At 61.4% G+C, this 1051671-nt stretch overlaps 354 protein-coding genes and 3 non-coding genes across 357 annotated transcripts; 172 read left to right on the top strand and 185 right to left on the bottom strand.

Annotated features, from left to right (window-relative positions):
• Positions 1-9086: 9086 nt before the first annotated feature.
• On the bottom strand, positions 9087-10163 carry PLICBS_005524 (uncharacterized protein; the record flags this gene model as incomplete). The annotated part of the gene is made up of 1 exon (XM_018319206.2): positions 9087-10163. The coding sequence occupies one exon, from the start codon at positions 10161-10163 to the stop codon at positions 9087-9089; it is 1077 nt and encodes a 358-aa protein (XP_018181680.2).
• Positions 10164-18105: 7942 nt separating this feature from the next.
• PLICBS_005523 (uncharacterized protein) lies at positions 18106-21030 on the top strand (the record flags this gene model as incomplete). Its single annotated transcript, XM_018319205.2, has 1 exon — positions 18106-21030. The coding sequence occupies one exon, from the start codon at positions 18106-18108 to the stop codon at positions 21028-21030; it is 2925 nt and encodes a 974-aa protein (XP_018181679.2).
• Positions 21031-21369: 339 nt separating this feature from the next.
• Positions 21370-22766, bottom strand: PLICBS_005522 (uncharacterized protein; the record flags this gene model as incomplete). Its single annotated transcript, XM_018319204.1, has 7 exons — positions 21370-21516; positions 21591-22130; positions 22189-22221; positions 22278-22322; positions 22441-22494; positions 22553-22624; positions 22689-22766. 7 exons carry the CDS (start codon positions 22764-22766, stop codon positions 21370-21372), a joined length of 969 nt encoding a protein of 322 aa, XP_018181678.1.
• Positions 22767-24455: 1689 nt separating this feature from the next.
• Positions 24456-25358, top strand: PLICBS_005521 (uncharacterized protein; the record flags this gene model as incomplete). The annotated part of the gene is made up of 1 exon (XM_018319203.2): positions 24456-25358. The coding sequence occupies one exon, from the start codon at positions 24456-24458 to the stop codon at positions 25356-25358; it is 903 nt and encodes a 300-aa protein (XP_018181677.2).
• A 278-nt stretch (positions 25359-25636) lies between these two features.
• Positions 25637-26996, bottom strand: PLICBS_005520 (uncharacterized protein; the record flags this gene model as incomplete). Its single annotated transcript, XM_018319202.2, has 2 exons — positions 25637-26638; positions 26694-26996. The coding sequence occupies 2 exons, from the start codon at positions 26994-26996 to the stop codon at positions 25637-25639; spliced, it is 1305 nt and encodes a 434-aa protein (XP_018181676.2).
• A 1647-nt stretch (positions 26997-28643) lies between these two features.
• On the top strand, positions 28644-29910 carry PLICBS_005519 (uncharacterized protein; the record flags this gene model as incomplete). Its single annotated transcript, XM_065600742.1, has 4 exons — positions 28644-28660; positions 28717-28922; positions 29120-29592; positions 29647-29910. 4 exons carry the CDS (start codon positions 28644-28646, stop codon positions 29908-29910), a joined length of 960 nt encoding a protein of 319 aa, XP_065456814.1.
• Positions 29911-30158: 248 nt separating this feature from the next.
• On the bottom strand, positions 30159-31770 carry PLICBS_005518 (uncharacterized protein; the record flags this gene model as incomplete). The annotated part of the gene is made up of 5 exons (XM_018319200.2): positions 30159-30581; positions 30630-31021; positions 31071-31262; positions 31316-31577; positions 31633-31770. The coding sequence occupies 5 exons, from the start codon at positions 31768-31770 to the stop codon at positions 30159-30161; spliced, it is 1407 nt and encodes a 468-aa protein (XP_018181674.2).
• An 825-nt stretch (positions 31771-32595) lies between these two features.
• On the bottom strand, positions 32596-33606 carry PLICBS_005517 (uncharacterized protein; the record flags this gene model as incomplete). The annotated part of the gene is made up of 1 exon (XM_018319199.2): positions 32596-33606. The coding sequence occupies one exon, from the start codon at positions 33604-33606 to the stop codon at positions 32596-32598; it is 1011 nt and encodes a 336-aa protein (XP_018181673.2).
• Positions 33607-36949: 3343 nt separating this feature from the next.
• On the top strand, positions 36950-38089 carry PLICBS_005516 (uncharacterized protein; the record flags this gene model as incomplete). Its single annotated transcript, XM_018319198.2, has 3 exons — positions 36950-37008; positions 37078-37175; positions 37308-38089. 3 exons carry the CDS (start codon positions 36950-36952, stop codon positions 38087-38089), a joined length of 939 nt encoding a protein of 312 aa, XP_018181672.2.
• An 855-nt stretch (positions 38090-38944) lies between these two features.
• On the top strand, positions 38945-41540 carry PLICBS_005515 (uncharacterized protein; the record flags this gene model as incomplete). The annotated part of the gene is made up of 2 exons (XM_018319196.2): positions 38945-38963; positions 39118-41540. 2 exons carry the CDS (start codon positions 38945-38947, stop codon positions 41538-41540), a joined length of 2442 nt encoding a protein of 813 aa, XP_018181670.2.
• Positions 41541-42313: 773 nt separating this feature from the next.
• On the bottom strand, positions 42314-43956 carry PLICBS_005514 (trehalose-6-P synthase/phosphatase complex synthase subunit; the record flags this gene model as incomplete). Its single annotated transcript, XM_018328646.2, has 2 exons — positions 42314-43593; positions 43650-43956. The coding sequence occupies 2 exons, from the start codon at positions 43954-43956 to the stop codon at positions 42314-42316; spliced, it is 1587 nt and encodes a 528-aa protein (XP_018172768.2).
• Positions 43957-45536: 1580 nt separating this feature from the next.
• Positions 45537-48120, top strand: PLICBS_005513 (exosome nuclease subunit; the record flags this gene model as incomplete). Its single annotated transcript, XM_018319194.2, has 5 exons — positions 45537-45899; positions 45958-46157; positions 46215-46548; positions 46612-46802; positions 46854-48120. The coding sequence occupies 5 exons, from the start codon at positions 45537-45539 to the stop codon at positions 48118-48120; spliced, it is 2355 nt and encodes a 784-aa protein (XP_018181668.2).
• A 3580-nt stretch (positions 48121-51700) lies between these two features.
• PLICBS_005512 (uncharacterized protein) lies at positions 51701-52331 on the bottom strand (the record flags this gene model as incomplete). The annotated part of the gene is made up of 3 exons (XM_018319193.2): positions 51701-51706; positions 51781-52115; positions 52220-52331. 3 exons carry the CDS (start codon positions 52329-52331, stop codon positions 51701-51703), a joined length of 453 nt encoding a protein of 150 aa, XP_018181667.1.
• A 14027-nt stretch (positions 52332-66358) lies between these two features.
• On the bottom strand, positions 66359-66814 carry PLICBS_005511 (uncharacterized protein; the record flags this gene model as incomplete). The annotated part of the gene is made up of 3 exons (XM_018319187.1): positions 66359-66389; positions 66482-66581; positions 66700-66814. 3 exons carry the CDS (start codon positions 66812-66814, stop codon positions 66359-66361), a joined length of 246 nt encoding a protein of 81 aa, XP_018181661.1.
• Positions 66815-68704: 1890 nt separating this feature from the next.
• Positions 68705-69443, bottom strand: PLICBS_005510 (uncharacterized protein; the record flags this gene model as incomplete). Its single annotated transcript, XM_065600741.1, has 3 exons — positions 68705-68802; positions 68876-69150; positions 69247-69443. The coding sequence occupies 3 exons, from the start codon at positions 69441-69443 to the stop codon at positions 68705-68707; spliced, it is 570 nt and encodes a 189-aa protein (XP_065456813.1).
• Positions 69444-71762: 2319 nt separating this feature from the next.
• PLICBS_005509 (arginase, catabolizes arginine to ornithine and urea) lies at positions 71763-73072 on the bottom strand (the record flags this gene model as incomplete). Its single annotated transcript, XM_018319185.1, has 3 exons — positions 71763-72072; positions 72156-72739; positions 72989-73072. 3 exons carry the CDS (start codon positions 73070-73072, stop codon positions 71763-71765), a joined length of 978 nt encoding a protein of 325 aa, XP_018181659.1.
• Positions 73073-77062: 3990 nt separating this feature from the next.
• On the bottom strand, positions 77063-78223 carry PLICBS_005508 (uncharacterized protein; the record flags this gene model as incomplete). Its single annotated transcript, XM_018319184.2, has 1 exon — positions 77063-78223. One exon carries the CDS (start codon positions 78221-78223, stop codon positions 77063-77065), a length of 1161 nt encoding a protein of 386 aa, XP_018181658.2.
• Positions 78224-82398: 4175 nt separating this feature from the next.
• PLICBS_005507 (transcription initiation factor TFIID subunit 12) lies at positions 82399-84682 on the top strand (the record flags this gene model as incomplete). Its single annotated transcript, XM_018319183.2, has 2 exons — positions 82399-84363; positions 84425-84682. 2 exons carry the CDS (start codon positions 82399-82401, stop codon positions 84680-84682), a joined length of 2223 nt encoding a protein of 740 aa, XP_018181657.2.
• A 1592-nt stretch (positions 84683-86274) lies between these two features.
• Positions 86275-88184, top strand: PLICBS_005506 (26S proteasome non-ATPase regulatory subunit; the record flags this gene model as incomplete). The annotated part of the gene is made up of 3 exons (XM_018319182.2): positions 86275-86542; positions 86647-87971; positions 88041-88184. 3 exons carry the CDS (start codon positions 86275-86277, stop codon positions 88182-88184), a joined length of 1737 nt encoding a protein of 578 aa, XP_018181656.1.
• Positions 88185-89247: 1063 nt separating this feature from the next.
• PLICBS_005505 (uncharacterized protein) lies at positions 89248-91332 on the top strand (the record flags this gene model as incomplete). The annotated part of the gene is made up of 1 exon (XM_018319181.2): positions 89248-91332. The coding sequence occupies one exon, from the start codon at positions 89248-89250 to the stop codon at positions 91330-91332; it is 2085 nt and encodes a 694-aa protein (XP_018181655.2).
• Positions 91333-91497: 165 nt separating this feature from the next.
• On the bottom strand, positions 91498-92964 carry PLICBS_005504 (uncharacterized protein; the record flags this gene model as incomplete). Its single annotated transcript, XM_065600740.1, has 1 exon — positions 91498-92964. One exon carries the CDS (start codon positions 92962-92964, stop codon positions 91498-91500), a length of 1467 nt encoding a protein of 488 aa, XP_065456812.1.
• Positions 92965-93735: 771 nt separating this feature from the next.
• PLICBS_005503 (uncharacterized protein) lies at positions 93736-95507 on the top strand (the record flags this gene model as incomplete). The annotated part of the gene is made up of 4 exons (XM_065600739.1): positions 93736-93832; positions 93887-94521; positions 94589-94663; positions 94728-95507. 4 exons carry the CDS (start codon positions 93736-93738, stop codon positions 95505-95507), a joined length of 1587 nt encoding a protein of 528 aa, XP_065456811.1.
• A 797-nt stretch (positions 95508-96304) lies between these two features.
• Positions 96305-98186, top strand: PLICBS_005502 (uncharacterized protein; the record flags this gene model as incomplete). Its single annotated transcript, XM_065600738.1, has 2 exons — positions 96305-97300; positions 97356-98186. 2 exons carry the CDS (start codon positions 96305-96307, stop codon positions 98184-98186), a joined length of 1827 nt encoding a protein of 608 aa, XP_065456810.1.
• A 499-nt stretch (positions 98187-98685) lies between these two features.
• On the bottom strand, positions 98686-99441 carry PLICBS_005501 (uncharacterized protein; the record flags this gene model as incomplete). Its single annotated transcript, XM_018319180.2, has 1 exon — positions 98686-99441. The coding sequence occupies one exon, from the start codon at positions 99439-99441 to the stop codon at positions 98686-98688; it is 756 nt and encodes a 251-aa protein (XP_018181654.2).
• Positions 99442-101754: 2313 nt separating this feature from the next.
• PLICBS_005500 (anucleate primary sterigmata protein B) lies at positions 101755-106263 on the top strand (the record flags this gene model as incomplete). Its single annotated transcript, XM_018319179.2, has 1 exon — positions 101755-106263. One exon carries the CDS (start codon positions 101755-101757, stop codon positions 106261-106263), a length of 4509 nt encoding a protein of 1502 aa, XP_018181653.2.
• Positions 106264-106741: 478 nt separating this feature from the next.
• PLICBS_005499 (uncharacterized protein) lies at positions 106742-107524 on the bottom strand (the record flags this gene model as incomplete). Its single annotated transcript, XM_018319178.1, has 1 exon — positions 106742-107524. The coding sequence occupies one exon, from the start codon at positions 107522-107524 to the stop codon at positions 106742-106744; it is 783 nt and encodes a 260-aa protein (XP_018181652.1).
• Positions 107525-108109: 585 nt separating this feature from the next.
• PLICBS_005498 (uncharacterized protein) lies at positions 108110-109815 on the top strand (the record flags this gene model as incomplete). Its single annotated transcript, XM_018319177.2, has 3 exons — positions 108110-108602; positions 108668-109390; positions 109493-109815. 3 exons carry the CDS (start codon positions 108110-108112, stop codon positions 109813-109815), a joined length of 1539 nt encoding a protein of 512 aa, XP_018181651.2.
• Positions 109816-111554: 1739 nt separating this feature from the next.
• Positions 111555-112073, top strand: PLICBS_005497 (uncharacterized protein; the record flags this gene model as incomplete). Its single annotated transcript, XM_018319176.2, has 1 exon — positions 111555-112073. The coding sequence occupies one exon, from the start codon at positions 111555-111557 to the stop codon at positions 112071-112073; it is 519 nt and encodes a 172-aa protein (XP_018181650.2).
• Positions 112074-113650: 1577 nt separating this feature from the next.
• PLICBS_005496 (uncharacterized protein) lies at positions 113651-114468 on the top strand (the record flags this gene model as incomplete). The annotated part of the gene is made up of 2 exons (XM_018319174.2): positions 113651-113758; positions 113809-114468. The coding sequence occupies 2 exons, from the start codon at positions 113651-113653 to the stop codon at positions 114466-114468; spliced, it is 768 nt and encodes a 255-aa protein (XP_018181648.2).
• A 514-nt stretch (positions 114469-114982) lies between these two features.
• On the top strand, positions 114983-115387 carry PLICBS_005495 (uncharacterized protein; the record flags this gene model as incomplete). The annotated part of the gene is made up of 3 exons (XM_065600737.1): positions 114983-115027; positions 115081-115098; positions 115160-115387. The coding sequence occupies 3 exons, from the start codon at positions 114983-114985 to the stop codon at positions 115385-115387; spliced, it is 291 nt and encodes a 96-aa protein (XP_065456809.1).
• Positions 115388-115716: 329 nt separating this feature from the next.
• PLICBS_005494 (actin organization and endocytosis protein) lies at positions 115717-116832 on the bottom strand (the record flags this gene model as incomplete). Its single annotated transcript, XM_018319173.2, has 1 exon — positions 115717-116832. The coding sequence occupies one exon, from the start codon at positions 116830-116832 to the stop codon at positions 115717-115719; it is 1116 nt and encodes a 371-aa protein (XP_018181647.2).
• A 784-nt stretch (positions 116833-117616) lies between these two features.
• Positions 117617-118270, bottom strand: PLICBS_005493 (uncharacterized protein; the record flags this gene model as incomplete). Its single annotated transcript, XM_065600736.1, has 2 exons — positions 117617-118149; positions 118216-118270. The coding sequence occupies 2 exons, from the start codon at positions 118268-118270 to the stop codon at positions 117617-117619; spliced, it is 588 nt and encodes a 195-aa protein (XP_065456808.1).
• A 1839-nt stretch (positions 118271-120109) lies between these two features.
• On the bottom strand, positions 120110-120565 carry PLICBS_005492 (uncharacterized protein; the record flags this gene model as incomplete). The annotated part of the gene is made up of 1 exon (XM_018319172.2): positions 120110-120565. One exon carries the CDS (start codon positions 120563-120565, stop codon positions 120110-120112), a length of 456 nt encoding a protein of 151 aa, XP_018181646.2.
• Positions 120566-121418: 853 nt separating this feature from the next.
• Positions 121419-122677, bottom strand: PLICBS_005491 (type I transmembrane sorting receptor; the record flags this gene model as incomplete). Its single annotated transcript, XM_065600735.1, has 2 exons — positions 121419-121906; positions 121969-122677. The coding sequence occupies 2 exons, from the start codon at positions 122675-122677 to the stop codon at positions 121419-121421; spliced, it is 1197 nt and encodes a 398-aa protein (XP_065456807.1).
• A 2220-nt stretch (positions 122678-124897) lies between these two features.
• On the top strand, positions 124898-126783 carry PLICBS_005490 (uncharacterized protein; the record flags this gene model as incomplete). Its single annotated transcript, XM_018319169.2, has 5 exons — positions 124898-124946; positions 124998-125066; positions 125126-125232; positions 125296-125888; positions 125958-126783. 5 exons carry the CDS (start codon positions 124898-124900, stop codon positions 126781-126783), a joined length of 1644 nt encoding a protein of 547 aa, XP_018181643.2.
• Positions 126784-127377: 594 nt separating this feature from the next.
• On the bottom strand, positions 127378-129600 carry PLICBS_005489 (uncharacterized protein; the record flags this gene model as incomplete). Its single annotated transcript, XM_018319168.2, has 4 exons — positions 127378-128060; positions 128108-129252; positions 129301-129401; positions 129454-129600. The coding sequence occupies 4 exons, from the start codon at positions 129598-129600 to the stop codon at positions 127378-127380; spliced, it is 2076 nt and encodes a 691-aa protein (XP_018181642.2).
• Positions 129601-130531: 931 nt separating this feature from the next.
• PLICBS_005488 (uncharacterized protein) lies at positions 130532-132274 on the top strand (the record flags this gene model as incomplete). The annotated part of the gene is made up of 1 exon (XM_018319167.2): positions 130532-132274. One exon carries the CDS (start codon positions 130532-130534, stop codon positions 132272-132274), a length of 1743 nt encoding a protein of 580 aa, XP_018181641.2.
• Positions 132275-132751: 477 nt separating this feature from the next.
• PLICBS_005487 (uncharacterized protein) lies at positions 132752-134390 on the top strand (the record flags this gene model as incomplete). Its single annotated transcript, XM_065600734.1, has 2 exons — positions 132752-134039; positions 134092-134390. The coding sequence occupies 2 exons, from the start codon at positions 132752-132754 to the stop codon at positions 134388-134390; spliced, it is 1587 nt and encodes a 528-aa protein (XP_065456806.1).
• Positions 134391-135106: 716 nt separating this feature from the next.
• Positions 135107-137281, top strand: PLICBS_005486 (uncharacterized protein; the record flags this gene model as incomplete). The annotated part of the gene is made up of 1 exon (XM_065600733.1): positions 135107-137281. One exon carries the CDS (start codon positions 135107-135109, stop codon positions 137279-137281), a length of 2175 nt encoding a protein of 724 aa, XP_065456805.1.
• A 288-nt stretch (positions 137282-137569) lies between these two features.
• PLICBS_005485 (uncharacterized protein) lies at positions 137570-138985 on the bottom strand (the record flags this gene model as incomplete). The annotated part of the gene is made up of 1 exon (XM_065600732.1): positions 137570-138985. One exon carries the CDS (start codon positions 138983-138985, stop codon positions 137570-137572), a length of 1416 nt encoding a protein of 471 aa, XP_065456804.1.
• A 1145-nt stretch (positions 138986-140130) lies between these two features.
• Positions 140131-142488, bottom strand: PLICBS_005484 (uncharacterized protein; the record flags this gene model as incomplete). The annotated part of the gene is made up of 2 exons (XM_065600731.1): positions 140131-140684; positions 140814-142488. The coding sequence occupies 2 exons, from the start codon at positions 142486-142488 to the stop codon at positions 140131-140133; spliced, it is 2229 nt and encodes a 742-aa protein (XP_065456803.1).
• A 1118-nt stretch (positions 142489-143606) lies between these two features.
• PLICBS_005483 (uncharacterized protein) lies at positions 143607-144699 on the bottom strand (the record flags this gene model as incomplete). The annotated part of the gene is made up of 2 exons (XM_065600730.1): positions 143607-144337; positions 144402-144699. 2 exons carry the CDS (start codon positions 144697-144699, stop codon positions 143607-143609), a joined length of 1029 nt encoding a protein of 342 aa, XP_065456802.1.
• A 531-nt stretch (positions 144700-145230) lies between these two features.
• On the top strand, positions 145231-146439 carry PLICBS_005482 (uncharacterized protein; the record flags this gene model as incomplete). Its single annotated transcript, XM_065600729.1, has 1 exon — positions 145231-146439. The coding sequence occupies one exon, from the start codon at positions 145231-145233 to the stop codon at positions 146437-146439; it is 1209 nt and encodes a 402-aa protein (XP_065456801.1).
• A 720-nt stretch (positions 146440-147159) lies between these two features.
• PLICBS_005481 (uncharacterized protein) lies at positions 147160-148130 on the bottom strand (the record flags this gene model as incomplete). Its single annotated transcript, XM_065600728.1, has 2 exons — positions 147160-147401; positions 147452-148130. The coding sequence occupies 2 exons, from the start codon at positions 148128-148130 to the stop codon at positions 147160-147162; spliced, it is 921 nt and encodes a 306-aa protein (XP_065456800.1).
• Positions 148131-148903: 773 nt separating this feature from the next.
• Positions 148904-153563, bottom strand: PLICBS_005480 (uncharacterized protein; the record flags this gene model as incomplete). The annotated part of the gene is made up of 5 exons (XM_065600727.1): positions 148904-148987; positions 149015-151569; positions 151626-152402; positions 152452-153068; positions 153121-153563. The coding sequence occupies 5 exons, from the start codon at positions 153561-153563 to the stop codon at positions 148904-148906; spliced, it is 4476 nt and encodes a 1491-aa protein (XP_065456799.1).
• Positions 153564-155439: 1876 nt separating this feature from the next.
• On the top strand, positions 155440-156440 carry PLICBS_005479 (uncharacterized protein; the record flags this gene model as incomplete). The annotated part of the gene is made up of 2 exons (XM_018319160.2): positions 155440-155969; positions 156038-156440. 2 exons carry the CDS (start codon positions 155440-155442, stop codon positions 156438-156440), a joined length of 933 nt encoding a protein of 310 aa, XP_018181634.2.
• Positions 156441-156636: 196 nt separating this feature from the next.
• Positions 156637-158476, bottom strand: PLICBS_005478 (uncharacterized protein; the record flags this gene model as incomplete). Its single annotated transcript, XM_018319159.2, has 3 exons — positions 156637-157344; positions 157392-157946; positions 157994-158476. The coding sequence occupies 3 exons, from the start codon at positions 158474-158476 to the stop codon at positions 156637-156639; spliced, it is 1746 nt and encodes a 581-aa protein (XP_018181633.2).
• A 2515-nt stretch (positions 158477-160991) lies between these two features.
• On the bottom strand, positions 160992-161414 carry PLICBS_005477 (uncharacterized protein; the record flags this gene model as incomplete). The annotated part of the gene is made up of 2 exons (XM_065600726.1): positions 160992-161190; positions 161401-161414. The coding sequence occupies 2 exons, from the start codon at positions 161412-161414 to the stop codon at positions 160992-160994; spliced, it is 213 nt and encodes a 70-aa protein (XP_065456798.1).
• Positions 161415-162317: 903 nt separating this feature from the next.
• PLICBS_005476 (uncharacterized protein) lies at positions 162318-164279 on the top strand (the record flags this gene model as incomplete). The annotated part of the gene is made up of 5 exons (XM_018319156.2): positions 162318-162952; positions 163002-163056; positions 163105-163164; positions 163211-163739; positions 163786-164279. The coding sequence occupies 5 exons, from the start codon at positions 162318-162320 to the stop codon at positions 164277-164279; spliced, it is 1773 nt and encodes a 590-aa protein (XP_018181630.2).
• Positions 164280-165338: 1059 nt separating this feature from the next.
• Positions 165339-166644, top strand: PLICBS_005475 (endochitinase B1; the record flags this gene model as incomplete). The annotated part of the gene is made up of 3 exons (XM_018319155.2): positions 165339-165391; positions 165440-165541; positions 165597-166644. 3 exons carry the CDS (start codon positions 165339-165341, stop codon positions 166642-166644), a joined length of 1203 nt encoding a protein of 400 aa, XP_018181629.2.
• Positions 166645-167282: 638 nt separating this feature from the next.
• PLICBS_005474 (snoRNP complex protein nop56) lies at positions 167283-168922 on the top strand (the record flags this gene model as incomplete). Its single annotated transcript, XM_018319154.2, has 3 exons — positions 167283-167452; positions 167503-168625; positions 168674-168922. 3 exons carry the CDS (start codon positions 167283-167285, stop codon positions 168920-168922), a joined length of 1542 nt encoding a protein of 513 aa, XP_018181628.1.
• Positions 168923-171082: 2160 nt separating this feature from the next.
• Positions 171083-171782, top strand: PLICBS_005473 (40S ribosomal protein eS26; the record flags this gene model as incomplete). Its single annotated transcript, XM_018319152.1, has 4 exons — positions 171083-171105; positions 171236-171363; positions 171424-171526; positions 171683-171782. 4 exons carry the CDS (start codon positions 171083-171085, stop codon positions 171780-171782), a joined length of 354 nt encoding a protein of 117 aa, XP_018181626.1.
• A 357-nt stretch (positions 171783-172139) lies between these two features.
• PLICBS_005472 (uncharacterized protein) lies at positions 172140-174750 on the bottom strand (the record flags this gene model as incomplete). The annotated part of the gene is made up of 5 exons (XM_065600725.1): positions 172140-173701; positions 173796-174060; positions 174193-174353; positions 174423-174462; positions 174532-174750. The coding sequence occupies 5 exons, from the start codon at positions 174748-174750 to the stop codon at positions 172140-172142; spliced, it is 2247 nt and encodes a 748-aa protein (XP_065456797.1).
• An 844-nt stretch (positions 174751-175594) lies between these two features.
• On the bottom strand, positions 175595-180193 carry PLICBS_005471 (uncharacterized protein; the record flags this gene model as incomplete). The annotated part of the gene is made up of 3 exons (XM_065600724.1): positions 175595-175822; positions 175873-179241; positions 179291-180193. 3 exons carry the CDS (start codon positions 180191-180193, stop codon positions 175595-175597), a joined length of 4500 nt encoding a protein of 1499 aa, XP_065456796.1.
• Positions 180194-180575: 382 nt separating this feature from the next.
• PLICBS_005470 (uncharacterized protein) lies at positions 180576-181590 on the top strand (the record flags this gene model as incomplete). Its single annotated transcript, XM_018319150.2, has 3 exons — positions 180576-180729; positions 180779-181014; positions 181063-181590. The coding sequence occupies 3 exons, from the start codon at positions 180576-180578 to the stop codon at positions 181588-181590; spliced, it is 918 nt and encodes a 305-aa protein (XP_018181624.1).
• Positions 181591-182874: 1284 nt separating this feature from the next.
• Positions 182875-183631, bottom strand: PLICBS_005469 (uncharacterized protein; the record flags this gene model as incomplete). The annotated part of the gene is made up of 2 exons (XM_018319149.1): positions 182875-183332; positions 183400-183631. The coding sequence occupies 2 exons, from the start codon at positions 183629-183631 to the stop codon at positions 182875-182877; spliced, it is 690 nt and encodes a 229-aa protein (XP_018181623.1).
• A 528-nt stretch (positions 183632-184159) lies between these two features.
• Positions 184160-184992, bottom strand: PLICBS_005468 (uncharacterized protein; the record flags this gene model as incomplete). Its single annotated transcript, XM_065600723.1, has 3 exons — positions 184160-184328; positions 184390-184672; positions 184752-184992. The coding sequence occupies 3 exons, from the start codon at positions 184990-184992 to the stop codon at positions 184160-184162; spliced, it is 693 nt and encodes a 230-aa protein (XP_065456795.1).
• Positions 184993-188165: 3173 nt separating this feature from the next.
• PLICBS_005467 (uncharacterized protein) lies at positions 188166-189101 on the bottom strand (the record flags this gene model as incomplete). Its single annotated transcript, XM_065600722.1, has 1 exon — positions 188166-189101. One exon carries the CDS (start codon positions 189099-189101, stop codon positions 188166-188168), a length of 936 nt encoding a protein of 311 aa, XP_065456794.1.
• Positions 189102-189173: 72 nt separating this feature from the next.
• PLICBS_005466 (uncharacterized protein) lies at positions 189174-190720 on the bottom strand (the record flags this gene model as incomplete). Its single annotated transcript, XM_018319147.2, has 3 exons — positions 189174-189551; positions 189746-190199; positions 190458-190720. The coding sequence occupies 3 exons, from the start codon at positions 190718-190720 to the stop codon at positions 189174-189176; spliced, it is 1095 nt and encodes a 364-aa protein (XP_018181621.2).
• A 2118-nt stretch (positions 190721-192838) lies between these two features.
• Positions 192839-194421, top strand: PLICBS_005465 (uncharacterized protein; the record flags this gene model as incomplete). The annotated part of the gene is made up of 2 exons (XM_018319146.2): positions 192839-193057; positions 193147-194421. The coding sequence occupies 2 exons, from the start codon at positions 192839-192841 to the stop codon at positions 194419-194421; spliced, it is 1494 nt and encodes a 497-aa protein (XP_018181620.1).
• A 380-nt stretch (positions 194422-194801) lies between these two features.
• Positions 194802-194899, bottom strand: PLICBS_005464. Its single transcript has one exon. It is a non-coding gene; the product is annotated as a tRNA-Phe (tRNA).
• Positions 194900-195205: 306 nt separating this feature from the next.
• On the bottom strand, positions 195206-195303 carry PLICBS_005463. The gene has a single exon. It is a non-coding gene; the product is annotated as a tRNA-Phe (tRNA).
• A 466-nt stretch (positions 195304-195769) lies between these two features.
• Positions 195770-197437, bottom strand: PLICBS_005462 (uncharacterized protein; the record flags this gene model as incomplete). Its single annotated transcript, XM_018319145.2, has 2 exons — positions 195770-196825; positions 196901-197437. The coding sequence occupies 2 exons, from the start codon at positions 197435-197437 to the stop codon at positions 195770-195772; spliced, it is 1593 nt and encodes a 530-aa protein (XP_018181619.2).
• A 1660-nt stretch (positions 197438-199097) lies between these two features.
• Positions 199098-200516, bottom strand: PLICBS_005461 (coq1 putative hexaprenyl diphosphate synthase; the record flags this gene model as incomplete). The annotated part of the gene is made up of 2 exons (XM_018319144.2): positions 199098-199259; positions 199326-200516. 2 exons carry the CDS (start codon positions 200514-200516, stop codon positions 199098-199100), a joined length of 1353 nt encoding a protein of 450 aa, XP_018181618.1.
• Positions 200517-201240: 724 nt separating this feature from the next.
• On the top strand, positions 201241-202102 carry PLICBS_005460 (uncharacterized protein; the record flags this gene model as incomplete). Its single annotated transcript, XM_018319143.2, has 2 exons — positions 201241-201498; positions 201551-202102. The coding sequence occupies 2 exons, from the start codon at positions 201241-201243 to the stop codon at positions 202100-202102; spliced, it is 810 nt and encodes a 269-aa protein (XP_018181617.2).
• A 103-nt stretch (positions 202103-202205) lies between these two features.
• PLICBS_005459 (uncharacterized protein) lies at positions 202206-203952 on the bottom strand (the record flags this gene model as incomplete). Its single annotated transcript, XM_018319142.2, has 2 exons — positions 202206-203139; positions 203195-203952. 2 exons carry the CDS (start codon positions 203950-203952, stop codon positions 202206-202208), a joined length of 1692 nt encoding a protein of 563 aa, XP_018181616.2.
• Positions 203953-205003: 1051 nt separating this feature from the next.
• Positions 205004-205878, top strand: PLICBS_005458 (uncharacterized protein; the record flags this gene model as incomplete). The annotated part of the gene is made up of 2 exons (XM_018319141.2): positions 205004-205035; positions 205089-205878. 2 exons carry the CDS (start codon positions 205004-205006, stop codon positions 205876-205878), a joined length of 822 nt encoding a protein of 273 aa, XP_018181615.2.
• A 443-nt stretch (positions 205879-206321) lies between these two features.
• On the top strand, positions 206322-208529 carry PLICBS_005457 (uncharacterized protein; the record flags this gene model as incomplete). The annotated part of the gene is made up of 3 exons (XM_018319140.2): positions 206322-206696; positions 206757-208101; positions 208192-208529. 3 exons carry the CDS (start codon positions 206322-206324, stop codon positions 208527-208529), a joined length of 2058 nt encoding a protein of 685 aa, XP_018181614.2.
• A 654-nt stretch (positions 208530-209183) lies between these two features.
• On the bottom strand, positions 209184-211461 carry PLICBS_005456 (uncharacterized protein; the record flags this gene model as incomplete). The annotated part of the gene is made up of 8 exons (XM_018319139.2): positions 209184-209531; positions 209580-209692; positions 209742-209895; positions 209949-210478; positions 210529-210773; positions 210842-211246; positions 211303-211392; positions 211448-211461. The coding sequence occupies 8 exons, from the start codon at positions 211459-211461 to the stop codon at positions 209184-209186; spliced, it is 1899 nt and encodes a 632-aa protein (XP_018181613.1).
• A 3345-nt stretch (positions 211462-214806) lies between these two features.
• Positions 214807-215598, bottom strand: PLICBS_005455 (uncharacterized protein; the record flags this gene model as incomplete). The annotated part of the gene is made up of 1 exon (XM_018319138.2): positions 214807-215598. One exon carries the CDS (start codon positions 215596-215598, stop codon positions 214807-214809), a length of 792 nt encoding a protein of 263 aa, XP_018181612.2.
• A 367-nt stretch (positions 215599-215965) lies between these two features.
• Positions 215966-216519, bottom strand: PLICBS_005454 (uncharacterized protein; the record flags this gene model as incomplete). The annotated part of the gene is made up of 2 exons (XM_018319136.2): positions 215966-216427; positions 216517-216519. 2 exons carry the CDS (start codon positions 216517-216519, stop codon positions 215966-215968), a joined length of 465 nt encoding a protein of 154 aa, XP_018181610.2.
• Positions 216520-217045: 526 nt separating this feature from the next.
• On the bottom strand, positions 217046-218102 carry PLICBS_005453 (uncharacterized protein; the record flags this gene model as incomplete). The annotated part of the gene is made up of 3 exons (XM_065600721.1): positions 217046-217748; positions 217923-217930; positions 218094-218102. The coding sequence occupies 3 exons, from the start codon at positions 218100-218102 to the stop codon at positions 217046-217048; spliced, it is 720 nt and encodes a 239-aa protein (XP_065456793.1).
• Positions 218103-218251: 149 nt separating this feature from the next.
• PLICBS_005452 (uncharacterized protein) lies at positions 218252-219223 on the bottom strand (the record flags this gene model as incomplete). The annotated part of the gene is made up of 2 exons (XM_065600720.1): positions 218252-219154; positions 219194-219223. 2 exons carry the CDS (start codon positions 219221-219223, stop codon positions 218252-218254), a joined length of 933 nt encoding a protein of 310 aa, XP_065456792.1.
• Positions 219224-219630: 407 nt separating this feature from the next.
• On the top strand, positions 219631-221145 carry PLICBS_005451 (uncharacterized protein; the record flags this gene model as incomplete). The annotated part of the gene is made up of 1 exon (XM_018319134.2): positions 219631-221145. One exon carries the CDS (start codon positions 219631-219633, stop codon positions 221143-221145), a length of 1515 nt encoding a protein of 504 aa, XP_018181608.2.
• Positions 221146-221597: 452 nt separating this feature from the next.
• Positions 221598-222652, bottom strand: PLICBS_005450 (uncharacterized protein; the record flags this gene model as incomplete). The annotated part of the gene is made up of 3 exons (XM_018319133.2): positions 221598-221721; positions 221772-222281; positions 222393-222652. 3 exons carry the CDS (start codon positions 222650-222652, stop codon positions 221598-221600), a joined length of 894 nt encoding a protein of 297 aa, XP_018181607.2.
• A 561-nt stretch (positions 222653-223213) lies between these two features.
• On the bottom strand, positions 223214-227379 carry PLICBS_005449 (uncharacterized protein; the record flags this gene model as incomplete). The annotated part of the gene is made up of 2 exons (XM_018319132.2): positions 223214-225523; positions 225574-227379. 2 exons carry the CDS (start codon positions 227377-227379, stop codon positions 223214-223216), a joined length of 4116 nt encoding a protein of 1371 aa, XP_018181606.2.
• Positions 227380-229443: 2064 nt separating this feature from the next.
• Positions 229444-230428, bottom strand: PLICBS_005448 (uncharacterized protein; the record flags this gene model as incomplete). Its single annotated transcript, XM_065600719.1, has 3 exons — positions 229444-229867; positions 229934-230081; positions 230134-230428. 3 exons carry the CDS (start codon positions 230426-230428, stop codon positions 229444-229446), a joined length of 867 nt encoding a protein of 288 aa, XP_065456791.1.
• Positions 230429-231680: 1252 nt separating this feature from the next.
• PLICBS_005447 (uncharacterized protein) lies at positions 231681-232793 on the top strand (the record flags this gene model as incomplete). Its single annotated transcript, XM_018319130.2, has 1 exon — positions 231681-232793. One exon carries the CDS (start codon positions 231681-231683, stop codon positions 232791-232793), a length of 1113 nt encoding a protein of 370 aa, XP_018181604.2.
• Positions 232794-233207: 414 nt separating this feature from the next.
• PLICBS_005446 (uncharacterized protein) lies at positions 233208-233894 on the bottom strand (the record flags this gene model as incomplete). Its single annotated transcript, XM_018319129.2, has 1 exon — positions 233208-233894. One exon carries the CDS (start codon positions 233892-233894, stop codon positions 233208-233210), a length of 687 nt encoding a protein of 228 aa, XP_018181603.2.
• Positions 233895-234909: 1015 nt separating this feature from the next.
• On the bottom strand, positions 234910-236573 carry PLICBS_005445 (uncharacterized protein; the record flags this gene model as incomplete). The annotated part of the gene is made up of 5 exons (XM_018319128.2): positions 234910-235332; positions 235395-235786; positions 235844-236035; positions 236091-236352; positions 236406-236573. The coding sequence occupies 5 exons, from the start codon at positions 236571-236573 to the stop codon at positions 234910-234912; spliced, it is 1437 nt and encodes a 478-aa protein (XP_018181602.2).
• Positions 236574-239111: 2538 nt separating this feature from the next.
• On the top strand, positions 239112-240377 carry PLICBS_005444 (uncharacterized protein; the record flags this gene model as incomplete). Its single annotated transcript, XM_018319126.2, has 1 exon — positions 239112-240377. One exon carries the CDS (start codon positions 239112-239114, stop codon positions 240375-240377), a length of 1266 nt encoding a protein of 421 aa, XP_018181600.2.
• Positions 240378-244219: 3842 nt separating this feature from the next.
• PLICBS_005443 (uncharacterized protein) lies at positions 244220-245843 on the bottom strand (the record flags this gene model as incomplete). Its single annotated transcript, XM_018319125.2, has 3 exons — positions 244220-245153; positions 245229-245495; positions 245563-245843. 3 exons carry the CDS (start codon positions 245841-245843, stop codon positions 244220-244222), a joined length of 1482 nt encoding a protein of 493 aa, XP_018181599.2.
• Positions 245844-247089: 1246 nt separating this feature from the next.
• Positions 247090-249388, bottom strand: PLICBS_005442 (uncharacterized protein; the record flags this gene model as incomplete). Its single annotated transcript, XM_065600718.1, has 4 exons — positions 247090-247842; positions 247893-248057; positions 248111-248462; positions 249210-249388. 4 exons carry the CDS (start codon positions 249386-249388, stop codon positions 247090-247092), a joined length of 1449 nt encoding a protein of 482 aa, XP_065456790.1.
• Positions 249389-252276: 2888 nt separating this feature from the next.
• Positions 252277-253742, bottom strand: PLICBS_005441 (uncharacterized protein; the record flags this gene model as incomplete). Its single annotated transcript, XM_018319122.2, has 2 exons — positions 252277-253337; positions 253394-253742. The coding sequence occupies 2 exons, from the start codon at positions 253740-253742 to the stop codon at positions 252277-252279; spliced, it is 1410 nt and encodes a 469-aa protein (XP_018181596.2).
• A 6233-nt stretch (positions 253743-259975) lies between these two features.
• Positions 259976-261883, bottom strand: PLICBS_005440 (uncharacterized protein; the record flags this gene model as incomplete). The annotated part of the gene is made up of 4 exons (XM_018319119.2): positions 259976-260360; positions 260440-260983; positions 261088-261484; positions 261638-261883. The coding sequence occupies 4 exons, from the start codon at positions 261881-261883 to the stop codon at positions 259976-259978; spliced, it is 1572 nt and encodes a 523-aa protein (XP_018181593.1).
• An 841-nt stretch (positions 261884-262724) lies between these two features.
• On the bottom strand, positions 262725-263843 carry PLICBS_005439 (uncharacterized protein; the record flags this gene model as incomplete). Its single annotated transcript, XM_018319118.2, has 1 exon — positions 262725-263843. The coding sequence occupies one exon, from the start codon at positions 263841-263843 to the stop codon at positions 262725-262727; it is 1119 nt and encodes a 372-aa protein (XP_018181592.2).
• Positions 263844-265393: 1550 nt separating this feature from the next.
• Positions 265394-266458, top strand: PLICBS_005438 (uncharacterized protein; the record flags this gene model as incomplete). The annotated part of the gene is made up of 1 exon (XM_018319116.2): positions 265394-266458. One exon carries the CDS (start codon positions 265394-265396, stop codon positions 266456-266458), a length of 1065 nt encoding a protein of 354 aa, XP_018181590.2.
• A 4552-nt stretch (positions 266459-271010) lies between these two features.
• PLICBS_005437 (uncharacterized protein) lies at positions 271011-273005 on the top strand (the record flags this gene model as incomplete). Its single annotated transcript, XM_018319115.2, has 1 exon — positions 271011-273005. The coding sequence occupies one exon, from the start codon at positions 271011-271013 to the stop codon at positions 273003-273005; it is 1995 nt and encodes a 664-aa protein (XP_018181589.1).
• A 122-nt stretch (positions 273006-273127) lies between these two features.
• Positions 273128-274390, bottom strand: PLICBS_005436 (uncharacterized protein; the record flags this gene model as incomplete). Its single annotated transcript, XM_018319114.2, has 1 exon — positions 273128-274390. The coding sequence occupies one exon, from the start codon at positions 274388-274390 to the stop codon at positions 273128-273130; it is 1263 nt and encodes a 420-aa protein (XP_018181588.2).
• Positions 274391-277167: 2777 nt separating this feature from the next.
• Positions 277168-278751, top strand: PLICBS_005435 (uncharacterized protein; the record flags this gene model as incomplete). The annotated part of the gene is made up of 1 exon (XM_018319113.2): positions 277168-278751. The coding sequence occupies one exon, from the start codon at positions 277168-277170 to the stop codon at positions 278749-278751; it is 1584 nt and encodes a 527-aa protein (XP_018181587.2).
• Positions 278752-282365: 3614 nt separating this feature from the next.
• On the top strand, positions 282366-283430 carry PLICBS_005434 (uncharacterized protein; the record flags this gene model as incomplete). The annotated part of the gene is made up of 1 exon (XM_018319112.2): positions 282366-283430. The coding sequence occupies one exon, from the start codon at positions 282366-282368 to the stop codon at positions 283428-283430; it is 1065 nt and encodes a 354-aa protein (XP_018181586.2).
• An 882-nt stretch (positions 283431-284312) lies between these two features.
• On the top strand, positions 284313-286461 carry PLICBS_005433 (uncharacterized protein; the record flags this gene model as incomplete). The annotated part of the gene is made up of 2 exons (XM_018319111.2): positions 284313-285365; positions 285421-286461. 2 exons carry the CDS (start codon positions 284313-284315, stop codon positions 286459-286461), a joined length of 2094 nt encoding a protein of 697 aa, XP_018181585.2.
• A 147-nt stretch (positions 286462-286608) lies between these two features.
• Positions 286609-288766, bottom strand: PLICBS_005432 (uncharacterized protein; the record flags this gene model as incomplete). The annotated part of the gene is made up of 5 exons (XM_018319110.2): positions 286609-287080; positions 287160-287711; positions 287822-288200; positions 288316-288471; positions 288676-288766. The coding sequence occupies 5 exons, from the start codon at positions 288764-288766 to the stop codon at positions 286609-286611; spliced, it is 1650 nt and encodes a 549-aa protein (XP_018181584.2).
• A 2412-nt stretch (positions 288767-291178) lies between these two features.
• PLICBS_005431 (uncharacterized protein) lies at positions 291179-292552 on the top strand (the record flags this gene model as incomplete). Its single annotated transcript, XM_018319109.2, has 1 exon — positions 291179-292552. The coding sequence occupies one exon, from the start codon at positions 291179-291181 to the stop codon at positions 292550-292552; it is 1374 nt and encodes a 457-aa protein (XP_018181583.1).
• Positions 292553-293179: 627 nt separating this feature from the next.
• On the top strand, positions 293180-294970 carry PLICBS_005430 (uncharacterized protein; the record flags this gene model as incomplete). Its single annotated transcript, XM_018319108.1, has 1 exon — positions 293180-294970. The coding sequence occupies one exon, from the start codon at positions 293180-293182 to the stop codon at positions 294968-294970; it is 1791 nt and encodes a 596-aa protein (XP_018181582.1).
• A 311-nt stretch (positions 294971-295281) lies between these two features.
• PLICBS_005429 (uncharacterized protein) lies at positions 295282-296259 on the top strand (the record flags this gene model as incomplete). Its single annotated transcript, XM_018319107.1, has 1 exon — positions 295282-296259. The coding sequence occupies one exon, from the start codon at positions 295282-295284 to the stop codon at positions 296257-296259; it is 978 nt and encodes a 325-aa protein (XP_018181581.1).
• Positions 296260-297260: 1001 nt separating this feature from the next.
• PLICBS_005428 (uncharacterized protein) lies at positions 297261-298459 on the top strand (the record flags this gene model as incomplete). The annotated part of the gene is made up of 5 exons (XM_018319106.2): positions 297261-297311; positions 297384-297690; positions 297802-297903; positions 297963-298190; positions 298272-298459. The coding sequence occupies 5 exons, from the start codon at positions 297261-297263 to the stop codon at positions 298457-298459; spliced, it is 876 nt and encodes a 291-aa protein (XP_018181580.2).
• Positions 298460-298590: 131 nt separating this feature from the next.
• On the bottom strand, positions 298591-299700 carry PLICBS_005427 (uncharacterized protein; the record flags this gene model as incomplete). Its single annotated transcript, XM_018319105.2, has 3 exons — positions 298591-298638; positions 298699-299204; positions 299301-299700. The coding sequence occupies 3 exons, from the start codon at positions 299698-299700 to the stop codon at positions 298591-298593; spliced, it is 954 nt and encodes a 317-aa protein (XP_018181579.2).
• Positions 299701-302580: 2880 nt separating this feature from the next.
• On the top strand, positions 302581-305117 carry PLICBS_005426 (uncharacterized protein; the record flags this gene model as incomplete). The annotated part of the gene is made up of 5 exons (XM_065600717.1): positions 302581-303199; positions 303287-303501; positions 303566-303960; positions 304014-304577; positions 304637-305117. The coding sequence occupies 5 exons, from the start codon at positions 302581-302583 to the stop codon at positions 305115-305117; spliced, it is 2274 nt and encodes a 757-aa protein (XP_065456789.1).
• A 998-nt stretch (positions 305118-306115) lies between these two features.
• Positions 306116-307746, top strand: PLICBS_005425 (uncharacterized protein; the record flags this gene model as incomplete). The annotated part of the gene is made up of 4 exons (XM_018319103.1): positions 306116-306538; positions 306668-307391; positions 307467-307545; positions 307614-307746. 4 exons carry the CDS (start codon positions 306116-306118, stop codon positions 307744-307746), a joined length of 1359 nt encoding a protein of 452 aa, XP_018181577.1.
• A 498-nt stretch (positions 307747-308244) lies between these two features.
• Positions 308245-309511, bottom strand: PLICBS_005424 (uncharacterized protein; the record flags this gene model as incomplete). Its single annotated transcript, XM_018319102.2, has 4 exons — positions 308245-308511; positions 308601-308713; positions 308857-309095; positions 309216-309511. The coding sequence occupies 4 exons, from the start codon at positions 309509-309511 to the stop codon at positions 308245-308247; spliced, it is 915 nt and encodes a 304-aa protein (XP_018181576.2).
• A 1031-nt stretch (positions 309512-310542) lies between these two features.
• PLICBS_005423 (uncharacterized protein) lies at positions 310543-312465 on the bottom strand (the record flags this gene model as incomplete). Its single annotated transcript, XM_018319101.1, has 4 exons — positions 310543-311076; positions 311162-311656; positions 311718-312016; positions 312093-312465. The coding sequence occupies 4 exons, from the start codon at positions 312463-312465 to the stop codon at positions 310543-310545; spliced, it is 1701 nt and encodes a 566-aa protein (XP_018181575.1).
• A 766-nt stretch (positions 312466-313231) lies between these two features.
• On the top strand, positions 313232-314063 carry PLICBS_005422 (uncharacterized protein; the record flags this gene model as incomplete). The annotated part of the gene is made up of 3 exons (XM_065600716.1): positions 313232-313403; positions 313493-313744; positions 313813-314063. 3 exons carry the CDS (start codon positions 313232-313234, stop codon positions 314061-314063), a joined length of 675 nt encoding a protein of 224 aa, XP_065456788.1.
• A 311-nt stretch (positions 314064-314374) lies between these two features.
• On the bottom strand, positions 314375-314957 carry PLICBS_005421 (uncharacterized protein; the record flags this gene model as incomplete). The annotated part of the gene is made up of 3 exons (XM_065600715.1): positions 314375-314410; positions 314482-314711; positions 314777-314957. The coding sequence occupies 3 exons, from the start codon at positions 314955-314957 to the stop codon at positions 314375-314377; spliced, it is 447 nt and encodes a 148-aa protein (XP_065456787.1).
• Positions 314958-316027: 1070 nt separating this feature from the next.
• Positions 316028-317105, top strand: PLICBS_005420 (uncharacterized protein; the record flags this gene model as incomplete). The annotated part of the gene is made up of 2 exons (XM_018319099.1): positions 316028-316329; positions 316388-317105. 2 exons carry the CDS (start codon positions 316028-316030, stop codon positions 317103-317105), a joined length of 1020 nt encoding a protein of 339 aa, XP_018181573.1.
• Positions 317106-317422: 317 nt separating this feature from the next.
• Positions 317423-318486, bottom strand: PLICBS_005419 (uncharacterized protein; the record flags this gene model as incomplete). The annotated part of the gene is made up of 3 exons (XM_018319098.1): positions 317423-317531; positions 317628-318038; positions 318110-318486. 3 exons carry the CDS (start codon positions 318484-318486, stop codon positions 317423-317425), a joined length of 897 nt encoding a protein of 298 aa, XP_018181572.1.
• A 2863-nt stretch (positions 318487-321349) lies between these two features.
• Positions 321350-321967, top strand: PLICBS_005418 (uncharacterized protein; the record flags this gene model as incomplete). Its single annotated transcript, XM_065600714.1, has 2 exons — positions 321350-321464; positions 321525-321967. The coding sequence occupies 2 exons, from the start codon at positions 321350-321352 to the stop codon at positions 321965-321967; spliced, it is 558 nt and encodes a 185-aa protein (XP_065456786.1).
• A 1189-nt stretch (positions 321968-323156) lies between these two features.
• Positions 323157-325110, top strand: PLICBS_005417 (uncharacterized protein; the record flags this gene model as incomplete). The annotated part of the gene is made up of 7 exons (XM_018319096.2): positions 323157-323181; positions 323270-323686; positions 323753-324177; positions 324238-324433; positions 324486-324566; positions 324631-324733; positions 324813-325110. 7 exons carry the CDS (start codon positions 323157-323159, stop codon positions 325108-325110), a joined length of 1545 nt encoding a protein of 514 aa, XP_018181570.1.
• A 175-nt stretch (positions 325111-325285) lies between these two features.
• PLICBS_005416 (uncharacterized protein) lies at positions 325286-326203 on the bottom strand (the record flags this gene model as incomplete). Its single annotated transcript, XM_018319095.2, has 1 exon — positions 325286-326203. One exon carries the CDS (start codon positions 326201-326203, stop codon positions 325286-325288), a length of 918 nt encoding a protein of 305 aa, XP_018181569.2.
• Positions 326204-327063: 860 nt separating this feature from the next.
• PLICBS_005415 (uncharacterized protein) lies at positions 327064-328779 on the top strand (the record flags this gene model as incomplete). The annotated part of the gene is made up of 3 exons (XM_018319094.2): positions 327064-327244; positions 327361-328552; positions 328620-328779. 3 exons carry the CDS (start codon positions 327064-327066, stop codon positions 328777-328779), a joined length of 1533 nt encoding a protein of 510 aa, XP_018181568.1.
• A 284-nt stretch (positions 328780-329063) lies between these two features.
• PLICBS_005414 (uncharacterized protein) lies at positions 329064-330502 on the top strand (the record flags this gene model as incomplete). Its single annotated transcript, XM_065600713.1, has 3 exons — positions 329064-329852; positions 329962-330264; positions 330323-330502. 3 exons carry the CDS (start codon positions 329064-329066, stop codon positions 330500-330502), a joined length of 1272 nt encoding a protein of 423 aa, XP_065456785.1.
• A 64-nt stretch (positions 330503-330566) lies between these two features.
• On the bottom strand, positions 330567-331472 carry PLICBS_005413 (uncharacterized protein; the record flags this gene model as incomplete). Its single annotated transcript, XM_018319093.2, has 1 exon — positions 330567-331472. The coding sequence occupies one exon, from the start codon at positions 331470-331472 to the stop codon at positions 330567-330569; it is 906 nt and encodes a 301-aa protein (XP_018181567.2).
• A 792-nt stretch (positions 331473-332264) lies between these two features.
• On the top strand, positions 332265-333139 carry PLICBS_005412 (uncharacterized protein; the record flags this gene model as incomplete). Its single annotated transcript, XM_065600712.1, has 3 exons — positions 332265-332544; positions 332645-332786; positions 332875-333139. 3 exons carry the CDS (start codon positions 332265-332267, stop codon positions 333137-333139), a joined length of 687 nt encoding a protein of 228 aa, XP_065456784.1.
• Positions 333140-333194: 55 nt separating this feature from the next.
• Positions 333195-334362, bottom strand: PLICBS_005411 (uncharacterized protein; the record flags this gene model as incomplete). Its single annotated transcript, XM_018319091.1, has 2 exons — positions 333195-333486; positions 333557-334362. 2 exons carry the CDS (start codon positions 334360-334362, stop codon positions 333195-333197), a joined length of 1098 nt encoding a protein of 365 aa, XP_018181565.1.
• Positions 334363-334660: 298 nt separating this feature from the next.
• Positions 334661-336282, bottom strand: PLICBS_005410 (uncharacterized protein; the record flags this gene model as incomplete). Its single annotated transcript, XM_065600711.1, has 2 exons — positions 334661-336227; positions 336278-336282. The coding sequence occupies 2 exons, from the start codon at positions 336280-336282 to the stop codon at positions 334661-334663; spliced, it is 1572 nt and encodes a 523-aa protein (XP_065456783.1).
• A 1967-nt stretch (positions 336283-338249) lies between these two features.
• On the top strand, positions 338250-343948 carry PLICBS_005409 (uncharacterized protein; the record flags this gene model as incomplete). Its single annotated transcript, XM_018319089.2, has 2 exons — positions 338250-343733; positions 343805-343948. 2 exons carry the CDS (start codon positions 338250-338252, stop codon positions 343946-343948), a joined length of 5628 nt encoding a protein of 1875 aa, XP_018181563.2.
• Positions 343949-344923: 975 nt separating this feature from the next.
• PLICBS_005408 (40S ribosomal protein uS12) lies at positions 344924-345429 on the top strand (the record flags this gene model as incomplete). The annotated part of the gene is made up of 2 exons (XM_018319088.2): positions 344924-345173; positions 345251-345429. The coding sequence occupies 2 exons, from the start codon at positions 344924-344926 to the stop codon at positions 345427-345429; spliced, it is 429 nt and encodes a 142-aa protein (XP_018181562.1).
• Positions 345430-345668: 239 nt separating this feature from the next.
• Positions 345669-347466, bottom strand: PLICBS_005407 (uncharacterized protein; the record flags this gene model as incomplete). The annotated part of the gene is made up of 2 exons (XM_018319087.2): positions 345669-346875; positions 346934-347466. 2 exons carry the CDS (start codon positions 347464-347466, stop codon positions 345669-345671), a joined length of 1740 nt encoding a protein of 579 aa, XP_018181561.2.
• Positions 347467-351499: 4033 nt separating this feature from the next.
• On the top strand, positions 351500-352789 carry PLICBS_005406 (uncharacterized protein; the record flags this gene model as incomplete). Its single annotated transcript, XM_018319085.2, has 1 exon — positions 351500-352789. The coding sequence occupies one exon, from the start codon at positions 351500-351502 to the stop codon at positions 352787-352789; it is 1290 nt and encodes a 429-aa protein (XP_018181559.2).
• A 145-nt stretch (positions 352790-352934) lies between these two features.
• PLICBS_005405 (uncharacterized protein) lies at positions 352935-355073 on the bottom strand (the record flags this gene model as incomplete). Its single annotated transcript, XM_018319084.2, has 3 exons — positions 352935-353725; positions 353795-354291; positions 354391-355073. 3 exons carry the CDS (start codon positions 355071-355073, stop codon positions 352935-352937), a joined length of 1971 nt encoding a protein of 656 aa, XP_018181558.2.
• A 1528-nt stretch (positions 355074-356601) lies between these two features.
• PLICBS_005404 (iron-sulfur clusters transporter atm1, mitochondrial) lies at positions 356602-358821 on the bottom strand (the record flags this gene model as incomplete). Its single annotated transcript, XM_018319083.1, has 2 exons — positions 356602-356711; positions 356775-358821. The coding sequence occupies 2 exons, from the start codon at positions 358819-358821 to the stop codon at positions 356602-356604; spliced, it is 2157 nt and encodes a 718-aa protein (XP_018181557.1).
• Positions 358822-359561: 740 nt separating this feature from the next.
• On the bottom strand, positions 359562-361354 carry PLICBS_005403 (uncharacterized protein; the record flags this gene model as incomplete). Its single annotated transcript, XM_018319082.1, has 2 exons — positions 359562-359791; positions 359845-361354. The coding sequence occupies 2 exons, from the start codon at positions 361352-361354 to the stop codon at positions 359562-359564; spliced, it is 1740 nt and encodes a 579-aa protein (XP_018181556.1).
• Positions 361355-364282: 2928 nt separating this feature from the next.
• PLICBS_005402 (uncharacterized protein) lies at positions 364283-367688 on the bottom strand (the record flags this gene model as incomplete). The annotated part of the gene is made up of 3 exons (XM_018319079.2): positions 364283-367069; positions 367124-367340; positions 367396-367688. The coding sequence occupies 3 exons, from the start codon at positions 367686-367688 to the stop codon at positions 364283-364285; spliced, it is 3297 nt and encodes a 1098-aa protein (XP_018181553.2).
• A 2614-nt stretch (positions 367689-370302) lies between these two features.
• PLICBS_005401 (uncharacterized protein) lies at positions 370303-371689 on the bottom strand (the record flags this gene model as incomplete). The annotated part of the gene is made up of 4 exons (XM_065600710.1): positions 370303-370423; positions 370528-370800; positions 370875-371415; positions 371557-371689. 4 exons carry the CDS (start codon positions 371687-371689, stop codon positions 370303-370305), a joined length of 1068 nt encoding a protein of 355 aa, XP_065456782.1.
• A 644-nt stretch (positions 371690-372333) lies between these two features.
• Positions 372334-373836, top strand: PLICBS_005400 (uncharacterized protein; the record flags this gene model as incomplete). Its single annotated transcript, XM_018319077.2, has 7 exons — positions 372334-372605; positions 372670-372746; positions 372916-372986; positions 373057-373147; positions 373210-373297; positions 373361-373499; positions 373558-373836. The coding sequence occupies 7 exons, from the start codon at positions 372334-372336 to the stop codon at positions 373834-373836; spliced, it is 1017 nt and encodes a 338-aa protein (XP_018181551.2).
• A 250-nt stretch (positions 373837-374086) lies between these two features.
• On the bottom strand, positions 374087-376925 carry PLICBS_005399 (uncharacterized protein; the record flags this gene model as incomplete). Its single annotated transcript, XM_018319076.2, has 2 exons — positions 374087-375463; positions 375516-376925. The coding sequence occupies 2 exons, from the start codon at positions 376923-376925 to the stop codon at positions 374087-374089; spliced, it is 2787 nt and encodes a 928-aa protein (XP_018181550.2).
• Positions 376926-377477: 552 nt separating this feature from the next.
• Positions 377478-378979, bottom strand: PLICBS_005398 (uncharacterized protein; the record flags this gene model as incomplete). The annotated part of the gene is made up of 2 exons (XM_018319075.2): positions 377478-377903; positions 377963-378979. 2 exons carry the CDS (start codon positions 378977-378979, stop codon positions 377478-377480), a joined length of 1443 nt encoding a protein of 480 aa, XP_018181549.2.
• A 1291-nt stretch (positions 378980-380270) lies between these two features.
• On the bottom strand, positions 380271-380974 carry PLICBS_005397 (uncharacterized protein; the record flags this gene model as incomplete). Its single annotated transcript, XM_065600709.1, has 3 exons — positions 380271-380489; positions 380577-380864; positions 380927-380974. 3 exons carry the CDS (start codon positions 380972-380974, stop codon positions 380271-380273), a joined length of 555 nt encoding a protein of 184 aa, XP_065456781.1.
• Positions 380975-382422: 1448 nt separating this feature from the next.
• Positions 382423-383269, top strand: PLICBS_005396 (uncharacterized protein; the record flags this gene model as incomplete). Its single annotated transcript, XM_018319074.2, has 2 exons — positions 382423-382917; positions 383000-383269. The coding sequence occupies 2 exons, from the start codon at positions 382423-382425 to the stop codon at positions 383267-383269; spliced, it is 765 nt and encodes a 254-aa protein (XP_018181548.2).
• A 69-nt stretch (positions 383270-383338) lies between these two features.
• PLICBS_005395 (uncharacterized protein) lies at positions 383339-383797 on the top strand (the record flags this gene model as incomplete). Its single annotated transcript, XM_065600708.1, has 1 exon — positions 383339-383797. One exon carries the CDS (start codon positions 383339-383341, stop codon positions 383795-383797), a length of 459 nt encoding a protein of 152 aa, XP_065456780.1.
• A 57-nt stretch (positions 383798-383854) lies between these two features.
• Positions 383855-386914, top strand: PLICBS_005394 (uncharacterized protein; the record flags this gene model as incomplete). Its single annotated transcript, XM_018319073.2, has 2 exons — positions 383855-385597; positions 385673-386914. 2 exons carry the CDS (start codon positions 383855-383857, stop codon positions 386912-386914), a joined length of 2985 nt encoding a protein of 994 aa, XP_018181547.2.
• Positions 386915-395129: 8215 nt separating this feature from the next.
• On the top strand, positions 395130-397375 carry PLICBS_005393 (uncharacterized protein; the record flags this gene model as incomplete). The annotated part of the gene is made up of 3 exons (XM_018319072.2): positions 395130-395682; positions 395741-395827; positions 395877-397375. The coding sequence occupies 3 exons, from the start codon at positions 395130-395132 to the stop codon at positions 397373-397375; spliced, it is 2139 nt and encodes a 712-aa protein (XP_018181546.2).
• A 727-nt stretch (positions 397376-398102) lies between these two features.
• On the bottom strand, positions 398103-399389 carry PLICBS_005392 (uncharacterized protein; the record flags this gene model as incomplete). Its single annotated transcript, XM_018319071.2, has 1 exon — positions 398103-399389. One exon carries the CDS (start codon positions 399387-399389, stop codon positions 398103-398105), a length of 1287 nt encoding a protein of 428 aa, XP_018181545.2.
• Positions 399390-400069: 680 nt separating this feature from the next.
• Positions 400070-401274, bottom strand: PLICBS_005391 (uncharacterized protein; the record flags this gene model as incomplete). The annotated part of the gene is made up of 2 exons (XM_018319070.1): positions 400070-401129; positions 401198-401274. 2 exons carry the CDS (start codon positions 401272-401274, stop codon positions 400070-400072), a joined length of 1137 nt encoding a protein of 378 aa, XP_018181544.1.
• A 1223-nt stretch (positions 401275-402497) lies between these two features.
• Positions 402498-402810, bottom strand: PLICBS_005390 (uncharacterized protein; the record flags this gene model as incomplete). Its single annotated transcript, XM_018319069.2, has 2 exons — positions 402498-402653; positions 402712-402810. 2 exons carry the CDS (start codon positions 402808-402810, stop codon positions 402498-402500), a joined length of 255 nt encoding a protein of 84 aa, XP_018181543.2.
• A 1595-nt stretch (positions 402811-404405) lies between these two features.
• PLICBS_005389 (uncharacterized protein) lies at positions 404406-404726 on the bottom strand (the record flags this gene model as incomplete). Its single annotated transcript, XM_018319068.2, has 1 exon — positions 404406-404726. The coding sequence occupies one exon, from the start codon at positions 404724-404726 to the stop codon at positions 404406-404408; it is 321 nt and encodes a 106-aa protein (XP_018181542.2).
• Positions 404727-406917: 2191 nt separating this feature from the next.
• Positions 406918-408588, bottom strand: PLICBS_005388 (uncharacterized protein; the record flags this gene model as incomplete). Its single annotated transcript, XM_018319067.2, has 4 exons — positions 406918-408094; positions 408165-408286; positions 408342-408389; positions 408463-408588. The coding sequence occupies 4 exons, from the start codon at positions 408586-408588 to the stop codon at positions 406918-406920; spliced, it is 1473 nt and encodes a 490-aa protein (XP_018181541.2).
• A 1208-nt stretch (positions 408589-409796) lies between these two features.
• On the top strand, positions 409797-411182 carry PLICBS_005387 (uncharacterized protein; the record flags this gene model as incomplete). The annotated part of the gene is made up of 1 exon (XM_018319066.2): positions 409797-411182. One exon carries the CDS (start codon positions 409797-409799, stop codon positions 411180-411182), a length of 1386 nt encoding a protein of 461 aa, XP_018181540.2.
• Positions 411183-411568: 386 nt separating this feature from the next.
• Positions 411569-413359, bottom strand: PLICBS_005386 (uncharacterized protein; the record flags this gene model as incomplete). Its single annotated transcript, XM_018319065.2, has 4 exons — positions 411569-411785; positions 411860-411957; positions 412034-412323; positions 412462-413359. 4 exons carry the CDS (start codon positions 413357-413359, stop codon positions 411569-411571), a joined length of 1503 nt encoding a protein of 500 aa, XP_018181539.1.
• Positions 413360-414700: 1341 nt separating this feature from the next.
• PLICBS_005385 (uncharacterized protein) lies at positions 414701-416104 on the bottom strand (the record flags this gene model as incomplete). The annotated part of the gene is made up of 1 exon (XM_018319064.1): positions 414701-416104. The coding sequence occupies one exon, from the start codon at positions 416102-416104 to the stop codon at positions 414701-414703; it is 1404 nt and encodes a 467-aa protein (XP_018181538.1).
• A 2815-nt stretch (positions 416105-418919) lies between these two features.
• On the bottom strand, positions 418920-420835 carry PLICBS_005384 (uncharacterized protein; the record flags this gene model as incomplete). The annotated part of the gene is made up of 3 exons (XM_018319062.2): positions 418920-418953; positions 419037-420593; positions 420672-420835. The coding sequence occupies 3 exons, from the start codon at positions 420833-420835 to the stop codon at positions 418920-418922; spliced, it is 1755 nt and encodes a 584-aa protein (XP_018181536.2).
• A 2714-nt stretch (positions 420836-423549) lies between these two features.
• Positions 423550-424550, bottom strand: PLICBS_005383 (ubiquitin-conjugating enzyme E2 4; the record flags this gene model as incomplete). Its single annotated transcript, XM_018319061.1, has 5 exons — positions 423550-423689; positions 423758-423941; positions 424099-424128; positions 424256-424301; positions 424507-424550. 5 exons carry the CDS (start codon positions 424548-424550, stop codon positions 423550-423552), a joined length of 444 nt encoding a protein of 147 aa, XP_018181535.1.
• A 1398-nt stretch (positions 424551-425948) lies between these two features.
• Positions 425949-427363, bottom strand: PLICBS_005382 (uncharacterized protein; the record flags this gene model as incomplete). The annotated part of the gene is made up of 3 exons (XM_018319060.1): positions 425949-425995; positions 426054-427079; positions 427150-427363. The coding sequence occupies 3 exons, from the start codon at positions 427361-427363 to the stop codon at positions 425949-425951; spliced, it is 1287 nt and encodes a 428-aa protein (XP_018181534.1).
• A 1515-nt stretch (positions 427364-428878) lies between these two features.
• On the bottom strand, positions 428879-429568 carry PLICBS_005381 (uncharacterized protein; the record flags this gene model as incomplete). The annotated part of the gene is made up of 3 exons (XM_065600707.1): positions 428879-428963; positions 429013-429273; positions 429333-429568. 3 exons carry the CDS (start codon positions 429566-429568, stop codon positions 428879-428881), a joined length of 582 nt encoding a protein of 193 aa, XP_065456779.1.
• Positions 429569-430016: 448 nt separating this feature from the next.
• Positions 430017-432176, bottom strand: PLICBS_005380 (GMP synthase (glutamine-hydrolyzing); the record flags this gene model as incomplete). Its single annotated transcript, XM_018319058.2, has 9 exons — positions 430017-430449; positions 430517-430539; positions 430588-431009; positions 431072-431471; positions 431529-431656; positions 431710-431742; positions 431804-431882; positions 431941-432009; positions 432129-432176. 9 exons carry the CDS (start codon positions 432174-432176, stop codon positions 430017-430019), a joined length of 1635 nt encoding a protein of 544 aa, XP_018181532.2.
• Positions 432177-433032: 856 nt separating this feature from the next.
• Positions 433033-435715, top strand: PLICBS_005379 (uncharacterized protein; the record flags this gene model as incomplete). The annotated part of the gene is made up of 3 exons (XM_018319057.2): positions 433033-434272; positions 434329-434508; positions 434562-435715. The coding sequence occupies 3 exons, from the start codon at positions 433033-433035 to the stop codon at positions 435713-435715; spliced, it is 2574 nt and encodes an 857-aa protein (XP_018181531.2).
• Positions 435716-435962: 247 nt separating this feature from the next.
• Positions 435963-437788, bottom strand: PLICBS_005378 (uncharacterized protein; the record flags this gene model as incomplete). Its single annotated transcript, XM_018319056.2, has 2 exons — positions 435963-437305; positions 437401-437788. 2 exons carry the CDS (start codon positions 437786-437788, stop codon positions 435963-435965), a joined length of 1731 nt encoding a protein of 576 aa, XP_018181530.2.
• A 1189-nt stretch (positions 437789-438977) lies between these two features.
• PLICBS_005377 (serine hydroxymethyltransferase, cytosolic) lies at positions 438978-440629 on the top strand (the record flags this gene model as incomplete). Its single annotated transcript, XM_065600706.1, has 3 exons — positions 438978-439136; positions 439193-439557; positions 439639-440629. 3 exons carry the CDS (start codon positions 438978-438980, stop codon positions 440627-440629), a joined length of 1515 nt encoding a protein of 504 aa, XP_065456778.1.
• A 1634-nt stretch (positions 440630-442263) lies between these two features.
• Positions 442264-445761, bottom strand: PLICBS_005376 (transcriptional activator spt7; the record flags this gene model as incomplete). The annotated part of the gene is made up of 2 exons (XM_018319054.2): positions 442264-444629; positions 444684-445761. The coding sequence occupies 2 exons, from the start codon at positions 445759-445761 to the stop codon at positions 442264-442266; spliced, it is 3444 nt and encodes a 1147-aa protein (XP_018181528.2).
• Positions 445762-447002: 1241 nt separating this feature from the next.
• On the top strand, positions 447003-447666 carry PLICBS_005375 (uncharacterized protein; the record flags this gene model as incomplete). Its single annotated transcript, XM_018319053.2, has 2 exons — positions 447003-447027; positions 447086-447666. The coding sequence occupies 2 exons, from the start codon at positions 447003-447005 to the stop codon at positions 447664-447666; spliced, it is 606 nt and encodes a 201-aa protein (XP_018181527.1).
• Positions 447667-447944: 278 nt separating this feature from the next.
• On the bottom strand, positions 447945-448625 carry PLICBS_005374 (uncharacterized protein; the record flags this gene model as incomplete). The annotated part of the gene is made up of 1 exon (XM_018319052.2): positions 447945-448625. The coding sequence occupies one exon, from the start codon at positions 448623-448625 to the stop codon at positions 447945-447947; it is 681 nt and encodes a 226-aa protein (XP_018181526.2).
• Positions 448626-449328: 703 nt separating this feature from the next.
• PLICBS_005373 (peptide chain release factor 1) lies at positions 449329-450235 on the top strand (the record flags this gene model as incomplete). Its single annotated transcript, XM_018319051.2, has 6 exons — positions 449329-449360; positions 449430-449558; positions 449631-449742; positions 449791-449889; positions 449944-450069; positions 450125-450235. 6 exons carry the CDS (start codon positions 449329-449331, stop codon positions 450233-450235), a joined length of 609 nt encoding a protein of 202 aa, XP_018181525.2.
• Positions 450236-451113: 878 nt separating this feature from the next.
• Positions 451114-453675, top strand: PLICBS_005372 (uncharacterized protein; the record flags this gene model as incomplete). Its single annotated transcript, XM_018319050.2, has 1 exon — positions 451114-453675. One exon carries the CDS (start codon positions 451114-451116, stop codon positions 453673-453675), a length of 2562 nt encoding a protein of 853 aa, XP_018181524.2.
• Positions 453676-455498: 1823 nt separating this feature from the next.
• PLICBS_005371 (mucin 5B, oligomeric mucus gel-forming) lies at positions 455499-457673 on the top strand (the record flags this gene model as incomplete). The annotated part of the gene is made up of 3 exons (XM_018319049.2): positions 455499-455590; positions 455651-455719; positions 455774-457673. 3 exons carry the CDS (start codon positions 455499-455501, stop codon positions 457671-457673), a joined length of 2061 nt encoding a protein of 686 aa, XP_018181523.2.
• An 819-nt stretch (positions 457674-458492) lies between these two features.
• On the bottom strand, positions 458493-460038 carry PLICBS_005370 (uncharacterized protein; the record flags this gene model as incomplete). Its single annotated transcript, XM_018319048.2, has 2 exons — positions 458493-459562; positions 459615-460038. The coding sequence occupies 2 exons, from the start codon at positions 460036-460038 to the stop codon at positions 458493-458495; spliced, it is 1494 nt and encodes a 497-aa protein (XP_018181522.1).
• Positions 460039-461493: 1455 nt separating this feature from the next.
• PLICBS_005369 (uncharacterized protein) lies at positions 461494-463293 on the bottom strand (the record flags this gene model as incomplete). The annotated part of the gene is made up of 1 exon (XM_018319047.2): positions 461494-463293. The coding sequence occupies one exon, from the start codon at positions 463291-463293 to the stop codon at positions 461494-461496; it is 1800 nt and encodes a 599-aa protein (XP_018181521.2).
• Positions 463294-463748: 455 nt separating this feature from the next.
• Positions 463749-466243, top strand: PLICBS_005368 (uncharacterized protein; the record flags this gene model as incomplete). Its single annotated transcript, XM_065600705.1, has 4 exons — positions 463749-463862; positions 463914-464233; positions 464282-464621; positions 464669-466243. 4 exons carry the CDS (start codon positions 463749-463751, stop codon positions 466241-466243), a joined length of 2349 nt encoding a protein of 782 aa, XP_065456777.1.
• A 1398-nt stretch (positions 466244-467641) lies between these two features.
• On the top strand, positions 467642-468878 carry PLICBS_005367 (uncharacterized protein; the record flags this gene model as incomplete). Its single annotated transcript, XM_018319045.2, has 4 exons — positions 467642-467905; positions 468139-468185; positions 468258-468453; positions 468549-468878. 4 exons carry the CDS (start codon positions 467642-467644, stop codon positions 468876-468878), a joined length of 837 nt encoding a protein of 278 aa, XP_018181519.2.
• Positions 468879-470360: 1482 nt separating this feature from the next.
• PLICBS_005366 (uncharacterized protein) lies at positions 470361-471395 on the top strand (the record flags this gene model as incomplete). Its single annotated transcript, XM_018319044.2, has 2 exons — positions 470361-470469; positions 470584-471395. The coding sequence occupies 2 exons, from the start codon at positions 470361-470363 to the stop codon at positions 471393-471395; spliced, it is 921 nt and encodes a 306-aa protein (XP_018181518.1).
• A 330-nt stretch (positions 471396-471725) lies between these two features.
• On the bottom strand, positions 471726-474221 carry PLICBS_005365 (uncharacterized protein; the record flags this gene model as incomplete). The annotated part of the gene is made up of 3 exons (XM_018319043.2): positions 471726-472234; positions 472282-472573; positions 472626-474221. The coding sequence occupies 3 exons, from the start codon at positions 474219-474221 to the stop codon at positions 471726-471728; spliced, it is 2397 nt and encodes a 798-aa protein (XP_018181517.2).
• Positions 474222-477274: 3053 nt separating this feature from the next.
• PLICBS_005364 (uncharacterized protein) lies at positions 477275-478234 on the top strand (the record flags this gene model as incomplete). The annotated part of the gene is made up of 3 exons (XM_018319042.2): positions 477275-477302; positions 477398-477794; positions 477859-478234. 3 exons carry the CDS (start codon positions 477275-477277, stop codon positions 478232-478234), a joined length of 801 nt encoding a protein of 266 aa, XP_018181516.2.
• A 1028-nt stretch (positions 478235-479262) lies between these two features.
• On the bottom strand, positions 479263-482311 carry PLICBS_005363 (uncharacterized protein; the record flags this gene model as incomplete). The annotated part of the gene is made up of 3 exons (XM_018319041.2): positions 479263-479551; positions 479609-480600; positions 480650-482311. 3 exons carry the CDS (start codon positions 482309-482311, stop codon positions 479263-479265), a joined length of 2943 nt encoding a protein of 980 aa, XP_018181515.2.
• A 1181-nt stretch (positions 482312-483492) lies between these two features.
• On the bottom strand, positions 483493-486205 carry PLICBS_005362 (uncharacterized protein; the record flags this gene model as incomplete). Its single annotated transcript, XM_065600704.1, has 4 exons — positions 483493-484632; positions 484687-485652; positions 485717-486113; positions 486171-486205. 4 exons carry the CDS (start codon positions 486203-486205, stop codon positions 483493-483495), a joined length of 2538 nt encoding a protein of 845 aa, XP_065456776.1.
• Positions 486206-487316: 1111 nt separating this feature from the next.
• PLICBS_005361 (uncharacterized protein) lies at positions 487317-492148 on the bottom strand (the record flags this gene model as incomplete). Its single annotated transcript, XM_018319039.2, has 3 exons — positions 487317-487446; positions 487494-491047; positions 491102-492148. 3 exons carry the CDS (start codon positions 492146-492148, stop codon positions 487317-487319), a joined length of 4731 nt encoding a protein of 1576 aa, XP_018181513.2.
• A 1563-nt stretch (positions 492149-493711) lies between these two features.
• On the top strand, positions 493712-495883 carry PLICBS_005360 (uncharacterized protein; the record flags this gene model as incomplete). The annotated part of the gene is made up of 1 exon (XM_018319038.2): positions 493712-495883. One exon carries the CDS (start codon positions 493712-493714, stop codon positions 495881-495883), a length of 2172 nt encoding a protein of 723 aa, XP_018181512.2.
• Positions 495884-498476: 2593 nt separating this feature from the next.
• Positions 498477-499412, bottom strand: PLICBS_005359 (uncharacterized protein; the record flags this gene model as incomplete). The annotated part of the gene is made up of 1 exon (XM_018319036.2): positions 498477-499412. One exon carries the CDS (start codon positions 499410-499412, stop codon positions 498477-498479), a length of 936 nt encoding a protein of 311 aa, XP_018181510.1.
• A 3566-nt stretch (positions 499413-502978) lies between these two features.
• On the bottom strand, positions 502979-503944 carry PLICBS_005358 (uncharacterized protein; the record flags this gene model as incomplete). Its single annotated transcript, XM_065600703.1, has 2 exons — positions 502979-503274; positions 503374-503944. The coding sequence occupies 2 exons, from the start codon at positions 503942-503944 to the stop codon at positions 502979-502981; spliced, it is 867 nt and encodes a 288-aa protein (XP_065456775.1).
• Positions 503945-505826: 1882 nt separating this feature from the next.
• PLICBS_005357 (uncharacterized protein) lies at positions 505827-506997 on the bottom strand (the record flags this gene model as incomplete). The annotated part of the gene is made up of 2 exons (XM_018319032.2): positions 505827-506217; positions 506270-506997. 2 exons carry the CDS (start codon positions 506995-506997, stop codon positions 505827-505829), a joined length of 1119 nt encoding a protein of 372 aa, XP_018181506.1.
• Positions 506998-509153: 2156 nt separating this feature from the next.
• Positions 509154-510098, bottom strand: PLICBS_005356 (uncharacterized protein; the record flags this gene model as incomplete). Its single annotated transcript, XM_018319031.1, has 1 exon — positions 509154-510098. One exon carries the CDS (start codon positions 510096-510098, stop codon positions 509154-509156), a length of 945 nt encoding a protein of 314 aa, XP_018181505.1.
• A 2161-nt stretch (positions 510099-512259) lies between these two features.
• On the bottom strand, positions 512260-513058 carry PLICBS_005355 (uncharacterized protein; the record flags this gene model as incomplete). Its single annotated transcript, XM_018319030.2, has 2 exons — positions 512260-512822; positions 512896-513058. 2 exons carry the CDS (start codon positions 513056-513058, stop codon positions 512260-512262), a joined length of 726 nt encoding a protein of 241 aa, XP_018181504.1.
• Positions 513059-513544: 486 nt separating this feature from the next.
• Positions 513545-514423, top strand: PLICBS_005354 (uncharacterized protein; the record flags this gene model as incomplete). Its single annotated transcript, XM_018319029.2, has 1 exon — positions 513545-514423. The coding sequence occupies one exon, from the start codon at positions 513545-513547 to the stop codon at positions 514421-514423; it is 879 nt and encodes a 292-aa protein (XP_018181503.2).
• A 1839-nt stretch (positions 514424-516262) lies between these two features.
• Positions 516263-518194, top strand: PLICBS_005353 (uncharacterized protein; the record flags this gene model as incomplete). The annotated part of the gene is made up of 2 exons (XM_018319028.2): positions 516263-518032; positions 518081-518194. 2 exons carry the CDS (start codon positions 516263-516265, stop codon positions 518192-518194), a joined length of 1884 nt encoding a protein of 627 aa, XP_018181502.2.
• Positions 518195-518325: 131 nt separating this feature from the next.
• On the bottom strand, positions 518326-522464 carry PLICBS_005352 (uncharacterized protein; the record flags this gene model as incomplete). Its single annotated transcript, XM_065600702.1, has 7 exons — positions 518326-518573; positions 518642-518718; positions 518805-519109; positions 519271-519731; positions 519824-521873; positions 521926-521961; positions 522012-522464. The coding sequence occupies 7 exons, from the start codon at positions 522462-522464 to the stop codon at positions 518326-518328; spliced, it is 3630 nt and encodes a 1209-aa protein (XP_065456774.1).
• A 2134-nt stretch (positions 522465-524598) lies between these two features.
• PLICBS_005351 (uncharacterized protein) lies at positions 524599-526239 on the top strand (the record flags this gene model as incomplete). Its single annotated transcript, XM_065600701.1, has 3 exons — positions 524599-525451; positions 525503-526150; positions 526232-526239. The coding sequence occupies 3 exons, from the start codon at positions 524599-524601 to the stop codon at positions 526237-526239; spliced, it is 1509 nt and encodes a 502-aa protein (XP_065456773.1).
• A 1152-nt stretch (positions 526240-527391) lies between these two features.
• PLICBS_005350 (uncharacterized protein) lies at positions 527392-529273 on the top strand (the record flags this gene model as incomplete). Its single annotated transcript, XM_018319026.2, has 5 exons — positions 527392-527421; positions 527478-528507; positions 528560-528747; positions 528818-529100; positions 529158-529273. 5 exons carry the CDS (start codon positions 527392-527394, stop codon positions 529271-529273), a joined length of 1647 nt encoding a protein of 548 aa, XP_018181500.1.
• Positions 529274-529389: 116 nt separating this feature from the next.
• PLICBS_005349 (uncharacterized protein) lies at positions 529390-530331 on the bottom strand (the record flags this gene model as incomplete). The annotated part of the gene is made up of 3 exons (XM_018319025.2): positions 529390-529833; positions 529915-530187; positions 530248-530331. 3 exons carry the CDS (start codon positions 530329-530331, stop codon positions 529390-529392), a joined length of 801 nt encoding a protein of 266 aa, XP_018181499.2.
• Positions 530332-531556: 1225 nt separating this feature from the next.
• Positions 531557-532789, top strand: PLICBS_005348 (uncharacterized protein; the record flags this gene model as incomplete). Its single annotated transcript, XM_018319024.2, has 1 exon — positions 531557-532789. One exon carries the CDS (start codon positions 531557-531559, stop codon positions 532787-532789), a length of 1233 nt encoding a protein of 410 aa, XP_018181498.2.
• Positions 532790-534325: 1536 nt separating this feature from the next.
• On the top strand, positions 534326-534739 carry PLICBS_005347 (uncharacterized protein; the record flags this gene model as incomplete). The annotated part of the gene is made up of 3 exons (XM_018319023.2): positions 534326-534356; positions 534431-534628; positions 534687-534739. 3 exons carry the CDS (start codon positions 534326-534328, stop codon positions 534737-534739), a joined length of 282 nt encoding a protein of 93 aa, XP_018181497.2.
• Positions 534740-534903: 164 nt separating this feature from the next.
• PLICBS_005346 (uncharacterized protein) lies at positions 534904-535635 on the bottom strand (the record flags this gene model as incomplete). Its single annotated transcript, XM_018319022.2, has 2 exons — positions 534904-535130; positions 535215-535635. 2 exons carry the CDS (start codon positions 535633-535635, stop codon positions 534904-534906), a joined length of 648 nt encoding a protein of 215 aa, XP_018181496.2.
• Positions 535636-536315: 680 nt separating this feature from the next.
• PLICBS_005345 (uncharacterized protein) lies at positions 536316-538123 on the bottom strand (the record flags this gene model as incomplete). The annotated part of the gene is made up of 4 exons (XM_018319021.2): positions 536316-536610; positions 536675-537306; positions 537395-537709; positions 537827-538123. 4 exons carry the CDS (start codon positions 538121-538123, stop codon positions 536316-536318), a joined length of 1539 nt encoding a protein of 512 aa, XP_018181495.1.
• A 2503-nt stretch (positions 538124-540626) lies between these two features.
• Positions 540627-541472, bottom strand: PLICBS_005344 (uncharacterized protein; the record flags this gene model as incomplete). The annotated part of the gene is made up of 1 exon (XM_018319020.2): positions 540627-541472. The coding sequence occupies one exon, from the start codon at positions 541470-541472 to the stop codon at positions 540627-540629; it is 846 nt and encodes a 281-aa protein (XP_018181494.2).
• Positions 541473-542251: 779 nt separating this feature from the next.
• Positions 542252-543520, bottom strand: PLICBS_005343 (uncharacterized protein; the record flags this gene model as incomplete). Its single annotated transcript, XM_018319019.2, has 3 exons — positions 542252-542948; positions 543012-543236; positions 543330-543520. The coding sequence occupies 3 exons, from the start codon at positions 543518-543520 to the stop codon at positions 542252-542254; spliced, it is 1113 nt and encodes a 370-aa protein (XP_018181493.2).
• Positions 543521-547087: 3567 nt separating this feature from the next.
• Positions 547088-547900, top strand: PLICBS_005342 (uncharacterized protein; the record flags this gene model as incomplete). Its single annotated transcript, XM_018319017.2, has 1 exon — positions 547088-547900. The coding sequence occupies one exon, from the start codon at positions 547088-547090 to the stop codon at positions 547898-547900; it is 813 nt and encodes a 270-aa protein (XP_018181491.2).
• Positions 547901-548462: 562 nt separating this feature from the next.
• Positions 548463-549428, bottom strand: PLICBS_005341 (uncharacterized protein; the record flags this gene model as incomplete). The annotated part of the gene is made up of 1 exon (XM_018319016.2): positions 548463-549428. One exon carries the CDS (start codon positions 549426-549428, stop codon positions 548463-548465), a length of 966 nt encoding a protein of 321 aa, XP_018181490.2.
• A 4254-nt stretch (positions 549429-553682) lies between these two features.
• Positions 553683-555427, top strand: PLICBS_005340 (L-aspartate decarboxylase dtxS4; the record flags this gene model as incomplete). Its single annotated transcript, XM_018319013.2, has 4 exons — positions 553683-553778; positions 553856-554143; positions 554200-554244; positions 554309-555427. 4 exons carry the CDS (start codon positions 553683-553685, stop codon positions 555425-555427), a joined length of 1548 nt encoding a protein of 515 aa, XP_018181487.2.
• A 300-nt stretch (positions 555428-555727) lies between these two features.
• PLICBS_005339 (nucleolar protein 9) lies at positions 555728-558055 on the top strand (the record flags this gene model as incomplete). The annotated part of the gene is made up of 1 exon (XM_018319012.2): positions 555728-558055. The coding sequence occupies one exon, from the start codon at positions 555728-555730 to the stop codon at positions 558053-558055; it is 2328 nt and encodes a 775-aa protein (XP_018181486.1).
• Positions 558056-560022: 1967 nt separating this feature from the next.
• PLICBS_005338 (uncharacterized protein) lies at positions 560023-560529 on the top strand (the record flags this gene model as incomplete). Its single annotated transcript, XM_065600700.1, has 2 exons — positions 560023-560034; positions 560089-560529. 2 exons carry the CDS (start codon positions 560023-560025, stop codon positions 560527-560529), a joined length of 453 nt encoding a protein of 150 aa, XP_065456772.1.
• A 1126-nt stretch (positions 560530-561655) lies between these two features.
• Positions 561656-563400, bottom strand: PLICBS_005337 (uncharacterized protein; the record flags this gene model as incomplete). The annotated part of the gene is made up of 2 exons (XM_065600699.1): positions 561656-563293; positions 563377-563400. The coding sequence occupies 2 exons, from the start codon at positions 563398-563400 to the stop codon at positions 561656-561658; spliced, it is 1662 nt and encodes a 553-aa protein (XP_065456771.1).
• Positions 563401-568918: 5518 nt separating this feature from the next.
• PLICBS_005336 (uncharacterized protein) lies at positions 568919-570662 on the top strand (the record flags this gene model as incomplete). Its single annotated transcript, XM_018319010.1, has 4 exons — positions 568919-569013; positions 569150-569396; positions 569522-570223; positions 570285-570662. 4 exons carry the CDS (start codon positions 568919-568921, stop codon positions 570660-570662), a joined length of 1422 nt encoding a protein of 473 aa, XP_018181484.1.
• A 686-nt stretch (positions 570663-571348) lies between these two features.
• Positions 571349-572333, bottom strand: PLICBS_005335 (uncharacterized protein; the record flags this gene model as incomplete). Its single annotated transcript, XM_018319009.2, has 2 exons — positions 571349-571898; positions 571969-572333. The coding sequence occupies 2 exons, from the start codon at positions 572331-572333 to the stop codon at positions 571349-571351; spliced, it is 915 nt and encodes a 304-aa protein (XP_018181483.1).
• Positions 572334-572941: 608 nt separating this feature from the next.
• PLICBS_005334 (uncharacterized protein) lies at positions 572942-573638 on the bottom strand (the record flags this gene model as incomplete). The annotated part of the gene is made up of 4 exons (XM_018319008.2): positions 572942-573090; positions 573144-573277; positions 573330-573417; positions 573467-573638. The coding sequence occupies 4 exons, from the start codon at positions 573636-573638 to the stop codon at positions 572942-572944; spliced, it is 543 nt and encodes a 180-aa protein (XP_018181482.1).
• A 1151-nt stretch (positions 573639-574789) lies between these two features.
• Positions 574790-577117, top strand: PLICBS_005333 (Rad2 nuclease; the record flags this gene model as incomplete). Its single annotated transcript, XM_018319007.2, has 3 exons — positions 574790-574802; positions 574854-575001; positions 575059-577117. 3 exons carry the CDS (start codon positions 574790-574792, stop codon positions 577115-577117), a joined length of 2220 nt encoding a protein of 739 aa, XP_018181481.2.
• A 1055-nt stretch (positions 577118-578172) lies between these two features.
• Positions 578173-579914, bottom strand: PLICBS_005332 (uncharacterized protein; the record flags this gene model as incomplete). The annotated part of the gene is made up of 3 exons (XM_018319006.2): positions 578173-578234; positions 578297-579733; positions 579821-579914. The coding sequence occupies 3 exons, from the start codon at positions 579912-579914 to the stop codon at positions 578173-578175; spliced, it is 1593 nt and encodes a 530-aa protein (XP_018181480.1).
• A 1186-nt stretch (positions 579915-581100) lies between these two features.
• PLICBS_005331 (uncharacterized protein) lies at positions 581101-581826 on the bottom strand (the record flags this gene model as incomplete). The annotated part of the gene is made up of 4 exons (XM_018319005.2): positions 581101-581129; positions 581186-581351; positions 581413-581458; positions 581513-581826. 4 exons carry the CDS (start codon positions 581824-581826, stop codon positions 581101-581103), a joined length of 555 nt encoding a protein of 184 aa, XP_018181479.2.
• A 5576-nt stretch (positions 581827-587402) lies between these two features.
• Positions 587403-589954, top strand: PLICBS_005330 (glyceraldehyde-3-phosphate dehydrogenase 1; the record flags this gene model as incomplete). Its single annotated transcript, XM_065600698.1, has 4 exons — positions 587403-587601; positions 587657-588087; positions 588137-589730; positions 589794-589954. The coding sequence occupies 4 exons, from the start codon at positions 587403-587405 to the stop codon at positions 589952-589954; spliced, it is 2385 nt and encodes a 794-aa protein (XP_065456770.1).
• A 676-nt stretch (positions 589955-590630) lies between these two features.
• Positions 590631-593779, bottom strand: PLICBS_005329 (uncharacterized protein; the record flags this gene model as incomplete). Its single annotated transcript, XM_065600697.1, has 5 exons — positions 590631-590778; positions 590881-591290; positions 591386-591841; positions 591910-592600; positions 592668-593779. The coding sequence occupies 5 exons, from the start codon at positions 593777-593779 to the stop codon at positions 590631-590633; spliced, it is 2817 nt and encodes a 938-aa protein (XP_065456769.1).
• A 1323-nt stretch (positions 593780-595102) lies between these two features.
• Positions 595103-596095, bottom strand: PLICBS_005328 (histone chaperone asf1; the record flags this gene model as incomplete). Its single annotated transcript, XM_018319001.2, has 4 exons — positions 595103-595487; positions 595542-595850; positions 595899-595938; positions 595987-596095. 4 exons carry the CDS (start codon positions 596093-596095, stop codon positions 595103-595105), a joined length of 843 nt encoding a protein of 280 aa, XP_018181475.1.
• Positions 596096-597112: 1017 nt separating this feature from the next.
• PLICBS_005327 (mRNA 3'-end-processing protein rna14) lies at positions 597113-600160 on the top strand (the record flags this gene model as incomplete). Its single annotated transcript, XM_018319000.2, has 3 exons — positions 597113-598141; positions 598190-599204; positions 599250-600160. The coding sequence occupies 3 exons, from the start codon at positions 597113-597115 to the stop codon at positions 600158-600160; spliced, it is 2955 nt and encodes a 984-aa protein (XP_018181474.2).
• A 1693-nt stretch (positions 600161-601853) lies between these two features.
• On the top strand, positions 601854-604917 carry PLICBS_005326 (uncharacterized protein; the record flags this gene model as incomplete). The annotated part of the gene is made up of 3 exons (XM_065600696.1): positions 601854-602228; positions 602282-604126; positions 604204-604917. The coding sequence occupies 3 exons, from the start codon at positions 601854-601856 to the stop codon at positions 604915-604917; spliced, it is 2934 nt and encodes a 977-aa protein (XP_065456768.1).
• Positions 604918-606989: 2072 nt separating this feature from the next.
• On the top strand, positions 606990-607664 carry PLICBS_005325 (uncharacterized protein; the record flags this gene model as incomplete). Its single annotated transcript, XM_018318998.2, has 3 exons — positions 606990-607128; positions 607181-607311; positions 607368-607664. The coding sequence occupies 3 exons, from the start codon at positions 606990-606992 to the stop codon at positions 607662-607664; spliced, it is 567 nt and encodes a 188-aa protein (XP_018181472.1).
• Positions 607665-611766: 4102 nt separating this feature from the next.
• On the top strand, positions 611767-616323 carry PLICBS_005324 (uncharacterized protein; the record flags this gene model as incomplete). Its single annotated transcript, XM_065600695.1, has 15 exons — positions 611767-612112; positions 612158-612381; positions 612425-612775; positions 612933-612990; positions 613041-613723; positions 613770-613932; positions 613979-614203; positions 614248-614443; positions 614491-614562; positions 614608-614658; positions 614705-614769; positions 614817-615001; positions 615050-615480; positions 615523-615603; positions 615651-616323. 15 exons carry the CDS (start codon positions 611767-611769, stop codon positions 616321-616323), a joined length of 3804 nt encoding a protein of 1267 aa, XP_065456767.1.
• An 11-nt stretch (positions 616324-616334) lies between these two features.
• PLICBS_005323 (uncharacterized protein) lies at positions 616335-617994 on the bottom strand (the record flags this gene model as incomplete). The annotated part of the gene is made up of 3 exons (XM_018318996.2): positions 616335-617793; positions 617849-617881; positions 617939-617994. 3 exons carry the CDS (start codon positions 617992-617994, stop codon positions 616335-616337), a joined length of 1548 nt encoding a protein of 515 aa, XP_018181470.2.
• A 453-nt stretch (positions 617995-618447) lies between these two features.
• On the bottom strand, positions 618448-618813 carry PLICBS_005322 (uncharacterized protein; the record flags this gene model as incomplete). Its single annotated transcript, XM_018318995.2, has 1 exon — positions 618448-618813. The coding sequence occupies one exon, from the start codon at positions 618811-618813 to the stop codon at positions 618448-618450; it is 366 nt and encodes a 121-aa protein (XP_018181469.2).
• A 674-nt stretch (positions 618814-619487) lies between these two features.
• Positions 619488-620216, top strand: PLICBS_005321 (uncharacterized protein; the record flags this gene model as incomplete). The annotated part of the gene is made up of 2 exons (XM_018318994.2): positions 619488-619562; positions 619611-620216. 2 exons carry the CDS (start codon positions 619488-619490, stop codon positions 620214-620216), a joined length of 681 nt encoding a protein of 226 aa, XP_018181468.2.
• Positions 620217-620330: 114 nt separating this feature from the next.
• Positions 620331-621988, bottom strand: PLICBS_005320 (uncharacterized protein; the record flags this gene model as incomplete). The annotated part of the gene is made up of 2 exons (XM_018318993.2): positions 620331-621725; positions 621773-621988. 2 exons carry the CDS (start codon positions 621986-621988, stop codon positions 620331-620333), a joined length of 1611 nt encoding a protein of 536 aa, XP_018181467.2.
• Positions 621989-623291: 1303 nt separating this feature from the next.
• Positions 623292-624938, bottom strand: PLICBS_005319 (uncharacterized protein; the record flags this gene model as incomplete). The annotated part of the gene is made up of 1 exon (XM_018318992.2): positions 623292-624938. The coding sequence occupies one exon, from the start codon at positions 624936-624938 to the stop codon at positions 623292-623294; it is 1647 nt and encodes a 548-aa protein (XP_018181466.2).
• A 515-nt stretch (positions 624939-625453) lies between these two features.
• PLICBS_005318 (uncharacterized protein) lies at positions 625454-626140 on the bottom strand (the record flags this gene model as incomplete). The annotated part of the gene is made up of 1 exon (XM_018318991.2): positions 625454-626140. One exon carries the CDS (start codon positions 626138-626140, stop codon positions 625454-625456), a length of 687 nt encoding a protein of 228 aa, XP_018181465.2.
• Positions 626141-627746: 1606 nt separating this feature from the next.
• PLICBS_005317 (uncharacterized protein) lies at positions 627747-630112 on the bottom strand (the record flags this gene model as incomplete). The annotated part of the gene is made up of 17 exons (XM_065600694.1): positions 627747-627874; positions 627930-628156; positions 628212-628340; positions 628387-628464; positions 628511-628712; positions 628760-628784; positions 628834-628866; positions 628913-628941; positions 628992-629220; positions 629271-629342; positions 629396-629460; positions 629507-629515; positions 629565-629593; positions 629649-629721; positions 629778-629847; positions 629917-629950; positions 630027-630112. 17 exons carry the CDS (start codon positions 630110-630112, stop codon positions 627747-627749), a joined length of 1518 nt encoding a protein of 505 aa, XP_065456766.1.
• A 1022-nt stretch (positions 630113-631134) lies between these two features.
• On the top strand, positions 631135-633024 carry PLICBS_005316 (uncharacterized protein; the record flags this gene model as incomplete). The annotated part of the gene is made up of 6 exons (XM_018318988.2): positions 631135-631259; positions 631315-631345; positions 631408-631545; positions 631593-631643; positions 631706-631958; positions 632006-633024. 6 exons carry the CDS (start codon positions 631135-631137, stop codon positions 633022-633024), a joined length of 1617 nt encoding a protein of 538 aa, XP_018181462.2.
• Positions 633025-633508: 484 nt separating this feature from the next.
• PLICBS_005315 (uncharacterized protein) lies at positions 633509-635515 on the top strand (the record flags this gene model as incomplete). Its single annotated transcript, XM_065600693.1, has 2 exons — positions 633509-634430; positions 634494-635515. The coding sequence occupies 2 exons, from the start codon at positions 633509-633511 to the stop codon at positions 635513-635515; spliced, it is 1944 nt and encodes a 647-aa protein (XP_065456765.1).
• Positions 635516-635761: 246 nt separating this feature from the next.
• PLICBS_005314 (uncharacterized protein) lies at positions 635762-637102 on the top strand (the record flags this gene model as incomplete). Its single annotated transcript, XM_065600692.1, has 1 exon — positions 635762-637102. One exon carries the CDS (start codon positions 635762-635764, stop codon positions 637100-637102), a length of 1341 nt encoding a protein of 446 aa, XP_065456764.1.
• Positions 637103-638465: 1363 nt separating this feature from the next.
• PLICBS_005313 (uncharacterized protein) lies at positions 638466-638943 on the top strand (the record flags this gene model as incomplete). Its single annotated transcript, XM_065600691.1, has 2 exons — positions 638466-638532; positions 638591-638943. The coding sequence occupies 2 exons, from the start codon at positions 638466-638468 to the stop codon at positions 638941-638943; spliced, it is 420 nt and encodes a 139-aa protein (XP_065456763.1).
• A 347-nt stretch (positions 638944-639290) lies between these two features.
• PLICBS_005312 (uncharacterized protein) lies at positions 639291-640469 on the bottom strand (the record flags this gene model as incomplete). Its single annotated transcript, XM_018318987.2, has 4 exons — positions 639291-640009; positions 640057-640171; positions 640228-640320; positions 640374-640469. The coding sequence occupies 4 exons, from the start codon at positions 640467-640469 to the stop codon at positions 639291-639293; spliced, it is 1023 nt and encodes a 340-aa protein (XP_018181461.2).
• A 348-nt stretch (positions 640470-640817) lies between these two features.
• On the top strand, positions 640818-643500 carry PLICBS_005311 (uncharacterized protein; the record flags this gene model as incomplete). Its single annotated transcript, XM_018318986.2, has 7 exons — positions 640818-640924; positions 641075-641695; positions 641754-642190; positions 642240-642499; positions 642552-642606; positions 642662-642984; positions 643036-643500. 7 exons carry the CDS (start codon positions 640818-640820, stop codon positions 643498-643500), a joined length of 2268 nt encoding a protein of 755 aa, XP_018181460.2.
• A 342-nt stretch (positions 643501-643842) lies between these two features.
• PLICBS_005310 lies at positions 643843-643928 on the top strand. The gene has a single exon. It is a non-coding gene; the product is annotated as a tRNA-Tyr (tRNA).
• A 365-nt stretch (positions 643929-644293) lies between these two features.
• Positions 644294-646699, bottom strand: PLICBS_005309 (uncharacterized protein; the record flags this gene model as incomplete). The annotated part of the gene is made up of 1 exon (XM_018318985.2): positions 644294-646699. The coding sequence occupies one exon, from the start codon at positions 646697-646699 to the stop codon at positions 644294-644296; it is 2406 nt and encodes an 801-aa protein (XP_018181459.2).
• Positions 646700-648420: 1721 nt separating this feature from the next.
• Positions 648421-650099, bottom strand: PLICBS_005308 (uncharacterized protein; the record flags this gene model as incomplete). The annotated part of the gene is made up of 2 exons (XM_018318983.2): positions 648421-649393; positions 649447-650099. 2 exons carry the CDS (start codon positions 650097-650099, stop codon positions 648421-648423), a joined length of 1626 nt encoding a protein of 541 aa, XP_018181457.1.
• A 2146-nt stretch (positions 650100-652245) lies between these two features.
• PLICBS_005307 (uncharacterized protein) lies at positions 652246-654221 on the top strand (the record flags this gene model as incomplete). Its single annotated transcript, XM_065600690.1, has 7 exons — positions 652246-652879; positions 652927-653057; positions 653106-653166; positions 653214-653423; positions 653465-653913; positions 653961-654054; positions 654103-654221. The coding sequence occupies 7 exons, from the start codon at positions 652246-652248 to the stop codon at positions 654219-654221; spliced, it is 1698 nt and encodes a 565-aa protein (XP_065456762.1).
• Positions 654222-654476: 255 nt separating this feature from the next.
• On the top strand, positions 654477-654959 carry PLICBS_005306 (uncharacterized protein; the record flags this gene model as incomplete). Its single annotated transcript, XM_018318980.1, has 1 exon — positions 654477-654959. The coding sequence occupies one exon, from the start codon at positions 654477-654479 to the stop codon at positions 654957-654959; it is 483 nt and encodes a 160-aa protein (XP_018181454.1).
• Positions 654960-655231: 272 nt separating this feature from the next.
• Positions 655232-657178, top strand: PLICBS_005305 (uncharacterized protein; the record flags this gene model as incomplete). Its single annotated transcript, XM_018318979.1, has 1 exon — positions 655232-657178. One exon carries the CDS (start codon positions 655232-655234, stop codon positions 657176-657178), a length of 1947 nt encoding a protein of 648 aa, XP_018181453.1.
• Positions 657179-657422: 244 nt separating this feature from the next.
• On the bottom strand, positions 657423-659512 carry PLICBS_005304 (uncharacterized protein; the record flags this gene model as incomplete). The annotated part of the gene is made up of 3 exons (XM_018318978.2): positions 657423-658579; positions 658632-659366; positions 659410-659512. The coding sequence occupies 3 exons, from the start codon at positions 659510-659512 to the stop codon at positions 657423-657425; spliced, it is 1995 nt and encodes a 664-aa protein (XP_018181452.2).
• Positions 659513-661517: 2005 nt separating this feature from the next.
• On the top strand, positions 661518-663039 carry PLICBS_005303 (uncharacterized protein; the record flags this gene model as incomplete). The annotated part of the gene is made up of 2 exons (XM_018318977.1): positions 661518-661640; positions 661720-663039. The coding sequence occupies 2 exons, from the start codon at positions 661518-661520 to the stop codon at positions 663037-663039; spliced, it is 1443 nt and encodes a 480-aa protein (XP_018181451.1).
• A 289-nt stretch (positions 663040-663328) lies between these two features.
• On the top strand, positions 663329-664438 carry PLICBS_005302 (uncharacterized protein; the record flags this gene model as incomplete). The annotated part of the gene is made up of 2 exons (XM_018318976.1): positions 663329-663513; positions 663580-664438. The coding sequence occupies 2 exons, from the start codon at positions 663329-663331 to the stop codon at positions 664436-664438; spliced, it is 1044 nt and encodes a 347-aa protein (XP_018181450.1).
• Positions 664439-666342: 1904 nt separating this feature from the next.
• PLICBS_005301 (uncharacterized protein) lies at positions 666343-667701 on the top strand (the record flags this gene model as incomplete). The annotated part of the gene is made up of 1 exon (XM_018318975.1): positions 666343-667701. The coding sequence occupies one exon, from the start codon at positions 666343-666345 to the stop codon at positions 667699-667701; it is 1359 nt and encodes a 452-aa protein (XP_018181449.1).
• Positions 667702-670733: 3032 nt separating this feature from the next.
• On the top strand, positions 670734-672004 carry PLICBS_005300 (uncharacterized protein; the record flags this gene model as incomplete). Its single annotated transcript, XM_018318974.1, has 2 exons — positions 670734-670857; positions 670923-672004. 2 exons carry the CDS (start codon positions 670734-670736, stop codon positions 672002-672004), a joined length of 1206 nt encoding a protein of 401 aa, XP_018181448.1.
• A 494-nt stretch (positions 672005-672498) lies between these two features.
• PLICBS_005299 (uncharacterized protein) lies at positions 672499-673590 on the top strand (the record flags this gene model as incomplete). The annotated part of the gene is made up of 2 exons (XM_018318973.1): positions 672499-673317; positions 673372-673590. The coding sequence occupies 2 exons, from the start codon at positions 672499-672501 to the stop codon at positions 673588-673590; spliced, it is 1038 nt and encodes a 345-aa protein (XP_018181447.1).
• Positions 673591-674603: 1013 nt separating this feature from the next.
• Positions 674604-676093, top strand: PLICBS_005298 (uncharacterized protein; the record flags this gene model as incomplete). The annotated part of the gene is made up of 2 exons (XM_018318972.1): positions 674604-675417; positions 675468-676093. The coding sequence occupies 2 exons, from the start codon at positions 674604-674606 to the stop codon at positions 676091-676093; spliced, it is 1440 nt and encodes a 479-aa protein (XP_018181446.1).
• A 161-nt stretch (positions 676094-676254) lies between these two features.
• Positions 676255-677050, top strand: PLICBS_005297 (uncharacterized protein; the record flags this gene model as incomplete). Its single annotated transcript, XM_018318971.1, has 2 exons — positions 676255-676897; positions 676956-677050. The coding sequence occupies 2 exons, from the start codon at positions 676255-676257 to the stop codon at positions 677048-677050; spliced, it is 738 nt and encodes a 245-aa protein (XP_018181445.1).
• Positions 677051-677647: 597 nt separating this feature from the next.
• PLICBS_005296 (uncharacterized protein) lies at positions 677648-678481 on the top strand (the record flags this gene model as incomplete). The annotated part of the gene is made up of 1 exon (XM_018318970.1): positions 677648-678481. One exon carries the CDS (start codon positions 677648-677650, stop codon positions 678479-678481), a length of 834 nt encoding a protein of 277 aa, XP_018181444.1.
• Positions 678482-678965: 484 nt separating this feature from the next.
• On the bottom strand, positions 678966-679760 carry PLICBS_005295 (uncharacterized protein; the record flags this gene model as incomplete). Its single annotated transcript, XM_018318969.1, has 2 exons — positions 678966-679252; positions 679328-679760. The coding sequence occupies 2 exons, from the start codon at positions 679758-679760 to the stop codon at positions 678966-678968; spliced, it is 720 nt and encodes a 239-aa protein (XP_018181443.1).
• Positions 679761-680164: 404 nt separating this feature from the next.
• PLICBS_005294 (uncharacterized protein) lies at positions 680165-681851 on the bottom strand (the record flags this gene model as incomplete). Its single annotated transcript, XM_018318968.1, has 3 exons — positions 680165-680965; positions 681028-681662; positions 681743-681851. 3 exons carry the CDS (start codon positions 681849-681851, stop codon positions 680165-680167), a joined length of 1545 nt encoding a protein of 514 aa, XP_018181442.1.
• A 1096-nt stretch (positions 681852-682947) lies between these two features.
• Positions 682948-683553, top strand: PLICBS_005293 (uncharacterized protein; the record flags this gene model as incomplete). The annotated part of the gene is made up of 1 exon (XM_018318967.2): positions 682948-683553. The coding sequence occupies one exon, from the start codon at positions 682948-682950 to the stop codon at positions 683551-683553; it is 606 nt and encodes a 201-aa protein (XP_018181441.1).
• Positions 683554-684060: 507 nt separating this feature from the next.
• On the top strand, positions 684061-684957 carry PLICBS_005292 (uncharacterized protein; the record flags this gene model as incomplete). Its single annotated transcript, XM_018318966.2, has 1 exon — positions 684061-684957. One exon carries the CDS (start codon positions 684061-684063, stop codon positions 684955-684957), a length of 897 nt encoding a protein of 298 aa, XP_018181440.2.
• A 174-nt stretch (positions 684958-685131) lies between these two features.
• On the bottom strand, positions 685132-687003 carry PLICBS_005291 (uncharacterized protein; the record flags this gene model as incomplete). Its single annotated transcript, XM_018318965.1, has 2 exons — positions 685132-685529; positions 685590-687003. 2 exons carry the CDS (start codon positions 687001-687003, stop codon positions 685132-685134), a joined length of 1812 nt encoding a protein of 603 aa, XP_018181439.1.
• Positions 687004-687503: 500 nt separating this feature from the next.
• On the bottom strand, positions 687504-688871 carry PLICBS_005290 (uncharacterized protein; the record flags this gene model as incomplete). The annotated part of the gene is made up of 2 exons (XM_018318964.1): positions 687504-688670; positions 688794-688871. The coding sequence occupies 2 exons, from the start codon at positions 688869-688871 to the stop codon at positions 687504-687506; spliced, it is 1245 nt and encodes a 414-aa protein (XP_018181438.1).
• A 694-nt stretch (positions 688872-689565) lies between these two features.
• Positions 689566-692457, top strand: PLICBS_005289 (uncharacterized protein; the record flags this gene model as incomplete). Its single annotated transcript, XM_065600689.1, has 2 exons — positions 689566-689711; positions 689787-692457. 2 exons carry the CDS (start codon positions 689566-689568, stop codon positions 692455-692457), a joined length of 2817 nt encoding a protein of 938 aa, XP_065456761.1.
• Positions 692458-692683: 226 nt separating this feature from the next.
• On the bottom strand, positions 692684-693481 carry PLICBS_005288 (uncharacterized protein; the record flags this gene model as incomplete). Its single annotated transcript, XM_018318962.1, has 2 exons — positions 692684-693119; positions 693231-693481. The coding sequence occupies 2 exons, from the start codon at positions 693479-693481 to the stop codon at positions 692684-692686; spliced, it is 687 nt and encodes a 228-aa protein (XP_018181436.1).
• A 597-nt stretch (positions 693482-694078) lies between these two features.
• Positions 694079-694486, top strand: PLICBS_005287 (uncharacterized protein; the record flags this gene model as incomplete). Its single annotated transcript, XM_018318961.1, has 1 exon — positions 694079-694486. The coding sequence occupies one exon, from the start codon at positions 694079-694081 to the stop codon at positions 694484-694486; it is 408 nt and encodes a 135-aa protein (XP_018181435.1).
• A 349-nt stretch (positions 694487-694835) lies between these two features.
• On the bottom strand, positions 694836-697691 carry PLICBS_005286 (phosphatidylinositol-4-phosphate 5-kinase; the record flags this gene model as incomplete). The annotated part of the gene is made up of 3 exons (XM_018318960.1): positions 694836-695549; positions 695600-696578; positions 696625-697691. The coding sequence occupies 3 exons, from the start codon at positions 697689-697691 to the stop codon at positions 694836-694838; spliced, it is 2760 nt and encodes a 919-aa protein (XP_018181434.1).
• A 2092-nt stretch (positions 697692-699783) lies between these two features.
• Positions 699784-701136, top strand: PLICBS_005285 (uncharacterized protein; the record flags this gene model as incomplete). The annotated part of the gene is made up of 2 exons (XM_018318959.1): positions 699784-699972; positions 700075-701136. 2 exons carry the CDS (start codon positions 699784-699786, stop codon positions 701134-701136), a joined length of 1251 nt encoding a protein of 416 aa, XP_018181433.1.
• Positions 701137-702241: 1105 nt separating this feature from the next.
• PLICBS_005284 (aureobasidin resistance protein Aur1) lies at positions 702242-703675 on the bottom strand (the record flags this gene model as incomplete). Its single annotated transcript, XM_018318958.1, has 2 exons — positions 702242-703199; positions 703254-703675. The coding sequence occupies 2 exons, from the start codon at positions 703673-703675 to the stop codon at positions 702242-702244; spliced, it is 1380 nt and encodes a 459-aa protein (XP_018181432.1).
• A 5391-nt stretch (positions 703676-709066) lies between these two features.
• On the bottom strand, positions 709067-711129 carry PLICBS_005283 (uncharacterized protein; the record flags this gene model as incomplete). Its single annotated transcript, XM_065600688.1, has 2 exons — positions 709067-709899; positions 709953-711129. 2 exons carry the CDS (start codon positions 711127-711129, stop codon positions 709067-709069), a joined length of 2010 nt encoding a protein of 669 aa, XP_065456760.1.
• Positions 711130-711406: 277 nt separating this feature from the next.
• On the top strand, positions 711407-713514 carry PLICBS_005282 (polynucleotide 5'-hydroxyl-kinase grc3; the record flags this gene model as incomplete). Its single annotated transcript, XM_018318955.1, has 5 exons — positions 711407-711449; positions 711495-711660; positions 711711-711813; positions 711859-712122; positions 712168-713514. 5 exons carry the CDS (start codon positions 711407-711409, stop codon positions 713512-713514), a joined length of 1923 nt encoding a protein of 640 aa, XP_018181429.1.
• A 1614-nt stretch (positions 713515-715128) lies between these two features.
• On the top strand, positions 715129-717367 carry PLICBS_005281 (uncharacterized protein; the record flags this gene model as incomplete). The annotated part of the gene is made up of 6 exons (XM_018318954.1): positions 715129-715197; positions 715248-715469; positions 715515-715623; positions 715674-716081; positions 716127-716217; positions 716263-717367. 6 exons carry the CDS (start codon positions 715129-715131, stop codon positions 717365-717367), a joined length of 2004 nt encoding a protein of 667 aa, XP_018181428.1.
• Positions 717368-717923: 556 nt separating this feature from the next.
• PLICBS_005280 (transcriptional activator) lies at positions 717924-720032 on the bottom strand (the record flags this gene model as incomplete). Its single annotated transcript, XM_018318953.2, has 4 exons — positions 717924-718336; positions 718395-719582; positions 719637-719932; positions 719995-720032. The coding sequence occupies 4 exons, from the start codon at positions 720030-720032 to the stop codon at positions 717924-717926; spliced, it is 1935 nt and encodes a 644-aa protein (XP_018181427.2).
• An 822-nt stretch (positions 720033-720854) lies between these two features.
• PLICBS_005279 (uncharacterized protein) lies at positions 720855-721232 on the bottom strand (the record flags this gene model as incomplete). Its single annotated transcript, XM_018318952.2, has 1 exon — positions 720855-721232. One exon carries the CDS (start codon positions 721230-721232, stop codon positions 720855-720857), a length of 378 nt encoding a protein of 125 aa, XP_018181426.2.
• Positions 721233-722693: 1461 nt separating this feature from the next.
• On the top strand, positions 722694-723086 carry PLICBS_005278 (uncharacterized protein; the record flags this gene model as incomplete). Its single annotated transcript, XM_018318950.1, has 1 exon — positions 722694-723086. The coding sequence occupies one exon, from the start codon at positions 722694-722696 to the stop codon at positions 723084-723086; it is 393 nt and encodes a 130-aa protein (XP_018181424.1).
• Positions 723087-723868: 782 nt separating this feature from the next.
• Positions 723869-724444, bottom strand: PLICBS_005277 (blue light receptor; the record flags this gene model as incomplete). Its single annotated transcript, XM_018318949.2, has 3 exons — positions 723869-724030; positions 724076-724210; positions 724265-724444. The coding sequence occupies 3 exons, from the start codon at positions 724442-724444 to the stop codon at positions 723869-723871; spliced, it is 477 nt and encodes a 158-aa protein (XP_018181423.2).
• A 604-nt stretch (positions 724445-725048) lies between these two features.
• Positions 725049-726861, bottom strand: PLICBS_005276 (uncharacterized protein; the record flags this gene model as incomplete). The annotated part of the gene is made up of 5 exons (XM_018318948.2): positions 725049-725454; positions 725512-725871; positions 725927-726032; positions 726094-726241; positions 726301-726861. The coding sequence occupies 5 exons, from the start codon at positions 726859-726861 to the stop codon at positions 725049-725051; spliced, it is 1581 nt and encodes a 526-aa protein (XP_018181422.2).
• A 3737-nt stretch (positions 726862-730598) lies between these two features.
• On the bottom strand, positions 730599-730875 carry PLICBS_005275 (uncharacterized protein; the record flags this gene model as incomplete). Its single annotated transcript, XM_018318947.2, has 2 exons — positions 730599-730776; positions 730826-730875. The coding sequence occupies 2 exons, from the start codon at positions 730873-730875 to the stop codon at positions 730599-730601; spliced, it is 228 nt and encodes a 75-aa protein (XP_018181421.1).
• Positions 730876-735918: 5043 nt separating this feature from the next.
• On the bottom strand, positions 735919-736476 carry PLICBS_005274 (uncharacterized protein; the record flags this gene model as incomplete). The annotated part of the gene is made up of 2 exons (XM_065600687.1): positions 735919-736241; positions 736314-736476. 2 exons carry the CDS (start codon positions 736474-736476, stop codon positions 735919-735921), a joined length of 486 nt encoding a protein of 161 aa, XP_065456759.1.
• A 993-nt stretch (positions 736477-737469) lies between these two features.
• PLICBS_005273 (uncharacterized protein) lies at positions 737470-739048 on the top strand (the record flags this gene model as incomplete). Its single annotated transcript, XM_018318942.2, has 2 exons — positions 737470-737924; positions 737989-739048. The coding sequence occupies 2 exons, from the start codon at positions 737470-737472 to the stop codon at positions 739046-739048; spliced, it is 1515 nt and encodes a 504-aa protein (XP_018181416.2).
• A 298-nt stretch (positions 739049-739346) lies between these two features.
• On the top strand, positions 739347-739977 carry PLICBS_005272 (uncharacterized protein; the record flags this gene model as incomplete). Its single annotated transcript, XM_065600686.1, has 2 exons — positions 739347-739450; positions 739494-739977. 2 exons carry the CDS (start codon positions 739347-739349, stop codon positions 739975-739977), a joined length of 588 nt encoding a protein of 195 aa, XP_065456758.1.
• Positions 739978-742048: 2071 nt separating this feature from the next.
• On the top strand, positions 742049-746456 carry PLICBS_005271 (uncharacterized protein; the record flags this gene model as incomplete). The annotated part of the gene is made up of 2 exons (XM_018318940.2): positions 742049-744443; positions 744490-746456. 2 exons carry the CDS (start codon positions 742049-742051, stop codon positions 746454-746456), a joined length of 4362 nt encoding a protein of 1453 aa, XP_018181414.2.
• Positions 746457-746681: 225 nt separating this feature from the next.
• On the bottom strand, positions 746682-747509 carry PLICBS_005270 (mucin-12; the record flags this gene model as incomplete). The annotated part of the gene is made up of 2 exons (XM_065600685.1): positions 746682-747066; positions 747115-747509. 2 exons carry the CDS (start codon positions 747507-747509, stop codon positions 746682-746684), a joined length of 780 nt encoding a protein of 259 aa, XP_065456757.1.
• Positions 747510-748640: 1131 nt separating this feature from the next.
• Positions 748641-749774, bottom strand: PLICBS_005269 (uncharacterized protein; the record flags this gene model as incomplete). Its single annotated transcript, XM_018318939.2, has 3 exons — positions 748641-749264; positions 749318-749622; positions 749681-749774. 3 exons carry the CDS (start codon positions 749772-749774, stop codon positions 748641-748643), a joined length of 1023 nt encoding a protein of 340 aa, XP_018181413.2.
• Positions 749775-750143: 369 nt separating this feature from the next.
• Positions 750144-750929, bottom strand: PLICBS_005268 (uncharacterized protein; the record flags this gene model as incomplete). The annotated part of the gene is made up of 4 exons (XM_018318938.2): positions 750144-750395; positions 750448-750604; positions 750652-750785; positions 750855-750929. The coding sequence occupies 4 exons, from the start codon at positions 750927-750929 to the stop codon at positions 750144-750146; spliced, it is 618 nt and encodes a 205-aa protein (XP_018181412.1).
• Positions 750930-751848: 919 nt separating this feature from the next.
• On the bottom strand, positions 751849-753036 carry PLICBS_005267 (uncharacterized protein; the record flags this gene model as incomplete). The annotated part of the gene is made up of 1 exon (XM_018318937.2): positions 751849-753036. The coding sequence occupies one exon, from the start codon at positions 753034-753036 to the stop codon at positions 751849-751851; it is 1188 nt and encodes a 395-aa protein (XP_018181411.2).
• A 3270-nt stretch (positions 753037-756306) lies between these two features.
• On the top strand, positions 756307-757485 carry PLICBS_005266 (uncharacterized protein; the record flags this gene model as incomplete). The annotated part of the gene is made up of 1 exon (XM_018318935.2): positions 756307-757485. One exon carries the CDS (start codon positions 756307-756309, stop codon positions 757483-757485), a length of 1179 nt encoding a protein of 392 aa, XP_018181409.2.
• A 3019-nt stretch (positions 757486-760504) lies between these two features.
• On the top strand, positions 760505-763275 carry PLICBS_005265 (uncharacterized protein; the record flags this gene model as incomplete). Its single annotated transcript, XM_018318934.2, has 3 exons — positions 760505-760740; positions 760792-761036; positions 761084-763275. The coding sequence occupies 3 exons, from the start codon at positions 760505-760507 to the stop codon at positions 763273-763275; spliced, it is 2673 nt and encodes an 890-aa protein (XP_018181408.2).
• Positions 763276-764161: 886 nt separating this feature from the next.
• PLICBS_005264 (uncharacterized protein) lies at positions 764162-768144 on the top strand (the record flags this gene model as incomplete). The annotated part of the gene is made up of 9 exons (XM_065600684.1): positions 764162-764197; positions 764244-764633; positions 764802-764876; positions 765048-765552; positions 765612-765824; positions 766551-766595; positions 766674-767068; positions 767144-767293; positions 767368-768144. 9 exons carry the CDS (start codon positions 764162-764164, stop codon positions 768142-768144), a joined length of 2586 nt encoding a protein of 861 aa, XP_065456756.1.
• Positions 768145-768673: 529 nt separating this feature from the next.
• Positions 768674-771337, top strand: PLICBS_005263 (uncharacterized protein; the record flags this gene model as incomplete). The annotated part of the gene is made up of 5 exons (XM_018318932.2): positions 768674-768791; positions 768840-769153; positions 769224-769310; positions 769383-769899; positions 769962-771337. 5 exons carry the CDS (start codon positions 768674-768676, stop codon positions 771335-771337), a joined length of 2412 nt encoding a protein of 803 aa, XP_018181406.2.
• A 549-nt stretch (positions 771338-771886) lies between these two features.
• Positions 771887-773410, bottom strand: PLICBS_005262 (uncharacterized protein; the record flags this gene model as incomplete). The annotated part of the gene is made up of 1 exon (XM_018318930.2): positions 771887-773410. The coding sequence occupies one exon, from the start codon at positions 773408-773410 to the stop codon at positions 771887-771889; it is 1524 nt and encodes a 507-aa protein (XP_018181404.2).
• Positions 773411-773938: 528 nt separating this feature from the next.
• On the bottom strand, positions 773939-774755 carry PLICBS_005261 (uncharacterized protein; the record flags this gene model as incomplete). The annotated part of the gene is made up of 2 exons (XM_065600683.1): positions 773939-774450; positions 774545-774755. The coding sequence occupies 2 exons, from the start codon at positions 774753-774755 to the stop codon at positions 773939-773941; spliced, it is 723 nt and encodes a 240-aa protein (XP_065456755.1).
• A 712-nt stretch (positions 774756-775467) lies between these two features.
• PLICBS_005260 (uncharacterized protein) lies at positions 775468-776181 on the top strand (the record flags this gene model as incomplete). Its single annotated transcript, XM_018318929.1, has 1 exon — positions 775468-776181. One exon carries the CDS (start codon positions 775468-775470, stop codon positions 776179-776181), a length of 714 nt encoding a protein of 237 aa, XP_018181403.1.
• A 169-nt stretch (positions 776182-776350) lies between these two features.
• PLICBS_005259 (uncharacterized protein) lies at positions 776351-776990 on the bottom strand (the record flags this gene model as incomplete). Its single annotated transcript, XM_018318928.2, has 2 exons — positions 776351-776659; positions 776757-776990. 2 exons carry the CDS (start codon positions 776988-776990, stop codon positions 776351-776353), a joined length of 543 nt encoding a protein of 180 aa, XP_018181402.2.
• A 1230-nt stretch (positions 776991-778220) lies between these two features.
• Positions 778221-781340, bottom strand: PLICBS_005258 (uncharacterized protein; the record flags this gene model as incomplete). Its single annotated transcript, XM_065600682.1, has 3 exons — positions 778221-778957; positions 779012-781113; positions 781222-781340. The coding sequence occupies 3 exons, from the start codon at positions 781338-781340 to the stop codon at positions 778221-778223; spliced, it is 2958 nt and encodes a 985-aa protein (XP_065456754.1).
• A 560-nt stretch (positions 781341-781900) lies between these two features.
• On the bottom strand, positions 781901-785297 carry PLICBS_005257 (uncharacterized protein; the record flags this gene model as incomplete). Its single annotated transcript, XM_065600681.1, has 4 exons — positions 781901-784461; positions 784508-784700; positions 784747-784985; positions 785039-785297. The coding sequence occupies 4 exons, from the start codon at positions 785295-785297 to the stop codon at positions 781901-781903; spliced, it is 3252 nt and encodes a 1083-aa protein (XP_065456753.1).
• Positions 785298-786414: 1117 nt separating this feature from the next.
• Positions 786415-788002, bottom strand: PLICBS_005256 (uncharacterized protein; the record flags this gene model as incomplete). The annotated part of the gene is made up of 3 exons (XM_018318925.2): positions 786415-786595; positions 786644-787821; positions 787871-788002. The coding sequence occupies 3 exons, from the start codon at positions 788000-788002 to the stop codon at positions 786415-786417; spliced, it is 1491 nt and encodes a 496-aa protein (XP_018181399.2).
• Positions 788003-788531: 529 nt separating this feature from the next.
• PLICBS_005255 (uncharacterized protein) lies at positions 788532-789104 on the bottom strand (the record flags this gene model as incomplete). The annotated part of the gene is made up of 4 exons (XM_018318924.2): positions 788532-788637; positions 788701-788825; positions 788878-788948; positions 789044-789104. The coding sequence occupies 4 exons, from the start codon at positions 789102-789104 to the stop codon at positions 788532-788534; spliced, it is 363 nt and encodes a 120-aa protein (XP_018181398.1).
• A 362-nt stretch (positions 789105-789466) lies between these two features.
• On the top strand, positions 789467-790872 carry PLICBS_005254 (vacuolar protein sorting-associated protein 4; the record flags this gene model as incomplete). The annotated part of the gene is made up of 3 exons (XM_018318923.2): positions 789467-790083; positions 790143-790593; positions 790651-790872. 3 exons carry the CDS (start codon positions 789467-789469, stop codon positions 790870-790872), a joined length of 1290 nt encoding a protein of 429 aa, XP_018181397.1.
• A 147-nt stretch (positions 790873-791019) lies between these two features.
• On the bottom strand, positions 791020-791304 carry PLICBS_005253 (uncharacterized protein; the record flags this gene model as incomplete). Its single annotated transcript, XM_018318922.2, has 1 exon — positions 791020-791304. One exon carries the CDS (start codon positions 791302-791304, stop codon positions 791020-791022), a length of 285 nt encoding a protein of 94 aa, XP_018181396.2.
• Positions 791305-792208: 904 nt separating this feature from the next.
• Positions 792209-794100, top strand: PLICBS_005252 (uncharacterized protein; the record flags this gene model as incomplete). The annotated part of the gene is made up of 2 exons (XM_018318921.2): positions 792209-792452; positions 792527-794100. 2 exons carry the CDS (start codon positions 792209-792211, stop codon positions 794098-794100), a joined length of 1818 nt encoding a protein of 605 aa, XP_018181395.2.
• A 1094-nt stretch (positions 794101-795194) lies between these two features.
• On the bottom strand, positions 795195-797319 carry PLICBS_005251 (uncharacterized protein; the record flags this gene model as incomplete). The annotated part of the gene is made up of 2 exons (XM_018318920.2): positions 795195-796324; positions 796377-797319. 2 exons carry the CDS (start codon positions 797317-797319, stop codon positions 795195-795197), a joined length of 2073 nt encoding a protein of 690 aa, XP_018181394.2.
• A 1644-nt stretch (positions 797320-798963) lies between these two features.
• Positions 798964-799812, top strand: PLICBS_005250 (uncharacterized protein; the record flags this gene model as incomplete). The annotated part of the gene is made up of 2 exons (XM_018318918.2): positions 798964-799028; positions 799113-799812. 2 exons carry the CDS (start codon positions 798964-798966, stop codon positions 799810-799812), a joined length of 765 nt encoding a protein of 254 aa, XP_018181392.2.
• Positions 799813-799837: 25 nt separating this feature from the next.
• PLICBS_005249 (uncharacterized protein) lies at positions 799838-800554 on the bottom strand (the record flags this gene model as incomplete). The annotated part of the gene is made up of 1 exon (XM_018318917.2): positions 799838-800554. One exon carries the CDS (start codon positions 800552-800554, stop codon positions 799838-799840), a length of 717 nt encoding a protein of 238 aa, XP_018181391.2.
• A 292-nt stretch (positions 800555-800846) lies between these two features.
• On the bottom strand, positions 800847-801992 carry PLICBS_005248 (uncharacterized protein; the record flags this gene model as incomplete). Its single annotated transcript, XM_018318916.2, has 1 exon — positions 800847-801992. The coding sequence occupies one exon, from the start codon at positions 801990-801992 to the stop codon at positions 800847-800849; it is 1146 nt and encodes a 381-aa protein (XP_018181390.2).
• A 286-nt stretch (positions 801993-802278) lies between these two features.
• On the top strand, positions 802279-803678 carry PLICBS_005247 (DNA replication regulator sld2; the record flags this gene model as incomplete). Its single annotated transcript, XM_018318915.2, has 2 exons — positions 802279-802417; positions 802486-803678. The coding sequence occupies 2 exons, from the start codon at positions 802279-802281 to the stop codon at positions 803676-803678; spliced, it is 1332 nt and encodes a 443-aa protein (XP_018181389.2).
• A 755-nt stretch (positions 803679-804433) lies between these two features.
• PLICBS_005246 (DNA methyltransferase Dim-2) lies at positions 804434-808090 on the top strand (the record flags this gene model as incomplete). The annotated part of the gene is made up of 1 exon (XM_018318914.2): positions 804434-808090. One exon carries the CDS (start codon positions 804434-804436, stop codon positions 808088-808090), a length of 3657 nt encoding a protein of 1218 aa, XP_018181388.2.
• A 1321-nt stretch (positions 808091-809411) lies between these two features.
• Positions 809412-810660, top strand: PLICBS_005245 (saccharopine dehydrogenase; the record flags this gene model as incomplete). Its single annotated transcript, XM_018318912.2, has 2 exons — positions 809412-810200; positions 810265-810660. 2 exons carry the CDS (start codon positions 809412-809414, stop codon positions 810658-810660), a joined length of 1185 nt encoding a protein of 394 aa, XP_018181386.2.
• A 4734-nt stretch (positions 810661-815394) lies between these two features.
• Positions 815395-816828, top strand: PLICBS_005244 (uncharacterized protein; the record flags this gene model as incomplete). Its single annotated transcript, XM_018318907.2, has 1 exon — positions 815395-816828. The coding sequence occupies one exon, from the start codon at positions 815395-815397 to the stop codon at positions 816826-816828; it is 1434 nt and encodes a 477-aa protein (XP_018181381.1).
• A 1700-nt stretch (positions 816829-818528) lies between these two features.
• PLICBS_005243 (26S proteasome regulatory subunit 6B) lies at positions 818529-819955 on the bottom strand (the record flags this gene model as incomplete). Its single annotated transcript, XM_018318905.2, has 4 exons — positions 818529-819498; positions 819551-819649; positions 819704-819745; positions 819801-819955. The coding sequence occupies 4 exons, from the start codon at positions 819953-819955 to the stop codon at positions 818529-818531; spliced, it is 1266 nt and encodes a 421-aa protein (XP_018181379.1).
• A 1309-nt stretch (positions 819956-821264) lies between these two features.
• On the top strand, positions 821265-821863 carry PLICBS_005242 (uncharacterized protein; the record flags this gene model as incomplete). The annotated part of the gene is made up of 4 exons (XM_018318904.2): positions 821265-821433; positions 821536-821603; positions 821656-821698; positions 821748-821863. The coding sequence occupies 4 exons, from the start codon at positions 821265-821267 to the stop codon at positions 821861-821863; spliced, it is 396 nt and encodes a 131-aa protein (XP_018181378.2).
• Positions 821864-823953: 2090 nt separating this feature from the next.
• PLICBS_005241 (uncharacterized protein) lies at positions 823954-824711 on the top strand (the record flags this gene model as incomplete). The annotated part of the gene is made up of 2 exons (XM_018318903.2): positions 823954-824145; positions 824223-824711. 2 exons carry the CDS (start codon positions 823954-823956, stop codon positions 824709-824711), a joined length of 681 nt encoding a protein of 226 aa, XP_018181377.2.
• A 331-nt stretch (positions 824712-825042) lies between these two features.
• Positions 825043-826204, bottom strand: PLICBS_005240 (cytosolic factor, phosphatidylinositol/phosphatidylcholine transfer protein; the record flags this gene model as incomplete). Its single annotated transcript, XM_018318902.2, has 4 exons — positions 825043-825699; positions 825749-825872; positions 825926-825975; positions 826037-826204. The coding sequence occupies 4 exons, from the start codon at positions 826202-826204 to the stop codon at positions 825043-825045; spliced, it is 999 nt and encodes a 332-aa protein (XP_018181376.2).
• Positions 826205-827010: 806 nt separating this feature from the next.
• Positions 827011-828303, top strand: PLICBS_005239 (uncharacterized protein; the record flags this gene model as incomplete). Its single annotated transcript, XM_018318901.2, has 1 exon — positions 827011-828303. The coding sequence occupies one exon, from the start codon at positions 827011-827013 to the stop codon at positions 828301-828303; it is 1293 nt and encodes a 430-aa protein (XP_018181375.2).
• A 1227-nt stretch (positions 828304-829530) lies between these two features.
• PLICBS_005238 (DExD/H-box ATP-dependent RNA helicase dhh1) lies at positions 829531-831174 on the bottom strand (the record flags this gene model as incomplete). Its single annotated transcript, XM_065600680.1, has 3 exons — positions 829531-830925; positions 830997-831072; positions 831131-831174. The coding sequence occupies 3 exons, from the start codon at positions 831172-831174 to the stop codon at positions 829531-829533; spliced, it is 1515 nt and encodes a 504-aa protein (XP_065456752.1).
• A 683-nt stretch (positions 831175-831857) lies between these two features.
• On the bottom strand, positions 831858-833606 carry PLICBS_005237 (uncharacterized protein; the record flags this gene model as incomplete). Its single annotated transcript, XM_018318899.1, has 3 exons — positions 831858-833087; positions 833146-833420; positions 833492-833606. The coding sequence occupies 3 exons, from the start codon at positions 833604-833606 to the stop codon at positions 831858-831860; spliced, it is 1620 nt and encodes a 539-aa protein (XP_018181373.1).
• Positions 833607-835105: 1499 nt separating this feature from the next.
• PLICBS_005236 (elongation of fatty acids protein 2) lies at positions 835106-836401 on the bottom strand (the record flags this gene model as incomplete). Its single annotated transcript, XM_018318897.2, has 3 exons — positions 835106-835630; positions 835686-836252; positions 836303-836401. 3 exons carry the CDS (start codon positions 836399-836401, stop codon positions 835106-835108), a joined length of 1191 nt encoding a protein of 396 aa, XP_018181371.2.
• Positions 836402-837181: 780 nt separating this feature from the next.
• Positions 837182-839361, bottom strand: PLICBS_005235 (uncharacterized protein; the record flags this gene model as incomplete). Its single annotated transcript, XM_018318896.2, has 2 exons — positions 837182-839261; positions 839309-839361. 2 exons carry the CDS (start codon positions 839359-839361, stop codon positions 837182-837184), a joined length of 2133 nt encoding a protein of 710 aa, XP_018181370.2.
• A 1104-nt stretch (positions 839362-840465) lies between these two features.
• On the bottom strand, positions 840466-841404 carry PLICBS_005234 (uncharacterized protein; the record flags this gene model as incomplete). The annotated part of the gene is made up of 2 exons (XM_018318895.2): positions 840466-840480; positions 840532-841404. The coding sequence occupies 2 exons, from the start codon at positions 841402-841404 to the stop codon at positions 840466-840468; spliced, it is 888 nt and encodes a 295-aa protein (XP_018181369.1).
• Positions 841405-846923: 5519 nt separating this feature from the next.
• Positions 846924-848246, top strand: PLICBS_005233 (vacuolar protease A; the record flags this gene model as incomplete). Its single annotated transcript, XM_018318894.2, has 3 exons — positions 846924-847022; positions 847102-847255; positions 847312-848246. The coding sequence occupies 3 exons, from the start codon at positions 846924-846926 to the stop codon at positions 848244-848246; spliced, it is 1188 nt and encodes a 395-aa protein (XP_018181368.2).
• An 873-nt stretch (positions 848247-849119) lies between these two features.
• PLICBS_005232 (uncharacterized protein) lies at positions 849120-852064 on the top strand (the record flags this gene model as incomplete). Its single annotated transcript, XM_018318893.2, has 2 exons — positions 849120-849340; positions 849430-852064. The coding sequence occupies 2 exons, from the start codon at positions 849120-849122 to the stop codon at positions 852062-852064; spliced, it is 2856 nt and encodes a 951-aa protein (XP_018181367.2).
• Positions 852065-852500: 436 nt separating this feature from the next.
• Positions 852501-854348, bottom strand: PLICBS_005231 (uncharacterized protein; the record flags this gene model as incomplete). The annotated part of the gene is made up of 1 exon (XM_018318892.2): positions 852501-854348. One exon carries the CDS (start codon positions 854346-854348, stop codon positions 852501-852503), a length of 1848 nt encoding a protein of 615 aa, XP_018181366.2.
• Positions 854349-856527: 2179 nt separating this feature from the next.
• Positions 856528-857457, bottom strand: PLICBS_005230 (uncharacterized protein; the record flags this gene model as incomplete). Its single annotated transcript, XM_018318890.2, has 5 exons — positions 856528-856665; positions 856718-857057; positions 857113-857135; positions 857303-857329; positions 857386-857457. The coding sequence occupies 5 exons, from the start codon at positions 857455-857457 to the stop codon at positions 856528-856530; spliced, it is 600 nt and encodes a 199-aa protein (XP_018181364.2).
• A 3625-nt stretch (positions 857458-861082) lies between these two features.
• PLICBS_005229 (COPII coat Sec23p-Sfb3p heterodimer component) lies at positions 861083-864361 on the top strand (the record flags this gene model as incomplete). Its single annotated transcript, XM_018318889.2, has 4 exons — positions 861083-862447; positions 862497-862935; positions 862988-864207; positions 864272-864361. 4 exons carry the CDS (start codon positions 861083-861085, stop codon positions 864359-864361), a joined length of 3114 nt encoding a protein of 1037 aa, XP_018181363.2.
• A 1998-nt stretch (positions 864362-866359) lies between these two features.
• Positions 866360-867400, bottom strand: PLICBS_005228 (uncharacterized protein; the record flags this gene model as incomplete). The annotated part of the gene is made up of 1 exon (XM_018318886.2): positions 866360-867400. The coding sequence occupies one exon, from the start codon at positions 867398-867400 to the stop codon at positions 866360-866362; it is 1041 nt and encodes a 346-aa protein (XP_018181360.2).
• A 2278-nt stretch (positions 867401-869678) lies between these two features.
• Positions 869679-871435, top strand: PLICBS_005227 (asparaginyl-tRNA synthetase; the record flags this gene model as incomplete). Its single annotated transcript, XM_018318885.2, has 3 exons — positions 869679-869974; positions 870038-870230; positions 870293-871435. 3 exons carry the CDS (start codon positions 869679-869681, stop codon positions 871433-871435), a joined length of 1632 nt encoding a protein of 543 aa, XP_018181359.2.
• Positions 871436-872611: 1176 nt separating this feature from the next.
• Positions 872612-873706, top strand: PLICBS_005226 (uncharacterized protein; the record flags this gene model as incomplete). Its single annotated transcript, XM_065600679.1, has 1 exon — positions 872612-873706. The coding sequence occupies one exon, from the start codon at positions 872612-872614 to the stop codon at positions 873704-873706; it is 1095 nt and encodes a 364-aa protein (XP_065456751.1).
• Positions 873707-881986: 8280 nt separating this feature from the next.
• PLICBS_005225 (uncharacterized protein) lies at positions 881987-883315 on the top strand (the record flags this gene model as incomplete). Its single annotated transcript, XM_018318881.1, has 1 exon — positions 881987-883315. The coding sequence occupies one exon, from the start codon at positions 881987-881989 to the stop codon at positions 883313-883315; it is 1329 nt and encodes a 442-aa protein (XP_018181355.1).
• A 4013-nt stretch (positions 883316-887328) lies between these two features.
• PLICBS_005224 (uncharacterized protein) lies at positions 887329-888426 on the top strand (the record flags this gene model as incomplete). Its single annotated transcript, XM_018318879.2, has 2 exons — positions 887329-887640; positions 887698-888426. 2 exons carry the CDS (start codon positions 887329-887331, stop codon positions 888424-888426), a joined length of 1041 nt encoding a protein of 346 aa, XP_018181353.1.
• Positions 888427-889253: 827 nt separating this feature from the next.
• Positions 889254-891023, top strand: PLICBS_005223 (uncharacterized protein; the record flags this gene model as incomplete). Its single annotated transcript, XM_018318878.2, has 2 exons — positions 889254-889774; positions 889838-891023. 2 exons carry the CDS (start codon positions 889254-889256, stop codon positions 891021-891023), a joined length of 1707 nt encoding a protein of 568 aa, XP_018181352.2.
• Positions 891024-891126: 103 nt separating this feature from the next.
• On the bottom strand, positions 891127-893030 carry PLICBS_005222 (delta-1-pyrroline-5-carboxylate dehydrogenase, mitochondrial; the record flags this gene model as incomplete). The annotated part of the gene is made up of 4 exons (XM_018318877.2): positions 891127-891299; positions 891353-892302; positions 892353-892825; positions 892884-893030. The coding sequence occupies 4 exons, from the start codon at positions 893028-893030 to the stop codon at positions 891127-891129; spliced, it is 1743 nt and encodes a 580-aa protein (XP_018181351.2).
• A 464-nt stretch (positions 893031-893494) lies between these two features.
• PLICBS_005221 (uncharacterized protein) lies at positions 893495-894898 on the top strand (the record flags this gene model as incomplete). The annotated part of the gene is made up of 2 exons (XM_018318876.2): positions 893495-893707; positions 893795-894898. The coding sequence occupies 2 exons, from the start codon at positions 893495-893497 to the stop codon at positions 894896-894898; spliced, it is 1317 nt and encodes a 438-aa protein (XP_018181350.2).
• A 74-nt stretch (positions 894899-894972) lies between these two features.
• Positions 894973-897505, bottom strand: PLICBS_005220 (uncharacterized protein; the record flags this gene model as incomplete). Its single annotated transcript, XM_065600678.1, has 7 exons — positions 894973-895445; positions 895496-895679; positions 895736-895911; positions 895968-896828; positions 896879-897168; positions 897223-897345; positions 897432-897505. The coding sequence occupies 7 exons, from the start codon at positions 897503-897505 to the stop codon at positions 894973-894975; spliced, it is 2181 nt and encodes a 726-aa protein (XP_065456750.1).
• A 734-nt stretch (positions 897506-898239) lies between these two features.
• PLICBS_005219 (uncharacterized protein) lies at positions 898240-899247 on the bottom strand (the record flags this gene model as incomplete). The annotated part of the gene is made up of 1 exon (XM_065600677.1): positions 898240-899247. The coding sequence occupies one exon, from the start codon at positions 899245-899247 to the stop codon at positions 898240-898242; it is 1008 nt and encodes a 335-aa protein (XP_065456749.1).
• A 710-nt stretch (positions 899248-899957) lies between these two features.
• Positions 899958-900923, bottom strand: PLICBS_005218 (uncharacterized protein; the record flags this gene model as incomplete). Its single annotated transcript, XM_018318874.2, has 2 exons — positions 899958-900820; positions 900881-900923. The coding sequence occupies 2 exons, from the start codon at positions 900921-900923 to the stop codon at positions 899958-899960; spliced, it is 906 nt and encodes a 301-aa protein (XP_018181348.2).
• Positions 900924-901256: 333 nt separating this feature from the next.
• On the bottom strand, positions 901257-902399 carry PLICBS_005217 (uncharacterized protein; the record flags this gene model as incomplete). Its single annotated transcript, XM_018318873.2, has 2 exons — positions 901257-902073; positions 902125-902399. 2 exons carry the CDS (start codon positions 902397-902399, stop codon positions 901257-901259), a joined length of 1092 nt encoding a protein of 363 aa, XP_018181347.2.
• Positions 902400-903226: 827 nt separating this feature from the next.
• PLICBS_005216 (uncharacterized protein) lies at positions 903227-904690 on the bottom strand (the record flags this gene model as incomplete). The annotated part of the gene is made up of 1 exon (XM_018318872.2): positions 903227-904690. The coding sequence occupies one exon, from the start codon at positions 904688-904690 to the stop codon at positions 903227-903229; it is 1464 nt and encodes a 487-aa protein (XP_018181346.2).
• A 1804-nt stretch (positions 904691-906494) lies between these two features.
• PLICBS_005215 (uncharacterized protein) lies at positions 906495-906926 on the top strand (the record flags this gene model as incomplete). The annotated part of the gene is made up of 1 exon (XM_018318871.2): positions 906495-906926. The coding sequence occupies one exon, from the start codon at positions 906495-906497 to the stop codon at positions 906924-906926; it is 432 nt and encodes a 143-aa protein (XP_018181345.1).
• Positions 906927-907973: 1047 nt separating this feature from the next.
• Positions 907974-908456, top strand: PLICBS_005214 (alpha N-terminal protein methyltransferase 1; the record flags this gene model as incomplete). Its single annotated transcript, XM_065600676.1, is given in 2 exon segments — positions 907974-907981; positions 907997-908456. The coding sequence occupies 2 exon segments, from the start codon at positions 907974-907976 to the stop codon at positions 908454-908456; spliced, it is 468 nt and encodes a 155-aa protein (XP_065456748.1).
• Positions 908457-911231: 2775 nt separating this feature from the next.
• On the top strand, positions 911232-911618 carry PLICBS_005213 (uncharacterized protein; the record flags this gene model as incomplete). Its single annotated transcript, XM_065600675.1, has 3 exons — positions 911232-911348; positions 911403-911431; positions 911489-911618. The coding sequence occupies 3 exons, from the start codon at positions 911232-911234 to the stop codon at positions 911616-911618; spliced, it is 276 nt and encodes a 91-aa protein (XP_065456747.1).
• A 986-nt stretch (positions 911619-912604) lies between these two features.
• On the bottom strand, positions 912605-913043 carry PLICBS_005212 (uncharacterized protein; the record flags this gene model as incomplete). The annotated part of the gene is made up of 2 exons (XM_018318869.2): positions 912605-912894; positions 913010-913043. 2 exons carry the CDS (start codon positions 913041-913043, stop codon positions 912605-912607), a joined length of 324 nt encoding a protein of 107 aa, XP_018181343.2.
• A 5469-nt stretch (positions 913044-918512) lies between these two features.
• PLICBS_005211 (uncharacterized protein) lies at positions 918513-919175 on the top strand (the record flags this gene model as incomplete). Its single annotated transcript, XM_018318866.1, has 1 exon — positions 918513-919175. The coding sequence occupies one exon, from the start codon at positions 918513-918515 to the stop codon at positions 919173-919175; it is 663 nt and encodes a 220-aa protein (XP_018181340.1).
• Positions 919176-919468: 293 nt separating this feature from the next.
• PLICBS_005210 (uncharacterized protein) lies at positions 919469-920176 on the bottom strand (the record flags this gene model as incomplete). The annotated part of the gene is made up of 1 exon (XM_018318865.2): positions 919469-920176. The coding sequence occupies one exon, from the start codon at positions 920174-920176 to the stop codon at positions 919469-919471; it is 708 nt and encodes a 235-aa protein (XP_018181339.2).
• Positions 920177-922034: 1858 nt separating this feature from the next.
• PLICBS_005209 (uncharacterized protein) lies at positions 922035-923483 on the bottom strand (the record flags this gene model as incomplete). Its single annotated transcript, XM_018318864.2, has 1 exon — positions 922035-923483. One exon carries the CDS (start codon positions 923481-923483, stop codon positions 922035-922037), a length of 1449 nt encoding a protein of 482 aa, XP_018181338.2.
• Positions 923484-924284: 801 nt separating this feature from the next.
• On the top strand, positions 924285-927951 carry PLICBS_005208 (uncharacterized protein; the record flags this gene model as incomplete). Its single annotated transcript, XM_065600674.1, has 3 exons — positions 924285-924621; positions 924686-925655; positions 927573-927951. The coding sequence occupies 3 exons, from the start codon at positions 924285-924287 to the stop codon at positions 927949-927951; spliced, it is 1686 nt and encodes a 561-aa protein (XP_065456746.1).
• A 4970-nt stretch (positions 927952-932921) lies between these two features.
• PLICBS_005207 (uncharacterized protein) lies at positions 932922-933257 on the top strand (the record flags this gene model as incomplete). Its single annotated transcript, XM_018318860.1, has 1 exon — positions 932922-933257. One exon carries the CDS (start codon positions 932922-932924, stop codon positions 933255-933257), a length of 336 nt encoding a protein of 111 aa, XP_018181334.1.
• A 772-nt stretch (positions 933258-934029) lies between these two features.
• On the bottom strand, positions 934030-934644 carry PLICBS_005206 (uncharacterized protein; the record flags this gene model as incomplete). The annotated part of the gene is made up of 1 exon (XM_018318859.2): positions 934030-934644. The coding sequence occupies one exon, from the start codon at positions 934642-934644 to the stop codon at positions 934030-934032; it is 615 nt and encodes a 204-aa protein (XP_018181333.2).
• Positions 934645-935698: 1054 nt separating this feature from the next.
• On the bottom strand, positions 935699-936681 carry PLICBS_005205 (60S ribosomal protein uL13; the record flags this gene model as incomplete). The annotated part of the gene is made up of 4 exons (XM_018318858.2): positions 935699-936096; positions 936155-936208; positions 936318-936453; positions 936661-936681. 4 exons carry the CDS (start codon positions 936679-936681, stop codon positions 935699-935701), a joined length of 609 nt encoding a protein of 202 aa, XP_018181332.1.
• A 720-nt stretch (positions 936682-937401) lies between these two features.
• On the bottom strand, positions 937402-939152 carry PLICBS_005204 (uncharacterized protein; the record flags this gene model as incomplete). Its single annotated transcript, XM_018318857.2, has 2 exons — positions 937402-938480; positions 939131-939152. The coding sequence occupies 2 exons, from the start codon at positions 939150-939152 to the stop codon at positions 937402-937404; spliced, it is 1101 nt and encodes a 366-aa protein (XP_018181331.2).
• A 1395-nt stretch (positions 939153-940547) lies between these two features.
• On the top strand, positions 940548-941024 carry PLICBS_005203 (uncharacterized protein; the record flags this gene model as incomplete). Its single annotated transcript, XM_065600673.1, has 3 exons — positions 940548-940599; positions 940673-940771; positions 940855-941024. The coding sequence occupies 3 exons, from the start codon at positions 940548-940550 to the stop codon at positions 941022-941024; spliced, it is 321 nt and encodes a 106-aa protein (XP_065456745.1).
• Positions 941025-941319: 295 nt separating this feature from the next.
• Positions 941320-942498, bottom strand: PLICBS_005202 (altered inheritance of mitochondria protein 18 mitochondrial; the record flags this gene model as incomplete). Its single annotated transcript, XM_018318855.2, has 1 exon — positions 941320-942498. One exon carries the CDS (start codon positions 942496-942498, stop codon positions 941320-941322), a length of 1179 nt encoding a protein of 392 aa, XP_018181329.1.
• Positions 942499-942824: 326 nt separating this feature from the next.
• PLICBS_005201 (uncharacterized protein) lies at positions 942825-944879 on the bottom strand (the record flags this gene model as incomplete). The annotated part of the gene is made up of 1 exon (XM_018318854.2): positions 942825-944879. One exon carries the CDS (start codon positions 944877-944879, stop codon positions 942825-942827), a length of 2055 nt encoding a protein of 684 aa, XP_018181328.2.
• Positions 944880-945838: 959 nt separating this feature from the next.
• On the top strand, positions 945839-947288 carry PLICBS_005200 (uncharacterized protein; the record flags this gene model as incomplete). Its single annotated transcript, XM_018318853.2, has 5 exons — positions 945839-945968; positions 946047-946067; positions 946121-946182; positions 946254-946604; positions 946662-947288. The coding sequence occupies 5 exons, from the start codon at positions 945839-945841 to the stop codon at positions 947286-947288; spliced, it is 1191 nt and encodes a 396-aa protein (XP_018181327.2).
• Positions 947289-947839: 551 nt separating this feature from the next.
• On the top strand, positions 947840-948743 carry PLICBS_005199 (uncharacterized protein; the record flags this gene model as incomplete). Its single annotated transcript, XM_018318851.2, has 4 exons — positions 947840-948111; positions 948169-948202; positions 948284-948676; positions 948741-948743. The coding sequence occupies 4 exons, from the start codon at positions 947840-947842 to the stop codon at positions 948741-948743; spliced, it is 702 nt and encodes a 233-aa protein (XP_018181325.2).
• A 525-nt stretch (positions 948744-949268) lies between these two features.
• PLICBS_005198 (uncharacterized protein) lies at positions 949269-950366 on the top strand (the record flags this gene model as incomplete). Its single annotated transcript, XM_065600672.1, has 5 exons — positions 949269-949353; positions 949421-949593; positions 949695-949798; positions 949873-950260; positions 950319-950366. The coding sequence occupies 5 exons, from the start codon at positions 949269-949271 to the stop codon at positions 950364-950366; spliced, it is 798 nt and encodes a 265-aa protein (XP_065456744.1).
• Positions 950367-950907: 541 nt separating this feature from the next.
• PLICBS_005197 (N-terminal acetyltransferase) lies at positions 950908-952055 on the top strand (the record flags this gene model as incomplete). Its single annotated transcript, XM_018318849.2, has 2 exons — positions 950908-951326; positions 951428-952055. The coding sequence occupies 2 exons, from the start codon at positions 950908-950910 to the stop codon at positions 952053-952055; spliced, it is 1047 nt and encodes a 348-aa protein (XP_018181323.2).
• Positions 952056-953274: 1219 nt separating this feature from the next.
• PLICBS_005196 (uncharacterized protein) lies at positions 953275-955132 on the top strand (the record flags this gene model as incomplete). Its single annotated transcript, XM_065600671.1, has 5 exons — positions 953275-953756; positions 953834-954116; positions 954166-954190; positions 954256-954442; positions 954502-955132. 5 exons carry the CDS (start codon positions 953275-953277, stop codon positions 955130-955132), a joined length of 1608 nt encoding a protein of 535 aa, XP_065456743.1.
• Positions 955133-955390: 258 nt separating this feature from the next.
• Positions 955391-956464, bottom strand: PLICBS_005195 (uncharacterized protein; the record flags this gene model as incomplete). The annotated part of the gene is made up of 1 exon (XM_018318847.2): positions 955391-956464. The coding sequence occupies one exon, from the start codon at positions 956462-956464 to the stop codon at positions 955391-955393; it is 1074 nt and encodes a 357-aa protein (XP_018181321.2).
• A 2682-nt stretch (positions 956465-959146) lies between these two features.
• On the top strand, positions 959147-961589 carry PLICBS_005194 (alpha-glucosidase 2; the record flags this gene model as incomplete). Its single annotated transcript, XM_018318845.2, has 3 exons — positions 959147-959246; positions 959362-959974; positions 960032-961589. 3 exons carry the CDS (start codon positions 959147-959149, stop codon positions 961587-961589), a joined length of 2271 nt encoding a protein of 756 aa, XP_018181319.2.
• A 1432-nt stretch (positions 961590-963021) lies between these two features.
• On the top strand, positions 963022-965423 carry PLICBS_005193 (SCF ubiquitin ligase complex subunit; the record flags this gene model as incomplete). The annotated part of the gene is made up of 4 exons (XM_018318844.2): positions 963022-963741; positions 963798-964520; positions 964571-964682; positions 964735-965423. 4 exons carry the CDS (start codon positions 963022-963024, stop codon positions 965421-965423), a joined length of 2244 nt encoding a protein of 747 aa, XP_018181318.2.
• A 777-nt stretch (positions 965424-966200) lies between these two features.
• Positions 966201-967843, bottom strand: PLICBS_005192 (uncharacterized protein; the record flags this gene model as incomplete). The annotated part of the gene is made up of 4 exons (XM_018318843.2): positions 966201-966549; positions 966610-967287; positions 967376-967692; positions 967760-967843. The coding sequence occupies 4 exons, from the start codon at positions 967841-967843 to the stop codon at positions 966201-966203; spliced, it is 1428 nt and encodes a 475-aa protein (XP_018181317.1).
• A 2257-nt stretch (positions 967844-970100) lies between these two features.
• Positions 970101-970697, bottom strand: PLICBS_005191 (aminoacyl-tRNA hydrolase; the record flags this gene model as incomplete). The annotated part of the gene is made up of 1 exon (XM_018318842.1): positions 970101-970697. One exon carries the CDS (start codon positions 970695-970697, stop codon positions 970101-970103), a length of 597 nt encoding a protein of 198 aa, XP_018181316.1.
• A 327-nt stretch (positions 970698-971024) lies between these two features.
• On the top strand, positions 971025-972016 carry PLICBS_005190 (BAR adaptor protein Hob3; the record flags this gene model as incomplete). Its single annotated transcript, XM_018318841.1, has 5 exons — positions 971025-971037; positions 971091-971141; positions 971194-971239; positions 971290-971363; positions 971415-972016. The coding sequence occupies 5 exons, from the start codon at positions 971025-971027 to the stop codon at positions 972014-972016; spliced, it is 786 nt and encodes a 261-aa protein (XP_018181315.1).
• A 348-nt stretch (positions 972017-972364) lies between these two features.
• PLICBS_005189 (uncharacterized protein) lies at positions 972365-973021 on the bottom strand (the record flags this gene model as incomplete). The annotated part of the gene is made up of 1 exon (XM_018318840.2): positions 972365-973021. One exon carries the CDS (start codon positions 973019-973021, stop codon positions 972365-972367), a length of 657 nt encoding a protein of 218 aa, XP_018181314.2.
• A 703-nt stretch (positions 973022-973724) lies between these two features.
• On the top strand, positions 973725-976661 carry PLICBS_005188 (uncharacterized protein; the record flags this gene model as incomplete). The annotated part of the gene is made up of 1 exon (XM_018318839.2): positions 973725-976661. One exon carries the CDS (start codon positions 973725-973727, stop codon positions 976659-976661), a length of 2937 nt encoding a protein of 978 aa, XP_018181313.2.
• Positions 976662-977672: 1011 nt separating this feature from the next.
• On the top strand, positions 977673-978806 carry PLICBS_005187 (uncharacterized protein; the record flags this gene model as incomplete). Its single annotated transcript, XM_018318837.2, has 1 exon — positions 977673-978806. One exon carries the CDS (start codon positions 977673-977675, stop codon positions 978804-978806), a length of 1134 nt encoding a protein of 377 aa, XP_018181311.2.
• Positions 978807-979223: 417 nt separating this feature from the next.
• Positions 979224-980698, bottom strand: PLICBS_005186 (uncharacterized protein; the record flags this gene model as incomplete). Its single annotated transcript, XM_065600670.1, has 5 exons — positions 979224-979378; positions 979452-980012; positions 980062-980146; positions 980195-980485; positions 980540-980698. The coding sequence occupies 5 exons, from the start codon at positions 980696-980698 to the stop codon at positions 979224-979226; spliced, it is 1251 nt and encodes a 416-aa protein (XP_065456742.1).
• A 12813-nt stretch (positions 980699-993511) lies between these two features.
• PLICBS_005185 (uncharacterized protein) lies at positions 993512-994135 on the top strand (the record flags this gene model as incomplete). The annotated part of the gene is made up of 1 exon (XM_018318833.1): positions 993512-994135. The coding sequence occupies one exon, from the start codon at positions 993512-993514 to the stop codon at positions 994133-994135; it is 624 nt and encodes a 207-aa protein (XP_018181307.1).
• A 3635-nt stretch (positions 994136-997770) lies between these two features.
• On the top strand, positions 997771-999981 carry PLICBS_005184 (uncharacterized protein; the record flags this gene model as incomplete). The annotated part of the gene is made up of 3 exons (XM_018318832.2): positions 997771-998552; positions 998610-999054; positions 999109-999981. 3 exons carry the CDS (start codon positions 997771-997773, stop codon positions 999979-999981), a joined length of 2100 nt encoding a protein of 699 aa, XP_018181306.1.
• Positions 999982-1000637: 656 nt separating this feature from the next.
• PLICBS_005183 (uncharacterized protein) lies at positions 1000638-1002551 on the bottom strand (the record flags this gene model as incomplete). The annotated part of the gene is made up of 2 exons (XM_018318831.2): positions 1000638-1001643; positions 1001719-1002551. The coding sequence occupies 2 exons, from the start codon at positions 1002549-1002551 to the stop codon at positions 1000638-1000640; spliced, it is 1839 nt and encodes a 612-aa protein (XP_018181305.2).
• Positions 1002552-1003614: 1063 nt separating this feature from the next.
• PLICBS_005182 (uncharacterized protein) lies at positions 1003615-1007539 on the top strand (the record flags this gene model as incomplete). The annotated part of the gene is made up of 5 exons (XM_065600669.1): positions 1003615-1004219; positions 1004274-1004284; positions 1004353-1005287; positions 1005808-1006137; positions 1006172-1007539. 5 exons carry the CDS (start codon positions 1003615-1003617, stop codon positions 1007537-1007539), a joined length of 3249 nt encoding a protein of 1082 aa, XP_065456741.1.
• A 462-nt stretch (positions 1007540-1008001) lies between these two features.
• PLICBS_005181 (branchpoint-bridging protein) lies at positions 1008002-1010153 on the top strand (the record flags this gene model as incomplete). Its single annotated transcript, XM_018318827.2, has 4 exons — positions 1008002-1008614; positions 1008872-1009095; positions 1009144-1009458; positions 1009527-1010153. 4 exons carry the CDS (start codon positions 1008002-1008004, stop codon positions 1010151-1010153), a joined length of 1779 nt encoding a protein of 592 aa, XP_018181301.2.
• Positions 1010154-1011256: 1103 nt separating this feature from the next.
• Positions 1011257-1014474, top strand: PLICBS_005180 (uncharacterized protein; the record flags this gene model as incomplete). The annotated part of the gene is made up of 4 exons (XM_018318826.2): positions 1011257-1011579; positions 1011636-1011905; positions 1011953-1012870; positions 1012923-1014474. 4 exons carry the CDS (start codon positions 1011257-1011259, stop codon positions 1014472-1014474), a joined length of 3063 nt encoding a protein of 1020 aa, XP_018181300.2.
• A 652-nt stretch (positions 1014475-1015126) lies between these two features.
• On the top strand, positions 1015127-1016597 carry PLICBS_005179 (uncharacterized protein; the record flags this gene model as incomplete). Its single annotated transcript, XM_018318825.2, has 2 exons — positions 1015127-1015902; positions 1015967-1016597. 2 exons carry the CDS (start codon positions 1015127-1015129, stop codon positions 1016595-1016597), a joined length of 1407 nt encoding a protein of 468 aa, XP_018181299.2.
• A 686-nt stretch (positions 1016598-1017283) lies between these two features.
• On the top strand, positions 1017284-1018444 carry PLICBS_005178 (uncharacterized protein; the record flags this gene model as incomplete). The annotated part of the gene is made up of 2 exons (XM_018318824.2): positions 1017284-1018292; positions 1018374-1018444. The coding sequence occupies 2 exons, from the start codon at positions 1017284-1017286 to the stop codon at positions 1018442-1018444; spliced, it is 1080 nt and encodes a 359-aa protein (XP_018181298.2).
• Positions 1018445-1021794: 3350 nt separating this feature from the next.
• PLICBS_005177 (uncharacterized protein) lies at positions 1021795-1022412 on the bottom strand (the record flags this gene model as incomplete). Its single annotated transcript, XM_018318823.2, has 2 exons — positions 1021795-1022129; positions 1022190-1022412. The coding sequence occupies 2 exons, from the start codon at positions 1022410-1022412 to the stop codon at positions 1021795-1021797; spliced, it is 558 nt and encodes a 185-aa protein (XP_018181297.2).
• A 4950-nt stretch (positions 1022413-1027362) lies between these two features.
• PLICBS_005176 (uncharacterized protein) lies at positions 1027363-1028140 on the top strand (the record flags this gene model as incomplete). The annotated part of the gene is made up of 3 exons (XM_065600668.1): positions 1027363-1027449; positions 1027522-1027905; positions 1027973-1028140. The coding sequence occupies 3 exons, from the start codon at positions 1027363-1027365 to the stop codon at positions 1028138-1028140; spliced, it is 639 nt and encodes a 212-aa protein (XP_065456740.1).
• A 1263-nt stretch (positions 1028141-1029403) lies between these two features.
• On the bottom strand, positions 1029404-1030182 carry PLICBS_005175 (uncharacterized protein; the record flags this gene model as incomplete). The annotated part of the gene is made up of 2 exons (XM_065600667.1): positions 1029404-1029817; positions 1030174-1030182. The coding sequence occupies 2 exons, from the start codon at positions 1030180-1030182 to the stop codon at positions 1029404-1029406; spliced, it is 423 nt and encodes a 140-aa protein (XP_065456739.1).
• A 628-nt stretch (positions 1030183-1030810) lies between these two features.
• On the top strand, positions 1030811-1031949 carry PLICBS_005174 (uncharacterized protein; the record flags this gene model as incomplete). The annotated part of the gene is made up of 2 exons (XM_018318820.2): positions 1030811-1030851; positions 1030902-1031949. 2 exons carry the CDS (start codon positions 1030811-1030813, stop codon positions 1031947-1031949), a joined length of 1089 nt encoding a protein of 362 aa, XP_018181294.2.
• A 1283-nt stretch (positions 1031950-1033232) lies between these two features.
• PLICBS_005173 (uncharacterized protein) lies at positions 1033233-1034440 on the top strand (the record flags this gene model as incomplete). Its single annotated transcript, XM_018318819.2, has 4 exons — positions 1033233-1033237; positions 1033301-1033432; positions 1033497-1033882; positions 1033950-1034440. The coding sequence occupies 4 exons, from the start codon at positions 1033233-1033235 to the stop codon at positions 1034438-1034440; spliced, it is 1014 nt and encodes a 337-aa protein (XP_018181293.2).
• A 268-nt stretch (positions 1034441-1034708) lies between these two features.
• Positions 1034709-1036906, bottom strand: PLICBS_005172 (lysophospholipase 1; the record flags this gene model as incomplete). The annotated part of the gene is made up of 3 exons (XM_018318818.2): positions 1034709-1036039; positions 1036120-1036677; positions 1036795-1036906. The coding sequence occupies 3 exons, from the start codon at positions 1036904-1036906 to the stop codon at positions 1034709-1034711; spliced, it is 2001 nt and encodes a 666-aa protein (XP_018181292.2).
• A 3554-nt stretch (positions 1036907-1040460) lies between these two features.
• Positions 1040461-1041864, bottom strand: PLICBS_005171 (NADH kinase pos5; the record flags this gene model as incomplete). The annotated part of the gene is made up of 1 exon (XM_018318817.2): positions 1040461-1041864. The coding sequence occupies one exon, from the start codon at positions 1041862-1041864 to the stop codon at positions 1040461-1040463; it is 1404 nt and encodes a 467-aa protein (XP_018181291.2).
• Positions 1041865-1042869: 1005 nt separating this feature from the next.
• PLICBS_005170 (uncharacterized protein) lies at positions 1042870-1044381 on the top strand (the record flags this gene model as incomplete). The annotated part of the gene is made up of 4 exons (XM_018318816.2): positions 1042870-1043054; positions 1043138-1043381; positions 1043487-1043935; positions 1044015-1044381. 4 exons carry the CDS (start codon positions 1042870-1042872, stop codon positions 1044379-1044381), a joined length of 1245 nt encoding a protein of 414 aa, XP_018181290.2.
• Positions 1044382-1046291: 1910 nt separating this feature from the next.
• PLICBS_005169 (uncharacterized protein) lies at positions 1046292-1048031 on the top strand (the record flags this gene model as incomplete). The annotated part of the gene is made up of 5 exons (XM_018318815.2): positions 1046292-1046582; positions 1046660-1046906; positions 1046957-1047036; positions 1047090-1047941; positions 1047996-1048031. The coding sequence occupies 5 exons, from the start codon at positions 1046292-1046294 to the stop codon at positions 1048029-1048031; spliced, it is 1506 nt and encodes a 501-aa protein (XP_018181289.1).
• A 541-nt stretch (positions 1048032-1048572) lies between these two features.
• Positions 1048573-1049964, top strand: PLICBS_005168 (uncharacterized protein; the record flags this gene model as incomplete). The annotated part of the gene is made up of 2 exons (XM_018318814.2): positions 1048573-1048690; positions 1048754-1049964. Coding segments are annotated over 2 exons (1329 nt in total), but the record flags the coding sequence as incomplete, so codon positions are not given.
• Positions 1049965-1051671: the final 1707 nt, after the last annotated feature.

Raw genomic sequence — 1051671 nt, 5'->3', positions numbered from 1 at the left:
ATAAACTTAAGTTAAGACTATATTAAAAGCATTAAGACTAAGCTATTAAATAAGGAAGAGTATTAAATAAGACCCCTTATTGCCCTAAGCTAGAGTTAAGCGCGTAATAATAAGAGAAATAGTCTATAAGGAATTAATAGCGGATTTAAGGTAGCTAATTAAGTATACTTAAAACTGAGATAAGGAGACTCGTTAGCGAATCGCCTTTATAACTTAAGGGTAAGGGGGCATTAAAGATAGGACTTAATAAATAAGCTTAGATAACTTATTATATTACGATAGATATATCTATATACTAACGGAAGAGACTATTAAGTAAGAACTCCTTAAAGTCTACTATAATAACCCTTTAGCTAATTACTTTAAGGTATAACGTATAATAGAGTTACTCTATAGAGTATTTTAATAGCTAAGGCTACTATAAGATATTAAATAATATATAAGATTATATATAGTTTATTAAAAGGCTACGTTAAAAAGATATTACCCTTACGGTAAGCTCGAGTTACTACTGATTCCTTAGCGACTTTAAGTAAAAGTTATTATAGACTTTATTATAGGTTTACTAAAGGTAAAATAAAATAGCTAAGACTATAATACTATTTTTATAGTTATAGATTAATATATAAAGTATTCTTTATTCTTTCTTTATTATATAGATATTAATATTACTTAGCTTATAAAACTCTTCTATAATAAAATTAAACTTCGATTTAAAGCGCTAGATAGTATTATCTTTAATTAAGGACTTATCTTTATAAGCGAGTTCTAATCGTAACTTTATTAAGTCTTAAAGATTAAATAGCGCTTATCGATAGCGTTTTACCCCTAAATCGATAGGTAAATAAAATAAATAAATTAAACCTTTAAGTATTACCTTTATTACTTTATTACTATAGACTAAGCTAATTAAGTATAGCTACTTAAGTAAGCTTAATTTATTTATAATAATATTATTAATATAATAATAAGACTTTCGCTAAATTAAGCGCTTATAGGTTATAAACTAGCGATTTATTTCTACCTTAAGGATATAGCTTTAAAGGGGGAGATACTTAATGCCTAAGCTAGACTCTAAAAGCTAGCTATATTATATAAGCGACTATAAGATTATTAGCGATAAGCGAGTGAATTATAAGCGAAATACTATAATAAGAAGTATTAAGAATTATCCTTTAAGGTTAGCGACTTTATTAAACTCTTAATGTAAAACTTATAGCTTAAAAGTAAGAAAAAGAAGCTCTTACTTAAATATATTAGCTTATTCTATATTCTCTAGCGAATCGATTCGTAAGTATATTATCTAGCGCTCCTTAAGAAATATATATATATCTATAATATATTCTATATTAGCCTATTAAAGCTATAAGTTATAAGATCTAGGGAATAAGATATTAATAAAACTATATTAATACTTAATTTAAAGGATAATAATAAATAAGAGGTAGAGGAAATTAAAGAATACTATTATAAATAAGGTATCTTAGCCTACTTTATTAAATAGAAAGGGTAGCCTATAAAGTATAATTAATAAGTTATAGTAGTTAATATAAAAAACGCCTTAGACTTAATTATAGTATATTATAAAAGCATTAAGGAATAAATAACTTAATGGCGAAAAGCTAGCTAATCGTAAGTAATATATAAAGAGCTTCTTATTATACCTATAAATAATAGGTAAAAGAAAAATAAGCTATAAGGGCTAAAGCTATTAAAGGGGTAAAACTTAAAAGCCCTTTAGCTAAAATATACTTTAATACCTAAGAATAATTACTTAATAAAAGTAAATTAACTTATTAGTAAATCGCTAGCTATATATATTTAAACCTTTAGCTTAAGTATAAAAAAAGTATCTATAATACTATAAAGGAGATCCTCCTCGATTTTACTATATAGGAATAGTAACTTAACTTATTAGCGATATGTTAATAAGGTAGTATTTTAGCTAGAGAAACCTTTATCCTTTACTATAAGATAAGGAACTATCTTTATTTTCTATTTAAATTAAGCTTTACTTAACTAAGAAAATTATTAATAAGGTATTAATAAATCGCTAATAACGTAAGGACTTATTATAAAGGAGGATAAAAAGGGGTAGTAATATAATAATAGCGCTTAATAAGAGTTAATAAGCTTCTTATATTTCGCTATTAACTTAATAATATTTTTCTTAGTGCCTATAAGGTAATACTTAAAGCAATAAGCTTATTTAATATTATTAAAAGTAATAATAACTTAATATATAAACTTAGCGAATTATTAGCGAACCTTTAGCGAAAAAATAAGGTCTTTAGACCTATCTATATATATTTCGGCGATACCTTAAATCTAAAGATAGACGATATTATAGTTATTATAATTACCTATATAAAGGGTAGAATACTATAAGTTATTAATACTATATTAACGATTCGCTAGCGAATAGCTAACGATAAGAAGGCGAACTTATTAAAATATAAGAATCCTTATATAAGGAAAAGGAGTATTATTAATAATAGCCCCTAGAAATATCTTAAATATAGTTAAGATAATTAAATAACTTAAGAACGATTCGCTCTTTATAAAATTAATTATTATAGGTATAGAAATAATATATATATTAATCTTAGATAAAAATAATTAAAGTCTCTTAAGATTTAAGCGCTATAATATAATAGTAAAGAGGACTATAAGCTAAGGGGCGTAAGGTATAAAAGCGAATAAGTCTTAAATCGCTAGCGAGAATCTCGCTAAGGGGAACGTCCTCCCCCTTAAGGTTAGAACGACCTTTATTACTATTAATAGAGGTAATATAACTCTTAGAAATATAAGATAATATCTTAGCGTAATTAAGATTATTAAAGTTATTAATAAACGATAATAAATCGCGATAGTAGCGATAGCGACTTACTAGCGATAAGCTAGCGTCTTCCTTAATAAAGGGGCGAACTATAAAGTAAGAGCGTAATAATAAAGTCGCTATTAAGGAAGAAGCGAAGTAAAGGAGAGCTTATATAAAAGAGCCTATAGATATAATAAGAGTTAAGTCTATAAAGGTATAGTAGCTTAGAGTTACGCTTAAGCGAGAACTTAACGACTTAATAGCGATAGATTAGCGATAATATCTTAAGGGGGGATAGGAATATATAAGCTCGCTTAATATTAAGTAAATAAAGGGGTAAGCCTTTTATAACCGATAAATATTAAAAGGTTAAGATTTAGTATTATCTTAGCTCGAGCTAGAGTTATTATCTTCGATCTTAATAAGGGCCTCGAAGGAGCCTATAGGTAAGATAGGGGCGACTTTTAGGCGATTACTTAATAAAATAGAGGTATAGCTAGAGTTATCTTAAGACGCTAAAGAGATAGCTAATAATAGGCGAGTCGCTATTATATTGCTATAAGGTCGCTCGCTAAATAGGCGATAAGAGATATCCCTCTCGAAAGGGGAAAATATAGTATCGTTCTTAAGAGGACGAGAACCTATAGCGGCAGAGCTACGATAAAAACTAGCGGCAAGAGAGCCGCAACGAGAGGGCGATTCGCCCCTAAGAGCTAAGCTATCTATATAATAGCGGGTAGAAAACGTTAAAGTTTACTATAAAGGTAGCGTAAGATAGTAGCGGGTCGCTAAGGGGGTTTCTAGGCCGGCGGCCTTAAGTATATCGCGTTTACGGTAGGTAAGAGTTTCGTTAGATAATATACTAACGGGAAGTAAGGAATTAGCGACTCGTTAGCGACTTAAGAGAGAGAAGTAAGGATATTATAGGTATAAGAAAAGGTATTATTAAAATATATAATAAGCGGAAAATATAAGTATATTAAAGAAGATAGTAAAGATAAGGGAGTAAAAAGGGAGCGATTTATAAGTAAATAATAAGCGTATAAAAAAGGCTATTATATACGTTACTACCTTAAGTTACGTAGCTATATATAGCTACGTAAGGTATAAACGGCTATCTAGCGCCTTAGGCATTAAGGTAACTAGGCTACGTAATAGTAATAACCCGCTCGCGAAATACTAGCGATACGCGCTTATTATAGAGGAATGGGTATAGACGGTTAATTGCCTAATTAATTACGACTATATACTTACGGTCGAGACGACCGCTCTAAGAGGGGGGGATAGTTATAATAGTCGGCCGGACTTAGAGCCTTAATAGCTATATAGTATATATGTAACGGCCGGCCCGCTAAGGCATACCTCTAGCGGGTCGCTAGCGAAACGCTATATAGACCTTTAAGCTTTAGTCTCTAACTTATAGTAATAGTAGTAATAGCTACTAGACTATATAGCTATTGCCTCTCTTACCTAACTGATCCGTAAGACCTATTATTATTATAAATATAAAGGTTTTTATATAAATTCTTAATAGTAATACTAGCCTTAAAGTATTAGTCTCTAGCCCTCTAAGCGTTATAAAGGGGTATATATCTCTATAGATTATCTTAATAAAGGTTTACTATAGAGAAAGTAAGGAATATATTTAAGTAATTAAGGCTATATATTAAAGCTTTAAGCTAATAATACTAGCTACCCTAAAAGGTATAAGTACTATAAAGAGACTTAATATACTTTATAATAAACTTAAGAAAGGCCCGAGACTTTAAAGTATCTTCCTTAAAGGTAGTTTATAGCTATTATATATCTATATTTAACTAGCGCTTAGTCTACTTAACGAAAAAGGGGCTATAACTATTAACTTACTATCTTATAAAGGTATTAAAGTTAATATATAAGAATCTAAGATAATAAGCAAACTACTTATTATATTACTATAAAGTATATTAAAGGTATTCTTTATAGGTAACTAACCTTTAATAAGGCTAGACGAAGTCTACTTTACTATAAGGATAGAGAGTTAAGAAAGTAAGTAATAATAAGGCTTAAAAGCGGTTAAACTCGTTTAAAAGTATAAAGTAGACTTCTAGTAACTTAATATAAAGCTATAAGTACTTATATATTAGCTATTACTATCTTAAGGGCTACCCTTAGAGCTAGGTATAGAGGAGGTTAAGATTATACTCTATTATAAGGAGGTTAGGAATAGCTATAATATTATAGTCGTTAATATCTATATTAACTTCTTCTTTCTTAAGAGGTCTCTTAAAGTTAATATCCTTAACCTCTTTATTTATAATATCTTAATTAATATCTATATTAATAAGTAATTAAGATAGCTATACTTTATCGATAATAATATCTTAATAGCCTAGATAATTATTATAAAGGTAATAGAGCTAAGTATATATATAACCTTAATAGATATAAAACTAGCGCCTAAACTAATAGACTATATAAAGCTATACCTATATATTCACTAAGTATAAAATAATAATATCGATCTCTTAAGGTAGGTATAAAAGCTAGCTATAGACCTAGCTAACGTTTTAAAGGAAGTTAATAACGTAACTATAATAATAATATTATTAACTACGGTATTAAAAGACTTATATATAAGTATAGATATAAGCAATAAATATCTCCTTTACTTATATAAGCTATAATAAGTATTATAGTATATCGCTAAAGTTAAGGCTATTTTCTCTCGAGAAGAAAAAAGGCTCCTTTAAGGCTTTATTATAATCCCTTTTATAGTAAGAGTAATAAACCCTTTCGTTATTAAGACTAAGGCTAAACTAATAGTACTTATATTAACTATAATACTCTATAATAAAGGTATCGATAGTAATAAGCTAGTTTTAGATTAACCCTTAATCCCTCTTTAAGAGAGCTAAGGTAGCGAGGTTATTAATAAAGATAAAGTCGCTATTAAGGCTTATTAAAGAGGGCTATAAAGGTAGGCTCTAATAAAGCCTAACTAAGGGTAGAGATACTATATCGCTTATAAAAGATAAATAATAAGAGGATACCTAAGACTATAATAGAGATATAGCGCTATTATTAAAAGTAGCTTAATAATAATTAAGGTAATTATTATATATATTATTGATAAGGTCGATAAACTTATTATAAAGGAAAACTTAGCGGTATCGAAAGTAGACTTATTACTTATCGTTAGGATTATAAGTATCGCTATACTTAATAGTATAATATATATAAGTATTGCCTTTAACTTAAAGAAAAGGTAGCCTTATAGTATTATATATATTATAGATAAAGTAGCTATCGTTATTATTATTAATATTAATTATAGTTAATAGCTTATTAAGGCTATTATAGCTATACCTTAATATCTAAGATATAGAGGGTATTAATAAAGGCTTATCGCTAACTTAACGCTAGATTTAATACTACCGCTAGATATTAAGCTATAAAGAGGTTAATATATATATATATATATATATCCTATTTAATTAAGGAGATATATATATTTTAAGTAAGTAATAATATAGCCTAAGCTATTATTAAGTCTTTAGCTATAATAAAAGAATTAAGATATATTTCGAGAGGTATATTATAGTAAAGTACTTATATAAGTTAAGTTAATTAATATATAAGCATAAAGAGATTAGCGAGCTTAAGGCTTTAAAGAGCTTATTAGCTATTAAGGTTAGGATATTAATAGCGTAAATACTAACGTCCTTTATATCTCTAGAGACTATATTATACTTAAAGGTTATTTATAAGCCCTTAATATACTATATATAGCGCTATTAAATATATAAGACTATCGAAGGTTAGTAATAACGTATATAAGATAGATATTAAGGGTATATAAAGGTATTCTACCTTTTACGGTAAGTTAGGTACTTTATAGTTCGCTTAGAGGCGTCTTTAAGATTAATAAACTAATCGTTAGGTAAGATATACTTATAATAAGTATATTAATATATTATAGGTAGATTAAGCTTATCTTAGCTATAGCTAAAGACTTAACCCTTAAAGGGAAGGTTAAAAGGTAGTAAAGGTATAGCTATTAAGGCTATTATAATCGCTTAGTCTATTATATTACTATTAAATTAAGGTTAATTAATATTAAATTAATATTAAATTAAAGCTAAATTAAGTAATTAATAAAATAAAAATAAAGAGGCATAAAGGGAAAGGGAAAAAGAGGATTATAAGGTATTATAGCTATTATTATTATTATTATTATTATATTTAACCCTATATTAAGGTAAGAATAGCTATTAAACGAAACTTTATAGCTAATAACGTATTATACTTTACGATAGCCTCTCTTTTCCCTCTTATATTAGCTTACCTTATACTTAAATATTTATCGGCTATATTTAATACTTTATAGCGATAACCTCTTATAATAGCCTATATTATAATTATTCTTATTCTCGAAGCGGCAATACTTAATACTTTATAGCGATAACGTTATAGTAATAATAGCGATAATAGCGATAGCGATAACGATAGTAATAACGATAATAATAATAATAGCGATAATAGCGAAGATAGCGAAGATAGAGAAAATAGCGATAGTAATATATATAATAGTTAATATATTAATTATAAAGGGAGGGTTTAATTCTTCCCTCTAGGGGCCCTCTAGGGGCCCTTTAGGGGCGCCTACGGTAGGCTACCGCTTGCGGTAGGCTCCTCCCTACGGGAGGCTTCGGTACCTTCTACGTTACGATATTAAGATATTACGATTATTACGAAAAGCTTTACTTTAGCAAGAGATAGCTTTACTTAGGTAAGAGACGGCTAATAGTCGGTAATTTATAGGCTAATAGCTAAAGAGGATTTCGCTATCGACTAGTAGCCGAACGATAGATAATCCCGCAACTCTATTCCCTCTCATAAAGAAGCAAAGCTAGCAGCTACGCTCGCATCACTACGTTCTTGCTCATCGCAAAGCTGCTGCGCAGCTTTGCTTAATCATGCTACATACAGTGGCAGCTTCTAGCTGGCAAGGGCGTTCAAATGCGGCAAGTATACCGGAACGAGACTCCGACATGCCCGACCCCATTCCGGCAGCGGTCCACCATCGTGGCGACCGGCCCGCGCCATTTCTACTGCACGCACTGCATGACAGTTTTGCCATATGTCACGCGGCGTGGCGGGTCTGAGCTACAACCGACTGCTTGCCTTGACGCGTAGCCCAGAGGGCAGTGAGGTTTGCTCATGCGCCCAGCCAGCCACTTGGCGGCCAAGAGATGCATGGCCTGATGCTCATTTATACGGTAATGCTACGGGCGCATGGCCCTAGCATTCAGCATGTCGAGTTGCGCCGCTGCTGAAGAAAGCCTGGTATCGGCCTCCTCGTCACTGGCATTGGGTCTGCAGCTGTGATAATGCCGCAACTGTTGAGTCTGGCATATGGCCTACTTGGTCGCCCAACCGGCAGCGCTGCTATGCATGAGCATGTACTGCCAGCCAAGGCTTCTCACATGGTAGCCATCGCAACGTAAGCCCATTGGAGCGACTGCATGTGCTGGGACGACGATGCGGAAACCGGCAGCAGTCTGGTAAGGCGCCGCAAAATTGGCGAAGTTTGCCCCTTTACGGTAGCCCAGCCGGGCGATTACCGCCGGAGGTGTTTAAAGGTTCCCGAGCGGCCGAAGACGAGCATCGATGTGAATGGCACAGGCTTGGCGTAAGGCAATGACCCGGTGAGCAAGTAAAACGCGGAACATAGTGGCATTCCGCACGACTGGGCCCTGGCCTTGAAAGTCACGTCCCATGAACGGGCAACACCGGAAAACGCATTCGGTCTTTCGGAATCAACCCTGGCAGATTTGAGAGGAAAAGCGTGCATATTCGTGAAACCCCCTCACGGACGATGGCGTATGGGTCATTGAAGAGCAGCACCTAGGGTCTCGATTGTACAGCATGAATGGGGACGTGGCCAGAGACCTAGGACCGCCTTACACAGTGCAATAAACATATCGCCTCGCGACAGCGGGTTGGAGGATGCAGAGTCTCAGACCAGGCGGCCGTGGGCAGATCCGTTCATGGAGGCCGAGACTGCTCTCGGACGTACTAGGGAAAGCAACCTGGTAGCAGCCACGGATAATTTGGCAAATCGATCTTGGAAATACGGAGTGGGATTAGTTATCAACGCGACTTGTTCTTTGGAAGATGACCCATATCCAGTCCATTCTGCATCCTCCTGCTTCAGAGATCAGAGATACCTCGCGTCCGCTCCAGCAAACTAGCCGTGACCAGACGCAGTGTCTCGCCGCAGCTAGTGTGCAAACAGCTCTGCGGCTTCTGTGGATACAAACGGCCGCAAGCTGTCCGGCTCAAACGCGAGGCGCTTCGCTCCGCAAGTGTGAATCTCCATGAACTCCTTCTCACCCACGTCGTACCGTACTTTGCTCCCCTTGCTGAGCCGGTAGCAGTCGAGTATGGCCTTGCGGCAATCCTCGGTCGACCAAGTCGTCAAAGCGCAGAGATCGAACTCCATCACTCCCATGCACTCAAAGGCCTCGGTCTCCCCCTTTATACCGACCACACAGTTCTGCCAGATGTCTCTCATTTGCGGAGTCGCAGATCGAGCGATTTTAGAGCTCTGGGGCTTCTTGGCCTTCCTGCTTGTCTCCCCCATCCCGGGGTAGTCAGACTCGCTTGGAAACACAAAGGGCTGCTCCAAGTCGTCTTTGCTGCTGTCCAATGCCTGCGGGTTACGCGAAAATACCTGTTTGTCCTTTGCGTTCGTCTTTCTCAAATCCGGGTAGTCCCTTTCATCCGGAAATACAAAAGGGCGCTCGGGATCCTCTTCAACAACGGGTGAGGACCCTGAGTCGCGTTGGATCATCTTGATGTCATTTGCCTTTGTTTTTCTCATGCCCGGGTAGTCCGAGTCGGATGGGAACACAAACGGGGCTTCCAAGTCATCCTTATCGTTGGTTGGGGACTGCGAGCCGCGCCGAAGCATCCATCTTTCCATGTCCCATTCGCTGCTGGCTCGGAGCCTAGGGTCGTCCGGAAACACCCATGTGTCAGACGATTTCGATTTGCTGCTGGCCGGGGATGTTGAATCGTCTGGAAACAGCCATTCGTGCTCTGTGGTCGTTCCGCTGCTGGCTGGGGAATCTGGGTCCTCCGAAGACAGCCAAGCGTCCTCTGGGTACGCTTCACTGCTCGCGTCCGGATTTTTGCGCCCCGGCAACTTGGCCTGCACACACTCCTTGACCTCCCATGGAGCAATCTCCTTCTCCGAGCAACAATCGTCGTATACTTTCTTGCACTCTGCGGCAACCCCGTACTGTTGAAAGCACCTGCCCGGCATCATGTCTTTGTAGTTTGTGACGACCGGCATTTCATGGCACGAATAGCTGGTCTGCAAGAAGCATCAGCATAGTCGAAAGCACCTCATTAGCAAACGCAGCGGCTACTCACCCGCGGTCCATCATCCATCCAACAGCTTTCGCACTAACATTATGACTCGCGTCAGATGCTGTCTGAGGACGTGAAACATTTGAGGCATCTGCGAGAAAACGTGACGTACACCTTCTCGTCCCCCGCAAGCCCATGTAAGGGTCTGATTGCGAGGCTGCATTGACACGTACGTTAGCCCAGTGATCCGAGGAATGTCAGCCTTGGACCATGTGCCCGCCATAGTCTAACCGCTCGTCTTGTTTAGAGGGCCAGGGCACCGAACATGTTCCCACCCAGCGACATAGAGCAAATGGGAATACTAACCCCGGGATTAAAGCCCTGCTCTTTGATACGGCACCGAATCAATTGACCCTGTTTCAGACAACGCATCAGTAAAGTCCGAGCTATGGCTCATGTTGACCGAGGGTAGAATACCGTGAAACCGGGTCCACACGAGTAACTTTTGTTCCTCAGGCGACGCTGAAGGTCAGCCTGGCTGCCCGACTACGAGGCATGATTAGCGACCCGTCATGGTGGTTACTGATCGATATCACGGTGTGGGGAATGGCACTCACCCATCTGGCGTCCCATTTGGACACAGTACGTACGGTGCTGGTAGGAGCACCGACGGCGAAGCCGAACGCAAGAGCGAGAAGAGCGACTGAGGCTTTCATGATGCGCGGTTCGAATGTTGCTTCCAGTGGCCTCTGCGTGAAGTTCCAAGATTCCGCTCGCATCCAATGTCGACTCTTTATAGGGAGGCTGTCACCCCAAAGCGCGCATCCTCCATATCAGACGCCAAGGCAGCACGGGCTAGGGCAGTGTTAGTTGTTCTTATGCGCGTGAACGGGGCAGCAAGCACGGCCGAGAAAGGCTCAACTCGCGAGCTTTCAGCATTAAAGCTGCGTATGTTTTCCCATGCCGTTACTGGATTGCTGAAGGGGAGATGGCGGCAGATGACCCATTGCCAATGCACCCTCTTGCCTGGTTAGGCCTTGCATTGCATGGATTCCGCAACTCGAAGTCTTTCATTCCTATATGAAGTATGCTAATACCCTTTGAATTTCGGTACGACGAAGCGTGGCGCCGTTGCGTGTAACCACGTCGCATGGGTCCGCCGCAACGCCAGATGTTGCGAACCGCCCCTCGTATCGTGGTGGTGATGTGCGACGTGAAAATGTGGATTGGAGCGGACATGGTAACGAATGCGAGCAGCGGAGCCGAACAAAGTTGACAATGGCATGAGAGTGCGGCTGCCAAGGCGTACAGCACTTGCTGAAGACATATGAGATCCTCACCGAAGCGGAGCCACACAGTGTCGCATCGACTCGCCAGACCTTCAGGCCTGCAGCGGCAGTCGAGTGGAGCCAGCTGCTGCGGTAGGTGAAGTCATCGCGGCTGCCGGGCTACGATATCTGTACTATGCTGCCGGCAGCGCCAAGGGCTGTAGCCGCTGCGGCGCCATCATGATGCCCCCGTACGCTGTACGCGCCGTTACCTCTTCCGCGCCAGTTGCACGCAATGCTACTAATGCGCGCGGCAAGTAATTTAATGGTCCAAATGTGAAAGAGGCAATGATGAGGCCCATATAGCTGCGGGCAGGCCACCCGCGCGTGACACGTTTGGGATGGAAGGCTCATACAGAATGAGGACTTGCTTCTTTAACAAAGGTAGTTCAGACGGCAACCTGCAAACTGCTGTTTCATCCTCAGCCCTGTGCCGTAGGATGGCAGTTCACGTACCCACCCGTTTCCATCAATTGATAACAAGTCGGAGGTTAGGGGCCAATGTCCGTGATAACACACCAAACAAAAGAAAAGTACGTATAATGACAGAATTACCTTGATCTTACTACGAATACCGAATGGCACCACCAAGGTATTGAAATATCCAGGTGACCGTGATGTCGTACGCTCCATACCCAAGTTCAACTGGCTCAGGCTGCCACCACGTCGATGAGGGCGTCACACCAATTGATCAGGCAATTTATCACAGTTGATAAGCACAGACTAACAAGATGTATTTTCACTCGACATTTCGCGCTCTTACGCCGAATAGAATGACCTCCATGTATTAAAAACGCTATTGCTAAATGGGCAGTATATATAAATGTGCATTGGTACTAACGACATAAAGCGAAGGGGGATGGACGGTCCGCAGCATGCTCTGGGTAAGAACTGAATTAGAGGCAGAGCAGCCTGCCATTGGCTCGCCGGACATGGCGGCAGCGACAATACGACTCTCGGAGGGAATGTTGCAAGTCGACGAGCAACTGTACATGGTCTGACAGGGCCTATCCCTCCAGCTGAAATGCGAGGTTCGTATTTACGCCCGCAGGTTTGTTCCCCTGGAAGAAAGGGGTTGCGGGGGAAACGGAGTTTGCCGACGCGTTATGCCATCAACCGCCACACACCATCCAGCCAGTGGTAAGGTGCCGTGATGTCACTGCTGAAAAACCACCAGGGTCGTCTTGCCAGGGTCTCGTAGACTTGCCTCGAAGGCTGTCACCCTGAATGGGCAGTGCGTGTATGTGGAATGGAACATTCCGGCGCTGCCTTTTCATTAATTACACTGAAGTCCCGCGTTTCATCTGGTCGACCTGCCTCTTCAATCTTGGCTCGTCTCGAAGCTTAACTGCGTTTCTTTTGCAAAAATACAAATACGTCGTTAGCTATTGAGTCGTCCAGGTCGACATCTCGTCTCTCGTCGTCATACTTGCAACATGCTGGTGTTCTGTGTCATTATTTTGTCTTGTACCGCAACATGCCTTGCTGATCTGGCCTTCCCTGCCGCGGAACTCCTTGTCGAACGAGCCCCTTCATTCGGCGGATTCGCCCTCATCGCCGACCCTTGCCCGGCTGATCTGACCAAGTGTAAGATAAGGGGGAGGTGTTGTCCTGCTAATACCGCCTGCCGGGACGCTGGCGCTGGCAACGCTGGCTTTGCTTGCTGCCCAACGGGTGAGTAGACCGAATCTGTGCCTACTTGAATGCTTTCAGTAGGCGGAAGAGACACTGACACAGTCGTCGCCTATCAACAGTTAATAACTGTGTTGCTGCTGTCAATGCCGCGCCGGCTTGCGCCGCTGACGGCTGGGTTCTTTGGAAATCCAATACTGGGTATTTTTGCTGTCTGCCAAACCAGGTGGGCATTAAAGTCGCGGCGGCGGTCGGCAGCTGTGTTCCTTCCAACGTCCCCGTTCCGTTGACCCAGTCGGCCACAAAGGTCAGTATATGAACTTTCGGGGCGTAATGGCGGACGTGATAACCATGAGGTGTATATGTTAACATTCCTTCGTCCAGGTTCCTGCTGCTGGAGCGACATCCTCTACTGGCCAAACCACGCTCAGCCATGCTTCAACAGCCACTACTACCACACTACCCACCGGGGCTAGTGTTACTACGGCGCCTACTACTCCTACCGGTACAACTGCGACTCCCGCATCTCCTACACCTACAGTCGGAGGAGCGACCAGCTTGAACTTTTGGGGTTCAGGAGGCACAGCTGCCGTTATCGTAGGCTTCGTCGCCGCCGGGTTCCTTGCGTGCGCGCTGTAGGGAATATGGTTTGGAAATACAAGTCATTTGTATATGTCCTCTCGAATTCTCTCTTTTTTGCCTCCTGGTATCGGTCACTTGGAAATTGGCCAGTCTTAGTATTGAGTCTTTGTTTTCCCGAAACGCGGGGGACCATTGAACCCCTGCACGACATGGAGCATTCTTAACTATAACTTATCACCCACATTCATTCGTTGGCTCTATATCGGACACATTCATTAGCTCCATATTACGCTCATAACAAGATGTGTCACGCGTTCTGGACGGCCACACAGCCAGCTCGTGCTCGGTTCATCTTTTCCTGACTACAGCCGACAGCTCTCCATGTGCCTCAAATTATTCAAGGAGCTGGATCTCGAACTCAGGCGTCAGGCCCTCGAAGGAAGACTTCTGACTAGCGAACATGGAACAGGCCTCGGTAATCTGCTACCTTCACCGGACATGGCAACAACCATGGCCGAGAATTAGACAGGACTGTCTTCAACCTCACTCGAAAAGTCAGGCAAAGGGAGCTGGTGAAAGCAGGGGGATCCGAGCGCGCCAACCTGCTAGGGGAGAGTGCTGCCCTGCGGTAGCCGTCCGGCGTTTGTCGGTGTTACGGGCTCCTCTGCCTTTGTCACTATGGAAGTGAAGTAAGCCGAGGATGTCTTGCTAAGTGAGTGGCTCCCGATGGCAACTCTGAAGTTAAACTACCGTGAACCGTCGTCCTGGCTTGAAATCTACCTTGGCGCTGCTCCATGCATCACGCCTGAAGTTCGTAGTCGGACATGCACCCTCATCAGGAGCCATTCGTGGGGGTAATTGGGCGTGGCAGCCACATCTTTGAGCGAGAGGGCGGGGTAGGGCATACCCCCCATCCAATCGATGTCGCCGGCGCGACAACGAGGATGGATGCCGTGCTTCCGAGGTGGCATCCTCGTGTAGGAGCCTGTTATACTATCACACCACCGGCATTGATAATTATAGAAGTGTTGTGCTGTATCGGGTCGCCACTTGGTCTTAGCCACAAGTCAAGCTGAATCCGTGTAACCCCTGCCTGCGGCCCTTTTAACATCAAGAAATGCTTGTGACATCCATGCGTGGCTATGCACGCCATATCCTTCAGCCGCATTTTGGATGGGCGGATTTTATTACGCCCGGAGGGAAGTCCCTAGAGCCCTCAAGTTCTTTCTGAGGCATTGCTTCGCAGAGCATCCAGGTACGAGCAAGAGGTGACGCAAACACAACCCGAGATGGCATGAGATTCGCGGTGTAGGGTCAATGCGAGCAACGTCCTTGGAAGCCGCGTTACGTTGCTGATACAACTTCACAGGGAGCAGAATATTTTGTCAGACCGTCTCTACGGATCATCCCGCCTCAAGTTCTGCCTTGTGGAAGGTTGGGTGCCTTGGTGGCGCAAAGGTTATGTAGTCTGCCTGCTGGTGCTCGAATGCGAGTTGGCGCCTGCCCACGTGCAGGTTGGGATCACGACACAGCGTGACTTTACGCTTAGAGAATTATCGATGGAACACATATCAATAGATACTTCTCAACGCCTTGCTTCTACCGACATGACACTAGACATGCCACAGGCATACGCGCGAGGTAAGCAAGGGCAACTCACTCACTGAATGATGAGTAGTCCCATCGCACGTTGGAGTGTACGTTCTGCGGAGCCTGCATGATTGGGCCGGGGCTCATAATCGGCTAGGCAGGTAGGTGCCTGCATCACGTTGGGGGTTTGGCTATTTGTCGGCTCAGTGGAGCGAAACGTCGGTTCGGCGAGGAAGTACGTGGCGTCAGTCTTTGGGAGTAAATCTACTCGCAGTTATCGTAAACACGGGTGTGGCGTATCCACGGATGCACCCTCTTGTGCCCAGGCAGATAAGATCAACGTTCGGTTGGAGCCGCAAGCCAGCGGGGAACGTTGGCGTTTTGCTATATTTTAGTTACCATACGCCTCCCTCCCTGGGTTCGTCACCAAGGTTCAGTCCCATGCCAAGTTTGCCATCCCAATACTTCACTTTTACATCCCGCAGGTGCTCCATCGGCCTGCCATCCACGCGTCCATCCAACGTTAATACGTTGATCCGTGTAACTGCGTCGTGGCTAGAAGGGCCCAAGTGCGTCGCAATACCACAGCGAGGACAGAAAGGATGATTGACAATTTGATGTCCAAAACGGTACTTAGTCAAGGCACATTCTCCCCCCGTAGGCGTCAGAAGGGTGAATGACCCTTCAACGGGAACGGCCAGCAGCGAGCCAGCCTTCACGCAGTAGCTGCAGTTACACCGGCTTAGGATGAACTTGTTCCCTGGTGCTGGCGCGGCGAGATCAATGCGAACGGTATATGAGATAAGGCCGCAGTGGCAAGAGCCTTTATATAGAGTCTTTTCGGTCGTAGTATTCTGTAGTTGTGGCCCCATTTTCTGTGATGGAACCGGGTCAGGCCGGCCATCCTCAGGCTCGCCGAATCTAGAGAAGGCAAAACGTGCTATTTAAGATTTTAATCCGTGAGAATAGAATGCCGGAAGGGCCGGGGGCAGACTAATCCCATCCGACCTGCCGGAGGGCTCGGGACAAATTCCATGTTTAGTCTTACCCGAGCTGAGTATAGGATGACAACACCACTAGAGATGACAATAGCACTAGCACTGATGATAACACTGATGACAATAGCCCTGGAAGATTCTGTTGTCTTCTCAAACTAGAAGTGAAAGAAAATCGCTTAAAGCATCGAGGATCCATGCGCCTGTGTCGGTATCTCAACGACTCCGCTGATTCCAACATCAATTCCTAGTGAGCTGCTCAAGGCGATGCGCGCCACCACCTCCCAATTCCAGCCCCTACCGCCCGGCCCAGCCTTCGTCGATGACGATGGCAGAACAGAAGCAGTGTGACAGAGCACCATCCAGCATGCAAGAGTCTGTATAAGGAATGGCGACCACCTCCGATGTCACGGCCACTCAACAAGTGTCAATATTCCGAACAGGGAAAGTGACGCCCACGGGGCCAGCGGTATTTGGCGACAGTTACTTCGGATTCCCCAATCGCCCACCGTAGACTTGGCTCCAGATATCGCAGGCGCACGGGCAAAAGAGTGCGAAATTACTGCGCACTACATGCAGTGCATGCAGTACAGCCTGTGACTTTTGTGCAGCACGGTCGCGTAAATCGCAGGAGGGCGGACTGTGTTCTCGTCGCAAACGTCTGAATATCGAGCGTCAATATCCTGATGCCGATTGTTCAAAGTGGCGATGCAGAAATGTGTAAGTCATTCGGTGGCTTATGCGCGGTGGCCCAGCACCAGCCCTATGCATGGGCTGAGAGCGACAAGGCGCCGAAGAGTTGTTTACCATGGCTTATTTTTGTCTCAGCCTCACCGTTAACTAGCGAACCTTAATCTCAGTGCCGGGACAATAGAAAGATCTGCCGTAGGACAACGCGTGGTCGGAACATTCCGACTTGGCAGCCGTATAATGCCCCTGACATTTCCAGCCGATCCCGCTCTGTGGGAGATAGAACAGATGAAATCTCGGATCATTCCCTCGAAAACTTTAGCGAATTTCTCCTACCGTTCATTGGTTGGGCTTACATAGGTTTGTTTGGCTGTTGTGTTCTAACGGGGGTGACGAAAATGAACCTTTTCAGGGGTCCCAATTCTTCAATGCTTTCTAACTCAGGAAGGTGGCCGTTTCCGGGGGTATCGGTATTGTCATGGTACCTATCCTACTGTACTGTGCCAAGCGTTGCTTGTAACTCGACGAATCCAGCTAAGGCTTGGGCCTTCGGGATAACGGAGGCGCATAAGCCGTGGAGCCTTAGGCACATGATCGGAGGAACACAATGTTATTGTGATGCAGTTTTAAGCCTTCTTGTCCCTCGACAAGTCAGCTGTTCCGATATAGATAACGGGCAAAATCAGGCCATGACTTCTGGGTCGATATCACAAGACCAGTGATGCAGTAACAAGGTCCGGCGAATCACGGGTACTCTCCGCTGAAGGTTTTGATATGAAACCAATCCACACACTGAAGTGCAAAGACCGACTGTAGCCTCATGAGTCTGCTGAAGATGTTGAACTCGGCAAATGCCGCATTCCTAGTCTGCATAAGTTGCGGCTGAGAAAAGCCCTATCAAATGGGGGGACAAATCCCTGATGGCTTGCATGAAGAGCAACTGACATCTGATACACCTCGACCCAAACGGAAAATGCCGCCGTGGTTCTCGGCCACCTTGATTGAGATCAAATGTATACCTTTAGAACTACATGCAACCGCTTCGATTGGAATAAAAATCACATATTCTCTCAGTCTGACATTCTCACCAAAACTGGACGAAACCAACATGACCCTAGGAGATGGAATTAGGCGGAACATCGCCCACGTTGACCCCTCCGAACGCGCTCTCCTGCGCGACGCGATCAAGGAGCTTAACCGGCGGTTCTATCCAGGCTCTTCTAGTGAGACGCCGCCAGGAGGAGTTAGCTGGTGGTTCAAACAAGACGAGATCCATCAATCCACCCATGTCCATGGTGGTCCCGAGTTCCTGCCATGGCATCGAGAGCTCGCCAACCGCTTTGAGGCCCTCCTCCGCGAGATCAACCCTCAGTTGTCACTACACTACTGGGATTTCAAGGAAGACCCTCGCAGCATCCCCAATGGGAACCTGGGGGCCGGGACTCGCGGTCCTGTTAACCTCTTCGACGCTGACTTTATGGGGTCTCCAGAGGGTTCGATAGGAGAGCCTTGGCTTTCGGCAGGGTTTTACGATCCGCAAGCCGGTACCCCTGGCCATCCAAGAGATCGAGAAACCAGTCTGAACCCGGCTGACCCTCCGAGGAATGTGACGCGGCCCAACACCTACGGGGGACCACCGCCGAGGCCATTCATGACGGCGGCTGAGGAGACCCGTGTCCTCGGTCTTCAGAACTTTGGCCCAGCAATCGCCCAGAACGACGAGAGGGATGCCAGTTTCCGGAGCATCAAGGCCAACTTTTTCCGAACAGCCTGGGAAGACATCCACAACAGGGCACATGTATACTTCGCCAATATCAGCCCACACGACGCCTTCCGTGACCCGTTCGTCTTCCTTGTTCATTCAAACGTCGACCGGGTCTTCGCCACGTGGCAGTGCGATCCGGCGCATCCAGAACGACTAAATCCAGCAACCGTTTACGGGGCTGAGTCTGACATGGCCGTCAACGTCAATGCGGTAGGAGTCACCTCGGGCCAGAACCTGACCAACCAAGTTGAGCCCTGGAGTACTGGCCACGGCCAATTCCACGACATCCGCCCCTGGGAGCCAATCCATGAAAATCAGGGCTTTCCGCACGACTACCATCACATCTCTGTCGTCGCGCCGCCGTGCTACGATACGTTGCCGACAGTCGCGCGCGTTATCGAGACAGAGAATCCCGGTAGCGACATCAACTTCAACGATGTCCCTCAGGGCGAGACCGCGTCCCGTGCCGCCGCCTTCGAGATATTCGCCTGCGGCATAGTCACACTAAAGGTGAAGACGGGACCTACGGCCCCGTATACTGTCATGAGTCCCCCAGGGGACACCGTTATCGTGAATGGTAATCAGCATCGGCCGCAGGTGGCGCGAATCTGGTTCCAGTTTACTGGTTCTGCTCCTGGGGCAGCGCCTAACGGATCCGTGACGATCGCCTGCGTCGAGACCGGGGAGGAGTTTGTCTTCACCATTCATGGAAATACCATACCACGGCCAACAACCGCAGTGATGCTCGTCCTCGATCAGTCGGGCAGCATGGGCTGGCTTGCCGGCACTGACGCCACCACCAAGCGGATCGACGTTCTGCATCGAGCCGCAGCAAACTTTTGTCAACTTGTGCAGGCCAACAACGCTGTGGGCATGGTGAGCTTCGACCAGACAGCCTATGAGGGGTTTGATGTAGCCACACTCACCGGCCAGCCGACGGATCCGAGATTGGGTATCATGGTCGACGCCATCGAGAGCCTGAAGCCTCAGGGTGCAACATCGATCGGGAATGGCATCGTGCTGGGCAGGACCAAGCTCAACGCAGTGAGCGGGTTTGCGAACAAGGCAATGGTTGTGTTCACCGACGGGCTAGAGAACACCCCCTCTTTCATCGCGGACGTCAGCACCAGCCTGAACGCGCAGACCTTCGCCATTGGTCTCGGCACAGCCCAACAGGTCAGCGCCGCAGCGCTCAACGCGATCACGAGCCAGACCGGCGGCTATCTTCTACTCAGCGGACCGCTCAGCCCTTCCATCGACGATTATTTCCGTCTCCAGAAGTACTTCATGCAGGTGCTGGCCGGCGTCACTAACAATAGCATCGTGACCGACCCGAACGGGACAATCTTCCCAGGCATGAAAGTCCGCATACCCTTCCAATTGACCGAAGGGGATATCGATGCTACCACGATCCTCTTGACTGACACCCGTGGCATCAATTTCTACATTGAAACGCCCTTGGGGAAGGTGATGACGCCCGGGTCGGCTAGCGGCCTCGGGGCGACGTTTGGGCTCGGTACGAACATGAGCTACTACCGATTTACGCTCCCGTTAGCCGTTGGCGGGACGCCTGCCCGGGCGGGCACGTGGCACGCCGTCCTCCAGGTGAATGATGACGGCGAAGGGCCCCGCGACGAACCATCCGTTGTCTCGGCTGAGGGAGAGGGCGAGAGCAAGAGCGCTCGGGCGAGCGCCAGTCGCGGAATCCGTTACAGTTTCAGCGTCCAGTCGTTCACGAACATCCGGATGAAAGCCCGTCTCGAGCAGAACCACCTTGAACCCGGGGCCACACTCGCCATCTCGGCGACGCTGACAGAGTACGGCCTCCCAGTATCCCACCGTGCCAGAGTGGGCGCGGTTGTGGAGCAGCCGGATGGCAGCCGGATGGCTCATACCATGTCGGAGGTCGAGCCGGGCCGATTCCTGGCAACCGCCACGGCGAGCGTGCCCGGTGTGTACCGCGTCCGCGTGCTGGCCTCCGGCGTCACGATGCGCGGGCTTCCGTTCACGCGCGAGCATCTGCTGTCTGCCACGGCAATTCCCGGTGGCAACAGCTCGCCGCCGACGAGTGGCCCATCCACCGGGAGGCGGGACGAAGATCTGTGCAGGCTTATGGAGTGTCTTCTGGGCCCGAATTCGCTGGGTCGGATCCTCCAGAAAAATGATGTCGATCCCAAGGTCGTGCTGCGTTGCGTCAAGAATTACTGCAAGGCTAGATTCGCGGGCCCGACGGAGGAGGAACTTGCTGACCGCGAGGGGACCGCTTAAGCTCCCTCATAACCTTACGGTGAGCACGCAGCATCATTCCTAGATATGCAACGGCCTCGGTGCAATGGTCTTTCTTCTGTTTCGTTCTGGGTCACTTTGCGTGAGGCGATCTGGGTGTATGGGGTCATGGCCATGAGTTCCAGAATCTGTTTCCCCCTCGGCACTGGTTTTCCCACAGGGTTTTCCCAATGCCGTTACGTAAATGCGGAGGGGGCTCTACTTAAGTACACTGATACTCTCATCGGAGCCTGCGTCTCCACCCCGCTCAACTCGTGCGGCATCAGTGAGGCGAGCAGCGCGGACATGGAGCCGCCCTGAGGGGCCGAAACGTACAACTCCTTACTGCTGGGACTCGAGGCATTCCTTGACTTTAGCAGTGATCTTTGGCTCGCAAGCTGCGAAGCCGAATTTTTCACTGCACCGGGTCATCGCCACGCGGCCACTTTTGTGGCAGTCGACGGGCGCGGCTGCTGGAGTCTTTGGCTTCTGAATGAGCTGCGTTAGGAACATCACGACTGCTGAGACGAGACTGAACGGCGCCGAGGCTCGCTCTGACTTACATCTTCAGGGGGCTCAGCCGCACTAGGGGTCTGAGCGAGGCGGTCCTTTGCGCAGGCAACGATGTTGTCCCATTGTTTCTGTCCATCTTCGGCCGGCTTCTTCGTGCTGCCGGTCTTCCTGTACAGGTCGTAATGGCACGACCTGATGGCGTTGGAGCAGCCAGTCTTGTCCGACTCCAAGCCACCACAAAACTCGTTCTCCCTGTCGATGAAGCACTTCGCTTTGGCAGCCTGATCCTTTGCATTGGCCAGGCACTTCTGCCATGGCGCCTGACTCGCTTGACTCGTTTGACCGGGCCGGCTGTAGTGAGCGCTCGGGCGCTTCCCTTCGCCCGGGAACAGTGGTTTGTCGCCCTCCTCGAACGTGCTCTTGATGCACTGCTCTATTTCGTCCGGCTTGTCCTCCTTCATCTTTTGTGCGAGGCAGTCGTCGTACACCTGCTTGCAATTCGCAACGACGCCGTCCTGCTGGAAGCATTCATCTGGCATCGTCTTTCGGTACGTCGCTAGCTCGGGCGAGTCGTTGCACATAAAAGTAGTCTGCACCACATCAGTATGCCAAAGGATATACCTTCGATAACGCGACATGATCACAGACCTCCGATCCAGGCTTCTGTTGGCAGTAGTCGCACTATATGCCGTGTCAGATTCTGCCCATGAAGTGCCGCTGCGAGGCAAAGGGCGTACCCCGTGTTCTCCTCCACAGGCCCAGGTGAGGGTCTGTTCGCTAGGCTGCATCATTGTAGGGTTAGCCAAGTGGCAATTACAAGATGCGTGTCCATTTCTTGAGCTCAGGATAAGGACATGGGGTTTCGTTTGCTGTCTGGACAGCATGAGGTGGATTACTCACACCAGGAGAGTTGCCGTTTTCCTGGATGCGGCATTCCACAGGAAACCCATCGCTCTACCGGGCGCATCAGTGAATGTCATGAGACAGTTCGGCTCCTGAAAAGGCGCAATACGTTACCAAGGCGCTGACACGAGTAGGGCGTGTCCCATGGCAGCTTGTTCTCGAGGTCCATCTGGGTGCCGGCCTAAGAACCACCATTAGGTAAATTGCCACAATCTCAAGTCTCTGGCGCTCATGGAAACACGAACCCATTTGCTCTGGGTGTCAGCTGGAGCAGCAATGACTAGGCCACACGCCAGTGCGAGGCTGGTGACTGAAGCCTTCATAGTGTCTAGTGCAGTGGAAAATGTTGCTCGATTTCAGTGATGTTTAAAAGATGGATGTGACGCTGGCAAAGTTCTACCGTCGTCGAGTAGTGAGTTTGTACCTTTATAGTGAAGCCGTCAGCTCCTACGCGCAGTACGACGAGTGACAGACGATAGATTTCGCTTTTGCATTGATAGCGGTTGGCATGTCCTCATGCGCATTGCGATAATAAACCCCAGAGTGGTGCAAAGCTGACTCGCGAGTTCGCAGCATCGAGGAGTCGGGCTTCTTGTCCGACGTCATTGCATAGCTGGAGACTCAAGCACCAGGGGTGCATGACGTCGCTCCCTGCTCCCCAGGAGCATGACACGTGTTGCCGGCTGTCAAGGTCCAACGCCAATGGGCCTCACGGCTCGACTGGCAATTCGTACGCACAGAGCATGATGAATAGACTTTTGCATTCTATGCGATGCATCAGGCCATTTCTTAGTTGCACCAGCATTCGTGTGGTTCCTCTCCCCTGCTGGTGGTGGCCATGGAGTCTCATGCTGCGCACTGGGATCTTCTGCAGTGCACTGCCAGGCAGTGCATGCGATATTTATCTTGGAACGCGGACAGCGTCTGAGGTCGCTTCTTGCACTGAGTTCTGGCGACTGCCAAAGCAAGGTCAAATCTAGCTGCTTCTACATCCTTGACTGAACATTTGTCATCGTGGCAGGCCAAAGACCTGCACAGCTGCCCCGTCATTCATCTGCTTACCCCTGAGGACGGATCTCCGTGCCGGCAGAGGCCACGGCTCACAACGCCGTTATACGGTTAAAATGTGTCACCCCTTAATATGGAGAAACCGGAGAAACCAGTGACGGGAGCATGAGCTAAAGGCATATCAACCAAGACGATCCACAGACCGCATGCATATGCTGACATGAGTGTGAAAAGCCAAGGGTACTTGGCATTTCCGTTGCAATCACTGCCTGGCTCTTGGCGTGCCATTGCCTGGGTTTTTCAAGGCATCATGACAGGAATCCGAGAAGCCCCGTCATCCAACATTCCATCGCGGCGCGGCAGGCCTGCGCCACGCTTCAGAATATAGAAGCTGAGCCCGATTACAGGTAGGCGCTGTCAATGATCGCGGGCTCTAAGCAATTGCCCTCTACACCTTTTGGCGGTAGGTAGCGACTTGCCAACGTGAGACTTCAATGCTGGCTTCCATAGAGTTTCACTATTCCCAGGTCCGAAGACCGGCTACATCGTGCAGTATTCGCAGCACTGTTAAGCAGGTAGTCGATGCCGATGTGCCCAGGAAAAGGGTACACACGTTGCACAGCATACGCAGTACAACCGAGCTCGTCGCATCGGAGGTTCTCGATTGGAATCTACCTCGTCATGCTCGCCCACTCATCGCGGGGGGCTGGAAGCACAACAGCAAGAAGAGTTCCCTATTTGGAAAGCTGGTGTCGCCGGTGGTGGGGCGTGCGCATGCGACTATCAATGGGAGGGGCAGGTTGCAACCCAAGAGGAAGGTATCCGCGAGCATGTTATGAGCATCAATCATTAAAGTATCGAACATGCAACACCAACGACACTACCTCGCGGTTCAAGTCATTTTCCTCCACCATTGAACGCTGGACCCCTTTATCCCAATCGACACTACTCATTTCGTCACTCTAAACACCCCCTGGGCCCAGGACTCTTGAGCACATATCAACATGGGAAAGGAGATCCAGGGCATCTACGTGGCTCTCATCACTCCTTTCACAAGTGACCAAGGGCCAATAGATTTCCAGGCTCTAGACCAGCACATCAACCGCCTCATAAATGCTGGCGTGCACGGCCTCGTGCCCGGTGGGAGCACCGGCGAGTTCACAGCCCTCACCACCGAAGAGCGCAAACAGCTTGTTGAAGCCGTTGTGAAGTCAGCAAAGGGCCGCGTGGGTGTCATGGCCGGCATTGGCGACCTTTCTACCGCGAAGACCATCGAGCTCGCCAGGCACGCCGCTGAAGTCGGTGCGGACTCGCTCATGGTCGTTCCTCCGTTCTATGATGCTCCCACCCTGGCGGAACTCAAGGCGCATCTCTCAGACATCCACAAGGCTTCCGGTCTGCCGATTGTTTACTACAATATCCCTTCTGCTACCGGCCTCAGCCTTACACCTGTCGAGATTGCCTCTCTCAGCGATGTCGGGGTGCGATACCTCAAGGACACGTCCGGCAACGCATCCGCCCTGACAGACATGATATTCAACGACGAGATTTCATCCAAGATCACCGTCTTCAACGGCTGGGATACCTTGACCTTTTACGGCATTGCGGCCGGTGCCAAGGGCTCTGTCTGGGGAGCCACCAACGTACTGCCAGAGCTCTCCATGCAGCTATGGGACGCCGTTGCCGTTCGCGGTGATCTCCAGGAGGGTCGCGAGATCTGGAAGAAGATTTTCCCTATCTGCAAGCTGCTTGAATCGGGAAACTATGCAGCTGCTGTCAAGACGGCCATGGAGTTGCGCGGGTGGGGAACCGGTGGCATGAGAAGACCCTTTGTCATGACAAACAGCGACAAGCGGTCGGAGCTTGCCGCTGCTCTCAAGGATGCGGGAATAAGTATCGAGGGATGATCGCGGTGATTTGGTAACATCTTCATGTCAAAGCCGGGATTCAACATCGAAAAGCCAGTATACAAGACCGTTGGAACGACGAGTGTACAAAAGAGGGAATGGCTTCCCTGGTCTCTAGGTGCACCCAAATGACATCCAATGCGGCGGGCTTGTTCAAGATTTGCTTAGTGATACAAAAGAGTGCGTGAAAAGACGTTGATTCCCGCAAATGTCAATGGCCAGCGATTCTGTCTCCAAGAATATTCACTGGGCCGGCTCTGCCGTGAGTTACCCTGCTCCTAGGCTGAGCAACGAAGCTGAGGGTTCCACACTGCCATCATGTCCGGCCATCCGTATGAGAAGTCGTTGGTCCTGCGTCTATGTTCCCAAACAGCCTTGGCCATCGCACTCGGCTTGCCGCGCTCAATAAACATTCCACGGTCATCGACTGCTTCGAGGCACCGCAGTCCAAGCTCCTGGAGATCAGGGGTGGCCGCCTCTGCAGCAGCAATGAATGTCGACCAGCTGATGCTGACGGAGAAATCCGCATCGAACCGTTCCATCTCGAGGCATGGCTGGACGAACTCGAGAGTCTTTTTGACTTGATCCTGTATGACCATGGCACTGATATTGTAGACTCGACGATAGAAGAAGATGATCAAGGCTTGGTGCATCGACAGGATCATCGATTCCGCCTGTTGTCTATTAACAGGAGCTTCGGCCTCGTCCAGTAGAAACTGTGGCGGTCTCGGTCCAAAAGGAGCATTCGATCTTTGGAGGCTCCAGGACCAGATTTGTTGCTCCAGAGTCTTGATGTGTTGAGACAGAGCAGCTGAAACCATGGGATTGTTCAGGCTAGCCGCTTGCAAGCGTGGTCTTTCGTTGACGAGACTGATTGTCTGAGACAGCAGTGTCATGAGTGTCTCGGGCACGCCAAAGATTTCTGGGTATAGCGTGGCTTGCCATATGCCAGACACATCCAGATGAATGTCGTTGTAGCCGACGTCCTCCGGTTTCGGATGTGTTGAATCCAGTTTACCTAGATTCTGCGCGTTGACGCGAAACTGGCTCGGCATCGGTGTCTGAACCAGCTGAGACGCCAACCTCCATTGCTCTCCATCCTTCGAGGCCACGGACTTTGACATAATGCTCGTACTCTCCATAATGACTCGTAAATGCGTGTACAGATGGTGCAGGACTCGGTGTGCAAAGGTCTTCGTCGCAGGTAGCCCTTGCGAGCGGATGAGATACTCTGCATCCAACAGCAACTGCTTCACGACTCGCGCGCCGTGATAGTATACCTGTGGACCCGTGTCGGTTAGCCAGAGCCCCTGAGTGGCATTGCAACACACATACAGAAACTATGCCAACTCCCAAGATCGCCATGAGCATTTCTGCGTAGTTGCTATTCATCCCGAGTTCACCCTTCAACGCAGACTTGAGGTGCTTTTGTGCATCGTGGTGGTGATCAACGCCTACTTTGAGCCAGAAAGAGGCTGTCGACTCGTCGTGCGCTGTAGACTTGCGGAGATGGAAGGCGCTCTTCGCCAAGAGAGTTGAGAGAATGCTGCGGCGGGCATGCGTCGTGGAGTCCCAAAGGGACACCTCGGCGAATGTTTCCAGGGCGCAAGGCAACAGCAACAGTTTCCACGGAGACATGCTACGGGTCGACATCGACTTCCTGTCCTCAAACACCTTGGTTTTGAGGTACCTCAGCAAGGAGGCAGCGTGTTGTGGCAGCGAAGTTCCGCTTCTGGGAACACAATTGATTGGAGGAGAGAATGTACTGAGAGTGGAAGACGCATGATTGCTGGAGTTGAGGTCAGCTGAAGGTAAAATGGAGTCAACGTCCGAGAGTCTTGTATCAGGTTGCGTAGTTGGAACTTGCGACGACTCGGACCTCGGAACTGCCTCCATCACGTCGTTGTCCGGTGAGCCTAAGCATGGCGAAAGTAACTGCATGCTGAAGCCGTCAGGCACGATACCTTGGGCACTGCTGTCCCAGGGCATGTTCATAGCCATGCCAATGTTCAACCACTTTTCGGGTCCTCCGAGATCTGCGCCAAAGGAGGGGGACGGCTGATCCTGGGCTAGATGTGCAAAGAAGTCGGCCGGGAATGGTGATAGATCTTTGGCTTGAAGAAGACCCAGGGAGACATCTTCGACATCCTCCTCGTTGTCATCACTTGTTGAGCTAGTAGAGAGTCGTAAAGAAGAGGGGCCATCACATGCCCTGAAGACACCGAAAGGACCGACCGCGTGCAGCTCGTCATCTGACACGGACTCCGTGTCCAGGTCGAGCAAGATCTCTCCGGCTGATTGATCTCCAAGGCTCTGCACCATGTCGAAGCTCATAGAGGACCTGTGCGCCTCAGTGAAGAGGGGATATCGAAATGAGCTTGCCTCGCCCTTGGGTCCCTCCAAGTCCCCGCCGCACTGCTGTGAAGCTATCCAGAGCAACCGGGGGGCATATCCCTGACAGGGTAGGTCGAGGCGACGACAGGTAGAGCAAGTCGGCTTTGCCTCATCGCACTTGAGATGGCGGCTCCTGCAAGTTCCACAGCCGGTGAAGCCCCTTGACCGCGGTTTATCTCGCAGAGACGCGGGCGAGTAAATCTTTCCTTTCCGTCTTTTGCCCATAGCGAAGGGCTGTGCGATGCGTCACCGACAAAGTGGGCAGCTGAGATGCAGCAGGAGGGGCTCGGTTCTCGTTTCTTTCAAGAGGGTTGCCGTGTGACAGCATAGGCCTGCCGTGCTGATCTGCTTTGGTGACACGGTCCCCTGCCAAGTTGCTTCAATGATGCGGTCGAATCATGACGTGTCTTGGCTATGCTTGCGATGAAGAAGTTCAAGCCGGTCCGGCAGCTCGCACGGATTTACCCCGAGTCCATGGCGATAGGGTCTGTCGTAGCCGAGTGGCTTGGGCGTCGCGCCGGCGGACGGGGCAGGCAAATACCGATATCTCTTGAGGAAGGTTTCCCCGGCCGACTTTCGGGGCCAACACCCGCTTGTGCAAATCAGGACTGGGGTGGTGGCGATCAGTCCTACCTGGAGTGGTCGACCCCTGTCCGTATCGCGGGGAAATGGGGAAGCCAACCTAGCACTCCACATCCCTGGCTGACCTCAGTCTTCCATGTGACAAGCAGTGTTCTCCTTCCCGGATCTGGCATATGGCGTCTATGGCGATCAGTTGCGTTGGCGAGCAGTATTTCTAGAAAAGGGATTCCTCATTGTGGCCTGCGCAGAGTCCGCGGTCTGGGCAAGCAAAGGCTTTAGTGACATATTCGTTCCATCTGCATTGGCATCATGGCTAGAATATTCCTGTTGGTCGCATGACTTCGATCTTGCATCTAAACCGATGAATCTAATATGGGTATAGTACCGGTGCTTCTGGCTTTATTGGAGGGGAGATTCTCTACAACCTTGTCAAATACCACCCAGAATACACCATCCGAGCCCTCTTTCGAGATTCAAAGAAGGCCCAGTCGCTCACAGGTGTCTTTGCCAACACCCAAGTCGTCGAAGGTAGCCTGGATGACGATGTTGTTCTCACCAAGGAAGCCGCAGAGGCCGACATTATTGTGCGTATGTTTTCTCTCCCTACCTGCGCTTACAGGCAGTCCTAACTCTGGGCCAGATGCGGCTGCCACTGGACATTTGAGGAGTGTACAGACAATACATGAAGCTCTCAAGAAGCGACCGGCAGACGGGCGGCCCGGTAATCAGCGCGCCCGCAGAGCTACAGACATGGAGCCAGGCTATCAAACTAATGCCTCGCGCAGTTTATTGGATTCAGGTCAGCGGCGCTACGGCCGTCTCGGCGGCTGAACTCGCCGATAAGTCTCGAATCCCTGGCTCTCCCAGCGACGCCATATGGGATGATCTTGACGGCGTCGCCGACATTCGCGACACGATCCAGAAGCACCCATCCCGTGCAGTAGATGACTATATGCTCTCTGTCGCGCAAGACACGCCCCAGGTCAACACCGCCATCCTGTTTCCTCCCATCATCTTTGGGACCGGCCATGGTCCCATCAACCAGCGCAGCATTCAGATCCCCAGGCTGGCCAAAGCAACTCTCGAGCAAAAGACGGGTCTCGTCGTTGGCAAGGGCGAGAATCGATGGGGCAGCGTCCACATCCGCGATTTGGGCAGGCTGGTGCTTAAACTCGTCGAAAGAGCTACTGAGCCTGGCCAGTACGATGAGCAGCTCTGGAACGACAACGGTCTCTATATGCTTGGTCTGGAGGAGACGGTACCTCACCCCCCCGGGATTAACTTCAGTTACTGCCATCTAACAATTTGTCAGACTTTTCGACATCTCTCAGAACGCGTTGCGGAGCTTGCGGTAGGAAAGGGCTTCATTCCATCAGCAGCAGGAATTGACCAAGTCCTTGGCGACGAGGCCAACATGCTCCTACCTCATGCTACCGTGATCTATGGCACCAATGCGCGCAGCAGGGCCCGCCGCGGGCAGGAGGTCCTAGGTTGGAAGCCGGAGCATGTACCGGGGTTGGAACAGGGCATCGTCGAGGCAGTAGACGTGGAAGCCAAGCTGCTTGGCCTGGCCTAGGCGCCTGCAGCATCAATGAGTTGTGCTAGCCTACGTATATACGATATGCCCTGCTGCCTCAGATCGGCGAGCGAAGGTCGATATCTCATTGACAAGCCCAGTGTTGCCCTTGGCACGAATCAAACTATTGCCTGCAAACAGCAAGTAGAACATTTGAGCCTTGTACCGGACGGTGTGACCTGTTGCCTTGTTCTATGATAGTCGAAAATTTAGAGTACGATGAATCTTCCTGGTCAAACCATGCAGTCTCAGCTGGAGTTGGAGTTGTCCGCACATGACCAAGCAGACGTTCCCCCTTCAGCCTTGTACGAGTCTACGATGCCAAGAATGGCACCATAAGTGCCGGCAATCATCAAAAAGGTACCCGCAACAATAACAAATATGCTCCAGCAGACCATTAGCCGCCAGCGCCAAGTCGGGCTCCCCTTGCCGCGGGCCCAGTTGTCATACAGCCACATGCAGCCCATGGGCTGAAACGATAGCAGGGTACCGAACAACGCCCCTGCCAAGGACACAATCCCATTGAACACGGGAATGGAGCTGGCGAGTATATATGCAACGATGGAGACACCGAAGCTACAGCCCAGCCATGTGGCCCAGTGGATAATCGTGTTGGAGGTGAGATGATCCGATCCACGAAGAATTCGGACAAAGACGTATTTGCTTGATACCTAGCGGCAAGTTAGACGGAGGCCATGAAAGAATACAGAATGACTCACGTGGGCGAGGAGGATGCCGCTGACGAGCAATCCGGGCAGGGCGATGCCGTACGAGACCTTTTTGATTGTCGTGCCGGCGGATCCTAGTGCCGGCGAGGCAACGTAGGAGCCACAGTAGTAGTATACCACGATGCCTACGACCAAAAATATGACGGTGATGACTGTCTGGCAAAGTGCCAAGGCCCGAGGGTAGAGACGAGGGTCTCTCATCTCCGACACTATCGGGAAGAAGGCCCCCGTGCCCGCGTAAGCAAAGATGAGGGTTGATACAGCCGAGATGGCCTGGGAAAAGGTTGGGTTTCCAAAGAGTTTATAGTCAGATTGCCAAGCAACGTCTCGGGGAGCGCTTGGCGGCCGGTCTTGGACGCCTGTGGCGATCGTCACGGTAAGGACTGAGAGAAAACATCAGCGGTTGTCAACTTGTAGGAACAGCAAACATACCAGCAACAATAATGGCTCCGACTCCAATCATGGCAAGCCAGGTAATTCGTCCAAGAGTTCGAATGCTCGACAGTATGAACACCATGACGAACGCGACGGCGACGAAAACGGCAGTGCAGGTTCTGTGGTTGGAGAGCGCATTGAGGCAAATCGAGATGCTCAACATAGCTGATCCGGCCGTCATTACGTACACTGATCATAGTTAGCAGTGGCCCCTCGGAACTCCTGGTCTGGAGCGTACATACTGCCCATAAAGGCAATGGCAAATAGTTCCTTGCCAATGCGCCCAAACATCAGCTGGCCAGCGTCATCGACGCCGTATACATGGCGATGGTTGAGTTTAAAGACTCCCACTATATAGTTGGACCACGTAGTGATGCCGGCGATGCTGCAGAGCAGGATGACTCCTGGAACCATGCCGAGCGTATCGAATACAGACGGGAACGACAAGACACCCAGACCAATCTGGGTCTTCATCATCAAGCCCGCGGTACCGAGCCAACCAACCTAAACATGTCAGACCTCGTTGCCGCCGCCGCCTGTCAGAAGTGGATATTTATACATTACGATAGTTGGGGCCGTCGTCTTTAATGTCGCCAAAGACCGCATCGTGTTGTGCATCTTCCACAGTGTCACCGGAGCCTATGTCTTCAGGGTCGCCATTTACATGGGAAGACGACGGCTTGAGTTCTTTCGCCATGCTGCAAGAATTTTGACCGAGCAGGGCAGAGAGACCGAACAGAGGGGAATGGGTCTGGTCCGAAGCTCAGAGATTGAGTGAGCCTCGAAAACGCCCAGACTCGCGGCCGGTGTGTGGAGTCTATCTATACATATTGTCGAATCGATTGTGGGGTAATACCCCAGATTTCAAGATTGCAATCGGAGGGGCCGGTGCGAGCAAGTAGTTGAAGAGCGTCATCATCAGTGATCGTCGTCACTTGCCTGCAGGACCCAACTCACGAGTAATGACAGCGCTAGGTCTAGACCAATCGGCTGTTTACATATGCATGGTTCGCGCTAATATCGGGTAAGCTTGCTCAGGAGCCCGCGCGGAAAACTGCCAATTGCGCTGGATAGCAGATATTAACGCTGCCGCCGCATCCAAGATTGTCTGAGACCCGTTCTACCCCTCACCGCATCAACAGAGACCGGGTTCGAGGCAGGGGCTTGAGCCAAACCTGCCAACAGCCCCGCCCGGATAACCGAGATTCCTGGGAACAAAGATGGCCTGAAGCACCCCGGCTTGTGACCAGTCCCACCGATTCGTGTAGTCCCCACGGGCCACGTTGCCATACTTGCGCAACGTAGGTCATGGAGGAGACGTGGTCAATATATGTTGGAGGGCAAGTTGATCTTCGGTTTCGGGTGTCACCACGCGAGACATCTCACATCGCACCACGCCGCTAACTGGAAATTGGCGAAAGACGCGTACCTTCATGCTCTCGAGTCCACGCTTGTATGCCGAGACAGACAACGGCTCCAATCATGCAAGGGATGTGAGGGATTAATCACAATGTTGACGACTCTATACCTGAAAGCCTTCCTGGAATGGATCATCGGGGTCGACGTATATCTGCTTCTCTCCAGTAATCCATGCTCTGCCTTTGACACTCGGCACAACCGCTTCGAAAGACCCAACCTGTTGCGTAGCTTTGATGTGCCCCAGAAACATGGTGTCGATGATGCTCCTGAATGTGACAACCTGTCCCACCTCAATTTGCTTCCTTGCATGCAAGATTGCCAATCGCGACGAGCTCCCGGTTCCACACGGACTTCTGTCCAGCCTACCTGGGGTGACGACTACAGTGTGCTTGACTGAGAGGCCGTCGGAGCTCGCCTTCAGGGGCTCGGTAATGATGACGTTGTTGATCCCCCTGATTGCTGGATTTTCTGGGTGCGTAGGCATGCAGCGGTCCAAAACTGCCGCCTTCACCAGCTGCCCCAGTTCGACGAGCTGAGTTTTGCAAGGCAAGGTCACCCGAACGCCCAGAGACTCCGCGTCTACCACCGCGTACCACTGACCACCGTAAGCAATGTCAACGGAAAGGCGCCCGACTCCTGGCACTGAAATCTCCATATCTAGCGCGTATGCGAATGCGGGAACGTTGTCGAAGGACACCGATTTGCATGACCCGTTCTCGCACTCGGCCGTGGCCGTGATCAGGCCTGCCGCTGTGTCTAGCCTGACCGTCGTCGTGGGCTCCGTCATGGGCAATATGCCAGTCTCGAGCAGCACAGTCGTCGTGCAGATGGTGTTGGATCCAGACATTGGCACCCAGTCTCCGGGGGCCATGATCAGAAAGCCCGCGTCGGCCCGTGGGTCGCATGGCGGCAGAACGATCATCGCGCTCGACTCCAGCCGACCTCTGGGTTCGTGAAGTAACAGCCTTCGGAGGCCATCGTGTTTGGCCATGAACTTCTCGAGTTTCTCATGCATTGTCGTCGCTGGCATGTCCAGAACACCGCCGATGATGACGTCGCCCACCTCGCCCTCTGCATGGCAGCATACGAGCGAGATGGTGCGCCTAGACCTCATGGCTTGGCAGGTGCAATTTTTTACCGAGGGAATGGGGGCAGGCAGGTAGGCGATAGAGAGTCTTCTACAAACATCAAGTGATACCAATCATATACTTACCGCCGCCCGAGCAACATACGATGCCGCAACTTTTGCGACTCGGGGCAGGCTTTCTATCCATACGCGGATGGAATAAGTGATGGAGTATGGAATATTCCATACTCCATACTCCATATTCCATACGGGCTGTTCGTATTCCATACGTATGGAATAAGACCGGAAAAATGTTAACCCTACCGAACCAGTTCAGGGGTATTGAAATTACCGGGAGCTTCCATCATGTTTCCAGTTCGAGAACAGCATGAACACGACACATCGTGATGCGGTCGGCGCGGCATGTCCCAGCAGTCCTCCCGCCTTTCGGGTGGCTTTACTAGCCATGTGGGGTCGCCATCGTCCACTATTGAGCCTCGCTCATCTCCAACTTCTGTTCCACTGAACCCCTCTGACGCCAGCGTCCGTAAGACTCGAAAACGGAAGGCAACAGCCAACACTTGGGCGCACGCCCGCGAGCCACAGGACGCAGAGCCAGCGCGCTGCCCCCGGAAGAACGAGAAGATCTATTACTGTATGCATTGCCGGGATCCCACCTATTCCACGACCGTCTCGACTACGTTTCGCCGCCACTTGCTCAAGGTCCACGGAATTGAGCTCCTTGCCCCCGATCATCCGATCAAGAAACAGCGCGACAACCTCATACAGGATGCTTTCGCCAAGGCAGGCGAAGTAAATGCTGCGAAGCAATCAGCGAGACAAGAGGAGACTCTTCGAGCTGCAGTCAATCGCAAGGCAGCGCTCGAAGCCCTGATGCAGCTCGTCACAGTCCGCAATCTCTCCTACAATTGTAGCTCTTGGCCAGAACTACACGCGCTTATTTGTGCGGTCAACTACACTGCGGAGGATCTTGTAAGCCTCTCACACGGCTCCATTCAAAAGCTGGTCTCCAATTCCTACTGTGTGCACAAGGATATCCTGCGGAGAAAGCTCCAATCCTCGCCCTCGAAGCTCCATCTCTCCGCCGATGTCTGGTCAGCTCCAAACCACAAAGCATTCCTTGGTATTTGCGTCAAATTTGTGGACACGGATGCCAGAGAGACACTGCAGGCGCTACTTGCCCTGTCAGAGCTACCGGGCATCGATGGGCCCGGCAGCCACGGCGCAGCTGAGCAGTGGAAGTTGATTCAGCATGTGCTCGATGACTACAACATCTGGAATAAGATCGGCTTCTACACCGGCGATAATCATGGTTCCAACGACAAGCTCTGTCGTCTGCTCAGCGAGCATCTGCGGAGGAAAGGTATCAATTGGGAGGCAAAGAAGCAGAGGATTCGATGCCATGGTCACGTCATCAATCTCGCTGTGCAAGCATTCCTGTTCATGGACTCCAAAGAGGCCGCACAGGCAGCTTTGGAACAGATCGAGAGCGACGACGAAGTTGCGTTTGGCAGTGACTTTGCGGAGAGGGTCAGGGCGCAAAAAGCGCTTGGCTGGCGTCGACTAGGGCCGCTTGGCAAAGTCCACAACATCGCCGTGCATATGCGCGAGAATGACTATCGATGGAACCTATTTAGGAAGCGCGCAGGAAGGTCCTTGGGGCTTGACAATGATACGCGCTGGAATTCATGGTTCATTCTTCTCGACGTTACTCTGGATCTCCAGGAGCACGTGGAGTGGTACCTGAGAAAATATTACGAGGACGTGCAGGACGACTATCTCACCCCGAATGAGTGGAGAGTCCTTCAGGAAACACGCGCCTTTCTTCAGCCCTTCTGGAAGATTACTCTGCTCACGGAGGGCCGCTATGCCACTCTAGACCGGACGCTCTTCACCATGGACGTTCTTCACAAGCATTACACACAAACGTTCCAAAGACTGTCCGACAATCACTGTCTCCGAAGTTGCATTGCAGCCTCGTGGGCTGTATTTGACAAGTATTACCAGCTTACAGACGAGAGCCCTGCTTACGGGGCAGCCATGATACTCCACCCGTCGAGGCGGATGGCCCACATCAGGAAGAACTGGCCGAAAGCGTGGCACAAACCAGTCCTTGACGGCGTGAAGAAGTACTGGGAGGATCATTATCAGGGACTGCCGATTACAACCACAACGCCCGAGTTACGAGATAGCCTACAGGCGCTCGACGAGTATGACCTGCTTGCTCGAGAGCTGGATGTCGTTAGCCCAGCCATGTGCAACCTCGACGAGTACAAAGCTTTCACTGCAGAAAGTCCGGTCGCCATCGATTGCTCCCCGCTCGCTTGGTGGCTGAGAGAGGAGCAGCAGCAACGATATCCCCGCCTATCTAGAATGGCCATCGACATCCTCTCAATACCCGCCATGTCAGCTGAGCCAGAGCGCGTCTTTTCCGGCGCACGGCGCACGATATCGTGGGACCGATGCCGGCTGGGAAGTCGTACAATCGAGAGGGGAGAGTGTATAAAGAGCTGGATCAAGAGCGGCATCACGCAGGGGATTCCGGTTGACTTGGCTGAGGAGGGGGACGACGAGGAAGCGGGTGGTATGGAACAGTGGCGACAGTCAACACCTTGCTCCTCCTAGGACTAAGGTCATTACATGTTAAGATTATTAATTAGATGACGTCACTTTGCGTATTCCATACGTATGGAATAAGCTTCCATACGAGGTCCATTCCATATTCCATATTCCATACAGGCCTGTATGGAGTATGGAGTATGGATAGAAAGCCTGACTCGGGGAGGCTTTCCCGTTTGGTGTCGGAGTTGTTCGTGTTGGGTGCGCCATCACTTACATGACCGGAGCGCTCTCCAATCGGAGATGGACCGGCCCCTACCATCCCATGTCGCGTTGAGATCCTTCATTGTTACTTCGGAATCGTGGTCCGCCTTCACTTCGGTAATCACCCCGCGTTTCTCCAAATGTGCTGTTGTCCCCCGCTTGCACGCTGGACGCTGGACATGTAAATGCCAGCCTCTTGCGGAAGCACCTGCAAGCGCCACTTCTACACTACACAGACGCGTACGGTCTTTGGAAGGTGTCTGCGATTTGGTACGTGTCGATGGTGCATCGGCTTTACATTATTTATCCTCATACGAATACACCACTCCGGGCCTTGTGAGGCACGCTTTTGTGCTATTCTTTGACACGTCTACAAGCAGAGATGACAGACACCATTGTTGTAGTTATTGGGTGAGGCTTCTCTCAGAATTTCATCACCATCCGGTCTAACAGGTGAACTCTAAACAGAGCTGGCGTCTCGGGTCTCACATCGGCTCTCCTGCTTTCAAAGAGGAAGGGCTACAAGATTACGGTTGTGGCGAAACATATGCCTGGTGACTACCACGGCGAGTATGCATCGCCATTCGCAGGGGCCAACATCGTTCCGTGAGCGCCTCCGACTATTTATCCTCCGCATCAAGTAATGCATTCTCACTAATCGTTGTGCTCTGTCAGACTGGCCAACGATGCCGGCAAAAGGTGGGAGTCTGAAACATGGCATGAGCTGAAGCGGCTTGCTGAGGACGTGCCAGAGGCTGGGATTCATTTCCAGAGTGAGTCATCCATCGCTGATGACTGGGCCTCCTTGTCTCCAGTCGCTGTGCCACACAGGTTGACTTACGGTTGACTCCCTGCTTGAGAATGTCAGATACATCGTCGAGAGCAGGACCTTGCCACTAATGCAGGCTTCCCGGTGCATGCATTCAGCAACATCCCTTGGTATAGGGACCTATTTAAAGACTATCGCGACCTCCCACAGTCGGAGGTGCTGGACGGATACGACTCTGCATCTGAGTATACTGGCGTTTGTATCAACACGGCAGTGTACCTGCCGTGGCTTGTGGGGCAGCTGCTGAAGAATGGCGTCGTGATCAAGCGCAGCATTATTAAAGACATCAAGGAAGCCAGGGCGCTGAGCCACACAGGGCAGCCCGCCTCGGTCATTGTCAACGCGACAGGCTTGGGCTCGCTCAAGCTGGGTGGCGTTCGCGACTCAGCCCTGTACCCCATCCGTGGACAGACCGCCCTCGTACGCAACGAGTCCACTCTGATGGTTCTTTGCTCGGGGTCTACCGATGGGCCTGGCGAGGAGCTGTACATTATGCAGCGTGCCGGGGGCGGAGGCACCGTGCTCGGCGGCACTTATGACGTCGGCAACTGGGATACGGAGGCGGACCCCAACGTGGCGTCTCGGATCATGTCTCGCGTCGTCAAGGTCCGACCCGAGATTGCAAGCGGGAACGGCATTGCTGGACTCAGTGTTATCCGGCATGCCGTCGGACTGCGGCCAGCCCGCAAAGGCGGAGTCCGTCTGGAGAAGGAGACGCTGGACGGCTCGACCACCATTGTGCACAACTACGGCCACGGTGGATATGGCTATCAATCCTCGTACGGATATGCTGCTGGGGTGGTTGAACTGGTGAGCGAGGTCCGCAAGCAGCAGAAGGGTGCTGTGCCAAAGTTGTGAAACTCTTGTTCAGGTCCTACCTTTCTTCGACGTTCGAGCGTGTCGTTGAAGTAAATGTAGAGCCGTGACAGGGATATGTTCTTGAGAACCCGAGAAACTGGCACCAACCCTGTATGTCAGGCGGGTCACGGCTTGCAAGAAGCAGTAACCAAGTCAATAGCATACCCACATATATGGACTGAACACGCCGTGCACCGGGTGCCAGTTGGCGATGCGGCCCAGATAGCGACTAGGTTTCTTCCTTCACTCATCTCGAGACGGCCGGTAAAGCACTCGGCAAATGTCACTGCAAAAGGTGCAACTGCCTGTTGGCCAAGGTCATCGGCTCGACTTACAAGAAACCAGCCACACCATCCGCAAACGGCATGGTCGACGGGAGCCGAGAGAGTGAAGAGACTGCACCGCCACAGTTTGTGTCGTGTGGCAAATGACGACCCCCCCCCCCCCCCCCCCCCAACGCTACCGTGTCCCACCACCGCCCGACGTGCCCCTCCCCTCCTCCACCCACACACACCTCTTTCTCACAGGCAGACACGCGATTCGAGCCCTCCAACTTTCTTGTTTGCTTCCAACCAGACCAGTGCGTTTCCCTGCGTATGACGCATCTGCCGCGCTGAGAGGGGCACCCAGCCGCCCATGCTTCATGCTTCAGCCTGCCTTTTAATATCGGCAACACCACCTGTCAACGAGCCTCTTTTTCCTGCTGCACCTTCGCCGGCTGCTGCGTCGCTCGCCGTCCCGCCCTTGTCAGCGCCGCAGAGCTCTTGGTTGATATTTCAGCAGCTGATTGCGCGAGCGAGTGAGGGGTCCGCGTGAGTCTGCTCGGCACGACCAGGTGTGCCCGCCGCTGCGACCATGTTTGTCCTGCGCAATGGTGAGTTGCAGCATCCCTTGCTTCCCCTTTGACCCTTCCTTTGTGCTCTTTGTCGTCTCCCTGGCGCAAAATCAATCGTCGCTTGCCCCGCGCTCGCTTGTTGCCCAGGGCACCCGAACCAGCAGCACAGACTAACAAACGACCCAACGCACAGTGGGCAAGCTGATCTTCGGCTCGAGCGCCCAAGAGTCGCTCATCGAGCTGCCCCAGGGCCAGCTATACCTCGTTCGCCCGCTCTCGCCCAAGGGCTACTCGGAGCTCATCTTCAAGGATTCGGCCATCCGCATCCGCCGCACCAACCAAGACTTTCACTACCAGCTGGTCGTCCAGCGCGTCTTCGAGGAGGGCGAGGCCGAGCTGCTCGCCGAGGAAGAGGGTGACGACGCCGAGATTGACGCCCTCGCCGCCGAGCGCGACGAAAAGACGTTTCTCCTCGACGAGGCGCTGCACTTTCGCGCCGAGTTCCGCGAGGGCGAGGAAAAAGTCTTGGCTTGGAGAGACCTGAGCGGCGACACGGGCGACGTCTACGAGTTTGTCTGCGACGCCCAGGTCTCGGAGTCGCAGGTCCAGCAGTTTGTGCGCGCCGCCCAGGAGTGCCAGTACGAGCGCAAGTACCGCAAGCCACACACCACCGCCGCCGACGACGACTTTGAGCAGTTTGAGTTCCACGAAGAGAACCCCATCCCGCCCGCGAGCCCGATCCACAGCCCGACCCTCACGCGATCCATCGAGTCCGTCGACGAAATGTACAAGCAGCGGACGCCCGCCAACTCGTCGGCGAAGCGCACCGACGCTGCCGTCGTGGCTGACCCCGTCACGCCTGAGAAGCCCGCGGCCAAGGCTGCCCCGGCCACCCCAGAGGCGCCGCCGAAGCCCATCGAGATATACGCCGCCGTCACCGCGGAGCTGCATCTTTTCGATCCGCAGCCCGGCCATTTCGTCATGATGGACGAGTCGGTCATCGCCACTGTATCCGAGGTCGGACGGTGGGAGTACTGGCTGCAGATTGACGGCAACGAAAAGTCGTGGCTGGGAACCCCCGTTGTCGCCGAGTTCAACCCCGTCTTCGACTTTGAGTACCTCTCCTTTGTCTTCAACCACTTCAGCAGCGACGGGTCTGCGAGGTCATGGCTGCTTCGCTTCAAGGACCAGCCAACTCTCGAGAAGTTCCAGGAGGCGGTCATGCAGGCGATTTGGGAGAAGCTGAACGAGACGAAATGGACCAAGATCCAGGAGAAGGAGCGCGAGTACGTGCTCGACTCATTCGCCGATCTCAACATGGACGACGTGCCGCCCATCGAGGAGGAGGAGGAGGAGGAGGAAGAGGTGGAAGAGGAAGAAGATGAGGGTGTCCGCAGCGAAGAGTACGACTCGGAAGAAGAGGCAGACGAGGAGCGAAAGGAGGGCGAGGTCAACTCGCAGCTGGCTGTCGGCTACAAGCACGATCGCTCGTTTGTGGTCCGCGGGTCCAAGATTGGCGTCTTCTCCCACACTCCCGACAACCGCCTCAAGTTCTCCACCAACATTTCCAAGGTCATGACGCCCAAGGGCAAGCTCATGAGCCCCAAGAAGGTCATGCTCCACAGCGAAGATCGAGACATGATCATTCAGAACAACATCGACCCCAACAAGCTCTACCGCATGGACCTGGAGTACGGCAAGGTTGTGGACGAGTGGAACGTGCACGACGACATCCCCGTCGTCAACTTTGCGCCGGAGAACAAGTTTGCGCAGATGACTGGCGAGCAGACGTTCCTCGGCGTCTCCAACAACGCGCTGTACCGGGTAGACCCCCGTCTGGCCGGCAACAAGCTCGTCGATGCGGACATGAAGCAGTACGCGTCCAAGAACGACTTCTCCGCGCTCGCGACGACGGAAAAGGGTTACATCGCGGTGGCCAGCAACAAGGGCGACATCCGCCTCTTCGACCGCCTGGGCATCCGGGCCAAGGCCCAGCTCCCCGCGCTCGGCGACCCCATCACCGGCATGGACGTGTCGGCCGACGGTCGCTGGATCCTGGGCACGACCAAGAACTACCTCTTGCTCGTCGACGCCCAGCAAAAGGGCGGCAAGAACGAGGGCAAGCTCGGCTTCGAGAAGCCCTTTGCCGCCGACTCCAAGCCGCAGCCCAAGCGTCTCGCCCTCACGCCCGAGCACGTCGCGCAGTTCTACCACGAGACGGGCAAGCCCATCTCCTTTACGCCTGCCAAGTTCAATACGGGCGAGGGCACCGAAGAGACAAGCATCATCACGGCCACGGGTCCGTACATTATCGAGTGGAACCTGAAGCGCGTGCTGCGCGGTGTCAAGGGCGCGTACAAGATCAAACGTTACGTCGAGGAGGTCAAGGCCGACGACTTCAAGTTTGGCTCCGACAAGAACGTCATCGTCGCGCTGCCCAACGAGGTCAACATGGTCGCCAAGCAGAGCCTGCGCAAGCCCACCCGCGAGAGCATCATCGGCGACGTCCGGCTCAGCGGCGGTGCCGGCGGTAGGAGGAGCTCCGCGCGCATCGGCAACCTAGACAGCGGGCGCTACAAGCTCGGCAAGGACGACATCGTCAACTCGCCGTACTGAGTCTTTTGCAGGAGGGGTTGGATCCGTTGACTTTGCGTTAACCCTCCTTGTGGGCGGCCGTTTCTTCTCGTTGCTGGCCTTTTGCTTCCCTGTTCTGAGATACCTCCTTTTACACCTTGCAGCACGGACACGTGCTCATCCTGCGAACCCATCCCCTCCTCCACTGCCTCTTCTTCCCCTCGGCACCCCCTCTCGCCTGACTATTCCTCGTCTACACACTGCACAAAGCGCACGCGTCACGATTTACTTGTCTGTTCCCTTCACTTACGGCCGTGGGCCGACACCGAGGGATGTGAGGATGTTTTTCTACGGCTTAGCTAGTCTACAGTAGATACGTTAATTGAACCCAAACTGGAAACATACCACGGTCCATGACCAAGTCACGGGAGAGGACAAACAAGTGCAGGCGGTGATTCGCAGACACGAAAGTATTTTACTTGTTGAATCATCTAACTAACAGCATACGCGCTTTCCAGACGCCAGAGATACAGAAAGGAAGGGCCCAATATATATCCTCGGCGCCGCATCAATGAAAACAAAACAACGCCCTCCGACTTTCCGTGCGCCGGCCTCGACATGATATCGACAGCGGGGCTTCAATCATCTTTTCTCGTCCCCGACGGTTCTTTTCTTTTTGGTGGTTCTGGGGAATATGTGGTCTGTAAGTCTATTTGTGAAGGAGCGGGTGGCCCGTCGTGCTATGCCATCCGTACTCGCGTCAAAGCAAGGAGAGTCATCCGACCGGTGGATGGATGGAGAGGGAGGTGGAGGGCTCATTTCGGAGGCACAGACTCGTCGTCGTCCTTTGTGTCGCCGACGACGGCCTTTTCGACGGCGTCGGCCGCCTGCTGAATCTTTTGCGCGGCGGCACCGACGACGGCGCCCGACACGTTGCGCAGCGTCTTGGGCTTGGCGCTGTCGGCGCTGAGGCGGACCATCTCGCTGACGAAGCTGGCGCCCCACCAGGCGCTCGTGTACTTGAAGACGTAGCGCTGCAGCTTGCGGTAGTTTGCGGCGCGCTGCTCGGGGCTCATGGTGACGGCGTCGTGGATGGCGTTGGCGAGCTCCTCCGTGTTCCAGGGGTTGACGATGAGGCTGCCGTTGAGGGACTGGGCGGCGCCGGTGAACTCGCTGAGGATCATGACGCCGTGGTTGTCCTGCTGCGTGGCGATGTACTCGTACGAGACGAGGTTCATGCCGTCGCGCGTCGACGACACGAGGCACACGTCCGAGACGGCGTACAGGGCCGTGAGCTCGTCGAAGCTGACCGACTGGTGCAGGAAGTGGATGGGCATGAACTCGATGGTGCCAAACTTGCCGTTGATGCGGCCGACGAGCTCGTTGACGACGGCGCGCAGGTTCTGGTACTCTTCGACGTCTTGCCGCGAGGGCACGGCGACCTGGACCAGGACAATCTTGCCGATCCACTCCGGGTGCTCGGTGAGGAAGACCTCGAGCGCGTGCAGCTTCTGCGGGACGCCCTTGATGTAGTCGAGGCGGTCGACGCCGACTATCAGCTTGACGCCCTCAAACTTGCGGCTCAGCGCCGCGATCCGCTCTTGCACCTTGGGCTTCTTGAGCCCCTCGACAAACTTGTCGGGGTCGATGCCGATGGGGAACGCGCCGATGGTAACGAAGCGCCCGTTCCAGTCGACGCCGTTGGGCGTGGTGGAGCACCCCAGGATGCGCGAGCAACTGCTCAGAAAGTGTCGCGCATAATCAAAGGTATGGAAGCCAATCAGGTCGCAGTCGAGCAGGCCGGCAAGCAGCTCCTTGCGGACGGGCAGGATTCGGTAGATTTCGCTGCTGGGGAAGGGCGTGTGGAGGAAGAAGCCAATCTTGACGTTCTTCTTGGAGTCGCCAATCTCCTCGCGCAGCATCTGCGGGAGCAGCATGAGGTGGTAGTCGTGAACCCAGATGAGGTCGCCGTCCTGGACGTCCTTGATGACGGTCTTGGCGAAGAGGCGGTTGACCTCTTGGTAGGCGATCCAGGCCGACTCGTCGAATGTGATTTCGCCGGGGTGGTAGTGGAAGAGGGGCCACAGGATGGAGTCTGCGGACAAGGTCAGCGGAGACGGAACGCAAAGAGTGCCCGGGAGGTAGACGCACTCGAGAAGCCGTTGTAGTGGCGGTCGGCGAGCTCGTCGTCGATGAAGACGGGGTGGGCGCCGTACTCGTCCTTGAGGCGCTTCTTCATGTGGTCGACCTCGTTCTCGGGAACCTCGAGGCCGGGCCAGCCGTACCACTGGAAGCTCGTCGTCTTGCTCAAGCCGCTGAGGCCGGTGACGAGGCCGCCCGAGGACATGGAAAAGGTGTAGCTGCCATCGTCGTCGCGCTTGATGGTGATGGGCAGGCGGTTGGAGAGGAGCAGCAGGCGGCCCGGCGGGGCCTGCGCGTTGTCGACGGCCCCAGGCATGGCGGCGGCGGCGGTCATGGGAGTTTGCGAAGCTGCTTTTTTGTTTCTTTTGTCTCTGCTGATCGAGTGCCCGGTAAAGAGTGCGATTTCGGAAGCTCGGGGGGGGGGGGGGGGGGGGGGGGGGGAGGAACTCGAGAGACGCTCGAGGTGTCTGGAGACAAAAGTCAGGCGCAGCGTGGTGCTCCTTAGGCGTACGATGGGAGCTGGGGGGGAGCTGCGTGGGGCTGGGTCGAGTCGACGTCACGCTATGGGATCGGAAGCGTTGCTAGCGGACGGCTTGAGTTTCGATGGGCATGCGTCTCCACCTCGAGGATGCGCCGTGTCGCTTTCAGCTGCAGATAGCTGGTGCGTGCGTGAGGTGCCCGGCAGTGTTTGTCGGGTGCGCAGAGTCTCGGGGACACGGACGGAGGCAGCAAAAAACGATGTGCATCCAAGTTACAGGAGCAGGACAGAAATGTTTCTTTTTTGTCTTGGGCTCGCGTTGCAAGGGTGAGCGCAAGATCGGCGCAATGCCAACGTAAATTGGCGACGAGGAGGGGCAGCGAGGGGCAGCGGCGACGTCAGGCAAGGCCGGCACCCTGTCAACTGTCAGGTAAGGTCACGTACTAGGAGGTACTATAGGTAGGTACCCAGGCAGAGCGCCCTGGATGAGTGCCACCAGCGCCCGCAGCACAAGGCAAGGCGCTACAATTGCAGCACACACGCAACACGAAACGGGCCTAGAATGTCAGGCCCCCAACGCCCAACTTTCACTTGTTGGGCTGTTTTTTTTTTTGCATGCCATGTTTCCGTGCCTGAAGGACAGGACAGAGCAGGCAATTCTCTGACATCCTCTTGTCGCAAGACCCGCGTCATGCTGCCAGGTCGGAGCAACTGCACCGTGGCGCTGAACCAGGGCAGCCAATGGATGGCGCATGCTGGGGAGGCGTTGGAGCCCCGGGCCCCCGGACCAAAACCTCCCGCTCCAGCCACGGGCAGCTGCCCCTGCCTGCCCGCCCTGGCTGCCCTGGCGGGGGCCCTGTCTCCAGACGGGATCCAACACTGGCTTTTACGTGAGGGCGATGCCATCGCCATCCACATCTCCCGGCCAATTTCCGCATTGAAAAAGGCAGCTTTGAGCAGCTAGAGGCAGGAACACAAGAACCTGACAGACCCTTGTTGAATCTGTTTCCTGCGACGGGAGGCCGATACGTGTCGTGCTCTGTAAGTCACCGCCGTCGGCGTGGCATTCGAAGAATCTGTCTTTTCAGAGAAATATTGCAATGTTACCTTGATTGCTCTCCCATGCACCCAAGCATCGCCTCGTATGTAGTACATTTCATCTTGCAACAGCCAACCTCCGCTGTGGCCTGTGACGTTGTAGCTTCCAAGTGAGGCCGGTTCCACAACGTCCTCTGCAGAACGGCGAACCGACCCAGTCACCCCACCGCCACAGCTGGCGGCCGAGTGTTCTTATCGATAAGCCGCGCCATGCAAATGTTCAAAGCCCAATTTTCTGCCACGCATCGTGCGCTCGCGACAACAGGCATCGATTCTCCTCATCACAACACTCGTCGCGCCCGTCCCCGCGACCGTTCGCGATGGAGACGCCACAGGACTTCAAGTCCCTCCAAGAGGGCATACAAAAGGCCCTCGTCTCCGCCGTCAAGACGGTCAATCGCATCGCCGCCGAGGACCTGGCCTTCCAGCGCACCGTCGACCCCGATGTCGCCGAGCAGCTCGACGAGAGCACCAGTCGCGTCCTCGCCCTGTCCACGCGTCTCCTCGAGACCGCTGGTAAGGCTTGCGGCGTCAAACCGCCCGCGCTCGAAGATGTCGAGGATATCGACATGAAGTGGCAGTCCGTCGTGGACGTCGTCGACTCGGCCCTGGAAAAGGCCGACACGGCGCTCGACGAGTACACCGGCCTGGTCAAGCGAAAGGAGCCTCCCAGCTCCGACACGGTGAGCCCCGTCAACATGGAAACTGTTTGAGAGAGTGCGCTCGCTAACATCCCCTCAGGCTCCGAGCTCAAAGAGGGCCAAGTCGACCAACAAGGTCATCCGCAACGCCAACGTCACCAAGCCCCAGCTGCTCTTTGAGAGCAAACCCGACAACTTCCCCACGGGTCCCTGGAAACCCATTCTCACCAAAAAGCCACACGCGACAGTCGCGCTGGATAAGAGTCTGGTCGTCTCACCGAATGAAAACGACAAACCTCAGTCCGTCAAGCCCACCCGCAATGGCGAAAGAAACGCCCATTAACGATCTTTTTGCAGATATAAGCATCCTTACGAGACTGAGATTACGCAAATGACGTATCCCGACCGAATGTTCAAGAGGGCGGAGCCCATTCCGCCACAGCCCGCCGAGTCGACGACAGCCACATGGGTCGACACGTACGAAGGCGTCCTGGACATGCTGAAGGCGCTGAAGAAGGCAAAGGAGATTGCCGTCGATCTGGAACATCACGACTTCAGGACATATACTGGGCTGGTCTGCTTGATGCAAGTCAGCACCAGAGAGCAAGATTGGATCGTCGACACCCTGCAGCCGTGGCGCCACAAGCTCGAGGTCCTCAACGAGGTGTTTGCCGACCCCAGAATCATCAAGGTATGTCACGCGGACCGCATGCACACGTCTTGTCTTGCGAATCTGCTGACCCTCAAACTTCAGGTCTTTCACGGTGCCTACATGGACATGGTCTGGCTGCAGCGCGATCTCGGCCTCTACGTCAACGGTCTTTTCGATACCTTCTTCGCGTGCGATCTCCTTTCGTACCCCGGCAAGAGTCTGGCGTTTCTCCTATCAAAGTTTGTCGACTTTGATGCGGACAAGCAGTACCAGCTTGCGGATTGGAGAATACGGTACGTCCCTCGGCACGATGCATTCGCGAGAGACTACTGACTCTGCTCCAGGCCAATCCCCGACGAAATGATGTATTACGCACGATCCGACACTCACTATCTCTTGTACATATACGATCGTCTGCGAAACGAGCTCATTGCCACGTCAGACCGCAGTCGCCCCGAAACAGACTTGATCACGCGGGCGCTCCAGCGCTCCAAGGATCTGGCCCTTTCTAGACACGAGAATCCCGACTACGACGAAGCCACCGGGGTCGGGCCACGGGGCTGGTACAACTTTTTACTAAAGCAATCACATCTCGGCCTCGACGGCGAGCAATTCGCCATCTTCCGCGCTCTGTGGAAATGGCGAGATACCTTGGCTCGTCAGGAAGACGAGAGTCCCAATTTCGTACTGGGAACCAACAATCTCATCAGCATCGCACGCGTCAACCCGCCGGACCTCAAGGCCCTGCACAGCTTGCTACCTGTCACGGCGCCACTGGCGAGGCCCCGTTTCCAGGAAGTTTGGGAATTGGTGCAGGAAGCCAGGTCCAAGGGCGGCCCAACTGCCCTACGATTTTACTCGGCAGAGGGCACTGGTCCTGCAAAGTCTCGTTCGGCTGCAAAGTCGTTGCTGACGACTCAGATGCCCGCCTTGGAGGGGGAAATTGCCATTAGGAGTTTGCCGCAATCGCAGCTGTTTGGCAGCATGCCCATAAGCACCTTGTGGGAAAACGGGCGCACGGCGCGAGAAGACGAGGGCCTCGTCCCCTTCCCATGGCAACGCTTTGTGCAGGAAGGGCCTGCGCTGGACGAAGATGAAGCAGTCCTGGAGGAGAGTGTCCCGGCAGAGGAGACTGCGACCGCCGTCGCGGATGCCATGGACGAGGACAAGGACGAAGAGTTTACATTGAAGAAGGGAAGAAAACGCAAGTCGGAGGCCATCGAGGAGGACGAGGCACAGGAGTCGGTGGGTGAAGCGGAGGAGCCAGCCCTCGAGGAAGCAGATGGAGTGATCAGCATCGAAGACGAGCAGCCCAAGTCTCGCAAGAAAGCGCACGCCAAGAAAAGAGCTGAGCGTGAGGCACGAAAGGCTCAGAAACGACTGGAGAAGCAGCAGAGAGAGCAGGGCGATCAGAAAGCGGAGGCGGAGGAGGAACCTTTCGACTACAGCAAAGCGCGGTCGGTTCTGCACGCAAAGCAGGACGCCAGCACGCCGACGCGGGAGCCCAAGAAGGTGTTTGACCCGTACGCGAAGACTGGAGATGACGCCTTGAAGGGGGCACGCAAGGCACCGCCCGTGCGAGGCGAGAGGAGTGCCACTTTCAAAAAGTAGGCGCGCTGCGGAAGTCGGGGGTATGCATCAATCCATGTATGGTAGAACGGACGTGTAGCACTATGCTAGGCCATATTGGCCGAACACACGCATTGTAGAATATTCTTCGATGCGCAATGTGGAAACTTGAAATACTCGTTGTGAGACTGGTCATGCAGCATGTTTTCGGTTCCCATTGGGGGCCTTGTTCGGCGTCGTGTGCTTGTGCAACCCTTCCCGGTGTGGCTGCCTGTCCATGTCCTGGACACTGCATTGCTAAGCCCCTTCGCCATCGCGCCAACTCGCCTTGACTACGCGAGGGCCAACACTATTCTGGTCATAAACTGGAGCGAAACAACCGCCCCGCCCTGACGTATTACGAAACGATACGCTTCTCACAATAGCTCTTTGGCCCGAGCGTTCTGCGGGCGTCTACGGTATGGACTGCGCAAGACAGGCATCTAGTTATGTACTCGATTCCATTAATATCCTTCATTAGTTGGGTTATTCGTATGAGGAATCATGGGTCGCGTCGTCAAGCCTGACGTATAAAGGGCACGCGGGCATCCCTCGCAGACCTGCAGTTCCGGCAGCGACTTTAATCACGATGTCTTCAAGCAGGCCAGTGTTCGAGTGCCTCGAAGAGGCGAAGCAGTTTGCTGCCGCGTTCAACGACAAGAACAGTCGGGGGGTAGGTGCTTGCATTCTCCGAGCTTGAAGCGTCGTCTGGTGCGTCCAAGAGAGGACTGCATTTACTGAGATTCATGCACAGGTTTGTTTACACTCCAAAAACACCTGCAAATTCCAGCGTCTCAGGGTCGCGCAGCGATGGGGAGGACTCTACAGTTTCGATTTTGTCTGGAGCGAAAGGAGATGCGCTTCTGACTATCCGGTACGGAGCACCGCATACACCAGACACCATCAACTCTAACCCCATCACGCGTCGGGCTCACGCAGCTACTAACCGCCGTGATTTCCGCAGTGCCCCGATCCTCATGGAGGCTGTACCGTCCCCCAATTCAGGACACCCGACGCGGGGGCCGAGTCGAGACAGGCGCCAGCAGATTGTACGCTGCCCCTGCCGTTTACCGAGATCGACTTGCAGCAATGGTGGCAGGAATCCTGACCGGCCTACAACTGGTCGCTGCGAGCGCGGTCCATGCAGATGGACCTCGGAGGCTGCTGGTTGAAAGGATGTGTGTTTGCGTGACGCGGACGGTTGCTTGTCCTTTGACGCGGCGTCCGCTTAAGTGACCCTTTTGCGCCAAGATATAGCTTGGAAATAGATTGGATCCATTGCCACGACGGCCCATGATGGAGTCAAAGTATGCTGTTCATTTTGCCCTTGTTCTCATTCTGTCTTCGCCATTCACAACGCACGCAGCACCGAACAGTGCTTTCTTGATCGCACTCGTCTAGGGTATCTCATTTGGGGACCAGGTCGGCAGGCCAGGCCGCACTGCACATTGCGTACGTATGTACATAGTACATCAACGTTGTGAGCCCTGGCGTATATGTATGCTCATCCAGTAGGCACGAAAAACGGAACACAGCGCCGGACTTCTCTGTGCTGGCTTCAGTGTCTCTAGCGCTGCTAGAAAGTTCATGGCGCCCTCGGACCAAGCTCAATGGCTGCGCGCGCACGCGTGGCGGCGCCCTTCACACCACCGTTGCATTGAACGCGTCTCGCGCGCCGCATTGCTCGTCGCGTTGCACTGCATCGACATCACTTGATTCCTGCAGCAAGTCAGTCCATAATCGCCGTTTCAAGTCCCTGTTGCGGAGCCGACGTTGCACGGCCTGTCCGTCTTTGGCGCTGCGCAGGCAGTCAGGTCACATGACCCTTCGTGAGGGGAAAGTGTGAGGGGAAGAGCGAGCCGTCCTGCCAACATCTCCTCGTTTTCTCCTTTGACCTGCCTCCTCCTCAGCTTGCGAGACAAAACGCGCCGGTTGAACGCCAATGGCGCCGGGAAAGACGCCAGCACATGAGCGTGGTGCACCATCATGTCGTTTGGTATGGTGTCGTCGACCCAGAGCTGTGGATCCAGAGATAGTGCGAGGACCCTCACGCTCGCCCCTACTCCTTCCCAATGGCCTGCTGACGAACGCTTGCAGCTTTCTCCCATGGACCGGATGCTGAATTGGCAACGCTCAATGCCATATTGAACGAGGATCACCGTGGACGCTGACCATGTCCCAGCCGAGAACCTGCCCGCAGGCAAAGTTGCACGCCCAGGCACTACCTCGAGCGTGGGACAGAAGCTGCAGGACCTTTCGGCGAGCACTTGACTTCCGTCTCTGCCTGTAGAGTATCAACACTTGTCCTCGGCTTCACGGCAGCGCAACAGGTGACGACTCATGGTTGCTGTGCTGTCTCAGGCGACAATTGGAACCCTGCGTCGAGTCGAAATGCAAACTCGGGAACGCTCTGGCCCGGCCTGAGCCCGGTGACGACACGTCCTGCCGCCTTCCTCTTTTGTTCAGCATCTATCCACGATTAACACGGAGAATCGAGCCTGAGCCAAGCAAGGCCGAACGGGGTTATAAACCGGGATCATCAAGTCGGACACTCGGCCACGCCCGATGTCCCCACCGGAGAACCGCAGCGGCGATACGACGGCCTCCGACGTGCGTCATGCAGTGTTCGAGTTCGAATTGGGGCCGCTGTGCTGAGAAGCAGACCGCATGCTTGCTGTCTAGCAGGCGACAGCGCCCCTTGGAGCTCGAGGTTGATGCCGGGCACTTATACTTTTATTCCCCGGACCATGGCGCCATGGCCTCCGCGTGTTCTGGCACAGGTCCACCCCCAAACACCAGTCCAGGAGCACCTCCCCATTCCCGACCTATGGGTTTCGAGTGAAGCTCTCCTGGCCCCACGACCTTTGGATGGTCACTTTGGCACCGTGTGGAGCCGTCTCCTCCGGGTGCGCACCAGGGCAAAACAACAGGGCCTGCCTGGATTTGCAGGCATCGCACACAGGGAGGGCTTGGTCATGTGGTGTCTCCATCGCGCGGCAAGGGTGTTTCCTGGAAGTGGCCTGCTCTGCTTTGTTGACAGGACGTTCGGGTGCCCTCGGCTAAGAGGAGAGCAGCTCGGCAGTGCCAGCCAAATCTCCAGCTTCCCCAGGTCTTGATCGGACGAGAGGAGCGGGTGCGAGCAAGCGCGTCGCCGCCCGCAATTGACGAAGACTATGCAAATGACGTGCGGGTTCGGTGGCATTGAGTTTGGTCACAGGGGCTCACGCATCATTTCACGCATGTCAAAGCTGGCATTCGTTGTGATATGATGTATTGGGTGACAAAGGAAAAAAGGTCTCTTCATGGTCGAAGGATCGAGATGAATGAGGCTTTTATTTTACAAGTCAGTTCCTGAGAGGACGACGCCCGGGTTCACCCAGACCGTCTCAACGACGTCCCTTTTCGACGCCGCTCCCGTTTCTATGCCGTCTATAATGCGATCCCTCCGTCTCTCGTGTATGCCGGCAGGTGAGTCCTCGGTGGCAAGCCGCCAAGACTCCACGCGAGGCACCGCCGAGCATTCCCCTCGGATATTACGGCTCCGTCACGCGGCAGGAGCTTTCCCAAACGAATGGGAAATAATTTAGGTCTGAAAAGAGGCATGTCAGTCTCAAATTCACCGTTTCGAGCATCCCGCGGATGTGCCGGTCGGAGTCGACTTACGAACTTGGCCATGAGGGCAACCATGAGGTCGAAGAGACCGATGGCCTCGACGAAGGCAAAGCCCAGAATGGCGTAAGAGAAGAGCTGGCCACGGAGGGCAGGGTTGCGGGCAACGGCGTGCAGGAGGGCAGCGAAGACGAGACCGATACCGATACCGGCACCAGTCAGACCGATGGCAGCAGAGCCCATGCCGATGTTCTTGGAGACCTCGACCATGGCCTGAGCGATCTCAGAAGAGTAGGCGCGGCGCTGGACCTGGAAGGCATTTCGGGTCGTGGCCTGGAGCAGGGTGGTGGCCTGCTGGCGCTTGAGGGTCTGGAGAGGGCTGGCAGAGCCTTGAATCGTCGCCGTCAGCCATCAATCCGACCAATTGGCCCTTCAATGGCTCGGTTGCTCGTCGTCGTCGAGCCGGAGCCGGGCCGGAAAAAGTTTTTCTTACCAGAGATGGTGCGCTTGGAGGCGGCAGCGACGGGAGCGCGGATGGCAGGGCGAGCAGCCTTGGTGGCCATCTGGGTGGCCAGACGGGAAGCGAAGACACGGGTGGCGGCCATTGTGACGGTTGTGTGAGGGGAGAGTGTTGTTTGGAGGGAGTTGACTCGAAGGTTGAAGGCAAGAAAGTGAAGAGGAGGAACTGGGAGTGTGGGAGGGAAGAGCAGAGCTGTGGGAAGAAAAGGGAAGAGGGAAGGAGACTGGATCTGGGGGAGGGAAACGAGAAGAGGGTTCCACTCGGGGGGGAAGATGGGTCAGGGGGTTCGAGGATGGAGGGCGGCCAGCCGGGGCAACGGTGAGGATGAAGCACGCACACACGCACGGGGTGGCAGGCAGGTCCGGAGGTGGTGGATATCGAGGGCGAGAGAGATTTTTCACGCGGCCACGGGCTACAGACTACGAGGACGGCGGGTGCAAATCCGGCCTGGACGAAGGCTCGCACGGGTTGGTAACCCGTCGGGGGAAGCCGGGTGGGTTCGGCGGAGGGCCATGGTTGGATTGTGGACAAAGGAATACGCCAGGTTGACCGTTTCACTGCCTGAGGCGTTTACACGGTTGTTTGCGTGCTTTGGTGGGTGGGCCATGAATCATGGGTTACGAAAAACGGCGCTGCGGTGGCGGCGAAAACGGCTACGGCAGCGACGGCCGCAACGACAATGACAACGAGATCCAACGACCCCGCGAGCGAAACGAACGAGCGCCGACAACACGGACGAACGCAATGCCTCGACGACGACCGAGATGGCTCTCGCACCCTGTTCGGGGGACCTCGTCTGGGGCCCGTGGATGGGGACGGGGCCGGAAGGTTCTGACGTTGTTGTCTGAGGCATGAAGAAAAAACCAGCGCGATATCGACTGATAAGGTTCGCAGCGCAGATTACCGGAACTGGAAGGGCACCAGGCAATGAGGCTCCACGGTCGTCCAAGCCGGACCAGGGTGTGCGCCCCACTTGGCGGCGCCCATTGACGGGCACGAGGACCGCGAGCGCCAAATGGCGCAGCTCAAGTGAGACTGCAAGTGCCTGCGCCCTGACACGTGGGTGGATCGCAGGTGGATTCGGAGCATGGGACGGAGAGGGACGAGCTCGCGGTTGCGGTCGCGGTGCAGCGCTCGCGGTTGTGCCCACGAGGCCCATGACGGGCGGGCGGGCTCTGACCGAGGCGGAAAAGGGGGTCGACGGAGGCACTGGAGGCCAGAGGCACCGCCGGACGAGACGACGAAAACAATGGGACGGCGTCTGCTTCCAGCAAGGAGAGCCTTGTGGCACATGATAAGCGGCAAAGGGGGCCACGACAGCTATAAAGAGGAGGCGCTCGTCCCGTTGTCCCGGCGTCTGCGAGGCGACGAAAGTACCGACCGCGCAGCGGCTGCCTGCCGTGCCACGACCGGCGCACAGGGTCTGGCATAGCGGCGGCTGCTGATGCTGCTCTGGCGCTGGCGGCCCGAGGCGCTGGCCGGCCCAGCATCGATCCATCTCTACTCTCTCTCTCTACGTGTCGACGACAGCATCGCGGCATGCAATCGAATCGACGTCCTCGCCCATTGACCCCGAGTCGTTGACCGTCGTCGCACGTCGACGGCATCGCGACATGCTCGGCTCGGGCCTCGCCATGACGCACCGCGGCAAGCCAAGGCACGAGTGAGACGAGACGGGCTGCAGGCCTCGGGTATAGGCGACGCAGCGCCGGGCAAGGGCACGGGGCGCCGGGAGACGCCCGCGGCTGGTGCGCGGCACGGCAAAGAGAAGCAAGACAGTGGCCTTTTTTTACCACCTGCCACCCTGGCGTCATCAGCGCAAGCCACCCAATCTGCCAATGGCAGGGCGGATCTCGGTTGCGAGGCTATGAGTGGGACCCTGAGGATGGACCGGGTGTCTTGGTCGCGCAGCTCGGGACGCCGCCCGCGGCCGACGGGAGCGAAAAAATTTTACCCATGCCCTGCCGTGACCAGCGAGCCGCTGTCGACGATTTGTCGTAAATGACGCAGATTGCTTGGACGTGACGCGACGGGTCTGTTTTTGCCGACGCACGCAAATCAGCCATCATCATGATACTGTAGACGCCTGGCCGGTGCGCGTTTCCCGCCGGGACGGTGTAAAGGGCAGGAGGATGGATATTTTACTTTGCCGCTGGATCGCTGGGCCGAACCCAAACGGCGGCGATGCTGCAGCGACGTTGCCTTAAGGCTGAGGCTGCCACACGCACCCGCCGTCTCGGGACAGGCCTGCAGCGCGTCTCACCACCGAGCCGGGCCCAGCAAGGTTGCAGCCATCCATCCATGCTGGCGTGGCTGGCTGCCGGCCGAGGTGGCTGCATCGGAATTCAGGCAGGCCCAGGCGGCCCAACAGACGCCCAGCGACGGGAGCCGGGCAGGGGTCTGGCAACAGTCGCGCGCGCGGTACGCCAGCAGAAAAAATGGAAGCGCTGCCAGAAGGCTTCTTCTCGCTAGCAGGGGGCTGCATGCTGGCTGGCCTGCGTCGGTGCCGGTGCCAATTCCAAGCTGGCCAAGCTTGTCCAGGGTACGTGGTAGGCTCGCCCGGCGACGAGAATTTCCCGGCGCCCAGCACCCAGCCCGTGCTGCCGCCGCTGCCCTGTGTAAAAGTCGGCGGCTACAACTGGTGGTCGGACGGGCAAGTCGACGGGGCGTGCGCACAGTACCAGGTACTTACCTCGGGCAGGGACTGGGCCCTGTTTGTGCGAGGTCGGATGGGTAGGTAAGTAATTAGACCAACGGAGATCCGTCCAAGCTACCAAGCTCTGCTTTACAGCTACAGAAGCTTCCGGGTAGCACCTTGTTTAGGAACCCAAGACGAAAGGGGGGGGGGGGGGGGGGGGGGGGAGCAACGTTCTTGCGCTCAAGACGCGGTATACAGTTAAGGATGCATCTTGCCTCTATTTAAACTGTTTCTCGTGAAAAGACTGATTTGTTGTGTCACCCTCAGCTTCCACGCGTCGAGAAGGCGATATCGTGTTAAGCCAACGTCGGGTGTGGCCTTGAACACTTGTGCCACTGCTATCGCGACTGTTCAACATGAGCGACGCAACGGGCACCTGATGATTCGGTTGCCAGTTGGCTAACGTTCATTTGGTGAGAGGAGGGTCATCACCACCTTGGACGTCATGCCCACTGCTTGGTTGGCGACATCGACGACACGATTGATATCGTGCATGGAACCGGTCTGTGTGGATCGCCTGCCGAGTCCGTTCCGACGTTGCAAAACGGGCCGGACCGACCATGGCGTCCTCGGGGTGTGCCGTCCGCTGCTTGGTCGTCGGCGAGAAGGCCACATCAGGCAACAGGATCAAGGGCAGCCTGGCCGCATTGCTTAGACGTCTGGCAGACTCAAATATTCCTGGAGCAACTCGGCAGGCAGATGGGCTCCTGGTACCGTAGATCTTGAAGGTGCGAAGGGCGCTGTGTTGTGGGGGTGTGCATGCTGGCAGGTGGAGCGGTGCATAACAGGCCACACTGCAACCCTCTGTCCTGGGTCTCGTCGTAGCCTAAACTGTTGCAGTGCCAGACCCGTCAACCGCCATGGATGTCAATGTGCTGGTAACCGGTATCAACTCTCGCCTTGCTCATGGCTGTCCACGAATCGACCTTGGATGCTGTCACCACAGCAATGGTCCTCGTCCTATTGGCTCCTTGTTTCCTGACCTAGATGTTTCCTAATAACCGCCCACGTGCGGACGCGGGGTAGCATCCTCCAACTTGATCCGGGGGCTCGTTTCAGTACTGGCTTCGAATGAGAAGACGATCTTGCCATAAGGCGACAATTTGGTAGTTTTTCACTGTCCCTGCGATAGATATCTGGCCAAGCAAGGCGTAGGGCCGCTAAGGCTTGCCGCCTGGGATACTCTCTCGATATGGAGCGGGTTGCACGATAACCGAAGCACCCAACCAGTGGAAGAGTGCATAAGCTCGAGATACTTGTCGTACGTGTTGCTAATCATCCATTGCGAATATTCGACTGACTGCCCGCTTGAGAAGATATTGAATTGCCGTGGGAGGGTGCCATTGGACCTTTTTGGTGTCGGGCGCCCAGTATGGTTGGCCGAGGGGGGCGGAGTCGTCGTTGCACGACATGCAAGCGACGAAAGGTCAAGTGCGGTACGAGACCAGCCAAACAAAGAAGAACACCCTCGATTGCGGGCCTAAATAAGCGACTTTGCAGACGATACGCGTCCCAGCTGTGAGCGCTGCCTGCGAGCTGGCTTGGCATGCCAGGGATACGACATCCATGCCATGTTCGTTGACGAGACGGCAAGACTCACAAACAACACGAAGGACCAGCCTTTACGTGCGGGCCAAGCTTCCCAAGGTTTGGCGCACCACGCAACTTCAACAGAATCCATCCGCTCCATCTTTCCCCACGAAGATGATGTCTCCATCTCCCACCTCATTCACAACTTTACCACCTCCGAGATATACCCTTCAATGCCCACGGCCGCCGTGCTGCCTCGACTCATCGCCACAGACGGGCGAGACGCCTCGAAAGTCCATGCAAGCTGCCTCTATGCACTTGCGGCAAGCTTCTTCGGCAAGATGACGCGGAACAGGAGCATGTACGAAAAGGGATAGTGGCTCTACAGCGACGCGTTGGCACAGCTCGCGCACAGCTTGGCTAGTTCAGACAAGGAACCCGACTGCGGGACCTTGAGAGCCGTCATGTGCTTGTTGCTATACGAGAACATCAACGTCACCGAGCCGACAGCATGGTTCAAACATTACGACGGACTGTCAAAGTTGGTAGGTTGGGATATTTTACCCTTTCTGTACCGTCGGCTTTTCTGACTGGGCCATTGATCCTCCTGAGAGGACCGACGCGGCATCAAGATGGCATGGACCGCGATTTGCTTCGAACATGCCGCTTCTCTAAGCAGCTACTAACTCGGCCCGCATCTTCTTCGTGATGGAATCCTCCGAGTCCCGTGTTTCCTGGTGCAGCCGTCGTGGAACCTCATGGCGTGGCCGTCTGGAGAGGACGCCAAGAGCTCTTTCGAAGTCCTCCTGGACATTTTCGCCGAGGTGCCGGGAATCCTCCATGATCTCGATATTCTACGACTGCAGGCCGGGCGTGCCAGCATCGCAGCAAGCGCGCTTCGCCATCGGACACAAACAGTTCTGCAAGCGCTGCACACGTGGCGGGGGCCCTGTCAACATGAACATGAACGTTGCGCACTGCCCTCGGACAAGGCCGACCGCTTCGCACTGGCCATCCACCACCCGATCCTGCTTTGCCTCTCCGAGCCGTCTCGTGCGCTGTTACTTCCGCTGTTGGGCACATCTGGCGCGGAGTCTGGTCCGGCAGATCGCTTCGACTGCGGTGAGGACACTGCGTGGGAGCCGGATGGTGCGGAAGGTGGCCTGGCTATGGATATCTGCGCCCTGGCCCACGTGATACTGCGAGATGGAGGCTCTACAGCGCTGGCCTTTTCCCTTATATTCCCCCTACAGATGGCATCGCAGCATCTCGTGCGGGGAAGTCCTCAAGCGCGCTGGGTTGCGAACATGATGGATACCCTAGTGGCTGACAATTTCGGGCCGGAATTGGGCCGGAGCAGAGATTGGACAGACCTGTTTGCGGGATAATCACGAAGCTTGATACTAGTTACTGATCATCGACAGGGAATGACAATGTATGTAGCAATGCGAAGTCAAGATATTATTTCAGAATATGTCAAGGGGCTTTTCCGGATAGATCGTGCAATGCATCCGATAACCCCCAAGCTTCTGCCGGTTCATGTTTCTCCTTTTCAGCCAACCGCAGTATATCGACTCAGTGTTGCGGCCTCAGCCGTCCGTCGGGACTGACCTCGCACAGATATGTTTCCGCTTCTTTTGCGAGACCCAACAGCGGCTCCTTACAACCCCACTGCCCCATCCCCATAGCGCCTACAGGAAGCTTCCCAGAACCACACGGGGCGCTTGCATAGCCTATGGGGAACTGCACAGGCGGAATGCCGGAGAAGTTGGCCAGCCACGTGTATCGCGTGCTGTTCCAACACACATTGCCGTCCGACAATCCAAACCGTGCATCGTCCTGGTGTATCTCCCATCCCAAGAACGGCGTGGTTGGAGGGAGAATAATCAAGCCAGGATGCTGCTTGAAAAGCCATGCCAAGTGCTGCATGATTGCCTGCCGCAACTGCCCGCGCTTGATCAGCTCCATAGCGGATGCATGCTGCGCGGTTGAGAGCAGCACCTGGCCCTGGCAATTGACCATTGTGAGCCAGTTGTTTAAACGCGACCCTCGAGAGTGGGTTTTGCCAACCGCCTCGCTGAGACAAACGGCTCCGTGAGCAAGCTGTCCTTCTTCCAAATAGGGTAGGTGTATTTCAACGACCTGGTAGCCAAGGTGAGAAGTGAGGTATCCTGTCATCTCTTTGAACATTGTCTGAATCAACGGGTCGGAGTGGTCCAACCACTCGTGGCACAAGCCAATGAGCTTCGGCATGCCCACGTTTGGAGGTATTGAAACACAGAATAAACCTTGGACATTGTCGTTGAGATCCGGTTGCGCCGCCAGGCGATAGGCCACGGCCAGATCGGCCACAGTTGCAGCCATCGGCCCAACAACTGAAACGGTGGAGTTGCGGCAGCCTAGTCGATGGTGTGTTGGCTTGAGTGCATATATCCCGTTCCAGGCTCCTGGTATACGAACGCTTCCGCCTGGCATATATGGTTAGGGCCGTCGTCGGGCTTCCCTACTGTCTCAACGCAGTCAACCTACCCGCGTCTGTGCCCAAGCAGATTGGGACCAGGCCCACTCCTATACTGGCACCTGCGCCCGAAGACGAGCCCCCGGGGTAGTCGGAGTGGTTGTACGCATTAAGCGGCGTTCCGGTCGTGGGCTACTCGGCGTGCGGTATTGGTTAGCAAACCGACCCGCAATCAATACCTGGTACACCTCACATTGTTTCCAGAAGTGTCTGCCTCGTGGTCAGCAAGCTCGAGTACCGCCCACAACTGGGCCACATTGGGAAAGTTGCCTGCCCCGTTCTCATGCATGTTGTTGACTCCTATTATGATGGCTCCAGCTTCCTCAAGTTTCGTCACAGGCCAAGCCGATTCCCCTGCTGGCTGAAAGCAAGGCAATTCAGGGACCACCTGCATGCCCATCGAGGTGATGAAAGACTTAACCCTGATGTCGGCCTTGATGCCGAATGGCACACCGTCCAGTACGCCGCGAGATTTCCCAGAGGCAAAGCGCTCTGTTGAAAGCCTGGCAGCTTGAAGGGTCTCATTCTCGTGTATCTCTATCCATGATTCTCTGTGTATGGAGGCGGAGCTTTTCGGATGGATGAGGCGTAGGATTGCTCGAGCAACCTGGCACGGAGTCACGCGGCCTGATATGTAAGCATTATGGTAGTCGAGCGCGGAATGAAATTGCCGGCTGATTTCGACATCGTCGAGTTGGTCGTCGAGGGGCAACATTGTTGGCGGTGAATCGCCCATACAGAGAGGGATAACTGTCGGCTAGAAACACGGTCAACGCAAGCCCTGCTTCCACGGGGTTGAAGAATTGGTGGCCAACGTCGTGTCTCGGGGTGATGTCGAGCCCTGGTACATCTTTCAGTTTGACGAATCCAGCTTCCTTCCAGAAGTACTTTTGCAGAAAGTGACGTTTGTCAAGCTTGCTCAATATATTAGCAGGCTCGAAGTGGCACATTTTGAGGAAGCAGACACACAGAAAGGCAGAAACAACAAGCCTCCAACCTCGAAGTACAAGTGTTTTCTTTAAACCAATGTTGACTGATGTACGCTGGGTCATGTTGGCTTCGACAGCCTGCGGCATGTTGGCGAACGCTTGGGTAAGGGAAGTCATGATGGCTCGCAGCGACTTTGCGCAATTCGGGAGCTGATTCACTTTCTTGTGACAAATAAGGCGTCCTCTTCTTGTAACGGTGATGAATGATAACAGATACTCTGTTCTTAAACGACCACAGTCTCGCCAGCCCTCGACCCTCGGGCCTCGGCTTCATGTTCCCCAGCACGCTCCCCGTGCATTCAAGTGATTCGTCACAAACCACTCCCGAGCTGTGCCTGCCGGTGAAAGTGGCCTTGGGGCCTAGCGAACCTGTTCTGTTGCGATAGACCTCATTGTCGAGGGGGTGGCGCTCCTCTGGACTTCTGAAGTCTGGAGGCTCGTCTCGCATAAAGGACCGCGTGTGGAAGGGTCGCGGGGTGACGGGCAGTCCAGCCCCCACGAACTACAACAGCTCGCACATTTGCCCAAAGTGGGATCGCGCCTCCAAGTCTGGCGCCTCGCCAGATCCAGCTATACTCGTATAAGAGGCCGCCTTGAAAAACTACGACAGGTTCCAAGATGTCTTGCACAGCAATGAACCAGCTTCTCCTTTATTTCGAGATTGATTCCTATCTACCCACATCGACTCCATAATGTCTGCCTTCAATGCTGCTGGGGACGCCAACACCAACACTAAGAAATGTGAACCAGAGACAGCCGAGAACGCGCTGATCTCGCATGGAGAAGCAAGTCACGTCGAGCAAGGAGAAAAAGTAACATCTCATGATGGTGCTTTGACTGACATGTCTGGGGTAAGTGCTGTCCCTGCTCAAGCCCAGCTGTTCAGTACGACGCGGCCTCTGGGGCGGCACGTCGCCTGTAGGGTAGGTGCCGGAGCGTAGACACTACCAAGCCTACACGCCGTCCGCCAGGTCGCACCCTCAGCAAGTCGATGCTGGTGATTCCGCGTGTTGAGCGATCCTCGACTTGTTGAAAACTCCAAGCACGTTTACCCTGTAATTCGTGGGCTGCCAAAACAACCTGCTCGGCTTCGGCTCAACGATCGGGGGCCAACGCTGTGCATGCGTCGTCGTCTCTCTACGCTGGCTTTGGCCACCGGCCGACCCCCGAAAGAAGGATCAGCTGGCAACTGATGCATGTGTTGCAGCCCTCCCTGTCTCGCATTGCCGCCGAGATCACGCGCGGGCTGGAGCAGTGCTGCCTACATGCACTGCGCTGCATGGGGCGCGAGTGTGTTGTGTCCCGAAAAAGACCGAAACGCCGCCCTGGCCGTCTAGTGCCCAAGAGCGAAACAAGACAACCTTGCCCATGGCTGCATCGGAAACGCGCCTCCAGCACTTGGCAGTGAAGCGCATCATCGTGTCCCGTGCCACAGCCGCACGGTGCATCGCACGGAAGGAGAATGTGGATGAAACATGATCGGTGGTGGCGGACCTTCCCAGCCATGAAGCCGCGGCAATACATATATCGTGCACATGGCACCCGGCCAATGTAGTGCTCCTCCAACTGCCACGGCTTCAGTCTCTTGACGTCAACCTCAGCCAGCCCCAGCATCAATCCGCCCCAAAGTCAAAGATGTGGCTCGCAACAGGATTCCTCGCATTAAACGCTGCTCATCAGGTGCTCGGTCTTGCCATGCCTCGCAATGACACAACCGACCTCGGTTCTTCTCGCGGCCACGGACATGTCATCAGGACTTTGCCGGGTCATCTGGATGCACCGTACGAAACTTCTTCCCTGGGCGGCGACCCTCACGACACGGCTATCTACGGGCGGGCGTTCTTCGGGGACAGCCCGGACGATGTCTTCATTTTGGAGGAAGAAGAAACTTTCGGACCAAACGCGCGGATGCTGTGCGATAAGCTTCCAGCGTTCGGCAGCACGTGGAGTTACCGTAAGTTCGGGACACTGACCCTCTTCGAGCTCAAACGTATACACGACCGGCCTCCCCCAACCATAGAGCCGGGCACGTGTAAACACGTTGCCTGCCAGTATTATGGGGAGCTATGGGTATGCAACGATGTGGGTTCATCTTCCGTTCAGCCCTTCCTTTTTGCCAGCAACCGATACTAATAAGTACGAAGGGTAAAACGCCATTGCGACTCGGGAACTGGAGGCCTATTAGGGACGGCCTCCAGCGACTTATGCGGGACAAGAATGGACCGTGTACTAAGTACAAGGCTGGCCAGATTTTCCATAAAGACAACTGGAGCGTCAAATGGCACGCTTACACCAAAAGCCCTGAGTCAAAGGCCCTCTGCAATCCGAGGAAGAAACTGTTCCACGACCTTCTGCCGCCAGCCAACTACAAGTAGGGAACGATGTATGCCGACGGTCGTCAAGCGTTCAGTCATTGGAGACCCACTCATTCGGTTCATGGACATTCGCGTGCCCTATCTAGGTCTCATGGCGGCATCTCACCTGGAGCGGCTTGGTCCCCTCTTGCACCGAGTGTTGCGTTCTCACATAGCTACATACTTGAATACATCCACGGGTTTCACGCATCGTGCCCGACCACTCGCTGGGCTCTCGAGCATCGGATTCGGCCCTGGTCTGCACGCATCACCCACGTGTACGGCGCATCCAGCAATACATGAGGCATAGAGCGCCATGTCTTGCTCGCTGGTCTGCAGCTTTTGCACGCGTGAACCAAGGCGTTGAGGCTTTTGCTCCATCACGTATACATGTGCACGGAGTAAACAAGCCAAGTGTCCCTCTGTGCCCATGTCTGTCTCGCAAAACAATAGGGGCTGCATGAGCCATCTGCTCTAGTTTTAGCTGTGCCTTGAAACACTTTGCTGTCAACATGGCAGCCACAGAAGCTCCAGGAGCCGATTCAGCAATTCCAAGGCCCAGGGTCGCCGCGCGTCGCCCGGGAGAAAGGACACGGCAACTACACATCGCGCTACATCCTCGGCTGACAGCAGCCGGAGAACATTGAACAAGGCCAACCTCCTCCCTTGCCAATCAATGCCAACAGGGTTGCAGACGGACTCGGGCGATGCCAAACGATGCCAAGGTAATAGGTCATGTCCCCAGATCCCCCATGCAAGACCACATCCGCTTGACGTGGCCCCATGTCTAGGCAGCGAGGTGCGGCGGCCAGGCCACGAAAGAAATTGGCTGGCGGAGCGAGAGCCTTGTACGAGGGAGCTTGTTTGCCCGCGGAGGATTCCAGTCTGTTTCGAAAGTGGGACAACCCTCGCGAGGAGTGTGTGGCGGTTTGCCAGCAAACATGAGGCCCAGCGCCTTCATGTTTTTCGCGACTCACGAAAGTGGACCGGGATATCGTCGACAAACGACACAGACCACGTGTCGCTACTTGCCCAAGTCAGCCGCGCCACTGCGCTCGAAGAGCGGCTGTCTGGTGCTATGCACATCAACCAAGTTTGCTCACTAGACGCCATGAAACGGGCGGCCGCGGGAACGCTCAGCTCGTATTGAACATGCGGAGATGACCGACTGTTCAAGTCGCCGTTGGGGTACGGCTACTGGGATGACACTTGAAGTTCTCAAGGCCACAGTCATTGACACCATGTCTGCCTCTGCCGGCGAAACGCTTCAAAACGACGCCCTGCCATCAGCGTTTGCCCCCGGCTGATTGCCTCAGGGGGCGCAGCAACGCGCCAAAGGAGCAGGAAACAAACTCGAAGCAGCGCGGCGAAGAGGCATCGAGTTCTCCGGGATGGGCCATGACAAGGATATTCGCTCAATGGCGGACGGGTTTTGAATCCTGCTGTCCGAATGATGGTGGCCGCAGCCGGCGGCACATCTCCCAAGGACCGTCTGAAGGGTGCTTGATGCTCACATATATATATCGAACCTTGTTGATGCTGAATGCTCTGCTTCATTGGGGTTTTTTGCTGCAACACGCTCTCTTGAACACAACCGCGTTATCGACCTTGCCATTGCCTTGACCACAATCAAGTTCGCCCGGGGTTTCTCTGGCCCGCAAGCAGAAATCCGACTGACGCCGAAGAGCTCCACGTTCTGTGACCCAGTTGAGAGCGAGACGTCGGTTCCCTTGTGTCTGTGTACATGCAGGGTGTCAACTGCCACCCGCTGAGGATCCTCTCTCCCGAAGGGCACTGCTCAGTCACATGCAGTGATATTTGCGCGAAGCCGGAATGGCCGATTGTGAACCTAAAAAAGAGCCCCTCGGTGACCCTGACATAACAGGAATTGGTGTAAGTACCGCTCTCGCTTCTGGCTTTGACACATGATGTGATGCAGAGGCTGAGGACTTGAACGTGTACGGGACAGGTTTTGGCAGCGACGGGCGCCTACGTCTTGTTAAATTTTGGCACCACCGTCTACGCCTACTTGAGCTGGTCCCTTTCCAATGCCAAGACTAACGCCTTTGATAACGTCGTTCGGCTCCGCCCAAGATGGCATTGGACCGCCCTGTCTCGTTCAAAGCGTCGGCGGGCGTATGAACATGTCCTCGAAATGCTGATTCCTCAGCACTTTTGCAGCTTCATGGCACAGGTCGTTTGGGCTTGCGTGGTTCGTTACCACGTAGACCCTGACCATGGCCCTACATTATTCGCATATCACATGGCCACTTGTAGCATTCTACTCTCTGCAGTCGCCTTCCTGCTTACCGCGGGGTTCCTTGGTAAGAGTGGTCTGAAACGGAACCCCATGAGACACGTGCAAGTGAGCGTCACCCTAGCAGTGGTCGTCTTTACAACGTACCAATATCTGGCGACGCAATCAAGGCTCTTGGAAGTCGCGGGCGGGCTACACGTGGGAATACGCGAAGCACTGGACGGCGGCTTGGAAGGCGACGTTGAAGAGCTTGGAGATACCCAGCAACAACAGGGCAAGTGCTGGGCTCGAGCGACTGTCATCACCCACGCGACTGGCGTTTACCTCAAGGTTGTGTCGGAGCTCTATATGCCCGGGCACGGGACTGTGACGACGGCGGCCGACTCTCGTTCCGGCTGGCCCCTGGATCACAGCGCGAACCCGACACCGGTTGCCGATGGCGCAGTGGCGCGGGCCAGAGGCGGAGTCGCGGAGGCTCGAGAACCTCCCAGCTGGAAGCAGAGGCTTTGGCCGCCCTCGTTCGTGGCGCAATATGCGTTCCTCTTGAGCGCCGTGGTCGAGGAGGCATGCTCATCGTTCTTCGCCAGGATCATGGTGGCTGTATTCAGCATGCTCCTATGGGCTACTCAGCTGGTCCTCTACCCGTTCATCCCTGGGGTCGAGCCGAACGACCACCGCGAGCCGGCAATCAGTAAAGCCATGAGTCTTGGCCAGATCAGCGCGTTGGTCTTTCTACTCGACCCGCTGCTCGTCATCCTGAACAGTGCCATAGGTAACACGTACCGTCATCCTCCGAATGGCCTCATCCCGCTAAGTGCACGAACAGGAGCATGGAGGACGAGGAACGTGCCGAACGATTCATCAGTCGAGTTGCGCAGCTGGCCGGACGCCGGCCGCCCCGGCCCCGAACATCCCCGGGGGGCCCCCTTGCCACGACCCGCTCCATGTCGCATCGACTCCAGGTCGACATCGCCGATACCCGCCCCAGACGAGATCCGAGTCGGGGAGAGCGCGTACGAGGCTTGCTTGAGAGACCACTTCGCAGCGACCGTCATCATCTCGTGGGTGGCGGCTGTCGTCGTCCTCGCCGTGGCTCTGGCCGCTCCTATACTGCTCGCGGCATTCTTGAACGGAAACGCGCAACTCGGACGGGACGGACGCACCGTGGACGACATGCTCGACGAGGAACAGTGGCGGTCCATAATGCTCGCCTACTTTGTTTTTTCGACGACGGGGCTGGGGCTGTTTCTGTTGAGGACGATGCTGGGTCTCTGGGCAACGTGGAGGCGGCGGATGCGTGCACTTGGGAGGTCGCGAGGGTGACGCCCGCGTCTAGGCCCAGCACCGCCGACGCTGATTGGGAAAGGGAGAAAGGAGGCTTGGCGGGTTGCCAGTGGTTTGGCGGTCGGGGTTCGTGGTTGGAGTGACGCACTGAGCGCGCTGTGCTGCGCTCGCGTGCCAAGTCCAAGTTGCGCCGTGTACATGTCGGATGGGCAATGCGTGCAGGCTGGTAGATGTGTCGTTGTACATTCAGATAGAACAGGCTCAAGGTTTTGATTTGCTACTCTGCCCTCACAGCATGAACGGCATGTCGTCCAACGCCCACGATGTGGACTCGCCAGGCTGACTGGCAGTGCGCATTGAACGAAGTAGACAAGACGGAATTGACGTGGTATCTAGTAGTAACCATCACCCGGGCAGGCGCGCTCCCGGCTCTGTTCCCGGACCCTGCATTCATCCTCCCGCCTCACAACGTGACTTGCGCTCTAGTTGGAGATCTTGGGGTCGACCTTGCTCCTGCGCCGCTGTTAGCCGCCTCCGCCGCTGCCAGTGCGCCCAAAGTCATCCAACAATCGCGCAGCGGGATTCCACCAGAGGGCAAAACTCACCCGGTGGCCTTTTCGTAGGCGCTGCGGCCGCCGTCGGTAATCTTCTCCTGCTGCTCGCGGCTGATGTTGTGGCCGGACTTGGACGACGCAAAGGCAAAGGCTAGCAGACGCGTGTATCAGCCCCTCTGCCGCCGCTGGCCAGAGTCCCCGTTTCGACGCGCATGGCGCAACCGGGCGTCTCGGTGTTGCTCGGCGTCAATGGGTCAAACGTCACTCACCCTTGTCGACGTAGTCCTCCTTTTGGCCCTCGCCGCCCTGGGCAGCCTGCTGGTCCTTGTTCTGGCCCGAGGAGGAGCCCTTGATGCCCTCGGCGGCCTTCTTGACGAAATCCATGGCGACGGTGGGTGGGGGGAATATAGAGTAGATGAGCTGGGCTGTGAGTGATGAATGCGGCTGGGTCGATCGTTCGGAAAGGCGAGCAGACCAGGGGGCACGGGGCAGACGGCAAGCCGTCCAGCTTATATACTCGTCTGGCGCTTCCCGCGCGCCACCAGAGCGTCCCCCCTCGTCTGCTCCTCGAGCCTCCTGCAATGGGATGGGCAGTGGGCGGCACACACTTCCATCCCCCCAAGCCCCCATCGTCCGTTTGCCCATGGCATCATGCACGCGCTAGCCAACACCAGGCTGCCTCCTCCCCTCCTCCACCCAACCCCAACCTTGCGAAGCTGGCCCCTCTGGCAGCAGTGGAAGCTCCAAGCCCGTTCCCAGCAGGCGAGCTTGTTGGAGCTGCCCCTCCCCCACCCGGCCAGCGCCCGAATCGGCGAGGCCGTCCCACCACCACCCACCTCACCGGGCCTGACGAGCTGCTGCAACCCGCCGCTCGTTGTGGCCGGCCCCAGGACTGGAAGCTGAGGCCAGCCGCGCTACGTCATGCATGGCCGCCATTCCCTGCCTCGCTGAGCAAGCTGCCCGCCGCGCCCTCGTCCGCGTCGATGGCATCTCGCCATCTCCACAGGCTGCCGCCCGGACGCCCATTGCCTTTGCGAGGCACCCAAGCCAAGAAGCTTATCGGCCGGCCGCGCATCCCCAGCAATGGAATGGCGCCGCGAGCCTGCCGATATTCCCGGCCGCGGAGGGGGGGGGGGGGGGGGGGGGGGGGGGGGCTCTCCCGCCCAGGACCCAGTTGTATGAGCTCACAGGGAGCCATCTTGCATCACCGATCGACACCAGACGGGGCGTCGCGCGCGAGAGAGCAGCCCAGCGTCCAGGCACTTGGCGATTCGCGTCCGCCAGCTTCTTGTTCCGCCGCGTTAATTACCTGCCTAGCCTTGCCGGCGGCCGAAGCTCTGACGCCGTCCCTCATCGCGGAGGGGGCCATCGAACGGCCTCGCAGTGCGCGACGCTCAGTGGCATCAGCAACACAGCGCGCGCGCTCGATCGAAGCCTGAGCACAACTGCCCCTCATCGTCGGCGAGGCGGGGCTTGTTGGCTTGGCTTCGTCAGGGACCGTCGCCGCGCTGCCCGCACGCAGCTAGACATGGGGGGGCGGCGCAAACTCAAACTGGCCTGCCCAGCTGAAAGGGACGCGCAGCCCGCCAACCGCCCGCGTGCCTGGTTGGGCGCCATCTCGCCAACTGCCAAGGCTAATAGTACTAACACCGTGACGAACCCGCTCGGTATTAGCCTGGCCGCCCCTCGTCCGAGCTCCAAGCTGCCGGGCCCGGCACGAGGGGCATCTCCCAGGGGCGATAGGCTAGGCACGAATCTTCACGACGGCACAGCGTCCAAGCGCGTCTACCCGTTGAGGCCGCCTGCGTGTTGCGCCGGGTCATGCATCGGCCGCCAAAAGAAGCAGTCACGGCGGCGGTCCGGCCAGTCTCTCTCAACGGCAGCAGCCAGGTTCTTGTCATAAGAATCATCAGTTCGATGGGCTCAATTCTCAATGCCAACACGCTCCTCGCATACAATACAGTCGAAGCGCTCGCTCTGTCCTGTTGGACCAGGTTCCGACCAACCCAAACGCCGCATTTTTGCACCAGACATGACCTCGTTCGCCTCTCGGACGGCCTCGAGCGCCCATGGCGTGCCCCTCGAGGCTCTATCCAAGACGATGAAAGTAAATGGGAGAATTATACAGGGATGATGGCGGCATGGCGTTTGCCGACAATGCAGGCATCGCTGTCCCGCAAGGGACGCGCCGGAGCCCATCCGAACGCCGTGCCGCAGGCAAGCCGCTTGCGAATTGTGGCCGCCCCGGGCAGACATCCAAACCTGCGACGCGCGTCAAGAGTCGACAAAGACCTGGTACGCCATGATCATGACCCAGACGAGGAATATCGAGCCCGTCAGCGCCATGGCAAACACCAAATGCCACGACTGGCCTGTCGAACCCCAAACGTCAGCAACAGCCAGGCAGGGCGCGCCAGAAAGGCACGCGGCGCATCCTCGACTTACATATGTTCCTCTGCTGCATCCACGCCAGCGTCTCGATGCTCAGGCCCCGCGGGTCCTGGTTGAACACCTGCAGGTTGCAGTTGCTCTGCACCGAGCCGTTGGGCCCCCACAGCTGCATCGACACCACTACCAGCCCGACGAGCCACATGATGAAGAGCATAAACGCCCCGATCATGACAATGGCCGGCAGCAGGCGCCGGTTGGCGATGAGCCAGAATATCCCCGCGATGAAAAGAATCGCGAGCCCGCCGACCGTGATGTAGTAGGGAAAGTACCTGTGCGAGGGCCCGGTCAGCAAGCCATGCCAGTCCCCGGGCAGCCGTCTGCAGACAGGCTCTCGCCGTGTAGGCGGACGGGGGAGGGAGTCCTACCACGGCACCGGCAGCTCCAGCTGCACCTGCATTTGTATAAACGTGGAAAAGACGCCGACGATGCTCGCCGACGCCAGCAGCATGACAAAGATCCAAAAGTTGAGCTGCCACGGCGGCCAGTTGTACGTGCGGATGTGGCTGACGACCCGTCGGTTGTAGCCGACGGAGCTGCCGCTCAGGTACGACGAGACGGCCATGCTGCCGCCGTATCTGCTCTGTCCGTCTGTCTCGTTGGTTTCGATTCGGGCGTCCGCACGCCGTACTGTTTGATGTGTTCTATATCGCAGCGGCTCGTTTGTTTTTGCGAATCAGTCGTCGTCAATCGTGACGAATCGTGTCGCGTAGGCCCAATCGAGTCGTCCGCGATGCTCCGTCGTCTGCGTCGAGATGCTGCCCAATGGTTCCAGACGCTCGAACCGGACAGCTCCTGTATTGCGCGTGTCCTCGCCGTGTCGCGTCAACAACGCCCGCCTCCTCGTGGTTGCTGTGTGTCGCGGCGACAATGGCCCCAAGCAAACGCGGGCGACGGGGTCGATGTTATAAAGCAGACCACTCGAGGGCAGCCCGCGCGATTGGCCCGCGCCGCAGAGGCAGGGGGGCCAATGGGGACCTCCGAATAGTAGTCGACAGACAGTCGCTCGGTTGTAGATAGGCAGGGCCAAACACCCGACACTTGGAGCCCTGCGAACTCAAGTGCCCAATGCACGGGTTGCTGTGCCTGCGGTGCGGCCACCCCTCAGGTCGGGCGGAGGGCGGGCTGGGCTGGCGCTGGCTGGCGGCGGCGGGATTGGCGGGCGGACCAATGCGCTGTGCTGCGCTGCACTGTCGCTGCACTGTCGGCGCTGCTGGGTCGCAAATGCGCGCCCAAGTTCGGGCCCCCGTCGAGTCTCAAGCCCAAGGCCCCACTGGTGGTGCGCTGTCTGCTCCACGGCGGCGCGGTGGAACCACCCACCGGCACAAGCACGAGGCGAGGCCAGGCACCGTACAGTACTTAACTACCTCCAGTACCCAAAAGGCGCGACGACGAATTGGATCGGCGTTGCCAACGTCAAGGGGATATCGTCCGGCAGCGAGGGCTCGTCTGGCGTCGCTGGGCCGCGCTGGTCATTGTCGTCGACGCCCCCCGTCGTCGCCCTCCGTCTGTACCTGGTACTGTCTGGCTCCGCCGTGCGGGCTGCGACTCGACCGCCTGCGTTGTTGTTGGCTGCGTGGCCTTGGGGGGGTGAGTCAGAGTCAAACAGACGGCTCGGCTGCGGGTTGGGCCGCCGTCACGGGCGCGTCGTCGTCAGGTGCTTGCCTGCTTTGCTGGCTTGCTTGTCGCCGCCAGGGCTCCTCGTGGGAGAAGCGGCCGGAGGGGGATGGGGTGAGATTGGGGTGGGCGGTGGCGGGGGCCTGCGTGTTTCTGCTGTCAAAGGCGTGGAGGTGTCGCGATTTCGACTGCGAGCGCACGGCGCAACCCAAGGTTCAGGTGTGCTGGTGGATGTTGTTGTTGGGTGGGTGGTGTTGTCGCGCGGTTGCTAGGTGCCCGGGTGCCGGGACACGCAACCGCGGGCGTTGCCGCTGGAGCTGGATGGAGCTTCCAGCCACCTGCACGGGCGGGCTCCCATCCGTCGCCCGCCAGTGGCCCAGCGCACGGCGGGTGGGTTCGCAGTGCTACTTAGCCGCCGCCGCCCGACGGGAGCTGGCCAGTCACCACCACGACCAACATGCCGCGGAGGCTGGGCTGCTGGGCCGTGCTGCGGCGCATCAGGGGGCCCACCCGGAGCCGGAAGGGACCGCCGCTGGCACGACGCAGCGAACAACTCGGGCAGCTGGGGTGCGAAGCTCCGCCATGCACGTCGGGCGCTCGCCCCGGGTCGTCGCCGAGACATTCGATCGAGTCCTGGACTTTACCGTCTGCCTTCTCCCCTCCACGGGTACCGACTTTGCACGTCCAGCAGTACGCACTCCTTTGCAGAATCGGAGCAAAGACCGTGAAACGTGACTGGGTTGCTGTCGGAAGCTCCTGCGCCGCGGGCCGGACGCCAGCAACGTGGATGCGGAAACGGAGCTGAAGCCGGTTGGCCCCCCGGCACTGTCGCCGATGCGATGAGGCGGCGATCCGGCAGGGGGTCCGTCTGTCCCACCGCTTTCAAGTCGTTGCGGTGAAGGCCGTGGCAGGGCCGGTTGGGCGTCGAGAGGCGGGGCCGTTCGGTCAAGGCCCCCCCCCCCCGGGTCCGTGATGCACGACGCAGCCGAAACACAAAAACCCCCGGTCGCGGACTTTGTCTTGGTCACGACAAAACTCTTCACCGCATGTTGCAATTTTCCATGTCAAGGAGCCTCGAGTCTCCGAATTCAAAGACAACTTCTAGGAGTATCTGAACCTGCATTGCCATGCAACGAACCCATTCCCATTCCCGGCTGACCGTGAAACCCCATTTAAACACGCCGTCCCGTCGGCGCCAGGCCCAGCCCGAGCCCTTGGTATCCGCAGCGTCAATTCGTCATCCGTCACCGCGCGCACCTACACGTCTCTACAGCAGCGTGTCGCCGAGGGCGCACCGCACGAGCGAGCAGCCCGCGCGGACCGTCTCCTGGGCGCCGGCCTCGGTGGCCGCGAGCGCCGGGTTCACCTCGACCAGGTCGATGGCGACCAGCTGGCCCGTCTGGTGGACGCACTCGCAAATGTAGTCGCCCTCGCGCAGGGTCAGGCCGCCGCGGACGGGCGTGCCGGTGCTGGGCGCCCACATGGGGTCGAGGGCGTCGACGTCAAACGACAGGTGGACGGGGGTGTCGCTGCCGATGTGGGCGAGGGCCATTTCCATGACGCGGCCGATGCCGTGGCTGCGTCGCGCAATCGTTAGCCGCGGAACGTCTCCTCAACTGGCGCAACGTAGTAAAAGCGAACGGGCGGGTGCTTTGCTCACCGGTCGACGTCAAACATGGAAAAGGCCTTGATGCCATGCTCCCGCAGGATGCGCTTCTCGGCGGCGTCGACGTCGCGCAGGCCAATGTAGACGAGCTTCTTGACGCTCAGGCGCATGTCGTCGGTGATCCAGCCAAAGTACTCGTCCTTGTCGTCGCGGGCCAGCCCCGTGGCAAAGGCCAGCGGCATGCCGTGGATGTTGCCGCTGTCGCTGTCCTCGGGCCGGTTGATGTCGGCGTGGGCGTCGACCCAGATGACGGCGATCTCGCGGTTGAGGCGCTCGCGGATGGCCTTGGCCGAGCCCGTGATGGTGCCGATGGCGACGCTGTGGTCGCCGCCCAGCGTCAGCACCAGGCGGCCCTCCTTGGCGTGCTCGTAGACCTGCGACTGCAGCTTCCTGTTGACGGCCGAGACGTTGCGCGGGTTCTTCATGCCGCGGTAGTCGGGGTCCTGCTCGGGCGCGAGGTCCTTGTAGACGTTGACCTGCGTGTCGCCGTGGATCTTGTAGCCGAGCTCATTGCTGATCTCGCTGAGGAGGCCCGACTCGATGAGGGCGGCGGGACCGGCGTCGACACCGGCCTTGGGCTGCGGAGGGGGTTTCCGTCGTCAGCATTGATTGACTGCGCGAGTGTTTGTGGGGTGGTGGCCGCCGCCGCCAGATTGAAGCTGTCGCGGCGGCGCGCGCGCGCATGGAGGGGCACCCGTCAGATGGAGGGGCAGCGAGCGCGAGCGACTGCAGGGGTTGTCGCGGCGGCGATCTGCGCGACGCACGGCAGCACGACCCCCCAACAGCCCCAACAGCCACCGGCGTCGGCTCGGGGTTTGCTTGCTCACCTGTCCTCCAGAGAAGCCCACGGCGACGATGCCGAGCTCGTCCGGCTTGGCGAGGAACTTGCTCTCGACGGCGCTGGTGTTCATGGCGGCGGATGCGATGTTGCAGCACGGTTTCTGCGTGGGAAAGAGGGATTGTTATTTTTTTTCGGTGTTTTCTTGGTGCTCAAGTTATTGCTGTCGTCGGCCCTTTTTTTTCTTTCGACAGCGAGGATGACGCAGGGGTCTTGGCTCTGGAAGATGCCGAGGGAAGCTAGCAGAGGGCCGCTGGACAGCCTATCACGCTCGCTGTAGCGGGGGAAGTGTGGGTGCAGGTGGTATAAGGTAGGGAGGTGACGGGAAACAAAAAAACCTTGGGCACGGATCAAGACCAAAAAACTTGAGTGCACGAACGGGATGGCGGGGGGGAGGACCGCCGGTATAAATAACCTCAGGGAACGGGCACGCAGTCCACGAAGACGAAAGAGCGGGGAGGAGGGGTGTCAAGGGGGGGAAGCGAGCAACGACGACCAAATAACTGACTCGGGAGGGCGGGCGGCCAGCTGTTTCTCTCTCGCTCTCACTCCCATATCACCAAGGCGGAAATGCTACGCGACTGGGGCCCGGGCTCCGTGAGAACGCCCAGACATACGAGCCCGGGAGGAGCACGGGAAGCAGGCTATACTCCTAAGTGCAGGTACAGGAGAAGATCGTGGCTAGCGGTGCCAAGGGCTCGCCGTGCGCGGGCGTGCAAAGCGCGCAAAACGCACCAGGCATGGCCAGGGGAGGAGGGGGGGGAGGGGGGGGGAGAAGCGGCGCGGCGTCCGGCGGAGGGCCGTATGACCGAATTTTTTGGCTTTTTCTCCCCGGAGTGTCACTTAACGGTCTGTTTCTCTCCGGAGTGTCACTTAACGGCATGGCCTCAGTTTTTATCGGCCGCCCGCCCGCGCGCCGCCGCCGCATTTTATTTCTCGCAGTCGGATTCCCAGGACAAGCTGCCCACACCCGCCCGGCCAACGAGAGGCCGCCGTTGCGTGATGCCTGGCCGCGCCGGGCCCGCCGGGGCGAGTGCGAGGGCGAGGGCGTTCCCAGTTCCGCGTCTGGCTGCGCGGGTGTCGCGGCGCCCCGTGGTGGTGGTGAAGCACTTGAAGATGGTGGTGGTGGTCAGGGAGGGAGGCACGGGGATCCCCCTTCTCGCAGAAGCAGGGAGGAAGGAGGGAGAATCTCCCCCTCTCGTGGAATGGGCAGGGCACGGCAGCAGCAGCAGCAGGAGCAGCAGAGTCGACAATGATGCTGCCGTGCATGTTCGTCTGCCCGGGCAGCTCCTCCGGCGCCGTCTGCCACCTCACGGGCGTCCCGCTTCCAGATGCGGCCAAGAGCCCCAGGGCGCATCGCCGTCACGGCCTCCGACTTGCTCTGGCGTCTTGGCCCCCCTCCGGGGTCGCATCCAGGGCCCGACAGGCGCGGCCGGGTAGGTCTGCGAGTCGGCGGCGGCACTGTATTTAATTAGCATCGACGCACCGCAAACGCCTGGTACCGAGACGGGGTCGAGGCTCGGGGGATCGGTCCAGCGCCGACGGACGGGCACAACTGCGCAGCACAGCGGTACGCCACATTTCGCATCGGAAACCCATTGCACGCCAGTCGGCTGCGTCTCGCCGCGTGACACGCTGACCACTGCAAAGCCCGTCAGCGTCGGGATTGCGCGCATCCTCAGCCCTGCGCCGGAACGAGTGCTGCACGTACGTCAGTCCGGCAGAGGTTCTGCCGCGAGATAAGGGCACCTAGGTAGGTAAGCTCAGCGGGCACCGACCACCTCTCGCACCGCCATTCGCCATCGCCCTTGGCCAGCCGACCGCTACCTCACTAAAGGTAGGTTCTCACTGCCTGCAACGATCCCCCGTCTTCGCTGCAACCCGCCATCCCGTCCCCTGACCTGGCCTGACCTGCGGCGTCCAGCGCCCGGGCGCCGCCCACGAGCAGCCCGCCGGGGGCATGGATCCCGTCCGACCCGACCCCATCCGTCGGTGCGAGCGGAATCAACTTTAGGGGAAGCCAGCGCCGAGAAGGGCCCCCTCCCCCCCCTTGTCCCGCCGCCATTGATGCCCCGCCGCCGGCCCTGTCTCGACTCAGCGAAACCTGGAACCCCATCGTCGTCATCGCGTCCTCCCCCGGCGGTGGTCATGCGTCGCTCCCGAAAGCCGGCGCTACCCACCAACACGCCCCGGCCAAGCCCCAGGCTGGATGCCGTACCGGCTTTCCTTCTGGGTCCTGTTAGGTAATTGTGCAAGCCCCCGGTGTTGCTGGAGTCGGGGCCGTCCGAGGCCCTGCAACATCTGGACGTGCAGTGAGAGGGGATGCCTGGGACGAATACCCAAGTCATAGCCTTGGCAGTAGCACGAGGAGATGATCGCAGCTGCATGTTCGCATCATGAAGCGTGACTTTGGAGAGATTGATATTCCGTCATCCGCGCCGTCTGACACTCGTGGAGCACACATGATGTCGGTGCAGTAAGCGTCGCCTCCATGTCGAGGCTCGCTCGCTGAGCAACGTGCAGCCAGGGTGTAGGGCCGCATCCTCCACATCCACCCCTTCTACCACATGGACGCCATCGTCTTCCAGTCTCTGAGCGGACAGCCCATCGTCATTCCCAGTCAAAGAAGCCCAACAACCACTCACAACCTGCCCCGTAGCGTCGCTGGAATGGTTCCCATCCTGACTACATACGAGCATCCGTACGTGTCCCGATGCAACGCAACAGCTCGGGCTCTGATACTCACCCCTCTTGCGACTCCTACGTTCGTTGCAACTTGCACCCTGCGCCGAGGCCGCACATCACTGACACATGCATGCATTTGGCCCGACCTCCCTACATATACGCTTCCAGACCTCCCACCTACCCTCTTGGCCATCCACACTGCAACCCCCAGCTTCATCTCCCAAGGCCGCGAGCGAGACCCTCCCGACACTGCAGCCCACGGCCGGCCCCCGCGTCGACATTGTCGCCTCGATGGGCTCATCGTGACGTTTCCGCCGTGTCACCCTCTGTCCATGCAAACGACTGTTCTCGAACCGCGTGACAAGTTGGCCGCGGCGCCCTCCCGGGCAGTCAGCAGCGTCTCGCGGGCGGTCGTGGCGAGCCAGAGTCCATGTCCGCAGCACCGACCCGGGCCTTCTCGGAGCCGAAGAGCACTAGGTACGTATTATGTACCTGGATCGCACTCTCGAACCGGCGGGCGGGCCTAGTCGATCGAGACCAACGGCGATGGGGCATCCTCGGTCGTTGTTTGTGGAGCCTCGGTGCGTGATTAACAGGATCTGATAAGACAAGAACCCGAGCCGTTATTGTTGCCGCGCCGGCTCTCTTGGCATTCTTCTCTGCCGGCGGAGTCAAGAGTAATAATACGTACATCTGCTCGTGCAAGACAGAGGTCTACTTGTATTAATGCCGACACAAACATGATAACGGTGTGCCACTGTGCCTGAACGATGCTTCCAACGAACGAGCACTATCATGTACGCAATGCGGTTTAACAGCGGCGTCGGTTCAAAACGCATAAAGCAACGTTCTATGTCGGTCTATCGCACGATCCAAAAGCAAGCTACGAGAGATCTCACAGGCGCCCGTCGCCGGCATGTTGCTGCAGTCGACTGGGCGCCCGCCCCACGCCTCCAACTAACTAGTCGTCGAGAAAAGTACTATGTGCAACAGCGTCAAGCCAAAAAGCAGTGGTCTATCAGGTATCGCGACGAAAGAGACAGCCGGCCCGCCCCTCCCCTTCCGTAGCACAAGCGAGGTAGCGCCGCCCTTGCGTCGGCGCGTCTATAAGATGCCGCCATCCTCCCAAAACCGCTCCCGTACGCACACACCGTCAAAAGCATTTCTTTTTTGTTCAATGTCAATGTCAACGTCAATGCCAATGTCATGTCATGTCATGTCATGGTCCCGACACCTCGAGAATCGCGGGGCCTGTCGGCGGAAATGAAAATGTCAAGAGGGGGGCGACAGGATTTGCTCGCCGCCCCCATGTGCGCAAACAGTCATGTCTTCGTCGTCGGCGTGCGTTTCGTCATCAAGTCGTTTGCTCCCTCCCCTTTCAGCTCGTCGACTCCACCTCCATAATCTCCATGGTGTAGTAGGGCAGCTCCCGCGCGAGCGAGTTCACCGCCGCGTAGCCGTCGTCGTCCTCGCTCGAGTCGGGCTCCTCGAGCTCGTCGATGCGCGGCTCCGGCGGGTCTTGGAACAGCAGGCTCCCGCGGTGCAGCCGCTTGCGCATGCGCCGCGCGCTGGAGCCCACGTCGTTGACGTCGAGCGGGCCGTCGTCGTTGTCCGAGTCGCTGCTCAGCTCGCTGTGCGTGCGCTTGCCGAAGCTGCTCGACATGCTCACCCTGCGGAACCGCCGCAGCTCCTGCCGTCGCTGATAAAAGGCCTCTTCGTCGTCCTCGGGCGGGCTGGTGCTCTCGTCGTCCGACGCCTCGTTGCTGCAGTTGAGGTTGCGCAGGTTCTGCATCATGCCCTTGTCGAGGTCCTTGTGGCGGGACCTCGACCGGCTGCGGTTCGACTCGATCTCGGTCGGGTGCAGCACGTCCAGCCCCTCGCATTCACTGTCCATCGGGTCAATGTCCTCGATGATGAAGTCGCACTCTACCGTGGTGCGCGAAACGTATATGGGCCCGTGGGCGACCGAGTCGTCTGCGTCCGAGCTCGACTCTGACGCCGACGGGGCAGACTGCGATCTCCTGTCTGACCGCCGCGCCGGCTCGTCGTCTGAGTCGCCGTCGCCCTCGGAATCGTCCGACCCGGAGTCGTCTCCGTCGTCCGCCTCATCCGAAGAAGCGGCGTCGGAAGCGGCGTCGGCGCCGGGCGAGTTCGCCAAGCTATGGGACTCGATACCCTGCTCCGGCAGCTCAATGTCCGAGTCAGAGTCCTCGGCAGCCGCGTCGGACGAGCTCGAGGACGAGGCCGAAGACCTGGGGCTCAATTGGGGCGGGCCGACCCTGGGCCGGTAGCTGAACTGGTGGCCGTTGCCGACGGGCTTGATGTTGGGATCCTGGGCCAGCGGACGCGAGAAGCGGTAAAAGGCCGCCTGCTGGAGCGGGTTCTTGCGGGCCAGCAGCGGCGACGCCATGGGCGTGTCTGGTGGCGACGTTGGGTCGCCGGTGGTGGCGCCGTGAGGACGGAGTCCGTCCCAGCTAAGTTTGAGATCCGCTGGTGTGGACGGGCCGCGCCGGCCAGGGCCGCTTTTGAGCTTGGCCATTGGGACGGTGAGTCGCCCAACTAAGAAATAGTTGGGCCAGCCACTCGCGGGCGAGTCGCTAATGACAAGCGTAAAACGTATGTGTGCGTGTGTGTGTGTGTCTGTGTGCGCGTGCAAATGGAGTGGAGTTGCTCCCGTTGCCGCTGCTCGACTCGTTCGTCACCTGTCTCTGCCCGGCTCGCCGGGGCAAAGGAGGAAAAAGTAACGAGTCGCAAGAAACGTATTGGAATTGGAGAGTCGGACTCTCCCAGGTCTGTCTGCAGCAACAGGCGGTGATCCTATCAGAGACGAAGCCGCCTGCAGCGTGTGGGGTAAAAAGAGCGGAAGGGCAGGGCGCAAAAAAAGAGCGCTGAGGTGCGTGTGTGCGGGGGAGTTGGACTGGATGGAGGGATGCGTGGTGTGTGCTGGCACAATGCAGATGGGAAGCGGCAGGGCATCGGACGATGCGACGCACAGCCGGGGGGCCTTTTGCTCGATCAACCCAAAGCCGTGGGTGCCGCGTCGACGAGGCGACTGAGACGGAGAGAAGAGTCGGGTCGTAACGCGCTCTGCGGGTTGCCAGCAGGTCAAGAGGGCAGTGTCCAGGACGGTCAGGGAGTCAGAACCCAAAGGAGAAACCTCCAGCAAGGAGACGAAGATATTCTGCTAGCGTTTGGGGTCATGATAAACTTGGGCGGAGCTGCTGCTGCTGCTGCTGCGGATGATACGGCGGCCGTGGATCGCCAGCAACTTGCCGTCCGACGTCTGCGTCTCGTTTGAGGCGTGGTGCTGGAGACGAGCCTCGGGAGACGTTGCGGATGGGGTCTCTCGTGAGAAGGGGAGAGTGAAGGAGACAGGCGAGAGAGAGGACGGATGAGGCGATCGAGGAAGAAGGTGGTGGAAGACGGACGGGCGGCGGCGCGGCGGCGGCGGCGGCAGGCGGCTGACTTGGTGCAGGCCCGAGGTGGATGGATGGATGGATGGATGGCAATATGCAAGAAAAGACGGTGGTTTGTCAGAGATCTGCGGCCCGCTGCGCTGCGTCGCGCTCCGCGCAGGTTCTGGCTGCGTGCGTGTCCAAGCCGACGCTGGCTGGCGTGCTGATGTGCTGCTGCTGCTCGACGGGACCGTTTGCCCGTCACGTCGCGGTCGACCGCAGCGCTCGGACAGCGCTGTGTCGGGCAAGAAAGAAGAAAGGACGACAACGGCGACGAAGCCGGCGATACGGGGAGATCAATGCACGGGGGGAGGAGCCGAGACTCGTTTGCCTCGCGTCTCGGTTGCGCCGTGACGGCGGCGCACGTGTAAGAATAGCTATACTCGGTGGCAGGCCAGGCTCAAGCGTCAATGCTGAGACGTCGATCCGCCGAGCACAAACTCGTGAAAGAGACGGCTGAATGGCGACTGTCAGTCAGGTAGCCGCCTAGCTGATGCGTCGCGAGCGCCGCGTGTCGGCGACGGGAGCGCAGCAACAATGCGACTCGGCCTCGGGCGTTTAGACTGTTTCAGACACTCTGCCGGATCGCTCGAATGCGCTCAATGCGGCAGACGCACGGCCAAGACCCGGGTCTCGCTGTCAGCACGCCCAACCAGGCACCGGACGCACAAAGAAGCAAGCACGCAAGGAAGCAAGCAACGGCGGCGGCGGCGGGTTCGCTGGCAGCCGGGCGGGATGGGGTGTTGGTGACTTGGTAGGCCCGCGCGTTGCAACAGCCGAGGCAGCAGTGGTCGTCAGCGACCGGGACGGGACGAGACGAGGCGCGCGCGGCGTTGCTGTCGTCGTCGCTCGCTGTCCGTGGCGGCGCTGTTCGGGGCGTGGTTATGGTGCGGTGTGGCGTGCCGTGGTGGTTGCCAACGCCTGGTGGGCAAGGACTATGGATTTGGCACTCTGCGAGTCTGTGGATGGTGGTGTGGTGATATAATTGTGCGGCCTGGCGGCGGTGGCTCGAGATCGCAGCCGACTCCAGATCGCAACCTGCTGGTCTGGAATCCGGGATGGCAGCTGGTGGTGGTGGTGTGCTCGGCTGTCAGCCAGATCAACGACTGAAGGGAAACTAAATTTGGGCCTCGTCGCTCCGGGCAGGCAAAACCTGAGGCGTGGTGGTGAGTGGCTGTCGCGGAGAATTGGGATGCATCCATCAAGCGCCTCGTCCCTCGACATGGCCCTCCGTGACTCGCCGGGAGCTGCGGCACCGTCCGTCTTATACCTCTGCCACGCACATGCGGCGTCATCGATAAGCTCGCATACGAGCCCTCGCCGGCGACAAGACATGTCACGATTACCAGCCAGAGCGGCTGCCACCAACGACGACAACGCCGCAGCCCCCCCCCCCAGTGCACCACCACCACCACCACCACCACCACCATTCCTCCAGCTGCAACTGCGGGCGAGCCGCCCATCGCGACGGCGCGCCGTGCGCATTCAGGCAGGGAGAAGCCGACCGAGCTGGTAGGAAAAGAACCGCCCTGGCTCGCCCCGACACTCGCTTCCCGGTTCACCTACGTACTCCCCGCAGGGCGTCTGCTCCATCCCTTCATGTTGGGCATCAACGCTCCGGCCCACGAGGCCCTCTGGACCCTTTTCCATGCAGTGCCCCCCCAACCCGCTCATTAGAAAGCCCGTCTCGCCCTCCAGTAATAACGCATCCTGGCAAAAGAGTCATCCGCAATCTGCGACCGGAAAATTTTTCGATGCCATGTTTTGGCTGGGCTCAAATCGCGCGCGTCGAGCTGCCCCGGATGGCATGCCGCGCAGAGTCGCAGACGGCCTCTCATCAACGTCGCTCCCAGAGTCCCCAGTGCCCTGCACGTCCGCCCCTCGTGCGGCATGAGCCAAGGCTTCCCAGAGACTGCCAGTCAGAGCTCAACTCAGCCCGTTATAAAGAGACTCAGCCCTGCACTGCATTTGTGACCAAGTCGGCCGGTAGCTAAAGCTGCATTCGAGGTCCTTGTCTGCGCTGTTGTCAAGTCAGCCATGCTCTGCCTGAAGTCTCTTCCGTACCAGGCACTTCATTGTGATGTGAAACGTAACCTCGAAGAGGAAGGTGGGCGGGCATCCCCCTGGTATATGCGCAGACAAGGATTGCCGTCTGCCATGTGCGCGTACTGGTGGGATGGTTCACTGTTGTCCAGCAATACCAAGCGGCTTGGGCCGCGGAACAAGTAGAGACGCAACGTTCCTCGTCGATCAGGCACAAATGGCTGGTGAGCTGCGTACTACCTTGTACGCTGCGCCTATTCTTATGAGGTTCTTCTACTTTCGCCTTGCCCTGGGCTCGCCGGTCTACATGTGCTGGTGCAGTATTATGACGGTGCTGAGGACACAGGGTGAACGCGAACCAGGGCCATACACGCTTGACGGCTTCCTCGATACCCCTGGAAGCAGATGCACATCCAACGTGGCCCACGCCGACAAATGCCGTGCAGCAATATGTGTCATGTGTTCCGCAGCAGCTCCAGTTTCGATTTAGTTTCTAGAAGTTGGGACAAGGACGACTGAGGTACAAAGTGAGCATCAGGCCAGCAATGCTAGCATTTACAGCTCACATTGGTATTTATTGCTTTCCTGTCTTGAATCAGCAGGGGAGAGTCGTGTCAAAAACACCTTCACCAACGTGTTAATCTGCTCAATGTCAACAACATGCAGTCGTCGAGCAGTCCCCATTTTCATACGGCCCAATTGAGCATTTTGACTCACATCGAGCCACAATAAAGAGAGCCCACCAGCGTAACATCACACAGATGTTCCTGAGATGACAAACAACGTCAGCATGCTCGCTTCTTCCAAGCTGGGTTGTCACCAGATTGGAGGAATCCGCGTTATAGGGTAGGCAGAATTGATGCTGGTCTACCTTGACGTTTCTCTGTTAGTCATCAGACCTTTTGGCTGCCTGCCAGGGGCCGTAGATTTTCCGGGTCCTGTGCCGCGACTCCAGGCCCATGCACAACAACCCTCCCCCGTCGACGGCGCAATCAACGACGTCGACGACTCCATCTCACGCGACCCTCGGCTCAGCAAACCGTTGCGCGACAACCCAGCGCACCCTGTATACCCCCCTTGGTCGCGTCGACATCCTCTTATACGGGTGCTAGCCAGTCTAGTGCTCGTCTACGGCCGTCGCTATCCAGCTGCAATTGCCTGCCGGCCATCCTTAACCTTTGCGTCCATTCACCTGCGGATTCGTCAACCGCCCATCATGAATCCCGCCCAGGGCCAGCAAGGCCAGCCGCAAGGCCAGCCTGGCGCGGCTCCACCACAGCAGCAGCAGCAACAGCCGCAGCGGCCCGCGATGTATCAACCGCAGCAGATCAGGAATCTGCCCATGCTGAGCGAGGACGAGAAGAACAAATACGAGCAAGGCCTGAGGGGGCTGTGGAACAAGGCCAACAGCTCCCCGGCCGGGAGCGCCGACCAGAACGCCGCCAGGATGAAGATCATCGAGTTCTCCCGGATGCTGATATCGAAGATCCAGCAGCGTCGCCAGGCTCAGCAGCACCAGCAGCAGCAACACATCGCCCAGCCGGGCCAGCAGCAGCAGCAACCGGGCCAAACACCTGTCCGGCCGCCGTCGGCGCCGCAGCAGCCACAACAGCAGCAGCAGCAGCCGCGTCCCCAGCCGCCACAGGTACAGCCAGCCCAACAGCAACAGGCACAAGCACAGGCTCAGGCCCAGGCCCAGGCGCAGTCCCAAGCCCAGCAGCAGCAGCAAGTGAAACAGGATCAGTCTGCGGCGGCGAATGCCAACGCTGGCCAGAGCGGAGGCACCGCGGCCGCGGCTCCCACCCCGGCGCAGGCTGCAGCTGCCCCTGCGAATGCCGCCCCGGTCCCCGCGCAGCGATTAAAGTTTCCCGACCACATTTTGCAACACATGAATAAGCTAAACATCCGAACGCCGCCAAGCTTGGCAGGGAAGTCGCCGGCAGACATAGCCAAGTGGACGGAGGAAATGAAGGAGAGATACGGACGAGCGCTGTGGACCATGGAGAGCGGTAAAACCAAAATGGGCCAAATCGAGAAGCATATCAAGGACAGAGCCGCCTCGAACAACCCTCTGAAGGAGGAGGAGGTCCGGCAGCTGCAGCAGCGCAAGGAGCAGCAGGCCAAGCTCTATACGGATGCACTCAAGTGGGTGGACAGCTTCAGGAAATCTCAAGAGGCTCTCCAGGCCAATGCCCAAGGAGGCCAGAGCGGTGCTGCGGGAGCTGCCGCGGTTCCTGCCGGACAACAAGGGGTCGCCGCCCAGGCTACGCCGACAGGTGCAGCCCCAAACAGGCCCCAGCCGCCGCACCAAGGAGCCGCTGGGACGCCCGCGAATGCCGCGCTCGAGGCAGCGAAGAATCAACAACAGATGAATGCCGCAAACCGAGCCTCCCCAGCCAACGGAGCTCCCGCGCCACCGCAGGCGCAGGGCCAGCCCCGGCCCGCGCCCCCAAATGCTGCCCAGCCTGCCCAGCAGCAGCAGCAGCAAGGTCAACCGCAGGCACAGAAGACGGAGCAGGCGCACCCGCCTCCCGTGAACACTGCCCTGGCGTCGACGATGGCTGCGCAGGCGCAAGCGCAGGCACAGGCACAGGCGCAGGCGCAAACGCCCGGGTCGCAGCCGCAAGGAGCTACGCGAGTTCAGACGCCGCAGTCGTCGACACCAGTCACGGCCGCCGGGCCGACGCGAGCGCTCAGTCACTCTGCCGCCATGTCGCTCGCAAACCAGAGAGCCGCCGGAGGCACTCCGGGCAGCGCGCCTGTTCAAGGCCAGCAGCAGCAGCAGCAGCCTGGAGTCGGCACGCCGACCTCCGGGACTGGACCTATGAATGCCAGCGCCGTGCAGCAACAAGGCCACCCCCACGCACACCCAACGCAACAAGCAGGCATCCAAGCCAAGATGCCGATCCCCAAGCAGCTCCCCGAGAAGGCCACGGCCGTTCCCCAGGGCGTGACCCTGGGAGGCGGAGTCAGCGCGGGGCGACCTACCATGTCGCAGGGAACGGGCACGCTCGGCGGCGTGATGAACCAGCCGCCCGTGGCTCGCGTCCCGGCCTACAACCACGACGCCGAAGGCGATCACGTCCTCAGCAAGAAGAAGCTCGACGAGCTGGTCCGACAGGTTTGCGGGGGAACGGGCGAGGGCCAAGAGGGCAACCTCTTGTCTCCCGATGTTGAAGAGGTATAACGCGCTCCTCTTCCCCAGGTGATTCCAGACGGTTACTGACATGTCCTCGCAACAGAACATCCTCAACATGGCCGACTCGTTCGTGGACAACGTGCTCCACTCGGCCTGCCGCAACGCCAAAGAGCGCGGCTCCAAGGTGCTGGAGATTCGCGACATCCAGCTGATCCTGGAGCGCACGTACAACATCCGTGTCCCGGGCTACTCTTCGGATGAGCTTCGCACGGTGCGCAAGGTGCAGCCGTCGCCGGGCTGGATTGCAAAGATGAGCGCCGTGCAGGCGGCTAAGGTGATGCCGGGCAAGGGAGAGCTCTAAAGCAGGATCTGGCCATGCGATTGTGTTTTTGGGGGCGGCGTTGACGGATGGCTTCGGGACGGTTTGCCATGCAGAACATGACCCGATGACAAGTCGGAGACTGGCGTTTGGAGCGGGACTTGAGAGCCCAACTCGTTTTGAGGTTCTACGACAACGGGTGGGACGGCGTTGAGGCTGTTCTAGATTGGCAGAGGCGAGTCACTAGGGAGTCTACGAAGCCGACGTTGATTTTGAGATGTCGAGAAGCGTGCGTGCCTTTGACTGGTCACCCTGGGAGACGTTGTTTTGCACGTTGGCTGGCAAAAGTATCGAGAGCGGCAGCGCTGCACCAACAACATGCCTTGTAGATGCGTAGGTGAGATGCTGTACCGAGGCTAGCGGCGTCCAGATGCGCATTGATTGCGGCTTGTGTCTGTGGCCTGCATGAGGTGCCCAAAGCCAGGCACGCGGGCATCTCGTGACGAAGGCGGTAGTGGCGCGCGTGGTGCTGCGCACCTGACGATGCCTGATGGGCGGCCGGGGCGCTGGCGATTGGCGACGGGACTCACCGCACCGCTCGACTTGTCGCGGCGGGATTGGGCGTCTGGACGATAATAAAGCGCGGCCGATGCCCGCCGGCAGCCGGTGAAGATGTGTATACGCGAGGGACGGGTGAGTGACGACGACGCCGACGACGGATGCGGCCCCGAGACGAGACGACGTTGCTGCCCTCGCGCGCAGCACTACCTACAGTTGCGGACCCAAAGTTTGGCCAACGGCTGGGGCCCACGATTTGTTACCTGGCGGCGACGACCTGAGGCACTGGCTCATCGCTGCATGTGAGAGCCTGCCTTACTAACGGCGCTGCTGCGTGGTGCTGATAAGCGCCCCTCGTCACGGCCTCGAGCCCAAACAGCGGGCCTCTGTCGCTGCGAATGTGCTGCTGCTGGCCGTGCCTCCTCGGGCGCTTCAGGCGGCGGCCGCAGGCAACAGGGTCGACAACGTCACTCTGTCGTGGGCCCACCCTCAGGTCGCTCAGCTGCTGTTGCTGGCCACTGGCTGAGCCCGCGTCGCCGCCCAGGTCGCCTCCCGGCGCTCCGTTGGGACGCGGTACGTGGCAGGTACACCGCGGCACGTGCGACCCGCCGCCACGCGCAAGGTACCTCGCCCGTGCAGCGTCCCAGCTGGCCCGTGCTCCGCGACGCCAAGGTGCTTCCGGTTCTCAATCTGAGCTCGAACCTTCCCTGCACCTCTTCCTCCAAGGCGTCCACCCGACATCAGCATCAGCATCACCACCACCACCACCACCAGACGTCCAGCACTCGCGGCAGGACCACCCATCGCACGCCTCCCTCGCACCTCCACGGCCGCCGTCTCCTCGCGTTTCCTGCACCCGGCACCCGCCGTCCCCATCCTGCCGAGCGGGCTGCCCCTGGAGCGAGCGGGCCACGCAGACGCACCAGCAGCAGCAGCGCCAGCACGCGGCCGCACGCGCGATCGGACCGGATCGCCACGGAAGCCTCTTCTGTCATCCCCATCACCCGCAACCGCCCTCATCATCAACGCATCCCCGTCACTCCTCCTCCGTCGACCCGCACATCCTTCAGGCCGCCATGCCCGGCAAAACGCCCCAGAGCAACGGCAACGAGCCCGTCGAGAACGGCGTTAGGAACACCGATGTCGAGATGAAGGACGCAAAGAACAAGGGCAAGAAGGGCGCCAAGGACGCCGACGACGAGATGACCGTCGTCGTCCCGCCCTCCAAGGCCTCGAAGCAGCCGCACAAGTCCCAAGACGGCGACGGCGACGTGTCCATGACCGAGGGCGACGCTGCCGACGGCGGCGAGGTCAAGGTCGACCCGGTGGTGCAGACTGTCACAGGTAAGCGACGTCGCCCGCGCCATCCACCATTGTCCCACGGCTGCGCGGCAGGCCGTGCGAGCCGAGTGCGGATGACGCTGACACTCAATTCCTCCATTCTGCAGACATCAAGAGCAACTTTGCCTTACTAGACCGCGCCGTTGCCCTCTTCGACGCCAGGTTTTCGCTGCGAGCCCTGCGATCCATCTCCGTCATCCGCAAGCGGTTGACGCCCGACATCATCGGCCAGGCCATTGTCGACACCTTCCCCGCCACCGTCACGTCCGGCAACATCGCCAAGAACCTCTTGGTCGCCATTGGGCGCGAGAGCATGCCGCTGGGCCGCCAGGCGGGTCCCGAGATGGAGGTGGACAGCGACAACAAGCCCGCAAAGAACGGCGCCAAGAAGGAGGCCAAGGACATCATCCCCGAAATTGACATCTTCCTCGGCATCCTGATCCAGGTGTACCTGTTCGACAGCAAGGCCTACAGCAAGGGCGCCGAGTTCTCGCAGTACCTGTCGGAGCGCATCCAGGCCCTCAACCGCCGAACGCTCGACTCCCTCTCTGCCAAGGTGTACTTTTACTACTCCCTCTTTTGCGAGCACATTGCGCCGCTGCCGCCGTCTCCCGAGTCGCCCATCGTCGCGCTCCGGCCGACGCTGCTCGCGGCCCTGCGGACCGCCGTCCTGCGCAAGGACATTGACACGCAGGCCTCGGTCATTGTCCTGCTCCTCCGAAACTACCTCTTGACGTCGCACATCAGCCAGGCCGACCTGCTCGTCTCCCACACCCAGTTCCCCGAGAACGCCGTCAACAACCAGGTGGCGCGATTCCTATACTACCTGGGGCGGATCCGGGCGATCCAGCTGCGATATACCGAGGCGCACGAGCACCTCACGGCGGCCACCCGCAAGGCCCCGTCGAGCAGCTGCGCCGTGGGCTTCTCGCAGACGGCGACCAAGCTCCTCATGGTCGTCGAGCTGCTGATGGGCGACATCCCCGACCGCGCCACGTTCCGCCTGCCGTCGCTGGAGGACGCGCTGCACCCGTACTTTTTGCTGGTGCAGGCCGTCCGCGTGGGCAACCTGGAGGACTTTGAGACGACGATTGCCGACCACGCCGACACGTTCCGACGGGACGGCACCTACTCGCTCATCCTGCGCCTGCGGCAGAACGTCATCAAGACGGGCATCCGCATGATGTCCCTGTCCTACTCGCGCATCTCGCTGCGGGACATTTGCATCCGCCTGCATCTCGGCAGCGAGGAGTCGGCCGAGTACATTGTGGCCAAGGCCATTAGAGATGGCGTGATCGAGGCCACGCTGGACAGGGAGCGGGGCTTCATGAAGAGCAAGGAGGTGGGCGACGTGTACGCCACAAGAGAACCCGGCGAGGCCTTTCACGACCGCATCCGCGCGTGTCTCGCGCTGCACGACGAGAGCGTCAAGGTATGACGATGCAGAGCTGTCGCTTCCCCCCCCCCCCCCCCCCCGACATGTGCTAACTAGTGTGCCTAGGCTATGCGTTTCCCCATGAACCAGCATCGCCTCGAGCTCAAGAATGCGCAAGAGGCGCGCGAGCGCGAGCGTGAAATGGCCAAGGAGATCCAGGAGGGCGACCTGGACGAGGACGACCTCGGGGGTGACTTCGAGGGCATGTAAGGACTTGTTTGTGTTAGTATCCCGCTACGACGACATTACCACATCGACAGCAACATTGGACGCTTCTTTCGGGGGCAGACTTGTGTATACATGTCGGCATATTGCCACCGGTGCGAGGGTCAGGATCGTTTTCGACTGGATGCGCGGCTCATCACTCTCTCCGTCGCTAGCGACGTTTTGCGGGCGGCCGGGCTACGGGAGGGGGGACGGGGCAGGGCGCTATAGAGGTCGTCGGCGGAGGTGGCACGGCTGGCGGCGGCGGCGTAATGGCGGGCGTGCCGTTGTGTATTAGATACTGAGGGTGAGGATATGCGAGAAATGCACGTGGTTTTCATCCATGGGCGGTTGGTGGCTGCGAAGTGACGTTTGCGAAGTGATGTTTGCGATGTGATGCTTTGGACTCGGCGGCTCAAATATGTTGTGTTGACATTACGGGACAATGTCCGCCTCCATGTCGTCAAGAGCCAGCAAAGCGCTCACGGCAGCCGTGCTCTGGCCCCGTGGCAGCATCCGTGGACCGTGGCGGCGACAGCTCTGAGGCTGGCCGACGTTGGTTGAAGAGTGAGTCAGCCCGTCTGTCAAGTGTCGTGGGCGCCCTTCGATCTGTCCCTGCGCTGGCGCCCCTCCACTCCGACATTCGGTGCACTTCCACCACTCCACAACCCGGCCCCCAAGACCACATCGCATCAAACCAAAACACATCGCGATGCTGCAGGGCCCCTCGACTTGAGTCACAGCCCGCGCAGGGATCTCCAGGCTGGGCCGTGCCGGACGACAGCGGGCGCCAAGGCGGCTGGCCACGACGCCCGCGCCCTTTGCCCTACAGCATGTCCATCTTGCATCGTGCATGCGGCTGCGGCTCATGTGCGAGTGCCGATCCGGATGGGGCGCGGGGCTGGAGGCCGATGGCTTGAGCTCGTGTGCCTGGATGCTCAGCTGGGGAGCCTTGTAAGTTGTGACTGATGTGCGGTGTACAGTACCGGTGGGATGTATAAAGGGCTCTTAAACTGACGACCGTTGCAGTTGTGACTGACAGAGATCAGACAGCTATCAAGAAATCAACATGGCGGGAGCGACCCAAGCCCAGGTCGACCACAAAGACACACCATCTCCGCCGGCTCTGAACCCTCGCGACATGTCGTCAAACACATCACCGCCGTCAAATGACGACGGCCAACTGCAGGACGAGGCCATCCGCCTCGCAGCCCTCACCCGCCGTGCTCTCGCGGCCCTCCACAGCAACCTCCCGGGCTTCAACCCCTCGCAGCCCCTGACCGCCGACGAGATCCTCGCGCTGCCGCTCGCCGCCCACCGCGTCGACGACGAGCTGCACGGCCTCCCCCGCCGCCGGTCCCCGCGCGCCGCCCTCGCGCAGCTCATCGCGCCGCTGCTGTACCCCGTCCACGACGGCTCCCTCACGGCCATCATCCGGTACGAGGCCGACCGCGTGCGCGTCCGCGGCTGGGCCGTCCTCCAGCGCAAGTTCGACCTCTTGCGCGCCACGAAGCGCAACGGCCGCAGCGCCGCGGGCTTGTCGGGCGGCGCGGGGCCCGGCGTGCAGACCCCCGTGTGGTCGAGCCGCATCGTGAACCAGGGGCCCTGGGACGAGGAGAGGACGCCCGTCTCCCGCGCCGGCGTCCCCGCGGTGCCGATGCCCGTTAAAGTCGCACACGAGAAGCACCTCGCGCCGTTCTTCGCACACCTGCGCAACCAGGGCACGCACGTGCTCGTCAACGGCGAGCGCAACGGCGGGATGGAGCTCGACGGCGGCAGGGGTGAGCCGTACTACGGCGTCCAGGGCGCCGAGTTCGAGAGGGGCGTCGTGTACGAGGACGGGCGGATGGACCTGTGCAAAATGGTCGTGGGACCGGACCACATCTGGCGGCTCATGGACAGCCTCCGCGACAACGCCTTTGTGCGGCACTTCCTGCTCGGGAACAACATCATCGGCCCGTCGGGCGCGCAGGCCATTGCTGCTTTCATCGACGAGCTGCCGGAGCGCATGGAGACGTGGTACCTCGCGGGCAACTGCATCGATGGCGCCAGCTTCACGGGCCTCGTCGACGCCATGGTCGAGTCCCCGGCCATCACCAACGTGTGGCTGAAGCGCAACCCGCTGGGCCGGCTCGCCGCCGACGACCTCTTCCGCCTCATCACGCAGACGCCCAACCTGCGCACCCTGGACCTGGACCAGACGGAGCTAGGCGACGCCGGCGCGGCGCACCTCTTCACCCGCCTGGCCGCGCACTCGGCGCCCGGGGGCCACAAGCTGCCCCTGCGCAACCTCTACATGAACGGCAACGGCATCTCCGCCGACGGGGCGCGCGCCATCGCCAGCTTCCTCGCCAGCCCGCACTGCGCCCTCGCCTCGCTCTACATGTCGTGCAACCCGCTCGGGGACGCAGGCGCCGAGGCCCTCGCGGCGGCACTGCCCGCGGCACCGCATCTGACACGCCTGCTCTTACAGTCAGTCGGGGTCAGCACCCAAGGTGCCGCGGCGCTCTGCCGCGCCGTGACGTCCCCCCGCGCCGGCATCCGCACCCTCGACCTCGGCCAGGCGTTTGCGACCGAGGACCTGGCCCAGGCGTACAACTACATCGACGACGCGGCCGTGCCCGCCATCAAGGCGATGCTCACGCACGGCCAGCTCGAGTACTTTAGCCTCGGCCACTGCCCCGTCTCGCACGCCGCCCTCGTCGAGCTGTCCGCCGCCATCGCCGAGTGCGAGTCCTCGTCGCTGCTCTACTACGCCGCCTCGTCCATCCTGCGCCGGCCCCCCGCCGCGTCCTTTGTCCCCTCGCGCGACACCCCGCTGCCGCACCCGGACGCCCCGCCCCGCGCCGACATCGAGGCCGAGAAGCTGCTGCGCGCGCGGCTCGAGGCCAACGTGGCGGCGCGCTTCGCCGACGCGCACACGGACGCGGGCATGACGTACCTGCGCTTCCTCGCCGAGGAGAAGCGCTGGCTCGTCAGCGACAGGGAGGACGTGCGCAAAATCGACAGCGTGTACCGCAATCGCGACGCCGGCATGGCGCGCAGGGGGCTCGTCACGCTCGTCAAGCAGTGGGAGGAGGGGGACGACACCCTCCAGAGGGTCGGCAACGCGCAGGGCCCTGTGCGCGTGCTGCGAGACGGCATTGCTGCGTAGTAGTGATGGCTTGCTTCTGTTGATCGTGTGCGTGTCCGCTGCTTTCACTCAGTCACTCGTTCTCGAGCTCGTTTAAGTACGCTCAAAGCAAAGCTTGAGTTGCCCCTGTCTCTATAGTTCTACCGCAAGATAGCTCATACTGAAAACTCAGAGTGCCGTGTCCATCTACCGCCCAGCCGTGCCATCCGCATGCGTCACCACCAAAAAGCACAACTTCCGCAACCCCTTTTCCTCCCCATCACGCCTCCCCCTCCCCCTCTCCGCCCTCTCCAAGTCGCGCTCGTACTCCCTCTCCACTTTCTCCCTCCTGCGCTGCACCCGCCGCAGGTCCGCCTCGCTGTCCCTCCCGCGGGCCCTGCCCTCCTCGCGGTCCAGCTTCTGCGTCTCGCGCGCGTGCTCCCTCGCCAGCTTGGCCTGCTCGCTGGTCCACTTGTCGTGCGCCTTGCGCCGTGACGAGAGCAGCTTGGCTTCTTCCTTGCGGCGCTGGCGGTCGCTTGCTGCGGCGTGCATCTTGCTGAGCGGGTTGCTGGAGGAGGAGGAGGAGGAGGTGGTGGTGGTGGGTGATGGTGTGGAGGAGGGGGCGGGATGGTCGTCGATGTCGAGGGGTGAGAGCCACGGCTGCAGGGCGCGTAGACGACGCTGCTGCACCGACTGCGTCCGGATATCGTCGTCTGTGATCCCCGGAGTGCTCCCGTGGTCGCCCCCCTGGCTCTCATCATCCGCCCCAAACGGCCGCAGCACCACCGCATCCTTATCAATCTCCCCCCGCGCGTCCACAAACGGCATACCCGCCAGGAGCGCCACGTCGCGAAACCCGACGACCCCGACCCTCAGCCCGCGCGGCCCAAACACGTCGCTGTTGGCGCCGCGCAGCAGCGCCGCGACACGGGCCTTGCTCACGGCGATGGTGGCTACCGTGGCGGCCGCGTTGACGGCCCCGCCAACAACCTGCGCCGTGTGCAGGGGCACCATGCCGACGACGTTGCCGGCGAGGCGGAGGGCCTGCACGGGGGGCGAGGCGACGGACGCGCGGTTGAGAGCGTCGATGAATGCGAGGAAGGGGGCGGGTGGGAGGGCGAATGGTGAGAGGGCGGGAGGGTAGGCGCGCAGAAAGGGTGAGCCAGGGGTGGCGTCGGTGGCGGGGATGGCGATGAGCTTGGAGAGTCGGGGCGGAGAAGATGGCGATGGCGATGCTACTCCTGGTAAAGATGGAGAGGGGCGTGGCGCATTCGAGGGATGCGGAAATGCGTATAGGGATTCGTGTGAGGCAGTGGACTCAGAGTACGCGGGCGGAAGAACGTCGTCTGTGAGTGCCTGCACGGGAACCTCGCGGATCCCCTGACGATATGGTGCGGTCTTGCATACAGCAGCGCCGTCTGCTTCAGCGTGCGAATAGCCGGCTGCGCCATCAAAACATGACTGATATCGGACTTGATGCGCTTGGGGAGTAGGCATCTGGTCACGGCCGAAACTGTCTGCCTCGACGCCGTTCTCATCAGGCGCACAAGGAAGCCCAAAAGCCTTCCTTTGGTGCTCATACTGCCGAGCTCGGTGGTAGGGATTCGCCATAATGAGGCGGGCATCGAACGATTCGGCGTCTTGCCGATGTGGATATGGTTTGGTGTAAGCCATTGTGGTCTCTGGTTGTCGTGAGAGGCCTGTACTGCAGCTCTCAAGCTCCTCGAGTCTCGCTCTCTTCATCGGTAGAAGTTTTCCAGACATTTTAAATTTCCTTGGCCATGTTGCCGTCTTTATAACATGCGAGTGCCCGTGTCGAGCTTGCGTACCTGACAATCCCGTGATCCCCGTCCCTGGGCGCCGTATTTGAACCACAGCGAGATCCATCACTGTTTCGGTCAGGCTCGCGCAAAGTCTCCGAATCAGGAAAGAAGCCATCAGAACTGAGTCCAAGGCGCCGTACCCTAGGGAGCATGTCCTCGGACTATGAGAAAAACGGATGGGATAATGGGCCCCGTCAGGCTGCTGGCAGGGCTGGCAGCCACGCGGTGCGGCGGCGGCGCGACGATCGTCGGCAGTCCCTCAGATCTAAAAACGAGGCTCCCCACTGCCGAAGGAATGGCCCCGTCGCCGTGCGATTCCCGTTTGGGACATCCGGTGCGAGGTGAGACTCTAGATGGCCTAGCCGTCTCGGGTCCCGCACTGCCGGGCGGCTTATTACCGACGTCAACTAACGATGCTCGTCAGAGGGCAGAGTGGCCATGGCGAGCGTCGGCGGCCCCCAAAGGGGAGATGATATACTCGCACCTCGCGCTGGCTGGCTCCCTTGGGAAGAGGCCCCGAACCTTGCTTACCCGGACCAGCTCTCTCAACAAGCCTCTCGCGCAACGGGCATCCCTGACGACACCCATTCAGCCTGCAAACGTGAAAGCCAAGCCCCGCGCCATGGCCACCTTTTCATTCTTCTCGAGCGGGCCGGGAGATGCCCGCGGCCGTCGCAGCAAGGGCTGCCTGACGTGCCGAAAGCGCAAGGTCAAGTGCGGTATGGATGCCGCCATTGTTGTCTACAGAGTATGTGTCTGACGTCCTGGCATAGACGAGCGCCGCCCGACATGTGAGCGGTGCGAAAAGGGATACCATCACTGCCTGGGCTACGACCAGCCACTCATCTTTGTGAACAAGGGCGTGGGTGTGGCGCCTCCACCCCAGGGCCCGCGGAACAGGAAGCTCTCGCCTGACACGGGCTCGTCTGGGTCGGCCAGCGACAGCGAGACCTCGTTTGCGATCATCACCAGACCGTCCAGCAGCGTTGGATACGTCAAACCCATGCTGAAGCTGGACGGGTTCAAGGATGACATTGTAATTTCCCACCTCATCACCAAGCTCGCAGCTGTGGGACACCAGTTCTCCAAGGGCACTGATGCCCCGACACTGGCAGGGGTACTCACTGCCAGCAACGGCAAGTCGGTTGCGTACATTGCGGGCCTGAGCCTCGCCGAGGCCTTCTTCGGTCGCATACACAGAGTCCAGGGCATGCTGGACCACTCGGCCGCTTTATATGGCCGGGCCTTGCGGAGCCTCAGGGAGGATCTCGTGCTGCTTGACCGCGGTGCGGGACTGTCGAGGGCATACGTGAACCTGTGGAGCACCATCTTCCTTGGCATGTACGAGATGGTGTCCAACTGCGGCTCGTCCAACTGGTTGGAGCATAGCCGTGGCGTCTCGGCTCTTGTAAGTTACATGCGGCCGGCGATCCGCATGCGCGGGCGAGTGAGTGTGTGAGGCTAACACCCCACAGACACATGCGCTCGGGCCGCATGCCTTTCAAAACCCATCGGCGAATACAATTCTTTCGTTCAACAGGTCCTACATGGTAAGAAGTCCTAAGCATGGAAACGGTGCCCCCGGCTGGCGGCTGACGCTGCGCGTCCACACAGGCGATTGGTCACATAGCACAGCGAAAGCGATGCTTTCTAGGAGAGCCCGAGTGGCAGACGATCCCCTGGGCGTTGCAGGAGACGGAGCGGCCGATAGGTTCCAAAATCATAGACGTCCTTTGCGAGATCCCGGGGCTCATGGCCGAGAGGGACATGCTCGCTGGCCGCGCGGCCAAAGTCAACGACGTCGAGGCGGCAATGGAAGCGCTGCAGGACCGGGTGCTGGACGCCATCCGCAGACTGGGCGAGTACCGGTGGCAGTGGGAGGCCGCCTATCCGAGGGCAAGCCGGGAGAAGCTGGTCAACATGGCGACGTCGGTCTCGCTGGACGAGCACGGGCGCCCGCTCTTCGACACGGTCCTCGACTTTGACGACATGGAGCGGGCCATTGACGTGGTGTACTTCAACACCATCCGGCTCATGCTCTACGGGCTGTCCGACGACACGGGCCTGTCGGAGCTGCTGATGGCCTCGTCGGGGGGAGGCTGCCTGTACCAGGGGCCCAGCTCGAACGCGCTGCTGCTCCCCGGCCAAGGGACCAACGTGTCCAACGCGCTCGAGATTTGCCGCACCGTCGACTACTTTATGCAGCACAGCCGGGACAGCCAGGGGACGCTGGTGCTGCTGTTTCCGCTGCGCGTGGCCTACGGACACCTGCGCCGCGTGCCTCTGGTGTCGCCGTGGATACGGCGGATTCTGGTCGACCTGTCAACCTCCAAGGGCTTCCAGATTGGCGAGCACATACTGAACATGGGGATGCAGACGACGGATTCTCCGTAGGCGGCGCGTCTCTTTATGTGATGGAGGCATGGCGAGCAGCTGCGGTGGGTGAACCGGTTAGAACCGCCAGCAAAGAAAGCGATGCATTGTTGGATGGATTGGCCTCTGTCGTGATGCGGCGCCGGGCTTTAGACTTCGTCGCGGCCAAAGTCAACACCACGCACGTGACCGGCCACCTCGTGCCTGCCCATGTACAGGCGCGTTCCTGCCGAGATGATTCAAGGCAGGTAAATCGCTCTCCGGCAACAACAGCAGAATAGCCGTCGCCTCTCCGCGAGCATCATTCAACAACGACACCCCCGGCAGCTCGCGCGCATGCGCCACGGCCTCCGCGACGGATCCAGCACCAACAGCGCAGCAGCGGCAGCAGCAGGTGGCATGTCCTCGGCGAGAGCTTATCCACAGCTCCGGCGGCCCAGTCCAGCGCCCGTGGGAGGGACGCCCGCGACGGCAAAAGCAACCTGAGGACGGCGGGCTCTTCTCGCTCGCCCCCTTTTGTCGCCCGCGCCGCGGGAGCCATGGCGCCGAAGCGCAAACGAGCAACGGATCCAGCGCCTGCGCCTGGAGTCGACCCCCAGCCGGCCGCAACGCGTCGTGCGACGCGTCAAACGCCCGTCCTACCCCCGCTGCCCCCGAGCGCCGCAGCGCCCGCCCGCGGTGCCAGGGCGGCGAGGACGGCGGCCGCGGGGGCGTCTGCTCCAGGGGCTCCAGGGGGCGCGGCGGCGGCCACAGCACCACTGCCACAGGGACCGCGGGGACCACATGCACCACCAACACCGCAACCACCGCAACCACCAATGCCTCCCGCCGCCCACGAAACACCTGTCCCGATCCCAACACCGCCGGCCGTCCAGCGCAGGGCAGCTGCAACAAGACGCAACGACCGCGGACGCGTCCAGCAGCAGCCAATTGACAAGCCATCATCAACACACGAAACCCCGGTGCCCGTGCCATTTCCAGCAGTCGCCGCCGTCGGCCACGGCCCTGCCACGAGCTCTGCTGCGAGCCCCGCCGGCACGACCTCTGCAGCTTCGAAAACTCCGATGCCACCGCCGCCGACACGCACGCTCGCTCCGGCCGCCACGCGAGACAACATGATTGCCAGCACCGCCATCAAGGAAAACATCCGGCCGTCCGACCTCGTGGCACCCGAAATCACATACCACGTGCCACAGCCGCATCAGCCCGGCCGCCTGCAATCGTCCCTCGTCCGTCCTCACGGCCCTTCGGCGCACCCGCCCCGCCTCGACAGGCCTCCGCCGCCCGTCGTGACGCCCGTCCCGCCCCCCAAGCCTCCGACGCTGCCCGTCTCCGACCGCGGCCCTCCGAGGACGGACCGCAACATCGATAAGGTCGTGTTGGGGAACCTCTGCTTTCGGACCTGGTACCCCAGCTACTACGGCAAGGAGGTGCTCGGGGACACGTCCGGCAATGCCTCCAAGGGCGGCAGCAAGGACGGCGGCAAGGACCAGGGCGGCAAGGCGTCGTCCAAGAAGGACAAGGACCAGCAGCCAATGCTAGAGAGGCTATACGTCTGCCCCAGCTGCTTCAAGTATGCGCGGGAGCTGGTGGCGTGGAGGGGACATGTTCGCCTGTGCGAGCGACAGGGACACGTACCTGGTGAAAAGATTTACGCCCATCCCAAGGGCAGACGAAGGGTCCTTGTTGCCTACGACGGCAAGGCCCCGGGCCCCAAGCGAAGGCGTGGTGAGGGGCCCCCGCGTTATGTCGAAGAAATTGTGCAAGACGAGGGAGAATGGAGCATATGGGAGGTCGACGGCGAAAAGGACGGGGTAAGTCCAGACCATCCCGGCATGGCTTCCGCAGTTGAGCACTAACCTATTGCAGCTCTTTTGCCAGAACCTGTCGCTGTTTGCCAAGCTCTTCCTCGACAACAAGTCAGTCTTTTTCGACGTCACAGGCTTCAACTATTTCCTGTTGGTGTACACGCCCCCCGTGAAGCCGACAGCGCCCGGCGCGGAGCCTGCTCCCAGACTACCGCCGCAGGTGACGGGGTTCTTTTCGAAGGAGAAGATGTCCTGGGACAACAACAACCTGGCGTGCATCTTGGTGTTTCCGCCTTGGCAGCGCAAGGGCCTGGGCGCGCTTCTGATGGGGGCATCGTACGAGATATCACGACGCGAGGGTATCCTGGGCGGACCCGAGAAGCCCATCTCCGACCTGGGCAGAAAGGGGTATCGGCGGTTCTGGTCCGGCGAGATTGCCCGGTGGCTGCTGAGCCTCGACTTGGGCCCGCGGGACGCCGCCGGTCAGGAGACGCTCGTGGACGTCGAAGATGTCAGCCAGGGCACGTGGATCTCACCCGAAGACTGCCTCTCGGTTCTGCGCGACATGGGCGTCGTCGAGGACGCCGGCATCGGACCCGGCAAGGTCGAGAAGAAGGAGCCCGAGGCGCGGAACGAAAACGAGGACGGCGACGCAGACGGCGGCAAGGCACTGGAGTCTACCGCCGCCAAGAGCGAGGAGAGGAAGACGCCGGCGCCGGCGAAGCAGGTGCACCGCGTGTGGCTCGACAAGGAGGCGGTGCGGCGGTTCGTGGCGACACACCGCATCAGCCTCGAGAGGACGTGCGACCCCAACGGCTTCGTCGAGGGCTACGCGATGAAGGCGCAGGGAGCGGTGGACGAGGACACGGATGGGGGCAGCGCCGAGGCGTAGACGTACATGCGGGAACGCATCGCGGGCCTCTGCTTTAAACGACTGGAACGATATGGATGATACCCCGGGGACCCTGATGGCTGTTCGTTTTGTTTTTCTTCCTTGATTTTATTACCGAAACAGCGTGGCTTGTTGCTGTATTCGAATTGAGCTGCAGTGTATTGAATCGGATTATTCCAGGAGACGAGAGTGGTTCTTGGCGACCTCCGCATGTACTAATCCCACAACAATGGCAAATGAACTTGTCGCAACTCAGTGCGGCTCGGCTGCTTCGGCCGATACCGCGCCGTGGCCGATGAGCAGGGCTCATGTGAAATGATTGTCTCAATGTCTAACTAGTTGCTCGATATACCATTTGCGATCCGGTAAAGAAGACGAGTCAGCTCGGCTGGTGGCATCGAAGAACAACCACAGCTACATGGTCATCCATGAACTGCGTGATGTCCTCGACAAAGAAACTTGCGACAACTGAGGCCTCGCCAAAAGCGATGCTGCAGTACTATACCCATGGGTAAGCGCCAGCATATGCCTCTTGACCGGCAGTTACCACCTGCTGCCAGAGGGTGACGTTTCCATTGCTACCCGGCAGCTCCAGTATGGCTTGTGTCAACGAAGCCGATGTGAGGTCAATGGCTGCCTTGATAGTTTCGGGGTCCTTGACTCCACCAACGACCATTGCCGTCCCAACGCGATCGATTAGCATGGGAGTCAACTTGGACACTAGAACGTTGTAATAAATTGCGTAACCAATGGCGCCTCCAACAACTCGGATGGATAGAGAAAGAGCAGTTATCGTCGCAATCACCTCGTCCCGGCAGATGATGGTGGTTATGACGCTCACGGGTATGACCATGCCGCCAACGCCGAGGCCGGCGATGACCAAGATTGCGTAGACGACCGATTCGTTGGCCGTGCTGAGGGCGGCCATGCTGCCGCATCCTGCAGTCATGACGCAGGATGCGATGAGAAGGATGATTCTGGTGTTGGCTCCCCGAAAGTAGGTCAAAAGAGTCAACGTGATGACGCAGCCTGTCATCACCCCAAGGCCAAACGGGAGGCCACGGAGTCCCACTGCCACGGGATCATGGCCATATACGTTGTAGGCTTGAGTGGGCCACAGCATGAGCACCGAGAAGAAGTTGGCACCGGAGATGAGGCTGATGACGAGGACGAGGACTAAGGTCCGTGGCGCCCGACCAAGGTCCTTTGGAAACATTGGGTATTTCGTTCCCCACGCCTCCCAAGAGACGAACATGGCGAGGATCGAGACGCCGAGGATCAACGGAACGAGTGCGTGGGCACTGTTCCAGGGATACTGCACCAAGTCAGCACCGCTCCTACGGCTGTTGCGGTTTTGCAAAGTAGTATCGTACCATGTATCCTCCAAGATCCCGCCGACGTAGTCGATGCGCCGAACCATGTCCCCCGTACTCAACGTCACGGAATTGGAACGCCGAGGCGGGGCGTAGAACACGATTGTGATGATAAGCCCAACGGCCGTATATCCACAGATCATCACACCGACGTACCGCCAGTGCGCATTCGTAGCAATAAGTTGACCCCCAAGGACAGAAGGGCACTATGAGAGAAGAGTGACGATCGGACCGGAGACGTATAGGCCGCGTTGAGACGTAGGCGCAAGCTCGTACATGTATTTGTGATGGAGCACAAGTCTCAACGACTTGATTCACGCGCGCAAAAGCTGCAGACCAGCGTGCAAGACTTGACGACCTATGCTCAATGTGTTTCTGGATGCGCCGTACATCGTTCCCTAGTTGTCTTTGGGCAGAGCATGATGCGCCAATTTCGTCAAAGGAACACAGACGCGGCGTTCTTCATAGCTTCCGGTAATAAACTGCCAGCTGACGCTGAACTCGTCTTTGTAAAAAATCTGGCCAGCCCCGAATTTAGAACACTTTCCATCCTTATCCCGCATAAGTCGTTCCCAGCCGTCTGTAATAGGCCCCCAGTGCTTAAACTTCAAGGGCGTCTTGGTCTTCGTGCTTGTCAGTATCGGCGGCTAGGAAACAGGAAAGGGTGAATAGAAGATAAACCTACATTATTGCAAAGCCTCAGCAGCCCATGGTTGGAGCAGTAAACTATCTTACACTGACCCGGGTCTACGCTTGGGGGAGGCGTGTCTCTCACTGATCTGAGGTGAAAGAGACACGATACCCCGAGGTCCAGGTACATGTATTCCCAGTACTTTGGTCGGGGAAAGGGGCGGAGCTTATCGCACGCTATCTTCGCGTTTGGTCCGAAAGTCCTTTCTTCGTTCAAGCGGAAAACATCTTCCCGCGAGCTCCCAATATCACGACGACTACCAAGAGCCCGCCTGTGCAAGTCCCTGTCATGAGGGTCGCCGCCAAGGGTAGACGTTTCGTATGGTGGATCCAGATGACCCGAAAAGGCCCTGGCGACATCTCCGTGGCCGCGAGAAGAACCGAGAGGGGCAGTGTCATGGCGAGGCTTGACATGACCGAGCACCCGCTGCGTAGCGGTCAGGGAAAGCGGGCGATGAGGAGGGCTGCAACGTTCTCAAGTCACATCATTTCCGAGCCGATTCTTCTTTGGCGTTGGGACATGGGCAAAGCAGCGTAGAGAGCCGAAATCGCATGCGCAGTGTTTGGCTCTCCATCGTCGAGCTGAAGCTCAACTACCGGGCAAACGCATTCCAACAACCTAGCCGCTGATGGCCAAACACGCGCAATCACCAACATCGACTTGCACGCCAAGGCACGGCACCTGGGCTCTGCCCCAGTGCGCGTTTCGGCACTCTCACGCGTCTGAGGACCTGAGGTGCCCGCTGGGCTGGGGCCTGAGCCTCCCCTCCGAGGTGCACTCGCATGCGGCGCCACGCTGCCCGGGCAACCCGCCGGGGGGGGGGGGGGGGGGGAGGGCGCCCACCCGACCGCTGAAACTCCCCCGGGCCTCCGGGCAGGTTGGGGCTGGGGTGCCTGCCACCCCGGGCCTGCACCAGGTCCAGGTCCAGGTCCAGATCCACCTCCCGTCATGATGTGGACCTAGGTAGGTACCTACCTGCTGACGCCCCTGGCGCCCCTGGGCGCGACACCTCGGGCGGGCACCTATGGACTTGGGATGGAGCCACACGGCGGAGCTGACCTGATGCCAGGCGGGCACCAGCTGTGAGAAGGAGCCTCCACCACTGGAACCTCCCCAACTCCACAGGACCTCGGGAGCCGCATCGCGCCGCCGCCACGGGGCAGCTGGCCGACTTCCTCAGCCCACAAAAGACGAGCCCACGCTCCTTTCAATCGTGCGCATCACTGCCCGCCTGCCCGCCTGCCCGCCCCCCTGCCTCTCTGTTCCAGTGCATGTTTCGACCCGTTTCAACAACAACATCCACCCGCTGCTGGGCCACCGCGCAACCCAAGACAGACAGACAGCTGCTTCACACCACGCGCAGCTCCAGCGCACCACTCCCATCGCCACGTCGCTGCCCACCTCACCCGCCGACCACGAACCCGAACCGCGCGCCTCTGTCCTCTCGGCGCCATCTGTTGACTCCGTTACGGTGCCAGGCGGGCCATTCACCTCAAGATGCGCCATGGCCGACGATGAGACGCACAGCAGCCACCAGCCGAGCCTCGATCCCCAGTCACGGCCCTCGACGGCCATGCGCGTGCCGGACGAGCCTGCGACGGCGGGCACCCAGCCGCGCGACGGCGCCGGTGCCCATGCAGACGCGCCCGACCCTACGACGACGAATCACGACGACTCGCTCCTCCACCCGCTGCCGTCAAACGCCGGCCCGGGATCCCAGAGCGCGGCGTCGCCCGGCGCGACCCGTGCCGAGAGCAGCTTCATAGAAACCACGGCCATCGACCAGACGCGCGCCCCCGACGAGACCATGACCGAGGAGGCCGTCCGCCGGCACCTCCAAGACGTCGAGTCGAGCTTCCTCCCCACGCTGTCCCCCATCGCCACGGGCTCGACGAATGGCGGTGAGGGCGGCGTCGACAACTCGTTTCTCTTTGACTCGCCCGACAAGGCTGCGGCTCGTCCTCTCCCGCAGCAGCAGGGCGACGACGACGCCACGGCCGCGAGCAACACCACGTCCAACCTCGAGACCCTCGACTCGTCGCCGACCGCCGCGGCAGCCGCGCGCACCATCTCTCGCGCCGTCAGCATGGCCACGAACCCCCAGGCCTCCGCCGTGGCCGAGGACGACAGCACCACCACGAGCGACCGCGACAACCCCTTCCTCTCGGCCGACGACGCCGCCTCCTCGCTGTCGCAGTCCGTCTCCGGAAAGCTGGACGCGGGCAGCACGCCGGGCAACTCGTTACGCGTGAGCAAGCGGCCCAAGTACCTCCGCAGCCGCTTCGGCAGCCAGCGCTCCTCGACGTCGTCCTTTGTGACCAACCCAGACTCCCACGACGGCAGCGACGCGACCGTCGGGCACGGCCTCGACTACGCCTTGCACTCTGGCGGCGCGGTGCCCGCCTCGGGCATGCCCCGCGGTCCGAGTGTCGGGCTTCCTCGATCCATCAGCTTCGGCAGCGTCGCCTCGGGCGTCGGCACCGACGACTACGACGCGCCGGGCCACCAGCTCGAGCCCCTGGCCGAAATCGACAGCCCACCGCAGACGCGCCACCCCGACTTGATGAGCACGCCGAAGCCGTCCAGGGAGAATCTCAACGCCGCGCCGACCGATACCGTCATCGCGCAGCACGTCAGGAACGTGCACGTGCCGGAGTCTCTGGCCAAGGAGTACAGGTTTAAGAACGGGCTCCAGACGCCGCGGCGCCCGTCGGCCTTGACGGCGAGCACCGGGACCGTCGGGCGGTCGGGCAAGAACCTGACGCTCAAGGAGCAGAGCAGCACCATCGAGCGCCTGTCCAAGGAGAACTTTGACCTGAAGCTCAAGGTCATGTTCTTGAGCGACCGGCTCGACAAGCTCTCCGAGGAGGGCATCAAGGAGATGATTTCCGAAAACGTCAGCCTCAAGACCAGCTACGCCGTCCTCCAGCGCGACAACAAGATGCTCAGGAAGAGGGTCAAGGAGCTGGAGCGGCAGGCCAGGGAGGAGGACAACCGCCCGAGCACGGCCCGCAGCGGCACGGACTCGACGGACCACACGCCGCGGATAGACGAGGAGGAGGCCCAGGAGCGGGAGGTGGAGCTGCTCTACCTGCGCGAGCGCGTGGAAGAATACGCCGCGGAGATTGAGCGGCTGCGCAACGAGGGCGTGCACCGCGAAAACGAGAAGCGCAAGCTGGCGGAATTCGTCAAGTCCATGGGCGACCGCCCGGGAGAGAGCCTCGGGCGGCAAGAGGAAGCCGACGTCTGGAAGGACCTGCTGGAGCAGGAGACGGCGCGCAGGGAGCAGGCCGACGAGGACAACGGCAAGCTGCGCGACGAGGTGTTTCGGCTCCGGCGCGAGCTGTCCGCCGGACAGGGCACCATGCACCACACGACCAACATCTACAACATCACCAAGAAGCACAGGGACCCGAACGCGTCGCCCACGCGCCCCACGTCCGGCCTGTCCGGCGACGTCGAGGAATCCAACGCAAACTTTAGCGCGGCCACGACCCTCGTCGAGGAGCTCAGGCGGGAGAGCGAGCAGCTGCGTCACGAAAACGCCGAGCTGCGCCGCGAGGTTGGCGCCCAGACGTCGATGCTGGTGTCGAGGAACCGCGAAAAAGACCGCCTGTACAGCGAGATTGAAGAGCTCAAGATGGCCCAGCGGCGGACCGGCGGCGGCGGCAGCGGCGGCGGCGGCGTGGCGGCGTCGACGGTCGACAGCATCCTCGAGCGATCGGCGTCGCGAGCCGGCGGGGGCCACGAGCGACCAAGCTCGCGAGGGAGCGCCAGGACCCGCCAGACCTTTGCCGAAGACGAGGCCGAGCGAGAGGAGCTCGAGAACAAGCTCGCCGAGGTCCGCGACAAGCTCAGCGAGGCCAAGCTGCAGAACCAGGAGCTGCAGCGCGAGCTCGAGGCGTGCATGCAAGACTTTGAGGCCGCCGTCGAGGACAAGCGCCAGGTCGAGGAGACGGCGCTGACGCTGCAGGAGGACCTCGAGAACGCCATGAACGACCTGGTGGCGATCCAGGCCGAGCGGGACGAAGCCCTCCGAGAGCAGGGCGACATGGAAGCCGAGTTCGAGGCGCTTCGCCGGGAGGCGCAGGACGAGATCGACGCGCTCGAGTCCGAGGCCGACCAGCGCAACGAGGACGTCGAGCGCCTGCAGGCCGACCTGAGGGACCGGACCGAGAATTTCGACGCCTTGCAGGAAGAGATGCGAAAGATGAGCGAGGCCCTCATCGGCCTCGAGGACGACCAGGACGACAAGATGCGCCGCGTCGCGCAGCTCGAGGAGGAGCTGGAGTCGTCCAACAAGGAGCTCGAGGAGCTGGAGCAGAAGCTCATCGAGGCCAACGACAAGAACCAGCGCCTCTCGGTGCAGCAGGAGTCGTCGCAGGGCGAGATCGCCTTCCTGCGCGAGGAGCAGGAGGCGGACAAGATCCGCATCGGGGACCTCGAGGCGGCGCTCGCCAACGCCGAGCAGGGCCTGCGCGACGAGCGGGACCGGGCCAAGGAGCTCGACGGCCGCCTGCAGCAGGAGCGCGTCCAGCGCGAGATGGTGGCCAACCGCGAAAAGGAGGAGGTGCAGCAGTTCGTCAACGAGCTGAACCGCGAGGCGTCGACGGCCAAGGACGAGGTGAGGCGGCTGCGCAAGAGCCTGTCGTCGCGCGAGGTCGAGGCCACCGAGTGGAAGGAGAGGCTGATTGAGCTGGAGAACAATCTGAGGGAGGCGCTGGGCGACCTCAACGGCACCCGCTCGTCTCTCCTCAAGGTATGGTTCCGCCTGTTCGTCGACAAGCTGAGAGGCACTACTAACAGGGACAAGTCGATTGCCAAGATGCAGCGCGAGCTCGAGAACACGATCCGCGAGCTCGACAGCACCAAGGCGTCGGTCAACGAAAAGGACCGCATCATCAAGCAGCGCGACGCCCTGCTCGAGTCCCACGCGCTCGAGAGCCGCAAGGTCGCCGAGCTGCTGGACAAGGAGCGCGTCGCCCACCGCAACACCAAGTCGCAGTTTGACACGTTCCAAAAGACGCACAGCCACCTCTCCCAGACGGCCAGCACGCAGGACGTCCGGATCGCCGAGCTGGAGAGCACCCGCGGCCAGGACCGCCGACGGCTCGCGCAGCTGGAGCAGACGGCGCGCGAGCAGCTGCAGGAGCGCAACGAGCTGCTGCTGACGCTCTGGCAGCGGCTGAGCGCCCTGTGCGGCCGCGAGTGGCTCAACAACAACGCCCTCGTCGACCGCCAGGTCGTGCCCTCGGTCGAGGTCATCGCCAGCCGCCTGCCCGGCTTCTCCAAGAACCTGCTCGCCGCCATCAAGGCCATCGAGGGCATGGTGGGGTCCCTCCAGACCAAGATCAAGGCCGTGGAGCGCGACCTGCAGCGCGAGTACCAGGCCCTGGAGAACAACCTCGAGGTCCGCGTCAAGAAGCTCGACCGCCTGGAGACGATGGTGCGAAACTCGATAGCCTCGGGCTCGCTCGGCTCCCACGACGCGCACGGCCGCATGCAGCGCCTCGAGGACGCCTACCGCCAGCTCAAGGTCGAGAATGCCACCCTCAGGACCGCCCAGGACGTGCGCAGCCGCGCGTCCCAGGCCAACACCGCCGCCGACGGCACCCTCGCCTACGCCGGAGGCGGCTCGCCGTCGCCGGCCGTGCCCCGCGGGCCCGGAGACCGCGACAGGAGCAGGTCGTCCCGCCAGGAGAGGAGCAGTAGGTCTGCCGGCTCCGGCCGCTCCGGCGCGACGAGCGGCATCCCGCGCCCGGCGACGTCTGCCGCGTACGGGGCCATGGACGTGGCGCTCGCCGGGGACGCCGACTCGGGCGGCGGCGGCGGCGCCAACAACGACAACCGCTGGCTGTTCCGCCTGCGGGACATGGAGTACAAGCTCAAGATGGAGCGCGAGGGCCGCAACCAGGATCGGCAGGCCGCGCGCCAGCGACTGGGCGGGCTGGAGATGGAGAACCGCGACCTGCGCGAGCGCGTGAGGCGCACAAACTCGGAGGCCGAGTCATAAATAGCCACGACGTGTGACGAGTCACGGGGAAAGCACATTGATGTCGCAGGCCCGTGTGCCATTTTGCGGCGCCTGGGCTTGCTTTGCGTTTGTACAATATGGAGGCCGGACATTGATGGTTTTTTACGCTGCTTTGCTACCATGAAGGTTTGCTGCTGTTCGGGCTTGGTGTTGATGGGTGGACGGCGCGAGGGACGTGCCGGCATAAAATCTACTTGCCGTTGGGTCGACGTGTAACATTAGCGCCGTGACTGAAGCCTGCCTTGCTAATTGAGAAACGTTTTACTTTGACGCATCCGCCGCCACAGGGTGGCTACTGTGCTCATGGTCTAGTACGTGTTGTGCTGCACCCCCTTGCCACATTCTGCGTGCTCTGCTCACGTCGCGTCTCAAGTCGTGGCTCAATATACTACGCCATGACGCATCTCTCTCTCCACAGGCTGCACGCTGTGCCCGTACACGAGCCCAAGGGCGCAGTCTAGTAGGCGCCTCCCTCGTTGCCGTTGATGGCCTTGACCTCGACCTTGACCTCGTCCTCGCCGATGCCTCGCCTGCGCGCCTCGTCGAGGATGGCCTGCGTCGCCGTGGCGCCCACCCTGGTGACGCCCAAGCTCATGACGTACAGCAGCTCGTCGAGGGTCCTCACGCCGCCGGCCGCCTTGATCTGCACCCCGGGCCCGGCGTGCTCGCGCATGAGCTTGAGGTGCGGCGCCGTGGCGCCCTTGTAGCTGTACATGCCGTTGGGCTGCTTGACGAAGCCGTAGCCGGTGCTCGTCTTGACGAAGGCGACGCCGAGGCGGGTGCAGAGCTCGCAGAGCCGGGCAATGTGCTCGTCGGCGAGGTAGTCGTTTTCGAAGATGACCTTGAGGAGGGCGCCCCTGCTGGTGACGAGGCGGTTCAGCGCCTCGACCTCGTGCTCGACGTAGGGCCACGCCCCGCCGAGGACCTTGCCGACGTTGACGACGACGTCGATCTCGGTCGCGCCGTCGCGCAGGGCGGCGTCTGCCTCGGCGAGCTTGATGGCGCTGGACGAGGTGCCGTGCGGGAAGCCGACGACGGCGCACACGGCCACGGGGGAGCCGGCGAGGGCGGCGGCCGCGAGGGGCACGGCGTAGGGGGGCACGCACGCCGACGCGCACGAGGCGGAGCGGGCGAGGGCGAGGCCCGCCGAGAGGTCGGCGTCTGTGAGGGTGGGGTGCAGCAGGGAGTGGTCGATGAGGCGGGCGAGCGCGGGGAGGGAGACGGTGACGGTCTTGGGCATGACGGCGGCGGCGGCGGTGGTGAGGGTGAGGGTGCGGAGGGGCGCAGGGTGAGCGGCGAAGCAATCGACTGATGAGGACGGGGGAGCAATGTACGACACACGAGAGGGGCTTGATGGCTTGGTTCAAGGGCCGTGAGCCGAAGAGAGCGAGACGCGGAGCACGCAGGTCTTCTTATACACCGGCTGAAGGGCGCGGCGGCGACGACGACGACGACGGCGGGAGGAGGGTCCTTGACGATGTCGGGCCGCGCACAGAGAGGCTCCGCAGGCACTTGGCACTGTCGACTCGAATCGGCACGGTGAGATCACTGCACCACAATCTTGAGCGGTCGGCTGAGTTGCGCAGATGGTGTGCCGTCGTCCATCGCCAGTGGTCAGTCGACGACGGTTGCCCTCCTGCGGACTTCCCGAAGCGGAAGCCCCGCGCCCACTTACACGGCTATATCGAGAGTGCCGGCCAAGTTTAAAGAGCCCCGGGCTCGACTCCCCAGGTCTCCGCCTCACTGGCATTGCATTCTCCGCATCTTCTTCAGGAACCTCTACTCGTCTGATCTTGCGCTGTGTTGTGCCCCAAGAGCCCCCAAGATGCTTCGCCCGAGCGTGGCCAAGATACATGCGTCGACCAAGGCCGTCGTCAGCACGACGGGGCCGGCCCTCAGCCGGTCGGCGAGCGCCGTCGCCTCGGCGGCGTCTGCACCCACCAAGCCCTCCTCCTCCAAGAAAGAGGGCGACATCTCGGACGCGTTTGTGTCGCTGTCCGGGGCGAAGAGGGACCCCCTCCCGGACCGGTTCCGCCAGCTCAAGTGCGACCTCGTCCGCGGCAGGGAGGCCCGGATCGTCGACAGCTGGACCCGCCTCCTGCGCCGGCTCCGGACGGAAAACGACCTCATCGCGGACAAGGGGTCCGACGTCATCCCGCAGGTCGAGTTTGCGGATCTCGAGGGCGGGTGCCGCAAGCTCCAGGGCGAGATCAAGAAGCGAGGCGCCCTCGTCGTCCGGGGCGTGATCCCCGAGGCCGAGGCGCGGGCGTACAAGGACGAGGTGGAGGACTACGTGAGGAAGAACCCGCACACCCGGGGTAAGTCTGCCGCTCCGTTACCGCGATAGCTTCCACAGCGAGGAGACGGGACTGACGCGGCGAAGCGTTCCCGCCCAACGACCCGCAAGTGTACGAGCTGTACTGGTCGGGCCCGCAGCTCAAGGCGCGCTCGCACCCGTCGCTGCTGCGCGCGCAGCGGCACCTCATGTCGTCGGTGTGGCACACGTCGGCGGCGGACGCGCGCATCTCGCTCGCCAACCCGCTCACGTACGCGGACCGGCTGCGGATCCGGCAGCCGGGGGACGCGAGCTTCGCGCTGGGCCCGCACATGGACGGCGGCAGCGTCGAGCGGTGGGAGCCCGGCGGCTACGGGCTGGGCGGCGTGTACGACCGCGTGCTGGCGGGCGACTGGGAGGGCTACGACCCGTGGGACGCGAGCGGGCGCGTCGCCGCCGTGAGCAACCTGTACGACGGGCTGGGCGCGTGCTCCATGTTCCGCATGTGGCAGGGCTGGATGAGCATGAGCCGCGCCGCGCCGGGCGAGGGCACGCTGCTGGTGAACCCGCTCATGCACATGGCCACGGCGTACGTGCTGCTGCGGCCCTTCTTCCGCGCCGTGGACCCGGCCAAGGAGGGCACGGCGCTGCTCGACGAGGCCAACTGGGCGTTTACCGGCGGCGACGACATGACGAGCGACCTGCAGGGCGCGTCGCCCGGCCACGGCCAGGAGCTGACCGAGGAGCTGCACCCGCACCTGGAGCTGGCGCGGACCATGGTGCACGTCCCGGAGATCAAGCCCGGCGATTTCGTCGCCTGGCACTGCGACAGTAAGTGACGTTGACTCTTCCGCGGACGGCCAGCCCTGGCCGCCGTCTACTTGGCAGTCATTCTACGAACCAGTTCGCCGCTGACAATGAGTCGCCTCGCAGCAATCCACTCGGTGGACAAGGTGCACGCCGGCTCGTCCGACTCGAGCGTGCTCTACATCCCCGTGTGCCCGGTGACGGACATCAACGCCGAGTACGCGGCGCGGCAGCGGGCGGCGTTCCGGGCGGGGACCCCGGGGCCCGACTTCCCCGGCGGCGAGGGCGAGAGCCGGCACGTCGGCCGGCCGTCCGAGGCGGCGCTCCGGGGGTGGACCGACGGCGCGGGCAGGCAGGCGTTTGGGCTGGAGCGGCTCGCGGCGAGGGAGGGCGCGCTGCCGGGCGAGCGCGAGGTCGTGGCGCGGGCGAATGCCATCCTGGGGTTTTGAGCCGCGGGCGTCGACGTGTGCAGCATGTATGAGGGTCTGGAGTGCGAGAGGGTGAGAGTCTAGCGCGTGAGAGGAGGGTGAGGAATTGTATGATGCCGGTGCGCGTCGCGTCCACGGTGCCACGCGGGGGTACCACATCCAAGATGGGTGCCGTCGACGTGTGCAGCATGTATGAGAGTCTGGACTGCGAGAGGGTGAGAGTCTTGAGCGTGAGAGGAGGGTGAGGGATTGTATGATGCCGGTGCGCGTCGCGTTCACGGCGCCACGCGAGGATATCGCATCCAAGACGGATGACCGGTGTGCCATCTGCCTCGCCCATTGGCGAGCATTGAGCAATCTCGATTTTCACTTTCCGTCGGCTGCCTGCCATGGTGCGAATTCCGCCGTCTCGTGTTGTCGTGTTGCGCTGCGTGTTCCACGGAGGATTCGCGGCCTGTGCAGTCGCAGATCGGGTCGAGACGATGCGTGATGCGCAGGGTTGCATCCCCAACTCTGACGGCTCACCTCGACACAGCACAGCTCATCGCACCACGTTTCCACATTTGTAAGCGCCCCCTTCCGCCGGCGCGAAGCCCACGGAGATTGCACGGCGGCCGCGTCCAAACGGCTTGGCCCGCCATCACAAGCGGCCGCGTCACAATGTCGACCTGTGCCTGTTTGTGAAAGTGGCATGGTGGGTTTTCTAGCCCCCCGTCATGTCGAGCGGACGAGTCCACAACACGTTTTCATCTCCACTGGACCCCCCCGTGGTTGGCCGACGCGGGCGGTCGACAGCCCGACGGGCCGAGCAGCGGGCGCCAGGCGTGTGTCGTCTCGAGGTCCCGAGGACGGTGACCAAGACGGCTGTTGCCGGCTGCTCTGTTGACCCTCAAGCGAGGCTGGCAGAGACACGTTGCGAATCCCGTCTCTGTGCCATCCTGGTGCGTCGCCGCGTGTGCGCGTCAAGCGTGGTCGTGCCGTATCCCGTGTAAGTCGGCGCAACAAACTCCGCAGCCACGCCCAGCGCGGCCGCCATCTGCCAGCCTCCAGAGCTGAGCCCGCCAAAGTCCGTCTTTCCATTTTGTAATCAGCAACCATGGCGCGCGACGATCCGCCAGTCGGATCCTTGGACAGGGACAGCGTCTCAGCAAACACGGCCACAGCCGCAGTCCGCCTGCCCGCCCGCCACGCAAAACCTCCCCCCATCATCGCATTCTTGCTCGCATTTCCAATTAGTCAGCCGCGGCGTGCCATGTCCCCGTCGTGTGATCCACCTGACGCTGTCGAGGCCGCCCTGACGCCTGTCGTCGTGGAGTCGGACATGGGTTGACGGGGCGGGGCGCTAGCTCGGCGCCGGAGCCGCCCAGTCGAGGGGGGCCTGCGTGTCTCGCCGGCACCAAATCTGCATTAGTAAACACTGTCGAGGCGGTGGTGCTGCCGGGGCCGTGGGGAAGATGGCTGGGCTCCATGGCAAGCTGGCTTGCGTGGTGAGCGAGGGAAGGCGCTGTACCAAGTGGAGGGGACTCAGGGGAGGAGGGGCGCGGATGCGGCGTCGCCAGCCAGCCCCACGGCGTGGGACGAAAGACGACGAGCGGTGGATGATGCGCTCTTGCGCGTTGAGAGACGAGGCCCCTATATATAGTCGGGGGGGCCGGCGTCCCTCCCGGACGACATCCAGAGCAAGATAGCCAGACCCAATCACGCAATATCACGACATCTCTGTCCCTCCCCCCCGACATATCCGATCAACCACCGCCACCATGACCTACTCCATCTACGACGCCTCCATCGTCATCGCCAAGGACGCCCTCGCGTCCCTCGCCTCGGTCCTGAAAAAGGGCGAGGAGCACGCCAACGCCGCCAGCCTGCCCGAGGCGCGCATCGCCCCGGACATGCTGCCGCTGGCCTTCCAGGTCCACGTGGTGACGGACACGGCGTCCAAGATGTTTGCGCGCCTCTCGGGCGAGGAGCCCGCGGCCCTCGAGAACAACCTCAAGACGTTTGCCGACTTCGGCGCCCGCATCGCCCAGGTCGAGGCCATCCTCGCCAAGGCCGACGAAAAGACCATCAACGCCCGCGTCGCCGAGATTGTCACCATCGGCCTCGGCCCCGGCAAGTCGGCGCCCATGCCCGCCTCGGCCTACGTCAACGGCTACGCGCTGCCCAACCTCTTCTTCCACCTGACGACGGCCTACGACATTCTGCGCAAGGAGGGCGTGCCCTTGGGCAAGATGGACTACCTGATGCCGTTTATCGGCAAGCACGTTCCCCAGCAGTAGGGGGGCTGACGACTGTTATGAGATACGACGCGTTTTGGGGCGGGCCATGGAGCTGCCCTGGAGGCTGGCACGAGGCCAAGTGAATAAAAGTTGTTCCCTTGTCGCAGTCTTGGACCATGATGACTTGTGGCATGTTGCGTGGCTGGCACAACGCAGTCAATGTATGAGCGCCGTGAGTGCACATGTGAGCAAACAGTGTGCTGGATATGCTTTGCAGAATGACAATGTCATTGAACGTCGCTGTTCGTGGGAGAGGTGCGGAGTTGCGGTGAGCTCAGTTGTCGAACCCTTGCCGCATGCAGGAACCCTGCTGTTCGTGGCTTGCGAGGTTGTTGGCGCGCAACCATCCTGGTGCATGCATCAGCCGGGACGGGCTTGGCCGGCATTGATTCCATTTGCTCATTGCCGTCATGTCCCCAAAGGCTGTCCGCTGCGAACCACCCCGCCAGTCCCAGTGTGAGCGGCCAGGTGTTGGAGATGCGCCATCCGAGGCCGGGCGCCAATATGCGAGCCACAGAATCGACAGTGACAGTGGAACAGGCGGTTCCACACGGGGTTGTCGATGTAGAGAGTGTAATGAACACGGCCGAGGGAATGAAGAAACTTAGTTGACATGTTTCGAAGTGGGATTGACACTTGGGAGGTGGACTGATGGTCAATACCAGTGGAACTCGAATCCTAGTCTCTCCGTTGAGGCGTGCCCGCCCTAGCTTCGCGATGCATCTACACCAAGATTCAACGCGTTTCAGTTCATCCACTGGGTCATATCCAAGACGCCGGCTATTCCCTCTTTGCGAATTACGACACAATTTAATCTTTATTGTTAGAGCAGTCGTGCTGTGCTCCCGAGGGACTGGGACCTCGGGGATCGACAGGCACTGACGGAGTCCGCTACCAAGCTCGTAAGCACCAGCAGTGCAGCGGCCTTGTGTCTGGTTGCCCTTCGGATCGCCGTCAACATTCAAATTATCCATCGCCAAGATCTTCATCGTGTTTTTTTTCCCTGCCGCCCGGCGCCACGGCGCTTCGATTGCTCGCCCGGACCGACCGCGCACTTGAAGCCCGATTTTCACGGTCTCGGGAACCCGGGTATCCGGGCACCTGCGCTGGGCGGCACTCTCGGCGCCACGGCCGGCTGGTGGCCTCGCAACGACAACAGCTTTGGCTGGACGCCCTCAGTGTCGTTACCCGCGGCGAAAGAGATCCTCAACTCACTCCACGGAGCTCGCGGGGCGGCTGTGTGAAGAACAGAGCACACGCCGTTCAGCGTGTGCCGTGGAAGGCTGTTCGATTCAACGCGGACTCCGGCGACTTGGTGTCGATATGGAAGGCATTTGTCAACCGCCCGTTCCGCAGATAATTCCTCGGAGTGTGATGCGATCATGTGTTGATTTCATTTCGATAGTGGCCGTGGGCGAAACCTCGTCAACGTATTTAAAGCCCTCTGTTGCACCTCACAATGAGGGAAGTGGAAGACGCAGCAGTCAACCATCTAGCCAGTCTCATCCAAAGCGTGCTTGACAAACCGCACGGATCGCTTCACAACACCTACCGGACAAGCACCAAACAACTTGAACATGCCGGCCAAGAACCTCCAAGGACAGCTCGCCATCGTCACCGGCGCCGGCAAGCCCAACGGCGTCGGCTTCGCCACAGCCCGACTCCTCGCCGAGCACGGCGCTGATGTGAGTACCAGTCTGATTGCCCAACAAGACAGACACTTACGGGCCGCCAGATCGTCATCCACTACCACAGCAGCAAGGACACCGCCCTCAAAAACGTAGAGGCCATCCAGGCGCTCGGCGTCGCGGCCATCGCGGTCCAGGCCGACGCGAGCGGCGTCACGTACGGCCGGGACATTGTCGACGCGACGCTCGCGGCCTTTCCCGGCAGGGCCATCGACATCATCGTCAACAACGCCGGCACCATCGCGGCGAGCCCCGACCTGGCGGGCTTCACGGCCGAGGACTTTGCCTACGCCTTCAACGTCAACGCGCGCAGCGTCTTCCTGCTGCTCCAGGCGGCCGAGAGGCACCTCGCGTCGCCGGGCGGGCGCGTCGTCAACGTCAGCAGCATCGCCGCGCGGGTCGCCGTCGCGCCGGCCAACTTCTACGGCGGCTCCAAGGCGGCGCTCAACTCGATGAGCAGGGGCTGGTCCGAGTACTTTGCGCCGCGCGGCATCACCGTCAACGTCGCCGCGCTGGGTCCCACCGACACCGACCTCGTCTTCCCCGAGGAGGATCCGCACTCGCGCAAGCTGCTGAGCGACCAGCACAATAAGCGCAACGGCACCCCGAGGGAGTGCGCCGAGGCCATTCTCTTTCTCTCGAGCCCGGGCAGCTCGTTTGTGACGGGGCATGTGCTCAACATTGACGGCGGCCTGGCGTACGCGTGAGAGCAGCTGGTCGGCCTTGACGCGAGCTAGCTCAACATTGAAGGGGGCGCGAAACCCAATAATTGTACTTGTTTAGGCTGTATAGATTACATTAGAAGTATAGATTCATCAACTCCGTCGAACAGACTTTAAGCCGGGGGGGGCTTCGTTCCATATGGGCGGCGTTGGTTGCAGGCTTCCAAGGTTCCAGCCTCACAGGGCCCGGCAGGGGCCGCTTTGGTGGAGTTGTCCGAGGATTTTAGGCCCCGGCCCGCCTGGCATGTAATTCCCCGGGTTGCCTCCCGCTGTTCACTCTCGGCAGTGCAGAACCTGGAAGCCGCACGGGCACCGTCCAATTATTAATACAGCGCGCTCCACAGGAGCCGCGCCCGCACCCCGTTGCCTCAAAGAGTCAACACCACCAACTTCCACCTCCGAGCACCCGCTTTCCACGACACGATCCCGGTGCTCGGCAACCTCATCGGCCGCGATCCTCCTCTTCTGCCAGAGACGCAGACCGCGCCTGGCCATCACCATGGCGCCTCACTGGTGGGCGCTACGCGTCATCCAAGCCTTCGAGGTACGTTTTCGCCCTCGCCTGCCCCTTCGCCATCGCTAACCACCGCCCAACAGGACAGAATCATTGCAGTGGTAGGCTGCCAGCTCCCGCCCCCGCCAGCCGCACATCCTCTGACACCTCACGCGCCTACAGATCCTCCGGCAGCCCGGCTTCCACCGCGCCGTCGGGCGCATCCACCGCACGATCCACGAGAGGCGCTACGGACGCAACCCCCACGAGCCGCTCGCGCCGGGCGAGGCCACCGCCGAACCCGGGTCGGCCGGCCGCCACCAGACGTTTCTGCGGCACTTTTGGCAAGAGCTGAAGAATCAGTTTCAGGGAAGACCGACAGACCTGCCGGGGAACAAGCCGCCGAGGTGACGGGCGGGCGGAGACTCTCGACAACATGACGCGAACCCGGGTGCCGAACAGGTAATCTGTCGATGCTCGCCATGCTTGCTCCAGCAGCCTATTCTCGAGCGACTCGGCCTTACTCCAGGATGCTGTGGTGCGGCTTGAACTCGCGGCAAAGCTGTCACGCAGGAGCCGCAGGAGCCGGGTGACCCAGGGTCGCAGCCTGAACGACGGTGTCACGGATTGCTGCAAGAGTTCTGGGGGTATCAATTTGCACTACGACTATGCCTGGGCTACCCCAAGCTCTCGGTACCAGAACACAGGACGCGACCCCAGTCGACACCGACGGCACCCCCTCAACCCCCCAGCACCGACATGACGCCATCGATGATTTCCTCAATCTCGTCGTCGTCCTTGCGCCCGACCCTGCACATCTTGACCTTGCCCTTGGCGGCGTGCTTGCACCGCTTGTCCTTGGACCGCCAGCAGCTGGGGCAAAAGTCGGGGTCCCAGCAGTGGCTGCACTTGAAGCACAGGTCCTTCTTCTTCATCTTGGTCTTGCACTTGATGCACTTGACGCCCATCAGCCAGCTGCCGTCCTTGTCCCGGATGGGCAGGTCGTCCTCCTCGAGCTTGACACGCTTGAGCCCGTGGGTGCAGCTGCCGGCCCTACCGGCCGAGTAGCAACGCTCGCAGTAGCTGAGGCCGTCGTGCTTTTTGTCGCATTCCGCGCAGTGGTAGATGATGTCGTCGGGCAGGATGCCCGCCTCGCAGCCCGCGCAGATCATGGCCTTTTTCATTTTCATGGCCTCGGGCTGCGGCGCAGGCATTGGCGGGCAACCCGGGTGGGCCGCTGTGTGGTAGCCTGGGACTGCAGTGAAGCCCGTCTGCTGCCACTGGTGTGGAGGAGGTGGCGGCACCGAAAAGGTTTGCGGAGGGGGTGGAGGGACTTGGTACGATGTCGCTTGATATGGCGGAGGACCGGCGATGTGGCTGGATGTCGGCGGCGGCGATGGATAGGGACTCGTTGCACTGTGATATGACGACGGACGGGGCTGAGGTAGCGTCGATGGATGACCCCTTCCCGTTTGAAGCTCAATCAACCACATGGCATGGACAAATTCGTTCATGTTGAAGCGCCCATCTTGGTTCAGGTCGGCCTGCTCCCATATCCTCGAGAGGTCTGCTTTGGTCAAGCCCGTCTGCATAAAGACTGCGGCCGCCTCGATGGCGGTCAGGTATGGTTTGCCGCCGCAATTCTCGTGGAATATCCCCTCGAGACGAGCCTGGACGGCGGGAGGGATGTCGAGGGCGTTGCGTGGGTGAGGTGCCGGCGGAGACGCCCCCATCGCGGAGTACGGCGGCGCGGGCGACTGGGATCCGGCGCTGTGGCTTGTCCAGGGATTGAAGGCCCTCGATGCGGTCTCGTCGAGGTGCTTTGCTGGATGCTTTTCTGTGACGACGCCAGCCATGGAGTCTGAACAGAAACACTAAATGGATAAGTGATGGTATCTCGGGCGTGGTCACACACGAATGTTAAGCTGCGTACGCATCGCCGGGGAGCTCAGCGTCTAATAAATATCTATGCTGTCATGAGCGACAGGCCATCTTTCGCGCATATGACACGGCACGGCCTGACGGGTGGTCAGCCACAGGGCATTCTGCAAAGAATTATCCTAATTGGGAAACATGACGGCGCCCCACCCGGCACCCGGAGCGCCTCCACCTCCTCCGTCACAGTAGCGCCGGCCGTCGCGCCACAGCGTGGCAGCAGCACGTCGTCGTCGTCGCCCCCTCCACTCCACTCGCTCAGCCTCCATTTGCTCGCATCGCTTGCCGTCTCGGCCCGTGCTCGTCAGCGGTGCAGCACGCGTCAGACGAGTGCCGGCGTCCTCATTGAGCTACCGATTCGAGGGTGCGGCGACACGACGTGGTGCGCTGTGCAGGAGGAATGCTCTAGGGCTGATGGGCTGTGCCGCCATCTGCGAGCCTATCGGCAACTTAATCGGGCTGAATTGCGACGAGGCTTCGGCTGCATGCAGTGACCCAGTTGGACTGGTAAGCAATCAGGATTCAGGACTCAATGCAAGTTGCATTTCAGAGACGGCATCAAGTGGCGGCTCGCCACAGAGACCGATCCAGTCTGGTCTTTCTCGTCTGGCGCCTCAGCTGCCTGTGGGAGTCGCTAGGATTCAGCAGCAGGTTTCCATCCGAGCCATGCTCAAGAACCAAGACAACATCTGCGGCTGAATGACACTATGCCGACGGATACTCTGCCTTGCGCAGTGCCGCAGCGCCCGTGAGAATGATGCCAAGCACGGCGGTATAGCCAGCCAGCAAAGGCATGACCTGCTTCGTCTCCTCCACGACGAGAATTGTCCAGAAGGCCCAAAGGGTCAGAAACACGACCAGGATGACAAAGGGCACGGCGCTGGCGGTGGTGCCATCGCCCTGCGTGGGGAGCAGCGTCGCAAGGACGATTCCCGTCGCCGGAAGGACAAGAAAGAAGTAGGCGACGCCCAGATAGACGCAGCGCTTCACCAGGCGCCTCCACGCGGCCTTGAGGTTGCTCAGGTACACGCTGCCCCAGACCGGCTCGTTGTTTGGGTTCCACGGGCCGGTCGGGAACGGCGCCGTGTCCGCGGCTAGCCCTCCAAACGTGATGCCGTTCCTGTCCATGGCCTCTACGAGAACCTTGTGGTCGACCAGGCGCTCGGACGAGGCAACGAACGGGTCGTTTCCGGTGCCGATGAACTTGATCATGTACTCGTAGTCTTGCACGACTTTGACTGCGGCAGTCTACATGTCAGGAGATCCAGAACTAAAGATTGCTCGAGGGCCTGGGGTCTACGAACCGTAAGTCTGGAGATCATCCTCCCAATTGGCAGGCTCTCGGCGGGCGCCCACCATGGATGCAGCATGGCAAATGAGTCTGATTTGCAGTTTTCTCATCCTCATCCTTTGCAGTTCTGCGAATTCGACCCGGAACCCTTCAAGGCTTTGTCGGCCCCTTGGCGGGCCATTCAGTTTAAGGATGCGGCGAGCCCAATAAAGGTGCGGGTATTGGCTGGAAACGGGTCGCACGAGGTTCGGCCCATGGTGATTGACAAGCCAATCTGAGGAGCCTGCGTGAGTGTAGACGTTTGACGTCGCCATTGATGAAGCGCGCACAAGTCTGAAGTGGGCATAAGCCTAAAGCAGCGATTTGGTGCCGTTTCCACGATGGCTGCGCTCCCCGTGCAGGCTCGCCGAAGTGACTCTCTATAAATGCAACTCGAGCCCGAGAACGAGCCTCTCCAAACGTCGATATGTCCACTCGGAGACTCGGCAAACATGCTTTCCAATTCACGGGAGCAAAAGGCTCTAGAGGGCCAAAGCTGGGGTCTCCAGCTGGGCCTCGGAAGTGTGAGCCTAACGCCCGATACAACCCTTTTTTCAGCTCCGACCAGCCATGACGAACAACTTGGTGATATCGGCGGTATTGGACGGACAAGTCTGGGATGCCAGAGATGCCCGCGGAGATGCTTTAGCGTTGCTGCTATATAATGCAGTCGATCCATTTACTCCTGCCCTGGCAAATATGTATTTATCGTCAAATCACGCGGAGATCAATTGATGTCTCTTGATATAAGGAGCATTTTCTCACATTGAACTACGTGGAACAAAAGCAAGTCGATTGGTACTTGACCACTTATTGTTCAAAATAAAATGCAGCAGCCCCGTGCCTCCTCGAGCCAACCGATGGCTACACCGTCGGTACAGCAACCCCCTGCCAATGCTGCCACCGGACTGCAGGCTGCTACTCTCGCTGTGGCAGGGGCTCAGCAGCCCACTATCGGTGCTACCGCGGCAGCGGATGATGAGCATTCCATTGTTGGACAGGACAACGGCGTGGCGATGGATGCCATTGACGCCGCCACCAAAGCAGGGGGGTTCACTCCGCGGGGATCTAGGTATCGATGGCTGACGGTGACTTTCCCACCTGGCACCGACGACGCGCTCATCGAGTACTGCGACCTGCTCAACCGAAAGCTGTATCTCAGCGGCGGGCTCGTTCCAGGGCCAGCAGCCGCGCTGACGTCCCCAGGGACCTCGACAGTGCAATTGCCTGCCCGTGGTCTCGTCGGCGCGACAACGTCACCGCTTACTCTTACGTTCAACAGCCGATGCAGTGCCGCAAAGTTCAAGAAATACAGCATTCTATTCAAGAAACAAGGAAATGACGCTATTGGCGAAAGGACATTGTTCATGCCTGTTATGACGGTGGCTCAGTTTCGAGACAAGGTAAACGGGACTGCACTTGGCATGCACTACGGATGGCTCATCTGGCTCGCTAGTGTGTATATGAGGGGAAACGCCAAGGGGAAATAATTGAGATCTGTCTTGCGGACGACTTAATTGCAATGCCATGCAGCTCTACGCCGCCGCACTAGTATCTTGACAGCCAGTGATGAGCCATCTGCCCGAGACCTTGAGAAGCGTAAAGGCGGCCACAATCCGGTCTGTTATCTCGCCGTCGCGTTGAATGAAAAACGTGGTCCACGCGAATGCAAAGCCGCCACAAAGTCGGACCTCGACCTCGGATAGCACCGTCGTTCGGGCAACAGCCGCCCTTTGCTTTGCCTCGTCGGCCACTTCGGGCCACGCCAAGCAGGCAAGCTCCTTCTCTTGGTGCCTGGAGCTAGTAATGCCCCCTCCAGCTAGGCAATATGCCATGATCGAGTCCCAATGATCATCTGCCACCGATTTTCACGTGGCGTATATCCGTTCCAGCATCTCGTGCTCAGCTTCTTTGAGGACTTTGCAGCCCCAAGCCTGCTGGCTGTCTGCAACGCCGCATATCTTCCATCCGGTCGCTGTTTTATGCAGCGAAATAAGCTTGATGCTCTGAGCTACCCGGTTGCCGTCGATGAGCGTCTGGTGGCCCGTCCAAACCGCGGCCAAATCCCCCGACACCCAAATCTCCGGCCCTGGCTGCGTGAGCTCTTCCCTGAACTCTTTGATAGAGCCCATAGCTGCCTGGACCTTTGACTCAATCCTGTCCATAGTCTTGTCGAGCCGGTTGACCCAGAGCTCGTCCAAGTGGGAAAAGACGCAGAATGCATCCGGGATAATCAACTCGCGGGCTGCCACGAATGGGGGGCGCCTGCTTGAGATTCCTGCGAAGAAACTCTCGACGACATTCAAAACGGTTTCCTGCTCCATGGCTGTGTGCATCAAACAAGAGTCAAGAGGGGTGGCAGCTGTCACGCTTCCTTGTGGTGTGTATCCTATCAAGCGAGGAGGGACAGAGGAAAGTGGTTATTGATCAGCTGGGAATGCTATCAAGAACTGCAAGAAAAAGAGTGAGATAAGCAAGGCTGGCCCTTTATCTGTTGCTGGGTTTGAGTTTTCTGTTCTTCGATGATATGAGCCTGCCGGCAGCGCATCTCCGTCTCACTCCCGCCGTATCCGTCTCACGCTTACATCCGTCTGGTCGGACATCTATCGGCCCGAGGCGTGCATACGGCGTTGGCGCAATGACAACAAGCTGTTGGCCAATATGTGCTTCTCTTTTGAATGTCGTACGGTTCATGCTTACCAGCTTCCTTACGATGAGCACTGCATCTACATGCGAAATAGGGTGGGCACAGACACTTTCCAGCCCTCCCAAGGAATACGCATACTTTCTGGTCCCTGCGGTCAGAGAGAAGCAAGAAAGGTCACAAGGTTGAATCTGTGTGTGGCTATTGTGCAGACATGGATCTTATCGATGAACCGCATACAACCGTTTCATCAACAATAGCCGGCTCACATATGCGCGAAAGCCTGTGCAGCTTTGGCGTCTTGTCCTTTACTACAAATGGGCAACGTATTTCCAGGAGATACGATTGAATTTCTGTCAATGCATTGGTTGCAGTTCGCTCCGTAGACGATCCATGGACTGAGTTTTGTGACCCTTGACACTGATGCAGAAAGGAAACACTTGTGCCAAGAATTCTCAATTCGACCGCAGGTAGCTCTTTGGACCAACTTTAGCGCCCTCTAACTCGTTTCATCATGACACACGCCCACATAGCTATTTTTGGGCCCAACCGGTCTGCAGATTGCCCAGGTCAAACACGACCAAGGCAGCCGTAAACGCCACATCGCCAAAGATTGCCTGCCGGGAAAAGCTGTGCTGGATTCCACCGTAGCAGTGCGTCCCGTTCCAGTCGGCATAAGTGAGGTACTTCCCGGGAATGGTAATCTTCGCCCCCTCTATGCCAAAGGTAAAGTCGGGGAGCTTCTGATCGCAGGTGTAGACGTATCCCCAGGGCCCCCATAACCACTCGGCGCCCGGTACTTGATCGTAGTATGCGTGGAGGAGGTCGGGCGGCAGCAAGAGAAGCGAGGTGCCCGTATCGGCAATGCAATTCGTCGTCGTCTTGTTGAACTCTCCGCCGCCAACAGCATAACCCGACGTAGCAAATGTCCAGTACGCGCCGTTGGGGTCGAGGACTGGCGTATACGTAATCGGGCCCTTGTGCTCGCTCTTGTCGATTTTGCCAAACTTGTATGTGCCGTCTGGCAATACCTTTTAGCCACAAACGACGACCTCACGACGACCTCACGGCGGTAGCACTCACTGGCGTGGTAGTTTAGGTTGGCCGTAAACAGCGGCGCGCGCATGTGCGGCCTGGCCGTGTCCATAAAGGTGAGCTGCGGGTCGGGCTTGACGGTGTTGCCCTTGCTGAAGCCCAGGCCGAGGATCCCCGACATTGCCGCGTCGGTGGTGAGCGACTTGCTAGCATTCGTTGCGGATTCCAGAGCTTGGCCCTTGATCCTCAGGCCTCCGAGGCTGACGTTGTCGATCCAGACATTGCCCGAAGACCAGCTGCCGTCCCCGTATCGTATGCTCCAGGTGGCCCCGTCAAGTCTCTTGGCCGAGCGGCTCTTTTCCGGCCTGTAGATTGACTGGCCGTTGAGGATCTCCGGTGGCGTCTCTGAGCTGTACACCCAAAAGTCGCTCGAGCCGGTGTCGACGTTCATCATCACCTTTTGCGCCGGCGTGCCGAGGTGTGCCTCCACAATGTACTCGACATCATACAGCACTGGCGTCGCGACCACAGATCCGGTCCATCGCTTGTCTAGCGCCTTGATGGCAGCCGCAAGGGGGTCTGGGAGTGGCTGGCCATACTTGAGATAGGCTCTGGCGAGCGCGAGCGGTCCGCTGGGCTGGTGGTCCGGATTACGGGACGTGACGATGGAAAAGTCGCCGGACGAGCCCAACGGAAAGGCACCGGCCTTGCCACCGCCGACCCCAAGGATAGCGAGGAGAGTGCTGCGAATCTTCATCTTGGCAGCAAGGGCAACAGCAAAAGCGTCTCAGAGCTTCTGCCGCTGGACAGAGGGCGGTTGCTCCATTTGTGTGCGCATGTACTGCAGTACACTACACATACCTTTAGAGAAGCTCGAGCTTTGCCATGCCCGGGACATCCTCGCGCAGCCAGAGAGAGCCATCCGTGTCGGGTCTCCCATGTCAACGTGCGGCTATCAGTCGTGCTGTTGGACTCCGAGCCGACTCTGCACCCTGGTAACGCGGGGTCAGAACTGACTGTGTACGCATGTGGTCCCAGACCGCCGTCGCTGTGCGTATAATACGAAGAGCAGCGCAGCGGGCCACACTAACCGAGTAAGCCATGTTGCCTGACCAGGGACTGGAGCGTCAATTCGTCCAGCGTGCATGTACTGAGCTTTATATATACATGCTTTTGTGAGTTGTGATGAGGAGCCGTTGAAGCAGACTTGATAGGCGCGTTGCAGCATGTAGTTGGGTGCAACTATGGCGGAGACACAGCTCTTGATCAGGCAGGTAGAGTGTGCGCTGCTCCGGCCAACAGTCGGATCAGTGATGTCATGGAGTCGGCATAGATGCGCATATGCGCGGTTCGCCCGGCCAACTGCGGCACTGCGGGCGTCAGGGTCGCCTCCCAACCATGTGCTTGAATGGACAGCCAAGGCCCTGACACGAAGAGGAAAGAATATTTGACGGCTGCGCCAGCCATATTTACCCTATGAGCCGTCAGGCAGAAGGCTAGAGAGGGTACCCGACGGGGACTTTTAGAATCAAGGAGAAAAGCTATTTGGACACTGGCGTTTGCCTAGAATGTGTGGCCCTTGGCAGCCAGAGTTGATGTCTAGATAGAGAGCGGGCAATGTCTGGTCCAAATAGCGCATCTCTATTGATTTGGCCACCAAGGAAGAGGACACTCCTTGAGGCGCCGTGGCAGCAGCGACGACAACGGCGGATACAGTTCAACCCCATACCATGAAACTAGAGCATCGAAAACAAGGACAGCAGCGGCAGTTGCCAATTGCATGTAGAGAAGAACAGGCGTCTAAACAGATTTCCTTCTGCTCACCGTGAGAGCACGACTATCGACAAGGCCACAAGGGGGGCGATGTCGGTTTTTGGGCATGGACGAGGACAACTTCAGCCACACTCTCACATTTGCAACTCTCTGAATGCCAGTTGACGTGAGCGAAGCATTGAGCCGTCGCAACGGCCAAGAGTTTGCATTGACGGACAACGAACCAAGGCCACGAACCACTGCCACAGCCATTCCTGGTGGTGATACATGCCAAGGAGCCATCGCCGCCCACGGCGCCAAAGTCGCGCCAGCGTCGTAGCAAGGTCACAACGCGGTGGAAACCAGGGGAGCCGAGCCTTGGCAGGCTGGTCGATCAACATGAATTGCTTGGCACCCTCGGATTGTCCCTTTGGCACCTTTGCCCTCGTAAAAATCAGTCTTCCGGCATTTGGGGATTAGGGGCAATGTCAAGGCGAGGCCTCAACCGCAGCAAAACATGGCATTCCGAGAACTTGGCAACGAAGCGACTGCTTTACGCCAAAGCTTCATTGTTCTGCGATGGGCAGTCTCGACTTACATGGCATGTCAGCTCACGTTGTGACAACGCAGCGTGCTCTCTCCTGTCCAAACCGCACGTGCGCCCGACTGCCCCATCGTCCCGCGCAGACAGCGGTTCACCTGCCACCCATTGCGCGTCACCACGGCCGATCATCGACTATCGTCGTCTCGACGATGGGCCCCTTGATTCAGAATTGTCATCCGTGCCGATCGAGCACACGTCCCTGCGCTCTCTGCGCTCCACGGCTGCCAAGGCGGCATGCCTCACTCCGGACTAATGCTCTGCCTCCCTTGCCAACTAGATGGGCTCCAATTTCAAGATTACTTTTAAGTGTAACTCATCTATACTTGGATCGCCGCCTGCTGTGCCGTTTTGACTTCCCTTTACTCGTTTCCATGAGAATGTTGACTCTATTGTAAGGGGTTTCCTCCGACACTCCTCTCTTTCTGCTGCCCATAAGAGGGAGTTGGGATTAAGTCCTCTCGAGACCTCTATCGCCCGCTTACAACACGTCGACAAAACGAATCCATCAGGCGGAGACCAGTTTGGACCTTGCAGGACAAGATCTGAACCAAAAGGCTCCGTCGCACCCCTGCACCCTAAAGCAAACACATCCGGACGGGACACGGCCGACTAGCTGCCAGCATGCCAAATCTAGACGTCTCGGAGCTCAACGTTGTGCTGAGCGTGCTGGGTGAGGAGTGCCTCTCCAGCGACATTGCATCTCGGTAGCTGACTGCGTTAGGCGCGTTCATCCTGCTGTATGGCATCATCTCGGTCAAGATCAAATCCCGATGGTATCTCGGTGAAGCCTGTGCGTTGGAGCCTCTCCGTGTAAACAAAACGCAGCAGAAATGGCTGACTCGCAGCCAGTGCCGGCCGTGCTCATGGGCATCGCCCTCGGACCTCTGGCCGCCAGGTTCCTCGACAGCGAGAGATGGGGGTCCGCGGAAAAGGGGCAGACCAACGACATCACTCTGGTGGGCGACCGCAGCATTCATTGACTGTTTCTTCGCCCAGAAGTTCTAACTGACCGCTCCCAGGGTGTCACTCGCGTCATGATTGGCGTCCAGCTCGTCATCGCGGGCTACCAGCTCCCAGCCAAGTACAACCTGAAGCGCTGGAAAGAAATGGCGCTCTGCCTGCTCCCCATCATGACCATCATGTGGCTCTGCACCACGCTCTGCGTGCTCGCCGCCGTGCCGCGCGTCACGCTCCTCGCGGCCCTCGTCATCGCATCGTGCGTCACATGCACCGACCCCATTCTCTCGCAGGCCATCGCCAAGGGGCCCTTTGCCGACAAGTACGTCGCGCGGCCGCTGCGGGAGATCATCTCCTCCGAGGCCGGAGCCAATGACGGGTTTGGGTTTCCGTTTTTGATGCTCGCCGTGTATTTGATGCGGCATGCGGATCTCCCGGGCCCGGGCGTGCCGGCGGCTGAGGAGAGGGTGGAAGGGATCCCGGCGAAGATGTTGTTTGCGCGGGAGGACGAGGTTGGTCGTCTTGGCGGGGGCGTGGGCGTGGCCATGAAGGAGTGGTTCCTCGAGACGTGGCTGTACATTGTGCTTCTCTCCGTCGTGTATGGCGCTGTCGTCGGCTACGGATCTTGCAGGGCCATCGGGTTCGCTCTGAGAAGGTGTGTTGCCCCCAGCTGCCGCGGCAGATCACCCAACACGCGGAACGAAGTAGCTGATATCAACCCCAGAAAATGGATCGACGGCGAATCCCACTCGCTATTCCCCGCTGCGCTGGGCATGTTCCTGGTGGGCACCTGCGGCGCCATCGGCACCGACGACCTCCTCGCGTGCTTCGTCGCCGGCAACGCCCTCAACTGGGACGGCGAGTACCTCGCAGAGACGGAGCGCCGCCACGACGAGGTCAGCTCGTGCATCGACGTGCTGCTCAACTTTGGCGGCTTCATGTACATCGGCACCATCCTGCCGTGGTCCGAGTTCCACGACCCAGAGGGCGTCGCCACCGGCCTGACGTACGGGCGCCTCATCGGACTGGGCTTCCTCGTCCTCGTCCTGCGCCGCATCCCCGCTATCCTGCTCACCTACAAGCTCATGCCGGGCGTGGTCCGGGACTGGAAAGAGGCGCTGTTCATGGGGTACTTTGGGCCGATCGGCGCGGGCGCCGTCTTCTACCTCGAGCACAGCCGGCACCTGTTTCCGGAGGCCGGGAGGGGCGACGGGGAGGAGACGGAGCTGGCGCGTGCCATTGGGCCCGTCGTGTACTGGCTCGTGCTGTTTTCCATTGTCGTGCACGGGCTGTCCATTCCGGCGCTTAACCTCGCGTACACGCTCATGGGCGTGGAGCCGGTGCACGACGACGCCAGGGAGATTCGGCGCATGTCGGAGCGCGTGGCGACGCCCGTCAACGCCATCCCCAGCGGAGAGGACACGTTTATTGCGTACAACCGCTTTAGCAGATCGGTGTTTGACCCGCTGGCGCTGCCCGTGTCGCAGACGGCTGGAGGAAACAAGGGGTTCGTGCTTGACGATGACGACGAAAAGGGTCGAGCTCGATGACGCGGGGTACACAATACAGGGCTCGTGTTGACGCCGTTGAACCTCGATGCATGTCTTGGTTCAGCGCAACCGCAACCTCGGTCTCCTGCCAAAGACTGCTGCTTCAGGATTCCAATTGTAACAATTGTCTATTCGCCCATTGCCAATGGCAACCCTAGTTTCCAGCTTTTCCGCCCTAAAAGTCACACCCGTGGCCCGTTGACACCGTCTTACATTCTATCGTATATTGCCTCTCATAAAGGAGCACGCTCTGACTCTGACACCGCATTGCCTCGGTGGCAAATATCCTCCCGTCCGCTGCTCTGTCGGGTCCAGCTAATGGCTCGTCGCCAGGTGCGGCTCCGCGTATACCGGGCATCATGGGCGGAGCCTGGGCACGCGCGAGGCCACGTAGCCTCGGACACAAGGGCGCCTGCGAATATGAATGCTCTGGTAGCCACGAAGACAAGCCCCAAGCCGCTGGCCGCTTCGTGGCTCTCAAACGGCGCTTTACAGGACAGATCCGACATTGCCGACACCGTAGTGAGACGCTACCGTCGCCTGCTGTGCAAGAACAGCCGTGAGCTGGTTGACTTGGCAATCTCAGCCAGACCGTCAAGTCGCAAACTGCCCCCAGTCGCCCCAGTTCAGGGGCAGCCCAATGTCGAGGTTGGCCTCGAGTGCGTCCTCGACGGCGTCGAGGTTAAAGCTGGGGTCAATGTGCCCAAACACGTCCTGCCCCGATATCGCGTCGATGAGGGAAAAATCGACCGTATTGTCCATGGCAACCGCAGAGTTCATGGCGGCGAGGCTGCCACCCATGACCATGCCAGGCTGGCGATTCGACTCATTCTCCGGTCCCTGCGACGGCGTCTTGGTTCCCGCATCGGGCAACGGGCTCGCCTCCCTCGTCAGGGTCGTCGCCGCCCGCTCCATCTCTTTGAGGACGCGCTCGCCAAGCCCGGCGACGACGTTGGCGCTCCAGAAATGGTTGCCAAACTGGCGCAGCATCTCGCAGTTCCGCCGAAAGGCGTTCATCGACCGGGCGCGGAACATGGGCAGCCGGCTGTGGCGCATCTTGCGGTACTCGACGCTCAGCGCGAGCGACACGGCGTACGGGACAAAGGGCATGGGGCTGAGGTGGTCCCGCGGCACGGCACATGCGATGCGCTCGGCGGCGAGCGAGCGGCGCGCGTTTGCCGACGGCGGGGGCAGCGTCGACGCGGCGGGGACCGTTCCCGGCCGGGGGAGGCGACACGACAGGATGATGACGGCGTGGTAGAATGTTTCGATGGTTGCTGCCGAGGGTGAGCGAGGGAAAGCAGACTGGGGCTACCAGACTCACCGATCAGAGGAGACGGCACTTTGAGTGCGTCGGCATTCACAATCATGGCCTCCAAGACGGGCAGGTCAATGTACGCAATCTTTTCCAGACCCGAGGCCTCTGCGCTGGGACCCGGGCGGTACAGCTCGACGACCTGGTCCAGCCACTGCACGACAGACAGGAAGAGCCGGAAACAGGGCGGGCGCTTCCGGATGCACGCCTCCAGGTCCGCACCAATGTCGCGCTCGTGGATGAGGCACGGCCGGCCGTAGACTGCGGCGTTGATGCGGTCCAGGGCCCACACGGCGCAAAAGAGGTTGTTGAGGTCGTCGCAGTTGGGCGCGTCGTACCGGAGGAGGTGCAGGCCCAGGGTTTGGATGTGGTGGATGGCGCGGCCGCCGAGTTGCGCGGGCAGGTCGGCCTCTTCGGGGCACGTCGGCTGCGTATACAGCGACAACATGATGAGGGCCTGGATGTGCAGGACCCGGTCGGTGATGATGCTGGTCTCGAGGATGGCTCGGACCGCCGAGGATATGGACTGGGAGAACTCCTGGGGCGAGAGGAGCGTGGAGCCTTTGTTCTGGAGGTGGAGGTGTTGGGACATTTCGGGGTCGGCGCCGGCGGCCAGACAGATGAGCTGCCGCAGCACAATGTGGCAGGGGTTCTTGAAGCGCCCGTTGAGCACGGCCTCCGGTACGACGGGGAAGATGGGGTGGATTTTCTGCACAAACACGTCCCGGAAGCGCAAAAAGTCGTCCTCGGGCGGCAGGCTGGAGAGGCAGTGCTCGCGGACAAAGGGCAGCAGGAAGCGGTCCATGACGGCGGGCGGGCGCGACGTGATGAACTGGGACGGCTGGCCGGTGATGCCCATGGCGGCCGACGAGAGCCAGATGCCGACGTCGCCCTTTTGCGACTGCTGGGCGGCCGAGGTGGACGCCGTGGCCTCGAGGAACATGCCCTCGGGGTTGAGGTCGCCGACGAAGCGGGACGACTGCGGCGTCGTCGAGTCGCCGTTGCGAGCGGGCTGCTGGGGCCTGGACGCGGCGGCGACGTCGCCATACGTGAGCGAGCCCGACGGCGGCGCGGCGGCGGTAGCATCGTCGCCGGAGGCATGCAGGTTCGCGGCGCGCACCCGGGGCGTCGGGACGGACGGCGCGGTGGCGGGTCTTGGTCGTCAGATGAGACGAGCGGGAGCGGGGAGAAGAGTCACTCACGAGGAATGAGACGGAGATGAGTCGTGGCCCCCGCGATGCTGGTCCTCGTGGGCGACGACCGACTCATCGACGACGGCGCCCTCGGCGTGGATGCAGCGCCTCTGCGACGCGGTCAGCCATGGGGAGCGCGCACGGGCGACAGGACGGCCTCACCTTTTTGCGACGACACGAGGCGCACGCCTGCTGGACCTGCTTGCGCTTCACGGGCAGGCCGCCGCGGGTCGGATCCGACGCCACAAACTTGACCTTGCGGGCCGGAGCCGCGGCGGCGGCGGCGGAGGCGGGCGCAGGCGCGGACATGGCGGCATTCTCTGGCTCGGCCGGGCTCCTCGGGGTCTAGGGGATGATGTGTCTCTGGCCTCGGCAGGCGACCATGGTGGCGCGCGCAGTGCGAGGGCAGGAGAGACGAGGCGGCGCTGCGATGCGGTCGAATGTGGAGCGGGTGAGGTGAGGTCTGCGATGGTCCGAATGCGGTGGCGGCTGGTTCGAGGTGCGGCGGGCTCGCTCGGTTGACGAGCGGCGCCCTGGGGGCATAAGACGACGGGAACTCGCCGGGGCAGCAGCTCGACAGCGGCCAGTTTTTAGGTGGCCAGGGGCACCGCCACGCGCCTGGGCTTGCCTGACAGACGGACGACGGGGGGCGACGGCGGGGGACAAATGCGGCAAAACGGCGAAACCTGCCGGCTCGCTGGACCCGAGGCAAGAATTAGTCATCCGGAGTCCACATCCAATTCCACACCACCATTCACCGACGGGCTTTGCGTGTTCGCAGACCTCGCGATGCCCTCAACTCCCGGTCCCTCCCGGGGAGAGGCCGGACCAACCCGTGAGCGGACCAACCCGTGAGTGGTGGTCCCTGCCCGAACCACCCCCGCCCGTCTTTCATCTTCTCACGCCTCCTCGTTCCTGTCAAGCGACAGCAGCGGCGGGACCGGATCAACGCAGTCAGCCAGTGACCTCCATCACGCACTGTACCTCCCTTGGAGTAGCCAAGGCCGGAAAGCGTCCATGCTCGGACCATCGTCTCCTCGCAAATAGGTCTTCAGCCCCCGCAGAACAAAGACGGTGGCAAACGCCCATCTCAATGCCTCCCCCTCGCCACCAGTGACTGATCCGGGGCCGCACCCCAACCTCGACGTCGTCGACATGGGTGCCGACCGCCGTCCCTGCAACCTCGTGCCCCCTGTAAGCCGCCGCCGCATTCTAATCGACCCATGTGATTCCCGCCTTCATGTACGAAGCAGAGGATGCGAGCGTCGCCGCTCTCAGAAGGGCTGTCTGCGACGCCATAGCCCGCGGCGCCCTGCTCGACAACCCGGCGCCGCGCGCGGACGATGCACGCATCGACCGGACTCTCTACAGGCGAGCGTCCACGCCGCAGGCTCTCTCGCAGCCGCTCTCGTTTTGGGACCATGACAACTCGGACGAGTCGACCAACGGGGTCGGCCTCCTCGACGGCCGCACCAGGGCTCCCTGTGGGTTCTGCACGCGAGTGCGACACGCCCTGAAGAGCAAGCTCGTCCTCGCGTGTCTTGCCGCCGCCACGCTCATCGTCGCCGGGGCCGTCGTTGGGGGGATCTTTGGAGTCAAGGCAGCAAGCCAGAAGATGCAGACCCAGGGCGAACCGAATGGAGGAAGCCCGCAGAACCCGCAGCCAGGACGTCCGCAGCCAGGGAACCCACAGACGGGAAACCCGCAGTCCGGGGCCCTGGCGCACAATGCCTCGCAGCTCGCCGTGTGGTGCCAGCCGGGCTCCAACGGCACCCCGACCGACCATGTCATAGCTTTCCAGGACACGACAGGGACCATTGTCATTACCGAGACGTACAAGGGAGCCACAGAGACGTATAGGCTAGAAAACCAGGTGGCTCGGCTTCCGAAGCCGCTCCTCAGCACGCCGATTCGGATCCAACCGTTTGGCGAGGCGCCAGACTTGCACATGTTTTATCTCGACGACCAGCGGCTCGTCAGGCACGTAACCCGCGTCGGCGGCGGCAGCGGCAAAGGCAAGTGGGCGTTGGATACCGCATTCTCCACGGACGGCTCCGGCAAGAGCACGCAGATATACCTCGCCGAGGGGCGCGCACTCTCCACCGTGGCGACACCGATGATAAAAGACGGAGACCCGTCTGCCCTGGTCGTGCTGTATTACGAAAAGGAAAAGAACAACACGCTGGGCATACTGCGGCGCGAGGCGCCATTCAACCAAACGCAGTGGACGTTTCAGAGGGCATATGTCCATGAGCCCGCGGCAAAGAGCCTGCAGGGCACGCCTTCGATGCACTTTGAGCACGACTCGTCCGGCCTCCAGTCGACGGTTTATCTGCCAACCTATCCCACAAAGTTGGCCGGAAACAGCACTGGCAGCAGCACGGAGGCCACAGACGGCACCTTGGTCGAAGCCGTCGTGCCGACGATCCACATCCTGTGGGACGTGTCGACACAGGGCAACGCCGGCGGCATCGCGCTTGAACACTGCGTCCCGTCCAGCACAACGTGGGATCAACAGTGCTGGAGCACGACCCTTTCATATCTAGGTAAGGCCGCCCAAGGCGTCCCCCGGCCCAGCATGTCGCTCACCACTCGAGTAGACGAGTACCTGCGAAAAAAGGTCCGAGACGCGCAGAAGCCGCTGCAAATCGCCGACCTCGACCTCGAGAGCGAGCCCGACAAGGTCATCTCCGTCACCGGCTTCCTCGACGGCGGCGGGCGGTACTGGGAAATGTACTGGAAGCAGGAGAACTGCACCGCCGCCATGGACCTCTCGCCCGAGACGGTGCGCGGCCCGCTCGACGGCCTCGAGTTTTCGAGCTTTGCGTTTATGCAGGACCTGATCGTGTTTGCGCTGCGCAACGGCACGCTGCTGCTGCTGCGGAGGGAGTGCTCCTGGTGGACGGGCTTTTGCAAGGACTCCAAGGTGTGGTCGGTCGTTGGGCCGCTGAATACCGCCTTGTCGAATAGCGCACATGTTTAGGCGCAGTTGTTGAATTCGACTTGGTCAATGACGTGATGGCGGATCTATTCTTGACCGTCCCGTCTTCAACGCTCGTGAAGCCCCGTGATGTGGAGCATTCTCATGGCAGCTAAATGCGAGGTCGCTGGCATCAAGATGAAAGGACACAGTCGCACAGCCGTGGCGCCATGAGCCGTGACATGATCCATGACTGTGTTGCTCGCATCACACAGACATCCTTTGCCACGAGCCTTGGTCATTTGAGGTTCAAGTCACAGGATGCACACAAACAGCGACCGGCTCAACACCACAGTCGACACACGGTGATGTGCAGCGTCGCGTCCAGTCCGGCCGTGACGCACCTCCACAGTCCAACTCTCCTTGCCACATTGCCCAATCGACCAGACCCTTCTATAAAGTCAACACAAGCGCGAGATCCGCCTCCACGGTAAATAACCCCCCCTGTCCACGACTGACAACGTCAGGCTTTTCTTACCGATGCAGCGCAAACTCCCCTGGTCGACGAACGCCGAGCGAACCGAGACCATCCCGCTGTCGCCGCCGCCCAACTACAGGCAGGAGGACCCGATGCCGGACCCGCGCGTCTCCGAGTGCGTCAACCACTACTACTTTTCGGAGCAGCGGGGCCCGCGGTGGTACCAGCGCAGGCGCTGCTTCTGGACGGCCGTCGTCGCCGCGGCGTTTGTGGTGGTGGCCGCGGCGGTGGTGCTGGGGGTCGTGCTGAGCAGGAATCCGGGCGGGAGCGACGGCGCGGGAGGGCAGCATGCTGCGGCGACGACGACGTCGAGCACTGCGTCTCCGTCTTTGTCTCTGGCGTCTTCGTCTACGGCGCAGTCAACTTTAACGTTGACATCTACGAGCTCGGAGACGGCTTCATCAATGCACACATCGTCGAGCCAAGATGTAAATGCGCTCATCTCCTCGTTGCTCGCAACGCACACTTCACCGTCTTCGCCGACATCATCCTCACCCACCAGCACCACGAGCAGCACGTCGACCAGCACGTCGACCAGCACGAGCTCGACCTCAAGCACAGAAGCCGCCAAGCCGACCGAGGCGCCATACACCCTCTCCAGCCAGTCCAACGTGGCCGCCGTCTTCGTCGACGTCAAGGACGCCAAGCTTCAGCGCCGGGTCGTCCTCTGGCAAGACGACCAGGGCGAGCTCGTCGTCACCGAGTGGGACGCCGGCGGCAAGTCGCAGTACCGCCTGGTCGACAAGCTCGGCCCCTCGGCGCTGCCCCCTCCGAAGCACGGCACGCCCCTCGCCGCCGCGGCCAGCGACAAGGGCATCGTGCACGTCGTCTTCCTCGACGCCGAGCACGTCCTGACGCACGTCTTTGAGGCGAGCCCGGGGGAGTGGACCGAGGGCCGCGTGGACCCGGCGGCCGCGCGCATCGCCGCATCCATGGGCTCGCCCTTGTCCGCCACCTGGCATCAGAGCAAGCAGGGCGTCAAGTTCCTAGTCGTCGCGTACGTGACGGCCGAGGGCAGGATCCGTCTTGCCCTGGCCAGCGACCCGGACGGCGACGCCAAGTGGGAGACGTTTCCCGCGGCGCCCCTGGCGCACACCGTGACGGGGCAGACCATCTCGACGAGCCTGGCCGTGACGGGAGACTGGACAGACCCGTCCGCCAAGGCCACGCCCATCATCTACATGGCGCTGGAAGACGACACGGGGCTGTCGGGGTACGAGTGCGTCACGGATCACTGGCAGTCCCCGCCGGTCGAGATGCGGTGCTCGCAGACGCAGAGGACGGAGCAAGGTGAGCTGCCATCACGAGGCGAAATTGCAGCACATACTGACTTTATTTCCAGACGGCATGGACATACCCACGACGCAGTCGCCGCCGCCTCGACAGATTACCTGGATCCGGCTCGGCGACAAGGCCGGCTACATCCTGCTCGCGCTGAGCACGGACGGCGCCATCCTGGAGAGCCGCATCGCCCCGGGCAAGTCGCGGGAAAAGGGGCGCGGGATCCGCCGGGACGTGGAGTTTCGAGCGATGGGGGCGACAGACGAGGGGTACGTGTTTGCGGCGTCCAAGGAGAATGTGTACATATACAGGCGCGAGCAGAAGTCGGGGGACTGGATTGCACAGGGCCGGTTGCTTTGACGTGAAGCATTTGATGAGATGCGTAGTCTTGCTTGCGCCTGAGTCTGCATGTCGCGGGGTGAGGCCGCGTGTGGTAGTAAAACCGTTGCATGAGATGAACATGTGTCCACAATCTCGCTCGCCGACAAGAATCGAGAATGCATTCAAAGCCAACAAACATGCTTCTTGGATACCGGCACGCGCCGCCATGGGCTTTTGATCGTTGCCGTGCAAACAGACCCCAGCTTCCCGCCCAAACAAACGCGCGCCGAACCCAGCGTGAACTTGGCCCGCCGATTCACAGCACCGCATTCACGGCCCGGGCAGTGGGGACCAGAGACTGGATCCCCAGGCGCGGGACACGGTCCAGGGTCCAGTCCATGCCATGTCTCGTCTGACCCCCGGTCGCGCGCGACGGTTGGCTGCCGCGTCTCCGACAATCGCGGGCTTCGCGGGGCCGGGACCCGCCCGACGCGGCCCGGCCGCTATGCCCCGTTAGGCAATAAGTAAACAAGGCCACTGCGCCCGCCTTGATGTCGACCGACGGTGATTGATGTCTGGTGGTGCCGCTGCTCAACACGACGCGCATCGTGACGTCGACCTTGTTTACCTCGCTTTGTGATACAAAATTCACTGCGGCCGCGTGTTTGCGTCTTTCGCCTCGCTGACTCTGCATTGGCGCTCTCGCAATCGTGGCACCTCGGTCTGGCTTGGAGGACGACCGCGGATTCAACACAATGGCTGACCTGGACGTCCCAATTGCGCTGCGGCGGCCCCGTCGCAGCGTCGGCGTCAAGACAGAGGCCGAAGCAACGCCTGCCCCAGACCCTATCCCCAAAACCCCCAGCCGACGACACAAGGCCGTTCGCTTCTCCGACCCGGGACCGTCGCTTGCAAACGGCGCCGGGGCAGCATCGTCAAGCGGCCTCACGCCCTTTATCCGACGCACCTCCCTCGCCACGCCCAAGCGTCGACGCGCCTCTACGCCCGCCAGGACATCCCGCAGCGGTACCCCGTCTGCGGCGCCAGCCCCGGCCATATCCTTCGCCGCAAAGCCTCCCCCCGCCGCGCAGGTCCTGCACCAAACGGCCGACGGCCGCGTCGAGCGCCGCATCCGCCGCGGCAACCTCCGCGACCTGCTCAACAGGCTCGAGCAGCAAAAGAAGCACGGCGAGAAGCTCGCGCAGTCGCAGATCAGCACCCTCCGCGCAGAGGTCAAGGCCCGCGACCGCGAAATCTACGAGCTGCAGAACGCGACCGTCGTCATCGACACGGAGCGCATCTGGGGGCTCGAGCAGCAGATTGAGGACCTCCGAGATGAGCTCCGCAAGCGCGAGGCCGCGGCGACGGTCATGACGCCGAGGGATCACACGCGCAGCTACGACTGGACCATGGCCGCCAGGGATCCCTTTGCGGACGACTTTATGGACATGATGCCCAACGACGACGACCACTTTGGGGACGCGACCATGGCACACTTTGTGGCGAGCACGCCCTCCAGGGCGCGGTCTTCGTTTCCCACGCCGCCGGCTACGAGCCCCAATGTCCCGACGACGCCCTGCTCCCGTCCTTTTGCGCCGACGCCCACGTCTCACACCGGAGTGCAGGCCAGCCTGCCTGACCCGGCCAAGCAGGAGCTGGAAGAGGAGCTCGCGTCGCTCAACCTCGAAGTGTCCAAGCTGACGGCGACGCTGGACTCGTACCGGGGCCTGCACGCGCGCATCTCCGAGCACGTCGCCTCCGCCATCACGCCAGCCGCCGAGGACATGGCCGCTGCATCGCCCCTCGAGGCCCTCGAGCGCCGCGTCGAGCTCCTCGTGCAGGCCATGTCGGACCGCACCGCCGCCCTCACGCAGCTCAGCTCCTCCATCAACGACCTCGGCTTCCCAGGCTCCGACGCCGGCGAGATGCTCACCGCCCTCACGTCCGGCTTCCGCGCCGCCCGCCTCGAGCTCGAGTACCTCACCCCCGGCGAGATTGCCCTCCCGCTGACCTCCCACGGCGCCGAGGTCCTCGACCTGCTACTCACGCGGCTGCGCGTCCTCGCGAAAAAGGCCCAAGAAGACGAGGCCTCCATCGACGAGTACCACGAGATTGAGCAGTCGCTGCGCAAGCAGCTCGACGCGCGCGTCTCCGTCATGGACGGCCTCAAGGCGGAAATGTCCAAGGCGGAGCGGCTCATGAACGAAAAGAACCTGCGCATCCAGGAGCTGCAGATCGGCAACGACCGCCTCAAGGGCGCCGTGGACGGCTACGTCCGCGACATGGCGGAGCTGGAGCGCCTCGTGGAGCGCATGGAGCAGGAGGGCAAGGACGCGGCGGCGGCGCACGCGGCGCGGCAAGTCTCCGACGCGGAGGCCCTGGCGTCGAAGCAGGCCAGCATCGCGGCGCTGGAGCAGCGGCTCGAGGACGCGGTGCGCCAGACGGGCAGCCTGCGGCGCGAGCTGAGCGACCTGCAGGACAGCTCGACGCGGCACGTCGTCTCGCTCAACAAGCGCCACGGCGCGTCGCTCGCCCTGAGGGACGCCCGCGTGCTGGAGCTCCGCGGCGAGGTGGACCGCGTCAACGAGGCGCTGCGGGCCGCGCACGAGACGATCCGCGTGCTGAGGGTCGACAAGGGCGGGCTGGAGGCGCGCATGGCGGACGAGAGGGTCAAGGCCAAGGAGGCCATGGACGCCATGAAGGAGGAGCTGCAGCGCATGCTGCAGATGAGCCAAGAGTTTCTCGCCAGCCCCAAGCGAGCCGCCCGTGACGGAGAGGATCGCCCGGAGGATGCCAGTTCGCCCGTGCGTGTCGTCGCGCGGCCGGGCGGGTTCCTCGCCGGGGGGCTGGCGCGGCGGTCGAGCAAGAAGATGAAGCGGGGACACGACAGCGGCATGGGCCTCTTGGAGGAGGACGAGGTTGACTTTTGAGGAGTCTGTCTACGCATTCTATGTCGGATTTCGTCGGAGACTATTCAGCAAGGCGTTGGCTAGGTAGCTCGATCCCCGGAGGATGTTGGACAGAGGGAAGGGGTAGGGACTTGTATTTACATCCAGCAGTGCCTTGCCTGATGTGAGTCCACGACACACTGGCAGTCATAGCAGTCACGACTCGCGACAGTCACGCCAGAATTGGAAGCATGAAATTGCACATGTAACTGCATTATCCACAATTACCATGCGTAGTGTACTCATACATAATGCCGACCTGGGCCAACCCTACTCTTGCGCCCCGTCGTCCTCCGTCACATCCGCTCCCCATACAAAACGTCCCCGGGGAATGTAGGCCCTGGATCCCTCGTTATATGGGCGGTTCCCCCGGCTGGGTCTGCGATGCGAGACGCGGAAGCTAAAGGGGATGGTGCTGGGGACTGGGGGTGGCTGGGCGTTCATGTACTGGGCTATGATGGCCGCACGCTGGGTGGCATCCATAGACTCTTCGTTTCCCCTGTCGCCCAGGCTGCGCTCATCGCCCAGGCTGCGCTCATCGCTCAGGCTGCGCTCATCGCCTTCGGGCGGCTGGCCGAGGCTGGCGTCGTCACTGCCATGGTCATCAGGACCCTGGTCCACGAACATCCAGGTGGTGTTTGCGCCTGAGCGCTCCTGCCTCTTGGCCTGTCGCATCTCATGGAACCATGCCCTCTCGTAAAACGTCTTCAGCTCTTCGTCGCCAAAGGGCATGGATCGTCCTTCGCGAGCTGTGTGGACGGTGTTCGCGGCAAGGTCCACGTTCGGATAATATACGTGGCTGCCGTTGACCCGAAAAGAGTTGATGGCCTTGATGAGACTTTTGAGGTCTTCGGTGCGAACCCCGTACGCAGCGGGACCCTGGGGCTCGGGCAAGTGCTCGCTTTCGTTCTCGTTCTCGGCTGTCTCCTCAGTTCGCCTGCCTGTACAGTCGGCAATATGGCGCAGCAGACGGAAAAAGGGGCTGACTTTCTGGTTCTGTTGCTCGAACGCGAGGATTGACTCGTCCATGGCAACGTGAACCGGAACCTCAGACTGCCTGTGCGGTTCCCTGTCGATGAAATGCTCCATTGCGCGGCATGTAGGAGGGCACCGGATGATCCAGCGGCGCCTTTCGTCGGTGCGATGGATCACCGTTGCCTGGATGGCGGTGGCCAGCATGACCGGATCGGTCTCCCATACTGGGTGAGAAATGAGGTCGTTGAGATCCAGACTGAACTGCTTCGACCACAGCGGCTCACACGGAACCGTCGACTGTGCGGGCGCGTTGGAGGCCGGCGCGAGCGCCTCGATCTGCTCAAAGGACATGCTGTAGCGAGGCGAAACGATGGCAAACGGAGAGCAGCGCACCTCGCGGCAGGACGTCTTCCATAGCTGCCGCAGGTGCGAATGGGCTTTGCGAATGGTGCTGACCTCCTGCGCGAGGCGCGAGGCAATGTATCTGGCTTGGAGCACCGTCTCGTCCGCCTGGGTCCAAAGGTGATCGAACCCCGGGGTGGCGACGCCAATGATGGTGTTCAAAACGGCCTCGGAGTCACCATCTGGGGCCGGATTGGACTGGAAGTGCTGCCGGGCCAGGCTCAACTGAGCGTCGAGTGTCTCCTGGGCGATTTGCTGTACCCTTTCCGGAGCGTGGGCCGTCTCCGCGCGGTTGCGTCGAGGAGGCATGGTGTCAGGGAAGTGCCGCGAATGCAAAATGTGAATGAGGTTCTTGCGGGAGGCAACTTCTCTGGTTGTGCACGAGGGCGGAAAACATTCGAAGGTCTTGCTTGTTGTTGTGCTGTGCAAACGGACATCAGACGAACCGGCAAATGGGCAACGACACCGCCTTCCACATCTAGCCACACGTCGCTACGACATTATTGCATCCAAGTCGGCCTTTTGCGTCGCGATTTGAGGCAGCCTCCTTGCACATGGTGGCACCACCCACAATGGTGCAAAAACACGCAAGCAACAAGCAGCCAGTAGTCAAGCGCGCGGCCACTTCGGCGCACCATCATGATAGCAGACACTTAATATAGCAGGCACGCGGCGAACTGCCGGATCGGTTGCGTGCTGGATTGCGTGCTGGATCGACTGCTGGCAAGGGTGTCGATGGGCTGTCGTCCGACTCCGTGTGTGTAGTTGCGCGCCTGTAGCCAGCGACATCTAGGGGTTGGCGTGGCACCTGGCATTCGATAAGGGTTTTAGGAAGTGCCACTTGCCGCCCCATTTAGCTGCCGCCCTTCTTAATATAGGCGGGTAGATACTTGCCGCCCTATCGTCCTACTGCCCCTTTTAATATGTATAATTATATACTTACCGCCCCTCATTCATGCCGCCCCTTCTTGCGAGTTAAGTAAGCTCTTACCGCCCCTTAACCTACCTCCCCTTCTTGCGAGTTAAGTAGGCTCTTACCGCCCCTTAACCTACCTCCCCTTCTTACGAGTTAAGTAGGCTCTTACCGCCCCTTAACTTACCTCCCCTTCTTACGAGTTAAGTAAGCTCTTGCCGCCCCTTAAACCTGCCGCCCCTCCTTATATATAAAAGAACGATAGGCGTTTGCCGCCCCGTTTATCCGCTACCCCTCCTCACGCAGAATAATGGGTGATTGCCGCCCCGTTCGCCTGCCGCCCCCTTTATGTAACAGTACATACGAAGCAGACTAATACACGATGCCTGGTAGGTACTGGCTTGGCACGCAAGAATATATAGACGGGCTACGATTGAGGCAACTGGGAACACAGACGAACGGCATCATGCACTTTATTACTCTATGAATGATACAAATCAAATTCAGCAAGCATCTCTCCACAGCCAGGCACGCGGGGCCCTCAGGCCGACCGTGCACCAAGACTAAGCAGGTCCATGGGGTTCTGCAGGACCTCTACCGCCAGCGCCGTCTCCTCCTCCGCCCCGACGTTTTCGGCCTCATGCTCGTTCAAGTACCGTGGCCAGCCCGTCGACAGAATGTCGACGAGAGACGATGGGGCCTCGTGGTGGACGCCATAGTACATGTGCGGAAGCAGCGAATGTACAATTTGCTGTGGGATCCAAGTCCAGTCCAGTACCTGCGTCAACCGGTCGCGTCCTGGCCGCTGGAGATTGAGGCTGATGCCCAGAGAAAAGGGCTGTTGGGGTTCGCGGGCCCGAATGGCCGCAAAGTCGACCAGCGACCTGACGTCCACTGTCGCAAGTACTATGCCGTCTGAGGCGACGTGCTGCAGCAATGGGAGGTCCTTGTCCTCTCTCAAGTTCACTTCGACCAGGCTCTGCACGAAGCTCATGGCCAGATGCTTGCGCAGCGTGTCCGACGACACAGGATCCATCATCTGCGCCTCGCCGTCCGGTTGGACGTAGGCGAGAGCATTGGCGTTGGAGGGTGCATCTGGTTACATTCACTCGTGGTTTCATCTGTCTGCATGTACGGAATAGAGTCTTGATGTGTCTAGCGACACTTGTAGTACCAATCACTGAGCATAACCGCGAACGCGTCCTCGTCTCACTCACTTGAAACTGTAGAACCGCCACTTGGCGTCGTAGTCCGCCTCGAGCTCCGTCTCCATCACCACCGCCCGTACCAGCTCCTGCGGGATGGCACCGCACCGCAGCACCAGGTCGTTGAACGCGCGCTCTGTCATCTTGCCCTGCTCCAGCACCGCCTCCCGGCGCAGCGCAAACAGCTGCAGCGCGCCGACAAAGTAGCCGCACTGGTACAGCGGCGAGTAGTCGCCGTTGAGCCAGCGGCGCACCTCGCCCTCGGCCGTCGACCGCTCGTGCCCGACCCACGCGACCAGGTTGTCGATGCACTCCTGCGGCTGCATGTCGCCCAGGTGGAATCCCAGCGAGAGGATGATGCGCGCGCACCGGTGCATCCGCCAGAACAGCGTGCCGATGCGGTCCTCGGCCGACGTGAAGAAGTCGCCGCGCTCCCAAAACACCAGCTCCCAGTACATGGCCCAGCCCTCGACGAAAAAGGGCGTCTGGAACAGCTGTCGGTGGCTGCGGTGCCGCTCCCCCATAAAGAGCTGCAGCCGGTGGCCCGGGATCAGCTCGTGGAACGCCGTCGCCTTGCTAAAGTGCCGGTTATTGCCGCGCATCACCATCTGCTTCAGCCCGTACTCCATCTCGGCCGTCGGGTACGACACGATGATGGCCGGCCCGCCGAGGAAGAACGGATTCACCTTTTGCGCCGCGGGGCTCATCATGAACATGCGGTACGTCTCCTCGGCAATGGGCGGCACCGTGACGAGGTCGTGCTCGCGCACAAAGTTGGCGCCCTCGCGCGCGAGCTCCAGCACCAGCTGCGTCTGCTCGCCCGGCGGCACCGACTTGGTCTTGACGTACTCCATGGCGCGCTTCCAGTCGTCGCCGTAGCCGAGCTCCCGCGACGCGCGCCTCATCTCGGCCTCGCACCACCGGAACTGCTCGTTGGCGATGCGCACCAGCTCCTCGGGCGAGTACGCCAGCACCTCGGCCTCGAGCTCGTGCAGCAGCGCCTTGCGCCCGATGGGCTCGCCGATGATGTCGCCCGTGCCGTCGGAGCGCAGTCCCGCGAGCTTGTCCTCGACCAGCGGCAGGTAGGCGTCCAGCGCGGCATGGGCGGCGCGCCACTGCGCCGCGCACCACCAGTCGAAGAGGGGGTCGTACGACGAGTAGAAGCCGTGGAATTCTTTGAGGTGGCCGCGCAGCTCCTTGATGACCTTGGAGGCGCGGTAGGCGTTGGTCTTGCTAATCTTGACCTTGCCGTCCTGCACTTGCTTGGTGATGGCTGCGACGGAGGTGGTGATGCCGTCGAGCTGCTTGGCCGTCTTTTCCGCCTCCATGGGCTTGACATTTTCCCTGCGCTCGCAGAGGGACACGATGGCGTCGGCGAACGGGAGCAGCACCTTGAAGTCGCCGAATGCTTCCTTTTCCGACTGGAGCTGGCGTGAGATGCGCTGCAGGTGTTTCTTCAAGAGAATGTAGTCGATCCTGTCCTGTTGGTTCAATGCGTCAAAGTCGACGGCCGCAAGCGACTCGAGCTCATCGTCGTAGAATTGCTGCAGGCGCGCATGTCGCGACGGAGCAATGGAGATGTGGTAGAACTCGTTGAGGTCGCCCAGGTCGGCCTGCACTCGGCGGATGCGGTCCGCGAGAGACTCGGCTCCGTCATCGCTGGGCTTGGGGAGCGACACCCAGACGCTGTCCATGTGTGCGAGCGGCGAGTCCCTACGATGCGCCATGGTCAGAAACGTTGAATGAAGTGAAGGTGAGGTGAGGAGTGTTGGTTGCCAACAGCGTCAAGTGAGACGGCCCCTCGCTGTCGTTCAATCGTCCGCAGTCCGATGGCGGGGCGCTGTCGCGGGTAAAGGCCATCTGACGTTCAGGGATTCGACTGGGTACGGTATCCGGATGCCATCCGACGGCAGAAATGCATCTCACAAAGTTCGCCGACGCCATATCATTACCCCAACTTCCGGGGACCGGGGGCGATCATGCACGAGGTGGGCCAGTCATAGCAGAGGGTTCATACCAGTGATACTCATAGAAGTCAGGTAACTAGGTAGGTATACTTGCCGCCCCAGTTACCTGCCGCCCTCTCTTTAGGTATCTAGCGCCCGGTTGCCGCTACTTACTCTTGCCGCTCCTTCTATAGTGGGCTAATAGCTACCTGCCGCCCTTAGATCTGCCGCCTAATTCTTAGTGTATAGAGCCTAATTACCGTACCTTACTCCTGCCGCTCCTTCTATAATAAGATAATAGCTACTTACCGCCCTAATTACCTGCCGCCTTATTTTAAGTGCATAGAGCATGCTTGCCGCCCCTAGATCTACCGCCCTAGATATAATACTTATAGCGCTTATTTGCCGCCCCTATACTTGCCGCCCCTTCTATAGTGGTATAGTAGCCACCTGCCGCCCCTATATCTGCCGCCCGTTCTATAGCGAGATAACTGCTACCTGCCGCCCTTAGATCTACCACCTAATTCTTAGTGTATAGAGCCCATTTGCTGCCCCTGTACCTGCCGCCCGTTCTATATTGGGATAACGGCCACCTGCCGCCCCTAGATCTACTACCTGAATTCGTGGCCGCTCTCCGTTACTACCACGACCTAGAAGCCATAATCACAGAGAACTCACACGCCCAACGGACAACAGGAAGCACTCGTATAAAATAGGGATAAGTTGCGGCTGCCGTATCTTTATGGACCGTGCCGATACTACATGATACATTTCCCGATTAAGAGTGAACGCCTGTTCCTACGGTATGTACAGCACAACATCAGCATGTCACAGTCGGGCAAAAAGACGGCAGAGGCCAAACAATTTCATTTCTTTGTGTTAGTCAAGTACGGGCTCATTAAATCGAGCGTCTTCGTCATGCCATCCCCCTGGGCCATCATCCACAGACAGGCCGTGCCGTGCTCGAGACATCCGACGCTGGGGTCAATCGGGACATGGCAATCCTGACCACGCTTGCGAATTTCAAGCTCGCAGTACCATTGTCCCACCGGGCCATGATGGTAAAAATCCAGCAAGCCCGGCCCGCCTTCGCCCAGCAGGACTGGAGCGAGCTCCCCAGCGGCGTAGACTATGTCGAATCGCCGGCGTAGAGGCGGGGCGAGCTGGATGTCGCCGCAGGCCTCGGCGAGCGCCGAGTAGACAGCCTTGATCTCGGACTCGGTCGACTCGGCGGTGGTGATCACCGTAGGACGAGCTTCGAGCTCGCTCATGAGACGTGCCACTTCTGCTTCTGCTGCCTCTGCCCTGCATTCACTGGCGGCGGCGGCACGAAGCGCCTCGTCACGCTCGGCCTGGAGATCGGCCACGGAGGCTGCTAGGGCGGCCATGGTGTCCGCCGTCGGGCGGCTCGGCGGGTCTTGTTCACGACGGACATTTTCTGCCTCGGCTGTGCCGGGCTCGCCGTCTCTCGCGACAGCCTCAAAGGGGTTCGCCTCGAGAAAGTCGTCGTATACGACCGAACGAGGGCCGCCTTGGACACGCGGCCACTCATGGGGCCAGGGCCATGCTGGCCGACGAGACGGGTCGAAGTTCATGACTATGAGACGACAGTTAGCTTTAAAGAAACGCTGTGCGGGTGTGGGAGAAGGGCGAGGACTTACAAATGGCCCCCCATACGGCCATGTCAACGCGGAACTCGAGAGCCGCGACGGACAACTGCGTCGTGCCCTCGCGCCGGAGGAGGCGACAAACGGGCTGCTCCAGGTCTCGTCGCCAGCTGGCAGCATTCTGGCCAACGCCATGGTATAGGCAGTAGGCAGCCATGCCCTCGCGTCGGCTGGCCGTATTGGCGCCGTCGAAATTGTCCAGGCCAGTGAAAACACGGCCGTTGTGACACGGGACTTGGGAGCGAACGTCTCGCCAGCTGACGCGCTCCGACTCGGGAGGTTGCGAAGCCATTTGGAGGATACCAGTCGATCTTTGTATAAACTCAATGATTGTTGGCGTTTCTCGCGATGCGCTTGGTCGACAAAGGCGTGCTGCGAGGCGGGCGTGTGTGTGGTTGGAGTCGTGAGGAGATGGCAGAATGCAAACCAAAACGAGAAGATGGCAGCGTAAACGACGAGAGAACGCGGCCAAAAAAATGGCCATACATCACGTGGTCGACTGGACAGCACCGCTTGCTGGTCCGACGTACCTTGCCACGAGCACTACTGCGTGGTCGGGCGAAGCTGTCCGTGCTGCCTGTGAGCTCAGGGGGCTAAACCCACGATGGCTCTTTTCATCCCATGAGCCCAAGAGTCATCATCTCGCTTACCATGCGCACAGTATTTCACGTGAAGGCTGCTAAAATGATTCATGCGTTCAGTAGAAGGGAAATTTGCGACTCGACATGGAACCGCCACATGTTGGTGGCGCAGCTGGCCGCCAGCTGCGCGTGGCGGCACTGTGTTTTGCCGTTGCCCGTAGAGAATCGCCTTACAGGAGTTCATGCAAGAGCTTTTGAGCGTGGGCAAGAGTCTCGCGTCCGACCCGGCGCTCACTGGCCTCTCCATGGCCAAAACCGTGGACGCACTCACCCGCGATGCCGATGAAACTTGGGAGTTCGCCAACCTTGTCCTCTCCATGCATCCGAGCACAATCCGCTCAATCGTCCTCGGCAGCATCGCCTACGACGACTCCAGAGGGGTCCTCAAGTCCTACCGCGTGCCCGCGGCGGGCGACAGCCATTGCCAGGGCGTCTACGTCATTGGGCTCCGGCGAAGGGGTCATGAGGGCAAGTTCCTGACGCTCCACGAGGCTGAGCGCCTCATAGAGGGACTGCTTGGGTATCTGAAGGCCGTGCAGATCAGCGCGCTACCTCCTTCCCAGCGCTCAGCAGAGGACCGCGCCGCGCTGATTCTGATGAGGCGAGTGGACCACCTCATCGGTACGTCGACAAACGTCCACCGTCCTCGTTGGGTGACCAACGACATCGAGGAGGCCCAGGTCCGCGCCCTCATCAGATGCCTACAGGGCTACGTCAATCAAATGCCCCCCACGGACGCGACGCAGCGGATGCTGCAGAGCCCGATATACGTCGGCTGCTCGACCGACTTGGTCGCGAGCGTCGAGGACTACGATCGTGCTCGGGGCTTCGAGAACGTGAATAAACTACTGGCCCTGACCATAAGCATGCTCGAGCATCTCGGCTTGCGGACTGAGATGGTCATTCGCGTCGCGGTCCGCACTTGGAAAGCCCACCAGCTGAGCTTGGCCGAGCAAATCATCGTCACCATGGCCAGCTCGATTGTCTACCAAGGTGGCTTCAACACTCGCGAGGCGGGCGGCACTGAAGGCACGCAGATCGGCCTCTGGGAGGCGAAGCGGCTTGTTGTATTTGCCCAGGGATTCTTGAGCGGCAACCTCAACAACGTCGAAGCCGACAGGCGGAAGAAGAGCCAGTTCCTGGCCGAGCTCGCCGCCCTGCATGAAAAGTTCGACGAGATTGAACAAGAAACATTCGAGCTTTCTGGGGCCGGCGGACCCGCACCCCCGCCTCTGGAAGAGAAGGAAAGGACTCTCCAGATGGCCGAAGTCCGTATGGCTGCTCTGGAAGTCGATGTGGCCCAGGCTGGACCGGTGGCGAAGGTTGCCGAGGCGCTGCTTGCCGACGCGAGGAGGGCGCTGGACACTGAGGATCCCGATGGGGTCGACTAAGGTGCATTCTACCTGCAAGTGTCCAGTGGTCCCGTTCTATGTAAAAGCAATAACATTACAATCATCAAACCGGTCCAACCTTGATCAATGTGACTCCAGTTCTAGGTGAACGCTCGATGCTCGAGAATTCCAGTGAACCTAATGTATGCACATCAGGGATTTTAAATCCTTCCTTTATGTACAAAAAAAGCAAGTGGACTGATACGGCGCATTGGAGCACATAAGAGGGCTTCAGCCATGGGGAAATATGAGGTGACCCTTGTAGCGGGACGCGAGTACTGCAAGTGAACTGGAGGAGAGTGTTTTCATTTGAAAAAAGGAAAGACACGGGCTACGGTATGTAAACGGCCTGGGTCGCCGGCTACGAGCGGGATCGGACCAAGTGTGCGGCAGATGCAGCCCGAGGCCACTAATGCTTGCCAGGCGGTTTCGCTCCCCATACGTCATGAAATTAACCAAGATACGGACGCTTTGCTGCATCGCTAGGAGAAAAAACCTTGGATTCTCACCACACATCACACATAGAGCACAAAGGGGCTGACGCCAAAGACTACCAGCACAAAAACAGAATGTCTCCATTGTTCATGCCTAATATGCCACATGCCAGGCCCCTCGACGCTCTTCCCGCCTTTGCCCCTTTCCCCGAAAGTCCCCTCCTCTCGATTCTTATAGACATCGTCGTCGTGGCTTCCCGTGTCGTAGGGTTTCGCGGGCTCGGAATTAGAGGCCGGTCGTGCCATACCTCTGGTCGATGACCTGCAGCGACGCGGTCTCGGGGTCGACCGGCAGCACCTCACGGTCAGCCGTGTCGTAAAAGCGTGGGGCAGCTGCGCGAGACGCATCGTGCAGCCTTCGGACCCATTCACGGGTGAAGTCGCGAGTCCAGGGAAAGAACCGGGGAGGAGAGAAGGCCTTACCTACCTCCCGGCGGTGATCCTCGAGGACTTGCAGCCACGACAGGTCTGCCGCGATGGGGGGCATGTTGCCTCGATTCACGACGAAGAGCTCGTACCACTTGGCGCGGGAGGCTCGACGTTGGTCTCGTTGCTGGGGGCGGGCTGAGCCGCTGCTTCCCGCGCCTGCCGTCGAGCCGCCCGCGCCTGTCGTCGAGCCCGCCGGCGGACGGTGCGAAAGTTGACACCAGACAATTCAGCTGGTTGAATCGGCGAGCCAGTTGTTCTGGCTATCTCGTCCAGCTGTTCGGCGGAGTGATTGGGGAATATCACCACATCCACCGAGGAGACGCCGGGTTGCTGCAACATTGCCCGCACTACACTCGTGATCGCCTCGGGGTCTTGCGTGAGGATGTCGAGACCGCCTGGCACGCCCGGGAGCGGTGCGCAAATATCCATCTGGGGGCCACCCCCAGGGCTGGAATTGTAGGAATGGATCTGGAACCGACCCTGCGCGTCCGTGGTTGTGGACGTACCCAAGGACTGGGCCCGCGTCAGCGCATTGGGCTGGCGCTGAATCTGGGACGCGTAAACGCGACCGGATCTCCCCGCACGAATCTGACTGAGGATATTCACGACGCTGGCTTGGTCGTTCTGGCCAGTGTGGGCTTGGCTCGAGCTGCCGAGAGGCGCTCCAGAGCCTTGCCCGCCCTGGCCCAGGTTTCCGGCTCCGCTGCCACCGCGGTCGCCTCTCTCCTGGCCTTGGCCATTCTCGCGGTCACCACCACCGCCCTCCATATTGTTGCTGCCTTGATTCATCTCGAAGATTTGGACGGCGGCTGCTTTGTGTGTGTGCGTGTGTGTGCGTGTGTGTGCGGCGAGGTGCGTGTGTGTGGTGTTTTGCGAGAATTGGCGGAGGGAAGACTCGTGCGGGCGAGCCAGGCTTTTGCCTTGCGTCTGGCCGGAATTGCGGCCTCAGGTTTCCTCGGTCAGCTGGCCAACAGCTGTGCGTGGCCCGAACAAGGGCGTTTGCAGACACAGACTTGACCTGTCCGGTCTGAGCAGCCAGGCCACTGCCCCGCAACGGCCTAGGTGCGGGCCTGTTTAGGTCCCTTACGCCTGCTTGTTTGCAGGCAATGAGATGGTTACCATGGGGCACCTCAGGCTTTCCAGTGGCTCTACCTCTGATTCACTACCCATCAGGCTGACGTCTGATGTCTGGTCGACGCCTGGTGCTGCGCTACCCGTCACTTGCCGCTGACGGAAGCGCCCAGTGCCTCGCATTCAAGTCCGAAACGAGAAGTAAGGGCTTGACCGACAATGGTTGAGCTAAACTGCAGCAAGCTGCTTCCACGCTATGCGACGCATTGACAACCAGGTCCACGTGGCGGAGTGAGGCAGTTCATGCGGTTTAGAAAGCCACGATCTCGATGTCAATTTAGAGCCGAGAGTGAGACTCTCTGGCGGCTGCTATACCAGCGAATCACCGTTGCACGCGAACGACTCCACATGCCGAAGTAGGCAATTCCACTTGGCCCGTTCCCTGCGGGGACGGGAGCTCCAACATCAATCTAGGACTCCATGCCGAGGGACGCAGTCGAGACATTTGGCAATTTGGCATAGCGCTTGGGTGAACGTGCCGTCTGGTACGACTGCTGGAGGCGTTGTCAGTTGGGGCCTACCCCCGTCCTCTGCATCAACTCCAACGACGCCAATATCGCATCCTCCACATCCTCCGCCGGACCCACATTCTGCTCCCCTTCCCCCAATTCTTCTTCCTCTCCCTCCTCCTCTCCTAGATGAACACCGCTCATGCCAACGCATATCGCACTCGCCGACCCTCCCTCGCACTGCACGTCGCCCATTGACGGCGCACTCGGCCCCGCCACGCACGCAAACCCCGCCCTCCGCTCCTGCAGCTCGCGGCTCTTGCTCCCGCACAGAATATCCAGGAACCGGCACCACTCTTTAAACGTCACCGAGTGTTTCGTCTCCCGCGCCCCTCCTCCCCGCCTCGTGATCGTGAGCTGCACCGTCCAGGGCTGCGAGTGCCAGCGCGCGTACGAGTTCGACGGGAGGCCCACTTGCTTGTCGGTCTCGCGATCCTTGTCGGGAGGACTCGGCGGTACTTTGACCCTAGACCCGAGTATTGCGATCCGCCGGGCCGTGGATTCTTCATCGGACTCTTCGTCAGAGTCATTGACGGCCGTGGACGATGGAGCGACCGACGACCGTCGACTCGTCCGCGGCGTCGAGCCTTCATCCTCAATGTCGTCTGCCCTCAGGTCCGTCCATCTGGTGCCCCGGAACCGCAACGGCGGTTTTTTAAATACATTCGCGGGTGCGAGAGTCGGCCTTGACGCATACCCAGGCCACTGTAACGTGACGGCAATGTTTGGGCTGCCGCTCCTCGATGCTGCAAAGAAGATGCACCCAAGCAGGATGGCATCAAAGGGATGCTTCACCTCGTTCAGCGCCAGCCAGTCCAGCGACAACAAGTTGCGCACCGCCGTGACGAGGCCCTCCTTGCATGCATGGTAAAAGAGACGCCCGAGGCTGAGCGTCTCGGCCGTCGTCTGCGGATTGTCCCAGTTCCCGGCGACCTTGAGGTATCCCTCGATGGCGCTGACGAGGAGCTCCTCTTCGCCACCCACAGGCGCGGGCTCGAGGATCCAATTGCCAATCAGCCCGCGCATCGTCTTGCCCGGTCCGCTGTTCGCCTCGACCGACTTGAGAGCAAGCTGCAGCAGGCGCTGCTCGCTGAGGCGCCCGACCATCTCCTCTGGCTGCTGCGGGCCGCGCTCCAAGTTGCGCTCATTGTCTCGCGCCACGAGCGCCAGGTAGTGAGACAGGCTGCGCTCCACCATGCACACGGCCTCTTGCCATGAAAAGTGCAGGGCTCCCGCGGCGTGGCTACCGCAGAGGAAGTCGCGCACCGACTGGTGCATCAGCTGCACGATCGAGCCGGCCTTGTACTGCGTCGTCCGCGACTCGTCCGCCGACAGGCCCGGCGTGTAGACTTCGATGAAGGGCCCGCACATGCTGTAAATCTTTCTCCAGAGCTCGTCAAAGGTGCTTATGAAAATCTGTCTCTGCCACACCCCATCGAGGGTGTCGGAGCGGAAATCGTCTTTCAGTAGTGCCAGCGCTTCCCACAGGCTATCGAGCGTCACGTCGCCGAGCTCTCCAGCGGCGCCGATCCACATCAGCGCCTTTCGAATGTCCTCGATTGTGTCTGCAGATTTCCCTTCCACCAGCTTGGCAAGCATTTGGCGGTAAAACTCCTCGAGTTCTCTGGGAATCGTGTTGACGAGCGCCTCCATGTCGTCAAGGGACGCTCCCCCGCCCTCTTGCGATGCCTGGTTGAGCTGGTCCAGGACGAGCTTGACCCATAGAATCGAACCTTGAGCTTTGGTCGAGAGCGTCTTGCGGAATCGTTCAATGGCCTCCTGCTCTCGGGCCTGGCTCATGGCGATGGATCCGAAGCGCGACCTCCGTACTCGCACGGCCGAGCGAGGGGCAACGGATCCAGGCCGGTCAAAGTTGAGCGAGTGGATTGATCGCTTGAGCGAATCGAGGCCAATGTTGATGATTCGTTGAATGTCCCTTTCGTTTTCGCGCTCCAGGATCAGTACGGGTGCAGAGTAGACGCGTCTCTCGATGCCAATGTGCGGCCGACTCAAGACGATGAAGCTCGCATTCGATCCTGGTCTGCCTCCAACAATCTCCATGAGCATGTCGAGTATCGATTCGTTTTCCGCTTCGTCCATGGCATCGATGACGCAGATGACATGGAACGGCCCGCAGCAGATTCTCTTGAAGATGTCCGACAGTGTCTCATCCATCCACTCGAACGCATTCATCGGATCCTGCTCACGGTAGGCATCGAGAAAGTACTCGGAAAAGAGCGACAGGTTCTGTTCGAGGAATTGGTACAGCACCGATCTCAGAAACGACCTGTGGCGGATGTAGTGGGCGCCTCGTCGGCCGTGGTAGAACCAGTCTCCGACGAGGGTGCGGCGGGGATTCGAGCCGATGAGCATGCGCTGGATGCACTTTGCCAGCACCGACTTGCCGCTGCCCGGCTTGCCCCTGATCCAGAGCAGCCCATTCTTCTCGAATGAGAATTCGCGGAACACGGGGTGTTCCCAGATCCACTCGGCCGTGCCGGCCGCGGCGGGCGCGATCTGAGACTTGCGGACGTTGAACTCGTCAAACTTGAGAGATGCGCGGCATTCTGCGTAGTTTCAGTCAGCAATTCCGGTGTTCCGTAGGGCTGTTGCATCCACACACCCATTGCCTCCGTCATGTCCGTCACGACGGCGACGTGCGCGCCGCCCCCGACCTTGACCATCTGCGAGGCGCCGCAAAAGAGCAGCTTCGCATGCGTCTCGTCCTGGGCCAAGTCGGCCAGCTGAACCATCATTGCTGTTCTGTCGCTCTCGGGTAGATAGTCAATGCTGTCTACAGCCACCAGAATGTGCGATTTGCTAGCCGCAATGAGACACTTGATGAGTGGCACCAGCTCTCGTCCGGATGGCATGCCACTCTGCACCATCTGATCCCGAAACGCCGCCACGCTGTCCTCGGGTAGCAAAGCCGCGTACCGCTCCAGCACTGTACCTAGATTTTCTGTTTGCTGAAGCAGCTGATAGAGCAGCGTCTCGAGCACAGTCTCGACTGGGGTCTTGTCGCCGGGGATCTGGTTCGTCCGCTTCAGGTGCTCTTCGACGAGCGCGCGCGGGCGGAAGCCCTTGGGTCTGTCCAGGATCCAGAAGCAATTCACATACAGCGTGGTGTGGCCCTTGAGCCCGTCCACGCAAAGGTGCTTGCTCAGCCTCTCGCCTAGGGGAAACGCAGGATGGAACATAAAGTTGTGTGAGCTGATCGTGCCGGACGTGATGCAGATTAGCGATCGAGACGTGCCCTGCAGCCAGTCCTGGAACGGCCGGCAGTGAATGAAGCTGAAGAGGTCTACGGGATCCGTCTTTTGGATCTCGTCCTTGGCAAACGGCAAGCAAGGCTGGGGAACCGACAGCTGAGTGCATCGGATGGCAGCTTTTCGAGCCCCTAGAAGCAGTGAGCGGCAACCCAGCCCGAACGATGGCTTAAAACTCACAGCCCGAGATCTCCTCGCTTCTCGCTCCTGCAAGCTTACAAGCACATGCCTTCATTTTTTGCGTCACCGTCGCCGAGGCGCAGTAGCTGCCAGTCAGGGCCTCGATCTCGCTCAGTCGATCCGACGCCTCGAGACCGACACCCTGCAGCCCGTTGGTGACGTTGAATCGGAAATACACGCAATTGTTGACCAGGTGCGGATGCTCTCGCTCAAATGTCTGTGCGACAGACTCTGCGCTCGTCGCAATCGCGCGCAACGCCGTGGCGACGTCTTGCAGCTCGGGGCCAAACGGTTTGCGCGACGGCGTACCTGTGCCGATGGACACGAGGCAGTGCAGGTGATCCTCGAGCTTCCACGTGCTGCTTGCGCCATCTTCGCAGTACACGCACGAAGCCTCTGCCCAGAGCTGGTGGATTGGATTGTTTGCTCCAGTCCCGCCGTCGACAAAGCACTTGGCGTCGATGACGCAAGGGTCAAAGAACGATGGAGCGGCAGAGGTTGCGCGCGCAGCTTCCCAGATTCGCACGCTGTCGAGCATGGACGCCCCCCAGGTTGGAGAGTAGTAGCTCGTCAAGTTGACAATCTCGGAGATTTCCTGCCTCATGGTCGAGACGAAGCTGCGATCTGTAAGCACTTGGGCAGCTTGGGCGATACACGGAGCCGTCTTACACCTTGCACTCGGGCTGCCCGCCTGCCTCTTTGAGCAGCTCATCCTCTGGGACCTGCAGCCGCTTGAGTATTGCCTTGATTCCCTCTTCCAGCGCCTCGTGATCGAAGCGCCCCTGGATCTGTCCTTTCCAGTTGAGCCTGTGGCGGCGCTTGGTGAAGACGGACGCCGACAGCTGCTCATACTCGCGGATGCACTGCGCGACAGTCATCCGCAGCCTGCCCAGCATGATGGCGATCAAGCCGCCCGTCGAGGTGCCGCATATCATGTCAAAGTAGTCGCACGGCTTTGGGGGGTCCCGCGGATCAGTCTGCTCCATGAGCCGCTGGAGGATATACAGCGACGACAGCCCGCGAACCCCGCCGCCGTCGAGGCACAGCAGGCTCAGCCGCCGTCCGCCGCCATCGGTGCCGTCGCCATCATGCTGGTTCGGCGGGGGGCTCATGGTTCCGCACGGCGTCGTCGTCATGAGCTACAAGCAATCGTGGGAGAGCCGCCGTCGCAAGCATCAGCGGCGTCGTGCCCGCCGCGTCGCGCGAGTCGCTGGATCCTTGAACACATCCACGAAGCCCGCGCTGGCCGTCCATCGGACGAGGCAGATTGGCGGGCCATGGCCTCATGCAGGAGGTGATGCGGCTGGCGCGTCTGTACCTCCACGTGACGAGGCGCGCCGAGACCGCCAGGGTGTGAGATCCTGGAGAGTGAGGATCTGCTAGCTGCTGTGTTTCACGGCAGACGGTGACAAAATGCTCGTCGTGTCGGCGGCGGAATCGCAACTTGGGTGAATCGCAGCGACGACTGCGCGACTTACACGATGCATCTTGGTCAGGCAATGAATTGCGAGTGGAGTTCCGCACGGATCAAGTGCAAGGCAGCTACCAATAAAGGCAAACCAGCAGATCGACTACGATCCGACGTGGCGTGGGCGACGCTGGACGATTCAAGCAGGCAACGCCATCTAACGTATGCAGGGTCAAGACGGACTGCATAATTCAAGGCAGCAGGTCGAGGAAGCATACCGGCAGAATAGCAAAGCGAAATAGAGTTAAAGGAATAAAGGGTATACAGCGGGAAACTGGCATAGCAGGAAAGGGTACACGGGCACTAAACAGGCAGTAAAGATAGGGTACATGGATTTTAGGGTACACGGCACTAAAACCCATAGTAAACATAGGGTACACGAATTTTAGGGTACACGGGCGCTATACCCATAGTTAACATAGGGTACACGGATTTTGGGGTACACGGGCGCTAAATGCATAGTAAAGATAGGGTACACGGAATTTAAGGTACAGGCCGGCAAATAATTTAGTAGAATAAAGTTGAGAAAGCAAGGGGTCAAGGGTATTAGAGCATGCATCGCTTCGGTGATGGCATTGACGTGCCAGGGCGCGCCGAGCAGAGGCATACGCTGCTTAGCGCTCGGGCTCTCACCAGGCCATGATGCACGCGTTGGAACGACGCGACGGTGAGATAGATACGGGGGGCAGTCGAGCTTGGCGGGACGAGCATATGGCAATGGCAGCAGACTGAACGCAGGGCGGCGGATTGAGCACACGACGTGGACCGATTTCACGGCACGGATCAAGCGCAACGCCTCAACCAAGCCCCATCCAGCGGGTCGGCTCGAACGGAGGCACGACGAGCGCGGCGAGAGAGGACTAGACATGAGCAAGACCATGATCCGCGAGCTCACGCGGCAGCAAGGTTGTGGCAACTCGGAATACGGCCACGAAGGTTTGCGGTCTACCGACGAAGTTGAAAAACTGAGACACACGTGAGAATCGCTGAGGTCGCTGACAAGATGTGACGAGTCGCATTCCTAAGTCCACGTCGTCGACGGCATGGGCACGCAGTCAGTCACCCATCAGACGAAACAAGAGCCGCTGTCCTGAATCAATCTTGCATGAATCTGGCACGAAAATCCAGCAGCATCACCCATCCCCCAAGTCTCCAGCACCGAATCTGAGATTCTCCGTCCCCGGCAAGGAAATGCCGAGCCCGAGCCCAGGAGCCCCCGCCCATCCCGCGGCTCCCGCCCCTGGACCCCTGGAATTGGGGGGGGGGGGACATTGTGGAGGGGGGCCGCCGTTGCGTGGATGCGTGGGTAAGCAGTGAAGAAGCGGCATGCCCGATCCCGACATCAGCCGGACCTCCGGTCTAACGCCGACTGACGGAGACGCGCCGGCGCCCTCTCTGACACATCCATCCATCCAACACGCCCTTGCTGATAATGCTTAACGACCCTGCGCGGCCACCTGCCCAGGGCAGCCCGACTCGGTGACGACGCACAAACACCACAGCGGCAGAACGAACTCGCAATGTCGCCGCTTCCCCTGGTGCGCGCCGCCGCCGCCCGGGCGCCCGTCCGGGTTGCGCTGCGCCCGCGGACGCTTCAGTTCCGCATGCAGTCATCCTCGGTATCATCATCCTCATCATCATCAACCGCCGCCGCAGCCAAGACCCCGACGCCGCCGCCCGTCCCCGGACCCGGCTCCGGCCCCGCCAGCGCGCCGACCGCCGCCGCGAAACCGATCCCGACCGCGTCCGCGACGGCCGCCGCGACCGGCACAACAGCTTCTTCTGCGGCTACGACGACTGCTGGCTCGGCAGCGGCCAAGGCGACGACTCCGCCCCTCTGGCGGCGCCTCGGCCTCGTCACGCGCGCCGTCGACGGCTACGCCAACTCGCAGCGCAAGCGGCCCTACACGACGCAGCTCATCGGCGCCTTTGTCATATACCTCCTCGCGGACCTGAGCGCGCAGCGCATCGGCGGGCGCGAGCACGACCCCGTGCGGACGGGCCGGACGGTCCTCATCGGGCTGGTCGCGGCGATCCCGCACTTCAAGTGGTAGGCCCTGCTCTCCCCCTGCAGTTCCCCCAGGAAGCACGAAGAGGATGCAGCTGACATCCCCCCAGGTTCGTCTTCCTCTCGCGCAACTTCAACTACGCCTCCCGCACGGGCTCCATCGCCACCAAGGTGCTCGTCAACCAGGCCGTCTTCGCGCCCACCTTCAACACCTACTTCTTCGGCGCGCAGGCGCTGCTCTCGGGCGAGGACCTGGCCGCCACGGGCCAGCGCCTGCGCGACACCCTGCCGCCGAGCCTCGTCAACTCGTTCAAGGTCTGGCCCGCGACCATGGCCGTCGCCTTTGCGTTCCTGCCGTTTGAGTTTCGCGCCATCTTCTCCGGCTGCGTCGCCGTCGGCTGGCAGACGTACCTGAGCTACCTCAACCGGCAGGCCGAGCTCAAGGAGCACGCGAGGGCGTTGACGACGGTGGCTGATGGCCAGGGTCCTGTCGCCGAGGTGGCGATTGCGTGATGCGATGACATGTTTTACGGCGTTTCGGACGATAGACTTGCATATGATTCAAGATGTAGATGGAACGGGGCCAGCCGGTTAGACGCCGCCCCGGTAGATGGATACTGGACTAACAAACGACATCAACTCCAAACCAATGCTCTATGCCTTTCATGCGTTGTCTCATCAAGCGTAACTCCGACTGCTCAGCCAAGCCCTACGCCTTGCTCAGCTTGACGTAGCAGTGCTTGGGCAGGTTGACCAGTCTCTCTTGAATCTCCCAGCCACCCAGTGATCCCTCGACGGGCTCAAACTGAAACTCCCACAGCAGCAGCGACACCGTCGTCTTGATCTGCAGAAGCGCCTGCTTCTTGCCAAAGCACTGCCTCGGTCCAGTTGAAAAGGCGAGGTTCGGCCCGGCTTGTGCATCGAACACGACGACTGTCTGGCCGAGGGCATCCGTCTCGGTTCGCAGCCACCGCTCCGGCTTGTACTGCTCAATGTCATCGTCCGACCACGCAGAAACTCTGTCCATGGCGCTCCCTTCGGCTTTTTCTCGCGACGAGTGTGAGACTTCAAGCGCCGGCTCGGTCAGCGACGGCCCCGTCAGGGGAATGACCACGTCCGTGCCCTTGGGGATGTGGTAGCCGTGAATCTCAGTGTCGCACGTCGCCTTGCGCACAATCAGCGTCGCGACCGAGGCGCAGCGCAGCGTCTCCTCCAGCACGGCATCGAGGTACGGAACCGAGGCGGATGAGATTTCGGACATGGTCGGGGGGCGGCCCTCGAGCGAGGCATTCGGGTGAGCCTCCCTCAGGGCCTGACGGAGGCGGGCTTGCACGTCTTGATATCGCATCATGTACTTTGTCCACCACGCGAGGAGCGTGGCGGTCGTGTCGTGGCCACCAAGGAGATATCCCAGGACCTGCGCACGCATCAGCATCTCCCGTACACTCGAGCAAAGGGGCCTACCTCGTCGCGGATAGCTGGCGAGTAGAAATCCGGCCGTCTGCCGGCCCGACTCGCAGCCATCTTTTCCCTCCAGAGCAGCTGGTGCAGCGCGCTATCCGGCGCATTCTTGTCTCCCAGCAGCGCAAGGTTATAAAGACACCGTTCCGTCTGCCTCTTCAGCAAGGCCCGCCTATGCCAGTGCGCACGCGCATGCTTTGGCTTGAGCAGCGCCAGCCACTGCGCCAGCGCCGGAAACGGGCTCGACTGCGCGACGGCAATCATGTCCGGAATGTCCATCAGGGCCTCCATCTCCGGGTCCTCGGGCGCCGGCGGGAAGCAGACGGGCTCGGTCTCGACCTCGAATGCGCTCGGGTTGAAGCTGCGCGCGGCGTAGAGCTCGCCCTTGAGCGCGGATTTGGACTCTTCCATGCCAAAGGCGACGCTCGAAATCATGTCCAGGGTTGCCAGGTATAGGTCGTGGCCGGCAGCAAACGGGCGGTCATGCGCCTTGCTCTGTTTTGTTCGCCAAAGGTCGACGAGGAGAGCTGCCTTGTCGTAGACCCGTGGTGCAGCGACCTGCGATGTTTAGCATAGTCATCGATACACATTCCGACTAGACCAACCTCGTTCAAGAACCACGGCGACATGAGGTCCCGCAAGATCTCGCGGTGCATCCGAAACCGCGGGTCCCGCGACTCCATGGTAAAGTGAAAGTTGGGCGCCGTGACGCCCACGCACTCCCTGTTTCTTGTGCCGCGGTCAAACTCCTTGATTCTGCGCGAGCAAATGTCAACGGCGATGCGGTAATCCGACACGATGACGGTCGGCCTCCTAAACGGAAACAAAAAGGCTTGCGAAAGGGGCGCGCCGTGTTGTCGCGGCTGGCTCCAGATCCACTGACGCCGGTATTTCGCCTTGCGCATGTCCTTGAGGTCGCCAAAGATGCGCCCTACCGACTCTTGGTTGTACGGGATGCCAGGTAGAGGCTTTGGCAGCGCCGCACGGTACAGCACCGCCAACAGCGCGACGATGATCCATGACCCCAGCACGTATGGCAGGAGGCAAGGCAGAGCCTCGCTCCCAAAGAGTCTTGTTGTTCCGGCCATGGTTGCAGACGACGCTTCGTGAGCAAGAAGCCAACGGACAGTGGGGAAGATCCGACGTTTTCAACGGATGCCGTCAGGACATGTCCTCCGTCGCACCCGTCCTCGGCCGTGGTGCCACGAGCCGATGGCACCTGCGAGGCTGCATCACCGAGCCAAACCGGAGCAGGCACGTTCCGAAGTCAGTCAGTTTTGCCCCCGGCTGTGAACCACCGCCCAGGCCGTGGTCGGGAGGGTCCGTCTCCGCCGTCTGTCTGCCTGGCCTCCCTCCCCCCAACGGCCGCGTGTGATATGCCGCATCGTGGGGCTTGTGCGCGACGGATAGAGGTTGGAGCCCGGGACGTGGCCTTGCAGACTGTCACGTCGTCCTGGGGCACGCGTCGCCCGGGCCGCCGTCCGGCCACTGCTCCTCGAGGCTTCGTCCGCGCCGAGTCGCCCGCCCGTGGCGTGCGGTCGTGTGCTGAGCACATAGCCACATACAATACGGGCCGGCCTTTCTCTCTGCGGCAACACCGAGCTGCTGGGCTGGTTGTCAGTCGGCGTCGGCCTCTCGGCTCGTCGGCTGGCGCTGTGATTTGAGCTGATGCGAGCTCCAGTGAAGAGGCAACGGCGCCACGAGTCTAGGTCACGTCAGTGTGCTCCGAACAGTCCCAAGACTCCCAACCAACTAGCCTTTTCGGTCAGCTTGCGAATGCGGCTCGCTTTCGGTTGCATCCCATCACAGACTAACTTGGTCTACAGACCACCTGCAAATAGCATACGACGACACGCCTCGCTCCGCTGTCAACGAGATCCCGTATCTGTCCTCAGCTCAGCGTGCGCCATTGATTGTCCATCGGCAGCAGCCTCATGTGTCCTGCACCGCACAAACTGAGAGCCCGCCGAGAGAGCAGACATTTCTTGCGAACCAAGCCAACCCTTGGTCTGTGCGCCTCCGTAGATCGCAGGGCCATGTTCGGACCCTGAAGCGCCCGCATCTTGTGCCCCATCACGGAATCACTGTTCTGCAGGCTTGCGACATGGCGCCCGGAAATACGATGGCATGGTCGGCCAGCCGCCTGCGTCGCCGCCCCATTGTCTCCGACCCCGGTCCCCGCGGGTCTGACCTCGCTTCGCTGCAATTACCACGAGGCAGAGTGAATCAGCGACCGCAAGCAGATGTGGCCGACTTTGAGGGCACGCGCGACCAGGCCGTTTTGATCTAATCCGAGCGGTCCGGTCCGTGAATAGCAGGCCAGATCAAGCCTCCGTGATGCGATGGCGCAGCTGGTCCGTGTGCGGCGGTTGGCTGCTCGGCAGGCACCATGTGAGGGCCTGTTCGCATTGTTGGTTCCGTCCTATGTGCAACTTTGTGTACCGAGACAACTTCGCGGTGAAACGGCGACCACTTTGCTCGCCAACCAACAGTGCTGTCGCCACATGCAGCAGACTGAGATTTCCAGTTGACTCGCAGTCAATAGTCACGCAGCTCGATTGTCTGGGTCTCTGATCGGCCGCAGCGGCTCTATCGCCGATGGCAAGGTCCTCGTGGGACGGTGCCTTCAGGGCGCGACCAACACGGACATGGGCCGCTGTTGGTACTTGCTTTGAGCCGCGGACTCTACCGTGCTTCACTCGGCCTTGTTAGAGGGTCCGTTCCAGTGCCGTACAATAGTCATCTACGACGGCTAACAGCATGACATGCATTCCGACATGGCGTGCGTCGTCGCTTGACACAGTCCATGCCCGTAACCAACGGCCCCCAAATCACCACTGCCAGATCACGTCAGCATAGGAACGAAGTATGTTGAGTCTTGCTGGATTCGAGTACAATGTACCTTGGGTGATCTTTGTCGATGCGGATAAGGTTTGACGATTTCGTCTGATCGAGCCTTTGATCCGACATGGCCGGTGCCGAACGCCGCCGGACGGTTAAGACGGGCTCGGCTCCGAACGAACGAGTGATCGCCGCCTTGCAGGAGCGCAAGCAACAGACAGGGCAACTCGTCAATCTCTGCGCTGAGATCGCACCGGGATCTGCGGACGGCCGGCCAGTGGCAGCCCGTCTGTGCTCAGATTTCACAAACGACCTCGCGGCCGCCGGTTTGGCCAGCCCAATGAAGACTGTAGCCAGCGTTGCAGCACGGCGCTTTTCATCATGTTGGGCTCGAATAATGTCAGGTTTACAAAGCGTTGGAGACTGCCACCTGAAGCCTGCTCGAAGATTTGTCACCCAAGATGGTCGGCTCCCTCGGCTCCGTCCTCGTCTGGCTTCAGTTGGCGCCCTGCTGATCCGGCCGAGTCTGATACAGTCTTCCGATGGACCCAAGAGAATGACGCTGACATGATGCGAGGGTGTTTCCGCTGCGACAACGAGGACTGCTGGCGACATGCGTCTTGCTTGCGGCCGCCACGACCAACATCTACCAAGTCGAGATCACATGGGTGCATAGATCACGCAGCACCATGAAACTCTGGGCCCCGCCGTAATGGCAGGTGACGCTCATACACTGGAGAGGTTAACGTCACGCCGTACACTTTATGGCTGAGGCAGCATGGGCCAAGTGTGTCGGGGCAGATTCGTGGTGCTGTCGTTGCTGTCGTTGCTGTCGTTGCTGTCGTTGCTGTCGTTGCTGTCGTTGCTGTCGTTGCTGTCGTTGCTGTCGTTGCTGTCGTTGCTGTCGTTGCTGTCGTTGCTGTCGTTGCTGCCGTTGCTGCCGTTGCTGTCGTTGCTGTGTCTGTGCGAACAGCATTACTCTTCCATAGACAATGACCGAAATCACTCTTGGAGCGTCTGTACGGAGAAACTGGGATCTAGTGCTCCACGTATCCTCGGAAAGGAATATAGCGTGGGTTACTGGGTGTACTAGACCCAATCTCCGCGAAAATATGGCTCGAATTGCACAGACGCCTAGCCACAGCCTGTTCACATGTAGGGATGCGTGCACCCATCGATGGCCATGGAGGCCGCCTGTCACGGAGTCCAACCCTGTGCATGGGACATGTCCTCTCAAGCCAAGGAAAGTCAAGCCGCGCGAGATGGGGGTATGCTGAACCGTTCGCCAATGCCACATGGCTGAGAAACATGTCTCTCCATCCAAGAGAAACTCAGTCCACATGGCACACTGTCGAATCGATAGCGTCCTTGCGAGCAGAGGGAACACTGTGCCACGCTCGCCATTTCGCCATGCCAATGTACCGCCAGAGCGAGAAGCTGACAATCCACGGGGGCAGGCGAGACCACTTCGTAGTTCGTACGTACGTGATGATGGCCCCGTGGCCGCAAGTGTCGATTCTAGCAAGGCGGTATGGCAGCGACGGTCAACATGAGCGCGCAATCGCAGAAACTGCGGTGGGGGTCCAGGTAAATTCGTTCATCACTTTGGGGCCATCTCCGACCTGGGCACTGATGCCCATCTTGATGCGCGACAGAGAGTCGCAGTGTGGTGTGGATGGAGGGCTTTTGGAGGGGCGGGACGGGATGGAGATGGATGGATGGCGGGGACAGGGGGAGGCCACTAGAAAGTCATGAGCCACAGCGCCCACATCCACTGGATCTGCCCGAAAGCCAATCCGCGGACCCATATTGGTCGAGCTGGCGCATCCATGGCGCCCCCAACTCAGGCCTCCAGGCCCAGGGGAGCCGCTGCCACGACGTCACTCGCGACTCCGGGCGCCGTCGAATCTCATCTCACCTCACCTCACCTCACACCCGCGGCCACGCTGGGACATGTGCAGCTTGCCTCCGGATCCCCATCAGCGCCCGCGGATGCCTGGCTAAAGCCTCACCGCGCTGCCGTGTTACGCTCCCACGCCCACACGGCGGCGGACCGACCTGCAGAGCCAAACCTTGACACTGACAGCCATGGACGCCGCCATGTCTCGACTCAAGGGCGTCTTCGCGACGCTGTCCGGGGGCGCCTCCTCGTCGTACCAGCCATTGACGCAGGACGAGGCACCTGAGCGAACCCGAGGCGACGGCACGAGACCATCACACGAAAGCAGCGACACGATGGAGTCGGAAACGCACCGCGATGCCGCGGCCATGATGCTCATCAAGCTGGGGCGCTCCCCGGACGAGCACATCACCGTCTCGCCCGCCGACGACGCCCGCATCCTCCGCCGGATTGACATGGCGCTGCTCCCGCTCATGCTGGCCGTCTACTTTCTTCAGGCGCTCGACAAGGCGACGCTGTCGTACGCGTCCATCTTTGGCCTCATCGACGACACGCACCTCGTGGGCGACCAGTTCTCGTGGCTCGGCAGCATCGTCTCCGTCGCGCAGCTCGTCATGCAGCTGCCCATCTCGCTCGCCCTCGTCAAGCTGCCGATCGGCAAGTTTACGAGCGCCATGGTCCTGCTCTGGGGCCTCACGCTGACGGGCATGACGTGGGCGCACAACTTTCCACAGCTCATGGCCGCGCGCTTCTTCCTCGGGGCGTTTGAGGCGAGCGTTGGGCCGAGCTTCGTCGCCATCACGCAGATGTGGTGGCGCAGGAGGTGAGCCGTCCGGGTCCGTCACATGTCGCAGGGCTGATCGATCGCGCAGGGAGCAGACAATGAGAATCGGCTCGTGGTACTGCATGAATGGGCTTACCTGGGTCGTAAGTCTGGTCGCACCGCAGCCGCCACACGAGTGCTGACAAGCCCAGTTTGGCAGCCTCTTGACATACGGGCTCGCGAGCATCGACTCTCACATGAGGCCGTACCAGGTGCGTACGTGATCGCCGAAGCATCGTCATCCATTAACCACAGCAGATCATATTCCTCTTCTTTGGCGTCATCACCGTCGCCGTGGCGGGGGCCATGTTCTTTTGGATGCCCGACTCGCCCACGGAGGCCAAGTTCCTCAGCGACGACGACAAGGTGCTCGCGATCGAGCGCCTCCGCAACAACCAGATGGGCGTCATGTCGCGGGAGTGGCGCCGCACGCACTTTTCCGAGGCGCTGCGCGACGTCAAGACGTGGCTGTGGTTCGTCATGATCTTTTGCATATCGGTGCCGTCCAACGGCATCTCGACGTTTGGCCCGCTCATCATCCAGTCGTTTGTGTCGGACCCGTTCCGCACCATGCTGTTCAACGTCCCCGTGGGCATATCGCACGTCATTGCCGTGTCGACGAGCGCCTACGTGTCGATGAAGTGGAAGCTCAAGGGGCCCGTCATTGCGTTGCTCTGCGTGCCGCCCATGATTGGGCTGTCGATTCTGCTGCACTACCCCCACGACGCGGCGCACCGAGGCGTCTTGCTGGCCGGGTACTTTTGCCTTTCCACGTTTACGGGAATCAGTAAGTCTTCAGCCACATCGCGCCCGGCTTCTGCTCACCGGCCTAGCGCCCTTGATATACTCGTGGTCTGCCCAAAACACGGCCGGCGATACAAAGCGCAAGACCACCTCGGCGCTCGTCTTTATCGGCTCGTCGGCGGGCAATGTCATCGGCCCGCTCCTCTTTACCCCCGACGAGGCGCCCGGGTACTCGAGGGGTATCCGCGCCAACCTCGCCCTCTTTGCCACCGTCATTGTGCTGGTCGGCCTCACGTCGTTTCACCTGCAGTGGCTGAATCGCGGACACAGCCGGCGGAGGGTCGCACTAGGCAAGAGCGCAGTCATTGCGGACCTGAGCCTCGAGACGGCCGAGGAGGTGGAGCGGATGGAGGGCCTGGAGCGCGCCATGCGTCAGGGCGACGGGCGTCCGTCAAACGCTTTGGGGGGCGGGCTGGCCGAGATGGGCGAAAACGGGCACGTCAGGCAAAAAAGCGGCAGGGGGACCAAGGCGTTTGCGGACGCGACCGACTTGGAGAATGAAGACTTTGTCTTTGTGTATTAGCTGGTAGGGGCCGGTATAGCCGTCGCCAGGGCCTAGGAGCATGTAGAAGTTGTAGCACCATGCCTTCAGCCCGGAAGTACGTGCGAGTCCACGGAGATCAATTGCAGAAAACACCACCTCGGCTCAAGGTTTCGAGGCTTGTCGAGTGAGGAGGCGGCAGTGACATTGTTTAGGAGCAGCATTGACATTGGACGCGAGAGGGATCTGGCTGATGCAACACGGGCATCACAGGTCACGGCGCGGATGGCGCTGGCCGCAGGGGCAATTGGCACTAGCTGCACAGCCCAACGGTGCCTGAAAGCCAAACCTTGGGCTCTTCAGCGGATGCAGGCTCCATCACAACGGAGATCCATGGATCGTGCTACGCCGGGAGTTGCCGCGAGGTTCTTCAAGCAACGCTTTCAGGTTCGATTAAGCGCAATGTCACGTCGCTGGCATCAGTCCGTCCCCGGCATGCCAATTCAAGCCTCAACCTTGCGCAAAGCGAGATCCGAGTCGCATGCGCCAAAATAGTACTTGTCACGGCACATCGCCATGGCCACAACAACGGGCAGCGCACGACTGGAAGCTCGGGTAGGAAACCCCGCCGCATGCTGCATTCGCATTCGCCGATCAACGCCTCCTTGCACCGCCTCCTGTGGGCTCGGGGCCTGTCAGTGGGCACCCGTACCCAAACTACCAGCGGGATGACGACGCTGGACAGCTCACGCGCTTGAACCTTTCATCGTCACATCCTCTGCGCCCCTTGCTTTAACTCGAGTTCAAACTCGGCTGAGGCCTGTGTTTGAAGAGACACCTCAATAGACTTTCAGCCCTCGGGTCCGTATGCCACCTCGAGCCCTGCGCTGGATATAAAGCTCGTGGCTCCGTCGTTCTAGCATCCTCGTTACGACAGGGCATCTATTCCAGGCTTCGTTCAAGACGGATTCTCAACGACACGCACATCCTAGGCTACCCCCTCAGCGCTCTAGCATCAGCTTCCGCTCGCTCGCCGGCATCGCGGCACTTGTCATTCTCCTGTTGTCTCTGCTTCTCCGTGACAACACCAAAACTCGCATCATGGGCGGGGGACCTGACCAAGGCTACCGATCGGTCGCCTACTTTGTCAACTGGTAAGCCGCCTCGCCACTTGCATGCGGACATACCCGCTGACTCCTCAGGGCCATCTATGCTCGCAAGCACCGTCCCCAAGACCTCCCCCTCGAGAACCTCACCCACGTTCTCTATGCCTTTGCCAACGTCCGCACCGACAGCGGTGAGGTGTAAGAGCCCTCAGCCCTAAGCCACTCGCATGCACGCCTGCTCACATACCTGCAGCCACTTGACCGACGGATGGGCCGACACCGACATCCATTGGGAGGGCGACTCGTGGAACGACACGGGCACCAACCTGTACGGGTGCCTCAAGCAGCTCAACCTGCTCAAGCGGCGCAACCGCAACCTCAAGGTGCTCCTCTCCATTGGCGGCTGGACCTACAGCTCCAACTTCAAGAACCCCGCCAGCACCGCCCAGGGCCGCGCCACCTTCGCCAGGACCAGCCTCGAGCTGCTCAAGAACCTCGGCTTCGACGGCCTCGACATCGACTGGGAGTACCCGCAAAACGCCGACGAGGCGCGCAACTTTGTCGAGCTGCTCGCCGCCGTCCGCGGGGAGCTCGACGCCTACGCGGGACAGCTGGGCGGCGACACCCGCTTCGAGCTCACCGTCGCCTGTCCCGCGGGCCCGCAAAACTACGAGCGGCTCGACGTGCCCGGCATGGACCAGCACCTCGACTTTTGGAACCTCATGGCCTACGACTACGCCGGCTCGTGGGACCAGGTCAGCGGCCACCAGGCGAACCTGTACCCCAACCCGAGCAACCCCAGCAGCACGCCGTTCTCGACCGCCGCCGCCGTCGACTTTTACACCGGCCGCGGCGTCGCTGCCAACAAGATTGTCCTCGGCATGCCGCTGTACGGGCGCGCGTTTGAAAACACCGACGGCCCGGGCAAGCCGTACCAGGGCGTCGGCGACGGCACCTGGGAGCGCGGCGTGTACGACTACAAGAAGCTGCCGCTCGAGGGCGCGCAGGACTCGTACGACGACGCGGCCGCGGCGAGCTACTGCTACAACGCGCAGAGCCGGACGCTCGTCAGCTACGACACGCCGCAGATGACGAGGGTCAAGGCCGACTTTGTCAAGGACAAGGGGCTCGGCGGGGCCATGTGGTGGGAGAGCAGCGCGGACAAGGCGGCGGGGGACAGCCTCATCGGCACGGCGGTGCAGTGCCTGGGGGGGCCGGACGGGCTGCTCCAGCAGGACAACTGCATCACGTATCCGGACACCAAGTACGACAACCTGCGGGCCGGGTTCCCTAACAACTGAGCGCATGGGCCGTCGCCGGGCGCGAGGCCAACTCAAAAGCAAGCCATAGCAGCATTGACATGAATACTTTTCCATCAATGATAGCACCGCGTGTCCAAGTACGTGCTTCAAATCCCTCTGGGTCTGATTGTGCGCGGGCGCCGCTCTGCGCCGATCACGGCCATGTCTGATGAATGCGACTCGGCGTGACTGTGCCTCTGAGTGGATTTGTCTTTGCGTGACTTTGTCTTCGACTGAGCTGGTATGGCGCTCCTGCAAGGCATGGGCGTGACAGCTTGTCGTATGAGACGCTGCGTCGTCCTCGATGCGAGGTCTGCGAGTGCTCGCTGGCCCCGCCAGGAATGCATGTCACCGCAGGGTGCCGCAGGGTCGCGCACCCCACCACCGACAATGCACGTGACCTCCCACACATTCGCCGCGCAGCGCAGAGGATTCGCCAATTGGTTGGTCCGTGCACGCAGCTCAAAGCTACCCGCTAAGAAAAAAAAAATCTCGAGCCCGTGGAAAAAAGTGAGGCCGGCAATCGTGAGAATTCCGTCCACGCCTCGTCTCGCCTCGCCTCGACCGACCGACCGACTGTCGCACTCAATCCCACCAGCCCAATCGACGACGCGCCACGGCCTGGGAACGAGATCAACATGTCGCACATCGACTACGCCCTCTTCGAGGCGCCCGTCGGCTATGCCGTCTTCAAGGTCGTGCATCAGGCCGACGCCGTCGGCCTCAAGATGAAGGAGGTCCAGGAGGCGGCCACAGACCTGGCCAAGTTTGGCAAGATGCTCAAGCTGGTCAACTTTACTCCCTTTGAGTGAGTGGTCCTGAAATTCAATGTGCCGGCCGTGTACTGACCTGCCACAGCGGCCAAGCCGAGGCCATCAACAACATCAACGAAGTCTCCGAGGGCATCTGCACCGACTTTCTCAAGTCCGTCCTCGAGCTCAACCTGCCCAAGACGAGCGGCAAAAAGTCCAAGGTCGTCCTGGGCGTCACCGACAAGAACCTGGCGGGCGCCATCAAGGCCGAGTTCCCGGGGCTCGAGTGCGAGACGGGCGACACCAACCAGGTGGTCGCCGACGTGATCCGCGGCATCCGCCTGCACGCCGAGAAGCTCATCGAGGGCCTCAACGCCGGCGACATCGAAAAGGCGTGCCTGGGCATGGCCCACGCCTACTCGCGCGCCAAGGTCAAGTTCAGCGCCACCCGCAACGACAACCACATCATCCAGGCGAGCGCTATCATCGACACGCAGGATAAGAGTCTCAACCAGTTCCTCATGCGCGTCCGGGAGTGGTACGGCTGGCACTTCCCCGAGCTCGTCAAGATTGTCTCGGACAACCTGACGTACGCCAAGCTGGTGCTCGCCATCGGCAACAAGAAGACGCTGACCGACGAGCGGCTGCACGACATTGCCGCCATTGTCGGCGAGGACGGCAACAAGGCGCAGGCCATCATCGACGCCGCCAAGGTGTCCATGGGCACCGACGTCTCGGACGAGGACATGCAAATCATGCTGGGCCTGACGCAAAACGTGGTCAAGCAGGCCGAGAACCGCGGCCAGACGTCCAACTACCTGCAGCAAAAGATGAACTCTGTCGCGCCCAACCTGCAGGCCCTCATCGGCACCACCGTCGGCGCCCGCCTCATCTCCCAGGCCGGCTCCCTCAACAACCTCGCAAAGGCGCCCGCCTCGACGCTGCAGATCATGGGCGCCGAAAAGGCCCTGTTCCGCGCCCTCAAGAGCAAGAGCAACACGCCCAAGTACGGCATCATCTACCACAGCAGCTTCATCGGCAAGGCCTCGTCCCGCGACAAGGGCCGCATCTCGCGCTACGTCGCCAACAAGTGCAGCATGGCCTGCCGCATCGACAACTTTTCCATGGAGCCCTCGACCCGCTTCGGCGAGGCGTTCAAGGAGCAGGTCAACGACCGCCTCGAGTTTTACGCCACCGGCAAGAAGCCGCTGAAGAATGCGGACGTCATGGTACGTTTCCCTCCGAAGTTCGAGACTTGGTTGCTAACTCCCGTGTAGAAGGCCACCATTGCGTCCCTGGGCGATGCCGTCGGCAAGGACAGCGACGACGAAATGGCCGACGCCCCTGAGCCGTCATCCGCCAAAAAGGCCAAGAAGGAGAAGAAGGAAAAGAAGGACAAGAAGGAAAAGTCCAAGGACAAGAAGCGCAAGAGGGACGAGGAAGAGGCCGCGCCGTCGCCCGTCAAGGACGATGCCGAGAAGAAGAAGAAGAAGAAGCGAAAGTCCAAGGCCGCGGACGAGGAGTAGAGTTCCCGTCCTCGCGTCAAGGAGTCCAAGTCGGAGCCGGCTGCGCGTGCCCCGAAGCCGCGAGGCAAGGGCCGCGAGGAGGCTGGAACGGCATCCGCGAAGCACGCCGCGACGCCCTCCCGCCGCGAATCCAGCGGTCGGAGCAAGCGGGTCGGGTCGGCCAAGGCCAAACCCCGATCCGCTGAGAAGGCGAAGCGGTCGTTGCGTGTTGTGATGCGCGGCGGACGCGGTGATTAGGCGTTATGGCGTGGGCACTTTTGCTGTGGGTAAACACTTGGTCGTTGGTAGCATAGGCAGTGGCATTGGGAAAGATGATTTTGCTCAATTAGTCTCTGCGAAGCTGTGAGAACGAACCAACCAAACATTTCTCGCCGTCTGGCGTAACATGTAAACAGGTCCTGGATATCCTGCTTCCCGCCGTTGTATATCATGCTCCAACTGTCTTTGTGGAAGATTTGCGCTGCTCGATATTCGCCGCAGGGGCCGTCCTTGGTCAGCGCCAGTCGCTGGATGGCTGCTAGGATGTCGTGTCAACTCTCGAAATTCTTGGGTTTTGTTACGATTACCCGTCATCTCCAGTCGAGACTTGGTTGTGGTGGGATGGTCAGACGTTTTTTGGGTCGCTGATGCGTGCTTTGCTCGAGAGGAGTGTGCATTTCAGGCTGGTGTTGATTGGCAAAAAGCTTGCTGTTGTCGCTCCACGCACAGCGAGGCCCAGGGCACAATCTAGAGGCACCATGCCGTGAACAATTTCCTCCACTGCAGCTTCGCAGGATTTGGTGATCCTGGAGCAAGACATGCGGCTGGGGTGAAACTAGTTGTCTGTGCAATGGTCCGGTGGCGCTCGCCTACCCGGTGCCCATTAAATGCTCCAACAACAGACACCGGGAGTGGCAACAAACTAGGCAAACGACTTCACCGAGCACGGTTTACGTCACGCAAGGAACAGGTAGGTGGCCTCAGTCAAGCATTCATTATGAAGAAGCCGGATGTGCTCTATGCTACATCAACGCCTTTTGTTGCAGTCCATGGTACCCAGCCCTTCACCGCCCATCCCAAAGCAGAATTCCCATGTCGTGCACTTATTGCTTGTCAAAGACGTAGGTGAGGTGGCACCGGCCGCAGTACTGGCGGTCGGGCATAGAGGCCATGAAGACGCCGGCGCCGCACTGACTCGGTTAGCATGGCTCGGCACAAGGTCCGGGGACAACAACTCACGGTATCGCTGGGGCACTCGCGGCGCAGACGCTCAATGTTGCCGTCCTTGTCGACCTTGTAGTACTTGAGGACGGCCAGCTTGGTCTTCTTCCGCTTGTGCTTGATCTTCTTGGGCGTGGTGTAGACCTTCTTCTTGCGCTTCTTGCCACCACCACGCAGGCGCAGCACCAGGTGGAGGGTGCTCTCCTTCTGGATGTTGTAGTCGCTCAGGGTGCGGCCATCCTCGAGCTGCTTGCCGGCGAAGATGAGGCGCTGCTGGTCCGGGGGGATGCCCTCCTTGTCCTGGATCTTGGACTTGACGTTGTCGATGGTGTCGGAAGACTCCACCTCAAGGGTGATCGTCTTCCCCGTGAGGGTCTTGACGAAAATCTGCATCTTGCCTGTTCTATGCGTGTTAGGATCTGTCAGGCAGGGGGCAAAAGACGCTGGTGGGAGAAATTTTGAGGGCAGCCATCCCGCGACGCCGGCGTCGTCCGGAGTGCAGACAACGACCGCCGCCTCAAGAGGCAGGCAGGGAATCTCATGGCGGGTGCATCGACGATGCTCCCGTCACGAGAGGGCAAAACGAATGCGACATCTTTCAGACATACCTCGACAATAGACCTATTGCCGTCCTAAGCAATCCTCAGATGTTGCGGTTGATGAGAGAGGTTCTGGCCTGGTGGAGTGGCGCCGACCTTAGAAATTTCCGCTGGCGTGCACGCGGGACTGGCGGGTGGCGTCACATGACCTAGGGTTTCCCGCCGGACTCTGCCCTGCCCTCTGCGAAATTCCCGTGCAGTGGGGCAACGTCGCTACGGCGGCCAACGAGCGCCCGGCGCACCGCTCCACACTCTGTGCATCTTTTTGAGTGTCCTCGGATTTTGAGCACTCGACCTCTCTCTTTTCCCTCCTCGTCCGACCCGTGTCTTTGTATTAACGACTACAGCAGACACCGCCAAAATGGTCAAGAAGAGAAAGAACAAGTACGACTCGCCCCTCCCCGCCGTCCGCCGCGCCGCTCGACGTTGCTGCTCTACGATGCCGTTCATCGCCTCGACCAGAGCGGCGCCGCGGACACGCACGTCGTCCAACATTTGCTGACCCAGTTCGCAGCGGCCGCAACAAGAAGGGCCGCGGCCACGTCAAGCCCATCCGCTGCAGCAACTGCTCGCGATGCACGCCCAAGGACAAGGCCATCAAGCGCTTCACCATCCGCAACATGGTCGAGTCTGCTGCCATTCGTACGTTTTCCCACCGTCGACTTCGACACGAAGCGAGCGTCAGACACTAACCGTCTGCAGGTGACATCTCGGATGCCTCCGTCTTCTCGGAGTACACCGTACCCAAGATGTACCTGAAGCTGCAGTACTGCGTCTCTTGCGCCATCCACGGCAAGATTGTCCGGTACGTTGTCCTCCCTGGGAGTGTGACAACTGCGCCCCCGCGGCGTATGTGCTTCGGATGAGCCTTGGTCGTACTATGGAGACACTCCCATATTACAATCTCGATCGTCGAAGCGGTACGTCCCAACGAAACGTGTACTGACCCGTGACCCTGCAGTGTCCGCTCGCGCGTTGGCCGCCGCAACCGCGCCCCCCCTCCTCGCGTCCGCTACAACAAGGACGGCAAGAAGATCACTCCCACTGTTGCCAAGGCCTAAGCGGGTATGATTTGGGATGGAGTCTGGTCGGGTTTACGTCTGCATTCAAAATGGATTAGATGAACGCTGGGTATTGGGAATCCAAAACATCCAATGAACCGGACTACGTCCTTGTCGACGCGACTACTGTCCCATATTTCGTGGCGTGATGTCGTGATGCCGAGTGACTTGGCGACGCGAAACACCCGTGACCTAACGGCGTGGCTCAGGTCAAGAGACGTCAGCCTTGTAGGATGCAAGACGCCATTTGCCAGTCAAACACTTGCGGTTGCCAGGGATCAGAAGACGCCGCTCTGCTTCGTATTCTATGCCCACCACTTGGTTGGATCACGGCGTCACCCCTACCCTGCAGTCTCATCACGGCCCCGGCTTCACCAACATGATGCCATCCTGCGCACACGCATACGGATCAACGCACACCCCTCCGCCGCAGCAGCTGCCCACCAAGCAGGCAAATCCACCGTGTCCATTCTCGTCACAATCGGCGTCCGTCTCGCACCGGCTCACAAAGTTGTCGCACTCTGTATACTCAAACGCCAGCGCCGCCCCTGAAGCCGTCACGCCACACACGCACCCCGTGCCCGCAATCAACGCAGTATCCGGATAGGCACACGTGCCATTGTGCCCCTCGTAGCTGGACCTGCTCCCGCCGGCGCAGCACGCCACGCTGTCCGGGTCCTGCACCGTGACGTTGTACGCCTTGGGCTCCGTGGGCGCCCAGTTGAGCCTCGCCACGGCGTCGACGAGCGACACGCCCGCGCGCAGGCTCATCTTGAGCGGCAGGTCCGCCGCGTGCAGGTCCTCGCAGACGTCCTCCTCAAAGTTGCGCAGCTCGTCGTACGTCGCAATGTACTGCTCCACGGCGCTCAGCGTCGCCGGCGGCCGCGCCCTGCTCTTCGACAGCGCCTGCTTGAGAATCTCCCACAGCTGCTCGTAGTACATGACCGTCAGGTCGACCTCGCGCCGCTGCGCGTCCGTGAGGCCCTGGTTGTAGAGCTCCGCCCGCAGCGACTCGGCGTTGAGAAAGTCCTGGCTCGTGGCCTCGAGCGTGGTGATGACGGTGGAGAGGTCCGGGCACGCGCCGCCAAAGGGGTCGACGAAGAGGAACTTGAAGATGCCGGTGCGGACGGCGCGCTGGCAGCGGAGCGTGCCCGAGTCTGAGCCGGGAAACGTGCAGTCAAAGGCCCATTTCCCGAGAGACTCGTCGACGGCAATGTCGTTGCACTCTGTGTCGCCGACTTTGAGCAGCGGGTACTTGCGGATGGATTGCTTGACTGCGTGGCCGCACTGGTCGTGAAGATACAGCGTCTGGTTAAACTTCAAGTCGTGCATGCGCTCGACCAGGCCGCCCTTGGAGCACGCCTCCCCCGACAGGGCGGCAAGCTGCTTGTACAGGCTGTCCACTTTCAGGGACACGTCGTAGCGACAGCTGTTTGTCGAAAAGTGAATTCCCTGTCCGTTCAGGAGAACTGCATTGCCGAGGGAGTCCACGAGAGAGACGTAGCTCCTGTTGGAGACGTCCAAGTAGTGCGTCCCCTGGGCGGCATCGCGCAGCGTCACAAACAGCGGATCGACGCCGTCGACCGCAAAGTCGACCGACTCTACGTACGGAAACGGAATCGACTTGTTGTGTTCCCTCAGGTCCGCGTTGTGCAGCATTGCGCGGCGGCTTTGGCCGTGCAGGGGGTCTTGCGGCAGGTGGTAGCATGTTTCCTTGACCAGATCGCCGGTGCGGGTGACTTGGGTGAAGTTGGCGGCGGGCAGCGTCGGGACAGAGGTCAACGTGGCGTTGGGGTTGAAGCTGGTTGTGGGGACAGCGGTGCCTGTCGGAGTGATGAAGGCCGGCGTCGTTGGTGTGGTGGACGTGTTGCTCGAGGTACTGGTGAAGGAAAAGGAACTGGGTATGAGCTCGCTAGACGCTGGGAGAGGCGTCCCGGGAAGCTCAGTGCTTCTGTTGGCAGGTATCCTCGTCGCAAGGACGGTCGACATGGACAGGTTCCCAGGTACGCTTACAGCCGTGGTGGAGAGCCACACGCTGGACAGTGTTGGTGACGTCGACAAAGTCTGCGTCGCGTTCGCTGCAGAAGTCCAAGGCCGTGTAACGGAGCTCGTCATGGATCCCGAGAATGTCAAAACGCTGCTCCCGTGGCCACCCCCTGCAGACGTCGTGTTCCATCGCCCAGTAGTGCGGCTGGTCCAGGTCGAGCCAGTTCCAGTAGACAGCAATCCGCTCCGGGTCGGAAACCACACCGACGAGATTGTGAACGTCGATGAAGAGCTGACAGAGGGCACGCCAGACGTTTCCCGGGAGCTCCTCGTGGCGTTGTTACGGACAGTAGTTGGCTTCAACTCTACAGAGCTGCTTCCTGGCCCTGTGCCGATAAAGGTGGCACTTGTGCTGTTTCCGTACGGCGTTGTGGAAGTCGCAGGAGCAGAGGAAGTGGACGTGCTGTTCCAACCGTTGCTGGTTGGAGTCGTTGCAGTATGGTATACCGAATGCGAAGACGTCGTCAGCCATGTTGATGACGTTCTTGAAGCTCCCGTCCCGGTGTTTGTAAACGTCGCCGACGACTGTGTCCCAGAAAACCCAGAAGTCGACACGGGCACCGTCTCAGTCGCATTCACAGACACAAGCGAAACCGTCGTCGTCCTCGGCCTGCAAGTCTCTCTCAGCACGCAGCTGCACTATCCCCAGCGTCAGCTCTGACCAAGCCTGTCCCAGACAGAACATGTCCATGCTCAGACTTACATGCGAGTATAGCACGTCTGGGTCGTACGTCGCAAACTGCGTCGGCGTGCTCCCCTTGCCGCAGCGGTCGCTCACGACGCTGGCGCAAAAGTGCCGGCCGTCCCTGAAGAGGGAGGTAAAGAGCGCATCGCGCGTGCATGCGAGCAGTGAGCTGGCTTGGGTTGCGGGCAGGGCGCGCGCGCTATAACGAGCGATGAGCAGGAAGAAAAGGGCGCGCATCGTGACGCGCGCCAGGAGGCTGGTTGAACGAATGTATGAAGAGAGAACGAATGGACTTGAGGACCGAGCCTGCGTAAGGAGTGTAAGCGAGGCGAGCGCGTGCTGGGTTTTATACATCGACTGCAGCTGCGTCTTGTTCGACTCGCTCGGCTAGGGGCCATCTTGTGAGCCGGATGCGACACACGCATTGATATCGTCCAGGAGGCATCGCCGAGGATGTCCAGCTCCAACGTCAGTACCATCGCCCTACCCATCTCGCCGGCACGATTCTACCTTTGCCTATAGCCTCCACGGGGACATGACACAGGAAAGGGGCCGTGATACCAAGGCGTAGATACTGCGCTCGCCAGTTCACACTCTGCGACTGCACCACAGCGCCGGCAGGCGAAATCTCGACACCGAGCCAATGGTGCACCCGCAGCACAGCTCAACTGGCCATCATCTGTCTCGGCTCGAGTCGAGACCCTGCACCGCTGAGCCTCCCGTCGAGCCATGCACCTCGCTCGTGGCTCGCAGATCGCTCATCGGCTTGGCGAGGGTTGCACGCGATCCCGCAAACCCTGGGCGTGGAACGTCACCTCGCAGCTGCGCCCGTCAGCCGAGGGCGTGAAGCGGACAACCAGCCGTGCTCGACATTCTCAGCTGCTGCATCAAGCGTCGTCGTGCATCACGTTGTGGCATCAATTGCCGACATTAACAAGTACACACGAACAACCTCCATACACATCCAAACGTCTGCCATCGTACATGCAATGCCCAGATTCCAGTCATAATCATAAGTCCTGCGAAGCCCTGCCCGGCCAGTCATGTGCAAATGCGTCTCAAACTCCAGTGCTGAATCCCATCACCTCAATGCCAACGTCGTCGTATGTCCCGGGCCCAGTTGCCGCGGCGGCGGCTGGGGGCGCTCGATGAAATCCCTGTTCTCAATCGTCACGCTCTTGGTCATGTGGTTGACCTTGTACACGCCGACGAGGCGCGCAGCGAGCTCAAACATGTTGTTTCGGAGCGAGATGACGATGAACTGGGCGTTCTTTGTCCGCTCCTTGATGTAGTTGGCGACAATCGAGACCTGCAGCATGTCAGTAGCCGAATGCGCGCGCGGGGGCCATGGGGACTTACGTTTCGGAAATCGAGGGCGGCGTCAATCTCGTCCATGACGTACAGCGGCGTCGGCTTGTAGTGGTGCAGGGCAAAGACGAGCGCCAGACTGCTCAGCGTCTTCTCGCCACCAGACAGGTTGCCAATGTTCTTCCAGCTCTTCTTGGGCGGCATGACGCTGAACAGGATGCCCTCGCTGAACGGGTCGAGGCTGTCCACGAGCTCGAGCTCGGCGTTGCCGCCCATGGTAATCATCTGATACATCTCCTTGAGCCGCAGCGAGATGGCGCTGAAGCCCTCCATGAAGCCCTCGAGCCGCAGGCGCCGCAGGTCGTCGCACCTCTTCTTGGCCGCGTCGCGCTGTCCGATGGCAGACTGGAGGTCCAAGGACCGGGCCGCGTGCTCCTCGACTCTGCGGCGGTACTCGGCCAGCACGCCCAGGTCGACGCTCACATTTTGCGTCTTTTCCTCGAGCGCGGCAATCTCGCCCTTGAGCGTCTCCTTGCTCATGTCGGCGAGCTCGTCTGGCGTGTACCTGGGGAATTCCCGCAGCTCGTCGCCCGAGTCGCCGTCCTCTTCTTCCGTCCCTTCTTGCGAGCCGTCCGGGTCTGATGGGGCGTCGGCCATTTCTGCGTCTTCGGGTTCCGCCTGGCCATCTGCGTCGCCAGAGTTGGAGCCATCGGCCATTTCCGCATCGTCGCTCTCCTCGGACGCGGACTCCTTCTGGGCCTTGGCCGGCTTCGGGGCGGGCTCGCCGATGAGGTCCTCAATGTTCTGCAGGACGAGCTTCGACAGCTTCTCGTCCCAGTACCGGAGGCGCTTCATGTTTTCGGCGAGCGCCTTTTGGTTCTCCTCCAGCTTGTTGCGCATCTCGATCTCAACGGCGCGGCTCTCGTTCAGCTCCGACGCCTTCTCGTCCAGTTCCTTCTTAAAGGCCGCGAGCTCCTTCTTCTTGGCGGCAAGGCCCTCCTCGGCCTCTTGCACGCGCGCTTGCAGCTCCTCGGCCTTTTCGCCCTGGTTGTTGATGTCGTCCTCGAGCTTTTCGAGGTCGCGGACGGCCGCGTCGCGCTCCTTGGTGGCCTTGGCCAGCTCCTTGACGAGCTTGACCTTTTGCTTCTCCGCCTTGACCCGCCGCACTTCTGCGCTGGACATTTCTTCGTTGTGCGATGCGATTTCCTCCTTCAGCCCGTCCACCTTGGCCCGCTGCGCCCTCAGCTTCTCGCCGCCGGCCTCCATGATCTTGTCCTGCAGCACCTTGATCTCCTCCTCGACGCTGGCGGTCTCGCCGTGAATGTCCTCGATCTGGGCGTTGAGCTTGGCAATCTCCTTTTGCAGCGCGGAGATGCGGTTGTTGTCTGACGCCGAGGGCTGGTGCTCCTTGCTGACCTCCTTGATGCGCCGCTGGACGTCGGCCAGGTTTCGAGTGGCGCTCTCAATCTCGAGGCCAATCTTTTGCATCTTGGTGTCGAGCTGCGGGATCTTGACGTTGAGCTCCTTGAGCTTGCCCTCGCACTCGCGCTGGTACTCTTGAAACTCTTGAAACTTGGTCTCCCACGCGTCGCGGTCTTCCTCGAGCTTGGCCACGTGCTCCTTGGTGGTGTCGGCGACGAGCTTGGCCGACATGAGGCCCTTCTTGACCGTCGTGCCGCCACCGGACATGGTGCCAGACTTGTCGATGAGCTCGCCGTCGAGGGTTACGACGCGCCATCGCTTCGCGCCGTAGGCAATGCGGTTCGCCTGCGCGAGATCGGCGGCGACCAGCGTGTCCTGCATGGCGTGGTAAAAGGCCGGCCGGAACTTGTCCTCTTTGGCCTTGACCAGGTCAAAGAGTCGAGGGGCATTCTCCGGGGTCTGAATCGGCGCCAGGTCGCGGGACCTCAGCTTGTCCAGGCAGATAAAGTTGCCGCGGCCGAGGTTGTTCTTCCGGAGGTACTCGATGCACTGCTGGCCTGCGTCCACCGTCTCGGTGACAAAGTTGTCCAGGGCGGCGCATGCCGTCGACACAGCCACGTCGTACTTTTGGTCGATGGTGCCGAGGTTGCCCAGCCGCCCGTGGAAGCCGTCGATGCGGCCGGATTCTCGCATGCGCATGAGGGCGGTCAAGACGTTGCCGCGTGTCTGGGTGTTAGCCAGACTCGAGCGGGCCTCGTCGGCCTTTTGCCTGGCGTTGGAGATTTTCGACCGGAACTTGGGTTCCTGCCCGGCCAGCACGGCCAGCTCCTCGTCCATCTTGCCGGCCTCCTCGACGAGCGCCTGCTTCTCGGCCTCGCAGGCCTTGAGCTCCTTTGTCTTGGCGGCCTTGCCTTGTTCGATGGACGCGACCTTGCCCTGGAGCTCCTCGAGAGCGACGGCGCCCGCGTTCGCCTTGTCTTGGAGAATGTTCATCTCGCTCTCGGCGACGGCAATGGCGGACTGCTTCTGGTTAATCTTTTCCATCCAGGGCTCGAGGGACTTTTGCTTGGCGGAGATTTGGTCGGAAAACGCCTGCGTCTTCCCCTTGAGGCCTTCGCGGATCTTGGTGAGCTCCGCCTCTTCCTCCTTGACCTGCTCCTCGAGTTCGGCCACCTGCTGGACCCGCGTCTCAATGTCGCGAGTGCACTCTTCGACAGTCTCGTCGGCCTCGGTCGTCGAGCTTTCCGCGTTGCCAATCGTCTTTTCGAGCTTCTTGCGCTTGTCGTCCAAGAACTTGCGCTTCTCGTCAAACTTGACGCGCTCCTGCTCAAACTTGGCCATCTCCTTGACGAGCGCCTGCGTCTGCTTCTCCTGCGACTCGAATTCCTTGCTGCCCTTGGAGTACTGCCGCTCGAGATCCTTGATGATTTGCTCGCTGCCGTGGTGCTTCTCGAGCTCCTCGTCCAGCTGCGCCTGCATCTGGTTGATGGCCTCTTCCGTCACCGCGACGTTGCCGTTGCACTCGTGGATGAAGAGCTGGTAGAGGGCGGACTGCTTCATGGCCAGTTCGTTTTCGTCTCGGACGTAGGCCAGCGCCTTGTCCTTTTTGTCTTCGAGGCTGTGCTTTTCCTTTTCGACGTGCTGGACGCGGCCGCTCTTTTCGACGCAGACGTCGTTGAGAGTCTCGACTTCCGCAGCGGCCTCCTCGATGGGTGTCTTGTACTTGGAGGTGCCGATGATGTCCTCGAGATACTCCAGCAGGCCGTCTTCGTGCTCGTTGCCGGCCTTGGCCTTCATCTGAGCAATCGACTCAACCTCGCCCTGCAGAATCAGGAATCTCTTGTGGTCCAAGTCGACGCCGCGTTCGCGCAGGAGGGTCGTGACCGTGGTAAAGTTGGACTCCTTGGCGTTGATGTAGTACTTGCTCGAGTTGTTGCGGAAAGCCTTGCGGGAGATGACGAGCGCCGAGTCGGGGACGACCTCGTGGCCACCGCCGGGCTGGGGCTGTCAGCGGGTCGTGCACGTGTAGATGGGGAGTCTGACATACCAGATCAATCACTTCCTGAAAGTGAACCTCGACCTCGCAAAACTCTAGGTTCGGGTGCTGGGCCGAGTTGTGAATGAGCGCAGAAATCTTGCCCTGCCGCATCTTGCTTGCTCGGAAACCAAACACAAACAGCAGCGAGTCGATGACATTGGACTTGCCAGAGCCGTTGGGGCCAACGACCGACGAGAACGAAGCATGAAACGGGCCGACTTCTTGGCGGCCTGCGTAACTCTTGAAGTTGTTGAGGATGAGGTAGGTGAGCACGATTCGGGACTTGGGCGTCGTCGTCTCCTCCACCATCGGGATGGTGATTGTCCTCTGCTTGAGCACAATGTCCAGCGGCTTGTCCATGATGGTGTCAAACGGCTTGATCGGCTTGATGGTGTCGTCGGCTTCGGTGTTCTGGGTATTCACACTGGAGGCGGTAATGTCCGCCAGGGGCGACCCGTGCAGCTGCGTGGCGTCGGGCGACGCGGGGCCCTTGGGAGTCGGCGGCGGCGGCATGTCCAGGGTCGTCGCGATGGACGCTCGAGACGCCGTGCTCTGGCGCTTTCGCGTAGAGGCCCTCTTTGGCGGATCGCCCTGCTCGAGCTGCTGCGTCTGATCCGCATCGAAAATCTCACTGGGTTCTGTGGCGGCCGCGGGGGCAGGGGCCGGCGTTGGCGTCTTCTTTGGCCGTCCGCGAGCCCTCGGCGCTGGGGCGGGAGCAGCTGCGGGAGCGATCGAGCGCCGACTCCTCGTCTGCCGCCGAGGACTCCTGGTGGGCTCTGGAGTAAAGTCTTCTTCGTCGTCGACCGGAATCTTGGTGGTGTTGGCGAGGTCGTCCTCGTCGTCAGAGTCGACAATGGCCTTGCGCCTCGTCGCGGCGCGTCGCGAAGGCCGCGGGGGTGTTGTCGCCGACATGGCGGCTGTTTGTGGGAGTTCTCGGGCACAATAAGGAAGAATTAAAGTATGGAAAGATCGCGATAGGGTAATCTGATGGCGATGAGTCTCGCCGCGACGGGTCGCGTTGATTGCGTTGGCTGCAGATTGAATGCACTCGCGTCGCCGGGGCAGGTCTTGGATTGTTTGGAAATGTCCCAAACCGTGGTTTGTAAACAAGCGACCCCACGCTGGGGTGGGTGTGCCGCCACTAACGCCGCACGTGACAGCGCGACGGCACTCAAGCCAAGCTCGCACCTCAGCTCGCGGTACGTACTATTTCCAGACCAACATCACGAGCTTCAATTGCGACAGCTGGCCGGCACCACCTGCGATTGCGCCATTGCCGTCGAGATCCGCCGCCATGCTCGACTACACCAAGTTTCAGGACGTCTTTCCGGCGGACCTGCAGATTCCCTACGACCGCAAGCTGCAGCACGAGATTGACGACCACCGGAAGAGCTTGGACGGCACGCTCTTCATCGACCGCGTTATGAAGGCGCTCGGCATTGCCAAATGTGAGTAGGTCGATGTTGACCATGGATCCATGCTGACTCGTGACTTCAGCGAAGATCTACCCCCCAAAGTCCGACAGCGCCTTGCGACAGCTCCATCAGCAAATATGCGACGCCGGCATGTCGATGCACCACAAGCAGTCCCTGCTCTACTACATCCTGCTCGACTTTGATGTCGCAACCAGCCGCGACTCCATCTCCGAGGCTTTCGCCATGGACACGGGCATGCCCAGCACCTACCAGGTCTTTATGAAGGGCCTGTGGTACATGGACCGGCAAGACCATGAGGTGAGCCTGACGCCCTCGAGCAAGAGACGAGCTGACGATGAGGTATAGCACGCGCTCGAGTACGTGGCGCATCCATCCTTGACGCCCGATTTCGCAGACGACATTGTTGTCGCCCTCGTCCGACACGCGGAAGGAAACGACTACAGCCTCGCGCTGTCTTACTATTACACCGTGCAGCCGATTCTGAAGACGTCTCTGGCCCTGGAGCTGCTCTTCGACGCCATGGTACGGACAAACGCGACTGAGGCGCTGCTGTTCTCCCGCACGCATCCAGAGCACACGCGCGAGCAGCTGTTCAGGAGATGGATCGGCGGTGTGCTCGACGGCGGCAAGGGTGACAAGTCAGGTCAAGTCTCGCAGCTCGCCTTCATGCCGTTCGACGCGACGGAGGAGGCGTGGTTCGAAGAGTACCTCACCAAGGGCGAAGGGAGGAGCCTGCGACGGGCCAAGGACACGCTGCTGGTTCGCATGATTGCGTGCGATCGATTTGCGGACGTGAGCAGAGTAAAAGGCGCTGGCCAGTGGAGCGGCGTGATTGACGGCATCAGGAAAGGAATCGATGGCCTCTCGGAGTGAATATACGTGCACGCGCGCGGATGATTGCATGGCACGGCGTTGGGCGTCTTGATACGACAAGTAGACTCGGAATGGACCTGTTGAATTCACTGTTTGCATTGCCTGCTTGTATCGCCCGTGTCGTCGCAGATCCAGTGAGTGAAGAGCATGTCCTGACTTCACCGCTGCGAAGGCGCCCTTCTAGTGAGTAACAGCAACGGGTACCAGACTTGAAGCAGTCCGTACGTATTGGCGAGTTTCTGCTCTGATATTCTGTCACAGGCAGCATCTTGATGGACCGGTCAGCGACGCTCCAACACAGTGGATGGGTGACGCGGGCGAGTGTGTGTGGGCCGGGACGGCAGTGGGCGGTTCGGAGCGCCACCCACTAGTGGAGGTGTCTAGGTATATAAGCTAGAGTAGTGCTCAAACTGTTTGCCTTCGGGCATTTGGTCAATTTGAAACGATGTCAGTAAGCCCCTACGTCGCTTCTACGAACCGCGCGAGTTCGAATCCTAACCCGTACTACAGACAGAGAAGATTAGCATGGCCCCTGCACTAAGGATGACACGCTCAATCAAAGAGAAGCTACCTATTTTTTTTTTTTGTTAATGTTTTTGTAATTGCAGACGCGTCTGATGGTTCCGTTTCTTGCTAGTGCTCCAAAGCGATCGATGGGCGACGTCTGGGTGCGATGCGTGGCGACAGGGCTGCCTGCAGGTCGTTCTATGCGGGACCTTTGTCGCCCGCCGTAGATCGCCTCGATGTGCCGACTGGCGTTGACGTAGAGAGTGTTCCTGACGGCCAGCATGTGCTGCAGATGGACATCTGTCTTCCTGACGAGCAATGCGATTTATTCGACACATGACTGAATGACCATGGACGCTGATTGCGACAGCACCGTATCCGAGCCGTTGCGCCTTTACATGTATTCACGCGCGGAGAACAGGGTAGGTTGGCAGCCGCTGCTGTATCACCAGCAAGCACATCCACCAGTCTTGATCGTAACCTAGCCTTGCAATTCCACCCGTCTTGGATTTTGTAGCGACAAGACTGGCAAGTTGTCGATTTTGGTGCATCAGTCGCGGAAATCACCAGACACTGCGTCGTAAGGCACATTGGGTAGTCTTGTTTTGTGCATGCCGTCTATCATGTACCGTCTCGTGTTTCGCACAACGCTGTCTGATGCTCTCGCCGTGTAAATCTATGATGCCACTGCTCACGCCGGTTTATACGACACACATGTACAAGTAGAATCCACCCGCTTGCAAACACGCCGCGCGACACCTGCACTCACCAGACTCCCTACTGCGACTTCTTGACCGCCCCGTTGGCCTTGTGGCCCCTAGAAAACGCGGCCGAAATCTCCCTCACGCTCTGGGCCATGAGGATGAGCGGGATGACGATCCAAAAGGCGTTGCACAGCACAAAGTAGGCCCAGTAGTAGAAGCGCTCCGGGCGCGAGTAGGCCAGGCCGTTGAGCAGCTCGTTGAACCAGCAGATGCAGTAGTAGAGGACGTCGCCGTAGAGCTGGCCCAGGCTCACGATGAGCTGGACCGGGTGGCGCATCGGGCTGCGCGCGAGCACGGCGTAGGCGCAGAAGAAGGACAGCGGGCCCCAGAAGACGGCCGTGATGGTCTCCATGCACACGACAAAGGGGTCCTGCGTCATGTAGCGCGAGTCGGAGAGCGAGTACTCCTTCCACAGCTGGCCGAAGAGGTCCATGCGGCTGGCCATGTCGAGGAAGTTGTACGCAAAGTAGCCTGGCGCGCCGGTGGTCAGTCTGGGTCTCAACCCACGAGAGAAGGATGTCGTGGGAGGCAGGCATACCCTCGAAAAACAGGTGGATGCACCCGCACAGCACAAACCAAAAGGCGACGAGCAGCTCGCCAAACGGCAGGCCGGGGCGCACGCGCGCGGCGACGAGCGCCGTCGGCACGAAGAGAGCGCCGCAGGCGGCCGCGAAGATGGCGACGAGGGTGACGGGGCCCATGGTGTTGGCGACGTAGTTCTTGACGGGCGCGCCGAGCGGGTAGAAGGGGTGGTCGCCGTGGGCGCCCATGGCGGCGAGGGGGCCGTCCATTGCGCTGATGCCTCGAGACGAGTGAATTGACTCGGCGATGGAGTTTCGAGGCTGGGCAGTCTCGGGCGTCGCGCGTGCTTGCTGGCCTTGTGGTTCGTGATGGATGGGAATTTTCACATTCTAGAAAAGGGGTGGTTCGGCGTTGGTTGGGCAGCCGGTGCAGTTGGCGCGGGATTCAGCCGCTCTGGGGCCCTGACGGCGGGGGCTTGGCGCGTGCGCCGGCACTTGGCAGCGACCAGGTTGTGCTGCCAGATGAGGCGGGAACGAGCATCTTGCAGGCGTCGTTGCCGCTAGGCTGCAGCATTTGAAGGTGGTTGCGCTGTGATGTCTACGGACGTGCATTTCTCAGGCGCTGCGACAGCAGCACAGGAGGAGGAGTCAACATTCCACGGTTTGGTCTCCAGCAACTACACGGGCCACTGCACTGCCACAAGTCCATCAACTTGGCCGCCTCTCTGCGCCGACAACAGCGAACTACACCCTGCGAAACCAACAGAACAGAGCGCATCACTTGGAGAAATCGACGTAGCCCTTTCCCCCGACAAACGTCGCCTCCCACGGAACGCGCTCATCGCCCTCTGCAAGCCGCGTATAAAACGCGGCGTGCGCCGGCCCGCTAATGTTCTGGTACACGGGCGACCCGTCCGCCTGGCGCTCATCAGCGTAGTAGAACCTTCTCAGGCTGTCAGCACGGGGTCTCTTCACAGGCGACAATGAACCGCCGCCTTGGCACTCACCTGTAGCCCTTGGCCTTGTAGACCTGCGACGCCGAAGCGATGAGGTGCGCCGTCGCCGATTTGCCGATGCCGAGACTGAGGAGCGGCGCAATGGTCGTCTTGTTGAGTATGTTGCCCGTGTAGATGAACGTGCGCGGCGCCGACGCGGGCAGCGTCGCGAACAGCGCCGTGGCTTCACGCGCCGCGACGAGCACGCTGGCCGTGTTGATTTGAAAGTCGCGGTTCAGGTCCTCGAGCGACAGGGCCAGCGGATCCTCTGGGGCGTTGCGCGTCGCAGCGGCAGCTGTTTCGACACTCCGTTAGCATTTCAAGCTCGACCTGGCTGCAGCAAGAGGGCATGGACAGGGTCACTCAGTGCTGACCGTTGTAGACGACCACGCTGGGCGGGCCGAGCGCCTGCACCACTTTTTGGAAGATGGACGGCACCGAGGCCGGGTCCGAGAGGTCGCCCTGGACGTGCAGGTCGACGCCGGCCTCGCCCTGCGGCCGCGGCGACCGCGACGTGACGGCGACCTTGTAGCCGTTGTCCGCAATGGCGCGGGCGACGCTGGAGCCGACGTTGGCGCCGCCGCCGAGGATGAGGAGGACGCGGGAAGCTGCCATGGCAAGGCGAGAGCACTTTTTGCTTGTTGGTCTTGGTGGATGGGGGTCAGATTGATAAGATGCCGGTGCGGATCATATCGAGATCGGATCGGATCAGATCGTACGGGGTATAAGTACTCGAGCATCTACGCGCGCGTTTACGATGGAATCGGAGAACCATGATCACCATGGAGCATCATCACAGGGCCTGCTTTGAAATCTGGTTGCGATCGCTGGATCCCGTCCACGGAGCGCCGTGGCTCGATGCAAGCTTCCAGCGGCCCGGCAGCGAGGGGTTGATCGATGGTGTGCTTGTTGGGGCGCAACCCAAATTGAATGCTGCCAGACGGTGGTGCCTTGCAGCAGTCGAGTCGACGCATGAGCTCATCAACCGCGCGGCTGCACGGCTGGCTGGCGGACTGACTAATTGGGCAGCGCTGCCCACCATCACGCCTGATATAGCCAATGTTGACGACTTGGACGCCCATTTGTCATCTGCTGCGAGACACATGGTGGAAGGCGCCTGCTCTCCGATTGAGTTGCTTGCGCGCGCGACGACGCAAGTGATGGATGGGGATTCTGCGTGACGGCAGTCGGCAAGGTTGCGAGGGTTCCGTTGGACGCTTCAGGTTATTTGATGCATCCGAAGCGGGAGAGCTCTAGCATCACATTGGTAAGCTGAGATGCTGTTGCTCATGGCTTTGACGTATTCGATGGACGCAGAGTCGGAGCAATGGGCTGGCCTTTTGGTCCGTGGGCTTTGCGAAAGCAATCGTCGTCGTGGTTCACAGCTCTCTGCAATTGAGGCTTTCGGGAGTTGTTCTCGGGGGGGCTTCGTCGCGGGCGCGTTACGGGGCTTGTCGTCTGCCTGTGCTCAGCCATTGGCGTTGGCCACGATTCTCATTTGAGGAACACACACAGCGGGCACCTGACGGGCGCAGCACAATGTATTCACGTCGATAGGGCGCGCTCGATCGCGTGGTGTGCGTCGTTGGTCGAGAGATGCAATGCTATCCCAGAAACACGTACGGCATCGACGGATGGGCGAAGTATAGGTCCAACCAGCGCCGAAACTTGCCAACATGAGCAGCGGTGAGCCGGCGAACAAGGCAGCCAAACGTCCGTCCGGCATCTCCCCATGCAAAGTAAATTAGAGTGCCCGCCGAGTCGATGCAGATTCGTGCGTCATGGTTTGCATTCTTTCGAGATTGAGTTGGGCAAACGTCCCGATGAGCCTGGATCTCCAAAACCCGCTCAACCACAAAACGCTGACCACGTGCCCCAGCGCCGGCAAGTGTCATGTTCACCACCCCTGAGGGGAGCCAATTTCTGCGTCTTGGCGGATGTGCCGTCATTACGTAGCTACGTGCCACGACAGGGAGCCAAGACCAGCCGCGTCGGCTCTGTTTTGTTTGTTTCAGAAATGACGTTGCGGTCCAGGCCGTTGGCGGTGTCGTTGCATCGCGGGTCCATCCCCCCCCCCCCCCCCCCCCCGGGCATCACCAACTCAACCTGGCCGTCTGGCTACATTCAAATACCCAGCGGCACAGCAACGGATAAGACTCCAGGCCCTCCGCACGGCTGCCCGCATTGGGGACCTCCGCGTTCGCCTCCGCCTTCCTCCGCTTCGGGTCTCCAGAGTGCAGGGCGGCTCCGGGGGCAGGCAGACGGACAAAAAGTCGGGACGGACTGTGGGAAAACCGGGGGAACGGAACCACTCCCAATGCAGGTTTTTTCCTATCTTCCCCAGTCGCAGTCAGTCGCGCCCAGAGTCCCAGGTTTCAATGTTCTCCGCCGTAGCATCCATTGTCCACTTTGTCTCGGCCTTGCCTTGCCTTGCAGCACACTCCAGCCCCGATTCCAGGGCTGGGCCAAGAGCCCACACCTTGCGCCTCGCCGTTGGCCGGTGGCTTCGCCCTGGGGCGTGGGGGCCGCACACCGCGATGCGGCTCTCGTTCGCTGAGGAGGTGTGGCATGTGGTTCACGGCACTGGCAGACCCGCTAAAGCGTGGGATGACGGGGTCGAGCGGTGGAGACCTGGACTGCCATGGAGCAGCAGCAGCCAGCGCTGGTGAGAACCTACCATGGAATATTAGGTGCTGCGCTAGGGCAACCCTGCCAGGTCAGCCAGGCACCTGGGGGCCAGACCGACCATGCTCCCGGGACACGCGCCCAAGAAACAAAATATCCATGACATCGGGCAACCGGTGCGTGGTCTACGAGACAGGAGCCCCAGATGCTGGACAGTCGGGAGCATGGGGGAAAATTATGCGCGTCATGCGGCAGCCGGCCGGACCCAGCAGCGCCAACGCCAGCGCCAGCCCGCGCCAAACACCGGCAAACCGGGCGGGCAGGGCCGGGCTGCAGCGAGCGGCGGCGGCGGGCTGGCATGGCAGTTTGTGCCTGAAACCCACCTGGCCACTCAAGTCACTCCGCTTGGCCGATGAAAACGTTACAGCCGCTGGTGCGAGGGTGCGAGGTGCCGAACTTAGGTGCTGCTCTATCAACTCTACCTCTACCGTTGCACTACCTTGGCAGAGAGCGGTATAGCGCCCGTTTCCACGGCCACTGTTCCGCCCCCATGCCCGTCGGTTCTGCGCTTCACCCTTGCACCTCGCTCGTACGAGTTCGACGCCGTAACGGACTGACGAGTCGATTTGGCGTGTCGTTGCCCATTGGACCGGCGGCAGCCGTTAGGCCACGCGGGATGAGGCGAGTGTGCGAGCGAGCGAGCGCGCGAGTGAAGGCTTGCCGAGCGTCCCGGATCGCCGTCGCTCATCAGGGGCGGGAGGCAATGCCCGCGGTGGCGTGGGCGTGACAGTAAGTAACTTAGATAGCCTACTCGTGTTTGCAGATGCGCGGGGAGGCAATAAGGGTTCGTTCCGGGTGAGCGGTGCGTATCTGCCTGAATACGGAGATACTGCCCGGTGGGCAGGGATTACTATGGAATTTCTCCGGGCACTGCAATGTCTCTAGATCCTCTAGGTAGGGATGCCGTTTTGGTGTTTTGGTCCGCAGCACATAATACCGAGGTCACGATGATAAGCGTAATTTCGAGGCCAGGTCTAACGGTGGCGCTTCGTATCTAGTGTCTATCGAGGTCCAAGCACAGTCATACGCACGCGTGTGTGAGGCGTCTCGTCTCCATCAGCGCCCCGGCAAGGTTCGCGTGCAGTGAGTGCCCGTGCATCGTGTTAGTTGAGCGCCCGCCGCAGCTCCCGCTGCAGGCACCGCGCCCCGTCGACGGCCGGCTGCCGCACCGTCTCGACGCGCGCAAACTGCCACCTGTTGGCCAGCGCGTCCACCAGCCGGCCCCTGTACTCGTCGTCCTGCATCAGCCCGCCCGCCAGCACCAGCCCGCACCGCCGCGTGTCCAGCGCCTGCGTCTCCGCCAGCGCCGCCACCAGCTCCGCCAGGCTCGCCGTGCCGGCCTCGACGATGGTCCGCGCCTCGGCGTCGCCGCCGTCCGGCGTGCGCACCGCGTCGAGCACCACTCGCGCCACCGATGCGATGCGCTTCGTTGCGCCCTGCGCGGCGCCCGCGTCGCTCGTCGGCTGGTCGGGCATCAGCACCGTGCTGAGCAGGTCCTGCGGCCGGCATGCCGGGTGCTGCTTCTTGAAGTGCTCCAGCACGGCGCCGGCGAGCGGTGAGAGTGCTGCGTCGTTGGGAGTCGCGGCGCCGCTCTCGCTGCGCATGCGGTGCAGGTCCGCCTGACGCAGCGCCCGCCGGAGGGCCTCCCGTCCGAGGCCGTAGCCGCCACCGTCGTCGCCGAGCAGGTACCCCCACCCGCCGGCGCGCGCGGACCGGGCGAAGCCGCCGTCCTTGGCCCGCGCGTAGCTCATGGCCACGGAGCCCGTGCCGGCGACGAGCACGACCGCCGCGTCGAGGCTCTGGTCCTCGGCGACGGTCGTGGGCAGCAGGTCGATGTCGGCCGTGACCCGCAGGCCCTGGCCGACGCGCAGCTTGAGCAGGTCCGCCAGCGCCGCGTCGATGAGCGGCGACAGCGCCGGCCGCTCGTAGCCCGCCATGCCGACCCATGCGGCGGAGAACTTGACGGCCTGGAACTGCCGCCCGCGCGTGGCCTCGCAGTTGTCCGTTGCCTCTTGTATGGCCGTGGACATGACGGCCATGGCTGCATCGACGCCAATGGTCGAGCTGGGGGAACTTGTCAGCGATGAATAGTCGTCTCGGACATGCACCACTTACACGTTGCACGGGCCTGCGGAGCCGCACGCCGAAGCCCCGTCCGGTGTCATGATGACGGCCCGGCAGCTGGAGCCGCCGGCGTCCACGCACAGAACGAGCCCGTCGTCGTGGTGCTCCTCCTTGACGGCCTGCTGCTGCGCCTCCTCAAACACGCGCGCGAGCACGCCCTTGTTGCGCTCCAGGCGCGCCTCGGCGTCCGCGACGGACACGCCCAGGACGATGGTGACGGCCGCGAGCTTGACGCTGCCGCGGCACGCGGCCAGCACGGCGTCGAGCTCGTCGTCCGTCTGCGTGCACGCCGCGCCGCCAATGAGCCGGAGGATATTCTTGGCGCGCTGCCTTAGCTTGATGTTGGTGGCTTTCAGATCGATCATCTGGGGAACAACCAAGATCTCGTGTCAGCCGTGGCGTCGAGTTTCTCCGACCTGCCGCATTGGGGGCCACCATTGCTGCAGGGTCCCTTTTGCGCAGGCTCTGGTGTCGTTTCGCCGGAACGACTTCCGCACTGGCCCAACGACAATACCTAGTGGTGGTGGGAGGGCGCGGGGAGGAGACGAGGGGGTCTTACCAAGTTGCCGTAGGTCTTGCCCAGCTTGATCATGATGCCGGTGCTTATCATGTTGAGGACCAGCTTGGTGGCCGTGCCGGCCTTCATGCGGGTGCTGCCCGTGACGGACTCGGGCCCGGTGACGGCGGCGATGACATGGTCGGCGTTGCCCTCGTCCTGGACGGCCGACGGCTGGACGCAGACGACGGCGACGGTGGCGCCGCCGATGCGGCGCACATGCTCGAGCCCGCCGAGGACGTAGGGCGTGCGGCCGGACGAGGCGATGCCGATGAGCGAGTCGACGTCCGGATCGAAGCCGTAGGGCCGCAGGTCCTCCTCGGCACCGGATCGGCTGTCCTCGGCGCCCTCCTTGGCGTTGCGGAGCGCGTAGTCGCCGCCCGCGATGAGGGCGATGAACTTGTCGGATGGTGCCGAGTATGTGGGCGGGATTTCCGACGCGTCCAGGACCCCCAGTCTGCGAGGAGGGGTGGTGGTGGTGTCAGCCGGTGCTCGCTTGCATGTGCGATAGCCCGGCCCTCTCGGCGTGCATTCCGCACTTGGAACGGCAGCGCGCGAAGCGAGGCGACACGAGACGAGGGGGCAAGGCAATAGTGAAAAAGGCAAGCATGGGGATAAGCATGGATGGGATGCCCGGGGGGCAGGCAAGACGCCATGCAGAGGGGGACGGGGACGGGGGAAAAGGAGGCTTGCTAGGTTTGCGGTTGATGCTCACCTCCCGCTGGTGCCGGCGCCAATGTAAAACACCCTTCCGCCGCGGCGCACGCGCTCCGTCAGCAGGTCGATGGCCTCAGCGATGGCGGGCACGCAGGGCTCGACGGCCGAGGGCACGCGCGCGTCCTCGCGCTGGAGGATGCGGCATAGCTCGAGCGTCGAGACGGTGTCGATGGCCGTGGTCCGGGGGTTCCTCGTCTCGGTCTGCAGGCCGGCGAGCTGCACGACGGGCTGCTGCTGCTGCTGCGGCTCTGAGGGCGCCATGGTTGCGGTCTTGCTGTGTCGTTGCTGGCGACGCAGGAAAATTACGAATCAAAGGGCGGCGTAATTATCTGGTGGCCGCGTCGTCGAATGCCCGGCGCATGCACCGACTGAGCTGCCAGCCGGGTTGCGCGGTGATTTGTGTTAAAGTCGAACGATACCGAGTTACCGACTAGGTGGTTACCCCCCAGGCGTGTGAGGCGAAATCGATGGATACAGTAGCCGGCGGATTCAAGTCCCAGAATCTCAAATCAAGCGTCTCGACCCGGGCGTCCGGAGCTGTGCGTGTGCGTATATACAAGTAAACAAGGCAAAAGAGAGAACTCGACCGCTTTGGCAATCCGTATCGTTGCGCAACCAAGGGTAAACGGGATTACCCAGCCCTCCCTCCGCCGCCGCGGAGCCGATGTCGTCGGGGATCCTTCACCGGCATGGAGTGCGCTGCGCTGTCTGGCATGTCAGCGACCAGCCGCTGCAGCAATGGCAAACCCGACCCTGCAGGGCCGCTAAGCCAGGCGCTAGACGCCGCCATGTTGCAGGCGCGCCATGTGGCTTGCGTATTGCCGGCCAACCCAACGTCGCGATTCTTCAGCGTCGAGTCCCAAAACGGTGCGCCCGCACGCCGTTCGCCGCCGCCTCCCCTCCCGGGGGTTTCGTTTGCCTGGCTTCCTGGCTGTCCGTCCCCAACGGGGGCGATTATCCCGTGGCCCGAGAGGGAGGGGGCGCGGCCTGTTGGGGTGCGAGAGGACGGGAATCAGCCTCCGCGTCTCCAGCGACGTGTAATCTTTTTTCGCCGCCGGCTCGCTGAGCCTGTGGGGAGGCGTGAAACGCTGCCTTTATCCTGGGGAGCCATGTGGGCGGCTCTCTCTCTCCAGCGGGGCCCCTCGCTCGCTCACCTTGGGGACGGCCAGCGCCCGTCGCTCGTAAGGTTCTCGTATGTACTCGACTTTTCAGGTCGCGTGCAAAGGTGCCCGCTTGACGTCTCGGTGGCCGACATGACATCAACACACGGCTTGTGGGCTGTGACTGCTACATACCTACGTAAGTCGTCGACCCTCTCTGCCGTGCCAAGCAGCCATCGCAGCGCCAACACCGGCATCCAGCAGCCCCCAAGGACGCTGGCGGGCTGGGCATGGCCCCCTGCAGCGCCGTCTGGGTTGCCGGACGCTGCGCGCCACGCACCGATTGGTGTTTCCAGCATGGGCATCCAGCTGGGAGGGGCCCCCGCTGGCCCAGCGCCTTCAGCCACCAGCGCCCCAGCCGGCTGCCGCGAGTCACGGCAAGCACTTCCATGAGCAGCAGTGCAGCGGCCGCTAGGCGTAGGTCTGTCTGGGCTCTGACCTGCCTGGGAAGCAGCACCACCCCGGTGGAGAGTTCTGGCGCGCCGACGAAATCGCCGCCGCCGCGATCAACCCAGCGGGGGCTCCGCTGCCCGTCCACCACCCCGTCCGTCCCAGGTTCCCCCCTCCACATCTTCACCCAGACTCTGCCGCCATACCACCCTCTTCCACACGAGATGTGGAGTTTTGCCCGGCCGCCACCATGTAACGTGGCAAGTGCCAAAAAGATGCTTCCATTTCTTCGATTCCAGGAGCCAGGGGGGGCGCGTTACCCAAGGTTTGGTTCGCTCCTTGGTTCGTTCGGTGTGTCCCTCCCTCCCTCCCTCCCCCGGTCGGTCTCGCGCCCGCCGGATTCTGCGCCCGGGACGCCCATACACCCACCCCCGGCTGTCTGCGGCCGAGCAGATGCGACGACGACGACACCACCAGACGCCGTTGCAACAAGGGCAGCACCACGGCGCCAGGGCCCACGGGCGTTTTCCATGTCGTCGCTCAACGCTTGCAATTAGCCTGCCCGAGGGCATGGTATCGTCCGTTCGCGCGTTTGCACCCCGAGGTTTCTGGCTGCTATATCTAAACCGCCCGCCCCGGCCCTCTTCTCCGCGTTCCCCCTTCTCCAGTCCGGGGCTCCGGGTTTCCTTTTAGACTTTCTCTGCCGCTGTGCCTCTCTGCCCGCTGCCGTCGTCTCTCACACACGCTCTCTCTCTCCGCCCTCACCCTCCCTACACCCCCCGTCGAGACAGTCAACCGTCCTCGCACAGCCAAGGACGCAGCTCGCGCAATGGCCCACGAGACGCATGAGCTCGCCGCTGCGGGCACGGGCGACAAGCCCGCCGCCGCCCACTCGGCCGAGAACGCGGCCCACGTCGATGCCGACCGCGAGACGGGCGTCGCCGACAATGTCGACTTTGAGCAGAGCTCGTCCAAGCTGGTGCGCTTCTACGCGCACCCGTGGACGCAGATTCTCCTCATCAGCTTCATCTGCTTCTGCCTGCCGGGTGTACGTCTCCAGCTCTCCACTGCTGCCTCACTCAAGATGGGGCATGTTGTTATTCTTGTACGCGGTGAAAGCTGACTAGTTGCCTCCAGATGTACAACGCCCTCACCGGCCTCGGCGGCTCCGGCCAGGTCGACTCGACCGTCGCGGCCAACGCGACCGTCGCGCTGCTGTCGACGACGGCCGCCACCGCCCTCTTCTTCGTCGGCCCCATCTTCTCGTTTGTCGGCCCGCGCATCTGCTTCCTCATCGGCGGCTGGACGTACGCGCTGTACTCGGGCTCGCTGCTCAACTTCAACCGCACCGGCAACGGCGCCTTTGTCATCGCCTCGGGCGCCATCCTGGGTGTGGGCGCCTCCTTCATCTGGATCGTGCAGGGCGCCATCATGACGACGTACGTCTCCGAGTCGCAAAAGGGCCGCGCCATCGCCGTCTTCTGGGTCATCTTCAACCTCGGCGGCGGCATCGGCTCGCTGGCCTCGTTCGGCCTCAACTACAGCTCCAAGTCGGGCACCGTCACCAGCTCCACGTACATCGCCCTCATGGTCGTCATGCTGTTCGGCTGGTGCCTGGGCGTCTTCATCTGCAACCCGTCGCGCATCCGCCTCGCGCAGCTGCACAAGGCCGTCGAGACGGAGAAGCACACCATCAAGGGCAGCATCATGACGGCCGTGCGCACCATCTTCAAGTGGCGCGTCGCCTGCATGCTGCCCCTCTTCTTCTCCGCCAACGTCTTCTACTCGTACCAGCAGAACAACGTCAACGGCGAGACGTTCAACATCCGCTCCCGCTCCCTCAACGGCGCCCTGTACTGGCTGGCCCAGATGCTCGGCGGCCTGCTCATCGGCCTCATCCTCGACATCCCCTGGCTGTCGCGCCCCAACCGCGCCCGCCTCGGCTGGGTCACCGTCTTCGTCACCGGCATGGCCATCTGGGGCGGCGGCTACCAGTTCCAGAAGTGGCAGGACGCCCGCACCGCCGCCGGCCACAAGCAGGACATTGACTACAAGGAGGGCAGCCTCTCCACGGGGCCCATCTTCCTCTACATCTTCTACGGCGCCTACGACGCCCTCTGGCAGGGCTTCGCCTACTGGCTCATCGGCACCGAGTCCAACAGCGCCGCCCGCGCCGCCGTCCTCGTCGGCGCCTACAAGAGTCTGCAGGCCGCCGGCGGCGCCATGGCCTGGCGCATCAACGCCCTCAAGGTCAGCCCCATGTCCCAGCTGGGCATGAACTGGGGCCTCTGCATCGGCTCGCTCATTGTCGTCCTGCCCACCGTCTGGACCGTGACCACGCACACGACGGTCGAGGAGGAGGTCAAGGCGACGCACCAGGTGCCGGAGAGCAAGCTGGTTGAGGAGTCTTAGGGGGCTCCATCGGCCAGGGTGATCCGTAGTACAGTAATAAGACATAATTTGCATAGATTTGGGGCATTGTCAACTTGACTGATTGTGACTAGAAGAAGATAAGTAGTGGCGTTGACGTTTTCATTGTAAATGTGCCTTGCCAGCGATGCGAAAGTGAAGGTTGACGGTAGCATTATCTGTGGGCATTGATACCCTGACGAAAAGGAAGATGCAGAATCCGTGACTTCAACGTCTCGCTGTTACAGCCTAAAAGCAGCACTCATCCAACTCAGACGGCGAGGCAGAAATTTCACCCGCGAGGCACACAGGCGTCAAAAACAACTAACAGAACCCAAGAATTCAATCTTGAGCTAAAAACAACACAAGAGCAAAAAAATAAATGCGGCCAGTGTGACTCGAACACACGACCTTCAGATAGGCATCCGTAGGATTGAAGTTTGACTTCAGTCTGACGATCTCCCAGCTAATCTATGGCCGCAGATATTCCGATGGGGGACCTAAAGATGCTCATAAAGGGCAGGCTACCTAGCCTGTCCGGTGCCCCGTTCGTATAAGATGAGGCTTGGAGCAAAAAAAGAGGACTACGGGGCAGAAGTGTGCTTGTGTGTGTGCGTGAGGTGGGTATCGCGAGGTGGTGGGGTTTGGGTGCGTCGTGGTGGGGTTCAGACGCTTTGCTTCTCTGGGACTCTGGGAGGCATGCTTGGCATGGACATGGAGGGACGAGGGGAGGGGATGGGGACTTGGACAAAGTGGAGCAGAGAGGTGCAAAAAAGGGCAAAAAAAATGCGGCCAGTGTGACTCGAACACACGACCTTCAGATAGGCATCCGTAGGATTGAAGTTTAACTTCAGTCTGACGATCTCCCAGCTAATCTATGGCCGCAGATACTCCGAACTGATTTATTGTCTCTTATATACCCCCGCCTGTCTCCCCGCGTGCGCAGAAACATCAATTGTCCGCTCCAACACTGCGCAATTGATGAGAAATGTCGATAATTCACTCTTGGAAGCATCAATTGACCTGGGATGGTAACGTGAGCTTGTGCGACTGCCGTGTTCGGTGGGTTGCGCTCGCATGGGAACCTGCACTCTGGGATTGGGCCGTCTACTACATCATGAACACCACAATTGAGCCATGGCCAGTTGAGCCTTCAGAGGACTTTGGATAATGCATATTCCTTTTCACCCGTCTATGCTCATAGTCTACTCTGTAGCTCAAAGGTCTGCTACTGAATGCTCTCCAACCCAGTCCCCGGCCTTCAAGGCATGCATTTCATGAACCCCCGTGCCCTTCATGAACCCCTCGTCGTGCCCAGCCATGACGTCCCATCTCCCTGCACCTCTCTCCCTCACCTGGTCCTCCTCTCCGTGATACTCTCGCCAAACGGCGCGTCCACCACGAACCCGCCCCGCCCCGCGTCCAGCTCAAACACCTTGCGCCCGCGCAGCCACGTCTCGCGCACGCGGCCGACAAACTCGCGCCCCTCCCACGGCGAGCAGCGGTTCTTCCAGCGCATGTCGCCCTGCGTAAAGGTCCACGCCTCGGCGTCGTCGAAGACGCACACGTCGGCGTCCATGCCCGCCGCCAGCGCGCCCTTGCGGTGCGCCAGCCCGACCTGCTCCGCCGTCGCCTGGCAGCACAGCCGCACAATGTCCGTCAGCGAGGGCGCCGCCCCGGCGCCGCCCGCCTTGATGCGCTGCCGCGACGCCGTGTGCAGGATCGGCAGGCCCAGGCCGACGGACGAGATGCCGCCCCACGCGGCCATGAAGTCGCCGCCGCTGGCCTTGTTGCCGTTTTGCTGCTGCGGTTGCGAGGAGGCCGCCGCCGTCTTCTTGTCGTCCCCGCCGCAGAGGTGCTCCGGCAGCAGCTTCAGCTCGGGCGTACACGGCGAGTGGTCCGACACGACGGTGCGGATGCACGAGTCGGCGGCGACGAGCTCCTCCCACAGGCCGTCGCGGTTGCGGCCCTCGCGGATCGGCGGGCAGCACTTGTGGCGCGTGTCGCCGCGCGCAATCTCCTCGGCCGACAGCCCCAGGTAGTGGAAGCACGTCTCGGCCGTGATGTTGACGCCGCGCGCGCGCGCCGCCCGCAGCAGCGGGATGCACTGCGTCGCCGACAGGTGCACAATGTGCAGCGGCAGCGACGGCGCGATGTGCGCCAGCGACAGGATCTCCTCGACGGCGGTCGTCTCGTACGAGGGCGGCCGCGAGTCGAGGAACGTCTGATACGCCGTCTGGTCCTCGGGCTGCTTGGTGTGGCCGTTGGTGCCGTTGGTGCCGTTGGTGGTGCCGTTGGTCTCGGCGGGCACCATCTCGGCGTGAAACATGAGCGTCGTGGCACTGTCCTTGAGCGCCTCCATGGCGAGGGCCACGTCCTTGGACGACACTGCCGGGAACTCGTCGACCTGTGTGTCGTTGTCAGCGCATCGCATTCATCAACCTCATTGTGTACCCCGCGTGAACGGACTGGCGACACATACCCCGGACTCAATCAGGAAGCCCTTGAAGCCGCGCACGCCCGCGTCGACCAACGGCCGCAGGTCCTCCGCATTGCCGGGAATGACGCCGCCGTAGAAGCCCACGTCGACCCAGCACTGGCCCCTGCTGGCGCGCAGCTTCTCGTTGAAGTTTGCGACGGTGGTGGTCGGTGGGATGGCGTTGAGGGGCATGTCGACGACGGTGGTGACGCCGCCGCTGGCCGCCGCGCGCGTGCCCGTCCAGAAGCCCTCCCACTCGGTGCGGCCCGGCTCGTTGAGGTGGACGTGGGCGTCGACGAGGCCCGGCAGCAGCAGCCGCGGCGAGTGGTCGACGTAGGCGCTGCCTGCGGGGAAGCTGCTCGCGGGGAGCACCTCGGGCGCGACGGAGACGATCTTGCCCGTCGCGGGGGAGATGGCGATGCTGGCGGGCGAGACGACGAGCGAGTTGTCGGGCAGGGTGAGGACGGCGCGCGAGGAGACGAGGACGGTGAGGGGCGGCGATGCGCCTGCGTCTGCGCCGACGCCGTTGGGGGCCGTCATGGTTGCGCGAGAGACGGTGCGGTGCGCAGCGGTGCAGAGCGGTGCGGTGCGGATCACGACGTCCTCGAGCGGGCGCGGCCGTGGCAGAGCTGAGGTTGCGAGAAGCGAGGGGGAGGTTGATGCTCGTCTCGAGATATGCGCGGAACAGTGACGGTGAACGAAGCCGCCACCAACCGGAGGGGCGAGGTCTAAATACCCAAAACGGGACGGGACGGGGACTCTACGGCTCTGGGGGGCACAGCAACGGGGTAAGGTTTGCAGGGTCAGGTTAAACGGGAATTTTGGCCAGCCAGCTGGGCTCCCGCGAGCATCACGAGGGCTGCCGAGATGAGATGGGCGGTTCGCCGCCGCCGGGGTTGGGTGGTGGTTGTCGGCCGGCGCCGGGCCTCGCCTTTTGGTTACAGTTCTCTGGCGTCGGGAAGGCAACCTGGAAACGAACCCCAGCTCTGCTTGGTGCCTCGGGGGCTATTTCTGCGCTGCGGAGACCCTGATGAGTGACGGAGGGTGAGTGAGTGAGTGAGTGAGAGCCAGCCACGCGGGGCCCGACCCGATCGATGCAGCCCGCCAGGCCCAGGCCAGATGCCGTGCGCCGCCGCCGTCGCCGGGTGGGATGCGTTGCGGTGGATAAGGTAGGTAATAGCAGGCATCTCAACTGGAGCGCCGCCGCCATCCCTCGGCAGCTCCCTACGAGTGCACGCGCGGGACGGGCGACGAGAGCCCGGCCAGGTCCTAGGGTAGATTGCCCTGCCCATTGCGACATCAATGGACGGCATCGCACCGCACCGCACCGCACCCCACGCGCCGGCCCATGGCCCGCCATGGTTTATCTCGCGGGCTGCGTCGGCGAGTCGGTTGGCGGTGGTGACAGTGGTGGACGATGGCGGGGCACGCGGGCGCGCACGGGCGGGCGTTTTGCAGCAGGCGGGGCACGGCATCGCCAAGGAGGTCCCGCTGTCGGACCTGGCCGACGGCTCTGCCGCCGCCTGCGGGCAGTGAGCGCGTAGGTACCTTACGGGAGGGCTACGGAATATTTTCCACGAACGGGCCGCCCGCGTCTAGGGTAGTGGTGCTGGCAGCAACCGCGCACGGCGAGCCGCGTCTCACATGCTTTGCGATGGAGCGATTGAGTAATTGATTTGAGGCCACATAGATGGATTATGCCATTGCGACATGGTTCATTATTTTTGCATTTTTATTAGGGTTGCTTTGTTCCCCTGAGAGCCAGCGTTGGTGCCGGCAAGAACGTGGCTCACACATAGTCTCTGAATGGCGGCATCACCAGAAACGGCCTGCACCTCTAATCCTCTCAGCCCTGCCACAACTGCTTCACCAGCACACGCACCCTCATGCGAATCGCCTCTGCAAACGCCAATCCTCAATTGAGCTGAATATACACGCCGCTGCAGTCCCCGGTGCCTGTATCATACCAACACCAACCCCCTCTGCAGTGGAACCATGCGCCGCTTCCTCTATGTGCGTAGTTTTAGTCAGAATGTGCCCGGCTCATGCAAGACTCCCCTCCCCGTCCCTCGTCCTCGAAACCCAGGTTTCCGTCCCTTGCCGGCCCGGCATAGTCTTGATCCAAGTCATGCAAAGTACAGTAATCATACACGGCGCGCTGAGCCCGCCCGCCCGCTCCTCTCCGTCCGTCTCGCTGGCATTATTTCTGTCGCTTAATCGTCTTTTGCGCCATCTCAATCAGGCCGTCCTTGGCCTCGCTGTCCGGAAAGTCGGCAATCGCGGCAATGGCCCTGTCCGAGTAGTCGTGCGCGAGGGCTCGCGTCTGCTCGATGCCGTCGCTCTGGAGCACCAGCTCACGCGCCTGCACGGACCAGTTAGCCACACCCCCTTGGCGCCAACAGAGTCAAGGTTGGCCGAGGAATCATACCTTTTCGACGTCGCCGTCCCGCTCAAACTTGCGACCGACCAGCGCGCCCAGCTCCGGGTTCTGCTTCCACGCAAACAGCAGGGGCGCCGTCGCCAGCCCCAGCTCCAGGTCGGCGCCCGCGGGCTTGCCGAGGTCCTTGCCGCTGCGCGTGTAGTCCAGCATGTCGTCCACCAGCTGGAACGCCAGCCCCAGATTCCGTCCGTACGAGTACGCCGCGTCGACCGTCGTGCTGTCTGCGTTGCCGAGCAGCGCGGCCGCGCGGCACGACTTGGAGATGAGGCTGGCCGTCTTGAGGTACGTCTTTTGCAGGTAGTAGCTCAGCGTCTCCTCCGAGTACTTGGGGCTGCGCTCGTCGCGCTCCGTGTTCTTGAGCTGCATGAACTCGCCCTCGACGAGGTTCGCAATGACCGTCGCGAGCAGCTCCACGACCTCGACGTGCCGCAGCCGCGCCAGCGCCACTGACGCCCGGCCGAGCAAGAAGTCGCCCGCCAGCACCGCCATCTTGTTGCCAAACTCCAGGTTGGCAGAGGGCGAGCCGCGCCGCGAGACGGAGTGGTCAATCACGTCGTCGTGCAGCAGGGAGGCGGTGTGGATCAGTTCCGTGATTTCCGCCAGCCGTCTTTGGCTCGGCAGGATGTCGAGGTTTCCGTCCTCGGGCGCCTCGGGTTCCCTGGCCGTCAAGGGCATGGCCGAGGGGTTCACGTCGGCCAGGATCTGCGCGGGCGATATCGACGAGTCGATGGCCCTCGCACTCTGCGTGAGCTCGGGGCGCGGGTTCTTGGGGCACAGGTGCGTGGCCCGGCTCATGAGCAGGACGATGAGCGGCCGGACGTGCTTGCCCTCGGCCTGGGTGTAGTATTTGGCGACGCGGTCGAGCGACGGGTGCCCGGAGCCCAGCAGCTTGCGGATGTTGCCGGTGAGGAACTGCATCTCCTTGGCGACGGTGCGCAGGGGGTCGACCGTCATGCCGTCCTTGGCCGCCTTCTTGACGACATTGCCCACGACGTTGGAGGCGACCTGGACGGCCGCCGCCCACGCTGAGTCGCGTCTTTGTGAGCTGTGTATCGTCGCGCGATGTGTCGTCGCCGGGAGGGGGCTGGCGGGAGGGCGTCGGCACAGCACGCATGCCGGCGTCGTGATTCTGCGGGAGACGGCGTCGCGGAGCACCGTGGCTCCCGGACGGAGCTGCATGACGGGCAGCAGGCGTCGCGACGCGGTGCGTAGAGGGTGGATGAGGGCGGCGACTGGCTGTTGAAGGGGTCGCGCGCGGTATCAGGGGGCCGTGGCCGTCGACGTGGGCTCAATTGGCGAGACGCGGGTATGGGACGATGTCTGGAAAGATGCTCGAGATGCCGCCGAAACTTTTCGACCCACGGCCGCACCACCTGCAGCGAGCGACGAAAAGCGGCAGACACGGATTGGGCCGGAGAGCCAGGAACCCACTTGGCCGGTCGCACAGGGACATGGATGCGCCGACAGCACCTGCGCAGCCAGAGCAGCTGGCAGAGAGCTCCGCTGTCAGGCCGGATCTGCTGCTCCTATTGGCCAGTGCGGCGCCTCATGCGAGCCTCAGGCCCGGCAGCCGCTGTAATTCGCCACTGAGACGATGAGCAGGCACCGAGCTGCAGGAGCTCCCTGCCGAGACGTGGATGTGGTGCACGCGTCTCGGCTGCTGTGTGGCACGCCCAAGACAGGCGCCAAAGCCACTGTCAGCCCAGCTGGAGCCGGCGTCGCACTCTGGCACACGTCCGACGTCGACACTGCTCGCCAGGCAGCCATCTCAACCCCGACGGACAATTGCATCGTCCTTGACCCCGAGACGCAACCATTTGTCGCATATCTGTCCGACGATTGTGCGTCTGCTGCGAATGGCCGGCGCACCTGCTGTCATACCTCCGAGATGGTGCTCCTCACGATGACGCCGTCCATCGTGGACGGCTTGCGCAAGGTCGAAGCCGAGCAGGACGAAGGCCGCCGCGCCGTGGCGCATACCGAAGATGCATCTGCGGCGGCAAGCAGTGAACCCCCCCTCGAGGATCCCGCCGTCGGCAAACCCATTTCCCACGGCCAGATTGTCGACCTGTGGCAAAAGCTACGGCCCTCATCAAGCCTCGAGCAACTCCTCCAAGGCGCCCGCGTCTACATCCCACCTCCTCCGCCAAAGCCCGAACCAGTACGCCCGTCTCTATCCCATTATGCTCCAAGTTCCTGCTGACAGCCTCCAGTCCGACGAGTACAAAGCGCTCATGGCCCGCCTGCGCCGCGAAGAAGCCGCCCGCGCCTACGAGCGCATGGTCAACCCGCCGCTGCGATACGAGACGTTCGACCAACGCTTCCCGCACGCCGCGCAGTCCTTTGCCGAGGCCAACCGCGTCACCAACAAGGCGGACCTGGGCGACGACGAGGTCACGTACAACGAGGTCCACCGGCAGGTGATGCTCATCATCAACTTCCTCGCCAGCATCCTCGGCGTCGCGGCGACGCTCTGGGTCACGGCGCGGTGGTGGGGCCTGCCGGCGCGCATCTTCCTGACGCTCGGCGGGAGCATCGTCGTGGCCGTCGCCGAGGTCGGCGTGTACCAGGGCTACGTGTGGAGGATGGGGCAGGCCAAGACGAAGCAAAAGGCCGTCAGGGAGGTCAAGGAGGTGGTGCAGACGTGGGTCGTGGGCCAGGAAGAGAAGACGGGCGAGGAGCCGCTGCTGTTGAAGACCAAAGACGAAGACGCCGACGGTGGCGTACGGAAACGGGCGACGGCAGCCGCAAAGCCGGACACATAGCGAGCTCAATATCACGATTGAACGATCCAACACCTCACGAGTGGACGAATGCAGTCGTTGCTTGTCCAGTCATTTCCAGCGGACAGCCTAGGACCATGGCCAGCTAGCACTTAAAGGCAAACGTGGTGCTCTCCCACCCCTTGCGCGCCCGTATCCTCGCGCCCAAGCCCTCGCCGCCGTCAAGGGGCTTACACGACGGCGCCGACAGCTTCGAGCCGTCCATCTTGAGGTCCGCAAACTCCATCCCCACGGGCTCGACCTCGAAGCGCAGCAGAATCATGGCCACGAAGCCGAGAATCTCGCAAAAGGCCAGGTTCCGCCCGGGGCACAGGTGCCTCCCGCCGCCAAAGGGAAAGTAGGCCGTCTTCTTTTTGCGTTCTGCGTCGGACGTGCGAGTCGCGCCCGACTGCGCGAGGAAGCGCTCGGCGTCAAAGTCGGCCGCGTCGTCGCCCCAGATGCCGCGCTCGCCGTGCGTGACGCCCGCCGACATTTGAATGTCGACGCCCTTTTTCAGGATGTACGTCCGGCCGTCGGCGGCGGTGAGGGTTATGTCAGACATGGCGCGGCGCATGCTGACCGAGTGGTTGATGACGCGCATCGTCTCGCGGTAGCAGCTGACCATGAGGGGCAGCTGCTGGTCGAAGCTGGTAATGTCAAACGTGACGGTCCCGGCGCCGGGCGCGCCGTCGCTGAAGGAGGCGGCGGCTTCGACCTCGGCGCGGAGCCGCGCGGCGAGGGACGGCCGGGACAGGACAAAGATGAGCATCCAGAAGAAGGTGGGGACGGCGTTGGTCGTCGCGACGACGGGCAGGATGCACTCGAGCTTGGCAATCTCGTGGCCGGTGAAGCCGTACTGGCGCAGCGTGGCGGCGCGGTTGGACGTCAGCGTCGAGGTGGTCGGGTCGTTGGCGTCGCGCTGCGCCTCGTAGTAGACCCTCATGGTTTGCTGCAGCACCTCGCGCGACTGGTAGCCCTTGGGCATCGTGATGGAGGGGAACAGCGACAAGAGGAAAAGGGGAACGACCGTCTCAAAGGTCCTGCGTCGTGGGCGGTTAGCGCTGCGGCATCAGCACGGCGACGAGGCACACTCACCAGATGGCTTGAATCAGGGACGGGTCCTTGGTAAAGGGGTCGCTGTCGCCGTACAGCGCCTTGGTCGTCGCCATGCTCATGACGTCCCTGCACCAGAGGAACAGGTTGCCCACCTCGAGCGTGCCATCCGCAGCCCTGCTCTCGCGGCCGGCGTTGACGGGATCGACCTTGGCGGCGTCGACCACAGCGTCTAGCCTCGTCGAGATGCCCTCGAGGAAGTGGAGGTTCATCTGCGCCAGCGCCTTGGGGTGGAAGCTCCGGTGGATAGCATCCGTAAACTCGGGCACGAGCTGCGGCTGGCTGGTAATCTTTGCAAAGGTGGCGTTGGACAGGCCAAACGACTTTTGCGCGAAGCCGACGACAAAGGGCTCGAAGCTGGCGGCCTTTTGGCGCAGCGTGGCCTGGATCAGGTCCGGGTCGAAGATGGTGTAGAGCTTGCCGTTGAGCATGGGCACCGTCGCGAGCGGCACGTCGGGGCTGGTCCGGCGCAGCGCCGGGTGGAACTCGCCCTGCAGCCGGATGAGGTTGATGATGTGTCCGACAAAGGGGATGCTGGGCTTGAGCAGCGGAGGCTCCCGCGGGTCGAGCGAGGGCGTCAGGAGCCAGCTGAGGAGCGAGATGGCGAGGCCCGCGCCGAGGACGATGGCGGCGAAGAGCGTCGCCGTGCGTGGGGATGCGCCGAGTGCATGGTGCAGGATGCCTCCTGGGATGGCTTGATCAGACGGGGCGGCTCCGTCGACCGGATATGCAGACTCCATGGCGGTGTTGCTGGCCGCTAGGGACTCTCGCAGTCTTGCTTGTTGGCAGCTGAATTGGACGTTGCGTCGACGTCTACAGAGTCATTGCCGGAGTCAACTTGTTCGCTTCAGCTCTCTCCAGCTTCGTGAGGAGCGCCGTGACGAGACATGCAGAGCGACAGGGCTGCAGCAGCTCAACATTTATCATCCGGGGCTCGATTCGTGCCGTCCATGTCACGTCGAGGCGTGGCGGCTGACAGGGTTCCTTCGCGCCAGCCACACTTTGGATACCGATGAGCAGCGCCGTCAATTGGGCGAGGGGGTGCCGGCCGTGAGAATTTAGTAGCAAGTTGACCTCGTTTGATGCATGCTAAAACGTGAATTGCATTGGACCTGCCGCAGCTGCCTCGCTCTCGGCCTCGAGTCCACACCCAGGATATCGTCGCGGGCTTCGTCCCCGGCTTCAAGACGGCCACTGGCCCCAGCATCGACTTGGCCCAGCGACAACGTGCTGGTCGACATGGTGACCATTGTGCCTTGATGAGTCTTCTCACACCCTGCAAATGCAGGCCTGCAGTGAACCGCGCCATCCAAATCTGAGCGGCAGCCGCCAGTCGAGAAATTCTGCGGAGATGCCTGGCTCTGTCTGGTCGCCATGTGCCATTTCGAGGGAGAGCGTACCTAGTAGTCTGCGTTGTCCGCAGTGGGATGTTGGCGCTTGGCGGCGTACCCGTTCAACCGTTGCAAGCACACAGTGGGCGGCACAAGCCAAGGCGACAAAGTGGGGACATGTGACCTCGCGTTAAAGTGCCCGACCGCGTCGCGTCGCGTCTCGTCGCGCCATGCTTTGACGTGGGGTGTCACCGCTTCCGTCACCACACGACACACGCATATCTTCACTCCCAGCACGAATTGTTTCCCCTGCGCGAATCCAGGCCTGAATCGATATCGTGTACACTAGCCCACATCGACTGCTTGTTCGCAACATCGGGAATTGCCTTGCGCTCATGGACACACTTCCAAACCAGCTTCCCTCGTCTCTCCTCCGCCAGTCGCCCCCTCGACAAACGACATGATGATTAGCGCATCGCCAGATTACGCCATGTAGGGACCCTGCCGTGCTCAAGACGAAATGAGCAGTTGCTGACGCGCCGCAGAACGAAGCCACCGGGGATGGCGCACCACCTGTCGCGCAAGCGGGACAAGCCGTTGCGAACCTACGGCAAGAGGTCGACCGCGACGCCCGAGCCGCGAGGCGAGCCGCCGACGAAGAGGGCGCGGACCGACGGAAAGGAAGCGGAAACGGATGCGGTATCAGAACCATTGCCTGCGAGAGCGGATGAAGAAAGCGTCGCTAGCAATGATGCCGACGTGTCGCACAAGGAGCAGCCAGAGACAGATCGGAGGAAGCCCGCGTCCATCCTGAATTACTTTAAGCCGGTCCCTCGGCCCAAGGAAGCCGCATTACCAACTGCAGAGCCCGAGAGCACCATCTCAGAGCCATCTGCTGCGCAAAGCCGACCGAAGAGGAAGACTCGGCTGCTGCGGATCAGGGCCACATCCTCACCGTTGAGTGATGCCGTCGACGACAACGCAGATGCGCGCCCCCAAGTCAAGGACAGCGACGGCAAGGGAAACAGCGATAAAGACGCCAATGCCGATGAAGGCGGTTCCAGGAGAGGCGAACCGTTGCACGATGGAGGCGAGAACCTCCTCAACCAAACCCGACCCGAGGGCGACGACGTCACGGCCAAAGGTGGCGGGCCGGCCAAGGCCAAGACGCCCACCGTGCAGACCACGCTCAACATCTCGGCGCAGGCGGCCTTTGCCGAGTGCAAGGTGTGCGACACGGTGTGGAATCCCCTGTACCCGGACGACGTCAAGTACCACGCGAAGCGCCATGCCGCGGTGGCCAAGGCCAAGAGGAAGAGAGACGATGAGCTTTAGATATGATTTATGATACCCTCACGAAACGCCATTGTGCGCTGCAGACTCAATTTGCGGCTTGATGAACCATTCGCGTGTCTCCGTGCTGCTGACCAGGCCCACAGCCAGAACACACCACCGCCTTGCCCCGAGTAGCTCGATTCACTGTGCACCTGGAAGCTCTCACAGGCTCCTTTACAGCATGCTGCCTGAACTCGCCAGGTGGTTGCCCCGTCGGGGCGACTGAACAGACATGCGCCGCCCTGCCTGTTCACCACAAAGTCTCGTTCTCGCACCCTCACCCCCAGCAACGCACTTCTTCCTCCTTCACACACCTCGTCTCCGCGTTCCTCGCTCGTTCTCCCCGCTGCATCTGCGCACCACCTCCCGTCACGCATCGCCAAGCCACGCGAATGGGCCAAAACCAGTCTCACCTGTTTAGCCAGCTGCACAAACACCCCCACATGACCGGACGCGCCCAGCAGCACGACGAGGACGTGCAGGCGCAGGTGGCGAGGAAAATCGCCGAGCTGACGCAGGTTGAGCAGGCAAAGCAGGCGGACAAGGCTCGACCTGTGAAGGTGGCCGCGAACATCCCCGCCGCAGTCAAAAAGGCCGAGGGGGCCGTCAAGACCAAAATGACTGAACCTACCAAACAGCCCGAACAAGTTCACAAGACCGCAGACACCAAAGCAGTCGCCAAGACCAAGGCAGACGACAAGGCCAAAGCGGTCGAGCCGGTGAGAGAACTCCAGCAGACCACGATCGCTCAGAAGATCGAGGAGAGCAAGCCGGTGAAGACGGCGAAGCCAGCCGCAGAGCGACAGAGCGAGGGAACCGTGCGACCTTGGGATTCCGGGTAAAACGAGTTGATTCAGCATACTAAAAAGAAGAAGCAGGTTCACCATCCTCAGCAGACGCAGACGGCTGCGCAGACCAAGGCGACCGACAAGATCAAGACTCTCGAGCAAGTTGGGCACACCACCAACGTCCAGCAAACCAAGCCGACTGAAAAGGACAAGACGACCGAAAAGTCAAAGCAACCCGAGCCGAACAAATCCGCCCAGAAGAGCGAGGAGATCAAGCCCGTTGAAGAGGCCAAGCCCATCTGGAAGAGCAAGTCGGTCGAAAAGGCCAAGGCCGAAGAGATGGCGGAGCCCACGCCCGTCAAGGCGACCAACCCCGAAGACATGAGCATCACTCAGCAGAACGAGCCCGTCGAGGAGAACGAGCTCGCAGAGCAGATCGAGCACCGCATCGACGACGCCAGCTTCCAGCTCATCCTCCAGCTGCAGCTCGACGACCTCGAGGCCCTCAAGGCCCGCGACAAGGGCAAGCAGCGCGAGGGAGAACCATCCGACATCGACGTCGCCCTCGGCCTCGCACAGGGGGACCTCCAAACGGCCATGACGCAGCAGCACGACCGCCAGATGTGCATCAGCATCGCCAAGGCCGTCTCCACGGACGCTGCGGCCATCCGCCGCGGCCCGATCGACCAGCTCCTCAGCCAGTCGCTCGACCGCACCGTCGCCGCCCGCCCGCAGGCGGACCCCGCCCCGCGCCGCGGCAACAGAGACGAGCACACGGGGCTCGACGCCGAGCTCATAGAGAGGCTCGAGGCGCTCAACGACTTTTCGGAGGGCGTCGTTGCGAGCTGCGGCGGCGAGCACGCTGCCTTTGCCACGGACGAATGGTCGGCAGCATACCCCCACGAGTCAGACAACGAATCGATTGTCTATGAATATCCTCCTGGCTGGCTGGACAAGTGCGAGTGCTGCCACGACAGCTTCTCGCCCTCCATCATGGCAACGGCGCCCTGCTCGCACAAGTACTGCCGCGCGTGCCTGAACGACCTCTTCCGCAGCGCCTCGGTCGACGAGTCCCTGTTCCCGCCGCGCTGCTGCAAGCGCCCCATCCCCGTCGACACCAACCTGCTCTCCACGGAGACGGTCGACCTCTTCCGCGCCAAGGAGGAAGAGTTCTCGACCCCGAACCGCACCTACTGCCACCGCCCGCAGTGTTCGGCGTTTCTGCCCGCGCACTGCATCCAGGGCAACCTCGCGGCGTGCGGCAAGTGCAAGTTCAAGACGTGTGTCGCGTGCAAGGGCGCACCGCACGTCAAGGGCGAGTGTCCCAAGGATGCCGCCACGCAGGAGGTCCTCCGCATGGCCAAGGAGCAGGGCTGGCAGCAGTGCAAGTCCTGCAAGCGCGTCGTCGAGCTCAACACGGGCTGCTACCACATGAGTACGTCGCCAGTGCACATCCCCCCGTGGCCCATTCCACCGCTCGCTATGATGACGTTTTGATGGTGACGATGCTAACAGAGCATGACAGCTTGTCTTTGCAAGGCCGAGTTCTGCTACCTCTGCGGCAGAAAGTGGAAGACGTGCCACTGCGCGCAGTGGGACGAACGTCGCCTCTTCAACCGCGCCGAGCAAATCGTCAACCGCGACGCTCGCTACGCCCAGCTCGGAGTCATGGAGCGCGCTCAGATGGTGAACCGCGCCGTGGCGGGCCTGCGCCAGAACCACGAATGTCGACACTACGACTGGCACTTCGTCAGAGGTCGCCACGAATGCGACGAGTGCCACGACGTCCTGCCCGAGTTCATCTTTACGTGCACCCGGTGCGACATTCGGGCGTGCAAGCGCTGCCGCTATAATCGCCTCTGAGCCAGGTCAATGTAATGGCGTGGGGGGTCATTGCTTTTGCGTCCCCTAGACGTCTCCAGAGGGGAGGTATGGAGGGGATACTTGTATCGGTGTGTTTGAGAGAGGACATGTTGCTTGGTGTTTTGACTGAAGGGATGACGTTTACGAGTTTGCTATGGTGTGTCGGAGCACAAGGCGACATGGCGTTTATGAGCGAGAAACCTGACTCGACTACCGGTTCTCATTCAGTGGCGGCTCATACTGCGATGGCGCAAATTGGCTGGGTGGTATGGTCGCCGTTGTATTGCGAGGCGGCGCAGAGAGACTTCACACTGTAGCATAGCAGTGCAGAGAGGCACAACAGACACTCCACTCTTCTATCAATCTGATTTGGACGAACGAAAGCAACATGCAAACGCCATGCTCACGTAGTGTGCGATATCGTGTAGTCCATCACAATGCATTATAAACAAGGCCAGGCAGCCCAGACCCTAGCCATAGCAGGGAGTCCATGCATCGCCAATCCAGCCACCATCACGTCTTGCAACGCGAGCGATTGAACTCTCCAAGGCTGGCCGGGCTACCCTTGTCCTCCAAAACGCCTGAACCTCCAAAACGCACGATGAGGCGAGCCATCGCCAATCCACAGCGCGGACCCAAGCAGCGCCTCCATTCTCAGCGTCGACGCCTCACACCGGTATCACTGTCCGAAGACGTATTGTTCTTTGCGGCGTTGGCATTCTTCTCAAAGTCGTACAACGGACGCAGAGTGGCATGGCGCTGGAAAAGCACGTAGCGCTTGAAGAACCAGGGAATGGTGTCGGTGATCTGGTAGGCGGCAAACTTGCGGACGGGGACCGCAAAGACCCAGTCGAGCTCCTCCAGGGTGCGCTGCATGGTCTCGGGCACGAAGAAGAGGATCATGACGAACGCGACGACGTTGAAGCCGGCGTAGAGGCCAAACGCGCCGACGGTATCGAGCTGTCGGAGCAGGAAGGGGAATGTGGTTCCGAGAACGGCGGCCTTGGCTCGTTAGCGTTGCGCATCTGAGACGCCCGGGAGGGTGCTTACCCAGAACAAGCAGTTGGCGACGGCGAAGCCCATGCCAGTCTCACGGTGAGACAGCGGGTAGACTTCAGCGCTGTACGTGTACGGAACAGGTCCTTCACCGGGGGAGTAGAACGCTGTGCGAGTTAGCAACGCCGTGGGACTTTGATACGCTGGGGTGCTCACCGCCGAAGAGGTAGACAAAGAGGCACACCAGACCCGTTCGGATCTCGTTGGGGTTCTCCTTGGTGCCCTGCGGGAGCAGAGTGCAAAGACCTGCCGCGAGGAGGGTCCAGAACATTTGCGGGAACGTAAACAGAAGCAGGCTGCGTCGGCCAAACTGCACGGCGTCAGTACATACAAGCAATTGGGGGCTAGAGCAGAGGAGCCTACAGTGTCAATGGTCCAAAAGGCCGGGAACGCAAAGAGCCAGTTGACCACGCCGAAACCAAAGGAGCCAATCATGGCCTTGCGGGCGTCGAGACCAGACTGCGTAAAGATGCTGGTCGAGTAGAAGGCAATGATGTTGATGCCGCACATCTGCTGGGCAATCATGACGGTAAAGGCGGCCAGGTTGGCGCGACGCACGCGGGGGATGGTGAAGAGCTGTCCGAAGCGCGTGGCGTAGTTGGTCTTGCCAACAATCTGCTTCTCGAGCTCGAGCTGGGCGCTGATGTAGTAGATGTCACGGGCGACCTGGATCGGGTGGTGGCGCAGGACCATCATCGACTGCCACGCGTCGAAGTAGCGGCCCTTCTTCATGTACCATCGAGGCGACTCGGGGCAGAAGAAGATGAGCGACAGCAGGGGCACGGCGGGCAGGAACGGAGCACCCAGCATGAGGCGCCAGTTGATGTTGGGGACAGCGTAAACAGCCAGGTTAAAGGCCGTACCCATCATGATTCCGAACGCAGTCCACATCTCTGCAAGCAGTTAGAAGACGAGCACATTGCCAGACTAAAGGGACACAAACGCCATGACATGACCAGGGCACCGCGAATGGCAGCGGGAGCGTTCTCAGCAGCGTAGATAGGCACGGTCGAAGCCTTTGCGCCCATGCCGACTCCCATGAGAAGGCGGCAGACCATTTGCTGGGGCCAAGTGCGGCAGAAAGCAGAACCAATGACGGGCCAGATGAGAAAGTTGCCGGCGAAGAAGATGGCACCGCGGCGACCGAGACGATTGTTGAGGGGATCAGCGAGCCAGCAGCCGAGAAGACTACACATGGTCAGTTCGAGGCCCCAAAGAATGTGATCGGCCGAGCAAAGGCTCATCGGGGTACTCACGCGCTGCCAATGTACGGACCGGCATTGAGGAGGCCGACAATGATGGCGTCAATGTCGCTTCCGGCTTCATCGAGGCCGTACGCGGCAGGGAAGAAAATGGTGGCACCGTTGCTGCCAGTCTGGTCCCATCCCTGGCATGCGGCACCGATGGAGCAGGTGGCAATGGTGAGGAAGAGGCGCTTGGGCATGTGCCACTTGTGAGTCCTCTCTTTCTCGAGAACCGCCAACTCCTCGCTGGTCAGACGCTCCGGGCCGTCGATGGACTCCACCTCATTGGGATTCTGGGCGACGAGAGCGCCCTTTCGGAGGACTTGGATGTGCTCCTGGAGGTTGTTTGCGACGGCAAAGGCCTCGACATCGCGCATGAGCTGATCACGAGGGATTCCTCCGAGGGGGTTGCGGACCCTGGAGCAGGTTAGTGACGCTGCTATGAAGCGCTGCGTTGAACGGCCTTGCTTTACCTGGCCTCGAGCTCGGTCTTGGACTCAATCTGCTCGGTGTGGCTAATGCCCTTTTCCTCGTACGGGTCACCGTGGCCGCCGTGGGCGCGACTAGAGAGAGCTGATCAGCACAAGTCCAGTTGTTGTGAGTTTGCTGGGACCTCACGAGATGTCGGGCATGATGGGCAACGGCTGCGCTCTGCAGCGATCTCACGCGCAAGTTGACAATCCTTGGGCAAGATGCGGGATCAGGCTGTATGGACGGCGCAGAGTGGTCGATGCAAAGCCTGCTGACGGGCAACGAGCCGGAGAGAATGAAGTGCAGGCCAAAGCGCAATCGAAGCAGAGAAGAAGAAAGAAGGCCGGACGATCGGAGTGGAGAGCGAGTGACTATATGTGTCAGGCTGCACCAGTGAATCAGGCCCCGAACCCGTCACCGCAGCACGTCTAGAGCACCACCAAGGCCAACAATGCACTCAAGTAAGGGCCAGCCAGGGACCCTCTCGCGGCTGTCGTTTCTCGCCCCGGATGGGGACACGGCCGCTAAAATTCAGCCGACACGAGTTTCGTCCGGATGCGTAGCAAACGGATTTTAGTCGTAGGCCTCGAACAGGCCCTGCGCCTCAGGACCCAAAGGCGACCCAGAGAAGGTGTACTCCCCAGTCGAGGCGGACCCCGGACCCCCCACACCCCGGCACGGCTCCCCAAACGCCACGACACAAGGCGGCCAGTGAGCGTTCAAGCAACCAACGAAACCGGCAAGTCGCAGCTGCGCCAAGGATGCTGAGCATGTGGAGCCCCAGTAGTGGCCCTGCATCCATGACATGCGCGGCATGGATTGCTTCGCACACCGAGGGTCTGCCGCCCGCCCCTGGGCGCCGAACCCGCCAAGCAGCGGTAAAGTGCTTGTCATCGGCAGTTTCCAGCTTCGGGCCGATGAGGTTCCCATACGCGAGAACCGTTGAGCTGGCCACCGGCATCAGTTCCGTCCCCGCCGTGCTTGCAAGACGAGGTGTTTGGGCGACGGCTGCGATGACGCGAGGTCACAATGGCCGCTCAATGCCGCCGCTTGCGAGCAACGCAACAAAGTATTGTGTGACTCAGCTGACTGTCCGCAAATCGCTAGGCGCGAGGATGCCGGCCAGAAAGGTTGTTGACGAACTGTGTATGTTGTGGCGGATCGGACAGGCGCCAACCTACCGCAACGCGGACGGATCCGGCTGTTTCACCCAGCCCCAATAAAGACAACCAGCGATAATGATGACCGACTTCTCCAGATCGAGCCACGTGCCAAGAGTCTCTGGGGAACCGGGTACTCCAAGATGTTGTCTCACCGAGCCCTGCGTTCGCGGAGCAGTCCGGCTCGCGGACGGAATGAGCGCGGCGAGCACAAGCTGAGACACCCTGGACGGAAGCACTGGCACGCATCGCGCAGTGCTCGTGGTCGGCCCGCCAGTGGCACGGCTGCTGTTGGTTTCGGCCTGCACCGACACCTGACACCTGGAGGTAGTCGTCGGTGAGACAACAGCCCGGAGACCTCACCGTGGCGTCGCCCACGGTGCCAGCCACCGAAGCCGTAACTTTCGCGATGAAAGGGCAACCTTGTCAAGATGCACAACTGCATGCGGGCACTGCAATAGCCTTTCGTACAAACTGATGCTTCGCTTGCTTTGGACGTGGAAGCGTCTGGACCAAGCACGAGCAAGCGGCGCACGAGGCCATGAACCGTCGGGCCCGACTCGTCCTGTACACCAGCGTATGACTGCGCCTCAGCCGGGTGCTATCGGCGCCATCTTGCTGCCTGCTCGAATACGCGAAACGTCGTGCGAGCGCTCACATGAACCTGCCCCTGTCAGTGCACTGCACCGTCACGCAACCAGGTGGAGCCTGCAGCATCCTGCTGCTACTTCCCGCTGCCAGGGCATGGCACTTGGGCGCCACGACGGGCGCCGCTGTTGCTGTTGCAGTCGCTGCTGCTAATTTTAGGCCGAGACAGACTGCCGATGTGGCTGCTTTCGTCAACGGCGGCTGTCGAATCTTGACGGTAGTGGGGCAAAGCCGCCGGAGTCCGGACAACAGTCGGGCCAAACAGCCCTGGTCGAGCAACGGCGTGGAAAGTGAGAGGGTATCGCGACGGGGCGTGTCTTTTGGAGAGAGAAAATCCCAAAGGACACGAAAGCTGAAGCGAGGCGAGTGGCGGTGGAGGGCAAGTGTGAAGCCCGTGCCTTCCTTGCGCGCTGGGTAGACGTGGCACGTGCTGGCACGCTCCTTGGATGCACCTGCCGCCACCACCGGCATCCGGCACCTACAGTGTTCAGAGGTGTCAGGCAAGGCTCAGGCGCAATTTCTCTTACAAAGTCTTACAAAGAGAAAGAATTTTGTCCTTGAAGCACCGGACTGCGAGTCGGCAGTGCCTCAAGCTAACTGGCAAGGTTGACGATGCCTAACGAAGTGGCCTCGAGTGCTCTTCATTTCTCGTGAAGCTCGGCTTCATTCACTGTCGCTCGACGCCGCCAAATTGCAGGTGCCTTAGAGACTCGGAACTTGGATACCAGCTCGGCTTTTTCAATGCTGGTTTGCGCCGATTTACCTGCTCCTCGCCCTGTTCTTCTGCCCTTGGCATCCTCCCACTTTGGACTCTTGACCGCGACGGTGGCGATACCCCAGGGACCTCTCGCTGATTGGAACAGGTCAGCCTTCTGAGCAATAGTTGAAACAGCCTCTATCATAGAGACTCATCTGTGTCGTTTCTGGCCAAAAGCCCGCCCTCGGGAACAATGCGTCGGGCAACTTGCCTGAGTCGCGCGGAAGCCCATCCTTGGTGGCCGCTCGCGGATGAAGACTGAAAACTCAGCAAGAGGGCCTGCGCTCCTGTAGGCGGGCACAGCACAGCCGCTATGCGGTCTGGCCCTTTACTCCGTTGTGTTCTCGAGTCTTCTGTGGCGTGCGCACTGCTCTTCACCGTGAGCTCGGGCGCAGGCTCGGAACATCGGGGCAGCGAGGCAGTCGCTCTGACTGGCTAGGACTACAAATCATGACCAAATTCGCTCACTCTCGGACGCAGCAGCGAGGGCCGCGGAGGCTGCCTGAATGGCACACCGCGATCATCCTTCCATGCAAGTCATTCAGCCACTGCCGTCTCAGTGCCAGCCTTGCTCGCCCGGCCAGGCGTTGCGGCAGGTGGCGAGTCGGAATGCAAGTGAAACGTGGGAGTAACTACGCAAACGAGAGACTGAGACTTGCCTGTGAATACGAGCCAGACAAAAATGGTCGTCTTGGAATACTCAGGTGCGTGAGTAACTTCCTGGCGACATGAACTCGGAGACGGAATCTGCAAGATGCAGGGGAAGCCCGGCCAACATTGGGTTCGCACTCTCACGATAGACATAAGAGCCATTCTTTAATGAAAGTCTTTATCCTTGTTCTCAGCAACGAATAGCAAATCATGGCTCGTCCCACCAAGCAACTGCGCGTCAAGTGCGCCGCCAACGTCTTCATCCTCACCCATTGGGTTGCCGGCCGCAATCAGTCCTTGCAAAACCACAGGCACACCACGGGCTTCTCGCCCGCGCGGCCCGTCCGCGACGAGTCCCATCCCACCTCGCCAATCGTCTTCTTCATGGCGCCCTTGTCGCCGCCATTAATCTCCATGCCCTTGTACCACTTGCCGCCGCCGCCGCCCACAATCTCAAAGACGCGGTTCTTCTTGGCCGACGGGTTCGTGCAGCCGAAGCCCTGCATGAGATCGGCAAACGTGGTGTTGCACGGAATGTGCGTCGCCATGAACGGAATCTGCGTGTTTCCCGGCAGCTGCCACGGCGGCGTCGCCGACTTGAACACGTGCGCCTTGGTGTGCGCCGCGGGGAAAAAGTAGTTGTAGCCCGGCTCGCAGCCCACGCCGCCCGTCGAGTTGGTCATCTGGGACGCCGGCATGGCCGGGTCGATGCGCGGCCAGGGCTGCGCCTGGCGCGGCTGCATGCTGCCCGCGCCGTTGGGCTGTGGGGGGAACGGGAGGAAGGGGGGAGGTGGCGGCATCGGCTGCGCGCCGTACATGCCCTGCGCGGGATACACGCCCGGAGGCGCGGCAACGGCCCCGCCGCCTAGGTGGTAGAAGCCGTAAGCCATGTTAGCCCATTGGTTGTACGGAGGCACTATACCAGGGAGGTTGAAGCCGGGGCCGCCCGAGTGGAAGATGTAGGGCTCGCCCTGCGCGGGCATCGGGGCGCCGTACGGGGCAAAGGGCGGACGGGCGGCGCCGGCGCCGCTGCCGGCGGGGGCGGCGTCGCGACCGGTGAGCGGGTTCCAGCCTCCGGTCATGATGGGCGGCAGAGGAGCTCAGAAGGGAAACGGCTGCCAGGTATGCACCCAGCGGTTGGCGACGTGGTCGTAAGATGCTTGCCAGTGGCCGGGGACAGGTCCTTGGCGAGTCGGATCCCAGGTCGTCGGGGGGTCGATGTACTGGACGGGGGCTGGCTGGAAGGCCGGCGTCGGTTGCGTCTCTGCAGGCCAGAAGAATGATGCTGGCAGAGATTCTGCAGACTGGTGGACAGAGCGAGGTTGACCGCAAGCCTCAAGGTCCGGCGTCCGAGAGATTTCTGCCTCTTATAGTCAGTTGACTGCCGTGACTCAGAACTTTGATGTCGGACAGGCCAGGCCTGCGATCCACGCAGCCGGCGGGCGGGAATCAGTGATGAGGACACAAACCTGGCGTGACAGAGGCAGCCTCGTCACTGCTGAGCAACGTGTTCACGCCGCCAATGTTCCTGCTGGTTCCGCGCCCGGGACGCAGGAGGAACGAGGGGCTTGGCGAGCGTGCAAAGTGCTCAGCTGCCCAGGCTGCTTCCTCACTGCTGCTCTCGCTAGAGTCGTCGTCGTCGTCGTCGTCGTCGTCGTCGTCGTCGGACTCGAGCTGGATGTCGAGGTGCGCGACAAACACCTCGGAGCTCCAGACGATGCGATCCTCGCTGTCGAAGAAGGCACCCACGATGATCAGCGCCCAGTACGGCGGGTCCTGGCTTGTCTCCAGATACTGGGTGACGACGAAGCGGGTGGCAGGGGCGGGGAGAAAGTCTTGTCCAACCTCTATCGTTCTCGTATAAACGGGAGGCAGGCGAGAAGGCATAGAGGTGATCCAGATGGGTATGCCCTACTCAAGAATGTAAGCTGTCCACGGAGAGGAGAGGAACAAGACAGGGCGAGGAGCCGCGTCCGGATCGGAGACTATTTGTACGGAACCATGATCAGGCCAAGAACGGCGACCACGCAGCGCAGTGTGTCGAGGACAGCGTCTCAGTTTGGTCCCAAATGGACAGGAAAGTGAGCTGACCGCAGCTCCAAGTTCACCGCCGACACCATCACGCGGTCACTACTTTGGACTGCCGAGCATGGCGAGCGTGACTCCCCACAGATCAGTCCGATCCGCCATTATGACATATCTAGAGTTGAGACGAACCTGGCCTGGATACGACTGGCCTTAAGCCACTGACATGACAAAGACCTGATCTCGCGTCTTGGAAACCATCCCGTCCAACCACGCCACCGAGGCAAGTGGCGTCATGAAGAAGCGAGGCCGGGCGAGGGACCAGGAGCGAAACTGAAGCCAGCTGCCATGCCAGTGATATTTCGCAGCCACCTTCAACATGAAGTATGTAGACGACCAGAGACGTTTGTAAATGGACGATCCGACTCATTTCTGCAATGAAAAGCAGGGTAGATGTGACGCTAAGCAGACAAATTCCATCGCGAGGCCGCTTGCTTGCATTCCTCAATCATCGTCACTGTCGTCGGGCACAACGCGCACAAAGCCCGCCTTCTTGGACACCTCGGCCTCCTTCTTCAGCTGGTGCCGCCTCTCCACCTCGCTGACCAGGCCCTTGAGGTACACCTCGGCCTGGACGGTCGCGCTGTAGGCCGCGGGGGTCCAGTTCCAAATGTTGCGCCGCTCGACGTCCGCGCCGGCGGCCAGCAAGGTGCGCAGCCCCAAGAGGTTGCCGTTGCTGCTCGCGAAATGCAGCGCCGTGTTGCCCTCCTTGTCGGCGCGCTGCACGGCCTCAAAGGGCCCGCCGGGGACGTAGGTCAGCAGCAGCTGCAGGATGGTGTCGTGGCCGCCCATGCTCGCCTCCATGATGGCGTCGCGGCCGCGCACGTCGCGGCGCAGGATGCTGTCGGGGTCGCTCTCGCAGAGCAGGTGCACGACGTCGGTGTGGCCGGCGCCGGCGGCCAGCATGAGGGCCGTCTGGTGGTTGTCGTTGAGGGCGGGGCAGGGCTCCTCGTGGCCGGCACGGAGGAGCACCTCGCAGATGTCGCGGTGGCCGAGGGACGCGGCCAGGTGCAGGTTCGAGTTGGAAAGGCCCATGAGGGACGTGTCGGGGTTGTGCAGGATCGACGGGTTGGACTTGAGGATGCGTTGGACGAGCAGCGCGTCGCCGGCGTGGATGGCGCGCCGCACCCGAATCGAGGGATCGATCCTGCGGGGGGTTAGCGAGGGCCGCCCTGCGATGCACGGTCCTGTAGAAGAACTCACATGGCGGGCGACGGGCTTGCATGGCGCAAGGCGATCCTTGCCGTCAAACAGCACGCGGGTTGAGGAGGACGGGAGACGCGTTTGGGAGAGGCGGTGACGTTGCCGTTGGCCGAGCCACGTGTGGTGCTGCTGCCCCTCACGAGCTCGCAGCCTGGAACAGCCCCTATCCCGCAGGGGCTGGAACAGAGCCGCTGGGTGCACCCCGGTGTGCGCGACCGTTCGATTTCCGCCATGCAACCGACTCGGGGTCATCTCCATGTAACTGACTTGGAATTTTCGACATCGGGACTTTCGACATGTAGCTGAGCAAATGCACAAGTTTCATTGACGCTATAACCTTGGGTCTTTGAAGCCGCTGTGATGCAGTGAATGCACCGCCTCGCTATGGACTATGGATACTTCAGAACGGGGATCCTTGGCGTCCGCCGACCTCCGCCCATGTCGCCATTAGACACTCTGCGCCCTTTGCGGCACTGCCATGCTTCGTAGAATCCACTGAAGGGTCTGGTGGGTGTTGCGAGTCGTGGGATGATGGGGCCCCAAGACCTGGCTGTTGAACGTGTGGCATTGCTCCAACAAGTCCTTTGCGTCCTTAAGTCTTCCGGCGTGATAGTACTCCACAGCCAAACCGTTCATGAGGGGAAGAGGCATAGGCGTGGTCCACTGGCAGGATTCCAGCCAAGCGCGTTTTGTCGCCTCGAGCATCGCCTGGGCCTCGAGGCGGCGACCAGACCTTGTCCAGGTCATGGCCATGTTGGCGATGCACGTGATGGACGTGTCGTGCAGCCGGCCCAGGTGCCTCCTGGCGAGGGCCATGGCCTTTGACTGCCAACGCAACGCCTTGCCCCGTTGGCCCATGTCACGGTAGTCCGAGCCAAGCAGGGTCATTGACATGATGGTGTCTATGTGGGCCTCGCCGAGGACGCGGGTGCGCACATCAACGACTTTCTCGTGCAGCTCAGCAGCGTCTTCAAGGTGTCCAGCGTCGGCGTACATGGAAGCCAGATCGTTCACCCTGGTCAACGTCGAGGGCGCCTCTGCACCGTCTGCCTGAAAGAGAATGGCCACGGCCTCCTCCTGCAGGTCCAGAGATTCGTCCGTCTCCCCTAGCCCTTTGAGGTCGAGGGCCAGATTGTGGAGGCTCCTGGCGATGCTGCTATGGTCATTGCCGAAAAGCTCTCTTCGCTTGGCGAGGACGACAGTGTCGAGCTCCTTGGCTTCTCTGAAGCGCCTTTGGCGTCGGTAGTTGTGGCCGAGCATGGCCTTCAACTCCAGCACCAGAATACCGTCTGGGCCGTAGCGTAGCGCATTGGCGGCGATGGCCAGCTGGATCCGGCGATTGGACTCGTCCTATCGGCCATCGTTGAAGAGGGTGTCCAGGGTCGATACAAAATCGTCAAATGCCTGCACGGAGCCCATGATGATGAGTGCGGAGCCTGGTAACGATGACGATGCAGTATGCAGATGCTCGTGGAGATGAAGACGGCAAACGGGCGGTTGTGCAGACAAGAAGGCGAACAGGCTGTAATTATCCATGGCCACAGCTGGCGCCATGGCAGAGGGGGCGGCCAGTGCGATGGAATCCGACAGTGGGGTGCTCCTGCCGCCACAGGCCGTATGCAACGATTCTTCAGCGACGGGACCCACGGGCTTGGCCGTCACACAATTCCTCTCTCAGCGAGCTTCCTAAGCACGATATACGGAATACGGTATACGAGACAATATGGCCATGAACCCATGGCACCGACGTGTTCTTCGCCTGGAATCATCGGCACGCTTTTGGAAGCAATTGAAGCGTCAGCCAGTCGCCTCTCCCTCACCCGGAAATGGAGTCAGAAAGAGACGACGTCGCTGCTGGCGAACCGCATCGCCCCTCGGGCGACCTGCGCAGCATGTGGCCACGTCCGCAGGCACGCGAGAACGAAGCTGTGCACATTGACGGGGTGCGCAACTTTCTTGACGAGGCCGAAACCAAGATCAATGCCGGCAACGCCGCCGCCGCAGCCAACGACTTGCGGCTGGCTCTGAAATATCCGTCTGAAATCAACGACTTTGCCGACGTCTTCGCCCACGCTCTGTCTCTCATCTCACGCATCAAGCAGCAGTTTATCGCCAACGAGGACAAGCTCCACGTGGCCCAGCAGGCCGCTGAGATGCCAGACAGCCCAGGGGCGCTATATCACCTGGCGTACCAGCTCGTGGAGACGGGCGACAACGGCGCGGCTGCTACAGTCTTTTCACGGGCCCTCACCCTCGCGCCGGAGAACGCCACGCTTGTGGAAGAGCTCGTGTCGTCTCTGGAGCGAGACAACAACTACGAGGCGGCTCTCCCGTACCTGCGCAGTCGGCTAGACCAGGTGGAGGGCAACTTTTACCTCGCCTACCAATTGGCGTGGCTCTCGATCCTCTGCGGCGACCTGGAGCCGGCAAGACGCCTACATCCATTCCTCTCGCGAGAGCGCGGCGACGATGCGGGGCGCACGTTTCTTGAGAGCCGCATCAGCGCGGTGCTGCAGCGCGCAGACGCGGTCAAAGACGTGTCTACGCTGGACAAGAGGGACCTGCGCGGCTGGAACTATGTCCTGAACGGCGGGATACTGCTTCACGTCTCCCCTGACGGCTTCGACGAGGGCATGAACGGGCGGTATTCGTGGGTCCACGACTCGGACGAGCTGTGCCTGGAGGGCATTCGCCGTCTCGCATGCATTCTGAAGCAGCAAGACATTGTCGTGCCTCGAATCATTGCCATGTCTGACCAAAAAAGCTTCATACTCGGCAAAGCGCTTGCCACGATTCTGGGCTGTCAAGAAATCATCATGTGGCCCTGGGAAGGCACCAATCTACCCGGCATCGTGGTTGCGTACGATCTGGACCTCATGACTGACGAAATCAACTACCCGCTGCGACACCGGCACCCCGGTCAGTATCTGTGGGCGCACGCCATGTGCTGGACGTCGCCGGAGCCGTGCGTCCCGGCTCCAGACTTTGTCACGTTTCTGTACCAGACCCGGCTGTTCCCATGGATCGCCCGCTGCAAGGTCGGCGAGGAGGCACAGGCGCAGTGGGACGCTCAGAGGGACGAGTCGCAGACGGCGCATGCATCAACAATGTACGCCTTGGCTGCGAGGTTGGTCAAGGCCGACGTGCCTTTAGATGGGCTAGACGGTATGGACCACATCCTCGCCATATCAAGAGCGAGCGGCCTGGGCAGAGAGATGGACGGCGACGAAGCGGCGAAGCAGTTTGATACTCGCCAGATGCAATGGCCTCGCTCGCCCGTCCCTGGAAATATCTGGACGGCGACGACGACGGACGTTGGCGTGGCGGGCAATTCCTGGTGAAGAATCAAAGAGCATGGCCAGGACCGGGTCATCGCCACATTGACCACATCGATCGCGTTGCACTTTGGATATCTCTGTGCAATCTACTCATCAGCCTAGCACGCCCTTTCGCGAATAGTGGTGCGCGTGCCACGGTACCACTGAAGACCACACGTTGAGCCTCGAGCGAATGCATCATTACCTGGGCGAACGCACGGAAAGCGGCACGATTCAGACACGCAAGTGCCGCGAGAATCCTGATATGAACCTGCATCTTTTCGCATTTTACGAGTCTTGATCGACAGAGACAGACATCTGGCTCTTAGATGCTAGGTCCGCGTCGCGCGACCACCTCCGCAAGCCCAAGACCCAGACGCAAACCTCAGAAGCAAACCAAACCAAACCTAGACGCCGAGGATACATCACATCAAGTTCAAACACCGAATGGCGCCAGCCTGCCGCTCCAGCCCAGTCTAGTCGTTGAGCTCGTGCGCAGACTTGATGGCCTTGGACTTGCCCGTGTCCAGCACCACGGCCGGGTCCTCGGGGTCGCCGTCGCGAGAGACTTCGTTGCCGCGCTTGGTCGTGATGGTCGTCCTGGTGGTCAAGTCAGTTCGCTGAACTTGTACATCGGTGAGAATACTCACTTTTCGTCCTTGACATCCAGGACCTTGCCCTCGGGTTGGCCGTTGCCCCAGTTCCAGCTCACGGTTTCGCCCACCTCGGGGCCGTTCTCGGCTCCCTTGCCGCCGCTCTTCTTCTCGTCGCTCTTATCCCCAGAGGTCTTCTTGGCCTCGCCGTCGGCCTTGGACTCATCCTCGTCTCCGTCCTTGTCGTTCTCCTTGCCCTCGGCCTTGTCGTCGCCGTTGGTGGACTCGCCCTTTTCAGTCTCGCGCTTCTTGTTTGGCCCCGAATCATTCTTGTCCTCTTCTTCCTTGTCCGCGGGCGCCTTGCGCTTGTCTCCGGCCTGCTTGTCGTCGTCCTTGTCCTCCTCGCCCCCGTCGTCCTTGGAGCCGCCGGTGGACTTGCTGTTGCCCTGCCGCTTCTTGAGCGGGTCGTGGCCCCAGTTCTTGAGAGACGCGTACGACTTGGTCTTTTTGACCTCGTCGGCCGACTTTTCATCGTTGGCCTTTTCCTCCTGCGCGAGGTGTCGCTTGCTGCACGGTTCGCACGTTAGCCTGCCGCTCATGAACACGCTCCAACCCCCCCGATCATCTGTTCGCAGTGTACTGCGCGCACACCATGCAACACAACATGACTGCACTTACCAGTACGAGACCACCTTGCGCATGTGCTGAATCTGGTCGTCGGTGTACTTGTCGGGCTCCTTGTCCGGGTTCGCCTTGAGAATCTCGACAATCTGGCGCCCGCTGTCGTGCCCGATCGACTCGCCGTCGGCGTCGCCGCTCTCGTCCTTGGGCCACCCGGCGCTCTGCGAGTCGTCCGACTTGAGCCACTTTTCGAGCTCCTGGGCCGTCATGTTGACGACCTCGTTGAACTCTTCGATGACGGTGTTGTTGTCCTTCATTTTGGCTTCTGTTTGATTGAGCTTTGGGATCAGGGGTAGTCAGGACTTCGGAGCTGGCGCGGATCACGGGCAATTGATGAACAGATCAAGCTTCAGACGTCGGCGCAGGCGCCGCACCTCCTTCGGCCGGACGCGTTTTATTTATTTACATGCGGCTGGGCGCTGGGGAACGCCGATAGCCTTTCCCGTCGTGTGAGCTGCATCCCGATTCATCCTCAGAGTGGTGACGTTTCCGGGAGGAGCCAATTGTCTCACGTCATAGAAGCGGCCACACCACGCCGTCGCCGTTCCTGGCGCTGGGTGAGACATGGTCGGCGCCAACGCGCTGGAAACGGGTCCCTCGATGCGCCGTCCAAAAGCTTGATCCAGAACCTTGCCAGATCGCGCCTACCATGCCCAGATCTCGCGACGCGGGCCATTGTTCCCGCCGCGCTACGGAGCTTGGTCCGGATCCCCACGATTCACAAACGGGTGACAGACAGTTGCAGTGGGCCACGCGAACCGCGACTTGCGCGAGAATGATTTGCTTTTTATTGCTGCAAGGCAGTGAATGTTCTAGTCTTACTTGCCGCCATGCTTGTCCTTGGCCTTCTTGTCCCTCCAGCGCGCCCTCATCAGCTTGAGCAGCAGCCACGCCAGCAGGCGGTACACAACGACGCAGGCCGCCATGGCCGCCACGTTGACGACCGGGTCCTCGTCAAACTTGTACAGCGACAGGACCTCCTCGCCCGTGTAGATGGGACAGCTCCCGTCGGGCAGGCGCTGCGCGGCCGTGCACGTAAACTTGACGCCGCGGAGCGAGTACGGCGCCACGGCACGCGTCGCGTAGCGGATCGGCGAGAGGTAGTTGACGGCGCGGAACAGGGGCGGCATGTCGATGGACAGGACGCCGGCCATGCCGTTGGCCACGGACAGGAAGATGCCCATGATGTTGACGGCGAAGCCCGTGTGCCCAAACAGCGTGTTGAACATGATGCCCAGGCTCTCGCCGCACGACACCACGCCGAAGCAGGCAAAGACGCACACAAAGTACATGGTCGCCGTGCGCGGCAGGCCCACCGCGATGGCGGCCAGCACGCCGAACACGAGGCAGCTGAGGATCTCAAACGGCACCTCGAGGATGGTGTAGCTCGCGAGGAAGGCGTCCACGCCGTACACGCCGTCGTCGTCCTCGCGGTAAAACACGTCCCGCTCGCTCGGGTACACGGCCACGTTCTGCAGCATGCCCACAAAGTAAAAGGCGCCCAGCTCCTGCACGAAGCCCATGCGGTTCTGCACCGAGTAGAAGTCGTTGCCCAGCGGCGCGAAGAAGAGCGCAAATACCGCCGCCAGGCCCACCACCTGCATCGTCCGCGCGAGGACCAGCTGCGGCTGTCGGCGCGTGTTGATGGCCGCGCGGCGCAGGAGCAGCGGCAGCGCGACGTGCAAGGGGGCGCGCTTGCGGACGAGGGCGCCCAGCTCGGCGGGCGTGGAGAGGCTGGCCTTGTTGAACGACCGACGGGGGGATGCCGGCTTGTTGGGTCCGGCGGCGCCGTCGAGCATGGCAGGCGCCTTTTCGCCCGTTTCCAGCGCCGGCGATGGCTTCTCGTCCGGCTCCTCCGCCTCCTGAATCTCAGGCAGACGCTCAACAATCTTCTCTGCCGGCCCCTCGCCCGCGCCTTCGTTCCACTGCGCAATCAGCTTCTGCACGCGCTCGCGGCTCTCTGCCTCGCGGTCGTCCTGCTGCAGGTCGATGGTGATCATGTCGAGCGCAAAGTCGGCCGGGTTCGTGTGCGTCGGGCATTCATATCCGAACCGCCCAAAGTAGGGCAGCATGTCGCGCGCCGGACCTGCGTAGACGGGCGCACCCCCGCGCGCCAGGAGCAGCACGTTTCCGAAATGCTTAAAGAGATCCGACCGCGCCTGGTGGATCGTCAGGATGAGCGTGCGCCCTTCGTTGGCGAGTCCCTGCAGCACCTCCATGATGGAGCTCGCGGTGAAGGCGTCGAGGCCCGAGGTCGGCTCGTCGAGCAGCAGTATGCGCGGGTCCGTAAGAACCTGCACGGCGATGGATACGCGGCGCTTCTCACCCCCTGATATGCCCTTGATCATGTCGCTGCCAATGAGGTTGTTGGCGCAGTCCTTGAGGCCCATCTTCAGCAGCACCTCTTCCGCGCGACGATACTTTTCCTCGCTGCTCATAAACGACGGCAGCCGTAGACCGGCAGCGAAGCGCAGCGTCTCGCGGACCGTCAGCGACGGGAGCAGCGCGTCGTCGTCTTGGCACACGTAGGAGCACACGGAGCGGATGACCGAGTCGGAGGGCACGGCGCCGTTAAACGACAGCTTGCCCGAGGGGCGGTACTTGGTGCCGATGGAGTTGCGCAGCCGCAGGGCCATGGCGTTGAGCAGCGACGTCTTGCCGCTGCCCGACGGGCCCATGATGACATTCAGCACGCCAGCTTGGAACGTCGCGTCCACGGGCTCGAGGATCATCTTGCGCGGGAGCCTCTTGCCGGAGACGGCGCGCTTGTCCAGCGCGAGCGCAAAGCCGTCGAGGCCGAGGTCGATGGCGCGTACCTCGGCGATGGACCGCGCCGTCATCTTTTCCTTGCCGGCCGACAAATCCGTGTCCGACGAGCGGGAGCGGGCAATCGTCATCTCGACCTTGAGGAAGCGCAGCCCCAGCGCGGACATGGCGCAGAACAAGACGACGAAGCACACGAGGATGATGATGGGCCGCGCGACCCAGTCGGTCGGGAACCCGAGCGACTCCATGACGTACTCGCCCGTGTACTGCGTGCAAGCCGGGTTCGCCGGCCCGCCGGGCTCGGGACAGTCGTAGAAGCTGCCCTGAAACTCGTTGCCGGCGTAGGCCCCAAAGGCGTAGAACTGTGTTTGTCAGAAGCATATCATCGAGGCACGGGCGCAGACCGACATACTGTATAAGTGATCCATTTCAGCCACCGCACATACACTGGTATCGTGTTGACCTGGATAAACATGCCGCACGCAATGCTCTGCAGCGTGTACACGAGGTTCGCGATGAGACTGGCGCCGGCAAAGTGCCTCACGGCCGTGACGCAGACCATGGCGCACGTCACGGCGACGTACTGGTTCACGAGCGTCACCGCGAAAAAGACAAAGAACTTCCTCACGTCGCGGTCGAAGCCGGCCATAAAGTACACGAGGACGGCGAAGAGGAACGGCACGGGCACGTCCTCGGTCGGCAAGCGGGCGAGCCGGCGCGAGAGCACAAAGGGAAGCGAGTCGACGCAGCCCTCGGACGACTCGCGGTCAAAGGTGGGAATGTCAATCGTCATGCGGTAGACTTCGAAGATGAGGATGAGGTAGCCCTGCAGCCCGGCGGCGGTGTAAAGGCCGCCCTCGCGGGAGCGGATGCCTGCCTGGTCGCGCCCGAGGTCGAAGAAGAGGTACCCCGTCACGATGCCCATGAGGATGGCCTCCATGATGGACGCCGCCATGCCCAGCGGGTCGCGGTACGTCACCTTGAGCGTCCGGTCCGTCAGGACGCGCACCTGTCGCCCGAAGCTGGCGTGCTTTTCCGCGTCCGACTTGCGCCTGCGGTGTCCACGATCAGCCGCCGCGGGCAACGGCTCGAAGCGGTGCGCGCTCTCGTCCCGCCATGCCGCCTTGAGGGCCTCGACCCGCGCGCTGCTCTCCTGCTCCAGCTCTGGCGTGCGGTTGTCGACGGCCGCAATGTCAATGACGTGCTCCGCCGGGTTGACAAACGGCGGCAGAGGAAACCCCTGCCCGCGAAACCAGGGGAGGCAGTCCGGGATGGAGCCCGAGTACACGGGACACCCGCGCGACAGCACGATGAGGTTGTCAAAGAGATCCCAGATCTCAGAGCGCGGCTGGTGGATCGTGGTGATGACGGTGCGCCCTTTGCGCGCGAGCGCCTTGAGCGTGCGCACCAGCTGAAACGCGCTCGTGGCATCGAGCCCCGTCGTCGGCTCGTCGAGGAACAGCACCGACGGGTTGGCCAGCAGCTGGACGCCGATGCTGACGCGACGCTTCTCGCCGCCGGAGCACCCGCGGTGCTGCGTGTTGCCGATGCGCGTGTCGGCGCACTCCTTGAGGCCCAGCTCGCGGATGACCTCGTCGACGACGCGGTGGCGGTCGCGCGCCGACGTGGACGGCGGGAGGCGCAGGTCGGCCGAGTACTGCAGCGTCTCGCGGACCGTCAGCGTGGGCAGCAAGACGTCCTGCTGCATGACGTATGCGTGTCGCACGCCGTGCACGCCGGCCACGCCGTTGAAGGTCGTGACGCCGGCCTCGCTGAGGCGCGAGCTGCTCACCCGCTCGGCCATGGTGTTGAGCAGCGTCGTCTTGCCGGACCCGCTGCCGCCGATGATGGCCGTGAGGGTGCCGGGCTGGAGGTCGGCGTCGACGGCGTGCAGCAGGCCCTTGATGCGCGGCGTCGTCTTGAAGCCGCCGGCGAACAGCTCCGGGTACGTGGTCGGCTCGAGCCATGACGGCGACGTGTTGACCGAGACGGAGAGGCTGCGGATGCGCACCTCGACGGCCTCGACGTCGGCGAGCGAGAGGTTGCCGGCGCCGGAGAGGGAGAAGCGACGTTCGTCGCCGCGCTTGCCGTTGCCGTTGCCATTGCCGTTGTCTGCGGTGACCGACGTGTCGATGGAGCTGGCCCGGTCCGTCTTGTCGTTGTCGGATCCGCCGGGCATGCCGTCGCTGGGCACGCCGTCGCCGTTGGTGGTGGCCATGCCGCCACTATACGTGTCCCGTCGGCGTTTGAAGTGTGGTAACCGAAGCTCGCATCGCGCGTCGTCGTCGTCGCCAGTCGTCAGGCGAACCGGCTCCTCGGTGTCGAGTCTCGACGTCTCTCAAATAGCGCTTCGAGGTGGCGACATTGACAGCATTGACAGCTTCAAAGTCCAGTCCGGCGGCGTCAGATTGTCCGTGTCGTTGCCGGGCAAAAGGGCGCGCGCAGGATGCTCCTCGCTTAAGCAGCCATGGTCCTTGGCCCAGGGAGGGACAATCTCGGCCGTCGGAGATGGACAGGGCATGCTTATGTGCATTTGCCGTGGTCATCGATCCGTCCCGGAAGCGCTGGCGGAGCGGAGACTCAACACGAGCTAACCAGCATGCAACCAACTCACCATGTTAACATCTAAGCGACCTGCAGAGCCCGCAGGCCGACTGGCAACCCGTGGCCGTAGGGCTGGGCGGCCTTGCGCTGTGAATGGACCGAAGGGCGCTGCATGTCGTGCCGTCAGATTCCTCCAAGCACGATAGCGCGATGCCGGCCGAGAGCCCATTCGGGCGTGGCTGTTCTGCGACTTGGCCGGCCTGTGTGCAGCCATGTGAATTTCGGAAGGTCGAGCTTCCGCGCCCATTCTCCGCAAGAAGTGGTGCTGCCCACGGAGCCACTGCGGAGACTTGGGGGGCCACCCCTGCAATCGGCTGCGGAGAAGATGGCGGCGGGTGATGCTCGATGGAGAGGGCGACGCGCTGCTGTGGCGCTGGACCCTGGCAACTAATTGCCTCGCTTCCACGGTTGGGCGTCGTCGAAGGATTCACACCTGGCCTGCCATGTAACCTCATGTTCGGCCAGAATGTGCCCGATGAGGATGAGACCAATATAACACAGGTGACAGGACTCCGACGTGACAGCAGGCAACTCAAGATTCCATGTCACCATCGGGCTCAGGCAGTCCAGGCCTTCGGAGCGGGTTCCATCACTTGTTCCCTGCAGCGATCAGCGCGGTGAGGCGTCGACCAACAGCCACAAAGCCATCAACGCCAGCCGACAGATTCTAATCTAGATCTCACTCCACCAGATTGTGTGAAACATTGTGAAACAGCATCGCGCATTATCGGCTTGTTTCACAGAGGACGAGGCCGCAGTACACGCACTCCACCCCTGTCGTATACCCCACGACGTTGCTCAACATTGCCAGGTGGTGTTGCCCGACTCATCATTCGCTGTCATGGTCATGTCTCATGTGATTGTCGCCCGTCAAATCCTGCAGCAGATGCAGGTCAAGTGAAGCCGTCACGCCTCGTCAGCTCGTGCAACCCGAAATTTCAGCTCGAGTATTCATCCATCATCGTAACTCCAGGTCGTGCACAGCCGGGCTCCCTTCCCCTCCGACTCCCCGGTGGCTGATTCTACCACTTTTCTCTAGTGCCGTCGTCGTCTTCTAAATTGGTCGTCAAATTGGTGTCGTTGCTGTAAAGGGCAATCGAGGTTGCCGTCTCCCGTTCAATGTTCACTCGGAGAGACCAGAAGTCCCGCCTACCTGCATCCCTTCTTCTTGGAGCGTCCTCTGATGGAACCTCGACCTAGCTCGGATGCTCGGGCCAAACCTGAGGAATATGTACGGCATGGGGGCCATGGCCACGGCAAAGAAGCCCAGAATCGAGGTCGACCAAGCCGACCCCAAAGTGTCATACATTTGGCGGGCGAAGAGCGGAAAGGCAGCACCGAAAAGCGCTCGAAGGATGGCGTTTGCTGCGAGCGCGCTCGCAGAGTATCGCCCGTAGCAATCAATTAGATAGGAGGTGATTCCCAGGATCAAGGTTACAAATCCTATGCCAAAGGGGATGCCGGCGACTATGCAGCTCGCCCAGTGAATCGATGGTGTGGACGTCCAGGCGAACCAGAATAGGCCGACGGGAATGAGCCATGACAGCAAAACGAGATGAGGAAGACGCGCTTCCGGCCTTGGCTCGCCCCATTTCTCAGTATAGTGTGCGTAGACGCGATTGATATATGGCGATGCGACGGTCGCAATGGCCATTCCAGCGCCGATGCCTGGCCATCATCAGCACGCCAGTACAGGTAGAAGGATGGAACAATGGAACTGCGATAGGCTGGGATGAAGGCGGCCGAAGAGAGGGCTGATGGGGAGAGGGGAGATGTCACCTAGGAACGAGAGGCTTGCCTGGGCGGCGTCCCACTGCCTCGTCTGCACAAAGACAAACGGGTACGCGGTAAAGTCCAGATACAGAATGCCGTACAAAAAGGCCAAGTAAAGGGACAGGAGGAAGAGAATGGGCTCCGTGAGGAACATGGCGATGGGTCGCGTGAGACTGGTGCGGAGCATTTCACTCAGGCCTGGTTGCGAGGCGTTGATACCAAGCCTGGTCGCCTTTTCCTGCAGCAGCCGCGGCTGATAGGTCTCGGGTAGAAAGAGAAACATGAGGACGTAAACTGTTCCGCTCATCATGACCACGAGCCAAAAGTTCCTGTCGAAGTGTCAGCGTTTGGGAGAGCTGCGTGGGATCGCGATGTTGAAGGGCATGAGCGTTCACCATCTCCACGACGTATACTCTGTGAGAAAGCCGCCGGCAATGGGGCTCGTGACTGGCCCTATGAAGCTGCCGGCTATAAACATGGCCAGAGGCACAGAGCGATGACTCGGCGGCCAAAGATCGGATATCGATCCGCCCGAGTTGGTGACTATCGATGCCCTTAGATCGTATCCCGCTTTCCCGGGGGCCAGTTGACTCACCGGTCGGAGAGCCAAAGAAGCCGCAGAGGAATCGAAACACCAGGAGCGACGCAATGTTGGGCGAAAGGGCGCATCCGAGGTTGAAGACGGCAAAGAGGAGAAACGTGATGCGGTAGATGGGGTTGCGCCCGTACATCTCGGACAGCGGAGCGAATAGCAACGGCCCAGAGGCGAAGCCTATCAGAAACGTGCTCACGCCGAGGGTCGAGACGGTGATGGAACAGTCGAGGTCGTTGGCAACGGCGGTGATGGCCGCGGTGTGGATAGACGAGCAGAAGGCGACGATGGCCGTCATGACGCTGACTAGAGGACAATGGTGAGCCTTGCGTCCGTCCTATCTCCTGTTCTAAAGGAGGGCTGTAGACAAGAGATTTGAGGTTACGCGGGTGGTCAGGTCGGCATACCAATGATTGTACACGTCCATCTTCGGACACGGCCAAAGTGCAAGGGGCATTCACTCTTGTCCAATGCCAGGCTGCTAGCTGCAATGGGCTCAGACGGGGGACCCTCGATGGCTCCAGCGCGCCCTCTCTCGCCGTCACCGCCGCTACAAGGCGCCATTGCGAGCCGACGGCTGGCTTGGGCCTTGCTGGTGAAGGCTCAAGAATTGCGTACTGAAAAAGTCGACGATGGGAACGGGCAGTCGATCGAAAGCGGCGCGGCACGGGAATAGCAGCCGTCGCCCTTCCCGTCCCCCACGCGCGCTTGACCCCGACCAACAACACCCTCGTGGGCTTTAGCGCCTCGACGTTGCGCCTGTTCGGCGCCGATTGACGATCAAGTCCGCTGGGGAAGCGGGGGGGGGGGCATAGGAAAAGCACTGGGAGTTGGTGGGGCGAGGGACCCTTCCGGAGCTGGTCTCTTGATTCCCTGACCGCACAGGCTTGACAGGTTCCAACGAAGATGTACTCCGTAATGGAGGCGGAGAACCGGTGGGCACGGATGGTTAGTCAATGGCGCTCGATTTGCATGGTATTGCGCAAACGAGGTCGCTTCCGGCTTCGGAGCGGTGAGCGCTCTTCTTTGCCCAGCAGCACGCCATCGAGTGCCATCGATCCCCTCCGCCTTCCGTCCGTCCAGTCCCCCTTATGTCGGCCCGTCGAGAATCTGATGGCCACGACCTCTCGAACGGCCAGTCCACCATCGGCCAAAATCCCAAGCTCAGCGCAGAGGTGGACCGCGCGGGCCCAGACGGCCACGGACAGTCTGTCGGCCCAACCGCCCCACGCCGTCCGGCTCGTCCCCGCAAGCCCGGATCACGATGACGGTACTCAAGCGCGGTGACCCATCGCGAACGCCTACAGCTTCGTCCATCACTACTCATCCCAGCATCCAACCCACGGATGAGCATCGCGCCGCCACGTGACCGCATAAACGGCGGTGATCGTCGACCAATGATTAAGCGGAGCAGTCTCCATTGAAGAGCGCCAAGCTGACGCGTTGCCGTGTCTCATGTCTCTGTGCTTATATAGAGAGATACGCCAAACCAGACGTATCGCCCAGGCGCTCAACTTTTCACGTGTGCAAGCAATCGCCAGCCGTCAAAAATGTCCAACAAGGTCATCGCCAACATCGACACCCCAGACCCCTGGATGATCCAGGCCAATGGCGTCTTCTACCTCACCTTTACGCTCGCCAACCGCATCGAGATATGGCAGTCTCCGTTGATGGAGGACTTTTTTAGTGCGCAAAAGACTGTCGTCTGGCAGCCGGAGCAAGGCTCGCGCTGGGCTGCCGACATCTGGGCGCCCGAGCTGCACTGGCTCAACGGCGTGTGGTACATTTACGCCACGGCATCGCAGCCCGGCGTCGGCAACAAGGGCCACCGCACCATCGTCCTCCGGTCAACACATGAGGACCCCATGGAGCAGTCGGCGTGGGAGTTTCTCGGCCCCCTGAAAGGCATGCCCGAGCAGTTTAGCATCGACGCCACAGTCTTTAGCCCCAACGGCCAGGACCTGTACATCTGCTGGTCCGGGTGGCCGCCCGGCGACAGTTCAGATACGCAGCAAGACCTATATGTCACGCAGATGGTCTCGCCCGAGGAGGTCATTGACGCGTCCATCCTCCCGCCTGTGCGGATATCAACCCCCGACCAGCCGTGGGAGCGCTTCGACGGCGGGTCGCGCGGCATCAACGAGGGGCCGACATGGCTCAGTTTGCCCGACGGCGCATTCACGGGCATCGTGTACTCGGGGCACGCCAGCTTCACAAGCGAGTACAAGCTGGGCCTGCTGCGGCTTGTCGCGCCCAACGCGGACCCCCTGGATCCCAAGTCCTGGGAGAAGCGGCCCATCCCGCTGCTCATCAACGACCAGTCGATGCCGGGGCCGTACGCGCCGGGCCATGCTAGCTTTCTACTCAGCCCGGACGCCGGCGACAACAGAGTCTTTTGCGTGTACCATGCAACAGAGAACTGGGGCGAAGGGTTTGGCAACCGCAAGGCTAGGGTACTTGCACTGGGACCCGAGACCTTTGCGCCTGGTGCGCGGCCGGTGTGCTGCTCCAATGCCCCTCACAATCCGCTCTGGAAAGGGGGCGCCATCGGTGCTCCCAGCGGCGGCCCCCAGGAACGTATATCCAGGGCGGAGCACCAAAATACCACAAAGGCGCCCGGGCTGGTCCAAAAGGCGCTAGATAGGATCAAGAGATTTACCTGAGGCATGCACGGAGGGTGTATGGGCGGGGAACCCTCTGCCCTCCCATTACCCGTGCAACGGTCTTGGATCATACCCGCTCAAATCTTTGTATCATTTTGCGAGGGGGCACCTCGGGGCCTGTTTGCGCTCTGAGGATTACCCCTGTGCGCATCCGTGCTGTAGAGGGAGAAAGGCCGTTTCTGACACCTTCGTGCTCCTCCGTTAGGTGCTGCATACAGCCGGTTCCAACCACGGGCACATGATCTGCACACATCTCATTGCTGTAGGCACTGACGCCATATCGACCACAAAGTCATCAAGCGAGTATGAACCTGCATGTAGAGACGCTTCTCAACGAATTCTACAGTTTCGGTCCCTTTGTCAGGATACCAGCAACAGTGAACATAGCGCTAGCCGGCGAACCGGTAACGAATCTCAAGCCGCAGCTCGTGCAGTCTGCTGAAACGTCCAACTCGCAATCAGATCCATCAACGGCGGCGACAGCGCATCATACGTCTCCAGCCCCAACGCGCGAAACCGCGCACGCACCCGACCCATCTCCTCCGGCGGAAACCCCTGCTCAATGACCGACGACACAAACGCCGCAAACTGCGGCTCCTGCCAGCCCACGTCCCGCGACAGCTCGACGTGCACAAAGTCCAGCCCCCGGAACGGATGCTCCTTGTCGATGCGGCCGTACATGTGCACGCCGCACGACGAGCACGCGTGCCGCCGAATCGTAGCCTCCTCGTCCACGACGCGCAGCTTGTGGCCGTTGGCCGCCACGGTGAGCTGGTCCCGCGGGATGACCGCAATGACCGAGAATAGCGCGCCGTCGGGCTTCCAGCACTTGGAGCAGCCGCAGATGTGGTTGTGGCTGACGTTGCTGGCGAGCTGCACCTCGACCTTTTCCGACGCGCAGTGGCAGCGCAGACGCCCGCCCTTGAAGTCCTTGGAGCCGAGCTTCAGGCCCGAGTCGATGCTGGGGTGCAGCGGGATGGGGCGTTCCGTCAGGGCCTTTCGTCGCAGGCGAGCGATGAAGACGGCGGCTGCCACCGCCGAGCACAGGAGCGCTGCGGTGGATGCGTACTTTTTGTTGCGACTTATCTGCGAGGGAGTCATGATGATTCTGCACGGCCGGTGTTGGATCCGGGATACGACAAGTCGAGAGGGGGAGGTGTACGCTGGCTGTTGAGGGGACGGTGGAGGTGGCTTGTGATATAGCGCCGCGACAACGCCCAGCCAACGCCATGCCCCTCACGACGCCGCCGCGACGCCGAAATACCGAGAAACGACCGTCATGGCGACGATCTGTTGGTTTCCCCTCATGTTTCGCACTCTGCAGCCCGCGATGCTGATCTGAGGCTGGAACATGGCGGGGGCTTGGGCGTATCGGTAGTCAGGGCTGGCCTCTACTGCCGGTTAAGCTGACGGTAGTCAACGTAGCCGTTGCAGGCACCGCTGTAGTGTGCGGGGGTTGTTCACGCCACGAACTCCACTGGTTCATCGCTGGTCGCGGGGGCACCGTAATCATAAGTAAATTCTGGCCGACGCCCCTTCGATATCAAATTCGTAGCAGATTGCCAGCAATCGCTTTAGAGTTGACGTCTCTGTGCAGAAGCAAATGTCCGATCGGGCCCATCAGGCAACACGGCGGGACTCGGCCCCGCACCGGCCCCACAGCAGCCCGCTCACGCTCCGCTCAGTCGGGCAATTTTATCGGGGAACGAGCCGTCCCCGGACTCGCCCGTCACACCACGCCGCCATCGTCGTCGTATGTCCGACCGGATCCCCCGGGAGCTCTGGGCTGCGGTGGGGCCCTCCGATGTCGCAGGTAGAAGCTTGCTGCGTCGCAGCCATGAAGCTCAATCACGCAGCATGAGTGATCGAATTTGCATGATGCATGTGCCCAGGCTTTCTTTGTCAATGCTGCGAGCATTGAGCTCTGCAACCGGCAAGCCCAGTCACCATCGCTCAAGGGAGGTGTCTAGTTGTAGATGCGTAGGAATGAAGACTGTAAGCCTCCAGGATTATCTTCATCGCCAGTCGTGTCTATGTAGGCTCCGCAATGCAAAAAGTACCCCAAAAACGCCGCCTGTATCGTTCATGTTTTGCTCAACGCCAACGCTCGCCAAAATCACACGGAATTCGAGTTGTCTTTGCACGTCCACCCGCCAGAGCCGCCCGACTTTTTGTACGAGTCAATCACGCCGACGACGGAGCCGTACGTTCCCGCAATCATCAGGAACGTGCCGGAGACGACGACAAAGACGCTAAAGCACACCATGAGCTTCCACTGGAGCGACCGCTCCTTCTTGCCCTTGCTCCAGTTGTCGTACAGCCACATGCAGCCCATCGGCTGGAAGCACAGAAACGTGCCGAGGAGGGCGCCGATGAGGGCGACGAGGCCGTTGAAGACGGGGATGGCGCTCGCGATGAGGTAGGCGATGAGGGTGGTGCCAAACGTGCAGCCCAGCCAGACCGACCAGTGGATGATGCCGTTGGCCGTCAGGTGGACGGATCCGCGGAGGATGCGCACAAAGATGTACTTGGCAGGCAGCTACACGCAGTTAGCATGGGCACAGTCTACTTTGGGTTTCGAACGGGGCAGACGCGGCTTACATGAATGACGAGGATGGTAGTGACAATGAGACCGGGAAGCGCGAGGCCGTACGCCACCTTCTTGACCAAAACGCCTGCAGAGCCGAGCGCGGGCGACGCCACATACGAGCCGCAAAAGTAGTAGACGACGGTGCCGATGACAATATATGTAATGGTCGCGCCGGACTGGCAGACGAGCACCGCCTTGGTGTACTGCTGGGGGTCGCGCATCTCGGCCACGATGGAGAAAAAGGCCGGTGTGCCGGCGTAGGCGAAGACGAGAGTCGACACGGCCGAGATGGCCTCGGTGAAGGACGGGTTCTTGAAGAGCTTGTAGTTGGACGACCAGGGGCCCTCTTGCGGCGCGGCAGCCGGTCGGTCCTGAAGGCCGACGGCAATGGTGACGGTAAAGACTGTTCGAATGGTTAGCCGTGCCAGGTTCGCCATCAAGCATAGGGAGGGCCACGAACTGGAAATCATGATGCACGTCAGGCCGATCCAGGCCAGCCAGCTGATGCGGCCCAGCGTGCGGATGCTGCCAAACATGAAGCCGATGATGGCGGCGACGGCGACGAAGATGGCGGTGCAAGCACCATGGGTCGAGACGGCATTGAGGCCGATGGATATGCCCAGCATACCTGAGCCGGCGGCAAAGATCCACACTGCGATTGTCAGAGGTGTCTGCAGCAGGGGACTTCCATAGGATAAGGCACTCACGGATGCAAAACGCAGCGCCCAGTGTCTCACGCCCGATGCGACCAAACATTAAGCCTCCGGCGTCGTCGATGCTGTAGACTTCAGGGTGGCGGCTCTTGAAGACGCCGATGATGTAGGTCGACCATGTGGTGATGCAAGCAACGATGATGAGACAGATCAGCCCCGGGATCAGCCCCAATGCGTCAAAGGCCGACGGTATCGACAGGACGCCAAGGCCAATCTGTGTCTTCATCATGAGGGCAACGGTACCCAGCCAGCCGAGCTGCGAGAGAGTCAGTGTCTAGAGCATCGGGAGGGCTCGCGCAGGGCACGCACGCTGCGGTAATTGGGCCCATCCTCCGTGATCTCGCCAAAGACGGCATCGTGGGGCGCGTCGTGGGCGCTCGCCACGTCCTTGCACTCCGTGGCCGCCAGCGCGGGAGACTCGCCCACCCGCTCGGGGTCTTGCGACGCTGCGCTCTTTGACTTGTCGGCGCTGCCCATAGTTGCTGGCTATGGGGTCGGGGGAAGAACGAAAACCTGGCACCAATCCGGGGAATGTGGAGGAAGAGGAAAATAAAAGGGCAGGTTTCCTTAAGCAAGGGCGGCAGGAAAAGAGTCGGAGTCACAGAGGTGCGGTGACCTGATGGCCGGCCCCGAGTCAGATGCTTCCCTAGCTCCGGAATATGTGGTCGTCGTACGAGAGGCGACTGGAGCGAGTGGGCCAGGGATTTTCTCGAACAAAAAAAATTTAAGGACCTGGATCCCGGAGAAGACGTTTATTTATTGGGGGGCCCCCTCCCCTTGCCAATAACAATGAGATTTTATACTACGTAAAAGACGCCGAGTAACGTTCGGCTAGACGTAGCGAAAAATCTGCGGGCGGCGTTGGATGGCGTCGAGGAACCCGTGGCGGGTTGCGCGCGCTAGGTCAAGCCATATCGAGGCGCCCACCACGCGGCGTGCATGCCTCGCCATGGGCGGGCGGAACTAGGCGACCTGGAAAAGACAGCAAACCTTGCGAGGGCTTCCCCGGATGTTGGCCTGATGAGGAGCAGGCCGACATCCGTCTGGGGTAACGTTGACGGCTGCGTGTGACGGTACGCGGCGGTGGAGGCGAGGGCATTCAGGGGCAGAGCCGAGGAGGAGAACCTGCCGTGTTTATCTGTGTCTGCAGCCGAGCACCCGCGTTCCGTTGGGGGCCGCCTATGCGGACTGCTTCATGCCGCGAGCATGAGGAGAGTTTGCCTTGATGGCCATGTCCGGCATCACGACTGCAAGCCGCTGCGCCGGATCATCGTCGTGGCAGCTTGCACCCAGGCCGGGCCTCTCACCTCGTCAACCTGCCCAGCCTTTGACAGCAACAACAGGGTACCAACGGCGGGAAGCACGGCGGGAAGCACATCGCGCGGATCCGGAGCGCGCTGGCGGGGGGCTGTGGGCTGCGGCTGCGGGTGGCGTGGCCCTGTGCTGCAGAGGCACAGAGTTTTGACTCGAGCATCGCCGCCCTCTTCCGTGTTAGTCGACTCGCCACGCCGCTACCTCCGATCGGCCGGGCCGAGTCACGCTTTTCCAAGTACCTACCAGCCTGCCTTTTGGTCTACCTCTCCAGCGCGGCTCCCTTGACGATCTCTGGGCATGCTGCCATCGACACGCTGGCCGGTAAGCACCCCCTGAGCCAGCCGGACCCGTTGGTGCCGCCCACGATGCGCGACAATGCTCGGTTACCATGACGTAAAACGGATCGAGGCTCGGTACAAGGGAGGCTCTTCCGGCCTGCGGATGCCTTGCCCCTTTTGGGCCAAGCCACGAAAAAGCCACCGGGGGGTCGACACGGCCGGGCGCCGCTAATGCGACGCGGCCCGCAGAAATAGGTAATTGGCGCCTGCAGGATCTGCACCTCTGCCGAAGCTAGTTTTTTCTGCGGCGCTTCGGCGTGTGTTCTGCGAGGGACGTGTGCGCCGCGGTCGCGACAGGCAGCTCTTGTGCGTGGGCGCGGCGCGGGGGAGATGCGCGCGCTCACCACGTACGACGTTTTGGCACGCCGCCTCACCGCATCGAAAACGGCACTCTGCAGTTGCTTCGGGTGCTGGAGCGCCGCGTCAGGCTGGGGACCTTGACGACGCGGGTCGGTCGGTGGAGCTCCCATGGACATGTCGCGCGCTGTCGACTCCAGTTTGAAGCTCGTCTAGGGCTGCCCAACCCTCGCTGCGACGCGTCCCTTCTCCACCGTCCCCAGAGGAGTGGCGGTGCTGGTTTCACTCATTACGTCTCGCTTGCGACGGCAGAGCTGCGGGAGTACGTGCCGGTGCACATAGGCGCCGGCCCGTGTGGACCGACGAAGTAGTCTGTGCTGGTAGGACGGCGAAGATCCGGTCGACTACACGAACGTGACCCTGGACGAGATCCAATCGGGCTGTTCTGTAGACTGGTCTTTTCAGTATGTATGCTTTCCTCGCCGTCAGCGTGTCCGTAAATGATCGGATGGAAGCCGTGATCTGAAGGCCCAGGCGCTGCGCAATGTGACTCGTGAGGGAACTGAGGCTCTCAGAGCTGCGGCCATGATGCTAAACAGTAATTACCTACACGGCGACGACCGAAAGGGAGTTGTAAAAACATCGGTCGCCTTGGAGGCAGCCCGACACAACAATGAGATACAATGGACGCGGAAACACCTGGCACCACGGTAACCAAGCCGGCGTCGATACCAACTAGGCGAGGCCGCTGCGTGCCCGATCAACGTTTCGCGTCAATCAGCCCCAGGCGCAGATAGTCGCATACATAGTTACGACCTCCGCCAACTCTCACAATGGCAGAAACTTTAAACTCGGCGCACAACATCGCCGTGAGTCACCGGCCAGCAGTGCCAGCACATCTCCATCCAGGCACAAATATGGGCACCGTGCTTGACCAGTTTCTCACGCGCGAACTCCTCACCCCGACTGCGAACGTCTTCCGCAGGGCCTTTTCTAGCCAAGACATCATCATCATCCCGCAACCGCACTTGGCCACGGGCTCGATCTTGCTGCTGTCCCCGAAAAGATGTCAAGCAACAAGCCGAACCCGTTTGCCGCGCCATACGAGATCCGCCATGGCCCCAGATACCACAAATGTGGTGAGCTCGAGCGCCATGAGATCCTTCATTGTTTGCGGGGGCACCTAGAGAGTTCGCATCGCGTGCGACTGGTGTACGGCCAAATACGCCGTCCTTACGAACCGTCCATCGAACATCTGCCGAATCTTCCTCCATTCAAGGACTCTGGGCATGCTATCCCGCCCGCGAGCTTCTGGAACAAATCCTTTCCAGTATACAATATCGGTGGAGATAAAGTCATGAGACACCTGCTCGAGATTCTCCTCGTCGTGCTTCATCGATACCTATACCGCCGCTGGTTTCGCCCATACCGAAGTAACATTGAGCACGACCAGTTCATCGCAAAAGTCATGACCATTCACGGCCAAGCGGATACCCACGATGATGCCTTACTCGTGCGCTTGGCCACGTCCATGAACAAAGCTGTGTGCGCTCGCGTCGACGAGACGTGGCATGCAGCCGACGAAGCGGCAAGGGATCCCAGTCCGGAAACCTCAACATGCGTGGAAGCTCTCGGTTTCATGGGAATGGGGCGTCTTGAACATCTCAAGTACTATTCCCTTCGGCCACTCTTCAGGGCCGTCATAATCGTCATCCGCGGCCACGATTATGGCAACTGCAAACGCATCTCCAAGATTGAGCAGATGCCCGTCATGGTCATCCTCACGGGACACACCGCTGGCCTCAGCGCACCCATCAGTTTTGACCAGATGGCGGACAAGGCGGACGTCGTTGAGTACGAAGACGGCCAGGCCGCCAGCACAACGCTCGAGACGGCCGTCAACTTCATGATGGCGTTGGAGGCGCGCGAGGAGGCAGCCTTTGGCGAACAACCGGATCCAGTCGCGTCAACTGCGTACCCCGATGGCCCAGATCTCTACAACGAGATGTGGTTCCCCGCGTACGCTCGTGCAATGGGCTGGGGAGGCTGGGACGAGCACCCGGTGTTTACGGGACCAAGCTCTCGGTGGGTCAGTCTGGTCAAGTATCCCAATTGGACCGGACATGGCGCAGGGACAGACGGGAGAATGATGGAGTTGATGGAGAGGGGTGCATACCGCATGCATTTGAACTGGGGATGTACGTGCGAGCAGGAGTCACAGGCCGATGACCAGGACGGGCATGATGGCACAGATCGCGCCCCTGCTTCGGAACCCGTTGCGGGAGAGACTGGCAAAGCGGCAGAGGACCAGGCAATCCAGCCCTCGGTATAACGTCCGAGCAATGTGTTATTGTACCATAATGAAGGCAGTAGACGTAAAGGCCTTGAGCGACGTTGACTGGCAAGAAGAAGCTAGTTGAATACCAGCCATTTTTATTCAGACACTACATGTACCGTTGCTGTCGTTGCTTTCGTTGCTTTCGTTGCTTTCGTTGCTGTCGTTGCTGTCGTTGCTGTCGTTGCTGTCGTTGCTGTCGTTGCTGTCGTTGCTGTCGTTGCTGTCGTTGCTGTCGTTGCTGAATGGGCTTGAAGATAGCTGCACCACTTCTTGATGCGGTGGGCGACTTGATCCGCGTAGGAGGTCGCCCGACTTGGGCTTGCTCAATCTTTTGCAGCCTCTGCAGCGTGGGCATAGACGCGTAAACTCGTACAGGTGTCCGTCTTGAGGAGGGGCACGGAGCAGACAGCGCTACTTCAGCCGGCAAAAGTCGTTCTGGCAGGCCAAGACGAAGCGCGAGAGGACAGCGATGCATTCTTCATGTGTCGCTGCTGCTTCCGGGATGGTGTCGAGATCTCGGGCGCCGGCTCGGAGGGCTTGATAGCCTCTTTCAGGCTTCTGCAGACGTGGCAGGTGTGGCGGGTTGGCAGGCCAGGTCAGAAAGTTTTGGTCCGATCTGATGGTGGTCGGCTACTCTCGAGTGGTGACGAGTTACGGCAGCGACTTGAAGTCCCTCGAGAAGATTTGGTGTCTTCTTATCGTAGACTCGCGCCGTAGTCAACCATGCCGTGGTACGGACGAAATCTCCGTTGAATGGGCCCTCAAAGTCTTTTGGAATTCGCTGCCGGTTCCGACCATTTCTTTGCTTTGCTGGCCACGGATAACGGCAAGGGAGTGGCCCGGATGGTGGCAGCGTATCCGGAGATGTTTGGCCGAAAGATCATCGATCGGGTCGTCATATATCCGCCCGCTGAAGATCCCTTTCCCCGAAATTCGACATGCAGAGAATGGCCTTTCCCTGGGCGTGAACATAGTTCAGGTAGGGGGGTCCAGTCCTTCCATCGACTCCGTCCCAACGTTGTGTATCTGTAGAAGAACATAGTCTTCTGTCAGAGAGCCGCTTTCGACTACAGAGTCGTGTGCTGTCGGCATCTCCGGGTTGTCTATCGACGTATTATAAAACGGCGCGATCTCCGGAGGCGGCACCCACGTCTCGCCTCTCTGGGCAACTGCTTCCTCCAGGGCCTGGTACAAATCTCGGCCCTTTGCAGCCAGTTGCTGCATTACGGCCTCGCTGGCTACGTCGGAGGGGAGCATGGTTGCGAGCGGAAAACAAGAAGAACACGACGAATCAACAACAACACGAAGCTGCTGCTTCAGGGCGACGGGAATGGTCGCGCGTCGGCGCCCACGTACAAAACCCCAAGGCCACATCTTCTCCTTCCCCTTCTTCCTCGGCTACTTGGTGGCCATTTCCTAAAAGGATGGCTTCCCTGGTTGCCTGCACTGCAAGGCAGGTGCCGTCTGAAGCAGGTGCCGTGATAGCTTGTCGTGCTGTAAGACGACACTCAACAGAGCCGTCACGGCTGTACATACTCTGTGCAATCCGTTGCAACTTTTCCCAGATGGCCACACTATGATTCTACTGGCAATTGTATTCCCATTCTATTTGGGCAAGAAGGTACTAATCTAGCTACTTCGCTGACTACGTGTCCTTCCACGCGCGCAAAGGGGGTCTACTTGTGCGCATTTCACGTCGCTGAAGGTATTTACGTCGGGCGTCTTGGAGAGCAGGGTCTAGTCGCTGTGGGCTTTTCTGCTATCCTGGCTTGTCGTTGTCCTGAATGCTTTGGCTAACCGAGGGCAAAGAGCTGGACACCCAGGCTCAGGGGTATTCGTCATGTTCCGTACGCCGAAACTCTTCGCTTGTCGGGACGGCCAGGGAGGTCATGTCAGGCATTCTGAGCGCCGCGGGCTACGGGTAACCATGTTTGATGGCATTCGCCAGCAAGAACCTGCTGCGGGGCCAGAAGCTGCCAGGAGATGGACTTTTCAGAAGCAAAAGAATGAGAGAAAGAACGGCTGTCGACCACCGTCGACGTCGGCCCAACAACGACGATGTGGATTCGACACCGCCTCGCGACCAAAGCGGATTGCCCCAATATCGACGGACGCATCTGTAAGTCTTTACAGCGTAGTGTGGACCTTGCACTCTGAGCAGACACTCTCGAAACTGGACCTGGCGGATCATTGTTCAACATTGGAGACCGAGCATGATTCCACCTACCCTACGTCACCACCGAGGCCACGGCAAACCATGCTGGAGATGCCAGTCTGCCATCAGACCACCGCGTGCTGCAGGACGACGCGCAGATCAGGGCAGGAGCAATGTAATGCGATCTAAATGCAGTGCAGTTCGAGTCGAAGATTGTGATCAAGACGTTGTTGGAGTCTGGCGTAGATGAAGTAAGCCCAACAATAAACTTGGCTTCGAGGCACGGCATGTTCCCTTGGTGGAAAGTGCTGCTAGGCTCAACTCCCGCTTCCCTTACGAGCGGCCATAGCAAGCTCGCTTGCTTCTGGACAGGGCGCTTAAGCATACAAAAAAGTACTGGCAGTGTCGAACCGCTACATGTACATAGCATCGCTTTTGGCCTCACCCGTCTCACATCTGTAGCCCTTTGCAGTGACGATACCCTACACAGCCGCGCTCCCCCTCGATTACGGACGGCGTACCCGACAGAGTGACTTACCCTGCGGGCCATGCCGGGGTATTTTACAGTTGCCTGGATGGCCGACGGTCTTCAACACGCAGTCACCATGACATTTTTGGCAAGACTTAACAGACAGCACAGTACATCGTACGATGGAGTCGACTGTCAAGCAGCTCGCAATCTCCTCACGTTAACAACAGTCAAAACCAGAACTGACTACCAAATCCGCAGCACACGCAATTTTGCAGCGACGGCGGCAATCCCCACGGGAAACCCAGCGTGCCCTCCCTCAGCAGAGGCAAGGAACCATTTGCCTTTATCGAATGCCCATTGGTGGCAATAGCAGGCCATTGGGCATATTGGCCATGTTGGTCGTCGTCTGGTCTCGGTGTGAATGACCTGTCAGGTTGTTGCGGGCTGCACAAAGTCATCATTCAACGATCTCTCTTCTCGTCCCCTCGCGGATGGATGCAAGCAGAGAAGAAAGTGGCACGCGTCGAGCTCGGACCACGTTCAACATTGATGTTGGACCGCTTCTCGGCCCCCAACATGACGAGCTTCGTCGGCTTTAGCGCCCTGCTCCCCCGGGGGGAAGGCGGCCCCGCCGCACGTCGGCTGTGCCCAGGGGCGGACAATGTCGGGCAGCCAAGACGGTTGTCTCGGCGGGGTGGGTTCAGTGCTCCCGATGGAGACTGGAGACTGGAGAGTGCAGATGTGGAGGAGGGAGGACCGTTGCTGGAGATGCTTGGCGATGGCTGCACACGACGCGGCATGGCACGTGGGATCTTGGATTTGCATTGATCAAAAGCAAGTGCATGCCTGGCGGCATTCTGCGACGCAAAGTCACCACGTTCGCGAGGAATGTGTAGTCACGGCGTTACCAAGTACGTTTCATTGCACGCCCCCCCCGGTTTGTTTGCCCATGTTGGCACTCGCAACATTCACCCTGTCTCAGGTCCAGGCAGTGACAAAACTGCCGGACCACCCCCCCCCCCCCCCCCCCCCCCCCCCCCCCCAGGACGCTGATGTCTGCCAAGTCTTCTCCGTCTTGGCGGCCAAGATTAGTCTTCGTGATCCTCAACGTCGTGCCAGTCCATGTCTGCAGCAAGACGAGAAGGAAAAAAAAGAAAAGAATTTTTAAAATAAAAACGATTATACAGTGGTAAATCAGGAGGGAAAAGCTCAGGCCTCGCTGCGGGACGGCGCCACGCTCACGCTCCGCCCGTCCATGTCGTCGGACCCCTGCGCGCTCTTGGCCAGCACCCTCATGCTCTCCGAGTCGCCCTCGATGCACACGCTCTGCGTCGGCCCCCGCTTGCTGCCCCGGCCCCGTGACGACGACTGCGCGTCCTCCTGGCTGCGGATCCACGAGCTGCGGGCCCGGCTGTCGGCGGACGGTTGGCCGTTGCCGACGCCGGCCCCCGTCTTGCCCCGTTTCTGGGCTATCCAGGCCTTCATCTGCCTGAACAGCCTCTTGCAGGCGGCCCACGACGTGACGGCGTAGATGATGGCGTTCCAGAAGCCCTGCAGCGGAAGGACCGTTGCGCTCATGTACTGCAGCGGCACGCTGATCTCGTGTGGGTTGATGAAGGCATGGACGCGGTTGGCGCTCGAGGGCGTCCACGTGACGAGGATGACGATGAAGAAGAGGATCGCGCACTTCGTGTACTGCCAGGCGGCGTTGCTGATTTCCTGATGGACCCGTCGTCGGGGCCGCTGGACGACGCCGCCGCCGCCAGTGCCGCCGCCGCTGCCGGAGACGCCTGTGGCTTGCGGCCCGGAGTGTGTTGCGACCTCTTCCTCTTCCTCCTCGTCCATGCCATCGTCAGCATCGTCGTCGTCGTCGTCACGCGGCCTCGGCGCCGTCGTCGTGGCATGGGCGGTCGCGTGGCCGCCCAGAGCCTGCATCTCCATCGTCTCAGCGGGGCTGACAATCTCGGACGTGACGACCACCTCGGTCGTCTTGATGTTGGTCATGGTGGGGTCGATGCCGCCTCGGGTTATCGAAGACATGCCGACGGAGCTCGTCTCCTGGAGCTTGCGCAGCTGCTGGCGCTTCCGGTAGATGGTGCCGCCAGACCGGAGATAAATGGCTAGCGTGATGACAATGGTCCCCCTGGTGCGCGGTCTCGACGTCAGTACCGAAGCCTGGGCATGCCACGCGGCATCAAGACAGAGGGCCGCGACATACCAGACAGGTCCGTAAAAGGTCGCTATGCGCAAGTAGTCCCACCTCGGGACGATCCAACACCACATGCCCGCCGAGCCATACACGCGAATGCCGCTCTTGTCCCTGATGAACAGGTACGAAAAGGCTGGGATGAACGGCAGGCCATAGCACACGACGAGGTACGGAATCTCCATTTTGCGCAGCCGCCGCGCGTCGAACCTAAAGTAGAACGTCAAGTAGACGTTGATGGCCATTGCGAGCGTCCAGCAGGCATCTGCCGAGACAAACCTAGCCATACCCGTCAGTGACCAAGTATAAGGGGAGAGGTGCTCTCGGACGGCAGAAGCTCGCGTACAAGTGCAAGAGAAAGGCCTGCATCTGACACCCTGCGCTGTTGGGCTTGTCGAGATACATGCACGCCATGGCGAACCCCACGCTGGCCATGAGGTTGCCAAGAGAGGCGTAAAATACGAGCCGGTTGATGGGCTTGTGAAAGGCATCGCAGAAGCAAAAGGTCGAAATGATGAAGATGCACCCCAGAATCGAAAACGCCGCTCCCACCTGCTGGATGACTCCGACAATGGACAGCTGCTTCGCCGAGAGGCCGATGAAGGATGGGATGATAGTGGCCCCCATGTCGACGGTTGCGATGCTGCGGAGAAGGTCTATGCCCAGGTACAAAAGAAAAGCGCTATGCTGAAGGTTGTCTCATCGGATGTCGCAGAGACGGGAAGCGGGCCCGGACGGCATTAAATCCATTGCCAGCGACAGACTCCTCGCTGTTCGGCTTTTGCCTGGGCGTCTGCCCGCAAGGGGCCAACCTGTTGAGACGGTCCATTGGACTGCGTAGGGCTCTGCTCAAGTCATTTCCAAGGGTCGGCGCCCGCCGTGTACACCACTGCGTACAGGCAAGCAAGCAACATCAGGCAAAGGACCTCGAGCAAGGGTACGGGCTCGCCTGCCAGACGCGGCATCCGAAAGGGAGGCCCGTGATTCCTCGACCCCCTCCGCTGCAAGGCATCATGGTGGACTTATCGGCAAGTCTCAGATTCGCCAAGAGCAACCCGACAGCGCGCCCGGTTGGTCGACGCGAGAGCCTGAGTAAGACTTCGAGATTGGCTGCGCACACGAACATGCCGTCGTCCCGGACCAACCGCGAGGTGCAAAGTGGACACCAGCCGGATCGTCCGTCGTCGTCCCGCGACGACAATGTTCACGAACCGTTGGGGGGCGCTGCCGTGACTGCCGCAGACATGCAGACACGACTGACGGTGTCCTGTGCTCCCGGGGATATGTGTCGTGGTGTCCGTCGGTGGCGAGAGGCAAGCGACCGGGTCTTGACAGGTGGTCGCGAAAGGAGCCTCAGGGGCAGGGTGGTCTGTGAGTCCGGCGCCCCCATGTGCACGGGACATGTCGCTCGTTCTCGGTTCTCGGTCAGCACGATGAACGGTTCTCGGGACGCGCGGGGTGAAGAAATTCGTTGAGGAAAGGCTGCTCCATCGCGTACAAAGCAAAGACGCTTCTTGGCATATATGCCTCGAGTGCGATGCCGAGTACGGCCCAGCGTCGCCTTGGCACGCGAGTCTGCCGAGACGCAAGTGCGCCAGACAGTCCAAATTATCATATGCAATGCAATGTGACAAGCTGGGCCCGTGTATGGTTTCAAGCGTATGCGTAGGGCTGACTGAGCTGCGGGTCGTTGGCATTGGCTGCAGCAGATTGTCTCCTGTGTCACTCGCGTCCGTCAAGGGCCACCCCAGCGTGATGAAGCACGCGCAGCATCACATCGACAGGTCATAAAACGAACGCCACCTGCTTGCCAAAAACTAAAACGTATATTTGAGCTCCTGCGCCAAACACCCCCCCCCCCCCCCACGAAAAATCAGTGCAGGCCGCTTTCGCCCGTCTCCGCCATGTATTTTTGGCAGCTGACGAGGATCTTGACCTGGTCGCTCACTTCGTCCAGGCGGCTCAGCACCTTGCGGTTTCCGTCTACAAAGCCCAGGATCGAATAATGGATGCCAGTCTCCTGGCAAAACTCCTTCACCATGGCCTGCACCCTGCGCAGGTTGTGTCTGGGGACGCGGGGAAACAGGTGGTGGACGGCCTGGAACTGCAGGCCGCCGTGGATGAAGTCGAGCCACGCCGGGCAATCGACGTCCATGGTTGTCCGGAGCTGGCGCTGCGGAAATGACTCGTCCTCGCCCAGGTCCGACGTGGACATGCCCCAGTGCGACAGCGTGATCTGGACGTGCAGCGGCATGGTGACTATGTGCGATACCAAGACGAAGATGACCCGGGTCGGCCAGTCGGGAAGAGTCCTCCACAAGAGCAGGTATCCGAAGACGAACCAGTAGCCCGCCATAAAGGTGATTTCGGCGGGCCGGATCCACCACGCCTTGCTGCTGCCTAGCGACGAAGACTTGGACGACAGGACGTGCAGCCACGAGAGCAGGTACAGGTTGAAGCGGGCGATGCCCATGACCGGGTAGTATGTGTACTTTTGATACGGCACCATGAACTCGGCCACGGCGTCCCAGGCAAAGGTAAAGTCGTAGTAGCTAGAGTGAATGGACTTGAAGAAGCTTGGGCATGTGGCAAAGAGGGGGATGTTTTGGATGTCGGGGTCGTGCTCCTGGAGCCTATGTTAGTAGGCACTTGTCGCCGGTGATGGGGGTGACTAACAGGCTGGTTGGTGATGAGATGATGGACGTTGTGGCTGCTCTTCCACCACCCAATGGACAAGCCGCAGCAAAAGTCGGCAATGAACATGCCGATGAGTGTGTCTACAGTGAAGATTTGCGTGATGGCTCGATGGCCAGCATCGTGAGCCGTGAACATGATTTGATGCTGTTTATACGGGTCAGCTACATTACCTGCAGGCTGGGAGGGAAATGACAAACCCAAAACAGGCCGAGGAACAAGGCCGATGTAATGTACCAAGCCTTGGTCAAGAAGTAGACAAAGAGCCCAAACAGGCTCAGGTAGCGGACCATCTCCTTGCCGTACTCGAGGTACGGGCATGCGTAGAGGCCTTCATCGGCGATGCGGTCGTGCAGTGCGCTGTACTTTTCGGCAATGGCCTGCTGCACGTCCTTGTCGAGAGAAGGATAGTCGCGGATGTCTATGCGCTGGCCCTGGTGAACCGCCCAGTCGGTGTACTGATCGGGCGTCAAGGTCGGGCGGCCCCGGGGGACGAGCGGCCGCTTCTCCGGGTCGCTGACATAGCCCTTCTCTTCGTCACGCCGCGATGGACTACCTCGCGGGGTTGTTCGCCGCGAGCAGGAGCCGGCATCCCGTTGACAGGCGGTCGCGGCGCCATGGCTGACGGATTGAGTTGGGCTAGTGCCAGGGGTAAGCAGGGCGCTCCCGTCTGGGCCGGCGGCGGGACGTGCAAGGGCGCCCTTCTCCGCAGATGATTCAAGGCCTGCATCAGATGTCTCCGAAGCTTCCGGCGCGATGTCGAGACATTTGCGAAAGCCGCCTCTGATTGGCGGCGTCCTATTGGTCCATGGGCCTGCTGGTTTCCGGCCGATCCGGTAGGCCTTCATGGTCTTCAAGGTTGCGGCTGAATGGTACCTGTTTCCGCAGGCGTCAGCACCCTGATTTGCAGGTACATGTTCACGTCTTTCGGACGTTCCTGATGGATGTGCCCGAGGGCGGGAGTGGAGGGTGGATGGGGACGGGCCCGATGCCAAGTTGGCACCGATGCAACCTGGTCAGGCACCAAATACTAGAAAAAGCCAGGGGCGCTCGCCGCCGCCGTGGGCAAAATCCGGGGAAGGTTTTTAAGCTTAAAAGAACAATCGACTGTCCTCGCCACTCAGGATATCCGATCCCCTTATCCCCTTCCTGGTCTTCTCTTTTCTCTGACTGGTGCCTGTGCCTGTTGCCGCCCGGGTTACTGCGCTCACTCGAGCGGAGAGACGGGGCCGTTGACGACCCCGCGACAATGGGACTGGACGGGCAGATGGAACACGGAAAGGAGAGGTGGGCAATTACGCAGTGATCTCATTCGTGGCATCTCTGCCCACCATGTGCAGGATCGCGAGACTGCCTCCGGGGTGGAGGGCGAGCCACGAGTTGAGACGCAGGACATAGTCTTGGAAGATGACGACGGTGTCTCCGTTGGCAATCATGGCATCAATGACGTCCGCTGTCAAGACCTGGTCGCGGTCCATTCTGGCGGCGCCAGGCGCAGCAGAAGCCGCCATCGAGACGACCGAGGCGACGAAGACGACGAGGTCGATACCTGCGGCGACAGGCGTATGTGTATGAAGCGAAAGCGATCGATCGAGGGACTTGTCGGCAAGGGAATAACAGGTCGAAGGAGTGGCGGCCGGCTCGAAGCTGGAAGGATGGGTGAGCGATGTAGCAATGCAGACCTGCTGATGATGCTAACGCTGTTGACCGTTTGCCAGGCGAGGAGCGAGCGACGGTGGCACGAAGCACAGCTGCTGGACGAGACGGGACGAGACGGACTCTTGAGAGCTGGCAGGCCCTGTCACTGCTGGCCGGGGATCCGTTTTCTAGGAAAGGGAAACGAGCGAGACCCCTGGTGTGGGCGGCGGTGGTTTGCTGCGGCCCTCCTGCTAGGTCGGGGCGCTGGTGCCGTTGCTGGTGCTGGAGCTGGTTCTTATTCTGGCACTTGTGGATGGGCCGATGGGAGCGATGCACATCAAACTGGGAAGCTGCGCGTGTTTTATCCATGCGGCCTGGATCCCATGGGGCCACGAAGCGAGATGCCTTTGGCTTTTGCCTCTGGCTCCTTCTGGCTTTCGCACCGGGTGCCTGGGACCCGTTTCCCGTCCCTCCATCGCTCCTTCCCGACTGCCACTGGCCCGGGCGGCGCCTGCCCGCCGGGGGCGCGTTGTGCTAATCCCACTCGCCATTCAGTCCGTCCAGCCAGTCGCACAGTGGCTTAGCTCGGTGTCTGATGGGCGAGACGGAACGGCACAGTCCAGGCCAGGGCAGGTGCGAGTGGGCGGGCGGGCGAGCAAGCGGGCAACAGGTGGGCGGGCCGGTGATGTGGGCAAGCGCGACCGCGCAGGCAGGAAAGAGCAGACCAGCAGACCAGCAGACCAGCAGATCAGACCAGTGGTGGCGGCGGCGGCAGGTACGACTGGGCCACGGGGACACGCGTACACCGTGCGTGCTGGCGAGCGTGCGTACGTGCGTGCGCGACTCGAGCCTCGAGCCCTCTCCGGCTCCACGATTCAGGGGCTCGACACGAGACGGGCGGCCAACAAACGAAATCTCGTCGGGTTCCTGGAACAGAAAATCTCCCTTTGCGCACCCGCAGGCAAGCCACACGCACCACCACACGGGCGACATCCCGGCGAATGCGCCAGCGCATGCGCCAGCAAACGAACCACCTGTGGGGTCGTCGCCGTCGTCAAGGGGCGGATCAACAATAGGGACGCTTCATGCGGACGCTGCAAACCCACAGTGAACCCGCTTCGAGGACGCCACGCGCGACCATGGCACGTTGGATGCGCATCGCGCGGCGGCGCAGCCGCTCATCGCTCGTCGCAGAAACAGGGCCGGCCAGGGCACAACGGACAGAGAGCCAGGGGGCGCCGCGCCCGGGCAGACAGACGTCAAGCATGCAAGCCAGCATGCAAGCGAGCAAGCAGGCAGGCGGCGCGACAAAAGGTACATGATGCCACAGACCAAGAACGAGAGGAGATGCTCGGCGCGCCCAGCAGCCAGCGCACACCAAAGCAACGGGCGTCTAGAACCTCGCGTGGCGGCCCGTCCAACGGTTATCCATCTGCAGCCGAATCAGACGCGGGACACGGGACCCTGCATCTGCGCTTCCCCAGAACGGCCCAATAATGGCGCAAATGTCATTCTGGATCTGGGCGTCCCAAGCGTGCCAGCGGCGAGTCGTGCGCCCGCCAAACCAACGCCAGCCTTGGGACGGCAAGGTCCCAGGCACGCGGCCTTACTTGCTCAGCCACAATTCTGGAAAACAGCGGATCCGCCCACTCGCACCTTGCAGCGTCCTTCCAGATTGGCATATCCTCCCGGAAACCGCCTCGAGCCAATCAGCCACCTTGTCAGCGGCTGGCTGGCTGCCTCTGCTGGACCGGCTGTGTGTCCCCTTTTCCTGTCAATCTCCGTCCCCCGGCTGGGTGCGGCAGCGTTGCACGGGACCATCGCCTGCCCTGCGACGGGGCGAGACATGAGTTCTGGCACGTTTCTGGGAGCCTCAGGCTGTTCGGCTGTCGGTCGGCCGGCGAGCAATCTGTCACATCTTTTTCCGCATCGACCGTCTCATCGGTCACATCAGACGTGTCGACGGCCGTTGCCACCAAATTGGGCCCCTCGGTCTGCAGCGCACACGTGCGGCGTGGAGAGATGCTAGAGTCGCCCTAGCCCGCAAATGAAGAGTTTCGTATGCGAGCGCTCCGTAAACAGGGAAGTGCGCAGCAATGACTTCACGAGGCGTCGATGCTCGCTGTCCAACAAGCAGCTAGCCTGCCCGACCCCCACACAGATCGCTCGCCCAAGGCAACGTTTTCCAGCTTGCCCGTCTGCCAGAACGCACTCTGGCGTTCGACCTAGTGCATGTGCTGAACCGTCACGTCGCACAATTGCGCGCCATGAAAGATGGACAACGCCGCTACTGTACGCGTGCGTGCTGGCTCACAGGACTTTTGATCTTGGCCAGCCATTCTCGCCCCCCTGCTTGTGCCCAGCCGTGTCCAATTTAAGCTACCGCCACATCTGAGCATGGGCCACAGCGTTGATGTTGGACACGTCCTGTCGGGGACAGCCGCTTTCTGGGAGCATCTCCGCCCCCCCGATTGCCCAACGAAATTTGGCACAGCGCATCCCTTGATCAGGCGGGTTGGGTTGGCTCGAGGCCACCGTAAAACAGAGCGGGGTGACATCCACATCCAAACCTTTTCGTTTGGTGGTGTACAGTAATATCGCCCCGCCTACGAAACACGCAGACATGGCAATCGGTACGTGGCCAATATACGCGGGGGTATCGTCGTATTAACGAAGCTGCCGACTCCTTCAGCGGCCCATATCCCTCGGCCCATATCCCTCGGCACGTCTACACATTCAGCTTGACAGAGTAGACTCCACGCTCGATGCTGTTCACCACGACATACCCGCTCTTGAAGTAGGGGTAGACCGACCAAGCCCCGTTAAACGTCACCTCGCCACCCTTGTCGTCATCCTCCGGCCGCACGTCGAAGAAGGCAATCTCTTCAAACTTGGAGCCCGTGTCGTCTTCGGCAATCGACGTGACGTTGACCACGCGCAGCCCCGAGCCGTAGTTGCTCTGGTACGAAATGCCATCGATGACGTACTGGTTGTGGTCGATGGACTTGACGGGGCTCTTGTACACGCCGGTGAAGATGGGGTTGCGCAGGTCCGACGCGTCGACGATGTAGGTCGCCGTGTGGCCGTCGGACGCGGGCCCCGAGCCGTTCTCCTCGTCGAGCTCGTCGTCGAGCAAGAGGTATCGCATGTCCTTGGTCGCCAGCCACCCCTGATGCGTGTACGTGGCCCCGTTGTACGTCGTGCGCGACAGCTGAACCGGCTGCGCGCGCCTCGTAATGTCCACCACGGTCAGGCTGTCCTCGTTGTAGCAGTAGCAGATCTCGTGGCCCTGGAAGTCCCTCTGAGGGCCGCGGTAGATGACGCACTGCGCGTCGTGGACGTAGCCGTCCTGCGACACGCAGCCGTTGTCCTGCGGACGGCGCGGGTTCGAGACGTCAACCATCCACAGACCGCCGCGGCACTTTTCGTTGCGGGCCGTGCCGACGGCGAAGATGGTGTTGGTCTCCTCGTTGGCGACGATGTTGTGGCTGCTGCCGAAGCCGGCAAAGTGCGCCGCCAGGTCGCTGCGCGTGCTGAAGCTCGGCGGGTTCTTGGGGTCGACCTTGAGCAGCTTGGTGAGGTCGAAGATCTGGAGCCCGTGGTCGGGCGCCTCGGAGCCGATGTAGGCGTGGTTCTTGATGACCTTGATGTCGCGCCACGTCGACGCCTCCGTCTGCGTGGGGAGGCGGCCCACGTACTGCAGGCTTCCGTCCTTGAGCACCTCGACAAAGGCGGTTCCATCGGCCTGGCCCACGATGGCGAACTCGCGGCCAGTGGAGGAGGTCCAGCCTATGATGCTTGTCAGCTCTGTCAGTCACGTTGCCAGTTGCTAATCATGTGCCTACCCCAGATGTCGTTTCCGCGGCGGGATCGGCTCTGCAGGTCCTGGTGGCGCAGGAAGCCCTTGAGGTCGACGTTGTTGCACGAGTACTCGCCGGCCTTGCCGCTGGCGCACGACGTGGCGCCCTGGAGCGTGTACTTGTCCTTGGCAAAGACGCCCGCCTGCTCGTCCTTGGCGAGCTGGTCAAGCTTCTTCTGCTTGAGGACCTCCATCGACACGGCGTTGGGGGCATTGTACGCCTTGAGCTCGGCCGGGCCAAAGGCGGCCTTGGCCCGCGGCGCCTTGTCCCCGGGCCGGGCCATGGCGGCGCCGGCCAGGGCCGTGACGAGTAGCGATGCGATCGGGGCCTTCATCTTGTCTCGTTGGCTGAGGAGAGAGGGCTGCTCGGGGTATAGGGCAGTGCGTGCATCTCAGCTTGTCGACTTGGATCCCGCCATTGCCTCTTTATACCCCCGTTGGCGAGGCCAAGGCCGTGCTTGGCAGGTGGCCATGTTGACACAAAGACCTTGTCGGCGAACCTGGAGAGGTGACGAAGCAGAGTCGCTTGGATGCTTTGGGTAGGTCGATAAGCATCGTTGAGAGGGCCAGCATCTCCGCAAGGTCGCATCCCCGTCGGGGCAGTGCGGGAGCGCCTGGGCGAACGAGTATGGTGTTGTCTAGGAAGGGTATGATCGGCGTGTTTACTCACGTCTGGGCAGGGCGACTGCGGAGGGAGAGGGCGCGGGCAGAGTGACATTCGTCGGCTTCGTCCAACGCTACGCCGCGGAGGGTACAGTCCGAGGTTTTGGTGGTTGCGATGCCGAGGCCAGCCCGGTTCGCCGACGCGGGGAAAGCCCTGGTCTTGCGGCGAAGCGGTGGCTCAATGAGCCGGAAGTGAGTCAATGCCGGAGTGGCTCTTGATGATTTGCAAGTGCAAGGCGAGTCGTCCGCGCAAGACGAGGCGAACCGAGCGCACGGCGTTGATTTCGCAAATGCTTCACCCAGCATCATGATGGGCCCCTCGTCGATGGACTTGGTGCGACGACACAAATCACGACAGAGTGAGATCGAAAGACGTTGTATCAAGACCCCACCGATGCCCCAGTCTGACGTGCTTTGTCGACCTCTACACATCACCGCGGAGGGCGAGGCGACGGCGCACGGCGAACGTCCAACATTGGTAGTCGCGGATGCCTTTTAATATACGTACCAAGCCCAAAGTCTTGACGCCTTCCTCTTCCCGCTAGGCGCCCCCGCACGGGGTGGCACTTGAGGGTCACCCGGGAACCTTAAGGATAAGCTTGCGACTCGACACAGAGACGGCAGTCCGAGTGGCGCCCGGGGCATCTTGGGTAAGCAGCAGGCGTTCGGCGCCGACTGGCTCCATGCCGTGCGGCTCGCATCCCCCCCTGCCCGGGCGAGCCTATCGACAAGGCAATCGCTGATGAGTCCGGCACATGCAGTCCCACTCCCGTGTGTGCTTGCTCCCCGCTGAGGGGGCCGGTCCATCCTTGGCATGTGTAGACGCCCCGAATACGGGGAGACGACGCCGTGCGGGCTTTGTGCGTAGGGCCGTTCTAGCGCGGCACGGCACCTTTGAAGTTTGGACGGGATGGCAGTACCCAGGTCGAGCTCGCCGCACGCCATGCCGACCGCTGGACTTGGCCATTGGGGGGACCTCGTCTGGTAGTTGAGGAACGCAATGCGATCTGGTGAAGCGGCTGGCCTTGACTACCCAAGAGGAGGGTGGGAGCCAGAGAGGGACTTTTGACCGCGGGTACACGTCCCGACGTCGAGAGTGACGGCGAGAAGATGAAAGTCTGGTGCTGATGAGCAAATGCTTCCGGGACGCCCGGCAATGGGACGCCCGGCCGATAAGCTGTGTCGTGTTATTGCCAATGCGAGCCATCTTGCGGTCTATGCATGAAAAAGGCTGCGCATGGTCCCATCCGGAGACCAAGGTTCAGTTCAGCGTTGCGGCCACGGCGGGCGATGTTTATGGAGTGCGGCACGGACATGCAATCTAGGCCCGTTTTTTTAATGGAAGCATTGACGCGAAGTCACCAAGCCCTTAGATGGGCTTCCTTGGTACCGACAAAGTTTTTACGTGAGTGGTACTCGTACAGTTGCCTTGACGCTGGCGTGATGGACAACCGCGTGGAGCCTTTTACTCTCGCGTACATAACGTGCTGCGTAGGTACATGTAATGCATCTGGTGTGCCGCCCTGATGTTGCCGGCTGTCGTGTCGCTGCCCAGAAAAAGGACGACCGACCAGTACAGTTGACTGTCGTTTGCCGGCAGCAGTGGCCACTTCGGAGGCGCCCACGAAAGATGTCACTCTTCATCTCATGTTCCTGGACATGTTTATCCCCTCGCCGACGGTGTCGCCGAACGAGCCCCTTCCAAGGATCCCGGTGCTGCCGCCGCCGTTGTGAGTCCTCGCGCGAACACACTGCGCAACCGCGACTTGAGACCTGGCCCCGGAAATGCCACTCGAGCTGCGTCTATATCGGGACAGCTTATATGGGGACAGCGACACTCCATCTGGCGCCGTGGCCGGTCAGTATGCACGATGGGCTGGTGTGCAGCGCGCGCCATTGAGCTCTCGTCTCTTATTACGGAAAGACGGTTTCTAGACCATTGCCTGCAATAGTGTGTGGGATGCTAAATGAGCCGCGTTCATGCTGGGTGGTGATGGCGGCCCTGTGTACATGGGCTGCGGGCGCGTTCTTGCATCAATTGATGTACCCACGGAACAAGGGCGTGATAGCAGCCACCTCATGGTCAGGCAACACCTGCGGGGTGAGATTTTGCGCGCCGTCAATGCTAGATCATGTTGCCATAGAACATCAATCTCATGTAGAAATATAAAGGGCCGTTCGAGAGACGAGGGACCGTCTGAGAAGAATCCCATGACTCATCCTTGCTGTTCTTGCCATTCAGCACCAGGCGGGAATCAACCACCGTTGCAATCACATCATGAGGACCTTTACTATCATTCTCGCTCTGGCGTGCAGGCTCGCATTTGCCGCGGCAGAAGATGCCAACAAACCGTCGCCCGCGGCGGCAGAGACCAAGGCTGCTGCTGTATGTGCCATCAATTGATCTCTGAAGACTGGAGTCCGGAAACAACTGAGGGCTGCAGCCTGCTAATCACATTCACAGCCCGTGAGCGCGGGCCGGCTTCACTATGCCATGGAAACTACATACAAAGACGATGGCTACGTTTTCAAATGTGAAAAGGTACGTACAGTTGAATGTTGCGCTTCCTGTTCATACGCTCGATGTCTATGTTTGATGGGGCATATTCCAATGTTGACGCATCATAGGAGCTCGATATGGGTACAGTTTTCTGCGGCAGATATTATAAACCAGTAAGTCCTTGGAATCGCCCTAATCGAGAGATTGCTCTCTTTTCTGTATGGTGAGCTAATGAAGAAAAAATAGCCAAGAGAGATCGTAAGTTAGATCTTTTGTCGTATTTGGGTCTGGTTCCTCAGACAGGTTGATGGTGGCCATCCACCTAGTGATCGCTGTTGCGGTCATGCCATTATCCCCATGGTCGAACAGTCAAAGATTGCCTACTTGCACGTGGCTACTAACTCGTGCTCGCTTGAAATCTAGTGCAAGACTTGGAGCAGACTGGCCCAGGCCTGCGGGGGTATCGAAGGCGTAAGTGATCTTGACCGAGCAAGCGCATAGTAGCACAATCTAATATCAGATTCAGTGCACCACTTGCGTGGAAACAAAGAGAGAGGGTGTTAGTGGCCCACCTTCCCTGCGTCATGATATCGTCGTGCTGACTTAAACAGGGCCAAGCTGCTTTCCGCTGCAACCAAACGGAAGAGCATCAGGAGTACGCCGCGTTCTTGCCAAACCAGTGCTACGGGCGATCCAACATCGAGCCCGGGTGCATAGAGGTATTCAAGGGCTGCCGCCGCACGTACCCACAAGGCGTCTATGGTAGCGGCAAGGCCGAGCGGGACCCGATGAGGTCTTGTCTGAAGAAGGAATTGGGGGAGTTGTTCCACACCTCCAATATCAAGTTGCCAAATACAAAGAAGCCAAAGAGTTGGTCGGATAAGCTCAAGGCATGGTGGAGGCCTGCCGGGGCGGAGAACGCTTGATGGCAAGGCCCAGACGACTGACTCATGTAGCGGTGGAGCGAGAAAGCTGCCAGACAGGAGACCGAGCTATGCGCTGTGACAGGTGATCACCGTACGGTGTGGTTCTGGACTCTTTATATACGGGCGGTGGGACGGACTTATAGAACGCTATAATCGGCTATCATTTATTGAAGGTAGTACATTGGTGCGGATGACCAATTGCAACAGCTCACAGTCCGCGATGGCACGCTGATGAGTTGTGTTGTGCTTCAAAGCGCGGCTGTACATGTACGAGTACATGGCGTGTGCAAAGATGAGACTTTACAGCCACCGTAAGGACTGTGCTTCGCACATCCAGTCATCTTGAGCACATGGGTCTGCCTCTTGGCAAGGCGAGGGAGGTGCCAGATTGGACTGGAAGCCCTCTTGTCCTGCCTCTAACTTGTACGGCAACGATGAGCCCCTGGATGTGGTCTGTGGGCGCGGAACCTTGGATCTGCGCCGTATCATCTCAGTTGCGTGCGCAAGCAGTGACATCCGGAGCCGCCGCAAGGCAATGGGGAGCAAGGTTCAGGCCACGGCGGCGGTGTCCATCGACTACGGCACGGACTCATGCTCGTGTCTTCTAGAGGTACGTACTTACACGAACCCCCTGAAGCTCTACCGAGATGAGGTTCTACTTCAGGAGGCTCAGTCCTGGCGTGGTAACGGCCCATGCGGCCACGGGAAGCCCTCTATCGGCCCCCGCATGGCCGGCAGGCATGCCTATCGCGACCCATCGGAAAGCCGATCGCGGAGCAACGCTGACCGACTTTCCTGATTAGGGCACATTTAATCAATATCTCAGTGACTACATGTGGCGGATGGGACTCTAAATCACGGCATGCACTCCGAGTACCCCGTGAGCCACATTTACCATGGGCGGTGACGGCGGCTGCTCCGTCGAAGTTACCACTCTAGGAATACGAGCGTACCATGACGGCTAGTCCCAGGCCTCGCAACCGCAAAGAGATGTCGGCGTCATCAAACCGTACATCAGATCATATTAGCCCCGAACATCTGGCCGAGCTGTGACATTATATACAAATGGTCCATAAGAGTCAAAGACCGTCTCAGGAACATGGAGGTTCTATGGCTTCGCCCATTCAGCACCATACTCAGCCACGGCGAGAAGTGCACGATGAAGACCTTGATCACTGCTCTCGCGCTCGCGTGGAAGCTGGCCGTCGGGGTGGATGCAAAGGCCAAAAAGCTGCCTATTACAGACGAGAAATGGGTATACGCCATCTCCGCCAAGCATCAGTGATGACAGTTGAGAGAAGCAGCTCACTCATGCCAAAATTCGCACATAGACCGGGACCGCAAAGGAATTGGACGTTGCCATGTACCATGAGTTCGTTGGCTCGACTCTATCCTGTAGCAGGGTACATCCATCTAGCGGTCTACAACTGTGCTTGCAACGTCTGACGAGACGCCATGGGCACATTCCAGGAGCTTCCCGAAATTTCCTGCACCTTGTTTGACGAGGTGAGCGGTTGACATACCCACCCCTTACAAACGAAAGTTCTGCGTATACCTTGTCCGAGTCTAACATGTAGCAGGTTTCCTTCATGTATCGGCATGTAAGCTGGCTCCTGCCTCATCGTCGCCCACCATGTTGCCGCGCTATTTCCCCCGTGCTCGAATATCTTGAGGTCGTCTACTTCACCACTGACTCTCGGCTAATAATAGAATCCAAGGACCCTAACCTGGGCTTGTGGAGGGTATAACGGCGTGAGTGTTCGGAACGGAGCAAATACGTGGGGACGCAATCTGATACGAGATCCAGTGCGAATCTTGCCGGGCAACAAAAGAGGCATTTGTTAGCGGCCCGCCTTCTCGATTGCATGGCATCGTCGTACTGATGTGGACAGGGCCCTGGCTTCCACTGCAGCCTTACGAAAACGCATCTGGCGTACGCCAAGACGTTGCCGGAACTGTGCTACTTTCCCCAAGGCATCGTCCCAGAGTGCATACGAGCATACGAGCACTGCGAGCTGAAGCATCTACAAGCACGAGATGGCACTTCCGCTCCTGACCCGAGGCTATTCAAAAAGTGTGTCAAGGACGAGTTGGAGGAGTTTCACGGCAGCCTCAATCAGAGCAAGGACGATTTGCCGAAGAAGAAGCATTGGTGGGATGTTTTCGGGTCATCCGGCCAAGGTAACGTCAAACGGTCTCACGTTGACGGGCGAGATGATCGCGGATCCCAAAACACACAGAACTGGTGTCCGTTGTAACACTTCCTGGGTGCAGCACGGCATGAGGCCGGACTCGGTGGCCTTTGCACTTGAGCAGTCGCCGGGAAGTCACAGATGTCCTTGTATGTTGGGCGGATTTACTTTGGCATTAGAAAAGTCGACCAATCGGCAACACTGAGGCGCGGCATAAGAACGATTATCATAAAGCATGGGAGATTTCCATTCATCCGCCAGGTGGCTACACACATGCCGCGCTCCCCTCAGTACACGTACACAAAGTTGGGGTTCTCCTTGTCGGTTATGTCCCTGAACGCCGTGGCGTTGAGCTCATCCGCCAGCAGCTCGCCGCGCTCGCGCATCTCCTCGCGCCGCTTCTCCTTGAGGCGGTTCTCCCTGATGAAGGCGTAGCGGAAGACGAAGAAGAGGGCAAACTCGATGCAGTTGGCCACCAGAAGCGATCCGATGCCCAGCTTGTACGAGGGCGCCTGGTCGGCCTTGTAGAAAAAGGGCCCCGCGATGTTGCCGATGCAGGCGCCAAACCAAATCATGCCCGAGACAATCATCTTCTTGGACTGGCCGCCCGTGTTGGACGTGATGAGCGAGAGGGAGATGACGAAGGAGGCCTGGTACGACCCGGTAAGGTAGCTGATGCATTATTAGCCTCGAGCCCTAGACACTTGCACGTTTGCCTTTCGATAGAGTGAACGAGGTGTGGGACACATACAAGCAAATGAGCCTCCCGACGTATGCGTCGGTCGGCGCGAGCAGGAAGCCCAGCGCGCCCGCAATGGTCGGCAGCATAAACATGGCGCACACCAGCGTCCTGCAGTTCTTGGGCATAAACTTGTTGGCGAGGGCGCCGAGGCCGATCCAGATGACGACGAGGACGCCCTGCGGGATGCCCAGCAGGGCCGTCTCGAACGTGTCGAAGCCGAGGCCCTTGATGACGAGGGTGGAAAAGTTGGAGATGCCGCCGTTGGGGATGTTGGCGACGAAGCCCAGCAGCGTAAACAGCCACGTCTTGTAGTCGAGGTAGGCCTCGCGGATCTGGCCCCAGTTGATGCGGCGCTGCTCGATGCCCGTCTGGTTGCGCCGGATGCGCGCAATCATGAGCAGCCGGTCGTCGCGCGAGAACCCCCAGATGGTGCGCGGCGAGTTGGGCAGGAAGAGGCACAGCACGATGCCCCAGAAGGCGCAGAGGGCGCCGATGACGATGAACTCGTAGCGCCACGACGCGAGGCTGCCCTTGATGTGGCCGATGGCGTATCCTGGCAGGCAAGTCAGTCTTTGTCCACTCAGTCGTCTACGGCGTCTCGTCGAGAACACGAAAGGAGCATCACACATCACGTCGTGTGTGAGCGAAAACACTCACCGAGCAGGCCGCCCCCCGCGACGCCAATCCCGTTCCACGCATACCACGCCGATATGCGCGACGGCTGCTCCTCGCGCGTGTAGTACATGGACGTGATGAGCATAAAGGCCGGGTCGGCAATGGCCTCGAAGGCGCCGGACAGGACGCGCAGGGCCAGCAGGCCGGCAAAGTTCTTCACGGCGGCCTGGCACATGAGCAGGGCGCCCCACATGAAGATGTTGAAGGCCAGGTAGTAGGCGGGCGGGCTGCGCTGCATGAGCAGGTTGGACGGGATGGCCCAGACGAGCCAGCCAAAGTAGAAGGAGCTCGAGAGCCACGAGTACTGCTCGCCATGCAGGTCGAGGTCGTCCTTGAGGCCGAAGATGGCGGCGTAGGAGAGCGTCGTCTTGTCGACATACTAGACGGGGGGGTTGTCAGTCGGGGTTGTTTGTGTGATGGTTGGCAGCGCGTATAAGTGCCGGCTGGCAGTTGACACTGGCGGGTAAAGCCAGCAACCGCTGAAGGCGGCCATCATGCACGAATGAAGAACACAAAGAGGCGCAAGACGCACGTAGAAAAAGTAGCAGATGCCCAGCAGAGGCAGTATGCGAAAGTCCAGCCTGCGCACCAGGCGCTTCTCCTCGGCCCGGTCGATGGCCTCGTCGTTGGGGTACTTGGCCAACGCCTCGGCGTAGAGCTCCGGGTCGGGGTGGTGGATGGCGTCGACAATGGTCCTCTTGACGTCGCCATCGACCTCGACATGCTCGGCGTCGGCGTCAAACGCCTTGGTGGACACGGGATCTGGCGGGCTTGCCATCGTGTCCGGTGCTCAACACGTCGACGTTGCTGGAGGGCGAGAGAGAGTGAGGGGCGTGCTGCGTTGGTGTAACCCTCGAGAGGAACAATGTCTTGCCGACTTGGCCCGGATAAAGCCAAGGGAAGAGGAGACAACCAGAGGAGCTTGCTCGCCGCACCACGGCCGATCGACGACTTGACTTGGTGACTTAAGTACACACACACGGCTGCCCTCCGCACGGAGGCTAGAACAGGTGGCCGATCGGCGGACAGAAGACCGGTGGGGTTGAGTCTGTCTTCCCCGCGATCCACGCCCTCGGGTCTGGGGTAGTAGTGCCCGACCTCGTTCGATGACAGTGTCACCGGCCGGCCGGCAAAGCGGAGGGCGCACGCCGCGCCTCTCCACGTCGAGCCGTTCTCGCGACCCTGGCCTGGCACGCCTTGTGCTCGCCACACCATCGAGCACCATCCCTCGCCCGTCCCAACGGAATACGCCCCCAGTGGTGGAAATCCGCCCGTCCGAATGCTCGCTTGGCCGCCGGCCGTGGGGGCACATGTTTGCGTTTGGGTTTGGCATTACCCGCGCGTGGCGGCGAGGGCTGGCAATGCCGGGATATCCCCATCAGCCACGGCGCCATGGCTGATTCGGGTAATGAATCAAATGCCGTCGGGAGATTTGCAGCACGTATTGCGGAGGTGTCCCGCACGTCCTGCGTACAGCAGCTCCCTGAGGCGAGATGCCTTCGTATTCTATTGCATAATCACAAACCACAGCAGGAGCCGCAAATGCACGATACTTGGCCGACGACATGGATGGAGTGCCGGGGCGTTTCCCCGCCTTCATTAAGCGTCTACCGTCTACCCTAGTTCCTTTCAAACGTCACGTCTGGGAACCTCGGGCTCGGCCCCTTGAGCAGGCCCTCGTCCTTGCCCAGCAGCGTAAACTCAACAAAGTCCAGCAAGTACCCCTTCAGAACCTCCATGACCCTCGTGCCCGTCGCCTTGCCGAGAAACGGCAGCAGCGCCTCGTTGTCCCGCAGCTTCGCAATGTCGCCCACGAGCGACATGTCCCAGAAGCTGTTGTGCACTGTGTCGTTTACGTTGAGCAGCTTGGAAAAGACGCGCGGGTACTTGGCGTCCATGGTCTTGAAGAAGTTGGTCCAGCCCGGCGTCCAGGTGGCGTTGTGGCCCTCGGCGCCGACGGTGAGGAACGAGCGCGAGACGCCCGTCGTGGTGACGGGGCCCCAGAGCTCGCCATCGATATTGACGCTGCTGACCAGGCGCGGCTCCTTGACGAGGGCGTGCGCGGCGGTCGCGCCCCCGAACGAGTGGCCAATGTACGTCGTCTTGCGGATGTTGAGCTTGTCCATGACAAAGGACATGTCCTGCGTCCGCACGTCGAGTCCCTTGACGAGGTTGGCCGTGTCGTTGAGGTCGAGGCCCACGCGCCCGCCAAAGACGATCTCGCCGTCGGGGAACTGCACGACGTCCGTCTCGTACGGGTGGTCCATGACGATGATTTCGTAGCCCCTGCTGGCGAGTTGCTGCGCCGTCGCCGAGTAGAACAAGCGCGTGGTGTTGATGCCCGAGCCGACGAGAATCTTGGGAAACTTGTGACGGCTCTGCGGGCTGCTGGCACCGCTGTCGCACTTGTCGCAGCACAGCTCGAGCTCGAGCGTGGAGAGTATGTCCTTGGGCCAGCCCGCGCCGCCGAGGTAGGCGTTGATGATTTCGTCTTCGATGGCCGCGACGGCCTTGGGCATGTAGGGCACGCGGCACGTCTTTCGGCAGCGGGGGACGGGCGTGAACCGCGAAATCATCATGCGCCTCGCGTGCGTCGAGTTCCAGGGATCGACGCGGCTCTTGTCGACGAGCTCCGACGACTCCCACCGGACCTTGTATCCGTCCTTGGGCGGGACGAAGACGGTGGCCACGGCCGCCGCCGGCAGCAGCGAGGCCACGAGAACACAATCAACCTTCATGATGGACAGCTGCTATTGTGCAGGTTCCCTCTGCCCATCGGCAACGCGGCGCCCGTCAGCCGGGAGCGGCCCTCTTTAACCCAGAATTCAAGCTTAAATCCGCCGTGTCGGGTTCCCCAGACAATACGGCTGCTGGTCTGATGCTCGGGATAAGCAAGCATTAGACCTTCCGGATCGGGCCAGCGCCGCCGTCAAGAGTCCCTGCTGCTTGACGTGCAGCGCGGGCCGTTGAACGCGTCCGGCTGCGACTGTGCGGAGATGACCCTTTGTTCCCTTGTCTTGGCGGCTTATTCTGGTGGTGATTGACGGGCTTTGGGTGAGCGGTTCGCCGACGGGTGCGCTACCCGTTTTCGCGGGGACATGTCGAGCCTCATTCCGCCGTTTAAGCTGCGGCTGACGGTGGCCGTGACAGTCATGGTGATATAAACTTGGTAGCGAGCCACGGCGAGGATGGGATCTTTGTCGTGCCCTTTTGTTCGTCAGACGGGCTCAGGGTCCTCTCCGTTGAGCTGGCGCAACCATTTCAACTCGAAGCATGGGGCTACCCGTTTAAGCGAAGACCGAGCCCGTCTTGTCACACGGAAACGTCGCCGAATCAAGTGACCGTCCGTTACTGTGGGTGAGGCTTGCTTGCCGTCTGTCCGAGGGCGGAAACGGTTGCCCTTCTCCACGCATACGGCGTGGATGACAGTCGGACCAAAGGCACGGCGAGGCGGGGGATAGAGAGGTGGGGATCTCAGGACATGGCGGGAGCAGCGCATTGATGCGCCCTCCATCTTAGCTAAGCACCGCTGAAGCTTGATCCATGAACGCCGCCGTCGCATTCGGGCACTGCCGACAGTGGGCGCCGGGGCGCTCGTTGCGCCGGCAGTGGACTGGCCACAGCGCTGTTGCGGCGGCGGGGAGGGCGCCCGGCGGTTGGCGGTGCTGGCGGCTCGCAAGCACTGGGCTCGCTGTGAGGTGGAGGAACGGACCCTGAGCTGCCCCAAGCTCCCGCCCGTCCCCCGCCCGCGGAACTGCTCACAGCGGCTCCAGCTCCAAGTGCTGCCCCACGTCGCCCGCTATCCGCCGCTGGCACCTCACCTCCCGCAGTTGGGGCCTGTCCCCCGCCGCCGCGCATGACGACGATGCAGCCCGGCGCAGCGCGAGTACAGGCACGGTTCGGCCGCCGAAGCACGGACCGAGGGCCTACTGCTGGGGCTCGACGCGACGGAGCGAGCGTGCAAGCGCGGCATCTTCACGACTTATAACGCTGCGCGCCGTCCAACAAGCTCCAAAACTGCACACCGGCATTTGCCTCTTGCGCTGACCACCGAGGCCCGGACCCCGCGACAGCTTCCCCATCGTGCCCACAGTTCCCTCGGGTGCCGCGTCCGCCGCGTCTCATATACATCACTTCGACACAACATACCCAACCTCTCCGAAGCTCACGTCCTCGATCCCCCTCTCATCCCGCAGCAAACGACCAAGAGCCCGCTCGACCGACCGCTCAGGAGACAAAGACAGCGACAACGACGACGACGACGACAGCGTCGCGACCCGCCGCCGCAATGGCCTCATCCTACTCCAACAACGGCGCCCACGAGGCCCTCCAGCCCATCCACCCGTCCATGGCCGGCAAGCTGGACCCCGTCTTCGAGAAGCTCTACAACGACAACGTCGCCAACACGCCGCTCAAGCCCATCGACCTCGCCTTCCTGCGGTCCAAGTACTCGGTGCTGTACAGCTACGGCACGGGCCCCGCGCCCGAGGTCGGCCGCGTCTACGACGACCGCATCGAGACGGCCGACGGCGTCGCCCTCGACGTGCGCGTCTACGAGCCCGCCTCGCAGGGCCCCTGGCCCGTCCACCTCGACTTCCACGGCGGCGGCTGGGGCCTCGGCGACCTCGACACCGAGGCGCACATCTGCCGCCACCTGTGCGCCAAGGCAAACGTCGTCGTCGTCGACGTCGCCTACCGCCTCGTCCCCGAGTTCCCCTTCCCCACGGGCATCACCGACAGCTTCGCCGCCCTGCGCTACGTCCACGAGCACGGCGCCGCGCGCTTCAACATCCGCCCGGACAGCATCTCGCTGGGCGGCGTCTCCGCGGGCGGGTGCATCGCCCTCGCCCTCGCCCACCTCGCGCGCGACCACCGGCCCGCGCCCATCCCGCTGCGCCTCGTCGCCGTCGGCACCCCCGTCATCGACGACCTCGCGCAGTACGCGTCCGCTGCCGAGTCGCCCTTCCCCTCGATGCAGGAGAACGAGTTCGCCCCGACGCTCAACTGGGGCCGCCTCGCCTGGTTCGACAAGCTCAAGTGGTCCTCGCTGCCCGCCGACCCGGCCGAGCACAAGGCCTTTCGCGAGCAAAAGGTCGGCTGGTTCGCCAACCTGCTCAAGGCGCCGCGCTTCGACGGGCTCGCCCGCACCGTCATCTACACGGCCGGCGCGGACCCCCTGCGCGACGAGGGCGAGCGCTACGCCCAGCTGCTCGTCGCCGCCGGCGTCGAGGTCACCGTCCGCCGCTTCCCCGGCGTGCCGCACCCGTTCATGCACATGGACAAGGACCTGTGGCAGGCGAGCGAGTTTATCGACAAGACGGCCCGCGAGATCCGGCTGGCGCATTGGGAGTAGGGGGGGAACACGCCGGTCGAGACGCGAGAGAGAAGGAAAAGGGGGGGAGGGGATGTGGAATGATGACCTGACTGTACATCTACAAACGGGGCTTGCGCGACGACAGCCCTCGTCTGCGAATGAATATAACGTGTTATGAAGATGCCCTTGCATCCCACGGTGCGCGTTGCCGCCTCCACAGCGGCGCCACGATCGGTGGTCAACACCCAAGTGGGAGCCGAAGGCAACCTTGATGACGGCACGCAGCCCGAAAGCGAGCACATGTCCGACGACACACAGTTGACAGCCTGACAAGCGGGCAGACAGCCATTATTACCTGCATTTATTCTTATCCTGGACATTGGTGTCTGATTCACCTCAGCCCTTGCCGCCCCGTGCGAGGGAGCACTGGCTCGGTCTCGCACCCCCAAGACAGCAAGCTGGCCGACTCGCCCATCAGCGTTCGGCTCGAGAGGCTTTCGTACGTCAATGTCACCGTGACAATCGTTCTTGCGTCGCCGGCACGAGCATCGCGCTCCTCGACGGACCCACGATCCCTGACGATGAGCCAGGCCCCACCCGACCCACGTTTCCGATTTCCTGCTCGTCTGCTCAAGCTGCTCAACCGATTCTTGCTTGCCGTGACATGTCGCGGTGAGCTGCCCAACCGTGCCGTGGTACAAGATGGATGGAAGGATGGATGGCTGACTAGCGATCAAACAGGCCCCTCGAACCGCCGTCTCACAGCGAGACAGTCCTATGCTGCCGAGGCGCCACGCCGCAGTCGCACACCGAGCGCCCGCAGCGGCAGACAGACAGGCCATCGAATCCTTCGGCGCTCAGGCGGCGTGGCCATAGTCTTTCGGTGCGGTGTTTTTGCAGCGGGAGCCCGTGGTGCGAATTGCGTTCGACGCCACCAGGGCCCGGCAATGACGCTTCACGCTCCCGTTATCGACGAACGGCTAGATCCATCCATCAATCATCCAGCAAGCTCTCGCTCTCCCCCTCCCCTCCCCCCCCATGTCCCCTGTACCAAGTGGAGCAGCACGGCCAGGTGGTGGTGGATGCTCGTCGACCCGCCCTTGACGGCCAACCACATGGCCGGCAGTGTCTCTGCCACGCCGCGGCCGGGGTGGGTGGTGGTGCTTTCACTTTGAGCGCAGAGGAGCGCTTGGAGGCCGGATGGCATGATGGTCGGAATGCGGAACGGGAGCTCGGTTCCAGGGGGGTGGGGAGAGGCGCAGGAGGACGACGCAAGAAGGAGGAATTGCTTTTTTCTTGCCCCCAGATGCACAGCTGCAAAAGAAAACGCCATCGAACGTCGGGGAGCGCTCTCTCGATTTGCCGTCGTCGGGTTCGCCGCGGTGCCGGGTGATGATGCTGCATGCATGCGTTTGGGGGACCCGGCCCACCCAGTACGGACGACGGACTGCGGGCTACGCATGCACTCGCGAGTGCCAGCACCCGGCACGCACCCACCCATGGCTGGCTGGACACCTATTCGTACATCATCATCACCCATTATCCATAGCTAGCCATGTAGCTTCTTCGTAAGCAGCGGGCAGATTAGGTGAGGTGCCTCTTTCGGCTGGCGCGCGTGCGTGGGCGAGGGTCGGACAAGGACGCCGCACGCAGGGACAAGGATGCGCAGGTGGCACGACAAATGACGGACTGGCGGCTTCTGGTGATGCGCAGCCGGGCCCAGCCAGCCAAGGCAAGCCAGAGCCTGCCCTCTTCGTGACGGACAGGGCTCGTCATCAGCCACTGGCGGCCGCAAACGGAGGAGACTGTCTTGGCCCTCGCTGTTCATAACTCCGGGCTTCAAACCCCAAACCCTCTTTCTTGCTGGAGCTCGGCTGGGACGCGTGCCTCGTCATCTCGCGTGGTCCCTCCCGAGTCCCGCCCTCCTTCGTTTCTCTGCCGCGTGCCGGCCGAATTCTGAGGCGCCGATCGACGTCGACGAATGGGTCCGCCACGGATGTTTGGCCTCGAACTGCAGTACTACGAGAGCTCAGGTCTCAGTGTGAGGTGGGATAGTTTCTCCGTTAGCAGGAAGACGGCCGGGCGCGCACGGACGGTGTGGGCGGGCTGCCGGTGTGTCGTCGTCGTTCGCTGCAGCCACTTTTCTGATGGCGTGCCGCTCAATCGACGAAACGGACGGGGGCCACTTTTTTGGCTGCACTGCTCCCAGTGCTCTGGCTGTCTTTCTCCGTGCCGAAGCAGGACGACGGCATGACGCCTCTCGCGGCAAGTGTTTGATGTGGACGGCGGACCGGCTTGACCGGACAGCCTGGCGGGCGGGTGGTGGTGGCTGGGGGACCCGGCAGACTGGACGAGCGAAGCTTCCTTGGACGGGGATTCCTGGCCTGCGGCGTGGTCGCCAGGGGCGCTCCCGAGATGAGACGGTTCGGTCCCCTCAATCTTTGGGCGGATGCGAGGGGGGGCAAGGCCCTCGCGGCATTAAAAGATGGCGAGCGAATCGCCTTGTTGGGGCCTGAAGCGGGTAATGCAGGAGTGCCTCGTGGCATGGCGGCAGTTGGCGCCCGTATCAGGTATTACTCGTGCGCGACGAACGAACGCACGCACGACGCGTTCAAGGTTCCTCCCGCGCGGTGCGGGCGCAGGTGGTGACGCTGCTCGAGATTGATCAAGGTTCCGTGCCACGCGCTGTCCAGGGCAGGCGAGATCAAATGGCAGCATCCCATCGGGGCGGGAAGGGATCAGACCCCTCCCCTCCGCCCTCCGCTCCCCTCCCACTGGACTCCCACTGGGCTGGGCTGGGCTGGGCTGGCCCCCCAGGCAATCTCTCGCTCGCATCGGAGCGCCGCCGCCGGCCACCGACGCCAAGAATAGACGCGATTCTGATGTGTCGCTGCCGCGCAGGTGTTTGTCTGTGCGACTGTTGGTGATGCACCCAAGTACTCGTACCGTGCTGTGCCTGCCGTCTGCGCTGCCCTGGCGGCACGAGTCGTCGTCAGGCAGGGCGATGAATGCCGCCGGCGTAATCTTTGCACGACCCCCGAGCGACGCAAGATGCGACGTTGAATCCCACGTATCGCTACGTACCAGTGCCACACACAACACGCGCCGCCATGGGTGCTACCGCACTTGGTACTGAGGCACGCTTTTGCCCGCCGCCGGCCGGATGCCCAAGTTGCTGATAGGCAGGCAGGCGGGCCGGCCCCAGGGGCCTTGCATGCTGGCCATGCTGCGCGGCCAGATTGTCGTGGTGGGCGCCGGTGCTGATGCTGGGGCCGTTTAGCCGCCGGCGCGCAGAGATGGGACGCTTCAAGGTTCGGTCCATCGAGAAGCTTGCCTTGCGTTGCCTTGCCTGCCCAGGTGTCTGTCTGTCTGTGTGTCCTCATGCGGCCGTGCAGATAAAGGTGCCAAAGTACGGGTACAAGGAGGGTCCCGTTGGGCCCCAGTGCGACCCCGTTCAGCGCTGCTCGGGACGGGACTGGACGGGGCGGGACCTGCGAGGTCCACTCCGTCCACTGATGAGGTGCAGTGGGAGTGGGCAGTTCCGATCGCTGCAATGAGGTGGTGCTCTGCCTGCTGGGCCGGGCAGGTAGGTCAGTGCGTGAGTTCTGTCTGGGGAGGGGCCTCCAGCTCTGCCCGGGCAGTGTTCCGTCCCCTCGGACAGTGCAGCGCGGCAAGATGGAAGCGCCGAGGTCCATCAACTCCCACAGTGCACCCAGTGCACCGCATCCGCTGCGAAGTGGTGTCCCAGCTCGCCCAGCAGCCCCAGCCCCAATCCAGCCAGCGAGCGCCGCCGCCTCCCCCAACCCCCAACGATCCGTGATCCATCACGTCCATGAGATGGTGCCCGCCCATCCATCCAGTTCCGACCTGGAGCAGGACATGGAGGAGGAGGAGGTGTGGGCGCGCGCCACCGCCATCCAATCGCCCGCTGGCCAGTGGCCGCGCCCGCATGTACCGCTACCGGGATCTTGACGCCCCGCCCTCCCCTGCTCTCCCCGGGCCCCCCCAGTCGCCCATCCGCCGCCTCCCACCCCCTCCCCTTCCCTGTCTTCGCCGAAGATTCCCAGCCGACAGGTAATGCCTTGCCTACCACGGGCTCCATGGTTCCCCGAAAGGCCCCCAAAACCGCCAGCACCGCCGTCCAATCTCGCTCCCGTCCTCCGCCAAACCACCGGCTCGTTCGTGCCATCGAGCATCCATCGTCGGAAGCAGGCGCGCTGCGGATAACTCGACCTAGACGAGACGACGAGTCGACGAGTCGACCTGCGACCCCTTCCAACTGCCGCAGCACCGAGCACGGGACACCGCCGGCACGCACCTTGACCGACGGCAACGGCAACGGCGCTGCACGTCCCGCCCGGCGACCGCGAATCGACGACCAACCGAACCAACGAGCACGACCAACACCACCCGCCGCCGCCGCCACCCGTCCGAGACGACCCAGCAGCGACGACAGGGCCGAGATCCCTCGACCTGCAAGGCGCACGTACAGGTCCGTACGTGCCGCGAGTACATCACCGCACCGCGCGCTCCGCCGCCAGACGCCGCACCGCCAGGGCCAGCGCGCGAGAGCGGCGCCCGCCAGCACCAAATGGGCTCCGACAGCCGCCCCGTCTGCCATCGCTGCGCCCAGATCAAGCAGGCCTGCGATGGCAGCTTGCCCTGCGCCCGCTGCGTCCGCCTGAGCCTGCCGTGCCGGCCGCGCAACTCGGTCAGCGCCAGCGACGGCGCCGAGTCGCAGAACGGCGACGTCCCCAAGGCCCGCATCCGCCGCGTCCAGACGGGATGCCTCATGTGCAAGCGCCGCAAGAAGAAGTGCGACGAGATCAAGCCGCGCTGCGGTGACTGCCGCCGCCTATGCCTCGATTGCGCCTGGCCGCCCGAGCGGCACAGCAGAAGCAAGGCTGCCGCCGCCGCCGCCGCCGTGGCCGCTTCGTCGACATCGACGTCATCTTCGTCGAGCTCGTCGACGGCGGCCGTGTCCAAGCACAACAGCGTCGACGCGGTGATCCCGCCGCCCGCAGCGGCAGATGCCCCCATGATGGAGATTCCGATCCGAAACAGCCCCAGCCCCGTCTCCACGCCTGCGAGCGGGCGGCACGGCAGCTACGACAGCAGCAGTCACAGCAGCCACGGCAGCCACACGAGCAGCCATCCTAGCCATGGGAGCTTCAGCCATCCGCCGGACCAGACGCCCAGCATGGCCATGGCCACGGCCGCCATGTCGATGCCCGCCACGACGACCGCCGGCATGGCCAACGGCCTGTCGCTCGACATGAGCCCCGGCAAGGTCTCGTGGGACATGAGCAACTCGTCGCCGGGCTGGATCGAGGCCATCACGCCCATCAGCAACGGGAGCCCCGCCGCGTCCTTTGAGTCGACGCCCATGACGTCGCTGTCCGTCTACGTGCCCCAGCTGCTGCCCCAGCTGAGCGCGCCCCAGGACAAGGCCCTGCTCAACCACTACTCGACCATAGTGTCGTCGATACTGTCCAGGCGGGCCTCGAGCACCAACCCGTACAACAACTACCTCCTCCCCATGGCGCAGGGCAACGACCTCGTCCTGCACTGCATCCTCGCGCTGTCAGCCAACCACTGGCGCAAGCTGCAGCCCGACATGGGCGACCGCGGGCTCCTCCACAAGAGCAAGGCCACGCAGTCCCTTGCCCGCCTGCTCCCCCACGTAGACCGGACCAGCGCCGACATCGCTCTGGTGAGCAGCCTGCTGCTGTGCATGACGGAGCTGTTTGACGGCACGAGCGAGGGGTGGAAGCTGCATCTCAAGGGCGCAAAGCGTTTATTGATGACCCTAAGGAAGCAACAGGGAGACATGATGACGGGCCACTACAAGTTTCTGCTACGGCTGGCCAGGTTCCTCGACTCCGCCGCCACCACGTCCACCTGCCGACCGCCACTGATTGGCGAGGAAGAGGCCGAGGCGGCCGCCCTCGACCGCATGACGGCCATGCCCGACGAAGAGGACTCTGCCGTCTACGGCATCCCCAAGGAGCTATTCCACCTCGTCGACCGCGTCAACACCCTCGCTGACCTGCGAAGCACGCGCGTGGACCGCGCATCCGAGGCCGCCTTCCGAGACCACGCCAAGGAGATTGAGGGGCGCATCAACCACTGGTCGTACGAGTACGGAGGCATGTCGCGGGCCGTGTGGTCGCTGACGCCCGCCAATGACGATGTGCTGCACGCGACCATGGCGTTTGAGTACGCCATTAGGCTGCGGCTGCACCAGATTGTGGAGGGCTACGATCTCGGTGACCCCAAGGTCGGGCAGTTTGTCGACGGGATTCTCGAGTGCGTGCAAAAGATTCGCTACGGCAGCCCGCTCGAGACATGCCTGCTGTACCCACTGGTCATGGCAGGCGGATCCTGCTGGAAGCTGGAGCATCGGGTGATAATCCAGGATCGGCTCTTGATAATGGAGAGGACGTGCGGCTTTGGGTACATTTACAACGCGAGAGATCTGGTGGAAAGGGTCTGGGCCAAGCGGGACCAGGTGGAGGGCACGGGCGCCATCGTCAACTGGGCGCGCATCCGGTACTATGAGATGAACGGTCTCGTGGTATTCTGAACGCCGATACGAACACGATATTTCGCGTGGTAGCTTCACTGTTTCCCCCCGAACGCGCAGACCGGCCGCCGAGCGACGACAAACGACACAAACGGCGCCGCGGCCGATCGGAACCGACGACCTCATGAATCGCCGGCAGTACTACCTTCCAGCTTCCTGGCGAGCTCTGCGACGTGCGCGTGCATGTCGTAGCCGCAAACCTCCTCGATGGTCAGCTTCCCCGGCCTGTCGTTGGCGCTGCTCCAGCCGATGCGCTCCGTGAGGTCTGTCCGCGCGCGCTTGCTGCTCTCCTGGAGCCGGGTTGCGCGCGGCTTGCGCTCCTCCTCGTACAGCCGCAGCCTCTGCGCGACCGACAGGGACGAGTACTTGGGCGAGAAGAGGATACCCAGGGCGCCGGCGTCTTCCATGGCCATGCACGCGCCTTGCGACTGGTCGGGCATCATGGGGTGCGCGGCGTCGCCGAGCAGACAGCACTTGCCCTTGACCCAGTACGGGTAGGGATCGTGGTTGTACAGGCGCCACATCTTGATGTCCTCGGCGTTGCGGAACAGCGTCTTGAGGCGCTCGTCGAGGCCCGGGAAGGTGTTGGCCAGGTTCTCGCCCGTCGTCGAAATGTTCCACCCGTCCTCGCGGATGTCATTCTTCTCCGCCGGGTAGAAGCAGTAGCAGCTGACGACGTCGTGATTGGAGCACGCGCTCATGACAATCTTGTCGATGCCGTCGCCGCCCCAGAACTCGATTGCACTCCTCTCGCAAAACTCTTGCAGGCCGAGCTCCCGCAGCTTGTCGGCGCTGATGATGCACCGGTAGCAGCACGAGGAGGAGCGCGAGACCTGGGGGACCACGCCGAGCCGCTCGCGCATCTGGCTGCGGATGCCGTCGGCGCAGACGACGACGTCGTGCGTCACCTCGACGCCGTTTTCAAACGAGATTTTGCCCTCGATGGGGTCCAGCCCGGTGGCTTTGTGCCAGACCTTGAGAGTGGCGGGGATGCCGTCGCCCTCTTCGGACGTGGCGACGTGCTTGAGGTGCTGGTGGAGGTCGATGCGATGAAAGTTGTTGTATTCCGTGCCAAAGCGCTCCTTGTAGTCGCCGAGGGGATACACGCCAAAGACGTCGCCGGTGGACCACTCGTGGCGGATAAGGTCGCGCAGGACGACGGGCTTGGCCTTGGAGACGTCGATGCCCCATTCCTCGAGAAAGCGGGAGCCATTGGAGGCGCACGACAGGGAGGCGCCGACCTCGCCGCCAAAGTCGTAGCGCTCGTAGATGGTGACGCGGTGGCCGCCGCGGCGGAGGGCGATGGCGGCGGAGAGGCCGCCCAGGCCGGAGCCGACGACGGCAATGTCCAGGGGGGCGAGCTGGGGGTCGACGATGCCGGGCATGGTGCTCAGATGGCGGAAGGTATTATCAGAGCGTGGTGTGGGGGATGTGAGTTTTGTCTTTTCTATTTTGCCTTTCAGCGGCTGAGCGCGGGATCTCTCTTATTCTTATGTCTTGGGGGTTGGTTATTGGGCGCGGGAAACAGGGTCAAAAGAACAAGACTTGGATTTTCATCTCGTGACGTCGGATCCTTTTGGTGACCCTCCTTCGGTGACGCTGCGTGTGATCAATGCGCTCCGCTGAGAGCGTCGGCGGCGGACCCAGTCTGAGCGGACGGGCCTGCTGGCGGCGTCGGTCCAAGGCGCGGGGGGGGGCTAACGAACGGTGGGGTGATGTGAAGCGGCGGCGGCGGGAAGGCCAACGCGGATGGGAGCGCGTGGCGTGTGTACGGAGAAGCGTGGCCTGGGAGGCAAAGCCCACGGGTCGTCGGGGCAATGCTGGTGCTGGTGCTGTGCTGCCCAGAATCGAAGCGCGGGGGAAGGCGTGGCGAGACGAAGTGAGGCGTCCGGGATTCTCCAAATCGACGGGGTCGTGCTGGGTGTTTCCAGATCGGGGGCGGGGGGGCGCTATCGTGGAGAGAGGACGAGAGGCAGAGAGATGGAGCGCGCGCTTCGTCGCTTCGGAGAATAACCGCGGAGCACGACGATAGACGACGGGGCAAGGTAAGGTAGCGAGCGCGTGTGCTTACAGCACACGCTATCAGATGGCTTAAGTTGGGCGGCGCGGGTAAGCTCCCAAGATTGGGGGAGAGGGCGGAGAGGAGAAGAAGGGGGGTCGAGTTTATGTGGCGGCGAGGGGGGGAGGTGGCTAAGAAGCTACCCCGTGGGGGGAAAGACGGGAAGAGGACGACGACGACGACGAGGGGAGGAGGCAGCACGATATCACAGACACAGGCCACCCAGCCCAGTAGTGCAAAGAGAGTGTGTGACTGCGACGGGAAAGGGGGAAACAGTCTACTGCCATGTGTCGGTTGGCCACCGTGGGGGAAAAAGGTGCGTAGGGATGGCTGGCTGGCGGGCGGTGCCTGTCAGGGAGCTGTCACGTCCGTATTGGGGATCCGCGGCGCGGCTGTTGCTGGCGCAAGTACCGTGATTTGCGACGGCGACATTATCACCGACTGAAACGTCGACGACAACGATGTGCCGGGCAGCCCTGCGAGACATCGATTGACGCACGAGCTTCGAACCCGCGTATTGCATAAGAATAATAATAAAAAATGAACCAAATATTGCCCATCAGGGTTCACTGCTGTTTCTTTGGCTCGCGGATTGCGGCTTGTCGGGTAGGTGAGCTGTGCTGACGGACGGTGCTTCGCTGGGGATCCGCGGGCCGGACTCCGGAGGGCCGACTTACACGGGGGAGCAGCCAGCGCCCGACGACACGCGGTGATGGTGCTGCACCTGGATGCCAAATCCCAGGGAACGCGGAGGTGGACTGCGTGTTGCTTGTTCGCGCACCAAATCATACCAACTCAAATCAAATCGACATGGCGCCTGCTCGATCGCGGAGAACATGAAGCCACGGCGTGGCGGCCACGAGGAGCTGGCTGCTGGCTGGCATCCGCCGCCGCCCGCGGGCTTCGCGACGGGGACCCTGACTCCACAAACCACTTGGGACGACACACCCCGGCCCGCGCGGATCGTGGGGTTCCTGCTCCCTCCGATCGCCTTGGTCGGAGGCGACGCAGAGGACCATGCACGATAAGTGCCTGGGCATGGGAATGCGCGTGTGCGTGTACTACTGCACAGGTAGCCATCTCGCTGGCGGGACACTGCAGCGTTTGATGTGGCGCCGGCGCGGACCGAATGAGAGTTCCCACGGGGTAGCGAGGACCCGTCGATAACGCGGCGAGACCCCGGCGTTGCGACGCCGCCCGTCCACTGTGTTGTTGGCTCAACGTGGAGGTCACAAAGCGGATACCTTGACCTCCGCCCAAATCGCGAGTACCCTCTGCAAACCCTCTGGTTGGCGAAACCTTGTCGCAGTGCCGTTCCAGTTTCTGCCCCAGCCAGCCAGCGGGATCCAGCTCCAGCTCCAGCTTCACCCCCGGATTGATATCGGCGGCGGCTCCGCCCGCGGACCGTTTCCCCAGATACGTCGGTACTGCGTATGTCCACCTCCCTACCTAACCCAACCCACCGGGGGCAGGCACACGGATACGGAAAGGGGGGAATGAACATGGATGCCGGTTGTGCGGCGCTGACGACTGCGCCCAGACAAAGCATTGACTATCCAGTGCGTATCCGCGTGCGACGCTGAATCTGTACCGAGGGTGGTGGTCGTGACGTACCGGGGGGGCTGGCTGAACGGCGGGCTGGGCGGTGTCGTTTTGTCACTCGCAAACCAGACGCCTCGTTTTGCTGATTACTACGGGGGAGGAACCGCTGGGGGCGCGCTAGCCGTTCGACACTACTTTTTGATAACTCTGCGCTTGGCTGGGGGTTGGCAGGGAACGCGGCGACGACACATATATCTGGCGCTGGCTGCCGGACGACTACGTGCAGATGTGCGACGACGTTCAGGCAGCGGCGAGGTGACCATTGCAACATCGCAGGGGCACACATATATACACGGGCACCTGGATTGTTTTCTCTTTCTCATCCACACATCTGTTGTCCACGCAGACTTGCACTTCAGCTCGCAGATGACGCTCAACCGTTGAGTCTCGCAAACGCAGCCATCACCCTGCACGTCGGGAACTCGTCATCCCACGAGCAGCAGACCCAGCAGCCGGCGTGCTGAGGCCCCGGCTTCGAGAGCTGATATGCCACCGGACGCCATGTCGGAAAAGACGGGCGCAGGCCGCGACGACGTCGTTGCGTCGACGACGGGCTCGTTTGGGCTCGTCGACGGCAAGGGCAGCAGCGCCGCGAGCGCCAGCCACGACGACGACGTCGCGAGCCGCGGCGAGGCGGGCACCCACGGCAGTCATGGACGACACATCGAGGACAGCAACGAGGCGCGGCTGCGCGTGATCCGGCGCAAGATCGACTGGGCCATCATGCCGCTCATGTTCCTGTGCTACTTCCTGCAGTTCCTCGACAAGGTGCTCATCAACTACGCCAACATCATGGGCATCTCCAAGAGCCTGCACTTCGAGGGCGACGACTTCTCGTGGATGGCGACGGCCTTCTTCATCGGGTACGCGGTGGCGGAGCTGCCGCAGGGGTTCCTGATCCAGCGGTTCCCCGTGGCCAAGGTGCTGGGCGTCAACGTGGTGCTCTGGGGCGTCACCATCTGCTGCACGGCCGCGACGCAGAGCTTCCCCGGCGCGGCGGCCGTGCGCACCCTGCTGGGCATGTTCGAGGCCGTCATCACGCCCGCGCTCATCATGATCACGTCGCAGTGGTACACGCGCCGCCAGGCGACGCCCCGCACGGGCATCTGGTACTGCGGCCTGGGCGCGGGACAGGTCATCGGCGGGCTCGTCTCGTGGGCGGCGCAGACGGGCAGCGCGCGGCGCCCCCCGGGTTCGTTCGAGGGCTGGCGCATCATGTTCCTCGCCGTGGGCGCCTTCAACCTGCTCGTCGGGCTGGCGGTGCTGCTGCTCATGCCGTCGGGGGTGCGCGCGGCCAGGTTCCTCAGCGACGAGGACAAGGCGCTGCACGAGGCGGCGCTGGCGCGGGACCAGGGCGGCAACGGCGAAAAGGTGTTTCGCGCGTCGGGCATCGTCGAGGCGCTGCGCGACGTGCAGGTGTGGCTGCTGTGCCTCAACACCATCCTCATCGTCATCCCCTCGGGCATCATCACCACCTTTTCCGCCACGCTCATCCGCAGCTTCGGCTACGCGCCCGACGTCGCCGCCCTGCTCAACATGCTGTCCGGCGCCGTGTCCATCTTCGCCACGCTGCTCGGCACGTTCGCCATCCTCTACGACTTCCCGCGCTGGCTCGCCATCTGCCTGCTGCTGGTGCCGACCATGATCGGCGCGGGGCTCATGTCCTTTTACGCGCAGTCGCAGGCGGGCGCCCTCGCGGGCATCTACCTCATCAACTTTGACGTCGCGCCGCTGGCCCTCATCTACGCGCTCGTCGGCGCCAACACGCAGGGGTACACCAAGAAGGTGGCCGCCAACGCCGCCGTCGCCGTGTCCTTTTCCATCGCCAACATCATCGGCCCGCAGACCTTCCGCCAGGCCAACGCCCCCGGCTACCTGCCGGCCAAGATCACCGTCTTTGGCGTCTGCGGCGGCTCCATCGTCGTGACGGTCCTGCTGCGCCTGCTGTACGGCTGGCGCAACAAGCGGACGGCTGAGGCGCGCGCGAGGGAGCTCGAGGCCATTGACCGTGGGGAGCTGGACGCGCGCGTGGCCGAGGCGGACCAGACGGACAGGACGAACCCGGCCTTTCACTACGTGTACTGAGCGAACGATTTTGTTTTGTGCGAGCCAGTGTTTTAGTGTGCGCTTCACTGCGAAGAGTGGCATAAGGGTGGCTGCCATGTTGCCGCAGGGGGTGTCCGGCGGCCCCGGCCAGTGTAACATGTATTTTCACGACCACGGATAATTGTACATGTGTCGAAGATGCAATACTCTGTCTTGATGTTTGAAGTGAAATTGTGGCATGAGTGAGATGCCTGCCAGTGATTGATGCCCGCCGCGGCGTGTCAGGCCATCCATGCATCCATCATGGCATGTCGTCGGAGCTCGACTTACACGGACGCATGGCGGCTCTGTCAACAGCTCACACCACCGCGCCCGTCGGTTTCAGATCCCCCTGCCCTCCACGCAGCCACCGCATCGCAATGCGTGACATCACAAAGGGCGTCGGAACCAAACACCAGTCAGTCTGCTAGACACAATGCCCGTCGCGCCGTCGTCACCTGGCCGGCCGCCTGGGTCCAACGGTCACTAGCCATGTTCTGTCGGCCGCCGGGGGCGATCATCCCCGCAGACTGGGCCACGGGCAGCCCCAAGAAGGGAAGACCCTGGCATACGGTGGCGGCCCTCGCTTGGTGAACGGGTGGCCTGGAATCAATGGCCGGGAAGAAGTGGAGGCTCCGTCCCCAGCGAGCCCGCCGTTGGGCTCCCGCAGCCGCCAGGCGATGAGTGGCCGCGACGATGCCTTTGCGACGGAGCACGTTGGCGCCCCGTTTGCTTCTGTGGGTGCACCAACCGACGGGAACAAGCGAGTGGGACTCCCGTCCGAGGGGGCCTCGTCACATCTCCGCGCAGCCCAGCCCTCGGATTCTCTCGAGTACTGAATGCGCCGGCTCGGGCGTTATTGCCGACTGATGACGAGGTTCATATCGCGTTCTGCGATCCACGGCCATCTCCCGAACCGCGATGAACACGCCAAGATTATTGGAGACGAGTCCCGCGGCCGCATGCACGATATGACATGATATTCTCTGTGCAGAAACAGTCGTCGCAGAGGCTCCATGCGCGATCGGCAGCAGTGCCAGACCCATCGTCTCAGGTCCGCGGGACTCGGCCGAGGCGCCGTGTGCGTTTCCGACGCAAGCGCTCGTCGCATCGCGGAGGTCGGAGCAGCGGTCACGGCATCGTCATGAGCGACACCAGACCCAGAGCCCGCGCCAGCGCCAGCACCAACGGATGCAGCAGCGGCAACCGGCATGATCTGATACCAGGGCCCCCCCTGGCTGGTCCGTGTCTCAGCGCATCTCGCGGGGCTTTTCGGCCGGGCGCCGTCGCTGCTAAGCTTTCCGAGCGATGCTAGCAGGTGCATGCCCGCGAGTTGTGCTTATCCGCCCCTCTCGCCCCAGCGTCCACCGCAGGGTGAGGTTCAGTATGATGAGGTTCGACATAAGGTATCCGTGGATAGATGAGATACCTACCCAAACCTCCGGGCCCGGTGGTGGGTTTGGCAAGTTTGGGACTTGGCTGGCTGTCTCGCGTGGTGACAGCGCAACGGCGAGGGCATTGGCGCCATTGGACAATGGCTCCAGGTCGCAGCACCGAGGGACCAGATGGGGCTGAGACAATGGCCGATCGGCTGTCACCTGTCAGGGTGCCGCGCATCTGGAAGCTTGGGGGGACCTTGAAACAACCGACGACACACAAACGGTCGCCCGGGCTTGAATCGCGGAACCGTTGGCAAGGGATGGCGCTGACTCCCGATGCCCCCGCTCCAGTCCACTGCAAGCCCACGGCCGGATGCCAGTCTGGGCAGCTCCCGGCGCCGCGATTAGCTCGTTCAAGCTTCCAGGTTCCGACCTATTGACGCCAGCCAGCTGGGTCGCTAAAAATTTGGCGGCTCTCAGGCGGCCCTGCTTGCGCCCCGGCGATTGGCAGCGTCGCAAAATGGGCCACTGGAAATCTCGCCGAGCTGCCTGCGCGTCGTGTTCATGCGGGCAGTCCTTGCGTCCTGCGCGGCAGTGCGTCGGTTGAGAGATGCTGGCGTCGCATAGCTGTTCGAAGCCCATTGCACGGCAGTGTCAAGTCCCTCTATCCGTTCTGTTCAACTGTTTGCGGCTCCCGCGCGGACTTGATGATTCTTGAGCCCGGACTTAGGGTAGGCCAGTCTCTCAGGGTCCAGCGCAAGATTTGCGACGCTGTCCGCCGGCAGAGCCTCCCCCACAGCGCCGCTGGGGTCGTCGCTGGCCACAGTGGCGCCGCTAGCCGGTGCTATAATTACGTGCTGGAGCGTCTCTGCTCGATCCGACGCGGCCCATCAAATGGAAGCCCGCCAGCAGCCCGGGCAGCTCGGGAGACGGAGCGCCAGCCACTTCCATCCAGCTTCCAGTGGGCTGCCAAGGCAGGGAAACCCTGGACAGCACTCTGCGCACCAAGAACACAGAATGCCATCCCACCTAGAAAGAAAAGCCTCCGCAGCGTCGCACCGCATTTTCACTTGCATCGCCCGCCCGGCCCCGCGGGTCCGATCCATTGCCAACCTTGGGCGGCTAGCACGCTGGGGCCTCCCGCTGGGCTGGGCGCTGCTCGGGTCCCCCCCCACGCCGCCCGACGCGAATAGCGCCAGACGACACCCCCAGCCGCAGACCAAGAGCCGCCACAAGGGCGGTGCGGCGGCGGCCGACTCCTTCGAGAAGCATTGCGCGACCTGCTCTTCCAAGGCACGCGAAGAAGGGAGGGCGGAAAGGGGGGGAGAAGAGGGGGAGTTTTTCTTCCTCAGCCCCCTTTGCGACGGCTGCAGTCGGCCGCTGGCCATCTCGAGGCACGGGGCTCGCAGAGGCACTCACTGCCGGGGGAAAAGTGAATAGTGACGAAAGGGCAGAACACGATGCAACGGATTGGGACTGGGACGTGGCCGAAACGGCCGCCTCCGCGGTGGGAAGTCGCCTGTGCTGGCTGGCTGGCTGGCGGGCTGGCTGGCGGGCTTCGTGGTGGACGGGCCGCGGGCTGCACCAGCGGCGGGAGCGAGACGGCGTCGGCGCGGATGCCGTTAGCACAATGGGCCATGGCATCCATGGAGACGAAAGAATGAGTCGAGCAGCCCACCCGACGGGGCCCCGTCGCCTTGCCCCAGGGCCAAACGCCCGGCGCGGCTGGGCTGGCGACGACCGGGCTCGTTGCAAAGTTCCCCTTCCCCATCCCGCCGACTAGCAACGGGCTGTTTTTTTGGGTTGCTTATGGATCGAGGTCTCCCGCCGCCCCCGTGTACGAGTACGTACTTGGGTTGTAAATGCCGCCCGCGGATGAGGGAAACCGGGCGGGCAGCAGGCTTTTTGCGCCGGGCTCGCTTCGCGCTCCGTGGTCCCCTTTTTGAACGGGCGGCCCTCTCCGTCGTGATTTCGCACGTCCTTCCCGATTGATTCTCTTTCTCCTATTCTCCGGCCGCCTGGGTGATTTGTACAAGATATACAAGGTGGCCGCATCGTGAGACTGTCTGCTTGGTCCTGGCCGGTCCGGGACTCGCCCTCACACATCCACGCATCCACACACGTACATGTAACAAGTACACACCCACGGCGACGACGACAACAACAAGCACAACGACGACGACACGATAGACGAAAGGACACTCGTACATGCACGGCACCACGAGCTGACTCGCCATGCCGTCCAAGATTGCATCCCCCATCGAGCCGCCGGCGACGGTCGTCGTCACCGGCGCCAACGGCTTCATCGCGCAGCACTGCGTCGCCGCCCTCCTCGCCGCCGGCTACCGCGTGGTCGGCACCGTCAGGACCGCGTCCAAGGGGGATCTCGTCGCCAAGACGCACGGCTCGCACCCCAACCTGTCGACGGTCGTCGTCGAGGACATCACCTCCCCCCAGAGCTACCTCGCCGCGCTGGGCTCATTATCGCCGAGCGCCATCCTCCACCTGGCGGCCCCCTTCCACTACAACGCGACCAACTTTGAGCACGACCTCATGGTGCCCGCCGTGCGCGGCTCCACGGCCATCCTCGAGGCCGCGGCCCAGATCCCGAGCGTGACGCGCATCGTGCACACCAACAGCTTCGCCTGCATCTACGACGCCGCGGCGGGGCCGTCCCCGGAGAAGACGTACACGGCCCGCGACTGGAGCCCCCTGACGTACGAGGACGGCGTGCAGGCGGCCAACGCGCCCACGGCGTACCGCGCCAGCAAGACGGCGGCCGAGAAGGCGGCGTGGCGCTTCATGGAGGAGCAGCGCGGCCTGGGCTTCGACCTCGTCAGCCTGTGCCCCGGCATGGTCTTTGGCTCCTTCCTGCCCGAGTCGCGGCCGCGCTCCATCGAGGAGCTCAACACGAGCAACCTCCTCGTGTGGGCCGCCGTGTCGGCGGGCAAGGACTCGACCGTGCCGCCGACCAAGGCGCCCGTCTGGGTCGACGTCCGCGACGTGGCCGACGCGCACGTGCGGGCGCTGCGGGTGCCCGAGGCGGGCGGCGCGCGCTTCCTGCTGGGCCAGGGCGTCTACTGCAACCAGGAGCTGGCCGACGTGAGCCGCCGCGTGACGAGCAAGTTTGCGGAGCGCATCCCCGTGGGCGAGCCGGGCCGCCGCGAGAGCCAGACGCACTTTGGCGTCGACGCGAGCGAGACGGAGCGCGTCCTCGGCATCCGCTGGAGGGGGCTGGACGACTGCCTGGGCGAGCTGGTGCCGCAGCTGTTTGAGATTGAGCGGAGCCAGCAGGAGTGAGGGGGGGGGGAGGGGGACTTCATGATACCTTGGTAGACTTGCATGCCGTCGACTTGTATATAGGGGGGACCTCAACAGTACTTATCGCTGCACCGTCGGGGGCCTGCTAGAGGCTGCCGTGGCCACAGAGCCGGTGCACTCACTTGTAGCGAATAATGAACTCATGACTGCACTGGGATGAGGAAGCGGCAACAGTGATGTGAATGAGGCGTGACCGTGAGTAAAGCGTTGAGTGGAGGAGTGAATGCGTAAAGTGAGCGTTGCTCGAGGCCGTTGGGATGCGAGATAAGATGCGAGATAAGAAGAGCTCAGCGCAAGGGAGCAGGGCCAGCCGTTGGCGCAATCCCCCCCCCTCCCGGTTGTTTGCCGGTGTCCACCGTCAACGGCCGCATCTGTCAAACTCGGCGTCCCGACCGGAGACCAAAGCGGAAGCACAGTGCATACACTGTATCCGCGCCGTGTTTGCTCGCCGAATCCCGCGCAGGCCGTACAGTGCCAAGTCGCGACGCCTCCCGTCAGCATCTTGCGTGCGCACGCGAATCCTTCCAAAACCTACGCAAACCCCGAATGCGACCCCTGCCGCAGCCAACGCATGCCCCCCCCCGAAGCGAGGCTGCAAACCGCGCAGGCCGGACCGGGAAACCCTCCCGCCCCCCTCCCTCTCTTCCCTCTCCGCAGCTGCCGAAGGTCACGAGGCTCGAGGACAACAACGCGCCCCGGGGTCCCCTTCGCCGCCCACCCCCAAGGTACGGGGCGAGACTATGCATTTGACTCGTCGCCTAAACGGCAGAGACGCGCAGCAGCGACACCCTCCCGGCCCTGGATGAATGCATGAATGACAGGCAGCATCCCTGGACTGGACTGAGAGAGCTCGACCGAGCCATGGACATGGGCGCAGCGGGACCGTCGACCGCCGCCGCCGCGACGGCAGCGGGAGGAGCACCTCCGCGGGTCGCCGGCACCGGCATCGCCAACGACGGCATCAAGCCCGGCGCCGCCGCCAACAGCAACAGCGTCGGCAACAACATCGGCGCCGCGGGCCCCAAGGCCGGCTCGCCCGTCTCCTCCTCCAAGCCCAAGCAGCGGCGCGTGACGCAGGCCTGCGACTACTGCCACCAGCGCAGCATCCGCTGCCGGCCCTCGGGCGACGGCGTGTCGTGCGCCAACTGCCGCGACTTCGACCAGGCCTGCACCTATCACCGGAAACCTCGCCGGCGGGGCGTCCAGCCTCGCTCGTCGACGGCGTCCTCGTCCGGCCCCGGCGGTGGCGGCGGTCCGCGAGGCGGCCTTGCCTGCGCCGACGACGCGACTCCCCGTCCCACCTCCGGGCCGACGCCGCCCTCGACGACGCCCAACTCGGTCGGCTCCGCGGGCGGACCCCGTCCCGTCTCGGTCCCGTACCGCGGGGCCAACGCGGCCTTTGGGCGCCCGCAGCACGATGTCTGGGAGGCCCCCGTCATCGCCTCGCAGGCCGTCATCGTCGACCTCGTCGAGCTCTACTTTGAGCTCGTCTACCCCATCTTCCCCTTCTTCCACCAGCCCTCCTTCACGCGGCGCATATCGCGCGCCGACTACCTCACCAGCCGGACCCTCTTCGCCAACACCATGGCCGTCTGCGCCCTCGTGAGCAGCCGCATCCGCGACGGGTCCGTCACCAACCCGCGCTGGGACCTCGACTCGCTGCGCGATCCGTCTCCGGACGTCTTCTACGCCGAGGCCAAGAGGCAGCTGATCGACATCAGCCCGGACTCGAGCCTCAACGTCCTCCGCGCCCACGCCATCTTGGCCATCACCGCCATCCAGAACAGCCGGATACGGGACATGCACCAGCACCTCGGCACGTATCACACCCTTGTCGCCATGGACGCCTTGCATGACGAGTCCAACTGGCCGGCGGGGATCGGCGTCATCGAAAAGGAGGAGCGGCGGCGGCTGGTAGGTGGAAGGATCCGGGCCCTGGCAGAGCATGTTGCTAACCGTGGTCCACCAGTTTTGGTCCATCTACACCCTGGACATTTACACGTCAGTCGTATGGGGAGGCATCATCCGGTCGCGCGAGCAGCAGTCCAACGTCGCGTACCCGATAGAGGTCGACGATGAGTTCATCGAGGACGGCAGCGTGCCCGATGCCGACCACAGCCCCAATTCTGTCAGCTCCACCTCCACCCGCCGCGCCTTGACGGTGCGCTCCGACTGCTGGCTCTCCGGGTGGAACTTTATCACCGACCTCTATCGGGTGTTGGAGCACGCCCTCACGCGGTTCAGGTATCATAGCAACCGGTCCCGCCGCCAATCCTTTTTGCACGAGATTTTCGAGGACAAGTCGACGAGCGTCACCGAGGCGTCCGTTCGAGACAGCGTCCTGCAAATGTACCTCAACTTGCCAGCGTGCTTCAAGGAGACGCCGCAGCTTACGTACAACGTGAAGAAGGACCGCTTCGGGTACCAGGCCGCCAACATCACCGGCAGCTTGCAGCTGGTGCGCATGGTGCTCTTCGCGGCCGGCGGGGCGAGCATCGGCGAGCGGTGCCAGATTGTGAGGGAGGTCGTCGACGCCTTTGTCTCCGTGCCAGTAAGCTACCTCGTCGCCATCAGCACGCCGCTGCTGCACCATCTAGGCGGTATCGGGGCCTTTCTTGGCTCCGTGTTCGAGGAGCCGCTCAACGAGGCAGACTACAGCCAGGTGCGCGGCATCATGCTGTCGCTGGCACAGCTACTTGAGAGCCTGGAAGCGGTCCACCACTCGGCCAGCGCGAGCGAGCGGCTGCGCTCACAGGTCGCGCGTATTGATGAGTTTATGGCCTCGCAGCGCCAGGCCGTGGCCGCTCCCATATCGATGCCTCCCAACAGGGGCCCCGTGGCGCCGCCACAGAGCGTCGCGGCGGACGGGCGAACCGTGCCCGCGGGCTCGTACCCGCAGATGGGTGGCCACGAAATGGCCGACGGGTGGTCCTTCCAGGTGCCTGCGGAGATGCTGGGCGAACTGAACTGGAGCTTCGAGTTTGGGCAGACGTGGAATGCGCAAGTCTAGGTACGAAAAAGGGGTGGCGTTTACAGACGTGGACAAGATTCTTGATTTTTTCAACCACGGGATTTGGGTATGAGATAAAAGCACCTTGCTATATTACGGTTGACCAAGGCAACCGGCGGTCTATTTACAGGTTTTAAATACCTTGCCTCATGAATGAACAAGCTCCTCGTCGACATTACCCCCCCGCTTCTCGACACTCCCGTCGGACGCATTGCTGCCTGAGGCGTCCCCCCGGCCGTCCACCTCGTCGAGGAGACGGCGCGCGGCGACGGCAACGTTTCCGCCGGCTTCGTCGATGCGGCGGTGGTACTCCTTCATGTTTCTGCTGACGAGGGGGCTATCGCTGGTGAAGAGCAGGGAGACCTCCTCGAGGGAGCGGCCCGCGACTTCGGGGTAGAAGAGCCAGATGATGGGGAGGACGACAAAGTTGACGGCACCGAAGAAGAGGTAGGTGCCGTAGCCGAGCTTGTCGAGCATGATGGGGATGAGGAACTGGGTCATGCCACAGCCCGTGGCCCAGCCGAAGATGGTGAAGCTGTAGCCCTTGGCGCGGATCTCCTGCGGCCAGATCTCGGTGCCGTAGATCCACACGGGGATGATGTTGAACATGGTGAAGAACCTGAGGGGTGTGTGTTAGAGGTGACATTGAGTCCGATTCCGGGAGGAAATGTGGAAAGGGGAATATAGGGATGGCTTACCAGGTGTAGATGAATACAAACGACGCGGCCGCGGTGCCCAGGCGGGACGACAGGTCCGGGTCCGTGGCGGCGGCGTCTTCGCTCGTCTTGATGAGGGCGGCGACGAGGAAGAGGCAGACGGCCTGGATGATGAAGGACGTGAGGAGGGACTTGACGCGACCCATGCGGTCGATGACGAGGGCGGCGGCGGCGGTGCCGGGGACGCCGACGGTGTTGACGAGGCCCGACAGCCACAGGGACTTGTAGCTGTCGAAGCCGGCGAGCTTGAAGAGGACGCCGGCCCAGCCGACGATGGCGAGGATGCCGGACCACTGCTGGATCCACTGGAGGGCGAAGCCCATGAGGGCGCGGCGGCCGAGGTGCATCTTGCCCGAGTAGCGGCCGCCGAGCGTGATGTTGAGCAGGTTGTTGCGGCGCTGGTGGGTGGCCTCGACCATGGCGTCAATCTCCTCGACCTCGCGCTTGATGAGGGGGTCCTCGGGCGAGAGGTCGCCGCGGAGCTTGCACAGGATGTCGATGGCGTCTTCGCGCCGGTTGTTGGCGATGAGCCAGCTGGCGGAAATTGTCAGCGCGGACGTCCATATCAAACGTAGAAGAACCACCACCACGCAGGGGGTATAGAGGAGGTGGGATAGTCGGGACAGTAGAGGCAGGGACCTTACCGAGGCGACTCGGGCAAGAAGGGAAGAGCGGCATCCACAATGAGCAGCGGGATGACCATCCAGCCGAGGGGAAAGCGCCAGCGGAACTCGAGCCCCGTGTTGCGGATGCCAAAGTTGATCCAGTACGAGATGACGATGCCGAGGTAGTTTGCGACGAAGACGAGGGAGAAGCTGGAGCCGCGGTCGTGCGACTGCGAGAGCTCGCTGACCCAGGGCAGGATGATGGCGTTCATGAAGCCGATGCCGATGCCGGCGATGACGCGCGCGCAGATGAACATGTCGGAGTTTTGGCTGGCCGACTGCAGGGCCGCGCCGAGGATGGCGAAGAGCGTGCCGATGAGGGTGCCGCGCTTGCGGCCGATCTTGTCGCCGACCCAGCCTGCGCGAAAGCGTGTCAGCGGGCGAGGAACCATCGCGGACGCACCGAGAGTGACCATATGGTCGCGGACGTGGTTGGACGCCTGGTCAGAAGGAGAGAGCATGCGCAAACTTACCACCGACAAAGCATGCCCACATGGCGCCAAAGTAGTACGCGGCAGCGAGGCCGCCCTGCTTGGTCGAGTCGGTGACGACGTCGTCGTGGCCTATCTCGGCCATGGCGATGAAGCCGGGCGTGGCGCTGACAGTGCCGTAGACGCCTTGGTTGTAACCTGCGCGACAAGACGTGAGCAAAATGGAGGACGGCACAGTCAGAGACGGAGACTCGGCAAGTCAAAGCCGCAGCCGAGTCGTCATCATCACCACCACCACCGCCACCACCATCGCGGTGCGGACAGGCCGGGAGGCGACAGTTGGGTGAGATGAGACGACACGACACGACACGGGATGAGACGAGACAAGCCCAAACGACGTACCCTCAAAGATGAGCGCCGTGGCGGCGACGAGGTTGATGATGAAGAGCAGCGCCCTGCCGGGCAGGTGCCTCCAGATGGTGAAGCCGGCCATGACGGCGAACGGCGGACGACGATGGCGACGACAGATGATGGTCGCGACGCTGGCGATGGGCAACGAGAGAAAGAGAGAGAGGGGCCTTGTCCGCCTGCACCAAAGGGGACGGACGGGGAGCTGGGGCAAAATAGGACAAGACGCCGTTCCGTCGCGATTCGAAGAAGCGCAAGGGCAATAATATGGGCAGCGCTCGCTCAGGTTTAGTTGCCGGGCGGCCCAATGGACGCGGCCGTTGGAACAAGGTAGTGGAGAAGCAAGGGAAAAAAAAAAGAGGGCTTCTTGGGGTTTGGTTTGGCAGAAGGATGGCAGTTGGAGTGAACGCCCGAGTTAAGTTAGCGAGGCTGGGACGAACTGAGGGCCTAGGTAGGTTGAGGTGCGGCGGCCGGAAGTGCGCCAGTGCTGCAGGGTCTTTGGCGGGAGTGGAGGGGGGAGCTTTTGGGGCCCTTGGGCTTATCACGGCTCGGATGCAGGGTGGGATGGACGAGGTTGCGCCGAGGGAAAGGCATCGTACATATTTATACATGATTTTTATTTTCCTGCGCGCACCTCGCCAGCTGGGCAACATTCGACTAGCGAGTCTTGTCTCCCCGTGGGGATTGCGACCAAGTCGAGCCCGACGACGACGGTGAGCCACCAGAGGGCAACGCGGACTCCATCCAACGCCCGCCCGGGGGTGCCACTCCGTCTTTGGGGGTGGTGGGCAGGGCGTTTTTGATTTTCTTGAAGCGAGCCGCGGGCAGAGTCGAGTCGTCACGACGAGGTCACCGAAGAAGGGAAGGGGGGCCGGCATGGGCGACGCCGTGGACTGGTCTGCAGAAACGACGTGATGTCTGCAGCAGGAGACCCGTGCGCGAACCGCCAGGGTATGGAGCTGTGGATGCATCATGGAGCAACGGAGACGGACGGGCAGGGCTGCAGGGATGGATGCCTTTAGAGAGGGTGGATCCGTCAATCCAATCCATGGGTCCCTGGGATCCATGCCCGATGGATGGCGTGCAGCCCTGGGGGGCCCTGGCAGCAGTAGGCGGCGCCGCCGTTGGGGGGTTCTTGGAGAGCATTTGGGCGGCAGGCAGTGGAGCCCTGGAAGCCACCTGGGCAGCAGATGTGGCGTCCGGCGTGTGCTCCGCGCGCTGTGGTACGCTGGCGTCGGGGGGCGCTGCAGTGCACGCTGCGGGTACAGTGGTGAGTGTGGGTGGCACTGAGCGCTGGCACGGTTCCTACGGGCGAGGTGAACTGCGCTGCGAACCCGGAATCGGAGACCCATCCGTCGTTTGGTGGCACCAGGTGTTGGTTGGTTGGTGGCACCCGTGAAGATGTGGATTGCGGGATCGGTTCCGTGGCTGCCAGATGGGGTTGCGGCGGCATGTGGCAGGTGCCAGGTGGCGGCATGTGTGTGTCTGTGTGTGTGTGTGTGTCCCGCGTCTGTGTGAGGTGTGGCATGTCGTCCGTCTGTGGGTGTCGGCTCCGCGCCCCCGGCTGCTGGATGGATTGACATCTCCGGGGAACCGCGCTGCCGTGCCGTGTCCCGTGGGGGAGGACAAGGCCGTGTCCACGGTAGATTGGATGACGGGGATGGATCGTTCGGCAGCGGGCGCAGACGCGCACAATCGTGGAGGCTTGGGGCTTGGGGAGATGGAGCGATTCTGCTCAGCATCAAGTCAGCCACGCTGCTGAGCGGCTAAACGGATCGCCGTTGTTGGTGTTGAGAACCAAACCGCCGTTTAACAGTACTGCCGCTTAGCCATTTACACAAAACGCCCTGTCGTCGCCCCCGTCAGCTGCCGTGCGCCCCCCTGGAGGCAGGTCACCTGCGCTGTGAGCCAGCCCTCCAGTGGACGCCAGACCCCTCGGAGAAGCGACCCCCGAGCCTTCCACGGTCGTGCCACTTAGGCGTTTAAGCGTTGATGCCCAAGCTCCAATCCTCTCCCGCCGCCGCCGTTGCCCCCTTTCTCCCTCCTCTGCAGCCAGATGTCGGCACAAGACTGGTATTTGTGGCGACGATGCTCGACCACAAAATATTTGGCTTTTTTTTTGCGACGGGCAAGGGAAAAGAATTCTGGCTCACAAGAGGAGCCGCAGCTTTTCCCACGCCGCATTCATCAACGCGGGCGACCCCAATGGCTCTGGATTGAGTCCCCGTAACCCTTTCGTCTCGTGCCCTTATATCTCACCCCCGGGCTTCGGACGCCGTAGCTCGCTCCTTCCAATCTCAACGGAAAACATCAGACCGGATCGCCGACGCTTGCGCTGCTGCGGCGAGGAACTGAGTTGAGATATTCTCACCTTGCCCTCACTCACTCGCACAGACGACCATTCGTCTTGCCCTGCCTCTTGGTCTCTTCACCTGTTTCTCCCTTCCTCTCTCCCTATCCCTCGCACTTCGCAATTTACACCCGCTCCTTACCAACCATGGGCTCCATCGGCCGCGCTGCGACCACCGCGGCGGCGGCGGTAGAACTACCCCAGTCGCAAGGCAGCGGCGCGCCGCTCGACCTGACGGTGCTCGGCCTCAACTCGGGCACGTCAATGGACGGCATCGACTGCGCGTTGTGCCGCTTCCGCCAGGCGTCGCCCGACGCGCCCATGCACTTTGAGCTGCTCAAGTACGACGAGGTGCCGCTCGAGCAGACCATCAAGAAGCGCGTCATGAACATGATCCTCCACAACTCGACGACGCCCGAGGAGCTGTCAGAGGTCAACGTCCTGCTGGGCGAGACGTTTGCCGACGCCGTCGACGCCTTCTGCGCAAAGCACGGCGTCGACCGCGACTCCATCGACGCCATCGGCTCCCACGGCCAGACCATCTGGCTGCTCAGCCTGCCCGAGCCCGGCCAGGTGCGCTCCGCCCTGACCATGGCCGAGGGCTGCTTCATCGCCTCGCGCACCGGCATCACCACCGTCACCGACTTTCGCGTCTCGGACCAGGCCGCCGGCCGCCAGGGCGCGCCCTTGATCGCCTTCTTCGACTCCCTCGTCCTGCACCACCCCACCAAGCTGCGCGCCTGCCAGAACATTGGCGGCATCGCCAACGTCTGCTTCATCCCGCCCGACGGGCCCGACGGCGCCCTCAACGACGCCTTCTTCGACTTCGACACTGGGCCCGGCAACGTCTTCATCGACGCCGCCGTCCGCCACTTCACCGCCGGCAAGGAGGAGTTTGACCGCGACGGCGCCATGGGCCGCGCCGGCACCGTCGACCAGTCCATGGTGGACGAGTTCCTCACCACCCACCCTTACTTCGCCCTTGACCCGCCCAAGACGACGGGCCGTGAGGTGTTCCGCGACACCATCGCCCACGACCTCATCAAGCGCGGCGAGCAGCGCGGCCTGTCGCCCAACGACGTCGTCGCCACCATCACCCGCATCACCGCCCAGGCCATCGTCGAGCACTACCGCCGCTACATGCCCACGCAGTACGGCCCGCTCGCCGAGATCTTCATGTGCGGCGGCGGCGCCAAGAACCCCAACATCACCGACTACCTGGCGCGCGCGTTCCCGGACACGCGCATCGTCATGCTCGACGAGGCGGGCATCCCCGCCGACGCCAAGGAGGCCATCACTTTTGCCTGGCAGGGCATGGAGGCCATTGTCGGGCGCAGCATCCCCGTGCCGGATCGCGTCGAGACGCGCCAGGGCTACGTGCTCGGCAAGGTGAGCCCCGGGCGCAACTACAGGCGGGTGATGCGCAAGGGCATGGAGTTTGGCGGCGGGCGCGAGCACCTCGAGCCTGTGAAGGAGCTGGTCAACTATGTCAACGGCAAGGTATTTGAGAGCAAGGCGTGAGCGGTTTTTTTCTCTCTCTCTGCACGTCTCTTGTTCCACCGCCGGCATATACGATGCATACGAGACATGAGTTTCTCCTACTAGCATTTGATTAATAGTACGGCGTTGCGCGTGGGGCCATGACTTGCCATGAAGACGACACAGAGTTGCATGGTGTGCTGTGTATAAGTGATCGTCGGGGGCCAGGCGCCACGTGATGGCCTGCAGGTAGCGACGCGCACTCGTCACCTCCCTCGCCTTGGCGCCGATGAACTTTTGAGATGCGGCATCGTGGGCGGGTACAAGAACCGCGGCTTATACCGCATGGGACCTGGCCGAGTCCCCGCTTGGACGCGGCTGAGACCCGGAGGGCGTCGTGATCCATGCGAAAACAGGCGACAGGCAGCTCGGGGCAACGCAATCCTTCCACTGACAGTGTCATGAGCATCAAGATAAATAGAGTCGGCGCGGCTTCGTTGGTGAGCGCATTGGCTTCTCGACAGACAGTGGACCAGGCCGAGGCTCAAGACGACAGCAGACGTGAGTGAGCGACCGTTACTCGTTGAGCTGCATTGATCCAAACGACCTCGCCGCCGGCCCCTACGAGGCCTCACCTTTCTCTGATATCAATTACCCTTTCGCTTCAGCATGGACGAGAAGCGACAGCCCGCCGGCCCTCCGCGACGGCGCCCCAGGCCAAAAACGAAGCTCGCCCAAGCCGGCGCCGCTGCCCTCGCCATCTGCTGGCTCTCGTTCAACCTCGTCTCGAACGTCGTGCCGCAATGTCACGCCCAGCCGCACAATGGAAACGACGACGGGCTGCTCTCGTACCCTGGCGAGCACATCAAGTGGAAGCCGTGCGGGACGGTGCGCGGTCGCAGCCTCGAGTGCAGCGACATCGACGTGCCCATGGACCAGTTCAACGCGAGCAACAACCACGGCGGCAAGAGCTTCAACATCCCGCTGGTGCGGCTGCGCGGGCGCAACAACGCGACGCGCAACCTCGTCATGAACCCCGGCGGGCCCGGCGGCTCGGGCTTCGCGCTCATGTACGGCGACGGGCCGGAGCTCAGCGCCCTCGTCGACGAGCGCTTCCACATCCTGTCGTTCGACCCGCGCGGCGTCAACTCGTCGCGCCCGCTCGCCAGCTGCTACCCGGACCAGGCGACGCGCGACGCCATGGCCAACCCCAACGACGGGGACCCGGAGCGCGACAGCCCCGGCCGGTACGCGTGGACGACAAACTACGTGCGCGCGTGCGCCGACACGCTGGGCGAGCACGGCCGGTACGTCAACACGCCGCAGACGGCCGCCGACATGAACTCGATCCTCGACGCCGTCGGGCAGGAGAGCATGGTCTACTGGGGGCTCAGCTACGGCAGCCTGCTGGGGCAGACGTACGCGCAAATGTTCCCCGAGCGCTGCGAGAGGGTCGTCGTCGACGGCGTGGCCGACGTGTTTGAGTGGTACGAGGCGCCGCTGCTGCTGGCCGACTACACCGACTCGCAGCGCGTGCTCGACGGCTTCTTCGACGAGTGCGTCAAGGCGGGCGGCCGGTGCGCGCTCGCGTCGCTTGCCGGCTCCGCGCGCGAGCTGCAGGCCAAGGTCATGGCCTTCCTCGATGGCCTCAAGCAGGACCCCCTGCCCGTGTACGTCGACGCCACGACGTACGGCGTGCTCGACCACAAGGCCATGTGGCTGTCGGGCGTGTGGCGACACATGTACACGCCGGGCAACTGGTTCCAGCTCGCCGACCGGCTCGCCGCCTTGCTGACGCCCGGCGGCAACGCGACCGACGCCTTCCTGGCCTACGGACGCGGCGAGCCGCCCGCCTTCCGCCCCGTGGGCGAGGCGACCGACGTGGTCGAGCTCAACGACGGCACCGTCGGGCCCGCGCACTTCCCGCCCGGACGAGAAGCCCTCAACGGCCTGCTCTTCCCCTTCTACGCGACGCACGGCTTCGCGCTGTCGCACAACCGCATCAACCACGCGCGCCAGCAGTGGCCCGTCCCGCACACGCACGCCTTCCGCCCGCGCAACGGCACGCGCACCGCCCACCCGCTGCTGGTGCTCTCCACGACGTACGACCCCGTCTGCCCGCTGCGCTCGGCGCGGGTCGCGCGCGACGCCTTCGAGGGGGCGCGCCTCGTCGAGGTGAAGGCCTACGGGCACTGCTCGCTGGCGATGCCGTCGCGCTGCGCCGTGGGCCACGTGCGCGCGTATCTCGAGAACGGGACGCTGCCCGAGGGGGACGTCAAGTGCGATGCCGACGTCGGGTACTTTGAGCGGCCCAAGGAAGGCGGCGGTGGTGGTGCGGAGGCGCGGGCGGTTGCGGTCAACCATGCAAGGGGCGAGGGGGAGGATGGCGGGGAGGGGGGGCTTTGGGCGGCGCAGCTGGCGCTCGCGAGGAGCTCGACTTGGGCAAGCTGGCGGTCGTGATGGGACGTGGGTGTTGGGGAGAGGGCATCTCCCGGATACGAGCATGCTGGAGTAGAATTGAATGAGAAAAGCAATGAATCCCGTAATGCTGCCATCTCGGTCACTGTTGCGTCTCATCGTGTGCGTCCATCCCGCCGCTTACACGAGAAAACTCGCCGACTGACTCACAAGTTGATCCTGACCCCTTAAAAGGCACCTCACAGCACAACAAGGCAATAAACACCCCAGCGCCCTTCCAAAGCAGACAGCAGAAGCCGCGGCATCAAAGTAAACGCTCATAGACTTCACGCTTACACCAAGCCCTCGCCGTCATGTCCGACCAGTTGCACATCACCGACGCCGATGCAGTGTGGCTCCTCGAATCCCTCCCCGTGCTACAGCCCGTCCGCGTCCGCCGCAGCGCCGAGGGCGGCGAGCACATTGTCTGGTTCGTCAATGAGGACATGATCCTGCGCGTTCCCGCCTTGCAGGGCGCAGACTTGGGAGCCCTGCGTCGAGAGAAGGACATGCTCGACATGCTCCGCGCGGAGGCCGACTTGCACGCGCCAGAAGTGAGGGACGCCCTTCCGGAAATCCTTCAGCTGGGCGTCGCAGCGCAAGGGGGCGGAGGAGGAGGAGGGTGGCCGTACTCGCTGTATCGCAGGGCGGGGGGCGTGTCGGCGGAGGAAGTTCCGGGCGCTGTCACGACGGAGACTGAGCGAGGCCTGGCGGCGTTTCTGGCCTTGCTGGGACGTCCGTCTGTACAGCAAGCGGCGTCGAGACTTGGGGTGCCGCGTGGTGAAGACGTGCACGAGGGGGGTCTCACCAGCGACGCGCTGCGGGCATGGCGCCGGTTGCGAGAAAACAACCAGCTCGGAGATCTGTCCGATATGGACCTCGAAGGCTACCTCACGGCAGCCATAGCAACACCAAAGCCGGAGGCAGCAGCAGAGCAGGAGGAGCAGCCGGTGTTCTCGCACGCGGACCTCAAGGGCGAGCACATCTTCGTCGACGCCGTGACGGGCCGGCTCACCGGCATCATCGACTGGAGCGACGCGCGGGCGGCGGCGCACCCGGGCACGGACATCGGCGGACTGGCCATCTCGATTGGGGCTGCGGCGGCGGGGCGGGTCGGCGGCGGGGCGGGGCGCAGTCCGGGGACAATCCGGAGGGGCCTCCGGGTCGCGCGGTGCGAGGCCGTGGTGCTGCTGGACGCGGTGCTCAACGGCGGGGACGACTCGCCTGAGGGGTTGGTGAGGCGGCAGCTGGGGCGGGTGCTGGAGGGGGTGGGCGAGCGCCGTGGAAGCTGACGGGCGGTGACGGGATGCTGTGGGCTGGCTGGTGAATGGTGAGGCTTACAGGACGGGAGAGCTACGCGCTGACAACGAGCTGCTCATGGATGCTGTGGAGAAACTCCAGGAACTTGACTGGAAACTATGCGTCCTGGTGAACTTTTTGTTTGTTTTTGTGTTACCTCGACACCCACTCAGACCGTGTAATAAGCCAGATATCGCATCGAGCCATCAGCCGGCCACACATCCACCTCATGGATCGTCCATGTCGAACCCGCACCACAACCAACACAAACCCGCTCGTCGCCTCAATATGCTGCAAACCAGGTGCTCCAAACACCCAGCGACAAGTGCAACCAATTCCCCCGCATGGCGATGATTAAAAATCAGCGCGCGCGTGCGTGAGACGCGCCCAAAGCCTCTGCGCTGGACGCCGGCTCAATTGGTAATCAGCCCTATGGATGGGGGCGCTGTAAGTCCGCTAACGCCGCCTTCCCCGGGTGGCGCCCAAGTCTCCCTCCACTCCACTGGAGACGCTGCCACTGCCTGCGCAGGCGAGGTGGCTAGGTGATCGTTGCTAGGTGGTGCTGGTGAAGTACGTCGCCGTTGAGCGTTTCTCGGTTGTTGTTTTTTTAATACCTTTTGGGATGTGTTGCGGTTACACAAAGTGCCGTATGGTCGAGTGAACTCCTTGCATGAGATCCTCACTCGGGTGTCTGGCGGGTTGGATGACGTGCGATCCAGGCACAGCGCCTCCGTTGTGAGACGACGCATGCGTGGCTGGCCGGCTCGTCGGGGTGGTGAGTGTGAGTGACTGCCACTGAGAGTGGTGACATCAATGGAGCGGGATTCACGCGCCCCGCATTAAACGTGTCTCTCATCCTCCAACCTCGAACCTTGCTCGATCGCATACCTATATAAACGTCGGGCAGCCCGTTGTGAAACCGCCATTGAACTCTGTGAACCGCCGCATCCTCCTCCTCGACGCATCCACCACCGCGCATAGGCGTCCACCCAACATGGCCACCCTCGTAAAGACCATCATCGCCACCGGCGTCTCCTCCGGCCTGGTACGTCGTCCCCCTGAGCTCACTCCCTTCAGCTCCCCCCGCTGTTGCTAACGCATCCTCTCAAATCTCCAGGGCTTCGAGGCCGTCAAGCAGCTCCTCGAGCAGTCCCAGCCCTACAGGATCGTCCTCGGCGCGCGCGACACCGCCGCCACCACCGCCGCCTTTGACCGCCTCACGTTCGACCGCGCCGCCAACCCGCTCACCGTCCTGCCCCTCGACCTCGCCGACCTGCGCGCGGTCAAGTCCTTTGCCAGCCAGGCCCTCGAAAAGGTCGACGCCATCGACTACCTCCTGCTCAATGCGGGTATGATTAAGAGCGCCGAGGGGCCCGGCCCGCACGGCTCGCGCTGGTGCGAGGCTGCTGTCGTCAACCACTTTTGTAAGCCGCCGTCCGAACCGGGCCGTCCGCTGGTGCTGCCGTTTCGCTGTCCATGGCGGCATGCGACGCCCAATCTCTCTGTAACTTAGCCGTGCTGACATTTCATCAAAGCCCAGCACTATCTGCTTCATCTGCTTCGGGACAGACTCGTTCAATCGCGCTCGCGCATCGTCGTCGTCTCGTCGGGCGCCGTGCGCAACGTCCCCGACCCGAGTAAGCCGGGCCCCTCACCTGACTCCGTGAAAGAATGAATCATGCTGACGCCCCTCGAGGCAAGCTGGAAAAGGACCTCGCCGCTGGCTCGAGCGCGCACTTCCAGACCATCTACTGCGACAGCAAGTTCACCCAGCTCCTCGGCGCGCACTGGTGGCGCCGCCAGCTCCAGGGCCAGTGCCGCGTCGTCGCCGTCTCGCCGGGCCTCATCCCCAACACGGGCCTCGGGCGCTCCACCGACTTTAAGCTGTCCATGCAGATGCCCGACGCCAAGACGGTCCCCGAAGGTGCGTCACTGACACCGTTGACCCTCTGTCGCCCTATGAGCTCCCGGCGCGTATAGTGTGATATGTACTGACAAAGGGCAGGCGCTGCAAGCATTCTCGCGGCTCTCACGCGAAATGACTTCCCGGAAGACCCCGAACGCATCTTCCTGACGAGCTGGGGCGAGTGGTGGAACAAGGACGTGTACGGAAACAGCCTCGACAAGGCGCTGCAGGACAAGTGGTCGCCGAGCAAGGAGGAGATGGAAAAGGAGGCAGGCATCGCTTCATAAGATAGCCACGGCTGCGGCAGACGGCTTGCAGGAATGCATCACTGTTTATTCCGCGGTCTAAAAATGAAGTATTCAGCAATTCACGCTCATGGCGAACCTTGAATGAGCAGCTCCTCCAACGTCTCCAGCCATCAAAATATAGCCACGCCGTTGGGCGGACTGGCCACTCCTCCTGGGACCTGGTCAATCGTCAGCGGGTGCCCATCACTACAATCCACACGGAAAGGGGAGAGTCTCACATTCAGCGGCACGCTGCTAAAGAAAAACGTGTACCTCTTCCTCGTGCGGCACTCCTCGCTCAGCCGCTCGAGGTCAAACAGCTCGCCGATGGGCATCCCCCAGCCCGCCAGCAGCCACTCGTGCAGCCAGTGCTCCGGGTCCTGGCACGGCCACGCCTCCATCGACGGCTGGTCGCCCGCGACGGCCGCAAACGACTCGTCCCAGAGCCAGCGCAGCGTCGCCTCGGACGACTCCACGCCGATGGCCGGCGGCACCTTGTGGTCGGCGAGCGCCTGCCGCGCGGCGTCGTCCAGCGCCCGGTACGCGCGGTTCCAGCCCGTGCGCAGGAACAGGATGTCGCCGGGCCGGAAGGCCGCGATGCCCTGGCTGGTGGCGACTTGCTTCAGCGTCGACACGGGGATCGAGGCGGGGGAGAAGGCCTCGATGGGGATGCCTTGGGCGTCGGCCCAGGCGGCATAGTCGAGCAGCACGCCGCGGCCCACGATGCCCCCCTTGTTCACCCAGGCTGTCCGTCATTCATCTCATCAGCGCTGCGAGAAAGACAGGGGAGGGATGACAGAGAGGGGAAAGCCTGCGTGTAAGACCTCCTCGCGAAGCGAACCTTGGATACCATTCACCGTCGTTGTGCTCAACTCATGCTGCGTCTTGCCGTTGAAAAACACCTTCTCGCGCTGGAAGCCGAAATGGCGAAACCCGTCCCACTGGGAGCTGCTCTGCGTGTTGAACGTGAGCTCGTCGTCGTTGACGATGCGCGGCGCCTTTTCCTTGAGCGTGTGCGAGAACGGCCGCCGACCAAAGCACGGCTGCGCCATGCTGTTGAGCGGCCAGTCGGTCGGCACGCGCGTCCCGTCGGTGATTTCACTGGCGGCGGCGCGGACGACCTCGGGCGTCAGGAGGTTGAGCATGCCGCACTGGTCGTCCGGGCCGAAGAGACCCCAGGCGTTGCCTCGGGGGCCGTCTTTGCGGAGCGGGAGGGCGTCAAAGGGCGGCTTGGTCGTCATGGTTGAAATGGGCGTGAATGAATGTAACACGCTAAGACCTTACGTTTTGCAATAAGAAATCACAGTTGAGTTTGTCTTGGGCCGTTGCTTCCATGGAACATGAGCGTGGACGGATCGCCGTGTTGGTGCATGCGCTCTAGACGCGTGAGGGGAAGTTGGCTCGGCTACCAATATGCCGACGTCGATGGTGCAACCCCACCGGGCCATGCAACGACACTCGCGATATCGGCCTCGAACGTTGCGATTCGGGGGTCGCGTTGCGGCTGATCCCTATAACCTTCACACTTGCCATCGCATCGATACTGTTAGCGCAGACCTGGACATCGGCTGCGCATCGACAAATACCAGGCGTACCTCCAGCAATGGCTGCCAGCCGATGCATGTAGCATTGAATTAAACGTTGGACGAGACCAGTGAAATCAATCGATATAGCATGTATACCCTCAGCACGATCGTTCGCATACAATAACAGTACCGCAAGACAAAAAAGCTACGGTTTGTGGCAGTAGCATCCTATGTCCAGGCAGCCATTGAGTGTTCTCGAATTGACCTGCGTCCATGTCACTAGACGTCGTCCGCATTCCGCCTCCTCGCGTCACATAGGAGGCAACAACAGCGACAACACACTACAAGCGTAATCGGTATTATCAAGACTAACGCGATTCAATTTCCGCCGAGCAATAATGATAATACATATTGTGAGTATGAGTCTGACGTGCACAACACTGGCAGACAACAGACGAGGCAGACGTCTCTGCCCCCTGCTGATCGGGATTTTTGATACTGTGTAACTGCATGTACCGCGACTCTCCGTTTCGGTAAAGTACATTGCTAAGCTAAAACGTGCAAGAGCTCGCGAAGTGTGTTTATTCGAAGTGCGCATCGTGCTCTGCGGTTGCAGAGACCCGGACTACATGTACACATAGCGCGAACCTCAACTTGCCGGCTTTCTCAGGTAGCCCCCCACCACTTCAAGATTCACCGGTACTGCCGCCGCGAGTGCATGTGTACAGGGTACTTTCATAATCGGGACTCGGGTAGACTCCTGATTAGGCTCACACTGGCGCCCGACAACACCAGGAGCACTGTGAACTGCAGAGATAAGCTCGTCCACGCCGAGGGCGGCACAGAGCGGTCGACGCTGCGGTGCGAGGCACGTGCAACATGGACCGCTAGGAGGCACGAAATGATAATGGGCTGGCCGCGGCTATCGAACCAGCGTTTCTATGTACCTTGGATGCCAGCAAGCTGTTTCATGGCAGCACATAGTGCCGATACACCTCGAGAAAAACATATGGGCTGAGCCCTGACGGCCACGCTATAGCCTTACACCGACGCCTACCCTGGATGTGCTGCCAGGTCGTACGACGCGAAACCTGCTCCGTGGCGAGGCGCTGGGACAAGCGTCTCACTTGCATATCCGCGATGTCATGTGCATAATTGGCAACGACGTCTTGACAAGGATTTGCGACGACACATGCGCTCCAGTGTTTCGGTAATCTAGCTTGGCCTCATGTGCCTGGTATAGCGCTGATGGTTGGTGAGAGAGACCAAGTCGAGGATTACCCCTAGGCAGAAGCTTTTGAGAATTGATGACTTGAAACGGCTCACTTGAGACCGATGGGAAGGACTGGGAGGAAAGGACGTTCACTGCTACAGTGAGATCCGAACAGACTTTAGGCATGAGAGATACGTACATCAGATGTTAGGTGACGTTGAAGGGAAAGCACTGAAAACCAGTGTAGGGAAATGGAAACCAGTGTAGGGCGGGGGGATAGAGGTGCGGGTGTGACTGTGCTAAGTGTTATTAGACGCACCGTGGCATTGGGTGGTGAGGCACACCAAATGGTGGCCGTGATCAACATAGTGACAGTATCCGATTGAAGCTGGCACTGTTCCAGCTTCCGCGCGTCGGGGAGCTTCCGTCGGCCGCAGGTCAGGCCGTCACCAAAGAAACTTTGCCGGTCGTGCGATGCTGCCATAGACGTGGCAAGCTCTGAGTAAGCGCGCGTGTCCGGCCACGGCAGTTCCAACCGACATGTCGCACATGGTCTCACACGCTGGGTGGTGATGCGTTTCCGTCGCTTGATGCGAGGCGCGGGACTGTCGGCATGGTGCGCTGCATTCTGCCCCGCGGCACGGTGCGCGATGTGCCAGGGGAAAACGCCTGCAGGGTTCCCCAGATTCGGTTGGGGAGGACGGCTGCTTGCTTGGTTGCCAGATGCGCGGCCGCGCGAGTTGGGAAATGGCGCTGACACTGCCGGCGGCGCGACGGTGCGACGCCGGGCGCTGTGACGGCCGCGTGTCTCTAGGCGGCGGGGGCGCGGCCGACGGCGGATCTGAGGCCCCCGACAGCGACGCGCCAGCGGAGCAACCATACATGCGGCCGTTCTGGGGCGGCAAAGGCGGGCAGCCGGCGGGCAGCCCGTCGCGTCCACAGGTGCGGGGAGGCGCCCTGATCGCCTGCAGTAGCGCCCCCAGACAGCGGGCCAGTGACAGCTTCCGGGCCGGCACCACCAGCCTGGCTGCGCCGTGGACGGTCAAAGGCGGGGGATCAATCCAGTAGTGGGCGGCGGCTTTGGCGCGTAACGCCTTCTGATGGCCGCCATCCATGGTGAAAGTCTCATGCACCCCAGCAATCCAACACGGGATTATTAGGTGACACGTTCCCTGCCGCCTGACAAGTTGCGGGGAATCGCCAGACCTCGCTGGACAGAACCCGACCCGATCCCACGTCCGCGCTTCGCAGACCACGCCCTGCCGCCGTCGCCGGCTTCCCTCCCCTTCTCTTTGCCCATCGCACAACCGCCGCCCCCGCGGGTCGCAATCCGTCGTCGTCGAGCGCGCGCGCGCGTTCCCGATGCCCCTGTCCTAGCAGGCATGCCGCGCCCTCGACTGCTGCCCAGCCAGCGCCGCCGGGCCGCCGAGGCGTGCAACTTTTGCCGCGAGGCCAAGAAGAAGTGCAGCGGCTCCGTCCCCTGCACGCACTGCCTGCGCCGGGGCATCGCCGGCCAGTGCGCCATCTCCTTCCGGCCCCGCGGCTCGCGCCCGCCGCCGCCGTTGGTGAACCCGAGCCCGGCACCCGCCGCGTCCTTGAACCGTGCCGATGCCGCCGCCGCCGCCGCAGTCTACGCCCGGCCGGGCCCCGTGTCCTCTTCCGTCAAGGTCCCGGCACCGGTCCCACCGCCGAGGCCGGCCCCGCCCACGGCCTTGACCCCGGCATCCGGGCCGTCCCCCGGCCATGCGACGGCCGAGACGATGGTCCGGCGCCAGGACGCCCCGTCGCCGCATGTGTCGAGCCCCGTGATGACGAGGGCTGCCGCCGTGCGAGGTCGTGACGCATTCCGGCCACCACCATCACCTGCGTCCGAGCCTCGTCCCAGTGTCGCCGCCGTCGCCAGTGATGCCGGCGCACCGAGAGACCAGTGTCGTCCCTCGGACGCATCCATCGCCGCCAACCCACACTCGCGCATGTTGCTAAACCTGCGAGGCGAGCGAGGTGCGCATCCCTTCCGGGCCTCTTTCGAAGGCTGCGTGGATCTCATCGGTTCCGTTAAATTTGTGTGTGTGCTAAGATGACGAGCAGTCTACTTTGGCGGAGCGGCCTCCCTCTCGTTCCTGCAGGTCGTCCGGGGAATGGTGGCCGACCAGATCGGCCCCTCGCAATTCTCCCACAATGCCCAGAGCGAAACCATGCTCGAGAAGGAGTCGCCGAGCTCGAGTAGGAGTTTGCCGGCGTCAAACGTGGTGGAACTCGACTCGGCGTCGAAGCTCGCCTTTTCCCGCTGCTACCGCGCCGTGGTAAGCCATGCTCCCCCCAAGCGCTACGACACTTGCATGTGTGCGTGCTGACTCCCCCCGCTAGACCGAAGGGTTCATCGACGTGTTTGCGCCCTCGGAGCTCGAGGAGGCTTTCGTGAGAGGCCGAGAAGGCGGCGGCGTGAGAGTCAGTCCTCAGCGACGGGCGGCGCTGGACCTTGTCGTCGCCATCGGCGCGCAGGTCAAGTCGGCGGCCACGGCCCGCGACGTTGGGCCTCATTACTTTCGCCAGGCGCAGCGCCTCGCCTTTGACGGCATGCTCGAGGACCCGGACATTGACATGGTCCGCTGCTTCCTTCTCATGGCCTTTTACCTCCTTGGCGAGTGCCGCCGAAACGCCGCCTTCATGTACCTGGGCATCGCGACGCGAGCTGGTGTAGCCCTGGGCTTGCATAGTCGCGAGTCATATGGCGACATGAATGATAGACAGGACAATCTCAGGTATGTTGAAGCGGCATGACTGATGGTGACCGTTGACACTCACACGGACGCAGGATGCGGGTCTGGCTCAGCCTGCGCATCGTCGACATGCTCGCCAACTCCATCCTCGGCCGGCCAGCTGCCACGGCGGGCTTGCACTCTGACATCAACACCATCATCGACGACATGGCAGGGCAGGCGCAAGGCGACGATGACATGAGGCGACTTGTCGCATCGCATCAGATCGTCTGCATCATCAACGGCATTGTCGACACGCTCTACGACAAGAAGGAGCTTTCGGTGCCCGTGGTCGAGCAGTTCCTCGATGAGATTGAAACGTGGGCCAAGACCCTGCCGGATTGCATCCGCGGCACGTCTCTTCGCGGAGATCTGGCCCCGGGGCCTAACGGACACAAAGGCACCATCGGCAGCATTCATGTATCCTGCCTGTACTACTTTGCCGTCACACTGGCCACGAGGCCGATCCTGATATCGACGCTCACCGCGCCGCCTGCCAGTGGCGGACTGGCACAGTCGAATTTGGCGTCTGCATGCCTCGACGCCGCAGTGTTCCTAAGTCAGACGTGTGTCGAAGCACGCCGTGCCAACCTGCTGTATGGCAACATGTGCATCATGAAGTACGACAGCCCCCTCGGCCGTCATCTTACACCGTAGCTCCGGCTGACTGAAACCACAGGGCGCTCGTTTTCGCCGCAGGCCTTGTCCTCGGCTTCGAGATCTTCGCCAAGCGATCCATCGACTACGACATCGAGTCGGCCTTTGGCGGCGCGCGCGACGTGCTCAACTTCCTCGCGACACAGAGCCCGCAGGCCGCGCACTACTACGAGATCCTGACGCTGCTGGCCAACGCGATAGCAAAGCAGCGCGAGAAGATTGCCTCAAAGGGCCGCAGCCGCTACGTGTCGCGGCTGTTCACCCTCGACGGCGGGGATGCCGACGGCCGGGCGGACGCGGCGACTGGAGCGGACGGCGGCGAGAGAGGTGCCGAGTGGGTGCCGGGCGGCGCGGCGGCTGCGGCAGACTACACGGCCGAGCTGGGCGAGGAGGGTGTGAGTTGGATGAGCGGGAGCCGCACCCCGGCGGGGGGCGAGGAGGTGTTTCTGGGCTGGGATAGCCTGGATATTTCGCAGTGGGACAGCTTTCCGTTTATTCCGTGAGGTGATTTGCTACAGAGGAGTTTGTTCTTGCCCCAGTATTGAGGGAGGCTGCAGCTGGGACGATGCAAGTGCACAGACAAGCAAGTTTTTGGTAGCAAGGCGTTGGTGGGCAGTTGAACATGTTGGGCACTTAAACACGCGCGACTGGGGAAATAACGTGTCGACCATCGTCCGTTACTCTGTAGCAGATATTTCATGTTATTGGAAGCATTCGGGACTATGCAATATGCTTGCATGTTCACGCACATGCTTGCATGTTCACGCACGTCGTGTGGATGCTCATGGCCTTGGGTAACGCCCGTGTAAGTCGGCCACTCGGGCTTCACTCCTACAGACGAACCCCTGGCAGAAGGCACCAAAGTTCTTGCGCACAGGGCCAAGCAACATCTGCTGGGATATCAGAATGGAGCAATCATCCAGGAACTCGGTCATGCACGCCCGTGTGCAACGCGGAAGGTCGGATCATATCCTGTGCTTCCGAAGTCCCGAACCCGCACAGTCAACGTCGTCAGCTTCCGCAACACGGGTGCAAGCCACCCCAACGGCATCGTACTGTTGGCCCGCATAGCCTCGGGTCTCCAAATGCACAATGTACATCGCTTTTCCAGATCCAATCAAGCTGCGTGGGAAAAGAGGCTGACGTCGTTGCCCGGAGAGGGAGGTGGCGGGAACGTTGCCGACGCCTGTCGGCTAGTGCACCCGCCTGGGTATGGGTGTGGAGGAGGGCATCGAGGAGCTGCGCGATGGGGTTGCGCAGCCCGTGTGAAGCCTGTGGGTGTGAATGCTCGCGGTGACTGCAATCGTTATCGTTTGACGTAGCTATATAGAAGCTTTAAGGGACGCAGCTCCAGGCCGACGCAGCTCGACGTCCATCAATTCCACAACTTGCCGCGACAAGAGACACACTGCCATCTTGTTCATGATACCCACGACACGTCTCTATAGTATACTTGCCGCGGCCCAACTTACCATTGCATACCAGAGCACAGAGCAGCACCATGGGCTCCAACAGCACTCCGGGCTGGCGACGCCTGAGCGTGGGCGTCGTGGGCGGCGGCATCGGCGGCATGTCGGCAGCCATCGCGCTGCGTCGGGCGGGCCACGAGGTGACCATCTACGAAAAGTCAGACTTTGCCGGCGAAGTCGGCGCGTCGGTGTCGTGCGCGGCCAACGGCACGCGCTGGCTGCACGAGTGGAAGGTGGACGTGGCCAAGGGCGACCCCGTGGTGCTGCGCAAGCTCATCAACCGCGACTGGAAGACGGGCGAGCCGGTGAGCGTGTACGACCTGAACGACTATGAGGAGCGCTGGGGGCATGTGTACAACATGTTTCACCGGCAGGACATGCACCGGATGCTCAAGGAGTGCGCGCTGCAGGACGAGGGCGAGGGGACGCCGGCGAGGCTGGTCGTCAACCACAAGGTGCGTGTGATTCGCTTGAGGCTCGAGTTTTCAACCAGACATGATGGAGACTCCGAAGAGAGGCAAATCTACTCTTGAGATTCATGAGACTGCGTGTTTGGCGCTGGCTGACATGTCTACATGGTGCAGTGCCAGAGCATCGACGTCGACGCCGGCGTCATCAGCTTCGCCAACGGCACCACGGCGCAGCACGACCTCGTGGTCGGCGCCGACGGCATCGGATCCGCCGTGCGCGGCGAGCTGGGCATCCGGCCGGCCAAGCGGCCCGCGGAGCAGAGCTGCCTGCACACCAACGTGACGACGGAGGAGGCGGTGCGGGCCGGGCTGGTCGACTACTCGCGGGACAGCGCGCTCGAGTACTGGGGCGGGCAGGAGGGCAAGTGGGACAAGATCGTGCTGTCGCCGTGCAACGACGGCAAGCTGCTGTCGTACTACTGCTTCTTCCCGCGCGACCGGGGCGACTACGCGACGCAGACGTGGGCGGGCGAGGACCGCCCCGTCGAGGAGCTGCTGGCGCCGTACCCGGAGCTCGACCGCCGCGTCTTCGCGCACCTCGCCATCGGCAAGGAGATTCGCCCCTGGCGGCTGTGGCTGCACGACCCGTACCCGTACCTGTGCCGCGGGCGGGCGTGCCTGCTCGGCGACGCGGGCCACCCCATGATGCCGCACCAGAGCCAGGGCGCGTGCATGGCCATCGAGGACGCCGCCGCCCTGGGCATCCTGTTTGGCGAGGGGCGCTTCCGCGGCGACGTCGCCGAGGCGCTGGCCGTGTACAGCGACGTGCGCCTGCCGCGCGTGACGCGGGTGCAGGCCGCGGCGGCCAAGGCGGCGTACAACATCAATGAGCGGATAGGTACTGCGGCCCGCGAACTAAATCTGATCTTTGTGCCGTCGTCGTTCGTGGACTGACTTGCGTTACCCCCTGCAGGCTTCTCCGTCAACAAGGACACTCCGACATACAAGGTCGAGGACCCCAAGAAGATCCTGACCATTGAGGAGATGAACGCGTGAGTCCGGTCTTTTACAACCTGGCGGTTAGCTTGGGACTTGGTGCAGCTAACTAACACCCATCCAGGTACGACATGTTCAAGGACGTCGACGAGCAGCTTGCGGCGCGGCGCGGCGTCGCGTTTACGGAAAAGTACATCAAGGGGCTGCCGATTGGGCTCAAGCTGCCGAGCGGCATCACGATTGGGGAGTCGGAGTAGCATTTGCTTTGGGCGCTTTTCCGTTTCGATGTACAGGGAGCCAGTCCATGGCACGGCCAAGTTTGTTGTACATGGCCTGAATTTTGCAATACACCATTCCCGTTTATTTTTTATAATTATTGTTTGTATCATGATTCCACGAACGTATATTGTCCAGACGTCGGCTGTAGGTCCAAAGTCGGCGGCTTGTGGCAGGAACAACATAAATGCAGCATGAAGGCTGGCAAGAGACAACGAAAGCATCAATATCGTCGATGCAGCGCAGATTAAAAGGGCATGGAAATACACTCAAGTTCCAATCTTCCGGTCTGTGCCGTGATTCCTCACTTCAAGCTGTGTTGGGAACCGTCTGTCACAAGTTCAGTTCAAGTCATCACACGTTTTCCACCTTTACGCTTCGAGTCCCATTTCATCGAGGTCATGCCAACATGTCATTGTCCCAAATCCACCAGAACGCGCTATAAAACGTACACGAACACACACAAGCCCATGGCCGCATCACTCCGCCTTGGGGGCCAGGTTAATGTCGTACTCGAGCTCCAGCGACGCCTTGTCGTCGCCCTCGCGCGGCACGAACCGCACGCGCAGGTCGTCCTTGACGGCGAAGACGGAGTCGTTGCCGAGGTACTTGCAGTCCTCGTCGAAGATCTGCGTCACCAGCGACCGGTAGCCGTCGGCGACGACCATGAAGTGGATGTGCGCGGGGCGGAAGACGTGTCGGTCCATCAGGTTGAGCAGCTTGCCGGCCGGGCCGTCCGTCGGGATCTGGCGTGGGAGGATGTGTGTGTGAGCTTGGAACTGCTTTTATACCTGGCTCTGCATCGTGGGCGGCGGGGGTCAGGGGGCACACTTACGGGGTACGGCGTCGGGCGCAGGCAGTAGAAGGAGTACTTGCCCTCGGCGTCCGTCTTGAACACGCCGCGCAGGTTGTGCTCCACCTGGTTGTCGTCCTGCTGCTCGTAGAGACCTGCAAACGGGAGGGTGCTGGTCAGATCCAATGCCCCCGAAGACGCCCCGAAAATGCCCCGGCATGCCACGAGGAGAACAGCACGCGAAGCGGCTTTCCCTACGGGCGGGTACGCTGTATCAGGATTCAGAGTTGAGACTCACCGTTGGTGGACGCCTGCCACACCTCGACGGTGGCGTCGGCCAGGGGCGCGCCCGTCCTGACGTCGGCGACCTTGCCGTGCATGTACACGACCTGCGCGTCGGCGGGCGTGTCGAAGCTGATGGTGCTGCCGTTCTCGCGCAGCGGCGTGTCGTGCCGCCAAAAGGGCCCCAGGATGGCCGACGCCGTCAGGCCCTTTGTGCTCTTGGTCGCCGCGCTGAAGGTGATGTGGTCGACCAGCCTGCCCGTCTCACAGCGTCAGCACGAGCGTTGTCGTCTTACGGGCCGCATTCAAAGCCATCGACCCACGTGCCGATGCGAGGCTGCTGAATGAGAGACGGGGATAAAAGTCAAGACTCACGACTCGAGGCCGAGGACGTCGCACAGCAGCTGGCCCTCGTTGCGCTTCTCGTTGCTCATCTGCCCGGCCCAGTTGATGAGCTGCACGCCGGCCATCCACTCGTCCGTCGTGAGCTGCACCTCGCGCGCAAAGTCGTGCACGTGCCGGATGAGCGACGACATGACCTCGCGCAGGCGCGGCGACGTCGCGGGACCCATGGACTCGATGACGGTGCGCGTGAACTCGGGGCCCAGGCCGTCATCGTCGCCGCCCTGGTGCCCGTTGGCGGTGGCCTGCTGCTGCGCTGCCGAGGACATGACGGGCTGTGATTATTTGATGTGTATCTTGGTGCTCTTCTCGGAGACTCTGCTGGCGACCTTTACTGCGCTGCTAGGTAAGGGAGACAGTTGCCGCACACACGAGGACGTAGGCAGGTGTTGTGTTCTTATGAGAAAGTGAATGATATCAGGTCAGATAGATGCCGACAGGCCGGAGTGTGTGTGGTGAGACGGAGGACCAATATATCCAGAGGAATTTATAAGCCCCTCCTCCATACGCTTTACACGCAGACGGGCAACCAACCTGCCTACCCAAACGGCGCAGGTGGATGGATGGGCTGACCACGCACTACACGACACGCAGCACCCTGGAAGCGCCCGTCCTTCCATGTCTCCGTGCGTGTGCCCCTCGACTCCAATGCGACCCCGCGGACTGGGAGCCAGCCGGCTGTCCCCTCGCAGCGGCGTCCCACAGCCGCGACCCGCGACCTTGACCCGTCGCTTCGGCGGCGCATCGACAACTGTTGCGGTTTGCCCTGCAACCAGGACTTTTGCAGTTAGCACCACCCCGCATGATGAGGGGGGCCCGGGTCTGGTGCACTATGCGGGGAGTGATGTGGAGGGGGCGGGCGGCGTCGGATGCGGATCCCTGAAAGCATCGCGGCACCAGCATCACCCGTGGGCCGTGGGTGGGTAGGTACGCTATCCGACGCCGAGGCGCTCCTGTGGGGGCGTCGTCTCGGTGTCTCCCTGTCCTGTATCGTTGGCGGGAGCTCGGCCTTTGACAAACGATCTTGTAATGCTGACCCGGCCCCAATGTTTTGCTGCGCCAGGCGCATGGCTCGCGGAAACGTTGGCCGCCCGCCCGCCTCCGCTCGACTTACACGCAACGTCCGGCACGGCGGGCTGATCAACGCCTGACCAATGTCTTGTGAACAGCCCGTGCGACCGGCATCACCCGGGACAACCTTGAACCTTGCCAATGCAATACGTCCGAAGACACTCCATGAGTCCATAGTCCGTCCATAACTGGCACAGTAACGTAGGTACAGCATCTACCGTCTGGTACCTCAGGCGGCTTCCGTCTGCTTGCGCCAGTCCTTGCCCCCTGCAAAGTCCCACGACGCCTCGTCGGTGCCGTTGGGCCTGCTCGCCCGCTGGAAACCGATGTCCACGCCCTCCATCTGCACCACGGGCAGCACCGCCGACACTTCGGCCCCGTAGCCCTCGGCGTGCCACCGGTCCAGATGCCGCGGCTGGTCGACGAGGTCTGGGTACAGCAGCCTCATCTGGCGCAGCGCCGTGCCCGAGATCTGGTCCACGCTGTGCGCGTGCCGCAGCGCCAGGAACGCCTCGCCCGCCTGCTCGCGCAGCTGCGCCCGCACCGCCTCCGGCAGCAGCCCGGCCTTGAAGAGCAGCAGGTCGTAGTGCAGCAGCGACGCCTTGCCGTGCCACGAGCCGCCCCGCGTCGCCCGGTGGTAGAGCCCCGTCAGCGCCGCGATGGCCCCGATGCACCCCGTGCCGTAGTCGGAGATGGGGAACGGCGGCACCACCGGCTCGTCGAGCCCCATGAAGCGGCCCTGCTCCCACGCGATGCCGCTGACCTGCGCCGTTGTCAGCATGCCCGTTGGTCGTCGTTGCTTCGACACATCTGAAACGGCGCTTGGGTTCATGTTCGAGGACACTCACACAGTCTGCAATCTGCTGCCACCCCGGTCGGCCCGCCCACTCGCCCTCGTAGCCGAAGCAGTTCTCGTTGACGTAGACGATGCCCCTGCCCCTGCGCGCCGCCCGCTCCGACAGCGCCTTGGGCCCGTAGCCGAGCTTCTCGAGCGCCCCCGGCCGGTAGCCGTCGACGACCACGTCCGCCTCGTCCAGCAGCTTCTCAAAGACCTGGCGCCCCTCGGGCGTCTTCAGGTCGAGGTCGGCCGCGCGCTTGCCCATGTTGCCGTCGACCTGGAAGAAGGGCACGTCGCTGAGGTGGGGGCTCGTGATCTTGAGCACGTCGGCCCCGTACTCGCCCAGGATGCGCGCCACGACGGGGCCGGCAATGATGCGGCACATTTCGAGGACCTTGACGCCCGAGAGCACGCGCCGGTCGCCCCGATCGGGCAGCGGGCACGGCGGCGTGGTCGTCTCGAGCGGCTCCACGGTCCAGGGAGGAAGCTGCCAGTTGACCTTGCCCTGTGGTTTCGCACGTCAGCGGAGCGATCCTTGAGGCGCCACGGGGGAAAAGGTATCCTACGTGAGGGGTGCGCAAAAAGTCCTCGTGCTTGTATGCCTTGACGCCCGCCTGCCGGTTCTTGGCGTTGAGAGCCTCGAGCTCATCAACGGTGAACTGTTGGACGGCCGGCTCGATGACGCCGACAATGTCCTCGTGCGTCTTGAGATCCGGGCGGTGTGACTCGAGCCCAATCATGCGCAGCGTCGTAGACGCCTCGAGAGATCCGTGGATGTGGTAGTACTCGCCCTTTTCCGCCGTCGCGTACAGGTTGGCCGACATGCGGCGGTACTGGTCCGACTGCGCCTGCAGCAGATCCGTGTCTGGTGCGGCGGACGATGCTTGTCAGCAACAAGAGAGCCCGACTCCTAGGATGGATGCGTTGGATGAACGGCTCACCTTTGAGCAGGGACCGCACATCCTTGTCCAGCTTGCCGAGGCCGCCGACGCGGGCGAGGTAGGCCTGGAACAAAAACGCCGTCGTCTTCTCCTGGTCGACGGTGATCCTGCGCGGCCTGCCGTCGCCGCCACTCTTGAGATCGGCCAGCAGCGACGCGACGCAGCCCTCGACGGCCTTGAGCGCGGCGGCAGTCTCCGTCTCCTTGAAGGGGATGAAGAAGTAGGGCTGGTCGCGGGCGCCGGTGAAGTCGACGTCGGCCCTTTTCACCTTGGTCCCGGGCGGGAGCGATACGGGGTCGACGAGCGACAGGATGAGGTCGAATATGCGAGAGGTCTCGGCGATGGAGCTGTAGGGCTCCTGTGTCGACGCCATGGTGGTGGTGGACATGCGGTGTTGGGGCCGTGCCGTGTCGTGCGTGCGTCGTCTCACTTACACGGAGAGTGAGTTGCGGCCAGTTGTGTGTGGAGTTGAGGTTGGGTGAGGGTGAGCGACTCGGAGAGCGAGCGCTGAGGGGAGAGCCAGCTGCGTCAACGGCACTGTGGAGCGGCCTGGCGTCGGTCCCTGAGCGCGCGCAAACGGAAGAGATCGGGGCGCTGGAGAATGAACCTGGAGGGCCTACGATTCCGCGGGCAGCGTCCGGGTCCTGCCCGTCAGGCTGGCTTTCGTAGGCCCGGGTGTACACACAGCCCTGGAGCTCCAGGCTGGTGCGACAGTGCGCTGCTCCCCACTGAAGCAGCCCGCCAGCCCCGCCGATTGCCCCGCCGACCTCGGCGCTTGATGCAATCCATCCACTGTCGCCTTCCAGCGCTGGGTCTCCCCAGTGTTGCTCAACCGCCAGTCCACTCCAGCATTGACGAGCCCTTGCATGGACGACAACATAGTTCTCCCCTCACCAGCCTCCGACGACACCCCGAAGCAAGGCTTCTGCCGCACAAGGCACCCTTTTCGTGCTATTCATCCTCCCCTCCCCTCCCCCAGCGGACTGCCAAAGCGGCTACTGGCCAGGCCCTGGACCGAGTCCCGATACACGCAGTGCAAGGTACCGCTGTATGGGAGCCAGCTCAAGCGGTCTCAACACCCTTGCAGAAGCATCTCTCGCATACCCTCACAGCTTTCTCCCCCCAAGCAGTAACCGACCATGCCGTTCCTCCGGGTCCAAGACCAGGACCTCTTCTACAGCTGGCACGCGGCCGGCGACGGCCCCGTCCTGCTCTTCATCCACGGCCTCGGCTCCTCCAATTCCTTCTATGCCCCCATCATCCCGTCGCTCGTCCAACAAGGGTACTCATGTCTTGCCTTTGACACGCCCGGTGAGCCCTCCTTGACCGTTCGCTGCCATGGAACGTGTTCCCCCGGTCTCCAGGGACGAGAGTTTCTAATCCATCATGCTCTGCCGCAGGTAGCGCCCTGTCCACGTTTCGCGGCAAGGACAGCGACCCGGGGATGATTTGCGGGGCAGCCAGCGCCCTCATGACGGCACTGAACATCGACTCACGGCGCGTCGTGGCCGTGGGCCACTCCATGGGTGCCATTGTCGCCAGCGAACTCGCGCGCAGCCTCGACCTCTTGGGCGTCGTCCTGATCGGGCCCGTCAACCCCAACGAGGCGCTCGTCGACGTCTTTGAGGCCCGCACCAAGCTCGTGGACGCAGGTGCGAACTCTCCACTTCCCGTGCTGCGGATCAAACTACGGCAGTCTACTAACTTGCCCATTGTAAAGAGGGCATGGAAGGCGTCGCCGCCGTGGTGCCGTCCGCCGCGACGGGGCCGAAAGCCACGGCGACGCAGCAGGCCTTTATCAGGACGCTCCTCCTCGCGCAGTCGCCCGAGGGGTACAAGTCGTTGTGCCGGACGATACAGCGGGCGAATCGGCCACAGTACGAGGACATCAAGTGTCCGTTGCTCATCATCGCAGGGTCGCATGACAAGACGAGCCCGCTGGGGGGGTCGGAGCACATCTTGCAGAGGTAAGCTTGGATCTTTCTACGCAACGTGGTCGTGGGAACGAAACCCGGGGGCTGACGTGTGAGAACAGCTGGGGTGCCGGCGAGAGCCAGAAGCGCCTCGAGGTACTCCAGGGCGTTGGGCATTGGCATTGCATAGAGGCTGCGGAGGAGGTGCTGGGTTTGGTGAGCGGCTTCGCGGCTCAGCTGAGAGACAAAGTCGCATCTACGAGTTGACGTGTAGAGGCAGAGAGACGTGATATGTGAATGCTTGAATCTAGAATAGAATCTACCACGCTACATGCCGACGCTCGGTGTTGCAAATGCCATGATGTGTAGTTACTTGCTGTTGGCCGCCGCAATCGCCCCCGTATCCTTTATACCGCATCGTCAAGTCAGCACCAAGGGAGGAAAAGTTGGCAAGCTGTTGTAAGAGGGATACGCACCAAGTACACCTGATAATACTTCATCCTCCACCTGCCGTCGGCGGCCGACTTGACCAGCTCGGCCCTGGCCGCCCAGTCGACGTCGACGTTGGCGCCGCTCTTGAGCCCCAGCGCGACGGAGCCGTAGATCATGAGCTCGTTGGCCCCGGCCGAGAAGGGAAACACCTTGTACACGGTGTGTCTGCGCGACGAGACGACCGTCCACATGCCCTCGCGCGCGGCCAAGATTTCTGCGCCCGCACCGATCAGCCATGGAGGCGCGTCAAAAAGGGGAGACAATTCTGCGGGTTCATACCGTCTCGCCCTCGGGCCTTCTTGGACGCCATGATAAAGGTAGCGTCATCCGTCAGCATGTCGACGTAGCGGTCGTGCTCGCCCGGCACGTCGGAGATGGCGTAAAACTCCTCGAAGAACTGGACAATGCCGGGGTCGACGGACGTCCCGGCAGGATACTCTGCCTTGTAGGAATGCGACATGCTGGTCTGGGCACTGACGAGAGACTTGTCTCTGGGGTATTGTGTGGACGAGGTTCTCAACTTCTCAGTCCTGGTTCTACACTCTCAACACGTTTGGTGGTCTGGTGTAGGGTAAGTGAATTTTATGCGCGGTGATGCCTCTGTGGCAGCAGCAGAAGGACAAGGGTTCTGTGTGCGGCAGATTTGACGGTGTCGCAGGCAGCGTGGACCGGGATTCACTTGGCACAGTCGCCTCGTTTAGCGCTGTCGGGTCACGGCAATGAGTCCAGGACCCGGGCTGCCATGATGGGCTGCCGTCGCTCCCACGCGAGGACCGCTTGTGTGCGACGGGAGCAAGCGCTGGATGGACGACACCCACTGTGGCCGTCAGAAATACAGGGCCCGAACTGTCGCGCTGACACCCGACGGCAGTACCCATTCACAGTGTGAGGATTCGCGCCGCGGACTCGGTTTGTCGCTCGGGTAGTCTGCAGCTGACCCCGCACGACGGAGCGGATACTGTGCTGGCCAAGTCCATGCAAGTGAGCCTCCACTGCTCCAGATTGCGCGGCTCCCGACCCCCTCCCCCTCCCTCCTCCCCCGCCGCCTGGGCTGTCAAAGTTGGTAACTGTCGCGTTGCAGCTCCGTCAGCACACAGCTCGGACAATGAGACAGGACGGCCATGGCCGGCGCCCTGATGTGCCGCGTCGCCAACGTGCGTTCGGATATAAAGCTCATCCAGGGATACCCCTCGCGGCCGTCTCATCCGGGTTACAACTTACAAGTGAACGTCTCACCCACCCGTCATCCCCATCCTCATCCATCCACGAGCTCACGGACACCCGTCTGCCTCCAAGAACATCCACTGTCACGCCACGGCCTGTCTCGTCACACCACGTTCACGTCGCCCGGCGAGGCTTCACCACTATTTATAATCGTCAAGACTGCCCGAGATCCCTCCATCCTCCCCTCACGCCCGCCTCATCGCCTGCCAAGTGACTTCAATCCCTTCGCAGCGCTCACGCCTTCGCCCTGACCCGAGTGAGCCGTCGCCAGAGAAACCAGCCTCAAGCACACACACGTCCGCCAACATGTTGGGCAAAGTCGCGCTGGAAGAGGCCTTTGCCTTGCCTCGCATGCACGAGAAGACGCGCTGGTGGGCGTCGCTCTTCGCCGTCGATCCGGACAGGCACGCCGCCGAGATCGCCGACCTCGTCGACAAGCGCATCAAGTACATGGACGAGCACGGCGTCGGCTACACCGTCCTGTCGTACACGGCGCCCGGCGTCCAGGACGTCTGGGACCCCAAGGAGGCCCAGAGCCTGGCCGTCGAGGTCAACGACTACGTTGCCGGCGAGATCAAGGCCCATCCGGATCGCCTCGGCGCCTTTGCGTACGCCCATGTCCTCCCTGGCCCCCGTAGGCATTCTCTCGCTGACCACATCGTGCAGCACCCTCTCCATGCATGACCCGGAGCAGGCCGCCGCCGAGCTGAGGCGGTGCGTCACCCAGTACGGCTTCAAGGGCGCGCTGGTCAACGACACGCAGCGCGCGGGGCCCGACGGCGACGACATGATCTTCTACGACGGGCCCGAGTGGGACGTCTTCTGGGCGACCGTCACGGACCTCGACGTGCCCTTCTACCTGCACCCGCGCAACCCGACCGGCACCATCCACGACCGCCTGTGGGCCAAGCGCAGCTGGCTCATCGGCCCGCCCCTGAGCTTCGCCCACGGCGTCAGCCTGCACGTCCTCGGCATGGTCACCAACGGCGTCTTCGACCGCCACCCGCGCCTGCAGGTCATCCTCGGCCACCTCGGCGAGCACATCCCCTTCGACATGTGGCGCATCAACCACTGGTTCGAGGACGTCAAGAAGCCCCTCGGCCTGTCGTGCAAGCGCACCATCCGCGAGTACTTTCGCGACAACATCTGGATCACCACGAGCGGCCACTTTTCCACCACGACGCTGCAGTTCTGCATGGCCGAGGTCGGCGCCGACCGCATCCTCTTCTCCATCGACTACCCCTTTGAGAACTTTGCCGATGCCTGCGTGTGGTACAATGGCGTGCACCTGAATCTCGACGACAAGCTCAAGATCGGCCGGGAGAATGCCAAGAAGCTGCTCAAGTTGCCGACCTTCAAGGACAGCGAGGCCCGGATAGCGTAATGTGTTTCGGCCAGCGGCGTCGGGATCATTGACATTGACAGGGAGCCACCAACTCAGAGAGCGCGGCGCTATGTCGCCCGATTGTGAAGCATGTGCCTTTAGTTATTCTTGTATATACCTGTCCAAACGCCGCATTTCTCAACAACGAGACCGACGGGAGGCGCCACGTTAATGTCTGACGAGTCCGTACATGAAAGCCAGCCTTGTACTCAATTTCCGTCATTGCATGCGCGCTGCTTCCATGCCGCGAGGGCTCGAGAAGTATCACTCCCGTACGCAGACGCGCGGATCCCAAGCCGTCCAATGTTACTTCACCATTACTTCTCCACGTCCGAAGAGCTCGTGGACGGTTGTGTCCTTGCTTTCGGGCTGAAGAACAATCCAGGGTGACCAACGCACAAGGCAAACACGGCGACGACAATGAGCCTATCTCGACAATTAGCCTGACATTCATTTGACAGAAGAAGGCAGGCAAGGGAAACTTGAATGCGGAAACCTATGCCGGGGAACATGGAGACTTACACTCCCTCGAGGCCAATAAAGAGCCCTTGGTCCGTGATCAGGTCCGAATCCCTGTAGCCCTTGCTGAGCTCGTAGCACCGGTAGATGGACCGCCCGAGGATCAAGGCGATGGCGAGGCTCAGGCCGCTGAAGAAGAGGCGCATCCTCGTGCTCAGCGGAGGCGTGGCTGCGTCACGGGTGTAGCGGAACATGTAGTCGGCGAACAGCAGAGAAAAGATGAAGAGCACGGCCACCTGCAGAGCGAGTCCGGCCATTGCGATGTCGACGCCGGTGTTGCTGGACCCGGAGCTGGTGGTGGACAGGGCGCCGCCTGCAGCCTGGAGGACAAGGCACACCAGGTCCGCGGGGATGAAGATCCAGTAGAAGAGCTTCGGCTTGAAGCGAGAGAGCCGCGGTGCCAGATGCTCGATACTAGGGTGCGACGCCGGCGTCAGCCTCGGACCAATATCAACAGCGCGTGCATATGCGAAAGAGCGACTTACGTCTTCGACAGGGTAACATAGATGGAGGCCGTGTAAAAGACAGGCCCAGTCGTGATGAAGACAATCTGGATCATGAAGCCGCCAAAGGAGAACGGGTTGTTGTAGAGGATGATGCGGCCGACGTAGCCAATCATCTCAACCAGACAGCCAAAGATCATAAACGACATGAACCCCCAGCTTCTCCACTTGACGCCGAGAAAGATGTGGACTGCACCGGCAATGGCAAAGAGGACGAGAAAGGTAATGTTGGCCGCCAGGGAGGGCCGGTACTGGTAGACGCTCCATTCGACCGGGCACAGGGCGAGGGTGCAGTTGGCATCGGGGCCAAAGGCGATGAGGTTGTTTGGCAGCGCTGGCGGCGCGGATGTCGAAGACATGGCTGGTGTATGGTGCTACCTTATGCCGAATCTAACTTGAGCCGTTGACCAACCGTCTGACGATGAAAAGTGTACAAGGTCTAGTCGCGTATTGTGCGAGCCGTTTACGCTGATGTCACTTGGCGTGAAGGGAAGCTGCCCTGCTGACGTCGCGACTCTGGCTCAACATGACGAGCAGGGTTCTCCTATTATATACCGGCCCAAGCCTGCGCTCGCGAGGATCAGAGGTAGCATTGACGAAGCGCGTCACGCCAGCTGAGCGGGCGATGGGCATCGATCAAGGGACGCCATTCGGCGCGGTCTGCGCCATCTTCGAAAGGCTTTCCCAAATCTCATGCGCCCAATGGGCGCTGCGCCTCAACAGGGCTGGCAGAAGAAAAGGGAGCCCTGGCCGCTCGCTCTCGGTTTCCAGAGCACCCACGGTCTGGTGGTGGCAGAAAATCGTCGTCAGCGCCTGACTGTGAAAGTCAATGACGCTGACGACGCGCGACGGAAACTGGCTGGCGGCTGCCGAGACTCCACACCACCCCGTTGTCAACGGCGTCGCTTTCGCTTGGCTTTCTGGAAAGGGCTAGGCCTCCCAGCACGCTTGCAGCACGCAACGCAGACAGAATCCGAGTCCGAAGCGGCCTTGTGGCGGCGAATCACGAGGATCACCGATTGCCGGCGCGCGACAGGCCTGACGAGCGCGACTTTGTCAGATCTGGCACCCATTTCAACACGAGCCGGCAATCGTGGCGGAATGGTAAACTTGAGTGTTACTATCCCTTCTAGCAACTAACACGAGGCTGCTGGTTGCTCTCCCTGCTCGGGTCTCCTTGGGCTGGGCATGCGTGTGCTCTCGTGGGCTGGACGCCTCAAACTGAAGGAAGATGCGTTTGCGTGGAGGCCTTCAGCCCGTGGACCTGTGCGCGCCAGGAGTAATCGGCCTGCCGTGATGATGCGACACCTCCCCTGCATTGTAGGAGGACCGTGTCGGGGTGGCCATCTGGCAGTCTTTGACGGATCACAGCAATTGTACGAAGTACAGGCCGCGCGGAGACGTGGCTCGGGCGCCACTAGGTCCCGCGCACCACGTTTGATCCTGATGCGGCTCGCAGCGGCAGGCATCTTTGGACGCGACCTCACGTTGCGACCGACCTTGGCAATGTCAACCCAAGTAGAGTGCATCGGGGAATCGAGAAGGGACGCTGGACATGGCTCGAAACACAATCTTATCGATCAAGCACTGGAGTTCGGGCGGGAAGCGTCTGATGCAAGGCGATGGCAGACAGCACAGCGCGACTACATGGAGCGCTCAGACGACGCGTCCAGATAACACCGTACTATGCGCATTGCAACTGACACAGACATGGCACCGCAACGGCCTCCCAATTTTGATCCAACGCTTATGTTATGGAAGACATGCTCGGTCCACGTGCGCAAGGTATTACGACCTAGGCATCTAAGATGGGGCAAAATAATATATGTTATCGGCTATAACTGTAGAGGCGTGGCGAACTATCTGCGGTATCACAAAGGCGAGTCTGCGCAAATCTCAGATGATTGTCTGCCCCCAAGACCGCATGAAAGCCTGCCAGCTGCGCAGACAGACGCCGCTTGTGCAAATATTGATTCAATTCCATTCTGCCGCGTGCCGGTACAACTCGATTTAGTTCAACGGACTTTGGGGGTGTGTTGCGCCTCCTCGGAACTCTTTCGGTGAACTCTGAACGACCAGACAACGAAGTGGTTGCTACTTTATCTAATTCAATGGCCTTGGCCTGCAGATGTTGCAACGAAGAAATTTGCCAATGCACGCCATCTTCCTCAGGACCGACGGCTCCTCTGTGGTCGAGCTATGCATCCCGGTAGGCGAGGACGGTCCCGAGTCTCAGGCCTGGGGTCGCATAGGCGAACCCGACGTGGCGGGATTATGGGTAGGTGTTTAAACCTCTTATTACCTCGGCACGAGCGCCTGATGGTGCATGGCCGCTATGTGCGGATGGTGCGGCTAACGAATGAGTTGATCACTCAGGACTAGGTCTTGATCGCGACTGGCATCTACGTGCTTTTGAACTTTGGTACTACCCTGTGCGCGTTTTTAAACCATTTTTGCAGCTTCCTGGCGCAACTCGTATGGGTCTTTTTTTCCCGGTACTACACCGACGTCGAGTCCGAACATGGCCCATCCATGTACGCATACCACATGGCCACGCGCAGCATCCTCCTCTCAGCCAACACATTCCTGCTTCCCTCAACCTGCCTCGGGAAGCAAAGCCTTGCCCGAAGTCCGCTGCGACGTGTTCAGGTCGCTGCCGCCATCGCCGCCGTTGGCCTTGCCATGAACGAGTTTCTCTTCAGCCAGCCAGCAAGCTCATTTGACCACATTGTCCTATATATGAGGATATACTGGATCGCGCCTTGTTTGGAGAAAAAGACGTCGCTGCCGGTGGATGGCGACGAGCCCTTGGCGTGGGCCAGACACTGGGCATCTGCAGCGGTCATCACATATGCAGTTGGGACTTGCCTGCACGCGGTGCTCAATCTGCTTTTGCCGAATGGCTGGGGGCCCAAAGCACCTGTTTCCTGCGATGCCCCTTGTGCTCGGCGCGACTGCAACGAAGGGCTAATTGCTCCACGCCACGAGGAGAGAAGCCGCTCGGAAACTCCCCATGAGACTGGCACAACAGCGAGCTCGCCCTCAAGCTCTACCCTCCCTTTGTCCGTCGCCAGGTACGCATTCGTGGTCGGTGCTGTCGCCGAGGAAGCCTGTTCATCGTTCTTTGCCAGACTCATGGTACTGCTGTTCAGCGTGCTGCTATGGTCTTGTCAACTTGCTTTACATCCTTTCGTTCTGGCAATGAATTCACTGCATCCCGGAATGCCCGAATGGGCCGTGAGCGCCGCGCCAATCAGCACAGAAATAACTCTTGGTCAGGTCAGCGCGATGGTCCTCTTGCTTGACTCACTTGTGGGCATCTTGAACTATAGCATCGGTAAGTAAACGCCACCCCGCTCGAAACATGAGACAAGGACTTCGCTGAGCGTGCATAAAGAGAGGCGGAAGCAGAAGGTCCAGCAGGATGACGCCCTGGCAGCACTCGACAACTGGCACGGCGGCCCCCGGCGACCTCGTGATGTACGATGCACCTGTTTGCGGGCCGACTACACATTCTCGGATACCGACCCCGATGGAGAGAGCGCCTACCAAGTATGCCTGAGGGATTACTTCAAGACGACCCTGTTCTTGTCGTGGACAGCAATCATCCTCTCCCTCGCGGTGACGGGGGGCACGCCCGTACTGCTCGCAGCATTTCTGAGCGGCGACGCGCGACTCGGCCAGCATCAGGTGCATCAACTTCTTCGAAGCGAACAGTGGCAGCCGGTCATGCTTGCATACTTTGTCGTCTCGGTGATGGGGCTCGGGCTATACTTGTCGAGGTGGTCGCTGTGTTTCTGGAAGGCGCTGAGACGATTTCGTGGCCGCGCGCGGGAATGACTACGTCTCGACAGCTTGAAGTCCACGGCCCGGCTCACATTGCGTTAGCAGCATGGTCCGCCCGAGAATGCAATGGTACACGCGACGTCGATACGAAGAAAAAGGGGCGCGTGGGGTTTGAAGGCGCTGAGTGGCCGTATGGATCCGGGCGGGCCACATCAATTCATCGAGTCCACGCTGGGGTGCATGATGGCAACAGGATTTCCGTCTGTGCAACGGTTGGGCGCCTGGGCGCCCGGTAGAAATCACGCTGGCAATTGTTATGTTGTTAGGTCGGTCTCGCGACAAGGCTGTGCTGGAGGCATCGCGGAACACCTTGTGATAGGCACGTCCGTGGGCTTTGCTACAACGTAACAGGGAGACTCATCGTACCGTAAACCCGATGTCACCGATACGAGCTTTGGTGGTGGTGCATGCGGACGGGCAAGACGCTCCGAAACCCTCCACGTGCAGTGACTCGGTGAGCAAGGTGCTGTTCTGCCAAGGCCATGTTTCGGGTCGAGGGGATCAAGTTCCCATGGAAGGCGACTTCACCCTGCGGACGGGACCGCGGGCACATGTGCCCAGTGAGCTGAATTGGGTGACGCAATCCGCGTTCAATGTTCGGGGCAAGCTTGACCGATGGCCGACCCGCAGTTGGCATCACGCTCCACGGGTCTGGTGTGTCTGGGGCCCCGGCCGGAGGCAGTTGAAACGGCATTTTGTCCCCACTGCCGGCTCTGGGGGCCCGGCCTTGGATCTGAATTCTGGACGCTGATACGCGCGCTTCGACGGTCTGGCCCCCTCGAGTCCTCGACGCCCCTTCTCGCCCAGACATGTGCGTCAAGTGCGACTTCTCCCGTCCGTCCGGAATCACGGTTGGCGTGCAGTAGCGTCCACGGGCCTGAATTTAGCCATCTCTGCCGGGTCGATCCATGTCGCGTTCGGGACAGGATCCCCGGCACTTGGCGTTGGACGTTGCTACAGCCAGCCGGCCTGTCCTCCGCATTTGCTGAGCCGCGGCAACTTGCAAGCAGTATAAATGCAGCATGATGTGACCTCGAGCCGCAAGAAATGGCGTCTGTAACCGCTGGCTGGCGTGGTACACAGATTGGCAATATATTGACGGTCCTTTGTTCTGCGCGCATCGGTATCCCCGTCCACCCACGCTCTACTCTGGCCCCTCGGTCACGCACAACGGCATCGCGTCATGCATCGGATTTGGAACATATACGGTAGGCGCATCGCATGCATGATACTTGGCACACAGCTCGCTCCGACCACGGACTCTTGTTCATGTCGCCCTGGCTGACCTCGTGCCAGTCCTCGCGTCCTTCGGGACCATAGGCGGGATGCTGTTCGGCTTCGACATCAGCTCCATGAGCGCCTGGATCGGCTCGGATCAGTACCTCGAGTACTTTGGCCACCCGGGCTCGACCGAGCAGGGCGGCATCACGGCCTCCATGTCCGCCGGCTCCTTTGTCGGCGCCCTCGCCGCCGGCTTCCTGGCTGACCATCTGGGCCGCCGGGGAGCCCTCAAGGCCGCCTCCATCGTCTGGATCATCGGCGCCGTTCTGCAATGTTCCGCGCAAAACGTGGCACACCTTGTCGTCGGCCGCATCGTCAGCGGCCTGTCCATTGGCGTCACCAGCTCCCAGGTGCTCGTGTACCTGGCCGAGCTGGCGCCATCGCGTATCCGTGGCAGGGTCGTCGGCATCCAGCAATGGGCCATTGAATGGGGTAGGTTTGAGCGCCTGCTTTCAGCAACCGGATGGGCATTCATGACTTAACCGTCGTCTGCCACAGGTATTCTAATCATGTACCTCATCTCGTATGGATGCTCCGTCACCATTGACACCCCGGCCGCGTTCCGCATTGCCTGGGGCGTGCAGGGCGTCCCCGGCTTCGTCCTGTTCGCCGCCTTGTTCTTCTTCCCAGAGTCTCCGCGCTGGCTCGCCTCCAAGGATCGCTGGGAAGAGGCCCACGAGGTCCTGGCCAACTTGCACGCCAAGGGTGACCTTGGGGACCCGGTCGTTGTCGCCGAGCTCGAGGAGGTCCGCGAGGCCGTTCGCCTGGCCGCCGAGTCCCAAGACATTGGGTACCTGGGCCTTTTTGCGCCCGGCGTCTGGAAGCGCACCGTAGTCGGAGTCAGCGTGCAAGTCTGGCAGCAGCTGCTGGGCGGCAACGTGATGCTCTACTATCTTGTATACATCTTTAATATGGCTGGACTGGTGAGCGTCTTGGTCAGCTCGTCTGTTTCGGCGATGCATCATGCTAACGCGGCTTGATAGTCTGGCAACGTCGCCCTCACATCGTCAATCATCCAGTACGCCATTTTCCTGGTCACCACGGGCGCGATCCTGCCCATCATAGACCGCCTCGGCCGACGCTGGCTGCTCATCATCGGAGCCATCGTCTGCGGCGTCCTCCACTTTGCGACTGGGGCCATCATGGCCGTGTACGGCCACCATGTCGACAGCGTTGATGGTAACTGCTGGAACCCAGTGTCGCTTGTTGCGCATTGACTTACCATTTATAGGAAACGACATACTCAAATGGTCCATCTCTGGGGCTCCGGCCAAGGCGGTGATTGCGCTGGCCTATATCTTTGTCGGCGTTTGTAAGTCATGCACCCACTACCCGCTGCACCGGAAATGAACTGCGCTTACACGCATCGCGAACAGACGGCCTCACTTGGGCGCCAGTGGCGTGGATCTACTGCAGCGAGGTGTTTCCATTGAAGTACCGGGCAAAGGGAGTAGGGCTGGCTGCGGCAGGCAACTGGATGTTAGTTTTCAGGCTTTGGGATCCTGGCCTGCATCCCATGTTTACGCTGGATGAGACGGATCGCTGACATCCAGCATAGCTTCAACCTTGCTCTCGCCTTCTTCGTCCCGCCCGCCTTCACCAACATCCAGTGGAAAGCGTACATGATCTTTGGCACATTTTGCTTTGCCATGACCGCCCACGCCTTCCTCACATACCCCGAGACGGCAAAAAGGTCTCTCGAGGAGATTGACCAGCTTTTCGAGCAGAACTTGACTGCCTGGCGCACCGGCCGGACAGGTGCGACGTTTGAGGACAAGGTCGAAGAGGTCCGCCGCACTGGAGGGATCCGGGAGCGCAAGCAAGAGGTGGAAGATTTGCACGCGGAGCATGCCTGATCCGTGCCATCGCTGTCTCTGTCGGGAGACTCATTGAAGACTAGCAGACCGCAATGTGCAAACATGTGCGCATGGATAGGCGGAGAGCGGCAAGAAATCGTGTAGCATTCTGGAGATGATAAAGGTTTGGACATGTGCCCATGGCATCGCGCATGCAGCCAGCTGTGCAAAGCAACTACACTACCTTGGTAGGGTCTGCCTGGGCTTCGTCCGCAAGCTCTGCCAAGTCCCTAAATGCGAGTCCCTTGAAGAACTTCTCCCTGTGCCTTTGCACCTTGGCCCACGGAAAATGCAGCGCCTCGCTGTGACCCCACAGCTCGAAGATGGCGACGGCACGGCTCTCCGGGCTCTCGTTGGCCACGTACTGCCTGACGCTCTGGGCGAGCGACTTGCGCTTGAACGTGTACGCCGGGTCCCTGCTCTTGACAAAGTCCCCGAGCTGCCGCCAGGACATCTGCGCCCCGGATACGTACGTAAAGTCTTCCCACGAGTGCCTGTCGTGCTCCAACAGGGCGATGGTCGCGCGGGCCGTGTCGCGAGCCGATGTGAAATTGACGAGCTGGCTCCCCTTGCCGTACAGCGTAAAGGTCTTTTCGCCATGGTTCTGCGGCCACATGTCGCCAATGTCGCCGAGGTGCCGCTGGCTCGCAGGCACAACGTAGTCGGCGTACCACCCGGGGCAGATGGCCGACCAGCTGACGTCGGTCTGGCCGCGGAGGGCGTCGAAGACGGGGACCAGCTCGTCGGCCCAGTCCAGGGGCTCGTCGGGAAATTCCTCCAGGTTCCCGGCCCAGGCCGACGGGATGAAGCGCTTGCAGGTGGCGGACTGTCGGCAAGCGGCTAGGATGGAGGCGTGGATCGCCGCGAACTGCGGGACGCCGCCCCTCAGCGTGCAGACGGCGGCGTCGCAGTCGGCGAGGGCGTCGCGGAGCTGCTGGGCGCTGTAGTCCGCGGCGACGTGTTGCGCGACGCCCAGCGCGTCGAGGTACGGCTTGCGGCTGCGGGATACGGCGACGACGTCGTGCCCACGGGCCTGCAGCTCTTCTACAAAGTACCGTGCAAGCTCGCCGACGGCGACGATGGCGACTCTCATGGCGGCGGATTGGCAGTTTGGTGAGACGAAGGGCGTCAACTCACTGAGGGATGCATCAAGGACAGGGAGGCCCCAAGACCCGTTCCCTACCTGCAATGACCCTGCTCAAGATGGTATTTAATACCCCGACTTTCGCGTGCTGCAGCATTAGTAATGTCTTGCACGGGACAATGCATCTATTGTCCCGGAATGGAGCGCCCTGACAGTGACACAGGCTGGCGCCCCGGCCGGGCTCGGCAGTCGCGCAGCAGACAGTGGAGTCGGCTTCGGAGCCCGAGCCCGGTCGGATCCGCCGTGTCCCGCCCGGTTGACGACGGCATTGCGGCGGCATTGGCTTTGCCGAAAACACTGGGCTGTCCGCGTCTGAAAAGCCCAAGGATCGTGCGAGTTGTGTGCCGTTCCTTATCAGTCTGGCGAGCGTTGATACCGCCTGACATGGGACGACCCGTTGACGACCCTCGCCGCCACCGACGGGCTCAACTCGACCTTTCCGCACGCAGACAGGAACCAGTCCCGGGTGGATCGAGTCACGTTCAGAATCATTGGACACGCGGAAAGCCACCATGGGCTGACCCTGCTAGCTGCCCTGCGAAGGAATTGTGGAGGCTTTTTCTCCCGCGCAAACCATGGGTGTCTCCAGCAGACGGGAAAGCCACACAGGTCGTCAGACTGGGGGGGCGCGACACCATGGCCGAAGTGTGGCGTGACGTAAATGAATTATAATATTTTATCGCTCGCTGCTGCCCTGTGCTCGGGGGCCGTCGCTATGTGTTGAATTTTTCTGCACCTCGGACTCTCTCGATATTCTGTCCCCCCGGCGTCTCGACGAGCCTCTCGCGCGCGATCCCCGCAACCCGAAAATGGCCGTCAGCAAGGAGGCAGACGCCAGCGCCGAGCATGGCCTCAGCGCAGACTCGTCGTCGGGCAAGGACGACGCCATGGCCATGGTGGGCGAGCAGCGGCACGCCATTGATCCTGCGGTCGCGGCGCGCGCCGTGAGGAAGATTGACTGGTTCCTGATTCCGGCCATGATTGTCGGGTGTAAGTGCCACACTGATCGAGACGGGACGGACCCGGTGCGACCCAAACTTTGGATATGGAGGGGGGAGTTGAGGGGATGGAATCGCCCAGCTGACCAGGAGACACTCACCATCTAGACGGCTTCGTCTACTACGACAAGGCCATCCTGGGCTCCGCCGTGCTCTTTGGCATGACAAAGGACCTCGAGCTCGCCGTGGTCGACAAGTCGACGACGCCGCCGACGACGGACACGCGGCGCCTCAGCTGGGCCACGTCGCTCTTCTACTTTGGCATGCTCGCCGGCCTCTACCCCATGACCTTTGCGCTGCAGCGCTTCGACATGGGCCGCATCCTCGGCGTCGTCGTCATCGTCTGGTCCGCCATCTGCATGCTCACCGCGGCCGTGACGTCGTGGCAGGGCCTGTTCGCGCAGCGCTTCTTCCTCGGCTTCGTCGAGAGCATCATCCCCACGGGCTTCATGTGCATCGTCTCGGGCTACTACACCCAGTCGGAGCAGTCGCTGCGCCAGAGCTGGTGGTTCAGCAGCACGGGCCTCTTCACCATCATCGGCGGCGCCCTCAACTACGGCTTCGCCCAGATCAAGGGCGGCGGCCTCAAGCCCTGGCAGTACATCTACCTGCTCGCCGGCTCCCTGACCTTTCTGTTCGGCTGCTTCTGCTTCGCCGTCCCCAACTCCCCCGTGTCGGCCTGGTTCCTGACCAAGGAGGAGCGCTTCGCCGCCGTGGAGAGGCTGCGCCACGGGCAGACGGGCGTGCGCTGCACCAAGCTCAAGGCGTCGCAGCTCAGGGAGGCCGCCCTCGACGTCAAGGTGTGGCTCGTCGCGCTCATGATGGCGAGCGCGTACACGGTCAACGGCGCCGTGAGCGGCTTCGGCCCCCTCATCGTCTCGACGTTTGGCTGGAGCACGCTCGCGTCGATCCTCTTCCAGTTCCCGCTCGGCGGGCTGTGCTTCATCGTCATCCTGGTCACGGGCTACCTGGGGTCCAAGTTCAACAACATCCGCATCTTTATGCTCATCTTCACCTGCCTGCCCGTCATTGCAGGCTGCGCCATCATCTGGAAGAGCGAGTGGACCTACCACGCCGCCGCGCCCGTCGTCGGCTACTCCATCACCGGCTTCTTTGGCGGCACGGTCAGCCTCATCATCACCATCGGCATGTCCAACGTGGCCGGGCACACCAAGAAGAGCTTCATGGCGGCGACCATCTTCGTGGCCTACTGCGTCGGCAACATTGTCGGGCCACAACTGATTTTCTCGCAGACCAAGGACCGGCACTATCCCGCGCTATGGCTCGGCCTTATCATCTGGTGAGTACAGACCACCGCCGAGAGGAGGCTGCAGATGAAGTATTGCTGACGATACTGCCCGTTACAGCTACGTCATCTGCATCGCGTCCGCGACCGCGCTGTACTTTGTGCTGCGGAGCGCCAACAAGCAGAAGATGGCTCTCCCAGAGGACGAGTCCGAGCGAGCAAAGCTGGCGTTTCAGGATCTGACCGACAAGGAGAACCCCTACTTTCGGTACGTGTACTGAGACAACGAGGGGAGCGCGGACGCGCCTGAGACAGCCGGGGGTCCGTCCAATAGAGCCTCCCCTTCCTTGACTTCAGTCTCCATGGAGCTTCCGGCTCGGTCACCGCGGCGGCGCATCCATTGTCTCCGAAGACTTGGCCGCGAGCGTCTTATACCTCTTATAGCACCTAGATAATCACGACCGCGCCATCCCCCCGGGGTGCCCATGGGAGTCGTCGAATCCTCACCTCATTCCTGATTGAACCTTTTTGAAGATTGCCAACGCCTGCAGCCAGCACCTTCGCCATGTTCGAGAAGGCGACGCTCATCGCCAAACTGGTTGGATACAGCGTCGTCCTGATATGGGGTGAAATCAGCCACGCGTTCAACGCTTTCCTCGTCCGCCGCCGCGCGCAATGGTTCGGCGCCACGCCCGCCGCTGATCGCACCCGAAACATTGTCATCGTCGGCGCATCCTTTGCCGGGTACCACGTCGCGCGCCTTGTAGCTCGCAGTCTCCCGCCGAAAAGTCCATGCCGCGTCGTCGTCGTCGAGCCCAACAGCCACTTCCACTTTACATGGGTGCTGCCGCGGTTCTGCGTGGTCAAGGGCCACGAGAACAAGGCGTTCATCCCTTATGGAGGCTACGTCGCTGGGGCGCCCGACGGTGCGATCCGATGGGTGATGGGCCGGGCTACGGGCGTGACGCGCCGCGCCGTCACCGTCGAAGGCGGCGAAGACATTCCCTACGACATGCTGGTGATTGCGACGGGGTCAAAGGTTAAGGAGGGCTTGCCTTCGCGTGTAAATTGCACGGATAGGAACGAGGGGATGGAACGCATGCGGTCAATGCAGGACGGCGTCGCCGCAGCCCAGACGATCGTCGTCGTGGGAGGAGGAGCCGCCGGCGTCGAGCTCGCCACAGATGCCAAGGCACTCTATCCGGAGAAGAAGATTACACTGATACACTCGAGGAGCGCTGTAATGCATCGATTTGGCAAGATCCTACAGGTTGCGGCTAAGGAAGGTCTTGAGAAGCTAGGTGTCGAAGTCGTCCTCGAGGACCGCGTCGTCGCCGAGGACGCCGTTGGCAAGGTGGTCACCCTGCAGTCCGGGCGAACGATTCCCTGCGATTTCTTTGCAAGTACCCCTTGGTGACCTTGGCCGGTGAGGAGCCTCGAGCTAATATGCGCGAAACCCGCAGGTCAACTGCACCGGGCAGAAGCCCGCTTCCGACTTGGCTGGAGTGTTGTCGCCAAACGCCATCAGCGCGACCGGCCATGTTCGCGTAAAGGATACGCTGCAGATCAGAGACGATGAAATCTCCAACGTGTATGCCTGCGGCGACGTGGCCGAGAGCGGAGCACCAAACCCCAATGCGCGCGTGGCGATGCGTCAGGCCATGATTGTCGCGCAAAACATCCTCCAGGTGGTCCGAGGGGAGGGGCCAACACATACGTACGAGACGAGCTGGGCAGACGGCGTCATTAAGCTGACGCTCGGCCTGGTATGCCCATTCCCCTTCTTCGCTAAGTGCGACAGGGTGGAGCTGACGAAAGCTGCAGGATCGATCGGTTGTCTATACGGGTGACGGGACGAGGGAGCTCATGTTTGGCAGCAAGGAAAAGGAGGTGACACTGATGGCGGCCTCGGCGTGGTCGCGCATGGGGCAAAAGCCATATGACGATGACTATCAAGGGCCCGAACCGCAAGCAACTGGCGAGGGAAAGGTGAATATGCAGTGAGTAATACATTAGAAGCCTCGTGGTTTCCTTTGTACGATGATGCATGCTTAGCCCGCTCGCCGCGTCAATTGAACCGCGCCACCCAAACGTCCATAGTCCGCACCTTGCTCCCCTGCAGCGCCGCTACTGAGCCAATGACGGCGTCCCTTGACGACCTCAGCAGCGACTGTACCGGAGTTTCCTTCACGTGCGTAGCAATCTCGTCGAGGAAGCTCGCGCTCTTCACGGAGCCCGTCTCCCACGAGCCGTCTTGCAGCGCCTCGTCCGGGATCAATATGGCCTCCTCGTCGAGGCTCCAGCCGCTGGCTCGTGCAGCTTCGGTGATACTCTGCGGGCTGAGGAGACATCGGATGTTCGCCTCACTGGCCTTGTTGTGCGCTTCGAGAAACGCCCTCGCCATGGAAGCCAGGACATGCGGCACCGCGGCCTTCTCCGCCGCCGTGAGGGCATACTCTGCGATGAGGAGTGTCGCCGCCCGGTCGCTGAGCGCGGCTAGAATCGCGGACAGCGTCTCCGGTGAGGCAAAGTACCAGATGCAGTGGCCCAGCACGACCACGTCCCACTCCCCATCCGCACCGCCACCACTCGTCAGGAACGCTTCCGGGTCGGCGTTGTACCAGGCGATACGCCCGGAGACGGGAGACGCCGAGAGGTGGGCCTGCGCCTGGCCGAGCGTCCAGGGCGCGCCGTAGTCCAGGCTGCCCGGGTCCACGGCGTCGACGCGGCCCTCGGGCCCGACGGCCTCGGCGAGCACGGCCGTCAGGGTGCCCTGGCCGCACCCGATCTCGAGGACGCGGCTGCCGGGCGGGATGCGCCACTGGTTGACGAGCCGGATGCGGTGCTCCGCCTGGGGGAGCTCGACGGCGATATGTGCATCGGCATTTCCCTCGGGCGCGATGTGGTATCGCGCGACTGTCGCCGCCAACGAGAGGGGGAGGGGGACAAAGGGCGTTGTCGTTACTGTTGTCATGTTTGCGCAGGTGATTGTTTCCTCATCGGATGAGGCGTCGTTGAGCTGTGGCTTCAACTCTGATATACTTGTCCTGTTCCTTCACTGCGTGCGCTGTCTTGGGCCTCACCTGCCGTTTCATTCGTTCAATCGTGAGTCATCAGACGGGCTGCTGCGACGTGCTGCGTAGTGCTCACTGCTGACGATGCAGTGGAGCAAGCACAACAGAGCTGCTTTAGACTGTGAGTCGTCCACCCCGCATTGAAGTGGCTCATGGTCCACGGCTTTGCTGTTGATGCTCACTACATAATAAACGCTGGGGCATTTGACTCACACATGGGCAAATCCGGCGCTAACAAGACGTTCCTGACCTGGCCAAGCCCCATGGGGAAGGTTGTAATTGCCTCCCAACATGGTCGGCCGCGGCTCCGACGTGCCACGTATATTGATGAAATGGCGAGCTCATTGAGCAGCGCCAGAGCTTCTCTGTACTGCAGCTTGCCGATCCATCCGGCTCTGCCTGCCGAGCTGCTGAGCGGCGGATTGCACCTCACCGCTCACGACGTTCCGGACATTTGAGGCGGTTGATACATTTGTCAGATGTCAACATGTCCGAAGGCATCTGCACACAGCCACTGATCCTCCCGGCGTCCCGCAGGGGCTTCAACGTTCCGGTGTCAACATGACAGATATACCACTCTTCATGTATAATTAGACGCTTCCGAGGCACGCCGTGACAATACGGGCAACAACTACCAATTGACACCTCGCTGCTCTCCTTGCGACCGGCTAATCGCGGCGCAGCTCACAAGGATGCCTCTCTCCTGCGAAGCCGTCAAGTTCCAAGACGGCCCGGCCATCGCAAACGCCTACATCAGCGCCTTCTTCGGCGACCCCTTCCATGACACCACCATCCAGGACGTGCCCTTTGACAGGCAGGTCGCCGGCGTCGTCCGGCGCTTCCCGCGCAACTTTGTCCAGCCCAAGAGCCACTACCGCAAGGTCGTCGACACGGACACGGGCGAGGTCGTGAGCTACGCGAAATGGGGCCTCGTCAACTTTGACGGCGAGAGCATCCTGCCGCAGGACCGTGGTGAGTCTGCACCAGGATGGACTGGCTCATTTGCGGAGCATTGAACATTTGTATCATGTTTGAGCGCGGAGAGGCTTATTGTTGTACTCTTGTGACGCAGACGTGCCGCCAGAGTCCGTCGAGGCGACCAAGGCGCCTTACACGGACCCAGAGGGCATCAACGACCCCTTTGCCGACTGGTTCACCGACCAGGTCGAAGCCGCGCGCAAGGCCACCCTCGGCGACAGACCCATGCTATGCAAGTCCCTCACTGCTTTTCACGCTCCATGGCTCGCGCATCTGACAAGTTTCGAACCTTGCAGGCCTCAAGATGCTCGGCACCGTTCCCAGCGCGCAGCGCAGGGGTGCCGGCGCGCTGCAGGTGCAATGGGGCGTCGAGTTCGCCGACCGGCACGGACTGCCCTGCTGGACCGAGGCGTCGCCGCACTCGGTGCGGATCCTGCAGCGCTTCGGGTTCAAGACGGTGCAGGAGGTTGTCTGCCCGATCGATGAGCGCTGCGGAGGCGGGACGTACGTGTACACTTGCGTGCTTCGGGAGCCGCAGACGGGAGCCAACAGCACGACAGGCGAGGTGAACGGGTCAAGTCAACCGTAGTATAAAGTTGATCCATAGGGTACCGTACAATAATGCAGCACGGCAAGCTCCCGGATCAGAACGTCGTCTGAATCGATGGGTAGTCCTTGGCCTGAGCGTGCAAATCGGCAAATATGGACGCCGACTGGTCGCCCGCCAGGTCGCTCATCCTGTTCAAGTCCTCATCCTCAAGGTGCTCTAGCGCCTCCATTGGCTCTTCCGCGCCGTCTTTCTCGTCCTCCTTTTGCTGCTCCACGGCCTTGTCTATCCCAGAGGACTCCCCAACAAGCAGCACCTGCGCGTTCACATAGTCCAAGTGGTTTGGCCGCGACGGCATCCATCGCAGCGAGCGGAACTCTTCCTGCAACCTGTGCATTCGCAAACGCTTCTTGTCAGCCTGTTTCGTTCACTCGCATTCGGGTGCGAGTTTGGACTCACTTCTTGGGGAATTCTGGACCCTTTGGAAGCCGTGCGTTCGCGGGGCCCGGATACTCCGGGTTCTTGGTGCTGAGGATGAAGCTCCCCTGGTCCTTGATGCCCAGCTTCTTTTGGACCTCGCCCAACTCTTTCGGCAGCGTCGTCATGTACGCCAGGTGGCTCTCCCTGCCCGTCGTAGTGAGTGCGTACACGCCCTCGCCCACGGGCGTCGCCGCCGGTGTGTGCCGCGTGCCAGCCGTCTTGGTCTCGTAGTCGCTCGAAGCGAGGAAGCTTCCCTTGATCTCGTCGTACGAGGCGCCTGCCATGTCGACGAACGCCATGAAGCGCTCACGTCCACTCATGGGGAGCTGCTTTTTGGGCAAGGCCAGGACGCGGGTCGTGCCGGCGTCGCTCAGAGGCCCGCTGCCGAGCTTGGCGTCGGTGGCAATCGGTCTTAGGAGGATGAAGGTGCGCGCAATATCATCCACTTTGTGAGGCTCCTCGACGTTGACGCGACCACGAATAAAGAAGTAGATGATGCCTTTCTCCAAGATACTGGAGGGCACGTCGGGTTCGTCACCGGGGCGCTCCGCGGCACCAGACTTGGACTTGGACGCCGCCTTGTGCGCTCCATTCTGATGGTGCGTTTCATGGTCCGAATGTCCGTCCTCGCGCTTGGAGTCGTCTCCCTCTCCCTCGCGACTCGGCTGTTTCTCTGTCTTGGTCCGCTTGGCGTCTGGCTCTTCGTGCTCGGTTTGGTGCTTGTCGCCAGTTTGCTGATCCTCCGCCTCTACATTCCGGTCCGCGTCGTCATTTGATCGCGCCATTGCTAGAACGGAGTACTGGTGTCAATTGGCAATTTTAATCCTTGTTCGCTGGCGATTTGTGGTTTGACTTTTGCAGCTGCGATTTCTCCAACGGCGTCCACAAGCCGTTTTGAACTTGGGTGCAAACTTTGGAAACTCTGATGTCATGGACTTGTAAGACACAGCACTCATCTCCAGCGCCGCCCTAGTCGAAATGACTGCACAATGACAGCACGCTCACACACCGTAGGCAGTCAAACGTGAATCGATCTGAAACAAAGACTTTGCGGAAGCGACACGCAGCGCTGCCCGTCCCTGCTCATGACGGCTCCTCACGCGTCGCTCTCACGACGCCGACGCCACCAATGTCATGCTCAAGCAGCCAGAGCGCGTCTCTCGCAAAGGGCGCCGCGGACCCTCGCACGCGGAGCGCCCATCGCAGCTCGTCGACCCTCGCCGCGCACCACCCCATCTCCTCGGCAGTTTCCGCGGTTGCCCACAGGAGCGCCCCCAAGGACCCGACGTGTGCCGCTTGGTGCGCGGCTGCTCGACCCCAGAACGCCGCCGTGTGCTCTGGCTCGAGCGACGCCATCAGCTCCGTAGCGACCTGAAGCTTTGAACGTGCTGCCGAGCGCACCCGGCTGCGGACCGCCTCGCTAGTGTCAGGCGTCAGCGCCCGCAGGAGCGCCCGGTGGATGGCAATCTCCATGGAGGCGTACGCCAGATGCAGAGAGCCGTTGGCACATAGCTTTCCTCGCTGCTTGCTTCGGAGATGAAGGGCATCAGGTAGAGCGGCGTACCACGTTCGTAAGCGGACAACCAGAGGCTGTGCGAGGTCCACGGCTCCGGCGATGCCTATCTGGTCAAGCAGCCCGGCGGCTCGTGTCGCCTTGAGGCTGAAAAAGGTGCGCAAGACGTCAGTCACGATGCAAGTAAGCTCAATGTGGGCACAAAAAATGTCCCAGCCGATGCGGGCATCCATGTCCACTGCCGCGCCCAATTCCTGCTGAGATGCCAGCTCAGGGAAGTCGGAGTCCGTGCAGGGGCGAACATCCCAGTCGTCATCATGGATCAGGCATGGCCGTCCGTGGACGAATGCGCCCCAGCGATCCTCCATGTAAATGGCCCAAGCAAGGCGCCGCCTCAGGCCCATCTCCCAGGACGGGATGGACCATGAGCTGCAGTCAAGGTGAAGGCCCAGGTCCTGCGCAACGGCAACAAGCTGTGCCGCAAACGCACGGCTTGATGTGTTGTTGTCGCCGTGATCCCCCGGTCGTCGATGCCGCTGAAGAAGCAGCAAGCCAGCTTCGATGATGCTGAGCTTTGGCCGTCGCATGTCCCTGTTGATGGTCTGCTCTGCCAACCTTTCAAGGGATGCAGCGTCTGGCACGCATTCGCTGCCGGCCAGAACGCTGTCGTACAACTGCCAGTCCAGGGCCACGAGATACACCGCGGCCAGCAGAGACGGCGCAAAATGGCGATGGGATATGCGGTGCTTGCTGATGAAGACGTCTTTGTGGAGGATGGGGAAGCTGGGATGGACGATTCGAAAATAAAGGTCGACGAGGGTGCGGCCGAGGGGATGCACAGCTGCCTCGATGGCGTCCAAGTCGGCTACGCGCTGAGCCTCCGAAGTGACTGCCTCGTCTGCACGAACAATGAAAATGGTTTGGTCATCGAGACGGCGAGCGAGCTCAGGCGCGGTAGGCGCTCGAGCGGTTAGAGCCGACGGCGGACGATGAAGGTCGAGCAGGATGGGATCTCGATAGTCCGTCGGCCCAACATATTCGGCATGAGTCGTGAGATCCAACCCTAGTGTATCGTCGAGTATGGCTGGGGGCGACACCGGTATGCCATCAGGCGGCGCCGCAAGGTCAGAGTGATTACTGGCCGGCGGGGAGGATCCCGGGCGCCTCGGGTCGCTTGGTGAGGCGACTCCATGAGTGCTGTCTCCAGGAGATTCCTCTCCCTGCACGAGAGAGCTTGCTGTGGGGCGTTGTCGAGCAGTGCTCTCATCGGCCGAGTCCCGGCGTTGTGTGAGCTTGTTTGGACCGATGTGAGGAGCTGTCTGCACCCGTCGCTGACGCGGGAGCGGACCCTTCAAGAAGGTGCATCTCTGGCCGTGAAAGGCGCACAGCACGCATTGGGTCCGGTTCCCCTCTTTGACACAACGCGTCTTCCGCAGACGGCATGTGTCGCATGGCCGTGCCCGTGGCGGAGGATGGGGTGCTTTTGCGGTCGGCGCGGCCGCAGCCGCCGTCGTAGTGGCTTGGGAGCCGCCGCCGCCGCCGACGGCAGACATGCCTCGGGCAGGTAGCTCGGGTACGTGCCCTTGGACGAGCTTCACAGCGAGCCGGGAGCGAGACCCACGGCAGCGCGCCTGTCGGGTTTGGATGCTGTCCCCTGGGCCCTCGGGCACGCGATGATACAGGGCGGGGCCGCACAGCTGGTCCACAGAGGGCATCTGTTCGAGGACAGGAGGGAAGGCGAGGAGGTGTCGAACGCAGAATGCCGTGTGCTCGTCTGGGGGGTATGGCTTATCGAGAGCGCCGGCGGTCGGGAGGGCCCGTCTGCAAAGCATGTGCCGACGTCTGCGATAAGGGGAGAGTGATGGGGGGGTCGGAAGGTTGCGTCGACGGGATGGCGCCGCGGCTGCTACGGGGGCGGCGCCTGGGGACGAAAATCTGGGGTCGGGACCTGGGAACGGGGGAAGTCGCAGCCACGGAAGGCGCACCTTCCTCCATGTCGTACCGTACGTAGTACGTACACGATACGTACCTTCGTATCTTGTTCTTCGTCCGGGACGCTGCACCGGCAAATGGACATGCCCGCCATCCACAACTACGACACGCCATCGGTACGACAACCGCGTCGAGTGGCTTCTCCTCCGGGTCGGACTGCCGGCAACACGGACGTGCGGCTCACGCAGACGGACGCCGTGCGACTCGAGTCGACCGCTCCAGAACCGAGCCGAGCTCGACGTGGTGACTTGCCTGCCACGAAGCGTCGGCCATGCGACACCCCGTCGATGCATCAAAGACGGAGCTGCTTATCTCTGATAAGGCGCCACGCCTGGAGCAAAGACATGGACGCCGGGGGTCTGTGAGATGTCAGCATTGGAGGCACGAGATAAACCACCTCCGTCCCCCATCAGCCATTGGCCAGCGGCCCAGGGGAAACCTTCGACGGCCCACCGCGCCCTTATCTCTCCCCCAGACCACATGCGGTTGACACTTCGTTCACCCGCTGCTCGCAGGACCATGACCAAAGCATTGCCGTCGGCCCGGCCGCCCATTGGCTGTCTTCGACGAAGGGCCGCTTGACACTGCCCTCTCCGCCCATAATGTGCACCAGGTGCGGTGTATCCAAACTTTGGAGACGGCCAAGCGTTCGCCAAGTTCTCGGGGGCGTCACCGTGCCACGAGCCCTTGCCTTTGCTCAATTGATGATGTGAGCCTTCAGGGACCACTGCTGCTATCGGCGCATGGTGGTTGGATGGCAAGCTCGGCCTCCCCGTTGTTTGTCCTCGGGGCAGCCCGCGTCGCGCCGCCGAGCCTCATATTCCAAGCCAACACCGAATGGCTGGGCCGTGTGCCGTGTGCAAACCCACATTCGCCGGCGGCCGCGCGCGAGATCCCAAAGTTACCTCTGATTCAAGTGCAACGGTAGGGTTGAGGAGGATACAAAAATGCTGCAAAGCCTCGCTGGCATATGTGCCATCGCGACCAACAGCTCACGCTGGGCTTCTCAGATGATATCTGCTCCTGCTGTCAAACCTCCCAGGCTCTCGGGATAGTCGAGTCATTTATCGGCACAACTCAACCTGACGACAAGCCGGACCTAAGCACATCGACCAGCTAGTATTGGTCTCCCTGGACCCTGCAACTGCCCCCCGCTGACTTCCGAGCATGGCGCCCTTCATGGGGCCTCCCCAGGGGGTTGACAGCCCTGAAAGCCTGGCACCAGATCAGATCCCGAACCCCATCTACCGAGTCAATGGAGAGTCTTTGCCAGACAAGGAATCGCCACTCACTATTCAAGAATGGTGTGCTACCCAAACCATTGGGAAGGCTCTGCAACGCCTTGTAGCCCTCGTGGAGACAGAACGCGCCGCCAACGAGCACACTTGTGCCTGGATTACCCTTGCCAGCCCAGACCAATTACTATCACAATGGGACGAACTCCAGTCCAAAGTCCGCGACTCTGAGCTTTTGCCTCTATATGGCGTCCCCTTTGCTGTCAAAGACAACATCGACGTTGTTGATTTTCCGACCACCGGAGCATGTCCAGCCTTCTCAACCCAACCCGCCACCCATGATGCCCCCGTGGTTGCCAGGCTTAAGGCTGCGGGAGCCATCGTCATCGGCAAGACAAACCTGGACCAGTTTGCAACCGGCTTGGTGGGCACTCGGTCGCCACACGGGGCCGTGCCAAACAGTTTTGACCCTGCCCGTGTAAGCGGCGGCTCCAGCTCCGGCAGCGGGGTCGTCGTCGCCTGCGGCGTAGTGCCTTTCTCTCTCGGCACTGACACGGCAGGATCCGGTCGAGTGCCTGCGGGCTTCAACAACGTCGTTGGATTGAAGCCCACCCGGGGGGCCCTCAGCGCCAGGGGTGTTCTTCCAGCGTGCCGGACCCTCGATTGCGTCTCCATCTTCGCTCTCACTATCGAGGATGCAGAGACGGTACTCTCCATAGCCGAAGGGTACGATTTCAAGGATGCATATTCGCGGGCGCGACCTTCCTATGACGTTCCTACACCGGTACCTGCATTCGGCATGCAATGGTCCCAGAACAAGGTCCCGTCGCTGGCCATCTGCATGCAGCCTGACTGGCATGGCCGGAAGGACCACTGCCCTGCATACGACGCAGCACTTGACAAGGCCCAGAAGCTAGGCTGGAAGCTTACTCCTGTAGACTTTTCTGACCTTTTCCGTCTCGCAAAGCTCTTGTACGAAGGACCTTGGGTCGCCGAGCGCTACGCCGCCATTCGCGACTTCATCGAGCGTTCCCCAGAGGAAATGGACCCGGTTGTTCGCGGCATTGTGTCCAAGGCTGGCAACTTCACTGCCGCAGACGCCTTTGCATGCGAATACAAACGCCAGGAGTTGACTCGAGAAATCGAGGCAACATTTCAGTCTTTCGATGCCATCTTGGTTCCCACCACGCCGACATTCCCAACCCTTGAACAGCTCAAGGCCGAGCCCGTGTTGGAGAACTCGCTCTTGGGAACCTACACCAACTTTGTCAACTTTCTCGACTGGAGTGCGATTGCCATCCCCGCCGGCTTCAGGTCGGACGGCCTTCCCTTTGGAATTACTCTGATATCCAGCGCTTGGCAAGAGCCCCAGCTTTTGCGATTATCGCAGCATTTTTTGTCGGCCACTCCGCGGCGTCTTGGGGCCACCAAGGCTCATCGCGCAGCCGACAGCATACCCGCAAGAATGCATGGCAATCCCTGGACACCGATTGCCGTTGTCGGCGCGCACCTCACGGGGTTTCCGCTGAACAAAGATTTGACTACACGAGGTGCCGAGTTCGAGTGCGCAACCACCACGTCCAAGATGTACAAGCTGTACGAGCTTCCGTCCGCCTCTGGCGTCAAGAAACCAGGCCTTGAGAGGGTCACAGATGCAGGCCAGGGCCAACATATCGCGGTCGAAGTGTGGAGGATGCCCCAGCCCACCGTCGCGAGCTTCCTGGCTACCATCCCGTCGCCCCTCGCTATCGGATCCGTCGAGCTGCAGGACGGTCGCTGGGTTCGTGGGTTCGTCTGTGAGCCATGGGGCTTGCTAGGGGCAAAGGATATAACCGACTTTGGTGGCTGGAGGGCATACATGAAGCATCACACGCTTTGCAATGGGATCTGCAAGAACGGATCAGGGCCCTGTCGGCCGACATCCCCAAAGGCCATCGCGAAAGTTCTCATTGCCAACAGGGGCGAGATCGCTGCTCGAATCATCAAGTCGCTGCACAAACTCAACATTGAAGCTATCTCAATCTATTCGGATGCCGACGCCTCGTCTCCACATGTCCGCAACGCCGATGTGTCGTTGCGCCTTGAGGGCACCTCGGTCGCTGAAACTTATCTCGACGCCAGGCAGGTTTTGCAGCTAGCAAAGTCGGCACAAGCCGACGCCATCATCCCCGGCTATGGCTTTCTGTCTGAAAACTCTGACTTTGCAGCTGCAGTAGAGCAGGAAGGGATGGTCTGGATCGGGCCAACACCTAACCAAATGTCCGACCTGGGGCTCAAGCATCGCGCCAGGGACATCGCCAATAAGTCGGGTGTTCACGTGGTTCCCGGCAGCGCCGGGCTGTTGGTATCCCTGGAAGAGGCTCGTCACGAAGCGGACAAGATTGGGTTTCCGTTGATGCTCAAGAGCACGGCTGGTGGCGGTGGAATCGGACTGCGCCAATGCAACGACCTCGACAGCTTCGACGACGCCTTCAATGCGGTGCAGCGGCTTGCGTCAGCCAACTTTGGGGATTCCGGAGTTTTTCTTGAGCGGTACATCGAAAACGCTCGGCACATAGAAGTTCAGATCCTGGGCGATGGCAAGGGCAAGGTTATTGCCGCCGGCGAGCGTGATTGCTCCCTGCAACGGAGACACCAGAAGATCGTGGAAGAAAGTCCTCCATTTGGTGTGCCTACACACGTCCGCGCAAATATGCGGGCAGCCGCAGTCCGGCTGGCATCGTCGGTGCAGTATCGCAACGTTGGCACAGTCGAATTCATCTACGACGTCGACTCAGAGGAGTTTTTCTTCCTCGAGGTCAACACACGCCTGCAAGTGGAGCATCCGGTCACCGAGGCCGTTACGGGCCTTGACTTGGTCGAATGCATGGTAAACATTGCCAACGACGACTGCCACGAACTTTTCAGTCGCGATACCGAGGACATTGCCATCGATGGTGCTTCCGTCGAAGTTCGACTTTACGCCGAAAATCCTCTTCAGAAATTCCAGCCTGGCTCCGGTGTAATTAGCAAGCTGCGATTCCCCTCAAGTCTCCGAGTTGATACCTGGGTGGAAACAGGAACCGAAGTCTCAACGCGCTATGACCCTCTCCTAGCCAAGCTCATAGCCACTGGGCATGACAGGGCGGATTGCCTGCAGAAGCTGGCGGATGGCCTCGCCCAGACAGAAATCCTCGGGGTCCAGACTAACCTGGAGTATCTCCGTCAGATCGTGTCATGGTCTCTGTTCCAATCAGGGAACTGCACCACAAAGTCTCTGGACTCGTTTCAGTTCCACTCCCCCAACGTCGAGGTGGTACAGCCAGGAGCAATGACAACAATCCAAGACTTCCCGGGCAGAACCGGTTATTGGAGCATTGGCATCCCGCCATCGGGCCCGATGGACCACCTGTCTTTCCGAGTCGCCAACCGCCTCGTCAACAATAGTTCTGACGCCGCTGCCATGGAATGCACGCTTCAAGGACCGACGCTCAAGTTCCATTGTGACACTGTCATTGCCGTTACCGGTGGCGTAGCCGTCATCACGCTTGACGGTGAACAGGTCCAGTCAAACCGAGCAATCCCCATTCGTGCAGGACAAACACTTGCCGTTGGAACAGTCGATGTGGGCTACCGTATCTACGTGGCGGTTGCTGGTGGCATTGACGTGCCAAAGGTAATGGGCAGTCGTGCCACATTTGAGCTTGGAAACTTGGGTGGGAAAGACGGCGGAAAGCTCCAAGTCGGCGATATCATCCCTCTAAGAATGATCTCCACCGCCCTTTCGAAATTGGACGCTTCGCCGGTTGCCCCAGCCATCCAAATACCGGCACAGCCCGCGGCCTGCTGGACCCTTGGCGTTGTTCCTGGTCCCCACGGCGCCCCAGACTACTTCACTCAGGAGGGGCTCGCAGCGCTCTTTTCTGGAGAGTGGCGAGTACACCATAATAGCAACCGTCTTGGCGTCCGTCTGACCGGGCCACAGCCAGAGTGGGCGCGTCAGACCGGCGGGGAGGCCGGGCTGCACCCGTCAAACATTCATGACAGCCCCTACTCGATTGGCAGCGTCAGCTTTACCGGCGACGAAGCCGTTGTCCTCGCTTGCGACGGCCCCAGCCTGGGTGGCTTTGTCGTATTCTGTGTCGTGGCCTCCGCGGAGATGTGGAAGCTGGGCCAAGTCCGTCCCGGAGACGTCATTCGTCTCCGGGCCATCACCACTGAGGCCGCCGCGAAGATGGACGACGCACTGTCAATTGCTATTCAAGAGTTGAAAGAGTATCCTCAGATTGAGGACCTGTGTTCCGAGCTGGGGCAGATTGACTACTCGTCCAGTGTCGTCGTCGGCAAACTATGCCGCCCGGACGGAAGGGTCACTGCTCGTCAAGCCGGCGACCGATCGATGATTGTCGAATTTGGTGAACAAGAGATTTTTGACTTGGCTCAAAGCTTCAGAATCCACGCCCTGTGCGAGAGCCACGCCAAGAGCGCAATTCCTGGCGTGGACGAGTTAACCCGCGGTGTGCGATCCGTTCATCTGATATATCACGCCGGGCTAGCGCCACAAACCGTCTTTGAGCGGCTCTGCAATCACATATCGTCTTATGAAGTTCCTCGGAGAGTTCAGTCACGCACCTTGTGTCTGCCGCTCGCGTTTGACGATTCGGTAAGCAAGGCCGCGGTGGAGCGATACGCCGCAACGATCCGATCAGAGGCGCCTTGGCTACCTAGCAATGTCGATTTCGTCAAGCAACTCAATGGCCTCGACGACATTTCAAGCCTCATGTATGACGCAACGTTCCTTGTTCTCGGGCTCGGCGACGTTTTCCTTGGTTCTCCGTGCGCCGTACCACTCGATCCGCGGCACCGCCTATTTGGGACAAAGTACAACCCATCTCGGTCGTTTACACCCCGGCGTTCGGTCGGCATCGGGGGCCAGTATATGTGCATCTACGCGACTGACTCACCAGGCGGCTATCAGCTAGTCGGCAGAACAGTGGACATTTGGGACGCGCAAGCCATTTCGACGGGGAAAGCTTCCCTGAGCTCTGCGTCTGACCCGTGGATGTTTCGACCCTTTGATCGCATCAGGTTTTACCCAATGTTAGAATCGGAGCTCGACGCGAAACCCATCTCGCAGCTTGTCACGGTCACCGAGGGGCAACTAGACCTAGACGAGTATGAGTCCTGGATATCTTTGCACCAGGACGAGATCGACGCGGTTGCCTCGAAACGCGCGGAATCGATTGCGAGCGCACCCTTCCTCGAGGAGCTGCGGCAGCCGTACAGACCAAAAGCCCTCACCAATGGCCACAAAGAAGACGCCGCATGCAACCTCTCGGTGAGCCCAAGCTTGCACAGGTTAAAGGCAATGATGCCAGGTCGCTGCTACAACTTTGTCGTCCGGGACGGCGCCGAGGTTCGCAAAGGAGATGTGCTCGTGAGTTGCCCCATTCCACTGAGACAGTGATGTCATGCGTATGTGGACCTGCAGAGCCTAACACTTCTTAGATGTGGATTGAGTCGAGCAAAATGGAAATCGAGATTCGTAGTTCAGCTAGTGGTCGATGCGTTGGTATTCCGGTCAAGGAGGGGAGTTTGGTAGATGCCGGCGAGGTGCTGGTTACGATTGAGCCTGACGATACCGCTTTTTAGTGGCGCGCTGATGCTGCGCAGGAGCGCGTCGGAAATGACCCCCGAGTATTCGAAGCCACCAAAGTTATCAAAAACCTCATATGCTGCTGAATATGAGTTACATGAGATGCGCCTGTCAAGCCCTCACAACCTGAGTCATAGCCGAGCCGACGCCTGCCGAAGTACCACCCATACAGACGGCATTTGTCGGTATTCATGCCGTGTTCAGGGGGTAAGAGTTCTCGGCCCTGGTAGATTCCATGTGGTGTACTGCGATGCCTCGCTGTGTCAACCGATGAACTGGATTAACAAATGCCGCATATTCCCAGAGCCATGGCAAGATATCCAGCAACCAACCACAGACCTCATATCCCAAGTGCAGTGCCTAATTAGGCAACCTGGCTCACTACACGCCCCACGCATCCCACTCTCCTCACCCCCCTCCACTTCCCTCCACAAGAAGCTGGGGTGCACGGCTTCAATACCTAGAAAATCGTAGCGAAAGAACGATGAAATCGGCCTGAAAGAGGTCTGCGTGTAAGGCGCCACCCCTTCACACCCCTGGGGCCATGTCAGATACACGCATCAGCGTGGCTCCGATGCTGGTGGACACGCGCAGTGCGCTGACCGAAGCCCTCCACCAGACAGTTCTGGGATCTGATGACAGCCGGCCCAGCCAACCCCCTGAACTGCATGTGATTGAGGTCTTCCGCAACTGACCGATTGGTGCAGAGGCCGTTCCTTGCCCAGTTTTCATTCGAGGAAACGTCCTCACGTCGATGTCCAGGGCGTTAGGGCTTGCTGAGGCGATTAGGGTTCAACAACTGAGGGATATTGGGCAGCATCACCCATAAATTGGTACATATGTTGCGACCAGAACGCGACTTGGACGTCTTTCTACGACATTCATCTTGTTACGATGTGACAGTACTCGACCAACTCCAATTACCTCTAGACCCGGTCCCTTGCCACTGATATCAAAAGACTCTTCGAAACATGGCCGCCCGTGGCCTCCTCACAGCGCGGAAGCTGCGCACTGGCCGCCGGGACCAGAAGTGGTCCGACGTCAACTACAAGAAGCGCACGCTCGGCACGTCCTTTCGCTCCTCGCCGTTTGGCGGGTCATCCCACGCAAAGGGCATCGTCCTCGAAAAGGTTGGCGTCGAGGCCAAGCAGCCCAACTCTGCGATACGCAAGTGCGTGCGCGTGCAGTTGATCAAGAACGGGAAGAAGGTCACGGCTTTCGGTACGTGTGCCACTGTCCAACAACCTGGTCCGGTGTGTCCAGTGTCGGGCAGTGATTAATGGTTCTATTCTCTCCAGTTCCGAATGACGGGTGCCTCAACTACATCGATGAAAACGACGAGGTTCTGATTGCTGGGTTCGGTCGCAAGGGCAGAGCGAAGGGCGATATACCGGGTGTGCGGTTCAAGATTGTCAAGGTTTCTGGGGTTAGTCTTTGGTCGCTGTGGAAGGAAAAGAAGGAGAAGCCTCGACAGTAGCAGAGATCTGCGTGCTGGAGGGACGACAACGCTGCTCGGGTCACAGCAGATATGACCTGTTGCTATTCCTATACAGTGGCAGCTGGCACCAGCTCCATCAATGGTATCTAGCAGCATCGGGCACATGCGGGCACTATTCCAAGACGATTGCACTCTTCATCACAATCCGGACAGCCGAATGGCACAGATGATATTGCCGTTCGTAATACCATGAGGCGCATCTATTTTTATCGTTTCTTCTACAAATTGTGAGGCTCGAGCTGCTCCTTCGTCGCCTCTGCCACCCGGTGGCCCCCCTTGGCCTTTCGATCCGCCGCCAGGGACTGCGCAAATTTGGACTTTTCACGCAGCCAGGGTCCCTTCCAGTAGATGAGATAGACGGGCATGGTAACGACGAAGGCGAGACACGCCAGGATGGTGCTGGCGTACTCGAGATGGAGGCCATTTGGCGCAATGTTCGTGTAAAGAGGAGTAGAGTACAGGGCGGCAATGCCGGCCAAGAGATCGCGCGCGAAACCATTCCCACCCGTCGCGCTAGCTGAATATGGCCCGTAGGCAGCGAGCATGTAGCTGATTGTCGACATGTAGATGCCGTAGTTGGCGATGGCGATGAGGCAAGAGAATATCATGGGGGCGATCCAGTGTACCTGTGGAGGGCCGAGCGACGTCCAAGCAAAGCCAAACAGGCCAATGGTCTCCAGGGGCGCAAGGTAGAGCAGCCACTTGAGCCTGTGCTCTGGCGGCAAGTAGTCGGGGCCCTTGGTCTTGGTGATCCTACTGTCCCTAATGATCCAGGGGAAGTAGCTGACGTACGCAATCAGGTAGCCAATGATAATGGGAATAAAAGCCCAGGCGAGCTCCAGTGTTCCGAAACCCCATTGCTTGAAGACGGGAGTGAACCCCTCCTGGAACGTGAAGATCAAGGCGTCCGAAAAGCCTGATAAGAGGGAGCAGGACAGGACAATCGGCTCGCGGAGGAACATCTCGAACGGCCGTATCCACGTCACGCCAACCTCCTCCCACGAGATGCGCGGATTTTTGACCTCATTCGGGCCGTAGATGTTGGGGTCTTCGCCAGACTTGCGGCGCCGCTTGGCCTCTCGGTCCATGAGGATCGTGGCTCGGCTCTCGGGCATGAAGAAGTGCACGACCTGGACAGTAACGCCAAAAATGAGCTGGATCCAAAAGTTCCAGTACCACGGCAGGAACTTCTTGATGGGCCCGCCGACAATGGGGCCGATTGAGGTCCCGCCAACGGATGACAGGACAACAAAGGCCACTGCCCAGTCCTGGTCCTCGGGCTGGTAGAGGTCGGCCACCATTCCAAGAGTCACACTGCCGCCAGCGGAGCTCAATCCACCGAGGGCCCGCGCGACAATGATGCTTCCAAAGTTTGGCGCAAGGGCGGCGAGAATCTGCCAGATGTTGACGAGAAGCAATGAGCACCTGTCGGCTCAGTCAGCATTACCAAGTCGTCCATCGAGGTCTGGGTCCGTGGACGTACTGCAGGATCGGCCAGCGTCCAAACTCCTCGCTCCACGGCGCCCACAGCTCACACCCAAAGGCATACAGAACGAGAAAGGCGCACTGCCCTGCTCGGACGGCCTGCTCGCTCACTTCAAAGTGTTCGCTTAGGGGGTCGACGGCGCTGGGGTAGACGCTGGTGTTGAAGTTCATGGACATTTGCACCGCGAAAATGGACGACAGAAGCATCCACTTCTTCCATGACGGCCACGAGTACCCCAGTGCTTCGTAGCATTCTTCCTCGGTGATGATGCGCTTGCCATCTGGCGTGTACTGAGGCTGCTTGCTCTGGGACGGGGCTAGACTGTCTTCGCTGGTCCTGCCGCCAGATTCTTCGTCCTGCCCGGGAGCATTTTGGAACAGGCCCTCGTGGGTTGTCGACTGTGGGGGCTTTTCGTTCTCGACTGGCGACTTTTCGGGCAGATTCGAGGTTGGCCCCTTCTCCGTGGATGCGGCTAGGTCAGGAACGCGGGGATGGCGATTCCCTGGGAGCCTTGCGTCACCGTTACTCATTGCTGACGGTGAAATGGCACCTGGATAGCCACCTTTGCGAGAAGTAGAGGCGCCGAGAGGCCTTGATCGTCGGACATGCTGCTCCGGTCGGTGGGAACGCGCGACCATTTAAAGGAGAACCGACTGTAGAAATGCGCATCCACTGTTTCTTCACTTCGCGGTCGCCGTGGTACGGCCATCACACGTCACATCTGGGCCCTGGGTCCACCCATCACCCTCGAGCGCCGCGGTGAAATCCATGGTGTATCGGCTGATACTGCACCACCGAGTTCGTATGTGAAGGCTCTGCGGCAGTGGGTTCGTGGATCGGAAAGTCGTGATCGAGATCTGTTGGTGGACCAACAAAGCGGTAGTTCAGATGTCGGGCGGAGAGCCGCATGGCGCTTGACATCATCCCGCGAGTCGAAGGCACAGGGCTGGGCCAACTTTCAACAAAGTGTGGAATATTTGTGGAACGAGTGGCGCAGGGGCAGCGGCAGCAAGTGCTAGTTGAAGTTGACGAAGACGCTCGGGCTGCCTAAAGAAGTAATCCGCCGCCTGGCGACGAGAACAGCACAATCAGTACGAATGAAGACGGTCGGCTGGTTGCTGTGTGCTTTGGCATAAAGGCGGAGTCGCTATCTCTATTTCCTCGGGTGATCGTCGCAGAAATAAGCTTCAAGTTGAAATTGATGTTTCACAGAGCGAACAGGCGTGCATTTGCTTTGCTGACCTATCGTACGCGAACCGTTTGCAAACTGATTGCACTTTAAGAAGACTCCAGGCATTAAAGAATATGCCTTGGTCCATTTTCTCACACGTCGTACCAACCTGAGTTACGGACCGGGGCTTCATCGAGATAATCGGCTTTGATGTCGTGCGCCATTGACCGACAAGGTCCCCGCCGGAGCCTTCCAGCCGTCGACCATGTCTTTATGAGCCGCGACAAAAGGAGGCACTCAATGTGGCTTCCTCTACTCTGAGTAGCAGAGCCCAAAGTTTTCATCAGGCCATTCCTGTGTTCCTCGAGAGACCGGTGTTGGCTTGAACGGATGCTAACCTCGCTGCAGGGTAGCCAGCATTGGCGGTCATCAGAGTACTACGGGTGCCGTGCTACAGTGGGGGCAGGGCGGGCGTCACGGCACGGAGTTTGGAAGTTCCGAAAAGCCTCGTGCTGCCGGCTTCGTACATTTATGATCCTAGCGGCCGTTTCTTTCTCCGTTTCTCCGGTTGAATGAATTGCAGGTTCATTCCTGGCTGCGCCTTTGTGGCTCCCCGACTATGGCGGCTGCATGTGGCAAGCAACAAGTCAATGTCCGAAATTCCCCGTCCGTCACCAAGCCCCAGCCATTCTGCCGCTCCATACTTTCAGCGCCTTGCATCGATGAACGCACCTGACTGGCTAGGCCAGCACGGAGCGGCCATAGACGACGACGATGCCATCAACGTGAATCCCTGCGGTGCGGAGGAGTCATGCCGCCAATGGTGCTCCGAGAAAGGGTCTGGCGCCAATGATTGTCAATGGTTCAGAACGAGTGATAACTTTCCACAACCTGAGCTCTTGGGCGGGGCGAGACACTTCTTTCGGGTCCTCGTTCCGGGGTTGCACCACGAACCTGCCGGAATGTCGGGCCGCTAGCCGGAACAAGCTCTCTCCCCTTCTACTTTGAGTTTCTCCGATCCTTCTTGTTGGCCATAATCAAGTCGGCGCAGGTTTCGGTCTCGAGGGCCAAATGTCCTGTCCTGGTCTTGGCTTCAAGTCGCAGTCCTGCTGACGTGGAATAGTAATGTCACGAAACTAAACTCTCTGATCTCCGACCTCGCACAGTTATCTGCGTTGATGTGGCAGGGGGAGACGCAACCAAGCGTACCTTGCAAGGAATCCTGATCAAAGTGGAGGCGCCGCGCGGGAGCCAAAATCTACCCCTACCTGTCAGGCACCGTCGAAACTGTGTTCGTCGGGGATACGCGGCCCGGTGCACGCGGCACCCCGCATGCTGCGACTTGGCTGACCTACTATTTGTTCCATGCTTCCGCCCCCCTTATGATTCAATGTTGCCTGAAGTTGTTCCAACAACACACCACCCTCCATTCAAATTTACAATCAAATGGCTTCTTCGCATGATAATCTCTTTTGGCGTCGGACCGCCCCCGGCGTGTGGCAGCGCGGGGTCGATGAAGTTGAGGCGTTTTATTCGACAATGGCTCTCCTCTATGAGGGTAGCGGCCGCATGTTCTTCGGTATAACCGGATTCTTGTCCTTCGCCGCGGAAGCCCCAAAGGATATGACCCCAGCAGTGGCGGAGAGGCAGATGGATGAAGCCTTGGCAAAAGCCTGGATCAGGCTCCGCTATGATCACCCGACTCTTGCCTCTCAAGTGACCTTGGACCGGGAAACCCAACAATGGGTAAAGACATACAGAGAGTTCGGCAGTGAGGGCGATCAGAATGACTGGCTCGAAAAGACACTGGTACCAATCTCGAACGGCCAGACAGGACTGCAGTGGGCCAACTCGGATCCTCCAGCTCCCTTACTCCCGACACTGTTTGTTGTCCGACCCCCTATCGCCACAGCAGAAAAGTCTAGAATCCGGCGGGACCTCGTCTTTCGCTCTCCCCACGACGTTATTGATGGCATCGGCACCTTGATCATGCTTAACAACTTTATCAACCATGTCTCAAAAGCGTATGACCAGGGATCAGCCTTCAAACCGCCGGTCTTGGACGGGTCAGAGTCAGCCAACCTGAGTCCGACCTATCGTGTGGCTGCAAATATTCTCCCTGCACTTACGGAAGCGCAAAAAGCCCAAATGGCTGCCATACTTGCTCAAAAGACTGAGCTGAAGGAAGATACCGAGGTCGAAGTACTGTCTGTTCCCTTCAGGCACGGTGCTGTCATTCCAGGCTGCCACAAACGCGCAGCTTTGACCTTGTCAAAGGGCCAAACATTGCGTCTGCTAAGGGCTTGCAAGGTTGCCGGCGCAACCCCTACACACGTCTTCCATACCGCAGCTGCCATGGTCACGAGGGACATACAGCCCACTCCAAATGAGGCAAAACGTGTGCGATATGTCAGCTACATCTTGCGCAATGAACGGGCGAATTGCTCGGAGCCCTACAGCACCACAAAACACCCGGTGGCGGTCTACCATTCTGTCTCAGGGCAAAGCATCGTCGTCGACATGGACCTCCTGCCCGCCGGCGAGCAGCAGGACAGCCACGCACGAAAGGAAGATTTTCTGTCCATTGTGAGCCGCATGAAAGCATTTTACCACGGCGTGCGAGATGACGACGACCACGGGGCGCTTGCACCCAGTTTATGGGCCCTAGGGACTCCGCGACTGCCGCCTGTCGCTCAATCACGGCCGCTCCCTGTCCCCCCTCCCAATCCCAGTCCTTCAGTTTCGATTTCGAGTATGGGTCGCGTAGATTCCATCGTTGCGCGGACGTCCGGCTCCATCCGGGTTTATGATGCCTGGGTTACCGGTGAGGAGCTTGGAAACGGACTTGGCTTATTCCTGGGCACGTTTGACGAGGAGTTGAGCCTCAGCGCCGCGTACAATGATGCTTGGCACACGGAAGAAGAAGTGACAGACTTTTTACAACGATGCACCACAACTGCTTTTGAAGGATTGGACGTCTCGCTTCCTTGAGTGAGTCTACAGGAAGGGGGTTTATTCTCCGTCCCGGCTATAGCGACAGACTCTGAAGCTGTTGAATTAAAAGTCGCTCAATTCCTTGATCCGACAAGTGTACTAGAGCACGACGGCGATGTATTTTGATACTGCCGATCTTCATGGGCCACCAAGTGAATGAATGACCTCAACGGGAGAAGCAGACTGCGCGAAGACGCAGGGGATGACTTGGAGTCTGGCACCCAAGGTCACCCGATTCGCCGGCTCGATGGAGCCACCAGCACAATTGCTGTACCACAGCGGCCCCTCCCAGCGCTACGCACTCCGCACTCCGCACATTTCACTACATAACCAACTTCAACGCTCGAACCTCCGGCGCGGGACGGCGAAGCACAACGCCACGCCTCGCGATCGCCATCATGCGGATCCTGCTGCACTCCCATTTCCCCGCAGGCCACACCTATCCCATGCAGGCCGTCGCCCAGGCGCTCGTCTTGCGCGGCCACGACGTCGTCTGGCTCACCTCGGCTGGCAACGAGGCGCGCGTCCGCGCAACCGGCGCCGCCTTTGTCCCGACCCGCGCCCTCGCCAGCCTCGACGAACCTTTGATGCGGCGGGACGCGACGGGTCTTTTCGAGCCTCCCGGGACCCAGCTTCGCGGGCGGCTGGCGGCGCAGGTGGCCGACTACCGCGCGGTGCTGGCTGATTTCCGCGCCGATGTGCTGCTCGTCGACGTCTTTCCCCATGGAGCCCGGGCGCTGTACGAGATGGGCGAGATTCCCGTCTATGCTACACTGGGCGTCATTCCGCTGTATGCTTCGACGGCGGCCTCCCCCATGCCGGCGTCCGGCAAGCCGCCCCCTGCGTCCTGGATTGCCGTGTTGGCAAATGCCGTCCTCCATACGCTCCGTCGATGGGTCTTGCTCCCGCGGCAGGTTAATTCAGTCATCGATTGCCAGAGGGCCGAGTTTCGCCTGGGCAAACTTCCGTACGGCGAGCCTCCCGAGTTTTTTGCCTACAGTCCGCACCTCCACATCCAGGCATCATCCCCGCGGCTCGAGTTCTTCCAGAAACCCAGTTCGCCGCAGCACCAACGCAACACAATGTATGTCGGTCCGCTCGTGACGAAGGGCTCCGCCGACACGACCAGTCTTCCATCGTGGTGGCCCGAGGTCGTTGCGCACAGCCGTGTCGTTGGCGTCACGCAAGGGACGCTGGCCATGGACCCGACCTCACTCATCCTTCCGACAATCTTGGCGTTGCGAGATGACCCGACCGTCCTGCTTGTCGTGGTGTCGCCGTACGTAAAAGACATAGAAGCTCAAATCAGGCGTCCAAGCAATGTTCGCTACGCTACCTGGATGCCGTACAGTGTCCTCCTACCCCAGCTGTCCCTGCTCATCACCAATGGCGGCTACGGAAGCATCACGCAGGCGATTTCGCACAAGGTCCCGCTCCTCTGCGCAGGGCAGTCCGAAGACAAGAGAGATACGGCGGCGCGGGTCGTTTGGGCCGGGGTCGGCATCGATCTCAAGACGGACAGCCCGACACCCGAGCGCGTCGGAAATGCGGTGCGACAGATTCTCGACGACAGTGGGTACCAGGAAAGAGTACATGTCGTTGGCGACGAGCTCAACGGCCTCGGGGGTGCCGAGACTGCATGTGTGCTTCTCGAGACGTTGGTCGCAGACTCTACAGCGGGGCCTTGAGATAATTCTTCCTGCTTGGATATTATTCCAGGGTTTTTGGAATACATTCGACATCAATCCTCGCCCACCCCTTTACCTCCTCCAATTCGCTTTACTACGACTCCTGGGTCATTTCCACACCCATCTCCCTCGCTCGACGCATACCTCACTTTCCAGCCCAGAACCTGAGGAAAGCCTCCTTCTTGCTCGTCGGTGGAGCACGCTTCTCCGGCATGTCCTCTTCCCGCAGGGGCAAGCCGTCGTTGCCAACGTTGGTCACCGCATTCTGCTGCTTGCCCAGGTAAAAGTTTGTCTGGAAGCACGCCGCGATCAGCGGGATAAAAGCCAGGCCCAGTGCCGGGGCCAAGCAGTAGTAGAGCGTGCGGCGGTACGCCTCGATGCACCCCTGCCGCATCGGACTGTCAAAGGCGTACAGGGTGCGAATGGCCTTGACGTTGCCAAAGATCTTCTTGACGTCCTTCTCTGTTGCTGTGGCGGGCAGGTGCGCGCGCAGCTGGCGGGGCATCTGGTAGGACCAGATGACGGCAACGATGGCGCTGCCGATGGCGGATCCAATCTTGGACCACAGTGAGAGCATTGCGATGGCCAAGGCGACGTCTTGGTGCGGGACCGACGCCTGCGACGCGACGCGGGAGCCGACGACGGAGAAGGCGCCGCCGCAGCCGACCAGGATCATGGAGATGACCATGGCGGCCGTGTCGATGGTGGCACGCCGGCCGTCGAGCAAGATGCCCATGCCGATAATCTTGAGGCAAAGGCCAAGCAGCTGGAGCGCCTTGTATCGATGCGTCCACCGCTGGATCAGCCCGGCCACGACGCCAAAAATGCAGAGCGCCAGAGTCAGCGTGTTGCCGTAGTAGACCCAGTCCTGGTAGCTCCAGGGCTTGGCGATGAGCACGTAGGAGCTCCAGTACAGACCGCGGATCTGGCCAGCCACTGCGACGCTGTTAGCAATCACTGGTTGATCGTCCCTACATTAAGGATGGGGCACTCGAGGGCACTCACGCATGTAGAAGCTGTCAATGATGACGGCCATGAGAAACGTCTTGTTGAAGACCAGTCTCCTCGGCGCGCTCGGCATCTTGGCCCACTTCAGCTCGTATACGACATATGCGATGAGCAACACGCCGCCCACTACCATCATGGCGATGAGCGAAGGGTTACGCCATCCGCCGACCGCATACGTCTTGAGCGAAAACGGCAGCAGCAGCAAGCTCCAGCCGAAGCCGAGGAGAACCAGGCCAAAGGCGTCGATCTCGTGCAGGATACGCACGGCGGCCTGGGTCCACGCCTCGTTGGGCTTAGCTGCAGGGGCAACGACGAGGCCGTGTGGCGCGTCCCGGCCGGCCTCGTTGGCGAGCTCCTTGGCAGCGCGCCGGGCGGCGTTGGAGGAGGCCATGTTGACGACGCCGTGCTTCTTGGCCTTGCGGTCGAGGTAGATGAGGGTGACGATGGCGGGGCCCAGCGCTGCGGGCATGATGATGGCGAACATGCCGTAGCCCCTAAGGCGGTCAGTCAGTCTACGCCTTGTGGACTTGACAAAAGGCATTACTGCAGCGGATGTCACTCCGTCGGGAACGAAAGGGGAGTTGATAACTCACCATCGCCACTGGTTTCTGGACGTCATGGCGTCGACAATCTTGCCGGCAAACCACGTGTTGATGATAAACGGCGTGCTCAGCAGCGAGCCAACAAACCCACGCCACTCCAACGGCGTCAAGTCCGCCACGATGATATCATTAATGAGGTCCAGCCCATTGCTCCCAATCGCCACAAACACCTCGCCGACAATATACGCCGCCACGGTGCGCGACGTAGCCGCGACGATGTACCCCAGCGTGTAGAAGCCCAGGGCGAGGACGTACGTGTACGGGCGGGACGTGATGTCGGAGACCTTTGCGACAAAGGGCTTGCACACGGCGCCGATGACGCTCGTGGCGATGGACAGCGTGGACAGCACGGAGCTGTGCTGCTTGTAGTAGGACGAGGCGTCGATGCTGTAGTACGACGTGGTGGACTGGTCGAGCGAGTAGGCCCACGCGCAGACGAGCACCGAGGCGCCCACGAGGAGGAGCGTCTTGCGGTGGGATTGCGCCTCGCGGTAGATGGCCTCCATGCGTGTTACGCCCTGTGTCTGGACTACCACCGCGGGGTTGGCGTCGGCGTTGTCGTGCTCCCTGGCGTTGTCGGCGGGCTGCCGGGCCGTGGTGGCTACCCCGTCATCTGAAGCCGAGGCGGAGGCCCCTGCCGCAGAGTGCTTCTCGTCGATCGGATGCGCAGCCATGTTTGAATGCTGTGGCCGTTTGAGAGAGAGAGGAGATGCACTGTCTCGAGGAGATGGACTCGGAAAGACCAAGTCTCGAGTCTCGACCGCCGCACATACACAACCAAACGGTGCGAGGACGCGTTGGCAACAGTTGAACAGACAAGGAGCACGCAACAGCTACGAGTACGTCCGGTGTCGGGAACACGACGATCCTGACCCTCCTCTATATAGATTTACACACCACAACCATATTCACAACCACGTTCCACTCAAGGAACAAGTACCAAAAAAAAAACCTCTCCCCTGTCCCATCTCGTCGCCACCAAAACTCGAAGAAGAGCCTAGCTAGTATAGCTAGTTAGCAACGGCCGGCCGGCCGCGCAAGCTACCGCATCGCAAGCTTGGCAGCGCCAAAATCTCACCCGGTCGTGGATCGCCGGGTGCGCCCACCACGGTGTAACTTACCGTACCGCTCCAGCAAGTTCTCAGTAGGCTACTAAAAGGCAAGGCCTATTCCACGTTAGCATGCAGCGAAAAGCCGGCTGCCTCTTTTAGGGGAATAGGGCAAACGTTAGGGGTGTTGCAATTCCACGAATCAGGGCGGTAATCTAATCTAATCAGATCATCCACAGTGCCACACACACACACACACACACCTATCCCATCTTGGGGCAGGCGTCGGACCCCCTCCAACCCCTCCATCCGGATCAGATAAAAAAAAAATTGTTCTTCGCCGAAGAACTGAACTCTTCTGTGCTGTACACCTGGCTTCGCAAGGAAGTCTTGGTCCTGTGTTCCGTCAGGGCTAATAAAGGCGAAAACGGCTCGTGGTCTGCGTGCTGGGCTTTCGCTGTAACAAGACAGCCACGAGGGAGGCCAGGGCCGGTTGCTGGACGGGGTCCCACAGCAGCAACCAGAGGCGTGATCGGCCACCCTCCGGATGGTCCTGGTCGGGCCACCCCCCTGTCGAGTCTGCGCGTTTCCCTTGGCTAGACGACCCTGCAGGCTCCTCGTGTTGGGCGGCTCTAACCAGCCCCGTACGAAGAGGGTATTTCGGTCAAGTTATTTACCGCTTGATCAAGCGTGTGTCCCCGAGGAGGTTCTACTTCTACGGTGCGAGTCCGGGTGGCGTCCGAGTTGTGCCGATGGCGCATCGGGGGGTCTCGACGGCCCTCGGCAGAGTATACGTCCACCGTGTGCCACGGGGCCGGCCGGTCGACGACGACCAACCTGGCCATTTCATACGGATACGAGTCGCCACGGTTCCGATGGGAAAGTTGCTGGTATTGGTCGAGTGCAAGGGCTGTCAGGGTTGCATTTCCCCTCGATGGACCGACCCCGTTGGATTACCACGAGCGGAGCCACTCTGCGAGCATTCCCCTAAAACTCGTGGTTGACGTGCCACGGGAACAAACGCTCCACGGCGGCGACGGCGGCTCCACCAGGCGCGGGCCTCGCACTTGATATCCCAATGGGGAAACGACTGGACACAGGACGCGCGATGCAAGTCTATTGCGGCCTGGGACTCTCCAGACCCCAGGGGCGGCTACTTTTTAGGTGCCGGCGCGTCCTTGGTCTTGATGGCCTCCTCTTCTACGTTCCTCTCCTCGCTCTCTGCCCTTTCCGTTCCGTCTTCGTTGAAGAGCGTTTCTTGCGCTGTGTGCGTCGTCAGTAACCGCGTGTCTTGCAAGGCAGTGTTCATCCCCGGTAGAAACTCACCGCTCCAGAGCTCCGAGTACACGCCCGCCCGGTCAATCAGCTCGCGATGGCTGCCCATCTCGGCCACGTGCCCTTCCTTGAGCACAATGATGAGGTCCGCGTCAAAGATGGTGCGCAGGCGGTGCGCGACAAAGACGCTCGTGCGGCCCTTTTCACGCAGAATGCCGTTGATGTTAATCATGAGCGCCTGCTCCGTGTGCGTGTCCAGGGCGCTCGTCGCCTCGTCGAAGAAGAGCAGCGGCGGGTCCTTGAGCAGCAGGCGGCTCATGGCCAGGCGCTGCTTCTCGCCGCCCGAGATCATCATGCCCCGCTCGCCGACCTTGGTGTCGTAGCCGTCGGGGAACTGCTGGATGATGTCGTGGATGCGCGCCCGCCGCGCCGCCGCCACCACCTGCTCGTGCGTGGCCTCCATGTTGCCGTACCGGATGTTGTGCTCCACCGTGTCGTTGAAGAGCGGCGTGTCCTGCGGTACCACGCCGATGGACCGCCGCAGCGAGTCGACCTGCACGTCGCGCACGTCCTGGTCGTCGATAAGGATCCGGCCGCCCTGCACGTCGTAGTATCGGAAGAGCAGCCGCAGGAGCGTAGACTTGCCGCAACCGCTGGGGCCGACCACGGCGACCTTTTTGCCGGCGGGGATCGTCAGAGACAGGTTCTGCAGGATGGGCCGGTCCGGGTGGTAGCCGAACGTGACGTTTTCAAACTTGATCTCGCCGCCCTTGGGGAGCGCGAGGGCCTTGGCGCCGGGCTTCTCGGCGATGCTGACGTTGACCTTTTGCAGGTTGAAGAGCGTCTCCATATCGAGCAGCGACTGCCGCAGCTCGCGGTACACGGAGCCGAGGAAGTTGAGCGGCACGGAGAGCTGGAAGACGAGCTGGTTCACCATGACGAGGTCGCCGACGGTGAGCGTGCCGGCTGCGACGCCGTCAGCCGCGAGATACATCATGGCCGTCAGGGCGCTCGAGAAGATGATGTTTTGCCCGCTATTGAGAAAAGCCAGCGACGTGGCGACCTTGATGGAGCTCTTTTCGTACGCCTGCAGAGCCTTGTCGTACCGCGCCACCTCAAACTTTTCGTTGTTAAAGTACTTGACGGCCTCGTAGTTGATGAGTGAGTCGACTGCGACGGTCGATGCCTTATTATCGGCGGCATTTGCCTGGCGACGGAACTTTGTCCGCCAAGCCGTCGTCCAAATGGTAAAGGCCGTGTACCCGACCATGGTGAGGACGGTAATGGCGGCAAACTTGGCTCCGTACTGCCACGTCAGGATACCGCACACCATGCTGATCTCGAGCGCCGTGGGCAGGATGTGAAAGACCATGCTCGTCAACAGGAAGCTGATGCCCTTGGTACCGCGGTCGATGGCGCGCGTCAGGCCGCCCGTCTGCTTGGAGAGGTGGAAGCTCAGATCCAGGCGCAGCAGGTGGTCGAAGACGTTGCAGGCGACCCTCCTGATTGCCTTTTGCGCGACGGACGCGAAGACGGCGTTGCGCAGCTCCTGGAAGACGGTAGCGCCAATGCGCGCCGCGCCGTATGCCACGATCAGACTGCCCGCGATGGCGGTGGCCGTGCCACCCACAGCGGCGACGTCAATGTTCATGGTGTCGACGATGCTCTTAAAGTAAAAGGGCACCTGCACGTTGAGCAGCTTGGCGCCAACCAGCAGCGCGACGGCGAGGCCAACGCGGAACTTTGTGCCCAGCTGGCCCTTGGGCCACAGGTAGCGCGACATCTCCCTCATGATGGCCCAGTCGGCCTTGCGCTGCTCGGCGGCCGACTTGTCGACGCCGGCCAGGGGATCGCTCGCGGCGGCGGCGGGCTTCTTCGGTGTCGGGCTCGGGGGCGTTTCTGTGGTCTTCGTCTTGGGCAGGATGGCGCTCGGCTTCACCGGGGGCTGCTCACGGCGCAGGGCGGCCGAGGTTCGGAGGGGCTGCGCCGCGACGGCGACGGCGGGCCGCTGGGGGAGCCATGGCGGCCGGCTGTGGGCCTTGGCGAAGCTGCAGCGCGGACACAGCAGCGTCGGGCGGGATAGCAGTCGTGGAATCATGGTCGCGGTCGGCGCTGCGAGAGCATCGTGCGGTTCCGTGAAGGTGTCGGGGCGCGTTATTCGGCTGAGGGCGTCGGGCACGGGACCCGCTTACGCGGGGGAGGGACAAGGACGGGAGGTGGGTGAGACGTGAGCTGTCCGACGGGCCCGAGTCAAACGACGCGCGTGCTTGCTGACGTCTGGTCGAGTTGCGGATATGACCCAGCAGAGAGCGCGAGCGGAATTGGGTTGCGACGCGCGAGCTCTGAAGCTATCCGGGTGCGCACGACCAGCTGCGCTTGGGGGTTGCGGGAGTGCTGCACCTTAATTTATCAAGCCCCCGGGGCCCAGAGGTAGGTGGAGGTGGAGACGGACGCCCAGCAGAGCCGCTGAGCCAAGACGGGGAGCCAATGGCGTCAGAATTCACACCTCAGGCAGCGTCAGACGCTTCAGGGTCTCGTCTCCATAATTTGGAAGTCCGACTGGCCGAGAGCCGATTGCGGGCAGTATGGTATTCGCATCCCAGCCTCACCCTGACGCCCGTTCGTGCTACCTCTCCAGCGCAGGGCATTCTATCTAAATACCTATACCTGCCCATAACCTCCGTGCGTCGTATACGAGACGCCATCAGGCATCTTTATGGCCGCTTATCCGTGTCATAACGTCGTGACTCCGTTCCTCCACCCCACTTTCCTGCGGCATGCCTCAGCATTCTCCGCATCGAGTCCCAGCGGGTCTCCTCTCCGCGTCAACCACGCAGGCTACCCGCGCGAATGCCCATTCTCCTTCTTCGCCGGCAGCGTCCTCCGCTTGATCCACACCTTGACCGGCGTCTTCGGATGCCTCGTCGCCGTCAGCTTGTACGTCTTGGGCAGTTCCCAGCTCTGCCCGTGAGGCGGTTCCATGTCATAAAAGGAGACGATGATGCCCGCGTACAGCATAATCTCTCGCAGCGCAAAGGCCCTGCCCTTGCATAACCTCGGTCCGGCACCTGCGGACGACAATTAGCCAGCTTGTTCCGCAGCAAAGTTTCAACGCACTCACCAAATGGTCGCATCGTTCCCATCTCGGCCACGACCGTCTTCTTGCCCGCCTCGTCCACCTTTTCCTTCAGGTGCCTCTCGTGATGCCACTCGTGCGGGTCGGGGAAGAACTCGGGATCCCGCTGGTGCATCTCCTGTGCGACGTGCACGTAGCCGCCCTTGCGCAGCACAAAGGACTGCCCGTGGCTCTTGTCGTCCACCACCACGTCCTCGGCCAGCCATCGCAGGTTCAGTGGCCCCGTGTACACCCGCAGAGTCTCCATGTACGCGGCAAGTAGCAGCGGACACTTGTTGAGCAGGCCGTCCAGGTCCAGCGACTCCAGCTCTGCCGGCACCCACACGGCGTCGCCAAAGTCGTTGGCCGGCTGCACGACCCTGACGTACGGCGCAATCTCCTCGCGGACCTGTTCCAGCAGAACGGGGTCCCGATACAGCTCAAACAGCACCCACGGCACGAGCGCATTCGCATTCGTGTTCATGGCCCAGAGGAAGCCCAGGTCGCAGCCCGCCCGGCCATGCAGCGACAGCCCGTGGCGGCGGTACGTCTCGTGCCGCGCCTTGACCACCCTGCTCACGTTGTCGAGGTCCTGCCACTTCAGTCCCGGCTCCTCGCCACTGACATGCTTGTCGAGCGCCTCGCCAAACTCGCGCGCGCAGGCCAGCAGCTTCCTCTGCGCGTTCCTCGCGCGCTGCAGCCGCGGCCAGGGGATCCAGTTGGGGATCCGGGCGGCCAGCAGCACAAAGGCGCTGTCAAAGTCCCACATGGACTGCCAGATGTCGGGAAAGTTCTCCACAAAGTCGGTGCCGTAGAGGGAGACGTTGGCCGTCATGGCGATGAAGTTTTTCGTCAGCAGCATGAGGTCGGCCTCGACGTAGCTCTCGCCGCGCGGGTTCTCGACGACCTCGGCGCCGGCGAGGCGCTCCCACCCCATCTGGTCCGCCGGGTACGAGTTGAACGTGACAAAGTCGGCAATGTTCTCTTTGATGTAGACGATGGTGCGGCTAACGAGCTCGCCCAGGCCGGGGTCCTGCAGCAGGTGCTTGAGCGAGGCCCTGGCCTCGTCGGCCAGGCTGGCGTACACGGCCTCGTCCTCCTTGGTCATGCCGAACATGGACACCAAGATGTTGCCAGACGGATCCTGCGCTATAGACAAGGGCCGGTTCAGCAGGGTGTTTGCCATTTCCGGGCGGAAGACGAAGTGGTGGAAGCGGCCGAGGATGCGCAGTGAGAAGACGCCATCGGCGTAGTAGCGGCTGCGCAACTTGGCGAGAAAGGCATCGCCGCCGAGCAGCATCTGCGGCGCGTGGCCCAAGAACGGGAGCCAAAAGGACACCTTGGGAGGTAGCTTTTTGTTTCCATCTCCGGTGGCTATAGACGGGCCGCCTGATAACAGCCCGGTGGTGAGTATGAGGACGGTTATCGTGGCGACGGCGGCCAGGACGAGCGGTTGATTGAGGTAAGCAACGAGCAAGTCGAGGCTGCCGCCATATTGCATTCCTTGAGAATCCATCTCGAAGCGATAGCTTGACTGCCACAAGCTGTCTACCGCGTTTGCAAAGTCAAAAGATGGTAGCCGCCCGTCAGAGTTGTTGGTCCGTCCTCGGCGCCCGTCACCTGAGCCATGTGCAGGACAAAGGAACTGGAAGGCAGATGACCCAGGGCCAACGGGGGTTCTCGGACCGAAGAAGTCGCCGTAGCTGGTGAGGTGACACGGCAGGGAGGAGGATGGGCGGATCCTTGGTCAATACATGGCAAAGCCCAAGTCATGCGATGGACTCTTGAACTCGAGGGCGCAGTTTTGATGTATTTGTTCAAACTCGGAGGCTCACCTCAGACAGACAGTGGAGCCAAAAACGTCAAGGCCGCCCCGGGCAGATTCATAATTTTTAGCGGCTCCGGGGGCTCGTCAGGGCCGCGGCAGCAGGTCCGAACAGGGGCTTCGGGGTGGCGCACCGTGCAGATGGCCGGGTCGGGCCCACCCGCGGAGGGTAGGTACCTAAACCCAGCCATTCACTGCGCTGACGGGGTCATCAAGCGGGCTGGTATTAGTGCGTGCCAGCGCTGAGCAGAGAAGACGGGGTGGGCGAGCACTTCAATGGCGGCAGAGAGACGCGGGAGCTGGAGGGGACTGGCAGCCCCCAAAGCCCCCCCGCTATTATTCGAGGTGGATGGATGGATGGCGGGCTTAACACGGGCTGCAGCGGGCGAACGTCCATCGGTCCCATGCGTGAGACGGGCATCTTCGCACCTGCACCTCGCAATCTCCATGTGCATCCGGCCGCCCTTTTGCATTGCGCCGCACCGCAGCTCGACATTGGGGTTCAGCATTCCGTCTGATCCGTCGACCCGCCCGCACGCCCGCCTTGCCTTCAGCACTCCTCCGCCCGGGCAGCCGCCCGCCGACGACTGGGAACAGCCCGCCTCCGTCGGGCTGCATAAGACGTCATTCATGGACGTCGGGTGACGGTCCAGTGCTCCGACGCCACGCCGCCGACAACGGGCGTCGGCCCCGAGACATGGCAACGGCGCCATGCGGCTGCCCGCAGCGGCGGCTCTGCACCTGACGGGGCGACGTGCAGGCTGACGGACCGGTTCATGAACACTGCCCGCACCTCAACCTCGACTGGCGTGTGCTGGCCGGCGGTTCGGCACCTCGATCCCTCCCTGTGTTGGTCTCGACGCTGTTGATGACGGGACTTCTGCTGCCGCCCGCGGGAATGGAATGCGAGGCCAGGGCCGCGCTGTTCTTTTCAGTACGTCCTGTGCAGTACTGTACAGTACAGTACTGTACCTGCAATACCTGGGATTGCCTACCGTGGTGCTTCGGCCCAACTTTGGCGCGACTCACCTGCCTAGATAGGGCATGATGGCCTCACACGAGCCGCCTCGAAGCAGCCGAGCAACACATGTCCTCTCACGGGATCCTCTGACGCTGCCCGTCTCCAGCCAACCCATTCCTCCGGCTCGCAAAACGCCAAACACCCTTCCGCAGCGCCCGTCTCCCACCTCCCCTCCAGCCCCAAATGCTCCGGCAATTGACGATGACCGTGAACCCTGCGCGCCCAGATCAGCCACTCCCGCTGTGGATGGCCGTTCCTGGGTGCGCCATTCCCGTCACTCGCCCACCCCGCCGCCGCCACACGCCCAAACTTCAATTCCCGCTCGCTCCCGGCGGCTGTGGGTTGCCGCCTTCACGTCGAAGGCGCCAACGTCGTTCTGGTTCAGGTATTCGGGGTCAGGCGCCGCCACTTGCACTCCCGGCGGCTCCGCGATCGGGGTCAAAGCCTCCCAACGGGCCGAAGCTGTTCTCGTAGCCCGTGCGGTAGTTACATGGCACCAACGGGCCACGTTGACCCGGGCGACACACCTGCCAGCGATGCTGGGGCATGGCGATACGACAGACGGCCGGGCGTATACCATCGAGGGATCGTCGACGGAGCTCGGATACTTCCTCTGCAACATTCCCGCTGACGAAAATGTCAGTGCAGCTACAGCAAAGATTCCCCGTGCTCATGTTGTTGCTGCTCCCGGGTGCCAGAACTCGTCACTTGTAGTTCGACTTCCCCAAGGGCGTCATGGTGCTCACCCGCAACCCGCTCACCGTATCACCGACTTGACTATCGCCTGTAGAGCCCGCAACAACGGAACCTCTCCTCGAGCAAGATCGCCGTACTGACAACGAGGCCAACCGCGCCCACGGCCGTTTATCGCCGATCATATGCTAGCCAAGAATGTTGCCATCTCCGCGATTCGCCCGTCACGTCGTGCAGCTCGCCGACCTCGACGCCCATTTTCACCCGCTTCTCTCCCATGCAGCGACCGTCATTCCCGTCGGGATACATGCAGCCAGGGGGGCGGGGTCGCCACGACTTGTCAGTCGCGACTGTTCGGGACAAGTAGTCAAGTTGTTGGATGCTCAGCGCGGAACGGGAGGCGCCCAATCTGAATTGTTCGCACTTGTGCCACCGCGGCTCGCGCCAGATATGCCGTGTCCGGTGCCGAAACGTCGACCCGTGTGGCACGGCAGCCAGTCCGCTACCCTTGCATGAACATGCTGCAAGGCGGAACACGTCGCGTTTATGGGTTTCAACTCTCTCGATCCCTGGGCTACACTTGACCTGGCGTCGACGTGGCACGTCCGTTATAGTTGGCGGCGGCGGCAGCCTCCATGTAAGCGAGGTTCCGTTCTATATTGCTACACGTCGTGGACATTTGCCTCCAATTACTGCCTGCGGCTGCACCTCAACAATGTGACTGACTGGTTACCTGGTCATCGGAGGGAGGGAAGCATGGCTACGTCCCGAATCTGAATTCTTAACTTGAAACGCAAAGACTGCAGGTGATAACCAATCCTGCATCGGCAAAGGAAGATAATGCCTTCGATACCTAATCCCATGTAGTCCTGCCACTCACTGCTCCCCAGTCCATAACACGCGCATCATAGCACCCCATGTTTAGCCCTCATTCCACGCTTCACTATAATCACCTCACCATGCTTCGCGTACACGAAGTCTCCGAGGCGCGTCATCAGCGACGGCCGCTCTTCACTCGTGTTTAGCCAATCCATCGGCACGAAAAAGTGCTTCGTCGTCTCGCTGTTCCCTCCGACCGCCGAGCTGCACACCCAGAGCTCGCGGTCGAGAAAGACGGCTCGGTCGTGGTACACACCTACTACGCCGTCGAGCTGCCGGTGGTTCAAGTTTCCGGTCTCCGTGGCTTCCTCGTTGCCCTCGTCAAATTGGCTCACGTCCCAAAAGCTACATTTTGTCGGGTTGCCGCGCTCCACGGCTCTTGCCTCGAGTAGCAACTTGCGCCCGTCTTGTGTGGGAAGGGCTCGCAGCAGTACCGCCTTGTTCTCCCACGTGCTCGCAAGCCGATGCCTGAGTTTCACACCCTTACCGTCTCCCAGCTCGGCAAATAAAGTCCATTCGAAAATCCTGGCGAGACCGAGGGTGAAGAGAATAACTTTGCTAGGATCGCCGGGATGTGTCAACCAGCAGGGTGTGGCATTTTGGCCCTGCGCGAATCTCTCGCCAACCTCCTCTCCATCTTGTAAGCAGAACATGCGACTGCTCAGTTGTGTCGACACCAGAACGCGGGCGTCGTCATGACTTATGAGGATCTGTCGCCCGCCGCCGTCCAGGCGCGGGTCCAAGCGAAAGTCCAGTTGAGCCGCGCAAGACCACTTCGACGACGAGAGGGGGTCGATTCTCGCCACCATGATGCGCCCCGAATCATCGCCTGACGCAATGTAGAAACCGCTCAATGACCAGGCCAGGGCGTTGACGTTGACTGTGCAGGCATGGTTGTACAGGAACTGAAGCCGTTTTCCGCTTTGTGTTTCATAGACAAAAATGGCACCATTGCCCATACCGCAGCACACATAGCTACCCGTGCTGTCGCTGACTATCGCCGTGATGCTGACCAAGCCCCTTGATGCTTCCATTGCTACGCTAGGCGGTATCCTGTTGAAGCTGCTGTTCTCAGACTCGGCGCCACTCACGGACGAGTCCTCTCGCGCGTTAACCAGAAAGACATCTGGTGTCCAGACGTTGCAATTGGAAGAGCGAATGTCGTACAGTTTGCTGCCGTCTGGACTGAAGCACAATCCATTGATTGAGTCGGTGTACTTGTCGAGCGTGTAGACGGGCTCCAGGGTATCTGCTGTGAAGATCCTCAGCACACCATGTCCATTACCTGTGGCAATTAGTGTGCCCTGCGAGTTGCATGCCAGGATATGTGACTGCAAGTCCAGCTCTGTAGTTGTTTGGCATTGGGCGTCGAAGCGAACCACCGATCCATCTAGCTCGACACCGTAGATGTTACCGTTTGACTCGTTGAAGCATGGTCCAAGCCCATGCCTCATTGGGATCTTAGCTACCATCTTCAGCCTTTCGATATTCCACACCTCCATGGGCCAGCCTTTCCAAGCAAGGCTTATCATGGCCGCAGTTCGATTAAATGTGACGCCTCGCGGTGTGCCGCGATGCGAATTCTCGGCATGCTGGTGTGTCCATCTTAGCTGTTTCCTTATGTCTCGAGCAAGGTCCCACGTCGTTAATGAGTTGTCGGACGTGAATGAAACGATAGTCCCGCCTCCCGGGCAGATGGCGAGCGCGATACACCGAGCCCCGGCTGTGTTGGATTGCTCGACAACCATCTCACCCGATTTCAGGTCCCAGACCTTGACCCATTTGAAGCCCCCTGTGACAAGACGATCGCTGAGGCTGTCGATGTTCACCGTCCCTATCGTCTCTCCGTGCGAAAGTCTGCGAACCTCTTGGCATGTCTCCGTGTCGAGTATGACTACTTGCCCTTTGCTGCCCGAAAGAGCGACGATTAGGAAGACATCGCCGCAGACAACGGCCTTACAGGTCTCGCCCTCCCTGCCTACCGTGATATGCGCCAAGCAGTCGTCCCAGCTTTTCATTCCGGCTCCCACGACTGCCACCTCGCCCGCTGCTCCAAACTGGGACCCAATACGCGTTTTTGTCGGACAGAAGGGGGGAAGAAGCCTGTGGACTGAAAAGGGGCATGACAAAATGTTTCGGCCGTACTTGGGTCCGATCCGGACTAGGTCTACAGACCAGCCGGAGATCAGTTCCTTGTCGGAAAGGCTGATGAGCGGCGACCGGGCAGCAAACGCTTGCAACCCCAGCGCAGCCATTGCCAGGAGTGACAGGTCACCCAACAAGCCCACAGCCTCGATCCAGAACAGCACAGAAGTTCGCAGGAACTGCCGCACTGAAGCTTCCAGTGGCTCGTCAATGAGCGCAGTCTGGACGTGTTCAAACCACGTCATGGCCGCATATCTCAACAGGGGATGCACATCGTCCATGTCCACGCTGTTTTGTAGCGTACTGGTTTGCTCGCTGATTGGTTCCGAAAACGCGGCCTCCATCCACATATCTAGGCACACTTTTGCAAGATACTGGTGTGCGCTGGGGCTATCAACCGCAAATTCGGATGTCGGGTTTCCGAGGAGGAACTCGCGGACGGTCTCGTGGATCGGCTGCACCAGTGACGTTGTCTCATCCACTTTGATCAAGTGTGGACAAACCTTCCTTATCGTGTACTCCAAGCTTGCGAGGCGGCCAAATGATGGGGTGAGTATCTCCTGGAGCTCACGAGTTCTCAATGGCCGTGCGGCGCAAACGGTATTTTGAATAATGGCTCTGGCAAGCTTCTTGTTGCTCTCTCGCATCTTTGACATGCCGTCCAGGATCTGAAGAAATTATGAAGTCATCTCTGTCGGCGTTGTCTGCAAGGCATCTCGCACTCCATCAATGGTATGGGCCGTGAGCAGAATCTCCTCAACAACAAAGCGAACCCACAGGAAGATCCCTTGTGACTTGTGCACAATTTGATGAACAATTCCGTCGATCTCGCCATCGTCGAATGGGAGACCTTCTAGTTGTTGTCTGGCGTGGGCAGCCATGTCATTGCGAGTATCAGCCGCTTCTATATGGTCGCATCTCAATACCCCCCGGGCTACACTACGGACAGGTTAGCCGGTGCACTTCTGGACACGGATTGAATAGGGGAACTTACGAGCTCTGAAGCACCCTTTGTATGTCCATGCCTACCCTTGATGTCATCAGAACGCGCATTGGAGTGACTGATTGTATTTTCCCCACGAGTGAAATGACTTCGCTGGCAGACTCGGATTCGTCAAGGGCGTCAAGTACCCAATACCAGGGCGCCGTTGACCCCTCGCTCAAGTTGAACAGGGTCTCAACAATAATCTTCTGCCAAAGCACGCGTGTCGGCATGGATTGAATCTTGGTATACTGATCGTCGATTTCCGCAAGCTGCTCGTAGAACTTGGCGGAGTGTATGGCCATTTGGGCGATAACGGATAGCATGAATGATCGGGTTGTTCGGCTTGCGGTATTGTTGCCTCTAAAGAAATAGAAGGCACAAATCTCCGACTCTTCGCGAAGTTGATCAATGACTGCACTCATGAGAACCGACTTTCCCGTGGCTGGCGGGGCACTAAGCCAGAGATACTTGGCTTGGGATCCCGTCTCACCGTCTCGCCACCACCGAAAGGACTCTTTCCGACTTAGCCACTGGCACGAGTCGGCAATCGCTCGATTATCCCTGAAGAAAAGCAGATTCTCGTTGCTTGTATCTTCCTGTCCCAAGATTGTGGATATGAGCCTACATGTAGGCACCATACCGGTTCGTCGGCTGTGGGTCAATGGTTTCCCAGACAGGATTCTTGGAGTGACATGTGGTCCGGGGACTACTTCGCGGTGAGCCACTGGAGAAATACGGCACTGGCCCGGCACACACCTCCGGGGACAAGCTTGTTCGTAACAAGATGCAGCAAAAGGTTCCTGATGGCCGTGTACCCTGGATCTTCGGGAGAGGCAAATTTACAGATGGAGCGATGATCGCCGTCGATGTGCGAGGAACCCTCGTTTTCGTATCCCAGCACGGCTGAGTCGCGTCCGACAATCATCTTGGACGAAATGATTAGCTTTCGCCGAATGTTGACGTGTGTACTTCGTATAAGGATAAACGAAAGGCTCGCTCACTATGCGCCGGCCAAGTGGGATCGGTGTTGGCATGGTCTCATAAAAAGACCACAGGGTTAGATGCTTGGCACAATGGCGAAAATCTTCATTGATTGTTGTCAAAAGACCTGATTGAGTCTTTAGCTCTTCCAGGAAGGCTTTCGACCCAACCGTGGCGGCTAGAACTGCGTGGAGTGTGGCCGCAGAGTCCGATCCTCGGTGAGGAGTTCCGAGGAAGATTATGGCGCCCTCTTGGATGCAACGAGCAACTTGTGCATACTTGTTGTCTTGCAGCGCAAGCATGAATGCCTGTCGAGGAGCCTGTCAGCCGATTGCGCACTCGTAGCGTCGTCACGCGCTTCGCAGAACTACCTTTTTTGCAACAAGTCCACCCATGGAATGGGCAACAAATATTGTGGGAGAGTCTGCCATTCCACTCGTCATGAGGTCAAATATCAGGCGCTTCGCGAAGTCTGTGATGGTGCAGATATTCTTCTTCCTTGTAGCAAACTCGGCGGCGTATCCAAACGTGCACACTCGGACCGTCTCGAGACCAGGCTCCTTCGGCAGCCAGCATTTTGGCCAGAACTACTGCCGGATTAGCTTGGGAATGTTTCCGAGCTTGCACACAGATGTTGACTTACAGTATCCCGCCTCGATGCATGCCGCCAGGTCTTGACCGGATGCCCGCCAAGACCATGGACGAATACCACGGTGGCGACTGGGCAAGATACGGGATCGGTGTGCTCATGGAGGCCCAACTTGGGAGTCTCCTGGGCCTCTGCTGTGCCCGCGTCCGCCGTTCGAAAGCGACGTAGTATGCTTCTGGCCCCCCGAGGGATCTGACTCCGCTCGCCCAGCCTCGGAGAGTGCATTGTATCGAGTGACGCCCGCTTCTAATCTCACGCTGGTCAGCAGAATGCGGAAACCGCTCAAGAAGACCAACGTGACTGGAGCCTGGCAAAATCCACTGCTGCGGGAAACGGCACGCTCGCTGGCGGGAGGGAGAAGTATTCACCACCAGGCGGTTTCCATCGTCACAAAACGAGACTGAGTAGCGACCGACACGCTGTTCGTTTCAGTGGCATGGTTTCTTCCTCCGGGGAGACGGGCTATTATGAGGACATGGAGCGGGGTGAACCGCCGTTGGGCGGATGTGTGCTCCTTATCCCAGCGGCAGGGATTGGTTTGAGCCCAAGCTGTCCAATGCTGAGGATCGGCCCGCGCCTTCCTCGGGAAGGCCATGCAGGACTTTTCGACTCCTGTCACACAGCATGACATTGCGGCGGCAACAGCCCCAATGAAACAGGGACGGCAATGCCTGGGTATCCTTCTAGGTTGGGCAAGAAAACAATACCCCTCCATATCACTACTTGTGGAGGTTGGCCCAGATCCATTTGGCTTGCCACTGCGAGGGTGTCACCACCAGACCTGACCGATGTCGATTCGCATATCCTATACGGACATCATGTCGCGTTTCTTGTTGCAATGCCATGAGCTCACTGAAGGGGGGACATGTAGGGACGCGACATTTGGATAAATGGCCTGAGGCAGCAGAATCTAACGTGTTCACTTGATGTGGTGCTTTTGGCGGAGACGGCAATCTGTACTTCGTAGTCAAGTAGATGTTCCTCGTTGTGCCAGGGCAGTGCCAACTCTTTGTGGTGTGCGGGCATAGGATGGCAGTGACGCGCTGCCCGTTGCTGCTGTTACCGCCGCTGTACATGTTTGCAGCGGCTCTCTCGCCGTCTCAGGTTTGCGCACCTTATTTGTGTGTGGCCAGGTGGGCGGCAAGGGGTTGGCTAGGTAAATGTTTGATGCCGAACATCTATGCGGCTAGACCTCACTATCTGTGCAAACAGCACTACTCTTCAAACACCGACAACCGACGGGCCCATATGTCAATCTTGATAATTTCATTTGCTGCAACTAAGCCTCAACGCTCTCCCTGGTCCGCCTCAAAGGCAGCAAGATTGGCTTTCTCTATTCGTACATGCTCATCATTGTACTCTGCCGAGGTGTACTTGCCGGCGAGGTAGCGCATGTTGCTTATCATCCTATAGGCATTGTTAGCGGCACTTCCTCAACAAAGTCTGTACTAATCACTTGTTGCCGCTATCGAGTCGTGGACCTCAAGTCGACACGGACCGCGCAGACTCACTCTTGTTTCGCCTCTGCTGCCTCTGCCGAGCCCGGAAACATGATGCAGAGGTGGAAGTTGAAGCGCAGCTCGTACAGCGTGATGCGGTCATCAAAGTCTGCCTTGGGATGCGCAATGGGATAGTGCTCCGCGTACGCCCTGAAGTATGCCTTGTTGAACCTGTTCCGGACGGGCCGCCAGTTGCCCAGCTCATACTCGTTGTGTGCGTAAAACGCCGCCGAGTCGAACACGACGGGCGCATCCGTGTTGAGGTTCGTGGAGCTGTTTCCGTACCTTTACGAGCAACAATGCCCTTCGTCAGCCTCTCTTGTTCAGGGGGTGGGATCAAATCACTTGATGTTTCTCACCAGAGGTCGCCATGTACAAGGGCCGGACGGATCGGGTTCGGCCCCTGTTCGAGCGGACGCAACAGTCGCGGGATGACGCGCTCAAACACGGGCCCCATCGCCTCAGCGAGCTCAGGCTGCGCGCCGTTGACCTCGACGTCCAGCTGCATCATGCACCGCAGCCCGTCGGCGAAGAACGCCTCCCACGAGTCCCACCAGCCGTTCCGCTGCGGGATGTTGCCGTTGCACGTCGGCACGTGGAAGCCAAACTTGCCCGTCGGGCTGACGCTGTTGCGGTGCAGCGTCGCAAGCTGGCTGCAGAAGGCGGCCGGCTCGGGCAGGTCGCCGTCGGCCATGTCGATGAAGTCGCTGAGGAAGAAGTACACGCCCGTGGCGTCGCGGCACGAGCCCCAGGCGATGGGCTCCGGCGCAAAGGTCGGCGCGGTCTTGTATATGGCCGTCATGCCTTCGAACTCGCCGCGGAACATCTGCCGTCCCAGCTCGCCTGCTGCCATCTTGAGGAAGAAATTCCTCTCAGAGCCGTCAGGGGCCGTGGTGATCACTTTGGTTGTGCGCGTCCACAGCGATGCGCCGTAAGCCGTTGCCCTGCTAAAAGAGCATCCTGGTGGCAAAGCTGCGGAAGAGGAAGACGTGTGTAAGACTCCAGCTCATTGAGGGCCCGCAGGTGTATCACTCAACTGACCTTGAATGATGGCCGGATCTATTTCGATGCTGTCTCCGATCCCGGGAATCACCTCGTCCAGCGTCGGGCCATCCTGGAGAGGTCGAAAGCCGGCCAGAGGAGCAGCCTCCGCGGTGATCAGTGCCGTCTGCATTTTCCGCTCTTGTGCCACAAACTGCGCCGTGTAGGTGAGAGTCGCTGTCAGCTGGGAGAACACCTGAGAGCTTAAAAGACGAGATACAGAGCAGAGCGCCTCGTTCGACGTCGAGTTAGCTTCCTCTTGCATTGGCCGCCAAAGCTCAAAAGGCGGCTGGTCACACACGAGTTGATTCAGTACGTAGCAACAACTTGTGGATTTCAGCCTCGAGAGGGGATTTTGGCGTGCCTGTCCAACCAGGATTCCATCCCTTCTCGGGTCCTGCAGGGGCTTCGCCATCACACCCCGTTTCCAGCTTCTCGCTCACGTTACACGGCATCACAGTGGGTGCCTAACCCCAATGTTCTACTGTGCCCCATGCAGCGAGCGTCGTACTGTGCTTGTTTGCCCGGTTGGTCGTTGGCCCTCTGCCATGTGCTGAGACTACGTACTTCGTATATGTGGTCGTCGAAGCCGGCCCGCGCTTCATGCCATGTTGTTTCTGCTCTGTCAGCAGGATCGCGGGCAACTCTGCCCCCCACGAAGCGGGGATGTCCCCTTATACGACCCAAGTCGTCCACCTCGAGCCAATTCCGGCTTGTACGACCTCAACCCTCCTTGATATTGCTTCACAGTTCATGTCGCAACAGCACACCACCACTATGTCTTCCACGGTCCCCGACTCCATCTCCGCGTCGTCGTTCCCCATCGGCTCCCACGGCCGCGCGATACCCTCCATCGGCTTCGGCACCTTCCAGCCCGACGTCAACCCCACCCACGACGTCGCCGACGCCGTGCTCCGGGCCCTCCACGCCGGGTACCGCCACATCGACACGGCGTGGATGTACGGCGACGGGGACGCGGAGCGGGGCGTCGGCGAGGCGCTCCGGCGGTGGGGCGGACCTCGGGAGGACGTCTTTATTGTCACGAAACTGTACGCCTCAATGCGAGAGGCTCATTCGAGACCGAGCAGACATGCTGACGTGAGATGGGAACAGGGCGAATGCGCATCATAAACCTGAGGATGTCTTGCCGGCGCTGGAGCTGAGCCTCAAGAACCTGGGCGTGGAGTACGGTACGTTCATGTTACAGGGCCATATTTAATCACCTGAGCAAAGTGCTGACGGAAGGGGAGTGTCTGATTATATTTAGTGGATTTATATCTGATGCACAGTACGAGCTGCCGGGCTTGAATGCCTCCAGAAAGCTCCAATTCAACCAAAGTTGACACTCACGACACCCAGCCCCCGTCGCATACGAACGCATCGGCACCGGCCCAGATGAGTGGAAGACCGTCCGGCACCCGGACCGCCGCGTCAGTTACCCCCTCCAATCAAGCAGCTTGCATTCGTCCGCGAAGCTTACCTTCCTCTGGCTGAATACAGCCCAAGATGAACATGGAGGCAACACGGCGCTACACCGCGACGTGGGCCGCCATGGAAGACCTCATCCCCACCGGCAAGGTCAAGGAGATAGGTAGCCCATCTACCACCCATCGTCCTACCTCGCCCACCATATCTTAACAGATTCCATTGAAGGCGTATCCAATTTCTCCATCAAAAAGCTAGAGAAGCTCCTCCGCGGCGCGCGCATCCCCCCCGTCGTCAACCAAGTTGAGCTTCATCCGTACTCTTCCTCTTCTCACCCTCCACGCCATGTCCCATCAGCCTGACACATCCCCGACGCTAGATACCTGCCGCAGGATGACCTCCTGGCATACTGCGCCTCGCACAACATCCACGTAACCGCTTTCTCTCCGCTCGGTGGAAAGCCGGTCGCGGCTGTCGCTGCCAACGCAGACGTCCCCGGCCCGCTGCACTCCGCCGCTGTAAGCCCCTCCAGAGCCCAGTGTACGGTATGACACGTGCATGCTAAGCCGACGAAAGGTCACCTCCGTCGCACAGAAACGAGGCATCACGCCTGCACAGGTTCTCCTGAAATGGGGCATCCAACGCGGCACCAGCGTGATCCCCAAGGCATACACCCCCTTGCACATCCTTGACAACATTGCTGCTGCGACACTGCCCGATTTGCCCCGAGAAGACGTAGAGGCCATCGATAGAGCACATGTCGCGACTGGAAGCGTCAGATACATCAACCCTGTCAAGCACTGGGGCTTCGACATCTACAACCCGAGCACTCCGGACCCCAGCGAAGAGCCTTAGAGTAGCAGGTTGACCATTCACAGCTAAGATCAATCGCATGGAATTTGGTTAGCTATATAGCTAAACAGCCGAGCTCGTCTCTCCTGTTTCGATTGCGCGTAGGAAGCTAAACAGTCGAGCCTCGCCATGAATGATCCCAGGCTCGCATACTTGTGACATTATAGTAAACACGTGTTCGCCGGCCTATTCGCCCGCTCCCGTCCATCTCGTCCGTCTGTCACCGTCGTGGTATAGCGAATTGCTAATGAAATCATGCCGCAACCTTGGAGGGCAAATCCTCCATATCCTCCATGTCGCTGTCCGAATCCGCCGCCTGTGGCAGGGTCTCCTGGTCCTTGCTCTTCGCGGGCGACTTGAACTTCTTGGGCGTCTTCTTGGGGCGGAGCTGCTCGACTTCAATGTCCGAGTTCTCTGGCTGCTCGGCAGTCTGCTGCTGGCCGACCTCATCCGCGTCCTCGATGGGATCCATGTTGGCAATGGCCGCCCTCTTCTGCTTCTTCCTGGACGAGGGTGGCTTTCCAGAACCTGTCCTCTTGGCAGGCGTCGCCTTCTTGGTCATGTCGGGCGTCTCGGTCAGGGCTGGGTCGATTTGGATTTCCTGTTCCTCCTGGACAGCTTCGCCGTTGGTCGGGGGAACATCCTGTTCCGCATCCGACGCCGTGACAAACTCTGCGCTCTTCTCGCCGCCCTCTCTTTGGGCCTGCGTCCCGCTGACGCCGACTGTCGAGGATGGTATCTGCTGCACGAAATCCATTTCTTCCGCATCGTCGTACCCGTCCTGGACGACGTCGGGCAGCTCGCCGTTTTGGTTGTACTGCTCAATCAGGTGCTGAGCGCAGTCGCGGGTTGTCATCGTCTCCCAGCCTGGCACCGTCTGTCTCAGGCGGCGCCAGAGCAGCATCTGGGTCGTACGGTGCCATTGGTTGCGGTAATGCTTGTCGACCAGGCGCTGCCACGGTATCTTCTTGTCTCTTCCGACCGCCGTGCCCTGGATAGCGAGGACCAGACGGTATTTTTCTTCGTCGGGCATGGCCGACAGCTGTCGGCGCGCCTTTTCGAGTCGAAACGAGATCTGCGCGTCGGGTTCACCAGACAGCAGCTTGTCCTTGCCATTGACGCGAACGTTGAGCGACTTCCACTTGGTGATGCATTGCAGTCGGCTCCGGGTCCGGTCCATTCTCTCACTGATGTTTTGCCAGTCAATAAGCTCCTCGTAGGACCTCGTGAGAAGGTGATGGTTTGGCTCTGAGCCACGCAGCTCGTCGATGGCTTCCATGGCATCGATGACGTATTGCGTGAGGCGCGCCTCCTCGGCCTCGTCCCAGGCGTCTTTGCGCTGATAAGGGCCGCAAACAAGGTAGTTGCGATACCGGTCGCGCAAGTCTTCCGGGTGGCGGTTGATGAGGGCGGCAATCTTGGACCACTTGGTCCCGTGGACGCTGATGAGCTCGTTCAGCTCGGCATCTTGCTCCGCGGTCCACGTGCCGCGGGCGACGAAGTTGTGGAACTTCTTGCGCGTAATGTTGATGAGCTTCTGTCGGTGTCGGTCCGGGCACTCGGCAAAGATGCGGACCCAGAGTTGGGCATGCTCGTCGCCAGCGGTTGTTCCACCAGGCGCATGAACCATCTACCATTGTTAGCATCACGGCCACGGCGCAAGGGATTGCCGGTTGACGTACTGCATTAACCTGCTCCTGGCTGAGACCATGCTCCGCTCTGAACCCTTCTACGGCTTTGGCGATGCGTGCAAGCTCGTCGTCCGAGAAGCGGCCCTGGGTGTAGCCAATGAGGCGATTCTTCCTAGAAGGCTGCGAGCTCTCGTATTCGCCATCATCTTGAGAGCCGCCACGCATCGACTGCGACAGCTTTTCCCGCTTCGGCTTCCGGCCCTTGGACGTCTTCTTGGCGGCTGCTTTGGACCGCTTCCTAGGCTTCGGCGATAAGGCTGTGGGGGAGGGCAGCTCCGCCAGTGCGTGGCGGTTTGCGCCGTCGTCCGGAATCTCGGGCGGAGGCTGCTCGAAGAAAGTGGGCTTGGACTTCTTCCGCGTCGACCGTGTTCTCCGAGGCGATGTCGTTGCCTGGGTGTCCTGGGTAGCCTCGGGTTGAGGCTGCTCCTCCGTGGCCATGGCCTGCTCCTGCGCGTCTGCAAGCGCCTTTTGACCATTTCTATGCTCGTTCCAGGCTTCTCGGGCAAGGGTCTCGACGTCAGGGTCGATGTCCATGGCGTCAGCGGGAGCGGCGTGGTGTTCGGGCTCGCCCAGGTCAACCTCCATTCGCTCGGCACTCGCAGGAGGAATGCTATTCTCTCGTGATCGCGCCTCGCGGGACTGGCTTCGGCGGCGGAGGTGGGCGACGGTGGGCGACCCCTGCGGATCCGCGTCGGCCGCCTGCTCTTCTTCGATGGCACTTTCCACCGAGATGCCCTTGTCCTTTTTCCGGTGCAGGAAGCCCGTCGAGGCCGCCGTTGTTTCGGTACTCACCGCGGCATCTCCTCCGGCGCCTTCCTGCCCATGTGATCGTCGCTTCTTGCGTCGCTTGCCGTCGGCCGAGTCGGAAAGCTTTCGCTTCTTCTTGGAATGTGTCGATGGAGCAGCAGCGTCGCCGTCGCCATTGAGCTCGGGTGATCCGGCTACGGCCGCGTCGCCTTCATCAGACTCAGCTGCAGCGGCCGCAGCCACCACATCCGGCTCTGAAGCAGCAATGGCCTGGGCCTGGCTGTCGGGGACCTCTGGCTCGCGTGTCGATCGCCTCTTGGATTTTTTATGCTTCTTCTTGCCGCCGTCGCCCTCAATGACCGGCTGCGAAGACTCCACATCGGCTGAAAAGCTCTTCTTTCGGTGTTTTTTATCGCGTTTCGACTTTTTGGAGGACGTTGACGGCACCGGGTCCTCGGACATGATGGCTTCGGGTGCATGCCCGCTCGAAGGGAAGGGCGCGTTGACCTGGGAGGAAAACACCTGGCTCGCGTTGCTGTCAAACATCTCGAGCGCGCCAAAGTCGACCTCGGCGCCTGCCATGGACGCGTCCTCGTTGTTATCGCTGGCAAAATCGTCCATGCCCTCGGGCATCTGGTTGTCGAGGTCGGCCATGTCTGCGTGGTTTGCGTTACCCTGGAGGCCGTGAGCCAGCGCGGTGTCTCCCTGGCGAGAAAGGGCAGCGGTTTCGCGTTGCGCCGGTGCCTGTCGCTCGAGCCCGGCGGACTGCGATCCCATCAACGATCGCAGGGTCGATGCAAAGCGAAAGTCAGGCCATCGGCTGCTGGTAGTGGACATCAGTCAAGGGTAGGCCTCTGGTCGCGAGGCTGGGTTACGGTTTTCCGACCTGGCTTCGAGCAGCTGGCTGGCTGGCGTGGGTGGGGCGGCCAGGAGAAAATTGGAGGCGCGTCGAGCGAGCTTCGGACTTGGTGAGCTTGAGTTTGCGCCTGAAAACTCAGGCAGCGAGGCACGACCGCTTCCACCGCCGCGCCCCTACCTGGGGGCATGGGCTCGAGTCGCTGGAGTCGCTAGACTGGACGCGTCAACACGCGACGCATGAAATCTAATGAATATGAATTGGCAATGAAATATCCTGTCGAGGCATCTGTACATGCAAACATGTCTATCGTTCATCAAACACCGTCCGTCGAGCGTCAACATCCAACATCACTTGTCATCGTCATCCTCCTCCGCCTGCTTCAACTTGACCGTAATAGCCCCCCTGCCGGTGGTGATGTCGTACTGCCCGCCGAGGACCAGGTCCTTGGCCACCAGCTCTCTCGTGCGGCCCAAGCTCTCGATGTCGCCGATGCGCTCAATGGTGTCCTCGAGGTGCTTGCGGAACCCCTCCTGCGCGCAAATCTCGCGGAGCGCAAGGTGCATAGGCACGCTGCTGGCGCGCACGTCAGCCTGGCTGGTAATGGTGAACAGGTTCATGCGGTCGAGGTCGCGGATAAAATCGCAGCGCGTCATGAGCTCCTGGGCGATGTGGAAGGGATACGAGGGAAGCAAGTGGCCGACCACGGGGTCGTACGTGCGCTCCATGTCGCCCTCTTTGTCGACCAGCGCCTGCGCGAGCACCATCGCGGCAGCCTGCGATACACATCAGTCAGCCATCAATAGCTTCATCATGAGGCCCGCCGTATACTTACAGCCCACTTCTGCTGGTCCATGACGTCGTCGTCCATCTCTGAGCCGAGGATCCAGCACTGGTTGAGAAACCATTTCTTCTCCGTCTCCTTGATGCGCTCGCACGTGCCCAGCATGTCGCGGCTCTTTGCGACGCGGTTCAGGAAGCTGAGCCGGCCACCGACTCTGTCGTACACCTCCTCAAGCCGGGCCTTGGGCACATGCTCGCCAAAGTAGCGCATGCGATACTTGTGCAACGCGCTGATGGCCTGCGCCTTGGGCAGGTCCGTGACGGGCAGCACCTCCATGCGCGCAGACAGCTTCTTGAGGCGCTCGTAGACCCAGTAGTCGTCCGAGTTGAAGACCATGGTGACGAGGTTGGCGGCGGCCCACTGCTCGGCGCGCTGCTGGAGGAGCTCGATGAGGTCGCGGCCGTCCTCGTCGTTGCGCAGCAGGTGCATCTGGTTGACGATGACGACGAGGGGCTTGGCGCGCTCGCGGAACAGGCGCATGGCGACCTTTTCGAGCTTGTTGAGGGCGCGCTCGATGTCGAGCAGGGCCGTCGACTCGCGGGGCCCGCGCTCGCTGAAGTAGCCGCCGATGTAGTCCTCGTGGAACTCGTAGTCGAGCGCCTTGCCGAGGCGGATGCGAAAGATTTCCGGGTCCGAGTGGGCCTCGAACATGGCGACGCCGTCGCCGTTGTTCTTGCGCATGGCCTCGATGATCATGCTGCTCTTGCCGCTGCCCTTGTCGCCCATGATGAGGTAGTAGTGGCCGACCTCGCGGCCGCTGACAATGTCGTCGATGTGCGTCTGCTCGGGGCGGACGACCCAGTGCTCGTCATCGGAATGGCTGTGCGCGTGCGGCACGTCCTTGCCGATGGCGGCCAGCTCCAGGACGGGGTCGCCGGGCTTGAAGGCGCGGGTCATCTTCTGCATGACGAGCATCTTGTAGCTCTTGTGGTAGATGTAGCCGGCGGCGGCGAAGCCCAGGCCGAGTACCAGGATGGAGGCAAAGGTGGTGGCTGCCGACTCGCCCATCTTGGCGAAGACGGACGGCTCGTCGGGCCTTTTGCTGCCATTGTTGCCATTGTCCGACTTGGTGCTTTTTGGGAGAGGTTGTTCTGCTGCTGCTTGTCAGTGAATGGATCTTCGCGTCGGCATCGTCGACTCTCTGCGGCGCCTCATGCAAGAGTCGCCGTTGAGCCCCATACTTCGGGCGCTTCCCGAGACGCAGCGGCTCCTCCCTGTCGCATCGCCGGCAGATGGCTGCAAGGATGCATTTCCCGATCGAGACTTGGGGAGCAGATGGACTCACCATTCCTCCTGGCGGGCTGTGATGAGAACGCGTAGCAGCCACGCACAGCCGGGCGCGGGTCGGCGCGGCAATGCCTGGCGACAGCCCGCAACCGGACAGGGCGCGCGCGTCGCAGGGGTAGCAGCATCATGTCCGTGGCCTCACGAGACGCGCAGGGTGTCCATCCATTCTCTGCCCGACGGTGTGATGCTTGCCCGGGGTCCTGAACGACGCCTTGTTGCACGAGACGGGCGGCCAACGGATTGCGTGAGGCCACAGGGAGCAGAGCAATCAATTCGGACTGAAGGTTCAGACTGCAGACTTTCGTCGGCGTCGTCGTCTAATTAAAGACGCCCCGAGCAGGGACCACGGGGGCCACACGCATGGAAAACCTAACAGACGGACTAACTAGGTAGCTGTGAGGTGGCTTTTCTCAAAGTGGGAATTGTTGATTGAAATCGTCCCCCCGGGGGCGCCGCTGTTTTGCGCCAGGCTGGCGTGTCCGGTTGGCGGCCTCACACCTAAAAAGGTGGACCTTTCAGCTGCCCGCGTCGATTGATGTCGCCCGCAGCGCGCCCATGCCACGTGCCTGCGCAAGACAGCGGGAGAGAAACGGACGGCTGGCGCGCCTGAATTGCTGTTCTTGATTTGGAGGTTTGCCTCCATTGGTTCAATGTTGTTTCTGGTTCGAGTCCGCCAAAGCACCGGCGCCCGACCGCACAACAACTGACTGAACACGGACACTCGCACCCTCAAAAGCTCCTCGCTCGCAGAGAACATATCGGCGTCCCATCAATCACTGGCTGCCGTGGCCCGGCATGCACAATCACCACAGCGCCCAGGCTGGGCCAAGTTGTCGTCCAACCAGGCAGCCCGTCCAGTCATCAATCCGCTTGTAGGTGCAGGTGCTGCCAAAATCGTCTATTGGCATTACAGTGGAATACACTGGGCACAAGTCTATCGTCCTGGCTTATGAAAGAGTAGAGCATCATCCTACAAAGCCAAACCAGAGCCTTGTCCCACGAGCCCACCCTTTTAAACAGCGGATTTCTGGCCCTGAGGGTTCTGTGTGAAGGTTAAATGTATGCTCTTCTTGCGGCTAATGAGGAGGCTCCATGTATTGTCTGGAGCGTAGATCTGGAACGAGTGTGTATCGTAATCCTTCGGCTTGCACTTCTTGCGTGCAACGTCAGGAAGGGCTTCGACGGCCTCTGCAAATTTTTTGTAGGGGCCAAACCTTTCCGAGGATTTTTTCTATGCTCGTCTTGTCAGCCACCAGTGGTGAAAAGTTTCAATGCAACTGTGCATATAAAAGCCTAGACTGCACCGGGGGGAACTCACCTCGTTGCACACCCATACCGCAATCCAATCTCGCTCAGAAAGCGCGAGTCTTACGCAAGTACCCCCCTGCATTGTCACTCCCCCACCATTGGATTTCTCCCAGCGAGGATCGCGCAAGTAGTCCCGGATCACCTTGCTTGCTTTGTCGTATTCGACGGTGTTCGCCGCTTCATACACGCCGCAGCGCACTTTCCAGCCGTCAAACTGTGTCTTCTTGTCCCGCGGCTCGAGGAAGTCCAGGGCGGCTAAGCCACCGGCATCTCTGGCCGTAGCGACGAGGCCAAACACCTGATTGAGACCACCTGTTTTAGCAAATTGGATGGCTCGCACCGCGTCTGGATGTTACTCACCTCGCCAGCGAGCACGGCGGTGAGACCGAGGCCTATCGCAAGCTTCATCTTATTGCAGTACTCGGGTGCGGAATTTGCTCCAGCATCATCATTTCGAGTGAAAGAGCCGCTGCTCTTTATACCGGCTCAGTGGTCCCGTAATAGATATAAACGATCGTTCGCGTCCTCTCCCGGCTGTGCGTGTGTCGACAAGCAGGCCACGTCCATTCAACGAGAAGCATAATTGAGACGACTGCAATGTGCAAAACTTGGTCTGTGTTCTGCGTTTGAAGGACGCTTGGGCCCGGACTCGAGCCAGTTTCAAGCATAGAATTAGAACACCAGATGCAAGATTAAGTATGTCCGAGCTTTGGCGTCTGATGCGCCGGGCGAATGTCACTGGCGTGAAGGCGCACATACGTTCCATTCCCGATTGCATCGTTCTGTAGAGATCGTGCCGCGTCTGGGGAGGTACAGGCCCCCCAGACGCCCGGCCCAAATCTACCATGCCCCAACGCCGTAAATAACTTGAAGAAAATTTCCATAACGTAAGTCAACAAGACCTCGATGGGTTGTACAGGCCATGCATTACCAAGGGCATTGAACGCGGCAGTGCCACGGTCGAGACTGGAGTCGCAAGGCGGCTTCGCGACATGGATCAAATGCTTCAGTGTTTGATGTCTGGGCTCGTCCAGCGCGTGCGCCCCGCCTCCGGCACATGCCATACATTGCAAGCGCGACGAAAATATCACGAATGAGTCAGGGTCATCGATTACTTCGTTCAACAGACGGGGCCTCTTGGCGGGCTCCCGAGCGCTGCCAGACATCCATGCGGTGAGATCAATGATGCCTTCTGTCTCATCTTTGCCTTCAATGTTCATGCTCCGTCGAATGCATACGGTCAAGGATTATGAGCCAGTTTCTAAAGCCTCGCCACATGCTCAAACGCCATAGTGGAGTCTCTGTGAAGGTTGATACAGCACAGGTGCTGGTAGAGTTGTGAGCCTCTGGGGTCCAGCAACATGAAGTCGGAGAGCAGCATCAACATTGAAGGGCTCTCACGCCTAGTGTGACCGTATGCGTGCAGTGATTCATCTGTTCCGACTGTAGCGTGCAACTTGCCGTCATGGGCCACAACTGAACAGCTCCCACACTGCCAACTGGGCAACCCAGCCGGCTGCCAGCTGCCAGCCACCGCTTTGCGTCCGCATCACTCATCCCCACGCACCTGTTCAGTCGCAGTTTCACAGCTCTTCTTCCCACCACCCGCACATCTTCTTTTTCTTTCTCCCACGCCGCCCATAATTCCGCCATCCATCAACCCCCTCTCCCTCCTACATATATCATGTCGTCTCGCGGCACTGCGCGTCATCTAGCGAGCCTCTGATTTCTCCTCAACGCTTATTTTTCATCTCGGTCAACCGAAAAGCCTTCGCCCCAGAGACCGGCTAGGCGAAAGAGACAAGGAGATTCAACAAAACGCAAACGCCGCCTTCAAGGCGACTGGGGCAATCGCCATGGCCCCAAAACCGGCGCATCTCGAAGAATGGTGGCTCACCACCGGCCTCGAGGACCTCAACCGTCTCGTCGACAATCATGACATTTCCCTACGTCCTCGCGATGTTGGCTACGTGCAGGCTATCCACCGCAAGCTACGCGCGTTTGACAACGACCCAACCCTCGAGGCCAGCCTGACCGAGAGCATGGTTTCCATCTACAACAACCAAAAGGCCTTTCCCACGGGCGATTTCAACCCACGCAGGAAGATGAGCGAGGCTCTCGGTTCCATCTTTCGCAGCGTCGGCGACGGCGGGATTCAGGCTTCCCGTGCGCTCGACGGCCTGGACCACCTCGACGTGGTGGAGACGCATCGCCAGGAGCTCCTCGCCGCGACCCGCGAAGCCGTCCGCAAAGGCGGCACTCCGGATGAGTATCACCGGCGGCTCATTGACGAGCTCGACCATCAGACAACAAACCGATACCGCCAGTTCCACATGGGTCTCCGTGCCTGCGTAAGTCTACACTCCCAAAACTTAATTCGTATTAAATTGTTCGTTTTTCCCCCCTGCTGACAGCGCATCTCCCCCGCTGCAGGTTCTCATGGACACCCTGCGCCAAGGCAAGGGCAGTAAATCCGCTGCGGAGGTCATGGCCCGCCTCAACGCCCTCTTCCCGGCGACCAGCATCGTCGAGTGCGAGACTGACGTGGATGTCACGCCATACTCGGCCGGTTTGCGGGACAGCATCCGCTTCTCCGTGTACGAGCACCTGATGGGCGAGGACCCGCACTCCCAGGAAGCTCTGCAGGCCATCGACATGCGCGTCTTTGCGTGGTGCGACATCCCCGGGTACGTACAGGCGTAGGAGGCCATGATGCGGTACTCGGAGGAAGTCAAAAAGCTCGAGATGATTTGCCTCTCCGCGCTGGGCGCCATGGAGGGTGCCGCCGCCAGCGCCACCCAGGAGCCTGGACGACGACGACGCGCCGGCTCATCGACAGGCTCGTCCTTTGTGGCAGTGTCCGACGGCTCGGCCTCCACGAGTCCCTTCATCGTCACGCCAGCGGTTGGGAGCCCCGAGTCGACCATCCTCGCAGACATGTCGCAGCCGTCGTCCTCCTCGGCGCGCACCAGCTCGCGAGTCGCCTCAGCGCCGCCCGTCCCGAACCCACTCCTCAAGGGCATGCCCGGGCGGGAGCTCTCGGCGTCCAAAACCGACGGCGCCGCGTTCGCCGGCGACCACACCGCGCCGCCCATACTGACATACCCGGACGACCTGTCCACGACCGAGTTCGACCAGCATCCCCTCGCCCGCGAGATGAACCTCAGCTCGGCAGAAAAGGCACGCCTAGGCCTCATCATCCCGAAGCAGATCCCCAGTCGAGACTTTTAGTACAATTTCGACAGCGATGACGAGCTCCTGGACGAGGACAAGGTCGCCAGGAAAATCATGCCCAAGAGTCCCAGCAAGGGGCTCAGGGCGTTTAGACGCTTCACGAGCGCAAAGTCGGACGCTCCTCCCGTCCCCCCACTGCCACCCATTCCGGAGTCTCTCAAGCCCGCGTTTACCAAGGGGCTGGCCAAGCTGCTCGAGAAGCGCAAGCTCCGAATTGAGCAGGCCGACTCTGAAGCATCGACGGGAGCCGCAGCGCCGTCTGGCAAGAAAAATGGCACTCTCTCCGCGGCCTTTGGCCGGAGCAGCGGCAGGCCAGCGCTCAAGACCAAATACTCTAATCCGGAGCTACGTTTGCCAAAGTCGAAAGGCTCGCACAAGACGTCCTCGTCCGGCAGCTCTGGCCGCCTCACGCCAACCTCGTCGAGAAGCCCATCCTGCCCCGTGAGCCAGAGCATCGACGAGCAAGTCGAGACGTACGACAAAGTCGACAAGAATCCCGCCAGCTTTGCACTGGCACCCCCGCGAATATCGCCCATGGAATACACCCGCACATATCTCCTCGAGAAAGCCGCCGCGGAGCGCGAGGGCCGCGAGTGTCAGCTGCCACCGCCGGAACAGAACTGGCACTGGACCCGCAACTGGGAGGGCTTTCTCATCGTTCCCTCCATCCCGAAGAGCATCAACCGCGAAGCCCTACCGCAGGTCGCCGACCCCGAGGAACAAGATGAATCAGATGCCGAGTCTATGACGACGGTCAAGAGGGACGAGCCGCCATCGGCGCCCTGCCCTAGACTGTCCCTGAACCTTGGTGGCATGACCACCTTGTTCCCTTCAGTCATGAACCTTGCGCGTTTGGGTATGAACGATGGCAATGACAGCCTTTCCCCCAGCAGAAGCGAAGCGAGCCACCGGAGGCACATGCGCAAGAGCCGAAGCTTCTCGCTCCCTCAACACAGCTTTCTAACGCAGATTACAGAAGAACAATCATCAGACAACGACGAGCCTGAGCACAGTCTGCTGGGACTTCGATCGCGTTCTGCTGAAAGTCTGACTCGCCTTGAGCCTGGAGTCGGCGTCGCTGTACCATATGACCACGCCGGAACAATGGCTTGGCTCAACCGTGCCGAAGTCTCGTCTCTCTACTCAGCCGAGAGCGCCGACACGGCCGTCCGGGTTGACGTCGCTGGACCGAGCACGCCCAAATCCGCTCCAGCGTACTCACCCTCTTCATCCCCAACAGTTGGATCGGACACCGGCCGACGTGGAGATACACCGCTTTCGCCCTCCCAATCTGCTGTGCTGCTGTCGCCAGCATTGGCCAGGCCCGTGGTCGAGTACAGCCCCGTGTCCTATGCGTCGTCGTCTAAGAGACGCGCGTCTACAGTGTCATTGAGTCCCAAACAGATCGACAAGGTCAAGGCGTTGGTAAATGTCGGACGTGAAGCCGGGTCTAAAGTCAATAGTCAGGGGGTTCTCGAGAGGCCCAGCGTGGGGCAGTCGATGTCCGGGCAGCTGGAACAAGCCGGCTCAGCAGTTGACAACAATGCGGACCAGACCACTCCCACCACGGAGCCTAGCCTCCATCCAGCCCCCCTCAAGGTCAAGAAACAACGCTCTCCAGAGGCCAAACAGGGTGACGCGGAGCGCTGCTCCATCATGTGTCAGGGCCTCTCCGACGAAATCGGCCAGAAGCTCGCAGAGTTTAGAAAATTCGGAGATGCCGACATAGCTCGAGATAGCCTTGCACAGAGAGCTTCGCAGATCCAGCCTGGTACAGCGTTTACTCCCACCAAGAAGGTACGTCATCCCAGTCCCCGAGGAAACGTCCCAAGAAGGGCTGCATTGAGGTCTGACTTTACTAACATGGAACAGGGCATGCTCGAGCAGCATCGCGCGGCGTCTGCGCTCGTGTCACCATCGTCGTCCGAATTTACAATCGACTCGACCTGGGCTCCTTCGCTTGTCATTCCAAAGAGCGAGAGCCAGTCTGGCTTCACGCCGAGCGGTTCCAAGGCTGAGCACAAGAGGCGCTCGGTGCTGCCCGACTCGCCCACTTTGCCGGCGCAGGACACGTATGGCCAAGGACACGCTTCGCCGCCGTCGGACTCTCTTGCGAAGCGCCGTCGACAGGAAAAGAGGCAACAGTTGATGTCTCCAAGACATAGAGTCCAGTCGGAGCCAGCAGTTCCTGCTCGAGATGCAAGCAGAAGTGCCTCATCCCCGGCCCTTCAGCTAAGGGCCGGCCACGGCAGCAGCTCTGCCGGTGGCTATCCAGCTACGGCAAAGACACTGTCCTCGCGAGACAGCAGCTTTGCTCTCAACGAGTCCAAGGCCGATGGCTCCGTTACCATGCTACCGCGACTCAGAGCGTCAACCCCTGGAAGCCGAAGCAGGTCTTCCGGCAGTCAGATCCCCGTACCAGTCTCTCCTGCGACCCATTTTGACCAGTCGCCCGGCAATCGAGTCAAGAGGAGGCCAGCTGCGCTCAGGTCCACGACGCCGCTTGCTTTCCAGCGCTTCGATACCGCTGCCCGCCTCGCTACAGTGGCGGAGAGCTCCGGCAACAGAAGAAAGTCATCTACGTCTTCCGCTGACAGGGACGCTCGCACGATCCGGGGTCCCTCATCGTTCAGCAACCTGCTCCGCAAGTACAGCCGGTCTAGAATGAACGAGAATGACGCAGAGGGCACCAATGCTGCCCCTCAAGGACGAAAGCAGTCGGGCGGAGACGCTGGAGCGAGGCCAGCGCCCGGCACAGTTAGAATGAATGAGCAGCCAAGACGTCTTCGAAAGGTTTCCAGCGAGGGACACGCTCTCAAAGACAAGATGGAGCAGATCGATGAGAGTCGAGATGGGCTTACGACGAGCTCCGAGAGTCTGATGGGTCTCCAAAGCTTCATCGACAAACAATCGCCATCCAGACTGCCCTCGCGATCGCCGGCGCCTTCCATGCCGTCGGCTACGAACGAGCTGAGGAACCTACCCAAGTCGGAGCCCGCGCACAAGGCCAGGATGTCTCTCGGCCCTCGCGCCGACCCTAGGCCCAGCCGGAAACTTCAGAAGCCGAGCAGAGAGAACCTGCGGCTCGCTCGCGCGTCTAGCGGACGGTTTTAGCGAGCATGTTGGTGGCGTAATGGTTGACGGGCACCTAGGGGCCGCGTCAACCCATGACCTGGAATAGGCGGCTGAGAAACAGATGTATGATGTGCGCTTGACGCCTGAGCAGATGAAGGACCTCCCTGAACGGAATGGATTGGAATGTGGTGAGCAGGGAGACGCGAGACAGCCGTGTCTGGCCGCCTTGGAGCTACGTTGTCACTACTTGTTCCCAGACTTGGTGCTGAGAGGCTGCGCAAGTCCCGGAACATAATTGCCATGTGTCAGTAGAGACTGGAGAGCGCTAAGGCAGGGCAGTTGGTTGATATGTTGGAGGACGAACGGTGGCTTGCTTGGCTGTAAAATAGCTCAACCTATTCTCTGAATCTGCTATAGGCTTGTGCAGGCGTGTCAGTTGTGACGGCGCCGTCGTGGACTCGGGCCAGTTGCGTCGAACGTGTAAGTCGTCGGCTGGTTGGCGTCGTCGGTCGTCCAGTGGCCAGCGATGGAGCATGGCAAGGTGCATCCCCGCGCACGCAGGTGCTCGATACGCGCACGGCTGGCCAATCCCGGACCGGAGGCGTCCCTCCATCTTGTGCAGAATCGGCCGGGGTCCTTCTTGAAGAGGCATCCCGCTGGCACCACGGCTGCTCCGTCATGCACGGTTCTGCTCCTCGTCTGGCAGGGGGCCATGTCCGTCGTGCCGTCGCAACGGGGCCATGCGAAGTCGGCGTGCGCAGTCCAGGCCCGAGACAGTGGTCACCAGCCTCTACGGGTCATCTCAGGCGTTTCTCACTGGTTTGTCGTGCCGCTTGACTCTTGACCGCATCGCACGGCTCCGGAGGGCGACTCCGGGGAAGCGCTCGGCCGGTTCACAGACAGCTCAACTCGGTGGCGCACCCAGCCCCCAAGCCGCCCTGGTTTTGCCATCTCTGGAACACGCGAGAGCCCCTGAGGCCACCTATCTCGCAGCTGAACCTGGCGTCGCGTGGCGGTACTCGTGCAAGCGCACGGGCATTCCATCTCCATGGACTCCGGCCGGCAAGCCACCGGGGCTTGCACCCCAGCCAAGCAAACCAACCTGGGGGTCTCGTGAACGGACAGCGGCCCAAGCTCTGTGAGCAACTGCCAAATGAACCCCCACCCATCAGCCATCCCTGCTGGCCTTGGTGTGGCTGGCCGTAGCGGATGCTGGAACCAGACTGGGGTTGCTGGGCTTACGGGCCATGCGCGGCTGCCCCCCTAGTCCCCTGAGATGGTGCAGCCAACAATCTGGGCTACCCCGGCGGCGGCGTCGATCATGTCGAGCCCCAGGTTGCCTGGTCTGGGGGGAGCAATTTCAGTTGTGCTTGACAGCTGAGCCAGGACCGGGCCGCAGCGCCCATTTTAGTTGCTCTGAAATAGCAAATAAAATCGTTCCCGAAGGACATCCCAGCTCGCTTCCGAGCAGCCACAAGAGTAATACTAGTTGGTCGACATGTTGGTCCGCCGAGCCCAGCTCGTCTTGTGCGGCTTTCGCAAAGTCAACTGCCGGGAAGCCAGCGGTCCTGACTCCTGATACGTAGTCGACTTTGTGAGAAGTTGTTGCAAAGTTATCCGTTACCGCGCCAAGTTGGAGCCGAGCAAAGGTGCCGTTGAGATAACCTGCGGCACCGCGCTCCAGGCGATATGGTTCAGCACTCCGCAGAAGGGGCCTGATTTGTGATGCTGATGAACAACAACCCGGCACCCTCGCGAGTGAAAACCGACACATGCCGACGGTTGCTACGCCGTCGGGGCATTTACGGGATCCGCCGGAGATGATGCACTGTGAGCGCAAGCGAAGTGGTGGCATCGTTGCAGACTATTAGTGCAACCCGGAGACGCGGATCGCAGCGCGTCACAGCCGGTGATCCACTCACTCCCCGAGCGGGTGACTGCTCTGACTCTCCATCACGGCCCGTTCTGCGCCGCCCGAGACACACGCGAGGAGTGGCGGGCGCTTGCACTACCGCCGACCGATCGGCGCGAGAAAGACCGATGCCTCGCCAGCCTGTCTCCCGGAGAACGTTGCAAGCCCGCTGGAACCGTGACAGCCCACGCGGCTGCGGTGAGTCTCGGAGACCTGGACGAGTCGTCGAAGCTCTCGAAAACTGTGGTGCACATGGGTCACCATGGATCGGGAGGGCTGCACTACCTTGGCTGGGGAGGTGGGCAGACGCTCCAACAAAACCGCACCAACACGATCTCGTCTCAGCAGTTGAATGTCTATTGGCAGCCAACTCCAGAAGCCAGCAAACAGTTTCGTTCCCTGCTCTCGCTTGGTGTTCCACGGCGTGTGGAGCTTCGTTCGAGCCCAGCCCGCTGTACCGGGCGTCGCGGAGTCGTCGTGCTTTGCTGGTTCTACAGACCAACGTGGTTCAGCTCGAGCCTGGCGGGCGCTTGTGTCGGAGACAACCTCTCAGTCTTGCACTGGTTGACAGCCAAAGTCCCGACCGCCCGAATCATGTCCACATTCGACCTCGCCATTGGTCTTGACGCAAGATCGAGGTCGTGCCAATGTCGTCACTTTTGGGTCTGCAGGCTGTCAGGGTCCGCTACCCGTTCGTACTTGGACGCAGCATGTGACGCGCAGCACGCAGGAGCAGTGTCGTCGCCGACGCACTCACCGCACTTTCACACGCTCTCAGGCCCAAGCCATGTGGCCCGATGATAGCCTAGCCTTGGCCTCGACCGGCCCTCGACAGGCCAGCCGTCGGCCAACTCCCGGCTCCCCACCCCCAACATCAATCGCCATTGTCCTGCCCTCGCTTACTCTACTGTACAGTACTATGCAGTACGGAGTACTTCGTAGAGTTCTGTACCAGACGACATGGCGAGCCTTCGGCAGCGCCTGGCCGGCCGGGCCAGCAGCCCAGCCAGTTGCAGCCAGGCTCGTGCATTCGGCAACGTCAGAACTCGCATTGGGGCGTCGCCTGCTTCGTAGCCTTCTCACAAGAGAAATGACACAGTGCTCGCCGCGACAACTGCAACCAAGCCAGCGAATGGCAGAGTGTGACAAATGACATCGGCTCTTTGGCGGCAGTATTGACAGGCATACTAGAGTGTACACCCTTCGTGTTCGTGACAACAGCTGGGCCTCGCTGCGAATTCGCCGTGCCCAACTGAATCAATTCGGCGAGTTGGTAGCCGCTGTTCTGCATGCAAGATCGATCGCGGCCTGGGAAAGCGCATGGAGCAAAACGCGTCTCATGCTTCCGCACTGCTGACCTACTTGCGCGCCATCTTTGCACAACTTGTCGACTGGATCCAGGAGCCGGTGCGGAGAGCCGCCCGGGTGAGTCGAGACGTACTCCCTTCTGGAGGCGCATCCTCAGGATGAGACCGTCGTCACGGCTCACGGGATTCCAAAACGAGGCACAACACTTGTCCAGTCTCGACGAGCGGCCCCGGCCCGGTGGCTCAATCCAGTGGCTGTCATGTCACGGCCAAGGCGTCATGGCGCACCCAACCAGTGGAACGGCTCGAACCTTCACGGGATGGAACTGATGGAGACGCCACTGGCTTCCAACTCTTCAGTCCCCAGTAGCACGGGCCATACGGAGGCTGACCCGTATTTTGCAGCCAACGGACAAATAATGCAATGCGTTTGCGTAGTCAATGAACCACGGAGACGGTAAGAAGAGGCGCCCGCTCCGCTGTCGGCAGTCCAAAGGCCTACGGTGGCCTAGCGAGGATTCCTTGGCCAGCGTGCTTTGCTCCAAGGCGCCGCCTCCATCGAGACAGTGCTCCGACGTTGTGTTCGTCGTAGCTGGAGCATCACTCACCCGCGGAATCACGGCTCCGGAAGTACCCTTGCAAATTGGCAGGCTGACAGAGAGCCAGTCGTGATCTACCTTATTACTGAGCCGCCCTCCCAGGACCAGGTGAAACAGACAGTCTGGAGGCGCTGACTGAGGCATTGTCAGGCAACCCTCGCGAAGGCACACTGCAGCTACCTGATGGATCAGTCGTCGGTATCTTGGGCATCGCCGTCGGTCATTTCTCGCCGCTGCTGCATGCATCTGTGTCCAGCTCAGTGAACCCGGGACAGGGGGAGGATATGTTTGATTGGGCCACTGCATCTTTCATCGCCGAAGTTTGCAATTGCAGGACTACTGCTCGACAGGTGGCAATTCGGCCTGAAGGTGATCTCGTGGAAGGCCTCAAAATTGGTGCATCTTCTCCGCAACGGCATGCGCGAATGCAGGAGGCAGCCGTGTTGCTTTAGGTTTCGTATTCCAAGGCAGGGATGCATGTTCATGCGCGACAGATGCAAGATCCGTCAAGCTGTGCCAGTGTCCGCTTGTGGGGGCAAAGTACAACGTTGTACTTCTCTGTCTCTCATACTTATGTCTGCGACATCCAGGAGAGGCAGGTCGGCGAAGTGCTCCTCTTGGACTGTTATGGGAGCAACTACCGCACTAGGAAACCGCGTCACCATTTTGAGTTTGCCATTCTGGCAACAGGAAAGGCGTGGATAGCGCACGCAGGTATCGTCATCTCCGCCCCTGCCACTCGAGGATAAAGCAGGAGGTGCGATCGAAGGACCGGTTGGTCTCGGTACCCTTATCACAGCACCTTTCCAACGATTCACAGTGGAATTCGAGGGCCAGAGACAAGCCCGGAGGCCTTGCGCGGCTTGCTGATGTCGTGTCTTCAGTATCCTTTGTTGATGCATGTCGGCAATCGTATTGTCGCCAAGAAGTGAGCAAGTCCCAGGCCAAGTTCTCGGGATTGACGATCATGTCCTGCAGGCTGGCCCGTGTGTGTGGAGATCAAGGGTCCATGCTCTGGGCAGCTGCCCTGTCTCGCCAGGATTTGTCACCAATGCCGTCGACGGTCTTTGGAGCTTACCTTGTCGAAAACAAGGACATCGGAGTCAGGAAGGGGTGGCAGGGCTGCGAGGTTGGTGAGCTTCCTGTCAGTCAGTGTCCTACCAACGGGTCGCCACGGACTGGCTATGAATGTGCTGCGCAGCGAGGCAGGGATCACACGATGCACGCCAAGATAAATGGGCATCACGTACAAAGTATTGCCTGCGAGGCATGCATGCGGTTGGCAGCCAGCATGGAGAATGCACCGAGTTCTGTCCAACAGCCGGAACAGTACCTAGGGAAGGGTATCAGAGGCTTACCTCCCTGTGGTGGCTTGCTCCAGTAGCTTGATTGGGCTGTGCCCGTCAATCGAGATGATGACGAAGCCCGCTGGTCGGTCTGAAAGCAGGTCCAGAAGCTCACATGTTTGCTACAGCCCTGGCTGTTCCACCTCGCGAATGGTCCGAACTCGCTGCAGGAAAGTAGTGAACTGGCATCCCAGGGACGTTCGGTAGCTACCCAAGTCACTGTGATATGTTGGTCCTCGACGATACCTGGTGCCGGTCGCGCCGGGACTAACACGCAGTTGCGGTTGTACGGTGAGCATCGGCTTCACGGCTACTTCGACTCTTGCTTGAGACTGCCCTGTCGCGCGAGGCACAACTCCACACCCCAGGCAAACAAAGAGGCTGAGGCGGCGGCCGCAGGAACTTGGAAACACGAAACCATTGTCGTTCAGCTCACCGGACGCCGGAATAGATGGTGTGCGTTTCGAAACGTCGTGGATGCCAACCCCGGCAAGGCGACACTCGAAACGGGATGGTTCCACTGCCCGCCCACTGGAGCCGTCGGGGACCAGGAATGAGCGGCGCTGCGGGCCTCGTAATATCGATCGCATTGGCACGAGCACTGGTACTTTGCCGTGCTGGCCATGATTGCTGAGGCGAACTCCTTTCAATACACAATGACCCGTCGTTGTTGGCCGTGAGCAGATACGATGTTGGTTCGCAATGGCGAGTTGCAGCTGGGAAATGGCCCTGGCCGGGCTCGCTGGTGTTGCCCCGGGTAGGCAGGAGCGAGGGCTCAAGCCGTACAGTACATACACATCATTGGCACTGTCCTGGCCGCCTGTTTGTGGGGAGACATTGCGAGATTACACTGTGTCTGATCCTCTCGCACTGTTGGCTCATTGCCCCGAGAGACAGGGACAGTTGGGCATGGTGGACGTGAACAGCATCCACAGCGGTGAAGGTCCCCCTTCCATCACGACAGGCTTCACGGTCCGAGTCAAGCCAGACGGCTGCCGGGCGACCGAGGACAAGACGACTCGCGCTCCTCAGCTTGGCGCGCCAGGCTGCTCGATTGCACGACCAGTTGAAGGTGCATCGGCTGTCAGGCAGTCAATGACCTACGGCTCCGCCAGCTTCACCTATTGCCCTTGACAGCACTGTCTGCGCCCGCCCCTCGGGGACGTGCTTGGTGCAATCAACAAAGTCTCCCGTGCTGTGAACTTCAAAGTAACGTCCACTTTGCGTTCCAGACCGAGCTCAGTCCCGGAAGCCGGGATGGAAGCAGAGTGCTTGCGCTGGTCCCAGGTGCCCGGGTGCAGCTGCGTTGCTGGACAAAGGCTAACCCGAGCGCTGGGAGTGAAGCATAACTGAGTGACAGACCGAACTCTGTGTTGCACGTCCGTGGCACCTGCAGTCGCTCACAGAAGCCGGCTCCGACAGTCCGTGCCCGAAGACAGCATGACGCTCGTTCGTCTCGTCCGGTCTACAAGCCCCAGCCAGGTCTGAGTGGGGGTTCCACACACAAAGGGCTGATGCGGTCGCTCATGATATCATGATACAGAACGGCTGCGGTTGCATCAGAATCGGGGCTGCCACGGGGCTGCCGGTCCCGCTTCCAATGCACCGGGCTCGACGCGGATGCTCTCGAGTCTCGACGTTTCAAGCGCCCAGATGTTCCAGCCATCCTGGGCGGCCGCCCACAAGCAACCATGCTGAGACCGCGCCGCGCCGCACTGCTTCCCCGCACCAGGATGCGATGCTCGTATGCAACGGCAGCCATCACACCATGGGCTGCTGTCCTTGGTGCTGGCCGACCCGGTGGCTGCTCGACATTTTCTGCTTGGCGCTGCAAATAGTTCAACGGGCGCTGGCAGCAAGATAACTATTTCTGGCTCCGCCTTCGCTCTACTTGCGCTTGAACCATCGATCAGCACCTGGCCACTCCCTGCTGATGTGCGTGCTGTGGCGCCCAGCTGGGTAGGTTTCCCAAGGGGGACTGGCATGGGAGGTATGGAGGTCAGCAAGTCCGCACCTCAAGGTGGGTGTTCCGTGCATGGCATCCCGGGAGCTGTGACCAGACGAGGGCCAGGAAGGACAAAGTACACGGTTGTACCGACCCAAGAACCCCTGTCAAGGGACCTGGCCCACGCCGGGGATGGCCAGGGAGGGGGCATGGCTCCCCGGTGGGGATGGGCGAGAGGACTCGGCCTCGTCCATTCGCGGCTGCTTCCAAGGACAAGGCCGCCCAAAGGGGGCTGTATCAGACCCCGCGGTTGCACCAGCCAAGAGTTGCATCGTCGTTGCACGGGAACAACGGCACAATTCGGGCATATTTTCCTCGGTCGTCGCGTCCTTGGCGCACGTATGATGGCGCCGCTTGATGGCCTCGAGGCTGCCACTGAACACCCATCCCCGTGGCTACCAGCGTGAGGCACAGGGCACTTGGTCGCATTGCTCCGCGCAGGCCATCTGAGATGCAGGTCGTCGGCTTCGAGCTGGCGCCCAACCAAAGCAGAAGCCAAGATTGGCACGAGTGAGGCCCCGGGCCTCGCCGGGTGTGGGGGATCACTCTCGCGCTTCCACACATGGCCTGGCCACACACGCTCACCGAAGCCCGCGTGAGGTGTTGGCAGTGCCAGAGCCGTTTGGGGGGGTCGTGGTGGTGGTGGTGGTGGCATGAGGGCCCGCCGTCCTGCTGCTCGCCTGGGCCGACTGCGAAATAAGATGCAGCCCGCGACCAGCTCGATCGGCAGCCGTTCTCTGCTGCCTCCCCGGACGTGTCGTCGGTCGAGCCTGGATCTTCGTCAACCTCGCCCGTCCTGGACAGCTCGCGCGCGTCCGCTCAGCCGCTGGCGCCAGTGTCGACATCACCCCGGTCACCACCGCACCGCTTCCGCTCCTGCTCCACAATTTCCGTTGATGGCCATCCCGGTGTCGACTTATGACCCCCTTGTTCCCTGTCTTGCCGAACACCAGGTTCCTGCAACTTGTCCCGCTTGACATATCCGTCCGGTGTGCGCGTCTGTCGGCCTGTGTCTCTTGTGGGCATGCGTTCGCCGTCAACTGGCAATGGAACAACCGCTGGCTCTCGTGACTGACACAGGAGCTATGGCTTGGCCGCCGGAGAAGACGACGCACTCTGGCGATGCGGCGTGGGACGCCGTGGTCCTACCGTCACCGTCGCCAACTGAGTCCACATGGCGAAGAGGCTCCATGCCAATCTCGATTCAGACGGGACAGATATCGCCAGTGAGCTCGGCTATGGAAACTACACTTGACGGGTCGTCCGTGCCGACGACAGGTGCCTCCGCATCCTCGTCTTGCACCGACTCGTGGAGCATCGGCTTCGGCGACCGCGACGACGGTGACGAGGATGTTCAATGGGACCATTGGGAGCGCGGTTCGGACGATGCTCTGACGATCCCTAAACTTGAGCCCGTCGACGACGATATCAACCTCGACGACGTCAAGGCGGCCCCACATGCGCCTGACATACAGACCGGCGACACGCAGGTTAAACAGAAGCGGCCTCGCGGACGACCCAGAAAACACCCCCTCACACCCACTATCAGCGCGAGCAAGATCACAAAGGGCCGATCCAAGACTGGTTGCATCACTTGCAGGAAGAGAAAGAAGAAATGCGACGAGGCCAAGCCACGATGTACGAATGAGAAAAGCCGTCTCGTCCCCTGGCCAGGCGCTGACTCTTGTGTCCGCAGGTATGAATTGCGAGAAGAATGCTGTTGTTTGCGAGGGATACCACGAGAAACAGTTATGGAAGAGTGGCAGAGAGAGGGCTGAAGAAGGTAAGTGTGCGTGCTTCACAGAGGCGAATGCCGTCTGACTCGTCCCTAGAACGTCTCAGACGAGAATCTCTACCCACCGTCACCATGCAACCCATCTTTCTTGGTGTCGAGACTGTAGAGGACAAGATCTTTTGGAAGCACTACATCAACCACTTTAGCAACGTCCTCACCGTTGAGGGTGAGGCCCGGAATGCCTTCAAAGACATCATCCTGCAGCTCGCCAACCAACACCAAGGCCTCATGCACTCCATCCTGGCCCTGAGCAGCAAGCACATTGACTTTGACTCCCCCTACGGCAGCAAGATACTCCAAGAGAACGCTTTGGCCAGCCGCGAGTCCATTAACCAGCGGGCCGAGTACCACCATGGCGAAGCACTGAAACGTTTCTACGACGACATGAACCACCCGACCAGCACAGAAGACCCGGACCATGAGACCGTTCTGGCTGCGCAGTATGGCCAAATCCTGTGCCTCCTGCTGCGGACCCGAGCGGAGGGGAACCCCAGGGGCGAGCACCGATTTCATCTGCAGGCCTACCAGAAGCTCATGCAACAATGCCCGCCAGAGGACACGGCTTTCTATACGTTTATCACAGAGTTCTTCCAGTACCACATCTACGCTGATGATCTGCTCTGGCACCCGGAAACGATGGCGGATCGGCTAAGCTCACCGGACTGGGAGCCCCTGACACCCATCGCACCGCCTCGTCTGTTGGGCGTGGCCGACGGGCTGTTTGGGTACCTGTCGCAAATCACGAGCATCCGAAACACCATTCGCGCGAACATGGCAACGTCCGTGGACCCGGTCGTCGACTACATCACGTTGTTCAAGGCCGTTGACATCGATGCTGCCATCCGGGAATGGTCTCCGCGATGGCCACCTGGAGACAGCCGCGACTGCGTGGCACCCCTATATAAGCAAATGATGTGGGTTTACCTGTTTCGATCCATCTACCCGCCATCCGCGGCTCCGGCACGACGTTCGACTTTGGGCTCGTTACCGACAGTGCCAGCGTCTCCCGCCGCACCCCCGCGCCGCGCGTCCATGGCTGCGACCGTGCGGTGCGAAACGTCATCTGGCTTCGACCCTGCTCCGATCCGGAGCTGCTTATCCTCGCGGAATCCGTCGCGCACGAACTCGATGCATGAGCTGGATTCTCAGCCCACGAGCAGCAATGGCCAGGCAAGCAGTCATCGGGGCTCCTCTCCACCACCAACGAGGCGCCCGGCGCACGATGACAGACGGATCACACTGGCCGTGGAGGAGTCGCTGTCGATTTTAGAATCGTTCAAGCCGTCAGACCCCGCACAGACATTGCTTTTGATACCATGTCTGATTATTGGCACGGCCTGCTTCGATGTTCCTCAACGAGATCGTGTCCGGGCTGCCATCAGGGTCGTCCGCGGCTACACGGGCCTCCGAAATTGCGACCGCGTCAGGGAGCTGCTGGAAGGAGTTTGGACACACATGGATAAGGGAGACTGGGTTTCGGTTTGGGACTGGCAAGGCGTCGCCAGGGACATGGGGCTTGACTTTATCTGCACCTAACGACTTATGACATGCATTTTGGGGCATACACGGCGGAAGGGATGATCTTTTACGCAGCCGCGAAAAGCTTTCTTCACCAACGAGTAGTACCAGCTCTCCTGCTCGAGCCGGCTCACGCTACACCAGGGAACGTTTCATCTGCCCGGAAGAGTTGGTCTCCAATCCCAGGACACGGGAGGGCCACTGTTCAACACAACTCGGCCCGGTTCGAGGATCACGGTACGCTATGGGACGTGATTTTGGAACAGATTGCGCGATCCGCACCACGACGGGTAGCCTGTGACGGAGCGTCGGACGGAGAAGCAATCTGTGGCTGTCCAGGCGGCGGACCGGGCAGGAGTGCCGTCCATGACGATCTTGCGGGCGGGCGCTATGGCTCCGTGACAAGGGCGGCGGTCTATTCACCTGCGTCACGGTTCAGAAGGTGGCCTTTGACAGCATTCGTCGCCAGAGAGGCGGGTTGCATGAAGTCTTTAGTTTCAGCCGGCCTACCGTGACGTTGGTGTTTTGGCTCACACGTGGGCACTGAACTGGACGGGCGGTTTGGATTTACTAGGAGTCGCCAGTTGGGCCGTTGCCTGCGATGTTTTCCTCTGGCTGGCTGATGCGCGTTGTCCTTGCTCGATTCTACATGAGATTCGTGAGCCATGACGGCAATGGCATGAATACAGGGGCGAGTTCAGCTCATGCCGCTAGATATCGGGCACTTTTTGTGCCATTACTCACCTCACTCTTCCACCTCGTCGTCGCTCCCGTGCCCGCTGCTATCCTCTGACCGTGACTGTCCTCTATCCTCCTCACGACTCCGCTCCTCACCCTCGTCCTCATGCTCTTCCTCATCCTCTCCCTGCACCACCAGCCCCTGCCCAAACGCATCCGCAAACGCCCGCGCCATGCCCGCGTCCCGTATCGCAAACACCACCCGCAGTCCGTCCCATCCCTCGGCCCCTCGCCCTCGTCCGCGACCACACAGCGCCGCCCGCCACGCGCGCGCAACCTCCCCGACGGGATTCCCGTACGCGCCGCACCCCCACGCCCCGAGGACGACGTGCGTGACGCCCCGCCCGCGGAGGATGCGTAGCGCGGCGCGCATCTTGCGGTGCGCGAGCTCCCTGTCCTGCGGCTCCGCGTAGGCCAGCGCCGCTGCGACTTGCGTGGCAGGACGAGTCTCCGCCGGGGACATGGAGGTGGCCGTTGTTTGTGCGCTCTGGACGATCGTGTCGGGCATGCGTAGCATCGCTGCCGTTAGGACGTCCACATAAAACCGCTCCGATGGGGGTAGCAGCATCGCGTCTGCTCCGATGGCGGAGGCGGAGGTGGAGGAGGAAGAGGAAGGGGCAGAAGTCCAGGAACGGCACACCAGCACGTCGGGCGTGTACACGCCGCCCACCTCGGGGAGGCGATAGAACGACTCGCGCAGCGACGGGTAGAGCGTCGTGCGCGCGCAGAGCTGCTCCTCCTGCGACGTCGCGCCCGTGAGGACCCCTCCGCCGGGCCGTAAGGGCGACGCCATGTTAAGGACCGCGACGCGGCCGTTTTGCTGCTGCTGCTGCTGCCGGCGTGCACCACCTCCGCTTCTGCCGCTTCCGCTGTCGCTGCCGTTGTAGTTAAACTTATCGCTGCCGCTGCTGCCGGCCGTCTCGGCGACGAGCCGCGCCGCGGCCTCGAGCGTGTCCTCCACACGGAGGGTGATGTGCATACGTGGCGGCTCATGGTCCTCCTGCTGCTGCTGTTGTTGTTGCTGCGCACCACCTCGGTCTCCTCGTCTCCGTGATTTAGAAGCCGCTTCATTCTCCTCAGCGGGCGATGTCGATAGCGATGATGACGACGTGACTGTGCTCGTCGTGGGCATCCACGGCGGCGGGTCGACGATCCGCTCCGCCGCCTCGACGCCCTTCCGCGCCCGCGCATTCGCCTTGAGCAGCGCCGGCACCGTCTTGTTGATAAACGCCCTCGCGGCCTTGGCGCGCGCGTCCCTCGCCGAGGCTCGCTCCGCTCTGGTCCTGGCTGGCATATTCTGCGCAGCTTCCGTGCCGTCTGGTGCGGGCGCTCCGGTCCGTTAGACCGAGTCGTCTGCTGGTACCTCCGCGTCGTCGAACTCCGTCGGCCGCAGAGCTATGCGCCTTCAAGCTCTACTCTCGTGAAGGCGAATGGGTTTTGGAGAGGATAGAGATGTGTGCGCTTCGGCGAGAGATGCGCTGGGGACCTTGGTGGTCGGGACGTAGAACCTTGACGGGTAGAGCGGCATGCAGTTGTGAGCGCGTGTAAGTCGCCGGGTGACGCACTTCCCAAAGTGGCGACCTCAAGAGTCAGACTTACGATCAGCACCATGATATCTCGCAGAGCTGAGCAAAACACCCGACACCTCATTGGCCACGTTCAAGTTCACATCTGCGTCCATGTTGCGCATTAGAAACGCATTCAATTGGGCCGCTGTCATTCGTCGCCAAAGCCTCATCCAGCGCAACCGGCAAAGCGTCCATCATCACTCATCCTCCCAGGCACCCTCGCCGGGGGCATCAACACACGCCATTCTCGCAATTCCCCTAATATCACTTTTTCCATCGGCGGATTCATCCAACCCGGAACATCAACTCCGCCTCAGCCGCAGAAACGCACACACACGCAGGCGATTCCGGCGCCGACACGTCGACGGTGAGACCGCCCTCCCACACAGGCTTTTCCCCGGAACACTCAGTCATCCGTCCTATTGCCCTCAAAGTAAAACTTGCCCAATGGCTCGCCTCCGCGGCCTGGGCTGCCCAGCGCCGTCGAGCCTACCCTCTGCTCGCCCGCATCGAGCGGTGACACAAGCCTCTCAGCCGTCTCCCTCGTCTGCTGCCGTGACACGACAGGCCCCCTGAAGGTTGTGTCCACAAACGTCTCGTCCCCCGATGGATACCCAGGATGGGGAGGATCTGCCGCGACGCCGTCCATCATGCGGGCGTCGCGGCGCTCCTGGATAGCCGACGCGCTCATGGGCGTGTCGCCACCGCTGGCCAGGCCCCCTCCCATGGGCGTATCGCGGTCGCGGCGTGCGTCGCTGAGGCCCGAGTTAACCCGCTCCAGGTTCCATGCCTGATGCGCGGCAGACGCTCCGGGCGGCACGCGGCGGTGGTAGATGGGTCCCGAGACGGTGCTGCCGGCGCCCTCGCCGAATCCCACGAGCGAGGCAGAGCCGTCATCGCTCATTCGATCTTCGTAGCCGCCGACGGACCGCGTGGCCATGTCCTCGTCCATGGCGTCCGGGTCAGCTCCCAGGCTAGTGACGGACTCGGCCTCTCTGTAATTGGTATCGGTGCTGAGCATGTCCTCGTCGCGCTCGCCGGCCATGGCACGCGAGCCCTCGCCCTCGCCAATGTGGCTTTCGGTCGCACTGGCGGTGCCGACGGTGCTCATCTTGGTGACGGCAACGGGCTGACCATTGCTGTCAAAGTAAGCCGGCGTCAGGTGTTGCGAGGCGGGGAAGTTGGGCGGAAAGCCGGTCGTCGAGGTGGGCGTCGTCTGGGGCGAGAGAGACGAGGCGCCGCCGCCCTGACTGGGTGTCTGAGGCGCGGCGCGCAATGTCGATACTCGCTCGAGCCCGGCCAGGCGGGAGATGCGGTCGGCTCGTTCAGCCTCGAGGCTCGTGGCGGATGGGCTGTGCTGGTGGCCACGGCCATGGGGGCCCGAGGCGAAATGACCGCGATGGCCATCTTTAATAGCGGTCGTAGACAGGGCGGACAGAGAGGTTGTCGTGCTCGTCGGCGTGCCGCTGTTGGTCGGGCGAGCATCAACGTTAGCTGCTGCTGCGCGCTTCTGAGGGACCCTTCGAGGACTTACGGCATTTCAGAAGGCGTATCCGGGTTCGAGCCCGGGGGAGGGAGGTTGATGAAGGTGGGATGCGACGGCTGCGCCATTGCAAAGGTCGTGGACGGGGAGCGCGTCGTGGGATGTGATGCTGTCGCGGCCGCCAATGCGACCAGAACGGTTGGCGGGCGTGCGCCTCGTCAAGAGCTCTGTCGCTGCACGTCAGGATGCAGTGCGAGGAGCGTCGTCGAGTCTCAAGGGGCGTGTGCAGGAATGCTTGCGGGAAGCAGCATTCGCAGGTTGGCGGCAGATCAGGCGAGGGGCATGAATGAACTGACTGTCGAGAAGGACAAAGAGCACGAGAGGTGGGAGAGACAAAGGGCGGCCAGAGACGTCGGGAGAGCTCGCCGGCGTGACTGCGCTTGGACGGGAGACACGTTCCAAGGCCGGCGGCGGCGCAGGCGTGGCGGCAGAGGAACGACATACAGGCCGTCGAGGCAAGTGAAACGCAAACTTTCAGGGTCCTGGGCGGCTGGCTCGCCGCCTGTGACTGGCCAGGCAGCGCGTGCCGAAGCTGCGATGCCGCCTGGGCACTGGACGAGAGAACTGAAGCGTGCTGCCAGGGCGTCCGCGGGGCTCCGCCGTCCAGTTGTTTTGGGGGGGGTCCCTTCACGGAGGTGGTGGATCGATGCTTCCCTCAAGTGGCCGCAGCGGGCTGGAATGGCTGGCACCACTGCCGATCGCGGGGTCTGCCCGCCCACAGATGACGTAGGGGCGCCGCAGGTTGCGACGCACGCTGGTGATTGGCCGCCTGGGCTGGCCAACCAGCCCTAAAGAGTCACCTGGGTGCTGGGGACTAGGTAGGCAGAGCTTGGGCAGCTTGCGATTGCCCAGGTGCCCGCCCGCTGCTATCGCCTTGAAGCCCCTGAAGCGACGCCGTGGGAGACCCCAGCAGCCCTGGAGTTCGCTGGCGCAGACGCCGATACTCGGGCACAGCAACCTCCAGGGCTTGCATTCCAGCCCGTCTCACTGATGCTTCAGCCCTGCACATCCAGCATCACGACAACTGCAATCGCTCCTTATTTCAACCAGTATGCTCGCTCTTCCACGTTGACGCGTCAGCCCGCAAGCTGCAGCCCATCACATCGTGTTCAACGTCTGCCTCCCTGTCTGTCTGCTCACCCGCCCCGCCCAGCCGACCAGCCCTGCCGTCATCCAGGCGTCTCCAACCATCTATCCCAGACCACCGGCGCCCGCCTCCCATGCATCCCCCTTCTCCCTGCATCTCCAGCACTCGAGATCCGGCCCCTTCCCCTGCCCCAGCCTCGGACCGTCAAAAGACCCCTGGTGAAAAGTCGATAATCTGCGCCTTCTCCAGCTTGGGCAGCATGCTCTCGACAAAGGCCTTGTGCATCGGGTCCCGCTGCACGTAGTAGTCGCGGTCCTCGACGCTGTCAAACTCGACTACGAACGCGTGCGTGATGCCGTCCTGGTCGTCGTTAGCGTTGCCGAGTCAATGGTCAGTCTTGAGAGAGTCCATCACGTACCTGTCGCTGCTCGATGCTCGAGTCGAGTCCGCCTACTGATGACCGAATGTACGGCCGCGAAGATGTCGGGTGGAGGCACTTGTCCTTGAGCCGGAGCATCTGGCTGCAGCACTGCTCGGGAAGCGCTGTCAGCCAGCACTCTTCTCTGTCTCCCCATTTACTGTACGTCAGTGGTCATGACGTTGCGCCGACGTACCTCTTTGCGCTGCTCCAGTGTCAGCTGTGCCTTGAACTGGAACAAGACGACGTGCACAAGTGGCCTCGTCGTTTGGGCTTCAGCCTTGCTGGGAGCCGTCCTGGTCTTCCAGAATCGCAGCATCTTTGCGGTGCACATGCTCGTGACATTCAATCGTACGCGCAGCGGCAAGGTGCCAATACAAATAGTAGCAGCCTCTGCAACCGGCTTGTCTCGCCGCATCGCGATGCCGAAACGTGTCGGGCATGCAAGGTGTGACGGAGCAGATGGCTGCCGACGGGCACTCTGCTAGCCACGCAGCATCGTCAGTCTGCCACCCCTGCTTAAACAGAGGCTGGACGAAGCACACCACCCGCTAAAGACAGTGCGTGTCTGGTGTTGAGTGCTGCTGACCTGACCCCCTTTGGCTTTGCCCGTGTATGGCACATCACAACTAGCTTCACCTCATCTACATCCCGAACCTCTCTCAGCGAAAGGCTCCACAGTCTGACTGGCATCTCGCAATACTTCTCTTGTTCGCGTACCGCGCCGTCGCAAATACCACTGTGGCTGCTGTATTGAATCGACTCGAGTCAAGGTCAGTCTCTAGATGCCCAGCGTGCTGCCCTGACCGAGCCGTGTTTCTTTCCTTGTTTCTACGCCCGCCCCGCGTTTTGTCGGCTGTCGTCGGCCGCGGCGCTTGTACGCCCCGATGTGCCAGCCTAGCCTGGCCTTGCCAATGGCCACGATGCCCCATGGTCATCTTGCAGCTGTCGCACGCATGTTCCACGTGTGAGGCGCGAGGACCCGACGATCCTCGGCGCCAGCCGACGCTACAGTCGTTTGTCTCAACTGGAGCTCCCCAGAGCCAGCTGCTTGGGGAAGCTCTGGGGAGATGCATTTGGCTTTGTCTGAGAGCTGCTTTTGGCGTCGTTGAATTGGCCTTGCTGTTGGTGACGGGCTCCATCATGCCGCCGTTATGAGAGGACCGTTGTCCGTGGCCGCCCGCCACCACATATCCAACCTCCTATGGCGGCTACAGGACATAGACAAGTCATGTGTAGTGAATTTCTCGCATTTGAAGCACAACGCAGCGACATGTAAGCTTTGCCATGCCTGTTCGGAGCGCACCAACCCAGGCTCTCGCAACAAGCGGCTCGGCAGAAACCTATCACGTATCGCCTCAATGGACCGCACATTGACAAGACTGTGCATTACTCTGATCGCTGCCATTCTAAATACAAATTCCATTCTACATTATGACCCTCTATCCATATACGTCTCATGTGCAAGTGGCATCGAGTAGGTTGACAATCCGCGCCCAGACTTGCTATCGTACTAGTACAAGTTGAGTGTAGAGCGCCAACACCGCGCGAGCCATCCCATATGCTCGCGCAGCGTGCCACCTACACTCTCAATTCCGGCACGGTGAAGGCTGCTCTGCCGCTCCCATGCCTGGCTTCTGGAGTCCAGCTTTGTCCCGCAGCGTTCACCGTAGCCAGCCCACCCGCTCGCTGGCTTAGGACAAGACCAGGCCAAAGGTGACGAGGCCAGCCGCCAGGGAGACGGTGATGAGAGTCGCGTCGGCGACCTTGTTGCCGGCGCTCTTGGCCGTGGAGGTGCTGGTGGCCGCCTCCTTCTTCTTGTTGGTGCCCGTGACTGAGGCAGTGACCGAGGCCTTGGTGGTGGCGTGGGTGGTCTTGGTCACGACGACGGTCGTGGTGTGCGTGGTGGTGACGTGAGCCGTGGTCTTGGCCGGGGCGATGGAGCTGGCGGCTGAGACGAGGCCGAGGAGCATGAGCACGACGGCGAGGAAGTTGTAGAACTTGGGGGACATCATTTTGATCGTGTTGTGGGAGGTGGTTTGTTGGAGAACTGTCCGATGTGTCAGTGAGATGACTCTTGTAGGTGCCCTCAAAATGTGCGTCTCTTACAGTTGAGTGAGTTTGTTGAAGATGAAAAAGAGTTGAAGGCTTGCTTGAGTATCTGATGAGGATAGGTTTCTACAACCAGGAACTCAACCAGCTCTATATACTCGATTGCTGTCTACAGGCCCTCCTCTATGTCTCCGCTCCATGCGTCATCGTCCACTGCGCGTCTGTCGGCATTGACGTTTCGAGCCACAGCCTGGCCACGCAACCGCCTCGGCCAGATGTCGATATATCGGGCCGCGCACTCTATACGGCAGACGCGGCACATGTCGCAGGAACTCGCGTCGCCAGCGCAACGAAATGCCGGTGCGGTGTGGTATTGACGTAACGGACAGCTATGTGAACTGTAGCAACGCTCGGATTAGATACGGCCGCCTACCTCCTGTACAGTACAGTATCAGTCCTATGGCCATTTCGAGCTCAGGGTGGTTTCCCCGCGACAACTACTAACAAGTGAGCGCTGCGAGGCCAGTGTCAGGCCTGCCGCCCAATCTCGCGGCCCGCGGCGCGACCACCCGTGCTAGTTGACGGAGGCCGCCGCGTCATGGTCCGAGAATAATTGATACCACCCAGAAAAGGCCTCGATATTACACCCTTAACCCCCATGCGGTGGGCTCGCGGCATGTCTCGTGTCTTCGATGAAACGGTCCAGTGCTCACGAGCTACGCCGGAGCCAGCTGGCGAACCCTGCAAACTTGCTCCGCCCCGTCAAGATTATACAGCGTGCCCGGTGCTTCATACGTCTGTCTCGCACGGGCAGAATCTTGGTTCTGATATCCGGCAATCATCGCCTTTATCGGGGAGGGATCATTCCTCGTCGATGTCGATCTTGTCGCTCGGCTGATCGTCGACTGGTGTCTTGCACGACGTCGGGCCGTGACGATGCGCGAGATAAAGACTCGACCAAGTCTAAACCTCGTCGGGCCTCTATCCTGGCCGAGTTTTCACTTGATCATGGCGAGAGAGTCGCGATGTGTCGAAAGGAGCAGTGCAGTATCGTAGCAAATTGACCACAGCCTATCTTGGTATCCTGGAGTGTTATTACAGTCGCAGCTCTGGGCTAAAGCAGGGGCGCAATAGTGGTGGTGCTGAGAACGCACAATTATCATTCACGCAATCAGCACAGGAATCGCTACGCCGATTTCCTTTCAAGGTTCTATAGCGCGCGCAATGTCGTTGTCATTTGGTCTTCATATTACTGCGACTCGCAAACCGCATGACTCGGTGTAAGTCAATGCCCCCCAGAGCTTCCTTGTGGCTTCCATCAGGCTTCTACGTCGTCGAGGGAGCACATGCTCCAGGAACGGTGTCACATCTGGCTCGTGCCCAATGTTTTCCGGTCAGCCGCTGGAACAGACACTTGATCTGTCGTATGCAAGCACATATGCATCGGGCTCGCTCGCTCCGTCGGTGAGCTCTTGCGAATCTGACGCCACTACCGGCAGGGTTCCGCTGAAGACGATCCGTCCCTTACACGGCCGGCCGTGCGATCGCGGGTTCTCCTAGCAATCTGCCTTTCCAGGTTGCTCTCGCGGGGCGAGGGGATGCTACGTCATTGCCGGATATGTTCGCGCACGAGCCCTCAGGGGTCCAGGTCTCGAGGCCAGACAGAGTCGAAACAGAGCGCGAGCCGCCTCCTCTTCTACGTGCGTACGTCGCCATAATCCCGAATTGGGTCGGCTTCGGGGCTAGATTTGGGTTACAGAATATCGTCGCTCACGTGGACACTCTCCAGTCCGCAATGGTCGTGTTTCCATCACGGCATGCCTTGCGCAACCGCATACGCCACGGCTTGCAGATGCCGTTTGCGTCACCAGGTGACGACTCCATATTGCTGCCTATACATTTAGTCAGAGATTCAAGACCTCCATGTGGTCAAACATGAAGCTGTGAGCGGGGGAGCTCTCAATTGCGTGGAGTGCTGGTGTCTGGTGTCCCCGTGCGGATATGATGTGTACGTGGCGTAGCGATATTTTGGCCTCTGATGCCGTGTCCTTGGGAAATGCAAACACATCTCATCACATGCAGGCTCCTTTCGAGGGGCATGAGTGTTAACTATGGTATAGTCATCTGGCGGTGAGAAATGTGCGTGTCATCCAGTCAATTTGAAACGACACCATACCAGACCAATCCCAGAACTGCTCCCATAACAATCGCGACTGGAGGACTGACGCCAAACCAGTACCCGCCAACATAGCTCGACGCCGTAACCACCACCCACCAGGGTTCCAGCGCAAGACTGGTGCCCTGCTGAAAGCCCTCGTCGATGTACCCGATCTGCCAGAGGCGATATACGGCCGTGTAAATGAGACCAACGGCGGCCGCGTTGACGCCCCTGAGCATCGACTTCACCCAGCGAAGCCCGCGCACCGCGCTCCAAATGCCCATCGTACCGTGGACCGTAATGAGACCCGGGGCGAAGATGGCAATGAAGCCCAAGACGGCCCCAGCAGCCGAGTTGTAGCCCCCGTTTATCGCCGTCAGCGAACCCAGGTACACGGCGAAATTGAAGTTTGGCCCGGGAAAGGCCTGTTGGATGGCCAGACCGATCAGGAAGTCTCGGGCAGACACCCAGCCCTCGGCGACGACATACTCCCGAAGCAGTGGGATGACGACGGGCCCACCGCCAAAGATAATTGTGCCCGCGAGGTACATGTTGGCGAAGAAGCTGAAAAGAAGCGACTTGGCCTGCAAGGTACCGCGAAGGACCATGATGACGATGAAGGTGACCAGGAAGCACACGATGACGCTGAGACCAAACTTCCACGAAAAGTTCAGCCTGCGTTCCGGTGGGATGGTGCGCGGTTCCTGTTCAGCAGAGGAGTGCCCGTCCTCAGTGAGCGGGAGGGTCGATTGTGTCGCTTCTATTGGAGCTTCGTTGGCCGGTTCTGGCGGAGGAGCAGACGCATCAACATCTCCGCCTCCCGCTCGTCGAACCCGCCTCTTCACAGCCATAGCCCTGGTGATCACTGCTCTCACCGGCTTATGGAGCCAGCGCTGGTCGTGGACCACGGTTGAAACACCAGCAAGGAACATGAGCAGCGGAAAGTACCACAGTGCGTTGTAGAGCATGCCGGCGGCAGCACCGAGAAAGACCAGAATGCGCGTCATCTTGTCGGTGATGGCCTTTTCTGACAGCTGGACTGCGGCAAGGACAATGATGCCCACTGTGGAGGCGTTCAGGCCGGAGAGCAGGGCGTATACCGGCCGGGGCAGAGACGTTCCGATATTGGACACCCCGATGGATAGTCCGTACATGCCGAAAGCTCCGGGTAAGCTGTCGCGATTGAATCAACTTCTAATATCTTACATCGAGGGATATCGACTGGCAGCTCGTCCATTCTTACCTCCATATGAAGAAGCCCAGCACAGCAGGGAGAAAGCCATCATGGATGAGATTGATGCAGTAGTGCATCTTGGTGCTGCCAGGGCCCGAGAAGGCCTGGCACACGCTGAAAAGCTCCTGGTACTGCTGGCCGATCAGCATGCATCACGTTGTGTCCCATAAAATCGTGATCACGCACCACCTGCTCGTCGATCCATTGAAGCTTCTTTACAAACTTGTCGTGAAACTGTTACGGACCAATCGGTCAGCGATTGCTCGGCCATCGTGAAACGAAAACGGACATGGAGCTGAAGACTCACAATCTTGAAGTGAACCGGTGGCCCGCCAAATGATGTGAAGCCGAGAATGTAGTTCTGGCGGATCGTGTTCCAGAATCGAAGCCCCAGGCCACGGTGAGCCTGGCGGTCCGGCTGTCCCCTGGCCATTGGCGCGATGGTAGCGGTGATGAATGAGTGTACTTGCGCCTTCCATGCACGGAGCTTAAGCCGAGAAAGCTAAGACATCAGTGGCGTATGTTTGTAGTTCAATCCCATCGTAGATGAGCAAACAAGGAGTTTGTTCTTTTTCAAGATGCTCAAATTCAGCAGCGCGACATTATTCGCAGCCACTCATTTCAGGCGGCGCCACTATTGCACCAATCTCCAAAAACACTTGTGCCCACGTGCGTGGGCATGTTGGAGTTCTCTCTTGGCACCGCCACGCCCATCCATCAGCCCCAAAATTCGATCCTTGCCTTTTTTGCCCACCCATGGTCTTTCCAAAGCGAGTCCCGGACTTTACATATGTAGACCGAATAGGGTGAAGGGTGCGCTCGACTCTTGCGCGCACTGGAACTCTTCAGTCCCTAGTCGCAAGACAACGGGCCTTCTACATGTAGTGAGCGACATGCCTTCCCGGGCCGGCGATAACACATGTTCCCTCGCGTTCCATAGGGGCCGCGCTGAGATTCGCCCACAGACCGTGCACGATGAAGTATCATAGCGTAGGATCTGCGAGTACATTGGAGGTATCTGACAGCCTCGGGGTAGTACAGGCAGACACTCTCTGTGGCTTGTCGGACCCCGAAGCAGGTTTGCATGCCAGTGAAACTAGCAAAGCTCATCACATGCACAACGGGAACTACTTTGTATCACGGGCCTCAACTGGCAGCTCATGCACAACAAAATGTCTCACTGACAGCGCATGCTACATACAGATGCCTGACCACATGTTGGAACGACAGCTAACATCAATGCCAATGCCTCCAGAGTAATGTCCGCAGCATCATGTGGACGGTATCCGGTCTCCTTGCGCGTCAGCCATGCCGCTCCAATAAAGCCATGACACAGGCAGCAGCATCGACGTGTCGTGTTCTTCTTGGCTTACTTGGTTACATAGATCTTGAGCAACTTGAGCATGTTCAGCTGTGAAAACCTTCGATCATTGACGGCTGGCATTGCGATATCAGGGCCTCCTGTTCACCCCCGCAGCAGAAGAAGAGCACTTGCATCTTGATTCCCTCCCGGTGTAATGTTCATCGGCTGGACAGCACGACAGTCGGCTAAATCGCAACCTAGTCTGTCACTGATTCCAGACCCCCCCTCCCTAACAGCACGGACGTGCAACTCGCTCAACGCAACCGCTCGCCACGGCAATGGCACCGCCAATCGAGCTCGACGCAACGCTCAAGGAGCTATATGAGCTGAGCGGCAATCACCATGGGGAGATCTACCTCATCACCGTGTTCCCCACGGCCCAGGCCCAGACGATTCCCGGCCTTGCCGCGTGCAGGAAATACGCCTTTCAGGACGGCCTGTGGCCCAAGACAGGGAGCATCCAGGCTCGCCTCTTCACCCAGGTTCTGCCACAGTGGCTTGCCATGGTTGCGGGTCAGATGAAGCTTGTCATGTTCGATCTCGAGCAGCCGGGAACCGACGACGTGGATCAACAGGCCCGCGCGGATACCGCAGAAGTTTTGGGCCAGATATGCGAACGCCAGCGCCCGACAGTCATATACGTGCGGAACACATCCGATATCGTACTCCCCCCCGAGGCCGTGCTGTCGGTGGTCAGCCCGCTTCACTGCCTCGAGCACCTCCCAGCACTGGTGCCATTCGACAGCCAATATCGGGCGCTCTCGAAGCGGGACTTGGCTCTCTCCAGCGTCCCGACTCCGCCGTCTACTGTCATCGACACGGTCCTCGACGATGTCGACCAAGTCCAGGAGCCGCGACTTCGAAAGACGGAGGTAGCGCGCATACTGGGTGTCATCGAGCAGACGGCACCACCGTTTGTGATCAAGTTTCCTCAAGGACGCGGTGGCTTTGGGACCTTGATCGTGCGGAGCGAAAGCGAGCGTGCCGAGACTGTCACTCTCCTGCGTCCCGAAATCGACAACATGCTTCAGCAGCTGAACCACTCAAATCGTCACCTGCATCCGGCGAGCCTCATTGTCCAGAAAATGGTCCACGGCTCGACCGTGGCTCTTTGCATGTTCTTACCCAAGGATGGAGCCCCAATCATTTCATCTTGCACTGACCAGCTCAACGACAATCAGGGGCACTGGGAGGGCTCTCACATCGACTACTCCCAACAGTCGCGTTTAAGGGACGAGGTTATGCCCGTGGCAGAGCTGATCGGTGCCCATCTGCGTAGGCTCGGCTACTACGGCCCGGTCGGCGCGGACATCATGATCGGCCCTAACAACGAACATTTTGTCGTCGACCTCAACGCGCGCCTGACAGCGTCGCATCTGTTGGGCTTCATGAAGGGGCACTTTAGTGTGGATCGGGGCTTGAATGACGCAGCCATCTTGGTTCCGATTGTCGACATCAGCTTGCGCGAGTTCAAGAGAAAGTTTAGCAAGGAGTTGGACGAAGGGCGGATTGTCATCGCGGGTTGGAGCCATGGACCGGAGGGAAAGCTCAATGTGACGGCCATTGTCGTGGCCGCGGAGGACATGTCGGGCCTGAACAAACTCGCGGAGCGTGTCCATGCGCTCAAGGCGGTCAGCAGCTTTGCTTCGCTGCCTACGTCTTAATTGTTAGAGACAGGCACTTCTATCACCTCCATATAGCTTTGATTCAAGATGCTGCTAAACTCAGCTGATTTTCAGACCAGAGTCAATGTCGTGTCCATAAGAATATGCACCGACATGGCGCAGGCACACGCGATGTGAGGTGGCCAGTAGCATTGAAAACATGAACGGAAGCGCAACGCTCTATTCTGGTCTTTCGCTATGGGTCTTATCGCAACATGTCTATCTTCTATGCCCACGGTTCTTTGTGCTCGCGCAATCATCCCGGTTCTTTTCCAACAGCTTCTTAGCAATCATTAAGCGCATACGCCGTTGAAGTGCTCGCGCCTTGCCCAATATCCCGTCTGTTAAATGGTCCTCTATCGCATCCGGTTCATTCCATCGCGTCATCAAATCGTGTACCTGTACCGCGGGCTGTCGTCGCCCAGCTCCATCAGCTCGTCTTCGTCCATCTGGCGGTGCTTCTCGCTCATCTCGCCGCTCTCGCGCCGGCGGTTCGCCCGCCAGAACCAGAACCACATGAAGCCGTAAATGGCGGTGCCCATGGCCACCATGCTGAGCGATACGGCGTGCCCGCGGATGTACCGCGGCTGGTCTCCCTTGGGGCTGCGTTGTCACGGTTGTCAGCGTTCCTCCATGTAGTTGCGTGGGTGTGACGGCGTATCAAGGTAAGGACTCACTATATGTAGGCTGACATGATGCCTGCCGCGCTCGCAACGGTGAGTTGCATGCCCGTGGCTGTGGTCCGCTTTCCATAGCGAGGCGAGTTGTTCGGCAGCTGCTCCATTGTCAGTGAAAACTCACTCACACGCAGCACCAATCGGCGGATTATGACTATGAGGGGCGAAACATACCCATGCCAGCGGCAGGCCGACAACGACGTACAGCCCGCCCGCGACCAGAAAGCACGCAAAGTAGTGCACCCCCGGCGCCGAGTCCGACAGCAGCACGGCATAACCCACGGCGCTGATGGTCCCGAACACGACGCAGAAGACGCCGCGCATGCGCAGCCGGTCCGACACAAACGCCATGGACATGTAGGCGGCGGCGCCCAGGAAGTAGCACGGCACCGTCAGCAGCTGGACCTCGGCCGTCGACCACGAGCCCAGGTCGTTGATGATGGTCGGCAGAAACGTCGAGTACCCTAGCAAGCCGACGAGGCGATATGTTTAGCGTGCTGTTTCTCGGACCTGGTTTAAGTTGAAAAGGGGGGTGGACGAGAGGGACGAGAGGGACGAGAGGGACGAGAGGGACGAGAGGGACGAGAGGGACGTGTACTCACCGTAGAGCATCGTATCGACGCCAAACTCGGCGACGCAAAACGCCCACACCTTCCAGTCGGTAAACGCCCTGCGCACGTCGCGAAAGCTAAACTCCTGACTCGACTTTGTGCTCGCATACTCGCGCTGCCTGCGCACCTCCATCATGGCCTTCTCCGCATCGCTCAGGAAATACGCCGACGCCGCATCATTAGGCAGCGCAAACCAGGTCACAACGCCGAGCACCACGCTGGGCAGGCCCTCGACGATGAGGATCCATCGCCAGCCGCTCATGCCGCTCACGCCATCCATGTGGCCTATGCCGTAGGCCAGCAGGCCGCCCATCCCACCCGCGATGGCCGCGCTCACAAACAGGTACCCCACGCGCAGGGCCAGCTCGTGCTTGCTGTAGAAAAACGTCAGGTAGATGTTGAGGCCGGGGAAGAGGCCCGCCTCGACGGCGCCCAGCAGCAGGCGGCAGGCGAGCAGCGCGCCGTACGAGTTGACGAGCCCCGTGAGCGTGGCGATGACGCCCCACGCCAGCACGATGAAGGTGATCCAGCGGCGCGGCGTGAAGAGCTTGAGCACCAGGTTGGACGGCACCTGGCACAGCAGGTAGGTGACGAAGAGGATGGACACGGAGACCTGGAACTGTGTCGACGACAGGCCTAGGTCCTTCTCCAGCCCGTAGAGCCGCGCGTTGCCGATGTTGACCCTGTCGAGGAAGCTGAAGAGGTAGAGGCCCATGACGAGCGGGATGATGTGCAGGTCCAGCTTGCGCACTAGCTTGCGCTCGTCCACGCCCCGGCTCAGCTCGACGACGTCGAGGTCAACCTGCGTGGTGGGCGAGGAGCTGTCGGTTTCTGGGCCACTCGTCTCCGCCATCCTGTCGGCGCCGCCGACGGTCGAAAGGGCGCCCATGGTTGTCGATTGACTCTGTCTTGTCAACTCGGGTCGGCTATCTCAGCGACTCAAAGTTGAGTGGCGGCAGCAAAACCGTCGCCCAAACGCTCAACTCTCAGCGTTGGCAGAACCCAAGTCGAAAGAGAGAACTGTGGCAGGAGCGCAAAACAAAACAATGAAAAGAGCAATGAGGCAGCACTGAGGAAAACCACCACGAAAAGCTTCGCGATAGCCAGGCTTCGCCGCCCGTTATCGTCGTATGATCGCGCAAGGGGCGTCGTACGAGCCGCGTCGGTGACCGAGCCCGAGGGTTGCTGAGGAAAAGCCCTTTTTTTCTCCAGTGAGCAAGGAACCAACGCGATCCGAAACCCCCTCCAAGACACGCTCAGGCAAAAAGTAAGAAAAAGTCTCGACAGCCCGTCTCAGCAAGCCATTGGGGTCTCAGAATGTGGACGGGGGGACTGGACTGGACTCTGCCCTCTCGGGTCGGGTAACTGATTTAAAGGCGAGCTCGAGTTTGTCCGTCAGCACAGCAAGTCGGGTGTGACGCAGAAACGGACCCTGCGGCAAAGCATGGAGAAAAAACGGTTCTCTCAGACTCATAGCCGCTAGCTAGCACGCTGCATAAGAAATAGGCTCTTCTTTTTTTTCTCTCTTAACCTCCTTGCAGCTTTGCCTCTGAAACTCTAGAATCCGCCCCACCCGATACCGGCGCCCGCATTCTGCCGCAGTGTGTGTGAGTGACGGGAGTTAGTCAGCCATTAACAGGCGCAATTGATTCTGAACTGCCGACTCTGCTTCTCATCCATCAGCCATCAAGGGGTATGCGCTCCGAGACCCCCAATCTCCGCCGCCGATGCTCTCCGGAGCGTCACACAACGTCCAGTCAGACACGCGCGCGTCGGGCACAAACGAAAGAAGCAGATTCCATTTTTACAACCGTCGTCCTTGTGCTGTGCACTGGTATATCCAGAGGCCCATGGCTCTCCTCAGAGCCGGTATCGAATGTTCGCCCATGTGCCCGCTCCCGACGCATGGCATCCGCACCAATCGCCACAAGGCCGCTATCTGCTGCTTCACACTGCCCGCATCCACGGATCGGTGCACCTGCACACCGAGCGCGCGCAGAGCATCGTCACTCCTCCATAGCAGGGGGCCAGAACCAAGTTGCCCCACACCTAACAGTGCGGCCGTTCAGAGCAGGTTTCCTATGTACAGTACCGTGATTAAGATCCCAACATCGAATCCGCAACACCCGGTCGTTGGCACGCATGCCCCCGGCCCCGCTCTCAGATCGCCTCCGCTGCGCGACTGCATTGCCGTCGTGTGTCAACCGTACATGTGTGGCCAGCCACCGCCCTACCGGTAGGGCTGGCCGGGCATCTCGTACACCGGTCCGCTCTGGGGATGCGTGACCTGATGGCTGTCAATCTCCGAGGCCGCCGGGTTGTTCCACCTCGCCGCCGCGGCGTTGGTGTCGCTGCCCAGCTCGGCAGTGTTTGGCGACACGGGGCTGACTGAGTCGCCGGGAGTGGGGTGCCGAGGGAGCGCGTCTCCCAGGTGCTGGCTGTTCCGGGATGTCATGGTGGCGTTGGGGCTCGTCTGCGCGTACGCCGCGCCGTAAGGCTGGGGCTTGGCGTAGCCGGCGCGCCCGTCTCCCATGGCCGTGCCGCGATAGCCCTCGGGCGAAGTGTTGTGCTTCACCGAGTTGCGGCCCGGGGCCAGGTAGCCGGCGGCACCGACGCCCGAGCCGACAGCCGTCGATTCAGACATCGGGGTGCGGGAGCTGCCGCCGTGAGACGGGCCGACAGGCACCTCGGAGGCGCCCATGAAGTCGTCGTGGTCGGGCTTCGGGCTGCGACGGCGGCGGAGGCAGAAGAAGATGATGGCGCCGATAATGGCCAGGCCTGCGATGCCAGCGCCGACACCAATGCCGGCCTTGGCGCCCGTCGAAAGACCGCTGCTGTCGCCGCCGTTGCTGGCGCCGCCCGTGGCGGTCGACGTCTCCGTCTCAACGGACCCGGACGACATGCTGGTCGAGGTAACGACCAGAGTACTGGTGACGGTGATGGTGGTCTTGGCATTGGCCTGCTCCGTCTCAGTGACGATCGAGGTACTCGTGGTGACGTCGCTCTTGGTGGATCGGATCGTCTTGGTGACGCTGTTGACGACGGTCGAGCCGCCGCTGCCGCCCTCGGTGACGGTGACGGTGTCGGTGATGGTGGCGCGTTTCAGGAGCTGGTGCTTCTGGTGGTGCTTCTGCAGGCCAGGCGCGCCGCGCTGGACGGCCACGGGAGACGGGGCGGCCGTCGGTGCGACGTCAACATTGACCGCGGGCGCGGTGCGGGGGGCGAGATCAAGATCGACGTGTCGCTTGCGCGGGTTCACCCACTGCGTCGACGTCTCGTAGACGGTCTTGGTAGCGGTGTCGGCATTGCTGCTGGTGACGGTCGTGGTCGAAAACACAGTCGACGTGATGAGGACTGTGGTGGTGACTGTGGTGGTGAGGGTGGTGGCCTGGGTCACGTCGCCGCCGCCCGAGCCCGTCACGGTGCGAGTGACGGTGACGGTCGTGTCGCCTGCGGTCGTAGGCGGCGTCGAGGATGGCGTAGTAGGCGAGGGCGAACTGCTCGGCGTCGTGGGCGTGGGAGTCGGCGTCGTGCCAGCACCGCCGCCGGTGCCAGACGGGTTCTGGCGAACCGCGACCTGGCCGGCCTGGGCAGCGCCCAGCAGCCCGAGGGCGAGCGACAACGAGATGCGCATCTCACCGTCTGCGCGGATGAAGATTCGGCGTCGACAAGGCCTGGCGTCGCGGTCGTCGCCTTGACGGATGTCCCGGGCCTAGGAGAGGTCAAAGGGGGGAGAAAGGTGGTGTGTCGTCGGGGTGCGCTGGAAATGCTACGGCCGGCCCGTACCCCCGTCTCGCAATGACAGGAGGGACGGCAAGGGCACGGAGAGAGGGAAACGAGATGTGGACTGTAGGAAATGTAAAGGATAGTCGGCTAAGGGAGGGAAACGAATGAGCGCGGGTGGATGGAGATGAGACGGCGGGAGGAGTACGAGTTTGGGACCGCCAGGACGGACGGAGGAGGGAGCCGTTCGTTGGCTCGTGGCGCAGGGTGAGAATTGCTGCACGAGGATGACGAAGCGCCCGCCCCCCATCTCCCCCCCAAAAGCCCGGCGGCGGCCACGCAGCACCTTAGCGGACGGGCGGGCACCTCACGCACCCCGACGGGACAGTGAGGTGGACGCCAGACATGGAGCTGGGGCCCGCTGAAGTGGGTGGTGGTGGCCCAGGCTGGATGGCTGGTGCTCCCTCCCGTCGCGGACGGCGCCAGGGCCCAGGGGAGCGCTGTGCAGCCGGCGGGCAGACGGGCAGAGCTGGAGCCCTGTTCGAGTGAAGGTAGTGCGTGGTCCAGCGCTAGCGGGCGCAAGCGCCGGAGGCGAACGAACCGGCCGACCCCCACTGCGAAGCCCTCAGCCACCCAGCAGCAGCCGCCGCCACTGGCAGTTGAGGCGGGATTCCACACGCGCACAGGCGTTCCAGGTTGCCAATTGCCCGCTTGGCAGGCGACTGACGGGACTGCTGAGAGCGAGCGCTGCTGGGTGACCACGAGCTGCCCAGGTGCCCGCCCCGCGCCATGGGTCGGCAGACGCAGCGTCGGGCCCCTTGCGGTCTAGCGACCGTCTCCCTGTGGGGAAGCCCGCCGATACGAGCTTTTCAGGGCCCGAGGCCCTCTGCGACGACGTCACCACCACCATGCACAGTCCAAACGCGCGCCTGCCCGGTTGATGGAAAGGGGTCAGTCAGTCAGTCAGTCAGTCAGTCAGTCACCACGACGAACCGGAATGGGACGACTGCGATGGGATCGCATGCGAAGCCATCATCCTTCCGTAGCGGGCAGTAAGTTGCACTGCGCTGCGCTGCACCAAGGAGGTAGGTCGCAATGGATTGCAATGGACGCTCCCGTGGCAGCATGCGCCGACACGCAAAGGCCACCGCACCCCCTCCGCAGAGGCGCCGAGTCGGCCGCGCGAGACTGCCCTGCCCGCCGGGTTGGAACTGCCCCCAGACACCACGCAGCAGCGGGCATCCAGCGCCCGCCGCCCAGCTCCCAGGAAGTTCTTCACCTCCTGCTGCTGATCAGCGTCTCCTCGCCGCTCCTCTCGTGTTCGCTCATTCATCCCGTCAGCCGTCTGTCATGCGCTCATCATATAGCCCCCCCAGCCCCTCCTCGACTTGGCGGGCATCCCGTCTCGCCCGTCACGACGGGCGTCGCCACGGACATGTCCATGCGCCCGGGGGGCGGCCAAGCTAGGCCTGCGCCTGCAGCCCGTGGCGCCCGCGCAAGCCGAGCCCGTCCCATCCCTTTTCGCCCCCATCATCATGCCTGCGTGCGTGCCTCCCACGCTGCCGTCACTCTGGCTGGCCCCTCCCATCATCCCGTCATCGTCTTCGACTCCCCCCTGGTCCTCGATATGTGGGGATCCCCTGCTGATCGCCTGAACATGATTTTTCTTTCTTTCTGTTTTTAAACCTCCTCCATCCCCCACCCCCTTGCTCCGTACGAAAATCTCCGGCGCTGCCGCTGCCACTCACCCACTGCCTTGCCCGTGTAACGACGGGTACATAGGTAGGTAAATAGCCGGGCGGGCGCTTCTCCGCCACCGGGCAATGGGCCATGGGTTGAGGTAGTTTGTCTTTTGTGTCACCTGCCGCGACGCGCTCGCTGCTTGCTTGCTTGCTGCGGCATCGCGCGGCGCCGGCGCTGCACTTCTTGGGGAAAGCTGAAGCCGGGCAGGGTCCAAATGTTGACGCCCAGCTCATTTTAAAGTTTGCGTGAGACAGACGAGAGCCGGGCCACTTGTGCCCTCCAAAGGAGAACACGTGTGCCCGTCGCCGTCGCCGCCGCCGCCGCCGCCGGGAGAGCCGCCCGGGAGAACCAACCTCATTAAACTGAAGTCTGCCGGGCCGCAGAGACATGCATAACGCAGGCCCCAGCCTTGGCTTTTTCTTTTTGCTCGCTGCAAGGAACCCGTCGGCGCTGCAGCCAGCCAGGCACGCACGCACGCACGTCACGCGGTGAGGCTGGCCGCTTGTAAACTCAAGTTCAAGTCGTACAAAGTACCTTGATATACTATGTGACCAGACGACCCTGGGCAATCTAAGCCCTTCCGTCCTGTAAATACATTCATGCCATCCTCCTCTTCATCCCCCGGTCCAGGTATTGCCGTTCTGTCCGCCGCCCATGCCCGGCCGTGCCCGTCATATGCAGTCCTTTCCCGGCCCTGCCGCCCCAATTACCCCCCAGTTCTTCTTTGCCGCCTCGCGTCCCCGTCTATATAAGTGTCTGCGTCCTGCGCACGTGTGCCGCCCAGAACAGGGTCGACGTAAAAGGAGCGAGCGGAAGAAGAAAAGAGGCCGAGAGCGAGTGCAGTAGCGAAAATGGGGGGGAATGAGTGGTTCCGGCGGGAAAAGAAGCAAAAAAATGCGACATGGCCTCCTCCATCTAGATGAGTAGTAACTTGGTCCGCCTCCATATACAGCCGAGAAAGTGGTATCCAACGCGCGCAGAGTCTAAAAGTTTTCCTTTCCCCAGACAAACGAGAACCTGCCACGCTCAGTTAGCATTTTCTCTCTTTCTCCTTCTCTCTGGCAGGAGTCTGCAGGTCCAGCCATCATGCCATAACTCACCCTGGTTCCGTGTACTTGTTGCAGTAGACGTGCAGCGCGCTGCCCAGGCCCTTGGGCCCGCAGAAGAAGACGCCCGCCTCGCCGGGGGCGTGCAGCTTGCGGATGCCGCGAAAGATCATGTCCCAGTTGGGCCGGCCAAAGTTGGTCGGGCTGCGCAGGCCCGTGATGGTGTCCTTGTCGGCGTTGGCGTCGTTGATCATGATGTTGGTCGCGTCGTCGGCCTTGATCTTGGCCGTCAGGTACGTGTGGATCTCGATGCGGTGCTCCAGGTCCTGCGCCTCGACGGCCAGCAGCAGCGAGCGGAACCACTCAAAGGACCCGAAGTCGCGGCAGATCCAGAAGAAGTACACCTTGGACAGCCGCGTGCGCGTCTGCGGGTAGTTCATCCGGTACCAGATGCTCTTGAGGATCGACGCGAACGGCGTCACGCCGATGCCTGCGCCCACCAGGATCGACACCTCGTACTTGAAGACGTCCTCGGACGCCGACCCGAACGGCCCGTCGATGTAGACGCGCGGCAGCACGCGCCGGAGCGCCGGGTCGACCCCGTTGGCGCCGCCGCCGGCCGAGTCCACGCCCACCACCTTGCTCGCATCGCCGCCGCCGCCTTTGCCGCCGCCTCCTCCTCCCCCCCTCTTGCCCCATTCGCAGCCCAGCGCCTGCGACACCGCCATGGTGAAGTCGCCCTGGCACCGCATGTGGATCGAGATGTAGTCCTCCTCGGGCGCGCTCGTCAGCGTAAACGGGTGGTACTGCCACAGCGAGACGGCCGGGCAGCAGAAGAAGATGTACTGGCCCGCGCGCGTCTTGGTGTGCTCCTTCTTGATCTGGATCTCGCACACCTGGCTCGGGTGCTGGATGACCTTGGAGATGTACGTCTTGTGGCGGCCGCGCAGCTCGCGGGCCACGCGCTCGGCCAGGTACGCGAAGCCGCCGTACATCCAGTACTGCCAGAAGACGCCGATGGCCGAGGCGCCGATGCTGGAGCAAAAGGGCGCCACGTCGGGCTGGATCATGCAGAAGGCGCCGTGGATGGCCCAGAAGAAGAAGAAGAGGATGAACATGTGGTGCGTGTACCAGAAGCGCTCGTAGTTTGCGCGGCGCGGCTTCTCGACCGACGTCACCACCATGCCTATGAGCGCGATGAGCATGATGTAGCCCGTCCAGCCCGGCCCGCTGGCAAAGTTGGCAAGCAGCCAGCCGTAGAAGCCCAGCTTGTTCTTGGCCGCCACCTGCGCAAAGTTGTTCCAGTGGGCGATGGTGTGCACCCACGACCAGAAGACGATGGACCACGCCGTCGTGATGTGGAACGTGATGTTCTTGTCGAACTGGATGATGCCGTTGAGCGGCGTCTGCCGCAGCAGCGAGATGAGCGTCCGGCACACGGGGAACAGGATGATGCCCACGTCCACGTGCAGCACCACCGCCGACGCTCGCGCGATGACGTACGTGAAGCCGAAGATGTCGCGCGCCGATTGTAAGCTGTCCTTCATGGCGTAGTGCACGCACGCAAACGAGAAGATGAGCGCGTGCGTGAGCATGAAGACGAAGACGAATCTGCAAGGGGATAACTTGAATCAGCACACGACGGCAGCAGGGCCAGCTGGGTGGTCGGGGACCATCTGCTCGACCTACACTCTTCGGTAGCCCTCGTTGATCATCCAGCGGTCAAACTTTTCCCTCGCCGACAGCTCTTGCTGCTTCTCCTGCGTCATCTCGCCCGAGAGCAGCATCCGCGTCAGGGGCGTCCATCTTGACCGTTCCGTGGGCTTGTCGTAGCCCCCAAAATCGTAGCTCATCTTGGCCGCCTGCGAGGTCGCCTCGACTTGGTCCGCGTCTCGTTGTGGTTGGCGTCGGTTTGCCTGTCCCGCGGGCCCGTCGCAGCCCGTCCGCACCCAGGACAGCAAACGCTGTTGAGAAGTCTCTCCCCTAGTGTCGAGGTGCCGTCGCCGCTGCTGCTGTCGTCGCTATCGTCGTTGCTGCCGCCGTCCGTAGCCCTTGCTCTGTCCAGTCCCTCTCGAAACGCTGCTCGTGAATGAATGCGGTGTGTAATTACTGGTTGTCGGGCAACCCTTTTCGATTCAGAGCCAGTCTGAATTTCGCAACTCGGCAATAAGCCAACAATAAGGTGAAGTGAAGTGAAGTCGAGGCTGCCTCAGCACAGGAAGCGAACGAGTGGACGGTGCGTGAAGCCTGACATGGCCGAGGACGATCAGTTCAGGGACGCCATGCAAGGTAGGTAGGTAGACGGGCAGGTAGATGACAGGAGGAAAGACGCGTGGGCTGTGGCCAAACAACGAGATGAAGGCAGGGCAGCGCAGGACGACGACGCAGCCAGGCTCTGTCGAGGGTTTATGCGCCGTCCCCTTCCGCGGCCAGACTTGAAACGGCCCGCGGCGTGGCGCCAGGGAGATCATACATACCACGAAAATCAGTGGGCTGATGTAGAGCGGATAATTACTTATTAGGCTTGGCTCTGCCTCATGCGCGGCACGAAGAAGAGGCGGGCTGGAGGGAATGCGTTTGAAGAAAGGGTGAGGAAGCGAGAGAATGAAGACAGAAGGAGAGAGTTGCGATGGGGATATGCCAGCCAAGGACTCGCAAGGGCCGACCTGGGCAGACAACAAGGGACTACCACGGTTCTTGGATTGTCAGAGCGGGCGCCCGCCAGGGGACTAGCCGTTGTTATCTAGGCAGGACCCTTTGGTACGGAGCAGACCGAACGATTGAAGCCGTGCGGGTGGCCGTGCAGCTCTCATCGTCGGCGAGGGAGCCGGCACGCATGTGCACCAGGCAGCTTGGCGACCCGTCCAAGCAGCGGCTACGGCTCCAAACTGTGGTCGCACAACGCCGGCGGCAGCCTCCCACAGGGCGCCGGAAGTGTGGGGGCCCCAGCCGACCGTCGACCTGCGACACTGGGGCCGTTGGAGAGTGCTCAGGGCGCCTGCAGGCCGGCCAATCGAGCCCACCTGCACCGTACTCTGCCGCGTTCGACCATCCTATGTTTCTGTGTTCCGTCTCGCGAGACAGGCCCAGACGCGCAAGCGACAATTCTGCACATGCCGCCTCTCCCGGGCTCGTCATATCATAACCCATCCTTCTGCCCGTGACGACCCAGCGCTTAGGATTGCAAAGCGCCGCGGCGGCCGTTTTCAATTCTCTCGTCAACGCGGTTTCACCTCAGCCTGTCCACCCCCTGGCTACCACCGTTGCGGGCGGGGCCATCGACCCATCCGCCAACCCCCTGTCCGCCGCCCGTCTGAGCGCCCCCGTCGCGCGAAGAAATGCCCCGATGTTCCTGCACTGCACCGGGCCCCGGGGCCACCCACCACCAAGAGATCCCCTAACAGCGTGCACTGCCATCACCACCACCACCATCGCCGCCCGCCGTCCTTCCTCCCCCCACCGTGTCGGATGCACCTCCGTGAAACGCCCTGCGACGGCCACCGTCGCGCCACGCCGCCCAACCCAACCGCTAGCCTCCCCCAGGCCTCACGCAACCGTGGCTGCTCCCTCTCTGACACAAAACCTCCAACGGTGTGAAATGTAAGAGCGAGGACATGCTCGTATGCGCCAGGCCGTGGCAGGCTGCCCGCGGAATCCGTCCTCGACCATTTCCGAGCCGTCCAATCGGTATCCCACATGCGCCTCGTTTCCCGCGTCCCGTCGCCTGTGCGCCACGTATTCTGGTCAGCCTCTGCGTCCGCGATGCTCTCGCATGCCAGACCATGTATAGGTGGCGCTCCTCATCCCCGGCCCACAAGTACCACGGCAGGCCGTGGATGCTGCCGTTGAATCCCGGCCGGCCCGGCCAGCCGCGCTCGACGGCCAAACGCTGCTAGCTTCCTCGACATATGCAGGCTCGTCGCCTGCTGTAGATCTCCCAAGACCAGACGAAGATACATTCGCCTTCCATTGCCGGGCTTGACTCGTGTCCACGTCCGCTTCAAGTCTCATCCTGGCGACGCTCCTGTCATGCACGTCAATCCGCGTTGCCATGATCGCTGCAGCAGATGAGCCCGTAGTAACCACGCCATCCCGTATCACGCACTGTCACCGCCCAACCTACCGGAGCCGACATCAGAAAAGTCACATAAACTCTGCGAGCACGTCAAGTCCCGGGCCGCCACGTAAAGAGAGCGAGATGCAGTGTATTCGCTGCCTGTTTCTGCATGCCAAAAACACATACGTCAATGCAAACCAATAGCCCAGCCGCATGATATCCCTTTAAAGCTGATGTGTTTGTCTAGCCTCGCCCCTCGCCCCCCGCTGGGCTGCGCTTCTCGTTCTCAATCTCCCCAGATATCCCTGACCGATGTTCCCCAGCACCACCAGCCGCCAGCCGCTGTCGCGAGCGGACTGGCAAGTCGATGGCGCCATCCGTCGTAGCCACTCGCCCGAGACGTCCACCGTGCCGTGCATCCTGCAAGAGAAAGAAGGACGAAAAACACACCCAGTGCGCCCCTTCACTCCGCCGCAAAAGTCGAAGTCATCATCGTTACACGTCCTCGACCTAGACAGCGTACTTCCTAGTCCACTCCCTGGCCGTGGCCTCGTATCGGGGTCGGTCCGTCTTGTACACGTGGGCGATCTCGGGCACAAGAGGGTCGTCGGGGTTGGGGTCTGTCAACATGGAGCAGATGGAGAGAAGGACTGCACGTCATATTTGTCAGCAGCCTGCACATAAGTCGCCATCGAAACACGAAGGGGCGGATACACACCTTTGCTAATGGTCAGAGCAGGGCTCCACTGGTCCCTCAGGATGTCAAGACAGATGCTGCCGTTGGAGTTGATGTTGGGGTGGTAGATGCGAGTCGTGAAGTTGACCTTGGGCGGCTTGAAGGGGTAGTCGGTGGGGAAGTGGATGGCAAGGAAGAAGACACCACCAGAGTACGGAGACTCGCCCTGTGCCAGTCAGTATGCGTGCTTGTGGAGGATCTCGAGCCCCGAGGCCCATCAACCTGGCGCAGCCCGGACGAGCCGACAGCAGTTCATTCTCGTTCCAGGTCGGGACGCGGGCGGTGGGCTGGCAGGCAGGCAGAGCGGCTGGGGGAGTGCTTACCGGTCCCATGATGGTTGCTTGCCAGTGAAACTATCGCAAGGTCAGCCATCAAGAACAACAAGAAGACGACGTGACCTTGATGGCCGCGACACTCGACTGGGCGACCCGGTGAGGGGTTGCCGCAGTGTGGCACGATCAAGTCCGGGGGTTGACATACCAGATCCTCGCCAACGGGTCCAGCGGAGCAAGACGACGGCGGGTCACTGAAGAGCGGTCAGCCAACTTTATCTTGCAAGGAATCAGTGCATCGTGAGGGTATCTCAGCCGAGTCTTGGGGGTGTTGCGGTCACGAGCGTCGCTCGAGTCTCGAGTCCATCCCCGAAAAAAGACCCCGCTCACACTCAGCCCCACCTCACACTTGGGCTGCAAACGCCCTCACGAGGCACTTGGGGGGGTAGGGGTTCTCACCGGCCGAGGTCAGTCAGCTCCTTGTTAATGCGCTTAAGAGCCATTTCTGTGGTGTGTGTGTAAAGGCGCGAAAGGTGATCGCTTCGTTGATGGACTGCAGGCTGGCAAGCGGACGTTAGCGGCGGTTGCGGCGGCGGGCGGACAGGCGGGTGCAGGAAAAGACGGGAGATGACGCACCTCAACGAGGGAGGGGGCGACGACTTCTTCGGGGAGAGGAAGAAGACGCGGGAGACGGAGACGAAGGGAGGGCCGTTCGAAAACTCGACGCTCGTGAGGCTCTAGGTCGGTTGCAGGAGGGCAAAACGTTGATCGCGGTCGTTGATGGTCGTGACGGGGTATGTGCAGCGTCGAAGTGGTTCAGGAAGAAAGAAGAGCCAAGTCACGGCGGCGCCTGGCGAAATGACCTGGTGGCTCACAGGCTGGGCAGGCAGGCGGGCGGGACGATTGGCGGTGGCCACTGGCCCAGCCGGTGGCTGCTGACTGTTCCAGGTCCCCGTTGTGCGCCCGTGCCAGTTGGCTAGGGTCCCGTTTCCTCCAGTGACGGCCGCCGGCCGCTTGGGCAGGCTCAGCCCGCCCAGCCCAGCCAGCCCAGGCGGACAGGGCAGCCTCAGTCAGGATTTTCCCGCCGCCCCAGCCTGCTCTGCGCCTCCGAGCTGGGCGTTGGAGGCGCCACCCACTGCCGTGGTCGGTGCTGGGCACCGCCACCAGCACGGCTCACCGGGCTGGCAGCGACACGATCGCCACGAAGCATTGACTCATGCACTAACACGGACCCGCACAATTACCCACGCTGAAGTGCTAAGAGTTTTCTCGCATCGCGGTACTGCGTCCTGCCGGGGTGGCCGCCCTTTTTTTGTTGTTTCGGTTGCCACGGCCTTCTCTGGCTTTCGACGCGCCCAGTTGGGCTGGGCTGCCCGGCCATGCCCTTGCCGTCGCGACATCCCCCGGCTCTTCCAAGGGCGTCCCCTTTCTGTCGACATCCGATCCATCAGATAACAGTCAGTCAGCATTAGCAACCGGGACCAACTGCGACTGTGATGACACAAGCACTGCCGAGGCCGTACGACATGGCCGGGCCCGTCTCACGCGATCCGATGCCGCACCCTCAGTGCCCAGCGGGCGATGCGCCATCGAGCGGGCGCTCCAAGCGTGATCCACTCTTGGTACGCCGGCGCCGCTGTTCGGGCCGTCCATGACGTTTCGCCCGCCGCCCCGGAACCGCACGCTGGCACTCCCGGTCTGGCCCCGAGATGCAGCGACGGTATGACAGAGACAGCAAGTCGTCCCGAATCACTGCTGTCGGACGTACATGTGCCACGTTTTATTATTTTAGGCCTGTAGATCTACATGCAGCTGCTGGGCGTCATATCCCTGTTTACCGTCCCCGCCGGATTGCCAGTCGGACATGCCGAGGCTCAGTGCCGGACATCGTGGTTGACCGTCTACACAAACGCCTGGATACCCGTAATGGCGCGCCCCAAAATCAGACCTGTGCAATGCTGTCAGCCGTGTTCAATCAAGGATAATCATCCATCGTTATGACGTACTGTGAATGTCGCTCTGGCCCTCGTACGTCTGCGTCACAAACAGGTTGGCCACGTGGCGGCCGATGGCATACTCGTCGCTCACCGCGTTGCCGCCAAAGATCTCCTGCAGCACGCGCGCGTTGCGGAGCGCCGTATCGCAGTTCTGCCGCTTGACCATGCTGATCATCTCGGGCGTCGCCTTGCCCTCGTCCTTGAGGCGGCCAACCTGGATAGACGCCAAGACGCCATACGAGGCGTCCGTCGCCGCGTCGGCAAGCTTCTTCTGGATCAGCTGGTACTTGGCCAGCGGGTTGCCCTTGAACTGCTTGCGCTCCAGCGCGTACGTCCGCGCGCGGGCGATGGAGTCCTCCAGCGCGCCCATGACGCCCATCGAGATGCCGTAGCGGGCGCTGTTGAGGCAGCTAAAGGGGCCCTTGAGGCCTTCGACGTCGGGGAACATGTTGGCCTCGGGCACGGGGCACTCGTCGAGCTGAATCATGCCCGTGATGGACGCGCGCAGGCCGTTCTTGTCCTTGATGGCCGGCGTCTCCAGCGTGCCCGGCGGGCAGTCCTTGCGCTCGACCAGGAAGCCGCGGATCTTGCCCGTCTCCTGCAGCTTGGCCCAGACGAGCAGGACGTCGGCGATGGGGCTGTTCGTGATCCACGTCTTGGCGCCGCTGAGCGAGTAGTAGCCCTTCTTGGTCGGGTGCGGCTTGGCGACGCTCTCCATGCTGCCCGGATCGCTGCCGTGGTTGGGCTCCGTCAGGCCAAAGGCACCGAGCAGCTTGCCCTTGGCCATCTCCGGCAGGAACCTTTGCTTCTGCTCTTCCGTTCCGAACTCGTAGATGCCGCCCATGACCAGCGAGGACTGCACCGACATGCCTGATCGGTAGCCAGAGTCCACGCGCTCCACGGCGCGCGTGATGAGGGCGCCGGCGACCGACGACACGCCCGCGCAGCCGTAGCCCTCGATGTTGGCGCCGAGCAGGCCGAGCTCACCCATCTCCTCGAGAATCTTGGGGTCGTAGTGCTCGTCGCGATAGGCCTCTAGACAGCAGCCGAGGTTAGCCATGGTTCGACGCAGGTGCACAGCCCAGGCGGTGGCGAGGGCGCTTACGCAGGACGCGGGGCTGCAGCCGCTCCTGGCAGTACCTCTCTGCCGTCTCTTGGATGGCGAGCTCCTCCTCAGTCAAGAGGTTCCGCGACGCCAGGGGGTCCTGCCAGTCAAAGGCCGCCTTGTTGCCAGCCGAGGCGAAGCTCCGCGAAGCCATTGGCCGCATGGGCGCCTTTGCGCCGGCTCGCGCGACGTTCCGCGCGACGTGTCTGAACATGGTGACGGAGCTCCTGCGTTGGCAGATGGATCTCGGGGCGTCCTCGGGTGGAGAGGGAGGTGTTTAAGAAGTCAAGTTCCGTATTAGCCAGGAGTCGGGAGAGAAGTAGGCCAGCTTGGCCGTCGGCTCGGCTATGGATCCATGCGATATCGCTACAGACCCCGGTCTCCCCCGCGTCAGGAACGGCCCCGAGCCACCGACGGAACCCGCGGGGGCACCCCACTGTAGCGGCGGGCTGCCCTGCCAGCGCTCCAATCCCAGCGCCTACACAGCGCCCCCAACCCATGCCAGACGGTCCTGGTTGCATGACTTCGGCAGTCCCAGCGCCTGTCTCTCCGTTTTGCAGCCTAAAAGGGCTAGCTGAGTCCTCCGGGTGTAAGTCGCTCGTCGAGATCACGACATCACGAACGGATTAAAAAGGGAGAACGCAGGCACCTCTAGCGAGGGAGAGTCCTTTGAGCGCGATGCATCTATCATGTGAAGCAATGCCGTATTTACTATCGCGTGAGGCAGCGGCGGTAAGGTATACATGCACAAGAGTCAGGTTAGGCAGCGCCATCACTCTCCTTGCTCCCGGCATCCGCCCGTCTTGCCATGCGACTTAGTCTATCGAGCTCTTCCGTCGCCACTGTCATGGCCGCCATTGCCAGCAGAGGGCTTGCTCCTCCGCCTCCGAAGGGGCTGTGCCCAAACGAGCTGGTCACGTCTGATGATCCGCCAATGCCCTGCGAGTCCCGCGCCCGTCGCCGTCGCTCTCGCGGGTCTCGAGACCCCGTCGTCGACGCGCCAGATGAACCCTTGGCCAGTTGAGGCGAGTCCCACGGCCGGTGGAAGCGGAACCGCGGGCCCCAGCGGTGGGAAGGTTTCGTCGGGGTGTCGGGCTGCGATTGGGACCGGCGACGGCCGTTGCTGAGGGGTGAATTATCAGAACCACAACTCGCCTCCTGCAGGCATGCGATCATCAGCCAACTAGCTGCACCTTCGGCGTCCGGGATCACGGTGTCCCTACCCATTCGCGCATTTGGCGGTTCAGTTCCGGACATGAGATCATGCAGCGGTTGACGCGATGCGGTGCCCTCTGGCCGGGCTTGCGACTAGCGGCACCCAGAGAGTGGTGAAATCTCTGCCCAGACCTGCCTCCCTCAGGATACAAAGGCAGGCGTGAAGCTGCCTTGGGTTCGCGCACTGGGTCGATCGGGTCGCCGGGACGAACTGATGCCGACCCTTCGCCGGGAAGTGCTGAAGCAGGCTCGATGCCTGAAGGGGAGCTGGTGGCAGCCATGGTGAAAGCAATAGCCGCGCCAGGCGTCGCATGCCGGCGCGGTAGAACTGATCAGGATGTTGGTTGGAGGTTGCGTGCGACTTGTAACTGTCTTCGATCGCTGTAGAACGGCCGGCTCACGTAACCTTGGCAACGCCACCCGTCTGATGCGATGCAACGGCAGCTGCAAGGCCAGGCTGCTGTTCCATTGTCGACTGTGGCTGCGCCATAGAAGCGGCAAGTGCATGGCACTTTCACTCGGGCGGGCCTCTTCTGGACTGCTTTTTCGCGCTCGCCTTTTTCTTGTGCTTGATTCGCTCCTCGTGAAAGCGCTTTTCACTGTGACCTTGTCAGCCAGTGCCTAGAGCCAGGAAAGCAAGTCCCTTACACTTCCTGATACTTGGACTTCTTTTCGGCGCTCGTCTCGGCAGGCGTCTTTTCTTGATACATGCGCGTCACCTCATCCATGAGCTTGCGCCTGTTTTCGTCCACGTTTGCCGTCCTCGAACGATGGGTCTGCGCCTGAAATGTGAGGGCATCGTTGCTGGCGGTGTAGTACTTGGACGCCCGAACGCTGCCATGCAAGAATGAAGGCATCACCGAGAGCAGTTCCTGGACTGGGTAGACCGTGGTCGCCTTGGTCTCGGTTCTGGGTGCGCCGTTAGCATCTTCTGCTGCCCTTTTCTTTGATCCGACGTATGCGCTTACTTGTTCACATGCTGACCACCAGGTCCACTGGACCTGGCATATGTCGTATTGCCTTTGGGCAGCTGAGATGCATCGAAGCTTTGATACCATGAGCGTGCCTCGGCCAGAGCATCCTGGTCGAGGTGAGAATCAAAGGCAGAGTATCGCTTGTATCTGACAAAGGAGGCCGGTATGATTACTATTGCTGGGGCTGGTTTGAATAGACGCAACGCCAGCGATGCACGCGAGATCATCATGGTATCGCGTGTAAATGTGTGTCGTCAGGCCGTTAAATCTGAGGCAGAGAATGAGAATGAGCATGGTTGATCACAGCCACGAAGACGGGGAGTGGCTGGAGTGGAGGTCACGTGGGGCCCGTTCCCCTGGCTACCCGGTGCCACTGGGTCTGACGCCGTTATCATTCAATTGCCAGTTCACAACAACTCCTACCCAACCCGGCTCAACGAGTTTGAAGTTTAATATTCCTTCGCATTATGGAATTTCTTTGCCTTTGAGCTAATCTGCCACCACCAGTGCCGGCCTCGTATGTGGCCATGTGTTGTCTCACCATGGAGGCTGACGCAGAAACCACACGTGTGGCAGATACCATGGGATTCAGGAGGACGTGTGCATTACAGGCATCCAAAAAAGCCCCTTCTATTGGTTCCTCTATAAACGGGCCGTGAGGCGACATCTTCCGCGCGCCTACTGCATCTCAATGGTGCCGGGCGGCTTTCCCGTGACATTGTACTCGACGTTGGCGACACCCTCAACCTCGTTAACGATGCGGCGAGCGACCTTCATGACGAACTCCATGTCAAATGGATAGGCGTCAGCGGTCATGAAATCGGTCGTCACGACGGCCCGGAGGCTGATGATGTATCCCTCCTCACGCTTGTCGCCCATGACGCCAACCATCTTGTTGGTGAGCAGACCGGCGTAGGCTTGGCTGATTTTGTTGTAGAGGCCCGCCTCCTTGATCATGCCAATGAAAATATGATCGGCCTTTCGGGCAATCTCGACGCGCTCGGGCGTGACCTCGCCGATGATGCGGATCGCGATGCCGGGACCGGGGAAGGGATGTCTCATAACGAGCTCCTCGTTGATGCCCAACTGGCGGCCAAGGGCTCGAACCTCACTGTGTTATGTGGTCAGCAGTGTCCTCGTGCGCAGGATGTACCGACTGGTGGGGTGTGGCGGCTCACTCTTTGAAGAGTTCTCTGAGAGGCTGTTTCGGTCAGCATTGCGTTACATGACTGTTGCCGGGTTATCTCACCTCAATCAGCTTCAGCCCCTGACCGTCCATCATGCGTTGCGGCAGACCGCCGACATTGTGGTGGGTCTTGATGGTGGACGACGGGCCTTTGAAGGAAATGGACTCGATCACATCCGGGTACAGTGTTCCCTGAAGGAACCACTCAACCTTGCCGGCATTGGGTGTGTTCTCAGCCGCCTTCTCAATCCTGACGGCCTCCTCCTCGAAAATGTCGATGAAGGTGTTGCCAATGAACTTGCGCTTCTTCTCGGGGTCCTCGACGCCCTTGAGACCTCCGAGGAACTTTTGCGACGCATCTACGACCGTGAGGTTGATGCCGAGATGCTCCTGCAGGGTCTCCTTGACCTGCTTGCATTCGTTGAGGCGCATCACGCCGTTGTCGACGAGCACGGCATGAAAGCGGTCACCAATCGCCTCCTTCACTGTAGATGGAGTTAGCATTCAGTGCGCTGGATATGTAGAAATTGAGGCTCGAGGCACGCACTCAGCTTGGCTGCGACAGTAGAGTCGACACCGCCAGACACGGCGCCAATGACCTGAGCCTTGTCGCCGACGAGCTTTCGGATCCGAACGATCTCCTGGTCGATAAAGTTGGACATGTTCCAGTTGGCCTTGGCGCCGCAGATGCCGACCGCAAAGTTCTTGAGCATGTCCTTCCCGCGCAGGGAGTGGGTGACCTCGGGGTGGAACTGAAGGCCAAAGATGGGCTTGGTCTCATGGGCAATGCCGGCATAAGGTGAGTTTTGCGTCGTGGCGATGGTGACGAAGCCCTCGGGCAGCTTGCCCAGCTTGTCGCCGTGGCTCATCCAGATTTGAGTCTCCTTCTCATGCAGGCCCTCGAAGAGACGGTCGACATTGCTGTTGTGGCGGTGGGGAACGAGTTCCTATCGGCTACTGTCAGTCTGGCGGTTTCACGCGGCACTCGGTCAGGGCTCTCATACCGCGTAACCGTATTCGCGCTCAGTGCCGGCAATGACATTGTCCTTGCTCAGTCGCCAGCCAATCTCCTGCAGGCCGTAGCAGATGCCCAGGATCGGGACACCAAGCTCGAAGAATGCAGGGTCCGCGTCTGGCAGAAGACGTCAACGGAGCGAACTCTGCTGGCGATTCGTGGATACTTACGAGGAGCGTCCTTCTCATAGACCGAGTTGGGGCCTGTTTCTTGTTCAACAAGCGTGCTCATGAGATAATTGGCTACGGCAGGATGTGTACTGACCGCCAGACAGAATGATGCCCTTGGGCTTAAAAGGCAAGTCGGCAAGCTTGGTGGTGCACGGCAGCATCTCACTGTAGACCTGGGCGGTGTGAGCGGCCAGAGGGCCAAACGGGGCGTTCCCTGTCATCGGTGCTTACATTGAGCTCGCGCAGACGCCTCGTGATGAGGTGCGTCACTTGGGAGCCAAAGTCGAGCGTCAGGATGGTCTATAGGACGAGTGTTAGGCCTCACTTCAGAATTCGGACGCAGCAGTGCATTGCCCCGCCATGCACGGCAGACGGTGCCCCGGCACGGGCAACGCAAACTGGACGAGGTCGGGACTCACGTCATAGGCCTGGTGAGGCGCCTCGGCCTGCTCAACGTTGGAAGACATCTCGCTCGAATTGGAGGACCTGCAGGGCCAAGAGTGCACTTTTGCTCAAGCGATCGAGGGTGCGATGTTGATGTCTCCGGCCGTCTCAGAAAAAAGTTGGAGGGGCTGCTCGCTTGAAGTCAGTCACCGGCGACAGGGTCGTTCCGAAAAGGGAATGGCGTCGCTCAGATTTTCCGGTCCCGCAAGGCATGCCTGAGGTGGTGCTCCACTGCCAGCGGCCCTAAGGTTGTCCTTTGCGGCGCCGCCCAAGGCCCCAGGGCCCCCCAACCCAACCCAACCCAACCCAAGCGGGAGCCAGCTCGTCGTCAATCCAGCTCGGCCCAGCCTCTCCTCTCTTCTCCTCTCCACCATCCACCATCTCACCTCACTGCCATCCATCGGAGCCCTGGCCATCTCCAACCCGACTCGCTCGCTCGCGCACACACTCGTCCAGTCTGCACCGTTGATCTCTTGCCAGCGCTCCCGAGGCGCTCTGCCCAGTGACGAGCGAGCCGCGCGCCTGTTCGAGATAGCCCTGCGACACCCGCACCGTTCGCATCGGCCGTGATATCCCTGCGACTTGTCACCCCCAAAACCCGCGGGACCTGCATCCTCGGTGATGGCAGCATCTGGCTCCTGCTGACTGCCACCTCCACACGCCTTCTCCTCCCCCACCAATCGACAAGCCCAGCTCGCCTGGCCTTTGCTCGCCTCGACCCGACGACCGAGCCCAACACGCGCGCCCCGTTTGACGTCTGCTCCTTGCGACCGTAGAGGCTGCTGATCGTGCTGACGCATCGACCGTCCGGGGTCCAGCCCAGAGTGTCTTTATCCCATCGCACCCGTCCTTGAGCCCTTGCTCTCCATCCGCGCTTTCATGACAGAGCCGGCCGAAGCAGAAGTCCAGGCCACCGCGAACCTGTCTCCAGTATCGCCTGCGCCTGTTCACACGGCTGCCCCCCTCGTGGTGCCTGCGCTGCAGGACACCGTCGACACCATCGACGCCATGGTCGCTGCCGCCGCGACGCTCGCCGAACCAAACGGCGTGGCCAACGACGCCGTTCCTGTCGATCCGGCCGTCCTCGGTGACGCTGCCCCAAGCGGCGATGGAACCGCCGACGTAGTAGATGATGACAGCTTCAACGACCCGTACGGCGACGACATCAACGACGCCGCCCCCGAAGCCACCGTGCCGCAGCCCCAGTCGGTAGCCGACAACGACGACTATGCCAAGACGTTCGACTCTCCCATCGAGCCGGAGGAAGGGGACGGACAGGACGCCGAGCAGAATGTATCAGAGCAGCTGGCAGAATCCAACGTTGTATCAGCTTCGCCGTCCGATCACTTGACCGCCGAGCACGCATCAGAACCTGTCCATGACGCCGTCGCGCATGTCCCAGCTGTCCCGACTGCCCAAGACGCCGCCGCTCCAACAGCGGATGAGCAGGCGCCCCTATCCGCAGCACAGCCGGACCCTGCCACCGGCCAGCTCGGTCTCACACTGCCGTCCGTCGGTCCCCAGGAGCAGGCCGGCACATCGTCTGCGGTCCCGTCCGACGCCCCAGCGCAACACGACCCCGCAAATTCGGAAACGCAAGATCCCGGAGTTGACATCCAACAGCTCATGGCTGACCTGACATCTCCTCCAGCCGCGCCCAGCGCCGATGCGGCTTCGGCCATGCCGCCTGCCGGTGTTGAGGCCGACCCGTCGGCGAGCTCTGCCCCCATGACCCCGTCCACTGCCTTGCCCTCCTCTTCTTCTCTCCCACCGAGACCCCCTATGCCGCTTCCAACGCCGCAGTCCTATGGAGCCCAGCAGCCAGCCCATTCGTCCACTCCGAGCGTCACCGCCGTGCCGTCTGCTTCCGCTCAGCCTTTGCCCCATGCCACTGGTCCCCCGGGATCGTCCACCGATGGTCCGGCCAGTCTTCCAGCCCCTCCGGCCGGCGGCGTGAATACTCCTTCTCTCCATGCCCAAGCTGCTCTCGGACACCCAGGCGACGGTCGACAAGAGGGCGACTATCAGCGGCAGTGGGACCAGTTCATGGCCGACGAGCGCCAGTACATGTCCGAGGCCAAATGGGATCGCTTCCCGGAGGGATCCCGCATCTTCATTGGTATGGACTTGCGCCTCTCCTCGCGCAAGATGAAAGTTCTGACCGCGGTGATGTAGGAAACCTCTCCAGCGACAAGGTCTCAAAGAGAGATGTATTCGATGTCTTCCACAAATACGGCAGGCTCGCTCAGATTTCTTTGAAGTCCGCTTACGGGTTCGTCCAGTACCACACCGTGGATGAGGGGCGCCTGGCGATGGAGAACTTGCAGGGCATCGAGATCAAGGGCCGCCGCATCCGTAAGTTGGACCTCAAGCTGCGCGATTGGGTAGTCCCACTGACGACGAAGCAGATCTTGAGATCTCTCGAGCTCAAGAAAAGTCCAAGAAGGAGCGAAACCGCAGCCCGGACAGAGGTAGGGGACGTCGAGGCGATAAGCGAAATCAAAATCGCGACGACTATCGGCCGGGACGCAACCAGTCACCCCGCCGCAGCGACTTCCACTCACGGGAAGAGGGATACGGCCGAGACGGTGGGGCCTTCGAGCCGGGACGTGGGGGACGCGGTCGCTCGCGCTCTCCGGGGTACGGGCGAAACGATCGTGACTCGTACCGGAGGCGCAGCCCTAGCCCATATGGGCGATCTCGACGCGAGCCCGAACTGGACTTGCCTAGGAGGTACGGTCCCGATGTCCCCGACGTTCAGATCATCATGCAGCCCGACGTCAGCCGTGACTTTGCAACCTGGGTAGAGGGCGGCTTCAGAGCCAAGGGCCTCAAGACTGAGGTAATGTATATTCATCCACGGATCCCCAAGGACCAGGTCATCCAGCGGCAAGCCGCAGAGGGCGTGCACGGAGTCGTAGACTTGGATATGCGCGCACAGAGCCTCGGACGAATCCCAGTGCAGGCCTTTGACCGGTCCGGCGGAGGCAACAACATTCGATTCGATCAATACGTGGATCTGGACCCCGGCACGGCGGCCGAGGTCATCGCGCGGGCCAAGTCATCGGCGGCCCCCAGCTATGGACAGGCGTACGGCGCGCCGTCTGGATACGGGCAGCCAAATCCCTATGGCCCTCAGCATCAGCACCCAGCGCACGCCGCCGGCTATCCCGGTCCGCAGCATGCCAACCCTTACCCGCCGCAGCAGCAGGGCCAGCCGGGCGCACCAGACATTGCCAGCTTGATGGGACAGGTCGATAACGCCACACTGCAGCGTCTGCTGTCATCGATGCAAGGAGGGCAAGTGGCCGTCCCGGGCGCACCAGCAGGGTACGGGGTCAACCCGCCCGGCCCGCCTGCCAACCAACAGGTGGATATACAGGCCATCCTGGGCAGCCTAGGTGGTCAGGCTCCCGCGCAGCCCGCTCCTCATCAGGGGCAGTATGGGGGTGCGTACGGCGCGCCGGCACCTGGCGCTCCCAACGGCGCGAACGCAAACGACCCTGCGGCTCAAGCACAGGTGCAAAACATTATGGCGCAGCTGGCGAGATATCGACAGTAGAGCAGTTGCTGCTGGGACACCCGGCGCCCACTATTCTTGCGGTTTAGAGCAGCGAGCGAGAGACATTCGGGAAGACTGTTGAGCTGGCGTTGGGAGAAACTGGGTATCTTTGCTGGTAATGCGTCTCAGGCATCTGCAAGTTGACGGCATGGCACTCTCCCATCTTTGCTTTACTTTACCACCTCGCTAGGTAGACTATCCAAGTTGCAACAACGCTGCAAATGCGTACAAATGGCTATTGTGATGCTCACCACCCGAAACTCTCGCCGTGCCACCACAGCCTCCTCCCTTTCATGACCCACGGCCTCACGCGGCGCCTCACTTCCAAAGTCATCTCGGTGGGGCCGCAGACAAGCACAGCAACCGGCTCCTCCAGCCCGTGGGAGAAGGCCTCGTCGACAATCTTGCCAAGGTCCGGCCTCTTGCGGCGGTTCTGTGCCCCCAGCCTCCCGCCAACGCGCCGCAGGGGTTCCATCTCTACAGCCCCAGCGTGACTGCCGTCAGCGTCGGAGCCCACGTCGCCCGTCAGGTACAGCTGCACGCTGTCGTCTTCGAGAATAGTCTTGTCGGGGGAGCCGGCCGAGACGGCCCAAGCGGCGTCACCGGCACTGCGGAGCGCCCAGACCAGCTGCACCTTGGACGAGGGCAGCTCGCTCTGCAGCGCCTGGAAGACGGGCACGGCAAAGGTCGCGCCGACACCACCCGCGACGACGAGGACCCGCGCGGCGCCCCAGTTGAGCAGGTCGTGGAAGTGCTTGGCCATGGATCCGTACGGGCCCTCGATGCCGAGGGGTATCGTGCGCGCCTCGGTCGCGGGACCGGGCGTGGCGGCGGCGAAGGCGTTTAGCACGCCGGTCATGGGCCCTTCTCTGGTGCGTGCGATGAAGGTGATGCTGCCGTCGCTCTCGTCCACGGACGCGACGGTGAAGGGGTTGTAGAGGTAGTCGAACACGCCGGACTGGGACACCGGGGTGGCGGCCGTGCGGCTCTCTGGCGGGACGCTGAGGTAGATGTGCAGGCCCGGGAACGCCTGAAACGAGGCGAGTTTCTGACGCGGGATCGTGGACGTGACTTTGACGAGGCCGGTGCCCGACATGGCTTGCAGCGTCGACGGCGCCTTGATGGTTGTGACCCTGCGCACACCCAAGTCGACGAGGAAAATGACAAACGTCTCAACAATGTACAGCCTCAGGCCCGGCGCATGAAAGAAGATCAACACGGGGATAAACAGCGAGGCCACGAGATGCGTAATGAAGAAGAGCCGGTACGAGTACCGCCTCGCCGCGACAGTCGAGGTGGTCGCGATGGCGAGGATGCCCGCCGCGGCGATGACGCCGCAGAAGACGATGGGCGCGAAGAAGCGCCGCAGCCAGATGCCCGCGTAGAAGAAGTAGCCGTTGTAGAAGACGATGTGCAGCGCGAGCAGCGCAAAGACGATGCGCCCCAGCACGCGGTGGTAGCGGTTGACTTCCTCGTGCGAGGAGCCCAACGCCCACGCGAAGGGGTTGAGCGGCTTGAGGGCCAGGAGGTACTGGATGGGGAACTGCGAGACGGCAATGGCGCCGAACCGCTTGGTGAGGTGGAAGTAGTCTGCGCAGGTGCATTTCCTCTATCAGTCCGCTGCAGGGTGGATGAGGAGGGGGTGGAACAGGTTCATGGGATATATGAGACGGAGGACGACGAACCTGTGCCCGTGTCGAGGACGCACAGAACCAGCAGCCAGGCCATCCACGCCAGGCCGAGGAGCCACTGGTCGCGCTGGCCCCAATGCGCGTCGCGGAAGAAGACGTCGTCGCGCAGCCACCAGACGAGCTTCTGCCACTGCTGCGCAAGCGAGCTGGACGAAGCAAGACGCCGGGCCTTTGCGACGGGCGAGCTGGGGACCTGCTCGTACGCGGCTGTGCTGGCGGACCGTCCCACGCCGGGGACGCGGCGCGCGAGGCGGTAGAGCAGGAAGAGGAGCGCCGGGGCGAGGGCCGAGTAGTGCGCGATGCAGGCGTACAGGTCGATGGTCTGCCGGCGGAGCAGCTTCTCCTCGTGGGTGAGGCTGGGGACGCCGTACGGCCAGCCCATGGCGGCGGTGGTCGATCGATGATATGGACGTCGATATGCCCGTCGCGTGACGCGATTGAACGGGTTACGAGCGTGCGACGGTGAGCGGCGACTCAATCGGCCAACCTACGAGGCTCAGACCAGCTGCTTGTGGACAATTGGTCATCCAGAGCTCAGCAGCATTGGCGGTTGGTGGCGGTTACGGGGGGATAGCACCACGAGGCCCGGTCACCACGACTGTCGTGAAAGCAAGGCACGGAGCAGCGCGTCACGGGGCCCAGACGGTTGTCCAAAAGGAAAGCGGGTGGCGCTCGGCAGTGCCTGGCCCTGATCTGAGGCTGAAGCGGATGAAGATGCCGCGCATATGCAGGAGAAAGCGACAGGTGTCTGCAGCGAGAGACTAACACGGGCGAGCTTGGGACGGGCGGCGCGAGATAGGATGGAGGACCCTGGGCGTGGGGGGGGGGGGGGGGGGGGGGGGCGTTGTGTGGCACATTGCGTTATGGGAGTTGGGCTGGCCTTGATTGGCGGCCGGCCAGAAACTACCAAAACGGTGTGGCTATCGGAAAACGGAGCATCTCAAACGTTGGAAAACGTGGTGACTGTGAGTGTTGCTGTGGGCGGCGGCCATACAACAGGACAATATGGGATGCACCAGCGCGGCCATCGGTCCTGCCTTGCCCCCTGCCACCAATGCTCGGAGTATCTCGCTGCTCGGGTGCTGTGCCGCTCTTCTCTTCCGAGCCTGCGATTGCGGGTGCAGCATCTCCGGCGAAGTGGTGACTCATGGAGCTGACAATGCGCGCCCAGTTGCGGTGTCACAAACTGCGGCACGGCCTCCAGGGTAGGCCACTTTCCCATGGCGGGGTGACACCAAGACACGCCAAAAAGTGCGAGACAGTGTCCCGCCACCAACAGCAGCAGCGAGAGCAGCACCCAAAATTGCCCCACGCAGTCCCGCCCCCCTCTGTCTGTCCATCCAGGGACCCCGCAGTCGAGCCGATCTCGCCCGCCCGCCCGCCAGTTTTGCTTGCACCATTTCAAGCCACGCCCAAAATTTTCTTGCTCCCGTCCCCGTCTTCCTCTCTCCTCAAAGCCCTCACCTCTCGCCCTTTTCCTCTTCTCTGCTCCTGCTCAGCTCGAGTCTCACTCATCTCTCAATCCCCTCCATTCCTCCCCAGATACCCCCACTCCTTCCACAACCGCCACAATGTCTGCCGACTACGCCCTGTCTGCGTCTCACAAGGAGGTTCGCCTTCCCCTCGCGCTCCCCCAGTCATGGACCTCTCCAGACTTGCTAACCCGGAGCCGCTTGCAGATGCTGGAGAAGTCTCTCCTGGAGTCCGACCCCGAGGTCGCCTCCATCATGGTACGTCTTCTCCGTCCCAATGGCTTTCCGCCCGCAGCAGCTGACCCCCGCCGCAGAAGGATGAGGTCCAGCGCCAGCGCGAGTCCATCGTGCTCATCGCCTCCGAGAACATCACCTCGCGGGCCGTCTTCGACGCTCTCGGCTCCCCCATGTCCAACAAGTACTCCGAGGGCTACCCCGGCGCCCGCTACTACGGCGGCAACCAGCACATTGACCAGATCGAGCTGCTGTGCCAGAAGCGTGCCCTCGAGGCCTTCCACCTCGACTCCGACAAGTGGGGTGTCAACGTCCAGTGCCTGTCCGGCAGCCCTGCCAACCTCCAGGTCTACCAGGCCATCATGCCCCCTCACGGCCGTCTCATGGGCCTTGACCTCCCCCACGGTGGCCACTTGAGCCACGGCTACCAGACCCCCCAGCGCAAGTGAGTCAAGCCCGATAATGCCGCAGCGCAATGCCTGCATGAGGAAGACCTGTGACCCCGGAAGCTAACGAGAGAAACCAGGATCTCCGCCGTCTCCACGTACTTTGAGACCTTCCCCTACCGTGTCAACCTCGAGACTGGCATCATCGACTACGACCAGCTCGAGAAGAACGCCATCCTGTACCGCCCCAAGATCCTCGTCGCCGGTACCTCGGCCTACTGCCGCCTTATCGACTACGAGCGCATGCGCAAGATTGCCGACCTCGTCGGCGCCTACCTCGTCGTCGACATGGCCCACATCTCCGGCCTCATCGCCGCCGAGGTCATCCCTACCCCCTTCAAGTACGCCGACGTCGTCACCACCACGACCCACAAGTCGCTCCGTGGCCCCCGTGGTGCCATGATCTTCTTCCGCAAGGGCGTCCGCTCCGTCGACGCCAAGACGGGCAAGGAGACCCTCTACGACCTCGAGAACCCCATCAACTTCTCCGTCTTCCCCGGCCACCAGGGCGGCCCCCACAACCACACCATCACCGCCCTGGCCGTTGCCCTGAAGCAGGCCCAGACCGCCGACTTCAAGGCCTACCAGGAGCAGGTCGTCGCCAACGCCAAGGCCCTCGAGAACACCTTCAAGACCCTCGGCCACAAGCTCGTCGCCGATGGCACCGACAGCCACATGGTCCTCCTCGACCTCCGCCAGCACAGCCTGGACGGCGCCCGCGTCGAGGCCGTCCTCGAGCAGATCAACATTGCCTGCAACAAGAACTCCATCCCCGGCGATAAGAGCGCCCTGACCCCCTGCGGCATCCGCATCGGCACCCCCGCCATGACCAGCCGTGGCTTCGGTGAGAAGGACTTCGAGCGCGTCGCCAAGTACATCGACGAGAGCATCAAGATCTGCAAGGACGTCCAGGGCGCCCTGCCCAAGGAGGCCAACAAGCTCAAGGACTTCAAGGCCAAGGTCGCCAGCGGCGAGGTTCCCCGCATCAACGAGCTCCGCAAGGAGATCTCGGCCTGGACCAGCGCCTTCCCCCTCCCCGTTGAGGGCTGGCGCCTCGACGCCGGCATCTAAGCCGGCGCGGCCGTGTTTTGTCCGCCGAGGACAACGTGACGACCCACCGGCGAGTGGGCCGTCCGCATTGACGAGGACCAAACTGGGAGGGATATCAGCTCTGCATCCGCTGCATTTAACATGGATGAGGCAAATGGCGAATGTTCAACAACTTGCATTTCAATGGCTGGCGTTCTTCTTTGTTTTGGCTGAGGGAACCTATCTATGATCAAAAGGAAAGGGAAAGACTTGGAGTTTCTACGAGGGGATGTTTTATCCATGGGTCAAGAGCCGACAAATACCTATCTGTTTGTCTATTTGTCTTGTCTTCAGTGTACTTTTGGTACATCGCGCACTCTTCCCTGTCCATAGCTGAGGCGCTCAACGCTCCGAATTGGACAGCGGTCAGGCCAGCCTGCTTCAACAAGTTTGGCTGGCCAACCATTCTATCATCATCACGATGTTCATTCACACACTGCCTTGCACAACTACTGTACGTGATTGCAATCAATTCTCGACTTTCGTGCCTGTGCTCCCGTGGTATACTTGTCGTCTTTTGTCATTTGCTCGCTTTCGATTCGAATGCCACGCACGCGCCCTTGCTCCTCAGATCCAGTATAACTTGAACAGCTTCGACAACGCCGCCGCCGCCATCACCACACCCTCCCACGGTAACAAGCCAGCCCGGCCGGCCTGCCTGCCGTTCAACTAAATAATAGGTAACTTCGTCCCCAGCGCCGAAAACCTCCAGTCGCAAAAGACGAAACAAAACACCCCGCCCAGCCTTGCCTTGCCCCGCCCTGCCCTGCCCCTTTCTCGCCAACCGTTTGATACGTTGTGGAATCCAATACACCACCCTCCCATCGCCAATCCCCAATCCCCCGGTCCATCTTGACGGATGTCATCATCCCCCCGCATCTAGAGTACAAAGGAGAAGGAAAAGAATAACAAGGAAATGCACAAGAAGAAGAGGAAGAGGAAGAGACGTGTCGCACCAGAGGCTCCTTCGGAGCAGCCACTGGGTCTCGCCGCGGCCAAGAAGCTCCTCCCCTGACCGTCCATTACATCCAACAACCGCCGAGGTCCGAGTGCGGAAGGTCCAAGTCTTTGCGGGATCTCGACGGAGGCGCAAGGGGCGACAGGCCGCCAGCTCCGCCAGAAGAAACGTAAACGTCAAACTTTTTGAGCCGTCCGCGCCGCTCCCAGATAAGGTAGTGTGCCCGCCGCCCAAAAGCCAAAAAGGAGTACGCGATGACCCGGTCAGCGACGCCGTGCCGAACACCAACCCGCAACGCCCCAACCGCATCATCCAGGCACAGGTTGGCGCGTAAAAAGAAATCGATTCAAATCATGACAGGTCCAAAGCGATCCTGCCGGGGTATGCTGCGAAGTGGCAAAACGCGACCAAGAAAAACTATTTGAAAAACTGTGTAGAAAGACAAGAAGGAATACAAAGTTCGACATGCCTTCCAACCACTTTCGATCTTGTAATGCAACTCCAGACCTTGAATTCGTCTTGGCGCTCTTTCTGGTCGCTCGAAGCATGACGTGAGATCCAAAAAGGTCGTAAATGCGTCGTTGGTCGTTGCTCTGCGTAGGCTTTGTATGTACAGTCATCATCCACGCATCGCCCGAGGCTGAAATCGTCTCTGGTCCTACTGAGCGATGCTCTCCGGGCTCATCATGCCGATCGTGTCGTCCTTGTCCGTCTGGCTGGTGCCCGCCTGGCTTTGCATGCTGTCTGTCCGCTCCATGCCGGCGCCCAGCGCGAGGACGGCGGGGTTCGGCGCCGTCGTGCCGTTGGGCAGGTTGACCGCCGACTTCTTGACGGGCGTGTTGTTGGTCGACCCGGCCGCCTTGTCTGAGGCGGCATTGGCCTTGGCCTCGGCCGCCGCCGCCAACTCCATCTTCTTCTTCTTCTTGGCCAGCGCCAGCTGTTCCTTGGGAGGCCGCTTCTGAGCAGACATGATCTTGCCGCTCGCGCCGAGTCGAGGCCGCGGCTTCCTCTGCTTGACGGGGAGATCCTCGTCCTCCACCAGAGGCTGGTCGCCGTTGGCGTGCAGCTTGGCGAGGAAGAAGTTCTTGACCAGGCCAATCTGGTCCTGGATGTTTTCCTTGGTGACGGGGTCGGCAGGCGCCAGGGCCTCGAACATGTCGGCCGTGTCCCCCGTGGTGGTCTGCGACTGCATCTGGTACTGGTTCCGTACTCGGCTGTGCAGCAGATGGAACGGTACGGCGAAAGAGTCGAGACCCATTTCCTTGTCGAGGCCAAGCGCGCGGAAGCCGAAAAAGTCCTCGCCGAGGTCGTCGGCAAAGTCGCCGCTCGTGAACTGTTCGCTGCCGTCGTTGAAGGCACCAACACCGTCAGCACCAGCCTCCGCCGAGAGCGCTGGCCGCAGGAGATCCGTCAGGTGCAACTTCATCCGCTCGTGCAGGACGCCGAGCTTGCTGCTAAGTCGGTCGACGTCGTCCTTGACGTAAGCATCCAGCGATGGCACGTCGTGACCGTTCTCTTCCAGCGTGTGCAGAAGCACCTCCTCCGGAGTGAAACGAGGCCGAACTTCGGTGCCCGTCGGTGTCTGCACCGTCATCCTCTCTGCCTCGCGGTAAACTTGGAACGTGCGTGTGATTGTCTGGAAGTAGTCGGCTGCGATGCCGGTCAGAGCGTCGATCGCCGAGGGCTGCAGCTCCTCGAAGCCGGTGTGGTACAGAATCTTCGCGACGGACCGCTTCAACGCGTCTTGACAAGTGTGTGGCGCCATGACAGGCCCATCGTCGGCAATAAAGTGAGGCTCGATATCCTGCTCGACAAAGGGCACCGTGTTGGACTTGGGAAACTGGTTGGTGTACACCTGCGACTGGACTTGCATCTGCTTGATGACAGAAATCTTGGTCGCGAGCTTCCGCGTCTCCTGGATCTGGTGAATGTTGTCGTCCATCTTCTTGGTCAGTCGGCTCTGAGGGGCAACAAAGGACCCCGCCGGAACAAGCCTCAGGAACTCCTCGTGCTGGTTAATGACCTGGCCCTCGCCATCCTCGATCCACTGCAGGTTCGACTGAATGTCAGGGATGCTGCTGAGGGAGTCGTAGTAGTCGGGGAGAACTCGTTCGGCCTCTTCCTCGATCCCCTCGGCCAGCGTCTCGGGCGCCTTGTTGTTTGCTCCCTTTGCCACGCTCAGGGGGCCGCCGAGATGCGGGTGGTTCGCAATGCCAAGCGCCTCGGCCTCCTTTTGGTTCTTCAGAAAGTGCCTCATGCCAGCCTTGCTTCGAAGAAGAGCGGGCGCATCGACGTTCAAGTTGTTGTCCTTGAACAGTTGATGCCGTTCCTTGGCGACAAGAGCGCGGTCCTTCTTAGTCGTCTGTTTCCACACCTTGTACTCGTCGTCTTCGTAGGCCTGCTCCACGGCCTCTCCAAAAGCAGAATTCAACGCCATGCCGTTCAGGCTCGGTCCATCAATGTCCATGGCATCGACATTGCTCGCAATTCCCGAGTGGCCGTTGATGGCACCGCTCGGGGTGATGGAGCCGCCGATTGGCGTGGCAAAACCGTTGCTCCCGTCAACTGCCTCTGACCCTTCGCGGCCATGCTTTCCCAATAGACCATTGAGCTGCAGAACGGGCTTCTGATCGACGACCGGGGTCTCTTCCTTTTGGTCGCTGGGGGCCTTTCGAGACTTGTTGGCGCCTTTCGTGGCGGCCTTGCGACCACGAGACGACATTATCGGCTCGTCGTCGCTGTCGTCGCCATTGTCATCGTCGCCGCCGTTCTGCTTCCGTCGCTCCTCGGCTTCCACTTCGGCGCGAGAACGGATCGCGAGGTCGGGAATGAGCGGGATGAGCTTCTCGGCCTCCTTCCTCATGCCGTTCGCCATGCGGCGCAAAGGATGGTTCATGTCTTGGTTGTACTTGAGGCAGTTGTCCCATATTAGATTCAGGTCCGCGACAAAATCCACTTTGGACTTGTACGTAAGCGACTTGAGCTTTTTCGTCATCGTGCCCAGGTCCATTGGGTTCTTGATGACTTTTCACATTGTTAGTTTGCTATGCCGCTTCTTCGCGTTGGGCGTGCGCTTACAGTTGTAGTAATCAGGGGCGTCCCTCTTGTTGACACGCGTCAAGAAGGGCGTCGAATACTCCGTGTGCGCCTTGAGCTCCGTCAAGACCTTCTCGAGAGCCTCATACAGCTCTTCCTGGTTGACATTCTCCTCGCTGGCCCATTTGCTTCGATTCTTGCGGACTTCGTTCATGAGCAGGCGCAGCTCGGCGTCCGAGGCCCGGACCTGATCGCGTTTCATGTCTATCCTGGCAATGAGGTGCTTGAGAGTAAGGCTGGACGCGCCGAGGTTCGCGCTGCTCAGAGAGCCCTGCCCGGCCGCCTGGGCGCCCGCATTGGAGGTGTTGTGGTCCATCTCAGCCTGGAGCTGCTTCTCCGAGTCTTCTAGCCGCTGCTGCTCGAGCATGGCTGTTCGATCGTTTTCGAGCGTGTGGAAGATGGTGTGGAAGCTCTTGCGCGCGGCTTCTTCCGTGGCAAGCCGCGCCTCTTCGAGCTTCTTGATGCCATCGTCGCCAGTCTTTTCCTTGAACGGCAGGCCATCCGGCCCCTTGGTCTTGTCTCCCTGTTTCGGAGAGTTGACCGAGTGGACGGGGGAGCTGCCGGACTTGGAGGGGGAGAGCAGGGAACTCGCCGCCGCGACGGCCGCGTTCTGAGGCTTCACCGCGGACGCGGGCTGTGAGTCCTCCTCGTCCTCCTCCTCATCATCATCATCGTCGTCGTAGTTGTCTTCGTCGATGGCGCGTTTGGCCTTCTTGCGCGGCGGCTCTTTGATTGGTTCGTGGTCGGTCGTGGGCGGCAGGGTGACGGTCGGGGTGGGGGGTTGGCGCCGGAGCGCAGCAATCGCGTCGACATTGTACGAGCCGTCATCAGCAAACAACAGCGCGACCTTGTCCTCGGTCTTGCGATACAGATCGGCGAAGAGAGCGCGCCGGTTCTCTTCCTCGATGTCGACTGGTGCCTCAGGCATCAACCCGATGATGTTGTCGACCGGGGTCTGGGTGCGCGCCGGGCCATCGTCGAGGTGATGCAAAGAGCGGCTGCTGTTTGTATGCTGCAAGGCGGGAGGCGGCCAGGCTGGCTGGCCGTTGGGGAGAGACATTTCGGGCCCGTGGCGATGAAAGCGACGACACGGCGCGTTGTCGCCATGCGCGGACGGGGCGCTCGCGTAGGGCCGGGACGGGGGGGATTGGAGACTTCAAAGCAGCATCGGTGGAAAGAGCGGCTTCGACATAGATGGAGCGCGCGGTTTCGCGACGATCGGCGTTGCGCTGGCGGAGCTTTGATGGCTCGCGTCTGGAGCGATTTGGCTGCGTATCGACAGATGAGGTTGAGGGTGATGGTTTGGCGCACCCTGCTCCGTACAGGTGCCAGAGCGGGACTTTCCCACCCCCGGAGGGACAGAGGCCAGCGCTGGGCCGGGTACCCGTACGGCGAGGCCGGTACCTGCGCCAGCAGGACCGTGCGATCAGCTCGCAGCGACACGCGCAGTGATGAGAACTCAGCCCCGTGGTCGCGAATTTCGAAATCAAAGTTGCCGTTAGAAAATTGCTTCGATCAAATGGGTTTCCGTCAGTTTTCTCAACCAGCCGTGCTGTTGCGTTTCGTTGTGGACATCGGGAAGCAGGTACCTGGGGCCTGGTCAGGTACCTCTGGGGTCCGCCGGCACCGATGATGCGACCAGCAGCGCCGCCAAAGTCATGGGAGAGATCACGTGACAGACCGACCGTGAGCCTGCGCAGGGGCGTGGTGTCGTCGTCAAAGCAGCTGTTGCGCCGCCGCCCACACATCCAGACGCCCAGACGGCCAAAAATAGAATGAAAATTGCCAATAGACTCGACAGCAAACCGGCAACTGCTGGGCATTCGGCAGTAAGTATATCTGTCTATGTACTGGTGGCGCCAGTGCGACGTGGGCGGAGGATGAAGTCACAGGTACTGCCCTTGTACCCTCTCTCCACAATACCGGGCCAAAGTTACCGTTCCGGTACAGAGCGAAGCCACAGAGACTCCAGCAGCTGATCCCTGCCCCGGCGCAGTGTCACAGCACCTTTGCCCAACGCGGGCAGCTGCTCTTGGCCATAGCTTCCCGGTCAGCCAACATCCATGACAGCTTGCTTGCGACGCTCCTCTCATACCGCCGTGCCGTCTCGTCTCGCCCATCTCTTCCTGCTCTGCCCATCCGTCTGCGCGAGCGACCCTTGAGCGGCTCCATACCTCACGCCTCAAACCCTGATCCGGGCTCTGCGAACGTCGTGGCCAACTTGCCGGCTGTGGCAAACATAATATTCCCGGTTCGTCGGAGGCGCCTGCGTTGCGGACACGTCAGTGCAACGACGTCGAGATGCGAATAAGGCTACCATTTGCAGGTTCGTTGCCGGACGCAGGCCAAGGTTGCAACATGTGGCACTAATGCACCCATTCCAGGTGTCTTCCTGCTCCTGCTACTGCTCGCCGGCTACGCCGGTCTCTCCACGCTCCAGCTCGGCGACTATGTCAACGACAAAGTCCTCCACCTCGTCACCTTCTTCGCCCTCACCATCGTCTTCTACTGGATCGTCGACACGAACCGCCGGCGCACCCTCAACATGACGCTCATAGTATGCACCCTCATCCTGGGCGTGGGCTCCGAGTTCGTGCAGAGCTTCCTCCCCAACGATCGCGATTTCGACATGTACGACATCGTTGCAAATGTGGTGGGTAGTCTTGCCGGGCTGGGGCTGTGCTCTTGGTACCACAAGCGCATGCTGGAGCGGCGGAGGCAGCGCAAGACATACAACGCCGTCCCTGGCGAAGACGCCGACGATGTCGAGCTCGGCGAAGACCACGAGACGGGCGTGACCGATGGGCCGTCTCGGGGCATGACGCTAGAGGAGGAGGTGGACAATTGGGACGAGAACGCACCCGACGATTGGGACGACGGCGACGCCGCCCAGCAGTCGGGAGTAACGGCCGCCAAAGAGCCAGACACTGTCGACATTGGAGATGCGAAGAAGCGAACGGACTGAAGGGCTGCCATCGCCAAGAACCGTAAAGACGGCTGGTCTTGCCACACATGATTACGACAATGCGACGCTGCTTTCAGGCGTTGGGGTCACTCATTTGCACGGATGGGAACTCACTGAAAGGACTGTATGATCAACGAATAAGCGAATTGAGAGCCATGGTATTTCTGCCAGTCCATACGCCATGCTAATGTCCGCCCTCTCATAACGCAGCTCCAGCATTATTTCCCCAATCCGTTGCACGGCTCTGCCAAGCCAGCATTCAATCCCCGTTTCCATCTTCAGTGCCCAAAAATGCAGCTGCTTCCCGAATGATCGGGCGTACCGCAGGAACACGGTCGCGGCGGCCCCATCTGTGGCCTGCTTCCGAGCGACTCTGAAACTGCGTTGGCGACATGTGTTCGCTCCGCCTCGGTCGCCGGCTGCGGGGGCATGAGAACGCCGCTGGCCATTGGCACGGGTTGGTCTGGCCCGGCAATCTTGTTCGTCGTTCGAATCTTCCTGGCCCTTGCCTTTCTCTTGCCACGGCGGGCCATGGCCTTTCTTCCGAGAATCGCCTGCAATGTCAAGTCCTTGACTCGGTGGATCCATTGCGGTGACTCAGAGGGGAAAGGTGCTGGGTGGTATTCGGGGAACAGCGCTGTCTTGTCGCTGTCATTGTCGTGGCCCCAGCTCCCAATGGTGTAATCTGTGTCACCTGGTTTGTCAGGGTTCACCCTATCGGCCAGGTACTCATCGTCCAGCGACCTTGGTGGAGTGCCGTCCTGCATGAACGCCGGGGCAGCACTCAGGGACAGTCTTGGGGACCTAGAGGCGTTGGATGCCGAGGAATCGAAGTAGCCCGAGTCGCGGCCCTCCTCTAGGCCGGCAGGTCGAGTCGGTTTAGCGGCGCCGCTCGGGATCGGTCCGCTGGCAGCTACATCAGGCGTCGCATCCCTGCCAGACGGTGTTGCAGCATTCATCATGGGTCGAATGGACGACGTGAAGGGCGAGTTCTTGCCCAGATTGCCAAAACGCGAGAAAAAAAGAAGCAAGGCACTTTGTAGTCGTTGTTCCCTTGCCTATTTTATAACATCGCCCGTCTGAGGCTTTGTTGATCGTGGGGTGCATTTCATGGCGTTTTGAACTTTCTGCAAGCCGAAAGGCAGTTGGCATGGTAGCACGTCGGGTCGATTCCGTCTCACCTGTTTGTCCATGACGCATTGAATCAAATCGTAGCCAAAGGTTCGATTCACGAACAAGCCTGGCTACTGTTGACGGCAATGCGCAGGCATCGACCCGCCGCTAGGGCCTGGACGCTGTCTACAAAGTACCCCACGGGCTTGTTCACCTTGTCCAACATCCTGTAAGCACAGTCTTGCCGTACTGCCTGCGAATTCACCGCTCGTGAGTCCTAAAGTCAGTCACATCCTAAAGTCAATCACAACAATGCGCCGCCGAGTCTGGGTTTCGGAGTCGCCAACCTGCCATCATGCGCCGTGGAAGCTTAAGTCGTTACCCTACCCTAGACAAGCGTAGCCAAGGTGAGCCAAGGACCTCGGTGTGCCTACCCCACCTTGACCTGACTCACCGAGGTGAGCAACCCACTGTCGAATGTCGCCAGCTGCAAAAGCTCCAAGCTGCACCCATCTCCACCGCGTCCCAAGGAGAGGTACGGCACCGACCATGGCGACCACAGACAAGTCGCCGGCCACGAGGTGAGTCTGCATGCTCCCAGCGCCACTGGCTGCGTGAGGCTTTTGCTAACCGAGGGGGCCCCTTGGCAGTGCCAAAGAAGCGACGCCCACAAATCCGCGGGGAATCCCCTACGCGCCGTTTGTCGACAACGTCGAAGACTACGTCGCCACACGCCAAGATGTTGAACCTACGCTGCGGAGCTTCCAGGAAATGATTTCGTGAGTCCTCTCGCGCCAATCGACCCGAAATGGTAGCGATGGGAGCTAGGACAGCGTGGTAACCATGCGCAGGAAGTACCAGTTCATGGAGATGAACCTCCAGCGACGGATGGGAGGCCTGAAGGACAAGATTCCCGATATACAAAAGACCCTAGACACAGTCCAGTTCTTGAAGCTGAGAAAGGTAAGACAGTTAACGGCAGGGTGTGGCAGCCGCTGACGTTGGGCGCAGGACGAGATCGAACCCATCGAATCCACCTTTGAGCTCAACGAGACGCTCTACGCCAGAGCAAACATTCCGCCGACAGACGAAGTTTACATCTGGTTGGGAGTAAGTTGCCCTCTGAGTGTTGGGACGACGCCGGAAAGCTAACGACGACCGCAGGCCAACGTTATGCTGTCGTATCCGGTTGACGAGGCCGAGACGCTGTTGTCGTCGAAGCTGTCAACGGCCAAGACGAGCCTGTCCAACTGCGAGGAGGACTTGGACTTTCTACGGGAACAGATTACGGTATGTCAACTACGGCGCATTCTAACCGATTCTCCTCCCGGCTAACTTTGTCTAGACCATGGAGGTAGCCATTGCGCGGGTATACAACTGGGAGGTCGTTCAGAAGCGAAAAGACAAGGTGACGGAAGAAGAGGAAAAGAAGCAGTCCAAGGACAGCGAGCAATGAGTGTGAGCGGAGGTTGTGCGAAGGCTGCCTTGGATGCACCGATGATATCCTGTCTTGTACGCGGCTACACACCAGATCTGCCCGATAGAGGCAAATTCACCTGATGACAAGAACTGGAAATGGGATCCTGTGACACTACACATATTTTGGAAAAAGCTCATCAAGCGCCTTTGTTTTGTGCTTGCTGACAGGGGACGACTGTGGGCAATGGGCATCACCGAACATGCTGTCGAGGAACCCGCTTTTAGCGTATACCCCGTTAACTGCATATCGATACAATTGATTTTCCAAGCTCCGTCATGCTCAGCGACACCAGCGACCACGACAATTCGATGAATGCAGACGAATGCTCTCCCTTTCGGCGACGCTGAAAGTATGAGGAGGTATGCTCAGGAATGCGACACGGGAGCTGGGGCGAAGGCGGCGCTTGCCGTGCCGTTCGCTCGCCACGTCCCTGGTAAGTCACCCGTGGCCGCGATCTCCGCGAATAAAGACCCGACTGACAATGCTCCTCGCAGACGCCGAAAGCACTGTCGCCGCATCAGGTGACAATTCGTGCTGCGACCTCACAAGCGGCAGTGGCTGCAAAAGATGACAGTCACGAAGCGTCTCGGAAACAGCATTTGGCTGGCTTCCACCCGGAGACTTTGTCGATCGCACTCAACCGCAGAGCCTCGAAACCTACTCGACCGGCGCAGACCTATGCCACGACCGATGACAGACCGCGTAATGAGCCAGAAACAAAAGATTTTGGCCATGTCGATGTGGCTGCACACACAGGCAGCGGCGCGCAATCGGAGAACAAGGCAGCTTTCAGAGCGTCGAGGCGTCACCGGCTCATCCAGAACGATGTCGAGGCGAACCAACCCGTGAACGAAATGACTACGGGCACGATACTGCGCAAGGTGCTTGGCAGTGAGGGCGACAAGTTGAACTGGAAGAAGAAGGTCGCCGAAGCACGGAGTTTGCGGCTACCCATCATTCTTCTGCAGATGATGATGCGGGACGAGGCTCAGCGCCATGGAGACACTGCGCTGCTCAAGCTGCTACCCGACGATCTCGAGTGGCGCCGCCTGTTGGTCCTCGTATGCAGGACAGGATACACGGAGAAGCAATTACAAGACTACAGGCATATTTTACAAGGGACATCGGACGACGAACGATGCCGCCGGTTGCTGCACTTGGGAGGCGCTGCGCCCATGTTTCTCTTTTCGTTCCTTGTCCGGTCATCATCTAGGCTGACAGACGTTTCGACCCTCGCCAAGCTGATCGAAAGCTGCCACGTATATTACGCGGTTGGCGAGCAGCAGCGGCGCGGACATGGACGCGATTCACCTACCGCTGGCTCGATTACCGAAAAGGCGCTCAACCTGGGCCAGGACAAGTTCGATCTGGTTATGCGCCTTCTCACACGGCAATGCCTACGGCTTGAGCCCAGGCTCATTGTCAAGCTAGCCGAGGTGGCCGCGCGGCACATCCAGAGCATCGCAACCTACGCGGAGGAGCCCAGAAAGCTGTTTCTGGTGCAGTGCGAGGTGTTCAACAAGTGTCTGCGGATATTCCGACCCCACGCAGGCGTCCAGCTGGCACAGAGGTCGTTGCCAAACGCGTACTTTTGGGAAGCGCAGAGGATCTTGCTAGCCATGTCCGACAGCCTCGGCAAGCCGCTCCTCCTCGACCGCGGGGGCTTCCGAGCGATTCGAGAGGTGTTGGCGGGCCAGCCAAAGAATCAAATTGAGATACACAGCTCCACAAGGCACGCACCTACGTGGCCGCCCTACCTGCAGCCCGGCGACGGCATGGACGAGCGAGCGGACCCAGAAGAGAACTGGAGCCGGACAGTGAGCGCCGGGATGCTCATGCAGGAAGCTGGATTCTCAAAAGATGAGCACGACGACGCGCTGGACATTTTGCAAGGCATGACGACGGATGGTACACCCACGATCCAGCAGCGTGCTCTCATGGGGCGTGGGCGACACGTTGGCGTCTGGGAGGCATCCGTTAGGGCGACCAGAAATGCCCAAGAGGCGTGGGAGAGATTTCAAAATCCTCCCGAAGCAGGAGCAAAGGCTGGGCCGCAGGAGTACGCGGCCATGTTGGAGAAGCTGGTGCTCCGGGAGGCTGACGGAGGCAGTCGACTTCTGCCGGGTGACAAGGCGCTCAACTTCCCGACTCACCACGAGGCCAACTTGGCGGAGTTTGAGCGGGCGCGGTTGCGACCCCCAAGCGTGGCACAGCTCTACCATCACATGCGACTCAACGGCGTCAAGCCGCGCGACAACTGCCTCCGAATCCTGGTGGCCAACGCGGAGTCGCTGGACACGGCACACAGGTACCTGCGCGAGAGTACGGAAAAGGGCAGGGTCGTGCGGGCCCTGATGGCAGACGAGCCCGAGCCGGCATCGCTCAGGGCAGTGCCCATGGGCCTCTTTGCAGCCTACATCCAGGCGTGCTCGAGGACCGAGGGCAAGCGGGGTGGGCGGCAGCTGATGCGTGCTGTTCGCATGGCCGAGATGCGGCTCGACGCTGATGAGTCCCGCTGGAGCCCGTACATCTGGGGGCTCATCCTCAAGAACCTGTCCCAGCACCACCGGGCCCTCCGCATGTCACTCTCTGAGCAGGTGGACATGTTCCTTCACGTAACCGAGCGAATCGAGCACAGCCACGGGCTGCACCTGTCCACCTTTGTTCAGCTGGCCAAGTGCATCCGCAAGGCAACGCGGCGGGAGGTGGTCAAGCTCTTGGCCGACCTGGAGTCTGGTGAAACGACGAAGCGCAGCCATGTGCGGCAGTTGTACGACAGACAGGCAGCCGCATCTACGACTACCGACGGGCACCCTCTGCCACCAGGCAAACCACATTCAGCCTCTGCGAGGACGCCTTTGTTCTTGCTCAACAGCGCCGCCGATCGCATAAAGGAGATTTTTGACACCCTCGTGGAGCGTGAAAGCAAGAACCGAGCGGTTATAGACGCGCAAAACGTGGCGCCGCTGGAGAGGATAAGCGCGCGGATGGATCCCGTGAGGAGCGACCACGTCCACGAGTACGTGCTGTCGCTGGCGTTTGTTGGCGAGTTTGGCGAAATGGCAAGGACTTTGCGGTGGGTAATGGAGCAGTGGAGCCAGGAGGACGTGGTCGAGGCGATGGTCGGCCTGGACGAGCCGCCAGCACACGGCGACTTCTTTGAGGCTTTGTGCGCGTTCCGCCTCCTGGCAGAGCCGATGCTGGACTGGGAGACGGTGTCGACGGTGCGCACCAGCGCCTTGGGCCTCCCACTGGGCTGGACGTGGCCGGACGACGAGGCCGTGGCGGCGTATGCCGAGATGCAGCACGACGAGTCGATTGCTGCGCTGCGCCGCGTGCTGGACTGGGTGAGGGCGCAGCAGGCGGGCGGCAGAGGCGACGACGCGGAACAGGGCCGCGCACCCAATCAACGGTAGCCGGAAGGGTGTGCTATTCGCGGCGGAGCTGGCGTTTCAGAGCGACTGCCATTGTTTGGATCGAGGCCGGCGGCAGGCATGGCAGGCCTGATTCGGAGCAGTGGTGGTGGTCGGCTGTACAGACGAAGAAATGGGAGAGCCCTTTGAGACGAAGCGGCATTGTACCATACGGGAATGGTGTTGATTGCATAGAGAGAGAGATACCCATATGAAAGAACATGAAGAGTTTGGTCATCAAAGCGACACCTTAAGCCGAGACAAAGACAGGTTGTGTCTGCGCATATGCGCATGCTGCAGAGGTCAGATGAACAGCCTCCTTCTTGTCTACACTCTACACCACCCGGCGTGGCCCCTGTCCGTAGACGACAGAACTCCACGCCGCAAGCTGAAGCAAGATGCCGCTCTGCCTGTTCGTCTCCCCCGGCTCTCTCTCTCTCAGCAATGGGCAAAGCCGAGCCAGTCAAGCTCGAACAACCCGACCGGCACTGCGACCGCGAGCGACAAGGGTTCTCGAGTCGTTTCGTCTGGCGTCGCGGCAGGTGAGGTTGGTGGAGAGGCGGCGATTGGCCAGCGACGCTTGCCGCCGGCCGAGCCCGCCCCTGTCAACTGGGCCGACTGGGCGACTGGGCGACTCCCCAGACGCGAAACGGGCGGCTGCGAGCCAATAATATCCGCCTCCCAAAAGACTCCAACTACCTAACCTAACCTACCACCTGGAACCGGACAGGCAGCGCGACCAGCGCAGCCGCCCAGGCCCTGTTGACGCGCGAACGAGCGAGTGAGTGAGTGTAACGGCGAGGCGCGCTACTCCGCTGCAATTTCGTTGCGGCGCTTTCCCGTGTGGTATTTTCTACTGGTATTGTACTTTGTTTTTCTTTCTCGTCCGTGGCGGCTGTGCCTGCGATGCCTGCTGGGGGTTGCTTGGTTGTGATGCGCTGCGCGGGTGCCCAGGCCCGCCCGCCCGGCCAGCCATGCAACGAAGCCGAGATTCGGCGCGGCGCGATGGCCGTCGACGACGACAAACATGTCATGCAATGCATGCACCATGCCATGCAGGAAGAAAAGAACAGGGCAAGGTACGAAAGTACAAAACCAACGGCTGAGCGCCCGACGCCGATCATCTCTACCCTCTCGTCTCTCACTCTCTCGCCACCTCCTCCTCCTGCTGCTGCAGCTCCCGTTGCCTGTCACTTTTCTCTTTCCTTACACTTTCCTTCTCGTCCAGTGGTTTGGGTCGGTTCCATTCTCTCCCGCACGCTCTAGATTTCCCTGCCCTTGCCCCCCTCACTCTCTGTCCTACACACACACTCTCTCTCTGCGCAAACGTCTTTGCGCCTTCCTCTGTCCTCTCTCTCTCCCTTTTTTTCTTCTCTCCTTTGCCTTCTCCGCTTTCTCCAGCGTTGATCATTTCCTCTTCGTGTTTTTTCTTTCTCTTTCGTTTTCCTCTCTCTGTGTTCGTTGAAACGTGCGTGAACAACATCGTGACCTTTGTCGCGGCGTCGTACAACAACAGCGACAACTACCCGGCTTCTTCTGTCGCCACGGGATAAAGCAAACCCGCGAACACGTCCGCTTTGAAACGACGCGTCACACGGTCTCTAAGCAGCCCAGTCATTCATTCCTTCGGTCCATCCATCGTTGCCTCTTCAGGTTTTCTCGCGGCGGCCGGCGGTTGCTTGCCAGCTCTATCTACCTTGCTCCAACTTGGCAACCACCATCCTTTAGGCGCCAAACTTGCCTCTCATCTCGCTGTTCGAACCAAACATTATTATTAAAAAAAAATTAAGACGCTCGCATCGCCGACTGCAGGTTCTCTCGAAACGATGCGCAATATTGGCCCGCTCGCGGCTGTGCTTTGCGTCTTGTGGACTGCCCAGCCCGGCCTGGCTGGTCCGTTGAAATGGACGGGCAGGATGTATGGATGAACTCCCCCACCCCGCCAGGTGATCGATCTCCACTGACTTACACGGCGCAGAGTTCCACGAGGCAACTCGACCTCACTCACCACCTCCGAGACTTCCTCAGTCCCGACAACCGCAGAAAGGTATGCATCACATTCTATCTGCTCTCGTGTACTATCAGCTAATTTTACCTATAGCTCGATCGCCAACTCAGACAGCAGCAGCAGCGGCGCTTCGGGCTCTACTCCGCGACCTAGCTTCACGACCTTGACGGACTCCATCTCGATCCCCTCGTCGCTGCTCACAGCCACAAAAAAGGTTGCCGACTCGTCGGCGGCGGCGACACAGGCCTCGACTTCTGTGCCCTTGGTCGTCATTCCCATCGACGGGAGCGGATCGACCACCGTGCCGGCGACGACATCGTCAACAGGCTTGGGAGGCACTGGTTCTGGCACTGCGTCCACTCCTGCGACGACGTCGACGGGGCGTTTCGCAAATACCACGTCTGATGCCGCTTCTGCGCCCGCAACGGGATCAACGACCGGCACCCCCTCGGAGTCATCTCAGCCAACAAGGCAGTCTTCGACGACTGGTACGCCAACGGGTGACACCACCGCACCGGCGTCCGAGACCAACACGCCCCGACCGACGTTCGTGACACCGTCCGTCACGATCCCCAAGATCACCGCAGGGAAGCCGCTGTTCACCAACTCCAGCACCACGGCATCGACGCGAACCCCGGCCGACTCTTCTCCCGTTGCCAGTGCGCCGACGACGAGTGATCCCCTGACGGCGACGAACGGCGTCACGCAGACCGGGCCTGGGATCCCTTCTTCGGACGTGGACGCGCCAGGAACCCGCGACTCTTCGCTGCCGCCATCCTCGTCGGTGCCTCCCGAGGGCGGCTCGACGGGCGTTCCCACCGTCCTGCTCCCCACGCCGACGCATACCACGCAGACACAGACGCTCCCCCAGCCGACGACAACCACTGCACAACTACCGACAACGACGACTCGGCCGAGTACGCCCACCGGCAGCACCTCCTCTTCGCCCGCACCGCCCAACTCCTCGGCAGCATCACCCCCATCCTCTACGACAGCAACGCGGCCCACCACATCCTCAACCACAACCATCACCGTCCACCCAACCGGCGCCCCCAACACCGCCCTCCCCACCGCCCTGCCCGCCTACCCAACCGCCACGACGAGCGTCCCCCTGAGCGTCTACCAGGACAACCTCGCGCAGGCGCGCCGCCTCAACGACGTCTACGCCTCGCTCTCCCCCTCGTCCGCCTGCTCCGCCGGCCAGGTCGCGTGCATCCAGGGGCAGATCGCGCGGTGCGGCGCCACGGGGGGCGCGTTCGTCCTCGAGCCCTGTGGGAGCGGCGAGCGCTGCTTTGCGTTTCCGATGACGAGCGTGCCGGGCGCGTCGATTGGCTGTCGGGGTTTGGACGAGGCGAGGAGGATACTGGGTGAGGGGGCGGTCGGTGGTGGTCAGGGGTCGACGACGACGACGACCTCCGCGGTGGGAGTGACGACGACAACAACGACGAGGAGCAGCAAGCCTGCTCGCCCGGTGGTCACCATGACGACAGTCGTGACCGTCGTGGACAGCCCATCATCCTCATCACCCGCTCCGCCGCCGCACCCTTCAACACCCAGCTCATCCACTCCCGCCCCCGTCCCAACCCGCAAGACCACCACCACCACCACCTCCTCAACATCTACATCAACACCACCTCACCACCCCCCTCCCGCCTCGCCGTCCACCTCCTCCCCGCCTCCCGCCCGCATCACCATCACCCAGTCCATCGACCGCTCCCCGCCCACAAACACCTTCAACGACCCCCCGCCGCCGAACCCGACCTCGCTCGTCCTCCGCCCGCTGGATGGCCCCTCACCTTCTGCCGGCGGCGCAAGAGCCAGTGACAAGGCCAACTCCCCTGGCGGTGGTGGTGGCAGCGGCGTGCGCACCACGCAGGTCGTTGACGGGACGCCCACCGTGAGTGTCTACTTCACCGTCACCGTCACGGAAAAGGAGCGCGAGACGCAGACGCAGACGCAGACTGTCACCCTCCTCGTCCCCGCGTCCAGCTGATCACCCCAGCCCGGGGCATCCACCCCAGCAGTACCCTCCGCCCTGTCTGTCTTTTATTGCAACTTGATTGGAAAACTACCGCCGGGTTAGCTGCGTTGTTCAAGCAGCGTATTGTTTTGCGCCCTCTTGCGAGTATGGGCTCACAGGTACCATGGAACTTATAACGTGTGCGTTTCACCGTGGGCAAAATAGCCATGCTTTGTTAAATAAGTAACTAGATAGGGAACCATAGTTTCGCGTCGCCTCGGTACCAAAATAATAGGAGGAGACCCCCACGATCTCTAGGAGTAATACATCGTACCTCGGCTCAAACACCGCACTTGAAACATGGCCGACGCACATACAAGTTAAAAAGTGGCCCCTCGCGGGACATTGATTCGGGCCTCGTTTGACAACGACGAACCCCAGTCTCGTCTATAAAAACCATGGTAGTGACACATTCAACGCCCAAGAACCTTCCGACATGCTCGGCGAATCGCTCCGTACACCGGCTTCGCCGCAAAGCAAAAAATCCCAACGTCAAAGGCCGGGACCAAGGCCGTAGAGCCCCAAGCCCTAGTTCCCCCGCTCGCTCATTCCACAAGCCGTGCCTGATCCGGTGTGTGCAGACACATGAATCCGCTCCTTGCATGCAGTGAAAGTAGAAACGTATAGTTACAGGGACAAAAAACAGTCCAATAGGGGGAGATCCAATCCTCAGGGTTCTCCAAGGTTTCAGAGCGTCCTTTACTCGCTCGCTGCGTTATGCGACGGTCCCGTGTGTGACGGTCCCGCATGCTTGTCCGTTATGCTCCTCAAACGCAACGTCGGGCCGAGAATCTATCTCGGCACTCCGGGGCTGCTGCCAGCGCTCGAAGCCGTGCGCCTCGCGTCGTCGCCGTTATCCGTGAAAGGGTCCGCGACCTCGAGCCGCTTGGCGGCCGGCTCACCGCCCCCACCGTACCCGTCGTCCTCGGCGATGCCGTGCCTCTCGCGCCACAGCCTGCGCATGACGGTGTAGAGGAATTGATACTGGTTGTCGCTCTGGACCATGCCGCGACGCTGCTGACGGAGCAGCTCCACCGCATCGTAGATGGGGTCCTCCGACTTGATGGCCGGGTCGTACTTGTCAAAGGCACCAAGCTCGAGCTCGCGCATGAGGTGCTCGAGACAGATGAACGTGCCGGTGCGGCCGACGCCGGCGCTGCAGTGGACGATGCGCGGACTGGACGGCGCGGAGTAGTCGCGAGACAGCTTCATGAGCTTGTAGAAGCTGCCCATGTCGTCAAACGTCGGGACGCCAAAGTCTGGCCACTGCCGGTAGAGAAAGTGCCAGATAACCCGGGTTTCATTCTCGCCCTCGACATCGAGCAGCAGCTTGCGAATCTCTATGGCGCCATTGTCGACCGTCTGCAAGGATGTGTACGTCAGCTGGGCCGTCCATCCGTCGCCCCAGCTGTCGTCGTCGTTGAGTGTCCAGGTCGAATCCTCTTTTGAGTCCGGGAAGTACTGGTGGCATTTGATACAGCCGTTCTCGCTCATGGTCGTGAGTTGAACGATGACTGCGGGCGACGACATCTGCTCGGCCACCATGCGCCAGACGCAGTCGAACGAGGGCTCGGTCGGGCCCTGCATGGCAATGTAGCGCAGCGGGGGGAGGGTTTTGTCGGTAGGGGATGAGAGGGTGACGGTGGAGGCGTTGACGTAGTCATACTCGTCGGGCGCGACTTTTAGCTTGACGCGGTTGTGGTTCCACGGACGGATGTTGCTGTATCGGTCCATGCTTCGCTGGAAGGCGTCGTAATGCGGGTAGTGGCCCCATTTGTACTCGTCGACCTCTTGGTTTCGCAGGGCGTCAGCGACCCGGATGCGCTCGGCCCAGGTGATTTCCTGGAACTTGCGGTCGATCTCTGCGGCGCCGGGTTAGCATCGTCAACGTTCCCGCAGCCCGGGAGGGCTAACCTTGACTCGACTGCGCCAAGAATCCCGGCATCTCTGGCTTCGAGCGGCCCTTGGTGTCGGATCGGCCATTGTTGGCAGGCCGCGACGTCGAAGCATGCGGCGCGACGCCGCCCTGGCTGAAGACGGCGGCAACGGGGGAGCTGGGGGTATGGTCAGCGGGGGAGATGCCACGAGCGCGCTTTGCCGAAGCGCGGATCTTGAGGCTTCGTAGAGGCGACTTTTTGGCAGGAGAGGCACCGGCGGACTTGTGCAGCGGGTGGTGAGAGAAGGCGGCCACGGCCGGGGAGAAGCCGTGGTGCTGATGGTGAGGGACCTCGGGGTCCGAATGGCCATCGCTGCCGGTCGAGTCGCGGCTGGTGCGCTCGACGGCCGTCTCGATGGCCGGAGGCTTCGGCTTGCGACGAAGCCGCGGGATCTTATCCATGGCCCTCGTGCTCGCTGGGGCGGCGGCGTCGAGTCGGGTCAAGTCGAGGTTGCAGATGGCGGTGGCGATGACCTGTCGGGCGGAAGGATATCGAAGTTGTCCGTGCGGCCTCTGACGTAACGCACGATGGTGCGGATCGACAACGAACGGAAAACGCAAAGGACAAGTTGCCTTTCCTCCAGCCAGCAGAGGAACGGGCGCAGAAACGAAACAGGATATTAAGTAGCGTAAGGGGGGGAGAGGCGGCGGATGATGAGAAGGGGAGGAGGAGTGAGGAGGCGCGAGCGAGTGAGCGAGAGAGGGCAGGGCTCACGCGCACGAGGCCTGGCAAATTGAAGGTTTGACGGAGCCAAGTTTCCCGCGCCTGGGGGCTGCGTCCGCGGGGCTTGATTGACGGGCCTGACGGGATGGCTCCGTCTGCTGGCGTGGCGGGCCTTGCGGGCACCGCATGCGCTGCCGGCTGGTGGACAGGCAGTGGACACACGACTGGGCCCAGTGTAAGTCACTGCCCGCACCGGGGCCTGCCAGCTGATCCCCCACCAAGCCAGCGGGATCGATTGGATGCGACTGGGCGATCCACCGAAGGTAAGGTTACCTGTAGGCGAGCGAGCCCTGGATGCCTGGGCCGCTGGCAAGCTGGGGGGGGACCCTGGAACCCAGGCATAGGAGACAGCTGCCCGCAACACGTGCGCCACCGTCAGCGCCGCCGCCGACGGGACCCAATGGCCCAGCGCTCGCGTCAACGGTCAGCTGGTGCGCAGAGCGTGGCAAAACCCATCCCATGCCCGGACGGATCCATGTGTCTCTATTCTTGGAGCCCGTCCATTACTCGTATCGGCGCAGCTGTCGCGGCCCAACACGACAGGCATTCGCAAGCCTCGCGGCCCGTCTCTTCTATTCCCGTCTGCTCGACTCGTACATCCCCTGCCGGATCCCGGCCAGCGGTTCCTGACGCCGTCGATCATGACGTCCACTGCCACATCGCACGTGCTTATGCATGACTGGACCCTGTCCCTGGACGCCGAGGACGTGGACGACCCTGCCAACACAAGATGCTTAACGAGCACGCATTGAATCAACCCGCGCGGGCCCGTCCCACAACATGCGCTGCGGTACTGCCGGTTGGCTGACGGGATGTGGCGCCGCTTCCGACGTGGCCCTCATCTCATCGCATCGCATCGCATCGCATCGCAAGCCGTCCCGCTTTCCAACGTGCACTGCCGACTCCGCGGCCGGTGAGAGCATGAACCGTGTTGCTTCTCGATACTAGAACAAGGGGAGTGTCGCCCGAGGCCCAATCACTCTCACGACTCCTCTTACATACAGCCAGCATCCCGTACGCCGTCCATCTCGTTTCCCGTTCCCACGTAGCATACTTCGTACATCCAATATAGTACAGTGCCGCCCATCATGCAGCAGCCACAACGCCACACATCGGCAACGCAGATGAGGTGCTCACACAGCAGAGTACACGCCCGTCACAAACTTGCCGCATTCCACCTTCTGCTCAAGCGTCACCTTGCGGCCCTTGCCGCCTTCGCCGATGCGCGCCGTCGAGCGAGGCGTGAGGCAGAGCCGGTGCATCTCGCCCACGCGTCCTTTGCTCGAGTCCGCCGCACCTCCGTCCAGAGGACCGATGTATGTCGGCGCGTTCATGTTGGTCCTCTTGCCGGTCCCGAGCTGGTAGTGCTCGTTGCCTCCCCAAAACACGACGTCGGCACCCCAGTTGGTCTCGTTCTCCGTCGAGCGGTTCGAGATGTTGGTCTCGGTCACGTTGTCCATGACCGCCGAGCAGTGCGTAGCGCCGACGTTGAGCGACTTGAGCTTGATGGGCATCATCTTGTTTGTCTTCTCGTCAAACTCAAAGAGCGACGAGAGCGCCTTGACCTTTGTCGGCCCAGTAGACACGTGAGTCCACTTGCCCGTCCCCAGCGTCCCGGCCACGCCTTGGCCGCACGCCCAGAGATCCGAGACAGTTCCTGGCATTCTCCGTGCCGGTGCCGCGCCGCGCGTCTCCCTCTCGATTGACGGCGCCTTGGCGTCGACCGTGAAAAAGGTGTTGGTGCCGCCAGCTGCAATGGACGTCACCTTGGGCACCAAACCGCTGCTGTGGTACAGGCTGTTGACGGCCACCATGGTCGGTGCGACACTCTGTGGCAGGCCGCCTTCGGTGGCGATGCCGAGCTGTCCGTAGGTGTTGTCGCCAAAAGAAAAGACTCTGCCAATGGTGTCTAAAACGACGGAGTGATGGTCACCCGTCGCGATCTTATCGACGTGGAAGCCCTTGAGAGTCAGGATCTCATGAGCCTGGTCGTATGGGCCCTGCGGCCGCGTCTCCCAGCTGAGGCCGGGGATTCCCATCTGGCCCTTTGACGGGAACGAGCTCGAGCTCGAGGCGGCGGCAAAGACTCGCCCCTTGGAGGTCAGCATGAGGCAGTGCTCCAGGCCGCTGCTGATGTCGGTGACCTTTTCGCCGCTGCCCAAGCCCGAGGGCGTCAAGCTCCTAAAGCTGATCTTCTCCTTGCCGCCAGAACTCCACAGTGACCACGAGCTCTTTTGCTCCTCCGGCTTGATGCCAGTCTCCAGGTCGTCGCGCGACGATGGGATGGAGTACACGGCCCCCTTGCGCGAGAGAGCAATGACGCGGTCCGCCGAAACATCGACCTTGACCAGGTCCTTGCCCTTCAACGTAGTCTCGGGCGACGGGTAGGCCTTGGAGTAGCCCAAGCCCCACTGCACCAGGTCCCCGTTCTCAGTGATGGCTGCGCCAAAGTCCTGGGTAAGCTTCAGATCTCGCAGAAGCTGGTCGTTGAAGAAGGCGATTCGTCGCGGCAGCTTGACGTATTTCTCGTTTGAGCTGGGGTCGATGACCTTGCCGACGTTGGACCCCCAGGCGTAGACTCCCGGGTGTTCCCAGCTGCTCTTCACCTGGAGATGCTGCGAGCTGATGAGGTCTCGGTTGTCCTCCTTGGACACGGGATGCTTCCTGGGCTTTTCGAACTGGAGCTCGGCCTTGGCGGGCTCGGCATCCTGGTCCGCGCTCGAGGACGTGAGCTTCGGATAGTAGTATGCGCCGGCGGCAGCTGCGGCAAAGACGGCGGCAAAGCCCACCGCCTTGCCTCCTCGGCGCTGAGGTCCCGGCCCGGCCGACGTACCGGCATGTCGAGCCCACTGGCGCGTGGAGGCGAGGGCTGTTCTCTGCGCGGAGCATCGCACGCGAGCCGCCCTCGCGAGGGCTCTGTGGGACGAATTCATACTAAATGGCTGGGCGGCTGGTTCAAAGCATCAACTGGCTGTGTCGGGGGCAAATGGCGGTGGGAATACAGAGCTGCGTCGCCGTGTCGCTTTCGCAAGGAGCAACCGCAGTGAATGGTAAAGATGGATGTGAGGTCATCGCCAGCAGAGATGATTCATGGGTCCTGAGAGCTTCGTCGAGGATGATTGGCGCCGGGCCCCACGCTGACCAGGCCAATTAGCCCGGCCTCCACTGGCTGACGGCCGCTGCTGCTCCAACGGCCGGCGCCACTACGGGCCACCATGGGTGGTGCGGTAGGTGGTCAGCGCAATCGGGCGGCGGAGCCAAAGGTTCCGTGCGGCTCGGACTTGAGCTCTCCAGCTCCCCCAATCCAATCGCAAGCGTGTCCGTGGCTTCTAGAAGCCAGACGCCCGACGCAAGCTACGTCTGCTCCCACGACCTGCCCCTCGCCGCCATGTACGAAGACTCTTGGTACAGCTTCGTCACCGACACGGCGCCCAAGAAGCCGGTGGCCAACGCCCAACCCCAGGGGCACCGGCGCAAGGAGTCGCTGCTGCAGCAGCCCAACGTTGGTGGCCCCCTCCTCTCTCCACGGTGACACGAGCTCACGCCATCCCAGGGCATCGGCAAGGTCGACGACGCCCCCAAGCCGCTCGAGAACGTCTACGAAGAGCTCGAGGACAAGAACACCCCGCCCGAACCGACGCTGACGAGACGCGCTGCCTCGTACTCCGACTTCTACCATGTCGTCAAGGCGCAGCTAGCCAAGGACCGACAGGCGCGCAAGCCTAAGAAAGGAAGCCGAAAGGACCGGTCGTGGGAAGCCTTGGCTGTGTCCCGCGAGGCTCCTGCGGCGGCTGCGGAAGATCCTGTCGACGCATTGGTGTGCGACGACTCGTATGAGGCCCAGCTGCTCGAGGCAAGCCAGCAAGACTACGTGTATGTGGATTACTGCGTGGTGGAAGCAGCACGCTGACAGGGGGACAGGCTGTACAAAGACCAACTTGCGCTGACGGAGCGCCACCTCGACGCCCTCATCGACGATGCCAATGGCACGCTGGCGCTCCTCACGTCCCTGTCCGACTCCTTCCAGGCCGTCGACGCCCAAACCTCGTCCTTCCAGGCCCAATGCGAGGGCCTTCTCACCGAGCAGCGGCGGCTGGAGAAGCTCGCAGACGAGGTGGGCACAGACCTACACTACTACGCCTACCTGGACACGGCAACTCGGCGGCTCAACGCGCCGGGCGCCAGCCGTTTGGTGGACGACGCCAGCTTTGGCGAGATGGTGGACAATATCGACTCGTGCATACAGTTTATGGACTCGCATGTAAGGTGGCCAGGCCGCGATTCGACTTTGCTTGCTGACAAGATCAGGATACGTATCGGGAGCGCGACTCGTATCTCGCTCGGTACAGCGCGCTGCTCACCAAGGCCCTGCACCTGCTCGACCACGGCTTCACGGCTCGTCTAGAAAAGGTATCGCCAGAGATATCGAGGCAGATTGCCGCGACCAAGTCTGATTCCACGCGACACGCATTGGCGTATGGCCGTTTCGAGGAGATGATTACAGACTCGTACTCGCTCCTGCCCAACATTCAGCAAGTCGTTCACCGGGCGTACGATCACTACGGCCAGCCCGTCGAGTCGACGTCCGACACGGGCGTGTACGCAAACACCGCGTCAAACATGTTCCGAGCGTACCTGACCACCAGAGACCGCGACCTGAAGCTGATGACGCAGCATGATCTGGAAGAATACCAAAAGGAGACAAAGAGCTTGTCGGTTGTAACGGCAACCCGCAATTTCGTCAAGCAGACGTTTGAAAAGGTCTACAACGAAGACGGCCTATTTTCCAAGGTCTTTGACATTGAGCCCATGTGGCACAACTCCCCCGACTCGGCGTTCCAGGCGATCAAGGCAATCAACACGACAATGGTGCACCCGGGGAACCTCGCACCGTTGGCCAGCAGCATTCAAAGCTCGTTGCAGGCCACGGAGCTCCAAGCGGTCTGCGACGTCGTCGGCTGGCTTGCCAACGAGTACTCGGTCGCAGAAAGCGATGAGGAAGACTCGCCATCGTCGAGGAAGCACAGGGAATACGCTGCACGCCTCCTGGTAGAGAACCTTTGGCCGTTTACCGACAACGCCTTTACTGCGGAGATTACAAAGTCAATCTCTCGAGCGTCCGTCCCAGACAGCGCACTAAAGATTGGTCCCGTCGAGAACGGCGTCGCGTCGTCGAACGCGTATCCGCTAGTCAAACGAGCGGTGGAGCTGCTGGCCATGTTTGACCAGGCGATGCCCAAGGAGCGATCGGTAAGTTTGCGGTCTGCGCCCAAAGGTTCCGGTCTAATGCGTATGCAGACCAAGAACAGCACCGTTGTATTCAACATTGTGAGGGAGACGATCCAAGTGCTGCAGCGGGCTGAGAGCAGGATCAAGTCACTCAAGTCTGGCACGGACGCCGACTTGTTCATGGTCAAGAACCTCCTCATCGTCAAGAACGAGCTCGTGTCTCTCGAGATTGGGGACATCCGGAACCACCCGGCGGCGATGCAGCACTTTGGGCACATATGGGACACGCTCAGCCCGCAGCACCTGGTGGGCTTCGTCAGCAGCTTCATCGGCTCCTCCCTCTGGTCGCGTAGCGCGCCGACCGTGACGGCCAAGACACTAACGGCCGAAGATATGAGCGAGCAGCTGGACGAGCTGCTCCGGCAGTCCATCTACGCGTTTACGAAGCGCTGGGGCACGCTCATCAATGACTCACAGAACAGGAAGACCGGGGTCAAGCCCATCGCCAAGGTCGAGGCGGAGCTCGAAAGCCTGCTGCAAAACGCTTTCAGCAACCAGCCGGAAGTGGTGGCGAAGCTCAAGGAGGCGATCCAGCTCAACGTTCAGGCACAGAGCAAGGCGATGGATGAGAAGATGGGGGCGAAGCGGTACTGAAGCCGACGCGGCGCAGCTACTCGGGTGATGAATCACACCGCTCGAGACACCGACGTTGGGGTCCGGCAACGGTTTCGGTTTCGGTTTCGGAAGACGCGCCCGCGCGCGCGAGCATCGTCTGTTGGGACGCGCAGCTGGAGTTTACGTTGAGGCCGGTGGAGTGCCCCTGGCGATGTAGTTGTTGAGCTGTCGCGAGTGTCAAATGCCACGTGGCTTCGATGCGCGCCCCCATTATGAATCGTTTCACAGGGGTCAGGCTCTAGGCCGTCCACACGATTGCGAGTGGAACTCTGTACACACGGTGAAGCCGCAACATGAAGGCTCCACGGTGATGGGCCAAAGACGCAACACACTCTGGGACAATTGTCAGCAGCCACTGTTGTCTACCCTGGCCCACAACATTGGAGCGCAGCACGATGGACCCCAGCTCGTTCGTCGTCGCGCCGCAGACGACACCGTCCGCGCAGGCTCCGGCAGAACTGCGCGTTCAAGTTGGGGTGAGGTTGCTTACCGACGGTCTAACCCGCAATGGGGAATAGATTGGGGCCCCCAACTATTAGTCCGCCCCGGCATCCGACTCCTTCTACGTAGTAGTATTGCATACGCAACTGTGTGCCTGAGCTACGGGAGGTTGCCAACCCTCCGACGGGGACTGCGTACCTGAGCTTTCGTGAGATTCCGAGAAACCAAGAGTTTCGGATTGCTCCGTCTCCAGGGCTGAAGTAACGTTAACTCGCTCGGCGCTCCGCATACCTTGCTCCCAGGTCGAAGGAACGGCGCAGCTCTCAACTCAATCGACGACATGGCACTAGATGCGGACACTTGTATCAAATATCGAGAGAGTGACTAGAATGTGCGGCACTTGGCTGGCGAGTCGGAGCCAAGAGCCCCCCAGCGGCAGCATTAAAGGCCAAGCAAAACGTTGAGTTGCGCGGTGCTGGGGTCCTCTGGGGGAAGACGTTTGCTGTCCGCGGTGCGTCCGAGGGGGATGAGAGGGGACAGAGAGGGGAGGGGGGGTTTCTTTCGTGGCGCCATTGGAGCCTGTCCTCGGCGACGCATGCGATCGTCAGTCCGGCGATTGAATTGCCCCGAACATGCAGTATACGCCGGAGCACTTTTACCTTTTTCCGGCGTTGGGGCACGCTCACGCGCTGGGGAGGGGGGGCTAGGTAGACACGGTGAGTACGTCTTTTACAACACTGCCACCACAGCGCAAGGTGAGGCACTATACACGTCGCGCTGGGGTGCTATATAAGCCGACGTCCCGCGAGCAGTTGAGCTGCCTTTCCGCTGTCGATTCACCTTGATGGGCAACCCTCGGTGCTAGCTGGGCCAATCGTCTGAAAGCAACCTTGCGTATCCTGTTTGTTGTCTCTTGTCGAGTTGGAATTACCCGATATGGCCACCCCCAGCACCACCAATGCGCCGCCGCCGCCGGCCGAGGAGCCGCTGCGCACGTACCGCGGCAACTGCCACTGCGGCGCCTTCGTGTACGAGGCCGAGCTTCCGGAGATCAAGTCCGTGTTCGAGTGCAACTGCAGCATCTGCCACAAGAAGGGCTACCTGTGGGTGTTTCCCGGCGAGGGCAAGTACCGCGTCGTCAAGGGCGGCGACGAGACGCTCACGGGGTACACGTTTGGGCCGAAGAAGCTGACGCACAAGGTTCGTTTCTTCTCCGGACCCGTTGACTGCGTCGTTGGACTGAACTGACGGAGGGGGGTCCTTGCCCTGGGTGTTGGGTAGTTTTGTCCGACGTGCGCGACGCCCTTGATGGGGCATTTCCCTGAGGGGCCGCCGGGGAAGCAGCGTGCCTTGAATGTATGTCGTCCCTAGGCGAGCGGCCGTGTCTTGTATAAGATGGGAAGGGCTGTGCTGACGGTGGTGACGGCGAATAGGTCCGCGCGATGCAAGGCGTCGACACGTCCAAGCTGGAGCGGAAGCCGTATGTCGCCTGCATGACTTGGGTCTTTGACTTGCGCGACTGCCGAGACCGTTTTCTGACGCGTGCCTACAGATTCAACGGAGCCGCGCTGGGGGAGGCCTACGTGCCGCCGGATTACAAGGGCAGCACGCCGGCCGAGATCGAGGGCCACCAGCTGTACACGGGGACGTGCCACTGCGGAAAGGTGGGCGTTGCGCTCATGAGCAAGCCGCTGGACGCGACGTTTGACGAGCTCATGGTGGAGTGCAACTGCAGCGTCTGCGAGCGCGTACGTCACTATACCCTCCCTCACGTCGTCGTCTTCTTCCGCTACGCATCAACACGAACCCCTCGCTAACATAAACTCCGTGTGCGACAACACAGAACGGCTACCGGTGGATCTACCCCGAGACGTCGCGCGTCGTGCTGCACGCCCCGGACGCAGGCTCCATCGGGCGGTACAGCTTCGCGCGCGGCATCATCAGCAAGACGTTCTGCCGGGCGTGCGGCGTGCCGCTGACCAACGAGCTGCGGGAGCTGTCGGCGGCGGACGAGGCGGCGCTGCCGGAGCGGACGGCGCGCTTCTACGAGTACGCCAAGACGCACCACCCGGTGAATCTGCGCGTGTTTCCGGACGTCGACATGGGTGTCCTGCGGGCGCCGACGCGGAATGATGGGGCGAATAAGCTGGAGCCGGCGTATGTGAACCCGTGAAGTGTAGATCGGGTGCGGAGGAGGAGGATGAGGAGGACGAGATGTGGATATGTGTGGGTGACACTGAGTGGCGATGGTGGTTTTGGTGTTGCGCGGGGGCTGCGGGGTGGCAGGCAGGGAAAGCAACATCAACTTGCTGCAGCCCTTGCCTGCTTGCATTTCATGTACGTATCCTATCGTACCGTGCTGCGGTCGTCTCGCAGATCTGTTCAAGAAACCCTTTCCCACATGCCGCATGCCACATGTGCGAGGACTGTACAAAGTCCATTCCAGATGCAACATGTCATACGAATTCCGCCCCCCGTGGCGGTGCATTGCAGGCGCGGGCGGTCATGGGACCCGACCGCCGCCCAAACGCGGCTGGTAACGGCAGATTGCGCGCCACGGTGGTGCGCGCTGCTGACATCTACCAGCCTAGCCATGGCGGTAAGTTGATCAAGATGGAGGCGCGCCGGCCGGCGGCTGGCGGTTAGTCGGACGGCCCGTAGGGGACCTGTGGTGGGGTTGGTGCATGTATGTTTAAGACTCAAGAAGCCAAGGCAGTTGAGGTGACCTGTTAATTTGCACGGCTCAAGGGCAATTTGCGGATGGTTCAAGTCTCGCTGGACCGGTTCCTTCTCAGCGGTGAGTTCTCAGTGGGTGCACGTAGCACGTTTGCCGCGATATCTTCCATGAAGCCGATGTCCGCAACGTAGACTCGTAGACTCGTCCACTCGATTCGTTGAATTTCTCATTATTTTCGCAGCAAATCTCTTGTTGCATTCGCGCAATACGTACGAGCAATTCACAACTGGAACAATACCCAAGGTACTCGGTAGGAAGTAGAGTGCACTGTGCTGCAAGGTTGTGAGGTACCTGATGGCCATCGTCAGCGAACTGCTCGCACATGGTGGCAGGAGGCATGCCTCGGAGCAGACCGGCCAACGACGCCGCAGCCCTTTGCTAACCGTTACCTAACCGCCCGCCATGCCCCCCAAGCCTTCCCCCAAATTTTCCAGGTCCCCCCCCCTCCAGATCCTGTCCATCTTCCCCGCAGGTGCGCTAGCCCGGGGCGTCGCTCGTGGCGGGCGGCTGATGCCCCACGTTCGAGCACGACATCGGAGCCCGTTCTTTGCTGAACCTTGACTTCTCGGCTCGTCGCTGCCCGTGGACACCGCCGCCGCCGCCACCACTGCCGCGGCCGCGTTCCTCACCGTCGGCCACCAAAAAAAAGTTCCCGTCGTCGCTCATCCTCGTCGTCCTCCTCCTCCTCTCGCTTCCTGCCATCCTTTCGCATTCCCTCATTGCGCCATTGCGATTCCTGAACGGCGTGCGAAATCCCCACGAGCCCGTTTCTCGACGCCTTTGCCGACTTGGGACGAAACGAAGTAGAGCAGCCGGCCACTCAGTCGCTACCTACCGCCCGCGTGCGACCGCGCGCGCACCCTCGCGCCGTGCCCCCCCGATACCGACACCCCCGCCTCCGCCTCCCCCGTCTTCGCCATGGAGTCGCCCGTCATCGACCTCGAGGAGCCGCAGCAGGGCGGCGCGCTGCAGACGGCCAAGGATCTCTTCTCGGGCGCCGTCGGCGGCGTCGCGCAGGTCCTGATCGGTGAGTGACCCTCTCCCCGCCGCGACCATGTGCCGTTGGGCTTCGTCCGGTCATCTGTCGTCGTCTACGCACGAGCTACACATTGCACACCCTGCTGACAACCATTCTCCACAGGCCAGCCCTTTGACATCGTCAAGGTCCGCCTCCAGACGACGAACCAGTACTCGGGCGCCCTGCAGGCCGCCTCCTCCATCTACCGCAACGAGGGCGCCCTCGCCTTCTACAAGGGCACTCTCACGCCGCTCATCGGCATCGGCGCCTGCGTCTCCATCCAGTTCGGCGCCTTCCACTCCGCGCGGCGCTGGTTCGAAGAGCGCAACACCGCTTCCGGTTCCAAGCGCCCCGACCTCAGCTACGGGCAGTACTTCGCGGCGGGCGCCTTCGCCGGCGTCTCCAACGCCGTCCTCTCCACCCCGATCGAGCACATCCGCATCCGCCTGCAGAGCCAGCCCCACGGCGCGGGCCGCCTCTACGCGGGGCCCCTCGACTGCGTGCGCAAGCTCAGCGCGCACCAGGGCGTGCTCGGCGGCCTGTACCGCGGCTCCGCCGTCACCGTCTACCGCGAGGCCGCCGCCTACGGCGCCTGGTTCACCGCCTTCGAGTACCTCATGAACGCCGACGCCGCGCGCAACCGCGTCGACCGCAAGGACATCCCCGGCTGGAAGATTGCCCTCTACGGCGGCCTCGCCGGCGAGGCCCTCTGGCTCTCCAGCTACCCCTTCGACGTCATCAAGAGCAAGATGCAGACGGACGGCTTCGGCGCCCAGCAGAAGTACCCGACTATGCGCAGCTGCTTCGCCGCCACGTGGCGCGCCGACGGCATGCGCGGCTTCTGGAAGGGCATCTGGCCGACGCTCTTCAGGGCCATGCCCGTCAGCGCGGGCACCTTTGCCGTCGTCGAGATGACCATGCGCGCAATCAACTAGGCGGGCTATGGGAACACAGGCAGTGCAGAGGCGCTGGCTGTGTTTGGACGAAGTGAATAGCGACGAGCGGGAGCGAAGAACGGTGCCACACGGGCGTCGGTACGGCTTCACATCATTCAACGGGAGGGTCTGTTATTAGACGCAGGGCATGGGGTCAACAATGCGCCGCCCGAGGGCAGGACAGGGCAGGCGGGAAAGCTTCAACAGTGATTTTTGGGCATATTGTAGACACCTTTTTGCGTTGGCTTACCCTACGGGGTGCAAGGCAAGGCACATGCGCCGCGTCGCCATGACTGTATATACAAGACAAAAAAAGCAGCAGCCGTCTTTCTACCACCCAATGTTCTCGTTATTCTCGACACGCCGCTGCAGAATGTGCCGCGCGTTGAGCGGTGTCAGCGCCTCCAGCCCGAGCTCCTCGAGCACCTTGCGCGCCGCGTCGTTGTCGGTAAAGGCCCGGTCGCTGGCGTCCTTGAGCGTGATGGTGCCGGCCGGCGCGCCTTCCCCGTCCGCGGCGGGGTCCGCCGACGCGGGGAGGTTGAGCAGCCGCATGCCCTCGCGCAACGCCTCGAGCGCCGCCGACCCGCCGGGGATGTACCGGTCCACGAGCGCGAAGATGGCGGCTCCGTCGTGCGCAAACTGCGCCGCGCCGAGCGTCGTGAAGGACTGCTTGAGCAGCACGCCGTTCCACAGCGTGTCCTGCAGTTTGTCGAGCGCATCGTGCCACACGCGCCGGAATGAGGCCGTTGACAGCGCCCGCGACAGAAAGTCTAGGTTGCGCTTGAGGATGCGCAGGGGCTCGTCGAGCTCCGGCGTGATGGAGAGTTGCGATGGATCGTCTGCTTCGTTAGCGGTGGTCCTACAGATGTGTGTCGCTGCAACTTACCAAGCACGGCCGTCTCCCCGACCGTCGTCCACTGAACGTGGTGCAGATATGATCTCAAGGCCTTGGCATGGGACTCGGCCAAGGCGCCGACGAGCAATTGCTCGGCGCCCTTGCGTCGCATGGTGTACGCCGCGACCGTCTCGTCAAAGATGCCGCTGTCTTCGCTCCCTTGTCCGAGGTTGCTGGACACACGGTTCAGCGCGCCGTCGTGCTCCGATGCCTCGCTCATCCCACTCAACCGCTTCCGTTTGGTGTCACGGGCTTGCAGCTCCTCCCACAGAGTGGCGAAGAACTATACTTGTTAGCTGGCCTGTTACAAGTTCCATGGCAACAGCGCGCCTTACCTCCTCATCACTCCATTCGCTCAGGGTGTTTGCGACGTGATCCGCGCTTCCAATCACCTTGCAAAGCGTCTCCAGGGCGCCCGTGCCCTCCAGAGCCGTGAGCTGTTCCCTCGTCGCGCCATGCAGCGTCCGCCCCAGCGTCGACGTGATGGACTGATACGCCTCGAGCGACCCGCGCAGCCGATCGTGATAGCCGTCGAGAATGTCGAGCTGGATATCCGTGAGGAATCTCAGCTTGTGCTTGAGCCTGCGCAGCCGCTCGTACTTGGTGGTCACCGCCCTAAGCAGGTCCGTGACACGCACGGCGGCAAAGGTCGGCTTCATCTTCCCGTCGACGGCGTAGTCGTAGTCAATTTTTCGTGCATCCTGCGACTCGAGCAGCTTTTCGAAGCGCTCGATGGCGAAATCTCGCTCCATCTTGAACCAGGCGTCGAAGTGGTCGGCCAAGACTTCAGCAGCCAGGCCGGGCCAGCCGTTCTCGGGATCACCTCCGTCGTAATTGAACCGCGACCGGATGTTGTCGTCAAGGGTCATGAGCTGCGACATGAAGGTACTGAAGAACGCGGGGCTCTTGATTGCCCCGTCCACAACGCTGCGCACCTTTTCCCGCATGACCGGCAGCATGGCCGTCACAAGCGCGCAGACCGGGTCCAAGTAGACTAGCCTCGAGGCGGCGGGCGTGTTGTGAAACTTGGCCGCCAGCAGGTGGCCCAGGTTGTCCCGGAAGAAGTCCTCCCACTTTTCAATTGTCGTCAGGAACCAGGGAAAGCAGTGCGTCGACACCGACTGGAGGCTGCTCGTGGGCTTGTCGCTCAGAAAGTGGAAGCGGAACTCGGCCACAAACATGTGTGCCATGACGTCAAAGGGCAGCAGCGACACGACGTCTGAGCTGTGCACAATCTCGGGCATCTGCAGGTCGAGGAGCTTCTCGACGCACGCCAGCCACTCGTCGTCCATTTCCGAGTCTGGGTCGACCCGCGGCCAGTGTCTCTTGGCGAGCACGGCGTCTAACTCCTCCGACATGGTCTTTTTCATTTCGTCCCATAGCGATTCGGTGACGCTCTCGACGTGGTCCACGAGGTATAGCTGCTCAGGGCCCTGCGCGGACCGGAGCCGCAGCGCAACCTCCTTGAGCCGGGCGTACGGCTCCAGGGCCGCCTTGGGGTCCCCCGGCAGACGCGAGCGCGCCTCGGCGCGCAGCCCCTCCACATCCTGCAGCAGGACCAGGTATTTCTGAGCGAGCTCGACGGTCTGGAGCTTCTTCATGGGCTTTTGCAGGCGGGCGATTGCCTCGCTAGGGGCGTCCGACGCGGCGGCGATCTTGACGCGCACGTCGATGCTCTCTTGAAGCTTATTGAACTCGTCGATGCGCGCCTGCAGCGACCCATGGCGGTTTTGCGCCGTGTTGCGCGCCTCCTCGAGCTCCTTGGCGGCATCGTCAAGCTGCGACCGGAGCTGCGTGCACTGCGAGTCGACGCTGGCCAGCAGCTCGTCCAGGGTGTCGAGGTCGGCTGTCGATTGGAGCTTGTCGTCGAGGAAGTCCTCTACGCGAATGTCGAGGGACGTGTCCCGGGCTGTTTCCGGAACGGTCGCCATCTTTCCATGGCTCGGCGCGGTGATGCCAGGTGTTGAAGCTCAAGGTGACGTGGGGAATTGGCGCGCGACGACACTGGCCTTATCGATAGCGGGCCGGCCTGGATATTCTTGTATCCGATGCTTCGGCGCATGCAGTGCCTCGGCCTTGGACATTCAACTTGAGACTATGGAGGTTGTTGATGATTTACTCCCAAATGCCTATTGGAGGCACATCTAGTTCTCAACCGTGCTGGTGATTTTGTAGATGCGGTCCAGTGTCGATGTGAGATCAGGAGTAGTGGGCAGCATTGGTTGTCACCTGTTCGACCATGTTCAAGAGTCCTCACAGTGGGTACGAAGTACGCCCGCGCCGACATTGTACATTTCGCACCACCATGAGTGTGTGCAGGAATAACGGTGCAATATGCGAGAAGCATACGAATTTTTCATTGGGACAAACAATGGGGTCTGCACAATGTTTTGGTGGAACAGGAAACGGCTTCGACAGCCCGGTGCGCCAGGTAATGCCGACGACTGCAACACCAGTTGCAGACAAGCCACTTCCAGCTTGAGGTGAGAAAGCGAATTGCGTCGCAGCGAGTGGCCTCGTATTCAAATGCCCCAAATCACTTTTATTGCACGCGCCGCTTGCAAGGACATGCTGGCGCGAGCGTGGCCGCGTCACGACGCCTGCGCGACGGAATCACCAGGACAACCAGTCTAGAATACGGCCATGGGTGCAACCCTGGACCCGGACACGGAGCTGTGCCTTGGTTCGGCCCAGTGTCTCGTCAGCGCCAGCGTGAAAGCAACAACTTGGAAACGGGGTCACGAAGCCAGGGACATGCCAGACACCAATTGATGCGGCACTCGCCCAAAAGGAAAAGTCGCAAAGACTGGACGATTGAAATTGTTCCAGAAGATGGATCATCGGGCGCCGTTTTATCCACAACGCTTAAGGGCAGCAACACCGAGTGAGTGGCTCGCGCCAGGCCAGTGACGTCGCCGGGTGCCACTCGCGCCACACCGTTTCGCATGAAGGAAGCACCACTTCAATCAACGAGACTCATTCAGCGCTTCCAAGCTTATCGGCTGATCGTTTCACGAATTCGTGAAACCCAAAGAAGGGCTGCCGAGTTGGGTTATCATGGGGTCGGACCCTCCCGGCAGAGGAGGACGGACGACTTGTGTCACCACCATGACACCGGCGACGCCATACGTCCGCCCAAAGCCTTGGATCAGCGACCTCGGTATCGAGCTGCGTGCAAAAGTATATACTCAAAATCGTCTTCTGAATGGGAAGGACTGCGTAGAAGCAATAATTTATCCAATAACGGTCTGCTCGTCAGTGAATCCGACGCTTACACCATGGTTTCTTCCGGTGCCAGCCCCGTTCCGGGTGGCGGGCCTCTTGAGCCTCAGAGACAAAGTCCACAGGAGATTCGCGCAGATGGCGGCTACACTGTGCGATGAGTGAGTGCAGGACGAGGCGGACGACGGGCAATGGCGAGAGCAGTGCTTGCTACGTTGGTGTGTCGACTCAAGGCAGTGAGTGGAAGAGGGATAACACGAAGCCAGTCGAGAGGGTGTTGAGAAGACCATATGAATTGCGTCTGTTTCGTCCAGAGGTGCTCCAGCAGATCCTAGCGTGCTCTAGTGAAATGATGCGCCCTTGGCGTCATGCACAAGTTCTTTGTCAAGCTCAGCACGGGCGCGCCGTCGTTGGAGCGATCCAAGGGTGCATGTCGATTAATAGGTGGTGCTGTTGGTTTGCGGATGATTCCCGCAGCCGCCGCTTCCACTCACCTCACCTCACCTCACCTCTCCCTCACTGATCCACCACAGCAGCTCGCCTCAGCTGGGCGGCGCCCAGGTCCTTCCAGTTTAACTCAACGTACCGCGGGACCCTGTCGCTAGCGCCCGCTGCGCCGCCCGCCACGCACCCCTGGAAGGCACCCGCGAGGGCCCCCCGCCAATCAGCCCCATCGGCGCCCCGCCAGCAGCGCCTTTGAGAGGACCCACCCCCAGCCGACGTCACCCAGCGGTCTCCCCGTCAACGCGCCTGCGCAGGCGAGTAAATAAAAAAGGACGTGACTGGGCCAACCAGCAACGCCGCCAGTCCACATGCGCCAGTGACCGTTTCCCATCGAAGGCCCGCCTGCCCACCCCCGAAATCCAGAAGGTTGGGCATTGAGTTTCTGCCCGGCAATCGTCGTCGTCGTCGTTGCCATCTTTCCCCAGCCATCGACTAAAAAAAACAGGAGACCTTCCGAGATCTTTGCGACACACCACGCGGACGAAACTGGCAAGAAAAAAAGAGAGTGGCGGGAACAGACGGGAACAGACCCTCTCCTCCTGTGCCTTGCTGTCTCCCTCTCTCTCACACCTCTGCCTCTTTTGCATTCCTCCGTAACTAAGTCCACTCTTGAACCATCTCACGTTTTTGACAGATTGACTGCCTCACACGTACTACACACCACAGGCTCTAGCAATCCCGCTCTGCCCGCATTCCAGTCACCATCATCCTACCGCCGCGGCACGTCGATAACCCCACGCTCGCTCGCTGTCTCTCTCCACACGCACGTTCGTTCGCTCCCGTCAGTCATCATCGACGACGACATCCGCACCGCATTCCAGTCGTCCGCATTCCTCAGACCTGACGGGGACCCGACCGACCCGCGAGGCGACCTCCACCGTCCCGTCCTGTCCGCCGAGAACTCTCCACAGACGGGGCCTGCGGAGCCGGGAAATCAGACCGACGCCCGGAGATTCGCGCGTGGAAAAGGAGAGCCGAACTGCACGAAGAGAAACGCGCCCGCCGCGAGGCAGTTTCACGACAACCTCCACTGAGCAAAGAGGGCCGCCTCCTCAGGCAAAGGCCATTTTGCCACCTCCGGCGTCGACAGTGCCCCTTTTCCGCGTCGGTCCTTCGACGACGGACAACGGCCGGGCCTGACCTGACGTGTCTCGTCACCACGACAGACACACCTACTTGATCCCGCGAGGGACTCCGACGGGACACAGCGCCGCAGTATATGGCCTTAGCAAGCGGAAGCTCAAGTTCACATCGCGCGATGCCTCGTTTCCAGGTTGGGTGGTACCGTAAGTGAAGACCCGAAGAAGCCTGCAGACCAGAGACAGGTTTTGCGGAGCGCAAGGAGAAACGCAACTTGTATGCTGACTGACGCTTTCCGCAGGGTTCATACCGTTCCTCGGGTACCACCATGTGTTGATGATCCTCATCGCCGTGGCCATCATCCTGCTGTCGCTTCTGCTCGCCGGGTGCTCGTCCTCGTCGCCGCTCATACCCGACATCTTCCTCCTGTCGCTCTACTACCAGCGCTACCAGGCCGTCCCGGACACGGCCCAGGTCGACTACAATGTCCACACCGCCATCGAGAACATTGCCGGCGGCGCCAGCCTCCAGGCCCGCGTTGGCTACTTTGGCATCTGCGTCAACCCCGACGGCGGCTCCTGGCTGTGCAGCAACAATGCCACGGCCCTGGCCAAGGAGGTGTCGGTCGACCAGGACCCGCTCAACCTCATCTGGCTGGCGTCGCAGTTTAAGGACATGATTGTCTTTCCGTACCTGATGTAAGATTTCTCCTTCTCCCCAGCAGCAGTGTCACCGTTCAGCGCTGACGTTTTGTGAATGCAGCATCATCGCCATCATCTTCGCCTTCCTCTGCCTCCTCCTGCTGGCCACGTTCCCCGGCTGGCACGAGGAGGAGGACTCGGAGGGCTCCGAGCGCGAGGTCAAGCCCTTCCCCTCGCGGCCCGTCTCGCAGATCGCCCTCGCCATCATCTTCATCTCGTCCATCTTCGTCCTCGTCTCCGTCCTGTGGCAGCACACCGCCTCGGTCGCCGCGTCCGTCATCGCGCAGGACTTTGGCAACGGCACGGTCAAGAGCGGCGTGGGCACCAGCGCCATGGTCATGGGCTGGTTCTCGTTTGCCCTGCTCATTGTCGTCACCATCGGCCTGCTCGTCATGATATTGAGCATACGCGTCCTCAGCGGCATGATGCGGAATTGACCGCCCACCCGCGAGTAGGCAGGTGATGAGGGAGCTTAATATATGACCGACGGCGGTCCGCCGTCGTCGCCACGCATGAGACGAAGAAAGACCCGACGACGAAAAGAGAAAGCGTCACCGCGAGATGACCTGCGAGCGGAGAGCAGGGGTGGCTGCTAGCTGTCCGACGACGGCCCACGCGCATCAGCATCGGAGTTTTTAGAGGCGTTTATTATCGAATTTGTGCTTTTTGGCCGGCCGACATGTCCCACGCCCGCCTCATCGAGCCGCTCTGCGCATATCGCGACCAGCCTCCCTCCACGTCCACACTTTCGAAACGCCGAGCGACGCGCGCACCAAAAAAACGAGCGGGCAGGGATAATGTCGTCGGCTTTCTTGTTTTGCACTTTGAACATATGTCTTCATCTCGCCCTATCGCAGCCAAAGGATGCGTGCGTGCGCTTCGAGAGAAACAGCGGGGGAGGTACATGATGCGGCACCACGTATTGAATGAGGATGGATGGATGGACGGATGGGATTGAGAGATGATGGGAACAAAGTACGAGGGACGTGGACATAAGGGCAAGAATACCAGGATGTCATTTCATGTTGCGACGACGAGTCATGTACATTACTTTACTATTTGGGAGCCGGGAACAAACCGAACGGGGAGGGGGGCTTGGATGCACACCGAGCCGCGGCCGGTTGGATCATTCGACGAACGCCTTTTTCAGAATGGAGAACCTTTGCTCGACTTTCTTTGCCGCTTGGCTTGTGCCTAGCTGTGCTCGTGCCTATTCATGCTTGTGACTCAGCCTACATGACTGCTTGTTGACATGTTCCATGACACTGAGAATGCAAGAAAGACGTTGCGTTAGGTAACAGAGTAAAATGTATTGATGATGTCCCGGGACTCAAACCAGACCCGTATAACGCCGTGCGTCTGCACAAAGCGCTGTATATGTGTACGAAAATACACTGAGCCACCACAACCAGACAGATCTGGCCGAACCAGCCGCCTGGGCCACCCCACACAGTACTTGATCCCATCACAGCTTAAACGGATGCGCTTCCGTATTGAGCACCCACTCGTCCAGGCTAATCACGCTCGGTTCCGAAAACAGCAGGTAGTAGTACTTGAGCGTCTCGGCGATCCAGAAGCTCTCCATCTCGTCCTTGAGGGCCGGCTCCTTGGCCAGCACGTTGGCGATGGCGCTGTTGGCCATGGCCGTGCGCGTCGCCCGCACCGTCGCCTCGAACATGGCCCACCCCTTGTCCATCCAGGCCGGGTCGCCCGTGATCCGGTACATGTACCACACGGACTCGATGGCCTCGGGTCTGTCTGGCGTTAGTCGTCCGACTCGGAGATGAGAGGGCCTCGCGGGGGTGGCTTACCTGAGAATGTACGAGGGCGACTGGATCGTCACGAAGCCCTTGGGAAACTTGTCCCTCGCCAGCTTCTGCTGAACCCATTCCTTGTGCGACAGTGGACGCCCGGATGGGTCGTACTCGGTTTGTGCTCTTGGCCTGTCGGCCTGCTGCTCTGGGATGTAAGGGACGTTGTCGAGAAGCTTCGCGTCCTGCGTTGTGGGTTTGGTGTCGTCTTTCGTGCTGCCTTTCGTGCTGTCTGTTGCGTCGTCCTTTACTCGACTCGAGTCTGCACTGCTTTTATCCGACGCGTCCTTGGTGGGTTCCTTGGCAGTGCCGTCGGTCTGGCCGAGCTTCTTTCGCAGCGACTCGGGCAGCTTCGACCCTTCTTCGACGGTCAATTGCTTCCTCTGGCCCTGCGCAGGGACGGAAGCCCTCTTGCTCAGCGTGGAGGCAGAATCCGCGGAGACCCCCGTGGAGTTGCGCGGCCGGATCTCGCTGTCGGCTGCACCGTCGGATGGCTCGCGAGTGTTAATGGCCTTTTGCTGCGACCGCTTGAGCTCCACTTGCTCCTCATCCCAAGCTCGGACCCGCTCGTCTCGCCAGTCCTTGGACGGGTCCAGGTACTCGTACCATCGCGTCTCGTTGAACTCGCACTTTTCCAGCGAGGGACACGGCGCGACGTGCGAGTACTCGGGCATGATTTTGGCCGGCATCATCTGATACGCCCACACGCAGCCGTCCGTCAGCTTCTTGGCCAGCTCGAGGTCCTTGTCCCGACCAAACAGCTTCCCGCCGAGCCCAAACATGCCGCCGACGAAGCAGCTCAGGTGCGTCACCTCGTACTCGGGGGCCAGGTCGGTCTTTGGGTTGCCCAGCGTGCCCACCTTGGCGGGAAACATGACGTCCCAGTCGCCAGTCAGCATGGGGCGGTAGAGAAGCCACTCCTTGACCGCGTCGGCGGAATCCTCGTACAGCTTCTGGTACTTGGGCTCTCGGCCGCCAAGCAATTGATATTCCTTTACACGTGTTAGTACGTTGCGACGGCTGCCGCACCGGGTTGCCCACCTTTGGGAAGTACTCGTACGCCGAGTCCTGGCCGCCGCCAACATGGTAGTTCTGATACCCGTAGCTCGACGGCTCCAGCCCTTGCGGCACGCAGTCCCATGCCGCCTTGTCGCCGTTTGCTGCCAACGGCCCACCCGTCATCTTGTCCGTGGCGGTTCTCAAAGACACGGCAGGGGGCGGGCGCCCATCCGGGCCAGTGGCGGCGATCGCCCGGCGGTGAACCTTGTCGTCCGCGGATGAAGGACGCTGCTTGCTCCGGTTGATGTCGAGCACGGAGTTTAGCAGCGGTGCGCTCTCGTCATGAACGGCACCGTAACCCTGGGGCTCGTCGAGGGGCTGCGCCGCGGCCACCTGGTCCTTGGCCGCTTGGCTCGCGGCGTCGCGCAGGGCCGTCGCCGTCCGGTTGCAGCCCGACGCGTCCAGAGACTCGGGAAACAGGCCGGGGATCAGGGTGCCCCGCTTCTGCAGGTCGATCAGGGCGTTGGTGATGCGGTCGATGGCGTCGTAGTACTTGTGCTGGCCGGTGAGCTGGGCCAGGCGCGTAAACTCCATCGACAGGGTGCCGAGCTCGGCAATGCCGACTCGTCCGGCCATGTGGGGTTGGGAGGTATACTTTGGCTTCCACTGGTAGTACAGGACGGGCATCCTGTTGGGCGTGTCGAAGATGCCCATGAGGATCTCGGCCAGCTCCTGGGCCTTGTCGAGGAGGAAGGCGTGGGTGCCCTGGGCGCCCCCGCTGACATCGTAGGCGGCGACCAGACCGCCGAGATAGCGAATAGTAGTCTCGAAGACGGGGATGTCGAGGCGGTGCGTGTAGGTAAAGTCGATGTCCTTGACGGCCTTGGCGGCCTCGTCAAACTCGTCCTTCATGCCGGCGATCCACAGCGTGTCGAGCGAGTCGACCAGGGTGGCCGCCCAGCCACAGAAAGGGTCGCGGTACTTGCCGGAGACGGGGGACAGCTCATCGTGCATCCACGCGTGCTTTCTGTAGCCGGACCAGGAGCGCTCGAGCTCGGCCTTGACCTTGGCCTGCCGCTCGACCCGCTTCGCCTTGGCAGACTCCGACTCGGCGCCGAAGCTGTACTGGATCTTGGGCAGCTTCTTGGGTGCGGCGGTCGGGAGTGTGATGATGGACGCCTTGGGCAGGGGGAAGTGCTCGTCGGGCTTGGTCCAGTGCTCCTTTTTCTCTGCGGGGGGCGCCTCGATCGTGGAGTCCTTGGGCGGATCCTTCCAGCGCAAAGGCTCCTCGTTGTTCTTGGCCGGGCGGGGGACCTTGCTCCCATGATCCGATGGTATCTCGCCGGCCACTGGGGCTTGCGACGTTGGCTGCGAAGGGGGTCTCCCCTTCTCGTCACCCTTCAAGGTCGGGACCTGGATGGGGAGTCGCTCGTCATCGTCCGGCTTCTTCTGCTCAATGGGGGCAGGTTTCGTCGGCGTGTCGTCGGGCTTGGGTTTCGGCTCGTCCTTCAACGGTTGTTGAGGCTGCGGCGCCGGGGGCTGCTGGACTCGGCCGTCGACCGGAGCTGGCTTCGGGGGGTTTGGGGGCGGCGGGACGCTGCTAAGGGTCGGCTGCTGATCCCACGAATTCTGCACGGCGCGATACAGCAGGAAGACTATGACGACGGCGCATATGACAAACGGCCGGTAGCGGCGCCTCAGCATGGCGGCGGTGTTTGCGGGCGGTGGACGCGCCGCCGTTGGGGATAGCGAGGGTTGGAGTGGTCGGGTCGTCTACGGCGGCAGCATCGCTCGCACAAGTACTCGGGCTGGATCGTCGAGCGGCGCGTGGAATTCAGGCGCGGCGCAACGGCGACGCAGCGGCGACGCGGGCGGCGATCGGGGGGCCAGGAGGGACGCACGTGGGATGCGTCGGGGGCGCATGCAGTGCCTGCAGCATACCAGAGCGACGACGATTGCGCGACAGCAAGGAAAGCAACCGCCGATCAGCCGCCGGGAGATGCAATGGCCGGCCGCGGGGGTTCGCGATGTCGTCGGAGGCAATGGAGGAGGACGGGAGGCGGTGCAGCTCGGGGAGGAGAAGGGAACCTGTAAGGCAGTCCACGACAGGAGGTGCTTCGGCGCCACCAGACAGGCAGCTCAGGGTGCAGCTGACTCTAACTGGAGCCTTGATTGGGACTGGCTGGACCCTTATTAGCGGTGGTGGTGGTGGTGGTGGTGGTGGTGGTAGGTGGCGGCACTAACAATTCGCCCACCACCTGAGTTACTGTAACCTCCAGGTGCCTTCCATGGTTCCGACGCCCGCCCGCCTTTGTCTCCTTTCCATTTAGCCAACCGCATCACACGATGGAGGCCGGGCCTCGACCAGGCCAAGGCTTGCCGTCCGCCGCTAACGAAGAAGCCACCTCTGTCCCGGTCGATTCCATGTGGGCTCGGTGGGGGAACTGCTGCCCGCGGGCACTGGCCATCGTTCTCTGCTGCAGACTGTGGCCAACAGGGCGGCTGGTTCAGCTCTTGTTCCGCCTCGTGGGAGCCGTGGTCAGTAGACCGTCCGAGTTGCTAAATCTGCAGCTCACGCCACGGCACCACTGCAACTGACAATATGCAGCAGAGGCCGCTGCAGGGGTGCCTTGAGGTTAATCTGCCACACAACAGCAATGGGACCTGAGATGAACGGCCCCCTGCTGCTCGAAATCGAGTCTCATTCGTTCAAGGCCACCATCACATCTCCATCCGCCGAGCCGACATGCCCACGGTCAAACCTAAACATATTCGACAGCTAATCTTGAACAGGTCTACGCGAAATGGGAACTGCTGATGCCCTTCCAGTACGTGGCATCGACCGTAACTAGGAGTCCGGGACCGCTTTACCATCGCCTCCCACATCATGCCCTAGCATACTCGATGCGGAACGCCTCCGACTCACTCGTGTCCCAGTCCGCATCGTTCGTCGCATCACCAAAGACCCGCAGCGCTCGGGCCGCAAGCTTGTACTCGCCCGGCGCGGCGTACTCTCCCCCCTTCAAGCGTCCGTTCCACGGAATTGCCATTGGTGTGCTCGGGAGGGACTGTTCCATATTCAACTGGGGTTCCCAGGCCATCGGGAACCCGTGAAGCTGACGGCCCCAGCCCTGGCCGTCGCCCGGGGACGTCACGGAAATCAGACGGGTGTCTATCTCGGCCAGGCCGCTCCTCGAGCGCACGCTCAGCGTCAGGTTGGTCACTTGCCCAGAGCCTCGCGGCGGCAGCACGACTGTGGCCCCGGCGCGCACCGATTCTCCCGCGTACGTGACCGATGCCGCGTCTACGTGCAGCACGCGGTGCTCGCGGATGGAACCGCTGAGGCCCTGGTAGGGCACCCTAAGGAGAGATCCGTCCGAGCCGTTGAACGCGACGTAGCCCGACCACAGCGGCAGCCGGCGCGCGTCGAGCCCCTCGGGAGGGCTGGGCGTCACGCTGACCGTCACCGACTGCCCGGGTCCGAGACTGACGCTGTCGTGGCTAAACGCCATCTCGGCAAACTTGGCCGCCGTCTCGAGCTGCGCAGGAAATTGCGCAACCGTATCAGTGGGGGTGAAGGCATACACGGAGAGGGCGGGCAGGTGGGAGATTTCGTACGAGACCTGGTCCTCGCCCCTATTCTCAACGACCAGGCTGAGCGTGCGCGGTGCATTCTCGGTGTCGTTGAAGCTGAGGCTGCATGGCTGGATGACTGTCGTGCAGTGGGCGGCATCAAAGGCGCGGACAAGACCGCCGCCTTGCTGGGCAACCGGGGCGAGGTGCTCTTGCGGCCCTGTTCCGTTGTTGTACATGACGGGCTCCGCCGTCGTGACGAGCAGGCTTTTGATGGTGGCCGGGTCGAGCGGCCCACGAGCCTCGAGGATGAGAGCAACGATGCCAGCAATCAGGGGTGCCGCGGTGGCCGTCCCGAAATCCGGCACGCCATAGCCGCGCAGCCACGCGCCCGGGACGCCTTCCCCGACTCCCAGCAGCTCGGGCTTTATGCTCAGGTCCCAGCTGGGACCCTATGCAGAAGACGCCTCTACGGCAGGGACCGACGTCCTAGGCGGCGAAGGAACCAGGAGCGGGTGCGTCGGCCCATCGGCAGGCGGCAGCTGGACGGTGACGCGGGAACCGGACCCAAGGGCATGAAGCATGTCCCGAACAACGCGAGCGTCTATCACGCCAAACGCAAGGCGGGCTGATCCATGGAAATAGGGGACCCGCGGAGAGCCCCCTCCGCTGCTTTGGTAAAGGAGAGCTGCCCTCACGCCCCTTTGTGCCGCCTGACGGACGTTATCCCGGTGCGAGCAGACACCCGAGCCCATGAGGACAATCTTGTCCCGGAGGTCAGGAAAATCGTCTGGGAGCTGTCCACACCAGCCGTTTGTGGCGTCGGCGTCGAAGCTCAAGGCGTAGAGCTCCAGGCTCTCCTGCGGCAACGGCTGGGTACCCGTCTCAAAGGACGCGGCGGCATAGAAGTCGAACGTCGCTTCGTGATCAGGCATCTCAGCACTGCCACTGACCCGGTACCGGCCTTGATGCACGTCGTCGATCCCGTACGTTACCCCGGCTTGAGCGTTGCCGACTGAGATGGCGCTACGGACCATGGCCGGGGCCGCCTGCGAAAACGGCCCCTCGATGCCGTCGTTGGATGCCCCTGCGACCACGACGGCACCGCTGGCGACGACGCGGTCCACGGCCTTGGCGAGATCGTCTTGAGCCGATACGCTCGTCCCGATCTGCGTCACTAGGATGACGTCGGCGCCGTCGGCGCGGGCGCGGTCCAGAGCGTGGACAAGCACATCGTCGGGCATGTTGACGCTTCCCGGCGCGGGGTGCAAGCCGTATACAGCCAGAGCGACGCCCGGAGCTACCCCGGTGAAGCCAAGCCTGTTGGGCTGTGCGGCGAGGACGCTCGCCAGAAACGTGCCCTGAATGCTGGCATCTGTCGGCTTTGCATGGCCGCCCGTCACGTTGGCGCCGGATGACACCAAGCAGCCCGGACCGAAGCAGCCACCCAGTGCCTCGTGCTCGTAGTTGACCTATGTAGACAGCAGTCAGTCCTGATGCGCACGCAAACCCTCTACCTCCAGGCTGACTACATACCCCGCCACAGATCATGGCGACCTTGACCCCCTTTCCCGTCAGGCCCTGGGCATGAAGCCTATCAACCTGCGTCACCACATGCGACGACAGCGTCACGTTAGCTCGCGCGCCAGAACCACCGCCGTCATCATCCACATCCACAGCGACCAACCGCCGGGTCCTCTCGCGAGCGTGCTGGGCAAACTGCGCAGCATTGCCCGTAAAAGCCGGTACATGGTCCCGGATCGGCCACCACTTGGCGATGCCCCGCGTCGCTCGCACCTTTTCAAAGTCGGCCATGTCGAGTCGCACGGTGACGCCCCTGTGGATGCCGTAGTCGAAGCACTTGCAGATGCGGCCTCCTTGGATCTCGATTTCGCGCGTGACGTGGGAGACATCCTGTTGGGCAGCGGCGTGCCTCGAGTTAGCAGCGAAAGGACACACCATGGAAGGTGACGGCGTGTGAGAGACGTACCGCGTCGGGCTCCAGCTCGAAGATGTGTCCGTCATGACTGCAGTCGTCGGAGGTAGTAGCCACGGCCGCAGCCACCGCTGCAAGCAGGCCGAGAACAACGACCAAATTCCACATGGCAATGTTTCGTCTTGTTTGTGCTTCGTTGGGTTAAATATCATGGATATGAACTCTGGCAGCAAGTTTGGAAGCATCGTCGATGGCTTTTGTAGCAACGGCATGTTATCTGGCATGTTATCTGAAGCTCACCAGCATAACCATCGATGCCAATACGACGTTGATTTATTCTGCAACCCGTGCTCTCCAGGCTACATTCCCAGAGTCCAGACACGGCCCATTGCCACGCCTTCGCGTCACATTGCGTGACATTCCCCCATGCGCATGAAGTTCGAGAAGCCGCCTGCGGAGCCGTGCCGCCGACTAAAAGGATTCCCACGATGAAGTCTATGCTGCCCTATCCGAGTGTAGAGGCCCTCGCATTGAGCGCCTGCCCTGCTAGAAGCGTTATTAGATTCAGCGAGTTTGCTCGACTATTAATGTCTTGCGTTGGATACATAACACAACTCTATAATCATACGAAGCAGGTGTCGAGGGCTTACAGCATAAAGAATGTGCACGCTTTCGCAGCACAGTGGGATCAAGCTTGAGGGCCCGCTGCCTTGCCCGCGGTTGGGCAGCTGCCCCTCTGGTCCAGCTGCATGAGTGCCAACATTGCCCTACGTGACGATTATAGCGAGCCCTTGGCGACAGCAGCTCGTCATCTATGCGTCCTACACACCTGGCTTAGACCAAGAGGGTACATTAACCCATCAACCTCGTGAACTCGTGACGACAGGCCCCAGAGACAACTGACGACCATGTTCATAAGATGCACCGCACGTTACGAGCAGTCGTCGCGTCCATTCACTGGCGTCTACTCCCAAGCCTTCGTGAGATAAGGTAGCTAGCATCGCGCAACCAAGCATTTCCGGCGCCGCGCTCCCAAATAACGTTCACTATGTGCCTCCCCAAGTGGATACCAAACGTAAAACCGACTTCCTCACAGCCTCTGCCTGTTATACGCACCCTTGTCTCTCTGATATAACGCCATGTCGCAAAAGCTTACACCGGGTCCAGGTCCAAGAGGGTGCTACTCGTCACGTGCTACAGCTACTGCTTGTTGTACGCGTGCTTAATCTTCTGATACAGCGCTGTGTCGTAAAAGTTGTAGTTTGGATCCAGGTCGCAGAACGGGTGCTGCGAGAGCAGCACGTCCGCCGTCGGGCGGTCAAACGGGTTCCTGTAATTGTCAGTCTCGTGTTGTTTGGCGCAGCCAGAAACACTTACACCTGGAAGCAATCCATCATAAACGCCACGGCCAGCGGTCCAATCGTCTCCTGGATGTCCTCGGGGATGGGCGGGGTCTCGCCGTTGGCAATTTTGTAGATGGCGCCCACCGCCTCCTCCTTGCTCCACGGGCGTCGGCCAGCAAACATTTCGAGCACCACGCAGCCGAGACTCCAAATGTCCACCTTGGCGCTGTAGCCCTCACCCTGAGAGCGGATGACCTCGGGTGCCATCCAGAACACGGAGCCCTGCATCGAGTTGGTCTTGTCGTTGCCGTAGATGTTGTCCGTCTTCTTGGAGATGCCGAAATCGCTAATCTTGCATGTGCCGTCAAGGTCCAGCAGGATGTTGTCGGCCTTGAGGTCCCGGTGCAAAATGCCCTCGCGGTGCAGGTATGCCAGACCGGAGAGAGTCTGGCGCGTGAGCGACGACACCACCGACTCCTCAAACTTGCCGTGCTTGCGCAGGCACGATCCGATGCTGCCACCAGAAATGTACTCGAGGAAGATGCTGATGCTCGTCTCCTTGCGCTCGCACCCCAGGTACTGCACGATATTGACGTGGTCCAGGTGCTGCATCGTGTCAATCTCCTGGTCGAGCGCCGCCACCATCTCTCGCATCTTGGCCTTGTCGCCTGCCGCGGCCTTCGGGTTGACCTCGACCTCCTTGACCGCCAGGAACTCTCCGGTCGTGGCGTTCATGCCGAGATAGACGCGCCCGTAAGTGCCCTTGCCAATCAGCTGGCCCTTGAACCACCTGAACGTCGTCTGCCGCTTGGGTAGCGTATCCTGCGGTATCTGCGGCAGCACCATGCTTCCCCGCTGGTCCGGCCGGATCTGCACGATGTTGGCGTTGAACATCTTGGTGCTCTTGCGCCGCATGATGCTAGACTTGTCCAGGTTCTGTGACGCCGTCGTATATCGCTTGTTGGCCTCGTGCGCGCCGCGGGCCACCTCACGGATAGACTTCATTCGGCCTAACCCTCCCGACCGGCGCAGGCTCCTCTGGGCCACCGACTGCCCTCCACCGTTTGTGCGCTCCGAGGCCTTGAGCGTCGACTCGTCCGAGCCCAGCGTGTCTCCGTCCCCGTACAGCGACGGCTGCCGCGATGGCGGAACGGCCGCCGGGACCGTCGCGGCGGTGTTGGCTGGCAGAGGTGGTACGGCGGGGATGGCCGCGCTGCGTTGATCCCCAACCTCTTCCGCGTCCCCGCTCGGCGATGCAGTCGCGTCGCCACCCGAACCTTCCTCAAGGACGGGTTGATCCAGGTCTAGGTTGGGGAAGAAGTCGTCAAGGTTGTTGAGCAGGTCGTCAGTGGGAGGACGGTTCGCCCACACGTCCTTTTCAATAAAGGACTTGCGCCTGTTGATCTTGCTGTCCTCCGAGTCCCAGCCCTCGGACCCCGGGGTCGCTGGGGTCCTTCGGGAGCCGACCCCGGTGCGCGCGCTGGACAATGCCTCATTGCTCTCGCCAGTGGCCGCACTTTCGAGGGACTGCGGCGAGGTGAACGAGACCGACAACTGCTTGCTCCTGGGCCGGGTGTTGACCGTTAAGCTCGGACGCTGGGCATGGCCGGGCGCGCCCGATCTCCTGCTGCCGCCCGCGGGACCCTTGCCCTTGTTCCTGCCCGCGAGCGGAATGGCAAACAATCCGTCGTCGGAGTCGTCGCTGTCGTCGCCTGGCGGGGGCCTTTGCGTCGGCCGCGAGGGCCGCGGAGCGTTGGAGAAGCTGACGTCGGTGTCCTTAAAGTCCAGATCGGGGCCATGCGACTTGCGCTTGGAGGAGCCCTCCGTGGAATTCGTGGCCTTGGAGTGCGTAGATACCGGGCTAACATCGCCCGGCGATGACGGGCGCTGGCCCGAGTGCCGGTTGCTGCCACTGGAGACGGTCGCCGGTGACGAGACGTTTTGGCTCGAAGCACTCCTCGGGGCGTTGGCCGTCGACTGTCCGATGGCGCCCAGGTTCCTGCCCATGCCCACAAGCGCAGCGCCGATGCCGCCCACGGACCCCTGCGGAACAAACTTCGGCTTCCTATCCGCCGAATCGTCTCCCGGGCCGCCGCTCGTCTGAGGATGGCGCGGCGATGGATAGCCATCGGCACTGCCGGTGGACATCCGCAGGGAGTGGCCAGACCGCCTGCTCAGCGAGTTGGCCTTGATCAGTGTCGCGGAAGGGTCACTAGGCGGTGCGGGCGGCTTCCTCTGGGGGAAGAGCTGCTCCGGCTTCTTGTCCTCGAAGGGTGAGTTTCGCGGCTGGTCAAAGTCGACGTTGCGGCCCACGATGCCAAAGGCTGCCGTCTCGGGCGCCGTTGGGCTTCCTTTCTTGGTCGCCTGCTTGCGCTTTTCCAGATACTCGCGCTGCTTGCGCTCAATCTCCGCCCGGTACTCTGTCGCCTCCTGTTCCAAGCTCTTCTGGTCGATGCCAGACATGGTGTTCGACCTCGACGAAGGTGGCGACGAGCTCGACCGCTGCCGATTCTCGAGTCGCGCGTAGGCTTCCTCGTCCATGCCCGGAGGCAGGTATCCAGGAGACAGCGACGCTGGCACCCCGCTATTCCTCTGCGTCGTCGGGGAGGCTGTGGTGACGAAGAACTTGAGTGTCCCGGACGAGTCCGCCTTGACCCGCTTGTTGGTGAGCAGCTGCTGGTCGTCGAGGGGCTCGGTGTGGTCAAACTTTCCAAGCTCGGTGGTGTAGATTGTGGAGTGGCCGTGGCTGTTCAGGCCGAGGTTCGCACAGATGACCTGACGGATCTCCGCTGCTGATTCCGCCTCGGTAATGTCACACATGCGGTAGTTCCAGTGGTCCATGGTGGCCAGCACATATGTCCGGACGACGCTGGCGCGCTTGGCCCGCTGATGCGAGGCAAAGTCGTTCTTGTCGTGGGCGCCGAAGCTCGAGCCGGGCCGGTCGACATGCCCGTCGCCGCCGTTGGCGCTACGCGACGACGGCTTGAGCACGGCCACGGGTGAGTCTGGCGAGTCAAAGTCATCAAGAGACGCAAAGGACTCGTCTTCCTTCTGCCGCTTCTTGCGCGACAGGAAGCTGAGGAAGCTCTTGGAGTCCTTGGCCGACGCCGGAGGCTCCGTGCCGGCCGACCGGTCGCCCGCCTCAAGTGGAGACTGCTTCGCGCGACCATCGGGGTGCCGCCCTGAGGCAAGAGCCTCGCTCAGGTTCAAACCCCGGCCCAGGATGGCCGCCGCGTCGGCAGGCACGCCGGAGCCGTAGATGGCCGCGCTTGACGAGACTGAGTCGGCGCTGTTGCGCGAGCGATGCCCGAACTTGGCGGATCCCGGCGTCGAGCTCGATAGCACCGGGGTCGTCGCCGACGGGAACAGCGCCTGTTGCGGGCCGGGGCTGGCGCTTGGGCTATCTGTCCGCGCCGACGTTCCCCAGAAGCTGCCCTCGAAGTCGTTGGTGATCGGGCTCAGCCGCAGGTTCAGCCGGTGCCCGGAGTCTGAGCTCATGGTGCTGTTGTTGAGCGTGGGCATCGTCGTAGCCCGCGTCTGGGAGAACTTTCTCGAGAGGAAGCCCGTCTCGGCCGAGCTTTGGAGAGTCTGTGTCTTTGATTAGAGGCTATGCACGGGGTTGTTTCGAGGCAGAACACTCACGTTGGGGGAGTCGTTGGGATCGGTGCCGGCGCTCGGGAGGCTGCTCGCATGGCCGGCGTTGACGGACTGGTTGCGACCATGGGAGGTCGTCATCTTGGACGCGTCGACGGGCTTACCGGTGACGATGCTCCGAATGAGGCGCCGCATCCGCTTGCCCTCCTCCCTCTCGCGCGTCTGATCCCATCCCGTGCCGCTGTTGCTGCATTCTTGGGCCAGTCGGGGGTAGACCTTTTGGTGCATCATGCCAAAGTTGCCGCGTCCGCCGTGGAGGCTGCCGAGCTCGAGGAACTGGGCGCCGTGGAGGTTCAGGCCCTTGAAAGTCTCCTGCCAGTCCTTGGAGAACTGGTTCTGCGCGAGCCAGATCAGGACGGTGTCGAGCGACCACTGGGCGGCGAGCTCTGGGGATATTGTGCTCCCGGAGGCGGCGCTCGAGGCGTTGGACAAGCCCCTCTGCTGGGCGGCATAAAACCTGTCCCTCGCAGCGGCGTCGTCCATGGGGTTCATCGTGTTGTTCGCGTCGATCGCGGCCTGCGTCGCGGCAGCCTGCCACGAGGCATGCATCGTTGACGACGAGTCGATGCCGAAGCCCGGGATGCCGACGCCCTCGCCGTACGTCTCGCCGGTCGGGATGTAGGTGGCGCTCATGCTCATGGCGTCGCTCGGGCGGGGCGGAGGGGGCATGGCGATGGTCTGGCCGGCAGCCATCTGCGCGTGCAGCTTGGGATTGTACGGCTGGTGCTGGCCCGTCGGGGGCGGCGGCGGCAGGCTGATGCCGGGACGGCCGTCGTACATGCGGCCGTAGTTGCCGTGCCACGACTGCTGGTGGGCGAGGGCGCTCGGAGGGGGCGGGCCGGGGGGAGGCGGCAGGACGACGCCGGAGCCGCCAGACGCGGCGGTCGGATACCGCAGGGGCGGCGGCGGCGGTATGTTCATGATGCTGTTCATGGGAGGGCCAGCCATGGGAGGAGACATGGGCGGCGGCGGCGGCACTTGAAATGACCGCGTGGGATCACCGCCCGAGACATGTCTCTGGCTGCCCTGATACATGGCGATGTCGGCGCCGGCGAGGCGGCGCGCGAGCTGCCCACCGCCGCGGGCTGCCTGGACGCTGCGGAATCGATGGACGTCGGGTTGGGCGTCGAGCGAGACGGGGCATCAAGCGGCGACGGGGGCGGCAAGGGGCGGCAGTCGCCGCGTCGTGGTGTTGGTGGAGGCGGTGGTGGTGAGACGAGCTGGCCGGAGTCGTTTCGTCGTGGCGTGTCTGGCGACGGCGTCAACGTACTGGCAGCGTCAGTGTTGGCCGCCGCACGTTGTGCCGGCGGTGCTCTCTGCGGTCCGATTGAGACGACCAGCCGGAGACGGGACCGCGGCGCTGAATGCGATGCGTGGGCTGGCGGGTGTTCCCATGTGCTGCCGCCGTCGTTGCGCGACGGAAGGGACTGCGTGCGAGCGTGCGAGGCTAGGAGACGAAAAGGCGTCGAGTCGAGGTCTGTCAGCGGAGCTCCGTCCGCGTGGTGGCCCGAGTGCAGAAGATGAGGTGAGGTGAGGTGAGGTGAGGTGAGGCACCCGGGGTCAAGACAGCTGCGGCTTTACAGTGGGGACGCCCAGCCTCCACCACCGGGGCTGTGGCTGCTCCATTACGAGGTGACGGGACCCGGGCGACTTTCAGGTCGCCTTGCAGTGGAGGTCGACGGCACCACATGCCGCCAGCCCGCCGACGGTTTGGGGTTGGCGGCCGTTGCCAGAGCCTTTAGCTTGTCGCCTCCCGCTGAGCTCGATACGGGCCCGGCCAGAGCTGCGGCAGGCGCCTGGCGCTTACAGCAGGGCTGCCACTGGACGCCTGCCAATCGCCGCGGTCTAGCCCCTGCAGTGTGGCGCATCCCACCTCCACTTCGCAAGACCCTTTTTCCATCCTGAATCAACGACGCCTCGTCGACGCTGCAGGCGACAACCAAGACGAATTATTGTTTTTGAGTGTCGGCAGCGGTTCCCAGCATGTGTTCGATCAAGGAAAACGCGTGTCAATTCTCTACGTGCGCACATCTCCTTTGAAAGCGGCCGCAAACATGTACGATCGCGGCTCGTGGACGCCGTGACACTGGACGGATCATTCTCTCGCGTCATGCCGCTACTCGATCGCGAGAGCGGACCTTGACCGGTGACAATGACCGGCCAACGCGAAAACAAACCATGGACCAAGTTGACAATTGCTGGCCAAATGCGCTTTCAGAACGGTCCCATTGGCTGTCCTGAACGAGAGCGCTTTTGACCCCCGCGAACAAAACTACCCTCATTGATGGGCTGAAGGCAAAATCCGACACGGCAAACTATCTTTTCAAGACACCACCTGTCCCTTTGCAAGTGTTGGAACAGTATGCGCAAACTAGCCTTACTTTGTGAACTTGACTGATGAGGTGCCCGTCATGGTACTCCTGTATAAGAGCTCAGCCTCCGTCGAGGGATCGCGGATAGAGCGCCCGTCTTTGACATGTTTTACCCCTTTACCATCCTACTTTAGGAGAACCAAGCATGGATAACTCTACCAAACACAGCTTCGCAACGACAACTTCACGTCGCTTGATGCTGGATATCAAGCGTCAGCAAACTGCCATGAAATCACCTTTGCCGCGGGACATAATCTCCACACTTCCTTCCGAAATCATCGCCCTCATCATCACCCAGCTTGCTCCGAACCCATCCTCGAGTCAAAAAGACAACAGCGACGAGTATCCAGACGAAGATCCCTCAGATGATGACCTGCCGCGGGCAGAGGCAGATGTTCTTTCGCGGTCCAGGGAAGCCGCAGCCGAGCAGCGGCAGCGCGAAGGCGCGCAGGGACAGCACCGTCGTGCGCTGCACAGGCTCACACGGGTGCGGCCCTTCATGCGCGAAGCAGAGCGAGCCCTGTGGATGGCATACGCTCCGTCGGCTCTTTACTACGCTGTATGCGCCAACGACAAGCGTCTCGCCGACCGTTGTTTCAGCACTGTGAACCTTGCGCGCTTGAAGCTGGGCCGCAAGTTCGCCCACGGTGTTAGATTGAACCGGGGGACGATCCTCCACGTGGCTGTCATGGCTGGTAACGCACACGCCGTACGCTTGCTCCTGAGCCACGGCGCTGATATAGAAGCGAGGGGACATTTCGTGTCAAGGCCGCCTTACACTATATACACTGACCTGTCCTGGAACACCAAGATTACACCTTTGGGCCTGTCTCTCGTGCTGGGACGTGCGCGAGTCTCCAAACTCCTACTCGACCGGGGCGCCAGCCACGAGGTTGGGTTTCCGGCGCTGAGGGCATTGGTGCCGGGCGCGGTCATGGGCTTCCAAGCCCTGCACAGTGCCTCGATGGGTTCCGACCGCAAGGCGCTCGCGAGGCTGCTGCAGACGCCCTCTATCGGACTCGACGACATGTCACAATCCAACCTGACCCCTCTGCACTGGGCCCTGTTCCATGTCATCAGAGTTGACCATTTACAGATGCTTCTCGAAGCCGGTGCTAATCCCATCATGAACCCCAATGTCGCCGAGCCACTGCTTCATTTCCTCGTCCAGTTTCGCGCCACAAAGGAGGACCTCGGCGCCGCTATCAACCTTTTGGTAAGGCACGGCGTCGACATCAACGCCCGGAATGCGGACAACCACACGGCACTGGTCGGCGCCGTTCGCGAAACAAATCTCCCCTGTGTCCAGGCCTTGGTCGAGAACGGGGCTGATGTCAACGACGTCGTCAAAGAAGATAGCCCTTTGTGGTGGTGTCTGGCCATACATAGAGCGGACAACAGCGGCGTTTATTCTACCAAGCGCCTTACGCGTGAAACCGTTGCCATTGTCGAATTGCTCCTCAAGCATGGCCTCGACGAGGACCCCCAGGCGCTCTTTTTGGGCATACTCATGGCCAACATCGGCGATGATGCCAAGGGCCTGCTCATGCGGCTAGCAAGCCGATTCACCTTCTCCCCAGCTTGGCTATCCCTGACGTTCACGAGAGTCGGATGCCAGCCCTCGTTCTACACTAACAGGGGGCTATTTTTCTTGATGGACCACTTTGTACCTACAGACGACTCGACTCTTGACGAGTGTAACCTCTTCACGGGCCTCATGGGAACTCAGGCCGTCTCACATCCCAATTTCCACCGCGTCATGGGCCCGAGCTTCGACGCAAACGCACCTCTCAAGGGACCCAACTGGGATGCTGAGCTGGCCGTGCCGCCCATCGTCGCGCTTACTGGCAGCGAGAATTACTATCACGACACATCCCGCCATACGTTGGAGGCACTGTTACGCAGGGGGGCCAATCCTCAAGCCACGAACGAGCTTGGGCAGAATTGTCTGCTAGCGTACATTACCTCACACATCCGCTCCAGAAGCCTCGTCTTCGAAAAGTCAGATGCCGACATCAACGGAAGCTTATGCGCACTCGTGCACATGCTGGCAGAGCACGGCTTCGACTTTACCAGCGCGGATATCCAGGGCAACACGGCCCTGCACCTTATTGGGATGGCACGGTGGGCCGACCGGCACGTGTCTTGCGTGGATCTGCTCATACAGCTTGGCGCCAGTGCGAGCCAGCGCAACAACGAGGGCCTCACGCCGATAGATGTGTACATAGGGGCCATGCAGAGGCAGTTCATGTACATTGATGGCTCATTCGGCCGCGCGCTGGCTGCGACGCTGCCGGATGAGGAGCGCAGGCATGCGGATGGGAGGCTTGCCGGAGTGATGACGATGGTGCGCAAGAAGCAGCGGATCAAGCGGAATAGCATTGAGCACAATCGTTGAGAGGGCAAAGACCTCGTAACTATTCAAGACTGGCGGCGTTCATCCTTAGCTATAGTAAAGGCTTCAACCGGCTATGCAGCTATCAGTAATATAAGCAACTCGTGTCGACGCGGAGGACTGGAGCATTTTTGCCCATGTATTTGCCCTTATGGCTGCTTGAATGCCCCCATGACTGCCCACGTTGATCATCTGGGCAGGACCACCGCTCCCAGACTCCATGTCCGCTGTTGAAGGTTGACTCGAAGATGGACGTGAGTGTCGATGAACGAGCAGGCACACCAGCTTGAGACGTTTCTGGCTTCTCGAGTCATACTTGTATCTACTTGAGCCTCAAATTCCTACGTTACTTTCCTTGAATCAGAGATTACCCACGTTCTAGTTACTACGCGCAGTCACGTTCTAACTACTGCCTTTTCCTTTTCAGCCCTCCAGTCATCTATGGAGGGCTGGGCTCCCCGTCCAAAATACAGAGCTCCAGAAGATATGGGAGAGCATAGACGTCGACACGTGGAAGACACGCAAAGGCTTGTGCCTGGCGCCAGCACCGTGCCTCCATTGCGAAAATAAAGGCCCGTGACGCCATATCGCCATATTACTTGTTGGCCCTGTCGCTCCAGTTCTTGCCTCTGTTGGTCGACAACTCATCAACCGGAGTGGCGCATCTCATTTCGAAAAGCAGCCAGAGCGAGACCTGGCCCTGACGGCTTACACAGCGCTCCGAACGGGCCTCACCCTTACGCAAACCGCACCTGATTTAGACAAAACCATTTGAGATCCGGCAGGATTTGGCGTCGGAGCAGTCCCGTCGGGGATGGCGCAAATGTGAGGATACCGCGCTTATTCCAGTCTTTCACGCCATGCAGCGACTTACAGGGTAGACCCCTCCACCACCCGGATGCAAACACGTCAACACGAGCTGCACAGCAAACGCATGCGTAAATGGGATCCAACCCTGTAAAAGGAAGTTTGCCCGCATGGCATGAGAGCCTGCATACAGGTATGCAAACTTGCAGATTCCCTGGCTTTTCCTCGTACGTCGTAGCTCCGGGCGTGTTCTCGACACCCCTTGGACGTCGTCGCACGCGCAGACTGCATCGCATTGCAGCAGGAATATCCCTGCCGCCAAAGAGCCAGGTCTCGGGAGCAGGCACGCCTTGCTGCCGTGCAACGTCGCGAATCCCTCGCGGTGGGTAACCTCGGCGCGCCCTCCCGCGGCTGCGACTCGTGGTCGCCCGGGCTTGGGTACGGTGTCGCGGCGCTCCGAGGCGGCGGCACCACCGCTGCAGGCTGGGATGATCGAGGTCTGCTCCCCTTACCTACTTGTACGTACCACCTACCTTATTCCCTGGTGCCGTGCCTCGCAGCTGCTGCGTCGCGCACCCGGAGGAGCGGAAGGGAGCGGGTAGGGGACCCCGGCGGCCGGCTGCGCCGCATGCCTATCCGACGCGTGCGTTGCCTGCACGTACCCTACCAGCTGCGAGGCGGTAAGTTAAACAGCCAGCAAGGTGCAGGCAGCCTGATATGGGCGTGGCGAACCCGCCCAGTCAGGCCAACAGCTCCCCTTGCCTGGCCACGACACAACCATCCGGTTTTGGGGCCTCGAGTCTCGCGCCGCACCGCAGGGGCAATGCCGGCGGTGAATGCGCAGGGCACAGGGCAGGAAGGTGTTTAGGCAGGCGGGCGGGCAGACAGGCAGACAGCAGCTGGCTGCGAGGCAACGTGAAGCCACTCACCAGCCGTGGACAGCACAGCACAGCACACGGCGAGGGCTGAGCCTTGAGTCGGACGAGTCGGTGAGAGGCCGTGTGGCGTCCGGGCGAATAGGCAGGTAAGCGAGTTGCAAACTTGCCAGCACTGGAGGCTTCCAGGGGCAACGAAAGGCTTCTTAGCGCAAACACCATCTCCAAAATTTCTGCGCAAGTTTCAGTACTGCAAAAGTGTTTGCGCACTTGCTCTCCACGTTGAGTAAACTTGCCACTAATAAGTCACTACGTACCGCGTTGACGCGCGCCCGCCAGATCAGAGACTCAACCACCACGAGTGCACGAGTTAGGGATCCGGCCGGTCGGAACAACCGACTCGCTGCCGAAACCGACTCGAGCCGGTGGGGCCGAAAGAGCGGGTAGCCAAGACAGCGCGGCCCACTTCGGCTGCAACTGAGCCGGAGCGTGGCTTGTCGGCGACGGGAGTGCGTCATACCGCCAGGCACACCCGCCATCTCGGACTGCCATTCATGCTCCCAGCGGCCATTCACATCACGGGCGGGCAAGGAGGATGCTGGTTCGGCTTTGTTGGTAATCTTGTTCAATTTCAATGCTAATGTAGAAAAATATGCAGCTTGTGAGCGCTTCCAGCTGCGGTATCCCAGTCTATAGTCTATGATGTGATCCCAAGGCTCCTGTAAGCAATAACAAGGACGGGATGCTCTTGCGTCCCGCCTCGGCGCTTCACTTCGAGTCTAGCCCGTTCTCTTCGCGTCTGCCGCGATGCTCTCGCGGCGCGCGTGGTGCAAGACGACTGCGCCCCTGCTTGGACCATGCTCTGGAAGTAGCACCTCTATGGTTCATGTCTCGTTCAGGTCGTGATAAGTCGTTCAGTCCGCAGACTTGTGCATGGAGCCGGTGACGTAGTTCTCCTCGCCAAGAGCGTTGATGGTGTCAATGTCCTCCTGGGCGAGCTTGAAGTCGAAGCTCTCCAGGTTGCTCTGGATGCGGCTGGCCGTCAGGCTCTTCGGCAGGACGACGTTGCCGCGCGAGGCGTTCCAGTTGAGGAGGATCTGAGCGGGCGTCTTGCCGTACTTGGCGGCGATGGCGTTGATGGTGGGGTCCTCGAGCTTGTTGCCGCGGGCCAGGGGGGAGTAAGCCTCGATCTTGATGCCGTGCTTGTTGCAGAGCTCGACCAGGGCCTCGCGCTGGCAGAAGGGGTGCACCTCGACCTGGTTGACGGCGGGGACAACCGAGGCGTTCTCGAGGAGGTTGCTGATGTGGGCGGCACCAAAGTTGGAGACGCCAATCGACTTGACCTTGCCGAGCTTCTGGGCCGTCTCAAGGGCGCGCCAGCTCTCGAGGCGCTTCTGCTCGTCCTCGGCAGGGGAGTGGATCAGATACAGGTCGAGGTAGTCGAGGCCGAACTTGTCCAGAGAGGAGCAGAGGGCGTTGAAGGTGGCCTCGTAGCCGTGATCGGCGTCCCAGAGCTTGGAGCAGATGAAGACATCCTCACGGGGAGTGCCCGTCTTCTCGAGCCAGCGGCGGATGGCGCGGCCGCAAGCCTCCTCGTTGGCATACCGGGCGGCCGAGTCGATGTGGCGGTAGCCGGCGTCCAGCGCGGCGGTGACGGCATCCTCGGTCTCCTGGCCGTTGGGGGCCTTGTAGACGCCGAGGGCGACCTGGGGAATGGTGTTGCCGTCGTTGAGGGTGATGGAGGCGACGGAGGAGACGGAGCTGGCGTGGGAGCGAGTCTGAACGGCAGCCTTCTTGGCGAAGACCTGGCGCTCAGGGGAGGTCTCGGGGGTGATAGCAGAGGGGGCCATGGTGACGGTTTGAGGTGGGTAGATGAGATGTGGGATATTGGGGTATCAAGGTGGTGTAAGTGAGTGATTCGTGGGGGTGAGAGGAGGAGAGAGCTGAGAGATGAGGATCAAAGGTCGAGGGGCGGGATTCCGGGGATGCCTCGACGTCTTAAATATTGCTCAGACACGTCTCTTGTCTCTCGCGAATACGGCCCATGAATCGAAGTACTTGTCCCCTTGTCAGCACCGCAGCGTCTCTATCAACAGGTCCAACACCGCCTTCGTCATCCCGAGCCGGGCATGTGGGTCTCAGGACGTTGCGTCCAGGGGAGTGTTTGCCAGGCGAGTCAGCCCGAGCACCCTGGCGGCCGGCCAGCCAGACGCTGCAGATGTTGTTTTTACTGGGGAAGGGGTGGGAATTGTCGGTGGAGAGGCTCGCGATAACGCAACTGCGGCATTTTATCGGGGCTCCAGTGTTTTTTCCTCGTCGTGTCTCCAGCTGTGCAGCAGCGGCAGGGAACCGTCGCAACAGACTCCCTCGCAATGGTGATGGAGTCGTTGAGAGGCAGGATGACGATTATCGGTGGAGCCCAGGAGCGGCGTGAGATGCCCAAGAGATCCATCTTCAGATCCACCAGTGCGTAGCCGTGCGGCCCTGTCAATCTCGGAACCCGTGTCGGCGAGTAGGAGGGCAGAGAACGGGAGGCTCTGGTTTGAAGTTTGCGTGGGTTCGCCGCCTGGTGGAGCGAGCTGGAGCCGTGGCTGGCGCACTGTTGGGTCGTGTTGAAATCTCTTAACGGTACAGCGCTCTACTGTAGGCGAAACGGAGCGATTGATGCCGCCGTGGTCATCGCGGTTTCGCATATGCATCGACGCGCGAGGTTGATGCCAGTCGTCATGCGGCGCAGATGGCCATTGCCATGGCGATTCCCGTTCGTCTGTTCCAGCGCCATCGCCAAGTGAAGTGACCCCTGAAGCGCGTCAAGCGCCGAGCGGGCCCCTAGATACAGATCTCAGGGACCTTCCGGTCTGCCGTAGCTGCCGCACGCTTTGGTCAGCACACACGAGCGCACAGCAGCAAGAATTCTCCGGTCCGTGAGTGTGGTACGTACCGGGAGGCTGGCTGAGCCGGCCACGGCTTAGCACTCGCCGTCGCCGCCAAGAACGGACTCGGGCTGAGATGGATGCAGTGGGAGACACACGCACACACACACACCTTACGGCACATGGATGGGAGGCGGACGGACGTGGTGGAGGGCCAGAGGGCGGTGACGTCGCGCGTACAGTACGCAAGATGCGAACTCTGCACACCTCGCACAGTCCCCGCCGCCCCGCCAATGACCGCATCGCACAGTATCGGCATTGTCCCGCCCCACGCGGTTCCGTCGTAGCGACGTGCCCACTCCGTCCCCATTTTATCTTCTTCAAGTGCCCACCAACCGCCCAAACGGGATTCCGTCGAGCCACAGTTTCGCACGCACAGGTATCGTTCCAATTTTTCTCTCACGGGCGCCGCGCCGGCCTAACCTGGAACAGGGCACGTACATTACGTCGCGCCGGGACGGAGACGCGGCTATGGGCTTCACGGCAATCCTGGCCGCTGCCATTGGCCCGTCACCTCTCCCTGGCATCGTGTCGTCGGCCAAGTCCCTGTCCTCGATCCACCGTCTCGCAGCCTCGCAGCACGTCTGCCTGCCCTTGCTTGGGTTCCAGCGGCTCTGCTGGGTCTTACAGCCGCTCACGGCCTCGCGCTATGACACGTGACGGAGCCTCACAGCGTGCCATGGGCCCGACGCTCGTCTCCCCTTGACGTCAGCGTCTCCAGGCGAGATGCCACATCGCCGTCTGTCACTGGCCGCTTGACGGTTCGCGATGGAGACTCGGGCCCCTGATTTCGACGAGCCCAAAGGCCCGACTGGCCAAGCCCGAATGATGCTACTTGCCCATCGTTACGGATCTTCACCGCGGGCGTTGTCATAGCAAAAAGAGACGCAAATGTCTCAATGGCCTGCCTCGAGTGGACCCGTGTTGCCGCAAGCGCTGCGACGAAGGAACTTCTTGGGACGCTCCTCGGAAGTGCAGGGGTGAGAGTCGGATTCAAGCGGTCATGGCGAGCGGACTGTGCGTCATTGCCTCCCAGAGGAAGCAGAAACAGCTGCGTCCAAGCTATGCCGTGGTAGAGAGCCACGTGTTCCGCAAACGCCAGTCAGCCGGCTATCCGGCGTGCTCACATCCATCTGTCTCTGCAGCCCGGATCAACGAGATAAGGTTGGGGGAATACGGCGTAAGACGGCGGACCCGGGCTGATACCGGCAGGTCTCCTTCACCTTGCCAAGTCCGCTCGCCGCCAAAGGTCCCTCCGCGCGCAGCTGCAACTGGACCCGGCCGGGTTTCTGGCTATTCGGATGCCGCTCGTGCCAGCCCGGGCAAGGATGATCAAGTGTTCAACCCGACGCCATGCAGGGATGGGTGTGCTCGCCGCCATGGGTTACTTTGTGCGTCTTGGCATACCGCTTTTCACGCTCGAAACAAGCGTGAGCGCGAGATTATTGTGACTGTCGCGGCTGAAGATCATTTTGGGTCTCTATGTGGGAGCCCTTGCACTCGGTCCGCCTCATGTCTCCGTCGCCGTAAAGACCCGAGGGACTGTGATCAACGGCTATGCTCGGCGACCGCCGCCCGCGTAGTCTCTGGTCGGGCTTCGCGAAGTCGGGCACTTCCCCTTGCGCCGACGACGTCTGCAGCGTCGAGCAACGCAGGCGTGAATTCACGCGAGGCGCGGACGCGGACGACATGACTTGGCTTGATGAGAAAAAGAAAAGTGGACAATGATGCAACGCCTTGCTTGATGTTCGTCACCCAGCTTCGTATTAACTGGAGCCAGCAGGCACGAATCATTATCGGACCAGCGAGACTTGTCGAAGATAGCACTAGGCAGAACGGAAGCTGATATGGAGAATGCTGCGGCGCAGGTTTCATGCTTGCGCCACGGACAGTTGAGGCCGCCAACCGGCTTGTTCGAACCACGGGACTCGGATCTGCTCTGGACTGGACTGCGGAAGGTTTCAAGTAGCTAGGTTCCCCTCTTGACCTCGTGCAGCGGCATTCGATATTGCATCTTGCCTGGGTGAGACATGCTGAGTCTACATGATAGCGGTATCTGCCTCGAGACACGCAGACGAGCTAGAATCAACGGGTCTGGACCGCCACTCAGTCAGAGGTGCGATTGCGTGGCCGCCTGAACTGTCCCAATACTTGGCATAGCGCCCCGGCGACCGGGAAGCAGCCCCTTTTCATCACCATTTGTCGAGATTTCCCATGACTCTACTTGGCTCGTCATGAGCCGTGCCGCAGAATGCCCCTTGGCGCTGCTCGCGGAGCAACGACGTCGTGAGTGGGGTGAGCTGTCAAACGAGTGCCCACAGTTTGCTCCATCAAACGCTCAGACGGTGCATCGTGAGTTTTTACCTCGTGGTACGTGGAGTCGTGGCGGCGATCGATCCATTAAGCTGCAGCACTGACAAGAATACAACGCTCGATTTCCACTATTTCATGATCATACAAAATGGCATCCTGGCATCCGCCGCTCAAGTGAGAATCGCGATGGAGACGGAGACGAACGCCGCAAGAGCCAAAGACACCATGCTCGCCTGCTGACCGGGTGCTGCATTAGGATAGCTGCGGCTTGCGTCTTTGAACGTTTCCGCGCGGAGGCACCTTAGCGACCCTTCTGGGCCGGTATTTTGGCGGGCTGAATTGCGACCAGAGTCTGTCGTATTGTGGGCAAACCCAGTCACCACGACCCAGATCTGCCGGATTGCGTCGTCGTAGGCGGTGACGTTTCCTTTGTCGTGCCCCTCCCTTTCGGCGCCGTAGTAGAACCCTACAGATGTCCTGTTCGTGCCCCCCGCGAATGAGGTCTCTGCTGAATTGTGAGCAACATGCAACGCCAAGCTGACGTTGCGAGATAGGTTTTACTCACCCACTCCGAAGCCCTCGACTTCTCCTTTGCCCATATCCTCGACGCATGAACTTGGGAGCGAGCCAGTTGTGCTGCACACGCCGTTGGCACTCGCCCGTTGTTGCAACTCCTTGACGCATTTGTCGGGCAGGATGCCGTCGCACGTCGAGTCAACGTTCGCCTTGCCTGACTGCAGCTTGGCCCCCCTGTACACGCTCATGCACAACGACCACGACTTATCGCCGCGCACCGTCCCATTCCTTTTTAGCTCCCAAGGCGGACTCCAGTTGATGGCCGTGCCGGTGAAGAACTTGCCCGCCGGCTTCTTGGCGGGGATGTCGGCGGTGACGCTGATGGCGAGCTCCCAGAGGGGTGTTTGCTCCGGCGACTTGGAGTACTCGGCGCTGATGTTGTAGCCCGTGACCTGGGTCGAGTTGGTCGCGTTGAGGTTCGCAATCGCGTTGCGCCAGGTGGCCTCGTCGGCCTGCACGGCGAGGTCGCCGACGGTTATGCCATCGGGGCCCGAGGCCGCCACGCGCGTGACGAGCGCCGCGAAAAGCACGGCAGCGAACCGCACGAACTGTGTCGGCATTCTGGTCGGAGGTGTCACAAATGCTGCAAGGTGTTTGAATGTCGCGCCGGCGTGTTCGACAACGAAGCCAAAACGTCTGACGCTCTGAGTATCTGGCCGGCGCGAGCCCGTCAGCCTATATAAGGTACGTTACAACTCAGCCGACCTTGTCGCAGCCCGCCTCCCCAGATCGCAATTTCATCATCATGCAGCCAGCCCTGCGGGCCCTACCGAAAGGCCCTCCGCCGGGCAGACAGCCCTTGGCGAGGCCGTCCAATGCGGCGCCTGGCCATGCCACCCGGGGAGCATCGTCAATTTCCTATTCGGGCAGCGGCCGGCTGGGGTACAGATCCGTGGCGGCGCAGCCCACCAGCCGTCCGGGGCGGTGGCGGCCTTGGCCTGGATGGCCCTAGTATAAGCGATTTGCTCGTGCCTGGTTTCCTTGCTTGGGTGGGAGTGGGAGCGTAAGCGCTGCTGCACTTGATGTGACGTCGTTGCGGCTGCGCGACCAATGGAGCTGCACTGCCGGTGCGGCGGCGCAGCTTTGAAGGAGCTTGTGTGGTCATATCAAGATCGGCATATGCCATTGGCAAGGTTGTCATTTGGGATAATGATCTGGGGTTTAAGCCATCGACATCATCATCGTCGTCCTGCTGGCTGCGTGGCTAGTAAGAACTGACTTGGTAGGATTCAGGAACGCGAGTTGTATCTCGCTTCGAGAGTTAGAATTAGACTTGTCTGTTAGCGCCTGCACTTTCGTAAACAGCATCGAACTCAGGAACTGGACGGCCCTCACCCCAGGTCCAGCTCGCGTCAACCCGCACTGCCCGTTCAACTTCCTCTATCAGCAGCACCCTCCTGCGCGCGTTTCTGCAACCCACCTCCGCAATCAAGCGTTCCAGGTCGCCGGGCCCTCCCGCCCACGCCCTCCACATATGTTTGTCTAAAACAAAACACCGTCGTCACGCGACCACGTACTTGGCCGTCTTGAACTCCGTCCCCCGATATCCCGTCCGTCCCCAGATCGCCGCTTGACCGCCCCTGCGCTGCGTGGTGCGGTGCGGTGCGGTACGGTGCAGTCCGGGTGCAATTCGGTGCGCGCACTGACCTCGCGGCTGGGGTCCGCGAATGACGTGCATATGACAGATCGCGCAGTGCAGCACGTATCTAGATCTGGATATGCGCGAAGGCACGCACGGTGGGACGGACGGTGCTCGCCTCCGGCGTGTCGGCGTTGGGCCGGCCGTTAGAGTAAAAGACTGCCTCACAGATACCGTGACTATTCATCTCTCACAAGGTTATTCGCCCGCTCGGTGAACGTGTGTCGTTTGGCGTTACCAGATTGATTGTCCTGCAGGGTCATCTATTCGACACGCGAGGACACTTAACCCGCAACTGGGGACCGTCAGACTCCCAGCAGCATTGGCCACAGTCACAACAGCACGCATAAAGCCCAATACTGAGAATTGTTCGTCATGTCATCAGATAACATCTAGGTAGTAGAGTACTTTTGGGCCTTTGCAGGCAGACATCTTGTAACAAAATAAAGCACAAATAATCGCCCTAGCGCCGTACACACACAATGACGAAGCGGTTTCGTGACCCAATGGACCCCCTTTGCGCCGTCGCTCGTTTCGCTCATCCAGTGAGCCTGTAAAAAGTCTCCATCTCGCTCTGCGCAGCAGCCGCGTCCGCATTCCACACAGCGTGCTCATCGTACCTCGCCGGGAGGAGCGCCCTCGGCGCATTCGCGGGCCCCAGGCGCCCGAGCGCCAGCGTCGTCGAAAGGGGCGGCGTGACGGGCAGGGCCGATATGTCGGCGCCCCGGCGTGGCGTGGTGGTGGTGACGGCCGCGTACGGGCCCGGCGATGGACACGGGGACATCTTTATCGAGAAAAAAAAATCACCCTATCAGAATCTGGATCTGACCGGCAAACGGGTGCGGGTGCTGGTGCTGGTACTGCATGCCGCCGGGGCCGAGGGTGATGGGCGAAGGACAGCGCCCGGCGTCAGCAGCACCAGCCGCAGCCATGAGCTGACTCACAAATGGGGACATCCTCTCGTGGATCTCGTGCCTCATGCGCGTCGCGCGCTCCTGCTCCTCCACCTGCCACCGCACGTCGATGAGCGCCGGCGCGTCCATGACCCACTGCCTGATGTCTGTCGACAGCGCGCGGTAGCCAGGGGCGTTGGCGCTCGAAAACTTGCACATCTGGGCGTGCGTCGCCTCGACGCCGTAGTACGTGACGCCGGGGAGCTGTGGGCTGGCCGAGTTGGCATCTACGACGAGCATCCTGGGTCAGGTTAGCATGAGCGAGGATGTACATGGTGGAGGGGGTGGCGTACTTGGTGCCCTTAATGTCCGTCTTGTGGTTCTCGTGTGCCATGTGGATCCTGAAGCGCTGGTAAATGTCCAAGAAGTGGTTGTTGATGTTGGACAGCGTCTCGTTATCCTTCTTGAGGGTCTTTAGCAGCACCGACTCGGACTCAAAGAACTTCTTGGGCATGATGGCGTCGGACATGCCCTGTAGTACGAGCCCCCATGTTGCCATGTCGGACCCCGTGTGAGGCGTGCCGAGAAACATGAGACCAAACGTCGACACGTAGATGGACCGATAATCCTCGTGGTGGGAGCTTCGCACGTCGTTGGAGTAAAGCAGAGCGCGCTTCACCAAGATGCCGCCCAGGCTGTGCGCAACCCAGATGATGGGGTTCTTGAAGGTGCCCTCGCTCTTGCGAAACAGTGTCAGGCTCGTCACGAGGGTCTGTGCGTGCTGGTGGATAAAGTTGTCGCTCGCGCTGCGGTCGTTGCGCCGAGAGTAGACGTCGGCGTTGTACCCGTACACCAGGATGTTGGCTTGCAGGCCCTTGAGCGACGCCGGCAGCAGGTCCACGGGCCAGAAGACTCCGTCTTTGGACGTCCACGTCTTGTCGGGGCAGCCATTCAAGCCGTGCACGAGGACAATGTCGACCTTGGCGTCAGGGTGAGTGTATACGGCGGTGGTCTCATACCGTGAGACGGATCGGTTGATTGTGGCCTGGTGAAGTCTGTTTAGCACAAAGCCCTTTGCCATGGCAACTGGGGGAATACACACCATGACGGTGAACGTCAAATAGACTGAGAAACTCTAGGAGCGAGGCGTGAACAAGACTGATGATGCTCAAGTCGTATTCTTGTCCTGTTTGACAGTTGTGGCTTGATGATTTGTGATATTGATTTTGTGATCAAAGTCGCAGGAAGATGTACGATGCTTTATACAATGAACATTGCAAAAAAACTCGTCGCTCCCCATTACACCGAAGCAGACATCTCCGGTATGGACTCGGCAGCCGTCACCAAATGCCTTGACAGAGACCATCACATGGGGTGTGGCACAGCACCGTAGGGTCGGATTCGCAACCGCACACCGAGCTGGGGGGAAACGGTCGTCACAGACAGAGCCTGGCATTTGGGCTGGGGTGGGCATGACATCCGCAGTACCGACTTGGGTCTGCTGGCCGCGCGACTTGTGCGCCCCAAGAATAGAGTAGGCGCTGGAGGGGAGCCCAGAGGAATGCCGTCGACGACAGCCGGGGTCGTGGGGCGGTGGATGGCACCCCGTGGCATCGCGTATCGCCTCTCCGCTATCCCTCGATGAGGCAGACGCAAGCGGGCCAGACAAAGGCTGCAGCTGGCGAGAGCCGGCCCGTGGAGATGGGCTTCTCGGTCGACATTGAGCAGAAAGGGCAAGAGTCGCGTGTCCGCTTCTCGCTGTCTTCACACCGAGGTGGCGCACCGGGAGCCATGAGCCGATGCCGGCGGGTGGCTTGGATCTACGCGGCCACGCCCCAACCTAAACTGCACAGGGGAACCAAGGTCTGCCTCGACACATGAGCAAAGGCTCCTGCGGGTGAAGTGTCTCGCCCCGGGACGGCGTCGTATAAGTCCTGAAGTGGTGCTCGAGAGCTGTCGCATGCCAGCCGTCATTGGCCGCCTGAGGGCTGCGGGACGAACACGGACGGCATCCGGGGGTGTCAGTCGTCACGCACCGGAAACTTGGACGAGAGACGCGCCGAGATGATTGGCGCTTTGGCGAGGCAGGCTTTTGCGTTTGGGGTTGCAGGATGCAGAGCTTCACGGTCGCAGCGCGGCAACTTCCCCTCCGTACCGACCTAGGTGGGCCCCTGCCAGCGTCTTCACCGTCGAGACACCGCGTGAGTAAGGCAGGGCTGCGTGCGACGTCGACTTCAAGTCAGTCACGCTGCAACACGAGCAGCTGGTTGGTCGACGGCCTGTCGTCGGCGGCTAGCCGCGAACACCTTGAGGCGTTGAATGTAACCCTTCCGGACATTCACGCTGCTGCCAGGGGAGTGCCATGGCGAGGTGTTGCGATGGGACGTGACGACAAGGCAGCCGCCGGATCAATCGCCGGCCAATTCGTCGCCTCGACAGCGTTGTATGTATGACATGTGAGACCGGCCCGGCGTCGAAAGCACACTTTGGACGGCATGTGGCCTTCCAAGTTTCGACAGGCGTTCGGTCCTGAAAAGGCCAGAAGCGAGTCTGCTATTCGGTCTAGTTGGCACCGATCGTCTCATACAAGAAACGGCTGCATCTCCACGGCAAGGTGACAAAGTCACGGGCAGGGCCGGTCGGTGTTGGCGTTGCAGGCGATCGACGACCTTCTGAGAGAAGCTGAGCGTTTACGAAAGACGGTATCGTCGACCTGGTGCCATTCCTGCGTGTGGGTGTGACACATCCCGTTGTCACCTGTCTACCTGATGTGCCCCTCTGTCCCGTGCCGTTGGTTATACCGAGATAGGACTCGGCTTCTGTGCTAGCGGTGACTCCCCCACGGTAGCGGCCATCCTTAATTGACCGTGGTTGGCGCATCATGGAGATGTTCGGCATGGCCGACACGCCACCACTGGACCCTGAAAGGGCATCTGGCTCTCTGAATGGCAAAACGCACCGAGTTTTCGAGTCCAGCGAGCTGTCGGGAATGTCCCACGGGCCAACAGAGCCAACACCTCATGGCATGGACCTCGGAGGCTGGTGCTTTCAACGTCTCCCTGACAGTCGAGACCGGGCTACCGTGAGTGGTCAGACGGCATCTCTGGCGCGAGCCTCGTAGCGCATCGTCGCACGCCGGAACTCGCAGAGTCGTTCTAGAAGGAACGTCGTAGCACCAAAACGCCCCATTGTGCGATACAGCGCCTACGAGGCGGTATTTCCCGCCGCCAGAAAACTCTATTCCTTGGGGGCCAGCATCACCACGTACTCGCGGGTGCTGTCGCCGAACCGAACCATGTCCTTGTCCCTGAGCTCCAGGTACCGGCTGTCGGGAATCCGGCTGTCGTTGAGCGACGTGCCGTTGGCGCTCTCGAGATCCAGAAGGTACGGCTTCACCTTGCCAATGCGGTCGCCAAATTCGTTCCTCTTCTCCGTGTACCGGAACTGCACGACGGCGTGCTGCTTGCTGATGCTCGGATGCTCGGCCAGCAGGTCGACGACTGCGGCGTCCCGCCCCACGAGCCAGCAGCTTTTGAGGCCCAGATCTATCGTGTCGACAATGTCGCTGCCCTTGAAGACGTAGAGCTTCCACTGGTCTCTCGGCGGGGGCTTGCGCGCCTCCGAGGGCTCGTGGTACTTGAGGGTGATGGACGTGCCGTCCGCCTGCGCCACCGAGTTGGACATGGCCGCCAGCACGCCCGTGGAGCCGTAGTTGGGCTTCTCCTTGGGCTTCTCGGGCTCCTCGCCTTGATCGATGGCGAAGGAAGCGTCTTGCGAGGGCAGCGGGCCTCGGTGCTTCACGAGGCTCTTGCGGTCCTTTTGCGGGTCTGAGTCTGCGTCGTCTGCGTGCCGCCTCGAACGTCTGGAGTCCTTGTCGTCCCGAGATCGCCTTCTCCTTCCGCTCTTGCCATCGCGGTCTTTGCTCCTGTCACGGGTGCCCTCGCGACTGCGCTGACGGTGCCTGTCCGAGCTCCTGTGGCGTCGGCGGGACCTTGCGGGATCCTCCGGCGTGCGCGAGCGGCGCCGGTCGCGCGATCTCCGCCGCTCGCGGTCAGAGGCTTTCCGGCTGTCCCTTCGGTCGTCATCGTCGCGGCGGCGGCGGGGTTCCCCCGTGTCGTAGCCAGCCCCATCAGCATCGCGTCTCCTGCTTGATCTGGCCTCGCGTTCTTCCGGGGGAGGCATGGCTGCTTGCCGCTGCTGCCTCCTTTATGTGCAGTGGTTTGTCAGCTCGGCAGTCGCTGAGTATGGTTGGATGCCGGGGTCGGGGTCGCCGTTGAAATTGATGCTGCGTCAACGTGGTGTTGTCTGTGAACAGGTCGCGTTGGCGAGTGCGGAGGAGTGAGGTTCGGTGTCCCGTCGTCATTTTTTTTCCTCCGCCGGGGAGCCTGGAGCCAACCACGACAGGGGGTGGGTTCCACCGTCATGCCCCCGAGGCACAAGGCTGGACAGGTGCTGGACATGGGCGCCACAGCGCTGCAGGCCACTGGGGTTCCGGGCTGTCACCGAGAGCCGATGTGGAGGCGGCACTGGAAATGCCCTGTCGATCTGCCGGCTCGTCGTCATTGCGACTCATGCCCATCGTTTCGCGGCCACGGAGATGTCAACATTGCAGGTCTGTTCATCTCGGCACCCTTTGTCGCGAGGCGAATTTGACTTTACGGTATATTTATCTGCCACTCTGTTCAGCTCAGAGCATGTGAAGCAACACTCGTGCAATGCGCCGAGGTCCCGACCAGCTCAGCGCGTCAATGCGATGAGAGTGACGCGTCGTCGCAACTTCGGGCGCATTTCAACGCATTCGAGAACCTTGCTCTGTTCTAGCCTCGGCAGACTCGTGCTTCTGCTCGCATATGGCTTGAACTCGCCTTGAGCCATGCACGTGCTTCATCGCTTGTAAGTCAGCCTTCCATGAACATTCATTGCCCAGGACCGCCTCACGATTCGCAGGCAATGGGCTCGCTGGCAGTCCTCACGATATCTCCGCGGCCCCGGCACAGCTCGACTCCAGGGCACACATCGTCGGGTTAACGATCGTGCCACCGGGCCGCGTATCCCCGGCACGACCTCCCGTACACCTTTCCCACTGCCGAGCGCGATCCTCCACGTGGGCCGTTTGGCCAATACGCGGTCGAAAGGTATGTCACTACCCTCCAAAGTCTATGGCCGACCCCTCTCCTCGATGACATCTGGGATCGTTTCTTCCCTCCATTGTCCAAGGGTCTCGAAGGCCCTCGGGCAAAGGCCGAGCGTGTAGGCCTGTCTCAAGGTCGATTATGCCGGCCATGCCGTCGAGCACGGGGCTGAGGAAGCGGACGAAGGCGTCGACAACTGGGTGTGGCTGTGCTTCTTGCGCGTTTCCGACCGAGTCGCGGAAGACATCGTGTGCATCAGCGCAGATAGGCGTTCCTGCACAGAAAGCATTGGGATTCTGACCCGATGCGCCATGGCCAGGAGCAAGAACAGCGACGTGATGGACGATGGCGGATCGGATACGACGGCATGACGTCTGCCAAAATGCCGACAACAGATGCCGGGGAGGGCGACCTGATGCCGAGCTGGCCGGTAAGCCCACGCAGCGGGTTCATGGATCCGGAGTAGTAAGTCGCGATGTTTCGAGGAGATGAGCAGGCGTGGCGCAGGGCCGACATTGGATTAATCATCAGTCATGTCATCCGCCGCCGGGGACGAACTCCTTTTATCTCACCAGCGGCTCGTTGGCTCTGCACCACGCGGCATAAGCTGGGGGCGGCACGATGGGCAGCACAGCCTCCACTGCCGGGTCACGATCACCCCCGGCCAGCGATCGACCCGTGTAAGCCAAGGTGGGCAGGCCGCGAGCTCACCTGTGCCGCAATCGGGGGAGCCCAGGCCAAGGCAAACCTTGGTTGAATGGCGGGGTAAACATCGTGGGCGACACGGCCGCGTGTGATGTGACGTGCCGATGGTGAATCGGCGTTGAGGCCCTCCACGATACCGGCCCGTCGCTTCAGCCCTGGTGCGGTGGGTGTGCCGCATGTGGCTGGCCCGCGTTCCAAACTCGTGCCACACCAGGCGATCCGGTGCGTGGTCGAAGACATATCGCACCCTATTCCCATTTATTCCCTATGCTTGCCCATTCTGTCAGAAAGCTAATCATCACACGTACCTATTTTGGGGGCTTGAGCTTGAGTCCGCCCAGCTGAGTCCCCATCCTGTCCGCCTTATTTCCTGGCCGGCCAGCTCAGCCAGTTTTGTTGACCTTACTTGAGACGGATATTCGGGCCATCACCCGTCAACCTATCTCCGATGCCTCGTGGCCTCGCCAGCTGGCCGCGTACCAACGTCAGCAGGCTCAGGGACAACATCAGGCCGACAGACGCAGAATCTGGCCGACCGCCTCATCCACGCCCTTGACTATCACCGTGGGCTTGATGTCTGTGGCGCCGCCCAGCCCGTCCACCCAGCCGCCTCCAGCCCGATCAACCCACGCGGCCTTGAGTCCTGCCGCCACCGCCCCCGCGACATCAAACGGATTCGAGCTCACGAGCCAGACACTGCCTAGCTGGCCCTCAAAGCCGGCTGTCTTGGCCATGTGCTGATATGTCCGCGGGTCCGGCTTGAAGACCTTGAGGGGGTCGACGCTGACCACCTTGGCCGGTGGCAGCACGTTGCTCGCGCGCGCCAGCGACGGGGACGTCTTGAGAGACGACGTGATCATGGAGACGGTGCCGTTGGAAAAGATGTACGGATCTAAGGAAGGCGTCTCGGCCAGCGTGGTGAGCGCCTTGCCGACCTCGGGAAAGGTGTCGAGGCCGTTGTAAGCGTCCATGATCTCCTCTTCCTGCTCCGGTGTGAGCTGTACACCGGCCTCTGCGGTGGCTTGCCGGAATGACCACCTCGTCAGGTCGCTGAATGAGCGATATGCGCCTTGTCGGTGTAAGTGAGTGCAGAGGTAGAACTGCATGTCATTGCTCGTGTGAGCATCCGGCGTGCGACTCACCCATGCTGTTGATGCGCCACGTGTATTCGAGCTGATACCGCCTCGCCTGTGCGGCGATGGCCTTGGCCCTCTCATCTCCATACAGACGCGCGAGGTGTCGTGCGATGGACTCGGTGGACAGCAGGGTGCCGTACAGGTCGAATGCGACGGCGGTGCGTGCCATGGTGAGCTGGGCTCGCTGGGGGGTCCGGGTCCACCACTGACGGTCAGGCAGGGTCCAGTGAGGTCCAGGGTGTGAGTCAGTTCGGCCACTGTAGGTCGCAGCAGGGGTTCCAAGTTGGGGCGTCGTGATGTTGGCCCGCGCTGAGCAGCATGGCAAGACCAGAAAAATACGTATTGTAGTCGCGCAGATGCTCGACGGGGTTCTTCACTCTTCTGCGGCTCTTGATGGACGGCAGTTAAATAGCTTGGCGATCTGGTCGCAGCTGAGATGGGCATGTCAATTGCGCCCTCGACGACATGATTCCACATTCACAGCGACCGTCCCCATCCAATTGCTCGCCCACCACATCTGCAAACCCCACACGCATTGACGCTCGCTCCGTCCCTAGACTGGCAGCCAAACTGGGTCACCAATCGCAACTAATCCATCACGTCACCCAGCAGCAGCTTCCAGAGCTTCCGCCCACCCGCACCTCGCCCAGCCGTCATGGCCTCGATACCCGAGGAAGAGAGCCCGAGTCCCAACTACGCCGTCTTTCGCGACTGCTTCTCGACGACGCTGCTGCGCGCGCAGGCAGCTGATCAGGGCAGCGCTGGCGGTTCCAAGAAGCGGCGGCGCGCAAGGCCGGCGGCGCGGGCACGCAAGGGAGCGGCAAAGGCAGGGGATGCCCGGGCCCGGGCCCCGGACCCGCCGTCTCCGGACGCGGACCGGGACACCACCGCCGCCGGCCCGCAACAAGACGCCGAGGAACTGGCCGACTTTATCGACTACTTGGCGGGCAGCATCTTCGACAGCCTCCCAGAGGGCCTGAGGGAGGCAGACCACCGATCCTGGCGCGAGTCGGAGGCGCTGCAGGCACAGTTCGCGCTGCCGCTGACCGAGGAGAGCGTCTCGGCGCTGGACCTCGCGCCGCCCATCCCAGAGACGCTCGTCACGTACGGGCTCGTGGCGGCGGACCCGACGGCCGACTCGCCGCTCCCTTCCTCGACGGAGGCGTTCCTTGCCCCCATCCTGATGGCGTACCTCGAGTCCGTGACGACGGCGCCGCCCGCAACGCAGGCGACGCGGACAGAGGCGTGCGAGCTCTGCGGACGCACCTGGATCCCGCTGTCGTACCACCACCTGATCCCGCGCTTCGTGCACGAAAAGGCCGTCAAGCGCGGCTGGCACCGCCGCGAGGACCTGCAGAACGTGGCCTGGCTGTGCGGCGCGTGCCACCGCTTCGTGCACCACTTCCGCGGCCACGAGGACCTGGCGAGGGACTACTACACGGTCGAGCGGCTGCTGGCCGAGGACGAGGTGCGACGCTTCGCCGCATGGGCCGGCAGGCTGCGCTGGAAGGGCGGAAAGGTCCGCGGCAGATGAGAAGAGAAAAGGCAAGATTGGAAAAGAGGGCCGCAACTCAAAAATGTCGAGATTAGAGCATCCGTGCCGAGCCCTGCGGGCCAAGCAAAGGCCGAGGAAGCCTGCGCCTTTGCGCGAGCGTTGACTGGGCGAGCGCCTGCGGCCATCTATCCATCCGTCCATCCATCCAACGTAGGGCCCGGCGCCAGAGTACAGCCTGTATGATGCTGGCTTGCGGTATTATAGATGGGGGCTCCGTTCGCCCTGGACGCCTGTACTACTTTGGACCTCGCAATACACGCATGCCTTGCTTTGTGCGCATTGAGATGGACAAGCGGACGTCCGGTCATCATCGTCTGCGCGGATAATGGCTCATGGCTGCGCACTAACGTCACTAGGCAGTTGCTAGAGAAGTGAGGCTTGTTGTGAGGCTGGCCGGCCTGATATCATATTAGACCGGATCGCCACCGAGGGCTGGTTGCTGCCCATCATCAGCTCGATGAAGTGAGGTGCCCGTCAGCTCAGCTGTGCAGTGCCTGCCTGCCCCGGCCAGTGAGTGAGTGGGTGGGGGGGAGCTTGAAGACGGTTGAGGGGGGTCCATTGTTTTAGGGCAGCCTGCGCAAGGTGAGAGAGCAAGATGGAAAGGCTGCGGGGTCCGGCCCAGGGGCCCGCACATGGGATATCCGTCCATACAGCCCTCCATGATGCTTGAAACGTGCGCCGGGCGTCCCCACACACGTCAGGGCAGGTTGGTGGAAGAGGTGGCATGGTGGCCCCCGGGGACCCCCCAGCGGCGGCGCATCGGTCCATAGCCTCAATGGGAGCTCCAGTCCCAGGGCTGGCTGCCCACCCCTGTGTCGAGCGCCATTGGGCCCCCCCCGCCCGCAGGAGCCCACCGGGCAATCACTAGGCTTCCGTGGTGCTGGGCCACCTATGGGGAGGTGCAGCGGGCCACGGGCATGCATGGCTAGGGCTTCCGTTGCGTCGACGGCGCGGACGGGTCCATCAATTGGGAGCCGTGCCAGTCCACTGGAGCCCTGCCCTGCAAAGCAACCTATGCCTGCCTCTGTGCAAGTAAGCTTCGGCATGGCACTGGACGGGACGCTGCCTTGTCAGTCCTCCACTGCAGGTACCTTGGGTACTGTAGCATGCGGGAGGGCCCCCCCAACAGGTGGTTTGCTTTCCAGTGTGCCGGCGTCACCACAACAGCTGATGACCCGGGCAGCAGCCTCTCATCGCCCATTGCATTGCCTCCCGTCTTGCACCCGGAACCTTGAGCTCCAGAGCAGAGCAGAGCAGAGCGAAAGAGGTGCGCCGCCCATCCATCATCCATTATCCATCATCGCCCATTAACCTCGACGCTGAAGCTTTGCCTTCCGTCCATCCATCCATACATCCATCCATCCTTCCATCCCGCAGTGCCGTCTGTCCGGCGCCGTCGGCGACCACCCAGGAGGGTGAGGAGCCCGCTGACCCAGGGCCTCCTCCAACTTTAATATCTTTCATGGACCCCCGCCGCCATCGCTCGCCTTTATCAGGCACAGTCTAGACTCTGGACTCTAGGCCCTTTTCATCATCGTCTTTGACACGCCGGCAGGCCGCAGCGCAGCCTGACCGATTTTGACTGAGCCGTCTGCCTGCCTGCAGTCAAGGAATTAAAAGGACGCCGGGCGACGAGGCCCGCCATCACCATCATCAGCAGCCAGCACTGGCACCAGCCCCTGCACCACCACCAACACCACCACCAGCACTGGCAGCGGCATCACCGCAAACCTCCCGCCTCCCCCCCCCACACGACCAAGCACATCGTCAACCCCAAAGCCCACCGTCATGAAGTGACGCGGACCCTGACCCGGTGCAATGGTCAGGCCCGATCCATCGGCCGAGGCGACGATGAGCTCGGCCGCCGCTCCGACGACAGCTGCGGCGGCGTCGACATCGACAGCCTCCTCCACCACCAACCCGCCCGCGCGCCAGCGAAAATGGCATCCCCGCGTCTTCACCGGCTGCGTCAACTGTCGCCGCCGCCACGTCAAGTGCGACGAGCGCACCCCCTCGTGCTCCAACTGCACGCGCCTGCATCTGGCCTGCAACTTTGACCGCCGCTTTGTCTTCAAGGCCGCCCGTCCCGCCAGGGCCGTCCAGCCAGAGCAGCAATCCCCGGGCCCGTCGCAGCAACCCCAGCAAACGCAGTTTCCAGTAGACGCCGCGATTGAGGCCGGCGCAGAGGCTCCGGATGAGCGCCCTGCCTCTGCCAGCTCTGGCGCTTCGTCAGGGTCCGGCAAGGCCGTCGACGGCATCGTCGCCGGTGAGCTGTCCCTGTCTGTGCCCGCCAGCAGCGTCGTCCCCGCAGGAGGCAGCATCGTCAGCTTTGCGGACGCCGACGCCGGGGGCGTGCGGATTTTCACCACCGGCATTGTGCCGTCGACCGGCCCCGTTACGGGCCTCGAGTCTTGCTTCAGGGTTACCACGCCCGACCCGGCCGCGCACATCAACAGCTACGACGACTTGTACTATCACCACTTCCTCAACACCGTCTCCACCTACCTCATCATCTACGACACGCCGTCCAACTCCAACCCCTATCGGATGCTGCCCGCGCTCGTCGGCAACTCGGGCCTCTTGCAGGACACGATGAGAGCCCTCGGCGCCATGCACCTCTCCGGCCTGCCGCAAGCCCAGAACAGGACCATCCATCGCAACGCCGCCATGAACATGTACGGCAGCGTCGTCACGAGGGTGCGCAGCCTGGTCTCCTCCAGCCAAACCACCCCGAACCTGGAGCTCCTGGCCACCACGCTGCTGCTCTGCATGTTTGAGAAGATGTCCTCGGCCGACTCCAACTGGAAGATTCACCTGTCTGGGGCGGGACACATCTTCAAATCCATGTACAGCCCGCGCCCTGCGCTGCCCGGCGGCGATAGCTTGGACGGCCTGGCAGTCTCCAACACCCTCCCGTTGCGCCGCTTCCTCGTCTCGCTGATGTCGTATCTGGACCTGGCCGCGTCCTGCGCCACTGGCGAGGCGCCCCTGATCGCAGGTAACTACTGGGAGACGCTGGGAGGCGGATGGGAGTACAACCTGGGCGTCCCGAGCTTCGCGACGAGCCGCCAGCCCGCGGACCGCACAATGGCCCAGCTGCGAAACTCGTGGTCGAGGCTCATGTCCATCCAGCTCGAGATTTGTCGCTTCTCTGGCATGATTCGCGACGGGATAGACGACCGCCAGAAAGAGCTCATGCACAGCGACATCCAGTACAGAATCCGCAACTGGCACGAAAGCGCCCCTGACGTCTACCTGCGGCTGGAGGGCCTGAACGAGATGCCAGCCGACGCCTCGCCTGAAGAGGCAGAGACGCTAACGGCGGCGGCTTGCGTCTTGGGCTACGCCCTGGGCGCCACCGTCTACCTTGAGCGAACCGTTACGAGACGGGTTGGGAGCGCAGCGTTTGACCCTGTCATCAAGCAGGCCGTCGACCGCATGTTTACGCTCACCTTTAATTTCTCCAGCGGCATCACCCAGCTCGCCAACCTCTGGGCGTTGCTAACGGCGGGCATTGCCACGGTGGACCCGGAGCAGCAGAACCGCCTGCGCGAGCGGCTAATGGGAATGAGGAATTTTGGATTCAAGGTATGAACATACGCTCATCCTCCAGAAGCTATAGCTGACGAGTTGCAGAACGTGTACAGGGTACTGGACACGCTGGAGTACTCTTGGGAGCACATGAAGCTCTATGGAGGAGTCGACTATGACGAGTTTGAGGCCATGCTTGCCTCCAACCTGGTTCCTTGACGGGAGTTGGCGTGAACGGCGCAGAGCAGAAGGCAACGGTGACGGGAAGACCAGACATGATACCAGACAGCGTTTGCAGCAGAGGCTTTATAGTGTTAATAGACCATTCGGTGCGTTTGCATCTATTTAGACTATGCCGATCCGTTTTGCGCCCGTGATAGGACAATCATGGTGTCGCCGGGCTTGACGAGGTCGCCCGGTGCGCATACGATGCTGTCGACGGTCAATCCGACTTGCGCCTCGGTTGCTACGACGTTGACCTCCATCTTCATGGCTTCAAGTACGACCAGCACGTCGCCTTCTTTGATTGTGCCGGCTTTCTTGGCATGCATCTTGTAGATGCTGGCATGCATGCCGGACTGTATCTTGAGAGAGTCATCTGGCAAAAATCATTTAGCTGACGTTGGGATGCGCCACGTTCGCGGCCAAGGAGTCAGAGACACATACCTATGTCGTCTAGCGACGGCAACGGATCTTTCTCGACCTTTTGCTCCTCCTGCCACTGCGCCCACAGCACCTTTTCCCTGCATGCATCTCACGCATCAGCACCGTGGCCGATTGCTCGGAACAACGCCGACGCTCTTTGCGCCAGCGGGCACGCGCAACTTACCTCTCGACCTCTCTCGCCGTGGCCGCCTCCTGGCGGGCCCTAAACTCCGCGGCCTCCTCGGAGACGCTTTCGCAGAAGCGCGCGTACGCGTCCACGTCGAACTCGGCGGGCTCAATCTCAAAGTCAAACCGGCCGGCCTGGAAGCGGCTGTAGATGCGCTCAAACTCGTCCTCGTCGACGGCGTAGAAGCTCAGCTGGTCAAAGTTGTCAAACAGCCAGGGCCGGTCGCCGAAGACGCCGTTGACGCAGAACTTGTCCCACCCGGGGAGTGTGCGCCCAAAGTTGACGTAGCCGCCTGGGGCGTCCTAGATTTTGCGAGCGGGCGAACGAGCGCCCTGGGCGTCAGCTGATGCGCAGCTGCCAAGTGAGAAGAGAGCCCCAAACAAGGGGGCTAGGGAGGGAGGGAGTGAGTGAGAGAGGGCGGGAAGGGAAGGGAGGGAGCAACGGCGAGGGGGCGCGCGCTTACGACGGGGTCGCACGAGAAGAAGCACCCGCCGATGCCGAGGCCGCCGGCGGGAGAAAACGTGCGCGAGGGATTAAACTTGGGCACGACGAGGCGCGCCCGCGGGTCGAGCGGGATGCCGATGGGTGTGCCGCTCCAGAAGCCGACGCCGACGACGAGGATGCGCGTGCTGAGCAGCTTATCGAGGATGTCGCGCTTCGAGGCCAGCCCGTTGGACCGCGCGATGAACTCGACCGGGTCGGGCAGGTACGTCGCGTACGGCCGCTGCGTGGCCATGTACCTCTCGATGGCGTCCCGGTTGACCTTGTCGTCAAAGACCATGGGCAGGCGTATGTGGCGGCTCGCGAGCTTGCGCGACGCCGCCGCCGCCGCGCCGGAACCCAGCTCGGCGGCGAGCACGGCCTTGACGGCGTCTACGAGGTCGGCCTGCGGGATCGCGCAGCCGTCGTACTCGACCAGGAGGCCTCGGAGGCCGTTAGCCGTGGGCTCTCGCGACGCGAGGGGACAGATACGGGGGAAACTCTACTGCATCCGATGGGTGTGGTGAGGCGCACACCCTTGATCGCGGCTCGGTCAAGTGCCGCCGTCACGGCCTGGACTCGGCACCGGACGTCGAGCTGCAGCGACTGGAGGAGCTCCACCAAAACGTACGAGTCGCCGGCCTGTCTGATCGTGGCCTCCTCGTACGTGCCGATGATGGCGGTTGACTGGCGCGTTGCCTCGTCGCAGCACGGCACCGTCAGGTTCAGGGGGGTGACGTCGAGCGCTGAGCCGCCGCCGCCGCCGGACACGAGGGCAGCAGACACCTCGCCGATGAACTCTGCCTGCCGTTTCCGAAGCTCCATGGCTGACTCGATGCGTATCGGGGCAAATCGAAACCTATCCCCCGGCTTCAGCTGGCCGACCTTGAAGAGCTCCGCGCGCGGGACCACGTGTGAGGTGACGAAGCCTCCCAGCGAGGGGGCGTCGGCGGGGAAGATGACGGCCGAGTCGCCGGTCCAGTTCAGCGCGCCCATCGAGTACGGGTAGTCGAGGTAGTTGCTGGGATGGGAGCCGCCCTCTCCTCCTGTCTTACGCGCCCATTGAGGTTGCGGGCCGTGGAGACGCACGCCGATGCGCGAGGCTTGGTGCGAGACGGTCCATTCGCTCGTGTAAATGGCGTCGACGTCTTCCGGGGTCATGATGTCTGGCGAGTCGTGAGGGCCGGAGAGGCAGTACACCACGGACGGGTCCCAGGCGGGAACCAGGGACTCGGGAAGCTGAAAGGGTTCAAAGACGCCTGGGTCGGCAATGCCGAGCATGTCGCCCGCGACGAGCTGACGGCCTTGGAGTCCACCAATCTCGACGACGGGGCTTGTCGCCTTTGATCCAAGATACTCGGGAACCTCAGGGAAACCCCCTTTTACCGCGATATATGTGCGGCACCCACCTGTGATGGCGCCCATCTCCAAGACCGAGCCCGCTGGGGCTTCGACACGCGTGTACATGGGCACTGGTTCGCCGTCCAGCCGGACGTCCACCGCCGCTCCGGCCAGTGCGAAGATGGTTCTTTGATGAAACTTGATCTTTGGGCCGGTAAAGGTGGCCTCGAGCAGCTCACATCCACTGTCATTTCCGACGATGCAGTTGGCGAGTTGGGCATGCAAAGGATCCATGGGGCCTGCCTCTGGGATACCAAACCCAACGCCAACTCGGCCGGGGATGTCCTGAATGGTGGTGTAGCTGCCCGGAGAGATAAACTCCATCACCTGCGGGGTGTACTGGAAAGTGGTGAGGAAGTTGGTCGTAGTCTGCCCCTGCTCAAACGGCCTTGAGCTGAGAATCTTGACTAGAAAGTCTGCGTTGGTCACGATGCCTTGAATCTCGCTATCCTGGAGTGCATGCAGCAGCGCCGCCGTCGCCGCCGCTCGACTCTTGCCGTGGCCCATCATCTTCGCGATCAAGGGGTCGTAGGCGAGCGAGACGTTTGTCCCTGTGCGCACCCAGCTGTCGATCCGGACGGATGGTGCGCTCACAAACTTGACGTGCTGCAGCTGTCCAGGGCTGGGCATGTAGTTCCGGGTAGGGTTCTCTGCATACACGCGCGCCTCGATGGCATGCCCAGATGGAACCATGCACCGAAAGTCGCCGAGCTCCAGCGGCGCCTCGGCCTGCCTGAGCATCAGCTCGACGAGGTCTATCCCGAACCGCAGCTCGGTAATGCCATGCTCGACCTGCAAGCGCGTATTCATCTCCAGGAAGAAGAACTCTGCCGTCTCGTCGTCGACGAGGTACTCGATGGTGCCCGCAGAGCGGTAGCTGATGGTGCGGCCGAGCAGCTCCGAGACCTCGAGCAGGCGCTTGCGCAGCTGCGGCCGCGCCTCGACAAAGGGGCTTGGAGACTCCTCAATGACCTTTTGGTGCCGCCGCTGGATGGAGCACTCGCGCTCGCCAAACACGACGCAGTCGCCGCGCCCGTCGCCAAAGACTTGGACCTCGATGTGCCGCGACACGGGGTAGTAGCGCTCCAGGAAGACGCCGGGGTTGGAGAAGAGCGCTGTTCCGCGGCTGACGACGCTGGTGAAGGAGGAGCGGACTTGCAGCTCGTCGTGGCAGATTTGAAGGCCCTGGGTACATCAGCGCAAATCTGCATGTCCCCAAACATGCTGATGGACTCACCATGCCGCCTCCTCCAGCTGTTGCCTTGAGCATGACCTGACACATTATTAGCATCGGGCTCAACCGCTGAAGGAATCTCAACTCACTGGATAGCCGATGCGTGCGGCGGCCAGCACAGCCTCCTCCTCCGACGCCAATATCCCTGATCCTGGGCATGTCGGGACCCCGATGCTCGCGGCCAAGTCCCTCGCCCGGTCCTTGATACCAAACGTCGCAATGTGCCGCGGCTCCGGCCCTACAAACACCGCCCCGGCTTCCTCGATAGCAGCTGCAAACCGCTCATTCTCGGAGAGAAAGCCGTAGCCAGGAATCACATACTGAACGCGGTGCTTCTGGACCAGGGCGATGATCTCATCGATGTTGGTGTAGGATGAGACCGGCAGCGCCAGGTCCGCGTCAGTGACGTGCGGGCTGGATACATCGTGCGGCGTGTATATCGAGATGGAGTAGTAGCCCAGCCGCTTGGATGTTTTGAGGATGCGGTTTGCAATCTCACCGCGGTTGGCGATGAGGAGGCGCCTACCCGACTCCTTGGCCATGGCGCGCAACGTCAGGTCGTGAATGGGCAGTCGTCGAGGATGTAAAGGGACAAAGAGAAGCCGGGACGCAGTGGAACAGCCGGAAACATTGGAGAGAAGTAAATCAGTCTCAATGCCAAGGCACAGCAGCAGCCGTACGCCTTTGCACTATACGGGCTTCTCCCCGAGCGATCATGAAAATCCGTCGTGGACGTTTAGACGCGGGTCGTCGAAAGGTTATCAGTACGTCCCTTGCCGCCGGACCGAGCGCGAGATAGGAATGGGCCTCGCATAGTAGCGACAAGAGCTCGCGGAGGAGAGAGTCAGTTCCATGAGTGAGGAAACGAATGCCCAATTGAGTCGCGACGACGAAATGTGCACGCGCTACGCGCATGGGCATGTACAAGAGGGCGAGATTGAGAATCGGCCCAAAAGGGGGCATCTCTACGATGTTGGTGGGGAAGTGCAATGATGCTCTCGCGATTGCCGATCGAGCTTCAATTTGCGAGCGTCCGTGCCGCACGCATTGATGCGAAGCGAAAGCCGTCTTCGCACTGTAGAGTACTCGCAGCACACAAGCCGGGGATGCTAGGCCTTCACAATGTCCAGTCGTAGAGATGACCCCGGCGGGGAGATGTCTACGACGACGACGACGACGACAGACGGACGGGCTTCAATTGATTGCTGCAGCGTTCTTGCAGCTTGACGGATTCGGCCGCCGCACGGCCGCCGCAAGCCCCAGACGAGGCAAACACGGTCCCAGACGCTCCTTGCTTGTGCTTTGGTGCCTTTGTACTCTGTACTTTGCAGACGAGGAATCCTGGACCTCGACGACGTGACACAGTGGCGAGGGCTTGGCGATGTGCCACGCAGCAGCCCGTTCCCGTGTCAAAGTCACACGGCATCGACCTGCTCCCTCGTGCTGCCCACTGCATTGGTATTACCCCGCGTCTGCTGGGATTCTGAGAGACGGCGGACAACCAGACTGATGGGGCCGTCTCGGCAGGGTCCAGCCGTTTTCAACGCATGTTCCCACTTCGCCATGGCCCTCCGCGCCAGGCCAGGCCAGGCGAGGGGTTCTTTGGAGACCATCGACGAGGGCGACACCACTGCGCGCGCGTTCAAGCTTATTTCCAGCGCTAGGCCTGCTGAAGCGAGGGGCCCCGTGAACACGTTCGCGCCATTTCATCCGCCCGTCCGGAGCGCCATGCATCGCGCTTTTGCGTGACAGAAAAGGAATTCGACAGCGGGGAGCCCCTCGCGTCAAACAAGTCCCCGTCGACTCTATGGAAGTTGCGGATTTGGCTCCGGTAGGGCTCCTCTCGCTGACACAGTACTGGAGCACGCGACCGTTCCCTCCGATTGCCGTCACCATGCGTCACGTCTACCTGTCCCCAGCCGTACAGAGCTGACGCAGGGTCCGTTTATTAGCAGGCAGTGTGGCGCTAAACTATGGGCAAAATCTAGATGATCATGCTGGGGACTTGCCTCCGGATTGCTTGAACGCTACGGCCGCAGTATGAAGTCAGTCGCCTCAGTGTCATACGGCCAACGGCTCGTCTCAGCTTCATGCGATAGAGCGAAAGGTTCCAGATACCGCCTCGGCGTGCTAGCTGGATGGTCCGTCTTGGTCCGCGAACGACTTGAGAGGCATGCGACTCAATTACTATTTTAGTAACTCTACACGAACCGTCTATCAATACACTACCTCCTTTTTGATCCCAGGAGGCAGACCATACTGCGCCGCGTGTGTGCTGGGTCCTACATAGCTAGTACCGTAGATCTGAAGTTTTGCCTGGACTGGAGTTTTCTATAGCACACTAGGTATATAGTTCGCAGCATATAAAAAGGGACACTACAATCCCCAGTGGCGTTCTACACTGTTCGGCCCTACCTTCAATGTTCATTCCAGCTCCTCCGCTACATGTAACTAGCAGACTACATGTAAGCGTAAAATTCGGCGCGGGAAACTTCCCATTACATTCCAACACCAACGCCCAGTTCCTCAACCAAGTAATAAGCTCTCTGGGGTGGCCCCGAGGGTCTTACATAGTTACTGGATGCGAGCTATTTAGGAAGCCCATAGCCAGGACAGAGGGTCTAAAATTCCAGGTGTAGCGTAGGCTTAGCACTCTGCCGAACTACAACTTTCAAAATGCACGTCTCAATTGTTGCCTCCCTTGCAGGCCGCGCAGCCCTTGGTGTTGCCTTTCCGTCCGATGATGGCGCAACGGCATTTGCCTCCAACTCAAATGGCAGCCTGAAACTATCGCCTGTGCCGCCGCCAGTCCTCGGCGACGGCAACCCTGGGCCTGAGACATGGAATCTGACTATTGACGATGCCGGGAACGGCGGCTACAAACAAAAGATTACAGGTTTCGGCGCTGCTGTAACTGATGCGACCGTTACTACCTTCAATACGCTGCCCAACGACGCCTTGGACTCTCTGCTTGATACGTTGATGACATCTGATGGTGCTGGATTCAGTCTCATGCGTCACACTATCGGAGCCTCTGACCTGTCGGCATACCCCCCATATACATACGACGATAGCATGGGGCAACCCGACCCAAACCTCACTCACTTCGGTCTCCATAAGCAAGGAAGGAACATGACAGTCTTGCTGAAACACATGAAAGATCGGCAGCCGGATTTGAAGGTCATTGGATCGTCGTGGAGTGCACCGGGTTGGATGAAGCAAAACGGTAAACTCATTGACGGGAATACCGCAACGAACAACCTGTGGGACATTTTTCACGGCCCCGGCAGCCCTAATTACTCCAGTGCCTTTGCGCAGTACTTTGTCAAGTACATCCAGACGTTCCAGGAACGGGGCGTTCCGATTTACGCCATTACCATTCAGAACGAGCCGATGAATAACAAGGCAGGCTTTCCCACCATGGATATGATTGCCGAGGAGCAGGCCGTCCTCATCGCATCATACATTCTTCCTGCCTTTAGAGAAGAGAACATAACCACACAGATCTGGGCCTACGATCACAACACCGGTATGTGCATTTTACGCGACGACATACCTCCAGTCTCACAGAACCGCATAGATCATCCGAGGTTTCCTCAGACTGTGCTCGATCTCGTCGGGCGATCCGTTAACACTGTAGCATGGCACTGTTATGCTGACGTTCAACACAAATGGAAGACTATGAAGCACTTCTATCAGCGGTACAGGGAGATGAACAGGACTGTGGATCAATACATGACCGAATGCTGGACGCCATCCAGAAACACCACCTGGCACCAAGCGGCAGACTTCACTATGGGGCCCCTGCGGAACTGGGGCTCTGGTGTCATCTCGTGGCCTCTGGGCGCAAATAGCACGGACGGTCCGTACCTGCCTAGCAACGACGCTTGCCACTCGTGTACTGGCCTTGTCACCATCAACGACAATGGTACATACACGTTCCAGACGGCATACTACATGATGGCACAATTCAGCAAATTTATGCCTCCTGGGTCCACTGTTCTTCATGACAACGGTACCTACGTTCATGAAAGCGGTGCTGGCATCAGCGCTGTCGCCTCAGAGACGCCGGATGGTTCACGGACTGTTGTGATTAAGAATACTTTTGGCAACGACATATACGTCTTTTTGAATACCACTTCTGGACAGAAATGGAGCGGAAACATACCCATGAACTCGGTTACGACTTGGGTGCTTCCAGTGGCCTTTTCGGACGAACGGCTCGATGGTATACCGGGGGAATTCCGTGTTTCCATCCAAAACCGTGGACCCTCTTTTAAATCGTGGGGAAGAATCCACAGAGGGATAGGGCTATAATCAGATGTAGACTGTGTCCTCTCCAAGAGATTGAAGCTCTTAAGGGACAGTTTCGACTGTGGCAGCCACTCAGAAATTGAATCAGAATGTACGGCGATGGAGAGATGGTTCATGTTGTGCAAGTGAAAAAGGTACTGACGGCGAGTCAACAGATCTACACAGCTGCAGGAGGAACATATATACCTGGGTCAACTTGATGCAGGGTGAGGCTGGAGGCCTCGTGGGGGACTGTGGAGTTCTGTTTTTTCATGCGAACTGCCGTTGGCCTGAACTCTTCCATTGCCAAGCTATTTGCTTCATCCCCTCGCGCGGAACATCGCGGAGAACTGTTCGCAACAAGAGCCTTAGCGCCTGGCCGAAAGCATCGTGGGAGGCACGACGAGAAAACAGAAGCACATTGAAGAACTGCCATCATTCGCAGCAGCCGCCCCGCTCTCGGCGCTATAGTGATGCCTAGCTCACGCAAGTCGCGCGACCACACCCGCATACTCGTACGTAGCTCAACCGGCTCACCTGACGTCGCGCGATTAGCCGGAGCGCCGGAGCTACTGGCGCCAGGCATCTGCCACAGACATGGAGTCCCCTCTCCCCAGGCCCCAGCCAGCCCCAACGTCGGAGTTCCCCGCAGTTTCAACCAAAACGTCCTCACGGGGAGCGAAGCGGGATGGATGGGCTGGCTGGCTGGCTGGCTGACGGGCTTGCGAACTGGATCAATGGGATCCATCATCCAACCGCCGCCGCTGCTGCTCCACCGCCGCCGCCGGAAGGCCTGGGCTGGACAGCGGTACCCTCACTCACTCAGTTTCCGGACTCCACTGGCTGGGCGGAGCGAGGGCCTCCCGTCATGACGTCTTGTGGGTATTTGTAGCGGTCGCTTTCCAGCTCTTTCGTCTTGGCAATGTGAAAACGCGCTGTGCCGGTGTTGAGTGTCGAGACGACCGTGACGGCGAGTGCCCAAAAGCGCAAATCTCAACTTGGCGTCGCAGTGAGCTGTGCCGAGAGTAATACCTTGCGTGTCTCAGTGTGCCTCTTGGGTCGCTCTGCCTCTCTGTCTTGACTCACTCGGGTGTTGCACCGCTGGCTCTGCTGTACTTCTTCAACGCTTAGTGAACGTTGAGACGCAAGGCAAGAAGACCAAATTCGACCACCACCATGGAGGTCTCGTGGCAGACTGTGGCAGAGGTTGGTCCTCATCCTCTCCCTTTCCCTAGACCACGACAGCTTACAAGCATCACCAGCGCTTCCAAAAGAACCGCGCCGCCGCCATACCCCCCCGGTGGGTGATCCCGCCCAAGAAGCTCGAGGAGACGCAACGCTCAACCACCCGGCCGCTCGACCTCCTCCCGCGCCTCCTCTCCCACCATGAGCTGCAAATCACCTCCCTCGGGGCCGGCGCCCTCGCGCAGGCCATCCGCACCGGCGCCTTCTCCTGCCTGCAGGTCACCGAGGCCTTCTGCCACCAGGCCGCCGTCGCCCAGCAGCTGACCAACTGCCTGACGGAAATCTTCTTCGCCGAGGCCATGGACCGCGCGCGCCAGCTCGACGACCTGCTCATCGCCAACAAGGGCAAGCCCGTCGGCCCGCTGCACGGCGTGCCCATCTCCGTCAAGGACCACATCAACGTCAAGGGCCACCACACCACGTCCGGGTACGTCGCCTACGCGGAGAAGAGCACACCCCGGGGCGAGGACGCGCCGCTCGCCGCCGCGCTGCGCGAGGCCGGCGCCATCCTCTACTGCAAGACGAACAACCCGCAGTGCATGATGGTCCTCGAGACGGTCAACAACATCTACGGCCGCACGCTGAACCCCTGGAACACGAAACTCGGCGCTGGTGGCTCCAGTGGCGGCGAGGGCGCCCTGTTGGCCCAGCACGGGTCGCCTCTGGGCGTCGGGACAGACATTGGCGGGTCGATTCGCATCCCTGCCGCCTTCAATGGCCTGTACGGCTTCAAACCCTCGGCGAAGCGCGTCTCCACGGGCGGCTGGGAGGTGACGCTGACCGGGCAAGAGTCCATCCACGCAGTCACTGGCCCGCTGGGACACAATGTCGAGGACCTCGATCTCTTCCAGCAGGTCGTCACAGACGCAAAGCCCTGGCTCAGGGAGCCGCTGCTCAAGATGCCCTGGCAGTCACAAATCGAGGCCATGAAGGGGCATAAGCTGACGGTCGGCGTCATGCTGTGGGACGAGGTCGTGATGCCACACCCCTACATCACGAGGGTCATCAAAGACGTGGCGAAAAAGCTGGACGCAGCCGGCCACGAAGGTATGACTGTCACTCATCCCATGACATGCTTCGCATGCTGATTACGTTGCAGTTGTCCCCTTCAAGCCGTTTGACCACAAGCGGGCATGGGAGGAGATCCTCCTGCCGCTCTACTTCACGGACGGTGGGTTGGACATCAAGCAGACGCTTTTCGCAGGCAACGAGCCCATCTTCCCCGCGGCAAAGCGACTGCTGGACAACCCCATTGTGCAGCGGCGCATGGTCCAGGAAGTTTGGCAGGTAAGCCGCCAGCCCACCCTCCACCTTGGGCCACATATACACTCTTGCTGACCAGTCTCACCTCCCGTAGTTCAACAAAGCTCGGGACGCGTACCGCATCGCCTACCTCCGCAAGTGGGCCGAGACGGCCAAGGAGACGGAATCGGGCCGCCCGATCGACGTCCTCATCTGCCCCGTGGCGGGCCTCAACGGCATGCCGCACGACGTGATGCCGTGGTGGGGATACGCCGCGCAGTGGAACCTGCTCGACTACCCGTGCGGCGTGCTGCCCGCTGGCACCGTGCTGGAGAGCGACGAGTATCCCAACGGCTACGAGCCGGTCAACGATCTGGACAGGGAGAATATGAATCTTTGTGAGTCCTTCTGCATGTTGCAACCTCCTGCAGCTCTCATCGCTGACTTTGGCGCAGACGACAACAAAATGTACCGGGACATGCCCGTTGCGATTCAGGTGGTTGGGCCGACGCACGAGGATGAAAAGGTGCTGGGAGCAATGAGCATCATTGACGAGGTCGTGAAGGGGTAGATGCTTGCGCCTGCAGCTATGTCTATGCGTCTGCGCTGGGAATGCAGTCGTTGTTATCCGGATTGATGCTATATAGTCTGGCTCTTCCAGCTAATGAATTCACGGCAAGGCCATCATCATGAGAAATACTCCTTGTTGAATTCGTCCACCGCCTGCCGCGTCGCTGCCGCCACCTCCGTCGCCCCCGGCGTGTCACTGTGGATGCACAGACTCAGCGGCGCCGCTCCCAGCTTAAGGTCCACCATCTCCTTCTTCTCCTTGCTTTCAATCGTGCCCGTCCGCAGTGCACCCGCGAGCCGCACCCGCAGGGCCTGCAGGTCGACGGCGTCGTGGGTCCTCGAGATGATGCAGTCGCCGTTCTCGTCGTACTCGAGATCCGCAATGACCTCCTGCACAAAGGGGATGCCCATCTCGGCACAGACCGACTCCATGAAGGTACCGGACGCGCCGATCATGGGCACGGGGGTGCCGTCTGCGGCAGTGAAGTGGCGGGCGGCGCGGCAGACGGCCTCGCAGATGGGCTTGTCCTTGCACATGACGCCGTAGAGTGCTCCGTGGGGCTGTAGTGATATCAGCTCGACGTTGCCTCTTTGTTTTTGGAGATGTCATGCAAGCAGTGACAGGCAGGTGGGAGCACTTACACTGACGTGGGACAGGAGGACACCCTCAATATCGAGGAATGCCTTGAGGGCCCCAATCTGGTAGATGACCATCTTCTCACACTCGACCGGGTCCATCTTCATCTCGCGGCGCCCAAAGCCCTGCAGGTCAAGGAACGAAGGATGGGCGCCGATGCGCACGCCATGGCGCCGCGCCGCCTTGACCGTCTTGTACATGACCATGGGGTCGCCGGCGTGGAAGCCGCACGCGATGGAGCAGGACGTGATGTGCGGCATGATGGCCTCGTCGTCTCCCTTTGGCCGACAGTGTTAGCGCTCGTATCTTGCCCGGTGCCAGCCGCGACGGGCCCTCACCATGGTCCAGTTGCCGAACGCTTCACCCATGTCGCAGTGAATCTCCACGGGCTTGGACGCCCACTTCAGCGCCGTCTTGGCCATGGCGTCGGGCTGGCTGAGTCTCGGGCTGTCTGTGCGGTATCGACCCTGCAACGCGTGTGCGTACTCAGCTTTCTTTCACAACGAGACGAGTTGAAAAGCGCGAGTGCAAGTTTGGGGCTTGTTGGATGAAGCCCGAGATGGCTGGCTGCACTGGGCGGGGAGGATGGATGGATGTCGTGTAAGTGCTGCTCCTCGTGTAAGAGGCCAGGATGCGGCTCGTTCCACGAGACGAAAGCGCTCAACAGCAAGCGAGGTGCTGCAACCTGCCAAGCAAGCAAGCAAGTCGTCGTCGCAGAAAAGCGAGGCTATCCGAAATGACGAGCCAACCCTTGGGAAATGGACATCGCAGGTCGTCTTGGAGTATATGATACCCAGCAGCCATCCCCTCGTGGAGATGCACCGAATTAGGAAATCGGCGGGCACGGCGCCCCCCCCCCCCCCCCCCCCCCCCCAAGAGCCCCGACTCCCGAGACCCGGCCGGCCGCCGCCTCCGCAGTCCCCCAGTCCCGCCCCCGAACCGGACTGCCGGAAACAAGCAACCGCCTCGCATACCCTCGTGTCTTATCGCCTCACCTGCGCGAGCAACCACTCATATCCAGTCTCACCTCACGCCGTGGCAGGCCAACCTTGGCGCCATGGCTGACGCGCCACATGGCCCGGCAGAGAGGGTGCAGCATGGATGCCACGCGCGCGGCTCGCGGGGGCGCAGGGCGCAGGCTCTGAGTCTCGGATGACCCTTGCAGAGTCGAAATCCCACTGTGTACTTGACGTTGCGTTGCCGGGTTCGTCTCCCAAGTCCCGGCAGCAGGAAGCTGGGGTTGGCCGAGGGGTGGCGGCCATCACACTAGACGGCCACCGAGGCGCCGTTGGCGAGATCCGACGTGACCTCGACGACTATCGATGTTTGCGAGGACATGCGTCACTGGTTGTTGGAATGCGACGGGCAGTGCGAATGACGAGTTTCTGGCGTGGCTGGGCTGTGCTGGATGCGTGAGGGCTGTTCCTGTGCCCCGGACTCCGGATATCACTTCTTCCCGGACATGGAGGGGGAGAGCTGATCTCGCCAGTCAGAATGCATGCCAGGGACATTCTTATTTCACCGCCTTGAGCTGCTCGTGTGCAGCCATGAGCGCTCCCATCTCTCCTTGCCATGGAGAGCGACGCCATCTGACGTTACCCATTGACCACTCAAGACCGTGACACGCGCTGCTCACACTCACTCACCATGGGCTCCAACACTGGCGAAGCGACGCTGTCGCGCTTCTCGCGCCGCCTCACCTTCAACCAGAACCTCATCAGCGGATGCGTCCTCTTCTTCACCGTGGGCGTCTACCTCGCCGTGCTCGGCCTCGGCGCCGGCGGCGGCAAGCCCTCGTCGCAGCGCGTCAGCGACATCTCCAACAGCTCCCTCTACGGCATCTACGCCGTCTTTGGCTTCTTCACCGGCGCCATCATGAACAAGCTCGGCCCGCGCCTCACCATGACCATTGGCGTCGCGGGGTACCCCGTCTACGTCGCCGGCCTCTTCTACTACGACAGGACCGCGCACGAGTGGTTCCCCATCCTCGGCGGCATCCTCCTCGGGCTCAGCGCGCCGATGCTGTGGTCGACGTCGGGCTTCATCCAGTGGGCGTATGCCACCGAGGTCGAAAAGGGCAAGTACATTGCGATCCAGTACTTTATCAACCAGGTCGGCAGCGTCGTCGGCTCCCTGGTCGCCTTCATCATCATACACCAGGGGACGTCGACCGCGGACGGCAGCCCGACGAGCGTCTACATCACCTTCATCATCCTCATATGCGTTGCATTTTTGTTCACGATTTTCGGCCTCGTCAGCCCCAAAGACGTCCGTCGCGCAGATGGCACCCCGGTCGCGGTGTTTCACAACCTGCCCATGACCGAGGAGCTCAGGGGCGTTGCGAGGGTCCTGCGCGACTACCGCGTCCTCGCCATGCTGCCCGTCATCTTCAGCTGCGAGCTGGCGCTGGGGATCCTGCCGTCCGTCAACGGGCGGTACTTTAACCTCAGGACGCGAGCCATGAACAATGTCATTTTCTACCTCGTTCAGCTGCCCGCATCCGTGGGCTGCGCGTTTCTCACCGACAGGCTCCCCTTTGGCCGCCGCATGCGAGGCTACGTCTCCGTCTCCGTGCTGGGCGTCGTCGTCTTTGCGGCCTGGATTGCGCTGCTTGTATGGGTTTCCACCTCCTCCCGCTGGGCATCTCCGCCCGTCGGCGGCGTGGACTGGACGGCATCTGATTTTGCCGGGCCGTTTGTCCTCTACCTCGTGTTTGGCATCGTCTACGGCTCCCACCAGCAGATTGGCATGTGGGTGATGGGGACCTTTACCAACGAGCCGACCGTTCTCGCCATATACGGCGGGCTGTGGAAGGGCGTCGCGGCGGCTGGGGTGGCCGTGCAGTTTGGCATGGCCGCAGCTGCCGTCTCGTACCAGTGAGTGCCCCAGTGCTATCAGTAAGACAACTCCGCGCGGTGCTGACGGCGTGAGCAGAGCCCAGATTGCGTTTGCACTTGCGCTGCAGCTGCTGTCCATTCCCATCATGCTCTTGCTTGTGGCAAAGGCCCGCGAGACGAATTACAAATCCGAGGGTAAGATTCTCTTGTCTGCCATGGTGAAAGCAGAGCTAATCGCACGGCGCAGTCGACGTCATCGTACCGCACTACGCGGAAGACATCGTTACGGAGAGCAAAGGCATGTTTGGAAAAGAACATCCCACGGCAGAGCACGACGGACTTGAAGTAGCCAAGAATATCCCATCTGCTACGGCTTGACGCCCGCTGCAAGCTAGTTTCTCCGGGCTGCTATCCATGTTTGGGACGGAAATGGTCCATGAAAGCGCCGCCGGCTTGCAACTGTTGCATACTATCACTTATTAGCGCCAGTAATGCCACGATTCGAATCACTTGATGCTGGGTCAGCCATCGGTGCACACCATCTTCGCCCTCCAGGCATGAGTAGCAGGGTCTCGTCTTTGCTTGAGACCCAGTAATGGTATATCTGATACAATGCCGTACCCCGCGTCGTCCAATATCCCGCTTCCCCAGAACCCACGTCTGATCTTTGGCCCCATGAGATATTTACCATAAAATGTCTCCGGAGAACATTGAAGAACACGTGCATCTTACGCCAAAGTCAGTTCGTCGCCGTCGCATCGCGGCTGTCACTGGCCCGCCAGACACAGGGCCAATACAGCAGCGAGTTCTTCCAGAGACTCCGCTGGGATAATGCTGTGCCGCAGGTCTAAGCACGGCACTCCGCAATCGCATCACGGGGTCAGTAGAAGGGCCATGTAGAGTTTGAGCATGCATGATTTGACAGACCGCCGCCCGGGTGCATGTGAAATCGATGGAGGGGCTCGTACGCCATCTATACCTTGCGACTGACGGTTGACCGCTGATGTGGCTATTGCTTCGCATTGGATGCTTTGGCTGTCGCTCGATGGCCATATAATCCAACTTGGCCTTTGCTAGATCCCCGCACCGCGAGACAGAGACGACGTTGGACGTGAAGGTCAGTCGAAGCTGCCTGTAATTTTGCATAGATTCCGTAGAGGTTTAAGTGCTAGCAATCATCCGACCAGCTCTGCAGTGAGTCGTGTTATTGGGCGCCTAGTGTAACGAGCGACCGTCAGTAACACACAGACTGCCGCCTCCAGCTCCACGGAGCCCGCCAGCCTCCGACCACACGCACACCAGCCAAGCGTGATGATCGAGATCTACGTCACAACTACCGATGAGATGGCTGTGTGACGTATTGATTGATTCAGAGAGCATAATGAAGCATTTGCCAGGCTTGAGCTATTGCGTCTCAAATACATGGTCATTCCTCTGCGTTGACGCCGCCTCTTCATTGAGCTTCACCACACGTACCAGACCTCAGGTGCCATTCCGTGCAGTACATCTCATCCCCAGATTTCATCGCTTCACTTACACAATCAATACATCTCAACACTGCGTTACCGCGCTCTCAACCATGGCAACCAACAGCGCCCGCGGAAACCCCAGTATGAGTTCCACGCTCATCCCGCGCCCCCTCACATGAGATCGCATCACGCTGACGGGGTGCTGCATCTTGTAGTTGGCGCCAGCGAAGGCCTCGCCGAAAACACAAGCGAACCGTCGCTCCCCGCCGAGACGATACCCGCCGAGACGAAGCGCGACGTCATGAATGCGCAGCCGCAGTCTGACACGTCTGCGAAGCATGTGCCCGGGCCTGACGGGGACGTGCCGGCCGAGGACCTGCCTCCAAAACGGTCGGTCAAGATGGAGCAAGAGCGTAAGCATTTCGTCTGCCCTTCAACAGGAGAGGAGTATTGTATAACAACGTTTGACAGTGGGCACGGATCGCGACCACATCCAAAAAGCTGCCGAGCTGGGGTCCAAGTAGGCCACCGCACGGTGAAAGCAGGTGCGATGTGATGAGAGCACAACGTGGTAATTTAGTTTGAATTGAATGCCTTCGAGAGCATGGGCTCAACACAGACGGAAAGCAACGCCTCATTTGCGAAAACTCACATCAACCCTATGCATGCGGTTACCTGTATTCTCTATCTATTGCTGGCCATGTCGCCGAATCATCGAGTAATGAGGAGTGTCAAAAATCTGCAGCAGCGCAAGCTCCTCGAACCCAGCGGCCTGGTACAGCGGCCGGCCCGCCGGCGTGGCGATGAGGTAGATGCTCCGCTGCTGCTCCTCTGCCTTTTTCATGCCCCAGTCGAGCAGCATCTTTCCAATCCCCCGTCGCTGCTGGTGCGGGTCGACGGCGATGTAATCCAGATCTGGGGTTACATTCAGTCCTTCGTACGTGATACATCAAATAAAACTCATAGCGGCGACGTCTAACGGGCAAGAGGAAAACTCACGAAATACGTCCTTGATGCCGCCCACACCAAAGTGCTCCCGCACATCCGCGTCCAACACGTGGTGCAGCTCCGCAAACGCCGCCTGGTCGAGCAGCGGCGACGGCGCCTGGGCCGACACGGCGCTGCGCGGCTCGTCGCCCCCGGCCGGCGTGTCCCACAGCGAGAAGCCGACCACCCGGCCGCCCAGCTCATCGTCCACGACGACCATCATGACGGTGTTTTCCAAGCGCAGCTTGATCCCCTTGCGTACCAGGCGCCAGCTCCTCACCGGGTCTTCTTCTTCCTCGCCGGACGCATCTTGCAGGTGTGCTGGGAATAAGTGTCGTGAGATGGCGTCCGTGTCGGGGTGGAAGGCGGCGGCGGCGATGTCGGCGATTTGGGCCAGGTCGGCCTCGGTGGCGGGGCGGGCGTGTAGTGTCATTTTTGAGTGAGTAGTAGTGCAGTTGTGGACTGAAAGAGATGTAAGTTACAGTACTCTAATGTTAGTTAATGTTTACACTGACTTGAGGTGAGCCTGTTGGCTCGTGACATGAATAACAGATCCGTCAGTGTTCATTGCTCAGTTGCTCACCTCCTCGATCAGGATGTGGCTAGCGTCTGATGCGCCCTCCCAGTGGGCCTGAGTCACTCCCCGACAGCCAGGATGCGTCTCCCCGGAACATGCAACAGCAGGGTGGGATCCGCCAAGAATGATCGCGACGCCCAGCGCCACCGACCGTTCTGCAAGGCGCCCTTGGCATCTCATGGCATCTCATGGCATCTGTGGCGCCTCGTGGCGCGACCCCCCTGGCTGGTGGTTCATGGCGCTCCGTGGCGTCTCATCGGGGTCTTGGACTCTTGGCTCAGTCAACGTCGCTCACTCTCATCTCACGCAACCTCACTTCCAACACGGCCGATGTATTCTCTGCATGGTGCCGCAGCACAATGCACCTCGTTGTATTAAAATTGGTATAAGCTATCAACGACAACAACAACAACAACATCCCATTCTGACCAGAGACGGTTCCTTCCCACCCCCCACTTTCGTGTCCGGCGCTTCTCACCACGCGCAGAACATGGGCAAACAAATTCGCACGCAACGCACGCAGACAGACAGACTTCTTAAGCAATCGCCTTCTCCGGGTGGCCCTGCGGCAGGACGTCCGCCACGGTCTCGTCCGTGCCCTTGAGATCGTCCTCGACGTCGACGTGGTCGCGGATCTTGAAGAGGATGACGGGCGCGGCGACCACCAGCGACGAGCCCAGCAGGGCCCAGTTGCTGATGAACTCGGCCTTGAAGGACAGCTTGCGGGCGTCCAGGTTGTTCACCACGGCGGCACCGACACTCTGGATGCCCTTGTAGAAACCGACGTAGTTGGCGGAGCGACGGCCGGAGTTGGACAGGGCGCCCATGAACCTGTGATGTGGGTGAGCGAGTGGTCCTACATGTGTTACGGGTTAATAAGGGGGTTGGTACGTACCAGTAGACGCTGGCCTGCCAGGCGGCATCGTAGAAGCCGTAAAAGATGTAGAGGAACATGGGGCCGACGTAGCCAGGGGTCGTCCAGTCCATGGGCTCAAAGTCGGGGTTGAGCTTGGGGTCGACGCTCTCGCGGGTGTAGCCCTTCTCGAAAGCATAGCCGCCGCCCCAGATGGCAAAGGTGAGGACGAAGAGGACGACCCAGGTGATCTTGGCGCGGAGCGAGCGGCTCACGTTCTGGACGTCGAGGAGGTAGCCCCAGATGGCGGCGGCGATGATCTGGGCCAGCCAGTAGAGCAGACCGTTGAGGGCCTTGGTGCGGGTGGAGAACCACGCGCCGTTGACGGCGTTCTGCTGGTAGACGTAGAACCAGTTGGACACGAAGAACATGGGGAACAGGAGGACGACAAAGGGCTCGAAGCGCAGCGTCTCCCAGAGACCCCACAGCTCGGTCTGCCAGGTGGGCTGCTTCATGAGAATGACGCGCGTGCCGTCGGGGCGGATGATGTCGCTGGCGTTGCAGAGCATGAGGGCGAGCACGGCACCGCAGAACATGAGCACGATGAAGCCAATGTACGTGCCGTCGGTGACGGTGACGTTGCCCTTGGTGTGCATGTTCTCACCGAGCGGGATCTATTAGGGGGGTGCCGGAGTCAGCAAGCTGCATGCCGCGCGCGACCGGGGGGGGGGGGGCACGATTTGATGGGAAGTGCCGACTCACCAAGCTGCCGAGCACGGCGCCGCAGTTGAAGATGCCCCAGAACCAGGCAAAGTAGCGGCCCTTTTGCTCCTCATTGGGGTACGAGATCATGATGGTGCCCTGCGCCGTCCACAGCAGACCGGCGCAGATACCCAGGAAGACGCCGGCGAAGAGGTTGAAGCCGCTGACGCTGGCGTGGACGGAGACGAGCAGGCTGATGGCGTAGATGCAGTAGCCGATGCCGCCAAAGGCAAGCGTCCACTTGACACCGAGCTTGTTGATGAAGGTGCCGCCAAAGAAGCCAAAGACGGCAAAGGCGCTGTACAGGGCCGTGTTCTGGTGGTGGTTTCTCGCCGTTAGCCCGCGGTCCCGTCCCGTCCGTCCGTCCCCCCTCCTCCTCTCCCATCCTTGATGGAATTGGCTTTTTTTTTGGTCTCGTTCTGGTCAACTCACCATGTTGTCGGCGAGGGTGGCGTCGGTCTTGCCACCACCTCCCAGACCACCCAGGGCGTTGAACATGCCCGGGCACATGAAGCACACAAAGGACACCAGGCCCAGCTGGACCTTGGGCGAGGCGTACCACGTCTCCATGCCGAGGAAGCGGATGCGCTTGTACTTCCAGCCGCGCGGCAGGTCGAGCTGGCCGTCCTCGCGGATGTGCAGCTCATCGACGGGCGTCGACTCGCGCGCCGCCTCATAGTGCGGCTCGGCCGGCTCTGTCGCGCCCACGGGGCCCTTTTCGTCAGCCATGGTTCGCGCGCTGCTGCTGCTGTTGTCGTCGCGGTGCGGATGTGCTGCTGCTGGGCAAAGGGGGTCAAGGTTTGGTTAGTCAAGGCGGTCGCCGTCGGGGGGGTGGCTCGACCAGAAAACAAAAACAGACCGGACGACAATGGAGAAACGGGGGGGAAGCAGGCTAGTTTTAATGGCACATTTGGAGCAAGCAAGCTGTCCCTCTCTCTCGCCCTCTCTTTTTTTTCTGCGGTACTACTGTAACAGTGGTAGTCGCCCACGGTCGCACGGCAGAAGCTCGACGCCAGACACGAAGACGAGCTTGCTTCCCTGGGGCTGGCCGGCTGGCCATTGTCACGTCGGGTCTTGAGACAACGTTCCCTAAGACCCTGCATGCGCCAGCACAGGGCGGCTTCGGACGCCAGAGGGGCCCAGGAGGCTGGCTGTCAGGGCCGCGGAAGCGCGTCTCCAGCGCCCTCGTTGGTCGAGCGACCGACCATGGATGGTTACATCCCCGTGTGTGTGTGTGAGCGAGTGTCGGTCCTTTTGGCCTGTGGGGGAGGGAGGGGGTAACCAGTCATGGGCCAGCCGTACCGTGTGTGCAACTGGTGCTGCTCCGTGAGTTAGTATGTGTGAAGTAAGCTTGTCTGGCCGGCCCCCCTCGCCCGTTGCGGCGTCACGACCCGGCTATGTCGGGTCCGCGCCGTCCTTGCCCCTAATCACGAGGACGGCCATTCATGCCCACTACGGCCCTGCCCGCTCAGCTCGTTTATTCAAGAATGAACTTTGGCAGGGCGTTCCACAGCGGCCAGCGCGCCGCCTCGTATAAACGAGCGGTCTGCAGGCGAGGCCGGCTTGCCATCGTACGAGATGGAAAGGTTTGCCTCTCGGAGCCCCAATTCGGGTGTCGGGAGTCCCTCGTCCCGTCGGGTCCTGGAATCTCGTCCCGTATCTCGCAGGCTTTTTTTCTCTCCGCCCGCCGCCTCCACCTCGTCCCAGTCCCGCCCCAGCTGTCCAGGCCAGGCGAGGCAGGACGCACGCACCGGCCGGTCAGGGGATCACGGTGGCCCCGCCCATCCACGACACCAAGAGACTTACCCCGGGGGCCATGGGCGCACTAGTGGCGTGTCAGCGGCATGGCAGGGTAGCGACGAACGAATCCTGGTGCCGTCTGGCGAAGCTGCCCGGAGGGACTGGACTCGTGCTGCCGTCTTGTCGCGCGGCGTTGGGCGGCGTCGACGAGGCGTCGAGAGGCGTCGATGTGTCGTCGACCCAGGAACTCGCAGAGCTTGGGACGGGCGCGATGCCCGCCAGCCAGGCCCGGCCCCAACCTGTGGCGTTACATGCAGTTGCAATCGGCTGCCAGCGCCAGCCGTCCCGTCTTGGCCCGTTGGCGATTGATGGTGGATGCGACTGGGGATCGCGGGGGTGGGTCGCCCGCTCCAGCAGCGTCCATCCATCATGAATGATTGATTGTTTCTCGACGGTGTCCTTGGGGTGCTGTTTCCCATGCCCCATGTCCACCAAGCCCGTCGTGGCCCATAACTGGTAAGTATCCATAGGCATGCCATGATCCGTCAAATCGCGACGAGCCAACAGGCGCCACCCCGGGCTCGCAATCATACTCGTGCATCAACGAACCCCATCGGTCCCATCCCAGCGATCATGGGCCCCGGGCTGCCAAGGCTGGATTGGATGGTGGCTGGATGGTGGCTGCTGCGTTCCCGCCAGCACACATGCGGTTCTGGTCCGCTCGGTTCCCCTCCATCCCTCCCCCTCGGCCCCCCCTTCTTCGCCCTCGAGCGCGTGCCATCGTCGGTGCCCTCCCCATTCTTTTTTCTTTGTCACAGGCTCACCACGTCCCTCCTCCTCCTCACCGGGTGCTGGCTCCGGGCCGGGGCCGGTCTCCCGTCTGCGCGCCCCGACAAGGTTTCAAAACGTTAGGCTCAGTCGAGGCTGGCTGCCACCGCAGAGCGCACATGGTCACGTTTCCTCTGCCATGCCATGCCGTGCCCATGCCCATGCCGTGCCATGCCATTCCGGTCCAACGGCTCGTGCTATCGAATCCGATAGCTGAAAGACGGTGGCCCCCGATGTAACTTGGGGCCCTCCGCAAACATTTTGATGGCGGCGGCGGCACGAGGCGTCCTCGGATACGACCCGGTAGCAACAGCAGCAGCAGCGTGTGGATTCTGTGGAGCGCCTTCATGTTCATCGATTCCAACAAGGCACGAAGCTTGCCTGTGTTGGCTCCATGGTGCAAACTTTGACAGTCTTTGCGCATGGGCGTACGGAGCACTGCACTGTACTGTCTGTTGTATGTACTGTAACCTGGCAACGTGTTGTTGACTCGTGCGCGCGTCGGCCGGCTCTATCGCGCGTATCTTTGCTGGTGGACCCAACATATCTCGAGCCAACCTGCGCTCCGACGGGTATCTATTCCCCTCCGCAACACCATCTACATCTATCTAGGACGCTACTTGGTACACCAAAGCATACAGCGGATTTCTGCGTCATCGCCCAACTAAAACGCAATCGCCCCCGACGCCACCTCGGCGCTGCCCTGTATGTCCACTCCCTTCCTGTCCTTGAGGAAGCAGTTGCCTCCCTTTGCGCGCACCTCGATGCTCAGCGTCAGGTTCGCGTTGTACGTGACGGCCTGGCACTTGGTGTCGGTCGCCGCCGACGCGTTGTTGTACTTGAGGCACGCCTCCATGCACTCCTCGAACGTGTACGCCGTCGTGTGGCTCACGTCCGTCACGTTGCCGCGCCCGTCCGCCGTCGCCGTGTTCTTGGGCCAGTCGGTGAAGCAGTACTGCGTGAAGATGGTGGTCCCGTCCTTGGCCGCGTACGTCTTGGGCGTCTTGAAGGTGCAGCTGTTGGCCGCGACGCCGTGGGTGCCGGACGTGGCCACGGCCGACGCGGCGCTGCTCGTTGTTGACGATGATGATGACGACGAAGACGCTGTGGATGATGGGGGCACGGACGAGCTCGGCGCCGTGGCCGTCGCCGGCAATGTCTCCGACGTCCGTGCCGATGCCGAGTCGTCACCGCCATGCTTGACGCCCAGCCCTACGCCGAGACCCACGCCGAGTCCGACAACGGCGAGCACCACGAGCGTCGCGATGACCCAGAAGATGGACCTTGGCACTCCGCAGACGCGCCTGCGCAGTGGGTGAGGATGAACCACCGCGCGCTCTATCGAATCGTTGCCCGGGCTGGCCGTGTTGGGGGAGGGCTCTGGCGTCTTCTCCAGCCCGCCCTCGTATCGTGGCGGCCCATTGTAGGGCTCGGGAAGCGGTTGAGTGGCCGTCTGATACGGCGTCACCTCCGGGCCGTAGCTGTTTTGCAGCGCCTCGTCGCGCGTCATGGTCGGGGCCAGCGCAGTCGTTGGAGCGCAAGATGCATTTGTCGTGACGAAGAGCGAAAAGCTCCATGTCACCCCAAATATGCGGGAGATGGCACTGGCGCGGCGACGCAGGCCAAACCGCTCATGCGTTTCTGCCTCCTCGACCCGCGCCGAGCCTTCTCCAATGCAAGCACAACGCCATTGCGTCTCCAGACGTCACCAGCTAGGCCTTGCCCTGTCCTTACCAACTGACGATCGTGGTCGTGGTTGGTTGACGCCCGGCGGGCTGACAGCGATCCTAACCGCGCGGCTCCACCAGCGTTGCAACTTGCCCTGATGGATTAGGCAATGGCCGACCCAAGAAGCGATTGTTGCCGGAAGACCACCACACAGCACAGCCTCTGGAACCAAGCACAGGCAGCAAGCAAGTTGTGGCGACGGTAAACTCATCTCGAAGCCCCCTCGCAGGATGCCTCCTGCAGACGACGGCATGGCATGCCAACGAGAGCCGTGCAGTGTGCAGGAGCAGAACTAACGTGCCATCTGGCGACGGGACTGCAGTGCAGAAATCACTTGCATTGTGATGTGAGCAGCGAGCACCGTGCTTCCCCCTTCTTCCGGTATACGCCGAGTGTATGCGTCCCCGAGTGCCGATGTAACACTAGCAACACTCCGTTTTTGCAATACAGTAATGCCCCCCAAACGCCAGTCATGCCATCAAATAGTATCCGGGTATCATGCCTTCGTAAGCACCCTGCCGGTCCGTGGTTCCATGTCCGGCCCGAGCCGCCTCGCCTCTCCTACTCCCTCCGCCACTTCGGCTCCGCGACATCCACCTCCTGCGGCACCGCCGGCCCGTCCGTCTCCCGGTCGGCGCTCCGGTGGTCCTGGTCGCTGTCCCGGCGGCCCCGCCCCAGCAGCGCCGCCCGGTCCGTCTCGTGGTGGTGCTCCGCCTCGGCCTCCTCCGGCACCGCGACGAGGACGTGGTCGCTCGTGTAGCTGACCGCCCGCCCGATGCTCGGCCCCCGCGAGCGCGTCTTGACGACCCCCGATCCCACCACCATGGCGTCGGGCGAGCCGCCGCCGCGCTCCAGCTCCGCGCTCAGCGCTCGCTCCACGTCGGCCTTGAGCGTGCCGTTGCCCTGCGAGCTGCGCCGCGCCACGTACTCGTCGAACTGCGTGTCCCGCTGGTGGCTGTAGAAGCTCGGCGTCCGCTCCATCGTCTGCAGGTGCACCGGCTCGTCTTCGCTCCCGCTGGCTGCGCGGTAGTTGCTCGTGCTAAAGGGCCCGCCGATGGAGCCGATGCTCAGGCGGGACGACGTGACGGAGCCGCGCTTGCCGTTGTCGACGCTCAGCCGGCTCGAGTAGGAAAAGTCGCGGTCGAGCCCGTCGTTGAAACCGTACCCCTTGACGTTGACTGGTCGTGCGTAGTCGTCGTATGCAGAAAGCCGGCGGTACGTGACGACTGCGTAGACGACGAGCGCAATGGCCGTCACGCTGATGTGCATCCGTCAGCATCCAAAAGATCGGGTAAAGTGGTGACGTGCAGTTGGCACTCACATCAAGGCCGCATCCAGGGCGATGCCGACAAGCGAGTAGTGTGCGTCGCTTCGCTGGATATACACCACCACGTCGAGCGCAAGAATGGCCGCCGCACACGTCAACTTGATGACGTGCGTAAAGAGCATCGTCCAGGGCGTCAAGGACTCGCTCACAAACTTGGCAATCTCGACAAAGGTGCACAGGGCGACGATGAACGACATGGCGATGTTTGTGGCCTCCCAGCTGCGAGGGTCTAGTCAGTCTTTGGACTTCTTGTGCCCCTGTTGTGTTGACACTCGACCGCTGTGTGTCCGCCGCTGGGTAGGAACAACTTACGCAAACTCAATCGTCGGCGTCTCGCCCTTCTGGTCCCGCTCGTCGTAATGTTTGATCGTATCTCCCAGACGCCAGGAGAACAGCCCCATCATGGACGTCGCCAGCAGCACCTGCAACGCCCAGACCGGGAGCAGCACCGCGAGCCTCCACCGCGCCCGGTCAAACTGTGCCTGTGCCCTGTGGTTCGCCATCTTCCTTGTTGTTCAGTCGACTCGGTCAACGCAACGTGGCCGCGGTGTCGTTCGAAAGCGTGGTGCCACCTGGACAGCTCGATCTTGTGTTACTGCCGCGAGGTCGTCGTGTTCATGTCCGTGATTGCCTCGGTCTAAAACGCAGTATGTATTATGTATGAATCCCGGGATTGGCCGTCCGCGTGCAGACAAAACTTCACGGGGACCAACAGTTCGTCCCATGTTCCAGCTGCGGTCATTTAATACACTGCCCAGTGCCAACCCCAGTTGAGCCTCCCCGGCTGCAGCCCCGTCATCACCCAAGAGTCAGTCGGATCCCCGCCGACATGGAGCGTCCAGCATCGCCCAGATCTTGGCCCAAGCCCGCAAGGCGGACAGGGATTCACGGACGGCAGGCAACCGGACACCGCCTCGCGCCTCCGCCAGTCCCCGTCACATCACCAACACCCATTCTGGCGCCGGTCCCTGAGGCGCCGCCCGCCCGAGGCTTGCGGCTGAGTGGGAGCTGACCAGTCGTGCCGCAAGGGGGGGAGCCCTTGTGGCTTTCTTCAGTGCGCGCCGCGTTCGGGAGCAGGGCAACCTGCGCAGAGCCGGGGAGTCCATTGGCTCTTGCAGGAGCCTTCCATGCTTGGGCTCGGTGCCGCGGAACGGCCGGTGCGCCGTCGTCGAAACATGCGATGCGTTGTCACTGGTGAGAACTTGCGCCTGCACGACGCCCAACACAGCTGCTTCCCGGCCGCCTGCGAACCGATCCTGTTGACAAAGTCCCTTGATCCTCTTGCCTCCAAATCATGAAGGTGCTCCCGTTGCGCATCCCGTCCTTCTCGAAATGACATGAGCCCCAGCCCAGGGTCGTCAGATTTTGAGTCTCACATCATCCCTTGTCCGTCTCCATTCCCACGCCGCACCATGGCGGACACATTCATATTGCCTCCCGCTAGCCACGCGCTTCTCGCACCCAGCGACCGGGGTGGCCCGGCGGAACGCTCGACGATTGGGCACAAAACACCACCGCCCAGCGTCGAGGTCTCCGGCTCGCTGGTCGCGCGAGATGGGGCTCAAAGGATGACGCTACGACGGTCGGTTAGGCTTATTTTGGGCAAACACACCAGAGCCAAGTCCCCGCACGCTCAGCCCTGGAGGATTCCATCGACTGTCTGGAAATGAAGACGGGCCAGGCTGACGGTTGACCGCTCTGCCGCAAGTCACGCCGCAGAGGCAATCGCCTAGACTCTTGTCGAGGCAGTGCTCGAATCCTGCGCGATTATTCCCACGGGCCTTCCAGTCTCGGCATTTCGATATTCCCACTGATGAGACACCTTGAATAGAAACAGACCGGGACTAGACGGCTTTGACGCGCGCGTCCCGCGTCTGGTCTGCGTCCAGGTTTCCTTTAGCCGCGACGAGGTCCTTACTGAGTGCCACAGGTACCAGTTCAATGACGTCCTGGCTCGTTGGACTGTGGTCCTCACCTCACCCCTTCTGTTGTTTTAAATCTATACATAGAAGCAGTGGGTTGACTGACCGTCGGCACATGCCGTGCGGTTTGCTGAGATGTGAATGCTCCCATTGTTGGGCTCTGTTTGCCGGCTGACTACGACATGGCCGACCAACAAGTGAGACTGCTCGGGAAGCACAGTCCCTCGGCACCGAGCCGACCGAAACATGCTGATGTAAAAGACGATGAACCGTGGCTCAGCCACTATTCCATTTCATCGAGCTCGCAGATATCCGCTGCGTCTATGAGTATCCTCACCCAGTCCAGTCATTAAGCGTAACATGTCGCGTGCACTGTAAGAATGCACAGCACCCGGGATTTCCCCAACCAACATTATGTGCTTGGTGGTCGCCTGCCAACGTGGCGTTGCTCGTCCAACTCGGCCCCTGTCCTCGGCAGTTCCTCACAGGCCGGCTTCGGTGTTGGCTTGATAGACCTTGGAAGCATCGAACGCAATGACGTTGCCCTGCTTGTCCGTCATGGCTGCCGCCTGCACATCGACCACGGCTTCCTGGCGTTTGGCAAGGCCATCTGAGGGGAAGTGTCAGCTCATGAAGCTTGAAGGGCACCGTGACTGTCGACTAACCATCCGAGCTGGCCATGGCGGCAGCGACGAGGGCAAACAACGTTACGAAGGAGAACTGCATATTGGTGAATGTTGGCTGCGAAAGGAACGAATACCCTGCTCTGCAAAGGAAAGACAGGAATAGATGGTACAAGGACTGAAGGGTGGTTTGTTTGGATAGGGCGAAAGTACATGCACCGCACTGGTTCCAGACGGGGCTCGCCATATATGTAGCCCTGCCCGCGGTTCACTTCGTCCCATCCAGAGCCATGCTATAGCCAAGGCGGCCGCCCGAAGAGCGCTCCGGCTGGAGATCAGACAAGTCGTCTCGTCTTGACCCTTCCGAACGCCACCCGGAGCGATGTGCAGCCGCAGCAGGATTTACCAAGTTGAGACCGGGTCAAAGGCGCCCCTGGCAGAGATACGACGACGCGTCCCCTCCCGGCCGGGATGGCAGGCACGGGATGCTACACTTGCAAACGCCCATCTGCGGGCTGGCAGTTGAACCACAGCGGACGGGAAGCCGGCTTGCTTGGCGGCACAGTTTAATCCGGAGAAGCTTTTCGTCGTTTCACCGCACCCAACTATGGGGCGGTTGGCAGACATGGCCCACGGCAGAGCGGCGAGCGCATGAATTCGGTAACGTCGCTGAAACGTGGGCGTGTGTCAAGTCCCCAGACTCCGGTGCCCGTTCGTGGGATGATCAGACCGCATGGCCCACGTTCCGGTTCCAGCTTGCTGAGCCAGGCCGATGGCTGCGCGGTCGTTCGTCGCGGCAAGCTCCGCGGTTCGTAGCTTGGGACGGGGCAAAGCCGTCATCCATCATCTGAAGACGAGGCATCGCCAGCGACGCGGAGGGTTGAAACAGCCACGAGCTGGACGGTGGAGCACTGGAGACACTGAAGTCACTGGACACTGGACGCGGGACAGCCACTGGCGTGTGGCTGTGTGACAGACAGTTTGTGTGTCCCTGTCCGTGTGTGGCATGCGTTCCCCGGGCCGGGAAGAATGAAAATGCGGCCCGCCGGGACGGCTGACACGCCCGTGCCCGAATTAGTAACGCGGGGCGCACACAAATCGGCACAACTCTTGTGCAAGGCCCGAATTGGCCTTGAGCCACCTGGTCAAGGCTTGCACAACCTCAGCTCCCCTCATTCACCACCCATCGCTCCTCATTCCTCATTCCTCCGCGCCTGCATCCACCCACTCCACCTCGTCGACGCCCATCCGCAAGGACCACCACCGCGGGGTATCGATGCCAGGTGGGGTGACGCAGCGAAGGGATGCGCCTCGGACCAAGCCAGCTGACGACCAGGCTTCCTCCGCCCCCGACATTCAACCACCCTCGACCTCCGCGTCTCCTTCGTGCCTCGTCGTCGCCAGCATAACCCACCTCGGTCTGCGTCGCCGTGTCCCTGGTGCTGCTCGCTGCCACCCGGCCCTCCGTGAACAAGACTCCCCGGTCCCCACTCCGTGATCCCGATCCCGATTCCCGTGTCCCGCCATGGCTTCCTCGGAACACTGCCTCATGTGCTTCGAGGCGCTCGACGCCCATCTGACTGACCGCAAGCCCCTCTCCCTCGACCGCCTACAGGCCTCGTGGGCCAGCTACGTGAGCTCCGGCGCCAGCTCGTCGACGGCACCAGCAGCAGCAGCAGCAGCAGCAGCACCGCTCAAGGACCCCAACCTCCGCCGCGTCGCCGCCGACACCGACTCCTTCTCGACGTCTTCGTCTTCTTCCTCCGGCTCCTTGGCCTCCGCGTCCACGCCGGCCACGTCGACGTCGTCCCTCCCCCTCGGCGGCGCGCCGGCGTCCACGCCCTTGTTTGTCACCTGGAACACGGTCGAGGACGACGGCGACACCTCTCTGCGCGGCTGCATCGGCACCTTTGAAGCCCAGCCGCTGACCGTCGGCATCCCCGAGTACGCCGTCATCTCCGCCGTCCACGACTCGCGCTTCCCGCCCGTCACCCGTGCCGAGCTGCCCGAGCTGCAGGCCGCCGTGACGCTTCTCACCGACTTCGAGGAGGTCGACGACCCCTACGACTGGGAGATTGGCACCCACGGGATCCGCCTCTCGTTCTACGACCGAGGCCGCCGCTACGGCGCGACGTACCTGCCCGACGTGGCAGCCGAGCAGGGCTGGACCCAAGACGAGACCCTCTTCAGCCTCATCCGCAAGGCCGGCTGGATGGGCAGCCGCAACAAGTGGAAGGACCTGGACCTCAAGGTGACGCGCTACCAGGGCAAAAAGCACAGCATGAACCACGCCGAGTACAAGAAGTGGAAGGCCTGGGCTGCTTCCAACAAGCAGTGATGATAGACATGTCGGCGTGGCGGCGTTGTATCTGATTTTCTACTCTACACTGGCAACGGCGCATGGTAAACGGACGGGACGGGACGGGATCTCTGCCAAATGGTGGCATGAAGAATAGCACTTCTAATAAACACGCTCAATCGCTTTACTCTTTAGCCTGTATGCTTCACTGCACGTCACCGTTGGTGTCCCGTCAAGCCCAAGCGTAGCTGCCATGATTGACAGCAAAACAAGGGCAATCGAGGCGCTGTTCTCAAAACAACGCTCAACTGTAACGTTCCGTCATCGTCGTCCCTGCCATGCTCGCGTACAATACATGGTCTGTCCCTCATTACGGGTCGTCGTCTCCCGCCACTTTCCGTCTTCCGAGGCCCGTAGGTAGATATCCCGCTCCCAAGCGCCAGACCCATCCATGTCCGTTGTAAATGTCAGAGTCCCAAAGCTATACATCTGAAAGGTAACCCGCTGCCCTGGCCAGTCCGAAATCACTCCGCAGCGCATGGCAGTATAGATAGAAAACAAAATGGAAAGAGAAATGTCGTAAACACGTTGCTCATTCGCATCACCAACACCGTAGCATCCTCCAGAAGCCGCCCGGCCCACGGCTCAGGCGGTGCCCGTGCAGTCTCGGCCCGCGCATGCGCGGCGCCCGCTTCTCGCCGCCGCCGCCGCCAGCACCGCCGCTACCGCCGTCGTCGTCGTCGTCTTCGTCGTGACCCACGGGCAGCGGCGTCAGCGGCTTGGTCATGCCGCGGGCGTTCATCTCGGTGTTGTCGAGGATGCCCATGGCGGCGAGGCGGCGGCGCTCGACGACGCGGCGGACGATGAGGGCAAACGTCTCCTCGATGTTGACCTCGAGGCGGGCGCTCGTCTCCATGAAGCCGCAGCCGCGGCGGCGGGCCCACTCGAGCCCCTGCGCGGCGGGCACTTGCCTGCTCTCCTGGAGGTCGCACTTGTTGCCGGCGACGATCTTGACGGGCGGGACCGTCTTCGCGCCGCCCGTGCCGCCGGCGCCGAGGCCTCCCCCGGCGGCGATCCTGGCCGGGGGCACGCCGGCGCGGCGCGCGCGCTCGGCGTTGTCGAGGCGCGTCTCCGACTCCATGTCGATGAGGTCGTCAAAGTACTGCAGCGCGTGCAGGGAGTCGCGCGACGTGATGTCGTAGACGAGCAGGAAGGCGTCGGCGCCCAGGTTGGAGGCGGCCCACATGCCGCGGTACTCCTCCTGGCCGGCCGTGTCCGTCAGGGAGAGGTGGTACGTCGCGCCGTCGATGCGGCGCGTGACGCTGTACGAGTCCTCGATGGTGGGGTCGTACTCGGACGTCCACTGCGAGCGCACGAGGCGCAGCGTGATGGACGACTTGCCGCAGCCGCCGTCGCCGCAGATGGTGATGGAGATGGGCACGGCGGGCCGCTGCTGCTGCTGTGGCTGCCCATGGTGTTGTTGGTGTTGGTGTTGGTGGTGGGAGCTGTGGCTGTGGTTGTGGTTGTGGTTGTGGTTGTGATGGTGGTACTGGCCGTGGTGAGCCATGGCTGCTGCTTCCCGAGAGAGCATTGCGGGCCTCGACGTCGGATGGGGATGCTCGCCCCTAAAGAGGACGACGGCACACCCAGAAGAGCCCGGTGTCGTGGACGCGACTCGAGTCGTTGCGTCGCTGCAGGTTTCAGCTCCAGCACGGCCCCCAAGGAGAGGCCCGCGCCGCCGTCGATTCCTGCCGATGAGCCGAAGGGACCTCAGCGGGATCGAGCCCGGGTCGCTGCCGTGCTCGTGCTGTCCCGATCGTGCTTGTGCCTGGGCACGCGCCGCTGTCCTGCGTTAGGTTGTTGACAACGGACGGCAGCGGATCGTCACTGCAGGCGGCGAAGCCGGGGGAGGGGCTCGCTGCTGGGTCCAGCCGACAGGGTTGAGGAGGCCAACAGAGGACAAGACGGGAAGCGCTTGCTTTGCGCGGATGCCCAAGAGCGACCTCTGCAATGGCAAGGCTGGAGTATCCGGAGGTGAAGAAAGAGAAGAAGAAGGGTTCACAGCAATTGCTGGACCCAAGATCTCGCTCGAGCGGCGGCGGCAGGGTGAGTGATGAAGGGCTGGTGGAGGCGACGGTGCGCGCGCGGCCACGACGGCAGCCTCGCCAAACAACCTTGGTAAATAAAATAACGTCAAGACCAGACGGCAGGCAATCGGCCGATGATAGCGGCTGGAGGTCGGTCGGTTGGGGTTGCGTGCAGGCAGGCCAAGCCAGCACAATAGCCGCCTTCAGGTCAGGCTTGCGGATAATATAAGTGTCAAAGCACACGCCCGCCGAGCTGGGCTAACCCCTCGCTGTCTGGCGCACGCGGCGGGGCCCTGCCAGGCAGTAGGTGTGCTTGTACTTGCAGCCTGTAGCCTGTAAGGGTTCAGGGGACTCAGCACTCAGGAGTCAGGGGTCGTCGCCTCGTCTGCGGAGCAACGACGCAGGGCTCGACGACGGGACAAGGGGGGCCCCTCCTAAATAAATTGCTGCTTCGTACGTAAAAGGTCGGTCCCCGCAGATATATTGGCTCGAGCGGCGGCGACGGCGACGCTGGGCATCAACCAGGCGCAGCAGCGCAGCCGCGCAGCAGCCAGTAGCCAGCGCGCGGGACAGCGACGAGACGAGACGACGACGACGCTGCAATGCGATGCCGCCGGTCGACTGGACTGCCTCGGGCCGCCGCGAGCGCCAAGCGGTCGTGTCCTGCACTTCGTATGTGCGTGATTGCGATTGCCGTGGCACGATGGGTGCAGCGCAGGATACGGCGGGGGGAGGGTATGCGTGCGTGCCAGTGGCCGGAGCGCTGGATGTGACGAAGCGGCGCGTGCCGAGTATAAATGCGAATGGGGAGGGGACGCGGGCCCCTTTGCCTTTGCGCGAGACGACGAGGGCCGACAGCGCGCGAGCGCGCAAGGGAGGGGACCGGGCCAAGAAGGGCAGAGGGAGAGGAGGGGGGGGAACGAGGCTCTCCTCGGAGGAAGGGTTGCTTTCGCGTGTTCCCGCCCTGCGTCCAGAGAATCGCGTGAGGAAGAGCGCAGACGCAGACATCGCGGGCGGGGGAGTTTTCTTTTTCGAGGCTGCGCACCTGTGCCTCGCATATGACAGAGACGTGGGTGGTGAGACCCGGCTGGGAGACCTTGTCGGCCCTGCCGCTGCTGCCTCTCTCTCTCGGAGCTGCAAGTCATCTTGCGCAATGCGTGAATATCAACCCACGGCCTCGCTTGTCTTGCCCCATGGCGGCGGGGAGAGGCTAATCGGACGCCGCCGCTGCTACCGCTGGTAAATTTGCTCCCGTTGCTATCGCTGCTGCTTGGAGATGCCCTTTCCTGTAGTATACACCTGGTCATGTCCAAATAGCTGTCCTCCCTTGGCGACCCCCAAGGGAGGAGAGCCTGCGGGTCCGTCTGGTGTTAGACACCGATCAAGATGCTGCACCCGAGAGCCGTTGCGACATGCAAGTGTCAACGTGCAACCTCCCACCTGACACGCGGGACGATGCCATGACTCCATGACGCCCCACGGACGCCGGCCTGTCCCAGCGCCATATCCATGTCCCCCGTCCGTGTGGGCGGGCTGCGCCGTGGCGGCTCGCGCAATGATACGGCTGAGCGACGGCCCTCCTCCTCCACGGTCGGTCGGTGGCTCACTTACACGCGCTCGCCGCCATGGGGGGGGGCCTTCCCGGAACACGAAACCCGGCGAACGGGCTCGCGCGACCCGTCGAGCCACAGTGTTTCAACCAGCCTCTCTCGACCAAGCGATGGGCATCTGCTCTGCTTTCTGCGTCTAGAGGATGACGCGCGTGATGTGATGGTGCCCGCGCTCTGCCGCCAACGACACGCCATGCCCCAGGGGCCGCAGTCACTCTCTCTGCAGCCCAAGGCATGTTAGATGAACGACGACAAAGGCCCGCAGAAGCCCCCCTCAGATATGCCGGCCCGCCCCCTCGTTGACATACATACTACATACGTACCTAGCAGGGACGTACGTAGGCAAACTCAAGTCGTTCGCCGAGCATGACGCAACCGGGCACGGGGCGCGCTGCGGCTCAGCGAGTCTTGGCACTCGGTTGCGTTGCAGAGGACTGTGACCGCGCCGGGGGGGATGAGGGATGAGCATCTCCTCCGCCGGCATGGCGGTGATCACGTCGGCACTTGCAGACCGGGAGCTCCGCGCGCGCGCGCATCTCCTCGGATCTTTGCCAGGCTCGAGTGCTCAGGTACAGTGCAGCACGATAAGGGCCGTCCGGCGCCTAGGTCTGGCCGACGGCTTCATCTCCGAGCGCATGCAGGTGACCTGCTTGGCAGGCGCCACGATCGGGTCGTCGCCGTGTCGCGCCACGCTCTGAACGAGCGGCCGACGTGATTCACGGGTGCCAGAGCCGCTGCTCTTCATGATCCATGGAAACCCGAGCCCAAGGTGGACACTACGGCCGCACGAGTGCCTGTGCGCCGCGGGTGGCATGGCAGCGGCGGCCGTGCTCAGGGGTCGTGGGACTCGTCGAGCGGCTGTCGAAGAAGCGCGCACAGACCGGGGCTGACCATCACTTGCAGCATTGGGCCGCGGTCGGATGAACCACAGCCCAGCAGCATGTCATTCATTGATGCTGGCTTTGTTCTCCGCCGCCGCGGCGATCCAGTCGTGCTTGCTTTTGGGCCGCCACATAATATCACCGCGCTGCCGGTCTCATCACGGTCGCGCCGCAGGCAGACGGCGCAGACGCGGTGATGCTTTGTATACGAAGCGAGGTTTAAAGTGTGTAGGTTCGTTGTACGAATGGGGGACCGTGCAAGGAAGGGAGGGCTGATGGCATGCGAACCAAGGTGCTGCTGCCCGCGCCGCCCCCTCCCCCTCCCCCCCAATCGCTTGCTGCCGTGCGGATGGCCCCATCTTGGGTTATCAGACGACGTCTGCCGCGCCCGCAACGAAGCAGCATGCCATCCGCGGGCGGCGGGCTGCCAATCTGGTGCTGCGAGTCACCGTGTCGCCGGCTGCAAGGCACGCCCAGCCGGGGAGCAGGTGCCGCTTCGACTTGCCCTTTGCAGCGGGGCGGATGCCAGGCATTCGCTGCTGATTCTACCAGTGGATGTCAGTAGCAGGCTCCTGTCTGGCGCGCTCGGCATGCCCCCATCCTGCAGGCGCTCTGTTGGAACCGTCGCTGCACCAAATGGGGTTGCCGGTCCAGGCGGCTGCCCGGGCCGTGACAAAGACGCCATGCGATTTCTTCAGCACGCAAAAGTCGGTCCCCTCCACTCACGTTGCGAGAAGGGCGATCTCGGCCCTGGATGGCTGCCGAGGAGGCTTCGGACTCGCTATTGCTGGCGCCCCCAACTGCGGCCTTTTCCCGTGCGCCGAGGGGCAAGAAAAAAAAAATGCCAAACCTACTACTCCCTCCCGAGACCGCACCTGCTCGAACGCTGGTCCGATCCGGCAAAGACTCGGATGACGGCAGATGCGCCCGCCGGGCCCAGCCAAGTGCTAAGTTCTAAGCCAGTCCCGGGCGACGACCCTCCGGCTCCTGTCATGCTCCTCGGTACGCATGGTTTTTCCAGACCAAGGCCCTCGTCCGGGGCAAGTCCCATTTTTAGCCATTGACCCTTTTCCCGCCTCTGGTTTTCGAACCTCGACTCTCTTTTCCCGCTCCGTGTCGATGAGGGGCGCATTTCCACCACCCCACCATCTCGCATAACCAACTTGGTCATACATCACCACGTTTCGTCACACCAACCGCACCCCAGGCCACACCCAGGGCACCCTACCCTGCACCGCGCGTCATGACCCCCTCGGCAATCAACGGGCACGCGACCCACGGGGCCAATGGCTCCAACGGGTCCGGGCCTCGCCTTCACAGGGCTGAAGAGCTCGACGATGTACGTCTGGCTCGCTTCCCGCCCCGTGGCCGCCAGGAGTCGCGCGTCTGACTAAAAAAAAATCTCACCACCTGCAGCTCATCAGCGCGGTGAGACAACTTATCGTTCCTTTTGTCCAAGCCGCCGACGATGCTGCGGCCGACCGGGCGTCGGGCGACCTCCCCGTGGACGCCTCGGGCCGGTCCCGGAACGTCCTCGTAGACACGCAGAAGCCCGCCGAGCTGGCGGCCAAGCTCAAGTTCATCCTCCCGGAAGAGGGACAGGGCAAGGACGGCCTGCTCGCCGGCATCGAAAAGGTGCTCCGGTACAGCGTCAACACGTGGGACCAGGGCTTCATGGACAAGCTGTACGCCAGCAACACACCTGTAATCGCCTTCGCGCCACATGCCCCCTTTCGGATGCACCGTGCTCACTGTCGCAGGTGGGCGTCATCTCAGATCTTGTGCTGTCCATCTTGAACACCAACGTGAGTCGCGTCCAATCGGGTGCATCCCGTGTCTCGCCCACTCCATGTCGCTGACCTGTCGCAGCTGCACGTCTACCAGGTCTCACCGGCCTTGAGTGTGATCGAGAAGACGACGGGCCGCGCCCTCGCCAACCGCTTCGGTTTCGCGGGTCCCTTTGCCGGCGGCATCACCTGCCAGGGCGGCAGCTCCTCCAACCTCACCTCCCTCGTCGTCGCCCGCAACGCCCTGTACCCAGACACCAAGGCCGCAGGCACCCGCGGACATGACTTTGTCGTCTTCACCAGCGCCCATGGCCACTACTCGGTCGAGAAGAGCGCCATGATTTGCGGTCTCGGCGAGTCGAGCGTGTGCAAGGTCCCCGTCGACGACACGGGCGCCATGCGCGCCGACAAGCTGCGCGAGCTGGTCAAGCGCGCCAAGGAGCAGGGCAAGACGCCGCTCTACGTCAACGCGACGGCCGGCTCTACCGTCAGAGGCTCGTATGACCCGTTCGAGGACATCTCTAGGATCTGCAAGGAGTTTGGCATGTGGATGCACATTGACGCCAGTTGGGGCGGACCGGTTGTCTTTTCCGCGCAGCAGCGGTGGAAGCTTAGGGGCTCTCACCTGGCCGACTCACTCACTGTCAACCCGCACAAGATGATGAATGCCCCGACGACATGTTCCTTCCTGCTGGGTCCAGACATGAGGGTGTTCAACAAGGCCAACAGCACGACCGCGGGTTACCTGTTTCACGGCGGCGACGACGACGAGATATGGGACCTGGCGGACCTCACGCTCCAGTGCGGCCGGCGAGGCGACAGCCTCAAGGTTGCGCTCGCCTGGCTGTACTACGGTGCCAGTGGGTTCGAGCGGCAGATCGACCATGCATTTGACATGGCCGCATACCTGTACGAGCTGCTTGAGCAAACGGGCGACTTTGTCATGCTGTCGAGCAACCCGCCGCCGTGCCTGCAGGTGTGCTTCTACCACGCCCCCGGCGGGAAGCTGGTCGACGACGCCGCAGCCAACACGCAGCGGACACAGAGGATCGTCGAGAGACTGATCCGGCGCGGATTCATGGTGGACTACGCGCCCGGCGACAAGGGCAGCTTCCTGCGGGTGGTGGTGAATGTGCAGACGCTTCCGACGACGGTCGAGGGGCTGGCCAAGGCGATACACGAGATTGCAAAGCAAGAGTAGACAGACATAGAGATAGATGGGAGTAGAGCGATGAGCATTCAGGATACGCATAGATGACAGCAAAATAGAATTAACGACCTGAGCGACAATCACGTTCAATGCCTTTGCAACCTGGGTCGGGAAGTCGAACGCTCAGTGCTCAATGCGACAACGTGGAGGGTCCGGCCTGCCGGGGCCCGATAAGACTCTTATCGGCACCGCCTGGGAAAAAAAAATTGGGAGACGTCCATCTCAACACCGCCATTGACAGCACCCCACCGGCCAGCCTCTGCTTCGGTTCACCGTTGAAGTTGCAGCACCATGCCTAAGCCGCGCTCAAAACGAAGCGCCGTCCGCGAGGAGCGCAAGCGCAAGCGGCACGAGCCAGACGGCTCCAGCTACGAGGCCAAGCGCCCGCGACGGAGCGACGACGATGCCGCGCCTTACGACGAGACCGCCGGTTACGCGATCGACGGCGCCGCCCCGGACGAGGGACAGCACGATGGAATCGCGGAAAAGGAATTCTTTGGCATGCTCGACGACGAGGAGCAAGAGTACTTTCGACGCGCCGACGAGATGCTCGAGCTGAACCAGTTCCCGACGACCGACGACCGCGACCTCTTCCTGGAGAGCGTCTACACCGAGGCCAAGGGCAAGGAGCTCAAGCTCGCCAGCAGCCAGTCCTGCTCGCGCCTCATGGAGCGCCTCATCCAGCTGTCGACCACGGCGCAGAAGAAGAGCCTCTTTGAGGCCTTTGGCGGCCACTTCCTCTCCCTCGTCCGCCATCGCTTCGCCAGCCACTGCTGCGAGGCGCTGTTCCTGCGCTCTGCGGGCGTCGTCACGCAGGAGCTGGCTGGCTTCGTGGTGGACACAAAGGGAAAAGGCGCTGACCAGCAGGAGCCCGAGGCCTCCATGGAAAGCCTGTTCCTGGCCACGCTGGACGAGCTCGAGGGCAGCCTGAGCTTCCTCATCACGGACCGCTTCGCGTCGCACACCCTCCGCGTCCTGCTCCTCGTGCTGTCCGGCCGACCCCTCGACGACGCGTCCGTCAAGACGCTCATGAAGAGCAAGAAGAAGGAAAACATCTCGGTGGCGGGGTCCGCAGCCGCGGATGAGCAGAACCAGGGCCTGCGCGCCGTGCCGGCCTCCTTTAATATGGCCATCCGGAAGATTGTCAGCGACTCGACCGCCGGCATGGACGCCACGGGCCTGCGCGTGCTGGCAAAGCACCCCATCGGAAACCCCACGCTGCAGCTGCTGCTCGAGCTCGACCTGTCGCTCAACAAGTCTGAGCAGAAGTCGGACGACGACCAGGTGTCTCTCCTGCAGCAGCTTCTGCCGGGCGCCCCCAAGTCCCTCGCAGACGGCTCCTCGGAAGCGTCCGAGTTTGTCAATGGCATGATCTACGACCAGATCGGCTCGCGGCTCATTGAGACGCTGGTCGTGCACTCTCCCGGCAAGGTATTCAAAGCTCTCAACCAAAACATCTTTCTCCCCCGCATCCAGGGATACGTCCGCAACGACATTGCGTCGTATCCCGCCATCAAGGTCCTCGGTCGCTTGGGCAAGGATGACCTCGTCACAGCCGTCGACCAGATCCTACCGACGGTCCCTCAGCTCGTGTCCAAGTCCCGGTTCAACGTCCTCAAGACCCTGTTTGAGCGATGCGCCGCCAGAGGCGTAAACGACGAGGTCAAGAGGCTCATGAAGGGCCTCAAGGAGGGCTGCGGGAGCCGGCCCGTCGACCTCGTCACCACTCTGTGCTGTCTGAGGGACGAGAAGGAAAAGGTCAAGGACGTCGAGCAGCTCACGCGGAACCAGTACGCCATCCAGTCGCACGGCGCGCAGCTGCTCACGGTCCTGCTGTCCATCCCCGGCCCCTCCAAGGGCGTCCACGAGTCCCTCCTCGCGCTGCCGTCCGAACACCTCATCCGCCTCGCCACCACCTCCATGCCCACCGTGACGCTTCTCACGACCGCCCTGTCAACGCCCGCCGCCAACTCGCTGTTCCAGAAGTCTCTCGTGAGCACCGTTACGCCGCACACGTCCGAGCTCGCGGTCTCGCAGTTTGGCCACAACCTCATCAACGCCATCGCCGAGGTGCCCAGCAAGGGCAAGGACCTCAGCGTGCCGTACCACATGAAGGAGGCGGTCATGAATCAGCTCGGAGCCCATGAGGCCGAGCTGCGGGAGTGCTGGATGGGCCGCAGCGTGTGGCGCAGCTGGAAGGGTGACATGTGGAAGACGCGCAGGGGAGACTGGAAGGGGTGGATGAGGGAGGTTGACCTGCCGCAGCAGGCTCAGCAGCCCGTCGCCGCGACGAGGGGGTTGAATGGGAAGCACGCTGGCAAGAAGGAGGTGGCAAAGGACGATGAGGTGGCCGAAGCTCCGGTGGCCGAAGCTCAAGACGAGGTACCCGATGCGATGGAAATCGACGCACCCGAGGGTGCGCCCGCGGAACAAGAGGAGCCTGAGGAGGAAAGGCCCAAGAAAGAGAAGAAGGACAAGAAAGACAAAAAGGAGAAGAAGGACAAGGAAAAGAAAGAAAAGGGCGACAAGAAGGACAGGACAGAAAAGGAGGGGAAAGAGAAACGGGACAAGAAGGACAAGGAAGGCAAGGAGAAGAAGGCCAAGAAGGCCAAGGACTGAAGCCGCGGTTGTGACCTGTAACTATCTACCTTATACAGCTACCGAGAGATGTAATGATACCCAGCTCGGCGGGATTCCCTCACTCTTCCTCCATTGCAGCATCGTGTCTGAGCATCCCGTCTGGCGTGGCCCAGGGTCAGATATCGCCGGCAGTCGCTTAACCCCACCGGTTCACACACAGCTGCAGTCCCTCTCTCGGCCGCCCTGGCAACCGGACGGGCAGAGCTGGCGTCGCCAGCGGGGGAGGGTGCCGGCCCATCGATGCGGCGTGAGACGCCACTGGCTCGCAGGCCCGGGCCAGCTGTTCAGTCTGCCAGGCGCTGGGGAAGAGGCGACGCGCTGGGCAGACACGTCTTCCGGGTTGTTCCCCCGTGCACTCTCCCCTCTGCTCTTCCCGCCTTCTCTCTCCTCTTTCTGCGTGCGTTTGCGTCTTTCCTCTTCGCATCTCGCGTCCACACTCCTCGCGTCTTGCGTCTACACTCCTCACATCTCGGGTCTTCACCTCACCCGCCTCCCGTCTCGCGACTTGTGTCTTCACTCACTCGCGTCTTGCGTCTTCCCTCCTCGCATCTTGCGTCTTCACCTCACCCGTCTCGCGTCTCTACAGCCTTCGCGGTTGACACATCATAACGCTGCGGCCTGCCCAAGTGCTCCTCACGTTTCGTCTCGTCGTGTCTGAATCCTCCTCCCCTTTGATTCGCGTTGGTCGCGGCGTTCTGCTCAACGTTTCGATTGACGGCTTCTTCCCAAGATCATCACGACATTCGGGGACCTTCATCGTTGGGTTCGTTTGGAGTTTCAGGCATTCATCGTGCATTTCGGTCAGGGCATCGACCTCTGCGTACCGCTATCCATCTTCCTTCATCGGCCCCTTGCCTGAATCGCCTCGCCTCCGGTGGCTTCGTCGGCGCTGTTTCTTCTTCTGAGCATACTCGACGTTTTTGATACCGTTTGGACATCTTCGACAACGAGGTTTTGGGCACGAACAGACAAATTCTGCATCAATCGACTCCCCCCTCAAACAAAACGCAAGAAGACTCCATCGACTGCATCATCCCGCGTCTCTCGTCAGACTTTCTGCATTTTTTCATTTTGGCGTCTGCTTTGCCGGATTGGGTTTGTTCAGCTACTGCTGCTGCTTCGTCGTTGGATACAGACATTCTCCCACCACCAAACCAAAGCCTCACTCACGATCCCTCATTGTCGGTAATCGTTTCCGTCTCGGTCGGTCTGTCGCCACGCCTTATATCTGACTCCCCGGCTTCGACACACAACTCACCACCTTCGACTCCCGGTATCTGTCTCCGTATCGGCTACTCACATTCGTTTGAGCGAGGCATCACTCTCACTGTCCACGACAAACAGACAAGCTCGGTCTTCAGTCTCGGCCGCTCGACGACATACATACCCTCAGAGTACTTCATTCCAATTACCACATCCAGCGTAAGGATACCTATCCCCGCGGCCCTCTACACGCGCCGCGTCACTTCTACGCCCACTGCCCCTCTACGGGTACAGTTCTTCGCCATACATACTACATACTACCTGCCGGACCATGTACTAACCCCGGCACCCCCAGAACGACAGGCACGATGCCCCGTTCTGGATACGACTTGACGGACGCGCTGCCCGGATCGGCGGCAGACGACCAGGCGGCTCGGGGAAGAGCCAGGCGGACAGGTATATCCCGCCCCTGCTTCCCTTCCGTCACTGCCCTACCAACCCGGCCGTGGACAGCTACGCGGAGGAATTTACCTCCTGTCCAGTTACCGGTGTACTAAATACGACATACCACAGGCGACGACCCTGAGACGACGCCTCGAGCGTCGCATATTAACGCTCGCGGGGAGGGTACCCCGGCGCAGGACGCCGGCTCCCCTACAACGCCAACGCCCGGACGGATGGCACCGCCGCCGGGACTGCAGCCGGCCGCCCTGGCAACAGCGGCAACAAACCACGACGCCACCATGATGGCGCCGGTCGGACAACTGCAGCACCCACCGGGCATGGGTGCGGGCGGCTCCTAGCAGCAGCCCCCGCCCCATGTCCCCGTGGGCACCGTCCCCTCGTCCGGCGTCCCGGGAAGTCATGCCCCGGGACGGGTCCCGAATCTCGTTCCGGACCACCTGAACCTGTTTGTCGCGGGGACGAGCCACACGTCCCATCCGGGGGCACCCGCGGGCTTCGCTGTGCCGCAGCCGCCGCCGCAACAGCAACAGCAACAGCACCACAACCAGCATCAGTACCAGTATCCGTACCAGCAGCAGTACCAGTACCAGTACCAGCAGCAACAGCAACAACAGCAACAGCAACAACAGCAACGGCCGTGGCAGCACGAACAGCAGCAAGACGTCGAGATGGACGACGGCCACCCCTACGGCGGCCAGCCGTTCCATCACTACTACCAGCAGCAGCAGCAGCTCAGCCGCCAGCGCCGCCGGAGACAGCAGCGCGACCAGCAGCGGCGGCCGTGACGCGTGGCCGGGCGTCTTGAAAAAGGGCATGTTATAACACCCTACCTACCTCCCTCCCCATAGAGGCAACAGGCAACGCCAGAGATATGGCATCGCCACCCCCAACATGGCCTCGTGCAGTCTATGCGCAGTACCCGGGCTAACATATACATGAATACACCAGAACCTACCTAGACGGGGGCTCTTCGATCTGGGGTCCATGGGAGGACTGTTTGCGGTGCTTGTTTTGTGTACGGACTACTTTTCTTGATGCAGTAGAGAGGGCCTCGCCAGGGGCGACCTGAATCATACGGAGTTTTGTGTGAATTTTGCTATAGAGTTTCCATGCAAGCCGCCGCTCGAACCGTTGAGAAGTGCGATGAGCGCCACCCTTTTTCTCCTCGGGCGGCAAGCCACCACACTGCTACACGCACAAGACAAAATTCAGTCCTGCCTTGGCGATATTGCCGTCTTTGCTCATCTCGGCCAGCATCTGGATCTTGTTGCGCGCACGACTTGCGTTGTTCGTCACCTTTACAGTCGGAGAATGCTCTGCCACGATGATTTTGCTTGGTATTATAGGTTCCTAAAAGACCTCTGCGTCCTAGTGTACAGCGTCTGCGTGTATGCAACCACTGTATCCCCCGGCCGCCAGAGGGATGGCGTCGTATACCGATCTACCCGTCCAACACCGTAGACCAAAAAAACATGGGTGAGAGCTGTCTTCGATGAGCAGGCTCTGTTCCCCGGGATATCATGCGTGAATCTGCGTAGCCCCCCAATGCACAGCGAGCGCCGTAGAAATCAAACCCTGCCCACGTGAATGCGCCTCATCCGCTTCGTTTTTCAAGTCGTTCGCTCAGTGATTGACCGCCAGACCAAACCACAAACGCCGTGCTCACCCCCGTCCAAGTCGTCGTCAAAAGCAATGTCGCTGCCCATTTCGCTCCCAGGTCTAAAATCCTATCCAGGTACTTCGGGTACCACCACGCATGCTGTGCTCAAAGGCAGCCGTGCCGGAGCTGAGAATGAAGCTTCGTATACTTCGTGAGTCGACGTGTTGAGTCATTAAAACAGTACAGAGGAAATATTATGAGAGAGAAAAGAGAAGGCCGGGCTGGTCGACCAAGCGAGTCCGCCGCTGCCTTTACTGGTCGTTGGACCAGGCACCCGCGTGAATGAAGTTGTCCCACAAAAAGTCCGCGCCAGCGTCGTCGTAAGGCGGCTGCGCGATCGGGTCTTGGACGGCCTCGCTCTTAAGAGGCGCGTACAAGGAGTTGGTGTCTTCGAACGGCACGCCCGTCGCCCACTCCTGAGCGTACATTGGCTGTCCGCAATGGTTCCCCGCAATGTCCGCCGGATTGACGCTGGTGTTCAGGAGCATCTTAACGTCGTTTGTCATGTCAGTGGTGAAGATGGACATGTCGGGATCGTAGTCAACGGGCGTCTGAGGCTGGGGATCCATGGCGCTGTCAATGCTGTTGGTCATCCTCATGGGAGTGTCTGGCTGAGAGTCGGCGTCGGATGGCGCGCCCCAAAGGGCGTTTGCGGGCGGAGCAGCCGCGGGCGAACCAGCCGCGGGCGACCCAGCCACGGTCGGAGCAGTCTCGGGCGGAGCAGTCGCGCGCGAGACAGCCGCAGGTCTGCGTGACCGTGAGGCGGATCGGGAGCTGGATCGCGAGACGGATCGCGAGGCTGGGCGTCTGGAGAGTCGCGAGGCCGGTCGTGAGGTGGGTCGCGAGGCCGGTAGCGTGATGGACCGGTTGCGGTTCTTTGTTGATCGAGGGACATATGAGACGCCCCCAAGGATGGCGCGCCGCTCCATGGGTCCTGCCGATGGCGAAGGCTCCGCGAAGCCCTGGAGTGACTGGGCGGCAAAAGGTGACGGCGCTCCGTACTGCGTCGCCGCGCCGAAAGGAGACTGACTGTGGTTCTCGTACGCCGCCGGCGAAGCTCCGAACTGACCGTGGTTCTCGTACGCCGCCGGCGAAGCTCCGAACTGACCGTGGTTCTCGTACGCCGCTGGCGAAGCTCCGAACTGACCGTAGTTGTCGTGCGCCGCCGGAGAGGCTCCGTACTGACCGTGGTTCTCGTACGCGGCCGGCGAAGCTCCGAACTGACTGTGGTTCTCGTGCGCCGACGGAGAGGCTCCGTACTGACCGTGGTTCTCGAACGCCGACGGAGAGGCGCCGTGCAGAGCCTGGTTCTCGTGCGCCGCCGGGGAGGCGCCGTACTGACCGTGGTTCTCGAACGCCGACGGAGCGGCGCCGTGCGGAGCCTGGAGGGTCTCCGACGGAGAAGCGGCGTACGGGGCCTGAGAGGTCTGCGGAGTCTGGCCCTGAGGCATCGACTGGCCCTGAAGCATGGAGCGGCGCATGCTGTTGGACAATTGGTTCGCCTGCAGGGTGGCGTGAGGATACGCCGCAGCAAACATCCTGTTGATCTCGTTCTCCCGGCGCCAATCGTCGTTGGTCTTGGCCAGCAGATTCGACATCTGGTACTTGTTGTCCATGAAGGCCTGGAGCCGGTTGTTGACGTCGGGCGATTCGGTCATCAAGTGCGGCGCCAGCAGCCTAAACGATCGAGGTAGTGTCTCTTCCTCCTCCTCGTACATTTCCTCGTTCATGACAATCGCCTCAGTGATGCGGAAACTCCTGCCGGTGCGCTTCTTGTGGATGTCGCTCGCCATGTGCGCCGACTGAACCCGAGCCTCGAGGCTTCGGTCAGTGCGGCGCGAGGCGGCAATGTACGCGCGCTCCTGGTTCTCCTCATGAGACCTCTCCGACTGTAGCTCGGGTCAGCCATGAACGCCGTGTTGATGAGTTGGACCAGCCACCGTGAGTAGGGCTGGCCTGAAAGGAGCAATACCTTCTTCTTAGTAGGTGGATCCATTGCAACAGTGATACTCCCCGGCCGCTCTTGTCGACTACTACCTAGCAATAGTAGGGCACTACTACCTGACAATAGCAAGGCGACTTGGAGAGAGATGAAGGTGAGAAATGGGATGAAGGTCGCCTTTAAATAAGTTGCTGTCGGGGCAGGTGATTAGGCAGGCTGGTCAACGCGGCGCCTCTGCAGGGCTCTTCTTGGTCGGGCGACTCGCTGTTTCAAGCGAGAATAATGGGCGAGGTCGGAAGCTTGTCGTGCAGAAGGTTAAGATTCGAGACGCTGCATAAAGTGCGTTCAAGCAGCACCAAAGGGGAGAAAGACCATCCAGCGGGCGCCCTGATGCAGCGGCGGCGGGGGAGGCGTCGGTTTGGGGAAGAGAGACGGGACGACGACCCTCGGTGGAACTTGAGCGTTGACGGTATGCAGTCGGTGCGGTCGGTGCGGGTTTCCAGGTTGTTCAGTGGTCGCCGATAGATGCGAGGTCGAATACCTAGTACTTCAGGTCGGTCTGATGTAAACTCTCGACTGTCCGGGAAGGAAGAAGAGAGGCGTCAAGGGACTACAACCCAGCGGTCCGGGGGCACACGGCTGCCGCGCGCTTTCATTTATACGGCCCTCGAGCGGGCGGCAGCCATGGCGGACAAGCCGCGGCCGGAATGGGCGGCGGCGGCCCGGAGCTCGATAGCGGCAGAGCGACATTGTGTCTTTCGATCCGCAGGCGATGGCACAGCAAATGATCGAGGGTGCGTGAAGGGATCGATCTCGATGCCAGAGGTGCTGTTAGCGCAGCTTGGTGGGCCAAGTATCGCCGACGTATCGGCACGCCATGCCGGGGCAGCACCGCAGCGCCTGCGCACGCAAGAGGAGCAGGCCTAATTCAGTTAGTGGACGGGCGGCCAGCAGCCCATGTCCCCCCGCCGCCCCCCCCCCCCCCCCCCCAATTGCCAAAGCTCTGCTGCCCAAGCTCTGCTGCTGAAGCTCCTGCAGCGCGCAGGCCAGATGCCGCTGCCGTCTGCTGGCGGTGACTGCGTTTAGCTGGTACCACAGTTTGCATGGGACCTCGTCGTCCCAACTCCAGGCAATAAGCTCTGGACTCTGGACTTTGGAGGCCTGCCGCAGGCCAACCCTTCCATGCTCCGCCGGATTGCTTCTCGTATCGACGCAGGCTGGCGGTGCATGTCGGCTCTCTGGTCTGTGCACAATGCAGAGACAAAACATAAATCTCTTGCCGTGCTCGCTTCATCTGGGACTGGCGGCCTCTTGTTAAAGCTCTGTTTCCCACTCTTTGTCGCTCAGAGCAGAGGAGCAAGGTGCCTCGGGTCGGTACCTTGCTGGCCTGCAGCGCCAGCCCCAACCCAGCCCCGGCAACCAGAGACAAGCCCCGAAGCCTCCACCGCAATGCGTCTGCTCCCCCCTCTGGGAGAGCATCGACAGGATAAGAATATACCAACATGCGCACAACGCCGGCTTCCCACGCGCAAGGCCCCTCACTTCCCCGCTTCAGTCCAAGTACGGGTACTCGGTGCGCAAATTGACTTGTTGGGAGCATTTCAGGCCAAGAGACTGCGCAGCCTGCGCGGACTGGCGAGGACTCGACCCAGCCCAAAATACTAATCACCCTCGCGTAGACCACGTCGGTGTCCCTAACTTCTGGCGTAGGCTCCGCAACTACCTTGGAGTAATCAGCAAGCACGGACCTGCCCCAGCCTCGGGTTCTAGAAAATGGGAGGCCCCCGACGGGCCCGACATTTTTGCCCGCTGACACCGGGCTGGCAGCCGAATTTACTTTGCACGAGCTTGCATATGCCGTCGAACGGCCTCATTTCCTCGGACATTCCCGCTGCGGCGGAGGGGCAAAGCAGGTCGACATGCGACGTATTCGTACCTACAAAGCGTCGCTGCACGCCGGCAGGTGTCGCGCGAGGCAGGCGGATCGCCCATGTCTCGTGTGCCTCTCGGCAGATCCACCGAATAGACTGAGTCCGCCAAGTGCGAAGACGAGAGGATAGCGATGAGAAACCCAGAATGCGCGTCCGCCGTGGACATGCTACCCCGCCGGGCAGCGCTGGGCGCCAGGGCTTGCGCTGCTGGCGGCTGTGGGGAGAACGGTGAGGGCCGAGGACCAGCGGGCTAGCTGGGGATCGAGCAACATGATGGAGGATCTGGCAACAGAGGCCGACGCCCCGATCCTGCGGCGACGCGGCGTCTTGTCCGGCTCAGGGCAACGGCTGAGCAGCCAGACGGCTCGAGGGCAACACCTCAAGGGCAGTCACCAGAAACAAAGGGACCGGACGCGTAGCAACAGCCTGGTGCTCGCTGATTGAAACACGTCAACAAGAGCTCAAGCAAGCAAGACGACAGTCGGTCAGAGTCGTGCCGCTGGAGACGTTCCGACTGGCCATCACGCTCGTGGCGGAGGAGAGGCTCCGGCCCACCGTGGATGCAAGACACTGAGAGCCCTGCCGCCTGCACCGCAGGGCACCACAGGCACCAAGGGCAGCGGTACATGGTCGCGACAAGGGCGACCTAACAGATGCCAACAGCGTTTGCACGCAGGCTAGCGGCCTGCAAGCCATGCTCGAGCCTTTGGCCAATATCAGCGACCGCAGCGCTGGTACAGTTGGCGCTAGCCTCATCTGACGGCCGCCATCCCGCCCGGAGTGCCTTTGCAAGCGGGCTGGGCTTGGCTCTGGCTGCGAAGCCTCCCCTCCCAGGCGCCGCCCCCGACATTTGGCGTGGCGGAAATCCCATGGCCCCGGCCAAGAATCGCATCCTCTGGGTGCCGCCTCGCCTCTCGCTCGGGCACGGGCAGACCATGCCTCCACGATGCCCCTGGCTCGTGGCGCCCGACATGCATCGGGCCAGCAGCCACACAGAGTTTGGCCCGCCTCTGGGAGTTTCCAAATACCCGGAGCCCACCAGGAGGTCACGCTCCGCCCGGCCTGGTGGCGAATGGCCGCGACGACGGCTCAGTTTCCCATGCTCTCGCTGTCCCTCGATGCTCACTGCGAGGGTTGTATGGTAGCAGACGCGGCGCCCTTGAGGCCAGGATCGCCAGTTATCTTTTGGCCAGTGCTATTCCTGTCCCCTTGGCCGACGCGGGCGATGTGTCTGTGTCAAGAACGTCAAAGCTGCCATGCTCTTCGCGGCCGTCGTCTTTACACATTGGGAGCTGCGTAGCGATGCTTTATGGGGGAAATGGCATGCTCTGCGCATGAGGTGGTGACTTGCCCAGCTCACTGAGGCCCGACTCCCCGCTCGCCGCCATCAAGACATACTCTGCCCTGCCTACCAAGCCGTGTGCCAGCGCCGCCGCCAATGTGCCCAGCGGCGGTCGGGACGGCGCAATAGCTGGGCATTGTTCCCGTTGCCTGCCGTGAATGCACAACCCGCTCTCCTCGCTTCAGCCATGACATCACGTCCTGGTCCAGAAGTGAGTGAAGATGGCCGGGAGTTGCGCGAATCGCGCCCCTCAAGCTGGAACTGCCGCCCCGGTGGCGCTGGGGCTGATGAACGCCCACCGAGGCCGTCCGGGCCAGTGAGTGCTGGGCCTCACCGAGCTTGCTTCCCAACTTGGCAACGGGGCGATGAGACGGCGGACAGTTGTCCAGGTGGGATCGGGACCCTGTCCTGTGCGGCGTAGCATCGACGCAATCAATTGGCATCCCCACGGCGCTTTCGCATGGATTTGGAAGTCCATCTAGGGTTCTAGACGTAGGACATCATGACGTTCTTGTGTCGCATCTGGCGACGCAGATCGGACATGAGATTTGATGACCAAACTGCCGGGTCGATGGACGAGCACAACGGTCTCCTCCGCGGCATCGCCGCACCGCGACGCTCTCACTGATTCACTGGAGCCGGCAGCGCAACTCCAGCGGCGCTCAGAAGAGGTCATATACTGCCAAGCGTAATCGTCTCTACTTATGCGTTTCCGTTTCTGCGTCACTCGGCTTGTACCGGCCATCGGGAACGGTTCTTGTGTGGCCCGGGTCGCTGTCCTCGCAGGCTACCCTAAAGCTTGACCGAGATGCCGAGTATTGTCCACGCCCAAGGCCTGCGTGCTACTGTACCCAACAGTCGTTCTTCAACGTAGTAGTCGATCCTTCGGTTGGTTGGTCTTGTTGGAATTTCTGCTTGCTGCAGGTACGCCGGCTGCGACGTTGATGCGTTGCATGTTGTGCTGGGGACGGGCTGCCCTGCCAGACTTCGTACAATCAAGGGGCGGCTCATTTCCAGGGCCTTGGACGACGGCATGCTTCCAGACGTGCGCGTCGAGGGCAATCTATTCTTGCAAGGGGGCCTTATCTCGCGAACCGGCATCTGTGGGCCGCACCCTGAATTGCCTCCATGGGCGGTCACGACTCAAGTCACCCGGACATGGGCAGATGGCGTCGCGCTCGAATGCGCCACGCTCGAGACAATGTGCACCGTACCGTTACTGTACAGGACACGCATGCAAAGCTGGACGAGACAGAGACCAGATCGCGTACCGCGTGAGCCCAAAGGTCGGGACACGACGCCGAGGAGGAGATGCACGGCATGCGGCGAGGGCCAAGACCTGGGCCATGTGGGAGGATGATTGGCCCGTCCGAGCCTCGAGGTCGGCGGCGATACTTTGCTCTGGCACGCTCGACCTGCCCGAGGGGCCGTGGCCAAGAAAGCCATTTCAGTTGATAAAGAGGGGAGGAAGACGGAGGCGGCATGTGCCCTTGGAACCGTTCCTGTCTTCGCCTCTGTCTGCGCGTTGTTTCTTCCAAAGTTTTCATCCTGTCTTGACGCCGAGTCGTGTCCGCTGCCGCCGCGCAGCATCTTGGCATCTGGCGCTGGTGACGACAGTGCCAACTGGCTGCCCAGACATCCCCTCAAGTACTGCTACTTGGCTGGCACAGCGTGGTCCCGCCCCAGGCCGAAGCCGGTCGCTGCCCCGCCCACTCATTTGACACGTCGGAACCCCAACCTGGCACAGCCTGCGGCGCTGCGGCAACCCCACCCTCAACCATCTCCAGGTATCGGTACCCGGACGGGCCCTGGCACACCGCAGACGTCACACAATCCCGCCGCCGAACCCGCACCTTTTGTCGAGGCGAGGCGAGGCGAGGCGAGTTCCAACAGCGAGCAGGGCGGTCCAACCTTGCACTGCTTCGCTTCTTCCCTCCCGCGTCCGCAGCATCGCACCCCCTTTGCCTTGCCCTCGTCGGCCCCATCGTCCAGCAAGCCTACCTCGGCGAGCCTACACAGCTGCACTGCAGCGCACTGCACTGCGCTGCACTGCGTTCTGTGCATCCGCGACGGACGAGTTCCCTCAAGTACAGTGCTGGTTGCTGGACGACGCCACCAACCGCGCAGCAGGCGAGAGATACCGTGCCTGCGGAAGAGGCGAGCGTCGACGACAGTCTTGCCCCTGTCTGCCACCCGTCTCCTCTTCCTGCTGCCCGCCGCTGCCCGGCTCACCTGTGCATCGCATACTCGCATCGCATACAGGTATCGACTACACGCACCGCGTCGCATCGCATTCGCCATGGCGACGTCAACCACGCCCCCGACCGTCGATGCGCCGGACGAACCGCAGAGCGAGGGCTCCAAGCTGCGGACGTTTCTGGGCATCCTGAAAAAGTACGTGGACCCCCGTGTCGCGGCACCTTCCGTCTGAGACAGCGGGCGTCGTCGCGGGCACAAGGCGCCTTCGCCGCGACAGCGTCGAAAAAAAGAGACATTGCTGACGACTGGCCCTCGCCGGGCTTCTTCTCAGGTTCATCGGCGTCACCGACCTCGCCGCCGTGCGCTTTTCGCTCCCCTCGCAGCTGCTGGAGCCGACCCCCAACCTCGAGTACTGGACCTACCTCGACGCCCCCAACGCCTTTGTCGCCATCGGCACCTCGGACGAGCCGCTAGACCGCATGCTCGAGGTGGTGCGCTTCTGGCTCACAAAGGACCTCAAGTACGCCAAGGGCAAGCCGTGCAAGCCCTACAACTCGTGCCTGGGCGAGTTTTTCAGGGTGCGTCGAACCCCCTTGTTCCTCCCGCGAGGGGCGGTGTGCCGGCATGTGGGGGGGAACGATGCCGCCGCGGGGAAAACAAAAGTGCTGCATCCCTCGGGGCCTTTGGCTGACTTTGCGCGCAGTGTAACTGGGAGACCGAGGACAATGCGCCGAGGATCGATACCAAGGAGCTGAAGAGCGACAAGACCAACGGCAATGCCAGTGCCTCGTCCAGTTTGAAGAGCGGCGTGTCCGGCCTCAAGGCCGCCGTCAAGGATGACAAGAATGCGTCGTCCGTCTCGCTGTCGGTTCCTCAACACGGCAAGCCCGCCGACGCCCACCTCGTCCGCGTCTCGTACCTCACCGAGCAGACGTCGCATCACCCTCCCGTCAGCGCCTTCCACGTCACGTGTCCGGAAAAGGGCATCACGGCGCGCGGCTTCGACCAGATCACGGCAAAGTTCACCGGCACGTCGGTCAAGGTGCTGCCGGGCGAGCACAACATGGGCATCTTCATCACGCTCGACAAGCGCGACGGCGAGACGTACCAGCTGACGCACCCGGCGGCGCACCTGGGCGGGCTCCTGAGGGGCAGCCTCAGCGTGTCGGTCAGCGAGATGGCCTACTTTACGTGCCCCCAGACCAAGATCAAGGCCATCCTGCACTACGTCGAGGAGGGCTGGCTCGGCCGCACCACGAACAAGATTGACGGCGTCATCTTCCGCTACGACCCGGAGAACGACAACAAGTCGAGGGTCCAGGACGTGCCCGAAGAGGACGTCTTGGCTCGTCTGAGCGGCCCCTGGAGGGAGAGGGTGGTCTTTACCCTCGGCCCGCGGCCTGTGGTACGTCTGCTCGGCATTCCCTCCCTCTTGTCCCGGCCCCCATACTAACCCGTTGTGCCAGAAAACTGTCCCTGCCGAAGAGCAGTACACCATCATCGACATTGGGCCGCTCAGCGTCGCGCCCAAGATTGTGCCGCCCGAGGACCAGCAGCGGCCCAACGAGTCGCTCACGCTCTGGGGCGGCGTCACGCGGGCCATCCACGCCAAGCAGTTCTCCAAGGCGACGGAGCTCAAGGTCGAGCTCGAGGAGAAGCAGCGCGAAAAGGCCCGCCAGCGCGAGAAGTCGGGCGAGGAGTGGAAGCCCGTCTTCTTCGAGCACGTCGTCGGCAACGGCGGCAAGCCCGGCCTCACGGAGGAGGGCCGGCGGGTCCTCGAGCTCGCGCAAAAGGGCGAGTGGGCCATGGACGGCGTCGTGCAGAACGGCACCACCGCGGAATGATGCGCCAGACGACGGCGACCCAACGCTAGACGATATCCTGCTATAGACGGTGACGCGAGGAGGGGAACGAGAGAGCGCAGATGGAGACATCCGACGTTGTTGGCGCCATGTCTAGCTGCTTAGTGCCGCCGACATAAGCTCGACATGTACATATAGACAATGTAGCGCTGCGTCGGACGAGGGAGGATGGAAGGCTGTGCGGACGAAGAGGGGGGAAACAAAGGGCCATCATCATCAATGTGCGTGCGTGCATCCAACTTCTCGGGCAGTGTCCGGCTGTTGAGAGGGCGGCGTTTGTAGGTGTTTTCTGCGCGGGCACACGGCTGGATCGCCCGAGACTCGGCGTGCCGAGCCAGTCTAGTCATTTTGCTGCTTGCTACAGGTAGCAGCGTACGTTCAAGTATACATGCGGGCATACAATACAATGAGCAGTCTTGCGTTTTAGATTGGATTGGAATTGGCTGTTGATACAATGTACGTTACTGAAGACGTCTTCCCGTTACAAAAACTCCCGTGGTCCCTCGTACAGCGCAGGCGGAGCCGCATATGATGTTACAACATGAGTGAGATTCGCATTCGCCCGCTGGAAAAAGGGGCGCGACTCGAAACGAGTCTCTCCTTGCTAGCGTAGCCAGCAATTTTCCTGTGAGTGGTGGTGGAGGTGGCGGCGGTGGTGGACAAAGAGCTTAGGCATCGACAAAGCCCTTGACGTTGCTCAGCCACCGGAGGTACTCGCGCTGCTCCTTGACGTCGACGTAGTCGGGCACAAAGACGGCCATGGCCTGGGTGATGCCGCGCTCCTCGAGGAAGCGCTCCATGAGCACCTGCAGGTCCTCATCGAGGGAGCCGAACGGCGGGCCGGGGTAGACGTCGGCGCGGCGCTGGGCGGCCTCGGGGGACTCGACCTTGGCGACCTTGGCGTCCTCGTAGAAGAACATGTTCTCGACGACAATGTTGCCGTCCTGCGCGGTGGCGTCGATGTTGAGCGCGCCGGCCGTCTTGCCGGGCTTCTCGATGACGATGGACAGGTTGATGGGCGCGGCCGTCTCCTCGTCGAGGTCCTCGTCGAGGTCCTCCTCGAGCTGCTCCTCGGGGCGCGCCGACGCGCTGTTGCCCTGCTTGCCGGAGCCCTGCAGCGCGGCGTCGTCGCCGGCGAGGTCCTCGTCCTCGAGGGCTGGGTCCTCCGAGTAGGGGTCGTAGTTGGTGATGTCGGCGATGGAGAAGCTCACGGTGATCCTGGCGGCAAGTCAGTCTCGATGCTCCAATCGGCAACGGCGCATGCTGCGCAAAGGTCCAGGGCGCTTACTTCTCGTCGCCAAAGGAGCGGGTCAGCTTGACGACCTCCTGGCCGGCCGTGTCGATGAGCTCAAAGGGGCTGTTGTCCAGGAAGTCCTTGACGCTCGCGGGCTGCTGCTCGTTGGCCTTCATGTCCTCCTCGATCTGGATCTCGCTCTCGAGCTTCGCCGACAGCTCATCGTCGGTCTCGCCGTCGGCGGCCCTCCGGCCGGCGGTCGAGGAGAAGGCCGCGCGCGACGGTCGCAGGGCGCCGACGAAAGCGGGCGAGGCTCGGGAGAGGGCGACGGGGCGGGCGGCCGAGGCGCGCAGCGTAGAGGCGGTCATGCGGCTGATCGCCCGGGGGGCCGACCGCGCGAATGTTCTGACGGAGAGCATCTTGGCTGTGTGGAATGAGGATGGCTGAGAATTGGAAGGAGGAAGATGGACGGCGGACGAGGGAATGATGTCTGCGTGAGGGAGCAGAGCTCTGGAAATTTTTGGGAGCCGGCGCTAAAGCGGGAGCTTCGCCCAGGGTCCACAGCATTCACGTGACAGCCGGCCTCAGTGAAGAGCCAGTCTACATGCCGCTCGAGAAAGCATTGAACCGCACGTCAATATTTCGCATTAGACAGTGATATATTCGTTAGATTCGTCATGATGCGCCCGGGCCCTAAAGCCACCCTAGCTATCTGGGGCGCTTGGCTCTGTCGTTCATCCCTCCTCAGCCTCGAGCCCGGCGTTTGACCCGCTCATCGTCATCTCATGTAGAGGCATGAGTGAGGCCAATATGTACGGCCTGAGGAAGACATGGTTTCGTTCTGGCTTGGACCGGCGCGTGTGGTCTCGGCGAGTCTCTGTGTCAAGGTGTATGCTGCGGTGGCCTGGTCGGCTGGGCGCTATGAGAGACCGCCTGTGCAGTGATGGCTCATGTCGGGCCGTTCGAATGAACCGCTCAAGCCACGGAGGTGCTTAGTCGTCATGCTGCTCATTTCGTCGTATCTCCTCTAGTTGATTCCCTTGTTTGGAAAGTCGGCCTGCCGCACATTGCCCTCGCTGGAGACCTTGATCCACGGCAGTGTCGTCAGTCTCGCCCAGGAACCCTCCCACTCCGCCAACAGCTTGACGTTCTCTTCTTTGATGATATCCGGGATCACTTGGACTGTCAGCGCCGACTCGCTGTCAAAGCGGAACGCGAAGGCGTCATACCGAATCCGTTCTTGAACTCTGTTCTCAAGGCCGCAATCTTCATCTTGAGCAGATCTTCTCTCGCGCTGCCTGGCCGGCCCGGCCTCCGCGCCTTTTTCAAGGAGTCGTACTCTTCATCGTACTGGCCGATGAATCTGACCAGCATTAGCTGAGTCTGGAAATGGTCGACGACAAAGACACACTCACTCTTCCACAAACTCCTGTGCGGTGGCGACATCGACGACCTTGTCGTCCTTTTCCTTGAGCTTCTCCTGAAAGAATGCCACGCGGTCGACTACCAAGTGTGAGTGCCAGGGTCTGCCTTCGAGACGGCTGATACATACCAATGGGCTGTTCCCTTTTGCCCCTCGCCTCGGCCAGCTTCTGCAGCCTCAAGTCTCTCACGCCGGCCTTGTGCAGGCGCTGGGAGTCTCGCGACTTTTGATGGAGCGCATTGACCTCGCCGTTGCGCTTCTTGGCAATCTGCTTCCGGGTTTTTGAGAGTGACGAAGGCATGGCGACGGTTGATGCGATGCGACGATGAGATTCGGAGATTGATTTTCTTCAAACGTCGACGCAGTGGATCTTTTCGGCGAGCGGCAGTCAACTTTTTTGGTTTCGGGGCTCCACCAGCACTCGGACCCTGACACGCCCAGCTGCCTGGGCGGATCTGGCAGCGGTTGAAAGTCGGCCCAACCCGCCCCGCACCGTCGGCTGGGCTGGCTCCGTCTCGTCGCTGAAGAGCGGCCGTTGATCTCCACCTCAGGGCTCTAGCGCCGCAGTAGGCTCCCGACGACACCCCGTAGGTAAAGTAAACAAGGAAATTTCCAGGCTTCCAGGTCGTAAGCACCCCCGACAAGTGCACGGAGAAAAGGCAGCGCCGCCATGCGCGCGTTATGGAGGCTGGAAATGCCTGCAGTTGCGGCGGCATCATCTCAGACAAACTGATTCACCTTGAAAAGCGAGATTTCGACATTTCGCAGCCCGATGCGGGATGGCGGTTGCTGGGGGAATGCAGCGGCCGCGGCCTAGCCCGCTTTAGGGCCCAGAGCGCTGGACAGACGCGACAGGCTCCACCTCGACTCGCCCATCAACGCGCCCTGGGCCGCACTCCTCAGTGACGCACCCTGGCACGCGTCTGGTGGTGCTCTTTGCCGCCAGGTCCCCGCGCACTTACCGCCTGCACAGTCATTTATGAGTGCTGCTGCTCTCGGGCGTGTCTGCTGCTCTGACTTTGTTCATCTACTAATCTTGGCGGCTGCCTCTTCCCTCTCCAGCTTCAACGCCGTTCACCCTTTGCTCGCATCAATCGTCTCACCGCCAGTCCGACGTGCATCGCCATCCCGTTCTCCTCTGGCCGTCCCGTCGTGACCTGTCTGCTCGCAGCTCTGTGCACCCCTTCGACCGATGCTGCTTCGCGTTCCGTCGCGTGCTTCGACCTCCGACCGCCTCTTGTGATCGCTGACACGCGTACGGACGACACGGCGCCGACAGACTCGCTGAGGATCCCTCAGCTGCCCATCGGAGGGCCGCGTCTCTCTATTGCTGGGCTTGCCGTAGCCTCAGCGAGGAGGAGCCACGACATCTTGCACGGGGCTCGGGCGAGGCGTGAGCCATTGGCCCAAACGCATGCTCGGTCTGGCAAGTGCCAGCCTCCGGCCTGAACGATGGGTGTCTCTGGTGCGTTGTGTATGACCCACCGCGCGGCGTCACGTTGCTGACACGGCCAAGGACTGCTGCCGCTCCTCAAGTCCATACAGCACCCCTTGGAGCTGAAGAAATGCAAGGGTGAAACGCTCGGCGTGGATGCGTACGGCTGGCTGCACCGTGCCGCGTACTGCTGTGCCGTCGAGCTAGGCCAGGGAAAACCCACCAAGAAGTGAGCGTGACCGCGCTGGTCCGAGCCCCTTGCCCCGTGCTGATCGTGGTCCCGTAGGTACATCAACGCGGCGATGCACCGCGTCCGCATGCTTCGTCACTTTGGCATCACCCCCTACATGGTCTTCGACGGCGACTATCTCCCCAGCAAGGCGGCCACTGAGGAATCCCGAGCACAAAAACGAGACGAAAGAAAGAAGCTGGCCCATGAGCTTCTCAAGGCGGGAAAGCCCACCCAGGCAACCCAGGAGTTCCAGAAATGCATCGACATCACGCCCGAGATGGCGTCGGCCGTGATTCAGCAGCTCAAGGAGATGGGCGTCCCGTACGTCGTGGCCCCGTACGAGGCGGACGCGCAGCTGGTCTACCTCGAACGCCAGGGCCTCATCAGCGGCATCATCTCGGACGACTCCGATCTCCTCGTCTTCGGAGCCAAGAGGCTGCTCACGAAGCTCGACCAGTACGGCAACTGCACGGAAATCAAGCGGCGCGACTTTTGCGCGTGCCGCGAGGTCTCGCTGACGGGCTGGACGGATGCCGACTTTCGACGCATGGCCATCATGAGCGGCTGCGACTATCTCAGCGGGCTCCCGAGCGTCGGCCTCAAGACGGCGTACCGCATGCTGCGAAAGTGCAAGACGCCCGAGCGTGTCGTTCGCATGCTTCAGTTTGAAGGGAAGCGCGTCTCGGAGAACTACATGACGCAGTTCTACCAGGCGGAGCTGACGTTTCTGCACCAATGGGTGTTTTGCCCGACGAAAAAGGAGCTCGTGCACCTGACGGAGCTGGGAGAGTCGAGGACGGCCGAGGAGATGCCATACATTGGCGCGTACGTTGAGCCGGCCCTCGCAAATGCCATTGCGGCTGGCGACGTCAACCCCATCACCAAAGAACCGATCCGGGCCCAGACGACCCCGTCCAAGCGGAGACACTCCCAGACCCTGGCAACGCTCCCCAGCAAGCCGCCTGCGAAGCCCATCGGCTCGTACTTCAAGGGGCACTCCCGGGTCCCAATGGGCGAGATGGACCCGAATTGCTTCTCTGTCGACCCTCAACGAGTCGCGCAGCTTACGGATGGTGGAATGGTGCCCCGTGTCTTTCCACTACCTCGGCCGTATCTGGACGAGACTGGCGCTCCTACAAACACCACCTCCGCGAGAGCGGCTACGGCCCCGCGAACCTCGCCTCGTCTTCAACGGCGGCGAACGGAGCCCATCACCAACATGCTTGCTTCGCTCTCGAGCAGCACCGCACCGGCGCGGTCGACTTCGAATGGCGTGATCGCGTCCACCGGCCCCGTACAACAGGGAGAGGCTGCCAACAGGCCGAAGAAGAAGGCCCGGCTTTGTCAGGAGGTCGACGACGGCTCGCCCAAGAACAGCAAGTTCTTCTCTGTTCCGCAGCGCAAGAGCCCCAGACGAGCCAAGAGCGATGCGTATCTTTTGTCCGATGACTCCATCGAGGAGGCTCTCCGCGATCTCCCCGACATTGACGGATGGAAGCCGGCCACGAAACCCGTCAAGTCTATTGCCATCTTCAACGACAACAGCCAGGAGACGAGCCAGGACACGCAGACCACGACCACCGAATCGCAGCAGACGGATGCCCTGAGCAACGAGACACCCAGCTCGTCGATCGAGGTCACGATGCCGCCCCCACCTTTGACCAAGTCGCTCTCGCAGCAGTCTCAGACATCCCGAACGCCCGTCCGTCGCAGCCTGAGCCGCTTTTCCTTTTCCTCGCAATCCTCGAACACACCTGCCTCTTCCATGTCTCAGCAGTCGTCCATTTTCAGTGCTGCATCCACCGCCTCCACGGCCCCCTCCACCGGCCGGTCGAGGCTCACTCCTCTTCAGCGCCTGGGCGCCAGAGCTGCAAACACCGCTGCGTCTCCGCACATGACAAGGTCGAAACCGACTGGACAGCTTCCCGGCAAAGGGCTGCCCGTCAACCCGTCGTTTGTTCCCCTGCCCAAGGTGGATCTCGACGAGGTGGAGGCGCTCAACAAGCCCTGCGGCAGCGAGGATCAGCTCGTGCCCGACAGCGACGGCGAGGCCGAGGACGAGGTGGAGCTGCCCCCCAAGAAGCTCAACCTTTCCCGCTTCGCGTTTGCTTAGCCGCGGCGTCTTGCCCGGAGACGTGGCCGCTACAACTACACGTGTCATGATGTTGCATTGCCGGCGTTGGTAGCCTGCTTTATTGTATACACTACGCTGCGAATGCAGTACATATTTTGTGCGCCTTGGCTGCCGCCAGTGTCTGAGTATAACGGGCTGGTGGCTGACAGCATACTTTTTTTCGATAATACAGGGGCCGCGGCGGATACGTGGGTCTTCTTTCTGGGGGAGGAGCACGGAACGGAGGCATGGGACGAGCATTCTATGTGGAACAGAACTTGTCAGCTAGGCGTTATGGAGAACCTCTTTGTGCAAATATACCAGTGTGGTCAGGCAGGCGTCGAGGTATCACTGGCGAGCGAGCGTGTCACTGGAGTTCGTGTCACTCAGGTGCAATGCCTCACAGGCTGCGTCAAGTGTCTGTACGTGGAGTATATTCGCCCATGAGGTACAATATTTCTTGTGCTGTGCTAGCCTGGCCGACCACGAGAGGCGACTCCAGTCGCCGCGCGGCGGCACAGACAAGCCACCGTCAAGCCGTACATGTAGTAGTATATCAACCACGAGGCCCCACCTACGTGCCCATCCCATGCCGTGCCTGGCGTGATCAGACACGACGCCCGAGGGCGAGGCAGGCCCCCGCGTCCGTCTATATGCGGCGCAAAAGAACGCCTCCGCAATGCTGGGAGAGAGAGACCGGTCGTCCGCTATGCCCTTCTGCTGTCCGGCTCCGCCCGCAGTCTGTGTCTGTGCCCGCAGAGAAAACGGGAAAGCGACAAAAAGAAGCAGCCCCCGAGCGAAGCGACAAATTCCAAATAGTACCGCTAGACACCCCAAAGGAAAAATCGTGAGAAACTGTGACAGTGAGACCGGTTCCGTCCAACGCCAGGAAGGCAGCAGCCTTCAGATGGGCCCAGCCGCTTCGTGTGTGTGAGTGTGAGAGAGTCGTTGACAATTCGTTATGATAGGAGAAGAACAAGGCTTTCAATCTAATGATAAGGGATGGCCGATGCAATGCCTCGAGGCGGGTGTCTCCGCCATGCTATGAGTGTGGGTTAGCGGCGAGCCGTGGGCGCCGGGGTCGGGTTCGTGAGGTCGGAATTGAATGTCCATTTCGCTGAGAGGGCAGGGTCAGTACAAGCGTGAGCCACTCGGGGTCTATGCGGGTGACGAGCATACATTTGGCGAGATTGTCCGCCGTGTCCTCAAGCAGAATCACGCGGCGCTTGTTGCAGTAGGACGTCTTGTCCATTATGTCCACCTTGAGCTTCGAGTCCGAGAGCTCCTGGATGGGCTTCTCGAACATCTCCGACAGGTTCTCCACCGCCATCTCCAGGTCCTTTTGGTTGTCCTCGAATATCTCGGTCAGGTTGTTCTTAGCAAGGTAGAAGGCGAAGGCATAGGTCCACTTGAGTGTCTGGCGGCAGGTCTGCAGCGCCTGGGAGGCCGAGTTGAGGTACTGCACCTCGATCCACGACATGCCCGAGGTGGTCTGCAGCTGCACCATCTTCTTCTCCGTCTTCTGCGCAATGTCCTTGTCGAGCTTGGCCGACTGCTCGTGGTTGGCGTATCGGTTGTAGTAGTGCAGGTACCGCTCCAGCGACGTGCGGCTCTTGGCCTGTGCATCGCGGGCCTCGGATCCGCTCTTCTCCTCGTAGCGGTTGCAGTTGTACCAGCTGGTGCCGTGCTCCGACCAGAGGCCCATGCACATCCAGCAGAACTCGTACTTACACTTTCGGCACGTCATGTGGTTGCAGCCGCCATTCTTCTCAATCGTCGAGCTGCACTTGGGGCATTCCTTGGTATTCGCCGAGATCCAGTTTGCCGTCTCGGAGTCGTCGGCACACTTCTTGAGCCACTTCTTCACCAGGCCGCAAGGAGCAGGCTGGTGGTCGGGATTGGGGCAGCCGAAGCAGAAGCGGTAGCCGCACTGGCACTCGACCGTCGGCACGATCCTGTCCAGGTCCTTTTTCTTGACGCCGCACTCGATGACGTTGGGGCAGTCCGGCGCCGGGCACCACTTGAACATGTCCTTGTCCTCGACGTATGTGCGGTTCAGCAGGTCATGGTACCTTTCCGTGAGGTCCTCTGTAACGAGCAGGTCCAGCGACCGAGAGTCGAGGATGCGGCCGCAGCCGTCGGCGGGGCACTGGATTCTGGCCGCTTCGCCCTCGCCCCGGATCTTCTGCGTCAGGTACTGCCGATAGCAGTCGACGCAGTAGCGGTGGCCGCACTTCATGCCAAACGACTGGAGTCCCTCCTCGTCCTCGCAGCAGATGTCGCAGACAAAGCCGGGGATCGTTTCGAGCTTCGGCAGCGCCGACGAGTTGTTGCTCAGGCCAGCCGCCTCGAGAACCTTGTCGGGACGATCCATGTAGTCCTCGAGCAAGCGCTCCTTGTTCCACCGAAAGTATCGCAACAATATGGCTGCATCCTCTTTGCGCATGTCGAGGATCATGTTTACTTCGTTGATCATGTCGTCCTGCTGACGCTGAATGTCGGTCGGCTCGAACACCTTGAAGGGGATCACGTGTGCCTGTCGCTTCGTCTTGTCGATGTCCTTGGCGGACAAGCCAAAGTCGGGATCGGGCTCGTCAAAGTCATCTTCGTCAAAGTCTGCAGCAGTCAGATAAGCTGTTCCTGCACCCTGGGGGGGGGGCCGATGGGGGGGGCGATGGGGGACAAGGGGAGCGGCTCTCGTACCTTCGCCTGCAGACACGTCCTCGTCGGCACTGTATTCCTGCATAATCTCGTCGTCGCTCGACATGTTGGACATGTACTCCTCTTCAGAATCCATGCCGGTGGTGACGGGCGTGGGTGGAGCGGCAGGCGCGGCAGGCGTGGTGGCAGCTGAGGCGACGAGACGTTTGGCTGGAGGGTTATCCCGCGGGTCGGGGCTGATCGTCGCCTCAGCAGCCTTTCGCTTCCTCGTTATGGGGGGAATGGTGCCGGCTCGGTGGTGCACGGGCGGGTGCGGGCTCGTCAAGGGTTGGGCGTCGACGAGCTGACAACGGGCAGACCGAGATTCAACGGCGGACGGGGAGGGGCACCAACGGCCTGCGGATGTATGACCGAGGGGACGTGGGACGGGGAGGGCAGGTTTCACGGGGAGGCGCGAAGAGGCGTGAAGGGGCCAAGCGAAAGTGCAAACCACGGGGCGTTGCAGCGGTGAGTCGGGGGAGCGCGGTGGAGGTTCGAAGGGTTGAGGTTTTCCGAGGCTGAGTTGGTCGCTGTTCCCGGCACGAGAGAGGATGGGATGCTGGGTCAGGCGCCTGGGGCAGAGGGACCATGACGAAGGCGGCCGTTGAACCGGCTGGCGGTACTTGAACATGCCAGCGGTCGGGAGATCCTCGGCGGCAGCTGACTCATGGGTCCGCAGGGGCATCAGTCAGGATTTTGGCGTGCAGTTGCCACCCAGGCCCCGCCCCAGCCGCTCACCTGCGGGCGGCCGACGCAGCCTGACGCGCTCCAGCTGGTTCCAGCGGGGCTGGTCTCGCCTCAGGTCGTCAGCGAGCGAGGCGGGTTGCCTGCCGAGAGAGTGGCGGGGCCCTGTCAGTCATCCTCCACAGTGGATGACTGCCGCCTGGACATGTGCTATGGGCTACCCTGGATGCGAGGCGTGTTGATGTGATGATAGCTCAGGCGGCAGCCGTCGGGCTGCGCTTAGCGAGAGGGGGAAAGGGCTGAGTAGATGGGCTGCTCGCTGCCTAGACATACAGCTCATCTTGTCAACGTCACGAGGATGCACCACGATATGGACTGTGGTTGTGAGCCTGGCGTGAATCTACATCCGTCATCCAGCCGCCACGTCTCCTGCGGTGAGCGAGTGTCTGCAGATGCTCTTTGCAAATAAATGCCCGAGAGCCAATTGCTGTGACAGTATATTGCAAATGTTCTTTTCTCAAACCAGGCTCCAACACCACAGGCTTCATGCGTATACGCTCCGTCCCCGTCCACGCCCTCGCCCGCTGTCATCCTCACCCTCAGCCCAGGACCTTTTCGGCCATCGACACTATGCGACAAGTCAGTAAATTCGTGCACATAAACACGGTCCTTAGAGCAACGCACCATCAGCTCCAGTACCGTCGGGCTCAATGTGCGTCTCGGTAATCTTGCCGTCCTCGATCTTGAGCGCGTACCGCTGGCTGCGGACGCCACCGAAGATGGCCGTCCCGTCAAAGCCCACGTCCAGGGCCTTGGTGAACTCGGCGGCCGGGTCAGCAATGAATCGGATCTGTATGCACACCCGTCAGCACGCAACGCTTCATCCATCCCATGTCAGAAGGAACACGTACGCCCGTCTCGCCGGCCGGGTCGAGCTGCTCGCTCCAAGCCTTCATGCTGCACACCGTCAGCGTGTGATCATTGGACAGGCCACATTGTGTTGTCGCTTACACAAAGGGGTCGTTGACCGAGACGACGAAAACCTGCCCCGCCTTCTTGAGGTTCGGGTGGTTGATGTACGACGGCACATGCTTGCTGGAGCACGTCCCCGTAAAGGCGCCCGGCACGCCGACAATGTACCCGTTGGCCGTCTTGAACTCGTCGGCCAGGTTGACCTTGTTGCCGGGCGAGTTCTCGAGGAGCTCGACGGCGGGGACCTCGTCGCCGACCTTGACCCAGGCGCGGGGCGTCGCGTGGAAGCTCCGGGCCACGCCGGCGGCGGGACGGGCGACGGCGACGCGTCGGAGGGATGCGCGGAAGGCCATTGCGTGTCTGTGGAGGGTCGGGGTCGGGCTCGTCGACGTCGGTAGGGGTCGTGTGCGGGAGGGAGAAAAAAAAAGACGAAGGGCGTTGGTCGTTGGGGATGAGGCAGGACGTGGCGCCGGGGGGTTGAGAGGATGCGCCACTGGAGCTCCAGGTCTTTGAGCTCCCGTCCCGGTCTCGCCTCGCTGCTCAGCTCCCGCCTGTCGTCACTTCGCCTGGGGTCGGCTTAATGTCCCGGCGGACCCACTGCATCCCGACACCGCAGCACCGGCACTCGTCAGCAGCCCGCGCCGTTTCGCGGTCTGTGAGTGAAGGCGCCCGAAACTCTTCTTCACATCAGCGATGGAAATGAGAGAGAGGCGATGAAATCTCCTAACCGAGCTGGCTTTGCGAGATGCACTTCATCAAACCGGGCCATCTCCGTTGCGGCTCAACCAACTGGTCTGTGTCAGACACCACGACTTCCAACGACGCACATGGCGCTGTATACCCCGGCAAGGTGCGGGCGAGGACCCGGAACCAGCTGAAACTACACTCCAACGTAGGCCGGAGTATCTACTATTAACATGAAGTACGAGGGTGGCCGCGAGTGGTCTGGCAGGGGCCCGACTTTGAAGGGCAGATGCATTCCGGCCGCGATGGCTTGCAGCTCGTGCGTCGTTCGAGGGGGAGCCTGGCGTTCCCAGCTATGGTGAACGTGGAAAATGGTCTATCCTTGGATCATGGGAAGCCGCAGTACAGAAGGCACAAGTATATCGAAAGAACGAGTCGGCTGCGTGATACTCATTGATAAAGTCGAGCCCATCGTCATTAGATGAGCACCCATTGACACCCCGCCTCCGGCACTCAGCAGGTCGAATCGCTCCCTGTCTGGGCCTTAGGCGCAGCTACCTCGCAACTATGTTTGCACACTACACTTGAACATGTGTGTCTCCTGGAAGAGGACATCATCCAGTGTTGCTCGTCTGGCGGCATCAGCCAACTCTCCGACAAAAACAGCCCCGGCAATACTGCTCTTTTCCCTGGGGAGCAGTGTACGTCGGCCCGTCGCAAGTGCCCTGCTGGCACACGGTTGCGCGCTGCAACGTCCGCATGACGTCTTCTTCGAATCTCGCGCTGTCGAACGGGCAACCAGGTCGGTACGTCGCGGGCGACATCGTAGTTGCAGTCGGAGCTTTAGTCGGAGTTGCAGGCGTGCCCGGCCAGAGGGGCAGTCCGCGAATGTGATTGCCAACGCCGCGAGGGAAACGCGGACTCTTCGGCGTAGCCATCGTGGTGGGATCGTATGAAGTTTGGAGTTTGAGGCAGATTTGTGAACGCAGTGCCCTGTAGTGCCTACGTTGATACGATGCCGTGAGTGAGCTGGCTACATGTGAACGTCGATCACGCTCTGCTCTATACATAATATACCACGTCACATTTGCGACTGACGCCGGCAAAAGGCCGTCGCGGAGCCAGTGCCCACAGGTAGACGTAATGGAGTGACAGTTGCAATCACAGTTCATGTAGCGATAGACATGTCGAAACTGCACACGGCCTCGCACATTCGTCATCCGGTGGATGCTTGATAGACCTGGTCTTGAAAGGATCCAAGTATGCTCTCCCGATTTTACTTCAATCGATCCACACTTCTGCTACAACGATACGACTCGGGAGGAAGTCGCCAAGAAGGGATCGCAAGAAAGCGCTAGTTCATGTCAAGGCCGCAATAGCGGACTATGGACTCGTATTCATGGCCGCATTGCCCAGCACGTCGCCAAGACCGCCTCGAGGCGCCAGCGGCGTATGCGCCCTGTGCGGCGAGCGACGGCCCACGCTGTTAGCTGGTTATCACCTCGTGCCTACGGATGGCTTCGTCGCATAAACGTAAGCGGAGCTTGCAGGTTTCAGGAGCCGTGGCGGTGCCGCGAGAGAGAGACGAGACGAGACACGCATGGGCGACGTTCGTGGCATCACACGCCCGCAGTCTGATTCGCGATGTGACAGAGGCATTATTGGTAATGCGCGGGCGAGGCTTGTTTCTGTGCGACCGATAGGCTCAGGCAGGCCGACGGCGGCAGAGCATGTTTGACATTGAAACAAGGCTGAGATGCAAGCCGCAACCCACGCCCACCACGGACGGCGATGGCGAAGAGCCTGCCGGACAGCCTGGGCGGCGCTGGCCTGGGCCCTCTGGAGTCTCACTACTTCAAGGTGCGCCGGCGCCGCGATCCAGATCGGACTCTGGACCCGCGCCTCGTCGGGCTGGGAGTCGCCGCGATGCCAGGATCCTGGCCTGTCAGTTGCGGCAATAGATGCCCGAATGCAGCATCTGGTGGCGGGATGAGTCTGTGCCACGTTGTACACGTCACGCAGCAGCCGATGGGGCCCCGGGGCGTGTTTGAGCAAGCCTTCAACGACGGATCCCGAGGCACACAAGCTGCCCGATCGAGCGGCAGTCAGTTTTGGCACCAAAGCCTACGAGTACGCACGTCAGATGGCAGGGAGCCCGGGCCTGATAGAGGTCTACAACATGACGACGGGATGGACGGCATCCCGGCTCGAGTATGACGGCAGACGGCATCCGTCCAATGGCTGCGGAGAGATAATGAGAGGACAAAGCGGCAGCGGTCGCATGTACATGTAATGATGCGGTATGGTGTGCCGCAAGGAGTCTCGGGGTGGCCCAAGCGGCGAGCGACGAGACGGGACAGCCAGACGATAGACTTGCGCCGACGTTCCGAATTCATGAACATGAGAGCGGTGCCATGGAGTCGAGTATCATTGTGCGCGCAGATACGACGCGGAAACAACCAAACAACATGGCAGTCATGGTCAAGAAAGGGTGGTGGTGATGAGTGATCAGCGGCTCGCACTGCTCGCGAGCGTCCGAGCCCTCGCCAGGCACGCGGGCGCGCGCTTCCCCTGAACCCACTCCCTCGCACGCCCGCCCACTTCCCACTCGCACTCCCAGTCATCCATGCCATCCACTGCCCCTCGTCGCTCGCCCCTCGCCCCTCCCGACTCCAGACTCGAGTGGATGGACGATGAACAGGGTTGCTGGCGCAGGGGTCGACGCAGCTACAGGCACCGAGTGGGCCCGTCCGCCGCGACACGACACCCGCAAGACCCGGGCGTCTGCGGCGAGGTGGCGGGCAAAGCGAGCGCGCGTCGGCGGCGTCGTGTCGAGGGGTCCATGGGCGGAGCCTCAATCTAGGGGCGGGCATTGCGCGGGCCGCAGAAAGAGAGGCAGCGCGGACACCAAAAACGCACGCTGGACGCGGAAAAAAGGAGAGGCAAATAGGAGGGCCATGGCGATTGGGTACATAATAGGTCATTTGCCATTTGCAGGACAGGACCCCTCGCCTCGCACATGGAGGAGGAGGACTTATGCAGCGGGACAGGCACAGGCACAGGCACAGGCACTGGCCTACCTAGCCGAGAGACGGGGTGGGATGGGGGGATCGGAGCGCAATGTGACGTGTCGCAGGCGCTGAAGAAGAGATTGGAAAGTGACGGGCGACCAAGCGGCCTGCAGGAGCGCTGCATGAGAATCACGCCGTCTCGTTGTGCTGGCCGACCCGATAGGTACGGACGAACCTCTCCATCAACGGATTCGTCCTGTATACCAGGCGATGCTCCGTGGTTTATATGCGTGGCCGCGACCGCAGCTCGTTCCGCATCGTGGTCTGTCCCGGCCACGGCCACAGTGTCCCCAGCGCTGGCCGTGCTGCGCCGCGACGGCGTGTCGTCCCTGGGCTCGGGCTGTCCAGACGTCCGGACGCGAGTGCGTGCGCGCGCGTGTCGTCATCGCCCGGTGGAAGCCGTGCTGGTCCTTGGCGATGCCAGCGACGCCGGTCGCCTGGAATAGACTTTGCGTCTGCCGATGCGACCCCTCGTGCCGCCGAGGCGCCGAGATGACTGCTCGCTCGCCCCGGTGATCCGTACGGGGTGGCCGCAAAGGTATACGTATGTCCTCGTCAAGATGCCGCGGGCGGCCCAAGATGAACAGAGCAAAATCACCAATAACAACATGCACGGATGTGGACATGCCTTTGCCGCACGGAGTGCCGCGCTGATGAGTGTTATTATCGTCATTACTGGAATACTCTGTACCTTGCAACCCGTACCCCGTACCCGTGTGTCCGGCCCTCGCTGCAGAAGCCAACCTCGATCCATCCGGCCATCCAACCCCGTCCTGACTCGGGCTGTGCTCCTCGTACCTGAAGCACTGGGGCGTCCCCGTTCGCGTGATTAGCCTGGGGTGCAGCACTCGCGCAAAGCCGTCCTGCCTGCATTGGGCGTAGCCCCTGGCCGTGGGAGGTGCCTGGCTTAGCCCTTACTGGCCTAACCCTGGCCTGAGTCGCCTTTTCGGCCAGGGCCAGCGTTGCCGTTGTGGATGCGGTGGAGGCGCCTGAGGTCACCAACGCACAGAGGGGGTGGGGGCCCAAGAGGCCTGGCCGGCGCGCCGCCCGCCATGCTTCCCATGGAGTTGAATGATGGATGCGACCCGACCTGGATTTGATGCTGGAGCACCACTGGAGCCAGAGGCGTTGCCCCTGTCCGTCCGTCCGTCGCTGAGGTGGTCAGGCCCGTCTTGCCATCCATTTCCCCCTCCTCGACCTGCATGTCCGGCCTCCCTTGGTTCCCGGTCCTGGTCCAGACACCTGGTGGTGAGTTCTGACAGCCACGGCCCGTTCTCTGGTGACGCCCTTGCCAGCCAGCCCGCCTGCCTGCCCTACCTGCTCCATCCATCCATCCACCATCCAGCAGCAGCAGCACCACCACCACCACCTGGCGCTCCTCCATTCAAGCGACCAATTCTCCTCCCCCTCCTGTCGTCTCTTGCAAGTTACAACCCTTACCTCGCACTCCACGCACTGCCGGCCGCATGCCAGCCTAATTCACCTCCGCCTCGCGCAATTCTCTCGCACCACTGCCGTTCGCACCGCCACGCCTCGTTCGAGTCCGAGACCAAACGGCACGCCGTTGGTGCGCGCCGCCGCCCTTGACGCTCGACGCCCCGACGCTTCTTCGGAGCCCGACACGGCCTGCCGCCCGAGCCCAGCCGCGCCCCCTTCGAACTCGCCGGCGACAGCGATCCGCCTTGCCGCGCGCAGACCGAGCCTATCCCTCGCCGACCCGTCGTCGACTTCGAGATAGACGACTCGACGTACCTCGTACGCTCCCGCCACGACCCCTGCGGCTCGACGGATCCCGCCGTTATACTTTGACCGCACCGCCGCCTCGCGGCCGCGCATTTCAGGTCTCGCCGCCGTTGCAGTTGTGGCTTCGTCCCTCGACCCCGACCCGACTTGTGACCGTCACGCCGACGGGTAGCGCCTGCGGCTTATCGACGGCCACGACATCGTTCCGTCGAGCTTGATTGCGCCCGCAAGCACCGCTTCACGGATAAATGATCTCGAGTCGACCGAATTCCGCTCCCTCTGCTGGTTGACCGTACCCAGCGTCAACGCAGCCGGTTCCTCGCGATTGAGGCTGTCACAGGGGCCAGCGCCCAACAGTGACTGCATACGAAGAGCAACAGCTCTTTCCACGTCCCCGGCTCCCCGATTCGCCAGCAGCCCGGTCCTTCACCATGCCCGTCATGCTCCAGCCATCGCGGGCCTCGACGGCCTCGTCGTCGTCGTTCCAGCCGCTGACGCGCCAAAACACCATGTCCTCGTACGACGGCACCCGCTCCGCGCGCCAGTCGAAGCGGTACTCCATGTCCGCGCTCTACATGTCTATGTCGGCGAACGAGGGCGAGATGCAGATTGAGGATGACCTGGCCAAAGGTTCGCTTGCTGGCCTACCATGCATTGGTTTCGATTGCTGACCCGGTGTCTGCAGCCCAGAAAGTGCTTCGAGAACTCAAGTCCAAGATTTCCTCGCAGTCGAAAAAGAACTTTGTCCTCGAAAAGGACGTGCGGTATCTCGACTCTCGCATCGCCCTGCTGATCCAGAACCGCATGGCCCTCGAGGAGGTAATGCCGTCCCCCACAATCCTTCAAGAGCGTCCTGACACGCAGCAGCAAAACGAAGTGGCCAGCCATCTCGAAGACGCCACCGACATGCAGGAGGGCTTCTTCCCCAACGACGACAAGACGCAAAAGTACGGCAACCTGATGTTCCTGCTCCAGTCGGAGCCGCGGCACATTGCCCACCTCTGCAGGCTCGTGTCGATGGCCGAGATCGACTCGCTGCTGCAGACCGTCATGTTCACCATCTACGGAAACCAGTACGAGAGCCGCGAGGAGCACCTCTTGCTCACCATGTTTCAGGTCCGCCGTCCTCCCAGCCGCCGTCGACTGACCCTGCTGACCAGCGTAGTCTGTCCTCACGTTCCAATTTGACCACACCCCCGACTACTCCTCCCTGCTGCGGGCCAACACGCCCGTGTCGAGAATGATGACGACCTACACGCGACGAGGCCCCGGCCAGAGCTTCCTGAAGACGGTGCTGGCTGATAGAATCAACAGCCTGATCGAGCTCAAGGACCTGGACCTCGAGATCAACCCGCTCAAGGTGTACGAGCGCATGATTGAGCAGATCGAGGAGGACACGGGCACGCTGCCGCCTCACCTGCCCAAGGGCATCACCGCCGAGCAGGCCGCCGAGAACCACCAGGTCCAGGCCATCATCGAGCCCAGGCTGACGATGCTGACCGAGATCGCCAACGGCTTCCTGACGACCATCATCGACGGGCTGGAGGAGGCGCCGTACGGCATCCGCTGGATCTGCAAGCAGATTCGAAGCCTGACCAAGCGCAAGTACCCCGACGCCAACGACCAGGTCATCTGCACCCTCATCGGCGGCTTCTTCTTCCTGCGATTCATCAACCCGGCCATCGTCACGCCCAAGTCGTACATGCTCATCGACGGCACGCCCGCCGAGCGCCCGCGCCGGACGCTGACGCTGATTGCCAAGATGCTCCAGAACCTCGCCAACAAGCCGTCGTATGCCAAGGAGCCCTACATGGCGAAGCTGCAGCCCTTTATCCAGCAGAACAAGGACCGCATCAACAAGTTTATGCTCGACCTCTGTGAGGTCAGCGACTTTTACGAGAGCCTCGAGATGGACAACTACGTCGCGCTGTCGAAGAAGGACCTGGAGCTTGACATAACTCTCAACGAAATCTACGCCATGCACTCCTTGATTGACAAGCACCAGCAGGAGATGTGCCGGGATGAAAACTCGCACCTCGCCATCATCATCGCCGAGCTCGGCCCGGCTCCCGCGCAGGTGCCGCGCAAGGAGAACAGGGTCATCAACCTGCCGCTGTTCAGCAGGTGGGAGACGGCGATTGACGACCTGACGGCGGCGCTGGACATAACGCAGGAGGAAGTGTTCTTTATGGAAGCCAAGTCCATCTTTGTGCAGATTATGCGCTCCATCCCGCAGAGCAGCGCCGTCTTGAGGCGGCCGCTGCGCCTGGAGCGGGTCGCGGACGCGGCGGCGACGAGCCGCAACGACGCCGTCATGGTGCGCAAGGGCATCCGGGCCATGGAGCTGCTCTCGCAGCTTCAGGAGCTGGGCGTCATCGACAAGAGCGACCAGTTCGACCTGTTGCGCGACGAGGTGGAGCAGGAGCTGCAGCACCTCGGCTCCCTCAAGGAGGGCGTCATCGCCGAGACGGCCAAGCTCGAGGAGGTGTACAAGACGATCCGCGACCACAACACGTACCTGGTCGGCCAGCTGGAGACGTACAAGAGCTACCTGCACAACGTGCGCTCGCAGAGCGAGGGGACGAAGCGCAAGCAGCAGAAGCAGCAGGTGCTCGGCCCGTACAAGTTTACGCATCAGCAGCTGGAGAAGGAGGGCGTCATCCAGAAGAGCAATGTCCCGGATAACAGACGGGCCAACATCTACTTCAACTTTACGAGCCCCCTGCCCGGCACGTTTGTCATTTCGCTTCACTACAAGGGTAAGTCGCCGCCGCCGCCGCCGCCGCCGCCGCGTTGGACCGACGAAGCTAACGAAGCTGCAGGCCGAAACCGCGGGCTCCTGGAGCTGGACCTCAAGCTCGACGACCTGCTCGAGATGCAAAAGGACAACCAGGACGAGCTCGACCTCGAATACGTCCAGTTCAACGTGCCCAAGGTGCTCGCCCTTCTCAACAAGCGATTCGCCCGCAAGAAGGGGTGGTAAGACGACTCGACGATGCCACGCGCATTTCACGCATGTACCACGACTATCTCGACGAGGCACCTCTGGCGTTATGGACAACATCTTGATACCACGACACGTTTCACCTTATATCCTTTGCACCGTTGCCTCGACGCATGTTGAACCCCTCGGAGGACAGCCAGCTTCGTATCATTTCGTTTTTGTTTTTGCCGGCAAGGTGCGCCGCTACATAGTTTCCCACCACGTAATAGCCATTGTGGCATGAGTCGGAGAGTTGCCTCTGGAGTTTGGACAACGGCTGGTCCGGTGTGCAAAGGGACCGAGCTGCGTCTCATTTCGTTTTGCTCTGTTTTTTTTTGTTGTTGCCCCTGCTACCCCCTGGGGCCTGCGATTGACATTGACTCGCGCGCGCGTACGTTGGCCGTGGATTCCGACTCGTCGGTTGGTTGGATGGCAGTGACGGGTAAATGACTACGCGATCTTGTTTCTTTAATGTTGCGTGCTTTGCTTGGATCAGCTCAGCGTCTTGACTATCGGCCACGGGGCACGCCGTCTGACGTTGTGCATTGCAGCACTGGGCTGAAGGATGATGCTGGGACGGATGTGCGAGATGCTATGCTGAGTGTTGAGCGAGCGAACATGTGTGCTAGGAGGTTGCAGTCTACTGTACGATACAAGTCTTGCCTGGGGTATTCTCCTATCTGCTGCTGTCCATGCTGCTGTCCATGCTGCTGTCCATGCTGCTGTCCATGCTGCTGTCCATGCTGCTGTCCATGCTGCTGTCCATGCTGCTGTCCATGCTGCTGTCCATGCTGCTGTCCAAATGCTGCCGGCTCAGGTCGTGTCTCGTGGTGCCTTCATAAGTTTGTCATGCAATCGTACAACAAGCGTCAAATCATACAGTCGTACCCGCCCAGCCTCCTCCATGATATCCTAACACAGCTTACACCTTGCCCAAATCCACGTCTTCTGCTGTCACAATCTTGTTCCTCTGCCGCGGCCAGAGCTTCGGCCGCCAGCTCCCGAAGCGTACCCCGTTGCGGCCGTCCGCTGTCGCGACGGGCCTGTGCTTGCGTCCTCGCCGGGACGGCGGCTGGTGCTGGTGTGGGTGAGAGTGAGGGTGAGAATGCTGCTGGTGCGCATCTGCCGCAACGTCCTGCCGGCGCGAGGCGAGCGCAGCTTGAGGGAGCGACGCGACGTACGAGGCCCCCGCGGCGATCTTGCGGCCCACGAGGCTGAAGCTGCGCGTCTGGAAGAGAAAGACGATGATCATGAAGGGCACGCACACCAGGACCATGGTGACGGCGAATCTCCAGTCGGTCACCTGGATGGTGAATTCTGTCATGCCAAAGACGGACTGCGTGCGGTCAGGTCAGCTCGGCCTGTTCTCGGGTAGGGCAGTCTGGAATCTGGATGACCAGTTTGGATAGGGGGAGGGTCAGGAAGACTCACCGTCACAAAGGTCAGGGGTAAAAACACCATGCTGATCATGGTCAGGATCTGGATGTTGTCGCCCTGGTCGATGGCGCGCCTGCTCTCCTTGATGGAGCTCCCGCTGAAGAGCTGGTCGCGCAGGTTTTCAATCTCCTTGCGGGTGCGCTCGTTGCGGCGGAGCACCTCGCCGAGCTCGGCGACGACCTTGTCGAGCTCGCGGCGCAGCACGGCCATCTTGTCGCGGTAGGCGAGGCCCTCGGGCGAGGCGGGCGCCGGGTGCGGCCACAGCAGCGGGTGCGCGCCCGCCCAGAAGTCGTCGGTGAAGGTGTCGGCGTAGGCGGCCACCATGGCCTTGATGCCCGTGTTGATGACGGCGAGGGTGTTGTACGCCCAGAAGTAGCGCCGGATGTAGGTGAAGTGCTTGTCCTCGAAGAGGAGCTTGTCGCGGAGGCGGCGGTCGAACATGAATTCGGTCTGGCAGCGGATGGTCAGCACGGGGGGCCTCGAACGTGATGCGTCGTGGAGAGGAAGAGTGAACTTACAGGGGGCGTGATGAGCTTGGTGATGCGGTCGTGCAGAATCAGGTTGCGCTTGCCGGCGTCCCTATACTCGGACACCAAGAGGTCGAGAAATGCGTAGGGCCCGTTGTAGAAGCTCTTGAGCTGGAAATCCTCGCCGCGCACCGTGTGCTGGTCGTCGGGGAACGACTGGATGCTGAGCAGGTGCCAGGGCCCAAACGTGTCGAACAGGAAGCCCTCACGCACGCGCTCCCTGCGCGGGCGCATGCGCACCGGCTTCGTGGGTGCGCCGCCGAGCGACAGCCCGAGCACGGAGCTGCACTCGGCGATGTCGATGTGGTCGCCCAGCCGCTTGTCCACCGGCCGCTTGTCGAAGCGCTGCCACGGCGCGGGCTCAAGGTGGTCCCCGACAGAGGTGTAGTACTTGAAGACGAAGAAGAAGGACCGCTGCCGCAGGTGCGCGAAGGAGGCGACGGGCTCCGGGACGGGAGGGGGAGGCGTGCCGGTGGGAGGTGGCGGCGCGTCGAGGAGGCTGGCCTGCGGTGGGAGCATCGTCGAGGGAGGGCGCTCGAAGGCGCGGTGCATGAAGGCGTGGGTGCGGCCGCGGTTGGGCGTGTCGGACACGAGGTTGCTCAGCAGCTCCGTCATGTCAAAGTGCTGCGACATGGTGAGATGGAGGGCCGCGAGGATGAGAGGCGTGGGCTCCTGGACGATGCTACCGGATGTCAGTAACAAGTTCACGATGCGGGCGAGCACACACAGCTGGGACAGCGCAAACATACGTGATGCGGCCGACGGCGTCTCCGTCCAAGTTGACGTCCTTGATGGCCTCCCACACCGTCGAGGCATCCACAATGCCATCCGACGTCTCATACGGCACCCCGTCTCCCCCGTAGCGCGCCCCCATGGTCGAGCCGGCTCCGCCCGCAGCGTCCATGTCGACGCTCACCCTGACCGCCGATGAATCCTCCATGACATCGTACACCTCAAAGGTGGGGTTCACGTAGCTCTCACGCTCATACGCCGCAAACTCACGAAACGACATGGCCGGGTTGCTCATCTCGCCGCGCCGCCGTGTCGCCTCCTCGAGGATCTTTGCGAGGGGCGCCTCGGCGAGATCGTCCCCGCTGCCACTGCTGCCACTGCCGTCGCCCACGAGGCATGGGTCGCGCAGGTGCCGCATGAGCATGTCGTCGGAAAAGGTCATGGGCGTGAGGCGGTGTCGCTGGTGGCCGCGCGGGACGAGGATGACGTCGGGCTCGTTGGTGACGATGGAGGAGGGCGCAGGCGGCACGGGGCGACCGCCCGCCGAAGCACTGCTGCTCGTCGCATCAAGCAGCGGGATCCAGGTAATGTCCTCGTCCGGGATGATGGAGAAGTCATGGTGGTGCTGCCGGGGGTCCGCGTTGGGGACGGGCGTCAGGGGGAGGAGCGGGCGCGGCGACGGGCAGAGGGACGCGGGGCGCTCGGCCGTGGCCTCGAGCGTGGAGCGGCGCAGGCGCGGGAGGCTGCTCGGCTGGCTGAACTGGATGGTGGTGCCGTTGCCGTTGCCGTTGCCGGAGCTCGTGGTGAGGTGAAGACCGCTCTCGCTGCCGAAGCTCGTGGGCGGGTTGCTAAAGGTGGTGAAGGCGCGCAGCGGCGGCGTCATGGCCAGCGGGAGCGTGCTGCTGCGGCTGTCCGCCCTGTCTCGCTCCCTGCGCGCCGCAGCATGGACGCCGGTGCTGCTGCCCGCCTGAGCATTGGCGTTGCTGTTGGCATTGGCGATGCCATGGCCGCCCGCCCCGAGGCCGTCGTGGAGGCTGCGCAGGCTGCGGATGTACTGTTCGTGTGTGGATTCGACGGCTCGGATGAGCTCCTCGATGTTCTGCGGAGGGGTGCTCGGGCCTGCTGCCATGTGGTCATGAATCCCCGTCTAAGCCGGTGACGAGACTGCGTGCATCTGGCGGCGCTGCGAAACGATATGCCAGAGAAATGGGAACACGATCACGCATGAGCAAGCATGGCGGGCAGGCTGTACTATTTCTAAGCCAGAATGCAAGACAGAGACGACTGACTCCCTGGGCCGGCCGTCCGCAGCAACCGCCTCGCCAGTTTGGGACCAAGCGTTGCGTGCGTGGGCATGGCGGCCATACAGATCAGAGTCTTACCCCGAGATGCGGCTGAATGCAGACCTCGGTGACGCGCAGGAGGAAAAGAGCCCGCCTCCCAATGCACCCCAGGGTTTGTCCGTTTTAGCCAGGACGCCTCGCCTCACGCTTGGCGGCGCTGCGCTGCGTAACCCCAATGCACGTGGCGGCCGCTCCGTCCGTCTGCAGCAATGCAGCCCCCCGCAGCGTCGACCAGCTTTGGCGAGTGTGTGTGTGCGTGTGTGCGTGTGAGCAAGGGCATGCCTTCTGCGTATGCAGCGCTTGCAATAACGTTGCATGGCCAGCGCGGGCGAACCTAACCATGCCCGACGACCGAGCAGCGCCGCCAGGGCTGACGGATCGCCCCAGGATGAGGCGGCCGGGAGCCTCAGTGACGAGTGAGATATGATGGATGGCGTCCCGTCGGCTCGGGACGGCTGGACGCGGGAGGCGCTGCCCATGACGCAAACTGACAGACCGCAATTCAAGGGCGCTCGTTTCCGCCGTCGCGGAAGACGAGGGCTGCTGGCAGGCAACCATGGGGATGGCGGGATGGGCGTGTGAGGGAATGCCCACGGCAGGCATCTGGAAGCAAGCTAGAAATGGAATCTCGTCAGCGTCGGGCGGGCACCAATCGATCATGGCTGCTGCAGCCTCAGATACAGCCACGGCCTTATCTCGACGTCGCCGCTTGACTAACCCGCCTGGTCCTGGCAAACACCATCGCGACCGTTTCCAAGGCACCGGAGGCGCATCAACCGACTGTCCCGTGACACGCGCGCACCGCCTCACCTCGCACAGCCAGATGCAACCGTCTCCCTCCCGTTCGTGACATATGTACCGCGGTACTGTATTGTGCGTCAATCAAAATATACTGTACTCAAACGCATCGTATCCTTTGCCGGACCAAGCAACTCTGCCTCCCTGGATATCATCATCCTTCGTTGTCCTCGTAACTCTAAGTGAAAGCCTGCCAGACGCGATGCCGTGGAAAGCCATCCTGGGCATTAATTCAGCCGAGCCCACACGCCGGGGAACACCGTCCGCCAGCGTGGGCCACCCCTCCTCGCCCTGATGCAATCGGCACCCAACTACGAGGCGACCGAAACAGGCTTGGAAGCGGCCGCGTCGGCCGGCTTCTCCGCCTCGTCGACCTCCATGGCGTCGTCCTCGGCGCCTTCGCCTTCGCCCTCTCCCTCTCCCTCTTCCTCCTCGAGCTCGTCCTCGCTCTCGCCCTCAATGTCGACGCTGCCGTCCTCGGACATCTCGTCCTCCTCCTGGCCGTTCTCGTGGCCGTTGGCCTGCTCCTGCTCGACGCCCGCCATCTCGGCGTCGTCGCCGGCGACCTTGGCCTCGCCGGCGTCTTCGGCAGCCTCCTCTTCGGCCTCCTCTGCGCCGTATTCCTCGCCGTCGGCGACGAGGTCAGCCTCGGGCTGCTCGGGCGGGAACTCGGCAGGGGCAGACGCCTCGGAATCCCTAGTAGTCCATCTGTCAGCTTCGGTAGGCTCGCCAGCACGGCGGGCCACGTACCACTTAATGGCAAACCGAGTCACACGGGGCTTCTCGGCCAGCACGTTGCGCTTCACGCGCTCCACGATGGGCTTGGCGGGGGGCTCTGCGTTGAGCTCCTCCGAATCGTACTCATTGTTCACGTAGTATCCCACGCGCACAAACTCGCGGCCGTCGTAGGCGCACGTCAGGAGAATCACCGTCACGCCGAGGATGTCGGCGTCGGGGATGCGTGACGTGCTGGGGGCATCCGCCTCGAAGATGAACTTGTTGACGCCGACGGGCACGGGCCCAACCAGCAACGAGTCGAGCTCCTGGTCGTACTGGTCGCTGCGAATCGTTAGAGGGGAAGGCGTGTGGGCTTGAGGCGCGACTCACGAGGTGGCAGAGCCGACGTAGGTGAGTTTCCACTCCAGATCTATGCCAGTCAGTCGAGCCGCGTCCACGAAGAATCATTGCCACTCACCCTTCTCCAGAGCCTCGAGGCACTCAAAGGTAATCTCGAATTCGTACTTGTCGGTGAACTTGGCGGGGTTGTTGAGAACCTTGACGCCCAGGAGCGAGACGACCGACATCTTGGTGGTGCTGAGGCGCGTGCCTTGCTTCACGTTTCTGACGCTTCACGGATGCTGTTCTTTGTCGTGGCGGGGCAGGCAGTGCGCGGTTGGGTTCGAAAAGACGTTGATCGCAGACGATGCGCGTTATGCACGGCGTAGAGCTAGCAGTGCTCAATAGATGTGGTGGGCGCGTGACGATGCTGCGAGGGATGCGTGTGTTTATGTGGGTGGAAGAGAGAGGGAAGCGGTGAAAGCGGGAGGCTGGCGAGGAAGGATAAGGCGATGGAGGGAGAAGGCAGGAGTGAGGGATGGAGCGTGACGGTTGCCGTGGTGGTGGGACGCGCTTTTTGGCCCGACCGCGTTGAGAGGTTCTGTCATGCGCCACGGGCCCGCCGGGCGGACGCGTTCTGTGGCAGGCGCCGCACGGCGCTAATCAGAGCAGTCAATGCACTGGACTTTGTTCCCAGGTAGCCACAGGGGGGCCCAGCGGCGCAGGGCGGCTGGCCCACCGGACGTCGCTTCAGCGTCTCACCGCCCGACATGCGCTAAGCCGGATTCCTCATTCTGCCAGGTGGCTGCGAGATCGCGACAGAGCTTGCTGGCTTGCTGCTGATTGCAACCAGCGCCGCCCTGCCTTTGACGAACCACGAGCAACGCCGATTTGCCAACCTTTGCATGCTCGGCATCAACGGCATCGAAACCCCATCGGATCCTTCTAGTCTGACGTTCCTCACCCGGGCAAGTTCGCGACGGGGCTTTCGTACCTGAATTCGCGACGGCGAGCAGGTCTCACCCCCAGCCTCGCCCGTCACGCGCAGGTCAGTCGCATGCAAAGCGCAGCATCCGGCCATCGCGCAGCGCATTCCCCTTGTCTCAAGCAATGCTAACTCGAACTCGAAGCTAGGCACCATCCACGACGCATCTCACTGCCCGATCACGGTCGCTGCGCTTTGAGAGTGTTGCCGGGCCGCGGAGACACCGATCTCGCCGAAAACCACCCAGTCACACGTGAGCCGTCGGCGAGTGCTCAGCGCGATGGCTTCCGAGGAGGCGACATGGGGCGAGGAGGGCTATGATGGCGCGGGTGATCCTCAGATCGAGCATAGCGAAGAACAAGTTGAAGACCTTGCGCAAGACTCCCACGTGCCAGATGATGCGGCCGAAGACGGGCAAGACGAGGACGAGGACGCGGAGGACGGCGGGGACTACGATCCCGAGTCGATTGCCTTTGATACGGCCGCCGAGCCGGACAAGGCCGCGTCTGCGACACCGTCACAACGCCCGGCGGCGTCCAAACCCAAGATGGCTGGCGGCTTCCTGGTCGAGGTCTCCGACGACGAAGACGACGATGACAATAGCGCTCAGCCCGGCGGGTCGACGCCTGCCCAGGGCGACGCGGGAAATGCTGCGGTTAAGAATGGCGCATCTCCGGCACCCGCAAACGCCGGTCTGCCCCATCCGCCCGGCATGGCCGGCCTCGACCCCAGTGCGCTTCTCGAAGCCCGCATCAAAGAGGACCCGCGCGGAGACATGGATGCGTGGTTGAACCTCATCGCTGACAACAAGCGGAGAGGCAGGCTGGATGACCTTCGCGGCACATATGGCCGCTTCGTGGACGTGTTTCCCCAGGCGGCTGACATCTGGGTGGAGTGGATCGAGATGGAGCTGGGCCACGACAATTTCATGGAGGCGGAGCGCCTGTTCGGAAAGAGCCTCATGACGGTGCTCAACGTCAAGCTGTGGACGCTGTACCTCAACTACATCCGGCGCCGTAATGACCTCACCAACGACCCGACCGGCCAGGCCCGCCGCACCGTCGCGCAGTCGTACGACTTTGTCATTGACAACATTGGGTGCGACCGCGATTCCGGCAACATTTGGCAGGACTATGTCAACTTTGTCAAGAGCGGTCCCGGCCAAGTCGGCGGCACTGGGTGGCAGGACCAGCAAAAGATGGACCAGCTTCGAAAGGCCTACCAGCGCGCCATCAACGTGCCTATGTTGACGGTCAACAACTTGTGGAAGGAATACGACCAGTTTGAGATGGGCCTCAACAAAGTGACGGTACGTTCACCACTCGACCTCTCCTGCACATCTGCTGACGCTGCACAGGGCCGGAAGTTCATCCAGGAGCGTTCGCCGGGATACATGTCTGCCAAGAGCGCCAACATTGCGCTCGACAACATGATGCGCACGTTGAAGCGCACCAACCTGCCGCGACTTCCCCCGGCGCCCGGATTCGACGGCGACGAAGACTTCAAGACCCAGGTCGAGGTGTGGAAGAAGTGGATAGCATGGGAGAAGGACGACCCCCTTGTCCTCAAGGACGACGAGCCCCCAGCCTTCAGGCAAAGGGTGCTCTACTGCTACAAGCAAGCGCTGATGGCCCTCCGATTCTGGCCCGAGATTTGGGTCGACGCCGCCGCCTGGTGCCTAGAGAACGACGTCCGGGACAACGACGGAAAGCCAGTCGGCACCGACCTGCTGCTGCAAGGCATCGCGGCCAACCCCGAGAGCGTTCTCCTGGCCCTGAAGCACGCCGACCACATCGAAAAGAACTACCCCGAGAAGGAAGGCGACAGGTCCGAGTACGCCAAGGCAGTGCGGCAGCCGTTCGACACTGTCCTCGACACGCTCTACAAGATGGGCGACAAAGTCAAGGAGCGTGAAAAGTTTGAGGTCAGCACGATGAAGCAGGCCGCCACTCTGGAGCCGCCGGTCCAGGAGTCCATCGAGGATGATGACGACGATGACGAGGAGGTGAAGAAGCCCAAGCTGTCGCCATCGGAGCAGCGCATCTTGGCCATTCAAAACGCGTATGCCGCCGAGTCCCAGCTGCTTTCCCGCACCATTTCCTACGTCTGGATCGCCATGGCCCGTGCCATGCGTCGCATCCAGGGCAAAGGCAACCAGACCGAGGGTGGCCTGCGCAAGGTGTTTACCGACGCCCGGCAAAAGGGCCGTCTGACCAGCGATGTGTATGTCGCGGTCGCCTTGCTCGAGTCTGTCGTCTACAAGGACCCCGTTGGCGCCAAGATCTTTGAGCGCGGCTCGCGCCTGTTCCCGAACGACGAGAACTTTATGATTGAATACATCAAGTACCTCCACGCGAGGGACGACACAACGAGTATGTTTCCGCCTCCCCTCTGATGACTGCATGCTAATGTCGCAGATGCGCGCGTCGTCTTTGAGACCTGCGTCAACCGCCTCGTGGCGAAGCCGGAGACGCTCGCCAAGGCGAAGCCTCTGTATGCGTACTTTCACAAGTACGAATCGCAGTACGGCGAGCTCTCGCAAATCTCAAAGCTCGAAGACAGAATGGCCGAGCTCTTCCCCGAGGACCCCAAGCTGAGCTACTTTACCGCCCGATACTCGTCCGACAAGTTTGACCCCATCGCGGCGCCCATCATCATCTCCAAGGCGGTGCAGATGCGCCCGAAGCAGATTGTCCCCATCGTCGAGCGGCCCCCGTCGATCCGTAACAGCGTCGCGCCCGTGCGACAGGAGCAGAGCCCTCGACCGCAGTTTGTGCGGGCGACGGCGTCGCCGAAGCGGCCGTTTGGCATCGACGACGAGGAGCTCAACCCGCCCAAGCGGCTAGCTAGAGGCGTGTCTCCGCTCAAGGGTGCGGCAGGACGTCGCCTCGACCAACAGCGCCGCAACCAGACGTCTGCTCTCCACCGGGACATAACTTTTCTGCTCGGCATCATGCCGCCCGCACATAGCTATGATGCACCGCGGCTGAACCCGACGGCCATGGTGTCGCTGCTGCGGGACACGCAGCTCCCTGACTACAGCAGCTGGCGGGCCAAGACTGGTGGACAGTATCGACCGCTGCCTCAGGGCCACGCGAGGCAGACGTCGGGAGACTACGGCAACAGGCCGCTGAGCCCATACGGTCGCGTCGCGTCCGCGGCCGGCGGCTATCGCAACTCGCCCCTTAGGACGGAGAGCGGAGGAGCGTTTGCCGCCAACCCATACGCACCCCCTGACGGAGGGGCACCGCCGGCGGCCTGGCCACCGGCGGCGGGAGGCTACAGCGCGCCCACAGGACAGTACGGCGGTGGGTATCGTTTCCAGTGAGTGGGCGGATGTCTCATGAGTCCGGGAGGTTCTAGTGGGTTTTGCATGTCAAGCATCTCGCAAGGCGTTTTGGTAGATCACGGGGGCCCGATCTAGGCTGGCTGCCACACTGTATTTTACTTGTCCTGTGCCGATGAAGTAGCAGCCGCGTCGCTGCGCTGGAAGAATCATTTCAAGCCGTTGGCTGTTGCGCAACCGCCAGCTGGCTTGTTGCATAGCATGGTGGAAGGTCTGATGAACAAGTCACGCCTGCAACAGCCAACCAGTGGCTCTTGGCGGGAAATCTCTCAGCTCAGCACCTAATAATAGATGGCAGCGAAATTGCGTACACTTCTGCAGACCAATTGCCCAGACGATGATGCCACAAATCTCGAATCGTGATGCACCTGAGTCCACGATTGCAAGCAGCCGACCTAAGCGTGCGTGTTTGACTGCTCTCTACCCAGCGCCCAGGGAAGACAGCGCTCTCCCATCTTTTACTTTGTTCATCCACAACAGGGATTGTGCCGTGCAGACGGAGTGTCGAGCAGAGTTCCCCTCAGGAGACGGCAGCCCAGGGCCAACACGCCCGCGCCGTGTTGCATCTCCTCGACAACACAATTCCTCGCCCTGCGCGCTCAGGGCCACTGCGAAAGAATTGAACTTCCCGCCCGCTGTAGCTGCCTACTAGTAACGAGCCCGTGAACAGCACAGCTTGCTGCGTTGCCCGGGTGCCGTTTCTGCGCTGTGTGCAGCCTCCCTGAACAGCCTGCCCGGCGCACCCTCTCGCCTATAAAAGCACCTCCTTCCACCTCGCCTCCTTCCCTCTCTTTCTTCCCTCTTCACCTTCGCACAGCATCTCAGCCTCTGCCGTTCTTGACTGCACACCTCGCGCATCGTGCCTTCAAGCCGGTCAGATATCAAAATCAAGGTAAGTTGCAGCTGCTTCCGTCGTCACCGTCGTCACCCCCCCTCAGAAGCATCACATCTCGCGCAGCGGACTTCTGGGCCCTGCTTGGATTGCCCCCTGCGCCGTGTTTTGCCCAAGCCTTGTCCTTGCAGCCGCCTGTCGGGAAGCGGCAGTGTCTTGGCGGCTTCGTTTGCACCTCTCACCTGCCCTCGCCTGGCGCGTTCTTGTTCACGCACACCTCAACGTGTAGCCTGCCTCCGCTTCAAGGCTAACTCCAGTCTCCAGGCTCGAGAACCTGTGAAGGTCTCTCCTCTCCATCACTCTCAGCAAGCCCTACCTCGAACCTACCAAACCCACACCAGCATTCTCCAACGACAACTCGAAGCAATACCCCCCAAGTCCGATCAGGTATGTGTCTCTACTTTTCTGTCCCGCCGCATCTTCTTTGACCCCAGAATCCTCGTGTGCTGCGTGTTTGCACTCTCCCTTTCTGTCTGTTTCCCTTGGTGTGGCTCTTGGTGCCGTCTTGCTCGTAATCACAAACGCCGGGCTGGTCTGAACACTCGTGTCTCGTAGCACCAGATCTTCACCATCCACTACCACCACATTCTGTTCCGTATCTACCCTTTTCTCATCTCCTGGTCTTGGCCTTTGATCCTCTGGCCTGGTCTTCTGCACTCTACTTGGTGGGCAGAGAGTCTGAGCTGGCAACTTTGGAACGCACACGCCTTTACCCCATTTCTGATATTCCGCCTTTCATGATTAATTCGGAGACACGCTGACCAGAGAAACAGGTCCGACAGCATGTCTGATCGAGGCCGATCTCCCGCTCCATCTGGAGGCGGCGGCTCGGGCGGCCCAAGCCGCCGAGCATCTCCCCACGGCTCTGGCTCTGGCAGCCGTGGTGCCTCCCCTGCCCGATCTGCCACGGGCAAGGCCCCAGCTCCTCCTGGCTGGGCTGCAGGCATGGGCTTCGACCCGGCCAAGCCCGCCAGGGTTGAGGAACAAGGCAACACCCGCGTCGAGCTTCCGCCTGACGCGTATCTTTCGGACACTGCCAAGTCCGAGTTCACCCTCAGAGGCACCAAGTACAACACGGAGGGCAAGCCAGCCCAGGTTGAGGTCAACCAGTACCGTCTCAAGGCGTTTGACTTTACCAAGAGGATCTACCAGTACGACGTATGTTTTCAGACTCACACTTGAAGTAAGCGCAGGATACTGACATTTCGCAGGTGACCATCTCGCCCGACAACGAGAAGAGAAACGTCATCCTCAAGAAAGTTTGGACCCACGAGACCACGAAGAAGGCCCTTGCGCCCTACAAGTACCACATGTGGATTTTCGACGGCAGAAAGCTGGCCTGGTCCAGCACTCTTGTCGATCGTGGAGAGCTCAGATTCACCGTTGACCTGGACGACGGCCAGCGCCCGCCTGGTGCTCGCCCGCGCGAGGGAGGCCAGTTTCTTATCATGATCCGGCACACCACGCAGGTCAACATGAACTCGATCCAGAGCTACCTCAAGAAGCAGGCGTCATTCGACACCAATGTTCTCGAGGCCATGAACTTTCTGGATCACTTGATTCGACAGTACCCCTCTCAGAAGTTGCTGTCGATCAAGCGCAACTTTTACGAGATGTCGGAGAGAGGCCAGCCTCTCACCGGCGGTGGATCGACAATCGTCGTCCACAAAGGCGCCTACGCATCCATCCGCATGGTCAACAACCTGACCTCGGGCGGAATGGGCCTTGCACTCAATTGTGATGTCGCCAACACCTGCTTCTGGTTCGGCCCGGAGAGCCTGGACACAGTGGCGCTTCACTACCTTGCCTCCTGCGATCAGAAGAAATGGGGTTCGTTGAACCCCAACAGCATGGCCAGGGCGCTTTGGCCGCTCAAGCACCAGACTGGTCAATGGGCGTCGTCGGATGCCTTCAAGCAGCTTCGCAAGCTGCGGCGCCTTCGCTTCAGGGTGGACCATCCGAACCGCAAGGAACGCGACAAGGTCTTTACCGTTCAAGACTTCGCCTTTGACCAAAAGTATGGCGCCGAAGGTGGCAACGCGAAGAACGTCACCTTTGAGTACAACGGCAAGGAGACTTCGGTGGCCAACTACTACGCCCAAAAGTACAAGGCTCACCTCAAGTTTGCCAACCTGCCACTCATCTTTGCAGGCAAGGGCGGATACATCCCCATGGAATTCGCCATCATTGAGCCCATGCAGCGCTACCCGTTCAAGCTCAACCCCGATCAGACGGCTGCCATGATCAAAGTGGCCGTGACTCGCCCGCAACAGCGCAAGGCTGACATTATTCACCACGCGTCCAAACTCAGGCAGGCCGAGGATCCCTATCTCCGCGAGTATGGCGTCAAGTTCGAGCCAACCTTTGCCAAGACGGAGGCTCGCATCCTCGCCCCGCCGCGCGTTGACTTCGGCCAGGGCAATGCGGATCCAAGATTCTCTGGTCGCTGGGATCTTCGCGGTAAGAAGTTTTGGAAACAAAACGTTGCGCCGCTCGCAAACTGGGCTTTCGTTGTCATGGATGACTGCGTCAACCTTCCGCAGCTCCAGAGCTTCAGCAAGACCTTTCGGTCGACATTCCTGGGCCATGGCGGCAAGTGCCCCAACGATGCGATGCTCCTGAACACCCCAGCAGAGATGAAGTTCAACGGAGCAGAAGCCATTGCCTGGGCCCATGGTGAGGTTACCCGTGCTCGTGGATACTCGCAGCTGCTATTTGTGGTTGTCAAGCACAAGAACAGCCCCCATTACGAGCGGCTCAAGAAGTCGGCAGACTGCCGGTTTGGCATCCTCACGCAGGTCGTGAATGGAGAGGCCGTCAAGCGCAACAACGGCCAGTATCACTCCAACGTCTGCATGAAGGTGAACGCCAAGCTTGGCGGCGCCACGTCGCGCACGACGCCTCCCTGGAAGACGGCTCAGACGTATTTCCCCAAGGATCGTCCGACCATGATCATCGGCGCCGACATCTCGCATACGGCACCCGGCAGCAATGCGCCTTCGACCGCCGCAATGACCATGAACGTGGACCGCGACGCCACCCGCTTCGCTGCCATGGTGGAAACCAACGGATACCGCACGAGGTGCTCAGCCCCGCCAACATTCGTTTCATGATGCAAAACCTGTGCAAGCAGTGGCAGGCGGGACACGAGGGATCGTATCCCAAGCACATCATCTACTTCCGAGATGGTGTCTCTGAGGGACAGTTTGCCAAGGTCCTCCACCGGGAGATTGGCGAGATCAAGGCCTACTTCCGTGACAACAAACCGGCCAATCCCAACCTCGAGTTTCCCAGATTCACGGTTGTGGTGGCTACCAAGCGACATCACATTCGCTTCTTTCCGCAGCAGGGCGACAAAAACAGCAACGCCCTCCCCGGAACACTCGTGGAGAAGGAGGTCACGCACCCCTTCATGTGGGATTTTTATCTCTGCTCTCATGTGGCGATCCAGGGCACGGCTCGCCCCGTCCACTACCACGTTCTTCTGGACGAGATGAATGTGCCTGTCAACGAGTTTCAGAAGATGATTTATCATCAGTGCTACTCGTATGCACGCTCGACGACCCCCGTGTCGCTGCACCCGGCCGTCTACTACGCCCATCTCGCCGGCAACCGCGCCGGCGCCCATGAGAACGTGGCGACCAGCGAGGGATTCCGTGCCGGCGCCAAAGGTCATGAAATGATTCGTGACCAGGTCGCCAAGGGCGTGCACATCGGAAGCATGCCCGAGGGTACGGAAGCCCCGCCTCTTCTTACTCTCGGCGGAAAGCCCGACCAGCGGACGGGCCCAGTCGAGGGCGAGATGCGCCAGCGGGAGTTCTTCCGGGGCACCATGTGGTACATCTAAGTACCGAGCCTTTGCGCTATTTGCTTTGCTTTGAGACAATATGATCCATGAGTCTGAAAGGACAACAGGGGATGGTTTGGCGGTGGAGTGGCGGCGGAGGTTCTAATAAAGGGGACGGTTTGGCGGTGGAGTGGCGGTGGAGGCCGTATCAGATAGATAAACTCTGATGCGTAATATTGGTTCCTACTGGCAGATGTGTGAAGGTGATGTCCATTTGCATGCCCCGTGTCGTAGGATTCTCGTGGTACAGTCTGGGTGTTGAATTGCCCAGAACCTGAAGTCATGAAGACGGCATAGCCTCGAATGATGAGGACTCGGCCGTGCTGCTGCTCGGGGGACTCACAGGAGCCAAGGGCCTGACACTCAGTGCATCGACCTGAGCCGTCTGGTTGAGGATTGAGGCAAGACTGTTCTTGTCGCTCGTCGCACCTAGGTCGTACAATCTCGGGCTGGAATGCACCGAGTTGGCCACCATGGATTGACGTTGGATTATCCAAATCGAGTCGTATTTCGTATGCGGCTTGATGGTGGCCGTTGGTCACTCATGCCGTCCACAAGGCTGTCATTACGGCCGGCAAGGCAGCTCTCTTCAACGACGGCTGAGGTTCACGCGCGCCGAGTCGTCTTACTCGCAGCTCAGCTTCCCTCAACAAGTCGCAGGAGGCACAGAAGTGCCATGGCCCAGACGGGCGGCGGGAGATGCCGACTTAAAAATAGGGCAGTGCCTGGGGAGCCGATGCAACGCTGCGATGGTGTTGAGCGGCCAATCGCTTCGTGTTCCTGCCCAGCGGCCAGTGTACCTTGTCCCGAAGGATCGACGCGATGCCACGAGGTGTTTTGGCGAGGCGTCTTGGATGCTTGCTATGGGGTGCATCACTTTGTCCGAAAGGGGACGGACGGGTGGGTGTCTAGCGGTGGTTTTGGGAGATCGACGGCTTAGTGACGGAGAATCGGGCAATTGGGGGAGGCTTGGGTGAGCCTTGGCTGAGGGTGGTTTCAATCTTGAGGGGTGATGCGGGTTTCAGGAACCGATGTGGGTGCAGCTGCTTCGATCCCAGTCAGCTTCCGTTGGTGCAAAGGGAGTCGTGTTTGGACAAGGGCCGCGAGGATCTTGTTTGCTGTGCTGCTTTCACTTACACGGCTGAGACTGGACATCGCGACAGAGCCTACTACATGTAGCATGGCAGCGTGGGACGACGTAAAGTGTGCAAGTTGGAGCTGCGACTCAAGGTGACGGCATTGCTTGATTCCATGGCGGGCCGCTGGGCGGCTTCATGTTTGACTTGTTCCTGCATCCTCAGGGTCCGGCACAAGTAAGACGTCCAGCCCAGCAGTCCATGATGCTACGCTGCGAGGTGTGCAGCCAAGAATACAATCCAATCAGCAAGGCGCGGCCCGCCAAACATGTCCAAACGCGAGATCTCAGCTGAAGCGTCATACATCGCAGCGGGATGTGTGTTCCACGACCCCATCTGGACGCGGGACGGTGATCAACTACCGCGCCTCTGACGCATGGCACCTGAAATGCCGGGCGCCTTGCCAGGGCTCCATGACAGCAGCCAAGACCCCTATTGCTGCCCATCAGGGCCGACACTGGGTCGGCGCAGGGGCCGGACGCTCTGACCGGGGTAAGCAGGTTGCCGCCCGGTCGATTGTTCCGCCGCGGACGACACAGCGATTATCCACGATTGCCGCGAACTCGCGCCGGATGGATTCGGTCAGCCTACGATCAGCATAAGCACTCTGTTTGAAATGGACTTGCAAGGTGTGCCGGCTGGGCGTGGATGCGACGCTGTGCCTATGTGACTTGCAAGGCAGGGGCTGCCGCGATCTGCGTGGATACGACGATGTTCCGGCGATGGGCAGGTTCACCGAGATGGATCAAGATCAAGGCATACATACAAAAATAGGTTGGTAGACTGATACCGATGCGATCGACTATAAGAGTATCTCAGGATCCGCTCCTCGACGACGTGGATCATCGCAACAGTCATCGCAACACAAACAGACCACCACAATCACCTCGTCAAACGCACTCTACTGTTTCAACCTGCACTCGAACAGCCGTCACAATGGTTCAAATCTCGACTCAGACTGCCATCGTCACCCTCCTGGGCATCGCCTCCGGTGTCCAGGGCTGCGCCGCGCCCAAGGCCAACCAGCCCTCCATCGACCTCGTCGCCGAATTTGAGGGCTTCAACCCCAACGTCTGTAAGTGCAGCTCATCACCTTGAAAAGCGCGGGACGCAGCTAACAGCCGCAGACAAGGACCCCGTCGGCAAGGACACCGTCGGCTACGGCCACCTCTGCCAGCAGGCCGGGTGCGCCGAGGTCAAGTACCCGATCCCCCTGTCGGTCGAGGACGGCAAGAAGCTCCTCAGCGACGACCTGGCTGTAAGTACACGCAGCGACCAGCCACATACAATAGGACACGGCTGACGACGGGACAGGTTGCCGAGACTTGCATCACCATGTCGACGGCGCAGCCCGTGACGCTCAATGCCAACCAGTACGGCGCGCTCGTCAGCTGGGCGTTCAACATTGGCTGCCCGCAGGCGCGTAGCTCGGATCTCATCCAGGGGCTCAACGCGGGCCGCGCCCCGGGTGACATTGTGCCCATTGAGCTGCCCAAGTGGAACAAGGCCGGCGGCCAGGTCCTGCCTGGGCTGGTTCGTCGCCGCAAGGCCGAACTGGACCTGTTTAACACGGCGACTGGCGATGGTGCGCTGCCTGCTCCCGGCTGCTAAATGATGTTGGCTTGCATTTGCGTGAGGGAAGCTTTGCTCTACCGTGTCTTTGTGTGATTAGCGGTTTAGACGGCGTATCGCCAGACAAGAATACAACTCGTACCGTCGATCACAGTGGTCAATTTGGTGCCTTGACAGCCTGGTCGTTACATGCATGAACCTCAAAACTGTCAATGGGGGTATAGCTATAGTCTGATTTCCGGCTTCCTCTTGGGCTCGAGCATCTTGAAACATCATATTGAATGAACAGGCAGCCTCTCTTCCATCGCAACCGACATCGCCGTCAACCCGGTAGCTCCCACGTTGGACCTTTCGGTGCGTCGCGTGAGTGGAGAAACCTCGCCGCATACCTCGCATCAGTCTCGTTCGTGTTTTCGCACTCAGGGCCCTCAGTGTATGAGTTTGCGCTTGTGCTCGCAGACTGGGTATGCCTTGTTCGTCTAGCGCGGACGACGACAAGAAATGCCCGTCCGAGCAGCGACACGGCGATGATGACACCAATAGAAATTCCCACTATAGCTCCCGTTCTGAGGCGTCTCTGTTCAGAAGGTGGCTCTTGTTGTCCACCACTTGGGATGGCCATTGTGCTCGGTTCGTGATCCGTTTGTTGAGCGACAACGGTCGTCGACAGTGTCGGAGCGGTCGTCGACGGTGGCGCCACCTAGATTACATCAGAATCATCTCGTCTCTCATGGGTTCCGATGCGGCTCACAGATATTAGCTTAATGCCCCAGGCCTCCAGTCCTTCGTTCAAATACGGGGTGCGCGTCACTGGCGCCTCTGTCGGGGTGTCGAGACCAATGTCGGTGATCACGCCCGTCCATACTGCACCTGACGTAGCGGTCGCGTGGCATCCGTATTCATTGTCCTTGCACATGAAGGAAAACACATTGCCGGTGACACTGCACTCACCGTTATCAACTATCCATGTATGGGGAGTAGAGCAGAGGCTGCGCACCTTGGGCAGCAAGTTACCGTGCTCACCGGCTTGCCCCTGCTCTCCGGCCCGGCGGTCGCACAAGCACGAGTAAACCCGGGCGGACAATCGCCAGTAGTCAGGTAAGGAACCCCCTTGGTCGATGACGGAGGCCAGCAGTCTCCCGTCGGGTAGTTGCCAGTAAACACGGGCGTTGGGGTCCCATACATGTTACTGACGTAGCCGCTTCCCAGTAGCACCCGGTAGTAGTTTGTACTGGCGAAGCATGATGTTGGCGCTGTCCATGTTGATGGGAAGCTCGGCAGAGACGTGGGTAGGGACGTGAAGTTGATCATTTGGTGCGGCAGTGGCAAGGGGTAAGTATGTTCTGCAAAAACTGGACATTCAAAGCATGAGGGGATACGCCGCAATGGGACTCATGGGCAACGGCGTGGTCGAAACGTGAAAGCAAGTTGCAGGTCGTGCATGCAGCGCGAACTTGATGCACTGGCACAATGTTACATGCTACTGTATTTGATTGTTGCGTCGGCGGTGTGACGACCCGGCTAGGCGACAGCATCCCCCAGGCGGGCCATGTTTCCAAGCGCCAGATGAGTCGAATCAAATGCTTCCTAGAGCTGCCACACCCTTACGCCTGCATCAGGACCGTGTACGTGATGGCTGGCTATTCGACCGGTCTGGGTCGCGATGCCCCCCGTCCGTGCTGTTGGTTCTGTCTACATGCACGGAGACGGTGCTAGTCAGGTCTGGCAAGGACTGTCCTCGGCACCTCACCGAAGGGAGAGGACCGAAGTTGGCCCAAACGCACAGTGAGGGCTTGACGTGAAACAAGGACATTTGGATTCTGTTCATGCGGCCATCGTTCCCGTTGGTGTTGTCGTCACCGAGAGTAGGAGATGGCCGGAAGAAGGCAAAGTTTGTACCAATTCGCCAGAGGCTCTAGACCACGTACGGCTGAAACTATCCTCAACTCTGATGAGCCCCTCATCCTATACCTACACTCAACACCAGAAGCACGGCAGTCCATATTACAGCAAAATCATCAATGTCGTCATGTCCCGCGCCGCCCAACCCCCGTTTGTCGTCCCGCCCCAACTCCATGCCGGCCAGTATGCGAATGTGCCAAGACCGCTGACACGTCGATCAGGCCAACTCGACCGGCTTTTGATATTCACCCAAGGACCTAGCAGGTAGCTCCGAGAGCTTGTATTCCTGCCGATAAATATCCTCCTTTGGGCACAAGTCCGGAGACATGGATGGTTTCCATGTTACGTTGGTCGGAGGACGCCGCCGGCGGCGCAGGAAGAAGACCAGTGCACCAACTGCGACAAGCGCGCCAGCAGCGATGGCCCCTGCCGCGATCCCAGCCTTTGCACCCGTTGAAAGTCCAGCGTCTTGATGTTGTGGTGTTGCTGTGCCTGGTGGTCCGCCACTCGTCGTCTCGGTCGACATCGACGTTGACTTGAATCCGGCCGCCGAGGATGTCGAGGATGTCGCCGTCGAGGTTGCAGTCGCAAAGTCTCCAGATTTCCATCTAATCGCCAGACCATAGGCGTTGACGCCTCCTCCTTCTACCACGGTGGCGGTCCAGCCAGAGCCGACGAGGCTGGTAGTGTATGTCACTGGGACGATGGCCGGATAGTCTATGGTGCACAGGTTTGTGCTGTACCATGGCCATACGCCATCGCTTGGTTGATGGCACGTGTAAGAGCTGCGGTGGCCACGGTTAGAAAATGAACTCAGCAACGCTACATCCCGACACTTTGATTGATCGGCTGAACCTACTTTGGGCAGCATGTAGCCCGGGTTTCGCTGCCGACGACGCTCGAGCAGGCGACTTGGTACCCCGACGGACAGATTCCGGGAGAAAAGTAGCGCGCGGGCACCTCTGTCCAGCCGGATGGAAAGCATGCGGACGAGCTGCTCGAGCCGCCGAGCTGAAAGTAGTTGCAGCGGGTGGAGTGGCAGTCGACGGCCGAGCCCGTGTAGTCGTACTTGTACAAGTCGACCAGACAGCTTGACGCCGGCGTAAAGGTTGTGGTCAGAGCTGGCGCCTGTGGTGTCGTCGGGGTGGCCGTTGTGGCAGACATGCTTGATATCACGGCGTCGACAACAACATGTTCGCAGTGGTGAATCTGACAACGATGACGCGAAACGTCGAGAAAACCATTGCTGGAGAAAGGGAGTCGGCCAGCTCGTGCATTTAAGCCGGCTTCTCACGCAATGCAGGAGGCAGGGGAGCCCGACTTGATGAAGCGTGTATTCCCATTACGACGCGCACGGTCCAATCGCTGGTGATGGCGGCGTCAATTGCGGCGTCGTTTAAGCGCCCGGGAGGTTGAGGCTGGCGGCTGTTGGTTACGCCATCCAATGGCGACGGTTGCGCAACCGCTCTCATGCAGGTCGCGTCTGGCCGCTTCTTGGTGTCCCTCGCACAAGCCTTGTGTCCGATTGTGCCGTTACGCTACCTTTTATAGATTCATGGGGAGTCGTGGATACAGAGACGATCCGGCGCTGTGGAGTAGGCGAGAAGTTCCGGGCAAAGCGTTGCTGCTCTCGGCATCGTCCGGCCGAGACAAGATCTACCAGGGAAACTCGCCTCATGCAGGCCACACGTGAGGTCAGCACCAGCGGGCTGGATACGAGGATAACACCGAGAAAAGGAACGTCGCGAGAATTGAGACATTCTCATGCACAACGGACTGTCCAACGTCGTCTACGTCGCAGTTTGGGCGGGATGAACAATGTCGGCCAATCTGTATGGGCAATTGCTTTGCCAGGGCACCAGCCTGGCGCGGGGCGGCTCGATTGCCACATCGATTGTGTTTCTCATCTTGGCGCCATGTCGACTCTACAGTCTCCGAAATGAGGAAACCAAGGTGCGGCCTCGTAAGTTGGGCCTCCTGAAGATGGTATGCTGCGACGTGGACTCAGGGCCAAGGTGCGATTCGGCTGACGAGCCAGATTTCATCCCCGATACCAGCAGCAGCAGCCGTGGCCCAACTCGTTAGCATGCTCAAGTTTGCGCATGGCCAGTTGGACATTTGGCGCATTGTTGAAACTTGCCTTGCACTCGCTACGGCCGTTGCTTTCATCGTGGTATCGGCAGTGGAACACAGAAAGACAATCAGACCTTCCAGTGCCATCGTCGCCTATCTCCTCGCCATGCTTGTGAGCGATGTGTTTGCGCTCACCCACCCCGGCCACGCAGGAGTTGCATCCACCGGAAGCCAGAATGACCGCGGGCTGACTGCGATCACGCTCGTTGTCCGTCTGACCCTGTTGGCGTTTGAGTGTCGAGACAAGAGCCCTGCGCTGTTTTCCAAGTATGCTGGGTTGTCGCCGGAGGAAACGGTAGGCGTGCTCAGCAGGACCTTCTTTTGTTGGCTCGCAAGCCTGATGGCCCTCGGCAACAAGCGGATCCTCCGCCCTGGAGATATACCTCCGCTCGACACTCAACTGCGAGGCACGAAGCGGCGTGAGCAGGTCCTGAAGCATTGGGAGAGTCGAGGTGCGCATTCACCGTCTGCCAGAGAAAAGTACTGACTCGACACAGAGCAACCAGCGGACAGCGCGACGTTGCTAAGGGTCCTAGCCCGCTGTCTCATGGCGCACACACTTCATCCCATCCTGCCACGGCTTTGCGTCACCTTCTTTCGCTGCAGCCAGCCGGTGCTCATTCGGCAAGCCATGGCGTTTGTTTCCGGGACGAATGAGCATGCCGAGTGCCATGGAAACTGGATCTTGTCCGCCGCCATCGTCATCTACGGTGGGCTGGCTGTAAGTCGCCCGCCCACCACAGCCGTGCCAAGCTGACCAACAGGTGTGCACGTCGCTATATCGACATCGCCTGAACAGGCTCCAGATAGGCATCAGAGCGTCTCTTGTGGCACTCGTATACGACAAGGCACTCAAGATAAGCTCGGATGTCTTTGATGCAAACAGGGTCGTCACCATCATGGGCACCGATATTGACAGTGTCTCGGGAGCCGGAGAGATGCTCCACGAAACGTGGGGACAGTTTGCCGAACTGGCAACGGGCATGATTCTCCTCGCGAGAGAAGTCAAGTGGCTGTGGCCCTTGCCCCTTGCGATCATCGTTGGTATGACGGTGTCAAAGGCATGGAGTGAAGTAAAGCGCTCACGTTACTGCAACGTCATCTCGGGTGAGCAAGTACGTTGCTGCCAACATACGGATGCGACAAAAGAACTGGACCGCAGCGACTCAAACGCGCATTTCAACGTTGAGCTCAACGCTGGGATCAATGAAAAGTGTCATGGCCATGGGGTTGGCGGGACACCTGGGAGACTACATTACAGACCTTCGACAGGCGGAAATCGAAAGCTCCAAAGACGTGCGGTGGATGAATTGCATTTACAATGCAAGCGGTTCGTGTGACACGCCCATCCCCTCGCATCTGTCGGTGCTGACAAGCAAGCCAACGCCGTGGGAATATTCACGCCCGTCATCACGGTCGTGCTGTTTGCCCTCGTCGCCGCTGCGCAGGGTGTTCAACTAGATGCGAAGACCACCTTTACCACCACTGCCATTCTCGCAGTCGTGACGCACCCGGCAAACATGATTATGACCATTGTGCCGAGGGCCATCGCTGCGTTGGCGAATCTGGAAAGGATCCAGGCATACCTGCTCGAGCCAAATCGCATCGATGAGAGACGTGTCGTAGAGCGCGGTGACCAACAGGGCAGACCAGCTGCAATTCAAATGTCCAGCGTACATGTGCAGTTCGAAACCCGCGACACGCCTACGCTTCAGGACATTGAACTTACCGTCCCACATGGCTTCCTGACGGTTTGCTGCGGTCCAACAGGGTGCGGCAAGTCAACTCTGGCCAAGGTCATCCTCGGTGAGGTGTCGCCCATCGGAGGGAGTTGTGAGGTGTCCTCGAGGCGCATCGGGTACTGCGACCAGAAGCCCTGGATTCCCACTGGCAAACTTCGAGACATTGTTTGTGGATTTGCCGACGCCATAGACCAGAGGCTGTCCTGGGATGCGATGAGGGCGTGCTGTCTCGATCACGACCTTGGGAGGCTGCCGGACCGAGATGAGACTGTGGTCGGGAGCAGGGGCATCAACATGTCTGGTGGCCAGAGACAGAGACTGGTGAGGCGTGTGCAGTCTGCGTGTGAAATTTTGCTAACGGAAGCAGGCTCTTGCTCGGGTGCTGTACTCGCGTGCCTCGATTGTCGTGCTCGACGACCCCTTTAGCGGCCTCGACGGGAGCACCGAGAATACGGTCGTTGACAACCTACTGGGCCCGAAAGGGTGGTTCAGACGGTTCGGCACAACGGTGTTTGTAATTGGCCATTCTGGTAAGACGACATCCATCGATTTGTTGCTTGCACTCTGACCGCGCAGGCCGCCACTTTGACGCCGCAGACCGCATCGTGGTGTTGGGGGACGGCCGCATCATCGCACAAGGACCGCCTGCAGCAATAAGCGGTTTCGTAGCGAGAGCTCAAAAGATATCGCTGGAGAATCAGCAAACAGACAAGAGGGACTGGGATGCCAGTCTCTTGGTCAAGCGGGTAGATGATCCCGAAGACGACTTGCATCGCAAGGCAGGGGATGCCTCGCTCTATGGTATGTTTCATCACTCAATCGCTTGCAAGCACTGACATGAGTAGCATACTATATCAAGTCAGCTGGCTTTGGAAATTTGGCGACCCTTGTTGCATGCACTGCGTCGTACTCGTTCTTCTCGACCTTTTTGCAATACTGGTTCAAGTGGTGGACAACCGACTCGGGCAACACCGCAGTCTACATTTCCGGATACATGCTTTTTGCCTTTGCGGCCTGGGTCTCGACGAGTGCGCAGATGTGGTGCGTGTCTGACAGTCCTCTCGGTGTGATTCGTGTTGACTGGGCAGGGTCACGTTCATACTGCTTGCGCCGCGATCCGGCCACATGCTGCACCAGGCACTCCTTGTCAGCATCTTTGGGTACGATGTCCGGCCTGTCGGCATGGAGCACATCTAACGAACTAGGGCACCGCTTTCTTACTTTGTGTCGACCGGTACGGGGGTGACACTCAATCGGTAGGTCTTTGTACGAGTTGGGCCTGCTACTCTAACCCAGTGACAGGTTCAGCCAGGATATCTCACTCGTCGACCGGCAGCTCCCTGTGGCCCTGTCGGGACTCTGCACTCGTAAGTTGCGGCTCGCTTGTCAGAGAGCTGCACACTAACACGCTTAGAAATTCTCAAAATGACTGTTCAGCTAGCCATCCTGCTGCAAGTGCAGAGACAGCTGTGGCTGTCGCTGCCAGTGTGCATTGCGGTCGTGTACGTGGTGCAGCGCGTCTATCTGCGGACGTCTAGACAGCTCCGCGCGCTGGAACTGGAATCGCACTCTGCGCTGTACTCGTGGTTTCTCGAAACGGTGAGTCTGGATTCGACTGGCCGGCACAGACACGAGCTTACTCTACAGGTGGACGGCGTGGTGTCGATTCGGTGCTTTGGGTGGCAAGCCAGCGCGACGGCCATGAACTTGGAAGGGTTAGACTCCTCGGCGCGGCCAGAGTATGCCCTCATGTGCCTCCAATGCTGGCTCAACCTCGTGCTGGATCTGCTCGTCGGCCTCGTTGCTGTGGGAGTCATTGCTGTGGCGCTGCGCTGGAGGGACACCAAGGGGGAGGCGAATCTTGGCATGTCGCTCAACATCATTCTCGTGACGAGCCCGACGCTGGTTCGGCTCGTCCAGTCGTGGACGTCGCTGGAAGTGTCCCTGAGAGCCGTGGCACGGTTGAAGAGTGCAATCGAGGAGACGCCCAGTGAGGATAAACCGGGAGAAGAGCTGAAGCCAGATGCCTGGCCGACACGGGGCGACCTGCGTGTCAGACATCTCTCGGCAGGATACGAGTACGTAGCCTGACTTGTCGCAGACGTTGCTAACAGACACAGTCTTAACAACATGGTGCTCACGGGCGTGGACCTCGACGCATCGCCGGGACAGAAGCTCGTCATCTGCGGTCGAACGGGCAGGTAGGGTTCGCTGGAGCGCAGCACGTTTCTTCGCTAACAACAGGCAGCGGAAAAAGCACAATTGTGCTCAGTCTGCTGTGGCTGATTGAGAGCTCCGGGTCAATCAACGTGGACGGCGTGCCCCTGTCGCGCATCAGGCGGTCCGCAATCCGCGACCAGTGCTTCATCACCGTCCCCCAAGATGCTTTCTTTCTGCCCCAGGCGACTCTGCAATTCAACTTGGACCCATCGGGACGGGTACCGCGAAGCATCCTGCGCGATGCCCTACTCAGCGTGGACATGTGGGTGCCAGTGTCGGCCGTATCGCCAGGTGCGGATCCCTTTGACCAGCCCATGTCGTCGCTGCCATCATTTTCTGTTGGACAAACGCAGCTGCTTGCCATGGCCCGCGCCGTAGTCAAGCGGCATGCACTGGCTGGCGCTGGCGAGTACCACGACGATGAGCCGTGCAGGCCCATTCTCCTGCTAGACGAGGCGACATCGTCGCTGGACGCGGCGACGGAGGCCAAGATTTACGACATTGTTCAGAGCGAGTTTACTGAAAAGGGATATGCAGTGGTCATTGTCGCTCACAGGGTCAGCATACTGGCGAAGCGGATGCGGCCTGGAGACCGCGTCGCTTGGATTCAAGACGGGCGAGTGGTCAAGGTGGGCAACGCTGATGATCTGCGACGCGGACTCGAAAGCCGGCACGAGGGACAGGACACGCATCTCGAATAGATGAGCATAGCTCAGCCGTATCTGACACCGTCAGCACCCTCCTTGAACCAGTCGTCGCTCGCCAGCGACTCCTCCGCCGACGCGTAGTTGATGATGATGCTCTTGGTTGTCGTATAGGCATGGTATGCATCGATGCCATTCTCACTTCCTACGCCGCTCTCGCTCGTCGCCCCGCCCCAGGGACTGCTCGGGTCGTTTCGGTGGTGCGTGTTGACCCAAACGATGCCCGATTCTACCTGCTCAGACACGCGGAATGCCTGACCGAGATCCTCGGTCCAGATGCCCGCGCCGAGCCCAAAGTCCGTCTCGTTGGCGAGCTGCACGGCCTGCTCCTCTGTGTCAAACGCGGCGAGGACGATGACCGGACCAAACGCCTCTTCTTTCCACAGAGCGGGACGGTCGGGGCGCGAACCCATCTGCTGGAGCAAGATGGCGGTCGGCGGATAAAAGTAGCCCTTGGAGAAATCTGTGCCGTCGAGAGGCGACAATCCAGACATTCGGTGACCACCGCAGAGTAGCTGTGCGAGCTCAGGGCGTGACAGCGTTTCGCCAACGAGGGCTTCGACCTTGGCCAGCTGGCGAGACGAGACCAGGGGGCCCATGGACGAGTCTGGATTCGTCGGTGAGCCCATCCGCCGCGCAATGGACTCGCACTTTTGCCTCAGCCGAGACACCAAGTCAGACAACACGCTCTGGTGGACAAGGATTCGCGTGGCGGCAACGCAGGTCTGTCCGGAGGCGATGAATGAGCCAAACGCAATTCCATTGACGGCCGCGTCGAGATTGGCCTTTTCGAAGATGATGAGGGGCGCCTTGCCGCCCAGCTCGGCCGTGTACCGCGCCAGGTTGGCCCCGACGATGGATCCGATGGCCCGCCCAGCCGCCGTCCCGCCCGTGACGTCGACCTTTCGGACCAGCGGATGGCTCACAAGCGCCTTGCCCGTGACGGGCCCCAGGCCAGGGAGCACGTTGAAGACGCCGTCAGGCACGCCCGCCTCCTTGAGGATCGGCCCCAGCAGCAGGCTCGTCAGGGGCGTCAGCTCGCTGGGCTTGAGCACGACGCTGTTGCCGGCGGCGAGCGCGGGGGCGAGCTTCTTGACGGCGATGAGCAGCGGATGGTTAAAGGGCGTGATCTGGACCACCACGCCGAGGGGCACGCGCTCGAGCCAGTTGTGCAGCTTGCCGCTGGTGGGCAGGACGGGGCGCTCCTCGGTGCGCAGCACGGCGGCGTAGTAGCGGAACCAGCGCACCAGCGAGGGCACCTGCGCGTTCATCTCGCGCACGGCGCGGCCCGTCTGCTGCACCTCGAGGGGGATGAGCGTGGGGAGGTGTTGGGTGAGGAGGGCGGCGGCCTTTTCGAGGACCGAGGCGCGCGTCTCGCGGGGGGCCTTGGCCCAGACGCCGGACTTGAAGGCGCAGTGGGCGACGGCAATGGCATCGTCGACGTCGGATGCCGAGGCGGAGTGGCAGCTTTGCGGTGTCAGTGTTGTTTGGGATGGTTGTGTGGTTGACTTGCCTGGCAAACGTCTCGCCTGTCGCGGGGTCTTCGACCGGGATTCTGTGGGTGTCAGCGATATGGACATGGATATGGGAATGGCTTCACTTGAGCACGTACAGGTCTCCGTGACCGACGGTGTTGCGGCCATCAACCCATAGCTGGTACGCACTCATTGCGACGGGATAGTCAATGTGAGATGTAAGTTGAATTTGCCTTGGTCAAACTATCAACGATGCCTGGGCGTCGGGAGTTGGGATGAACCATTGCAGATCCATCGATCGTTACCCCGCGCCACTGCCCCGCTGTGGGCACGGGCGGGAGCCAAGCCTCGACGCGAGCCGAAGCCGTGAGCGCCATCTGCAGGGGTCAGCCTCACAAACCTGGAGCTCGTCTGTCAAGTGTTTAAGCTGCGAGCAGATTTCATTTCAAGTTTGGAAACAGGGCTGAACCAGGCTACAAGGCAGTGGTTCATCGGACTCATTTGCCTACTGGCTCATTGATGTTGACGTTCCGGGCTGGACAACACTCCGATGATGAAGACATGATGATGTCAATTGGCAAACAGCCATCGAGGGTCCTGTTCCCCCATCACTATAGTCAAAGGACCTAACCCCAGGCCGATCAGCCTACTCCCTCCAGCACGTCGTCTTGTACGACTGAATCACGCCAACCCAGTCCCACTTAAAGTTCTTCTTGGTGTCGACCTGGTAGTACGGCCCCTGGCGGCCGCCGCAGTCGTTGGTCTCAAACATCTGGATCTTGCACCGCGTCGTGGGGTTGCTCTGGCTGTTGGTGGCGTAGTACTCGATGCTGCGGGCCTTGTGGACGTGCTCCCGCGGGAGCAGGTGGCACCGCGAGCCGGAGCCGCCGGGGCCCGAGTTGGTGTAGTAGGTGCCCGACTGGTTATCGCCGTGGTACAGGTACACGCGCCAGGCCTCGGTGGTGGGCGCCAGGGCGAGGGCGGCGGCGGCGGCGACGGCGGTCAGCTTCATGGTGGCTATGTGGTGGATAAGGAAAGAGTCGGTTCTTTGAGGCAGTCAGTACGCGCGCTGCTTGGATATCTTGTCTGCTGCCCTACCTGGTTGAGATGCCTGTTTGACTGGTGATCAGCTTGCACAAGTTCTCGAGACATATGGTCACTCTCGCGTCTTATATAGACTCACGCTCATCGTAGGAACTCCTTTTCCTTGAATACACGTGCGTCGCTTCGTTGAAGCCATTGGAGTTCCATCTCGAGTCCGGGCTTGTCGGAGCAGTTTCCATCGTGAGCACACTCTATCCCATCTCTTGGTATGCGCGCATTCACGTCCGGTCGCATTCACCGGCGTTGCTTGGGATCCACCCGGTGTTGGAACGCGGCGCCAAGTCCGACGCCGACGACTCTTCTGGCGTTCTGTGCGAGGCCGGCCAGCAGTTGCTGATAAGCGCTAGCCCCGTTCGTCCAGCCTGCACTCTACATTGCACCGCACGCCTCGCCAACTGCCTCTGCGCGGACAAACACCACAGCGCTCGTTACTCTTGGCAATACTATAGGACGAATATGTCGTTGAACCTAGCTTGCCATAGACTGTGTCTGAATACCGCACGTGCTCAGTTACGGAGCTTGGTCGAGCTCAGACGAGGCAAGCGCAGCGTTCAACAGAGGCACCGCGCAGTCTGGACTCGAATGGACAGGCCAATCAACTTTGTCTTTCCGGTGAAGCATCTCGAAGATGACGGTATCAGGCTCGTCCCGTTCGATGTAAGTCGCAGCGCCCTGCGGCGTGGCATCTTATTGACGCGCTTCTAGGCCAAGGCACACGGACACCGCTTCCACGCGAGCATCGCACGCAGCGGCGGCGCGGCGTTTGCGCACTTTTCCAGTGGCCCGTATGCCTCGGCAGACGACTTCATCGAGCAATTCGTCCTAACGAGGAGCTACGCCGACAAGCGCATGTTTACGTTTGCCATTCTCGTCGCCCCCAAACACCGAAGCGACGGGGCGGACCTGGCCGGCATGGTGTCCCTGACCAACGCCGATGCGGAAAACAGGCGCGCGGACATTGGCCTGCTGCATGTGCTCCCAGAGGCACAGGGCCGGGGTATCGGGACGAGGGCCTGTCGTCTGCTGCTTCGGCATGGCATGGACTCGCGTGAGCGCGGGGGGCTCGGGCTGGTGCGCATGGAGTGGCGTGCCAGCACAGCCAACGACGCGTCGATCCGGCTCGCGCAGAAGTTGGCACTCAGAGAGGTCGGCGTGGTCAGGTACGAGCGGCTGCTCAGCGACGGCGTCGCCAGGAACAAGGCCGGGAATGGCAGGCCGCCACCGCCAGGGACGGCGGATGGAGACTTGTGGCGAGATGTGGTGGTGTACGAGATGACTTGGGATGAGTGGCATCACACACAGAAAGACTAGACTGAATGAATTAATCTGGCATGTACCATCTGGGTCGTCAGGAGACTCAAACGGCTACGCTGATGGAAATCGTCATCCCACAATCAAGTTGCGCACCTGGACGCCATCCTTACCTCACAACCGCTGCGCAATACCATACCTGGCCCAAAAGTCACACCGCGTATTCAGCGCCTGCCCAAACGGCTCCATCTTCGTCTTGCCGCCCGTCTGGAACACGATCCTGCTCTGTCGGCGCGACGACCACGCCTCCCACCGCGCCGTGCCCTCGCCAACGCAGCCCCTCCCCGCACTAGGATAGAAATGCTTGATAAAGTTGACCCAGTAGCACTGCATCACCGGCGACGCGCGCGCATTCACCCCGCCCTTCTCGTAGCTCTTGGGCGGACTGGGCGCGTACTCCGGCCCCCAGAGCGCGCTCAGCTCGACCGTGTGCGGCACGCCCAGCCCCTCGGCCATCTGCTCCGGGTCCTCGACGTCCCACCGGTAGGCAAACGAGCGCGCCACGCCGGCGTGCGAAAGTACCGACGTGAATGCCCGCGCGGGACACATGTAGCGCGCCTCGCCGTACACGTTGCTGAGCTGCCGCCAGTAGCACCCCTCGTGCGGACACGTCGTGTTCGGGTTCGGGTACAGTTTGTTCGCCTCGGTGAGCTGCGCGAGCGTCATGAACGGGTACTGGTCCAGCATGTACGAGTTGCTCTGTGCGAGCGTCGAGGTGTTGCGCGGCGCGAACCGCGTCCCGCCGTTGGTGTCGTCGCCAAAGATGGTGGGCACGCGGAGGAAGCGTCCCTGCTCGAGGAGGCGGTACGTGTAGTCGGGGACGAACTCGCCGTCAATGGTCGGCAGGTACATGTACTCTGGAGCTAACGCAGCGCCTGGCAGCGGGATGTTGAAGTTTTGGGCTTGGAGCTCCGCGGCGGTCTTGTTGCGCAGGCAGGCGAGGCTGTCTGCAACGGCGCAGCCCAGGCGTGCGGCTAGATGGCGATACTGGTACCCGGCCTCCTCGACGGTGAGCATCGTGGCAAAGGACGGCGACTCGGCGATGGCGCCGTGGAAGAGGCGGGCGTCGGTGCTGTAGTTGGCCGTCAGGTGCAGGGCGACGCTCTCGGCACCAGCGCTGGACCCTCCGACGACGACGTGGTCGGGGTCGCCGCCAAACTTGGCAATGTGGTCCTGCACCCACTGCATGACCTTGAGCTGGTCGCGCAGCCCGTTGTTGGGCTTGACGGCGTTGGCGTCGTCGCCGCCGTTGCTGAGGAAGCCGTACGGCCCGACGCGGTAGTTGAAGCTGACGACGACGATGCCAAAGTCGCTCGCGGTGACCAGTCCCGAGGCGTTGATCTTGGTGTTGGAGTTGAGGTTGAAGCCGCCGCCCTGGATGTAGAGGAAGACAGGGAGCTTGGAGCCCGCCGGTGCCTTGGTCGGTGCCTGGACGTCGAGGAAGAGGCAGTCTTCAGACGTGTCCTTGTCATTGGGGTCTGCACCGGTGGCCAGGCACGCTCGACCGTACTGGGAGGTGTCAGCGGCATGAAGCAACGGGGCATGGACTCGCGAACCTTGTCGGCGGGCTGCACTCCGGTGGTATTCTTGGGGTCGTGCGGCGGCGCGAACCGCAAGTCGCCCACGGGCGGTGCGGCGAAGCGGATGCCCAGCCATTGACTGACGCCGTTTGCCTGCGTGATGCCCTTGTACCTGCTGTATCCCAGGTCTACCGTTGTGTCGACGGCCGCGACGGCCACGAGCAGCGTCGATGCAGCGGCTGCAAATCTCATGGCGAAGGACTGTATACTCGCGCGCATATCCGCGGACTTGCCCAGACACACAATTGTGAAAAGTGCCAGTGTCGATGCGGCTCACCTAGACTCTTATGGTAAGCCAGCGGTCATCGACGCTATGATGAGCAACCGACGGGACACGCCATGGTGTCATTGTGCAGCGACCTACCAGTGCGCCGGCAAACAAGCCCGGCATCTCCTCCTCCCACACGCCTGATCGGCCATATGCCGGGATTTCCTGCGTGGCTTACGATCTGCGTCGTTCCCCAGCACCCACCCCGCGCAAGGATGATATCCAAGGGTTGTGGCGGACGGGACGGCGCGGGTTGCAATGCACGAGGCAGGACTCATGGATGCCGTCGGTCGGATTTCGTGGTTGCGAATACTCCAGGCATCCGTTCAGGTCTGTTCCATCAGGCGAAGAGCACCCAATGCCCAAACTCAAACGCAGCCTGCAGAGGAGCAGCAGCGTCCGCAAGTCCGCACTGCTGGCCGGCCGAGATCTGGGGGGTTTCCTATTTGGGAAGTTCGGCTCGGCGCCGGTTGGGCGGGGCCGACAGCTCTTTAGCCGGGGTTCGCTTCCCCGCGGCGGCGTCGAATGTCTTGCAGCTCACCGCGTTGGTTGTCGCCGACGTGGAAGCTTCAATTGGGTTCCTACTGCGGGCTGCATAGGTTGCATGATGCTGGGGCGTCCAACGAGTGCTGAACAAATACCTAGCATTCCCGGTGAGGAAAGGCGGAGAGCCGGGTTCGAACCTTCGACCGGTTCGGCCAACAACCCCACACCCTGCGGCCAAGATCGCATGTGGCGTCTGACATGCATCGAACATGCATCCGGATCAGGCGCGACGAAGAAGCAGAGTTCGGGATCGTCGCCAGCCTCAGTTGGCAGTCAATGGCGAGGCGCCAGCTAGGACGGTGTCGCAGAGACACAAACGAGCGACCGCAACCTGCAGCCTGCACGCACACTCAAGTCAATTCAGTAGTCAACGGATGCTTCCCTGGACTGTTCTATCTGAGACCCGACATCGGCCGTCTTGCCGTGCCCGAAATAGCGGACTGCGCGTGGCGGCTAAACGGCGCGGGGAAACATCCCTGACCGCAGGCGCAATTCACCGACGAGACACTCGAACGTTAGGGTCGGTGATTTCGCGGTCCATCATGTCGATCGCAGCGACACAAGCTGGCAGCTGGAGCAAGCGACCACGGAGACCTCGGGTGCGATGCCAAACAGTCGCTCACGTACACCGCCCAGCCACCTACAGCAAGACGCTTCCATTACATTAGACTGAACTCCGAACTACACCTCGTACCGGTCCGTGGCATGCTGCACCGGCCGATACGTAAAGTAGTCGAACCGCGCCTCCGTCGCCTCCCCGTTCAGATCCGAGCACGCCACGCCCACAAACGCACCCGTGAAGCTCCCGTGCGCCGCATGCCCGCCGCACTCATCCGACACAATCGACGCGTCCAGCACGGGCCCAACCTTGCGCAGCTCCTCGTCCTGACCCTGGCCCAGCACGGCGTAGTAAAACTGCAGCTCCCGCCCGCGAATCGTCAGCGCCAGCTTCACCTTTCCCTCGCCGGGCAGCGCGACGACGCGGCCGCCCGCCTCGCCCGCGCCCAAGGGCTCGAGCTTGCCGTCGGGCCACGACTCCTCGGAGCTCATGACGGCGAGCTCGCGCGCGCCGTGCTCGTCGGCCGTCACGGCCAGGTAGAAGAAGTTGAAGCGCGAGTAGTACGCCGTCAGGCCCGCAAAGGTGCGCTCGTCGCGCGGCGCAAAGTCGACAACCGTCTCGGCGTCGTAGGAAAAGTGCGTCTGGCGTCGCGCCACGAGGGCCTGCTCGAACCACGAGCCGATGGCCTCGCGGCCCGTGAGCACCAGCTGGCCGTCCTTGACGGCAAAGATGCGCTCCGGCTCTGGCGTGCGCAGCCACTGAAAGTCCTTGTGCAGCTCGCCGTCGGCGGCAAAGGTGTACCGCTGCTCGGCCCAGTAGCGCGCCTCGTCGCGCGTGCCGGGCACGTCGACGTGCAGCGACGGCACGGGCCCGTTCTTGACGTACAGCCATCCGTCGTCGGCCCAGGCGGCCTCCTGGATGTTGGTCTCGCGCCCGAGCACGCAGCGCCGCTCCTGGCCGGTCGGACGGCCGCCGAGGTGCACCACGTACGTCTTTCCCTCGGGCGTCTCGACAATGTCGCCGTGGCCGGCTCGCTGAATCGCCGCAAAGGGCGCGTCCTTGGACGTGACGATGTGCTTCTGCGGGTGCGTCTCGTAGGGGCCCCAGATGTCCCTGGACCGGGCCAGCGTGCAGGCGTGGTCGTACGCCGTGCCGCCCTCGGCCGTGAGCAGGTAGTACCAGCCGCCGCGCTTGTACAGGTGCGGGCCCTCGACGAGCGCGAGGTCGGTGCCGCGGTAGATGTTCTTGCGGGGGCCGACGAGCCGGCCCTGCTTGGGGTCGTACTCCTGCAGCGCGATGCCGGCAAAGAGGTGCGGGCGCTGGCGGTGGTCCCAGAGCATGTTGACGAACCACTTGCGGCCGTCGTCGTCGTGGAACAGCGAGGGGTCGAAGCCGGAGCAGTTGACGAGCACGGGGTCGGACCAGGGGCCGTCGATGGCCGGCGCCGTGACGATGTAGTTGTAGCAGTCCTTGAAGGAGCCGTCCTTGCGCTTGACGTCGGTGTAGACGAGCCAGAAGCGCTCGCCGTCGTGCGTCAGGCACGGCGCCCAGATGCCGCAGCTGTCGGGGTTGCCGCGCATGTCGAGCTGCGCCTTGCGCGTGAGCGGGCGGCACGCGAGCTCCCAGTTGGCGAGGTCGCGCGAGTGATGGATCTGCACGCCGGGGAACCACTCAAACGTGGACGTGGCGATGTAGTAGTCCTCGCCGACGCGCACGATGGACGGGTCGGCGTTGAAGCCGGGCAGGATGGGGTTGCGCACGAGCGGCATGATGGGCGGCGACGACGGGACTCTGGGTCAGCGACCTCTGAAGCGACGTGGTGCAGTGTTGCTGGGCTCTCTCGACGCGCGACGACTTACACGAAGCATCGCGACTTTTAAGTAGCGGCGGGCGGGTCGCGGGCCGGCACCCGGCGGCTCAATGCATTTAGCCAAAAGCGCGATTGAGGGGGAGGGCAGCGCCAAGCTTGAAGCTTCAGACGAAGACGACGGGAAGAAAGCTGGCAATCGCATGACGGGCAGTTGATGGAGCCATTTACCCGCGGTTGCGCTGGGGAATGGGGAATGCGACAGCGATTTTAAGCGGTCGTACCACAGCTCTGCCAACTTGCCCCAGATGCGCGTGGAGATGGATGCGGGACAGACGCAGGACATGGAGTCAGGAGTCAGGAGTCAGGACCGTGACACAGACATGCTCACGCGACACGGCGCATCTCTCAGACGTAGACTGTACGTAGCATTGCTCTATCGATGCCCTGCAGTGTGCACCACGCTCCCCCAGCCTCCTACACAAAGCGCACATTCCCAAAGTAGGGCGTAATGTGGAAGCTGGCCTTGTTGGGCGAGCTCCAGGCGCCGAGCTCCTGGTCGGGATACGTCTGCGGGCTGGTGACGGTGCGGAAAAAGTTCATCCTCCACCGGGTGCCGCGCGCCTTGCCCTTGTCGACGTTGAAGAGGCCGAGCGGGATCTTGACGTCGCTGCGCCAGTACTTGCGCGGCTTGTCGAGCTTGGTCGTCGCGCTGAAGCCGTCGGCGGCCGGGTCGCTGACGAACAGGTGGTCAAAGGGGGCGCCCTCGGCGCGCACCTTGGACGGGTTGTACACAAACGCCTGGTACGTGACGTTGTTGGGGTTGACCTCGAACTCGAGGTACGTCTGCGGGTCGTCGGTGCCCTTGTAGACGAAGGCCTCCATCACCTCGTACTGCCAGATGTCGCCGTTGGTGCCCTGCGACGCGTTGAAGTAGAAGTTGACCTCGTCGTACGCCGTGAAGCCGATCTGCAGGTGCTCCGCCGAGTAGCACAGGTCGACCTGCGTGCGCGGGAACGGCTTCTGGTCCGGCACCGTCTTGGAGTACGTGATGGACCCGACGCGCGGGCACGCCGGCACGTCGACGCTCGGCACCCGGTGCGCGCAGGTCGCGGCCGCGAGGCCGGCCGCCATGGCGACGACGGCGGTGACGAAGCGAGCCATTGTCCGAGGCTGCGTGGGCGTTGATGGTAGGCTTCTGTTGCTGCAAAGCTCGCTGGCGCTCTGGTGATGGGACAATGAGCTGCGGTCGTTGTCTCGGGCGAGGGGGGGCGGCCGGCTGGCACTTTTTTATCGGCAAGGCGTCGACACGCGATGTTGCAAACACCCGGAGGCGAAATGAGGCCCCTAGCTGCCGTGATTCAGGGAGAAACAAACACAAAAAACCCCGTCCGTTGCTAGACCGCTCGCGGGGACGTGCGGGGGAGAGCGAGAAATGTGACGTTACCAGACCAGAACCAGGCACAGAGGCGGCTGGCAGCGAGTTGCACAATATTGGAGAAATAAGCACTAGACCAGGGGGGAGGCGGGTTCCCCAGAAAGCACCTTCTTTTTCTTCCACCCCGGCGTTATCGCCCTGCCCGCTCCGGTCCTGCATTTGCGTTCCGATCAAAAGCCCAGCCCGCAGGCGCCTCGTGCAGCGCGAGAACTCGCCATTGATGTTGGCGAACGCCTCGAGGTAACGTTGGGTAGCATTGGCTGGCTGGCGGGCTGGATGTTGGCGGTCTTGGAGCAGGCACAGAGGCACGCAGAGAAACGCCAGCTGAACTGTTTTCCTGCGGGTTGCCACTGAGCCGCCCGCTCATGCAGGCTCGTCCCGTCTCACGCACGCGACGTGGAGAGGGGGCCGGAGGACCACACATGCGCAGGAGGTGCGGCTGCTGCCGAGCGCGAGCTGTCGGACGACCCGACGGCTCGCTCGTCAGGGTCTGTCGCATGGGCCGGCTGGCGGACCGGATCTGCGGGAGCTCATGTCTCGCCTCGGTCTGGGCTGGACCCCAACGCTGACCTGTCATGGAGCCTCGAACGATGCATCGAAGGCATGGTTGCAGCCGGTTCACGATCCTTGCCGGGCTTGGGCGATGAGTCTGTCACCTGATGGCGCCCTCGACACGCGAATTGCGGCGAGCTGGTGAAGCGAGGCGGATTGGACGAACCTTGGTCTGCAATGGCGGTGCTGCCGTGTCTCGTGTCTGTGTCTCGACGGTGTCGCCACCACTCTGCCCCGTGGTCAAAAGCCCTGGTTGAAGTGAGTTGCCGTGCTGGGTCCGCGCTCTGGAGGGTACCATCGAGGAGCCGGCACCAATGCGCAACAGACATGCAACGAGCAAAGCGACAAGGCATACTGCTTGGCGGCGGTTGTCAGTGCATGTCGGTCGACAGCGACGAGCCATTGGGTGCTTGCGTTGCATCGGATCACTTCTTGCCATGGTCGGCTCATCACGCCGAAGGGGATCTGAGTTTCGTGTAAGTGGTTGGTCATGCTCGACCGCGACGCTTCACACTCACCCAGCAGTGTGGCTCATCTCGCGCGCGGAGTCACGATGGAAGATGGAGCTCGCTCTACATAACAGGACGGAGCCACAACGTGCTACGAGGTCGTTCGGACGGCGTCGAGGGGAACAGTCACACTGCAATCTTGTTCAGTGACCGTGATACAGCGTCTTGATCGCCCACGCTCGGCTGTCTATCCTGACGCGGCCCCGTCGACGCCTACTATACACTCAACAGCTCGCAAACGCTGTCTTGCGGCAGCATGGCCATGGCCAGGCTAATCCTCGTGAGGAGCTTCCACAGCCACGAGGTTGACACGCGGCCCGGTAAAGTTCTTCCTTCCATCCACGATCCACTGGACAACCGAGATGATGACGATGATGGCGAACGCGACGACGCAGTAGTCTACCCCCGTTAGCCACGCCACGCCACGCCACGGTCGAGAGTCAAAGGAACGCACTCATGTTGGTGCCCGTCACCGGCAGGCCCGGCGGGAACAGAAACAGCACCGTCGTCAGCGAAATGTACGCGAGCGAGACAATGTCGGCCGTCCACCCCAGCCAGCCGGGCAGCCGCCACTTGCGCTCGGGCAGCGTGTTGCGGCCGCGCAGGCAGTTGACAGCGATGGGCATGGCGTACGAGAGGTCGAGCGCGACGACGGACCCGGCGATGATGGCGTTGAAGGCGCTGCGCGTGTTAGCTTGCGCGTCGAACGCAGTGGCCGCACTCGCGTTCTGCTCACCTGGTAGAGCCCAGGAAAATGAGTCCAAAGATGATGACGACGCCCGACGTCAGGATGAGGGCGTTGAGCGGCAGGCCGAGCCGCGGGTGGACTTTGGCGAAGAAGCGCGAGGCCGGGAGCCCGCCGTCTCTGCTTCGGTCAGCGCTGCTTCACTGTCACGAGGGGTGGAACGCACCTCGCAAAGGCAAAGATCATGCGGCTGCTCGTCGTCATGACGCTCAGGGTCGCAAAGACGAGGCACACGAGCGGCAGCCTGCAGAGTCAGCATGAGCCAACGCTGCCATCTTCGGAGCGCTCACATCAAGAGGCAGATTGCCCCGGCGTTGCTGTTGGTCGCGTGAATGAGAATCTGCAGCAGCGGGCCGGCCGCCGAAGTTATCACGTCGTTGATGTTGCCTGACACGAAGAGCAGCACAATCAGGAAGATGGCGCCGGTAAAGGTGCCGATGCCGACGCAGACAATCATGATCTTGGGCCCTTCGCTGGACGCGCCGGGGATTTCTGCGCCGGTCAGCGAGTGCCCACGTGGTCGGTACATCCTCAATTACCTTCAATCATGTGCGCCACGGCGTCCTGCCTTTGTGAGCAAGTGAACATGGTCGCAGCATCAAGTCTGACTTACAAATGCCGTCACGCCGAGGCCGCCTTGGAGGAGCTGTGCAGTGTGAGCGCGTGCTTGTGATGTGGAGACGCCCACTTACACCAAGGAGCCAGGCCACGCCATCGGGCCCTGTCAACGTCAGCACTCCCTCGATTTCGCTCACGTTCGTAGACACCTACATCCCGTCTGGTTGATGAAGTCGCAAAAGACAAAGTACGCCGAGTTGTAGTCGGGCGCGGCGCAGGCCAGCACCGTGATGGACACCAAGACGAAGCCGCCGATGGACCAGATAAAGGCGCCGCGGTAGATGAGCGGCAGCAGCGAGTTCATGCAGGCGTTGATGACGAACGAGAGCAGCGTCAGGCCAATGTAGATGAGGAACTGGTGCCACCGTTGCGGCTCATACGACTGAGGCTGTCAGCGCGGCCACGAGAGTCTGGCAGCGGCGGGTTGCGTACCGGATGCAGAGCCGAGATGACGCCCACGATGAGCTGGCTCGACAGCAAGGCATTGGTGGCCACGAGTGCAACCTACGAGATGTTGAGCAGGGTCCAGGTAGACAGAATGGATGCAGGGAGCGTACCCAGCCAGCCACGTTGATCCAGCCAGTGACCCACGACAGGATCGGGACCCATTTCGGCCAAGAGACTATGCGGTCAACCTAGTTTGCGGCATGCGAGGGGGGACGACATACTGACTGCGTCTGTTAGTACAAGAACAACGTTGGGCCGGGACTCGAGTCTGGAACTTACCGGCGACCCAATGATACTGACCGCCGGCCCTGCAAGCCGTCAGTCACACGGAATACGAGCACGCGAGTCCAGAGGAAGACGCACGTTGGGTAGGCCGACAGGAACTCGGCAAGCGACGCCGCGATGCACAGGTTGCAGACACCGGCCGTCACCAGACCTGGGTGGTCGGTCAGCTCGCCATGCACCGATGCAACCCCGATGCGGCACACATACCCCATACGACGCTCGTGCTCCCTCCCGAGGTGAGGCTTATTGACAGACTCGCAGAGAGCGCAGTCCAAGACTGCAAATCGTTAGTCCAACGTCGCCCAACGTCGCTGCGAGTCAGCGGCCGCTGCCGGTGGGACCTTACATTGAGCACCGCAAACGCCAGCCCCAGCATGGACCTGCGCGGCGCAAATGTCAACGCTTTGTTCTGCAGTGGCGCGCGCGCGTCAGTGCTCGGGAGCCATGCCGACTTACAGCGTCGAAAAGTTGCGCTTCAGCTCGGGCTGGTGGCCCATGGCCGCGAGCTGCGCGTCGTCCTCGTGCTCGTATTCCTGCTTCATGGCGAACAAACTGCGAGACCAACCAAGAACATGCCAGAACTGACAGACGAACGGGATCCAGGGACAGTCAGATCGGGCCTTGGAAAGCACTGGCATAAGAGCACGCCGCCGACTGACCCCAATGCCGGAGCGCGCGGGCCTCCGACACTATCGTCCTGCGGCGCCGAGAAATCCGGGCTCCGGAGGATGATTGCCTACGGATAACTAGCTGCTTTGGGCCACCCGCGGCGATCTGTTGGCAGTTATCGCAGCGGCGAGGCCGTCGGGTGGTGATGACGCCCCACGGGGGGTGATTGCTGCCGCGATCAAATGCGATGCCTCCACCGACGATCCGCGAGGACAGCGTGCGGGGAAGTGGGGGAGCTCAGCAATCAGGCTTGTCAGGGCCCCGGCCAAGAAGCCTCGAACGGCCGGGCCACGAGGTCGGGGTGGATTTCGGTGGAGACGCGAGCGAGGGAGTCAGGGGCAGCGAGTGATAACGGCGTTGCGGCCGGGCAGCGCCGTGGACCGCGCGGCGTGTGGGCTCGTCGAGCTGTCACTCGACCCGTGCCAGGGTGCGCCGTGGCCCATGAGATGGCTATCTGCTGGCGACTCGTGGAGTCGTGGGCGTGTGTCAGCCGGGCGCGCGACAGGGATGACGGGATCGACTGCTGCAGCTGCAGACCGCGCGCCGCGCTCCAGTCGAGATTTGCTGCGCCGGCCGGTGGAGAACGGGGAGCCGTGCATGCGGCCTGGCAAGGACGATACGACTCGCCTCGACTTGGCTCGACTCGAGTGGAATCCGACTCCGCCCGGCAAGGAAGGATGACCGCTGTGCCGGGACCAGACTCGGGACTGGGACTGGAGGGGGGATCGACCAAGGTTTGTCGTGTCGCAGAGCATATCCAGCTAATTCCTTTTGGTCGCGCAGCACCTTGTAAAATTGTATAAGATGGCCGATGCGGCGCGACGCCCGAGCCACATCTGAGACTGCGAGCCTCGACCCTCGACTCGGTCCATTGGCCCTCTTCGTCTGCTGTGCAATGTTGTCCAAGTCGTCCCTGTGCGTCCTTGCCGCGGCCGCGGCCTTGTGCGACCGCGCTGGCGCCGCGGTTGCGGGCGGCGAGAATAAGCATGGCGCTTGTCGTAAGACGAGCGTCGCCATCTTGTAAGTGACGGGTCTGATTCCAAACTCTGGGGCAATGCACTGACTGACTCCACAGGGGCGGAGGCATGGCCGGCGTCACGGCGGCTGTAAGTGCCGTGCCAGCCATGAGTCTTCCGGAAACTGGTCCGCGACGGCTAACAACACGCAGCAAGCGCTGCACAACGCGTCCATCTCCGACTTCGTCATCATCGAGTACCAGGACCGGATCGGTGGTCGGGCGCAGCACACCACATTCGGCAAGCAAAAGGACGGGTCGCCGTATACCATTGAGCTCGGTGCCAACTGGGTGCGTTGTCAGTCATCACCACTTGTCGACGCCGCTGACCTCTGCAGATCCAAGGACTGGGCAAGCCCGGCGGGCCAGAGAACCCCGTGTGGACGTTTGTAAGTGCATGCCTCCGTTGACGCTGTGCGACTGCGTGACACGCGCTCATGACCCGCCGCAGTCCAAGAAATACAACCTCACAAACACCTACTCCAACTACAGCTCCATCTTGACGTACAATGAGACCGGCTACACCGACTTTAGCCACCTCCTCGACGTGTACGAGGAGGCCGCCAGTGGCATGAACATCGAGGCCGGGCGGCTGCTGGCCGAGAACCTGCAGGACCAGAGCGCCCGCAGCGGCCTGGCCCTCGCAGGCTGGAACCCGAAGCACTCGGACATGGCCGCGCAGGCCGTCGACTACTGGAGCTGGGGTAGGTGCACATCCAAGATCAGATACGGCGGATGCTGACGGCGGCAGACTGGGAATCTGCGTTCCCCCCCGAGCAGTCGTCCATGATCTTTGGCGCCGCGGGCAACAACCTCACCTTCAACCAGTTTAGCGACGAAAACAACCTCGTCGTCGACCCGCGCGGGTACAGCGCCATCATCGACGGCGAGGCGGCCACGTTCCTCAAAAAGGGCGACAAGCGGCTGATGCTCAACACCAAGGTGGCCAACGTCACGTACTCGGACCACGGCGTCACGGTGCACAACGAGGACGGCAGCTGCGTGTCGGCAGCGTACGCCATCTGCACGTTTTCGCTCGGCGTGCTGCAGAGCGATGCCGTCCAGTGGCAGCCCGAGCTGCCGGCGTGGAAGGCGACGTCGGTGCAAAAGTTCGGCATGGGCACGTACACCAAAATCTTCTTCCAGTTCAACGAGACATTCTGGCCCAGCAACACGCAGTACTTCCTCTACGCGTCGCCGTCGGCGCGCGGCTACTGGGCGCTGTGGCAGTCGCTCTCGACCGAGGGCTTCCTGCCCGGGTCCAACATCATCTTCGCGACCGTCACCAACGACCAGTCGTACCGCATCGAGCAGCTCTCGGACGAGGCCGCCAAGCAGGAGGGGCTGGCCGTCCTGCGGCAAATGTTCCCGGACAAGCACGTGCCCGAGCCCACGGCGTTTACGTTTCCGCGCTGGACCAAGACGGAGTGGTCGTACGGCAGCTACTCCAACTGGCCCGTCGGCACGACGCTCGAGATGCACCAGAACCTGCGCGCCAACGTCGGGCGGCTGTGGTTCGCGGGCGAGGCCACGAGCGCAGAGTACTTTGGCTTCCTGCACGGCGCGTGGTTCGAGGGCCGCGAGGCCGGCGAGCAGGTTGCCGGCTTGCTGCAGAACCGCTGCGTCAAGGTGTACGACGGCAAGGAGATGTGCGGCGCGCGCACGCGCTACGAGGACCTGCATGGGACGTCGCCGCTGCACCACTACAACCTGCTCAACGGCTGGGCGACGAGCAGCTTTTACGCGAGCAAGCGGAAGCGGGAGGCGTGATGAGGCGAGGCTGCCGACGAGTGTACATATTGATTCCATTCAACCATTTACACGGGCCACCGTAGATACAGTACATCCATGGCACATTGCATCCCTGCCCGTCGCTGTTGTGGTTGCCCGTTGCTGTTGTGGTTGCATTTACACACATCTCACAACTCGCTTGTAGTTGCGCCGGACAGTCGGCTACGGCCGCTCGGCACGGCCATGCCACGTTTCTTGGCGGCGATGACGACCTCGAAGCGAGGCCATCTCGACCAATTCGGAAGGCGAGTATACGGCACATGGCTGTGGGGCATCCCCAAACGTCTGCGTTGACGCCATCCTGCTCGTTCAAGACGCCAGGCCGTCGATCACCCGTCGCGCCGTCGGCACGATACGGCCGAGCGAGACCCCGGCGAGGCGCCGGTCGTGTAACCTATATAAGTGTCCAGCTCGCGGGGCGAAGAACGAGCGACGACAGCATTCGCATCGCCAATTGAGCATCATGGTTGCCATCAAGATTAGTCTTGCCTTGCTGTGCCTTGGCGTCGCGGCCAAGGACTACCACTTTGACGGTTCGGCGGCGAGCAATGGCGACGGCAGCGAGTCGTCGCCGTTCAACACCCTGGCCGGGGTCCGCGACTTACACCTAAGCCCCGGGGACAACATCCTGCTCCGGCGCGGGACCAACTTTACTCAGGCTCTGGAGCTCCGCGCCGGCGGCTCCGCGACATCTCCCATCACCATCCAGCCATACGGCGACAATGGCTCGGCACGGCCCGTCGTGGCCGCACAGCCCGCGCAGCTGAGCAGCATCCTAATTGATAGCGTGTCGCACGTCGTCGTCCAGGACATTGAGGTGACCAACCGGGGCGACAACAAGACGGCCCGCCGCGGCGTCTACGTCTACGCCAAGGACGCGGGCGAGGTCAAGGGCATCACGCTGCGCGGGCTCTACATCCACAACGTGGAGGGATACATGCCGTCCACGACGACGGGGGGCCTTCCCGTAGGCAAGTACGCCAACGCCTCGGGCGGCATCGTCATCGAGGCCGCGGGCAACTCCACGCCGACCTATTTCACCGACGTGCTCGTCGAGGACAATGTCATCGAGGCGGTGGGCCGGCAGGGCATCTACACGTGGACCAACTGGTGTCGCAGGGATGCGCTCGCGCAGTTCTGGTACACCCTCTGCACGCAAAACTGGTACCCCTCGACGGGCCTGCGCATCAGGGGCAACCGCCTTTCCAACATTGGCGGCGACGGCATCGTCGTCAAAGGGCACGTCGGCGCGCTGACCGAGCGCAACCGCGTGACGACGTTCAACAACGGCTCCGGCGGCAACAACGCGGGCATCTGGGCCGCCAACAGCGACGACAGCGTGTTTCGCCGCAACGTCGTGTCGGGCGGCAAGACGACCAAGGACGGTGAGTCTGCTGCTCACCCTAGACCCCATGAATCCTCCTTCTAACGCGGGCGCGCGCGCGCAGGCATGTCCTACGACGTCGACCACTCCACGTCGGGCACCGTCTTCGAGTACAACGTCTCCCACGACAACGAGGGCGGCTTCTTCCTGCTGTGCCCGTACGACAAGCCCACGCGCAACTTTACCATCCGCTACAACCTGTCGGTCAACGACCGGGCGCGCGTCTTTCAGATCTGCTCGGGGAACCTCGTGGGCGGCAAGATTTACAAAAACACAGTCATTGTCGGCGACGGGCTGTCCCCGCAGCTCGTCACGGCGCCCAAGGGCCTGAGCCTGGACGTGCTGCTCGCAGACAACATTGTACGCAAGTCTGGCGCCGGCCGGGTCGGCTGGACGCTCGACAGCCCGCAGTTCAACGTCACCCGGAACGCGTTCTACGGCGCCATCGACACGTACGCGGGTGCAGTCGGCTCCGTGACGGCGGCGCCTGGCCTCGCGGCGCCAGGTCTGCGAGGCCCCAACGCGTATCGACTCCTGACGGGCTCGCCAGCGCTGGGATCCGCCATTGACGTCTCTGGCGACGCGCAGGCCGATTTCTTTGGCAACCCGACGGCCGCGCACAAGAACCTGGGCTTCTACAGCGGCGGAGGGACAAACGTGCCGCAGTGGATCAGCGCGTTCGACGACGGCAGCCTCTCGGGATGGAGCACCACGGGCGCCGTCTCCGTCGTCGCGGACCCGGCGGGCGACTTGGGCAAGTCGGTGCAGGTCGCGGCCGGCGGCACGCTCACTCGCGGCGTGACGGCCGCGCCCAGCCTGCGCCTCGATGCCCGCGTGCGTGTCTCGCGGGCGGGCAGCGGCGCGTCGGTGTCGCTGGGTACGCACTCCGTGAGTCTCGGGGGTGTCGTACCCGCGGACGTCGGGGCCTGGCTGGTCTTGGAGCTGACGGTGACGGCGGCCGGGGCGAGCGCGGTGCTGGACGGCAAGCCGGTGGCGGTTGCGGCAAAGACGGGGGGTTCGGGGGTTGCGATTGCGGCAGGACAGGCGACGCTCTGTGTGGACGATGTGTTTGTCGTGAGTTTGTAAAGGTTCCGTGGAAGCCAGCGTGCGATCACGCCACTCAAGATACGTGACCCGGGTCTGAAAAGCATAGTTCATCGCCGTGACTCCATTTACCCTCGTCCATTTACCCTCGTCGGCTTCTCGACAGGGGCATCGCTCTGCGCAAGACCGCGACGTTATTTAGCCGCGTCAGCTCCCCTCGAGCGCGGGGGGCTTGGTCAATCCAGACTCCTCTTCGTCAACATCATTGATCCATGGCAGTGAGGCACCATGGCCACCTCCAACGGCATCATCACGCTGCGCCGCCATGACCTCGACAACCTGCGCACCTTTCTCACGGGCCTCGTCGTCGTGCACCACACGTCGTGCTGCTACGGCGGCCCCGGCGACGGCCCGTACGCGTCGCCCCTCGCGGCCACGGCATCGTCGGCGGCCACCGCGCCGCTGCTGTACCTCAACGCGTTCGACCAGTCCTTCTTCATGGGGCTCTTCTTCTGGATCTCCGGGCGCGTGTCGGCGCAGTCGCTGCGGCGCGCCGACGCGACCTCGCGCACGCGCTGGGGCTTCGTCCGGAGCAAGCTGCTGCGGCTGGGCCTGCCCTCGGTCGCGTACACCCTCGTCGTCCACCCGGCCGTGCTGGTGGCGGCGCTGCCGAGCTGGACCCCCGCGTCGGTCGGGCGGCGCCTCGCAGACTACTTCGCGACGGTGAACGGGGTCAAGGGCCCGGTGTGGTACACGGCCAACCTCCTGCTGCTGGACCTCGCCGCTGCGCTGACGGTGCCGAATCAGGCCCGCAGGAGCAGCAGCTGTGGCGCTGGGGAATCCGCCAAGGAGCAGCAGCCAACGGACCGATCCGCCCCTCGAAGATTGCCGTTTTGGTACGACGTGGCTCGTCGATGGGGCTGGGTCGGCGTCGCCGGCGCCTCGTTCCTCGTCCGCCTCCGCTACCCCGTCGGCGCCACCATCAAGCCCATCGCGCTGCAGCCCTGCTACGCGGCGCAATACATCTTTGCGTATGCCATGGGTTTCGCGTCGCTGGGGCTAGAGCCGACCTTTACCGGACCCTTTGCGCCAGCCCCCGCCCCCGCCAACAGAGTGCCGTCAGCGGCTGGACGGAGGCTCATCACGGCATCACTCGTCTCGCTGGCCAGCCTTCCGCTGATCTGGCTGCTTCCACGGCTCCTGACGGGCGACGCGAACTCTGCTCCGCACACGCCGCAGGGCATCGAGATGGCCAGCGTCCTCGGTGGCTGGAACCTCTATGCGCTTCTGCACGCGGTATGGAACGAGGCGTCGTTTGTGCTCGTCGGCCCGGCCCTCATGGCTTACTTTGAGGCCAGCCACGGCGCGGCGGCAACATCTGCCCTTTTCCAGGCCAAGGACTCGTACGGGGCGTTTCTGCTGCACATGGCTGTGAGCGTCCTGGTCGAGGAGGCGCTCGACGCGCTCCTCACGTCGAGGCCGTTCGGGGCGTTGGTGAATTGCACCGCGTGGAGGGCCAGCGGCATGGTTGTAATGACGGGTATCGCGGGCGCGCTCAACGTCGTTGGATCGTTTGCCACCGCAAAGTTTCTGCTGAGCAAGCTTCCTGTTTTGAGGCGCATTGTATGAGCGGTGGCACCCGGGGAGCGCAACATGCCGTTCTCGGCAAGAAGGGTACAGTCCAGTATTACTGTCCCAGTGTCTGGTCCGTCGGCGCATGCATAGGCCTCATCAGACGGCTTGGCGACGGGGACGGAAGCATTCACTCTGTCTGGGACGCGGCCCCTGTCTCGTTTCAGCCGCGCGAGTTTCTTCATCTAAACATTTGCGCGCCCGCCCAACAACACGCGTGATAAGCTTCATGCTGGGCCCGTGCTGCAAGCCGAGGCTCTGTGTCACCCCATCGCGCAGGAACTCAAATGCAGCATCGTGCAGGCACGACTGTGGCCTCGTCGAGCCTTTGCAGCCTGAACCGCAATCCCACATTGCATGCTGCTGTTTCATGTCCTGTAACTTGTGATGGGCGGCGAAACGGAGGCCATCGCCAAGGCTTGCTAACCTACACGGGAAGTTGAAGCAGAGGTCAACGTCTCGTCGTCCGCAGCGAATGGATCTGAAACGTGCCCGGCAACCGCAGAGAGAGAGAGAGAGCACGACGCGCCGCTGCAACGTAGTCACGCGCGACCTGCCCGATCCTGGAGCGTGCGCGATGGCGTAGGGCCACTTTCGGCCCTTTCCGCGCCTTCAAGGCGAAAAGTCAATGTTGAAGATGGGCTTTGCCGCGCGCGAACGGGAAGCCTTGTGGGGCTCGCCGTGCGGAGAGTCTCACTGTCTCAATCCTCAACTCAACTCTCCAGGCGTCTTCACGCAACCCATCGGGGTCCACGACGACCCGGCAACCCAAGCCCCATGTGGTGTCCCGGAAACTCTATTGCGCGCCTTGGTTCAGGGCGGGCAGGGGGAGGGGCACACAACAATGCGGTCCTGGCCCTGCCTCCTGAGTCCTGCGCTTGCAATCTTAGGACCGCGATCCTCCATCCTTCGCGCCCGATCTTCCACCAATGGAGCCCACCGCACGTCGACGACGTAGGCGGCGCGCGGTGGGAAAGTCTCGTCGCGAGGGATTCGAGCAGTCACTTTTGGCGTCGCAATTGTCCGAGACGGCAGCGCAGGCGGAGCCAACGGCAGCACGCACGGCCGGCGGCACCACGGCGATGAGATTCGGCAGGTCCCATGCGCCCAAGCTTTCTGCAGCAAGCCACTACGGTGTATGTATGCATCTGGCGCGAGGTGAGGTGATGGAGGGCCGTGATCGAGGTCAAGATGGCTGGATGCAGAAACTATAAAGGGGCCATGGATGGACGGAATTTCAAACTTGTCGATCCAGAGCTCAACTGCATCTACAACGATCAACTCGACTATATCTCTCGCACGCAACTCGCTGCACTCATCTACAGACTTGTCAAAGTTCAAGTACGCTACAACCGCCAAAATGCACTTCTCGGCCATCCTCTTCGCGGTCCTGTCCGTCTTCGTCCCCTTTATCAACGCCGTCACCGGTTCGTGCCCCTGTGCCCCAACAGCGTTCATCCCAGCCTCTCACTAACCCCCCTGCAGTCAGCTGGCACCCCGACTTCAGCAACTCGGGCTTCTCGCTCAACGGCGTGGCCTGCTCCGACGGCGCCAACGGCATGCAGAAGCACGGCTTCTGGAAGCTGGGCGACCTCCCCACGTTCCCCATGATCGGCAGCGTCTCCGCCATCGCCGGCTGGAACTCGCCCAACTGCGGCACCTGCTGGAAGATCACCTACGGCGGCAAGAGCGTCACCGTCCTGGCCATCGACCACTGCGCCGCCGGCTTCGACCTCTCCATCGAGGCCATGAACGCCCTGACCGGCAACCGAGCCAACGAGCTCGGACGCATCGAGGCCGAGGCCGTGCAGGTCGCCAGCAAGGAGTGCGGCATGTAAGTCGGCTTGCGCCGGCTGCCTCGTCTGGTGATGAGACGGGCAGCAGGACAACCGGAGATTGGTTCTTGGCTGTGGGATGGCATGGGCCGCTTGGCGGCATGAACATAGGAGGACAAATTGTATCTAGCTTCATTCTCAGTCTATAGTCTGAAAAGCTGCCCGGTGCAGCGTGTTTGGGTCGTATCCGCCATGTGGCTAGCAGTGTCTCGTTCACGCCAGGGCCGGTCAGCGCTCAGTCGACGCAGTCGGCATAACCTAGCTGCCCTTGTCCAAACGGCACCCTGTCGTCGAACCACGAGCTGTGCAATCTGGCTTGGGGCATGTTGGTCGACCCTCGTCCGACTCACTTATAACTTGGCCACTGTGGGCTTTTGCTCATCAACCTGTGTCACCAGCCTGCCCCTGGTGATGGCACTGCGCACATTGTCTATGACCAGCGCCTCCATCCTCCGCTGCGTGTCCACAGTCGCGGTGCCGACGTGCGGCAAGAGTACGGCACCGGGATGCTTGAGCAGGCCGGGGTGCACTGCAGGCTCCTTTTCAAATACGTCGAGCCCCACGCTCCAGACCTTGCCAGACTCTAGGCTGTCCACCAGGGCTGCTTCGTCGATGATGGCCCCGCGTGCGGTGTTGACGATGACGACGCCATCCTTCATCACGTTTAGCTGCTCTGCACCGATGAGGCCCTGGGTCGCCGGCCCCAGGGGAAGGTGCACCGAAATCACGTCGCTCGTCCTCAGCAGCTGGTCGAAGCTGACGTATCTCGGCACGCTCTGTCCTCGGAACTGCTCGTCAAGGTTTGCCACGGGCGTCCGGTTGTGGTACTGCAGCTTGAAGCCAAACGCGGCAGCCCGCTTGGCGGTGGCGGTGCCGATGCCGCCCATGCCGAGGATGCCCAGCGTCAGGTCGTCTGGATCGCGGCCCAGGGTTGTCCCCTTCCGCCATTTGCCGGCGCGTATGGCCTCTTGCGGGATCCATGCGCGGCGAAGGGCGCCGAGGATGAGGAAAAGGGCAGTGTTGGCGGTGGCGGCGTCGACGGCCGTCGGCGTGTTGGAGACGGAAATGTCTGGGCCGTTAGCATTGCGTCACTGATCCGACGCAAGATGGTCTCACTGCGTCTGTTGCAAGGCTCAATGTCTATCTGGTCGTAGCCGGCGCCGTTGTGAGAGATGAATCTGACGGACGGCGGGAGGTGGGAGATGAGTTCAGCATCAAAGCGCCCGGTGATCTGTGCTGTCAGTGGAATTCAGACGCAACGAGATGAATCTGGGAACGTGCCTTGACGGAATCGTACGTCCGCGAGATGGCGACGACATTGCTGTACTTGCCCGCATCGCAGTCGCGAATAAAGTCATGCCGGGTGCCCGAGGTGAGTTGCTGCAGGGGTCAGCTTCCGGTGGTGTTGGCCGCTGGGGTGCTTCACTGCGTACGGTGACGTCGGCAACCTCAGAGAGCTTCCCAAACTCGGCCTTTGCGTGGTGGACTCGGCCGAGCATCAAGACGCCGGGGCGGGGGGAGACGGCCATGGTTCAATGGCGAATCGATCAGGATCCGTGCAGGTGCAGTCAGTGCATGTGGTCGCTGGTGAGATTGAGCGACGTCCAGCCCAGGCAGTCAGCGCTGCAGTTGCCGGCAGGACACAGCACCGCCCGAGCCCCCGCCCCGGCGGCAATCCAGCGTCAATTGCCGCCATACACCACCCCCGGCAAATGCCCCGCCACCCCCAAGCCCAGCGGCGCGCCACCAGAAGCCACCGCGCAACGTCCCCCAAGCTCCCACCATCCCCGCAAAACCATCAAAAGCCTAACGATCCCGGCGCTCGCGCAGTCTCAGACATCCACCGACGGCATTTGGTTCACGATACCGATACCACGATGCAAGCATCACCGACGCAGACGCCGACCGACGTGGCCCGCAACAAGGGCAAGCGCGTGTCGCGGGCATGCTTGTCCTGCCGCCTGCGCAAGACGCGCTGCGATCTGTGAGCACTGCGCACCGCACTGCCCTGCCTTGCCTGAGCACTGAGCACCCAGACGCCGCCAGCTGCATGCCCCCTCGCATGCGCCTGTGCTGCTGTGCATGTGTGACCCTTTGTTTGATGGGACCCGGCGCTGACTGACTGACCGTGCAGCGACGCCGACGGCAAGACGGGCACCCCGCCCTGCAAGCGCTGCGTCGAGCACCAGCTCGAGTGCGTCCTGGCCAAGTCGCGGCGCGGCGGCCGACGCATCAAGGGCGTCCGCGGCAGCCTGCCTCCCGTCAAGAGCGTCGTCCAGCCCAGTGTCATCACCCCGTCGTCGGACGGCGGCCAGAGCAGTGGCATCGCCGCGGAGAACGACGCCGCCGTGGCCGCGCAGTCCCGTCGCGACTCTGAGCTCACGACGCGGCATCAACATCAGCAGCAGCAGCAGCAACAGCAAAAGCTCCAGGGCTGGCCCTCGCCGCACTCGGCCCCCGCCTGGCGCGACGACTCGCCCGCCTCCACCGTGCCCGAGGAGATCGAAGAGGAGTCGAGGCAGGACTCGGACGGCCTCGAGGGCCACATCACCTCGACCGACCTGCTCAACCCGTCCGACGCCCTGGATCTGCTCGCCCAGGTCGCCGACCTCGAGCCTGGCCGGCTCGCCAGCTCGGGCCGCGACGCCGGGAGCCGCGCCGCCCCCGTCCAGGCCGCCGCCGGCCCGGCCTCGTACTTTCCGCCGATAGCCGACGGGATCCTGACCTGGTCCGAGGCGTCGTATCTCGTCAAGCGGTAGGCCTCCTGTCCGTCTGTCCCTGTGTCCTGTCCTGCGCTGACCCGGTCGCCGCAGCTACCATGACAAGTTCCACCCCTTCTTCCCCGTTGCCAACAGCAGCATCTTTGACGGCAGGCCGCTGGCCGAGTGGGCCGACAAGGAGCCGTACCTGCTGACGGCCATCCTGACCGTCGCCTCCAAGGACGACTCGTCGTGGTACCGCGTCTACGAGGCGTGCTCGCGGTACATGGAGACACTCGTGTCGCGCCTCATCTACTCGGGCTCCAGCAACATTGGCTCCGTCGAGGCGCTGCTGATCCTGGCCGAGTGGACGCCGCAGCGCCCGCAGGACAACTCGACCATCGGCTGCGGGCAAGAGGACCACGGCGCCTGGATGCTGGTCGGCATGGCCATCCGGCTGGGCTACCTGCAGCGGCTGGAGCAGACGGCGTTGCTCCCCGAGGGCGGCACCCAGTCCGTCGACGCGAGCCGCAAGCGCATCGCGTGGGCAGGTACGTCGACTCGCTCCGTGTCCTCGGCATCGTTGTGCTGACCCTGCAGCGTGCTACATGTGCGACCGCCAGGTCTCGATCCGCCTGGGCAAGGGCTTCTGGTCGCGCGGCCCCATCCCGTCCATCAACTGGCGCGCCGCCGACTTTCCGTCCCTGCAGGCGCAGGCCCTGGGGCCGGACAACCTGGCGCTGCTGTTCCAGGCGCAGCTGGAGCTGATTCAGCTGTTTAGCAACGCACACGACATTCTGTACTCGTCGTCGGCGCACAGGAAGCAGCTGTACCTGGGCGGCGAGTACATTCGATACATTGTGAGTTTTCGGCTCCTCGACCACTGCGTATCGAGCGAGGCTAACCGTGCAGGACGACTTTGCCGCGGTGCTGCGCAAGTGGAAGCTGTCGTGGGCCAACTGCACCTGTATGTCACCCCTGCGAGAATGACAACGTCCGATTGAGGCTAATGTCGAGCGCAGTCACGCCGCCGGTCAAGGCGTCGATGGTGCTGTCGTTTGAGTTTCTCCGGCTGTACATCAACGCCTTTGCCTTTCAGGCGACGCTGAACCGCGCCGTGGCGAGGGCCAGCCAGCGCGCGCCGGGGATGAAGGCGCAGAACGTCGGGACGCTGTTTTCCGACGTGGCGGGCAACCCGGACGCGCGGTTCATCTACGAGTCCATTGACGCGGCCAACTCGCTGCTCAGCATCCTCAACAGCTTCGTCGACCCGGTGGCCGGGCTCAAGTGCATGCCGCTCAAGTACTGCCTGTACGTCATCTACGCGGCCGTCTTTCTCTTCAAGGTAAGGGCCCCTGTTTTTCCTTCTACGCACGGCCGGGCTGACCGGGGGCAGGCGAGGTTGGCCGGCGCCATCAGCGGCGAAAACGACGGAGGCGTGCGGCGGGCGATCCAGGGCACCATCTCGCAGCTGCAAAAGTCGTCCAACAACCCGCACAGCCTGGGGCGGCGGTACGCGACGTCGCTGCGGCTGCTCTGGCGCAAGTCGTCGGGCAAGCAGGGCAGCAAGGGGCGGAGGGAGTCGCTGCGGGAGCCGCCGACGCCGGTGCAGGACCTGCGGGCCGACGACGTGCAGGGCGCCGGCGACAAGGCGCTGGAGCTGGACCCGCTCAACGGCTTCTCGTGGCGGGACCTGGACTCGCTGGGGCAGTACATTGCGAGCAACTCGGCGCTGAGCATGGCGGACGGGATGCTGACGGGGCCCGAGTTTGACTGGGAGCACGGCAGCTCGGGGCTGGACGACCTGGCGATGCGGCCGCAGTTTGACAATGTGTGGTCGGGGCACGACATCATTTTCTGATGGGCTGTCTGTTTGTCTCTTTGGTCTGGGCTAGCGGGCGTTGACGGTACACGTGTACATTTTCAGTCTACACATTTTCAAGCGCGTTGTGCGGACCTGACGTGGGATGGTGTTGAGTCTTGACAACTTCAGTTGACAAGTTGACAACCACAGCCGGCCACTCTTTTTGCAACGCAGAAGTGGAACCCCCATCCATCCCTCCACGATGACACCCCCACATCTGCGCCAAACCCACCCACACCCACGAGACCGCACCCGCCATTGGGCAATCGGCCCCTTCGGGAGAGAAAACTCTGCACAACCTCCATAGAGCACAATAAGCCATGAGATCGATAACAAGTCCTCCGGGTGGTCTAGTTGGTTCATGGCGTCCGGCTGTAATTGCTCAGTTTACCGGAATGTCGCGTGTTCGATTCACGCCCTGGAGACTCGTTACTTTTTGTTTTTTTGCGTCACCGTCTGATGACGCTGGTTGTGACGATGATCCTGGCAGCGGCGTTGGCTGGTAGTCGTCGTTTTTTTTGTGTGTCGTATTCACGGCTGTTTCAGGGCTACCGCAATGGCACAATGACAGACTGTTCAGCACATCACACGGGACACCAGCGCGCAATGTCTCAAAGTCATGTTCTTGAATTAGGGTGGGTCTTGCTCTCTATCTCAGCGCAAACGCAACAAACGGCCAAACAACCTTGTTCTATCATCCTCCGCCAGCACCACGCCAACACCAACCGCGCATGTGCTACTCCCAATTCACCTTTCCCACAAGACAGCCTGCCTGCCTAGGTACGTGTACTCAGCGAAACTGGCTGTTCCGCTGCACCGCCAAAAAGGTCAGGCTCCACAGCTGCCGGATGTTGCTCTCCGTCCCGCCCGCGACGCCCGGCGGCGGCGGCAGCACGCCCAGCGGCGAGAACTTGTACCCCGTGCCGGCCGTGCCGTTGGTCAGCGCGGTGCCGTTGCCGGCGGCGGTGCTGTTGCCGGAAGAGGTGCCGTTGGTGGCGTTGGACACCGAGTACGTCCAGCTCCAGACCTCGGACTGCAGCTGCGCCTCGTTGGCGTCGATGACGTCCCAGAGGCGGTTGTACGCGGCCTTGAGCGCGCCGTAGACGCTCTTGTCGCTGCAGAAGGCGGGCACGGAGCCGGAGCTGGTGCTGTTGCCGCCGCCGCCGCCGCTCGTCGTGCTGTTTCCAGACGTGCTGTTGCCTGCGCTGCCGCCGGTGGTGGTCGAGTTGTTCGTCGCGTTGGACGCCGGGCACCGCGCGAGCTGCACCTCGAAGCCGCGCGCCATGAGCGCGAGCTGCCAGCTCCAGACGACCGTGCCGTGATACGCCGAGTTGGTAAAGTTGGCCGTCAGCACCTCCTCGCCCGACAGGGCCGGGTTGGCGACGACGGCGCCCACGGGGGTCGTCAGCCCCGCGGGGAACGGCCGCAGGACGGCATTGGCCGACGCGTTGACAAAGGCCGTCAGCTGCGCGTCGTCGGTCGAGTTGAGCAGAAAGTTGCGAAACGCCGTGTCGGTGTGCGTGATGGGGATGATGTCGGGCGCGTCGCTGCTGTTGATGGCGAGGCCGTAGTCGACGATGGTGCCGTTGGACGAGTAGCGCCCCAGCGCGTCGGCGTGCGTCGGCCCCTTGTAAAAGGTGTTTTGGCGCGTGTACTGCTGCAGCAGCGCCGTGGCGTTGTCGACGGTGCGGTTGTACTCGAAGAGCGGCAGCGTGCTGTCCTCCCAGATGCGCGCGCGCGCAAACGCCAGCGACGCCCAGTCGCGCGTCACCGTGTTGTTGGGGTACACGCCGGGCGTGGCGGCGAGCCTCGCGATGGCGTACAGCGCGGCCGGCACGAGCGCCGTGTTGACGTCAAAGGGGATGCGCCCGTTGGCGAGCCCGTACGTCGAGTCGCGCCACTGCCCGACCACCTCGCCGTCCTTGAGGTGCACCAGGTTGTCGACCGTCTGGTTCGTCTCAAACGCCGCCGTCAGGTTCATGATCTTGCGCGCCGTCGCGTAGCTCAGGTCGCGCCACGTGAGGTTGCTGTTGGCCACGTCGACGCTGCCCGCGCGCGTGTTGAGCAGCGGCCGGACGCGGCCCGGCGTGCTGTTGAAGTAGCGCTGCATCAGGATGGGCAGGAAGTAGTCGGTGTCGATCATCGGGTACGTGAAGCCCGCGGCGGTCGAGGTGATGTTCTTCTGCTTGTTGAGGTACGTCGCGTAGTCGCCAATCGTCTCCTCGTGGCACACGGAGCCGTCGGTGCGGTTGATGCGCTCGAGCGCCGCGCCCAGCACCGCCTCCATCGCCGTGCCGTTGCCCGTGCTGAGCACCGGCTGGAGCAGCAGCGCCGCAATCATGGTGTCGCGGCCAAAGTACGTCAGGAAGCGCCATCCGCCCGCGAGCAGCTTCTCCGTGTAGGAGAAGAAGGACAGCGCCGTGACCTGCTCGGGCTCGCTCTTGACGAGCGACTGCGACTTGTTGTTGAGGATCTGCGCGGGCTGCAGCTGCTTGAGCTGCGGGTAGTTGAACGACGCCGAGAAGCGGTAGAAGCCGGCGCCGAAGCGCACCGTCGAGTTGGTGACGCGCACGTCGGTGTCGTTGTTGCGCCAGGGGTAGATGGTGAGCGTCGTCGTCGTCACGTTGTCGAGCCAGAGGCGCGAGATCTGCGCCCCCGTGCCGTTGTACTTGGCGATGCGGTTCCCGCTCTGGATCTCGGGGCTGAGCAGGCTGGGGCCCTCGGTGAAGTCGCGGATGTTGCGCACGCTGCCGAGGATGGCCAGCGAGAGCTCCGCCGTGTCGTTGAAGGAGAGGACGCCCTCGACGCCCACGACGGGGTTGCGCGAGCGCGACGACGCGTTGCGGCTGTACACGGGGCCCAGCGGCGTGCCCAGCGTCGAGTTGACCATCTCAATGGCCAGGCTGCCGTTCTTGCCGTCCTGCGGCTGGAAAAACGTGCAGATGCCGCTGTTGCCCGCCGGCCAGGCGACGATGAGCCGCGGGCCGATGATGCTGAGGTTGCTGTCGGGCAGCGGGCTCGTCACCACGGCCTGCGCGTCGACGTTGCAGTCCGAGTAAAAGTAGTTTTCGTACGGCGGATCGGCGAGGTGCAGCGTGCGCGCGGCGCAGGACGAGTTGCTGCTGCTGCTGCTGCCGCTCTGAGCGAGAGCGCCCAGCGCGAGGCCGTACGAGGCGAGAATGGCGTGTCGTAGCATCGCGAAGCAGTCCAGTCTGTTTCTGTCCGTGCCGCCTCAATGCTCGAAGCTTGTCCACGAAACAATGGCACTCTCCTCGCCGTACACCAGTCCGACTTATACGTCCAGCCGCGACTCCAGCGTCGCCCGCCGGCCCGACGACGTCACGCAACCTGCCTTGCCGGCTTTGCACCTGCGCCACCCCGTCACCTCAAGTCGGTCCGTCTGAGGCACCCAGGGCGACGTCGTCGACTCGTCGAGCACGCCGGGCCCTCCGCGCACCGGACGAATAGGTGCCGGCAGTTGCGCGGGGTGCCGGGGAAACTGTGGGGTCGCCGTGGGAAGCATGGCGCCCTCCGTGCTGTCTTGTCACTCTAGTGTGTCTGCGAGCAAAGGCCCGTGGCACCATGATTTTCGTCCCAACCGGCTAGCATGGAGCCAAAATTCCCTGTATGGTGGCCAACACGGCACCTGCTCATGCCGTCATGTCGCGATGCCCGTCCGGAGAATCATGCGATAGAGCCTGAATGGCGGCTTTGCGCGAGCAGGGCCACAGACCGGGGTGGTCCTCTGGCAAGCGTTGTCGGAGAGGAGCCCCGGCCGATCGACATGAGGGGTTCGGCCCTACTTGCAGCTTCACGACGGGCACCGCCCCGTTGCTTATTGTCTTAGTCACAGAATGTTGACACGCTACGCCGGGCATGCTTCGACGACGGCCTGCGCCAACGACTGATGGGGCACGGCGCAGATGCACCTGGCGGCTGCAATCACCCGATTCCAGGAGGGGTGTCCGCGTTCAGCACTGCATGACGCACGACGCGCCCCGGCGAGCCATTGACTTTTGCGTTCTGGAAGTCACTTTGCGAGGGATGGGGCACCTCCCGCGGGCCGGGCGGGCGCCGGAGGGCTCGGATCCGGTGCGGCCCCGCCAGGCCGTTGGGCTTGCCTAATCGGGTCCGTCCAGGCCCGGGCGTTGGGCCGTTGGCTCTGCCAGCGTGGAAATGTGCGCCGCTACGAAACGATGCATCCCGACCGGATCGTTTGGAAGTTGCAGTCATTCCAATCGTCCCGGATCACCGGCGCAGACTACGAGTGCAGCGAGGTTATAAGCCAGCACTCCTCTCCGTTGAACTGTTGGAATGCCACGTCGTCGCCAAACCTTGATACTCTAGCCGAATCCGACGTCTGCCGCGCAGCCGATGATTGTACGGAGAATTCACAGCAGCCTTGATTCCATTGTTTCGAGCATGAACTCTTAGCGCGCGAGTCGCTGGCGGTGGTATCTGCAGGCATCACCTCATCATCGGACGACTCCACGTCGGCCCCGGTCGTGTAGATGCAGCCAGAGCCACCGTCCCGCGCGAGCCACCCCGGTTGCTCAAGATGCGGAGTGCCCTTGGTGTCGGTCCGACATCGATGCCGCCGCGCGTCGTCTCCCGGGGGAAGTGTCTGGCCATTGGCTCTGGTTTGGGCCCCGCGAGCGACGGCTCGCGGGGGAGCTGCCGGTGACATCGCGCTCGTGTAGTCTGTAGCCAGGGCTAGTGTGAGTGGTTTTGCCCTCCCATACTCTAGCTGCGACGATGCGCTGCTCTAGGCCGTAGCAAGTAAGTTGTGAGATGGAGACTGCATGTGGGTTCTGAGCTGCAAGCTCCGTTGACACTTTCACTCGGTTCCCGTCCCGCCGCGACGAAAGGGATCATCATCATATGTACATTATCATTAAATCTCGTAAGCCGCTACCGCTAGTAAATGTAGATGAACTCGTCGTTCTCGCGGTCCGTCATGTCGAGGAACGCATTCTCGCCCAGCTTGGGCTCCGGCACCGCCACGCCCTCCTCCTCGACGGGGCGAATCTCCATGTCGTCGACCTCGCGGGCGCTGTGGTAGTGGTCCTGCATGGAGCGGTCGACGACCTTGGCCTGCTTGCCGTTTTGCACGCGGCGCTTCTCCTGCAGCCGGTTGAGCACCATGAGGTTGGCCCACTGCATGAAGATGACGGCGACGAGCGCGACAAAGATGCCCAGGCAGGCGCGCAGGCCCGGCTTGTACTCGGGGGCGTCGCGGTCGTTGAAGAGCAGCGGGCCGATGATGTTGCCGGCGGAGCTGGCGGCGTTGTAGACGCTCATGATGGCCGACTTCTTGGTCGTGCCGCCCGTGTTGCCGACGATCCACGTCACGATGAGGGGGTTGCCGCCGAAGAGGAAGGCCAGCAGGTAGTAGCCGACGAGGAGGGGCGCGCGCGCGTTGCCGTCGCGCTTGACCGAGTAGAGCACGGCCAGGCCGGCGACGACGGGCAGCATAAAGGCGGCCAGCACGGCGCCCTTGAGCTTGGCCTTTTGCGCCAGCCAGCTCGCCGACAGGATGACGATGCACTGCAGCGCGCCAAAGGGCATGTTGAGCAGGCTCGTCTGGTACTTGTCGGTGGCGATCCCGTTGAGGATGAGCGGGCCAAACGTGTTGGTGACGCTGGCGCCGACGTTGAGCAGCATGGCCATGCCGATCCACAGGTACGTCTTGGGCTCGAGGGCCGTCTCGAGGACGTGCCGCCACTTGAAGTCGCGCGAGCCCGTGCCCGTCTGGTTGGCGCGCAGGCGCTCAATGGCCTGCGCCTTTTCGTGCTCGGTGAGGAAGCGCGCCGAGGGGATGTCGTTGTCGAGCTTCCAGTAGACGAACGGGGCGGAGACGATGGTGACGAGGCCGACGAAGAGGAAGATGCTGCTGCTGTTAATACACGCGTGACCTGGAACACAAGGGATGAGCGGGCCTACATCTGCCACTCCTTGAGAATGTCCGACTTGATGTGCCCCAGCCCGTACGAGATGCCAGCCGCCACAATCGTGGCCAGGCCGTTGGTGCCGTACCAGGCGGCGACGCGGATGGGCTGCTCGGCACGGCGGTACCACTGGCTGGTGATGATGCTGAAGAGCGGCAGGCAGCCGGCCTCGAAGAGCCCGAGGAAGAAGCGCGAGGCCATGAGGCCGCCAAAGTTGTGGCACGCGGCCATGGCGGCCTGGGCGATGCCCCAGCCGAGGCAGAGCACGGGCATGAGGATGCGGTGCGGGACCTTGACGATGAGAAACGACGAAAAGGGCTGCCAGGCGAGCTGGGCGATGGGCGCGATGGAGCCGACGAGGGAGTACTGGTTGCCGGTGAGGCCCGTGTCCGTCTTGAGGCCGTAGGTGGCGCCGTAGCCGAGGACCGACTTGTCGAGGATCTGGAGGAAGTAGACCCAGACGAGGATGGCGAGGATGACGCGGTCCGTCTTGCGGCAGATGCGGCGGCTGTCCTCCTCGGTGAGCTCGACCTGCGCGTTGCCGATGAGGGCGAGGGCGCGGTCGGCGTGCTTGACGTCCATGTTGGGGCCGTGGCCGTCCTGGTGCTCGTCGTGGGCAATGTCCAGCTTGCTGTCGGGCGCCGCCATTGTGTCTGCTTGCTGTGTCTTTCGACGGGGACGGCTCTGTGACGAGACCGAGATGCCGCGATGCAATGACACCAGCACGGACGATGACGACGGTCGCATCCTCGCTGTTCTTATATCCAGATGGCCCGTGATCTGCAGGCTGGCGCGCCGGTCCCCCACACGGTGGCGGAATCTGCACCACGCGCAATCCGGGGCAAATGCCGACGGCGCCCTGGGATCTTCACGCTGTTGGCCAGCGAGGCGTGTGGCGCCGCGGAGTGCCCGCCGCCCCCACCATCTGCATCGCTGGTCTCGACTCCAGGCTGGGGTTGGTCGGCCCATCTCGGTCAGAGGGAGGCCATCGACGGCAAATGACATTTGGCTCACTCTTTGAGCATTGTTCGAAGCCACGGCGAGATGGCTTGTGCCAATTGCTGTTTTCAAACTACGGCGGGCATTGGCTCGTGAGCATGCGCCGAAGCCACGACACACAAGCCTCTGGGCATTGCTGCGGAATTGCCGCCCTGGATGCGGCAATTGACACTCCCAGCACGTTGGGGCGCACGACTCGCGCACGCAATAGCCGCGTAGCCGGACGACCGCACGGCCAGGATGCCAGGGCGGGCTAGCCACTCGCATCGCCCATGGCCTGACAGCTTATCCCCGCATCGCCATCGTCTATTGTTTGAAATGCGGGGAGCTGACGGGCCCGCCGCGGAGGCCAGATGTGTGACGGGGTGCTTGTGCGAAAGGTTAATGTTGAGACGGACACGAGACCAGGCCCGGCACTGGACTCTGCGGTTGAGGCTGTCCAGGGTGCAGCGCCCAGGCGGCTTTTGGTCAGACACCCGCGGAGCAAGTTATGACACACAGGCCACACTGGCCAGGATGCAAGCGGAAGCGGCGGAGCTCGAGCTCGGCTGCGACCGGCTGTTGCCTCGGTCAAGCGACGTTTTGGTTGTTTGTGTTTTCACCGCGGCGTGCCCTGGTGCATGCAGTCTCGATAGCCGGACGAGCACATGCACTCGAAACTCACGCCACCTCGTCCGCAACATTGCCATTGTCTGTAGGCGGCTTGACACCGCTGTGCACACGGTTCCTATACTCGTTTTCCACGCCTGTCCGCTGGTCAGTCCGATCAAGTGGTCGGGCAATGATGGCGGCTTGGTGAGCCACAGGCATTGCTGTCAACAGCCGCTCTCTTGCGTTCTCGTTACGCAGCCATTGTCTGATTTTCAGCCTCCCCCACGGAGGCGCAAATCATCATTCGCCATCTGCTGGTCTTTGCCTTGCCAATATTCCAAACAAGGCGGCTTTTGACGCGCGCGTCTAGTTGTGCGGCAATTGCCAGCAGCCCTGAGCGGTGACGTAGTGATGGCCCCTTGGTCTCGGCCAGACGCTACCTGGCACTGCACCGCCCGTTGCTGTCGTTGCTGCTGGATGTGCGGCTAGCTTTTCCATCTATGCGAACGGCTACACGTTTCCACTACACGGGAACAGACAGCTAGCCGTGGCTGGTACCACGCCTAGCTGGCAGTGCATGGTGCCACGCAACAATGTGAGACCGGCGTGAACGAGCTGCTGCAGTCCGATTAGGCTATCGGAATTCACCAGCCGATTCGGGGCTACTGAAACTCTGCCGTTGATCTCGTCTTCGCAGTAGCTCAATGGCGCGAGGCAACGTCTACCAAGGCCCAATCTCGGGTTCACAGCACATGTCGTACGACGCGGCGGTCCAGGTACCCCCCGGTCTGAGCAGGAACTCGCACACCGCCGAACCGCGAGCCTCTCATCTCGCCAAGATGGACGTGGTGAGACGGCGCCACGCAGCTCATCTGTCGTGTTTGCTCGAGGCGTCTCGGTGCGACTTCAACAGAGCTGAGCCCGATGTGTCGGACACCCACTGTGATGGAGGGCGGCCGCGAAACGTAGACAGAAAAGAGTATCCGGTCCGCAAGGATTCTCTGACCATCTCACCGTGCCCGGGACAGGCTTCGAACCCATCGCAATGTGCTTCATTCGGCGCTGCCTCGCGGGAGCTCTCCTGTTTGTCGTGCAGAAACTCGACCCTCAGCTTCATGGCTTGCCAGCTTCCCCGACCGCTGCGGCGTCGCCTCATGGCCCGTCAGCAAACGGCCTGGCTGGAGATCACTGGCATCATCCGGCAATGCCAAACGCCAAGACGCCCCCCATTGTCATGGACGCGTCCAATGGCATCGACGTCTATGGGCCCTGGTTCGACGGAGTTGCCGCTCTCGAGAGCCTCAACTTGACACCCTCGGCCGTGGACAGCGCAAAGCGCACCAAGGTGGCCATTGTCGGCGCCGGCATGGCGGGCCTCATGACCTACCTCGTCCTGGACCAAGCCGGGCTCACCAACGTGAGCATCATCGAGGGCAGCAGCCGCGTCGGGGGCCGCGTGCGTACCCAGTACATGAGTGGCGGCCCGTTTGACTATTCCTACCAGGAGCTGGGCGCGATGCGCCTCCCCACGGCCGTTGTCCTGTCCAATGCCACGTACAACATCTCGGAGCATCGCCTCGTGTTTGACCTCATCGAGGAGATGAACCGGCTCAACAATGACGAGAGGCACAGAATCGACTTGATACCGTTCCTCAACACGCCCCCGAGTGAGCGTGTTCATGGAAACGACGTCAGGACGACCACGACCCAGACCCCGCCAGTGGACGTGCCGCATTCTGCTTCAGAACTAGAGGACCCCTTGCGGTCGACGCTGCCGGGGGATGTCTTTCTCAAACAGATGGCATCCAACATTTTCCAGGCGCACAGCGACTGGATCAGTATGCACGCCTTGCCCCTGCATCATGCTAGGTCGCTAACAGCACAGAGCACGGCCTCGCAGGTCTACCGGGCGACAGATGGTCCCAGTTCGCCTTTGCGGTCAACCACCTCGGGGCATCCCTCCGCGATGCCAGTGAGTTGACGAGTGGCCCGGATTCGATGAGCTACTGGGCACCGGTACGTCGCACCCACGTAACAGACTGGGAGGAGGGGCATCGCTTACAGGGTCAGCTTTGTGCGAAAATCGTCCTGAGCCCCGAGACGCAATATCAGACGATTGATGGAGGTGCGGCTATCGTCGACGCGTGTTTTCGTGTTGACTGAAGCGCGCAGGCATGAGTCGCCTCCCGCAGGCTTTCCTCCCACACGTCGGCCCCTCGATCACGTTCAACAGCAAAGTCGAGCGCATCGCCTGGAACGAGAGCGCCCAGAAGCTCACGCTGCAGTGGAGGCGCAGCCACGCGAAACGCTTCGATCAAGGCGAGTACGACTATGCCATCGTCGCCGCGCCATTCTCCGTCGTGGACCGCTGGCGGCTCCCAGGTACGCTCTCCTATCCGTGTGCCGCCCCAGCTGACAGCCAGACCTGCCTCGGACCATGAGACACGCCATCAACACGCTACACTTTGATTCCGTCTGCAGGGTCGCGCTCGAGTACAAGACGCGCTTCTGGGAGCACCTCGATCGTCCCATCTACGGCACCTGCTCCACGGTCCCCGCCATCCCGGGCATCAGCAAGATGTGCTATCCCTCGTACAACATCAACGGCAGCGGACCGGCCGCAGTCCTTGCCTCGAGCTCCATCCAGCGGCCCTGGGGCGTCGACTGGTCGGGCGTACCGGAGGCAGAGCACGTGCAGTACGTCTTGGAAGCCATGATCGAGATCCACGGCGAGGTCGCGCGGGACCAGTACACGGGCAAGTACGTGCGCAAGTGCTGGGGCCTGGACGAGTTTGCGGGTGCGGCGTACGCAACGCCGACGGTCGGCAGCGTCGAGCTGTACCTGCCGCAGTACTTTAGAACTCACAAGCACGTACGTAGGGCCACGGCCGTGGGTGCCCGCGCGCGCTGACGAGGCAGATGATTTTCGTCGGCGAGCACACTTCGTTTACGAATGCCTGGATCGTGTCGGCGCTCGAATCCGGCATCCGGGGGGCGGTGCAGCTCCTTCTGGGTGAGTTCAACACGTTGAAGCATTTCATCTCGCTGATTTGCATGGTAGAGCTCGGCCTCGTGGACGAAGCAAAGGACGCTGTCAACAAGTGGATGGCGCGCTGGATCAGCGCGGCTGCAGCCGGTCCAGTCCATCCCCCTCACGTCCCGGTCGACGACGGGCAGTAAGCCGATGAGTCGCTCCGACACACTTGTTTCTGCTCCAGGAAGCGAATTGTGTTGCGCTTGGCGTTGAACATGATGCTGTTGTAACCGTGGGGTCGTCGGCGTCAAGTGGGTTCACTGGTGGCTGGATCTGGGCGTATAAGCCGGCTCCGGGTTGTCCCGGTGGCATTGACTCAACGCAGCTCGCCGTATAAAACAAGTCTTTGGCATGGCATGGACGTCAGTTGCTCAGACATCATCTGTATCCTTCAATTCAAAATGAGCTCAGCCAGTGAAGCACCCATTGTTGGGACCAAGACGCTACCCGACGCGGTCCGGCGGCTCGCCTCCCTGCCCGCCGTCGACTTCGCCGACATGTACACGCTTCGCACATCGCCAGACAACAGCTCTGCCGAAACCTGGGCCCGCGCGATCCTCGGCGACGTGCCAAACTTTGCAGAGAACCTGGCCTGGCACTGGCTCCTGCGCTTCCCGCTCCATCACGAACAGTCGCCGGCTCACATCGCAGGCTGGCGCATCGGCGGCAAGGCGGACGAGTGGATCCGGATCGAGAACTCGTCGTGGCTGATGGATGGAAACATTGTCGTTGTGAAGAAGCAGCAGGAGGTGTCGCTGGTGACCATGGTGCGGTACAAGTCTCGCTTCGCGCCGGCGTGGTGGTGGCTGTTGTCGTTTTTGCATCGGAGGGGGGCGCCGGGGCTGCTGCGGGAGGGTGCGCTCAAGATGCAGAAGAGCGCATAGTCTAGCTTGCGGGTTTGTACGATAGTGTATACTACTTCATCTACACTCATTGTGGACGAAAGGAGGCCGAGCGAGGCCGTGGTCAACTGGTTCTCACTCGCTCTTCCACGATGCCTGGCGACCAGGGTTGAGCAATGAGCATCACCCATGCTCGAGTACGGCTAAATGGCTCTGTGGATGCACGTTCAGAAAACGTCAGCACTGGAACCGCACCTTCTGCAATTACAACACCAACCACATTTCCAGTGCGCGGCGAAAACATACCGGACGCCATGCTCGACATCGTGAGATCGATCGTGAGGCGGAGGAGCCGCTGCGGGGTGTGCATGTTCGCCCTGGACCCAGGCGCAAAACCGCTCAAGCTCGACTTTGGCGGCAAGCCCGTCACCGTCTTTTACGAATCCGACTACCACGAGTTCACCCGCGACAACCTCGCCGCGTCGGCCGCGCGCGGGTGCAGCCACTGCAAATGCATCGTGCGCGCATTCGACATCCAGCAAGTCGACTTTGCCACGGCGCGGTGGTGGCCGCCACGGGACGCCCTCGGGGCCTGGGGCTACCTGGAGCTCGACTCCAAGGTCAAGTTTGAGCTCAGCGTTGCCGGAGAGCGAGGCAAGGACGTCCTGGAGTCGACGCACGCCTGCATCCGCCGGGGGACGAAGATTGGGGGGAGCACACGGGATGAGGCGTGCCTGGACCAGGCGGCGGCTTGGCTGGAAGCATGTCGCCGGGATCACGACGACTGCCGTGCCGCTGCCGGGTTTCGTCCGACGAGGCTTCTCTTTCTCGGTGACAGCCCTGGTGTCGTCAGGCTGGTCGAGTCCATGTCCGTGCCGAGTGATGCCGTGTACGCGGCGCTCAGCCATCGCTGGACGGAGGAGACGCTCCGCGTCCGCCTAGAGCACGGCAACCACGCGCAGAGACTGGAGCACGGCATCCCCATCGACGCCTTTCCCCAGATGATGCGCGACGTCGTCTTCCTGCTCCGCCGGCTGGGTATCCTCTACGTCTGGATCGACTGCATGTGCATCGTGCAGGACGACGTCGACGACTGGCGACGCGAGGCCGCGACCATGGCGTCCATCTACACCAACGCCGAACTCACCGTCGCCGCGACATGGTGCGCCACCAGCGGCCAGAGCCTCTTTGGCGACCGCAGCGGCAGCGACTTTGCGCAGGTCGACGTCGCATCCACTGTTGACGGTGACCCCGTGTTCCTGCGCCGCGTGCTGCCGCACTTTACCTGGCAGGACATTGCCAACAACTGGTTCGCGGGCAGCGACTTTGTCGACGCCGAGCGCGAGTGGCCGCTGCTGTCGCGCGGCTGGGTGTACCAGGAGCAGCTGCTCTCGCGGCGCATGCTGCACCTCACGCGCTCCGAGCTTATCTGGGAGTGCAGCGGCGGCCGCATGGACTGCGAGTGCGGCTGGTACCGCGCGTCGGACGAGAGCCAGCAGGTGCTCATCCGCAGCCAGGTCAAGCAGCCGGTGGCGGGCAAGTCCTGGGGCACCATCGTCGGCGAGTACTCCAAGAGGGACTTGACGTTTGGCACCGACAAGCTGCCGGCGCTCGCGGGCGTGGCGCAGGCGTTTGGCGACAGCCACGGCGGCCGCGACCTGGGCAGGTATGTCTGCGGCATGTGGGAGCAAGACCTGCAAGAGTGCTTCTTCTGGCGGGCGACGGAGCCAAGGCCGAGGCCGAGCTGCGGCATGCCGTCGTGGTCCTGGGCGTCGGTGTCTGGCAACATCGAGTGCTGGTCGCTGGGCTCCGAGAGGGTGCAGTTCGCCGACGTGCTCGTCTCCCACGTCGGCAACGAGTTTATGGGCGACGTGCACGAGGGCAAGGTCACCCTCACCGGTCCGCTGGCGCCGGCGACCCTGCACTGCGGAGATGGGACGTGCAAGGTCAAGGTCGGGGACCAGTGGTCCGTCTTCTATCCCGACTACACGCTCGAGAGCTCCGACGCTTTGACGCTCACGCCTGGGTCGCCGGTTTTTTGCCTTGTCTTTGGCCAAGGCACGTCGTCCTCGAGAGACCCCGAGCAGGGCTTGCTCTGGGAGCGCACCTATGCGTGCTTTCTGGTGCTGGTGTGCGTGGATGAGGCGAGTCGTGTCTATCAACGCATCGGCCTGTCCGAGGGGGATTCGGGAAACGACGAAGAGGTGGAGCTCGACGCGATGCTTGGTGTCGCAGAGACGAAGACGATCACCCTGATATAAAGCACGTTCAGAACTTGCTTCGTGCAGGTGTAGTGCGGCATGCGTACGAGCACAGTTGGCTCTGAGCGCCAGCCGAAGCCAGAGCTGAGCAAAGCCATCGGTGCTGGGTTCGGCCTCTGCGTGGCTCTAGATTGCCTCGTTTACTTCACGTTCTGTATTCACCAGGCCCGGCAAAGTGGGCAAATGAGCCAGTGTATCTGCTAGATATTGGGGCCAAACCTAGGTCATGGCCGGGCACGCTACCTCAGTGAAACTTCTTGACCGGCAGGTCCGACATGTGCACCTTGGCCGCCCCGTACGGAATCAGCCTGTACGACGTGCGCCGCCCCTTGCACGTACGGTCCACGGGCGCCCAGTCCGGCGTCACGCCCAGGTACAGCGGCCACTCAATCTCGCAGCCGTCGACGGTCATGTAGTTGGACGGCGCGCCCTGCGCAAAGATGGGGTTCCTGAGGCCGCCCCTCGAGCCGTGGTACGTGAGCGTCGACGGATCGATGGCGACGTTCCACGCGCTCGTGCTGTCAATGTAGTAGTCGCGCAGCTGCGGGAACGGCAGGTTGTCCAGCCCCGGGCCCTTGGTGTCCGACCACGCGTGCGGATACGACGACGTCTGCGTGGTGCTCAGCTCCAGCGCGTACAGCAGACTGCCGTGGAAGACGGCCACGGTGTTGTTGGAGCGGGCCTCGGTGCGGATCTGCGCGTCGAGCATGTACTTGAGCTTGGTCTTGCCGGCCTTGACGTGGACCTTGCGCATGGAGGTCTTGGAGTCCATCGCCGACGGCTGCGAGGTGCTCGACGAGCGCGCCCAGTCAGGCACGCGGAGAAACAGATCAAACGCCTTTTCCGCCTCAATCGTGTACTGAAGCTCATCCTCGAATGGATACGCCGTGTCGCAGGCGATCGTCACGGCACCACCGTTGACCCGCGTCGAGACCGTCGACGGGCTGAGCAGCGCGTGGCCGAGCCCCGTCTTGCCGACGGCGACCCAGCTGTTGGACACAAACTTGGGATACCCCTGCGGGTGGTTGACGGTGCAACACGGGTACTGCGGCTCCATGCCAAAGATGGTCGCCATGCCGCTGTTGGCCGAGGTGAAGACGGGCGGCACATGGCCGTCCTGTGCCGTCGTGTTGATGGCGTTGAAGATGGCTCGCTCGGCGCGGTCGGCAAAGTCGTTGCGCCCGAGGACCTGGAACATGTAGGCCAGCGAGTACGCCGTCTCGACGGCCGTGCAGAGCTCGCTGCCCATGTACGGCGCCAGGTGGTGCTCTCCCTCGTCGGCGAGGACGGTGCCGGACGCCGAGCCGTGGTACTTGAACGTCCAGTCGACGGCGTCGTGGCTCTTTTGCACCATGTCGTGGCTCCCGTTGACGCGATACGCGACGCTGGGTGCCTTGAGGCCTGCGGATGTCAGCGCGGTGCCGTGTCTCTGTATCTGCCCAGCCGCACTCACCCTGCCCGACGTTGACGCCGTGGAGGTACGGCCAGATGGAGCCGTCGGTCGTGTTGGAAACCTTTTGAAACGTGCCCTCCGTGTACCACTTGTCCCATCTGAAATTGCTCTGCGCCCAAAACAGGTCCATGTTCTCCCAGAGCACGGCGTCCTGCTTCGACGGGTAGCGCTCCAGCAGCCACTGGATCGTAATCATGGTGTCGTGCACCCTCGCCTGCCCCCACGAGCAGTCGACGTCCGCGGCGCACTTTGCGAAGCCCTGGCTGTCGTTCTTGAGCATCCTGTTGGTGAGCGTCATGAAGCGGCCGAGGCCGTCGAGCACCGGCTGCTCCCACGTCGCGTTGGCCTCGACGAGCTGCGCCAGCCCGAGGAACAAGGGCGTGCGCGCCCAAAAGTTGCGCGCGTCGCCGACCTCGGGCCCGATCCAGCCGTCGGGCGCCTGGTGGCCCAGCACGGTCGAGGCGACCTCGTGGACCTGCGCCTTGAGCCTGTCGTCGTCGAGCGTGTACGCCAGGGGCACGAGCGAGTTGAACCAGTACGGCAGCCCCTCGTTGAGCGTGCTGTACTCGGCGCCCCCGGACCCCGGCTTGTTGAGCCAGCTCGACTCGTTGACGTAGACGTAAAAGTCGTGTTCGTGCCCGGCGAGGCCATCGGCCATGGCTTGCATCTCACCGAGCAGCCACCCCCCGGGCTTGACGGCCCCGACCGGCAGCGGCGAATACGTCCACGGTTGGACTGCACTTGTCAGCAGTGTACATGTGAGCTGCGGCAGACGTACGGGTTCGTGCGGCCGAGGCGAGGCCCACCTGCGCGGCAACGACTGACGGCTGCATCTCGACCGGAGGGTTCAAGAGAACCTGCAAGTGAGGCTGATGGTCCATGATGAAAGTCCACGGCCGGTGCTCTTCAGTATTTATGGTCTCAATGAAGCACGCCAGCTATGTCGATCGCATTCACGGTCTGGGTGATGATGCTGAATCAAGCTCAGTGACGTGCATCGTCGGCCGTCGTCCTAGCGCCGCGAGATCCCGGCCGAGCGTCGTAACGCGGGTAGCGTCGAGGTCGCGCGGGGAAATGATTTAGGCTGCGGCGATGGGCCGACAGGATCTGGTCGGGGGCCAAATCACAGACGACGCATCTCATCACGGCAGGCTGCGATTCGGCCGCTTGCATGCGCGTCTCGATGGCAGGATCGGCACTGCAACGCCAGCCGGGACAAAGGACAAGACTGTGGTGGTATGTCACGAGGCGGCGGACGTGTCGGCGATAGGGTAGATTGGGCAGATGATGCATTGATGAGAGTCGCATGTCAAGCATGCGTTAGAGTTTGGGCATCCAAGTTTAACTCGTGTCGATGGGCCGTGCAGGTCAAGGCTCTGTCTGCAGTGTGCACCCCGCGATGGAAAGGCTAACTGCAGATGTCATGTCATCCGAGGCGGCTCCACGGCGGCCGCTTACACAATGCTGAAGCCCTCGGGGCTACGTCTTGTTGGCGAAACACGGCTGCGTTGCAACCAGACGACGGTTCCCTGTGGCGCAAGCTTGGCTGTCCCCGACGGCTGCGACAGTGACTTACCACCTGTGCGAATCCCGTCTGGAAGCGCAGGGACACGCGAGGACGTCGGGCGCAATCAGAAGCGGGACAAGGCGAGCACTGCCGGATTGAGCCAAGATGGCGAGGGCAATGCCGATGGGCGGGAAGACGCGCAGAGCAGCCGAGACGTTGCCATGGCCTGCTCCCGCGTCTGAGCTCTTCCCACCCGCTGCCGTTGACCCTTGGCCGGCACGCCGTGGACACGGAAGTGATGATGATGGGCTCACGGCAACGAGACGGCCACGCGGCATGACTACCCACCTAGATGGCATTGCTCTCCGCTTCGCTGTTGCTGGTCAGCACCATTTTTTGCCGCAGCGCGTTGCCTTGCATCGCAAGCGTGATGATCCAGTCTCCGGCAGCACGGGGCCGGGAGGCTGCTGCTGAGACAAGACGGCGTGCCGGCTCGGCAGAGCCACGCCACCGACGGGACCTGGCGCGGACGATGGAGACGCTTGCGCCAGCGAGGACGGCTGCCGTCGAGATATGTGCGGCAAATATGCCAATCGCGTTGGATTCGGCTTGTGCATCATCGCCCCGGGCGGTGCAGATGTCACAGCACGCGCGGAGCCAACGACGCCCGTCGACGCCCGCCAGTTCCTGGTGGCTAGCGTCCCGTCGTTCCTGGCGGCCAGAGCGCCCCTGGCCACAGCAACCGCCGCCGCGATCAGACCCTCAGTCCAGCGCCGCTAGCACGGCCGGGGACGCACCAACGCAAGCGCCTCGATGGAGCCGGGACAAGAGACCGGCCGCGATACCCACTCCGGGCTGGTTGGGGGCTGCCTCGGCACAACAACGTCACCGTTGGGCAAACTGGTCCCTTGCTCGCGGGCCGCTGCAGACAGACGTCGCGGGACGCAGGCCGCCCGTGCTTGTGCGCCGTAGATGCCGTGGTCGCTGGGAGCCAGCGGCTGCAGCGGGCTGCCTCCTTCGGGTCCATTCAGGAAGCTTGCTTTTCAATCGACCGACCGCCCAGCAGAGGCCGAGGACACAACCTTTCAGGGGCGTCGTGGGCACTGGGCAACGTGGGCAGCCGTGCCGCCAGCGCAGGTCGTCGACGCCACCCAACGCCAGAACAAAAACGGCCAGGCTGCCCCACCGTCTGGCCATTGTCACTTGATTTTGGGGATCAGTCTCATCTCGGGTTTCACAACGACGGCCTGCGCAGGACAGCTCTTTCTCACCCTCACCCGCTCCGCATTGGTCTGGCCTGTCGAGCCGTCTTCATCACCTGCGGCCACGGCGCACGACAGTCGACCAAGACGCGCCCCGACCGCACCGCTGCCGCTGCCATGGCGCTATCAGGCGCAGACGAAGCAAAAGCCCCGCGCCAGAGCGTCGCCATCGTCGGCACCGGCCTGGCGGGATTGACGACGGCGTACCTCTTGCACAACGATGACCGCCGGCGGTACGACGTGACGCTGCTCGAGCAGGCAAGTCGCTTCCCCGCACCACCGCGAGCGAGACCGCAAACGCTGACCGCGCAAGCTGCAGGCCGACGAGCTGTCGTTTGATTCGGCGTCCGTCGCCGTGCGGAACGAAAGGACGGGCAACGTCGAGCGCGTCGACTTGCCCATGCGCGCCGGCGCCGGCGGCTACTACGCCAACCTGATGCGCATGTATGACTACCTGGACGTCCCGCTGCACCCCGTGCGCTTCCTCTTTGTCTTTGCCAAGGCGCTCGCGTCGTCGGCGTCGACGTCGGCATCGTCGCCGTTGAGCGAGGCGGCGCGGCCAGAGGATGCCGGCTCGGCCCCCGGCAGCTACTTTGTGCACGCGTCCAACCTGCACAAGACGCCGCCGCCCTGGCCCCGCGGCCGCGGTGTCGTTGCGCACGTCTTTGAGATTCTGTTCCTCATCGTCTGCCAGCTGTGGTTCTCGGCGGCGTGCTTCCTCGTGCCGCCAGTGGCGGGCGACGAGCACGACGGCGAGACGCTCGCCGAGTACCTGGAACGGGTGTGGCTGCCGCAGAGGTACGTGTCGCACTACCTGCTACCCCTGATGAGCAGCGTCTCGACGTGCGACCACGCCGAGATGCTGGCGTTTCCGGCGAGCGACGTCGTCAACTACAAGCGGCTATCGCACGGCCAGCAGCACTACGCCGTCTGCGGAGGCGTCCACCAGGTGCAGTCGAGACTGGTCCGGGGCGTGCGGGACATTCGCCTCGGCTGCCGTGTCGTCAGCATCGAGGCCGACAGCAAGGAGGCGGGCGACGGCGTGTTGGTGCGGTGGCAGGCGGGCACGGGCGACGTTGCTGAAGAGAGGTTTGATCGCGTGGTCCTCGCCGTGTCGCCCGATGTCGCGGCCAGAATCTTTCGTCCGTTGTCGATGGCTCTCGGCAAGATGCCCACGAAATGGGTGGAGAGCTCGGTGCTGAGCCCGCGGCCCGGGGCCTTTTCCGTAGCGCACGACGGCGTGCCAGAGAGCTGCGCGCACCACGGGGACGACAAGGCGCCGTCACAGGTCATCACGTTCAGGAGCGTCTTTGGCGACGGCGCGCGAAGCGAGGCCCTGCACGCCATGCCGGGCGGCGTTCTCGTCAGCACGCTGCCGCTGGGGGCCGCGGAGGATAAGGCGATACTCAAGACTGCGGGCTTCACGAGGACGCTGCGGACGCCGGCGAGCAGGGCGGCGACGCAGCGCGTCATGGGCGGCAAGCCGGCGTCGGACGGCCATGCGCACTGGGTCAACGGCGAGGACGGCGTCTGGGTCGCCGGGTCGTGGTGTTGGGACGGCATGGTGCTGCTCGAGGGCTGCGTTGTGTCGGCCATGCGCGTCGCCGACGACCTGGGCGTGCGGATACCCTGGCGATGAGCATGAGGATAGATCTCTACGATAGCGAATTGTACTTGGTAATGACGATGACGATGACGATGACGATGACGATGCGAGGTGCCGCGACATTGTCTCATGTGGTGCCGGCGGACGCTTAAGCGATATGCGGGTAGCGGGTTGAGTGAGACCCGACGTCCGAGGCGGGACCCGCCCGGGCACTCACTCGTCTCATGGATGCACCGATCCACATTCTGTACGCGCCAACATCCGTGGCCTCTCCGCGTCACACAACTTCCGCGGAGCCGTCACCATCGCCCCAAGCGCCGACATGGCTTCCGCAGTCTCGGGCCGCGACTTTGGCCTGGGCATTCTCGTCGGCGCCGTGGCCGCCATCCTCGTGGCCTCGCTCGTCTTCGTACTGGTCCTGCGCTCGACCGACATTTACAGCCTGGGCCACTGGAAGCTCAACCTGCAGACGCCCCTGGAGTCCATGTGGATGAATCTCGGCTACTGGTACGAAACAGGCCACTGAAGGCACCTCACGCATGCAGGGATGGACAGGAGCGCTGACCCAAGCAGGAAAACGCCGCAAGGGACGCCCGTGGACCGGTTTGCCGACGCCTGCCTGGGGCTTCTGACGGAGATTTTGACGACGGCGGGCCTCGTGAAGCGAGACTATGCTGGAGGCTTCCAAGCCCAGACGCGCGGCGCCGTTTCCGTGCTCGACCTCGGGTTCGGCTGCGGCGACCAGACGCTCGCCCTGGCCCGCCTCATCGCCCCATCGTGGCCCGACTTTCGCTACGTCGGCCTCACCCTCAACGAGTCGCAGCGCCAGACGGCGTCCCGGGCGCTGCACCGCGAGGCAGCATCGGGAGCCGCTGATGCCCCGGACCAGGCCTCCTTCAAGCTGTTTTGCGCCGACGCCGCCAGACCCGGCACCTGGACCCCAGCCGCGCGCGATGCCGTGCGGGAGCTCGCGGACAAGCGGTTCAAGGAGCGCTGGCTGCTGGCCCTCGACTGCCTGTACCACTTTTCGCCGTCGAGGAAGCCCGTCCTGGAGCTGGCGGCGCGCAGCCTCGGCGCCAACCTCATGGCCTTTGACCTGGTCCTCGACGAAAAGGCCTCGTGGCGAGACACGGTGCTCGTGAGGCTCGTGGGCCTCATGATGAACTGCCCGCTCTACACGTTCCTCACCGAGGCGCAGTACCGCCAGCAGCTGGCGCAGTGCGGCTACGACCCGGAGCAGACGGTCATCCGCGACATTTCCGACGACGTGTTTGCGGGCGTCGCGGGGTACCTGCAGCGCCAGGAGCGCGCGCTGAGCCCGTACGGGATATCGATTGGGGGGTTCAAGCTGGCGGGGCGGCTCTTTGGCTGGTTCGACCGATCGAGGGTCGTCAAGGCCGTCATCGTCGTCGCGCGGGCGAGGGACGAATGACTGGGCGCCTGCGACACGGCCGCTCCTCGACTCGAGCGGCCGCTTGATGCTGCAGCCCGAGCAGCACCCGGCTCATTAGCGTAGCACCCAGATCGTCGAGCATTACAGCGCAGCACTACAGAGCAGCTGGAGATGCATCTCGCCGCCTGCGGTATCTGGATCGACAAGACTTGACCTTTCCATGCCTCGTGCAATACGCAATCTGGCGACGGACGGCACCCGATCGACAGGGCTTGGCCTCCCTCTGCCTCGTGCTGAACGCAACCCCGCGGTGCCACATAGCATCCCAAAGCGATGGATGTGACATCTCCCATGCGCGCCGGGGCTTTCGAGTGGCGATGACGCCACAGTGAAACTGAACAATTCATCCGCGTTGTCGGGGAGCGTCGGCTACGACTCACAGGGATCGCAGAGTTTACGTTGCACCCTGGCCACGTTGCAGCATACCTGGAGCGACATGGCATGGCGTCGCGCAAACGCTGGCGCCCATCAGTAATCGCGTCATCCCATTCTCAGGCACGATGCCTCCCGGTGGTGTGGTCTTGGCGGAGGATCGCCGCGATGCATCCATCACCTGCCTCGTTGGAAACGCATCCCCCCTCAGGCCGCGTTGCACTCTGCAGGGCGGATTCTTCAACTGGAGCCGCGCGCCCTTCGAACATGTATGGAAGGTCCACGGTTCGGTTCCGTCATCTGTGGAGCACGGCGCTGCCGGCTTGGTCCGTGTGCGCCCGGAGCTGGCTTCGGCTCCGCAATACGGCGTCGGCCTCCCCGCACACGGCCACGAGCGTGGCGTGTGCCATGCGATGCGATCTCAACGTGGCATGGGAGCTGCGGTCCCGTGCACGTGAGCCACTATGCCCTGGCCATGGCCGCGATGCGGCATGTCCTCGGCTTCTCTGTCGGCGGGTTTGCGCCTGCAGCCCAGGATCGCAAAGCGCGGCAGAGCAGCTGGCTGCCAGGCAGTGCGTTCGATAAGCGGTCGAATGGGCTTCTGCCTCTAGCGGAGGCACCGGGGTCGGCGGCCCGAAAGGGTTCATGTCGACTACGGGGCGCTTGGTTTGCCGACACTGAGGAGCCTCACGCCCTGCTTGCGCAGTGGGGAGCCATGAGGCAGGCCGGTGGTTCGAGACGCTGCGACGCGGTAGCGCCGGGCTAACGATGCGCAAGGGATGAGCCGCAGCACGGAGGGGCATGTGCCTGACTAGCACAATCCGCCGACGGCACCCTCGCCCACGCCGCTTACTCACTCGGGCATGACCCCAGATGCGTCGGCTGATCCTCATCTAATCTACAAAGCCTATGCTGCCCTACCTCGCCGCGACGCACGCATAGGAGCGGTTTCAAACCACAGTTCGACCAATGGCAGCCGCGCCAGAGTCTCTTTCGGGCCAACCAACAGCCGCCCGGCCGAATCGGGCAGTGTAGATGCCGGGGCGCGCAAAACGACCGAGCAGGCCGAGGGCGTATACTACGTGGTAGCGAGGGCCGCCTAGCGCGCCGAGTGTCCGGAGTGCGACGGCGGGGGAGCTTGCGAGATGCGGTATCGTCGCCGGCTTGAACGGCTGCGCGTGGGCTGCGGGTGTGTGGCTGCGCCCGAGGGAGCACCGGAGCTAACGCCACGAGATGTCGACCTGGGCGCCCCATGAGGCAGTTGACGAGCTTGGCGACCATTGAAGGCATTCCGACATTGTCAGGTTCCATCGCGATGGGGCTCTGGCTGGAGACGGGCGTGAGCACGTACCGTCGTCGTCGGGCATTTGGAATATAAAACGCGCCGTTGAGCGCACGGTGTCGGACGGGACGCTCTGGGTATTCGATAAGACAACGGCAGGCTCCCGAGTAACGGCGAGCATCGGGATCAAGCAGACAGTCAACCCCAGGCCTCCAAAATCAAAGGCATCATGCGCTGCCTGACGCTGCTCGCCGCCTTCCTCGGCGCGGCCTCTGCTGCGCCGTCCGTCTCCATCAGGGCCACCAACGGCTGGACCGTGGCCCGTCCCGGCACCATCAAGGACGTGGTTGTGACCAAGGAAAACACGCTCAACGGCACCTCCCAGGCCCGAGAGACCGTCATCACGTCGGCCAAAGGTGCCGGCCTGGACAGCCGCGCCATCGGCGGGTCGCTGCCGCTCGAGTTTGTCAACAACTTTGACGGCGGCTCGGTCAACGCCTACGTCGTCGGGCTCGACTCGGACAACCGCGTCGTCTTCGTCCGGGGCGACGGCAGCCTCGTGTACCCGAGCTCGGGCGGCTCGCAGGTGCCGGTGCCCATCGGAGCCAACGTCGCCATCCCGCTGCCGGGCAAGGGCCAGACGTTTCGCATGACGCTGCCCATCGTGCTGACGTCGGGCCGCATCTACTTTTCCGAGGGCACGCTGACCTTTTCCGTCGTGGCCACGCCCATCGGCGAGGGCATCGTGCAGCCGGCGCCGACCAACCTGCAGGACCCCAGCGCCGGCACCAACTGGGGCTTCGTCGAGCTCACGTACACGACGGACAAGAGCCTGTGGGCCAACATCAGCTACGTCGACTTTGTCGGCATGATCCTCAGCATGGCGCTCAGCGTCTCCGACGGCAGCGGCACGCAGATCACGCGCGGCCTCGGCAGGGGCTCCGTCGACGCCATCTGCAACGGGCTGAGCAGCCAGGCCAGCAGCGACGGGTGGCCGTGGAACCGCATGTGCGTCGCCAACGCCCAGGGCAAGCCGCTGCGCGTGCTGTCGCCCAACGACTACGCCGTCATCGACTCGGGCGCGTTTGGCAGCTACTGGAGCGGCTACGTCGACGAGGTCTGGAACCGCTACTCGTCGCGCGACCTCACCATCAACACGCAGACCGGCGCCGGCAACGTCGCGTGCCGCGTCTCGGGCGGCACCATGAACTGCGGCGGCGACAACCGCGGGTACGGCAAGCCCAGCGCCACCGACATCTGGGGCTGCAACGGCGGGCCGTTCCTGCGCCAGGGCGGCGACAACGACGTCCACATCGCCGTCATCCCGCGCCTGTGCGCCGCCTTTGTGCGCTCGACGCTGCTCCTCGACGGCGGCGACGTCCAGCCCAGCCTCAGCTCGGACAACTACTACACTGCGGACCCGACGAACCACTACAGCCGCCTCGTCCACGACAACGAGATCGACGGCCGCGGCTACGCGTTCCCCTACGACGACGTCAACCCCGACGGCCACGGCGACTCGTCTGGCCTCGTGCACTCGGGGGCGCCCAAGACGCTGACCGTGTACGTCGGTGCGCCGCCGCCGTAGACGCATCTGCCAAAATCGCTTTGCAGCGCTGCCACACATTTCGCAACACATGGGATTCATCTGTACATATTTGGGGCATTCGCCTGGGAAACGTTTTGTGTATATATTTGATTCGGCGAGTACATATTGACTGCGTACATGTTTGAATTTTGCGGCGCAGAATGGGACGTGCGTGAAGCCGCGATGACGTGAAGTGAATGATGAATCATGTCAGACCAAACGGTAGAAGCACGGCGTTGGGGTCGTGTCGGGCTGATGCTGACATCTGCCTCCCAGCTGTCGGGCTGTCTGGCTGCGCTCACAGCTGGCCGCACCTGGGCAGCAGCCGGACGTTGCTTAGCGGCACCTTCAGGTAGCTACAGCACCCACGGCACCTGTCTCCCAGTAGAAACGACCCGCACGTCCACTGCCGGCTGCACCAATGCCCCCCTATCCCGTCACTCAGGCTGCCAGGTGGGCTGCAGCTGCCAGCGCAACTGCTGCCCATCGCGCACATCACCACATCACGGCCACGCACCCTCACGAGCAGCATCACCAGCAAAAAGACACCCAAACCAGGTCAAAAAAATTACAAAAAAATAATGGCGGAAGCGGGGCACTCGTCAGGACCAAGGTACCAACCCCAGGAGATCCTCCGATCTCGAAGCCGCAATAGCAACCCATGTCAGCCCGCTCGGGACGCCAGTCGAACCGACGACCTTTGCAGGAGGGAGGAGCGCAGCCGCTTCCTGGCATTCAACGACTGGGCCACTTTGAGGTCGCAGCCGTTAAGGGCCGTTGAATGTTGAAGGGTGAGTGAACAATTGGACTATATGAGGGTATGTTGGGCGGCCGGTGAATCGGGGCGTGTTCAGTGCAAACCGGCAGCGCGTCGTGGCTGGTGTGGTTGCGGCGGTGCGGCTGGGCAACGGGAGCGCCGCTTGGAGCATGGCAGTGACGGTCACGGGTAGAATGGCTGTCTGCTGGACAATGCTGCGATGCCCAAGTACGAAGCATTCGTGCAAGGAGACTGTGGGCACTTTGTACTTTATATCATGCATTTGCCTCTACGCCCTGTCCATGGCTACAACGGCCCAACCACGGACCAGTGCAGCACCGCCTTGCGACGTCATGGTCAGAGCCTCCTGCGCATTTCTTGTAATAACTACACTACGACAAAGCCCAATCGGTCCCGGCCCAAGCTGCTTGACACTCTGGGGTGCCCCGGCAGCAGGCCGCGATGTGGCGTGTCGGACCCACGGCCTCTCCCGAAGCATTGACGGCGCCGGTTTCAGGCCCAGAGGCGGCGCCGAACGCTGCCGGTCGCATGAGGGCGATTTGGGAGACGCTGAGCAGGCGCTTGGCGGCACTCACGGCATCCATGCGTCCAGATTGCTGACAATGCCCGTCGCAGACAAGAGACCATCCGTCATCGACTGCTCGCTCACCGACGCGTGCGGTCGGTCAATGGCAGCCAACGGCGACGGCGCTGGCATGCGGTGCATCCCGATCCGGCAACCCCACGGCCGGCGGCCAGGCGCTGCACCACACACCACGACCACCCGACCTCATCAGTTGAGCCGCACGGGCTGCCGGGAGCACAGCGCAGCACGGGGGGCGCACGGAGGCTGGGCCAGAGCAAATCCGGGAGTGGTGGTTGTGCATGCGCCGCGCACCCGCCTGGCGGGCGGCAGTTCATCGCATCGACAGGCTGTCGTGCAGTGGCATGGCATGGCCTGGCCTGTCGTGGCATGTTGGCACGCTGGCATGTCTTGGGCGACGCGCGTCGAGGCCTGCAGCGTTGAAGATCTGCGAGGGGCAACAGGCGACGCTCCCAGCCCCGCACGACTCAATCTCAAACCACCAGCACGTCGGGGCCGGGGCCCGTCGCCGTGTGGCCGTCTTGCGGTGCTCTGCTGGGTTGGATGGTTGGCTTGATTGGCATTGGCATTGTTGGGCCCTGTCTTGCCTCGTGTGGACGGGGTACTCGCAAAGCAGCGCCTCGCTCGAGCTGCGAGCCCGTACCTACCCCGTCTGTGCTGCTGCCGCACCGCCGTTGGCGCTCCGCCCGTGCATCATTGTCGCCACCGCGATACGAGGCGTCGACGGCGAAACAATTCCGCTCGGCCGCCCCAGCCTGGAACCGCAAACGCCCGCCCGTACAGAGTCGCTGGCGCCCTCTCCTCTGCGCCAATGTGTCTCGATGGAACCAGGCCGGGTCAATGGCCAGCGGACCAAAAGAGGCGAGACCTCGAATTTTGCCGCCCTGGCTGGCTGCCGCCGACTGCGGTGCGATGTGGTGCGGTTTTACCGTCGAGCGCGCCTCCACCACACAAGCTTTCCGGGCCCTGGACGAAACGACACGGCCCCAGACGTCGCTAAAATTGGCAGCCACACGGCGCCGTGCCCATCCACGCATCCACTGGCCGCCGCCGCTCGCCCCCTGCGACAGGGGCTTCCCTCCACCCAAAGGTCGAGTGGGCGAGAGGGGTCGCCCCGGTGGGGGTCGCTGGCTGCAAGCGCTCCAACTTGCAGCAGCGGTCCCTGACTTGCCTGATCGGTGGCGGCGTTGGCCCGCTCCACAGTGGCTCGCTGTCACCCAGGGGATTGGGCGGCATGTCACCCCATCCCCCTGTCCGCCTGCCCGCGTGCGGCATGGCTGCATCACTTCCACTTGCCGATCCTGGAATGCCCTGGCCAACTCCCCAACCCCCGACCCTTTTTGTTGGAACGGTTGGCACACCTCCTCCTCCGCGCCCGGCCTCGTCTTCTCCCTTTTGTCGAGCACCGCTGGTCGTCGTCGTCGTCTCTCGTTTTTTGACTTTCATCGCCGCTCGCCATCCCGCTGCACGGCACCAACTTAGATTTGACGCTGCACAGGAACAAGGTTGCAGGCCACCGACACTCTGTTTCCCGGCCACGCTCGCTGCAGGCCTATATCAACAAAAAAGCACCCGTCGACTCCTCCTCATCCTCGTCTGCACACGCACCACCACCCGCCGCTCTCCATCTCCACGCAGCAGATTCACACAGCAGAACCACCGACATCGACCATGACCTTCACCAAAAAGATTGGCCGCGCCCGCCAGTGGGCCGGCGAAAAGATGGGCGCCGACAAGACGTCCCAGTCGGACGAGTTTCAGATGCTCGAGGCGGAAATGGCCTCGCGCCAGCACGGTATGTCACCCTCGCGATGAGGAGCCCAGCGTCGAGGAGCTGAAGCTGACGGGCCCCCCACGCAGGCATGGAGAGCCTCCAAAAGTCGGCCTCCATCTACGTCAAGTGGGCGACGCGGCGCTGCGACGCGCTCGAGGACAAGGGCCGCAGCCTGCCCAACACGCTCCTGGGCCGCTCCATGACGGTGCACGCCAACGACTTTGAGCCGGACTCGGAGTACGGCAACTGCCTCGCCCACGTCGGCCGCGCCAACGAGCGCATCGCCGACCTGCACAGCACCTACATCGAGGACTTTACCGCCAGCTGGCTCGAGCACGTCGAGCGCGGCGTCGCCATGATGAAGGAGTACCAGGCCGCCCGCAAGAAGCTCGAGAGCCGCCGCCTCGCCTACGACGCCAGCATGGCCAAGATGCACAAGGCCAAGCGCGACGACTTCCGCGTCGAGGAGGAGATGCGCGTCTGCAAGACCAAGTTTGACGACTCGAGCGAGGACGTGCTCCGCCGCATGCAGGACATCAAGGACACCGAGGCCGACAACATTGCCGCCCTATCGTCGCTGGTCGACGCCGAGCTGAGCTACCACGAGCGCGCCGCCGACGAGCTGCGCCGCGCCCGCCAGTCGCTCGCCAACCTGAGCCCCATGGCCGCCTCGCCCCCGAGGGAGCGGGAGAGCTTCGTGCCCCGCGCGCGCTCCAACACGGCCCGCTCCTGGCAGTCGGCCAACGGCAGGGCCGACGACGACGCGCCCCCGATGCCCGCACGCCTGCAGACGCGCCTCCAGGTGCTGCCCGCTCCTCCGCCGCCCCCGCAGCCGCCCAGGCCCTCGATGGCACGGGCCTCGACGTACGGGCCCCGAAGCGTGTCGGGCTCCAACAGGGCGCCCCCCGCGCTGGCGCGGAACCCCACGGACATGGCCGCGTACGGCAGAGGCGAGGACGTCTTTACCGACGACGAGTCGGTGGGCAGCGACGGCGTGAGCCCCGGTTGGGGCAACCGCAGCGCCAGCTCAACCACCAGCTACGACAGTCTGTCACGAGTGCACAGCGGGGTGGCCAAGAAGGGCCCGCCGCCGCCGCCGCCCGTCAACAGGGCGACGAAGCCGCCGCCACCGCCGGTGCCGGCACGCAGGGCAAACCTGGGCTACTAGATGGAGCGTTGGGATTCGAAATTGCACGGGACGGAAGGCCATAAACAACATTGAGGGCTCAGGCGTCAGGGGTATCATGTTCATTCACACGGCGTTATGTGAGGGCTTGACCTGCGTGAATGCTGTCGAACAAGTATGTAGGCATTTTCACAGCATTTCTTTGAGTGCACGAGCTGTGTCCGGGTGGTGTTGGCCTGTGCCTGTTTAAGCTTGTGTCCAGCTGTTAAAGCCTGTGTCCAGCTGTTTAAGCTTGTGTCCAGCTATTTGAGTTTGACAGCTACGTAAGTTTGTGCCCAGCTGTTCAAGCTTGTCGTGCGTGCCCGTGCCATTTGGCCGTGGCGTCAAACAGCGAGGTCGGGTCGGTGGGTCACGTGCAGCGCCAAGCCGGGAGCTACAACCTTGAGCTCCAGCGCTCGAGCAACACCTGGCCGGCGTGCTTCACGTTTCAACCACGTCCATCGCCACCACGCCCGCCAGGCGGCATCGTCGCAGCCATGGCGACCGAAGACGAGCGCTACCGCGAGTCCAGCCAGTTCCGGCTCTGGTCCTTTGCGCCGGCGAACCTGCAGGACCTGCGCGAAAAGACCAACTCGCTCGCCAAGCAGCAGATCACGGCGCGCCTGACGCCGACGCCCGAGTTCCTCACGACCGACGAGGAGGCGCGCCTCGTCAAGTTTTTTACGGTGGAGCTGATCCGCGCCGCGCAGTTCTGCGAGCTGCCCACCGAGATCCGCTCCACGGCCGCCATGTTCCTGCGCCGCTTCTACATCACCAACTCGGTCATGACGTACCCGCCGACGGAGCTGCTCAAGACGTCGCTCTTCTTTGGCTGCAAGGCCGAGGGCTTCTACATCCGGCTGGCCAAGCTGGCCGAGAAGTTTCCCAACACGTCGAGCGAGCAGATCCTGGCGGGCGAGTTTCTGCTGTGCCAGGGCATCCGCTTCGCGTTTGACGTGCGCCACCCGTTCCGCGCGCTCGAGGGCGCCATCCTGGAGCTGCGGCGGCGGCTGCCCGACGAGGAGGCGCGCGTCAGCAGGGCGCACGCGCGGGCGCGCGAGATTCTCAAGTTTAGCGCGCTCGTCACCGACGTCTACTTTCACTTTACGCCGAGCCAGATCATGATGGCGGCGCTGCTCATGGTGGACTCGGGGCTGGTCGACACTCTGCTGCCCCGGCCCGCGGCGCCGCACGACGACAACTCGCCCGTGGGCGCCAACACGGACATGCACGAAAAGATATTGACGGCGGTCGAGGACTGCCGCGCGATGCTCGAGGACGAGCCGCCGGAGCGGATGGCGGAGTACTGGGGCACGGTACGGCCAACCTCCCCAAGCCCTGCTGTGCCACTGGGACGCTAACGCGAGCAGCCCGAGATTGTCAAGTCGATGAAGCCGCTGCGCAAGAAGCTGCAAAAGTGCCGCGACCCCGACCGCGCGGACCTGGTGGCGCTGCAGCGGGCGCGGCGGGAGCAGGCCGCGAAGCCCAAGAAGCCCGGCCCGGCCGAGTCGGCCATGTTCGGCGAGGACCTGCGGGACGTGAAGCGGCGCAAGGTGGACGGCGACGACGTGTTTGGCGGTGCGCTGTGAGCCACGCGGGCAGGCAGACGAGTATCACGCAGCGACTCTTTGAGCGAGCCCATCGCCCGCCCCGCGCCAACGCGTCGATGGAACGTGTCATGGCGCCGGCAGACGCCTTTAGGCAAAGAAGCGCATTCGGCCCTTTGCGACGCCATCGCCGCGCTCGGCAGTTGGCGGCCGTCCCGCGCGGGACCTGGCATGTCTGGGGAGTGTCGCCCGGCGAGGGCAGAGGGCTACCCCGGACGCCACGCGCAGAGCGGTGGGCGCAGACTCGGCCGCGCGGACCAGATAGACCAGCAAGGCCAGCCTGCTGTCAATACAACACGCGAGTAGGCCCATTGTCTGTTCCCCGCTGCTCGTGACGGCCGGCCGTGCCTGGTTGACGGACAAACTCGTTCCGCCGCGTGTCTCAGATGTCGGACGAGCGCCGAAAGCGGCTAAGCGACCCCACGGCGTCCTGGGCGAGCTGCAACATGACGTCTTTCAATCGGGACAGCGGCGACGGCTTCAAGTCACAGAGCTGTGGTTGAACCGGGCTCAAGAGCAACGAACATGTGAGATGAAGTGAGTCGCAGAGCCGTTTGCACGATTCACTTGGGATCCAACGCCACGTACGGCATGGTCTCCCAATCCGACGGCAACATTCGTCATTTATGAGCGGGCGGAGACAGGAACACCGAGGTTAAGCTGACTTTGCCGTTCTGCCTTGCCGACGTCCAGGCGAAATGGTCGCTACCACGCTGCCCACGGCCAGGCGGGGAGTCCCGGCAGGATCCTGCATCCTTCGCGGCATCCGATAACCAGCTTCCCCACGCATCGATCAGGCCAGACGACGGTGCACTCTCTCACCCCGACGGACGGGCCGATTGGCGCGCAGAGTGCCGGACCGTCAGCATTTAGCTCGCGGCCGGCAATGGCGACGCATGGGGTCTGAGACGGCCGACGTATAAGTCGCGAGGGAGCACCAACGACACGACAGACACTGATCAGGCAATCCGCCACAGGTACAGGAAACAGCCGCCATGCTCGTGTCGCTCGTCATACTGCAAGCCGCGGGCGCGCTCGCCTCGCTGCAGCGCCGCGCCGGCGCCTCGGCGTGGAGCTCGTCGGCCGACGGCAAGTACAAGCTCAGCCAGGTGGACGCGCCGTCGCTGGGCGGCAGCAACCCCGGCCTCGACACGTGGGACCTGACGATTGCGGACAAGACGGGCCTGCGGCAGACGATCAAGGGCTTTGGCGCGTGCGTCACCGACGGCACGGTGACGGCCTTCAATAAGCTGCCGGCGGACCAGCGCAGCGCGCTGCTCAAGGACCTGATGGGCCCGGACGGGCTCAACTTCAACCTCATGCGCCACACCGTCGCCAGCTCCGACCTGTCGGCGGACCCGGCGTACTCGTACGACGACAACGGCGGCAAGCCGGACACGGGCCTATCGGGCTTCAACCTGGGCGACCGCGGCAACGCCATGGTGTCGATGCTGGCCGAGATGCGCCGCCTGCAGCCGGACCTGACGATCCTGGGCTCGCCGTGGGCGCCGCCGGGCTGGATGCAGCTCGACGGCGTCATCACGGGCACCACGACCAACAACAACCTCAACCACCAGTACGTCGACGCCTACGCGCAGTACTTTGTCAAGTACCTGCAGGCGTACGAACAGGGCGGCGCACATATCGACGCCATCACCATCCAGAACGAGCCGCTCAACAGCCGCGCCCAGATGCCCACCATGTACATCTTTGCCGACGAGTCGGGCGCGCTGATCCGCGACAACGTGGGGCCGGCCATCAAGAAGGCGGGTTTGAAGACGCAGGTCTGGGCGTTTGACCACAACACGCGTGAGTGTCCGTTGAAGCTGGTTTGCAGGAGCCTCACTGACCGCGAGCAGAGGACTACGACTACCCCGAGACCGTCGTCAACATGAACGGCAAGGACACGGTGCAGGCGGCGGCGTGGCACTGCTACTCGGGCAACGACCCGTCGCACTGGCAGCCGCTGTCGCGGTTCCACGACCAGTTCCCGGACCGCGAGCAGTACATGACGGAGTGCTGGACGGCCGTGGGCACGACCGATTGGGTGCACTCGTCGAGCTTCGCGCTGCTGCCGCTGCAGAACTGGGCCAACGGCATCATCGCGTGGGCGCTGGGCAGCTTCTCGGGCGGCGGGCCCGTCATCAGCGGCGGCGACGCCTGCGGCATCTGCACGGGGCTCGTGACGGTGGACCCCAGCGGCGGCTCGTACAGGAAGGAGGTCGACTACTATATGATGGGCCAGTTCAGCCGCTTCATGCCCAAGGGCGGGCGCGCGCTCGCCGGCACGGGCAGCTACCTGTACGGCGACGGCACGGGCGTCGAGTCGGTGGCGACGCTCAACCCGGACGGGACGCGCACCGTCGTGATTCAGAATCGGTACGACCACGACATTTGGGTGCAGCTGGGGACCGAGGGCGACGGCAAGTGGAGCGGCCGGGCGTATGCCAAGGCCGTGACGACGTGGGTGCTGCCCAAGGCGTGAGGCTTGACGGGGGATCTGCACTTGTCGGCTGCACCGCCACGCCCAGGTGGACAATGATGCGCGCGGTGGCACTGATGTATATGGAGCATTGAGTACATACAAAACACGCCTGTGATGTAGTTGCCCTCCCTCGTCGTGTCATCCCTCTCACGTTCGTGGCCATGACATCCCAAGCTGCGCTCAACCCGGACGAGCAGCCCGACGACACCGTCGAGCCCGCCACGCTCGTCCTCCAGGGCCAGTCCATCCTCGAGGGCAAGTCGACGGCATACCACATGGACCAAGGCGTGACGTCCCCGCAAAAGAGCTCCATCGCGTTTGAGCGCATCCCGCCCGACGCCCAGCCCCAGCACCTCTACTACCTCGTCCACCCGCCGCACGCGCACTACCGCACCGACAAGCCCGCATACTACACGACCGCCGTCGCCGCGCCCCCCGCCCTCGGCAACATGCGCCTCGCGCCGTGCAAGCCGTCGCTGCCGCTGCTGCAGCGACAGTCCTTTGACGGGGTGCTGAGCCCCGGCCGGACAGCGTCGCATGACCCGCTCTTCGCCGATGCCGCCGCGGAGCTGCCGGTGTTTCGGGCCCGGGCGGGCCGCTGGATGGCGGGTGGGGGCCGGTACACGTGGACGGACGAGCACGGCCAGACGGTTGCGGAGGAGACGACGGGGCGAGAGGGGCAGGGGGAAAGCAGCCTGGTGGTGAGGGCGCGGATGGGGCGGGCGCGGAGGGATGCGCTGGTGGCGCTGTGGGTGCTGAGGGTGTGGCACGACGGGGCGGAGAGCAGGGGCGCGAAGAGAGCGGGTGAGTTTCCTCGCTCGATGCAGATGGGAAGACGAGGTGTGACTGACTAGGAGTGCAGAGCTGGAGCGGATGACGCCGCTGCAGAATGTCAGTGTGGATGGCAAGATGGGGAAGCGGACGGCGGCGCTGGGTGGGCTGGCTGCGGGGGGCTGACGGGGATGAGAACTCGGCGTGCTCGTCGCCATCAAGACGCCGTGGAGATCGGCTGGACTGTCGCAATGCTACGCCGGTGGAGGAAGGGCACAGGGAGGGCACAATTGGGCATGTACACAAAATGCGAGGCCCCTCTTCCCTGCTCATTCTGCAGTGATGCTTGGCTCTCACATCCACGTTTGTGCGGGTGGCAGCTCGGGTCCGCCCCACAGCGGCGCCGCGATCCGGGGCCGGCGCTGTCCCGTTTGGGACTTACACGGCGTCCGGATTCCAGCGCATCCGCCCGGGCTGGAGGCGTTGCTCGGAACCGCCCCGCCTCACAGGACGGCAGCACGGCAGAGGAGCGCGCTTTGCGGCACAGAAATCTGCAAACACGGTCAATTCGCCGCCCAGTGTGGCGATGATGATGATGCGTCGATTGTGAGTCAGCCGGGGAAGCCTGCTTGCCGGCATCCACTCCACTGCGCAAAGGGCGTCGCGATCCGATGAGGGGCGAAGTCCATAAATACGCAGACGTCATCCGCCACTTACACACGTTGGCCGCCATCAACCCCCCGTCACGTCGGCAACGCCCCTCCATCACCCCATCCTCCAGCCATGAACTTTGAGCCCCCGTCCAAGACGCCCAAGGGCCCGCTCTGCACGCAGGCCTCGCTCGTCGAGGACCTGCGGCGGCTCGGCCTCCACGCCGGCGACACGGTGCTGCTGCACTCGTCGCTCAGCGCCATCGGCTTCGTCGTCGGCGGCGCGCCGGCCCTCGTCCGGGCGCTGCTCGAGGTGCTCGGCCCGCGCGGCACGCTCGCCGCGCCGACGCACACGGGCGACAACTCGGACCCGGCCGAGTGGCGCGACCCCCCCGTGCCGCGCGACTGGTGGCAGCCCATCCGCGACGCGATGCCCGCCTTCGACCCACGCACCTCGCCGTCGCGCATGATGGGCGTCGTGCCCGAGACACTGCGCAACTGGCCCGGCGCGCGCCGCAGCGCCCACCCGCAGACGAGCTTCGCCGCCGTGGGGGCCCGCGCCGAGGACATCACCGAGGGGCCTGCGGTGCTGGAGTGCCGCCTCGGCGAGGAGAGCCCCCTGGCGGTGCTGGAGCGGCTCGGCGCGCGCGTCCTGCTGCTGGGGTGCGGCTTCGACCGCTGCACGTCGTTCCACCTCGCCGAGTACCGCAACGCGTACACGCCCGTCGAGAATTCGTTTGCGGCGCTGGTCGGGGAGGATGGCGTTGCCGAGACGCGGCGCGAGTGGGTGACGGTGCGGGACGTGCCCATCGACGGCGACGACTTTGCCGCGCTGGGGCAGCACTTTGAGAGCGGGGGCGGCGTGGCGAGCGGCTTGGTGGGCGCGGCCGAGTGCAAGCTGTTTGCGATGCCCGAGGCGGTGGCCTTTGCCATGGAGTGGCTGGGCACGCATCGCAGCAGGGGGTAGGGGGTTCGTTTGCAATGCTGGACGCTGGACGACGAGAGCCAGCGGCGGCTGCGGGACGCTGGAAAGCAGTCTACGGTAGTGTGCATGTGCGAGCAGATGTATCGGTTACAGCGAGGCGGCGGTGGTGATGGCACTGGCCCAGCCGCGACACAAACCGTGCAGGGACGCGGAGGAGGAAGCCCGTGTTGCGGGCGGCTGGCAGATTCATCTCACCACCAAGGTGCACTACAAGTCCGAGACAACCAACGGCTCAGGTAGATATTTCATAAAGCATGTTGCTTTTCTCCGCTGGCAATCTGTGGTTCTGCAGGTATCCGACCTGCATGAAGCCGTTCCCTAGGTCCCGAATCAATGAGAAACGAAGCTCGCACGCCTCCCCGTCACACCGCAAACGCATGCCTCCATGCAGTCCAGCATCACGCCCCGATCCCCAACATGATCCCACGCCGCAGCCCCGTGCCCGCGGCACTCGGTCCGGCCGCGCTCAGTGGCGGCGCACGCGCGTGCTCGGCATCACCACCAGGTACTCGCACCCCTCGGGCAGGTCGCCCAGCGGCCAGTCCCAGTGCTGCTTGATCTCCTTGAGCGCTTGCATGGGCTCGGCGTGGTCGACGAAGAAGCGCGAGTCGATGCCCGCGACGAGGCCCGACGAGGCGTCGCCGAAGAGCTTGCCGCACAGCTTGGCGTCGCGCACGTACGGGATGGGCGACGACTTCATGACGGCCTCGGCGTTGCTCTTGATGTAGTCGAGCGAGAGGAGCTGGATGTGCGCTGCGGCGGCGTCAGTCTCGTGCCTCATCTCATCCCGTCTCATCCCGTCTCGCTCATCTCATCCCAAGCACTTACACCCAAACGAGCTCGCCGCCGCCAGGCACTCGACCGGGTTCGAGCTCGCCAGCCCGTACACGTCGTCCGAGTGCTCGCGCAGCGTCGTCAGCAGGCCGCGCGCCAGCCCGTGCGTGCGGAAGCGCTCGCCCACGACGAGCTGCGTGATCCAGCACACGTTCTGCCCGCCGTGCTTCCACCGGCACGCCAGCGCGTGGCCCGCCGGCTGCCCGTCGACCTTGACGCGCGTGTACGACGCGTCCGCCCCGGCCGGCAGGAACTCGTCGCGCAGCCGGTGCGCCGTCATGGTCACCGGCTTGCCCGGCTGCTCCGCCTTGGCGCCCCAGGTGCCGTAGTTTTCGCTGAAGAGCGCCGCCGCCTCCTCGAGCATGGCGTCCGTCACCTGCGACGCCGCAAACGTCTCGTACTCGCGCCGGGATCCCGCGTTGGCCATGCTTTACGTCTGCTGATGATTTCTTTGGGTGGTGTTTATAGGCAATGGGTGAGCAATTGGCATGGTTTGAGCATGAGATTCAATGCCTGGAGGGAAGCGTGGTTATCACCAGACCGCGAAACTCTGACGGGGGCGGGGTTCGCATCGCGGATACATCAGGCACACGTCAGCGGCTGATTGATTCAAAACTCCATCTCAGCTCGCGCGGCAAGGGATGCAACGATGCACGGGACGGAGAGGGTGTGTGGGAGGGCGGGCGGGCCGCGCGCTGGTGGTGGGCAAATCGCACGGGGTGGCGGTTGGTGCATCAATCATCACGATGTTGGCGTGCGTCGCGATGGCGGTGGTCCGACTCGCCGGAGACGACAACGACCCAAGACATGCGTACGTACGTGCTGCGCCCGTCACAAGCTCGATTGACGAATCACTACCTGCAGACCCAAGCTGCCCTCGTACGCCGCAGGCACCACGTAGTCGGCCGCCATCTCCAGCTCCCGCCGCTCCGTCTTGTACAGCTGCAGCGTCGGCCCCTGCCGCTCCGCCTCCGGGTCGTACACATCGTACCGGCGAAAGATGCCCGCGACCAGCGTCTGCATCTCGCGGTAGGCCAGGTGGATTCCCAGGCACTGCCGCGCGCCGCGCGAAAAGGTCAGCAGGTGCCGCGCCAGCTCCGGGCTCTCGATGTAGCGCTCCGGCACAAACTTGTCGGGCCGGTCGTACACGTCGGCGCAGCGGTTGACGAGCGGCGCCGCCATGCCGATGCCCGTGCCCGCCGGCAGCCGGTACGCGCGCCCCGTCCGCGGGTCCGTGTACGTCAGGTCCTCGTCGGGCGCGGCGCGGTCCTGCCGGTGCGCGGCGCCCGGGTGCAGGCGCACGGCCTCGTGGATCACGGCGTTGAGGTACGGCATCGCCTCGAGCTGCGCGGCCGTCGGCGGCGCGTCCGGGTCCGGCATGGCGCGCCGCAGCTCGTCCTTGAGCTGCCGCAGCACGCTGCGGTCCGCCAGCACGTGGTACACGATGGCCGAGAGCGTCAGCGCCGTCGTGTCGGTGCCGGCGACGAGCAGCACCGTCGCCTCGTTGAGGATGCGCTCCGTCCGCTTCTCCGACGCGGGGAGGGCGTCGCTGCGCATGATTTCGTGAAAGATGGTGAGCCCCTCGGGCAGGTCCTCGGACTTGCGGACCTCGTCGACCTCGGCGGCGACGTCCTGGATCAGTCAGTGACGTGACGCCTCACGAGTCATCGTCTGCGGACTCCTAGGCGGCTCACCTGCACCCAGCGCATAAAGACGCCGATCCGCGGCACGAGGCGCGTCATGAGCCCCGGCGGCAGCGCGCTCATGGCCCTCGCCAGCCGCGGGAAATGCGTCCCCAGGTGCGAGACCCAGTGCGGGCGGATCACGTCGAAAAACGCGGCGCTGCAGTCGTCCATGTCGAGGCAGGCCGTGCCGCCGCCGCCGCCAAAGGCGTACTGCTGGATGACGTCCTTGGTGGCCGCGCGAAAGGCGACGCCCATCTGGACGGGGACGCCGTCGCGCGCCCAGCCGTCCATGCGGCGCAGCAGGCGGGCGAGCGTCTCGTTGATGACGGGCTCGAGGCGGCGCACGCGCAGCGGCGAGAAGAAGGGCGCCAGGGCGGCGCGGCGGCGGCGGTGCAGGTCGTGCTCGCCCGTCGACAGCAGCGAGCCCGGCGACTGCATGAAGCCGACGACGGTGCGGAAGCGGTCGCGGCGGCGGCGCCCGGACACGGGGTACAGCTCGTCGGCAAAGGTCGGGTCGGCGACGTGCACGGCGTCCGGGCGGGTGCGCACCACGGGGCCGTACCGGCGGTGCATGTCGCGCACGACCCAGACGTACTGCCCGCCGCGGATGAGGTCATGGTAGGCGTTGTACCACGAGGTGAGGGCTGCTGTGGTGAGCGGACTGGTGCTTCGCGAATTGCGACCCGGAGCGGATCGGCGGTGCCGGCGGCGGCGGGGCGCTTACCGGCGAGCTTCGGGCCCGGGATGGCGGCCAGCGGGCTGAGGTAGAGCCGGTAGACGGCCAGGCCCACGGCGTACAGCGCGAGCGCCGCGGCGAGCACGAGGAGACCCATGGCGCAATTTGACTCTGCAGCTCAGGGAGCACTGCAGCAGCGGCAGCGGCAGCGAGGCGGTCGCCATGATTTGTACTTGTGCTCTGCAGTCTGCACCGCGGCCCGGACGGAACTGGGTCTGGTTCAGTCAGTCGCCGACCGCGCCGTACAAGTGACAGGGTACGCGTGGGCTTGGCCACGAAGCCCGAGGCTCGCCGTCTCGACTCTCGACCCCGGACGCTGCCAGGCTGGTCTGGTCCATGCAGCAGCCTTGCAGGCCGCGAGACGAACGACGGGCTGACGAGTGTATCGCGCCGGGCGATGTAACATGACGCGCAGCACCCCTCTGCGGAGGCGTGTCAGACAGCGCGGAGGACGGGAAACGAAGCTGCCCGACTCGGGGTGGGTGAAGCGTGAGCAGCGACACCAGCGGGTATCCGCGTTGTCTGCGAATGCCCGTCTGGGTCCTCTGGGATGGACGATCCTTCGTATCGCGGGTATCAGAGGCGGCCTGGGTCAGATTCTCAGAAATCACTTTGGGTCCTCTGGGTACCCGAACTGCCGCCCCTTGTTGCTCTGATACCCGGCCACGAGACGCAGTACCCGGAGTCTGGTCAATGCGGTGGGCAGGTCTGTCCGCGGAGCATGACTACCCGGGGGCCCCGAATGCATCTGCCAAAGCCAGAGTGTACGTTGTCGACGTTGTGCCCACTGCAGTCCTTACCGCGTAGACCTGGGCCCTGCCCGTATACGTGGTGCTGAGCCCGTTGGGGACGGCTTCAATCGCAGCCCACCAAGCAACGCAGCGACGCGCATCAGACCAAACCACGACGCGAGCCGTCAACCGATCGCCACTAATGGACCGCGGCCTGCAATCGCAGTCGACCTGCGACAATGATCGGATCCGAGCCCCATCGCCGAGTCCCCAAGCGTGGCCAGCGCAACGGTTCCACGACATGTCCAGGCTGCAACTCCACTCCCTGCGCAACCATCGTCACCACTTGACTCATCCCCGTCGCGGCCAAACGACGACGACGAACAAGCTGCACCTATATCAGTACCGCCTCGCCCTCGCGCTGCTGTTAAGCGGCACTCTTCCACCGCAGAAACCACCGCCATGGCCGCCAAGCAAATCGCCCTCGTCACCTGCAGCACGCGCTCCCCGCGCCTCAACCCCTTCATCACGCAGCACGTCGAGCGCTCCATCGCGCCCCTGCTCCCCGCCACCGTCGGCCTCGCCACCGTCGACGTCGCCGCGCTGGCCCTCCCGCTGTACGACGAGCCCGCGATCCCCTCGCGCCTGCCCGCCGACGACCCCACGCCGCACTACGCCCACGAGCACACGCGCCGCTGGTCCGCCCTCGCGCGCCGCTACGACGCCTTCGTCTTCGTCACGCCCCAGTACAACTGGAGCGTCCCCGCGTCGCTGAAGAACGCCCTCGACTTTCTGTTCCACGAGTGGGCCGGCAAGCCCGCCGCCATTGTGTCGTACGGCGGGCGCGGCGGCGGCAAGTCGGCGGCGCATCTGCGCGACATCCTGCACGGGCTGCGCATGAGGCCCGTGGAGGCGGCCCCGGGGTTGACGACGAGCAGCACCACGCTTGCGCACTGCCTCGAGGCAGGCAGCGTGGGCGAGGCGGACGTCCGGCGGTGGGCCGAGGCGGGCGTGGAGGAGCAGCTCGAGGCCATGGCCAAGGAGCTGTTGCAGGCGCTGCTGGCTTGAGTTGGGCCTCAGGTACGTACGCAAAGGTGCCTTGCCAGCAACGACTGCCAACAATCATCATCCGTAGCCAATTGACACACATTGACCTTTTCACGTTGGCCTCCATCTGTGCATCGGAGGCGGCTGCTTGTCGTCGGATGGGCTGGCGTGCCGGGTGCCGAGAAGGAGGCGCAGTCCGGCATCCCAGCTTCGGACGACGCCAGCTGGACCTGGCTGCGGCTGCGGTCCGGGCGCCTCAAAACACCAGCACTCAGGGTACAGCCTATGGCAATCCATCCCGCGACCACCGCCAAAATGCCTCGTGCCGTGATCCGAGCCGCAGTCACGGGCATCAAGCCACCAACGCCGGCGCGGACAGTGCGCAGCAGCTACATAGCCAGACCCCAGCCCATGCCTCGACACGGCGTCAAAGGGATTACCTCTCGCCAAAGTCGCAAGGGCATTCATACACAGATCGTGTCCAAATCAACACTCACCATCACATCCACGACAGCCTCGGCAATCTCAATGGGCAAAGGAAAGGAAGTCAGCCGCCCACCCGCTGAAGGCCCCAGTCCGCCGCCATACAGCGAGCGCGATGCGCAGTCCGAGGCGCCACCAGCATACGACGAAGCGCTGTCGGAGCAGGCCATCCACACGCCAACGCAGTATCCCCGGTTCCCCAGCGTCCTCAACCTCTACGGCTCGCGGTTCCGGTGGCTATCCGCCGACCTCTGCGGGGACGATGCCAGGCAGCGTCTCTTCCAGGTCGACTTTCACACCGGCGTCATCGCAACGGGACCGCTCGGCCCTCGTCCCGGCATCGTTTTGCGCAAGGGGCCCAGTAGCAAGGCGCCCGTCGCAGGGGCGGCGGGCTGGGCGTCGGCGTCGGCAGCCACGTCGTGCTCCTGCGCCCCCGACTCCATCGTCGTCCTGCCCAACTGGGATCCGGATGTGAGCGCCAATCTTGTCGAAGAGACGATGCACGGCATGACAACGTCCACGGGGGATCTCCTTTTCTGCTTCAAGGTCGAGGCGGGCGAGAAGCAGGCGCGCCGGGAGTTTGCCTGGGTGAAGCTGGACGGCGGCGGGGGCGGCGAATCGAGCACGAAGCAACACCGGTTCCGGCTGGTGCAACAAAGCCCAAGTCCCTGGGGAAAGGACGGCAAAGGCAGTGATGGAAGCAGCAGCAGCAGCAGCAAGATTGAACCTGGGACGCTGGCCATGCTTTCGTTTTACCCGACGCCAGCACACACTCTGCACTACTTCCGGCTCGAGCTCACCGGCGTCGACCTCGGGCCGCGCTGGGCGCTCATGACTGTCCTGACGGCGCTGAGGCTGTGGATGCTGCGGGTCAATCTCCAAAACGCACCAGGAGAGGCGCTCTTTGGCCCGAAGCGTCATGCAACCAAATCCGCACACTGAGCTGGACCGAGGCCGAGACCCCGGAGCCCGTCTCGGTGCGAGCCCCGCTTTTCCGGCACTGTCCCGGCCGTCAAGCCGGACCATTCCCTCGCACAGTTGAGTCTGGACGGCAGCGCAGGTAGCAATGATTCTCATGATTTCTTGCGCAAGACATCAGCTAAAAATGCCACAGCCCTAGCTCCGACCCAGCCACCTGCGAAACTCGTGCACCTGCGGCCTGTCCGACTCGCGCAGGTGCACCCGCCTCCCCTCGCCCGCCGTCCACCGCTCCGCCGCGCGCACCATGTCGCGCCCGTCCCGCGCGCGAATGTACTCGACAATCGGCCGCCAGAACGTCTGCTTCATCTCGCGGCAGTGGATGGCCTGCACGTAGTGGCGCAGGCACAGGCCGTGGATCAGCGCGTTGTACTCGTCCGACTCGGGCGAGCCCGCCATGTCCTCGCTGCCCGGCTCGTTGCAGTACGGGTGCTCGTTGAAGATGAGGGCCTGCACCGACACCAGCACCTGCAGCAGCGACGACTTCGCCGGGTTCCACGCCTCGCCGTGCCACGTGCCGAGCAGCGACAGGCAGACTGTTGGTCAGCGTGCGTTCCTCAGTCTAGATGCGGGAAAGGGGGGAAAGGGGGCCTTACCGATGCCGTCCTCGTGGAGGTTGGCGTTGATCTTGTGCGGGCAGCTCCGCCGCGGCGACCACACCATTTCGGGCGGCTTCTGCGGGAACTCGTTGGTGCACAGCATGGAAAACTCGAACAGGCCAAACTCGTACGGCGTGTCGCGCGGGCCCTCGATGATTACCTTGATGGCGTCCGGCCGGCCCGCCGCGTGCTTGACCCAGATGCCCGGCGGCAGGCTCGACGAGAGCACGCTGAGCTCGCGCAGGATGCGCTTCATCCGCCCGGGCCGCGTCCTCTCGTTGAGCATGCGGTGCACGTCTAGGAAGGGAAAGTGCTCCATGATGATGTCATCGTCGAGCGCCTCGACGCAGTGCTCGCGGTGGAAGCGGTCCTCGCCGTTGGCGGACAGGCCCGGGCGCGGGGTGCCAGATGATCCCGGACGCGGAGTGCGAGACGGTCCCGCGCGTGAGCTGCCAGATGATGCCGGACGCAGAGTGCCAGACGGTCCCGCGCGTGAGCTGCCAGCCCGAGACGAGGTCGACCGCCCGGAGCCCGTGCCGCCACGAGAGAAAGGCCGCTGGGCACTGCCTACGGCGCCAGACGCAGCAACCAGCTGGCCTATTCGCGTCGCATCGCTCCCGCGCGCCGACGAGCGCAGGTCCTGGAGCAAGCCCAGCAATGGCCGCGACGCAACGCCGGGACCACGCGCGCCGCTCGGATGCATGGTCATCGAGAACAGCATCGACTCCGGGCCATACGTGCGCAGTTCGCCGTGGACGACCTCTGCCAGGACGGGGTGGCTCTGCAGGGTCTCGATGACGCCAAACACCTGCTCGTACAGCGCGTGTCGCGCGGCAAGATCCTGCGTGGTCCCCTGCCGGATCATGGCCGCCATCCTGATGAACAGCGGGCTCGAGCGAAACATTTCAACCAGCGCAGAGGGCGGCTGTCTGTCGAACTGGGACGTCCCCGACGGGCGCGGCAGCATCCTGTTCAGCGCCGCCAGCATGTCAGCGAGCCGAGCCTCGGCCCTCTCGCTCTCCTCGCCGCGGTTCTCTGCCCTGTCCGCCGGGAGGCCGCACAGCAGCACCCAGGTGACATAGAGCCTCGCCATCGGGCAGCACTCGGTGCGCGCGTTGGACAGGACCCGGCCGCAGGCCATGCACACGGCCGCGCCGCAGTGCGAGCACGGCGCGCAGCTCGTCTTGGCCTTGAGGGCGCCGATGCGCGCCGCCTGTCTCTGCACTGCCCTTTCGTCCTGGATCATCTGCGAGCTGCACTTGGGGCAGCGCAGGCGGCGGAGGTGGCTGCCCAGGTGGCCCAGCGGGCCGACCGACGACTGCGGCGTGTCGTCTGTTTGCTGCGTGAACTGGTCTCTGCTTCCGCCCCCTGGCGAACCGCGTCCAAGCCTCCGACCTTCGCCGTATCTCATGTTTGGTCGATGTTGGTTCATAGTGCAAATGCGTCGTGGGTTGGTGTCGGCGTATGCAGCCTGCTGCGCGGTTCTTTACAACACTGGAGGCCGGTGGAAACGGTGTAGATGGTCTGCTGCGCTTTCGATATGCACCGCCAAGGGATTTGGTTAGCAGGTTCGGGAGCAATGCAGTCGAGGATCGAGCTTTTGTACGTGGACGTAGGAGGAGCGGCGTCTCCCCGCCAAACATGGTGATTCACAAAGGTCTTGCAGTGCACGTAGAGATGTGTCCCCCCTGTGTTCAACGCAGCTTGCAGAGTGACGACATGACCGTCGGTTTGTTTCCACACGATATCAAAGGGAACAGCGCGTGACGGCACGGTGAGCACGTTCAGTGACTGGCGCGCCCGCGTGTTTGCACGGTTCTCGCAGTGGGACAGTCAAGCACAATGGGACAGCGCCTGTTCATCAGTCGTGTTCATTGCTAGCCGCTCTACTCATTACGCCACGACGCTCAATCACTTTGTCGTAATGGCCCGCCGCTTCAGCACCGCCGAGTTCTCGTTCAGCCCGTGGTAGTCGTGCGCGTCGAGGCACGCCTGGCGGCTCAGCAACACGGCCGGCGCCGCGCGCTCGCGCATCTCCTCCTCGTACTCGACGATGGCCTCCGCGCGCGCCTTGCCCCCCGCGTACACCTCCTCGATGCGGCGGGCGAGGATGTAGGCGTCGAGGATGCCGTGGTTGGCCGCCTCGCCGCGGTACATGGTCATGGCGTGGGCGGCGTCGCCGACAAGCGTCACGCGCCCGCCGCGGCTGTCCCACTGCTGGCACGGCCAGTCCTGCAGCGCAATCTCCATGACGGACGCCGTCGGCGGGATGGCGTCGACGACGTTGCGCAGCAGCGGGTGGAAGTCGGCCGCGCGGCGCTGCATCTCGGCCACGCGCGCGGCGTCCCCGTCGGGCACCTCGTCGGCCTCGGGGTCCCGCACGGGCCACGAGACGATGACCTGGATGCGGTAGTGCGCGTCGGGCGTGCCCGCCGACCCGTTGGTGTCGGGCGTCTCGAGCATCGAGATCCACAGGAAGTTGCCCGTGACGGGGTGGCAGCCCTGGAAGAGCAGCGGGTCGATGTCGCGCAGCGGCTGCGCCTCGTCGGGCCGCAGGTCGATGGCGGCGCCGACGAGCCGCACCGGCAGCTGGTAGTTGCGGAACGTGTCGGGCACGAGGAAGCGGCGCGTCTGCGAGTTGGAGCCCTCGGCGCCCACCAGCAGGCGGCCGTCGACCGAGGAGCCGTCGGCGAAGACGGCCCGCACGTCGCCGTCGCCGTCGATCCCGTCGCCGTTGCCGTCGAGCAGCTCGACGCCCGTCAGCCGCCGGCCCCAGCGGACGTGCTCGGCCACGCCCCGGAGCAGCGCCTTGCGCAGCCGCTCGCGGTTGACCCGCCGGCGCTCGTTGGGCGGGATGCGGAACTTGGTCTCGAGCGTCTCGAGGTTCAGGAACAGAAAGTTGCCGTTGTCGTTGCGCCCGACCTCGGGGTCGACCTGCACCGCGTCGACGGCCGCGAGCGTCTCGTCGTCGAGCATCTTGCGCAGGAACGGCAGCACCCAGTGCAGCGTGATGGCCCAGCCATGCGGTCGCGCGTCAATGTGCTCGTCTCGCTCGTAAATCTCAAACGGGATGCCCGCCTGCCATTGTCAGTCAGCCCGTGTTCTCCATCTGCCATTGTTGGCCGCGTGCGTGGCGCTGGTGACGGCGTGGTCCCGGCGGCCATGGCGGCGATGCAGCGTGCAGCGTGCAGGAACTCGTACCTTTTTCAGAGCGTGCGCGAGCGTGAGCCCAACGACGCCGGCGCCGCTGATGATGACGGGTTTGACCACGGAGCCCATGATGGATTGCGTCGTTTGCTGTCGGGGACTCGGGGCCGCGGGGTTGCAGTCTGGGGTCCCGGCGTGGGCGCGTAGATATAGAGTGGCGGCACCCCAGCCAGCTGCCGGGGGCCCCTCGCCGTCTCCGCCGTCACTTCAGACATGCGTGACTGAGCTAACCCGCCTGTGAGCTGCGGCCATGTAGCATCCGTCAAACCAACGCCGCACCGGACGCGAGCACTCGCAGACGCGCCTCAACCGCCGTCCGAATCGCGCCTGTCGCCGTCGGACCTGCGTCTCAGTCAGCTGCCACTGCCGCGCTCGCGACGGACGGGACCTGGGACAAGCGCGGGCCTCTGCCGCCGCACCTACGTCCCCGCGGATCGATCAAGCCAAGCAAGCCCCGCGCGGATCCCGATAGCTTGTCGGGTGAGGCCAGGCGATTGCGGGGAGCCGCCGCTTGGGGCGAGTGCCGGGTGTAGGGTAGGCGGTCCGCGGCGCGGTGGCTTGCCGGCGTTGGCTGGCGGCTCGCGACATTGTTGTGCCGATCCGGCTGGACAATCAACCGCTGGCCTGGGAGCTTCATGCATCGCGTTTGCACGCCAGACGCCGACGGCACACCACGATCCACGATCCGCAGACGACGCGAGCACAGCGACCGCGCATTCGGCACTCCCGCACCCCGGCGGAGCATGGCCACGCCCTGACGCCCGCCATGTTCACCTTTTGCCCGCTCCAGGGCGCCCTGTCCGAGTCGACGGCCTCGCAGTCGCTGCTCGAGCTCGACGGCGGCGTCAAGGTGCTCGTCGACCTGGGCTGGGACGACTCGTTTGACGTGCACAAGCTCGAGGAGCTCGAAAAGTTGGTGTCCCAGTTGCTTCGCGGCCCGGCGTCCGTCGGCGCCTCCGCAGCAGCAGACTGCTGATCCCCCTGCAGGCAGATACCGACGCTCTCCCTCGTCCTCCTCACCCACGCGACCGCCTCCCACCTCGCCGCCTACGTCCACTGCTGCAAGAACTTTCCCCTCTTCACGCGCATCCCCGCCTACGCGACGCGCCCCGTCATCGACCTCGGCCGCTCCCTCACGCAGGACCTCTACTCCTCGACGCCCGCCGCCGCCACCACCATCCGCCAGAGCTCCCTCTCCGACGTCGCCTACGCCTACTCCCAGACCGCCACCGCCGCGCACAACCTCTTGCTGCAGTCGCCCACCCCCGACGAGATTGCGCGTTACTTTTCCCTCATCCAGCCCCTCAAGTACTCGCAGCCGCACCAACCCATACCCTCGCCCTTTTCGCCGCCGCTCAACGGCCTGACCATCACCGCGTACAACTCGGGCCACACGCTGGGCGGCACCATCTGGCACATCCAGCACGGGCTCGAGTCCATCGTCTACGCCGTCGACTGGAACCAGGCGCGCGAGAATGTCTTTGCCGGCGCGGCCTGGCTGGGCGGCGCGGGCGGCGGCGGCGCCGAGGTCATCGAGCAGCTGCGCAAGCCCACCGCCCTCATCTGCAGCAGCCGCGGCGCGCAGGCGGGCGGCCGCGCCAAGCGCGACGAGCACCTGGTCGAGATGATCAAGTCGTGCGTCGCCAAGGGCGGCACCGTCCTCATCCCCGTCGACTCGAGCGCCCGCGTCCTCGAGATGTCGTACCTGCTGGAGCACGCGTGGCGCGCAGACGCGTCGCAGGGGGGATCCCTCGGCGCGGCCAAGCTGTACCTGGCCGGCCGCAGCATGTCGAGCACCATGCGCTACGCCCGGAGCATGCTCGAGTGGATGGACAACAACATTGTCCAAGAGTTCGAGGCGTTTGCCGAGGGACAGCGGAGGGTCAATGGCGCCGGCGACAAGAAGGAGGGCGGCCCGTTTGACTTCAAGTACCTGCGCCTGCTCGAGCGCAAGGCGCAAATCTCCAAGCTGCTGGGCCAGGCGGCGGAAGAAGGCGGCCGCGTCATCCTCGCCAGCGACACGAGCATGGAATGGGGCTTCTCCAAGGACCTGCTGCGGGGCCTCGCCGCGGACACCAAGAACCTCGTCATCCTGACGGACCGGCCGAGCATGGTCGACGGCGCCGCGCCCTCGGTCGCGCGCACGCTGTGGGAATGGTACAAGGAGAGGAGGGACGGCGTGTCGGTCGAGCAGACGGGCGGCGGCGACAGCCTCGAGACCGTCTACGGCGGCGGGCGCGAGCTCGAGATCAAGGAGGCGGGCCGGCAGCCCCTCGAGGGCGAGGAGCTCGCCGTGTACCAGCAGTGGCTCGCCACGCAGCGGCAGCTCCAGGCCACGCAGCAGGCGGGCACCGCCGTGGAGCCCGCGGCCGACGTCGACGACGCCTCATCGGAATCTTCATCCGACTCGGAGGACGACGACGACCAGCAGCAGGGTAAGGCCCTCACGGTGTCGGCCACGCTGGGCCAGGCCGGCCGCAAAAACGTGGTGCTCAAGGACGAGGACCTCGGCATCAACGTGCTCATCAAGAAGCGGGGCGTCTACGACTTTGACCCGCGGGGCAAAAAGGGCCGCGAGCGCTCGTTCCCCATGGCCATCCGGCGGAAGCGCACCGACGACTTTGGCGAGCTGATCCGCCCCGAGGACTACCTGCGCGCCGAGGAAAAGGACGAGGACCACGCCGACGCCAACGTGGCCGCCGAGGACGACAAGCTCGGCAAGAAGCGCAAGTGGGACGACGTGGCCAAGGCCGGGCCCGGCAAGCGCGCGCCGCCCAAGCAGGCCGACGACGCCGACGCGGTCTCGGCCGACGGCTTCGAGCACGACGAGCTGGACGTGGCCGACGACGCCGAGCCGGAGGAGCCGGCGGGGCCGTCCAAGCTGGTCTACGCCTCCGAGACGGTCACGGCCAACCTGCGCATCGGCTTCGTCGACTTTGGCGGCCTGCACGACAAGCGCAGCCTCGACATGCTCATCCCGCTGATCCAGCCGCGCAAGCTGATTCTCGTGGCCGGCAACCGCGACGAGACCATGGCGCTGGCCGCCGACTGCCGCGCGGCTCTGGGCGGCGCCGACGTCTTCACCCCCGAGGTGGGCGCCTGGGTCGACGCCAGCGTAGACACCAACGCCTGGGTCGTCAAGCTGGCCGACCCGCTCGTCAAGAAGCTCAAGTGGCAAAACGTGCGCGGCCTCGGCATCGTCACCATCAGCGGCCAGCTGCTCGCCGCCGCCGCAGCAGCAGCAGCAGCGTCGGCGCCAGACGGGGCCGACCAGCACGACGAGTCGTCGCCCGCCAAGCGCCAAAAGACGGAGCAGTCCACGGCCGTCACCCTCGCGACGCCGGCGTCGGGCCCGCTGCCGGTGCTCGACGTGGTGCCCGCGAACCTGCTCGCCGCGGCGCGCACGGCGGCCCGGCCGCTGCACGTGGGCGACCTGCGCCTCGCGGACCTGCGGCGCGCCATGCAGAGCTCCGGCCACGCAGCCGAGTTTCGCGGCGAGGGCACGCTCGTCATCGACGGCGCCGTGTCCGTGAGGAAGACGGCCGAGGGGCGCGTCGAGGTGGAGTCGGTGGGCATCCCGGTGTCAGGACGGAGGAGCACCATGTACGAGGTGAAAAAGGCCATCTACGAGGGCCTGGCCGTGGTGGCCGGGGCATAGTGTACAACACGGCGTCTGGGAAGACTGGGAGCGCCCATGTAACGATTTAGAACAATACCGTGAGGCCGCGTGGGCCCGTGATGGAAATCCATGCTATATGAGTTTTCGCTGCGTGACGGCCCATGAGCGGACGTCGTCTATGTTGCAGGCCACGGCGCCGCTGGCCCGCTAATGTACACATCCCAAACGCCGAGCAATGCCGCTGTTTCGACCTCGACCTCGATCCTCAGGCCGCCTTTTGCATCTGCACCATTTCGTACTCGCCCGCGCCGTCCCTGCCGCGGCCTCTCCCCCTGCCGCGCGTGAACCCTGCGTCTGCGTCCTCGGGCGTGCCGTCGCCGCCCTCGCCAGCCTCCACGTCGACGTCGCCATCGTCGTCGTCGTCGTCTGCGGTGCCGCTCGCAGGGGGTGCCGCGCCGCCGCCCGAGCCCAGGATGCGCCCGCCGCCGAAGAAGACGGGCTGCAGCTCGCGGTAGCGGCAGCCCCAGGTGCCGGCGGCGACGGCGAGCGCCGAGGACGCGAGCATGGTGGCCCACCACATGGCGTGGCGGGGCAGGGAGCGCGTGTAGAGCGTCGTGGCGAGCAGGTGGAGGAAGTGGATGGTCAGGGCGAAGTCGGGGACGAGCTTGCTGCGGGCGATGAGGACGACGATGGCGACGGCCCTGGTGGTGTCAGCGATGCTATGGAGTGCAGCCCATCGCCAGCAGAGTGGCAGATCCGTAGATAGGGGACGGGGACGGGACGGGACGGGGGCGGAGGTTGAGGAAACGTACATGCACAGGCCGCCATCGAGCAGCCACACAAAGGCCAGCAACCAGCCGGTCGTAGTGTCGCCCCGGACGGCATCCCAGCCGAGCAGCATGTTGAGGCCAAACGGCAGGCCGGCAACGAGCGCCGTGAAGAGCAGGAACACAACGGCGGCGACGTAGTAGAGCACCTGCAGGAGGGCAATCTGGGAGGCGATGCGCAGGGGCTGCAGCTCCGAGAGGGCGCCAGCGCGCGGCGGGCGTCTGCGTCGCGGCATCGCAGCTCAACGACGTCTGATGCGCGGCTTTGGATGTGTTGGGGGGGTTATCGCATCGCCGGGTTGTCGAGGGTGAGGTGGGCGTCGCGGTTCGAGCTATGTGTGCGTCGTGTGCGGCCAGGCGTCACGCCACGGGGAGATGATGGTGATGGGGAGTCGAGAGTGGAGGGCGCCAGAAGGATGGTGGAAGCTCGCCTCAGGCGACGGGACGGGGAGTGTCCGGGACAGCTTGCACCCGGGGCGTTGCAGTGCCGGCCAGTGGTTGGAGGTGGCTGGCCCAGGGAGCGGAAAGGGGCACACCGCCCGATTCTGCCGCGGCGTCATCGGATTCGCAGAACGACGGGAATTGATGGAGCTGCGCAGCTCCACGGACGACGACCGATCTTCAACTGGCGAGAACCTAACATCTCGACGACCGCCGACTGCACGCCCGCCCACGCTACATCGCCGCTGCATCGACGCTCGCTGAATCCTCGCCCGCCCATACCGACTCGGCTCTGCATCGACGCTGCATCGACGCCCGCCGAATCCACGCCGCCCGGCCTGAGCCTCACCCCATCACCCGGAGCTCTTCACCTCGTCCTCTGCACATCCACCATGGGCTGGTGGCCCTTCTCCTCCGACTCGCGCGCCGACGCCATCCGCTCCGGCGACGCCATCCCCACGCGCGCCGAGCGCCTCCAGTGCTGGGCCTCGCGCGACGCCTACTTTGCCTGCCTCGACGCGCACTCCATCCTCGACGCCACCAAGGACGCCTCCAAGGCCGCCCGCGCCTGCCCCCGCGAGTCGGCCGACTTTGAGCGCGACTGCGCCGCCGCCTGGGTCAAGTACTTTAAGCAGTGGCGCGTCGCCGACGTCCAGAAGAAGCGCCGCCTCGAGGAGCTGCGCCGCCAGGGCGCCCAGGAGATGGAGGTGTCGACGAGCTTTGCGCCCGACGGCGGCGCCGCGGAAAAGGGCAAGGGCCGCGACGACATCCAGGGCATGCTGGACCAGAAGCGGAGGTAGCAACATGCACAGGCTAGACCTCACACTGTATCATCATGTACCACCATGTATCACAACGCACTCATATCTACCATTGTCTAAGATACCGACTTTCGCTCGTCCAAATGAACAAGGAGACATATGAAATGTAAAGAGTGCAGACACTGCATGCATGCTAGCCGATGCGTGGTATCATCCATGTTGGGACAAGAAAAGGCACACCGTTCCTCCGCCGCGGCGTCGTGGCCGCACTCCACCCCCATTAGTCGTGAGATGTGGTCCCCGCGCATCTCGGGCCTCGCCCGTCGTACGGGCCCGAGGCGTACTGTACTCACTCCGCCAGGCACAGGCACGTCATGGTCGACGCCACCTAGGCCGCCATCCGCACCCCGCTGTCCTGCGTCTCGCCCTGGGGCAGGGGCGGCAGGTTCTTGTTGAGGCTGTCCTTGCTCCGCGGCGACCGCGCGTAGCTGAGCGAGTTGTCGCGGCTGACGGTGCCGTTGCTGTTGCCCCCGTACCCGCTGTCCGACCCGTCGGGCCGCGGCGGGGCCTCGCGCTTGGGCGGCGTCGGCGGCGGCGGCCCCGTGGGCGGCGGCGGCACGTAGTCCCGCGCCTCGTCGGCGTCGCTGCGCTGCTCGCCGGTCTCCTCGACGATCGGCAGCACCGGCTCGTGCTGCGGCGGCTCGCGCTTGTCGGGCGCGTTGGTCCGCAGCGTGCGGTCCGGCACCTCGCGCTCCGACGCGCCGCCCATGACCGACTTGCGCGCCTCCCGGTTGGCCATCTCCACAGTCTCCCGCGCCTCGGGCGAGCGCGGCCCCGACGGCACCGCGGGCGGCTGGTGGTCCGGCATGGGCGGGATGCCGTGGTGGCGCTGCGTCGAGCTGCGGTGCGGCGCCTCGGCCGCCTCGACGGCCTCGCGGTCCCTCCGCTGCGCCTCGCGCCGCGCCTCCTCGGCCGACATGGTGATGCCCTCGACAAAGTTGTAGAAGCGGTCTCCGTACTGCTCCGGGGGCAGCGCTGAGATTTGCGTGCGGTCGTGGGACAGGCCCTTCCAGAAGTGCTCAATCTTCTTGATCATTCCGTACTGCGGCGGGTTAGCAACGGCACCCCGTCGGGTGGGCATGGCGCACTCACGTGGGTCAGGCAGTCAATGACGCCCAGGTAGTAAATCTCGTCGGCCGGCGAGTTGTCCTCGTGCGTCGCCCGGAACCCCCCGTCGTCCTGGTTGAACACGAAGCCCGCGCGCGCGTGGCCCTCCTCGAGCTCGTCGGGCATCTGGTCGAGCGCCTGGCCCATGGGCACCGGCCGCTCCTGCCGGATCATCTGGCGCAGCTCGCGGGCCTTGCGCACGCTCTCGAGCTTGGACGGCGTGCGCAGCAGCCCCGTCTGCGGGTCGTCGTCGACGGCGCCGGGCGCCTTTTCGCCGCCCGGGTTGAAGACCTGCAGCGTCTTGCCGCGCAGGTTCTCCTCGTTGCCCCGCGACAGGTCGTGGATGCCGATGAGCAGCGAGTAGTCCATGATCTGCAGCCGCTTGAGCAGCACCACGTCGCGCTGCAGCTGCTCGAGGAACATGCGCTTCTTCTGGATCCCCAGCTCGAGGTGCTGCTGCCGCCGCAGCCAGTTGAGGTCCTTGAGCGTCGCCCGCGGGTTCTTGGCCAGGTCGTCTTCTCTGTAGTCGCGCCCGACCGTCGAGCCCTTGAGGTCAAACGTCGTGTGGATGTCCCGGTGCGGCGGGAACAGGTTGTTCATGACGACAAAGTGAATCTTCTTGCCGTACGGCATCTTGACGCGGTGCAGCCCGTAAAACTGCGACAGCAGCGTGTTGGGGTTCTGCTGCACGTGGTCGTAGTACTCGCGCAGGACCTTGCGCAGGAACTTGTGCTCCGCGTGGTGGATCGTCTTGATGATGTACTTGTAATCTCTGGAAAAGTAAAAGAAGCTGCCGCTCTTGCCGGGCGACCCCAGCTCCGAAAGTATGTACTTGCCCGTCAGCGACATGAGGTAGTCGGCCGGGTCGAGGCGGAAGAGGGAGCGCAGCCGGCGAAAGACCCACGGCGCGTAGTCTTTGAACTTGAAGTCGTACTTGGCCGACGGCACGAGCTCGTTGCCGGTTCTGTCTGGTCAGCGGGGGACACTCGGCCGGGGGCAGGGGCACGTACATGTCAAACGTCGACTTTTGCTTGGCGTCAAAGTCGGCCGGCGTCAGCTCGCGGTCGAGCTTGGCGTTGGTCCGCGACACCGACACGCGGATCCCCGTCAGCATGTTATACGCGGTGACCCAGTTGGCGTGGCTCTCGTCGACCTTTGTGCCGACCAGCACGCGGTCGTCGTCCTCCTCCTCCTTGCGCTTGCGCTTGCTGGCCCGCTTCTGCCGGTACGCCTCGGCCCACCGCAGGGCGTCCTCGTCGGGGACAATCTCGTCCCGCGGCGCGTCCGACTGCATCGAGCGCGTCGTCCTGCGCACCAGGTTCAGCGAGGCCCGCCGCGTCCCCGTGGAGCCCGCGACGCTGGGCGAGAAGCGGCCGCTGGCGTGCGCGTCGAGCCCGTCCTTGGACTGCCGCCCCGGGGGCAGCTTGGGCACCTCGAGCGTGTGCCTCTGCTTGAGGGACGACGGCGGCTGCAGGTGGCCCGACGGCGAGGTGGAGAGCGGGTTGGGGACGGGGTGGTACGCGGGGGGTGACGAGAAGCGGTGCGGAGAGGTCTTGCCGGTCGGGGAGTGCTGCTCGGAGTGCTGCTCGGCGGGCCGCTGCTCCGACTGCGAGGCCGGCAGGCTCTTGCGCGGCGTCGCCGGGCCCTCGAGCGACTCGCGGCCGTCGTGGTGTTGTTCATGGTGGTTGGGGTCGGCTGGCGGCCGGGGCGCGGTCCGGTCGGGGAGGACCATGGATCCGTTGAGCCCGTTGAGGCCGTTGACCGGCCGGGCCCTGGGCGTCGCATCCAGCGCGTCGTCGGCGTCGGCAAAGACGCTGTGGTCGTTGGTCGAGCTCATGCTCGTCGGCCGGGTCCCGTTGCCGTTGCTGACGGGCACGGGGGTCGTCTCCGAGACGTCCGAGTCGCGCGTGGACAGGGTCGAGCCCTCGTCGTAGCTCCCATTGACTATGCCTGAGCGACCGTGGCCGACGGGGCCCCCATTGGCCGCCTTCTTGCCGTCGAGCCCGAAGCGGTTGTCGGGGTCGAGATCGAGGACGTCGACGTCGGAGAAGGGCGTGTCGCTGAGGAACGAGGGCATCTCGCAGCCGTCGAATGCTGCCGGGCCCCGTTTGTTGCTGGGTGGTTCAGGAGGGAGCCCGTTACCGATAGATGGACGAGGCTCGGGCGGTGAGGTGACGTCCAGATTGGGCCCCGTGGGAGCGAGAGACGGCGGCGCAGTCTCCAGATGGCGGCTACAGCATCCAGAGGGCCGGCCAGGCGCACTACATCGATGCGCGGCGGCAGCAACGGGGGTGACGACAATCCGGGCGAGCGTTGAATTGGACTGGGCGGTGGGGGCGTGGACGGGGGACGGGCGGCAGAGGCGGTGTCGAGCGAGCGAGTGAGCGACCGAAGCAGCGGGCCCCCCGGGTTCTCCGCCGTGATGATGCTGATGACGATGGCGATGGCGATGGGACGGCGTCGGGGTCGTGACAGGTTTGGGCTCGGAAAGTGTCGATGAAGTCGCTCGGGCAGGCCGTTGGCTGGGTGCAGGATGGCTGGCTGGGCGGCGTCCCGGGTTGCAGTTCCATTGGATTGGGGTCAGCGCAGCTCCAGCGCAGACGAAATTGCAACGAGGCTTGGCCGGCAGCAGGGGGCTGCGGCGCCCACTGGCAGTCGCCCATCCCCCTGTGGCGCCGCGACATGCGTGCCGTGGGATTGGCGGTGCGCCGGGCGGTGGGCCTCGATACCGGATGCTGGCGACTGGGCTGAGCCGGCGGGGGGGCACGCTGAAAGGGGGTCACCACACCACTGAGCGCTCGGGTGTGGTGCTCGACGTCAACTGGAAGCTGGAGCTTCGTGCTTACGATCCCTGGCCCAATTGCTGCTGCCACGCACGCGGTGGTCCGCGAGCCGACTCGACGTCAAGGCACCGCTCCCTGACAGTCGCAGCGCGTCACGAGCCGGGCCCTGGGCGTCGCGGCGAAACCGCACGGGAGCGGGTGATGACGATGCGCCCGAAAAGAAACCATCGTCAGGGCCCGCCACGTGCATCCCGCGGCCGGGCGACGACTCAGCCACGGCGGTGACAGGGCTCCCGCTGTCTCATGCCTCGAGCCTGAGCCTCATGCCACCGCTGCGTGTGCGGTTTCTGTCGCTATACGAGCGCCCGCCTCCAGCGCGACGTCTGGCGCGCGCACGGGTGCATTGACGGCTTTGCGTCATGCGGTTTGCTGTCGCCTTGGCAGCGAGCGGCCCGAGACGGCCCTGCTTGCGCAACACGGCGGTCGCTGGCCTAGAGGGTGCGTCGAGGGCATGTCGTCACCGCCGCAGTGGAACACACGCTGCGGAGCCATCTTGGGTCTCAGCCGTCTTGGGTCTTGAGCCGCTGGGAGCCACGGGACACCACCGACAAAGTGTAGTACAGTAGAGCAGGCTCTGGCTGGGTCCAGCAGGTGTTTCAATGCCGCAGGCCAGGCCCGCCTGGACAGACGTGCCTGTCCGAGCTCTGATACGTTTTGCTTTGTGCGGGTGAGGTTTGAAGCGGCGCTGCGACAATAGCAGCGCCATGTCGGGCAGCGCAGCGTCACGCAACGTCATGCCGCAGGCGAACGGTCAATTGAGAAACGAGCTGGCCATCATGCCGGATATCTGGTAGACACGACGCAGTGGAAGCTGTCGGCGAGGTTTCATGTAGATTGCAGTGCAAGATCTGTCTAGGGTAGCTCGCATGTGAAGGGCGACAGCTGGGAACAACACAATCTGGAATCTAAATCTACAGACATCCATGGATCTCCGGACGCTGCCTCGAGGGACGCTGGTGGTTGACTGTCGCGGTCTGAGCAAGTCACTGGAAGCCGTCTCTCTCGCGGGCACCGCACTGTCAAAGTTCATGGCCCAGCACCCGCCGACGGAGCCGCATGTGCTCCCGCCAAGGCCCGACACCAACGCCCACCTCACGGAATGCAGCCCCACCTTCAGCTTACCACGCAGCTGAACCTCACCTCGCTCCCCCACAACCTCGCAGCGACATCACCGGCCCGCGACCGCATCACGTCCGCCCGGCGCATCGACCCCGACACCGCAGACCACAGACACTGCCCGGCAACTCGCTCCAGCGCGGGCCCATCTGCCCTTGACCCCACGGACAGGCGCCTCCCGCCCCCGCCTCCGCCTCGGCCGACAGCGCCATGGACGGCCAGAAGCAGCAGCCGGCGCAGGCGCAGGCGCCGCAGATCCAGCCCTGCCGGTACAAGGTGGGCAAGACGCTCGGCGCGGGCTCGTACTCGGTGGTCAAGGAGTGCGTGCACATCGACACGGGGCGCTACTACGCCGCCAAGGTCATCAACAAGCGCCTCATGGCCGGGCGCGAGCACATGGTGGGTGGGACCCGGATGCAGATGCAGGCGCAGGATGGACGGACGCAGATGCGGACAGAAACGCAGACGTAGACGGGAAAAAGGCGCTGACCACAGACGCAGGTGCGCAACGAAATCGCCGTGCTCAAAAAAGTCTCCATGGGCCACCAAAACATCCTCACCCTCGTCGACTACTTCGAGACCATGAACAACCTCTACCTCGTCACCGACCTGGCCCTCGGCGGCGAGCTCTTCGACCGCATCTGCCGCAAGGGGTCCTACTACGAGTCCGACGCCGCCGACCTGATCCGCGCGACCCTCTCGGCCGTCGCCTACCTGCACGACCACGGCATCGTCCACCGCGACCTCAAGCCCGAGAACCTGCTGTTCCGCACCCCCGAGGACAACGCCGACCTGCTCATCGCCGACTTTGGCCTCTCGCGCATCATGGACGAGGAGCGCTTCCACGTCCTCACCACCACCTGCGGCACCCCCGGCTACATGGCCCCCGAGATCTTCAAGAAGACGGGCCACGGCAAGCCCGTCGACCTGTGGGCCCTCGGCGTCATCACTTACTTTTTGCTGTGCGGCTACACCCCGTTTGACCGCGACTCCGACTTTGAGGAGATGCAGGCCATCCTCAACGCCGACTACAGCTTTACTCCGGTGGAGTACTGGCGCGGCGTCTCGTCCCACGCCAAGGACTTTATCCGCCGCTGCCTCACCATCGACCACACGCGCCGCATCACGGCACACGAGGCCCTGCAGCACCCGTTTGTCGCCGGCCAGGCGCCCTCCGACGGCGCCGGCGAGAACCTGCTGCCCACCATCAAGAAGAATTTCAACGCCCGCCGCACGCTGCACGCCGCCATCGACACGGTTCGCGCCATCAACAAGCTGCGCGAGGCCCAGCACCTCATGGACGGCGCCCGCTCCGGCGAGCCCTCCCGCGCGGGGCCTCCCCGGTCTGCCGCCGCCGCCCCGGCCCCACGGAGCGACGGCGCCCTCCATTTTGGCAAGGACGACAGCGGCTACGCGACGCAGCCCGACGGCGACGACGTCGTCATGGGCAACACCACCACGGCCGCCGCCTCCGAGGGCGTCCCGGCCGCGCTGCAGCCCGGGAACCAGGGCAACCGCGTGGTCCAGACGAGCAAGGGGCTGTGGAGCGCGCCGGCGAGGTAGCCGAGATGCGCGCGCGGAGGGTGTCGGCCGTGCTGGCTGCGGCCGGGCCTCTGCCGCGGGTGGGAGACGGAGGCAGCGTGCAACGAAAACTGCCTGGCGCTGGGAGGAGGAGGCAGCGTGCAACGAACTGCCTGGCGCTGGGAGGAAGAGGCAGCGTGCGACGAGACTGCCTAGCGCTGGGGAGGACGGACGATGACGCATTTGCATATGCTTGGCAATACCGAATACCTTTTCAACACGATTGTAATGTGCCATGAAATCTATCTTTGTTTTGCCCGCGCGTGCGCTTGTGAATGAATGCTCAGCCGTGTAGTCAATCTGGCGACGCGACTGGTGCATGTCGTGTGCTTGAACAACGTCAAGGCTGTGACCAGCATCAAGGCAACGCTCCCATCAGGCGGAATCAAGTCCTTCCATCGTAGGCCTGTGCCGCTGTTGACATGCCGCCGTTGAGATGGCGCTACCCTGGCATCTGGTCAAGCCAACGGACTGAACCACAACACACCATTGGCAATCCATCGCCAACCCCATCGCCCACCCACATCACACGCAGTCTCACTCTTCAGCCTGTCATTGACTTGTCGTCATTGCTCTACCATCTAGTCTAGCGAGTGGCACTGGATTCCCGCCTGCTCACCCACCTCCGTCATCATTACCCCCCTCGCGGGCGGCAAAAACCCAGCAGTTAAAGATCCCATCCGAGAGCGCCTTTCCCCCCGACCAGGCCGGCTCTAGCGAGCGTATCGGTGCATTTCCCATATGCACACATGCACGATGACCCCCTTCCCCGTCCCGTTGTTATACACATTACGTACTCTATCGTTTCCACGCCCACCCCGGGGCCCGGCCAATGCAGTACGTGTCCACGCCCCCCCCTCCCGAAATATCCATTAAGTCGACCGCCGCGACACCCGGGCGGGCCGCGGCCACCTCCCCGGAGGCGTGGCGTCGCATAAATACCACAATGTGCGCCAGTTCGCTGTGCCGATGATGCCAAGATGAATAGGGGTGTTGAAGAATGTAAATACCAAGAAGCTTAATGTCGTCAGGCCGCGGCTCGGCTCGCGGCGGCGTCGGCGGTGTCGGCGTCGGCGGCACGCCCGTGCTACCGCATCACCACCACCTCGCTCAGCTCGACGTCGCGCGGCGCCGCGTTGCCGTCCCACAGCTGGCCGTTGCTCTCCATGTCGACGAGCAGCATGCCCGGCGGGCCCTCCGAGATGGTCGGGCTCACGGTGCCGCTGCTCGAGCTGTAGCTGGAGCTGCTGCCGAGGGTCCAGCCGTCGCTCGAGCTGGCGCGGCGGTGCTCGAGGAGCCCGAGGCTAAAGTACTGCCCGCCCAGCTCCTCGTCGGCGGCGCGGTGGCGGTCGCCCACCTCGACGTAGTCGTAGTCCCACCGCGTCATCTTGTCGGCCTGGCGCCGCGGCAGCCACCGCGCGCGCGCCGTGTAGTAAAAGGCCATGCCGATGAGGCCGCCGCCCACGAGGTCGATGGCGTAGTGGTGGCTCAGGTACATGGTCGCCCACCAGATCCAGCCGGCGTACGCGATGAAGAAGACGCGGAACTGCGGGAAGCAGTGGCTCATGAAGAGCGCCTCGAGCACCGCGTACCCGCCGTGCAGCGACGGGAACGCACCGAACGGCAGCGGCGCCGCCGTGAAGTTGGTCGTGTACAGGTCGATGCCAAAGATTTCGTCGACGCGCGCCAGGCCGGCCGGCGACCCGGGCATGCCGTAGGCGGCGGGGACCAGGCCGTGCTCGTTCTCGTACCACGGCGGCGTGCAGGGGAAGACGAGCTGTATCGTCACGCCGAGGATGCTCATCCAGCCAAACGACCGCGCAAACACGGGCAGCGTCCCGGGCGCGGCGAAAATAAACATTAGCAGGGAGCACACGGCGGGCGCCCCAAAGTGCATGATGCCGTACGGCAGCCACGCCAGGATGTCGAGCACGGCGTGCTTGTGGGCGGAGAGGATGTTGGAGAGGTTGGCGCCGTAGAGGACGTTTTCCAGCGCGGGCAGCACGCGCACCCAGATGTGCGGCCGATAGTCGTAGGGGATGAACCTGGACGGCGTCAGCGAGGAGGATCGCGCGGGCGGATGAGCAGGGATGGCTTACCGGCTACAAAAGAAATACAGCAACCACACCCATATCGTCACCGACGGCAGGAAAAACTGCCGCGTCGCGGGCACGAGCAGCGCCCAGACGCTGGCGACGAGGGCAAAGAACTTGATGGTCGGCGCCGGCGGGGCGATCCACAGCATGAAGAGGGTGAGGCCGGCGACGAAGAGGTACTGCAGGTCCGTCGGCTTGAACTTGTGCTTCTGCAGGTCGCGGATGCCGTCCCAGAAGCTAAACGACGTCTCCAGACTCGTAATGTCGGGCATGCCGTTGCGCGCCGTGTTGGACTTGGCGCGCATGCGCCGGCGGCCGACATGGTAGCGGTTCGGCAGGCGGTTGAGGACGGCGAGGGTGAGGTTCTCGGTCCAGAGCGACGGGAGCACCGGCTTGCCGGGGAGCGAGCCTGGTAGGTCCTTCATCGCGGGGCGTGAGGAGCCACGGTCGACGCCGTGGTTGATGGCCGTACGCTCAGCAGATTGATGTCAGGGGTGGCCAATCTCCGTACGGTGATTGACGAATGGTCGTGTGGTTTTCGTCTCGTCTCGTCGTCGTCGTTGTCGTCGTCGAGGGCGGTCGTCGTCGGGCGACCAAATGATGCCAAAAGAGATACCCAAATGCTACCTCATAATCCAAGCGGACGGCGCAATCGTGCACTGCCTCACGCTGCCTGGGCTGCGGACGGCCGGTCGGAGGGGGGCACGTGTGTATTGGTCGGGTCGGACGTTGTCGCGGACCAAGGCCACACACGCGGATTTGGCCGAGCAGCGAGGCGCTGGGCTGCCTGGGTTGAGGGCGGGCGGAAGGGCGGCGGGAAGGCGGCGACGACGGGAGCGGGTGGAGGAGAGGAGGGAAGAAGGAGGCGTGAGGGAGGAGGAAAGGCGAAAGAAGTGATGCTGTCACAGGATGAGGGAGGAAGGCGGGTAAGATTGGGAGTGAATCGATCCACCAGGGGGGGGGGGGAGAGCAGCAGGCCGATGGGTTCCATGATGACAGTCCACCCAGGCAGGCGGGCGGGCAGGCAGGCAGGGCAGGGCAGACGCTGCACAGCGGGCTTTGGGGACTTCCCGAGGCGCCCTCACCGCACACGTACGCGGGCGGGACCCTCTGCTGGGCTCTGCTGCGATTGGGGCTTGGCGCTGTCGGCCGCTGGAACCCTCCGCCCGTCAGCGCAATGAAAAAAGCCAACAGCGCCCGCCCCGGCAGGTACCCTCCGTGGGCTCGCTGAACTGGGCCTGGCGCAACGCACCGCTGCGCTACGCTGTCTGCGCTGGCCGCCCGCCGCGCGCGCGCGAGGGGGCAGCAGCCCAGCCCCAGGCGCAACGCCGGATGCTGCGGCTGGGCGGTACCGGTACGGGGGCGGCTTGTACCCGCCGTCAGACTTTGATGGGCGAAAAAATTGCACGAAAAATCGAGCGCCGCTGGGCCTGATTGGGCTTAGGCCAGCCCTGGATAGCGGATCGTGGCTGAAATTGCAGTGGGAGCAGCCGTGGCCCGGTGTGGTTGGCGCGGAGGCGTCGGGGGTTGTGGAAGCCCGGCTGGCCGTCGTCGTGGGCGAGGCCGCTGCGCTGCGGGTGCCGTCGAGGCCGAGGAGGTGGACATGGTCGCCTGATGCGAGGCATCGCAGATGCACCGCGAGCGCATCGCGAGACGAGACATGTTCGCGGCAAGGGAGAAGCAGCCTCGGGCTGGCACGGGTGCGGGCTGGGCGCTGGTTGGGCGAGCTGCGTCATTCAAAGACAGCGCGCCGCCGCAGCCCGGAGGCCTCTGCATCATGGTGGACTGCGCTGCACTGCACGGCACTACGCAGGACGGCCGCATTTGGAGGTCATCAAAGCAAAGTCAATGGCGGTCACTGCGCGTGGCGGCGACGGACGGCGACGGCGACGGCAGCGGCAGCGGCACCGGAAAAGTCTGCCCCCAAAATTGGCGACAATTGCAGAGCCGCCCATCTCAATCTTGCTCGTCGTGCAGCAGCTGCGGGCCCGCGCACGGTCCAATCGACATCCCATGGGTCATGGGCCTTGCCATGGGCGTGATGGCGGCGACGGAGGCTAGCGGATGCCGAGTCGCGACGCCGCGCCCATCCTGCCGTTCCAGGCCGGCGCGGCGGGCTGGCCATGGCTGCGCTGGCTGGACGGACTGGGCGAAAAGAGGGGCGGCGTCGGCAGTCACAGGCGTCACGGGCGTCCGTCACGGCGGCGGCGGGCATGGATGGCAATGGCATGGCATGGCATGGCATGGCAATGACAGAGGCGTGGCCTGGCATGGCATGGTACGGCAAACTTGTGGCATGGCTGCCCGGGGCCATCGCGTCTGCCTCACCGCACATCGGCATCAGTCGACTGATGTGGGCTGCCGGCAGTGACCAGCCCTGCACCACCTCGCGGCGTGCCATTCGCGAGCGAGGGGGCTCGTCACACGATGGCGGGCTGCACGACAGCCATGGCCAGCCTGGCCGACTTCGACAGCGACGAAGAAAGGCGCCGACGATGACGAGGACGAGGGCGACGGGGCCGGCCTTGGGCCCTCGTGGGACCCGTCGTGGCCGTCGTGACCGTCGTGACCGCCGTTCGCGCCGCCGGATGCTGGGGCTCCAAGAGGATCCAAGAGGGACCAAGAGGACCCTTGGGTCCCAGGCTGGCGGCGCGCGCCCTCAACACCAGCTCACAGACCGACTCGGTGGCACGGACGTGTCTCGCACGAGCTCGCCATCCTCGCCCGCGACGCCTGCCAGCGCCAGCCAGCCAAGGGAGACGAGGAATGCGAGCCAGACGCCAAAACCTGGGGAAGCTGAAACGTCTCGACCTCGATGCGGACGCCTCACGGCCAATGACGCCGCCGCGCCCAAAGCCACGAGGCGCTGCGCGGGTGTGCGGTGGACGCGGATGCCATTGGCCGTGGTGGTGAGGGAGCTCTCCGACCGATCCGGTGGTGGTGGTGCCGGGCTCCAGCTCGCAGCAGCAGCTCACAACAGCAGAGGTGCAGCTGCAGACGAGACGAGACGAGACGGCGGAGCGGACTGAATCGTCCATTGACGGACCAACAGCACCGCAGCAACAGCAGCAGCATCGGACGCTGACGGGGCGACGAGGTCCACTGCCTCGGCCGCTCGACCGTGCAGTGGGCAGCTCGGGCGCGTCTGGGTGGGACTCGGTCTCGACGGCACGCTGACGGAGAGCGAGAGCGCCACCCAGGACGGGGCGCTGGGCGGGTATTCTTGGCCATGGAAAAGTCGACGGTCCGGTCACGACGCACCGTTCTGGACGTGTGTGCCTGTCCGTTTGTCTGCTTGCCCACACGCGACGACGCTGCACAATCGGGCCAAAACGCACGAGACTTGTGCGACGTGCAATCTCGCGGGACGGCCAGGCCTAAACCCCGGCGCCGGGACCCTGGTCGCGTCTCACTGGTCGCGTGCGTGAGTGGTCGGCGAAATTGGACGGGACGGAGGCGGGCCAGACGGGGGGAGCTTGAGGAGCAAGCATGGAGACGGCCAGGATGGATGGATGATGGATGGATGCCACGGCGGATCCTGGACCGAACCGTACCGTGTCGAACGGGGGCATGAGGCCGTGAGCCCAGGTCGCAAAGTCCGGCGCGGCAATGTCCGCGAGACCATGGGCAAAGCGACCTCGACTGACCGCCCGATCCGAGGCCCTTTTCACTCGGCAGCCCGACGTCCACCAGACCATCCTGGGCATGCACTGCACAGCACGGCACAGCACACTGCCGCCAGAGTCGCATGAGCGTCATGGGACGCGGGATGCATGACGACATGCAGCGCCAGACACCTGCCGACTTCGTTGCGGACGGCGGCGCGGCGGGCGGGCGACGGGCCAAGCCAAGCAGCAAACTGACGGGGCGTCGCGGCCGAGGTACAGGTACCTGGCGCCGATGTACCTCGGTCTCGGGTGCCTGCCTGCACGGCGACGACGACGACGACGGGGACGACGACGTGGACGTGGAGGACAAGCGCAGCGCCGGCGCCCAGACGCAGGGCGCTGGATTGAAACCCCCAGCCCATCCCAAACGGTGGGGCGTCGAGCGCCAAGACCCCCGAGCATCCCAGCGCCCAGCAACCGCTGGCCCCGGCGCGACAGAGGAGCCGGAGGCAAAGGGAATTAATCGAGGTGCCCAGGAGGATCACGTCAGCCGCGCCAAACCCGGATTCCCCCCAAGCCCCAGCAGCGCTTGGTGTGTCGACGGCGCCGCCATGGCCCTCCCGACCCAACTGTCTGGTGGTGAGGTGATGAGTGGCCGCTGCGCCCGCCAGGAATAGCATCTGCTCGCTGGGCCAGCCCGAGACCTCCCTCCATCCATCCATCCATGGATCCCTCCACTCCATGCCGGGTGAGCTCACCCAGGGCCTGCCCGACGGCGGCTGTCTGTCCCGCGCCCCATCTTGGCGGACATGCCTTGCCAATCTCCGCCGATTCCGATCGCCCGCGCGCGCACATGTGCTCAGGGTCCTGCGGCGCGCGCGTTTGGCCCCGAATTAGCCAGAATACGCACAATACGCGCGTGAATGGTGGTGCTTGCATGCGTGCTTTTGCACGAACGTGGTGCGACTGCCAGTTTCCGCGGAGTTTGGCACGGCCAGCCAGCCATGCAGCGTTGGGCTCGGCTTTCCCCAGACTGCGACGTCGTCACTCGGAGCGGACGTCACCTCGCTCGCTCGCGCAGTCTTGGCGGCCACGATGCGATGCGTCCGTCGCCCGTTCACACCGTCCATCCTGGCGTCCTGGCGTCCTGGCAGTGCAGACCCCCGCCTTTGGAATCGCCTCCGCGCGTCGACCTCCCGCTGAGCCTCGCCGGCGTGTCGTCGCCGCACGTAAGCTCGCTGACGCCGCGCCACGCGATCTGCCTCGCTGCGGATGCGTTGCGGATGCGAGATGGCCAAGCGGCCCAAGCCACAGCGCTCCGTCATGCTCCATTCTGCCGTGATTTGCGAGCTGCGACGACACCTGGCGCGCATGGCGACCGGGTTCTGGGTCTGAGGTGTCGTCGCCGCGCCGCCACGAAACGGCATGCCTGCTCGCTGGGGCCTGCGACGGCCATGAAACGAAACCGTCTGGCCAGGGCAGCGCTAGCAAACGAAACAGCACGGGTGATGCAGTGCGCCGGCACACGTAGATGTCATCTGCTCAATTGCTGCCTACTCTACATCTATGCAAGCTCTCAAGCTCACCGAGAACCCCACCGCGTCGTGCGGATGCTACGGGCCATCCCGGCTCACCGAGATGCTGCTCTGCCCCTGCTCACCGAGTGTGCCTCGATCCGATTATTCCCCAGCTGCGTCATCAGCCAAGCTGCCTCGATCCGGGGCCCCGTGCGTGATCAGCTCTCCAGTCAACCTCTGCCTGACCTCCAGCTCACCGAGCATGCCGCCCAAACATCTAGCTCGTCATCAGCGAGGTCACCATTCCGGGTATCCCCGCTGACCCAGCTCGGAATCCTTCCCAAGCCTCAGGCTGCGTCTCCAGCTCGCCAAGCATCAGAGTTGCTCCTCCAGCGCCTCGAGGTCATCCCCTAGGCTCCAACTCATCGGCCGAGTTTGCCTCTCCAATGTCCTTCCGATGTCCTTTGCTGAGCGTCTGCTCACCGAGCATCCGCAAGCCTCCCATGTACCCCGTAGCGCAGCCTCCTTTCGCGGCGAACCAGCCTCGAATTCAGTGTTTTAAATAAATCCCCAACGCCGTGCCAGATGTAAATTCGCGGCCGCTCGACGCACCGCCGTGCTACTTGTTCTGGCGGTAGAAACCCATATGCGGCAGCTACGTTCGTGCTCCCAAACCCGGCCGGCGCGCCCTCTAGGCAATCTGCGGCGGCGGGACGGGCGTCACCTTCTTGTCCTTCTTGGACGGCTGGGGCTGCGCGCTCGGCGGCGGGCTCTGCTGCGTCTTCTCCTTGCGCTTGCGGCCGCGCTTGGCGCCCTTGTCCGCGCCGGATGGCGTGGAGGTCGGGTGCGGGACCGGGACGGGCGAGACCTTGGGGACGGAGCTGGGGATCGGGGGGATCGGCACGGCCGTCTGGCGAGGGGCCGACACGGGGGTCGCCTTCATCGGGGGCAGGGATTGCGAGCTTGAGGGGGCCGCGGCCTCGGCCTTGGGCTTCCTGCCCCTCTTGGCCTTGGGCGGCGTCGAGGCTGCGGCCGGCTCTCCGAGGCTCGCAAACGAAAAGCCCTGGCTGGGCACGGCGGGCGGCGCGACGGGCGTCTGCTTCCTGGCGTCGGATCCGAGGTCGGGGCTGGGGCCGCGGGTCGTCTTCTGCTTCTTGGTCTTGGTCTCGGCCGTCTGGCTCTCCGCCCGCAGCTGCTCCGCCGCGGCCGCCGCCTCGTCCTCGGACGACGCGTGCTTGCGCTTGCCCTTGCGCGGCGTGTCCGCGTCCTTTTCCTTGCGCTTCTTTTCTTTCTTGACCTTGTCGGGCGTCGCACCTGCAGCGGGCGCGTCGGCCATCTCCTCATCGGCGTCCTCGTCTGGCGCACCGATCCTACCCATCGCAGACGTCACGCCGAGCGGCTGGAAGCGGGCCTTGAGGCCCTTGGGCTGAGGCCTGGCCGCGCGCTGCGCCGAGGGGCCGACGGAGCCGCCGCCCAGGTGCGTGATGCGGCGCACCTGCATGAACTGGTCGACCTGTCGCGGTGCTGCGCCGTGTTAGCCTGTACCATTTGCGTTGCCGTGAGAACTTGGAGCTTACCTCGCTGGTACTGAGAAGAGTCTGCCGAAGGAACCAGGATCTGGATGGAGCTCTTGGGGGCCATGCTCTCAAACGAAACGCCGTAGTCCTCGCCGCCGTGGGAAAAGACGCGCTCGCCGCGCGAGCCCTGGTCCATGGGAATCTCCATGTCCTGGATGACCGAGATGGGCACGTTGGCGGGCACGGTAAAGTACCAGACCTGCTTGCCGTCGGTGTTGGCCTGGCTGCAGACGCGGGCCACGTCGCTGCCGTCGTCGCCCTTGCGGAGCACAAAGTCGGGGGCGATGAAGTTGGGCAGCGCGACCTCGCGGCCGGTGCGGTCGGCCATGTGGATGGACTCGTCGGCGGCGGCGCTCTCGCCCGATTCTTCGTCACTGTCGCTGTCGCTCTCTTCGCTGGTGTCGCTTTCGCTCGTGCCGCTCGAGCTAGTCGTGGTGCCGTTGACGGCGGGCTTTACGGTCTCGACGGCCTTGACGCTCTCGGCCTCGGATTCCGACTCGCTGTCGCTCTCACTCTCGCTGGAGCTGGAGCTGGGCTCGGGCTCTGGCTTCTTTGCCGCTGGTTTGGCCGTTGGTTTCGCTGTAGCCGGCTCATCGCTCTCGCTCTCGCTCTCGCTCTCACTGTCGCTCTCGCTCTCGCTCTCACTGTCGCTCTCGCTGTCTGAGCCAGAGTCGGAGCTCGAGCTCGTCACCTCCTTCTTGATGGACACGCCGTTGGTCCCGTTGGTCTTGGTGCCGTTGGCGGACGCGTCCGAATCCGAGTCAGAGTCGCTCGAATCGCTCGTGTCGCTCGATTCAGGCTCCTTCTTGACTCCCGTCCTCTTGGTCCGTTCGGCGTCGCTGTCGGCAATCTCGTCGTGGTTGGTGGCCTTGGCCGTCGCGGGGGCCTTGGCCGGTGCCTTGGCGTGCGCGGGCAGGAGCCTCTTTATGTAGTCGGAGCCATCGTCGCTGTCGCTGTCGCTGTCGCTCGACTCGTCGCTGTCGCTGTCGCTGTCGCTCGACTCGTCGCTGTCGCTGTTGTTTGCAAAGAAGCCCTGCGCGACGGGCTCCTTCTTGACGGCGGCCGCGCTCTTGACGGCGGGCCGGCGGTTGTACTGCGCCTCGGCGCTCAGACCCTTCTTGGTGTCCTCAATGTGCTTGCTGAGCGAGTGGACCTTGAAGGGCTCTCGGGGAGCCATTGTGGCGGTTGGGCAGGCGAGGTGAGCGATGCGATGCGTGGTGCGGGAGGTGGAAGGAAGTTGAATGGAAATTTTGGGAGGTGCAGGGATGGCCCACTTTGACGCGCCGGCCCACCGCGCAGCTGCGCGGGTGCGTGCTATCGATAAGGCCCCACCACCAGCTGCGCAAACGACGGGACTGCTGCAGTGCAAACCTGACCTTGAAGTGTGCAGATGCCGCGGCGCGCTGCCTGACGCTGTTCATTCACTTTGCCCACCGCAGAGCTGCAGCGCGCACATGTCGGCCAAGAGACGAAAGGTCGATGCCCCAGGCACGCAGGGTGAGTGTTTCGTCGCGGCAAACGCGCACACGCTGACGACGGCAGTGAGCGCTCTCAGCGCCCTCGCAGCCCGGCGGCTGGCCTCTGCCGAGCCGAGCCCGTCCCCGGCAACGCCGCCGTCGAACCCGTTCAGCCCTTTGCTCCAGCGACGAGAGGCCACGGCGTCGCCCAAGAGGCTGGCCAGGACCCCGAATCAGGGCCAGGATGCGCGGTACGTCGCCTGCGACTGATTGCGCCGTGCGCTCATGCTCACTGACCCAGCCCCGAGTCCAAGGCCACTCAGACGTACTCGTCGTTTCGTCTCACAGCAAGCAACCACAGGATACGTGCGGGAGTGACGGAGCTCAAGCTGGAGGACAGCGAGGTACGGAACCCCCTTGGCTCGTGCCAACGCAGCTGACATGAGCAGCGCTTCCTCGTCCTCGGCAGCTTTGGCCTGCGCGTCCTCGCCGGAGAGGTGACGGTCGCGGGAGCCACGCTTCGCCCCGGCGAAACCACCTACTGGGTGCACGCGCCGCACTGCCACGCGGTCCCGGTACTCAGGACGGCAGAGAAGACGAGGCTGGAGATTCATGGCGATCCCAACGCCGATGGCCTGCGCAGGCTCGGCAGGCTGTCCCCCCTGTTTCGCGGCATCTGGAACGAGGACCAGCCCAAGCGCACCTTTCAGTTTGTACGTGCGACCGTTGACCCCGCGAGACCGAGCTGACAGGCATAGCTCGGCACGTCCGAAGACGCACCGCCGAGGTCCGTCATCCAGCCGCTGGCCTCGCCCCCCAAGTGGAACAGGAAGCTCCTGTCGCTGGTCGAAGCCGCGGCACGCGCGCCCTCTGCGACGCTCGTCTGCGGCCCCAAGGCGGCCGGCAAGTCGACCTTTTCGCGGCTCCTGACCAACCGGCTGCTCACCTCGGCCGGCGGAACCAAGGGCGTCGTCGTGCTGGACCTCGACCCGGGGCAGCCCGAGTACGCGCCGCCGGGGACGCTCTCGCTGGTGCACGTCGCGGCGCCCAACCTCGGCGCGCCGTTTACGCACCCCAGCCTCGACGACGGCGCGTACCGCGTGCTGCGGTGCCACTCGCTGGCGTCGGTCAACCCGGCGTCGGCCGCGGAGCTGCACCTCGAGTGCGCCATGGACCTCTACGACGTCTACCGGCGCGCGCACCGCCACTGCCCCCTGATTGTCAACACGCCGGGCTGGGTCCTCAGCCTCGGCCTGGAGCTGCTCGTGCAAATCATCACCAACATCCGGCCCGAGGTCGTCTACATGTCGGAGGAAGGGCCCGCGGAGACGGTCGACGCGCTCACCGAGGCGGCCCGGGACGGCTTCACGGCGCTGCCGTCGCAGCCCGCCGAGTTTGCGTCGCGCACGGCCGCGCACTTTCGCGACATGCAGGCCATGTCCTACTTTCACAGCGTGCCCGGCGGCCCGCGCCTGTCGTGGACGCCGTCGGCGCTGTCGGCAGCGCGCCCGCTCGTCGTGCACTACGCCCGGGGCGCCATCCGCGGCATCCTGCGCTACGACTACCAGTTGCAGGCGGACCTGCTCGCCGAGGCCATCAACGGCGCGATCCTGGCCGTCGTCGAGGTGGAGTCGCCCGAGGCCCTCCGCGGCCTGCCCGACGCGCGCCCGACGCCCGAGGGCCTGCCCTTTATACCCAACCCCAACGACGTCGCCCTGGACCCGCGGCACTCGCGCACCATCGGGCTCGCCCTCGTCCGCGGGGTCGACGCCGCGCAAAAGACGCTGCAGGTCCTGACGCCCATGCCGGTGCAGCGGATCGCCGACGCCCGCGCGCACGGCCACGACGTCGTCCTCGTCCACGGCAAGTTTGACGCCCCTACGTGGGCGTACACGGAGCACCTGCACGAGCAGGACACGGGCGAGGCCGTCGCCGAGCTCGAGGTCACCGACGAGGACACGAGCGACGACTCGTCCGAGGAGGCGGACATGTCTGCGGACGTGGAGGGCGCGGTGCCCTGGGTCGAGGTGCTCCAGGGGAACCAGAAGCGGCCGGTCGGGTCGCGCGTGTGGCGAGTCCGCCGGGACCTGGGACGGGGGGACTAACACTACAGATCTGTGTGGCTCGTCGTAAAGAGGTCTGAAGCACGGACAGGAATCACGTCAAGTGTAGTATGTAGAGAGGAAGGTCGCCGTCGTGCGCATGCCCGTAGCCGCATGGCGTCTGCATGCTGCGCGCATTGAGAAACATGACAGATGACTGAATGCATGTCATCGGCCACTGTGCAGCAGTAATCGAGGTGCCCTGACTGCGTACATACAGAGCATCAACGTCACCAGACGGCACACAACGGCACGATGACACGGATCAGACGCGCCCACCCGACGAGGTCTACGGTCGGCAGCCGGTGCAAGTGCGCAGTTGGGCCCCGGACCGGTCTGGGATTTGGAATCCCGGCCCGAATGCCACATGCTACGAAACGCAAGGAAGCATCGCAGGTCGAACGCGTGCGCCCGCCGTTGGCCGCAAAGCGAGGCCGCATGGCACGGCACTTGGGTCGGCAGCGCTTAACGGCGACCGGGCCGGCGAGTCCATCTCGGATGCGTGCGCCGCGGGCACCAACAGCGCCAAGCCGTGGACGACGCAGCCGCTTCTACGATGTGAATCTGCGCCTCAGTTGTGGCTGGCGTTGTCGCGGGAGCCAACATGCGCTTCCACGCAAGAGCGCTTGCACCACGGCCCACGATACGAGGCCAGGCAGATTACGTACCCTGAACCGTCGCCATTCGCAAGAGGGCCACGAAGCGGCCGGCGGTTCGGAATGTAGGCACACAGGGCGAGCAAGCAGCGCTCGAGCAAACACGCCAAGCCGCCGACGTGCACGAGGTGCATGTGGACCGTCAAGTATTTGCGCGTGAGCTGCAAAGCGAGTCTCGTAGCAAAAAGCAGGACGCGCCAGGGCGTTGGGAGCCTGCTGAGACATGGCGACGTTGAGAGGCGGGACTGGTTGACCCGCGCCCGGGGCGCCGGTGGCTCAACGGTCGGTCGGCTGCCGATCACGGGCGGACGCCCGACATGGATGGTTCACTGCGGGAGCGCCCGCGAGCTTGGGCCGCAAGGGGGCCTGGGAGCCGGTTGCAGGTCGCGGTTGGGCGTGCTCAAGGGGGACGAAAGGTCGGCTACCAAGAGCTACGGAGTGGCTCCTCGGCGCATGCCCGGAAAGTCCGCCTCCTCAAGCCCTGGCGAGAGCTCGTGCGACGCCAGATTGCCATGGCGCAGATTGCCATCCAACAGCGGCAGAGACATGGCAAATGGGGCTGAGGCGCCCCGGCGAATGGCGCTGCAATGGCCGTCTCCGGTCGCGAATAAAGGTTTCTCCAGCCCGCCGCCGCCGCCTCCGCCGGCCCTCCAGAGTCCACAGGCCCAGCAGTGGAGCGCAGCGTCCAGTGTCCACCTCCCGCCCCCGCGACCGCGAGCTCCAACGTCGACCCTCCGCCGCTGCACATCCGCCATGCCATGCCGCTGCGACCCGCGCGTGCCGCTGCGACCTCGCTCCGCCCGCCGTCACAGCGCCCAGCCCACGCAGACGAGATTCGTCGTCGACGCCGCGCATGAGCCTCGCGAGGCACACGTCCGCCGCGGCCACAGCTCGCCTTGAGTCCCGTCCTGACTGAACGCGCCGGCTCCGGCTGAGCCCCCGCCAAACCGCCGCCGCCAGCATGGGCGAGAGCCCCAAGGAAGGCTACAGCCGCTCCGCATGCACCGAGTGCCAGCGCCGCAAGCAAAAGGTGCGTCGTCTGCTCTCTCGCCGCCGGCATCCCGCTGACCCTCCCCTCAGTGCAACCGCGAATGGCCCTGCAACCACTGCCAGAAGCGCAAGGTCGCCGACAAGTGTCGCTTCGGCGGCGCCAGCCCCGACCGGCCGGGCGACTCGCGCAAGCGCCAGCACAGCAACGACGACACCGACTCGACCGACACGAACCCCTGGGATGACGCCGACAGCGGCTTCGAGGCCCTGGGGTACACGGCGTCCCACCTCTTCTCCGGGCTCGGCCAGGATGTAAGTCGCGTGCCGTCATTATCGAAGCCGGACTGACCCTGCCAGCGGAGATCCAAGACGAGCGCGAGGCAGCAGCGGCAGTACTACATGGACGCCGGATCGTGTCCGCAGCTCGCCCGCGCCCTCCAGGTGCTGCCGCCGCGGCCGTACACGGGTAAGGTCCCTTTCCGTGGCAATGGTGCCGCGCTGACCCTGACCCTGCAGACTCGCTCGTCCAAAACTTTCTCAACAACGTCAACTACCACTACTACATCATCTACCCGCCCTCGTTCCTCGACGAGTACCGCGACTGGTGGGCGCTGCGCTCCGACAACCGCCCGCTCGGCCTGCAGTGGACGTGCCTGCTGCTCGTCGTGTGCGCGTGCTCGGCGCAGTACACCGACGCCGAGCTGCAGCAGAAGCTCGAGGCCGACCTCGGCGAGTCGACGCAGCGCCTGACCGAGGCCTACCACAACGCCCACCGCGAGCTGCACAGCGTCATCCCCGTCGGCCACAACCACCTGCTCAACGTCCAGTCGCTGCTGCACTCGTGCTACTGGTACAAGTCGGAGGCGCGCTTCGTCGAGTGCTGGCACGTCTTGAGCACGGCCATCCGCGAGGCCCAGGAGCTGGGTGCGTTGACACCTTTACATCATGGACGCTCGCTGACAATGGCAGAACTCCACCACGAGGCCGTCGCCGGGCACATGTCTGAATTCGACCGCGAGATGCGCAGACGGGTGTGGTGCATCCTCAACACCTGGGACTGGTGCGTGCCGGCTCGAAACCGCACCTGATGTAGCTGACCCTCCAGGCAAACGTCGTCGCTGCTCTCGCGCCCCCTGCTCATCGACCGCACCGACTGCGACGTCGGGCTGCCCAGCCTCAAGCTCGAGGGCTACTCGCCGTCGCCGCTGCTGCACATGAAGCTGCAGTCGGAAATCATCATGCGGCTCGCCCACCGCTTCGGCCCCGTCAAGAACGTCACCGGCCCCGACGACGTGCAAGAGTACCAGCGCCTCATCGAGGACTGGACGCGCACCTGGCCCGCCGCCTACGACCTCGACAGCCCCGACGAGAGCGCCGACGCCCAGCGCCACTGGATCGCCCTCCACCGCCACTACCTGCGCACCATGACCTACTCGATGCTGCTCGACCCCTTCCGCGGCTACCTGGCCCGCCACATGGCGGCGACGTCGCCGCCCACGGAGCTCGGCATCCGCAGCCAGGGCATCGACCACGCGCTGCGCCTCATGAACGCCCTCTACGGCTTCTTCGACTACGTGTACCCGCGCGACGCCAAGTTCCACTGGGTGCTCTTTTGCATCTTTGACACGGCCGCCGTGCTGTGCTCGTCGCTCATGCACGACGACGACGGCAGCATCGCGCGGCGCGACGAGATCCTCGCCGCCATCGACGGCGCCGTCGCCATGCTGCGCCGCCTCAACACCGTCACCAAGGCCGCCCGCACGTCGTACGAGGTCCTCGTCCGCGTCTCGCAGCGCGTCACCCGCAGCCCCCGGCCCGCGGACCCCTTGCCCTCACCGCCGGCCAGGATGCCCGCGCGGCCGCCCGAGTCCAGGAAGCGCGTCAGGCCCGACGACATCGCACCCGCCCCCGCCATGGCGCCCGGAACGGCGCCGTACCCGTACGCCGGCGGCATGGCGCTCGCTCCCCCCGCGCCGATGCCCGTCACCATGGCCCCCGGGCCGGCGTACCCCCCGTCGACGGCGCACGGCCTCGTGCCGACGTCTGCGCCCGTGGCCATGGGCTACCCGGCGTACCAGGAGGCAAATCCGAACCCCTACCAGGCGGTCGAGTTTGGCAACATCACGCAGCAGGACCTGGGCGACCTGGCGAGCCTGTGGGACTATGAGAGCCTGGATCTCAACTTTATCGGGCCCACGCAGATGGGGTAGTGGACGCGCTGGACAGGCGATGGATGGACGTGCAGGGATGGGCGAGCGGACACAACCCTCGTCCAGCATGAGTCTATCATATGCACAGGATGGCGAGGAACAGACACCCTCGTCCAGCCGACACCGCCGATAGGAATTGAGCCCGACGCTGAAACCATGCATCCTGTGTTCTGCTATGTGCCGCGATCTCTATGTACAGCGTCTGCTGGGCAGGCCTACCCCGCCATGCAGCGCCCCGCCGACTTCTGTCGTTACTGTATCTGCTGTAACGTGTCGTGATGTACGTACTGCGCATCTGCCATGACGTTCTAACGCGAACCTGGGATCCCACTGGCAAGCACCCATCATGCGTCACCGGATTGCCTCATTACGTGTGTCCATTGCGATTTGTCGCGATGTTCTGAGTGTATCTGCCGTGACGTGCGCGCTGCTTCTCATGCACCTGGGTATCTGTCAGCCACACGCCTCACATGCATTGCCACGCCTCACGTACCTCGAGCAACTGCCGTCATGTTCCCGACGCTTCATTCTCGCACCTATGACCCCCACTGAAGCCTCACGCATCGCCCACGCCGTACATGAAATCCGACAGGCTCATGCTCCCCGGCAGGTCCAGGTCCATGGCCGGGTACGCAAAGCCCTCCTCCCACAGCCGCAGGTCCATGTCGTCGTGCAGCGGCTCCTCGAGGGCGCTGTTGCTGACGACGGGGAAGGCGGGCGGCACCTCGACGACGCCCGGGTCCCCGGCCGCGAAAGGCTGCGTCTGCACCGGCGGCGAGTGCAGGCTCGCGAGCAGCTCGTACCGCGCGCCCATGTGGCTGTTGCCGCGCTCGCCCATGGCACGCAGCAGCCCGAGGCCCGTCTCGGTGGCCGCCGCGCTCGCCGCGTCGGGGGGGAAGGCGGCGCACACCATGACGAGGACGATGGTGGCGGAAAAGATGTGCTCGCCGTCCATGTAGCCGTACGTTGCTGCATGCCGGCGTCGGTCAGCACCCGGTGGATTAAGCAAAGGCCAGAGGAGACTCACCAACCATGTCGCGCTGCGCAGCTATGGCCATCATTTTGACCACGTCCTGCGCCGCGCCGACGCACATGTCGACGACGCGCACCGTCGTCGGCGACAGCCCCTCGCGCCAGTCCCCCCCCCGCTCGCCCGCGCGCAGGCGCCGCTGCACGACGTGGAACAGCAGCGGGCGCACCGCCATGTTGATGCACTGGTAGTAGTGGGCGAGGGCGCCGACGCTCTCGCGGCTGAAGCGCAGGCGCGCGGGCTCGAAGCGCAGCCCGTCGGGCAGCTCGCGGTGCCAGCGCGACAGCGCCGTCATGATGGCCTGCACCGCGGCGATGAGGCTGCGGCCCGAGCGCGGCGCGCCCTGGCCCGGCCGCCGGTAGATGGTCGTGTGGATGCGGCCCAGGATCCGCGACAGCTCCGTGTAGTGCCGCAGCACCACGGCCGGGCAGTACTCGGCGTCGCCCGCCAGCCGCGACGGCGGGCCCACGCCCACGTCCTCGTCCTGGATGCTGATGGGGTTGCCCGACTTGACGCACAGGATCCGGTCCATGCTGTAGACGGACCACCACACGCGCCGCCGGTGCTCCGCCTCGGCCCCGTCGTCGTCCTCCCCGGCCGTCGGCCACTCCACCTCCTCGTGCAGGCCCAGCGACACGGCCATGCGCACCGCCTTGCCAATGTACTGAAACGCCGCGTCGCGCCGGTTCATGTTGGCCATAAAGTAGCCCGCCAGCGCCAGCGTCTCCACGCTCAGCACCGAGCCCTCCTCGTGCGTCTCCGGCAGCAGGCCCAGCGCGTCGGTAAAGTAGTCGAACCCCGGCGGCCCGCGGAAGTCGACCCACTGGTTGACCGAGTACAGCTGCCCAAACGCCAGCACCAGCAGCACCTTGGCGTGCTTGAGGCAGGCCTCGCGGTCGTCGGCGTCCGGGGGCCCGCGCCGGTACGCCTCCATCAGCAGCCGCTCAAACGACTCGCGCGGGTCCGTAAACGCAAAGATGGTGCCAATGTACATGTACTGCGCCGCAAACAGCCGCCGCGCAATGTCGATGGGCGGCAGCCGCGAGCGTCTCACTTGGCGTCGCGACGGCAGGGCGTCGGGCTCGTACAGGCTGCGCGCCAGGCCCTCGCCCTCGCCTTCGCCCAGCCCGGACAGCTTGCGCACGCTGCGGAGGAAGCTGTCCGACGACGCCGGGCCCTGGAAGCCTGCGAGGTCAGCACATCGTTCGCGGCGAGACACTCGGGTGTGAATAAACGTACTGGTCGAGTTGAGGCTCAGCCGCGTCAGCGCCACCAGCGGCTCGTGCTCGTCAAAGTCGTGATGGTGCTGCTTGGCCTGGCTGGCCTCCGCATCTTGCTCGCCGTCCTTGGGCGCACCGCCGGCCAGCACCTTGTCGAGCGCCTTGGACTTGGCCTCGAGCTCGCGCAGGTACGTCTCGTTGACGAGCACCTTGCGCGCGCCCTCGTAGACGCATTCGAGCCCCGCGTCGCGGCACCGCGAGCACGTCGGCTTCTCCTTGGAGCAGTACGAGCGCCGGCGGCGGCAGTGGAGGCATCTGCAGCCGTGGTCAGCGGGGTCGGCCATCGCCCACGATGCAGCATGCACGAGGGTGCTCACGCAACCGGCCGCGACGTGACCTGGTCCGGCTGCGACATGGTGTCGGCGGTCGCTCCCGTCGGCGATTCAATGGCGCGTTGTCGGCGTCGCACCCGTCGGCGGCGCGCTCAGTCAATCGCTGGCAGCGGCGGGTCGAGCATGAGTGATGCCCGCCAGCGGGTCTGGTTGTGAATGTGCCGAGTTGTGCACGCGGCGCGGCATGGTGTGAGGTACAGGTCAGGTACAGGATGAGGTGAGGCGTCAGCGAGGGCTATTGGCCTCGGGGATGCACTCCGACGCCCCCGATCCCGGCAGCCGACCCACCGCCCACCCGACGGATGTCCGATGATGATGACGGCGCCGTGCTTCAGCGCCAGGTCGGACAACCAATGTGGCCAAAGGGCATGTACAAGGAATCTCCCATCACCTAGCCAGTCCATGCGTTACCGTGCTCGGCGCGAAGACCGGGAACTTGGAGACGAACCCGTGCACCGCCGGATCCGAATGACGGCTCGTTTGCCGGAGCTCGGCGCAGGCGTGTGAGAAACCAAGATGTCCGTTTGAATCCGTGGCCACCAATCTTTGCATGTTGCCTGGATGATGTCGAAGCCTTCAGGCTTTGCGTCGGAGGGGATCGCCATTCGAAACTCTGCCAGACTGCAATCTCGCGCCTACGGGGACTGATACGATGTACGCACATTGCCACGGCCAAATCAACGCCAATATCATCATTCACCTCGTCTACAGCATTACATGTACCCGTGCGCAATAACCCATCCGCAGCCTCCCTCCAACCACCGCGCGGCCACTCGGACCTTTCTCGATGCCTCTGGTCCGTCACCCACCGAGGCCGCCTCTCCGTGGTGGTCATTGACGTCGAGCTACTCGGAGGCCACGGCGCCGGATGCCCCAATGTGGCGTAGGGGATTCCGGATGTCGAAATGCCGCATGGCAAGCTCCAAGGTTTCCGTCTGGGGGTCGACGGGGAGTAGGGACCGATCTCTGGTCAGGTAGAAATCGGACATTGCGGCCCGCGTCCGCGAATCGGCATTCCTGATCCAGCGGCTGGAAAACGCGCCGGTCCATGGCAAGGACGCGGGCGCGGGCATCGGGCCGGACGAATTCTCGTCGGCCCTCGCGAGGACCCTGATCCAAGAAGAGTCGCCCATCTCGAGGGGCGGCATGCGTCCCCTCTCGAGGACAACCATCTCGTACTGCCGCTCCCAGCTCAAAGCGTTGAAGTGCTGGCACGTGCTCATTTGGTGCAGTTTGTTGCAGACCGCGCAGCCGTGGACGCGGCCTGTATGCTCGTCCGCCTCCAGACAGACCCCGAGCGTGTGGTCGGTGCCCTGGCAGCCGGCACACTGCACAACAACGGCTGGGGGGGGCATCGTCGAAGGTCAGCGCCCTTCTAGTGGCCCCGAACAGGGTCATGGTCGTGACGTCCGTTGCCGGAGGGTCGAACGTCAGCCGGCGGGTGACGGGCTCGGCGCGCTGGCGAGATCGCTCCACGCGGCCACTTTGGACTCTTTGAAGAGGGTCCAACGAATGCTCGAGGCCACTTAGTCCAGCCCCATTGGTGGTCACGCCGGTGGTGCCGCGGGATACTCCAGAACCTCGGCCAGAGCGGCCTTGGTTCGAGCCACCGCCTACCTGACGAGAAGTGCCCACAAGGTCGCTTCCACTGCCACGGCCTCCCCGGTCGCCGCCGCCTTGGCCGCCACCTCTGTTATTTATGTTGCTGCTCGCGGCAGTAGTGGCAGTAGCGGTGGTGGTGGTGGTGGTGGTGGTCGTCGTCGTCGTCGTCGTCGTCGTCGTGGTAGTGGTGGTGGTCTCGTCGTTGTTTGAAGTCATTTTGAATACGATACCGACAAGATATAGATTGAGATAGAGACACAAGGCGGGGGAGATGTGTGTGGTTGTGTGTGTGGTTGTGTTTGCGCGCTCGCGGTGTGGTGTGAAGGCTGGAGGAGCGACGCAGGCTCAAGATGTGCAGGAGAACGGTGTTCAGCTCTACACCTGGGACGATGTTGTGGCCTCAGGTTCGGAGAGTTGCTCCGCGGATTTCGTCTGATGTTTCTCATGGAAAGCTGGCGAAAGGGCTGGATAGATTCTGCAACATCCGGCCGTCCCAGCACAGGCATAGGACCGAATATAGGTCTCCCGCACAAGTTCTGCCTGCATTTGCTTCGCTTCTCAAGCCTTTACACCACGAACGCGCACAAGCACGCAAGTATCGGAAGGGGATGTCACTCTGCGATGCCCGGCTCTGCCTCGGCCGGCGGCATGCACGGCATTCACCCTTGACGGGTATCGAGATCCCACACATCGCAGTAGGCAAGGAGGAAAACACTTGCGGCGCTGTGAACGAGCAGTGCGCGAGCAGCTGGGCCGGCCTTGCCCCGTTGCTGGGAGGCTGAGGGTGAACAGCTCCCGTGGCCAGGCAGCCAAGGGCCACGCCGTTCACCTCCAATGTTCATGCCTCAGGAACAATAAGCCGCCCATTGTCCGTGAATCACTGTCTCTCTGCAGGCGCGGTTCGACTGGCATATAAACCTCCCCTCCTCCCACGTTCGCAGCCGCACCTTTGCACCTTGCAACCACACTCGTGCAAAACCACACACTCGCACACGCACACAAACACGCACAAAATCAAAAAAACAATTCACACCACTTCCATCTCCATCTCTGTTGTCCGTTCTGCCAAGAAGCTGTTCGAAATGGCTGAGAACAACAACAACAACCACGGTCGCGACAACGAGGCCAACGCCGCCCTCTCTCCTGCGATTCAGCTTCTGGTGAAGGAGATGGCTGCCGACCCCGACAACGCTCTTAGCGCCGCCGAGGACATGATCACGAGAGCCAGATACAGCCATGTCATCCCTGAGTGGAACAAGGCTCGCGGCCTGGAGGACGCCACGGCCTTTATCTCCTTCAACTCAGCAGACGTTATGACAGCCGTCGAGGAGATCAAGAAGAAGCATGGTGTCGATTCTGTCACGGGCATCATCGTCCCCAACAGAAACTCCCACAGTCGTCAGCAGCCCACCGCGTCTGGCGGCCAGGACGGCGCCACCGTGCCTGTCCAGGGCAACGACAACCAGAACGAATAGCCTCACCAAGTACGACGCCGCCACCGAGAGAGGGGAACATTGATTCGGATGACGGATGCGTTGGGAACGGGAGGCTCGAATGGGTGATGGAGGACAGGGGGGTAATTCATGACATGGACGGTCGGGGTGATCACAGGAAGCAAACAGTCGTGGCGAGCCACCTCTTCAGTTAGCCACAATCAAAGACGCGTTTGCCTCGGAAACATTCAAGTTTGAAACACTGTGCACACGTTTTGGCTCACAACTGCGGTCGACCCGGCACAAGAGACAATTGCTACCAAAGTCCGGTCAACGTCAGATGTCAACATGAGGCGCGTAGGCCTGTTCAGCAACAGGGACTTGGGTGTTGCGTGCACCTCGTGCCCCGGTCCAGTCGACAGTGGATGCAATCGTCACGTATGGATGCAGCGCACAAGTTCGGTACGATGCTGGGCCGAATGCACGGCCATGCGCTCAGGCCGTCATCCAGGTTACGTACCGAAGCTCTTGCCCACGCTGTGCGTCCAACATGAAGCCATCGCCGTGTGTTCAATACGTCGACGCATGCTAAGCCCGCCACTCATGCCCCAGCCCAGAACCATGTGCCCAATCCATCGTCCGTCTTGTGCGTCGAGTTCACATGCAGCGCAATGCCTGCTTGCCCGTCGGCCCGCTTTCTGCCCATGGGAGACTGCGAGGAGCGCAAGCAGGTCGAGATATTGAAGATACAAGAAAGAATACCAGCCAATGGGCCAGTTGTCGAACCATGCTCGCTCGCCAGTGTCCACAACCATCATATCGCATCACCACCGCCGGCCGGCGTCCCGCAAGAACCGTCGCTGCTGCTTCTGAAAGACGAGCCCGCACACGTTGCACAGCGTCCCCGGTCCGTCCGGCCCGTGCCGCCACTCGGGCGTGTCCCCCGTGCCGCACGCGTGGCATCTCATGACGGCGTTGCTCAGGCGCTGCTTGGGTCAGTCTCCGTCCAACAGTCACGGGTGGCGGCGTACCTGTCGGCGGGTCTTGTGCGCCTGCCGGGCCTGAGGCGCCTCCGCCTTGGCCGCGCTCCTCTCCTGCTTCACCGGGGTGGCGAGGGGGGAGCTCGATATGACAATGGTGCAGTCGGCGTCTAGTTCGCGGCGGATCTACGAAATCAGTGTCACCTCAGCTGCCCGGGCTCGTGCAGCACCGACACATACCATCTCGAAGCTGCCATCGTCTCCCGAACGGGCCTTAGGTTCGACGTCGCGACTGTGCCGCCGGCCCAGCTCGCGTTGCTGCTGCTGCTGCCGCAGGGTGTCGGGATCCTTGTTGGCCCGCTTGTCCCGCGGCGAGCGCGTGCACGGAGCATGGCCTGGGCTGAGGCTCGTGATAGACATGGGCGGGCGGATCGGACTGCGGGGAGTGGTGGAGCGATCAACGCCTGGAATCGGGACCCCTGGCCACAGGCATCAAGATTCAATCCCTTGGGCTGAGACGGATGACGGTTGATGCGTTGCTCGTCGAGCTCACGCCGTCGAGTCGTCTTCTTCCTAAGCAGACGAGCGATGAGGGGAAGGCGAGAGGAGAGGAGAGGAGCGAGACATTCAATTGGGTTGCGCTCGACGCTGGCCTCATTCTCAACAGTGGCGGCTAAGAGTTTGCACCGGCGGCACGCCCAGCAGCGCCAGCACGCCCGCGGGCGGCACTCAGCGGGTGCAGCGCCCGCCCGTCATGCACCAAGGGTCTCTAGCGCCGGGGACCCTTCCGGTGCCTCTCCTCCAATTAGCTCCCACGACCCTGAATTTCTGTTGGCCAATTTAGCCTCATCAATCGCCGCCGCTCTTTGGACCAACCTCGCCAAGGCTTTGCTGTCGATTCTCTCGCATTTCGTGCGTATATTCACTCTGGTTGGGCTCCGACCAATCCCCACATGGATCGTGTCGGCAATTTTGGTGTATGCGCCTGAAAATAAAACGCAATGCATTGCTATGCCGCTAAACGCTAAAACACCCATGTCACTGCGCTCTTCAGTTTCGATTGCCACCCCTTCTCTTTCTCCAGCTCAGGCTCGGCCGGATAGACATCTGTTTCCAGATCCATCTCTTCCAGCCTCACAAACTTGGTCCGCTTGATCAGCTTCCACGCCACAAACATGACGAGCATGACAGGCAGCTCAATGTAGAAGCTGACGAAGCTGACGGCGTCGAATTTCGGGCTGAAGCAGCTCCAGCCCTGCACGAGGACGAGGAAGCTGTTGAGCACGACGGCGATCCACGGTCCCCACGGGTATGTCCAGTTCTTGAACGGAAGGAGGTGCGTCTTGCCCTGGCGCTCGAGCGCAGCGCGGAAGCGCAGAGAGGCGATGCCGATGGAGATCCAGCTGAGCTGGTTCGAGACTCCGACAAGGCTGCTAAGATTAGCCATCACATCCATCAAAATGACCAGAATTTTCGACCAAACTTACTTTTGCAACCAGGTCCAAAGCTGCCCCGCGCCGATGAAGCTAGAGCCGAAGCACAGGCCTGCGATGAGGCTCGTCGCGAGGACTGCGACCCACGGCACTTGGTGGCGATTGACCTTGCTGAAAACGCGCGGGGCGTGACCCTCCACGCCGAGCGTGAACAGCAGACGTGCACCCGCGAAAAGCGCGTGGTTGCCGGCCGACAAGACACTAGTCAGGATGACAGCGTTAATGACGCTACCGGCGGCCTTGGCGCCCGTCATTTGGAACACGATGGTAAAGGGCGACGTCGTCGTTTCCTTCGACGAAAGGTTGGGGTAGGTGTAGGGCACATTGAGTCCGATGAGCAGGATTGACAGGATACTGCTTGCGGTCAGCTAAGTCGCACAAATTGAACGGGACGGGGCGGGGTGCTTACTAGAAGAGCAGGATGCGCCAGAACACGTTCTTCACGACGCGCGGCATGTTCTTCGTCGGGTTCTTGGTCTCACCAGCCGTAATGGCGATGGATTCGGTTCCGCCGTCTGCTCGCCCGTCAGCCCTGTTGCCTCAAACGATCCTCAAAATTGCGGCAGGGAAGCGTACACGCAAACGATGCCGTCACAAACACCGAGGCGAAGCCGCCAATGCCATCAACAAACGGTGCGCCCGGGATATGCCAGTTCTCGCCACCGATGTAGTGGTGGTCCATGTTGCCGCCAGCATTCACGACGATGCCCATGATGATGAAAACCTGCATTTTGTCAGCGGCTGAATACCGCCTTGGCCTGCCGAATTGCACGGTAAACGTACAACAATGGTGATAACCTTGAGCAGGCTGAGCCAGTACTCCACTTCACCATACGCCCGCACCGTCACAATGTTGAGTCCGATGAGCACGAACCAAAAGATGAGACTCAGGGCCCACCCAGGAAAGTTGTCGGTCCAGTACTTGAGAATGAGCTGCAGCGCGACCAGATCGGAGGCGGTCGACACGGCATCGTTGAACCAGTAATTCCAGGTCAAGGCGAAGCCGAATGCATCGTCGACAAAGCGGCCGACGTACGTGCAGAAGCTACCGGCCACGGGGATGAATGCCGCCATCTCGCCAAGACACAGCATCGTGACGAAGACAATGGCGCCGATGATGGCATAGCAGATGAGCATCGACGCCGGCCCGCCCGTCGCCAGCGACTTGCCCGTGCCGAGAAATAGACCCGTGCCAATGGTGCCGCCGATGGCAATCATCTGCACTTGCCGCGCGGACAGGGAGCGCTTGAGGCGGTCCGAGTGCGCAAACACCTGGCCCTCCTCGAGCTCGGGGTGCGGCTCCTTGCCCGAGGGCGGCATGTCGACCTCGTGTATGTGTCCCATGGCGCTGTGTGAGATGAGGTGAGGTGAGGTGAGGTGAAGAGTGAGTGATGTCTGAGACCTCCCGGCAGGTCTGAGACGGGAGGACTCTCGCTAGAGTCACTACCGACGCAGATGCGGGGCAACGCCCAAAGCGGAAGGCGATTGCAGGTCACGATGTAAGCCGACAGGCTGCTGGATTCGTCGCCTCGTCGCGATCCCGGTCAGCAGCCGCGGACAGTCGGTGACGGTTAGGTGACCGTTCTTGCCAAGAAGGAGGCGTTTTTTGAGAGATGCAGGAACGTCAGTCGCGTGCGCACCACGCGGCGAGCACGACGAGAAATACTCGACTTGTCAACCCTGGCGCTAGGTCGATGGCGTGCTCGGGCGTCGGACGTTTGGAACCCACCCGCAGAGTCGGTCTTTTAGTAAGCTTTTTGCATGACAGATGCTAGCTTCTCCACTTTGTCTGCCTGTCAAACGGGTTCTCAACGGCGCTGCGTGTGTGACGTGCCGCTGGCTGGGTTGATATGCAGAGGAGGGGCCTGTTGGTCCGCGCTCTGCGCCTCGAATGCCTGGGGCTGCGTTGCGTGGTGATTCGAGACGGGGTCGACAAGTCGAGGCGGTCTGTGAGCGTTTCAACCTGTCAGTAAGCCCTCACACACGAGGTTCTGGTGACTCGTCATCTCGGCGATCCCGAGCAACGTCACGTGCGGCTCATGTGCTGCATCAGCGCCCGTCATAGATTCGATTGATGCCCTTCGCCCGAAATTCGAGGACGGGACCGGGTCTGCCACGTCGCACTGCATGAGGCCGGTTTCGATCCCGGCCTCCCGGGAGAAAATGTTCTGCACCGCCGGAAGGCCCACAGCAGAAATCTCGGCCCCACCCGGACCGCCACCAGGCGGGACCGCCGCCATGCAGTAGAAGCAGTACTAAGAGCCGACAAGCCAAGAGCACGCCACCAAGCCATTGTAGAAAACGCACCGGCGTCCGGGAGGCAACCGCCCGAACGGCCGTTGGGTCGAGATCGTTGCCTGCGTGCGGCCTGTGCCCTCGCTGGATCTAGGCTCGAGGGCTATGGATGGCCGGTTGGGCCAAGCTGTCAATATCTTCCCCTTGTCCCGGCTCGCTTCCGTATGCCCAGACTGGGGCGATGGGGGTTGACGCGAGCTGCATCGTGGCCCACAGCAGGGTAGAGGGGAGAGCTCCAATGAACGACCACACGCATACATTTATTTTCTCCATGCAAACTCCAAGAGGCAGATCGAGCAAAGACATCTATGTGTACACCAGCCCAACAGCCAACTGAGACAGAAGCAGCAAGCTCTTCGATCTAACCCCAGCCCCCGACCAAGACTTGCGTCATATGCGTCATATTTATGCAAAATTGCCGCCTGTAGCGCATGCATGTGCGCGTAAGCAACACTGAGCTGTCGGACCAGACTCGAACCAACGATATCCCATGCAATATCTATCCTGCAGCCGGCTCCTCCTTTCTAGGTATAAGTGGCCGTTGTGCCTCGGCAGCGACCTGTACGGAGGCAAAGCAAGCAGCCACGCTCAGTAAGACAGGTGGGATCGCACGCCGTTGACTAGGCCCCGCAATCAACCTCGCATTGACTGGATCGTCCAGACTGCGCTCGTAGCGATTCACAGCCGACCGTTGGCCGCCATGAGTGTCCGGGATGTCGAGTACAACACGGAAATCATCGCTGTGTTCAGGCGCCGACATCCGTTAGTCGCCGGTAGCGACAGCCGACTGGCAGGGGTAGTAAGCACTCACAGATCTCCGGCATCTGAGCCACGGTGAGCTTGTGTGGATGACATGGTGAATTTGAAGAGAGATGGTGGCAGAATGAGCCAGGCGGATGGGAATCATTTGAAACATGATGAGATGCGGCCTGCGATATTTATAACGTGCTGCCCACGATCAAAAACCCATTGGTGCTCCATATGTTTGGACAGGCATTTCGGACTTGCGCATTGAATTCGGCTTACCTCGTCAGCGCAATTTTAGCAACGCACATACTCACACATACGCGTGAATATACGATTCTCCTGTGGTGCGCGGCAATCTCATTGGCGTCGATTGCCCAGGTGGTCCGGACATACCAAACATCATGCAAGACGATGCGCCATCCTATCCAGGTGGCCGGTGCAGCCTCACCAACCAAGGGTGCAGGGATGGCACAAACATGGGAAGGCTCAGGCGATATCGACGACTGCCGATCGCCGGTCTCACGAGGGTAGCCCTCCATCGGGCGCAATGGCTGCCGCAACGCTAGACCAGGGAGTTCCTTCGGGGTGCGATGCCGAACACGCAGGAAACCCCAATCGGAAGATGGCGCTTGGGTAAGGGAAAAAGAAAGGCAATGCGGCTGCGACTACGGATCTGGCCAGAAACGGATGTTACTTCAAACAAGCTGACCGCGTGTTCATTCCACCAGGCCAGGGGTCCTCGAGTGCGTCGACCACCTGGAGCAACTCCGATGCCGAGCCTTTCCAAGGGCGGATGAATTCTTCCTGAAAACCGCATGTCATATATGACTGCGCGCGGCAATTGGCTCCATCGTGCATGCAGACGTTGAGAAACGTCAACCCAACAAAGGGGATGCAGGCGCCCGCGCTACCATGCCCACCGCGCCTTCAGCCCTCGCCGGGCGCTGACCTACAGCGCACACTCGTCACGCCGGCCCCCCGTAGACGGTCCCGGGGCGGGAAAGCAGCCAAATGCTACCTTTGCAGCGGGTCGATCGGTGCACGTCTGTCAGCTTGTCTTGTACGACACGCTTGGCATGTTGCAACAGGCGCCATCACGTTGCCTCTGTCTCAGACTTTCAGGTACGCGACTGCTGTGGAAGCTGGGCAAACGAAATACGCCGCCGCCGCCGCCTCCTCCGGGATGACCCGGACGGGAGACGATGCCTTCATTTTGTGCGTTAGGCAACTTTTCCTTGCCACGGGGCAGCCTCTTTTTGGCGCTGCATATCTTGGACGGGTTTGCAGGAGACCCTGGAAATCAGCACGGAGTGGCTCGCCACTGAAGGGCCAGGATCACCCCCGTTCAGCCGCACCGTGATCCGAGATCTTTCGACTTGAGAGCATCGATGCGTTCGTTGGTCACGGGGTCTGCCCGTTCCCGGCGGACACGTGGCTCACCTAATTTCGAAACCTGCACATTTTTTGGCGATGCAGATTGCGAGATTCGGTGGGTGCGGACCACATGACGCGAAAAAATTGCTGCAGTTTGGTGCGGTTTCGAACTACTGTATCTTGCCGCTGGCGGCAGCGGGCACCATCGCCACCGATGATGCAGGCAGCTCATTGCCGTTTTTGGTAATTTGTGTGTCACAGAGAGAGCGAAATCTTGTGCGAGCGTTCAACGAGTGGTGCTATTCAGGCTAAGACTAAGGAGTGACGCGACGAGCAAGAGTCAGATTGCGAGCTTGGCGCCCCTCTGCAGGGGGCCAAGCCGCATTTGACAGCTCTACCTGTCTTACAAAATGAACAGTGCTAAATGACAATGTGTTCAACATATGTAAGATGTCGAAGCTGGATCCATGATCCGCGGTTGCATGAGGTAGGGTGTTGGACGGTACCACGTGCAACCAAACGTTGTTGCCGTGTTGAACGGGCGGGTGGACGATGACGTCCGAGGCGCGGTGCGTCAAGCTGACCGCGACCTTTGTTGGCGATGCTCACAGTGGCCGACATCAAAGCATGTACGGGCCGAGCAAAGCGATGATCAAGCCGATTGATCACGAGCGACCGTGCTGTGTCGCCTGCCCCTCGTCTTGTGTCTCCGCACCCTGCAGCGGCAAAAGGCACAGGAGCACGACAGAGGCGCCCGAGTCGTTGATCCAGCTCTGGATGTCGTTCGGCTCCGGGGGCTCAGGGTCCGGCTGAGGGTCCGGGCCACGATCAGCCGGGTTAAAGCTATCCGTATTAGCACCTGGCGAGGCCAGCGGCGGAAGCTTTGACATACTCCTTGTCGCTGCCGACACAGGCACGCATGGAGTCCGAGTCAGTCGGCATGGCGACGACTCAGCGACCCACGGCTGACGTCGGGATTGGATGGAACGAAACAAAGTAGATCCGACAGAGAACAGGGCATCCAACGAAGGAAAGCAGAAGACGGACTCTGCAGGACCGCGTCCGCAGAGTTAAAGAAGAGACGAAATGAACGATGGAACGTAAGAACTGCCGCGCGGATCCGGACAGCGTTTGGATGATTGTGCCAGAGGAGGAGAGAGGCGAGGGGCCAGCTCAGGTATTGAACTCGACCTTTGAAGAAGGCGAGCACCCATGGCCCTTCGGAGAGGCACCCTGTCCAAGTCCTAAACGGGCACTGGGACCGAGAGAATCTAGCTAGGGATGAGCGGAGAATAGGCGCGCAGATTGCCTTGCGTGCGGCTCTGGAGCGGGGAACACCAGAGCCGGACGGACTCCGCAGCAGGAGTCGCATGCCCAGGCGCAGCAGGGAATCGAGCCATCCCCCCGGTCTGCCTGAGGAAGTTGACAGCTCACTGGCAGGCGGCGCGGGGGCCGGAGGTGACGGGGAGCTTGATGTGCAGGGGTCAGGGGTGAGGGGGCCAGGGGGTCGTCATCTGTTCTGCTGGACGAGCCGCGGATCTGGATTCTGGAGAGCAGAGCCATCGCTTTTGAGCCACCTTGTCTGCCTGGCATGCTGCCTGTCTGTCGGTCAGTGCAATGGCGGCACCGAACGCACAGCCTCCCGGGCTCGAAGGGGCAGACTGGGACCCCCTGGCAGATGACGCCTTTGTCGAGCGCACGACCGACTCCATCCATTGTGACGCGCATTCTGCCCGGTCTGGCACCCGACAACCTCGAGACTGCGCCCTCTGTCTCTGATCCACGTGACGATAGGCGTTGCTCGATTCTGCTCCAAGGGGAACAAAGGACGCCAGAAGAGGGGGGTGCGGACTGGACCGTTCCACTCATCCGCGTGAGACACGCCAGCCAAGAGGCGCATGAGGCCTCACCGCGCCACCCCCATTCGCGGAGGGACCAACCCATTTCGCAGCAGGCGTTCGGTAGGCGCATCGCGCTACTGGCGATTGGCAACGATGCGGCCACCCTCAACTGGGGGATGGGAACCGGTTGCCGTCCAAGGCCAACACTGTGGCCGCGGTGATCCAATCGTGAGGCGGCAGGGCAGCCCCCGCTAACTGCTGCGAATGGGGCTGTCGCTAACATCGGGGACCTGGGCGAGCGCGCGCCAGCCATGACCCGTCTCGGCCATCGCCAGGAAGAAAAAGGGTGATCGGGGCATCGAAGGTCCGCGTGTCGCTCGCTGGAGGTTGCGGGGTTAGGGCCTGAGGCCCGTGCTCCTCGTCTGATCTTGGCCTGGCTCCATCCAAGCCATCCATCAATCCATGCCAAAACGCCCCCGATGCTCACTGATTGCCGACTCCACCACGACGGGAGCTAAAACGGAAACCGTTCGGTTCAGCCCGGGCCATATCTAGCCTCTTTCGTCGACCCCAGCAAACTCCACTGTTGACCTCGTCCCAGTGTCTCACCGTCCGTGACGCTCGACGGGCAAGCGTTTTCCACCGAACAAGGCAGCCCACCAGCCAGCCCGCACACAAAAAAAAATTGTCAAGATGGTGGCCGAAGCTCGGCGAGTGTGGTCGCGTCCCGGTGTGCGTGGCCGACCGACGCGACTTGGCGTGGACCATGGCATTCGAACACCGCGTCAGCCCTGCCTTTCGCGCGCGCGCGAGCGCCAATCGACAGCGGAAGCGCGCTGGTGCGACGCCACATGCACCTGGGCCAGCGAAGCCCACCCCGGGAGGGCATGTCGAGCTCCCGCGATGGCAGGATGCGCTCTCCCATGTGCAGCCCTTTCTGGTCACGGTAGGCGCGGGCTCCGGGCACGGACGGGCACAGTGCCAGGTGGCCTGGTCTAGCACTGCTGTCCCGGGATTACTCAGTGCACACCTACGCAGTGGATGGTGTAGTGGGCGCGCCAGACCCCCCGGCCACATCAGGAGCCCGCCCGACCACCTTGACGGGCAAAGCCACCTGCTTCCGCAGATAAAACCTGATGCGGAACGGATTTACGTTGGTTCTGAGGCGATCCGACCAATGGCCGAATGGGCGCGGTCGTGCGGCGAGAAAAATCTTCACTCGCTGCATGACCACGCCGCCTCGCGCGACGGGGAGGGAGAGAGGCATCATGGCTCAGTGCGCTCGGCAGGTCAAATCAGGGGCTACAGAACGGTCAATGAGTATATTCGTGCTTCCAAACAGTCTTCCTTCAAGCCATGTCTACCGTAGATCCGCCGCCAATTTCAATCATCCAACTGAACTTTTCAAGTCCCGTCCTCTCAAAATACAGAAGCTAGGCAATACAAAATCAATGTAACTCCATATCCTTCTATATCGACAGAAAATTCGCCGTACGGTCTTGCCTGATGGAGCGTGGCCTGTGGAACCATGCCGGTGCGTTGTACTGGCGCGTCACTCGAAGACGCCCCAAGCTGCTGGATGGACTCGAGTGTTGCACAGCATTGAACGTCCTGTCGCGCGCCCCTTGCCCCTCACTTCTGGGCTGCGCGTCCTCCAGAGCAACCAGCTCCAGCTCCCGCCCCGCCATCGGTGCTGCTTCCATTGCCCTGGCCAGGCACAGGTGGCTTCCAGTACGACCAGCCCTGGAAGCCCTCCGCACCGAGGACAACGGTGCGAGGCTCACTGCGGTCATTGGCCCAGTGGCCGAGCCTGGCGGAGGCCTCAGCAGCCTTGTCCGCAGCAGTGAAGTGCTTGCCGCAGCAAGAGCTGCTCCCAAGGTCATTAATGACAAGAGCGGCGGGATCGAGAGCTCTTACCAGTTGCTGGAGCCCATGACGGCTTCCGTTGAGCACATGCTGCAGCTCATTGTGGTAGCGGTGCTCCTGGGTGACAAGATTGTGCGACCGGTGGTGTAACGTGTGTCAGCGCGAGCGCGAATAGCCTTGGATGGCAGTCAATCCAAGGACGCGGGGGAGGAGAGAGAGAGACTAGAGAGTGAACGGCGAAGGACAAGGAGATGGAAGGGCTCGAATTTATACGTTGGGCTTGGCCGTGGGCCATGGAGCCAGAATCGGCCACCGGCACGCGCTGCCTGCCTGCCAGTACCGACAGGATGTCGGTAGAAGATCGCCCACGGTGAGGCATTTGCCGGTGATGCTCAGTCTGCTTGTACGAGGGACCGCGTCGATGGCCGGGCTGGGGCGTGTGTACCCTGCTGCAACCAAGCCCTCGTCTTCGTCCAATCCGCTTCGTGCCGCCCTACGAGGGTGGATTCTCTGCACCCCGAGCTGTCTCGCGGTACAGAAGAAAGTCTTGTGCAACGGAACAATGTGGACCGTAGAAGCTTGATTCGACCCTGGCGTCTTGCTAGCCTGCCTCGTCATTACCGGTCGATCAATCTGCCGGGGCGTGGTAGGCACTGGGGTGAGCACGGGTCTGGTGCCCCTGGCGCGTGCCGTTATAGAAGTCAGCTTCTCGTTTCATGGCGTCTTTGCAAACACGAAGGGACGGGAGACCAAGGCTACCTAGCACAATCTCTGCTGGCGTAGCGTACGCGTCGTGGCTCATGCTATGGGCTCCAGGCCTGCGGCTGTTCCTGGCCAGCGCGGTAAAGGCGGGCGCCCGGCGACACCCCTCCATGTAACATTTTGGTGCTCTTGCGAACGTCTGGGGCGCCGGCAAGAGCTGCTTCTGAGATGCTAAAGCGGCCTGCAACGTACATTCATCAACGGCGAGGGTGGTCATGACTCTTTCCGAGAGCAAGCAGGGACGACAGCGGGAAATCAGCCGTACCCTCGCAAGAGGGGAGTGGGCGGGGCTGCTTGCGTGTCAAGGATGGGAAAGGTTGCCTCGTACAGGGGCCGCAGCGTGGTGGACTGCGATGTGCCAGTCGGAGTCGGGCGGACTGTCTCGCGAGGCAGCTGGCTCCGTGCAAAACGTGCCCTTTGGCGTCTTGGAGGTCAGCGCGAGGCTAGCAAATCTTCGAGATGACGTTCCATTCGGCTGTGGGCCGACCCCCGTCCTGTCTTCCACATCACACCCCGCAGACCTCCAGGGCTGGGGTTCCATTTGCATGGAGCGTGCCTGACCTTGCATCTGTGCATCCGGGCGGCGGACACCCTGGGCCTGGATGGAACCTCCCTGGAAAGCGCCCTGCCCGGCACGCTGTGCCGCTGAAGATCGCTGTTCTGAGTGCACCCTTGTCCATGGCGGGCTAAAGCTCGCCGGTTGGGAGAGTACCCTTGCCAATGACACCTAGGTAGTCCCTCTTACAGACGATCAGCGGGCTGGCGCCTCCCAGGCTCCCACCCGGCGGAGGCTGTCGAAATTCTGAGCGATGGCCGGAAGCATGACTGACGAACCCGAAGCCATAATCGGCTTGGGCGTGTGCGCACGGTCTTAGCAAGGGGATGGTGGCCAATCGGATTTGGCACGCGCTTCGCCCGTGGCTTCGATTTCACTATCCATGGACCCAAGAACAAAGCAAGGCCCGGTGACGACCCTGATTCCTGAGGGCCGAATGCGCCCGTCGCTACCGCGAACGTTCCCGGGGGCGTTCCGGAAAGCCTGGGTCAGGTCCCGGAAGGCGGACGGGCTGCCGACTGGGTACAGGGCTCTAGCGGCTGTTACCCGCACCACGGGGCGCAATCAACGCTCTGAAGCATGACGTCTACAGGGCAAGCTGGCGTGCTGGCTCACGCTGGGCTACCCTGTCCAGCCCTGCGGGCCTGTTTGCTACCACGCGTATGTGCCCCGTGGGACATGCAGGGCGCTGATAAATCGATACGGCACGGGTGTGCAGTTACGACGCCGGGGCTGACAGAACTTGCGTCCTACTCGAGCTGGTGCTGGGTACTGGAATCACATTCAAGATGTGCCTTTGGCAACGGATACGAAGTAGACGCCAGGAGCGCAAAAGGCCTTCAATTCGCTACCCAGGAGTCGACAAACCGACATGAGTAGTTCCCGTCCTCGTTTCGTACATGTTCCCACGCCCAACGTTCCACACGCTGTCTGTTCTCCATCGAGTGATCCTGCGGCATTCTAGATCGACGACGCCTTGGGGGCAGGGCGACCGCGACGAGCAGCATGAGTGTTTCCAATGTCGCCAGACGGCGACGGCTGTCCGGCAGCTCCAGCAGACACAGCCGGCAGAACTGGCTGGCTCGACTGCGGGACGACGTGTCCGGGGAGAACCGCGGGAGGTGCTCGGGCACCAGAGACGGGGACAGTGGTAGGGACGACCAGGGGATGGTCCTGGAGGTACTCGCGGTACTCGGACGACTTTGGGCCGGGATCGGCCAGCACACGCGGCCACAAGTCCAGCCATGGCCATGCCGGCCTGCGGGACGGCCTGAAGGTCTGGACTGCAGAGACATGTCAGCGACGATCACGAACACCCCGAGTGCGATTGATAGAGAGAGCGGCCAGTAGCTTACAGTGGAGTTTCCAGAGGGCCCTGTCGACCTGCCAGTCGAACGCCGCCTGCGAGATCTCCTCCTGGCCCTTGGAGTGGACCAGCTCACAGACCTTGGCGAAAATCTTCAGACGCGTGCTGAGCGAAGAGTGTCCCAAGCCATGGTGCTGGAGATACTCGATCATGCCCCGACGACGGCTGGTCGTGTTGGCACCGTCGTAGAGTTCCAAGCCAGAGAACCGGCTGCCGCGACGCGAGCGAACACGAGAAGGGACGTCACCCCACGGAATTGTACCTGGCTCCGACAGCGTAGACATGTCGAAGTATAAGCAGGACGATATTCAAATGATTCTGGCTCTCTGCTGTTGCTGTTTCTCGCGTTGTTGTTGTTGATGGTGTTGGTGTTGCTGCTCTCGTTGCTGATGTGGTTTTGCGAGGCGTGAAGTTGTGGTGTAATGTGCAAAATCGAAACGGAACGGGTGCTAAGGAGAAGAGTAGTGCTATTTGTAGAGCCAACTTTTGCTAGTTGTAGAGCCCATATGAGCAAGAGCAACGAGAGCAACGAGAGCAACGAGAGCAACGAGAGCAACGAGAGCAACGAGAGCAACGGAAGCAACGGAAGACACGAAAGCAACAGGCAGAGCGCCGCTGCCGTCCCATACCTACGCCAGTAGGCAGTAAAATTCACGAGGGCAGCATGGGGGTCGGGCGCGGCCGAGAAAAAAATATGTCAAGTAGGAGGGCTCTACAACTAGCAAAAGTTGGCTCTACGAATAGCACCCCTCTTGTTTTTCGTTGCATTGGCTTCGCTCATCAGAGCTCTTCGCATTGTGATGCTACACAGCCGGCCCTGGTGCTGACTGGTGGCTGGACCAGCCTCTTTCAGCACCACTTGTTGGCGCGATTGATCATCGTTGCCGTCGTTCCTTGACGGCTGCTAGCGCGACCGACGACGCCAAGGGGCTTGGCCAGATGATCGCTTCTCCAACCACGGACACCAGCTGACCTGGGGTCGCGATGCGCACACTCAGCCCCGGGTGGCTGACCACCACGCCGCATGTGATGCCAGGCGCCAGCCATCGCAAGTGCGGTTCTGGATCAGACATAAGAGGAATGCCGCCTCTCAGCACGAGCTGAGGGCTGGGCAGGCCGCTCTCGCAAACGCCCGACAGCCCACCATGGACAAGGCGACCGAGTTCTACCGCTCGCAAATTGGCGGCACGGCCGTCATCAACTACTGCTACACCGACATGCCATGGCGGCTCTTCGTCAAGGACGTCTACTTCTTCTTCGTCTACATCTGGGCGCTGCCGTGGGTGCTGATGCCGGTCCGCCCGTGCGGCTCCGGCGAGCTCGACGAGCTGTACCCCAACCTGCCGAACCTGTTTTGCATCTCGGTGCACTTTGTGCTCGTCGTGCTGCAGCTCGCCTTCATACTGGTGCTGCCGATTGGCATCTTCTTTCCGATTTGGACGGTGGCCGGGGCCGTGGCGGCGTTCATGACGGTCAACTGGGCGCTGTGCAAGCTGCTCAACGGGTCGGAGACGACGTACCGCTCCGACGAAAAGTACGCCGAGGAGCGGCCAGAGCACGCGCACGAGCAGTGGGTGTTCTTGAACGGCGTGGCGGTTGGGTGAGTCTCGGGCGGCTGCGTGCCTCATCGCAAACACTTTGTGCCTTCAGCTAACACGTCGCAGAGAGCATTGGATGAAGAACAACCTGAACCGGCTGGCGCTCACGTTTGGACGCCCCGTGCTGGGCATCCACAACCGCACATCCGGCATCGTCTTTGACGTCATCGAGTGCCTCATCCAGCGCAACTTTACCTTCGCGACGGGCGACGTGCGCCGTGCCTACCGCACGATGCGCGACGTCCTGTACGACCCGAGCAAGTCCAAGGTCGTCTTCGTGCTGCACTCGCAAGGGGGCATCGAGGGCGGCCTGGTGCTCGACTGGCTGCTGCAGGAGACGCCGCAGGACCTGCTGGCCAAGCTCGAGGTGTACACGTTTGGCAACGCGGCCAACCACTTCAACAACCCGCACCGCCACGTCATCTCGCAGAGCCTGTCGCAGTCGAACCCGAGCGCGGCCATGACGACGGTCATGCGGGAGACGAGCTTCAACAGCGCGACGAGCAGCCCCGTGGAGCGGCGCAAAAAGGGCAACGGAAAGGCGCCGCCTCCGCTATCCACCGAGTCGTCGCTCACGTCGTCGCGCACGTTTTCGGCGGCCAAGGACCGCGCCATCGGGCACGTCGAGCACTACGCGCACAGCACCGACTTTGTGGCCATCTGGGGCGTGCTGCACTTTGCGACGAACCGCGTCGGGTCGCCGCAGCTGCCGCGCTTCCTGGGGCGGCTGTTCAGCCGCGCCAACAGCCGCGGCGGGCACCAGCTCAACCAGCACTACCTGGACGGCATGTTTCCGCTGAAGCGCGACGCGGAGACGGGCCGGTTCATGGGCGCCGACGAGGACAACGCGTTCATGGAGGAGGTGATTGAGATTGGCAAGGAGGGCGCGGCCATGGACAACGCGCGCGAGGCGTTTGACATTTCGTACGCGGGCACGCAGGGGTTCGGGTCGGGCGACATTACCACGCCCGTCGAGGTGCACGGCGTGGGCGACAAGGGCAAGCGGCGCGAGGTCAGGGTCAAGGAGCTGAGTCGGCTGTGGCGGTACAGAAACGGGCAGAGCCCGCCCGAGATTCCGCCCCTGCTGGCGATGGAGGGCGGCGTGGTGCGCACGGGGACCATGTAGAGTCCATGTCTCGATGGCTTGATCAGCGTCGGTCAGCAGGCGGGCCTGGGCTGCGGCACGGTCTGGAGGCTCGTCGCTGGCGATGGCTTCGTTCAGGCGATGGCGGGTAGAGTTACAGACAGCCTGGTGGTGAAGTTCGAACCATGACGATTCTGGTAGCATCGAGCGAGCCACGGCTCCCGATGCGATCTGCCGAGCCACGTGCCGGTCAGACGCGTTCCCCGCACAGTACTTGATCCCGGTTATAAAATGTCTACAGATGTCTGGAGACGAGCACCCGCAAGCAACGCAGTGTAAAATGAGCCCCCCGGACAGAGCAGCCGTGCTGGACCTCGCCAAGTGGCCGACGGCCGAAAAGTTTGTGTCGCGATGCGCCGACTTCTTTGACGAGGTCAAGAATCTGTAAGTGCCGGCACACCGCACGAAACCCCGGCTGACCGGCCAGCACACCCGGCAAGGACCTCGAGACGAGACTCAACCGCGACTACGGGCCGGGCAACGCCTACTACGACGACTTTTGCGCGTACATCAAGCAGGGCCTCGCCGAGGGGTGGGTCGCCGAGACGGAGATAACGGGGCCGCACTACCGGCGGGGCCGGATCTCGCCGCCGACGGAGCGGACGCACTTTCTCAGCATCACGACGGTGTACATGGACGGCACGGCCGCGCCCAAGGGAGACGAAGGCGTGCTGCGCGGGCAGTACCACCAGCACCCGTACGGCGAAATCAACTGCGTCGTGCTGCTGGACGAGGGGGCCGAGCTCAGGGGCATGCAGGGCTGGCAGGGCGCCGGGTGGACGTCGCCGGGGCCGGGGACGCACCACTACCCGGAGGCCAGGGGCGGGCGGCTGGTGGCGCTCTTCTTTTTGCCGGCGGGCAGGATCTCGTACGAGGCGACGCCGGAGATGGCGCAGCCGCACTGCGTGTGAGTGTTGGGTTGGCGGGCGGCCGTTGGCGGGCGGCCGTTGGCGGCGTTGGATTAGACTCGGGAGCCCAACCTTGGGACAATGAAATGAGTGTGGATTACGACGGGGAATGGGCATGCAAGGGAGACCTTGGGTCCTCCGAGCCCGTGATGAGACCGATGCGTGTTTGAGTTTGTGCTGACCGGCCCCACTGAGCTCCGGTCCGCCTCGGGGTCGGCCGGGTGGAGACTGCGTCGCCGGAGGACGGCAGGCCAGGCAGCACCTGGCATCAGATGGTTCGTGACGAGTGAAGCCGTGCGACCGCCAGAGCGTGGCTCGGTGCAGCGTGCGAACAGGGAGCGCGGTGTGGCCGTTGGCTGCTCAGTGCGCAGGTTCGCGACGAGCGGCCCACCACTGCATATGCCGGGCGACGCCCAGACACCCAACACGGCGTCGCTGCGGCTGACGACTCGCAACGTGTCCCCGAAGAGGCCGTCGTGATGGCCGCCCATGGCTGCCAACGCGCCCCCGGATGTGCCGTGATGAGACGAGCGACGGCGGGATGCGTGGCGAAATCAGGGGGCGCCCACCGGAGGCTAACGTTTCCACTGCTGCGGGTGGCCGCGGGGCGGGTCCGGCGACGACACGACGAACCGGCCGATGTGATGCGACCTCGGGCCAAGTACGTACTCCGTACTTCGTAGATCGTAGAAGGAGTGTGTTTGTCCGTTGTCCAGGTGTCATCGTCGGTCGAACTGGACGTCCTGGCTGGACGCACGCTGCATCCCTCCTGATGGATCACTGCTCGCGAAACATCAGGGCGCGCCAGGCCGCTGGACCCCTGTCGGCGGTGGCGCTTGCAATAGGGGCTGGCCATTCAGGGCGTGTGAGACGTCAGACTCACCGCCCGCATCGCGGAGCGTGCAGGCGACGGACGCTGGGTCTGCTGGTGCCATTGGCCTGGCGGGAAATGTGCGAATGCTGTGCCTTGCATGCGTGGCGCCACGGGTATTCACTTGGGCCACGGTGCATGGTGCAATAGCTCATCCTGCAGACGTCGACAAAAGGCACGGCGAGGACACGACTGCCATCTGCCAAGACGACGCCTCCTGAGCGGTTTGCACCGAGGCCGTGTCACCGCGCACATCCGAGGCCGTCAGCTTGGCGGACAGTCGAGGGCACCTGCATGCAGGCCTGATGCACGCCCGATGCACGCCTGCATAGCGAGCGTTTCATGACGGCCGTGCTGCCGGGTGTTTGCTCGACGGCGCTCCTCCGCCAGGCTGTGCGCAGCTCGTGCCCGTGTACGCTGCCGCTGCGGTGCGTCCACGGCATCAATAGGATTTGCATCATGTACACGTCGGGCCATCAAGTGTCATCACAATCAGACATGCGAGGCCCCTCAGACGCATCGCAATTTGCATCTGCATCGAGCGACGTCCCTGATCCATGGATGCCATGTGAACCCCTGGCGCGAGGGCGGCGGCGCTAGCGCTGCATGCGGCGTAGCCTGGCCGCTGGAAAATCCAATCGCCCCGGGGCGCTCAGGAGAACCAAGACACCAAAACCCATCATCCCCACAGGGGCAAGGCAAGGCACTGGCACGACTCGTCCGCCCGCGAGCACGGCGCCGCAGAAGCAACGACGACGCGCCTCGCCTGGCTCACCGCAATTGACATTGGCATCGGCACCGGCTGAGGCCCGACGACCGTCCGGAACAGCAGCGGCCCCCGCAGACGCTCCCGCAGACGCTCGCAGGCAGTCGCCTCAACGTGAGCGCGCCCCTTGCAGTTCACGCCCGCAGGAAACCGCCTCGACACCGCACGCCACGCCACGACCAACACGACCGTCCATTCATCCTCCATCACGCTCGCCGTCACAATCCTGGGGCGCCCCTCCCAACGCACCGCAAAGGCGTCGAAGCGGAGCCGCACCGCCGCCACGCCCAGTGCCCGAGATTGATCCAGCACCCGTGTCCGCACGAGCGCCTACAACCATCGCCTGGCGCTTTGCCGCTGTCTCTGCCGTCTGCAGCGACCCGTCCGCGCCGCGGCGCCAATGCTTCCTTTTTATTGCACGGCATAGTCCCGACGAAATGGACCGCTCCGGCGAGATCCATCCGCCGCCGCAGCCCTCGCCCGCCGCCGTCGCCGCCGCCGTCGCTGCTGCTGCTGCTGCTGGGCCAAGGAACCGCGACTCCCACGACCTCTCGCTGTCGCCCCGCGATGTGACGCGCGACTCGCTCGTCGCCAACATGCTCCTGTCGCTCGACCAGTTCTCGCTCGCCCAGAAGCAGGATCACGGGCCATTCAGCCCCGGCACCGACCTGGCGGGATCGACGCCCTACGACGCCGACGAGCGCGACGAGTATCCCCCCTCGGCGAGGCGGTGGGCCAACAACGGCGGCCGATCGTACGGCCCCGGCGTCAACGCCAACGGTCGGGGCCACGAGCACTCGTACAGCTCGGACGCGGACCATCCCGACGACGCGAGCCGCTACTCGAGCCAAAACTCGCGCGGCCACCGCAGCAACAGCGGCTCCGTCAACTTCCAGGGCCAGTTCACCCGCCTCAACAGCCTGCGCGAGCCCTCGTACCGCACCCAGCCCGGCACGACGCCGCCGCGCAGCGCCCACGCGAGGGGCCGGCACAGCAGCAAGAGCAGCAGCAGCGCCAGCTTCGACGCCGGATACCCGCCCAACGTCGCCAGCCAGCGGCACCACAACCTCCAGCAGCAGCAGCGTCGTACGAGGCGCTCCGCCAGCTTCGACGTGTCCCCGCCCCACTCCCGTGCCGGCCACCTTCACCAGGTGCCCGCCTCGTCCCCCTTTCGCGTCGACTTTTCCGACACGTTTGTCCCGATGGACGACGACGACTGGTACAGCGCCGCCCCGAACCCGACCGTCCCCAGCGGGCCGCGCCGCGAGCCCTCCAACCTGCCGATCCGCCCTCCGCCGCCCGAGTCGGTCGACGGCCGCAAGGTCGAGCGCCGGCGGAGCACGAGCCGCTCGCTCAAGAGCGTCTCGGCGCGCAGCAAGCGGACGGCGGCCGCGGCGGCGCCTCCTGCGGCGGCCAGCGAGCACGACTCGGCGCCCGCCCCGAGTGTCGGCTACGGCAAGTCCAAGGACGCCGACCCTCCGGCAACGGCCCCCGCGCAGGCCAAGGAGAAGCAGGGCTTTTTCCGGCGCGTCTTTGGCGGCGGCTCGTCCAAGAACAGCGGCAGCAGCAACGGCACCGCCGCCGGTGCGGATCAGCGGTCGCAGGACAAGGCCCGGCAGCAGCAGCAAACCAAGGCGGCCACCGCCCCTCCATCCAGGGACACGTCGTCCTCGCACTCGCACCACCCGCCCCTGCAAAAGAAGACGTCGTCGTTCTTTCGCCGCCGGAAAAAGTCCATCGTGGACGAGGCGTCGCCCGCGGACGTGGCTCCGCCGATGCCGCCCCTGGACCAGCTCAACCTGCGCGTCAGGGAGGGCGCCGCCGTCGCCCACGACAGCCCGACGAGCAGCCTCCGCAACGTCATGAATCCGTACCTCGAGACCTCTGGCGCGACGGGACTGGGCCTCGCCGGCGTGCCGACGTCGTCGCCCCTGACGGGCGCGACGAGCGCCGCCGCAGACGGGTCGCAGGACCGGCCACGTGGCAGACAAGAGTTTAAGCGAGAGTTCTCGCCAGACTACGAGCCCGGCCCGAACGCGCGCATAAGGACGGTCGACTCTGGGGCGCAGGGGCCGCGGGCCGGCGAGGCTGACGCACAGTCCGCCCCGCAGCGCCTCCCGAAGACGTTTGAAACGAGAAACAACTCCTTCCTCGATCTCGATGGGGCCAGCGACCACGAGACGCGCTCGCCCAACCAACGCCGCAAGAAGACGCGAGGAGCCGGTGCCCAGGACCCCGCCAGCACCCCCTCCTCCGCGGCTCGCTCGCCCGACGCAGACCCAGACGCGACCGTTCGAGCCAAGAAGTCGCCTGCCCCGGACGCCGACCGCGAGCCCAGCCGCCCGAACCTCGGATTGCCAATGGAGGGTGCCAGGATCGCGAGCTTTGCTTCTGGCTCGACGGAAACGGACTACAAGACGGCCCCGAGCGCGCCGCCGAGCGTCCTCGTCGAGGGCGCGCCCGAATCCAAGGGCCTCGGCACGTTGAAATCCATGAAGTCGTGCAAGTCGCTCGACGAGCCCGAGTTTGTCGTGGGCGACCCGACGGCAGACGACCGGCAAAAGGCGAAGCAAATCTACGACGGCGGCGAGGACTTTATCCAAAAAGACAAGGCGGCCGCCTGGATGGGCGAAGAGGGCCCGGTGCGGCAGCGGACGCTGCAGGCGTACATGGAGCTCTACGACTTTCAGGACCACAGCATCCTGGCGGCGCTGCGGAGCGTCTGCGGGCGCCTGGTGCTGCGCGCCGAGACGCAGCAGGTCGACCGCATCCTCGTGGCCTTTTCCAAGCGCTGGTGCGACTGCAACCCCCGCCACGGCTTCAAGGCGACAGGTCCGACTCTTGTCCCAGCTTCTTGACCCAGCTAACGTGTAGACAGACGTGATTCACATGATTTGCTACTCCATCATGCTGCTCAACACGGACCTGCATCTGGCCGACATTGAGCAAAAGATGACGCGCAGCCAGTTTATCAAAAACACCATGACGACGATTACACAGGCGGTCCACGAGTCGGCGCCGGATGCGTTTATGCGCCCCAGCATACTGCCGGAGAAGAATGGGCTGCTGAGCGAGCACGGCCGCGACTCGCCCGACCCGGATTACTCGAGCCGCAGACGCTCCCTGCGCCCGACGCCCCGCTCCGAGTCACGCAACGGCGACGACCCCGGCCCGCTGGTGAGGGCGCCGTTCCACGGCCACCGACGAGCGTGGGAGGAGCAGGTGGAATTCGTGCTCAAGGCCATCTACGCGTCCATCCGCGACGAGAAGCTGCCGCTGTTTGGCGCAGAGCCCGACAAGTCACTCGGCGTCGCCCCGTCGCAGAGCGGCCTGTCCGTCATGGGCATGCTGAAGCGGAGCCCCAGCGTGCTTAGCAAGGCGCCCTCCGAGACGCAGCTGTCGTCGCGCGGCCGCGTGGCCGACGGGGGCCGCACGAGCGCCTCGCGGTGGACGTCCAAGAGCCGCTCGCGACCCGGCCTCGGACGCAACGGCTTCTCGTCGAGCCGCACGAGCTTCGACGACGGCAACTCGGTGTGGAGCCCGGCCATGTCGTCGGCGACGTGGAGCCGCTACTCGCTCGGCCGGACGCAGGGCTCCATGTCGCAGGACTCGTTTGGCACGATGCCGCGCGGCGACTACCAGCAGTCCATCGGCTTCGCCAACGCGCTGAGCCAGGCCATCTTCCGCGACGAGGACGCGGCCCACGGCGACGACGGAGCGCCCTCGATCCTCAGCGCCGACCTGTCGACGCAGCTCCTCGAGGACGAGTCGCTCGAGCTCGCCGGCCCGCCGTGGGTCAAGGAGGGCATGGTCATGCACAAGCACCACCTCGACGGCGTGGGCAAGCGCGCCAAGGAGCGCAACTGGGTCGAGGTGTTTGCCGTCATCCAAAAGGGGCAGATGAGCCTGTTTTCGCTCTTTGCCACCAAGTCGCAGCGCGTCAAGGGCCGGGCCAAGCCCAACGGGCCAGTGGGCGGCGGCAACTGGCAGGACAACGCTCTGAGTCTGGGCACCTTTAACCTGCGCCTGACGCTGGCGTCGGCCCTCCCGTCGCCGGGGTACTCGCGGACGCGGCCGCACGTGTGGGCACTGAGCCTGCCGACGGGCGCGGTGCACCTATTCCAGGTCGGCACGCCCGAGATTATCCGCGAATTCGTGACGACGGCCAACTACTGGAGCGCGCGCCTCAGCACGCACCCACTGGTGGGCGGCATCAGCAACATTGAGTACGGCTGGAGCGAGGCCATTGTCAACAACGCGCTGGTCAGCGCCATCAACGAGTCGTCGGCGTCCATCGCCAGCGGCGGCCGGGACTCGCGGCCCGGGAGCAGCGCCGCGCGCCACGCCAGAAAGTCGAGCGCCGCCAGCGGCAGCTTCCGCGGGTCGAGCTTCGACCAGGTCGGGGGCCCGTTCACCAACAACAGCGGCCGGGGCAAGCTGCCGGGGGACCGGATCCACATCGCCGAGTGGGCGCCGCCGACGCAGAGCATCCGCCCTAGCACGGCGGCCGAGGCGGAGCAGCTCGAGACGCTGAGCGCGTACGTCAAGAGCATCGAAAAGGACCTGCAGGAGCACAACAAGCTGCGGAGCCCGATGCTGCTCGCGTTCACGCCGCGGGGCCACAACGCCGGCAAGGCCATGGCCAACTGGGAGCGCAAGAGCGCGTACCTGCTGCGGGAGATTGTCAAGTTCCGCACGTACGTCGACTGCCTCCAGCAGGCGGAGACGCGGAGGAGGGAGATTTACACGGAGCGGGACCTGGCGCGCAAGGCGGCGCGGGGGGAGCTCAGCGAGGGGGACATGGACGTCAGCGGCGACGAGGGCGACGAGACGCTGCGGCCGTGAGCGCGGGGCATGAGCGTGCGCGTCGGCATTGCTTTGTTTGTTATTGATAGATACCCTATGGCCTGCCCAGCACGGCCAGCCGGTGTTGCATGTATACTAGCGGCGGCGCAGTTGGATGTATAACGAAAGACATGTACGGATAGTCTCAGCGGGCTACGAATGCTCTTGATATCCTTCGATGCCCGGATCGGTATCTCCCCAGCCCTCTCCAAGCTCTCTCCAAGCCTACAGAACGCCTGCAATGGCGGCGAGGACGGCCGCAAAGAGATGCGTCTCGCCAATGCGCGGTGCGAGCGCGGCGCCGGCGGTGGACACGGGGGCAGAAGTGGACGCCGTCTTGGTGCCTCCGCTGGTCGAAGGGCTGGCAGGGGCGCCGGAAGCCGTGGCTGTGGTTTCCGAGGCCGTGCTCGACGCGGTGCCGGCCTTGCTGGTCTCGGACGCACTGCTCGTCTCCGTGGCGGTCGTGTCCGTCTTGGTCGCCGACTTTGTCCCCGAGGCCGTGCTCGACGCGGTGCCGGCCTTGCTGGTCTCGGACGCACTGCTCGTCTCCGTGGCGGTCGTGTCCGTCTTGGTCGCCGACTTTGTCCCCGAGGCCGTGCTCGTCAGGGTGCTGTTATTCATCAGCACTGCGCGTCAAACACTTCCACTCCAGACTCACCTCAACGACCCGGTGCACACAATTCCCGGCACCAGGCTCACGACGATGTCCCCGTCGCCGCCATCGACGGGGCCGACGACGCACCACGGCCGGCGGAACGGCACGCAGTGGTCGGCGTAGGTGCGCACGATGGCGGGCTCGTGGCCGCGGCACGCGACGTCGGCGAGGCAGGCGGCGACGGCGCGCCAGACGGGCCCGCGGACGGCGCACAGGCAGTCGTTGTAGCGCGGCGAGGGGACGTCGTTGGGGCAGACGGCGGCGAGGGCGGCGGAGAGGCAGCGCTGGCAGGAGGCGGGGACGGAGGACGGGAGGATGGAGGCGGCGGTGGAGGTGGTGGATTGTGCGAGGGTGGGGGAGAGGCCGAGGGCGAGGGTGAGGATGGTGGTGAGGAGCATGGTGGTGGTGGTGATGGGTTTGACAATGTGGTGATGGGTGTGCAGAGGCTGGGCGAGGGTTCGTGGAACTTGTCCTGTGTGATGGACCGATGGATCGATGGATCGCCCTCAGGTCTTGGCGCTCTTATACCTCTTTTACGAAAGAGCGTGAATACCGCCAGACAGAAGAAATGTGCCGAACCCTGACCTAGAGTGCGTTCGTCTGTTCGTTCGCTCGCGGGCACTTGCGCAACCCAACAGCGCCCATCGACTGGGCACCTGCACGCCCGCCAGCCACAGAGATGTCAAAATCCTGGCACCCGACTACCCGCGCCTCGCGTCCACGTCACCCTCGTTGGGAATCTGGACGGGGGTTTGCGAGTCGCGATGCTGCCTCTGCTCGTGTTGTGTGGTGTTGGTCGCGCCAACGACCCTGTTACCCCGCGCAGCGGCACTCGACGATCCTGGATGAGGCAGCGCCATCGTCGAATCCACACCGAGCCTGGCCCCGATGCGGCAGCTGCTTCAGGACTGGGTGTAGACATTTGGACAGCGTCAGGCCTTGGTCATGAACGCCACGATTGTGTAGCCATGTGCGCCGGCGCACTTTCTGGGCGCTTGGCCCGCCGGCAAGGCGTCCTCGCGGATATCGGCAGCGTGTCTGGCTGTCGGCGCGGGGAGGGCTGAATGGCTGATTCCAACTTTCAAGTGCGTATTACCGGATCGGGAACTGCGCAAGCTGGGATTGGATGGGCGCGTCGTTAGTCGCAACTGAGCCACCACTGCTTCGGTGGCCGGCGAGGATCTGTGCTCTACAACCGGGTTGTATCACGCAGAGCTGGAGGCCTCATCACTACTGCACCATTTGATCAACTTGAAAGGTGATGGCTGAACGCGCGTCCCAGCTTCTGGAAGGGTGGCATGCCATGGTGTCGTCGACGTTGGATGCCATGATGCTCCCGCGGCTTCACGGCACAGGACCAACGACACAACACGATCCGGTGGCACGGCATGCCCTGTCGACGTTCCCGGTCTCTGCAGGTTTTCACGTCGACAGGCTACACACGCAGATCACTTCCTTGTTGCATTACCATTACCGCACGGCTTGCTGCCGTGACCCTCGAGTGTCAAGTCCCGACTCCAAAAAAAAGACTACAAGACCGCCAACCAGCCCATCCCGACCAACGCCGCCAGACCCGACGACACCTTGCGCACGACAGCCCCATCATCCTGGTCCCCCGACCCCGTGGGCTCGGCTGCGCCCCCCGCCGGCGGCGTCGCGAGCGGCGCGGCGGCCCTCCTCGTGCAGCCCACGATGCTCACGTCCGTCCAACCCCTCATCCGCTCGTCGTACCGGTACTCGACGTCGTCAGCGTCGTCGCCAAATTCGTTGCACCAGCCGGCGTAGTCTTCAATGGCCACAGACTGAAACACGGCCGTGAAGGGGCCCTCCCCCGTCCAGTCCGGCACGCCGCCCGCCCACGACACCTCGCCGCCGTCGCTGTCCGCGTCCACCGCCCACACGCCCAGCTTGACCTGCATGGGCGTCTGCGGCCAGACCGCGCGCGCCATTCCCTCGCCCGCGCGCCACGTGCGCCGCGGCGTGCCGTCGATGGCAAAGACGAGCACCTCGTCCGTCCACTCGACCGTGTACGTGTGAAAGTCGTCAAACGAGGACGTGTCGAGCGCGTACGTGTCGTTGTACGTGTCAAAGAGGGCCTTGCCGTCGTAAAAGTAGTTGGTCGCCGCCTGGTTGTCGTACGCGCCGAGCAGTTCCTGTGCGTGTCAGTTGCGCCGCCCTTCAGCCAGAGAAAGCATCGCCCTTGTACCCAGTCGATTTCGTCGCCCGAGTCCGACTTGAGGGACAGCGTGGTGACGAGGCCCGCCCCCCGCGCCGCCTTGGCCGTGACGCTGACCTTGCCGAAAAGGAGGTACTTGTGGCTGACGAGCGTGGGCGCGTCGCCGGCCTTGCGCACCGCCAGGGCCAGGCCGTTGCCGTTGGTGTCAAAGTCGAGGCCGTGGTGGTGCAGCGTGGTGTTGTCGGCGGCCCAGAACGCGTCAAACTCGTCGCCGGGGCCCGTGTTGATAAAGTCAAAGGAGGCGTTGCCCGCAAAGGCCGCGTCCGGGGGACAGTCTGCGCGAGTCAGATTCACTCACGTTTCGTCTGCCGCGTGCCCGGGGAGAAGCCTTACGCGTGTCCTTGCGGAGGGGGTCGCAGCAGGCGAGGTCCTTGAGGCCGGCCATGGCCAGCGCCGCGAACAAGACGACGAACAGCATGGAAAGCATGGCGTCGTTGGCTCTGAGATCTTGGCTTGGCTCAGGCCTGATGGATGATGTGGTGACTCTGATGAAGTGCGGTTGAGGTGCGGTGCTGTGTGAGGACGAATTTATGCGGCGCCGGGATGAACAGTCGCACGGCTGGATGGTGCAATGGTTCACGACGACCGCCGCCAGCTGGCTGCCGACGCCAGCTGGTCAAGCGACATCAGACGGCGCCGACGTGGCAAGGGCTCATAGGGGCAAGCGGTGAGCATCACGGCACAATTGCACACGGGATCAGGGGTCCAGTTCATCACGTCAATTTCGAAGAGTTCAAGCTCCGGGGCCAGCTCAGCCAGCACACACGGCCGCAACATGTACAAGAAGTGAAGCCGCTCAGCACTTGTCCAGCATGCCCGACAGCGCGCCCTTCTCGGCGTCGGTAATGGTCAGCTTGTAGTAGCTCTTGACCTGGACCCAGCTCTTGGCGTAGGTGCAGTAGAAGCTCGTCAGGGGCGGCTTCCACTCGTCGGGGCTCTGGTCGCTCTTGGCCTGGTTGACGTTGTCCGTGACGGCCCAGAGCTGCGGCCGCGTGATGTCGTTGGCGAAGCCCTTGCGCTGCTCCGTGGTCCACGCCGAGGCGCCCGACTGCGGGGGTCAGTCTGCATGCCATGGGGAGAGGGATGATGGAGACACTCACGATCCACGCATTCTTGAGCGGCACCATGTGGTCAATGTCGACGTCGCTCGCCTGCGTCCAGGTGCCGTCGTCGTACGGGCTCTTCCAGGTGCCCGACGTGGCCGCGCACGCGTCGTTGACCTTGACGTCGGTGCCGTCGCGCTTGAGCACAAACTCGCTGTTCCCGTCAGCAACCACCTCTGGGCAGCGTGTCAGGCACCGTACCGGGTGTTGCAGGTGCCGTTGACCGTCTCCCAGTGGGGAAACTTTTCGCGGCTGTAGCCGTCGCCGCTGCCGGGCGTGGCGACCTTGAGCCCGTTGAGCAGGGTCCGCGCGGTGGACGCGCTGGGGATGCCGGGCTGCGTCGTCAGTCAGTGGTGAAGTGTTGATGTGCAGGATGCATGCCAAGGGAGGCGGGTGTGGCTTACCGGCGCCGGCTGGGGAAAGGGGGCCGCGAGGACCACGGCCGCGGCCGAGAGCACGACAGACGCAGAAAACTTCATGCTGGGCAAGCACACACGAGAACCGCCTACTCTGCGGGAACAGCAGACACGTCGTCGGCGAGGCAGCGTCTGGTATAAATATAGCGTCTCGTCTCTCGGCCGGGTCAGACTGTAAGACACCCGCGCTCAGCTCCGCTGCCGATCCGCCCCTGTCAGGAACTGCCGATCCTCCGTCGAACAAACGAACGTCCACGTTTGGCTCGTTGTCCGAATGCCCCGATGCGAGGGCCTCTGGCTATCCGGGCGCCCGTTTAGGAAGGCCGGTCGGCGCGTGCAGCGAGGGTGCTCTCGTGCGACGCGATCGTCGTCTGTGCCAGATTGGCGACCGAGGCGCCCGCGCCGCCTGCGCGCCTCATTGGATCTGGGGCATTTTAGCTTTGGCGCCGAGAACGCGGACGGAGGCTGGAGCGTCGGCGGGCGCGGCACTTGGGAGACAAACCAGTCACGGCATGGAGACGAGCACACGCGGCGGCGTCGTCGAGCACCGCGCGGCAGGGGACGAGCTTCGGCCCGCAGGGAGGGTGGCTTCGTCTAAGCGAGACTGTCCGGTCATCTTGTCAAGTCAAAAGACCCCGTGGGCACGCCGATCCCACGGTGTTGCATCGCGGTGGGGAAGGACCCCTGCTGCGTCCTATCTCGCAACATCGCAGTGTCAGGCATGGGATTCTACCAGTGCGTATCCGCTACCCTGCACCACGGCCCGCCACGACACCGAGCCAGCACGGCTAGCTTCGCTCTGCGTTGTTACTGGCACTCGTATCACACTCGGATAGATCAGGGCGGATATTTGGATAGGTGTTTGTACAGAAATACATTGTGCTCCGTGGCGGTGTCATCCACATGCCTAGCCTACAGATCGCATCACGATGCGCAGCACACCCACGTCAAGCCATCCCGACAGACCAGCGTGCCAACACATCTAGAAGCCCAGCAAGCTGTTAAACGTGGTTGCGGCGGCGGCGCTGCGGTCGCCCGACGCTTGGATCTTGGCCTGCGCGTCGCGGCACAGCGCCTTGGCCGCGTCGTTTGCCTCGCACACGTTGGTCAGCTGGTCGCACACGCGGTTGGTGATGATGTTGGGGTTGAGCGCGTCCTGCTGGCCCTGGGCGACGAGGGCGTCGGTCGGCAGAAAGGTGCCCTCGTCGGCCTTGCGCCCGGCGCGGCCGAGCTGGAAGTCGATGGTGGGCGTGCATTTGCCAAAGTCGGCGCCGTTGTTGCCTCCGGCGTTGCCGTTGTTGGCGTTGCCGTTGGCGTTGTTGTTTCCATTGTTACCGTTCCCGTTGCCGTTGCCGTTGTTAGCATTGCCGTTGTTCACGGTGCCGTTGTTGGCGTCTCCGTTTCCGTTGTTGCCATTGCCGTTGTTGTTGTTACCGTTGCCGTGGCCCTTGTGGTTCTTGCCCTTGCTCTTCTTGCCGGCGTTGTTCGACTTGTTGCCTCCACCGGCGCCACAGCTTCCGGCATTGTTCCCGTTGTTGGCGTTGCCGTTGCCAGCGTTGCCGTTGTTGGCGTTGCCGTTGCCAGCATTGCCGTTGCCCGTGTTGCCCTTGTTCCCGTTGCCAGCGTTTCCACCATCTCCATTCCCCGTCCCGTTCTGGGCGTTCGCCGCCTCACCCTTGACCGTAAAGTTGGAAAAGCCCTGCGCGTCCATGACCTGCGCAACCGACAGGCCTTCCGCGTTAAACGGCTGGTCCACCGACTTGGCCGAGTTGGCATTCTCCACGTCGGAGCCGCCCACGGCCGGGTCGACGAGCGGGACGATGCCCCGGAGGGCCGCCGTCGCGGGCAGCGAGGCGTCGCCGCAGATGCTGGGCTTGTCGACGACAAAGGGGTTGAAATTTTGCTCCGCCGCGACGACGCCCTTGGCCGCGGCGACCACGTCGTCCGTGTTGCCCAGCTGCTTGACAATGTCGTCGGCCAGCGTCAGCTTGGCGCAGGGGTCCGCGGCCGCGAGGAGGACACCAGGCACCGCGCCCGACAGCGTGCCCGAGGCGCCGGGCTGGCCGCGGTTCGAAAGGGCTTGCACCGCGGCCACGGGGACCTGCTCCTGGCCGAAGCGCGCCGTGGCAACCGCCAGCAGGCTAAAGAGGATGGTCGTCTTTTGACTCATTGCGATGGTGGTCGACGGTACGTGACTGAAAGGACTGGAGTGGTGCATAAAAACAAGTGTGTAAATGAATGCAGAAATGCCAATGTCAAATGGGCACGGTCACAGACCAGAGAACGAAAGAGGGCGAAGCAAGGCAGGCTCAAGGAATCAACTCGACTTGGAGATGAAGACGCCATTCATGCCGCGGTGGCTTCGCTTATATACTTGCACGCTGCACCATCGCCCATGCCGCCATCGACATCGTCGTGGCCTCCGTAAAGTGAGGTCAGGGTCGTGATACCTGCGAGACGAGACGAGGCTGTATAGGCTAAAGTCGACGGGATGTGCCGAAACATCTGATGTGTCCCGGCGAGCTTAGATCAAACGCATAGTCGAGCAGCCTCGCGAGCGGCTAGTGTGCCCCTGGGAGTTCGGCGGCAAGTGGAGGCATGGCGAGACGGCCACGGAGCAGATGGCCAGAAACGGAGGGTGGTGAATTCGGCAGGCCCAGGCGCCTGCTGGACAGCAATTGGCACTGCCTTGGCCAAATCGAGGGTTCCAGCTGTTCATTGCGTGCGCTTGGGGATCAACACCGTCCGATGTCTGCCGACGGCCGTGCTACACCATGGCTCAGATCTCGCTGCTGCCGGATGGAATCCACAACGTGGCAGAGCGACAATCCAGATCTGCTTCCCGCACGCGGCAATCAGTCCCACTGCCCCGGGATCCGCTTCCATTCTGCCTAATGTTTGCCTGGCGGGTCTGACGCTCGCGAGCTGAGACTACGGGCGTGTCAGGTCAACTCGAGACTGCCCGGAAAAATCCGTTTCAGCGCCCTCACGTCGCAACAGCCGCCAGGGACTGCGCATGCCTGTGAACGAGATGGCCTCGCTTCGTTTCGATAGTTTCTGGTAATGTCAACCAATTGAGCCCGCTGGCCTCGGTCAACGTGCAGGGCGCCGCTTCGCCCTTGCTGCGAACGAGGCCGAGAGCTGACGGAATCTTGGTGTCGCATTCGTTCGTCCACGCCTCACATGAAGCCGAGTTGGCTAATGGCATTTGGCGTGGATTTGTGTATTACAGTGACGCCAACGCGTCACGACAGCAAAGTATTGAAAAGAACAAACAGCATGACCGACGTTTAGAGCAAAATCGATACGCAATGCCTTCCCTAGAAATCAACACCCAATGACTCTCCCTCAGTAGAATCCACGCACTCGGACTTGTCCAAAGCTGGTCTCCAGGCGCTTAGCCCACGCGGCCGTCGGCTGCAGGCGGTGCGTTCATCGTCTCATTCGGGACAGGGCTCACACAACCCGACGTCGCTTGCCAGTCCGTTTGCTCTTCGATTTCCTAGATTCTGCTCAAAGGGAAGTTGGGTACGACATAGACGACAGCTGAGCCAACGCGAGCGCGTTGCAGAACCCTCTCGACCATGGGCCCGACATGATGGCACTGAGTGTTGGAGACGATGGATTGGACGCCATGCTTCCAGTCCCGCAAAGGCACCTCTTTGAGGGTTTGGGATTCCTCCGAGTCGCCAGTGGCATCATGCTCAGTCGCGTTGTCGGTGTTATCGCCCCCGCCGCCGTCGTTCGAGTGTGAAGTGATGGGCGTAGGAGAGTGTGTGTTTGCTGGCGCGAGGGGCCGTCTTGCACGCCGGCGGCGGCGTCGTTTTTGCACACGACCCGCGGCCACAGAATCGTTGAACGCGAACGTCCGTATGATGGAGTTCTCGCTTGAGCTGACATTCTGCTCGTTTCGGGCGTGTACCAAGTCCCCCGGACCGCTGGGCAAGGCGAAAGCTGGACGGTCGGTGTTGCGGTTCCAACCGCTGCCGCTACGATTCCCGCCGTTGTCGCCGCGGCTACCGCCGTGATTGCCACGGTACCGATTCTTTCTTCGTCGTGTCATGGCGACGAAATGACGGGACACAAACTTGTGTGACGTGGAGAGTGTGTGAGTGTAGCGTGTGTGGTTGACGCGTGGTGTGGGCGAGTGATGATGTTGTGCGAGAAGCAAACGGAGAGTTCAGCTGGAGGCGAGATTGGCGTTGTTCCTGTGGCAGCTGTTCGGTGCGCGCGGCTGTCCGCCAGGTGTGCGCAAGTGCGCGCAAGTGCTGCCAGGTCATCGTTTGCGTTTGCATGACCGCCCATACCGCGCATTTGCGCCAGGTCCTTGGTCTCATCGATCCACTGCTCGCAATGACCGGTCGCTACATGATGATTGTCGAAGCGCTTCTCTCTGTCAAGAGCAGCCGCTGAATGGCCCTGGTTCACCACCTGAGCTGAAGACTCAGCGCCACGACCGTGGGAATCTTCCATCGGCACCTGCCTGGCAGGACTGGCCCATCTTGACCAGATTGTACGCAGACGTTGGCGATCGCCGTGCCAGCATTGGATGCGCGTCTGGGCCAGCCAAACGAACGCGGATGATGGCGTATCATGCATGGCTCAAGGAGAAGCTACGGTGCTGTACTTGACGCAAACTTTCGGAAGGCATCAAAACCATCATCGCCCGGTCAATCAGAGAAATGAAGCCATGGGAATCCCGGCACCGTCGAAATCCGAGATGAGCCAACAGCCGATCGAGGCGAGGATTTGCCCATTGGTCGCCGTCCATGTTGCGAGGAAGGTGCGCCAGCGACGGCATCCGAGCAACACGCCAACTGGGAAAGCGCGTCTCCGTGGTTCCCCGACCTTGTATTCGCATCACACTGACCGCTTTCCAAAGGAAAGAGCATCCCTTCACCGTGTGTCACGCCGACACGGCTGCCGGCATCAACGAACCATCATGACGAAACGCTGACGACGAGTGCCCTGCATCCGTGCCGTCTCCCTGGAGATGAAGACTCCATCAGCCCATCGCGCCCCTGCCAAGAGAGCCTCAGCTGTTCCCACCGTGCGCACCAACCCCGGCTTTCCGCAGCGCAGGACAAATATAGCCGCGCTAGCGCCGTAAGCAAACCTCCGAGCGACGATCGCGCCCTACGTGTAGTTGGACTTTTTTTACCACTTCAGGGAACCATCGCGCTGCGTATGGCTCGCATTGCGATGTTGAATCACCGTCATGACCTCTTTAAAGCCGTCGACCGCCAGACGTGCTGGCGTGATGCTCGAGACCCAACGCCCTTGAACGTGCCAGATCTCAGCGGAGAGACACAGTTTCGCGTGATCCGAGCAGAGAATTGAGCTGGCGTTCACCCAAGTCCGACATCTGAACACCATGTCCGATATGATGAGTGAGTGCGCCGGGCCCCGTCGCCTCTTGAGCGCACTCTCGCTCGCCGTCATGGCGGCCACCGCTTCGGCCGCTTCCCTCGACACGCGGGCTGCGGCGTTCAAGCACATCGCCCACTCTTCCTTCTCGCTGTCCAAGAGCCCTGCCGGCGTCGACTACCAGGCCATGATCAACAAGGTCGAGGCCGACCCGCGGATCAAAAAAGTGAGCCTCAACGACGTCGTCACCGCGTCCTCTCCGCAGAGCAACGGCCGCTACCCGCTCTGCCACCCCACCAACCTCAAGGCGGAGCTCCGCCCGACCGGCTTCTGCTGGAACGCGGCCGACGACACCAGCGCCGACTGGGTGCCGCAGGGCATCACCGGCTCCGGCGACGCGGACCCGAGCGGCACCGTCAACGGCCGCCGCCTCATCGCCGCCAGCTGGCACTACACCAAAGACGAGGTTGCGCGCATCAGCATCGCCGATTTTAGCAAGCCGTCTAAGGGCATCACCTACCACAACCTGCTGCTGGTGCAGCCCACCTCCAACGGCAACTTTGCCAGCGTCGAAAACGTGCACGCCGACGGGCTGATGTGGTTCGGCAACAAGCTGTTCCTCGCCACGGGCGTGCGGCTCCAGGTGTACAGCCTGGATCACATCTGGAAGACGCGCACCGACGGCGGCAACGCCGGCAAGATTGGCCTCGTCGCCGACGGCGCCTACGCCCGCTGGCACGGCTGGGCCATGCCCATGGTCGCCGAGTACCGCACGACCTGGGGCGCCGGCGGGTCGTGGAAGTCTTGCGCCTCGGCCAAGGGCGACACGCCCTGCCTCAACTCCATCTCGCTGGCCCCGGACCGCAAGTCCTTTGTGACGGCCGAGTACTACGCCGAAAAGGCCGGCGGCGGGCGGGTGATTCGCTGGGGCCTCGACGCCGCCTCCGGGCTGCCGACGGGCAAGGCCACCGAGGCGTTTGCGTCTCCCGTTTGGCATCAGCAGGGCATCGCGACGGACGGCAATGCCTTTTACGTTTCGGGCGACTGTCCGGGCGCGCCGCCGGCCAACGACCCCAACAACCACATTTGCATCCACAAGGCGCTGCCCGACGGCGCGCCACACGTGCTCACCAAGGCGCCGCCGCTGACCCAGAACCTGGCGTACTGGCCGCGGACGGGCGAGCTCTGGGGCGTCAACGAGCGCATCAGCACCAAGGGCGGCAAGCGCGTCGTCTTCAACATTAAGCCGTAGCGAGGACCGAGGGACCTGGGGGCAGCCTGCAAGCCAACGGATGTCGGCGGAAAACCGCGAGGGGTTCCTCTGGGGAGACCGGGTAATGCATTCACCTGCGGGAAAGGAAGCCAAAAACAAAGAGAGGCCAGCTCACCATAGCGTAACAAGTCAGGGTATGTGCCGACCGTGAGTTGCACAAGACAGGAGGGGACGGCAGCAGCCGAATCGTACCCCAGACCCATGGCCTTCAATGTGGCATCACTGCTTCGCTCACGCTGCATGCAAGCTTACGTTTGGGCCAGGAACGGCCAAGACAAACGCAAAGAGCCACATGTGAGCAGATGATTTGGTTGCAAGCAGCCATTGTGACAGTGTTTGACGCGCCTTCAGGTGAAGATGGCCGATCAATGTGCCCGCAGCGAGTGGCAACCGGACATCACACGCCTGCCGACGCCTGCAGCCCTCGTGCTCGATTACTGCAGATGGCAAGCGTGGGTGCCGAGGAGCGTCCTGCTTCGTCAGTGAGGAAGCTTGACGCAATGGCGACCAAAGTCCATCGATCGACGTGTCGCCAAATTCAATAGACCGAAGCCCCGATGCAAGCTATCTTTGGCGCCATTGGCCTGGGACCACGCTCGCTTCGTGTCTCGGGCCCCTGTGGCTTCATCATGATCCTCACAGAGACGGTCCCCCTTGTTGGCGGCATATGAACCACGCCAGTCTCCAAGGCGCAGATAGACCCCAACGGTCCGTGACATTCGTTGTGATTGGCACGCGGCATCGCCTCCGTTCGTACCCAGGTTCACTACGCGACAACAATGCCGGCATCTCAGCCTCCGCCGGTACTCGTATCCGAAAAGGCCGGCGCGGAAAGGGGTTCAGCTGGCGTCGACGCAGACTCGTACGCCCTGTGGTGCGGCTGCCTTCAGGCCCATTTTCCGTATCAATCACGGACGAGATGCGAGCTCCCCGCAACCTTGGTCGGACCCTGCCCGGACAGGCGGCAGAAACGACGAGGCCGCGTGGAGGAGGACGTGAGCGTTTGACGCGGCTGGCATGTGGGCACGTCGCCCCGTCCGCCCCGGCTTGGAGCTGCCTGCCAACGGTGTTGCGGCGCAGCAAGAGTCGTGTCGTGCCACATGGGCGACACGGCGACTCGCCGCAGTGTGATGCGGGCAGACTCAGTGGCCCGCCCCGGGGACATGTTGACATCTGGCCACCTGCTTTCTGCATCGGGACACACAAGTGAGGGCCTGTCTTTGACAAGGTTCAGGTTCAAAGCCCTGCAGGGGTGCTGACGTCAGAAGACGGGGCGGACGAAAGCGCAGACAAAGGCAGACGTGAACCGGGGCAGGGTGGATAATTCCATGCCGTCGACGGGGGGCAGCCAGACGGCGGATTCCAGCCCGCCAATGTCTCACAGCACCAACCGTTGAAGGAAGGGCGGACGGGGTCTCGTGCCAGCCAGACCTCAACAGCCATCGAAAGGGTCCTGGCCGGCATGCCGCAGTCTCAAATCCAGCGAGGGAGCGTCGAGGAGATGTTTGGTACAGAAACGAGGCCGACGCAACGCACCTGGTGCCAGATGGCGCCATGGGTGCACTCCTAAACTCTATCCGCTGCCAAGGCGAGAGGGCCAGGATCGTGTTGCAGGCCCAGAGCGGAGCGCCGTGGGATTCCGTATCGCCGGCGGTGCCACAATGCCACGCACAGAGTTCGTGGGAGTGCGGCTCCCCTCCCAGGCAGGGCTGGGTTTGTGCTGCCCCCTTTTTCCTTGCACGCAGTCTCTCGCCATCAGCCCCGTCACGCGACAGCGGTTGGCCCGCGTCAGTCGACGACGGCTTGACAGGCCGAGACTGGAGCGCGGCGCCACCCCCCTGGCGCAAAGGTCTCCGCAGACCAATCGACCGGGCCGCGGTGGCGTCCAATGCGGGCTCTTTGTTTCCGAGCTCCTTGGCAGGGGTTCGCAGCTCGCTCTCCCAGGCGTCCAGGTTTCCACAGCGGTCCTTGGTGCTGGTGCTGGTGCTGGGACCGGGCCCGTCTTCCCACCAGGCCCCCTGGCACTGGCGTCCTCATCGTTGCTGGGAGAGAGAGAAAAGGATTGCCGCCACTTTCACGTAGCGTCACCGTGGCGCGTCTCTGTGCGTCGTAGCCGTACGGGGCGCAATATTACCTGTACCACCGCTGGGCATGCCGATCGCCGCGGGGAGAGCTGGGCCGGCGTGCTTTTTTATTTTGCTGCCCGCCATGCCGCCACGCCGCCCACATGCCAGGTGTCCGGCCCGCCGTGTTGGCTTGAATCTTGGACTGTTGGCTTCGTGCGTCGACGCGGGCGGCGCAGTCGCCGGGTACGGAGTACAAGTACGCCAGCTACCGCGCGGCCAACGCTGGTGGAACGCTTCCGGGTTTTCAATCTCGTCCGCATGCGTTTGCCCGCCTCGCGTGGGTGTCTCCGGTACTGAAACAAGCAACTGCGCGCCGCCCGTCGTGGCCTGTCGCCCCGGACGCTTTCCGTGCAGGACCTGTGAATCCAAGGCCCAGCTAACTCTCCAGGCTGCTGCCGCTTCCCGCTAGGCCGCCCGCGGGCTGAAAAAGGGCACCAACACCGCCAGGGCAAGGTGTCGCGTGAGCACACGCCCTAGTGGTCAGCAAGCGCAGCAATACGAGCTCGGCTACGCGATCCGCGTTTTTCCCCAGGGCAGGGGGCGTCCGTACAGAGACTCGCAGCGCTGCACCAGGCCCGACTGGCCTGCACTGGCTGAACTGGCACGCCCGCCTTTATTGTTTGCCGTTTGTTGCTTTGTTGGATTCGATCGCTCCCCCCCTTTCGTCGTCGTCGGTGCCCGGCTTTGACTTTCGACTTTTTGACTTTCGACCTGCTTGATCTTGGGCCTTGAACTCGACGGCTACCTCTTCGTTGCCGGCGGACCCCTTCTGTCGCTCTCTCTCACTCTCTCTCACTCTCTTTTTCTTCGCTTTGCTCGCCCACCCGGCCACTCCTCTTTCGTTCATGTTGGCCCGACGTTTGTGATTCACGATGAATCCCCCTCTGCTGAGCTGCCTGGTGTTTTCCGTCTTCTTCGTGGCGGTCGAGTCGACCAAGATCCTCCATGTGTGGCTCAACGCGGGCGACTTTCCGCTCGTCTTCTTCCTCCTCTGCCTGCCGGCCTTTTTCCTGACCGACGTGGTGCTGCTGACGGGCGTGTTCCTGCTGCTGCGGCGCAAGATTGGCCTGCTGTCGCTCGTGGGCCGGATCGTGGCGTGCGTGATCAGGTACGTATTGCTTCGTCTGTCGGGCCGGTGCTTCGTCTGCTGACCGACCAGCCTCATCACGTTTGGCGCCGCGTCCTCGTTCTGGAGCTTCTGGTGGAAGACGGGCGGCGAGATTGAGTGGGCCGACGTCAAGTCGTTTGCCTCGGACGCCGAGGGCAAAAAGGTGCTGCTGAGCGAGAGCTGCACCGCGCTGGCGTTTGCGAGCGCCATCCTGCTCGTCGCCTGGTTCGCCAAGGGCTACGTCTACGCCTTTGCCGCGGCGTTTGTGTCGGGGGCCGAGGCCCACGTCTCTGCTGGTGCGCTTCCCTGGCCTCTGATGCCGTCCATGTAGCTAACGGAGCAGGCCTGCGATGCATCGCCCGAACGACCGGCGTCGGCAAGCACCTGCTCAAGGCGCCCGCCGAGCCCCTCCTCCCGAAGCAGGAGCAGGATTTCGACTCCGACTTTGAGGACGAGAAGCCGACGTCGATGCTGGAGCCCGACGAGGGCACGCCGCGCCGGTGCCGCGCCGCCCACGTCGCCCCCTGGATCGTCGGGACGGCGGCGCTCGTCCTCTTCGTCTCGCTCGCGACCTTCCTCGACCCCGACCGCCCCTACAGCCGCATGCTGGAGACGCTGCCGCTGCCGATGGCGGGCATCGTCATGGGCAAGTCGGTCCACTGCGTCGACGGCACCTGGCCGCTGCCGGCCCTCATCGCCAAGTCGCGCTGGGAGCTGCCCCGCGGCGACTTCAAGGGCTGGGCCCCCGGCACCGACAGCGCGCTCGCCAAGAAGTACGCCGAGAGGGTCCCGTCGTGGATGCCGGACCCGGTCCCCCACGGCTTCTTCCGGTGGGATCCGGCGCTCAGGGCGCAGGGCGACGCGTCGAAGCAGGCCCGGTTCCTCAACGCGTCCGCGCCGGCGCCGGCGCCCGCCTCCAACGACAAGTGCCCCGACAGCTCGACGGCCGACGACAGATGGTACAACCCCGTCAACGACCCGCTCAAAATCTCCAACCTCGGCGAGGACGTGCTGCCGGCGCTGGCGAGCGCGCTGGGCGGCATCAACATCAAGCACATTGCGCTGTTCCAGATGGAGAGCTCGCGCGAGGAGCTGTTCCCCATCCAGCAGGGCTCGGGCATCCACCAGATCATCCTGGACTCGCACGACGCCAAGAAGCGCGACGAGATCAACGCGCTGCTGTCGCAGCTGACGCCCAACGCGGAAAAGATCAGCGGCAAGCCGGGCAACTTCAAGGGCGCCGACGGCAAGGCGTACCCGCGGGCGGCGGCGCCGGTGTGGAACGACACGACGCGGCCGGGCTACGGCGGCATCACCGTCATCGGCGGGCACACGCCCAGCAGCGCGTCGACCAAGAGCATGGCGGCCAGCCACTGCGGCGTGTGGCCCATGTCCGTCACCATGTTTGAGGAGTCGGAGACGGACAGCTACCAGCCGTGCATCCCGCAGATCCTCAACCTCTTCAACCAGCTCAAGGCCAACGGCACGGGCGCCAACGGCACCGACTTTCTCGAGCACGAGTGGAACTCGGCGTTCTTCATGTCCATTACCGACTCATACGACCGGCAGCACGAGTTCGAGAAGAAGATTGGCTTCGACCCCATCATCGAAAAGGAGGTCATGGACCAGGACGCGGCCAAGGACCCGACGCTCGAGGAAATCAACTACTTTGGGTACCCGGAGACGGCGCTCAAGTCGCACCTGCGCGACCACATCACCAACGCGACGGCGGGCAACAAGCGCATGTTCCTGTCGCACTTTACCAGCACGACGCACCACGCGTGGGGGGTGCCCGAGTGGTTCAAGACGGTCGACTACATGCCGGACAAGAGCAAGCACAAGGACTTCAACAAGTACCTCAACGCGGTGCGGTTCGACGACATGTGGATGGGCATGGTGATGCAGCTGTTCGACGACCTGGGCATCGCCAACGAGACGCTGGCCGTGTTCGTGGGCGACCACGGGCAGGCGTTCAAAGAGGACTGGCACAAGACGGGCACGTACGCCAACGGGCACGTCAGCAACTTTCGTGTGCCCATCATCTTGCGGCACCCGCAGCTGCCGCGCGTGCACTACGAGCACAACGCCACGTCCGTGTCCATCATCCCGACGATGCTGGACCTGCTCATCAGCACGGGCTCGCTCAACAAGCTGGACACGACGGCGGCGTCGGACCTGGTGCAGGACTACGAGGGCCAGTCGCTGATGCGGCCGTACAAGACGGTGCACCACGGGCGGCGCGCGTGGAACTTTGGCGTCGTCAACCCGGGCGGCCGGTTCCTGGCCATGACGTCGGCCGACGTGCCGTGGCGGCTGGTAATTCCGCAGGGCGACGAGCAGTCGGAGCTGGTGTTTACGGACCTGCAGGACGACCCGCTGGAGCTGCACCGCACGACGGCCTGGGCCGTGGCCGGGCTGCAGCGAAAGATTCGCGCCAGCTACGGCGAGGAGGCGGCGACGTGGGTTGGCGAGGCCGAGGCCGTGGCCCAGTGGTGGGCCGAGTCGCGCAAGCGGCTGTGGCACTACGAGGAGTAATTGAGACCGACGTCGTGATGGACGAGAGACGTCGCCGCACGGGCCGAGAGCCGATCAGCGCCTCATCATGCGAGATGGCGTGCCGACTACCCGGGCGAGGGTGCCTCGAGGCGCAGCAGCCGCGACGCCAAGGGGACGAACCGCGGCCGCTCCCGGTGTCGGCGCCAAACCCACCGACGGCAGGCATCGACGTGATCGGCCGAGCACCCCGCGCCAAGCATGCACGCCCCAAGACGAGGCGGAGCTTGATCCTGCAGGACACGCAGCTGGATTGCAAAGGTTTCGCCCTGCGTTGCATCGGCTCGGACGGCCGGAAAATACACCATCCACCGCACGCAGCGCAGCCACGCGCCCAGCAGACCAAACGCCAGGCTCAGAGACTGCACAAACAGACTCTGATGGAGAACAGGCGAGGCACGGCCGCATTAGCATGGAGCAGATGAGGCATGGGACAATGTCGGAACCAAAATGTGTGCGAGTTTGTTAGCAGCGACAGCCGGCGCACGAGGGCTTGGGGGCGTTTGATACACGCTCCGTCTGCATACACCCACCAGTGCGTGGTACAGGAAACATTGGAAACCTCCGCTGCAGTAGCACATGATATCAGCCAGCGTTTGTAATAAAAGTTGGACATTTGAGCCTCGGCGGCCAGTGCTCCGCCGGTTACCACGAATGCTTCGCCCGCAGACGGCATGTACCGCGACGTGCGGTGGCGCCCGTCGGCGCTCCCGATATGTGTATGGATACAAAAGGCGTGCGCGCGTCGGGCCACCTACAGTTTGCGTGCATTGTAGTGATTGCAGAGATGGGATTGAAGCATTGAACCAGGCAAAGGAAACGTCGCGGACGGCTGTGTGGACGCATCGTCAGCTCACCTCACATCGCCATGAGACTCACCGCGCTGTGCGTTGCCGCCTCAGCGGTAAGCATCAGACTCGCCCCGTGCATGCCGCACGCTGACGTGACAGGCGCTCGCCCTCGCGCAGGGCCCAGCCGCGGCAGCAACACGGGACCCGGATGCGGACGCAACAGCCATCGACACGACGTCGCTCATCAACATCACAGGGGAGGACATCTACGCGCAGCCGCGCCGGCGCAACGCCCACACCCCCAACCAAGCCCGCGGCAGCGGTCGCAGGCCCGAGCGGCACGACGTCTTCCGCGACGACACCAAGCACCTCTGCGGCGTGTTCCCCCCGGGCGACGCCGCGTGGTGGAGCGTGCTCGACGCGGCGATCCACCACCTCACCGCCGTCGCGGGCCGGCCCAAGCAGGCGCCACCGCGGCTCGGCCCCGGGCCAGGCACCTGCGCGCAGGTGAGCTGCTCCGAGAACACGGCGGTGCGGTGGTGCAACGACGTAAGTGGGATGCCCTGCCTTGCCCTGCCTTCAATGTTGCCTGGTCCTGCCCTACCTTGCCTTGCCCTGCCTCGCCTCGCCTCGTCTCTACGTAGTTGCTGCAATCACAGCGGTGCAGGGTGAGCAGCGGAGCGGCTTCGACGGTTGGCTGACTGACGGACCTGGCAGGCCCGGAAACCAAAGACGCTGGGGAGCTGGCTGCACATCGTGGAGGCGCTGCACCTGGTCAAGGAGAAACGACTGGTGCGCCGAGGAGCGCTCGGTGCAGGTGTTTCACTGGGACGACTGGAACGTCATTTTCGCGGGAGGGGTCGAGTGTTGATGAGGGCGGAGCGCGGAGGACTAGATGGTGTCTGCCCAAGGCGCGCTGTGCTTACACGCATCACCAGTACTCTAGGACTCCGGTCCTGGCAGCACGCAAGTCCTAAACTTGCGCATAAGAAAGCCAGCGACGCCCTTGGAGGGTGCACCTCGACGTCGCCCACCCTGCTCAATGACACCGTGACCATGGCCCTGTACCTCCGCCCCGCCACCGAGGCAGACATTGCCGGCATCGTCGACGTCTCCCTCGCCGCCTTCGACCCGAACCTCGACGCCATCACGCGCACCCTCTTCCCGGGCCTGCGGGGCCCCGCCGCCGCCGCGAGCGACCAGGGTCTGAGGCAGTGGAGCGTGGCGCGCAAGTCATCTCGGTTGCGCATCGCGCGCTCCGTCATGATGGTGGCCGTCGACGCGCACGGCACCGTCGTCGGGTACGCCATGTGGTTTGCGCCCGCGCGGGACGGCGACGAGCCCGAGCTGCCGCGGCCCAAGATGGCATTCGAGGGCTTGGACCGCGAGGCGCTGGGCCAGCTGCGCCGGGTGATAGAGGACGACGCGCGGGAGACGTTTGGGGAGCGGGGGTCTGATGATGTGTGGAGTGAGTGACAGCTGCACTGCTGGTGCGTTGCGGGTGCATCACCACGCTGACAATGCCAGATCTCGACTCTCTCGGCGTTCACCCTCACCACCAGCGCAGGGGCATCGGCAGACTCCTGCTCGACTGGGGCACGCGGCAGGCAGAGTGCGAAGGCAAGGACTGCTACTTGGTCGCGACGCCGGCCGGCGTTCCGCTCTACCGAGCAGCCGGGTTCGCGAGCACCAGGACGGTAGACATTTTCGGGACGCCACACGTGTCCATGATCAAACGGCGTGCATGACGTTTCGGTATAGGGCATTGCAGTTATAAAAGCACATCACTTCTGCTTTGGGCCTGTCCTTGTACAAAAGGCCTGTTTCGAATTCCGGCCGCGTGCGCAGAAATGAAAGTGGCCGTCACGCCGAGGCCCAAAGCAGCTCGCGTCCAGCACTCGACAGCGAATGCAGGCACCACGCCGACCTTGACATGCCCCGGGATGCCAGGCCAGGGCTCTTTGCATGAACCACAACGGGCCACCGTTCCGCCGCGCAACTCGCCATTGGTCGGAGGCGGCCGGGCCCGCAACTGGTGATTGGCCGCGCAGAGGTCGTAGATCTGCAACCGGGGATTGGTCGCAGAGACTGGGGATCGCCCGAGGGCAACCGTCGATTGGCCGGCTCGTAAGGACGCCCCGGAGCGGGTTCCGTGGCTGGCATGTGACGGCTCGGGAGGAGCCGACATTTAAGAACGACAACCGGCTGATTCGCCGCGTCGTACGGACATCTCGTACGTGCAGTTCGCGATGCCACGTGTGAAGCCCGGCGAACGGCAGCGCGCCAAGGCGCCCAAGGTGCGGACGGGGTGCATAACGTGCAAGTCAGTGTTCCAGATCCCGCCGGCGGTGGTTCACAGTTGAGACGGACGCGCTGACACGGGACGGTGGGGGGCAGGAGTATGTGATGGTTCCGTCAACAGTCCAGATCTCGTGGAGTCGAGGAGCGCGGCTGACCCGCACGCAGTCCGCCGAGTCAAGTGCGACGAGGGGCGGCCGACGTGCCAGCGATGTGAGTCGGCCAGGCCGGTGGCCACGGTCACTACGGGGACGGCACGGCACGGCACGGCAGTTCTGACTTGACCGACAGGCACGACGACGGGCCGCATCTGCGACGGCTACCAGCAGGCCGGGGCGGGCCCGCTGAGCGCGGCGCCGAGCGCGCACCCGTGGGCGACGCCGGCGGAGACGCGGTCGCTGCAGTTCTTTGTGGAGCAGACGGCGGTGCAGTTTGGGACGTTTCTGCCCGACGACCTGTGGAGCGTGCGGATGCTGCAGCTGGCGCACTCGAGCTCGTGCGTGCGGCACGCGCTGGTCGCGCTGTCGGCGTACCACGAGCGCTTCCGCGCGGGCGGCGGCGGCGACATGGACAGCGGCAGCGAGGCGCACGGCCTACGGCAGTACAACATGGCGATCCGGGCGCTGCGGGACGACCCGACGATGCACCTGCAGCTGGTGTCGTGCACCATCTTTGTGTGCATCGAGGTGGGCGGCGCCGTCTAGCTTTGAGGCTGCTTTAGCCGGCGGGCGGGCGGGAAAATGGCTAATCTCGACATCCAGATCCTGCGGCGCAACATGACCAACGCCATCAGCCTGTTCAAGCACGGGTGCGCGCTGGTGCGAGGCGCGAGCGCGGCGGACCCGTCGATTGACAAGACGCTGCGGCTGATTGAGGCGTTTTTCTCGCGCATCGCGACCCAAGTGTTTCTGGTGCGTTTGGTTCCGCGCGAAGCACCTGAAACGCCCGCCATGAGGCACACGGTGATGGCTGACGTGCCGCGCAGGTCATCGGCGGCGACACCGAGCACAGCCTCGCCAAGACGATCCTGCCGCTGCTCGAGCGGTCGTCTCCCGCCGACGACGCGTCGTCTCCAGAGCGGACCATCTCGTCCATCGCCGAGGCGCGCGAGTGGCTGCTGCAGCTGGCCGTGGCGTACCGGCGCGACATGCCGCCCGCGGCGGTGACGGCGCTGGCGCGGCGCTTCGGGGCGTGGTGCGCGGCGTTTGACGCGTTCCGGCGCTCCATGGCCAAGACGGGACGCGTGCTGGGCCCGGCCGAGCGGCGGGCGCTGGCGCTGCTGGAGCTGCACCGGCGGTACCTGTCCATCAATATTGCGGCGCTGGACCAGGAGGACCGCGAGGACCCGTCGTCGTGGGACCAGTGGACCGACGAGTTCCGCGAGATGGTCGGGTTCGCGGAGGAGGCGGCGGCGGACGACGGCGGCGGGCCGCGCTTCTACCTGGAGATCGGGGTGCTGCCGGCGCTCTTCTTCCTGTGCGCCAAGTGCCGCGACCCCGAGACGCGGCGGCGGGCCATCGACCTGATGGCGCGGGGCCGGCTGCAGGAGGGCATCTGGGGCAGCGACATGGCGGCGCGGGTGGCGCGGCGCGTCGTCGCGCTCGAGGGCGGGCTGGGCGGCGATGCCGTCGTGGCGGGCGACGCGCGGGTGCGGCGCATCGCCGTCAATGCCGACGCGGAGACGCTGAGCGTGGGCTACGAGCTGCGGGGCGGGTGGGTGGAGGAGGCGGTGGAGGAGATGCAGGACGTGGACGTGGATTAGGCCGCGGGCTGCAGCGCGGGATGCGGTGACGGTGGTGGTGGTGGTGGTGGTGGTGATGATGATGATGAAGAGGACGAGAGATTGGAGGCGGTGGTGGTTGGTGGTGGAGGAGAGGAGGAGGCAGCAGCACCCACTCCAGCGTCTCAGCACAGCGCCCCAGCAAAGCGCCCCAGCACAACGCCTCAACACCATCCATGATGGCCCCCGCCCCCGGCCACGATCCGGACCGGCCTCGACGCAGGCCAAGCACAGCGCGTGCAGCGTCCATGACGACGACCTCGACGCCCGCAGGCGGTGAGGCACTCGGCCCATCTGTACAAGTAGTATGCGAGCGGACGACGGCGGACCCTCGCGCGTAATGATCATGAACAAGCGACTGCGGATACTCGTACCATGTCTGCCACGACCGCGACCAAGCGAGCATGTGCTGCAACTTTACCTTTCCCACCGCGTCGTTCTTGGCGATGCCTGTCCGTACGAAGTCTGTCGCGCGACCGGCCAGTCCGCCGCCAGCCCACCCACACCTCGGATGCCTCCATCCCCAGACTCCACGCCGCGCCGGCCCACCCTCGACGCCCAGGGACAGGGGCTCTCCGCAAAGCCCACGTCCAAGTCGGAGTCGTCGCCAGGGGCCCAGCCAATGGCTCGTACGGACAGCCGCGCTTGCGATGCATAAGCTCGGCGCAGCTTTCCAGCTCTTAAGCAGCTGGACGTCCGCCACCCCGTCGACGCGGGAGGGCGCCGAGCCGGTCTTTCACTCTGTCCCAAGGGCTTCCTGCGGCTGCTCCTGCTGTGTCGACGCGAGACAAGAGACAAAACCCTGCACGGCAACGTCACGATGCACAACTTTGCGCGCGGCCTCGCGCTCTGCCTCGCCGTCGGCGGCCTGGCGGCGGCGGACCCGTATCCTCGCGGCATCGAGCACACCCGCCGCTCGCTCGCCGACGGGACGTGGGCGCTCGAGACGCGCCAGTCGCTCAGCGACCTCAAGACCTGCGACGGCTGCAAGGTGCGTTGGCCGTTGACCCGCCGTCGACGCCATCTGCTGCGTGCTCCGCGATGCTGACGAGCCCGGACAGAACATCATTGGCGTGCTCAAGGGCCTCCTCAAGACCGGCAACTCTGCGTTTCTGGGACTGGCCAAGACCCTGTGCACGTCGAGCACGGTACGTTTCCCCTCTGCACGTCCTTGACGCCCTTGCCGCCGTGCTCACGCATGCCACGATGCCCGCGCGCAGGGGTTCGACGCCCAGTACTGCAACGGCACCATCGAGCACGAGGGCCCCGTCATCGCCGACCTCCTCCGCAACATCACGACCAAGAGCAAGCCCGCCGACGAGTTCTGCCGGACGTTCCTCGGCGTGTGCGAGGCGCCGCCCGTCGACACCTGGGCCGTGCCGTTCCCGTCGCCGCGGTCCTGCGACCAGAGGCGCCCGGCGCCCAGCGGCAAGAAGCCGATCCAGGTCGTCCACTACTCCGACATCCACATCGACCCGCTGTACGTCGCGGGCTCGAGCACAAAGTGCGGCAAGCCCACCTGCTGCCGGCCCTTCAACGCGACCGACGCCCCCGGCAAGACCAAGTTCCCGGCCGGGCCCAACGGCGACCACAACTGCGACGTGCCGTTTACGCTCGAGCAGAGCATGTACAAGACCATCAAGGACATGTTTCCGGAGGCCGCGTTTAGCCTGTTTACCGGAGACATCATCGACCACGGCCTGTTCAACACGTCCAAGGAGTACAATGAGAATTCGAGTAAGTCGGGGCCTGATGCCGAGCTGTATCATGCGCAGTCGCTAAGAGGGTAATTCCTGCAGTCAAGGACGCCTACACCAAGATGAACGGCAGCGTCAAGCTCATCTACGGCACGGCCGGCAACCACGAAGCGCACCCCGCCAACATCTTTGAGCCCAAGTCGCTCGGCAACGCGTCCTCCTGGGTCTACGAGACGCTCAGCGACCAGTGGCAGCAGTGGATCGGCAAGTCGGCCGACACGGCGCGCGCCGAGGGCGCCTACTCGGTCAAGTACCCCGGCGGCAAGCTGCGCGTCATCTCGCTCAACACCAACATGTACTACCGCTTCAACTTTGTGCTGTACAAGAAGATGGAGCGCGACCCCAACGGCCAGATCGCGTGGCTCGTGCAGGAGCTCGACGCCGCCGAGCGCGCCGGCGAGAGCGTCTACATCCTTGGCCACATGCCGCCCGGCGAGCACGACTGCCTGCCCGACCAGAGCAACTACCTCGACCAGGTCTTCCTGCGCTACCAGGACACCATCAAGGCCATGTTCTTTGGCCACACGCACGTCGACCACTTCGAGGTCAGCTACGCCGACTACGCCCAGCGCCGCGCCGCCAACGCCGCCGTCGTCTCCTACATCTGCCCGTCGCTGACGCCCACGTCGGGCATGCCGTCGTTCCGCGTCTACGACGTCGACCCCGAGACCTTTGCCGTCCTCGACGCCACCACCTACATGGCCGACATGTCCGACCCGGGCTTCCAGAACAAGGACGGGCCCAAGTGGACCAAGTACTACTCGGCGCGCGAGGCGTACGGCCCGCTCGTCAGCCCGCCTCTGCCCAAGGGCGCCGAGCTGTCGCCCGCCTTCTGGCACAACGTGACCGAGGCGTTCGAGGCCAAGACGGAAAACTTTGACGCCTACATGGCGCGCAAGAGCCGCGGCTGGCAGGCCGACGCCAAGTGCCGCGGCGACTGCATGAAGCAGGAGATTTGCCAGATGCGCGCCGGCCGCAGCCAGGACAACTGCTTCGTGCCCAAGGCGGGCGTGCACTTTTCCAAGCGCGACGAGCTCCAGCACCACCACGGGCACAACCGCGGCGAGCACGACGAGTGCGGCTCCTCCCTCGCCGCCGACATGTTTTCCGCGCTGGCCCGGCGCGAGGACCTGCTGCAGCTGCTGCAGGAGACGTTTGTGTCGGCCGGCGCGACGCTCGAGGACGAGCCTGACGAACCCGAGAAGCCCGTCGACCGCCGCGCCGCGAGCGAGACGGCCGCCGCCACCAGCAGCGCGCCCGCCTCGGACTGCGTCGCCAAGCACGTCCCCAGCGCCTCGGGCACGGCGGCCGGCTCGGCCTCGGGGACCGCGAGCGCCGTGCCGTCGAGCACCGGCGGCGCCGCGGCGCTGGGCGGAGCGGCCATGCTGGCTGTCGGAGCGGCCGTCCTGGCTTTCTGATCCAATCCAGACGTACACGAACCCCTAACTTGATCTCATTAATACAATACACCTTGTCTATGCGAACGCGGGTGGGCGTCGATGCAATTTGGAAGAGGAGTGCTGTTCGTAGAGCCAACTTTTGCTAGTTGTAGAGCCTTGGTACATTTTTTCTCGGCCGCGCCCTACCCCCTTGCTGCCCTAGCGATTCACTGCGCACTGACGCAGGCAAAGGACGGCAGCGGCGCGCTGCCTGTTGCTGTCGTTGCTGTCGTTGCTGCCGTTGCTCTCGTTGCTCTCGTTGCTCTCGTTGCTCTCGTTGCTCTCGTTGCTCTCGTTGCTCTCGTTGCTCTCGTTGCTCTCGTTGCTGCCGTTGCTCTCGTTGCTCTCGTTGCTCTCGTTGCTCTCGTTGCCATTGCTCCTACTACTCATCTGTAAACCGGTTGGGCGTGGAGGCGCTGCGTGTGCAAAGAGAGGAAGACGCGCAGACCACAGGCAGGCACGACGGCGTTGGTGGCAGAATTCAGGGGGTATCATGTCATCTATGGCTCTGCTTCGCTTGAACGACTCCTATGCCGGCAGACCCCTGAGCGCGTCCGCGGCCAGGCTCTGGGCCTCCTTGTTCTCCTCTTTCGGCACCTCCCACATCCTCATCCACCGGGCATTCTTACTTCTCCCGCTTCGCCCAAAGGCCTTGATGTCCCTCAGCGCGTCCCGGATGAGATTGGCCGCCAGCCTGCCGCTGTCCTTGCTCTCCTCGAACCAGTGAGCATCTTTCGTCAGGGACGCGACCACGTACTGCGACGACGAGACAATGTATACATGGCGCAACGTGGCGTCGTCCTGGCGGATGCACCTGGCGAGCTCGACGGCCTTGCACACGGCGTACGCCTGCGCCCCGACCTCGGACAGGGGCACGTCGCTGTCTGGGCCGAGCACGCCGCTCGCGTTGTGCTTGGAGCCCCAGCCGCAGAACACGCTCCACGCCGCGCGGTCTTTTCCTTGGACGGCAGCACCGCAGCAGACGACGACGGATTCGCGTTCGAGGTGCGAAAAGACGCGCGGCGACGGGTGTTCGGGAATGGGGGCCTCGAGCTGCAGCACCGACTTTTCGTGGTTGTAAATGGCAACAGGCGGGCGGCTGCATGCGGAGCGGCTCGGGTCAAACAGCCTCGGGATCGGCTTACCGTCTTTGTCGAGGGCCGCGCCGTCGTCAAGGGCCGCGTCGTCGTCAAAGGCCGCGCCGTCGTCAAAGGCCGCGTCGTCGTCAAAGGCCGCGCCGTCGTCAAAGGCCGCGCCGTCGTCAAGGGCCGCGCCGTCGTCAAAGGCCGCGCCGTCGTCAAGGGCCGCGCCGTCGTCAAAGGCCGCGCCGTCGTCAAGGGCCGCGTCGTCGTCTTGTGTGCGCGAGGGAGGTTTGGTCGTCGGCCCGGCAGCCTTGCGGGTGAGCTTGCTTGGGCGACGGGCCTTTTGGCGATTGGGCGTCCACTTTCCTGAGGGCCCGCGACCGTTTGGGCGGGATGCCGGGGCGCGCCGGTAGGGTGTGGCCGGCTGCATGGCGGCGGACATCAAGACAGGGCCAGCGCCGGTGGCCAACACACCCGGATGGAGTCCTGCAGGGGCATGTGCCACTTGATGCGGAGGCGTTTGGCCCAAAGCGTAAGCGTTGGCCGGCTGGCAGTCCATGTATCCCGCGCCGTTGGGAAGAAACATGTCATAGTTGGTGGGAAGGGCGGCTGCGCCCTGATAGTGCCATGCCGGGCCCTGATGCTGCGGTACGGCGCCCGGGTACTGCGTTTCCGGACTCTGAGACTGCGCTGCTACGGTTTGGTATTGCGTTGGGAAGCCTTGATACCGTGTTTGCGTAGCCTGAAATAGGATTGCAGCGCTCTGGTACTGCGCTGCCGGACTGTGATACGGCGCTCCTGCGGCTTGATATTGCGTTGGGGCGCCTTGATACTGCGTGGCCGGGTCCTGATACTGGGTTACCGCGCCCTGATACTGCGGCCACGGTTGGCTGGACGAAAGACCAAGGTCGACTGTGTTGTCCCATTCGTCCCCGTTGCCCTGCGGCATCATAAAGTCGTTGGTATTCATTGCAGTGTCCAAGATGAATGAGAGCGAGGTTGTCGAAGCAGTGAACTTGGACGAGATGAGTACGAATCTGTGTCTGGATGATGGGAATGAACGTCTGTCGCTGTGGATGCACGGGGGAGAAGTCGAGCTGTCTACAAGTTTGAAAGTGCTGTTTATATAGCAACCCATGCCCAGGCCATACGGGTCGGGTCGGTCTTGTTTACAGTCTGCCAAACGACAAACCTTGCATGCCACCGGGCAAGAGCCACCAGCAACGTATTCAAGTTCCGAGGGCTGCGGACTTGGATGTCTCCTGCTCTGCTCTGGTCAAAGCACCAGCAGGAGCCGCTCGTCTGGCTTACAGTTTGTCGGACGACGAGCCTGGCGCTGCGCCGGGCAAAGCTACTTGCAGGCGGACGGATCGTGACGGGCGTGGGCCAGCGTGTTTGAATTTGAGCGTCTCCTATCCTACGCAGGCCAGCCCCCTAGTCCTCCCTTTCACCTCGCTGAGCGACAAACCTTGCTCCGCCGGGCCGGGCCGGGCCAAAGCTACTCGTACCGCGCCATCAGCTTGTTCCCGAGAATCTTGTCCGCAAAGTCGGGGATGTGCGTGGTGTGGCACCAGGGCTTCTGCTCGACCTCGCGGCGCACCGTGTCGGCGAAGCAGCCCAGCCAGCCGCGGCGCGGGAACGCGGCGATGACGTCCTCGCGGGTGCGCTCGTGCAGGACGCGGCCAAAGTCGGCGACGCTGGGGTGGTCGCTGACGTTGTCGAAGATGGTGGCCAGCTGGATGAGCTGGCCGAGGAAGGTGATGGTGCCGTCGACGCCCAGGTCCTGGTGGCGGATGATGGTCTCGCACACGGCGTCGGCCTGGTCCTGCGCGCAGCCCTGGCCCAGCAGCAGGTCGCGCGCCTGGATGCCGCCGTAGAACTCGAAGGACATGCGCGACGCGGCCATGTGCTCGGCGGCGGTGCCAATGTCGTGCAGCAGGCACGTCAGGGCGAGGGTGACGGGCGAGAGCTGGCTGTGCTCCGGGAACTGCTCCCTGAGGATGGCGGTGGCTGACAGCGACGTGTTAGCCTTTTTGCTAGCGCTAGCTGGTGCTTGATTTTGATGATGGCGATGTGGTTGTTCTTGCTGCCATGGGCAACGCACCGTAGTAGTACACTCGCATCGAGTGGTTGAATGTCTTGTCTGGCAGCTTGGCCTTTGCGTGGTCGCGCACGAACCCGACGACGGCATCCTCGGGGAACGCAATGTCGGCGACGCGAATGGCCGTGGGCTCGTTGATGTAGGGCTTGCCGTGGAAGAGCTTGCTGGGGTCCAAGGGCACGGCGGTCCAGCCGTTGCGCTCGACGTCGGCCATGGCGATGTTGGTGGTGGTGGCTTGCAGCTGGTGGGGGCGTCCCGTGTAAGTGGTGGTGGTGATGGGCGATGGTGTAAGTGGGCGATGCGGATGTGCGCGCGCAAGACTGCTGGTGAGAGGAGACTGAAGACGAGGAATTGGGGAAAAGACGTGATTGAAGCCGTCTTAAGTAGCCGGCCCGCCGCTGACGACCTGCTTATGCATTGTGCCAAAATTCTCGTTCCCCTTCCCGCGTGCAGAGTGCCAACCTGAGGTTGACACACACTCGACGTCTGGAGGCGCATTTCGTCCCATCAATCACGACGCTGCCCGCCGTCCGCTTTGGGAAGCCGGCAGCGAAGCCCCGCAGCGCCCGCCGGTGGTGCCGGCCAGTGGATCCGCCAGCCCCGAAGCCCTGCCAGGCCCCAATTGAACTCGGCGGCGCACACGGCGACGGCTCGGCGAGCGTCGGCATTGACCGCGCGCGCCCTTTGCTGTGGGGTAGATTGGCGAGCTGAAGCAGCGGCAGCACGTGGGAAGGACGTCTGGGGCGGGTTTCATTAGTAAAGCGACAGGATGAGGGGAGGGTATATGAAGCGGCCGGCCGACTTACACGGCGTCACGATCGTCGCTTCACCCAGACGCAGATTCAAGCAGAACGCTTAAGCTTCACCCAATCAATTCAGACACGCTCACACCTCACTCACCTCACGCCATCGTCAGCAACATCACCATGCCCCTCGCCGACCGCATCCCCAGCAGCCCCGTCTGCGCCCAGGCCCTCGCCCTCGCCCGCGACACCCTCCCCGAGCCCCTCGTCAACCACTCCCTGCGCGTCTTCCTCCTCGCGCGCTGGCTCGCCGAGACGGAGGGCGCCCGCGCCTACACGCAGGGCCCCGGGCTCGAGCTGCTCTTCGTCGCGAGCGTGTGCCACGACCTCGGCGCCAGCGAGCGCTTCAACGGCCCGCAGCGCTTCGAGATCGAGGGCGCCGACGCGGCCAAGGCGCTCTTCCTCAAGGCCTCTGCTTCGTCCTCTGCCTCTTCCGCTTCCCCTGATGCTCCCGCAGACACTGCAGCCGCCGCAGAGGCCGACGCGCACCGCATCTGGACCGCCATCGCCGTGCACACCTCGTCTGGCATCGCGGAGCGCATCGACCCCCTGGCGCGGCTCGTGCGCTTCGGCGTCATGCTCGACTTTTCCAAGGCCACGCGCGACGCCACGCCGGGGGCTGCCGCCGCGTGCGCCGACGCCGAGGCCCTGCTGCCCAGGCTCGACGTCGAGGTGGTCCTCGCGAATGCCGTCGTCGGGCAGGCCGGCCACGGCGACGCGCCCGACAACCTGACGTGGCCGAGCACGCAGAAGCACCCGGCGGGGAGCTGGCCCGGCCTGCTGCTCCGCGCGCACCGGCAGAACCCGGGGCACGGCGGGCGGAACCCGGCATTTTAGCAGAGTCGGCAAGCGAGAGGTCTCGTCAGGTCAGGGCAGTCACTCTGTGGTTCTGCAATGATCACTCTCTCACGCAGCAGTGTAGAATTTGTATATACAGCATTCGTACTTGTTACACATCTAGACAGTTCATCTACACAAACACAGCTCAGTCAACGCCCCTGGTCGTCTAGGCGCTGCCCGCCTTGCAAATCTTGCCCGCCGCGTCGACGTGCTTCTTGTACGCGCTGGGCACGGCCGAGCGCTGCACCTTTTGGCACAGCGTCGCCACGTCCATCTTCTGCCAGCCCTTGACGGCCTTCATGCCCTTGAAGAAGAGGCTGGCCGAGCACGCCGCGTCCATGTCGCACTTGATGTCCTTGTAGTACATGGCGCGCTGCTGGAAGATGCCGATGCTGTCGTGGTCGGACCCGAGCCCGTCGTTTTTGTACTTGAGCGACTGGGGGACCTTTTTGTTGGCGAGGACGCGCAGGGAGGACTGCGAGGGTCAGCATCGCTGTCTTGGTGGTTTCGGCACGAAGATAGGGAGGAGGCAGCGACACGGGATGGGGGAGAATGGAAGAGTGTGCACATACCTCGGTCAGGCCGGTGGTTATGGCCGCGAGGCAGCCCTGGTGCCCGAGCTTCTCCTTCTTCGTCTCGGCAATGATGGCGCGCGCGTGGGCGCTCTGCTTGGCGTTGAGGCCCGGCAGGTTGGCGCGCGCGGCCAGCTCGCCCTCGACCTCGGCGACGGGGGCCGGGGCGGGAGCGGCGAGGGCGGACGAGGCGCCCAGCGCGGCGACGAACGCGACGAGACCGGTGACCTTCATGATGCTTGAATTTTGAGTCTTCTGTGTTGGTTTTCTTGCGTTGCTTGCCTCGCTTGGGATGATGAGGCAGATGGACTTGATGCGGGCAGACAACGACGATCTTATACCTTGCCCATTTCCAGTTTCCCGTCGTGCTCTGCTACAGCGGACAGTCAACCAGCCGACGCCGTAATCACCCCGAGGTCGCCAGAGAGAAAACGACGCTCATCTCAACGCGCAGCGTCAGGATGCAACGTCGCCGTCCTGCAGTCGCCGCCGTGCGCCCGACCTGTATACCAATTTCGGAGCGCGCACGTCGGGATCAGGCCAGCTGAGCGCATCCAACACGCGGTCCAGAGGCCCATCCATGCCAGCTGTTGGTTTTCGAAACACGTTCTGTATGCCTGCGCAGCCTTGTCCACGGCTCAATCCTAACCCAGGTCGCCGCAGATCGCAGTTCGATGACGCGCAGCCAACCACCAGTGAAGAACCAAGTCAAGCACAGGCAAATACAACAATGCCTCGCCACTGCCGATCGCCCAGGCACCATCTCATCCCGGCAGCATCTGGTTTCTAAAACGAGAATGCTCCTCTGGGAACCCGCGGCACATGGCGGCATGGCTAGCGCACGGGAGCGCAGGGCGATGGACGGGGTGCAGGGTGGCACGATCCCTCGCGGCCGATGCGGCGTAAGACGGTCCAACCTGCGCCGCGCTTATTCGCACAGCAAACCACCACGCGCGCTGCTTCCTCCCTCTGCTTGGCAGACCAAGGCCCATCATCTCCATCTGGTGGCGCCGTGCTTGGCGATGCCCTTGCAGCGGACGGACTGTCGGCTCCGTCAGTCGTGCGCCCATCTGCCGTGCCGGGCGCCGGGCGACCACCCCCTGCATCCTTCCATGCCCGGCTGACGGCACGCTGCTCGCATAGGGCACTGGATTAGCTGCTGTGCAAGCTACAAACGTTCCTTGATCTACGAAGCCAAAAGATGACGGACGCTCACCGAGGCGGGCGTCTCAGCTACAACGAATGCGCGACCGAAATGCAGCCCCCAACGCCGTCAGCTCGTCCGCGACCGCGTCCTTGCGGTTCACATCTCTGCCCTGTTCCCAGTGTCGCATCGGCCCCTGCCATCTATGCCCCTTTTCCCATCAGCCATCCGACGCCCGATCTGGTGAACGAACTTGCCCCCCAAGCTGCCCATCAGCCATCCGCTTCGTCGGTCTCATCGGTCTCGTCGCGCTAGCCAGACTAGAAAAACTTGCTCTTCAGGCTGCCCATCACCATGTTGCGCTTCTGCTTGTTGATGTACTTGCTCACGTCGTCGGCCCACCCCTGGCTCTGCTGCTGCAGGTCGTCCATGCCGTCGCCCATCAGGTTCAGCTTCTCGGTGCGCTCGTTGAGCTGGCGCGTCAGGTACGCCCCCCACGTCTCGTTGGCGGCGGCGCCCGCGGCCACGGCGGCCGTGCCGCTGGCCCCCCGCGCGGCGCGCTGCTCCGCCGCCGCCGCCTCCATCATGCGCTTGCTCGGCGGCCGGTCCGGCCCGCCCACCAGCAGGTCCAGGTCCAGCGGCGACACGTACTGCGTCCCCGAGATCCACTGCACGTTGGAGATGGTCGGCCGCGGCGGGCACTCGAGCTTGGGGTTGACGATGGTGTCGGGCGACTGCTGCCACGGCTTGCCCGTGCCCCAGACGTGGATCACGGCCAGCTCGCTGGGGCCCGACCACGCAAAGATGTCGCCAGTCTGCGTCACCACCGCCGACGTGCTGCGCGTCGCGTCCACCATGGGCAGCTCCGCCCGCCCCAGGTCCTTGAGCCCGGGGATCGAAAACGCCCGCGCCGTGCGGTCGCCAAACAGCCCCACAATGGCCCAGCCCTGCAGCTCCAGCTCCGCCACCGTCGCCGCGTCGCAGAGCACGTCGTCAAACTCGCGGGACGCGCCCTTGGCGTGGGCCGGCCGGAACACGCGCATCTCGTTTTGCGTGACTGTGCCATGTTAGCAAGATTGCCCGATTCTGCCTCACATCGTAGTCAACGTACCGGCCACGAGGGCGCCGTTGACCTGCCGCCCCTCGCGCAGCCCGGCCACAATCGGGCCCGTCGCCGCGGCGGGCCGCCCTGTGTTGGCGTCAATGGGCGACAGCGACACGACGCGCCCCTCGCACTGCACGACGCCCGCCAGCTGCACCGAGTAGCCGCCGTCGGCGGGCAGCAGCTTGAAGGTTATGACCTTGCCGAGGTTGGTGCCCACGAAGCAGCAGATGCTCGAGTACTTGTCGTCGTCGAGCGTCATGACGCCAAACTCAATGACGACGGGCCACTCCTTCTGGGGCGCGGCCGAGTGGTGGTGGCCCTTGAGGAACGAGGTGCGCTTCTCCTGCTTGGCAAAGTCCGTCATGGGCGCCTGGTAGATGATGCTCGGCCCGCGCAGGTCCATGATGGTCAGGAAGCCGAGCTCGGAGCCCACGGCCACGAAGCCCACGTTGGACACCTGCGCGGCCGTGATGGGCCCCATCATCATCTCGTAGAGCACAAACGGCTGCAGCCCCTCCTTGAGCGTCGGGTCGGCGCGCGAGCTGATGTCGGTCAGGCCCTTGGGGTTCGGCTCGAGCGTCTGGCCCGACTCGCGCCCGTAGAAGCGGTTGCCGCCCCAGCGGAACACGACGGCCTCGCCGGTGCGCGTGCCGACGACGAACTCGCCCGTGCCGCTGGCCATGCTCATGGCGGTAATCTCGACGTCGTCGTAGCGGTCCAGCGCGCGCGCCATGTCGACCTGCAGGACCTGGCCGTTCTCAATGTCGTCGGCGTGGCCCGAGTCCCAGATGCGGATGGTGCTGTCGACGTGGGCGGCCTGGATGATGGTGCGCTCCTCGAAGCGCTTGCGCGGGCGGGCGGCCTCGGCGCCGCCCTTGAGCAGCGGCTCGCCCTGGTCGCGCTTCTCAAACATGCTCAGCCAGCGCGGGCGCTCGAGGCTCGACACGTTGACCTTGGTGACAAAGGGGTGCACGAAGAAGGTCGACGGGTGCAGCTGGTTGGTCGGGCTGATGGGGTAGCCCGAGGGGAAGCTCATGGTCAGGAGCTCGCCCGACGACAGCGCCGTGATGACGGCAATGGGGTCCTGGGCGCCGGCAAAGTGCGGCGAGGCGCGCGGGACGAGGAGAAAGTCGACGGCCTGGGCGCCGGCGGGCAGCGGCAGCGCGACCTGGCGCTTGCCGGCGAACCAGTCGCCCAGGGCCTGCCACGACGACGTGGCGTACATGGGCGTCAGGCCCAGCTCGACAAACGTCATGCTCTTGGGCGCGTCGGGGCTCTGGCCGCCGGCGACGAGCAGGCCCGTGTCCTCGCAGTTTTGCTTGCAGCACCAGGCGACCTTGGTGAAGGGCTCGGTGGCGGTGGCGAGGGCCGAGTTGGGCGCGGGCTGGTCGACGCGGTTGCGGGCGAGGGTGCGCGCGGTGACGAGGCGGCCCTCCTTGGGGTCCCAGAGGGCGAGGCTGCCGTCGTCGTGGGCCGTCACGGCAAAGGTGCCCGAGGGGTGCCAGACGGCGTGCGTGAGGCGCGGGCGGCGCGGCATGTCGACGCCGGCGCTGCTGCCGCCGGGGGCGCCGGGCTGGAGGACGTACTCGAGGAAGTGCTGCGGGCGGTTCTGCTTGAAGGAGTAGACGACGGCGCCGTGGGAGTAGCCGATGAGCAGCTTGCCGACGTCGCGCGGGTGCAGGGCGAGGCAGACGAGGGTGGCGGCGCGGGCGTTGGGGCCGCGCTCGGCGGCCCAGAAGTTGGGGAGGCGGAACGCGCGGGCGAGGCCGCGGCGGTCGAGGTCGTAGGCGACGACGTCGCCGTTTTGCAGGCCGAGGAAGGCCCAGTCGAGCATGGGGTCCGTCACCATGTCGACGACGCGGCCGGCGATGATCTGGCCGGTGAGGCGCTCGCCGGCGTCGAGGTCCCAGATGGCCACCTCATTCTTGGCGTCGAGGCTGACGAGGCGGTTGGCCGTGAACTGGATCTTGAGGATGGACGTGGGCCGCGAGGGCCGCAGCACCTTTTGCACGCGGCGCTGGCCGAAGACGTAGATGCAGCCGGGGCCGAAGCGGGACTCGCTGGTGCCGATGGCGAGGAGCGACTGGACGGGGTCGTACGCGAGGCAGCTGGGCAGGGTCAGCGGGACGTGATGACCATTGTGATGACCATCGTGGTGGCATCACCGTCGTGGCATCACCGTCGTGAGCCATCAGGGAACGTGACGGTGCACTCACCTTATCTGCGAGTTGATGCCGTAGCGCGCCTGGTCGTCGGGCGCAAACAGCTCCGGGCGGATGCTCGCCGACAAATCATTCTGGATGCCGGCCTGTTTGCTGCGCAGGAAGCTCGCCATGGTGACTGCTGCTGGGCATGTTTTGATTTGGGCGAGGATGAGGAAGATGCCAAGCTGCTCGGTCGCGTCGGAACGTTGAGTGAGCTGGTGTCTCCAGCTGCGGACGCTGGCGGGCTTGGCTGGGCAGTGCTGCGGAGTGCTGTGCTTTGCTGTGCTCTGCTCCAGCAGGGGCGCCAGTGTCCCGCTCGCGGGGTGGGCGGTGGCGGGGCAACGTGCAACGTCATTCGACCGCCGCACGGCCGCTGCGCTTGGATGGACCCTGCGCTGTGGCGCAGCGGCATCTGGGCGCTCGGCACGGCAGGCCGTCGGCATGCAGCGCTGGATTTGTCTCGCAAGAGCCTGGATTCGTTTCGAGGGGTGCGCTGTGACCCGGAGCTGCCCCTGAGGCGAGACACATTACGGACCGAGGGCCTGGAGCACTGCAGCAAGGTGAAGGGACTGCACCGCACCGCACAGCACAGCACAGCACAACAGCAAGCACAGCAAACACAGCAACGCAGCAGCGCAACAGAAAACATACAACTAGTTCATCCACATCCGCCTCACGCACCCAATGCCCCCTACTCCCAAATCACCTTCATCGCCGCCGGGAACGGCACCTCGTCGCCCCAGTCCTCCGTCAGATACCCGCCCGGCACGCGCTTGAGCTCGCCCTGCGCCCCCGGCACCCGCCGCAGCCGCCGCCGGAACGCCGCCCGGAACAGCTCCACCAGCGCCAGCTCGCTGACCTCGCGCCGCGACTCGGCCCCGAACCAGGGGTAGGCGTCCATCGCCCGCCGCGGGTCCACCCGGGCGGCGTCGTCGCCTCCCTGTCCGTGTCCGTGTCCGTGTCCCGCCGCCGCCGCCGTCGTCACCCACACCCCGTCGCCCGCCTGCACCGCCGCCCCGTCCACGCTGTCGACGGCGCTCGCCTCGCGGTACACGCCCGGCGGCCCGCCCAGGCGCGCGCCCTCGAGCGCGTACCCCAGCAGCAGCGCGTCCGTCTCGGCGCTCGGCGTCGACGCCGCCAGCCGGTGAAGCTCGTCGGCGTGCCGCTGCCCCGCCGGCGTCAGGTAGTAGTCGACCGCCTCGGCAAACACCTGCGCCTCGGTCGGCACCAGCGCCGCCGCCGCGGGGATGACCTGGCCCCAGGTGATGTCGTGCGCCTTGAGCCCGCCCTTGGCGAGCCCCTTGACGAGGTGCACGCCGTACGCCGACAGGTCGTCCTTGGCCTTGTTGGGCTTGGCCGTGAACAGCCCGCCGACGCCGAGCGTCGTGGCCAGCTTGACGTTGGTCTCGACGATGCTGCCCAGCTGCGACGCCAGCTCCTTGGCCCGGGCGCGCAGCGGAAACGAGCGCATGGGGTCCAGGTCGCGGAACAGCGCCGCGAAGATGGTCGCCAGCGCCGCGTACAGCTCCTGCTCCGCAAAGACGCCCTTGGGGTTCTCCCTGGTCTTGAGCGGCAGGTTGAACAGCCGCGCCGCAAAGTGCGTGTGCGCGAGGTTGCCCACGTCGCGCACCACGTCGACCTGCTGCCTGCCGTTGAGGCGGTGCGTCTTGTCCGCAAACAGCCGCTCCGCCGTGGCCGCGTAAAACGCCTTGATGGACGCCCGCCACTCGCCCTTGAACAGCAGCACGTCGAGGCGCGCCGGGTCCAGCGCGTCGGCCGACAGGCGCGCGTGGCCCACGAGCGGCTCCAGCCCCGTCCACGCCACGCGGTACCGCTGGTCGTCGCCGAGCACCTGCCGGGCCGCGGCCGGCGACGAGACGCGGACGACGCGCGCGCGGCGCTGCGGCCGCTCCCAGCTGAAGCGTCCGGCGCGCTTGAGCGTCGTCAGGATCTTGCGGTTCTCCGGCGGGATGACCATGGGGTAGTGCGCGTAGACCGAGTCCGGGCGGAAGTGGTCCGGGAACGCGCGCAGGAAGAGCTTGTAGAAGACGCAGCCGTGGTTCGTCTTGAAGTCGTAGTTGGCCTCGTTGAACCCCCACTGCGTCAGGTAGCCGGCGTGGTAGTCGGTCGTGTAGTGGCGGTCGCCGCGCACCAGCGACACGGCGTCGGACAGCACGACGCGCGAGATGGTGTAGGTGGGCGCGATGCCCACGCCCGGCACCATGGGCGTCTTGCCCTCCTCGGCGACGATGCCCGGGTACAGCTCGACGTGGTCCGGGTGCTGATAGAGATTGCGCAGCGCGTCGGCGACCTCGGGGTCCGAGTTGATGTCCTCGAAGGTGGCGTACGCCTTGAGGCCAAAGTGCTTGCGAAACTCGTTGAGGCCGGCCAGGTTCCAGCGGCGGCCGCGGATGATGCCGAGCATCTCGACCGGCTTCATGATGCGCGGCACGTTGCGCGCGCCAAACGCGCCGCCGGGCTGCTCAATGGCCGTGGCGAGGCGCTGCACCAGGTCGTCGTCGTCGAACCGGCCGTCGGGCCCGCGCCGCATGTTGTCAAACTCGCGCCGGCCCGGGTCCGGGTGCATCGACGCCTCAAACTTCTTGACGGCGGCCATGAGCACCTGCAGGTTCATCTCGCCGTAGTCGTCGCCCAGCAGGTGGCTGTAAAAGTCCTGGATCCACTGGTCGTCCATCTGCGAGATGCACGAGTGCCAGCGGTAGCACAGGTTGAACTCGGCCGACACGGCGTTGCCGACGCCGCTCTCGGAGCCCTTGGCGGTGCCCGCCGACACGCCCATCTCCTGGCGCGGGTCCAGCGTCCACTCCGTGTCGACGCGGTTGAGGTTGATGATGTTGCGCACGTAGTCGACGAGCGTGATGTTGATGTACAGGCCCGACGTGATGAGCCGCGCCGTCTGGAAGAGCTCCTCGTCGCGCCGGGCCCACGCCTTGGCCGTCTCCTCGGCCGTGCCCTGCCCGGACGGCCGCGCGAAGCGGTTGTTGTCGTTGATGGCGGCGAGCTGCTCCGTCACGTGGTTGTGGAAGCGGTTGAACATGATGAGCAGGATGCACACGCCCGGCGGGTTGCCCAGCAGCCGGCGGTCCGCAAACGTGTCGGGCTTGAGCTTGCCGTGCTCAAACGTGCGGATCGAGTCGAGCGCCTCCTTGGAGTTGCCGTACAGCGGCGACAGGTCGAGGTACGACGACGAGTCGTTGGTGTTGCCGTCCTTGGAGTTGGTCCAGAAGAGGTCTGCCGGTCAGCGACCATTGGGGTCTCAGGGGGGCGGCGCACGTACCGTGGATGATGATGGTCGCCCAGTACCACAGGATGCTCGACACGTTGTTGGGGTTCTTCTTGAACTCGCCCCGCGCCATGACCGACTCGTACACCGTCTCGGGGTCCGGCAGCGCGCCCGTGTTCTTCTTGCCGGGCTTGACGGTGCGCGCGTACGGCGTGCCCACGGCGCCCAGCTTGGGCATCGTGGGGTTCTGCGCATGTCAGCCAAGCTCGTCCCATCGCCTCGGCCGCACCCACGTTGTTGGAGCCGTCCGGCTGCCGCCAGCGAAACTCGTCGCCCATGTACAGCAGCGGCGGGTGGTCGAGCGAGTCCCACAGCTCGCCGATAAACATGTTGGTCAGCGCCTCCTGGCGCGCCGAGTGGTTCGGCATCGTCGCCACGAGCTGGATGGTGCGCTCCATGACCATGGTCTTGTCGTCCTGCTGCTTTTCGCCCTTGAGCTTGGAGCGGGCGATGTCCTTGAGCGTCTTGAGGTCTGGCCCGTGTCAGCCGGCTTACGTGCCGTGCGTGTCGTGTAAGTGGACTCACCCGCCCATCCGATGCTGCGAATGTCCTGCATCAGCGACGCCCGCTTCACCACCGGCCGGTACGTCCCGTCGCCCAGCTCGTTGGGCAGCGGCCGGCGCGAGGCCTGGCGAAAGTACGACAGCGACCAGCTCTGGGGCTTCCCGCTGCCCGTCGCCGCCGTGTACGCGGCGTACTGCTTGGCCGCGCCATTGACGCCGTTCCGGGCGCCGTTCTTGGCGCCGTTCTCGTCCTGGCCGTTTGTGTGCGGAGCGGGAGACATGTCGTCTGCGTCTGCTTGCTTTGCGGGCGAGGCTGCGGCGCGTCGCGCGTGCGAGGCTGCGCATCCTTATATACATGGCGACGCGGGAGCCGGCCGAGGCCAGAGGCCAGAGACCCAGACGGCACTCCTCGCATGCGTGTCGCACCGCTTGGCCCGTCTGGGACATTGCGCAAGCCATGAACCGCCCGTCCACCCATCGCTGCAGTCTCTGCCGCCGCAGATGGTCGGTCGGTCCCCGCCCGCAGGTCGTCTCCGGCGTCATGATGTGCAGGATCGTCGACGTGGCCGTCGGTGCTACGTGACGGCTGGACCGCACCGCAGGACCGCAGGGATCCGTCGATGCCGCGATTTCGGGCCAAGCTCGTCTTCAGCAGAAGCAACGAGCACCGTCCCCCGTTGCTAGCGCAAGCCACCCATGCGCGGGCCGGGCCTCGCGTCGCTGCCGGCAGCAAAACCGGACGACTCGCGCTGGCTCGGGTGGTGCTGCGAGCTGTCGTGTAACGGGCCTCGACGGTCCTCCCGAGCCCCGACTCCCCCATACTCAATGCCCTTCCGCAATTTCGTCTGCAACGTAATTCGTACCGGCATGCCCAGTCTCGCGACGCAGCCGGCTCCATGTCTCCGTGGCTCCATGTCGGCGGCCACTCACCCCCCGGTCCGTCTCAGCCGCTGCAGAGCGTCCCAAAAAGAAACCATCGTCGGCATCCAGCTGGTGGTGGGTCGCCGTTGGAGGTCCCGTTGAGCGGCCATCCTTGTCCCAATTGAGACACACCGCAAGCCACGCATGCCTGGGCCGGTGATCGTTGCTCTTTTCTCGCGTCTCGCCAACCCGGCCGTCCAGATTGGTTCGCGGCCTGCATCAAAACTCGCCGACCGGGAGTCGAGGCCAGTCACAATCTCCGCACCGCCCCGTCGGCGCACTGTATTGGTCTTGCCATTGGCATTGGTACATGTGTATTGAGGGCCCGTCGTTCTATCGTGTGGATGCTTTCATGTCTATCCCGTGTGCTCTGTACATGCGTGCCGCGCGATGCATGTCCCGCTCCCAGGCTCTGGCCGTGCCGTCGGGCTCGGCTGCCATGCTTCCCCGCGCCAGCCTGCCAGCCTGCCAGCCCGCCTACTTGGTCCGCAGGTCCTGCACGTAGAACGGCAGCTTGTCGCTCTCGTAGACGTGTCCGTTGGGGTGCTCCGTCTGCCGGTAAATGTTGTCTATCGAGTGCTGGTGGAACGTGTCCTGGTGGTTGCAGTTGAGGATGTGGTCGAGGCCGGGCGGGTGCGTCAGGCGAAAGATGCCGTACCTGTCTGGTTAGCTGGGGCACGCTACGACTTCGGGACGGGGCACGCACGAGGGCTGGAACCGTGGAGCGCACACGATGGCGATGCTCTCGGGCATCATGACCTGGTAGCCGGCCTGCGTGTGCAGGTCGCGCGAGCTCATGAAGCACGTCTGCGTAGGATGCGTGTGGATCCAGCCGAGCACGAGCAGGTCCTCGCCGGCGCAGTAGTCGAACATGGCGCCCTCGTTTTCCGTCTCGCACGTGTCCGACGTGCACTTTTGGTCGGGGATCAGCAGGCAGCGCACAAACAGGGCGTTGTTAACGGGCGTGCCGCAGAGGATCCCGCACATCTCGAGCCCGGCGCGCGTGTTTTCGGCCGCGATTTCGAGGAAGCGCCGCCGCAGCTGGTTCGGCACAAACACGGGGCGGATCGGGTCGCCGTTTTCCAGGTACGCCCCGGGCCTGAATGCGATGCGTTCCTTCTTCGGGCGGGGCGGCACATCGAGGGACCGGGGCTCCGTAGCCAGCGTCGGCGGCCGGTCCAGCGGCACCTTGCCTGGGATGGCCGGCGAGGTTAGCGATCGTTGCTCCGGCAGAGATTCCTTGGGCGGCCGGATGGGCCCTGGCGACCGGCTCGGCGCCGGCACGCGTGGCTGAGGCTCGTACGAGACGGCCTGAGATCTGGAGATGGACGGATAGCTGTAGTGTTGCGCCGCCGGGGCGCCGCCGCCGTCCGTCTTTTCGTCGTGGGCGTCGGGCCTCAGGGCACGCCGGGCGGCCTCCATCTGGCTGCGAAGGTCGCCGTCGTCGCCGTGGTACCAGTCCTTGGCGCGGTGGCCGTCGGCACGCGCAGGCGCCCGCGACTCTCGCGCCCTGTCCCTCCGCGCCAGCTCCTGCTGGGCCAGGTCGACGGCCAGCTCCTGGTTCTCCGACGCGTCGAGCACCTTGGCGTGCCCGCTCAGGCTGGGGTCGCGGGCGGCGTAGTCTTCGTAGCGGGACGGGCGCTGCTGGGCGTGGACGCCGCCCGCCATGCGCTCCCACTCGGCGTATTCGTCGACGATGACGGGCTTGATGCGCTCCATGTCGTCGAGGACGGCGTTTGTGCGCTTCGACAGCGGCCGGAACAGCTTCTTGCTGTCGGGGTCCCGGTACTGGGGGTGCGAGACGAGCTTCATGACCAGCGACGAGTGCCGGTAGAGCATGAGAAAGGCGCGTCCATAGTCGCCGTCTGCGAGGGCAAAGTGCGCCTGGCCCGTCGTCAGCGTGCGTCACTGGGCGGTGCGGGCACGGGCTCACCTCTTGATACAGCGTGTCGGCGGCGCGCGTCCAGTGCTTGAACGGGATGTTGGGGTTGAAGTTGAAGTTCTCGGCCTGCCGGACGAGCTCGTCGACCGACTGCGGCCGCGCGGGCCGGGAGCCGCGATCCATCGTGCCCGCGTCGACTGGAGGTGAGGGCGCGACGCGCGACGCAACTAGGAGCTAGGTATGGGTCGGGAGGTCATGCTGAGGCAGGTGTGCTCCCATCAGTGCGGCGTTTGCACGTCGACGGGCGCCGGGACATGGGCGATGACGGGGAGTGAAGGTGGACGCGTGGGTGTGACGGAGGGAGGTGGGGCGACGGACGGCGAGGGGCACAGGTCCCGTCACTCACGCACAGAGCCGCAGGGCAGCCCGCAACAGGCTCCTACAGGTACCTAGGTAGCATGGAGTGCCGGCGCTGAGCTCACTGCCTGTGCAGGACCCGGGGCCCACGCCTCGCCGCCACCGCAGGCCAGGCAGCACACGACGATGCAGCTTCGCTCACGGCTGCCTGTCACGCAGCCTCACGAGCAGCAGCTGGGCCTGAGCAGTCGGTGGTCCTGTGAGCTGGGATTTTATCTCGGCATTCACAACGGGCGCATTCACATGTCGCGACACTCTGTACGGCAGACGCAATTGGCAATGACTTTGTTGAGGCTCACTGCTTGCCCTGCGGCTGTGCCTGTGACTGCACCTGGATAATCTCCGTCTTCTTCTTCTCCATCTTGTCCTGCGTCTCCTTGATGCTGCCCTCCAGCCGCGCGCTGCAGAGGAGTCATGTTAGCCTGGCTTGCAGCTTCACGCGGACGCGGCCCGCCTGCACTCACATTTCGCCGCTGATAAAGTCGAGCCGGCCCTTGACGGTGCTCTCGGCCTCAATCTTGTCCTGCTTCAGCAGCACGGGGCCGACCAGCTTGTAGATGGTCTCGTCGTCGCCCAGGTTGTCAAACTCCTAGCGTGACGGTCAGTAGGCGGGCTTCCGCGCAGGGACGGCACGGCCGCACCTTTTGCACGCCGACGTTCTCCTGCTTCTGGCCCTCCAGCTTCTGCCGCGAGGCGACCGTGTCTTGCAGCTCTGCCAGCCGGGTCCGGGTCAGCATCCTCGTAGTCGTCGTCGCCGCCGTCGTCATCCAGTCAGCGTCGCCGCGCGGGCTCGCCGGGGGGTCGCACCTTGCTGCAGCTTCTGGTAGTCCTCAGACAGGGACTGCAGGCGGGCTTGGACCTCGGCCATGGCGGGCAGGCTGTCGGGGCTCGTCAAGGTTGGGGTGGCCTGGTTTTTTTGTCGTGAGCCTGCTCGCTGCCTGCGGCGAAGAATCCGGGCACGATCCATGGCCGTCGCGGTCGGCGTGCCCCACCAGCGCCCCTATCAGCGCCGCCGCCAGGCCCCGATACCTACATGTTACCCCGCCAATCCGCAGTCTGACGTTGCCTCGTCGCATCCCGTCACCACCACGCGCGTCTCGCCTCTCTTGTCCTCCAGCCGAGCGCGCTCCGTGCTCTCCGACCCTTGACACGAATCTCCCCGACGCACGCCGAACCCCCCCGTGTCCTCGAGTTTTCCTCCTCCTCCTCGCCGACTTCCCCGCCGCCGCCATGTCGACCAACTTCCGCGACCGGGCCATCGCCGAGGTCCAAAAGGCCATCGCGGCGGACCACGCCAAGGAGTACCAAAAGGCCTTTGACCTGTACATGTCGTCGATGGAGCTCTGGGTCAAGGCGCTCAAGTGGGAGAAGAACAAGGCGCTCAAGGCGACGATGCAGGAGAAGATGGCCACGTACCTGGACCGCGCCGAGAAGCTCAAGCAGTTCCTCGCCGCCGAGGCCGACAACGCCAACGGCGGCAAGGCCCTGATGGGCGCCAACGGGTCGAGCACGGGCAAGGGCAAGAGCGCGCCCGAGGACGACGACAGCAAGAAGCTGCGCAACGCGCTGTCGGGCGCCATCCTGCAGGAGAGGCCCAACGTGCGGTGGGAGGACATTGCCGGGCTCGAGGGCGCCAAGGAGACGCTCAAGGAGGCCGTCGTGCTGCCCATCAAGTTTCCGAGCCTCTTCCAGGGCAAGCGGCAAGCGTGGAAGGGCATCCTGCTCTATGGCCCGCCCGGTACCGGCAAAAGCTACCTGGCCAAGGCCGTGGCCACCGAGGCCAACAGCACATTCTTCAGCATCAGCAGTTCCGATCTCGTGAGCAAGTGGATGGGCGAGAGTGAACGGTAGGCAGACCCCCTCCCCGGCCACGGTCCGTGAGCCTCGCTGACAGCTAGCCCGTCAGGCTCGTCAAGGCGCTCTTCTCGATGGCGCGCGAAAACAAGCCGTCCGTCATCTTCATCGACGAAATCGACGCGCTGTGCGGGCCGCGCGGCGAGGGCGAGTCGGAGGCGTCGCGGCGCATCAAGACGGAGATTCTGGTGCAGATGGACGGCGTGGGCAACGACAGCAAGGGCATCCTGGTGCTGGGGGCGACCAACATCCCGTGGCAGCTCGACGCGGCCATCCGGCGGCGGTTCCAGCGGCGCGTGCACATCGGCCTGCCCGACCTCAACGGCCGCGCGCGCATGTTCAAGCTGGCCGTCGGCGACACGGACACGGCGCTGCAGGCGGGCGACTACAACGTGCTGGCGGCCAAGTCGGACGGCTTCTCGGGCAGCGACATTGCCAACGTGGTGCAGCACGCGCTGATGCGGCCGGTGCGCAAGATTCTGCAGGCGACACACTTTAAGCCGGTGAGTGAGGGCCGCGCCGGGCTTGTCTCGAGGGGTGAACGATGCTAACTGGCGCAGGTCATCAAGGACGGCAAGCGGATGCTGACGCCGTGCTCGCCCGGCGACCCCGACAAGATTGAAATGACGTACGACGACGTCAACTCGGACGAGCTGCTGGCGCCCGACGTGTCGCTCAAGGACTTTGAGGTGGCGCTCGAGGACTCGCACCCGACCGTGTCGCAGGAGGACGTGCAGAAGCAGGTCGACTGGACAAACGAGTTTGGCAGCGAGGGGGCGTAGGGCACTGACACGGCGCTCGGAGTATGGCATTGCCTTTGACATGTTGCGTGGTTTAGTCGAGCAAAAATAAGCGACGCCTTTATGACTACAGATCATCTACCGCCACCCTCTCAAGTTCTCTGTGACTCGCCGTCTCCCGCCACCGTCCTAGCACTGCCCTCCGCACGTCCACTTGTGGCTCCAGCAGCCGCCGAAGCCGTCCGTCTTGGCGCACGACAGCGTGTTGTAGCCCTCGGGCTTGCAGTCGTAGCCGCGCCCGGAGAGGCCGTTGAGGAACTCGTCGCGGTGGTGCGACCCGGACATGTGGCACGCGTTGTCGGTGCACGAGTAGTAGCAGCGCCCGTCGCGGTCCGAGGCGCCGCTGCAGGCCGTGTCGCAGGCCGTGGCGGCGGCGGCGAGGAGGGCGAGGGCGGCGGCGATGAGCTTGACCATGGTGTCTGTTGTTTGCGGGTGGTGTGTCTGCGATGGTCAGCGGTGCGTCTGGACTGTCTTCCTTTGAACGGGTAACTTGCCGGAGGGTGTTTGTGTGTAGACTGTCTTTGGAGAGGATGCTGCTGAGATTCCATCTTTTCATCTCAGGGCCATGGCCAGCTCGAGGCTTTATACCCGTCGGACGGTCGCATTGACGCCGTCACGGCCTCACCGACGTCCCGGCTCGTGTCTCGCCCCAGCTTGGCCCTCACAACGTCGCAGAGCGTGCTTCTGCCCTTGCAGCTGTCAGACGGCTCAGCGCGCAGGCTCACGACAGGGCCACCCCGAGGCTCAGACATGTCCCCCAGGTCAGCTCGCGGCGCTGAGACATGCCCACGATGCCGCCCGAGCAAATGGCCGCTCGAGATGCGGTTCCTGAGCAGCAGCAGCAGCAGCCGGGTAATCAATCTCGCCGCGGGCAGCCTTGTCTTGGGGCGTTTTGGTCGCTGTGCCTGCTCGATTCGCTGTGCCTGGCTGCGCGTGTCTCAAGTCAGGGGCAGAAGTGCCGGCAGACGTCAGACGCCGGCACTTGGGCGATATAAATAAGTCTGGATGTCTTGCCTTTCCGAGCAACGCCGGGGCTGGGATTTCGTCCGAATGTCATGGTGAGCCTCGGGATTGGGCATGTATCGTAGGCCTCAGATCTGGGGTTTGGATTGATTCGTGCTGGTTCATCCCGTGTTGACGCAGCCATGGCCAGGGATATCCCGTCAGTTTGGTGATCTTCCAGGTTGACGCTGTCACGTCTCACCCCCGGCGCGACTAACAACATCTGCCCGCCGAGTGGGTCCACGCAGAACCGTCCCAACTTCGACCTCACCTCACCTCACCTCACCACCGCGACACATCGGCCACACCGCGCCTCATGTTGGCACGCCGCTATGCGCACCCGACGCTCGCGCAGCCGGCGCGGCAGCTCGGGGCCCAGCTCCGCGGCAAGGCCACGGCGGCGTCCAAGCCCAAGGTGGCCAAGCCCAAGGCCAAGCCCCCAGCCTCGGACGTCGCGCGCCGCCTCGACAAGACGGGCGTCTGGCGGCGCACCGGCGGCCGCAAAAAGGTCACGGCCGCCGAGCCCTGGCGCGTCAACGTCGTGAGCGAGGGCCTGTGCGGTAAGGCATCTCAATCGGTCTCAGTATCGCTCACGCTCGCAAACAGCCCGGCTGACATGGGACGCAAAACGCAGACGACATCCTCAGCTACGTCGGCCCGTCGCTCGAGCGGCACCGCGGATGCGACCTCGTCGACCTCAACCCCGGGGCGGGCGTTTGGAGCCGCAAGCTGCACGACCTGCTGCGGCCGCGCCGGCACGTCCTGATGGAGCCCGACGCGGAGCTGTACCGCCCGTTCCTGGAGCCGCTGCTCGCCGAGGACGGCGTCCGCCTGCTGCCCCGGTCCGGCATCGTCTGGCGAGATTTGTTGGATGTGATCCGCGGGGACGAGCTCGCCGGCCAGCGCGACAGGGCGACGCCTCCCGGCTCGGAGCCCGCGCGCAACGACACGCTGCTCGTGACGGCCAACCTGTCCATGTTCCCGAAAAAGGCGTTCCACGGCTTCGACAGCGTCAGCACCATGGTCATGTACCAGCTCATGTCGAGCATCCGCACGTCGTCGCTCTTCCAGCAGTACGGGCTCGTGCGCATGCTCGTCTGGGTCAACGACGAGGACAAGCGCCGCCTGCTGCCGCGCGCCATCCACCGCCGCAAGCGCAGCGCCTTCGAGGCCGAGCTGTCGTGCGAGTGGATCCACGAGGTCGCCGGCCTGGACGCAGGCGTCGAGGACCGCAACGCCCTGCGCGACGAGTGGATCAACGTCGAGTCGGGCTGCCGCACGCTGGAGCGCATGGCTGCGCAGGGGCTCGTCATGCCCGCGGGCCGCGAGACGGCCGTCTACAAGAGCCTCAGGGCCGACCCGTCGCTCATGGGGCAGAGGCTCGCCGGCGTGCGTCCGCCGACGGTGTCGCGCCCCTTCAAGCAGGAGCTGCAGGATCTCGAGCGCGGGCTTTCATCTTCCTCTGACGACGACGCGACGGCCTCGAAGCGGCTCAAGGCGCTGCGGCAGCGCGAAAAGTACGACCAGGGCGACGCGGCGCTGTACCTGGACCTGCTGCGCGAGCACGAGGCCGTGGCGGCGCTGGCGGCCAAGCCGGGGACGTCCGCCGATGACGTCGCGCGCGCCGACGCGGCGTGGAACGAGCGCATCGACAACCTCAAGAAGAACGCGCGCAACGAATTCAACGCGCTGCGCGACAGCCTGCACCTCTTCCGGCAAGACCCGCCCGCGCTGCTCTGGGACCGGCGCGCGTACGAGCCGCTCGCCGCACGGGCCGACGACTTCTTCCCGGCGGCGCCGTCGGCGCTGCTCGACATCCAGCCCAAGGCGATGCACCCGCTGCTGCGGCAGCACGGCCCGGGCACGTCGCGCGCCGGCGAGACGTCCGAGGCGATGCTGCGCTTCTGGTTCCACCACACGCTCCAGCCCATCGGCCGCGCCATGGAAGGCCTCTGGGTCGGCTTCGGCGACCTCGCCGGCCGGTGCCCCAGCGTGCGCGACCCGGCCCGCGGCGGCAGCATCGTCACGGGTCACGGCGCCGTCACGGTGCGCGCCATGAACGAGGCCCAGTGGGTCGAGATCCTCCAGGCCTGGATGGACTGGCGCTTCCGCCCGACCTACGCCCAGCTGCTGGCCCGCCTGGCCGTCGCCGACGACGACGCGGATGTCGATGACGAGGTCAGGGGGGCTGCCGCGGGGCTGGCTTGAAGCAAAGGCCGGCTTGGTGCTGCCTTGGGCATGCCTTGGTTCTAGCGATGCCCGCGTTGCTGAGGGACCGCAACATCTGAGCGAGCCGTCGAGCACCGCACGTCGCTCCAATCACCACGGCCACCATCGCGACACCCCCATCTCCCCTCCATCAAATCTCACATACTCTCTCCTCTCCTCCATCATCGGTTCATATACAACCATGACCCAACTAACCACCGTCTTGGTCCTCGCCGAGGGGGGGACTCGCCCTCACTTTGGCTTCAGCGACGACCCGTGACAACCTCAGGACCATGCACCATGACCTCCTGAACCTCGGCGCCCACTCCACCGACGTCTCCCGCCCCTAATCCCTCCATCCCAAGTCCTGGGACCTTGCCAGGGACGTCGTCTGGGAGCACCGCATCAGGGAGGTCTGACCCGGGCAGCCACACTGGAGGCCCTCACAGACCAACTCACGCTTCTGATGCGCCACAAGTTTCACAGTCGAGTGCCGCACGCGCACACTCCCCAAGGCGCCCATGGTCGGTCTGGACCCCTGCCTCGACGAGCAACACGTCCGCAGGTTCCTCTGCATCCGCTCGAGACGTTCAGCAACTACCTCGAGGAATACGCAGAGCCCTGCGCGGGCCTGTGCTGCGGCTTCCTGCCAACTTCCAGCGCACGGCGCCCCTGGATCGCGGTCGCATGGACTGAGGCATGAGCCGCAACGAGGTGCTGTAGCCCGAGGAGAGTTCGTCGGAGGATCCGGATGAGCACCCGGACGAGCGTGCATCAAGACGGCATAGCTAGAGCTACTGAATACTCAAGAGTCACGAGAGGCACCAACACACAACACCAAGAGGCCAAAGGCCCAAAACAACATGGGCAGCGGCAGCTCGTTACAAGCGGCAGTCCGCTCAGGCTACCGGCTAATAGGGATTCTCAATCTCGCGGATCGTGACCCTCATCTATACACATCCGCCTCCTCCCACGGAAAGCTCTCTACAATAGACAAGAAGAAACCATGATACAAAGCGCCTCGTGATAAAAGTGACAAAACACACCACAACGCCCCCCCCCCCCCCTATCCAATAAGAGTCTCGTCAGGCCGGCTAGCTCCCGCCGAAGCGCCACCAGCTCTTCCACGTGCTCTCCAGCGAGGGGTTCCGCAGCACGTCGTCGACCCAGCCCATGGTCTCGCGGCGCTCGTCGACGACGCGCGCGTACTCGAGCAGCAGGCGCAGCACGTACACGAGCATGTCCTCCTTGCGCAGCACCTGCTCGGCCCACTCCTTGCCCTCGCTGGCCATCTTCTCCGCGGCGTGGTCGTGGCCGTCGCGGCCCTGGTAGCCCAGAAAGTACTCCATGATGCCGTAGTAGTCGGTGAAGCGGTTGTCCATGGGCACAAAGTGCTTCCACGGCACCAGGCGGCTGTCGTGCCACTCGCGCCAGATGGTCGACTTGATGGGCAGCGACGTCGACCGCAGGAAGCCCAGGTAGCGCCCGGAAAACGAGTTGCCGTCAATGTCCGGCAGGTACTTGCTGCCAAACTGCTCGGCCATCTTGAGGCCCTTGACGGGGTGGAAGTAAAAGTCGGTGTAGTTGCAGCGGCCCTTCTGGGGCGGGTCGCAGCTCAGGTCGATGAAGCCCACGTCGGACCACTCGTTGAGCCACTCGCCCAGCTTGCCGTCGCGCTGCGCGCTCACGCCGTACTGCTCCTCGGCGAGCGCAAAGTTCTCGGGCTTCTCGCCCGCCTCGACGAGGGCCACCTTGGTGCCGTTGCCCATGGCGATGAAGCGGTGCCGCTGGAAGCCGCGCCAGTTGTCGGCGCGGTTGAGCCCGCCCGTGGCGACGCCGCGCCAGATGGCCTTGTTGTGCTTCTCGCGCCACTCGACGCCGTGGTCGTCGCCGCCCGTGAAGCGCTCCTCCTCGTTCCAGTACATGGGCGCGGGGAGCAGGATCTCGTTGTTGACCGTCAGCTTGGAGCCGCCAAACATGGGGAACATGGTCTTGGTCGCCGACGTCGACAGGGGCGCGATGAGGATGCCCTCGAGGCCCTGCAGGTCGGGCTGGTGGCACAGCTCGTTGGACAGCGTGTAGTTGGAGACGAAGCCCTTGTACAGGTGCGGCTCGGCGTGCTTGGTGCTGATGGACGGCGGGTCGGCAAACGACTCCTGCAGGGGCGCCGTGCGGGCGGCGCTGGAGGGTGGGCAGCCGCGGCGCGCGACGGGCCAGTATGGTTCTGCGGGTGGTCAGGGGGCTGAGTCTTTGAGGAATTACGGCTTAGCACTCACTCGTCTGCTCCCACGACTTCTGCTGAATCTCGCCGGCCAGGTTGCCCTTGCGCGGCTCCGGCAGCTTCTGGAACTCGGAGACGACCGTCTTGGCCTTGGGCAGCTTGACCGTCTTGGCGGCCTTTTGCATGAAGCCCTGCATGTCCTCCCAGGGGACGACGAGGCGCGGCTCGTCCATGGCGTTGAGGGCGAGGTCCATGTCCGGGAGCAGCGGGGCAATCTCCTGGACCAGGTTGAGCCAGATCTTGGTCCAGAACCAGTCGGAGCCGGCCGTGGCGTTGCCGTTGCGCACGTTGATGGTCATCTCGAACTGGCTGGCCTCGCGGCGCATCAGGGCCGGGTCGAGGCCCCAGAAGGGCTCGATATCGTGGTGGATCTGGTCGAAAAAGTCCTCGACGACGAGCGCGTTGTGCGAGCGGGCAAACGCGAACCACTTGTCGAAGCCCGGCGGCGGGTGGCGGCCGCGCTGCTTGCGGTACGCCTGGGCCGCCTGCTCGACCGTCTTGGACTCCTTGGACGTGAGCTCGGCGAAGTGGTGCTGGGCGTCGTAGATGAGCTTGTCGATGGGGTGCTTCTTCCTCCCGGGTTCGCTGGCCGGCGGCGCCGTCTTGGGCTTGTCGCCGGCCTTTTGCGTGTCGGGCTTCTTTGCGTCGGGCTTTTCTTGCTTGCTCGTGTCGGGCTGGGTCTTGGGCTTGTCGGCCGGCGGCTGGGACCCGGGCTTGCCCGCGTCGGGTTTCGGCCTGTCGTCGGGCTTGATCTTCTCGCCGGGCTGCGGGCTCGCGGGGTGGACGGGACGCTCGAGGGACGCGCCGGGCGACGTGTACGAGTCGCTCGAGCTGCTGAAAAAGTACAGGGCCACGAGCAGGAACACGGCCACGGCGACGTAGCGCGTCAGGCCCGACGGCCGCCGAGAAAAGGGTCCGGTGCCCAGCATCTTGGCCATGTCGTGCTGTCGTGTCGGTCGATGGCGGTTCGGAGAGCTGACTCGGCCAAAGTCAGGGTCTCGATCAGTGTCGGGAGGCGAGTGTCGCGGTGCGTGCTGTTGAGGAAGCACCGAGGCCGGATGCGGCTGCGACTACCACGCGATTAGCGCATGCCCCCAGGCAGGCGGTGCGGCTCGTTGTCTCAAAGCGTCGATTGTGGGCTGCGGTGTACGTGAGCAGGAAGACAATGCAGAGGTCGACGCCGGGGAAGAGTGCAGCAACGGAGGTCGACGAGGAAATGACGGGAAGATGGGCGGGAGAGAGATGGACGAGGTGGTGGTGGCGGTGGTGGGCTGGGCAAGAAGGGGCTCGCTGCAGTGTCTTGCCAGCTGGGCGTGCCAATGGGATCCCGGCGAGGCCCAGTGGGTTGATCATTGACGGGCGTCGGGGGTGGCAGCGGGTGCAGGTGTGGATTCCAGCTGAAGGGCTGATGCGCAGGGCACCCGGACAGTGACGGGAGCGACGGGAGTGCCAAGCGTGAGGCGCCCGCTGCCCGCCCAGCAGGCTCTGCCCGTCAGCGGGCGGGAGGCGCTGGAGCAGTTCCGCGCTAGCCCTGGAGGCCTGGATTGCCCGTGGGACGAACCTTGCCTGGCAATCGGGCAGCCCCTGACACGAACCCCTGAACGCCGGCAGGTGGTGCTTGTGAAAGCTTGTCACCACGTCCCGCCATCGTGAAGGGCCGCCGCTCACGTCGTGCTCCCGCTCGCACCCACCACCTGTTTGATAGAGTTCGTGTTCCGACGACACGCGCTGCACACGGTGGCCGCCTTCGTTTTTCTGCGCGCTTCACGGGGCACATACGAGCGCATGTCCACCGTCCCGCGGCCATCACGAACGAGCTTGGACGTGCTCGTAATCACCAGGCAGCCCACTGTTTGCCGCTGAACGCTTTCCCAGCCAAGCCACGCATATTAACCACCCACTGCATTTCGCTTGTCGGCGACCCGCACCACGCTGCCGTCGGGACGCTGGGATACGGAGTGCTAGTCCCGGCCCATTTGCCATCCTGGTCACAAACTCTTTTTTTCGGTTGCGCCGTTTAAATTGCACCAACTTGTGGTGCCGCGCCGCCGCCCTGGTGTCGCCGATACGCAGGTACGTGTTGTATTACTGGTCTCTCTGGCTGTGGGCGGGATGAGGGCGGCACCCCGGTTCGAATCGTCAGCAGAGGCACTGGAGAGGCAGGTGTGTTTCCAGATGCAAGGGCGGGCCGTCAGCGAAGCCAGCGCCAGCACAACAAGGGCGAGTGTTTATGCAAGGACGGCTGTCATCCCAAATGCCCAGGGGCCTGCCGAGCCTGTTCGCACATGCCTTGAACGTCTGATGTTCGGGACGGATGGCGGGGTCCATGGGTGCCCGGTCCAGCTCACCTCATGCATGCCCGCGCGGCTCATCCACGGATCCGAGGATCTGTGACGGTGGTGGGGCTGGGCGGTTCTGCGACAAGAGCCGCCAGGCACGCGCCGTGGGGCATCGCGTCTGGACACCACATCCAACGTCACTGTAAACTTTTGGCATCACCAACCGACCTCGGCCTCAGGTCGACACCCATTCTTTGCGTGCGTCATCGTCACGGAGAGCTCGCCCGTGCCGACGTAGCCAACATGTCTCTCCTCGCTGCGCACCTCGACCAAATCTCCTACTCATGCCAGGGCATTGACGCGCTCCCGTAAGTCAACAACAGCCCCTCACCACCAACATCGCCATCGTCATTGCCATCGTTGCCGGCCTCACGCTGACTCTCCCTCCCCAGCTTCCCGCCGCCCAAAATCTTTGCCAACGCGCTCCTCTCCAACCACGACATCACCTCCCTCATCCGCGACACCGAGCCGCACGAGCGCGCCCTCTTCTCCGTGCCGCCCCCGCCCCCGCCGGCCACATCCTCCCGCAGCGTCGAGCAGCCCGCCCCCGACGCCCGGTCCGCCACCGCCCGCCGGCAGACCGTCTTCAACGTCGCGTCGGGCGAGGTCACCACCGGTCCGCCCACGCGCGGCTCCACGCACCCGCGCCGCCACACCGCCGTCGCGGCCGTCCTCGGCGGCGAGATGCACGACCAGCTGCGCCGCGGGGCCGCCGCCGCCGCCGGGGGCGACGTCGACGTCGAGGTCCTGCTGCGCGGCGCCGAGAAGCTGTGCGGCGTCTACGAGCTGCCCGGGGCGCGCGACCGCATCGCCGCCCTGCGCGCCAAGCACCGCAACGACAAGAACACGGCCGCCTACTACGAGGCCAAGGTCGCGGCGCAGGCCGAGCAGCTGGCGAGCATGAACAAGGGCTGGATGGACCGGGACGACGACGAGGACGAGGAAGAGGCCGAGGATGAGAGTGAGCTCTGGACCGAGGAGGACCTGCGCCGCGAAGAGGACGAGGCCCGGCAGATGGAGGCCAAGAAGCGCGAGCTGCAGGCGCGGCTGCGGGCCATGAACAAGGACCTGGGCGGACTCATGAATATGTGACGATACGGCGTTGGCGACCAAACTCCTACAGAGTACAGGCTCCGGCTGCACACACCGCGTCCGTCACCACCGCCTTGCCGGCATCCTCCTCGTCCCTGGCCGCCACGAGCTGCTCCAGCATCGCAGACACATCACCGGCCCCGTCGACCTCGTGCTTGCCGTTGATGACAAACTTGGGCACGCCCTTGACGCCCATCCTCGCCGCCTCCTCCACCTCGCGGTCGACCTCGTCGCCTCCCTGCCCGTCCTCCAGCCACCGCATCGCCTCGGCGCGGTCCAACCCTGCCCGCTCCGCCGCCGTCGCCAGGTCCTCCCAGCTGCAAATGTCGCCGCCCTCCTCGAAGAACATGCGCATCACCTCGCGCATCACCCGGTCCGCCACCGCCGGGCCCTGCCGCGCGCCCAGCTGCACCACGCGGTGCGAGTCGCGCGTCGGGCCGATGCGCCCCGCAAACGTAAAGGCGAAGCCCTCCTCGGCGCCCAGCTGCGCCATGCGCGCGTGCTTGGCCGGCAGCCGGTCCGCGCCGAAGCGAGCCGCCGCGACGTCCCGCACGGGCACCGACGGCCCCGCCGCGTCGCCCAGGCGGTACGCGTGCCAGCGGATCGTAAAGGTCGTCGACGGGAGGGATCCGCCGGGGACCGTCTTGCGGTACAGGGCGATGGCGCGGTCGAGGCGCGCCCGGCCGAGGTAGCAAAAGGGGCAGACTGTGTCGGAGATGATGGTGATTTCAAAGGCAGTCATGGCGCAGATGTAGACGTTGTTCGCGGCTGATGGGCAATGGACGAGAACGAGAGCAGAGCAGAGCAGACGGCCAAGACGGACAATTCATATTTATGCGTTTCTGGCTCTCCTTACTCGGGTGCCTGGGAGTGGATCGCGGTCGTCAGCTGGCGGACTTCCGCCCACACTACTCGGTAGTCAGCTCCGCAGCAACGGCAACAGGCACCTCACTTGGCACGCATTCGGTCATTCCATGTGGTGTATTCATTCACTATTCGTAAACAACTCTGGGGGTATCATGTCTTCCAGCATCTCACCGTTTGCACGGGCTCAGGTCCACTTCCGCTGAGCCTGGGTTCACCTGCCGCTGCCCACCACGCCACGCCGGCGCCCTCGCATGCGTCCTGGCGGGCCGAATCGGGTCCCGTCTATCCCTGTACCGCTGTGAATATCGCTCGCTCGTGAAAGAATTCTGGCGCGGCCGCCGCTCCGGAATGTCGGGCATCTCGGGAGAAGGCCCCGGCGGGGGGTCGTACTGGACGGCGCGGTCCCAGTCCTCCAGCCTCTCGAACGGGCTGCGCAGAAAGGCGTGCAGCTCGTGCAGCAGGAGCTGCGTGTTCTCGCGCCCCAGGTGCCGCGCCACCACGTCCTCGAGGCCGCCGTCGCTGCCGCGAATCTCAAAGTGTTGCAGCAGGCGCAGAATGTGGCCCATCATGCGCTCCACGGTGATGACCCTCTTGCGGCGCTCGAAAAAGCCGTACGTCTCGCCGTTGAGCATCTCCATCGTATCTGCCTCGGGCGTCGTCAGCCAGCTGAAGACGCGGAGCTCGCGCCGCAGAAACGTCCGCGCGCGCTCGAGGACGGCCGCGTTCTGGAAGTCGCGCCGCGACAGCTCGCGGTAGCCGGAGCGCGGGTTCGAGCCCACGTGCTTCGAGTACCGCAGCCATCGGTAGACGGCACGTCGGAAGGCCAGGCCTTGCGGCTCGATCGGCCAGAGGACGTCGGACCAGAGGTGTCGCGGGGGTCTTCCAAGCTGAGGACGTCCGGTTGTGGGAGAAGACGGAGTATCATAGGCGCCAAAGAGAGGGCCCCTGGTTTCGGCATAGGACAGGGCACGTGAGGCGGTCTTGGTGTGGTCTTGAATCTGTTCGAGTTTCGGCCCGTGGGCGACTTTGGACACTGTCGCCTTGCATATCGGGCATCCCGGCGCAGAGGACAGCCACGCCTCGATGCAGACAAAGTGGTAGTGGTAGTGCTTGCACGGTATCAGCTTGCAGGGCTCCGCGAGCGGGTCGAGGCAGATGACGCATGCGTCGACATCGTCGCGCGTTCTTTGGAGCGACAGGTTCGGGACAGTGGTGATGGTCTCGTCGGGTTGCCGGAGCCTGTCGGCGCGGACAGCCAGCAGGCGCGGCGGATCGGTCTCGTTGCTCGTCGTTGCGCTCTCCTCCCCTCCCATGTCGCCGCGGCGTTGGCGCTCGAGCTGCAAATGCAAGCCGTTGAGCGACAAACGTTGAGTGGAGTGACTTGGAGGCGTTGCAGCTGGTCGGTTTGCGCAGAACCAAAAGAAATCCAGGCACGCCACTTCAGGTCACAGCGCCCCGGCCTAGCATGACGTCGGGCCGGCCCCACCCTGGCGCGCGACACCAAAATGGAAACGCGTCTCCCACGCGCAGCCACGCCCACGCCCGTCTCCACCACCTCGCGCTGTCGTCGAGTTTTAAACGTCCACGACAGCGACGAGCATGGACGACGAAACGAAATCGCTCTACGAAGCCAAGGCCCGGGACCTGCGCGCCGACCTCAAGCGGTGGGAGAGCAGCTGGGCCCAGACGCACGGCGGCAAGCCCGGCCGCCAGGACATCAAGGACAACCCGGACATCGGTGCGGCATCTCTACCCGTGCGCGCAGAGCGGTCGGCCTGGGACGCACGCTGACTGACAGACGCACAGCCCAAAAGTACAAAGACTACAACAAAGTCCGCGATGTCCTCGCGGGCAAGCTCTCGCCCGACGAGGCGCGGAGTCGCAAGCGCAAGCCGGCAGGCCCCGCGCCGGCGCAGACGCCCGTCAAGCGGACCAGGCTCGTCGAGACGCCCTCGAAGCAGCGCCCCGACGATGACGGGCTCATGAACACGCCAGCCATCTCCCGCAAGCTCTTCAGCCCAGCCCCCGTGACGACCATCGGCCCGACGCCGCAAAAGGACGGCCGCGTCCTCGGCCTCTTCGACCTGCTGGTGGAGCGGGAGCTGGGCACGCCGTCGCGCAAGGACTTGAGCCCCAAGACGGACGGCGGCCGGCCCCCTCACGTCCTCGCCACGCCGAGCAAGCGCAGCTCCGCAGACGACGCAGACACGAGGCTCGGCCGCACGCCCATGTCGTCGAGCAAGCGGCAGCTTCTCAACACCTTCATGACGCCGCTCAAGCGCCGCCGCCCGAGCGACGCCGCGGCCACGCCCTCGTCCGTCTCCAAGCTGCAGTTCGACACGCCTGCGTTCCTGAAGCGCCACTCCCTGCCGACGGTCGACGAGACGGCGGCGTTTGACGCGCCCGCGCTGCGCCTGCCCCGGAAGCCGCTCGTCCGTGGCCTGAGTGAGATTGTCGCCAGCCTGCGCAAGGTGGAGGAGGAGGTGCTCGACAACGACGACGACATGGATGCGCTGCGGGAGGCCGAGGGGGCGGAATCCGGCGTGAGCAGGCCGCCCGCACCGCCCAAGCCGGCAGAGGACGCGGGAGACGAGCCGGCAGCGGCGCTCCTAGGCGGCTTCGACGACGAGGGTATGTACGACAGCCCGGTGGAGGACGCGGTGGACCGCAACGGCAACCCGCTGCCGGTGTTCAAGAAGAAGGGGCAGAAGCGGACGACGCGCAAGGCCAACATGCGGCCGGTGCGGGCGAAGCGGCCAGCGGTGGACGCGCCCGGGCAAGGCGGCGAGGTGCCCGGGATGGACGAGCCCGGGGACGACGAGTATGCGGACGCGGACGCAGAGGAACCCAAAAAGGCCGCGCGCAAGGAAGGGCCCGTGAAGAAGACGGTGCGCAAGGTCAACGAGCTGGCACACGCCAACTTTCAGCGGCTGAAGCTGCGCAACTCAGGGGCCAAGGGCGGGCCAGGGTTCAACAGCCGGTTCCGTCGCAGGCGATGACCGGCGGGGCTACGAGCGTAAATGACTGATGAATCATGATGCCACGATGCTGCTGTCTTGAAACCGTTATGGAGTGCAAAGGTCATGTCCGTGGTGGTGGGTGACGGAGTGAGTGACGTGAAGTGAAGTGAAGTGAAGTGAAGCTGTCCAGCACGACCATTCTGCGGTGGCATGGGTGCAAGCACTGCAAGCTACTGCACCAACGGGAGGCGGATGCGGCGCAGAGCGTTTCCTCATCTGGAACTCTGGTGCGCTTCCATTGGGCTGGTGCGGGGCGTGAGTACAGTGGAGTCGAGTGCACTGAGAGCCTGTGCTCTGCACGTCTCGCGCGCGGCAAACACAGAGCCAGGCTATTCAGACCTTCGCGCCTTCATTCACAGCACGTCCAAACTCACGTTGAATGCTCACTTCGTCACCTTTGCACGGCCACTCACCCGTTGTCTGATTCATGTTCCTTGCATGCCCTCACCACATCAGCACAAGACACATCACATCACATCACATCGCACCAAGTTGGACACGCCCGTCGCGCTCCCGCCCGCGTCGCCAGCCGCGTCGGTTTGACATGCGCGTCCCGCCGTGTGTCTTCTGATGGCGCTCCCACAACGGCTCGTTTGCGAAATCGGTGGAACCTCGTTGCCGCGCCCCCGTGAGCCCGTGCATGAAGCCCATGTCCAACAGCACTGATAGTAGTGAGTCGGGTCGGGCCCTCCCTCCCTGTGTTGGTGGCACCCGACGCCCGGCTGACCTTGCAGATGCCTCGACTCAGCGCCGCGGAGATGGAGCACCTGCGGGAGGAGCTCGCCGCGCCCGAGGGCTCGTTCCCGACTGAGGCTCATGTAGAGATTGAGATTGGAGAAGATGCGCCCGAGCTTGAGACGCCCAATTGGCCCGGTTCTGAGCCTCCCGTCGCGTCTCCAGGTTCGCCGTCGGGCTCGCGGTCGCTCGGCTCAGACGCCGGCACCACCCCAGAGTCGGAGCCCGAGCAGGCTGCCGGTTTCACGGTGGACATTCCCGAGTGTAACTTGATCTCGCCGGTGTCATGCTACGAGCCGTTTGAGGCCGGAGCGCCCACAATGTCCGAGTCCCGCGCGCTGGCGGCCCTGGCCTCGGAGCGGAAGCGTCTCGGCAGATCCGACGACGACGACGATGCCGACGAGGGCATCGAGTACGACCTCGACGAGTTTGCCGCCTACTGCGACACGGCCGCGTACCCCTGCGAGATGCGGCCGCTGCACCAGCTGGACACTAAACTGGGCGTTAGGAACCTCTACTTTGACGGCGTCCTCAGCATCGGCGGCCAGCACCCCGTCTTCGTCCGGCGCGTGCCCATCGCCGCCATGCCCATCGGCAACTACGGCACCCAGCACGACACGGCCCAGGGCCACATCTGGCTGCAGTCGTGGCTCAACCGCAGCCGCAGCATCTACTACAAGCTCGGCAGGCCCGCCAGAGAGTACCTGCGCTTCTACCGGCCCATGCTCTGGGTCGTCGACCTCGCCAAGCACTTTGTTGACTACCTGCAGGTCACCGGCGACGCCTCCAAGAGCGTCCACATCCACCACTTCCGCGGCGCGTTTGTCGCCTGGCTCGAGGAGACGCAAAAGAGCTCGCTCGCCTTTGACGCGTGGCGGCGGCAGCACCCGAGCCCCGACCTGCGGTCGTCCGTCGTCGCGCACATCAACTTTCTCCACAAGGAGGCCGTCGGCGTGCTCGGGTACAAGGCCACGTACAAGCACGACATATGGTCCGAGGCGCTGCTGTTCACGTCCTACGAGCCGCAGCCCAGGGCCGCGGACCCCAAGACGGTCGTGACGCAGTACACGTACGACCTCTTCAAGGACATGCCGTTTGGGGACCAGCTCACGGTCGCGCCCATCGGCCCCGAGACGCAGCATCTGCGCGACAAGCTGATCCGCGAGCGGCGCATGGAGCTGCCGTCGGCCCTCCACGACGCCGTCAAGGACGTGTCGTCGGCGGCCGAGGCGCGGATCCGCAACGTCAAGCCCGGCGACACCATCAGCACGCCGCGCGACGACGAGGCCTCGGGCAGCATGTGGAAGCGCGAGGTGTCCAAGGGGTTCCACGACGTCGACCGCTGGTTCGCGCTCGTGCAGAGCGTGCGCACGGCCAAGAGCGGCAAGCGCGTCTTCGACGTCATCTGGTACTACCGGCCCGTCGAGACGCTGTGCGGCGTCATGCACTACCCCTGGAACAACGAGCTCTTCCTGTCGGACCACTGCTCGTGCAAGGAGCGCAACAAGATTCGCGAGGACGAGGTGCTGGGCGTGCACGACGTCGACTTTGGCGGCTCGTCGGCCACCGAGGCGGAGCTCTTTTGCCGGCAGACGTACGTCCACGCCGAGCGCAAGTGGGTGACGCTGCGCGAGGAGCACAAGCACTGCAAGCACACGACGGAGCGCCGGCGGCCCGCGCAGTACCGGCCGGGAGACACGCTGCTGGTGCACGTCGACACCAAGTCGCCGCTGGCCGAGCCCTGCGAGCTCGTCGCGTCCTATAGAGAGGGAGACGGCAAGATCTACAGGCTGCGGCGGCTGCTGCGGCGGCGGGATGTCGACACGGACGGCCAGGCCTCGCCCCCCAACGAGCTCGTCTACAGCTCGAGCCTCATCGAGGGCCGCAAGAACCGCATCGTCGGCCGATGTCGAGTCCGCTTCTTCCCCAAGGGTAGCCCCGTCCCCACGCCATACGACCGGGACGGAGTGGGCGGCTACTTTTTCTTCTCGTACGGCACAACGGAAACACATGACGGCATGCAGCGGTGTGAGGCCCTCGACGCGGCGCCGGCGAGCCTGCGGCAGGGCTGGGATCCGGCGACGGCGGTGCCCCAGCTGCGCGGAGTCGACCTCTTCTGCGGCGGCGGCAACTTTGGACGCGGGCTCGAGGACGGCGGAGCCATCGAGATGGGATGGGCCAACGACTACGACGCCAAGGCGCTGCACACGTACATGGCCAACGTCGAGGTGCCCGGGCGCGTGTCGCCGTTCCTCGGTTCCATCGACGACATGCAGCGACGGGCCATGGCGGGCGATTTCGGCGGCGGCGTGCCACGCGTGGGCGACGTCGACTTTGTCTCCGGCGGCAGCCCGTGCCCGGGCTTCTCGCGACTCACAAACGACAAGACGACAGCGGCGCAGCGCAAGAACCAGTCGCTCGTGGCGGCGTTTGGCTCCTTTGTCGACCTGTACCGGCCGCGGTACGCGCTGCTGGAGAACGTGCCGGGCATCGTGCACAAGCGCGCGAACCGCGACCAGGACGTCTTCAGCCAGCTCATCTGCGCCGTCGTCGGGCTGGGCTACCAGGCGCGCTTCTTCTTCCTCGACGCGTCGTCGTGCGGCTCGCCGCAGCGCCGGTCGCGCGTCTTCCTCGCCCTCGCCGCGCCGGGCTGCCAGCTCCCCGACAAGCCGCTCGTGACGCACTCGCACCCGCCGCAGACCAAGTCGCTGGGCCTGGGCATGCTCCCGACGGGCGAGTCCATGGCGGAGCGCGAGATGCCGCGCGCCACGCCGTTTCACTTTGTCACGGCGCTCGAGGCCACGGCTGACCTGCCCGTCATCTACGACGCCAAGCCCGACACCTGCGTGCCGTTTCCGGACCACCGCGTGTCCCTGGGCCTCACGCGCAGCCAGCGGTTGCGCATCGCGCTCATCCCGACGCACCCCTGGGGCATGAACTTTGCGCAGGCTTGGTACGGCACGGGCGCGAGCAAGACGCCGGGGGCTGGGATCCTGACGGTCGCGGAGCGGGCCTTTTTCACCGGCACCGACAGCGCGTCGGGCTCGGGGTCGCCCATCAACGACAACGGCCGCGTCGGCGAGGCGCAGGCCAACTCCAACTCGTACGGACGCATGTATCCGGACCGGCTCATCGAAACGATTGTCACGACGCAGTACCCGCGCGACGGCAAGAACGGGCGCGCGCTGCACTGGAGCGAGGACCGCGTGCTGACCATCATGGAGGCGCGCCGCGCCCAGGGCCTGCGCGACCACGACGTGCTGCTGGGCTCGCCGGCGACGCAGTACAAGATTGTGGGCAACAGCGTGGCCAGGGAGGTGGCCGTGGCGCTGGGCATCGTGTTTCGCGAGGCGTGGGTCGAGACGCTCCGCGAGGGTGAGCCTGACGAGGGGGAAGATGACGACGATGACGCCGACGACGCTCGGTCTGCCGTATCAGGGGGCGACATGCTCAGTGACAGACCGGAGCAGACGGCCAGCTCGGGAGGCAGCCCGCCGCCGGCCAGGAAGCGCAGCCAGTCGCTGGCCGTGGAGATGTCGCGCCGCAAGAGGCCACGCGGCGAGACACCGGGGAGCCGAGCGAGCAGTTCCGTTGCGCCGAGCCCCCTCGGCAGAGCTGTCATGACGCACGACGACGATGACGACGATGATGTTTAGATATGGGTGTCATGGTTCCAGCAAAGCCGTCGTTGGTGCCGTTTGACGGCAGAGTGGATGTCATGTATGTTTACGCAGTGTGCCATCACGGCGATGGCTGAGCACGCGCGTCGGTCTGAATGGAGGGAGCTGTCAGGCATGGGCATCATATACGGCGTTGGCGCACAGGCGAAAGATACCACGGCCTGTCTGATGGCTTGATAGAGGCGTGTACAGGGTTCCCAAGTCGCTGTCTCCAGGGAGGACTCGTGTCTGCCTCATGTTCAGTGCTCCAGGTTGATTAGAGAGTCTAGGAGCTGAAGAGACAAACTCATTGAGACTATGGCCAGGCGCCGGAATGTAGAATGCCGCTGGACGTCGCCGCGTGCAGGTCATGACCCTGAGAGATGTACGGTGGACAGGCTGCACTGCACGCCGGGCTGTCGTCGTCCGGACAACCCTGCCGCCAGCGGGTCGTCCAACAAACGCGGATATAAAGTTTCTGCAGGCCGCGGCTTGCAGGCAACGTCAGAGCTGCAGGTGATGCCGCGTGAAGGGGGGGACGCAAGGCCCTGCCGCCTCAGTGGTGGCTGCGATGCCATGGCACGTTGTGACTTCAGGACACGGATTGCGGGCTACGGGTGTTTCTTTACGATGCGGCGCCGCGTGGTGTGTAGAAACGTGGCACGTTCAATGGTAGGTATCCCATGCATATCGCGATGATGACCCGGGTGTTGGTGTCCCTGTGTGAGGTCGTTCGTTGCTTGACCCTGGAGGGACCCCGACCAACTAACAGAATGACTGACTGCCTGCCCTGCCCTCCCCCCCATCTGCTGACCCCGCGGTGGGGGCCCGGGGCGGCATCGGAGCTCCCTCGCGGCGGCACGAAATCGCTGCGCCGGCCCAGGCCGCCGTGAGTCAGGCCATTGCGACGCCGGTGCTGCGAATTGCCCGTTATAAACACAGAGCCCGCGACTGCGCACGACGTGCATGTCACTACACTGTCCGTTGCATCTGTCTATCCGTTTCTGCGCGCGACCCTCACCCGGTGTTGCCGCCTCGTCCTTGTTTGCTCGCGTTGCGCCTTGAAGCTTCACCGCTCCGTGCTGCTGCTGCTGCTGCTGCTGCTGCCCGCCCCTCTCAACATTTTTTTCCCGCTCTCACACACACACAACGACCGGCACCGGTGGTCCATTACGCCACGCCACGCGACGGACGGCTTTTGTCTTCCCTCCTCTTCGCGAACCTCTCACCCCAATTGACCGACCGACCGACCGATTGACCCGTCGTCGCCGCATCACCACCGCCTCTCTCTCTCTCTCTCTCTCTCAAAAAACACATCATGTCTGGATACCCCGCCATCCTGCTCCGGGCGGAGCAGAAGCCCCTCGAGCACCGCTCCTTCTCGCCCGCCGTGATCCGCTCCCTCGTCGAGGCCGGCTACCCCGTCTCCGTGGAGCGCTCGTCGACGGACCCGGACTACAAGCGCATCTTTGACGACGCCGAGTACGCGGCCGCCGGCGCCAAGCTCGTCCCCGCGGGCGGCTGGCCGACCGCCGCCCCCGGCACGCTCGTCCTCGGCCTCAAGGAGATCCCCGAGGAGGACTTTGCCCTCACCAACGACCACATCTCGTTTGCGCACTGCTACAAGAACCAGGGCGGCTGGGAAAAGGTCCTCGGCCGCTTCCCCCGCGGCGGGTCCGTCCTCTACGACCTCGAGTTCCTCGTCGACGAGCAGGGTCGCAGAGTCTCGGCCTTTGGCTATCACGCTGGCTTCACGGGCGCGGCCCTCGGCGTCAAGGCCCTCTCGTGGCAGCTCGCGCACAAGGGCCCCGGCGCGGAGAAGCTCCCCTCGGTGGCGAGCTTCACCGACGGCCGCGGCTACTACCGCAACGAGGACGAGCTCGTCGAGCAGATCCGCGGCGACGTGGCCGCCGCCGAAAAGGCCCTCGGCCGCAAGCCCACCGCTTTCGTGCTCGGCGCGCTGGGCCGCTGCGGCAAGGGCGCCTGCGACCTGTTCCTCAAGGCGGGCATCCCTGAGGAGAACATTACCCGCTGGGATCTCGCCGAAACGAAGGACCGCGACGGGCCTTACGAGGAGATTGCGCAGCACGACATCTTCCTCAACGCCGTACGTGTCTTCCCCAGGCCTGCCCGTGGCTTGCTGTGACGCATCAATTGACCGCCAGCAACAGATCTACCTCTCCAAGCCCATCCCCCCCTTCGTCAACAACGACCTCCTCTCCAAGGCCGGCCGCAAGCTCGCCGTCGTCGTCGACGTCTCGTGCGACACCACCAACCCGCACAACCCCATCCCCATCTACAGCATCAACACCACCTTTGACGACCCCACCGTGCCCGTCGAGGTCACCGCCGACCAGAACACCGGCGCGGCCCCGCTCACCGTCATCAGCATCGACCACCTCCCCTCGATGCTGCCCCGCGAGGCCAGCGAGGCCTTTAGCGACGGCCTCAAGGAGTCCCTCCTGCAGCTCAAGGACCGCAAGACGGCCCGCGTCTGGGCCGACGCCGAGAAGCTGTTCAACGAAAAGGTGGCGCTGTTGCCCGAGGCGCTGCGCAAGAAGGAGTAATTACCTGGGCCGGGATGGTTTGACTTTGCGATGATTGCGCGCGTGGGCACCACAGAAAGGGACAGAAAAGGCTTTGGGCGCTGGATTCGCGCTCACAGTCGAGGATGCGGCTTTGTGCGGTATGGATGGTACAAATACCGAGGTCGGCTCTCGTCGTCACGTCGGATGTGTGCGCATATGAAGTAGACAGACAAACAGACAGACTAGACTGGGCTACCCACTCTAGAGGATAGACGGCCAGTGTAGACGAAAACAAAACAAAGACGAAGAGGGTGCTTACAAGCGCAATCGCAAGTCTACGCTCGGGAAACTTGTCTGCTCTGGACCAGCCTCATCGGCCATGGAGGAGTCCATGAGCGGGCACGATACCTCGCAAGAGCTCTCATCATCCATGACCCAGCCTGCGACACCATGCAAGCGGCAGTCTACCGAGGGGCCAGCATCAAATGCCTGGTGCCCGGACGATGCGCTGTGGCTTTATGAGAGATTGCTTTATACGCACGGCGTGTCAATCGGAACACTGGCACGGCAGATGGACGTCGGCGCCGGATCCCGCCCGACTCACCGGCAAGTCGCCGTTGGTCGTTTGCTGGCGGCCCAGGCGCCGACGCCCGGCCGGGTTGGGTTGACAGTGATCGGCTCTCAATCTGCGCCCTGCTCGCCTCGTGGTTCAAGCTCCGAACGTCGCATCGCATCTCATCTCATCAGGCTGGCCTCGCTTGTCCGGCAATGCGTTGGCGACAGCCGGCGTCCGGATGCCGAGGCGCGCTCCCTGTAAAGGAGTTGCACAGACGTTTGTTCATGGTCGATCGTGACCGACGGGCCTACAACCCTTGCAGCACAAAGATTGCGCCGGCTCGTCCCGTCGCTTCAGACATGGCTGGTTCATGTAATAGGGTCTTGTGTGCACAAGCATGTTGTGGCCTCGACTCCGTCAGAGCCGTGGCCTCGCGCGGGTGCCCACCGCGCAGGTAGGAACGTCATCGGCGGAAGAAGCAGGCACGGGGATGGCGTGCTTCAGGCCGCGCGAAACGGAGGGTCTTGTCCGTCTCGCGCGCTGACCATGTCCCTAGCAAGCCTTTGTTTGCGGTTACCCTGCAGATACGGGCATCCAAGTGATGCATCTTGCCACAACACAGACATTCACCTCCGTCAATACTCGAAACCCGGTCTTGAATCAAAATGGAGCTCATGTGACCGTGAGTCCATGCCCAGACGCTGCAATCCGCTTCGTGACGGAAGCAGCCGCGGTCGACGGCTCCACGTAGTTGGTTCATCGAGGGCGTCAGAGCGTGTAAATCCCAGCCAGAGTCGGTCGACTGATTACAGCATTACATTTCCACGGTGGTCCAGCCCAATCCTGCCCGACGCACGTACCGCGATTCTGGAAGCCCACCACGTGGCCAGCACGCGTGGGCTGGCTTGTGCGCCGAGATGCTATTCGGCGTGGCGGGCTCCAGGCCATGCCGGGGCAAACCTAGATACCCGAGGCAGACTGGCTTCGCCCGCCATGAAACCAGGCCGCGGCATGTGAGCGTAAGAGACAGACCGACAAACCGCCGTCGAGCCGGGGCAGCGGACGTCGATGAGCGTGCGACGAGGATTACGCGCCAGGGATTCGGTTCCATGGATCCTGCACAGGCCAGCTCTTGCCTGCAGTGAACGGGCGTCGGCTGTCGTCGTCTGCGTGGCCCAACCGGGTTATCCCGTCAGTCGGGGTGCAGCTCGACTTGTCGCCTGCACAGGCCCATCCGGGGTTGCGTGCGCGAGCCGGGGTCGAGGTCAAACAGGGCCGAAACGTGAGCTCATCTGCGCTCCAGTGCCCCTTGGCGCCGGCTGGGCGACGACCCGCGTCGACAGGATCCAAACCTGCAGGGCGTCGACGAGAAAAAAGACCCCGACGCAAAGGGACCCCGGATTGTCCACGAGGCCTCGGGTGTCCATTCCCAGTCCGGCAGTTGCCAGCGGCCCAACGCAGCGGGTGGACGAGACGCCGCGGCCGTCACGCTGGCCGCGCTGGTCACGCTCGCGGGTGGAGGCGAGGACCCTTCGTCAGGGACCGGCCGTCGCGACGATCGCCCGACAGAGTGGGCTCGGCGTTTTGGAATTTTGGAAGCCTTCCACGGTGCCCACAGTTTCGCAGGGGCGGGCATCCAACCGGGAGGGGCGCATTTGACGGCCCCGTGTCAGCCATGGGTTCGTCGGCCGGCGTCATGCTGACCGGTCAGGGCGTGCGGTTTTGCTGCATCTGGCAGCTGCCACGGCGAGCGAGGCCGCGATCGTCGCCATGCGAAACGGCGGGACGAGACACGGGAGGACGAATGCTCGGCGACTTGACGCTGCGAGGCAGGTCGACCGCAAAAGGCAGCCCGGGGGTCGCAGCGCTGGATGGCTGGCACTGGCAACCACGAAGGCAGGCTGGCCCGTGCCACCGACCCCGCCGCGGTGGGCTCCTGGTGCTTGTTCTAGAAGGATGTCTGACTGGCTTGGCTTCGAGTGCCGCCGCGCGGGCGGGTCGGCGTCGCATGGCGAGTGGTGCTGGCGAGCAGGGAGCAGGGCGCAGGGAGGAGGAGACGCGCTGGGGCCAGCCGGAGAGGCGCGGGCTTGGAGGGCGGATGGGCGGATAATAATAAACCAGCCGGACTGGACGGCAGGCCGTGGGTTGGGCGCGACAGGCGGGGTCGCGGTTTTTTCTCATTGACGCATTGCATTGACTGAGTGATGGAGAGGTTGATTGACTGCGTGATGGAGAGGCTGATTGACTGGTCCATTCATCGCTGATGGAGCGCCCGTGTCGACAGAGGACGACGGCGAGCGCACCACAAGACGGCCCACGGACGGCCAGCCCCGCAGGACGACGATCCAGCAGGCGCGGCAAGCACCCCGTCCGCACCACGTTATACCGAGTACGTGTGCGTGCTCTGGCCGGCGCCGTCCCTGCAATTAGTACCGCCAGGTATCGCCCGTCTCCATCGCCAATCCCTGGCCGGCGTGGCCTCATCCCTCCAAGACCCTCCCCCTCTGCCTCCCAAGTCCCAACCCGGAAGCCTCGCCCATCCCTCCTGCCCGCGGGCCACGAGCGACCCGGCCCAGTCCAGTCAAGCGTCCCGTCGAGCCGGAGCTACGAGGTGGCAGCACCAGCACCAGCACCAGCACCAGCACCAGCACCAGCACTTTTGGCAGCCACCCACACCGAACCCGCCTTCGTGCCTGCCCAAACTCTGTTCGTCTTCCGTGGATTCCGTCCCCATACCAAGTTCCTACCGACCTTGCGGTTAGCTACGCTACGCTACGAGCACGCTACGCTGTACCACGAGGTACCTTGCGCTGCCGCACGGGGCCCTGCGCCGTTCCTGGCCATACAAAGTACCGCGCCTTACCATACCTTACCTTGGCTTGCCGTCCATTGGGGGACCTTGCCATAACCGACCCGGGCCTCTTTGCTCGCGCAGTTTCCTCGTTCCTCTCCTCCGCATCCCACCACCTGCGCGAGTCGTCGCACTCGTACTTGGCGCGACGCTCCGTAAAACGTCCCGTCGTCCTCCCTCGCTCCCGCACCGCACCGCACCACATCGCATCGTCGACGCCTTCGCTGGTGCTGTGCGCTCGCGCTGCCTCGCCGCCTCACTCCCGTCGCTTGCCTCGTTCGCGCCCGCCGGCCCTGTCGCTGCCCGGCGTCCGACCATCGGCCCCCCTCGTATTACAGACCCCGGCAACCACACCACGTTCGCTCCCAGATCCCAGAACGCCGGCGCCCTTCCACCACGGCCCCCTAGAGCCGACGCGCCTCGCGCTGCGACTCGAGCCCGCCCTCCGAATCCCGCAGCCTGTGCAACCGCGCAAACGGCACACACCACAGCGCATCGCACCAGCGCAGCACTGCGTCGCACCCGCAACACCGCAGCGCCCTCAGCCGTGCGTCGACGTGCTGCACGGCAGCTGCAGCTCCCGCTCTCGTCTCGTCACAGCCGTCCATCCGCAGCCTCCGATACCCCTCCAACCCGCCCGCCCGCCGCTGCGTCGGCGCCTGCGACTCGCGCTCCTCGACCTGCCGGCCTTCTGCCCTCGCCTGTTCCCTTGACGGGGAAACGACGCCGACAACGCCATTCACGCCAGACACTGTGTTCGCGATAGGCTGGACGAGTCCTTGATGCGCCATGACCTTCATTGTGAGTCTCAACGCCCGCCCTCGTCCGGAATCACATGCCCGCCTCCTCAAGCGCCACGCATGCGGCCGCAGACGGCATGCATCAAGGCATCTCGCCAGCTGTCTGCCGCCCGTGCTGGCTCGCCCGTCACTCCCTTATGGCCAGCCGCAGTGGCCTTAGCTCGAGCTGCGACCTATCGCGGCTCGCTGCTGTCCTATTGCTTGCGTCGCTGTCGTCACCACTTCCCTGTTGCATCCCTCCTGCTGCGCTCTGCACACCATGTCCGCTCACCGCCTCGCAATCTGGGGTCGGTGCTGCGTTTCGAGTGCCACCTGAGCCTGTCGAGATGGCAGACGGCATTATTAATCCCGTCGCTGGGTGGTTGCCGGCTTCAGCTGCTTGCCCGGCTCCCCTGGGGCTCGGGAGATTCCGCTAGAGTTCCCAGGGTCGCCGGCCACGTTGAAGAGCGGCGTCCTCCCGGCATCCACCTCGTTGTGTTTTTTTTTTTGACATTTGATGCTGTCGTGCCTGTCGATCGTTTGCTGCCGTCGTCTTTGTGCTTTTCGCTGCGTGCCGCTTGGAAACCATGGGCGGAGACATTTGGCTAACACCTCGCCTCCAGCTATGTTTGGCTCACTACTGCGACACTCACGGCCCGACGCCGTTGATGGTGACTGAGGGCCTGCGCAACCCCTGCACCATCTGCTTCGAGGACCCGGCGGCGAGCCCGAGGGCGGCCAAGTCTCCTGGCGACGTCCGCCCACGCTCCGGCGCGCCCACGTCGGCGCCCCAGTCGCAAGCCCCCGCGGGCGCTCTCAACGATGCGCTGCGTGACCTGAACATTGCCCGCAGCGCCTCTGCCCCGGCGTCGGAGCCCGATGCCCAGGCACAACGGGCGGCGTTCCGACGCGCCGCGGCCGCAGCGGCCGGCTCGTCGTCTCCCCTGGAGACCCCGCCCGACAGCCCGCGGCCCATGTTCCAGCAGCCTCGCCGCGACTCGAGCTTCCGCCGCACCTATGACGACACGGTGACCAGGAAGCAGGGCCCGTGTGACAACTGCGCGATGACGCTCCCGCGACGGCAAGGAGCCGGCAACGACTACGTGACCGACGCCCAGGGCCCGACGCTGCGAACGCGCACCCCCATCGAGCGCGTCTTTGGCGCCGGACCAGCGTCGCCCCCGAGTTCGCAGTCGTCTAGCGACACGGATGGGGACCGCGAGGCGACGCGGCGCATCCGCAGCCGGCGGGCCGCACCGGCGAGTTCGCGGACGACGTCGTGCTCGAGCACATCGACGTCCTCCGGGCGGTCGGCACATCACTTTCACTACGTCAGCTACACATCGACACACGAGCCCATCCTCGCCGACTCCTTCTCCCTGGTGCGCGCCTCATGTCTGAGAGCCCTATCGTTTGAGACGCTACCCCGGGCTCCCTCAACTTCGACGCCGACGTCCTCTCCCCAAGTGAACTCGCCGTCGTTTGTCACGACGCAGAGCCCCGGGTCAGCGGCCACTGGCGGCGCCATCTTCTTTGGCGATGCCATGGCGGGCTACACGACAGCGTACATTTTCCGGATTCCGGATCTACACGCTCGCGGCCACAAGCGAATCTACGCGTTCCTGGCCCTCAGCACCGAAAAGGAACGCCTCGCCATGAAGACGTTCTCGATGATCTCGACGCACTTTCGCGACATGGCGACGTGGATCCAGCAGCTGGCCGAGGCCGAGGCGGAGCGGGCCCGGGAGTCGTCCCCGATCGGCAGCGTCCTGAACAACGGCGCGGTACCGCAGCCGGCGCCGTCGGCATTCGACCCCCCGGCCGCCGCGGCGGACCGCGGGGGAAGCAGCTTCCTCACCGGCGGCAGCGGCTTCACAAGACGCATGGGCGGGCCGGGCGGCGCGTCGTCGCTCAAGGCCCGCGGGCTGGCGGAGCTGGTCGGGCAGCCCGACTTTTTCATCGAGCTGCACGGCCGCTTCGTGCGCCTTCTCCTGGAAGCCGGCGTCGCGATGAGCTCGTGAACCACGAGCGCACATACGTTTGAGACAGCCCACTTCTTGTGGCTGTTGACCTTGCCGCCTGGAGCGTCTTGCTCCTATACCCCGGCCCCAGTGGCCAGCACACGAGCGCGACGTCCGCGCTCGACGTTCGAGCATAGCACAGGCGTTGCACCCGCATGGACGGCGTAATGGATAATTGTAATGGCTTACGTTTGTGTATTTCATGTTAGCGTTTCACGTACGGCACCTTTGTCAGGACCACTGAGCCGGGTGGCCGCCTCGCGTGGCAGGCGGCCGACCACGAGGCCAGTGCCGCTAGGAATGGTATAGAAGGCAACGGAGCAAGCGGCCGCAAAAGGCCATGACGGATTAGGAAAAGGGATACATGTACTAATTGAAATGATGGTATCAAACTGCGGTCTCCTCTCTCCTCTCCGTGATGCCCTGCCGCATTCTGACCACGAGCGTGCCCCAGTGACCGCCGTTTTCTGTCCGCGGGAGTGCGAGACGGGGCCGCTACGTTGTCAATGTAGAGTTCTGTGGGCGAGCGCCAAAAAGCAGCGTAGGGTATGCTGCTTGCAAGGAGGCTATTGGAGACGGTGGCAGGGGAGGGTCGGGGATGGATCAGGCGGAAGACGATGTTTGACGCGAGAGAGAGGTTTCCATCCAAGTGAAGCTCTCGTGTGCGTAATCGTTTACCTCATAGGAAAGCTCGAGCAACACTATACCGAACTGGTTACATACACGGTGGTCCAGACGCCTCTGGTGCAGCATCTGTGCTGTTTCGCCTTGCAGGCCAGTGCATCGTCCCTCTCTACCTCACCACAGCACTCGACCCAGGATTACAACTTATACGCATGTAAACCCTCAGACTCGACACATCTTTCTCTATTTCTGCTCTCTTCATTCCTCCCTCATCTCGCCCCGTCCAATACCGTGCCACTCGCCCCCCATGCACGCCAAGCTCGCCCTGCTCGCCCTCCCCATCGCGCTCTGGGGCCGCGCCGCCACCGCCGTCACCGAATGGTTCCCGCAGACGGTCGCGACGCAGGCAGAAGCCGAGCAGATCCGGGACTCGTACGAGCAGGGCCACATCGAAGCTGTAAGTAACTGTAGCCTACAAAGTCCTTCCCGAGGCTGCGTGAACCTCCCGTCACTCTCATCCCCTTGTGGAGAACCACCACCCTCTTCCTGGCCCGTCGGTCTCAATTTTGCTCCTGCAAAGACAAGAAGACAGATTCGCTGACCGTGGCCAAACCTGCGCAGACGTGTGATGTCGCCTCGCAAATGTGCTCCTTCATGGTCGCGGTCATGACACGGAGGGCCTTTGCAGGAAGTTACCCCTACTATGAGGTTACGTTGAGAAATCATGCCGTCAAGTGTCCACAGACATCGCAGGTACGTCTCCTCGCTTTCTTGTACAGGACATCTAGGTATTTGAAGTTAATCGTTGGATGCTACAGTGCGTGTCAGGCGCCTGTACGCCGACAAGGATTCCGAGGGGGACAAACAGAAAAATGCGCGGATGGGACATAACGTGCTCCTGAACGCATCGCGAGAGGCGCCTTGGCACCAAAATCGAGTCACACAGATGCTCCTGCAGAGAGTCGCCAGGCACAGTGCGCCGAGGTACAAGTACAGTCATATTGTGGTTCTACAGCGTCATGCCCCCGTGGCCCTGTCCCCATGCCAATGCCCATGCCCATGCAACCGCCGCCAGCCTACTTGTAAAAGTCAAACTTGTTGTCGTCCTGCGTGCCCTTGACCTGGCTCGAGTAGGCGTCCTCGAGGTCGCTCTGGATGATGTTGTAGCGGTTCTTGCGGACAGCGCGCAGACCCGCCTCCTGCATGATGGCGGCGATGATGGCGCCCGAGAGCGGGTCGTTTCGCACGATGAGGCTGTCGAGGTCGACCTCGGGGGCGAGGCTCATCTTGCCGGCAATGGTGGTGAAGATGAGGCGGCGCTCGCGGCGGTCGCGCAGCGAGGGGAACTCGATCTTGCGGTCCAGGCGGCCGGGACGCAGCAGGGCCGGGTCGAGCGTGTCGGCGCGGTTGGTGGCCATGATGACCTTGACGTTGGACGTCTGGTCGAAGCCGTCCATCTGGTTGAGCAGCTCGAGCAGGATGCGCTGCACCTCGCGGTCGGCGCCCGTCTGCGCGTCGAAGCGCTTCGTGGCAATGGCGTCGATCTCGTCGATGAAGATGATGGCCGGCGAGTTCTCGCGCGCCATGCGGAACACGTCGCGCACCATGCGCGGGCCCTCGCCCAGGTACTTTTGCACAAACTCGGAGCCGACGACGCGGATGAAGCTGGCCGTCGTCGAGTTGGCGACGGCCTTGACCAGCATCGTCTTGCCGGTGCCTGGCGGGCCGTAGAGGAGGACGCCGCGCGGCGGGTCGATGCCGATTTGCTTGTAGAGGTCAAAGTGCGTCAGCGGCAGCTCCACGGCCTCGCGGATCTCCTGCTTCTGCATGTCCAGGCCGCCGACGTCGGCGTACGTCACGTCGGGTTTCTCGTCGGCGCCCAGCATGGCAATGGACGAGTCGGCCTCGGGCGGCAGGATGTCGACGAGGGCATTGGAGTGGCGGTGGAGGGCGACGGATGACGAGGGCTTGAGCTTTTCGCGGTCGAGCGTCGAGAGGATGCGGACGACGTAGTTGGAGCCCGTGCTCGACTGCACGATGCCGGTGCTGCCAGGGTCAGCGGCCGGGGTATGCACGCGTTGCGGATCAGAGCACTCACTTTTGGTCGATGGCCTCCATGAACTGGCCGATGACGAGCGGCACGCTCTGGATGCGCTTGATCTCCTCCTGCGCGCGGACGAGCTCGCGCTTCAGACTCCTGCGAGGCGTCAGATCAGTCCACGGGGCAGACGGATGCCACGGGAAAACACACCTTTGCTCATCCTTGATGTACTCTTCTTGCAGCTGGATGTACCTGTGCAAATGTCAGCGCCGGGGCCCTCGGGAGGCAAGGGGGGCGACGGTCGTACTCCAACTGCCGCTGCAGCTTCTTGAGCGACGAGTAGTCGTCGCCGCCGTCTGTCGGCAGGCCCTCGAAGCCGTCGATTGTGGGAATCGCCGAAGGGGCCGCCTTCTTGTGCGGCGGCACGTGGTTGGCCGCGTTCTCGACTGCAATGTCGCCCATCTTGACGCGACGCCGGTGGCGTGGCTTCCCCTGTGTCTGCGGTCTGTTCGTTGCGTCGTCGACTCGGCAATGCGACTGGCGATGCAGCTGGCGATGCGGTAGCGGTGCGAGGGTCGCTCGGGGATCGGCCGCAAGGATGGACGCTGGCGGGCTGCAGCTGCGTACGTTGAGGATGATGGACGAGGATTGCAGCACAGCTCGAGCTCCAGGCGACAGCAGCGACGTCGCCCTCGCAGCCTCGCGGTGGATCTCGCTTAGTCATGATGTCACCCCGGGCCGCAGCTCCGGTGCTTGCACGTGACGGGCTGAGCGCCACAGTGCTCGTGGCTCAGCTCGCGGAGGCTGGATCAGCCAGGTCTTTGCCGCTTTCGGACGCGCAGCGCTCCGCGGCTGTTTCGTCGCATGATTGGCTTACGATGCCCAACTCGCAGCGGTGGGCCCATGTCCCCGCTACCTCCCGCTGATAAGACCCATCGGCGGCATCGGTGAAGCGGGCTAATGGGACCGGAGTATCAACTACCGTCGGTGCTGCATTGAGCGGGATGTCATCGTCCCCGGACGCCCGTGCCTCTGTTCGTACAGGTACCTGACCCCGACGCTCCGTCGTTGGCCTGTCGGATTCACAGCTGCGTGCCTCACCTCCGATGCGCCCTGGGAAACAAAGCCAGGACAGGCCGGGCCTCGGATGGGAGTTGACGGGATCGTAGACGCCGGCCACCACATCGGGTGCAGTCGGCGTGTTGGTGTGGCTCTGGCTCTGCCTGGGCATCAGTCACAGTCACAGTCACGTCACCCGCCCTCCGTTCACCGGAACCTGGGCTCACCGTGGTTGGCGCCCACTGCACTGCATCCAGCAAGCCATCCCTCCCCCAGGGTCCTCCGCCTCCAGTCATCCAACCGCCTCGGCCACCACCAGCCTCCAGTGCCTGCCAGTACAAGTACGTACCGTGCCTTGCCTTGCCTTACCTTATCCCGTGCCGAGAAGTGGCCTCCACCTCAACGCCGGAACCTTGCATCTCGGCATCCTTCCTCCTCACCCAGCCCGCCTCGGATCTGCTTCCTCCTCGTCGTGCTCGTACGTTGTACATACCGCCACCTCGCCGCCCGAACCAGCGTCAGACCCCGCCCGCGGCACTCGCATCGCCGCCCGCTCCTCGTCGACCTCACCTGCCCAGACCCCGTGTCACCGGTCTGCTGTCGGCCGTGGCCGCACCCCGTCTCTGACTGTGCCGTTTCGTCCCGCCGACTCTCCCAGCTCGCCGAAGACTAGGCTGCTGCTTCCTGCTCCTGCCCTCTTCGTCCCGCAGCCATGTCGTCGTCCATCACCATCCCCACCGGCCGATCGGCGACGGCTGGCTACCACTCCAAGGCCGTCGACAGCTCGTCGGGCAGCTCCTACTCGAGCTCGCCCTCGCCGTCCTCGCCGTCCTCGAGCCCAAACGCAAAGATGCTGCACGCGCGGCGTCCCAGTCTGCTGAGTGCGTCCCCTGATCCCCACGCTTAGACTGTCTCGCCCTAGGCGGCCGCGAGCGTGGCTTGTCTTCGTCGTTGAGCACGGCCCGCTGACTGACTCTCGACAGGCTCTGCCATCTCGAAGCAGGAGTCCACCGTCATCAACATCGGCGACCCTGACGGTCCGCCTCGACTGGTACGTACGGTGACGACGCGGCGAGCCCGAGCCTTGCTGACAGCCTAAACAGATCTCTTACCTGTCGTCGAGCCAGGGCTTTGCCTGGAACCCAGGTAGGTCCCGCCTCATATCCGTCTGGAACACGCCGCTGACCCGATGCAGAAATCTTCCTGCCGTCCTACGTCGACTGCGACTACGAACCCCTCGAGAACCACTGCGAGCCGGTGCACGAGATTGTGCTCAGCGACGAAGAGTCGAGGGAGATGCTGCCGCAATAAAGGCCGGCCACACTTAGACCCGTCGTTCTCACGAAGCTTGGCGCTAGAGAGGGCATCTACTTCTGTCTAACCCCCCTTCCCCTGTACTTTGACCCGGCGTTTGGCGAGTGTGTTGGGATCTGCGAGGACGCAAGTGCGCTCCTCGGCTTGGTTGACTCGTACGGAGTGCCCGGGACAGGGCTGGCATTGCTATTCTGGACTTTACTTGGGCGCGCGGGCTTCTTGGGCCGCGCGGGCGAGGCGCACATGTGGCAGTACGATTTACGACTTGTTATGGATGGGAGGCGCGTTGGTAGCAGACTTGACCTGGTGCCCCAGGACCAGGGGCTTTTATCGATTTTCTTTTTGCCACTATCCGTACTGTCTGCGTGACAACGCGTAGGCGCCTGGGATGGCGATGTGTCCACGCATTGCGCGGTTGGCCCCCGTGGGTGCCCGAGAACATGTGCCGTCCTGAGCGTCGTACCAGGTCTGGTTGGTCGTCCTGAAGCAGCGGCCCCGAGGAAAAGTTGACGCCCAGCAAGACACCCACGGACGTCGACTGGGCCATGTGAAACGCAGTCGAGCAAAGGGGCAACCTCGAATTAGCAGCCCAACGTCGTCGAGTCGAGAGCCCCGCATGCGACGCTGCTACCCCACACTCACGGGCCATTCTCCTACAGGGGCTTGAGGGGGGGCCTGCGGGGCGCCGGCGCTGCTGGGCTGGCTGGGCCTTCCAATTGCTGCCCGCCTCCAGGCTGCCAGCCATCCAACCTGGAAGGGGGCTTGCCAGGCCGCCCGTCACTTGGCTAAATGGCTAGGGCTTAGCGCAGGCCATCACCTCGGTGGCAGCAAGGCGCAGCGAGCGGTGGTTGGACGACCGAGATGACCTCTGCAGTGGACGGCCTTGCTCGCATGGGTGGAAGGGGGGGCTGAAGACAGGCAGGCAGCATTGGGCCCGAAATGCGGCGGCGGTTGAGGAATGTTGACGGAATGTTGGGACTGCTGGTTTTTAGTGGAAATCTACAGGGGCTGCCGCTGGGCGGCAAGGCGAGCAACTTGAGGTCCGTCCATGGGAGGAAACACCTTGGAAGGTTGGTATTAGGGGGCCCCAGACCATGGACCGCCCCGACCAAGACAAATTCGATCATGGCCGGCCATCTATGCGAAATCGACCTGCCAGGTTGGGGCTCTGTTTGGGTACCTCGTCGACCGAGCATGACTCGGCTCGTCCCCGACGGACCGGTGCCTTCACCCTGGGTCATCTCGCTTCACCCGGCGTGCAATATGCGATGCCGCGCAACCTCGCCGTCGTCATCGCCATCGCGTCCAAGCAATGCGCCCTTGTTCTTCGGACTTTGCAGCAAGGCCTACCTAGACTCTCATACCGGCGTGCCGCCTCCCGGTTCAAACAATCAGTGCCTGGACACGCAGTGGAGCGCACCCAATTAGACATCCATGGATGTTGTTGCCGGATCCGAGGCGCAGCGTCTAGTGACAGTGAAGCGAAATGCTTCTTTGACTAGCTCTCCATGAGAGAGATGGAGCCTGTTTCGGCACGTTTCGCGGGAGATTGTCACGTAGGTACTCCGGTCCGTCAGTAGACAGCCGTCGTGCGTACGCGGGCCACAGAGAGTTCTGCGACGTGATGTCGCCTCCATGCGGGAAACAATTCATGCACGGCGCTGGTTTCGTCAAGCTCGCAGGGAAGGGGGCGATGCAGTGCGTGTTTGGGATGGAACGGTTGGGCTTTTCATCCCATCTGTAGCTTCCAGAACTGTACCGCAGCAACCCCAGGCGCGTCTTGCAGCGCTTTCAGGGTCAGATCCGGCACCAGGTGGAAATGTTGAAAACGCCCGCCACGGTGCAGCCGCAGCGCAAGCCCCTCCAACCGCCCGCCCGGGCCGCACCTCAGCAACCACCCGACGCTGTAGCGCAAGGCAAGTAAACAGTGGACACCCCACCATCGCCAATCAACGCGGCAGCGCGCGTCAAACCGCCTGCCTCAACTCTCGCCTGCACCGCTTCAACCAACGCATCGCGCACCTCTTCAGCTGCGGCCAAACCAGCGACAGCAGCAGCGGCAGCACGCACGCGTGCGCAGCCTCACCATGGCCACCGACCCCGTCGTCGCCCAGGTCCAGCGCAAGATCGAGCTCCAGGCCCCCGAGGACCTCGCCTACCTGCTCGCCAACGTCCGCCGCGCCGCCGCCGACCGCATCGACGAGGCCTTCCCCCCCGTCGAGGGCGCCGCCCGCGGCGAGGACCGCCTGCGGAACCAGATCGAGACGCTCGTCAACGAGGTGAGTTTCTTGCCGCGCCCCGTCTCCCACGTCCCGTCCTTCGTCGCATCCCGCTGACGTGCGAGCTATGAATGCAGTACATCGACAAGACCTTTTCCCTCGCCGCGCCAAACCTCTCCATCAACGGCCTCCCCGTGCCAGACAACCTCGTCGCCGGCGGCGCCTCGGCGCAGGACCTCGACGACACCGCGTACGAGCCCTTCGACACGCGCAAGCGGCAGCGCATCGCCGACCGCACCGCCGAGGAGGAGCGCCTGCTCGAGGAGGTGGCCGCGCTCAAGCGCTCCGTCCCCGCCGCCGCCGCGGCACAGCAAGCCGCGCGCGTGCGCGAGGGCCTCGACCGCGACGAGGAGCTGCTGCGTCGCCGCGTGGCGTCCTCTTCCGCGGCCGCCGCCGCCGAGGACGGGCCGCGGGTCGGCGCCCTGCCGCGGCAGGACGGCGTCGAGGAGGCGTTTGCGGGCGCGGTGGACGCGCTGGGCAGGCTCAAGAGGGACATGCCCGCCGTGGTGGCCAAGATGGAGCGGGCCAGGGTTGCCGGCGAGTACGTCGTTACCGAGGGGCGGTGATGGCACGCCGTGTGCTGCATGGAGGACATGGGACACTGCGAGGACTTGGAGTTTGGGCGTAACGCGGGACGATATCCAATTGATTCATTGAGCCATGGGTTGCAGCCTCTCTGCGAGTACATCTATTACACGGCGCAACGCCGCCATGGCAAACAAACGTCAAACAAAACCACACGCACCAGACTGTCGGCAGACTGCGCGAGAGCCACCGCCGGCTAATTCCGCGTTGTATATTCATTCTCCCTCTACTCCATACGCGCCTCTAACCGTCTGATCCCCTTTTCGAATGTATGCATTGCGTGCCCGGACCCGAACCTCGCTTGACGTAAACTCAGGCGGCAGCCGTCTGCTTGTCGCCGGCCTCCACGGCGGGAACGGCCTCGGTGGCGTCGGCAGCGGGCTTCTCAATCTCGGAGCCCTTGTTCTCAATGGTCTTGCCGTCGTCCTTGTTCTTCTCCCACTTGGCGGGCTTGGCCCACTGGGGGTCGTGCCAGGGCCCGGCGTCGCTGTTCTCGCAGCCGCCCTCGCACTCGCAGGCGCCGCCAAACTCCTTGGGCAGGTTCTCGGCGGGCACCTGCTTGAGCAGCTCGGACTGGTAGCCGGAGCCGAGGATGTTGATCTTGGCCACGGTGACGGGGTCGAGCCAGCCCTTGACGACGCTCCAGACCGTCGAGAAGCCCCAGGGCGCGTTGATGAGGTACAGCTTGCCCAGGCGCTCCGGGTAGTAGTTCTGCGAGATGACCGACGCCTGGCGCACGTACGAGTAGACCGACGGCACCTTGGTCAGGGTCACGCCCTTGAGGTCCATGATGGTGCAGCACGTCTCGAGCAGCTTGCCGGCCTTGCGCGAGCACGCGGGCAGGCGCGGGTCCGCCACGCGCTCGTACTCGACGGCGAGGTTGGTCAGCATGCGCTCGCCCGAGGTGATTTTGTACATGGCCGTCAGGTCGATGCCGCCGAGCGTCTCGATGTAGATGGGGCGGCCGTCCTACGGTGGTCAGCGGGGGCCACGACTGCACGATATTGCGTGGGCCTACCTTGTCCGTCTTGTGGTAAAACTGCTTGTAGTACTTGGCGAGCTCAGCCTTCTCGGGGTAGTCCCAGGTCGGCACCGTCTCATCCAGCTTGGTCTCGGCTCGCCACTTTTCGCACTCGACGAACCTGCAACGGGTCAGCCCTCGCTCTGAGCGATTCAACGCCGGGAGCCTGCTCACATCTGCTTGGACAGGGCAACGTCAAACTTGCGCGCCCGCAGGAACCGGAGCTGCTTCCGTTAGTATCGTGTCGGCCGGGGATGGCGGGCGAGGGGCAGGGGTCTCCATTACCATGGTCAACGTGTCCAACCGCTCCGTGTAGCCCTCGGCCTCGAGCATCATCCGCAGCTGATGCACCTGGGCAATCTGCAGCTCCGTGAGGAAGCCCGGATGGCCATCCTGCTTCTCGGCCGCGGTGTACGGGAAGTCGTAGTCGTCGTACTTGGGGTCCAGATCCATGGCGGCGGCGTTGGTGGGGGGGCAATGGGCCACGTTGAGGCAATGGGGGGAGAGGGACGGCGACGGGAGGGCGAGGCGAGGCAAGAAAAAGTCGGGACGACGGGGACGGGTATGCCCGGCGTATTTGAGGGGCGGAGACAAGGGGACGGCGACAAGGGAGACGAGAGGAGCGGATGAGGGAGACGAAAGCGAAGCGGAGTGTGACGGTGAGGATAACGGGAGGCGGCGTCGACGGTGGTCCCCTGGTCGCCCCGCGCTTATTTACTTGCAGTACAGCGTATTTGCGTGGGTAGGTAATTTCAGCGGAGCGGCCGGCGCCCTCACAGCGCCCAGCCTCCTGCTGGTGTGCCTGGGGTGTGTGCACGTTACAGCGCCCCGGTCCGGCCAGTCACGGCGCCGCTGGTTGGGGGCAGCGGCGAGCCTGGCCTGGGTGCTGGCGGCGTTTTTGTTGGAGACGGCCGCCTGGGCCCGGGCCTGTTAGGTTGGGTCGGTGGGCAGCACCATCACGCATCCGCCACGTTGCCACGCAATCCAATGCCTGTGACGTCGCGAGCCAGAGCAGCGCTCAGGGACCACGGCCCACGGACGGTCCCAGCCCCGTCGGCCGCCCCGGGCGAGTCGTTGCCAACCCAAAACCTCCACCGTTCGCCGAATTGGCTCGAGACACGTGCCTGGTCACATGAGGCGTCTGGAGATGCAGGCTTCAACGCCGCCCCACATGGTTTGCGCCGCTGCTTGCCGGCGTCCATGCTTTATGCTCTTAGACAGTTTGTAGACTCGACAGCTCACACGCCGCCGACCAGACCATGAGGACCTCCCAGCAGAGGATATCCCTCATCAGCAATGCCTCTCGCCAGATACACAGCGTGACCTGCCGTCGGCCGCGGCGGTCGTTTCACCTCACGACGCCCGCGAGCCTCCCGCGCCGGCGGCACTTCTTCACCTCGAACCCGTTCCTCTCGAGCGTCGACGACTCCAAAGTTTCGCCGACGCCCTCACAGGCCCTCAAAAACGAGCAATTGGCATCCTTGGCGCCCACGAAGCGCAAGCCCACGCGGGCCACGACGACCAAGAACTCGCTCCGGCGGGTGGCCATCATCGCGCAGCAACCGAAGCGCGGCGCCGACGGCAAGCCCGTGGCCGAGGGCGCCGACGAAGATGACCCGTCGACGCGCATCAGCGCGACGTGCATCGCCGAGTCGTTCAACATGCCGCTGGTGCTCGAGATCCTGCAGTCGCACGGGTTCGCCATCGACCCGGACAACACGGGGTTCGACGCCGGCGAGGTGGTGCACGCCAAGGGCGTCAACGGCGGCGACATCTTCGTGTTCCCGTCCGGGACCATCGTGACGTGGTCGCTGCCGCCGGACGTGGTGACGCGGCAGCTGCTGCGGGCCGCCGAGGACCCGCACCCGGCCGAGATGTGCGAGGAGGACGACCTCGACTTCGTGGCGGACACGGCGCGCGCCGAGAGCACCATGAAGGGCGACCTGGTGGTGCTGGGCACGCGGCGCGAGCACCGCGACGGCGACCGGCTGGACACGACGCTCGCCAAGATTGCGTTCTCGTCGGGCCTCGCGCGCAGCACCAAGCTGGCGGTGCTCGAGACGGCGCTGACGTCGTACTTTGAGAGCACGCGCAACATCCCCGCGCTGCTGTCGCAGGGCGCCGGCGTGCCGCTGGGCCGCCGCTTCATCCTGCAGAAGACGGGCGAGCTGCTGAGCCTGCGCGCGCGCCTCAACCACTACTCGGAGCTGACGGACTCGCTGCCCGACATCTTCTGGGACAGCCGCGCCGAGCTCGGGCTCGAGGGCTACTACGACCAGGTCGGGCGCGCCCTCGACGTCAACGTGCGCATCCGCACCCTCAACCAGAAGATGGACTACGCCCAGGAGATTGCCACGGTCCTCCGCGAGATGTCGAGCGAGCAGCACGGCACGCGCCTCGAGCTCATCATCATCCTGCTCATCGCCGTCGAGGTCGTCTTTGAGCTGAGAAGGATCATCCTCGAGTGGGGCCAGGAGCGCGAGGCAGAGGCAAAGGCGCAGGCCGAGGCGCTCGCCGCGGACCTGACGACCGCGGGACAGCGCAGGGCGTGAGCGTGTCGAAGCACGCGGGCGGTGCAGTAGAGCGGGCGTTGTTGGGCGTACTATGGCGTGCGCATTGTGCATAGATGAATGATACCCATCTCTCTTCCTCCATCCGTCTGTCGCCGGCAGTCATATCACCGAACCGAAGTCCGCCCCGTGAGGTCCACTTGGCTGATACGGGATGTGCCGTAGACTCGGCCACAGGACACTCGAAGCACGGTCTTGACCCCCCGAGGCATCACAGCAATGGCATGTACCTAACATCACCGGCATCACGGGAGCATCGCACACGCAGCTGAGGCGAAATGGGCTTCCATTACTTGCTCAGGCTAGTAGCCACCCACTAGCTCTAGGTCGGGTCCCGGACATGTCCACAGACCGACCAGCCAGTTCGAGGTGCCAACTGCCCAGCGTCCGCCCCAAGGTTTTTTTCTAGTTTTTCTCGTCCCCGGTATCCTTGCTCCGTCGCTGACCCAATGACCAAGCCGTCGTCGCTGCGCCCAAGCAGGGCAGTACTGGAATCATACATGAACCCCAGATCGAACAGCCGCCCAGCCAAAGTCAGCAGAGCAAGGGCGCCGGCGCCTCTCCGCTCTCCAACCACCCCCTCCTCCTCCCACCGTAAGAATGTCGTCCGGTGGCATGCACTGCGTTGATATCGTGGTGGCATCGTCTGCCCGCGAGCCCGTCCGGTCTTCCGCCAAAGCTTGCAGCTAGGTCCACGCCCCGTAAAGTGCTGCAAAAAAATGTGCCGAGTAACCCGATGCGCCTCGCCGTCTTCCGTGCTCGCCCGCAAATGCAAAAGCGTGCAAATCGCCTCCCCTCACCACCGCCTCCGCCATGACCAGTAGCTGTGAACCCTGGTTCCGGGGGCTTCTGCCGCCCCTTTCTTCCTCTAGAAACCGTAGTGCCGGGCAGCAGTGGCCCACGGCCAACCAGGGTATGTTCGACATCGTTTGCGCCAACGCAACGCAGGCTGAAAACGACGCTTAAAGAGAGAACCGCGAGGCCGTCGTCCAGTAGACACGTGGTGGTCGTGTCCTCGCGCGACGCCGCTGCCGTCGGCAGACCAAGCCCGGCACGCCGACCGCCCATTCGCCAAAAATCGTGCGAATAATGTACAATCCAACATAAATCAGCTCCAGCCCGTTCTCCGTGACTGCAGAAAACATGTGCTCCAAAACGCCAGTCTCCCACTCTCCAACACCGCCAGCCGTTGCTCGTGAGAGGGTGAGGTTAGGATTGGATCTCGCGGGGCGGACCGCGGGGGCGACCGCCGCCGCCGCCGCCGCCTCCGCCGCGTCCCCGGTAGCCGCCACGGCCGCGCCCGCGCCCGCGGTTGTAGCCGTTGTGCTGTCCGTTTTGGGTTTGCCAGTTGCCCTGGGGCTGCTGGGCCTGCGGCAGCCCCAGTGGTGCCGAGGGCATGGGCTGCTGCGCGTTCTTGGGGAGGTTCGAGATGGGGCGGGGGATGGACTCGGGGTTGTCGTATACGTATAAGCTCTTGTCGATGGCGGGCGGGATGGGCTGGATCTCGGTGCCCAGGTCCCGTTCGATGTTGTAGAGGTTGAACCTGTCGTCCCAGTTGATGAGGTTGATGGCGAGGCCGAGGTGGCCATAGCGGCCGGAGCGGCCGATGCGGTGGAGGTAGGTTTCGGCGTTCTTGGGAAAGTCGAAGTTGATGACGACGTTGACGGCCTGGATGTCGATGCCGCGGGTGAGGAGGTCGGAGCAGACGAGGTTGCGGCAGACGCCGTTGCGGAAATCGTGGAATACGCGGTTGCGGGCCTGCTGCTGCATGCGGGCGTGGCTGTAGAAGCAAGAGTAGCCGAGTTCGGTGATCTTCTTGGCGAGCAGCTCGACGCGGTTGGTCGAGTTGCAGAAGATGATGGACTGGTTGATTTGCAGCTTGGAGAAGAGGGTGTTGAGGCAGTGCACCTTTTGCTTTTCCTCGACAAAGGCGTAGTACTGCGTGATGCCGCGCAGGGTGAGCTCGTCCATGAGGTTGATCTCGTAGGGGTTCACCATGTTGCGGTCGGAAAAGTCCTTGACGGACAGGGGGAAGGTGGCGGAGAAGAGCATGACCTGGCGGTCCTTGGGGTGGAACTGCAGCAGCTGCTCGATGACGGGGGTGAACTCGGCCGACAGGAGCTTGTCGGCCTCGTCCATGACGAACATGGGGCACTCGCTCAGGTCGGCGACGTTCTTGCCCGCGAGGTCGAGGATCCTGCCGGGAGTACCGACCACGATATGGACGGGGTCCTGGAGCCGCAGGATGTCGTCGCGCAGGCCGGTGCCGCCGGTCGTGACCATGACGTTGATGCCGAGGTGCTTTCCGAGCGTCTTGCAGACCTGTGACGTCTGCATGGCAAGCTCGCGTGTGGGGACGAGGATGAGGCACTGGATCTTGGACACCTTGGGGTTGATGCGCTCCAGCACGGGGATGACGAAGGCGGCAGTCTTGCCGGTGCCGTTCTTGGCTCGCGCCAGGATGTCGCGGCCCGTGAGGGCCACGGGGATGGCCTCTTCCTGGATGGGCGACGGCTTCTCGAAGCCGGCTTCGAAGATGCCCATGAGCAGGTCGCGCTTGAGCGCAAAGTTTTCGAACTCTAGGCCTTTTGTTTTGGTGACATCCTGCGAGTGTTAGCGCGCGCGCGCGCGAGCGAGGTGCCGGGGCGGGGGCGGGCGGATGCGTGACGCCTCACCTCTGTTTGTTGCCTGTTGTCCTTGGCGGGGAGGTTCAGGTTCTTCTTCCAGTCCTCATTTTGAGGGGTGCCGTCGCTGTGCCGGTCAGCAAGCCGTGTCTCTCTCGTGGCGGTCAGGGACGCTCCGGACGGACCTGAGCTGGGTGCTTCTCAGCTGATCTGCCAGCTGGTCCGACATCGTGTGTGCTGTTCTTTCGGTTTCGTCCGCGGACAAGCCAGCCTGGAGGGCTCTGTGTGGGTGCGCAAAAGCTGCTGCGGAGGCGTGGTTCGTGCTCGGCCCGGGAGCTGGCCGGTTCGAGGGGGCGCCGGCGATGGTGGACGAGGGCCCGAGGAGCCGCGTGGAGAGCGTGGGATTCGAGGGTGGCCGCGTCGGGCCGTCTGCGTGGGTGCTTGCGTGGGAGATCGCTTGTTTGGAAGCACGGGCCCGTTTGTTCGGCGGCGGAGTGCTGCTTTGGTGCGTAGAGTTGAGGGATTGAGAGATGGAGATTGAAGTTTCAGGCCGCCGGGCTGTGGGCGACGATGGATGTGGGTGCAGCTCGCAGGCGGTACGCGGTTTTCAACGGTCACGTGACGCGGGGTCCGCTCTCGCCTGGAGGCTTCAACGCCCCCCCAGCGGCGGCAACGGCTGTCGGTCACGAGACGAGGCGAGGCTTGTCAAATGACACACACGTACACACTACCTCGGATGCCACTGGCAGAGTGAGCCATGGAAATTTGTTTCCTCATTCTAATCATGTCTACTTGCGGGATGTACAAATGAAACGGTATCTGGTCCCGCAGTGCTCGCGATATTCATACAGTCTGTCCGCCACCACACACCACACACGCTCTCGTCACTCGTGCATCTCGACTCCTCCGTCCTCACAGCTTCATGCCCATGGCCTTGGCCACCCGCAAGCTCTGGCGCATGCTCAGGTCCAGCATAATCTCCTCGCTGCCGCCGGGGATGGCGTAGGCGCGGACGTCGCGGTACAGGCGCTCGACCTTGCCGCCCTGGCCGCCGCGCGAGTAGCTGAGGCCGCCAAAGATCTGGCTGGCCTCGCGGGCGCAAAACTCAAAGGTGACGGTGGCCTGGGCCTTGAGGCCGGCGATGGGCCCGCCGAGGCGCAGCATGGCCTCGGTCTCGCCCATCTTCTCGCACTGGTAGATGAGGTTCTCGAGCCAGTTGTACGAGGCCTCGATCTGGCGGGCCATGTGGGCGAGCTTCATGCGGATGACGGGGTGCTCGATGAGCTTCTTGCCAAAGGTGCGGCGCTTGTTGGCGTACTTGACCGACTCCTCGTAGCAGCAGCGCGAGAAGCGCAGGCACTGGATGATGATGCCCATGCGCTCGTGGTTGAAGTTTGTCATGATGACGCGGAAGCCCTGGTTCTGCTTGCCGAGCAGGTTCTCGACGGGCACCTTGACGTCCTCAAAGGTGATGTAGGTGGTGCCCGAGGACCAGACGCCCTGGCAGTCCATGCGGCGGGTCGAGACGCCCTCGCCGCGCTCGATGAGCAGCAGGCTGACGCCGTTCATGCCGGGCCCGCCGGTGCGCACGGCCGTGGTGAAGTAGTCGGACCAGATGCCGTTGGTGATCCACTTCTTCTCGCCGTTGACGATGAAGTGCTTGCCGTCGTCGCTCAGCTTGGCCTCGCACGTCAGGTTGGCGACGTCGCTGCCGGCGTCGGGCTCCGTGATGGCCAGGCAGATGCGCTTGTCGCCGCTCAGGATGCCCGGCATGATGCGGTCCTTGAGCGCCTGCTGGCCAAACTTCATGACGGGCGGGCAGCCGATGCCGAAGCCGCCGATGAGGTTCCACACGAAGCCGCCCGACCCCGTGCGCGACAGCTCGTCCGTCACCAGCATCTCGTGGAAGAGATCCCACTTCTCGGGCGCCACCGACTTGACGCCCGCCGCGTACTCGGTCGGGTACTGGATGCCCAGCAGGCCCGCCAGGTACCCGCGCCGGCCCATCTCCTTGTAGATCTCCTCGGGCACGCGCTTGGCCTCGTCCCACTCGGTGACGAAGGGCTCAATGTCGTTTTCCACCCACTGCCGGACCTCGGCGCGCAGCGCGGCGTGCGTCTCGTTGAAGTAGGGGGAGTGGTACTGTAGGGCCGGGTTAGCTACGACGGCACGCACGGATCGAGTAGAGAGAAAGACATACCCCTTGGTACCATGACGGGTCGGCAAACGGAATCTGGTGGCCAAACGGCTCGAGCGGCTCGCTGTCGTCGCTGTGGCTCGCCGACTCCTTGGTGGCGGCCGTCACGGCCGGGGCGCTGGGCGCCGGCTCCGCCTTGGGCTCCGGCTTGGGCTTGCTGTCGAGCGAGCCGACCTGCAGCTTGGCCTGGTACTTTTTGAGGATGCCCTCGTTGTGGTACTTCCAGAACTGCTTGGAGGCGTCCTTGCCGCCGACGCGCTGGAGGATCTTCTTGCCGCCTGCAGGTGAACGAGTCAGCAACCATCGTGCCCTTTCACCTGCGTACCACTCCGTCCGGACTCCGACTTACCCGGGTGGTCATCCTGGAACGTGGTCACATCGTAGACGTCGCCGTCGACGATGATGTACAAGCTGTCGGGCTTGTTGTGCGACGCGACGTCGCTCGTCGTAAAGACCTTGGACATTGTGAGGGATGAGGCCGGAGGGGATGGCGAGGGAGACGGGTGTGTGTGATGGGAGAGGGGAGGGAGCCAAGCGGGCGGGATGGGTTACGACGGGATGCAAAGGGTTCGGGGACGATTTTAAGATTTCTCACACAGGTCCGGAGAACCCCAGGTTCCCCAGTCTTTAAATTCAATCGGCGGGACAAAGGAGGGCTGCTGCAATCACATGCCATGTGCCGGGCGCCGGAGGTGGATGCGGCGTCGCGCCCACGGACGGAGCTAAGTTTCCAGCAAGGTGTGCTCGCATAGGCAAGCACAGGCATGAGAAGGGAAACGCCTCCGGCGGCCCTCCCCAGAGCCCCCACAGGAGCGCAAATGCGAGCCACCGGGTTGGCGGGAGGGAGGGAGACGGAGAGTCTGGAGCATCACGATGGCGCGGCGTGGTCGTCGTCCGGGGCCGCCGCCGCCCGTGCTCGGCTGTGCTCTGCTCCACGTTCAGCACGCTCCCGTCATCATCATCCCGCGCCCGCAACGCGAGCCGTCCGGACTCTCCAGACAAATCAAGAGGCATTTTGCGGTCCAGTCATGCGGGCAGTCGCTCCCTTGAAAGGGAATGCGTGAGCGTCATGTGCTGATTTCTGCAGCGGCCGATGGCATCCTCCATCCATACCTTGCCCACCACAGCTTGGAGCGTTTGCTGGCGCTGCATGCGGTGGCACATGGAATTGCATGTGAAAACTCATGCCAGCCAGCCAGCCAGCCAGCGGATCGCCCCGAGCGCTCGCTGGCCCTGGCCGCTGCAGTGCGCTGTCCTGCGCTGTCAGTGGTCAGTCGTCGGGTCCCCCCAGCGCCCTTTGGTGCTGGCGCCCCGGGGGTCCGATGCGATTCTGGCGGCTGATGTCATGCGGCTCCAGTGGGGCTCGGCGGCAGCGCCCCCAATCTGGACGCCCCCAAGCCGAGGCCCAAGCCAGTGGGAGCCCCAGCATTGCCAATGCCGCCGAGGATGCGTGCGCTGCTCCCGCCGGTCGGAAATGCACACGGTGAGGTGAGCAGAGGCCCCGGAGATGAAAGCCGCATGGGGGTCGTTGCACTGCAGCAGAAGCCATGGCGCTGGTTTCCACGGAACGCTTCCGCCTTGGTACCTCAGACAGATCACGACGTTGGGAAAATTGCAAGATTGAACGATGTCAGGCCATGGACCAGTCTCATTGATAGTCCAATCTATCTCCCAACTCGGATGAGTTGAGCATTATGCCCTCTTCCTGCACAAGGTGCCAAGTTGCCAAAAGGATCCCAACCGTAGCCATGCGCCAAAAACGCCTTTGCAGGCAAGCCAAACGAAGCCAGTGCCGGCCAACCGAGTGCCATCCGTCACAACCGTCGCAACGGCCGTGGCCCATGCAACGTCCGTAAACTTCCATCAGGGTACGCGATACCCTCGTGAGCAGCTCCTTCGCGCCTCCCGTCCGAGGCTTTTCGCAACGTTCCCCCGCGCCTACAACCCCTGACAGGCAGCAGTGTTACGCCCCGCCAGCCCGCGGCTTCGCCTTGGCCGCCGCCTTTTCCTTCTTGTCCTGCTTGAGCTTCTTCTTCGTCTCCTCGTTCTTCTCCTCGAGCTTGCGCTTGTGCGCCGCCTTCTCCGCGTCCGACTTGGGCACCGGCTTGAAGAAACCCTCGAGCCGCGCCTGCTGCGAGCTCTTGAGCTGCTTCTCCAGCCGCGCCCCGCCGCTCCTCACCCGGTCCTCCGAGAAGCCCTTCTCCGTCACCAGGAACGTCACCAGGCCCTCGATGTCGGGCTTGTCCCACTTGAAGTCGCACAGCGGGTCGTCCGCCTTGCGCACGTCGGGCTCGAAGAAGAGGTCCCGCGCGTCCTTGTACGGCCAGTCGTCTGGCAGCGTAAACTTCTTCTTCGAGTCCTTCTCGATGGCCTCGACCACCTTTTCGAGCGTCCCGTGTTCGCGTATGAGCTTGAGCGCCGTCGTCGGGCCAATCTTGGGGATCGGGTCGAGGTAGTCGCAGCCGAGCAGGATGCAGAGGTCCACAAACTGTATTGTCTCGTCAGCGTCACGGTCCACGTTTGCAAAGATCCCATCAACGCACCTGCTTGCGCTCCATGTTGAGGCCCTCGAGGACCTTGTCCAGCCGAATCTCCTGGATCGGCTCCTTGCGCTGCTCGCTAAACGTCAGGTGGCGCAGCAGGATAGGCGAGTTGAAGCACAGTGTATCCATGTCCTCGCTGGCCGCCGCGTACACCTTGCCGGCCTGGGCCAGCACCGCGCACTGCGCCTCGGCCTCGGTCGGCGCCACAATGTACGGCACGCCCATGAGCTTCAGCAGCCGCTGGCACTCGGCGTTGTGCTCGCGTGTCACCCGCACCGTGCGTCGCGAAAACTTCTCCACGTCCTCGGCCGTGCCCGTCTCCTTGGCCTCCTCGAGGCCCTCGGTGGCCTCTTGCTTGCGCTGGAACCGCTTCGCCAGCTCGCCCGACTTGAGCTTGGGCGGGGCCCCGTCAAACACGTAGAGCGGCTTGATGCCGTTGTCCACCATGCGCAGCGTGCGGTAGAACATGCCCATCAGGTGCGACGTCGTCTCGCCGCTGTCGTTCATGAGCTGCTGGCCGTCGGACCGCACCGCGATGAGGAAGCTGTAGATGCTCATGGACGCATCCTGGCGAGTCAGCCCGGCGTCGCCGAGTCGGGGCTGAGGGGATCACTTACAATGGCGACCTTGCGGCCAAACTGGTTCTTGATGTCGCCCTCCTTGATCGCCTCGGGCGCCTCATCCTTGATGATCTGGAAGAGCTGCTTGATGCCCATGGTGCCGGTCGCCGCGCAGCGGTTCAAACAGCGGGTGCGGTTTGTCGGGTCGTAGACGGATTAGATGGCAATGGCGGTGACGGAGGTGCTGTCGGTGGCCAGAAACCTGTGTTGAAAGTGCTGCTCGGCGATTCTGCCAGCCCGGAGAGCTTGTTCAGAGCTGTGTCTGGTGAAGGTGGTGGAGCGGGACGCGCCAAAAAGTCATGACGCGCCCTGTCGCGCGTGCACTTTAATGGACGCCCCACCACCCAGGCACCCCGTTGCTTTCAATGTGGGTGGCAGCGGCAGTGTGCTCCAGGCCAGGCTCCATGGCACAACTTCAGTCACAGGGCACAGTACGTGACAGTTAAAACACCGCATGGCGAAAAAGGCACAGGGTTGCAGAACGCACATTGAAGTCGCCCGTTTCGTATTGAATGCTTCACTGCATGTCCCGAGGTCACCACCGCCCAGCCAAGTGGCGCGTCCCCCTCTGCCGTGCGGTCAGGCGAACCTTTGCGCAGAGGGCCGAGGATGGCAGGACGCGCTTGAGCTGGAAGAGCATATGGTCATATACAATCCCTCCTCATCCTCTCCCTGATTGAGATGCCTCGGTGTTTGCTATACCGCTCGGAATACAAAGCGTCAAGGATGGATCTCGCCTTGCGCTTCACCTTGCCGTGCGGATCGTCACGCAATCAAGTCGTCACAGGCACGTGGCATCCGCGGCCATCCCAGGCATCCCGGCGTCCATTAGTCTTGGGTATCGTACATGGCGAGGGCGTCTCCGCGCCGTGAGTATCAGTCCTCCTCGAAAAAGACGCGCTTCCTTGCATTCCCGCGGCTGCCTTCCATGCTCTCGAGCGCCTGGTCAATCTCCATAATGTCCAGCATCTCCGCCTCGACATCGCGGCTGAGGTCTGCGCTGACATCCGCGGCGTCCTCCAAGGTGTTCATAAAGTCGAAGCCAACGCGGCGCCGTGGTGCCACGGACGGCGAGTCGCCTGCCCCGGGGGACGCTTCCAAGTCGCCCTGGCCGTTCAGCGCCTTCAGTCTCAGTGTGCCAGGCTTGGACATGCTGAGGTTGTACGAGAAGCTCGGCTTCCTGCCGTCCCGTCCGTGCACGATGATGGCGTCTGACCGCTCCCCCTTGGAGAAGAGGCGCTTCCGCTGCGCATCGACGACGCCGCCAACCCTCTTTCCGGGTCCATCGTCGCCCTGTCCCACAATCACAATCCTCGTCTCGCCGCGCAGGAGTACATCCACCGGCAACCCGCCGTCGCTGTCGACGTGGTCGCCGCTCCGGGACGGGTCCGCAACGAGGCTCACGCCGCAGCACCTCTCGCCCAAGAGTCCAGTCGACAGATCGAGGAGCTTGACCATCCGCGTCGGCTGCGCGCCGCTAAACAGGTTGACGCCGCCGCCCGAGCCTCTGCGCAGCTGAGACTCCCAGAAGCGGGAGACGCCAGGAATGACACAGACGTGCTCGTAGCCGCCAACCCACAGCACCAGGCTCTCGTCTTGTGCCGTACGCCCCGTCGAGGGCAGAGCCACGGTGCTGACGCCGCCACGGACGGTCGACAGGCGGTCGAGTGACGTTGCAGCACTGAGAGACGCAGTCGCCTGACGGCGCGTATGCGGGGTCATCGGGGCAAATTCTCCAGTCTGGTTCTCCTTGGCCTGTGCGGCGACGCTGCGCAGCGCGCCCGTGCCCTCGACGTAGCCCGATACGCTAAAGGCCGTCAGGGCCGCACCGCGAACTCCAGACTTGAGCCTCGTCGCCATGGCCGCCGAGGGAGACGAGGGGCTGACACCGTCGACGTCCCAGATCCCCCACATGCCGTCTGCCAAAAGAGCAAACACCGCGCGCCCGTGGGAGACCCAAGCTGCGTCGAGGATGGGCTTCCTCGCGGCCGAAGGTCTCGCGAATGGCTGGTAAAGGGACAGGAGCCAAGAGCCCTGCGAAGGAAACGGTCCCGTGGCGTCCGAGTCCGGAGGGAGCGACGAGACAGCAAAGTCGTAGATTCGGGCTGCTTGGTGTGGAGATACTGTGAGGAGTTGGGTGTTGCGCGTAGGGTTGAAAGAAATGGCCGACAGGGGTTCCGGCAGGAACTCTGTCTGGAAAGGTTCAACTGCCCGGTCTGGCTTGTTTTTGTCGTCCAGAGACACGTCCCACAAGTGCAAAGTGCCCGAGGCCTGCCGAGAGCACGCAGCAACGACAGCCCGGCCGGCCCCGCGTCGCTCCGGAGATTTGGGCCGGAGGAGCGTCATGGCCAGTCCGTCGCTGTGTCTCGTCTGCCCACCTAGAAGGACAAGCGACTCGCCCCACGCCCCGGATCCAGCCCTTCCGGAGAGGAGGTCCGTCCGCAGGTCTGGCCGCGCCTTGCTCTCCGGCGACGGCGGGGTGAGCGGCAGCGAAATCACATAGACGTCGCTTGTGATGCACGACACCGCAAACACCATCTTCTCGGCGAGTATGGGCGCGTCTCCAGCTGCAGCCTCCTCGGATGTGCATGGCGCCATCGGCATGACGGCCACATTCAGCACCGCCGTGCCCAGCGTCAGGTCGAGCGTTTGTATGATCTCTGCGTACGGCGTCTGCTCGGCGACGTCTTCGAACTCGGGCTTGTCCTCGAACTTGGGCGTCGCGTGTGTCTTGGCGGGGGGCTCGTCATCGTCCGAGTCGATGATCATGACGGCGTCGTCCGCTTTGCCGTTGGGCTTCTCAACGGGGACCTCTTTTTTCGCTGGCTTGAAGCGCCGGCCGCCTCGCCATACTAGCGTGACGCCGTTCTCATGGCCGTATATGAGAACGGTGGCACCCTGGGGTGATTGCACCGGGTATGTCTTCACATCGCTGATTCGCCTCGAGAGATTATAGCTGCTACTGTCAGTCTTTGCAGGTGTCGCCTGTGGTAGTACACGTACGTGAACTGGGTGTTTTGCGCCGTGCGGCGAATCCGCGGCGTCGGGGTGCCCATGGCGAAGGGAACGGTGGGTGCAGAGCACCCGGGTGCGAAATCTTATGATCGTATGGAATTCAAATGAGACTCAGTTCATGGTGCCGCAGCAAGGTTGATGATTGCCGTCGTCAGGGTTCAGTAGTTGAGCTTGAGATGGAGTGGTTGGAGCTACAACTTTTCGGAACGCGCTGGCGCGTGCAGCACAGGGAGCTTCCAGTCACGTGACAGCGTCAACGCCCAGTCTCACCGTCACTCGCACACTCATGCGCAACTCAAACACTCACAACAGAACGGCACGGCACGTTGTTCATTTCACGCAATCCGGTCAGATTTCCAACGGATCTCATGCTCCATGAGCAAAGACAGCTTCTGCAGTTACGTCTTGTATTAAGTAGGCAGCAGTGCTTCCGTACCATGCGCAAACGCACATCACAGCTCGGGACAAGAGGCATATAGTGGACGTGACTTTTGCTACGAGCAACCATACATACATCTCTCGCACTACCTGTTGGCTTCCATCGCTCCTCGTATCGCGAAATAAAGAGAATAAAAAATAGGTAGCAAGTTGGCGACCATGACGCGACCAGGCTGCCGTGGGGGCACCTGATCTCGTCGTGCGTATCCCAAAACGCTGGCCGGCTCCAACAAGCCCGTCCCCTCGGTCGAGCCCGCAGCGTCGTTGAACTATATGTACCGGAACACTGGGGTCGAGACACACGGGGGGGTCGCCGTGGCAAGGCGGGCGGCCTCGTCGCGGCAGTGCTGCAACACACTCTGCTCGGTGAAAGAAACGGTAAACGGAGCAATCGCGGTGTCGCATTCATTTCTCGAGTCGCCAAAATCAAATGGTGAAGATCAACGGAGACGTAAGGAGTGGACGGTGTAGGGAGGCAACAAGGTGCGCCGCACGCCGCGGTCGGTCGTGTCCACCAGGCACACGTAAAAAGCATCCCTACGCCCTGAACAAAGGAGTCAAACGCCGTCAGGCCATCGGTCGACGAACCAATGACATGAGCTTCATCCCAATAACGCCGTGAATGCCGGAGGAGGTGGTGGTATTGAAAGGAGGGTGGTTTATATGGTGGCAGATTGCGCTGTCATAATTGGCGTTGTCGGTGGAGCTCATGCGTTGGTTACCTGGGCAAGTCAGTGTGCTGATTCAATGTGTCGAGGGGATTTGCAACTCACCCGAAGGATCCTGCGGGAATAGTCCTCGTTGTCGGCGATGCTGCCGTCGCTCATTCTCCGGTGAGCCATGACGGGGTCGAGGCGGGCATCGGTCATGGAGATGCTGCCGCTGCTGCCGGGCGGCTTAGAGCCGTTGATGAACGCGTTGACGGCGGCATTGCGGCGGTGGTCCTCCTCAATCTCCGCGTTACGCCTCCGGCGGACGAAGAAGAAGATGCCGCCGATGATGGCGGCGACGCCCACAACACCCACGACGACGCCGGCGGCGATGCCGGCTGTGTTGGGTTTGCTCTTGCTGTCAGAGTCGGGCGTCTGCGACGCAGCTTCCGTCTCGGTGACGACGGGGGCCGAGGGCGTCTCATCACCAGCAGTCGAGGAGCTGGTCGGCTTCGAGGTGGACGAGGACGAAGACTGCAGGTTGGTGGCCTCGATGTTGATGCCAAGGTTGAATGTCGAAAAGAAGCCGGGGGTGCCCAGTCCACCGCAGGCCTCCGGGTCGTACCACGGACAAGGATAGTTGCACTTCTTGTCGTCGACGAGGTCGCCCTTGGGCGGGAGGGCAAAGCCGCAGTAGCAGCTGGAGCCCTTGAGGCCGGACACCCAGAACTTGTCGTCTTTGCAGGCCTGGTTGCAGGTGCCCGACGACATCTTGTCGACGGCCTTGTGGAGGGTCATGTTGCCCACGGACGAGTAGCAGCCCTGTGACTTGGGGGCGCCTTCCAGAGGAAACTCGGATGGGCTCTGCTTGCCCTTTGCCTGGCGTGCGACCTTGGTGCCGCCCTCATCGCGGAGAACCCTGGTGGGCGTGTCGGGGGCGGCCCAGACGTTGGAGGCGGCCAGCAATGCCACGAAGGCGACTGTTAGGGTCTTCATTGTGGCTATGTCGAAATGGAAAACGGTTGAGCGAGGGTGCGAAGGAAAGACTCGGTCGAGCGACGCCTCAGTCACGGCCGCAGTTCGTGACTGATGCTGTTTGGCGACGTCGACAGTCGTGAAGAACGCGGTCGGGGATGAATGAATTCGACTCCACCAGGGCGTCGAGTTGGACGTCGGGCGGCAGCGTCAAATGTCGAGACGGGGGCGCCGAGTCCAAACAATGGTCCGTATCGACCACGAAGAAGCGTCGACGGTCGGCTGTGCTCGAGTCTCGATGTCGTCGATGAGGAACCTGGCGTGGCCCAGTCGGCTGGGACGAACGGTCGAGGCCCCTTGTGTTGGCCAAGAGTCAGGCTGCTGGGTGAGGAGCAGAAGCGGTAGGCGGCCTCTGCATCTGCTGACCCAACTGCTCGAGATGGTCGAGAGACGAAGTCGAAGCGGGAGGCTGGTGATGCTGTGGGGGGTGGCAGCCTGAAAGAAGGAGGGACTGGAACGAGCGACGGACGATTTGGTTGAAAGGGGCGACGAGTCGAGAGACCGACGATGGTGCCTGCTGGGGGAGAGCGAGAGGGAAGGGGGAGAAACAGAGAGCGTGAGAGGGAGTGGGAACGGGCGCGACGGGGGTGGAGGGCGTGTGCAAGGTTGTGCTGGTCGTGCAAAATGCCCACCTCGCTGGCCCAGGTGCCAGGGCAGTCAGGGGGCCGGCGTGGTGTGGAGGATTGGACCCAGTCCAGGTGCGAGGCCAGCAGATCGGGGTGGCAGTGGCAGTGGCAGCGAAATGAGCGGGTGTGTGGGCTGCACGGCTGGTGGTTGAGCGGCGTTGGCGCCGGTGGTTGGTGCTGTTCCTGGGCTGGGCTGGGACACGCGCCGCAACCTCGAGGTTCCAGCACCTCTCGTCAGCGTTCAACGGAGGTGCAGCACGGGCAGCACCTCCACCAGAGGGGCGCCAGCGGGCACCACCACCGGCCCCCGGCCACCACCAACACCACCCCGGGTTGGCTGATTTGGCGCATGCTTCCCGTCCCGTCATTCATCCCGGTGGCTGTTTGCAGGCCGCCGGCCAGCCAGCACGCGCGATTTGATTGCTCCCGGGAAACCGGCTCTCTGGTCTTGCTGCCTGTATCTACTCCGTACGGACCACCTGCTTTTGCGCCTCTGGACGGGGGGCCGTTGGGTTGTTGTTGGTGCAGCACTTTGCACTTCCATCGCTGCGGTGCGCCATGCCGTGCCATTGCCTCTGCGCTGTCCATCCTCCTTCCCCGCTGCCGCAGGACACCGCGCCAGCCGACGCACCTGGAACAGGGGCCAACGGCAGCATTTCACACGCAAAATGTCTTCGCCCCCCGCTGGAATGGGCGGTGCTTATTGGCTCGGTGGCGCGTCTTCTGGGCACAGCGCAGCACGGGCTTTGCCGTCGGCGAGCGCTCGCGCGTCAGCCAAAAGAGTTGCGACGACTCCCGACGTTTCCAGAGCTTCCCGTGCGTGCCTTGCATGCTGCGTCCCGCCCGCACAGGAATCGCGCATCGCAGCAGCGCTTGGGCTACTGTAGGAACCGCGCCGCCGCCGGCCTGCTAGCGGAGGTGCGTGTTGGTCGTGGGTGGGTGGACGCCCGCTCCAGTCAAGAACCTCGCGCAGCAAGCTTTTTCGTGCTCCGCGTCTGTTTGGGATGGGGCCCGGACCCGTAGATCCCGGGAGGGCCCTTGGCGTTGTCACCGGTACTCGCTCGAGCGACGCGTCCGTTAGCCACGCGCGTGGCGCACCGGCACTGTCCTAGCTGCGTGCCTTGGACGTCCAAGGCATCGGTGTCCCCGCTACATTGCCGCGCCGACGCTTGCAGGCCGCACCCCTGGATCGTCTCCACCGGGCCCACCTGTAATCAAATCATGCTGGCAGCTGCAACCCATCGCCGTGCACAATGCCTTGTTCGAGTGCGAGCGAGCGTCGCCAGCGCTGCCAGATCTTCAGAGACTGGGACTGGGACTGGCCCCCATGCTGGAAGGCGTTGTGCAGGCCGAGTTGTGCCAGTGTCCCTGCACTGCGCAGCATGGGAGCCGCGGCTGCTGGTGCGGCGCACTCATGTGATGGAATCCCGCGTGCGTCGTCACACACGATCATGACATCTGGCGCCTCTGGCCCGGCGCTCAACCGCAAACTCAAAATGGGGCGCTCCCAAGCACCTATACGAGCGGGCTTCAATGGTGAGCGACCGAGCTCGTCGCCAAGGGCCCAGCGCAAGGTGTCCGGCTGCACCGGTCCACGCGGCTCGCCCAGAGGGCCAGACCTTTGGAACTTTGAAGGATCGAGATGGCGCGTTCATAATAAGCGCGGGTTTCTCCAGCTTCGTATTTTGTGTACGGTCCCTCCTGTGTACGTACACAAACAGCAGAGTATTCCACCCGGCGTGCATTGAGGCAGAATAAGCAAGGATGCACAGGGGCGCATAAATCTAGTGCTCCTCCCCCTCCCCTGGCGTGACGATCGGGGGCGAAACGGCGCCAAACTCGCGCGACCGTCGCAGAGTTGAGACAGGAGACTGGACAGGACGAACACGGTAGCGAGTCTGCACCACAAGGTGGCAGAGTACGAGTACGGAGGCGACACAGGATGGATGGATGGATGGCAAAAAGGGTGTTTGAAGCGAGCGCGCTGTTGATCGCCGACCGGCCGGTGCCCGTGATGCTTGCCAACCCGTGCAACTCGTCCTTCCTCGAGTCGCTGGGCATCTGCAGCCTGCGAGCGTGCACCGTCTGGTTTATGCGCGACCCAGACCTTGCACAAGTCACAGCCCCCCTCTGTGTGTCTCGCTCCCGTCTCTCCCCAACCAAACCAAAGACGAACCTCTGGAGCTTGGGCGACCACGCGTGTGGATCGCGCGCTGCAGCGATACGAGATCCATCTCACAACCCAGGACAATCTGGACGGAACAGGCGGGTTGACGGGCGCCGCACAGCCCCATCGCATTTCCTGCATGTCGAGGCGAGAACAAGCCTCACGGCCCCTTGCCTGCTGCCACCCTGCCTACTAATAATATCCCGCCTTCGGTGGCCGTAGGGATGGAATACTTGAAGACATGGATTGCCATGGTCTCCCCGTCCGGAGGAAAAACAGGAGGCTACTGGCAATCCAAGGCGTGCCATTCCGGTGGCATTCCGGTGACCGCGCCTCTCCCGCGTCACCGGCGCACGACGTGGCCAGACCCGTGCGAGCTCCGCCCGGGTGGAATACGCGACACGGGGGCTCGACTCGCATTGTCGTGTCATGCCGCTGCATGCCAGCGCCACCCGCGAGGCAAATGCCTCGCAGCCTGGGGACGGGGGCACCCCGTCTCCGCCTGGCTGGGCGTGGCAGTAGCACCACTTACAAGATGCACGCAGCCGCAGTGCATTCTTATTACTTCTCCAGGTCTTCCTCACGTATTACCCGTCGCCAGCGACGGCCGTCGACCGAGAGAAGGAAACCCTCGCGGCTGCCGTCCGCAGCACCCACGGTTGCGCAAGCCATCGCTCCACCCGGCGTGTTTTGGAGACCCGAGATTGCGGAGCTCTGCTTGCTGGTGTCGGACGGCTCCAGCAGCTCCAACTCGTCTCTTCGAAACCGCCATGGCAGCCAAAACCCACTTGCGCAAGCCATATGGTCCTGTGCTCACCCGGCGGCGACAGATTGATTGACCAAGGCTCTCGGCAAGGCATACTGGCCTCTTGCGCATTGGATGCCTCTCCGGAGTTGTCAATGGCTTTTGACATCAAATGTTTCACAAGGCCCGTCTTTCAGTTCGCCGTGCGGGAATAAGTACCGGCTCACGACCTCCCGATCTCTGGAGCCAGCTATGGTGGCGTTCAATATTGCCCTCCCTAGCATCTGGCCATGATCATGACTGTACGCTCCGCGACATGCTGACTGGATCGAGTGAACCTGTCTGGTAGTGACGACTTGACTGCCCACGCGGCCTGTTCGCACTGGTGGTGAATCATGAGCTTGCGTCTCTCCCCGACAGGGCACCTTGGCCGTCTGGCCTAAGCACGGGCGGTGCATTTCCTAACATGGCAGTCCTCTTCACGAATGAGGTCATCGGTGCGGACACAACGCGCGAAGCTCGCTGGCTTTCGGAACCAGCCATCTGATGCTGCATGTCCTTTCCAGTGCAGGGTAGCCTCGTCTCTGCGTCGTGACGTCGACGGCATCCCATCGTGAGACCCTCGGTCTGTCAAGACTGTATGTAATGGTCACAAACGATGCTGTTCGAAGTTGGCAGCTATCATGAGGCCCGTCGCGCAAGAAAGTGTCGACGGAGGGGGTCGAAGCCTGAGGACCACTGGGCAGAGAACCGGTACACGCAAGTGGCACAAAATCAAAGTACAACCATCGAGACTCGAGCATGGCAGGGAGAGTTGGCGAACGGACGGCAACTAGGCTCAGCGTGGTCTGAGATACATGTATAATGTAGGCATTGCTCTGGTGGCCATGCCATGGGGTCACTCTCGTCGTCACTTCACGGGCGAGGCAGTGTGTGCTCGGTCGTCCGATTCGGTCCGACCTGTTACGGAGAGGTGTCATGCACGGTTGGACGAGCCATGGATTCTGTAGAGCAATGTTGACCGTGACATGCCGCCGTCGAAAGGTGTAGATGCACAGCTCGAGTCAACAAGACGAAGCCTACATACGACTTAAATGCGAATCTGATGAGTGCCCAGCAAGTCATTGGGTGTTTTCCAACCATCGCTCACCAACAAGCCCGCTAGCAGGCTGGGTACAGTCACAGCAGCAATGGCAGTGAGACAACCACGGTCCCGAAATGGTATAATCTCGGATGCTGAACGGTAGAGAGCGGTCCGTGTCTGAGCTCGGCCACCGCGCCCACCAGCCTGACGCGCGAGACTTGATCGTTTCGAGCCCGCCGCGCTTCAATGATGCGGGCTGAGAGTCCAACGAGACAGTAGCTCTGGCGGCTGTGCTTTGCCAAGCTGCGAGGCGACAGCGGCGATACTTTGATCCGCGGTCCGGCGAGGTAAACAGCCCATGACAGGACGGACGAACTGCCTGGTTGCCCGTCAACGCGCGGCGCTGGCCGAGGCGGGCGGGAGGGGTAAAGCAGCCTGCGAGTGCTGAGTCAAGAGAGTGCTGAGAGTGCTGAGAGCATGGCCCGCCACTAGCGCTTCCGCGAGCGGTCTAGCGAGTGCGGAGGAGGAGCAGTGGCCCGGGCAGGTCACCCGGCCGTCGTCGCAGCCGTGCGTCATTGGTCGTCAGGCAGTTGCTGGCGACGCAACCAGGCCCCAGGCCCAGTGACCGCGCGTGCCCCATGGCCCGAGCATGACGCTCCCGTCCTCACCAGCCTCCGCTCCCCGTCTCCAGCGCCACCGTCGTGCCTCAACCATCAACACCTACCCGCCCGCATCGTAAACGTCCGCCATCTCCATCTCCGTCCGCATCGCGTGCATCTATCGCTCGCGGGTACTGGTATCTCGATACCGTCGTCAGCCTAATCCGCCGTCCGCACGACCTCGGAAGCGTCGCCCATCATGAAGAGCGCCCTTATCGCGGCCGCCGCCCTTGCCGGCTCGGCCCAGGCCGGAGTCCACAAGATGAAGCTGCAGAAGGTCTCCCTCGAGGAGCAGCTGGTACGTTGCGTCTGCCCGCGGCCGCCGAGACATGATGCGTGTGCGCCGACGTGTATGCTGACCGCGACGTTCCTCACAGGCCGGCGCCTCGATTGAGACGCAGGTTCAGCACCTGGGCCAGAAGTACCTCGGCCGCCGCCCCGAGTCTCGCGCCGACGTCATGTTCAACTCGAAGCCCCCTCAGGCCGCCGGCGGCCATCTCGTCCCCGTCACCAACTTCATGAACGCCCAGTGTAAGTCGGCCCGCGCATGTCTCCGCCTCCGATTGCGCGCCGCTCACCCTACCTAGACTTCTCCGAGATCACGATTGGCAACCCGCCCCAGTCATTCAAGGTCGTTCTCGACACGGGCAGCTCCAACCTGTGGGTTCCTTCGCAGTCGTGCAACAGCATTGCTTGCTACCTGCACTCGACGTACGACTCGTCGTCCTCGTCGACGTACAAGAAGAACGGCTCGTCGTTCGAGATCCAGTACGGCTCGGGCAGCCTGTCGGGCTTCGTGTCCAACGACGACATGTCCATCGGCGACCTCAAGATCAAGTCGCAGGACTTTGCCGAGGCGACCAACGAGCCCGGCCTGGCGTTTGCCTTTGGCCGCTTTGACGGCATCCTCGGCCTCGGCTATGACACCATCTCGGTCAACCACATCGTGCCGCCCTTTTACAACATGATTAACCAGAAGCTCCTGGACGAGCCCGTCTTCGCCTTCTACCTCGGTGACAAGGACGAAGGCAGCGAGGCCGTCTTTGGCGGCGTCGACGAGAGCCACTACACGGGCAAGATCGAGTACATCCCCCTGCGACGCAGGGCGTACTGGGAGGTTGACCTGGACTCCATCGCCTTCGGCGACGAGGTGGCCGAGCTCGACAACACCGGCGTCATCCTGGACACGGGCACCTCGCTCAACGTCATCCCCAGCGCTCTGGCCGAGCTCCTCAACGCCGAGATGGGTGCCAAGAAGGGCTACAACGGCCAGTACACCATCGACTGCGCCAAGAGGGACTCGCTGCCCGACATCACCTTCTCGCTGTCCGGCTCCAACTACAGCCTGCCCGCGACCGACTACATCCTCGAGATTTCTGGCAGCTGCATCTCCACCTTCCAGGGCATGGACATTCCCGCGCCCGCCGGCCCGCTCGCCATCCTGGGTGATGCATTCCTCCGAAGGTACTACTCCGTCTACGACCTCGGCAAGAACGCCGTCGGCCTGGCCCGCGCCAAGTAATGCCTGAACGTGTTGAGGCTTGTGAATATGACATGGCCTGTAGAGTGACTGGCGGGATGGTTGGCAGATTAACACTGTGCAGTAATTCGGACTGCTTGTTTCGTATGGCAGCTGCGGGAGACGCGATGGACCTGTATGTAAGGTAGTTGGCATCGGTAATACACGATCACTCGACTGCAGTTGGTACCTTTGTCTGCGCTAGCTGTGACGTTGTCCTGTGCGTAACGGCTGCGTGACTGTCCCCGGCATGGACCTCGTGCATGATAGACGATGAAGATGTGCGTGGGGCATGAGATGGCGGACTGTTCGGAGGCTGCACCACAAACGTCGCTCCACGCATACATGACTTGATAGAAACCTCCACTTCGCAAATTACTCATTGGATCAATTCAGCATGCAATCATTCCCGTACTCAACACAGCACAAAGCAAGCTGCGCGGTTCAGCACATGCGCACGAGCTCTAGGGTAGGCCGCCTGTGGCACCGGCCAGGTCACGTGCAAGGCAATTTTAGCTTTTCCGCGAAGAGCGTTAGCGCAGGTGCCAGCACGAGTCCCCCAGTCCCGTCTGCTTGCTCACTTGGCGATACACTCTTCCCTTGAGGCAGCCCCCTCGCGCATTACGCCTCGCCGCCGCCCGCACGACGTGTAAAAAAATTGCTCTCCTCGCCCGAGGCACCTCGGATCGCCCGTACGGAAGCGCGGCCCCCGATTGCACGGCCAGAGTTGGATGCGGACGCGGTGCTGGCGCGGCCCTTTGATGAAAGGGCTTAGTCTGGAGAGTCGCACCAATCTGCCATTCTCGACCCGCTACCGCGTATCGCGACGAGGCGCGGCGAGCATCACCGCCGGGACCCCGACGCCAAAGACCGACCATGGCGCAGCCAACCGCCGCGCTCGAGCCAAACGGCGTGTCAACGCCCGGCAGCGACTCCAACGACCACCTCGCCGTTCCTGGCAAGCGAAAACGCGACGTGTCTGACGACGGCGTCGACGTCAAGGGCGACCCCGTCGACCAGAAGCCTGATGCATCGCACCCGTGGGCTGCCGGCAGCCGAAAGGACCTTATAGAATCGTACTATGCGGTATTGAAGAGGTGAGTCGCATTTTCTCCGCCCGCCACGCGCCTCTCGAGGCGACGCCCTGCAAACGTCGCGTCGTCGTGCTAACCGCCATCTCCGGCAGCCTCGATGTCGGGCCATCCATCCTCAAGCGCCCGCTGTCCGATCCCCTGTCCGAAGATGAGCCCGAGGCGAAGCGACAAAAGTCGGCCGAGCCCCCGGCGCCGTCGACCATCTCGGACAAAGTCGCGGCCGCCAAGTACGCGCACATCGACGACATGGCGAGCGACGTGCTTGAGGCCGTCAAGTTGGCATTGTCGGAGCTCGAATCCGGGTCCCCCGGCGGCTCCGCAAAGGCCGCATCAGAAAAGGCCGCGTCCCAGATCCGCGGCTTCAAGAACAAGGCCTTGGAACTTCTGAACCGCGAGAGGGCGTATCCGAAGACGGCGGCGGGGCCCGGTCCCGGCGGCGACGACGACGCACAAGCCGCGTCCGACAGGGGCGGCGCCGTGCTCTCCGTCATGGGCTACGCGCCCCAGGAGCGGCGGCTGTTTTCGAGTCTGCCGCTGTCGCGCGACGTCGACCTGTCCAGCTTCAGCCTCCCGCCCGGCGTCACCTTGTCACACGTCATGCCCTCCAGCCCCCAGAGCAGGACGCAAACGATCGGCGAGCTGTTTGCGCCTCCACGGCCGTTGCCGCCGCTGCAGCCGCCGAAGCAACCCAAGACGCAAGCCAAGGGCAACATGCTCGATTTTTACCACCCAGAGCTGACGGACACGTCTACGTACCGGACAAACTGCTACTACACGACGAAGCTCACTGCCGGCTACTATCTCGATTACAGCAACGCCACTCCGTCGTCTCAGACGAAGACGAAGCAGCGAGAGCGCGCGCAGAGCCTGGCCGGTAAGAAGCCGTCTGCGTCGGAGCTCGAGGTGTCGGAGATGGAAGCCCTGTTCCGCGGCGCCTTCTCGAGCTTCGCGCCGTGCAAGGATGACAGCGCGGCGGTGGTGCCGTCGAGCCTCGCCGGCCGGATGTGGTGGCAAAAGGTTGGGCAGCGCAATTTCCAGCGCATGGTCGAGGTGGAGTACTACGGCGACGCGGAGGACGCGCGGGACGGGGAGCTGCCTGAGTTGGACGAAACCGCGGTGCAGGAGGCAATCGACGAGTGGGATGACTCGGTCGTCGACCCGTCGCTCGACGATGTCATGGGCGCCAAGAAGGACGACCACGAAAAGGAGGTGGACGATGTGCTCGACGAAGTCAGCGACCTGATCGAGACGCTGGCCTCGTACCAGCGCATTCGCAACCTCACGCTGCCAAACTCGCAGAACCGCCAGTCCAGCGACCCCGTCACGGGCGACATGCTGGCCACGGCCGGTCCGCAGCCGTCGGAGGAGGAGCAGGTGACGTACCAGGCGCTCAAGGCGCAGCTCGCGCTCATCATCAAGACGCTGCCGCCGTACGCAGTGGCCAAGCTCAACGGCGACCAGCTCGACGACCTCCTCATCAGCACAAAGGTCCAGGTGCAGACGGACCAGTACAACGGCGTCATGGAGGAGGACGAGGCCGGAATGCAGGCGCGCATGCGGGCGCAGCAGCAGGCCCAACAGCAGGCGCAGCAGCAAGCACAAGCTCAGCAGCAGCATCAGCAAGCGGCGCAGGTCAACGCCCGGCCGCCCGGCCAACGGACGCCGAGCATCTCGACGCCCTACGGCCAGCAGTACCACCAGGGACCGAACCAGTACGGCACGCCGACGCGGCCGCCGGTGCACCCGCAGCAGTACTACCGCCCGGGGCCGGCGCCGCCCAACTTCCAGCAGCCACGCAACATCGCGCCTCCTCCGTCTGCCCATCAGCCCCGGCCGCCGCAGCCGAATCAGTACAGCCGGCCGAACGGGTTCCCCAATCAGTATGCGACGCAGCTCGCGAAGGCACAGACGCCGTACGGCCACCAGAACATGCCGCAGTATGCGAACCAGCCGCGGCCGCAGTACGCGCAGATGCAGATGCAGCCGCAACCCCCGCACCCGCAGCACCCACAGCAAGGCACGCCGAACGCGCGGTTCGCTGGGTATCCTCAGGGCTACCCGCACCAGCCCGGGACGCCAGGACAGCCCGGCTACGGAGCATACACGAACGGTGGGGGCATGCCGCCGCGGACCATGTCGCCGCAGGTTCCGCCGCACCAGCAGCGTCCGCAGTTCAGCCCGTCGCCGACCATGCAGCAGCAGCAGCAACAGCGGTACGGAACGCCCGTCCAAGGACAGACGCCGATGAACAGGTACCCGAGCAACAGTGCCGGACAACCCATGGGGCAGCAGCCGATCCAGCAGCCCGGGCTGACGGGCTACCACACGGTGATTCCGGAGGCGCAGCAGCAGCGGATACTGGACCAGGCCAAGGCGCGGGTGGCGGCGCAGGAGCGGTCCGCCATGTTTACGGACAAGATGGTGCAGCCGGGCACCCCGGGCATGGGATACGGCAGCCCGGGGATGATGGCGGCGCGGCCGAACCAGCAGCAAAAGCCGCAGACGCCGCTGGGCCAACGCGGACCCAACGGGACGCCGGCGTCGGCGTTTGTGCCGCCGCAAAAGGTGACGCCCGTGCCCGTGCCCGTGATTCCCGGCGCGCAACCTCAACAGCAGGCGCAGCCGCAGCCGCAATCGCAACCGCAACCGCAGCCACAGCAACCGCAACAGCAACAGCAGCAGCAAGCGCCGCAGCAACAGTCGCCGCAGCCAGCGCCTGAATCGTGATTGGGGGGGGAGGGAGAGCTCAAGGTTGGGTAATGAGGATTGAAAAACGGCCAGGGCCGTGTGCGTTTTGAGAGCAAGTTTACTACAGGCCTCGCGTAGAAAGGGGCTGGACGAAATGACTTTGGACGGCGTGTACTTTAGGATGGGCGTTGGGGGGGAAAGGAGAAGTCGACCCTGTAGAGTCGCAGGGGCTTTTGACTGTAGCAGGTAGTGTACGTTACGAAGCAAGAGTCGCCGTTGCATGAGGCCCTTTGCCGCGCGGCATGACTTGCATATTCCCCCGTTCAACGCTATCTCCAGTATTGTACAACCGCGGATCCCCGGACCGGTCCATCCACGACCGCCCGGGTTTCTATATTGTGAGAAGTCTGCCACACCCATGCTCATGTCCACTACACATCTCGCGCGGGGGAGGGAACATGGTAGCCCTCCCAATCTACCTCATCTTTCCCCGCAGGGCATCCACCTCTCGCTGCAGCGCGTCCAGGTCCGCCAGGATGTCCACGCCCTTGCCCGAACTTCCCCCTTGCGGGTGCTGGAGCTGCGGCCGGGACGCGCTCTCGCCGCTCGTCCTCCTCGGGTCGATGCTGCTGCTCGAGCTGTTGCCCCTCTGCCTCTTGGGCGGTGGCGGCGGTGGCGGGCCCAGATGCGGGGGTGCCCCGTCGCGAGACGTCCGCGGCGGCGCCTCGCTCGAGATGCGCCTGCTGATGCCGTCGACGCTGCTCACGCTCGGGGGTCGTTGTCGCACAGACGAGTTGCGCGCGGGCGGCGGGGCGGGCGGCCGCGGAGAGGTGACCTTGCCCGCGCTGGGGCTGCTTCCCGCGGGGGTAGCATCCGACGCTGCCGCAGCTCTGTCAGAATCGGATTCGTAGTAGTGAGGCAAGGACGGTGTGGAGGCGGCTGCTTGGGCGACGTGCGCCGCGGTGCCGCTCTGCGACGACGTCTGCCGCGGTGCCGCGTACGGTCTCCGCGGCGGAGGTGGGAGCGGCGCCTGAGTGGGTTGCCTCGGCGTGCCCTCGTCTGTCGATGTCCTCGCCGGGACATCGTGCTGCGGCTGCGGCAGTTGTGACTCGGAGCGGGTATCAGAGCGGGTGTGGCCTCTCCGCGGCGGGGGAGCCGGCGCCGACTTTCTCGTGCTGGGCTGCCTGGCAGGTGTGGTGGGTGGTTGCGCCGAGGGCTCTGCTTCCTCCGCAGCCTTCCTCTCCGGCTCCTCTTCCGGCTCCGGCACCTTGCCCGCGGACTCGCGGTCGAACGGGGACTCGTCGTCGTAGCTTCTCCGCACGGGCGATATGGGCAGCGGCTTGTTGATGTCTGTGGATGCCGCCGTCGCCGGGGCGAGGTGTGCGGCTGCGTCATCCTTGAGGGATTTGCCATGCCGCGAGCTCGGCGGCGGCGGCGGCGCCTTCTTCTCCTTCGACGTCTTTTGCTGGTTCGGACTCGATGATAACGTGCGCCCAGCCTCGTCTTCCGTTGTAGTATAGTCGGTCGACTCGGACGAGTCGTCCTCGGCGCCTTCTGCCGGACGAGCTTTGGCCTCGACCAAGTCGTCCTGCTTCCTAGCCGCATCATCGTCGTCCGCTTTGCCAGTCATGAGCAGCCGCCGGAACGAGTCCACGTTGAGGGACTGCCGGGCGGCCGCATTACCGGCCTTGAGCGCCTCCCCTTCGCTGCGCTGCTGCGCATCGAGCTCCCGCGACTGCTCCAGATCCTGCAACGTCTTGCTGAAGGGGTTCGCGGGAACTCCAGCCGCCGACACGGCTGACGGCGGCGCGGATTCCAACGAGGATGTAGGTGTCGAGACGGGCACGGGTGCCGCAACCGGCGCCCCTGGGTTGCGCCCCTTGACGGCGGCCGGGGGCGGCCTCGGGGGCGGAGGAGGCGTGGCCGTGCTGCTGGCGGTCTCGCGGTCGCTCTCGTCGTCGACAGAGAAGGGCACGCCGTTGAAGGGATCCCCGGGCCCGGGGGCAAAGGCATAGGCGGACGCGGGGTCGGGGCCAAGAGCAGCGCCGGGCGGCGGCGGATACTCGTAGAACGGGGCGCTGCTGCGCGGCCATTCGGGCGAGTCGGGGGACAGCGGCGGCGGGGACATTACGCGGACCTTCTTGACGGGCTTGGGCCGCCTGAGGCCGTCCGAGTCGAGGGTGGCATCGCTGCCGTCGAGGGCAGCCGCGGCGGGCAGCGGCGAGTTGGACGAGGAGCTGCGCAGGCTCGACTTGGCGGGGGACTGGGCGCGGCCCGTGTCGATGGCCTGCAGCGCCTTTTTGCGGAACGGGTTCGACGACATGACGGGCGGCGGGCGCGGGCGCGCCGGGGGGGCCGGGGGCGGCTGGCGGGCGACGAGCGGTCCTTTTGTGCTCTGATGAGAGGTTGTACGGTCGGCAACGGCAGCAGCAGGCGGGGAGGGGTGCGTGCGTGCGCGTTGCTCTGCGCGGGTTGCGAGCGAGGCGTCCGGCAGATGAGAAAGCCGGGAGTGTCGGGGGATCGGAGGGAGGACGGGACGGGATGGTGGAGGACGACGATGAGGTGGTGTCGCTGGGCTGGGCTGGCTGGTGCCGCGGTGCTGCTGCGGTGCTGCTGCTGCTGCTGCTGCCCCTCGGTGGGATGCCGTGAGCTGAGGGGAGCTGCTGTGCCACGGGATGCTCCGCCAGAAGGTGGCGCGTTGACCTGTCAGTGAAGGATGGTGGGGGACCGGGAGTCAGAGGCAGCTGGAGCTACGGGCACGGGCGGTAAGTGCTGTCCGGTAGGCAACCTAGGTACCCCCATGTGTGCGCGTGCCCACTGCGACAACAGCGGTACCATGGATGGCAGGCGGCCAGCTCCCGAGGTCCATCCAGCTTCGCACCTCAGTGCTCCTTAAGGGCCCGCAGGCAGCTGTTGCAGACTGCTCTCCCAGCGGGCGGCGCAGGCCCCCTCGGCGCCGACGGCATTGCAGCCTGACGGGTCCCCGTCCACGGTAGCTCTTCTGGTAATAAGGGACGCAGTGGAGCCGATCAGCTAGCACAGAGGCGCCAGACGTTTCTCGCGGTGGAACCCCCTTCCACGCTCTCGACGCGAGTCTGCATGCCCGCCCGCGCCGCTCCACCTCTGCTAGACAGCAGCAAATGCCCCGAGTGCTGCTAGGTAGCTTCCTGTCCAGCAACCAGCTGCCCGGAACCAGCCAGACCCGCGCCGCGGCGCGCCCCAGAAACAAAGCAATAAACCAAGCGACTTTGTCTTGCTCACGCGCGCGTGTGCGTGCGAGCGCCCCTGGCGTGGGCCGCCTCCCACGTGCATGTATGTGCATGAGCGGCGCCCCGGAACAACCGGTCGAAGGAGGAGGGGGTGAACACGCAACGCCTCTCTCACTTCTCTACGTGCAGAGGTGTGGAGGCAGGCAAGCAGGCAGGCAGTCAGTGAGCGGCACAGGCCGATGTAGTAACTCAGTTAATCCGCTCAGTCAACCCCAGCGATGGCTATGAGTGAGTTGAGTGGGCGGCATTGAGCCTACCTACCCATGAGCAATGAGCGCGGGCGTGAGCGTGAGAGGCGCTTCACAGACAGCCTCAAGGTGAGCCCTTGTGATGTCATTTCATACCGTTTGGGCTGTCGTAAGTTTCTCAACGGCGACCGGCACGCTTAGCAAAAAACCGCTCAGGTGGCTTGCCGTGTTCGTGGCTGCTGAACGGTGCATGAGGTCTTGCATCCGAGGGAACAGCAGGGAACAGCTTCGTTCGCAGTCGCTTCGACTCGGAGATGGCGTTTGCCTGCTCATGCACGACAAGTCCACCGTATCGGCGCATGCGATTGAATTCCTTGAAAACGGTGGTCACTCCGGTGTGCAGCCTCACCAACGCTTGCAGACTCACCAGCTCCTCCTCGTCTCACTCGCACCAGACGGTCGCGCGCCATTCCGTGTAAGTGGCACGTGACACCCCTGAGCCGTCCCGCCCCATGCACACAAATGTAAACAAAGACGCCAACCGCGTCTCGTCTCGCACCACCCAGACGCGCGCGCACAACAAGGCAGCAAAGGTTGGAAAGTATCATTGCGTCTCATTCCGCTTCCCCGGTCCGATGGTATAATTACAGATTGCTACACGCTGGCCGAGGCCGCGTCCGCGCCCAAGTCTCAGGGAACCACGCCCAAACTCCAAAGCAGCCACGTCGCCCCCGACATGCCGTTGAGTACTCGTAGAACCCTCAACAGCCTTGTCCGGAGCGTCGCGAGCACGCTGACCGACGCTGCTCCGGCGGCGCGAGGCTCAGCAGCAGGAATGCCGACGCATGCATGTGACAAAAGCCGCCGTGTCCCCCCGCACGTGCGCGTGCAAAACAACAAGACTTGTTCCTGCGCTCCCGACCGCCCATCAAACGACAAATCCCAGGTGACCCGTGCTCTCCCAATCCGTGCCCTTAGAAAATTGCAACCCGTAACGCCGTAGACATCGTGATAAAGTGACCTAAACCCGTGCCGGGACGCGCCTCTACGCCTTGGCCGTGGTCGCCTTCTTGGGAGCTGCCGCCTTCTTGGGCGCGGCCTTCTTGGTGGCCGACGCAGGCTTCTGCGCCTTGGCGACGCGTCCAGATTTCGTCTTGGTCAGGACCGTCTCAGGCTTCTCGGGCTGTTCTCAAGTCAGTAAACCGAGTCTGCGTCGATGCACGAGGCCGTCGTACCTTGGCAGCAGCAGCGGGCTTCTTCGCGGTGGCCGCCTTCTTAGGGGCCGCGGGCTTCTTGGCCGTGGTGGCCTTCTTCTCGCCCTTGGGAGCGGCAGCCTTCTTGGGAGCAGCCTTCTTCGCGGCGGGCTTCTTGGCGGCGCCCTCCTTCTTAGCCGCGGGCTTCTTGGGCTCGGCCTTCTTCTTGGCCAGCTTGGTGCCGCCGGACGGGCCCTTGGGCTGGGCAAAGACACCCTTCTCCACGCCGTTCTTGAGGGCCTTGTTGAAGAGCGAGTCGAACATGTTGTCCGAAACATTCAGCTGGTTGTTGGCCTTGACATACTTCTTGAGCGACTGGCGGCTGCGGGACGTGTTAGCGACGAGGACGAGACGCGGCGACGACGCGATCGACATACCTGGAACCATTGCGATCCTTGAGCTGTTGGATAGAAAAACAGCGCGTTAGTGAGAAGGACATGAGACGGGGTGAGAGCGGGTGCATGCGCGCGACAGCGCGGTGCCGAGGACGTGAGAGCGACTCGGCATCACCCGACGCAAATGGCGACACGGGTGATGCGCCGCAAACGCGGGGACTGCGAGACGTACGCTGACAATGGCGTCGGTAATCATGTCCTGCGGTGCGTTAGCAGTCTGAAGCACGACCCAAAAGGACTCGGCTTGCGACGGACCTGGTAGCTGGCGTGCGTCGAGCCCGACTTGGGCTTGGAGGCAGTGGTGCCCTCGGCCTTCTTGGGAGGCATGGTGATGATTGAGCGTGAAGCGGTGGACGGGTTGGAAAGCGTTTGCAGTGAGATGGAAAACAAGGCGAGGCTTGTTTTGAGTCGGATGGAGGCAGGCGAGTCGAGATCGAGCAGAGCTTTTGCGGAACCAAAGGAAGGGGCAGGAAACGGGAGCGACCAAGGTCGGGCGCGTGGAGGGAACGGGGCTTGTTTATATATCGGGCGGGGGGAGGGCCGCAATCAGTAGCTCTTTCTGCGGCGGCGTGTGAGTGCGAGCCCAGCGCCGCGCCTGCGCCTGCGCTGGGACGGGGGGTCCGGGGGGGTCTGGGTATGCCCGCGCTTGACGGGCGGGCGGGCAGCACCCGGGCCAGCAGACCGCACCACCGCCACCACCACCACCACCACGCGCAGGACGGGGCACCACCACCACCCACCATCTCATTCACCTCCATCGCCTCCCGCGAGCCCGCCGCCCAGTGCCAGCGTGTCGGGGTCCAGCGTCCGCTGCCGCAGTGCGAGAAGCTGTGGAGCGGACCAGACCACCCCTGCTTTGCCTGCATCCTGGGCTGCAGCGCTGCCACATTTTACCTTCAAGGTTGCCTGTCTTGCCTTCACCTCACCTTATTATTACCGCTACCGAACGCCAGAGCTGCCGTTCCCGGCTGCGACAGGAGGCAGCACCAGCGGCGGGTGTGTCTCGACGCCGCTAGCTCCGACCCTGCGGGCAGCGCCACACGTCCCGTTTTGGCACGTTGCCTCTGGCCCTTCTCGACCTTCTGCCGGGCGAGTGTTTGTCTCTCTGCTGCCCACCACCATGATCCATCGCGATCATGCGCGCTCGCCCTCTTGTCTCCCCGTTCTGCTTGCGACAGACGGGACGGTCACCCCGAGACCGTTGTGCCTGCATGCGACGACACACGCAACACGCACACACGCACGCGCACATGGCGGAATCTGCCAACCGCGTGCTGCGGGTTCCTCCCCGGGACGCCCCAGAAGCTCATGCCTTCTCCGTGCCTCTCCAGGCTACCTCACCTCACCTCACACCTCCAGGCTCTCTCTGTCTCTTGCTCGCTCTCACGCATCGCCGGCCACCACAGCTCCAGCCACACCCTCTGCGCCAGCGCGTGACCCGTGCCGCCCCGAGCTGTTGTTATGGCTCGAGGTAAAAATGGGCGTCCGGGCCCCAGAATAATACCTCCCCCGTGACCAATTTTCTGATTGGCCCGCGGCAATCGGCAATCCAACAGCACCTCGCCGCCTTTGGGTGCCATGGGTGCTCGGGGTGGTACGTACCCTCCCCCAGGCCACCCCCCCCCCCCCCCCCCGCGACGAGGTCCCCCCAAGTCCCCTCGCTCGCCCTCCCACTTCTGATCTGGATGGGTTGAGGTTCGACCGCCCACCTCCTTCGACCCGGACGCTGTCCTCGCCTTCTCGTCTTTCTCTGTCCTGCTCGCCTCGACTCGACGCTTGGCCGACCCTCCTTTTCGAGTTTCGGTGAGTCATTTTTTTCCTGCATCTGGCCATGTCGTGTCCGTAGAGTTTTGCCCCAGCCCGTCCGTGTGATGCGCGCGTCCCGAGATGGGATATCCAGCCGTGTCCCACACCCAGTCGCTCCTGAGACGGCATGTGCATGGGAGTGTCGCCCGTTGTCGCATTCTGAATTGTCGCCGCCCACGCTGTCGCGATGTGCATCTGTATCTTGCTGGTGGTTGAGCAAGCCGGCGGCTAGACGCTGATGCCACTTTCTTTCCGGTCGTAGCTTGTTCGGGAGCTGTTGCTGGCGTGCGTGTCGCGAGTCACTCGAGGCGATGCGGCCCCGCGCGACGTCCGACGCAACCTGAAGCTATCCACGCCAGCTCACCTCGCCGACTGTTTGCGCCAACCAGCCACCACATCGATGTAGAAATCTCGTTTTGGGGTCCGTATCCGATGGCCATCAATTGAGGGCACACTTTGGCCGATTTTTTTACGACTTTGCCGGTGCTGGTGGTGCGCTGGCGCGACGCAAAGCAATGCGTCGATTTGGACGGTCGGACGAGCGCGAGGTGATGCGACCGCCGACTTGAATGCGCCCTGTGTCCTCGGACACGCGGATTGTGCACTTGCGGTGACCAGACGCGTGCTTCTGCTAATTGCCCGCTGTTTTGATGAAGAAAAATGAGGCGATTCTGGCGCCTGGCGTAGAGCGACCGGCGCGTCGTGCCGCGCGCGACCGGCCGCGCGTACGCAACCAGCGGCAGACAGGCAGCGTTACCCCAGGGATCGGTCTGGGGCACGGCACAAATGTGCAGTATCGAGGCTGGAGTGCACTCTGTCTAGAGAGAAATAAATTGGTTGAGCCGAGTTGCTTCATGCGGTTTGTGCGACGCGGCTCTTCAGTTTTGCGCACATCCGTCCCAGTAGCCTACCTGGTACCAGGACGGTACGGCGTCGCACGTCCGTACAGTACACAGACGCATCAATCCCCATGCGATGTGGTTTTTCGACACTTTGCAAGTTGAACTGATGATTTGCGGATCCTCTTTTGTCTCGTTTCCGTCCATATTGGCGGCTTTTGTGGCCATCTTGCAATACCACCAACCTGCCAGCGTGACAGTTGGGCCAACCCACAACGACCCAGCCCACGGTAGAGAACGGATAGGAGGTGTGCGAGATGACATGCGTACTGTACCAACCGACCTCGAGTTTGTCCCATGAAACACAGTGTATTATTCCTATTCACTGACCCGGCTGCTCGTCTGCCTGTCTCTGCGGCGCCAATATGCAGGTTGGCCGGATGCCATGGGGTGTTCCGAGCCTGCCACATCCACCGACCCGTGCGTCAGCCCTGCGACATACCAGGACACAAACGATGAGGCTGCGAGGGTGCGTCGTAAAAATATTGACTGGCGTGAGAGAACTGCTATTCCTCAAGATCAATGCTCTCATTACACCTCTTCGGAGCGTATCCATGACGCGAGCGTTCACGGCCTGCAGCATCATCGTGCCAGCAGCCGCCGACTTACACGGACGAGGAGCCGTCCAAAGTGGGGCAACGTCAGATCCACACGCGGCATGTGACTGTCCACGTGATGCGCCTTTGTGAGCTTCCACGCTGCTCGCCCACAGCCAGCAAGATCCGCCCGGCTGCACCGCTTCTGCTTCTGCTTCGGTGGATAATAAGTGGAGACGATCGCGCGCCAGCACCCGAGCCGAGCTGCTGCGCAGGACCCCTGCCCAATGAGCAACCAGGAACACGTCTCCGAGCATGGAACTGGAACCTTGTTGCGGCCAGAACCCGCCCAGTGCAGCGCAGCGCGACGCAGCCAGCCCAGGCACGCACGCCGCCGGGCAAAAAAGGCCAGCGAGGCACGACTGCCAATCCCACCACCCGACGACGCCCCAATCCATCATCGCCAGCACAGCTCCTTTGAGCCGCTGCTAGTCTCCCATCCTCGTTTGCTTTGACGGCGGCCGCTGCAGCATGGAAGCGTTGTTTGCCCTGGCCCTGATTCGACTTTAGCTTTCTCACGCACGGCTTCGCCCTCCGGCACGTTGTCCCGCGCCGCCGGCGATCTCGACACCACCCCTCACCCGCCCCTTTCCCATATGCTCGAGAATCCGACATCACATCCTCCATCGCCCCGACCGAGCCTGCTCCGCCATGGCCGACTACACGCAGTACCATGCCCTCGGCCAGGGCATGGGAAACGACCCCAACGATCCGAACCGAAATAATCCCTATGCCGCACCCGGCCAGGCGCCGTACCAGCAGCAGCAGCAGCAGCAGCAGCAGCAGCAACAGCCACCGCCAGCAGGCTACGGTGCGCCGCCCTACGCCGGCCAGCCGCAGTCCCCCCCCGTTGGCGGATATGGTGCGCCCCAAGGCCAGGGTTTCCAGCCTGGTATCCCTCAGCCTGGCGATGATGCGTTGGCCGCGCAGATGGGTGGCATGAACCTCGGCGACGGCCACAGCACAATCCGCAAGAAGAAGAAGGACCGCCACGCATACCACACGGTCGAGCCCACCGGCTCGTCCCAGGCCTTCAATGGCATGCCTCCTCCAGGTTCGGCGGCGAATCAGTTCATCCCGACCGCCTCTGCACCCGCGGGGCCCGGCTTCGGTGGCCAGTTTGGCTCGCCGCAGGGCACGCCGCAGACCATGAGCCCAAACCAGTTCCCCGTGCCGGCCGGCGCCCAGTTCAGCCCGCCGGGCCCCGGAGGCTTCGGCGCGGGCAACGGCTCGGCCGATGCTGCGGCTACGATTGCGCCGACTGGCCAGTCCAAGATCTCACCCGACGACATGCCCAGTGTGCCTCTGTCGCGTGACGCCGTCCAGGAGCATTTCCTCAAGAACGTATATCCCACATTCGAACGCCACGTCCCTCCTCCGGCGACAGTCTCCTTTGTTGCGTTCGACCAGGGCAACGCTTCGCCGAAATACGCCCGCCTCACGATGAACAATATCCCTGCCACAGCCGACGGCCTGCACGCGACCGGCCTGCCCCTGGGTCTGATGCTGCAGCCCCTTGCCCCGCTGCAGGCGGGCGAGGCGGAGATTCCTGTGCTGGACTTTGGGGACTCTGGCCCGCCGCGATGCCGGCGGTGTCGGGCGTACATCAACCCCTTCATGATGTTCCGATCCGGCGGCAACAAGTTCGTCTGCAACCTGTGCACGCACCCCAACGACACGCCGCCAGAGTACTTTTGCGCCACAAGCCCGCAGGGCGTGCGGTTGGACCGCGACCAGCGACCGGAGCTGCATCGCGGCACGGTGGAGTTTGTCGTGCCCAAGGAGTACTGGACTCGGGAGCCCGTAGGGCTGCGGTGGCTGTTTGTCATTGATGCGACGCAGGAGTCGTACAACAAGGGCTTCATGGAAACGTTTTGCGACGGCATTCTGGCGGCGCTGTACGGCGGCGAGGACCAAGAAAAGGACGACAACGGCGACCCCAAGCGGAGGATACCTGAAGGCGCCAAGGTCGGCTTCATCACATACGACAAGGACATTCACTTCTACAACCTCAACGTGAGTGTGACCATGGCCCGCCTTGACCATAACTGGCTAACAATCGCAGCCTCGTCTGGACCAAGCGCAGATGCTAATCATGCCTGACCTCGAGGACCCCTTCTTGCCGCTCGGCGAGGGCCTCTTTGTCGACCCGTACGAGTGCAAGGCCCTCATCAGCTCGCTGCTCACGCGCTTGCCCGACATGTTCTCCACCGTCAAGAACCCCGAGCCGGCACTGCTGGCAACGCTCAACTCGGCGTTCGCGGCGCTCGAGAAGACGGGCGGCAAGATCGTGTGCTCTTGCTCTGCGCTGCCGACCTGGGGCCCGGGCCGCCTCTTCATGCGCGACGACGGCAACCATCCTGGCGGTGAGATGGACAAGAAGCTGTACACGACGGAGCACCCGGGCTGGAAGAAGGTTGCGGAGAAGATGGCTGCGTCCGGCGTGGGCGCCGACTTCTTCCTCGCTGCGCCGTCAGGAGGCTATCTGGACATTGCGACGATTGGTAAGAAAGACCCCGCGCAAACTTGATGGGCTGACCTTGCTGACCCGAGCAGGGCATGTCGCGGCGACTACGGGAGGCGAGACGTTCTACTACCCCAACTTCATCGCGCCGCGTGACGGCCCCAAGCTGTCCGCGGAGATCTCGCACACCGTGACACGCGAGACGGGCTTCCAAGCGCTGATGAAGGTGCGCTGCTCCAACGGGCTGCAGGTGGCGGCGTACCACGGCAACTTTGTGCAGCACACGTTTGGCGCGGATCTCGAGATTGGCGCCATCGACGCGGACAAGGCGCTGGGCGTGTCGTTTAGCTACGACGGAAAGCTCGACTCGAAGCTGGACGCGCACTTCCAGTCGGCGCTTCTCTACACGACGGCATCGGGCCAGCGACGCGTGCGGTGCTCCAACGTGATTGCCAGCGTCAGCGAGACGGCCAAGGAGGCGGGGGTGCGGGAGCAGAGCATCCGGGGCTGCATGAAGTTTGTGGATCAGGACGCCGTGGTGGGCATCTTGGCCAAGGAGGCCAGCACGAAGCTCGCCACGACGTCGAGCAACCTCAAGGACGTGCGCAACTGGCTGAGCGAGCGGGCCATCGACATCATGGCGTGCTACCGCAAGCACTCTGCGCAGCAGCACCCGCCCGGGCAGCTGGTGATGCCGGAGCGGCTCAAGGAGTTTTGCATGTACGTGCTGGGCCTCATCAAGAGCCGGGCGTTCAAGGGCGGCGTCGAGAACTCGGACAGGCGCGTGCACGAGATGCGCATGGTGCGGTCCATGGGCGCGCTGGAGCTGAGCCTCTACCTGTACCCGCGAATCTTCCCGATCCACAACCTGCAGCCCGAGGACGGCTTCGCGGACGCCGAGACGGGCCACCTCAAGATGCCGCCGGCGATCCGGGCGTCGTTCAGCCGCGTGGAGCCGGGCGGCGTGTACCTGGTGGACAACGGGCAGCAGTGCCTGCTGTGGTTCCACGAGCAGACGTCGCCGAACCTCGTGTCGGATCTGTTTGGCGAGGGCAAGGACTCGCTCAAGAGCCTCGACGCGTACACGTCGTCGCTGCCCGTGCTGGAGACGCACCTCAACTGCCAGGTGCGCAACATCATCGAGTTCCTCAAGACGATGCGGGGGTCCAAGGGCCTCACGATCCAGCTCGCGCGGAGGGGCATCGACGGCGCCGAGTACGAGTTTGCGCGGATGCTGGTCGAAGACCGCAACAACGAGGCGCAGAGCTACGTCGACTGGCTGGTGCACGTGCACAAGGGCGTGCAGCTCGAGGTGAGTACCGGCCCATCCTTGCGAGTCACGCAGACAGCCGCGCAGAAACTGACGACCCTCACAGCTGAGCGGACAGCGGAAGAAGGAGACGGAGGGCGACGCGGCGTCGCAGGCGCTGGCCAACTTTACGGGGCTGCGGCCGGCGTACTGGTGAGCGTCAGCGTCAGCGTGAGCGTGAGCGGACGCGGCGGGCGAGGGGGCTTGGCGACGGGAAAAGTTGTGAGATTAGAACAAGGCGCATTTGTCGCGTGGAACTGCATCGGAGCGGTTGGCTATGGTAGCAGCAGCACAGCAAAACAACATGATGACCCAATCTATCGCCGCGCCCTCGCTGGCGAACCTCGCTGCGTGGAAGGCACTGCATGGCTTGACTGTGTAGATGGATTGCCTCATAGGTAGGAAAGGCACCATCTCGGCCCCCCTTGCTCAAACCTCATCACACGCACACGCACGCGCGCACTCTCTTTTCCTCCCACATTCAGCTGGACTTGGCACATACGTGTGAGTATGGTGGCCCGCTCGTTCTCATCTCACCCGAGCGCCTCCGCCGCCGCCGCCACGGCGGACGGATGCAGCGGCCCGTCGCGGAGCGTGCGTGCGTGCGTGCGTGCGATGTCGTGCATCTGCGAACCCGCTCTGCAAGCGAGCGAGCGAGCGAGCGCAGCCGCAGCGCGTGCATGTGATGTGATCCCGTATTAAGGTTCTTCCGCACGCACGTACATATGGTATTGTTATTATTATTACATCTCCTCTCCTGCCCCCTTGGAGAAGAAAAGGAAAAAAAAAAGGGGGGGGGGGAGGGATGGATTCTGGGGGCGGCCGGGCTCCAGCTCGCTTGCCCGCCGTTCCCTGCCCCTTACTTCGCTGCCACGGCGGCGACAGAACAATTGGTACTGCGCAAAACAATAGAGACGCAGGCGGGCTCGTATCCTCCTGAATGTAAAACCAAACCTTCACGGCGGGCGCCGCTGAGGAGGGGGCCGGGTATGGATGGATGAATGGATATATGGATCAATTACACAGTTGGATGGTGGATGGATAGTTGGATGTCTGGTGGTGGTGGTGCCGGGCTGGTCAATCAACCCCGTGGAGCGCCAACTGCAACGGCAACACCCATCTGCAGTTTAAGTTTGGTACGGATTACGGAGTAGTACATTACATGAGGCAAGGCCGCGGGGCGGGGCGAGCAAGAGGGGCAACGACAGGGCCTGCGGACGTGCAGCAGCAACCTTGGGAACGCAGGGAGGGAGAACGGGCGGGACGCATTGGGGGGCACCGCACCGCGAGGGAGGGAGGATGATGGGTCGGCATGGGATGGGATGGGATGGGATGGGCGGGGAGGGAGGAGAGCAGAGCAGAGAAGAGAAGAGCTGAGCGGCGGTTTCCCCTCCGCGGCGAATCTGTACCGGGCCCGATGCCTCGAATTAACCTACGCGATTTGAACCCAACATAGCGCGTGCGTGGGCGGGCATGGATGCTGGAGTCGTCGATGCTCGACGCTTGACATGGGTAAATGCGCGGTCCTAGATGCTCGACCGATTACCTATCCCGCTCCGCGCCGACAAGGGGGGTTTAACACTCCCGAGTCCCCAACGGGTAAAACATACATGCATCCCGAGACGACGTCCCATGACCGGCCGACGCGGAAATCAAGGGCGTCGCGTATCGCGCGCGCGCGAGGGGATTCTGTACGCACCATGAGCAGAAAGAAGGGCGCATGCGATACACGGCCGTATGGCATTCCTGAGCCCCGAGATTGATCCACAGGATTGCAACCCTAACCCTCTCTGCCCGACCAATGCCACATCCGTACGCCGCCTGCGCGCCGGAGCAGCACATCGGCCACAGGCCGGCAACGAGGTGAGTGCTGTCAAAAAGCAAACATGCAGCACGCTTTTGTCCGAAGGCTGCACCCGGCCGGCGGAATGCAGCCAACGCCAGGGCAACACATGGCCGGCTCGGGAGCATGGACGGACGGCCAGGCATGCCGGTGAAGAATCACAAAGGGGTGCCCATCGCAACATGCGAGAATAGTGTGTATTATCCAGAACCCCCTGGTCCCGGTCCCAGCCCCAAAACGCCGAGCAAAGGCCAGCAAAGCCCAAAAAGTAAAACAACAAAAAAACCAACCACGGCGCGGGACAAGGCGCCGTCAGGACGTAATCATGTCCAGGCCGTACCGCGGGTCAGGGGCGCTCAGGACTCGCTGGATCTCGGCCGGGTCGAAGGCGCGCTGGAATATGCCAAGGTCCGTCGGCGCGTGTCCCCGCGACGACGACGAAGAGTTGGATCCCGACGACTCGCCGCGTGACCGCCCCTTGGAGCCGCCCTTCTTGTCCCTCTTGGCAATCTCGTCAAGGATGAGCTGCGTCGTGCTCTGCGTCGGGTCCTCAAAGGCAAAGATGACGTAGGCGAACTGGCCGCGCAGCTCTGGGTCGAACAAGAAGACGTCGCGCCAGATCTCGGCCACCTCCTGCGGCGGGTTGCGGCAGCTGTTGCCCAGGCCAAAGTCGCCGATGACGACGCGGTCGTAGTTGTTGTAGAGGCAGATGCGCAGCGCGCCGCGCATCTTGTCACGCATCATGCCGCGCTCCTCGGCGAACGAGTACCGGGACCCGTTGTCCTTGAGTTTCGGCCACCGCGTCGGCGGCACCGAGACGACGGGCAGGTCGTACCACCGGTCGAGCTTCTCGTAGCGGTCGTGGGGCCCTCGGCAGACGACGACGGAATCCGACAGAATGCCGCCCGTCGAGGGAATGGGGTAGTTGGACGGCTCCCCGCTGCCCGGCCAAGGGGCGCTCAGCGTCGCGGAGAGGTTGCTCCGGCGACACAGCTTCTCTTCGTACCCCGACGAGCCCGTCTCCCAGTCGCCTCCCGGGCGGCGCTCGTTGGCGGCGCAGATGACGGGGATCCGCACCCTGCCGCCGCCGGCGGCCTCGCTGGCCTGGGTGTCGGCGGCGCCGTACGATATGGCCGCCATGACGGGGTCCTCGGCGACGAAGTGAAAGGCGGGAGGGCGGGTGCTCAGGGTCCGGCGGGGAATGTCCAGCTGGGCCGTCGGGTGTCGGTAGAGCACCGAAAAGGGGGGGAAGACGTCGGCGTAGCTCGCGCTGACCATGGGTATGAAGTTGCGCTTGGTGTCGGCCGCCACCTCGGACGGCTTCACCCTGCCGGGCTTGGACCCCGGCGCCATGGCGAGGGTCGAGGTCTGGCAACGATGAGCGAGGCGGTCGAGGGTCGCTGAAACGACGCAGTGGTGGTACCAACCGGGTGGGAACGGAGGGATGGGGCGAGTTGATACATGGACGAGCGGCCGTCGTCGACAGGAGAAGAAGGGGGGCCCTTTTTATGTTTTGTGTGCGTGATGTGATGCCCGTCTGTCAGTCGTTGGAGGGGCACGCCGGCGATGTGACGACGAGGCAGGTGCTTGCTCGCAGGACTCGCAGCAGCTCGTCCCGGCGAGGGCGCGGAAGCGAGATGTAGGGATGTCGGCGAACTGTACCACCTGATATGTCCAGGATCTGAGTCAACCGCTCGCTCGCATCAGATCGTGGGAGGCGAGAGGGTTTAAGAGCAACGGAGCCGGCGTCGCTTGGGTGCCCACGTCGGGGCCGGGCGGCGCGCGGGAGAGAGACAGGGACGAGGAAAAAACAATCACCCTGCAGCGCGAGACCTTCCGTTATCCAAGTCGGCGGGACGGCAAGGGCGGCGGCAGTGCGCCAACGGCGTGTTGACATCTCAGACACGCACCGCTGCCTCGCCGGGACGGGCCAGGCCACGTCGGCAATCCAATCCAGCAACCGGGACGAGGCAGATAAGGTCCGCGGAGGGAGAGATGACCTGCAGGAGAGAAACACTCTGCTCCTCCGCCGCCTCGACTGGCAGGCAGGCCTTGGGCTTGGGCATGCCGGCGCCGGAGGATTGCGGCGGGACGTGATGTCGTGCGCGACAGATCTGTGGCACCTCATCTCGCCTTTGTCCAACGTGCAAGGCATGCCGGGCGTCTGCCCTGCGCTTGCCTGTGCCTGCCTGCCGCCGTGAGATGGATGGATGGCTGGCTGGCTGGATGGACGACCCGGCTTGGCCTGGCCCTACGAGGAAGCATTCGTGCGCCGCGCGCGCGTGCGCGTGTTGCTCTTACTGTACTAGTAGCAGCTGCGGGCGCGTTGGGCTCTCTCCCCCCTCGGCGGTTGGGCCGAGCAGGGCATCGACTGCCGGCGGCCCCGTCGCGGATGGTGGTCCGAGGTGGAGGGCGGAGCAGGACTGCGCATTCGATGGTGTCGAGGCTGGCACGGAGGGAGCTCGCTCGCGGGGCGCCATGGCCGCTCCCAGAGATGATGTGAGACCCTGCGAGACACGAGGGAAGCGTTGGACGGGGGGCAGCCCAAGGCACCTGGGCACCTCTGGGTCGAATCATGTGGGCCGCGACGTGTGTCTGTGGCGTGCGTGCCCGTTGCGTGGTGTGTTTTGTGCTTTTTGGACGGCGACGACGACGGGCTGGATCGGTGCGCATGTGCTCCATCGATGTGCAACGTCCTCGTATGTGCGCACCTACGGGCTTGTTCCCAAGGGGAGGACGTGGTGGTGGCGGCGGCAGCGGCGGCGGCGCCCCCCGGTGGATGGGAATGGGGACGGGCCCTGGGGCCACAGGACCCTGATGGGGGCCGAAAATGAGGTCTCACTGTCTGAACGGGTGGCCTGGCAGGAATGCTGTTGATGATGATGACGACGGTGGTGATGGAGGAGGCTGACGGCCGGGGCGGCCTCTGGCCGTCGTTGACGCAACATGGGACGGAGGCTCTTTCCTCGAGGCGCGGTTGCCTCCATCCATGATCCCGGCCCGGCTCCATCCATCCATGGCCGTCCAGGGGGCCAGCAAGGCCAGGAGACTGGAGGCGATCCACTGCATGGGGCTTCATTGAGGCAGTCAAGGTAGTATCTCCAAGGCAAGGATGGCTCAGCAATCCAGCGACGGATGGCCATCGTAACGGCAATCCAATACTGCAAAGTCTACTGCCTGCTCGAAGCTGGAAGCAGGGAACACATTCGCCTCACCGGCAACCCAAGGCAGGGGGCGCACGCAAGCACGCTACCGTCAATGGTAGCTCCACTGTAGCAACACGCGACCAGCGGGCCGGCGTCGCTGCAAGGTGCTCTCCGGGCAGGCTATCGCCCAGCGCGAGCGCACTGTTGGTTCGTGGTGCTGGAGGTCCCTAGGCGGTCACCCGGGTTTTCCTTGTTCCAGCGACGTCCTGACCCGCCGCCTCAGGCACCGTCAGTGGGCTGCCCCCCGATTCGGGAGCGGGGTCCACTCAATTTGACGACGACGGCATGGCAGCCACGAGCATTCTTCGCCGCTGCATTTCTCATTCTCATCTCATTCTCATCCTACTCACGCCGGCACTCATGAACTACCGACGCCGCACATGAGGCTCACTGCCGAGCTCCTCGTCTGCTCATCTCGGCCGGCCATGCGACCTCCCACCCTCGGAGCCGTGCCGCGGCGCCATCTTCGCGTGCGCGTGCGCGTGCCTGCGCCCCGACGGCAGTATTCCGTCCGCATACCAGCCGACTCGCCCTCCGCCTCCTCCATCACAACCGTCGCGGACCTGAGAGCATGGCATCCGACCGCCAACGTCCCTGATGTTCAAGTTTGTGGCTGGGTGCGCTCCGTGCGCAAGAGCTCGGGGGTTCGCTTCGTCGACGTAACTGACGGCTCCTCGATGCGGCCCGTCCAGGCCGTCGTCGACAAGAAGCTGTCTGCCGAGTACGACACTTCCTCCCACTCCCGCTCACGTCAGGGCCCTCAACGAGACTGACCGCCGCCAAGCATGAGACCCGGCGCCGCCGTTCGTTTAAAAGGGACTTGGTTCAACGTCAAGACTGCACGTGTCTCACAAGCGACAGACGGTGAGGCCGCAAGCGACCCGGCTGGACAGCCACGTGCCCAGGACTCGGCGTCGTCCACCACGCACGAGCTGCAAGTCAGCGAGGTTGACATACTGGGGGCATCAGATCCACAGGTGAGCGCTGCCAAACCGCCATCGCCACCCGCTCGCTCGGCTTTCTGACTCGCTTGCCCCAGACCTACCCCATTCAGAACAAGTACCAGACGCCCGAGAGCCTGCGCGCCATCTCCCATCTCCGTCCTCGGACGCCGCTCAACTCGACGCTGCTGCGGCTGCGCTCCGACGCAACCGCTCTCCTCACGCAGTTCTTCTTTGCGGAAAAGTTCCAGCAGACCCACCCTCCCATCATCACCTCGTCCGACTGCGAAGGCGCTGGCGAGGCCTTTGCCGTCAAGTCCGGCAAGGAAGAATTCTTCAGAGATGCCAAGTACCTGACTGTCTCAACCCAGCTGCATCTCGAGGCCCTGGCGCAAGCCCTCGGCAACGTATGGACCCTCTCGCCAACCTTTCGAGCCGAGAAGAGTGATACGTCGCGCCACCTGAGCGAGTTTTACATGCTCGAGGCCGAGATGAGCTTCGTGCGAGACATGGACGAGGTCATGGACTTGGTGCAGCGGATGATGAAGGCGCTCGCGCAGGGCCTCAAGGAGCGCGACGCCGCCAGAGAGCTCGAGCTCAACAGACTGGACTCGCGTGACCCAGCCGAGCGCCTCGCGTTTGCAGACCTAGTCGACCAGGCCGAGCTCCGACGTCGGTGGAGGGGCCTCCTCGTGCCGGGTAAGTGGCCCCGGATCACGTACACGAAGGCGATCGAGATGCTGCGGCCGGTGGCGGACCGGTTCGAGCACGAGCCGGTCTGGGGGAGCGGGCTGCAATCGGAGCACGAAAAGTACCTTGCCGAGGAGGTCGGCTACGACAGGGAGCTCGACGCCTACGTTCCCATCTTCGTCACGGAGTACCCGCGCGACATCAAGGCCTTTTACATGCTCCAGTCGGCCTCACCGCCGCCGCAGGGAGAGACGGTCGATTGCTTCGACCTGCTTGTGCCGAGTCTCGGCGAGCTCGCTGGCGGGTCCATGCGCGAGCACCGCCTGCGGGAGCTGGAGGACAACATGAGGCTCCACGGGCTGCAGGTCCCCCAGGGACGCAAGGCGGCGGGCAACGACATGGCCTGGTACCTCGACCTTAGGCGCTGGGGCTGCCCGCCGCATGGCGGATTCGGCCTGGGGTTCGACCGGCTGCTCAGCTACCTGACGGGCGTGCCCAACGTTCGCGACGTGGTCCCCTTTCCGCGTCACCACGAGCGGTGCGACTGCTAGCCGGCGTCGCACAGCATGAGGCAGCCAGCTGCATCGCCCCCTCCCCCCTCCCCGCGGCCAGCACATGGACCCGGCTTTCCGGATGGCCCAGACGCCTCATGCCGTGCTCGCCAGTGCGCCAACCGGGCTCGGCCGCCTCGCCATGGGCCAGGTCGCACACATTGTCTGCCAGGCAAGCTGGCATCTTGGTCATCTCGTCGCGGGTTGCACAATGGCCGCCTCGCGCACAGGTGAGGCGGACGGGCGAGGGCTGGAATCACGCCACCGGCTGCGGATGGCGTCAAGCCGATTATGTGTTTCGGGAGGAGATATTGAACGGAAGGCTGCCGTGGGCGGCTGGCCGATATCGCGCGGCTCCAGAAGGTTCTTGGAAGCTGGAAGCAGGCAGCCGGCGCCGTATTGGACACGGATGTTAATATTGGATGAACTGTATGATTGTGTACATCACATTGCGGCTGCTGCATGGAGCGGCGGCCTGTACTTTTAGAGGTGGATGGAGACAGGCCGAAGAGCCTGGCTGGAAAGACGAAGAGCGAGGCGCAATCCACATGACGACACTCCATCACAATGCTCGTTATATCCGCGAGACGAAGCACAATTGGCTGAACCATGCGACTGACTAGGTAGTCGGCGACTGGCCGATGCGGCTGCGGGCGAGGTTCGTCGCGATGGTGATGAGCCTGTCTTTCACGGGCATCCGATTCATTGTCACGCTCCCTAACGGCTTACGAGGTAACCAGCAAGTGCCCGCCCGCCTGCCTTCAGGAAGTCAAAAGGGTCCTGCAAAATGTAGTGTAGCAATCGTGAATATCGGTGTGCATCATGCAATTAAAAGCGACCTTGAGGGACCCAGGGCACGGCTGTTGTGCACGCCGCGGTCTAAAGCCTTGGGTGCGTGGCACACGAGGGTCGTCGACGCGTGTATCTCGGCGAGGCGGATCACGCCCCCTCATCTGCGAGTGCTGCCTTGTCAACCTCGCTCAGCCGTACGTACGGACACCCATTCTCGACATCTCACACTCACACAGGCAACACATTCTCATCACCTTCCTTGCCATTCACAACCCCTTCCGCGAGGCGCGCGTACACAGCGATTGCAGCGTTCTTCAACAAGGAGCACGCGACGGGGTCAGGGCCAGGGCAAGGCGAGCCATGACCCCGAGTTCAACAACGAATATGGCGCCCAAGGACCTGCGCGATCAAGGCGCAACAGCATCGCCGCCAGCCCTCTCGCCGCGCCAGTCCCGCGTCGTCGGCGCCCTGCTCGGGCTGCACGCGGGCGACGCCCTGGGCGCGACGCTCGAGTTCGAGACGCACGCGGCCATTGCGGCGCGCCACCCGCGCGGCTTGCGCGACATTGTCGGCGGCGGGCCCTTCTCCTGGCCGGCCGGCCACGCCACCGACGACACCGACATGACGCGCGGCGTGCTTCTCGCCTACCGGGACGTGGCCGCCGCCGCCGCCGAGGGCGACAAAGGGGATGACGGGGCCGTGGACGTCGCCCGCCTCGCGGGGGACTACTTCCTGCGGTGGCTGCAGGGCGACTGGCCCGGCCGCGCGCCTGGGTCGCGGCCCGTGGACATCGGGGCGGCGACCATGTCGGGCCTGCTCCGGTACCTGGAGTCCAGGGACCCGGACCGGGCGGGGGCGGGCAGGGGCGCGGCGGGCAACGGCAGTCTGATGCGCTGCCTGCCGACGGGCCTGTTCCAGGCGGACCCAGGGCGGCTCGTCGACGAGAGCCAGCGCATCAGCCGCATCACGCATGACGACCGGCGCTGCACCGTCGCCTGCGCCGCGTACAACACCATCGTCGCGGCGCTGGTCCGGGGCTCGTCCGCCGACGACGCCGTGCGGGCCGGGGAGGAGGTTGCGGCACGGCTCGAGGGCGACGGAGACGGGGGCGGCAACGGCGGGGACACTGGCGGCGGCCCCGTCCTCGCGGCGCTCCGGCTGGGCAGGCGGCTGTCCGTGGCCGACATGGCGGACCGGCGCGGGGGCCCACCGGCGGACGTGCTGCCGGGCCGGTGCGCGGGCTACGTGCTCGAGACGCTGGCGGTGGGCGTCGCGGCGGTGCTGGACACGGGCCGCGGGCTCGAGAACGTGCTCGTCGACGTGGTCAGGCTGGGCAGGGACACGGACACCAACGCGGCTGTGGCAGGCGGGCTGCTGGGCGCGCGCGATGGCGATCAGGCCGTGCCGTCGCGATGGAAGGACAAGCTACAGTTTGCCGGCGAGTTCAGGCAGATCGCGCTGTCGCTGACGCCCCCCTAAGGGAGGAGGAGACTCCTGGATGGCATGAATATCCGGCGAGCCCGCTGCCTCCTGCATCCAGAACCCGCGTCGTGAGCGTGCCGGTGCCTCGCATCAAGACCAAGACCGAGCGCAGGGACCGCGAGGGCTACGCGCATTCACGGTCGAGCCGGGCGCAGGACAGGGCAGTGCAGCGCAGGGCCGTGTATGCGATTAAGCTTAAACAACGCACGCCTTGGCAGCAGTCTCCCTCACACTCGGTATGTTAGGCCTTGTTCCAAGACGCAGGAGAAAGAGACGCGGGCTCAGGGCGGCCATCATTGTCGCCTCCGCCGCCGCCGTCTCAGCGTCGAGGTCAAAGATGAAACTCTGCCCGCATGAGCCGTCTGCGACGTCGCCCCTCCCACACCCGCATGGCCGAGGCCAAGATCTTCGACATCATGACGGAATCGTCATGATCAGCTCGTCCAGGTCCGTGCCGAGGAGCCGTCGTGTCCCTTGTGATGCTGAGTCGTGACGAGCGGCGAGTGACCGAGCCTTCTTCCGCACTGTCGACTTGCCTCGGCCACAGCACTGCACAGTACGGCACAGCGATGCTGTACATTTCAAGTACACGGCCTCGTTCCAGGTACGTAGCGAGCATCGTGCCCCGACGGCGACGGGACACAACGCGGCCGGTGCGTGCGCTCAAGCTCGCGCGCACGCACGCACACACACACACACGCACACGGCGACCAGTCCCAGACGCACCGGCCTCCGCGTGCCGGTTTACCGGACGCAGCATGCTCTCCGGGCCATTTGCTTCAATGACGCGAGTGGATCGGCGCCGGTAGAGGCGACTCACGCCTGCAGTGCACCTCGACATGCGCAGCCCCTGCGGGTGAGCGAGACTGGGTCGAGGGATATTCTTTTTGACAAGAGACGATCGAATTGCCGTCGCAGCGGGCCTGCAAGTCAGCCAGTCGGCGGCACGTCCTACGACACAGCCCTACTGCGGTGCTGCCGACCGGCGTGCTGATGCTGATGATGCTGCTGCCGAACCCATCGCGACGTCGCGGTGCCACCCGTCCGAGTGCCGGGTTGCGCGCGCCCGACCAGTCAGATCGGCGGGCACTGTGCGCGAGATATGACCGGGCTCGACGTCTGCCTCTCCCTCACTTCCAAGCAGGCAGACGGCGTTGCACCGGGGAAGCGAACCCCCTGACGTCGCTGCCGGACGCTGCCTCGCGGTGCCGCCGCGCCGCTAAAGGGGGCCACGAGACAGCGACAAGAAACAGCCAAGCCGCCATGCTCAACGCCAAGTGCTTGTTCGTCGCGCCCAGTGAAGCCCGGGCAGCGGCTGAAATACAGAGAATAGTCTTGGTATTTGCTCGGCAATGTTCCGAGTCCTCGTCGGCCGCATGATGTAACGTCCGCCGAGGATCCCTTTCCCGTGAGCAGTGTGTGGTGAGGCCTACCGAGCGACATTTTCGTGGCCTGTGCCTGTATTTTGCGCGGTTGCCCTGCAGGGTGCCAGCACGGGAGCCCAAGCGCCCGAGTGATTTCGATGGCGAGCTGGTGACACGCCGTGTGCCGCTCCTCGCCTGTTACTGTGCGAAGTGCAGGGCAGAGGGCTCGGCCAACTGCCGACTGTCTGTCTGCGACAGCGGCTGCCCTGTCCTGCGCGAGCTCGCGCGCGCGGATACGTACGTGTACTCGTATGTGCAAGCACTACGAGGAGAGCCGAGCGGCGGTGTGGCGCCCGGGAGGCTTCAATTCGTCTCTGTCGCAGAAAGCTTGTTCGATAGACGTCACAGGCCTCAGTGGCCGGCCGGCGGCGCTGCTCGGTCGCATATCTCGATGGCTCCTCGACGAGGGAACGGCATCCGCCGCCGGCCTCGCCTCCTGCAACTTCGACGGGAGTGCGCCCGAGACGGTGCTCATGCTACCTTTGCTCTCGTCTTGTGCTCTGTGCTGCGCAAAGCCGCGACGCTGCTTGGACAAACGGCGCGAGCGGACGATGAGCAAACCGATGTGCCGTCCCGGCCATGGACTCGGTACCGTCTCCGCGGAGGGTGGTGCGGACGAAGACGGCCACAGCCACGGGCCCCGTTGCTTCATGAGACGAACAGGATCGGCAACAACCATTCAATCGCGTGCCCGCTGCTCATGTGCAGTCGTCGTCACCGACGGCGCTTTGAGAGGCCAGGGCCTGCAGGGAAAGCCTGGCATCCTGGGCAGTCAGTCCCTTGAGCGCACCCCATGCGCTGTAAGCCTCGTTTGAAGCTTCTCCGCCACACGCCGCCCATCGAGTTTAAGGGTCGCAATAAGCATATCGCGTGCGCCAATGACGTTCTGGAGGGCTCGCCGGCGTTCTGGACTCGGCCGTGGCGGCGGTTGCTCACCACGCCGCGCGTTGCGAGGCTTGCAAGGGTCTGGCGTGGGGTGCTGGCGCCGGTGCATTCACGAAGAGATTGATTCCGTCTGGGGCGCTTGGCAGAGGTCATTGCTGCTGAGGTCGGCACTCTTTGCGCCCTCGCCCAACCCCACACGCGCAACAAGAGGCTGCTCGGCCAGATCGGCATGCTGTTCGTGAAATGGGTTTGCCCCCTTTGGTGAGCTGGCTTCTGCCTCGACGGTCCTTGATAGGTTTGCCTTTGCACACACGGAATGTGCGGGCCCAGGGCGGATCGGACGGCAAGTCCCAGCTGCCTGTGAGGAGGATACGAACCATCTCCCGGCCCGTGAGCGACACAGGGAGAACGGCACACGGAGAGCGACATCGGGAACCTGCGCAGGGCACGGCAAACTCCTCGCTCGCTGCCCTCACATACGCCGCACTTCGCACTCTTCCCCGGTCTCCCTCCGCCTCCTCCTTTCCTCTGCGGCGCAGGCTGCGGATTCCAAGCCACAGGCGGGTTGCCGTCAGCACTGGGTGAGGCGCTGCGCCAGGGCACACCAGGGCACAGTTGGCTCGATAGCTCTCAGCCGCGGGCAGCCACAGCGCGCGCTGACGACGGGCCCAAGCTGTCAGCGTCAGATCAGACAAAGGCCGCGCCGGGAATAACCCACCCATCCAACGGACCAAGGTGTGATGACCACGAGACTCGCGCCCTTCGTCCCAGCGACCCACCGTCAGGGGGCCCCTGTGGGCCAAGTCGGCTGGGACGGCATCTCGACAGCGCCAAGCACTGCCATGATTGCCTCGCTCGTCCACCTTATTTTTTTTGCCTCGAAGCACGGCCAAGGAGCGCCCAGAGTGACCGCCGACGGTGCAGGCCTCGTTCACCGGCCGGAGCCCTTCCTGACGCCCATCACGCCTCGCGACTCACAGTCAGCGCCCACGGCGGCCGCCCGAGCGGGCAGCGCAGGGCCGCCGTTACTGCGCTCACGCCCCTCCGTCTCGCAGCGCCAGGCGGAATGAGCTTCCGTGCCAAGCCTAGTGGCTTGCAACGCTTAAATTCATGCTTAAAAGCCCAAGTCGCAGTGGACCGTGATAGGAGCTTGGCCAGCCGAGTTAGCCGTAGCGCCGACTTTGCTCAGTTCACCCCTCCGCCGACGCGGAGAGCCATCCTCGCGCGCTGCGCAGATCGCCGGCCCTGGCTGTGAAATCAAAGGCGCCTGCATTGCGGCTGGCACAGCCTCTGCTCGACCTTTCCAGTGGCGCTGCCGTGAAGGAAGCATGGAACACGCTGTGCGTCGTCGAGACTCGACGTGCCCAGAACAAGCTGGGGAAAAGCCAAGCATTTCGCCCTGCCGGGGACCCCTGGATCGGCGGCTTGGCAACATTGGCATCGGCATCTCCAAACACTGACCACTGCTGGAATCCGCAGAGTACCAACCTGGAAGCCCGGCCGACTCCTTCGTGGTTCCAGGCGATTCGCACTGGCGGAGCGGCAGGCGATAGATCTCAAGGCGTGGTCTGTGCTGATCCGTGCATGCCTGCGGCGTTACTGAAACGCTGGGAACCGCCCGTCAGCGAAGAGAGCCGATTATCCGGGAAGACAGCCAACGGCGACAACCTCCCACAACAGGCGCCACAGGGCGTACCTCGCCGTTTCTCCGTCCAGGGAGCGCAGCATGTCCAAGCAGCAGGCCCCGGAGTCCGATTGCGCAGCAGTGTCCACGGACGGCGTCTTTCCGAACCATGACAGACGGACAGGCAGGTCAGTCCTTCGAGGCATTTGGCGCTTGCGAACAGGGGCATCGCTAAAGGGGCGTGTGTGTGAGCGACTGCAACTCTGGTCAAAAATCAGAAGCCGCCGGAGCCGGCTCGGCGAGGCAGCCAGACGTCATCAAGGCATGCACGGGGCGCCTCTTCTGGGGCCTGCGGAGGCGCATCGACTCTTCGTACTGGCGACACAGGATGGGGCGACGGCCCCTCATTCGTTCCCTTATTGCCTGCCCGTAAATCAATGTCACCTCGGCTTGTCACCATAGCAGGTACCTGTCCTGGAATCGTGGAGACGTCGGCAGCCGTCGCCGACGACGCTCCAACTCTGTGAGAAACCCATCGGCACGTCGCTCCCTTCGCCACAAGGGCTTGCCCGCAGACTCTGGTCTCACCTTTATCACACCTTCCACTGCCATGAAGATGCTTAAAGGCCACTAGGCGGGTGTCTGCGGGTCAACCTCACTGTATTCCATCGCGCAGAGAACACGGTGCCCCCCGGACACAACTGCATGGGGCTCTGTGAATTGCCTTGGGCTAGTCGTCCGTCGTTGAGCCCTGTAGTGCGTCGGGTCGGGATTGACTGATTGACTGATTGACTGAGCAAGACGTTTCGAACCTCGCCAGCCGAGTTCGGATCGGAAACCAATCTCCTGTCAGGGGTCAATTTGCTGGCTCGCGGTCGTGTGCTCCTGACACCGTGCAGATTGGCAAAGCCGGGAGTGCGGCACCGGCCAAGGCAAATGCGCATGGCAGCTCCAGATGGCGTGGAAGCATAGATTGACGCGACCTGCATCTCCATGCAGCCCGACGGAGTCTGGTGAAGCAGCGCCTGAGACGGTTGCACGAAACGGTGTTTGCGTGACGGTTGTCCGACTACTGGAAACTCAAGGTTAGGCTCGTGTGGACACGAGGGCGAGCACACGCTGATCTCGGTGATCCTGTCTGAACGGCCTCGGGAGCCACCCACACACGGCTTCGGCACCACAGCCTGAACTCGCCCAGGAGAAGTGGCCACAGTGGCCAGCATGCCGTTGCGGCAACAATGGGAAAGTCTCTCGGGTTCTTCGTCAATCCCGGTGCTGGGTAAAATTGGGCGCCGCACTCGCGTTCGATGGCGGGCGGCCGGCACCAATTGGCCAGGTCGGCCAGAAGGTGGCCTCTCCACGAGCGTCCCCAGAGACTCGGCAGCCACGGCACTTGGTGTTGCAACAAGGCGTCGCTAGCGTGCCGTGCGCTGGGCCGTGGCCGACTCGGCAGCACCCCTTTGTCCTGATGTGCGGGTTAGCTCTGCTGGGTAATGAACCAAAAGGCCCTCGAGTGCTCCAGCCCAAGGGCAAAGGACAGCGAGACCTCTGGCGACCGCTGGTGCTGGGCCTTGGGCGTGCGGGTGGCCCTGTGGGGTGGACGCAGGCGGTGCCGACTTATCCAGAGGCGTGTCCCAGGCCGCCTCACACGAGACACCACTTTCCGCCATCAGCAGGTTGTTTGGTGCCTGCAGGCTGAGGTGTCTCTCCGATTGCCCTCGCCGCGTCAATGTCGTCTCCGTCTGGTCTGCGCGGTGGATCGATCTGCGTCGGCAAGGCGCGGCGCAGGACAATGAGGAGCAGACAACCGACAGCAGACAGCAGGTGCGACGATGCTGAGATGGATCGCCCGTGGAGACCTGCTGCACCGCACCGTACCGTCCTTGCCGTCCTCGAACCAAGACACGGACCCCGACTGGCTGCTCCATGCTGCTCCATGCCAGCCCGGCAACGTCCCTTTGGAGCTTAGACCAGTGGCTAGACTTGCCGAGCTATCCATGGACGCCTGTCTGAGGCGGCAGGCCAAGCCTCTTCATCAGGGAGCAGTGAAAATAAGCTTAGGGGAAATTCTTATGACCTTATTATGCCACCTGGCACGACGCTGCCATTCAGCCGCCAGCCATCCATTTGGCATTACGTCGTTCGGGGGGGTCGGCGTGAGGGTGGTGGTGGTGGTAGTCGTCGTCGTTGTCGCAGCGCACCCACGCCGTGGATGCAACGCGGACGGAGCAGGTCGCCGCCGCCGCCCACGCCGGTTTGCGCGTCGCAGGCGTTGCGTTGGCTGGCGCTCTGTGCTTGCTTGCTTGCTGACTGACTGACTGACTGACTGACTGACTGACTGACTGACCGGAGTGGAGGATGAAGCTGCATCGTGGTCTGGCTGGAACTGTACAGTACCTCGTCGTGAGGGAGGAACTGCAAGTATCGCCGCGCGGGCAGCCCAGGCAGGCAACAGTGCCATGGGCCCCGAGGGCAGGCGGCGGTGGGCAGCCCAGGATCCTGCCAATTCTGGAGTCTTGGCTCGGGCAGCCGGCACGCCTTGAAGCTTGACCACCGCTCATCCTTATTCCCGATCGGCCGCTGACACGCCAGAGGCCCATCGCACCTTCCCTCTCCTCGACAATTTTGGCGCCCATGGGGCCTTACAGTGGGTGTATGACACAACCCAGCGGTGTCTCTCCTTCCCTCTGCCCGCCATCCGCCCGCTATCCGCCCGCTATCCGCCCCGCCTCAGGCTGCTTCTCCCGCCGTTCCTGCCCTTTTGACTGAGGTGTGAATCCGAGTCGGCATTCTGGGCCCGTGAATCTGGGTTTTGACTTGGAGCTCGCTTCTCTTCGCCGCCGCGGGAACGATGCCTCTGGCCGACGGCAGAGACCTGCTCTTGTGCGAGAACCAAGTACAGTTTAATGAAGTACGGACGCTGTGCGAGTCGGCGCAGCAAACAAAGCAGCCCCCCCGAGGCAAGTCGGCCGCCCTTCCGTGCCCCCCCCCCCCCCCATCGTCCCGCTGCCGCGCGACAACAGCGCACAAGAAGCCCTTGCTTGGGCAAGTTAGGGCCCCTTCTGGGCGTGCCGGTCAAGCCGCGAGCACCGGCCATGGAGCGCTGGCCTCGTCTGTCCGTGGGTTTGCCTGCGTGTGGGCCGCAAACGACAAAAGCTTGTCCTGACCAACACCCTCCTCCCGCTGCGCCAAACTCCCATCCTGGCCGCCACACACCCCTCCCCCCCCGGTCCATGGCACCCCCCTTCTCGGCTTCGCGGCGCCGACTTATCCATTCACTCATTGCACATCCGTGCCCTTGGCTCGTCACGCTCTCGGCCGTCCCCAACCTCGACGATCTCTCCTTCTCTTCTCGAAACCTCCCGCTCCTGATCCCAATTAACCTTGTTTCTCGACAGTCTACAGCACGTACGATCTTGCTTCCTTTTGCACCAGGAGCACCAGCGACGAACAGCCATTGTCACGGCAAGTCCGCAGACGCAACAACGCAACGGTTCTCAACGCCCTCGCGAAGCGCCTCAACGGCCACTGTGGAGCGAGCGAGCGAAGCCCTCGGCCTCACTTTCCATTTGGGTACGTCTCGTCGCGCGACTCGAGCTTCTCCTGCTCCGTGTTTCCCAGCCCTCCACATCGTGCGGCGATGCTTGCACAGAAATCCGTGCGTCCTTGAGCCTCGTGTTCCCGCGTCCTCGCGCACTGCACGGGGATTGGCCATCGCCATGCCGTTGCCCGCTCCGTTGTCAGTCTGGGCGTACTAGAGGCGAAGCCGCTCAGGCTCGGGCGGTCGTCTGATCGCGAGTGCGCATCATGATGACCTCGCTATCCTCTACTCTCTCTCACTGTCAGCTTGACTGTTCGCCCCTTACGGGGCCGGGCAACAGGCTGTGTCGTGGACTCGTGATGCGACTGCCGCGCCTATTCCGTGGCTTTGCGACACAGCCAAGCGGCAGCACCTGGACATGTGCAGTGAGACGCTGTCTGCTTTATGGGCATGTTGTCACGTTGCTTGGCTTGCCGCCCCATGCCACGGGTTGAGCTTGCGCGCCTGAGCGCACGACGCACTCGTGGACCATGGGCTTTACCCCGATGCAATGCCTTTGGTCACACCATGTCGGACCGTGACGGAACCCTTGAGACTGACTCGCCTATTAGGCCCCCTGCGAAATTTCCGGCGGCTCCAACCGGGAAGAGGAAGCGGCTTCAATCCCCTGATCTGAGCTCGAGTTATCACCGAGCCCGGGCCTGAGTGATCCGGCTCGATCTCACTCACGCCGGGGAGGTTTGGTAGCTGTCCTGCGAAAGCAGGCACCAACTTTCACAACGGATTCCATCAGCGCCGACAAAATGGAGACGTACCACGGTTACGTGCGGACGCCGGGCGACGCCATCAAGCTCTTTGAGGCGTGCCGCCTCGGTTTGCTGCCCCGAGTGCAGAGACGTCTATCGGAGAAGGAAAGACAGTCAATCCGCTCGGGCTCCGTCTTTGTGTGGGATGAGCGGGAGGCTGGGATGCGGAGGTGGACCGACGGAAAGTCGTGGAGCGCCAGCCGCGTGTCGGGCAGCTTCCTGACATACAGGGAAATGGAGGGCAAGCGTGGCGGCGGCTTTGGCAGCGGCAGGCGAGGCGCGGGCAAGACCCCAGACTCTGGCCGCGGTAGCGACGAGGACCATGACGATGGCGAGCCCGAGGGGTACCGCTACAAGGCGGACGGCCTCATGAAGCAGTCTTTCAGCATCACCACATCGACGGCCCAGCACCTCCACCTCATCTCTTACTACTCCCGACCGCAGCCCGGCCAGCCCGACCTTCCTCAACCCAGCTCCGACCCTTCTCTTCGCGGCATCGTTCCCCCCAAGGGCATGTACCCAGAGTCCAGCATGGGAGAGACGAACCAGACGCCGGCCCTCACGAGGGCGCCGATGCAGCAGCCGTACATGATTGCGCCACACCACGTCCCGCACCCGCATCACCAACAACCATATGCACCGCATTACGCACAGCCGGGCTATGGATGGCCGCCGTCGCCCGCCGCGACCCCCCCTTATGGACATTACGCACCTGCTCCTTATCCACCACACGTCCACCATCTCCCGCCACCTCACCCGTCGCAGGTGCCGCCGCCGCCGCCATCCGCATATTCCAACGGCCATTACACGCATGCTGCTCCGTATGAGCGTGCGCTGCCCCCGTTGCAGGGCTCGAAGCCTGGCCCTCCGCCGTATCAGGGCCACCATCCGTCACATGGGCCGTCACCTCCCAGGCTGTATGACTCACCGCGGCAGAAGGACTTGCAGGCCGCAGCACAGGCAGCTGTCAACGACCAACACGTGAACAACGCTCCTCCGAGAGGATACGGGCCGCTGCCCGCGCTCAACGCGGTCACGAACGGGGCGCCCGCCGCCTCGCACGCAGGCATGGCTACGCCTCCGACACGAAACTTGAGCGTGAGCCCGCCTCGGACCGCTCAGGATGCAGCAACCAACGGCCACCGGTCCAGCCTGTCGGCGCTGCTGCACCCTACCCCGCCAAGCAGCGAGGCCGGCACTGCCAAGCCGCCCAGCAATGGCAGCGCTAGCAGCAGCCCTCGAATGAAGAGCATCAAGGTGGAAAACGGCGGCGTCAGTGAGGACGCGCGGGCATTGAGGATGCTGGACCGCAAATTCTGCATCTGAGGTCCTCGGGTGCAATGGGATTTTTGGCGTTTTGAGTCGGTACATGGCTGGGACTCGGTGCATTAGCGGCAGGCTGCCATTTGGTTTTCGATTTAGGTCTGGCGAACGGTGCTGGCATGGAAAAGGCCAGGGACGGATGTGATGAATTTGTCACGCTTGCTGCACACGGACATCGTGCGTTGCTCCACTGGCATATAGAGCCAAGAATGATGAGTTAGACAACTTTGCCTTGGTTTTGCCAGGTCATGCCTCGTGCTGTGAGCCCATGACGGGGATGTCAAAGGTTGGCCTCGGGAGAAAGCACTCGCAAATAAGAGAGTGGACCGGCCACTGGTTCCTGTCCGCCAAGGCGGTAGTTGCCGTCTGATGGCCAGATGCATCAGCCAGTGCGCAGGTTTGTAGATTGCCAAGTCTACAACCAACCGGGGCTTGGCCGAGGGCAATACGAGGCCACGACGGGGCGCAGGACGAGTGAAGAATTTGTCGCGTGGCAGACTGCGGAAGAGGAGCTGGGCTGAGGCTTGGTCTCAATCAACGCTGCGCACTGGGCGATGGGGGCCGCGTCATCGTGGTCTTTGAGACGCCAGACCAGAGGCTCGGTTGGCGGGGTTCATCGTTGACAGCGCCCTGGAGACGGGAAGGGTACGGACGCGCAACCCCTATAAGATGGATGTGATGCTCTGGCTGTAGCGTTTAAGCTTCTTTCACGGTGGACTTTCTCCGCTTCGGCACCTGGTGCACTGCCTCTGTGATGCCATGGCTCAGTATATATCCCCGACGACCATATAGGCTCTGACTGGGGGTGGCGCATGAGGATTGAGGCATGAATCCGGCCATGGCACCGGCGTGGTGAGCGTTTTTGCATTGACTGTCAAAGGGCGCCATCGCGATTATGCGAAGCAAGTGAGTGAGTCCTACGTACGTATGTATGCGCGTGCTGTATCTCATGCGCAACCTGAAGCGCACTACATGCACAACTTGGAGAGTGCCACCGTGGGCCGCATGCACGGACGGACCTGCAGATTGTATGAGGCGCGTGGAGCCCTTTGAGGTGTTGGCTGGGTCAGGATGAGTTTTGGCGTGTTGCGACAGTTGCGGCGAGGGTATCGCGGCTGGGCTGGCTGTCCAACTCCGCGGCCATAGCGATTTCGAAGTCTTTACGTATTTTGAGCGCTGCTCAATGGCAACAGGTGCGTGGAGAATCCAGGCGCCTTGGATAGAGAGGCTTGGATTCGATTTCCGTATGCCTTGGAAGAAATGTGTGATGACGGTGGCTCAAGAGGCTGTCTCCCTGGTGCTGGCGCCACCGTCCGAGCTCATGCACAGCGACGCAACTTCACGGCAAACAAAAGGCGTGAGCGCCTCGATGCAATTTACCGGACATTAAATGCACTGGGATATATCATTTGTGAAACCTCATCCGACAGTGCGTTGCTTTCATGAGTTTTCCTCTGGATCCTGCGAGGCACGGTCCGACCATGGGACGTGCGATGGAGAGAAACGCCAAGCGCACAATGGCCTGAGCTCATTTATCAAGGTGCAGTTCCATCTGGATACGTCTTGGAAATCTTGGAACGGCTTGAGAACGGGTCGTGGGGTTTGTCGCAGAGTGTCTCTTGACGGCTGAGCCGTGTGCGATGCACCTGAGACGGAGTCGTCCGTGGGCTTGCGTTGTCTTTCGGAAATCGTCGGATGAGGCCAGTTTATAATTAACATGAGATGCCCCAGGCAGCCGATCACACTCAGTCAGATTGCCTCGAGACGGAGGTTTTGAAGCTATGCACATGAGGCCCATCGATCGCTTGTGTGTTCCGGCCAGCGTCAATGCCTTCACCAGACCCGTTCCCACGCCACACATGTGGTGGTGCAAAGGTTCCCGCGAGCACGAGAATTTTTGTTGCACCCTCGGAACATATAGTGGCAATTACGTATTCGCAAGTCTCCCTTGCTTCTACGTACGAGCATGATTACAGCCAGAGCCGGCTTTGGACCGCGTGTGGGTCGACGGGCCATGTTTCTCCACGGAAGCGGCACGTAGTTTTTTTTTTTGGTAGCATCAGTCATAGCCCAAGCGCGAGCACTGCCTCTCTGCTACGTAGGTACCAAGCTCACTCAAAACCAAGGCGCGGACCGGATGTTCAGCTGCCCTAGGGCAGCATCGCACGCAAACCCCGTCTGTGCGCGGTTCCAGACCACGTGTGATGCAGGCATAGCCCTGTCCGCCCAGCTTTCAGGGTTCTCGATTACCGAACCGCACGATACGCTACCGGACCCATGGCCACTGACGACATACTTCGTATGATGCATCGCGGGCGTCGCAACTCGTCGGAGACTTAGAGTCCATCGTCTGTCGCCAGGGAGACTAGACTCGCAGACATGCAGAGCAGTGTTGCAAGTAGAAAGAGCCATGGCCACGACCGACCCTGGCAAAGCGGAGCCAAAGGGGCCGACATGCAAGGGGCGTCATGATTGGCGTCTGCAGCGGATGACGATTCCATCGCTGGGTGCTCGAACGCCACATGGGGCCGTTGCAAATGCAACGCTCATGGCTCGTCCAAGTGCGTGTGAGTGTGTGTACGAGTATGTGCATGTGAGTGTCTGTGTCAGCGGGCTACGACACGCAGACCGGGCTTTAACCTCGCCCATTGTGCTCCGGTCGACTTGGCTCCCCCTTCCTGTGGCCACTGACTTGCCGCCAAGCCGCCGTGTCCCCTCGACGCTGCGCAGAGCGGGCACGAGAACCGGTCGGAGGACCGGTGGTTCGACCGGCGGCGCTGGCGGGCATGCCGTAGCGTCGTGCCATGCGGCTCCCGCGCTGTCGGCATCGTGCCATGGAGGCGTCGCGTGCACAGGCCGTCGCTGGGTCGCGCGTCGCCAGTGCTCGTCGTGTTCGTTCCGCAATCAGAAACCAGGCGCCGCTTCAACATACCAGCTGCTGCCGCCCGTGATGGGGACCTCGCCAACCCGGCGGCTTAGCCCGGCGGCCATTGGCTGCGCGGGGCGGATTAGAATTCAGAGCTTGGAGGGGGGCCGTTTGTAGGAACCATCGACGAGAAGAAAAAAAATTAGACTTTGGCAAGCTGCCCCAAGCGAGCGTTGCGCGCGCCAGCGCCGTTTCGTGTAGGCTAGTCGAACTCAACGCCGAGGTATGCGGCTCCTCGCCAACAGCAACGGCCGGCGCCCTCGCCCCAAAGCACGGGAGGCGGCACGGTTTCGCGCAGAGAGGGGTCTGAGATGCCCTTGGGAGCTGCGCCTGATGGGCTCTGGTGCGCATCATTGAGTTTGTCCGCCGGTCGACGGCTTCGCTGCTACGTGCTCTTGGTCTTCGTTTGGTCAGCTTCTAGGTGAGTATGTGGCGCGAGCTCTCTCCCGAGCCTCCCGTGCCGCCCGCTCGTACCCCGCTGGGAGCAGGACGCTGATGAAAAAGAATGACGGAGGATCTTGTGATTTCAGGGAGTCCCAAGCAAAGAGCCGGCCAGAGAATGAACGGTCTGGAACTCGGCCATGGGGTCATGTTCAGCTTGGGAGGGTGCCGGACATGGAACAGGGAGGTCCCACTGGTGCAGCAGGTGGTTTGCCTCCTCAGCTGCCGTTGGCAGGACCCTACGCTTGGCACGTCTCTTCGAAAAGGGTCCGTTGCCGTGGTCAAGGTTTTGGGGACCCGTATCGCGGCAGGCCGGATTCGACCCGGTGGTGCGGCGCCCGTCCTCGGGGTCGATGCTCCTCGACGAGAGCTTGAACGGTTCCGGACAGCTGAAAAGTTAGCCACCTTTGCCTTCCCGCACCTCGATGAGGTCAAGCTTGGAGAGGGGAGGGGGCCCAACGGACGCAATAGATGGTGGGCGGGCGACTCGGTTCTCGGAGGAGTTGACAAGTATATCTACCAGCTGCCCCTGCCTTGCCCGTTTGCCCGCCGGCCTTCGTTCATGACGTTGTGTTGAACGCTTCCCCCCTATCCGAAGTTTAGACACACCCGTGAGCTCCTCAACTCAACACCGCAGCCGACGATCAAGATGGGCGAAAAGAAGACCAGGACCATCCTGGACCGCAAGAACCGGTTCAACAAGGATGGACGGGACCATGTGATGCCGAGTGCCTACCGCAACCTGGCGGTGGTCATCATCGGCGAGTTCTGCGGCACCTTCATGTTCCTCCTGCTTGCCTTTATCGGCACTCAGGCGGCCGTGGACAACAACGACCCGGGCAACCCTGATGCTGTGCTGGCGCCCTTCAGTCTCATGTACATTGCCGCCTCTTTCGGCGCTGCCATCACTGTCAATGTCTGGATCTTTTACCGTGTCACCGGTGGCATGTTCAACCCTGCTGTAAGTTGACACTCGACGATAATTCGCTTATGGTGTAAGCTGACTCTTGATTTTCAGGTCACCCTGGGTCTCGTCCTCGTCGGCGCCGTCAAGCCCCTGCGCGGTCTCTTCATCTTCCCTACGCAGATTGTGGCCGGCATCGCCGCCGCGGCTGTCACTGATGCGCTGCTGCCGGGCCCGCTGGGCGTCGCCAACAAGCTCAGCAACAACACGAGCATCTCGCGGGGTCTCTTCATCGAGATGTTCCTGACGGCGCAGCTGGTGCTTACCGTCTACTTCCTCGCCGTCGAGAAGCACCGCTCCACGTACCTGGCGCCAATCGGCATCGGCATCGCCATCTTCATCGCCCACATCTGCGGCACCAACTTCACCGGCACCGGCATCAACCCGGCCCGCTCCTTCGGCCCGGCCGTCGTCACCAGCTTCACCGGCTACCAGTGGATCTACTGGCTGGGCCCCTTCCTGGGCTCGTTCCTCGCCTTTGCCCTCTACACGCTGCTCAAGTGGCTCGACTACCGGACGGCCAACCCGGGCCAGGACGACACCGGCGACGTCGAGAAGGGCCACCACGGCCTGACGGCGGCCGAGGAGAAGCGACACACCATCAACAGTGACGTCGGCACCTCGAGCGATCAGTACACGCTCAACAACCACCACTCGCCCCCCAACACGGGACGCGATAGCTCCGCCCTCGGCGACGGCATCCACGGGCCCATGAGCCCCGCCGCGCCCGTGAGCCCCACGCACGCGACGCACGGCGAGCTGCGCTCGACCGCCCAAGTCTAAGCAATGCCGATTGTTTGTTGGAACGGCCGTCGTGCTGTGCCCTCTGGCACCAAGATCGAAGAACGTCGACGGCAACGTGGCGCTCGAGACTGAATGGACGGAAAAGCTCAGACACGCACTTGTCGCCTCGGATTGATCAACTACAGATCGGGTCAGATTAGAGTTGGCATAGCCTCATCGTACGAGGAAGAAGCGGCTTGTGACCCCACAGATGGAACAGATTTCTGCCAAAAGGCACCAAGTATACCCTGTATAGTATACCTTAAAACTCTTAATGAACAGTAATGTTGCCTTCGTCTCGAAACATGGTCCCAAGTCACGCGCATCCGTGCGCCAACTGCCCGTTGCCGCTATTATCTGTACCCCGCAATCGAGCGTGGAACCCGGCACTTCCAGGATCCCCTGCCCTGCCGTCGATGGTTTGGCTCGACGGTTTCCGGATCGGGTAGATGAGCGACGGCGGGACCGGTCCCGTAGCGTCGCCCGCGTGGGTACAAGCCACGCGACACCGGCTGCTCTCCCGACTGATAAGACGGCCAAATGCTTCGACGTCAACATGGGAATGAATTTGCGGTTTGCGGGGAAATCAAGGAACGTCTTGACAGCAGGATGGAGGAGGATCGGCCTCTAGCCGAGGAATACGGATGTGGTGTCGCCTATAATATGTGCCACGCTGCGTGCCTTGTAGTCTAGCGAGCGATCATCATGGTACTCACCGCGTAGACTACTGTTTCACTCACTCGCATGTCTTGATCTTCAGCCAGAGACTCCCTTGACTCAGTTCACTCCCACTCTCACATTTACCCCTCTCAACTCGTCACGCAGCCATGAAGGCGCACGAGGAGAAGATGGGTGGCTCCGTCGCCGCAGACATCAGCAAGGAAGAATCCCAAGCCGAAAGCTTCGGGCACGGCACGGTCAAGCCGGACGACGAGGATGTCGCTCCGGTTGCAGGCCAGCTCAAACGCCGCTTGGGAAACCGGCAGATCCAGCTCATCGCCATCGGCGGGTCTATCGGCACGGCCACCTTCGTCAGCATCGGCACGGGACTGCTCAACGCAGGGCCGGGCGGCCTGCTGCTGGCGTATGCGCTGCACTCGTCCATGGTGTCCATGGTGAATAACTGCATGGCCGAGATGGCCGTCTTCATGCCCATCAGCGGCGCGTTTATCCGCATGGCGGGCCATTGGGTCGACCCTGCCTTTGGTTTCCTCGCAGGCTGGAACTTTTTCCTCTATGAAGCCATCAACATTCCCTTTGAGGTCTCGGCCATCAATGTTGTGCTGTCGTTCTGGCGAGATGACATTCCCGCTGCGGCAGTAGTGGCAGTGTGCACGGCTCTGTACTTGTAGGTCTACATTTGTCGCAGGGCGTGATTGCTTGTGTGGTGAGACGTGCTGACCTCTTCAAGTGCCATCAACGTCTTTGCCGTCAAGTGGTACGGCGAAAGCGAGTTCTGGCTGGCTACCGGCAAGGTCGTCCTCATTCTCATCGTCTTCAGCTTCACATTTGTCACCATGGTCGGCGGGAACCCACAGCACGACGCCTACGGGTTCCGGTACTGGAGGGACCCGGGGGCTTTCGCCGAGTACATTGCTAGCGGAAACCTCGGCCGCTTCGAGGGCTTCCTCTCGGCGCTCTGGAACGCCTCATTCACCATCGTGGGACCCGAGTACGTGTCCATGCTGGCCGGCGAGACGAAGCTGCCGCGACGATACCTCAAGAACGCTTTCAAGACGACGTACTTTCGCTTCACCTTTTTCTTCGTCGGTAGCGCCCTGTGCGTCGGCATCGTGATTCCGTATAATGACCCGACGTTTGTGTCCATTCTCAACGACCCCAATGGCAACTCTGGGTCGGCGACCGCATCGCCGTACATCATTGCCATGCAAAACATGGGGATCGACGTTTTGCCGCACATCATAACGGCGCTGCTGATCACGAGCATCTTCTCCTGCGGCAACGCGTTTACTTTCTACGCGACGCGCAGCCTGTACGGCCTCGCGCTCGAGTCGCAGGCTCCTGCGTTCCTCCGACGGTGCACTCCATCTGGCGTGCCAATCTACTGCCTGGCCGTGACCATGATCTTCCCCTGCCTCGCATTCCTGAACGTGTCGGGAAGCACCGCGCGGGTCCTGTCCTGGTTCATCAACCTCGTTACCACTTCGGGCGTCCTCAACTACACCATCATCGCGACGACGTACATCTTCTTCTATCGCGCGACCCGCGCGCAGGGCGTCGACCGCGCCACGCTCCCGTACTACGGCTACGGCCAGCCATACTGCGCGTGGATCGCGCTGGTGTACATGGCGCTGATCGTCTTCGTTAACGGCTACGCCGTGTTCCTCCCGGGCCACTGGGACGTCAAGGACTTTTTCACGCACTACACCATGGTGCTGGTCAGCCCCGTGCTCTTCGTGGGGTGGAAGCTCGTGCACCGCACGCGCCTCGTGCGCCCGGCTGAGGCGGACTTGGTGTGGGAGAAGCCGGCGATTGATGCATACGAGCGGGAGAATGAGGAAGACAACCCGGGCTTCTGGAGGGAGATGTTGCAGCTTGTTGGATGGCGAAAGGCCAAATCGATGCAGTCTAATTAGTCCTTAGAGCGGGAAAGGGACTCATTTACAATCGATTGCTCATATGCCTGCTTGACATGGCTGTAACACACTACTTCTACTATTGCCTTCACTCCGCACCATGCTACTCATTACTAGGGTAGGTGAACCGATCCAGCGGGCTAAACTCCTCCTTGATGGTCCGCGGGCTTGTGAACCGCCTCAAAACGTCCGGGCTGCCCGCCTTGTCATTCGTGCCACTCGCCCGAGCACCGCCAAACGTCTGCTGGCCGATCAGGGCCGCCGTGGTCTTGCAGTCTGTCCCAATAGGTTAGTCCGCGCCCACTGGCATTCGCTTCGGTTAGACTTACTGATGTAGAAGTTTCCGGATGAGTAGCGAAGAGTGTCTTCGGCCTCTCGTATGGCCTTGCGATCCGTAGCAAAGACGGCGCCCGTCAGCGCAAGTCCACCTCCGTTCTCATCCACGCTCTTCAGCATCGAGCTCCAGTCCTCATCCTTGTACACGTAGAGCGCCAGCACGGGACCGAAAATCTCTTGGTTGAAGAGCTTGTGGTCCGGAGACTGCGCCTGGTACACGGTGGGGTTCACGTAGTAGCCGACCGAACCGTCGTACGTGCCACCGGCCAGCAGCTTCAGCGAGGGGTCCTTGTTGCCAGCGTCAATGATGGACTTGATCTTGTCGAAGGAGTTCTTGTGGATAACGGGACCCATGAACGCCTCAAACTCCTTCTCGGGGCTTCCGATGGTGATCTTCTCAACCCCTGCCTTGAGGCCGGAGATGAACTCGGCAGCGCGCGACTGCGGCACGTAGACGCGCGACGTGGCAGAGCACTTTTGTCCTTGATATTCAAAGGCGCCGCGAATGGTGTGGTTCACGGCGCTGGGGATGTCGGCTGACGGATGGAGCAGGTGGAAGTTCTTGCCGCTCGTCTCGCCCACGACGCGGGGGAACTCGCGGTATGTCTTGTTGCCGATGCCCTGGCCGATCCTGGCGTAGATAGACCGGAACACGTCCGAAGAGCCGATGAAGTTAAGCCCGGCAAAGTCGCGGTGCGCAAGGACCTCGTCCGTGACCTCGACGGCGTCGCCTGGGACGAACTGGATCACGTCCTGGGGCAGCCCTGCCTCGAGGAGGATCTTGTAGACGATCGCGCTGGCGTAGATGTTGTACTGTGACGGTTTCCACAACACGACGTTGCCCATGAGAGCGGGTGCCGAAACGAGGCTGCCACCAAGAGCCGTGAAATTGAATGGCGATACGGCGTAGACGAACCCTTCGAGTGGGCGATACTCGGTGCGCCTGAGCAGATTAGCGTTGCCCCCAATATGGCGGCGAAAGGCATCACTCACGTCCAGATGCCGTCTGATCCGCGCGTCGGCTGCCTGCCCAGGATGTCGGCGGCGTAGTTGCAGTGCAGCCTGAAAAAGTCGGCCAGCTCGGCCGCAGCATCAATCTCCGCCTGCCACACGTTCTTGCCCTGGCCAAGCATAGTCGCAGCCACGAGCTCGTACCGGTACTTGCCGGCAACGAGCTCCGCAGCGCGGAGGAACACGGCCGCGCGGTCTACGAACGGCGTGTTCTCCCAGTCGCGCTTGGCGGCGAGCGCGGCGGCGATGGCGTCGGCGACCTGCGCGCGCGAGGCAAGCGGATAGTTTGTGAAGACGGTGCCGTGCTCCGCGGGGAGGACCTGGTCCAGGGAGCGCGGCGCTTCCTGGGCGCGCCCGCTGTAGTGGATTTGGCTCTTGAGCGGGAGGGAGGAGCGCATGCGGGTGAGCGCCTCCTCGACCTTTTGTCGCTCGAGGGAGCCGCGGCGGTAGTCTAGCTGCGAACATGTCAGTGGGCGCGCCGACACACATTGTACGCCAGAAAAGGGCACTCACATTGGGCTCATTGCGCTCGTCGGGGAGACGAAACGGCGCCGTCGTCTTGGTTCGCAGCTGCAGGTACGCTCGGGAGTTCTGCAGGCCGGGGACGGAGACAGGGGCGCTTCGCGCGATTCGCGCAGTGGCGAGCCTAGGGGTTGCCATTTGGATGTTTTGCCCAGCTGGACTGACGGGAAATGGCTTCGAGGGAATATCAGGGAGCTCTCATCCTGTACCTTGATCGTGCTGGTAGAAATACGTATGGCAGCTCCGGGGCACTTACACACTGCGCGGTGCCGAACCCGGGGCAGCAGGGACCCACATCGGCTCCGGACCCGATTCGCCCCACCCATCATCGGGAACGCCCCCGATGGTCCCTGGTCTGCTGTCTGCATCCCTGGTCGGGTGTTCGGGGCGCAAGCCGCAGACCGAGAGCTGCATCTGCAGCTCGCCGAACGGGCCAACGCCGATGTCGCCAACGTCACGTTGCCCGCACGACGGTCGCTGCGCGCCGAGAGCAGCCTGAATATCAGGCCAGGGCACGCCCGCCAACGGCATCACCACGATTGTCTGCCGGACACGGCCTGCGCTCTCCTCCCTCAATCGACACTTAGGCACGGCACTCAACGATGATGGACATTTCCAAGTCTGACCCCGTCGTCATCGTGGGCGGCGGCGCGTTCGGCCTGTCGACCGCGCTGCACCTCTCGCGGGCGGGGTTCCACAACGTCACCGTCCTCGAGAAGGACACGCAGATCCCGCCGCGCTCGTCGGCCGCCAACGACCTCAACAAGATTGTGCGCGCCGAGTACGAGGATCCGTTTTACACGGATCTGACGATTGTGCGTTGGGCCACGCTACCCCGCTCCAAGTGACATGTAGCATGTGTCGTGCTCGTTGCTCACATCAATCGCCTGCGTGCACAACAGAAAGCCATCGCGGCATGGAAGACCTCCGTCTTCGCCCCTCACTTCCACCAGACTGGGTTCCTGCATTGCGTGTCGGGGGCGGCGCCAGACAAGGCCAGGGCCACCCTCGACCGCTTCCAGGCGTCTGCCGAGCAGCACCCTGCCATGCGCCCGCACGTCGTCCGCCTCGACGGCAAAGCAGCCATCACGGAACACGTCTGGCAGCTGCAGAGCGGCACTCTGGAGGGCTGGCGCGGGTACCTGAACCGTTACGACGGGTACGCGCACTCGGCTGACGCGCTCGTCGCGGTGCATCGCGAGGCCTCGGCGCGCGGGGTGCGCTTCCTCCTCGGCGAGGAAGGTGACGTCGGGGGCATCATCTACGAGGACGGCGGCCCTGCGGGGAGGGTCGCTGTTGGGGTGTGCACCCGCAGAGGACGCGTTCATAAAGCGCGGCTCGTTGTCGTCGCGGCCGGTGCGTCTGTGGCGAAGCTCATCCCGGAGCTGGCGTCACGCGTGGTTGCCAAGGCGTGGTCCGTCGCGCACGTCCAGCTCACCGACGACGAGGCGTCTGCGCTGCGCGGCATGCCCGTCACGTACGCGCGCGACCTGGGCTTCTTCTTCGAGCCAGACCCCAAGACCAAGCTGCTCAAGTTTTGCCCAATGGGCGCCGGCTACGTCAACACGGACAAGACGAGCGGCGTGTCGCTCCCGCCGCAGTCATTGGAGGAGAGCGGGTTCATGCCGGCCGACGACGAGGACAAGGTCCGCACGCTGCTTGATCACACGCTGCCGTGGGCCAGGGACCGGCCGCTCGTCAACCCGGCGCTGTGCTGGATCGCGGACACGAGCGGCTCGGACTACACAATCGACTACGTGCCGAAGACGGGCTCGTCCGTCATTGTCATGACAGGAGACTCTGGCCATGGGTTCAAGATGTTTCCGATTGCCGGCTCGTGGGTTACGGACCTGCTCGAGGCGGGGGCTGAGCAGCCTATTGCGCGATGGAGGTGGAAGAGTGCGCCTCGTGATGGGGCCAGCGGGGACTGGGGAGCCGATGTGAGCTGGCGCCTTGGAGAGACGAAAGAGTTTCGTGATGTGAAGCCGCCCGGGGCGAAGCTGTAGCGTAATTGCGTGCGTGACTAACCTGTGTCTTCAATATCGCTTAACATTATCATGTACAAGAAGTTTCAGCTCAATCAAATGCCATGTTCAACCATCGCTTGCGACATCCACTGCGTGTGCCCGCTGTCAATCGAGTTCACCATGTCCATGATCTGCGCCGCCGACAGCTCGGTCCCAAAGAAATTCTCATCAAAGACGCTCACTCCTGGCAGGGGGGTCGGAGGCATAGCCAGAGGCGGATGCAGCTCGCTGGGCGGTGGTTCAGAATGCGCGAGCGATGAGGACTCGGTGTAGTTCACCGGCGGGTTACTGGTGTCCCTCGCAGAGCCCGAATCGATGTTGTCGAGCATTCCGCCCAGCCGCTCCAGCTCCGACTGCTCAGCCTGAGCAATGAGGTTTCCGCTGCGAGACAGCTCGTCGTAGACCAAGTGCGCCTTGTGGCGCCACTGGGCCCAGCTGGCTGCCGAGTCTGGGTACAATGTCGGTGCTACTAGAATGTTTGTGGTGGAGATGAAGAGAGCCTCTAGGTCAAAGGACAAGAAAGTCTCTGTGTACTATCAGAAGATGATCCCCTCGAGTACGGCGCGGCAGACTCACCCAGTAGACCCTGGTGTTGTAGGCACTCCAGGATGGAGACTACGTGCTGCGACGAGTCGAGGCACATCTGCAGCACGCTTCGGACGGTCGACGATGTGTTTAGGAGGTCAAGACACGCGCCGACAGACTCGAGGCGGATCTGAAAGAAGCAAAAGAGGAGCGGCCGCGTGGCCAGCACGATGCACTGCACGATCAGCCCCAGACTCACTTTTGGGCGGGCATTCAAAAACTCAAACTTACCTGATGATAGAGAAGGTGTAGATGGGCCGAGAGCCTGGAGATGCCGCTCTCGTCATTGTCCAGCAGGAGGGGGAAGCGCTGGTGCAGCTCATCTGTGAGCCCTGCCAGGCCCGCCAGCGCGTCCTTGGTGCGCATCAAGAAGTTGTTGTCCAACCGCCCGTCTGGCCGGTAGACGGCTGCATACAGCCGGTCAGCTAGATATACGAGAAGACAATCGGCAGGTGGGACGCACCTCGGTCGATGCTCGCAATAAAATGGGACAGCTTGGTCCTCATAATAAACGCCGCCGTTCGAAACGGGTCGCCTTGAAACGTGGGCAGCTGGGTGTGGACGTCCTCGTCGCGAACGGACTGTGGAAGCCCCATCAGGGACGTCATCTCGCGGTCCAGGACGTAGACGGTCCACCAGACCTTGCGATACCTCTGAACTATGGCTTCACCGAGCTGCTCTGTGGGCACATCGGTATGCAAGCCTTGGCTCATGGCCATGCGCACTGCCTGCCCAATCTCCAAGGTGTCAGCAACGTACCCTGAGCGACCCAGTGAGACGAGACTTACATAGTTGTATGCCGAGCTCCTATAGTCGATGCAGTGGAGATAAAGCGCAACGCAGCACAGAATCTCAATGGCCTGGACGGGGTCTCTCCACAGGACCGTCATGTTCGGCAATGAATGCAGGGCGTTGACGAAGAAGCCCACCCCTGGCGGCCGGCTCCCATGCCTGGGCTTCGTGGCAAAGGCCTTTCCAAAAGCGAGGATGAGCTGGAAGTGGACCAGCCACAGGTCGCGCGCCGGGCATCTCTGCATCGAGTCGGCGTAGTGGTCGCGGAGGTGGCCCATGAAGACGTCCTCGTCGAACAGGTGGAAGACTTGGCCGCAGTGGAAGCGCACCGTGTTGACGAGGTGCGTGGCGTAGTCGATGGTGGGCAGCGCGGCGGCCGATGTCGCGGCGCGGTCGCTCTGCCAGCCGAGGTCGTAGGTCTCGCCGTCGAAGAGGAGCGCCGTGGGAGGGATGGGCCGTTTGTGGACGTGCTCGTACGTCACGCTAAGGAGACGGCGAGTGAAGGACCAGTTGGACGAGGTGCCAAGATAGACTACATCCGTCAGCAGGAAGACTCAAAGCGAACCGATACTGATAGCTTACAGATGCGTCCACTCTCGGACGTCATGAAGGCCGATGGCCCGGACGAGAAGGGGTTCACGAGGGAGCTCACGTCGGACTCAAGCGAGCCCTGCTGTGACGTGTCACCGACAGATGGCACCTGCATCTCCTGGCCCAGGCCATCCGCGGGATCTGGGCGCGGGACGTCATGTTCGACTGCGGCGTCAGCCTCTTGGCTGGGGGCAAAGGGGGCCGGACCCTCGGCGTCTGCATGTACGCGCCCGCCATTCTGCTCGAGGCTGGCGATCCTCTCCTGCAGAGACGTAAGATATCTGCGACGTACATCAGCATGCGCCACAGACGCCTTCACATCTCAGCTCACACACCCTCTAGTGACGAGAATCTTCTGGTCCTGATCGTCAAAGTGACATGACAGCTTGCGCCTGCTGCACGCGGCGCAGGGATGGGCGCCGCTGCACTTGATCTTTTGCCGGCGACAGCGGGCGCATCTAGACAAGAAGATAGACACGGTAAGCGAGGGCGACGTGCCACAGCAGCGAAGAAAAAAAGGCAAAGGGAAACGGGAGGGACCAACGCGTTGGAAGATCTCTTGGTGATCCTGCTGGACGTGACGGCGTGTAGGTCGGGCCCGGCGGCTCCGGGCGACATTTGGCAGCGGGCGGGGCTCGGCAGCGGGCGAAGCAGGACGGACGATCCGGCGGACGAGGAGGAGGGGGCCACGGAGGCGATCATGGGCGCGCGGCACCGGGGATCGGATTGAGCCTGCCTCTCACATTGTCGGGTGTTGCGAGTGAGTGTCAATGAGAAGGCGGACGGGCGTTTGGAGAGTCTGGGTCGGAGTCGGAGCTGGACCCCGCACCAGCAGCCAGAGCAGACGCCCGCCGCCACAGCCGGCTCTAACTTGCCCCAAACCCCACAGATTGCTGCTGCCGCTGTTATCTCCGATCCCGGATCATGCACTGCTGCTGCCAATGGAAGTCTGATGGTGTTCTGACAATTGGTCTGTTTGCTACCGGATGCGCGTTGCGATGCACTGTCAGGTACAGAGTGCATGGTTGTGTCGTTGAAGTACAGTGCAGCAAGTGAAACTGATAAAAGATCGTCTCAATATCCAGCACTACATATACCTAAGGTCTTGGGGGGACCGACCTGGGCCCGAGGATAGGTTGATGGGCAGTTATAAATATTCAAGAACGCTGCGTGCGTGTGACGAGTATTCAATGGTGGCATGGCTGACTTCATTGACCTCCCTTTAGGGTCGAGAGATTACTTCACCAACCTGAAGTCGCCGGTCCCAAACAACACTTACAAGGACCCAGTGCGGTTCTCCACTAGATAATGACGCCTCCGTCCATCATATTCATCGCCGAGACCTCACGCTGCTACGACGACGACGCCGCCGCCTCCCGCTGCAGCCGCTCCTCAATCTCCGCCGCCGCGGCCATGCCCTCCCGCACAGCCTTCTTGCCCGCCTCGGGCGCCTCCTCGTACGGGTGCCGCGGCCGCAGCTTCGCCTCCGCGTTGTCGATGCCCGCCAGCTTGGCCGAGTAGCACGCCACGGCGAACTTTGTCGTCGCGATGCCGCTCTTGCACGGGCTCTCCGCCAGGGCCGCGACGCGCTGCAGCTTCATGGCCTCCTCCGCCTTGCCCTCCTTGTGAAGCCTGTAGATCTCCGCCGTGAGCCGCGGAAAGACGTTGGCAAACGCGGCGATGCACCCCGCGCTGCCGGCCGCGAGCCCGCCGATGAGAAAGTCGGACTGGCCGCCGTAGGTGGAAAACTCGTCCGGGCTGTGCGTGGCGGCCAGGCGGGTGATTTTGCCGACGGACCCGCACGTCAGCTTGACGCCGACGACGTTGGAGACGCCGCCGGGGCTCGCCTCGGCGCTCTGCCGGACGATGGCGGAGATGGTCTCCGAGTCCAGGTCCACGCCGTTGCAGACGCCGGGGAAGTTGTAGACGACGACGGGCAGGGGCGCGCGGGCAGCGACCTCTGCGAAGAAGCGCTTCACGACGCCCATGGTGGTGGCCTTGCCAAAGTAGGCGGGCGGCAGGATGAGCAGGTAGTTTGCGCCGGCACGGGCGGCGTCGTGGGCGAGCTCGAGGGTCTGGCGGGTAGAGTGGGCGCCCACGCCGGCCATGATGGGGAACGACGGGCCGGCGGCGGCGCGGGCGGCGGCGATGAGCTGGGCGCGCTCCTCGCGGGTGAGCAGGAAGGCCTCCGAGTTGGTGCCCATGACGACGAGGCCCGCGAGCCCGGAGCGCGACAGGTGCGCAAAGTAGCGCTTCTGCGCGTCGAGATCGAGCTCGTCGTCGGGGGTGAAGAAGGTGACGGCCGGGCACCAGACGCCCGCCGGCGGGACGTGGGGGAAGGGAGCTGCGGCGTCGCCCATCGTGGAGGTGGCGGTGGTGGTGATGGTGGTGTCGCTGATGGTGGTGATGGTGAGGACGTGAGTGCTGGCGGTCTGACTGTGGTCTGGTCACGCTGCAGACTAGTCTGACGTTGGGCAGCCGGGACGCGGAGAGAATTCCGGAGTTGGGCAACGGCAGGCTATAAGCCAAGCGCAAGAGACGGAGGAGGGGGAAAGCGCGGCGGTTCGATGCGCCGAGCGAGCGAGAGCCTGCCGCGCGCGAACCTGGAGAGGGAAGCGAAAATCTGACACGGGCGGGCGGGAGGTGCGTCCGGTCTGCGGACGACGAGGGTGGGTGTGTGCACCCCAGCTTTCATGCCGAGTTTCGTCGTTGACGATGTCTGGTGCGGGCCTGCGGGCCCTTGGTTGCGCCTTCAAGTTACAAGGACTCGAGTGGGTGTCGTGTCGGGAGTGGGGCCGGCCCCGGCTTCCGACGGCAATTGTAGGGGGCCCAGGCGACGAAGCCGATCTCCGGTGCTTCATTCGGAGCAACGCCCGGTGGTCGGACTTGTCTGTTGGCCGCCATGACCGATTTCGGGGCACGCAGGTCGACAAGCACGGTGAGCGTGTTCCTCTGGCCGGGCCTCCATTGAGCCTCTCATTAATTGCCCAGAGCTGCATAATACAGTTTACAGTATACTTCGTGAAATGATGTGCGATATGTACAATCACACAACTCGCCCACAAAGATACTATCCCCCCCAATGCCTCGTGTGATTTACATTCTCAACCTTGCCCATCAGGCTCGCCACCGTCACCGCCTCCCGCAGCGCCCGCCCGACCTGGCCCCTCACGCCCCCCTCCTCCAGCACCATGACCCCGCCGATGGTGCACCCGCCCGGCGACGTGCCCCGGTCGCGCAGCTCCCCCGTCTGCAGCCCGCCCTCCTGCAGCAGCGCCGCGCTCCCGCGCATCGCCTGCGTGACCATCTCCCTCGCCGTCTGCCGCGGCAGGCCCACCGCCACCGACGCGTCGATCATCGCGTCGCAGATGACGGCGAAGAAGGCCGGCGTCGAGCCCCCCACCGCCGTCGCCGCGTCCATCAGCCGCGGCGGGAGGCGCACTGTCTGCCCCACGCGCTGGAACACCGACTCGGCGAGCGCGACGAGGTGTTCCGGCAGCGGGTTCGATGCCGGCGTCTCGATGGCCGTGAGTCCGTGGCCCACGAGCGCGGCGATGTTGGGCAGCGCCCGCAGCACGTACGCCCTCTCCGGCTGCGTCTCCGCCGTCGTCTCGTCCCCGTACAGCGCCGTCTCGAGCCGCTGCCGTGACCACCCGGCGGCCACCGTGATGAGGAACTTGCCGGCGAGCGCGTCGCGGACGCCCGGCTGCTGGAGGGCCTCTTCCACCTCGGTCGGGTCGACGCCGAGAATCACCACGTCGCTGTCCCGCACGGCGCCGGCGTTGTCTCCGCGCCGGACGGTCAGCGTGCCGGGGAACCGCTTCTCGAGAGACGCCTGCGAGCTCTCGCTGCGGACGCAGGCGGTGATCTTAGTGAACGGGAGACCTGCATCTGCACCGACAAGCTTGTTGATGATGGCTGTGCCCAAGTTGCCTGCGCGCAGGACATGTCAGTAAGTGTCAGAGTTGAGTATAAGTGAGTCAGCTACCATACCGCAGCCCAGCACGCAGAGCGTCTCGTAGCGTTTCTCAGACATGACGAAACTGGGGTTTGCCGAGTTACGTTTGATTGATCAAGTTGAGAGGAATCAAGATCTGGACTTTTAAGATCGGAAGCTTGCATGCGTTGGTGGCGGATGTGGATCCGATAGGCGTCGGGCGGGCTCCCGGTGGGCGCCGGCGCCGATGCCGAGACATTTCAACGCCATGACACGACTGTGAACCAGGACAACAGCTCTATAGAAGATGCACAAAAACTGTCAACACATGGGCTCAAAGTAATCAGTGTATTCAATAGGCCCATCAATTAAAGAACGAGATCATTAGCGGCGCAGTCATCGCCGAGTGTCACCGGTGGTCAGTGAGTCGCTTTAACCCTGCAACCTCAACAGCCGCCCAACCCGCCTCCGCGCCTCGGCCCTGAGCGCCGCAAACTCGTCGCTCGTCCGCGACGCTGCGTCCCGGTTCTCCGATGCGCGCCGCGCTAGGTAGCCCAGGCATTCGGCCAGGCTCCCCCACGTCGTGCACTTGTACACCTCGGGCGCGCCGCCGAGCCGCAGCAGCCCGAAGCTCAGTGCGTCCGACATGCCCTGCAGCTGCGCGAACCCGACCGGCACCGTCGGCAGGCCCTGCTCCGATCGCTGCCGGTGCAGCTCATGCGCCGCGACTACGCTCTCCTTGTTGTGGCTCGCGAGGAACAGGTTCACCAACGGGAACGGCCGCCGTGCCTCCTCGTGCTTCTCGACGCCGCCGAATCCAAAAAGGTCCTGGCGCAGCGCCCCCAGCGCAATGGCGTCGTACGCCGCGTCCGTGTCCTGCTTGGTGTCGTGTATGAGGCTGCGCTTGTCCGTCGCCAGGTACGCGCCGCGCACGAGCTTGAGCCCCAGCGTGAAGTCCCCCTCTAGCGCCGCCGCCAGGTGCCCTGCCACGGACGCGGGCGTGCTCTTGAGGTACGCCTGGTAGGTGTTGTAGATGACGGCGTGCCCGTCGCGGTTGTACTTGCGCATCAGGTCGAGGCCCACCTCGAGGATGCCGAACTGGTAGAGCTGCGACTCGGCGTCGATGAGGATGCGTGCCTGCTGCGCCTTGCACCGCGCGCTGATTTCGTCCAGGGCGTCCCGCATCTGTTGCGGGAGAGGCTCTCCAGCGGCTAAGGCGTCTGTGACGAGCGGTCCCGCTCCTGTGATTCTAGGCTCTGTCAGCATCTTGCCTGGTAAATAGGGGGGGATGGAATCGTACTTGATGGCGAGCTGATCCCCTTCCTCGAGGAGCTCGACGGCTCCGAGGGTCCGCTTTCGCCATGATGCGATAGCCGGGCACGTCGCAGCGCCCTCTCCGGCCCCGGCCTCAACTCCCAGCCCGTGGACGAGGTTCTTCCTGTAGTCAAACACCGTCTCCGTGGCCAGCGTGATAATGGTCCCGCGGAAGCCCATGTCCCGCATGCGGCGCATCGTCTGCTTGGTCTCGGCGGGCGTCTCCCCGCCACAAAACTGCTTATATACAGTCTGCTTCATGAGCCAGGCGAGGGGCCGGTTGCGCTGGACATCAAAGAGTAGTGGCCGGCGCGGCTGGCAGAGATGTGAGAGGAAATAGATGGCTGGCGAGAGCAGCCAAGGCGTGGATGAGACGGTGTTTGTAAAGAGCGAGCGGCAGAGCGCCCCAGCAGGAAGGACCGAGAGGGGAGACGCATCCTCCGGCGCGGCCGGCTCGCCGTGAGAGACGGCACCTGCTCTCGAGACCGACGCGACGAATGGAGACTGTGTAGATAACGCCTTATAGGCGGTGGAGGCGATCCGGCCATTTCGAAGGCCCGACATTTCACGTCGCGAGAGGCCCTTTGCTTGATTGCTTGCACTGGCGAGACTGACGATGAGGAGGGCGACTCGACTCGACACGAGCTCATCATCCCGAGGAGCGAGCGGCCATTCCCAGTCTTTTGGGTTGGGCTATCTGGCCCGATTTGGCCCCGGTCATCAAGCTCTCGGGTGGCTTGCCGACCCTCCACGATACCAAGAATGGCACTCGGGGTCCAGCGCGGGGTACGTGAGACAACGATAGAACGGCTGTCCCGGACGCCACGGACCTGCGACGACGCACACCTCACGGTGACGGGTAGCTACGGGTCTCGTGGCCTGTGTGTGTCCGGTCTCGATCTAATACACCGCCGCCGCCCCCGCAGCCCGCGGCGGTCAATCATGTAAGTCGTGGCTCCCGTGATACGGAGCAGCAGAAGCGTCGCCACTAGCTCCGACATGACACTATCGGATATTCAAGTACGTAACCATGAGCTGTATGATACACGACCCTACGGAATCATGCGCCGCACGGCGGGGGCAGCAGTTCAGCCGTCCAGCTCCTGTCCCCACGGGCCGATGCCCGGGCCCTTGTACAGACGGCCGCCCTTCCACACCCAGCCGATGTTGCTCCTCTTCTGCAGCACGCGGACGTCGTCGACGGGGTTCTCGCACACGCCAATCATGTCGGCCTCGTACCCGGCCTTGAGCTGGCCCGTCTTGGGCGCCTGCTCGCGCAGCGTCAGGGGCCCGTTGGCCGTGGCCGCGCGGATGGCCTCGAGGTTGCTCAGGCCGGCCTCGACGGCGAACTCGAGCTCCATGGCCATGTTGAACCCGGGCGGCGTGTCGGTGCCAAGCGCGAACGTGATGCCGCCGTTTTCAATGGCCAGCTTGTACGCCTTGAGGTGGTTCGCGCCGCACAGCTTGGCCTTGTCCCAGATGATGCGCGGCATGCCCTTGCCGCCCGTCTCGAGCAGCAGCTTGACGATGGTGCGTGTCGCCACGTAGATGGTGCCCTTTTCGCGGATGAGGTCTACGCACTCCTGGTCCGCAAAGGTGACGTGCTCGACGGAGGCGACGCCCGCCCGCACGGCCTGCAGGATGCCTGGCTTGCCGTGGACGTGGGCGGCAACGGCGCGGCCCATGCGGCCGGCCTCGGAGACGATGGTGTCGAGCTCCTCGGCGCTGAACTGCGCGTAGAGCGGGTTGTCGTCACGCGAGAGCACGCCGCCCGAGGCCATCACCTTGATGCACTTTGCGCCGCGGCGAATCTGCAGGCGCACGGCCCGGCGGCACTCGTCGGGGCCGTCGACCAGGCAGCTCATGCCGGAGCCGAAGTGCCCCGCCGTGATGTTGGTGACGCCGAGGTTGAGTAGGGCGTCGCCGGCGGGCAGGGCAAAGATGTCGCCGTGGCCAGCGAGCTGGCTGAGGCAGGCGCCGGCGCTATAGACATTGGGGCCGACAATGGTGCCGTCCTCGATGGCCTTGGCCACCTCGCAGCCGAAGCCGGCCACGTCCCGCAGCGACGTGTAGCCGCGCTGGAGGGCCTCCCAGCAGCCGCGAGCAAGGCGCGCGCCCGCCGTGGCCGGGTTGTCGGCGATGAAGCCGATGCCCGTAGTGCCTTCTTCGATGGCGGTCTGTTCGTTCTCGCCGCCAAAGTGCACGTGGCAGTCCCACAGGCCGGGCATCAGGTACGGCACCGAGTGCGTCTTGTGCGGCTGCTGCGTGTACTCGCTCGGCAGGTCGCTCTGCTTGCCGACCCAGACGATGAGCTTGTCGCGGGCCACGAGGGCGGCATGCGGCAGCGGGTCGCCGTCGCCAGGGATGAGGAGGTCGGCGGTGACGATGGTGTAGAAGACCTTTTTGGACGCGGAGACGTCGTCGCCGTCTTCATCGCCGTCTCGCTTCCCGGTGCGGACCGCGATACCAAGGCCGGTCGAGAAGATGCGAGCGGGTAGCTCGTCCGCCCGCCCGGTGCGCTCTGGGAAGTCGGGGACCACGCGTCTCGTCATGGTGGCGGACTGATGGTAAACTGTAACGATCAATTGGCGGACTGGGGCCGGACAGCAGGCAATTGAGTCTTCAGGAACGGGAAAGTTGAGTGTCAGATTCCACGTCAGACTCTCATGCATTGCGCTGCCTCCCCCGCGATGGATAGCTGTTCCGCTCTCCACACCGAGCGGGGCCCCCGGGGTGGCTGGATGTCCTCTTCGGGAAGGTCCCGCGGAGCACGGCGCCGGGCCGGCCGAGTCTGGCGTCGTCCGCAGTGATTAATTAATACCATGCATCCTTCAAGGCAGGCATCCACGGCCCGCGGCTATAGACAGCGACGTGTTGTCTTTCGTTATTTGAACGCTATACTTTCCTCCATAAGTAGTCGTCTTGCCACGGCTGACGATGGCCCCTCTACCACGTTGAATCTCCGGAAATATGGGTGGAGCGCCGCCCGGCCGGCCGGCCCATACAGCTCCGGGTGAGCTCCTTGTCTGAACTCTGAACCATTTCACAGGAAGCTTTCCCAGGTTTCTGCCGGAGACAAAACGGCATCAGCCCGTTTTCCATCGCCCCTGCTTCGATGCACCTGGGTCCGTGGAACGCTGGGGTCTCACCGGGTACTCTAACCGAGTGGCTGTAGACCTCGGTCAGCGTCGGTGAAGGACTGGGAGAGCACAAACACACCGACCGACCGACCGACCGACCAGCCAACCATGTGCACAACGCAATGCTCCGTACATTTTACTTGTCCCGAGTGATCGAGTGACAGGCCGCTGCAGGTGAGCCTACATAGTCACCCGCAACGAATACTGTAACCTAATGGCAATCGCCAGTTCGTCCATCCTCTCCTCAACCCGGTCATGGCTAGGCCTCGACTGGTCCATGCGCAAAAACGATCCCTGTCCTGCCGTCAGCTCGGCAGTTCCACGACGTCAAAAGCTGAACGGCCTGCATGCGACAGAGCCCACACCACCCGACGTCGTACGACCCGCGCTGCACCACGGCAAGGCATTCTACGCGATGTTGCGTAATGCAAGGAACCTCCAATATACATCACATGCACAGTGCAGTACAGTCCAGTATGCGCCCAAGGTGCCATCCCAACCCGGCCGCCCTCAAGCCGACAAGCCGAGCGGCTGTCACTCAATGCGCACATCCCAACCTCGTATCGGACCCTCGTCCAAAGAAGCCACTTCGCACGGTCCAGTAATGCCGCTGCCCATGAGGCTGATTCGAATGATCGACGGGCCGTGCATGCAACTCCCGGGCTCCCGCCAACAAAGCAAAAACCTTAACGGGACGGCTTTCGAATAAGCTTACATCGGTGGCGCCCCGGTTGCGAGACATCCAAAATGGACGCGGAACACGAGGCCCATGTTTGTTCTAAAACAAAAGTCCTTCTCGTCACTTTCGCCCAGGTAAGTGCATATGTGCCGCCGCCCGCCGCCCGCCGCTGGCATCCACAGCGGGACAGCTGGGCCGCATACGCGCGTCGAGAATATTCGTCCGTCTCACGGGACCGTTGCCCAAAGTCTAGTCCACGCGTGCGGCGGCAGGTCCATCAGGCAAACAAACTGGCCTTGGCAACGCCCGCCGCGTTCGTGAGGTGTTGGAATTTTTTTCTTATTTTTAGTTTGTCGAGGCAGAACCCAGCGCAGACACTAACGTGTATAAATATGCGCCGTGTCTCGTCCTCATCTGAGTCAACATTGTCTACCACACGCAACTCAAGCCAAGTCACATTGCAGGAAAAGGCACCTTCATCTTCTCGTTCGCAAGTACACACAGACAGAAAAACACAAAAGGAGACGCCGGCCTACCATGCTTCTCCGCCACATCGTCTTCGCCGCCTTCGCCGGCCTGGCACTCGCCCGCGAGGAAGGCCGTCCCTGCGGCCTCAAGATCGCTCCCTGCCCGGAAGACTACTACTGCCGCCCCGACTCACCTTCGTGCACCGACCTCGATCGCTGCCGCGGCACCTGCGTCCGGCGCAACAAGTACCCTTCTTGCGGCGGCAGGACCGTCACTCCGCGCCCCTGCGCCCCGGGAACACACTGCATCGACGACCCGCGCGAGCCAGGCGGTTGCGGTATGGCCTGTGACAAGCCCGGCATCTGCGTGCCCGACAAGCCAGTCTCGTGCGGCGGATTTGCGGGCTTCTTGTGCCCGGCCGGGTTGTCCTGCTACGATATCCCCAAGGACGGGTGCGACCCGAAGAAGGGCGGTGCGGATTGCCTTGGAATGTGCCTGTAGGCTGGGACCAGGGGCTGCGTCGCAAGCCACAAGATAAATACATAAATCAACGCCATATATTGTGCATCATATCGTCTAGTAGTTCGCTTGTCTAGGCATAGGCCGTCCCGTACGGCTGCGGCTTGAGCCCTTCAATGTCGACGAAGCCGTACTTGGAGAGGTCCTTGTTACTCGCAATGACTTGTCCGGACTTCTGCATCGACTCCAACACATATTCTTGTGATCTTGTCCGGTGAGGTCAAGCGGCTGCTTGTCCTTGCCGACTGCGCGGATCCTGGGGCTCTGAATGTTAATGTATGCTTCTTAACATGGCCCTGTCAGAGCCACTTACAGCGTCCCCGCCGCGACATTAGGCCATTTTTGTTGTCGAGCAGGTATTGCTACGCGCCATCCACCTCGCCAGCCAAAATCTTCTTGGGCAGGTCAAACTCCTGGCCCGCCGGGCGGCTTTAGCACTGGCACTACATGCTTTGGCATTGGCAGCAGTTTTAACTGTAGCCAATAGGCATCGAGCTCTAAAACATAAAATCTGATTGGCTGCGGCAGGGGCTGTTAGAAAGCAACCAATAGGAAGTCGTATTTGCCTGCACCAAAATCAGCCCCCCAGAAAGACCTTTCGGAACTGATGTTCCTCAAGGCATTGGACACCGCTTTCCTCCGCGGCCCTCACTTTCACACAGATTGTCCACGCCACTCCAGTCATTGCCCATGCATTGTCAGCAGAGTACTGGGGATTCCCGTGCCGACCAACCTGGGCGAGGCAATCTGAGGAACCCTGATGGCGGCAGGAATTACTGGGAACAAGCCAATGCTGATATCAATGGAATGCTTGGAGGCGTTCCGGCCATTGGAGGATTCAGTTCAGTTTCCAGAATTGATCTTCAAGGGTCTCGCACGTTCTTAGCAAGGCTCGGCATTGGTGTGAAGTGTGGCCGGAAGCCTGTCATCAACGCCGTCGACGGCGGTGCAGGGTGCGTATCACTGGTCTCGGGGATATGAAAGCTGCACGACATCCCCAGCGGGTAATGGAACCAGCTCCCGCTAACTATGGAGATGTACACACGACGCAGTATCGGCAGAGTCACGGAGGGCTTGTTGCTCCGCATAGCCGAGAATGTCGACATCGTTGAGCCCGTATCCAAGTTTACCGATCGCCTAAAGGCAACGACAGGAGTGCGGACAATATTCAATGTCGGGCTAGAGGACTGGCAGCCCCCAGAAGGGATCGAGTACGACCTGATCTGGACACAGTGGTGTCTGGGCCATCTCACAGACAGCCAACTGGTAGACTACCTTCAACTTTGCAAGACCGTGCTCAAGCCAGACACGGGCGTAATCGTCATCAAAGAGAACCTTAGTACCGGCAGCGTCGATATGTTCGACAATGAGGATAGCAGTGTAACAAGGTCAGTACACACGCTTACATCGGCCGCGATCAGGAGGCTCAAGCTCATCGTGTGCTCTGTTCCCGCTAACGGCTCAGCAGACGAGATGAGACGTTTCGGCATCTCTTTGAAACGGCAGGGCTGAAACTGGTGAAGACGGAGATCCAGCGCGGATTCCCCGAAATCCCGCCAAGGAGGCTTCTCCCAGTGAGGATGTATGCGCTCAAACCCTGAAATGCCTCAAACCGCGGCGGCCAGAATAATATTCGAAAAGTCAGACGGGAGCGCTCAGCTAGGACATCTAGATACACCTGGAAGAAGCTCAGCGTTTGCAAGGGAGACGTGTGGCCCAGCATTCATCTCTGTGGGGAAGCCGACGAGTTGCTTAACAAACGACCGTGGGTTGCAGGGACCCACGTCAGCTGGACGGTCTGCTTCCCGAATCTGTATGTTGAACAGGACCAGGGACGTCCGAGATACCAAAGGCAGATCCAGTGGATGGCGAAGAGAGGCTGGCGCTCATTTGTCTCTCTCGCAGCCACTGGCGTGCCTGACGGCCGATGAGTCTTCTTCCTAGGCCGTCAGCGAAGTTATCGGCGCTGACGTAGTCGTCTTCTTCCTCTTTTGCGATATCTAATGGTGGTGCTCTTAGTTGACCCTGAGTTCGTGAACCACCCGCCCATTGCCCGTTGGTGATAAGGCTGTGAGAGTCGTTGTGGGTGTGGCCATTCGTGTACTGCCGTGAGAGGATTTCCGCCACATGCAGATTGCCTGTGAGCTTCGCCATGTCGAGAGCAGTGAAGCTGTCACTGTCCACGCACGCAACACATGTATTCTCCCATCCCGCCCGTCGACCTTCTTGCCTTTGTTCCCAATTTAGCAAGAGAGTTGCGACATCCGGTTGGCCGGTATAGGCTGCGAGATGGAGTGCCGAGGATCCGTCGGACGCCTGCAACCTGGCCTTTGCGTTGCGGCGCAGTAGCATACTTGCGATGGAATAATGCCTGCCGGCCACGGCCCACTGTAGCGCCGTTTGTCCACAGTGGTCTCGATCGTCGACATTGGCACCCAGGCGGATGAGTTCCTCAGCAAGGTAGATGTCGCCATGTATGCAGCTCCAGTGTAACGCGGTACGTCCATGAAAGTCTTTGGCGCTGACATTTGCTCCATGCTCAACCAGGTAGAGAACAATTCGATGCTGCCACGTTCTTGCTGCGAGGAGCATTGCCGTCCATCCAAACACCCTCATATCGATCGTTGCGCCCCTCTCAACCAGATCCGCCACCATATCCGGGTACCCGCTCCAGGCTGCCCACTGGAGCGCGGTGCGGCCGCTCCGTTCGCGTAGGTCGACATCTGCCCCGTGATCCAGAAGCAAGCGAACAATCTCCTCCTTGCCGAACCAAGCTGCATAAGTAAGAGCCGTAGAACCACACAGTTCGTCCTCGGCGTCGATATCAGCTTGAGCGACACTGGCGAGTAGTTCCCGCAGTCGCAGGTCGTGTTCGCTGTTGATGGCCGAACGAAGTCCACTAACAACAGTGCTCCCGACCGATTTTCTAGCTGCCATTTCCTCCATCAGCGACCGCATGTCGACGTCGTTCAGCCGATTCGCAGCTTGAGTAGCAATGTCACGCCCGTTGTCTGTAGGGCTGATAAGCAGGTCAATCATGTCACTTCTCCCCGTCAACACCGCCGCGTCCAGCGCTGTCCAACCATCCATGTCGCGCTTATCGGCACTTGCTCCCTCACGCAAGAGGATACGCACAATGGCAATGTGTCCTTGCAGGGCTGCTGCGTGTAACGCTGTAAAGTTGTAACGATCGCATCCATCGATTTCGGCCCCCAGCTGTATCAGCGTTTCCACTGTTTCGGTCATTCCGGCAAGCGCGGCCCAAAGGAGAGCGCTTTGCCCCGTCCGATTGGTAGCTCGCACGTCAGCGCCGTAGTTTGCGAGCAACCGCGCAATGGCGTGGTAGGGCACAGCCCAATGCATTGGGGTGTGATCGTAGCGGTCCCTTGAGCCTGGGTTTGCGCCTCGGCTTAGGAGGACGCGAGCTGCCTCTATGTGACCCAAGGGTACAGCCCAGTGCAGTGGCGTACTGTCTTGATCGTCGGTGTAGTCGACTTCCGCTCCCTCGTCCAAGAGCATTTGTATTGTTGCGGGATTGCCAGCTTCTGCCGCCAGAACCAGTGCCTTGTTGTGTTGCACCTTGTCTGACTGGTTGGAAGCAATTCTGCTCAGGAGTATCTTGGAGATGTTGTCGTGGCGTCTCATAATCGCCCAATGAAGCGCTGTCCAACCCTCAACATCTTCAGCCAGGGAATTTGCCCCTCGTTCCAGCAGCAATCGTACGATCGCTTCATGGCCATATCTTGCCGCCAATGTCAATGCTGTCTCGCCCAGATTGTTGCAAAAATCCACGTCAGAAGTTGCATCGAGTAGCAGCGTTGCTGTCTCAGTATGGCCGTACTCGGCAGCCAAAAGCAACGGTGTTGCGCCGTTGCTATCTTGACAGTCAACGTCCACACCTGTTTTCAATGATAGTACCACTGCTCTGTCCAAGCCCCAATAGGCCGCAGCGTGAAGGCAAGTGAAGTCGCAGGGGTACTTCTTATGCCAGTCACCAACCCGATGACGTGGAAGATGCAATAGTTGCGCGCATGTAGCCACCCTGCTCTTCTCGCTTAGGAGGGAAAGAGCTAATGTCTTCACCTCGCCGTCCATGAACTTGGTCGAATGAGACGGCCAGTACTGGCAGGCGTACTCGAGGAGAGAATAGTGACTTAAGCGTCCAACCATGTCGGCCACCGTATCACAGGGGCCGGCTCTGAATGGTTCAAACAAGAGGTAGGTGAGGCAAGCCGTAGCAAGCTCTCCTTCGCGATCCATCAGCTGCCTCTGGCAGAACCTGTCAAGATGCTCGTACAGTGTATGATGAGCGAGGTGCACGCTACTGCTTTGGTCATCAACGCGAATGAGGCCGGAAGACGCGGAGAAGAGGAGGACCTTCGGGTACAGGGCATCACTATCCAGGTCAGTCGCCCCAGGCTCGACGCTTAAGGCATGAATGAGCTCATCTCTCGATAGTGGTCTTCGAGCGTAGAAAACGAAGGACAGTACGCGCAATGCAAAGTCCTTGTCATACTCCTCCAATTCCTCTATCCTTCTCAAAGAGTCATCATAAAACTGATGCACGTCTTTGGCGAGGGTATCGAGGGCTTTGCGAACGTCCAGAAGTCGTCGTTTGTGGCAGATATTCTCAATCTGAAGATGGGCCAGGAGAAACCTGGGTCGCCGAATTAGTTCTGCAGTCCATACATCTCGTCGTCGGTCTTTACGTTGTGCCTACATTCCGTTCGCCTGCTCCAGGAGCCTTTGGAGTATCACGCTTTTTAGCTTCGGATCCTGAACCGAAAGCGCGCGAATATTCGCGTTCGTACTCAGTCTGTGCTCTAGATACGAGCGAATGTCTGCTGTTTGGGCTGCGACCTCCACGCGTCTCAGGTTCGAGAAGGTCCCGTCGAGTTCCACACTAGGCCGAGAAGTGATGAACAACCGAATACGAGATTCAACCTTTGCAGCGGAAAGGATGAAGGCGTTGCGGCTTTCCTCCGGACATTCATCCTATGTATTAGACGATTATGTTAGTCAGTATGACAGATCCAGTGATTCGATGTTTCCAGCGTACCAAAGCATCAATGAACACAAAGGCTTTGCTGAACCGTTTCGATAGGTCACAAAGAAGCGAGAGAAGATCATCCTCGACAGGGTCCGATCTCTTTCGTATAAACTCATTGCGAAAGGCTTGCACTTCGGCAGGAAAAGGATCGCACTGCTCCGCATATTGTCGTATGATGCTGGACCAAATTGTCAAGATGTCGTGTGTTCTACGGTCTTTGTAGTTGCAGTACACGTGAGCTATTGATGCATTTGAGCCTTGTGTCTTGGCTTCAACATAGCAGATTGCCGCCGACCTATACTTCTTTTAGCTGTGCCGTCATGAACAAGAACGTCCCGGTCGCATCTTACATCATCACAGTCTTCCCAGTACCAGCTACACAAGTAGTCCTTAGCGGGCGGCACACAAGGATTGAGCGGCACACATACGATTCCCGGGGCACCACAGGGTCGAGTGCTGTGTACCATGCACCCAGTCTTGAAATGCGCCTGTGTTCAATAGCCATTGAACAGTACCTCTGTGGTGTTTCGCGACGGTCTCTCTTTGATACTGTTGGAAGTCAAGGTTGGAGAGCCACCTGAGAGTATCGTCTCGCTCCTGGGCTGAGACACTAGTCGTCAGATACGGCCATACTCATGGACGGGAACTGCCGCTGACCGTTCAAAGGCTGTGTTGTGCTAATAGCGACGGAGCTCATGTTCTCTACTAAGCGCTCCACCTCAGACAAGGTCTTCCGTACGTCGACGTGGACTGCTTGCAGGTTGAATTTCGTCTTTTCAGCAGCGGAGAGCGTTGCATTTTGCACAATGTCTCGTCCGCCCTGGACGGCTTTCTGGAAGGCCTGGTGAGCACCTTTGAGCTCAATGTCCTCGCCAGACAGTAGGCTCCGGAAGGCCTTGACTGGATGGCGATTAGCTGTGTGGCTCTGCGCTGCCCTCGCCAATCAAAGCTCAGGCACATATAGCGAAAAGGCAAGTGATTCTTCGCTCTCACAGCATGATGGCTGGGTACCTACCAACGCGCTTCTTGCGGATATACCTCGTATACATTCCACAAAGCACAAGGACGGAGCTGAACACTGCTACTATTGCAGCGCTCAGCTGTGGTATTGACGGCACTTGGGTTTCCCAAATCTCTATCCCTTTGAGGTATGATTCCACATCTTGGAAGAAATCCACGAGCCTGTCGTAGTCGCTGGACACGTTCCTTGCGACCTGGAGCGATTTAGTGTAGTACACGGTGCAGGCGCTAATTAAGTACCTGAATCAAACATCGGACGGCAGCGAATATAGCCTCGCTTGGGGGGAAGGCCTGATCTTAGTTAGTGCAATCCCGTGAGATTGGCTCGATAGCTCCTCATACAGCTTTACTCGCGTGAGCCACGACCTCACCCAACGCTTGAATTGGCGTCAGGCTCGCATTGATAAGACTCCGGAAGCGTGCCAATTTCGAGCCGTCGTGCCGCTGTCCTTGAAAAGATCTCTCCATCCCCTCAACCTCAGCTAGAACCTGGCCAATACTCGCCGCATGTTTCGCCGTCAAAAAATGCCTGTTCTCCGTGATGTCAGTATACGTATCGATGGCTGCTTGCCATAGGAGCCCCAGCTCAGATGGAGCGCCTGCAATCGGCCGCACAGTAGCTGCCATTATGGCATTCGGTGACAGTTTGTGGGACTGATTACTTGAGAGGGGAGCCTCTAGACTCTCTGTTCCTGAACTTCGTATTATACCCACTCAGGTACGTAGGCGACGGGAGCGGGGCGCCATCGACGGGGGGCGTACGCCTCCAGTCGAGCGGTAAACGTACGCCTGGAGTCGCGCGGAGTGGGGCTTGGAATCGCGATTCTCCCCGTTCGTGAGGCGCCATGGACCATGATTATCTGTTTTCTCCCGGTGCGCGAAAAGAGTTCGTCGAGCACTTACGAGGCAATCCTAATGCTCGCCGGGTGTCGGAAGCCGATCAGATCAACCTGATCAAATGGCTAGTCGACACCACAACATATCCTGTCTCGCAGCGGGAGTCTAGCCGCCGCCATTATGTCAGAAAGTCATTTGCGTGGGACACCGGAAAACAAGCCTTGATGTCGCTACCCAAGGGGGAACAGGGTAGTATACGGAGAGTGGTTACGGAGGATAAGATAATGGATGTGGTAGGAGCGGTACACATGAGCAACGGCCACGGCGGCTGGGATGCAACATGGAAGGGCATCAGCAGCAGCTACTACGGTATCTTGCGCGCAGATGTTATTTTCCTCCTGAAGCGATGTGAGGTGTGCGCCCGAGATCCTCGCAAGCGACCTAAAACAGCGAAACTGTCGGATGCGGCGACTGCCGCAACATCGAAGACTCTGAGCCTCAACGACCTTGTCCATAGCGAACCGAACCCCGATATGGACCAAGACGCGGGCGAGACGAACGAGCGCAACGAGCCGAACGAACAGTCCACAAAGCTCTGCACACCCTATCAGCACGTCGATGGTGACGAGGAGCTCTCGACATCTAGGATACACACCCTCACCTTGTTGGGTGACGACCTCCATTTGCAGGCGAAGCGGACATGACACCCTCGAATTGACGACCGAATCTTTGGATGCTCATATAAACTCATACCAGCAGATGCAGCGGGGAAACACCCCTCAGCTGCGTCTTCGGTTGTGTAGAGTTTACCTCGTCATTTCGCTCTTCAGCCATCGAGCGATGCTATGTTCGTTCACTGGCTCGCCGTCGGGATTCGATAATCTCGACTCGCTCGACTCGGATCGAACGAAGCGATGAAAGGCCCGGGTCAGACAAAAATGTCGCCCCAGGAACATTTTCCATCACATAACTTTCAAATTTGAGGCGCAGCGACCTCAGCCTCCCGCACTGCTTGAGGAGTTGGACACAGGCGGGTACATGCCGCGCTGGGAGTATGAGGTGACTGGTCTCGCACTCTAGGTGCCTGCGCTAGTTGAGGTCGTGATCCATTGCACTCTCCCATGCGAACTCCAGTGCCTCGATGTTTTGCCGCCCTACGCGTCCGACTGTGACGAGGAGTCGCGTCACATCGTCTATATGGAGCAGATGGAATGCAACGGTAGTGCTTCGTGGCGAATCTGTTTGTTGACCCACAGGAGCGCGTCGTCGTCACTAGAGGGAATAAGAAGCCGTCGATGTCACCAATTGCTTGGCAAACATCGTATCTTCGTTCCTCAGTGCGCTAGGCAGACCCTTTAAACGCAAAATCTTCTCGCGTATTTCCGGGGGCAGACCCAAAAAGAGGCTATCATATCGTATTAGTTCGGGATGCGGTTATTGCGCGATGCATTTGGCCTGGGTTGCGCGAATGTTTGAGGTCTGGCATAGCTTTTTCGCAGTTCGAAGAACGTTTGCTTCCGCTTTCGTAAGTAGGAATGGCATATGAAGACCAAGCCCATACTGCATATCAACGAAGAACTTGTAAAACCCGGCGAGGCTGGATCGAGTGACTGTAACTGTGTCGTCTGCGTTTGACATTGCCTGTGACTCCCCATCCTCCATGGGCGGCGTTGCGGATGAGTTTTCGCGATATCGTGTCTTTTAATAATCGTCGCATTTCGCGATATTCCATTTCAGTTCATGTTCGCTCGTACATGCCATCAGGAACCGGGGTGAGATCAGAATAGACACGATGACCGACGCTGGCAGCTGGTTCAACTCGATATCCCAGAGCACTCTCCAGATCTTGTAATATCGGCTTCCGTTTGGCCATGGTCGTGTCTGCGTGATGGGCCGTGTCGGCCGGATTCGTAGGTGTCTACCAAGCTGAGAAGCCTCGAGTGGCTATCCGGAGGCAAGGCCGTTAGATTGAACCGAATGAGGCTGATTCCGTTGGTATTACTGACCGCTACCTAAGCGAGCTGTAGAGCAAGCAGTGGAGGTGAAGCATCGGGCGCTTGTTGACTCGGTGGTCCTTCCTTGCGGGGCGCGATATCAGCGCAGATGGCTGGATGAGGCTGCTGTGGATGCTTTGCAAACAATCGATAGTTGATTATGTCGTTCATCCCCCCTTTGAAATGCAGCATTCGCTGGCAACCTGCGCCACTGTGGATATTGCCATTCATTCGCCAGAAGATTGGTCTTCCAGCCACCGCCTAATGAAGGCCTGAATCTGTTCCCATCGCTGGACAAGCAGGTCTCTCTGACATGCCTTGCCAACCTGCAACACACGAACCAAACCCAGTTTCTCCTCGATTTTGCACAAGTATTCCTCGAGCAAATCTGGTAGCTGCCCAGTCGCTTTTTCGAGCGTACCTTCTTCATCCTCCTCACCGTCTATGAAGCTCTGCCAGTCAGCATTGACACAGGACAGCAGCCGCAGCGCAACCCAAATGTTGTCGCTCCTCTTGGACCCATTGTGAAGCATGAAGTCCCCCAAGTAGCCATGTTCCTTCAATTCCGATTCCTGGCCTCGGCTCAGCCGCGGGAGAATAACTTCATCGAGGCACAGTTTGTCGTGTTGATTGTCTCTCAAGACGAATCCGTACTCGGCAAGTAAGAAATCGTTGGAATGCTCGCCGTATGACGTGAGCAGTTCATCGCCTGCGCAATACGAACGGTCTGCAGTAATGTCGTAACCCTCTGTCGAGAACGAAACAGAACAGCCCGTGTCCGCGTGATTGAATAGGTCGGCGATCGGAAGCAATGCTAACCGGTCGTGCCACGGGAATGCGACCATAGCCGGCGTCTCGAAATAGAATGTCCTTGTGTTGACGAGAAGCCATGCATACAAGTAATCTCGCCGCAGTTCGTCCGGAAAGCCGTCGCTGAACATCTTCCAATCGGTTTCAAATCGGCTGCACTGTTTGGCCAAAAGGCGCTTGGCTTCCGCAGGGAGTATGCTCTGGAGTTCTTCGGGCCACAACATCGGCACCGTGGCTTCAAAATCAGTCCATTGTGGCACAATACTGGCCCAATCCGCCGCATCATCGCGGCGCAATGCAAGCTCAGCAGCCAGAAGGCCGTGAATGGACATGTCTCGCGAGAGTCTGCGAGAAACATCCTCCGGGACTGTGTGTAGGCTGCGAATAGCCTGTGCAGGTATAGTCACGATAACATCCCCTTTCTGGCGGGTCGTCAGACGTGAAGTCGTGGGGGAGATGGCTCAACGTACTTCCAGGTCGCGAGTAGCCACCATCCCGATTCCCCGTCCGGGGAGGGTGGTCGGGGTGACACCAAAGACTCTGACTCCATCTTCGTCGGCTTTGCGAAGCAGACTGTCAATGGCGCCCATCTTGTCCCCAGAGAGGGAACTCAGCTGAGGCTGGTAGTTGTTCTGAAGCCAGAGCGTGAGCGAAGAGTGGAATGTATGAATGCGATTGTTGAGCAGGGATTCCGCTCCCCGCTGCTGCCCTGTCAGCGCTTGGTAGAAACCTCCACTGGAAGTATGGAACGTTAGTGGGCCGCAGGCCCAGCCCGTGACTGTTCCCCCGCACCTGTAATAAGGGGGCCGCCGCGCCCCCAAGTGCCTGCTGCGGGTCACATAATTACTATGCGTGCGGAGCTTGATCGCCGTGCAGCCCAGCAGCTGCAAATGATGGCAAAACGAGCCAGAAAAAACAACACGCAAATAGGAATGTTGCAGCCACTGGATGAGAGGCAGCCAAGGACAGGGTACGGCAAAGGCAGTCGCGGCGGGGTGTAGGAGCGGCGCCCCCCTCGCGGGCTCTCACACACCCCAATACAGTGCGCCTCGCCTGATGAGCTTCCCTGTTGCGAGAGGGACGATGAAGGAAACGGGCGAGCACCGAGCGTTGGGTCGGGCAGTAGAGCGGGATGGGCTTGCAATGTGGGCTGTCCCCTGGGCCAGGTTGTGCCGCAGCTACGGTACCAGCCACGCAGCGTGACAGCAGCTGGGCACACTCTACGTGTGTACTCTTGGGGGCCACTCTACTCTGGAGGGCCCCTCGCTGTCGAGGCCACCAAAAGCGGCGGCAACTGCCACCCGATCCGATGGCCGCAACAGCGCTTTCTGTCACCTATATGAAGGACGAAGCATGCGAGAAAAGAGACTGGAATCTGTACTGCATGCAGTAGACTGCCGCGTTGCGATTTCGAAGGCTGACGCGCAGCTTTTTCAGGCAAGGTGCGACTGGGCCGGGCCGCACGTCAGATAGGCGTCTGACTCTCCCGCGGCGCAGGGACCACTGGCCGGTCCTTCGCCAATGATGGACCGCTCGGCGTTCGGTCTCGGCCAGAGTCCTCCGGGTCGCCGGGGCTCCACCCTTTTTTCGCCTGCCGACAGCGCCTGCCGGACTCCGGCGCGTGGGAGACGCCGGTGAATTAATAATGCAAGCAGCATTCTAGCAATGCGCATCCGTGCGACCAACACCGCGCCCCTCATCAGAGAAGACCGCAGAAGACTCTAGGCAGTCGTCGGCCCTCGCGCGACCAACTCTGGTTTCACACAAGCATCCTCCTCTTGTTCCCCCTCCTTACCACCGGTCCCCTACAGCACCACCACAAGTTCACAACCGACACTTGGAACCCCCCACGGCACAATGACGCACTTCCGCATCGCCGTCACCTCCGACACCGTCTGCCCGTGGTGCTACGTCGGGCGCAAGCAGCTCCAGCGCGCGCAGCAGATGTGGGCGCAGCGCCACCCGGCCGACACCTTCGCCGTCACCTACCACCCCTTCCAGCTGAACCCGGCCCAGCCCAAGGGCCCCGCGTCCAGCCACGACAAGCGCCAGTTCTACCACGACAAGTTCGGCCCCGAGCGCACCCAGATGATGCAGCAGCGCCTGTCCGCCGTCGGCCGCGACGTCGGCATCGACTTCAAGTACGGCGGCAGCACCGGCAACACGCGCGACTCGCACCGCCTCGTCCACCTGGCCAAGCGCTACGGCAACGACGCCGAGCTGCGCGTCGTCGACGGCCTCTTCGCCGCCTACTTTGAGAACGAGGCCGACATCACCCAGTACGACACCCTCAAGGGCGTGGCCACCGCCGCCGGCATCCCCGAGGCCGAGTTCCAAAAGGCCATTGTGGACGGCGACGAGGGCGGCGCTGCCGTCGACGAGGCCGTCATGAGGGCGCGCCTCGAGGGCGTCTCTGGCGTCCCCGACTACAAGATCCAGGACCGCTTCCAGATCAACGGCGGCCAGCCCGCGGAGGCCTTTGTCCAGGTTTTCGAAAAGGTCAAGGCGCTCGAGGGTTAGTTGCGGCAATTTGAACCGTGCCTGTGTGGGCCATTGGCAGCAAAAGGCGCAAAGCGTTACGAGGTTATGTTCATGACGAGCCTAGCAGATATATACATGGAGGCGCCCCGACGCACATCAAGTATATACAGGAGCAAACAGTACAGGAATAAACAGCACAGCAAAATATACCCGCGATGGGCCATGTATCCAGCAACATTGGAAGCACTGTTCCCAATATGCAGTCGAGAATTCTCGCATCGCGCGTGGGGCGGAGCGCCACCTCATGCCGGCCCCCAGACCAGACCAGACGCTCATGCCTGGCAGTTGCTGGCGGCAAGCGTCCACCCGGTCAGGCGGTTCGCCACGTCCGTGGCATAGCAGGCCGTGCTGCCGAGCCCGTTGTTGAGGTTGCTGTAGTCGGCGGAACCGCTGTTGTAAATGCGCGCGCCCGCGTAAAAGGAGCGGCTGCCGCTGTCGCCGGTCGCGCCGCGGGCCTGCGCCAGCGTCTGCTGCAGCCCGTCGCCCGACGATGTGCCCGCCACGCCGTCCTTGATCATCTGCGTGATCTGCGACGCCGGGCACGGGTTCACGCCCGCGCAGGTGCCCTGCCCGTTGTGCGACTGCATGAGGCCCGGGTTGCGCACGCCGTTGTTGGTCGTCGGCGCGCGCACGCAGCCCTTGCTCTCCTGCATCATGACGGCGAGTATGAAGCGCGAGTCCACGCCCGTCGACCCAGACACCTGCTGGATCGCGCTCTGGATGTTGCTAATCTCCGTCGCCGAGTTGTCCGCGCCCCAGCCGTTCCAGCCGCACGACTGGCGCATCAGGGGCTCGTTGGCACCCCAGAGCTCGTCGAAGCTGCCCCAGGCGGACTGCGCGGGCCATCCGGCGCCGGTAGAGCCGTCGCCGCGGTAGAACACGTAGCGATCCGCCACGGCCCGAGAGGTGAGTTGATGCGTGGGCAGAGCCGTGGCAGTGGCCGCCAGGGTCACGGCTGCGAGGGCAATGTTTCCAAGCATCTTGATAGTTGAGGGAGTGAATAACTGTGAAGGAATGTATGTAGAATAAGGTATATACTCAAAAAAAGAAGTGAAAGGGATTGCTGAATCGTGAGCTGCTGTGTGGAAAGAGCTTTCTTACAGCCCGAGAAGACCTCTCCCCTTTATATACTTGTTTCCCCTGAGTCTGGTCGTGAAGCCGCCACGGATCGATTCAGTCTTCGGCAACCCGCAACTTACCTGTCGGTATCGCCGGACAGACTAGGCGGCCCAATTCGCTCTTTGCACCCTGCCCGAACAACAACCCATGTCTCCCGATGAGGTGGCATTATTCCTTCAGATGATACCTTTGAATCCCAAGCCTGTATGAATGAGGGAGGTGACCGGAGCACTCTACGCGCCTCCGGACCACTTGACGCCGACGCGTCGCTCCTAGCCCATCTTACACCGGATAAATCCAGGCGGCCGCGATGAAGTCGTTCGCCGGCTAGCTGCTTTGGTGCTTCCCTCCGATCGGCCGGCTTCCCAGCTGGCCCAGCTATGCGCCCTCGACTGCTCGCGCTAGATCCTGAAACCCCAAATCCGTGCAGCGATAGCAAGCCCATCGGGGGGTGGTTGTTGGCCTTGCCCAGAAAGGAAATTTGCAAGCTTTCAGACGCCCGGCCACATGCAGGGGCTGCTCGAGGCACGAACGGCAGGTGAACGTTCCATCAGCCCACTGCCGCCCACGTTGATGCCACCTTGACGCGAACCACACGTGCGGGCGTCCCTGTCCATGTGGCCCAGCGCGACACCTCTCCGCGGATCTGTGTCCTGTTCAGCCAAGTGACGTGTGTGCCGACACATCGACAACGTCGCTCGCCCCCTTTGCCCACAGAACAAGCACTTGCTAGAGGCCGGGAGCTAAAGGCGAGCCCCTGAGTGTAAACGTGTCTGGTGTAAGTCGGTGGGGGGCTGATCGCGGGGTTGACAATCCGGCTGCTGCCGGCAGCACGGACTGACAATCATGTCCATCGACAACTCGTGGGGGCAAGCAGCATAGTTGCAAGCGCCACCCCGGCAGAGTCGTCTCGCAGATGGATCTCGCATCTAAAATCCCCCCTGCCCCGGACTCGCCGTTTACTTGTGCAGTCTCCGCCGCGCGACGGCACGAACGCACTCAGTCTTGTGGAGAACGCCCAACGCTGAGGCTTCAAAAGGCACAAGCCCCATTCCTGCGAACGCACTGCAAGTCGCGGAAGCGCGCCCAGAGGCCCTGGAGCCTGGGGAGACTCTGTGGCCCAGGATTTGGCGTCGCTTGGCAGCTTGTCTGTCCCTGAACCTTTCCCCTTCGGATCGTCGGCCCCAGATGTGATTGCTGGAGATTTCCACGGATTCGGGCCGTTGTCATGAATGGCTTAGTGGGCCGCTGCACCCCATCTCATAAGTCGCCGGCTTAGTCTGGGCTCTGGATGCCTTGGCCAGCGGTAACTAGCTCCTGGACTCCTGGTCATGAGTAAGTTGCTCCTTTGGCGTCGTCGTGCGACGGGCTGCCGAAAGGCGGACTTGAGTAGGCAGCGACGAGCCCGGGAGCCCGTCAATCTGCACCGGGTTCATCAGGAGCGTCTCAAAGAGTGCTCCCAGTGCCTCTGATGTAACGTTTGCGACTGCAGTCTCTTTGGGAAACGGGTATCACTCTAGTATATTTCTACGTCTCTCTAGGCCAGGACGTCGATCCATCCCTTCCCAGTATCCAACTTACCTCTTGCGATGGCCCAACACGCCACTTGTGATAATCTCGGTACCTGGCTCGGCTTTGGATGGTCCGTATGCATGCCAATCAAATGCGAAAGCAGTCGGCACATGCGGCGCCAACGTCTCTAGCCAAGCGAAAGTCGCATTACTGGCTCCGGAAGAGGACTTCTGAGCGCCTGCTCAACACAGCGTTCCACAGGTCGAAGCCGAAGGATGGCGCGTAGAAGAGGACACCAATCTCCTGGCTGGTCCACCAGCTGGCTCGGTCCATGTTGCCTGACCCGAGGACTACGTACTCATCGTCCACCATGGTCATCTTGAAGTGGCTCACGACCGGCTCGTCGTCGTAGCCCTTGCGACTGGCCAGCGGCTTGTAGTAGAGGATCTCGAGCTTTCCCGGCGCCACAGGCTGAGCCTCAACGTCCGAAGGCCCCTTGGGCGCGTGTAAGCGCTGGTATCTCTTGATGAAGCTGCTGAGGCACCACGATGTCGTGGTTCCAGCGGTAACGAGCTGCTCGATCAACATCATACCCTTGCTGGTGCGAATCTGCACGTCTACCCCGCGTGCCAGTGCCGCTAGGAGCGCCTCCAGGGCCGGCCACGAGGTGACATTTGGGGTCAGGATGGTGATTTTGCGCCGCGCGTTGGCAAAGAGGGTGAGGAGCGCCGCGTTGAGTGGTGTCATCGGGGGGTTGGAGTGGGAGAGGAAGGGAAAGAAGCTGAAGCGCGGGTTCCGGTGGTGCGAGGACGGGAGAAACAGGGTCGGCACGGGCGATTGTGGTTGGAGCTTTGTGGACTGTGTCGCCGAGCCGTCCTGTGTGACGATTGCCGTGCTGCTGGTCGTGGAATGCCTCCCATCGTCGTCTTCATCATCGTCGACTCCGCGCGTGATCTGCCGGGCGCCGTCGTCGGCATCTGCCCGGGGGGCTCCCCAAACCCGCTCATGGAACGTTGTCAGGCGCGAGACGACGTCTCCCTCCAGCTCGATGCACCCCTCAAACCACCTCTCCCAGCTGACGTTGCAGCTCGGGACAAAGGCGCGGACTCCGTCGATCAAGATGTACTTGGGGTGCATGACACTCAGTGGGGTAAAGAAGATGCTCTTGACCGTCATCTGTATCCCGCCTGTGCTCAGCGTCGCCTCGTCTGGCAGGCCGAGTTCGGTCCATCGCGAAGAAGGGTACATGTAACCGTCACGGGAGGACGTATGGAACAGCTTCTGGAAGAGACTCCGGGATGAGAAGCCAATGGTGATGCGCAGCGGAGGCGCCGCCGACTGCGCCCCGGCCCGAGACGACGCAAGCTGGTGCAGCGTGTCGCGGAGGGCGTCGAGGGAAGGCGACGGGGCCCAGTAGCAGGTGACGAAGTGGACGGAGTGCTTGGCCGTCAGGATGGCCGGGAGGATGGCGCGCGTGAAGATGGAGTAGCCGGTGCCGACGTACAGTGATCGCGGCAGGCTGGTGGTGATGAGTGAGTCGACGTCGTTGACGTGGTGGTTGGGGAAGTCGCCCTGTTGCTCCGCATGGCGGGACTCGAGCAGGCCCTTCCACGGCCTGACGAATGAGGCCGGGAACTCGGTCGGCCAGGATGCCATGGCCGCCGGAGAATGGATTGAGGTCACTGGTGAGCCCGTGGTGAAAGGTGGATGAGATAACGCGAGGGCTGCCAAAGGGCAAACGCGTAGCCCATCTCATCAGCCCCGGTACCTACCGACCTTAGTGGGCGCTTGGCGCCGTTGACGTGACTTTGCGGGAGGCGCCGTAATTACCAGGGCCACCACGGTGCCATGTCTTGCCCTGGGCCGCCTTCATCGCCCCGTAGGTACGGACGTACAGCTGGTGTACTAGAACAACACGCCACCCCAGGTGATGGCGACTCCAGCCTCCAGGTTGTCTCGTCTCAGAGCCGGCATTGTGCGCGTTGGCGCCAAGGGACAAGGTGGACGTGCTTCGCATCAATGTCGTCGGCTTGCTGTCTCTGGAATGTCCAAGAGCCTCCACGCTCGTGTAACCCGATGCCGGCTTGGAGAGCTTCCAGCGTTGCGGTCGGGCTCCCGAATTGCATGCATCTCGTGCTGCTGCAGATCCATCTCCAGGCCGGCCGCAGTGATGGGAGATGCAACCAGTAGCAGGCGGCAGCCATTCGTCGCCCCCAAGCTCTGAAATACAGGGCCCAAAAGTAGAGTGGATGCCACGGCACCGGCCCACCTCAGGGACCAGCAAACTCACCGCCCTGGCTCCAGCTCCTGGCAGAACCCCCGTGTCGCCAGGCGCTGCCCCTCCAGCTCCAGGCACGTCCACGGCGCAGCTTCACCACATCTCCACCTCTACCAACCCGTCCGCTCCGTGGCCCCCTTTCTCGCCCGCCGTCGCCCGCGAGCACCATCACCGCAGCCATGATTTCGGGCGTCCTCATCTTCAATCAAAAGGGCGAGAACCTCATCTTCCGCGCCTTCCGGAACGACTGCCGCCCGCGCCTCGCCGATGTCTTCCGCATCCAGGTCATCTCCAACGCCCAGGTCCGCTCGCCCATCCTGACGCTGGGCAGCACCACCTTCAGCCATGTCAAGCACGAAAACATTTACCTCGTCGCCATCACCAAGAGCAACGCGAATGCCGCCCTGGTCTTTGAGTTCCTCTACCGCCTGATCCAGCTCGGCAAGGGCTACTTTGGCAAGTTTGACGAGGAGGCTGTCAAGAACAACTTTGTCCTCGTCTACGAGCTGCTCGACGGTAAGCCCATCAACTCCGCGTGACCCGACGGGATGTGACAAATGCTGATGGTCTGGCGGCGCAGAAATCATCGACTTCGGATATCCCCAAAACACCGAGACCGACACGCTCAAGATGTACATTACCACCGAGGGCGTCAAGTCCGAGACGCGCCCCGAAGACACGTCCAAAATCACGATGCAGGCTACCGGTGCTCTGTCCTGGCGAAAGGCTGACGTGCGATACCGCAAAAACGAGGCCTTTGTCGACGTCATCGAGGATGTCAACCTCCTCATGTCGGCCACCGGCGCCGTCCTGCGCGCCGACGTCACCGGCCAGATCGTCATGCGCGCATACCTCTCCGGCACTCCCGAGTGCAAGTTTGGCCTCAACGACCGCCTCCTGCTCGACAACGACGGGCTTCAGAGCTACCCGAGCGGCAACAAGATGGGAACCAAGGCGACCAAGGCCGCCGCCGGCAGCGTCACCCTCGAGGACTGCCAGTTCCACCAGTGCGTCAAGTTGGGCAAGTTTGACACGGACCGCATCATCAGCTTCGTCCCGCCTGACGGCGAGTTCGAGCTCATGCGGTACCGCTCCACCGAGAACGTCAACTTGCCCTTCAAGGTGCACGCCATCGTCAACGAGGTTGGCCGCACAAAGGTCGAGTACAGCATCGGCGTCAAGGCCAACTTTGGCCCCAAGCTCTTTGCCACGAATGTCGTCGTCAAGATCCCCACGCCTCTCAACACGGCCAAGATCATCGAGCGTTGCACGCAAGGCAAGGCCAAGTACGAGCCGAGTGACAACACCATCGTGTGGAAGATTGGCCGCTTCACGGGCCAGAGCGAGTACGTGCTGAGTGCCGAGGCAATCCTGACGCACATGACCAACCAGCGAGCATGGAGCCGGCCGCCCCTGAGCATGAACTTTAGCCTTCTCATGTTCACGAGCTCCGGGTTGCTGGTGCGCTACCTCAAGGTGTTTGAGAAGAGCAACTACTCCAGTGTCAAGTGGGTGCGGTACATGACACGGGCAGGCTCGTACGAGATAAGGTAGGCTCCCGCGACCATGTTCGCAGGGTTTGTGCTAACTGACTCAGGTTTTGACGAATGACGATGTATGATGGTGTGCAACGGCGCAAGGATACCCTCAGAATCTGCAAAGGCTTTCGTTTCAGCACACGCGACCGGCACCTTCTGCGGCCGTGCTTCGCGAATCTCAACCTTTCTAGTCTCACGCCGCTCTCATTGGGTTGTCGCGGTCAGCGACTCTGGGACTGCAAAGCCAGCAGGCTTATCGCGCCGTGACCCTCGTCTCCTTGCTTGCACGCGCCGACGTTTCTGTACAACGCTGTGGCTGCAACCGCCAATGTGCAAAACTCGTTGACCGGCCCTGCTTGGCAACTGTTCCCATGGCCTCGCGCGTTCTTGTGCACGGCGATGCGCATGTCATCGGCGACTCCGACCTCCGCCATTGGCTTGACGCTGGGACATCGCTTCTCGCCTGATATAAGCACGTGCGACGTGTGTTCCGCCACTGTTCCGAGGCAGCACTTCAACGGCGAGACCGCGTACAGGCCCGTCTACGGGCCGTTGCAACGCCTCCTGCGGCGCGAAGTTTGGAGCAACCTTCTCGAATAAGCTGGCAACCCAAGCAGCTCACCCTCAGAACGGTCCCAAGTCGTCATAACGCCGACGTGACGCGGCCGCTCTTCACATTGCGCAACGTCAACTCACGCTACTGACAGGATCTGACAACACTCGGTCGATGGACCGGCGCGTTGAGTAGCTTGACTGCGCCCAGCGGCGGCTTTAAACATTCCGCGATCCTGGCACCAGTGGTTGCGTGATGTCGTCAGCCCTCTCATCGCCGCCGCGGACTGGGGTTCCACGTACTTAGGGAACACACCTTATGCCCCGACCGGGGTCATTCGGGTGGCCTGTCTTCTCACCCGCGAGGGGCTATCGTGACTTTTGGCTTTGCCAGCCTTTGCCAGCTGAATCTGAGATGAGGAGCTGGGAGAATGGGCGCAAAATCCCTCAAGGGCGTTCGGGCAGGAGGCAAACCTCGGATGGTATAAGAAGGCCCCCAAGGGACGGTGATGGGACACCAGCAACCGCTTGTCAGACAGTCAACAAGAACGTGCCAGCCTGGCCCTTCATTCGCTCTTCTGAACAACTTTGGGGCTTTGTCGTGCTCGAGATCGTGTGGCTCTGATTAACTCTTAACCATCGTGACGAATCTCAGCCCGGATCATCAACGCTGCTCATTGACGGCACCCGCCTTAAACTTAAGGAACAAGTTTACCCTCGCCCTAGACGGCCCTCGACGGCCCTCGACGAGTCCTCCTCTGCCAGCGAGCGGGCAATCTCGCAAGGATTCCCGAACACGAGAATCACCTGCTCCTCAAAACCACCATCCTCGGCTTGGGTTCTCCTCGTCGCACAAAGACCGGCCGAAAGAACGAGTCATTTTCTCCTTTGTCCGAACATCCCCGTCAAGCCATCAAGGTCCACCCACATTTTGCCTTTTTGCTTGGGGACCCCTCCCTTCCGTCGAGCCAATATTCACGTCATCGTAAGGCAACGGGCCGAGACATAGCGATTGCCTCGCCTTCTGGTGCGACCTGGCCTCCCTGCTCCTGCTCCTCTCGTCGCTCCCGACTGCGCGGCCGTCCGCTGGGTGCGCGCACCAAGGCTCAAGTCTACTACCCTTTGGGCTCGGTGCTGGTGGTGCTTGTGCTCGAGAGGGGGGAAGCGCGCGCGTGTGGTGCGAGAAAAAAGGAGGGAGCGGTATTTCGTACTCTCGAGGAGAACATAGCCCAGTTCAGAGAAGCCGAACCACGAGGCAAACAGCAGCACCGGCCAGCAAACAAGCAGTCGGGGGAGAAAAGGTACGATCATGTGCCAGTGGTCCGTCCTCCACCACCACCATATTCCCCCGTGTCCGCGGCCCCTGATCTCGGTCAGCCACTACCTCTACTGCCCGGACGCGGCCGTCGACCCGTCCACGGGCGAGCCCACCGCGCCATGCGCCAACGTCGTCTTCACGCCGGCGACCTCTGCCGAGACGACGGCTGCCGCGGCATCGGCGGCAGCCGGGGGCTGGACCTGGCACGAGAACCCTTCCGCCGCCGGCAGCCCGGTATGCTGCTCGTTGGGCAAGTGCCTCGTCAGCGCCGAGTGCAGCACGGGGGCGTGCCGCCTCGAGGACCTGGGCGGCCGGTGGGCGTGCTGCGCGTGCGGCAGGGGGGGCAACGCGTACACGACGTGCACCAACCTCAAGGTCGGCAGCCCGGACACCTTCTGCTACCACAACGTCTGCGCGGCGTGCACGGCAGACCGGTAACAAGTGGATGAAGGGGGAGAATGTTTATCCCTGGAGCTCCGACAATGCAGTCAAGTTGCCTGTCGACCCCGTTGGTGGCTGGAGTTGCCAGGTCCAGGAGACCCTTTACGACTGCTTGGTGTTCCTCCATCGTTTGAGGAGGGCCTTCGTACAACAAGCGGAAACGCGGTGTGGCTTTCCCGCAGCCTCCCCAGATCGGCATGAGGCTTTCGCCCGTCCTTCCGAACTCCGATCTAGAAGCAGACGGGAGAGCCAGAAAGAACAAGTCTTCGTCGCATCCATTGGTGAGAAGCCCTCGTCTGCAGTCACACAGGCCTCGGCTCGGCTATCCTTCCGAAATTCCACGGCTCAGAAACTTATCCCGGGGGCGAGACGCCGTCTGCACCGGCCACCGCGTTTGCTGGTTACGTCGCGCCGGACAAGGGCCCAGAACCGCCTCATCGTCGGTTTGTCGACTGATCGCCGACCTCGAGACCGCACGCGGGGAGGGGCCTCTTTTCTTATCCGTCTTTCCCTGTTCATCTTCTGCTTTTCTTAGTTTTCTCTTTTCTCTTTCCTCGTGTGGGCCTCTACGCCTCCTCCATCCACCCCCTTTCGTCTGCGCGCCCCTAGGCCCCCCCGTCGTCGTCGTCGTCACGCCGCGCGAAAAGGAAAGACATGCCCTGCGAGGCAAACCAGGCTTGCAACGTTTCTGATGCCAATGGATGGGCACGCGAGCCGAGGATGACTTCTTCGGCTGTCCTTGCGGGCGTCGTGAAATTGGGGATGGCTTGCTTGTGGGAGTCGAGGCTGCGTCCCTCGTCCGGGTCATTGTCGTCGTGGCTGTTTGGGCCTTGCCAGTTGTGAGTTCTAGCATGTTCCGGGTCGATTTTCGTCCGCGGTGATTGTCAGCGGTTGTCAGGTCACCGACGAGGTTCAACGGGGTTCTCATATGCCGGATAACATATAAAACGGGAGTCGGATCTGTTGCGATCGTCAATCTGTAGCAGAATCAACATCTATAACTATACGACCGACATCTGAACACTTTGCTCGTCTTCTCTCACGCCTTTTCAAACGATCCTCACAGAAAGGATTTTTCGGCTGGCTTCTACGTTCTGAAACGCGCATTCAAGCTGGTACCATGTGCACGGAGAAGCGTATCTTCCTCGCGTGCGAGCACCACGCAACTACGTGCCTGCCCTGCCCCGATATGCCATCAAACGGGAAGCCGACCTCATGCGCCAACTTCACACGTGAGACAGTCGACGAGCCGAGCAGCAGCATCGTACCGACGCCGCCGTGTCCGCTACTGCCCAACTGCCCGTACTCGCTCCGTGAAGGGCGTTGGAATTGTTGTGAGTGCGGAAAGGTCATGAATACGGCAGCGCGGTGTGAGTGCGAGATGATGATAGGGGGGACACTGGTGCAGTGCCAGCACGTATGCTGTCATGCGTGTCCAAAGGGAAGCTGGCAGCTCTGAGTAAGAACGCAGAGTTCAGATGTACGATGAAGAAGTCGAGGATGAAGGCTACTGGTAGGAGGCTTGCGGTCCGGAACTGTACGGGTTTGCGTTGCGACGACGCCCGCTGAAGGTTGCATCTTCGAGTTTGTTTGACAATACATCCACATTGTGCCGCATTCGTGAGACATGTGCCAGACTGTCGGGACAGCCTGTCCAGCGAACTCGGGTCTCACAAATCCAGCAGGTCGGGTCGGCTCGTACGGAAGCTTGTTGCCGAGCTTTTGTAGTTGCGGCACCGTATGTGCGCTACTGGTGAGCATGGCGCTCGTACACGACGATAATATGTATCTCGAAACGACACGACTGGTGGATCTGTCGAGTGTGATCGCCGGTGGTAGTCATCGACGGTGACGTCCTTCGGCTGGCCGGCTAACAAGTTGTCAGCTGACAGTGTTTGCTGCAAACACGTTTGCCATCGGCGAGCTGCAGAATAAACAGCGAGTAAAGCTGCTTGTTCAGTCTCCAGGTGAGACCCGGGCGTTTCTGTGGCCTCCTGCATGATGAATCAGGCCAGGCGAGATCGCGTTCTGGTCCGAGCACTCATCCTGGCGACGCCACATCGCGATCTCCCGAGACATCGATATAGGGCACCGAATCAGACTTTCCAAAGCCACCAGGCCGAAATGCGAAGATTAAGACTGTTGGCCGGGCACGAGGCAATGCAAAGGCAACGGGATACTAACGGCGCGCTCGCTACGAACTGGCGAGAAGCTCGCCGTGGCGGTGAACGCCTCGTCATGTTGGCGAACGCCGACTACATGCCTGATGGAGAGCGTCGACATCGCCGGTTGGAGCCAGAGTATAAAATGTTGCCCGCGCAATTCAGTCGTTTTGTCGAGCCGGCAAGGCAGTGAGAGTGCCACCGAGAGCATCCAGCGGCGTTTACTTCGTATAAGAAGCAAATCAGTACAATATCGCCGCAGCCATGTGCAAAGGGGAGCCTCGCTTGCACGGATGCGGGCACACATCCATCAAGTGGTCGTACTGCAGACACTCAACGTTCGACGTCACGTCCCGACGTACGGAGCCCTGCAACGACACCGAGTTTGGTGACACGCGGCAGGGGAGGACCGAGTGCCCGCTGGAGAACTGCGCCTTCAGAAGCAAGGGCGGGCGATGGGTATGCTGCCAATGTCGCCAAGGCCCGAATACGGGCGGCTGGTGCCTGCAGCCGGTCCAGCGCATGGAGACGGGCAAGGGCTCGGGCACGCGTGAGGAGACGACGGCGACGTGCGACCATGGGTGCTGCGATACATGTTTCCAAAGCCGTGAGTACCGTGTCTGGCGCCGCCCCGGCATGATGCTGACGGATCTCCCTACCTAGTACAAGGAAAGACGGTGGCCGACTAGCAAGAGGCGAGTCCCGTTGTTGCGTAGGACCCGTGATCGGCCGACTTCGTCGCATCTGGCGGTAGGGAATGGGAGGATCAGGCGTGGACTTTCATGGTTCATTCGAGTTGTGCACCACAAGCTGTCTGTCTGTTACCTTCAGCTGCCACGGGATAGATGAGGTGTGCATTGTGCTTGCAGGCGTCGGCTGGCGGCTCATGCAGTCTGTCTCCGGGTTGACTTTCCATGGCAGCAACCAGCCTGCGCGGCATGCTGGACAGCATGATAATTAATACTTGGAGGGTAGGGCCGGATGAGGTTTCGTGCTGGGATTCGGTTGAAACACGAGGGATGTCGTTGACAGCGGAGCAAGGACGGAGGAAACTGAGAGTACGTATATTTAGGCAACACCGATCGAGGTAACTGCGCGATGGGGCGCTGGCAGGTCACTTGGGAAGGCACCATGGACCGTCCCTCTTCCATTTGCGAAACACTTGCCGCACGAGATAAAACGTGGTCTGCCACCCAAGCAAGTCTCGCCCCCGGGATCGTACGCACTTCCATGCTCAACAAGAGACTGTGCCTGGAATCCATCATGAGACGGACGACACCGCATGATCAATAATGCTTGCGCCGATTTGCACGCACGCCGCGGCCCGGCGACCCCGGCAGGCCACGTGTGAAGCCCAAATGCCGGCCAGTCTGCAGGTCTGCAGGCTTGCAGTCAACAGTCTTCACCAACCGCGGGTCGGTGTGGGCGCAGCTTGGTCACTGGCACCAGGGGGGGTGAGAGATCACCGCTCGCAAACCGGCCCTCATTCGTCCTCTCCGCCCAGGTTGGGGCGTGGTGGCCCGGTCTCGTCTTTCCCGCCGCTGCACCGCCGCGGCTGAAAGCTCAGTCGGCCGGAGGAGACAACGCAGGGCCCTGGGCCACGGATACGACCAACGGGAACGGGGCACGGGCAAGCAGGACATGCCGGCGTAATTGACGCTGACATTTGGGACACGAGAAAGGGGGTGGCCGGGCTTGGACGAGGGCAGCTTCTGTTTGTTTTTTTGTCGAGTCGCAGGCGAGGCGTCTGGATTCGATTCACGGCGCGCCGCAACAATACATAACTTTCGTTGAGACGCTGCAGCCACCAGCCCTCTTTGGCATGTGCAAGCACGCGTGGCTTGAAGACGACGGCGCCCGCCGTCCCTCGTGGCAATTGACGGGTCCCCCCCCCCGCCCAGGTGGCATTGCGGTTGCAGGTTGTGTCACACAAGGGGGTGGGAGGGGCACACTGGCTCTCACCCGCAGTGCCAGTCAATGGGGTCATCACCGGAAATCTGCCCATCTCAGTGGAAGGCACTCACTGAAGGTGCCACTTCCCCCCGCTATCGCCGTGGCCGACGGCGCCATGGGCGCGCCAAACCTGCGGCTGCTGCCCAGTCTCACCGCGCTGCCCTCCCACTGAACCAGACTTTCAACCACCAACCCCGTCGCATTGCACCTTGAACCCATTGATCCGCCCCCCCGTCCCTCGTTCCTGGTGGTAACAATAGTCGTCAGGGGCTCAACTCCGCTCCCTCGCCCAACCATCAACTCCAAACAACCCTTTCTCTCCTCCCGCCACGAGCAAAGTACCGTGCCATCGCCTCAGCGCCGTGACGAAAGACCGCGCGCCCCCGTCCTCCGGCTCCCCTAGCCCAGCAGCATCGTCCCAGTCTCCCGCGAAAGGCTACGAGTACCCACCGCATCGCCGCCTCCCCGTCCCCCCCCCGAGGCGCTCGTCACGAATCACGATGCCCGCCTCGCTCGACTCCTCCCGCCCCATAATGGCGGCGTCGGTACGTCGTCCCATGGCATGACGCTGGCCTTCTGTCCTCTCCCCAACCTCATTGTGTTGTTGTCTTGGCCTTTCCTTGCCTCAGAGGCTCAGAGCAAACAATCGGCGCCTGCGCCTGTCTTACCCTCCCTTGAGCCCTCGTCCTCCTCGCCTTTTGCTTCCACCGCAATAAACCTCTCCGATCCTCCTCTCACTTCGCTTCGCTTCGTGCGCTTCTTACCCCGACGTACTTCCTCTCTCAAGCTCTCCCGTCACGCCTCGAGTCTTCGCGCTCCCCCTTGCCCCTGGCCGTCGTCCCTGCTGACACCATGGCTCGCCAACAGAACCGAACGTCGGTCCGCTTCAGCACGTACAGCATGGTGGCCCCGTCGTTGACGCCCACCTTCCAGACGACCGACTCTGCGCAGGCCGAGATCCGCGACATCGCCCTCGGCCTGGACCGCATGGAGAACAAGGCCCTCTCGTCCCAGCGCGTCGTCCTCAGCGACGAGAAGACGGACAACATGAGCAAGCTGGCCCTCGGCGCCAAACTCGAGCGCGCCCTCGACCGGCGGATGAGCAGCCAAGACGCCGTCATGCGCCCTCGCCAGAAGAGCATCAAGGTCAGCATCAGCGAAAAGACGCCAATCTCCGAGAAGGCGTAGTGCCGCCTGTGCTGCGGACCCGGCATGCGAGCCCTGCCGCGCATCTCCATCAGAGGATCAGCTGGCTCGGTACCGACTACATTTGGTCACGAAATGGCTTTGGACGGCCCGCCCAAACGACTAGGGCCTCCGACCCGGCACTGAGGCGGTCGCCGCTCAGTTGCCATGCACTTCAGCGCTGCGCCAGCGTACTTTCCTGCGTCTTGTTCATCATCAACAGCATACGACAGACAGGCGCCACGACCTTTCAGACACCGATGGTTTATTACACGTCCACTTTGTTTTAGAGGGCTCGTCGCGAGGACCGCGTCGAGGTTGCTCGTCAGGCGAGGCGAGAGGAATGGGCGGCCGTTTGTTACGTTCCTGAGCACTGCAACACAAGTGTTTATGTATGCATGAGGGGGTTGATGTTTATGGTTACGGGACGATCCGGCTTGTTTTGTTTGCTTTGTACCCCCGTTCTTAGGATATCCAATGGCACGTAAACTACGCTTCACGTTCAGGCCCAACGGCTCGCGGTGTGAGGATTTGCCTCGCGCTGCCGGAGACACGCCGGGGGGCCGTTGTCGGTACAGCTGCCAAGATAGCCATCCATGAAGCGGAGATTCAAACACAAAGCCGTGTGTATTGCCCATGCGCCAATCAATGAAGAGCCCTCTTCCTCCTCGCGAGTGTGATATCATGTCATAGTGTGGTGGTACATCGCTTGCCCAGCATCGTCGTGGCCACTCTTCCCACGCGCCACTTCATCCGCCAACGAAAACCGGTTTCTTTACAGCGACCGCTTCTTCTTCTCAATCAATCCGTCAATCTCCTTGAGCAGGCCCACGAGCTCGGCCTCCTCGCCCTCGACCTCAAGGCCGCTCTTAACCCACTCCCTCGCCTCGTCCAGCCTGCCCATCTCGACGAGGCAGCGGCCCCTCCTCCACCAGCCCTTGGCGTTGCCCACGCGCCGCGCCTCGACGCTAGCCTCGGCGTCGACGGCGCCCTCGGGCCAGTTCTGCATCGCCATATGCGCCTGCGCGCGGTTGGCGAGGAGGCCTGACACCTCCTCGCGCACCAGCGCCGCGGGCTCCCACATGGGCCGCGTCAGCGCCATCTGGATGCCGAGCGTGTACAGGCGCACCGCCTCGGGGTATTTCTGCTTGCGGTACTCGGTGTTGCCGTTGTCCCGCAGCTTGCTGATGTTGCCGCTGCGCTTGGGGTTGACAGGGATGGGCGGCGGCGGCACGGTCGCCGGGTGGTCGAGCGAAAGGAGCGCCCGATGCAGCGTGTTGAGCTGCTCGAGCTCCGCGTCCAGTGTGCGCGACGGCCGCGCCGAGGAGATGGCTTTGGACTGGGGGTCCATGTGCAGGGGGAGGAGGTCGAAATGCTCGAGGTCCGCCATGGCTGTGGTATGCGGTCTAGGGGACCGACTTGAGGGGGCGAAGAAGTGCGCCGCTAGGATGGATACAAGGAATCAGGCGATTAGGTCGCTGTATGGCTATTGTTCGTGGGACAAAATTGGCCGGCTGGTAGGGTGCGCGGTAAGGAGCGAAACGTGCGCTGGAGGCGGCGGTCTATCGAGTGAAGCTGTCCTGTCTCGAAAGGACCCCCCAGGCTGGCGCCAATAAAGAACACGTTGGACCGATCCCCTATCTTATCAGCACATGACTGTGGGGTCCCCCACGTCCATGCCCACCGACTACGCCCACAACTCCACGGCATATGATGAGAGAAGAAAACAAAGAATTGGTGCATCACGAAATAATTGACGGTCCGGGTGCTTGTAGTTGTTGACAGGGCTATCACATGGGTAGGAAATACCTACGAGGTATATATGCCCGTGCCGTACCACAGTGCGATGCCTATACATCATGGACGTCCGCTCGTGTGGCTGCACATGGGACTCGACATGGGAAGGACCCAGCATGTCACTGCTCGACGTCATCCAGGCGTTGATCATAAGTCAGTTCCATTCCTTTTCTACTCCTAATGCCCAAATGCTAGTCTCTCTCGCACGAGAAGAGAATATACCGTGTGTCGTCCTCCCACTGCCACCCACTACCCACCCTGCGTCCCCTTGGACTCTGCCGCCAGAGCCAAGCATGGCTTCCTTGGGCCATGGCCGTGGGACAGGCAGGCCATTCCTCCAGTTCCGCGTCTTCATAACACGCGCGGCCGACCCGCGCCGTGCCATCCGCCGCCCTCACGCGCCGCCGGAAACTTCGAGCTGTTGGGTTCTGTGCTTTATTTGTTTGGCACGGGTTCCGACGACGAGATTCATGTAGAACATTTAGAACAACCTTCCGCCACCTTCCCATAAACCGCCGCCCTTGCCATCACTCAGCAAATCAAGTGTTATCCGTTGTGAACCGCCGCGCCAATCTAATGAACCGCACGAGAAATGACAAGACAATGCGAAGCTACCGAGACCGGCTAGGGCCAGGGTATCGGCCAGTTTAGTAGCCGTAGGCAGCAAGGGCCTTCGCAGTCTCGGGCTTGACAGAGGCGTTCTTCTTGGCATCGGACAGTTGTCGGGCGGCGACCCGCTTGCGCTCGTAGTAGGCGGCGCCCTTCGCCTTTCTTCGCTCCTCCAACCGGGCAACGACATCCTGGTACTTCCAGCCGACCTCGTGGCTGAGACGGCCGACGGTGCAGTACTTGCGGCCGGGCTGCAGGCGGAGGACGCGGAGAGCCTGGGGGACGACCATCTTCTTCTGCTTGTCGTAGGGCGGGGGGACACCCTCGAAGACCTTGAGGCGCTCAAGAGCGGCGGCACCACGGGCGGTCTTGTGGGGGATCATGCCACGGACGGCCTTGTAGAAGATTCGGGAGGGAGCGCGGAAGTGGAAGGGACCTGTCGGCTGTCAGCAGGAGGGCTCAGCGGCGACCAAGGCGATCGGGATCGGACTCACCACCGCGGGTGGGGTTGTATCGGGTCATCTTGCGGAGGTAGGCGTGGTACTTGACTGTTCGGCTGTCAGTTTCCGTTTCGTGACTTTCGGTCCATCTGTCGCTTCGGCTGGTGGGAGCCAGCCGCGTCCAGTCGGATCTGGAGGTGGACGGGGGGAGACGTACGCTTAGCGCGGAAGAACTCGCCAGAGATGTTGAGGGCCTCGCAGCGGACGACAACGACCTTCTGGCCGTTGAGGAGCTGCTTGGCAACGATGCTGGCGAGGCGGCCCAGAAGGTGGCCCTTGCCGTCGACGACAACCTGGGACTCATGTTAGCTCGAGCCCTGACACTGTGTTGCTGGTCCGGGTTTGACGGCGCATGAGGTCGCGAGCAGCGGCAGCAGCAGGCATCAATTCGCTCGCCATGTTCGTCTGCCTTTGGCCGTGCCCACTGCTCCCGCTTCCCGTGCCCTGCATCCGCCATCGCAACCCGGGTTGTCGCAAACATTGATGTGGTGGCTACTCACAACCGGCTCGAACGACGACATCGTATCGGTTTCGTGGAGGCGAAAGGGAAACGAAGGAAAGGCGACAGCTCAGACGACGACGATGACACACAAATCCTCCGACCGGACCGGCGAGAATCTGCTGCTGTGCTGCTGGGGTTAGTCGTCCCTGGGCGAGGTGTTGATGATGGTCGCGACAGTGATTGACGGCGAGAAAATCCAAGTTCCGCTTTGAGGGCTCGTTGTGCCTTTGGGCCAATGTGCGCTAGCCCAACAGGGAAAGGTGGCGTTTGGGGTGAAGCGAGGAGGGCTCACAGCCGCAATGTGCTTTAGGGCTGCGAGACCTACCAAGCAGAGCCGGAGATTCTCCGCAGCCAACAAAGCACGTGACCCGGGCGTCGTGACGCCAGGAATTATGGACTCAGCGTGTCGTTGCCCACCTCTCGGCGTCCAGTGGACGGTGCACGGTCAGGCGCCTTTGTTAAACAGCAAGTCGTTTTTCGCTCATCCCGTGAGCAGGTCAGCCCAGCTGTTGTGCACTTCCGGAGTCTACCTGTCAATGCAAGGTCGTCGATGCGACCTTGGTAATCTGTTCTAAAGTGCTGTACAGGTTTCTATGGCTGCCAGTACTCGGCAGTTGTCTCAGCTGTCTCTGATGCAAGCCGCAACGCCAGGGTCAAGCCCATACGACCTGTGTCTCGCCATAGTGTCCAATGCCCTCCGAGTCTCAGCAAAAGGATAAAAGCCCCGCGACCTCTTGAATTAGCCCTTGGCAGCATCCAAGCCCCTCAACACCTCCTGGACTCGTTGCACCAGCTCTTTCCGCTTAGTCCGCACCTCAGCGATGCCCTCCGTCTCCACCCCGTCAAGCTTGAGCAGGACATTTTGGAAGAGCGTCTCGGAGAGCTTCCTGTGCTCGTCCTCCCTGACCTTGGGGTCAGAGGGCGGGGATGCGGTAAACTGCACGCACAGCGGCAGCCACTTGGTGGTGAGCTCGGTGGACAGCTCCTCGATGCGCTTCAACGCCCCGCTGCCGGCAGCGGGCGGGGGCGGAGACCTGGCGGAGCCGGTGCTGGCAGACTCGCCGTCGTCTCTGTTAGCCCTCTTCTTGCCCTTTCGCTTCTTGCGGCGCTTCGACTTGTCCTCGCGCGCGGCGTCGTCGACAATCACCATCTCCTCGTCGGACGCGCTGCTCTCGTTGCTGGCGTCCGAGAGAACCGCCATAAGCTCGCTCTTGTTCTTGACGCCGTAGTCGCGGACCGGCGCCGCGGGCTCCTTGAGCTGACGGCCCTTGTACAGGAGCTTCACGCGCCGAGTGGCGCGCTCCGACAAGTCCATCATCAACCCGATGCGCTCGCGCACATCCCTGACGCGCAGCTTGCCGTCGCCGATGGCATATGCCGGGAAGTGAGCTGGGTACGTGACTCCCTTGTTCTTGATGAGGAGGACGTCGTCGTCGGGCGCCGGTGGGGCGGCGGACTGTGACCTGGGATGGTAACGGCCATCCGACGTGCCCAAGGGGCCGTCATCCAGGTCCTGCGATGTGATGTAGGAAAAGTCATCGTCCGTCACAGCGGGGACGCCGCCCGAGAGAGAGCCGTAGGGGGAGCTCTGCTCGCGCTTGAGCGACCAGCCATATCTCGACATGGTGATGGGAACGGCGACGAGCGCCGCGAGGCTGCTGTAGAGGAGCCCTGGCGGTACACCGAGGGTCTCGGAGAGGTACTCGCTCGACTCCTGGAAGGCGGACGAGAGGTTGACGAGGGTCCCGTTGAGGTAGGACGTGATGTTTTGCAAGGCTCCAGAGGATGCCGCGGCGACCTGCCTGGAATCCACCTTGCCTCTCGTTGGTAAGGTGACCCGGAAAGGACACCTCGTACGTCACCGATTTTCTATTCCGTCCCAGGATGCGGGGGCCAACAGGTAGAGTTGCGACGTGTGGGATGGTTGCTGAGCGTGGGGTAGCTGTGTGACGCTGGAGTGGCGGAGTGATGTCGTTGGGCGAGCTGCAGGTCGCTGCGAATGCGGCCAGGCGACACGGCGAGCAGTGACGATTAGCGCAGGTAAAGTGGCTGTTTCGGTGCGGGCCTCGGAGGCTTCGGGTGCGCGCTCGTGAAGTCGTCGGCGAGGATGCGAGAGAGGTCGAGATCGATGATGTGCGCCGGGTGAATCAAGGTTACCGCTGGCTCCGAGGCGCGTAGCTGGTGCAGAAAGACCGGACCGGGCGGGGGAGCAGAGACAGAGGGCGAATCCACCGCAAACGCTAAACAGATGAGCACGATGATGAATGCGCGCGCGGTGAAGCCTGCGATTGACCGCGACTTGGTGGCTGATGATGGAAGCGAAGCGCTGAAGCAAGGAGAAACCTGGCCAAAAATTATGCGGATCGCGGGGCTGGGGCGGCTACAGGGGTCCCCTTCAGCGACGCGAGAGCTCAGCTGATCAGGTGATGCAGGCCGTTTCCTGGCGCCTTGCCTATCTCAGATCTCACCCTGCGTGCCATATTCCTCCATCTTGAGATCACGACCGGAGAGATTGTTTTTGACCCTCTTGGAATGTCATGCAGGGCGTTTTGCGGTTTGATCCTACGAATGATTGGCGTGGCCCAGCCTGAATGACGTACCGTCGTACAGCACGTTGAGCGGATCAAAAGTCCGCCCAAGGTCAGGCTACCCGGGAGGATGCTTTGGTTGAACGCAGCAGCCATCATCGAGCTACAACGAGCACCTATATAGGTTGTGCGATCATGTTGTGTATCTTTGTGCAGCTTCCATTGTATTTGGCTCTCTAAAAGCCTTGTCGTGTTGTCTCGTGGCCATCCATGAGTCGGAGAGTATGCACCGATTCCCATCACAGCGCCACTCACCACGACAAACCCTTCCCAACATGGCAGTCACAAACACCCGTCGCGCAACGCAGGACATGGCGTTCACTGCAATAGCTATGATAAGGCAGAGACGGGGGCTATCCTCCACGGAAAAGCACGCCTCAGTCGCTCGAAGCTGAAACCATTATAGATTCCATGCCGACCCCTACCTCAGCGTATAAACGCCGTTCCCTGCTGAAGACGCGAATGCCTCGGACCATCTCGCACATTGCAAACTGTCAGCCGTCGTCGACCTCGGTCGTGTTGCCAGTCTTACGGGGTCGTCCAGGGTGTGCCGACGTCATACCACGGAATGCACCAGCGGCCCGGTTGAGGGACCCGGTAAGATGCCCATCGGGCCGCTGATGACAGGACAGGGACCATCTGCCGACGCCAACGACAGCGGCATTAAGATCTGTATGGGAGCGGCATAGTGTGCATGCCCCTGAAGCCGCGGCATCATCCTAATGATATATCGTGACAAAGCCTCCATTAATAATGTCAAGTCGCTGGCCCAGAACCGGCTGCGCCGGCTGTCTGGAATCGAGCCGAGGTGGCGTCGGCCGCCATGCCTTGAATGTTCCAGGTTCTGTCTGTCGAGCCGCAATACCCCGAGCACGGAGCACTGGATGGAAGCCAGCAGCCACTGCGGCGCCAAACAGCCAGCGCCAGATGCGGCTCCCTGGGATCGTTCCAGGGGCCGGCCTTCTGGAACCGTCGCCACACGGGGCCCTCCACCGCCCGCCGCGGGGACTGCCTGCGCGCGCGCTGGGTCCGTTGGCGCGGTCGTGACATCGAAAAATGGGATTGCATCATTGACATCCCGCCCATCTCTGTGACAAATCCTGATAGCCTATCCAATTACCGCGCCCCGCAGCCTTCCTCTCCACGTCGCACCGGCCGTCCTGCATCGTATATATCATCGCGCATCTGCCCCCTCTTTCGCGCATCGCCGCCGCCTCAACTCTCGACTCGACCCCTCATGTTCCGAGTCTTCAGACACTTCTTCTCCACGACACCGTCACCACAGCGACAAGCAGCCATGGCTACCGCATCCGACAAGGCGCAGAAGCTCATCAACGAGAACGCCGTCAGTACGTGTGCTCCGTCCTCCCTTCTAGACCCTCAGCGGAAGACGCAACGGCGCGGCTAACCGTTGTCCACCAGTCGTGTTCTCGAAGAGCTACTGCCCGTACTGCCGCAACACCAAGCAGACCCTCTCGAGCCTCGACGCCGACTTCACAGCCATCGAGCTTGACAACGAATGTGCGTCGTGCCCACACCTTGATTGCTTGCCTGGGCAGCGCATCCCAAACCAGTACGCGACTGCATGCTAACAGTTCCCGCAGCCGATGGCAGCGACCTGCAGGACGCCCTCGAGCAAATCACCGGCCAGCGCACCGTCCCCAACGTCTTCATCGACCACAAGCACATCGGAGGCAACTCGGACGTTCAGGCCCTGGCCAAGTCCGGCGAGCTTAAGCGCAAGCTCCTCGACTCGGGCGCCCTCAAGGCGTAAGCGACTCCCTTCACGCAGCGGGCGGTACGAGCTGAGGCGGCGACAGGAGCCTGTGAGGAGATACACGGCGGTGGGATAGTGTCCATGTAGGAAGGGGCAGCACATTATACGCTTATAGATGCGCGCGGTGTTGGAGACACAGTCTTTGGTGCGATGATACTCGCCAATCAATAGAGCTGTGTTTTACTGTACCACCCTGGAGTTATCTCTCCATCTACCCGTACGTGACGTGATGGGCGTGGATAACATATAGTATACATGACATGTGCTGGCTACTCATACAGGAGCGCAGACTCTACACGACTTGCGTCGCGACAGTGCCCACCGGTCGCTCGACAAACTCCATGACCCCGTCGATAATGTTTTGCCGTGCCCCCTCGGACGCGACCTTGTTCCCTGCCAGGTAATTGAGCCACAGCAACCGCGAGAGACGCTCGTCGGCCACGCTGCCCATGCGGTCCCTCTTGCCGTCCTTGTTCTTGGTCGTGCCGTCGCCGTACAGGATGGACAGGGCGCCGTCGGCGCCGCGGTACAGAAGCAGCTCCTTCTTCTTGGGCACCGACCCGCGGTTGAACATGCCCTTGAACTCCTTCATGGCGGCGCCAAAGGCCTCGTCGTTGTATGCCGTGCTGCGCAGCGACCGCGCCTGGATGGCCCGCACGAAGCCGTCGCGCAGGTGGTGGAAGTCGGTGTCGCGGACCGGGGTGATGCGGAACACGCTGCGGCACCCGGCCTCGCGCAAGATCGCGTCCCACGTCTCCTCGCCCTCAGTGGCATCGAGCAGCGCCTTGCGCAGGTCTTGCTTCTCCGAGGGGATCAGCGTCGTGGCGACGGGGTTGATCTTCTTGACCAGGTAGTGCTGCAGCCGGGCCACGTCCTGCGTCGCCACGTAGAAGCCCACGAGGTAGACCTGCAGGCCGAGGAAGGTCACCGTCCGCATGCCGAGCCCCACGAGGGTGAACTCGACGCCATTTTTGTCGGTGAGGGAGGCGGCGACGGGACCGTCGTGCTGTGAGGCCGGAACGTCAACGTCGATGAGGCGCGGGAAGACCGGGACGGTCGAGTTGCCGGTGGGAACGATTTCGCGGCCTTCTTCATCGTGCACCACGACCTTGCGCCGCTCGCCGGCCTCGGTCTTGAACGTCTCGGTCGGCACCGACGGCGGAGCGTCGCACTTGACGGACAAGCTGCTTTCCTTTTCCCGCTCAGCCTCAAGGGCCTTCTTGAGCTTCCACGCGGTGTAGATGAAGGAGACGATGCCGGCGATGGCGCCCGCCGCGAGGAACGCCGTGCGGTTCTGCTCGTAGTCGCGGCGCTTCGCATTCAGCTTGTTGAGGTCAAAGTCTTGGGTCGCGCGGGTGGACTGGCGCTGCGTAAAGAGCGTGCGGCGTGCGGCGGAAGCGGCGGCGGTGCGGCCAGACAGGATCCGGGCTGAGGCGCGGGCCGGCCGGGCGAGGGCCGAGGGGCGAATCATGGTCACGGTGGTGACGACGCGACGCCTCGGAGATGGTTTCTTCGATTGAGTTGCACAGACCAGCGCAACCCGAGGCAGTTGCTGTCCGTTGGTGGTGGTTGGAGGAGGACGGCGGAGCGGGAAATGCCTTGCAGGTGCGTCATTCGAGCCGAATCGAGCCATGGTGGGCACCGGGCAACTGGGCAAGCCAGGCATCAACTCCATCAACGTGCTGCTGCATCCACTCAACTGGCAGCTTTCAACGAACCCACAACCAAAAGGTTCCGTCACAACCATGGTCTCGGTGCACAGCAAGACTGTATTCTTTGGGCCATTGGGACTTCATGCTATTTGCAGCACGACTTAATCTCACGAGCCGCCAAGGCACACCCGTTTGCAAAGTCGCGGTATGCTAAACTCCCAGGCCTCAGTCCGGCCATGAGCGCGGCCAAGCTCTCCTGCTCTCTCCTCCTCATGGCGTCCAGCGCCGCTCGCGTCGGCTCAAAGAGCAGAGCGTCGGAAGACGCGAGAAGCTCGTGGAGCTGGACGAAGGCGTGCGTCATGCCGAGTAACCGCCATTGGAGTTCGCGCGGCTTCGTCGCAGCCGCCAGCATGCCCTCCGCGAACGACGAGGGCCACTGCTCCAACACATCGTCCATATTCTCTGGAGAAGCGCGCCCTGGATCTACCGCAGATATCAGTTTGCACCCGATGCTCACCAGATCGACGTGATTTGTGCGAGACATCTCGTCGACCCCATGTACGCCCGTGGGCTCTGGAAGAAAGCCGTATTGGGCGCGCAACAATCTGACGACGGCGCAGCCCGTGGGATTGGCGACAGGCCATGGTACCGACATGAAAGCCTCAAGCAAGGACGCGTGGGCAAACCAAATTGGCAACAGCTTCTGGATGTCCAGTTTGCGTAGATCCGCAGCTAGGGGTCTCAGGGCGTCCGCGTCCGCGTCAGCGTCGGGTGCGTCTCGTCCGAGGATATCTGGATTCGCTAGGCAACGCCTGTGGCTCTGCCCAAGCTGTATAGACCGCCCCAGGTCTATTCTACCCGTGAAGCTTGTGTATGTCTTCGACCCTGGTGGAGCGAGTGAGTCGATCCAGTCTCGGACGATGCCCACCTCGCGATCCGTGAAAGCCCCAAACATACGTCCGCCCCAGGCAAGCTGCTGCATCAGCCGACTGCGAGAGCTATCCCCCTTGAGAACCCAAGGCTTAGCGTCCGCTAGGCACCGCAAAAAGTCCATCTGCCAATCTCGCCGGCTGAACGACGCGGGGTCTAGCCACATGCCCAGTGGCCGACCTTTGATGCTCATGGGACAGTGATCATGGATCCTGTTGCAGGCGACCGACTTGGCCCGGAATATCTCGAGAACTTTCGTACCAAGGATATCTTTGAGCTCCTCCCGGCCGATATTCTTGGACAGGATATAGCCAGCCTGTATGCGCTTCCACTCCTGATCGACCGCAGCATTTCCTCGCATTTCGGCAACCAGCTTCAAGTAATCCGTAACGATTCGGCTTGCCATTGCGGTATGGCCTGTGTCGGCATTGTCAATCGTGATGTGTAGCGTGAAATAATAAGGATCAATGTCGAGTTCGCGGAGTTCCCGAGCGGCAACGAGCGTTTCTAGAGTCAACATTTCAAAGTGCAGACTGAACCCCAGAATCTCCGGGAGGAACTCCTGCGGAGAGAGGGAAATGAGCAATTGGGCAAGTGCAGATCGCCATACGGTGACATCATTCATGCCGTCGTGCTGCATGAACTCGGAAGAGTCTGGCGCAGGCACCGAGATGCCAATCTTTTCTAGGAGCCTCGCGTAGACATATGTGTGACACTTCTGGAGATCCCCATCGCCGAGCTCCTCAGAGAGGACTTGCCAGGCTGCTTTGGTAATCTTTCGGGTCGCAAATGAGGTCGCCATTCTGTGAACGTGCCCCAGCCATGCTCCGTCCACAAACTTGAGCGGGGTGATCTTGAGCAACCACGCCCGCGCTTCGTCGGCGGTGGGTAGCAGTTCGCGAGGGTTGCCTGCCTTGCGGCGGGCGAGGTAGTGGTGCCACTCGCTCGTCACAGCATTCAGCTCCTGCTGGACGAAGTCATTGAGCGCCACGTCCGTGAAGATATTCAGCTCCAAAATTGTGCTTTTGGTGATATGTCTCTCGCACTGGAGCGCCTCTGAAAGGAACGAGAGTAGGAGTGACTTGGCGCCCGGAAGGATGTCTGGATGGAGTTCCAAGTTATGAAGCTTATAGTAAAGCAGCTTGTAGTCTGTGCAATCATTTGCAGCAACATGCTCGACCGGCCTGGTGGCCGGAATTGGTCGATGACGCCGAGTCTTTCGCGACGTCTTCCAGACGGCAAAATTCGGGGAGGTTGCGTACAGACTCATTGCTGCTAACAGGGCTAGGGGTAGGAGCATCCATATTATGCACGATATCATGGCCATCGGGTGTTGGAGGATACCGTCGAGGCGTGTCCGTATGCAGATAGTGTCGGCAACTGTTGGCGTCATAGGCAAGGGGAATAGCCTCCCAGAATTGCTCGCCCTTATACGAGCATCGCTATGGACTCTCACTTCTAGCCCCAGGCGTACAGTGCGGCTCAATAAGACTACGCCAATCTCATTTGGAAGAGCTGGTGGTGATCCTATCCACGTCGTCAGGTGGATGCTGCGCATCGGGCATACCGCCCATTTGATGGACGGCTCGGGTACCAATGACCGGCGATATCGCGTTTGCTCGGTAACCCGAGAGATCACATCGCGGAAACATTCCCGTGACTACTCTTCAGAAGCTCTGGCGCTCAGCAGGGATATGAAGGTACCTGAAAAGGAGCCAACAATGAAGTCCAGGGGCAGGCGACATGCCATCGGTGCCAGCCTATCAATATCTAGCCGAAGACGTGGTGTGGTCACATTAAGAACCTGCGCATGCTTTGATCGACGGCTGCTGCGTGGTGTGGGAGGTTCGGACCGTCGCCGTGTCGGATTTCCCTTGCTCCTCTTGGCATGTGGAAGATCCCACCCATGCTGCAGTCGCCTACGGGCCGCCGCCCGCCACGTCATGTATACATCACGCTTCTTGTTGACTTCCATCGAGATAGGCGTAGCATGGTTGTAGCTCTGTGGGGGAGAGCAAAGTCTGGCGGGGGTGTCAACGGAAGACGGCTGGGCCGGGGTGGAAGCACGAGGCTTGATGCGCAGCCGCAGCGAGAGGAAACATTAAAGTCCAGCCATGAGGGGGCGCGTTATTGACAGTTGCATAGGGAAAGTGTTGAATGACTTCAAGTCCCGAAACTGCAGCACCTAAGGACCATTGAAAAACTCTCATCAACTTCAACACATACACCATGGCTACCGCCCTAGGTGCTGAGCAAGAGTACTCACTGATTACTCGGCGACTCGAGATCCAGAACGGCTGGTCTGGCCAGAAACTCCAGTCACTGCTCGCCCAGGGCAAAGGCATCAAATACCAATGGGGTCAGTGGTTTCACAGCATGGCTTCATGTTCAATGGCCATCAAATGATCAATTTGCGGGACTCTTGCTAACTGAGCAGTCACCGCACCCACGGGCAAGCGTGCGAACGTCATACTAATCGTCTTTCAGTCTACTTGCTGACCGGGTAGAAAGCGCATATTGGCTACTTTATCCCACTGATCAAGTTTGCAGACTTCATCCGCGCCGGTGGAGAGGTGTGTGCAATGGGCTTTTCAACACATATGTAAGTGGCCTCGGGACACTGGCTGACCCGATTCGCGGCTAGATCGTTGTTGAGTTCATTGATACATACGCCTTCTTGGTGAACTACAAGTTCCCATGGGAGCAGGTCCGCCACCGCACAAAGTATTACAAGGCGCTCATCACGGCGGCGCTGAAGGCGGTCGGCGTCCCGATGTCGTACGTCTCGATGGTCGAAATGTCATCGTACCAAGTGACACAGCAGTACATGGTCGACTTTTGGAAGCTTTGCGCTCTGTGCTCCCAGCAGGACGCACGTGATACTGGTGCAGAGGTTGGCGCATCTACGATGCTCAGTCCGCTGCTCACGCCACTGCTCCAGGAGCTCGGCGAGGAGTATCTGGGCGTGGATGTCGAGTTTGGCGGGACGGACCAGGTGAGTGATAGCCTCGGACTGTGTGTGAGACTGGAGCTGACTTGTGTCTTCTACCAGCGCGGCATCTTCAACCTGGGGGAACAGTTCTTGCCTGACCTGGGGTACGAAAAGCGTGCGCACTTGCTGAACGAGCTTCTACCGAGCTTGACGGGAGGCAAGATGTCTTCATCGCACCCGGCTCACACCAAGATCATGTTCCTCGACGATGCAGATGCTGTGGTTGAGAAACTGGCCGGGGCCGCTTGCCCACCCGGCACAGTGCAAGGCAACGGAGTGTTGCCCATCATTGAGCATATTCTTATGCCCATCAGCGAAATTCGGATGCTCTTCACAGAAAGCGACAAGGCAAACGGCGTCAACGGCCATGCTTCCTCGAGAGTGGGCATGTTCGCGGCCAAGGGGGCATCGGAGGGAACGTTATTCAGCGTCAGCATACGTGGCGCGAGCTGCGAGTGTCGCTCACATCGCAACTACTGCACGTACGAGGCGCTGCAGAAAGACTACGTCGCCGGCCTCATAGATGCGGATGCGCTCAAGGACGCGGTGGCGCGCGCGCTTAACCAAGTGCTGCAACCCATCCGGGACATGTACGCAGCAGACAACGAGTGGAGGCAAGCGGACCAAGCAGGGTATCCCGAGGACTGGCCAGAGGGGCAGAACGGCGTCAGCCTACCCGATTACTAGATGAAAACTACGTTTCTGCAGTGAGTCTCAAGAGACCGTGGCGTGTTGAACGCCCATGACCTTTGTCAATGCATGAACCTGCGCATGCAAGGCCCCCCTACCTCCGCCGGCTCTGCATTGAAACCCAAAAGCAACTATAGGTCCCGCGTAGTGGCGTAGACGAGTGCATCAGACCGAGTTCCAGATCGAGCATATTTTCCCAGCGGCAGCCGTCCTGCAGCTACAACGTGCAGTTTCTGTCTGCCGTCATTGGGCAAGTCCTGCCGACGCGGGGGAGCAGAGAGAACGTCGAAGCGACCGTGACATATCACTTCTCACAGGAGGCAGTGTGGTAGGACTGGCTTCTCGCCTAGCGGAGGAGATCCGAAGACGAGGAAGGCTCGTTCAAGGCTCCACGTTCCGTGCCATTGAGCGGCTCGGAGTTGAGCAACGTTGTGACCGGGCCTGCGCTTGTTCAATGTGGTGAAATTTCAACGACAAAGCCACCAAAAACTCTGATCTCCGTTTATACTCAGACAGTATTCCACAAAGTCGTGTCCGAATCAGACAAGATGGCTCCTGTTCAGCTTCCCGACGTCTCAACCGTCACCGCGGTTGATCTCGCCCGTCTGATAGAAAGGGACGACGCGGAGACCACCAGGCTGGTCGAGGCGTTGGAGAGTCCTGGATACTTCTACCTTGACTTTCGCAACGCTCCAGCGACAAAAGCCATCGCTGATCAGGCACGTCTCATGTATGCGCTTTCGGAGAACTACTTTGAACAGCCCGCCGAGATCAAGGCCGAGGACTTCCGTCAAGGCCAGCCTTCATGGAGCGACAGAGGGTTCGTCGCGCGAATTCGCCGCTTGTTCACGTGATGCTAACGGGCCGCTTGCGTTAGGTACAAATCCTGTGAGACTGATGAGAGTTATGAGGTGATTGAGATTACTCCATTGTTACGGCAACGCTGCAAGAAGAGGACTGGACTGCAACTAACACGGAGTCACGAAACGTAGATGTCCAGAGACGAACTGCGCCATAAATCTTTGCCGCTTCCGATATCAATGATCAAGCAAGCGGATCTCATTGAGAGCTTCCACGGCCACTGCCACGAGGCTGCTCGTGTAGTCTTGGCCCGTCTGGTGGACGGGCTCGACACGCCTCTGCTAGAGAATGTGCACCGCGACTCGGAGCCGAGCGAGACGGGCCTCAAGCTTATCTCGGAGCCGTCGGTCCCCCTTGCAGCCAACGTCCTCGAAAACAAGCATCGCGACAGCGGCACTCTGACGATGCTCTTCTATGACTCTTGGAGCATGCAGGTGTGTCTCACGGGGGACAACAACGACAATGACGAGCAGGGACGGCGGGAATGGGTCTTCGTGCCTCCTCCGCCCGAGGGCTGCGCCTTGGTCCATGGGGCGAGCTCTCTCGCCCGGCTTTCGTTAGGCAGGCTTCGGTCTCCATTGCATCGAGTAACGCAGCCAGCGGACGGAGCGGGGAAGCGGTATTTTCTTTCGTACTTCTTGCGGCCGGAGCATCGGGTGCGGGAGACGTGGGCTGCAAAAGATAGTATCGGCACGGTAGCTTGAACTTGCAGCATATGTTGCAACGCTACGGAGGAGCTCGTGCATGTGAGTACGTCTGTACGTGAGTGTGTACGTCTGTGACGCCGACGGCCCGAGAACCACCCCTTCGTCGTCCGCTACCGATGCAACACTACAAAAGCAAAATGCCTAGCATTGGTGCCCGTCGATCCCGCTCTTGGCTGCATATGCAGACGGCGGGGGGGTTCATCCCGTGCCGCTTCATCCTTGTCGTTCCCGCGCTGGCCATGCGCGGAAGTGGCCGCGATCGACCCGGTCTACTAGCGTGAGAAAACAACGACGAGGGATCTCGGGGGCATAAGAGGGTTGACTCGTTGAACGCTACTTGAGAACAGGTACTCGATATACATGACACAATAGCCGAGGAGAGCAAGTCAACTTGTGCCCAGCGCGTAGCATGGCATCGACTCGCGCCACCCCGCATTCCAAGGTCGGGCGTCCTCCGCTCCTCGTGCTGGGCTTGAGTAGAACAGGCGGGACATGTGAGCACTCACAGCATAATCTGGCCCCGTGGGAAGGCTTTCGCTGTTTGATCTGACGCTTTCTTAGCGCTGTCGCGGGCCCTGGCGACTCTGGGCTACGAGAATCTGTATGATCTCGACACAGTCGCCAACGGCAGCCCGGAGCACGCCGCGTTTTGGGTGCGGGCTATCGAGAGGAAGCTGAGCGGTCAGCCTGGCTTCGACGGTACAGAAGCCGCCGCCTTTTTTGACGGCTACGACGTGAGTAACATAAAACCATGCTGACAGCCTGGACAATATGGCTGGAGCGCGGGTGACATAACAACGTACAACGTGTTAGTGAACGCTAAATGGGCACCTAGGGCGTTCGCAACGTGCCGGCAGCCGCTTTCGCTGCCGAGTTCATCGAGAGCTATCCCACGAGCAAAGTGATTCTACCCACCCGAGACGTCGACTCCTGGCACGCGTACGTCACCGCCCGCCCTCAAAGACTATGAGACCCTGGCACCCCATGATACTAAACGTGGACACTCTCGCCAGGTCATGTCTCGGCACCGTATATCAGCGCGCCGTTGATCCCATCCTCGGAGCCCTCGCGCTGATCCACTCCGGCTCCCGGACATACGCGACCCTCTTGCGGGCCTTGCAGCGGGCGCTCTACCGCGGTGACTTCCCGGGCTACGGAAAGACGGCGTTTGCGGAGCACCAGGACTACGTGCGGGGCCGCGTGCCGGCCGAACGCCTCCTCGAGTACCGGGTCCAACAGGGGTGGGGGCCGCTTTGCGAGTTTCTTGGCGAGCCCGTCCCCGCGGGTGACTTTCCGCAGAGCAATGATCGGGATGCCTTTTGGGAGGGCTGTCGGGCCCGGGACAGGCGCGTGTTGCGCGAGCTGGCCGTAAAGGCGCTGCTGGTGTCCGGGACGGCCGTGGTAGTGGCCTGGCTTCTCAGAGGTGTGGTGTTGGGACCCGCGATTTACAATCCTCTAGCACGCCTCGCCCAAGCTTCATCCGGATAGATCCGAGATGGCGTGCTAGGGGTTCTGGATGAGTTCAACAGTTCCCTAGCCGGCTCGCTGGTCTCATGCAGTTTTATTCTCTGCGCAAGTCAAGGCAGTCTTGCAGAAGCCATTATACGCCGCATTTGGGAGGAAAGCATCGTATAGACCGTCGCTGATAATCGGAGCCAGCCCATCGTGTGGGGAAAATTCGTTCACTATAGCACCTATCTTGGCTGGCGCGCACGATCCAAGCTGGCGATAATACCCAAGCTGAGCGAATTTGTGCCCGCATCAAAATTGAACGCCCATGCAATCCTTCAGGTCTGGCTATTGGGCCAGCGACAATACATGTAGAGCCGATCAACGGGCAGCCGGCGGCGCTGGTGGGGCCGTGTGCTTCCGCCATGTTCACACACAGACACACACACGCGGGCTGAGTCACGCAACGCCCGATTGTCCAACACCGCATCAAGGACACGATTGCGATTTCTTCTCTTCAATTTCTCAAGCCTCGCAGTTTGACCGTACCAAGTGTTCGTCCCTGGCAGCCGCTCATCGGCCGCGTCAGATCCTTAAGCATGGCCATGGACGAGTTTCGCGACCCTGAGCCCCAGGAGTCCGCCTACTCGGACGTCGAAGTTGCGGCATGGCTTCAGCGCATCTCGCTGCCAACGCAATACGCGCAATACATCAACTCGCCGTCCGCTTTCCCCAAGACTGAGGAAAGCCTCCGCGCCCTGTTCCGCGGCCAGATTACCACTTTCCCCTATGAGAATCTCTCGGTTCACTACTCGCCGACGCACAAGGTCGACATCAAGCCTAGATCGCTATACTCCAAGATGATGGAGCCGCCGCACAATGGCCGAGGCGGCTACTGCATGGAGCTGAGCATCTTCTTCCACCACATGCTGCGGGGCCTGGGGTTCCACGTCTACATGACGGGGGTGCGCAACCGCACGAGGACCGAAGGCGTGCCCCAGGGTGAATACCAGGGCTGGTGAGCGAGCGACACTTCCTGCATGACGCCACCCATCCTTGTCTCACAAGACTTGGGTGCACACTGCAAGCCTCGACCAGATGCTGACGGCAGCGTCACAGGACACACATCAACAACATCATCCACCTGCCCAGCGGCGCCAAGTTCAGCGCCGACGTGGCCTTTGGCGGCGACGGCCCGACCTCGCCCCTGCCCATGGACGGGGCCGGCGCCGCGGTGCAGAACCTCGGCCCCCAGCAGGTGCGCCTCGTGCACGATAACATCCCGAAGCAGCGCCTCCGAGGGCCCAAGCTCTGGATCTATCAGTACCGCAACGGCGCGGACCGGGAGTGGAACTCGTTCTACAGCTTCGCCGAGCTCGAGTTCTTCCAGGAGGATTTCGAGGTGCAGAACTGGTGGACCAGCGTCAAGACGTTGCACCGCTGGACCGTCCTCGTCGTGCGCTTCCTACGGCAGGGCGAGCCCGTCAGATTTACCGAGGCAGAGGCGTGGCGGGCGAGAGTCGATCAAAGTACCGGCGGCGACGAGGTGCAGGTCGTCGGCAAGGTCATGCTGGTGAACGACGTGGTCAAGGTCAACATGGGCGGGAAGACGCAGATCGTGCACAAGGTGGACTCGGAGGAGGGTAGACGCCAAGCTCTCTTGGATTATTTTGGCATTCGCTTGACCGAGGACGAGGCCAAGTGCATAGAGGGTTGGGACATGGCGCTGCAGGCCTCGTCATCTTGAGCAAGATTGCGTCTGGTGCTTTCAGACCCTCATCGGAGAGAGCCTGACCTTTGCCAAAGATATTATACTTAATTATATAGCGTGGCGACATAGAATCCTTTTTGCAGTAGAGCGTTACAGTGCACTTGGAGACGATAGTCTGTACCACCTCGTGGCTTCTGTGTGCAGTTCGTGCTGCCAGGTGAGCAGGAGGCTCCTCACAAGTTAACATCAGTTCGTCAATCAATGCAGCCTCTCGGGCCGGAGCTCGCACGAAGTGCTCGCGCCAACACGGATAGTCCACCCAACATGTAGCACCAATTCTCGACACGTCGTGCTGGGCTGCTTTACCCGCGTTGGGGCCGCCATTTCGGTCTGACCATGGTTATGCATGTTGGCACGGCTGCAACGACTCTGCGGACCACGATATCATGTTCAGCGTACGACATGTAAGAATTGAGTCCGGTATGTCCGTTATGTTACGCCATTTGAACGTTGACATGCCCAATTTAGGTCGTGGAAAGAAGGGGCGACTGGTTGTAGCACCACACCGCTGCAGGGCGTTGTCCTCCGTACAACAGCAGAGACGCGCAATGGACGTTCTGTTTTCGTCAGTCAGAAGACGAATCTTGCATGTTGGATTGTACTGAACGAACAACTCTGTACTGTGATCTCGTTACGTACAGTACCAGAAACACGGCGCAATTCATCGATACTCAGGAATGCCGGACCGTACGTGGCTAGGCATGCGAGGCTTACCAGCTCAACTATTGCGGCTGGCTTGAGCCAGACATCTCAGCGCCCATGTTTTCTATCCACAGACATGCATGGCCCTGACTCGAAGGGTACCGCCAACGAGTCAACGTCCTTCAAAGCGGCAATCACCAAAAAGCAAACAGGCAGGTGTTTTCAGAGCGGGTCAGACCTCTCATCCCGGAATGGACCGCCCCTTGTGCCTGATGTGCAACAGCTCCTCGTCCCGTACGCCTGTCTGCCGTAATTAGCGGCATGTTTGGTATACAGCCATTGGCCGACGGTCCACTTGCTGCGGACGAAGTCTCGCCTCTAGAGCACTTTTTGCTTGTCATGTCTTACAGACCGGCTGATCCGCGCGGGACGGGCCTTCTACATCAAGAGCTGGATGGGGTTATAAGATTGTATCGCAGCCAAGACAGGTCGTGGACCCCGTTGCCTTTGAGCTTGCAAATCTTTGACGAAGGCTCGACTCGACGACGCGACCATGCGATGCCAACATGGACGCGACGAGAGACTGGCGACCGAGACGAGCGCCCTAATTCCACCCTCAGGAACAGCCAGGGAGGAAACCAAGTATCCCAATGGCACGTCTCCCAGGCGGTTCTGGGCCATTTTCTCGCTGGTCCTCGTCATCCAATTCATTGGCTGCTTCGACACGACCATTACCGCTTCATCGCATCCTGCCATCACGTCCTACTTTGGAGCTGCCCACCTCGCATCGTGGCTGTCGACTTCGTTCCTGCTAACATCGACCGCGTGTCAGCCATTCGTCGGCCGACTCTCCGACGCCGTGGGACGCAAACCGCCGTTCATCGTGTGTCTGGCGCTTTTCACTGCTGCGACGGCATGGTGCACTGTCGCGGGGTCGATTGTGAGCCTCATCTTGGCGAGGGCGCTGTGCGGCATCGGTGCCGGGAGTTTGATGACGCTGGGCAGCATCGTTACCACGGACATAATACCAATCGAGTGGGTGCCGCCATGAACGTTACCCTTGAACATGCCATCACGCGGGCGACTCCAGCTGACCTTGGAACCAATGCCAGGAAGCGTGGGCTGTACCAGCCGTATACAAACATCGTCTATGGAGGCGGTTGTGGCCTCGGCGCAGCGTTGGGCGGCGTCATGGCTGAGACGCTAGGCTGGCGATGGGAGTTTGGGGTGCAAGTGCCGTTCCTGCTGCTCTGCATCGGCATCTCGAGCGTGGTCATCCCCGACGGCATGGGTCTCCGGGGGCCGAGCAAAGGGGCGTGGAACGCGATCAAGGAGTTCGATGGCAGAGGTTCAGTGCTGCTGGCTACCGCCACGACGGCGCTCATCCTCGGCTTGGTAAGTTGCTCGTGAAGCATGGTACATGTCACTGGCTAACGATGGGCAGAGCTTGGGCGGAAATACCCTCCCGTGTAAGAGAGCCTGCCTGCAACAAGTCCAGGTCGCGGGCATAAGGACTGACTTTGGTCTTTGATAGGGAGCCACCCGGCAGTAGTCGCACTACTCGCAGCGTTTGCCGTATGTATTCCGACGTTTCTGTGGGTTGAGTCGCGATGCGCAAACCCCGTTGTGCCGCTCAACTTGCTGTTCAAGCCGCCTCGCTCCAACCTCTTGTTCGCCAACTTTATTGCCGCAATGTTGACGCACTCAATCCTCTTCAACATGTAAGTGGATTCGCGTGCTTGCTTCATTTCTCGGTTGAACCATTGTTGACGTACGTCAGGCCACTATTTTATCAGGCAGTGCTCCTGACAAGCGCATCGTCGTCCGGTCTGCGGCTGATGGTGCCGTCGATGGTCGCGTCTGTGGTATCCGCCGTGACGGGGCCCAGCATTGCCTGGAGTCGCCGACTGAAGTGGCCACTTGTGTCAGGCGTCACTTGCTACGTCTGCGGCACGTTGTGTCTCTGCTTCTTGCACCGCGATGTCCCGTCGACGCTTTCTATCGTCGCGCTTGTGCCCTCCGCCGTCGGTCAGGGATTCCTGTTTCCGGGCACGTTCATCGCGATGCTCGCCACGTCGGAGCAGAGCGAGCTGGCTGTCGCTACGACGACGCTTCTTCTTTGGAGGAGCCTGGGCATGGTGGTAGGGATCGCGGGCAGCAGCGTTGTTGTGCAGAATGCGCTGCTCCATTATCTGGACGTGTTCGTGCAGGGGGGCGGCAAGAGCAGAGTGATCAGTCAGGTCCGGGCGTCGGTCGAGGCTGTGGCCTTGTTGGAGTCTCCATATCGGGAGCAGGCGATTCACAGCTACGAATCGGCTTTGAGGGTGACGTTTGTTGGGTGTGCGGTCATGGCGGCCGCCGTTGCGCTGGTCATTTCTCCGATCAAGCTGCCGCGGCTGGGTGCGAAGTGACCATGTCGAAGAAGCACATTATTTCCGATCTGAGTGGCCAGCTGGGGCTCTAAATTGTCCGTAAGATATTGTCCTGCGAATGGAGGTGGACGAGCCCTCGCCCAACAAACCGTTGGAGGAAAGATTAAACGGCTGCCCGATGCGATTAGAAGCCAGACAGAAGCACCCATGAATTCTGGCCAACGGCAATTGCTAGAGTCCAGGACAGACATATGTACTTGAATTTATGCGAATGGTTTGTACGGGCTGGGCACTATTTTACAAAATATCCTTGGGCGTGACGTCGACCCAGTTCTTGTCCGCGGTGACGGGGAGGCCCTCGCGCCTCTGAGCAGCGGCAAAGTCGGTGCGCATCTCGTTAATCTGCTTCCAGTACTTTTCCTTGCGGTTGACCCAAAGGTGGATGCCACCGCGCTCGACGTCGACGCCATGGAAGATCATAGGCCCGTCGCTGTCCGGAGTGTCACCACCGGCGAGGACGGGGCGCTTCCACTCGTCGATGTAGGAGAGGATGGCTGCCCACTTGCCCGTCTTCCAGGTGGCAGGAGTCCAGAGGAAGGGCGTCATGACGAGGTCGAGGTTGGCCTTTTCGCTGTAGTCGCCGTCGGCGATTTGCTTGCGAGCGGCGGTGACGGCGCCCGAGGTGAGGTTCTTCATGAGCAGGCTGACGCCGATGACCTTTTCGGGGGGCACGTTGTAGCCGTACTTGGGGTCGGAGGCGACCATGCGGACGAGCTCCTCGGAGGCGGCGCTGATGACGTAGACGTCGATGCCGTTGTTCATGAGTTTGTTGTACAGCTCGACCTGGCCGCGGAAGACCTTGGGCGGGCTGACCTCGGTCTCGACGACCTTGTCGCCGTCGTACATGGTGGTGGGAATGGTGCCGTTAAGGGCCATGAGGTCGTCGACGTGGCGCTTAAGGTCGCGCAAGGGGATGCCGCTAAAGATCTGGGCAGCGAAGGGGTAGCAGACGGCGTCCTCGATGTCGCACAGGCGGTTGTAGTAGCTGTAGAGGCTCTCGTTGTGCGAGGGCGTGTCCTTGAAGGGCACGAGCTTGAGCGAGGGGTCCATGGTGTCGCGGGTCAGGACGCCCTTGTTCTCGAGGTACGGCAGCAGCGACTCCTCGAGGTCGAACTGGTAGCTCGTGTTGTCCATGTCGAAGACGGCGTAGCTGCCGTTGTGGGCGTTACGCGCGATCATGGCGTTGAGGGACCTGGCCGCGGCGGGCGGCCAGTGCTTGAGCGCAGGGCCGGCGGTGCACTTTTGCTGCGGCGCGGCGGCGGCGAGGACGGCCATGGCCGCGACGGCCGTCTTGAGCGCGAGGGACCTCATGATGTTGTCGGCGGTGGTGTGAGTGGCTGTCGGTCGAGTCCAAGACAGTTCACTGCGCCGTTCTCGCGATCCGTGCGGCGGGAGGGGAGAGGCTTTTACTTGACACTCGCCAGGACGCCACCAGCTTAAATTCGGGAGAGATGGTCGACAAACGCCAGTCAGTCAGTCGAGCTCTCACTCGAATTCATGCATGCACATGCGCACGGCCATGGGCGGCGCCCGCGGGGTCGGGCGTGGGACCTTTTTTAAATTAGCGGAAAACAAGGCTCTCTCTGCAAGTCACAATTCCTTAGCCGAAGCAATCCATTCCTGGCGTCGTGCTGGAGATGCAGTTGGCCCGCACGTGGGCGATCGGCCAACAAAATTTCTCTAGCGGCACGGCAAAGGCAGCGGTCCCCCCGGGGTGGCTTGTTGTTGGTGAGACCAGGCTTGGCTGACAGACGGGACTCTGTTCGCCGTTGAGTGTTGTGTAAACATGGTCGACGACGTTCGTCGTCATAACAGCCGATGTCTTTGATGCCTGTGCGGCGGCGCCCTTGAAAACGTACAGGCAGTTCCATCGCAATTGAAGTCGACTCTCAAGTTCCGGCCGCGTGGATTCGCGATGGTGGGCACGTGCCACGCTTCCGAAAAGCTGCAGCCAAGGATCATGACGTCCTCCCAAGCGCGAAGGATTCGCTTCACGCCCGACCCCGTCAATGGCTGGGCCTCAGTTGCGGGGATGGCCGAACGGCGAAGGTCTGGTAAAGGTCTTCTCTGCTGGGCCCCGTCCCAAATTCCCAATTCCCCAATCCCAACACGAGGCGAAACCCCTCATCAACGTCACCCTTTCGTCGAGCAAATATTACGCTGTCTCCTCGGCGCAATATCTGGCAGGCCGTTCGGATTTCGATCGTGAGTCGTCTCGTAGGCGTAATGGCTCCTGGTGCTCAAGGCGGGCGTCGGGCGTCTCTCTCGCGTAGTGCGTCGAGCTGGAGGCATTTCGGACGATCCCCTGTGGCTCCCGCCTCCCAAGGTTCGCTGCGCTGGACCGGCCAATTGGTCCCGGTGCATGAACCACGTTGCTTCGAGATGCTGCCATCCAGCCCGGGCGGGTCTGAGTGAGTGCGTTGTAATTGTACGACAGCGCCCGAAATAACGTTGCGGCACTCACGGCGGGCAGACCCCCGGCCAACACCAACCAGAAGGCGAACCGCCGTCGTGGGTGAACCCAGACGCCAGCGGCCGCTGGTGGCGGGTCCCGGACTCCTGGTGCCTGAGCGAGTGGAGGGGGGAGCCCTGGAGGTGTGGAATGCTGGAGGCCAGTTTCTGTGAGGCTTGAGCGGGCTACCCTACAAGTGGCGAGCGCGTGGATGTAATCAACGTTTGTCCAAGGCCCCTCACCTCTTGAACCTGCTGTTTCGTATGTGTGTGTCAATGGAGCCAATGTCACGCGCTTTCCTTGCTGAAAACACGTAGTCTCGCATGAGCATTGCAACGCGAGGGCTTCTCTCACCTGTTTGCGGCGTCGGTGAGCGCAAGACGGTGAATAACTCATCTCACCTTTACAAAGGTCCCACGGTAGCTTCGCAACACAGTCATTCAGACGGACATGCACAAATTTAACAGAAAGGGCCGAATAGTGCAGGCAGCCCCATCCGCCATGCTCTTGAGCCGATCAACGGGTGCAGATCAGGGCCCGGCCCCCGAATATATCCCCGGATGCGACCATACAGTGTGTTGATCCAACGCGGGTTGCCGAGTCGCGCTCCACAGCGGAGTAACACCCGCCAACTTGCCCGTGTCTCAAGGCTGAGTTTTATTGTGCAGCAGGGGCGCCCGCGCGCTTGAGAGCTCGCTGATTCGAGAGAGAGAGAGAGACCTTTGGTGCGACTTTCCCGCCAGCAATCATCACGCCCTGCGGGGCGGGTAATATGGTGGCTGCTTCGGCGCCTTTTGTCTTTTGAGCGATCGCCTCTGATCTCATGCCTCGTCGGCACACCACCCACCCCGCACTTTCCCAATCCACGGAGCTCTTCACTAGCCGGCCCAATGGGCGGCGCCGCGTCCAGCCCCCGGCGCGGGAGGGGCGGGCCTGGGCGGGTGGCGGGCAGCAGCGGGGGTCTCCAGTGGATGCTCCACGAAAGCCCCAGAACCTAAGTTGGAAGCCCAGGAACCTGTCTCGATGGAACCGCCACCACCGCCGACGAAAGACTTCGAGTTCGGACGGGAACCCGGACCGACGACATTCACGACCATGCCCGTCGCAGCAGCAGCCCTCGCTTGACTGGTGGATTCAACCTGCCCACTGCTCGATGATCGACATTGCCGAGCCGGCCGGCCAGCAGAGTACGTGGTACCAAGTAATTAGCGAGCCATGGACGCCCTCTTTCGCTTACACCGGCGCGGCCCACGCACGCTGCCGGCCTCATACGCCACCATCGTCCGGCAATCAACACTAGGTGATGCGTGACGACGATGACGATGCGGAGCCGCGGTCAATAACCGACGGCAGTTCATTGCATGGCGCCCCCTCCCCCCTACGAGGTCTCAGTCTAAGATGCCAAGTGCCCGCCGAGCCGTCTGTATAAATTGCTGCTGCGTCCTGCACTGGCGATCCCGTCTTGACGCGAAGCTCACCCGTCCCCATCCGTGTTGTTTTCCTCGACCAGCTGTACCAAGGAAGAGCTTCTGCCGACAGCCATGTTGGGCTTTCAGTCTCGCCGGATCGCTGCCGTTGCAGCCTGCGCCTTGGGCCTAGGCTGGGTGGCATCTGCCGCCGACGGCACCACCACGAAGCAACGTGAGTCTCGTACGCGTTGTCGGAGTACACGGCAGGAGTCGCGCCGCGATCTCAGCAGATGCGCTGCGCATAGTATACTCTTGGGACATGCTTGACTGACCAACAACCCTCGCAGCCATCGTCGTCGATGGCACGTCCTTCACCCTCAACGGCGATGGCGTCTCGTACCGCTTCCACGTCGACAACACCACCGGCGACCTCATCTCTGATCACTTCGGCGCGCCAATCGACGACGACGACGACGCCATCGAGGCCGAGGTCGGCCCAGTCCAGGGCTGGGTTGACCTCATCGGCCGCGTGCGCCGCGAGCTGCCCGACCTGGGTCGCGGCGACTTTCGCTCGCCCGCCATCCAGATCCGCCAGTCCGCCGGCTACACCGTCAGCGATTTCCGCTACAAATCGCACGACGTTGTCACGGGCAAGCCACCCCTCAGGGGCCTTCCCGCGACGTTTGGCGCCGACCGCGACGTGTCGACCCTCGTGGTGCACCTCTACGACAACTACAGCTCCGTCGCCGCGGACCTGTCCTACTCCATCTTCCCCAAGTACGATGCTATAGTCCGCAGCGTCAACATCACCAACATGGGCAAGGGCAACATTACTGTTCAGAAGCTCGCCAGCTTGAGCGTCGATCTGCCGTATAGCGACTACGACATGCTCGAGCTCAAGGGTGACTGGGCGCGCGAGGGTAGGCGCGTGCGACGCAGTGTGGGCTTTGGCACGCAAGGGTGAGTTGTGAGAGCAAGGCCTGGCGTCGAACAGTATGCTGATGCAAAAGGAAATAGCTTTGGGAGCACAACGGGTTACTCATCCCACCTTCATAACCCCTTCCTCTCCATCATCACGCCCAGCGCGACCGAATCGCACGGCGAGGCATGGGGCTTCTCCCTAGTCTACACTGGCTCTTTTGCAGCCGAGGTTGAGAAGGGCTCGCAGGGCCTGACGCGCGCCATGATCGGCCTCAACCCGGCGCAACTGGCATGGCCTCTAGGGCCGGGCCAGTCCTTCCAGTCACCCGAGGCAGTCGCCGTCTTCTCCGACACGGGCGTGGGCGGCATGTCGCGCAAGCTGCACAGCCTGTACCGCAAGCACCTCATGAAGAGCAAGTTTGCTACGCGCACTCGGCCCGTCTTGCTCAACAGCTGGGAGGGCCTCGGCTTTAACTACAACGCGAGCACCATCTACAAGCTCGCCCAGCAGTCAGCCACTCTCGGCGCAAAGCTCTTCGTCCTCGACGACGGCTGGTTCGGCGTCAAGCACCCGCGCGTCAACGACCACGCCGGGCTGGGCGACTGGGAGGTGAATCCGGAGCGGTTCCCCGACGGCCTCACGCCCCTCGTCGACAACATTACCGCCCTCGCAGTAAACGGCAGCAGCGGTGATGACTCGTCCAAGCTCGAGTTTGGCCTGTGGTTCGAGCCGGAAATGGTCAACCCCAACTCAAGCCTCTACGAGGAGCATCCTGACTGGGCTCTGCACGCGGGCAGCTACCCGCGGACCGAAACGCGGAACCAGCTCGTCCTCAACGTCGCCTTGCCCGAGGTGCAGCAGTTCATCATCGACTCCGTGTCCAACATCCTCAACAGCTCGCGCATCAGCTACGTCAAGTGGGACAACAACCGCGGCATCCACGAGACCCCGAGCCCCAACACGGATCACGAGTACATGCTCGGCGTCTACCACGTCTTCGACACGCTGACCAAGAAGTTCCCCGACGTGCTGTGGGAGGGCTGTGCGTCTGGCGGCGGGCGCTTCGACCCGGGCATCCTGCAGTACTTCCCACAGGTGTGGACGTCGGACGACACGGACGCCATGGAGCGCGTGTACATTCAGTTCGGCACGTCGCTCGCGTACCCGCCATCGGCCATGGGCGCGCACGTGTCCATCGTCCCCAACGGCCAGACGGGGCGGCAGACACCCATAGAGTTTCGCGCGCACGTGGCCATGATGGGCGGGTCCTTTGGGCTCGAGCTCAACCCGGAAGACCTGGAGGACGAGGACAAGGCCAAGGTGCCCGGGCTGATCGCGCTGGCGGAAAAGGTCAACCCCATCGTGGTGCAGGGCGACATGTGGCGGCTGCAGCTGCCCGAAGACTCCAACTGGCCGGCGGCGCTCTTTGTGTCCCCGGGCGGGAAGCAGGCGGCGCTCTTCTACTTCCAGCTGCGCGCCAACATCAACAACTCGTGGCCGCCGGTGCGGCTGCAGGGCCTCGACCCCAAGGCCAAGTACAAGGTGGACGGCAACCAGACCATCTCGGGTGCGACGCTGATGAACAAGGGCATCTCGTACCGGTTCGAGGGGGGCGACTTTGGCAGCAAGGTGGTGCTGTTGGAGAGGCAGTGATGATTTTGGGAAACGGGCGCCGCCGTGGGCAAGAGCTGATGAATGCGACGATGGTTACGAGATACACGTGACGTGCACAGCAGCGCAGAATGCGTGCTTTTCGTGGTGTCTGATGCGCGTGAAAGCTCGCAGTACTCGCACGGCTGTTCTCTGTGAGGCACATTCTTGTGTGAGATGGTGCATGAGTAGCCTCAATGTCACTGTGTCACCATGGTTTGCGGTGGCCTGGTCACGTGGTCCTGTCATCTGGCTGGATCTGGATGTTGGAGTCGCTGGACCCTGACCCGGATGATGAGCAATCAACGCCGCGGGTAGATCCTCCACGCCTGCACACGTTCCATCCAGCCAAGGCGAGGTACAAAGTACTTCTTGGAGGCGTGCTCCGCGTTTGAGCTCTGAGAACCTAGATCCATGGGTGCTAGCTGCGACGCCTGTCAGGCGGCTGTAAGGCGCCAACGACATCCAGACCACCTGCACCCGCATGTGCAGAACGCTGGGCGCCGGTCCCAGGGCGCTGGCAGCGGCGCGCGGCCCAATGCCCGCAATGCACTCCCAGGGCGGGCGCCACCAGATAGGTATTGACGCCTGGAACGCGCCTCGGTGCTTGACTCGCCGTCCTGGACTTGTAGATACCGTAAGGAACGCAGCATCTGGGATGGCGCCTTTTTGCTGCCCCGTTCTGCGTTCGGCATCAAACAAACAGCACTGGGCCGCCACAGAGCTGGCAAGGCAGCGGCGGGGACCAGACGCCGCTGAAATAAGGCGGCTCCGGGGCAGATCCCGTGCGAGCACCCCACGCGTAGGGCACCTGGGCACCCACCTCACCAGGCCGCCTTCAGGTCACTCTCCGCCCCGTCTCGGCTGGCATCCAAGGACATTTCCCCCCCACCACCCCCTGCTGACTTGCACCTCCCGTCATCCACCGCCCTCCCGCCGGCTCCCGTCATCACCTCCATCACCGCCCGCGTCACGGCAACTCCTGTCATCCACCACGCCCTCAACCCTTCCGCCCGCTGCCCGCCGCTCAGCTACCCTGGCATCGGCCGCAACTTCCAGATCCGTCGCGGCCACAAGCCGAGACCTGCCTGCACCTGACCCGGCAGCTCGACGTCATCCCTCAACTGCGTCCTCGTCGTGCACGCCGCCCTGTGCTTGACCCTGGTCAAGGCTCAGCCGCCTTTTTTTTCATTTCGACCGTAGCCGTGAGGCCATCTTCTCGAGCTCCTAGCTGTCGACGCCCGACTACGACATAGCCACTCCTTCCATCGCTGCGACAGCTTCGACCCGACCGCGTCCGTTTGCTCGGGCGACATCTCGACATCGTCGTGACTCTCGGCCACGGGCTGCCCGACCGAGACGAAAACGACCCAAACAAAGGCCCTGCTGATCGCGGCTGCCAACCTCACGCCGCCAGCTGCCGGCACTTGCAATCATGGCTACTAGATCGGCCCGCCCGACAGACGATCAGGACGACTCCCGCTCGTCCTCGTCGACCACCTCGCCCGCCCCGGCCGACAACGAGGAGTCCGACTTCTTCCTGGGCGCCAACGACTCCCAGTCGTCGCTCGGCGTGCCCAACTTCCAGGACATGCAGGTCGACGATGCCTGTTGGCCCCCGGTCAGCCGGCTGCCCAACGAGATCCTCATCAGCGTCTTCGCCAAGCTAAGCGCCTCGTCCGATCTGTACCACTGCATGCTTGTCTCAAAACGCTGGGCTAGGAACGCAGTCGACCTCTTGTGGCACCGGCCTGCATGTACAAACTGGCGCAACCACAGCAGCATTTGCCAGACGCTGGGCCTCGAGCACCCCTTCTTCTCGTACCGCGACTTCATCAAGCGCCTGAACCTCGCTTCCCTTGCCGATAAGGTCAACGATGGCAGCGTCCAGCCGCTCGCCGTCTGCACCAGGGTCGAACGCCTGACCCTGACTAACTGTCGTGGCCTCACCGACTCTGGCCTGATTTCTCTCGTCGAGAACAGTGCCTCCCTGCTCGCTCTCGACATCTCCAACGACAAAAACATCACCGAGCAATCCATCAACGCCATCGCTGAGCACTGCAAGCGACTGCAGGGGCTCAACATCTCTGGATGCGAGGCTATTTCTAATGAGAGCATGATCACGCTTGCGCAAAGCTGCAAGTACATCAAGCGGGTAAGCTGATGCTCCTGTCCTGCGCGCCATTCGTTTGCTAATCGTAATCTCTGTAGCTGAAACTCAACGAGTGCGGCCAACTCCGCGACAACGCAATCCTCGCCTTTGCCGAACACTGCCCGAATATCCTCGAGATCGACTTGTACCAGTGTTTCCAGATTGGAAACGGCCCCGTCACAGCTTTGCTGTCCAAAGGCAACTGTCTGCGCGAGCTCCGCCTTGCCAGTTGCGACCTCATCGACGATAACGCCTTCTTGAGCCTGCCGGAGGGCCAGACATACGAGCATTTGCGGATACTCGACTTGACGTCTTGCACGCGGCTCACCGACGCGGCTGTCGCCAAGATTATCGATGCTGCGCCTCGTTTGCGCAACCTCGTCCTCGCCAAGTGTCGCAATATTACAGATGCAGCCGTCAATGCCATCTCGAAACTCGGTAAGAACCTGCACTACGTGCATCTCGGCCACTGCGGACAGATCACGGATGAGGGCGTCAAGAAGCTTGTCAGCGCATGTAATCGAATCCGGTATATCGACCTGGGCTGCTGCACCAACCTCACCGACGACTCGGTGAAGCGCCTGGCGTTGCTTCCCAAGTTGAAGAGAATTGGTCTGGTAAAGTGCAGCTCAATCACCGATGATAGCGTCTTCGCGCTCGCCGAGGCTGCATACCGGCCTCGCGTGCGACGAGATGCTAGTGGAGTGTTTGTCGGCGGAGAGTACTACGCATCGAGTCTTGAGCGAGTGCACTTGAGCTACTGCGTGAATCTGACACTCAGGGTAAGGAGCCCTCACGCACGAAGCAACGTCGAGATGCTGACTGGGTATAGAGCGTTATGCGACTCCTCAACTCGTGCCCTCGGCTGACGCACTTGAGCCTGACGGGCGTCGCTGCGTTCCAGCGCGACGACTTCCAGGCGTTCTGCCGCGTTGCGCCTCCTGGTGAGTCTGCTCTCGGACTGGTGGCCTTGGGGGAGTTACTGACGTGCTGCAGAGTTCACACAGCATCAGCGAGATGTTTTCTGCGTCTTCTCCGGAAGCATGGTTTCACAGTTTCGAGAATTCCTTAACACGTCCCCGAGGTTCCAAGAGCTCCGAGACAGCCTGCCTTACCGCGCAGGTGGCAGCCGAGCCCGAGGCGCGGCCGCTCGCCGGTCCAACGCCATGGCCAACAACTTGCCCACCGCCGAGGGCGAAGGTTTTGACGATGAGATGGCCGACGAGGAGAACGACTTCGAAGGCATGGATGGGAGCGAAATGGCCGTGGACGCGCAGGTCCAGAACCAACACCATAACCAGCTTGGGTCGCAGCACAACCCCCTTCTGCCCCAGGCAGCACCGACGATACCCATTCCACCCCCGGCCCCGAGTCTGAGCCAGCACCCATTCGCCGACGCTGGATCCGGTGCTCCTGTAGCTGCCCATCCTTATGCGTACCATCCCTCTGCATACCATCCACCGGCCCCATTGGGCCCGCTGGCCTTCTCCAGCTTCATAAACAACGAAGCAGCCAGCGGCGCGCCACCTCTCAGCGCGCATGGCCACGTTCAGGCCAGCATGGCTCCTCTGAGCTCTGATCCGGGCCCGTCGACTCAAGGGGCAAGCACTGCCAATGGTGCACCCGCAACAGCGAGCACAGCGCCTGTCCAGTGGCCGTACCACCAGGACCCGCTTGGAGAATAGATTCTCTCTACGTATGGGGCGTGGGCAACATATTGTGACACACAATTTTCGTTCGATTAGCACGTCGTGCTCGGGCGATCACACGTGAGTCTCAACGAGCCGTCTGCGCAATGTAGACTTTCAGAATAGCGCTGACGACTGCTGGCAGGCCCGTACAATTGACAGCTATTTTTGCGGCTGCAGCATTTTCCTAGCGTCGACTGCTGTCGACCGCAAGCATTGGTGGAGTAAATGTTTTCATTGCGAGAAACCTGCCGGCAGGCAGCATAGCGACGACAATTATGGAGTGACTCGGATATATCGCATGGGAAGCACCGAGGGCAATGGTAGCCTTTGGCCGGGCAGATTGCGGGCGCACTGCGAGTGAGCGTTACGACCAGTTTAACACATTGCCGCGTGGCGAGCACACGAGGGCGGCACAAGGGCGACGGAAAGGAAAGGATAGAATATCAACGCTGCGCGCGGAAAGGGGCTGAAACTTGCTTCAGAGTATTGAATGGAGTAACTGTCTCACGTCTACGGCTTACATGACTTGAGAACTTGGAGCGTGCAAGGAGAGAAGCAGAGACAGAGTACGACTATGGCGACGGCGAACGGTGAGGACGGACGCAGATTGACCATGTTTAATGTGAGATTATGCTATCAACATTGCCTGCCATCTTGGGCTGAAGCGTAGCTAAATGGTATCACGAAGGAAGACGCCCCCAGTCGCCATCCCGCACTCTGACGAGACCCCACTCAACCGCACGACACGTAAGGGTATATACATTTACTGGGTTAGACAACCGCGGGCACAACCTTTTCGCCTGCGGTGCTGCTGCTCGAAGACGCGATGCGGTCCGAGACGTGGCCGGTGGTGTCGGCGACATGGCGCCGCAGCTCGACATAGTCGTAGGCGAACTCGCCGAGCTGGCAGTCGTCGATGCCGACGTCCTCGTCGTCGGCGGAGACGCGGAGCGACAGTCCGGGGACGAGGTTCATGAGGAAGAGGATGATGCAAGTCAGGACAAAGGACCAGCTGAAGGCAGCGCAGATGCCTGCGAGCTGGTAGCCGAGCTGGATCCAGTTGTGCTGGATCCAGCCGATCGGGGCGTACTCGTTGCCGTCGAGGCCAGCGATGGCGGAGCTAGAGAGGTGTGAGTCAGCATTGAAAGCAAGAGTCAAGAGAAGAGGAAGGTCAACTTACGTGCCAAAGATGCCCGTCAGGATGTTGCCGACCATGCCGCCGATGCCGTGGACGGCAAAGATATCGAGAGCGTCGTCGACGCCGATGAGGAACTTGAGCTTGGTGGCAAAGTTGCAGCAGATGGCGCCGACGATGCCGATGATGACGGAGCCCCAAGGGGTGACGAAGCCGGCGGCGGGGGTGATGGCGACGAGGCCGGCGATGGCGCCGGAGCAGAAGCCGATGGTGCTCCACTTGCGCTCGAGGCGGTAGTCGAGCAGAACCCAGGTGATGCCGCCGCACGAGGCGGCCAGGTTGGTGACGTAGCAGGCCATGACGGCGCGGATGTTCATGGCGAGGGCGGAGCCGCCGTTGAAGCCGAACCAGCCGACCCAGAGGAAGACGGTGCCGAGGACCACGTTGGTGACGCTGTGCGGGCGGTACGGCAGGCCGGCGTTGCGCGAGTAGCCGGCGCGCTTGCCGAGCATGAGGCTGTAGGCCAGGGCGCACGAGCCCGAGGCGATGTGCACGGGGCCGCCGCCGGCGAAGTCGTACGCGGGGAGCTTGAAGAGCCAGCCGTTGGCGTTCCAGGTCCAGTACGCGATGGGGTCGTACACGACGGTCGACCAGACGAACATGAAGACGATGGCGGGCAGCACGCGGCCGCGGTCTGCCACGGCGCCGATGGCCAGGGCGGGACTGAGTTGAGTCTCGTCAGCGAGGAAGCCTCTTTGTGAGGTAGGTCGATGCCCACGACGCAGGTAGCCGAGGCAAGGGGCACACTCACGTAATCGAGGCAAACATGCCCTGGTACAGACAAAAGAGAATGTCGGGCAAAAAGGCCGAGCCGTTGGGCTCGCCGATGGTCTTCATCAGGCCAAACTGCGTCAGGTCGCCGAGGAAGGCGTTGCCAGTGCGCGAAAAGGTGAGCGAGTAGCCCCAGAAGAACCACTGGAAGCCGATGACGGCGACGGAGAGCATCGACAGCAGAACCAGCTGCAGGGCCGACTTGCGCCGCGCGAGTCCGCTGTAGAAGAAGCCCACGCCGGGAATCATGAGCAGCACGAGCACGGCCGAGATGGTGAGGAAGGCGAGGTGGCCCGTCTGCCAGAAAGCGTCAGTCATACAAGCACGTAGGGGCGAAGTCTTGAGCTGGGCGAGAAAGACTCACGTCGTAGAAAATATTGAGGTCATGAACCCCGGACGAGTAGCCCTCGTCCGCGGTCCCCGCAGTGCCATTGTAAGTGGCCGTCATGATGTCTCACTCGATCTTTTGTCTGCCGGGCGCGAAAGAGGTCCTCACGATCCAGCGTCCAAGGGGTCGGCAGCCGAGGAGGTATAAGGCGAGAAGAAGATAAAGGAGCAAGGGGCCAGGGAGACAGACCACGCGAGCGAGGGTGGTCAGACGCGGCAGATATATCCTGTATGCTTAGATGCGTGGGATTCCAAAATGCAGGGGGGCGCCCCGAACCCGGCGAGCCTCGTGTGAGCGAACGTCTGGCTGTTATTGCCTATCTCGTCGTTTGATACCAGGAGACTTGGTCAGCCGGGGGACTAATTTAAGCCATCTCGAATGACGGCCCTTGGCGAGGGCGTGAGCGACGAGTAACAGGACCGTTACAGGCCCTTCGCTTCGGCTGGCCGTCACCGACGGCTCCCCTTCTCAGCCACCCTGATCCAGGCGCCCATGGTCGCGATGCGTGGTGTCTTCACGGCTGCCATCTTATCGGCCGCGGTTGGGGGACGCCTATCTCCCAATAAAGACGCCACAAAAATAGTGACCGCCGGTCGCCTCCAGAGAAGCAAACCGGGATTGCGCCGATAACGAAGAGCGGCTTCTTAGGTGGCATGGACAAGGTTGCTCCTTGGCCCCCGACGGTTGGACCTTGGGAAACCCGGGGGTCCGGGGGGACCATCCGGCGGTTGCAAGCGCTTGCCTCGTTCGACGCGGGTTTAAAAGCAGACGGCCCCCGGGCAGAGGACCCAAGCACGCATGTGGTTTGTCGCAGCCACGGCTGGGCATGATGTCAATCAGGGTCGCACCGCGCCTGAAGCTCAGGGTTAAGCTTGAATGCGCCTGGAACTTCTGTGCCTCCGACTGTACACCGCACTCCGTTCGAAGTACATACTGCAGTATCCTCACACGATTCTGCCTCCCACAAGGCACATTCTGGAGCCTTGCCGACTCGGTCCTTGGGACAAAGTTGCCGGGTATCCGAGTCGACGAGCTGACACAAGAGCGATTTCGAGGCGTCGCCCCGCTGCGCGCGAAATTTCACCCGCGTCACCGTCTCGCTCGCTGGCTGTGTCCTCGACGGGAACAGAGAGGTGAGTGGCGGCAGCAGCAGAGCAGCAGCAGTGACGCAAAGCATGTGCTTATCCCCGGGGTGGGCGTTATCATCCCAACGGCTTGCTGATAGGTATCGCGCGGCTGGTGGTCGCGTGTGGTGGTGTGCACTGATAAGTGTCAGAAGATAAGGCGGGAATCATTTGGAGGCGGCCGTGTAATCGGATTGGACGATGTTGCCAGGCTTATCGTGGCCCCCTTGGCCCCCGTCGTTTCTTGTGAGTCGAGGGAGTGTGGCGTGGCGGGGCCGGGTAGGCTCCCATGTTGTCGGTAAAACGTGTGAGTTGGCTGGCAAAAGTTGCGCTACGGACGTCCGGCGCTGCGACTGGCACTGGCACTGGCACTGCCATTGCGGCTGCGCCCGGATCCGCGACTCCGCAATGCCCCGGATTGGCCGTGCGAGACCGGGACCCTCAGACTCAGTGATGTCTAGTGCAGCACTCCGTTCGGGGTGTAACGCAACAGACATCTTTCTTTGCGGTTGAGCACAGCGTCTTTATTGGATTGTCTCGGGACTGCATGGGGCCACTCGTTTCTATTTCAGTTTCCAGCCCTGCACGGTACTTTGCGTCGAGAGCAGGGCGGGAGCCACAGTCTTTGTGCCACGTCGTTGCATCGCAACCGCACCACCAGGGGCGCGAAAGGGTACCTGTCGCACTCGGCTACGCGAGCCTGTATACATACGTCCGGTTCCGGGCAGTCCAGGCTGCTGAAGTCCTCCCTGCCGGTCCGAGCTTGTCTGCCACTGCGGAATAACGCCTTCCAACACCCCCTCGCCCGGCCGCGGTGCCACGGGTGGCAGATTTGGTCCGCCCTGTTGTGCTGCAGTGGTCCCTGCCTTCATCTCCACTCGAGACGGCACGCTTCGAGATATTCAGCCGAGTCAACCGTGCCGATCCTGGCCTCGAATGTAGGCGTTTGGCTTGCATGGAGCGACGCTGCAGGGACCAGCCACCAATCCAGCGTTGTGTCGTGCCTCGCCTGCCGTGATCGTACCTGCGCCCTGAACGTGCCGTTTCGTGGGGCTGCGTTCATGGTCCTGTGGATGCAGCCTGGTGTGCATGCGTAGCTGAAGCCGCCTGTCTCGCCTTGTTGCAGGCCTGTCTGTCGCCCTGCGTAGGGCCCGTTGGACCGAATGCCGTGTATCCTGATCTTGGCTCCGCCCTCAACCTTCAACCTGGGCCCTCCACTCGGCTTCCAACTCGACGAGACGCTTGGCGACGTCAAATGGCGCCGTCTCCTCCAGGGTTGTCCTCTGATCCGACGACATCTTGGCCAAGACGTAGTTGCTGACTGTGGCCGCATCTCTGGCTTCGGGCCGCCCGATGCCCACAGCTATACGCGCAAAAGGTGACTGCGGATACTTGTCCTGGGATAGAGACTTCTTGACGCTCTTGATTCCATTGTGGCCTCGGGGGCTGCGATCCCAGGGTGTAAGCCGCACCACGCCCAAGTCCTTTTCCAACTCGTCATGCACGATGACAAGGCTCAGCGAGGCCGGGTCTGTTTGCCTGGCCATTTCCTGCCATATCCGCGCCACAAATGGCCCAGAGACGTTCATCAAGGTTGGAGACTGAACGAGAGTATATTTTGGCCCCTGAGACACCAGGCACTTTTGGCGTCCCAGGGTCACCTCGGTGAAGGCGTGCTGCCGAAGAACCTTGGCGAGGCCTTTGAGGGCAAAGTGGCCAGCCGAATGCAGGCTCTCGTATTTTGGGAGCGGGTTACCTAGGCTGACGACCAGGAACCGCGGGTTGAACATGTTGACGCGCCAGCGAAAAGTGTCTTGACAGCATCTTTGCCCACATTTTCCAGGCGATCGACGAGGCCGACGCGCAGTCACGTGATTCGGCAGGTGTGGCGGAGCGACCAGTGATCGCTGACTGCGCCTCACCCACCACTGACGTAGCTGAGACGATTGGGCAAACATCGTGGCTGGCTGGCTGCGGACAGTCGACTTGCCTCGTCACCACCACCTCGCTGACCTATGCTGCGCTTGACAACTGCACCCTACGCGGTCAAGCAAGGAGCTCGACGGCTTCTCCCTTGATACATACCTATCCGAACCTCCGAGAGAACAGCAGCCGAGATGTCGTGGGCGGGTAAGCGCAATTGAATCACCCCGCCGCGTTGAGAGGGGCTGACCAGGTTGCAGGGTTCAAGAAGAATGTGAACCGCGCGACGACGCAGGTGATGATGAAGACGGGTACGTACGAGACCGCGCATTCTCTTGGCAGAGGCGCTCACGAGTTGCGCAGGGCATGTGGAGAAGACAAACGACAGAGACTATGAACTGGAAGAGAGGTACGACGGCGGTTGGCTGGCCCGGCGGTGACCCGGCTGACGCTTCGCAGACGGTTCCGAACAATGGAGGCGGCATCGTTGCGACTACAAAAAGAGGCAAAGGGGTACCTAGACTCTCTTAGAGGTGCGCCGGCCGAATTCGTGCGGCGACCTTGACGAGGCTAACCGTGGCCAGCAATGACGGCATCGCAAATGAGAATAGCCGAAACGATAGACGCTTTCTACGGAGACTCGGGTGCCCGGGACGGCGTGAGCCGGAGTTACAAGCAAGCCGTCGAGGACCTCGACGCCGAGACCATCAAGGCCCTCGACGGCCCCTACCGGACGACGGTCCTCGACCCCATCACGCGCTTCTGCGCCTACTTCCCCGACGTCAACGAGTGCATCAAGAAGCGCTCGCACAAGCTGCTCGACTACGACGCCCTGCGCGCAAAGGTCAAGCGCCTCGTCGAGAAGCCCGACAAGGACGCCACCAAGCTGCCCCGCACGGAGAAGGAGCTCGAGATGGCAAAGGCCGCCTACGAACAGCTCAACGAGCAGCTGCACTCGGAATTGCCGCAGCTGATTGACCTGCGCGTGCCCTACCTCGACCCGACCTTCGAGGCCCTCGTCAAGATACAGCTGAGGTTTTGCGCCGAGGCATACTCGCGCATGGCGCAGGTGCAGCAGTACCTTGACGCCGACACTAGAGACCAGTACGCCGAGGGCCACCTCGACGCTAGGGTGGAGCAGGTCCTTCAGGAGATTCGCGAGTTGAGCATCAGCGGCACGGTGTAAATATAATGACATGGGTAAGAAGAATCATTCACGAGCTACGGGCCATGCACGTGCGGCGAGGAACATCAAGGGTGGGAATTGCGGAGCGGCGTTTGCAGCCTCGCCGGGCTCGGCTTCTCCGAAGATAGTTGCAAGCCTGTGGACAGCTAGGACATGGCTAGTCTTATATCCTCTTGCTTTTATGCAATCGCAAGCGACTTCTCTCCAGGTCGCGCCCTCGGGACGCATGTGGCGTGAGAACGGTGATGGTTGTCTTGCTGGAGTCCGTTTGATCGGGCGTAGTCGGAACAGCGCTGGCGTGCCGCCAGCTGATGTAGTTCGTTGATCGTCAGTGATGTCGTCGGCAATTCAGTGCCCTGCGGCCGCACCATTCTGCTTCCCAAACAAATCGCTCAGCGACAGGCGCCTTCCTATGGCCTGCATGGCTGGGCCTGCCTCCTGACCCTGTCCGGACGCGCCGACGGACTGCACGGCCTTCCAGCTCTCCTGGATCATGGCGCCGTTGATCTCGCGTGTCTCGTCCTTGTCGTTGTGTATCCAGATGCCAAGTACCTTGTCGCCTTCCTCCCAGCCAGCCTCAACCCGCAGGATGACCAGTTCGCCCGCAATCTCGACATGGCTCACCCTCGCGAGGTCCACGACGAGGTTGTCGAGGCCTCGGCGGTTGAGGACGAAGACGCAGGCGCGCGGGTGGTGGCTGGCGTCCCCTGGCGCGGGGCTCTGCGCGCAGACGAAGAGGGTCCCCTCGATGCCCGACTTGTCCCAGCTCTCGGAGCTGCTGTCGAAGGTGTAGATGACGGCGTTGGCGGCGATGCTGAGGATGCCCTGGATGGAGGGCAGGTAGCGCTGGAGGACGGACAGGTTGAGCTCCGTGTTGGTCCGCGGTGGCGGCGGCGCGTACGAGGCTTGCATGGCGGCGGCGTCGGACTCGTAGTCGGAGACGGCGGGGATGAGGTTGGAGGGATTGCGGGTGTGACGCGCCTTGCGCGGTGTTGCTCGGCTCATGGCTGCGCGATTGCCCACTGAAGGGCGATGGACGTGAGTAACGGGCAGGGCGGTCTGTTGTCTGTTCAGTGGCCGCTGGTTGAGTGACTCGAGCTGCTGTGGGGTTCGGAGTCCAGGCAAAAGAGCGATGATTGCTGCTGCAATATAATATGATCGCGGACGGCGACTGTTCTTGGAGGAGCCTCGGTTTGGGGCAAGCTGCCGCTGGGGAGTTGGCCGTGATGCGCCATGGCGACTGCAGCAAGCGGGCGAGGTGGCCCACCGCTGTCGCCGCCTAGCTGCAAGCATCCAGTCCCGCGCATTGCGAGGCGGCAGGCTTATCGATAAGGGGCTTGCGCCTGTGAGGTAATGACGCTGATCGCGCTTCCTGCTTGCGCCCGCGGGGTCACGGGTCATCCGCTCGTTCAAGGTTGCTCTTCTGGCCCATCATCACGCAACGACTGACTGGGCTTCACTGCTTGCCTGAGTCGTGTCTGAGTGATCTGCCGCAGCTTCCTGCGGCATGCCAGCATTCTTCGTGTATTAATTGCTGCCGCTTGCCCTCGTCGATCTTGACAAGTACACACTCGCCCGCGCCGCCCGCTCCCACGTTCGATGCGCCCTCCGCACTATGAGCTAGACGTTCAGGGTCGAGCGGGATACGCACCATATCAGAGCCAAAGGACGACAGAATTCCCCTCATTCTTGTACAATATAATTCGAAATGACGAATACGTCGGCTCCGCCTTCGGAGCACTCCCTCGAGTCCGAGCCAGTCGACCTAGGATCGACACCCCAGTCTCTCGCACGCGCCGTCCACGCCAGACGAGCCGAATATGTCCGTCCGCACAAGATACGAGTCAAGATTGGCACGTGGAACGTTGCCGCCTGCACCGGCACGGATAAGGACCTGGCGAGCTGGCTGGTCGCCGGCGGTGGCCTCGACAAGAGCTTCGCACAGATGGACCTCTCGCGCAACACCGCAGTCGAGCACAGAAGGTTGGAGTCGGCAGACGAAGATGCAGACTCGGTGCACTTGATTGGCGGCAACGAGATCGGCCTCTACGTACTGGGTCTGCAGGAGGTCGTGGATCTTAGCCTTACGAGGGACTACGTGAACCGCACCGTCTACACGGACAATTCGCCCATGGACCGCTGGCAGGGCGCAATCGAAGCAGCCCTGCCCCCGGGATACGAACGAATTGCCGCCGAGCAGATGACCGGGCTTCTCCTGCTCATATACGCATCCCCCGAAATTGCGCCCACGATTACCAATGTCAGCACCAAACAGGTTGGGACTGGAGTGCTGGGGTATTTCGGCAACAAAGGCGCCGTCACCACCAGGATTGTCCTTGGAGAGACAACTCGGATGGTGTTCGTCAACTGCCACTTGGCAAGTGGTGCCGGCCCATCGTATCTCGACCGTCGGTGCTGGGACGTGGGCCAGATCCTTTCCAAGACCCAGTTCGACCCGGTGGTGCATTCCGGCGTGGCCGAGGACGACGGCGAGAAGATCGGGGACGAAGACTTTGCCTTTTGGTTTGGGGACCTCAACTTCCGCCTCGACGGGCTGCCGGGAGAAGACATCAGGAGGCTGCTGACTCTGCATACTCGAGGCGAGTACGACTTGACCAGCGGCAAGCCTCCCGCACCGCTGGAGGGCGAGGGCGTTATCGTCATGAAGAACTCGGACAGTGATGACGACGACACCACGATACCTGCGTCCGTCCACTCGGCGGAGCAGAGCTTCGACTCGGAGACATCCCTCCCTGACCCCGACGATTTCCCCGAGGATCCAAGCCAGGATCCGACGTCGCTGCAAGCAACACTCGACTCTCTGCTACCACATGATCAGCTCCGGCGGGTCATTGCGCAACGCAAGGCCTTTGAAGACGGATGGAGAGAGGGTCCCATAACATTCCTTCCTTCCTACAAATACGATGTCGGGACCGTTGGCCTGTTTGACTCTAGTGAAAAGCGACGCTCTCCAAGCTGGTGCGATCGTATCCTGTATCGCACTCGCAGGGATAAAACGGATCACGACAAGCGCATGGAGGAAGAAAAGGCTGCCAAGCAAAAAGACGAGGAGATGAAGTCGCGGGGACTGGAGGAAGATGACGACGTTCTGTTCAGCTACGATCCAGACACAGACGCCGACGACCAGGGTGCCGGAAACCCCGGCCTGGACTATGACGAGTACGACGAGGCGGCTGACAACCAGGATCAAGCTGGCGAAGTCATGACAAAGGAGGGCTATGTGGATCGCATCAGCCAAGACATTTATACGTCGCACCAGCGCATCACATCCTCCGACCACAAGCCCATAATATCCGTTTTCACGCTAGAGTACGACGCTGTTGTGCCAGAGCTCAAGGCAAGAGTGCACGCTGAAGTGGCCCGCGAACTTGACCGAGCAGAAAACGAGGGCCGACCCGGGATCACCGTCGTTGTCGAAGGCAACAAAGATAGCGACAATGCCGTCGACTTTGGCGACGTCGCCTTCTTGGAGCGAAAAAATGCCATTGTGACGATTGCCAACACCAGCGGTGTACCGGCGACCTTTTCCTTCGTGGAAACGCCAACCACGGAGGAGGGCGAATGCGCATGCTTGTCTTGGCTGAAAACCTCCTTCATCCGACCGGATGAAGAAATGAACGATAAGTTGGGACGGACAGTGACATTGGAGCCCGGAGAAACGGTCCTCGCACACATTGAAGCCCACGTGTCAACCATTTCCCACCTCAGATCGCTCAATGATGGGCAGGCCAAGATCGAGGATGTGCTGGTGCTTCGGGTCGAGGACGGCCGGGACCACTTCATACCTGTTCGTGGCACATGGCTTCCTACCTGTTTCGGAAGATCTATCGACGAGCTGATTCGTGTCCCGGATGGAGGCATCAGGAAGTTCGTGTCTGATAGGGGTATCACGGGCGCCATCCCGTACGATTCGGATGTCCATTGCTCGGCGCCGAAGGAGCTTTTCAAGCTGACCGAGGCGATCCAAACTCTGGCAGAGCGGTGTGTTGCCGACGAGGCTATGCTGGAGGACATGAAGCTGCCGCAGGATCCAGGGTGGCCCCTTGACGCATCGACGTGGTCCGCCGGATTGATGGAGCAAGATGCGATCAAGGCCGGGATCGTGGCTGCCCTGGATACGGATGTGTCCATCTTCGAAGCAATGCCTGTGGAGCTTTCGTCGGCGCACAAGTTGGAGCTACTGTCGGCCGTGCTACTTCTCTTCCTGGCCTCGCTCGTCGACGGGCTTGTGCCACCACACCTTTGGGCAAAGCTTTCAACATGCCTCCCGAGCCTTACCTCGCTGCCTGCAACAGCTTGGCCTGACGTTAAGAACCAGGTACTGGACGTTCTGTCGACTGCTCCCAACCACAACATTGCGTTCGTCTTCCTTACCTCGACGGTGTCGCGGATCGCATCCGAACTCAGCTCGGCCATGACCGCCGACTCGTCGCCGAGCCTCAGCCGGCGTCTTAGCTTTCGCAAAAGCGACGGCGACGGCACAAGGCGACGACGTATTCGAGAAAAGCGATATGCAGAAATCATAGGCCCGCTCGCCTTTCGAGGCAACGAAAAGGACCGCGGCATGAAAGAAAAGGAGCGCATCGTCATCGAAATGTTTCTCAGACGGGAAGCTGACGGCTAGGGGCGAGAGCCAAGTCGAGCTGCTCGGCGGTGGAGCAGGAGAAGTCTCCGTGTCTGGATTCGGCGTCGGGCGTACAAGAGGTCATGATGATGGACGAAGGGTCCATGTACAAGCGCAGCAGATCAACGGCGGGCTAGTGTAGGAATAATCCGTGTAAAGTGGGATCTCCGACGCAGCCGTGGTGTATAACTCGTCGTTTTAATTGGCACTACAACACGCGGACCATTGGCACCTTTACATGGCAATCCAGGCGGCTGCTCTCCACGGGCGGACGCCGTCAGACGATATACAAACAATCAATTTGTGGACTACACGTCCGAGCCCAGCCTGCTCACCGCTTCACCACATGTCCTGGTCGTTTTGGGAAAGAAGGGCTCCCACGCTCCGGCCACAACATGGAAGGAGGCAACGAGGTTGCTCGGCCTCCTGACTCACACATGCCGCGAGAAAGCATCGCCACGCGTTGCGTGACCCCCCTCTCTCTTGCTTTCTCTCCGTCCTCTGTCTCTCGCGATGTAGCGGACTCTGCCAGTGGCCTCAAGGCCTGCTCCCGCGCGCCTGTCTCTCCTTTCCCACACTCCACACGACGCAGGGGGCGAGACGAAAGGCGCACCGTCACAAGTCGAGTCCGAGGTGAGTCAGCTGCAGTGCAGTGAATCTTCGGGGCTTAAACTGCCCTGGTGATCTGGCTCGTTGCGGCGGCTACCTGCATGTTCGTCGGCGGATGAGGCTGCGCGCAGAATCTAATTGCAGGTTCCAGTCACTCCGTTCACTGCTGCCCCTCCCTCGGCCACCCTTCGCGAGATCGAGTTTGAACAGAGAGGCTACAGAGATCTGATGCTATTTGCACACAGAACCTATCATTGTCCTTTCTACAGCCGATGAGCAGGACTTGTCTATGCATTGAGCTTCAGCGACACGTCAAAAGCTCATCCAGGCCACCTCCACTGCCTACGCGCAGCCGTGCGAACGAGACACCCTCATACTACCCCACCGCTCCCAAGCCCCGAGATGCGATGGGGCTCCAAAATCACCGACACGGCCAAGATATCCCACAAAGGCCGATTGCTGTTCCTGGAAAAGGCGGATGCACTTCTCTATGCCCTCCAACGGTTGCGGCAGAGAGCCATTACCTATGCCACACCTAATGACATCGGGATCCTCGCCACCGTGATTCCGCTCCCGAAGCCAGCCGAGTCTGAGCTCCAAGACCTCGAGGTCCGTTTCCCAGACGACTTGCACCAGACCTCGGAGCTGGGGTGGACAACCCATGCGATTACACGGGAGAGAGGGGCCATGGGCGACTCGGATAGCTGGCCAGCCAACTCGTCCACTGAATGCAAAGAGGAGGGCTGGCTGACAATTGAAGATACTTGGCTCGAAGTCCTCAATACGGCACCTGAAACATCGGACGCTTTTCAACACCTGGCCGACATCGTCAATAACGCAGAAACCACAAATCATCCACGACCCTGTGAGAGGTGTGGCGATAGGGAGGCCGGATGCAACAACGAGTGCGACGGTAGAGATCAGACGTCAGACTCTACCTCACCGGTCTCAGATCAAGGTAGCCAGCCTGTGGAAGAGCGTGATGGCGATGATGGCCGCACGGCCGGCAAGGCAAAAGAGCAACACGTCCTGCTTGCTCCCTGGGCCGAGACGTTCGCAGGGAATCTGGAGCAATACCTCGACGAACTGGAGGCTCCAGGCTGTAACCCGGTCCTTGACATGCCGGAAGTTCCGGTTCAAAACGGTCACACAGCGCTCAAGCTGGGCGCGCTCCTCGCACGTCTACAACGCGACATTGACGACGTGGCCCGCCATCGCACCAGTCTCAGCCTCACTATACGCGACGCCCGTCAATCTCTTAGATGCAACCAGTCCCGGTGGGAGCGCGGCACCCGCATCGACGCCGGCGACATAACCCTCGTGATGAAGAGCCGTGGGCTTGGCAGCCCGCTCGTCGAGAGCATCACCATCGACGACCCCTGGCTGGCCCGTGCTCAGGGTGACGTGGATGGTTGGGACAGCTTACCGGATGTGAAGCCTCGGAGAAGACTTTGCGGGCAGGGAAGCGCGGACTTCGGAGGGCGTGGTGCTGAGGTTGGAACCGATGCAAAGACGGCCAGGCATGTCCGTTGGTGAAGCGGCGTTTTTTGAGGCGGCAACACGGTTACTCGGTCAGCAAGGACGACGTGACCACCGGGCCGGGCGGCATCACTTGGAAAGGCCAGTGCTTTTTCTTTACGCTAACACGTGAAGTGCAAGTGTTCATGGTCAGATATCGGCCAGGCGCTGTTGCTTGAGAGCGGAACGGAACGTTGAACGTGGCAAGCCATCGCGGATAGTGGGGGGTGGTAGAAGGTTGGCCTACACACATATTGCCGCGCCGGTGGATCCAAATCAGGGGCCAGCATCTTCTCTGGAATGCTGGCAGGTTTCAAGAATGGCTTTTACACCACACTAGAGTACTCGCTATACCGACCCTACTTACACGTCCTTGTTCGCATCTGTCGTCTGCGCGCAAGGCTTACGTGTACATGCTTCATCCATGTAGGCCACCTAACACACGTACTCCCGCTGGTACGTCGGATGAGGCGTCCAGCGCTCCTCGAAAATCTGCGAAATCCAGTAGAAAGGGTGGTCCCAATCAAACTGGGCCTGCGTTCCAACGTATTGCGCCTGGGCCGCAGTAACTTGCGACTCGGGCCGTTCGACTGACCGTATTAGCCGGGTGGACTGCGACGACAAAGGACAGGGCGGCCGAGGACAGGGTAGCATCGGACTTACCACGTCCGTTCTCCAGCTTGTAGCGTTTCCACACGTCGAGCTGCCGCTGGACGCGCGGATCCGTCATGGTCTCCATGACCAGGTCGTACTGTACGGACGACAGCTCAGCGAGGAAGCTCCTGTGGCGATGCCACGGCTCGTTGGGGTTGGGCCACGGCTTGCAATTGTAGTAGTGCCAGTGCATGAGGATGTTGTTGCACCCCTCTTGCAGCTCTTCGACAAACTTGGGGATCGAGTACCGGAACCTCGTGCCAAGGTTGTTCCGTGCGTGGCGGTACCGATCCGCGCTGATGAAGCTCGCCTCGTGAAGCAGGATGAAGACGCAGAGGTAGATTGCCCACCACCAGCGGCCCTGGTTGCGAAACACGAAGCCCTCGAGATCCTGGAGCACCTTGCGTCCGTACTTGGAGAGCAGTTTGGTGTGGTTGATGCTGTCGAACTGGGCCAGGATCATGCGCGGGAGAGAAATTTTGCCAAAGAGCGGATACGTCTCGTCCTTGGTCTCGGGCTTCATCCCGAGGCTCTCATCACCGCAGATATACGCACTGCCAGCGGTGTGCCCTGTAAGCTGTTAGGCATCTGTGCAGGTTTTCTGGCTCAAAGGACCTACTTGTGGCAAACCAGAGTATGAAGAGATTGCCGAGCAGCTTCTTTTCCGGGTTGTCAGACTTCCCTGATGGGCCCTCTACTTGGTCCTTTGCTTGGGTCAGCTACCATTGGAAAGATATAGTTCAATACCATACCTCGAGGCTGGCGTAGTACTCGACCGCTGCGACATAAGTCCGCTTGATCACGTCGTGTGAGGCGAGGTGCCTCATTCCAAGCAGCTGTGATGACGGCATGTTGGTCCTGAGCATGGATGGGATTGCGTTCTCGACAATGTAGTTTTCAAAATAACTTGCGGTGTCCCAGATGTTGGCCAAACAGTAGGGCTCCAGGTCCTTCTTTTTGCGAATATCCTCGCCGCGGCCTCCTTCCCGTACGATCCAATAGCGAGCCGTCACATCGCCGGGTCTGGCGCTGAATCGCACTACCTGAACGACGATTGGTTGGTCACATACACCGATAGTGAAGTGAATCGTGCGAACGTCTTGGGGGTTGACACGATCGCCGACGTCCTTCATCGCCGTGCCGTTCCAGCGGTCCGTCAAGTTAAGTCCGCCCTTACGGTAAAGCACTGTGTCTGTCAGCTTTCCTCGGTAGCATGACACACGATGTATCGTCTTCTTTGAGGTTTTGGAGAACATCTGGCAAGGCAAGCAATCCGCGTCGGGATTGTCTGGATCGTTTCCGCACTATGCACCGTTCAGATTATGCCTTTCGCAAGCCAAGACCGACCACTGCACTCACTCTGACTTTCTGGACCCTGCATCGTAAGCACGCCTTCCTCCACCGTGTATCCGCCGTTTCCTTGCGCCGGGTGTCGTCGAAGGCAGAACGCTGTTTCTTTGCCTTGTGTGTCCTGTCTTCATTATCTAGCGACTGAGAGACAGGAGCGACCGAGGATTGCTTGACTAGCGCATAGTCCGTATAGTCCACGTCGTCTGCCAACGGTTCCAGTTTCAACTGGTCCGGGTACAACGCGCGACTAGGTTGCTGGCCGTACAGAGCCGCATCGGATTGTCTAGACTCGCACGAAGTTGTTTCAGCCACCGCTGACAGATGCCCGGCAGCAATTTTGCAAGTTGCAGCAGCTTGGGCCGCCGTGATCTGTTCCGTCTGTGGTGGGGATGTCGCATTCCCTAGCAGCGGTTGTTGCCGCTCTGGCTGCGGATAAACACTACCGCCGCCCATGATGGATTCTGAAGTGATGCTCAAGTCGAATGACAAGTTCTTGTATTGACCTAGGTCACCAATTTGACTGCCAAGGCTGGATGCTTGATTACTGATGTTGCCAGGCAATTCGGTCTGGAGAGAAAACGCGGCTAGAGAGCCATGAGCAACTCCGGGTTGGGATAAGGAGGCTGCAGTCAGGGCTTGAGACTGGTAACGAATTGTGGATTCCTCGGCACTAGATACTTGGGTCGATGTCATGCCGTTCGGCAGACTCGTAGGCGTTCCTTCAATGGGTCCGGTGACACAGGAGCCTGCGCGCGCTGGCGTGCCACTGCTGCTGACTGCTTGGCCAAGAACCTGGGCTTGGTCGGGGGCGAGACCTGAGCAGTATATTGCGGCGGCGGGGTCGAACGCTTCAACGGCAGCGGTCTCACTGCAGAGCTGGCTGCGATGCTCGTGTTGGCCGCCTTGGTCGGCAAGAAGACGAAAGTTTTGCTGTAGAATTGCATCGTAAATCTTGTCTCTGGCTCGACCGGCTCCGGGAGACATGCTCGTCACACCGGCAAACTCGACGGCCTCAGGAGGGACCTGCTGCTGTTGCAGTTGGTGAGGAAGCCGGCGCGCGATCGACATGGCAAGGGGCTCAACCACGCTGCCCGGCATGGACTGTGTGGAGGCTGTCATACGATCCGGCTCCAGGACGCGCTGCATGCCGTCGCTGTCGTAGCCACGGCTTGTAAGCGACACGTGACGGGACAGAGCATCGCGAGCGGACTGATTGACGCTTGGCGACCTGGTGTCCCGCCAAGGGGCGATGTCAGCCGGTCCTGGTCCAGGCCCCGGCCCTGGTGTGCCAGCCCAGACAGCATACGGATGACCAGGCCAGAGATAATGGATTCCGGCCTGCTGTGGCAGTTGCTGAACGGGCGTCCGAGGCTGTTGGGCATCGGTGCCATCGTGAAAAATCAAACCGGACGAAAAGCTGCCGTTGCAGAGGCGGGGAGCAGTAGCACGGCCGCCGTCCGGCTGGTGAGCGTGGGTGCCGGCCGGCCGCTTGCGCTTGACAGGTCGGTGTTGGGTCTAGCAGGAACCAAGGGCCGTTAGAAGGAACCGAAAAGCATCTGATGAGTTGCGTCATCTAACTCTTGCCCGGTTGAATGACCGACCCCTGGCGCAGCGGAGCGAGGGAGGGTCGTTGGACGCAAGAGGCTGCGGCGAATGGCACTGGCCAGCTGCGAGCATGTTCCCACGTCCTCACGGATTATACATGGCTCGCTCTACCATCGAGACCCGCGAGCTAGACAATGGAGATGTGAGAGGGATCCTCCCGGGCCATGATACATGATGATTCCATGACCTGATGCAGGCGCAAGGGGGCGTGAAGGAGGGGGTGTGTACAAGCTGGAAAATGCGCAGACGCACACGTACAAAGGATGACGGAGAGAGCTTGAGGGAGCGCTGAGCCCCCGAGGCGAACACCGTGACGAAGAGGTACATTGGCTCGAAACGGACGAACAGGGCCATGACGCAGTAGGCAAGGCAATTGGAAGAGAAAGCGCTCACTTACCGGCAGCTGCCCCTGGGCAGCGTCCATCGTCTCCATGGCGCGATGAGGGCGTGGCTATTGCTAGTTCAGGGTTCCGAGGGTCGCGTGGATGCGTCGCACGCAGGAGACTCTGGGGGCTCGCCCCAAGGGCTTCTGCGGGTGATGGATGACTGCTCAACCGCGACCCTTGGTCCTCGTGCTGTTGTCGACGCGGCGGCTGGCTTTGCTGCTTCTGATGGTGCTGGTCGGTGCTGAGCCTCGACCGCCGCTGCTTGCCGGCGCTGGCGCTGCAACAACGCCAGCGACGGAGCCTTGCGGGATCGGTGGGCGTGCGTTGCGGAATGGGGCGACAAGGCAAGGGGACAGAAATGATTCCGTGACGTTGTACGACAGGCTTGAGCTGTCGTGCCTGTAATGTCAAGAACAGGCAGACGGGCGTGGTGGTTCGGAGGTGGAGGAGATGGGGGGAGAAAGGGAAGAGATGGGGACAAGCAGCCGTCGAGAGGCGAGGGTCACGGCGAGGGCGAAAGGCTGGCTTTGTCGGTGTCCTTGCAGGATGCGTGCCCGTCTATTGTGCCAACGCCTTGGTCCGGGACGCGGGAGGAGTTCAAGCGAGTCTCGGCCGCCTCATCAAGCTGACACGACACGGCTGGGACTGGGCGCGTGGTGATGTCGGCGAAGGTCCCACCGTGCTCGTGGCGACCACCGAGAACAGCGATCTGACGAGTTGGCGTCGCACAGGGTACGTGGTGAGTGGCTTCTGGGCTGGAAGAGGGCGCGTACTCGAGCGCGGAGAGGCGGCGGTTCAGGATGGGCGCGTGCGCAGCGCTGCACCTTGGTCCTCGACGACGAGCCCGCGAGGACGTAGTCGAGTGACGACGGACAGGCCCACGCAGCGATGACGAGAGTGATGGACCCAGCCAAGCTGCGGCTTGTGCTCCTAATGCAGGCAGCCAGCTCGTTGCACAGACAGACCCTCGGCTGTTGTCGAGACGCGAGGAGATGGCCGCCGCCATGTCCAGATTCAGCCCGAGACGGCACAGTGCCGACCAACACGCGACCCAGCCAACGGCGACGGTGAAGGGGCCCATTTCAGGGTCGCACAGATGCATGGTTTGACTCTGCGCAAATGAAATTATGGGCCTCGGCCACCGTTGGCCCCATGTTGGTTGGACCACGCGCTGCCCCGTTGGCTCCCTCCATCTTATTCTTGGGTGTGTGAAGTTCCGCTCCATGACTGGGATGGAGGGCGACTTGCGGAACTGCGGGCTGTGGCGGCGGAAAGGAAGGGGAAGCCCCGGCCGGCCCGGCTCCCGAATCTCTGCCCAGGTGCGGAGGTGGTCCTTTCGCTAGGTGCTCGCAGACAGTCGTGGCGCATGGTCTCGTCGAGGCCTGAAGTCGTGGGGTCGTGTTGGTGCCCAGATCGGGACCGTGAGTTCGGTGGGCGGGCGAGGTTGAGAAGCACCGTCTAGACGGGTCAGCGAGGTAAAGCAAGGACTCGACCGAACAGGCACTCGTACCTACGAAGTACGACCCATGGGAGAGCCGCCCCCAAGTACCAAGCACGGATCCCCTGGCTGGGCGAATTGCGAAGTGACGGCCGCCTCCCCGGCGAGCTACAAGCACCCAGCGTCGACAGGACAATGAGGTTGCCTGAAGTCATTGGACAACCTAGGTTCGGCGGTTGCCGTGGAGCGCCGGGTGTCGCTGATACAGTGCGCAAGTCGAAGGCTGTGCACTGTCCGATTCTCACGACTCTCCACGCTCGAGTGCGGGCTTCTCCCATCACGCTGCCGTCGTCTCGCTCACGGTCGCCTCCCCGACCCATGGAGATGCGCCAGCAGAATGTATGTGCGTGCATGCGCTCAAGCATACCCCGACACAGCACAGCACTGCGCTCGCGTGCCAACAAGTGCAGTCGCGGATCCTGGCCAAGCTTCGCTGCCACAACCTACACTCGTGGCTCGTGGCAGCGGCCGCTGAATCCCGTCAACCTCCACCACCTAATCCACTCTCCCCTCCGCTGTCCTCGTTACACAAACGCCCTCGGGTCCAATCACGCATCTTCACGGCTACAAGGTCCTCGTACTTATCCGGTTCTCACCGGTTGAAGACATACAATCCTCTCTGCCTCAACCACGAGGCCCTGCTCACGCGGCGAGCCCGGGCCTATATGGACCTTACGGCCCAAATTCGTACCGGGTACTCCATAATTTTTCTGTTCACCCATATGCCGAACATGGCCAAACAATGTACGAAGTAGACCCCGCCGAGCAGGAAACCTCTACCTCTGGCTCTTGTGCAGCTACCATACCACGCCCAGTCGCTCGAGTTCAAGAACCTGGCCCTTGCACTGATTTGCCTGCCAATACCTCTGCTCCAAAATTCACTCTCGAATGGAGCACTCCGACCGGCTTGTCGTGATGCCTGCAGGTGTCTCTGCCGACACGATGACGACCAAGCCCATAACGAATGGCACGCACGCTGTCACATCGGCTTCAAGGTTCGTGCAGCTTGCCCAGCCCCTGTCACGGAATCGCAGACCAGAGATACCGCTGCACAGTGGAAGCAAGTGCAAGGGCATCACTAACTCGCAGACCGGCTCAAAGAGGGTCCAGCTGGGATCATGGGCGGCAGGGACGTCGTCGGCCCCTTTTCGCAGCACCAAGACACGCCTTTCGAAGTTCGAACCAGATTGTCTCTGCCCAATGTGTCTCATGTTTTCTGCGCAGTCCGCCTCTCACGACATCCTTTCGATTGATTTGGTCCGCTGTACTTTGGCAATGTAGGTGTGTCGCGTTTCCAATCCCAGGTAGCCCTCTCCACTGAGCACAAGACGAGACTGGGACGAGCGGAAAGCATGTCGTCGCGCACGTCCGTTCTGAACACATGTCTACCACGACGCTGGTTGCACCTTCAATCTACTGGAGGCCCCCGCAGACTCTTTCCGGCCCGTTGCAAGAGATTTGGTGTGGTGCTGGTCGAGTGCTGTCCGATCCTCAGGAGACTGGCAGCTCGCCGGCGCGATTCGCCGTGTCTTCGTGGTTGCGACCGCACAATATGCTTGAATCCTTTCAAAGCAAAGTGCATGCCCAGCCCGGCAAAGGTGCATTCATGACTTGCACCGTTGGGTGGTACTGGCACTCGACATCTCACGATCAAGCCGCAAGGCGACCATGAGAACAGCACATAACCCGTGTCAATTACTCGGCATCGTCAGCTTGAAGCATACCGGTGGTCGTAGTCTGGGCTTGACCCCGGTCAGCGGCCAAGACTAGTTTGTGGTGGACGCCATCGTCTTCGTCATACGAGGTAGCCATCAGATCTTTCGCCCCCTCAGCAACGACTCGTCAACGTCGCCATCGCCACATGTATCAAGCATCACCATGACAGACTGAGTTGAGCATGCCGACGTCAAAACCATCCGGCACCGCAGATCAGCGTGCCCTGGGGGCCCTCATAATGGGCCGTGAAGCATATGCAGCTTAGTATGCGACCGAGCATCAGGCCTCTGTAGCGCCGGGGCGCACCAGCCAGAAAGATGGATACCGTACTGGAGGGCGACGGCCCACTCAACATGGCATCGAACGCTTGACGGGTAGAAGGAGGAGCCGGATCGGCCTTCGGATGCGTCAAAATGTAGCTATATTTTCTATGTAATCTTTTTCCGAACTGAAATGCATCTTTTCTGCGGCGACCTCGGGATTCCCCACGCCAAGACGCAGAAAGAGACTCTCTCCTGCGAGTCCTGCCACTCGGAGATCAATTAAGATGCCCGATCACAACATCAGCCGCCAGTGTAGTGCGGACGAGAACATCGGCAGTGGCAAATATCCCGACGCCCCCGAGCTTCCAGTGCCATTGTCGGGACCGCTTGCCTGGACTCGGCACGACTTGAGAAGCAGCTGGGGCTATACCTGGCATCTTAGTGATCGGGATATCAGTGACATTAAACATGCTCTAGACTGTTTCAATGGTACTCCCTGATTCGATATCGAACGTTCGCGCGAGAAGCTGACGGTGGCAGCCCTCGGCATTGACGGAGACTGTGTTTCAACCGAAACCTTTCCAGTCGGGGACCTTGCCCACAAGCTGGAAAAGATTGCCCATAACATCCATAATGGCGTCGGCTTCTCCATCATCAAGGGTCTGCATCACCTCCAGTGCACCACCGAGGACAGCGTGATAGTCTACCTGGGCCTGGCCAGCTATGTGGCTGACCAAAGGGGCATCCAAGATAAGAGAGGCAACGTTTTGTGTGCGTGAAACCGAAAGTCCAGTCCGTCGAGTTTCCTGCTTACCCGCTTCCCAGCCCACATCACCAGCTCGAAAGGTTGGGATGTCCCCGTTGACAAGCGGCACGGCATTCACTCCAACAAAGCCTTGGTCAGAATATAACACTGATGCGGCCCCAAGAGAAGACGTGCTGACGAGGACGCAGCCATTTCACAACGACATGGGCTGTGACACCCTGGCGTTGCAAGTTCGCCAAAGCGTAGACAGCGGTGGGGACACGTACCTTGCTTCGACATGGACCGTTTTCAACAAACTCCTCAAGGACGAGCCGGACGTGGCCAGAACGCTGCTTGACCCGAGCTGGCCAGTGCAATTGTAAGGGCTCTCTGAAGCGCCTTTTCTTCACTCGAAACATCTAACTTAATGAACTGCAGATCCTGCCGACGAACTCGCCACTATCTGGCCCCGGCTTTTGCCTTGCATGACGGCCGCTTGATGGCATGCATGGATCCGAATCGATTCGGTCCACACGAGAACAGCCCTGATGGCTTAATTCCGGCGTTGACAAGCGACCAGAAGCACGCCCTCCAGCGCGTTTGCGAGGTAGCGCGGTCAACGGAGCTTCGCTTGAAACTCGAAACCGGGTGTTTGCTGTTCCTCAACAACTGGGCCCTTCTCCACAGGCGTGATGCGTACCAGGATGATGATCGCACCTGTCGCCACATGGTCCGACTTTGGCTGCGGAACACGCAGCTCGGGTGGGCTGTGCCCGAGCCATTTCTCCCCCCGTGGCAAGCCGCATACAGCAAGGGCTTTCGCGCCAAGACACGAGTGTATGCCCTGTATCCCATGACGACGTATGTCGTACCAAAGTATTCGGCCGGGTCTGCCGCGTTCATTATCGAAGACTCTGACGACTCAGAACCGGAAAGGTAGTGATTATTGAAAGACGCCGAGCGACCTACACCCCAAGGTGGGCGTCACTCATGGTGAAGGCCCTGGACAAGGCAGTGTTGACAAACGCGATGCTCGTTGCGCTCAAGCGGTCATTCGACAGCCTCACTTGGCAAACATGGAAGGAATGCTTTCTAAATTTATCATTTATGCGGACCAGAGCTTGCTGTTACGGTAATTTTCCCTCAATCATTCCCTCAATCATGAACCATCAGTTCATGTTAATGAGTACGGACACCCTGCTTTGAAAAAAAGCATTTACCTTTCTCAAAGGGCAGAGCGCCAAAATTGTACATGTAACAGGTGTCTCGAAAATTTTCATGGATTACTCGATGTCCAGAGGCTACAGTATTCAGCCACGGGTCTCCGCAGACATTCATGCACTAGCTTGACACCAAGGAAAAGATGAAGGCTTTAGGTGCATTACGCGAACTACGTCGTCAAGCGACGCAACACATTCTGCAACAATCATGCCATCCCGTTGTCCGCGGAGTACCACAACAGACGCATAAACGCCAAAACGGATGTGGCCACACAAAGTCGATAAACAGCATGTTGAGCCAGTGGAGCTTAAACTGCAGAGATAAAAAGCAACCTAATATGGCGGTGCACATGCTACTGGGCCGGATATTGTATCAATGCTGTGCAACGTATGCAACGTACGTCAATTCTTCTGCAGTTCAAGTTGAGGGCATGGGCTCATTCCATGTCCATGCCCTCATTCCATGGCGCGGGCGGGGCACGCACAGTCAAACTGACGGCCAATTTAATCAGGAGAGGTTTCAACATGGCAGGGACTAGTAATTGTGACCTATTTGTTCTGGTGATATGTTCTCCTCCTGAGGCAGGCGTGCGTTCATATCTACAGCATACCCTGCATGAAGGTGCTTACAGACCGGTCTAGCTGCGCATGACTGTCCTATGTTGCAGAACCCAGTATCATTGCACTTGGTCCGGGTTGTGAGGGGGGTGGATGGATGCAACGCGACAGTCCAGGCAAACAATCATGTGCGACCTAGCTCAGGGGTAAAACCGCCGATGGAAGTTGACCGCATCGACCATCCCCGAAGTACACTCGGCCGTTGTATTAATGGTGTATTATGTACTCCGTGCATTTGTCAAGAACTGATTTTGAAGAAACTCTTGGATAAAGTTCCCTGAAAACACCAAACCCGCCAGTTTGAGTTTTACGCCCTTCGCGATTTCTCCATCGTCATGCGTCTGGGAGCGTCCCTTCAAGGCGCACGCAGCATTGCCCTTGAAGCGGCCAAATGAACGAAGTAGAACCACGGCTCAATCACAACTCTGACATGGATTATTTTGGGCTGTACTCTCTTCATGCGAAGTAAGGTGATCAATGGTACAAGATATGGGACAGTTCTGGTTGCGAAGAACCAGTGGCAACAGTTGTGAGGCGCAACCCACCAGCATGGACGTGGCCGGGTCGGATCATAGGCGTGACGATCTCGAGTGAGGGAACTCTCCAAGCCTCTTTAAGCGATTACAGCGTACAGTAGCTCTTATTGTACCCGGCGCAATTCCCCGCGCATTCCAGGTACCTGGCATGTGACATCTTATACGAAGTAACAGACGAGGCGTACAGGAGCAGCACTGAATCGCCGTCCCATGCAGCCCTATCGGTCTGAGCAAGTCGGCTTCTCCGCATCTCAGGCATGCCGCGGCCCACGCGGCTGGTCGAACTCCTTCTAACACGATTGCTCAGTACACTTAGCAGCTTCAAGTCTGTTGTACCAGATCTGTTCCTGATATCCCAGTGGAGAGGCGGGCAACCGAAGGTGCACATGGCCGCTCAAGGGGTGACCTCAATGGTGCCCACCAGCTGGTGGTATGCTAGAAAACTTCGGGTGGCAGGCCAGTGCGTACTTAAACAGCTATCAGCCTTGCTTTAAGTCTCAACTCCGAGGGTAAGGGCAACATTAGTGCGACAGGCCAGATTTCATGTTCTTCCTTATCGGTTGGACCAGGGCGTTTTAAATCTTGATCGTACGTTTCTACTTGGCTTGGCACGCACGCTATTTGACTAAACAGAAATGGCCCTAAAGACCAGACACATCGTATGGAGTTATTCGTACTTAATACTTCGTACCACCAGGGGCTTGTAATGTTTACAGCGCGGCGTTGCGCATAAAAATGCATTGCTCATCCCCAACTGCCTGAACTCGGTTGAATTGACTCCGGTCACCGCCTCCGGGCCGGGTCCCGTTGCGCACCTTAGCCAATATTATATGCTTCTCCAATCGATCAAGATCAATTGATGGTTGCGGAGACACGTCCAACAGGTGCTGATAGCTTGTTACTTTCTTTTGTACCCCCAATGGCCTTCAAAATTTTGACGAACTACACAGATCACGAAGAAGCATGCACGACGAACCCCTGGGCTCCTCATCTCGGGTTGCTTGTGTCGCCAGTGCACCGGCCGCCACCATAGCAGTATCAACCAACCTTCGGGATTGCTACCTCTCGCAACTAGACTCCAATAAACACGAAGCAGGGACCGTTCTATGTTGATACTCCGGTCCTCTGTGCTGAGACTCGAAGAATAGTGTGAGACGCAGAGCGCAGCGGTCGCCCTTAAAGTTGGCATCTTCATTGGGGTTTCATACTATCCGCAGCGACCCAATGTGAAGGCCCTGGCTCACTTCTCCAGACGCGTCCATACTAGTCGGCGACGGCCTCGCCATCGTCCACCAAGTTGAGAACGCTACTCTTCTCCAACAAAGCAAGATACTCACCTTTACGAAGTAATCTTGTCAGCATATAATCAACAGGATCAAGGTATCGGTGATGCTTACCGCCGACTCGCCACTGGGCATTCAATACCCGAAGCCCCTGAATGATCTGTCTCAGCGCCGCATACATGTTGCGTTCGTGGTTCTCCCTGATGAACCACGCGCATTCCGTCGCACCGAGATACAAGCAATACCCGAGAAGTGGACTGATGCTGGGCATGACCAGCGCCGCAGCTGAAGTTTGCACAACCAGCCTTGCCATCCGTGGAATAGTCATTGCCGCCATGACCTCGACTCCCCGAAATGCAACTCTCTGAGCCTCCGTTTCCATCGCTATGCGCTCTCTGTTGATGATCCTCGCATCTGGTTCATTGCATCCATACTCGTCGTACAGAAGCGTTCGCGCCGAGCAGCAGAGTGCTATGGCGCACTGATTTTGTCCCCCTTGGTCCTGGATGTGGGATCGTGTGTCTGTGCTCGGATACGAATGTGTACTGAGCATGCCGGGCAGGTTAAGGCTCGCATCAAGGGCCAAGAGTGCCCTGTGCAGCTGCATAGCCTCCGCCAGCATCTCTGTCACATTCTGGTCATCGCTGCGCCTACATCGGTCGAGGTGCGTCATGACTTTATCCAACATGTACGCAGCCTGGCAGGTCTGTGCGAAAGGTCCAAGAGACGTGCCTGTGTGGAAAGAACCAGCGAGAAGTGGCTCGTTGGAGCCGATACTACCCTGATTCCATTCAACGTCAGTGCAGGGGAGGAGATCATGAGAATCGGGTGCGCGCGCCGACACTGCCAGTCCATCCGTACCAGCTGATATAACACTATGGCGGTTCAGAGATCGGCACAGTAGAGAAGTAGGCGAGCAACCTACCGATCGATGATGAAAATCGCCCACGACGTACGCCGCTGTTCCTCGCGCAATGTCCAGGTGTCGGGGTCGATGAAGAGCTGCCGCGCGCTAGTTCGACTGTGTTGGCCCATCATGCCTGCTAGTCGCGACGCACGCCCAATGGTGAGATATGCTGCCGGATATATCGCATGGCCTAGCTCGTAGACGGCCAGGAGGATAAGCGACTGGACCAGCCGTAGAGACACGAAGCCGCCGGACTCCGCGTAGAAGCAACACTGCTTCGCTGTATTGTACAATTCATCGACGTCGTGTTGTTCGCTGCCGTCAGAGCTTTGTATTCCTTGCGTGCAAAGCTTCATACACAGTATAAGAAGCGTCTCGGCGGGCTTCCGGTCGACTGCAAGACTTGCTAGGTCGTTGTGCAATCGTTTCCTGCTCAGCATTGGCAGCCACTGTTGAATGGTCTCCAGGTACGTTGCGCACACTGATTGCCAGTCGGTCTCCACTAGCTGCCAGCCATTGCGCATGAAAGGTTGGTCTGGCGAAGATAAAGAAGTCGGGCCAAGGGGTGAAAATTGCTCCGGGTCCAGGAAGTAAATAGTTGGGAACTTGTCGTTCAGAACCGGCTGGGATCTTAACCGCCCGTCCGATAGCGCGCCGGGGCCTTGACTGTGTCCATTGACATGCAGGAGCTGCTCAAGATACCGCAGCCTCTCTATAAGTCCGTTCGGATTACCTGCCGCGTCGGCACCTGTGTCTCCTGGGTAATACTCGCACGTCTTGCGAAGTCTTACGCACTGTCATCCGTATTCGATAAGAGACGTTGAATTCATCTTGAGAAGGTAACCACTCACCAGGGAACATGACGGTAGATCTCTTGTGCACTTTCTCTTTAAGCGGCTGAACAGTTGACAGTCAGTACCATGTATCCCGTTCATCCGAAGTCCCCAAGGCGGTGACCTCACCGGCAGGCTCGGCACGCCTGGCTTGCCAGAAGGGGCGGCATGGAGGGTATTGGCCGTTCTCGCTTAGTCTAATGAGATATCCTACCTGATAGGTAGACATTAGCCGCCGCAGAATGGACAAAACCATGCGGAAGAGCGGACGTCGAAATCGAAGTTGCAGGCTTGCAGCGGACGAGATGCGGCTCCGTCACTGAGCCCCACATGCCGGCGGCGGACCCGAGCGGACGGGAGCGGACATGTCCGCTCCAGATGCGTTAAATCCGCCCAACTCAAACTTTCGTTATATCGTGACCAGGTCGGCGATCATGGAGATAAGGACTCTTGATTTCTAATTCATAAGTCAGTCAGACGAAGACGGCAGCCATGACGTATTTATATACATGAATATATAACAATGATCTGGTCACAAAACCTCATGCAGGAGAGACCACATGGCAGGAGACGCACCTTATAACTGGCAGGGTCGTTCTCGAATCGTTGTGTCCTAGTTTCTGTCTAAATTCTTACACCGGTCCTCCCAGAAACGGTTCGCAGCCATTATGTCGACTCCTTTGCAGCCTTATGCACACCTCTATGCGGAGCCCTCGGGTCCCGGGGACCGACGTCCGACTGCTTTGCAGGTCGTCACAGACAATGACGCCATCGGGAAATGGGCTGGAAGGGTCATTCTTATAACTGGAGGCACGTCAGGTATCGGTGTTGAGACAGTACGAGCGCTGCACGCCACGGGTGCGGACGTGTACCTCACGGCTCGGGATCTCCGAAAGGGGCAGGCTACCCGGGAGGATATATTGACGACGAGCCAGGGAAGGGGGCGGTTGGAGATCATTGAGTTGAACCTCGACTCCCTTGAATCTGTGAGGAATGCGGCAAAACATTTCCTGCAGAAAAGTAGCGTCCTCAATGTCCTCGTGAACAACGCAGGTACGCACGACTGACTACACACCGTGCGGGAACTGGATTGACGAGCTTCAGGCATCATGGCAACGCCTTACTCCAAGACTGCGGATGGCTTCGAACGGCAGTTCGGTGTCAATCATTTAGCGCACTATTTGTTGACTACGTTGCTTCTCCCAACGCTGGAGTCCAGCAGCACGCCTCAGTTCAACTCGCGTGTGGTCTGTGTCTCATCTTCTGCACATCGGTACGGCCAAGTCCGCTTCGACGACTACAACTGGGAGACTCCTGGCGCATACGAGCCGTTTCAGGCATACGGCCAGTCAAAGACGGCGAACATCTGGATGGCAAACTACCTCGACCGCGTGTACGGGCCGCGCGGTATTCACGCTCTGTCTTTGCACCCTGGTGGTATTTGGACAGGCTTGCAGGCCTTCACGCCGTCCGAGACGCTGGCTGCTTGGAAGAAGGAGCCGGAAGTGGCCTCAATGATGTTGACCCCCGAGCAAGGGGCCGCGACATCGGTCTGGGCAGCCGTTGGCAAAGCCTGGGAGGGCAAGGGCGGAGAGTATCTGTCGGAATGTGCAATTGCGCCGCCAGCCAAGGAGCTGTCGTCGGCGATGGGTTCTGGGGCAGCGGCTTATGCTCATGACACAAAAGGCGAGGACCGACTTTGGGAACTGAGCAGGACGCTGGTTAGTTTTTGATGCGTGGGCGCGTTTCAAGTCGTGGAAAGCCCGAATTGTTCCATTCTGGGTCGTCTCGGATGCTCGGGCATGCATTGACGAGACAAAACAAAGAGACGGTTAATGGCTTTCCGGAGAATTGGGTATTTGAGTTTGTGAGGAATGTTCTGTGCCACGCGCCATGAACGTCGGCGCCGTTCGCCGTTGCGGCCCGTCACATCGCTGGGAGTCGGATCGGCCCCATTCCTTGTTTCATCTTCTGAACTTAGAAGCGTCAAGCTTCCACGCTGGAAAGTGGACACCAGGTCGCCGAGGAGTCCCTGGCACCAGGCAATTGTTTTAACGGGCATGAAGTTGAAGCGATGGCTGCCTCAATATGCCGATGAATGACGGCGGGATAACTGCGTCTTGCACTTTGGGGATGCCTCCCGAGCCCGCAGGAGCACCCCCGCGGAACGCCGGAGGCGATTTCAGGTGTGGCCGACCCTGGGTGCCCGGCTCCTCGACAATGCGAGACGGCCAAATCCAATGGGATGAAGCTGTTTCTTCGGTGGCGCTCGAGGTTGAGCGCCACATTATTCTGAGTGGCCAGTTTTGCGCAGCCTTGCAGGAGTGGGCGTTGTTGGGCGTGGCCTTTTCGGACCGAAGGCGCAGGCCAAGGCCAGCCTCTTTGTGGAGGAAGAGGGGGAGGACACCCACGATCGCGGCTCCTCATTTCCTCCGCACGGCGTCGCGTGAGATGGATTCATTTGGTCAAGCTCGCACGGCAAACACGTGAGCTCACCAGAGTCGCGTTGCGGCGAGGTCTGCATGAAGACATAGCGGCCATTGCCCGCTCTCCGGCCCAAGTAACGCGTCGTCTCTACCCGATCACGGTGCGTCAGGCGTCGAGATCTTCGTTAACACAAGTCGAGGTTCCTTTGTCAGAAGCACGGCGCAGGGGAAGCCGTTGCGGACCTTACGAGTAAGTTGTAACTTTTTTCTGTGCGGCCCTCACGTCGCCCTCTGTTGCGAGTCGGTCATTCCATGCAGGAAATGGAAGCCTGCACATCGTACAAAGTCTGTGCAAGGGAGGACTCGGCCAGGCCCTGATCCAGGAGCCTTGCAGGTCATGCGACGTTGTATCCTGGAGAGCACAAGGCCGCCGGGACCTGGTTGCATTTTGGTCGTCGACGGGCCACAGAGCGCAAGGACCAGGCAGCTGCAACACAGCCAGGGCCAAGGAAACGCAATCAGGAGGTGAGCCGCGAATCTGATGCATCGGTACTTGGAGCCTACGGGACCGAACTGAGCTTCCCGTGCTGCCGACTGATGCCCGTGTTAGACTTCTGCCCAGGCGGCAAAACAGCGCACTGCCGCAGAGCTTCCATGGGCCTTTGGGGGCCAGGCGAACAGAGGCAGGTACGTAGTGATGATGACCCATTGCGCTTGACCTCTCCCTGCCCCGGGATCCGTGGCGATGCGTCCCACGTGTTGTCGGCCTGCGCGAGGTCCAAAGTCCGGTCAGGTCTGAAGGGGACAGCGAAAACGATGGTGACCAGCAAAACTGACAGCTGCTGGATCTTTCGGCAACGATCGATTCAGATCAACTGCTCACTACGTGGCCAGTGAGCCGGGTGATTGTTGGCCCCGAGGCGAGCCGTGAAGAGCAGATGGGGACGAATGGCGGAGAGCCAGGCGGACCGCGGGCTTCGACACCAGACCCGACGCCAGACTGCCAGTGTCTTGGTTTTATAGAACATGCGGCTTACCGCGTGGCATTCACGCCTGTTGCAAATGCGATGGGCGTCTACTATCGACGGCCGCATAGCATCTGTCAGCTCGGGACGCATTCCAACAAGGGCTTCGTTCTCTGTACGTGTGTGCAGGCGCCGTTGACCAGATACCGCCGCGCGGTAACGGTCCCTGACGCCATTTCGCGAGCACAGATTTGGAAGCGGTGGGCCAATTAGCCAGCCAACGGACCATCGTTTGTGGCGGCATGTTGGTGCTGGACATGATGGTTGACCTGTCGCACATGGCCCTGGTACGAGGTTGACGGCCGGCCTTACCACCGCCGGCGACCGCTGCTTCGCGGGCTGTTGGCCCCCGACGCGACCGTCTACGTACATCGCAGCCTGGGAGAGGCGCGTATCGAGCCCGGGATCTCACCGATGCTTCGTGGCGAGGAGAAGAAGATATCGTGCGCGGGCGCGCGCAAGAGCCACAGCGCGCACACGGGCGCACAGGCGGGATGAAGGACAGGACTCTTGGAGAATCGGCGGCCGCGGCGGGTCTGGTGAGACAGACAGGACGCCAGCCCACCAGGGTGAGGGTGAGGGCCATGTACTGGAAAGGTACCCCAGTGGCAAGGCAAACGAACCAGCAACCGCTGGGCGATTGCGAGTCAAACTCGCAGAATACCTTTGCGGTACGGAGCCCTCACTGCATGCTGTACGAGCCACCTGAGCCTGGGCGTCTCGTAACAGGTTGCCTGGGCAGGCGAGGGCGACCTGGGCTGAGGGCAGCCCGGGCTCGCCGGACGTATCGCCTGTTAGAGTCCAAGGCCCAGTAACGGCCAGCGCACTGTCCACACTCATGCATGACACTCGTCAAATACAGTGCCCTCAACCCGGCTCGGGCTCTCTGCACTAGCACTCGGGCCACGCATCAACGGCCCCCACCCTGCTACAGTGCGACCACCCGAAGGCGCCTGTCTCTGCCACCCACCACCACCCGGCCTTCAAGGTTGGTATTAGCCAGGCAGGCCAGGCGGCCCAATCACTGGCTCCCCTCCCACAGCCCCGGGCGGGCCACTCAGCGTCGCGGAGCGCCCACCCCAAGCGGTGCCCCCCGCCAATTTCTGCTCGCACCGTCGGCGCTGACGTTCCCACATCTGGCTCGCTGCTCCGTGCGAGCTGGCCAGTCCGGCGCCGCGCTCGCCTGGCCCCTAATAAGGTACTCGCCTTCCCGCCCTGCGCTCCGCCTTGCCTGTTCCATCCATCGTTCCATTGTGCTCTTGGAAGCATCCCACTCCCCTGACTCCCCCAGTTGTCTGTTCCCCCCAGTCTGACGAAAACCCACAGGGAGTCCACTCTTTCCCATTCTTCTCTTCCTCTCCCCCATCCCCCATCCCTCCCCGTGCCCACTGTCGAAACGTGCGACTCTGCATTCATTCATCGCCTGCGCAAAACAACAACCTCTGTCGACGGCACCTGGCAGCGATTCGTCGTGGATCCTGCAGCGCTGCCGCCTCACTGTCGACCTCCTACGGTGCCTTCGTCGACCTGCCAGACCCCGGACTCGGCCGACGAATCCGCTTGTTCCCCGCGTCCAGGCCTGCTTGGAAAGGGCCGAATAACGCCTGCAGGCCTGCAAGCCGCGCACAACACCCGCTGTCGCCGCCCTCACTCTGCAACACTACATTCGGCTACGCGAGAGTGAGCCACGGCGCCCATTTCCCCCGCAATCTCCCCAGAGTCTGGACTGTCCATACGCCCAGTCGGTGCACTGCTATCGATATCCCTTCACGCCGCTGCTCCTGCCATCGTCTGCTCTGCGCTGAGACAACGACCGACGACGGCACGCCTTGGGTCACTTGACCTCTTTCCTAGCCCATCGCCACGTCCTCGCCATCGACCGATTGTCGATCATCAGACATCACGGCGTCCATCATCATGACCCAGGCAGTGAAGCGGGCCTGCGACGCCTGCCACCGCCGTAAGGTAAAGTGCGATGGCATCAACCCTTGCAGAAACTGCTCGTCGGCACAACTGTCTTGCACCTACAATGCCATCCCTCAAAAGAAGGGGCCAAAGGGCTCGCGGGCAAAGGTCATCAGCGAATTGAGGGAAACGCAACGCCAGACGAGCCTCTCCGCCAAGGTGCAGAATCGAATGAGCGGCATCCCGTGCCCTCCCACGAATCCGTCCATGGGCCCGACTCCGGGCCTCTTGACGGGAGAGCTCGTCAAGGAATGCGCTCACTTCTTCTTCGACAACATGTATCCGCAGGCGCCCATCCTCGACCGCCGCCAGATTGAGCAACAAATCCTGTACATGGAGCAGAACCGCGACGCCTACTGCCTCATGACTTCGCTGTGCGCCTTCATCATGCTACAGCCTGGCATGTCAATGCCGCCCGGCGATCCGTACAACCTCGACATGGTCCCTGGTGCCAACATCATCTCCAGCCAGCTCCTTCTCGAAGAGGTCCTGCGCGTCCGCAAGGGCTACGAATACCTCGATTCCATCACACTCAACGCTCTCGCCACCAACTTTTTCATCTTCGGCTGCTATTACGGCCAGGAGCTTCACGACCGAGCCTGGTACTACCTGCGGGAGGCCACGACCATGATTCACATGATTGGCATGAACAAGGAGGAGTACTACATGCAGTTTGACGCCGCCGAGGCTGCTCGCCGACGCCGCCTCTACTGGCTCTTCTTTGTCATCGAGCGGTAAGTAGTACTACGTAGCCTGGGGTGTCAAGTACGGCTCGCTGACAGAAAGTATAGCGCCTACGCCATTCAGCGACAACGCCCCATTTCGCTGCAAGCTTCCATCAATCTGCCAACGTTGGGTGATGACCCTAGCGACCCGCAGGCGCACCAGCTCAACAGCTTTATTCTCCTTGTGAACTTGTACAGACCATTTGACGACTCATTCATCGGCGTGTGGAACAAGACCAAGGGTCACTTGTCTGCTCAGTATCTGAGGGGCCTTCAGAAACAGTTGAACGACCTGGTGCAATCGTACATTTGCCAGGACCCAAGTTTCAACGATGTCCAGACCAATCAGCAGTGGTTGAAGAACACTGTATGGCAACTCAGCAGCGGGGTCGTCAACGGCGGCGGTGACGACTCCATGTCGTTCCAGTATCCTATGCACATGTCCAGGGAACTCCTGGTGAGCATGGCGTCGCAGTTCCCCGTGCAGATCGATCTCCTCGGGCCCGGCTTGGTAAGTTCAGAGCTTGTCTGGTACATTTCAGACACTAGCTAACTCGAGGTGCAGATCGAGAAACTGGTTGAGATGACTTCAGCCATGACGGAGTATCTTTCTATGCAAGCGCCCTCGCGAGACCCCTTTTCTGTTGGGCCCCGAGAGCATCTGAACCAGATCATCTCCATGATCGCCATGTCCCGCAACGGCGACCATCGCTTCCTCCCTCTGCTGATGAACAAGATGAGCGAGGTTCTCCCCCGAATTACCAACCCAATGCTGCAAAATGCTCCCGAGAACTCGAATCTCGCCAACATTGACATCTTTGACGGTTTCGGCAACGCTGGCATGGCCCAGCCGCCGAGCCAGATGCACATGTCGATGGGCGGTGCCGACTTTGACCGCAAGTTCTCGGTCGAAGAGTATGAGAAGATGAACGGCAACACGCCGGAATCGGCATCCAATTCCAACGCCTCAAGTGGCTCGCCACCCATGGCGCAACAGGGATCATCGGACATGAACGGGTCCTTTGTCAGCTCACCCGGCATCATGTCGCCCAGCATGGAGTATCCACATAACATGAACGGCTTTGCTTGCACGCCCATGTCAGAGATGGTCATGAGCCCGCTGGGCAATCCGTCGCAGTCCGCTTCGTTGAATGCGCCACAGGGACAGCACCACCAACACTTGAATCATGGCCACGAATCCATGTCACACGTCAACAGGATGACGCAGGGCATACGGAATCAAAGCACCAGCTCGCCGTCGATGTCACAGTCGCACTCGATCAATTTTCGCCTGCGGCAAAACAGCTTCCACGTCCAGCCACAACTACAAGCCGTCGGCGAGTACCATAATCTGCAAAGAACAGATTCGGACGCCAGCGGCACGTTGATGACGATGGGCTCGATGAACGGCGAGCTCGGCTTCGGGCCCATGAGGTAGGCCGCGCCACTCCGCGGCGTCTGGCTGCGTCTCAGCGCCACCATCTCCTTGGTAACTGGCTCGAAGGGGAAGTGAAGCGCTCTGTATTTGTATAGGCCCACGGGTCTCTTTGTTGCTCTGCTGGGTTACTTTTACCACCGCTATTGCGCCATGTGGCGTGGTAGCTGAACATATTTGCAAGTCATTTTCAGGATCAGCGGGCGAAATCTGGAGTTTATCTTGGGCCACATTGGCGGTATGGACTCGTCTCAAACAGACTCTCATTGTTTGTGCTGTTCTAGGGGTACAGATTCTACGGCAATGCCTTTGCGCTTGGAATCTTTGAAAGAGAAGTGTGTAGCGACCTCTGCTGGATATATATAGCCTTGTATAGACTTGCAATCAAAGCATTCCGCTTGATATCCTCTCGTCATTCATTGACGTCGGATACCCTGGCGTGCCTTGTTGGTGACACCGTCTGGCTCAGGATGAGACATTATAGTTAGTACTACTTCATACGCAGTATTGTATACAGCCAAGAGCTTGCGAATGACGGTTATAGCGCGAAGGGTATCTTGCTACGAAGTAGTCATCTCATCGTGCGTTGCCAACTGCCGCGGACCCCCGACAAACATCATACCACCCCAAAATAAGCCCACATTAGGGGCCACTACCCATCATCGTCGCTTGGCCGTCACGGCACCGACGGCCAGGACTTCGATCCGCGCTGCATACAGGCTCATGAGGTGGCAAACCGGATCTCCCCAGATGACGCGGCCAAGATGCTCAGGCGTGCACGTCGCGGCTGCGACGCCCTCAGCGAGTCGCTCCTTGACCGTCTTGCGATCTGTTGGCGGGCTGCGCGGGTCGCCGCTGCGGAGCACGACGAGGCGCCCTGCATTGCAGAGAGTCACAGGAGGCACGGACCACACGGGAGCTGACGATCCGACCTTGACCCTGCTGCCTCGCTTATCCCTAGAGCCCCGCTGGTCTCGCTTCGACGCCGCAAGGCTTGGTGGAGGTCGAGCGAGCAGCTCGAGGAGACTCTTGACGTACTCCTTGTCAGCGCGCGCGACGGGATCCCCCTCGTTGATGAAGCCCAGGAACAGGCTCTTGCGTAGGTCGGCGCGGTCGGGCTTGCGCAGCGGCAGTAGGGCGACCGGCGGGGCGCCAAACGTGATGCAATGGACGCGCTTAAACGCGCCGGCCAGGGAGGTGAGCTCGCTTCGCGCGCCGGCGGAGCTGGCCAGCATGTGCATGTACAGGAGCGCGGCGACGGCCCCGCCGGCCGAGTGTCCCGTGAGAACGAGGCTGTAGGAAGCGCGGCGGGGGTCCTCCTCGAGGAGACGACGCAGTCGGCGCGCCACGGGGCGGACCATGCTGCGCGCGGCCGAGAGGAAGCCGGCGTGGCAGGCGTTGCCGCAATCGTCGTCGAGGAAGCCTGTGGGCAGCGCAGGCTCGACGCGCAGGTTGACGGCCCAGTCGGCGAAGGAGGCGGAGCCACGGATGGCGAGGACGATGGCGCCGGCGTGGTCCGCGGGGACAGAGCTGACAGTCATGGCCTTGGTCCCGGAGAGCCAGTCGGCGGAGACGTGGGTGAGCCGCTCCGGCCCGCGGGGTTTGGAGTAGACGCGCTGGGAGTGGCGCGCGGCGAGGCAGAGGAGCGGCCAGGTTGGCATGTATCTGCGTGGTAGTCGCAAAGGTCAGCTTTCAGAGGGTGTCGTCTGCGTAGATGAGGATGTCGAGGGTGGCACTTACACGACAAATGGCGGGAGGTCTAGGGGGAGACGTGAGTTGGCGTAGAGATCGACCTTGGAGAAGTAGGTGCCTGATATGACAGCGGCTGTAACGTCGGACGCGTTGAGACGACGGCTACTATCACTGTCGGACGGGCCCTTTCTCGCTCTCCCACCACGGCCATTGAACCCTCGCACATGATCGTCGGAGGAGGCACGACCTGACCCGGGCCGGTCAGACGTCGCCGCATCAGAACTACGTGGAGGCTGCGGTTGCTGCAAGAGGAACAAGTCCGTCTCGTCGCCGGCATATCGCTCGCAGTCGATGAGCGTCATCAAGTCACCGAAGCGGTTGCCCATATCGCCCCACTGAGCGGCGAGCTGGTGCTGGACAGGGAGATGGACCATGGACGACGCCCAGCCGCCAGGGTGAGGGTGAGCAGACAGATTCTGCACACTGCCATGATTCGCTTGGTAGGGCCCAGGATATGCAGTCGTGTCGTGGTTGTAGTAGTCCCGGTTTGCACCAACGGGCCATTGCTGCTGGGATGGAACTGGTGTTACGGCTGCTACCGCCCATGCCGACGGATCGTACCCGTTGCCTAACCAGGGGCCCGGGCCTCCAGAAGGGAGTTGTTGCTGGGTGTACGCGGCAATAGGGTTCGCATACGGGCCGTTGCCGGGTATGTGAGGGTGAGGGTGAAAGGCGGCGATGTTGCCCGCGGATGTTGCGGGGCGGTTGGGTAGAGCGGGCGGCTGAGCAGAAGTGTAGTAGATGTTAGGGGGGTCTTTCAACGATGGCCGCTTGAGCGTGAGCCGACTCTTTTCGGTCCTGCGCCCAAAGAGAAAGTCCATGGTGCGTCATCGAGTCCATGTGTGACTGGGTATGATCGTGAGGAACTTCAAGGACCGAGCCAGCTGGGGACATGCGACGAGATAAAAACGGCTGCGCGGGCAAGTGCGCACATGACATTCCTGGAGTGTTGCAACACATCCAACCCGCCCGCCGCTGGTGGCGACCTGATCGTGTCGGCCCCGCGCCCCAGCACGCCGTGGCTTTGCTGCAGGAACCCAGCTGCGGGTCGCGATTCGCTGCTGAGCGGTGCCTGCTGAGCCCCGATGGTGCCTGTGGCGGCCCAAGATGGCGAATGGCAGCTCTCTGTGGGCTGTGCTTGCAGCGGACCGGGGCGTGTCCTGCACCTGGTCGGGCGCTTCTTTTGTGCTCGCTGCCGATGGCTGGGGTGTACACGAGGTCGTGCAGCGAGTAACAGAAAAGGAAGCCTCGTGTGGGCGATGTCGTGTGAGGAGGGGCGCAGACAGATGATGGCGGGAGTGTCCCCGCGGACATGAATACTTTATCTACCAGATATGTACTCACTCCATACTAGACGATGGAGATGCCTCGTGTCTCTACGATGGCGCATCGGGCTGCATTGCGGGGACGACTTCCTGCCTGTGCCTTCCACGGCGCAGTGTCTTGTGGTGAAGCGGCTCTCTCTATTATGTATGGTACCTGCTCGCATCAAACAGGCCAAGGAACCAAGGCGGCGGAAAAAGAGGGAGGAGGTGGGAACGCGGAATCTGGGGCATGGCCTCACCCCGTTCAGCTCCCGCAAATCCACTGTGGGGAGTCTGGGGTGGGGCCCGGCCGCGCAAAGCCCACTTTCCCGCCCCGAAGGCCGGGGGCCCGAGACGGGAGCTCAACCCGACTCGGAACCGCCTCGTCCTTGACATAGAAGGAGCATAACGAGGATGCGGCCCCTGTAGTCGAGGCCGGCGGACACGGTCAGACATATATAAAGCGCGCAGAGCCCCCCGAGTTCCTGCAGCATTTGATGATGGTCGCGACATTGTCCCGTTGATCATTCAGCCCGAACACGTCCGCCCGCCACCCTGGACCGCATCCCATCCTACCGCCATGTCGCGCACAATCAGCCAAACATCTACCGTCGATGTCCGCAATGGCATCGTTGAGCATGTATCTCTTCGGTCCATGAGCCGCGGTCCTGGGGGTATGTCTGCCGACCCACCTCAGTCTCGCAAGCTCTCCAGCGCCCAGACTGCGACGATCATGGCCTGCCTTTGCGCGTGCGTCTTCGTGTCCGCCCTGGACGTCACAATTATCACCACCGCTCTGCCATCCATCGCCGGCCACTTCGCCTCCACCTCGGGCTACACCTGGGTCGGCACCGGCTTCATCCTTGCCCACACCGCAAGCACGCCCACCTGGGGCGGCTTGTCAGACATCTGGGGCCGCCGGCCGGTAATCCTCGCTGCCTGTGCCGTGTTCTTCGCAGGCAGCCTTGTATGCGCCGTGGTCGATTCTGGCCTCGGGCCCTTTGTCGCGGGCAGGGCTGTCCAGGGTCTTGGCGCTGCGGGCCTCACGACCATGGTCAATGTTTGCATCGCGGACATGTTCCCGCCCAGGGACCGTGGCTTGTACTACGGCCTCACTTCTGTTGTCTGGGCCATTGCTAGTGGCGTGGGGCCGGTGATGGGAGGAGTGTTCACGAGCAGACTAACGTGAGTTGGTGCGATTTCATGGTGATGGGACATCCGCTGACTGGAGCCTGGCAGCTGGAGATGGTGTTTCTGGATCAATCGCAAGTTCTGCATCAGATAAGCTCTCATGACCCAGACTGACTTTCCATCGCAGTACCGATAACTGGTGCGGTGTTTCTCCTCCTCTTATTTACTCTCAAGCTGTCTTCTCCGAGAACTCCACTGCGAGCGGGCCTCGCGGCTATCGACTGGACGGGCAGTCTCCTGGTTGTGGGAGGCTCACTGATGCTCCTGCTCGGCCTGTATCTCGGCGGCGTGTACGAACCGTGGCACTCGGCCACTGTGGTGTGCCTGATCGTACTCGGCTTCCTCACGGGCGGTCTCTTTGTGCTCAACGAGTGGAAGCTCGCCGTGTATCCCGTCATGCCCGTCCATCTCTTCCGCACGGCGTCTTCGGCAGCGGCTTACGGGCTTTGCTTCTTCCATTCGTTTGTATTCCTCGGCGTGGCATACTACTTGCCCATGTACTTCCAGTCGGTCCTTCTGGCCGGCCCACTAACATCCGGCGTGTACCTGCTGCCGTTTATACTGTCGTCTAGTCTCTCGGCGGCCTTGACGGGCGTGTTCATCCAAAAGACTGGGAAGTACATGCCCGCCGTATACTGCGGCACGGTTGCCATGACGCTCGGCGTCGGCCTGCTCATCGATGTAGGTTTGGACAAGAATTGGGTTCGGCTCGTGACCTTTCAGATCGTTGGCGGCGTTGGTGCGGGCATGAACTTTGAGGGCCCGCTGCTCGCCGTCCAAGCAGTTGTGCCATCCCGTGACGTGGCCGCCGCCACGACCACCATGGGATTCACGAGGACCATCTCGACAGCCATATCCGTCGTAATCGGCGGCGTCGTTTTCCAGAACGAGATGAACGCTAAGAGGGCGATACTAGTGGGAAAACTGGGCGATGAACTTGCGGCGCGGTTCGATGGGGCGAGCGCGTCCGCAAATGTTGAGTTGGTCAGGGCGCTACCGCCGATGCAGCGACTCGCTGCAAGGACGGCGTACTATGAGTCAATGAGGTCGATGTGGATCATGGTGAGCTGCCGTCCGGTAGTGAACATGCCTCTCTCTTAAAAATGCTAACGGGCCGCAGTACACTGTAGTGTCTGCCGTGGCCATGCTCACGGGTCTTCTCATCCGAGGTCACCACTTACGCAAAGAGCAGCAGGAACCGGCTCTGGGACTCAACGTTGAACGCGAGGCTGCGAGGCAAGCCGCACGATGAGCTAGGGACACAATCATGTTGCGCATGGCCGTACGTCAGTAATAATATGCAGCACGAGTTGCCCCTCTGTAGCAACCGCTAGACAGGGCGCTGAACTGTTGTTTCTTGCCTGGCATCTGCCCCACATCTCGTCAGCTGGCGCTCGAGTCTGACCGGGTGCCTGGGACGGGGGCCAGCGAGTGCTATCCCGCCTCGCGCTTTCACGACCCCGAATCTTTGAGTGACAATTCCACACGGCAATTCAACACACTGCTGCGCTCTATCCTGGCAGGCGTAGCGAAGCAGTGCCGCAAGCCATGCGTCTGCGAACGATATCTTGGATAACGGCAGCACCTCGACTTGAGCATTCGTGGGCGGGTCATTGGATCGCTGCCCATGAAGGTTCCCTCTCTCGGGCTCGTCTTGGCCGACGACGGCAGCGACGAGGACGCCGCGACTGACCCTGCCGCCGAGCCGCTTCTTGCTCACACCGGCATGGGATCTTCATCCGAAACGACCCGCGCCGACACCTGCTCTGGCTCAGATGCCGACGCGGCGCGCCTCGTCCTCAAGAAAATTGACCGAACGATCATCCCGCTGCTCTTCGTCACGTACATGCTCAACTTCATGGACAAGGTGGTTCTGTCCAGCGCCGCCGTCTTTGGCCTTCGCGAAGACAATGTAAGCACCGTTTTTATGCTGTACCGCATTTCAGGTCCATGGCCAGAGGCTCATCACCAGGATCGCACAGCACCTTCAAGGTCAGCAGTACAGCTGGGTCGGCAGCTCCTTCTACTTTGGCTACCTCATGTGGACGTATCCCACCAGCGTCCTCATCGCGCGCCTCCCCACGGCCAAGTATCTAGCAGCCAATACGCTCCTTTGGGGCACAGTGGTCGGTCTCACCGCCGCTTGCAGCAGCTTTGGCGGCCTCGTGGCTCTTCGCTTCCTGCTGGGCGTCGCCGAAGCCACCATCAGCCCAGCCTTCATGTACCTCACATCAACTTGGTACACGCGTGACGAGATTCCCAGTCGCGTAGGGATCTGGTTCGCGGGCAATGCAATCGGCGGCATCGTTTCCAGCCTTCTCGCGTTTGCCGTTGGCCACGTCGGCGGTGACATCAGACCCTGGCGTTGGATGTACATCATCCTTGGAATCACGACACTGCTTTGGGCCGTGCCCATGTTCATTCTGCTTCCAGACACCATCTCCAAGGCGCGGTTCCTCACTCCAAGGGAGAGACGGCTGGCGGCCAGGCGTGTCGTTGTAGCGGGCATGGGCACTTCCGAGAACGCTCGCTGGCAGCTGAATCAAGTCATCGAGTGCCTCATCGACCCCAAGACGTGGCTCATATTCCCAATAACCTTGCTCACCCAGATCCCCAACGGCAGTACACAGAACTTCTCCAACATTGTCATACAGTCTTTCGGCTTTACTAACCTTCAGTCGACACTGATCAATCTCCCGTACTCCCTCATCAGTGCCACGGCAATATACGGCACTGGATATCTGGCAGGGCGCTTCCGCACCCTCAACTGCTTACTCGTCATCGTTGCTGTTATCCCCTGCGTGATTGGTGCCGCCGTCATCTTCTGCCGCGACCGGGTTCCGCACGGCGTCCAGCTTTTTGCCTACTTTCTCCTATCAACCGGACCGGCATCCTTGCCGCTAGTTATGGCTATGGTTTCGTCCAACTATCGTGGCGTTACCAAGAAGATGACCATCACGGCCATGCTTTTCGTTGCCTACTGCGCTGGTAACATTGCCGGGCCTCTGCTGTTTCGCAAGGAAGAAGACCCCACATACGCGACGGCCTTCGGCGCCATCATGGTCTGCTACTCGCTCGTGGTCATCCTAACATTTGTGCTGAGATCCTACCTCCAAAGGCTTAACGCGAAGAGAGCAAGGGATGAGGGATTCGAGGGCAGCGCCGGGGTAGCCGGCATCCTTGCGGACGGGACGGTGCCAATGGCTGTCGACGGAAAAGGTGTTGCACAGGCGGTGACCGAAGCCCAACTTCGGCCCGAGGACTACCAAGACGTCACTGATTGGAGCATGAGAGGGTTCAGATATCGCTTGTAGTAGGGGCCCTCGGCCTGCCAGAGAAACAGGACAACGTGAGTGGATGGCTTCCTTGCTGAGCCGCCTCGATTTCATTCGGCGGGCCGCACAGCTCCTGCAGCCGTGCAACAAAAAAGTCCGGTTATACGAAACAGAGAACCCTGTGGAAGCATTTGGCACATCTAAAATGGCGCCCAGCTGTCGCCAGATGTCGGCAGCTGGCGGCAAGGCGGAGAAGGGCAGATGACTAATACGTGAAAGGCCACCGCCCGCCCCACATCTTCTCGGATGATTCTTGTTCCATCTGCGGCACACCTCAGAAACTTGACCAAGGCCACAACGCCACACACGCCTGTTCAACAGGTGCACACTTTGCATTCGCGACATCACAACAGCGACGCGCCCGTCGCTTCCCATCTCGAAGATCCTGCCTATCGACATACGGAGTGCGTCAGTTTCGCACGAGCGAAAATTTCCGCCACGATGTCGTGGAGAAACCAGGGCATCACCGGCTCCAACAACATCCCGTTGGGCAAGACGCGCCGCTTCGGCGGAGAGCCCGAGCTGGATGGCCCTGACCGCGACCTGAAGCGCGGCCGCGATCCTGAGCCTCGCCTCGATGATGGACCGCGCCGTCGCAAGAAGCGTAATCGTTGGGGCGATGCTTCCGAGAACAAGGCTGCTGGTCTCATGGGGCTGCCTACAGCCATCAAGGCGAACATGACGAGCGAGCAGCTGGAGGCGTACACGCTCCACTTGCGTATCGAAGAGATCAGCCAGAAGCTTCGCATCGACGACGTCGTCCCGGCAGACGGTGATCGGTATAGTTCCATCCCCCGTCGCGTCCTCTGCTACTCGTCCGCTGACAAGGTCTCCAGATCGCCGTCTCCTCCTCCGCAGTACGATAACCACGGCCGCCGAGTTAACACCCGCGAATACCGATACCGCAAGAGACTCGAGGACGAACGCCACAAACTTGTCGAGCGCGCCATGAAGACCATTCCCAACTACCACCCGCCTCAGGATTATCGCCGACCGACCAAGACGCAGGAGAAGGTCTACGTGCCAGTTAATGACTACCCGGAGATTAACTTCAGTATGATTGCTAACCCCGTCGATTTCTTTTGTTCCTTATTCCTTTCCGTTGCGTCTGCCATAACCACCGTTACTCTAACCCCTCCCGCCCCCTCTTGTTTCTCACACCGTCGTTTGATCGGGTGGGCAGTCGCATGATCAGGGCCGGTCCGTCCGACCTCGTCTGTGGTCACGCCACTTGCTCAGGCTGCTGAACGCTGCTCAACCGCCGCCATGCCCCGTAACAGAATACTTCAGATACTAACACTCAGATTCAAGTCGGCTTACTCATCGGTCCGCGCGGCAACACCCTGAAGAAGATGGAGGCAGAATCCGGCGCCAAGATCGCCATCCGCGGCAAGGGCTCGGTCAAAGAAGGCAAGGGACGATCCGATGCCGCCCACTCCAGCAACCAGGAGGAAGACCTCCACTGCCTCATCATGGCGGATACTGAGGATAAGATCAACAAGGCCAAGCAGCTGATTCACAATGTTATCGAAACGGTACGTCTTGGTGGTCCGTGGAATGACCATATGCTAACTAGTCTTAAGGCCGCGTCAGTTCCAGAGGGTCAGAACGACCTCAAGCGAAACCAGCTCCGTGAACTTGCTGCGCTCAACGGCACCCTTCGAGACGACGAAAACCAGGCCTGCCAGAACTGCGGTAAGATTGGTCATAGGAAGTATGACTGCCCCGAGAGGCAGAACTTCACTGCTAGCGTCATCTGCCGAGTGTGCGGCAACGCGGGGCATTTTGCTAGGGACTGTCCCGATCGTCAGCGCGGCAGCGGTTGGCGCAACGATGTGGGCAATGGCCGTCCCGCTGGAAGGATTGGTGGCGGCGACGCTGTCGACCGGGAGATGGAGGTAAGTCCGCAATTTCGTCTTTTCATCATCGCGCCGTTAAACCGTGGCAATGGCTAACTTTGCTGAAGCAACTTATGCAAGAGCTCGGTGGCGGCCCCAGCGCCGCTCCAGCCCAGATCGAGGCTGGACCCGGTGGTGGCCACGAGAACGGAGATGTCAAACCTTGGCAGCGCTCGCAGGGCGGTGGCGGTGCTGCCCCTTGGCGTCCCCGCAACCAAGATTCGCGCGACGGTCCTTCGAGTGGTTCTGGCGGCGGCGGTGCCGCACCTTGGGCCCGGGACAGAAACCGCGGTCACGAGGCTCAGTCGGACAGCTACTATGGCCAGGGCTACGGCTCTGCTCCAGGAGCAAGTGCACCAGGAGGCGCTGCGCCTTGGCACCAGCCTCCTCCCCCGCCCCCAGGCGCGCCTGGCGGCTACTCGGGCTATGGCGGATATGGTGGTGCCTATGGTAGCGCCCCTGGTATGAACGGTGCAGGACCTGGTGCTCCTGGCATGGGCGCTCCCCCAGGGCCGCCTCCCGGCCTCCCAGCAGCACCCCCCAGCCTCGGAAGTGTCAACAACCTCATCAACCAATATTCGAACGCACCGCCTCCTCCCCCAGGCGGCGTGCCTCCGCCTCCACCTCCATCTGGCGAGGCGCCTCCTCCGCCTCCACCCAGCAACCAGCCGCCCCCTCCTCCCCCTGGCGCTTAGTGTGAACCTGAGGTACCACGGTCTCCTACAACTAACCGCTGACACGGTGAATGGAAGTGGTTGTGGCATTTTACTCACCGTAAATGTGCAGGGCAGTTTGGATCTCGGCCGCTCATATGGTCTGTCTGCGGGACAGAAGGAGAGAGAGGGCGGTGGCGTCTTTCTCGATTATCTTGAGACCACGACCGATGGGCGAACGTACACGGCTCGTTTCTCGGTCTGGCCGACGGACGACGTTCAGCCCATCTACGTATTGCGACCTCGGATGCGGAGCATGGACTAATCGCGCAGGGTCTGGTTTATTACTGACAAATTATTCGTGAACCGAGCGTGGGAGCAGGAAATTTCTAGTACTGCACTTACCGGCAGCAGCCTGTACCGCCCGCGAGGTTCGGAGTTTGTGGAAATGTTGCTTTGCTTTTGACACAGTCCGTAGATAGCTGCAGACGGTAGGAAATTGTACTAGTACGAGCGGGAAGCCGACCTCATCATGGTGTCAGTCGTGACATGTAGGCGGCGCTGTATCAGATAGGTATGTCGTGCCGTGCTAAGTCCGTGGGCGACATCAAAAGCGGACATGGGGGCTACTTAATAACTTATGCACTGCGTGTTGCGCAGCCACCTCCAGGGCTGCCTCATATGAACTGATGGGCGACGCGATGGTTCGCTATGGCCTGTGGAACGTTTTTCTTTAGCCGCTCGCGCGCGTGGCTGCCGACAAGCTGCATGAACGGCGGAACATGTCAGCTGGGAGCCAGTCTCATCAGCGAGCAGGTCCCACAGCCGACCCGCATTCCGTCACTGACCTCCTCCCCAGCTTCTCCACCTTGATCACAGCTCCCTCGCGAGCTTCTCTCCACCATCCTCCCAAGTCTTTGGCGCGCCGCTACGCAGGTGTCAAGCAAAACCCCCACCCCCCCAGGTCTCTCAAGCTGCTCTGCAGTCCTTTCGAGGAGTGTCACGCAGCATGAATTGCTGAATCTGCCGCCGCACAGTTAGATCGTCACCGCCAAGTTTGCGCCGCCTCTTGCGCGTGCGTACGGTGCCACGAATTGCCGGTCAGCGTCGCTGCATATCCTTTGTTGGCCACTCACTCCCCCACCATGGCAGTTCGAAATCCGTTCGCGTTTCGGCCTGGTCCGGTTACGTTCTGGACCACTGTCGTCTACCTCGCCGTGATCATTCCTCTTCTCTATGTCCACGAGACGGTCCCTCCTGCGCCCAGTGACACAACACTTGAACGAGGTCTAAACCTCACCGAAGCTTGGTCTGACCTGCAGACCATCACGAAAACATATCATCCGTACAATAGCCACGAGAACGACCACGTTCGCGACTTCATCATCGCCCGCTCGAAAAGCGTCCTGGAGCGCAATGGGCTGGACTACGCGGTGGATACATCGGGCGGGGTCACATGGAGATATGGGTTCGTGCACTTGCATCCGCGGGACGCTGGAGAGTACACCAGCTTACGAATAGCAGTCTTGAATCTGCCGCAGAAAGGGACGTTGGCAAGGCGACGGAGCGCGCAGGCAAACCGCCCGGTGCTACCATCTTCGACGACCGCGTTTCCAACGTGACGTATACATATGGGGGCAGATTCTCGGTGGTCGGCCAGTACTTCGAAGGGAATAATGTATACGTCTACATCCATGGCAAGGAGGACCCCGAGGGCGATTGGTGGCTCACCGAGGAGGGCATCAAGGCATCGCGCCACTCTGGCGGTGTTCTTGTCAACTGCCATTTCGACTCGTACGTCGCGTGCAGCGCATGTGATATACCCGCTGATTGCTTCCCAGGGTCTCCACGGGCTACGGAGCTACCGACGATGGCATGTCCTGTGTGACGTTGCTGCAGCTCTTGAGTTACTTTAGCGCCGAGGGTCGCCAGCCGAAGAATGGCATCGTGCTGCTCTTCAACAACGCCGAGGAGGACGGGCTCCTTGGCGCCAACGCCTTTGGCTACAGCCCGTTGCTCAGTTTCTGCCACACCTTTGTCAACCTTGAAGGAGCTGGCGCGGGTGGACGCGCCATGCTATTTCGCACTACCGATCTTCAAGTGGCAAGGGCCTACGGCCAAAGCCCGCATCCATTTGGCTCTGTCGTCGCCGCAAACGCTTTTGAGCGAGGCGTTATCAAGAGCGGGACTGATTACCAGGTGTTTGCCGGCATTTTCGGCCAGCGCGGCCTCGATATTGCATTCTACGAGCCACGGGCACGCTACCACACAGAGGAAGACGACGCTCGACACACGTCCGTACGTAGCGTTTGGCACATGCTCTCGGCGGCCCTGGCATCCACAAAGGTTCTGTCTGAGACGACAAGCACCGAATTCAACGGCCCTCGCTCTGATGGAAGAAAGGATCTTGCCCAGAACGGCAGGCCTACTGCTGGCGTGTGGTTTGACTTTTTCGGCGACGCCTGGGCCGCATTCCCGCTTAGAGGGCTGTTTGCGTGGTCTCTGACGCTTCTTGTCGCCACACCTCTGGTGCTCCTGGTCGTGACCTACATCCTGATACGAAACGACAAGTACTACTTCTTCGCGAGGGATCTCAAGACGGACTCCGAGACTGGCGATGGCACGGTCTCGCTCGGCGGCTGGAGGGGCTTCTTCCGCTTTCCTCTCGCCTTAGTCTTCGCCACTGGCCTGACAGTCGGCTCAGTATATTTGGTCGCCAAGTTCAACCCACTGATAATCGCCAGCAGCGGTTATGCGGTGTAAGGTACCCCCGACAACCTTAGGCGGAAGTGCTTTGCTAACCTGCTCCAGCTGGGCAATGACAATGTCGCTGTTCTACTTTGCGTTTTGGTTGATCATGCGAGGGTCCAGCTTCGTGCGGCCCAGCGCGCTCCACCGTGGCTTCGTTCTCATCTGGCTATTCGTCTTGACCTGGGCCATCCAGGTCATTGCGGCTGTAGCGGAGGATCGCATGGGCATCGGCGCCCTCTACTTCGCGGCCTTCCTTCATACAGCAGTATTCTCATGCCTTCTGATATCTCTGTTGGAGCAACTAGCGCTGCCTGGAAAGCAAGAATTTGCTCAACAACTGCAAGATGCTGAACGAGACCATACCGCGCAAAGTGCCACCCATAGCGCGGATGAGACGATTCGCGATCAGCAGCCAGAAGATGGAGACGACGGTGCCAACGCAACGGAGACGACACCTCTAAGGGCTGGGGAACAAGGTTATGGCTCTAACACGACGACGACGACATTCGCCAGCACCTACCGTAGGCCCGTAACGGCGGAACCAGTCGCACCGTCCGTGCCCAGCCATCCGCCTTACGAATCTGAGCAGTCATGGTCAGGCCGTCTCCCAGCATGGACGTGGTTCCTGCAGCTACTTCTTCTCGCCCCGGTACATGTCATCATCCTCGGAAATCTCGGTCTCGTCCAGACGACGGCAATGCAAATGACGGGACCTGACGGGAGTAGTCTGCTGACCCCTCTCATGGGGATTGGCATCCTGAGTATCCTGCTGGTGATTCCCCTCTCGCCGTTTATACATCGTGTCACCCACCAAATCCCCCTTTTCCTACTCTTGGTCTTCACCGGTACTCTCATCTACAACATGGTTGCGTTCCCATTCTCGACGAACAATCGCTTCAAGCTTCGATTCCAGCAGACCGTGGATCTGGACAACGGATCCAACACGGTATCGCTTATTGGATTGGAAGAGTTTGTCCGCCCTGTCATTGCGTCTTTGCCAGCGGCCTCGGGGAAAGAAGTCAACTGCCAAAGGTCAGTTGCCGAGAACCTCATGGAGTGTAAGTACGATGCGTCGTCTCTGCCGCCGAATCCCGCAGACGGCAAGGAGTTGGACAAACTCGTGTCCGCGTCTGTCACCAAATCCGCGGACGGGTTGTCCGCTAGCCTCCACATCGAGGCCCTGAACACGCGGCTGTGTTATGTGGACCTGTCCGAGCCCATCTTTGGCTTTTCAGTTGAGGGCGGCGGGTCCGGAGACGAACGCTTCGGTCAGATGCCTAAAGACGGACTCAAGAGTCTGCAGCTTTGGCGGCGGACGTGGCAAGGCACGTGGAATGTGACATTGCAGCTGGGCAGCAGCGGTCACTCCGTGGACGTGCCGGCCCAAAGGCCCGTCGATGAAGGCGGCATGTCCAGAAACGAGGGCGGGGAACTCAAGCTGCGCGAGAAGCCGTTAGAGGTGACTGTCAAGTGTGCCTGGGACGACGCCAACCGGGTGACCAACATCCCTGCGCTGCACGAACTGAAGCAGTACATGCCGAACTGGGCCACTGTAACCAAGAGGACCATGGGTCTTGTGCTGGTCAAGAAGACCTACCAGGTGCCGGCGTGAGCGTTGCGGGTTCATTTTAGCGACGAAGGCGTACAGCAGTGCGCCTTTCACGCGTCGGTCCGACGACCTTCAAATGAGCGTGTAGCCTGAATGCCCCTACGAGAACCTGTGGAGGAACGTGTCGATTGGACTGTACGCGCCGTTCTGGCGTTGACGAACAGTGATGTAACGAGTAGAACCATGGCTAGCATCGTGTAACAGCATCCATATTATCCAAGTCATTGAAGAAATTTCCGATGATGTCCACGCAACTCACGTCTACACTCGTCAGCAGCTCATCACTGGCCAGGAATGGTTGCGCATTGCGATCACGTCAGTGCAGTTTCGCAGGGCTGACGGATCAGGTGAACGGTGGCCACAGCGGCGGATGCGCGGTCACAATTGACGGCAGGGTCAATCATGTTGCTCGACACGTATACGTGTAGAGAACGACAGGACAATGGCATTTACATCGCTCGTGGCTGGAGGGGGGATAGAGCTGTGCCGCCGTGGACCGTCGGTCGCTGCCTGGCTTGTACTTTGTAGCAGTGGTGCGTCCTGCAACTAACCCACACCCATGTCGTTCCTCCAGCCCTCATAAACCTCGTCTCAGCTGCGGCCTGGCCGTAGCCATCCACCGACATGCTCTGTAGTCGCGCATTTTCCCGACATCATGGCCTCCTTGCGCGAGGAGCTGAGCGATTTGTTCCAGGGCTGGCCCCCGCTGTGGGCTCGATGCCGTCGTCAGGGCCTCGTCCGTTCCCTGCCCGACCTCGCCTTGAGCGTCGGCCTGACCATTGCCATGTTCTCCTTCTTCATCTTGCTCGAGGTGTGGGACTTCAGTAGGCTCGCATGGTCTTTCATCAACCCGCGGTCGCCGCGCCATCGGGAGCGCCGCGAGCGCAATTACGAGCGGCAAGCCTTGAGCAAGCTCTTCCTCGCTGCGCCAGATCACAGCGTGTCCCTCTTCGCGCCGGCCACGGAGGACGAGCGCCCCGGCAAGCACCGTACGAGCTTGAAGCCGTGTCTCCTGTTCGACCGCGTGCCCATCGAGGTGCGCCGTCACATACTGCTGCTCGCCTTTGGCGACCGAACGCTGCATATGGACCTCAGATTTCGGAAGCGTCTCAACCTGGTCCTTGAGAAGCCGTATGAGGGCTGGGATGTGCACGCGCGCATCCTCGACTATTTGACACCTGTCGACGCTCAGCTGCTCGCGAGCGAGAGCAGCCGATGGCGCTGGTTCGGCTGCGTCTGCCACCGGTTCCCGCCCGAAGGGCCGAGGCACCTCTCGCTCGGCAGGCGGTGCAACAATCCATGGAACCACTTCCGTGAGCCTGACATTGACCGCTGCCTGGACGGTGCCGGTGAGTGCAACAAATGGCCAGACAAGTGGCCCGGCAAGTGCCAGATCGGCGTGTTGGGATGGCTGCTGGCCTGTCGACAGGCGTAAGTTGTACCAGAAATCGGGGATCGTCGCGCATGTGCTGGAGGCTGATATTTGGCATCGCAGGTACGCTGAAGGAGTCGAGGTACTCTACAAGACGAATACCATCCACATAAGCTCACCTGTTCTTCTCCGCTGCATCCAGGACTTGATCCCGCGGCAACGACTCGCAGACATGACGTCCCTGGAGCTCGTGTGGAAGCCAAAGCAGCTCCCGTTACGCTTAGGTTTCACCGGGCGCAAAGGGTCTCCGCCCTTCGAGGCTCCGCTCTTCCCTTCGATGCGGCATCTCCGAATCAGCTTCTACAGGCTGGTGTATGGAGAAATTGACGAGGCGACGGGCCTGCAGTGGCCGTACGAGAGCCAGGACGAACTTTCACGCGCGCTACACGAGCGACTATTCCCGGAGATTGACAGCGTCCTGGAGAGAATCGCCCCTCCGAGCGCAGAGGTGGTGGTTTCATGCTCCAAGTGGGAGTGGTACGAGGTGGTTGACCTGCACCTCCTGGAGAAGCAGGGCCCGGCCAAGACGCAGCTCCAGAGGGCCGAGATTGAAGGGCTGAAATGCTGGAGGGAGACGCCGAGGAGGACGAGCGCCGCGGAAGCAGAACACTCTCAGCAGCCACCAGTTCAAAGGGATGGATATTGGATTCATATGTGCTTTGAGGACGTCCACCTCGACTCAGGCCGTGAGTAGGGAGCCGCACTTGAGCACCGGTCTTTACTAATGGGAGATTTAGTGGAGTACGACTGGCATCGACATCGCTTATATGGGCTACGGGAGGGCCAGACTTACCGATATCCCTATTATGCTTCCTAAGCTCTACGTGGTCCATGTGGCCGGATTATGGAGAGAGCTTGCAGGCACACCTAGATGGCAGTGCCTCACCCGTGGCAAGGAGGTGGCGTGGTTTTGGATCGCGACTTGCAAAAATAAATCGGGATATGCTCCTACAAAGTCCTACGCCTTGGAACCGAGGCACATCATGTGTTCTGCTCGGCGTGTTTTTTACGACGCGTTGAAGTGAACGGACGGAAGCAAGCAGTCTTGCAGGATGACAGTAACGTTTCATGACCGCAACAGCGGTGATGGACTCGATTGAGATCGGATGAAGCCGCAAGCATGCTTCTGTATGGCTGATTGTTTGAGTTTGATCCTGCCCGTGTAGAAATGTCCTGCTCCCACGTAAGGAGTCGACCGGGCGTACGACACTTCAATCGGTGGTGGCTCTTCGGGGCCGGCCAGCTGGCCGACATGTGCCATCGCGGCGGCCCCACACCAGTAACACCACCCATCTGGCCATCACGCGCATCGACGTCAATTCCTCTTTTCGCGTCACGCAGCCAGCGCCCGGTTGGCAACCACGGTACCGCGAGCGCGCAATGATATCCTCAATATGGCATCCCTCGGGGCTCCGCTCCCCCGGCCGCCGCGCCCTCATCTACTTCATCTGCGGCAACCCGGGCCTCGTCGGGTACTACGCCGACTTTCTCGGCGCCCTGCACGGCATGCTCGACGCGGCGGCCGGCTCGCGCACCGCGTACGACATCTACGGGAGGAATCTACTCGGCTTCAGTGACGACGAGCATGAGCCGTTTGCCGCGCCCGGGCCCGGGGGACCGCAGCCGTGGGATCTGGATGGGCAGATTGAGGCCATGTATGATGATGTGGCCGCGCGGAGCCGAGGTCGCGATCTCGACGCTGCCGAATGCCCTCCACCGCCGGGTCCGACAGACAATGCCCGAGGCCGCCGACGTCCGTACGACTTTGTCATCCTCGCCGGGCACTCCATCGGCTCGTACATTGCCCTCGAGGTGTTTCACCGCCACGCGCAGACCCCGTCTCGGGCGCCGGAGCTCCGCCTGCGCCACGGCTTCCTGCTCTTCCCGACCATCGTGTCCATCGGCCTCTCCCCAAGCGGGCGGCGGGCGCAGACACTGCGCGGCGTGCCCGGCCTGGCCTCCTGGGCGCCACGAATCGCCATGCTCGCGCACGCGCCCTGGACAGCCGGCGCGCTGCGCTGGGTCATCGAGCGGCTCATGGGCTTCTCCGCGCATGCGGCCGCCGTGACGGCCGAGTGGCTCAAGAGCCGCGACGGTATCCGGCAGGCGCTGCATCTTGGTTTGTCGGAACTGGACGGCGTGCGTGAAGACGTATGGGGGGAGGAGCTGTGGGAGGTGTCCAGAGAGAATACCGAGGGTCTGGACGGGACAGCGGCATCCGAGATGACGCCCAAGTTCTTCCTATTCTACGGTAAGGGGGACCACTGGGTTGCCGACCACGTGCGCGACGAGTTCATTGAGCGGAGGAGGCAGCATGGCGAGAGGGGCGGTGCAACCAGCATCGCGGTGGACGAGGGCGGTTTACCGCATGCATTCTGCACGACCGAGCGTAAGTCAACAACTCAGTACTCTGCTCGACCTGGATAATTCAGTTTTATAACGACCGTGGGCTGACTCTGGAGCCGAGCAGATAACAGCTGGGTCGTGGCTAAGAGGGTGTGCCACTGGGTGGACGAGATTGAACGCGGCCTGAAGGTATAGTTCGCGGGAGTCAAGTGGCACCGTTGTATCAGACGTGGGCATTCGCCGTTAGACATGAACATATACGATGTTGTTGGTGTGACACAGACAGGAATACCGGACGATTTATAGACCTGATTCTGCCCAGTCAGTCCAGTAGTCTGGCGAGAAGCTTGACATCATTCTGCGGCCTCAAGCCAATACGTCAAGCACTCTGGCGACAAACGGCAGCATGCATCCTGTACTTCTGCAAGCACCTGCACTGCAACGCATCAAGATCGTACCCGTGTAATCGCGTTGGAGAGGTGCGTTGCCTTCCAAGGTATCGAAATGACGATCTGCTTCGCCGTTGGGCCGCGCGGCCGTTGTCCAATCGAGGCAAGGCCAAGAGCGCCAGGAGACAAGTCACTCGAGGCACATGCCTGGGGAAAAGAAGAAGAGAAAGAAAATAGCCTAACATCGTCGCGAGCACGGATCCACGGGACCGCGTCGGCATCAGTTCATTGTTCGCGGCCGGCCGGGTGGCGGGCGGAGTTCGGCCGACCGACAGGCCGCACACACCTGGCCCGGGGCCGGTCCACGGAGCTGTGCTCCAGGCAGGCCCGCTCTTCCACGGATCAGCCCGCGGCACCATCGCCCGGGACGGTGGCGCCTGTCACGCTGCAACCGGCTTGTTTTGCGTTTGACCTTATCGCAGCGGGCCGAGACGGCGTCCCCCGCTGGGCCTGGTGGACAAGTTACACGCCGAGCCGGTGGCACCGGGCGCCCCGATGAGCGCTGCGCCGCGGCCAGCCGAGCCGCAACGCCCAGGCAGGAACAGTACTGTATTCGTGCAGTACAGTGCTACTCCGTAGGTATGTGAGTTTGTACTGCAATACATGGCTGTATGTAGAGTTCGGTACATGTGCGGCACCGGAGGAAGCGAACGTGTATCGTCGCGGCAAGTGCGCCTATGCTGTCGCGCTTTGCCCGAGACACTCATCGACCAGCGCCCGCACGGGGCAAGCAGTTGTCGCCGTCGCCGCCGTCGTCGTCATCGCCGCTGTGCTGGCCAGGCTGACCATGTCGCACGGTACAGGAGCAGTGGTGCTCTTTGGCCCACGAGCCGCAACTCGCTCTGGGATACACGCGGGCCGTCTCATGCAGCCACGGCCTGCAAGGCGCAAAGGCTAACGGCTCAGACCAAGGCAGCATCAAGGTCAAAGTCCCGGCGTTGACGCGGCCAAGTGCGCATGGCGGCGCTTGCTTGGGACTAGTCGAGGCCATTCCCGCCGCGTCGTCGTGCTGCCGGGCAGCGATGCGACCTGGACGGGCCGCCCGGCATCTCGAGCGGGTGTTCTGACCAACTCGCGGCGCGACATCGTCAATCCAGTTTGCTGCATTTATCTCACACTGTTTATGCACTCTGTGGTGCTTTTGGGGGGAGGCAGAGCGAGCCACAGTGGACGTAAGGGCAGCGATGCCTGAAAATATCGACTTATGGAGTCCACCACAGCACGGAACAGGCTGTAAATCATTCCGGCCGGGAACCAAGCTGGTCTGCTTTCTGACACTCTCAGCGTCGCAGACAATCCCACAGCTGCAACGCACTGTTCGCCAACCGCACGATCCACGGCCCGCCCGTCATGCTGCCAACACGAGCTGAGGAAACGTTATACGCCGCCGCGCAAGCAAGCACCTGCATGGCCATGTTCCAACTTTACCAAGCCACATCCATGTGGGTGTGTGTGCACTTCGTACTCTGTCCTTCCTCGGTAGGTCGTCGACCAACGCGGCCACTCTCGTCCAGCTGCCCACCACCTCCATGTCCTCGTCAACGCAAGGGACAGTCCCCGTCTCCCCGTACGAGGCACACCCTCCGCATCAGTGCCAACCGCCAGCCCATCTTGTCCCCCGGCGTACTACTGGAAACTCATCGTGCGCTCACGTACGTATCAACGAGGGCGTCAGCCCACCCTCACGCCGGGGCGTCTGCTTGCTCGTCCGAATGGGTGAGCGTGGTGCATGTAGTGACCATTTTTGTAGCCATGTACTTGCGGATCACTTTGCAAGTTGCCGCACCCCTTCCCTGCCTGACCAACAACACGGGACGGCGGAGCCGGAGGAAACGCAGTCATCCTCATCACAGGATGGCACCCCTAGAGTTGGGGTAACCCTCAGGCTTGAACGCGAGGCGTGCAAAGAGCGATAACTTGATACTGTAGGGCAGCAATTGTCGGTCGCGTAAGCCTGCTGAAGTGGACTGACTCCTGGACGGCCATGCAGTCATACATCTTGAACGCACATGGCCCGTTGGCTGGGGCAACAGACTTTGCCTGTTCCTTGGCCTCCTGTGAAGTACCGTACTTATTAGGCACAAGCTTCGCGGTGTGCGGTATGTACGAGAAAGGACTACCCAGTGCCACGGCGCTCCCGTCCTAGACTCGATATAGATGGCCCGTTCCAACAACACGCGATGCCCATGGTCGCCGCCGGCCCTACCCCGGTGACGAAACCATCGACACCTAACCGCCTAGCGTGGAGGTCAGTTGCGGACCAAAGAGCGTGCCACATGATGGTCGGCTGCTTCCACTTCCTGGGGTGCCTTTGGCAGCTAAATTCGTCCCGGGCGCGGGCGTGAGTCGTCAGCGTCTCAATTGGCTGGCTGGCTAACTGGATTGAATTAATCAATAGTGCTTCTCGCCCCAGGCATGCGAGTCCCTCACGGCCGGTTGCTACGCGAAACCTGGAAGCTTCTGCGCCCGATGCATCGGTGGCCGCAGGCGCCCAATGGCCGAGGCGCAAGGTTTGGAGGCTTGATGTAGAGAAAGCCAATGTGTGCAAGTAGATGCCGGCGAAGCGGGTATCTTCTCCGAGTTGTGGCTGAACTAGCAACCACGAGCGGCGTCGGCGCCGACGGAAAAAGGCAAAGAAGCGCGAGCGACTTCCGTCAGCCCAGTGGCGTCTTGCGATGGTACCTGTGCCACCAGATTGCGAACAAGTCCGTTGGTGGTTTGTCGACGTGCTACGGGAGGCTTGTGCCCTCATGTCACCGGCTGCTCCAGGGCTGATACAACTCACAGGGCAGCAGAGCGCAGCGAGCCGTGTTGAATTGTCAGGATGAAATTATCATTAGCCAGTTCACTGGTTGTTGGTTCTCTTCGAGTACAATGCGTCCTCTGGTGACGCGAGTTTCTGACCCGATCCATCTTGTAAACACACACGCGTATTGCCGCCGTCTCACGACGCCGGGGACGAGAACTTCATCGGTGACCAGGATGCCACGCCCCTTGGCGCCGCAAGTCGCCTCCCTGAGGCTTCCGTGCACGAATCCGTGCTCGTCACGCCGACGGAGGTGTAGCGGCCTGCCTCACAGCGACGGGCTAGGCACTTTACAGAGCAAGGGCACCGAGAGCCAGCATGGCGAGACCGCCAACGGGGGCGAAGCCAGCGGCACCGGCGGTGACAGGCGTGGAGGTGCTGGGGCTGGTGCCGTTGGTCGTGCTGGGGCTGGTGGGCACCAGGGTGGTGGCAGGAGCAGAGCCGGTGGCCGAAGCGCTGCCGGTCTCGGTGGGAGCAGACGAGGCAGGGGCAGAAGAGGTCGCGGCGGACGAGGCCGGGGCGGACGAGGCCGGAGCCGAGGTGGTGGCGGCGGCAGACGAAGCCGGGGCGGACGAGCCGCTGCCGGCGTTCTTGCAGAGGGCCTGCGCGGCGGGGAGGACCTTGTCTGCAAGTCAAGCGTGTTAGCAGTGTTGCTGGCAACGGATGTTCAGGGCGAAAGACATACTCAGCGCAACGTCGGGGCCGCACGCCCCAAGAACGCAGCCGGTGGCGTCGCCCTGGATCTTCTCGACGTCCTTGCAAATGCAGGGGACGTCGTCGGTGGTGCACGAGGTGAGCTTCTTGATGGAGTCGTCGAGGCATTTCTTGGCGCACGAGGGGATATCGGCGAGGGTCTGGGCACTGGCCAGGGCCGCGAAGGCGACGAGGGCGGCAGAGGTGAACTTCATTATGGAGGTTGTGAAGAGAGGGGTGTGTGTGTGTGTGTGCTTGTATTTGGACAACGAGTGTGCTTTGACTGTGAGCGAATGGATGAGGAAGAGAGGAGAAGGCGGAAGGTTCAACGAGCGATTGTAGACGGGCCTTCGGCTTTATGTAGGTCGACGATGGCGGCAGCAGGAGCCCGCCATGCCGCCCGCCGATGGGGACTCTTGGGAGACTTCAGTTCGATCCGTTACTCTCTGTACCCGGTTCCACGCAACCTTGCAGGTAAGTCTCAGCTTTGGGCCCGCCGAGCCTCTCCACACGCCCCCGCGAAGGCGATGGACGAGTGCGGATGTACCTTTGCAGGTCCACTGTTCTCGTTGCTCCCGGGGAGTTGCCAAGGTGGTGACCACCGTCGCCCGTGGCTGTCCACCCCCCCAAGCCCCCCAAGCCCCCGTCGTTGTCGTCGTCGTCGTCGCCGGGTTGTCGGGTGGGGGAGGTGGGCGGAGACCGGGGTGAGCGATGGGGCGATGGAGAAAGGGGGGGGGGGGGGGGCGTGCGGCGTGGGAGGCCGGGGGTGAGCATGGATGGGAGGCGATGGACCGACCCATCAAGAAGGCGAACCGACCTGCGATGCTCCATCGTCTCTCGACAGGACGCAGCATGCCCGAGAACCGGCGTTACGTACCTAGCAACTAGCGAGACTGGATCCAGGTCAGGCAAGCTGATGTGCCCGACGCGGTGACCAATCCTGGCCGAAGAGCCCCCGTTGAGAGCAGCCTACGAAGCACAGTACCTTGGCTTCGATTGCCATGGCCTCATCGCGTTGTAGCTGGCTGGTACTGTCCCTGCTGCTGGCTGCCCGCTGCTGGCCGCGGTCGTGGGGAGGCGGAGGCTGTTGCTGTGGCGGTCCCAGGTTGCCGTCAGAGACTCTCAGGACTCTCCCTGCTAATCATGGATCATTGTCCCCCGGCTGCGAGGGACCATACCGCATTCGCCCTGCAAGCCCGAGCGGCCGAGACGAGGATCGACAGCGCAGCTGGATGCTCGCTCCAGAAAGGCGAGAAGGGCGTGCCGTCGATCGGGCTTGAGCAGGTTTGTGTGTTGTCGTCGACGATAAACGCTGCCACTTGCGCCGGAAACGGGCGACTGGGGCGCGGACCCGCGTTGCTGCTGTGATGTCGTCTCCTCTTGTCTGCCGCCGCGGCCATTGTCAGTTGCCCGTGGCCAATCCATCGCGAGTCAAGCCTTGAGACGACGCCTGTCCGCCACAAGTCTGACGTACATGCAGTATGCGTAGACGGGATCGTGAGCAGTCTGACAAAGCCCTGCCATGTGCTACGAGATTGCACCAGGAGCGCTCAGCAGCACAAGCTTTTCAGGCTTGCCATGGGCCCCTGCAGCTGCAGCACAAGTGCAGTATGGCGGTGGCACTTGGGCGACTTTCCGACCAGCGCCGAAAATAGCGTGGGCAGCATCTCATCTCACACACGGGAACGGTCTTGGTCTGTCTCTGCCACAACAGATCCGTATGCAAGGCCGCCGTTGAGCACTGGGGGACATCTCATCTGACGTGTGCTGCTGCTGCTGCTGAGACAGCTGCGCTTCTGCCGGCGACTTATTACTCGCGCGTGCGTCCAAGCCGTGCGTGCATGACCGTGTCAACCCTGTCTGCCAGGTCGGGGAAGCGCGGAGGTGGAGGCGCCATCGCGGGCGCGCTGGCGACGGATGGATGGGAGACGGGAGGGATGATGGCCTCTCCTGTGGCTCCAGCGTCCGCCGTGGATAACAAACAACAACCCACTGTAGAAGGTCGAGCGAGCTTCATCGTTCGGCGGCGATCGAGCCAAGCATTCGTGGGGCCCACTGGCGACCGAATTCACGCCGCCTGTTCATCTTTCGTACGATGCAAAGTTGGCGGGCAGATATGGCGAGCATGATGGCACTCCGATACACTGCTCATCCGCGCTACCTTCGGCCCTTGGTGACCGCAGGATCTTGCGGGAGCATCCACCAAAGCCCAGCGCAGAGTCAAGAGCCCCGGCCCCAGGCAACCAGGGCCACGAACCGCCAAGCCTGTCATGAAGTTGCCATAGCGTCAGCTCGCCAGGGGGGGCTGGCCTGGAAACGAGCACAAGCGCGCATCTGACCGGCGCCGCAATGCCGCATGCACGGATGGCTGGCAATTGCTGAGCCGGGTTTTCCTGGCACCTGGTCGTCGTCGGCAGACGCAGATTAGCCGAACGCGGCAGCCAGAAGCCAGTCTAGAGATGCAGGCGACGATCCCCATCGCGGTACCGCTGGACAGGTCCTCAGGCGGCGGCAACTCCATTTGCCGCGCCGCATCGCCCTCGACACGCACCCAGCCCTTGCTAGCCACATGTCGCCCGCTGGAGGTGGCTGCCAACAGGCAGGCGACAGCCTGGGAGCGAACCACTACGTACCTAGCACCAGCAGCCGCTAGGTTGTTTACCTCCGTCGGCTCACGCGGCAACCAGCCTCGCCACGCCCACGCCCACGCCCGAGACTGCCCGGCAATTGAGAGCGGCTGCCGACGCGGCCAGGTCTCGGAGCTCCAGCGCCTGCTTTGGCCTGCTTGCTTGCCCAGGCTTGGCCGGCGGCTCTGGGCCTTCTGGGCAGATGCCCCACCGGGCCTCGGACTGGCGGCGTCATCTTCCCCAGGCTATTGACACTTTTGGATAATTGTCCGCGATTTGCCTCTCCATCCTGCGCCCTTGGTGGGCGCTGGAGCCACCAGACGGACGGGCATGCTCTGTGGGAGGGACCGTGATGCCCGCACGCCCCGCCACACGCCCCAGCCCGGATCTGGCGCTGCATGCCCGTACGAGCACGTTCAAAGTTTTGCAGTCCTGATGGTACAGTATTATGTACTGTACTCTCACATGGAAGGGGCTGCTGAAAATTCTCCGGACACTGCGAACCTACCTGTTCCTTCCCTCATCCGGCCCATCTCCAGTTTTGTCTACTTGGTAGTCGGTCCAATCCCCCCCCCCCCTACTGGCAGGATTGCAGGCATGGCAGAGTCACAGGCCAACGGCCCCAGCCAGCCCAGTGCCCTGCGACCCCCAATCAGGCACGCCAGGCGACCGCTCGTCGCTCCGTGCCTGGAGATTGCAACGCAAGTCGAGCGTCCTGGCTGGCGGACGAGGCGGGATGCAGGTGATGATGAGCGACAGAGGCGGCGCCCGTGGCGGCAATGAGATTGATCGGACGCACAGGGGGTTCGCGACTTCCAATGGTCTGATTACCGCCTGCGCCGGCCACAGCGCGCAAAGACCCAATGTCGCTCGGTCTTGTCGTGGTGGTTGCGGCAGTCGTCTTCGCCGGGAGACCACCACTTCCTGCCAGCTAATTGATGCCTGTTCGGTCATCCGGGGCCGAGGGGGGAAAAAACCTGGAGTCACGATGGGGGCAGACGGGCGGAAGCACCCTTTCCCAGCTCCTCCATGCTCCGCTGGGTCCTCCCCGCAATCCCCCGTCGCAGACCTCGGCCGCTGTGATTCCCCTTTCCCATCGGCCCATTGAAATGACCCGACCCCCCTTTTTCGCCGAACTCGAGCATCTGACTAGGTACCAAGCGCCGTGCGTACATCCATGGCAATCCATGGACGCCTACGAGCATCTCCGGGCATGGTCATGCGATACCACAGAGAGGTTGCACGAGAGAGATGTTGTGTCGCGGCTCGTCAAATATTGGATGCGTCCACCGGCGTCGGTTGGTGCCAGCTCGCCAGCCCCTGTCAGCCGCCCCCTTGCAAGAGTGCGACGCTGGCTGATCTCGGCTGCCAGCCAGCCGCCCTCTCCCGCCTGCCTCTGTGAGCTTGGCGAAAATGCTTGATCGCCGCAACCCTGCGCCAGATCACAGAAGCGTGGCAGAAGCTCCGGAATGCCAGGCTGCTGCAGCCCCTCCTTGTCAACAGGAGTTTCCCGGCGCTTTCGCTAGCTAGGCACATGTGCGCCACTCGTGTCCGTCTTTGTTGCTGTGCATCGCCACCCCAGGGGCCGCGTCGGGTTAGCATCAGTGGCGCCCGCCTGACTGGTCATAGTTGCAGTCACGACAGGCCATTGGCAAAGGCGATGACGTTGCGAGTGCGGGCTGCGCGGCGTGATGCCACCCAAATCCGGCCATCTGCTCGTCCGTATGTTAATAGTTAGTACGTAGCAAGGCAGAGTGGATATTTTTCCCCATGCGACAAAACGGAGCTGGCCAGGCTCCAGCTCGCCGGCCACGAGTCTGGGAAGCTGGGCTTGAACTGATCTGCAGCTGTTTCGAGTTGGTGGATGTAGGCATGTAGGGTACGTTACCTAGATGAGGTCACGGCAGGGCTCACGGTCGAATGTCTTTACTACCCGTCTCGGGGCTGCCGTATTCCAAGACAATCCTCGACACCCTTCGCCGCGGTCTATTTTTGGCAACGGACAACCACGCTCTGCAGATTGTGAATCGGCCTTTTGTCCACATTAGCAGAGAGAATTGCTCAATTCTGCCGTGGAGGGCTTTATGGCAGCAAGCCAGCCTGGTACCAGGTCAATGGCACAGCAAACGGCCGCCAGTGCAGAGCCGCAGGCGCTGTTCGACGGCGCGTGACAGTGTTTTTCCGTCCCAACGCCGCACGTACGATGTGTTTGTAGAGCCCGAACGAACTTCGTTGATGCTCGGGTCCGATTTCCTGTTGACCATGCACACATCTTACGCCGGGTTCGATCACCGCAGCCCCCATGTCACGGGGAAACGATTCTTTGTTGATAGCCAGCATGCCTTGACACTATATGGCCTGCCGGGAGCGAACTCAGTGATGCGGAGCCATGATTTTGAGGCAACGCAGCCGAGCCCGTGTGCAGGCTTGTCATCCCAACTCGCGAGTGCTGTTATCCATGGCTCGAGCTGGAACCACTCGCGACCTGTGAATCAGAGCGCCAGAATGGCATATAAGGACCTGCCGCACCCGTCGGATATGAATGACAGCACAACCGTTTCCGTGCAAGAAGCAGCCATGAAGTTCCTCAAGTGCCTCGCGGCCGTCGCCAGCCTGTCTCTCGTGGTAAGAACGAGCCTGGGACTACTTATGCCACAGAGAGGATCGCATCGGGCTAACATTTCCATGTCCCGTCAGACCCTCGCCCTTGTCGCCCCTCGTGCCGGATATCAGGTTGCGAATCTGTCTGCAGAGTACCAGATCACTCCTGGCGGCCCGTCCGTGGTTCTCGACGGCACTGTCCAGGAAGCTCGCGCTCAGCTCCTCAGGCTCAACCCCAACTGGGATTCGGATTTTCGCCGCGCGCGGGAGCTGGGCTCATCGGCCCTCACGAAGAGGAACATGTGGGACGGCGCCGACGTCTCCTGCGAAAACAGATGGGGTGCAGTCCGACCCGATGCCATCAAGGACGGCATCAAGTATCTGCGCGGGGTGGAGGGCAAACCCTCCATGGGTCCCGGCCCAGGTGTGTGCGCGAGAGTGAGCTGCGATGTCGCCGCCGGAATTTGGTGGTGCAACGATGTAAGTTTCTCTCTCGAGTTACCTACAACTGCAGGATGGATCGCTGACAGCAACGACAACGATACAGAATCGGGATCCCAAGATACTGGACAGCTTCGCGGACATCGCGGACGGAGCTGCGCGCGCCCAGGAAGTCTGCGCCGACAAGGACGAGAGGGATGAAGATCTGGTCAACTGGTGGGCGGGCCAGGCGTTTCATCGAACCAACTGGAACGTCATTGTCGCGAGATGCTAGGATTGCGAATCGAGGCAATCGCGAGCGCCGGCTGATGGACACGGCGACATTTCGATTCTGAATGGGGCCTGGTAATCGTAGCTGGCACGCGACTGTTCCGTGACGCAGTCAGACAAAAACATTGTCCCTACATTTCACCCGGTACCCGTGAATATGCATGAAGTCCAGCAACAGTCCTCCTTCAGCAGTACAACTATGCAGTGCAAACAGGGGATACCTATGTACACATAGGGTGGCCACAGCAAGCGCCGAAGCTATAGACGCTGCTGATGCGTTCCCGTCCATCGGCCACTCCTATAACGCTAGCAGCATGGGTCGATGCAGCACAGGTTCGGACGCCTGGCAACCTAGCACTGCACAGGTTGTGAGCGAGCCGCGAGTGCCGTGCCGCCCAGGCCCCCTGCTACTTTGCCTATGTACCTGACTAGTAACTTGGCACCTGGAAATAGCAATACCGCCCAGTAGGCGAGCAAATAGCCCTTCGGAAAGCTCCGTTGCTCAAGGGGAGCTGCGCATCCTCCGCTCATAACCTCGGGGTGGCACGATGGACTGAAGGCCGCTGAGGTCTGCAACAAAGTGCGCTGTATGTAGGTAATGCTTCTGACCGTGCGGCCGCCAACGTAACCGTAACCGGCTGCGCACTTCCAACCCGGCATGCCGCTCACAAGCCCCTTTCTCGCCGCCACTAGTGGCAATGCCTCCAGTCGCGAAAACGACCGTCTGACGCACAAGTGCGCCTCTGGAAACGCGGAGCAACTGGGAGACAGCAATGCCTCCCGTAGGTTCGATGCCTCATATCCTTGGAGCGGCGATTGACATTGGCAGGCCACCAAAATCGAGACCAGCTGAGACTTCAGACGGAGTTCATCTTCTGTCTCCGGGGGCGCTGGAAACCAGGTCAGAAGGAACAACAGGAAGTGTAGCGGCCACTGCTCGACCGAATGCCGGCTGGAAACGACTTACGCGTCACAAACGAGCGCTCCAACGATGAAGCCATACATGGTCGCATCCACTTCGGTAGATTCTGATCCGCCCAGAATCCAAAAAAGGCCATCTCCGCCAACTGATTGCCTCGCCTTGCTGAGGAGGGCGTTGACGGCCTCCCATGCTTCCTCTTGGAACGTGAGCACCTCCTCGCCACTCAGGCGTCCGGCGCCCGGGCCGTGTAGCCCGACCGTAACCCGTCGACGTGCCAGCCATCCGACAAGCAGCTGCAGTGGCCACGGCACCTCGCCGAGGACATTCGATCGCATCGTCGTGTAGTTATCGCACCATTTTCTCCCTGACACCGTAAAAGTACACCCTATCCTCCATCATGGACCTCACGGCGAGGTCGTGCGCCCACTGCACGGGAGCCAAGGTTGCGTTGACGTCGCGAAGGTCGCCGTTGCTGATGAGGGCGCGGATGATGAGGGCGGTATCGCCAAGAATTTCTTTCGAGTCGCCGTGATGGATCTCGACGTAGGGGATCTTGCCCTTGGGCGCGGACGGAGGTGAGCCGCCACCGGGCGTGTATCGGAGGCCGTCAAAGCGAAGCCTGGCCTCCAGCTTAGTGACAAAGGGCGACCAGGCGTACGCATTTGTGGGTGGCGAGCCGCGAAACACGGTAATGCTATGACCCTGAAAGTCTTGGCGCTGCTTTGACACTTTGGTCGAGGTATTGCCGCTGGCTCTGCGCTGCGCCGGAAACAATTGGAGACGTGGGCGATCGGGCTGTCTTGTAGACAAGCCTGAGGTCGGCGGCGAGGCCGAGGCGCGAAAGGATTCGCGACCCAGCGCCCCTCCCGCGTGAGGAACACGAAGCACTTTGGCTGGCGGCATTCACGATGCCTATCGCCTCGGCGAGAAGATGGAGCAAAATTTCGCTGTCGAGACCGGGTGCTGCCCACCTGATACACAGCAACCCCAATATGAGTTCCTCGTACCTCGCGCCCCGGCGACGATCCGACCAGATTCAGTTGCCTGCCGTCGCCGCTCATGATACTAATGACAGTCGCGTCGGCAAATGATGACAAGGTGGCAGGGGAATTTACGCCGCCCATTGCCAGATTGAGATTGACCGATTGCATCATTCGCCGTCGTCCGGGGCTCCCTTCTGCTCATCGAGCATTTGCGGCAGCAGTGCTGGCCCAATGTGGGTTTTCTCCCTTCCCTTTCTCTACGAAATCTGGAGACGCATATCCGCGTCGAGGGTGATGGTCGACCCAAGGGACGGAGAAAACTTCTCCATCGGCCCCATTGAGAAACCCATGCATTAGTGACAGCCATCTCCGGCGAGTCGGCCCTTTTCAGGCGTCTCCAAGTCGCACACCGAGCAGGTGAAGCTGGCGATGCTGGTTACGGCCTTGACCGGACCACAGTCACCCCACGGCAGAAGTAGCTTCAGCCAAAGGTGGGGCAGAGAAGCAATCTCATCCATATGCGAAGCCAGCCCACCTCACTCGTCTCGGATGGCTAGATGCGTCAGAATTATTAATGCAAACAGCTGCCTGTGCGAGAATTCTGCGATCCCGTCTGTCTATATATCAACGTTGGTGGCCCATCGTCGAATCCTCACTCGAAAGCTCGCAAACCCGCGGCCCCTGGCTCGTCAGACATCCACACACGCCATTTAGCACCCCTCAAACGACGTCATCCGACCCCTCCGTCCGTGCGACACCACACGACACCATGGCATCAACCACTTTTAACGTCGGCGTCGTGGGCTACGGGTGTGTTTGAACGCCTACGCCAGACACGCTGCTCGCTAACGCCATCGCAGCATGTCCGCCAAAGTCTTCCACATCCCCTTCATCACCACGACGCCTCAGTTCAAGCTCCACAGCATTGTCCAGCGCAGCCCCAAAGACGGCAACTCGGCGCCGCACGACCACCCCGAGGCCAAGCACTACATAGACGTCAAGCAGCTCCTGGCAGACCCGGACGTTGAAGTCGTCGTCGTCACGACCCCGCCCGACAACCATTTCGAACTCACAAAGGCCGTGCTCGAGGCCGGCAAGCACGTCCTGACGGAGAAGCCATTCGTTCCCACCTCCGCCGAGGCCAACAAGCTCATTGCCATCGCCAAAGAGAACAAGCGCCTCATCTGCGTCTACCAGAACCGCCGGTGGGACTCGGACTTTTTGACCGTCAAGCACCTCATCGAGAACGATGTCCTCGGCCGCGTCGTTGAGTTCAACACCCATTTTGACCGATACCGTGCCGCCGCCCCCACCAACTGGAAGGGCGAGCTGGGCATCCCCTCGGGCGGCAGCGCCATATTCGACCTGGGCACCCACCTCGTCGATCAGGTGTACACGCTATTCGGCATGCCCCAAGCCGTCCACGGCCGCCTCATGTCCCAACGCTCCGGCAAAGTCGATTTCTTCAACCCCGACGGCGTGTCGGCCGAGCTGACGTACCCCAACGGCATGCTCGTCAACGTCCGCATCAGCGTGCTCAGTGCCGAGCTGGTTCAGCCGCGCTTCTGGGTCCGCGGCTACAAGGGAAGTTTTCACAAGGTAGGCCTCGATCCGCAAGAGGACCAGCTCAAGGCCGGCGCCAAGCCCACCGACGCAGGCTTCGGCAAGGACAGCCCCGACAGCATGCGCCTCGTCCTCGTGGGCGAAGATGGCAAGATGAAGGAAGGCAAGGTGCCCGACCTCGAGCCAGAGACGTACAAGGTGTTTTATTCCGCCTTTGGGAAGGCTGTCGCCAGCGGCAAGGAGGAAGATGTGCCTGTCAAGGCTACCGAGGCGAGAGACGTGCTTCGCATTCTCGAGGCAATCATGGAAAGCGCAAAGGCTGGTCGAGATGTGACATTCCCCTGAAGCCCTTCCAGTGGCCCGGCTGCGACAAATGAGATGGAGGGCGAACACACAGACCCAAACAATAAAGTTGATACCCGCTCCGTTGGCGCCCCAGACCTTCTACCATTACCGACGGCAGCGAGTATCGAGAGAGCGTGAATGCTGATCACTATACGCCGTACTTCGGCAGACTTGCGTGGCGCCGGATCTTCAACTCAATCTTGATGGGAAGCATACAGAATGCCCCATGAAACACCCTGCTGCTCTTCGTCCAGGCTGTGGTGACTACCAGCTGTTGCTCTAATGGGATGGAGTAGCCAGGAATGGCAAGAGTGCAGAGCGTGAAAACACCCGATGCGATCTTCTCCGGGGCAGGAGCTCCTGGCATCAAGCCAGGCACCCACGTAGGTGCCTGCCCCATCCAAGGACATGGTGACGGCCTGCTGCTGGTTCAAACGGATCCTTGGTAAGCGCCATAATTGGCAAGAACGCACGGCGTGGACATACCAGCTTTGACATTCCCGAGGCAGGAACTTTGTAACCGGGTGAGGCGCCTTGGGCGCCTACCTGATAGCAAGGTGGGCATCTCCCTCATCCTCGCGTGCTGCCATGGTAGCACATCAGCAGCGCGAGCCTGGGCGACGTCGCAAAGCTCCCAATCCCATCTCCAATTCTCCCACCGGTGCAAATCCGCTGCACCATCTCGCAACGTTGCGAATCGGTTGCCATCTTCTCGTTCCTCCACTACTATCGGAACCATCACCTGAGCCACCATGGACGCTGGCAGCCGCCATGCCCGCCGGAACGCTGCTCGGCATTATTCGGCACCAGGTTCTGCGGGTGGTCGTGCGTTACCTGCTGCATTTTTTGCAACATCCTCATCCACCGACACTCACTGCTTTGGACAGCGGTGGAAGCATGATGCCATGGCTTTTGACCTTGAAGCCGGCTGTGCTCCATTGCCGTACGGGGACAACCAGACACCCGCGCCATGGTGGCCCTGGGCCGTGACAGGATCCGAATTGGAGCACAAAATACGTGATCCCGCTTCATGCGACCGAATTGGCTACTCGATGCGGCCCCAGAGTCAGACCCCCGCCTTCATTGCTCGGTTCGTTGGCTTCTTGGTTTACTGCATGGTTCTCGCTGTGCTCGTTCCTTGCTTGACTCGAATGGGCATCGACCTCATCCCTGCATCTTCCGATCCCGAAACCAAAAGAAAATCTGGAATGAACGGAGTAGCATCCGTTTGGGCGGAGGTTCTCGTAACAACGGGGGTGGTCTTCCTACTGGCACACGGCCTTATGGGGTACGTTCGGACGGTCCGAGAGCGCACGCATCTCACTAACGACTAACTTATGTCACGCACCAGTACTCGAGCTGCCCGAGAGAGGATGGAGCGGGTGAGGCAGACGAGCGTCACGCTCGCTTACTCCTTTCTCAAGACCGCGACGACGGACTGCGCTATCGGTCACGACAAGGACCAGCTTCAGGTGGTTATATAGTAGGCCTACCGCGCACCGTGCACATTCAAATACCGACGACATCACCGCTGACTTTGATACAAGCGAATGCCTTTGCCTACTGACGGCGTATCCTGTCGCGCTGCTGGAGCAGATCCGCGGCAACACATGCGAACCAGGACTTCCAAAATACTGTCGACAAACGGCGGAGGCACTCCAACGACTCAGAAACGGTGATGGGATTGACGCGAGGCAGCGGACGTACGAAAGCAAGCGTCGGCCCAACAAGAGCAGAGGTCAGCATCAGTTTGCCTCTGTGGCATTCTTCTTTGAAATCTTCTCGCTCGAGCTCCAGCTCGAGTTTGCCACGCAGACTATCAGAGTAGATGCGCCGTCCACGCTGCCCCATCACATCATCTACAATCTACGCAACCACTTTGAGAACTTGAGCGACATTGGAAACATAGACGACCGCCGGGCGCCTATTATTCGTAAGTTCATTAAGATGTCAATGCCGTCAAGTCCTGCAATTACCAAGCTGACCCGCGACATTGCCAGGCGAGAGCATTGACATTCTTGCGCAATCTGGACGGGAATGTACTGTGTTTGCCTTCACGGACGCCATCCCATTGGAGTGCATGTGGTTCGTCTACGTAGCTGGCTGGCTCATTGCACTGTATGCTCCGCTTCATCACTGCAACTGGTTTGTGCAACGGACCCCGACGGAGCTGGAAGCAACGGAAAACCAGCCGCTCCCGGCTGTAGCCATACTGGCGGTCATGGCAGCGCTGTCAGTCCTGTGTTCGATGCTGACTACAATTCTCTCGCAGATGTGGAGGCTTTGGGATCCATTTGGAAGAGGGACCAATACGTACGGGTGGACTCTGGGCATTGCAATGGAAATTGACGACATGCTCAATGAATTCGACGAGTACGACGCCAAGGAAATCCTTCGCAAGCATTCGTACATGGATTCGTCGGCTTACTTGACTGACATGAAGTACGGCAGCGGACCGACAACGCCCGGCCTGTATGTCGAAACAGTCTGATTTGTGGTGTGGCATTCGCATGCGTGCTTGTGTATTAGCGTGGCTACGTCAATGCGGGGAAAGGTGGCATCAGAAACAAAAAATGCTGTCATCCATAGTTAAACACGATGGAACCGAGAAGGAGGCAAATCTCCGGACTTCTAATTACTCGACAGTTTTAAAATCTATGAAGTTCTGGGGAATCTTGATGTGACAGCGTTGAAAGAGACCAAACATGCCGGCTGCCGAAAAGAGGAAAATGCTGGTTTCCAAGACCCATGAGCACAGCTCACAAGGCAAATGCAAGGCCCATGATGAATACACAAGACATGGCAATGGCCGGGGCTTTAACCAGGGCGCTGGCGGCGCTTTTCACTTCGATAGGGGTGCTGAAGTAATTGGGGTCGTACGGAGCGGCTTTTGTCTCATTGAGGCTGCCGTCCCAGCAATAGCGTGTGAAGCACTGCTTGCACTTGTCCGGCACGGCCGTCTTTGTGCGCTCAAAGCTGCGGGACAGCATGGCACAGCCGACGCAGACAGGCCAGTCAGCATCGCGAGTGGCGTTGAGCTGCGTGGCGACGGCCCAGCCATTCTGGATGATGGCATCTCGCTGACCGGACTTGATGGCCATCTGGAAGGTGGAGATGTTGGAGGCGTAGATGTAAGGGTAGTTTGGGAGATACACGATAAGGGGTGAAGGGCTCGTCAGGTTAGTCGAGTTGCACCCGAAGAAGACGGGCTTGGTGTTAAGACCGAGATTGAGGAATGTGTCTTTGCCGGGGACGGCGGGGAAGCCCGTGCCCACCGAGATGTTCTCGATGGAACGTTCGTAGGTTGCAATGGCAGAGGCACCGTCGGGCCAACTCGTTTCCGTGTCGGCAGACGAATCTACCGAAAAGACCACGTCGACGGCGCGATCTCGGAGGAGATGCGGGTGGTACGGGACGTTCTGTAAGTCCTCGCCGCCGTCGACGAGTGTGAGGCGCTCCGAGCCAGCGCCGGGGTTCTTGGCAGCGTTCCATCCCTTGAAGGGATTCGGAGTCCAGTCGGCGATGTCGTTGCTGCTATCGCCCAGAGTCTCGAGGACTTTAGTGAGCGCGTCGATGATGAATTTGGGCACGTCGGCTGGGACGTAGTTGTTGGACGTATTGTCCTTGAGATAGAGGACGATTTGGTTGAAGAGGGAGCTCGAGGTGCCCATGACAAAGCCGGCATTGTCAAAGCCCTCGATACACTTCTCGCTGCTGGGCAACGTGCCGTTGTTGAATTTGGAGCCAACGTATCGGAGGGGCACGAAGCCATCGAGCGTTGGATCCGAGGATCCGAGCTCCCAGGGAGTGAACTCGAAAATGGTAGAGTTGGAGGAAATGACCTTTTGGCCGGGAGCGCGGCCGTCGGCGATGAGGAACGGCAGCGGCGTCTTGCCTGAAGAAAAGCCGGCATCGTCGGCAATGGAAGAGAATGTAAAGCCCGGCCCGCCGTCGGTAGCGTTGATGAGCTGATACGACAGCATGCGGCCCCAGTAGTCGGTGATGGATCGGTCGTAGCCGGCCTGGTCCTTTCCGTCGACGGCGTCGAGGATGTTTCGATAGTATTGGAGGAGACTATACTGTTCAGGACCTGGACGATTGCACAGAGGCGTCAGCACCCAGATGGTAACAGAGTCGCTATAGAGGCTAGGCGATTAACGAGGAACCCACCCTTTAGAATGGAGTCGTCGAACATCCAGATGCTCGGCGAGTTAACGGCATCCTGGACGGAGGTAAAGTTGTTAGTGTAGATGCTACCGACAAGCCAGCCTCCGCCGGAGAGACCAGACAGGTAGGTCGCGCTCTGTAGCAGGCCGCCGAGGTTACCAGCGGTCTGGCTGCCGTCGGAGCGGCTGTCCCAGGCCGCCATGGCGCCGGCACCGTTAAGCATGGCACGGTAGCCGCCGCCGGAGACTGCGAGACCAATGTTGGGCAACGCCGTGGCATTTTTCTCGACGTTTTTGAGGTAGCCATCACTGTCGAAGCCGGGTATGGCTATCCGCTTGAGCAGCGAGCGGATGTGCGGGATGGTGTCGTTGCGGCGCTTGGGGAGCCAGGCCTTCTCCTCGGGCGATAGCGACGAGCCATTGCGGATCTGCGGGCGCTGCGAGGGGCAGTCGACGGGTGAGGGCGTGTAGCCTTGGGGCGAGCGGTTGATGGCACGCTCTTGGAGGGACGAAGTGTCCAGTCGGGCATCGAGGACGGGTGCTACTGCTGCTCCTGGTATTGCTGCGGGTGGGCGTGTGACGTCAGCGAAGCCGCGCGGATTGAGGTGAGGATGAAGGAAAAGTGCTGGCGCGGGCCGGTGGAGGGCAAGGGCGACCTGAGGCTAACAAAGAAGCGTACCTGCAGAGTGCTGACCCGTCTTGACCGTGGCGGCGGCGGCGGCGGCGGCGGCGGAAGCGGGCGCCAGCGCAGTCGCTGCCAGCAGCAGCGTCAGTGATGAAGCGACTGCCATCGTCTGCCGGGTGTTTTGCAGGAGGCGCGCGCTGCGCTATGCGCTCGAGGGATTTCCTCGTTCTGCTTGCGCCGCGGCGACTTGGGAGCGGAAGCGAGTCGGGGGCGCGACTGGGGGCTCTCAAAGGTAAGTCGATGGGGCTGGGCCGAAACAGGTGGCTCTGACGACTGTGATTCCACGGCCCCTGCAAAGTAGTTTGTACGCGCAAATCGTCACGACGTTCCAGGCGGACAAGAAAAATATTGCAGAGGCTCGTGGGCCAGCGGGAGCCTCGGGCCTGACGTTGGAATCATCAAGACAGCCCAGACCACGTTGGCTGCGGGCGGGAGGGCTTGGCTTTTTGAGCGGCACCTCAAGCGAGCGACCGAGCAATGCGCGCCCCCTTCAGCGCAGGGTCCCGTTCCGGCCGCCGCGGTGCATGACTGGGCGCTCGGGGAGATGCCGCCCAGACGGGAAGACTTGGCGGTACGTACGCACGGAGAACGGAATACGGTGCACCTTGCTAGATGGTATTATTATGGACCACCCACAGGTCGAGTGGCACTACAGCCTCGCACCGTCGGGGCCCGTCACGCGTCCGGGGGCCCGGCTCGCAGCACCAACCGGCACCCCAGGCGCCTTGCAGCTGCAACTGCCCTGGATCCGCTCGAGATTTCCACGGGTACGTGAGGCACTCAACCTGGTAGTACGAAGTGCCAACGGACGGATGTAAATGTGTAATCGCCCCCAACGCGATGCCGTCTTGCCGACAGATGTGCCACAACGCCGCAACGCCGTTCGCCGTCGCAGAGTTGCTGCGGGCGTGGGCGATCAGCAGCGACCGGGGCTGGGTGCAATGGCCCCCCGGGGGGCTGAGGCTGCTTGACCCCAAGCTTGCTCGGTAGGCGTGCTGTCGCATCTGCGGCTGCGCCGCGCGCCACGAGATCCGCCGTTGATGGACGGCCCACCACTCCCTCTGTCTTCGGCCGAGGCTCCGGCCCACTATAGATCGGGCAGGGGGGCGGTGTCAGCTTTACTGCATGAGGTAACTTGGTACGAGGTACGAATGCGCTTCGTAAAACCACCTCCCATGCTGAGGAGCTGTCAAACCGGGCCTGCCAAACGGTTTCGCCCGACCCCGCTTGCCGATGTTCAAGAGCGAGGGCGAGGAGTCGAGGGCGAGGACGGCGAGTCGTCTCACCAAACAACTTGCGCGAACAGAACACACCTGCTCGTCTTCCCAAGTCCAGGCCAGGGGAACAGCGCGCCATGGGTGCTCTGCATGCAGCGCGGCCATTTATTTCCCTTGACAGCGCCTGGTAACCGCGCATGTTTCCACATCGGGGCATAATAAGCCAGCGAGGCGTCCGTCAGCCTCCCCGAACGGGGACCCGATCATCTGGGCTGGGCCGCCTTGCCGCCCCACGGCCTTACCTTAAAATCACGTACGTACTAAGTTACTCGTGATAAAGGCTCTCGCTCCGGGGCAAACCAGTCATACCAGCACTCTGCAGATGTGCTGAACCTCCGAGGGGGCGGGACACAGAAGACTCGCGTCGCAGACTGCGCGGCTTGCCTGCATGGCCTCGCGTTACATCCCGCGCCGCCGAGAGCCAAAGGTAAGGTACTTTCTGCAAACAGTACGTACTTCGCCCGCCCTGGAGGGGACTGGCCTGCGCCTTGCTGTGGCTGGCTGCGACAACGGCATTGCCTCGTTGGGTGAAAACATTGTTGGCGTCTCGGTCGCGTTCCGACCAGAATCCACCCATGACGCTCGTCACCTCCGTCCACGTCCCGCACACTCCGTGGAAACAAGTGACGAGGCTCGGGATCTGCGGCTTCGCCCCTGTATAGGTCTGAGACGAAGGATTGCAGGTCGTCATTGGGCCACCATCCTCTCGTGAGCTGTCGCTGGTCTGGCGCCAACTCATCCATCGCATCCCATTTCGTTGGGTGGCCGCCTCCTGCAATTCGGGTCACCGGCACGCCCCGTTACATGGGCGTCCAACAGTCTCGTCTTCATTCGTTGTACAGAGTACTACTGTATATTACGGAGTAGCTAAAGGAGGAAAACCGATCTTGGCTGCCGCCGGGTCAAATATTAACCATGGCGGCGTCGTCGCTGTCACCCACTGCAGTGCGCCTGACGTTAAAAGTTGTGAGTTGATCGTGGGAACTACTCTGCGTCGTGAGATCGTACTGGGCTCCAGGAGAATAACGCCAACTGACGGCAAGGAGTCGGCCCTCAGCCCTTTCACCCAACGCCGCCGCCAATTGCGCCCGACTGTCGCCCAAAAAATCCTTGTGGCCCCGGTGTTGCCCGGCTTGTACATATAGCCTGCTCGTACGAAGTAATGTAAGGTTTTCGCCCAAAGCGCTCGTTAAGCGAACCCGCCCAAGCTCTCCATCGGCACGGACAGCGAGTTTCCACCGCAAAGGACCTTGGTCTTCGTTGTCTGCCTCGCCGTTGGTGTGTCTGCCTTGCTTGCTGGCCCGTCACTGCAGGTGAGGTTGAGAGTCACGCCTCCTTCGGCTTGAAAACCCGTAAACTCCTTGGCGCACCTCCAGGTTTGCTTGATATTGAGCCGCCCTGTCCGCTGAGAGAAAGTGAATGTCGCTTTCTCCCCCTGGGCTGGAACGCTACAGCGGTACTCTTGCTGGCCGTCGAAAAAGTCGGGCGCCTCGGTGGACTGCGCGCTGCAGTTGGCCCGGTATGCCACCGCGGCGTTGGCTAGCTCGAAGCTGATGGAGCCCACGGAACCATTGGCCGATTTCGGGGTGGTACTTGAGTCGTATGAGGCACTGAAGCCCAAGTTGACCACGTCCCACTTCGTTGTCGATGACGAGAGCTTGGTGCATGGTCCGACGGCTTGAGCTGCGGGCCGGCCGGCAACCAACCCGCCGCAAAGCAGTGCCGCGGCGATGAGGCCCTGCATAGTGAATGCTTGCGACGATAGAGTGGCGCGAGCGACGACGTTCGGTTAATTATGGATATGGCGGTGAATGAAATGCAAGGTATCACGAAACGAGAGTGCGCCGATTCTAAGCGAGTGTGAAAGCGATGCAAATGAACGAATATACGTAGCGAACGATCGGCCGCGAGCGAGAGCGTACAGGCACAGGCACATTCGTGTCCCTGCACGAGCCGGCGGCAGCGCTTTTATTAAAAATCATGTTCCCTGGCGAGGGATAGAGCGCGTCTCGAGCTCTCGCGACGAGATTGGGAGGGGTATGTCTCAGCTGAGCATGGCACGCACGGTCGTGGGGACTTTGGCACCGACGCGTTGTGGATGTGACGCTGCAGCTGCACGCGCCGAGTTTCTTATTCAACGGCTACCACGAAGAGGGGGGCCCGCTCATGTTGATGCGGCGCTACATGATGCAGACGTAGAGACGCTTCACGCGCGCAATATGAAAAGGCTGCTTCGCATAAGGGTATGGAGTTGAGTTGCGCCGATCCGTTGTGATGCTCCGGCGCTGGGGTCTGACGCAACACGCCCCAGACGTCGATGAACTGGCGCAACCGACCTGTAAAGTGCACGTTTTCACTCGGCCCAGGCACGCGCGACCGTGCGTCAGTCGGCATACTCATCGCTGGGCGGCTCTCTGCCGAATGGGTGGTTGAATTTGAGCAGGCCGTTCAAGCCACCGACCCAAGGATCGTCATCCTCAGCCCTGATGATGCATGGGACACCTCCATGCCATTCCTCGCCGGGTCCGGCCCGCCCGACAAACTCACCCTCGATGCGAATCTCGGATCCCGGCGAGACGCCGGCGCACCGCTTTCCATCAATGTTCAGGTCCAGCTCTCGGCCCCTGTTTTTGGGGCTCATGCGAAGGCACACTCTGGTATCCAGCGGCAGCACCAGCGACCGAAAGCTTAGGCTGCAAGGGCTTATGGGGGTGATGAGCAGCGACTTGACGAGCGGGTGCACGATGGGGCCGCCAGCACTGAGGCTGTAAGCAGTCGAGCCTGTAGGTGTGCTGACCAGGATGCCGTCCGCCGTGGTCTCTGTGAGGAAGTGGCCGTTCTGATAAATGTCAATGATTGCCAGGTGAGGGTGCGAGCCTCTGTGAACAGAGATCTCATTGATTGCGCGAAGTGAGGGCGATTCCTCCTTGGTGCCGGCGATGCCAGACTTGGAGTGGCTCGCGAGGGTGTCTGATACCCGATTGTTGATGTTGTTGCCCGAACGGTCAAAGATGTCGGCCTTGATGCGATGGCGAAGCAGAACCTTGGACGCCCTACTGATTCCTAAGCTTTTACCTTTCATGCGATCCCACCCGACGAGAGAGGACGAGGCAGCGTCCTCACCAACAGTGTCCCAGTCGCCACGAGGCACGGCAGCGTCCTGCACGGCCACGCCGCTTCCACTCATGTACATCTCCCTCCAAGCCTTCTTGTGCTCGCTGAAGCTCCACTCGCCGAGGAAGCCCAGAGTCCCCATGCTGAAGGACAGGATCGGAGGAACGGAGCCGTGCAGCTTGAAGAGGCTGGCGGCTCTCAAGACCGTCCCGTCTCCGCCAAAGGTGGCGATTACGTCGACCTTGTCGGCGATGTTGGATCGAGTGTCGGACACGTAAACGGGGAAGTTGAGCTGGTCTTCAATCGAGTCGGCGATCCGGGGCTCAACGATGATGTTGACATCGGGATACTCGCCGCGGATGTACCTTGCAAACTTGAAGACGGATTCGGACACGTCTGGGGCGTACAGCTTCTGAACCAAGAGCAGGTTCCGGGGCGGACGCGGCCACTTGAGCGACAGGAGGGAAGAGCCCGGCTTCGTGCTCTGTAGATAGCGCGGCACAGTCCGACTTGGGAGTTCGGCGGCGCTTCGTAATTCGGCAAGCCGAAGGGGGCGGGTCGTGGAAAGAAGTCGGGGCTGCGGGAGCGACACGGCACGAGCCGAGCATCGTGAGGCTTGTCGTGGGCGCGTCGCGAGGAGCAACGGCTCCCAAAGGCGCCGATGGCTAGGCATGCTGGAAGCCGGATGTCACTTTTCGACCATGATGCCTCGATCCGGAGCTACGTAGAGGAAGTAGACCGACGAGACGCGAGGCAAAAGAGCGAGCGAGCGAGAAGGTGGACTGGCTGGTGTCTGGTACTATCCGCGCTTTGGTTCCAAGCTTTGTCGGCTCACCGAGTCAGTCTTGTGAGTTCAAGTCTGGCGTTGCTTGACTTCCGGTGTGCCGCGCCGCCCCACCTGGCCTGACCGCCTGCCTCTTACAGCATCAGCGCGGGCGGGGAGCCGCTCCTCCCGTTGCGGCTGTCCTCGAGTGCAGTTCAGGTTGGTGTCGCAGTACTTCGGATTATGTACATACCTGCTAGTAGCAGTATGGATTCGGCGCTTCCGTGGCAATCGTCCACTCCGCATGCAAAGGTGCTCCCTCCTGCGGTGTCGGGGCGCGCTCTGACGAGTGCCTAGAAATCGGCAGCTGTTGGCGAGTGGACAAGGGCACCACATGTGCCTCCGCTCACGTTGCTGCCCCTCCCTTCCCAAAGGGTCGGGCCCCCAGCACAGGCACCGAAGGTCCCCACGGGAGCTCATTTTGCGCTGCGTCTCATTGGCAGCCTGGTGCGTCAGCTGAGGTGGACACTGCCGGAAACCCGACCTCCAGCCCTGGATGTCGTCACATGCGCAGGGCACCACCACGGCCGGACGACCTCACCAGCAGTCACCACCGCCCGTCGTCTTCACGAGCTGACTTCGCGTTCAAAGGTGAGCCGATCAGGTGCACTCGGTGCCCGGAGACACCACCTGATCGCTGCCGCGCGAACCTCCCACGACTTTGTATCAACCGATCCACCCGACTCTCTGCGTCGTCCTTGCAATCGTCGACCTTGGTTGCAACGGGCGCCTCACCCTTCCCTTGCGCCAGCCATCAACACACGCGATCGCTCGGAGTGACAGCGACAAACGGACCCCAGTAGCCTTGCATAGGATCCGTTCTGCCGTCAACCAAGATTTTTAAAGTCGTTCGCCATGGCCGACGGCAAGCATCCCGGCGCATCCGGGACCGACCTCGCCGCGGGGGTGAACGACCATGGGGTGTTGCAGAGGAGCGAGAGACGCCTTGCGCATCCCTCCGGGAAGGAAGGCTACGGCCGCCTGGCTCAGGTCCTCCGGGGGCTTGCCTTTACCGTCTACTTTACTTCGTGCTGTCTGACGTTGGTCATGCCTCATTCCGCCCAGCTCTCCCTTGGCCGTCCTTACTCGGCGAAATCTCGACTGACAGGTGGCCTCTTCGCAGGATCGTTGTGACGCAGTTCATCGGCGCGCCACTATACTTCATTAACCGCGACTGGTTCTACGCGTACATGGCCATGACCAAGCGCTCGTTTGCGCTGACGACAACGGTCATGACCCAAATATGGGGCCCGACTACAGTTCGAATCAGCGGCGACGAGTCTGTTGCCGGCCAAATAAAGTCTACTGGCAGCGGAGGCGTGCAGTTTTTGTTTCCTGAGCGACTCGTCCTCATCGCCAATCACCAGGTACGCGTTAGTGCCGACGGGGCTGCCGCGGACATGCGTGTCCCGCCGAGCCTTGAAGACGTTTCGCCCCTGGCGGGTAGCTGACAAGCTCGGTTCTACACATAGATATATACCGATTGGCTGTATCTCTGGTGGATTGGCTACGTCAACCAGCCAGCGATGCACGGACATCTGTACATCATCTTGAAAGAATCACTGCGCTACATTCCACTCATCGGTACGGGCATGATGTTCTACGGGTTCATCTTCATGTCGAGGAAGATGGCGACGGACCAGCCGCGGTTGGCTTACCGGCTCAATAAGCTGAAGCAGAAGAAGACCGACCCCGAGGGAAAGCCATACCTGGACCCCATGTGGCTGTTGCTCTTCCCTGAGGGCACAAACTTGTCGGGTAACGGGCGACGGAAATCCGGGCAGTGGGCTGAGAAGAATGGCCTGAAGGACCCCGAGCATGTGATGTTGCCGCGCAGTACCGGCAGTTTCTTTTGCCTCAATGAGCTCAGGGGCACCTTGGACTACGTGTACGACTGCACAGTAGCGTACGAAGGCATCCCGTAAGTTGCCGACCGGCATGATATGCGTGTCAGCAATGAGCATACGTGTCGGAACATTTGCTGATACAGATAACAACAGCCGAGGCAAATACGGCGAGGAGATATTTGGGCTCTCGAGCACATACTTCCAAGGCCGACCGCCCAAGTCTATCAACCTCTACTGGCGGCGGTTTCGCATGTCCGACATACCGCTCGACGACCAGAAGGAATTCGACTTGTGGCTACGCGAGCAGTGGTACAAGAAGGACGAGCTCATGGAGGAATACCTGACGACGGGACGGTTTCCTCCCATGGCCGGCGCGAAGGCTGGCTTTGTCGAAACCTCGGTTCGGACTCGTCAGCCCTGGGAGATCCTGCAGGTTTTCACTGTCGTAGGAATCTGCGGCCTCCTCTGGAACAACGTTAGGAGGCTCCTGCATGCAGCTTCAAAGGGCCTCGGCTTCTAGCAACGCCACGAAGCTAGCAATGCCTGTTGTACATGGATGGCACAGGCAAGCTGGCGACCGAGTCTCTAGGATAGGCGTTGAGTTGTTTTTGATTACGGGCGTTGGATGGCAAGCCTCTTCATCTAGAGCAGTGGCCAGGTAGGGTGATTCTGCAAAGGGTCACTGAGCGTAAGATTACAGTGATAGAGCCAATGAAGTATTCTCGTTCGCGAATCGTCAGCATGGGCCTTCGGGCTGATAAAAGCCAGCTGCAATCCTCTCGGCATGCTCAGTCCGTCGAAATTAGCCGGCCTGAGCTGCAAGTGACAAGTCTGCAGAGGGCCGGTCAATCCAACAGCTTGGCCAGAACCTCATGGGCCAACGGCCGGGGAGGGCCGGCGACGAGCCAACAAGCCAAGACATACGCATCGTGATGGTGCAGCCAGCGACGGCGGGAGTCGGAGGTGGCTTGGTTTTGGGGCCTGTTTATGCATACTCTAAAGGTTTGCCTCCCCCGCGCTATTGTCTGCGCTCGGGACCCCACGTCTCCGCGTGGCGGTCTGGGCGACGGGAGCATGGGGAGGACGGCCCAGCCTGGCTGACCAATAGCTGGTCAACGTTGCCTCGCCGATGCCGAGGCATTGAACGAGCGCCCAGCCAAGCTTGGCGCCATTGGATAGCTGCCATGGACGGAATCAGATCATGAGGTGCGGTAGGCCCGTAGCGACGGCAGCGCCATCACTGGACAGGCGACGCGGACTTCTCCCCACGGAGGAGGTTCGCCGGATGCACCAGACTCTCTCGATACCGTATCAAAATAGCTGGCTTCATCCGTCCCGGAGGGCCAATGTTTCCGTCTGTTTCCTGAATGATGCAGTCGGAGATCCCTTTACTCTGATAGCAATGCCCCTGAATACCCGCGCATATGTGCGCCTATTATTATTATTCGCGGCCGTCAAATGGCCCTTGAGCCCCAACCAAGCTGAAGGTGCCACAAACGTATGACGAACTCTTCGTCATGCAGGGCCTTCGCACGAGGCCCTGTCCCTGAAGTCAGCCTCATCCTGCCACAGGCATGGCAGCCCGGCGCAAAGACCAGCCCAAGGAGCTGCTGGCCGCGTGAGTGATGGAGTCCAACTAAACGCAGCGCGCATCGTCTTCTCCGCAAATCTGCTGCCAACGGGAACGCGGGCAGGTCACACCAAACTCAAAGCATCTCCCCTGACCCTTCCGCCGTTATCGTCGAGCAGTGACATTCCAATCGCGCCCCGGAGACCATGTCGAAACAGGGCAACACCCCCGCGTTCCCCGCAGAATCCATCGCTAGTGGCTGATCGCTGCATGGGGCCACCCCCAGATTCTTTAAACTCCCGAACACCAAACTCTCTCTCAATGCCCTCCCCCGCATGTCGGGGGCAGGCTATCGAGTCGTGGCAGCCACTGCGCCTTCGACGCAACACGCAACAGCCAAGAACGCCATCATCATCGACTGGTGGTGTCGGCCGAAATAACAAAAAGGACCAACCGAGGTAAGATCCACTCGAAGTCGAGGCTCCCGGGATACCGCTGGCCAGGTTGCCGACCCTGGCTGTGGCCTATGCTCGGCTTGCTTGCATCTCTCCATCGCCCCATCGCTCCGTCGCCCCCGTTGCAAGTCCACACGTCCGGGTAGTTGGCGAATGCAGTACCATCAGCACGCCTGTCGGTTAATTCACCTCGCCGGTAAAAGTCCACTTGACGAGTATATATCTACCCCATCGTCCCCCGTGTTGCGGCCCAACCCCATCGAACCAATTTCCATCCAACATATCTCCGCGCAGCGCATTCCTTCTTCTGTCTTCTCACAGAAACGAATATATCGTGTTTTCGCCTGCAACAGTCAAGCCACCACCTTGCATACACACACTTGCCCGGCTGACCGGTTCCCAACCATGGAGGGGAGAGGAGCCACCCACGGTGACAATGTAGACCAGGAGAAGCAAGCCATCGAGTACGCTCATGTCGACGCCGCCAAGGATAATGTCGACAACGAAGTGGGCAAGGTTAATACCCACGATGAATTTACACCCCAAGAGCAACGCAAGATCATCCGGCGTATTGACCGTCGACTTGTTGTAACTGTCGGTGCCATGTACTGCGTCAGTCTCATGGACCGGACAAACATGAGTGCGGCCAACATAGCAGGCATGAGTGTTGAGCTCGACCTCCACGGGTATCGATATGTGAGTCACTTCCTGCTGGTCCGAGCTGCACGCGCTTAGAGCTTTGCGGTTGCTGACGCGCAAGGTCGCCTTGCTAGAATATCGCAAACCTCGTCTTCTTCATTCCTTACATCATATTTCAGCCTCCATCTACCGTTCTCGTCCGAAAGCTTGGCCCACGTGTGCATCTAGCGGGAATCACCCTTTTCTGGGGCGCCGTCATGATTGGCATGGGCTTTGTCAAAGATTTCGGCCAGCTTGCTGGGCTTCGGGTTATACTCGGTCTGCTCGAGGCAGGCTTCTTCCCCAGCTGCGTCTATTTACTCAGCACGTGGTACACGCGGTGTGAGTCTTCACGGAAGCGTGGATTGGCACACGTAGCTGACTGTCACCAGACGAGGTCGGAAAACGCTATTCACTCTTCTACTTGCTTGGCTGCGTCGCGTCGGCATTCTCTGGCATCCTAGCCTACGGGGTATGTTCTGAGAGATGCTGTTGACAGCCATTTTGCAGCTAACAGCTCCGCAGCTCATGCAACTGAACGGACGAGAAAACCTTACAGGCTGGCGATGGATCTTCATCATCGAAGGCGTCCTGACGTGCGCCCTAGCCATTGGCTGCTACTGGTTGCTGGTTGACTTCCCAGACTCAAAGAGAACGTCGTGGAGCTTCTTGGGTCAGCGTGAACGCCAATGGGTCGTTGACCGCATCCAAAGAGACCGGGGCGACTCCAAGGTGCCGCCATTCAACATGAGGAAGTTCCTTGGCGGTGGCGCTGACTGGAAGATATGGGCATACGCCATGATCTTTCTCAACACCACGACCATGTCGTACGCCCTGGCGTATACATTGCCACTGATTCTCATGGGGAATATGGGTTTCAGTGTCGGCGAGTCTCAGTGCCTCGTGGCGCCACCATACGCATTTGCTGGCATCGTCATGTTCCTGACTGGATACTACGGCGACAAGTTCCGCTTCCGGGGGCCCATCATCATCTTCAACATGATCCTCTGCCTCATCGGTCTTCCGATCATGGGATGGCACAAGGATGCGGCCGTGCGGTATTTCGGCGTCTTTCTCGTCACAGCAGGAGCCAATAGCAACATTCCCGCAACGATGGCATACCAAGCCAACAATGTCCGCGGCCAGTGGAAGAGAGCCTTCTGCAGCGCTACACTTGTTGGCTTTGGTGGAATTGGTGGCATCGTCGGCAGCTTGGTCTTCCGCGAGCAAGATAAGCTCACTGGCTACAAGCCGGGCATGTACACTTGCATTGCCTGTTCCCTCCTGTCGATCATCCTCGTCATTGTCTGTGACCTGGACTTCCGGAGGCTGAACAGGCTGGCCGACCAAGGCCAGAAAACACTGGAGTCCCACGATGTAAGTGTCTGTACAAACGGAGGTAACGGTGTGAGCTTCGCTAACTTGTCACAGGAGGATGCCTCGACCGATTTCCGGTACACGTACTAGTTCACGTTACAGAATGAGAATATACCTAAATGTGACGATTTTATAGTGTGCCATGGTGCGGACAAAGCGAGCGGGCTTCGAGCTCGTTGTCGTTGCGTAACCGACATTTTGCGACGTAATCGTCGCATGCGATGCCGCCCCACTGGCAGCGTGCTGTAGTCGTGACACATCAAATCTCACACCATATGCCTTGATTTGACAATTGACAAACTCGGGCCCACGGTCTGGATTTGTCCAGTACATCGCCACCAAGTTCTCTTGCCCGTGCTTGGCACGTCGGATGAACTATCCAGTTTGTGCCCGGGGTTCGTCCCCTTGCATCACTGTCTGAACCCACGTGCATCTTGGCGGTCGGACATGGCCGATCTGGGAAGGAGCTTCGGTTCGCCCCGCTCCCGCCCGGAATGCTGAAAAGGCTGAAGAGTCTCATTCTGGCTCAAGAGTCAAGCCCTCGCCATCTGTCTTCCCATTTGATCCCCATTCTTCTTAGCACATCATCGCGTGTAATCTGAGACGGGCTGCCAGGCAAGGCGTCCACGACATGAGGCTGAACACTCTCCTCCAAGTACTTGTTGGGGCACTGGCCACGGCCCAAGATGCCTTATACAGCGAGCGCTTGACGAAACGCTTCGTCGACGTCGAAGGACACTATAACATATGTGAGTTGCCAGCGCGTGTGCGGAAACTTCCACATTCGTGGCAACTAAAATCTACGTCCATAGCATTCTTTCACGTCAACGATGTCCATGCACATTTAGACCAATTCGCTAAGTCCGGGACCGATTGCGTGGACCAGTCCAAAGGATGCTTCGGCGGGTACGCTCGCATCTTGTCCAAGGTCAAAGAACTCCGCGGTCAGCATCCTGACCACCTCTGGCTCAATGCCGGCGACGAGTTCCAAGGAACGCTGTTCTACTCCTTTTATGGTGGCGAGAAGATTGCCGAAACGGTCAACCAGCTCGGCTTTGACGCCATGACTCTTGGCAACCATGAATGGGACGGTGGCGACTCGGCGCTCGGAGAGTTTATACAAAACCTGACCTTCCCCGTCGTCTCCTGCAACGTCAGAAGCACTCACGAAGTGCTGAACAGCACCATAAAAAACTACCACATCTTCGAGGAGCACCAGTTGGCGGTCATCGGGGTCACCACACAGACGACAAAATCCATTTCCAATGTGGGAAGCGGCACCATCTTTCTGGATCCAGTCTCTGAGGTGCAGAACTCGATCTATCAGATACGAAACAGCACAAAGATCAAGCGAATAGTCGCCTTGACGCACCTCGGCTATGACGTAGACCAAGAGCTTGCACGAAGAACTGAAGGACTCTCCCTTATCATCGGAGGACACAGCCATACATTGCTCGGAGACATGGCCAATGCCAAGGGTAAATACCCGACGGTCGTCAAGGATCTTTCTGGAAACGAAGTCTTTATTGTCACCGCGTACAGGTGGGGTGAGTACATCGGGTATATTGATGCGACGTTTGACGAGGATGGCAAAGCACTCGCATACCGTGGTGCTCCAGTTCACATGGACAACACAACCACCCTGGACGAGGCACTGCAGAAGCAAGTCCAGTCATGGCGTGCGCCTTTTGAGAAGTATGCAGCCGAGGTGATTGGAGAAACAGTCTACGAATTGGACCAGACGACATGCCAGCAACAGGACTGTCTGCTCGGCCAAGTGCTTGGCGACGCCATGCTGCAATATCGTCTCAACCAGACAACAGACCAACACCGTCCCGCGTTTGCTATTGTGAACGCTGGCGGCATTCGCGCTACTATTGACGCAGGGAACATCACCCGGGGCGAAGTGTTGACATCATTTCCTTTCGGCAACGCTGTCGTCGAGGTGAATTACCGCGGATCAGACCTGCGCAAGATCCTTGAAGGATGTGTTTCCCGGGTCAATCAGTTCAACCAAAATAAGGTGACGTCCTGGTTCCAGGTCTCTCAAGGTGTCACAATCAGATACAACCCGACACACCCCCCGGGATCAATGCTTTCTTCTGTTAAGATCGGAGGGAAGCTACTTAACGATACACTCGAGTATCGTATAGTGACCGTGGATTTCCTAGCAGGTGGCGGCGACAATATCCTCCCAATCACACCGAACACTACACCACTCGACACCTTAGATAAAGTCCTCGTCTCATATATTCAGCAAGGAACACCGCTTAAAAACCAGCTTCAGAAAAGGGTAGTAATCTCGCTAAAGCCTGGCTGTAAAAGGGGTAAAGATATAGCTTAAAGACTAAGGGCTATTAATATCTTCTTTAAAGGATTAAGATATTATAGTTATAAAGATAGATAATTTATAAAATAATATTCTTTTATTTTATTAAGGTATATAAGCTAGCATTAAAAATTATAATATTACTAAGCCTTTTATATAACTTATAATACTATATTAAATTAGGATACTATATTTCTTATATTATTATTAAATAATAGCTATAATATTATAAAGCTATAAAGCGAATTTAATACTTAAGATAAAAGAAGTGCCCCTTTCTTCCTTTCCCTCTTATATATTAAAATATAATATTATTTTATTTATCTCTATCTCTTTTATAATACTATTTTACTTTTAATTTAAGTAATAATAATAATAATAATAATAATAATAATAATAATAATAATAATAATAATAATAATAATAATAATAATAATAATAATAATAATAATAATAATAATAATAATAATAATAATAATAATAATAATAATAATAATAATAATAATAATAATAATAATAATAATTTATTAAGGGAAGAAAAGCAATAAATAATAAAGTAAGATCTAATTATATAATACGCTCTAGTCTTAGCCTAGAAACTATAGCGCTATCTCCTAGAAGTAAAAAGAAAGATAATAAAGGTAAAAAAGGGGGTAACTTATAGTATTTAATAAGATCTCTATAATTAAGGTACCTTTAATAGTCTAAGGTAGCTTATATAAGAGCTCTTATCGTAATTAAATAAATAAAGTCTTTAAGATTATTATATTTATATATACTATAAAACTATATAAAAGTTAAGTTCGTAAAGTAAGGCTATTTATTATAGCATAAGGTATTATAACTAAGGTAACTTAAATAAAGCAAAAATAATATCTATTATTAGCTATAACTATAAAGGCATGCCTTTTTATCTCCTTTAAGATTAAAAGACTACCCTTTTTATATATACCTTATCTATCTAGCTTATAATATCTTTACTTATAGTATTATTCCTTCTATAAGCCTATATTATAAAGGGCTATACTCTTTTCCTAATATATTATATATATATATATATAATATAAATATACTCCCTTTAAGCTTATATAATTAATAATTAGTTTAAGTTAAGCTTAACTTAAATATAATAAAAATAACTATAGCTATATAATATAAAATATACCTTACTTACTTTATAGCTTTAATTAATTTATATATATAAGCGCTTATTTATATTATAGTATTAAATAAAAACGGTTAAAAAACCTTAGAAATAAAAATTTAAGATATTTTAAAAAAGCTAGAATATAAAGACTCTAAAAAAGTTATATATAAAATATACTTAATAAAAGCTACTCTATACTTTTAATACTAAAAATAATAAGGTAAATAACTTACTTTATTTTATATTATAACTAT

The sequence above is a fragment of the Purpureocillium lilacinum genome (assembly GCF_023168085.1).
Source record: "Purpureocillium lilacinum CBS 284.36 DNA, scaffold_4, whole genome shotgun sequence".
In the NCBI taxonomy this organism is placed as follows: domain Eukaryota; kingdom Fungi; phylum Ascomycota; class Sordariomycetes; order Hypocreales; family Ophiocordycipitaceae; genus Purpureocillium; species Purpureocillium lilacinum.
The sequence above is the reverse complement of the archived record's forward strand: the minus strand, read 5'-3'. Positions and strand labels throughout refer to the sequence as shown.